The sequence below is a fragment of the Narcine bancroftii genome, chromosome 13 (assembly GCF_036971445.1).
Source record: "Narcine bancroftii isolate sNarBan1 chromosome 13, sNarBan1.hap1, whole genome shotgun sequence".
Classification (NCBI taxonomy): domain Eukaryota; kingdom Metazoa; phylum Chordata; class Chondrichthyes; order Torpediniformes; family Narcinidae; genus Narcine; species Narcine bancroftii.
The window spans coordinates 8565217-9443507 of NC_091481.1; the positions used below are offsets into that span (position 1 = coordinate 8565217).

Consider the following 878291-nt stretch of genomic DNA (forward strand, 5'->3'; position numbering starts at 1 on the left):
CACATCACATTCCTCATAGATAGCCATAAACTAAAAGGCATGAACATTGATTTAGGTAATCACCCACCTCCATCTGGTTCCACTGTTCCTATCTCTTCTTTACCTACCATATAAGGTGACTGGGGGTATAAGACGACCCCAGAATTTCCACGTAAAATGTAGATTTAGAGCTATTCTCACAGTATAAGACTACCCCAAGTCTGGCACTTACTGCTGAGAGCTTACTGCCCCAATAGTCCCTTACCAACCATCCCAGTGAACACTGGGGTGATGCTGTTAAGCATGCTACACAGTCTTGGTTATTTAACACTTAGCCAATTCACTTCAAAAAGCTGTCAATTACTGACCATAATATGCATCAAATGTTCCCAGCTGGTGTAAACACTAGTGACGTTGTTCGGCCTGGGATCTTTTAGAGGAGTAAACATAGCGCAGAGTATAACTTCGTTTACTGTGCTGTTATTTCAAGGTATGTTAGACAGGTTTATAATATATTTTTATTGTTTTAATATAACGTTACTATTAATCCTGCTCCCCAAACGCAAGTTTCAGTAGAAAAATATTTAGTGGTAGGACCTTAGGAGTTCTACAAGTGTTTTATGCTGCTCTCCTTCGCCATGGGGGAACAGTCTAAACCACAGGATATTAAGATTTTATACTTGGGGTATAAGATGACCCTGGTTTTGGGGGTTACATTTTTAAGTTCCAAATTCCGTCTTCGGCGCCGATATACATGATACTCCTGTTCCTACCTTTCTCTTTAACCTTCCCTACCACCTTCTCAGTGGTCGCCCCCCCCAACCTATCTCTCCACCTTTCACCTCCTATCCAATCTAACATCTCTTAGCTCCTCTCCAGCTTCTTTCCTCCTTCACGTACGTAATATCACCCCCTTTTTGTTCTTCTGTCTCCATCAAAGATCCCGTTCCAAAATGTTGATTGATCACTATTCCATGGATACTCCCTGACCTGCTAAATCCCTCCAGCATCTGGAGTTGTCCTTCTCAATTCATGTTCCATCAGCACCATTTAAGATTATGGATCATTAAAAATGCCCATTAATTGGTCTGTTAATGCTTTCCTTCACACTTTGAAGACAGAAAAGGAGTTCATTCACAAGCACAGCTAACATTCAAATACCAAGTGAACTGAGCATTGATTCTAAAATATTATCATCCACTCTCTGATATTTATGTAGGTCAGCAATGATTTCAGTTTGAACATCTTCAATCCATGTTCCACGATGATTTGCCAAAGTTTGTGATGTTGATTGACAAGACATCATCCTGTAATCTTGGCAAAGGCATTTTAACAACTGTTTCAAAATTACTTCTCCATCATGGTAAGGGGAGGGTGGGGGGGTCAAGAGAATAGCAATCCAAGAATTCAGAGAATCATCAGGCCTAAAACACAAGCAAGAATGGATCACCTGACCAATATTTATTAGCTTCTGCTGATGTATCTCAAGAGAGCATTAAATGCAAATTGGAGAGTCGTTTCCTCTCGTGCTCAGAGTAAGAGCAGCGGTGAAATAGAAAGGATGCTGAGCTGATTCACAGCATGAGAGTACTGCTTTGTCCTCCAGTGTAAGTGGCTGTGGATGCTTTCCTTCACTCAGCAGCATTGCTCCTTGCCATGGTAGTGAACATGAGATGGTTCAGGCCACATCCAAGCCTTTAACTTAATGACACTGGGTCCATGGGTGAGTCTCTGGGGAGTGCAGTCCCTCATAACCTGCTGGGGACTCAAGCTGTTTCCAATGAGTTGTACAGACAGTCGGATGCATGCAAGACACCCCTGGCTAATAACTGGTTGCAAAACACACACTGCCACATCAGAATTTGAACATAAGGTAAGGAGGAGCAGACATTATGATGCATAGAAACTTCTTCACATTGAATCATAGAATCGTACAGCATAGAAATGCCCATCTCGTCCATGGCAACCATGATGCCAATCCATGCCAATCAAATTTGCCCACATTAGACCCATGCCTCCATATGCCTTTTCCAGACCAGCATTAGACCAGCATTTGCTTTTTAAACGTTATAATTGTTCATTTTCTCTCATAGGATAGTAAACCTCTGAATTTTTTTGACCCAGAGAGTGGTGGAGGCTTGACTATTCCAAGTACTGTATTTAAGTTCAAGATAGATAAATATTGAGGGCCTGGGGGATTTAGGGAACTGATAAACAGCTCAAAACAAAATGTATTTATTTATTTTTATAAATATAGTAGTTGTCCTGCATATGTTTTATTTTTCTGTATATGTGTTACGTTTGGTTGTATGTCTGAATGTTTTTGCACCGAGGGCCAGAGAACGCTGTTCCATCAGGTTGTACTTGTGCAATTAAATGATAATAAACTTGACATAGAGAGGACTTGAGGCTAGTGTCATGTTAAAAATGAGGATGAGGAGGATTTGAGCCTTACTCCTGCTCCTGTTTTCCTGTCTCCTCGTGTGGTTTTGACACTGGCAGAATAGAAATTCCTTTCTCCTCAACTCTGGCCAAAATTGTGGTTTTTAAGAAGTACACAAGCTTTGCCCGGATGCAGACTGGGGATCGTCATGGCACGCAAATGCTCGGAGTTTGATAACAAGGTTAAAGAGAAGGGCTAACGACAGATCGTACTGGAAATAGCCAATGGGTCATGCATCAACGTGAAACATGAGCTTTTTCTTCCACAGAGGCTGTATTTGATGAATTTTGTCTTTGTTCTCGATTTCCAGGGGAACTCTATTGGTGTAATATGGTGTCTTATCAATGGACACATCTGGCCCAGAGGGAGGAGTCCATAGGCACTTGGGTTACAATATGGGATGTGTAATTCAAGAAGAGAACAAAGTATGGGAGGATCATGAAGTCAATTTAATGAGTAATAAAGTTGCTTTCATATACATCGGTACAGATGCAACAAAATTCTTACTTGCTGCAGCCAAACAGGTATATAAAGTAATAAAGACACAGAACTCTGCTGGTCTTGCAGTGTCCATAGAAGGTAAAGATATATTACCGATGTTAAGGTTCTGAGCCCTTCTTCAAGTTGAAAGCAAAATGCAGACAGACATCTCAATTAAAGGCTGGGGAGAGAAAGGGGAAAGAATGGGAGGGGGAGGAGTCCAGGCCAACAGAAAAAAGGTGTCAATTGGATATGTTAAGAGGAAAAGTGAGCATTGATTTTAGCTCTGTGAAAGGAGACATAGGGAAAAAGGAAGAGCAAGGAGATGGGGTGAAATAAGGGGGGGGGGGAAGGTTTAACAGAAACCAGAGAAGTCCTGTTAATGCCATCCAGCTGGAGGGTGCACGGACAGAAGATGAGGTGTTATTCCTCCAATTTGCAGGTGGTCTCAGTCTGGCAGTGCATGAGACCATGGAGAGACATTGGGTTGGGGCGGGAAATTGAAGTGGGTGGCCACGGGGAGGTCCAGACTATTGTGGCGGACAGAGTCAAGGTGCTCAATGAAGCATTCTCCCAGTCTGCTTCCAGTCACAATGGGAACATCAGATGCAGTAGATGACCCTACTACAATAATATACATTAAGTTACCACTAGATGCTTAGATAGACAAAGAAATGGTAAATAATAATAAATATCAACAGTTATTTTACAATCTATTTTCAAATAAATCTGAAGGTAATTACAAGGTCAATTAGCTGCTTGTAATAGGAATGAGATAAAATGCAGATGTACTGGTCACAGGAAAGGAGAAATGCATGAAGAAGGACTGAATATCTTTGTTTCTTGAAGCTGAATTTGATGTGAGATAATCCACTCAGAGAAGATTTGCTAGGATGTCGCTGGGACTTGAGGAACTGAGTAACAGGGAAAGGTTAAACAGGTTAGGTCTTTATTCCCTGGAGTGTAGAACAATGAGGGGAGGTTTGATAGAGGGAGGCAGAATTATGATGGGTATAGATAGAGAATGCTATGCTATGCGTATCACATAAGGTCAGGATAACTACAAAGAATTTCTACAAAGAACGAAAACAAAACACACATTATTTAAAAGAATCAGAAAACAGCCATCAAAATTCTTTCGACAGATCCTGTGAAGAGATGCATTAGAAAATTTAGTTACAACTGGAGAGCTGGAAGGGAAAAAAGCAAAGGCAAACAGAGAGTGAAATTGACAGATGGATTAACATCATCATTATAAACAGGGGAGGCAACAAACTACAATTCGGAGCGTGGCAAATGGAGAGACATGATCGCCCAGGCTGAATGGCAAGGCACCTGACTGACTGACTGAGATAGAGTAAATGCAGTGGTGGCTGGCTCCAACCTCCTGCCAAGCGTTCCCGGTCAACTCACGATCCAACAGTTCTTTGAGATGAGCTTTACTATTTGCATAGATGTCATATGTCATGATAACTATGGTAACACGACAAACCGTACTTATCCTTAAAGGGGTAGGCACAAAATTACTAAGAAACAAAAACACTAGGTTTTAACCTTTACAATGTTTAAGTGATCATGAGATGGTTGCAATACAAACTCAAAACGTTTGCTTCTCAGTATTTTCTCTTCCATTCCCATGTCAACACTAGGATTGATCTGTCAAGCAGATCATTTATTTTTCCTTTTAAAAAATAAATTTATTTCAGGAACCAGCAAAATCTGTTTGGAGACTGCAAGAACCTTCCACTGATGTTAGATAGGCTGATTGGCCCCAGTCCAGATACAATCTGGGTTCTGAACTCCCCATTCATCGCAATATACCCTAGTGGAGATGGTGGGACATTAGCACCTCTGAAAGAAGTTAGAACAAATTAAGGTGGTTAATAAATTATCACAGTCCAGTCCCTGCAAAAACAGACACAAATGCATTATCCTCTATGCAAATAGTAAAGCACTCTCGGTGAACTCCCCCAGACTCACAAGCACTGAACCACTCCCAAATCCCCTTGCAAACCATGAAACATTCCCAGATCCCATTGCAAACACTGTGCCCCTGCAAATTGTGACCCAATCCCAGATTCTCCCTGCAAACATTACCCATTCCCAGATTCTAATACAAACACTGACATTTAGCCAGGCACCCAGCAAGCACTAACATATTCCAATATTCTCTCGGAAGCATTGGCATTCCAGAGAAAACCATCATCTCCACAAAGGCACACACTATCGGAATTATCGGTGCACTCTTAGCTGAATGTAAAATCCACAGAGAGGAATGTATAACACTGGACAGTGAAGATTTTTCTTCCTGAACACTTTTGGGTGTATTTTATGGATTTTGGGCTGCTGATCACGAAAATTACCATAAACATTTCCTATCACTTACCATTTTTAGATGAACCTATTTTTGTAATTTCCTGTCATATTTTTAACGTGCTTCAAGCATCCAAAACCATGAAGTGTAACATGTCATTGAAAATTCATTTTCTGCATTCGCACGTGGACGTCTTCCCTGCTGATCTTGGTGCAGTCAGTGATGAACACGGGGAAAGATTTCACCAGGACATTGCGACCATGGAAAGTGGTATCGAGGCAACTGGAATCCATCGATGCTGGCCGACTGTTGTTGGAATCTGGCACGAGAAGCATCAGCGGCAAAACATTTTTAGGTCATTTGAACTAACGCGACGTGTCAGAAACATTATGCGATTAAACAGAATAAATTCAATAAAAGTTAATTTAATGATTCTCCAACTTCCTACGTGATAGAGCAAATCTGGAATTATCTTTGTGTTCAGATTGAAGTTGTCAATCATAATCCCCAATTCTTTTTCAGGAAGCAAACCTTTTAGAAAAGAAATCTGTTGTCCAGTGTAATTATTCTACTGGCAAGTTTGTTATCAGACAGCAACTGAAATAATGTGCTGGAAAAGCAACCAGATATCAGTGCTTGCTTTCTGAGAAGCTAGATAAACATGGAGCATGGAAATAGTTGATGGCTAGTTCAGTGGAAAGATGGTTGAAGGCTTAGATAGAGCATTAAAAGCAGTTGGGACCTGATGTGGTGAATGTCCTGATTTGGGGAGAGAAAAATTGGGTCATGGAAGGATGTTGCTTGTTGAGTCACAATGTACCCACCTCCAGGTGGAGATGCTTCAGTAACCCGACAGCTTCAAAATCTTTTCTGTGAAGCACTTAAAAAAAAACAATGGGAAATGCTCTACATCGCCTATCTGCCGCATCTTTCACAGACGGTAGCTGTGGGGCAATTTCCATCATTTTGCTACCTCCTGTGGATGTCAATGCTGATCAGGCTGTGCAGCTCCCAGCTGTGGTTTAAATAAATGCTCTAAGTGTTACCACTAATGCATTATCAGCCCAATGCAAATAAGGCCCATAAAAGAAGCGATTAGAATATGATTGGCTAGTGCAACCACCGATGATCGTGCAATGGCAAAATGAATAGCTGGTGTATTGATGCAGATTTGTTTGTCTGATAATTTGTAAAGATCTCTTTATACCCATGGGCACCAACATTAGCCTAAGTCCACAGACATCATTCACTGACGTTATCACAGTGGGGCTCTCTCACTCTAAAAAAACTCTAAAAAGGGGGCACGGGTAGCAGTCACAGGGTGATGAATCTCTCCATTTCTCTGCCTTGGAGGTTGCGGAGTCTTGATCATTGGGGGGGGGGGAGGGGGGGGGATTTAAAGAGTCACTGTTGAAAGATAAGGGAAGCGAGAACTGGCATAGAAGAGCTGAGGCCTGAGGTGGATCATATGGAATGGCGATACAGGAGCCACGGCCTGTTACCTGCTTCCACTTTCTCATGTTCTTTTGCTCCACTTCTCTGAAGGTGAAGCTTTTCGGCAGCTACTGGTACATCGTTTTCCTTCTAACGTTTGTTTTTCCAAAAATAAACTTAATAAATTATTTACATAAAGAAAACTGTTCTGTCTTTTCACATCCTTAGAATTGTAACCATACATTTCCATCAACGTACATTGTTGCCTTTGTTCTCTATTTACTACTGTGGCACCTTGTCGTTACTCCCCCCTCTGTTGTTTGAGGGATTTCCCCTCGGTCTCAGTCCCTCAATGCCCTATAACGGAAGGATTCTAACTTGTGGTCCTTCCCTGCAGCGCCCGTGCGTTGGCTGCACCAAGCCTCAGTGCATCAGCCACCACGTACTCCTGCAGCCTGCAATATGCCGATCGGCAGCATTCCCTCACCAACAACTCCGGGTGCTGAAAAAACAACGCAGAGATCTGACTTTAAATGTAAAGCATTTTTAAGGGTGGCACAGCGGTATTACAGCACCAGCGAACCGGGGTTCGAATCCACTTCTGTCTGTAAGGGGTTTTTGCATTCTCTCTGTGGGTTTCCTCTAGTTTCCTCCCACCCTCCAAAACGTAAGGGGTTTGTAGGTTAATTGGTTGTGATTGGATGGCACAAGCTTCGTGGCCAGAAGGGGCTTCAACCATGCTGTATGATTAAAAATCTTTTGCTCATCCTTAATTACTCAAGTGATAATTTCAAGTCAACCACTTTGTGTGAACTGTTGGAATTGTTTATTGTCATGTGCACTGAGGTACAATGGAAAACAGCTTTGTGTGCTGTCCAGACAAGCTAACCTTTATATCGCGCAGAAAGTAGGGCAAAATAAAAAAATAAAGGTGTGTGGGATAGAAATGCAATAAAACAAAAGTGTAGAATATAGTGTTAAAGAGAAAATTACAATAACTCGGCAGGAGGAATGATCTTTTGCTAATGACGTCCGTTCAAGAGGTTGATAACAGCAGGAAAGAAGCTGAGCTTGAATCTGGTTGTGTGTGCTTTCAAACTCATCTCCTGCCCAATGAGAGGAGGGAGAAGAGAGGGTGGACGGGATGAGATGAGTGCTTTAAAGGCATCGGGAAATGAAGATGGAGTCGATGGAAGGGAGGTTGGCTCGCCTGTTGACCTGAACAACATTCACAACTGTCTATAGTTTCTTGCGGTCTTGGGCAGAGCAGTTCCCACATCAAGCATACTGTGATGCCTCTGGACAGGATATTTTCCATGATGCATCTCTAATAATGGGAACATGGCAGAGTCTATTGACAAGACCAGACCAGATAAGGGAGACAGATTTCCCTGCCACAGCAGTGACTGTGCCCAGCACATCATGAGGCGGGTAACAATTATCCCCAAAACCCAAAAACAATTCTTTAGGAAATACTTCAACTCACTGACATTGCAAGGATTTTCTTTCTGCTTCTTCATCAGCACAGAGGGGTGTGAAATATGGAAATGTACACAGAATATTAAAACTCAGCCTCAGGGTTTGTCTGTCAAATGTATTTTACTCTATCAATATGCTTCAATGTTCTACTAATTTTGTTGTAAAATGAACCCATAATTCAAGTCTGGTATAATCACCGAAACATCGACGCTCAAATGGATGGCACATTAGAGAAGAAGTTGATGCAATGCACCAGCACCAGCGACCCGGGTTCGAATCTGGTGCTGTCTGGAAGGAGTTTGTGTGGGTTTCCCCCAGGTTCTCCAGTGTCCTCCCACCCTCCAAAAATATACACGTAAGGGGGTCATAGGTTAATTGGGCGTAATTGGGCAGCAGGAGCTTGGGGGCCAGCAGGGATGTTACCATGCTGTACGTCTAATTTAAAAAATTAATTTAAATTGCACAGCACAATGAAAAGCTGTTCAGCTCATCTTGTCTGTGCTGGCATGCGTGACCCGTCCTGATGCCGTGTAATGTCTTTTCCAGTCAGAGCATCTTTTTCACTTTTTTAAGGTGAAGGCAGCCTGGTTCTTCCTCTTTTGGTGACCAAATAGTGATTGCTAAAATAGGTTCATGGATAACTTCAAGACCAACTGCAAAACAGTTACACGAGACCAACACAAGACCAGATGCTCCGTGGGCTGAAAGAGAGAAGAATGACAGAAAGGCTGTTATGTGGGTCCTGGTGCATCCTCAGGTATTACCAAAGTGCTTTCCCTGAGGGATGATTAATGTTGTCATGTAGGGAATATGGAAGAATCCTCACCCAGAAAAGCCCCCAGAAGCCAACCCATCTGCCATTGTGCATTATCAGTAAAGGATAGCATCTAATACCACAGGCATAGTACACCTTTGGTGATGAACCATTTAAGGCCAGTAAATCCCACAATCTAAATAAAGTACAGAAAGTTCAATGTCACATTGATGACATTTTCAGTAGGGCGATGTTAATGACAGACCTAGCTGGAGAGTGAGTGGATCTTTCACCTCTGTGGAAACTGGCCCCACTGTACATTGAGTACTGACGGAATGTTGAAGGGGCTGACTTCCTTAAATCTTTAAAATTTTAGACATGCAACATGTAACAGGCCCTTTCAGCCCATGAGCCTGTGTTGCCCAATCACCCTACAATCCCAGTACACTTTGAATGGTGGGAGGGAACCGGAGCCACTGGGGAAACCCCATGCAGACTCGGGGAGAACATACAAACTCCTTACAGACAATGTGGGATTTGAATCCTGGTACCGATCGATCATTGGTGCTGTAACAGCGTTGCACTAACCTCGATGCTAACCATCCCGCCCATTTCAAATGATCTGTTAAACTGAAGTCCTGAAAGTCCCTGAAAATTAACATAGAACTTTCTTGGCATCTTTAATTTTTAAAAAATGTAGCAGTAGAGCACGGTAAAAGGTCCTTCCAGCCCAATTGTTCTTTTTTATTCTCTCTTCCACAGTCAGTTTGTTTTCATTCGTTATCTGTTTACAGTTTTGTTTACATTTATTTGCTGTGTACAGTTTTTTATTGCACTACCAATAATTCTGCCTCGCCTGCAGGGAAAAAGAATCTCAGGGTTGTATGTGATGTCATATATATACTCAGACAATAAATTTGAAATCTGACTGGCTCAACTGGCCGAAGGGGTACCAGGTATCGGAACTGAGATGCCAGAGGGTGCCAATGGCAGAGTTCTTCCTGATCATGCCAGAGGTTTGGACCTGGAGCTCGGGTTGCCAAAGGTTTAAACTGAAGCTGTGTGGCTGTGAGGCTGTGGGAGCGCTGGAGGTGAATCCACAGACACTCAGTGTCTCTGAAGGAACTCTCTAGTATCTCTTTCTCTTATTGTTAGGGGTGCCAGGCAATGCTCAAGGTGACTTTGTTTGCCCTTTTGGCAGATGAAGTATATCTATTACATTTTTATGTATTATTGCATGAGAATAAAAGGAACCTTCAACCTTGAGCTTGCTGTTACGGCACTTTTCCATTGTTAAAAGAGTGACCACACTTCAAAGCATTGTTGAATATGGAGGCGAGTCCAAGAGTCAACGAGGAAACAATTGAACTTTCTCGTACAGATAGTGTGTGATTGGAGCATCAAAGTGACGTGCCTTGACCTTTGTGCCCCACCATTGTCGCCATTATGCTGTGCACGAGGAGAGAATCTTAGTGAGCAATTGGACAAAATTAAAGCATTGAGTTTGCTCAGGTCTTCAATGCAGAGCTGCTGCAAGGAGCACCCAGGGGAATTAACACAGAAGGAGGGCTGTTCAAAGTCTTATCTGGGATACAATGAGAGGTGTCAACGAAGACATGCGATTCAATAGCAGGACACCCAAGGGGAGGGTGCTCTCTTGCTTTCAACCCATTTGAGGTACATAAAAGCTTTGATGTGCATTAGCAATGATGAGGAAACACAGCCAAATCATTTAACCTCTGTCCTGAGCGATTCTGCACGATTAGCCAAAATTGAGGTTAATTAAGGGATAATCTTCCTTTTGCCAGCAAGGCTCTGCACAGAGTCACTACTTGTCTCTATGCCAGGGGTTCAGACACCCTACCTGCATGTTAAATAGCAGATTGGCGCTGAGGATTATGGGAAGGCATATGATGCATTGTTTCTCCATGACGGCATCCTGCTCACTTCAGTTCAGGTCATCAAAGACCAACACAGAGGAATTAGATAAACACAAGAGCAAGAGCCTTGAATAAACAGTAGCCCTTTTCACACTGGCTAAACGAACTGATTCAAATTAGCATTTTTGCCTTTCACACTGGACCAATATTAACTGGTTCTCTGTGCCCTTTCACAATCACCACCTGACATACCAGAGCAAAGGGGCACCTATTCCCCAGTGGTGACGTCCTGCATACCCCCTGACCCTTTCACACTGGGCGAACCGGTACGCCGATTCAAAATGAATCAGTGCTGATGCTAGGTGATTCATCCCCAGTGTGATCTGACGCTTGCATGCTGGTTCATGAGGGTTCACACTGGCACGTTAACTGGTAGATTGGCAGTTAATTACAGGGTTAAAGTGCCAGTGCTGGAGGGACTCAGAAGGTCAGCCAGCGGCCGTAGAGAGAAGTGATCAGTCAGCGTCGCAGGTCAGGACTCTTAACGTGGTGAAAGTTTGGTCTATCCGAAACTTGTTGGAGAGAAATATCAGTGCAGGAATAACCGGCATATTCCAGGCTGCAGGAATCCGTGCAGAGCCTTGGAGGAGTCAATACGATGGTGTTCTGAGGAAGGACCACAGTCTAGAGCAGCCATTCCCTACGGACCCCTTGGGGGCCATGGATCATTTAAGTTAAAAAAAAAGTCTTGTTTTCTTTTCACCTCAGTTAAGATGAATACATTTTGATGTTTTTCTGCAGTCAGTAGGAGAGAAGTGTGGAATAAACCAAAACTTGCTTCAAAGGGAAGGGGCCCCATAAACTTTGAGCAGAGACCTAGGAGAGGCATAGCTGAAAACAGGTTGAGAATGGCTGGTCGGTTACCGGGCATTGAGAGGCTGAGACTGAGAGGAAGCCCTCAAACAACAGCCATGGTGGCAAAGGTGCTAAATAGAGAGCAAATGTACATTGCCGGATATGCATGGATATGGCATTAAGGATGTGAAAAGACTTTGACCGGTTTTATTATTTTTTTTGTAAATAATTTATTGTGAATAAAGTTTATTATGGAAATAAAAATCTGTCATTGTTTGCACCACAGGCATTAGAATAATCTTTTTATGAAGTCATTCATGAGTGCAAGAGGCCATCAGCCCAGAGTAATGAACTTCCCCTTGCTACACTAATCATGGACTGCTCCGACACCAATAAAACGACCTGCCTGCACTGTTATTACCACTACATTATGTGTCTTGCACTATAGTAACTGGGAATGTTTATTATCCATCTTGTGTATTTATTGTCTCTTTTTCATTTAATTTGATGTATACTATGACAGGTTTTTTTTTTAACAAAGTACCTGTTCGACTGCAGTAAGTAAGAATTTTGGTGCATATCTACATCCTACAATGTATTTGGCAAAATCAAAATGATCTAGAAATTGTATGTGATGCCAGCAATTTCAGCGGTGTGACTCGTTGACTTCACTCCTTCCCATTTTCTTTCACAAGTTCAAATCCAGTTTATTGTCGTCTGATTACACAAGTACAACCTGACGAAACCGTGTTCTCCGGAACTCGCTTCAAAACACGCAGATATAACACACATGCAGACAAACAATGCATATGCAGGGCAAGTATTCATAAAAACAAATAAATTAATAAATATTGTTTTGTGAATATGAGAGTCTCGGTTAAAAAAGCTGGTTAGTGTGAGCAGTTCCTTGGGTCGTTCAGCATTCCCACTGCCCGTGGGAAGAACCTGTTCCTCAGCCTGGTGGTGCTGGCTCTGATCCTCCTGTATCTCTTCCCCGAAAGGAGCAGCAGTAAGATGCTGCGTGCGGGGTGGAAGGGGGTCCTCAATGATTTTCAGCAGTCCTTGTGATCCAAATCCAAATTAATTTTAAAGCTCGCGATTCAAAGTGGATCACAATAAATGTGCTGAGCAAAAATTAAATTCTCAACCGCCCCCCCATCCATCTCCCAGTTCACCCAGATCCGCTGCAGTTTTCCCCCTTCATTCTCAGTGTGTGCCCTGGCTCGCACCTTTTTTTGATTTTTACTTTTCCAGTTGCTCCAAATTAAATCCCCTCCATCTCACGTGAGTTTCACCACAGCAGGTCATATTGCTCCAGTGTTTTCTTCCACATTCTTCGATTACCAGCTGTCTCCTTGTGCATGCAGCTTCAGATCTGCCCTCCTAGTCCCCCCTCGCTCACTTTTCTCTCTCGTTCTGTGCCTTCTCTCCCTTTATTCCTCCCATTCTTCTCACCCCATTTAATTCTTGATCACCTTCTCTCATATCTCTTCTTTCTCTCTACCTCTTTTTCTTTATCCTCTGCTCCCCTAATTCCATCTCCATCTTCCTCTTGTTTGATTCTCTTTCTCACAGTGCAAACTCCATTGTAGTTCCTCTTATTTTTCCTTAAAATGTTTTGTCTTAGTTAATAACATAGAATATAGAACATCGAACACTACAGCACAGTGCATTCCCTTCGGCTCTTGATGTTGTATATATACCTACCAAAAGAGCCCTCCCTACCCTGTAACCCTTAATTTTTCTTTCATCCATACACCTGCCTAAGAGTGTATGCCCCTGATGTTTCAGCCTCCACCACCACCCCTGGCCAGCCATTCCAGGCACCTACAACTCTCTCTGTTAAAAAAAAAACTTACCCCCTGATGTCTCCCCTAAATGTCCCTCCCTTCACTTTGTTCCTGGTGTTTGCTATCCAGTGTTAGTCCTTTGATCTCTTGTGTCAGCAAAGCAAATACTATGTTTGCTTTTATTTCAAGAAGATTTGAAGTGCAGGGATGTGGCATTTGGAATATTCTTCTGTATTCCTTACTTAAAATGGGGATATATGTGTGATAGAAGAAGTGCATTAAGGATTCACCTGTCTGTTTCCTGGGATTATGTGTTTGTGGGGCATGAAATGAGATTGAGTAGATTCGACCCATATTAGGTTTAGAATTTGGAGGTGCAAAGGGACTTGGGAGTCCTTGTGCAGGATAAGCTAAAGGTTGACCTTCAGGTTGAGTCAGTAGTGAAGAAGACAAATGCAACGTTGGCACTCATTTCTAGAAGAAAAGCTTATAAGAGCAGGGATGTGATGTTGAGGCTCTACAAAACATTAATGAGACTTCACTTGGAGTACTGTGTACAGTTTTTGGCACCTTATTTGAGAAAATGTGCTGGTGTTGGAGAAGGTTCAGAGAAGATTTACCGATCTCAGCTGCACCATTTCATCGGATGCAAGGATCGACAACGAGATAGACAACAGACTCGCCAAGGCAAATAGCGCCTTTGGAAGACTACACAAAAGAGTCTGGAAAAACAACCAACTGAAAAACCTCACAAAGATAAGCGTATACAGAGCCGTTGTCATACCCACACTCCTGTTCGGCTCCGAATCATGGGTCCTCTACCGGCATCACCTACGGCTCCTAGAACGCTTCCACCAGCGTTGTCTCCGCTCCATCCTCAACATTCATTGGAGCGACTTCATCCCTAACATCGAAGTACTCGAGATGGCAGAGGCCGACAGCATCGAATCCACGCTGCTGAAGATCCAACTGCGCTGGGTAGGTCACATCTCCAGAATGGAGGACCATCGCCTTCCCAAGATCGTGTTATATGGCGAGCTCTCCACTGGCCACTGTGACAGAGGTGCACCAAAGAAGAGGTACAAGGACTGCCTAAAGAAATCTCTTGGTGCCTGCCACATTGACCACCGCCAGTGGGCTGATATCGCCTCAAACCGTGCATCTTGACACCTCACAGTTCGGCGGGCAGCAACCTCCTTTGAAGAAGACCGCAGAGTCCACCTCACTGACAAAAGACAAAGGAGGAAAAACCCAACACCCAACCCCAACCAACCAATTTTCCCTTGCAACCGCTGCAACCGTGTCTGCCTGTCCCGCATCGGACTTGTCAGCCACAAACGAGCCTGCAGCTGTCGTGGACATTACCCCTCCATAAATCTTCGTCCGCGAAGCCAAGCCAAAGATTTGAGAAAATGTGCTGGTATTGGAGAAGGTTCAGAGAAGATTTACTAGAATGATACCAGAAATGAAAGGATTAGCATGTGAGAAATGATTGTTGTCTCATGTTGGCTTGTTGAAGTACACCAGGATGAGGAGGGACTTCATCATGGCATTTTGAATGTTGAGAAGCCTGGACAAAGTGGATGTGGCAAGGTTGTTTCCCATGGTAGGGGAGACTAAGAGAAGAGGGCACACCTGTCAATTTAAAACAGAGATGCAGAAACATTTCTTTAATCAGAGGGTCATGAGTTTGTCGAACTTGTTGCCACAGGTGGTTGTGGATGCAAGGTTGTTGGGTGTATTTAAGGCAGAAATTGACAGGTATTTAATTATTCAGGGCATCAAGGAGAAAGGCGGGAAGTGGGACTGAGTGGGAGGATGGATCAGCTCATGATAGAATGACAGAGCAGGCTTGACGGGCTGATGGGTCTACTTCTGGTCCTATATCTTGTGATATTCCCTGGGGTTTAGAAGAATGAGATGCCCTTGGGCAACAAAATTGTGGATTTTTAACACTTGATTAATTGATCATCAGTTGTGCTGAGGTTCAGATGATAAACGGTCAGATAACTGGCCTTGCCGTGAGCCGCTGGTGATGTTGGTGAATGGGCTGCGGGCACACTGAGTTTCAAATTTCAGTAGCGAATGGAAATAGATTTTATCGTGTTGCTTTACATAAAGCAAACCTGTCCCATTGCGGCTTCACTCTGACCTCTTATGAAGAGAGCTTGTCCAGCATCCATCCAGCTTGTTTCCATTTCTCACACCACCTGCTGGTGTGGGCTGAGAATAAGGGTGTTAATTTGGACTGCATTAAGGGAGCTGGTGCCATTAGAAACCAGGTTTGGCCGGCTGACGTGAGTCACATTGAGGCCTCACAACTGGCAGGGTGAGGGAGGTTTTTAATTCTCAAATTCTGGGCTGGATTCAAAATATTGATCTCAGAGCCAAAGGGCAACGTGTGAAGCTGTCCTGGTCCATCTGCCAGCAGAGAAAGGAGGAGGAATCATGCATTGCACAACATTTCAATGTGTTTTGCAGCTAATGAATTGTTCATGAAGTTTAAACACAGATCTCATGTTGCTTAGTTTTGTGTCTGCGTTTGTATCTGCCTATTCATGCATTTGTGAGTATAGTGGTCTCTGTTGGTCATGGTCAACCATGAGTACTGGGCCGCTGGTATTCACTGGTTTGTTGATCCTGCATGTATAGGGCATCATTGAAATGTTGTCCACTGTGCTCTCCATTTAGCACTCTGCTCCTCAAACCAACTCAAGATCACTCTCTCGCCTTGCTCGAGGTGTTGTTGAAGAGTACCTCGCCATTTGTTGCTGTCATCTGTTGTATCCTTGCCCGCACTCTCCGTGGTTTTTAAGGCTTTCATGTTGTGCTTGCAGAGCTCCTTGAAGTGAAGCTGGGGGTCTTCCAACGTTCCTCTTCCCTGTTGCTATTTGTCCATAGAGGATGTCCTATTGCAATCTACCAACCTTCATACGATGGTTGTGGCCCAGCCAGAACAGCGTGCGCTCTCTTAAAAGTGTGAACATTGTGAGAATTGTAGAGCAGGAGAGGACCTCAGAATTTGGGACTTTGTCTCTCCAGGAGATGCCAAGAATGCGGCCAAAGCTGTGCAGCTGAAAATTATTGAGTTTCCTCTCCTACTTGGAGTAGATGGTCCAAGTCTTGCTACCATGCAGGAGGGTGCTGATAACTCATGCATTGTACATAGCATTCTTGATCTTTACAGCAAGTTTCCGATTCTCCCAGACCCGTGAGGAGAGTCGAGCAAGCAGGGGTATATCTAGGGTATGGCAGGCATGGTATGTGCCCTGGGCTCCACTTGAAGTGGGGTGGCACTGAGCCAGCGCCAACCCCCCTTTCAGTGCCATCCCCCTCCATCAGCACCACCACCAACCACTCTCCCATCCCCTGTCAGTGCTGCCGCTACCACCCCCCGAGTAACCACTCCTCCTCCCTGGTCATCACTCCCCCATCACCTTTGATCATCCTCCTTCCTTGTCCTCTCGTTCACTCTCAACTTGTACAATGCAAATTGCTCTCGCAAGACCTCATCGCCCTTTGTTTTGATGCATTGACCACCCCTGCCATAGGCCCTATTTTGAGTAGATAGATACACCCTTACAAGCAAGGATCAGTGGTGTTCTGCCAATATGCCTGGTTCTAAAGGTTGTCATAGTTGAAGGCTGATAGTAGGGACGATCTCCCACTGCTGCACAAATGATCTTCATGACTTGCATCTCAAACAGCCTCTGACAACCAAGTCCAATTCCTGGCCTTCCTGTGTGGCATGGCTCATATGCCAGGTGGAGCTATTCTCACCGACAAGGGAAGGGGCAAAGGCAGGCCACTGGCGCCTTGAAACCACTTGCTCCAGTCGGATGGGGCTCGTTAACCACGGATGGTAACTCATCTAGGAGAGGGAAAACTCCGATTTCAAACCTCCACTGCCTTGTGGCTAAACCCACTCATGGGAAAGGCTTTGGGAGTAAACCCCAAGGAAAAATCCGGAGTCACAGTCCCAAAGGCGGCTGACGGCTGTACCCAGCTCCGGCATGGCAACTCCTGTGATGCTGCTGGCACTAAACTGTAATGACTTTTTTCGTTCCTTTGGACCTGTCATTAACATGGAGAGGGGGGGGCCCCACTGCATGGGCAACAGACAGATCTCTATATCAAATCCCCCCCCGGCTTGTGGTCTGGAGAGGCCACTCCAGCTTTGGTTTATAGTGTCAGACAATCATGTGAGTATGTGGACATGTCTGTGTGTGCACGAGCATGCATGTGTGTGTGCTCTTCTGTGTGCAAGTGTGCACTAGTTTGCATGCATGTACATGCACTTGTATGCATGTGTGTCTATGTGTGAGTGTGCATGAGTGTGTGTGGGTGTATGTATGTGTGGGCAGGTGTGAATGCATGTGTGTTTGTGGCGCACAAGTTTAAGCTGGTAGGATTGCAGCCAGTGTAGTGGTTGTATCACCACACTGTGTAAGGCTTGACCTGGTGCAAGGCCTTGGTAGCTATTTTTTTTTGCAAACTTTATTTAAAAGATAACAAAAGCATAACATACAATATAGAAATAGTCAAAGAAATTTTTTTCATTAATTTGGTAGCAATTACAGAAGCTTGGTGCAGAGAGGAACAGGACTGGCAGCTCAATGTTCCAAGGAACATGTACTTCAAGAGGGGCAGAGGTGGGGGTAAAAGAGGAGGGGGTATTGTTTTATTTATTTAGAAGAATGTCATGGCAGTGGTGACATTATAGAGGGTTTGGCTAGTGAGGCTATATGGATAAATCAGAGGAACAAGAAAGACTTGATTACCTTGTTGGGAGTTCACTACAGGCCCCCAACAAATCAACAGGAATTAGAAGAGCAAATATAGCAGGAGATTGCTGCCAACTGCAGATCAAATAAGGTTGTAATAGTAGAGGAATTTAACATTCCAAATATTGACTAGGAAAGTCAAAGTGTGAAATATTTAGACCGGATAAAATTTGTCAAATGTCAGGACAATTTCCTCAGGCAAAATGTAGAGAAGGAGAAGGCAACACTTGGCCCAGTCTTAGGAAATTGGGAGGTGCAAATGGATGGTGTTTGAGGATGAATTGGATAGTTGTGGTCCCACCCCTGTCTGTATTCATGAGTCAAAATTCAGAATTGGAGCAAGGTCCACTTTGAAGGACAAAGTTTGGAACTCACTCAAGTTGATTGGAAAAAGTTATTTGAAGGAACAGACACATTAGGAAAATGGAATGTATTTAAAAGTGTGTGATCAAGTATTCAGGACATACTTGTTTCTGTTAGAGTGAAGGGTCAGACATGCAAGCATAGGTAAGCTTGGATGACAAAAAAAAAAATTCAGGTTCTGGTAAAGTGTATGAAGGGCTGGGGCAAGTGTGAGCAGCTGGGATTGTGCATTCCTGAAGAAGTTTCAAGACATGAGGAACAAACTTTAAAAGGAAATCAGGAGGGCAAAAAGGGACAGGAGGGAGCTCTGGCAGATGAGGGATACGGAACAAACTCAATGGTCCTAGTGGAGTGCTTCTGTTCCTTTATCTTGTGATCTTGTGAAGGCCTGTGAGTGTAACCCCAGTGGAAGTGCCGGGACATCCCCAGCTACATTCCGGCCTCTATGAACACAATGGGAAATTCACCTGCTGGAATTCATCAAAAAGCTCAATACTCCCTCATTCAGTATGTCCCACACTTCTTCCATTTTAGCAGGTAAATGTTAGCACCTTTTACCTATTCATTTACTTTTGTTCACATTTCCCTGCTATTGATGATGTGTGCAAAAATTTATAATAAAACACAGAAACCACAAATGTCAAGTTCTGGAATCACTTTAGGTGGCACGATCAGTGCACTATTACAGTACCAGCAACCAGGGTTTGAATCCGATGCTGTCTGCGTGGTTTCTCCCCGGGAGTTCCAGTTTCTCCCCACCTTCCAAAATGTTTGGGGTTACAGGTTAATTTAGGTGTAATTAGGCAGCGCAGGTTTTCAGCTTCTACCATGCTGTAAACAAAAATGTAAGATCATAATATACGGGGGAGGGGGTTGCACATCTGGTAAAAGATCGTAAACCTGAAATCTTAACCCTGATTTTCTCTTTTCAGATGCTGCCTGACAGGCTGAATATTTCCAGCATTTTCTGTTTTACTTCAAATTTGTAGCACAGAATCTGCAATGGTTATCCTCTGTATTTCAGGTTTTCAAAGGTCTTTGATTCTTTGGTGCCAAAAGGATTAGACCTAATGCATGTTTTGATTGAGCTTTATTCAATAACACTTCTTAATATCCAAATGGTATTTCACGCTGTGATCATTTCCTGCTAAGTTTCGTTGAAAAGATTCACTCTTTTTTAAGCTCAGAAACATTGATCATTTACTTGCAGAGTAGAGATCCGGTTGAGCTTGCAAATAAATGGGAAGATACCAGCCAGTATGTGATAAGACAGGCCAAATGGTGGCCAAGGGCATTATCTGACAACATCTGGACCAAAATTAAGGGGGGTGGGGCGGTGGTCCTGATCAAAGTGATCATTCACTTCTTGGTTCTGTTTTATTCATTTCCCCTTATTGGATGGCTCCCCAAGAATATCCTCTTTAATCACGGTTGTTATGTCTTCCCTCATCGAAATGACAACCCCTTCTTCTTTTCCCGGCCTATCTATCATGCCTGTAGCATCTTTACATTGTGCTGGAAGCCTTGCTCTTCTCTATCATATTCCTTATGTGGCCATAATATCCCAGTCTCCCCAGCCAATCCACGCCCTGAGTTTAGCTACCTTTTCTATTAAGCCTCTTGCTTCGAAATGAATGCTATTTAAACCAATGGTCTTTTCTCTCTCTTTGCCATGCTTCTGTCTATTAAAGTTGCTTTCTTTGCCAACAGTATTTGCCCTTGAATTCTCATCTGCCTCCACCTGTTGTCTGGACCCCGTCCTCTACCAATCTCATTTAAAAGCACCAGCAAATCTCCCTGCGAGGATATCAGCCCCCTCAAGTGCAACCCATCCCTCTTGTATGGGTCACCTCCGCCCCAAACAAGATCCAATGATTAGACTTGCTCTCCCAGAACAAACATTGCAAAGAATTCGATGCGTGGCAATAAATTAACAAGTTAGTTCAAGGGTTAATGCCAGCAAGGTGACACTTGGTAGTTCACAAGTCAGATTTAAACAGGTCAGGCAGGAGATAAAAATCTGTTTCGAGTCATTGAATTATCAAGAGCAGACAGGATTGCTGGAGGAACTCAGCTGGTCAGACCATATCCACGGGTAGAAATGGTCAGTCAACATTTTGAGTCAGAACCCTCATATCAAGCCTTAATTAAGGGTTCCGACTCGAAATGATGACTGACTTTTTCTACCCATGGATCCTGTCTGACCTGCTGAGTTCCTCCAGCAATTCTTTGTCTGCTCTAAGAACCCAGCATCTGCATCTTGTGTCTTTTCTCCGTTGGATTTTCATGTCTGGGAGGTGTTGTTCTTGCTCAAGAGAAAAGAAAGAACAATTTTAGTTTAAACAAAGGACTTTATTTAGTGAGTCCACAGACTCCTACAAATAAACCATGCTCTGTTTCTTTACCACACTGATGCATGTAATTTAGTATGCTTAATCATCCTGTCTGTCAAGCAAAAAGATTTAACAATAGCTCGGGGTTGTCACAAAAGGTAACTCTTCAAATATATCCAGCCAGAGGATTCAGACAACTCACTTTCTTTGCAAATGAGTGTGGCTGTTCTCTTAAATTAAAGTGAGGTGTGGTGCAGGTATTCATGATGAAGATGGGCCAACTTTATGACTGCAGTTGCCAGCTCAGTGAATCCTGCGTCTCCACTTTCCACTGATATCCTCAGAGAACATCCTGGCTTGTATTATTGGCGGAGCGCAGAAGTGCTGGAGAAACCCAGCAGGTTGTACTGCACCCATGGAACGCGAAATGGAAGGGGTGACCTGATAAGTTTTGCCTGCGCATTTGTGGACGGTTCTAGTCCACGACATCCGCAGAATTTGTGTTCACTTTATATTTACTGCCATTTAGCCACGCCGTCGGGACCTTCAATATCCTCATGAGGTTGAGGAGGACAAGGTGGAAGGGGTACAGTTATGCAGTTTGGTAGAAAAATAAATGGGCAGACTATGTTTTAAATGGGGAGTAAATTGAAAATTTCCTGATGCCAAGGGATCTGGGAGTCCTCGGGCAAGAGAGCCTGAAGGTAAAACTTGCATGGGGTGAAAAAGGCAAATGTAATGGAGACATTCATTTTGAGAGGAATAGTATTGTGAGCAGTTCTGGGCTCCTCATTGAAGACAAGATACGCTGAAACTGGAGAGGGTTCAAAGGAAGTTCACTAGGATGATTCTGGGAATGAAAGGGTTATCATCTAAAGAGTGTTTGACAGCTCTTGGCCTGTATTCATTGGAATTTAGGAGAATGTGGGGGGAATCTCATTGAAACATTTTGAATGTTGAAAGGTGTGGACAGGGTAGATGTTGAAAATTGTTTCCCATGGTGGGAGAGTGTAAGAGGACACAACTTCAGGATTAAAAGGTGTCCGCTTAGAACAGAGATGCAGAGGAATTTCTTCAGCCAGAGGGTGGTGAATCTGTGGAATGAGTTGCCACAGGTGATTGTGGAGTCACATCATTTTACAGGAGTACAATTGAGTGTGTCCTATCTGGCTGCATCATTTTGTGGGACAGTAGGTTAATTGGGTGTAAATTGGGGGGAGCTCAGATTTGTCAGCCAAAATGGCTTGTTACTGTGCTGTATGTCTAAATAAAATAAAAATGCTGTGTTGTGGGATAGAAGGGGTCCTCAATGATTTTGCGCACCCTCTTCAGCCATGGTAGGTCATGTCGATGGGATGTAAGGAGACTCCAGTGATCCTCTCTGCATTCTTGTGGTCCTGTGGATTGACCTCCAATCCATTTCTCTGCAGCAACTGGACCCCACTATGATGCAGCCGGCCAGGACCACCTCAATAGAAAGTTGAGATGATGGTGGCCGGTAGTCTTTTATTGTTATTTTGCTTCCAGTGTAAAATGTGGAAAACAGGAGGAAAAATTTCTACCTCAATAGTCTGAGAATCAGCAACTCTTATTTACTCAGAGAACCAACCAGATTTTACTAACTGTGCAGTCCCTGAGATGAAGTTATTTAAAGGACAAATGCAAACTGCATTCTCTGCCCTAATGCAATGCCACATTATTATTCACCAAGGAGAAAGATATGGATGCTGGTGAGATTTGGGAGGAGTATGTTGCTACTCTAGGCTATTTTATTATTAAATTTTAAAATTTAGGCATACAGCACAGTAACAAGCCCTTTCAGCCCATGAGCCCACACGACACAATTGCACCCCCAGTACATTTTTGAATGGTGGGAGGAAACCAGAGCACCCAGGGGAAACCCATGCAGACATGGGGAGAACATACAAAGTCCTCATAGGCTACCCCAGATTTTAACCCTGGTGGCTGGCAGTGTAACTAACTATGCCGCTTAGGAAGGAGAATTTGTTGGATGTCTTGAAACACATTAAGGTGGACACATCTCCAGGGCCAAACGGAATCCATCCCTTGGGAAGCAAAAGAAGAGATTGCTGGGCCAGTGACGGAGACCTTTATCTCCTCCTTAGACTGGAGAAGAGCCAATATTGTTCCTGCATTTAAGAAGGGAAGAAAAAGTACAGGGCAAGAAAGAAAAGACCAGTGAGCCTTATATCAGCGATAAGGAGAAGATTCTGAGTGACAGATTTTCTCACATTTGGGAAAACATGGACATTGTGGATAGTCAGCATGGGAGGTCATGTGCAACAATGTTAATTGAGTTTTTAAGAAAGTGATGAAGATGTTTGATGGTTGAGCAGAGAACATTGTCTCCATGGACTTGAATAAAGCATTTGACAAGGTTGTTTATAATAGGCCAGTCTAGAAGATTAAGTCACATGGAATCCATGGTGAATTGGTAAATTGGATCCAAAGGTACAAAGAACATGAACATCTTTCTTCTCCACTCAGTCCATCCTGCTGTTTGCTCTCAACTTATTCAAAGGCCTGCTCTCACGAGTGGTTGGCATAGGTTATATTTTCCGTTGATCTGACCTTGCTTTCCACCATAAAAGTTCAATCAACCCCTTTTGGCCCCCCTGACATTTATCAACCCCATGGATAGTCCCATTGATATCGACAACTTTGGAGACCCCGTGTTAGAACAAAAAATGTTTATGGAGCTACTTGATATAATAGGAGTCTGTCAATGTGGCATGGCTCATAATATGGTGTTCCTGTTAACAATATAAAAGGCAACTTGCTAGGTTACCTGCATCCAGAAAATTACCAATAAGCCAATGGTAAGAAAAAAGGTTGCCTGGAATTGATGATGTATGAGAAAAATAAATCTTTCACGCAGAGGATGTTTATCTTTCTGCAATTAAAATTCTCCATATCTATGAGAAATTGATTAATTCTGTGTAAAGTTAAGGTTTTTACTTCAGAAAGATGAGGGCAAGTAGAACAAAAGCACTTCCAGATCGTGAGATCCTTATAGAAATCTTTGACTCTTTCTCGTCTGACTATTAAATCTTTGCCAAGTTCTTGTTGATTTTTCTTTGAATCTTATTGCCTTGCCCCCTGACATAGTATATATTTTGCACATAGAGATTCATCTGAAAGTTAATCCTTACATTTTTTTTCTGGTACGTGATTACTGTGTGTTTGGAGGTGATTGATGAATGTTTGGAGGTGATTGATCCTTTGCTGACGTGTAGGCTGGTAACAATCACAGCATGAAGACTAACAGCTTTAATATTTTTCCTCACTATCATTTTTGCTGATATTATTTTCCTGGGTGGGAGATTTAACATGTCAGACTAGCTAAGGATGAGTGAAATTGTTTTGGTATTGCTGGTTTCGATCACAGTACCTTTGTTCAGACAGTTTTAAGTCTAATGTGCAAATTCTATCCAATGACACAGTTGGGATTTTCAGGTTTCTGACCAGCAAGATTTGGGAATTTAGCTATAGAGTTGTTCAGCATGAAAATGAGCCCTTCCACCCAACTTGTCCATGCTGTTTATGATATTCATCTTCACTTATCCCATTTGCCTGCGTTAGGACCATATCCCTCAACTCCTTTCCTATCCAAATACTTATTGGTTGTGCAGAAAACTGTACTCGAGAAAGGACATGTATCCAAAAGAGAGAAACGTAAACAGAGAGAAATGCAAACATACTGACTGAGCAATACTGACAATAACTATTCAATAATGAATCCTGTGCAAAGTAGGAGCCATTAAATGAGTCTCTGATTGAGTTTGTCATTGAGGAGTCTGATGGTGGAGGGGTAGCAGCTGTTCCTGAACCTGGTGGTGCAAGCCTTGTGACACCTGTACCTGATGGCAGCAGCGAGAACAGAACGTGTGCTGGGTGGCGTGGATCCCTGATGATTGTTACTGCTCTCCGAAGACAGCGTTCTCTGTAGATTTTCTCGATGAGAGAGTTTTGCCTGTGATATACTGGGCAGTGACAACACCTTTGGTGAGGTTTTTGGCCCATACCAGGCTGTGATGCAGCCAGTCAGCGCACTTTCTACGACACATCTGGAGAAGTTTATCAAAGTTTTCAATGTCATACGAAACCTCCACAATCTCCTGAGGAAATATAAGCGCTGACATGCTTTGGTCACAATGACAGTCATGTGTGGGGCCCAGGAAAGGTCCTCCGAGATATTGACTTTCATGAAATTAAATTTGCTCACCCTCTCCATCCACCTTTAATTCCCCGAATGATCACTGGATCGTACACAATCAGCTCCTTAGTTTTGGTGACATTGAGTGTGAGATTGTTGTTAGTGCACCATTCAGCTAATTTTTCAATCTCCCTCCTGTATGTTACCCCTTTTATACAACCCACTACCATGGTATCATCCTCAAATTTGTAGATGGTGTTATTGTCATAACGAGCCACACAGTCATAGGTGTAAATCGAGTAGAGCAGGGGGCTAAGAATGTGGCCTTGTGCTTCAGTACTGATGGAGAAGATGTCTTTTCAGTCTTCACTGATTGTGGTCTGGAGGTGAGGAAATCTACGTTATCAAACAATCTGTCATTCTGACAATGAAGAGTCCATTATTCTGACCGTTGGAGAGACCTGTCATGATGAGATCATATTTTTATCTCCCTGACATGGGAAGACAGCCACAGTGATATCAATAGTCTGTCAATGTGGCATCAGGGAGTCTTTCATTGGAACATGATAGTATATCACAGTTGCTCCCTTTTCCTGTAAATATTGGAGGATCTTTCAGCGTAATATTACCATGTCTAACATCAGAAGGACTCTTATTGTGGCATTGCAGAACCTATCACCGAGATATCTTAAACCTCTGGTGTCAGGAAGTGCATATTACATCAGAGAATCAGGCTCTGTGACATTAGAGAGTCCATCACTTTGATACCAGAGTCTGCAGGACATTCTTCCTGAAATCAACTCAAAATTTTCAAAAATACTTCTCCTTCTGAAGGAAAAAGTGGCTTTTCCTCTGAGGTGAATTTACATTCACATTTGGCACTGTTTATTCATGGAAAGCTGTCAGGCTTGGTGGTTTTAGCTGTGATCTCTTGTGGGTATAGCACTGATACTCCTTTCCAAGAGAGCCTGCGGGTTCAGCTGCACCCTATGTCGTTGAGGTTCCGTGATCAGAGAGAGAGTTGATGACATCGGACAACAGATATTTTTCTAAAGGTTTGCTTCCTGAATAAAAATTGTAGATTATGATAGACAGCACGAAGATCATTTCAGGTTTGCTGTATCACATCAGAAGTTGGAGAAAAATTAAATGAACTTTTCTTGAATTTATGATGCTGACACATTGCATAAGTTCAACTGACCTAAAAATATTTTGTGCTCTTTTTCATTTGTACCTGGCATCTGATGCCTCTGGTGTCAATGTCCAACAACAGTTGACCAGCATTGATGACTCCAGTTGCCCTGACACCACTTTTCCATGGTCGCAATGTCCTGGTGAAACCTTTCACCATGTTCGTCACTGACTGCACCAAGATCAGCAGGGAAGTTGCCCAGGTGCGAATGCAGAAAATGAATTTTCAATGAGGATTACCAGACACAAACAGTTCCACATCTGGATTAGTGTCACGATCCACATCTGATTCACGATTGTGGCATCTTCATCTCCCTCATCTAGGCTCTATGTCTGCAGTGGCTTTGGAACTGGCAAACTGTTGTCATGTGTCACTGGCCTTCATGGCTGAAGGCAGATAGGGGTATTCAAATAATTTCTTAATTTTATACATTGGTCAGACAGTCTATCATGTGATCCTTCTGTTCTCGTCATATCATTGGAACTTCAAGTGGCATTGACTTCCGAGTACCTCTGAACCTCGGTCTTAGGTTGACCGCACATGCTGAAGAACAAATGGGTGGAACCCAGAGTTTGTCTTGGTCACCAATTTACAACCAAAGTAGAACTCATAGGCTTTCTTAATAAGCGCAGTTATACTGCGTCTTTGAGCCTTGAGCTTATACTCGCCATAAATGTAACAGAATGTATTGCAACTGTTGCAATATTGATGAGACATTTCTGCTGTATTGAATCTTCCTGAAGTCAATAAATGCTATTGTTAAGTACACTCACTACGTTATTGCCTGAAGAACATGTGTTAAATCTATATTAATGTAATGCACAGCATCTGTATATGTGAGCTGCTTTTATAGCCCATCTGCATCTAACCTGACTAAACATGCCCAGGCCTATGACAGCATTTCCATAGCATCAGCGCTAAGTGCATGCCCAGGCATTCATGGACTGACCAAAACAACTTGCTTTGTGAGTAGGGTACAAGAAGATGTCACAGGAAATCACAAAATAGGTAATATCTTAAAAAAAGGGTACATGATAGGAAAATATTAAGTTGATGTTTTGTGATCAGAAGCCAAAAATCCATAAAATACACCCAAGAATGTTCAAGAAGCAAAATTTTTGTTGTCCAGTGTTACATGTCCAAAACCTTATCAAGGAGGGAACAATTTTTCTTTAACACAGCTTTACAATTTTGCTGCCATTGACAAACAGTGATTCTGCCCTGTACTCATCTCATTAATGCATTTCTGCTCACATGGGCCCTTGATAATGCAATTAATTTGTCCTGACAAGACAATTCTTCTCGCTTCAGCCCCAGTGCCAGTTTATATGATTTACAATGATAGAGGCCTGAACCCTTTGAAATGGCAGTTTCTCATGCAGTTCCTGCTGTCTCAGGCTCACTTTTCAAGGGGACGCTGCCTGCCTGTTCATCCCTTCCTGTGAGGGGGCGTTCTTCGCAGCAGAAAATGTCCACAGTGATGATCTCTTGGAGCCACGATCAGTGTATTATTCTGGAGAAAATTATTTGGAATTTAAAGCAAAGGAAGATGCTGGAAAGGAGGACTGGTGCACCTTCCACTTCTTCATATTCCTGGGGTATGGACTCAAGGTTCTCTGTGTTAACTGAATGCTACTTCTACATTTTGAGTAGTCCTGAGGCAGGGACTTCAACTGTTTTTAGGGTAGCTTTGGGGACATCTCAGAATCTTTCCACCTTTGTAATGTCTTTCTATGATGGAGCAAAGCTCCCTCCACTCCATGTTAGATTATTTGGACCACGAGAACATCTTTATCAGGCTGTTGTTTGATGACCTATGATAAAACCCATGATCAAACTGAAAGATCTTGGGCTCCGTCTGATCCTCAGCAAATGGGTCCTCGACATCCTCATTGGCAGAATCCAATCAGGGCGGATCGGCAACATCACCTCCTCCTCATTGACCATCAGCACAGGGACACCCCAAACCTATGTGCTTAGTCTTCTGCTCTATTATCTACCCATTCATGATTGCATTGCTAAATTCAACTCTTAACATATTTATAGATTTTCGGATGACACCATTGTTGTGGGCCGATGAGTCAGAAAAGAGGATGGAGATCACGAACCAGGTTGGGTGATGCCAGGTCAACAATTTTGCTCTCCGTACCCACAAGAACAAGGAATTTAATGTGGACCTTAGGAAGTGGAGGCTGATGGATCATGCACCTGTCTACGTTGATGGGATGATGGTGGAGAGTTTAGTACATTCAAATTCATAGGAGTCCACAAATCAGATGACCTCTTCTGGAGCAAACACATCAAAGCATCTGTCAAGAAGGCACACCAATGTCTTTATCTGCCAAGTCTGATCAGATTTGACGTAATCGAATATTCTATCAAGTGTCCACAGTTGAACTAAGGAATGTATACAGAATGGTGGCATCACAGCCTAGTTTGGGATTTCATGTGCCTAAGAATGCAGAAAGCTCTGGACATTTACGAACATCGCCAAGTCCATCCCTTCCATTGAAGACATCTATGTGAGGAGCTTCATTAAGAAGGTAACAATATCATAAAAGTCCCCATCCCCCTGATGCCAACCTTTCTTGCTTCTATCAAGTAGAAGGTAGAAAATCCTGAAGTCCAGCACCTCTAGGTCAAAGAACACTTTTTTACCAACACCTATCAGGCTTTTGAAATTCCCTTTACTACACAAGCCATAAACTAATCTGGCAAAACAAAAAGACCATCTGCACAATTGGACTACTTCATTTAATGAACATTTCCTCTTGCGTTAACTGTAACTGTGACTATTTATTATCTATGCAGCCTTTATATTGATTATCTCTTTCCATACTCAGATAATTTAATGGCATTGAAGGAGCAGTTGTTGTTGGAGTGGACTGAGTCAAAGTGGCTTTGGCTCAACAGGGTTCGGTGGGAACAGGTAAGAGGAGAGGGATAGCAGGAGTTGAAGTAAGAAAGGGCCACCCTATTCAAGGAACAAAAACGATTCAGCAGGTAGGCTCAGGTAAGGACAGGTTTTAGATATCATATTTTTCTCCTCTAGTCATAAACAGTGGGAATGGCAGCCAAGACAGAGGAGTGCTCCTCCCAAAGAATGTGGGTCATCAGGAAAGCCAGCAGTATCCCTGATAACTTCATTTGTGAGAAGTGCATCCAGTCGCAGCTCCTGACAAACTGAGTTAAGTTATTGAAGCTGGAGTTGGATGAACTCCAAATCATTCAAGAGGCAGAGGGAGTGATAGACAGGAGTTACAGGGATACTATCACACTTAGGAGGCAGGAGGAGGGTAGATGAGTGACAGTCAGTGCAGGGCACTCCTGTTGCCATTCCCCTCAATAACAAGAATGCCATTTTGGATACTTTTTTGGGAGATGGCCTACCCAGGACAAGCCACGGTGATTGGGTCTCTGGTCCTGTGGCTAAGAAGGGAAGATAGGAGAAGAGGTGAGCTGTAGTGATGGGGGATTCCATAGTTAGGGGAACAGATAAGAGGTTCTGTGGAAGAGATCGAGTATCCTGGATGGTATGTTGCCTCCATGGTGCCAGGATCCAAGTTATCTCAGAATGAGTTCCCGGCATTGTCAGGAGGGAGGGTGAGCAACCGAATGTTGTGCTCCATACAGGGAACATTGACTGGGTAGGAAGGGTGAGGAGGTCCTGCAAGGAGAATTCAGGGAGTTAGGTGCTAGGTTGAAGGACGGGACCTCCAGGGTTGTGATCTTAGGATTGCTACCCATGCCACATGCTAATGATGTTAGAAATAGGAGGATAATGAAGCTTAGCATGTGGCTAAAGACACGGTGCAGAAGGAAAGGCTTCCAGCTTCTGGAATCATTGGGCTCTCTTCCAGAGAGGGTGGAACCTGTTTACTATTTTCAGGTTGCATATGAACTGGAGGGGGACTGATATCCTTGTGGTGCTGCTCCAGTGGGTTTAAATTAGATTTGCAGGGGGATGGGATCCAGAGAACCAGAGCAGATAGAGGAGTGGAGGTGATGTGAAAATTGCATTCACTGTTAGAAGTCACAGGCAAAATCCTCCCCACCATCAAGAACAACTACAGGGAACGCTACCATCAATCAGCAAGGATCCACACCACCCAGCACATGCTCTGTTCTCACTGCTGCCATCAGGAAAGAGGTCTTGGTACCATAGGATTTGTACCACCAGGTTCAGGAACAGCTGCTATCCGTCCACCAACAGACTCCTGAACAACAAATTCAGTCAGTGACTCATTTAAGGACTCTTAATTTTGCATTTAATTTATTTTTTAAATCTCTGTATTGCATGTCAATTTGTTCACATTTCTTCATTGTTTGCTATATACATTGAGGACAGTTTTTTTTTGCACTACCAATAAGTGGTAATTCTGCCTGGCCAACAGGAAAAAGAATCTCAGGATTGTATGTGACGTCATGTATGTACTCTGACAATAAATCTGAAATCTGATCCCCATTCGTGGACTTGAGGTTCTCGACATCAACCCAAAGGTTCCTTCTCCACGAGCAGTCAGAGCCAAGATCTCTCCAGTGATAAAATATCCATTTCATGAAATAAATAATTTGAATCTGAGCAACATAATCTGCTCAACATATTACTTTTCCAGTGGCAAGATACATACCTCTTGTGCCTAGAACAGGCATTCCCAACCTTTTTATTTTGGCTACAACCCCCTCAGAAATCTTTTGGCCTGAGAAGAATTTGTTCAGTTGTTTTTTTTCTGTACTTCTCATATCGATTACATTAAGAAAAAAAAAATCATGATTTTAGCTCCCTTAAATGTGCTGTGGCACCAGGAATGGCATATGGTCCCTTTGGAGAATGGCTGGCTAAGAACATACCTGCAGAATGGTAGGGAGAAGCAAGCCAGAAAAAATTGCGGGAGAATATAAGGAACGGGGGAACAAGAAGCAAATTGCCAGCACGATTAGCCTCGCAAGTATATATACTATGTGTATCAGGATAATGCTGCCTGTACAATGAAAATTCAAATGAGTACAGAAATTCTGCAATGTGGGGAGTTTTTTTTAAACAATGAGATTTATGATCCTGGCCCACCAGTCGTTCTGGGTGGCCCAAAGTTGAATAAAACAACTGTGGCAAAAACAAATGTTTGCATTCTCTTTCCACGAGTGGAGTGGGAGGTTTTGTTGTTGAGTATCTTCAAGGCTGAGATAGATTTTTAGAGATTTGGGAAATCAAGTGATTTGGACAGTGAGTGCAGGAAAATGGCGCTGAAGTTAAAAATCAGCCTTCATTTTACTTAACGGTGGAGCATACAAGAGTGGTTAAATGGCCAACTCCCATTGTTAGTTCTTTTAGATTTATGACCTTAACCCACACAGCTGTTGGCTCACCCCTTAGCACAACAATGAAATCAGTAAATAGGCACTCGCAGGTGAAGGGAATAAATTTGCCTTAACGTATGCTGAGACAAAACTCATAACCTTCAAATATTGAAAATGAAAATATAAAGACAGATGGGAAAATGACTATGGATAATGGAGACTCTGGGGGAGGGGAGCGAGTTTATTTTAATCTATGCTGGCATCAATATTTATATATGGAATCACACTGCAACTCATAATCCATTGCATTATAAATGGAATTGCATTATATGAAAATACAAATATACACAACCACATTTTATATTCATGCAAAATGTATGTAAATCAATTTTGTATGCAACTCGTTGAAGTAAATGGAATTTTGAAGCCAAGGGTGGACCCAACATGTTCTTTCTATGACCTTAATTATCAGGGCACCGCTATTCACTGGGATATTCACTTCAACATTGATGTGATTTGATAGGATTGCAGATAGGTCTGCATCTCTGTCAGAAATGGATTTGAGGTCAATCCACAGCACCTTAAGAGTGGAGGAGAGGATCACTGGAGTCTCCCTATGACCCCCACACCCCTCCCCCATCAACATGATCCACAGGGATAGCTGTCTGAAGAGGCCCTGCAAAATCACTGTGGACCCCTTCCACTCCGTACACAGCATCTTTCAGCTGCTCCCGTCGAGGAAGAAATACAGGAGGATCAGATCCAACACCACCAGGCTGAAGAACAGCTTCTTCCCACGGGCAGTGAGAACGCTGAACGACCAAAGGAACAGCTCACACTCACCCTACGAGACTCTCATATTCATGAAACAATATTTATTTGTTTGTATATATGAATACTTGAATATACGAGTACTGCATATGTATTGTTTTTCTGTGTGTCTTTCATGTCTGGTTGTGTCTGCGTGTTTTGCACCAACGACCAGAGAACGCTGTTTCATCAGGTTGTACTTGCTCAATCAGATGACAATAAACTTGACTTGCCATTTGTTCTGATCTTGTGGCAAAGTACCCCAGCTGAAGAAGACTACTCTGTCAATGGTCTGTGGGTGACAGCAACAATTCTTCATCCCATCCTGAAAAATAATAAACAAATATAAATATGTTATCCTGACAAGCCAATATTTAGATACTCCAAGTTCATTTTTACAATGGTAATATTGTCACACACAAAGTCAAAGCTCAGATTTATTGTCAGAGTTTATACATGACATCACAGAATACTGAGATGCTTTTTCTGTGGACGGGGCAGAATTCCTACTTGTATGGGTTTCTGCAGCCCACAGAAACTCGTCGTTGATTGCCAGCACCATTCATTTTACACACATATACATTGTACATCTGCACCAAAATTCTGACTTGCTGCAGCTGAACAAGTACTTTGTTTAAAAAATATCAACTACAACAGTATATGAAATTGAATTAAAAAAAGACACTCATGGCAAAAGGTAGGAAGATAATAAATATCCACAGTTATCCTCGTGTAAAATAAAAGCTGAGGTTGCGATCGTACGGAGCTTCCAATCACCCGTCACTTTAATTCTTCATCCCATTGCCACTCTACCCTCACTGTGGTTGGTCCCCCCACTGTTCCAATCTCAGCCTGAAGAACAACATCCCATCTTCCATTTGGGAATGCTGATCCCCTTGGGACACAATATTGGCTTCAACAATTTCAGGTAACCAGCACTTCCTGTTTGTCTCAGAAGAGCCAATTCCATTGTAATTTTGGCTGAATAGCGCACCAACAACAACCTTGCACTCAATGTTACCAAAACCATGAAGCTGATTATTGACTTCAGAAGGGGAAAACCAGAGGTGTCTGATGGTCAGGGGAAATCTGAGGTGGAGGGGGTGAGGATATTGAAGTTCTTGGGAGTCACTATCTCGGAGGACCTACCCTGGACCCAACACACTAATGGAATTGTGATGAAAACATACAGTGTCTGTACTTCCTCAGGAGTTTGCAGAGGTTTGGTATGACATCAGAAACGCTGGCAAATTTCTACAGATGTGTGGCGGAAAGTGTGCATCATGGTCTGGTATGGGGACACCAATACCCCTGAGCATAAAGCCCTGCAAATGGCAGTGGAAACAGCCCAGGTCATCACAGGCAAAACCCTCCCAACCCATCGAGAACATCTACAGGGAACGCTGCCGTCGGAGAGCGGCAGTAGAATCACCACCCAGCATATACTCTGTTCTCGCTGCTATCATCAGGAAAGACGTGTAGGCACCACAAGACTCACACCACCAGGTTTAGGAACAGCTGCTACCCCTCCACCATCAGACTCCTCAATCAGGGACTCATTTAAGGTCTCCTACATTGCATTTCATTGATTTTTTTCCCCTCTCTGTATTTCAGTCAGTTTGTTTACAGTTCTTTATTTGTTTACATGTGCACGTTGAGTACATATTTTTTGCACTATGAATAAGTGGTAATTCTACCTAGCCTGAAGGAAAAAGAATCTCAGGTGATGTCAAGTATATACTCTGACAATAAATCTGAAATCTCGATCTGAAGGTCATCCACCTATGGCATTTACTCATTTTCTCTCTCTTCACAGTTTGCTGCCTGACCTGATGGGCATTTCCAGCATATACCAACTGTGCTCTGTATCTTTGAGTGTTGCATCGTTTTTTTTTTAAATTATTCTTGCTGTCCTCATTACCTAGAGGGTTCCTTAAACTTTGTGTCACCTGGACAACCGTGGTCCCACACATTTTGTGAACTCCTGCTCCCGTCTGCAACTCAAACCAGAGATGTTTTCTTGCTTTTCCTTTTCTGATGAAGAGTCAAGATTGGTTAATGCCAACTTGGATGGGTTTCTGGGCCTCTTTAAGCTGTGTTCTTTTGAGCCCTTTGAACTGAATCAGTCGATTCATTATTTGGCTTAAGGTTCTTAGAAGACGTGAAATGAACATGTTATTACAAATTAAAGGGGGCCCACCCAGAGCTAGATTCCAAGCCTGGATCCACCAAGAACTGCTATGCTGATCCAACAATCTTGCTTTTGGCCTGTTCCCTCATCCTCGGGGATTTCGTTTTTAGCTTTTCCATAGAATCAGGTTCCTGATTCTGACAAGATCAGTGGGGTCTCCTTTTCCTCTATTGACATTCACCAGAAGCATTTCTTAAGTCGGGCTAAAGGAATTATTGGGGATCCTTTCCATCCAGCACACAGTATCTTTGATCCATGACCATCAGGAAGGGGATAGAAGGAGGATCAAAAACAGGACTGGCAGGTTTGAAAATAGCTTCTTCCTGCAGGCAGTGAGATTGATGAACAGGATCCTGTCACCAACTAGATATTTATTTTATATCATGTATGTGTGTGTGTACATATGTGATTATCATGTGCTGTGTATTGTGAGCTCTTGTGTGCAGCATACTGTTTTGTCTGCATGTATATATACAGTCAGGTCAGATGGCAATAAACTTCAACTTGAAATTGAAGTGAATGAAGATATTCCTCATTTCCTCTCGAGAACTTTGCAATGATTCCAAATTCCGTGGTCACCTACTAACAGCAATAGTTGTATCTTACTCTGCTCTGTGAAAATATCTCATCGACTTGACAATCTGAATGAGGTCATTCCTTGACCCTTCAGTTGCTTGGCCTCCTTGCTAATACACTGTGTGACGGAGAATTGCTTCCAAAGTGTACAAACGATCAATAGAAAACAAACAGCAATTCTCGCTCTTCTCCAACCAACTTCCCACCCCTGCTCATTTCCAACATGGCTGATTGATTAGGACAACTTTAATAAAAAAAAAGTGGTTTTCTATTTAATTATACAGTGGGGATTTTGTTGGTTTTAACTTATAATCATTGCTGACAGCACGGATCAGTGTTCTACCACCAGCCTACATTTGACATTAGCTAAGTGGCTCCCTGCTGAGCTGGAGACCCTGAAATGGCATATTAAAAACTTACTTGAGAGTCTGGGGGTATGCACTGAATGATTGGAAGATTAGCGACCTGCAAAAGTCCCTCAGGAAATGATTGTCAAAAAATCGCCAGGCTGACGACTGTCCCATTTTAATTTCTCTTTCTTCTTTTGAATCTCACTTCAGGGGAAATGCTGAGCCAAGTCTAGTCCCATGCCAAAGCTTTCAGCATTAACAAAATTCATGAAAGTAAACCCCCTCAGTGCATGAACTGTGTTTTAAAATTAGCTGAGATTTCTGTGGTCTGCCGAAAGCTCTTGGTCTGCTGGGTGTAAAGGGGCAGAAGGGTAGAGTCACTTTAAATGTGATTTGCACAGTAGGACTAAGATAACTTAATACCTTGAGGAAGGGCCAAGGCCCCAAAATGTTGGTAATATCTCTTTACCTCCTTTGGATGCTGCAAGACCTGCTAAGTTCCTCTAGCATTTCTGTGTGTATTTTTAAGTGAAATTGCTGCAGTGCTGAGAGAGTTCCTGTTTCCTCCCCTTAAGGAAGGGCTCAGGCCCAAAACATCGATTATACATCTTTACCTCCTGTGGACACTGTGAGACCTACTCTTACTCCAGCAGTTCTGTATTTTTACTAATCACGGAGACTGCAGACATTCATGTTTCATCATGATAACTTGAGTCGACAACCATTTTATACAGGTTCCCCCACCCCACCCCAAGGCACATCGTCAATGGAATGGAAAGACTTGGAGGCAGAGGGGCTCAGTTCGTTCAGAGATACTAGCTTTCTATAATTCAAGGACAGAAATCAGTGGCCACTATATCAGGTTAAGTCAAGTCAACTTTAATTCATTGTTCATACCATGCTCACACGGTAGGACGAGATAGCATTTCTCCAGGAACACGGAGCATATTTACATAGATGTAAATTAAGAAAGCAGTTAACCCATTAAAATATTAAGGTCCTAAGAATGAATGTCCATGGTACACTATCCACATCTGTACTGGGAGTTCAGGGGCCTGATGGCTTGGGGGAAAAAATCTGTTTCCCACTCTGGACATAAAGGCCCAAGTGCTTTGGTACCTCCTGCCACATGGCAGAAGGGAGAACAGTTTACATGCAGGATGTATGGAGTCTTTCACAATGTTTATTGCTTTTCGCCTGCTTCGAGTGTAGTAGATGTCCTTCATGCTAGGAAGGGGTTCCCCAATGATCTTTTCCACTGTCCTCTGCAGGGTCTTGCAGTCTGAGGTGATACAGCTTCCAAACCAGGCGGTAATGCAGTTGAACAGGATGCTCTCAATACATCCTCTGTAGAATGTAGTGAGGATGGAGGGTGGGAGATTAACTTTCCTCAACCTTTGCAGGAAGTAAAGGTACTGCTGGGCTTTCTTGGCTATGGAGCTGGTGTGAAGAACCCAGGTGAGATTCTCCGCCAGGTGCACTCCGAGGAACTTGATTCTCTTGACGACCTCAGCGGTAGAGTCGTTAATGATCACGGCCCCTCCTGAAGTTGACAATCATCTCTTTGTTAAGCCATTGTATTTGGATTTTATAATTTCCAATGAAGTCAAGTTGGGAGAGTACAATAGATTCTCTCTACTGTAGCTCCTATGAGAGACTAGGTATGTGAGGCTTCATTATAACCTATACTGCTTGGTGAGACAGGCAAAGGTTTGGCTGGGTCCACAGCTATTATTACCTAAGTTGAATGGAACAGAAGGATAATTTAAAATCCAGCGCTACTTTAAGGGTAATTACCTCTGCCTTATCTCAGTCAGAGTTAATAACACTGGACAACAATTTTTTTTCAGAATGTTTGCTTCTTGAAATAAAATTGAGGATTATGATAGACAACATCAAGCTGAACATACAAATAATTTCAGATTTTCTGCATCACATAGGAAGTTGGAGAAACATTAATTTAACTTATATGAAATTTAGCATTAAGCGTATACTCGCCACAAACGTAAGAGAATGCAACGCAGCTGTTGTGATATTGATGAGATATTTTTGCTGTATTGAATCCTCCTAGTGTCAATGAATGCTATTGTTAAGTACACTCACTATGCTATTGCATGAAGAACATATACATCAACGTGCATTCTATCAATATTAATGTAATGCACAATACTTGTATATGTGATCTGCTTTATAGCCTGTTGGCATTTATCCTGACTAAGTCAACATTTGCATAGCTCCTGCACTGAGTGCATTCCCAGGTATGTTTAGACTGACCAAACCAACTTGCTTTGTAGGCAATATTAGATTTACAAGGTTGAAAGGTTGGAAAGATTGGACTTGTATGCTATGGAGTTTAGAAGGATGAGGGGAGACCTGATTGAGGTATATAAGATTATCAAGGGGATAGACAAGGTGAATTTAGATTACATGTTCCCAATGTTGGGAGAGACAAGGACTAGAGGGCATAGTTTAAGAATACAGGGAAGGCCCTTTAGGACAGAGATGAGGAGAATTTTTTTTTATCCATACAAGAGTGGATCTGTGGAATGCTTCGCTGCAGAGGGTGGTAGGGGCAGATTCACTGGATATGTTCAAAAGGGAGTTAGATAAGGCTCTTGTGGGCAGAGGAGTTAAGGGTTATGGGGATAAGGCAGGGAATGATTACTGACGGAGAATGATCTGCCATGATCTGAAAAATGGTGGTGCTGGCTTGACGGGCCATTTGGCCTATTCCAGCACCTATTGACTATTGTCTATAAAATACTAGTAGATATAAAATATTACAGGAAATCACAAAAATACACTATACCCTAAAAATTTTAAGGTGATTTTCGTGATCAGCAGCCTAAAATCCATAACACTACCCAATAGTGTTCAGGAAAAAAAATCTTAATTGTCTTGTGACATCAAACCCTCGTGCAAACATACTCATTCATGCACTTGCAGACAAGTTCATGGGAGCCAGGTATCAGAATTGGGATTCGAGAGATAGCTGAGGGCAAGAAGGGCTCCTGAACGGTCTTGGGCCTAGGGGTTTGGAGTTGCCAATGGATTGAACAGGAATATGTCTATGTGGGTGCAGAGGCTGTGGGAGCACTGGAGGTGAATCCACAGACACCCAGTGAATCTGAATGGATTCTCTTTTGTTTCTCCCTCTCTCGTATTGCACGGGGCCGTACAAATGGTGTCTCTTTCTCTGCCTTATAGCAAACAGAAAGCAATTTTGTGTAATATTACATATTACATATTACATATTACAATGTTCTGTACTATTACATGACAATAAAAATATCTCAAATCTCAATTTAGCATTTAAAGCTAAATTCTGGCTAGGAACCTTCAAAGCTAAAGGGGAGAGAGTAGTACAGTATCTACAGAAACAGTTCAGCACTGAAATGATCATCCATTAAATATTTCTCATCATTTTGCTGTAATAATAAATGTTCTGACCAAGTGCAGAATTATCTAACAGAATTATAATAATTACATTTGTTAGATTCTATAATAACATATCTTGTAATGATCTTAATTAGACTCTTCCAAGACTGGAAATTGATTTGTATAATTCAGTTTATTTTTGCTTCTCATTTCAGACATATGATGGAAGCTCCGAACAAAATTTAATCATTGAGTTAATTTGCTTCTTTGCTTTTATCTTACTTTATAATAAGACTTCTGCTGAATCTTGGGTTGTCTTTTGCAATTCAGCTGGCTCAGAGGTTGATGTGATTCTAGGTTTACCTTGGAACAGCTTTGAACCATGGGTATCAGGGAACCTTGGGGTCCAAATCCATACAATAAGGCAGATAGAAACTTGCTATGTGCAAACCGACTATCAAGTTTCCTACATTTCAACAGCAAATATACTTCAAAAGTTCCTCATTTGTTTTCTTGCTGTTGTGAAAGGTGCAATATTAATGCAAGACTCTTGTTAACCCTATTGGATGAACTTGCCTTGATAAAGATTCATTTAAATAGCTGCCCTCATTAATTTTGACCCATTAACTGACACTTAATAAACTGATGAGGTTTGAAATTTGGTTGCTAATCTGAGCTGCACAATCCCTCAGCTTCAATTAAATGAACTTATTTTCTTCCTTTATAAATTGAGAAAGGCTGTTTGAAGATCTTGTATGACGAGATTGGAGTGGGTGGTATCTTCCAGAAGGAAATTAAGCAGAGAGATGGCAAAGTATAAACGAAAGGGAATAGAAGTGGAATCTCTCAAGCCCAACACAGAAAATAAATGAGATCCTGAACTAATAAATGTTTTTCTGTTCCTGCAAGAGGTTATAAATATTTATTAGGGAAAGAAAAAAGACCAGAAATATTCAAGGCCCTGGGCTGTTTTCCGAAAATGGGCAATGTCCGTGCGTTATAATTAAAGTTGCCCTGAGCAATAAGAGTTGTTCTGGGGAAAAAAAATGTAATCTCACCAAATCCTTTGGCTGGTTTGACAAAGCATCAGTAAATCTGTAAAGGAAATTCTGAAGGGAAACGAAAGTCTATCAGTAGAAATACAAACCTCCAACCAAGGAGACACACTCTAATCAAATTCCTCAAACTCTAATGTGGCTGTGTTAATAACTGCATGTCATTCTGTTTCATTCCTCTCTCTGTCGAGTCCTGTTTAATCCTTCAAGATGCCGTAATTCATTGGTAAGCCTATAATATTTGCAGCAAATTGCATTTCTAATGCTCAGTGTACAAAGTGGGAAATAGGATTGGAGATTTTCTCAGAGCCTGGCTAAAATCCCCCCTTGTTGAGATAAAAAAAATGCACAAAATATTGGTGTGATTCTCCTCATAGATCTTCTCCCATGCCTACTCTCCACTTGCCTGCACAAGGTTTGGATCTGGAGCTCAGGTTGCCAATGGTTTGAACTGCAGAGCCTGTGGGAGTGCAGGAAGTGAATCCACGGACACTGAGTGACTCTGAATGGACTCTCGTTTGATTCTCTTTCTCCTATGTGTTAGGGGTGTCGGGCAATGTTCACGGCAACTCTTTGTTTGCCTTATAGCAGACATAAGCTGAAGTGTATCATGCATATTACATTTTTAATAAAAGAAACCTTGAACTTCAAGAGTAGTTCAGCACCATCTGGAACAAGGCACCCTCCATAAATGGAATCCCATCCAGCATCCAAAGGTTAACCATATAACCGTTTACAGCACGTTGACCACATTGTGGCTGCTGGGTGTTCAGCCTATGCATTGCACTCCAACACCACCTAAGTCTGCAACCTCTTCCACCAGAAGCTCCTGGGAACACTAACACACTGGACTCCACTCTGTGTCTTCTCCTCTGTTTTGCTCATCATTCTCACTTGGAAATCCATTGCTATTTCTTCCTCATTGCTGGGCAGCACAGTTGGTGTAGCAGTTTAGCGCAACGCCTTTACAGTGCCAGCAATCGGGATTGTGCTGTCTGTAAGGAGTTTGTCCCTGTATCTGCATTGGATTTCTCCGGGGGCTCTGGTTTTCACCCACCCTTCAAAAACATACTGGGGTGTCGGTCAATGGGGTGTAATTTAGGCGTCACGGACTCATAGGCCAAAATGGCTTGTTACAGTGCTGTAGAGTTCCACGGCATGGGAACAGGCCCTTTGTTCCAAACTGTCTGTGCTGACCAAGGAAGTTCCATCTCTCTGTGTTCAGCCCATATCTCACTAAACCAGTGGTTCTCAACCTTTTTTTTCCCACTCACATACCACTTTATGTAATCCCTTAGAGAACCTATGGAATCTCTGTGGTTAGTAAGGGATTACTTAAGGTGGCATGTGAGTGGAAAGAAGAGGTTGAGAACCACTGTTCTAAAAATGTCCTCTACAGATCATTCTTTTAATGCACTGAGTTGTTTTGAGCAAGAGCGTGGCAGCAAATTCAACAGCAAATTTCAATTCCTCGTCTTTCCAAGCACAGAAGTAGAGAAGACATGGTATGGGCCATTCTTTAATAGGTGTACCCAGTGACAATCCCTTTTCTCCATGTGGTTCTCACAACAAAATTGGTCTCACTTTGATTTTGACATTTTCTGGATAATTTACTGAGAAACTCCTCTATAAATAAACCGAGTAATTCACCGCTTGGACTCTCACAAGACAGTCATTGGTCTTGACTCAAAAAACACACAGAGAAGCTGGAGGAACAGCCGGTTTTGCAGCATCCATTGGAGGTAAAGATAGCATTACTGACATTTCAGGCCTGAGCCCTTCCTCAAGTATAAGCAATAAAACAGGCAGGCATCTGAATAAAGACTGAGAGAGAAAGGGGGAAGAAGGAAGAGGGAGGAGTCCAGGCCAAAAGGTGTTAACTGGATATGGTGAGAGAAGAGGTGGAATTGATTTTGGCTCTGTGACAGGAGACAGAGGGAAAAGAGAGAGAATTAGAACTAGAGGAAAGGAGACAGGGGGATGAAGGTGGGGGTGGTGGGTTTAATGGAAACTAGTGAAGTCGATGCCATCTGGTTGGAGTGTGTCTAGGCGGAGACTTGTCGGTCTGGAACCCCCCCCCCCCCTTTCTTTCCTAGTCTTTATTCAGATGACAGCCTGCTTTTTGATTCTAGCTTGAAGGTCTCAGGCCTGAAAGGTTGGTAATATACACCTACCTCATAAAGACGCTGTGAGTTCCTTCAGCATTTACTGTATGTTTTTACTACAATCACAGCATCTGCAGTCTTCTGAGTTTCACTTCATAGTTCTTGACTCACAAGATTATTGATTCCACTTGCCACCTGCTTCCTTTCGCCAGCCTTCATTCAGAATACATTTGGAACAAGGGATATATTGATATTTAAAGAGGTCAAAGGAGATGCTGATTACTAGTGTTGGACATTGCCAATTCAGGCTAGTGTCCACACAAGCCAACTTTGATTTCATAACAAATAATTAGTAATTACAGAGGAATGGGAACAAGCTTTGATCCTTCAACAACTAATCTCAGCCTGGATCTAACAAGCTGTCCCATTGAGAAGTTACTTCTGTCATCCCAGCTATTACTGGTTCAATGATTTCAGGAACCAAAGTTCTGTCTGAAGATCCTGGCCTGAGTTTTGGCTTTATTTTTTTTCTTCTAACTTACAATATTTTGCCAAAGTATTTATAATTGCCTGGGTGACAACTGTCTTTTTATCCCTGCGAAAGGAGAGCAGTGACTGAGGTTTGATCGCCAGAATACCCCAGAACAATCATGGAACGTGACAGTCTGTCCAATTAATGATTTCCACGAGAAGCTATATCGGAGCAGCAGGTAGTGCTGCTGTCTCACAGTTCCAGGGACCCAGGGTTCAATCCTCACCTCAGCTGCTGCACGTTTGGAGTTTGAATGTTTCCCCTGAGACCGAATCAGCTTCTCTTTCCCCTTTTACTTTGCAAAGATGCTCAGTTTGGCAAGTGAATGATTTATTGTAAATGAGAAAGTTTATTGTCATATACATTATACCATGTACACATGCACCAAAATTCTTACCTGCTGCAGCTAAACAGGTACTCTATATATGGTAAAAAAAAGAGATAATCCAGGTGGAAAAAAGTGAATTAGCAGTCTTGCAGACAGTCCTTTTGTGATGTCAGAACCGTCCATGATGAGTGTAATAAGGGAGGTTCAAGAGCTGTTGGAAAGAAAATGTTCTTGAACCTAGAGGTTCTAGTCTTCAGGCTTCTGTTCGATCTACCTGAAAGATCCCTAAGGTGGGTTGCATACCAAAGGGAACATCATGGGCATGTAAGAGTGAATGGGCTATGAGGAAATGTAGGGAGGAGGGATGAGATCGAAGGGATTAGTTTGAGAGCCAACATGTTCTTGACATGCTAATAGCTTTCTACATCTACACGCTACCTTAGAAAAGCCAGCTGACACATTAAATGACTTCACACTCTCTTCTCCCTCGTCCTGATGGGAAGAACATTCACAATCACAGACTCATAGATAGCACACTCATATACACACCGCACACTATAGCATGCAGGCAGAGTACACAGATTCATGGTCAGTTCACTCACATGTACCACAAGTACAAGGACAGTTTCTACCTGCTATCAGTCTCCTAAATGAACCTCACATCGGTAGAATGATGCTGTCCTTTCACCAAGCTCTCTGATGTGTCACTCTTTAATTATGCACTCTGTGTTATTTTTTATTTGTTAGATGCATGCAATTGGATAGCACACAGATGAACCTTTTCCCTGTACCTCAACAAGTGAGAATAAATTTTGACATGAAATTACTACGATTTTGGTTAGTTTGTTTCATGTGGTAACTTATTGTGTATGCATGTTGTAGTGGTGTGTGAGTGTGTGTTAGTGCACTGCCCATTAATATGTGTTTGTGATAATGTATCATCTTTGAGTGAGCAATACAGAACTGTGTGAGAGTGTACAATAAAACAATGTGTGGATACCCGATGGCCTACAACGTCTGAGAATGCAATTGCATACTGTCTGTGAGTTTCTGATTGAGAATTCTCTCCATGTATGTGATGGTGTATGGTATGTGAGAACACCGTCTTTGAGTCTGTGATTGTGTACTCTCTGCCTGTGTGATAGTGTGTGGTGTACATGAGAGGGTGCTGTCTACGAGTCTGTGATATTGCACTGAATCTGTCCATGTGGATGGAATGGGTGGAGATGAGCAAAATATTTATCTTTAATCTTTAAAAACACAATTTTACGATGGATCTGAGTAGATCAGTAGTTCAGTTTTATTGCTGTTACACACAGAACTCCAGTAGTTTCAATTTCACAAACAACAGAATTGAAATTCAAATGAAGTCATCAGGCTGGGCGCACAATAGTTCATCCCCTCTTGTCCCTGACATGGTTGTTGAAACCTCTAAGCGCATTGCTACTTTGTTTTTTGAAGTTTTTTGAATGAATACTGCAAATGCACAGAACAGGATTTTCATTGTTGGGTTTCTGATCTGAAATTTCTCCATGTTCATGTGGAGAAGCAATTCACATAATGGATACATCTGTGGAAATACTGCCCCAAAAAATGCAGCAATGGCTACAGAGCTTTATTCAGTAGCTTCAGTGAATCTGCTGGAACAGTTTCAGGCAGAAGTGACTGCAGGTTCCCTCATGGTTCTGCAGGATTCTTCTTCGATCCCCAAACCACAGCCCCAACCATTCTCCAACCACCAGTTCTATTCTGAAGGTGAAGAATACCCCTGTCACTGATTGTTGCCTCTTGTGGCCAAACGTACAGCAATAACTTGCTAATGGAGAGCAGCTACTCCTCGCACATGGGAGGAGCACACTGGCCGTTTCCCCATGCTTCAAACAAAATTCCTGTGTTGACCTTCCTCCAGCAGCAATTATATACATGGATTTTTACACACACTCACACACAAGCACTTACACACAAGCACTCACACACACACATGCACTCACATGCACACACACACACTTACACAAGCACATACACAGACACACACACAAGCACTCACACACACACACACTCAGACAAACACTCACTCACACACACACTCACATACACACACACTCACACACACACAAGCACTCACACACACATGCACTCACCTGCACACACACACTCACACACACACGCACACACAGACACACACAAGCACTCACACACTCACATACACACTCACTCACACACACACTCACACACTCACACACACTCACTTACACAAGCACACACAGACACACACACACACAAGCACTCACACACACACACAAGCACTCACACACACACTCACTCACACACTCTCACACACACTCACATACACACACACAAACACTCACATACACACACAATCACATACACACACACTCACATTCACACACAGACACACACACACACACACACACACATACACACACACACACACACACACACATACACACACACACACACACACACACACAAGCACTCACACACACACACTCTTCAGATGCCTGAATACAAAGGTGTGTGGGGCAAGGAAGGGGGAAGAACCGAGGCTAACAGGTTAAGAGTTCATGTGGATACAGGAGGTAGGAACAGAGAGGTATTGCGGGGGAGAGAGAACTGAGAAAGATGCTCTTTGAAATAAGAAGGGAAAGGAAGGGGCTGGGAGCTGGAAGAAGGGAGACAAGAGGGATGAGGAAATGTGAGAGGCTGGAGAGGGAGGTAACAAAGGGAGACATCAATATTGATGTAGTCTGATAGAAGATTGCCGAGATGGAATTAAAGATGTGGTTCATCCAATTTACAATGGCCTCAATGTGGCAGTACATAAGGCCACGGACAGACTTGTCAATGAGAATTGAAGTGGTTGGCCAATGGGGTGTCCTTACTGTGGCAGAGGACTCAAACATACTGCACACTAAAGCACACACAATGGTGATGTCCAGATATAAAAATAGATTGAAAAACACTCACACAAGCATATACATACATTGAGTGCTGTCATTTTAACACATGCAAAGATCTAGACACATGCATCACAATTCACACATACAGGCGGATCAATTAGTTTACAGTTATAGTCTATCTTTACAAGTACCTGTTCGACTGCAGCAAGTAAGAATTTCAGTGCATGTGTACATAGTGAAATGTATATGACATTCAACTCATTCTTATAATCATTACCCATCACAGCCACAGACCATTTTCGTACATGCTCTTATAGCCATACACAGACATGAGTCGAGACATGCTGCTGAGAAATGGATCAGAGGTCAAACCACAGGACCATAAGAGCGGCAGAGAGGATCACTGGAGTCTCCCTCACACCCTTCGACATGATCAACTGGGATCATTGGCTGAAAAGGCTGTGCAAAATCATGGAGGACCCCTTCCGCCCCACACACAGCATTTTTCTTTTATTTTGACATTGAGCACAGTGACAGGCCATTTTGGCTGACTAATCTGTGCCGCCCAATTTTACACCCAATTAACCTACATCACCCCCCTCCCCGGTATGTTTCAAACGGTGGGAAGAAACAGGAGCCCTTGGGCTCAAAACCCACACAGACACAAGGAGAATGAACAAACTCCTTACAGACAGTGCGGGTCTTGAACCCTGGTCATTATGGCTGGCACTGTAAAGGCATTGCACCAACCGTGCCACCCATCTTTCAGTTGTTCCCGTCGGGGAAGAGATCCAGGAGGATCAGAGCCAGCACGACCAGGCTGAGGAACAACTTCTTCCCACAGGCAGTGAGAATGTTGAATGACCCAAGGAACTGCTCACACTAACCATACGAGACTCTCATATTTAGGAAACAATATTTACTTATTTATTTGCCAATACCAGAGAATATTGTTTTATCAGTTGTACAAGCAAATGACAATAAAATTGACTTGACTTAAACACACATAGAGTATGGAATTATAATCTTTTTGATTATTTATTTATTGATTCCCTTTATACTAATTATCTCTTTCATTACAACATGTTATAGCAATACTATTATATCTTATTTAGCTGTGTGGCTGCAGCAAGTAAGAATGTCAGTACATTCTGTATATACATATACTCTTGTATATGACAATAAACTCTCATGCTCAGATGCAAACCTGTGAATATGTAGAAAAGCAGGAAAGCATTGGCATATAAACAAACCATAAAATCAGGCAGAGGAGTTTACAAGGTCTTATCTCATTTTATAAGATAATGATAACATTGTTATCTCAGCTTTGAGGTCCAATCCCTAATGAATGTGCATCAACCTATGCGAATAATAAGAATCACGAGAGGAAAGTCTGAAGTAAAAACACAATGCCGGAAAAACTCCGCCGTGTACTTTACATAGCAAAGATAAAGATACATAACCAGCCTTTTGCGCTTGAGCCCTTTATCAAGGTATGAACAAAATGTAGATGGGCACCCAAACAAAATAGTGGGGGAGAAGGGGGAGGGGAGGAGCACAATTCCAAAGACAGGAGGTAATTGGTGAATAAAGGAGGGAGGGCACTTTGGCAGGCAGCAGTCAGCAGCTGAGGAGTCAGGAGGTTCGGTGGGCGGGCTGCCGGGGCCCAGGTGACAGTCGGCGGCTCAGGAGTCGGGAGGTCAGGTGGGCAGGCGGCCGGGGCCCAGGAGCAATTTTATTTCGAAGTTTTGCAGTTCTGCCCGAAACATTAGTGATAACAGGCAGATGCACTGCAGGGCTAAATAGGTCTTTTTCAAAGATTTATTTTTGCACTTCTTTTATTCAGTTTGAATAAAGGAACCTGTGTGGAACTTGACCTGCACAACACAGCTGTGGTTATAAGCCATAATGAATAGGTAATCCTATATAATTCCAGTGTTCCCACGATCTTTGCACATCCCAGTCATTTTCCAATCCCCGACTGCACAGTTGTGTTTTCACAGGGAAAGCTGTTAAACATGTATGTCCTATTTGTATTTAAGATATCACGCCACCTTGTGTAAAAGTTCAGCTCTGGGGCATGTCATTCAAAACGGCCTCTCAAATCTGTACATTGTGCAGTGATGGACAGGAGGCAGTAACTTTGCTTCCCTGCTTCGACTTTTATCCTTTTACAGAATCATTCCGGGGTCCACCATCAACCAGTGCAGATAGCCTTGGAGAATTGGTGTATTCTGTGTGTAGGGGGAAGATGGAAGATTTCTTTTTAATTGCTCACGACAGCAACTTGCCCCCCAAAAAAATCCCACAAAGCTGCGCCTTTGAGCTGTTCATTTCCAACGACTTCTCGACCAGCTTACGACTATCTGTTGCCTTTCTCCTAAAAAATAATTGGAGGTGAGAGGACAGACATCCTAATCCGCAACATTTGCAAGCTTACCCTGCTCAGAGGTGCGGAGCATCCAAGGTGGGCCAGTCTTTGTAAGAGGAATGGCAAACACAGCGTTTGGAAAGGGATATGGGATGGTGGAGTGTGCTGATTGGCCACATGTACCAGTAAGATTACCTGGTTGTTATTGGGGATTTGTTTATTAAACTTACATTTTTAAAACTTTAATAAAAAAAATTAGACATACAGCGTGGTTACATGAGCCCGTGCTGCCCATTTACACCCAATTGACCTACAACCCCATACGATTTGAAGGGTGGGATTCTGATGTACTTGTCTAAGGGTATTTTAGATGTCTCTATTGTACCAGCTTTCACCATCACCACCCCGGCAATGCATTCCAGGCACCCACTACTCTCTGTGTAAAATTCTCCCCTAAACTTTCCTCCCTTCACTTTGTACAGATGTTCTTTAGTACATGCATAGAATATAGAAATCTACAGCACAGTACAGGCCCTTCGGCCCACAGTATTGTGCCAACACAATTAACTACTCTAACAAGCACCTAGAATTTCCCAGCTGCATAACCCTGTATTTCTCTCAGCTCCATGTACCTATCTAATAGTCTCTTGGAAGATCTTATTGTCCCTGCCTCCACCATCATTCTATGGACCCACCACTCTCTGTGTGAAGAACTTGCATCTTACAACATCACAAAATCACAAGGAAAAGGAACAGAAGCAGGCCATTTGGCCCATCGAGTCTGCTCCCTGAAACCTCCCTGAGCTAAACTGTTCTCGCGTCTAGTTCCAAGTTCCGGCCTCATCCCATAATTAGATACCTATCAATTTCCCCTTTAAACTCCCTGCCTCCACAGCTGCATGTAGCACAAATTCCACAAATCCACTACCCTCAGGCTAAAAAATTTTCTCCTCATCTCTGTTATAAATTGGAACTTTTAAAATTTTAAGACTGTGCCCTCTTGGCCTGGAATCACCCAGGGGAAGCATCTTATTTACATTCACTCCGTCCAATCCATTTATTATTCAAAATGTTTTCAAGAGATCCCCTTCGCTAAGCGTTCCTCATATGTTAGCCTTCTCATTCCTGGAATCATTCTGGTACCATCTACAGTACTTACACCTAAGCACCTTAAAACATGTATAACTTTAAAACTATGCCCCCCTCATGATAACCATTTCAGTCCTGTAAAAAAGTTGCTGGCCATCCACACGATTAATCCCTCTCTTTATCTTGTACACCTCTATCCGGCCACCTCTCAGTCTCAATCGCTCCAAGGAGAAATGACCAAGTGCATGCAACCCCTGTCTTGAACAGGGGAACCACATATGCAGCCCTCCAATCTTCTGGAACTTCTCTTGTCCTCAGCAATGAAGCAAAGATCATTGCCCGTGGCTCAAAAATCTCCTCGCTCGCTCGCTTCCCACAGTAGCCTTGGGTGAATTTCGTCTGGTCCTGGCGACTTATCAAACAAACTGCAAATATGCAAATTAATAATACAGTAAAACCCTGGTATCCAGCACCTATACGGATTGATAGATGCGAGTTTTCCAGTTGCTTGAGATGTACTCTTGCAAAGCCTAACGAATACACCTGGATTAACAATAAAGAGTTTAAAAGATAAAAGGCAAAAATATTATACTACATTGAACAAACTTGCATGAATATATAAACCTTAAAGCATTTTATTTGATTTTCAGTCATATTCTTTGAAAACATTTAACCATCACTGCATATGCAAGTTTCTCCCCCTCCACGAGGCCGCCCAAAAGATGAACAATAACATTATAGATAATTAACCAGCCTCCACCCCACCCTCCAACTTTACAATTAAAGCCTCTGACCAGAACAACTCTTACAAAGTGGGAATAAGGAGGCACTTTAAGAGATTCACCCCATCGGTGAGTGGCATCAACTGGCTCTTCATCTTGTGTGAAGCTGATTTATTCAATCACCATTTTATTCAAACAGCTGCAATGGGCAAAGCCCAACCAAGGCCCTCTGCTGGCTGAATATTGGCTCTCATCTTTACCAAAGGCTCGTGTGTTCCTTCAGAGAACATTTACTTTTACAAATTTAAACTTACTTATTCATTAACTATTATTTTATTCTTATTTAATTTAATATTTAAATTTAATTTCCACGATCTATTTTGCCGGTTGCTTGAATTCTGAATACTGGGGTTTTAGTGTATTAAGGTTGACAGATGACAAATTGACCAAACCCCAGAGAGTTGCCACAGTGCCATAACAATTCTTCAGGGCCATGTCCAGTTCACAGTCTTAGATAGCACATTGTGTTGAAGAGTAGCTTGGCTATTGTAAGGTAAAACATCATGAGATGGGAATGTGTAGGGAGTTACCCTGTACAGGGCAGTAACAAGAAGGGGAGGTGTCCTTGTACTCCTGTTAGGTAAAACATCATGAGATGGGACCGGAGAAGGAGTCACCCAGTACTAAGGAGTAACAGAATGCATCCTTGTACTTACAAGATAAGAGAGACATTGATGGATTGAGAGGCAGGAAGCTAGCAGGGAAAGGATAGCAACAGTTTTAGTCATTGGACAAGTAATGATATGATGATGTTCTAAGCATGTATCCAAGGGTATAAAAAATCACCATTTTGCTGATAACGGCAGAATGCATTCTCCGACTAACTTTGTTAGTCGCAAGTGTTACAATCCGGTAATAAAGAACAAAGAACCCTGATTTCGACTCAGCCTGGTGTTTGTCTCACTCATTCATGAACAAAGCAGACCTAACACTATGTAACATAACATAACATAACAATTTACAGCACGGAAACAGGCCATTAGGCCCTTCTAGTCCGCACCGAACCAAACACCCCTCTCTTGTCCCACCTCCCTGCACAATGCCCATAACCCTCCATCTTATTCTCATCCATATACCTGTCCAACCTTTTCTTAAATAATACAATTGACTCCGCCGCCACTATTTCTCCCGGAAGCTCATTCCACACGTCTACCACTCTCTGAGTAAAGAAATTCCCCCTCATGTTACCTCTAAACCTCTGCCCCTTAATTCTTAACTCATGTCCTCTTGTTTTAATCTTTCCTCCTCTTAACGGAAATAGTCTATCCACATCCACTCTGTCTATCCCTTTCATAATCTTAAATACTTCTATCAAACGCCCTCTCAACCTTCTACGCTCCAAAGAATAAAGACCTAATCTGTCCAATCTCTCCCTATACTCTAGATGCTTAAACCCAGGTAACATTCTGGTAAATCTTCTCTGCACTCTCTCCACTCTGTTTATATCCTTCCTATAATTAGACGACCAGAACTGCACACAGAACTCCAAATTAGGCCGCACCAACGTCTTATACAATCTCAACATCACCTCCCAACTCCTATATTCCATGCAATGATTGATAAAGGCCAGCATACTAAAAGCCTTCTTCACCACCCTATTCACGTGAGTTTCTACCTTCAGGGAACGATGTACCGTTACTCCTAAATCTTTCTGCTCTTCTGTATTCCTCAATGCTCTCCCATTTACCACGTATGTCCTGTTCTGATTCTTCTTACCAAAATGAAGCACCTCACACTTATCAGCATTAAATTCCATCTGCCATTTTTCAGCCCACTTTTCTAAGCAGCCCAAATCCCTCTGCAATCCTTGAAAACCTTCTTCATTATCCACTATTCCACCTATCTTAATATCGTCTGCATACTTACTAATCCAATTCCCCACCCCATCATCTAGATCATTAATGTATATAACGAACAACAATGGGCCCAATACAGATCCTTGAGGCACACCACTGGTCACCGGCCTCCAACCTGACAGACAATTATCCACTACCACTCTCTGGCCTCTCCCTTTCAGCCAATGTTCAATCCATTTGACTATCTCAAAATTTATACCTAAAGACTGCACCTTCTTAACTAACTAACTAATGTAACTAATGTTACATATTGAGTATGGACCTTTGGACTTGAAACTCTCCTAACCTTCATGCTGTACAGATTTTCGTCATTTCTTTACTTGCTCCCTCATGAAATGGTAAGAATAGTTTGCCTGGTCTGAGAAGCAACAGGTCTGAGTTACAAAGAGAGGATCTTTATTAACATGAGACCCCCATTGGGACTTCCCACACACACACATGCACACACACTGCCAATCAGCAGAATCTGCCCTTAACCATTACCCTTTAAATGATTCCAGGCTGCGTCTATTAAGGAACTTCAATGGGAGTGACTAAGCAATGACCTTAAAGAGACATATGCCTGCTTCATCAGCTAAATTAGCAAGTACTTTCCAGCAACGACTCAAGCAACAGGTCAAACTAAAGCAGCCATTTGGTTCGATCCCATCAGGTGTACCATATTTTGTTTTGGGCACCTCAATTAGGAAGAAAATTGGCCTTATATGAGGTAGGCCACACATTGAAAAGAGTGGAAAAGGATCATGATTTATAGATTGAACAGCAATTTTACCATTTTTTATTTGGTTTTATTACATTTCAGGCGATAACAGGCCCTTCCTGCTCCCAAGCCCATGCTGCCCAGTTACACACAATTAACCTACAACCCCTGTACGATTTGAAAAGTGGGTGGAAACCAGAGGATCTGGAGGAAACGGGGAGAACGTGCAAACTCCTCACAGACAGTGCCAGATTCGAACCCGGGTCGCTGGCTAACTGCTACGCTAACCATGCCACAATGATGTGCTCTTGTATATGACAGTAAACCCTCAGGTTAAAACGACCTTCACCTGGTGGGAAAATGAAGAATGAGAGAAGGTCATCATTAAATTAGGGCTGAGGCTTTTGGAAAGGAGCTCCACAATCACACAAAATAGCATAAACGTGAAAGACTGGGTCCATTTAATTGATCCTTCCCCATCTTGAGTGGTCACAGGATACAGCAAATAATCAAAGCAATGCTCAGGTAGGCACTTGGCCGATGCAGCCGAGTTGCACCGAGGAACCCGTTTCCACACAGACTAACTCAATTATTCTATGACTCTCTTGCAGTATGTAACTAAATGTTGAATGTCTTGTCCTTGTCCTTGCCAATAAATTACCAGGAAAATTTCTAGTTCTACCCAAAAGAGCCTGAAGGCAAATCCTCAATGTAAATGTCTGTCTACTGGAATGACTCTTCATCTTCAGCCCAGAGAGGAATAAGAGGTGATCTCACAGAAGACCAAAATATTGTTTAGAACTGGGACAAGGAGAATTCTATTTTTGGCATTGTCTACCTCAAAGAACTATGGATAATCAGTCACTGCAAATATCCTATGTAGACTTTTGGGGCATGTGCGATATGGGTATTGAAGGAGAACCAGTGATGATTGGCCATGAGTTTTTTTTAATGGCAGGGTAAGCACAAGGGGCCATTTTGAGTCCTTACTCTCCCAGATAAACCTCCTCAGCATCTACAGAAAAATCAGGGTGGTGATCAGGGATAGCGCATTGCTATTACAGTGCCAGTGACAAGGGTACAAATCTGCCGCTGTCTGTGAGGAGCTTGCACATTCTCTCCATTTCTTTGTGGGTTTCCTCCGGGGCTCTGATTTCCTGCCACCCTTCAAAATGTACGGGGTGGGGGTTGTAGGTCAATTGGGTGAAATTAGGGAGTTACTGTGCTTAATGTCTAAATTTAAAACTTAAATCAGAGATGGGCAGGACGTGCTAGAAGAATGTTTGATGGCAGAAAGTGATGGAGGGTTGACCAAGAGCAAACAGGCAAGTGGTAGACAGAAAAAGAGACTCAAAGTCATGGAACATCCCTGAAGAGTTTAAAAAGTGAGACACCCGACATCCCATTTGGCATTCCTGCGTAAAAGAGTAGAAGATGAAGAGACGAGAATGGAGGGGACAAAGATGAAGAGTGAATCTCAAAAATTGAGAACAGCATCCACCACCACCCCCCCCCCTCACCCCCTCTGGGGCCACAATGTCTAATAATATGATGAATGTAAAGAAAAATATGCACTGAGAGTTTTTATTTCTTGAAAATATTTTTATGAGGGATGGATAGTGTAGTGGTTAGCGCAATTCTATTACCGCGCCAGCAGGATTTGGATCCCGCGCTCTCTGTAAGGAGTTTGTACGTTCTCCCCGTATCTGCGTTGGTTTCCTCCGGGAGCTCCACCCTTCAAAACGTGCAGGGGTTGTAGGTTAATTGGATGTAATTGGGTGACACAGACCTGGAAGGGTACTTACTCTGCTGGCTGTCTAAATTTTTTTTTAGTTAAAATTTAATTGAAAAGATAAAGGGTGCTTCTGAAATCAACGAAAAAAAATTTTTTGTTTGTCAATGTGCTTCTTGTGGATTTTAAACGTGTAACAAAGAGACGAGGGCTGGATTTTTAAAAAATCTGAAGGCATAATGGTTAGTGCCATGCTATTACAGTGGCTGTGACCCATTTCAAACTCGGCGCTGTCTGTGAGGAGTTTGTATGTTCATCCCCTCTTTGCATGGGTTTCTTCCAGGAGCTTTGCTTTCTTCCTGTGTTCCAAAAATGAACTGGGTCGCTAGGTTAATTGATCACGTTGTGGGTGCATCTGGGCAGCACGGGCTCGTGGGTTGGAAGGGCCTGCTGGAGCACTGTTTCGCTAAAATTAAACAAAATTGAAAAAACAATACCAGGAAGCAGGAACACAAAGTAAAGAGGGAGACAGTTAGTTCCACAATTCATAAAAAACTGAAATCAGCTTCGGAACGTAAATATTGTTGCCCTATCTCATTTATTCAAAGTGCCCAGCTCCTAGTAAACTCTCTGTCCTTGACCCCATTTCCATCTCTACTCCCAAGGCAATAGAGTCAATCTCAAATCTCCATCAAAGGGCACCTTGTCAATAGCCCATCCAATTCTCTTCCTTTCCCCTCCCCTCACACACAACAAGCATTTCCCATTAAGCAGTGCGATCGAAGAATGATCTCAACAATGGGACTCCCGCCAGCCTTCACTTCAAGGCTAATCCCTGAAGGAAGCCGATCAATAGCACACGTCTGCACTGAAATCAAAGGAAAAAAATAAAGCCTGGAACACATCATAGTCTCTAAATAATACTCAGTGCAGCTCAGCAATACAGTTTATCTATTGGCAGTGGTGATAACTGATGCCCATTGTCCACTTTACTGAGTTACAAGACGAGACCAGTCGTCATCAAAAAAAGAGCACCTCTTTCACAGGATGTCTGTAATGGGATTGTAAATGAGTCACTGCCGGCCCTTAAGTGGAGGAGATCTCTACATGATGTATTCTTAAAATGGACAGGCTAATTCAGTAATTAGCCTGTCGGTCAAACTCATTTTGGATAGATCCTTAGGTCTTGAAGTCAAATAAGGATTATGAGGTAGCTAGCAGGTAAATGGCTAATCAATAGGTCATTTGTCTTCAGAGGAACATGGAGATTTATAATTATTGGGCTCGGCTGCTTTTAGTTGATGGGAATATTCACTTCAAAAGGGAGTTTGTGTATTTGGACCATTTTTACAAATCAAAACAAACTGATTGTGATCAATCAAAGGTGGTTCTCAGCCAGTTTCTTCAGCTGATATTTTCTCCCCGCCGAACAGACTTAGAACAGTTGTTCTCAACCTTTGTTTTCCCACTCTACAAGTTTGCCAATGACACCACAATTGTCGGCAGAATCACAGACAGCAATGAGGAGGCGTACAGGGGGGAGATAGAGCAGCTCTTTGGGTGGTGTCACAAAAACAACCTTGCGCTCAACATTAGCAAAACCAAGGAGATGATTGTGGACTTCAGGAGGAAGTCAGGGGAACACGACTCAGTCCTCATCGAGGACTCAGTAGTGGAGAGGGTCAAATTCCTGGGTGTCAACATCTCCGAGGATCTGTCCTGAGCCTCCGCGTTGATGCAATCATGGAGAAGACCAGCCAGCGGCTCTACTTTGTGAGGTGATTGAGGAGGTTCGGAATATCACCGAAGTCTCTCAAAAACTTCTACAGGTGTACTGTGGAGAGCATTCTGGCTGGTTGCATCACTGTCTGGTATGGAAGTGTCAACTCTCAAGGCAAGGAAAAACTCCAGAGGGTTGTTAACTCGGCCTGCGACATCACAGGCACCATCCAGGACATCTACATGAGACAGTGTCTTAAAAAAAGCAATCTCTATCCTCAAAGACCCCCATCACCCGGGCCATGCCCTCTTCACTCTGCTGCCATTGGGAAAAAAGTACAATTTTAAAGTGATCTAAAATATTAATTTCTCAAATTAAACTACGTTCTAAATTCCCACTGCTATTTAAAGATCGACTCCCATTGTGTGTTTATATTAACAGTCACAACCCCAATCTCATTCTGTAAGTTAAACCCACTTGTTCTGAATCCACAGGCATCTTTTTATGAACCTAAATTAGATTTTCCAGCAGTTTATTGAGTGCTGTTTAATTCACATTCAACAGAGAGCTTTGCACTATGGCTTGTTGAGATAACCTCGCTGTAAACTTATTTGTTTAGACTTTCAATAAACCCGCAGTCACTAAAATAAACAGATGAAAACTGCTAAAGATGGGAAACAAAATAAAATGATACATGGCAGGAGCTCAGAATTCAAGTAAGAACTAAAGTGTAAACTACAAAATGCTCTTAAATATTTTACTTTTTAATTAAAACAAGCTTAATTTGAAAGGTTAAAGTGAAGATTTGTTTAAATCACAATTTGACCTGAAATTATACAGCACACACACACACACCACAGGCACACTCTTATACATATACATACACACACTTGTGCACAAAGACTCACTCTTACAGACACAGACATACACTTGCACACACACTCTTGTGCACACACACTCACACATTGCAAAGCAACCCAATGTGTCTCCATTACGGATTCTCCCTGTCGAAGAATGAGACCATTCTGATCTTTGTTCTCCTTTCTCCCCATTTTGGTTGGTGTAGCAGTCAGCAGCGCCAGCGATCAGGACTGGGGTTTCAATCCAGCGCTGTCTGTAAGGAGTTTGTACGTACTCCCTATGTCTGCTTGGGTTTTTCCCAGGGGATCTGGATTTTTTTCCATCGTTCAAACTGTACTGGGGGTTGTAGGTCATTTGGGTGTAATTGGGCGGCACGGGCTTGTGGGCCGAAATGGCCTTTTAACTTGCTGTATGCCTACATTTAAATTTTAAAAATTTTAATTAAAAAAAATCTTTTTTTGTAGCAGGTGTGGAGGGTCAGCGTTGATCCTCCATTTGTGTTCTGGGATGAGGTCCCAATCAGCAGTTTACTCTCCTTGAGGAGTGAAGGACTCTTATTTTTCTTTAGACAATTCCCTTTATTCGTTACACAGGCCTGCGGGAGGTCCATCACCTTAATAGAGGATCCAGAAGCTTTCCAAAGATACAGATGCATGTTAACCAATCACAAAACAGGCTTCTCCCATGCGACAAGATTACTCTATCAGCATTAAGCTACACGCTACTTAGCTGCAAATTGCATCATTTTGTTGAATTAATCATGTAACCGGGTTCCCCCTTTTCTCAGGCTTTGTCGTTGCAGGTCGCCTGATCTGGGAAATCTCCAGGCTGGTGGAAACGTACTAGCTCAGCTGGGGTTGCCTGGTAACGCAAGTTGTGGGGGCCCTAACTTCTCTGTATAATTACAACCCTCTGCATTCTTTTACAAACCGGTGAAGCACATGTAGGCATTAATTGTCATTGATCTATCTACACATGGCAGACCCTGACTTCCACACAAGGCTCAACTGGCCAAAATTGACAGGAATGGGGACAATTTTAGAGTCACAGAATTGCTAAAGATTTAGGGTACACTCTGTCCATGCTGCCATTCTCATATCACCCTATACTAATCTCTTTAACCAACCCATGATCAAAGTCTTTAGCGCCTTGGGAATTTCTGTGCTCATCTGGATAATTCTTAAATGCTGTGAGAGTCTTTGCCTCCAGCACCTCCTCAGCGTGATTTTTTTTGTGTGCAAAAAATCATTTGGATCTTCTCCAAACCTTTTATCCCTTACCTAAAAGCAGAGGAAATTTGATCGTAATCCATTCCTTCCTTCTGTTTTCTCCCTCTCCACCTCACCCTTTCAGTCCTCTATTTTGTGAGGTGTTTAACAAGAGTAGGATATGTCCCATGAATTGTAGCTCCCTCCAGATTATTGAGGAGCAAAGGGACTTTGGATTAAAGTCTAACTATCTCTAAAGCCAACAGCACAGTAGATTGGGTGAGGAAGGCATACTGGCCCGAAACTTTGGTTACCCTTTGCTTCCTATAGATGCTGCATGGCCTTTGGAGTTTCTCCAGCACTTTGGTGTGTTACACTAAATTCTCAGCATCCGCAGACTTTCCGCTTGAATTCTTCGCAGGTTGCTTGCTTTCATTAACCAAGGCATAGAGAGAAGGTGCAGGAAGGTCTCCATACAATGTTCTAAAACATAGGTTAGGCCACAGTTAGAGTAGCGTGTGCAGTTGAGGACACCACGTTTATCAGAAGTATGTGATTGCACTGGCAGGAGTGCAAGGGGTGATTCCTCAAGATGTTGTCTGAGGTGGAATGCCTCAGTCACGCGGAAAGACTGCAAAAGTTTGTTTTCCCTGGAGCAGAAGAGGTTCATAATAGAGGTGGATTCAATTATGAGAGGCAAAATTAGGATAGATAGTGGGAGAGATGTCCAACGACAGGAGAACAAAGGTATTCGGTGAGGAGTAAGAGATTTGGAATGGATAACGTTTCCACCCCGAAGGGTTGTGCGATTGTGAGGGTACCCACCGGAGGGGGATAGTGGTACTCTCACAGCATTTAATAAGCATCTAGACAAGCACTTGATTTGCCAAGGCCAAGACTATGGATCAAATGCTGGCAATAGATGGGAACTTGCAGATCAACATAGACATGGAAAAATAAGGAAAGAAATGGAGCCAGTGACCAACGGTGACTTTCTGCAGGCTGTTACATAAAACTCAATCAGAGACTCATTTAAGGACCCTTACTTGTGCACTTTATTGATCTTCTTTTTGTTCTCCCTGTATTGCACGTTTGTTTACATCCATTATCTGTTTGCAGTTCTTTATTTGTTTACATGTTTTGCACTGTGTACAGTTTATTGTTTGCACTACCAAATAGTGGTAATTCTGCCGTGGCCTCAGGAAAAAGAATCATTGGGCTGTATGTGATGTCATGTATATTCTCTGACAATAACTGAACTCTGACATGATGTGCTAAAGGGTGTTTCAATGCTGCAACACCCCACATCTCCATTTTTTCCCCAGGTTAGTGTCAGGGGATACTGAGTGCATTGTGTACAGAATGCCCTGCCATTACTCACCAAGGTTAACTCAGCAGCCCATCCTGAACCTGTAGATTTTCTTGCTAAGAAGGACAGGGGCTTGGACATTTTGAACCTTCCCTGTGACCTATCACCCTGACTTGGAAATATATCTTTGGTCTTTCATTGTTGCCGGGTTAAAATTCTGGGACTACCCCCCACCATAATGGGCAGCACAGTTAGTGTAGTGGTTAGCACAAAGTACATACGGTGCCAGCGACCGGGGTTCAAATCGGATCAAGGGATTTGTACGCTCTCCCTTTGTTCGCATGGGTTTTCAACGGGTGGTCTGGTTTCCCCCCCCCACCCCCCCCCCCCCACCATTCCAAAATGTACCAGTGGTAAAAGGGTAAATTGGGTGTAAATGGGTTGCTCAGACTCATGGGCCCAAAGGGCCTGTAACTGTGCTAGAAGTCTAAATTTATTTAAAAAGTTTAAATTGTAATAACAGCACTCCATCTGTTTAAGGTGCCACCTTCTCAGTTACAGATGGATCATAGGTATGGTCTCACTCACAAATTAACAAAAAACTACACTGGGCTCTGGTTACGCTGCAATGTTCAACAATCTCAGTTGGAACCCATACTTTTATTGCCAGTCTCATTCCACACCAGATATCTATCCAGATGCTTTTAGACACAAGCGATCTTGGTCTTAACTCTGATGCCCGTGATCCGCTTCATCTCTAGTAAAGTCCAGTTGCCATGGAAACAGCCAATGTAACTGCAAATTGAAAACAAGTCATAGAAAATAATGAAGGTCAAATCTGCAAAAGTTTCATGCAATTTTCTTTGCTGTTTTCCAATTTAAATGACATGCATTAAAAATAACATGCGGTTGGCTCAATGACAGTGGTCAACCTTTAATTCAAATGGAATTTGTTGTTGCTACTTTTTTCATGCATAATTCGATGAGAGACAAAGAAAAAATCCTTCCAGCTTCAGAATTTGCTCGAGGGCTAGGTACTTAAACCACAATTTTTGTCCTGAAATGTACAATAATATACAACGGAAGTGCAGAGTGGAAGAGAGTTCCTATAAGAGAATTAGTCTCTGTCAGTAACTTTGAAGATCATTCGGAGGTCAATGTAATGCCAGTCGACACTGAGCTTAATAATCGGTGCTGTCTCCAGCTCCAGTGACCAGGGTTTGGTCCTGATTTCTGGTGCTGCCCATGTGGAGTTTGCATGTACATCTTGTGACCACATAGACTTCCTCTGCATTTCCTCTCATATTCCAAAGAACTAAAATTAGAATAAGATCTTGATCTAAGTCGATGGGAAAAGGAATGGTAGATGGTGATTAAGTCCAACTGAGTCAAAGCATGGCACCGTTTACACAGCAAATTGTTATGCCCTGGGGAGTGTGGTGGAACAGGGAGACCTGGGGGTGCAGGTGCATAGTTCCCCAAATGTGGCAACACAGGTGAACAGTATGGTGAAAGAGCCATTAGGCATGCCTGCCTTCATTAGTCAGAGTTAGGACATCATGTTACAACTGTACAAGACTTTGACAAGGCCACATGTGCAATATTGTGCAGCGCTCTGGTTGGCCAGCTATCGAATGGATGTCATTAAACTGAAAAGGCTGCAAAAAATTCTAGAGGATGTTACCAGGACTGGAGGGCTTCAGTTATATGGGGAGATTGGAGAGACAGGATTTTTTTTTTCCCTGCATCATAGGAGGCTGAGAGTTGACATTGTAGAGGTATACAAAATTATGAGGGGTTGTTATGTGTGAAGGGAAAGGTTCAGGGGGTTCAAAGAGCAACAGGTCTGGGCACAGGCTGAACACAGGAAGGATCTTTATTAAAATGCATGTAAGGAGATTGTAACAGGGATAACACACTTGTACTTCCAATTACAAACCACATCAGAGTTCACACTACCGATACTAGTGCACAGAGTTGTAACAGCCAAGGATTACATTACACTACCTGCTCACTGTTCCTTGTCTAATCTGGGCATGGTTCCAATGCTATCCAATAGCCCCAATCACTGTGTGGTGTACACTTACCGATTCCTCCACCATTGTCCATAGTTTGTGACTTGGAGTGGAGTGGAGCAGATTTTGTCTCAGGACTGAAGAGCAAAGAGCTACTGCATGTAGTATAAGTCCGGCTCAGGTAATGACGAGATAATTAAAGGGGCCAATGGTCAGGTGTGCACCAATGAGTGGGCAGAGTCCAACCTTGAGTGACAGGTGATGCGACATCCAACTAAGTTCCCGCCGGAGAGGTCATGTGACCCTCCACAATCCCACCAGGTTCCAGATGGAGGGGTCACATGATCCTCCACAATCCACACAACAGGGACATACTGTAATTGAGGTGAGATATCGTAGTCTTCTCCCCAAGGCAGGGCGGTCTTAAACTAAAGCACGCAGGTTCAAAGATTTGAGGGTTTCAAGGGATTTGAGGAGCAATTTATTTCACAAAGAAAGTGGGGTTGCCAGAGGAAGAGACAGAAGCAGGTACAATGATGGCATTTAAAGGTCATTTGGACGGGGGCATGTTTAGCAAACGGTGAGAGGGATGCGGGAGCAGGCAAGTGAGACCAATTCAGATAGGCAACTTGGTCCACATAAATGTGATGCCAAAGAGCCTGTTTCCATGCTGTGAAGCCTCAGGACTTTTCCATGCTGTGAAGCCTCAAGACTGACTCCATGACTCTGTGGTGTGGGTGTGTGCTCGATAGACTGTACAGTCTCGGGCCGAAGGGCCTGTTTCGGTGCTACATGACTTTACCAATCTATCATGTCACTTCCTCAAATTTTAAGGAGAATTATATATTAACATCCTATTACTCCACTATTTTTTCTATACAATGCAAACCTTTTTGAAATATTTATAACGTTTGAAAGTTACAGCATGTCCATCAAACGCAACACACCCTGGCTGTCAGTTTAATTGGAACAGTTGTTTTTATATTAATGCTTTGGCACCTTGACAAACAGCAGAACTTAAATCCCTCCAATGCAACTGTAGCCAAATGTTTCATAGGTTAAAAGTTGAACAAAAAACAATTTTCTCTTTTATTCCATAATCCCGAGGCTGCTTCACACAGCTTTTAGGTAAGATCACCTTACAAGTTTATTGGTGGTCTACTCACACACGTTTGTTAGCTATTCAAGTCAATGAGTCACCAGTAGAAATTAATATGATTATAAGTTTCACCAGCACTAATCTTTCCTTTGATTTCCATTCCAATCCCTCAGGTAGTGCTCAGCAGACATGATTCAGAGTCTGGGCGGAAGGACAAAGTACATCTTGCTGCAGGCGTTTGTGAGAGAGAGAGTTTGTGAACGTAAGTGAATGAGGAAGAATGAAATTGATGTGGAGAAGGTGTGCTGTGGCAGACAGCAGAAGTGTGAGAAAGGAAATTCTCAAAGCACAGTCAAGGGCGAGAGGGGTTGCAGATTCCTGGGAAGTAGAGGACTGACGCAGGGGACCAGAAAACAGGGAGGCCATTCCCCATTTGAGAAGAAACAGAGGAGATGACCCATGGGACGGTGACCATGGCGTGACAATGTTAAGTAAGCAGTGGTTTCAAGGTGCAAAGCTAAGAAAGGGCATTTAGTCGGATTTGGCAATGGTCTCCACCTGGGAAAGCGGTGTACCATTTATGATGGAACAGATTTAGTGTAGCTTCCACATCCTGGGAAGGATTTTGCCTGTGTGGACATTGTGGATACACTTCCACGATGATGGACACGTTGTTTGTGTAGATGTCATGTGGAAGTGAGAGTGCATTGAGGATGGTCACCGTCTTCCTGTGGCTCAGCCTGTCAAATCAATCCCTGAATTCATGTTCAATGTCAGCGAAGTTAAGGCTAAGAGCATGTGAAGCAGGAAATTGAGAATATATCTCGCCTGCATTGAGTCTGAGCTGACATGAGATTGGATCAACCAATCTAAGGAGGGGAGGTGATGTGTGAAAGGATCGATGCATCTATTGGTAATTGTCCCCATTAAAGCTGTTTGTCTGGAAAGTTCAGAGCAAAGCAAGGTGACATTTACTGTCCATCCAATTCTCCACCCTTCGCTTTCATCAAACGGCTGCCACCCTCCACCACAGACATAGTCATGCCAAGAACAGAATCAAGATAAAGATATCCTCTGCTACTCTGGTGGTTGTCTAAAGGGAGTCTTCAACTTGACTGACAGAAAATGTCACTGCTCATTTTCTAGGGAAACTGCTAATTATACTATCTCCCAAGAGATTGAGAAATTAGGCTTGTATCATTTAATAAGTCACCTCATCAAACTTTGTCTTCAGAAAGATATTTATTTTATTGGAGATCACCTTGAAAAGAAAAGCTAGCTTTTCTTGTTACTGACTACAATATTATTAGAATTGTATCAGAACATTCAAGACAAAGGTGGGAGACAGATTTAAAAATAAATCTTTAAGAGAGAACGTGGTCAGAACTTTGTAAAGACAGTATGACTAATACAATCAATGTCCATTACAGAATGGTACAATATAATTTTTTTTACATCAATTATATTTTACACCTCAGAAATTAAATGGATTAAATTCTAATTTTTCAGATAAATGCTTTAGATGTAATAAGGAAATAGGTTCTTTTTTTACATTCTGCTTGGGAATGTTCAAAATTAAGATGCTTTTGGGGAGAATTTGGTTGATCCTTAGAAAGAGTTACAGAAGTCATTTCCTCAAGATCCAAATATTTTTTAACTTGGGAATTTATTTGATACTGAATTGAAATTGAAATATCAAAAAGAATCTGTTAAAATAGCCTGAGCGGTAGCTAGAAAATGTGTGGCAGTAACTTGGAAGTCAAATGTGTATTTGGGAATGGCTCAATGGCCATAATGAAATAGGAAGTTTTACACCACTTGAAAAGATTTCATATAATTTACAGAATAAGTTTGAAGTTCTTCAAAAGTTTTGGGAACCATATTTTTAAATTGTAGGAATCAGGTTGTAATCATCCATCCTGAATCTTCCGACTCCTAAAATCAAGATATGTTTTGTATTTGTTGATAGCTTTGATAATTTTGATATTACTTAAATAATATCCAGATGTTTTCTTCTTTCTTTTTTTTCCCTTATTTTCTTTGAGGCTAATTTTTATTTGGGGGCGGGGTGGAGGGGGGTTACATCATTAATCACTATGTATTAATTTTTAATATCTGTAATGACAATCTATATATAATCATTAATGCATACGTAGTAATTAAATAAAATTTTTTAAGCAAATGGTATCAGAACAGTGAGAGCATGGATTTCACCCTTCACCTTGAGCTCAGCTGTCTGTGGAGGACCAATGGATAGAGGCAGTAATTATTCATTCACCTTCCACAATGTGGGTATCTGCAGAAGGGCAAGAGTTTATTGTCCACACGAAATTATCCATGAGAAAGTCAAGTTGACTCACTGCAATACTTCTCTTGTGCTGCTTGGGAGGAGGTTCCAACTAGGAATCCAGCGAGCATATAGGAAGAGCAGTAAAACACACACAGAAATGCTGGAGGAACTCAGCTGGCCTCGTAGCTTCCACAGGAGGCAAAGATATATCACTGACATTTCAGGCCTGAGCCCTTCTTCAAGGTATAATCAAAGAACAGGAAGGCAGCACATTTACCAGAAGGATGTATACTTAGATGAGAACCTTCAGGTGATGGACATCCTATGGGCTAGAAGTCCTTGACCTTGAAGATGATTACCTGAAGGAAGCAGCTTTGAATATGTGATTACAGACACAATGATAATCAAAAGATTTATAACGAACATGTGCATTAAGCTGCAAGATAAGGAAAATGAAATAAACTATGAACCTAAGCAGAAGTGGGAAAAGGATCTAAACATAAAGATAAAAAATGAAGTATGGGAAAAGTTATGTTCTGGAACTGTGAAGAATACAATAAACACAAGGTTACGCATGATACAGTGTAATTGGTTACACAGGGTATATGTTACTCCTCAAAAATTTTTAAAAATGGGATTCAACATTATCGGATAGATGTTTTCTCTGTAAGAAGGAAATGGGAACAACATTACATGCAACTTGGGCATGTACGAAAGTGAATACGTTTTGGGAAGAATTATATCAGATACTAAATAAAATTACAAAAAATAACATACCAAAAAAAACAGATATTTATTTTAAGTAACATAAGGAATAAAGAATTAGGCCTCAAATTGGATAAAGTGCAAAAAAGATTTATTATGATAGCCTTAGCTGTAGCAAAAAAATGTATAATGTCAACTTGGAAAATGGAAGAGAGTATGAGTATACAGCAATGGTACATGGAAATGAATAAATGTATTCCATTGGAAAAAATAACATATAATTTAAAAAAATAAAGTCACAATGTTTGAACAAATTTGGGAACCGTACATGGAACATATCAGAGAGAGCTTGCCTACGACCTCCATCCCCTAAAATGAGAATGAAAATGATAAGAAGACAAAACAACTAGATTCAGTGTGTAATAAATAGATGACGCATTTTTCTTGTTTATTTTCATTTGTGTGAAGATATTGTTTTATGGTTTTATTGTATTGTATATGTTGAATATTTATGGGTTTTGGAGGGAGGTGGGTAGAGGAGAGGGAGAGAAAGGGGAATAAAAGGGAGAAAAAATCACTGTATAAATTTAATGAAAAACGTTTGTACATATTTTGGATGATATGGTTCATAGTGTGAAAAATAAAAATTATTTAAAAAAAGATGGATATGATGAGGTTTGAAGATGCTGTCAGGGTAGATTGAGAGTGTAATTGTAGTGTGTTTTGTGGATGGTACATAATGCAGTGAATGTGTGCGATTGGTCAAGAGAATGATCATCTATAGGAGAGAATGAGGCACTAATCTAGTGGCCTGCTTTATCCTGGATGGTATTGAGCACCTTGAGAGGTCTTGGAGCTGCTCTCATTCAGGCAAGTACAGCATATTCCATCACCATCCTGACTTGTGCCTTGTGGATGATGGAAAAGCTTAAGGCAGTGGAGATGAGTCTCTCACCATAGCATGCACAGTTTGGCCTGGTCTTGTGGCTACAATAGCCATGCGGTTAGTACACTTGAATTTATCAATGGTGACCATCAAGATACTGATGGCTTGGTTTTGCCATTGAATAGTTAGGGGTTGGCAGTTCGACTTTTTTCATGTCGGAGATGATCACTGATTGGAACTTCCGTGGCACAAATGTCAGCTTATGTCTGTGTGGAGGAGTCTCACATTCATTACCTGTTTACTGTTCCTTATTTGTTTACAGGTATATGCTTTGTACAATTTTGTTTTTTGCACTGCCAATAAATGGCAATTCTGCCTCTCCCACAGAAAAAAAGAATCTCAGGGTGGTATGTGATGTCATGTTTGTACTCTGACAATAGATCTGAAATCTAAATCAAAACTAAATCTAATCCATTGCATGGGAAAAGCATAGGAGACGACTCTGCAGGTCGCTGACCATGATAGCAGACCAGCGAGGAATTCAGCAGCTGAAGGACCCATGCAGGCTGCAGGTTGTTGATGACTTCCAGTTAGTTGAAGGACTATAACATGACGTGGCCAACTGGCTCACGGGAACCAGGTATCGGATCCGGGATTCGAGATGGTACTGAGGACAAGAAGGCTTTGGATCTGGACCTCGGGTGGCCAATGGATAGAACAGGGGTCTGTGCAGCTGTAGAGGCTGTGGGAGAGTGGAGGCAAATCCACGGACACTCAGTAACCTTGAAGGGACTCTTTTGTTTCTCTTTCTCGTACTGAACGAGGTGCCAGGCAATGCTAATAGAACTCCATCTGCCTTCGTGTAATATTACATTTTATTACATGACAATAAATGAATATTAAATCTTGATACCACCGATGAGTTCCCAAAATTAAAGAGTACAGTCCAAAAGGCAGATAAGGAATACCAAAATTGACTGGCCTTGATATCCAATGGGTTAGAGAGAGGATGAGAGTATAATGTGTTGCTAAACTCTATCTGTGAGGGAGAGAAGCTGTAAGATCATGGTGGTGAATCTCTAGGAATGTCTATGGTTGAGGGTTATGGAGGTTGGATTCATTAAAGGGTATTTAAAGAAGTAGATACATTTTAAAAATATTAGGGAATGGAGAGAACAGAGGAGATGAGGCCTGGGATATATCAGCTATGATCACACCGAGTGGTGTCTTCTCAGATTTTTTAACTTTTTTGCTTTAGAAACTATTTTCATTGAGTAATAGATGCAGACAAAATGCATGTCACTATGGCAGCACCACCAGACTGCGGAACAGGTTCTTCCCACGGGCAGTGAGAATGCTGAACGATCAAAGGAACTGCTCATGTTAACCATCTGAGACTCTCATATTTCCATAACAGTATTTATTTTTTATTTGTATAGATAAATACTTGTCCTGCGTACATATTGTTTGTCTATTTGTGTGCTATGTTTGGTTGGGTGTCTGCATGTTTTACACTGAGGACCGGAGAATGTTGTTACCTTGAGTTGAATTTGTGCAATCACATGATAATAAATTTGACTTGTGGCCTTAGCACAGATAGGCTGTAGCCTTACTCGAGATATACATCCAGATATACACTCCTGGCTGCAGTGTGTCCACAACACTAGATTGGGTGCAGTGAGTCAATTGCACAGCATCTCTCACTAAGCAGACAGAACTTTGCAATATTCTGTCAGACCAAAATTATTTCAACACAGGTTTTGAAGTATACCACAACCACCTGACTCATGGTATATATTGTAAGTCCACCACATTTATTCTGCAAAGTAACATTTTCACTTCAATGCCAAGCTGTCACAGTGAAACTGGGGTGTGATGGCCGGACCAATGTCAAGGTGAACCGTAGTTAAAGCATTTACTCCAGGGAATTACCATCCAATATATTCTGGTAACAGGCTGATTGATGTTCTGTGTAAAGAAAGTGGCCACTTTACAACTGCTTAGAATTGATAACGGCATGGTTGGCGTAGCGGTTAGTACAACGCCTTTACGGTGCCAGCGATCAGGACCAGTGTTCAAATCCCACATTGTCTGCCCATACATTCTCCCCGTGTCTGTATGGGTTTTCTCCAGAGGCTCTGGTTTTCCCGTTCGAAACTTACTGGGGGTGTAGATTAATTGGGTGTAATTGGGTGGCATGGATTCATGGGGTGAAATGGCCTGTTACCGTGTTGTATAACTAATTTTTTTTTAATTAAAAATTACACTGAACAACAGAATGAATGACAATACAAATGTAGAAAAAAAAGCCAGGCACTATTTTTTTTGCACTTCTTGTGTTAATTAGTTTGAATTCATTTATATTTGATCTTCAGATAAATCATACATGTTAATTTTTGGTTAAAGCTGAGCTGGTCAGGCCTATTTCCTTCTTGATTTAGAAAGTGCTGGATGTGGGGCCCATACCAGATACTTGACTGCAAAAATAAATCCTGGCAATTGTTGTCCACCTCAGAAAGCATTGTATAATCCTGATTATCCGATTGTTGGGGGGGGGGGGGTGCGGGGGTCAGCCTTAACTTGTCATCCAACTCCTTTCACTTAAAATAAAGACTCGGCAGGTCAAACAGTGTCTTTCATATAGCAAAGATAAAGATCCATAACCGGCGTTACGGGCTTGAGCCCTTCATCAAAGAATGGAAAAATGTCAGTAGTCATCCAAATACTTAATTACGTGTTTTATTTTTACTTCGCTTCACTTAAACAAGGCTTGAGCACGAGAGATAGAAATGCTTTTATATTATCGGTTTCAGTGCTTGTGGGAAAAATTATGTGCAGGGATATGGTCAGTTCAGATCTGCAGGGAACTGTGGAAACATGGATAGTTTATTGCACCTAATAAAACGCACCCAGGCTTTGATTCTCATAAACCCCTTAACCCTCTGGCTGTATAAAAAAGAAGAATTAGGGTGCTTGAGCTGCATCACGCCTCGTATCCTGTAGAAAGCAGGAGGGGGTGAAGCTGCAATGCTCTGCCAGCCGTGGCCTATCTGAACTCAAGTTTCAAGCCATGAATGTCCCTGTCTTCTTCTTTAGGAAGTCTCAGATCAAAAAGAGATGTTCTAGTCCGGCACCAATATCATGAGAAACAGATTCATGCAAGCAAAGCTGCAGGGACTCACCAGCAGTACCCACAGGGTGAAATGGACAGTCAACGCTTTTGGCAAGACCCTTTGTTGAGACTAAATTAGGAAGGGGAAGCAGGAAGCATAAAACGGAGCAGGTTGGGAAGGGCCAAGAGGTAAATGAAGGTGGAAGAGGTGGGGTGAGGGGACAGATAGGGGAGAAGACCACTTGGGTGGAAGGGGAAGGGGGAGAATGGGAACCAGTGAAGGTCACATCAGGTATAAACAGACTGCCTGGTTATCATAATCTTGTTGTCCGTGGGAGCTTGCTGTGTGGACATTGTCAGCCACACCAGCACTCCATTGGTTTGACGGTGATTTGAAAATAAGCTGAAACACATGTGAAATGTTTTCTACAAATGGAAAATCTTTTTGCCTTATTTGTTGTGAAGTATTTGATGACAGGCTTTGGAGTTATTCCCTTCATTTTCATGATTTGGACACTGCTTATATTTATAGGAAGGATGTGATGGCGCCAGGCAGGGTCCAGAAAAGATTCCTGAGACTGGTTCCTGGAAAGAGCGAATACAAGGATGAAGGAGGAAGGCTGGTCAGGAAAGAGACAATTGACAGAAAATTTGATAGAAGGATGTTAAATGATGAGGGTCTGGACAAAACGGATCGTGGGAACTTCTTTCGTTTGGTGCCTGATCTGAGGTGAAAGGTCATCAAAGGGGAAGAGCATAAAAAGTGACGTGAGGAACAAACGAGTCTGGAATGTGTGGTGGAGGTGAGTTTTGGATATCATTCAGTATGTGGTAAAGAAAAATTGACAAGTTTATGAGACAGGACTGGAGGAATGGAATTTCTCTGCTGGAGGAGGACATTTTTACATCAAAAAAAATGTAGACATTCAACATGGTAACAGGCCCTTTCGGCCCACGAGCCCATGCTGTCCCAATTGACCAACCCCCTCCCCCCCCATACGTTTTTGAACAGTGAGAGGAAATCGGAGCACCTGGAGGATACCCATGCAGACATGGGGAGAACGTGCAAACTCCTTACAGACAGCGCCAGATTCAAACCCCAGACATTGGCACTATTACGGCATCAAGGTGACTGTCATCCTAACTGGGGCACTCTTGATATGGCCTTGTTCTATGCTATCACTATTCTATGATTCTATGGATCTATGAACTATGCACATGCTCCCTCACCCTGCCAAAACCTCTCCAGAACTGGAAATTGCCAAAAGCAGTTCTTGAGAAAGCAATAAATATTAGTATTTCCAGTACTAACTATTGTTCTTAGAACAACTTGTATGCATGCAGACACTCTAATGTCGTAATGAGATGGTTCACAGGAAGATTATTGGACAGGATCTGATGGATGGCAGGGAACTGGGTCAAAGAGGTCAGGTGTCAGGAGAATTTAAAAGAGGAGAAGGAGTGAATTTTCAGCGCTTGAGTGCAGAAGATGCTGGCACTGATGAACCTCAAGAAATCAATGATTGGAGGTGTCTAGAGACCCCCAGAGAATCCCAGGGCTGAAAATGTTCCAGAAAACAGTTCCTGTTGGAAACTAGTGAAGTTGAGAGATAACAGATTAATATGCATGTTCATCAACTTAGTTATTAAACAAGTAGATCCAACCAGCCAGAAGTTTACTGAAATAAGGATTGAGTATGGAAAAATGTTGAAAGTCACCTGTAAAACATTTTCATTCCAATATTATCTTTCACAGGAAAGAGGCTTGTTTGAACAACACAGGAGACAGTATTTTGTTGAGTGAAAGATAAAAATATCCTGTTCAGATGAGGGGCTTATTGTAACCCCAACCCTTGTGTAACACAGGTAATATTGGACAGACAAAAATTATCCCACCACTCAAGGAAATATTTGCTCCACAAAACCTCATGGTATTTCTCCTCTATTGCACAATTTCACATCAGAGAGCCAAATACCTTTGACCTCATTCAGTTTTGTAGTGTTTTGTGTGTGTGTGTGTGTGTGTGTGTGTGTCTGTGTGTGAGTGCATGTTTATGTGTGTGCATGGGTGTGAGTGTATGTGTGTATGACTGTGTGTGAGTGTATGTGTTTATGAGCTTGTGTGTGTGTGTGCATGTGTGTGAGTATGTGTGTGTGATGGTGAGGGAGGGAGTGAGAGTGGAGAAAGTGAGACAAAGAGGGAGAGAAATTAAGTATGAGAGAGAGAGAGGAGGGAAAGAGAAAAAGAGATAGAAAGTGTAATGCGCGTCGAAAGAACCAAAGGCTTATTGATCCAAACCAAGGCTTTTATTAACTAAAAGACTGGAGCATATTGCAAGTAGGTCGACCAGTCCAGAATGACCTGGTCTGGCTAGGAGCAACCCTTTAAGGCCTGCCAGTAGGTGTGGCTACACTCTCAGCCAATCACAGTCATCCTACACTACCATCTGACACATTGGTGATAGAATCTGGACTATCACAGAAAGGAGAAAGAAAAGAGATAGACGGGAGGAAGAAAGAGAGAGAATGGATTCTGATGGAAACATTTCAGTGCAGGTCAGAGACAGGCTCGAAGCAAAGAATGATATCCAGAAGGAACCTTTCATGTGGCCTAAGGGGTCTGACTGTAATGTTATCAAGAAAGCCAGAAACAGTGGGTTCTTTTATAGAGTTAAAAAATGCAACTGTAAAGGCGGAGGTTCTCCGTCCCCACGTCACTGACCCTACCTTCCGTGATGCTCCGTAAATTACTCCCAGATGCCAACTCCGATCCTTCCAGGAGGTAGTTCCAGTGGTGGACCGGAGCACTCTACCTTGCTTCAGAAATGTACTGCTGCTGAAGGCAGCTGGCTAGGGACAGGCTGATGATGCCATCAGTCTGCGACCCAGGACCTAGTTGCGTCAAGTCCAGTGCCGATTACGGAAGAAACACACAACAATATTTACTTTCTGTTATGTACATGGATTAAATGGTTAATGTTTCAGGATGGGTGGGGTGAGAGTCCTACAGAATTTACCTGCATGTTTGCATGGGATTGAAATGGCCACTTCTCCACGTCCAGCACTGAACCGGAGGCCCAGGACCGGGCAGAAGAATGATCAATGGCCATCTTCCCAGAGCTGTTCCAACTACGCGGGGGATTATGGGTAACAAAGAAGGCCATTACTTGCCACGTATTTAAGCCGTCATGTTGACGGGCGGTGCCACGGCATCAGTTTCCCTGGCTACATCGGCTCCGGAGGTCGTAAAAGCGGCGCAAGAGCAGCCTTTTAGGGCTGCCGTATAAAAAGGTAAGTTCAGATTTGTCTTCGCGGATGGAGCCGGCCTTGAACTGGAGGCCCGGCATAAAAACACCCACAGAAACCAGAAGAATTTATGTATCACGCTGGCAGACCATCAGCCTGGGGCTTTTCCAGTTTGGTAAAGGGATTTTGCATGGACTCAAAGGGCCGCAATGGCCCGTTTCTGTCCTGTAATTGTTATATGGTTATATGAGGGGATGAGATTGGGAGTGAGAGTAAATGGGACTTGCAAAGAGAAAGAGAAAAGAGAGAGAGAGAGAGAGAGAAGGAGAGGGGGAAGAAAGTGAGAGAGAGAAAAAAGAGAGAGGGGAGAGGCAGAGGGAAAAGAAACTGGGGTAATCAATTACAGAACTTACATTGACCTGTCCAAGATCTGTTCATTACAGTCATGGGGAGCATGGATAAGAGACGTGTAGGGCACACCCTGTCCTGGAATGAGTTGATAATATTTGTTAACACTGTGCCCAGTATTAAATGAAAGCTGCGTGGGAAAAGGCTGGAATCAGAACACAATGAGGTAATCCAGTTCCTTCCCACTTTTTAAGCCACCCACTGACAACAGTGATACAATACTTTCTCTTTCTTCTATTATTCAGTGTTTGAGGTTTATTTGTTATATTTTATTGCACCTTTTAGTTCCCAGGCAGAAAACTAAATTGTACAACTCAGATGTTACTTGTGAACAAATGCTTCAGAAGGTAACTTGGGGAGGATTGGTCACAACTAAGGCATTTTTACAAATGAATTGGGAATATTAAATTGTAAGTAATGATCTGAATACCCTTGTTGACCAAAAAAAAAGCTTTTATCTGCCAATTTTCTTGTCCGGGAAGGATGAGGTACGATTGAACCCCTGGTATTCGGCACTTACGGGGATGAGTGAATTTCCTGGTTGCTTGAGACTGCACATTGATGAATGGAGAACTAAAGGCGAGGCTCGCCAATTTTAAACATATTTTCTGCAATTTTTTTTGCTGGTTGCTTGAATTCCAGATAACTGTGATATTACTATATATTAAAAAATTCTCCTAAATGATGCCCTATAAAGGTTTGCCAGACTTGTGTAGATCAGCAGGTGGTCTGGTGTTGAGAAGCTCCTTCCTTCTGGTCTGATGTAGTTAATGTAGGGGATTAAATTTGTCCTTGCCTTGCTAGTCTTTACAGGGTGCAGAGGTGACAGTTGTTAGTTGTACTCACCTCCCATGTCTTGGGTTCTACAGTGGTCAATAGAGCTCATTCTCACAAGATAAACAGCAATTAACAAATTGTCCTACAAACCAACAGCAGAATCATTCCTGTTTCACCACAGGAAAAAGCGGAGAGAGAAATAAGACCTGAAATAAGACTTTGACCTGAAGTGTGGACTCCCCATGGATGCTGCCGAATTCCTAGAGCAGTTTGCTCTTCTTTGAAAGAGAATTTCTAACTGTGAGGAGGAGAAATTTGTTTGTGAGATGACTGGTTTCTCTGGGACATAATGTAGCACAGCATTAATTATTTTCATTGAGCTCTCTGTTAAAGCTCAGCAAACAGTAGTGAATGTTAATATAGGCCATTAATGGGCCATGTGATGTAATTTCTGACCACATTTCCGTACCCCCCTGCAATTCTGATCTTCCAAAATTCTGAATTTCCCTAAGCTCTGAAACTGTCCCAACAGATGGAAAATAGCAAATGTAACTTCACTGTTGAAGAAACAAGGGACAAAGAAAATGGGGAACTGGGGGCCAATTACCCTGACATCAGTTGTTGGCAAAAAGCAGGAATTGATCATAAGGGACACATTATGATTAGACAGGGCCTACATTGTTTTAAGAGAGAAATATAATTTTTGATGTAACTATGGGAGTATTTTGAGGATATAACTCACAGAAATGATAAATAGAATTATAAGAAATTACATATCTCTTAAAAATATTAGTTAAATACAAAATAAAGGTTTGTAACATTTAATATGAGCTCATTAGAGTAATAAATGAGCATGGGTGGACAATTGGGTAAAAACAGAGTGGGAGTAAACAGGTTTTTTGGTTAGATTTAGATGTATTTGTTATTGTGTGTACTGAGGCTCGCAGGGTCAGTGGCAACTGGCAAAGAAAAAGGAGAAACTACCTCCTCTGAGGTAGCTACCTCTGCCACCTCCGTGAGCACTGTAGCTGCCATCCTACCTGCTCCCATGGTCCCCTCATGCTGTGTGGTGGAGGTCGAGATCCACACACCTGGAGCACCCACATCCAGAGGCTTGCTCTCCTTCGCCCCACCACGGACCTGATGCCAGGAGGTGGTCAGTGCCTGCAGCCTGGCAGGAAGCTTCCAGCTGCAGAGCCCAAGGTAGAGCCCTGCCTTATCCAACCTCCTTCGCACCTCCGGATTCGGCCGCCTGCGCTCCACACCAACTAGACCGGGCTCACGGAAGCAGTAATGGCAGTACCATTCCTGCGGCTTGGCACTGGCTCATCTGGTCCAAGGCTCTAAATAATCAAGCCTTGGTACAGGTGAGCCCTGCTGTACTTCTGGGATGCCACAGTGAGCAGCACTGAGCCCTCCGCTGTTGAAAAATTTAAATTTTAAATTTGAACATAAATTTTTAATTTTAGACGTACAGCACCATAACTGGCCCTTTCTGCCCACAAGCTCATGCCACCCAATTATACCCAATCGACTTACACCCCCAGTATGTTGTTGGATGGTGGGAAGAAACTGGAGCTTTCAGGAAAAACCCACAGGAAGTACGTGCAAACTCCCAACTGGCAGTGTGGGATTTGAACCAGGTCCCAACTGCTGGCGCTGTAAAAACGTTGTTGCTGACCGCGATGATTAAAGTGAAAAGGAAGTCTGTCTATGTTTAATAATGATTCAAAGCTTGGTGGAATTGAGAGTGTTGCCTGATGAAAAGAAATTGAAACCAACTGGCTCATTCAATGAGAGATGGGCCTATTGTGTAAAAGTGTGATCCCTGTGATATTCAATGAGCGATTACCCCACATCGTGTCAATGAAAATGTTGGGCTGATTGGGAGGGACTGATATGCAGATACTCCCCGTCTTGCGATCTATGTACTTCCATCCGCACATACGAACAAAACTTTTAAAAAATACAAAGAAAAAATATAAAATTCACACAGATTATGTTGTACCTAACAGAGATACAGGGTACGTAAAAGCCAAAATGTGCGTACTTACCTTGTTAGTCGGTGTCGCGTGGTCTGTTCTTGTTTACTGTGTGCATGCACGAGTCTTCGGTTGGTGTATGTGCAGAGGGTGCGCATATGAGAGGTCGGTTGGTACATGCGTGAGAGTTAAGGGTGATAATTCAATATTGCTAGGGTGCATAACCCTTGTGCCTGTGCCAAATGAACTCCAATATGTGAACCCACTACGCCAATCGAAGACTTGCGCACGTGCACAGGAACCCGCCACACTGACTAGACTGGAAAGATTAGCCAAACTTGATCAACAAATTCAGGAAGCTTTAAGTTGTTATTGTCAAATCTACGATGAAAAAATAGATTTGATTAGAAAGTTAGCTTTAAAACTTCGGTACTCCACGCACGCAGGCAGAATTCCATTTTGAGATATGACCGATCGTTCATTCCCAATTACGGTCATAAATCAGGGATTACCTATATTACTGGGATTTCACATTTTAAGAACTAGTTTGCATGGAGTTAAAACATCCAACATGGTTGAAGCAAAAACACGAAGCTGGAGAATCTCAGCGGGTCAAACAGTGCACTTTATCCAGCAGAAATAAAGATAAAAAGAAAACAATGTTTCGGGCTTGAGCACTTCATCAAATCTCCAAGGTGAGGCTCAGTGGGGAGGGCACATGGGAGTGTGTCTGTACAAAGTGCAGGGAAGACATCTTGCCCTGTCATGGCCAGCACCAAGGGGGGCATTTGTGGGCATCATCCCCCCCCCCCCAAATGAGGTATTGTGATCCCCCCCCCACTCGCAGCACTAGCGTTACTAGTCTCCACACGATAGAAGCTGCGCGTTTATCCATTACGTCGGAGGGAAGGGGAAGTGATATGGAGGTGGCACACGGAGGAGGTTCATGGTAGGTAAGCACTACCAACCCTACCCCTCCTCCCTGCTGAGGAGTTTTCAAGCATCGGATTGTGCCTCCCCCTCCCCCCGACTTATTCTGATGCTGACCCTGTGCCGCGTTGTGCACCATCATAAAGATTAAAGTAGCTCCGAGTTGTTCCGAACTAACCTTTCCAACTTGTTAAAGATATCAGGATTTTGGTACAAGCTATTTCTTGCGCTCTCCTTCATCTCCCAGTTGCCTTTCCTCATTAATTTGAAGGGATGATTGGACGTTCACATCATTTCAGGTTCACTACATTGTGCTTAGTCACCTTCATCAAACGACCCATTTGTCAACTGGTTAATTAGAACAGAAGAAGCTTTAAAAGGAAAACCAGCAGATGTTAACCTCACTCATCACTATTTCTGAAACAGCTTGCCCTGCTGAATCTCAGTGGATTGTGTGTCTGGAACATGTTTCCGAGTGAAAGGCCGCAGCACACGCCCCATCCACAAGTCTCAAGGCTGACAGAACAGGAAAGACCAAGTATGTAGCAGCTCTCTTTTCTCAAAATACACTCAGAGGTGGAGATACTTCAGTTTATAATACTTATAGGGTGGCACAGTTAGCATAGCGGTGAGCTCAACGCCATTACAGCGCTGGCAACCCTGGTTCAAATTTGGCGCTGTCTGTAAGGAGTTTGTATATTCACCCTGTGTCTGCGTGGGCTTCCTTCACCTGCCCTGGTTTCCACCCACCCTTCAAAACGTTCAGGGGTTGCAGATTAATTGGGATATTTGGGCAGTACAGGCTCGTGGGCTGGAACCATGCTTTATGTCTAAATTTAAAAAGCACGATGGAATGAAATGGATGTCTTTCCATTTGGGAGAATGCTTAACCACAATACCCCCAGTAAAAAAAAGGTGGTGGCAATACTGGAGCTGCTGCAACAGCAACACGGCCGCTGGTGCAGACTCAGAAGAGTGGAGACAGAGTGCTGCTCCAAAAGCTTTAACCATCTGGTCTATTAAGGACCTAACAGTGTTTTATTTTAAAATCAAAATGGATTCGGTAGCTGCCACAGGGGGTTGCAGACCCCAGGGGAGCAGCAGGCAGCTCCAAGGCATCAGAAAGAGGGAGAACACCCCCCCCCCCTTTGAAAAGAAGCAGCGGAAACAAACCAACAGGATGATGACCACAGCGGCTGAGGGACCCACATAGGCTGCGGGCAAACTTGTGGTTGGTGGACCCATGTGGGCTGTGGGCTGCTGGAGACTAGCTCATGGAACCAGGTTTAGGAATTGAGATTCAAGAGGGAGCTAAGGGCAAGAAGGGCTCTTGGAGGGCCTCTGGCACTGAAGACTTCCTAATCATGTTGGAGTTTTGGATCTGGAACTGGGGCGGCCAATGGATCGAACAGGAATCTGTGCGGCTGCGGAGGCTGCGGGATCACTGGAGATGAAACCACAGACACTCGGTGACTCTCTTTTGCTTCTCTTTCTCTCTTAGTCCTTGTCAGTACTTGGAAGGGTGACCGCCTAGGAACACCAGGTGCTGGAAGTTTCTGTGAGGGGCTCTGGACAAAGCAGCGACTCTCTGTCTGCTTTACAAAAGTTAAAGAATTTCACGTGTGTTTCATTCTAAATGCAGTATTCTGTGACAATGATGGAACCTTTACCTTTTAATTTTATCCACTGCTTTTCAGATGTGGAAATTACCATGTTCCACAAGCTGCAACCACAAAGGAGCAGATATTTCTTCTGCTGAACTAGTTAACTAATATGGCAGCAACTTACTTGTCTTCCGTCTCTGAGGTAATCAAGTCGAGTAAGCAAGATCTCGGCAAATAGAGTTCACCCAATTAAAATATAAATGCCAAATGTGATGGGTAGATGGCGTGAACTGTACAATCGTCTCCAATAGGCCACAAACTCATCTGTTTGAGTCACTGTACTCCACAATCTCCTCCACGCTGCCTCCATGTTCTGGAATTGCAATGCCTTAATTTTGGCTGTAAGTATCTGAACATTTGTACTCAATTAAGCAAGACTGGCAATTAGAAGTGTTTTACTGATGTGTATTTCACAACCTACAGACCGGAACAGTTAACAACTTCTTAAACTACTGTCAAAAAGTAGAATGTTCTGCTCCAGAGAACTTGATGTAGAATCAATCGAGGCCCTTAAAGGAAGACAGATGTTTACTCAGGAACTGAACATGAAGGAAGGGGGGTGGAATTGAGAGTAAACTAATGTACTGTGCTGGAGTTAGATGCAGAATCAAAATTTATTGTCAGGTACAAGTCATGAAATCTGTTGTTTTACGGCACATTCCAAAATAAATAAATTAGTCCATGGCAGAGGGGAAGGAGCCATCCTTGTGCCGCTGAGTGCTGGTCTTCAGGCTCCTGTACCTTATTCCCGATGGTAGCAGAGTGAAGAGGGCGCAGCCTGGATGGTGGGGGTCCTTGAGGATAGAGGCTGCTTTCTTAAGACACCGCCTCTTGTAGACGTTCTCAATGGAGTGATGACTGGTGCCTAGGATGTTGCAGGTCAGTTAACAACCCTCTGGAATTTTTTCCTGTCCTGAGCATTGGCACCTCCATTCCAGGCAGTGATGCAACCAGCCAGAATGCTCTCCACGGTGCACCTGTCAACGCTTTTGCGCATCTTTGGAGACATATCAATTCTCCTCAAAATGTATAACTGCTGGCGAGCCTTTCTCATGATTGCATCAACATGGAGGCTCCAGGCTCCAGGACAGATCCTCAGAGATGTTGACACACAGGAATTTGAAGTTCTTGACCCCCTGATGAGGACTGGTTTGTGTTCTCCTGATTTCCCCTTCTTGAAGTCCACGATCATCTCCTTCATTTTGCTAACGTTGAGTGCAAGGTTGTTGTTGTGACACCATTCAACTAGCTGACCTAACTCTCTCCTGTACATTTCCTTGCTGCTGTTTGCAATTTCGCCAACGTTTCTTGCATTTTACAGGATGAATTTTGGATCCCACCTGGAATTAAATAACATATTCTCAACTATCTGGTTTGTCATTCAAACAAACATATTTTACAACCATGCCCTTTCTTTCCCCAACATGATATTCCACATTTCCTTTAATATCTGAAAATCTATTCATCTCTGTCGAATGTAGTCAGCGTCTGTGCCTCTACAGCCCGAGTATTCACAGCCTTTCAGCCTGTAGCTGACCTGTCCATGAACAGGATATTACTCCAAATAATATGTATTCCAATACATTTCAATAATCTCTTGAGCAGAACTTTCTTGTAGTTTCAAAAAATTCTAACATATTTGTCAAACATAATTTTCCTTATCAAATTCCAATCAACTTTGTTCAGTCTTATTATTGTTTTCCAAACTTCTTTATTTTCACCAAAAACACCTCACACCCATTGTTATCACTCTCTTGGCCCTTTTATACAGAGCTTGAAAGCTGGGTTTTCTCCTCCTTCGAGCTCTGAGTAAAAAAAATTAAAGGCTGATTGTGGGGGGGGGGGGGCTTTAAACTTATCCGGGTCTTCAATCTGCCAAGAGGGGTACTGCCAGTGGTGGATTGTAGCACACTGCAACCAATTTAAAATGATAAACCCGTCTGGATGGAACCTGGAAGGACTGATGATGTTGCGATGGTGTGCGTGTGTGTGATGGGGCGGGGGGGGGGGGGGCGGTGAATGGGTGTTTGTAGATTTCCTTTGTTCATAAGAATGCTCTGATAAAGACAGATGAGATCAGACTATTCACAAGCCTATTAAGAAAAAAATGTCAGGTCACTTGTCTGAGTGCTACTGGTAACATGTAAGCCAGTATGACCTGTCATATGGTCAGGTGGTCGGTGACTAAACTGCCCCCCCTCCCCCAACCAGCGGAGACACCCTGCAGGATGAGAAACAAGACCTGTCAAAGGGCGGATGCTGTTCCTTTCTGAGGAGTGGGGTATCCTCATGTCAAAGCCCACAAACTGACTGAAAGGAACGATAATTTATCCTATAGGATGGACGGCCAGAAGAACAAAATTCTCTGCAAAATTAGTAAGTTTTTGATCCCTCGTTCATCAGTTGATTGATCCATTGTAATCATATTATGGTTATCTACTTTCATTGTTATTTTGTTTGGAAGCAATTAGAAGAACATAAATGTGTCAGCATAAAGAAGGAGACATTGAGATCTCACCATTCGAGCCATTTCCATTGTGTGATCCATCTGTCTGCCCACTGCACACCGAAGAAGTAAACGTCTATGTCTGAACCGAAGATTCCCATTTCAAGTTACCCCCTCTCCTTCCGATCCACCTTAAATCTTCCCCTTTTTTCCCTTTTTTCCCTTTCCCATTCTCCTTCCCCTTCCCTTCAGTAATCCCCACCCCAAAATACATTTTTTCCCATTCCCGTCCTGATTCCATCCTCCTGAGTCTCAAATAAACATCTCAGTTTCTGGAACCACGCCCAGGGAAAACGTGGTATTTATGTGAAATCCCAAGGTGGTTAAGAAGGCAGGTCGAAAGCCTGCTTTTATTGACCAAGATTTGGTAATAAATAACAGGGCATTCTGAGGAATGGTGGCCAAATTGAGGCGTTAATGATTTCTCTTTCCAGGGATACTGAATATTTCCTATTTCCAACGTGTTTATTACAAAGGCATGGTAGGACGGAATAGCGCATTGGTCAGGTCACATCTAGAGTGGATGATAACACTACAGACTATGGAGAGAAGAATTACAAGAACTTTGTCAAAGCTGGATAATTATGGTAATGAGGAGAAAATGCCTTTGTTCTGGTTGTTTCCTTCAGAACAAAGGAGCCAGAGAAGGGATGTAGTTCGTGTATATTAAATAATAAGAGGCTTAGAAAGGGAAACAAAAATCAGTAAGTGATTGAACCATTTGAGCGATGGTCGTAAAAAATTTCACTTAACACAGGGCTGGAATTTTAACTTGTTGACTGTAAGGTGGAGAAAGTAAAAAAAAACTCCATCATCACATCTTAAAAGCACTTTAATGAGTAAAGCCATAACCAGAAATTGAGGAGGAAATTTTTGCTAGACACGGTAATCCTTTTCTGCATCAATTTGTATGATTCCATGTAATGATTTTCTTAAACTAGATAATAACAGATAGGGAATTATCTCTCACCAGTAATTATCAATCAACTTTACTTCAAGGCTTCATTTATTTAACTTCTAATGTTGTTCCCTTCCCTCCGACTCACTATCCTCAGATAAAGCTCTGGGATGGGAAGGAAAGTCAGTCTTTGCAAAATTGTCAGACTCAGCAATCAGAGAGAAATGTGCTGTCCTGGCAAGTTCTGCTCTGTTGGTAATGATGCCATTAGCTAAACCCATTACCTTACATTACATGAGTTTACAAGACCATTACAAAGTGAAGCTTTTGTGTGTCAAAGGATTTTACGGTCCATTGCAAGCCTTGTCCCAGTGGATGCATACATCCTGATGTTCCTCATTCTCAGAGGGGTAGAAGAATGGAACGGAATTGAAATGAAGTTGGGCACTTTATTTGTCTCAGTTAAGGAGTGTTCCACTAACTCACAGCTCAACTATTCTTGACTTCCAGAAAAGAAGATCAAATACTTTGACCTCGGTACCTTTCCCCATCACACCCACGGCTCTCCCGTCCCTCTGGAAATCAATAAGAACGTTGTTTTTTTTTTTGAATCACTGATTTAGATTGGACCAGGTTAATGTGGAGAAGGAGAATTGAGAACACAGCATTGAATAGCCTGAATACGCCTGGAATTGTCCAATCTCGAAAGCTAACCAGGCACAGGATTGGTCGATACTTGGAGGGGAGACGGCCTGGGAACACCAGGTGCTGTAGGGCACTGGACAAAGTGGCGACTCTCTGGCGGCCTTATGGTAGACAGAAGTCAAAGAATTTCATGTATGTTACATTCTAAATGTAGTATTGCGTGACAGTAATGGAACCTTTACCTTTACCTTTATATGTGGAAAACACAGAAATGCTGGATAAATTTAGCAGGACATGGCAGCATCCACAGGAAAAAAGGGCCCAGGTACAAAACATTGGTTATCCTTCACTTCCTATGACTGCTGCAAGACCTGCTGAGTTTCTCCAAAAGGTTTGTGTATTGCATTTGACTCCAGCGTCTGCAGATGCTCTTGTTTAATTAAGAAATATATGTCCCTGTTTTGAATGAAAGAATCAGTCATTTAAGACAGAGATAGGTGAAGTTATTTCTCTCAACAGGTCATAAGGCCACAGAAGACCATTCAGCCCATTGAGTCTGCTCTGCCATTCAAATCATGGCTGATGTTGTGAATCTTTGGAACTCTCCAAGTTTGTGCCATATCTAACCCTGTTGCCACCTGTAACATGTTCCACATTGATATTGGCATCTCGAAGTCACAACGAGCCCTAAAGCCACAAAGGCTGAGGGTGAATGTTTACGTTTGCTTCCTTGTCACAATATATCTATCGGAGAAGGTCTCCAAGTTTTCTCAAAAGTTCATACAGCCGTGTAAGGAGCACTGTGGCAAAAAATAGGAATGCAATAAAAAGAAAGATCAAAAAGCACCAAGCAAAGACAGAGTGATGGTGCTGCTATGGGGTTCATTCAGGAGCTGATGACTGTCCTTAAGTCTGTTGGTGTGTGATTTGACCAGCATTCTCCCTGTGGTGAATGTCTGCCAAAATGCCTGTCTCCCCTCTGGCGAGCCTTGCTTTACTAACATTGGCTGTACATTATGTCTACTGTTAAGGACACTCCACTTGGATATAACTGTATATGCACCTATTGTCTTTCATTATTGTACCATGAGTTTCTGCTAATAAAAGCTATGATTACTGTTTGACCACATTGTCTTTGTCTACTTCATCAACTGGCACTTCACTCCCCAATGGGAGGAGGGAGAAGACAGTGTGTCTGGTGTGTGATGTTCAGTATGCTGGCTGCCTTTGTTAAACAGTGGGAGATGCAGATGGAGTCCACGCAGGCGAGGCAAGTTTGAGTGATATTCTGAGCCACATTCTCTGCTTTGTGTGGCTTCTTTTGATCTGCAGAGCAGTTTCCATGTCACACTGATGCACCCAGCGAGAATGATGATGTGCGACGGCAGGGGGAGTGAAGCTGCAGCACCATGGACATTAGTGGGAGAGTCTGTGCATCACACAATGGTTTCATCAGACACCGGAACTCACAGAGCTGGAACAGAAGTAGGCAGTGCGTAAGGAAGAAGGAACTCTCACAAAGCTGTTGGCAATAGTGTTTCAAGACTTTGATGCAGCAATGAGGAATGAATGGCAACATATTGAATGGGGCAGCACGGGGTTGGCGTAGAGGTTAGTGCCAGCAATCGGGACAAGGGTTCGAATCCCACGCTGTCTGTGTCTGCGTGGTTTCCTCCCACTGTCTGAAACATAGGTTAATTGCGTGTAAATTGGGCAGCATGGACTCGTGGGCCAAAATGGCCTGTTACCGTGCTGTATGTCCAAACCTTAATCTAAATCTAATTTCCAAGTCAGGTGGTGTGCCATTTGGAGGGGAACACACACTTGCATTTATATTCTTTGCATCAAAGTAACTGAACTAATGACAAAGAAATTCTGATTAAGAGTTCCCACAGTAACACAGCTAATTATCGTTGGCTGACTGATTATTGAATAAGGAATCCAGTAAGTTTAGGGGGAGAAGTGTCATTTTCTTTTTAAGTCTGGTAATTAGCTTGAGCATAGACCAGTGCTGAAACTGTACATAAAAATTAGGCCACTTTTCATGTGTTAATTCTTTTCTAACACCATTTACACATAATTTCCTCACAATGACTTATTAAAAAATAGTCTGAAGCCACGAAATTGTCAATATCTAGAGCCATTCTGAAATGAAAATAAGCAGGGGTGTTACAGATTGACAAGAAGTCCAGATGGAGTTCCCCAGCGAACAGAACCATGACACAGATTTTATTAATAAATTTTAGTGATTGGTCTCCAAAACTGCCCCCCCCACCCCCCGCATCTCTCTGCTCTATAATTATATCTTCATACTCAAGTTTTGATGTGGGAATCCTCAATCTTTTGACTCAGAGACCCAGTGTCTTCAAGCACCACTGAAATCTTTCCTTCACTCCCTGAAATCTTGGGAAAAGTAGATGTAATTCAATGTCTTGGTAAATTCTTCAGGTAACTTTCAACTGGATGCGTTTGGTCAGGGTTGCAGTGAGTAGAGGTTTGCTTCAGCGCCCCAGCAACCCAGCTCAGTTCTGACCTCCAGTGCCGCCTATGTTTCTTCCGTTGACGCTGTGGGTGTCCTCCACGTACTCTGATTTCCTCTCTCATCTCAAAGACTTTTAAGCTAGTAGGTTTATTCCTAGCTATGCCTGCCTTTTTGTTGGCTATGTGGCGCAATCACTGCCGACACAGGCAAGGCTCCTCAACTCTTTCTCCACTACATTGACGACTAGTTTGGAGCTGCCTCCTGCATTCATGATGAGCCCGTAAACTTTATCCACTTTGCTGCCAACGTTCAGCCCAACGTCAAATTCACTTGGTCCATCTGTGGCAACACTCTCCTCACTCTCAATCTCTCTGTGTCTCCATCTCGGGAGACAAACTCTCATCAGATATTTTCTACAAACCTACCAACTCCCACACCTACTTTGACTGCACCTCATCTCACCCTGTTGCCTGTAAGGATTCCTCCCCCCCCATTCTGGTCGGTTATTTGGCCACAGAGAATTGCTAGGAGTGCATCGATGAATGGCAGAATTTGGATGGGAATGTGGGGCGAATGAAATGGGGTTGGATAGGATGAGTGCAAAGAAGGGTGCTTAGTGGTTGACGGTGACTCTATGGCTGAAGGCATTGTTTCATGCGGACTCTCTTTCACACACACACACTCCCTCTCCTTCCCCCCCCCCTTCCCTCTCTATTTTATGAAGGGCAGAACTCCTTTTACTAACTTTTTATGAGATGTCCCTCTCTTGAATTTAATGGCACAGCTTCTGATTTTTTTCAGAGGCTTTTTTTTATCTTCCACTGCGTTCTGTTTGTCATGTTATCCTTTTGTAACTGACAATAGATTTCAAGGAGTGAGATTCCAACCTTTCGTCAAAAAACAAGATGCTTTATTCACTCCCACACCAAAAGGAAGTTGTAAGTTATTGTGATTGAGTTGATGCTCATTTTGTCATTATATGTGCTTAGAGCCTCTCTTCAATAGCCTGAGGGAGATTTGTGGAAGGAATTTATTATTCATTTAGTTGAGAACGGTTCGTTGCTTTGCTGCTACATACTATATTTCGGTGGTGATTGTAACAATTCAAGTTGAGGATTTCATTCCATATGCTTCATTCATTTACCAGTCCTCAATGTGGTTGATGGGCCATCGGATTGTGAGGGGGATCTTTCATGTACACTCATTCATAACTGAACACACTCATACAAATACATGAAAGCACACATATTCACATAGGAACACGGTGACATCTCATTCGTCAGGAAGGTGCACCTTCCTAAGGAGGTGGAGGAGGGCAAAGCGACCAGCCTCCATCTTGATATCATTTAATTGAGGACAACTGAGAGTGTCCTATTTGATTTCATCACTGTGTGGGACAGTAGATGCAAAGCATTGGAGCAGAAGTCAAGGCAGGGAATCAGCAAAACAGCTGAGAAGATCTCTGGGGTCTCCTTTTCTCTATTGATGACATTCACCAGGAACCTTGCTTAATAGGGCCTTTTCAATGCAGAACATAGTATCTTTGACCTATTGCCATCAGGAAGGAGACATCAAAATCAGGATTGCCAGGCTGGGAAATAGCTTCTTCCAACAGATTGTGAGGTGGAGGATCAGCAGTATCCTGTAACCAAGTAAATAATTCCAAAATATTTTGTATCTATTTATTCAAAATCGCATCTGCATGTATGCATGCGATTACTATGTGTATTGTATGTCCATGGGCAAGCACAGTGAACTGGAGAACCCTGAGTCAGATTGTATATGTACTGTCAGATGATAATAAACTTTGACATGGTGAGGCATGGGGTCCAGTTACTAATCAACTAAAACGGTGGTTTTCAAACTGCCGCCCTCCCCCCGCCCCCCCCCCCCACCCCCAACTCACATTCCACCTTAAGCAATCCCTACGCCATTGGTGCTCTGTGATTATTAAGGGGTTGCTTAAGGTGGGATGTGGGTCGAAAGAAAAAGTTTGAAAACCACTGCTTTAATCGTCCCTCATTGACTCGTTATGTGCATGGTTTCATAACTCAAAGGAAATGGGCCAATGACAATTTTTAAAGCAAAATATTTCAGTAACAATTGGGTCTAGAGCAGTGATTCTCAACCTTCCCCCTTAAGCAATCCCTTACCAATCACAGAGCACCTGTGGCACAGGGATTCCTTAAGGTGGAATGTGAGTTTAGGAGAGCAGTTTTCAAAAAGAATGTATAATCTAAGATAATGGATGTGTATACCATTGCTCCTTAATGCTAAAGCCACGAGCATCTCCCCTATAAAGCCAGCAAGTTTAATCTCTTGTTCATACCCTAATGTTAATGATGGCCAAGGATGTATTTGCAGACATACAGACAAATTTGCAGCATGGTACATGAAGCATTCACAAGGAATAAAACAGTGACTGATTATCTTACTCTACTTTAGCCAGTTCCTTGCTGAACAAATTGATGCAAATGGAAACATGGGGAGCTGGGACTTCTGTTAATGATAGCCACGAGTTGATGCTTTTTCCCTCTGTAATGTGTCATGAACATTGACCTACTGTCAGCCTGGAAGGAACACATTACCAAAGTAACTTAGCACACTCACCAGAAAATACAGCCCGGTTTCCAGTCAGAAGTAAAAAAGGGAAGTGATGGGAATAGTCAAGGAATACAAGGACAGCAAAGCTGCATACATCAGGATGCTCTTTATCGACTACAGTTCGGCATTCAATACCCTCAAAACAGATAAGCAAGCTCCAAGGCCTGGGCCTCAGTACCCACTGTGTAATTGGATTCAAGATTTTCTCACCTCCAGACCCCAATAAGTGTGGATTGGCAAGAACACGGTGGCATGGTTAGTGCAACGCTGTTACAGCGCCAGCGACCGGGGTTCAAATCCGACACTGTCTGTACGTTCTCCCCGTGTCTGCGTTGGTTTCCTTTGGGTGCTCCGGTTTCCTCCCACCCTTCAAAGCGTACAGGAGGTGTAGATCAATCAGGTGGAATTTGGCAGCACGGGGTCATGAGCCAAAAGGGCCTGTTACTGTGCTATATGTCTAAAGTTTAATATAAAACGATAAACACCTCCAGCACTGCAACATCACAGGGCTGCGAACATACCCTGCTTCATTTGCTTTACACCTATGACTGGGCAGCATGTCTGTGTAGAAGGAAGAAAAGTTTTCATCAGAACTGAGAAAAGGTAGAGATCAAACAGGATTTTACAAATTTGATGATGGTGCCACAGTAGTGAGCTGCATAAAATGGAGCAACAAGCCAGCATACAGGAGGGAAATTCAAAACTTGGCTGAATGGTGTAGAAAGAACAACCTCACACTCAATGTCACCAAAACCAGGAAGCTGTTTGCAGACTTTAGGAAGGGAAAACCAGAGTTGTACGATCCAGTGATCATTAGTGGATCAGAGGTGGAGAGGATAAGCAAATTTAAATTCCTGGGAGACACTTGCTCGGAGGAACTTCCCTGGATTCAACGTGAATGTGATCATGAAGAAAGCACGTCAGCACTTCTAATTCCTCAGGAGTTTGTGGAGGTTCAGTATGACATTGGAAATTTTGGCAAATTTCTACTGATGTGTGGTGGTAAGTGTGCTGCCCGGTTGCATTATGGCCTGGTATGGAGACATCAATACCCCTGAAAGTAAAATGCTGGAAAAAAGTAGTGGACACAGTCCAGTACATCACAGGCTAAACTCTTCCCACCATCGAGAAAGTCGACAGCAATCATCAAGGATCCACAACACCCAGGAACATGCTCTGTTCTCGCTGCTACCATCAGGAAAGAGGTGTAGGTGCCACAAGACTCGCTCCACCAGCTGCTACCCCTCCACCATCAGGCTCCTCAACAACAAACTCAGTCAGAGATTCATTTAAACACTCTACTTTGCACATTATTTGTAACGGAATAGTTCTTTTGTCAGTTTGTTTAAATTTCTTTCTTTGTTTATATTTCTCTCTTTTGCATACATATTTTTGTCGAGTCCAATTGGTACTACTCATTGGTAGAAATTGTCCCTGGCTTGCAGGATTCTCAGGGATATATGTTCTCTGACAATAAATTTGAACTTTGAATGGAATTTTATGGTAATCGGAACAGAATTAATGCTTTGTACCAATGACTTTTCACGCAACTGGACAAAAATAAGGATTAAAGTTAATCTTATGATGCAGAAAGGTGAAGGGAACATCAAGAGGAATGGTCTGTTTTATAGGGAAAAGTTCTGCAATACACAAAGTGCTGGGGAAACTCAGTAGATCACAAAAGCATCTATAAGAAACAAAGGAATAAGTTTAATGTTTTGGGTCCCTCCCCCCTCTTCGCTCCTTCCCCACCTTTTTATTCAGGTGCCTGTCTGCTTTTTGCTCCTACCTCGATAAAGGGCTCAGTCCCGAAACATTGAGGTCATTTATATTTGTCTCCGATAGACGCTGAATGGCCTGCTCTGGTGCGTTTGGTGTATTTACTGCAATGACAATGTCTGCAGATTTTCCTGTTTGATCTCGACCTTTTCTCAGTTCTGATGAAAACTTTGCTTCCTTCTGCATCGACACACTACCAAAGTCTTTTGAATAATTCCAGCATTCTCTGATTTGACTTCCGATGTCCAGGAAATGCAGAATTTTGTGCAGCTTTTGGACAGCACTGGTTCCCAAAACTGATGCCGAGGATTTAATATTCAACTTACCACTATTAAAATAGAAATGAAAATTGGGTGTTTTTTTTTTAAATAGAGAGACGCCAATATTCAAAGATTATTTAACATCAGAGTAGCAACCAGATTATCCACTCCATCCCTTACAGCTATGCCTCAATGTAATGACTGGTGTTTGTGACAGTGATTCCTTCATTGGTCCTCAGGCTCAATCCCTTTGTTGAGGCTTTTCATTTTGACCTAATTACCAGTTATTTACAAAGTAAAGCCCATTGTCCAGAAACTAAATTGCTTTCTACAGCTCACATCAGAGTTACCCAGCTGAAAATGCACTTACCACGCAGAGACCAGCATGTCAACAATTTCTGGATCCTTCTGGGCCCTCACAGTCACTTCTTGCCATATTACAAATTTGAGAAGGGATGTCCCAGGAATGAGATTACACTGGACAACTTTTTTCTAAAAGGTTCCTGAAAAAAACAACTGGGGATTATGATAGACAACCTCACGCTGAACACGAAGATAATTTCAGATTTGCTGTAGGAAGTTGGGAAACATTAAATTGACTTTTATGGAAGTCAGCATGTTGAATCACAAAATGGCGCTGACACATTTCATGAGTTCAACTGACCTAAACAGGTTTTGCTGCTGATTTTCATTTGTACTCAGCATCTGATGCCTCTCATGTCAGTGTCCAACAATAGTCGGCCAGCATTGATATACCCTTGATATTGTTTTTCCATGGTCATAATGTCCTGGTGAAACCTCTCACCATGTTCGTCACTGACTCCACCAAGATCACCAGAGAAGACGTCCAAGTGTGAATGCAGAAAATGAATTTTCAATGCCACGTTGCACTTCTTGGTATTGTCGACTAAAAATACGATAGGAAATCACGAAGATAGGTTATATTTGAACAAACAGTACGTGATAGGAGAATATTAAGGTGATTTTCGGAACCAGCATCTCAAAATCCATAAAATACGCCCTAAAGTATTCAGGAAGCAAAATCATTGCTGACATCAGAGCAAGAAGGCCTTCACAACACGGTGCCAAAGTGAAAGTCCCTACAACTCCCCCAAAACCAGGTCTCCAAAGCCAGGTGTCAACCCGTGGAAGCCCAAAATCCCTGACAACCCCTGCTAATTGGCCGGATTTTTCACCTCTCCCATCCCTGCTACTCCCCACCAGTGGGTCCTATGCCATACCTATCAGAATTACATTGGAGCACTAAGATTTGGTTGGGCGGGCAGAAAAGTCCTCACTATCATATGTGTAGAGAACAAAAGTGGACATTGTAGACGTCCGGATATGATGACACTCTATACGTGGCATTCAACAAGAGTTCCTGTCCATGTGATTGGTCTTTAGAGTAGTTAATGGATGAGGCCTCCTGGAAATATCTAAGGTAGAGATAAAACTACACCTTAACACTTGTACATTTAACAGAGGATGGCAGAGAGAGAATGAATCTGAATCTGAATCAGAATTTATGGTCATGAAAATGTCACAAAATTCGTTGTTTGAAGCAGCGTCACAGTCCAAACATTTCTATAAACCACATTTCAAAATAAATAAAATGGTGCAAGTGAAGGAAAAAAGACAAGTAAAGCAGTGTCTGTGGTTCATTGTTCGTTCAGAAATCTCATGGCAGAGGGGAAAGAGCTGTCCTTGTGCCATTGAGGGCTCGTCTTCAAGCTCCTGTACTCTTTCCCGACGGTAGCAGAGTGAAGAGGGCATGGCCTGGAATGGTCTGGTAACCGCGATGTCACAGGCCCAGTTAACAACCCCTTGGAGTATTTCTCTGTTCTGACCATTGGCATGTCCATATACCAGACAGTGATGCTCTCCACGGTGCACCTGACAAGTGGGTTTAGATTATAGGGAAAAGCAAATGTTGGAACGCAATGGATTCTACATCCTTTATATCTGATTGATAAGGACATTTCCTGTACACATAATATATAGTGACAAGCATACATTTGGTAGTTAATCACAGCCTTTACACAAGACAGATAATAACAGCCACTGTGCACATGGCATATAAAGCTTATGTGAAAGCATGCTCTAATTTTGACCCAAGCCTTTTTAAGCAGTACTGCTGACTTATATTATTATTTTCTTAAAGCAAACTTTAGAGTAGGTTATGCAGTCAGACAGCTTTTATTATGATATATTACATTATGATAAATAGATGTCATATCTTCTCCTGCTTGTCATATTTCTTGTCACCCTGAACTCTTAAACATTGATGGCCAATCCATTGTGATTCTCAACAAAACAGAGAAACATACTTTATTTCCATTATTCTTTTCTCCTAATTATCCCAGTAACATCGCGTGTCCACAGGCAAACTGATGAGAATATTTAATGGATTTAGTTAACAAACTAATGAGCTCCGATAAGCTATTTCTGTCTGCTCATGAACTTAGTGCAAACATCATCAAAGTTCACCAAACCATGGATGCCAGGTCAGCAGAGTTAATTGGCTGCTTCCTCTTGGAATAATGAGGCAGAAAATTTTATGGCAAAGGTAGGAGGTTGCTGGCAGGGAGTTGATTCAAAGATTGATGGACAAACAATGAAAGATTAGCATCACAGGGTGGTCCATGGTTGCTCAGACAGACCATTTCAGGCCTGGTATGGTCGGGAAGGAGAGGTGGTGGGAATTCTAATGGATAAATCAAGTCCAGTCAAGTTTATTGCCATCTGATTGTACAATCTGACGAAACAGCGTTCTCTGGTACTCAGTGGAGAACACGCAGACACACAACCAGACATACACACATACGGACAAACAATACATATGCAGGACAAGATTTTATATACACAAATAAATAAATAAAAGTTGCCTTGTAAATATGAGAGTCTTGATTGGCTAGTTAGAGCAGTTCCTTTGCTCGTTCAGCATTCTCACTGACTGTAGGAAGAACCTGTTCCTCGGCCTGGTGGTGCTTGCACTTTTCTGATGGGAGTAACTGAAAGATGCTGCGTGTGGGATGGAAGGGGCCCCTGATGATTTTGCACACCCTCTTCAGACAACGATCCTGGTAGATCATGTCATGGGGGAGGGGGAGGGAGGGAGACTCCAGTGATCCTCTCTGCCACTCTTATGATCCTGTGGATTGGCCTCCGATCCATTTCTCTGCAGCAACCGTACCACATTGTGATGCAGCCGGCCAGGGCGCTCTCGATAGAACTCCTGCAGAAAGATGACATGATAATAATGCACAGAATTAATGTTGCTCGATGTTGTAGGCATTGGCTGTTCTCACTGAGACGAGTTCTCTCATCTCCAAAGAATGATATGTCTCTAGAGTCCTCCTCTAGAGAAATGAGCATCAAGAATGGAGTCATGCAGTCCAGAAAAAGGCCGTGCAGATCAACTTGACCTCAGTGCCTTCTGAGCTATCCCCATTTGCCTGCATTTTGCCTGGGGTTCGCTTCACTGTTAGAGGCAAAGTCCTTTTGCTGACAGTGGCTTTAGGTTGCAATGCTTTCTCTCTGGCCATTACCGGATCATTGCTGTACGCTGCAATCAGATAAGCCCTATGACCCTCAGGCAAGAATAGATTTACCCACACAAAATCAACATGGACTGATTGTTCAGAAAAGCAATTACATTGCAGAATGGCACACTTTGCCTCCTGGAAAAATTGATTGCCCTCCATAAAAATATAATCACCTTTGCAACACTAATGAAATTGAATTGCCATTTGATTAGGACTGCAATATCCGCATGTACCTTGTGAGTTAAAGGGGGATTCTCTTTGTGAGATAATTTTCAGGGAATTTGATAATCTTGGGCTGCTGTTGGGGAAGGTGGAAAAGTGAAGAGAAGAATTTTGTAACTGAGACGGAGAGCAACAAAGGCCCCTATGTGGTGATTACCTCTTAGAGTCTGAGCCCTCCAGCAGGGAAATAGGGTTCTCATCCAACTGAATCGGTGTCAACCATCTACACGTGGTTTTCTACCTTTTTTTCACCTACCACCTTAAGTAATCCCTTACCAACCACAGAGCACCAATGGCATCAGATGCTCTCAATCTTTTTGAGAAGGAAAAAGGTTAGGAACCACTGATCTACAACAACCTGGTGAATAGCAGGGTCTTGTAAAACAGCAAGTCTCTGGAGGTGGTGACATTGGGAGCATTGTGGACAGCGAGGAAGGCTTTCAAAGCTTGTAGAGGGGTCTGGACCAACTGGAAAAATGGGACAGAAATTGGCAGATGGAATTTAATGCAGACAAGTTTGAAATGTTGCATCTTGGAAGGACAATCCAGGGTAGGACATACATAGTAAATGGTAGGGCACTGAGGAGTGTGGAGGAACAAAGCGATCTGGGATTACAGATACATAATTTTCTGAAAGTGGCATCACAGGTAGACAGGGTTGTAAAGAAAGCTTTTGGCATCTTGGCCTTCATAAATCAAAGTATTTTGGGATGTTATGGTGAGGTTGTATAAGACATTAGTGAGGCCAAATCTGGAGTATTATGAACAGTTTTGGTCACCGAACTATAGGAAGGTTATCAGTAAGATTGGAAGAGTGCAGAGATTTACTAGGATGTTTCCAGGTCTTCAGGAGGTGAGTTACAGGGAAAGATTAAACAGGTTAGGACTTTATTTCTTGGAGTGTAGAACAATAAGGGGTGATTTGATAGAGGTTTACAAGATTATGAGGGGTATAGACAGAGTAAATGCGAGTAGGCTCTTTCCACTTAGATTAGGAGAGATAAATACAAGAGGACATGGCTTTAGGGTGAAAGGACAAAGGTTTAGAGAGAACCTCTTCACTCAGAGTGTGGTGGGAGTTTGGAATGAGCTGCCATCTGATGTGGTAAATGCGGGCTCACTCTTAAGTTCTAAGAATAAATTGGATAGACACATGGAGGGGAGAGGTCTGCAGGGTGATGGAATGGGTGCAGGTCAGTGGGTCGAGCAGAATGATGTTTTGGCACAGAATAGAAGGGCTGAATGGCCTGTTTTCAAGGATGTGATTGAGCTCGAGAGGGTGCAGAAATTATTCACAAGGGGTGCTGCTTAAATGTAGGGCTTGAGTTGCAAGGAGAGAGTGGATAGGCAGGGGTTATTTTTCTAGGAATGAAGGAGGTTGAGGGCGACTATCCCATAAGTTTATTTAACTATGAGGTGTAGGGAGAGGTGAATGGTCACAGCTTTGGTTTTTACCCAGGGTAGGGGAGTCGAAACCTAGAGGTTATAGGATTAAAATGAACCTGAGGAGCAGGTTTTTGACAGAGAGGGTGCTGGAGGTAGAGGCCGTTAAAACAACCGTGTTTACGTGGACAGCTAGATGGATGGGAAAGGCTTGCAGGGATATTGACCAAACAGAACTCACAAGAGTAGGCATTTTAGTCAGTATGTATGACTTGGGCTGAAGGGCCTTTATCTGTGCTATATATCTGTGATTTTATGAATCTATTCCACTCTAAACAAGTGTTCCAGACCAATACTTGCATTCTGCACAATTACAGATGCTGTTCTTCTGATACGACATTAAATTAGGTCCTTTCTGTCCTCTCAGGTGGCTATGGAATATCCTAGAGCATTTATGGAATGGTATGGTCAATTTTAATCTCTCTCTCCCTGTCTATAAGTTAACTGTTGTCATTTGGATCTTGCTGGGTGCAGTATTTCCCACATTACAAGAGTGTTCATGCCTCAAAGATCAGTTCATTACTTACAAAGTGTTTTGAGATATCTGAAGTTTGTGAAAAGTGCTATTCTTTCCATTGATGCATAAAAAAGATTAGTTCCTCATTTAACTTCCATGCGTATCCTTTTAACAATGGAGGACTGGGAGTAAGGTGCATTGGGATTGGAGAACAGAATTCAGCAAAAGTTACTGAGAATAGTAAACAGGCGATCAGGAAGATCCTTGGCAGAAGATCAGGTGATAAATGAACAGCTGACAATTCCTATGCCTTTACAGTTCAGATTATGCCTCCCAAATTTGGGCAAAAATATGTCAAGGTTAAAAAAGACAGGTTATTGGATGGACCGCCAGTGTGGTCATGGAGGATTACACATTACAGTGCACATTTAAATTTAGACATTGTCTTCTTTGGCTTGGCTTCGTGGACGAAGATTTATGGAGGGGTAATGTCCACGTCTGCTGCAGGCTCGTTGGTGACTGACAAGTCCAATGCGGGACAGGCAGGCACGATTGCAGCGGTTGCAAGGGAAAATTGGTTGGTTAGGGTTGGGTGTTGGGTTTTTCCTCCTTTGTCTTTTGTCAGTGAGGTGGGCTCTGCGGTCTTCTTCAAAGGAGGTTGCAGCCCGCCGAACTGTGAGGTGCCAAGATGCACGGTTGGAGGGGATATCAGCCCACTGGCGGTGGTCAATGTGGCAGGCACCAAGAGATTTCTTAAAGCAGTCCTTGTACCTTTTCTTTGGTGCACCTCTGTCTCGGTGGCCAGTGGAGAGCTCGCCATATAACACGATCTTGGGAAGGCGATGGTCCTCCATTCTGGAGACGTGACCCACCCAGCGCAGTTGGGTCTTCAGCAGCATGGATTCGATGCTTGCGGACTCTGCCGCCTCGAGTACTTCGATGTTGGTGATGAAGTCATTCCAATGAATGTTGAGGATTGAGCGGAGACAGCACTGATGGAAGCGTTCTAGGAGCCGTAGGTGATGCCGGTAGAGGACCCATGATTCGGAGCCAAACAGGAGCGTGGGTATGACAATGGCTCTGTACATGCTGATCTTTGTGTGTTTCTTCAGGTGATTGTTTTTCCAGACTCTTTTGTGTAGTCTTCCAAAGGCGCTATTTGCCTTGGCGAGTCTGTTCTCTATCTCGTTGTCGATCCTTGCATCAGATGAAATGGTGCAGCCGAGGTAGGTAAACTGGTTGAACATTTTGAGTTCTGTGTGCCCGATGGAGATGTGGGGGGGCTGGTAGCCATGGTAGTCATAGACATTGTAGAGCGGGTCGAAAGAACCAAAGACTTGTTGATGCAAACCAAGGCTTTTATTAACTAAAAGACTGAGCATATCACATGTAGGTCGACCAGTCCAGAATGACCTGGTCTGGCTAGGAGCAATCCTTTAAGACCTGCCAGTAGGTGTGGCTACACTCTCAGCCAATCACAGTCATCCTACACTATAGTAGGGATAGACACATTGGTGATAGAATCTGTACTATCACAGACATACAACACGGTAACAGGCCCTTCCGACCCACAATCCTATGCCTGCCCAATTACACCCAATTCACCGACAGCCCGTGTGCATTTTAAAGGGTGGGAGGAAACTGAAACATCCAGAGGAAATCCATGTAGACATGAGGAGAACTTACAGACAGTGCTACATTCGAAACCGGGTCGCTGGTGCTGTAATAGTGTTGCACTAACTGTACTGCCCAGTATATCCCAGGAAGTCCATGGAAGACAAGAAAAAAACATAAACCTAAATGTTCAAGAAGGCGTAAAGAAAAGCCTGGGAATCAGAGAGCAGTTAGAAGTAAAACACTTGATCGGCCATTGATGAAGGGCTTGGCCTGAAACATCAGTTCTGCATCTTTATCTTTGCTATATAAAGGACACTGTTTGACCTGCTGAGTTTCTCCAGCTTGCGTTCTTACTAGAGAGTAGTTAGCTGGTTATCTATGCCAGATTAAACATTAGAAAACACGTTGGTGGAAAACATAGAGATTGTTGCAGTGAAACTTGACTAACGTCAGCATCAATTTATCAGATGGAGGTCACATCTCTCAAATTTACCTTTCATTTCTTTTTAAACTTTTAAAATTGAGTTTAACATATAAAATTACAACAAAATCTTAAAGAAAACACATAACAAGTCATATATACATACAAGTATAAAACAAAAGGATGGAACTATATTAGACATTTCCTTAATCCACATGTGAAACAAGTTATTGAATTAATCTATGATAACCATGTTGAAAACCACATTTGCCAAATGAATCCAAATAAAAATTGATAAAAAGAAAAAAAATACATAAAAGCTCAAGCTAATCAACCTTCAAAATTCTTAAGTCTTCCAATTACAAATGGACCCCATGAATTTATCTTTGAAGAGACGTGCTCAAATAAATTTGAGAAACTGGGAACATTTAGAGCTGGTCACTTCATTATGGCAAAGATATCATTGTGCTTCAGGTCTGAGAGCCAGATGCCATTGCTGGGTTAATAACAAAATATGATAGTACGACTGTCTTCGCATGTTTCACCTTGCTTTATTCTGAAGCCTTTCTAGTCCTTGAAAGCGCAGCATTGTTCTCTCGCTCGTCCCAGTAAAGTCCGGCTTCACTGATTAAATTATAGATTATTAATTAGGACTTCTAAGCAGACGTTCTTTCTGGAGAAAATGCACTATCTTTCAAGATGTTCCAAAATGATTTGCAACAATTGCATTATTTATAAATTGTGCCCTTGATGTAAGTGTTGGGAATAGATCAACTGGTTGCTGTAAAGCAAGTTCCCATAGGTAGCAAGGCAATAACAATGAGATAACCTGTTTAAATAGTGCTAATTAATGGACTATGATATTTAATTGACTATGACATTGGAGAAAATGCCATGCACTCCTTCAAAACAGCGCCATGGGATTCTTGAGTTTAACATCCCATCAAACGAATATCACTTCCAGCGACCAGCATTCCCTTGTAAGTGGTTTTGCTGTTCTGGAGTGCAAACCTGGAGTTTTGTGCTTGGATTATTGGAATGGAGCCTACCCCAACCTTTTGTCCTAGAGGTCGTGCTATTCCCTGTCAACACAAAATCCCCAACAATTGTTCAGTAAGAGGCATGGTTAACTGTACTGGCAGTCCGCTTTCTGGACCACTGTTCAAGTGCTTGTGCCTTGAAGCTGGGAAATCTAAATTCAAGTCAGTTAAATAATCCCCTGAATTTTTTACAAAATGTCAGTAGCATTGCCCCAAAAGATATCAAATTTTATGCAAAAACCCAACTAATATGTGCCAAGGAAAGAAATCTATGTCCTTGTTCAAGCTGACTTTCTTAAGACTCCCAACCTACCCATATGATTTACCTTCAACAACCTTTAGGACTGGGCGATCAATGTTGGAATTGTCAGTAACAATTCCCATGAACAAATAGTATCAGCCACAGTCTGATAATCATAGGGAAGGATACTGATGGGCAATATAGCACTGCTGAGGTCAGCCACGCAAGGCAAAGACTGCAAAAGCAGGAAATGTTAATTGGAGCTCCAGCAGAACCATAATTAAAGATTCAAGCTTCCTTTATGGTTGCGTACTAATTCACAAAATCCATCAATTTTTGCCTGCCATTAAGGACACTTAAAGGGGTCTCTCTAGCATTGCCTCCAACAATGAGAGAAAGCAAAAGGAAGTCCCTTCAGAAACACTGAATGCATGTGGATTTGCCTCCAGCACTCCCACAGCCTCTGCAGCCACACAGACTCCTGTCTGATCCATCGGCGAACTCGAGCTTCCGGAACTGAACCTCCTATACAAACATGTCGTGAGTCTGTAGGCGGGTGCAGAAGCAAGGTCGTTGGGTGTATTTAAGGCAGACATTGACAGGTATTTGATGTCAGGGCATTAAGGGTTACGGGAAGAAAGCTGGGGAGTGGGGCTGAGTGGGAAGATTGATCAGCTCGTGATAAAATGGCGGAGCAGGCTTGATGGGACAATTGACCTATTTCTGCTCCTATATCTTGTGATCTTGTGAATCAGGAGCCTGGGCTTGATACCTGGTTCCCCACGAGCTGGTCTCCAGCAGCCCACAGCCTGTGTGGGTCTTCAGCTGATGTGCCCCTCGCTGGTCCACTGCCTTGGTCAATTTCCCTGCAAGGATGTCTTCCAGTCTTCACATTCTCTCCGAATGTTCTCACATATCTCGCGCCCTGCAACGATATCCTGCAACCCCTTGTGGTCAACTGCCAAGAATGGCCATCGCCATCTTGATTCTGATCCTCTGAAGTTTCAAGATGTAAAAAAAAATGAAAATAGATATGCTGATGGGTTTTTGCACTCTGTTCATGCAACAGATTTTCAAATTTAGACCTACAGCACAGTAACAGGCCCTTCTGGCCCACAAGGCCATGCCACCCAAATACACCCAATTAACCTGCAACCCGTGTACTTTTTGAAAGGTGGGAGGAAACCACAATGCCCAGAGGAAGCCCATACAGAAACGGGGGTAACATATAAACCACTTACAGACAGTGCTGGATTCGAGCGCAGGTCACTGGTACTGTTACAGCATGGCGCTAACCGTTTTGCTGACCATGTTACCTCACCATATGTTTCTCACTGGGAAAATAAAATGAATGAGAGGACGCAGGAACATGGTGTGAGATTCCACGGTGTGAGAACGTGATGTCCCTGTGAATTAGTGGTACTCTCACCATGAAGAGCTGGATTTTCTCCAGTAACTCCTCTCCATTGTAATATCAGCAGGAAACCAAAGTCAGAATGTTCAGAAGCAGAACTATAGAACCATAGAACACTACAGCACAGAAAACAGGCCATTCAGCCCTTCTAGTCTGTGCCAAAACATCATTCCGCTAGTCCCACTGACCTACACCCATTCCATTACCCCACAGACCTCTCCCATCCACGTGTCTATCCAATTTATTCTTAAAACTTGAGCCCACATTCATCACTTCAGCTGGCAGCTCGTTCCACACTCCCACCACTCTCTGAGTGAAGAAGTTCCCCCTAAACCTTTCTCCTTTTACCCTAAAACATGTCCTCTCATATTTATCTCTCCTAATCTAAGTGGAAAGAGCCCACTCACATTTATTCCATCTGTATCCCTCATAATTTTATAAACCTCTATCAAATCTCCCCTCATTCTTCTACGCGCCAAGGAATAAAGTCCTAACCTGTTTAATCTGTCCCTGTAACTTAACTGAAGACCCAGCAACATCCTAGTAAATCTTCTCTGCACTCTCTCAATCTTATGGATATCCTTCCTGTAGTTTGGTGGCCAGAACTGCACACTACCTGAAAGGACATAGACGTAAATCCAAAGTGTTTGCGCTTGATGTGGGATAACTCATGATGCCAAAGAGTACAATATATAGAAGCAGTAGTCAGCCCATTGACCCATTGAGTCTGCTCCGCCATTCTGTCATGAGCTGATCCATCTATCCACTCAGGCTCACTCCCTGGTTGGTGAATTAAGCTGCACAGTTCCTTTTTGGTTGCCATGGAAACAATGAGGCAAAAAGCCACCTCTTGGACCCTAGTGTGATTCTAGGATTGTTACTTCGCTGGAGTCTGAAGCTTGATTTCCAAGAATAAATTCACATTCCATAAAAATGGCAAACCAGCCTTTCTAGTAGTTGAATTTGATCACCCTTTTTTGAAATTGCTGGTTAGATTGGCCCATGCTCATTTAGAGCGGGTAGAACACTTCAGCACAAGCTCTGCCCAGTTTATATTATGTATGGGAGCAGGAGACTTGTTTTAGGTGGGCGGCTTCTGATTTTAACCATGGAGATCAGACAGAGAGGACAGTCATTAATTTGCTCTCCCCCAAATTAATGTTTCACTCCAGAAACAAATTGACAAGGAGAACTTCCCTGAAATCATACAACCTCCAGCAAGTTTACACCCACAAGCAGCTGAAGAGAATATGGAGAAGGACATGAATAAATGAGACATCGGAGTGATAAAGTTAAGAGCATCCACAGGAATGGAAATGATGCTCCTTGATGAAGGGCTCAAGCCCAAAACATTTGTGATGTAATTTATCTTTGCTCAAAAGATACACTGTTTGACCTGCTGAGTTTTTCCAGCATTGGGTTTTTACCTGTCTAATAAAGACCTGATGTGAGTATATAAGTTGATGAGAGGCATTGATCGTGTGGATGGCCAGAGGCTTTTTTCCCATGGCTGAAATTGCTAACACAGGGAACCATAGTTTTAAAGGGCTTGGGGGTAAGTAAGGAGGGGATGTAAGAGGCGGGTTCTTCACACACAGAGTGGTGGGTGCATGGAATGGGCTGCCGGCAACAGTGGTGGAGCAGGTCAAATAGGATCTTTTTAGAGACTATTCAATACGTACATGGAACAGAGGAAAATGGAGGGTTATCTAGTTGGGAAATTCTAGGCAGTTGTTAGAATAGGTTATGTCAGCACAACACTGTGGGCTGAAGGGCCTGTACTATGCAGTAGATTTCTATGTTCTTAGTGGTGATATTTCTATCCTAGAAGATGATGTCATGAGAGGTCAAAATAGGAAGGCCACAACCCCAATGAAACTTATGACATTTTGAATGACCAAAGGAACTGTTCTCACTAACCATCCAAGACAGTCATATTCAAGAAGCCGTAATTATTTTTTCATTTGTAAGTGTGAATACTTGTCCTGCTTGTGTATTGTTTGCCTGTATGTGTGTTATGTCTGGTTGTGTGTCTGCATGTTTTTCACCGAGGACCGGAGAACGCTGATTGGTCGGGTTGCACTTGTGCAATCAGATGACAGTAAACTTGACATGACTCACTGACAAACTTTCCCCAACCCTGCAAAGCGAAAGGTGCCTTGTTAAAAACCGCGTGCAGCAACTGAGATTATATCGATCCAAAACCTAATAGAAATGACTGAATGCTGGGAGGTTGGGCTAAGTAGGACCCATCAGCAGTGTGAGACAATGTGAGCACATTTCATTGAAGAACTTATCTTCACATTATAATGCTGGCACTCTTATGGGTTGTGCTTGATGCAATAGTTTTGTATGGTCTGATAAATAAACAAAGCTGTGCCGCATGCAAAACCTGACATTTGGACTTGCAGGTAAAATTGTAGCATTAATGGAAATGGCATCAAATAATACTGGAGATTGTTTTCCATTACAGCCCTGAGCAACCATAACAACAACCAAGGCTATGAAACTGAGTCGGAGCTCATTGTAAAGATATTACAACAGCAAATGATGTGGATTGACATCTACAGAACTGAATCTTAGAAGTGGAGCATATTAAAAAAGGAAAAACAGTGGCGCTGCCAAGAGAGCTGGTCCACAGGATCCAACCAACTGGTCCTGGTGTTGATGGCTCCACAGAGGCTTTAAATGCCCCATTAAAGGAACCAATGGTGGTTTATTTTTAAATCTAGTGTTAACAGGGTCTGGGCCCAAGATGGCAGGGCTGATGTTCAGCAGCGTACTCGAGGGGTTGCAGTCTCCTGGGAAGCAGAGGACTGGCACAGGGCAATGGGGAGGCCACCACCCGTTTGAGAAAGAAGAAGAGGAGATGACCCAACAGGACAGTAACCACAGCAGAAGATCAGTGAGGGGCTTTGCGGTGGAAGAACACACAGGTAGTGTAGGTGACACGAGGTGAGGAACCGATGCAAGCTGCAGGCCGCTGGTGACTGCAGTCAAGAGACTCACACAAGGCTGGAGACTGGCTTGGAACAGGCTTAAGGGGTACCCGGTATCGGAACCAAGATACAAGAGGGGGCTGAGTGCACTGAGGGCTTCCTGATCATGTCAAGAGGTTTGGATCTGGAGCTCGGGCTGCCAATGGTTTGGGTAGAAGGATGTGTGGCAGCGGAGGCTGCAGGAGGCAAATCAGTGGACCAATGGATCTCAACCTTTTTCTTTCCACCCACATACCACTTTAAGTAATCCCTATACCATAGGTGCTCTGTGATTAGTAAGAGATTGCTTAAGGTGGTATGTGGCAGGAAAGAAAAAGGTTGAGAACCACTGTTTTAATTGTAGCTAATTGACTCGTTATGTGAATGGTTTCATAACTCCAAAGGAAATGGGCCAGTGACAATTTTTCTCCAGCAAAATATTTCAGTAACAATTGGGTCGAGAGCAGTGGTTCTCAACCTTCGCTTCCCACCCACATCCCACCTTAAGCAATCCCTTACTAATCACAGAGCACGGATGGCATAAGGATTACTTAAAGTGGTATGTGAGTGGAAAGAAAAAGGTTGAGATCCACTGCCGTGGACACTGGAGGGACTCTCTTTTTATCTTTGCTTTGTCTGATTGTAAGGAGCACCAGGCTATCTTTGTCTGCCTTATGGTACACTAAAGGAAATTTTGTGTAATATTACATTTTCTGTTTTATTACATGACAATAAAAGCATTTTGAATCTTGGACAATGTGCATAACGTTGCACATTTAGCAACCGCAATAATGATAAATTTCTACCTTGTAGCTCAGTTTATAAAACTCCTTGAATTTTGTTTGTGATATGCTCTGCGCCTTAACCACTTCAATAAAGTCCACAAACACATCACGTTAATACCTAATGTAAAATGTACAGCAGAACAAAATAATTATTAACATCAGGATAAAGTAGCCCATATCTGGCACACTTTGCCCTCATCTCAGTCGAACTACTCCAGCTTCGCACTGGAATAATAGATCAACGATCCTTCTCTTTGCCAGTTGTTTGACTGCGAGTTTGAATGGAAACACTGCTGCTGACTTCACTATTAATGATGTCACTGCAGGAGTCTGGAACAATTCCAGTTCAACCAAAGAACCAACTTTAACTAGACTCATCAAATGCATTCTTACCAATGATAATGGAAACTTCCAACAGGCCAGATGCATAGTTTGGATGCTCAGATATCAGATTTATTGTCAGACTACATACACGACATCAATTACAACCCTGAGATTCCTTTTTCCTGCAGGCCCGGCAGAATCACCACTTATTGGTAGTGAAAAAAATAAACTGCACACAGCATAAAACATGTAAACAAATAAAAGAAATGTAAACAGGTAACAAATGAAAACCAACTAACTGTGCAATACAGGGAGAGCAAAGAAAATCAATAAAGTGAATAAGCAAGAGTCCTTAAATGAGTCACTGATTGAGTTTGACGTTGAGGTGTCTGATGGTGGAGGGGTGGCAGCTGTTCCTGAACCTGGTGGGTGCGAGTCTTGTGGCATCGAGACCTCTTTCCTGACGGCAGCAGCGAGAACAGAGCGTGTGCTGGGTGGTGCGGGTCTTTGATCATTGCTGCTGGCCTCCAATGGCAGCATTCCCTGTAGATGTCCTCAGTGGTGGGGAGGGTTTTGCCTTGTGTGTCCACTACCTTTTGGAGGACTTTAAACTCAAGGGTGTTGATATCCCCATACCAGACTGTGATGTAGTCAGTCAGCACAGTTAACGGCATGGATAAGCTTAATTGTTCATACAGAGAATTCTGAATAGTTTATTCCGCAGTCTGTCAATCCAAATATTTCCTGGCAACTGTTTCTGCCACTGGTAAACCATCTAGTTGTCTGAACTGGTCTTTGAGCAAAAACAAAGAAGAGAAAGAAAACTAATTTAGAACATGCTCCTGATTATAGACATTGACTAGGCCTGATGTACCCACCAATCGTATCTTGTTTGTCACTGCCAGAACACAGTACTCAGCTCCCAGAAACAATTGCTGACAAAGCCCATTTTAAAATTGGATTCAACCTATTTGACCTCACATGAAATTACCGCACAGACAACCCCATTTGTTAAAAGTCCGACAAGATTATTTCATTTGATGCGCCCATACCCATGTGACAGCAATATCTTCCCACAGATGAGTGAGAATGGGAAATTCCCATTTACTTAATTTCATACCTTTGATGAAAGGCTTAAGCCTGAAACATTGGTTATGTATGTTTATATTTGCTACATGAAGTACACAATTTGACCTGCTGAGTTTCTCCTGTATTTTGCTTTTATTTCAATCACAGTGACTGCAGACTTTCATGTTTAACTCAATTCCCATTTACTCTTCTTCACGGAAGTTCCTTTAGTTGTTGCACTGCTACCCCACTTTGCCCAGCAACATCATCCCTTTGAGCATTTAATCCCTTCTGCTTCCTACCCTAACACAAGCTTTCCCATTCTTTTTCTCGGTCCTTTTCCACATTTTCTGCATTACATAAATTTTTTAAAAATCATTGCTGAAAACAAGTCCTTTAGTCCATATTGTTCATGCTGACAAAGCTGTCTCCCTAAGGCTGAACCTGGTTCCTATCCCTTTCCTCAATTTTAAATTCCACAGAGGTCAGAATTCAATAGAATTAAATTCAAAGAAACCACAGATGATAGAAATCTAAAATAAAAGAGAAAAAAAATGGTGTAACACCTGCAGAAGAATTTCCATAATATTATGAATCTTTTTCCAGTGTCATGACATTGGGTTAAAATGTTAACAAGTTTCTGGCTTTGCGGGTGTTTCTTAATCCGCTGAGCAATGCTCCCTCGCATTTTTAGTCGTGAGTGTGCGCAAAAATCCTATGTTGTGCAATTTTTTTTTCCGGTGACAAAAGTCTATGAGCACTGAATGCTTGTGCAAATGTAAACTTGAAATTGTCTCAAGATTATTTTGGCACAGCCTATCTCTCATGTCTAATCAAACTGTATTGGCATGTTTTAACCTAATACAAGTATGATTAACTACTTGTTGAACCGACTAACAGAAGCAGTTAGCTAAGAGATTATTTTTAATCAGTACAATTATTAATTACTACATTATTTTAGGTAACTAACATTTTGTGTGCACACTTGTTTCCTTTGGCGCTGGTTGCACAACACGTGTGCGCGTGCACACCTGTGCAGCTTAGAGGGAACAATGCCGCTGAGCATTGGACCATTGCTCGTATTTACCCCTTCCTGTTTCTCCATACTGAGCGCACTCAGATCCTTAAATGCTGCTGCACCACTGTATTTGTTCCCATGTTAAATTGATAGAGTCAAAGAGTCTAGCCTCCGACTAATTATAGGCTCCTTCACAAGGATTATTATTGAGAAGCATGTTGCGCACTGCCTGTGACAAAACCTTTGAAAAAGACGGGGTAAAAAAGATTAAAGTAGGTGACGTTTGTTTGTCACTGGTGATGTGAGAGTTTATTTTTGACATCTTGTGTGAATGGCCAGGTTCACTCCAGGAGGCTGAGAATATTCCAATTGTTCTTTTCTCGCCTTGACTTTGTTTTCTAAAGTGAAGCAAAAGCCTCTTCAGAAATTCTCTTCATCTAGCATTTCCAACCGAGAGGATTTCTGTTTGCTTCCCTGTTTCTGCATTTAGCTTATAATTTTGCATCTCTCACCATCGTAAGTTCTTTTCATGTGGAACATTTTCTATCCTGGCCCAGTTCAGGGTGATTGAAACTCACTTTGTTCCCATTTGCATGCCTGTCATTTCCAGTCCTGGGCAGATTAAGCGATTTATCAAGCGACGCAATCTCCAGAATCTTATTCCTCAGCTTTGCGCCTTGGGTGAGTGAGATTTCCTTTAAAGTTTTGATGAAACTTGCTCATAAAATTTACTGCAAACTGATCCCAGTCCAAAGTGAAATGAGTCATGGCGTTGTGTTTTCACAATAGTGTGAAGCAATGCAATCTGCCATCCGGGCCAAGAACGCAGATGCTGAAATTCTGAAATAAAGGCTGGAGATGGAAGCACCCACCAGCTCAGGAGGTATCACACACAAAGAAAAACTGGTCCAAAAATCTCGTTTTACACGTAGATTTCAATTATTTCAGTAATTTTTTTTAAAGTTTGATCTTTCAATAGCAATGTTAATCTTATCCAAGTGTTGCTTGTTATGTTGCACTTGTGCAATGTTTTAGTAGAACAGCTAAAATTCATAACATAACATAACAATTTACAGCATGGAAACAGGCCATTAGGCCCTTCTAGTCTGCTCCGAACCAAACACCCCTCTCTAGTCCCACCTCCCTGCACAATGCCCATAACCCTCCATCTTCTTCTCATCCATAGACCTGTCCAACCTTTTCTTAAATAATACAATTGACTCCGCCGCCACTATTGCTCCCGGAAGCTCACTCCACACGGCTACCACTCTCTGAGTAAAGAAGTTCCCCCTCATGTTACCTCTAAACCTTTGCCCCTTAATTCTTAACTCATGTCCTCTTGTTTTAATCTTTCCTCCTCTTAACGGAAATAGTCTATCCACATCCACTCTGTCTATCCCTTTCATAATCTTAAATACTTCTATCAAATCCCCTCTCAACCTTCTACGCTCCAAAGAATAAAGACCTAATCTGTCCAATCTCTCCCTATACTCTAGATGCTTAAACCCAGGTAACATTCTGGTAAACCTTCTCTGCACTCTCTCCACTCTGTTTATATCCTTCCTATAATTAGGCGACCAGAACTGCACACAGAACTCCAAATTAGGCCGCACCAACGTCTTATACAATCTCAACATCACCTCCCAACTCCTATGTTCCATGCAATGATTGATAAAGGCCAGCATCTGCTTTCATTTCCAGATTTATTATCCATTCAGCTCTTCAATGTGATTGGTTGCCCTACCCCGAAGGGGAGACACAAGAGGTTGCAGATACTTGCTGGAGATTTTTGCTCCACTTGATGCCATCACTTTTGCTGGGGCACCAGAGATCATTTTTAAAAATATACAAAATTGCTTGAGAAACCTATTAGGTCCCACAACGTCCATAGGAGGCAAGGATCTCTGACCAATATTTTGGGCCTGAGCCTTTCATCAAGATATGAGCAAAATGCAGGCAGGTGTCTGAACAAAAAGGTAGGGGGAGGAGGGAAGAAGGGAGAGGATAGCATAGGCCAATGGCCAACTTGTCATAGGTGGTCATGGATAGAAGGGCAGAAGAGAAAAGCTGAGAATTGATCAGCAACAGGGGAGGAGGCTCTGTGAATGCAGACGGATGAAAGGAGTCAGAGGGATAGGGAGAGAGAGAGAGAGAGAGAGAGAGAGAAGGAGAATGAGAGAGAAGAGAAAGGGCGAGAGGGAGAAAGAAGGTGGAGCTGAGGAAAGAAGCCCTATGTAATGGGAATGAGAGAAATGGAGGACCGGGATGGGGTGGGGGGAGGCTAACAGAAACCTGGGAAGTCAATGTTAATACTGTCTGCTTGGAGGGTGCCCAGATGGAGTATTAAGAGTTAGAGTAAAACACCAAAGTCTGCAGACACTGTGAATGAAGTAAAAACACTGGAGAAACTCAAGTGTACTTGATACAGTAAAGATAAAGATGCATAATCAACATTCTAAATGCAGGCTGGTGTTGTTCCTCCAGATTGCAGGTGGCCTCTGTTGAGCAGTGCATGAGACCATGGGAAGATCAGTTGGCATGGAATGGGGCGGGGAATTTTAAATTGGGAAAATCCACACCTTACAAACCAGTAGATCTTTGTGGGTTGTTTCTGTGGGATTTATGGCACATGTTGTCACTTCCCCACTGATTGCAGAAGCCACACTATAGAATTTAAAATAGCACAGAAGGCAGGCAGCCACACACTTAACGATCTGCAGCTGAGTCCGTTTCTTTGCTTTTTTTTCTGGATTTTTAAAAAAAATTTAAATACAAGCAGTTAACGATCTATTTTAATCTTAAATCCCTCCGATCCCCAATGTGCTTCACAGTCAACAAGCTCCTTAAAAACATTTGGTTAGGCCACACTTGGAGTATTGTGTGAAATTCTGGTCTTCCCATAAGACCATAAGATATAGGAGTAGATGTAGGCCATTCAGCCCATTGAGTCTGCTCCACCATTCCATCAGGAGCTGATCCATCGTCCCACACAGATTCACTCCCCAGCCTTCACCCCATAACTCTGATCATCCTGATAACTACAGCACAACGATGATTATCCAAAATTAGATTCTCCAAAATCCTCATTATCTGAATTTTTAAAAAATTTGGATAATAATTTCTGTCAGGGGCACTTGACAAAGTGGTGACTCTCTATCTTCCTTATGGTAGACGAAGTTAAAACATTTCATGTTTGTAACATGCTAAATGCAGACAATAATGGAGCAGTTATCTTTAAATGTGGATTTCCAAAACAAATCAAAAATCCTCATTTATCCAAATTTTTTCGGAGACGAACTGACAGGCTCTCAGTGGCAATGGGGACATCAGGCTGCTGACGGCAGTAGAGACCTCAAGCTCCCGGCATAAGCAGGGCATCAGTGGGGACGTGTTGGAGACCAGCAGCAGCCAGCATTTTTTTTGGTGAGAATTAAATATTATCTTAATGATTAAAAAGCCTTCCCTTATTGTTTTTTTTTGTTGTTTAAACACTTTTACGTGACTTGCTGTTGCTACTGGGCTGTTTTTTAAAAAATTACCATTTCTCAAAAAAAAAATGTTTATCCGACATAAGCCCGGTCCCGACCCTTTTGGATCATCGGAGTCGAACTGCGTTCATCTCTGCCTGATATACACCGAATTGCCTGGCATCCACAGTCACCGGTGGATGCTTCACCACTCTCTTGGTCAAGAATTTCCTCTGCATCCCTATTTCGAATGGTCAATCCTGAAGTTGTGCCCTCCTGTCTTGGAGAAGTCGTTCCCAGGAAGGATGTGGAGGCTTCAGAAAGCACGCAGAAGAGGTTTACGTGCCTGGATGAGAGGGTATGACCTACATGGAAAGGTGAGACACACCTGGGTTGCTTTCTCTGGAAGGTCAGAGGCTGAGAGTAGACCTGATAGAAGTTTCTAAAGTTACGAGAGCCATTGACAGTTCAGACATTTTTTCCCCCAATGTCAAATGCTAGAGGACATACATTTAAGGTGGGATGGGGGAAGTTTGCTTACAATATTTTTATTGAATTTTATAGTAATAGTACATAAAGGAATGATACTTAAAACTAATGCAACTGTAATAGGGCAGGCAAGAACAATGTCAGGGGAAAATATTTTTCTTATGCAACAGTATTATTCATAAGTAATTTGAAAAAATGACAAGAGGGAAAAAAAAACAATCTAATTTGCTAATCAAAACCCCAAAGCGTTCCTAAGTTGCACGGAAATAGAGAAAAAAACAACTGCCAGTTTTAAAACGCAACGCATAATCTCAAGGCTGACAAAGAACCTGACTAAGATTCCCATTAGAGGCTGTGAAAATAAATGAAAAAAGAACCCCAAAGATTGGGAAAGTTTAAATTCGAGCCAGTTGTGGAACATCTTATTTATTCCAGGGTTAAATATGATATCATATCCTGTAACCATTGGTGATGAGTGGGCGGGACAGCATCTTCCATCCTGTCAAAATTACTCATCTTGCAACGAGAGGCAAAGGCCTACTGCATGTCATTGAAATGGAGACAATTTCACTACCTTCTGTTCAACCATCCCAAACAAGGCCACCAACGGGTCTGGTGCTAGGTTAACATAAATAATTATTGATAAAGTACGAAAAACCTCTTCCAATACTTGGCAAGACCAAAACATATGAACTAATGGTCCATCCTCATTGTTACATCTGTCGCAGAAAGAGCTAATGTTAGAGTAAAACTAGCTAATTTAACTTTAGACATATAAGGTCTATGCACAACTTTGAATTGCAACAGTGAGTGATGGGCACCAAAGAGATGTATTAACCAACTTAAAAATAGAGTTCCAAGAACCATCAGAAATAGAAATCTGGAGGTCCTGCTCCCATTGCCTTTTTAATTTTATCCACTGAAACTTGCCTTCATTTCAGTAGAAGCATATCATATCCTGTCGCTGTTAATCTTTTCTGAGGGTTGAAGATTGTAAATTATTTCTATCAAATTCATAAAAGTTTAAAGGAGCTGTTTGGTCAAGTTTTTTTTTTGCACAGAGAGTGCTGGGAGCTTGGGACAGATTTCCAGGGATAGTAGTTGAAGCAAATGTGATAGTAGCATTTAAAAGGCTTTAAGATCAATAAATGAATATGTGGGGTTAGAGGGATATGTGCAGGAAACATTCTTTTAGTTTAATTTGCCAACATGCTCAGCAGAGTTCATTGTGGGCCCCAGGGAGCAATCTTGTGCTGCACTGTACTATGTTTTATGAAACTTCCAATCTTCATTCAGAAAATCTTCCTTATATTACACTTACATGTTTCATGTAGGGGAGATATAAGGAAGGGAAAACCAGAGGTGTATGATCCAGTGATCACTGGAGGATGGGAGGATGAGTAAATTTAAGATCTTGGGAGTCACTATCTTGGATGGACCCAACACGCTAATGGCATCGTGAAGTAAGCACAGCAGCACCTTTATTTCCTCAGAGGTTTGCAGAGGTTTGGTATGACATGGGAAGCCATGGCAAATTTCTGCAGATGGGTGGTGGAAAATGTACTAACCGGTTGCATCACAGTCTGATAACGGGACATCAATACCCCTGAGCGTAAAGACCTACAAAGGGTAGTGGACACAACCCAGGACATCACAAGCAAAACCCTCCTACCATCGTGAACATCTACAGAGAACGCTGCCGCTGGAGGGCAACAGCAATCATCAAGGATCCACATCACCCAGCACACGCTCTGTTCTCATTGCTACCATCAGGAAAGAGGTATAGATGACACAAGGCTTGCACCACCTAAACAGCTGCTACCCTTCCATCATCAGACTCCTCAATGACAAACTCAATCAGGGACTCATTTAAGCACTGCATTGATTTTTTTACTCTCTGTATTGCACAGTCTATTTGTTTACATTTCTTTATTTGTTTACATGTGTACATTATGTACAGTTTTTTGTTGGCCGACCAATGAGTGGTAATTCAGCCTGGCCTACTGGAAAAAGAATCTCAGGATTGTATGTGATGTCATGAATGTACTCTGTCAATAAATCTGAAATCTGAAATCTATTGATGCTTCCATGAAGCACAGAGAGAAACTTTTAAATGCCAAAGGCATTAAGTCACTGCTTGATTAAAAGCCTCCCGTGGGTTTGTTCTTCATTCACTGCTTCTGACGGGGCCCTCCATTTTTTTTAACAATCCTCATCCTCCATTGCACTGAAGATGATTTAAAACTTGTTCCTTCTGATTATTGACTCTAAGTGAGTTTGTCAAACATGGAGGTTTCTCTTTTTCAAAATATCTTCCAAATTTTCATAGCTATCTCCAAATTGTTCACAGACTGTTGTAAAATGATCTACTTTAAGACCATGAGACATAGAAGCAGACATACAGGCTGTTCAGTCTAGCGTGTCTGCCCTGCCATTCAGTCATGAGCTAATCCATTTTCCTCATAGCCCCACCGCCCAACCTTCTCCCCGTAATCTTTGATGCCCTGGCTAATTAAGAACCTGTCAATCAAGCACAAAAGTCTGCAGATACTGTGATTGTAGTAAAAACACACAGAAATGCTGGAGGAATTCAACCAGCCTCTCCGCGTCCACAGGAGGTAAGGATGTGTTACTGAAGTTTCAGGGCTGACCACTTCTTCAAGATAAAAGCAAAAAACAGGAAGGCATCTGAATAAGGACTGAAGAATGGTCGGGGTCAATCTCTGTCTTAAACACACCCAATAACCTGGCCTCCATAACTACCTGTGGCAACAAATTCCACAGATTTACCACCCTCTGGCTAAAGAAATTTCTCTGCTTCTCTTCCACAGATGAGGCAGAAGGACCTTTACGCAGTGGACTGTTTGTGAGATGGTATAGTTGTTTGTGAGCACTCTATGTACATGGTTTCCCCATTTGTCATATTAAAGTAACAGTTACACACAGCTTTTATTCCCCTTTCTTTCTAGATTATTGCCCTCGTCCCTTTAAGTGAAAACTCTTGGTGATACTGCTCCCTGGTGCCTCTGCATGAAGAATTCTCCTTCATTATACACCACAAGTGGCTTCCTGACCTCTATTCCAATGTTCAGAGCTGTTCCTGCACATGTTCTGAGAATTAGTGTTTTTGTCTTGATACAGATATTCAATGGGAATAAGTAGAGTTTATTTGTACGCAGTATGTTTGACATGGTAAAATGCCCACAATACATCACTCAAGTTTCAACATCAGTCTGTTTGAACGATAAGGGCTATTGACCAAAGCAGTATAGAGATGTGTTATACAAGCATTTAAAAGGATGGGGGGGAGAGAGAGAGGGGGGGGGGGGGGGAGGGAGATGGAGAGGGAGAGAGAGAGAGATAGAGAGAGAGAGAAAATCAACTGGGGTAATTATTTACAGAACTCACATTGACCTGTCCCAAGATCTGGTAATTACAGTCATGGGGAGAAAAGATAGACAATCTGTAGGCGACACCCTGATTTGGAATGAGTTTGTAAGGGGAAATGGAAGGATAGATTTGGGGGAAGATTTCAGAGCATGAGACCCTGTATTAGAAAATTCAATTTAACAAAGGATAGCTGGGGTTGAAAACTATGAAAGGAGCTTACATAATGATGTATTCCTATGAAAGGAGATGTAATCACATTGTTTAATTCAGCCCCAGTCAGCTGTATTAAGCAGGTGGCATAATAGTGACAAGGCGTGCACTTGATCTCTGAAATTCATTCACCTCAAGGCAAAGAAACACAATTTGAGGCAGAGTCGTGAGCGCTGACACTACTCCATAGCTGCTGAGTATCCTTCCTGAAATATTGTTTCAGGAATCAAGGGGGAGATAAATAGTAGGGCTAAAGCCAGGCTATTGAGGCAGGAGATCTGGAAGGACTTTATTGCAACAAGCAGAGTGAAGGTCTCGAGTCCCTTTCCCCCGAACGTCTGTAGTGCTAGGGGAGAATTGTCCCTTTCAGAGCTCGGATTGATAGGCCTTTGTTTGCTAAGATTATCATCTTGAGGCAGCTGACTAGAAATAATGTACAGATCAGCCACAAGCTACTGAATTAACTGCCAGATGCAGCTACAGCAATAAAGACAGTAAACGCTGGAGCTACTCGACGGGTCAGGTGGCATTACACAGAAGGAAAGAGAAGTAAACTTTCAGGTCAGCGAGAGGTCAGTCTCCCTCTAAAGGCATGTGCTGCTGGATATCTCCAGCACTTTCTTTGTTGTTGGGTTATCCTCTGTTTATTGGAACAAATTCAAAGGACTGAATAGCATTAATCTCCTAAAATTATCCTTCAGCTGACAAAGAAAATTAACAATTAAGTTATCTGGCCAGATATAGAAGAAGGTGGTCAACCTAATGGAATCAGAATTTATTGTCATGAACATGTGTCACGAAATTCATTGTTTTGCAGCAGTATTTCTCGGCCTCCGTCGATCGTGATCGACCATGGGCTCTACGCCTCTGGTAATCACTGGCTCATTGAGCAGCGTCAACTATGGCTATGGAGGCCGATCCTGGAACGGCAGGCTCTATAGGGCATCGCTGAATGGTTGTCTACTGTTCTCTTCGTTTAGCTCTCCTCAAACTGGCTCAAGATCACTCTTTCACCTTGCTCTAGGTGTTGATGAAGAGTACCCTGCCCAGTTGTTGTGGTCATCTGCTGTATCCTCCCAGCACTCAAGTCACGCTTGCAGAGGTCCTCGAAGCAAAGCCGGGGTCTACCGACGTCTTTTGTTAGTTCTCCATGGAGGATACCCTTTGGCAGTCAACCATCCTTCATATGACCATCCTGCAGTAGCATTACAGGTGGAAAAATTGTTATAAATCACATTTTTAAAAAGTAAATAAATGAGCACCAAAGAAGAGAAAAGTGAGGTAATGGAAGGGTTCAAGCCCGAGAGTTGGTTATGCTACATAAGGTACAGTTTGACCAGCTGAGTTGCTCCAGAATTGTGTTTTTACTAGTCTGTGGTTCATTGTCCATTCAGAAATCTGTTGGCGGAGGAGCAGAAGCTGTTTTTGTACCATTGGACATTCGTCTTAAGGCTCCTGTACCTCCTTCCTGATGGTAGCTGTGAGAAGAGGGCACGGTCTGGGTGGTGAGGGTCCTTAATGATAGGGGCTGCTGTCTTGAGACACCGCTTCCTCCAAATGTCCTTAATGGAGTTATTTACTGTCAATTAGCATGCCTTCAATCTTAATGCAAGTGATGGAGGCCATCAATGAAGATCTGGCTTAGGGGCTACCAGATGGCAATGATCCCTCCATCCCCTCTCCCTTCCCAAGGAACTGGAAAGATCCTGCCAGATTTATTAGAACCAAAACTAGTGTTCTCTCACAGGCTGACATATTCAATATTGAGTCCATAGTTACACTCTGTCAGTTCCATTGGGTGAATGCCTGACAGCTGATTCCTGAAACAGATGGGTTTTTCCCCAGCTCTTTTGAAGGAAGGAATTATCAGGTGGGCAAAGGAAAAAATTCAAAAGATTCAAAGCCTACATTAAGAATTGCCACATCTCCACTGACTTCTGGGAGCTTTCAGCCCAGAACCATTCAGAATGAAGAGGGTATATTCAGGTATGAAGAACTTTGGTTCCATGCACCAGCAGATGTCGAATGTAAACAGCAGAAGAAGACCTCCTACCTCCTCATTTACTTGCCCAACAATGAAGGAGTCTGCAGTTCCCAGATTGTTTTCATTTCAACTCAAAACCACAAAATAGAGTGGAACCAAGTCAATCTTAATCCCTAGTAAGAAGAAGAAAGCAGTAAATAAGAGGTGTTTTGATGGATGCTCTAACCTCATTACTTACCATAGAGAAGGATCTACACATTGGCCTTACCCAGTGTAGCTTAAATGTGACTCGAGACATCCTCCCCTATTGGGAGACAATCTGGAGAGTTCAAAGTTCAAGATACAGATGTATTGTCAGAGTACATACATGACATCACATATAACCCTGAGATTCTTTATTCTGCTGTCAAGGTAGAACCACCATTAATTGGTAGAGCAAAAAAAAACTATACTTAACGTACACAAGAAATGTAAAACTGACTGCAATACAGAGAGAAAAAAAACCCAATATAGAACAAAAATAACAGTTCTGAAATGAGTCTCTGAGTTTGTTGTTGAGAAGTCTGTCCCACCCAGGCCACCTACAGATTGGAGGAACAACACTTTATTTTCCACCTGGGCACCCTCCAACCACATGGCATTAACTTTGACCTCTGGTTTCTGCTAACTTGCTCGCCTTTTCTTTCCCCTCCGCCTTTCCAGTTCTCCACCCACCCAGCCATCCCTTCTCCACTTGATTGCTGTTGTCCCCTCCCTCCCTTCTCCACCTACTATCTCCTTCCTTTGCCACCCACCTTCATCAAAGGACTCAAGCCCAAAATGTCGGTTTCCGTTGCTACATAAAGGACACTGTTTGACCTGCTGAGCTTCTCCCGCATTTTGTGTTTATCCTGCCTGTTTAGTTCATCACTCCTGATGAGACAAGAATACCTGCTCTTCCTGTGCAGCCGACTTTATTCATCTGCTGCAAGATACTTTCAAAGCTGCATTTTGTTTTGTTCATGGATTGCAAATGCCACTGACCTTGCTAACATCTATTTTCTATCACTGATTGCTTCTGAACTGGGCTGAAAAGGTAGTTAAAGTCAATCAACCTGGAGCCACATCCAAATGAGGATGGCAAGCTTCCTTCCCTAGAGGACTGTAGCCACAGAAGAACATAAGAGAGACAGGAAGAGAATGTTCAGTTGCTTCTTGCTAACTTTGGTTTTCAATAAGATCATGGGTAACCTTTTACTTCACCGCCACTTAATAAAAACCTATAAACAGTGACGGAGCTTTTACAATTCATTGGTGCTGAGAATTCCAAAGATACACTGTGAGGAAGGAAATATCAGGTGTCATATATAATTATTGTAAAAAGTTGTAATTAATCATTGCATAACGTGCATTTATCAATCTAGTTACGCTATCATAACAAATATCTAACCAATCCTCTTCAGGAAAAATAAAACCAATATCCGCTTCCCATTTAATTTTAGATCTATCCCAACCCTTTTTATCCATACCATCCTGTAATATTTTATACATAAATGAAATATACCCCTTCTCTGGTACCTTCATAAGAAAAGTCTCAAATTTAGTCATTTTAGGTAAAATTACATCTCTACCAAACATACTTTTTACCCAAAAATTCATTTTCTATCCAAATAACTAAACTACACTACTGAACAGTTCAGCTGTTGACATTACATCGTTTATTGATGTGCTCACATATTACAGTAGGCATTTTTGTATCTGCTGCTCTTAAATTTAATGTAAATGGATACAATAAAACTCTCATTGAAAAAGCAGTGCTAAATATAAAGCTGGGTGCAAAACAAGAACAGGAGAAAAGATCAAGAAAGGGATAAGGCCGCCTCCAACATTCCTCAGTGAATACAGTTCATGGCCCAAGTGTCCACCCTAATGATTATAATGCCATGTGTACATCTATAAATAGGCTATTAAAGATCTTTGCACATCAAACAAACACAGTTCCCCTTGACTTCTGTGAAAAAGTATTAATTTTCCCACCATGTCTGAAATTTTCAGCACTCGTTTGCTAATTTTCGTCTTTTCGGTTTCGCCATGTTTAATCAACTGAGGTTAAAAAAAAATTCGACTGAGGTAAATGTTTTTTTTAAACTGAGTTAAACATTTTCATCCATGAGTAATATTGCAACGGTCGGTCTAGTAGTTGCTCAAATGCCATCTAGTGTTGAGACTAAGAAGTGTGATGTACATACAGTACAATTTATTGTTCAAGACTGTTCTAATGGGCCATATTCCATTTTATTTTTGAAATCCACCCCAAGCCACTTAAAAATGGACAAAAAGCTGCAGTTTTCCCGGGGGCTGTAGCTTGGCCACCCCTGAGTTAAAGGCAAAATTAAACACCATTATAATGTTCCAAGTACCTGTCTCTATGCAATTGTTCAGTATTTCCAGCTAATGAGTTTGAATCCCTTTTGATTATAGGATTCCTGCAAGATCCTGCTTAAAATCGTCTTCATTTTGTAAGGCTGCCGGTCACCCAAAAATCTACTTTGGATCAATGACAATTTTGTCTCTGAAGTGGCGTGGAATGTTTTTTTTCAGTTGAAGGTGCTGCACCAATACAAATTGTTGTTTGCTACCTGTTACCATTTCCTTTCTCCTCATCTTGTTTTTCACTTTGTGTGCCAAAGCTGTCCATGTCCCTGCCTCTATATGTCGCTGCTGTGACGATTCACTGATGCTTAGCGATAAACAGCAAGGATATGGAATCCGATAGGCTGTATCCAGACAAAGCTGTGGGAGAGGAGTTAAGCAAGAAAGTCTGCAGATGCTGGGATCAACTGCAATACGCAAACGTGCTGGAGAGGCTCAGCAGGTTATGCAGCCGCTATAAGAAGTGAAGGGGAACCAACCTTTCAGGCCTCAGAGGATTTCTAAGCTTTGTTATGGGAAGAGGCCGACAGAGGCTCAATGAAGAAATGCAACATTCCCACTAATTTCTGGGATCTCTTGCCCAGACCATTTAAAGATGAGTGAATGAATGAAATTCAGTGTCAGTAATAAGACAAATAATACATTTGCAGGGAAAGTATTCATCTATACAAATAAATAAATATCATTTTATGAATATGAGAGTCTTGGAGGGTCAGTATGAGCAGTTCCTTGGGTCGTTCAGTGTTCTCACTGCCCGTGGGAAGAAGCTGTTCCTCAGCCTGGTGGTGCTGGCTCTGATCCTCCTGTATCTCTTCCCCAATGGGAGTAGCTGAAAGATGCTGTGGTTCAGCAGGGACATAAGTCACTCCCCCCCCCCCCCCCCACCCAAGTCCAGGCATGCTGCATTAATTTATCGCCCAATCAGGTCTCGCAGCGCCTAAAGATATATTACTGATGTTTCGAGCCTGAGCACTTTACCTCCTGTGGATGCTATGAGACTGACTGATTCCTCCAGTATTTCTACGTTTTACCACAGTCAAAGCGTTGGACGAAGGATGGGAGCCATGGGGCAGGGGTGGGGAGGGGTGCTCAGCCTAGGGCCCAGCTGGTAGTTAATCCACCACTGGCAATAGCGCAGCAAGTCCTTTTGTGATGCCATTGTAGTCCATGATTAGCAGAACAGTGGGAGTTTCAAGACCTTGATAAAAAAAGTATTCTTGAACCTAGATTTGCTGGTCTTCAGGCTTTTGTACCTTCTACCCAAAGGCAGCAGTGAGAAGAGGTTGTGACCAAGGTGATTGTGGTCCTTTGTGATATCGGCTGTACATGAAGGCTTCCCTGAATGAAAGACTAATGGGTGGCTAGCGAAGATCGTTGCAAAGTTTACTCGAGAGTTTCAAAAAGAATGAAGCTAGGTAACGGAGAGGCCGAAATAAGCTCTGTTGGTATTGTTCAGGGAGTGTGACTGGGCTAATAAACCTGATAATGACTTTGATCTTTCAAGAAAAACCTATTAAAAATTTTCTTGCGGAAAACAGGACATCAGAGAACTATTGCCCCGTTGTTACCTTATGCACTTGTATAAAAATAACAATCGCATACAACCTGTAACCAAGGTGCTGCAATAAAAAAAATGGAACAGTGACATCTTCAGTTTGACAGTGAATGTCTTTTCTATTTATTGATGATTTTACGAAGCTTCTTTACAAATTCCCCAGAAATAGCAAATTGCTCTCAAACCCATTTACAGTGTTGTTAAACACAGAGCAGACATTTAAATTCAGAGTTTATTTTCTGCACAACACCATCAATGCTGATTCCAAACACATACAAACAAGTTCGACTTTATCAGTAAAGGGCGACCATACCCTCCTGAATCACCAGTACACTGAGGGACATTAATTACTGTTGTGGGTCTCTCAGGAAACATTAGCTCAGATTATTAAAATAATGAAATTTGGAATTTAAAAAATGATTCAATAGCAACGAGGTTTTCCTCCATCCCATGGTCCTCAGACAGCTGGAGGGTCCATGAATTTGTTCGAAGTTATGCAATGGAGACAAAAGTTACTAATGTAATAACCAAGTAATGAGCAAAACAAAGCTGTCAGTTTGGTGCCAAAAGAAGGAAAAGTTTTCAATAGTTTTCTGACAAAAAAAATTCTAAAACCCGGAAGGTGGTCCGAGAAGGGGCTTGTGCTCATTGGCTCCCACTCCCCCTAAAGGACTGGCAGTTTGTTTTCAGTCATCTGCAGTAGGTAAAGGAATACCTAGCAGATAAAGGAGCATCGAGTTCCTCGGAGTCCACTTAACAAGTGACTAGTCATGGACATTATTTGTCAGGATGGTGCAGCAGTGGCTGTACTTCCTGGCTACTGGCCACCATCATGTCGACCTTCTTCAGGAGCTCTATTGCCAACATGCAATAGAAGTGGAGATAATTAGATCGGAGGTCAATCCTCAGGATGATAAGAGTGGCAAAGTGAATCACTGGGGTCTTCCCCCTCCAACCCCCCACATCGATGTAATCTACCGGGATCATTGTCTGAAGAGGGCGTGCAAAATCATTGCGGTCCCCTTCCACCCTGCACACAGAATCTTCCAGTTACTCCCTTCGGGGAAGAGATACAGCAGTGTCAGAGCCAACACCACCAGGCTGAGGAACAGTTTCTTCCCGTGGGCAATGAGAACGCTGAACAACTGATGAACTGCTCACACTAACTATCTGAGACTACTATTCATTAAACAATATTTATTTATTTTCATATGGGTATATTTGTCCTGCATATGTATTGTTTTTTCTGTATATGTGTTGTGTCTGGATATGTGTCTACGTGTTTTGTACACGGATGGAAAGGGAGTTTTGTAGAGTAGGATTAAAGAATAATGGAAAATGAAAAAGATGCAGATGACAGAAATCTAAAGTTAAAACCAAATCTGATGGAAACACTTAGGAAGATGGGGCAGGATCATGTGGAGGGAGAAACTAAGTTACTGTTACCGGTCCCAAGACCCTTCATCAGAGAAAACAGGAGGAGATTGTAGAGCGGGTGTTGGCAAGATGGAAGAGGAATTTCCTTGATAAGATGAGATCAGGGATGGTGTGATGGTAAGTCACTGGTGATACTCTCTGGTTGACAGAGAGAGAGAGAGAAAGAACACAGAGGAAATGGGAAGACTGTGAAATCCACTCAGGGATGTCCACAAGGCTAGGCAGTAGGCACTATTAGTGGAGAGAGAAAAATGAAGTTTACATCACAGAAGGATAAGCTCTGAGTAATTATTGGCAATCATATGCCTGATCTGTCCCACAAGTGGAAACATCTCATTCTCTTTCCTACTGTCAAACTATGTTATCATCTCACATCTCTATCGGCTTTCTCTTCCATGTTTTTTCCTCTATACTTAATTCTTTATATATCCTGCTTTAAGCTTTAAATGTGGAACATTGATTTGCTGGTAGCCAAGGAACCTGTGTAACTTGGCAACAGTAGGTTGAAGCGTGCATGAAACTCAAACAAAGCATGACTCTCAGCACCGCTCCTCCATCACCTCACTGCAAGTCTGCACAGTATGTGAGACTTTCTTCATCACTGTGTGTGTCCAGCCTGCTGCCAGTGGCTGCATTCGAGGCAGGGGCTGCTGTTTAAAATTAAATGCTCTCTCCACCTTCTGCACCATCGACACCAAGCTTTCAATCGCCTACGCTCTCTCTCTCTAAGGATTTTCAGCAGGGATCCAGACGCAGCCTGGTCTTGCCTGAGTCCATGGTCAAAGACTATGAAAATGACAGGTCTTTCATCTTCACATCATTTTGGCTGCCTTTCAACCAAGAGCAGTGAGGCCAACGTGAGAACCTCCCTGTAGAAGGCTGATATCCTCTTCTGGCATTTAGCTTTCAAGAGGGCAATTAACTGCAAACAAGTACCAAGAAGTCATAAACACAACAGCAAGGATAAATGCACTGCTTGATAGAAACCTCAGAACCTCACACTTCCAAGTTCCTGATGCTACTGATTTGTGTTAAACAGTAAGGAACCAGAGGATCAAATGATATTGGACTATTGACCAGTGACTAATGTCTTCTGGTTGATCTGTAACATGCAAAAAAGACAAGATCAATGAGTCTAAGTAAAGAGACTGACAGGAATCTAGTTTAGCGCTTGTTAATGCGCAAATCATAAATAACTAATGAGCCGTAGAGACTCCCAAAAAACAACACCAGAGAGATTGGACACAGACTGGGAGATCGGTTCGCTGAGCACCTTCTCTCGGTCTGCATCAGTGACAGGGACCTCCCAGTGGACCACCATTTCAATTTTGCGCCTCACTCCTGCGCTGACATGTATGACCATAGCCTCATGTACTATCAAACCAGGACCACCTGTAAATTGTAGAAGCAACACGTAATTTTCCATCTGGGCACTCTCCAACAGGATGACATTACCTGTCAACTTCTCCAGTTGCTGCTAATGCATTTCCTGTTCTCCCTCTCTTTCACATCCCTCTGTCTTCTTTCCTCTTTTTCCACCCCTTTACACTCTATTCAAAGAGCTGTCCCCCTTTCCCTTTTTGCTGCTGTGCCCTCCCTCCCTCATCCACCTATTACTTCTCACCTGTGGGACTGTGCTCCTCCCCTGCCCCTCCCCTCCCCCCCCACCATTTTGTTCAGGAGCCTGCCTACATTTTGCACATACTTTGATGAAGGGCTCAAGCCCAAAACATCAGTGATGTATCTTTATCTTTGCTACATAAAGTGCACTGTTTGACCTGCCATGTTTCTCCAGCACTGTGTTTTTCCTTCAGTCACAGTGTCTGCAGACTTTCATGTTCTACTCAAACTATGTCAGGTTATACCTAACAATATGCTCAAGCATCAGGGTGTCTGCACAGAATTACATGTAGAGGAAAAACATGGGGAAGAGAAAGCTGAGAGTGATGTGAGATGATAACGTAGTTTGACAGGAGGAAAGAGAATGAGATATTTCCACTTGTGGGACAGATCAAGCATATGATCGTCAATAATTACCCAACGAATAATTCAGAAGAAATATCATTACTCAGGTCTTGAAGATTCATCAACTGGAAGGAAGGCAGTGTGAATCAATCTGACATGTCCAGCAAAAGGCCAATCTAGGCATCCTCTTCTTTGTCGAGTGGCACCATGGATCCTTTCCCATCCACATGAACAGCCAGGCAAGGTGTTGGCTTAACATCGGCTTCAATCTCTTTTGGAAGCTGGCAATGCAGCACTCCCTTAGGACTGCAGTCAATGTCAGGTGTCAGATTGAATCATGAGCTTAAATCCATCTGGGGTTTAAAGCCAGTGTGCCTCCAACAGAGACAAGCTAATAACTAAATTAACTGGCTAGTCCAACATTCCCTTTGCAACGCAAACTCCTTTGCAATAGAGAAAGAGGGAAGAAGAATCCCTCGGGAGAACAGCATTTCAAAGAGGAATCCTGCATTGCTTCATTTTTACGAGCAAGCAAATTTTTTGTCAGATTTCAAACGTGTTTTAAAAAAGAATGGAGATCGTGAACTGTGCCTGAGAAATCCCTACAATATATAAAGTGTGTCATCATTTTATTTTTTTGATCTCACAAACAATAACAAATTTGTTATCATGCATTCTGAAATTTGCATAATGCATTCAACATTTCAGTTTATTGCCTTATTAGATGAAACACATGTATCAACAGACACCTCAGCAGGGAATCGTAGAATACAGAACTGGTATGTTGCGTGAGAAAAATCTTTATAACTCATTTATGAACAATTGTTCTGCATTGTCAATGAGACCATTAGGATCATTTCCTTGGGGTGAGCCATTCGCAGAATGGCTACCATATTAATGGCACAACAGCAAACCAGATTGTTCATTCATAAGTTGGAGCCCTATCCAGAAGTTTCTGCTTCATTTTAGTTTCCTGGAAGTAGAACCACATGACCCTCGTTCCAACTACTTAATCCTTGTTCCTCTTCAAGTTGTGCTACCTACCATAACCCAATTGGATAAAGGCTGCAGTCAAACAACTTTTTCTCTCCCATCAGATACCTTTTCACCAAGCCAGCTATTGTTTTAATGCAACAACGTGGTAGTGGAAATTGATTCTGCTTTATCATTTATAAGGAAGATGGATGAGAAATCAAAGAATTTTCAATGTTGTAGGAAAGGAAATGTTCTTCCTTTGAGCCAGTACAAAATCAGTGAACGGAATGGCCACAATGAATGTGGCCAATGAATGTCTGGTTCTGTTTTCTTCTGTGTATCATTGACTTGGAGATTGTCCTTCAGCTCCAGACTTGTAGGTGATCCTGGTAGATATGAGCAGACCAATTCCTCCCTGTTTCATGGCAAAAGGCTGCAAAAACATGAACCACATGTAGAGGGTCAAAAGTAGCCACTCCACTTAGCAAAGAGTTGGAAGTCATGTCCCACAAAGTTTGGTTGGTGGACCCACCATTTCTTTGCCACTCGCAGTTACATTCTGGACCCAAGAACCAAGAGTACAGCAATATCGCAAAAGCCTTTTTTTAAGGAAAGACTATGATGGATACAGAAGTACCTTAAACAAGTGAGCTGATACATTTTTCAGATGGTAAGCAAAAGGAAGGCAGGATCTCCTTGGACTCTGACAGCCTCAAACTGAATTGGTGAGCAGAGGGATCCTCAGGGATGCTTTTGCACAAATCCACCATCAAAAGGCAGGCAAGGAGCAGGGATACATTTCTCAGGCGATGTAATTGAAAAGCAGAGAAAATATGTTGAACCCATAGGGACCAGAATTGTCATAATGTAACTCTGGCCTCTATATTAGAGCCAGGGACTCTGGAGAAGGTGTATTAAAGAGTTTCTGGTATTACACTAGCACTGAGAGGTCCGAGCTATCACAAAAAAATGTGTATGGAATGTAAACATGCAAGTCTTAAGAGGTTCGACAGAGTAGGCAGGTGGTCCCTCTGTCTCTCCTGTGCTGGTATTCTTACTCAGTGATGTCAATACTTGCGGATTGACAGGAAGCTTTGTGTTGCAAAAGGTTGCCATGGTAGCAAGAAGCAAATTGGTTTTAAAATCATCAGACGTGGTCAGGGAAATGTGTAGAGAATTTCTTGCTGATAACATTTAAAGAAGCACTTACCCCTTCCCCACTCGGGACAATGTGATGTTGAATGAAGGACAAATTGAGATGTCCATTGACTCGTACTTTAGACAAGAGCAGGCCATCTTCATATTGTGCTTCAACGTTGATGTGAACTGATAACTCTTGTTCCCCACTGTCTTTTCCTATTCTCTCCTGATATTGGCCTGTCTGATTTTCTGTACCTCACTATCTTTTTGTACGTAAGTGATTGTTGGAAGATCATTCAATCGCAGGGGAGTGGCAATTTTCATTATGTAACCTTTCAGCTTTAATTGCAACTCCCTTACACCTCCCCACACTTCACCTGAACAGATTCTTCCACAATCGGTTAAAGTGAAAAAATATTACAGTCACTGTCATTTGGATTGTAGTCAGGGGTTCAGTGCTAATTTTATGGTGCCAGAGCTCACCACAAACAGCGGAAAGGAGGTGCCAGAGCCGGTCCATAGGGCGCCTGGAGCTGCCCTCTGAGGTGCGGGAGCGGCGCTCCACTGAGCTGGGGCAGCACTGCACCCTGATTGTAAGGCAAAACACAAATGCGCTGGAAAATCTCAGCAGGTAACTCAGCATCATCTTTCTTCTTTGGCTTGGCTTCGCGGACGAAGATTTAAGGAGGGGTAATGTCCACGTCAGCTGCAGGCTCGTTTGTGGCTGACAAGTCCGATGCGGGACAGGCAGACACGGTTGCAGCGGTTGCAAGGGAAAATTGGTTGGTTGGGGTTGGGTGTTGGGTTTTTCCTCCTTTGTCTTTTGTCAGTGAGGTGGGCTCTGCGGTCTTCTTCAAAGGAGGTTGCTGCCCGCCAAACTGTGAGGCGCCAGATGCACGGTTTGAGGCGATATCAGCCCACTGGCGGTGGTCAATGTGGCAGGCACCAAGAGATTTCTTTAGGCAGTCCTTGTACCTCTTTGGTGCACCTCTGTCTCGGTGGCCAGTGGAGACCTCGCCATATAACACGATCTTGGGAAGGCGATGGTCCTCCATTCTGGAGACGTGACCTACCCAGCGCAGTTGGATCTTCAGCAGCGTGGATTACCTTAACAAAGAGCTCAAGTCTAAAACCTTGGTTACCATTTTCCACCTATAAATGCTGTGTAACCTGCTGAGTTTCTCCAGTATGTTTGTGTATGGCACTTCTTCAACTACCAGTTCAATGACCCTTCATCAATAATTCAACTGCCAATTTTCCTAAATCCATTAGTTCTATGAGTAATTAAATGCTGTAAGAAAATTTTATTTGTAAATGGCCCAATAGATTTTTCTGCTGAATTTGTCAGAGGGGTTGGCAATCAGTTTTAAATCCCTGGGCACTGCAATCAGCGAACAGGGTACGGGCTGTTTGTTGGGGTCAGGACGAGGAAATGTGAAACCGGGATATATTTGATATCTGTGGTGTTGGTTTGGTACAAGTCAAACTTTACTACTCTGGTAGAGGTTTCGGCAGCAGCCATTTCTTCTTTCGTAGTCTTCTAAAACCAATTTTAGCAATTTTGGAGAGGATCCTCTTATTACAAGTTAAAAGGAGGCACACAGAGAAAAGGGTGGAAAAGCGATCAGGTAGGGCTGAGAGTTGTCTTTCCTTCTTTGCACATCAACAGAAACTCATTTAACTAGGGATCCGTTGGAGGAATGCTCTCCCCAGAGTTGGATAATTCAGAGTCTCACTCAGAATCATCGCTAATATTTCAAGGCCCTGAATGGGGAAGTCACACATTGTAAGGGATGTAAACCTCCAGGGAAAATGTCATGGGCATGCTTCCCTCACAGATAGATATTGCAAGCTCCTTGATGCCATATGACCATAAGCATGGGGCTTCGTGGATTCAGGCACTGATGTATAGCAGTTGCGAGGAGATGCCCCTAGGCCACTTCTTGGTGGTCCGAACTACTTTAACAATGCACACAACATGTAAGGGACGAATGTTTCGGGTGGAAGGTTGTGTGCCAGCTCAAACGTCTTGATTGTTGCTGAAGCTGTACTCAGTCAGATAAGTCAAAAGTATTCCATCATGCTTTCAACCTGTGCTTTGCAGATGCACTAACAGTGCAGCTCAACACTAAAAATACAGCTTCCACTGTTCTGTGGAGGTACATTATTTATCCAGAGTGTTGATTGGAAAAAGGTTGGTGGTTAGAGTGTCTCTGGTTAAGAATGATTAGCGTGTTGCATGACTTCCCTCGTCTCAGCTCAAGGCTGAACGTTGCCCAGGCCTAGTTATGGAAGGGTGAATGCTTAATGACTCAAAAAGGTGGGAGGACATGGTGCAATAAGAATATTTGGAGTCTGGTGCAGACTTGGGAAATGGAGCATAATATGAGGAGGTATAAAGTTGTGTCGTGCAATGAAAAGTGAAGGGAGGAAGGTTTAGGGGTAAGTTTTTTACACAGAGAGTTGTGGTCACTGGAATGGTGGTGGAGGATGGAAAAAGAGAGGCATTTAAGAGACAAAGGGGCACGTGGATGAAAGAAAAATAGAGGGTTTTGAGGTAGGGAGGGTTTAGGATTTTTTTTAGGTGTATAGAGGCCAGCACAACATTGTGGGCTGAGAGGCCTGTACTGTGCTGTAATGTTCTATGTTCTAGAAGGATCAACAGGCACCTAATCATCTAACTGGGGAGAGATTACCAATGTGGGAAACCCCAGTCTCGGTTGTTGAGCACTAAATACAAAGTGTTTTCATGCAGATCAAGCATATTATTAGGAAGGTAAATACATAGTATATTGGAGATGGGCCAAAGTCCCCATGGTTTCCTTGAGGGAAAACCGTGTCTGACAAACCGACTGCAATTTTTTTGATGAAACCACAAGTAGGCGAGACAAAGAAGATGCAGTGGATTTTGTGCATATGGGCTTTCAAATGGCCTTTGACAAGATGCCACACATGAGACGGCTTCACAAAATGAGAGCCCATGGAATTATAGGAAAGAAACTAGCATGGGGAGAGTTTTGGTTGATCAGCAGGAAGCGGAGAGTTGGCTACTAGCTACCAATGGTGCACTGCAGGGGACGGTCTTGGGGCCACTATGTTTTCCATTCCATGCTAATTATATGGATTGCAGAATACAAGGCTTCGTGGCTCAGTTTTCAGATGCTACAAAGATAGGTGGAGGGGGAGGTAGTGAGGAGGAAAGCAGAAGGCTGCAGGGAGACTAGATAGATTAAGAGAATGGACAAGGAAGCAGCAAATGAAATACAATGTTGGAAAGAGTCCAGTCATGCACTTTGGCAGAAGGAATAAAAGTGCCGACTATTATTTGGACAAGGAGAAAAATTCAAAATTCAGAGGTGCAAAGAGACTTGGGAGTCCTCATGCAGGATGCCCTAAAGGTTAACCTCCAGGTTGAGTCGGTGGTGAAGAAGGCGAATGCAATGTTAGCATTTATATCTAGGGGAATAGGATATAAGAGCAGGGATGTGATATTGAGGCTTTAGACGGCACTGGAGAGGCCTCACCTGGAGTACGGGCTCCTTATTAAAGAAAGGATGTATTGATGTTGGAGGAGGTGCACAAGGATGATTCTGGGAATGAAAGAATGATCATATGAGAAGCATTTGACAGCTCTTGATCTGTACTCTATGGAATTTAGTAGAATGAGGGGGGGGATTGGATTGAAACATTTTGAATGTTGAAAGGCACTGACAGAGTAGATGTAGAAAGATTATTCTAGGACAAGAAGGCACAACTTCAGGATTGAAGGGGAAATCAAATATGTGGAGGAACTCTTGAGCCAGAGGCTGGTAAATCTATGGAATTTGTTGCTACAGTCAGTTGTGGAGGCCAGGTCATTGGGTGCATTTAAGGCAGAGATTGATAGGTCCTTGATTAGCCAGGACATCAAAGGTTATGGGGAGAAGGCCGGGCAGTGGGGGTGAGTGGGAAAATGGATCAGCTCATGATTAAATGTTGGGGCAGACTTAATGGGCTGAATGGCTTATCTCTGCTCCTATGTCTTATTGTCTGTGGCACACAATAACAGGCAGAGACTGAGGGGCTTCATGGGTAACTCCCATTCCTATTTTCTGCTTTCTTGTGCTTCATAAACTGATGAGTCCCTGGTGGAGCAGCCAAACTCTCAGCGTGAAATAGGGAGGTCAATGATGAAGCAGCTGGAGATGGTTTAGCCTGAGCCAATGTGAATTCCTACAGCAATATCCAGGGACTGAGATAATTAACCTTCAACAATCTTCCTGTTGTAATTATCTGGCACCATCCAATGGCTTTGCAAAAGCTTACTATTGTATTACATGCTATGCTGATCTTTCTCACTCATTGGTGATATGCAAATTGCTTCCCAATGTCTGAGGTGCTCGCGAAAAGCAATAACGTTGACGTGATTACATTGATTAGAAACTCATCAGTTCCTGAATGGGTTTTGGACTACTTCTACGTGACCCCACATTTGCTGGCATCGCAGCACTAGGGGTGGCTTCTGGGATCTGTGGTACGAATGGAAGAGCAACACCTGAAAGAGCACAATTTGGAGAAAATGGCGACATTGGATCAGAGAACGTGGTGTCACAAGTTACCTAGCAATCCAAAATAAATATATACAGAAATAATTTATGTGTTTCTCGAGTTGTTCAACAGTCTTACCACCTGTGGGAAGAAGCCTTTTCCCAGCCTGGCAGTCCTGGTTTTTATGTTCCTGTACCTCTTCCTTGAAGGCCGTGCCGCTAAAGAACTGCGTGCTGGATATTAAGGGTCCTCAATGATTCTCAGTGTCACAAAGAACCTCTGAAAGTTGACTATTGTCCAAGGAAAACAGAAGCGTACAAGATGTTAGATACTGTTGACTTGATAATGGTGTTGCCATGGCACTGTAATCTCACCTTTGATGTGATCCATCACCAGTTCAGCACCTACTACCAAATAAATAGATAAATAGAACTTTAAATTGAAGGCCTTATAATAAGTTCCTTTTTCTCCTGCAGATTAATTTGAGAAATCTTGTCAGACAACATGATTTTTGAAGTCATTGAAGAGTGTGTGTGTTTGAGAGAGTGAGAGAGAGAGAGAGAGAGAGAGAGAGAGAGAGTTGTATGCTGCGCCCCTTTGTAATGTGAAACTCATTAGGCTAATGTATTCTGCTTTGTTAAGAACTGACAGTCTTCCTTTTTTATCACCTGTTTCAGTATTGTAATGGACTCTTGCCAAAAGAGCATAGAGAAAATGTGCTAAGTGTTAATTATCAGAACTAATTCTGATTTCAGATCACAGTCATTGAAGTGTGAAAGTGTAGAGTACATCCTTGCCAATCTCAGCTCCCAATGGACCTGAACACAATGAGAGGTCAAGCTTGGTCATGGAGATGCCATCAAGACTGTCAATAGAATCTCATCCAAGAGCCATATTCTAGTGAAGAGAACCTATTATGATTTTTACACAGAAATAAAGGAAACATTCCATTAAGAAATTGCATATTTTCCTTCCAAGTGGTCGTTTACACAGGAAGCACTTTTTCACTGCCTTCCTGTGCTGTGGAGTTTGTTGGAGGGTTAACGTTGGTCGACGTTGATGTGGACGTGCAACATATGTCCGACGCATATCGTCACCATGTGGATGTTGTAATTGACACATCACTATCCTGTGACCAAAAGGTGCAGGTCAATTTCTTCCTCAGCAAAGGAGGTCTTGGAGCTCGGAGATAATCCAGTGCTTCGACATGGCCATCGTGGTCTTCTGCTGCATGTTAGTTGAATATGTCCTCAGTATGACACGGATTTAAAAGTCCCATGTTGCCGGCATGAGCTGAACGTGTTAGAGCGCATCAGTGGGAATGTCTTATTCATTAGCCCAGTTTCTTACGGAATGCTGTGGTCAATTTAGGTTGTAGCCACTCTGTAAAAATGTGTCTTTATGGAAAAATAACAGGATGGAATTTAGCAAATTAATTCCATCACGATATTTTTACATTGCCAGAGGAAATTTGTGCAAATTTTTTGCTTCTCAGAGGCTGTGTGTACAAGTGCTGAATGAATTACATCTGGACACACATTATATATTTAACTTCCAGAACATGAAGTATTTTACACATTCGGAACCAAAGATTTATTTCAGTATCTCATACATTCTCACAAGTACCCTTATAATGAAAAAGGACCTCATAAGTGAACTGATAACCAATCACCTCCATTCCAAACAACTTCTGTTGCACTCCTCTGGGAAAAGTCTTCAGTGGAGTAAACCACCCAGTGCATTGTCAAACAATATCCACTTCAAAAGATGCAAGTCATGTACAACCCAGCAAAACAGTGTTCCCCAGTCCATGGTGCAGAGCAGTGCAAAACATGTATACACATTTGACATACATACAGACAAACAATATGTACTTGTGCCCAAATGTTAAAATAAATATTATTACTGAATAGCTGAGTCATGGAGAGTTGTTTCATTCAGCAATCCCACTCCTTGTGGGAGGAAACTGTTCCTCAGCCTGGTGGTTCTGGCTCTAATATTTCATTATATCTCTACCTGCTAGGTGGTAGAGATAAAGGTAAAGATTCCATTATTGTCACCCAATTTTCAAATGCATAGCATTTTTTTTGGAGTTGTAGATATCAATGATTGATTTGCAAGTCCTACAATTTATAAAAGAATATTAAATACTTGTAGTTTTTGAAAAAGTTATGGGGATATTTCCCTGTGTTTTTTTTAATCTCCTGCCGGATAAACAACTATCAAAAACTTCTATAAATCCTGGACAGCCCTGAGTACATCAAAACTGTGATCGCCAGTCTCTGCTGTCCCTCCCAGAATTCCTCGAACACTGGAGGGAGCTGTGCACAATAAGTGGCAGGCACTAAGGATGGTCTGCAACAGCAAACTCCTTGCACCAGAGGGCTTTTAGAGTAGATGGTGGGGGGGCTTAAGGAATTAATAGGAAATTAGATTGCTGCAATTTGACTTGCAAATTCAAGGCAAATGTGACAATAAATGACCAAGGCTTCGCCTGAGGGTAGTGTTGACAGTGGGATTGGGATCACTTGCCGTTTCATTTGTCTTCAAAGAGTGGAGAATACTTTGAAGCTCTATCCACGGTTGTAAAGATTAAATAACTTGGACTGCAAACTGGTGATGCTGTTATTTACAAGGACTCAGTGGTTTCTCTTTCTACCTGCTCTTCTTCTGTAACTGCATTTTTATTTAGTTGAGGGAACCTAGTCTAGCGGAATTGCCAAGCACTTAATTTGGATGTTGAACATCAACAAGTGAGTCCAAGGTAACTGAATGGAGAAGGCATTGTTCTTGAAAATAAAGCATAAATCAAACTCAGTTCCATACATAGTTACAGTATATCCCAGTGAGAGGTGTTGGATGCAAGACTTGAATATCAAACGATTTTAAATTTAAATGTAATTTTTTTAAAGTTAGATATATAGCATGGTAACGGGTCATTTCTGCTCACGAGTCCATGCTGCCCAGGTATGTTTCGAATGATGGGAGAATGTACAAACTCCTTACAGACACCGCGTGATTCGAGCCCCTGTCCTAATTGGTGGTGCTGTAAAGGCGTTGCACTAACTGCTACGCCAACTGTGCCACTCAATCTTCACTGTAATCCTTCAAACACTCTTTATAGAAAGTATGCTTTAGCTACTTACCTTATCCAAGACTTCACAGACTTACATTATGAAAACCACCCATGATACATAGAAAGGAATGGCTGGTGAAAGAAGAATTGATTATTTTTGATTAAAAAATAGTCTGAAGGTATTTTCTTCCTCTCATCTGAGGAAGACAAGAACTCAGGGTTATAGCCTCAAGATCAAGGGAAGTACATTTAGGATGGAGGTGAGGAGGAACTGCTTTTCCCACAGGGAGGTGAATCTGTGGAATTTGCTCCCCATTGAAGCAGTGGAGGCGACCTTAGTAAATATATTTAAGACAAGGTTGGATAGATCTTTACTAAGTTGGGGAATTAAGGGATATGGGGAAAAGGCAGATAAATGGAGATGAGCCTATCATCAGATCAGCCATGATCTCATTGAATGACAGAGCAGGCTCAATGGACCAAATGGCCTACTTTGCTCCTATTTCTTATGCCCTTATGTTCACTCCAGAGACATGGGCACCATCAACTGAGGTAAACTTTTTTTTTAAACTAAGGTAAACATTTTCATTGAAGAGCAACATTTCAACGGATGGTCTTGCAATTGTTTAAAATGGTAGTAACATCTAGTGTTGAAACTAAGCACTGCAATGTACATACAGTGCAATTTGTTAGAGACTATGTTCTAACAGGCCATAGAAGCATAGAACACTACGTCACAGAAAACAAGCCATTTGGCCCTTCTAGTTTGTACTGAAACATCATTCCACTAGTCCCACTGACCTGCACCCATTCCATAACCCTCCAGACCTCTCCCATCCAATTTATTCTTAAAACTTAAGTGAGCCCACATTTACCACGTCAGATGGCAGCTCGTTCCACACTCCCACCACTCTCTGAGTGAAAAAGTTGCCCATAATGTTCCCCCTAAACCTTTTCCTTTTCACCCTAAAGTCATCTCTTATTTATCTCTCCTAATCTAAGTGGAAAGAGCTTACTTGTATTTACTCTGTCTATACCACTCATAATTTTGTAAACCTCTATCAAATCTCCCCTTATTCTTCTACACTCCAAAGGAATAAAGTCCAAACCTGTTTAACCTCTCCATGTAATTCAGCTCCTGAAGGCCTAGCAACATCCTAGTAAATCTTCTCTGCACTCTTTCAATCTTACTGATATCTTTCCTGTAGTTAAATGACCAGAACGGCTCCAAATTTAGTCTCACCAATATCTTTTACAACCTCACCATAACGTCCTAACTCCTGTACTCAATATTTTGATTTATGAAGGCCAAGATTCCAGAAGCTTTCTTTATAACCCTTTCTACCTATGACACCACTTTCAGGGCATTATATATCTGTATTCCCAGATCCCTTTGTACCTATGCACTCTTCAGTGCCCTACCATTTACTCTTTATGCCTACCTTGGTATGACCTTCCAAAATGCAACACCTTAAGCTTGTCTGCCATTTTCTGGTTCATTTTTTCAGTTGGTCCAGATCCCTCTGCAAGCTTTGAAAGCCTTCCTCGCTGTCCACGACGCCTCCAATCTTAGTGTCATCAGCAAACTGGCTGATCCAATTTACCACATGATCATCCAGATCATTGATATAGACAACAAACAACAATGGTCCCAACACCAATACCTGACACACATCACTAATCACAGGCCTCCAGTCTAAGAAGCAACCATCCACTCCCACTCTCTGTCTTCTCCCATTCACCCAATTCCGAATCCAGTTTACAAACTCTCCGTGGATACCTAGGGCCTGAACCTTCTGAACTAATCTCACATGTGGGACTTTGCAAAAGGCCTTTCTAAAGTCCATGTAGACAACATCCACGGCCTTCCTTCATCCACTATCTTGGTAACCTCCTCGAAAAACTCTACAAGGTTCGTTGAATAGACCCACCATGTACAAAGCCATGCTGACTGTCCTTAATCAGCCCTTGGCTGTCTATATACTTGTAAATCCAATCTCTCCAATAATTGACCCATTACTGATGTCAGGCTCATTAGCTGTAATTTCCTAGTTTACTTTTGGAGCCTTTTTTATACAACAGAACACATGAGCTACCCTCCAATCCTCCAGCACCTCACCCACAGCTAAGGACATTATAAATATTTCTACCAGGGCACTTGGAATTTCTACACTAGTCTCCATCAAGATCTGAGGGAATATCTTGTCAGGCCCAGGAGAAGTCTATCTATTAGCTGTACGGCAGAAACCACCTCCTCCTCTTTAATCTCTATATGTTCCATGCCACTACCGCTTGTTTCCCTTCCTTCCTTATACTCTATGCCAGTTTCCTGAGTAAATACTGATTCAACAACTGTTCAAGATCTTCCCCACTCTGATCTTCTAGAGGACCAATTTTGTCTCTTACTATCCTTCTACTCTTAACATACTTGTAGAATCCCTTCAGGTTTACCTTCACATTATCTGCCAAAGCAACCTCATGTCTTCTTTTTGCCTTCCTAGTTTCCTTCTTAAGTATTTTCTTGCATTTTCTATACTCCTCATTTGCTCCTTGTTGCCTATATCTGAAACACACCTTTCTCTTCTTCTTAACCAGATCGTCAATATCCCTTGAAAACCAAGGTTCCCTATGCCTGTTAACTTTGACTTTGATCCTGACAGGAACATGCAAACTCTACACCCTCAAAATTTTGTTTTCGAATGCCATCCACTTACTGAACACATCCTTGCCAGAAAACAATTTATCCCAATCCACTCTTCCTAGATCTTATCTCATTTCCACAAAATTGGCCTTTCTCCAATTTAGAATCTCAACTCGAGGACCAGACCTATCCTTATCCATAGTTAACTTGAAACTAATGACATTATGGTCACTGGGCCCAAAATGTTCACATGCACGTACATCTGTCATCTGACCTGTCCGGTTCTCTAATAGGAGATCAGGTATTGCATTCTCTCTCATTTATACCTCTACATATTGATTGAGAAAACTTTCCTGAACACATTTGGCAAACTCCAAGCCATCCAGCCCCTTTACAGTATGGGAGTTCCAGTCAATATTTGGAAAGTTAAAATCTCCTACTATCACAACTTTCTGCTCCTCCAATTCTATCAGACTGTTGGGCGATCTATAATACAACCCTACTAGTGTGGTCACATCTTTCCATGTTCAGTTTACACATAGTTGTGATATTTTCCACGACGAGCAATGCCACTCCTCCCCCTTTCGTCCTTCCCCTTCTATTACATCTAAGACAACGGAACCTCAGAACATATTTATTTTTAAAATTCTCCCTGGGCAATTTAAAAATGGGGAATGGGCCGCAGTTGACCCGGGGGCTGTAGTTTGGCCACCCCTGGCCTAAAACATTCCACAGAAATGCCGAACCTGGGACGTTATTTTAATTCACAGACATTTGAGATACCAGAACTATGAGCCTGACTCGGGAAATCAAAGACTATTAAATACAAATACAATATTTTAATTTAATTTTAATCTCGACTTACAGCGTGTTAACAGGCCTTTCCTGCTCACAAGCCCATGCCATCCAATTATACCCAAGTGACCTACAAGCCCAGTACATTTTAAATGGCAGGAGGAAATTGGAGATTTCCAATTTCACACAGAGATATGGGGAGAACATACAATCTCCTGACAAACAGCGCCAGATTTAAACGTCAATTGCTATCACTCTAACAGAGTTGCACGAACTGCCACGCTAAATGTGCCACCTTATATTGTTGCTTTAAATGGTTAGAAGCGGCAAGCGTATCAGGATGTTGCAATTTTAGTGAATTGGTAAGCTGGGCATTGTCAGGTAGATTTATGTGTGAGTTTATTGATGGTGGAACTTGGTTCAAATTGTTAAGCATGCAGTTTTACGTTTGACCTGGCTTGAAAAATTGCAACCTCCTATGAAAATGGCAGTGAAAAATGCCAAGGAGTTTCATCCATCACCAGACACAAACATGACAGTAGCTTGTAGTCAGAAGGCAGCAGTAAAGCCTTCATTCTTGAAACTGAGTTGACACCCCATCAGTGCACTGGGTGTGAATCCTTGCTAGAGATCCATTGGTAACCATTGATCTTTGAAGAAGCATATGATATACATGTCATAAGAAGGGGAAGATGAGAACAGCATACAAAATTCACATGCAAAGCTACTCAATCAGAATAATGTTAACAATGTGAGCTCAACACAGATTTTAAAAAATGTCCAATGGGGGACACAATAACACTGGGACGAGAGCAAATAGAGCAGAACTAGACCTTAAAGCATCTGCACCATGACAGGAGGAGGAAAGATTTAAAAATACCTATTCAAATAAGGACCAGACTACAGAAATGAAATTAATACAGTCATAGATTGTCCTTTCACAAGTGGAGATGCTAAAGACTGAAGCAGGCAAGGCTACCGACCACCATCAAGTTAACCTTCTATAGGAAGCTCTATCGAGAGTGTCCGGTCTGGCTGCATCACAGTGTGGTGCGACTTCTGCAGAGAAATGGTCAATCCACAGGACCATAAGAGTAGCAGAGAGGATCACTGGAGTCTCCCTCTCCCCGATCGACAAGATCTACTGGGATCGTTGTCTAAAGAGGGCGTGCAAAATCATTAAGGATCCCTTCCACCCTGCACACATCTTTCACGTCGGAAAAGAACTACGAGTATCAGAGCCAGGACCACCAAGCTGAGAAATAGCTTCTTCCCACGGGCAGTGAGAATACTGTACGACCAAAGGAACTGCTTGCACTGACCATCTGAGAATGTATTTATTTGCATTTCTGAATACTTGTCCTTCATATGTTTTGTTTGTCTATATGTGAGTTATATCTGGTTAATCTCTGTGTGTTTTGCACTGAGGACCAGAGAATGCTGTTTTGTCCGGTTGTACTCGTACAACCAGATAACAATAAACTTGTCTAATTTGATAAAGAAGGAAATCCCATCAAATTCAGCTAAGCTCCTCCTACACCATCAATGACAGATTGTATATGAGATGACAATTGAGAGGATTCCCTTTTGGAATTTGTACCTGGGCGTATAGCTCCTAACACTAGTTCAAGCAAGATTTTGATTAATTTGGCAAGTTGGATCATAATATATTCTTTTTAGGGAAAAACATCACATAACAAAACACATGTTCAAAATCCGTTATCTTGAACAACTTTTGCTATGTCTTTATTCAAGAAGGAGTATCCAGGGCTTTTCTAGAGTGCATTTTACTACAAGCTCTCATTCAGAAAGGTTGGGAACCATTGTTCAATGTAACTTACATATTGACCATTACAGTAGGGAAACCAAAGTGTTGTGTAATTAAAATTGCAACATTAATGCACATAAACATGGATACAGCAGCCATCGAACACAAGCAGTTAAGAAAGCATGTCAACCTTCATTCAAGAGGCTTTGAGCAATGATCGCTGCCTACACTTATGCAGTTCCAGCATGAGATCATGCCTGGCTTATTGGGTTCAAAGTTCAAGGTTCAAGGTTCCTTTTATTGTCATGTAATTCTGTAATACATTAAAAGTGAGAAGGAGAAGCAAAAGAGAGTTCCTCAGTGTCACTGAGTGTCCATGGATTTGCCTCCAGCGCTCCCACAGCCTCTGAAGCTGCACAGATTCCAGTTCAATTTATCAGCAACTCAAGCTCCAGATCCAAACTGCCAATGCAATCAGGAAGCCTTCAACTAGTTTGCTAGTTTGGACTCCTTAACTCAGAGCGGAGGTCGAAGAAGGGATAATCCTTCCATTGAAGCTTCACCAGACCGATTCCAGTGATTGTGGGACTACCGTGAAAAGAATGGATTGCGTTAACTAAGTTTACCTCACTGGAGGTTAGAAGAATGTATTCAGGGAGCATGCTTCCCCTCAGTGGAGAGTTTAAACCAGGGTCACTGTCTCAGAGAAGAGGGTAGTCCATTAAGAAATGAGATGCAGAGAAATGATTTCAAGTGAAACAATGGAAATTTCTTCCATTGAGAATCAGACATTGAGTTCACTGAAAACAAATCGTTTCTGGTGACAGGGTGGCAAATCACCCATGATCTAGAAAGGACCAAATGGCCACTCTGACCCTATTCCTTATGTTCTTAAATGAGAGGGTGTTACTATTGTTGACGTAATTGGGAATAATGAGAAAATGGTAAAATATTAGTGTCAGAACATTATTCCCCCTGCCTCAGGCTCCACTGTTTTCAGATACAATTAATTCTGCTGAGAGGAATTTGCAGTAAAGCTGTTAACGTAAAAATCACTTAAAAGTTATGACAAATATCAAAACAAATGAATAGAACATTTATCTGGCTTAAAGAATTTCTTGATTTACTATTGGTGAGATGTCATAAAAATATATGAAGTAGAAGTAATAATTTTTACACCTTTTAATCTTTTCTTTATGGTGACTCTCCCATGACAATCTTCCTGCGGAGTCAGTACAGGGTGAGTTTGTGATAATTTATTTGGCCTTTGTGCAATCACTGCAGCTGAAGGAATTGTGTTTAATGACGACTCCAGCACAGAAGCTGTCCTGCTTGGATTACCTGGTCTGCACGGGCTCAGTGCAGACTCCGACGCTCCTCTACAACTCACCCAGTTGGTGCACACCTTGAGTGAAAGGAAAATTCCAGGTCTTCCAGGAAATAATAAGAAGCAGGATGATGTGAGATTGTTCAGCAAACCAGCCAGCTCTTGCCTTGCACTGTCATTTATTCATTCATTATTTAACTTAACCTGCCTTCTTCCCTGTCAGAGTCCTGGACCCTTCACTCCCAATTATCTCAGTATGTTCTAATTGATTTGGAACATAAAACAGCATGGCACAGGAACAAGCCATAAATGGGACAAGAGGTGCTTGACAAGGCAGGTGAGTGGCTGGTTTGAGAGATGGCAGATTTCTTTCAACAGCACCAGGCTGGTCTGTGTGCCCAAGTAACACTAATAACCATTAATGTTTACTGGCATGCAGGCCAGAATGAAATGGGGAAGCATTTACCTGTTTCTATGGAGCTGCTCATCACCAGCCTTCCGTGGTACAAGCAGAACACCCTTCTTCACAGCATGGCAGTTCTTTGTCATTGGGTTTGGTGATCGGCCAGTGGGAGCAAGAGGTTAGACACCTCAGTGCCTGCCCTCCAACTCACCTTGGACTTCCATATTTGGACAAAGATGATCATCAATGGCCACGGGGTGGGGGGGGGGGGGGGTTGCAGTCTCTGGGGAAATGGAAGACTGATGCAGGTCACCAAAAAGCAGGGAGACCACCCCCAGTTTGAGAAGGAGAAGCAGAGGAGAAGACCCATGGGATGGTGACCAGGGTGATGAACTAGCGAGGGGCTCTGAAACTGAAGAATGCACAGATGGCGGGCTGTTGGTGACTGGAGGCGAGGAGCCCATGCAGGCTGCTGGCAACTGTGGTCAAGGGACTCGAACTGCTGACCGGTTGGAATCTGGTTGAAGGGGTCCCAGGCATCGGAACCGAGATGTGAGAGAGTGCAGGAGGCTTCCTGATTATGTCAGTGGTGTGCACCTCGAGCTTGATGATGGTTCAGACTGAAGGCTGTGTGGTTGCAGAGGCTGCGGGAGCGCTGATGGCGAATCCACGAAAGTTCAGTGACCCTGCGGGGACTCTCTTTTCCTTCTCTTTCTCTGGCTGTAAGAGGGGCTGGGCAATTTTTGCTGACGGCAAATCTTGTATAATATATTTTCTGGTTAACACATGACAAAAGGCAGCATGGTTGACGTAGTGGTTAGTGCAATGCCTTTACAGCGCCAGTGATCAGGGCCAGGGTTCAAATCCCGTGCTGTCTGAAAGGAGTTTGTATGTTCTCCTTGTGACTGCATGGGTTTTCATCAGGAGCTCTGGTTTCCTCCCACAGTTCAAAATGTACTGGGGTTATGGGTTAATTGGGTGTAAATTGGGCGGCAAGGACTCATGGGCCAAAATGGCCTGTTACCATGCTGTACGTCTACATTTTAAAAAATTTAAATTTAAATAAAATAATCTTGAATCTCGAATCTTAAGACTTGGAAGTGATCTGAGGGGCAAGCAGCAAACAGCTGGTGACTCCCCATTGAACTGTCAGTGAGTGTCATTCAACCATTCCCCCCACTCCTTTAACTTACTGTAGTAGTGCTCAGTCAGCAGGTCGATCCCTTCTATGTTAGGTTCCCTTCCTCCTGTGATTCTATTGTATCTTCAACCATTTGCAATCTGAGGTGTGATATTTGCTATCAAATGGAAGAAGAAAAATGAGAGGGGATATTATAGAAATGTATAAAATTATGAAAGGCATAGATAAGATCGAGCTAGGTAAGCTGTTTCCACTGGTGGGGGAGACCAGAACTCAGGGACATGGTCTCAAGATTCAGGGTAGTAGATTTAAGACGGAGATGAGGAGGAACTGCTTTTCCTAGAGGGTGGTGAATTTGTGGAATTTGCTGCCCATTGAAGCAGTGGAGGTGACCTCAGTGGATATATTTAAGACTAGGTTGGATAGATTTTTGCAAAGTAGGGGAATTGAGGGATATGGGGAAAAGGCAAGAAGGTGGAGTTGAATCTATCATTAGATCAGCCATGATCTAATTGAATGGTAGAACAGGCTTAACGAGCTAGATGGCCAACTCTTGCCTCTATTTTTTATGCCCTGATAGATGTTTCCAATGGATGAATTCTATCAGGTGTTGCAGGCAGCTCCAGCTGAGTTGGTGGACAGTTTAGGTGTAGCTATTCTCAATGGTGGCCATAGCCTTGTTTTCTTTTGACCTCATGTAATATTAGTATTTTAAAAGTTTTTTATGTAGTGAGTAGGAGAGAAATACGGAAATACCAAAAATTTGCTACTTTATAGGGAAGGTGTGGGGGGGCAATAAACTTTGAGGAGAATCCTCGGGGGACCACAGCCGAAAAAAAAGGTTGAGAATGGCTGTCTTACAGTTTGTGATATACTTAAAGGTCTAATAGACTTAAGTTAGATAAACGATATAAGTTCTATTCTGGAGAGAGGGTCCGTTCTGTCCCATCACTACCCATTTAGGGAAGATATCACTTCTTTCTTTGTTTAAAATCCAACTGATTATATCTCAGGAGCAATAATGGATGGAACCCTTTTACCTAATTCACTAATCAGATAACAATTCAGAAACACATTTATTTGCAATGCAGTGCATGGTTTACTGCTGTGTGTGTGTGTGTGTGTGTGTGTGTGTGTGTGTGTGTGTGTGTGTGTGTGTGTGTGTGTGTGTGTGTGTGTGTGTGTGTGTGTGTGTGTGTGTGTGTGTGTGTGTGTGTTGGCTATGGAAGGGTGAGAGTTTGGGTGTTTGAGAAGTAAACCCCTGTTCCATTAATCAGGATTGAGAGCTGCAAAATTCTGAAGCTATAAGTTGCTGACCCCACCACCAGGAGAGTCTCATCACAATTGTGACACAGAAAGTTTGCTCAAGATTATTTTTTCAAAATGCAGTTTATTATGTAAAATGATCACTGAACAGATGACTTGGCTGACCCCAAAAATAAAAAGGAACACCTTTGATGTTACAATTCATTCCACATTCTGCAATGCAATCAGATGGGAGGAGTTCACTACACAAAGCCTCGCAATTCATTTTCAATTGACACAAAGCCCAAAGGCAGCCAAAGCTTTCATCATTAAAGAGCCTTCTTGACAAGAATGTTAATCCACTTCTGACGGGTGTGACATTTCCAGTCATTACCTGTACAAAATAATTATGCTGATAGCACTTCTTATACATTTGATCGCTAATAACAGTCCTTATACACAGAGTAGCTAACAGCAAATCTGTTAGACAAATGTCATCCCTAAACATAAGGAGCCCCAAGACATGTGACAGATAAGAGTGACATTTCATTATGTTAAAGATGTTACTTGTTGCTTTGATGCACGTGCCTGTTCTCCGGGGTATTTGCTAACACGAGAAGGGGAGATCGGACGGAACAACCCACAAGTCTAGCCCACCCATTCCACCATCACCTCTAGGAATACCAGGCATTGGGGTGTGATAGTATCATAGCTATGGAAATGAAGGTTTATGGTCATATACATAATGTTCAGATGCACTGAAATTCTTACTTGATGCAGCTATGCAGGTATGTAAGGTACACCAACCACAGTGTATAAATTAAATTGCCACAATAAGACAAAAAAGTGCAATAAATATAAAAAGATAATTAAATACAGTAAAAACCCTGGTATCCGGCATCTATGGGATTGGTAGATGCCAGATAAGTGTATTTTACAGTTGCTTGAGACTGACTCTTACAATGCCCAACTAAAACTTATCCGCTGCCCCATGATCTGCTGATTTCTGGATACCAGACAAGTCTAATATGCAGATTTTTTTTGCCAGTTGCTTTAATTCCAGATACCAGAGGTTTTACTGTATTCACACACAGGTTAATGCAAAACCATATCGTTTGTATTGTGCAGACCGATCTTTTGCTAGTCCTGCAGTAGTTTATGGTCAGGGATGGGGTAGTACAGGGAGGTTCAAGAGACATATTGGAAAAAGCTCTTCTTGAACCAAGAAGGATTGGACTTCAGGCTTCTGTATCTTCTGCCTTAAGGTAGCAGTGAGAGAGGTTGTGACCAGGAGGATGGGGGTCATCTATGATGTTGTCTGCCTTCTTGAGGCAGTACCTCATGTAAATGTCTCGAAAGGAGGAGAGATTGGTGCCCAAGTTGAACTTCACAGCATTTGCCACTTCACACAGCCTCCTTCGTTCTGGGCACTTAAGTTTCTAAACCAGACCCTGATGCAACCAGTCAGTATACCTGTAGAAGTTTGATCGAGTAAAACTTCAAAATTCAAAATGTAAAGTTCAGATTTATTGTCAGAGTTCATACATGACATCACATAAAACCCTGATAATTTTTTCCTGTGGTAATGCAAAAAAAACTCTACTCAAGAAAAGATATGTATACAGAAGAGAGAAATGTAAACAAACAGTGCAATACAAAGAAAAAAATATTCAGTCATAAATAACGTGCAAAAACCTTGATTGAGTTTGTTGTTGAGGAGTCTGATGGTGGAGGGGGAGCAGCTGTTCCTGAACCTGGTGGTGTGTATCCTATGGCACCTCTACCTCTTTCCTGTTGGCAGCAACAAGAACAGTGCGTGTACTGGCTGGTGTGGACCCTTGATCATTGCTGCTGTTCTCTGAAGGCAGTGTGCCCTGTAGATTTTCTTGATAGTGGGGAGAGTTTTGCCTGTGATATCCTGGGCTGTGCCCACTACCTTTTGCAGGGCTATCTGCTCAGAGATACTGGTGTCCCCCATACCAGGCCATGATGTAGCCAGTCAGCACACATTCCACTGGATATCTGTAGAAGTTTGCCAAGATTTCTGATGTCCTACCAAACTTCCACAAACTCCTGAGGACGTACTTTCTTCACAATGACATTTGTGTGTTAGGTCCAGGAAAGTTCCTCCAAAATATTGGCTCCCAGGAATTTAAATTTGCTCACCTTCTCCACCTCTCACTCCCAATGGTCATTGGATCGTACATCTCAGGTTTTCCCTTCCTAAAGTCCGCAATCAGCTTCTTAGTTTTGATGACATTGAGTGTGAGGTTGCTATGAGTACACCATTCAGCTAAGTTTTCAGTCTTTCTCCTGCATGCTAACTCTGCACTACTGTGGTATCATCAGGAAATTTGAGGATGATGTTGTTGTTGTACCAAAGTCTATAGTGAGAAGGGCAAGGGGCTAAGTAAACAGCCCTGTGGTGTTCTAGTTCTGATAGAGATTGTGGAGGAGATATTCTTGCCAATCCTCACTGATTGTGGTCTGGAGGTGAGTAAATCCAGGATCCATTACACAGTAGGATATTGAGTCCTAGGTGTAGCGCGTCGAATGACTCAAAGACTCAAACCAAAGTTTTTATTAACAAAAACTTAGTACATTGAGGTTGACCAGTCCAGACTGACCTGGATCTGGTTAGGTGTAGCCCTTTATGACCTGGCCAGTAGGTGTGGCTACGGCTCTCAGCCAATCATTATCACTATATGCAAATATATACAGTGGTGATAGGATCCCACTAGGTCTTGAAGTTTGCTGATCAGTTTTGAGGGGAATATGGAGTTGAATGCTGAACTGTTGCCGATAAAGAGCATCCTAATGTATGCATCTGCTGTCCAGGTGTTCTAGAGTTTTGTGTACAGTGAGCGAGATGACATCTGCTGTAGACCTGTTGCAAATTAGAACAGATCCATGTTGCAGCTCAGACAGGAGCTGATGTGCCTCTCAAAATACATCATCGCTGTGGATATAAATGCCACTGGTCCATAGTCATTTAAGCAAGTAACCTCACTCTTCTTGGAAACTGGTACGATTGAGACCTGTTTGAAATAGGTGGCTACCGCGCCATGTAGGAGTGAGATGTTGAATCCAATCCATCAATTCAATGTCGTGACAAATATCCTGACTTCTTAGAAATTGTAAGTGTTAATGTGCCTTCAGGATTGCCTCAATATGTTCATTCCACAACAGGTCCTCCCAGGAACTTGAAAGTACTAACCCTTTCCAGTGGCACCTCATCAATGAAGACAGGTGGATGATGCATTGGCTCCCCTTTTAAAGCCCACAGTCAGCTGCTTGGTCTTGTTGATGTTGCGAGCAAGATTGCTGTTCTGACACCACCCAATTAGATTCCTGTATCCTGAGTAATCTATTACCCAACAATGATGGTCTCTTCAATGAATTTCTAGATTGTGCTAGAGCTGAATTTGGCGACACAATCCTGGTATAGAGGGACTAAGCTAGCATCCTTGAGGAGTCCCTGTGATGGGTGATTAATGAGGAAGAGTTAAGGTCATTGATCTGCACTGATTGGGGTCTTTGTTTATTAGGTTTGCTTGCATGATGCCTAGTTATAGTCAATGAACAACAGTGTGATGTCAGTGCTCTTGTGGTGCAGCTAATCGATGCAGAGTGGAGGCCCAGCGAGATGGCACGATGATAAGTGAATTGAAGTGCGTCCAGGTCCTTACTGAGGCAGGAGTGAATTTGCTCCATAATCAACCTCTCCAAACACTTTATTATAGTGAGTGTAAGTGCCACTGGCCAGTAGTCATTGAGACAGGTCACCTTAGTTTTCCTGATCCAAAGCACAATGATTGTCCATTTGAAGCAGGTTAGGATCTCAGACCATAGCAGTGAGAGATTGTAAATCCAGCCACTTGTTCTGTGAATGTGCAGGTCATGGTGCATCAGTCAGAGTTCTGGACGGAGACAGAACATCCATTTCTACCCTGGCAGCATCAGATTCCAATTTGAGTAATTGAACAAATCAATAATTTTTAAAAAATCTTGCCTCAGACATGGTGACTACAAAACTACTGGATTGTGAAATCCAGCGAGCTGGCATACAGGTACATCATTTGGGGATCCTAATTCATTTTGGACAGGTAGTACTCTTAATTAAACGTATCCAATTTCGATGGTAGATTGGTGAGAAAGCAAATATTTTGCAAAACAGAATTGGATAAATACTTGAAGGAGGAATGTTTGCAGGTCCACAGGGAAAGATGATGGAGTGGAATCACAGGTCATGATCTCACTTTCTCTTTTCTTGCACTAATTAATTACTTTTTTTTAAGATGTAGTTTTCAGGAATATTTGCACCCGTAATGCTGTGGCAAAAACAACAAATTTTATGACGTTCGTGGCAATAAATTCTGATTCTGATTCAGAGCCAACATGCCTCTTTTTAACATGAAACAGCCTCCACTAACACAATTATCTTGGTTTCATCCTTTTACAAACAAATCATCTTCTTTCTGTCCATCTATCCTCAAACTACTCTGCTACTAAAAACTAACCTCATTTTTTTTCAAGGTTCAAGGATCCAATTTATTGACAGAGTACGTACATGGCAACACATATAACCCTGAGATTCTTTTTTCCCGCAGGCCAGGCAGAATTTCTATTGATCGGTAACTAACCAGTAATTAAGAAAAAAAGCTAAGTATGCAAAGAGAAAAATGTAAACAAAGAATGAAATGTGAACAAACTGACTGTGCAATCCAGAAAAAAATAATCAGTCATAAATAATGTGCAAAGTAAGAGCCTGGTTGAATCTATTGTTGAGTCTAATGGAGGAGTGGTTTCTTTCCCAATTCTGATTGTGGAATGGAAACAGCAAGATGGTTAGTGTCATGGTTAGCACAAGGCTGTAACAGCACCATCAACCCAGGTTCAAATCCAGCACTGTCTGTAAGGACTTTGAACATTTTCCCCGTGGCTACATGGGTTTTGTCCATGTGCTCCATTTTCCTCTCACCCTTCAAAACATGCAGGGGCTGTAGGTAAATTGGGTGCAATTTTACGGCATGGACCCATGGGTATGTCTTAAAAGAAGAAACACTCACTCCATTTTCTCCCTCCACAGATGCTGCCTCACCAGCTGAGTGTTTTCATCAATTTCTGTTTTGATTTCACCATTTGCAGTTCTTCTCATTGTCATTAAGAGTGGTATGTCTGGAAATCATTTCACTGAGCATCTTCACTCTGTCTATTGCAATAGCAAGGACCTCCCAGTGACTAATCCCACACACCATTTCCACACTGACAGGTCTATCTGTGGCCTCGTGCACTGCCAAACAGAGGCTATCCGCAAACATTATATTCCACTGGGCATTCAATCATTAACATCGACTTCTTCAGTTTCCTTAACCTTGAGATTCTTTCTTTCCCTCTTTGTCTCCTCCAGCTCTCCACCCCTTCCCTTCATCTCCTTTCTGAGCGACCCCCCTCCCATATTCACCTATGACCTCTCACCAGTTAAACCTTGCCTCTTCCTCCCTCCTCTGCCCCACCCCCCCCATCCCACTCCTCCCACCTTTTATCCAAGCCCCTGCCAGTTTCTTGCTCGCACCTTGATAAAGGGTTCAGGCCCAAAACGTTAGTCACCCTATACTTCCTGTAGATGATGTGTGACCTGCTGAGTTTCTCCAGCACTGTGTGTGTTGTATTCATCCAGCCTACTGATAAGCAATGTCTCCATCTCATTGATTTTTCACTGTACTCTGTTCTGCTGTAATGGTAATGTGTTTCAGTAAGAGCAGAGCATTCACCAGCCCCGCAGTTTTATTAATTATTCATTAAATAATTAAGTTAGATTGGCTGGAATATTTTAGATACAGATATGAATCTCATTAATATTTAGTGTTTGGTTTTCCAGTGTATCTTCATTCTGATTATTTTATCATTTTGCAGTGTATATAAATCCATGGCAACACAGAGAGAGGGGGTCACAACATGATTGGAGCTCAGAAAATACTGCTTCAACACACTAACACATGGGAGCACAGAGGTCTGCTGTGAATAGGCTGATTGGTCACTGATACGATGCTGAATTCCACTGTTCTGGAAGCCAGAAACCCGATGGGATTGAGTGAAGGCATTCATTCGAGAACCCAGTGGGGGAGTCGAGGGGTGTTGCTTGCTTTCAGCGGAGGCAGAAAAGAAGTACACATTCAAGCCGCTCCTTGATCTTTGAGAAAATAAGGCGGTTAGCGCAGCGGCGTTACACCACCAGGGTCCCAGGTTTGAATCTGGCGCTGTCTGTAGGGAGTTTGTACGTTCTCCCCGTGTCTGCGTGGGTATCCTTTGGGTGCTCCACTTTCCTCCCACCGTTCAAATCATATGGTGGTTGTAGGTTAAATGGGGCATTTGGACGGCATGGGCTCATGACCCGGAAGGGGCTGTTAAAGTGCTATAAATACTTGCAGTGCTGAATGAATACTGCATTATCCAAGGTGATTTCGCTCTCAAACCTAGGTATTCCGAAGTAAATCACCAAAATCTGTAGGCGCTGTGGTTGAAGTAAAAAACACAAAATGCTGGAGGAGCTCAGCAGGTCAAACAGTGAGCATTACACAGCAACGGGAGAAATACATAACCAACGTTTCAGGCTAGAGCCCTTCATCAAGGTATGAGAGAATGCTGGCAGGCATCTGGACGAAAGGGGGAGGGGGCTAAGGCATGAGATGATAGGTGGATGAGGGGAGGGAGGGGACTGCAGAAATGAGGGGGAGGAGGGATGGCTGGGTGGGCAAGGGGGAAGGGGGAAGAACTGGAAAGAAAGGAAAGGGGGAGGGGAAAGACAAGGCAAGCAAGTTAGCCACAGGATGACACCAGAGGCAAGCAGCGAGGTAGTCAATGTGGCTGTGAAAGTGAGTCTGGATGAGTACATGGTCGTAGAGCTTGAGAGCAGCAGGGGTTGCAGATGGGGACCAAAGGCAAACTTCTTCAGGGGGAGGCATCCTCAAAGAGCTTCCACAGCGTTTGTTGCAGTAGTCAGAGATCATGAAAATCATGCCTGACGGCATTTTCTCATACCTTGAAGAAGGGCTCTAGCCCGAAACATCAGTCACATATCTTTGCCGTTGCTACATAACGGACACTGTTTGACCTGCTGAGCTTCTCCCGCATTTTGTGTTTTTCCAATGTATTCCTGTTGGATGAAAACCCCAAACTTCCATGGGCTCTACTCTGAATGCTTGTGGGGTTGTTGAGAAAGTAGTATTTTACGGTAAGACACTGACTGTCACTTCTTGGTTTCTCTCTTGTCTGCCCTTCCCATCTGTATCTACCAATTACCTATGAACCCATGTTCCTTCTGCTTCTCCTCCCATCCCCATCTTTTTGTTCGGGAATCTGCCTGATTTTCGGCACTCCTGGCCTGGCTCGTCAACTACCTTTCACTTCCTATGGATGCTTTGTGACCTGCTGAGTTAACAGGCCCTTCTGGCCCATGAGCCCGTGCTGCCCCAAATACCTCAATTAGATTACAACTCCCGTATGTTTTGAAGGGCAGGAGGAAACTGGATTCCCCGGAGGAAACCCATGCAGATGTGGGGAGAATACACAAACTCCTCACAGACAGCGCTGCATTGGAATCCAGGTTGTTGGCGGCGCTGTAATAACTGTGTTGCCTAGCACTTTTGTGTTCTGTATTATCTTATAAAAGTCTGTCTACCTTTTGCTGACAGACCAATCAATGCCTGGTCTCAGTATTTCTAACCTGCCCCCATCTGCCATAGGTGTTAGCAAAGATTCAGTTCCATACTCACTGGTGTGGCAAGAGTTTGCTGGTTTAAGTTTCAACTGAAACTTATTGCAACACTGAGAGTGCCGTTAGACCAAGGGCCACTGCTATGTAGCCTTAAATTATTCAATGATGCCTTTTTGGAAGCACAAGATTTCTAGCCAAGAACCATCTTTCAACCAACATCCATAGAACAGATTTTGCATTTATCACTTTGCTTGTCTGTGCATAATCTTTCTACAATGTTAGAGCATTAACAGCAATGACTAAACTTCGAAAAGAACTTCACTGGTTGTAAAACATCCTGGGGATTTGAAAGGCACCATTGAAATCTGTCCTTTTTTTTGTCTTTTTGGTCGTAATCCACAATCAAAAGCAAAATATTGGAGTGGAGCATAAGAGTTACCATCAACAAGTTAATACTGACTCGAAAAGTGAACACACAAGGTTGGCAACTTTCCTGAATGTAATAAAAACCATTGCCACATGTAACATCAACATATAATGCCCATATTGCAAAGGCTTTGTGAGCCTGCTTTCTGCACCTTCACGACTTTATGAGCATCTTCTTACAGACAGTCCGACTTGCACAGGAAGGGCAGAGCTGAGCTGTGTGTGGAGATGGGCTCAATGCCTTCTGCAAACCTGCCAGGAACTGGGAAGAGACTGGTGGGATAATGATACCTACCTCATACTCCCTGCCAAGCTCAGCATGAAGGCTGATTCACATGGAAGGTCAACAGCCCCCACACCCACCTCATCCACTGAGCTTTGTGGCAGCATTTCTCAAGGCTTGAGTGGTGTCAGTTCATTAGCACCTCCTTTAAACTCAGCACTAACCATTTTAAAAGGGATAAATGTGCATTGATATGGCACCTTCCTGCTCTAAACCATTTTGCAATCGATTACGTTGGTGTGAAATTGGTGATATGATGCAGGGAAAGGAACAGGAAGGCAGGGCACAGCAAGTCCCCATAAACAAGATGATAACTGGCAAGATGTACCGCTGGCTGATGGGATATAACCAACATTTTGGGTCTTGACGAAGGGCACAAGCCTGAAACGTTAGTTGCTTCCAACAGACCCTACCTGATGTTCTGAGTCTTGACATTGGTTGATGGATGGTGTTCCGGTGGTAAATCACCAGCCACTCTTAGTGCTATAGCGAGGGGCCATCTTCAATCAGGATACACTCAATCGAGCAGAGATCTAGAAACACAGGAGGCAGCAGAGGCTGTGCTGAAGCAGGGCACCAGCCATTCTTCCCCCGTGTATGCTGAGCTCCTCCAACAGTTTACCATTGGCAGAACAGAGAAGAGCTTGGAGTGAAGAGCAGGGTGTGGACTGTAGGGACGGAGGTTGAAGACTGCCAGAAAAGCAGATCGGAAGGGAACCCAGCAGAAACATCATGTGTTCAATGATTGCCATATTTACTGAGAAATTAATGGGAGAAATGGTCAATCAATTACGTTGGGACCAATTATATCAGTTAGCAACTTGAATTTGGCTCAGCTAAATGAGTTGTTTTGCTTTTGAGATTCAACAATTCCAAGCTCTGCAATAATTTAATGTTTATTTTACCACTGCCCTTCAGGATCTAATTTACTAGATAGGAACTCAAAATATTGTAGGTGTTGAGGTCTGTTCTGTTGAGACCATCTCTTGCAAGCCCTGAGGGTCAGGTTGAACATCCACATATCTGTAACTTTTCACTTTCCAAAGAACTCATCATCCACGAAAGGTTTGTCAGATTAACCTTTCACAGCCATCTTAAATCCTTGCAATATCATTGTAGAGTCATATATGGAAACAGGCCCTTTGGCCCATCTCTTCGATGCCAACCAAGTTGCCCAACTGAGCTCATCCCACTTCCCTGTGTTTGGTCTTTTCCTATCCATGTACCTGTCCAAATGCCTTTTAAATGCCACCTCCACACTCCCCCTGGCAGGTTCACTCCAGATATGTATCTTGCTCTGGGTGAAAATGTTACCCCTCAGATTCCTTTAAAATCTCCCCCCAGCCCCCACCCCCACTCAACTTGCAAAAAATTCTAGTTCAGTGGTTCTCAACCTTTTTCTTTCCACTCTCATAGCACTTTAAGTAATCCCTATGCCATAGGTGCTGTGTGATTAGTAAGGGGTTGCTTAAGGTGGGATGTGAGTGAGAAGAAAAAGTTTGAAAACCACTGTTTTAATTGTCCCTAACTGACTCGTTATGTGCACGGTTTCATTAACTCCAAAGGAAATGAACTAATGACAATTTTTCTCAAGCAGAATATTTCTGTAACAAGTGGGTCTAGAGCAGTGATTCTGAACCCTCCCTTCCCACTCACATACATCTTAAGCAATCCCTTACTAATCACAGAGCACCGATGGTATAGGGATTGCTTAGAATGGTATGTGAGAGGAAAGAAAAAGGTTGAGACCCACTGCCCTAGTTTTAGACTTGGGCGGGGGGTGGTGGGGAAGACTAACCCCATGGTTGACAGGACAGCCAAATAGGCAAATTCCTGCATGTACACATTCCCAAAGCCATTGCAGGAAAGAACACTCTGTTTTATCAGGTCCACTTATTACTGAACCCAATATCCATATCTCCCACCACAAGTACATACACTATGGCTGCTTATTGTTCCATCCCACCAGGTTTCCTGTGACAACGTCTTAGATCTATGAAATATAGTAGCAGCAAATCCAGCAGAACTGTATTCTCAAATTTTTCCTAAGTCATTAAATATTCTGATTAGAACATTAGATTCAAGATTCAGTTTGTTGTGATGTACACAAATTATGCAAAAAGCTTTCCTTCGTTTGCCCAACTATTTCAGTGTCATTATTAAAACAAGAAAGAGATGCAAAAAGGATCCCTTTAAACATGGCGGCATGGTCAGTGCAACAACATTGGCAACCCAGATTCAAAACCAGCACTGTCTGTAAAGACTTTGTACCTCCTCCTCACATCTGTGTGAGTTTCCTCTAGGTGCTCTGGTTTCCTTCCACCCTCCAAAAATCTATGGGGTTTGCAGGTTAATTGGTGTATTTTGGCAGCACAGTCTCAGGGTCGGGAAGGACCCGTTGCGGTGGTGTATGTCAAATGTCCATGGATCTTGCCACCTGCTGTGATCTTGCTGCCTTCAGTGACCCCTGTGACCTCTTGGTGTTCAGCAGTGAAGCCAGATATTCAAATTGCACTTCCTCGACCCGGTTCTGAATCCCTGAAATGTTAAGAAGCCACTGTAGCCCAAGTTCTTTCAGGAGGCCTGCACACCATTGCACTTCAAGAATTCCTGGTTTCAGAAGCCAGTGACCATCAACCTGTGGCCTCGTGTGAGGCTTGTTGCAGAGCCAAAGTTGAAGCCTGCCATAGCAGCTGCATCAGATGCTGGTGCTCCACATAGTAACCCAATGTGGCCCTCATCCTGATGACCACCTTCCTTTATGGCTTCATCAGGCTGTGTATGGAATCAATGAATGAGAGCACCAGTTGCCACTATGTTCTATCTGACCAAGTGTTGCAAGGGATAGGCCTGGTGCAATGTCCCAGTTAGCTGGACTTTGCCACACCACCTATCCTTCATGGAAACGTTTTTTCACACCAACAGCTTTAACTACAAGGCCATCGGGCAGTGGTCAGCATGGAACGTCCAGCAGACACTGAGAGACAAGGACTCAGTGGATACTGTGGGGTGGTTCCTTGAGCAGAGCGAAACACAAAACTCCGCAGGCACTGTGATTGTAGTAAAAACACGCAGAAATGCTGGTGGAACTCAGCCAGTCTTGTAGCATCCATAGGAGGTAAAGGCCTGAGCCCTTCTTCAAGGTATAAGCAAAGAACAGGATAAAGACTGAAGAATGGCAGGAGTAACAAAAGGTGTTAATTGGATATGACAAGAGGAAAGGTGAAAAATTATTTTGCCTCTGTGAAAGGAGAGAGAGCGCGAGCGCGTGCTGAGGGAAAGGCGACGGGGGAGAAGCGGAAGGGGGAGTTAACAGAAACTAAAGTTGATATTAATGCCATCAGGTTGGAGGGTGGACGATGGGCAGAACATGTCAGCAAGGGAATGGGATGGAGAATTGAAATGAGTGGCCATTGGGCGATCTATGCTATTGTGGCAGATCTTCCCAGATCTAAGGTGTTCAGATCTCTCAGTCGGCACCCAGTCTCTCCAATGGAGAGGAGACCACAATGGGAGCATCAGTGCAGTAAATGACCCCTTACAGATTCACAAGTGAAAAGTTGCTTCTCTTGGAAGGACTGTTTGGGGCCCAGAATGGTGATGAAAGATAGAGTGCTGGGCCCAAGTGGAGCATCTCCTGCGGTCACAGGGGTAGATGCCAAGGGGATGATTGGAGGGGATTGAAGAAAGGACAAGGGTGTCATGGAGGTAACAGCCCCTGTGGAAGGCAGAGAGGGAAGGAGATATCTGGTGGTTGGATCACGTAGTAGGAGGTGGAAATGGTGGTGGAGTTCCCTGAGAAAGCTGTCTGCATCACTAATAATGGCTTAGGGTGATTGGTAGTGAGAGGACCTCTCCCAATCAGATCCTTCCTGAACAACAGAAATATCACCCATAGCATAGGTTAGGTCCGAGATGACTGCAGCGCAGTAGAGATGGTCATCCACCTCTTTGCAGAATGCGGATTTGAAAAGTGTGGAGAAGGATGCCAGGGTTCCTGTCACAGTTCATCCTCAGCAGCAGTGTGACTGAGGGCTCTCTAATTTATGGGCTGTTCCTGGGGAGGCAAATAGAGTCAAACATCCAGAACTGCCGGGAGACCATCAACTCGGTGAAAGAGACAATTTAGTCTGCCTGAAACCTGTTGGTCTTTCAGCACTTGGAGATGTCTGTGTGGGAATGAGGGATGCACTGAGCGAGGGTGCTGTGAGGAAGGACCACAGTCTAGTGTCCTCCCATTACTGGACATTGAGTGCTTGAGACTGAGGAGAAACCCCTCTAACCACAGAGGGGAGTGATAACAATGTGCCACTGTAGTAGCAATGGGGCTCAATAGAGAATGAATGTAACAATGTTCATTGATGGAAATGTAAGGATATGACTCTAAAACGTGAAAAAAAATTTGAAGGGTTTTCATTTTTGTAAATAATTTATTGTGAATAAAGTTTACTTTAGAAAAGAAAACCCAACGGGACTGGCAGAAGTCTCCTTAGACACGGTATTCCTGCGTTCCCCCCACTCGTCCCCGACTGACCTGGTTTCCCTCGGCCTTATAGTTCTATTTGGCTGTTTTTCGAGGCAGGGGTAGAGAGGGGTTCTCCTGCTCTGGAACCCTACTCCAATCCAACGTTTCCTCCTCGCCCATGCACCTCCAAGTCTGGCTGCCGAACATGGGCACTGGCACCCTGGATACAGACCTGCAAGGACCACCATTCTGTCCAGTCGATTAGAGCTTGTAGAGTAAGGATCTCTCTATTTCAGATTGATGTTGCTTAATACATGAAATATATTAACACATTAATTAATTAATCAAAATATTAGTGTGTTAATATTATTTATAATATAAAATAATAATGAATTAATAATATAATCAATACATTAATATTAATACATTAATACCAAAAAAAATTACGGTTTGGACACCTGCCTACATTTTGCTCAAACCTTAATGAAGGGCTCAAGCCCGAAATGGTGGTGATGTATCTTTATCTTTGCTACATAAAATGCACTATTTGATCTGCTGAGTTTCTCCAGCATTGTACTTTTATTTTAATACATAAATACAACTTGGTTAATGCTTATGCTGGGACGGGTTGTCTGTTGCCTGGTAACAACAGACAAGCTGAAATTCCACTAGCCCTGGCCAAGGACAGCGGAATGTGAGTTGCCTGACAACAGCCTGGCTGATAACTTTCCAACAGTCTCATTTCTCTCTGGAATCATGTGACTTTCAAGAATTAAGGGAGCCGAATCTGTAAAAATACCTGTGTGATTGGTTCATAATGTGATGCATCATGTAGATGGAATGTGCATTGCTTAATGCTGATAGGATAATGCTTGCCTCCAAGGTGACGACTGTTTTGACACTGGTTAATGTCAGACATTATTGGAGAATTTAAACCCACGCATTTGTATGCTTGGAGAACTCCTCTATGCTCTACAGAGGTGACGGACCTCCCACAGGACTGTGAATCAAATAAAGGGAATTGGCTACAGAAAAGTCTGAGTCCTTCATTCCTCAAGAGATTGGGATCTCACCCCAGACCCTGGCTCGAGGATCGACATCGATCCTCCACAACCTGTATCAGGGGCTATCGGGCAGGAGACCCAGGCAGGAGGACCCTGCATAGCACAGAGAGAGGCCACCTTCAACTGCCGGCTTCAATTGATGTCAACAACAAGACTGGGTCAATTCAATTGTGGTAACTTAACCTCAACTAGGTCTGTAATAATCCAAAGAGGGCTTCAACTGATGGCTTATTGGGCAATTAGGAGCTGGCAAAAAGTAATGGCCTTCCCAGCAGGGAGCACAACCTGTGCAGAAGTTGTAAAGTAATGCTTTGAACAGTATATGGAGCACATGTGTTACAACCTAAACCAGCAGCAATAGAAATTCACCAAAACAATGGTATCTCCAAAACAATAATTTTTATTACTAGTAATAATAAACATTTCTTACTTAACTCTAAACTTAACCTCATTTTGTGTGTGTGTGTGTGTGTGTGTGTGTGTGTGTGTGTGTGTGTGTGTGTGTGTGTGTGTGTGTGTGTGTAGCAGGAGTAAACCACAGAGCTCTTTGAATCCACTCCGCCATGATTAATGCCGTAGATGGCTCTGCCTCTGTAAAGCCCTTAGCAAAGCAGTTTGCAGACCAATATAAACTGAGATTTGTTAGCGATCAATGTGAATTGAACAGAACCTAGGGGAGAAATCGCAGCATATGATTAAAAAGAACTAGACAGGTATATGGACGGGAGGGGTGCGGAGGGCTATGGGTTGGGCGCAGGTCAGTGGGGCTAGGCAGAAAAATAGTTTGCCGTAGACTAGAAGGGCAAAGGGCCTGTTTCTGTGCTGCAGTGTTCTATGGTTCTGGTTCTAGGGTAATTGGTCGGTTTTGGTCTCCAGGCTTTCAAAGCCAGGAGAAGTGTAGCAGATGGTGAGTGATACGTGGTCACTTTAGAACAATGTGCAAGTGGGGTAATCTTCTGAGAAGGAAACTGAAAGAGTGGCCCTTTTGCATATGTGGTAATGGACAATCTGCACATCTTGCTAGTAACCACTGTCTCCTCTGCAGTCACTTGGAGGTACCAATGATGTCAGCCTACCCTATACATGTGTATAATAAGTGGAAATTCAGCCTCCTGTGAAAAAGAGAATCTCAGGGTTGTACGTGATGTCATGTATGTACTCTGACTATAAATCTGAATTAAATTGGCTAACCATATACCATGATAAATAAAGGGTGTGTTAACTGATCACTGCCCTCACCAAAACAATCATGAACTCAATGTTCACCAACTTAAGTCATGACATCCCTTCCAGCGATACACAACTGTTCCTGATTCAAAACAAAGAATAGTCGATACCATGTAAAAGCAGACCCCTATTTTTGGCCCCAGCCACCACCCACCAGAGCTCCCGATGCCCTGACTGCTGTCTCTCACCTCAGCCCTGGCTGTCCACCCACTGGACCTCCTGACTTGCCGACCAGGGACTCTCGCCTTGGCCCCAGCCATCCATCCATCCAAACTCCCGACGCTCCAACCATGGATCCTTGGCTCAGCCACCCACCCACAAGAGCTCCTAATGCTCCAAACGCGGATTCTTGCCTTGGCCACCCACCCATCCAAGCTCCCGATGCCTGAATTCAGGCTTACCCCACCGTCCCGGCCATCCAAGCATCTGACACCTTGAACGACGTAGGTTCTTACAGGGTCAAAAGTAGTGTGTATGTAATAGTCAACTCCCTAAACTTTGGAGACCAACTCTAAAAATTGGTCTCCAAAATTGGTCCCCAGGGCGAAATGGTTGGTGTATCAGTTAGTGCAATGCCTTTACAGTGTCAGTGATCAGAAAGAGGGTTTGAACTGTAGAAGCATACAATGCTACATCACAGAAAACAGGCTATTTGGCCACTCTAGTCTGTGCCAACCATCATTTCCCTCATCCCGCTGACCTTCTCCCATTCCATAACCCTCCAGTTCCTTCCATCCAACCATCTATCCAATTTACTCTTAAAACACATGATCAAACCTGCTTACTGATCCAATTCACAAATGTACCGAAGGGTGTAGGTTAATTCGGTGTAAATTGGGCAGCACGGACTCATGGGCTGAGGTAGCCTGTTACCGTGTTGTATGTCTACATTTTTTAAATTAAAAAAATTCGACTACTCCATAAGTAAATATGGTAAATATTCATTTTGCAACATTTTGTCATTTGTTTTGAACGCTTCCACCAGCATTGTCTCCGCTCCATCCTCAACATTCATTGGAGCGACTTCATCCCTAACATCGAAGTACTCAAGATGGCAGAGGCAGACAGCATCGAATCCACGCAGTTGAAGATCCAACTGCGCTGGGTAGGTCACGTCTCTAGAATGGAGGACCATCGCCTCCCCAAGATCGTGCTATATGGAGAGCTCTCCACTGGCCATCATGTCAGAGGTGCACCAAAGAAGAGGTACAAGGACTGCCTAAAGAAATCTCTTGGTGCCTGCCACATTGACCACCGCCAGTGGGCTGATCTCGCTTCAAACTGTGCATCTTGGCGCCTCACAGTTCGGCGGGCAGCAACCTCCTTTGAAGAAGACCGCAGAGCCCACCTCACTGACAAAAGACAAAGGAGGAAAAACCCAACACCCAACCCCAACCAACCAATTTTCCCCTGCAACCGCTGCAACCGTGTCTGCCTGTCCCGCATTGGACTTGTCAGCCACAAACGAGCCTGCAGCTGACGTGGACATTTACCCCTCCATAAATCTTTGTCCGCGAAGCCAAGCCAAAGAAGAAGAAGAAAGAACAGCTAAATAAATAATTTTAATGCGAGTCTTCATCCATTTTGAGAACCTGGGTTAAAGTTGGTCTGAAATAGCAGAGTGAAGGAACTCCAAACAACCGAGTTAAGCTCATTTTCACAGAGAATAATTGCAAAGCGCCTCAGTGCCAGTGTGACAACTGAGTGGAGAACTACAACAGCAAGTGCCATGCTGATACTAATTCCATGCTAATCTAATTATCACTCCTCGACTGTCATCTCAATTCGAAAATATTGGATTTGCTTTCATGAATTAACTCAATTTACAGAAGTATTGTGAGATTTGGTTAAAAATGGACCAACAGGCATAAAGTGATTATCGCACTTTCAGACTAGGGATTCTTTTGTTGGCCTCATTTAATTCTCTTAGCTGAAGGTAAGCACCATGCACATTGAAAATGGCTACTGGGGTGTCTAAATACTTTGCCTGAAAAAATATGATTTATTGCACTGAAGTAAATCAAAAACGTGACTGGTCATGGATGCTCCCGATCATTGGGAGCTAAGTTCTGATTTTCTTTCCTCTACAGTAATTGACTTTCTATTGGCAGATAACCTTTTGGCATTTTAATGTCCCCTTCAGCCAATGGGAGATCACATGCCACTAGCAATGATTTGTGACCAGATGCAGCTAATGCACATTGAAGCTCACTCAGTCACACACTTGATACCCTTCTCATTGTCCATCTTTAACACTGTTTATTGCCCATTAAGTTTGTAAAAAGTGCACAGGGAGGAGGTTCTGTTGAAAGAGGCTGAGAGCGCAGTGGACAAAGAGCTGCTCACAATGCAGTGAAAGGAAATGTAGAGCAAAAGCCAAAAGTATGACAGGGGGTTTCAGCCATGATCTTGGTGAATGGTGCAGCAAGTTCAAAAGGTCATATCCTGTCCTTACATTATTTTGCACTGCACTTACTGCATTCAAATGCTGTCCATCACCCATCCACATAGAAATAGGAGGGACTGACAAAACTGAATATTTAGACCATGTGCTCTGTAGCATTTATACTTCCACCACTTTCCGTATCACCTTATTCCTTTTTCCATCGTTTGTTTAACCACTTTCCTTACATACTTAACTTCAATAGCTCCTTCTTGCCTCAGGTTTGACATTCCCATCACTCTGAATATCCTTCTGAGTTAAAGGTGCACAAAATCGGGACAACTTTAGATGAACTACGTCGAGAGTAGCTGCTCCTTTTACTTTAGAATCCAAGGAATAAGGAGTTCAAATTTCAGGTAAACAATAAAAGAGGGGCGTGAGAAAAGAAGGATTTTGCGCTTAAAGCTATTCGGACTGATTGTCATTGTCAATAGGAGTGGTGGAAACAAAGTCAGCCAGTAACTTCAAATGGGTTTTAGTGGGGTCCTGAGATTTTCAGAACCTAAAAGGAACATGCAGAGAGTTGATGGGCCGTGGCCTTTCTCTGAATCATTGCAATTCAATGATTCTTTACTGGATACATTCATTTTATATTTATGGTCTAGGGATCCAGTCTTTGATCTTCCCGAACAACTCATCATAACTTCAAGGACACAGAGGTCTGCACTTCAGGGAGAGATTGAGCAGGCTCGGACTTCATTCCTTGGAGTGCAGAAGGATGAGGTTTGATCTCATCGAGGTATACAAAATCATGAAAAGAATAGATTGGATGAATATAGAGAGTCTTTTGCCCTGAGTAGGGGAATGGGTAGCCAGAGGATACAGGTTAAAGTGGAGGGAAGAACATTTTCAGAAGACCTGATCAGCATCCGCTGACGATACCACAGTAGAGGGTTGCATAAAAATGGGATGAGGAGTCATCATTCAGGACCAAGACTGAATGGTGCGCCAACAACAACCTTGCAATGTGCATGTTGTGTGGAGTTTTGTTTGCACCACCAATAAGTGGAAATTCAGCCTCCTGTGAAAAAGAGAATCTCAGGGTTGTACGTGATGTCATGTATGTACTCTGACTATAAATCTGAATTAAATTGGCTAACCATATACCATGATAAATAAAGGGTGTGTTAACTGATCACTGCCCTCACCAAAACAATCATGAACTCAATGTTCACCAACTTAAGTCATGACATCCCTTCCAGCGATACACAACTGTTCCTGATTCAAAACAAAGAACTCGACAACATGGTAGCTTCACCAGGATTGTAATCTTCGCCAGTTCATTCCTTCCGGCAGGACAGGACGAGGGCCAAATTTCTCTCCGGCAAATCCTTCCCTTCTGCTCTTTGTCGGGATCCAAATCTTTCTCATGGTTACTGCTTCATTTCCTGCATCTCCCTCTTCTTTCTATCGGCCAGAAGCTACATGTGGTAAAACCCGCACAAACACAGCTGGGAGGTGTCAGGCTGCTGGAGCCACAGAGTCTAGCAAGGTGGTAGGTTTGAATTATCAAATAGGCAGCATGTTGAAACTTTATCTGGTGAACTGCAGCCAAGAAACTCATTTCACAGAAGAATTGTTATTCCCTTTCCCCAAGGCCACATCCATTCTCTTGTTCCCAACTGCCTCTTCTTCTCTGCGGTGAAGAGTCTGGTCTTTATAAGGTGCCTTTCACTTCATGGCATAAAGACAGTCACCGGCGCTCCCCGAAAACAAATGGCAGAGTGAGTCATTGAGTGGCAGTGGCAGGAGATGCTCACTGCTGGAGAGAATGACTGCTTCATCTGCCCACACAAGCAGTCACTATGTATCAGGAAAAGGGCCGGTATTTTGCTCAGCGCTCATCAAGAGTCATCAGCATTGGAGAGGTTGTTAAAATGCGAGTGGTGTTGCAGCTATTGTTGAGAAAGCGATTTCACTCTGTGGGAAGTTCACAAGCCAACAACAAACACATGAAGGTCCAGCTTGCCTGTATTCTGATTCTCGATCTTAGCCAAATTTAATGTTCAAAGTTGCAAAATCCTCAGTGTTCGAGATTGAATCAGAACTTATTACAAAAAAATAAATTGAGAAAAAGCAAACTACTCTAAAGGGAGTGAAACACTAAAGCCTGCAGATGTTGAGATTGTAGTCAAAACACACAGAAATGCTGGAGGATCTCAGCCGGTCTCGCAGCGTCCATAGGAGGTAAAGATAAATGACTGCCGTTTTGGGCCCGAGTCCTCCTTCAAGGAATAAGGAAAGAACAGGAAGGCATCAGAATAAAGGCTAAAGACTGGTAGATGGAGGAATCCAGGCCAAGAAAAGGTGTTAATTGGTTAAGAGGAGAGGTGAGAATTGATTTTGGCTCTGTGAAAGGAGACAAAGGGAGAGAGAGAGAGAGAGCTGGGGGGAAGGAATCAGGAATCAGGGGAGAAGAGGAGGGGTGGGTTAATGGAAACTGGAGAAGTTGATGTTAATGCCAACTTTCTCATGCTCTCCTTTTATACTTAATACCTCCTGAAGCCACAGGTTTTATGAACTGCTATTGGCACATGTCCCACTACCCTCATGGCCTCCTGATTTTGTCCATGGCCCCAATTCTGTCCCTGCATGCCCTTTCGAACTGTAAAGGTTCCATTATTGTCACGTAATACTACATTTAAATTTGTCGCCGCCTTATCAAGTGCCCCTCACAGAAATGAGCCCCCCAGCGAGGACTGAACTTGCGATCCCTGGTTTACAAGGCCAGTGCTCTAACCACTGAGCTATCGGAATCCTTCAGCCAAAATTGTGTAGCCTTTACTTCCTTGTATTCTATTCTATGTTCCATTCTATTGGTTGATGCCATCTTGCCCTCGTTCCTTCCTATATTTTTTATTTTAAATTATTCTAATATGCATTTCATGTATGTGCATCAAAAAGTATTTGTCCTTTCAATGGACCTTCTGGAATACCACTGTCTACCATCGCTCAGTTTTTTTGGGGGAGGGTGGATTCCCCCACCCCACCCCCCCCCACCCACCTTCAAAACTGGTGCTTCTGCAAAATCAGTCTGCCAGCCAAAATGACCCTGCTATTCCATGAGACTCCATCTGGTTAATCACCCTATTATTTTCTGCTTGCATGAAATTCATGTAGATAACATCCACTGCATTTCCTCTTAATTGTTTCTGTTACCTCACTAAAAAATAGTTAGATGAGTCAACCATTATCTTCCCTTTCACAAATCTGTGCAACTCCCCTTAATTCAAATCTTTCAAGTGCCCTCGGAGAGTGTTACATTTGCCACGTCCTAATCCTTTTGTTCCATCCTCTTATCAAGAAAGTTTGGAAGATTCTAGAGAGCAGAATTTAAAGCCAGCTGTGGAATTGGATGAAAAGCACCAACTAGTCTTGGTAGTGATACGTGGATGTCATGTAAGTAGCCAGGTTACAAGGTAGGAAGGGGTTTTTTTTGGGGTAGGTTGGTGCAACATTGAGAGCCGAAGGGCCTGTACTGTGCTATAGTGTTCTATGCATGAACGTAAACACATGTAAAATTCAATGAGGGAGAGGATGAACAGGTGTGAGTGAGAGTGAATGTAAGAGTGTGTGTTAGTGTGCAGGAATAATTGTGAGTGAAAATATCAGAGAATGAGTCAGAGAGATATTAATTTGCACAGAAAAACCATCTCCCATGTAAAAGGAAAGAGATAACCGAACTAAAGAGGATTTTGAAGGAAAGGAACTCTCTGTTCTCAGTGAACACTTTAGCTTCCTATATGTCAGGAAGCAAAGTTGCAGTGAGTCATTTATTATTGAATAATATCCCAAACTTTGCCTGAATTGCACCACGGCTGAGTTTGATGAATACATTGGTGATGCATTATTAATTTTCAATACAAGGCCTAGAGTGTTGTCAATTAGAGAGAGTGTCCGTATTTTGATGGGGTCTAAATTAGAAGCACTCACCATTGCATAGATACTTTACCAATCATTCATCACAGAGCAGGAAAAAAGTGACAGGAAGAAAAAGCCACAGTCCGCACCTTCCATTCCATTTGCTTTTATCCGGTCATTTGACCGTGGCTCCGGATTGAACTGCAGTAACAAGCAGTGCTCTGAAGCGGTGCTGCAGGACTCCAGGGACTGCCGGGTGTCCTTGGGCTGAATTCCTTACTGGGAAAGGTGTAATAAAGTCAGCTTCACATCCTTTTGAAAACCCTTGACATATTCTCATTTCTCAATGAAATAAAACAGAATCATATAATTCCTGGCCAATTTGACATCTTTAGATTAGATAAAAATTTAAGAAAGGCATCCCTTTTTCTCGAAATGATCTAAAGTATTTCTGAATGTGTCAGACAATTTGTGCCTGCTCTTTACATCACCTTTCTACTGCTATGTAACAGGCAATGTATTTGGCTGTTAATTCCTTGTACACAATCTTTTTCTTTCAAAGTTGAGACAAGGGCAGCCGATATCACCAGAAAGATCCTTTAATTTTAAAAAATCAGAGAACTTACAAGAGAGACGTGCTGAATTGTCTTTCTTTGGCTCTTCTCGGGACTAGTTTTAATTTTCAAATTTAATTTGAATATTTTTTCTATTTTAACCCTTGATGCTTTTTAAATTTTTTAAAGTAAGAATAAATTTAATGTTAAATTTAGACATACAGCACCGTAACAGGCCCTTTCGGCCCACAAAATTGCACTACCCAATTACACCCAATTGATCTATAATCTCTGGTATGATTTAAACGATGGGAAGAAATCAGTGCACCTGGAGGAAACCCACACAGACATGGAGAGAACGTACAAACTCCTTACAGACAGCGCTGGATTCAAACCCCGACCTGATCGATGACACTGTAACTAACTGTATTTCAGTTGATATATGGAGAATGGTTCACTCAGCTGCTCAATGTGACCTGACGTTCACACCACTCAAAAACACTCTGCTCGTCAGTCTTCATGTTTCCAGGATAGTTGGACTGAATGGCCTCACTCTGCTCATGACACCACCATGGCTGGAATGTTGATGTTACAGTAACAAACCTGCTGAACTATCAGGAATGACTTTATTAACGTCAACTTCAGTTAAAAAAAAAATGTGCAACTGTTCAGCAATGAGCATAGCCTTGCATTTGGGTTGGTCTATGAAGGCATTTCCTTGATCTTTGTGAATCTGACGTATGCGCCACAGTGTCCCAAATGGCCATAATCACTCACAGCCACAATGTAGGCAGCGGTATCCAAAACCTACTTGGATCCTCCCTGCACTGGATCTTTCACTGGCCACTTAGAACTTGTGGTGGATTCTATTTGGCCTTCTTAGCTTCATCCTGGTTGAATTCACTTTGATGATGATGAAGTCTAAGGCTCCAGAGGGGTTGAGAATGGCTACTCTGAACATCAGGCCAACAAATTGGTATTAGCTCTGAGGGTATGATAAACTGTTCGATTTTAAAGGGTCCCAAACTCCTGGATGAACATAAAACATCCCAAGTTACCATTCAAAGAACAGAAGGAATCTTCCTCGACTCCAGACCCATTTGCTACTCTTTATCAATTTTATTATGTTTACTGTCAGGGGCAGCTTGCTTTGTGCAAATTTCCTGCCACCTTTCCCGATACTATAGTAGTTCCTGTGCTTCAAGTCAAGAGTCAATAATAATACTTCTAGGAGTAAACAGTGACATAAAGCTTTTGACTTGCCGCACTTGGTTCCCAGATTCACTCCTGATCTTGATTGCTGTCTGTGTGGAGTTTGCACATTTTCCATGTAACCATGTGGTGTTTCTCCGGTTCCCCCCCCCCCCCCCCAAGGATGTACAGGTCACTTGGTCAGATGGCGACTGTAGATTGCTGCAAGCATGTTGGTTGAATCTGGAGGAGTTGATGAGAAGGTGGAGAGAATGAAAAATGGGATGGATTTAGGACAATTTAATTTCAGGCGGTTCATGTTCAGCAGGAACTTGCTTTCTGTGCTGCATCTTTCCATGTGAAGTGTTAAAACTTAGATTTATAAATTCAGACTTACAACAGGGTAACGGGCCGTTCAGCCCATGAGCTCATGCCGCTCAATTACACTCAATTGACCTACAACCCCAGTACATTTTTGAATGGTGGAAAGAAACCACAGCACCCAGGGGAAACTCATGCAGACACAAAGAAAACGTATAAACTCCTTACAAACAGTTCTGGATTAGAACCCAGTTGCTGGCGCTGTAACTGGCTGCCTAAATCATTTGGCTGTAAAGTTCTCCAGGACATTCTGAGGACAAGGATGTCCTACAAGTAAAACATTGCCCTCCTTTAACTCAACTTTCAGCTGATCTCAGGTGTAACCGGTTTCCTAGTTCAATGTGAAACTGGCAGAAATGGTCCTCACACCCCAGCTATTTTGTCTTTCTTTAATACTAATGACAAAAGAGTTTAGGACTGCTTTCAAATGTAATCCAAGACCAACGTCAATCTCATTAAACTCTGTCAGCGTAGTAGGGCAAATCCAATAAATATTAGATATAGATTGGTTCAATGCAATTTTTTACATCAATTGCACCTTACTCAACAAAATTAAATCAATTAAAATCAGATCTATCAGATAAATGTTTTAGGTGTAATACTTCTACATGGTCATGTTCAAAATTGAGGCCATTTTGGACAGAATTAGGAAAATTTCTAGAACAAGTTACGGGAATTAAATGTTCTTTTTATTGCGTTATATTTTGGCAATAAGACCAAACTTGAAATTTAACTTTTTTCCAAAAGGAATTTGTGAAAATTGTGTTAGCAGTTGCAAGAAAAATCAGATTCCCATTTAGGAGTGGAAAGAAGGCATGGGGGAAATATCTAGCTGTATACCTCTCGAAAAGGTTACATATAATTTAAGGAATAAAAATGATATTTGTTTGAAAATTTGGTGCCCGCACTTACTTACTAATTTATAAAAAGGGTTTTCCCTGAACCTCATGGAACCTTGCTATCTCCTTGGGGTAAGTAAATGAATGATATCGAGAAGGCAAAGTTGAGTGAAATGGTGGCGATATTTTGGTAACCAGGCTTGTATTTCTTTTTCTTTGTACTCTTTTATTTCTATCTTTTTCTTTTTTCTATTCTTTGGGGATTATTATTTGGGGGGAAGGGGATGGTGGGATTTTACAGGGTATAATATGTAACATGTAGAATTGATTTGGAATGTATGACTATTAATTTTGTATTTGGATATTAATATGTATGGAAATTTAAATAAAATATATTTTAAAACTCTGACAGCTTCAGACCATCAACTTTAGCCAGTGCTGAGGGACTGTGTCACTGCCACGGTGAATCTGTCACTTCAAGTGTCTGCAAGGGATCCAAAGACAGCAGTGCCCAGCCAACATTCAGTCCCCCCCACCCCCTTACATCACTGAAAGAACTGGTGTGTTGGCCATATTGTTCTGAAAGTGAACTGGTCATCGATTGTCTGCTTAAAGGCAGCGAGTGGATTTCACAACCACTTCACTGAAAGAGGATTGGGTACAACACCTTCTGTCACTGCACTTGCTGGTCTCTGCTAAAAGAAAGAGATGAAGTTCATCGAGTTCACAAACACTGGAGATTTGTTGGGTCAAATGACCAGGTCTGAAGCCGTACCAATAGCTATGTTCACACGAACTTATGAATGTATGAATTAGAGAGAGAGTCAGCCCTTCAGCTCTGCTGAATCCACTACTTGATCTGAAGATGCTGATCTGATTGTAACCTCCACTCAACATTCTTTCTCTCTGCAGAAACCTTTCATCTCCTTTCTTATTAAAACCCTATCTATCTCTACCTTAAATCTTCAAAGATTCTGCTTAGATTTAAGTCCCTTTGAGAAAATATCTTTTGCCTCATTTCTAGATTCTCCCACAGGAATTAGCAACCTCTTTATTTCCACTTTGCTAAGACCCCTCAAGACACAAGATTCGGGGTTCCTTTATTGCCACGTAATAGTGTGGAACATATATACATGAAATTTTCTTCTTCCTGCCGTAAGGCAGCTGTTAGGGCCCCTTTAAAATAAATGTGACAGGCCCCGCAATACCTTAATGCAGCACCTTAATACTGTCCTTACATCAACCCAAGCATTCTGGATATCACTCTAGTAACCCCTCTTTAAGCTGCTTCCCGAACAATAATACCCTTTGTTAAGTAAGCAGACTATTATTTTATGATGTAATGAAGATGTGATCGTGCCATTGCCATAAACAGCTCTATTCCCCTCACAATGCTCCTTCCCTTATTCTTTCTAAAGTGCTTTCCTCCCATGGCTATTTCTGATTAATTCTGCTCGGGACTGTCAGTTTTATTTTTGACCTTTGTCCTGGATTTTAACCTATCCCCTTGGCCTTTCATGAAAATAAAATTATAGCAGCCAGTTCTGCAAAGTGCATTCCACATCTGCCTTTTAACTGGGAATCCCGGGGCAGAGGGGAGCCTTTAGCAAAAAGGAGTGGGACTTAATAGGAGCCTTGTTGTGGCAGGCAACACATTTCCTGCAGCTGATCAATCATTGCCAGGAAACAAACAGCACTAAATGTCTGTCCACTGATCCTGATGGGCAATAAAGACTCAATTAGTGTCAAGAACTAAACCCATTAACTTATGCAGGAGATGCGTGTCCATCCCATCTTCGCGGAGATAGTCGCTTCCATCCTGACCAGTGGTAACGTCACTCAGGACTTGAAAAGCAAAGACCCATGAGGCTTCCAGCGCTGAAGATGTGAGGAGTTCAAAGTGTCTGTGATACACCTGGAGTTTTGGCAGAGGCCGTTAATTCTAACTCGATTTCTCCCCTTTTCCTTCTCCAAGTGATTGTCCTCTAGATAGTTCTCAGTTCATATGATCTACCAGTGGAGATAAATCTCCACTATGTGGAATGGAGAAAGGTCAGGACCACTGATATCAGGTCACCCCAGAGCACTTTATAGCTAATAAAACCTTTTCTATTGAATACGGTAAAAATACTTTGTTTTCTGCTCAGTCCAGGACATAGTGATGAGATCATAGCCAGGCAGCCTGCGTAGGAAGGATTACCATTGAACTGGAGGGCCAAAACTTCTCTTCACCCATCTTCTTCTTTGATGAGGATATTGGGAACAAATGGATGAGAAAGACTAATCAATTTTCTTGGCCTCCTCTATGATGATAAATTGCAATTGGAAATGAAAAATAAAGCTTATGAAGCAAGGTTAGCAGAGCGAGGGCTTTTCTCTTCAGAGCATAAAAGGATGAGAGGTGACTTCATACAGGCCTATAAGATTCTCAAAGGCATAAAGTAGAGAGACTGTGTCTTTTCCCCAAGGCAGGAGTAGCAAACACCAGAGGACATCTATACTAAGAAAAGGGAGGCAAGTTTAGGGAAGACATCAGGGGTAGGGTTTTTTTTTTTTACAGCCGGAGTTGTGGGTGCCTGGAACGCCTTACCAAGGGTGATGGTGGGGACTGGGACATTAGGGCCATTTAATAGACTCCTGGACAGGCACATGGATGAAAGAAATATAGAGGGTTATGAAGTAGGGAGGGTTTTGTTTTATTTTTGGTAGTATATCAATATCTGAAGTCCCTGGGCTGTGCTGTAATGTTCCATGCTCTATGTTCTAATAACAAGATAATAATGGAGTTCGAGCACAAGAAATCCAGTTGCTGGAAACCTGAAATAAAACAGAACATGCTCAGGCTGTTCAGCTGATCGGGCTGCATCTGGAACAAGAAACCAAGTTCATGTTTTGTGTCGGTTGCACATGAACAGGACAGACAAAGTTCATTGATCCAAAAAGTTAAATCTGGTTTTCTCTCTCCACAGATGCTGCCTGACCCACAATAATGAGACTGTTTACCAATGCACTGTGCATCAGATGGTAAAGAGGTTGCTTATTACTCTATGAGCAGTGAGGAAACTTAAAAAAATTTAAACATACAGCACGGTAACAGGCCATTTCGGCCCAGAGCCCATGCCTCAATTGCACACAATTAACCTACAATCCTTGGTAAGTTTTTGAAGAGTGGGAGGAAACTGGAACACCCAGAGAAATCCCACGCAGACACAGGGAGAATGTACATACTCCATAAAGATGAAGTCACAAATCGCTGGCGCCGTACAGTGTAGTAGTGATATAACTACTACACTAGCCGCACTCCTACTGGCCTACTGGAGGGGGTAACCACTGTACCTTCAGGTAGGCAACCTGGGAGGCTGGCCCCACCTGCCCGCTGTCGATCAACGGTTCAAATAAAAACTCATGCCAGCCCCTTTGGTAGTCAGTCGAGCACGTGGAGCCAGGAAGTTACAGAGCTTAAGCTGATTAAAGCCTCTTGTACAGTCTATGAACCTAGAGTCTGAATTATTGGCACAGCAGTGCTCACAAGCATTGCGCTAACCACTAGTCTAACTGTGTCACCCCTTATGAATATTCAAAGTAGCAACCCAGAAAAGAATGAATCCAATTCTTGACAGATTCCGATCTCAGCTGATCTTTAACTAAAGGTCCAAAACTTGGAAGTCTGAAGACGCTGTGATTGTAGTCAAAACATAGAGATGATGGAGGAGCTCAGCTGGTCTTGCTGTGTCCATAGGAGGTAAGGGTATATTACTGACATTTCGGGCATGAGCCCTTCCTCAAGGTAAGAGCAAAAGGCAGAAAAGTGTCTGTTTAAAGGCTGGAAGAATGGGAAGGGGCGGAATACAGACCATCACATCAAAGGTGTTAATTAGACATGGTAAGAGGACAAGAGAGAGGAAAGGTGAGAATTGATTTTAGCTCCGTAAAAGGAGACATAACCAAAAGGGGGGGGGGGGAAGAGAGAGGGAGAGAGAGAGAGATGGGGAAAGTTAGTGGGGATGTGAGAGACCAGTGGTTCTCAACTATTTTCTTTCTACTCACATACCACTTTATGCCATCGATGCTCTGTGACTAGTAAGGGATTGCTTAAACCAGTTTACCTATCTCGGCTGCACCATTTCATCAGATGCAAGGATCGACAACGAGATAGACAACAGACTCGCCAAGGCAAATAGCGCCTTTGGAAGACTACACAAAAGAGTCTGGAAAAACAACCAACTGAAAAACCTCACAAAGATAAGCGTATACAGAGCCGTTGTCATACCCACACTCCTGTTCGGCTCCGAATCATGGGTCCTCTACCGGCATCACCTACGGCTCCTAGAACGCTTCCACCAGCGTTGTCTCCGCTCCATCCTCAACATCCATTGGAGCGCTTTCATCCCTAACGTCGAAGTACTCGAGATGGCAGAGGTCGACAGCATGGAGTCCACGCTGCTGAAGATCCAGCTGCGCTGGGTGGATCACGTCTCCAGAATGGAGGACCGTCGCCTTCCCAAGATCGTGTTATATGGCGAGTTCTCCACTGGCCACCGTGACAGAGGTGCACCAAAGAAAAGGTACAAGGACTGCCTAAAGAAATCTCTTGGTGCCTGCCACATTGACCACCGCCAGTGGGCTGATCTCGCCTCAAACCGTGCATCTTGGCGCCTCACAGTTTGGCGGGCAGCAACCTCCTTTGAAGAAGACCGCAGAGCCCACCTCACTGACAAAAGGCAAAGGAGGAAAAACCCAACACCCAACCCCAACCAACCAATTTTCCCCTGCAGCCGCTGCAACCGTGTCTGCCTGTCCCGCATCGGACTTGTCAGCCACAAACGAACCTGCAGCTGACGTGGACATTTACCCCCTCCATAAATCTTCGTCCGCGAAGCCAAGCCAAAGAAGGAAGAAAGAAGAAGGTGGTATGTGGGTGGGAAGAGAAGGTTGAGAATCAATTGGTCCAATTGTTACTGAAATATTTTGCTTGAGAAAAATTGTCATTTCCCCATTTCATTTGGAGTTATGAAACCATGCACACAACGAGTCAATTAGGTACAATTAAAACAGTGGATTTCATACATTTTCTTCCACCCACATACCACCTTAAGCAATCCCTTACTAATCACAGACATAGGGAATACTTAAGGTGGTATGCGAGAAAGAAAAAGGTTGAGAACCACTGCATTAGAGGGTCGCCAGATGGAATATGAGATGTTGTTCCTCCAATTTGTGGGTGGTCTCAGTCTGGCAGTGCATGAAACAATGGACAGACCTGTCAGCAAGGGAATGGGAGTGGGGAATTGAAATGCATAGCCACTGGGAGATCAACACTTTTTTGTCTTGTGTTTTTATCTCACATCTCAAAGCACATCTCCTGTTTTTCACTGGTGACCCAGAGAACGCTGTTCCTGTGCAATCAAATAGCAATAAACTTGATTATTGCGACAGGCACAGAGGAGATGCTCAACAAAGTGATCTCCCAGTCTGCATCCAATCTCCCCAATGTGGAGGAGACCACAACAGAAGCACCAGATGCAGTAGATGACCCCCTACAGATTCACAAGTGAAATGTTGCTTCACTTGCAAGGACTGTTTGGGGCCCCAGATGGCGGTGATGGACAGTGGCGTCCCTCGAGTCGGTGTCACCTGGCACAGTAATACATGGTGTCACCCACCTCCCCACCCCCCATGGACCAAGTGTATGAGTGTACTGAGCATAGGAGAAACAGGTGTGTGTTCCTTGCATGTCCAGGGTGACGCCGGTGATAATGAGTTGGGGGGACAGGGGAGTGACAGTAGCGGTGCTGGGAGCAGTGGCGCTGAGCGGGGGAGGTTGGCGGCAGCAGCAAGCCAGTGTTGGGGGAGGGGGGCTCTGACCACAGCTCATTAGAAGGTTCAAAAAAGTAAAAGAGCATTGAGTTTTAGCCTTATAAGTATATTGATACATATAAGCTGGGCTTACGAAAAAATGTTTTTGTTGCTATAACTAACTACAGGGATATTTTTGTAAAAATAATGCATTTCTGCTGAAACACTGCACAAAAATTTTATAGAGAGTCATGTTGGTGTCATCCCCTCTGATGGTGTCCCCTGATGCGGTCCACACCCCCCTAGTGACGCCTGTGGTGAGAGAGGAGGTGTGGGCGCAAGTGGAGCACCTCCTGGGGTCACAGAGGTGGATGCCAAGGGGGCAATTGGTGGGGAGGGAGGAGTGGATGAAGGAGTCAAGGGAGGGAGAGGACCCTGCGGAATGTGGAGAGGGGAAGATATGTTGTGGGATCATGTTGTAGGCGGCGAAAATGGCAGAGGGTGATATGTTGGATTAAAGATGTCAGTTGGAAATTCAATGCTTTCAGAGAGGTGCCCATGAAGTGGGGCACGTTAACACAGTCACACAAAGGACAGAGATACCCTCTGCCAAGTTTCACAGAGGACTAACAGTTTTGGAATATGTGTAAGCCAGTGTTTTAGCTTCATGCCAGCCCCATTCACAGATCAGCTTCATACAATCCCATCAAGAGGGTTCTCATCTTCTATCAGCTACATGTGCATCAAACCTCTAGCTTTTTGCTCCACCTGCTCTCTGGGTAAAGAAAACCTGCAGCAAACTAGTACAGATGCTGGAGAAATGGTCTCCATAGAAGTTGCCTTACCTGCTGAGCATTTTCACTATTTTCTCGCTTCATCTCTGGGTAAGGCACTTTCTCATCTGCTCTCCAGATTTACCATTGACATTTCTGGGGTGCTTAATGGACGAATTCTGGATTCCCTGGAATAAAATTTTACCCCCTATGCCATCAATAAGCTTTATAATTTTGAAGTTTGCTTGTGCTTCTTGCCAGGAAATTAGCATCATTTCTTTTCCGTAGACCCTTGATTCTCGGTGGGTTAAAATCCAAAAGATGCAAGACACCTGACAAAAAAAATAGAAAAACATGACTGGGTCTTCAAGGTTCGTTTCATTTTATTGTCACGTAATAAGACATTAAAAATGTAATGTATGTGATATTCTTCAACTTTTGCCTGCCCCAAGGCAGAGTTCTCATGAGCTTTGCCCGGCACCTCTAATTATAAGAGAAAGAGAATCCCTTGAGTGTCTGTGGATTTGCCTCCATCGCCCCTCCAGCTGCACAGACTCCAGTTCAGACCATTGGCAGCCCGAGCTCCAGGTCCAATCCTCCAATACGATACTTCAACCTGAAAAGTTAACTTTGTTTTTCTTTCCACGGATGCTGCCTGGCCTGCTGCATTTCAATTTTTATATCATACTAATAAATATTTACTTGTACCTTCTTTGGAACCTGTGCATCTTCTTTAAAATAAGATGGTGCCCAGTGCCAAGGGTCAGGCAAGTGCCTTTGCTTTCTTGTGGATTTTTTTCTTTTTTTTTTTAAAAACACACAGCATCGAGAAATGCTCTCTTTAAAAGAGATCTGGCGCTGTCTGGAAGGAGTTTGTACGTTCTCCCCGTGTCTGCATGTGTTCCCCCTCTGGGTGCTCCAGTTTCCTCCCACCCTTCAAAATGCATGGGGGTTGTAGGTTAATTGGGGTATTTGGGCAGCATGGGCTTATGGGCCGGAAGGACCGTGTTGGCCGTCTAAACTAAATCTCTGAGATTGCAGAGTCCTCAAGCCTTTAAATGAGAAATGCCAATGTCTTAAACTACTTCCTTGTGTTAATGGTTTGATGTGGTTTTAATCATCTCTGAAGCCATGATGCGATTGACTAAACACCAACCAGCAGTGAACTAGTGAATTCAAAATGAGCTCTGCTCCTGACATTCAATGCAATATATAATATAGAATGACAATGTCAACAATTTGCATTTATATAGGATTTTTAAATGCAGAAAAACAGAAAAACATCCCAAGGTGCTAACAGGAGTGGTTTATTCAAAGAGCAGCACCAGGCTGTACAAAACTACAGATAGAGAGATGACCAAATGCTGGATCAAGGGTAGGTTTTAAAGAGTGTCCCAAAGAGCATTTCAGAGGGGGTACTAGTCCTCATGTTCTACAGCAGGGATACAAGCCCTTTGGCCATGCAAACCCACTTAGTCCCATTTGCATGCATTTGGCCCAGCTTCCCCTTAAGTGTTCCAATCCATATACTGGTCTTTTAGACATCTTTTAACGTTACAATCCCCCCCCCTCCCTCTACTCCTCTCTCTGGCAGCTCTGAGTAAGGAAGAGGCCCTCAGCATTCTTTCAAATCTTTTTCCTCTCACTTCAAATCTGTGCCCTTGAACTTTAGTCTTCCAGGCTCAGAGAGTAGGCTTTGGGCAGCTGGGTACCAAGGACACCAATGCTGCAACTATTCAGGATTTTGCAAAAAACCTCATCTTGGTGGATCACAAGATTTTGTAGACTGGAGACCCATTCCTTCATCACCACCCCACCAGGGGTATGGTCAGGTGAGATCGTGGAAGGATAGGAAATCAAGGATGACAACTTTAAAAACAAAGTCTTGCCAAATCTGGAGCCAGTGAAGGTCATAAAGCACTGGATGAACAGGAGGGAGTCAAGGTCTGGTTAGAAGAGCTTTGGATCGACTCAGTCAGGACTGCGGCTATTGGCCTTGGGTGCATTCTAATGCTTCATTCTTCTCCAAAATTTAGATGTGTCCACTATTCAGATATGGGAGCCATCACCAGAAATGTAGGAATGATAAGAGAGGATGCATCCCCTACCTCAACCAAAACTAGGAAATGCAACCAGTCGGACTTCACCTCTGAGGAGAGAAATGGGAGAAGGTCAGGGCAGCTCTCTCCTTCCCTGGATGAATGAATTTCCAACAACATCCTTGTTGCTTGACTGCATGGTACAGCCAATTATTCAGTCGTGGTGTTATCTTCCGAAAAAAAAAAGTTTACATTGGCATCAAAGAACTCTCCTGGTTTATTTTTCCATTTCTGATTCCATTTTTCCCCAACTCCTGCTCCGATGAATTTCCTCTGGTTTGTGGTGACATTTGCTTTTGAGCATGTATATGCGTGCTTGAGTGTACATATATGAGTGTGTGTGTATTTATGTGACTGAGGATGTGTGTGTCTGTGTGTTCATGTACATCTGCTGTAGCTAGAACACTACAAATTCCCTCCATCTGCACCCAGCATCAATTCATGTTGGCAAAGAGAAAATCCACAGCACAGAATGTGCTGGCTTTGAATGGCAACTTTTCTTCAAGGATGGGGACAGGACCGTTCCTGTACGATGGACCACAAGGCCATAATAATCAGTATTATTTACTCTCTTTAATCTGCCACCGTGTCTGTCCTTCCCCCAGTGCCTTCATCCTTCAGTCCCCACATACACTTTTTCAAGGCTACATTTTTCCTGCCAGTCATATCCCACAGAGCTGTTTTGCATTGATAATGGCCTAACTCATTGAATATAGCATTTTCTTTCAGAATGCATAAACATATTTAAGTAATGTAGTTATGCTGTTGGATTTCTACAGTCCCACTTGGCCTTGGAACCAGCAGTCTAAACTAATTTGGTGCCGGATTAGTAAGATATCAAGTTATCAAGCTGGTCTCTCCCAGCTTTCTATCATTTTTCACTTTAATTCCGACTCAGGGGTATTTCCAATATGCTTGAAATATGAGAAGCAAAATCTGTTTTCTTTTGTAAAACACTGAATAATTTTGCAGCGATAATTACTGTGTCATGATTTAACTCTCTTTTTTGGCAAATTGTGCGCACATCGATCAGACTTCTCTGCACATCAGCAACTGTTCTGCCCATCTCGTTGGATCTGGTTCAATGAGCAACACTCCCGCCTTGGAGACAGAAGGCAGTCAGGTAAGGTTTACCACTTCAGAATCTTGAGCTCAGAGCTCCAAGTTGGCACTCCAGAGCATTGCTGGAGGAACCATCTTCCAGATGAGAAGTTACATCCAGCTAAATGGGTGAGAAAGATTCCAGAGATCCGTTCTGAAGAAGAGCAGGGAAGTTCGCATTTGTGCTCAGGGACAAAATTCTTACCTCAACCAATGTCATTTAAAAACTCATTGAGCTGGAAATTCTTTTTTTTTCTGAAACCCTTATATGCATTTCCTTGCATACAAGGGCCTCTATTCTGCCTATTTAATCCGGAAGCTCTGGGCAAGTGGCACACAAAGAGAGACAATGATGTTAAGTGGCAAACTATCCCCTTGATTTCTGCATGATTGGGGTATCAACTTCACTGGATAACAGGAGCTGTGCCCAACAGCTGGAGCGTGTTCACCGATTTGAGAGGCAGAAACAGGACGTGGAGGGGTTCTGTTTTCAAGGTATGCTCATGAGTTGCGGTTACCATCTCGTATCACTCCTCAAATGGTTCCCACCACATAACACTCCTCAAATGTTCACCACGTGATATCGATCCTCAAAGGGTTACTGCGTCATATTGCTGCTCAAATGGTCACCTCACATTGGACCTCAGATGGTTACCACCTCATATCAGTCCTCAGAAACCTGCCACATCAATTCTGGATTAAACAAAAATATCTGCAGATGTTGGGGTTGAATGTAATTTTTAAATTTAGACATTCAGCACGGTAACAGGCCACAAGTCCGTGCTGCCAATTAACCTACACCTCAGGTACGTTTCGAACGGTGGGAGGAAACCGGATTCCCCCAGAGAAAACTGGCATTGACATGGGGAGAACATACAAACACCTTATACACAGTGCAGGATTCTAACCCCAGTTCCGATCATTGGTGCTGAAAAGGCGTGGCACTAAACGCTACACCAACCGTGCCTCAGCAGATCATGCAACATCCAGAGGAAGGATGACTCATGTTTTGGGCCTGGTATATGTCCTGACAAAAATCCAGGCTGGAATCCAGGCTGGAACATTGGTCACCCTATGGAAGCTGCATGACCTGCTAAGTTCCTCCAGCACTTGTGTATTGAAGGTTGGAAGATTAGTGGCGCGGTTAGCGCAACACTGTTACACAGCACCAATGACCAGGGTTCAAATCCCACCCTGTCTGCAAGGAGTTTGTACATTCTCCCCATGTCTGGGTGGGTTTCCTCCCACCCTTCAAAATGTACCAGGGTTTAGGTCAATTGTGTGTAATTGGGGACACAAGCTCTTGGGTCGAAAGGGCCTGTTACCGTGCTTAAATCTAAATCTAAATTTAAGATATTCTTCTCTCTGACACCTTCTGATGCTCCACCTGCCACTGAACTGGTGAAATTGGGAGGCAGGACATGGGGAGCCAGGGGAATTGGAAAGTGAGTGATGGCAGTGTATTTCTTGTGTTACCTCTCCAGGTATATTCTCCAGCAAGAGGGAGAAGTTAGCAAGCATCTCAGACCCGTACTCCCTTCCAGCTCACCTTCTGTTGTCGCCACATCTTCATCTATCACACCACCATTTATCTTGAACCCAGAAAGGGTGTCGCATCAGAGGGACTTTCCTAGCAGGAATCAATAGCTTCAGGAGTGGTGGAGGTGGAGAAAAAAAAACCCCAGAGCAGAACAAAGAAATGTTCGGAGCTATTTTGCATTTATCTCCTGACACCAAAACACTCTTGACAAAAATAACAATGATGTACTGAAACAGTCAGACAAGACCAGTGGACTGATAATCAGGAACAACCCTACATTAAATTTAATCATGCTGAAATAACTGGTTAAAGTTGCTGCCCTCTGTATTTTAAACCTGGGATCTAACAATAAAAAAATAAATTGCTTTATCAAATTCACTGACTGCTTTATGTCTGACAGGCAATATTGAAGATCATAGTTCAGACTCCACATATAATTTGCAAAGCTGAAATGTCTCCCCTCTATATCCTTTAATTAATTACATAAAATTTACGGGCATTTATTTAATTAATATTAATAGAGCAAGGGTGCTGGTTAAATGTGAAGTCTGATTCACTAAGTGAATATATTAAAAGGTAATTGCCCTGTTATTTTTTTTTCTCCCCCAGTGTCTTTTCTGACTTACTACGAGGATTGCGATGCCACTGAGACAGGATTACTGGGATGGATCGCTGAGTCAAGGATTCCTGAAAGGTCACAAGCAAAGAATCACTTACATTTCTTAGCACAACCACTACGTTCCAGAAAATTATTCCCAAAATTCCAGAAAGCAGTCTGTGTCAAAGGATCGGAACAAAAATGAAGGACTCATTTTACCTCCTGGACCCCTAGAAATTATTATGGAACAGATGCAGTCCAAGCACAACTGCAGGCGATCGGCAGCAATGGGGTAATGAATAGAACGTTATTGATGACGCATAAACTGTGCAATGTTGCAGCGCGGGATTTTTTAAATGCACAGCCTGCAGACATTAGACTACCAGCAGCAGGGGTACATTTGTATTGTGTCATACATGTCAATTGTTAGCAGTAAAAGCATCTGGGGATCAAGAGCCATCTTGTACTTCTCTCTGCTGGATATTTCAGACGCAGATGATTCACGTCACTGACCAAGTTGACGCAGTATGTCACACGTACGTTATACGTCACGGTCGACGTCAATGCAGTGATGTCCCATGTCCAGCCAATAGAGATGCCCCACCAGAGGTATTTAGTCTAAACGTGCGGTGAAATCCGCAATTTTGGAGTTTTGGTCACTTCTGTGTGAGCAACCATTCTGGAAGTGTGACAATTGCCAACGGAAAAAAAGTGTTAAAACATAATTGAGAAAAAGTTTCCAAGGAAAATCTTGTTGATGAAGAACGACTGGCAGAGGATCCCGTGCTGAAGGGAGTTGCAGAGGGATGCAGCTGGCAGACGTCAGGTGGAGTTTGCCATTACTCGCTGCGACTAGATGGTTTCCTTCCACATCCAAGATTGTGCAGGTTGGCAGGTTACTTGAAACTGCCCCTAATGTGTCAGTAAGTGATAGACACATTAATAGGGTGGACTGTCAGAATCTTTACCCCAGGGCAAAAGCATAACACGCCAGGGGACATGCATTTAAGGTGAGCAAGAGCGATGTATAAAGCGACATTTTTATACAGGGTGCCTGGAACAGGCAAGAGAGAAAGAGAGAGAAAGAGAGAGAAAGAGAGAGAAAGAGAGAGAAAGAGAGAGAAAGAGAGAGAAAGAGAGAGAAAGAGAGAGAAAGAGAGCTGAAGAAAGGTGACTGGGAGAAGATGGAGGGAATGGAAACTGGAGAAGTTGATGTTGACGCAATCCAGCTGGGTGCCCAGATGGAAGATGAGGTGTTATTCCTCCAAGTTGCGGGTGATCTCAGTCTGGCAATGTATGAAACCATCAGCAAGGGAATGGGACGGGGAATTGAAATGGGTGGTCCAGCTCAACAAGCTCAAAGCAATGACAAACTCATGAATGGCCTCTAAAATGCTCTAGCCAATCATTTCAGTGCATTAATTACATCAAAGCTTCAAGAAGGCAACTCAGCAATACATTTTCACTAAAACCCACACCTGGGAATGAATGGAAAGAAGGGTCCTTTCAGTGCCCTGTATCCTTCGGGTGAAAACATGCTTGAATATTTCCCTTTGGGATGAACTGCCTCTCATCTTTGCTCATTTCTGATTCATCCAAGGAAAAGAGTTTCCCTGATTAGACTCTACTGAATTATTGTACCATTTTAAATATCCTGGTGAGATCATTCCTTCAACAATATCCCATACTTGTGCAGAGGCAAGAGAAGGGCGAAGTGAACAGAGTGCTGTCTGTAAAGCTGCAGGTTCATATTGCCTGAAGTTAGTCTGCAGAAAGTCAGGAAAAGACTTTTGTTTAAAGCTTGTCAATGACATCCTTTATCACAAGGAATTAGTTAGTCAAGTCACACAGTCCATAATCCTTGAATTATGTTCCAAAGCAATTTCATTGAATCAGCTCAAAAAGAGATTTTCCCTTCTGGAGTATTTAATCTTTTGACTTTGTGCAAGTTTTATTTTAAACTGGACCAGTGATAGGATTGCTAATTAGATCAACAGAAGTGAAACATTGTCAAGTTTCAGTGCTGGGGAGTGGGGGGGGGGGGGGGGTGAAGTTGGGGACTCAGCTGTTTAAGCTTGAGGGAGAAGAGTCTGCAGAGATCGTAACGTAAATACGTGGGTCCAATTTGGGATGGGTACAGCTTACACAAAAGAGTTTTCAAGGCAGGAAACAAATTCAGAGAGAACACACACACAAAAAAATTAGAGGAGAAATTTTACTCCCTGGTAAGAAAATGAGAATGGTGTGCATGTGTGTCCATGGGTGTTGTGCCAATGCGTGTGTGTGTGTCCATGGGTGTTGTGCCGGTGTGTGTGATGCTTGCATGTGTGTATGTGCGTGCATGTGCGTGTGCAGGGTCAAGCAGCGACCTTTATAGAGCAAAGATAAAGATAAGTAACCAATTTTTCGGGCCTGAGCTCTTCATTATGAGCAAAATGTGGGCAGACGCCTGAATAAAATGGTGGGGGGGGGGGGGGAAGGGCCAGGAGGAGGAGCACAGGCTCACAGGCAGGAGGTAATAGTGGGACAAGGGAGGGAGGGCACAGCAGCAAACAGGGGGAGAGAGGATGGCTCTGTGAATGGAGAGCTGGAGGAAAGAAGAGAGGATAGGGGAGAATGGGGAGTGGTCAAGCAGAAACTGGAGGTCGAGGTTGGAGAGTGAAGAAATACGAGGTGTTGATCCTCCATTTTACAGTTTGCACGTTCTCTATTTAGTTGGAAGGCAGTAACAGTGTGTTATAAATTTTCAAAACAAAACAACCAGATTTGCCACTTCAGACAAGACCCGCTGTGCTCTGGAGAATTTGGTAATATTCTTAGTTACCGGAGATGCCAGAACAAATCAACCAATTTGTAGAAAGGCAGAATGAGTCTAAAGGACTGTATGGCCAACTAGTTCTCCTCTGTTGTATGTTCTCATGTCCTTTAATGCTGAAAGAGTTATTGGAGGGGTAAACTCCTGAGCAACTCTGCAGCAAACCAGTGATACTTCACGATAGGCACAAGGCAATAACTAGCTATCAGAAAGGATGGCAGATAGCTCTCCGAGCTGCTGTAGTGGCAGGAAATTGATGCAGTTCTTTGAGATCACTTTGTTTTGCACTGGAATTATATCATGAAAATAAGAACATAATAGAAATGTGGTTAACTCTCTGCCTCAGTGAATCATCCAACCAGCTATCAGGTCTGGAGAAAAATATCCACAGCAAAAGAACATTTGGTGGAAAAGTGATTGGATTTTGAATATCTACCTGCTGCCTTTAGGTAATAATTGACATGAAATTGATTGTGATTAGAAAGGGAGAATATTAAAATGCTTAATTGGGGAATATTTCATGCTTTCTTTTCACATTTATTACAACTATTCATAATGTCTAGGAACAGCATGCCCGGGGTTGATTCACTTTAATCAGAATTGTGTTTGCATGGGATATGAATACATGGGATCTTAGTTAATCACATCATATGACTAGACAGTAATCATACACCACTAGATTTGTCAAAATTCAAAAAGGCCAATTGAAAATGAGTTAAAATGCACTTTCCGTTCTGCATTACGTGAGAGAGGACCATCCTCTCTGGAGACCACTCCAATCACTCAGAAAGGTATCGAAGACTAGATGATTAAATAAACTAGCTTCGTAAACATGGTCTGTATTCTTTTGAGAGTAGAAGATTGATCCAATCGAAGTGATCCCAATGTTAAAAGGATACAATTGGATAAAGACTGGGAAACGGTTTCTCTGGAGAGAAGATCAGGAAAGCATGGGGGGGGGAGCATAAACTTGCAATCAGCACTAAGGCCAGGTGGAAGTTTCAAAGCTGTTATCTTTCCTGTAAAGGGGCAGAGGAATCTAGAATTTCCCTCTTCAGAAGCTGTGGATGGGTGGAGCTGATTGTTCTCGGTAGATATCGTTGGATCAGGGTATTGATCCTTGCAAAAGTATGGTGAGCTGCCTTCTCAAACAGTTGCAATTATTCTGGTAATGATCGAGCTTCTTCAGCCCTCCCAGGTTTCAATAATTCATCGCTCACTGAGTGCAGGAATCTCTCCTCGTCTCACAGAGAAGCAAACAGATTGAGGCTTTCACCCTGGTCCCAGATATCCTCGCTGCAGCAGCCCTGTCAGGCCACAGCGAAGTACGTACATCGTTGACCCTCCCATGCTTCAAAAGGACGGTGAGCTATTTGATATGCGAACTGGGATCGTGATGCGATAAGAGTGAACTTTTGAAATTGGCTCACTCTTAATGCAAGGTACAGTGGGTACTATTTTGGCAAGTAACCACCAAACTCTTGACCCGACTCTGCCCAATGCTAAGTCGAATAAGAGATAGGGGCAGGGACTGGAGGGAACTAATTTTCTCGAAGTGCCACATTCAACACTCTGCTGTATTCGCCTGTGGTAATCTTTAATCTATTCAGTTGTAATGTGGTCAACAACACCACATTAAAATAAATAGGTCTAATGCTATTTAATTAGCATGTTGATACAAATGTTCTAATCAAATGTTAAACCCAACATTTTGGATGGAAGTTGAAAAGGATTGTACATTCAATTGCTGTTTAATCTTAATGACAGAAGGGTCAGACATATTTATTTCTCAATTAGTTCAGTAGCAAATTGATAGGCATTTAAAGGCCAATATCGATATCTTTGTGAAATTTCCCATTGTATGCATCATGTTTGATTGGTTTTGCTTTCATCCCTGTCCCTGGACAAGACACAGGAGGTCCTCTAGGCAGTGTCCTTGGGCCAACCATTGTCAGCTAATTCCAGTCGTATGTTCCTCTGGAGTTTGCAAAGGTTTGGTATAACGTTGGAAACCCTGACAAATTTCGACATCTGGGTGGTGGAAAGTGTGCTGAGCGGCTGCATCATGGTTCAATATGGGTACGCCAATACCTCGGAGTGTAAAGCCCTGCAAAAGGTAGTGGACATGGCCCAGGACATTACAGACAGAACCCTTTCCACCATCAAGGACATCAACAGGGAACACTACCCTTGGAAAGCAGCAGCAATCATCAAGGATCCACACCATCCAGCACATGCTCTGTTCTCACTGCTACCATCTGGAAAGAGGTATAGGGGCCACAACACTCACACCACCAGGTTCAGGAACAGCTGCTACCCCTCCACCATTAATGACAATTCGGGACTCATTTAAGGACACTTACTTTTGCACTTTATTGATTTTTTTTTTACAGTTTGTTTCCATTTCTTTATTTGTTTACATGTGTACATTGAGTACAGTTTATTTTGCACTGCCCATGGGTGGTAATTCTACCCGCAGAAAAGAGAATCTGAGGGTTGTATGTGATGCCATGTAATTACTCTGACAATAAATCGAAACTTGAACTTAAAGCCTGAAGTTTGGATCATTCCACCCTATTCAGAATTACCAGGAGGCTGCTCAACTGACAGCAGCTACGCTTCAAAGCCAAGATCACTGGAATCTCGGTGAAGACCTTCTGGGTGAAGATGGCAAGTGCATCTGCATGCACTAGGAAATGTTGTCCATTAGTTCACCAAAGCAGGGGTGGACCTAGTACTCAATTAGATGACACTGATCAATTACCAACCTGATTCCACAGCACCACACAACAGAGGTCCCTGACCAGCCCCTGGAAAACAAGAATCTTTTTCCTCATCTCGAATCTACCTCTCAGCAAAGACAGACGTCAATTATGAAATTCACCTCCCCTTCAAAGCACCAGACCAGCCTTTAGTCAGGTCAGACACAAAAATCATGGTTTTCTGGGCAGGAGAAATCCTTGCCTTTCTATCTATTTTTGAAACATGTATTAACATTGTCCTTCCCCTGGTCAACAAGCTCAATACTACATTTTTTTTAGCTCTAATTATTCCTAGTGAGCTCCATTGATCTTGACAAACACATGCCTGATTCCAAACTCCTGAGATGGAGAATTCATTCCAACCCTCAGTCATGGGAACAGTTTACCAGACCGACCGAGAAAGAGACTCAAGATTGAGCAATATCCCTACTTAATTCTGGGAAACTCTGGTCCAAGCATCTGCTCTAAGTGGAGAAGGAGTATTTGGCACGAAGATCCTCAAGGTCATGCATTGGGAGCACACAGCAGAAGGAGTGAGTCGCCTCCCAAACTACCCTCCCACCTGTGTGTTACAGTCACCCACTTGCGGAAGAGTCTACAATTCTCACACTGGCCATCTGAAAACCACAGTGGAACAAAATCATCCTCAATCCCCTAGACCCAATGTGTTGGCAAGGGTAGGAATCACACAGCCATTGCTGGGTGATCATCAACACCCTGGTTGTTTGCTGGGTTGCCTCTCGTGTCAACTAATGGACCACACAGCTTTCTCTCCACAGAAGCAATGTGATATTAACAGCTTCATCTGTGTGCTGAAGTGGATAAAAATGGCAGAGCAGTTTCAGGCCATTACCCACAGCTACATGCCCATTAAATGCAGCTCACAGCACTCCCGTAAATGATTGATTGCTGCCTGATCCAGAGCACGTCTGAGCCCAATTTCCAGCTAATATTTACAATCAGGGATGAGATGTATAAATTATTCCAGTGCATTGCATGACGTTCTTCTGATTTATACACCTTGTGTCGCAGAAACTTAATTATTTGGCCTAATACACCTCATTAAACATGTTGTTTTTGAACTCTGTTATTTATCTGTGGAGAAACTGCAGAAATTGGTGGTATCTCAAGGGGAGAATGTTATCAGGCAGAATTGAAATCCTTGGAATATTTCAATTTTACAACATTTTCTGTGTAAGTTGTTTCCCTTGCAGTGTGTTCATGGTGTAGCCAACCAATTGGAGTGCATGCAGGGTGGGAGATTGGGACTTTAAGTGGGCAATAATCTTGCTGCCTGTTTGCTTTGTTTGTTACAGTTTCCTGAGGGAGCCCTATTTGTACTTAAGTACAATTGCCATTTCACTCGCAGGAACATGTTTGCAATCCAGTTCAAGTAGATGAGGTGAAAGTATTGTTAAAAGACCCCTCAGTAAGTGGTTTATTTTGTTGACTAAAGTATACTGTATATTTCTTTAACATCAACTCTTCGGATATCAACCAACCCTGGCTCCCCAGAAAGACCCTGCGGTAAAGAATAATTACCTCTGAAAAGACAGATAAAATTACTGCCATATATGCTTGTGTAATAGTCAGGTCTTTTGGACTAATTTTTCGGGTTAAATTGCAGAGTGGGGGTTGACTTTTACACTGGTCACATTTTTGACCATGTTACCTGTGCTGTTCAAAGCATTGGGAGCATGAATGGCCAGGATTGGGTCACAAGTCTGCATTCGTGGGGTCAGGAGCTCAGATTGGTGGGCAGCCAAGGCAAGGATCAGCAGTCAGGGTGTCAGGAGCTTGGATGGGCAGGTGGCTGAGGTGAGGGTTTGGTCGGGATATTGAAATCTTTGGTGAGTAGGCAGCCGGGGAGAAGATCCACAGTCAGGGCGATAGGAGCTTGGATGGGCAGGCGGTCGGGGCCTGGGAGAGTCTGTGGCTGGGGCAACAGGAGCTCAGATGGGCAGGCAGATGGGGTGTCCGGAGCTCAAATGGGTGTGTGGTTGGGGCCAAAAAGGAGGGACAACCATTACATGGGATTGACTATTACACAAGAACCGTATGATTTGGTGTACAAGTTGTCTGATGTACAACAACCTCCATTTTTCATCCTAATTTTAAGGGTTTATGGTATACCTGATGTACAAGTTGATCCCCATTTTTGAGCTGTATGGGGCTCCCAGAAACCACCCATAAAATTTTAAAAACACCCCAATTGCAAGTAACAAAACTGCAAATTAAGTAAGTTTAAAAAAAAACCCTGGTCTACCAGGCATCAACGGCGATGGCCCACAGAGCTGGAGCAGTGACATTGTTCTCCTGGCAGGAGCAGAAACCTTGGTCTAACTGGAAGGAGCGGCGACAGTGACCTCAAGGTTCCAGGTAGGAGCAGCTATGGTGGTGTCCAGTGGTGGGGAGGTGTTGGGGAGCGGGGGCGCCAGCAGTGGGGAGGTATTTCCAGCATCAACTTATACATTGAATTGACATCAATCGGGTTTCTTCAGTAAATTTAAGGTCTTAAAAAGTGTATCCGGTGTACAAGTTGACCGCCCCCTTTTTTTGAGAAATTTTTTAGGGTTTCACGACTTGACGTATGCTGAAATATACGGTAATCGCAAAGGGAAGGGAGAAACTGCCTTTGTCCTGATGAAAACTTAACAGAGGAAACCACGTCCCATTTGTACCTGTCATCTCCTTCTCATCTTACTTCAATAGAGACCAATTTGGAATATTATTTAGACATCTGATCTCCCCATGGAAGAAGGATATATTTATGATTTGTCAAGCATTTCAGTTGGAAATTAGGAATGTCAAATTTGGTTTTGGATTGGAATCATATTTGTTTATTAATAAAGCAGAGATTTAAGAACAATCTTCTCCTGCTAAACACTGTGTTATGGAGGGTCGAATAGTTCAAATGATTTGCAATGCTCCAGACTTGAAAGAATGAGGGCAAAAATGGACCCAACCTCACCCTCATTCTGATGGCCTTCATATGTGGCTGTGCTTCGAACCAAGATACACAACCATCAAGAGCTGCTCGGTGCCAAGGTATGACCTATCCCTGGGGGTTTGTAACAAGGATACACCTGACCCCTTCGCCACATCAGCAGGACGTTACCACTCTACCTATCCTTTGAAGAACATTTCTTCCATATAACCTCCTTGCACCACATTCATGGGGTAGGTGGTCCTGAAGACACTGCTAAATAAAGTCACAATGAATCCTGAGAAGACCGTCAAAATCATCTGCCAGAACTCACCAACAAACACTAAGGCCTTGCTTGGTTGGCAGTAAGAGAAGCCCTTCCTGTACAGTTGGAATCTCACTCCCTTGTGAAGAGGAGAGATGGCCACCTCTTTGTGGACTGTGTACTTACAAAGAGGATCTGGAGAAAGACGCAAGGTGCCTTCTTGTTGCAGTTCATCTCAGGCATCTACAAAACAGAGCAGGTCACACACACACACTAATATTAAGCGCTGCTGGAAGATCGCCATCTGGGTGAAAGACACATTTCAGCCTGTCCAAAGCCTGTTGGTCTTCCTCTACAATGAGAATACAATAAGAGAATGCTGCCAACTGGCATGTTCCATACTGCAGGAGAAACACACTGAAGACCAAAGAAGTCAACACTCAGGAAGTTGTGGGTGGGGGTAAATTGTAGAGAGTTTGAACACAGCTCAGACCATCAAGGAATCTAACATTCCCTCCAATGTCGCCACTTGTACTTGGGAAAACCGCCACCCCACTCCAGCCACTCTCTTCTCATCAGGCAGAAGATCCACAAGTTGGAAAACATGCACCACCAGATTCAAGGACAGTCTCTTCCATACTGTCATCAGACTATTGGGCTGATTAATAAAATGGTGATGGCCTTGCACTGTTTCATCTGAGCTTTCCTCTGTAAGACTCGACACGAGCCATTCTCAGCGTTTGTTTGGCTATGACCCCTTTAGGACTTTGAGCAAAGTTTATGGGCCCCCTTCCCGAGGATGCAGTCATTTAGTTGGCTTCTTCCATACTTCTCTCTCCAACCAACTGCACAAAGAACCTAAAAATTTTTATGTTTCAGTCCATGGCGCCCCTTAAATGTACTGTGGACCTGGGGGGCATACAGCCCCTATTGAAAATAGCTGCTCTACACAAAACCTTTATATACTACTTGCAGGATTTAAGTATGGCTTCGCTTGTTTGGATAATACACAAAACAATGCTTTTCATTGTATCTTGGTGCTCAGGACAAAGAACAATTCAATTCACATGAATTTTAATGCTGCTATGTACACAAAAAAGAGCTAATTTAGAAAACCAACAGGAGTAAAACACAAAAGTCTGCAGATACTGTGATTGAAGTAAAAACACGATGGTGAAGAAACTAGGCAGGGACAAGCAGGTGTCTGAATAAAATGGTGGCAGGGAGGGGCGGGGGGAGGAGACAGTCCCACATGCAGGAAGTAATAGGTGGATAAGGGAGGGAGAGCACACCTGCAAACAGGTGGGTGGAGGGGGGGTTGGCTCTGCCAATCTAATCCCCCCACCCCCCACCGAACATTCCCGAGGCCACAGGGTGTGCCGCACTTGCGCCCACACCTCCTCCCTCGCCACCGTTCAGGGCCCCAAACAGTCTTCCAAGTGAAGCAACATTTTACTTGTGGATCTCCAGGAATCATCTGCATCCGGTGTTCAGGGTGATCCTACGTGGAACACCTTCACTCGGTCCGCGTCAATGACAGGGATCTCCCAGTGGCCAAACATTTCAGTTCTATGCCCCACTCCCACACTGACATATCTGTCCATGGCCTAGTGTACTGTCAAACCAAGACCACCTGTAAATTGGAGGAGCAACACCTAATTTTCCGTCTGGGCCCTCCCCGACCGGATGGCATTAACATTGACCTCCAGTTTCTACTAGCCTATTGCCTGTTCTCCCTCTGTCTTCTTTCCTCCAGTTATCCATACCTTCCCTCTCCAGTCAGAGCCATTCCCCTTCCCTCTGTTTGCTGGTGTGCCCTCCCTCCCTCCCTCCCTTATTTACCTATTACCTCCTGCCTGTGGGACTGTGCCACTTTCTCTCCCCCTACCTTCCCCCCACCCCCACCACCTGTCTACATTTTGCTCATACCTTGATGAAGGGCTCTTTATCTTTGCTACATAAAGTGCACTTTGACCTGCTGAGTTTTTCCAGCATTGTTTATACTGTAGAGAATCATGTTCAAGCTTGTTTTTGTCATTTTAAAACCACAGACAACATTCCTCTAAAAACCATGATGCTACGTATAAATGACGAGATGACACAACACTATTTCTACACAAGACAAAGCTTCAAAAGGACATTTTTAGAAAGTGCAACAATACAGTAATTGACAAAAAAAAACGACACCCACTGGTTCTCAACCTTTTTCTTTCCACTCACGTACCACTTTAAGTAATCCCTATGCCACTGGTGCTCCTTGATTAGTAAGGGATTGTTTAAGGTGGCATGTGAGTGGGGAGGGAAGGTTGAGAATCATGCTCTAGACCCAATTGTTACTGAAATATTTTGCTTGAGAAAAATTGTCATTGGCCCATTTCCTTTGGAGTTATGAAACCGTGCACATAACGAGTCAATGAGGTACAATTAAAACAGTGATTTTCAAATCTTTTCTTTCCACCCACATACCACTTTAAGCAATCCCTCACTAATCACAGAGCACCGATAGCATAGACTGAATAATGCTTCCAATGTAAAGAGTGTAAGGTAAAACATCATGAGATTTCACATCAGAGGCTCCATTTTAAAAGGTACCCCTGCAGCCGCAGGACACTTGGGCTGTCCCAAGGTTGTGAAAGGCACCAATTGACAAAAATATATCTGTTTTGCATTAGCAATAGCTTTATTATCACTGGATTTAGTGATGAAGTGTTGTACTCCACATGAGATAGTGGCTTACCATAGGATGTACCCCTGAAGCAACCTACTACTGTTTCCACTCGAAAGTAATTTTCTCAGCAGGATCTCTGCTCACATTAAGATATCACCGGCAGCTTCTCCAACCCCATCTCCCTTTCCTCAGCTTGAACCCCCTTCCACCTCCCCCACACACTCCCCTTCTCCACTCCCAGACCATTCAACCTTTAATTTGGATTTTTATTCCTGCTTACCTCCTTCCTGACCCTCACAGAGCTACATGGTTCATGTGGTAACCATGCAGAGCAGGTTGATACATGCACAATTTTAGAACTTGACTCAACAGGAATCCACTCCTCTAAGGTTATTTGTGTGGGTAACACCTGCTCCATTTATCATCAGTGGTGTAAGATTGTTTAGGGCAAACGATTGGCCCATTATTGGATGAAATTTCAAGAACTGTGCTTCAGTTGTAGGCAGAGATAGATTGACAAGCAATCAACTTCATCCAGCTGTGTTTTTGCTTTAATGTTAATTTCAGACCTGTCAATTGCTGTGTGTACAAAGACTTTGGGGGAGAGTTATTGCTCACTAGATCATAAGAAAAGGAATCTGGAGGTGCAGACAGGAATTGACAAGGAACCCAATAAGAGAGGAGCGCAGATTAATCTTTGATGCTCTGATTAAACTGATCACAAAGACATCAATGGCGACACAAATGTTAGGTATAATCAAATCAGATCCAATGGATTCACAGAGAAACGAGTCCAGACACAGGTTAAGCTAATATACACAAGGATATTGTAATGGAGAAGACACAAAACAGCATTCAGATTGGATACAGTGACCTACGATATCAGTAACTGCCTGCTCACTCTCTCTCCCCCCCTCTTTCTCTCACTCTCTCTCTATTACACATATGTGGTAATATTCGGTAACTAGCACACTCTTACTAGGCAGGGACTTCAATACACATGCCCAGTTTCCTGTTCCAATGGGCTACAGCTCATTTCTAAGTATTCCCACACAATGCTATGGTCCCACTCTAAGTGTAATGCACGCCTTATCAATGACTCGTCCAGTGATGTCCATGGTTTGCAACCTGGCATGGAGCAGCATTCGTAGTCGGGACCAAAGAGCAAAGGCTGCTGCTCATGGTAGGTTCCCTTTTCTTTTTCAATATTTTCATTGGTCATATTATAGGTACACAATACACGAGGGGAATAGGAGTACATGGTCAAGAAGGGAAAAAAAATCTTTATATGATATAACATATTTGCATTCTACCACAATTAATGAATATGTTCTCATCTCTTCAAGCTGAAATCTTCAAAAAAATTTATATAAAACTCCAACCTAATCTAAGAAAAAAAACAAACAAAAAAGACTGGGCAGCCTATCCTAAGAATTTATTAATAAAAATGAATCGTCTAGTCTTCACCAACGAAAAGAAAAATAAAATTAAATATCGTTGAGAAGGGAAAATAATTCTACTAACTAAATCATGTGGAAATAATTTATAAAAGGTCACCAAGTCTCTTCAAATTTAACAGAAGTATCAAATATACAAATCCTAACCTCCTCAAAACTTGAACATGACATAATTTGAGAGAGCCACTGAGTCAAAGCTGGTGGATTAGAATGTTTCCATGTAAGAAAGATCGCTCTTCTAACCAACAATATAGACCCGATGTGTGGAAGTGGGAACTCAACCCACTTCTGGAACTAAAATTCTAAAAATAGGAGTTAATGGGTTAGGTTGCAAATTAATATCCAGCATAGCTGACAATGTCCTAAAAATTTCTATCCAGTACCTCTCCAACATAGGGCATGACCAAAGCAACATGTGGTTGGCTTTTAACATGTAGTAAGCTGGAGGGTCCAGCCCAGGTAAAGGGTCACTAATGAGTGGACAGAGTCCAAAATTGATTGGCAGGTGATGCGACTTGCGACAAGATTCCTGATGGAGGAGTTCACATAACCCATCAAAATCTGCATCCCCACGAGTTCAGACAGAGGCAACATGGCCCTCCACAATCCACTCCACCACAAGGCGAGAAGGTCTCTGAATCCCTGCATGCTCCACCCCAATATGCTTCCAATCAGCAGGTTAATTTTTAAACTTGTTTTGTGCTCGATATCGGAGCCAGGATTTGAGAGGGTGCTGAGAGCAAGAAGGGGCTCCCTAGGAGGCCTCAGGCACTGAAATCTTCCTGATCTTGTCGGAAGTTTGGATCTGGCACTCGGGACGCCAATGGATCGAGCAGGGGTCTGTGTGGCTGCAGAAGCACTGGAGATGAACCCATGGATGCTCAGTGACTCTGAAGGGTCTCTCTTTTGCTTCTCTTTCTCTCATACCATAAGGGCAACACTAATTGCAACACTTTGTTTCTCTTATGGCAGGCGGATGGAAATTTCGTGTAATATTACATATTTTGTACTAATACATGACAATAAAGGAATCTTGAATCTATTTTCTTGACCACAATGCAAAAGGTAGCATGATCAATGTTACTACCCCCAACTTTAAATGTGTGTGTGATCTACATAATGCAAAGTAATGTGCCTATCAGTTCTGATGAAAGGCCATAAACCTGAAATGTCTCTGAAGAAGCTGTCTGAACGCTCCGACTATTTTTATTTCAGGTTACTAACATTTTCTTTTTGCAATGAAAGCATCCTCCCTAACCCACCCTCAGGAGGACATGGCCTGAATTAATTGTGCGATTTCCATGAGGAATCCCGTGAAGAACATACAAACTAGATTCACGGAGCTGTGCTGAGAGGAATTTTGTGCAGTGATCAATCATGTTCTCGTGGGCAACAGGAAGCAGGAAGAGGACATTCGCTCGAATCCTATCCCACCTTCATTGACCTTTAAAGTTCCATCTTTATTACTGATGGCCTCCGCCACTTTTACATTACGGAAACATGAATAAGCTTCACCCGTTTAAACAGTCAAATCAGAGAATTTGAAATTTCACCCCCTTCAAACCACACCAAGAATACCTTTTATGTGTTGATTTAATTAAAACAGAACAGTTAATCCCCGTCACGGCAGACATACTGTAAAATTTAATATTTATAAATTATAATAATGACGAGTCATTTGTGCTTAATTTTGTTGTACTGTGAAAGGGAGAGGTTGCCAGCTTTAATTTTAGTGTGATAATTAATTTACAGCTAAATATGGTTTTATTGATCTGAATCCAGCAGACAGCACTCTCCAGATTTCATCAACAAAGGGCATAGGCAACCAAAGTTTACTCCTGCTACTGGCATTAAACTTCTACAGAGGAAGCAACTGTACAGCAAATTTTCAGTGATAATGTTTCCAGGGGCTCCTGAGGCTGAAACAGATTTGCACTGAGTGAGGAAATGAGAACTGCTACTTACTGGGAACAGAGCTAATAAGACATGCTTGTTTGAAAGTCTGGATTCAGCACATGGTGTTGGAACTGACAAACTTGCCTGGGACTATTAATCCACGCCCTTCCACGACCACTCCCATTCTCTTGTAGTCCGAAAGGGGGCTCAAGCATGCTGTCCTTCACAAATTATTCCCTTCATCCCACACAACTCTCGAAACCTGGGTTCAATCCTGATCGCTGCAACTGTCCACAAGCTAGCCAATTTTAAACCTGTCTTTTGCTCAATATTTTCTAGTCCACAACATGTGGACTAATGTGACCAATGTTACTACCCCCCGTCTGTAACTGTGTATTCAACTATTGAACACAGAACTTTATAGCACAGTACAGGCCCTTCAGCCCACAATGTTGTCCCAACATCTATAAACCTACTCAAAAAATACTAGACCCTCCCAACCTCACAATCCTCTATTTTTCTTTCATTCATCTGACTAAGAGTCTTTTAAATATCCCTATTATACCAGCTTCCACCACAACACCTGGCAACATATTCCAGGCCCCCACAATTCTGTGTAAAAAAACGTAGCCCTGAAGTCTCCCCTAAACTTTTCTCCCCTCGCCTTGTCCTCTGGCATTCACTACTCTCTCCTTAGCTGTTCACCCTCTCATAATCTTGTAGACCTCTATTAAGTCTCCTCTCATCTTTCTTCACCCCAAAGAAAAAATACTAGCTCTGTTAACCTTATCTCAAACAATTACATCAATAAATTGAAAGAGATTCACCAGGATGTTTCCAGGACTAGAAGGCTTGAGTTATAGGGTGAGGTTAAATAGTCTTTATTCCCTAGAACAGAGGAGGATTCAGGGTGATCTTATAGAGTTAATAAAGGGGTATGGATAAAGTCTTTTCCTCAGGGTAAAACTTCTGAAGAACTCAATGGGTCAGGCAGCACCTATGGAGACATAGGGATGGGCAACATTTCAGGTTGGGACCATGTATTGGGATGCTATAGACGCTGTTGTGAAGAAGATGCCCCTCTTGCCTTAAACCTGTGCCCTACTCTGAGAAAAAAATTCATTAAGAATAGATTAATTACCTTTTCTATACCCTGTCAATTTTATAAACCCCAAGAAGGTCCTTACTTAGTCTCACATGTGCCAGAGGGAAAAAAAAGACCCAGCCTCTCCTTATAATTCAAGACCCCAGACCTGGTAACACTTCCAGGAATCTTCCAGATTAGTGATATCTTTCCTATCACTCAGCGACAAAATCTGCGCACAATGCTCAAAGTGTGATCTCACCAGCATCTTGCACAGTTGCAACCCTGCTCCTGCACTCAATGCCTGGACTGATGAAGGCCCTGGCTACCTGCAATCCCAAGTTTCTTTGTTCTGCCACATACCCCAGGGCCATACAGTGCAAGTCCTATCCAGGTTTAACCTACCAAAGATCAGGCAGTTTGACTTCACGGAAGTAAAAACACTTTTCCTCATTGATATCAGTGCCCCTGTGTACACTGAGATGCAGAAATCTGATCTCAGAATGATGACAAATAAACAGTGGTCTGTATCCCATTCAGGTTACGGTAAGTACACAGAACACCCCATCAATAATCATGCATTAAAAATGAATTATGGATCTTCCTAAGAGAATATGTTATCCTTATATAAATGGGTAATACAACTGTATTAATCACATTAGTTACAAAGGACACTGAAATATGTAGATCAAATATAATGATTAATTACTTAATAAATTCTTAGTCAGTGTAATTATTTTGTCCTGAAATCAGTGCTCTGCTTCAGAAAATTGGGAAGTAGGGTTAAAAACACAATTAAAAAACCCCCTAAGGTTTTCACCCTTCATTACACATCCAAACTTCGCTGTGCATTCCTGGAAGGTCGCTGCGTGCAGAGCTCCTCATTTCCACGCTGACTGCTGGGATAAAGAACCCATTCCTTGTCAGCTCCAGCACAGAATCGATCAACAGCTGCCATGGAAGCAAGAGGAAGGGAGAAGGAGTGTGGCTTCAGTGCTCTGTAATCACAAGAGCCACTGTCCCATGTCATGGACTGACTCTGTGGGCCTACATTCTGCAAATGGTCCTGGGGAGCAGTGATCACAGCATTTTGTAATGAAGTTCAGAATCTAAAAAGATTGTGCTCTTTAGTCATTGGTACTTGTGGCTCAAAGTGCAGCACAAGGAAATGATCGTGTTAGTCTGAGCCAAAGCACTGAGGTTCCAATGCCAGCTATAGTGATATGTGGACCCTTTACTGTGGTGTGTGGGCCATCCGATGTAATCCATCGCCAAGGTAGTGTGGAGTAGGCACAGTCTAGTGATTCATGTGTGGGCCACTTACTGCTGATTATGGACTATCTGTAGCAATACTGTGACAGAGTATTTAGAGGTGGTTTGGGAGGAATTGCTGGAGCAGCTTGCACACACATACATTTTAAAACACAGAATATTTGAAGGACTTTTGCAGAATGCTTTTTGCAGGAGGCAACAAAGTATCGACAGCAGCTTGCCTGAGAGAGCATGTAATTTTTGCAGGCAGAGAGGAGAACAGCTTTGGTCTCAGAGAGGGACGGAGTGAGAGAAAAGGAGTCACAGAAATCAGATCCAGAGGGACAAGCTGGCAAACTTTGGAAGGTTGCCTGGTCAAAGAAGACTGGAGGTATGAGAAGTGACCTGAAAGAAAGAGGATCATCTGGAGAACCCTGAAGGGGGCAAGTTTCGTCAGCAAGACTGATTGAGAAGGAATCAGTTGCGGATGTCCTGGAAAAGGAATCTCTCCCTGAAAACCAGCAAGAACCCTCCTGAGTGGTAACTATTTGCCTGTTAAGCACCAAAGACTGGTGAACTTTGTAAATGTTAACTTCTGTGCACAGTACAAGAATTATCTGCAACCAGTGAGATTGGACTGTGATCCAAAGAACTTTTCTAATCTTAAATATACATTACACACACCTGCGCTTAGTATTAGAGGGGGGATTAAGTGGGTTAGGTAGGTATTAAGTAGGTTAAGTAATAAGCTAATGTTTAATTCTGTTTTCTGTGTTGTAGTGCAGATCTATTGCTGCTGGTTTTGGGTCCTCTGGACTCCGTAACAATTCTTAGAGCCTGTGGTGTAGACTGTGGTCTATCTACTGCAATAAGGTGTATCGGCCATCTCCTGTGATACATAGATTATCAACAAAGGAGTATCATTGTATGTGGAACACCTGAAGTGATACATAGGTCCAGCATTGCGTTGAGCTGCCTGAAATGATACGTAGGTTGAGTCGATAACCTATTGCGATGAAGACACCAGGAGTGTTCTGTTTACATTTGGGGGGTGGGGTACAATTGCATGACCTGCTCTCCTGGATCCCTCACTCCTGACCCACAAAGCTGGCAGTTCATGCCTGTAAGGAAGGAGTGTCAGGCATCTGCATTATAGCTGAGTTAGAATCTTGAGAGAGGAGGGAACAAGTGCAAGAGATTAAGCTTTAAAATTACATGTGAAATCCAGATCAATATTATTGATTCAGACAGTCAAAGAGGCGCTATCAGGTGTGAGCTAAGAAAAATACCTCCAATAGTGAGACTGATTGGATCATTTACAAGTGATGAAATAGTGATTGAGTTATTGTTGCGTAAATATAAGGGGACATTTATCCTGTCAGACAAACAGCTGCAACTTCGGCAATTGATATTGTTTGTAGGACAGTTTCAAAAGAGGGGGAAATATCATTCCAGAGATTTACTTTAATAGATTATTATTGATATCAAGAGGTGTAGCAGAATACAAAATATAGTCTTTTTTTCCTGCTTCTTTGTTCGACTGTGGCTATTACACAGCACCAGTGACCCCGTTCAAATCTATAAGGTATTTTTTTACATTCTTCCCATGTCTGCATGGTTTTCCCCCAGTGCACCGGTTTAGAAATTAAGAACGTAAGAAATAGGAGCAGAAGTAAACCATCCCCATATCCTTTAATTCCCCAACTATGTAAAAATCTATCCAACCTTGTCTTAACTATACTGACTGAGGTCGCTTCCTCCGCTTCAATGGGCTGAAAATTTTAATGATTCACCCACCCTCTAGGAAAAGCAGTTCCTCCTCATCTCCATCCTAAATCTACTACCCTAAATCTTGAGGCTATGTACCCTATTTCTGGTCTCCCCTACCAATGGAAACAACTTACCTACCTCAATCATATCTATGCCTTTCATAATTTTCTATAAGATCCCCTCTCATTCTTCTAAATTCCAACGAGCACATTTCCAGATGACTCAATCTCTCCTCATAGGCTAACATCTTCATCAGTGGAATCAACCTGGTGAACCTCCTCCGCACTGCCTCCAAAGCCAGTACATCCTTTCTCAAGTAAGGAGACCAGAACTGAACTGCATGTTTTCTCCCACCCTTCAAAACACATGGGGTTGTAGGTTAATTTGGTGTGATTCTGCGGCACTGGCTCGTGGGCCAAAAGAGCCCGTTACTGTGCTGTATATAACCATATAACCATTTACGGAGCGGAAACAGGCAATGTTGGCCTTTCGAGACTGCACCGGTTCACTAGAACAGCTCCACTAGCTCAAACCTCCCGCTCTCTGCCAATAACCTTCCAACCCCCTCACCTGCATGTACACATCCAATCAAGGCACAAAAGCCATTTGATATGCTTGCCTTGATAGGCGGCAGTAATGAGTACAAGAGTTGGGGCATCATTTTGGAATTATATTGCTTAGACTACATTTGAAGTATTGCATGACATTCTGGTCATCACAAAGCAGGAAGGATGTGACAACAATAGGCAAAGTGCAGAATAGATTCTCTGGGATGTTGCCTGGAATAGGTGGCTGCAGTTACAATGGGATATGTGTAATTTCAATTTCAAACTTTATAGTCAAGGACTGATATTACCCTTTCACCCCACCAGCCCACCCATCCCCAGCTCACCCAAATTAACACTGGATAACTTTACAAATGAATCGTCAAACAGGTAGGTTCCCCTGTAAAATCTCATCATAAAATATGCTCACTTGTCCCAGAGAATTATGATTAAATGTTCAATTCCTTTTTGACAAATTAAATTGAAATTCCTCTCCAGATTTCTCCTTGGTCGAATATTCCAGCAGTATTGGGCCAGATGGACGCAGTGAGGGCATTTCCCTTGGCTGGGATGGGATAGAACAGAGGTCATAGGATACTGGGCAAGTCAGGGCTCAGATATGGAGATGATGGGATTGTCCATTACAGAAGGCTGTGGAAACCGAACTGCTGAACATACTCATGGAAAAGAGAGAGATTTCTAGATATGAAACACTTCTTGGAACATGGAGACAGAATGGAAATATGGAATTGAGATGAACAATCGTACTGGATGAGACGCAGGTTGGAAGGTATGTGTGTGCCATTTCTGCTCCTATCCATTGCTGTTTCCCACAGCCTTTGGATATTCTGAGCCTCCCCACCGCTGACCTCTTGTTAATTTTTCTTTTTCAATCTTTTTAAATTTGTTTTTAGAATAAATACAGTACAATCAAGAAAAGGGAACAAAACGGAAAATACAGTGTATATATACAGACACATATATATTATGATAAAACTTCAAGCAGTATGAACTCGATCCCCCCTCCACTGCACTGGATCAAGACAGAAAAGACATTAAAAATTATATATATGTATGTGTGTGTATATATAAATAAAAACACATGACCTACTCTATTAAAAAAAACTAATCAAAAAAACCGCAGTTGACCAGCTTATCCTGAGGGTTACATATTATTTCATATTGTGAATCAAAAAACAAAGGTGAGACTCTATCTCACCTGGAAGAGTGAGTACATCTAATCACATTAAAAACATTTACATCAAATGAAAATAAGTCATAAAAGGTCGCCGTGTCTCTTCATATTTCACCAATGAATCAAATACATGATATCTAATTTTTTTTTCTAAACTTAAATAGGATGTGAATTGAGAGAACTATTGAAGGAGGTCTAGAGTCTTTCTATTTGATAAGGATGGCCCCTCTAGCCAACCCGTTGCACAGGAACAGAAAAATTTCCTATGTCTGGTTTAAAAAAGAACAGTTATTGGATTGGGTCGTAGCTCCCAATTGTAAAGCCTCTTGCAAATTTTTGAGTCTCTTCACTCTACTGATGGCAGTCATGCCCCCATCTCTCAGCTCCTCGAAGGCCATCATGTGCCTAGTTTATCGTACATTGCTTATTGGATATGTGCTGTTCTTTCATTGACTCAGTACAGTATGATGCACGGGCATTGGACCAGTAGTTTAAGGGCTCAGACTAACACTTTAGAGACCTGATTTGACCAGCAGTTGGGGAAGTTAAATTTAGAGAATAGACCAGAATTTGGCAAATATTACCAGTATTACTCAAACATGTCACTGGTTCAATAATGCTCCTTGGGAGAGAAAATCTCCATCTTTACCTGGTCTGGCCTCTGGCTGATCTGTCAGCCATCAACCAGGGGTGATTTGGGCTGAAGGTCCTGTTAGATGCTGTAGAACTCGACAACCATGAACCTCTTTGCTTAGTTATTCTAGTCAGTGATGAACTCATCCTGAAGCAATGGCCTGCTGCAAAAATGAGAAGCATAAATTTAAAACATTATTCTACAATGAACCATTTGCAGAGCATTTTGGCTTTTTTTCATTTAAATTCATTTGCTTTTATTTACAACACTGTAGATGCATATTCCAGCCATCGAAACCTGTGCTGCCAAATTACACCCAATTTACCTACCAACTGCTTACGTTCTTTTTGAGGGTGGGAGGAAACTGCAGCACCTGGGGTAAACCCACGCAGACATGGAGAGAACGTACAAACTTCTCACGGGCAGTGCCGACCCTGAACCAGGTCAATGGTGCTGTAAATAGTATTGTGCTAACTGCTGCACTAACTCTGTCATCAGTTTTTCATGTTTCTGCTGCCATCAGGATCACTGCATGTTGAAATTGTCCTGTCGTGTGACAGCACAATGGATACGTGCTCAGCAATCACACAGAGACCGGTGGGTGATGTACAACACTCTGTAAAGATTTATAACTCATTGAATGGAGATTTACTCTTCTAAATCAATTGTATCAAACAGCAAGTGTTTGTTCTAAACCCAAATAATTGCATGACATATCAAGCGTTTCTTGCATTTCCAGGGATGTCATTTTACATTGCCGACTCGGTATCATATATTTGTTACTGGCTATGACACACACATACCATGTATGCTTGTGGAAAAGTCAATACCATGTAAAATTGACACCCCCCCCACCCCACACCTTATATTTAGCCTAAAGATTTGGTGTTTTCCATATATTGCATGTAAAAGTCGATTTCCCACCCCCCCCCCTTGTTTTTGACCACAGTCACCTGCCCATCAGAGGTCCCAATGCCTCAACCAAGGACTCGTGCCTCAACCCCATCCGCTTGCCAATCAGAGCTGCCGACGCCTCGAACGACGCAGGTACTTACCACAGTCAAAAGAAATATCCATGTAATCTAACATTAAAAAATTATCTACAAAACTTGACTTCTACACAAGTATATACTGTAATTGATTATCCACAATTAGTGTTAATTTCAGATCATATAAGTTTGTTGTCACGTGACTGACACTTTAGCTCAGGTGGGTAATTCATCAATGAGATGGGTGAAGGGCTCAGTTCTGTGCTACATATTTCTACAGCACCATGATGAACTCTCTGCATGACAACACTGCAGTGTGGCAATCCAGACTCTTGTTTCAGGGCTTAGCATATCTTCTGTGCAAAGCTTCACTCCGTACAAATGACGTTGCAGAGCACTAACCACAGAATGGAAATACCCTGTCACAAGTTTCAATACTTCATAAACCCAACAGGCAGAAGACATACATGGCGCAGAATATTCCAGATCTGAAACATTAGCTCTTGTGTCTGTCAGTCTTGAAGAAGGGTTCTGCCCAAGACCTTGATCACTGATGCTGCTTGACCCACAGATTGCTCCAGCTGCCAATATCTGCAGCCTCCTGTGTGTTTCCACCTCTCTCCACAGATGATGCCTGGCTTGCTGAGTATTTCCAGCAGTTTCTGCTTTTATACGATACTATTTATTGTCATGTCATAAAACAGAAATGCAATATTGCACAAAATTGCCTTTAGTCTGCCATCAGGCAGAGAAGGATTCACCATTAGTGTTGCCTGCCACCCCTTACAGTCAGAGAAAGAGAAGCTGAAAAGAGTCCCCTCAGAGTCACTGAGGGTCTGTGGATTTACCTCCAGCATTCCCGCAACCTCTGCAGCTGCATAGACCAATTCAGATCAAACCATTGGCAACTCGAGCCCAGATCCAAACCTCTGAAACAATGAGGAAGCCTTCAGCACCAAGGGCCCTTTGGGAACCCTCCTTGCTCTTATCATTCTCTCGAATCCCAGTGCCAATACTGGTCCCACGAGCCATCCTCCAGCAGCCTGCAGCCTGCAGTGAGTCCTTTATTTTGGAAATTTTGGATTTCCAACCGATGCAATATTTTATTTTCATTTACCATTGAATTCACTGTCATGTCTCTTCCAGGAATGCCAGATTTTACTGTTCTCCCCAATGTTTCTGATTTTGACCTCAGCACCTGCCAATTTTCTTGTTTATCTACAAGGATTTCTTTCCTACTCTTTTGCCTTATTCATCCTCAGCAGTTTCTCCTTCCCTTTACATCTTCAGTGAGGGTTTGGTCAAACTTCCTGTCCAGCGCTACATCTCTTCCTTGTGCAAATATCTGAATCTCATTCTTGCATAGACTTTAACTCAATTTCAACCCTTCACAATTCTGATTCACCTTGGTTCATGTGGAAGGACACTTTTCGACTCCCCCTTCATCCAGCTCCAGGGTGTTTTTCTTTTCTTAGCAAACATACTGTAAGTAATGAAGGACACTTTCATTTCCCAGTACTCCATTATTACATACAAATTTGGTGGGAGGTTGGTCACCCCAGATGAGGATCCAGGAGCTCCCCAAATGTACAATTACATGGGTCTGTATATCCCACAGCAATCTGACTTGACCAATCAAAAAAGCCAGTCTTCTCCCATGTAATAAGTATTACTGTATCAGCATTAAGCAACATACTATTCATCTGAAAATTGGATCATTACATGTGTGGCAACCTGCACCAAAGGAAAAGAAAGGCACAATACTGTTTGGGGCAATACAGCTTTATTCCACTCACATAAAGATCTAGTTAGCTGAGAGAGAGAGAGAGAGAGAGAGAGAGAGAGAGAGAGAGAGAGAGAGAGAGAGAGAGAGAGAGAGAGAGAGAGAGAGAGAGAGAGAGAGAGAGAGAGAGAGAGCACGGTTGGGACCTCACCTCAGCTTTATACCATGGGCCCTCTAGTGGTGAGATGTCATTATGCCGGATGCCGTGTCTCTCGGCCACCTGCACCATCACAATATGAACCTATCACGTAACTAAGTTCCCCTTGCAGGTCACCTGATCTGAGGAAACCCCAGGCTGATGGAAACGTACTAGCTCAGCTGGGCTTGCCCAGCAACACACGTCATGGGGTCCCTAATTTCAAGTATTTACAACCTCCACAGCATTCTTCACGGAGCACAGGCATGTAGGCATTAATTAATATTCATCCCTCTATGCCAAGCAGGCCTTTACTTCCACATAACTTGCTCTCATCAGAATTAATCTCACATCTGAAACATTATATCTCTTGCCACAGACACATCCTGCCCTGCTGAGCATTTCCAGCATGTTCTGTTGATCTTACTTCACACAGTAAGTCCGTGAATAGTTTCATTTCGTTAAAATGTTGATGAGAGAAATAAAATACTGCGCTGCACTTGGTTATGGTTTGGATTTGAACTGAACACTGGTAGGTGCCTGATTCTTACAATTTTTACTTTCCAAGCATATAAAAACAGAAAAGAAATTGCACGACAACAAGCCTTAGGTGTGTTTTTCAAAACCCCAGCTAATCAAGCAGTCGCCACACCAGCCACATCACCCATCGTTCCTCCCCAACCTGAGGGAACACCAGGTCCCTCAGGAATTTCTTGCCACACTCCTGCCCTCACCTTCTGGGAAGATGGTGACCAAGCTGCTTTTCTGTCCCTCAGTGGTGATGATCACTGTGGGGTCCCAGTTGCCTCCCTCCCCATACTAGCCATCACCTCTATGGGCGCCGTCCCTCACTTATTCACCAAAACAGATTAAATAATTTTTATTTGTTTTTATTCATCTTCTTAAATGTGTTTAAAGCACATATTTATTTCAATGTTTAATATTAGAAGTGTTTTGGTTCTTTTTTTTTTGAAGCTTGGGGATGTTTTTGTGTCCAAAAATAAACTGTAGGAATTTAACTCTTATTTTTATCATTGAGCCGATGTGAAAATTGTTTTTTGCTTTCTTAAATTATTTTTTAGATTAATTTGTTTAATATAGGTTTAATTATTGTTTTCATAGATCATATCATTAAACTCAAAAGACTGTACAATAGGCTTTAATCAGCTTAAAGTAGAAAGCACCGGATATATGTAGCCTTCAGTTCCACGTGCCTGATTGATTTAGGAAAGGGCCAGCTCGAGTCTTTATGTGGGCCAGTGACTGACAACCAGCCAGATGCAGGTACAATGGTTGCCCCCTGCAGTAGGCCAGGAGGGCAGCTATAGTGGTGGTTATATCACCGCAACTAGACAGAGTTTAAGGGATTGTCTAATGTAGTTCACTTGGTTTCTATCCAGAGTTATTTTTAAGAAATATTGTTAAATAAATAAATAGGGATAGGTTTTTCGATTTACATTTATGATGTATATAAGATATGACCTGTTATTTGTTGGATTAGAGGACTTTGTACGTAGGATTTATATGTTAAACTCAATAAAAAAATATTCTCAAAAGAAAGAAAATTTCTTCTCATTTAAATTAGCACTTTCCAAGAACGTATCAACAACGTTAAGTGAGGACCTGCTGCACCTCAAGGGTTTAAAGGCTAAAATATCAATATCATCTGATATGGTTTGGGAGGGATTCATTTTGTTGGTCTGCCAAGAGTTGTATGTCCAAGGTAATTCTGCCTATGTGTCTTCTAACTTCTTATCAGTTTATGTGCCTTTCTGGCAAACTTGTTTACCAGGAAGTGTCATGTCTTTGTTCTTATTCATTAATCAACCCCCAGGACTTGCTAAATCTATCTACTTGCTATCCTGTTTTTGAAGACCCCTATTCTATTAACTTGCTTAACCCCTTCCTCACATTCCATTCTTACTTCACCCTTATTTAACCCATCATAATTGCCACTAATGTTCTTCTTCTTCTTTGGCTTGGCTTCGTGGACGAAGATTTATGGAGGGGTAATGTCCACGTCAGCTGCAGGCTCGTTTGTGGCTGACAAGTCCGATGCGGGACAGGCAGACACAGTTGCAGCGGTTGCAAGGGAAAATTGGTGGGTTGGGGTTGGGTGTTGGGTTTTTCCTCCTCTGTCTTTTGACAGTGAGGTGGGCTTGCTGCCCGCCGAACTGTGAGGCCCCAAGATGCACGGTTTGAGGCGATATCAGCCCACTGGCGGTGGTCAATGTGGCAGGCACCAAGAGCATACTCTAGGTACAAGGGCCACTAATGTATAGACCTGTTAATGGGTTAATTAGTTATGTGGCTAAACAAGGGCAAGTTATCACAGGCAGCATTGAACAAACTGTAAAGGAGCACAGTCCCTTGGGGGAGTTCAGTGGTCACTGGGCTGACACTGTGGAATGGCTGAGAGTCATCGGTTGCAGTATTTCTGCATTTCCTGAGACATTTATGCCCAGGGCCCAGTTCTCTGCTGCGCCTCCGCGATGATTTACATCCCTTGTGACATTCAACCCAAAAGTCAATTGTGCAGCAATCTTGCCTTGGGCACTTATGGCTCATTAAGCCCGACATCAGTCAATTTATTTATTTATAAAGCAGACCGCTAGTCGGGCTGAAGTGATGTTTCTGGAGAGGAACAAGCCTGCTTACCAGCCTCACTCTTGCTGCACCCGAACACACAGATGTAACTACCTTCAGTTCTAGAGCAGTCTAAGGATTGCTCTTCTCTGCAGAACTTTTCACAGCTCTGCTGATAGGAGCATCTCTGAGGACAATGCCAAATCCTTCAGCCGAAACCCATGCAGCACTCCCTTCCATCTGTGTCTGTGCTGGTCATGCAGAGAGCTTCGTGAGGGACCTGTAGAAATGATAAAGCACTCCTATACCACCTTAAGTCATTGTAAGGGACAATGGAATATGGGGAGTCAAGCAAGTGCTAATTAGGAATGAATTATGATGGGTTAAACAAGGTAAGAATGGAATGTGAGGAAGGGGTTAAGCAAGTATAATACAACAGACTCGCCAAGGCAAATAGCACCTTTGGAAGACTACACAAAAGAGTCTGGAAAAACAACCAACTGAAAAACCTCACAAAGATAAGCGTATACAGAGCCGTTGTCATACCCACACTCCTGTTCGGCTCCGAATCATGGGTCCTCTACCGGCATCACCTACGGCTCCTAGAACGCTTCCACCAGCGTTGTCTCCGCTCCATCCTCAACATCCATTGGAACGCTTTCATCCCTAACGTCGAAGTACTCGAGATGGCAGAGGTCGACAGCATGGAGTCCACGCTGCTGAAGATCCAGCTGCGCTGGGTGGGTCACGTCTCCAGAATGGAGGACCATCGCCTCCCAAGATCGTGTTATATGGTGAGGTCTCCATTGGCCACCGTGACAGAGGTGCACCAAAGAAAAGGTACAAGGACTGCCTAAAGAAATCTCTTGGTGCCTGCCCCATTGACCACCGCCAGTGAGCTGATATCGCCTCAAACCGTGCATCTTGGCGCCTCACAGTTCGGCGGGCAGCAACCTCCTTTGAAGAAGACCGCAGAGCCCACCTCACTGACAAAAGGCAAAGGAGGAAAAACCCAACACCCAACCCCAACCAACCAATTTTCCCCTGCAACCGCTGCAACCGTGTCTGCCTGTCCCGCATCGGACTTGTCAGCCACAAACGAGCCTGCAGCTGACGTGGACATTTACCCCCTCCATAAATCTTCGTCCGCGAAGCCAAGCCAAAGAAAAGAAGAGAATAGGGGGGGGGGGGGGTCTTCAAAAACAGGAGAGCAAAGTAGATAGATTTAGCAAGTCCTGGGGGTTGATTAATGAATAGGAACAAAGACATGACACTTCCTGGTTAACAAGTTTGCAGAAAGGCACATAAATAAACTGAGAAGAAGTTAGAAGACACTAGGCAGAATTACCTAAGGCTAAACCAATCCAGCTGATGTGGACATTTACCCCCTCCATAAAGCCAAAGAAGAAACCAATCCTGGAGGCAGAAGAATGTTAAGGGGGGGAGGTCCCTCTGTACTGAAATGGAATGTATAAAAAGTTGGGTAAGCCCCAGTATCTGTGTGTATTCCCATGGTAAGGGGAAGCACCCAACTTTGCATTGTTGTAAAATTATAATAAATGTACTTTGTTCTCAATTTTTGTCTCGAGTGAAATCTGTGAAGGCACCTCTGCTTCTCACATCATCCTTTACTAACCACAAAGCACCTACAGCAAAGGATGCCATAGGCGCTCTATGAATGGGGAAAAAAATGTTGAGAACCACTGTGAGTGATAAAGGAAAGAGGAAACAAGGACTCCTCTCTGAGCAAGATTGTGACAGGCTTTTCGATCCAAACATCCCAAACTAAGTAATCTTTTAAAACACTTCCTAAAACTTCCTTATATCTTAACCTCCGATGGACAGTGCGAGACCTGATAAGGTCCTCCAGCATTTTTGTGTTTTTACTGCAATCACAACGTCTGCAGACTTTCGTGTTTAACTCCTAAAATATATTTGTTTTGCCAGCTTTAAGGGCAGACTATTATCCCCATTTTTGGCTTATTTGCTTTATTGTCATATGCACAAAAAAAGACAACATTTGCTATCCTTTGTTTGCTCTGTAAGGGCACACACAGAGGCGCCACTAGCACAGCTCCCCTCGTCAAGGGGAGAACATGGAACATAGAACATTACGGCACAGTACAGGCCTTTCAGCCCAAGATGTGCTGATCCATGTGCACCTATTCTAATCCTTCCCCAACTCACAACCAAAACTCTCTATTTCTGTTTCATCCATATGCTTATCTGAGAGTCTTTTAAATGCCCCTGTTGCACCAGCCGCCACCGCGATCCATGGCAATTCCACCACTCTCTGATTTTAAAAAAACTTACCTTGGACATCTCCCTTAAACCTTTCTCCACTTAATTTGAACAGAGATCCTCTGGTATTTACTATTGGTGCCTCAGGATAAAGGTGTTGGCTGTCTACTCTATATATGCCTTTCAGAATCTTATATACCTCTATTAGTCACCTCTCGACCTTTGTCACTCCAAAGAGAAAAGCCTCATCTCAGTCCACTTGCTTCCTTTGACCTGTTCTCCAATCCAGACAGCATCCTGAAAAATCTCCTGTGCACCCTCTCTCTCTATATTATTCCTGTAGTAAGGTGACCAGAACTCAACGCAATACTTCAAGTATGGAGCAACAACATTACTTTGGGGGTTCGTGAATTCATCCCCCAACCAATGAAGGATAATACTCCATACAACTTCTTAATCACCCTATCAACTAGCACATTGAGAAAGGATGATCTAGGATCTTGATGGAAAGGTACAAGAAGGAAAGGATGTGCTACCAAGCCACACCAAACAGGAACAAACAAGCTTCTCCCATCCCCACCATGCTGATCTCCAGCACAGACTCCATGGTGACATTGCACGAGGTAGGAGTGCAGCAGGGAGTTAGCCAAGCCCAGAACCACCCAGTGATGTCTTTGTGCAAGTCCAGTACATGTGAGCTCAAGATTGATTTAGGTCTGCCCAGACTCCAGCAGGTAAAGACTGACAGGTGGTAGGTGCCCAGAAACCAGCCCCATGCTATGATATTGCAAAAATATTCGTGAAGGAGAAAAGAAAATCAACTCCATTAGCTGGAATGGAAGTGTTTTAAATAGATGGGGTTAGAGAGCAGATTTCCTTTGTGCAAACCCCATTAAATCACCTCTAATTGGGTCACCATCTGTCTCATTCAGCTTCTTAATGCCTTTTTTTATAATCACATATTCCCCCAAGTAACTCTGGATTTCAAAAGCTCACATCAAATATCAGATGGTGAGCAAGAACACAACACTTTTTTAGAAAAACAAAACTTTTTCTTATTACAACAGCAGACTTAAAAATAAATGTCCCAAAGTGCAAATATCTGACATATCCATCAATCATTTGATTGCTTTTAAAAGAACAAGACCTTAGATCAAGAATTACAGCCAGATTCTTCAAACATTTAAGCACTTGGCAAAGTGCAATTTATATGTTTGCTACTGAACACAGCCATTCATCTGTTCAAATGCATTATCAGCTTACACCATTTTCTTTGTAAAGTATGATTTGGGATCTCAATTATGAATATGTACTAACACATCTGAGGACCATTTCTGTGATTGTCCATTGGACAAGATTTTCACCCCTGACAAAACTTAGATCTTGCAAAAAGTGAGGAGAAGATAAGCTATTAAAGTCGGGGGCTTACCGGGGCTTCGGCCTACTTGGTTCGGCTGTGAGTCGGAGGAGGAGCTTGGAGAGAGTCGGGCTGTGAGTCAGAGGAGGAGGAGCTTGTGAAAGTGAGGAGAAGGTAAACTATTAAAGTCAGGGGCTTACCGGGGGCTTCGGCCTACTTGGTTCTGCTGGGAGGAGGAGGAGGAGGAGCTTGTTGAAAGTAGGTCAGAGGAGGAGGAGCTTGTTGAAAGTAGGTCAGAAGAGGAGGAGCTTGTTGAAAGTAAGTCAGAGGAGGAGGAGCTTGTTGAAAGTGAGTCAGAGGAGGAGGAGCTTGTTGAAAGTGAGGAGAAGGTAAAATATTAAAGTGAGGGGCTTACCGGGGGCTTTGGCCTACTTGGTTCAGCTCGGAGTCGGAGGAGGAGCTTGGAGAGAGTCGGGCTCTGACTCAGAGGAGGAGGAGCTTGTGAAAGTGAGGAGAAAGTAAACTATTAAAGTCGGGGGCTTCGGCCTACTTGGTTCTGCTGGGAGGAGGAGGAGGAGGAGCTTGTTGAAAGTAGGTCAGAGGAGGAGGAGCTTGTTGAAAGTAGGTCAGAGGAGGAGGAGCTTGTTGAAAGTAGGTCAGAGGAGGAGGAGCTTGTTGAAAGAAAGTCAGAGGAGGAGGAGCTTGTTGAAAGAAAGTCAGAGGAGGAGGAGCTTGTTGAAAGAAAGTCAGAGGAGGAGGAGCTTGTTGAAAGTAAGTCAGAGGAGGAGGAGCTTGTTGAAAGTGAGGAGAAGGTAAACTATTAAAGTCAGGGGCTTACCGGGGGCATCGGCCTACTTGGTTAGGCTGTGAGTCGGAGGAGGAGCTTGGAGAGGGTCGGGCTGTGAGTCAGAGGAGGAGGAGCTTGTTGAAAGTGAGGAGAAGGTAAAATATTAAAGTGAGGGGCTTACCGGGGGCTTCGGCCTACTTGGTTCAGCTCGGAGTCGGAGGAGGAGGAGCTTGTTGAAAGTAAGTCAGAGGGGGAGGAGCTTGTTGAAATTGAGGAGAAGGTAAGCTATTAAAGTCAGGGGCTTACCGGGGCTTGGGCCGACTTGGTTCAGGTCGGAGTCGGAGGAGGAGCTTGGAGAAGGTCGGGCTGTAAGTCAGAGGAGGAGGAGCTTGTTGAAAGTAAGTCAGAGGAGGAGGAGCTTGTGAAAGTGAGTCAGAGGAGGAGGAGCTTGTGAAAGTGAGTCAGAGGAGGAGGAGCTTGTGAAAGTGAGTCAGAGGAGGAGGAGCTTGTTGAAAGTGAGGAGAAGGTAAACTATTAAAGTCGGGGGCTTACCGGGGGCTTCGGCCTACTTGGTTAGGCTGTGAGTCGGAGGAGGAGCTTGGAGAAGGTCGGGCTGTAAGTCAGAGGAGGAGGAGCTTGTTGAAAGTAAGTCAGAGGAGGAGGAGCTTGTTGAAAGTAAGTCAGAGGAGGAGGAGCTTGTTGAAAGTAAGTCAGAGGAGGAGGAGCTTGTTGAAAGTAAGTCAGAGGAGGTGGAGCTTGTTGAAAGTAAGTCAGAGGAGGAGGAGCTTGTTGAAAGTAAGTCAGAGGAGGAGGAGCTTGTTGAAAGTAAGTCAGAGGAGGAGGAGCTTGTTGAAAGTAAGTCAGAGGAGGAGGAGCTTGTTGAAAGTAAGTCAGAGGAGGAGGAGCTTGTTGAAAGTGAGGAGAAGGTAAACTATTAAAGTCAGGGGCTTACCGGGGGCTTCGGCCTACTTGGTTAGGCTGTGAGTCGGAGGAGGAGCTTGGAGAGGGTCGGGCTGTGAGACAGAGGAGGAGGAGCTTGTTGAAAGTGAGGAGAAGGTAAAATATTAAAGTGAGGGGCTTACCGGGGGCTTCGGCCTACTTGGTTCAGCTCGGAGTCGGAGGAGGAGCTTTGAGAGAGTCGGGCTGTGAGTCGGAGGAGGAGGAGCTTGCAGAAAGTGAGGAGAAGGTTAACTATTAAAGTCGGGGGCTTACCGGGGGCTTCGGCCTACTTGGTTAGGCTGTGAGTCGGAGGAGGAGCTTGGAGAGTGTCGGGCTGTGAGTCAGAGGAGGAGGAGCTTGTTGAAAGTAAGTCAGAGGAGGAGGAGCTTGTTGAAAGTAAGTCAGAGGAGGAGGAGCTTGTTGAAAGTAAGTCAGAGGAGGAGGAGCTTGTTGAAAGTAAGTCAGAGGAGGAGGAGCTTGTTGAAAGTAAGTCAGAGGAGGAGGAGCTTGTTGAAAGTAAGTCAGAGGAGGAGGAGCTTGTTGAAAGAAAGTCAGAGGAGGAGGAGCTTGTTGAAAGTAAGTCAGAGGAGGAGGAGCTTGTTGAAAGTATGTCAGAGGAGGAGGAGCTTGTTGAAAGTAAGTCAGAGGAGGAGGAGCTTGTTGAAAGTAAGTCAGAGGAGGAGGAGCTTGTTGAAAGTAAGTCAGAGGAGGAGGAACTTGTTGAAAGTAAGTCAGAGGAGGAGGAGCTTGTTGAAAGTAAGTCAGAGGAGGAGGAGCTTGTTGAAAGTAAGTCAGAGGAGGAGGAGCTTGTTGAAAGTAAGTCAGAGGAGGAGGAGCTTGTTGAAAGTAAGTCAGAGGAGGAGGAGCTTGTTCAAAGTAAGTCAGAGGAGGAGGAGCTTGTTCAAAGTAAGTCAGAGGAGGAGGAGCTTGTTCAAAGTAAGTCAGAGGAGGAGGAGCTTGTTGAAAGTAAGTCAGAGGAGGAGGAGCTTGTTGAAAGTAAGTCAGAGGAGGAGGAGCTTGTTGAAAGTAAGTCAGAGGAGGAGGAGCTTGTTGAAAGTAAGTCAGAGGAGGAGGAGCTTGTTGAAAGTAAGTCAGAGGAGGAGGAGCTTGTTGAAAGTAAGTCAGAGGAGGAGGAGCTTGTTGAAAGTGAGGAGAAGGTAAACTATTAAAGTCAGGGGCTTACCGGGGGCATCGGCCTACTTGGTTAGGCTGTGAGTCGGAGGAGGAGCTTGGAGAGGGTCGGGCTGTGAGTCAGAGGAGGAGGAGCTTGTTGAAAGTGAGGAGAAGGTAAAATATTAAAGTGAGGGGCTTACCGGGGGCTTCGGCCTACTTGGTTCAGCTCGGAGTCGGAGGAGGAGCTTAGAGAGAGTCGGGCTGTGAGTCGGAGGAGGAGGAGGAGCTTGTTGAAAGTAAGTCAGAGGGGGAGGAGCTTGTTGAAAGTGAGGAGAAGGTAAACTATTAAAGTCGGGGGCTTACCAGGGGCTTCGGCCTACTTGGTTAGGCTGTGAGTCGGAGGAGGAGGAGCTTGTTGAAAGTGAGGAGAAGGTAAACTATTAAAGTCAGGGGCTTACCGGGGGCTTGGGCCGACTTGGTTCTGCTGGGAGTCGGAGGAGGAGGAGCTTGTTGAAAGTAAGTCAGAGGAGGAGGAGCTTGTGAAAGTGAGTCAGAGGAGGAGGAGCTTGTTGCAAGTGAGGAGAAGGTAAACTATTAAAGTGAGGGGCTTACCGGGGGCTTCGGCCTACTTGGTTCAGCTCGGAGTCGGAGGAGGAGCTTGGAGAGAGTCGGGCTGTGAGTCAGAGGAGGAGGAGCTTGCAGAAAGTGAGGAGAAGGTTAACTATTAAAGTCGGGGGCTTACCGGGGGCTTCGGCCTACTTGGTTAGGCTGTGAGTCGGAGGAGGAGCTTGGAGAGTGTCGGGCTGTGAGTCAGAGGAGGAGGAGCTTGTTGAAAGTAAGTCAGAGGAGGAGGAGCTTGTTGAAAGTAAGTCAGAGGAGGAGGAGCTTGTTGAAAGTAAGTCAGAGGAGGAGGAGCTTGTTGAAAGTAAGTCAGAGGAGGAGGAGCTTGTTGAAAGTAAGTCAGAGGAGGAGGAGCTTGTTGAAAGTAAGTCAGAGGAGGAGGAGCTTGTTGAAAGTAAGTCAGAGGAGGAGGAGCTTGTTGAAAGTAAGTGAGAGGAGGAGGAGCTTGTTGAAAGTAAGTCAGAGGGGGAGGAGCTTGTTGAAAGTGAGGAGAAGGTAAACTATTAAAGTCGGGGGCTTACCGGGGGCTTCGGCCTACTTGGTTAGGCTGTGAGTCGGAGGAGGAGGAGCTTGTTGAAAGTGAGGAGAAGGTAAACTATTAAAGTCGGGGGCTTACCAGGGGCTTTGGCCTACTTGGTTCAGGTCGGAGTCGGAGGAGGAGGAGCTTGTTGAAAGTGAGGAGAAGGTAAACTATTAAAGTCGGGGGCTTACCGGGGGCTTCGGCCTACTTGGTTAGGCTGTGAGTCGGAGGAGGAGGAGCTTGTTGAAAGTGAGGAGAAGGTAAACTATTAAAGTCAGGGGCTTACCGGGGGCTTGGGTCGACTTGGTTCTGCTGGGAGGAGGAGGAGGAGGAGCTTGTTGAAAGTAAGTCAGAGGAGGAGGAGCTTGTTGAAAGTAAGTCAGAGGAGGAGGAGCTTGTTGAAAGTAAGTCAGAGGAGGAGGAGTTTGTTGAAAGTAAGTCAGAGGAGGAGGAGCTTGTTGAAAGTAAGTCAGAGGAGGAGGAGCTTGTTGAAAGTGAGGAGAAGGTAAACTATTAAAGTCGGGGGCTTACCGGGGGCTTCGGCCTACTTGGTTCAGGTCGGAGTCGGAGGAGGAGCTTGGAGAGTGTCAGGCTGTGAGTCAGAGGAGGAGGAGCTTGTTGAAATTGAGGAGAAGGTAAGCTATTAAAGTCAGGGGCTTACCGGGGCTTGGGCCGACTTGGTTCTGCTGGGAGTCGGAGGAGGAGCTTGGAGAGGGTCGGGCTGTGATTCAGAGGAGGAGGAGCTTGCTGAAAGTGACAGGGTTAATTGGTCAAGGGGCCAATAAAAGGAGTGAAAGGGGAGGGAGTGGCTCATTGACTGAGTGGAGCAGTGAAGGAGTGAGACTTTTTGCTTTTGGCTTATCAGGAGCTGTGAAGGAGTGAGACTTTCTGGCTTTGGCTTATCAGGAGCTGTGAAGGTGTGAGACTTTCTGGCTTTGGCTTATCAGGCTTCGGCAAAAGCAGCCAAGGAGAAAAGGTAAGCTGAGTTATTTGCCTTCGTATTTAGAGTCATGCCATAGGGTTAGTGCTCTGTACTGGGTGTCAGATGTGCGAACAATGGGTGACCTCCACCCTCCCAAATGGCCACAGCTGCACCAGGTGTATCGAGATGCAGTTACTAAGGGAGCGAATTCGGGATATGGAGTTGCATATTGATGACCTGCAGCTTGTAAGGGAGAGTGAGGAGTTAATCGACTCAACTTTCAGGGCGATAAATACTCCAGAACCCGTGTCAGGTCAGTGGGAAACTGTCAGGGGGGGAAAGAAAAAAGCGAGAAAAACGGAGAGCACACCAGTGACTATCCCACTCAACAACAGTTATGTTGTGTTGGATTCTGTTGAGGGAGATGACTGGACAGAAGATAGCCATGGGCACCAGGTCAATGGCAATGAGCCTGGCAGAGTGGTGCAAAAGAAAAGGGAGAAATGCAGTAGTTATTGGGGACTCCATTGTCAGGGGTACAGACAGGAGGTTGTGTGAGCCAGATAAGTAACCCGCATGGTGTGCTGCCTCCCTGGTGCAAGGGTACGAGATATCACAAATCGGATCCAAAATATTCTGAGAGGAGAGGGAGAGCAGCCTGATGTCTTGGTACATGTGGGTACAAACGACATTGACAAGAAAAGAGAGGAGGTAATGAAAAGGGATTACAGTGAGCTGGGACGAAAGCTGAAAGACAGGAACGCTAGGATGGTGATCTCGGGATTACTACCTGTTCCAAATGCAAGTGATGAAAAGAATGTAAGGATAAGGAAAATGAACGTGTGGCTGAGGGGCTGGTGTACAAGGCAAGGATTTGGCTTCTTGGATCATTAGGATCTCTTTTGGGGAAGGCATGATCTTTACAAGAGGGACGGGTTGCACCTAAATCCAAAAGGAGTCAACATTTTGGCAAGTATGTTTGGTACAGCAGTGGAGCAAGTTTTAAACTAATTTGGCAGGGGTATGGGAACCAGAGTGATAGGGAAAAGGGTAGGGAAGATAAAGTAATGGCCAGGAAAAGTAAAATAGGAAAAGTAATGTTGGGAGGAGAAAATAAAAAATCAGATGGTGCAGTGAGTTTTCGGGTCAATGATAGTCTTAAGAAAATTACAAAGAAAAATAGTGGGCAGAAAAATCAAAAGAAAAGGTTACAGAAGTGACTAGATATTAAAAGGACAAAGAACATAAGGGCACTTTATCTGAATGCCCGCAGTATTAGAAAAAAGGTTAGTGAACTTGAGGCGCAAATCGGTACCCATGCCTATGATTGGGTCGCCATCATGGAAACATGGCTACAAGGTGACCCTAAATGGGAATTAAACTTTCAAGGGTATCAGGTGGTGCAAAGAGATAGACAGGATGGTAAGGGAGGTGGTGTTGCACTCTTAATCAAAGATGAGCTCCAGGCAGTAGTGAGGGATGATATAAGATCTAAAGAGCATAATGTTGAGTCCATTTGGGTAGAGATAAAGAATAACAAAGGGAAAAAATTATTGATGGGTGTTATCTATCGTCCACCAAATAACAATTGTTTAGTGGCACAGAAAATAAATTGAGAGATAAGTGAGGCATGTAATAATGATACGGCATTAGTCATGGGGGACTTTAACTTCCACATAGATTTGGAAAATCAAGTTGGTCGTGGGAGTCTGGAAGAGGACTTCATAGAATGCATCCGCGATAGCTTTCTTGAGCAGCATGTTAAGGAACCCACAAGAGAAAATGCTCTCCTGGATCTAGTGTTGTGCAATGAGATAAGTAGAGTAAATGATGTCATCGTCAGAGACCATCTGGGAAATAGCGATCATAGTATGATTGAATTTCTCATTCAGATGGAAGGGGAAAGAGTTAGATCTAAAACTAATATATAATGCGTAAATAGGGGTGACTACCATAGGATGAGGGAGGAATTGGGCAGAGTGGACTGGGAGCACAGGCTAATTGATGAAACAGTTGAGGAACGGTGGAAGATTTTCAAATAAATATTTTGTAATGCTCAACAAAAATATATTCCAGTCAGGAAAAAGGGCAGCAAGGGAGGGAAAAATCAACCGTGGTTAACAAAGGAAATAAAGGAGAGTATAAAATTGAAGGTGCAGGTGTACAAAGCTGTAAAGAGCAGTGGGAAACTGGAAGATTGGGATAACTTTAAGAGACAACAAGGGATTACAAAGCGGGTAATAAGAAATGGGAAAAAGGATTATGAAAGTAAATTGGCACAAAATATAAAAACAGAAAGCAAAAAATTTTATAAATCTATAAAATGGAAGAGGGTGGCCAAAGTTAACATAGGAACCTTGGAGGATGAGAAAGGAAAACTGGTAGCAAAAAATGAGGAAATGGCTGAGGCATTGAACAAATATTTTGTGTCAGTCTTCACGGTGGAAGACACGTTCAGCATGCCCAAGTGCGGAGTTAAGGATGGAAATGTTGGGGAGGGCCTTGATAAAGTAGTTGTTACAAAGGAAGTGGTGATGGAGAAACTAATGGGACTAAAGCCAGACAAATCACCTGGTCCTGATGATATGCATCCAAGGGTTCTGAAGGAAATGGCGGAAGTTAGAGTTGATGCATTGGTGGTCATAGACCAAAATTCCTTGGATTCTGGGCAGGTCCTGGCAGACTGGAAGACAGCAAATGTCACGCCACTTTTTAAGAAGGGATGTAGGCAGAAGTCTGGAAATTATCGGCCAATTAGCTTGACGTCTGTAGTTGGAAAAATGCTTGAAGCCGTTATTAAAGATGAAATAGTGAAACTTTTGGAACGTAAGGGTTCAATCAGGCAGACGCAGCATGGTTTTAGAAAGGGAAGATCTTGTTTGACAAACTTGTTAGGATTCTTTGAGGATTTAATGGGTGCGGTGGTTAGAGGGGAACAGGTTGATGTTGTATATTTGGATTTCCAGAAAGCGTTTGATAAGGTGCCACACAAGAGACTTATCAGTAAGTTACAGCAAAGTGGAGTCTGTGGAAGTATATTGGCCTGGATTGAAAATTGGTTGTCTGACAGGAGGCAGAGAGTCGAGATAAATGGGAGTTTTTCAGGTTGGCAGAGAGTGGTAAGTGGGGTGCCGGTCAGTGTTAGGCCCACAACTGTTCATCATTTACATTGATGACTTGGAGGACGGGACAAAATGTGGTGTAGCCAAGTTTGTGGATGACACCAAATTGAGTGGAAGAGCAAATTGTAATGAGGATGTGGAGAGTCTGCAGAGGGATATAGTTAAGCTGGATGAGTGAGCAAAGGTTTGGCAGATGGAGTACAATGTTAGTAAGTGTGAGGTTATCCACTTTGGCAAGAAAAATAAAAGAGCTGAATATTATTTAAAGGGTGGAAAACTACAGCATGCTGTTGTGCAGAGGGACTTGGGAGTACTTGTGCATGAATCGCAAAAAGTTAGGTTGCAGGTGCAGCAGGTTATTAAGAAGGCAAATGGAATGTTGGCCTTCATCGCTAGAGGAATTGAAATCAGGAGTAGGGAGGTCATGATGCAACTGTATAAGGTATTGGTGAGACTTCACCTGGAGTACTGTGTCCAGTTCTGGTCTCCACATTTGAGGAAGGATATACTGGCTTTGGAGACGGTCCAGAGGAGGTTTATTAGGTTGATCCCTGGGATGAAGGGGTTGACTTATGATGAAAGATTAAATCGTCTAGGATTGTATTCGCTCGAGTTCAGAAGAATGAGAGGAGATCTTATAGAAACATATAGGATTATGAAGGGTATGGATAGGATAGATGTAGGAAGGTTTTTTGAGCTGGCTGGGGAAACTAAAACCAGAGGACACAGTCTCAAAATTCGGGGGAGTAGATTTAGGACAGAGATGAGGAAAAATAGTTTTTCCCAGAGAGTAGTGAATGTTTGGAATTCTCGAACCAGGGAAGTGGTTGAGGCTGCTTCATTCAACATATTTAAAATTCGGTTAGATACATTTTTACATGATAGAGGAATTAGGGGATATGGGGAGAAGGCAGGTAGGTGGAGTTAGGTCATAAATTAGATCAGCCATGATCATATTGAATGGCGGAGCAGGCTCGATGGGCCATTTTTGGCCTACTCCTGTTCCTACTTCCTATGTTCCTATGTTAAAGGTGACGTTCATGAAATTTTACTGCTATGTGCAAACTGTCAAGTGGCTCTTGCATTCTTGCCTTTGCTCTAATGTGCCTGAAACCTCAGACAACATATTTTGGCATGACATCAGAAACCCTGGCAAATTTATACAGATGTGTGGTGAAAAGTGTGCTGACTGGCTAGGTCATGGTCTGGTATGGGGTGACTAATACCCCTGAGCGCAAAGTCCTACAAAGTGTAGTGGACACAGCTCAGGACCTCACAGGCAAAACCCTCCCTACCATTGAAAACATCTACAGTGATCGCTGCTATCGGAGAGCAGCAGCAATCATCAAGGATCCACACCACGCATTGCTCCGTTCTTGTTGCTACCATCCAGGAAAGAGGTTCAGGTGCCATAAGACCCTCACCACCATCTTCAGAAACAGCTGCTCCCCCTCCACCATCAGACTCCTCAACAATAAACTCAATCAGGGACTCATTTCTTACCTTTGCATTTTAATGATGTTTTTTCTCACTGTATTGTACAGTCAGTTTGTTTACATTTCATTTTTTGTTTACATGTAAGTGTACATTGTGCACTGTTTTTTTTATCCCGCTACCAATTAGTGGTTATTCTGCTTCACCTGCAGGACAAAGAATCTCAGGGTTTTATGTGATGTCATGTATGTACTCTGGCAATGAATCTGAAATCTTTGGTAATACCTCCTCGATTCAGTAGCTCACTCTTTTATCTTGAGAATGAAATTTGTGGATTCAAACCCTTGACTTAAACTCTAGTCACTCCATTCATTGCAGTGCCATGGGAGCTCCACCGAGCTGCTTTTGAGAGAGGTGTTCAAGCTAACCTCTGACTGCCTCTCAGGAACCCAAGGCGTTGTTATCACAGAGGAATTGTTGGCCCATATTTATCCATCAACCAAACATCAGAGAAGGAGACTGTCTGTCCATCATCTATGTTCTGTGCAAAGGCCAATGGTTTCTACAACATCACTGTGCCTTTAATCAGAATGATTCATGTTATTCTCTAACTGTATATATACAAACAGATGAAAAACTGAGTCTCGAGTTCACGGTACACACACAATACACAACACATAATAATCACGTTAGAATATAAAATAAAGATATATAAATATTTTGGAATGATTTACTTGGTTACAGGACACTGCTCATCAATCTCACAGCCTGCGGGAAGAATCTACATCCCAGCCAGGCAGTCGTGATTTTGATACTCCTGTAAATCCTTCCTGATGGCGACTGTGTGCTGGATGGAAAGGGTCCTCAGTCACACATTAGTGACTCGAAACTAGGCTGGGATTTCCTGAAAGAAGAATAGAAAAGTTTTGGAAACACTCGGCAGGGTGTTGAGAGGGTCACAAGAAAGATCTTTTTGGGTTGATGACCATTACTTGGTGTGTCTGCTGAGTGTTCAACATCATTGCAGCTATGTCCTCAGTCTTGCATTCCTTCCTTCAATGTTTTTCCTGGGGCCTTGAGTAGATACAAAGGTAATCAATAAGGCAACTTCAGCTTTGTTTCTTTGTTCACAGATCTGTGGCAATGCTTCTGTTTATTATCTCTCCTTAGTTGACCCTGAACATAGCAGTACAGTTAGTGTAGTGGTTAGCGCACGACTGTGACAACACCAGCGACCAGGGTTCAAATCTGGCACTGTCTGTAATGAGTTTGTATGTTCTCTCCATGTCTGCGTGGGTTTCCTCCGGGGGGCTCTGGCTTCCTCCCACCCTTCAAAAAAATGAAGCACAGTTCCAGGTCAATTGGGTGCAATGGGAGGCATAGGTTTTTGGGCTGAGTGGGCCTGTTGCCATGCTGCATGCCTACATTTCAAACAAGACTGAGGAGGTTAAGAACTAACCTCATTGTTTGGTCTGGAGCCACACTTGGTAATGAACTGGTTCCATAGTTACTGTGGCTGAGACTTTGATGATGGAGAAAACACCCAGACAAATCTTTTAATTCGATTAAAGCATCTAGAGCGATATTACAAAAAAAATTACACTGAAAGCAAAAGGGGAAGTAAAATCAATGATTTTTAATATAGAGTATTTTGCAGTCTCCGTGCAGAATTGGTCAATACGCATCAAAACGAGAAGGGAGAGAGGAATACATTAATAAAGGTGGGTGGTGAGTGAAACTGATCTGGACTTTGCCAGGGGGAGAAGTTAGTCTCTGATTGCAAAGGCAGAGAATCCAATCATACTTGCATCCTACTAACTGGGAAGTGAATGCAATTGGTAGTCAGGGAGCCACAGAAATAGAACTTTCAGCCCAACTTGTCCATGCTGACCAAGTCGTCTACTCAAGTGTGTCCATTTTTAGTGCACTAAACCTTTCCCATCTGTCTAAATGCCTTTCAAACATTGCCACTGTACCCATCTCTACTACTTCCTTTTGAAGCTCAATCCACATAAACACCACCCGGAGACGGCATCAAACAAGTTTAATTGGCTAATCGGGAGAGAGGGGGCATAAGGGTATCCGTGTTGGGAGTTTTGGGGGGCACAAACTGACATTCAAAAACTCACTGAGCAGGATTCGGGGATGTCATACCTGCCGTGAACCTCTTCCATGTGCCGCCATCCCTCCGAAGTAACAGCCAAACGCGTGTGCTTATAGCACATGTAGACGAAAACACATGATGCTAGTACTGTGGGTGGGTGAGGGGCGCAATAACTCATTTGGGGGGCACCATTGATGCTGAAACCTGCCACCAGATCCCCCATAATGCAGTGCCTTTTCACTTTAAATCTAACCGGAATGTCTTCTAGGTTTAGACATTCTTACTTTGGAAGAAAGGCTTTGACTATTTACCTATACCCACCATGATTTTGTAAATCTCTACGCGATCTCCCCTCAACTTCCTACAGCCCAGAACATTTGTAACAAAGAAGACAGTAGTACCAGATCCTTATGTTTCTTTAATATAGATGGATGGAATTTTTTGGATTCTTCAAAGGAGCTGCTGTCTGGCATGGGGAGACCCCCTCTTGGCTTTGCAATTGGTCGGGCTGTGCCTGGAAGGCTTTCACTGGCTCCTTAGGATCAAAGAAGTCCGGCCACAGATTCTCCAAGTGGTTTTGTTTCATGGCTGAGGGTTCATGATGGAGGTTTCCCTTTTCTGCACGTAGGTAAGTAGTTTCCATTGGTGGGGGAGACCAGACTAGGGGACGTAGTCTCAATGTTCAGGGGAGTAGATTTAGGGTGGAGATGAGGAGGAACTGCTTTTCCGAGAAGGTGATGAATCTAATTCACCAACACCTCCCCCGGGGCCTGAGTGGGACCTTCAGCCACTGCCGTGGCCACTGCCCGTAGGGTCAGTTTCAATGTTTCTCTCTCTCAACAGTTCTCCCTGTTTCTGGTGCCCTGTTCCAGTCCACTGCTTCCGTAGTGTCTTAAACGCCTCGTGGCACACTGCCCAACTCAGGCACGGCCATCAAAGCCTTTATGGAGCTGTCGGAATTAGAACCAAGAGATAGAACCATGAGGAACAGCTCTGTGTCGCCACCCCATTCTCCTGGGTCCACGCCACAGGCAACAATGTCGTTACAGCCAAAATCTTCTCTGAACTCTTTCAATCTTATTGTTATCGTCTCTAGATTAAGTTCCATTTGCCATTTCCCTTCTCGACCCTGCAGTCTAAAGCTTCCATCCTTGCTATCAACCATGGCCAATGTTAGAATCACTAGTAAATCTCTTCATGATGACTCCAACATTTAGTTCTAACTCATCATTATATAGCTCAAAAGGAAGGGGATCAGGTACTGAGCCTTGTGGAGCTCCATTGGTAACAGCTGTCCTGTCACAAAAACCACCCTCCTCCCTCTTGATTTTATGACTGACGTTTTAGCGTTGATCCTGTGGCTTGTTACCCCGAGAGCAATATCCCAAAGGGAGCTTTTCAATCCATTTATTTGGACAAAGTAGAGGAGTTGAATCTTACTGGCTTCAACAGGATTTTTTCTCATTTCGTAATAATGATTTTTCATTTATCTTGAGCTCTCATCTCTGCGGGGGCCTAAAATCCAATTTGCTTGGAGATTGAGCTACTTGAATTCCAGCCATCCATTTATCTCCCAAATGAAATCATAACTTCCATCAACATGGCTTATGCCACTCATTGGGATGGGAGGGGAAAGGCAGAGGTGTGGGGTGAAGTGGTGGGCATCTTGTTCTTGGAATTCTTCATTAAAGAAGACCATGCAGAGGGTGGATAACAAGCTTGCTTTCACAAAGAAGGGGTGAATGCATGGTACAAACTCCTGAGGAATTCAGCAAAGTGTGAGAGCCTCTTCAACAAAGAACTCACCTTGATGAAAGGCTCATGCCCAAAATGTTGGTTATGTATAGAACCATAGAACATTACAGCACAGAAAACAGGCCCTTCAGCCCTTCCAGTCTATTCTGAACTATTATTCTGCTAAGTCCACTGACCTGCACTTAGTGACGGGGATCTCTCAGTGGCCAGCCATTTCAGTTCTGTGTCTCTCTCCCAAACTCGCGTGTCTGACCACTGCCCCACCAAGACCGCCTGTAAATTGTAGGAACAACACTTGATTTTCCGCTGGGCCATGTCCTACCGCATGGCATTAACATCGATTTCTCTGGTTTCTGCTAAACTGCTCTCCCTTCCCTTTCCTTCTTTCCACCCCCTTTCCTCTCTATTCCCAGATCTATCCCTCCTTCCCCTTCTTGCTACTGTGCTCTCCCTCCCTTCTCCCCTACCTTCTTGTTCATGTGCCTGCCAACATTTTTCCATACCTTGATGAAGGGCTCAGGACCAAAACGTTGGTTGTGTATTTTTCTTTGCCAACCCACCTTTTCCCCCCACCCCCCCATATATAGAACACTGTTTGACCTGCTGAATTTCTCCAGTATTGTGTTAGAAAGCCTCTACATGACAACTGGAGCCATTCTTTAACACTCATCCCCTTTTTAAAGTCCTCCCCACATTCCCATCAACTCCCATCAGGTTAAACACAAGGGAGAATTTACCATGGCCAATTAAATTACCGACCCACAAGCATCCAGAGGAAACCCAGGTGGTCACAGACAAATTTTTTTTTTAAATTTTTTATTTTGCACACCATAAACCACATTGACCATGATACATACATTTTCCTTTTCAAATATATACAGTGTCATTTTCTCCCCCCCTCCTCCCATCCCACCCTCCTCACCTCCCCCCCCCATCCATTTAAAGTACAAAATCTAAGATACATTAAACCAGTCAAACAATGTTGTCATTCAATAAAAATAAACAAGAAATTCCACTGAGTCAATTCTTTTCATTTCCTTCTCCTTTCGTTAATTTAGGTAGTGAATGTCCCCAGTAGGTTTTCTCTATTGTGTTTCATGTAAGGCTCCCATATTTGTTCAAATATTTTGATATTATTTCTTAAACTGTTATTTTTTCTAGTGGAATACATTTATTCATTTCTATATACCATTGTTGTATTTTCAAATTATCTTCCAATTTCCAGGTTGACATAATACATTTTTTTGCTACGGCTAGAGCTATCTTAACAAATCTTTTTTGTGCACCATCCAAATCAATTCCAAATTCTTTGTTTTTTTATGTTACTTAGGAGGAAGATCTCTGGGTTTTTTGGTATATTGTTTTCTGTAATTTTATTTAATATCTGGTTTAGATCTTCCCAAAATTTTTCTACTTTCTCACATGTCCAGATTGCATGAATTGTTGTTCCCATTTCTTTTTTACAACGAAAACATCTGTCAGATACTGTTGGGTCCCATTTATTTAACTTTTGAGGTGTAATGTATAGCCTGTGTATCCAGTTATATTGTATCATACGTAACCTCGTATTTATTGTATTTCTCATCGTTCCAGAACATAACTTCTCCCATATTTCCTTTTTTATCTTTATATTTAAATCTTGTTCCCATTTTTGTTTAGTTTTACCATTTGTTTCCTCATTCTCCTTTTCTTGCAGTTTAATATACATATTTGTTATAAATTTTTTAATTATCATTGTATCTGTAATCACATATTCAAAATTACTTCCCCCTGGTAACCTCAGACTGCTTCCTAATTTGTCATTCAAGTAGGATCTCAATTGGTAATATGCCAGCACTGTATCTTGAGTTATATTATTTATCTTTCATTTGTTCAAAGGATAATAATCTATTTCCTGAAAAACAATTTTCTATTCTTTTGATCCCTTTTTTCTCACATTCTCTAAAGGAAAGGTTATCTATTGTAAAAGGGAGTAACTGATTTTGCGTCAATATTAGTTTTGGTAATGGGTAATTTGTTTTATTCCTTTCTACATGAATCTTTTTCCAAATTTTGAGTAGATGATGTAATACTGGAGAACTCCTACGTTGTACCAATTTTTCATCCCATTTATATAATATGTGTTCAGGTATCTTTTCCCCTATTTTATCTAGTTCTAATCTAGTCCAATCTGGCTTTTCCCTTGTTTGATAAAAATCTGATGGGTATCTTAATTGTGCGGCTCTATAATAATTTTTAAAGTTTGGCAGTTGTAAGCCTCCTTGTTTATACCATTCTGTTAGTGCTATCCTCGGTTTCCCCCTTTTCCATAAAAATTTCCTTATTATTTTCTTTAACTCCTTGAAGAATTTCTCTGTCAAGTGTATTGGCAATGCCTGAAATAGGTATAATATCCTTGGGAAAATGTTCATTTTAATACAGTTTATCCTTCCTATTAGTGTTAATGGTAAATCTTTCCAATGCTCTAAATCGTCCTGTAATTTTTTTCATTATTGGATAATAATTGAGTTTATATAGATGGGCGAGATTTTTAATTATTTGTATACCTAGGTATCTTATTGCTTGCATTTGCCATCTGAATGGTGATTCCTTCTTAAATTTTGAGAAATCTGCATTATTCATTGGCATTGCTTCCCTTTTATTTACGTTAATCTTGTAACCCGACACTTCTCCATATTCCTGCAATTTCTTATATAATTCTTTTATTGATAGTTCTGGTTCTGTTAAATATACTATAACATTATCTGCAAATAAACTGATTTTATATTCCTTGTCTTTTATTTTTATCCCTTTTATATTATTTTCTGTTCTTATCCATTCTGCTAGAGGTTCTATAGCTAATGCGAACAATAAAGGTGATAGTGGGCATCCCTGTCTTGTTGACCTGCTTAAGTTAAATTGCTTTGATATATATCCATTTACTGTCACTTTCGCCAATGGCCCCTTATATCCAATTGCTTTAATCCAATTAATATACTTCTCTGGTAAACTGAATTTTTGCAATACTTTGAATAAATAATTCCATTCTACTCTGTCAAAGGCCTTCTCTGCGTCTAAAGCAACTGCTACTGTTGGCGCTTTACTCCCTTCTACTGCATGAATTAAGTTAATAAATTTACAAATATTGTCTGTTGTGCGTCTTTTTTTAATAAATCCAGTTTGGTCTAGATTTACCATTTTAGGTACATACTCTGCTAATCTGTTTGCTAATAGTTTAGCTATTATCTTATAATCTGTTAAGTAATGATATTGGTCTATATGACGCTGGTACGAGTGGATCTTTCCCTTGCTTTAGTATTACTGTAATTATTGCTGTTTTACATGAATCTGGTAAGCTTTGTGTTTTATCAATCTGGTTGATTACTTCCAGGAGGGGAGGAATTAATAAATCTTTAAATGTTTTATAGAATTCTATTGGGAATCCATCCTCTCCTGGTGTTTTATTATTTGGTAATTTTTTTATTATCTCTTGTATTTCTACGACTTCAAATGGTTCTGTTAATTTATTTTGTTCCTCTATTTGTAATTTTGGTAGTTCAATTTTAGTTAAAAATTCATCTATTTTCCCTTCTTTCCCTTCGTTTTCAGTTTGGTATAATTGTTCATTGAATTCTCTAAAGTTTTCCTTGATCTCCTTTGGATTATATGTGATTTGTTTGTCTTTTTTCCTTGATGCCAATACCATTTTCTTAGCTTGTTCTGTCTTAAGCTGCCATGCTAGAATTTTGTGCATTTTTCCCCTAGTTCATAATATTTCTGTTTTGTCTTCATTATGTTCTTCTCCACCTTATATGTTTGTAGTGTTTCATATTTTATTTTTTTATCTGCCAATTCTCTTCTTTGAGTTGTATCTTCCTTCATTGCTAATTCTTTTTCTATATTTACTATTTCCCTTTCCAACTGCTCTGTTTCCTGATTATAGTCCTTCTTCATCTTGCTTACATAACTTATTTGAATTCTCTGAAATCCTGCCTTTTAAGTAGCATGGAGTTTAATCTCCATCTATACATTCTTAGATGGATGTCCTCTAACCCTATTGTCAATATCAAGGGTGAATGGTCTGATAATATTCTAGCTTTATATTCTGTTTTTCTTACTCTATCTTGCATACGAGCTGATAACAAGAATAGGTCTATTCTTGAGTACGTTTTATGTCTACCCAAATAATATGAATATTCCTTTTCCTTTGGGTGTTGTTTCCTCCATATATCCAAAAGTTGCATTTCTTGCATCGATTTAATTATAAATTTGGTTACTTTGTTCTTTCTGTTAATTTTTTTTCCCAGTTTTGTCCATATTTGAATCCAAATTAAGGTTGAAATCCCCTCCTATTAATATGTTCCCTTGCGTATCTGCTATCTTCAAAATAATATCTTGCATAAACTTTTGATCTTCTTCGTTAGATGAATATACATTGAGTAGATTCCAAAACTCCGAATATATCTGACATTTTATCATTACATATCTCCCTGCTGGATCTATTATTTCCTCTTCTATTTTAATTGGCACATTTTTACTAATTAATATAGCTACTCCTCTTGCTTTTGAATTATTCTTGATTTGGTTATGTATTCCGTTAATATTTAAAGTCATATAGTTCAGCGTAGCCATTTCATACTTTGTTTATCTTCCCTTTCCGTTTCTCCATCATCACCTTTCCTTCTAATCCATTTCTGCTTTCTTGTTTTGAACACTTTATAAGACAACATTTCTAAAACATTAAACATTTTCCTTATTCTCCTATTTAAAACTTCTTTAACCCTGTTCTCCCCTCCCCCTCCTGAGTTGCCCTTTATCCCTTGTCGGGCAACCACATCTCCCCTCTCCATTTGGATTTGCGAATTCACTCGCAAACGTCAACTGATTTTGCAGTGACCGTAACTCCTCCCCACCCAGCCCACCCCCCGGAAAAGATTTCAATTTTCATATGTAACAAAGGTCACTCTTTTGATTCCCTCTTTATTCCCTCTATTCCGTTTCCCTCCCTTATTAATTCTTATCTATTCTCTATATATTTTCCTCTAAATACGGATACATTCATGTATACACACACATACATATATATATATATATACACACACACATATACCCATATACATACATACATATAGTTCGTGGTCATTTTTACTCTCATTACATGTCTTCATCTCTCTGCTTGTTTTGTAGTTGTTCTGCAAATTTTCTTGCTTCCTCCGGATCTGAGAATAGTCTGTTTTGTTGCCCTGGAATAACTATTTTAAGTACCGCTGGGTACTTTAACATAAATTTATATCCTTTTTTCCATAAGATCATTTTTGCTGTATTGATCTCCTTCCTCTTCTTCAGGAGTTCAAAACTTAAGTCTGGATAGAAAAAATTTTTTTGACCTTTATATTCCAGTGGCTTTTTGTCTTCTCTTATTTTCTTCATTGCTTTCTCCAATATATTTTCTCTTGTTGTATATCTTAAGAATTTTACTAAAATGGATCTTGGTTTTTGGTGCGGTTGTGGTTTCGGGGCTAAAGTTCTGTGCCCTCTCTATTTCCATTTCTTCCTGCAATTCTGGTCTTCCTAGGACCCTGGGGATCCAATCTTTTATAAATTCTCTCATATTCTTGCCTTCTTCATCTTCCTTAAGGCCCACTATCTTTATATTATTTCTTCTATTATAGTTTTCTATTATATCTATCTTCTGAGCTAACAGCTCCTGTGCCTCTTTAGCTTTTTTATTAGATTCTTCTAATTTCTTTTTTAAGTCTTTTACTTCCATATCTACAAATGTTTCTCGTTTTTCCATATTTTCCACTCTTTTTGCCAATTCTGATATGGCCACTTCCATTTTATTCATTCTTTCTTCTGCATTCTTAATTCTTCTTTTTATCTCATCAAATTCTTGTAATTGCCATTCTTTCACTGATTCCATATATTCTTTAAAAAAAGATACATCCATTGTCTTGCTTTTCTCTTCTTCTTCCACTTCTTTCTGTTCTTCTTCTTCCTCTGGGTTGACCATCTGTTGTTTCCTTGTTACCCTCTTCTTTCTTGTTGTCGTTATTGTCTTTGTTCTGCACCTGTTGCTGTGCTGCAGGTGTCTCTCTCAGCTGTGGAGATCGACTCCGCAGCTGTTCCCCCCTCCCGTCAGTGTGTTTTTTTTACATGCGCGGTTGCGCACTTTTACTCAGCTCTGTGAGCCATTTTTGTAGTCCCGAGCCCGGGACCTCCACTGACCTGAGGGAGCGGGCTTCTCTCTCCGCAGCGGGCTTCTTCGGTCAGGTAAGGCCTTCACCTTCTTCCGACGTTCTTTCTTCTTCTCTTCTTCCCGTTGTTTTTGACTTTTCTCTCTTCGCTGCCATTTTCTTCTCACCTTTATTTTTACTTTGTTGTAAATTTTAATCTTGTACCTTTGTTTTGTGCGTTTTTTTTTACTTTTCGGGAGAGGGCTGGAATTCCCTGATCGGCCACTACTCCATCACGTGACTCCTCCTCGTCACAGACAAATTAAAGAAAACTCAATGTCAGGATTGAACTCGGGTCTCTGCTGCTAAGAGGCAGCAAGTCTACTATCTGTGTCACCCCCTCCCCTGAAGAGGTTGAATGGAAGGACAATCAACAGGCCCCATGTTCAGACCAATAACCTGAGCACTCTGCAAGAGAGTGAGTGATTATTCAACAAGGAATGAGATTATTTCAACATGAGGACTGCTGAAGATCTGATTCTATGTATGTCCACGCTCCTTAAACCGATCCATAAATAGTATGTTTCTCATGGTTTTGTGCCTTACATTTTTTTACTGTTTGACCTCTTCTTTATGTAGAACATCCAAAAGGCAGGCACAAACAAATGAACAGTTGGATACATAAGCAATCAGGAGAACAATCTTTGAAATGGGTTAACATCACTTGCAAGATTACTAAGTCACCAAGGCATAGAAAGAAACAGTGAGGTAGAATGCCAGCCAGATAGAAATATTCTAGGAAACATGAATACAAGCAGATGATGGTGCATTCAGACTGGTGAAAACTTTTCCCAGTGGATATGTAGAATGTTCCTTGAATGTATCTGGATTAGACATGGCTCTCAACAGCTTGGAACAGTTCTAACGCACAGAACATGATCAGCATTACCGTTTATTTAACAATATATCATTTTGACATTGATTGGTTTTCACAGATTTGGTTAAATTAAATTAGATGTGAGTCTTCATTTTCTCATCAGAAACTGCAGGAGTAAATGACCAACCACCTCAGCATTTAAAAACGATCTGGCTAAAGTGGTTCCCAAGAAATCTCACAAAATGGATCAGTCGCAGCAAAATTCATTTTGTGTAGTTCTTGTACGTGCAAAATGCTTGAGCTGACAGCAACCACATGTTCAAATCATTTATCCTCATTTCTAGTGTAACACAGATGATTTAGCCACTTTACTACTGGTGAAAGTCGCACACTGCCTCTCTGTAAAATAGAGATATCAAGGTTGCTTCCTTGTTATCTAACACCAGTCCATTCATTTTGTACTTTCTAAAAAGGGAAAAATCAAGCTGTTCCTAATCACATAACCCCACAGATTTACTTCATAGGTTTAAGGTGGGAGGAAATCATTTTAAAGGAGGTCAGATCAGATAAGGTTTATTGTCATGTAATAAAAGAGAAATGCAATATTATATGAAATTACCTTTAGTCTGCCATAAGGTTCGCCATTAGCATTGCCCGGCACCACTTACAGTTAGAGAAAGAGAAGCAAAGTGTGTCCCCTCAGAGACATTGACTGTACAAAGTCTTCCCTCATCATTCTGTATTCCTGGTACAATTCTATCAAGTCTTCTCCAACGACAGCAGGTCTTTTCTCAAACAAGGCACCCAAAACTGTACACAGTCTTCATGTGAGGTCTCACCAGTGCTTTATGGACTCTCAATATTGCATCCTTGCTCTTGTATGCTATTCCTCTGGAAAGGAATGGCAACATTGCATTTGCCTTCTTCACCACCACCTCAACCTGAAGGCCAACCTTTAGGGTATTCTGCACGTTAACCCATTTCCAGTCCCTTTGCACCTCAGAATTTAGAATTTTCTCATCTATTTCTACCAAATTTGAGCATCATTAAGTTAACTTGGAGATTCTCTGAAGCCTTTTCTGGTATTATTTCCCCACTGGCAACAGGAAAATGAAATAAATACTGTGAAAGAGGAGCACTCATAATATGGGATCAGATGTCAGACACCGAAGGTGAATATTTCATATCACAGCACATGCAGAGCCAGAAATAATTTGAGAAGCAACCTAACAAGCAAAATGAAAGAGAATTTAAAAAAAAGTTATTTATCTCTCACTTCTTGAACTACAAAGAGGATGTAGAAAAGGAAACACACCTAGTTTATCCCAGGAGCAGTGAATCGTGACAGGCAAGTGGGAAAATCACACATGACTATGAAAGCACTCCTAAAGGAATTAAATGAATGGCAGGTATTGCTGCAATAAATTCAGAGGCGTTGAAAATGCACAAGTGTTTGTAAAGAGCACAGTTGGGTTAGAGTTTCTGCTGTAGATACTTTATCAAAACAAGAATTACCATTAATGTACGATTAGACAAGAAAATCTGCAGTATGCAGAACTCAGCAGGTGACGTAGCAGGTGGCACAGTTAGCGTAATGTGGTTACAGCACCAGCGATCCGGGTTTGAACTCAGCGCTATCTGTAAGGAGTTTGTACATTCTTCCCGTGTCTGCTTGGGTTTCCTCCGGGTGCCCTAATTTCCTCTCACCCTTCAAAACGTTGGTCAATTGGGTGGCACGGACTTGTGGGCTGAAAGGGCCTGTTACCTTACTCTTTGTCTAATTAAAAAATGAATAAATAAAATTCAGGCCTGGATCCTTCGTCTCAGACCTAAAACATTGGTCACCTTTTACTTCCTGTGGTTGCCGGGTGACCTGAGTTTGTTTCTCCAGCACTTTTGTGTATCGAGTAATACACAAATCTCTGCAAGATTTGCATTTACTTAGCCTCCTGAACTTACTCCACCACTTATTGGAAGGTTAAAGCCACTGACAATACAACTCTCCTCAGGACACTCCTGGACAATCAACCAGGTTTACTCTAGCATGGAACTTTTATTCAGAAGCTGGAGTATATTTAACTGAAACATGCAGCAGGCACAAACACAGCTTCTTCCCCCTCTGCCGTCAGATTTAAGAATGGACAGTGAGCCACAGACACAAGCTCACTTTCTCCTATTTTCTTCCACTATTTATTCATTTTTGAAACGTAATTTATAGCAATATTTTCCCTGTGACGGTGCCACAAAACAATGACTTTTGAGACACGTTCATGACAATCGATTATGATTCTGAATCTGGTTCTGAGCAAGCATACATTGTGATGTACAACAACCTCAAACTTGCATGAATATCCTTTGGTTTGGACCACTGCTTGGTCAACATAAATTTAAGAGCTCTCTCTATTCCTGATGGAGGCCTCAGGCCTTTGGTAACTGTTTTCTTCCTGTGTGCACATTGCATAAGTATAAACATGTTTATTGTCCAATCATCTTCCCATCCTTTCATGATTCAACCTGCTTGAAGATCTGGAGTAAATGAAAAATACGCAAGGCCTCACAGAAAAGGGGGAAGGGAAAAGCTGAGAAAGAATCAAGAACCACTGGACCAGAGGGGGGTGAGGAATTCTACACTCTTTAGATCCTGAGATGCTGTGTGAGTTTCTCCTGCATGTTGGTGTATTGCACTCAACTGCAGAAAGCTCAATCACAGTGTGGTTTGCAGGGAGGATTGGAAGTAGGATGACAGCATATAGATAAACTGAAGGAGGGGGTCTTCCACTATAAACTATTAGATTATTCCATCATTGGATTATTATACTCATTATTTATCAATTTAAAATTGAGTCTGAGCTGTAGAAGCCAGAGACTGCTTACCAACTGCATGGTATTGAGAGAAACCACATAATCACATGTTCATTCAATTTAGAAACCCTTCAAGTACTCAACATATAGTGGCGCCAAGGGCCAGGAAGGGGCATGAGAATCAATGGTCTTTTCTGACTCATTGGGCCAAACCTCCACCTTCTGTGCTGTCAATTTCTGTGACCCACTCAAGTATAACATTTACTTTGGAGCTTCAAATGCTCAAATTAAGCATGATTGATTTTGCCGCCTACAGAGTACTTCTGAAGCACCTCTTCAGGCATTGTGCCACTAAAAAAACATTGATGTCTAGCCGGTTAACTGCTGCAGAAGTTTGTCTCGTCCAATAACCTTTCACTTCCAATGGATCCTACGTGACCTGCTGTGGTTCTCCAACACACTTGTCCATTGCAGTGTCTCCACCCTCTGGCCAGATTGTGACCCTCCATCATAACCACGCTCTTCATCCAGCTTTTAATCCTCTCAACAGTATCAAGCGCAGACAGACGTAGAGTATTTTCTTTACATTGCATAAGTATAAACATGTTTATTGTCCAATCATCTTCCCATCCTTTCAAGATTCAACCTGCTTCCAGATCTGGAGTAAATGAAAAATACACAAGGCCTCACAGAAAAAGGGGAAGGGAAAAGCTGAGAAAGAATCAAGAACCACTGGACCAGAGGGGGGAGGGGGGGTGAGGAATTCTACACTTTTTAGATCCTGAGATGGAGTGAGCTCAGGCTGGAGAGGGCTCATTGGATGAATAGAACCAATGGAGAAGGTGGTAGGCAAAATTTTCACGCATAACGCTGTCAAAAGAAAAAATGACACCTAACGCAAAATAATTAAGAGGAGAAGGGGAAACGTGGAGGCACAGTTAGTAGAATTCCTCCCTCACAGCCCAAGTGGCCTGTATTCACTCCAGACCTTTGCACTCCAGACCTGTGACTGCATGGATTTTCCCCAGTGCTCCGCTTTCCTCTCACACCCCAAAAGCAGGTGAGTTAGGGCAGTAATTGGCTGTGGTGGATTATCCCCAGTGTGTAAGATTTGGCAGGAGCTGATTATGACAACGTTGATTGATAATCAGTGTATTCAAGTCCAATGTACCCACGCAGCAGAATTCTTACTTGCTGCAGTCAAATAGGAACTTTGTTATAATAAACAATAGTATCCATTAAATTACCATGTGGAAAGAGATAATCATTACTGAAAATAGATAATATATATTCACAGGTGATGAGAATGTGGGGAGAATAAAATGGGATGTGCAGATGGTTGCTTGGCATCAGCGCAGAATCAATGGGCTGAAGGGCCTTTCTGTGCTCAACGACCTGTGAGCTTGCTCTGTCATTTAGTTAAGTCATGGTCATCTGGTTGTTAACCTCATCTTACATTCCTGCCTGATTGCTATCCCTGCCTTGCTTTCAAGCTATCTTTATAGTGCAGAACACAAAATTGCCTTCTGCCTTCTGCTACGCAGACATAGAGTCACCATTAATGTTGCCTGGAGCCCTTTACAATGAGAAGCAAAAGAGAGATCCTTCAGAGACACCGAGTGTTTATGGATTTACCTCCTGCACTCCCACACCCACTGCTGTCGCACAGACTCCTGTTCAATCCATCGGCCACTGGAGCTTCAGATCTTAAACCTCCAACACGATCAGGAAACCTTCAGAGCCCGAGGCCCTTTGGGAGCCCTTCTTGCCCTCAGCACCCTCGAGTTCTGGCTCCGATATCTGATTTCCATAAGCCAGTCTCTTAGCCCAGCTCTATGCACATTGCAGAGCGCACTGGCAATGCAGCTTCCTTCTCCTTTCCCTGCTCTGTCCCCGAACTGAGGACACAGTTCACAGCTAAAAACACAATATCCACGTTACCTCCTGCCTTTGGGACTATTCTCCTCCCCCTGCCCCCTCCTCCTCCCCCACCAGTTTTATTCAGAAGCCTGCCCACCTTGATGAAGGGCTCAATCCTGAAACCTTGGTTGTCTTTGCTACATAAGGTACATTGTTTGACCTGCTGTTTCCCCAGCATTGTGTTTTTACTTCAACCACAGTGTTTGTAGACTTTTGTGTTTTAACACAGTTAACAGCCAGTTTGTACTTCTCCCACCAAGTCTGCAGTCAGCGATTTTGTGATCAAAACTCACTCTCTCTATGAGAATAAAGCTGTTGCTCCTTTAAGTTTTATCCCAAAATTTTAATTTACACTTTGAACTACTTACTAATGGAAGACATTAACCAGTACGTCCCACAATGCGGCATCAGCTGGATTTTGGTGCTGATCTTGAACCCATCAATTATTTTTATATTTTAAAATCTTAATGAAGCCCAATTACACTCATTTAGCCGACTCACCCAGAGGGTGGGAGGAAGCCAGAGGACCTGCGGAAGACCCACGCAGGTCACATGGAATAGGTACAAACTCCTTACAAACAGCAGCAGATTCCAACCCGGGTTTCTGATGCTGTAATAATGTTACGCTAACCGCTATTCACTGACTGAGGGATTACAACAGCACATTGCACGAAGAGAGCTTGTCACTTTACTGAGCTTTGACTTTGAACTTATTACCACTTGAGTATTGGACAGAATACATTAACTTCCCCTTTGATTGGAGAGGGACATACAATTACAATGCTGGCAAGGGGCGAAGTAGGAGAACATCTAATAAATAAAGCAAAATCTGAGAATGAAAAACATTTAGAGCAGTGGTTTTCAAACTTTTTCTTTCTATTCACATCCCACTTTAAGTAATCCCTGTGCCAGAGAGGTTCTGTGATTAGTAGGGATTGCTTAAGGTGGGATGTGAATGGAAAGAAAAAGTTTGAAAACAACTGGTTTAGATCGATGCTATCTGTGAAACTAGGTCAAGTTTGCTTTGAAGCTTCAACTACTCATATTAAGCATGATGTATTCTATCAGCCTTCAGACTGTGTTGAACCAATGACCTCTGCTCTCCCTGCATTCAGTTACAGATTCCTAAGTGCCTGTGTCATGCAATGCACTGAGCAAATGGTCACTCTTCTCTCTCTGCACACCGTAAATAGGGACTTAACTTGATTTTGACTGACAAAGTCAAGGAGGAAAAGTTGTCTGAGCTGATGGGGGTGTGTGGAGGTGGAAAGAGTAGATCAGAGAACATCTCACCCAGCTGTAGGAAAGCTGGAAACAGTGCAGGAAGGGTACGGGATTGTTCCTGGGAACAGTGGATTTGAATTATAAAGAGGGGCTGGATAGCAACCTAAAGCAACCTGTTGCAGTAGCTGAAATGATGTTTCATATGGTCAAACCAAGACCAGGATTGCTGAATGGTCCTCAACCTTTGTTCCCCATCCCATGCATATGCTGCCTGGCCTAGCAAATAATTCCTGCAATTTTGATTTCTTCCCAGATTTTAATCAGCTGCATATTTTGCTTCTCACTCATTAGATAATCGATTTTATTTTGTCTGATGTTGATTAGTAGAAAGCATAATGTCCATGGCATTCACCACCACTTCATCTTTGGAAAACACACAGGATGTTCAAGAGGTCTCACTTTCAATGCTCAATCCACAACAAAGCACTTTTGGCAATGCAGCATTCCCTCACTTTTACTTCCGTGTCAGTCTGGATCACGTTCTTAATAATAAAAACGAGAAACGCCGCATGTCAGGGATCATTGGTGGAAAGATAAAAAATAAACATCAGTATTTTAGCTCCCAGATTCTTCACCAGAACACCAGAGGAAATGGGAATAACTTGATTTCTTTCTTACCCCATTCAAACAAAAGGTCTTGGATTTGAAACATTAACTTGGTTTCTCTTTCCACATGTACTGGGTGACCTGTTGAGTGTTCCCAGCATTTAAGTTCAGATTTTCAGCATTGAAAGTCATTTTATTTTCATTTAATTCTCAAGATTCTGGTTCCGGATTTTGAGCCCACAATGACAAGAGAATGGCGATTCAACCACGTGATGGCATTTAAAAGCCGCAGGCAGAGAATCACAGTTTAGTTCAATGCTCATGATAACTTTTTTGCATTTTGTTTATCACTGTAGGCTGGCAGGATTTGTCTAAACTTTACTACAAATTCTATTAACACTCAGAGCAACTTGCCGAGTGGCACAGAATATAAATCATCTCGATTACATTGTCTAACTGGCCATTACATTGCTTCAAGCACCAGTGGCCTACTTTGTGGGTAACAGAAAAAAAAATATTATCAGTAATTATACAATCTACCAAATTCATTAATCCACCAATGCTATAATCATTCAGAGTTGACTCTGAGCCAAAAAAAAGGTATCACGGTAAAATTGATTGTGATACTGACTTAGTGCAACATGACAGAGGCAGTGCAGTTGAAACCCTGATGATGGATTGCCCATGAAAAATGCTGAGCTGGAGCTAAGAGATACCTAGTATTGATTTAGGCAAAACATAGAAGTGACCCAAGGTAAAACTCACAAGGGAACATAGCTTCTAGTGCTGAGATATTCGTGGAGGATAATTTCACACAAAACCATCCTGACCTATCCAGAGATTTGGCAATTTTCCACAAATCCATTTGTTACCTCCTCCCTCTACAATGCTGTAAGAGTTCATCTACCTCCAGTATCTGATCTAAGAATGATGCTAAATTCACAAATTATTTGATCTGGCAGAACACGGCAATTAAAACCACAACTTTGTTCACACCATAGCTTCCAATGTGGGGCCAGGAGCGGGTATCCCAACTGAAATTTCTCATGTGGACTCTGGGTAAAAACTGGCATCATCCAGTATGTGATGCTTGGAAAGAAACAAGGTCCCTGGGCATCACAATTGATGAAAGATGCTGGTCAGATTGGTGCAAGGGCAGCGTCACTACAATAATAAATGCTAGATCCAGATTGGTTCAGTACAGCTTCCTGCACCAGCTTTACCTCACACCCCAAAAAATCCACAAAGGAAAACTAGCGGTGCCAGAAACATGCTTCAGATGTGGAGTGGAGCAGCCTGGTCCTGTGTAAAGGTAGCCCCATTCTGGCAAGATTTGATCAACATACTAACCAAAATAACGAAGGTATCCTTCCTGTTAGACTCAACACTATATCTACAAGGGAATCTTATGGACATAGGCCACAAATTAACCAAATTCCAAATTCAATTCATATTTATATCACTGGCCATAGCAAAAAAATGCAGACTCCGACTCCCCTTTTCTCATCAGTAAATGGGCTACCGAGATGCACAGCTGTATTCCCATGGACAAGGTTACCTATAACCTTAGGAACCGGCACAGTACTTTTGTTGGAATATGGCAACCATATCTGGAATATACGGGAGCACGGCTGTAGCCTCTCCCCGACAAAAAGGTTTATAGAGAACCGCTAACAGATAGGTTTAGAAAAGGTGCCGACACAAGGGAATGGCATGCCATATTTTTGACCAACCAGAAGAGCTCATTTAATGACATACTTTGTAATATGGTTTGTGAGCCATTCGCCTATTTTTCAAAAGAAGGTTTTGTGCTTGTAAAATTATGGAGAAAGTATTCTTGCCTCTGCTTATAATGGGTGGCACGGTGAGCATAGAGGTCAACACGATGCCGTTGCAGTGTCAGCGGCCCGGGTTCTAATCCAACGTTGTCTGTAAGGAGTTTTAACATTCTCCCTGTGTCTGTGTGGGTTTCCTTCCACCGTCCAAAAATGTAAGGGTGGTTGTGTTAATTGGGTGGTATGGGTCTCAATAGCTAGAATCGACTACTACCATGTTGTAAATAAAATTTTAAACATTTTGATGTTTCGTAATGATGACAGGAATGGGGAAAACAGGATGTCTGACTTCTCATCAAGTCCCTTGTCACAAATGATCTCACAATGTGCAGAATATTCAGACTTACTGTCATCCATGTGCCAATATGCATGGCATTGAAATGCTGTGAGACACACACACTGATGCTTTGGTATATATGACTTTTCCACTAAGGTTAGGTGAGATAAAAACTAGAGGTCATGGGTTAAGGGTGTAAGGTGAAAAGTTTAAAGGGTACATTAGAGAGTACTTCTCCACGCAGAGAGTGATAGAGGTGTGGAACGAGCTGCCAGCTGAATTGGTATATTTTGTCAATTGAGAAAAGTTTGGACGTGTATGCAGATGGGAGGGGCATCTCACTTGAAAGGAAGATGCAATACTGACTGCACTTCATCAGAAGACTGAAGCAGGCAAGGCTATTGGCCACCATTATGTCATCCTACAATAACTCTATCAAGAGCATCCAAGCTGGCTGCATCACAGCATGGTATAGTTGCTGCAGAGAATTAGAGTGGAGGTCAATCCACCGGACCATAAAAGTGGCAGAGAGGATCACTGAGTCTCCCTCCACCCCATCAATGTGAGCTACTGGAATCGTTGTCTGAAGAAGGCTCAAAAAAAATCATTGAGGACCCCTTCCATCCCACACACAGCATTTTTCAGCTGCTCCCATTGGGAAAGAGATACAGGAGGATCAAGATTCAGTTTAGTGTCATTATGATAAAGCAGTGTCATATTACATGAAATTGTTTTGCCTGCTGTAAGGCAGACGGATCGCCATCAGCTGAAATTACCTGAAGCGCCTCTTACAGTCAGAGAAAGAGAAGCAAAAGAGACTCCCCCTGCCCCCAAGAGTTTGCAAGTGTCCCTATCAGAGCCAGCACCACCAGGTTGAGAAGCATCTTCTTCTCACATGCAGTGAGAATGCTGAACGACCAAAGGAACTGCTCGCACTGACCATACAAGATTCTCAGATTCAAGAAACAATATTTATTATTCATTTGTATAGATAAAATACTGTATATGTATTGTTTGTCTGCATGTGTGTTGTGTCTGGTTGTGTGTCTACGTATTTTGGACTGAGGATCAGAAAAAGCTGTTTCATCGGGTTGTACTTGTACAATCAGATGACTGTAAACTTGACTTGGAGAATGCAGGTCAGTGCAAACAGGCAGATAGTTTGACACAGGCAAGAGGGACCTCTTTCAGTGCTGTAGTGTTCTATGTTTCCATAGAATGAAAAATGAAAAGTTTTTCCAGCTGAAACATCAATGTCACATTGAGAACTGAAAGACACAAAAGTCCCTGAGAAACACAGCACGTCAACCAGTGCTGAAAATCAGGTGGACGCCTAACTAAAAAGGTAGTGGGGGAAGTGGAAGGGGGAGGAATCCAGGCTACAGGTAAGAGGTAGCAGGTGGATGCAGGTTGGAGGATCCTTAGTTTATGGTGTTTTGCCAACTTGTGATGGCATTTGCTTCTGTATTTTTTTTAGCAAATGATCATAGTTATGTCTTGTGCACCAATAATGACAGAAATGTTCCCCGTATATGAAATGATTGAATTTGCAGAGTTTTACAGCTGTTTACTCAAACTAGTCCCTTTTGTCTGTGTTTGCCCACATCCCGCTAAACTTTTCCTGTCTAAACTTCTTTTAAACATTACAATTGATCTCTACCTTCCACCGACAGATGTCTAAACAAGCTCAGTCAGGGACTCATTTAAGGACTCTTACTTTTGGCACTTCATTGAATTTTCTTCTCTCAGTATTGCAGTTTTTTGACATATGTACGTTGAATACAGGTAATTCTGCCTTGCTCTCAGGATTGTATGTGATGTCATGTATGACAATAAATCTGAAATCTGAATCTGATCCCACCTTTGCCGTCTCTGCTGGCAGCTCGTTCTATATAACCCACCACCTTCTGAGTGAAAAAGGCACCTCTCAGGTCATTATTAAATCTTTCCCCTCTTACCTTAAATCTCTGCCCTCTGTTTGGGAGCCTGTCATATATTTGGCAAAAGCCAAATGGGACATGGGAGTGCCAAAGGACTATTTCCTAATGGCTGCAATTCAACGTAGAAACGATCACTGGTGCTGTCTAGTCTTTTCTATTTGTCATCTGCACAGAAAATAAAAATGGATAAATGGTAGTGATGGATTGGCAATTAGGTACCAATCAGGAATGGAAGAGCTCTCTCTTAGTGCACCAAAACACACCATCATAAGAACATCACAAATAGGAGCAGGAGTTGGCCATCCAGCTGTCGTGTCTACTCTGCCATTCAAAGTGATCATGGATGATCTGCTCATCTCCACCTCCCTGTCTTTTCCCCATATCCCTTAATTCTCTAAGTATGTAAAAATCTATTCAATCTTGTCTTAAATATATTTACTGAGGTCACCTCCAATGCTTCAATGGCCAGCAAATTCCATAGATTCACAACCCTCTGGGAAAAGCAATTCCTCCCTCTTCTCCGTCCTAAATCTATTATCCTGAATTTTGAGGCTATGCCTATCAAAGGGAAAAAATCTTACCTACCTCTATCTTATCTACACCGTTCATATCTTTATACATTTGTATAAAATACCCACTCATTCCTCTAAATTTCATCGCATACAGTCCCAGTCTCAGTGGGTTGGAAAAGGTGAAAATTTTTGATTTGTGTCTGGTATCGTGGAGGAAAAGAAGATCAAGCAGTGAAGGAAGTTAAACGGGCTTTCTCTCAAGAATAAACTCCGTCCATTCAGGTGGCCTTTACCCACTTGTCTCCTGACAAGCTAACGCACATAATACTCAGAACAGGGAGGGCTTCCTGTGTTTACGGTGTGGTCATCCACCAAATGCACAGGGCTTGTGAAGACAAAAATGGTAAGAGCAAGAAAAGATCTGTTAGCACAGGTTCAGTGGGAGAAATTGTCCTTTTTGCTGCACTGTTTTACAATTCCACGTAATGCAACCTGAATTGGGGGCCATTGCAATAATATGATCACTAATACATGTAGGAGAAATGCCTTTAACCAGACACTAGTTTGAATGTGAAGCTTGCTTCCCCATCGAAGAAGTGAGGCAAATGGAAAGCTGCAATGTCAGACAAGGAATGGAAGGATATTCTGGTTTGATGAAGAGAAGGGAATAAAATAAGTGGTAATACAAAGACATCGGCATGGACTAGTTACACCAAATACGAGGTGTTTCCAACATAATTTCATTGTATTTAGAACCCAGATCACACAACTAGTTCCGTGGTTGGAGGTTTTCTGATTAACATGAGGCAAAAAGAGATCACGAGACTCTAAAATATAGGAGCAGAAGTAGGCCATTCAGCCCCTCGAGTCCACTCCACAATTCCATCATGAGTTGATCCATTTTCCCACTCAGCCCCACTTGCCTGCCTTCACCCCATAAAATTTGATACCCTGACCATTCAGATGCATATCAACCTCCACCTTAAATAAACCCAACGACCTGGCCTCCATAGCTGCGTGTGGTAGCAAATTCCAGAGGTTCACCATTTCTGGCTAAAGAAATTCCTCTCCTTCTCTGTTTGCATTGGACACCCTTCAGTCTTGAAGTTGTGCCCTCTTATCCTTGACTCCTCTAATGTGGGGGAACAACTTTGCTACATCTTCTCTGTCCAGGCCTTTCAACATTCAAAATGTTTCTATGAGATACCCCTTTCTCTCCTTCCCCAGCCCCAGGCTCAGCCTCATGGGGGGAGCATTCATGGACCATTCCCCCCCCCAAATGAGTTGTGCCCCCACCCACACACACCACTAGCGTTATTAGGGGGAAGCAATCCACATGGGGCGATGCCATCAGAGGGGATGTCATCAAAATGAATCACGTGGTTTTGTCTCCATGCACTATAGCATCCTTTTCTTCTTTGGCTTGGCTTCGCGGACGAAGATTTATGGAGGGGGTAAAAGTCCACGTCAGCTGCAGGCTCGTTTGTGGCTGACAAGTCCGATGCGGGACAGGCAGACACGGTTGCAGCGGCTGCAGGGGAAAATTGGTTGGTTGGGGTTGGGTGTTGGGTTTTTCCTCCTTTGCCTTTTGTCAGTGAGGTGGGCTCTGCGGTCTTCTTCAAAGGAGGTTGCTGCCCGCCAAACTGTGAGGCGCCAAGATGCACGGTTTGAGGCGATATCAGCCCACTGGCGGTGGTCAATGTGGCAGGCACCAAGAGATTTCTTTAGGCAGTCCTTGTACCTTTTCTTTGGTGCACCTCTGTCACGGTGGCCAGTGGAGAGCTCGCCATATAACACGATCTTGGGAAGGCGATGGTCCTCCATTTTGGAGACGTGACCCATCCAGCGCAGCTGGATCTTCAGCAGCGTGGACTCGATGCTGTCGACCTCTGCCATCTCGAGTACTTCGACGTTAGGGATGAAAGCGCTCCAATGGATGTTGAGGATGGAGCGGAGACAACGCCGGTGGAAGCGTTCTAGGAGCATGAAATGCCAGAGGGAAGTGTGACGGCGTAGTGGACGGAGGAGGTCCATGGCATGTATGGCACCTGCTCCCCCCCCATTGAGTGTGTTTTCTAAAGGCAGTTTGTGCCCCCCTCCCCACAGTAATCCTAATACTCCCCTATTAGATCTCTTCTGATGTCGTCTCTGCCCAGTTCCCTCATTCACTTGGGAATTAATGTGATTGCAGTCATGTCTGTCCATGGCCTTAATCACTGCCAAACTAAGGCCACCTGTAAATTGGAGGAGAAACACCTAATATTCTGTCTGGTACTCTCCAACCTGATGGCATTAACATCGACTTCTCCGGTTTCTGCTTGCCTACAACTCGTTCTCCCTTCCTTCCCATTCCCTCTGTCTTCACTTCTACAGCTCTCCACCCCCTTCTCCCTCCATTCACAGAGCTATCCCCTCCTCCCTTGTTTGCTGTTGTGCCCTCCCTCCCTTATCTTTTTTAAATTTTTTTATTTTTCACACTATAAACCACATTGATCAAGATACATACATTTCCCTCTTGAACATATACAGTGTCGATTTCTCTCCCTCCTCCCCTCCCTTCCTCCCTACCTGTATGGCCATGTATGGCTCCCATATTTGTTCAAATATTGTAATATTATTTCTTAAATTATATGTTATTTTTTCTAATGGAATACATTTATTCATTTCTATATACCATTGTTGTATTCTCATTTTTAAAAATTTTTTTATTTTTCACACCATAAACCACATTGACCATGATACATACATTTTCCTTTTAAAATATATACAGTGCCATTTTCTCCCCCCACCTCCCTCCTCCCATCCCACCCTCTCTACCTCCCCCCCCATCCATTTAAAGTACAAAATCTAGGATACATTAAACCAGTCAAACAATGTTGTCATTCAATAAAAATAAACAAGAAATTCCACTGAGTCAATTCTTTTCATTTCCTTCTCCTTTCATTAATTTAGGTATGAATGTCCCCGGTAGGTTTTCTCTATTGTGTTTCATGTAAGGCTCCCATATTTGTTCAAATATTTTGATATTATTTCTTAAACTATATGTTATTTTTTCTAATGGAATACATTTATTCATTTCTATATACCATTGTTGTATTTTCAAATTATCTTCCAATTTCCAGGTTGACATAATACATTTTTTTGCTACGGCTTAACAAATCATTTTTGTGCACCATCCAAATCAATTCCAAATTCTTTGTTTTTTTATGTTACTTAGGAGGAAGATCTCTGGATTTTTTGGTATATTGTTTTCTGTAATTTTATTTAATATTTGGTTTAGATCTTCCCAAAATTTTTCTACTTTCTCACATGTCCAGATTGCATGAATTGTTGTTCCCATTTCTTTTTTACATCGAAAACATCTATCAGATACTGTTGGGTCCCATTTATTTAACTTTTGAGGTGTAATGTATAGCCTGTGTATCCAGTTATATTGTATCATACGTAACCTCGTATTTATTGTATTTCTCATCGTTCCAGAACATTACTTCTCCCATGTTTCCTTTTTTATCTTTATATTTAAATGTTGTTCCCATTTTTGTTTAGTTTTACCATTTGTTTCCTCATTCTCCTTTTCTTGCAGTTTAATATACATATTTGTTATAAATCTTTTGATTATCATTGTATCTGTAATCACATATTCAAAGTTACTTCCCTCTGGCAACCTCAGACTGCTTCCTAATTTGTCCTTCAAGTAGGATCTCAATTGGTAATATGCCAGCACTGTATTTTGAGTTATATTATATTTACCTTTCATTTGTTCAAAGGATAATAATCTATTTCCTGAAAAACAATTTTCTATTCTTTTGATCCCTTTTTTCTCCCATTCTCTAAAGGAAAGATTATCTATTGTAAAAGGGAGTAACTTATTTTGCGTCAATATTAGTTTTGGTAATTGATAATTTGTTTTATTCCTTTCTACATGAATCTTTTTCCAAATATTGAGTAGATGATGTAATACTGGAGAACTCCTACGTTGTACCAATTTTTCATCCCATTTATATAATATGTGTTCAGGTATCTTTTCCCCTATTTTATCTAATTCTAATCTAGTCCAATCTGGCTTTTCCCTTGTTTGATAAAAATCTGATAGGTATCTTAATTGTGCGGCTCTATAATAATTTTTAAAGTTTGGCAGTTGTAAGCCTCCTTGTTTATACCATTCTGTTAATTTATCTAGTGCTATCCTCAGTTTCGGCCCTTTCCATAAAAATTTCCTTATTATTTTCTTTAACTCCTTGAAGAATTTCTCTGTCAAGTGTATTTCCCGAAAAGCAATTTTCTATTCTTTTGATCCCTTTTTTCTCCCATTCTCTAAAGGAAAGATTATCTATTGTAAAAGGGAGTAACTTATTTTGCGTCAATATTAGTTTTGGTAATTGATAATTTGTTTTATTCCTTTCTACATGAATCTTCTTCCAAATATTGAGTAGATGATGTAATACTGGAGAATTCCTACATTGTACCGATATTTCATCCCATTTATATCATATATGTTCAGGTATCTTCTCCCCTATTTTATCTAGTTCTAATCTAGTCCAATCTGGCTTTTCACTTGTTTGATAAAAATCTGATAGGTATCTTAATTGTGCGGCTCTATAATAATTTTTAAAGTTTGGCAGTTGTAAGCCTCCTTGTTTATACCATTCTGTTAATTTATCTAGTGCTATCCTCAGTTTTGGCCCTTTCCATAAAAATTTCCTTATTATTTTCTTTAACTCCTTGAAGAATTTCTCTGTCAAGTATATTGGCAATGCCTGAAATAGGTATTGTATCCTTGGGAAAATGTTCATTTTAATAGTTTATCCTTCCTATTAGTGTTGGTGGTAAGTCTTTCCAATGCTCTAAGTCGTCTTTTAATTTTTTCATTAGTGGATAATAATTGAGTTTATATAGATGGCCGAGGGTTTTATTTATTTGTATACCTAGGTATCGCATTGCTTGCGTTTGCCATCTGAATGGTGATTCTTTCTTAAATTTTGAGAAATCCGCATTATTCATTGGCATTGCTTCACTTTTATTTGCGTTAATCTTGTATTCCAACACTTCTCCATATTCCTTCAATTTCTTATGTAATTCTTTTGTTGATATTTCTGGTTCTGTTAAGTATACTATAACGTCATCTGCAAATAAACTGATTTTATATTCCTTGTCTTTTATTTTTATCCCTTTTATTTTATTTTCTGTCCTTATCAGTTCTGCTAGTGGTTCTATGGCTAACATGAACAGTAAGGGCGATAGTGGGCATCCCTGCCTTGTTGACCTGCTTAAGTTAAATTGTTTTGATATATATCCATTTACTGTCACTTTCACCAATGGCCCCTTATGTAATGCTTTAATCCAATTAATATATTTCTCTGGTAAGCTGAATTTTTGTAGTACTTTGAATAAATAATTCCATTCTACTCTGTCAAAGGCCTTCTCTGCATCTAAAGCAACCGCTACTGTTGGAGCTTTATTTCCTTCTACTGCATGAATTAAGTTAATAAATTTACAAATATTGTCTGTTGTTCGTCTTTTTTTAATAAATCCAGTTTGGTCTAGATTTACTATTTTTGGTACATGGTCGGCTAATCTGTTTGCTAATAGTTTAGCTATTATCTTATAATCTGTGTTAAGTAAAGATATTGGTCTATATGACGCTGGTGCGAGTGGATCTTTCCCTGTCTTTGGTATTACTGTAATTATTGCTGTTTTGCATTAATCTAGTAAGCTTTGTGTTTTATCAATCTGGTTGATTACTTCCAGGAGGGGAGGATTTAATAAATCTTTAAATGTTTTATAGAATTCTATTGGGAATCCATCCTCTCCTGGTGTTTTATTATTCGGTAGTTTTTTTTATTATCTCTTGTATTTCTACTATTTCAAATGGTTCTGTTAATTTATTTTGTTCCTCTGTTTGTAATTTTGGTAGTTCAATTTTAGTTAAAAATTCATCTATTTTTTCTTCTTTCACTTCGTTTTCAGTTTGATATAATTGTTCGTAGAATTGTCTGAAGTTTTCATTAATCTCCGTTGGATTATATGTGATTTGTTTGTCTTTTTTCCTTGATGCCAATACCATTCTCTTAGTTTGTTCTGTCTTAAGCTGCCATGCTAGAATTTTGTGCGTTTTTTTCCCTAGTTCATAAAATTTCTGTTTTGTCTTCATTATGTTCTTCTCCACCTTATATGTTTGTAGTGTTTCATATTTTATTTTTTTATCTGCCAATTCTCTTCTTTTAGTTGTGTCTTCCTTCATTGCTAATTCTTTTTCTATATTTGCTATTTCCCTTTCCAACTGCTCTAAGTTTCCTGATTGTAGTCCTTCTTCATCTTGGTTACATAACTTATTATTTGCCCTCTGATGAACACTTTCATTGCGTCCCATAGTATAAACTTATCTTTCACTGATTCTGTATTTATTTCAAAGTACATTTTAATTTGTCGTTCAATTAATTCTCTAAAATCCTGCCTTTTAAGTAGCATGGAGTTTAATCTCCATCTATGCATTCTTGGAGGGATGTCCTCTAACTCTATTGTCAATATCAGAGGTGAGTGGTCCGATAATATTCTAGCTTTATATTCTGTTTTCCTAACTCTGTCTTGCATGCGAGCTGATAACAGGAATAGGTCTATTCTTGAGTATGTTTTATGTCTACCCGAATAATATGAATATTCCTTTTCATTTGGGTGTTGTTTTCTACATATATCCAAAAGTTGCATTTCTTGCATCGATTTAATTATAAATTTGGTTACTTTGTTCTTTCTGTTAATTTTTTCCCCAGTTTTATCCATATTTGAATTCAAATTAAGGTTGAAATCCCCTCCTATTAGTATGTTCCCTTGCATGTCTGCTATTTTCAAAAATATATCTTGCATAAATTTTTGATCATCTTCGTTAGGTGAATATACATTGAGTAAATTCCAAAACTCCGAATATATCTGACATTTTATCATTACATATCTCCCTGCTGGATCTATTATTTCCTCTTCTATTTTAATTGGCACATTTTTACTAATTAATATAGCTACTCCTCTTCCTTTTGAATTATACGACGCTGCTGTTACGTGTCCTACCCAATCTCTCTTTAATTTCTTGTGCTTCAATTCAGTTAAATGTGTTTCTTGCACAAATGCTATATCAATTTTTTTCTTTTTTCAGTAAATTTAGCAGTTTCTTCCTTTTGATTTGGTTATGTATTCCATTAATATTTAAAGTAATATAGTTCAACATGGCCATTTCATACTTTGTTTATCTTTCCTTTCCGTTTTCTCATCATCACCTTTCCTTCTTATCCATTTCTGCTTTCTTTTTTTGAACACTTTATAAGACAACATTTCTAAAACATAAAACATTTCCCTTATTCTCCTATCTAAAATTTCTTTAACCCCACTATCCCCTCCCCTTCCTGAGTTGCCCTTTATCCCTTGTCGGGCAACCACATCTCCCCTCTCCATTTGGATTTGCGAATTCACTCACAAGCGTCAATTGATTTCGCAGTGACCGTAACTCTTCCCCACCAAGCCCCCCCAGAAAAGATTTTAATTTTCATATACAACAAAGGTCACTCTCTTAATTCCCCCCATACTTCCTTTCTTCCCTTTCTTTCCCTTCTTAGTTCTTACCTATATTCTATTTTTTTTTATATATACATACACACATATATATAGTTTGTGGTCATTTTTGTTCTCGTTACAAAAACCCTAACCTCACTGACAAAAGGCAAAGGAGGAAAAACCCAACACCGAACCCCAACCAACCAATTTTCCCCTGCAGCCGCTGCAACCGTGTCTGCCTGTCCCGCATCGGACTTGTCAACCACAAACGAGCCTGCAGCTGACGTGGACTTTTACCCCCTCCATAAATCTTTGTCCGCGAAGCCAAGCCTAAGAGGAAGAGGACAAATCTTCCTCTCTCTGTCTGTTTTGTAGTTGTTCTGCAAATTTTCGTGCTTCCTCTGGATCCAAGAATAGTCTGTTTTGCTGCCCTGGAATAACTATTTTAAGTACCGCTGGATACTTTAGCATAAATTTATATCCTTTTTTCCATAGGATCGTTTTTGCTGCATTAAACTCCTTCCTCTTCTTCAGGAGTTCAAAACGTATCTCTGGATAGAAAAAAAAATTTTGACCTTTGTATTCCAGTGTCTTTTTGTCTTCTCTTATTTTCCTCATTGCTTTCTCCAATATATTTTCTCTTGTTGTATATCTTATGAATTTTACTAGAATGGATCTTGGTTTTTGTTGTGGTTTAGGGGCTAATGTTCTGTGTGCCCTTTCTATTTCCATTTCTTCCTGTAGTTCTGGTCTTCCTAGGACCCTGGGGATCCATTCTTTTATAAATTCTCTCATATTCTTGCCTTCTTCATCTTCCTTAAGGCCCACTATCTTTATATTGTTTCTTCTACTATAATTTTCCATTATATCTATCTTCTGAGCTAACAGCTCTTGTGTCTCTTTAACTTTTTGATCAGATTCTTCTAATTTCTTTTTTAAGTCCTCTACCATTTCTATGGCTGTTTCTCGTTCTTCCACCTTGTCCACTCTTTTTCCTATATCTGACATGATCATCTCTAATCTATTCATTTTTTCTTCTGTACTTTTTACTCTTCTTTTTATTTCACTGAATTCTTGTGACTGCCATTCTTTAAAAAAAATATATCCATTGTCTTGCCCTTCCCTTCATCTTCCATTTCTCTGTGTTCTTCCTCTTCTTCTTCTGAGTCCATTCCAGGATCTGTGTCCTTTACCTCTGTCTCTTCTGGTTTTCTTGTTGGTTTGTTTGTTTTATTTTGTTGGGTATTTTTGGTCTTCTTATTTTTATTAGAAGTGTCTTGCTGCTGGTCTTCTTCCTCTGGGTTGGTCATCTGTTGTTTCTTCGATTTCTTTTTACTCTCTTCTTTCTTGCTCTCGTTATTTTCTGTGTTTTCCTCTTGCTGTTGTGTTGTGGCTGTCAATCTCAGCTGTGGAGATTGACTCCTCAGCTGGTCCCCCCTCCTGTCAGTGTTATTTTTGTCTTGCGCGGTTGCGCACTTTTGTTTGGCTTCGTGAGTCATTTTTGTAGTCCCGAATTCGGGACTTCAACTGACCTTAGGGAGCGGGCTTCTCTCTCCGCGGCGGGCCTCCTTGGACAGGTAAGGCCTTCACCTTCTTCTTCCGACGTCCTTTCTTCTTCTTCCCGTTGCTTTTGACTTTTCTTTTTTCGCTGCCATTTTCTCCACACCTTTATTTTCACTTTATTTTGGTTTTTGTGTTTGTGCCTTCGTTCTTTCACTGTCTTTATTTTACTTTTCTAGAGAGGGCTGGAGTTCCCCGACCGGCCACTACTCCATCACGTGACTCCCCCCTCCCTCCCTCCCTTATCCATGCCCTGTGGGCATGTCCTCCTCCCTCTTCCCCTCCCCCCACCATTTTTTTCAGGTGCTTGCCGATATTTTGCTCATATCTCAATGAAGGGCTCAAGTACAAATTGTTGATTATATATCTTTACCTTTGCTACATAAAGTGCATTGCTCATCTTTTTTCTGGCATTGTCTTTTTACTTCAACCATGGTGTCTTCAGACTTTACTAATGAGGCAGATTAGTAAGAAGGACCATTTCTCCCATTGAATCAGTAGCTTGATGTAAGAATAATTGTAACTTCACGTAGTTTTTTTTTCCCAAAATGAATCTACATTAATGAGAGGCAAATATATGTCAAGGTTAATGAAATCTGTGGTACAAACAGATTGAAATTTTGGAATGAGAGGTCAAAATTTCAGTACAAGCTACTGAGTTTCAGCTCGGCAGAGTGATTTTCACAGAAGCTTTAACTCTTCCTTTATTCATTCTCAGCATACGTCAATAATATTACCATTAGTGCTGGGTGGCTTTCTTTATCTCTCAGTAAAGAGAGCCTGAAAAAAAGTTCTGTTTGTCTGCGAACAATTATTAAATCCCTGTTATCTGTACAGTTCAAATCTGCCTCTTAAACCTTTCAAGGCATATCCAAGTTTTCAGGAAACTGTATAGATTTTCCTTCATTGTGATAAGCTGATTCAGGTGTAAGATGCTCCAAGTGATCAATTGCCACCAACCGAGTTAATATTTAGATTATTTACAGCATGAGGTCTCAAGGGATTTAATAAGGAATATTCTATCCACTCAATTCAGGCAAGAAAGTGTCAATGTTATTAATTTGAACACTTGACATTTTGCTGAGTGCTATTTTGATGGAGGAGTTCCCCATTTAAAAGAGATCAATGTTTGGGTTAAAATAATCCAGCACTCAAAACATTCAATACTTCCCCTACCAGTACACCGTCTACGAAATGCACCAGTTATTCGCCAAGTTTTTCAGTGGCACTTCCTTTAGTAGAAGCTTTGGAATGCGAGCACCAGTCAATTCACTTCCAACTTTCCCTCAGCAATTACTGCACTCAACAGCAGATCCGTGCTGAGCTCTCAAACCCCCCCTGCATACAAGTCCCCTCACTGCAAGAACTGCAAAGGTTAAAGTTGGAGACTCACCACTACCTTGGGCAATTAGGAATGGTTCAATAAATATTGGGCTTATTAGCACGTCCCAATAGAATACAGTAGTCTTCTGCTGCAGTAGAAGTGTTTGGATAATTCTCCTGTCAATCACTTATGGGGACCATACCTATGTATGCAACTGGGTCTGAGTTTGATTTGTTTTAAAGGCAGACCTCTCCTCACTCCAGAAAAAAAAAACTATAGGCATGGATGTAAAACTATTGTGGATCACCTTGGATACTTTGGACCAGCCATTCTCAACCCTTGTTTTTTTAGCTCTGGTCCCGTTCAAAGTTTACGGGTCCCCTTCCCTGTGAAGCAGACATTTAATTGTTTGTTTTATGTGCTTCTCTCCTGCCAACTACATAAAAAACAAAAAATATTTTATGATTTCAGTCCGTGGCTCCCCCCTGAAGTGTGAACCCCCCCCCACCCCTGTTTGGCCTCGGTTGAGAATGGCTGCTTAAGAGTGTGAACTGAGCCCATATCCAAATTGGGAATTTGACTGTTCTGGTTGAGTTTGATTCCTCAACTTAATGCCTGTGATAAAGCTGACCAAGTATAGATTCTGAGAGGAGAAATAATTGGGCTTGGTATGATACTCCCCCCTCACCGGCATAGAAATTGAGAATTGCTATTCAGATAGAGAAGTGAAAGCCTGAAATTTTCATCGCAGCATAAAATAGCATGTTCAGGAAAGATGGGGTGAAAATGTGTAGGTAGAGACAAAATGTTCAATCAGGTTTCACTTAGGAACAATTTGGAGCTTACCTGCCACTGTGCATGGACGTCAGGCCATTCAGTAAATGGTCATCCTTCCTAACCTGTAATAAAATGATGGAACTTACAGAGGAAGGGCCACAGGGAAATGAGGCTCAATGATATGCTTGAAAGTGGTTCAAAAATGCTGCGGTTGCAGTAATAGATTACTCAGGGATGAATTCAAATGGATGCTTCTGATGGAAGCAAGGTGTTAGAAATAGATTGTCTGATCTCAGAAGCAAAGCAGGCTCAGGACTGTTCAATACTTGGAGGGGAGACCATCTAGGAACACCAGGTTTCTGTGAGGGGCACTGGACAAAGTGGTGACTCTCTACCTTATGGTAGATAAAAGTTAAAGGATTTTGTGTATGTTACATTCTAAAAATGTAGTATTCTGTGACAATAATGTACAGTAGGGCATCAGCTGCTGAACTGGGAGATCAGTCACATTTTGATCCTTGTGTAGTCCCAAAATTAATACGTCTAGGATTTTTTTCCAGGTGCTGATCAGCTGTTTGTGTCTCGGGAATAGAAACTCTTTTAGAGCGCAATATGTTAGATTCCACTTCTGAAAGTCAGCTGCACGATTGCAATAGAATTGGATTTCAGAAGCAGAGTTTAACATGGATAAATTTTTTTGCATCACATCGTTGTTACAATAGAGGAGAAAATACCAAGTTAGGAGGGCTAGAGCAAGATTTTGATGATATGTAGTAATGATGACTGGCCGATATATTGTGACTTATTAACCATGTCAAGTGGTCTTTATTGCCCCTCTGGGAGAAACAGGAGAGACTGCTGTCTGTGAAGCTCTATCCAGGGTCAGTTTTGACCTTTGTGCTCAAGCCCATGCAACTTGTGGGACAATTCTCCAGCACAAAAAAACTAGGTTGCATCATTTTTTCTTCACAAGTTTCAGGACTCCCTGCCTGATCACAATGTGGCAGGACCCACCATAAACACTGCAGTGGTTCAAAATGGTGACTCACTCTCACCTTCTCAAGGGCATTAACTGATGGGCAGTGATTTTAGCTTTACTGGCAACACCTTTATTTTGTAAATCAGGGGTTCTCAATCTTTTTTCCACCCACAGTACATTAAATCCCTGTTATCTGTACAGTTCAAATCTGCCTCTTAAACCTTTCAAGGCATATCCAAGTTTTCAGGAAACTGTATAGATTTTCCTTCATTGTGATAAGCTGATTCAGGTGTAAGATGCTCCAAGTGATCAATTGCCACCAACCGAGTTAATATTTAGATTATTTACAGCATGAGGTCTCAAGGGATTTAATAAGGAATATTCTATCCACTCAATTCAGGCAAGAAAGTGTCAATGTTATTAATTTGAACACTTGAGTGCCCGGGAACGCAGGCTGCAGAGAGTGGCAAAACCTAGCCATGTGCATCACAAGGACTTTGAAGGCATCTATGTGAGACATTTCCTTAGGAAGGCAGCCAACACCATAACGGACCACAATAACCTACTCACAATCTCTTCTCATTGCTTCCTTCAGACAGAAGGTACAGAAGCCTGATGTCCAGCTCCTTTAGGTTCAAGAACAGTTTTTATCCAACAGCTCATCAGGTTCTTGAACCTCCCAGTATTACCCCAGCCCTAATCTACCCTGGGACCACTAAAAGAACTGTTTGCACTGTTGAAATGTCACCTTCTCTCATTGTACTAACTGAAACCATGAATATTTATTTATCCTTTAAAATATTATCACTTTTTTTGTCTTGGCATATTACGGTAATTTAATTTACTATTGCAGTTGATGTTCCTTGTTTGTAGCAAGCAAACATTTTGGTGCATCTGTACATGGTACTCACAGTGGTTTTCAACCTTTTTCTTTCTGCTCACATACCACCTGAAGAATTCTCTCACTCACCACAGGTCACCTATGGCAGCTCTGTGGAGGGGGAGGAACCTGCAGATGCAGCATTGGTTAAATGTTTTCAAAGAATATGATTGAAAATAAATTAAAATGGTTTAAGTTTTTTATATATGCATGCAAGTGAAGTTTGTTCACTGTAGATACAGTCTAGTATTTTTGTCTTTTAAACTGTTTATTTTTAATGCAGGTGTATTAGTTAGGCTTTGTAGCAACCAGAAAATACATTTATTCAGCATCTACCAATCCCCTTAATGGTCGGATACCAGGAGTTTTACTATATCACTAAAAAGATAGGCTTACCCTCAGCAACAATGACACCTTTTTGCTAATCATTAGACAACCTCAAGCAGTGTTTTTGTAATAAACTTTATTCTATATTACAAATAGTAAATTTTTGTTCTGAACTGCAAAATAGGAGTGCATCATATTTACATACACAGGTATACAATTGATATAACAAAGTACTGAAGCGAGCCTTTGTGGGTTCCTTTCATCTCTGTTTGAAGTAGTACTGTATATTTAATTACAGTCGTTATTAAGATTAAAAACCTATGTTGTTTTGTCTTGAAGAATTCTAACAGTAGTTTCTAGGGGTAAGGTGATACAAATTATCTTTAAATAGAGATGTTCACGTAACAACCCATTCAGGCCAGACACACTATTCTCAAGCATAAAAGGAACTGAAGGAAATAAGGAAGGACACATTCACAATCATGGCATTGCAGTTTGGTATCAACCTTTGCTTCCCAGATTCATTATTACATGCACTTTTTATATTAAAAAAGGTAACAAATAATATTGAAAAGAAAACAAATACCCAGGTCGCTGCCGGGGACTGACGTATCACATCCACAACACAAGTCTGGCACAGTTCAAGGCAAAAAGCTTTTGTTTTAAAAAGTCCCTTTTGTATATTTTTTTGAGCTGAATGAATTGGTGGGTGAAGGGAGGCAGTTTTCTTTTAGATTCCACAATATTACAACATGTATAAATGTCCTTGGGGGGCAGGGGGAATAAAATTCCAGTGATTCTCCCTTCACAGTACTGACTGTGAGGTGACCCAAAGGCTTGGGTCTTCTGACAACCCCTTCCCCCCCCCTCCCGCTCCATAACCCCCATTCCAAAGTCCTGGCTCCTCCTAAATATAACACGTGCAAAATCATGTCTTCGCTTTCGCAGTTTAATTCTTTCTTTAGCCATCTTCTATAAATAAAGTTCACAGTTTGTCAATCTGTGTGATTTCCTGTGCAAATATAGAGGAATGCTTGGTTGGAACCAACTAATCATTTGTGGGTTTTTTTTTGTTGGTTGTTGTCTTGTGGAACCTCACAAATTAGGTAGATGTCTGTAAATAAAATGATAATCCACAGTGGCACTTATTTTTGAACAGCACTGTAATCCTTTGGTCTTCGCTGGCTGAGATAATCCATCATTTCCAAACCAAAATGTCTTTATTTCATTTGCCAGTACCTCCAGAGTCACAAACTGCACCAGAACTCTGGTGAGAATCTCACCTGTTCATTTGCTTGAAATCCATTTACATGATCATGTACACCTTTATTTTTTTCCTTGACAAGACAAGGCTTAGGATTTAGAGTACCTTTATTTTTGCATGAGTTTCCGTGAGCGCGCGAGCGCGCGTGTGTGTGTGTATGTATACGCACGCATGTATAAATGATAGCTGCGTGTAACTTTGTGTTAGTATGTGCACTTATATGCACACATCCTCTCCTCACACCATAGCTCTGGAATAAATATTCTCCCCCCCCCCCCACCCAAAGTCCAGTTGGTCCATCCTCCACCTGTAATGCTCTCTTCCCTTCCCACAGACCAGATAAATTGCAATTTTCATGCATGTTTTTTTGTCTCTAATAGTACACAATCTCTGGTCAGTTAGTCGACCGAACAAGAAACCACACTATTGTCTCAATAATCCCATGTTGATCAAAAATATTTTTGTATCAAGGCCTCAGGTTGATGCCATATCTCGACCTGACCCAAAGGAAATTGCTTCTTGGGCCTCACAAAGCGTGAAGATCTTCCATCTTTCCTGTTTCCCATCACTTACCCAACAAGAGGAAAGGATGTGAAGTTCCTCTGGAAATGATGGCCAACGTTTTCTTCGGGAGTGATTACTGCTTTATTTTAACAAATCATGAAGTGATTTGTTAGTTTTAACCTTGAAGTATCCAATAATGTTGTGGGTGAGAGAGAGGGAGCAAGAGATAAGAGTAAGAGACCGAAGGAGAATAAAAGATGAAAACCCAGGTATAATGGAAGAGATAGATGATCAAGGTGACGTTGCATGAACCAATCATAACTTGCACTTGAAAGGCGACCATCTTTAGTCAGGCACAGCTTGGTTTCTATTACCCAGCGTTCCTTGGGAGTGCCACTCAGCTCTCTATTGACATGAGAGCAATTACCTGTTCAAGTTTGTAAGCTAACCTCTGTCTCCTGGACTGATCTTCACATTCAAGAGTACTTACTATCTGTGGATGAGAACATAAAGGAAAGATGATTTTAGTATTGAATTTAACACTTTTGGTACTGATCAAAAATTCTTACAATGTCGGTGACTACAGTAATGTCCCACCCTTCTTATTAGTTAGTTTTTGGACACATTACCATGTTTGAGGAGAAAAGAGATTCATTGTCCAGTCCTCAATGATTATACCTGCATTAGTGCCGGACTGGGGTCAGTTACAAAGGTATCCTTGGTCAAATAGTTGATCATTAAGACATCCAATGAGAGTTAAGTACCATGTGGATGAAATGATCCATCCTATGAGTTCCCACCTGACCTCTCAACATTGGAAGGCTGAGCATTCACCAATTGGCAACAACAGTCTGAGAGGAAAGATCCAATACATTTCTATCTTCCAATCTCTTTTAAAAAAAATAAGATCCAGAAAGAGATATAGGCTTGTGACCAACTCAAAGGAAGAGTGAAGCAGGCAATAGTGCAAAACAAAAAAAGTAACCTGGCCAGATATAATGGAGTGTGTCCAACCCTCTGTTTCCAGCAATGATTCTCTGTTCCAGAAGACCCTAAGCATCGCACTGACACCATGCAGTCCTTGTCCAGGGCTACCAAGGAAACTTCTTTCTCTGAGGGTTTTGGCTCCTTCAGCAAGGCTCCTTCGATACGTGAGCATTCAGTAAAGCTAGATGCTGCCTCACAGTGCTAGAGAGTTCAATCCCAATCTTGGGCGTTGTCTGCGGAGAGTTAGCGCATCCTCCTTGTGGGTTTCCTCTGGGTTCTCTCCTTTTCTCCCACATCCCAAAGGGTTAGAAGTTAATTGCCCATTGTAAGTTGCTTCTGGTGTGTGAGTGAGGGTTAGAATTTATGAGATGTCAACGAGAATGTGGGGAGAATGAAAAAGGAGATTAACGGAAAATTAGTGTAAATGATAGCCAGCAGGAACTCCATGGGCCGAATGGCCTCCATCTGTGTAATAAATACACTGGAGTTAAATCATGAGGGAAAATTTCTTGTTTGTATTCTCCTGCAAGTGGGAGACTTGGGGATGTGGAGTGTGTGAATAAGTGCGCGGGGGAGGGGGTGGCGATTGGAAAAAAAAATTACAAGGATGGCCAGAACTTGAGGAACTGAGTTACAGGAAAAGGTTGAACACATTAGAACTTTATTCCCCAGAGTGTAGAAGAATGAGGGGAGATTCGTTTGAGATAGACAAAATTATGAGGGGTATAGATAGAAAAAATGCAAGCAGGCCATTTCCACTTGGTTTGGATGAGACAAGAAGCAGAGGGCATGAGTTGAGAGTGAAAGGTGAAATGTTAAAGGGTACATTAAGGGGAACTTCATGCAGAGAGTGGCGAGAGGGTGGAACAAGCTGCCAGCTGAAGTGGCGAATGTGGCTCGATTTTGACATTTAAGTAAAATTTGAACACGTACATGGCTGGGAGGGAAATGGAGGGCTATGGTCTGGGTCAATGGCGCAAAGCAGAATAATAGTTCTGCTCAGTCTACATGGTCTAAGGGTCCGTTTCTCCACGGTAATGCTCTATTGTTCTAATAGATTGAGCTGTTTCAAATTCTCTTGGATTTATAGAAGAGAAACAAAGTCAGTATTCATTCTTAATGAAAAAGGAAGAATAAATGACAATCGATGTAAAATTGATTGTCATAAACATATGTACAATGTACATATGTGAAAGAGTCTTACTTGCTGCAGCTTCCCTGGATCATCAAACACACTAACAACAATTTAAATATAATGAACACAGAGGAAGAGAAAAATAGATAATTATAAAAGAAGTAGAAAAAAAAATCATAGTATAATAAGAACAAGAGAATGCAATCGTAATTTAGAGATGGGCACCTTGGAGCAAAATCATAAGGGTCGTCTGTTTTACAAAGGAGTTCTCCCCTTCACTGTGCTCTGAACGCCAAGGAAACAAAAGAAACCTTGAAGACTAGAATAGGTGTATTTTATTCAGGTCAGGATGCCAAGTGATAAGCAGCAAAGATGAGAAAATGGACGCAAGGCACGATCTGCCGTGAATAATTCATCAGATGTGGACTTTGTTGGCAAGCCAATCTTTTTTGCCCGTCCCTATCTTTAACTGGCTTGGCTGTTTCAAAGTTGACCACATTGAATGGACAGGAGTTACACACAACTCAAGCAGAGTTCCTTCCCCAATGATTTTATAGTTATTATTAATGAGATTCCAGATTTATTGAAATACAATAAAATCCCTGGTATCCGGCACCTGCGGGGATTGCTGGATAAGTGAATTTTCCGATTGCTTGAGATTGCATGTTGTGTGATTGGTGAACTAATGGCAAAGTATGCAAATTTTAAATTTGCATGTCTTTTGCCAGTTGCATGAGGCTTGAATTGTGGATAACAGGGATTTTACTGTAGATGAAGCTTTAATTCCCTGACTGCAGAGCTGGGATTCATACTTGAATCTCCAAATCACTGGAGCACTGAATTCTGGTCAAATAACTTAAAGCTATCATACCCCCATCAGTCGGCATATCAGGCATCAACTGATTACTAATAACTTATAATGATATTGTAGGACCTTATTGGCAATATGTCACACGGCATTTTGCAAGAATACTATCAAAGAAAATTTGGTGTCAAGCCAAATGTGATATCTGGGCAGATATCTGGGCAGGAGTAAGTTAAAGAATGAGAGAGGTGGAGAGGCAGAGAAGTTCATTTCTGAATTCAGGACACAGGGAGATGGAATGATCACCACCGATGCAGGAATTAGATGAGGGTGTTTGAGTGTCCAGCACTGGGGAAGCACAGGTGCTCTGGAGGATTGCAGGACATGAATGAAATGGTGACAAGGAATGAGGTCTTACCTCTTCGCTGTATTTGCTGACGTAGGAGTAGATTTCACTGAGGGCACTCATTGCGTTGAATTCAGCCATGTGCATTCGGGACTGCTCAGCCAGATAAGCGTTCATGTCCTGGTCACTGATGGCTGGCATCTTTCCAATGTCTGCATAGTACCTGCACCAAACACAGACAAATGGAGACTCAAACTTTCAGATCTCTTTACCTCAAACTTCCCCCCTCTTTTCTACAATCCATTTTGGATAGGATAATATCTGATTGTTGGGTGGCTGGAGGCTACTACCCCAACATGAGATTTCATATCAGTGTAGCATCCCATCTCATTGCAGGGATTACCTCAATGTAGAGGCTATCCCAATATACGGTTCACCCATTGTAGGCATGACCCATTATAGGGGTCACATCAATGTAAGAATCATCCAAATGCTGGGGTCACCCTAATGTTGAGGTCATCTCATTTGAGGTCACATCAATATTGGTTGTCCCCTCAAGGTAAATCATGTAAATGAAGGGTATCACATCAGTGTAGGGTGTAAACCCAAGGTGGGAATATGCACGAGTCTTGGGTGACACCACTCAAAATAGAATATCAGAGTGATGCAAGTTGACACCCTACACCCATGTGGTAGCCCCTAGCACCTGTGTTATGTCATTCTCTAACATCTTCCATCACATATGCAGAGATAATATATACAATATTTTAGATCACAATTCAATGAACTGTTATTGTGGTCAACCGATTTTAATATTCCAGCTAAATTCTCAAAAGGAACCAGCTTTGGAGTCTCCCTGAACAGAATAATCTGGTGTCTTGAGGCTCCCAGGGATTTGTTTGTCATTGCTAATGGTCAAAGTGACAGCATTATGGGAACCCCCTGAGAAAGAGTCAAGCTCTTCTTGTTGGTTGGTTTTTCAGGTTCAATCAGGTTTAATATAAATTTTAAAGAATTCCTTTCTCATGTATAACTTGTTGGGTTCGTGCTGTAGATTTTTAAAATCCAATCTTCATGCTTGCCATTATTGTTTTCCCTTCAAACAAATGAAATTAATCCAAGAGCTTGGAGTGGAACAGTGGCATCAATCATTGTTAGTCGAAACCTTTCTCCTGGTGTAGAGAATAACAAGGTATTGTACATGAGTGTGGGAAGCCTTGGTTTCTGGGACAACTGGGCAGGACTTGCACACTAAATGGCAGGCCCCTCTGGAGTGTTGTAGCACAGGTGGTGAAGAGGATGTTTGTATGCTTACCTTCAGTAGTCAGGACATGGAATGAAGGAGTTAGAAGATCATATTTCAGTTGTTCAGGATATTTGTAAGCCCACATTTGGAATACTGCATGCAGTTCTGATCACTTTGCTATGGGAAAGGTGTCATTAAAGTGGAAAAGGGGAAAAAGCAGTCCACAAGGATGTTTTTGGGACGAGAGAGAGAGAGAGAGAACGAGTGCACTGTGGGAATACCTTCAGCACACAAATCACAGTGGTTCAAGAAGACAGCCCACCATCTCTGTTGGTTTTGCGGATAACGTTTGCACTCTAGGAATCGGGAAGAAAATCAGCCTGCTCTTTTCCAAAAAAAACTTGCTGCTGAATTTTTACATCCACTCAAGAGATTAGTTTATGTGTCAAGATCATTATAGTGTGGGCAGAGATAACATCAATGACAGAAAATGGGGATAACAAACAGGGGTGGGATGTGGGTTTAAATTGTTTTCAGTGAGGAACAAGGAGAATCCTCGTTTATCCCAGGACTAAACAATGTGCCAATTAGCGCAGATCTGTTGGATTGAGCAGTTCAATGACTCAATGGGATTCAGAATTGCAATTCACACCTGTCCACAACATCACCAGTAGTTCACTAATTAGAGAAAAACATGTTCCATCGTGAGGATTTGCACCTCTTGGGAGACGTGTTCTTTTCTTCTGAAATCTTATGCACCGATTGAAAGCTATGTCTCTACCAAAAACATCATCCACTCCCAACATCCTTTTTTATTTCACAGGACTGTAGGAATCTAAAATGGCTTTCTGTTCCTTGAATTTTCACCCCACATGGATTTGACCCTTCAATGGTGCAAACAGTTGCCTGCATATACATTGTGTGTACTTGTTGAGGAGATCTAAACCCCTGGACGTAATTATAAGAGTGGTGCTAATATTATCCCACAAGGAAATTGATGAAAACAGTCGTCATGCCCACAGGGAGTATTTTGTGCAATTCAAGAGAAGCTGACTGGGAGAAAAGAATAGACTGAGTGGACGGGCAAGTTGTTGAGCTGGCAGCCAAAGTTTAGATCGTCGATCCAGAGATACACAATTCAAATCCCTCCAGGCAACTGGTGGAATTTCAAACCAGGTAAAAGTGAAGATGGTTGCAAGTAACAATGGAAATACAGGAATGTTACCTGCTTGTCTAATCCCCTTGAGGAATTCCTACCTCATCCACTAGCCCAGTTAATTAAGCATGAACTATAAATGCCACCAATGTCCACATCTCATAAATAGATTAACAAATAGTGGATAGAGTTGGAGAGATAGGAGAACTTGAGTAGATCATGACCACACGTGGACCCTGGAAGCCAACTGGCTTGCTGTAACTTCAAAGCCACTTTTATGCACTGCATAATATTTACTGTGAAAGGACGACATGGAATAATTTCAGTTTACACAAAGAAATATCCATAATAATTTACTGCTGGTAGGCGTCTCAAGTGCATGAAATGTGAAACAATAAAGGAAAAATTCCCAAGAGCAAATCTCTCCCTGACAATTTCATTATTTTTTTATTACGACATTCCAATACCAATATTGTCAGCTGGAGAGTAAGAAATGCCAAATCAGACAAAAGCCATCTGCTCATCTCTATCTTCTGACACTTGGGGGTGTCCTGATGGATTGACAACCACTTGTAGGACACATCAGGCATCAAATACCAGGTACTGGCAGTGGCATGCCATGACATATCAATTTGAGTGAATCTCACTCCCTGCTCTGTTGTCATTACCCATCCACCACTCTCACTATACTCTGTTCTCTAGTTGCCCAGTCAGGTTTAATTTAATTTTTTAATTTGGACATACTGTATGGTAACAGGCCCTTTCGACCCACTAGTCCATGCTGCCCAATTAACCTACACCTCTGGTACCTTTTTGAACGATGGGAGGAAACTGGAGCACCCAGTGGAAACCCACGCAGACATGGAGAGAATGTACAAATTCCTGACAGACAACGTGGGATTCAAATCCAGGTCCCTGTCATTGGCGTAGTTACAGTGCTCCCAATCTAACTGGAGCCTCCTAGAATTAACAACTGATCAACTGAGCACTTACTTTTAAAAATACCCACAGACTCTGGTATTTAAAGTTATCCCATATTCTTTGCACATTTAATTGAAGAAATTAAATATGAACAGTGCCAGTTTGATTGATTATCCATCCAGGGTATAATGGACTGGGCATGGTAAGTGGCAGGCTGTAAGATTGAAGTATCAGTAAGAGTGTGTGGTCATGAGGTTTACAGCGGTCATGTTATAAAAGTGCCAGGAACATGTCAAACCACCGCAGACGCTAAGCTCAGTACTGACCTTTCCACCCAGCTCTTGTAGTTGGGGATGTCCTTGGCATAAAGCAGCTTATTGGACGGAGAGTCCTTGCCCAGCCTGTGCTCCGAAGTTGAGCAAGAGTCCATGAACGTCTGAGCCACCACTGAGAGACAGGCGTCCGTGATGCTGCTCTTGTGGATGTCGAAGACAAACTGTGGGTTCTTGATCACGTTAACCCAGAACCTCAGAGGCAAGCTGTAAAAGTGGAGGCATGGTGAGGGACAGCAGATTCTTACATCACTATGGTAACCCTGAGCATAAAACCCTGCAAATGTAGTGGGCACAACCCAAGACATCACAGGGCAAACCTCCTCTCCCCCTCCCCCCACCAATTGAGAACATCTACATTCGAAACATACTGGGGGTGTAGGTTAATTGGGTGTAAATTGGGCAGTATGGGCTCGTGGGCCAAAATGGCCAGTATATCTAATTTTTTTTAATTATTAATTAAAATTTAAAATTTAAATTTGAGAATATAGAAAACCCAAAAGTCCAGACTGACCCAAACCCCAAGCAATCTGGATTTTAGGACTTATACTGCATATGGCAGTCCAGGGGTATTGGGGCTGGTGGTTGATAACTGTAAACAGATTAGGAGGGTGGGTCATCTAACCACAGAAAAGATATCAATAAGATTGAAGAAGTGCAGAGGAGATTTACTAGGATGTTGCTGGGACTTCATTCCCTGGAGCATAGAAGAACCTCAATAGAGGTGTACAAAATTATGAGGGGTATAGATAAAGTAAATGCAAGTAGATTTTCTCCACTGAGAGTAGGGGAAGGGATTAAGGCCGAAAGGGGAAATGTTTAGGGGGTTCATGAGGGGGAAGTTCAGATCGTGGTGGGAGTATGGAATGAGCTGCCAGCTGAAGTGGTGAATGTGGGCTCAATTTTAACATTTGAAACAAATTTGGATGGGAGGAGTATGGAGGCCTGTAGACTGGGTACAGGTTGGTGGGACTAGACAGAATAATAGTTCAGCTTAGACTGGAAGGGCTGAAGGGCCGGTTTTCTGTGCTGTAATGTTCTATGGTTCCATGAAACCAGGTCAGTAAAGAGGAGGGAAGAAAGGTATGGGAAGGGAGAAGAAACCTCAGTAGACAGACGAGTGTATGTGGGAGAGAAAAACTAGAGATTACCTGAAATGACAAAGTACTAGTATATGTAAGCTGCCCAAATAGAACACAAGATGTTCTCTCAATTTGCATTTGTCCTCTTTGTTGCAATGAACAAAGGCATTTTGGAACTGGGAGGAAGATTTCAGTATGCAATCAGAAATGCAGCCAACAAATCTGGGAGGAAAATTATCAAGGCATTATTTAGAAAAAGGTTTTTTCCTGAATATTTTGATGATTGTTTTTAAATTTGTTACATGAGAAAGACTAGGCCATTTAATGAGGTTTTTTTTTAAAATTTTTTATTTTTCACACTTTCAAACCATATTGACCAAGATACATACAGACATTTTTTCTCTTGAATATATACAGTGTAATTTTCTCCCCCCTTTTCCCCCCTCCCTTCCCTCCCTCCCTCACCCCTTCCCCATTTATTTGAAGTTCAATCTATAAGATACATTAAATCTGTTAAACAATGTTGTCACTTAATAAAAATAAACAAGGAATTTTACTGAGTCAGTTCTTTTCATTATCTTCTCCTTCTGTCATTTTAGGTGGTGGAAGTCCATGGTAGGATTTCTCTATTGTATTTCATGTATGGCTCCCATATTTGTTCGAATATTGTGATGTTATTTCTTAAATTATATGTTATTTTTTCTAATGGAATACATTTATTTATTTCTATGTACCATTGTTGTCTTCTAATTTCCAGGTTGACATAATACATTGATGGAATAATGATGGAATCCATTATTAAGGATATAATAGCGGAGCATATGACAGAGAAGCAGAGAAGGGATCGGACGGAGTCAACATGGATTTACAAAAGGTAAATTGTGCTTGACAAATCTATTGGAATTCTTTGAGATGGTGACAGGTAAAATAGATGGGGGAGAGCCAGTGGATGTGGTGTACCTGGACTTCCAAAAGGCCTTCGATAAGGTCCTGCATAAATGACTGGCTTCCAAAATCAAGGCTCATGGGATTGGGGGCAAAGTATTGATGTGGATTGAGAACTGGCTGGCAGGTAGAAGACAGAGAGTTGGGATAAATGGCTTGTTTTCTGAGTGGCAGGCGGTGACCAGTGGGGTACCACAGGGATCTGTACTGGGACCCCAGCTGTTCACAATTTACATTAATGATGTAGATGAGGGGATTGGATGTAATATCTCCAAATTTGCAGATGACACTAAGCTAGGAGGGGTTGTGTGCACGGAAGAGGGGGTCAGAAAGCTCCAGTGTGATTTGGATAAATTGAGGGACTGGGCAGATACATGGCAAATGCACTACAATGTGGATAAATGTGAGGTTATCCACTTTGGTAATACAAACCGGAGGGCAGATTACTATTTGAATGGCAATAGATTAAGAGATGGGGAAGTGCAGAGAGACCTAGGGGTACTTGTACATCAGTCTCTGAAGGCGAGCATGCAGGTACAGCAGGTGGTTAAAAAGGCAAATGGTATGTTAGCCTTCATATCAAGAGGGTTTGAGTATAGGAACAAGGATACCTTACTGCAGCTGTACAGGGCCTTGGTGAGACCACACCTGGAGTATTGTGTGCAGTTTTGGTCACCTTATCTAAGGAAGGATGTTCTTGCAATGGAGGGAGTGCAGAGGCGATTCACCAGGCTAATACCTGGAATGGCAGGAATGACTTACGAGGAAAGATTGCGCAAATTGGGATTGTACTCGCTGGAGTTTAGAAGATTGAGAGGGGATCTCATAGAGACCTATAAAATTCTGGCAGGACTGGACAGAGTGGATGCAGATGGGATGTTTCCAATGATGGGAAAATTCAGAACCCGGGGCCATGGTTTGAGGATAATAGGCAAACCATTTAGGTCTGAGATGAGGAGGAATTTCTTTACCCAGAGGGTGGTGAATCTGTGGAATTCATTGCCACAGAGGGCAGTAGAGGCAGGTTCATTAAATATATTTAAGAGGGAATTAGATATATTTCTTCAGTATAAGGGTATTAAAGGTTACGGAGAGAAGGCGGGGATGGGGTACTGAACTTTAAGATCAGCCATGATCTCGTTGAATGGCGGAGCAGGCTCGAAGGGTCGAATAACCTACTCCTGCTCCTATCTTCTATGTTTTCTATGTTTCTATTTTTTTGCTACAGCTAAGGCTATCATAACAAATCTTTTTTGTGCACCATCCAAATCGAGTCCAAATTCTTTATTTCTTATATTACTGAGGAGGAAGATCTCTGGGTTTTTTGGTATATTGCTTTTTGTGATTTTATTTAATATCTGGTTTAGATCTTCCCAAAATTTTTTCACTTTCTCACATGTCCAAATTGCATGAATTGTTGTTCCCGTTTCCTTTTTACAGCGAAAACATCTGTCTGATACTGTTGGGTCCCATTTATTTAACTTTTGAGGTGTGATGTATAGCCTGTGTATCCAGTTATATTGTATCATGTGTAACCTCGTGTTTATTGTATTTCTCATAGTTCCGGAGCATAGCTTCTCCCATGTTTCATTCTTTATTATGTTTAGATCTTGTTCCCATTTTTGTTTAGGTTTACCGTTTGTTTCCTCGTTCTCCTTTTCTTGCAGTTTGATGTACATGTTTGTTATAAATTTTTAAATTATCATTGTGTCTGTAATCACATATTCAAAATTGCTTCCTTCTGGTAACCTCAGACTGTTTCCCAATTTGTCCTTCAAGTAGGTTTTCAATTGGTGGTATGCAAACATTGTATCGTGAGTTATATTATATTTATCCTTCATTTGTTCAAAGGATAATAATTTATTTCCCGAGAAACAATTTCCCGAGAAACCCCTCCTTCTACTCATCCCTCCCTCTAACTGCCCCTTGCACCACCATAACTTCCCCTGCCCATCACTCCTCACCTACACCCTCTGCCCACCCCTGCTTACCCACCCACTCAGGCCCAGCGCGCTGCCGATCAGCCTTTGCAAAACAGCGGGGGCCGTATGCAGCCTGCCATGTCCGTCGTGCCGACAGGATATCACAGGCGCTCGCCAATCCGCCGCACCGCTCGATAGGTGGGAGAAGTGACTGGTTGTGCGGGGAGCCTTCCAACTGGCTTGCCGGCTGATGACATCGACAGACTTCTCGTGTTACAATTTTGTTTTCCCTGTTCTCAAAGTTTGCACGGTCAACCTGCAACACTCTTGCTCCCTCCGCGTCCCGTGGATCTGATGCCCGGGTGTTGTTAGGATTCCCAGCAGAAGGTTTGTGGAACTTTACCATTCCGGATTCCTTTTTGAGAATATTCTGGCCATCTTTTAAGGGGGTGGTTTTAGGGGGGAGGGGATAGTTAGGGGGTGGGGAAGGATGTACAATGAAGGGGGAGATGGTGGGGGTGACATTACCAAAAAACAGCATCGGCTCTCGCTGCAGGGTGGGCCACTTTTAATACATCTTTGAAATGATCTTGCGGGCCAAATATAATTATATAATTTGGCCCGCGGGCCAGAGTCTGACATGTGTGCTCTAAGTCATCTTGTAATTTTTTCATTAATGGATGGTAATTGAGTTTATATAGATGGCTGAGGTTTTTATTTAGTTGTATACCTAGGTATCGCATTGCTTGTGTTTGCCATCTAAATGGCAATTCTTTCTTAAACTTTGTGAAATCCGCATTATTCATTGGCATTGCTTCACTTTTATTTGCGTTGATCTTGTACCCCGATACTTCTCCATATTCCTTCAGTTTCCTATGTAATTCTTTTATTGATATTTCTGGTTCTGTTAAGTATATTATAACGTCATCTGCAAATAGACTGATTTTATATTCCTTCTCTTTTATTTTTATCCCTCTTATTTTATTTTCTGTTCTTATCAGTTCTGCTAGTAGTTCTATAGCTAACGAGAACAGTGACATCCCTGCCTTGATGATCTGCTTAAGTTACATTGTTTTGATATATATCCATTTACTGTCACTTTCGCCAATGGCCCCTTATATAATGCTTTAATCCAACTAATATATTTCTCTGGTAGGCTGAATTTTTGTAGTACTTTGAATAAATAATTCCATTCTACTCTGTCAAAGGCCTTCTCTGCGTCTAAAGCAACCGCTACTTTTGGAGTTTTATTTCCTTCTACTGCATGAATTAAGTTAATAAATTTACAAATATTGTCCGTTGTTCGTCTTTTTTTAATAAATCCAGTTTGGTCTAGATTTACTATTTTTGGTACATAGTCGGCCAATCTGTTTGCTAATAGTTTAGCTATTATTTTATAATCTGTGTTGAGATATTGGTCTATATGATGCTGGTGCAGGTGGATCTTTCCCTGTCTTTGGTATTACTGTAATTATTGCTGTTTTGCATGAATCTGGTATGTTTTGTGTTTTATCAACCTGGTTGATTACTTCCAGGAGGGGAGGAATTAATAAGTCTTTAAATGTTTTATAGAATTCTATTGGGAATCCATCCTCTCCTGGTGTTTTATTGTTCGGTAGTTTTTTTATTATCTCCTGTAATTCTTCTATTTCAAATGGTTTTATTAATTTATTTTGCTCCTCCATTTGTAATTTCGGTAGTTCAATTTTAGTTAGAAATTCATCTATTTTGTCTTCTTTCCCTTCGTTTTCAGTTTGATATAGTTGTTCGTAGAATTCCCTGAAGTTTTCATTGATCTGCGTTGGATTATATGTACTTTGTTTGTCCTTTTTCCTTAATGCCAATACCATTCTTTTAGTTTGTTCTGTCTTAAGCTGCCACGCTAGAATTTTGTGCGTTTTTTTTCCTAGCTCATAATATTTCTGTTTTGTCTTCATTATGTTCTTCTCCACCTTATGTTTGTAGTGTTTCATATTTTATTTTTTTATCTGCCAATTCTCTTCTTTTAGTTGTGTCTTCCTTCATTGCTAATTCTTTTTCTGTATTTGTTATTTCCCTTTCCAACTGTTCTGTTTCCCGATTGTAGTCCTTCTTCATCTTAGTTACATAACTTATTATTTGCCCTCTGATGAACGCTTTCATTGCGTCCCATAGTATAAACATATCTTTCACTGATTCTGTATTTATTTCAAGGTACATTTTAATTTGTCGTTCAATGAATTCTCTAAAATCCTGTCGTTTAAGTAGCATGGAGTTTAATCTCCATCTATACATTCTTGGAGGGATGTCCTCTAGCTCTATTGCCAATAACAGGGGTGAGTGATCTGATAATAGTCTAGCTTTATATTCCATTTTCCTAACTCTCCCTTGAATGTGGGCTGATAACAGGAATAGGTCTATCCTCGAGTATGTTTTGTGTCTACCCGAATAATATGAATATTATTTTCCTTTGGGTGTTGTTTCCTCCATATATCCAAAAGTTGCATTTCTTGCATTGATTTAATTATAAATTTGATTACTTTGTTCTTTCTGTTAGTTTTTTTTTCCCAGTTTTATCCATGTTTGAGTCCAAATTAAGGATAAAATCCCCTCCTATTAGTATGTTCCCTTGCGTGTCTGCTATCTTCAAAAAAATATCTTGCATAAACTTTTGATCTTCTTCATTAGATGAGTATACATTGAGTAAATTCCAAAATTCTGAATATATCTGACATTTTATCATTACATATCTCCCTGCTGGATCTATTATTTCCTCTTCTATTTTGATTGGTACATTTTTACTGATTAATATAGCTACTCCTCTGGCTTTTGAATTATATGATGCTGCTGTTACATGTCCTATCCAATCTCTCTTTAATTTCTTGTGATCCACTTCAGTTAGATGTGTTTCTTGTACGAATGCTATATCAATTTTTGATTTGGTTATGTATTCCATTAATATTTAAAGTCATATAGTTCAACATAGTCATTTCATACTTTGTTTATCTTTCCTTTACGTTTCCTCATCACCACCTTCCCTTCTTATCCATTTCTGCTTTCTTTTTTTGAACATATTATAAGACAAGATTTCTAAAACGTAAAATATTTCCACTATTCTCATATCTAAAATTCCTTTAACCCCAATAGTCCCTCCCCTTTCTGAGTTGCCCTTTGTCCCTTGTCGGGCAACCACATCTCCCCTCTCCATTTGGATTTGCGAATCCACTCGCGTCAACTGATTTCGCAGTGACTGTTATTCTTCCCCACCCAGCCCCCCCAGAAAAGACTTTAATCTTCATATATAACAAAGGTCACTCTCTTAATTCCCTTCTTAGTTCTTACTTATACTCTATTTTTTTTTATATATATATAGTTTGTTGTCATTTTTGTTCTTCTAACATCTCTTCATCTCTACGTCTGTTTTGTAGTTGTTCTGCAAATTTTCGTGCTTTTTCCGGATGCGAGAATAGTTTGCTTTCTTGCCCCGGGATAACTATTTTAAGTGCCGCTGGGTATTTTAACATAAACTTATAACCTTTTTTCCATAAGGTCATTTTTGCTGCATTGAACTCCTTTCTCCAGGAGTTCAAAACTTATATCTGAATAGAAAAAAATTTTTTGACCCTTGTATTCCAGTGGTTTTTTGTCTTCTCTTATTTTTTTCATTGCCTTCTCCAATATATTTTCTCTTGTAGTATAATCTTAGGAATTTTACTAGAATGGATCTTGGTTTTTGTTGTGCTTGTGGTTTAGGGGCTAATGTTCTGTGTGCCCTTTCTATTTCCATTCCTTCCTGTAATTCTGGTCTTCCTAGGACCCTGGGGATCCATTCTTTTATAAATTCTTTCATATCTTTCCCTTCTTCATCTTCCTTAAGGCCCACTATCTTTATATTGTTTCTTCTATTATAATTTTCCATTATATCTATCTTCTGAGCTAACAGCTCCTGTGTTTCTTTAACTTTTTAATCAGATTCTTCTAATTTCTTTTTTAAGTCATCTACTTCCATTTCTATGGCTGTTTCTCATTCTTCCACCTTGTCTACTCTTTTTCTTATATCTGACATGATCATCTCTAATCTATTCACTTTTTCTTCTGCACTTTTTATTCTTTTTTATTTCACTGAATTCTTGTGACTGCCATTCTTTTACTGTCTCCATATATTCTTTAAAAAAAATATCCATGTACTTGCCCTTCCCTTCATCTTCCATTTCTCTGTGTTCTCCCTCCTCTTCTTCTGAGTCCACTCCAGGATCTGTGTCCTTTACCTCTGTCTCTTCTGGTTTTCTTGTTGGGTTGTTTGTTTTATTTTGTTGGGTATTTTTGTTCTTCTTATTTTTATTAAAAGTGTCTTGGTGTTGGTCTTCTTCCTCTGAGTTGGTCATCTGTTGTTTCTTTGATTTCCTATTTTTATTCTCTTCCTTCTTGTTCCCGTTATTTTCTATGTTTTCCTGTTGAGAGTCTTGCTGTTGTGTTATACTTGTTTGTTTCGGCTGTGGAGATTTACTCCTCAGCTGGTCCCCCCTCCCGTCAGTGTTGTTTTAGTCTTGTGCATCACGCATGCGCGAGGATTCGCGCATGCGCAGTTGCGCACTTTTGTTTGGCTCCATGAGCCATCTTTGTAGTCCTGAGTTCGGGGTTTCCACTGACCTCAAGGAGCGGGCTTCTCTCTCCACCTTCCTCTTCCGACGTCCTTCCTTCTTCTTTTCTTCCCGTTGTTTTTGGTTTTCTTTCTTTGCTGCCATTTTCTCCACACTTTCACTTTCAATTTGTTATGGTTTCTGTGTTAGTGACTTTGTTTTTTCTCTACCTTTTTTTAACTTTTCTGGAGAGGGCTGGAGTTCCCCTACCGGCCACTACTCCATCACGTGACTCCTCTTGGCCATTTAATGAGGTTGAGAAGATTATGAACACTACAGGTGGCATTAGTAGGTACAGGTCGAGCAACTGAGAGCAAAAGGTCATGCAATAATATCTCCAGGAATACATCAAGCTCGACTTGGTTACTCTACTGGATGGTTGGGGTGGGGGTGGGAGCAGTGGTAAACAAATCCTCTCATCCTGTCTGGAATCTCTTTCAGTTAAATAATAATCTTTAGGATGCTGCGGCATACAAAATTATAAAGGGTAATTGAAGAAGAATGCTCATTCAATGGTTATAAAATGCAATTTTATTGAGACATGGACAAACCAACTCCTTGGTGGACACCAACAGGTTGGTCTTGTTGGGTAACCAATGAAATTAATGTGGGAACAGCGCAATGGAGGAAGGAGGCTGTGATTGAATCCTTAGGAAAAAGCTCCAGCCCTAATTCTAATTTAAAGGATGTCACAAAATAAAGTTCTGGATGAGGCAGCTCCTCAAAATTTGGGCTCATCATTCACAATAACAGGCCACACTCTTCCCATTGCAACCTGAACCTCTTCCCAAATTGGCCTTCCTCAAAAACCAGCTCGAACTGAAGAGGCTAATATTTGAGGTGTTCGATGTTTACGTCCAGGAGCCCACATTTACAAAGTGTGGGTATGAATATTTAAATGAAACCCCTTTATCCTAAAATAGGTCTCCGTATATTATAAGAAGTTTTACAATGTGGGGCACTTTTATTGAGAATCTCTTATCCTATATCTTTTATTCTCTTCTTTTGTAGGGGGTTCGAGGGGGAGGGAGGGGGACTAATAGGGGGTCTTTTCTTTTTTTTTTCCTTTTTATATATACCACATTTGTAAAGGATCTGTAATATTATAAAATAATTGAATATTTTGTAGTTTTAAAATTTATAAATAAAATTTAAAATAAAAACATCCAGCTCCTTGCTGTTTGAATAAGTTAACATTTCCAGACCTGAGGGCCAACATTTTAACATGACTGTACAGCTAATCTGGATCTTACTGCACTGTAGCTGTGTAAGAACAGCAGGTACACTGGAACAGATGAAATGGTTGCTGCATGGTCAGATCAAATTAGTTCAGAGATGAATCTCAGCTCCAATCAATTAATAGTGAACTTCAGCCTATGGTGGGAATTTTAATTAAACACACTCTCAATCAACTGCTGCCTGCTTGCTCCTTGTTTTCCTCTGCTCCTTTATTTCACACATCACTCCTAGCCAAGTAACTACATCAGCCTTCTCGTTTCACCTACCATTTCTTGGAGCCATTCTTTCTTGTGGTCTGAAAGTCAGTCATACAGCGCAGTAACAGCTCTCCGGGCGCCTCTCAATATTATTCCCATTTACCATTGACTAGGTAAGTAGCCACTTGTGCCGTGGGAATTGAAGTGCTTGTCCAGATGCCCCTCAAGCAGGGTGCTCCTGATTGCCTCCCAGTGAAAAGATGGGTGGTACGGATGGCGTAGCAGTTAGTGCAATGCTGGTACAGCGCCAGCAACCTGGGTTTGAATCAGGCGCTGTCTGTAAGGTGCTTGTACAAACAGAAGTAGTTGGGACTCAGTGATCAGGCAGGCATCGAGAGAAATAGACTGTCAACTTTTGGACTGGAACCCTTCCTTAAAACTGAGGTGTGAGGAGGAGATGGAAGGCGTGAAAAGGATGGGGGCAGAGCTGGGAGGAAGATGGGAGAGGTATCCCATACCCCGATGTTTTAGACACCTCAGTTATGGGGAAAAAATATGCGGCCACCTGCACGATGCCCCTGATCATTCTGTATAATCTCTGTCAGGTTTGTCCCTCTGCCTTCTCTGCTGCAAGGAAAACAAACAGATCTCAGATCTCACAACTTGAGCAAGATCAGAATTAGGGGCAACAAATCGATAGCAGTCATTGACAAAACCTATGGGGAATTCAAGCCAACACCTTCCATCCTCAGAATGGAAAGTATGTGACACAATGGTACTGGTGCAATCAGGGGAAAACGACAACACAAGGCAGAATGGAATGTGTAGATACGTTGGTGGTGGGATATAGAAGAGTGGGGGAGGGTATGGAAGGCTTGATCGGAGAATAAAAACCAGAATTCAACAGCTGTTGATACTTTGCCATCTATTGAAAGAAAGATCCTCTTGCTATGCTCCTTGGATCATAAACATGTCCTCAATGCTTTCTGTTCAAATTAACGACCAAATTGAAGGTGATGGCGTATTGGGTGGAAAGTGTAATAACTGGCCTACACTTTTCCACATGCTCAATTTGAGCCAACTCACCCCCTTCCAAAATTCAACAATTCTAACATTAATACTTCCTGCTTTCACTGAATATTTAACCTAACGCCTTTGAGTAGCAAATTTTTCCCACAAAGCTCGTGTTCAAAAAAGGAATGCTTACTGCAATGGGATAAATTGGCTCTGAGTTGTGCTCTTTTCTAGAAGACCACAAGCATAGGAGTGGAATCAGGCCATTCGACCCATTGAGTTTGTCCAGCCATTCCATCATGGCTGATTGACTGTTATTTATAACCCCATTCTCTTGCCTTTTCCTTGTTACCCTTCATTCCCTTTTGAATGAAGAACCTACCTACCTCTATCTGAAGTATAATCAATGACTCAGCCTCCAAATCAACATATTCCATAGATTCACCACCCTTTTTCCCATACAACAGGTTGGCAGCACCCCCCTCAACCAAAACTGCCGGATGTGGAGGAGGCCTGGAGAGGGAGGCCAGGGCTGAAGGGTTCCATCTCCCTCATCCATTAACCTCTCACCTTACTGACATGCATCAACACCTGAGCACTGACAACACCCCTCCTTTGTGGCGTTCTTGTTTTTTTAGACATACAGGTTGGTAACAGGCTATTTTGGCCCATGGGTTTGTGATACTCAATTTACACCCAATTAACTTACACCCCTGGAATGTTTTGAATGTTGGGAGGAAACCAGAGCCCTCGGGGAAATCCCACGCAGATACTGGGAGAATGTACAAACACCGTGGGATTCAAACCCCCACCCCAATTGCTGGCGCTGTAAAGGCATTGTGCTAACCACTAACCTTTGGATTAATTTGGTTAATTATCTTTGGATAATTAGCCACAGGATCTTGGATTTTCTACCTCTTGGAAAAGATTGCTCCTTACAACTTACCTCTTCAACCTAGCTTTGGGCAAACCCTACCCAAAATCATCTGCTTGGTCACAGATGCAACCAACATAGAATCTCCCTCATCCTCACCTACCAGCCTCCGCATACAACATATCATCCGTTGGTATTTCCGGCACTTACTACAGGATCCCACTACTAGATACATCTTTCCCTCTCCTCCTCTCTCAGCCTTTCACAGGGACCGCTCCCTCCAAGATTCCCTCACGTATTCATCCCTCCCCACCCATTGCATCTCTGGCCCCTTCCCCTGTGCCCACAAGAGGTGCAACACGTGCCCACACCTCCTCCCTCACCACAGTCTGGAGCCCCAAACAGGCCCATATTCAGCAACAATTCATCTATACATCCAGAAGATTTATTTACTGCATCTAGTGCACCCTTTGTGGCATTCTCTACATCGGAGAGACCGGTAGCAGTCTGGGAGATCACTTTGCTCAGCACCTCCTCTCTATCTGCAACCACAGCGACCATCTCAGTGGCCAACCACTTCAATTTTGGGTCACATTCCTGTGCTTACATGTCTGTCCATGGCCTTATGTACTCTCCCATCCATCCTGACCATCTCCAGAGTGGAGAAACGACACCTTATTTTCCATCTGGGCACCCTCCAGCTAGATGGCATTAATACTGACTTCTTTCCCCTCCCCCATTTTCTGCCTTTCCAGTTCTTTCACCTACACCCTCCCTCTCAGTGCTGGTGTCCCCTCCCTCCCTTCTAACCTATCTCCCGCCCTGCCACCCACCCCTTCCCCCTCCCACTCATTCATTCTGACCCTCACCGGTATTTTCTCATACTTCAATGAAGAGCTCAAGCCTGAAACGTCAGTTCTGTATCTCTGCCTTTGCTACATAAAGGACACTGTTTGATCTGCTGAGTCTCTCCAGTATTGTGTGTTTTTACTTCAACCACAGTGTCCACAGAATTCTGTATTTTACCCCTACCCAAAATCTTAGTAAATGTAAATACTAAATAAAATGCAGATGTAAAAAATCTAAATTTAAAGCATAAAATGTTGAAATGACCCAGATGGTCAAACAGCGTCCATGGAAAGAGAAATGGAGCTAATTCAAGGCCCAAGGCCCACAAAACTCACCTGATTCAAATACACCGAACTGGCTACATGGATGGGATACCAAACTGCTGAAGCCGACTATCACATCCCTCGTTCCCTCTCTGGGAATATCAAGAGCAGAAAGGTTGAAGTGGGTATGAAATCAGAAGGGGAGACAGGGATTTTTTAAAAAGATTACCAACCCTCTTGCTGCCACAGAAGCGATGGATTATTGTTTGTGACTGCTCGTGCCCTTTCTGTTGGGTGATGAATGAAGCAACAGCTACACAATTAAGAACATTATGCCTTTGTAGAAGGCAACCATCTGCTTTATTTTTATTACTTTTAAATGAGTACTTAATCTTCTTGCAGCTTAATCAATGAGGGACGTGAAGTGTTAAAGAAAATGCCTTTCCTTCCTTCTCGCATCAGAGAACTACCCTGAACTCTTTCTTTCCCCCATCACTTCTCAGCCATTTACTCTTCTACCTTCCCATCTGCATCCATCTATGACCTCTGTGAGCCTGTCCTTCCTCTCCTCTTCCCCCCACCTGTTTATTTGGGCACCCACTTGTTTATGCCTCATGATGAGCCCAGGCCCGAAATGGTGGTTAGCCTTTACTTCCTATGGATGCTGTGTGACCTGCTGAGTTTCTCCAGCATGTCTGCGTACTGCCTTTCAGGTTCTCATTGTTTACACAAAACTTCATTTGGTCCAACAATAGCTCTCCTACCACCACATCCCCCCACACTATCACACAATCTCTTCCACTCACTACACATGGAAAGATTCATGCCCACCCTTTCCCATCCAAATAGCTTCCCTTTATGATCAAGTACTTCTCATTAACTATTGAATTCCCAGGTCTTCCAAAACAATATCACATCACTATGTTATCTCCTATTGGAGAAAATGTTCCAGCAAACACCCATTCCCCATTGAATTTATAGTTTCAGGAAAAATTAGGTGACCATGAAAGAGAGAAAGTTGTTGAACATTAAGAAGGGTAGAATCCCATAGGTAGCATAAATATCAGCCTGCATATGTGCGAAGATTTCATACACTTCTATAATCTCTTAAAAGACCAGACTGTTCATGGTGCTGACACACGCCTGTCACTGCCAGGTTCAGCTCCAACAGGATTGTCAAATCTGTGGATGACAATGGTAGTTGACCTCATCAGCAACAGAGAGGTGATTGAATGGGCTTGTACAGAAGTGCTAGAGAAACAGCCTGAGTCTCAACGTGGCCAAGACAATGTAGAGATGATTGTGGACTTCAGGACCACTCCCCACTACATATCAATATCTCTGTTGTACAGAGAGTGGGAAGCACAAAGTTTCTTGGTGTCCATTTAAAGGACGAACTATCCTGGACTCACAACAACTCAGGAAGGCATAGCAGCCCCCAGACTCCCTAAGGAGATTGAGAAGGGCAAGGCTACCAGCCACCATCTTAACAGGAGCACAACAGGGAGCGTCCTGGCTGGTTGCATCATATTGTGGTAGCTGCAAAGCATCAGATCAGAGGTCAATTCAGAGGGTGATTAAAACAACTGAGATGATCACATGGGGTCTCCCTTCATTCTATCAATGATCTCTCTAGGAAGCTGTACTTAAAGAGGGCTCATAGAATCACTGGCATCCAGCCCGCAGTATTTTTAAGACACTACCTTCAAGGAAGAGGTATAGGGCCATAAAACCCAGAACTGGCGGGCTAGGATACAGCTTCTTCCGCAGGCAGTGAGATTGCTGAATAATCTCAGAAAGCCATGTTATTTTCATACATCTTTATTCTGGATCACTATTTCTATAGGACATATATGTATAGTTTACCTATCTCGGCTGCACCATTTCATCGGATGCAAGGATCGACAACGAGACAGACAACAGACTCGCCAAGGCAAATAGCGTCTTTGGAAGACTACACAAAAGAGTCTGGAAAAACAACCAACTGAAAAACCTCACAAAGATTAGCGTATACAGAGCCGTCATCATACCCACGCTCCTGTTTGACTCCGATTCATGAGTCCTCTACCGGCATCACCTACAGCTCCTAGAACACTTCCACCAGCGTTGTCTCCGCTCCATCCTCAACATTCATTGGAGCGACTTCATCACCAACATCGAAGTACTCGAGATGGCAGAGGCCGACAGCATCGAATCCACGCTGCTGAAGATCCAACTGCGCTGGGTAGGTGACGTCTCCAGAATGGAGGACCATCGCCTTCCCAAGATCGCCACCGAGACAGAGATGCACCCAAGAAGAGGTACAAGGACTGCCTAAAGAAATCTCTTGGTGCCTGCCACATTGACCACCGCCAGTGGGCTGATATCACCTCAAACCGTGCATCTTGGCGCCTCACAGTTCAGCGGGCAGCAACCTCCTTTGAAGAAGACCGCAGAGCCCACCTCACTGACAAAAGACAAAGGAGGAAAAACCCAACACCCAACCCCAACCCACCAATTTCCCCTTGCAACCGTGTCTGCCTGTCCCGCATCAGACTTGTCAGCCACAAACGAGCCTTCAGCTGACGTGGACGTTACCCCTCCATAAATCTTCGTCCGCGAAGCCAAGCCAAACCAAAGATATGTATAGGGTGTTCTGTGCTATGGTGCCAGAGATATGTTATTTTTTCCACGTTGTATATGTATACGTACAATCAAATGACAATAAACTTAAACCTTTTGAATAACTTCCTTCCTACTTCTAGTTTGGTGTGTATGTGCCAAATGCATCTTGGTCCTTTTAGGATCAGCTGTTTCTTTTCCCCTTATCTCAGAGTTGGAAGTTTACAAAAATAAGGTGTTTGATGGTCTGTGTGGGCAGTGGGCTGAAGATCCCCTTTCTGTACTACATCTCTCCGAGTCTTTGTGCTGACAATGCCGGGACATTGCTGCCCTCAGCTCACCTTGCGGATGAACCCTACCTCTCTGACAACTCACCAGTTGCTCTTCCAGGTGTGCCGAACGTGAGGGTCATGGATCTGATGCTTGTCCGCCTGCTCATCCAGGAAGTCAAACATGTACTTGATGGCAAGGGGCAGTGCACTCCCTCGATGGGCTGTGCTGAAGATCGTCTCAAAGAGATCATCCACAAACTTCTGCAGAGTACCCTGGGGTGGAGAGAGAAATTTAGAGGCACACACTGAAACAACAGAATAATACAAGCTGGTGAATCTAAAAACAACCAGGACACAAAGAGTGCCTGATTAGTTTGCAAGTTAAGGTATATATTGGAATACAAAATGATTAAAATAGTCATAGATATACAAAAGTATTCAATGGTATACAAAACTATAAAAGTATAGATAGGGTAAATTCAAGCAAGCTTTTGCCAGTGAGGTTGGGTAAGATAAGAACTAGGAACACGAGTTGAGAGAGAAAGTGAAATGTTTAAGGGGATATTTGGGAGGAACTTCTTCACCCAGATGCTGAGAGTGGTACCAAGGTGGTGGATGCATGCTTGATTTTGACATTTAAGAGAACAATGGATAGGTATAGGAATGGGAATACGATGGTCAGGGTGTCCCCCACCCTCACCAACCACTGGGTTTGTTGTCTGGAGAGGGTGGGAAAACAGGACCCCTATCGCCCCGCACCCAGCATCTTCTTGCTACTCCCATCAGGAAAAGAGATGCAGGAGAATCAGAGCTAGAACCACCAGCTTCTTCCCACGGGCAGTGAGACAGCTGAATGACTGATGAACTGCTCATTCAATCCCTCCGAGAATGTCGGCCATTTATTTAATGATATTTATTTATTTTTATATATACACTGCATATAAATCGTTTATAAAGATCTGCGCTATATCAATATATGTGTCTGCATATTTTTACACCCAGGACCAAAGAAACACTATTTCGTCCATTTGAATGTACAATTGAATGATAATAATAAACTTGAGCTTCCCCAATAATTTTCCCTTGAACTTATTCTCCCCGCATTCTCATCAATTTCCTGTGGATTTTATCGTTCATCCACAGAGGCTGGTACATTTTTGAATTGTGGGGTGAAAATGGAGCACCCAAGCCGCTGGAGGGGACACACAAGCTGTTGGTGAAACTTTAAGCAAATAGGGACTTAGCAGGTCAGGTAATGAACAATGGAGAACAATGAACAGACTACATTTCGAGTTGGGACCTATTCTTGACATTGGGACAGGGAGAGCATGCAAACAGCACACAGATAACACCAGAGGTCGGACTGAACCCAGTTTGGTGGAACACTGAGGCAGCAACGCACTCCTGAAAGAGTGGTCTTTCAGATGTTATGTGATATCTAGATAGTATATTGTTTACTCCCTGGGTTAGGTGTAAAAGATCCCATTGGAGGTGTCTTGGCTAGTAACCATGCTTCAATCAACATCATCAAAAAAAATTAAAATCGGGAGGAGTCTCGTGATGGAGTAGTGGCCGGTCAGGGAATTCCAGCCCTCTCCGGAAAAGTTAAAAAAAAACACAAAGGTACAAGAATAAAAATTAAAATAAAGTAAAAGTAAAGGTGAGAAGAAAATAGCAGCGAAGAGAGAAAACTCGAAAGCAACGGGAAAAAGAGAAGAGGAAAGAACGTCAGAAGAAGAAGGTGAAGGCCTTACCTGTCCGAGGAGGCCCGCCGCGGAGAGAGAAGCCCGCTCCCTAAGGTCGGTAGAAGTCCCGAGCTCGGGACTACAAAAATGGCTCGCGGAGCCGAGTAAAAGTGCGCAACCGCGCATGAAAAAAAACACACTGACGGGAGGGGGGAACAGCTGAGGAGTCGATCTCCACAGCTGAGAGTGACAGCTGCAACACAGCAACAGGAAGAGAACACAGAAAACAATGAGAACAAGAAAGAGAGCAAAAAGAAAACAAGGAAACAACAGATGGCCAACCCAGAGGAAGAAGAAGAAGAAGAACATAGAGAAATGGAAGAAGGGAAAGGCAGGACAATGGATATTTTTTTTTAAAGAATATATGGAATCAGTAAAAGAATGGCAATTACAAGAATTTAATGAAATAAAAAGAAGAATTAAGAGTGCAGAAGAAAAAATGAATAAAATAGAGATGGTCATATCAGAGATAGGAAAAAGAGTGGACAATGTGGAAGAACGAGAAATAATCATAGAAATGGAAGTAGAGGACTTAAAAGAGAAATTAGAAGAATCTAATAAAAAAGTTAGAGGCACAAGAGCTGTTAGCTCAGAAGATAGATATAATGGAAAACTATAATAGAAGAAACAATATAAAGATAGTGGGAAGATGAAGAAGGCAAGAATATGAGAGAATTTATAAAAGATTGGATCCCTAGGGTCCTAGGAAGACCAGAAATACAGGAAGAAATGGAAATAGAGAGGGCACATAGAACACTAGCCCCGAAACCACAGCCGCAGCAAAAACCAAGATCCATATTAGTAAAATTCTTAAGATATACAACAAGAGAAAATATATTGGAGAAAGCAATGAAGAAAATAAGAGAAGACAAAAAGACACTGGAATACAAAGGTCAAAAAAATTTTTTCTATCCAGACATAAGTTTTGAACTCCTGAAGAAGAGGAAGGAGTTCAATACAGCAAAAACGATCCTATGGAAAAAAGGATATAAATTTATGTTAAAGTACCCAGCGGTACTTAAAATATTTATTCCAAGGCAACAAAACAGACTATTCTCGGATCCGGAGGAAGCACGAAAATTTGCAGAACTACAAAACAAGCAGAGAGATGAAGACATGTAATGAGTGTAAAAATGACCACGAACTATACGTATGTGTGTATATGGGTATATATATATAGATGTGTATGTATATATATGTGTACATGAGTGTATCTTGGCGCCTCACAGTTTGGCGGGCGGCAACCTCCTTTGAAGAAGACCGCAGAGCCCACCTCACTGACAAAAGGCAAAGGAGGAAAAACCCAACACCCAACCCCATCCAACCAATTTTCCCCTGCAACCGCTGCAATCGTGTCTGCCTGTCCCGCATCGGACTTGTCAGCCACAAACGAGCCTGCAGCTGACGTGGACTTTTTTACCCCCTCCATAAATCTTCGTCCGCGAAGCCAAGCCAAAGACATGAGTGTATCCGTATTTAGAGGAAAATATATAGAGTATAGATAAGAATTAATAAGGGAATGAAAGGGAACAGAGGAAATAAGGAGGGAATTAAAAGAGTGACCTTTGTTATATATGATAATTGAAATCTTTTCCGGGGGGGGGGCTGGGTGGGGAGGAGTTACGGTCACTGCAAAATCAGTTGACGTTTGCGAGTGAATTCGCAAATCCAAATGGAGAGGGGAGATGTGGTTGCCCGGCAAGGGATAAAGGGCAACTCAGGAGGAGGAGGGGAGAATGGGGTTAAAGAAGTTTTAGATAGGAGAATAAGGAAGATGTTTTAGAAATGTTGTCTTATAAAGTGTTCAAAACAAGAAAGCAGAAATGGATAAGAAGGAAAGGTGATGATGAGGAAACGGAAAGGGAAGATAAACAAAGTATGAAATGGCTACGTTAAACTATATGACTTTAAATATTAACGGAATACATAACCAAATCAAAAGGAAGAAACTGCTAAATTTACTGAAAAAAGAAAAAATTGCTATAGCATTCGTGCAAGAAACACATTTAAGTGAAATGGAGCATAAGAAATTAAAGAGAGATTGGGTAGGACATGTAACAGCAGCGTCATATAATTCAAAAGCTAGAGGAGTAGCTATATTAATCAGTAAAAATGTGCCAATTAAAATAGAAGAGGAAATAATAGATCCAGCAGGGAGATATGTAATGATAAAATGTCAGATATATTCGGAGTTTTGGAATCTACTCAATGTATATTCACCTAACGAAGAAGATCAAAAGTTTATGCAAGATATTTTTTTAAAGATAGCAGACACGCAAGGGAACATATTAATAGGAGGGGATTTCAACCTTAATTTGGATTCAAATATGGATAAAACTGGGAAAAAAATTATCAGAAAGAACAAAGTAACCAAATTTATAATTGAATCGATGCAAGAAATGCAACTTTTGGATATATGGAGGAAACAACACCCAAAGGAAAAGGAATATTCATATTATTCGGGTAGGCATAAAACATACTCAAGAATAGACCTATTCCTGTTATCAGCTCGTATGTAAGATAGAGTAAGAAAAACAGAATATAAAGCTAGAATATTATCGGACCATTCACCCTTGACATTGACAATAGAGTTAGAGGACATCCCTCCAAGAATGTATAGATGGAGATTAAACTCCATGCTACTTAAAAGGCAGGATTTTAGAGAATTCATTGAAAGACAAATTAAAATGTACTTTGAAATAAATACGGAATCAGTGAAAGATAAATTTATGCTCTGGGACGCAATGAAAGCGTTCATCAGAGGGCAAATAATAAGTTATGTAACCAAGATGAAGAAGGACTACAATCTGGAAACAGAGCAGTTGGAAAGGGAAATAGTAAATATAGAAAAAGAATTAGCAATGAAGGAAGATACAACTAAAAGAAGAGAATTGGCAGATAAAAAAATAAAATATGAAACATTACAAACATATAAGGTGGAGAAGAACATAATGAAGACAAAACAGAAATTTTATGAACTAGGGGAAAAAATGCACAAAATTCTAGCATGGCAGCTTAAGACAGAACAAACTAAGAGAATGGTATTGGCATCAAGGAAAAAAGACAAACAAATCACATATAATCCAACGGAGATTAATGAAAACTTCAGACAATTCTACGAAAATAATATAAAATGGATAAAAATAAAAGACAAGGAATATAAAATCAGTTTATTTGCAGATGACGTTATAGTATACTTAACAGAAGCAGAACTATCAATAAAAGAATTATATAAGAAATTAAAGGAATATGGAGAAGTGTCGGGTTACAAGATTAACGCAAATAAGAGTGAAGCAATGCCAATGAATAATGCGGATTTCTCAAAATTTAAGAAAGAATCACCATTCAGATGGCAAATGCAAGCAATAAGATACCTAGGTATACAAATAAATAAAACCTCAGCCATCTATATATACTCAATTATTATCCACTAATGAAAAAATTACAGGACGACTTAGAGCATTGGAAAGACTTACCACTAACACTAATAGGAAGGATAAACTGTATTAAAATGAACATTTTCCCAAGGATACAATACCTATTTCAGGAATTGCCAATACACTTGACAGAGAAATTCTTCAAGGAGTTAAAGAAAATAATAAGGAAATTTTTATGGAAAGGGGGAAACCGAGGATAGCACTAGATAAATTAACAGAATGGTATAAACAAGGAGGCTTACAACTACCAAACTTTAAAAATTATTATAGAGCCGCACAATTAAGATACCTATCAGATTTTTATCAAACAAGGGAAAAGCCAAATTGGACTAGATTAGAACTAGATAAAATAGGGGAGAAGATACCTGAACATATATTATATAAATGGGATGAAAAATTGGTACAGCGTAGGAATTCTCCAGTATTACATCATCTGCTCAATATTTGGAAGAAGATTCATGTAGAAAGGAATAAAACAAATTACCAATTACCAAAACTAATATTGACACAAAATCAGTTAATCCCTTTTACAATAGATAACCTTTCCTTTAGAGAATGGGAGAAAAAAGGGATCAAAAGAATAGAAAATTGCTTTTCGGGAAATAAATTACTATCCTTTGAACAAATGAAGGATAAATATAATATAACTCAAGATACAGTGTTGGCATACTACCAACTGAGATCCTACTTGAAGGACAAATTGGGAAGCAGTCTGAGGTTACCAGAGGGAAGTAATTTTGAATATGTGATTACAGATACAATGATAATCAAAAAAACTTATAACAAATATGTATATTAAACTGCAAGAAAAGGAGAATGAGGAAACAAATGGTAAAACTAAACAAAAATGGGAACATAAAGATAAAGAAGGAAACATGGGAGAAGTTATGCTCAGGAACTATGAGAAATACAATAAATATGAGGTTACGTATGATACAATATAACTGGATACACAGGCTATACATTACGCCTCAAAAGTTAAATAAATGGGTCCCAACAGTATCTGACAGATGTTTTCGTTGTAAAAAAGAAATGGGAACAACAATTCATGCAATCTGGACATGTGAGAAAGTAAAAAAATTTTGGGAAGATCTAAACCAGATATTAAATAAAATTACAGAAAACAATATACCAAAAAACCCAGAGATCTTCCTTCTAAGTAACATAAAAAACAAAGAATTTGGACTTGATTTGGATGGTGCACAAAAAAGATTTGTTAAGATAGCTCTAGCCGTAGCAAAAAAATGTATTATGTCAACCTGGAAATTAGAAGATAATTTGAGAATACAACAATGGTATATAGAAATGAATAAATGTATTCCATTAGAAAAAATAACATATAATTTAAGAAATAATATTGAAATATTTGAACAAATATGGGAGCCATACATGAAACATAATAGAGAAAACCTACCGGGGACATCTACCACCTAAAATAACGAAAGGAGAAGGAAATGAAAAGAATTGACTCAGTGGAATTTCTTGTTTATTTTTATTGAATGACAACATTGTTTGACTGGTTTAATGTATCCTAGATTCTGTACTTTAAATGAATGGGGGGGAGGGAGGGAGGGGGGGAGAAAATGACACTATATATTTGAAAAGGAAAATGTATGTATCATGGTCAATGTGGTTTATGGTGTGAAAAAAAAATTTTTTTTAATTAAAATTAACATTAGCAAAACATAAATAACATGGTCACTTCATATTCAATTTTATGGGAGGTGCTCAATGCAAAATGGCAGTTGTGTTTTTGAAATTACATTTCTAAAGAATTGCACTTGATGACAGGAGTGACATCACAGCAGCACCAGCCTCAGATTGGTTGGCATTCCCACTGTTGCTCGCTGTTTCCGCCCTGCAGGTGGTCATCTGGGACGAAGGTCGTTGGCCTCCACGGGATCTGCATGGTTGCTGCATTTTTCAGCCATCTTGTGTACCAGGTCGCCTCCTGGTTAGCGGGCTGCTACATATACAAATAAATTAATGATTCTTGTTTCGTAAATACGAAAGTCTTCAATGGTTAGTGTAAGCAGTTCCTTTGGTCATTCAGCATTTTCACTGCCCGTGTGAAGAAGCTGTTCCTCAGCTTGGTGGTCCTGGCTCTGATACCCTTGTATCTCTCTTTCCCAATGGGAGCAGCTGAAAGATGCTTTGTGCAGGGTGGAAGGGGTCCTCAATGATTTTGCGCACCCTCCTCAGACAACAATCCTGGTATATCATGTCGATGGAGATGGGGGGGTGGGGGAGAAAGATGGGAAACTCCAGTGATCCTCTCTGCCACTCTTATAGTCCTGTGGATTGACCTCTGATCCATTTCTGTGCAGCAACCGTACTACACTGTGATGCAGCTGGCCAGGACTCTCTCGGTAGAGCTTCTGTGGAAGGATGACATAATGATGGCCAGTAGCCTTGCCTGCTTCAATCTTCTGAGGTAGTACCATTACTGTTGTGCCTTCCTGACAAGTGAGAAGATTTTGGTGTCCACAATAGGTCACTATATCAATGTGAATTGTTCTTCCATTTTAAATAAACTTTTCCACTTCATTTTGCCTGTTCTAAAGGTAAGAAAGGGAAAGCCTGATGCTGATGTCATATGATTTTTGGCATCAAGTTGGCCAAATGAATGAAATTATTACTTTTTTGAAGAAAAGGAATGACTGCCATTTTGCATAGGCCTTGCGAGGCAATCCCAGCGACTGATGGTGCACAAGTTTGCTACAGGGTTAATGCTGTATCTCAAATGACTGGGCTATTGATAAAGATGAACAGCCAGACTGATCAATGGCCGCAAATTTTCATTCTGCTCTGACACCGTGGAGGAATCACGTTAGCTGACAATCATAATATTTCTAGCACGCCTGGAGCTGATGGCAGCTCAATCTCCTCTAGAGGAGAGGTGCGCAGGAAAGGGGTGTGGGAGGTGATGTGGTGATCGCATGGGAGTGACCGTGGCCCTCTTCATACCTGACAGCTGCTCAGTCCGGTAACAACATTAATGCATTTCTGACAACCTTCATTTGTTCAATAGGCCCCAAGTATTGCTGTGAGTCAGATTTATTTTTGTAAGAAAAATGTTATGCCAGTTACAAAAATGAGGTGACACTTCCTTACAAATTTCAGGACATTAAACATGTCAAAAGGAATCAATTTTGTGTAAAAAATTGCTACTTGTAACCAATGTTGATGGGCCCATCGGATAAGCTATCTACATAAACAACAAATCATTCTTATTTATTGGAGCCAAATGCCAAACAAGGTAAATTATACACTTGTCAGGTTAAGATCTAGTATAAAGATTTCTTTACTTAAGATAGAAATGTACAGAAGGGTATGTTTTATTGCTGAGTTCTCCCTCAGTATATCTACAATAAACTATATGTATGTGTAGAAATGTGCTCCTTTGCAATTGAGGGGTAGATTTCCCTGGGATCTGCTGTATTGAGTGCCTCCGTCTCCAACTTGCTCACCGATGCCATAAAGTGGCTCAATTGATTCACACAAGGGCTGGCCTGGGAGCCTTCCTCAGAATGGCTGAATCTGGATAGAATCAACATTCGGCAAGGCACACGGAGAGGCTTCCTTGCAGTGAGAAGGATGGCAACATTTGGAAATAAACTGATTGCAGCCGGAGGTGCTGCATTCAACTTTTCAAGAATAAGCACTTTTGATCTGGTAAAAAGCCTCAAATCTGGGTAGTCGATGGGAATGTGGGGAAAATAAAATGGTCCAGGGTGGGATCAGTGTAAAAATGGGGTGCAGAATGAATGGGATGAAAAGCTTGTTTCTTTGATACTACCCATCACTGTTCCATTAACATTACAGGGTGCCACATCTTCCTTTGATGCACTGACTCCCCACTTTGAGGCATAGTGATTCCCTTGTCAAGACTTGCTGAAATGTTCACGGTTCCCAATCGCCAGCCTGATCATCAATCCCCTCTAGACCAGCACCTCCCCTTGTAACACTGATCGGTGACTTCACCAACACTGCAGAAGGACAGTCTGCAATGTTGGAAAGTCATTCTTTTTTGCACTAGAATATTTATTATCAATCTACTTTTTGCTTTTATTGTCTCTTTTTAATTCAATTAAGTAGTAGTTTTTTTTTCACAAAGTACCTGTGCTAGTTTTTTTTTCACAAAGTACCTGTGCAGCTAAAGCAAGAATTTCAGGGCATATGTACATTGTCCAATGCATATGACAATAAACTCATCATCATAAGAAAATGGTATATGAACTGCAGCCTGCTGAAATCTTGAACAAATATACAGCCCCTTTTACACTTTCATCCCACTAAATTGGCCATTCAGTGTCCTGGGGGTTTGGCTTTTCACACGACCACTCCTAATTGGGAAACTGAACACTTTCAAGGAGCCAGCCCCGGGGTTAGGACTGTTCTACCTTCTACTGGTGCAATTACCCATTTTGCACTTGCCTGATTGCAATGCCGGAGTCTGCAGACGCTGGGGATTGTACTAGGGGTCGAAGCTGTCGATCCCCGGCATGAGATGACATCATCTGGTGTCAGCGTTGAGGTCATTTTGCTTTCTCTCTTGGCACTTTAAAGGCTGATTGGCGGTTAATTCCTGGGACCACCTGTGAAGGGGGCTATTAAGAAGCTGGAGGAACTCAACAGGTCAGGCAGCATCCATGGGTAGAAATGGTGGGTGCCCAAAAGTGCTAGAGAAATTCAGCTGGTGAAACAGCACCCTTAGCAAGCAAAAGGTAAAAACTAAAAGAAATAGTTGACCGATATTTAATGTAGATGCCTCTGGACCCTCTAAGTTTCTCATGACCTAAACAACTTACACACTTAATGTAAACAACTTACAACTTAATGTGCTTGTAACATTAAGGGCCCATTTGATTCCCTTGGGAATGACTGTAGTTATCCAGCAGATGTGGAAAATGTCAACTTGGTTAAAAGAATCACCCATGCTGACCAACTGAAGCAACTATTGGCAACATTTAATGGTCTAGCTTGTTCCCCCTCCACCACTCCTCCCCCTCCAAAAAGGATGTTGGATAATGCAATGAGTGGACAGTGTCGAGCTGGTTGCTTGCAGTTGAAGGATTCAGACCAGGCGGCGGACAGAAGGAGACCACCTTGAAACTGGCTGAAGAGGGACCAGATATCAGAACCGGTATGCGAGAGAGAGCCACGGGCACTAAAGGTTTCCTGATTGGGTTGGAGGTTCAGGTCTGGAACTCGGAGTTGCCGATGATTTGAACTGGACTCTGTGGAGGCTGCGGGAGCGAATCCACAGACACTCAGAGACTCTGAGGGAACTCTCTTTTGCTTCCTTTTCTCTGACTGTAAGAGGCGCTTCATGCAATTCCTGCCGATGGCAAATCTGTCTGCCTTACAGCAGGCAAAAGCAAATTCAGTGTAATATTACACAGCCTTTATTACATGACAATAAAGGAATCTTGAAATTCTCTGCGCCAACTTATGTTGGGGGTAGGATGATTGCTTTGGTTCAATCAAGAACCAGGCGTAAATATAGAAGTCTTTTATCGTACCTTTCCTCCCTGCCTAATTGACCACCGCCAGTGGGCTGATATCGCCTCCAACCGTGCATCTTGGCGCCTTACGGTTCGGCGGGCAGCAATCACCTTTGAAGAAGATCGCAGAGCCCACCTCACTGACAAAAGACAAAGGAGGAAAAACCCAAACCCACCAATTTTCCCTTGCAACCGCTGCAACCGTGCCTGCCTGTCCCGCATCGGACTTGTCAGTCACCAACGAGCCTGCAGCAGACGTGGACATACCCCTCCATAAATCTTCGTCCGCGAAGCCAAGCCAAAGAATTAGCCCCAACCAAGTTTCTGCTCAGATTAATTTGCCACAAAATTTGGCACTGCTTAAAAATAACATTCACAAAAAATGTGCTGCATCACAAAATATTCCTTGGAACACTAAAGGGTGACTTGCTGCCATTTGATTTATCTGAATAAAATTTGGTTTAATCATGAATTTAAAATAATAATCACAGTGTGTATCTCCTCAGAATGAGAGTAATCTGATTTTAAGCAGTGGGCAAAATTATTGGATTTTAAATGACTGAAAATGGCTTGATTAAAATAAAATGATTTTCCTGGCCATCCTGGTCAGTTGAATAGAAACGTTTTAAACAGAAATTTGATTCTAAAATTATTTTTGTTTTAATGCCCAAAAGAGGGAATGATTTCTGAAGCCTGGCTGCAGCCGGAAGAGCTTCCCAGAAGTCTGTCTTGGTGATTCATTCTCTCTGTGGGTGTTCCTGGTTTTGGAGGTGGGGGTCTGGTGCAATTTATTTTAAAAATTGTTATACAAAATTAAGAAACAATGTAATTGGTGGTAACTTTTGTGTTGCAGTCATTTGGGAAAAAATGCCAGGAGGGGGAAAAAATTGCAATTTAACCCGAAATTCCACACCACTGTGTGTAAATACGCTGAATCCAAATCCCAGTCATGCATCCCTGAGAGAAGCGAGTGCTGTCAACTGAACTTAACACAAAGGTCAAGGAGAAGCACTCACCCAGGGACAGCACTTTATCCCATACTCTGAGTAATGGAATCCTGAATAATAATAATAATTTCTAAATCTTCTGCCTCTGCACTCGCAGAAATGCTTTGTACTGAGAGACAGATGAGACGCAGTGGGTACAATCATAGAAACTGGAGGATTTACATGGCAGGTCAGCGCGAATGGTTTTACACGGGCAATTAAACTAATACCCCAATCATAGACATAATTGCTGTAATCAGGGAGGGTACATCAACTCTATTAATAGGATCATGCGATTGGATGCCTGTTCAATGACCCCGAAGTGAAGCATGAAAACACCGAGGTGGGTCTATGCTCAGGATGAGTGAGAGATTTTCAATTGGAATGGTAGCATTGCGATTACAGTACTGGATTGGAGTCCATTGGCCTGGACCATTCATTTTGAGTTGGGAGTTGAATGTCATGCCTGATGTAGGGAATTTAAATTCAGTTATGAAATGAATCTTGAATAAAAAGCTAATCAAGATATAGAACATGTATAAATAATGATCATGCAACAACTTTCTGGCTTACACATCTCCATTGCGAGGTGTTGGCCTCTATCTCTCTGTCACAGTCTCTCCATCTATCGGTCTCACTATTACCCATTCTTGGCCTTCTAATATTTTAACAAACTCTAAGCAAGTGAGCTTGTAAATGGGTGTAATTTTATGAATGAAAGTGGCATTTGGGTATGTGAAAATAAAAATAAGTGTGTTTTAGTGCATAAATGAGTGTGGAAGCAATGGGTGTGAGAGAGAGAGAGAGAGAGAGAGAGAGAGAGAGGGAGCAGAGAGAGAGAGAAAGGTTTCGCATGTGACTGTGAAAGTGCGTAAAGGAACAATCTGTAGGGATTCACTGATGGTCAAGCCCAGTGAGAATCAATGCAGAGGGTTGTGTTGGTTGGTCTATGCTGCAAGTATGATACTATCTCCCAGCACAAATCGATGGGACTGATGCCGAGTGAGGGACTTGATTTTAGCAGAAAGAGACATTGTATTGTTTTCTCCACTATTCTTTATTGAGACAGGTTTCCCTCACCCACTCGCACTCTGTACCAAGTGCACTCATCTCCCAAGGCTCCTCGTGCAAGGCCCCAGCCATGACCTGGACTTGGCACCCAGCCAAATGTGGGGGTGTTACCATTTCCCAGAATCTGTTGGTGTCAAGTCTACTGGATTTGCCGCCAACTAAAAGTGCAAGATTGTTGGCTGGTTCATTCAGAGCTTGCTGGTAAAATCAAAGGGAAGAGTTCATTGACCAAGCTGCCTACCATTCTCTCACCTGAAGCTTTTCAAGTGACCAGATGGCATCCCACCGCTCCCACAACTTCCTTTCATGGGTGATACATTTAGGTTAATTTCTCACAAATGATAAGCAGAAGGAAGCTTCATCCCTTTGTCAAGCAAAATAGATTGAACAGCACAAAAATCAAATGGGCATGTCCCCTGGAAACAGAGAGGAGATGATTCCTCCCGAGTTCAAATCGTGATGCATCATTTAACATAAGGCACTTAATGCATCAGGGCCTTCTTCGTGACGGGATGAATAACAATCCAATTCTACAGAATTAAAACAAGCGTGATTAATGTTCAGATTGGGATCGCTTGTCAGATGTCCTCCACCATATTTATCATGGGTTTGTCAAAACCAACATTTAAATGTGGGAAAGGTTTGGAAAATTCTATTTAATCCCCAGATTCTTACCCTAAATGTTTACAGAATGCAGAAAAGAAATGATTATTTTCAGGATTTATTTTATTAAATGATTATTTTCAGGATTTATTTTATTAAATGATTTATTTTCAGGATTTATGTTCTCATCACAGACAAAGGATGTTTGCTTTTACTACAATTAGAAGGCATGGTTCAGCGTAGCAGTTAGAGCCACACTATTACATCGCCAGAGACCCGGGTTCCAATCTGGTGCTGCCTCTAAGGAATTTGTATATTTTCCCCGTATCTGCATAGGTTTCCTCCCGCCACCCAAAATGTACGGGGTTGTAGATTATTTGGGGAGTAATTTGGCGTCATGGGTTTAAATGGCCAGAGTTGGCTTATACAGTGCTGTAAAAAAAAAATTAAAATATTCAAGCCATCTCACCCAGTTCTGGCTCTTTGCTTGAATCAAATCCCACGGCTGTGCTCACTCTTCACAGCCTCCCTGCCTCAAATATTAATGCATTTTTTAATTCACTATGACCTGTCACAGATCTTATTGATAACTCCTTGCTACTGACTCCCCAACCAGAGGAAATCATCTTTCATGATATACAATATCAATATTGTTAACAGTTTAAAACAACGATTTAATTCCCTGTAGCTGTTTGTTTCCCTATGTAATTTCCTCTGTCGTTCTGTCTGTTTTTCATTAATTCTGTCTTTCTCTGTCAGTGTGAAGAGTTTAAGTTATTTGGACCAACGCCCAGAGTTGATTCAAGGAAATAAGTTCAAATTATGGGGAGGGGTACATAAAAACAAAATTCATACATCCTTTTTGACAGATTTTTGGATAGAAGTAGTTTGGTGCAGGAATGTGTTGACTAAATAATCAGTCACGATCTCACTAAACAGCAGAGATGGCTTGATGGGTCACAAGGCCTGTCCCAGCTTCTAACCTTGTTTGTTTCGTGTGCTTTAATGGTCAGCATGGACCCAAGGATCAGTTTCGATGTTGGATGATTCTATGACAATGCTTACTATGGCCAGTAACATGGAAGCACAAATGATTCCGTCTACATCTACCTTGATGGTCCAGCTTATGGTTTAATGGAGTATCTTCAAGCTGGGATTAGAAAGGAACGGCTGACTTTTATGCCGTGCTGGGTACAGGGGGTAGGTCTGAAGGAATGGGGAGAGAAGACAGGGTCTACAATGAAGTAGAGAAAAGACCAAAGAAAGGGAAGCAGACAGCAGAAAGGAAATTGACCAGCTCATCTCCACAGGACTGAGCCAAAGCAGGAAAAGTAGGCAAGAATGTCCAGAAGTTGTGGGAGCGGTGGGATGCCATCTGGTCACTTGAAAAGCTTCAGGTGGAGAATGTTAACACAAGAGAAGCAGAAAAATCCTGGTTCTGGTATAGCTGCAGGGAGTCCAATACGTGGCAGTGAGACTGAAATGAAGGCCACTATGAATGAGGAACAGAGAAGAGCCACCGTTGAGTTTGAGGGAGTGAACAATTGCTTTGTAGACAGACAGCATGGGAACAGGCCCTTCCGGCCCATGAGCCTGCACCACCCAATTCCACCAAATTAATCTACAGCCCTCGTACATTTTGAAGGATGGGAGGAAACCAGAGAACCTGGGGAAAGCTCACGCAGACGTGGGGAGAATGTACAAACTCCTTACAGGCAGCACAGGATTCGAACTCCAGTCCCGGTTGCTAGGACTGTATCAGTATTGTGTTGACCACTACACTAATTGTGGTCTGTGCTTCTGTTTGTGCCCAGTTCACATATTCTCCCTCTGACCATGTGGGCTTCCTCAGCTGTGCAAGTTTCCTTTCATCTGCCAAAGACTTGCAGGTCAACTGACCCAGCTGGGTGAGCAGTGGAATCTGAATGGAGTTTACAGATGTGGGGAAAATAACAGGGTATTAGTGTGGGTTTAGTCTAAATGGGTATTTATTTATTTATTTATTTCCAATGTTATTTTATTTAGATATACAGCGCGATAACAGGCTATTTCAGCCCACGAGTCCATGCTGCCCAATTTTACCTCTAATTAACCTACACCCCCTTGAATGGTGGGAAGAAACTGGAGCCCTTGGAGAAAGCCCACGCAGACACAGGGAGGATGTACAAACTCCCTACAGACAGCATTGGAATTGAAACCCGGTCCATTCCCAATCACTTGACGCTGTAACAGTATTGTGCTAACCATGCCATACACGAAGGTCAGTGAGAACTCAAAGGTATGTTTCCATGTAGTATGATAGAATAAAAGAATGTCCCTCTAGATGAGGAGAAATTTCTTCATCAACCAGAGGGCGTTGAATATGTGGAATTTATTCCCATAGGTGGCTGTGGAGGTCAACTCATTGGGTATATTTAAACCAGAGGTTGAAAGGTTTTGGAAAAGTATGGGCACCAAAAATTATGGGGAGAAGATGGGAGAATGAGCTTGAGAGGAAAGCTATATCAGCCAAGACTTGAATGGCGGAGCAGACTCAATGGTCTAAATTAGTGATTAAAGAAGGCGGGAACATGGAACCACAATTGGTTCAGTCTACAATGGCCCCATTAGAACAGCGAAGAGTTAGAAGGAGATTTTTAAAGAGAAAAAGTAGGGAAGAAAGTTTCACAAAGGGAATATGCCAGACCTAGCTCTCCCAAAAATCTGAGGACATGATGGTTCAGCATTTAGAATTGGGGAAATGCATCTGATTCTTCCATTGTAAGTTATGTTTGGATATCACTCAGAGAGTGGTGGAGTGTGGAATGAGTTGCCATTTGACGTGATAAATGTGGGCCCACTCTTAAGTTTTAAGAATAAATTGGATAGCTACATGATGGGAGAAGTCAGGAGGGTTATGGAATGGGTGCAGGTCAGTGGGACTAATGAAATTATGTTTTGGCAAAGACTAGAAGGGTCAAATGGCTGTTTTCTGTACTGTAGTGTTCTATTGTTCTATGGTTCTATACAGAACACATTCCAGTCACATGAGCTACAGTTTTTAACAAGAGTTTCTCAGTTCAATAGGTGAAAACAGGTTTTCAAAGTTCAATCCAAAGAAATTGGCCCACACCTATCCCAGATTTCCAATGACCTTTGTTACCTTTGTCGCCAGAAGTCGGGTCAGATAGATCTCTGACACCATCTTACTCCCTCGATCACCTTCCTTCTGGTCTCCATGCTCATGGTTCTTGACCAAGTGCCACACCTTGACACCAGTTTCCAGGTCAGGAGTGATCATGGGAGTGCGGGAACGCAGACTGTCCGGGCTGCCTGTATATCGGATCATGGTTTCTAGAAGAGAGAAGGAAAGATGACCTGCATTGTCCTAGAACCTCTCGCATGCTCTGGAAGTCAGTAAAAGTTTCTCCTGTTCCTAAAATAGAAGAGAACAAGAACAATTTTTTCCAACTTCTAGAGGGAATGGGTGAGCTTCCTGCACTTTCAGACTTCCTAAAATTAATCTTGCTCCATGCTAGATGTATTCCATTTAGGGATCTGCACTTCACCTCATTCTACTGACCCAAGGACTGTGATCCATCTGCCATTTTCTCCAACCCAGGTCACCATCCAGAGTCTCATTGCTATTCAGAGACCTAATCCTTGTAGTTAATGTTTGCCACTGTTTAAACCTTTGCTTGTTTTATCGTTTGTTGATTAGGGGAATCACAACTTCACCCATAACTTGAGCATATTTCTACTTGACACTTTATAGGTGCCACCCCCCCCCCCCACCCCCAATCCCCGCCACGTTACTGTGTAAAACTGTCAGTTAATCCTGCTACACTGGAGATAGTGCAGAACCTCACATCTGGATCACTAATTGGAACCCCTACTGGAGCAGGATCAGACACAACCTTTGTGTGTGTATTGTTTAAGAACCTGCAGGGTGCCTTTAGGTCCAGCTATGCAGATTCCTGTATCCACAGAGACCTTACCTCAGCATTCGTCATAGGAGGGCAAAAATCAACACAAATGTGCATTTTCATTGAGCTTTGGATGAAAAAGAAGGGAGGGCAAATTGGTTGATACCAGAGTGGTTTATGTTGCTGAACTCCTGTTAGAATGCTCAGAATATTTATCACTCCTCACCAAAGCAGATGAGGAAATTAAATATAGCTAGAATTTAAAAAAAACTATTCAGTAAAATTGACCACGAGATATGAGAGCAGAAGTAGTCCATTCTCTAATTCAGCACCATTCCCCCGTCTTCCCCCATAACCCTGACTATTTAATTACCCATGAATCTCTGCCTCAAAGACCCAGCCTCCAGCCATCCGCGGTAGTGAATTCCAGAGGTTCACCACTCTCTGGCTAAATAAATTCCTCTGTGAATGACGAGTGTAAAAGTGCATTATCAGCCTGCCGTGCTCACTGGGACTGGCCTGTATGCAAGTCCAAGCACACAGCAAAGTGACTGACTCTGTGACATCCCTTGAAATGGATGCATGCCATTCAGCTGAAGGTCATTTAGTGATGAGGCAACAAATGATGGCTCTCTATTCAAAGCAAAAACAAAACTGGAGAGCATGAGCCAATTGAACCGGAAAATATCTTTTTGTGTAAATCGCCTGTCATTCCAGTTGTTAATCAGCTTTCTGCTTCCCGATCCAAAATAATAACTGAGCCGCAGTCTGTCAGCCAGTAGACAGACCTGAAGGATCAGAGGAGAGTGAGGGTTTATTTTTTTTGTTTTGGAGTTGTGTGAAATGGGAGAAGGGCAGTCAGTGGTGGGGTGAAGAGGATTTGACAGAAGAACTCACCATATTTGCTGGCTGAGGTTCGTGAGACAGTGGAATTATTCACAGCGTTGTATGCCGTTGTTTGTTTGGGAACCAGTGCAACCACTGAGCCATCTGTCACCTATGGGGGGGGGGGGGGGTGGGGGGGTTTGGAGAGAGAGGAAAAAAAGATGGAAAACTCATCAAGCAACGCAAAAACTTTGCATTTAGTTCAGTAATAGATATCTGGAGGAGACTGCCAGTCAGAAACCCAGCTAAGGGACTCAGTTATGCAGGCAGCCACAGAAAATGTAAGGAAGGATTATTGTCAACAATTCTGAAGATTTAGTGAAACATGATCTTTCTTAATTTGAATTTGTGTAACAGCAGGAGCCAGCAGAGACAACAAGGACCTGCACCTAACATCACTGTTCAGGCACCCATTTTCTGCAAAGTCTATAAGTTGCTTTGGAACAGACAGTACAGTTTCAACTCCCTCCTATATTGCCCGTATATTTGGTTTATTAATTCTAGTCTTGGATTCTTGCCTGCATGGATTACAATTTCAGGTTTCATGGCAGCAAGTTCCAAGTGTTAATGAAAACAAGTCCCAGGCACCAGTGCTATCAGCAAGGAAATGATGATCATGTAGATTGATAATTGCAAAACCCAATTTAGATGAAATAAATTGTATTTTTCACAGATGCCACAATAGGAAAATGAAGGTTTTTTAGTCCACTAGAAAAAGAAAGTGGCAATTCTTCATAAAGGTCCAGATCCTAGCAATTTGGGTTCTAGAAGGAAGCCATTTGGTCCATCTTTTCCATACCGACCAATTAAGGAATACATACTCAGATTCATGCCAATTCCCATTTCTGCACTTTGTAATATGATGAGATTTTGAACTCCTCCATCCTTTGAGACAACTTGCTCTGATACTTGTACCAAAGAGGGCATCAGTTTAAGGTGAGAGGAAGAAATTTTGAAGGTGATTTCAGGGGCACTTTTTTTGTAAACAGAATTGAGGTTGATTTCTGAAACTTGCTGCCAGAGGAGGTTTGAGACATTAAACAGGCACATAAACAGCTAAGACTTAGAAAGATAGAACCTAATGTTCTAATGTTGGCAAATAGGATGGTATAGATGGGCAGAATGGTTGTCAATACATGTGGTCTGCCTGTTTCACAGCTGTACAATCTATGACCCAAAGGTGCAAAAAGTTTTGCATTAAAGTGTTTACATGGAGTAGAACGAAACATTATGAAACTGTTCGATTTGACGTTTTTCACCTGGTTACCCATTGTATTACTGTCATTATTAATTTAATTTTCATTCTTTCTGTCTCAAGCAGAACTCAAGGAGGTGGGCAGATAAGTAGGATCAAACAGATCAAATAGTTTAGGGTTGATAAGTTAAATGAGTTCATTCTGTGGTGATAAAAGTCAAAGGGTTTTGCAGCACAGAAACAGGGTCTTCAGCAAAAGTGTCTAAGATAGTTCTAGTTGTCTGCACTTGGTTCATATCCCTCTATTTTTTTTTCTTTCTATGGACTTGTCCAAATGTCTTTTGCACGTAATTACACCACTTCCACCCCCCACACCACCACTTACTTCCTCTGGCTGCTTTATCCATATACCCAGGACACTGAAAGAAATCGTGTTCCTCAGATCCCCTTTCAATCTTCCCCCTCTTACTTTAACCAATGGCATTTGGTTTTATACTGTGGCCATTCACTTCATCTATGCCCTTCATGATTTTACAAACCTCTGTAAGGTCACATCTCTGCCCCTTTTGTCGAGGGAAGATAGTGCTAGCTGATCCACATTTGGATTTTGCTCAAAGTTATGACAGTCTAGAATAGCTTCAGGGTGATGTCAGAATGTCCAACACTTAGACTCAACTGGGAAGTGGGGCATTCACTGACTTACCTCCAAAAGAGTTAAGGCAATACAGGAAGATTCAAAACTCTGGAGGGAGTACTGCAGGAACCACTCACTCAAGTCCAGTCTAGCATCAAGCCGCATCTTAAACTTTGGACAAAGCCTGCCCCACAAGTACTTAAACCATTCTGTTCCCCATTCCTTGACATGACAAATTTGAAATGACCTTTGCATATCTCGGTAAGAACCTCCCTACCCTAGTAGCCAACATTAGTGCCATCTTCCTGACCACACAATCTTCCTCTGTTGTTCCTCTGTAATCTTTCTACAGGCTGTTTAATCATTCAACTTTTGTAACAAGACAACATCTTCCCTCAAAACCAGTTGCTGGTGCAGGGAATTTCAGGATCTGGTGAGCTAAGCATGTTTTGAGCAGGTGCGTTGGGAGAGGGGTTTTGTGGTGTGATATTAATCCATTAATTTCCTTGGGTTCTGGGTAGAGAATTCCCATGGTTTTGACCTGGTGATGATAAAAGGACAGTCTGCATCAGGATGACATATGAGATGGAAAATAATCTAAAGAGGATGATATTCCAATTTGGTGTTCTGCATAATTCTTGGGATCAAATCTTTTTGTACTATTACTTCAGGAACAATTCATATCCTACCTTTTGTGTCCATGTATCTTTAGAAGGAGCATGAGTCAAAGCAACACTTCTGATACGTGGAAAGAAGTGGATTTAACCTAACATCTGAAGTTCAAACCGCGTTTGTGCCAAGGTGAAGGAAGATCTAGCTTTGGAACAGCCTAACTGCACCTGGTTGGATGCAGAAGGCACAACTGCCTCTGGATTAGTCTTGGTTGAAGTCAGATCTATCAGGTAAAGGGAAAGCATGTTTCCCCCAACCCCCTTCCACCCAAGGCAAGAAATAAAACAAACACGTTTCAACTGAGAGTAATGATAAATAGTCTGCAGCCCACTGTGTCCAATTGCTCGTACAACACACTCACTCTGAGCATAAATACGAGACGGCATTCATATCAACCCCATGCCCCTGGAGTCAAGTGGCATATCTTTATTTAAATTGAATGGACCCTGACAGAAAGCCTTGTGCACATGGCCATCAAGCAAGGCTTTGTTATTTATTAGCAGACCCTGAGCTCCCACAATATGGAAAATTACATATGCTCAAAATCATAAATATTGTTGATGGAAAACTGAAAACTATCATTTTCAATATTTTGCCTGCCCTGTACTGCAAGAGCATTAACAACCTCAGAGATTTTGACAGGATTTGTCAAGGATAACTTGCCCTCTCCAATGAAAGAATTAACTCCTGTCTTCATTATCGCATCTCTAATCCAATCAATTTCTAATCTGTTTTTCCTTTCCACCTCCTCACTGACAGTCAACACTGTGACATTTAATTTTAACACCAATGTGGTCCAAAGTCAAATCCCTAATTTAGCAGTTGATGGCTTATCTCCCAAATTATTTGCACATTAATGGAGAAAGGATGTTTCTATCAGAGGAAGGATTCTGCAATTTGCACGGCAGGCAGCCAGCCCTTCCAATTTCATTCTCTTCCTCTCCCAGTAGCATTGACTGACAGCTGACCCAGAAGAACCACCTCACCTGATAATGCGCCAAGGTGTTCAGCCTCTTCCAGTCATTCTCTAACTTCGTGGTGATATCTTCGTCCTGCAGAATCACCCTGGTCATTCTTCCCTGCCGCCATTCTGCCAGATGGAGAGGATCCCGTCAACAGAACGGACATGGGGCGTTGGAGGGAGCAAGGGGGAGGAAAATTAATGACAAAAAAAAATCACAGGAGGGAGAGACATGGATCAAAAGCAAACAGGGACTTTGTATACTTCAGGGGGAAATCACAACTACACAAACAGAAGGAAAAAAAATCTCATTTACCTTGAAAGATGTCTATAAATGGTTTCACTGACCCACAGTGACCTTTACGGGTCATCCATGATCCACAGTTTATTTCTACGACGGTGCAGGTAAGGCAGCCTAAAGTAGCTACTAACATTTTTAAGAGCATTTTATTTTCTTTCGACCTGATTCAATCTTCCCTGGAGTGCTAACAACTCAGGTTGTGTTACAACCCACATTGTCCTAAGATCTCACTCAAATGCTCATCTTTTATGAATCAGCCCAGAGGATGATTGCAAACAAACTACACTGCTGTGTGTTCGAATTCCTGCACACCCTTTTATGCTCTGCCTCCTCACCCAGCCCCACATCCCTCAAGGTTTCCTGAGTCCCTTCAATGTTGGTCTCTTGAACAGATGAGATTGTAATTGCTCCACCATAGGTTCCAGGAAGTCAGCCACCTTGACCTGATGCTCTGGACTTCCCACTCCAAGCTGATCGATCACCTTATGACTCTCTAATCTTCGAAATTCCAACTTAAAATATAACTCTTTTCCAAGTGTTTTCTGACTTCTGCCCTAATATTTCTTAAGAAGTCACAGCATCAAATACAGTTTGATCATGTTCCTTTCAAGCCCTTTTGTTTTATTATGTTTATAGGCATGATTTAAATGTAATTATTGGTGTACAACACCTGTGCACACCACATGTGCGTGCATTCATACCCCCACACGCACACACACTCCTATGCATACCCACGCACATGTGAACATGAACAAACTTATAAATCCAGGACCCCAGCAAGATGTGAGGCGAAGGCAGGGGCAATGAAACCAATTGAGATTGCTAACTGAATGCAGCTCAAAGACTCAAGCTGAGATCTTGCTGGACTTTTCAGCTCCACTCTGCATTTAACAGCTGAGCACATCGGTCAACAGAAGCCAGGTGTTATATGGCAAACCATGTTTGTGAACTCAAGAGCCTGGAATATTTTTTGTGCTTTTATTTCCCAAAGCAGGCTGCAGTGTTTTTAATTAGCTGGACTGTTGCCGCTACACATTTCATCTTTTCCTGCTGAGTCCCAGGCTTCCAAGCATTTTCACAAAATGCAGTCAGCCGCGATGCAGTGGGGACTGACCTCACCCAGATTTACCGGATGTGGGTCTCTCTCCAAAGACATGAGTGCATGCCAGGGGAGTGTCAGACCTTCCCACTTGAAACAATTGGATTTTGAAGGAAGCATTTATAGTTTTTTTTTGTTATTAAAAGCCAACCAAGTTTATTTTTAAATGTGAAAAGGCCAATTCCCGATGCAATCTGCTCTCTTGAAGCAGGAGCCCAGGCTGATAATCCCAACAGGAAAAGCCAGTTGAGGAGCACCAACAAGATCGGTCAACTGTGCCCAATTGAATGACGACACCCATGCTCTCTAGGCATCCTTGGCCCTATCATCTCTGTGGAAGTTAAAGAATGAGTGTGGGATTGTGGTTAGGGATTCTTAATCCAACAGGAGATGCAAGTGTCAATGGCAATGCCAGCATTTATTGTCCATCCTTAGTTGATCTAAGGAGGCAGTTGAGCACGTTGGCAGGTTTGGAATCACACGTGGACCAGACTGGACGAGGATGGCAGATTTCCTTCTCTGTAGGATCTTAATGAACCAGATGGATTTCTAACACAGCACAGCTGTTTCTCGCTTTCTGTTACTGAACAGTTTTCTTTTGCAGTTCCAGATTTATTTAATTACATGAATGTAAATTCCCCAGCTGCCAGGGTGAGATTCAAGGGTTATGGGGGAAGGGAAAGCAGGATGTTTGATATCGATGCCAATCTTTTGTCAACGTTTGTAAAGCAATTGCATTTGAAAAGCACCTTTTGCAACCTGAAGAGGTCCCAAAAGCCTCCTTACAATCTATGAAGTGGTGTAGCCAGTTTGTGCACCTTAATGTCCCAGAAAGAGTAGGGATTGGTCAGGTTACCTGAGTTTAAGCATCGAGCTCTTCCACAAATTGGCAACCTGGGATCTGTCTGGGAGAATCGGTTGGGTTGGGTTGTTGTGGGGTGAGGGGGAGGGGGGGGCGGGGTTAATGTTTCACCTGAAACACAGCACCACTCCTTCTGTACTATACTGCTCCCTGGGTGCATCAGCCTGGATTTGACTGCTTGGGTCTCCAGGGTTGGTCTTGAACTCGCTAAGGTTACGGCCAGAACTGTGTCCCTAAAAGTGAAAATAAGAGCAGGATGCGGCCAGTCAGCCCCTTAAGCCTATCCAACCATTCAATCTGATCATGGCTTCTGCACCTCTTCTGTGCCAGATGCCCAAAAGACACAGGCTCCTTATTTTCCTACTTCTTTCAATGCCCCTGATGATCTGACCTCCACAACTCCCTCCCTGCCAAATCCAGAGACTCTGAAGAAAAAAATAAAGAGCAACTGTGTCAGAATGCATTCAAAAGGTCAGACAGTGGATGGCGTGGGAAGGTTCTCTTTCCTCAGTGACAGTCCTTACCCAAATCCATATCAGCGGCTTTTGGTCGATGAGAGCACGGTAAATTCTTGAAGATGGCATCCAAAATCTTTTCCTTGACCTGGGTGATAGTGTCACAATTTAAAGTCTTTGTGGAAATCTCAGGACTATTCTCATTATCTGGATTAACACAATTCAGAACCTAAAAAGACACAAAGCAAAAGGTATTAGAAGAAAAAGTATGAGTGATAAAATGTAGATTTCTTTATTGGAGCCATGAGAGGCTGCATAATGCTGAAATATGGAGTTCAAAACAAGCTCCTAGAGGAACTCAGCAGCCATGGAGGGGAATAGATGTTCGCCATTTTGTCATGGTGCCCACTGCAGCCATGGTGCATCAATGGTGGAAGAGACAAATAAATTGGGTGAAGACTGAAAAGGTTATAAGAGCATAAGAAATTGAGGCAGGACTAGGCCATCTGATCCTTTGAGCCTGGACCACCATTCCATAGAACAATCATGGCTGATCTGGCAGTTCCATTTACATTTCTGTTCTCCTGCTATGACTCTTCATTCTCTTTACTCCTCAAAAATCTATATGTGACTGAAATACATTTAATGAGGGAGCCTCTATAGTTTCATTGGGCAGATAATTAATTTCACAGGTTCACGACTCTTTATCTATTTACCTCTGTCTTAAATCTACTCCCCTGAACCTTGAGGCTATGTCCCCAAGTTCACAATCTCTCCTCATTCTGCACAGCCTTCAAAGAAGGATCATTTTCAAGACTTGCATTGAGAATTTACTTCACACAGTAGACAATTCATCCACTTCATGGTTGCAGAAACAAGCTATTGGTGGGATGAGTGAGAGACAACAGGTAGACAGTTATAAGACATGTTGTGAGCCAAAGAGGAAAGGTGAGACAGCAACAGATGGGATAGGAATGAAAAAGAGTGGGATAACCAAAGAGAAACACAGAGGTATTATCTGTACAAAGTGAAGGGGAGAGAGTTTAGGGGAGACACCAGGGGTAAAATTTTTTTTATACAGTGTGTGGGTGCATTGCCAGGGTGGTGTGGAAGCTGAAACATTAGGGGGTTTTAAGAGACTCTTAGACAGGCACATGGATGGAATAAAAATAGAGGGTTATGAGGTAGGGAGGGTTTTAATTTATTTGGATAGGTATATATAGGCCAGCACAACTGTGGTGGTACACCACTGGCCTACTGCAGGGGGCAACCTCTGTACCTGCAGGAGTGTAAGGGGACAGGACAACACCTGGACAGCTGCCAATCAGTCGGCCTGAATGGATTAAGCTCCACTTAGTTGGGTGTCAATCACCCTCCGGAATATAAGCCTGTGTCGACCTCCTGAGGCCTCACACAGAGTTGCTGCACCCACAGCCAGCCTGGATCTGTGGAAGTCTTTGTGGATTAAAGCCTGTTGTACAGTCTTTACCTTGTGTGTGTCTGATTCTGTCTAACAGCGCACCACAACAACATCATGAGCCAAATAGACTGTACACTGCTGCAAAGTTCTATGTTCTATTCAAGAATAAAATGGGATAGAACAAAATATGTAAAGGGACAAAATTCAGGGGAAGGAGCAGCAAAAATAGAGTCAGAAAGTGAAACTGGAGCTGCTGGAAGAAAGAGCTTCAAAGGACATTAACACAAAATCTATGAACATCGTTAGTAAGTCACAAAAATCTGTAGAACATTGTTAGGTCTGTCATATAAGTCACGTGAACACATTTCGGAGATCTGCAGACACAGTAAAACACGATCTCTTTTTCCTCAAACCTCGAGGAAGGGCTCAGACCTAAAACGTTGGCTATACTGTACATCTTTACCTCCCATGCACACTGTGAGACCTGCTGAGTTCCTCCAGCATTTTTGTGTTTTTACATTGCTACTGCACTTTGGCACCACCAATGAACCCTTTATTGTGAAAGGGCAATGCAGATCGATAGAGTGCTTCTAAGGGTATGAACAAAAGCTATTTCATCTTCCATTTCATTGTTATGTACAGCAGCAGCAGACTCCACCACAGATTTCAACTCTGCCTCGCCCTCTACGCCACCTCCCACAGAAGCACATTTAATGAATTGGCAGGAACCATGAGACAGGCAGGGTAACAACCAAGTTGCCAGCTCTCATCTCACTTACAAGCTCGTGCTTCCAGTTAACAATCAATGGCCGGACATGTGTCATGCCAGCGTGATGTGACGGTGCATGCCAGAGCAACCAGTCTCATCCGATGCGCTTCATGAACAGCAGGTCACCACTTAGCCACTGCAAGAGCACATGTTCCTTGTCAGACAGGACTGATTTAAATCTTAGGCAACATCTCATCAACAGTAATGCTGCAGGTAAATCAGTGCAACTAGCAAGTCTCGAGGAGTACGTGATATTACTGGCCCAACTTTTGCAGGGCACTGGATTGAACTGATTTGTTTATTTATTGTCACGTGTATCAAGATACAGTGACAAACTTTGCTTTGCATCCTTTCCAGGCCAATCAATGCTGCAGAGCAGTGGTTTTTAAACGTTATATTTCCACTCACATACCACCGTTAAGTAATCCCCCTTACTAATCACAGAATACTTATGGCAGAAGGATTACTTACGGTGGTATGTGAGTGGAAAGAAAAAGGTTGAAAACCACTGTTTTTATCGTACCTAATTGACTCATTATGTACACTGTTTCATAACTCCAAAGGAAATGGGCCGATGACAATTTTTCTCAAGCAAAATATTTCAGTAACAATTGGGTCTAGAGCAGTAATTCTCAACCTTCCCTTCCCACTCACATCCCACCTTAAGTAATCCCTTACTAATCACAGAGCATAGGGATTACTTAAGGTGGTATGTATGTGGAAAGTAAATGTTTGAAAACCACTACTGTAGAGCATTGGATTGGAGGTCGATCCACAGCGGTAGAGTGGATCACTGGGGTCTCCCTACCCCCATCGACGTGATCTACTTGATCGTGGTCTGAGGAAGGCATGCAAAATCATTGAGGACTCCTATCACCCAGCCTGCAAGATTTTTCCGCTACTTCTGTTGGGCAAGAGATACAGGAGGATCAGAGCCAGCACCACCAGGCTGAGGAACAGCTTCTTCCCACAAACAGTGAGACTATTTAATAATAAAATTCATTTATTCTAATAATTGTATTTTCATACAGTGCATATGTGTTATGTTTGCATGTTTTTGTACCTTCAGTTGAAACAGTGCAAGGGTCATGAATACAAATGAGAAAAAATAAATGACCAGGCAAAATAAGATGCAGAGCTAATCTAATGAAAGTTTTAGAACTAAAATTTGAACTTATTGCCTTGTGTTTTTTGATGCCATGGCGTAGCTGAGACCATTCAGGCTGTCTTCTCTGTACTAGTCCTTTGAAACATCTACCTGCTCTTTCCCACTCCCTACAATTTTCAACCCTATTGAAAATTTATCCAGTTCCTTCATACTGAGCATTTCAAGTCACTGTTCACAGAAGAGATTCCCCTCACCTCCAGCTCTTTTAACAGAATTTGCCCTTTCTGGATTACAATATCCTCCCTGCCTGGTCAAAACCATTCAGACTTTTGGATCTCTTCACTAAATCACCTCTTTACACTCCTTGTCCTTTGGAGGACAATATCAGCTTCTGTCCCCACATTCCTAGCACCATCCTCATATATCTCCTTTGCGAACCAGCACCCAGGCGTCAGATCACCCCGGGGATAAACTGCCTAAGGAGGTAGTATCATTGCCGATTCGTTTTGAATCGACGTACTGGTTTGCCCAATGTGAAAGGGACAGGGGGTATGCAGGATGTCACCGCTGGAGGATAGGCACCCCTTTGCTCTGGGATGCCAGGTGGTGAGTGTGAAAGGATGCAAAGAACTGATTAACTGGTCCAATGTGAATGGCAAAAAACATTATTTTGAACTGGTTCGTTGAACTGCCAATTTACTGTTTAGATGATGTGAAAAGGGCTATTTTCTCAGAGCAGAGGCGGCTGAGGGGGAAATAAGTGAAGCATACAAAATAATGAGGAAATGCATAGGATAAACAGTGAGAAACTCTTCTCCTCAGCAAAGGTGTCAAAATGACCACCAGACACAGGTTGAAGGCAAAGAATGGAATTTTTAATATTTTTAAAATTTAAATCTTTAAAAATTGACACACAGCATGGTAACAGGCCTTTCTGGCCACGAGCCTATGTCGCCCAATTAACCTACAACCCGGCACATATTGAAGAGTGGGAGGAAACTCATGCAGGCATGGGGAGAATGTACAAACTCCTTACAGACAGTGCCAGATTCAACACTTGGGTCTCTGGCACTGTAATAGTGTTGGACTAGCGGCTACATTAACCATGCCACCCCACATTTGAGGAACTTTATCTTTTAATGACTAATTTGGAATCTGGAACACACTGCCTGAGAGATGGTTGAGGCAGATACTCTCACAACCTTTAATGAGCACTTAGATGAGCACGAAACACTGACATGGAAGGCCATGGGCTACGTACTGGGAAATGGGATTGATATAGATAGGCTCTTGATGGTTAACGTGACCATGGTGAGCCGGAGGGCCTGTTTCCATGCTGTATGACTCAACTCGCACTAATGACTACAACTTGCCAATCAATCTTCAGGCACCAATCCTCTGCCACAACAGAGCCATTACATTTCAAAGAGATAAAATCTGAACCAGGTCCCTCAACAGGAATGTATTATCCAGTCAGGTGTTAATTAAATTGTCAACAGCAGCAAAGAATGGCACATCAATATCTGAGAGATTACAGATTCCCAACACCCCCACACCTCCAAGCCCAACTCCCCCTCCCAGACAATCTGCATCACAAAACACCGAGGGAACAGAAGAATCAGCTCTCCGCAGGCCACTACAGGCGCCTTGTAGGAAAGTGCAAATGTTCCAGCTCCTTTGTAAAAGATTTGCTGCTTGTAAACTGAGGAACAGATGAACTTTGCAAACATGCTGCCTTTTGCATGTGTGCAAGCTGCTTTCCTCTGACAAATTTATGGAGTTGCTTTTAAAGAAACAAAGGGAACAGGCAGAGCAAACCAAAGCCTGTGGAGCATTAAAGGCTTTACACCCAGTTCTGGAACTAATGAAGCAGCACAATGAGTCCGGGTGGTTGATTTAGTGTGAGGACCTCATATTTTACTTCTTTCTGATTAGTCTTCCATCCTCTTCAATTGTTTTCAAGACACTTTACTCTTGCCTTTTGTTCTGCATACAGCTGGCTTCTTGACCTCACTGTCAGCTTCATCTCAGTCAACACCTGTTCAGAAAGTCATGGTTCATGGGCCAGATTAGAGCACAACCTGAGCAGATGCTCATTGCGTCTCCTGGCTAGGACTACTGCCGTTCGGACAATGCATTCTAAACAAATCCACATCATCATAAAAGGTCTTGAGGTGTGAACATAGGGATTGGATTTCCCCATGCGATCTCAGTCAATGCATCCTCTTAACTAAGGGTATGATACAAAAATGGGTGACCTGGCCATCAACCGCATTAATGTTGGGGTTGGCGGCTGTCCTGTGAACTGTGGATCTCAGTCCTGCGGTCTGTTCTTTGGAAGTCACCCACAGTTTTGGGACCTGTACCATAACTTGTGTGTCAGCTATCACATTCATGCTAGATCACTAGATGCAGTGCATCTAAAATTTCATGCCCTTAGAACCATAGATCACTTTGGCTTGGCTTCGCGGACGAAGATTTATGGAGGGGGTAAATGTCCACGTCAGCTGCAGACTTGATTGTGGCTGACAAGTCCGATGCGGGACAGGCAGACACGGTTGCAGCGGTTCCAGGGGAAAATTGGTTGGTTGGGGTTGGGTGTTGGGTTGTTCCTCCTTAGTCTTTTGTCAGTGAGGTGGGCTCTGCGGTCTTCTTCAAAGGAGGTTGCTGCCCGCCGAACTGTGAGGTGCCAAGATGCACGGTTTGAGGCGATATCAGCCCACTGGCGGTGGTCAATGTGGCAGGCACCAAGAGATTTCTTTAGGCAGTCCTTGTACCTCTTCTTTGGTGTACCTCTGTCACGGTGGCCAGTGGAGAGCTCGCCATATAACACGATCTTGGGAAGGCGATGGTCCTCCATTCTGGAGACGTGACCCACCCAGCGCAGCTGGATCTTCAGCAGCGTAGACTCGATGCTGTCGGCCTCTGCCATCTCGAGTACTTCGATGTTAGGGATGAAGGCGCTCCAATGAATGTTGAGGATGGAGCGGAGACAATGCTGGTGGAAGCGTTCTAGGAGCCGTAGGTGATGCCGGTAGAAGACCCAAGATTTGGAGCCGAACAGGAGTGTGGGTATGACAACGGCTCTGTATATGCTTATCTTTCTGAGGTTTTTCAGTTGGTTGTTTTTCCAGACTCTTTTGTGTAGTCTTCCAAAGGCGCTATTTGCCTTGGCGAGTCTGTTGTCTATCTCGTTGTCGATCCTTGCATCTGATGAAATGGTGCAGCCGAGATAGATAAACTGGTTGACCATTTTGAGTTTTGTGTGCCCAATGGAGATGTGGGGGGGCTGGTAGTCATGGTGGGGAGCTGGCTGATGGAGGACCTCAGTCTTCTTCAGGCTGACTTCCAGGCCAAACATTTTGGCAGTTTTCGCAAAACAGGACGTCAAGCGCTGAAGAGCTGGCTCTGAATGGGCAACTAAAGCGGCATCGTCTGCAAAGAGTAGTTCACGGACAAGTTTCTCTTGTGTCTTGGTGTGAGCTTGCAGGCGCCTCAGATTGAAGAGACTGCCATCCGTGCGGTACCAGATGTAAACAGCGTCTTCATTGTTGAGGTCTTTCATGGCTTGGTTCAGCATCATGCTGAAGAAGATTGAAAAGAGGGTTGGTGCGAGAACACAGCCTTGCTTCACGCCATTGTTAATGGAGAAGGGTTCAGAGAGCTCATTGCTGTATCTGACCCGACCTTGTTGGTTTTCGTGCAGTTGGATAAATCTTCGCTAGGATTCTCCTAAATAGAATAATACCTAGTGTCGCCGAGAATGTTCTCCCAGAATCACAGTGCGACTTTCGCGCAAACAGAGGAACTACTGACATGGTCTTTGCCCTCAGACAGCTCCAAGAAAAGTGCAGAGAACAAAACAAAGGACTCTACATCACCTTTGTTGACCTCACCAAAGCCTTCGACACCGTGAGCAGGAAAGGGCTTTGGCAAATACTAGAGCGCATCGAATGCCCCCCAAAGTTCCTCAACATGGATAGATCACTACAGAACAGAAAACAGGCCATTTGGCCCTTCTAGTCTATGCTGAAAAACGTACCACTGACCTGCACCCATTCCATAACCTTCAGACTTCTCCCCTCCATGCATCCATCCAGTTTATTTTTAAAACTTAAGAGTGAGCCCGCATTTGCCACATAAGATGGCAACTTGTTCCACACTCTCCTAATGTTCCCCCTAAACCTTCCCCTTTCACCCTAAAGCTATGTCCTAAGTGGAAAGAGCCTACTCGCATTTCCTCTGTCTATATCTCTCATAATTTTGTAAACTTCTATCAAATCTCCCCTCATTCTTCTTCGCTCCAAGGAGTAAAGTCCTTACCTGTTTAATCTTTCCCTGTAACTCAACTCCCGAAGACCTGGCAACATTCTAGTAAATCTTCTCTGTACTCTTTCAACCTTACTGATATCCTTCCTGTAGTTTGGCAACCAGAACTGTGCACAATACTCCAAATTTGACCTTGTTTGCAAAGATTTCCTCATCTCTCATGATCTCTGGAATTTAAAAAATATAAATGTATCTGCTCAGTCCTTCTGCATGGTCCCAAACTGAATTTCTGCCACCTATTTATCTTTAAATCCTGTCTGATTGACTAAGTTTTTGGTTACCCTACAATTATTTATGTGGCTTCGTCCCTTAATCCTGTGACACTTTGCTATGTTAAATGCACTCTATAAATTATTCTGCCGTGGTTTTATTTGTGTGTTATAGAATTAAAGGGATAGTTAGAGAAGCATCAAATGGTGTTGGTTAAAGAAGAAAACCTGAAGATGCAGGGATCTTGTGCAGTGCATTCATGTGCTGGAGAAACTCAGCAGATCACACAGCATCCATAGGAAGCAAAAGGCAGTCAATGTTTCAGGACTGAGCCCTTCATCAGGAGTGCTGAGAATGTCCAGCTCCTTATTCAGTCGCCTGCTGGATATTCTCAGCACTCCTCAAGGAGAGCTCAGGCCCAAAGCATCAACTGCCCTTGGCTTCCTGTGCATGCCGCATGACCTTCTGAGTTTCTCCGGGACTTTTGCATACTGCGGCAAAGGTTCTGAAGGTATTATAGAAGTGGGCGTTCGATATAACTACAGATGCAAGAAATCCAAAATAAAAACAGAAAATGCAGAGAACACTCAGAGGTCAGGAAGCATCGGGAAGTGGACGGTTTTGTGGAAGATAAAGTAACATACCAACATACGAGTCCTGCTTTTCCAGGATCTAGAATGTGCACACAAAGCACCAAGGTTCAACTTATTGTCAAGTACACAAGATACACAAAAAACATTCCCTTGTTGGCACTGTAAAGGCAAACAAAGAATCTGCACGTGATCCAGCGCCATTATTAAAACAACGAGAAGTAAGAGAGTCCCTTCAAAGACATCGCGTGGCCGTGGATCTTGCTACCCATTCTGATACAGCCGCCACCCATAACCTCTGCAGTTGCACGACCTCAATTTCTTCTTTATCTATTTAATTATGAACCACCTGATTATCTCATGCATGGCCTGGAGAATGTAAAGTACACCAGACTATTTCACTCAGGCTGGCACCATCATACTGGCAATAGATGGAATTGACTATCAATGAGATGAGGGTTCATCATCCTCTTTTGTGTGTGACAGCTATCAGCTTTGAAATCTATCAGCTATTGTCGGGTGTTATCATTCAACGTGCAGATTCCATGGAGCCTGTCTCTTGAATTGTAAAGACTGCTGCTTTCAATTAAATGCTATGTGGTGGGTACATTCACACAGGCTGCCTGAGATGTTCATTTTATGAAGTGTTGCTGTGAGGAATAGTTTCCAGATTGCTGATTATACAGTTTGACTGAAGTTTGTCTGTCAAGGTCACATCTAGTATGGGCTATGTTTTGTGCCATCATCAAACTCTGTAAGAAAAGCCAAGGGGTCTCCCCATCCTCCCCAGGTTGTTGACCCACAACTTCATTAGCGATAAAAAAAACACACAAGGACAGCTGACACAGAAATCTTAAGCAATCAGTTATGGTTTTTTTTGCATAGCCACGGTGCTTTAGGAAATTATTCTCAATTTCCCAGAATGCAGTCGACGTAAAAAAAAATTGGAGCAGGAATAAGGACTATTCCCGTTCCAACAGTTTACCTCCTCAACTCCTAGTTATTTTCGTGGATTGCCTGCAGTATAAATTGAACTGGATGAATAGGATGTCCAGCCTCCTTAAATACCACACTTCAGGTATTCTGTCTAAACTTGCAGTGTGATACGAAAATTTGGAGTTTTGGTCATTCCTGTGCGAATGGCCACTCCCAGAAGGTAGGGAGACACTCCAGAATGGAAAAATTACGCAGGTACTATGTAAAAAACTTAAATGAGAGATTGGAGGGACACAACAGGTCAGGGAGCATCCTGAAAGAAGGAGTCACCATTTCAGGTCAAGACCGCATCTCGAGACTGATGTGGGAAGGGTGCAGTAGAAGTCCAAAAATTCGGACTGCTCAGAAATTGTATGTCCGAGTTTTTGGATTTTCCAGATTCTCAGGCAGTGCTTTTAAAATTCAAATTTAAGGAGGAATAAAGGAGAAGAACGTAATTTTTTAATAGTTTATTCATTAGCAAATTAGCATGCTTCATTTATAAAAATGGGCAGTTTTAAAGAAAAATAATGTGGCCACTTGTTGCCGCTGAGCATCCGTGGTGCTTGCACATGCACACACGCACAGAAAACCCTGTTCAATTTAGAAAGTTTGAGAGTTTTATAAAAGTCCATATTCTTCGATGGTCCGGATTTTGGCATCCGGATTTTTAGATCTACTGTAGAGAGCAAGAACGGACTACGGGTTGGGGAAGAGCTGGGTACAAAGAAAAGTTGGAGGGACTTAGCTGGTGAAGAAATAAACAGTCAATGCTTAAAGTCTGATCCCAATCTTTCCCAACCCCATAATCTCTGCTCCTTTCCAGCCATCTCCCCCACTTTTTACATTCACTATTTCCCCTTCCGATTTTAGTCTTGAGAAATGGACAGTCTTGACTGTCCATTTCCCTCTATGGCTGATGCCTGTCCTACTGAGTTCTCATTGTTTTGCTATCCATAGGCCTGCTTCAGCATACATAGGCTCTTCTAACCACAGTGCGGTGAAAGCTTGCCACTTTTACATCTCTTCGGCCTCCTCTTCTTCAGATCTTCAGGAATCAATTTATGGAGTTACCAACTTCATCACCTCTCGCCCAGCCACGATGTTAGGCATTCAATGCCACTTGATTTGATGTCCAATCGTGTAGAAAGTGCATTAGCATTATGAGTTTCACTGAGTGCTTTTCGGTGTGGTGTTTCTATGCATTTGAGTATAAATTCCTCCAAAAGGTAGTAGACACAGCCCAGGACATCACAGGCAAAACCATTGAGAACATCTACAGGGAACGCAGCTGTAGGAAAGCAGCAGCATCATCGAAGATCCACACCACCAAGCACATGCACTGTTTTTGCTTCTACCAACAAAAAAGAGGTATCGGTGCCATAAGACACGCACCACCAGGTTCAGGAACAGCTGCTACCCCTCCGCTGTCAGACTCCTCAACAACAAACTCAGTCAGGGACTCATTAAAGGACTCTTACTTTTGCACCTTACTGTTTTTTTAAATTCTCTCTACATTGCACAATTTGTTTACATTTATTCATCTATTTTCATTTCTTTATTTGTTTACATGTGAATGTTATGTACAGTTATTTTTTGAATTACCAATAAAAGGTAAATTCTGCATCGCCTGCAGGTAAGTGAATCTCAGGTTTGTATGTGATTTCAAGTATGCACTCTGACAATAAATCTGAATCTGAACTCAGTGATCCGTATCCTGCTGGCTCGATGAGCTGATACCCTTTGCATTCAGCAATGTGATGTCACATGCTTAAAAGCGAACCAAGCAACTTGCTCGAAGCTCGTGTGCAGAATGACAACCAATGAAGCTTCAAAGGACTATTATCCAATAAATTCTCACTGAAACAACAAAAGGAGGTACAAGGAGAAATGACCAAAACTGTTAACAAGAATTAACACCTTGTTAAAGTAATACTGCCTCGCCTGCAGAAAAAAAGAATCTTCAGGTTGTATGTGATGTCCTTATGTACTCTGACAATAAATCTGAAATCTGAAAGATTTCGAGAGGGGAAAGGTTTAGGGAGAAACCTTGGAGTTTGGAAACTGCAGTCAAGATCACCAACCTTGGAATAAATTTGAGGAAGGACATACTGGCTTTGGAGACGGTCCAGAGGAGGTTTACTAGGTTGATCCCTGGGATGAAGGGGTTGACTGATGATGAAAGATTAAATCGTCTAGGATTGTATTCGCTCGAGTTCAGAAGAATGAGAGGAGATCTTATAGAAACATATAGGATTATGAAGGGTATGGATAGGATAGATGTAGGAAGGTTTTTTGAGCTGGCCGGGGAAACTAAAACGAAAGGACACAGTCTCAAGATTCGGGGGAGTAGATTGGACAGAGATGAGGAAAAAGAGTTTTTCCCAGAGTAGTGAATGTTTGGAATTCTCTAACCAGGGAAGTGGTTGAGGCTGCCTCATTAAACATATTTTAAATTTGGTTAGATAAATTTTTACATGATAATGGAATTAGGGGATATGGGGAGAAGGCAGGTAGGTGGAATTAGGTCATAAATTAGATCAGCCATGATGGTATTGAATGGCGGAGCAGGCTCGATGGGCCATTTTTGGCCTACTCGTGTTCCTACTTCCTATGTTCCTAAATGAATTCTGGGTGATGCAAAATGCCAGATTTACAGGAACATTGAGATCACAGATTCTAGGTTGATAGCTGTCACACACAAAAGAACCCTCGTCTCATTGATAGTCAATTCCATCTATTGCCAGTATGATGGTGCCAGCCTGAGTAAAATAGTCTGGTGTACTTTACATTCTCCAGACCATGCATGAGATAATCAGGTGGTTCATAACTAAATAGATAAAGAAGAAATTGAGGTCGTGCAACTGCAGAGGTTACGGGTGGCGGCTGTATCAGAATGGGAAGCAAGATCCACGGCCACGCAATGTCTTTGAAGGGACTCTCTTACTTCTCGTTTTAATAATGGCGCTGGATCACGTGCAGATTCTTTGTTTGCCTTTACAGTGCCAACAAGGGAATGATTTTTTGTATATCTTGTGTACTTGACAATAAGTCGAACCTTGGAGCTTTGTGTGCACATTCTAGATCCTGGAAGAGCAGGACTCGTATGTTGGTATGTTACTTTATCTTCCACAAAACCGTCCACTTCCCGATGCTTCCTGACCTCTGAGTGTTCTCTGCATTTTCTATTTTTATTTTGGATTTCTTGCATCTGTGGTTATATTGAATGTCCATTTCTATAATACCTTCAGAACCTTTGCTGCAGAATGCAAAAGTCCCGGAGAAACTCAGAAGGACATGCGGCATACACTGGAAGCCAAGGGCAGTTGATGCTTTGGTCCTGAGCTCTCCTTGAGGAATGCTGAGAATATCCAGCAGGCGCCTGAATAAGGAGCTGGATATTATCGGCACTCCTGATAAAGGGCTCAGGCCTGAAACATTGACTGCCTTTTGCTTCCTATGGATGCTGTGTGATCTGTTGAGTTTCTCCAGCACATGAATGCACTGCACAAGATCCCTGCATCTTCAGATTTTCCTCTTTACCCATGAAGGTGCTTTCAATCCCCTTCATAGCCTCCAAACTTCCAGCAAAGGTGTAAGGACATGAAGGGGCTTGAAAACAATGGCAATAATGGCATTCAAAGTCCCATTGGATCATGTGCCACATTGGGACGTTGGGTGAACTGAACTTCACGGGAGATTGGATGAAGTGGACACTGTTAAAGGAGATAGAAGTGGTAAAAGCTGCAGATTGGCGGCAGCACTGCAGATTGTTATGAAGTATAGCTACCTGTGTGACCCTGTATTGTATGGTGCTGGTAGAAGATCCAGAGTCCACACCCAGAATTTTCTCCTGACTTTCCTCCATCAGATGCTCATTTAGAGACTTCCAACATTTGCTACTTTGTAAAAAATATTTATTTCAACCAAAACCAATCTGGGTTGGTTATTTCATGCTCCTTCTTCCACTCTCTCTCCCATGATTCAAAGGTGCCAAAAGGCGAGACTATTTGAGATGAACAAATTGCGGGAGTCAAGTTTTTTCCATTATGAGCCTTGCAGAAACAGATTAAACTGCGTGGGTTACTCATTATCCCTAACGCCTCCGGGCAACAGAGCAGGTAAATTCAACCTTCAGGTAATCACAATCTTCCAACTGTAATTCCAAATAATTCCTACAGTTATCTTTCTTATTTGTGCATGAAAAAGTAATTCAGGATCTTAAAGGCATCATGACCCAAATTGTTCCAAACCTCAATGGCAGAATTGTCTCTGATCTAACTGAATATTTTCATTAGCCCTGACCTCTTTCATTCCTCTTCACCCCATTTCAGTGTCAAGAATCCTTCAGGGCAGCCTGAATGAGCAGAATACTCCTGCAGCAATCATCAAGGATCCACACCGCCGACCACACACTCTGTTCTCACTGCTACCATCAGGAAAGAGGTATTGATGCCACAAAACTCACACCACCAGGTTCAGGAATAGTTGCCACCCTTCCACCATCAGACTCTTCAACAACAAACAATCAGGGGACTCATTTAAGGACTCTTCCTTTTGCCCTTTATTGATTTGTTTTCTTTCTCTGTATTGCAGTCAGTTGTTTACATTTCTTTATTTCTTTACGTTAAGTACAGTTTTTTTGAACGACCAGTAAGTGGTAATTTTGCTTCGTGCAGGAAAAAAAGAATCTCAGAGTTGTATGTGATTTCATGTGTGTACTCTGACAATAAATCTGAGCTTTGAACTTTGATGTCAAAATGAGCAGCAAATTTACACATTTACCTAGTATCTGCCTGTCTTTGTGCTGCAGGAGGAAACTTGAGCATCCGGGGAGAAATCTACATGGTTACAGGAAGAACGAGCAAACTGCACCCAAACAGCCCCTGAGGTCTGGATTGAACCAGGCTCACTGCTACTGCAAGTCCTCAGTTCTGCTAGCTGTGCTGTCCCCTGGATCTCATGGACTCTACAGCAAACCATCTGGATGAAAAATTGCCCGAGAATTAAACAGAGCGACATTTTTCTTCTGATTAGATATTAATTCTACGTTGTACACAGTTTTTTTTGAACTATCAATAAGTAGTAATTCTGTCTCCCAAGGTTGTATATGTGTACACTGACAATAAATCTGAAATATGATGTAAGTGAAAAACTGGCTGTTTGATTGGCAGCTAAGAGTTATGTAATAGAGCAATGAAGATTCTACTGGCCTGCATGATGAATATGTGTTGGGCAACCAATGGTTCAATGGCGGGACAGAGGAGGTGAGTGGTCAAACCTCAGGATGATCTCAGATTATTGTTGCTTTCCCTCTTTACTGTGATGACACACATTCAGTGGTGATGAAGAGGGCAGATATTATGTCAAACTATTCTTTGACACACCAATTACCTGTTAGATTTGAAGTGTAATCAGCCTGAGAGCATTATCACTCAGGGATTACTGTATCCCTTAAACTGTCATGTTTCTTCAGTGTTAATTATTAATACAAGCTACAAATAAATTAACAGATTGTTTACAGGATCCTGAGCTTGCAAGAGTCCCTGCTGAAGAAATGCATAATTTACTACATTGAACGTTTAGCCCGTACAACATAGGATGTGATTCAGGCATCAAATCTGCTGTCTCCCTCTTCTCCCACAGCCACGCTCTGCTCAACACTGAACTCTCTCCATCAAAACAATTACAGAAAACTTTGGTTCTGCTTCACCTATTTCCTATCCCAAAAACAGAAAGTCAACTTATTCATCCAATAATAAAGAGTGGTGTCCTGTAAAGAAAAGATTGCTTCAGCATGAAGAGTCTAATACAGTAATCTTAAAGGAATGCACAGTGAATCAGCTTTTGGCCTGAGTCAGCACAGTGAATGAGTAATTACTAAGTCCCAGACCCTTACCCTTTTCCATTTAGCTCTGAAAATGTCATACTTTTCATCCAATTCTTTTTAGAATGTTATCATCTCTTCATTTTGCTACAACTTCCTTTCCTATCCACTGAAATCTGCTTCCTGATTGGTTGTCCAACAAACTGAATCAGGGACTTGCCCTTTATTGATATTTTCTCTCTCGCTGTATTGCACGATCAGTTTGTTTAACATTTGTTTATTTGTTTACATATGTACATTGAGTAGCAGTTTTTTTGGTACCACCAATAAGTGGTAATTTTGCCTGGCTCGAAGGTTGTTCTGTATTCTGACAATAAAATCTGAAATCAATGAAAATATTTTCTTTCTCTTCACTTTGTCAAAACTCTTCAGCATTTTTTTGAGCACCTCAAGATCAATCAGATCTTGTCACTGTTCCTTACAGCTCTACCAAACTCGGAACTAGACTATCTGACTCCTTCCACTGTAAGCACAGATCATCGACATCAGGGGCAGGACAATGTCTGCCTCAGTTGCACTGCCTCCTACTCTTTATCAACCTTTGCCCATCAATAATAATCAATCAGGGGAGGACAGCAGAGATTGCACAAGGCTTCATCCTCCCCACAAGGACAAGGTGGAAATTTTAAAAAAACACAACACAGCTTCATTTTCTCAGGTGTTTTCAGTGAGGAAAGTTCCTTCAGCAGATCACATGTGCCATTTGGCACAATGACAGCTCTTGATTGGAACTGTTTTATTTCTGTACATCCACAGGCTAGGAATAATTAACATGGATCTGTTTAACCACCCATCTGATCTCAACAGGAGTATCCTGCTCCCCCACTCCCGTGATCTGCATATATTAACACAATGGTCCTCTGAGCCATCCTGTTACCTGCACCTCATCCTCTCCCACCCCTTGTTTCCTGCGCTTGGCTGGATTCTTTGCTTACCAGTGTCTTGTAATCTATCTGCTGTCTGATGAGTTTGTCCTCGCTCAGAGAGTAGCGTGCCTCGCCTGTAATTGAGTCGATCGGCCCCTTCTCCATCTGCTGCTTGATGGCACAGAAAAGCATGTACAATGGCTCGCCTGCACACTCCTGATCAGCACAACGCACACAAGAGAGATGGGCATTAGCACAGTTGTATGTACAGATAAATTCCTCCCACCCTTCAAAACATATGGGGGTGTAACTGGGCAGCACGGGCTTGTGGGCCGAAAGGGCTTGTTACTGTGCTGTATGTCTACATTTTTTAATATAAATTAAAATCCATAAGACAGAGGTTGTAAGGTTAAGAAATAGGCCCCATTTAGAACAAAAACTAGGATTTGTCAATCGGTTCATTGATGTATCTCTGAAGTTAAAATAACGTTTTCATTTTGGCACTGAGCAAAATCTTCAGACTGCCACATCCATAGTGAGGACAGAATATTTAGTATCCTTACCTTAAGGAATTTGTACAAAAGAAATGTAAACCAGTTGGTCAGCATCTTTTCGGCCACAGATTCAGTTCTAAAATGAAAAACAAGAAAGAAACTAAGAAAGATTTAAAATTTCGTGGTGCAATTGTTCATATTTAACAGAGATGCACATTTAAGGTGTTCTTCTTCACTGACTCAGACAGACCCTGAGGGAATTAGGGAGAAATAGATGTATAATAACTTGCATTTAAATTTGAATCCAACAAGCCATTTGGCCCAACTCCTCCATGCCGACCATATTCTCTACCAGAGCTTGTCCCGTTTGCCCATATTTGGCCTATATCCCTCCAAACCTTTCCTATCCATGTACTTTTCTAAATATCTTTTAAATGTTTCCATTTTTGTAGCTTTAAAATAACTTAATCTCCTAAAGAGAATGTAATCAATAAAATTTGGCAAAAAATACTTGGGTATATTTGAACAATGATCAAAACTAAATCAGAGGTAGATTTGAAAGTTTGAACAGCAAAGTATTGCCTGAACACGGTCTCTACTGTCGGGTTGGAAGCCATGCTCCCAAATTGAACACAGATAACTTCCACTAATGACAAACTACTCTGATTTCATCATGTGAAAGGTTTTCCTATGACTGATTGAGAGAAAAATAATGGCCCCTTTCACACTTGAGTCCCACTAAATCAGCCGTTCAGTGACCCAGAATAGTAATGGAGGTTCGGCTTTTCACACTTGACCACTCCTTACTGGGGGAATGAACCCTTTCACATTTGTAAGGAGTCTTCCCTGGGGTTAGGAATGTTCTACCTTCTACCAGTGATGTCATGACGCATCGAGCGATGGTGGACCTGCCCTGAATCCTGATCAATGTATGACCTTATATATGAACAAAATTAATCATTATAACATAATTAACTTTTATGTATAGCACAGTATGAGTCCTTCAGCCCCTGTTGTTGTTGTGCCAACCTAAATAAACCTTTATAAGGGATCATGGGAAAGTGCTAGCAATAAATAGCAATAGCGGACAATTTTTAAACAGCGTGGGAAAGTTGGTAGCGCTATATAGAAATACCATGGGAGAAAGCAATGGTGGACCTGCTCTCCCAAATTTCAGTACAGCAAAGGAAGGGCTGTATGCACAGCTACATGCATAGAGCACTCATGGAGAGGTTTCTCTGCCATATGGCATTCTGGGAAGTTAGGTCCAGCATCGATTTTTTTCCGCAGTCTTTATAAATTGTGCATTATAGCGTTACCAACTTTTCTACACTGTTTAAAAATTGTCGGCTATTGCTATTTATTGATATTTATTTCCTCTCTCTCTCTCCCGCTGCGATTTCTCTATGGCAAAGTTTATACCTTCATTTTAATATTTTCTTCCTTCACATTCCCGGGCTTAATAAAAAAATTTGGGTCATTTCAATCCTACAATTGCCACAATTCACACTTGCCTGATTGTACTAGGGGTCGAGGTCGTCAATCCACAGCATGAGATAATGTCATCTGACACTGGCATTGAGATTTTCCTTTCACACTAGATACTTTAAAGCCAATTAGCCGTTAATTCCTGGAATTATTTGCAAGTGTGAAAGAGGCCATTGACTGGGACAATAATTTTGCTGGGAGGTCTGTATTACACTCATATACTTCAGCCCACTATTGGGTTATATGCTTGGAGCCCAATTGCACCTGACTGCGTATGGATACAGAATGGGTTTGTTTGGGTGTACACTCAGATAAAATAAAAATACAATGCTGGAGAAACCCTGCAGGTCAAACAATGTACTTTATATTGCAAGGATAAAGATACAAAACCATCCAAACCTTTTCCTATCCATGTACTTTTCTAAATATCTTTTAAATGTTTCCATTTAAGGGTTCAAGCCTGAAACACTGGTTTTGTATCTTTATCTTTGCCACATAAAGTACACTGTTTAACCTGCTGAGTTTCTTCAGTGTTGTGTTTTTACTTCAATTACGGAGTCTGCAGTCTTTCGTGTTTCACTGAGATAAAATACACTGGTTTATATTAGAATATCCTGTATCAACACTTTATTCAGTTCTGGAAGGTCTGCTTTGTTGTGAAGACCATGCTTGAGATCATTTATAGATAGAACAATGGTGAGGTTGGATATGGAACAGATTATAAGGACTCCAATTTAGGTCAGGTTCAGAGTGAACAAGGTCAGATTAGATTTGAACAAATCTCTACTTCAGCTACCTCATCCTCAAACTCACAGATTCAATCCTCTCTCTCTCTCTAGACATTGTGTTTCTGCACAAAAGCCATTTGCAGATTTATTGTCACATGTACCAAGATGTTTTTTGAGCAGTCCATCGCATGGATAGTACATCAAATAGGATACTGAGAGAAATCAGTTGGTACAGAACAAAGGTAACATAATTTTACTACTTTGAGATTCATTCAAGAGCCTGATAATGGCAGAAAAGAAAAGAAATTGTCCTTGAATCTGGTTGGTGTGTGACATCACATTCGTGAATCTTCTTCCTGATAGGAGGGGGTGGGGGGGGGGGGGTGAAGAGAGTGTCGCCAAATGTGAGATGAGTCTTTTAATATGTTGGCTGCTTGTCCAAGGCAGAGGGAACTATAAACCGAGTCAATGGAGGGAGGAAGGGAGTGGGTTTCTGTGATGAACTGAGCCATGTTCACAACTCTCTGCATTTTCTTGTGGTCTTGGGTGGTAATAATTCCCGTACCACACCGTAATGTGCCTCGAGAGGATACGTTCAAGCGTGCATCAGTAGAAGTTGTTAAGGGATGCAGGTGACATGGCAAATGACCTCAGGAATCTGAAAAAGTAGATACCCTAGTGCACCTTCTTGGCCACTGTGTTGATGTAGGTGGATCAGGACAGGTCATAAGGGGTGGGAGCCCACTTCAACCACAAACTTTGAATTTCCCATTAATTTCCAGCACCTTGGAGAAAACTGTAAGAAAACCAAGTACAAGTCTCTTGCTGCTGTGCCAGATGATTCTGACTGATAAGGATGGAGAACCAATAAAGTTTAGGGGTTCTTGTACCCTGAGATGTTTCACTCCTCAACCCCATCCCCAAGCAGTATGCACAGAAACTAGGGAATCTGATGAGCTGAAAGCTCAAAAACTGCTCATGAAGTGACATTGAAGGTCTCCTATTTTTTTTCCAAGAGTGTCTGCTTTTAATACTGCTGCTAAATTTAGGAAAATACAGGAAGAGGCCTTTGTACTCATTAAGCTTATTCTTTCATCAAAGCATCTACGGACTTTCGTGTTTCACTTCATTTCATTCAATGGGATCAAGGACAATTTGAAACCTACTGTAAAAATGAGTGCATAATTTACTCCCCTTTTTGGGATTAATTTTAGAAAACCACTTTTTTAGGTTTAAAACCTATTTGACCCTTTCCATGAAGTGAGAAAATGATAAAGAAAAAGCATAAATTCAAGTTTGGAAATCCTATTAATTCCATTGATAAAGTATTGTGCTATGTTTTACAATTTTGTTGGTTTAAATTTAGTAAAATATGAACAAAGTAAAAAATAATGACATCAACATTCAAAAGAAGTGTTAAATTCAAATAATCCTAATCTGAGCAAAAGCTTGCATTGATATATGAGTGATTCTTGTTTTTTTTTTAGGTGTTTCTAAATATACCCAGAAAGTCAACAATCTATGCACCAGTTTTTACGTCATGCCTTTAACCTTTGCTTAATATCAATCTCAAGCTAAAATTAACAAGAGAGGTAGTATCAACTACCATTTATGGAAGTTTTACCTCTTTATCTGAAAATAAGTTTCTTAGAGCATTGCTCCAAGTCAATCAGGTAACAGACTGTTGTTTAACAATGGCAGGTATTTTAAACATTGCATCTCACTATGTTTTATTCTGGTGCCACAGTGAAGCTCTGTTAACCTGCCATGTCTCCTTAAGGTGATGAATTGTCTGTATTAAATGTCCTTGTGTTAATTACAGGTTAATTACTGTGGGCAAAGGAAGGTGTCAGGTGCTTTCAATTTTCAGCTTCAGTTTAATCTGTAAACTTTCTTCAACACACTTTGTTAAACTCCAGTCCAACGTGAATGAATTTTACATGTTCCATATATGTTTAACAATGTAACTCCCACTTTTTCAAATAGGGAAGCAGATAATTACTATGGAGAGAGAGAAAGAGAGGGAGAGAGGAAATACGGAGTGGGGCGGGGGAGAGAGAAAGAAAAAACTGCAGATGCTGTAAATCTTAAATAAAAGCAGAAAATGCTGAAAGCACTCAACAATGCAGGGTCTCAGACCCGAAGCATTAAGACAGATGTTGCCTGGCCTGCTGAGAATTTCCATTTTCTGTTTTGACCCAGGAGAGGTTGAAACTGCAGACGGAGAGAGACGGAAAAGGAGGAGAGGGTTAGAATGAAAGAGCGCAAGCCAGAGAGACAGGCAGATGGGCAGGCTGACAGACGGTGAGCGGTAAAGACAAAGAGTGAGGCGTCGAGATAACAGCGAAACAGCTACAGATGCTGAGAATAAGCCAACAGACTGTATATATTTTCTGCTGGTCTACTGAATTTACTGTGTTAAAGACCAAGCAGTCCAAAACTTGACCCACTGAGCAGAACCTTGTGAAGACCTTAATGGTTAACCATATATTCAGCTCACTGTTGAGTGAGATTCCTTTAGGTTTGTAAACAGTAATACATAATCAACTTGTGCTCTTCACTGAACGATCTCAACAGTGGAATCATCTTTATGACACACGATTGGCACCATGTTCTTGGAACGTTCCTAATTACATGAAGTACTAACAATATAATTTTAATCTTCTTGAAGCCTGACCTGTGCAATTACATCCTGTCACAATCCCCAGCAGTTGGTGCAAGTCATCCTGTTGCAAGTGTGACTTCCAATTAAAATATGGAAAGAATTGAATTTTAATGTAGTCACACAGAAGAGCCAGCCTTACACTATTAATTAAATCTTGCTTATTTGATTGCTGTTAACTGTTCATTATCTCTTACCTTTCGAGGGGAGGGGAAGGAGGAGGGGAGAAAGAGAACGGAAAAGGGTGTAATTTAAATCAATACATAAACTTACATCTCTTAATCAAAAATAATATTTTTAAAATTAGATTCAATCATTTTTTTGGGGGGGCGTCTGCCTACATTTTGCACATACCTTGATGAAGGGCTCAGGCCTGAAACCTTGGTATCGTATCTTTATCTTTGCTACATAAAGTGCACTGAAATTTCATATATATATATAAAATATATAAAGTATTTTGAGTTACCTTGTTTTTTTGCTTATTCTTTGCTTATTCCTTGAAGAAGGTCTCAGGCCCAAAACATCAGCAATACAGTATATCTTTGTCTCCTATGGACACTGAAAGACCAGCTGAGTTCCTCCAGCATTTCAGTATGTTTTTACTACGATCACAACATCTGCAGACTTTCATGTTTGATCTGCTGAGTTTCCCCAGCTTTATGTTTTTACTCCAATAACTCATTTCCTTTCAGAAGTGGTTCTCAACATTTCACCCACAGACTACCTCAAGTACTTACTTACTTTAAAGTAAGTACTTTACTTAGCACAGACCACCCATGATTCTCTAGTCTTAGATACCTCTGACTACCTACCTCATCAATTACTCTCATAACTTTGTCTACCTCTCTCACTTTAAAGAAAATAAACCCGGCCTCTCCTGTCTCTCCACCATTCCCGGCAACATCCTGGAGATTCCAGGCAACATCCTGGAGATTCCAGGCAACATCCTGGAGAAAGTTCTCTACATCCCCCACAGTGAAATCACGCCCTTCCCTGGCTTGCAAGTTAAAACTATACACAGTATTCCAAATGTGGCCTAAATCAATGTTTTACGAAGTATTACCATGCCCTCCCTGTTCTCATGTCTATTCCCTGGTTAGTAAATAGAATGACCTTGTTTGCCTACTTCACTGCCTTATCTACCTGCGCTCCCACCCCTGAGGTCCCTATGATCCTCTGTACAACCTAGGTTTTGTTGTAGTTTAGGCAAGTGAGCTGACAAAAAGACAGAATGTCCCAAGAACTTGGGGAGGAACATGCCAGCCTAAATTCTAGTGTGCGGTAGCACAGGGATCAAGTGCCTGGCATCCTGAGCCCTCACCCCTGGTTTCTTGACACCTCTGCCTGAACCCGGAGCAGGAAGTTCTTTACAACACATGACCATGAAGGTCCCAGGCCAATCAGCTTATGCTTCTAGTATCGCAGTTTCTTTTTATTTTTTCCTCCCTCTTGTTTCAGCCACATTCTCCTGTCTCTTACTCCCAAGTGTGATTATCTTGCTTCCAGTTAAATGTTTATTCATGCAGAAAGAATTCAAATCCACTGTCCGGACTGCTTTGTTTGGTAATGTTTAATTAAGTGTTTGAACAGCCATTTGTAGCTGCATTTACAGAAATTGCATTCTGTTACTGGATTCCTTATGGATTTATCTTGTTGTAGGATGCATTAATATTGGAGTTAAGTAGTTATTGCTTAAATGTATATTGCAGTACTGTTACCAATAAGGCTGTACGTCAGTCTCTTCATCTCCATATTACTGGATCAAAATGTACGTTCTAAATCAACAATAAGTGGAGTTGTTCAAGTGAACCGGTACGGACTTGAAGGGCCGACATGGCCTGTTTCCGTGCTGTAAACGGTTACATGGTTACTCTCACGCTGCTTAAAGAAGATGTCCATGCTATTTCCCTCAACTACCATGTTAGACCACATGGTGACCCTCGAATAATTTGTGCTGCAAGTTCTGCTCTCATCTTCAAGTGGAAACATACTTTTTCCATCAAACCATTTCATAATCTTAGAAACCTCCCCAGACTTTCCCTTTAGAATGCAAAGTGGAGGACTTCTGAAAGACTGTGGGATTGATGGATTAACAATTCCTTCCTCCCTTCCCCACAGATGCTGCTCAACCTGCTGAGTTCTTTCAACAGTTTTCTTTTGCTCCCAATTCCAAGATCTGTAGTCTCCTGTCTCCAGCCTAACCTGCTCGCATTCCCTTATGATATAACACACCAAATCTTTTCAATATTTTCTGAACAATACAACCTTTCAATCTGTAATCAATTGAAAATCCTTCTTCTGTTCTTCCTGGTACTTTCAAATATTGTTTACAGTCTGCAGCACACCAACCACGGTCCGACTAGTTTCGGGGCTGAGCCCTTCATCATGGTATGAGCAGAAAGCAGGCAGGCACCTGAAGAAATAGATGGGGGGGAGAAGGACGCAGGCTGCATAGGCTTGAATGCATTAAATTCACTGAGGGTAGAGTGAAGGTGGCTGGAAAGAATTTCGATGGAATGTGAACTTAAGAGATGAATACATCAGTGAAGATGGACTGAAGCAGAATAAAACTGGGCAACATGGTGAAGCCAAACTCAATGTGTTCAAAGACACCAACAAGATGAACCATCAGGTTTACTCTCAGGGGTGCCAGGGAAATGAAAGGAGCCCATGACTGGGAAAGAAGGCTGAGGATAAAAATACAAAACACAATGCTGGAGAAACCCAGCAGGTCAAACAGTGTACTTTACATAGCAAAGTCAAAGACACATAACCAAAGTTTCAGGCTTGAGCCCTTCATCAAGATAGGAACAAAATGTAGGCAGGTGCCCGAACAGAATGGTGGGGAGAGAGGAACAGGTGGAGAAGCACAGTCTCACAGATGATAAGGGAGGGAGGGCACATCAGCAAGCAAGGGGTGGGGGGATGACTCTGTGAATAGATGGAAGGGGGTGGAGAGCTGGAGGAAAGAAGACAGAGGGTTAGGGAAGAAAGGGAGAACAGGTAGTGGGCTAGCAGAAACCGGAGACGTCGATGTTAATGCCGTCCGATTGGTGAAGCTGGATGAGAAATGACATCCATGCAAGAATCAGAGACACATCTCTCGTGCACTGCATCACATCAGAGCTGAAAACACCCAGATCACTCAAATGATCAGCAAGGTAAGGTTGTTGCTTTTAGTTAATACTGATCCTTTCATCACTGGGAGTGTTCATCCTATCCCCAGCTGCTTGATTCAGTAGGTCTCCTCTTCCCATTGTCAGGGATTAAAGATACGAGCCAGGCTGTATTGGTGTGGGATCACTGCATTTCGGAAGGTGCCATCCTTCCGATAAGCCTATATGCGGAGCACTAGAGACTACACACGAAACTCTTGCGCATGTATTTGAAACAAGGACATTGTTCCCCACTTCCATCCTTCGTACAATGCTGCCAGATGAAAGGACTCATCCCCAGCTTGCTACATCACAGCAGCAAAAGTCAGAATTCAATCCAGATTTCCAACGTTGTGTGGAGTTTGCACGCTTTCCCCCTGGCTGCGAGTTTCCTCTCGGTGCTTGGTTTTCCTTCCACATCCAAAAGATGTGCAGGCTGGTAGCTTAAATGGGCACTGTCAATTGATCCCAGCGAGTGGTATGTGAGTGGTAGAATTGGCAAATAGTTGAGAGGGATGTGGGGAGATTGAAAGGGCATTAGTGTAAATCAGTGGTTTTCAAACTTTTTTTTCCCCAAACACATACTGCCTTAAGTAATCCCTATGCCATAGGTGCTCTGTGATTAGTAAGGGATTGCTTAAGTTGGTATGTGAGAGGGAAGAAAAAGGTTGTAAACCACTGTTTTAATCATCCCTAATTGACTCGTTATGTGCTCAGTTTCATAACTCCAAAGAAAATAGGCCAATGACAATTTTTCTCAAGTAAAATATTTCAATAACAATTGGGTCTAGAGCAGGGGTCCTGAACCTTTTTTTTTTCCCACTCACATACCACCTTCAGTAATCCCTTATTAATCACAGAGAACCTATGGCATAGGGATTACTGAAGGCATTATGTGAGTGGAAACATTTGGAAAACCACTGGTGTAAATTAATGCTTGAAAGCCAGTCCAGATTTGATTGGCCAAATGGCCAATTTCCATGCTGGATGTCAGTGTGTTGAAAGAATGGCGGTCACCCTAACTACATAGCCAGCCACGCACTGGAAGAAAATGTATTTCACTGCAGTGCCACTGTGTGAAGTGTGAAATGGGTAGAAGGGCACCAGGTGGACACAGCTTTGTTCTACCCTTTTGAGGAATCACTTTCTGACACCCAAATTCCTCTGCACTATTCACAATATGCAAGGTGTGTAATGGAATGCTCTCCACTTGCCTGCTTGAGTGCAAGTCTCAAGTAGCTTGACAATATCCAGGCTTATGCAGCCTCTTTAACTGACATATCATCCACCACCAAACATTTTCGTTCCTTCCACCACTGTTGTTTACTTGTGGATCATCTATGTACAGTGATTAGTTTCCTCATTAACTCCAAAAGTATCTCGGAGCTGTGACCTCTACCACAATGCAGAGCAAGAGCAGCAGGAGCATCGGAGCATCACTCTCAGCAGGTTCCACACCATCTTGCACACCATCCTGATTTGGAAATATATTCCTATTCGTTCACTGTTATTGGATCTAAATGCTTGAGCTCCCTGCCCAGCAGTGCAATGAGAGTATCTTCACCAGAGGTGTTTTGGCAGTCAAAAAGGCAGCTCTCCAACTCCTTTTCAAGGGCAATTATGGATGCCGTTCTTGCCAATGACATCCGGGCACATTAATAATTAATGTTTGAGTGCAACAGTTTAACCGATTTGCTCTGAGGTTAAATCTAAGCTGTGTAGGATTGACAGGATTTAGATTTTACCTGTGCTTACAGTCCAAGTGGAAAGATCGAGGACATGCACAGCGGCCAGGAGCAGGCTGACATTTCCCTTTTTTCTAATCAGAGGGAAAGCACCAAGGTTCCATTGCCAACCAGAGCACAGGGACCTTGCCTTAAATGAGGAGCCTTCCCTTACCTATAATGAGGGCTGCGACTGTGACGCTGATTCCATTTAGTCGGGATGTCAGTCTCCTTGGTTTGTGGCAGATGGCTCGATGAGCCACGTTGATGCAGTTTTAGAACCCTCCCCCCACTGATGTGACAAGTGTACTGAGAGTCTCCAGCCGTAGTCTAGCAACTGACATGAGGGTAAAGAGGTGGGAGCACAGGGCTGAGGGGAAATATAAATCCATCTGATAAAAGTTAACATGGGTAAGTGACACCTGTACCCCTAAAATGACCAAGAGGAATCCTGTGCTCTCTCTTTTCCCTTTTCTGTCTTACCACAGTCCTGAGAAAGTTTTTCATCTCATTGGGTAACTATTTGTGCCCTGGTGGATCCAGATCTCAAGATTTCTTTACTGTCAAGTAATAAAAACAGTGGAATATTACATGGAATTTGCTTTAGATTGCTATAAGGCAGACAGATTCAGCATCGGCAGAAATTGGCTGAAGCTCCTTTTGCAGACAGAGAAAGATGAGAAAAAGAGAGTCACTGTGTCCAGGAATTCACCTCCAACACTGCCAGTCCTCACATCCACAGTCCAGTCCAAACCATTTGCAGACTGAGCTCTAGATCCGAACCTCCGACATGATCAGGAACCCTTGGCACTCTCTCACATCCTGGTATCCCTTTTGCTCATCTTCAGCCAGTCTCCAGCAGTCATCTGCCTAGTGGGAATTCCTCGACCGCAGTCGCCAGCAGCCTGCAAGGAGTTCTTTGGCTCGAACGGCCTATGTGTTATTCAGCCACAGAACCCCTCACTGGCCCACCGCCATGGTCACTGTCCCAGAGGTCATCTCCCCTGCAGAAGCAAACAAGGGGTGGCCTCCCCATTTTCTGGTGCCTTGCGTCAGTCCTCTGCTTCCCTGCAGTCTGCAAATCATCGTGGTTGCTACCGATCATAGGCGCCACCGTCTTGGGTGCAGACCCCACAGAGGCAGGGTTTTGAAATAGAACTGCCATCTGCTCTATTAACAGACCATTTAAAGCCTGTATAGAGCCGGCTGCAGTCAGACTGGGTGATGGTACCCTATGGGAGCCCTGTGGCTCAGCTCCCCACTCTCCATGGGTCCACACCAGCGGCAGTGCCACCGTTTTCAGCTCCCAGTTCATCCAGGCAGCCTCCACTCATTGGCATTCTGTGTGGAAACCATCAGGAGCCTGTGACTGGCTACAATAGGGACTGTGATGCTCAGAGCATATTGCTTCACTGCTGCCCAGCTGGGGGAACCTCTATTTCAATGGAACATGTAAATCTGACCTCCAGCAAACCCTCACCTCTTGACGTGCAGTCATCAATTAAAGCACAGCTTATGTCTCCAAAAAAAAAATCACCAAGCATGAAATCCACTCAGCCCATGGCCAGACTGTGATTTACACGCCGTGACTCCTGGTGAATTGCCATTATACAACATTTATATCAGATGTGAATTCCTTTGTCAGTTAGCTGGTGCACAAATCCCAGACACAGGTCCTATAGATTAGTTCCACTCCAATCCCAAGGTCACTCCAATGTATGTGGTTAAGCCACAGTCTGATTACAATGTCTAGTGTGTGCGGACATTCGGAGGCCAAGCTCAAATCACTGTTGGCTCTTTCTCTGAAGCCTATGAGACAATGGGCCATGCCCTCAAAATATGTAAATGAACAGTTGTTGACGACACTGCCCCACTATACAACATTCCCCCTGACAATTAAGATAGGTGAATAATCAAATCCTGGAAAACATACATCATCCCATTTCACAGCTGGCTCTTCTCTGCAAAGCCAGAAGCCGACGATAAAACTCACTGGCCCCTCTAAAATGCCAGCACGGTCTTTGGCCGCCTGAGGGAAGCAAGTGTTTGAAGATCAAAGCAGGGATGTGATGTTGATACTTTATAAGGTCTTGGTTAGCAATTTTGAGCTCCATATCTAAGGAAGGATATGCAGCTATTGGAGATCACCCAGAGGATGTTTACAAGATGGTTGGTGTTAACATAGGAGGCTGCAGGGTCTGTTTCTACATAATTATAGTTATAATTAGCAAGAATCAAGACTTATTTGCAGAAAATCACAGTCCAAAGAGCTGTACAGTTTTGAGGCACAGGTCTGACTTTTTAGGTCAGAGTCTTCTCCTTGCCTCCCCTTTCATTATTACCTCCAAGTGTCTCTTGAAGCCAGTTGTTCCCAATGATTGGGTGGAACACACAAATAGCAGCATGAAGAGAGCATGTCAGCACTTCTACTTCCTCAGGAGTTTGAGAAGATTTGATACCATGTCGTAAACCCAAGCAAATTTCTGTAGAAGTGTGGTGGAAATTGTACTGACTGATTGCATCACAGTCTGATATCAGGACACCAATAGCCTGAGTGTAAAACCCTGCAAACAGCCTGGAACATCACAGGCAAAACCCTCCCCACTATCAAGAATATGCAGGGGTGGCCAACTTTTTCCAATTTTAATTTAGACATACAGGCCCAATCAATCTCCACCCCCGTTATGTACTCGTGGCAACCACTGTTCTACAGGGAACACTGCCATCAGGGAGCATCAGCAATCATCAAGGATCAACATCACCCACCACATGCTCTGATCAGGAAAGAGGTATCGGTGCCACAAGACTCTCACCACCAGGTTCAGGAACAGCTGCTACCCCTCCACCATCAGACTCCTCAATAATAAACTCAACAAGGACTTACTTAAGGACTCTCACTTTTTCACTTCATTGATTTTGTTTTCTCTCTATTGCAGTCAGTTTAACATTTCTTTATTTGTTTACATGTGGATGTTGAGTCAGTATTTTTTTTGGACTACCAACAAGAGGTAATTCTGTCACGCCCACAGGAAAAAGAATCTCAGAGTTGTATGTGATGTCAGACAATAAATCTGAAATACCCTGCCTGAGTTTCTTTCTCCTTCTTCACCTTTGCCTTTCTCTCCAGTGATGGGAGGTTGGTCAGTGATAAGTTAACTCAGTCATCTCCATTGATGTTTGCTCTCAAGAAATCAAAGCTTCAACAAAGAAGATTGTTTGACCCTTTGATCAGTCCTAAAAATACTTTGGCTGATCTTGCTCCTGGACTACCTTGCTGAGAGTATGATACTTCAAGTACAGTGCTCAAACACCTTTCGGTGAACTGTGATGTGGATTCTTGCCTCCAGCTCTTTCAGGTAGCAATGTCCAAACCATAACCAAACACAGGGTGAAGAGAATTCTGACTTGTCTTCAAATCCTTCCACTAACCAACTTAATTTTAACCATCCCCCCCCCCCCCCACCCCATTGCTAACCTCTAATACTCTTGGGTACATTTACAAACATTCCTGAAAATGCAGTGTTTAAAGTTCAAAGTTCAGATTTATAGTCAGAGGACATATGACTTCACATACAACCCTGAGATTCTTTTTCCTGTGGGCCAGGCACAATTTCTATGTACCCATAGTGAAAAAGCTGAACTTAAGAAAAGATATGTATACAAGACAGAAATGTTGAGATGGTGGTGAAGAAGGCAAATGCAATGCTGGCATTCATTTTAAGAGGAATTGAATATAAGAGCGGGTATGAGATATTGAGGCTTTATAAGGCACTGGTGAGACCTCACTTGGAATATTGTGAGCAGTTTTGGGTTCCTCATTTCAGAAAAGATGTGCTGACATTGGAGAGGGTTTAAAGGAGGTTCTCTAGGATGATTCCAGGAATGAGCAGCTGTCTACAGCTCTTGGCATGCATTTATTGGATTTAGAAGAATGAGGGGAAATCTCATTGAAACATTTTGAATGTTTCATGGATAGAGTAGATGTAGAAAGGTAGTTTCCCTTGGTGGGTCTAGGTAGGACAAAAGGACACAATTTCAGATTGAAGTATGTTGACTGAGAACAAAGATGCGTAGAAATTTCTTCATCCAGAGGGAAGTAAATCTATGGAATTTGTTGCCACAGGTGGTTGTGGAGGCCAGGTCATTGGGTGTATTAAAGGACATCAAAGTTATGGGGAGAAGGCCGGCCAGTAGGCTGAGTAGGAAAATGGATCAGCTCTGAACCTGAACCTGGTGGTAAGAGACTTGTGGCATCTATACCTCTTTGCTGGGGGGTGGAAGGGTAGAAGTGTAGCCAGTAATGGCTTACCTTCTCAACAGAAGCTTGGGGTGGTTCTTGCTCTCCAAGTTCTTATCAATGAGGTCAGAAAGCAGCTGCTTTAGGACATCAGTTGCATATTCGAGCTTGGTCTGAAGGACAGTCATGATGAGGGAAGCGACGTTGCCTCTGTCCCTCATGGAGAAGCTGCGCTGGGACTCCAGGGTCCGGATGAAGGTCAGCAGGAAGACTTTGCTATTGATGAGCTGCCCAAATAGCATCAAGCCTTTCTCCACTCTCTCTTGCCGGTATCCTGGAACCTTACACAAAGAGGGGCACAAAAAATCAACAATTAGGTTGAAGCAGCTTTGGAATTCTATTGTCCTGAAATATGTCACGAAATTCGTTCTTTTGACCCTCCCTAGCATTGGCTGGACATTATCTCTACTGATAAGGACACTCCCCTTGGGTAGAACTGTATATGCACCTATTTTCTTTCATTATTGTACCACGAGTTTCTGCTAATAAAATTATTTGACCACATCGTCTTTGTCTACTTCATCAACTGGCCCTTCAATTTTATTAGCAGAGTTCAGGTCTGCGTAACATGCGGGAGAAGAATGCCACATTTTAAGTTGTGTTTTCCTACAGATAGTGACGTTATCCAGATAGGGAAACGTACCCTGTAACTCATACATCCTAACAATCTTATCCATTTCCCTCTGAAACACGGACTCACCATTAGTGACTCCAAAAGGTACCCATTTAAACTGGTATAACCCCACCCTCCCTCCATCAGCCTCAAAGGCTGTATAGGGTAATGCCTTTTGTTTTAATGGGGATTTGGTGGTAAGCCGCTTTGAGGTCGATAATGGAGTACACTTTGTATTGCGCTATCTGATTTATCATTTCATTGATGCGTGGCAGGGTGTAGGCATCCAGGTTAGTGTAACGGTTGATTGTCTGGCTGTAGCCAATATCCAGTCCTTCCCACGCTACAGACCCAGGACCTGTACCAGTTCCCAAGGTTGCAAAGGAGCCATCTGTTTTGAGACGAAGCACCAGAATTCGTAAACAACCTGATAGGCTGACATATTCATAAAATATCTCATTATATTTCGATTGCTTGCTAGATACTGGCGTATTTTGGCTGTTAAGAGTATCTCAAGGCCAAACATGGTATCCATGTATTGCTTGCTTTAGTCTTTCCTAGCAGCTGTCCTTTTGATTTTAACCCTTCTTCTGCCGGGGGGTAAACTTTGGTGAATGCCTGCCAAGCTGCCTGTCTCCCCTCTGGCGAGCCTTGCTGTACTAACATTGGCTGTGCATTATCTCTACTGTTAAGGACACCCCCCTTGGATATAACTGTATATGCACCTATTGTCTTTCATTATTGTACCATGAGTTTCTGCTAATAAAAGCCATGATTATTGTTTGACCACATCGTCTACTTCTACTTCTTCAAATGGCCCTTCACCATCACTGTGCAAATATTGCTATAAATTACATTTCAAAATAAATAGTGCAAAATATAGAAGAAAGTGAGGTAGTGTCTGTGGTTCATTGTCTATTCAGAAATATAACAGAGAAGGGAAGAAACTGTCCTTATGTCCTTGAATGTTCATCTTCAGGCTCTTGTACCTTTTTCCTGATGATAGCAGAGTGAAGAGGGCATGGCCTGGGTGGTGGGGATCTTTGAGGATAGAGGCCAATTTCTTAAGACACCGCCTCTTGTATATGTTCTTGATGGAGTGAAGTCTAATGCCTGTGATGTCGCTGGCCGAGTTATTTCCTGTCCTCCATACCAGATGGTGAAGCAACACGTCAGAATGTTCTCCACGGTACGCCTATAGAACTTTTCAAGACTCTTTGGTGACGTACCAAATCTCCTCAAACTCCTCACAAAGTATAGCCTCTGGCGAGCCTTCTTCATGATTGCATCGACATGGAGCCCCCAGGATAGATCCTCAGAGATGTTGACACCCAGGCATTGGATGTTGGCATGCCTTTCTTGTCTTTTTACCCTCAACTTCCTCCACCTTCCCAGCCAATCAATGTCACTTATCCCCCCCTGCTAAAATTGAGCAGTACATCCATGAAAAGTTTAGGATCAGTCACGTGGTTCTTCCTTTCTTCACCTCCTATGACAAAAGGCCCTCAAGCATTAATTAAAAGATCACAAGCCATCAGCTTCTTAATGCAGTTGCGTGGGTGGAGATGATAGTCATCAAAAGAGAAATAAATCAGTTTAAGTTTTGCAGTGCTAGTTTGCCCTGAACATTCATTAGAATAAAATATTAATCATTTGATTTCCTCATGCCATTCTGGGCCAGATGTGAATTCAAGTCCAAGAAAGGAAGGATGGCTTCCTAACCCCCTCTGCTATCCAATGCATCAGCAATTACTGGAAGAGCATTCCCAGATTTTTCTGAGTGCCAATTCCATGTATTTTCCCAGTTGGGGAAAGTAGTGAGGGCAAAGTTCAAAACACTAGCATCAGTTCCATCATACTTTCTGAAGAGCTTCCTATGAATACCTGGGGGAACAGTGCACATAAGAGCTGATGAATCCAAATTGAGCTCCATTCCCTTTTTAAACTCCTAGCATCACATGTGTTTGAAAGCCTCATTAACAAGCTGATGGTTCATGATTCTTAAGATCAGGTACTGTGGTAAATGCAATGAAGTATCATGTTTATAAAAGTGAAGTACTTTATAAATAATTACCAAACATTTCTTCAACTTCAGTGGAACAATGGTGCACAAAAAGCCCAAAGCAAAATATATCACAGGAAATTTTACTGCCATGATGGCTGGCTCAATAAATTATTGACGCAATTCCGAAACAGGTGCTTTTCTTTTAATTCTCCTGTGAGATGCGGGTGTTGTTGACAAGACCAGCATTTATTGTCGATCCCCAGTTCCCTCTGAGAAAGTGGTGCTGAGCCACCTTCATGAAATCTTGCACTGTGTGTTGTGGATGCATATCCTCTGTGCATTTGGGCAGGGAGTATTAGGATTTTAATCCATCGATAATGAAGCAACAGCTCATGTATTTCCAAGTACATCTGGCAGCAATTGAAGAGATGGCTTGCGATTTGACTGAATGAATGGAAATAGTGATTCAGTACAGATTGAAAGTGCCAAATTGTCACTGAAAGCTGTCCCATTTTTCCTGAACAGAGTCAAAAATGTAACGATGAAAAACTGATCTAAAAGTGGATGGTGCAACATTGGAATGCAAGTAACGTCCTAGTTCAAATGTGGACATTTTCAGTAAAATCCCACAGGAAACAATGAATAACCCCGATTAGCCTCACTCACTGTACAATGTGCAGGCTTTGTTGAGATGCGATGAAGTTGAGATAAGATAATAAATATTCACAGTTGCATTTAGTATGAAAGGAGAAGTGAGAAGTGAGCGGATGGTTAGCGTGGCGGTAAGCACAACAGAATCATAGCGCCAGTGACCCAGCTTCAAATCTGGCGCTGTCTGTAAGGAGTTTGTACATTCTCCCCATGTCTGCATGGGTTTCATCCAGGTGTTCCAGTTTCCTCTCGCCCTTCAAAAACATATAGGGGCTGCAGGTTAATTGCTGTATTTGGGAGGGCACAGGCTCATGGGTCAGAAGGGCCTGTTACCGTGTTGTACGTTGAAATTTAAGTTTCAATCAATTAGATCAATTTTTGCTGGTCCCAGAATTCAAGAGCCAGAAGGCTGTTGGGAAAAAAAAATCTTACCTTACGCAAAAAAAAGAAAAAAAAACATTTAATTTTATTTTGACCCTATCAAGTCCATTTTGAGTCATCCATACCATTCAAAAGCCAATTAAATTACTTTGAAATGTAGTTAATTTGTAGATATTATGCCCATACACACTGCAGATGGAGCATGAACAAGGTCATTTGATTCTGTGATGTTCACTGAAGCATAAATATTGGTCAGGGCACTGAGAAAAACTGCTGCTCTTTTTTAAAATAATGCTACCTTTTGTATTCATCTGAAGTGGTCTGAAAGACATCACCCCAGACATTATAGCCCTTCTTCGCGATGCACTGGGAGTCCCACAGGCAGTGAGAATGTTGAACGAGCAAAGGAACTGCTCACACTGACCATCCGAGACTCTCATATTCATGAAACAATATTTATTTATTTGAATGGATGAATACTTGATTTGCATATGTATTGTTTGCCTGTATGTGTGTTATATCAGGGGGGCGGGGGGGGGGGGGGGGGGGAGATGGCATTTGTTTTGCACCGAGACTGGAGAAAACTGTTCCATCAGCTTGTACTTGTACAATCAGATGATAAATAAACTTGATTTGACTCGATTTGAGTACCACCATATAGTTCTGTTGAAGTGCCGTGACTAGGATTTAGACTCTGACACCTTGGAACAGTAAAAACAAAGGAACAGGCCTTTCTGTGCTGAACATGACGTCCAGATAAAACTAAAATTCTGCCACTTCTACTCCCCCCCCCCCCATTCCACACCCGCCCCCCCAATTGCTGAGATCCACTGAGATCATTGTCTGAAGAGGGCATTCAAAATTATCAAGGATCCCTTCCATTTTTCAGCATTTTTCAGCTCCTCTAGTCGGGAAAGAAATACAGGAGGATCAAAGCCAGCGCCACCAGGCTGAGGAACAGGTTCTTCCCACGGGTTGTGAACGACCAAAGGAATAGATTATGCTAACCATCTGAGACTCTCATATTCACGAAACAATATTCATTTATTTATTGGAGAAACTCATCAGGTCAAACAGTGCCTTTATGTAGCAAAGGTAAAGATACATCACCAACGTTTCAGGCTTCAGCCCTTCATCAAGGGGAATATGAGGAATGTCCCAACAAAAGGGGGAGGGTGGGCAGGAAGTGGCAGAATTTTAGTTTGATCTGGACGTCATGTTCAGCACAGAAAAGGGTTCAAGCCCGAAACATTGGTAATGTATCTTCACCTTTGCTATATAAAGGCATTGTTTGACCTGATGAGTTTCTCCAGCATTTGTGTGTTTTTTTCACCAACCACGGTGTCAACAGAATCCTGTGTTTTACCCCCTTCATTTATTTATTTGTCTATATGAATACTTGCCCTGCATATGTATTTTTTGTCTGTATGTGTGTTATGTCTGGTTGTGTGTCGACGTGTTTTGCATCGAGGATCGGAGAACGCCATTTCATCGGGTTGCACTTGTGCAACCAGATGACAATAAACTGGACAAAGTAGTCCACTCTCTTGCCAAAATGATAGACCTGTTCTTGCCACTATCACCTGCTTACCTCCAACTCCCGGAGAACGGGATGGTCTTCAATTCCTGGGAAGAGAACACGCATGGTGTAAGCCCGGTAATCCAGGAAGGGAATTCCCGTTCCATCCAAATCACTGGTCAGTTCATTGATGTCCGTCTGAAGCTCTGCGAAGGCTGTCACAGAAGAGGGATGAGGAATCAAAAAGGTTCGGTGAGCATTGCTGTATTAAAATTAGTTATGCAGCCATTAGTGAAATAAATTCAAAATTTAAACATACTGAAGCGATACTGTTTTCCTGCTCTCTAAAAATAAATAGAAATTATTTTGATATTTTGCAGTATGCTTGTTACAGTATTAAATTTAGTGGCGGTGGCAGGGGTTGCCTTGGTGGTAGTACTTTCAGATGTCTGCAGATCACTGCACAGGTTGATATGGAATGTGTGACATTTGCTTGCCCTCGTCAATGGTGGCACAGAGTACAAAATCAGCATGCCTTCAGTACTGTGCCAGGGTGTCAGACTAAGGAAGGCAAGTGAATCACTGTGGGGAATGAAATCCTACAACCTATTGACAGAGTTTAAAGATCAATGTCCTAGTAACTAAAACCAAAGATAACATTTGCTTTGTTAATACTCTTCTTAACCTATTCTGCTATCGTCAATGAAATGTGCCCACTCAAACTTGTTCTTCTGTCTCTTTAAAATTATACTGTTTAATGTGCAATCCCTCTCCTTCATTTTAATAAAATGCATCACTTCAACCTGGTAAATTTCTCCAGGTATTTAACTCATTAAATCCTCTTGATCTGTGATAATCTTTCTCTTTCTTGAACAAATTCCCAAGCATTATTTCAAACTTTGAAATTACGTCTGTGTTTTCGTCAGGGTCATTTATAGACATAAATAAAGAGCAGTGGTCCCTCCACTCTCCCTGGGGAGAACTATTCCATTCCTCCTTGGACTTAATAGTTTCTCCTCATTCTGTGTTTAATAATTTATGAAGGAGCTGTGATTATCATTAGTTTACAACCAAATGAGTCACCTCAGTGTGAACCTTCCAAGAAGAGTGGTGAAATTCAAATTGATGGAATTCTTTAGGGCTAAATGGATAAGCTTTGACTAATCGTAAGGCAGCCAAACCTTCTTTACACTCCAGAGCCACGCGTGACTCCAAGTTATCCATCTGCATCTGCAACCTCTTCAGCGTCAAGTCACTCTCCCGAGACTTCCTCTTGTAGGCGATGAGAACCAGAATGATGAAGATGATGAGGAGGCCCCCGGCCGCTCCAATACTGATGATGGCTGGGAAGCTCAGTGGGCTGTCCGGGAAAATGTGCACAGTGCCAGGGGAATGCTCCAGGCCTCCAACACGCACCTGATGAGGAAGGAGACATCTTGTTAATGAGGCTTGGTCGACAATATGCCCATCTGCACTGTACATGCGCGTGTGTGTGTGTGTGTGTGTGTGTGTGTGTGTGTGTGTGTGTGTGTGTGTGTGTGTGTGTGTGTGTGTGTGTGTGTGCGCGCGCGCACGTGGTGGCGGGGTGGTTGACAAAGATAAATAAAGGGACAAACTTAATGATCATTATTTCTCTAACAATTAGACCAGTGGAGATACTGGAAAGTGGAGCAAAAAAACAATCTACTGGAGAATTTCAGCAATGAGCAGCATCAGTGGGGGAAAAACAATGGCCACCAGAACCGACTGGCCAAAACGCCAACCTTTCATGAACACGTTGGCCATTCTTTCTCTCCCACTGATGCTGCCTGACCCCTGATTTCCACCCGCAGATTGATTCTTTTAAAAAAACCGATAACATCTGGAGAAAGAAAAACAGAACATATGCACCATAGACTAAAAGAAAGTGAGGAATAATACTTTCTTTTTCCTCCTGAGACAGGGCCTGCATTAGGTAGGGGTTATCAGGATTTTGATCAGCAGTAGTGAAGGAGCAGCAATGCATTCTAAACAGTATGCAACTTGCAGCAGAATTTATGTCATAGAGATACACCACAGAAAAAGGATCTTCAGCACATTGAGTCCACAATGACCACCAACCCTCCCCCATTAACACTAAACTAACATCAATCCTGTTTTGTTATTCTGATCAATTTTCAACAGATTCTTCCACTCATCTACGCTCTAAGAACAAGGTTTATCAGTGCATTGCCTGGCTTAGAAGGTACAAGTTATGGGGAGGTGTTCTTCCAGTAGGTTGAAGGAAGAGGTTGGAGGGGGGGGGGGGGTGATTTGACAGAAGTTTATAAAATTATGATTAGCATTGATAGGGTGAATTGTCAAAATTTTTTCCCTTGGGTCAAAGCATCACACACTGGATGAAAAATTTTTAAGGTGAGAGGGAGGAAGTTTAAGGGAGATGGGTAAGGCAACATTATTTTTTACGCAGAGAGTGGTGGGTGCCTGGAACAAGCCTCCAGTGGAAGCAGATACCATAGTAGCATTTAAGAAGCTTCTACGTATACACATGAGGGGTGGAGAGATATTTATCAGGCGTAAGCATCAGTTTGAGTTTTATTTAGACATTAAGTTCAGCACAGACTCGTGGGCCTAAAGGCCTGTATCTATGCTGCATTGATCTATGATTTAAGCTGATTAACCCACCATCCCATGGGTCTTTGGGATCTGGGAGGAAACTGGAGCACCTGCAGGAAACACAAATGATCTCAAGGAGAACATGCAAACTCCACACCGACAGCAGCCAAGATCAAGACTGCACCCAGGGTCTCTGGCTCCGTGAAGCAGCAGATCCACAAGCTGAGGGGGATCCCCTCAGATTATCCCCTTATCTAGCAGAGAGCAGGAGTTAATGTTTTGGGAATATATGTAGTCAAGTGTAAAACACAAAATTCTACAGACACCATGATTGAAGTAAAATTACAATGCTGGAGAAACTCAGCAGGTCAAACAGCGCACTTTATACAGCAAAGGTAACATTACACAATCTTTATCTTTGCTATATAAAATGTGCTGCTGACCTGCTGAGTTCCATATGTGTAGTCCATGTTTGTTTGGATCTTGGGAATTTGGTTTTGTATTGCACAACGTACAAGCCTCACTCTGCGAAAACCCAACAAAGCCTTGCTGCCGCATGTAACCTTTCCTGAATGACTCCATTATTTATATAATTAGCCAAATGTATTTATCATATTATATCACAGTAAAAATGTTTCCTTCATTCTCCTGTAATTGATGCCATTTAACATCGGGGGCAGTTTGTGAAGTAAATTGAACAATTTTGTCCCTAGCGGCTAATCTGGTCAGCAGATAGTGCCATCCCTCGCTGTGTGAGAGCCTGGGTCATTCCAGCGCTTGAATATCTTCTATCTGCATCTAAATACCTTTCTGTTCATTCTACACAGCTATGTTCACATTTCCCATATTTTCTCATGGTCAAATGAGGCCATTCAGCCCATCTTGTTTATATCATCTCTAAGAGCATATCCTCCAGTTGCATTTGTTGTAAAATCACACTTTTTTTCTCTCATAGTAATTCATTTTATATGTATTTTTGTTAGTTTAATTAATGTACCGTTGTAGCTGCAGCAAGCAGTACTTTCTGTGAATCTCTACATTCATCTTCTGTATATGACAATAAACTCTCATTGTCATCATTCACCACTTATTTCTCCCTTCAACATCCATCAACTACCCTCCCATATAGCAGCATTATTATCAGTTGGGTGAGAGGGCACCTAAGGTACTTGCATGGCAGCTAAAGAAGGAACAGGTTTCATGGATTATTAATGCTGTAAAAAAGAATTCAACAGTGACCTATAAACCTCAAGAAATTAATGACCAGTTCTATTCATTTTATAAAAAAATATATACTTCTGAGGGGGAAACAGGATAGTGGTTCTATTGATTCTTTTTTATCTAAGTTAACGTTATCAGCATTAGAAGTGGACGATGTTACGGATCTGGAAGCTCTGTTTACAGAAATAGAGATTAAGGCGGCTATGTTGGAAATGCCCAATGGGAAGTCACCAGGTGATGATGGATTTTTGGTGGAATTTTATAAAACTTTTTATGAAGATTTATCTTCAGTGTTTGAGGAGGTATTACAACAAGTGACCGAAAAGCATGATTTACCAGAATCTTGCTCTAGTGCTTTAATTATTGTAATCCCGAAAAAAGATAGAGACCCATTGAAAGTGTCTTCGTATAAACCTGTTTCTTTATTGAATGTTAATTATAAAATAATAGTGTTAGCAAATCGACTTGCTAAGTATCTACCTAAATTGATACCCGTTGATCAAACAGGTTTTATTAAAAATAGAAATACTTTAGATAATATTCTTCGATTGATTAGTTTGGTCAATGCATATCGACAGCAGCCCAACCATCCAATGATGGTTGCGCTTGACGTGGAAAAAGCCTTTCATAGGGTCGAATGGGATTTTTTATTTAAAGTATTGGAGAAGTTTAAATTTGGCCCTTTTTTTATTGGTTAGGTTAAAGCTTTATATACGAACCCGACTACTAGGGTAGTGACAAATGGTCAAGTTTCATCATCGATTAAATTGACGCGTTCAACTCGGCAAGGTTGTCCATTGTCACCAGCTCTGTTTGCTTTGGCCATTGAACCGTTAGCTCAAACAATAATGCAGAATGAACAGATGAGGGATGAGAGTTATGGATGAAGAGTATAAGATTAATTTATTTGCACATGATGTTTTGATATATTTAACAAACCCAGAACAATCATTGCCACATTTACAGGAATGTTTATTACAATATGGAACATTATCTGGATATAAAGTTAACTGGGAAAAGAGTAAAAATTTTGCCAATCGGAAAAGGAGATTATTCAGAGTATAAAAATATTATAAAACTGAAATGGTCTGATAAAATTAAATATTTAGGAATAATTGTAAATACTGAGTACCAACCTTTATACAAGTTAAATTATGTTCCATTATTAAAAAAGATTAAAGCAGACTTAATTAAGTGGAAAGATCTTCCGTTAACTTTAATTGGTCGAGTTAATTGCATTAAGATGAATATTTTTCCTCGTATTCAATATTTATGAATACCATGTCCTCTTTCAAAGAATTTCTTTCAGGATTTAAATAAAGTTACGAGAGAATTTTTTTGGAAAGGTAAACTACCACAGGTAGTATTAAATAAACTTACTTGGAAATATGTGTTAGGTGGGCTTCAATTACCTCATTTTCAAAATTATTATGAAGCAGCTCAGTTGAAATTTATTAGTAGATTGATGGATTTGGACCAGCCCCCGAGTTGGGCTAAAGTTAAGATGGCCTGTATTTCTGAAGTCGAGGTGATTCAATTTATATTTCGATGGAATGTAAATTTGTTGAGGGAATATAATATGCTGATATTAAAACATCTATTAAAACTATGGATTAAAAAAAAATAAGATTTTAGAATCAAAAGGTAAATTGTCAATTTTAACTCCATTATATAATAATCAGCTTATTTCTTTTTCAATGTTTAATAGTCATTTAAATAGTTGGGATTCTAAGGGTATAAAAACAGTACAGGATTGTTGTGTAGAAGGACATTTCTTTCTTTGATATTGCTGAAAATTCTTTATTTGTTTATTATCAACTTCGATCTTTGGTGAATAATATGTATGGTAGAGAGATGATTTTACCTATATTGACGGAATTTGAGTCTTTAATTTCTTCTATACCAAAAAGGGGTTATATTTCTGTTATTTATCAAGTATTACAAGACAATATGGATAAATCGGAATGGGAGAAGTCTAAGCTTAAATGGGGAAATGATTTAGCTTTTGTTTTTCCTGAAGATGACTGGGCAGATATGTGTCGTGATAGTGTTACTAAATTGACGAATGTGCGGAATGGAATGGTTAATTATAATTTTCTACATCAGTTCTATTTAACCCCAGAGAAATTGAAAAAATATGGTTTTGTAATTCGGATTCTTGTTTTAGATGTGGTTTTAGTATGTACTGCAACTTTTTTACATGCTGTTTGGTCTTGTGTGCATGTACAACCATTCTGGGATAAAATTAAGTTAATTTTGGAAAAATTATATAATTTTAAGTTACCATTAGGTCCATCTTTTTTTTTAAATGGGTTATATGATTCCTTTAAGGGGATTTATATATTTAGCATTGTCTGTAGCTCAAAAATGTGTAGCAAGTACATGGAAAGACAATATAGTGATTAATATAATGCGATGGCAGAATGAATTGAAAGCTTGTATTGTTATGGGAAAAATTACATATAAGTTACATGACAATTATTCTTTTTTGTTAGTAAGTGGTTACCATATTTGGAATATATGCATTTAGATATATTTTGATTTATTATATACTTTTAGTTTCTGTTTATATATTTTTAGCTCTCTTTAAGAGAGCTGGCTGATGTGGTGGGGTGGGGATTTGATTTATTTATTTTTCTCTTGATTTTTTAATTTATTTTTAATTTTTTTAAAATATATATATTCATATAAAATTTTCTTTATGGAATGTATTTTGTATTACTATTAATGATTCTTCAAATAAATAAAATTTAAGAAAAAACTACCCTCCCATATGTCTGCAACCCACTACCCCTGAGGACTTTCCTTGTCACCAACCGAGAACTCACTCTTCATCTTTTGGACCATGGGAGTGAGTACGCTGTTCCAACCTTGGGAATCTCACAACCCATGCAAAGCCTCTTTTACCCAGCATTGACTGATCTATTTTCCTTAAAGAGCCAGCAAGAGTACCAGTTAATGTTACCCACTGCAGCCTTGAGGTATGAAGGTGAACTCGAATATTCTGACACTGACATTTTCTTTGGCGGTGGCAACCCAATTACCAACAAGCAAACAGGCTCCCAAATTGGTGGACATGCTGTGGAAAAATGTAGGAAATTGACCTGCATCCAACACAGGTTTTTATCTGGGCTGATGACATCACTGATGATATCACTTCCTGTCCATGTGACAGAAGCAGTGATGTACATCAGCTCAGCATGCAAGTCTGGAGATGTCAGTCTTTCAATTAGACTCGACAGCACGTACATCGACTTCCCCAAGTATACGCCAACTCAAAAATGTGAACAGCGATTCCACAACGTCTATAGAATGCTTTGCTACATTGGTGACCCCAATAGTCCAAATGATATTTGGACTCCAACATGCAAAATCTTTCTTGGCTCTGAAACTGCCATCATTTTAGACTTCCCTTAATATTCTATCTGGGCACTCTTCAACCAGACGGGATTTGACTTCTCCAATTTCCAGTAAAACTCTCCCCTGCTCCTCTCTCTTTCCCAATCCCTCTGTCTCCTTTACCCCCTTCCCATCTCCATTCACAGAGCTACACCCCTCCCCATCACCTCAGCTTTTATCTCTTCGACCCTTCCACCCATACCACTATCCACCAATGACCTGTTAATCTGTGCTCCTCCCTCTGCCCCTTTCTCTCCCCTTTTTATTCAAGTGGTTGCCTTCTTTTTGCTCATTTCTTTACATAGCACTCAGGCCTGAAACGTTGGTTAGCCTTTACTTCCTATAGATGCAGCGTGACCTGCTGACTTTCTCCAGCACATTTGCATATTGCAAATCCAAACAAGCAATACTGATATCATGAGGTTGACAAGGCCATAATGACCACCAAGCTGCAGAAAACTATACTCACCAGTACTCTGTGCCGCCCAGTGAGGTTCGGAGACTCACAGAGGATCTGAGTGTCTGACACCGTCACAGTGCATGGTTTCTCTCCAATAACCACGGTGTAATTCAGCTTCATGTTTCCTGCAGCCACAGAAGGGATGAGGTTCTGACCCTGGGATTTGAGAAAACAAGCAAAGAGAGTTGGACCTGGGTGGGAGATCACTGCATGCCAGTCTGTCCACTTGCCTTGTTGAAATTATTCCCTCAGGTTTCCAGCTCGCTTTGGGGCCCTGCTGCTTCTACCAGTGTAGTTTCCACTGGGAGTTATTCTGGGAGCACTTGGGCACAAGATAGAGCCTGTCTCAAAAGAGGAGCCAGATTCACCCCAAGTACAAAACTATCAACAGGCCTTGGAGTTAGACAAGAAAGCCTGCTGATGCTGTGATTATAGTGATGAGGGGCTCAGGCCCAAAATTGTTGGTTACCCTTTGCTTCCTCAAGATTCTGCTGAGTTTCTCCAGCACATTTGGGTCTTGCTCTACCAAAGGTTTTCCACAAATACAGAAGATATTTCCCAGGATGCTTTTAGGAGAGGTTAGACCAATTTGGGATTTTTTTTTGGAATGTCAAAGGCTGATGGGAGACTTGATAAAAGTTTATAAAGTGATGAGATGGATAGTCAGAATCTTTTTCCCAGGGTAAAAATCTTACATATGAGAGGACATCCATTTAAGTGGGGGCATTGTTAAAAGAGAAGAGGGCACATTTCCCAGCTCACAACTCTGCAGAAACTCTCAATGTTCTGCTGGATCAGTGGGGAGTCCACCTGCCCCAGGCAGAGCAGCTAAAAATCACAGGGGACTGGGCCAGAAAGTGCCACTGCAGTCCATAACTCAGGCTAGATCTGCTCCAATGTGTCAACTTATTCTTTCTTGGTTACCTTCCCACGATCCTCCCTCCCTCCTAAAATGCATAAGCATTGATAACAAACTTTACATCAACTACTCCAGAAAACCCCGTGAAGGGTAGGGAGAGAAGTGTCTGGGGTGCAACGTGGTTAGGAAGCAACGCACTCAAGCCAATGACTTGGGTTTCTTACCTTCAGTATAATGGGAGAGCCAGGCTTCAGTTCCAACACGCCTGTGGTGCTCAGTGGTTCAAACACTGGGTTCGGATAGTAGACGATGTTTGTGTTGTTGTAGATCAATAACGTCTGCACATTGTCCAGGATAAATCCAAACTCATCAGGACGCTCCACATTGTCAATCTGCTGGCTCTGATTGATGGCCAAGGATGGGGCTCGACACAACATAGTTGTAGCATTGTACACCTCACAGTCCTGGCAACAAAAAGCAAGAGCATCTTACTTCCTCTCTCTTAACATCATAATCCGCAGGATTTTAAAAGGAGCTCCTGTGACCCAAGTAGTTTTTTCAACCAGCTGAATCCACGCAGCCAATGAAATGGATTGATACTCTGGTATTTTTAAACGCTCACCCTATGGCCACTTCCAGCATCAATGCTATTTGCTTCATTTGAATGAGCTCCACCCATTGGAAGGAGCGGAAACCACGTGACAAGAGATATACCCCCCCACATTGACCACCGCCAGTGGGCTGATAACGCCTCAAACCGTGCATCTTGGCGCCTCACAGTTTGGCGGGCAGCAACCTCCTTTGAAGAAGACCGCAGAGCCCACCTCACTGACAAAAGGCAAAGGAGGAAAAACCCAACACCCAACCCCAACCAACCAATTTTCCCCTGCAGCCGCTGCAACCGGGTCTGCCTGTCCCGCATCGGACTTGTCAGCCACAAACGAGCCTGCAGCTGACGTGGACTTTTACCCCCTCCATAAATCTTCGTCCGCGAAGCCAAGCCAAAGAAAGAGCTCTGTCTGAAGGTGATGTGACAGTTATGCCTTCCGATGAAGGAAACATGGGATTAACGCCAGATCACGAGATTAGTGCCTACACCTTCAGGTGATGCATGCAATTAATGCTCACCAGTTCAAGTACCGTGAGGTTGGCACCTCCCTCTGTACATTCAGGTGAGGCAATAACAGTGCCTGGGCACATCGACCAAAGTTGCTGTCCATCATTGAGCTACAATAATGATCACAACTTTACTATATAAACTTTAATCATCCTGAACAAACAAAAAAAACGAGTGCATGTGTATGGAGATTTTCTTATCCCTAAAGGAGATCTGGCGCTGTCTGTAAGGAGTTTGTACGTTCTCCCCATGTCTGTGATGGTTTCCTATGGGTGCTCTGGTTTCCTCCCACTCTTCAAAATGTACGGTGGGTTGTAGGTTAACCGGGGTACTTGGGCAGAACAGGAGAAGGGCCTATTATCTATTTTCAAAATTTCAAGTTAAAAAATCCCAAACTGCTTTGAAGCCAATGCAGAGATTTCAAGGTAAAATCAGACACCTAATGGATATGCTAAACAATTACTGAGGAGACAGGTGCCCCAGGCAGCTCAGTGTGCTGTTGAGGGGGTGCAGTGAAGGTTCATTAGACTGAATCCTGGGATGGCAGGAATGATGTCTAAAAGAACAACTGGTTAGACTAGGGTTATATGCATTGGAATCTAGAAGAATAAGAGGGGATCTCATGGAGACCTTCAAAATTTGAGAGGACTAGACAGGTTAGATGCAGAAAGGTGTTCCTGCTGTTGGTGGTCCAGAACAAGGGGTCACACTCTAAGAATAAGAAGAAAGTCATTGAGGACTGAGATGAGAAACTTTATCAAAGTTATGAACTTGTGGAACTCCCAACCACGAAGGTTGTTGAAGCCAAATCATCAGCTTTATTTAAAAGGAGGTTGAATGTGGTACTTGTGGCTAAAGAGATCAAGGGATAGAGAGAGAAAGCAGGAATAGGGTACTCAGGTCATGTGACCAACCATGATTGTATTGAATGGTGAAGTGGGCTTGAAGGCTGAATGGTTTTCTCCTGCAGTGGGGGTCTGGAACTCACTGCTTGAAAAAGTAAAAGAAGCCCTCAGCAACTGTGACAAGTAACTAGATACAACATAACTTCAGGGCTGTGGCCAACAAAGTACAGGTACACAATCCTTTATCCGGAACCCTTGGGGGACAGAGTGTTCCGAATTTTGGGTTTTTCCGGATTTCGGAAAGCCAGATTTAAGTCCACCTGAATTGTGCTGCCATATCCACCCCACCCCCTTCCAGTTGCCCTACCATCTCCCCCCACCCCTCCTCGCTCACCCGACTCATGCTATTGGTCTCTCGGCTGCCCAAATAAATTCAGCAGTTGGCATGAACATTATGGCCTGAATGGCCTCTTCTGCACTGAAAATGCCAAGATTCTTTAAGGTGATGATTTGTTGGCATAATTTCTGATGGATTAAAAGTAAGATAATTAACCTGCCAATAGATTGTATGGTCAGAGGTCAATCAATTCAGACACATTCTTAAGGAGCCTCCACAATAAAACCTGTAAGTACTGGAATCAATGGCAACCTGGAGCAACAAACTTCATTCTGCTTGATTTATTTGTTGGTTGCTGCAAGGATCATTAAGGCAGTGAGATATCATGTCTTGGCCGTAGGGGAGCAGAGAGCCAGGGCAGAATTTCTCTTCCCTCCTGTTCATGGTGCTGTCAGAGACATCATTCAGAAGAGATAACAGGAGCAGTTTAGTGCCATGTTGTAACAGTGCCAGCGACTGGAGTTTAAATCTGGTGTTGACTGTAAGGAGTTTGTACATTCTCCCCATGTCTGCATGCGTTTCCCCTGAGTGCTCTGGTTTCCTCCCACCATTCCAAAACGTACCAGGGATGTCGGTCAATTGCGTGCATTTGGGCAGCATGGACTCATGGGTTTGTTTCAGTCCGTAGGTCTAAATTTTAAAATAAAATGTATTTAAAATTTTGTTTCCTTTGAGCTGCAAGCGGTGCTGTACTGTCTCCAATGGGCTAAACAATGGGACATTAATGGTCCAATTTTCACTGTAAAGAGGTGGTAATTTCACAGTACCAGGAGCTCATGTCTGTGATGAGTGAATTAGGAAAATGGCAGCTTTTCTGGCTGCAAATGGGAGTCTCAATTATAAATAGATTCCAGGATATATTGATAATGATGGAACAAAAGTGAGTTACAACACAGGACAAATGAGCAAGAAATTGGTTTCAGCGCAAATGCAGGCAGGTGGTGCATGTGGTATTTGGCTCCAGTTACGTGACAGCTACTGGACCAATGATGCAATTACACTTGAAATAAGCACTGGCTGTCCCAGCAGAGCACACAGGAAGGCAGGTGAAATGGGTCAACACTGCAGCAAAACAGAGGATGTGACACTTGGAATATACAGGAAGACAATCATCCCCGGGGCAGAGCAACTGTAAATGAACTCAGACCAATCCATAAATGTCTGGGAAAGATTCTGCAAAGATACTGGATGCCAGGCCTGATATCAAACCCCATCCATCAGTGCAAACACAGAACTAATGAAATCTACTTAATAGAAGACGCGAGCTGGGTGGTGGCAGCATGCTTATTCGAAAATTGATAGAGGGGATTTCAGCTGAACAAAATCACCCTGCAGAGTGAAAGCAAAATGCTGCAGATGCTGGAAATCTGAAATAAAGACAGATAATGTTGGAAACACTCAGCAGACAGGCTTTTGAGTTAACATTTCAAGCTAATGATGTCTGACCAGGGTTAAGAGGCGAGGATGAGTACAAGGGAATTCTGTTGGAAAGCAGGGTAACCTGTATTGGGGGTGCTGATAGTTGAAAGGTGAATGAGAACTTTTGTCATGAGATCTTCCCTGTTCTGCCCATTGTCACACACACATCACTGTTCTCTTCCTCGCCTTCCCCTCTCTCTGCATATTGAAACGTAATGCCATTGGGTCACTGACCTAAAGTGTTCACTCTGTTGCCCTCTCTACACACGCCTGACCTGCTGAGAATTTCCAATTGTCAATCTCAAATGGAGACAAAGGCCAGTAAGGACCAGAGTGGCACAATCAGTGCACAATTAGTGCAATGCTACTACAGTGCCAGTGACTGGGGTTCAAATCCAGCGCTGTCTGTAAGGAGTATGTATATTCTCCCCATGTCTGCAAGAGTTTCGTCTGGCTGCTCCAGTTTCCTCCCACTCTCCAAAACGTACAGGGATTGTAGGTTAATTGGGTGTAATTGGACAGCACGGGTTTGTGGGCCGAAAGGGTCTGTTATTGTGCTGTATGTCTAAATTTAAATGGTGATGGTAGTAGACTCAGTGAGTGCCAGTGTAGTGCCAATGACCCAAGATCAAATCTGGTCCTCTCTGACTGCATGCTCTCCCTGTGATCTCCAAAGGTTTTCCCCAGGTGCTCTGGTTTCCTCCCACCAAGGCAAAAGTTGACAGATTTTGAGCATGAATGCATTAGTACATGGCAATGAAGGAATCTTTATTATCAGAATTAGCAAAACTAAGGAACTGATGGTGGACTTCAGGAAGGGGAAACAGGAGAACACAAACCTGTCCTCATCAAGGGGGTCAGCAGTGGAAAGGGTCAAGATCTTCAAATTCCTGAGTATCAACATCTCTTAAGATCTATCATGGAGCCTTCATGTCAATGCAATCATGAAGAAGGCACTCCAGTGACTATATTTAGGAGTTTATGGAGACTTGGTATGTCATTAAAGATTTGCAAACTTCTACAGGTATATCATGGAGAGGATTCTGACAGGTTGCATCAGTATGAAGGCAACAAGGCTAGAGAGTTATGAACTTGGCCAGAGCCATCAAGGGCATTAGGGTTCACTCCATTAAGGATATCTACAAGAGGCGGCATCTCAAGACAGCAGCCTGTTGTAGTCATCAACAATGACCCTCACCTCGCAGGCCATGCCCTCTTTTCACTGTATCCATCAGGAAGAAGGTAGAGGAGCCTGAAGTCGAGCATCCAACAGATTTCTGAATGGACACTACCTCACTTTTTCAGTTCTTTTGCACTAATTTATTTTTTTAAAATAATTTATAGCAATGTTTGCAACTGTATTGCTGTCACAAAACAACAAATTTCATGGCATATGTTCTTAACAATAAATTCTGAGCTTTCCAGCATCTAGTTTTTAGTTTTGTTAACCTGAATTTAAAATGCTCATATTCTATTAATAGGATTTGGTATGTAAATCTTATGTGTCATTCAGATCCACAGTATTGTGACTTCCTCTCAAATTGACTTGCAAAATACTCTGTTCAAGAGCAATGAAGAAGGGGCTTTCAGGCATTGGCCTTGACACCTAAACTCTCCTGTGAATAGATAAAAGGAACACAACCAAATGAGGTGCCAATCCAAGGCCAGGGGACAACTGTTAGGAAGAGTCATGAGTAGGACAGAGATGGAGACAGGGATAATGCTTGTGAGCTCAGGCATGATGCAGTGGGGGTGGGGAGAAGGTAAAAGGAGATTGGAGTGTGGACTGAGGACCACAAGAGCAGCAGAGAGGATCAATGGAGTCTTGTTCCCTCCACCACCCCCCCCCCTCAATTTGATGCGATCTACCAGAATTGTTGTTTGAAGAGGGCGCACAAAATCAATGAGGACCCCTTCCTCCCTGCACGCAGCGTCTTTCAGCTGTTCCCATCGGGGAAGAGGTACAGGAGTATCAGAGCCAGCACCCCAAGGTTGAGGAACAGCTTCTTCCCATGGGCAGTGAGAATGTTGAACGACCAAAGGAACTGCTCACACTAACCATCTGAATACCTCATATTCACAAAACAAAGTGTATTTATTTGTATATATGAATATTTGTCCTGCATGTGTATTGTTTGTCTGCGTTTGTGTTACGTCTGGTTGTGCATCTGCGTGTCTTGCACCGAGGACCAGAGAACGCAGTTTCGACAGTTTGTGCTTGTGCAATAAACTTGAGCAATAAATTTGACTTGAAGGGGATGGCAGGTGCGTTGGAGCCAGTCTCCATTTGTCTGATGTGGCCAAGGGCTAACACTGGCCTGACGCTCATGAGGGAGCAAACCCATTCCCAACATTAACATCATTCAGATGTCTGGGTTGAACATTTAGCAAAGGACGGATCAGTCAAACTCCAATTTGACATGATCGACCAGAACTCGGGCAAACTCCTACTTCTATTTCATCCACATTTTGAGACAATTGAAAAAAGAAAATTATATTGCATGAAAAATCTCCAGAAATACAACCTAATATACTGTAAAGGCCATGCCAGCCAATTTGGAGTGTATTTCTTTTTAAGTTGGAACAATTTTACAAAAATAGTTTCTGTAAATATGGACAGCAATCGATTTTTTTTCTTTTTCTTCATAGTTTGTCCAACACATTCTCAGATAAAATGTTTGATGGTTAATAATAATTGATCTGAACATGGCTCTTATTTCCAGGCCAATGGCAGACCTCATACTTAGTATCCTTACAGAGTTCTCTACTAAAAAGAGTCAACAGGGACAGAAGCTGTACCTTTCAATTCAACCAAATTTAAAATTGCTTCTGTAATCTTACAGGCTATTTACAACCAATTTGGAAATTGTATGGATGGTCATCTTCAGCCGCTCAATATCTTTAATGGATCAATTGCAGACAACAGCCTCCCTCTTTCTGCAAAGTGCACACTTAAGTGTCTCTCAGGAATTGGTGAGCCTGCCAAGCAGTGGGTCCAGCTGTTCTCACAGAATCAACAGCACACATTCGGCCCATTACTTCTAAGCAGGTCTTTTCAGAAAACTATCCCATTTGTGCCACATCCTTCCTTCACCCTGCCAATAAATGTGGAGCTCTGGAAGTCCCTTCAATCCTACTCAAGGCTGTGCATCCTGCAAAGGGGTGTGGTGGGGGGGGGGTGTCGTGAGAATGACTGGAGTGGTCAGCCCAACGCTATTACAGCGCCAGCAACCTGGAATCGAATCTTGCACTGTCTGTAAGGAGTTTGTACATTCTGCCTGTGTCTGCCTAGGTTTCACCTCTGAATCTTGCACCTCTGGAGTTCAATGCGAACACCAAGTCATATTCCCCAGCACAGTCAGCCAACAAATGACATCGAGCTAATGATTCTGCACAGATCAAAAGCATAAGTGTTGGATGCATCACAGTGTGGGATGGGAGCTGCTCTGCTCAAGATCAGATGACGCTATGGAAAGTGGTGAAAACAATGCGGTGCCTAATGCAAACTTTCTTCCCCTCTGCACCTCCCGTGGCCTTGAAAAAGCAGCCAGCATACTGAAAGATCCATCATACCCACAACACACTTGCTTCTCCCTCCTCCCATTGGGGAGAAGGCTCAAGATTGTGAAAGAATACTCAGGCAGGAAGGCAGTTTCTTCCCTGCAGCCATCAGGCTCCTGAATGAACTCCACTATCATGTGCTATCCTTGCTTTGTACTAATTGATCTTTATTTTCATAGTAACTCAACATTTTGTAAATTGTGCTCTTTACATGGCTGTATGAATGCCAGAGATATCCTGTTAGACTCCTTGCAGAAGAAACCCACTTATTGTACTGTGTAGAATGTGACACATAAACTTCAATGTCCACTTGCACAGAGGGTATTCAAAATCATTCATAACCCCTTCTATCTTTCTGCTGCTCCCGTCAGGAAAGAGGTAAAGGAGTAACAGAGCCAGCATCACCAGGCTGAGGAACAGCTTCTTCCCACGGGCAGTGGGAATGCGGAACTGATCACACTAACCCTCCGAGACTTTCATATTTATAAAGCTATATTTATTTATTTGTATATATGAATATTTGTCATGCTTATGTATTGTTAGCCTGTGTGTTATGTCTGCATGTTTTGTAGTGAGATCCGGAGAACGCTTGGGTTTGTTCTTGTACAATCAGATGACAATAAACTTGACTTGACTTATGAACTATATAAATGTTAAAATGATGTTACACCTGCGGCGATTGATGAATAGTCTTTGCCAGATATTTTCAGGAACTCTGACCTATAAGAAATAGTAATATGACACACAACCCTTTGCTTTGGCAAAATCACAGCAAGTTTTCTTACACTAATTCTATTTTCCAGCCTGATCTACGGATCCCAGCCTCTTGCTGACAACTTTAAAGATTTAGATTCCCCACCCTCTGCAGGTTCTCGTAACAGATGATATAACAGACTCTTATCACTCCTGAGGAGAAAGCCCTGTTAGTTGACTAACTCCACTGAGGAGTTGCAATAAAGATTAGCTTAGGTATATATCACAACAGTTCTATCCATCCTAATATTCCCAACACTACATACGTTGATCGTCTCCACTCCATTCATCTTGGCCCGGATTTTAGGATTCTGGATAATGTCCAGGTTAGTTCCCCATACCATCACTGGTGTGCTCCCACTGCAAAAAGGAGGAGAAAGAAAACAGCTTAAAGTCTCTATTCAACACACAGGTGGTTATCTTCAGCATTTTTTCAGGATATGGGTGTCACTCAGAAAGCCAGCTGGCCTTGAGAAGATACTGAGCCACCTTCCCCAAGTTTAAATTAAATTTAAAATTTAGACATACAGCACAGTAACAAGCCCTTTCAGCCCACAAGTTCGTGCCACCCAATTTACACCCAAATAACCAACACCCCAAGATTGTTTCAAATGGTAGGAGAAAACCGGAGCCCCTGGGGAAAACCCACACAGACATGGGGAGAACACACAAACTCCTTACAGACAGCACTGGGTTTGCGCCCTGGCGCTGTAAAGGCGTTGTGGCAGAGAAGCTCCCTCAGTAGTTCTGCGATTCTAAGCCAGTGATGAAGAAGTCATGATTAAATAGGTTGGGTGAATAGAGTTCTTCCCACAGATTTAGTGCCAACACTTGTCAACTAACAGGCTGAAAGCAAAAGCTATCTCACAGCAAACTGCAAATTCACTCAAAAACACTCCAAGGTCAGAATAAACTAAGAAATTCCTCTGGTAAAATCAAGCAAATTTGGATGGTGAAGGAAAGTAACATATAAATTATAAACACAATATCAATTTCAGTCACTTAGAGGTGCACACCAAGCTTGATAGATAGTAAAAATCCTCTGATACCGATTTTGCTGGATGCAGTTTTGCGAGCACGTGCAACCAAATAAATATCAGTTTTTATTGTGTGGCAGGGAAAAAGAATATCAGTTTCTCTATCTTTAATTCATCCCTCACCCGAGATCATGGAGTATGAAGGCATCAGCAGTGAAGCAAAAACAGGAGCAGTGATTTGTGTGCCAAACAAAGAGAAACTGAAGGGACTGCTGGGTCAAGCAGCATCTAAGGGGAGAAGTGGTTAGTTACCATTTTTGGTCACCACCCTTTATCCAAACTTAGGTTGGATTTGTCATCCAGTGCTCCCATTGTAGTCTCCTCTACATCGGAGAGACTGGGCGCAGACGGGGAAATCGATTTGTTCAGCACCTCTTAGGTTGGGTTTGTCATCCAGTGCTCCCATTGTAGTATCCTCTACATCGGAGAGACTGGGCGCAGACGGGGAAATCTATTTGTTCAGCACCTCTGCTCATTCTGTTACAATTACAATTTCCCATCCCATCTCTTCCTGACATGTCTGTCCATGGTCTTATGCTCCTCCAAATTGGAGGAACAACATTTCATCTTTCATCTGGGCATTCTCCATCTGGATGGCATTAACATGGACTTCTCTGGTTTCCGATAAACACCTCCCTCCCTTCTTCCCTGTCGCCTTTCCCCCAGCGTGCTCCCGTGCTCTCTCTCTCTCTCTCTCTCTCTCTCGGTGCTCTGTGATTAGTAAGGGATTGCTTAAGGTGGTATGTGACTGGGAAGGGAAGGTTGAGAACCACTGCTCTAGACCCAATTGTTACTGGAATATTTGGCTTGAAAATAATTGTCATTGGCCCATTTCCTTTGGAGTTATGAAACCATGCACATAACGAGTCAATTGGGTACGATTAAAACAGTGTTTTTCAAACATTTTATTTCCACCCATGTAACACCTTAAGCAATCCCTTACTATTCACAGAGCACCTATGGCATAGGGAGTACGTAAAGTGGTATGTGAGTGGAAAGAAAAGGGTTGAGAACCGCTGTCATATCCAATTAACACCCCTTGTTGGTTTGGACTCCATCCCTTGCCATTCTCTCGTCTCTATCCTGACACTTGCCTCTTTTTTGCTTATAACTTGAAGAAAGGCTCAGGCCTGAAACTTTGGTAATAACTCTTTACCTCCTATGGATGCTGTGAGGCTGGCTGATTTCCTCCAGCATTTCTGTGAGGAATTTTTACAACCATCTGCAGACTTGTGTGTTTCACTAAGTTTGCCAATTGTCACCTCCACTATCTCAAGCACCTTGCTCGAAAATGGGACAGTGAGAGAGCAACTGGGCTGTCCGTGTGTACATTCCACAGCTGGACAATGCTGCATTCTGTTCTGTTGGCGCTCTGAGATAATTATTCAATTAATCTCACTCACCTTCTGCTGCTGTTTCTGTGAAATAAATAACATGAGCCTAGAAATCATACCCTACAATGCCAAGTTCCTGAAAGGCTTTAGTGATGAGTTTCACAGTCACCTTTATGGGTACAAGATGTAATTCCAGATTCCTGCAGGGACATGATTTTTCATGTCCCAGTTTCCGTAGTAAGATTTAAAAACCTGTTTCCAGATCAACTGGCTACCACAAGGCCAGTAACTTCACCACCACTTGACTACACCCACATTGTGTTGTACACGTTTACATATGAAAGTTTTTAAAAAGCTGCTCTTGCCAGAGATCCAAAATAAAAGCAGGAAAAGCAAGTTAGGCAGCACCCAGTTAATATTTCACATCCAAGGCTCTTGCACAGATAAAACCCAGCTGCTGAGTATTTCCAGCATTAGATTTTATGGAAGATACTGAACTCGATGCTCAAATAGATTTTAATATACATAAACACATTTTTGCATAAAAATCTGCTAGAGGGATGATGTATGATGCTGAGATTATGTGTAAAGGGAACACTTTCAGTCAAAAAGTCTTTTGAAATTTGTTTTTTAAAACGAGTATGAACATTGGGGTTCTGGTCTTGGACACAAGTGTTCGCTATCAAATGTTACTTTTATGAACACACAATATATAGAAGAGCGTGGGAAAATTGTAGCAGGAATAAAACACACATGAACATCATGTGTAAATACGCACACAATTTAAGAAGACATACATGCACAAAGTATAAAAGAGCATGGGAAAATCTACTACAAACATTGATCTTTAGAAGTGGATTTTAAACTTTTTCTTTCCACTCACATACCATCTTAAGTAATCACCGCTATCTATCGTTGGGGGCTCATGGCGGGCTGTCGGTGGGGGAGTGGGGTTCAGACTGCTCAAACTGAGGACAAACACACAGACCAGCTTGCTCACAATCTGGCAGACCTTGTGTCAAATCTAGGGCTAGTACTAGGATTAGGGTTCGGAAAAGGGGCCCACAGTGACAGAAAGCAAGCAGCAGACCTCCAGGACGGAGCGGGACAGCGGGCCATGGGAGAGAGCAGGCAGCACTAAAAAATTACAGTACACAATGCACATCATGACCCGAATTGGTCCTGGAATGCCAGAAGTGCTGTTTACACTGCTGGCATTCTGGGAATTTTACTTGGTCCCTTTGCAGAAAAAAGACGGGATTTCAATATCCATGCTTTTTACACAGCAGGTGTTCGGAAATAAGGAGAAAATATCTCGTAACAAAGCGGCTGTGGAAAAAGCGGAAAAGTCTGCTCAAGATTCCAGCACCCACAGTTGTAGAATATCTTGTTATTCCACTACTTTGTGGATTTGGTGGGGTGCTGAATAACCTGGCCAAGTAAAGGGTGGTAGAGATGGTAGATGTCATAATTTGTCACCAGTGACGGAAGGAGTAAATGTTGAGGAGATGCCAGTGAAACAGGCTGTTTTGTTCTGGATGTTGTTGAACTTGCTCAGTGTGGCAAAGCAGCAACACAGGCAAATGAGGTTGGTGGGGTGAGTGGGGGTGGGACATTCCATTATGCTCCAGAGTTGATGAAGGCTATTGATGGGTGTTTAACTGTTTCAAGTAAAGATCCCTCTATTGTGGAGGGGACGGAGGCAGAACAAGTAATGACAATAGAGGGGGCCTTTCTAAGCACCTACTCAGGGTTTTGTTCCTCTTTTCCTCACCCTGGAATTTAAGACCCACACAAGTCTGAATACTCTGCGCTAAATACAATACAAAGCAAATACTGTACCTTGTTCTGAACAGTCTTCTGTCCTAACTTTACCCAGACCTTTAGTAAAAATACAAAATGCTGGAGAAACTCAGCAGGTCATACAGGATCCTTAATGCAGCAAAGGCCGGGATATATAACTGACATGTCAGGCTTGAGCCCTTCATCAAAGTATGGGAAAATGCTGGGGAGCATCAGAATAAAAGAGTGGGAGGGGGAGGGAGTGGCAGGGCAGGAGATGATAGGTGGAGACCCCAACCCCCCTTCCATTCTTCCTCCTTTCTTCCCCAGCCTTTAATTCAAACACCTGTCTATTTTTTTTCATTTCTTGAGGAAGGGATCAGGCCGAAATGTTGGTAATTCATCTTTACCTCCTATGAATGCTGTTAGTTCCTCCAGCATTTCTGTGTTTTCACTACAATCACAGCATCTGAAAACTTTCATGTTTCAGTCTAGAGAGTACACATACCCACCAAGTCCCCAGGACAAAACAAGTGTCAACTGTCATAAGACCAGAATTGTACATACAATTGTCATACAACTTTGTCAAGGATCCAACCAATATGATAGTCCAGGGGAATAACATTGCAGCAAACCTTGTAATATGAGGAGTGGAAAACACAAACTCATCGAGAGCATTGGTCTCGCTTCTGACAGTTGCTAAAGTTATTGAGCAAACTGAAGCAAGTGTGTTTGTCATCTAGTCTCCAGCTCGTTAGTGTTTTTATTTACACAGAATTTCCATGATATCTCTGTGAGGAAGACCTGGCATTAAGACATCTTACACTGAAACGAACAAAGGTGGCATTTTTCCGGGTCAGTGTGTATTTTCATACAGCAAGCCGGCATTCCAAAAGTAAAAGAGGCAGGGCATGTAACTGAATAGCGTCAGTGTCACGTATAACATACCATATTTTACAGCATGTTTGACCCATTTTTTTTCTCAAAAAATAGCTCAAAAATAGTCCCCCCAGTTTTATGTGCCAGATTGAAATTAGGGTGACAATGGTGAGTAACACTGATGGTCCCTGCACTGGTGTCTTGGGTATACTTGTACCTCTCATTTTGTTCGTTTTAGATTGGTCACAGTGTTTGAGCTACCGAAAGAAAATAGACACACACACCGAGACCAGTTCAGTTTATATAAGTCTTTATTACTAAATAGCTAGCTGAATTCACACTACAATATGCAAGCCCTTCCCAATTATACTCATCAATGCCTGGACTGGTCCCAATTGCCAAAGCAAGGCGACGACTGCACACTTGTAGTAGGTTGTCTGGGCGCCGGTAGCAGCTTCTCCACCTCCCTGGACCGGGACGTTGGTTGGAATCTTGAAGTTCTTCTTCTTGATGACAGATGTTGCCACCTCTTGGAGAGTCTCAAACTTCAGCAGTGGGACCATGGCTTATATTACCAAAAGTTGTTCACTTCACATCTTATCTCTTTGAACAAATGATTTAATTATCCTCAAGGTCTCCTGACAGTCTGCGACCAACAAAAGACAACTGCATCTCTGGGCCTCATGGTGGAAGTTGGATAATTGATTCATATGCATCCCTGGGTCCCATATAGTGCAAATTTAGATAACTGTCTTCTGATTCCTGGGCCCCATGGTGGAATTTAGGTGTGTCTACTAATTCATATGCAACAAGCAGGTTCTCAGCCTTGCAGAAGCAAAGGCTGAAAAAGTAAGAAACACAGTTTAAATCTTCCATTACATTTCACCCCTTGGTCGCAGCCTGGCACTTATGAGACCTTACAAGCATTTGAGTAAAGAAGGAGCGAAAAAGAGAAACTAAAACTATGATAATCACAAAAATAAGCAATAATGCGAGCAACCAACGGAGAATATTGTGGCCCAATCCCCCAAATGTACCATTTAACCATGAAAAAGGGTTCAAACTATCCTTGTGGGCCACAATACCCAGACACTGAAGCTCACACACAGAAACATGCTTAACAATATCAGATATATTAGTGGATACATCGGGCCGTGTCCCCCACGGGCAACTCCCTCGGAACATCCTCGACATTACAAATCCAATTGCTGGCATCAAAGCAGTGGTTAAGCCAGATCATCAGGAGCGCAAGACGGAGAGGACCTGGAACAAAGAAGCCTGACATATATCACTCACGATGCCGTAAGCGTTCAGTATTTAAACAAACTAAACCATCCTGTCCTCAGTATCTACCCATCGAGTGTTACCCTGGGCAGATGTCACTATTTCCCCTTTTACAGGAGGGCCACTACACCCATACCTTTTGTCTGGCATTCTCTGGCTCGGGAATGGGGGGTAATGACTGCTTTTCCTCAGGAATAGGCTGTAGTTCAGGTGAGAGATAATAGAATATAGGAAGTAAAGTTAGTATGAATGAAATAAAGAATACTAGACTAGACTAGAGGAAGTTAAGTAAGTGCTGAGTAGGGATGAATTCCGATAAGAGTGTGAGGAAGGGTTACACAAGTATAATAGAATAAGGGTCTTATAGGATACCCCATGGTCTGTCAAGTTTACAGAAACTGCACGTGGGCAGACAAGAATTACCAAATGCCAAACCAATCCAGGAGGCAGAAGAATGTTAAGGGGGGAAGGTACCTCTACACTGAAATCAACTGTATAAAAGTTGGGTGAGCCCCAGTATATGTGTGTATTCCCAGGGTAAGGGGAAGCACCCAACTTTGCACTGTTGTACAATAAATGTTCTTTGTTCTCAATTTTTGTCTCGAGCGAAATCTGTGAAGGTACTTCTGTTTCTAACATTCAGAAGTGTGAAGAAGTCGGTGGAAAGGTGTGCCTCCCTTCAAAGGGCGATGATTCAAATTGTTGACTGCCTGTTGCAGCACATGGCACCACCCCTTCAAGGTCCCCAATGGTGTTAACAAACAAATTTGTTTCTTCAGTAAGCCATTCATTCGTTCAACTACCCCGGCAGCCTGCGGGTAATAAAGAATATGGTGGACCCATAAAATACTGTTGTCAGCTGCCCAATCACAGATTGCCTTCCCGGAGAAATGCGAGCCATCATCAGACTGAATTTCCTCTGGTACATCATAACGAGAAATTAAATGGTTTAGTCCTTGGATAGTGCTAACTTGGTCAGTTGTCTTGGTGGAAAATGCAAAAACCAGGCCCGAAAAGGTGTCAACCATTACTAGGACGTAACGTTTACCCATACAGTCTGGCATAGGGCCTATGTAACAAATTTGCCAGACCGCAGCTGAGCGAGCACCCCGTCTTATTCGGCCATGTGGACCAGGAGGAACGGTGCGGAACTTCACAAGCTGGCATGCTGGGCGTGTCCGCACGACCATGCAGACATTGTTCTAATGGATGGGTAAGGCATGTGTACGGGCGCATATAGCTGATCCCTTCTCCCCAAAATGGCCACTCTGTTCATGTGCCCATCGAGCCAGGGGACAGTATTGGCGCAGCTGATAGTGGCAAGCTGATCTGCTACTGCATTATGTTGTGCCATGTTCGTCATCGCATTGGTATGGGCATCAACGTGATATACGGTTATCTCACGATGATGGGAAGCATCCCACAACAGTTGCCACAACTGTTTGCCCCATACTGGGCGGTCATGTACCAGCCAGTCATTCTTTTGCCAATCAGGCATCCGTACCACTAGTCCATTAGCCACAGCCCAGGAATCAGTAAACAAGCGAAGAGGGTAATCATGGGGGTCTAGTGGTAAAGTGACCACCTTCAACTCAGCATACCGACTGGAGCCATCATCCCCCTCCTCCAATAAGTGAGTTCCTGACCTGGGATGGTAAGCCACTGCCTTCCACTTCTGCTTTCCTTGCACCCACCGGCTGCTACCATCAGTAAACCAGGCGTCCTCTTGTTCTGCTTTCTGTATCATCTCTTCCGTGGCCCCTTGGATCATCACATCATCAATATAATGGTGAATTAAGAGGGAAGGCAATACTGGCACCGTCTCCAAATCACGGGCAATTAGGCTGTGGCAAATAGTGGGAGAGTGTACATAGCCCTGAGGGAGGCAAGTGAAGGTATACTGGCGCCCCTTCCAGGTAAAGGTGAACTGATCCTGTGAGACCTCGTCTATAAGAATACTGAAGATGGCATTAGCGAGATCAATGACAGCATACCATGTTCCTGAGTTCCCAGTAGCAATGTTTTCAATAAGGGTAACAATGTCCGGAACTGCCGAAGCCAGTGGTGGGGCATGTTTGTTCAAAAAACGATAGTCAACTGTCATTCTCCAGGAGCCATCCGGCTTCTGGACCGGCCAAAAAGGGCTATTAAAGGGCGACGTTGCGGGCCTCACTACCCCTTCTTCTTGCAAAGCATTGATGGAGGCAGTAATCTCTTCCTGCCCCCTAGGGAGGCGATATTGTGGAATGCATACTGGTTTTGGTGGGGTGGGGAGGCACCATCACAGGATCCCACTTAGCCCGACCCACTACTAATCTTTTAGTAATAGTCCGAATTCCAAATTCAAATCCCCCTTGGCTAGTATTAAGGGCCATTCCGGCCAACATATTAATACCCAGGATACACTCGTCAGTGGCACCCACCAGGGCATGTAACCATATAGGGGAAGGGCCATCACCCACCGTGGCACGGACTTTTATTTCCTTCGCCAGGGTGATCGCTCCTCCCATCCCCTCTATTAGAAATGTCGGTCCAGTCCAGAGGTCAGGGTTACCCGGAATCACCGAGTGCTCCGCACCGGTGTTGACCAAGGCAAAATATTGGCGGTCATTACCCCCCACCCCAATGGACTGTTAACAGTATGTAGGTCCGTGGGTCCCCGTGTATCTCAATAGAGTAGACACGGGGGCCCTGCCGACGCCCTCACGCTTTAGTAGGGATCAGGGGCTTCCAGCCCCACATGCCATTATTATCCATAAGAGCCTTTTTAACCATTTGTTGTATTTCATCACGGATAACTGGAGTAAGAGAAGCTGGCTCGAAAGGAGCAGCAGTGGGAGCAGAAGGCACAGTTGGGCCAGGTGGATGTTTCCCTGCCTTCCTCTTATAAAGGACATAAAGGACCGCAGTAGGTTTCCCATCAATATCACTTTTAGGTACGCCTAACTTTAACAAGGTTAGAAAAAGGTCCTTTCTTCTCAGTCCGTTATTAGCAGCAGGCCCTCTCTTTTCACCCTGCTTGCAGCGCCAATTGTCTTGGGTAAACGTATACCTCTCATCTTGTTCGTTTTAGATTGGTCACAGTGTTTGAGCTACCGAAAGAAAATAAACACATACACACCGAGAGCAGTTCAGTTTATACAAATATTTATTACTAAATAGCTAGCTGAATTCACACTACAATATGCAAGCCCTTCCCAATTATACTTATCAATGCCTGGACTGGTCTCAACTGCCAAAGCGAGGCGACGACTGCACACTTGTAGTAGGTTGTCTGGGCGCCGGTAGCAGCTTCTCCACCTCCCTGGACCGGTTCGTTGGTTGGAATCTTGAAGTTCTTCTTCTTGATGACAGATGTTGCCACCTCTTGGAGAGTCTCAAACTTCAGCAGTGGGACCATGGCTTATATTACCAAAAGTAGTTTACTTCACATCTTATCTCTTTGAACAAATGATTTAATTATCCTCAAGGTCTCCTGACAGTCTGTGACCAACAAAAGAGAACTGCATCTCTGGGCCTCATGGTGAAAGTTGGATAATGTCTACTGATTCATATGTATCCCTGGGCCCCATATAGTGTAAATTTTTGATAATATGTCTTCTGATTCAACTGCATCCTGAGCCCCATGGTGGAATTTAGGTGTGTTTACTAATCTTCGCTAGGATTCTCCTTAATAGACTAATACCTCGTGTCGCCGAAAATGTCCTCCCAGAATCCCAGTGTGGCTTTCGCGCAAACTGAGGAACTACTGACATGGTCTTTGCTCTCAGACAGCTCCAAGAAAAGTGCAGAGAACAAAACTCTACATCACCTTTGTTGTCCTCACCAAAGCCTTTGACACCGTGAGCAGAAAAGGGCTTTGGCAAATACTAGAGCGCCTCGGTTGCCCCCCCAAGTTCCTCAACATGGTTATCCAACTGCACGAAAACCAACAAGGTCGGGTCAGATACAGCAATGAGCTCTCCGAACCCTTCTCCATTGACAACGGCGTGAAGCAAGGCTGCGTCCTCGCACCAACCCTCTTTACTATCTTCTAACCCTCTTTACTATCTTCTTCAGCATGATGCTGAAACAAGCCATGAAAGACCTCAGCAATGAAGACGCAGTTTACATCTGGTACCGCACGGATGGCAGTCTCTTCAATCTGAGGTGCCTGCAAGCTCACACCAAGACACAAGAGCAACTTCTCCGTGAACTACTCTTTGCAGACAATGCCGCTTTAGTTGCCCATTCAGAGCCAGCTCTCCAGCGCATAACGTCCTGTTTTGTGGAAACTGCCTGAAAAAAACTGAGGTCCTCCATCAGCCAGCTCCCCACCATGACTACCAGCGCCCCCACATCTCCATCGGGCACACAGAACTCAAAACGGTCAACCAGTTTACCTACCTCGGCTGCAGCATTTCATCTGATGCAAGGATCGACAAAGAGATAGACAACAGACTCACCAAGGCAAATAGCGCCTTTCGAAGACGACACAAATGAGTCTGGAAAAACAACCACCTGAAGAAACACACAAAGATCAGCGTGTACAGAGCCATTGTCATACCCACACTCCTGTTCGGCTCCGAATCATGGGTCCTCTTCCGGCATCACCTACGGCTCCTAGAACGCTTCCATCAGCGCTGTCTCCGCTCCATCCTCAACATTCATTGGAGTGACTTCATCACCAACATCGAAGTACTCGAGCTGGCAGAGTCCGCAAGCATTGAATCCACGTTGCTGAAGACCCAACTGCGCTGGGTGGGTCACATCTCCAGAATGGAGGACCATCGCCTTCCCAAGATCATGTTATATGGCGAGCTCTCCATTGGCCACCAAGACAGAGGTGCACCAAAAAAGAAGTACAAGGACTGCTTAAAGAAATCTCTTGGTGCCTGCCACATTGACCACCGCCAGTGGGCTGATGTCGCCTCCAACTGTGCATCTTGGCGCCTCACATTTCGGCGGGCAGCAATCTCCTTTGAAGAAGACCGCAGAGACCACCTCACTGACGAAAGACAAAGGATAAAAACCTAACACCCAACTCCAACCAACCAATTTTCCCTTGCAACCACTGCAACCGTGTCTGCCTGTCCCGCATCGGACTTGTCAGTCACCAATGAGCCTGCAGCAGATGTGGACATACCCCTCCATAAATCTTTGTCCGCGAAGCCAAGCCAAAGAAGAACTAATTCATATGCAACAAGCAGGTTCTCAGCCTTGCAGAAGCAAAGGCTGCAAAAGTAAGAAACACGGTTTAAATCTTCCATTACAACTGGTCATTGTTGCGTTGAGAAAGTGTCAGGTTCATGAGAGTTTGCAATCAAATGTTACTTTTATTATCACATAATGATTAAGAGCGTTGGAAAATTGTAACGGGAATAAAACACATATGCACAATGTATAAAAGAGTGTGGGAAAATCTACTGCAAATATTGATCTATAGTAGTGGGCTTCAAACTTTTTCTTTCCACTCACAAACCACCTTAAGTAATCCTTTACTAAATGGCGCTATCTCGCGTTGGGGGCTGGTAGTGGGCTGTTGGGGGGGGGGGCGAGGGAGCAGGTTGGTGGGCTTCAGACTTTTCCAAATGAGAACAAACCTACAGACCAGTTGCTCACAGCACAAGGTAACTAGAGACACCTGAAGACAGCTGAGGCGGGGGTGGGGGGGGGGCATGGGATCAGTGTGGGGGCTGGTCTTTTATCACACACCACTCCCTAACACTAATCTCCTCTCCCTTAATAGCTGAAGGTCTGTCAGTGACTGTCTTGAATACATTCAGTAACTTGATCCTTCACACCCTCCTTCTGTACCGTTCCACTCAGTACCCTTTGATACATATCCTTTTCATGAATGATCAATCTCTACTTTGAAAGGCCAACAGCCACCCCATGTCTGTCCTGTCAAAATCATGAATTATGTACTTATGAATTAAATCATCTCTCATTCTCCTCCCAGCAACACATCAGTGCTGCACCCACCTAATGAAATGGTGAGTCTCGTAGAGGGCGCATCTCTCTTTCCCTACCAGCTCATTTCATCTACAGCTCAAGCCAGACTTCTGCATAGACATCTGAGATGGGCTAAAACCAAGTGCCTGCTGGTCAGATATTCCTCAGACAACTACTCGCTGTCAGTGAGATCGACTCTGCCTTTTACCTTTGCTGTATAATTATGGGCTGCCAGGAGAGAGTGAGATAGTGGTATCATTATTGAAAAGATTTTTCCTCTTGTCCTACTTGCATGTTTTGTCCAAGTTTTAAATGCTTTACACATAAATACACACAAAAAAAAATCATGGTACACCTTCACATCTTTACCTGATTGGTCCCGGAATGCTGGAGTCACTTTTTACACAGCCAGTGTTCCGGGGCTGTTACTACTTCTACTGCCGGAAAAAAGTTGGACTGGAATGATTTCCCCACCCCACCCCCTAATTCCACCTCGGTGCTTTTTAGACAGCAGGTCTTGCATTAAAAAGGAGAAAATGTCCCGCCCGGAATGAAGTGGCTGTGTAAAAAGCACTATTGATAATGCTGGAAGGCAGATGAAAGCTTTCACTCTGTGTGACAGCCTTGTTCATCAGCTCCAGAGAAAGTGACTAACATGCAGTGACTGTGGAATGGTTGGTGGAAGGAGTCCCAAATAAGCAGCTGTCCTAACAGAGATTTGGAGTGATCACACTGGCATTTCAATGTAATTACCACAGGTCTTCAGCTTGAGAAGGCAACAGACAGGCGGCATACAACTAATATAGGAAATACAAGGAAAGCTGTCAGAGAAAGGAAGAGAGAAGGCAGAGGAGAGGATAGAGAAATAAAAGACAACAATGCTCAAAAACATGGAAAGAGAGAGTGTCAAGAGACAGAAAATAAAAAATCAAAAGTATGTATAAAAAGTGGAGGACAAAGATAATTTACAAAGTTTGCCTGCCTTAAGCCAATAGAGGAGTTATGGTGTGAAAATAGAGAGAAAGAGAGGGGAGGGAGGAGAGGAAGTAGCAAAAATAGAGAAAAGGGAGATAGGGAAAGGAAAAAGAGAGCAGAAAAGAATGGGAGAGGGAAGAGAATGGAGAGGGGCAATGGAAGGATGGGAAGAAGGTGAGAAGAATTGAGAGTGATAGGATGAATGAGGGCAAAACAGATGATGAGAGTGTGGGGAGAGAGTGAGAAAGAGAGCGAGAGAATGAAAGGGGGAGGGGAGAAGGAGAGGGGGAGAGAATTAGGGGAAGAGAAACAAGGTAGAGCAAGGTCGTGTACTTTAGTGAATTGTTCATCCATGCAATTTGTCACGTTCTGTTTGACTCAGATTTTAAGTGTTCAACGTGATTTTCCAATCGGCTGTTACACAGGAGGATGGTCTTTCCTTACCTGATAATACTCCATTCTGGTTCAACCTTAACAATGGTGGGATCCTCCATATATTCAAACTGCAGCTCCTTCTCGATCCTCGCCCTGTCGACACCTACCAGAACGCTGATGTTACCTGGGCCTTGGGGTGCAGAGGTGGTGTTACAAACAATTGCCCAAGCAAACCGCCTGATAAGAAGGGAAAGAGACCAGCAATAAATTAAAATCATACATTTTTAGAACAGCTTTCTTTTAAGATTAAATACCCCGTGCAATTTCACAGTTCAAGTTTATCATCTGATCATACATATACAGCCCTACGAAATATGGTACACATACAAACACAATACACTATACATAATGATCATAGGATGAAATAAAATGAAATCTGACAAAAGGGGAGATGTTATGAATCAAAACCGCAAGCTAAGTCAAAGAGCTGGGTTTTGAGGAGGAGAGAACAGAGGGATTAGGAAAGGAATTGCAGAGCTTACAACCTCAGTAGCAGGAGAGTAAATCACGAAAATCTGTAGACTCCATGGTTGAAATAAAAATACAAAATGCTGGAGAAACTCAGTTGGTCAAACAGAGTCCTTTATGAGGTAAAGGTAAAAATACAGAGCCGATATTTCAGGTTTGAACCATTCATCACGGTATGAAAGGATGTCGGCAAGCGTCCGAACAAAATGATGAGGGTGGAAAAAAAAGGGGAAAAGGCAGGATATTATAGGTGTATGTGGTTGTAGAGTTTGATAGCAGCAGGGGTTAAAGATGGGGAGCAGTCGAGAGAGAATCCCACAGAACACCCTTTGGAACAGGAGACATGGTCATCAGTGTCAAAATTGGAATGCAGAGTTTAACAGTTCACATGGAAACATCCAAACAGAAAATAGGAGCAGGAGAAGACCATTTGAGCCTGTTCCACCATTCAATACGATCACGCAGGTCAGATAAGTTTGGGGCTCTATTCCAGTTTTCTCTCTGTTCTTGATCTCTTTAAGCCAACGGGGCCACCTCCAACTCTCCTTTGAATATATCTCATGAACTTGTCTCAACAATGTTCTGTGGGTGGGAGTTCCACAAGTTCACAACTCTGAGTTAAAGAGTTTCTCTTTATCATAGTCGTAAATGGCATACGTCTCACCCTCAGACTGTGACCCCTTGTTCTGGACTTCCCCAACACGGGGAATATTTTTCCTGTCCAGACTTATCAGAATGCTATAAGTAGGTGAGAGGAGGTAACAGAGGAAGTGATGATACCATGGTGACATATAAAGGAGTCTTGAAAATTCTAAACCTGAGGTGTTTAAATTATACCTGAGGTATTAACAACTTGCATCTGCAGCAGAGAGATGGGTTTCTTTCCCATTAGCTAGCTCTGAGGCAGCACTAGATCAAAAGCAAATGGCACAAACAGAGCCATGCATTCAAAGTGCAGTGAATTACATAATGACAAAGGCAAACCCTCCAAGACCTATGCACACAATACTCCCAAAGGTACGCAACCCTCACTCTCACATACTGAATCTCCAAAGGATTCCCTATGCATACAGTCCAATAAATATATACAGACCAATCACTGAGCCATTGTTCTCCAGTCAGATTACAGTGCCACAAGCAAATGGTGCAAGTAAAAGCTGCTTACATCAATATTGCCAAAATGATTTTTTTTAAATTGAGATGAGTTTCCCTCTAACCCAACACTCCCACAGATTTGATGCCAGGTGTACACGTGGTGGGGTTCTCTGTGTCCTCTTACCTGTGAAACACACAAGGCTGCTCGCCAAACAAAACTGAGACGTTGCTCCCCGCATCGAGATTCCTGCCCCTGATGGTGACCATTGTGCCCCCAGACACTGGACCTCTGCTGGGTGTCAAGTCTGTTAGAGTTGGGAGCTGAAATGAATTAAATTAGAAATTACAATGTGATAATAAACAAATTGGCGGCATGGTTAGCGTAGCGTTTAGCACCACGCTGTTACAGCCCAGTGACTGGGACTGGGAATCAAATCCCACGCTGTCTGTAAGGAGTTTGTATGTTCTCCCCATTTCTCATGGGTTTCCTCTGGGTTTCCCTGGTTTCCTCCCACTGTTCAAAAAAATAGACATGCCGGGGGTTGTAGGTCAATTGGGAGTAATTGGGTGACACGGGCTCATGGGCTGAAAGGGCCAGTTACCATGCTGCAAGTCTAAATTAAAACATTTTTAAAAATGGGGTAGAATGTTATGTGTAATCTGACACGTGGCAAGGCAAATGGTCACAAGATGCAGGGGTCAGATTCTCAGAGCAGATGGAATTGGCTTAGGTTAGAGAAAGCTCAGAAGGTCCTTGCTCACACATGTCCTCATGTTAACTTCATTGCAGTTTAAATGCCAGCACTTTATTTCCTCTTCAGCTTGTTTGGCAGTGATTTTTGCAATTAAATTTTCATGAAAATTTGTTGAAGAATGTTATTGCTTAATTTTGCAATAGGATTAGATGAAATCCATGTTTTCCAGACACAGAAGATTGCAGATGCTGTAATCTGAAGCTCTTCTGGAGGAACTCAGTGGGCCACTGATATCTGCTGAGTTCCCATCAGGACACTGTGCCTTTCATCCTGTTGCATGGCCAACCGTTACTTACAGGAGTGAAACATGAAAGTCTGTCAATGCTGTGAGTGTATAAAAACACAAAAATGCTGGAGGAACTCAGTAGTTCTCGCAGCATCCATAGAGAGTAAAGATATACTACCGATGTTTCGGACCTGAGCCCTTCCTCAAGGTATTAGTGTGTAACCGTTAACTTACACACTGCTCTGTAACAGCATTGACAGGTAAATCCCCATGTTACAGGGAGAGGATGTTATATTCCTAATAAAGAGTCTGTATTTTGGGATTCCATCACATGAAGCCATGTCATCTGCATTTGCATTGAGAAACGCAGATTGAAAAGGTGTTTATTCATGTGTTTGTTTCCCATATAAATTCCACAAGAGTGAGTTTTTAGTCATGATTAATTTTGAATTGTGAGATCAAATTTCCATTACCTGAACTGTTATAACACGGGGGATGCTGGTCTTGGAGTTGCAAGCTGTGTTAGAGACTATTCAATCGCCTTCTTCATGACTAGGTTATGAATTAATGCAAGAGCATAGGGACCATAGCTACCACCTTCACTCTAAAGATACCTCAGTGCTGGATAACAGTGCAATCATGTAGCCAGTCAGTGATGCATACAAGGGCTCATCTGCAGAGACTCAAGCCAGTGGATCCCATATGGTTCACCACACGACATAAAGACAGCCCGCCCCAACCAATTGGGAGGGAGGTCACGAAATGGATTAGCCATTCCAGAATTTACACTGCCTCTCAAGATTATTGTAGGCTGTAGATGTCGCTTGAAGTAGGGAATGGAACAATTTCTATCAACGCAATCACTGAGAAGGCTCACCAGTGGCTCTATATTGTGGATTTCGAGGAGATTCAGTATGCCACTGAAGGCTCTCAAAAACTTCAACAGGTTTACTGTGGAGAGCATTCTGGCTGGGACCATTGATTCGAAAGAGACCCCAGTTGTCACCTAAATTCTGATACCTCACACAAAACCTTCTGCAGGAGATAAAGGTCTGCATTGATGAGTTATTTTTAGTACCAACCAAACTGCCAATAAAATAGTTCTAAAGTGTAGCCATAAATAAAAGAAAAGAGGCAGCCAAAATTCACAAGGTGCAGTCTCACAACACCAAAAAGATTGCTTCGTTGTTGAAAGGGAATTCTGGTCTTGATGCTGGGGAGAACTTCTCTCTTGCATTTCTAAGACCTCTTCCAGAGGAGAGTGTCTTTGACAGTGCAACACTCCCTCTTCACAGTCAGCCCTCAATTTAGTGCAGCAGTCCCTGGAGCAGGATTGGAACTCACAACTATCTGGCAGAGGCACTGAGTGATTCCTGCTAAACTTTGTAGAAACCAAAGAGGAAAATTAGCTCAGCATTTTCCTTTTTCTTTTCTGATGATAGGTCTTGAATCTTTCAAAGTTTGACCGCAAAAGGCAGCCATTCGGCCAACTGAGTCCACGCCATCCAAAACTGGATCATCTTAAACCAGTTCCCAGCTCGCTGCACTTGTCCTCATATAGTGAATAAAGTAAAATGCCATTATATGGAATTCAAGCGACCAGTTTAAAAAAACCCAAAATAAATAGGTAAGAAAAAATGAAAGAATTGCCCCCCCCCCTCACTGCAACAGCCCCCCTCCCCACCACTAGCAGCCACTTCACCAACCTATGCAGCATGCATTCTCAAGCAGCCGGAAGATTAACTTATCTCACATCTACCAATCTCCATAGGTGCTGGACACTGGGGACTTGACTATACTTTTGCTCCACTGTCCTTTCAAGTGGAGAGATCCTGAGCCCACCATTCAATTTTTGGAATATTTTTTCTCAGTTCTCTTCAACCATTTAACTTTACTCTCTTCCCCCGAGATACTGATGTCTCTGCTATGGGAAATCAATCCTTTCTGTTCATCCTGTATCATACTTATGACTTTATACTCCTTTATCTCTTTATCTAAAGAAAGGAACCATTTCATCAGATGCAAGGATCGACAACGAGATAGACAACAGACTCGCCAAGGCAAATAGCGCCTTTGGAAGACTACACAAAAGAGTCTGGAAAAACAACCAACTGAAAAACCTCACAAAGATAAGCGTATACAGAGCCGTTGTCATACCCACACTCCTGTTCGGCTCCGAATCATGGGTCCTCTACCGGCATCACCTACGGCTCCTAGAACGCTTCCACCAGCATTGTCTCCGCTCCATCCTCAACATTCATTGGAGCGCCTTCATCCCTAACATCGAAGTACTCGAGATGGCAGAGGCCGACAGCATCGAGACCACGCTGCTGAAGATCCAGCTGCGCTGGGTGGGTCACGTCTCCAGAATGGAGGACCATCGCCTTCCCAAGATCGTGTTATATGGCGAGCTCTCCACTGGCCACCGTGACAGAGGTGCACCAAAGAAGAGGTACAAGGACTGCCTAAAGAAATCTCTTGGTGCCTGCCACATTGACCACCGCCAGTGGGCTGATATCGCCTCAAACCGTGCATCTTGGCGCCTCACAGTTCGGCGGGCAGCAACCTCCTTTGAAGAAGACCGCAGAGCCCACCTCACTGACAAAAGGCAAAGGAGGAAAAACCCAACACCCAACCCCAACCCACCAATTTTCCCCTGCAACCGCTGCAACCGTGTCTGCCTGTCCCGCATCGGACTTGTCAGCCACAAACGAGCCTGCAGCTGACGTGAACATTTACCCCCTCCATAAATCTTCGTCCGTGAAGCCAAGCCAAAGAAGAAAGAAAGGAACAACAACCTGGTTTGCCATTTCTTCCTAATTATAATTCTACTTGTAATTCTAACAGATCAGTGAGACCAGGGGACGCCCTTTGCCTGGGTGTCAAAAGGGGGTCAATAAGCATGGGGGGGGGGCGGGGTCGATTGAACTTTTGCAGTTGATAGTAGGGGCATCTCAATTGAAAATAGTACCTATGGTTGTGGGGGCCCAACCTCTCACGAGCGGGCCTTTGTGGTGCCTTGTATTTGGCTTCGGCTTTTTAATAAGTTGAGAGCAAACGGGAGGATGGTCGGAGTGGAGAATAAAGAGGTTTGTGTTCTTTGTATGCCCTGGAGGGAAGTGTGTGGCAGTGCCCATGCCGGCCAGCACCACCACTTCCCCCATGGACAGTCCTTCCTCCCCCCACAGACATACAAAGAATGTCACGGGGGGGTGGTGGGTGGGGGGGTGGGATTGCATGCTCGAGGGTCAATAAGGAATCAAAGGTTCCATGAAGCGGTTGATGATCTAATTGGCCCACTTTGGGGCTCACTCACCACAAAGCTGTAGAGCTGTGTTGACTTTGCCATGAATTGCAGCTTGCATTCCTCCACGCAGACTTCCACAAAGCCAGCATACTGACCATGATGGGCCACATCCATCTCGCATTCGATCCTTCAAAGAGATAGAGCCTGGGTTAAGGTTGCAGAACAAGATCCCTCCCTTCGGCCCTGTCATCCTGCCCCACCATGAACCAACATCAGGGACGGATGTGATTGTGGCCTGAACTCCACATTTCCATCTGCCCATGGTAACCTCTCCCCAATTCTACCACTCACATTTCACATTAATTTTCAGAGAACCTACTTTTCCTGTAGGTGAGGCAGAACTACCACTTACTGACAGTAAAAAAAAATTGTACTCAATGTACATATGTAAACAAATAAAGAAATAGAAACAAACTGACTGTGCAAGACAGAGAGAAAAAAAATCAATAAAGTGCAAATCTAAGAATCCTAAAATGAGTCCCTAATTGAGTTTGTTGTTGGGGAGTCTGATGGTGGAGGGGTAGCAGCTGTTCCTGAACCTGGTGGTGTGCCATCTATACCTCTTTCCTGATGGTAGCAAAGAGAAGAATGTGTGCTGGGTGATGTGAATACTTGATGGATGATGGGTGCTGCTCTCCGATAGTGTGGAGGGTTTTGCCTGTGATGTCCTGGCCTGTGTCTACTACCTTTTGCAGGGCTTTCTGCTCGGGAGTATTGGTGTCCCCTTACCAGACTGTGATGCAGCCAGTCAGCACACTTTCCACCACATATTTGTAGAAATTTGCCAGGATTTCCACTGTCATACCAAACCTCTGCAAACTCCTGAGGAAGCAGAGATACTGACATGCTTTCTTCACAATGCCATTAGTGTGTTGCATACTGCAGTCATTTTACCATGGAAAATTAACCTGCCAGCTGCCTGTGTTTGGGACATGGGAAGAAACTGGAGACTCAAGAAGTCACCGAGAGAACATGCAAACTCTACGCCATCAACTCCACCCCAATGTTTACTCACAAAAAGGCTATTGGCTTGTGGTTGCACTAGTAATTTTTGTCACATAATTATTGCTGACATACCCAGTAACATGGATTTACCAACAGTATCTTGCACACTAAAGTACTCCATTGCACCAGGATCTGCTACTGGAATTTTTTTCCAAAATGTTTCTTGTCCTTAACCCTTGTTTTACAGACATGATAGGGAGTTCAGGCTCTCTGCTCCTTCCAGGTGTCCTGAATAGGCAGAGAGGAGATTCCATCCAAAACTGAAGTCGGAGAAGGCAGACTTATGAGGGGATAGAAAGATTAAACGTAGAGAGGCTTTTTCCATTAAGGGTGGGTGAAATTCAAATAAGAGGACATGGGTTGAGGGTGAAATGGGAAAAATTTAGGGGGAACTTGAGGCAGAACGTCTTCACTCAGACAAATGAAGCGGTAGATCTGGGCTCGATTTTAACATTTAAGGGAAATTTGTATGGGTATATGGATGGGAGAGGTATGGAGGGCTGAGGATTGACTGCAGGTCAGTGGGATGAGGCAAGAAAAAGTGGTTCGGCACACACTACAGGGGCCAAAGTGGCCTGTTTCTGCGCTGTAATTGTTCTATGCCTCTAAGAACTGGACAAGAGACAGCACTTCAACATGAACATCACTGCCCAACCATGTGGACAGTTTCAACCTGCCAACCTCCTGGAAAAGAAATATTTAAACATAGCTTACTGTTCCGCTGGGATGTATCCATCCCGCAGTGGAATACAATCAACTCCAGCCACACGCACAAAGTTTTCAATCTCCCAGAATTTCAGGCCCAAATTTTCCCCATAGATTGTAACTTTCGTTCCACCTTCCCTGGGCCCACGCGTTGGTACGATCTACAAAGATATCAAAAATATATTTTATATTAATGAAGCAAACAAAGACAAGATGCTACCATGATGCACTCTGATATTATTCATAGGTGTATGATCAATGGACTGTTAACAGTACTCACACTCTAAGTGTGAACCTATTAAATATGATCATGTGTGCACCTTAAGTAGTGCATTAAACCAAACAAAAAATGTTGGGATTTCTCAGAAGGTCAGGCAGCACCCATGGAGACAGAAACATCTGTCAACTTGGGGCGACGTGGTTAGCATAGCAGGAGCAAAATCCTGATGCAGTACCAGCAATCGGGACTGGAGTTCGAATCCCACGCTGTCTGTAAGGCGATTGTACATTCTCCCTGTGTCTCTATGGGTTTCCTCCGGGTGCTTCGGTTTCCTCTCACCACAGAAACATACTAGAGGTTGTAGATCAATCAGGTGTAACTGGGCGACATGGGCTGAAGGGGCCTATTACAATGCTGTATCTACATTTAAAACAAATCATTGATCTGGCAAATGAATGATATTTCAGTAGAAGCGATACTCCTCCAGATATTGGGCCTTCAGAAACTTGTGATCTCCATCCTCAATAAAATGATAACCCTATTCCACTACCCCCTCCCTCCCAGAGGGGACAGCTGACACAGATTTGCATCATTTTCTGCTTTTTTTTCCATTTTCCAGAATTTTTGGATCTCTTCCTTAAGTGGCTCTCAAATATTGATGACATTTTTTTACTGCCTTAAAGTTCTCTATGAATACACCTTATTGTTGTCTTTTATAAATATAGTAGATTGTACATGTTGGACAGGAGGGAGGGGGGGGGGGTGTTCAAGATGGAATTATCAGGCACCATGAGATTGGGAGTGAAAAAATGAATGGTAAAAAAGAAAAAGCGTATGAGGGAGTTAATGGAGACCACAGATGATATTGAACTGAAAGTGATGTGAGATACTTTTTAACATGAAAATTAAAGTAATAAAGAACTAATGAAAGTGTAGAACCAGGGAATTAAAGTGTGTGTGTGTGTGTGTGTGTGTGTGTGTGTGTGTGTTTAACCCATACAGAAGGAATTAGCTGGGTCCATAGCCTAGTAAAAGGAGGATCTCAACTTTTAAGTTTACAGAACAGCCTCCAGGCAATTAAATGCGACCTGCCCCTCATTGCTTGTTAGGAATTGTAATCACTGTACAGTAAGCTCTCACTGTCATCGTCTCTGCCACTTCACAGGTCAAGATGCAGATAGCTCCCAGCTGTGGCATTCCAAATATTCCTGGTGCCTCACTTCAAGGGAAGCTCTGAATGATTAGAGAATGAGCTGCTGTCAGGGAGATGGGATACTGAAAGCATGAGTTTGGTTTCTATGCAGCTCACCTTAGTATTTAGTTTAACAATGCTGCAAATGAGAAATACAAGTGAGAAGTGAGCAGCCAGGAAGGCAACTTCTTAACATCTTGTCTTAACCAATATGATTCCCTCTCCTCTGGAAGGAACCTGTGACAGACTGATGATATACAAGTGCTAGAAGGAGGAAGAGCTCTCCACCTGGGACAAGCTAGGCGTGAAGGAAAGTCTAGCTCTGGGAGAACAACTCCAACATTAGTTCTCAACTCTCAAGCATAATTTGCATGGGGCAGGTATATAAAAATGATGTAGGCACATAGGTTGGAAAGACTTTCAGATCCAGTTACAACCATCCACTCACAGATCTGGTTTAACCATTCCCAAATGCCCATTCAAAAATGCCCCAGGAAACTTATCCCTCAGATTCCTAAATACATCCATTGACATCCACAGTCTTCATAATTACAACCTCAGCAGCAAGATGGCAGAAGCCTAGCATTTGATCCCTTCAAACTATCTAGTTATATGATGAGATTATGGCTGATATGTGACCAATCTTTACTTTTGTCATGTCCTTTAGTAAACTCACCAATTTGTCATCTTTCCTTCTTAACTTTGCCCAATATTAATTGGACAGCACCCTACCATAGAGTGTTGAAAGTGTAAGTGCCATCGTTTCTGAATAACTGCTAACACATTGATCCATTCTCCCACTGAGCCCCACTACCTGGCTTTCTCCCCATGATTTTTGATGCCCTGGTTAATGAAGAATCTAAATACACCCAATGATCTTGAATACACCCAATGATCTGGCCTCTTCAGATTCAAGGTTGCATCTCCCAGTACCTCATTCGATTTGATTTTTGACTTGTGTGAAAAGATTTTCAAACCTTCTAACTCCACTACTCGACTGAATGATTTTGATTTGGGTCCCTTGACGTCATTTTTTTAAATACATGACTGGAAAATCTGTCTCTTCTGAAAAGCACAAAGAAGAATCTCCTTAATTTTTAATCTGTTCCCTTCATCTTCTCTTCCAACTGGACATTCCAGCAGGCCCTGTTGTCCACTACCTATAAATCTTTTCTCATTTACCACATAGTAAAAATTATTTTGGCTTCCCCCAAACATTTACCACATTATTCTTTGCCACTTGCTCACTCCCACCCTCCTGAACCAAAGATAGACGTAGAAAGACAAGTTACTGTTGCGTTAAGCGTGGATACACAATGGGTTCTGCCAACCACCGACACAGCAACTGGGCCAAGCCTCTCCACTAACCATCAGCTGTGATCAGGTTGGAACCACTCTTGTCTAAATCAGAAATTCCCATTCCTACCTTGTCCAGATACACATTTCATCAGTCACTGAGAAAGCAATGTACTGTTGGATATCCAATATTGATGCTTTGACGTTGAACAGTGGTGCCATGTGGTCTCTCAGTCAAGTCCACACACACCATAGAATCACAGAACACTACAGCACAGAATCAGGCCTTCGACTGACCTGCACCCATATTGCCCTGTACTCATATCTCCCTAATACCCCTCCCGTCCATGTCCAAATACCTCTTAAATGTCAGAGTTGACCAGGAACCAATACTGATGTAGCTCCGGATACATGGAATATCTGGCCATTTTCATGCTGTTTTCTCTACACACATTTTCTGCATCAGTTTACATGGCTGGCTATCTTCTAAAGTGATATTAGCAACTGTCAGGATTTTGTGGAGTTTCATACTGCCTCAGCAGCTGTTTCAATGCAAGTCCTACTTTCTTACTCTTGATGATCCTCCAGTATTCCAAATTGGCTTTCCCTACCATAGCTAGCTTCCTGAGAGAAATCACTCCTTAGTGCTAATGGTAGGTAAAAGAGCTTTCAGTGGGAACTTTTCATGGGAACATGTCCTACTTTAAACCAGCACAGATATGCAAGCTTTTGACATTTTTATTTGGTTTAAAGATGTATATTTTCTACATAATCAGCCACTCTGTCATCCAGTGTAGAGATTCACCATCCCTTTTGTGAGCACAATGGAGTAAGTTATTGCACTAAACTTCCTTTCTAATCTTCTATTCCATCTGCAGCTAAAGTTTGGAAATATTCAACATTATCACATGGGACGTCATGAAATATGAAGGGGAGCTCAAGTCTTCTGTGATACAGCATCCAAACCTGAGAATAATTTGCTCTAAAGGAAAGCAGTCAGATTGGTTTTAAGAAATGAGGGGAATGGAGGTTGAAAGAACAAATTCCAGGAGGGAGCTCCTGATCTTAAAGTCTTAAAATTGTGATCAATCAGAATGCCACGTGTGGAGTAGCCTGGAGATCTGATAAGTGTGGAGGGCATCATGAAATTTGAAACAAAGAGAATTTTAAAAATCATTGAATTACTGAACGAAGATCTATTCAGTATGGGCAAGATGGCTGAATGTGTCAATTCAAGACATGTCTGGGTTTTTGATTAGAGTCGTCGTTGATTTTAAATGTCATCAATTCAAGTTTATTTGTCACAAACAATCTCAGCATAGTCTAATAGGTTATCTCCACCATTCATATAGACATGTAAAGAGCACCATTTACAAAGTATAAAGTTACAAGGAAAAGAAAGATAAATTAGCACCAAGCAAGGGCAGCGTGGTGGCATTATTGTGGGGTTTATTCAGGAGCCTGATGGCTGTGTGGAGGAAATTGTCTTTGAGCCTGTTGGTGAATTCTTTTTGAGCCTTCTCCCTGATAATGAAGAGGAAGGGCGCCCAGGGTATGATGGGTCCTTCAGTGTGTTGGCTGCCTTTCCTAGACAGATGGAGAAGTAGGTGGGAGTCCATGGAAGTGAAGGAGGCTTGCGTAATGTTCGGAACTGCATTCACCATTTTCTGCAGCTTCTGATCGTTTACAGTCATTGGATCTTTTAGAGTCTGGAACATGTAACAGGGATTTAATTTAAGGTTTAAATTTGAAAAAGGTGGTCAGTCTTCTCATTAAATCATTAACATGTGTCCATCTTCTGGGTCTGAACTTTAGGCTTTAAAGTCTTGCCCTGATTGCTTCAGGAAGGAAGGAATAGTAGAAAATATTTGCTCATTCTTTGCCAATGCTTTTCCAACTGACCTTCACACCCGTCCAGCCACATCTTCCATTATGCTCTGCAAGGTTACCTTGGTGATCCGAGGGTTGGTACATTTCCTGTGCATGCCAGACGGTTGCAGCCATTGGTCCCCAGAGACAGGACAGTCCTGCTGGAGGGTGCACCGTCCATCTCCTTTGCACCAGCCACACTCGAAGTTAGGGTCAGCCTTAAGGCACAGTCCACAGCTCTCCCGCAGAACTCCACATTTGTAAAGGTGAACTGGGGGAAATGAAGTGAAAGTCAGAAAGAAGAAGTTAAAGACCTTTGCAATCAGTTGAACACTTCTAAAGGAGAGATACAGCAGGCTAAAAACAGGTCAGATTCAAGTAAAAATGCCCAGAAATGGTGGAGAAACTCAGCCAGTTTCACAGTATCCATAGGAGGTAAAGATATATTGCCAACATTTTGGGGCAGAGCCCTTCTTCAAGGAATAAGCAAAGAAAGGGAAGCCCAGAATAAAGACAGTGCTGGCTGAGGGTGGAGTCCAGACCAACAAGAGGAGTTCATTGGATATGATGAGAGGTGAACATTGGCTAACAGACTGCTACAATATTTACCAAAATTGACATATCCAATTTCTTTGGTGGGATCCAAATGTAAGATAAATTTATTTGCTGACAATGTATTAATATATATGACAAATCCGACCGAATCCCTGGCTAAATTGTAAGATAATCTGGAAGATTATGGTAAGGTTTCTGAGTATAAAATAAATGTTGATAAAAGCCAAATTAACAAGAGGGAATTATTAACAATTGCAACAAGGAAGTAAATTTGATTGTCCACCAGTGGGGTATTAAATATTTATGGATAAAGGTAGGCAATAACCTGCAGAATTTATATAAATTGAATTACTTCCCCTTGCTTGGAAAGATTGAGGAGGATTTACATCGATGGAGGAGCCTGCCCATTACTTTCAATCTTGCTCATTCTTATACGAACAATTTTTTTAAACCACTTAAACCTGTCAGACAATTTATATAGAATTCTAAGATGCCAAGGGTCTCCATGGAAAAATTTACTTGGGATTATTCATTGGGTCAACTACAATTAACCAATTAAAAAAAAAATAAAAAATTCTTTGGCTGCCCAATCGAAATTTATAGCATCTTTTTTTGAGGGAGGGGATATTCCTGATTGGGCTCGAATTGGTTGACACCTGGCAGGTGAAAAGATAGCAGAAGATTTAATTTACAAATGGAATATTAGATTATTATCTGGAAAAACAGATAACCCTATTCGAAAACACATAATTTGGATATGGCAACAGATTAATAAATGTATAGGTTTAAAAGTGGGGTCATCAAAATTAGTTAATACCAATGACATAAGGAAATAAAATTCTGGAACCATAAAGGGATCAAGTGTATTGAAGATTGTTATGAACAAGGACAATTTATGACATTTCAACAGCTAAAAAAAAATATGATTTGTCAAAAAGAACTTTCTTCTGCTATCTTCAATTATGATCTTTTTAAGAGGGAGTTTAAGACCAGTCATGACCCTGCTAATGAGTACTGACAATGGAGGATCTTCTTTAAAAGGGGATTACAAGTAAATTCATATCTAAGATGTATTTCCCATTGCAGAGCAATAGCCTGAAATCAGGCTTGCACAAATCGAGGGAAAGGTGGGAGACGGACTTGGGGAAAAGGATTCAAGAACAATCTTGGTCAAAATTGTGCTCTGATAATGACATCATTTATTAATGTCAGATATAGATTGGTACAATACAATTTTATGCACCAATTATACCTTACATTACAAAAATTACACCGTTTAAAATCTGAAATACTGGACTCATGTTTTAGGTGTGGTATAGAGGTTGGAACAGCTATGCATGAAAGTAAGATCCTTTTGATATGGCTTGGCAGAAATTTTGACAAAATTATAGAAGTGGATTTTCCATTGGAATCAGAACTGTATTTATTGAGCAAACCTATGGTTATTGGCACAAAATGATCAAAATATCAAATACAGTTTGTGAAGATTGAACTAGTGGTAGCCAGATGTATTGCTGTTCCATGGAAGTCTGACTCCACCCTACCTTTTATTCATTGGAATATGGAAATGCAAAAATGAAAAGCATGCCTCCCCTGGAAAAGTCAACTTATAATTTTAGAAAGAAATATGATGTGTTTGTTAAAGTATGGCAACTTTACTTGAATTATACTAGCTTAAGGATATAATTAACTTCCCTGAAAAGGTTTAAATAATGTAGTTAGGTTGAATTCCTGAAGATCAAGATATGGACTAATTAATGAAGGCTCAAACACCCCTTTATTTTTGGACAATCCTTTCTGTGTTTTTTCATGTTAGCAGTCGGGAGGGGAGGGGTGAGATTAGGGCAATTATATAAGACTGTAATTTTAAAATACTATTTATATGATGTATAATGTATGTTCTATATGAGTCTTGGAAAAATTAAAATAAAATATTCAAAAAAAGGAGAGGTAAGAATTGATTTTGACTCTGCGAAAGGAGACAGAGGGAAAAGGGAGAGATACAAAGCTAGGGAAAGGCGATGGGGGGGAGGGAGAAAGAAGAGTGGTGGGGATGGGGGTTTGGGGGTTTAGAGAAAGCCAGAAAATCGATGTTAATGCCATTTGGTTGGAGGGTGTCCAGACGGAAGATAAGGTTTGTTCCTCCAGTCTGTGGGTGGTCTCAGTCTGGCAGTACAAGAGACCATGGACAGACATGACAGCAAGGGAATGGGACAGGGAATTGAAATGGGTGGCGACTGGGAGATACACACTATTGTGGTGGACAGAGTCGAGGTGCTCAACAAAGCGATCTGCCAGTCTGCACCCAGTCTCTCCGATGTAGAGGAGAGCACAACAGGAGCACTGGATGCAGAAGATGACACATGCAGATATTTTTTTGAAGTTTTTATTTAATTTCACATATGCATTAAAAAACTTATACATACATTTCTTATTTGAAAATAATGAAAAAAAAATACATTTAAAAAATTCCCCCTCCCATCCTCCCAACAACCAATAGAAAAGAAAGAAAAAAGGAAAACATCTGGATAATCTATAAAACTTACTAAAATTATCAAATAAAATCTAACACATCTTAATTTTCTTGATTTTAGCAGTCGGAAGGTTCAGGTTGGGTGATTACAACTTAATTCCTACAATTTGTAAATATGATTCCTAAATTTTTTCAAAAATTTCAAATTTGTTAAGTAAATTATATGTATTTAAGTGGTATACAACTACCTATTTCATTATGGCCATCTACCCATTCCCAAATACACATCTGATTTCCAAGTTTTATAACTACCGCTAGGGCTATTACCTCTGCAGATTCTCAAGTGAAATGTTGATCATTTGGAAGGACTGTTTAGGGCCCTGAATGGTGGTGAAGGAGAAGGTGTTGGCACATGTGGAGCATCTCCTGTGGTCACAGGGATAAGTACAAAGGCGACGATTGGTGGGGAGGGAGGAGTGGACAAGGGCGTTACGGAGTGAGCAGTCCCAGCAGAAAGCAGAGAGAATAGGAGAGGGGACTATGTGTCTAGTGGTGGGATCATGTAGTGGGTGTTCATGTCATAGGAGGCAAGTCAGATTCAAGGACAGTTTCCTCCTACTGTTCTTGGAATGGATCACCCGCTTCTCAAAGATAATGTTTCTGCACTGCCCGATGTTTCTGTACTTTCTCGATACCTTACACTATTTGACTACTGTTACACCCCTCCTGACATTGTGGTCTTAATCATTGATCTATTTATTTATTTATTATTATTTGTTCTATGTGCTCTGTGAATTGGATTGCCTAGATAGTACAAAACGTCTTATTTTATTTCGGGACATGTAACATTAAAATCAATTCAATTCAATGTGAGAAGATCTTCAGGAATACATCCAGTCATAGTTTACGATTTTGGGAAACAGCCATGAAATAAAAGAGCTAATTATACAACTGAGCACAAGCTTGCATAATTGTACAGCCATCCTTCCACCGGGGATATGGCCAGAATCTGTCATGATACCTGCACTGTTAAATTGCTCCCAGCACTGTAAAGTGCAGACACTGGCATGGACTCACCTTGGTTGTGTGCTGGGTTGTCGATGCTGAAGTCTCCATTCCAGACAACAGAGAGGTCCACAGGGAGGTCGTTAATCGCTGTCCCCTCATAGGAGTACTGAAACGAGAAAATTACAAGCAAACTAGTGAAGTGTCAAGTGTTTGGGTAAATCCACAGAGAGACAGTGTGGGACATCATTTGCATCGGTCAGTGTGGGGGAGGGTGAACACCAAAACACTCCAAGATATTTTGACCTGAATGTGTTTTAGCTTGCCTATTTCATATTTGAAGATCAAATGTGAGATGCAAATATGTGTTAGACTTCAAATCCCACCAGTCAGAGGGTGATACCATTCCAAAGAGCTCACCCTTCATTTGAAAAGTATTTTCAGTTGTTCGAAACTATCTATTGGCTATGTACTTTCTTGAAATTCAAGAATGATCAAAGGCAAGATGGCAAATTGGATATAGAATTGGTTTGGTGTTTGGAGGCAGTGGAGGATTGTTTCTGAGGCTGGAGGCCTGTGACCAGTGGTATTCTGCATGGATCAGTGCTTGGTCACCTTGTGCTTGACACATGTATTCATAATTTGGATTAAGCATGTATGTGGCGTGATGACACCATCATTAGTGGCATCGTCGACGGTCAAGAAGGTTACAACAGAATCTAAATCCAGTGGGCAGGAGATCAGCACATAAAAACTTAATTTGTTCAAGTGCAAAGTGGTGCATTTTGAGTGGTTAAACCAGGGCAGAGCACATACAATAAATAGCAAGGCCCTGGGGAGCATTGTTAAACAAGGAGACCTTGGGGTATAGTACAGGTTGAACCCCTTTAATCCAGTGACGTTGGAACCTGGCCATTGCTAGACCTCAGGAAATCCTGGAAAACAGAAATGGACCCCTAAGGGAATCCCCTATGTAGAACACGCCTAAAATAGGAAATAATACCATGGGGCACAATGCCTTTACAGCACCAGCGATCAGGACTGGGGTTCAAGTCCCGTGCTGTCTGTAAGGAGTTTGTACTAACAGCAGCAGATCCAAACGTGCCGGACCACGAAAGTTGCCAGACCACAGAGCAGCAGATAAGAGAGGTACAACCATGAAAATGGGACACACAGGGTATTCAGAAAAACATGGGCCATGCTTGCCTTCATCAGCTGAGGCACGGAGCACAAGAGCTGGGAGTATTGTTGTACAAAATGTTGGTTAAGCTCCACATTCACCATATGACAGCAATGTTTATGTGCCATTTGGACAAACACATAAACAATTGGGAAATCGTGTGATGTGGAGCATGTGCAGGCAGATGGGATTATTTGAGATTGGCAACATGGACAACATAGACATAGTGGGCTGAAGGGCCTGTTCATTCACCGTATTGCTCTACACTCAATATTCAACCCGTCTTCAACCTGACCACAATCCTCACCCTCCTGTCATCAACCGGACACCACCTTCACCCTCCTGTCACCTATCTAACACCATCCTCACCCTCTCGTCACCAACCTAACACCACCTTCACCCTCCCATCACCAATCTGACTGTCACCAAGCTGTCAACCACCTGACGGTGTGTGTGTGTGTGTGTGGTGTGTGCGTGTGCGTGTGTGTGCGTGTGTGTGTGGAATGTGAATAGCACTGTTGTGGATATAAATCAGCACTGTGTTTTATACGGTGTACGTACTGTGTATCCGAGGCAGCTGGAACTGCAGTAATTAGCAGGTCATTCAGGTTTTAAAAAATAAAATCTTCTTTGTTACATTTGATATTTGAGCCTTTTCAATATTCTGTGGCGGACACAGATGGGGCTCTGAGACAATAACAACTATCCTTTTGTTTGCAGAATACTTCTTTTCTTGGTAAGTGAGATAAAAAAAATCAAAATGATTGGTGGACCAGACTTTCATTTGGTCTCAAAAACTTGAAATAAATTAACTGAAGAGAAGCAAGGAAGTCAGAAGATACATTTTGGGCCTGAGCCCTTGAAGGGCCCTTTGCACTGCAAGACCTGCTGAGTTTCTCCAACAGTTTTATACATATATTAACCAGAAGAGTTACACCTCATCTCACCATTGCTTCTACTGTTCATATATTACATTGACCAATATCTACTGAACCAATGACACGTTGCTTAAATAGCAATTGTTAATGGGCTCCTCTTTAGGATGATAAAGGTCAACTGCTAACATTGGGTGAAGTCTACAGGTCATCAGAGAGGTCAAACTGCACCTCAAAGCATCACCAACAAAGCGAAGAGTAAAGCATGAAAGACTGCAGACACCGTGGTTGAAGTAAAAACACAATACTGGAGAAACTCAAGGTATCCCTTGATCCCTTCTCAAGGTATGAATAAAATGTAAGCAGGTGCCCAAACAAAATGGTGAACCCATTTTGTTCGGACACCTGCTTACATTTTGTTCATACCTTGAGAAGGGATCCAGCCTGAAATGTTGGTTATGTATCTTTATCTTTGCTTTATAAAGTACACTGTTTGACCTGCTGAGTTTCTCCAGCATAGTGTTTTTACCAAAAAGACCCCAAAATGTTTGAGGAACTCAAAAAACATAAGAACTGCAGACGCTGGAATCTCAAGCAAATAAAGAGAAGCTGGAGGGGTTCAGAATCCATAAAGGAACCCAGTCCAAAACATAGACTGGACATTTATATTCACGGATGCTGTCTGACCAAATGACTCTCTCAGTATCTCTTTGTTCACTGCTGGAGAACTCAGCGGGTCAAGCAGCATCTGTGAATGGGAAAGGAATCAAGGCAGGGTCTTGACTTGATTTGTCAATTATTCCTTCCCCCACTCACCACAGATGCTGTTCGACCCACTGAGTTCCGCCAGTAGATTGGTTTATGCTCCAGATTTCAACATCTGCATCTCAGAAGGTCACAATGGAACACTCCATTGCGCAATTCTCCATTGCGGTTAGCTATCTTAGACTCTGTGCTTAAATCCCTGGGAGGGAGCTCAGGCTCCGGGTAATTGTGCTGCGACTGGGCAATGCTGGTGTTTATAATTGGCACCACTTACTGAAGTGTTCTGACACTGTACACTGGAGCTGTTGAATCGTAAGGCGGGAACTCGTTGCTCCACTCCCTGGATGTTCAGGATGCACTCATAACCCCGCTGGCCCGATTGTGGCTGAGGAAGGTTTCTGGATTTCAAGGTGATGGGCTTCACCACTCCGACTGGCACCAGTATCTTCTCAGCGGCCAGCAGCTGCGGGCAATCCTGAGGAGGAAGGACAAGCAGAATTGAATCATGAAGCCTTAACGTGGAACAGAGGGGCAAAACCAACAGCTGGGAAAAATAGAGTGGGCGACACTGGGATTAGAAGCAGCTCTTGGTGCCACCCTCTCTGGGGAAAGGGGCAGGGCAATGAAGCGAAGTGAGAATATGGTTGTAAATAAGCACAATTTTAAAAGGAGAGTGAATAAAGAACTTGCACAGAGAAGACAAATTGTGCAAGGGATGGATATAAGGGAAGGGGAAAGCACATTTAGCATAAAGGTATTACAGTGCCAATGACCTGGGTTTCAATGCAGCACTGCCAATAAGGAGTTTGTGTATTTTACCCGTGACCTTTGTGGGTTTTATCTAGGTGCTCCAGTTTCCTCCCACCCTTTAAAACATTCAGGGTTGGTAAGTTAATTGGGTGCAATTGTGCAGCACGGGTTTCAATGGTCAGAATCAGCCTCTACCGTGCTGTAAATAAAATAAAACCTAAACTTAAAAAAAGGGAAGAGTTAAGGATAAAGGGAGAAGTCAGGGAGGGATAAGGCAAGGATGAGACAAGAAATAGTTGGAATGGAGGAGAGGGAAAAAAGTGAGCAATCCTCTTCCCTCACACATATGCCCAAACCAAATCGAGAGGATCTGGAGACCCAATGGATTCCAGATGCTGGAACCTGGAGCAACACATACAATCTCCTGGGTGAACTCAGTGGATCAGGCATCATCTATGGAAGGAAAGAGACAGTGGATGTTTCATGTGGAGACCCTGGATCAGAGACACACAAAAGCAAGAAAGACAAGGAAAGCAGTATCAACATGTCAAAGAAGAATGAAAGTTTAAATTTAAATTTTCAAATTTAAATTTGGACATAGAGCCAGGTAACAGGCCCTTTTAGCCCATGAACCTGAGCCACCCAATTAACCCCTGGAATGTTTTGAACGGCAGGAGGAAACTGGAGCCCCTGGGGAAAACCAACACAGACTCAGAGAGAATGCACAAACTCCCTACAGTGTGGGATTCGAAACCTGGTCCAGATCACTGGCTCTGTAGCAGCGTTGCATTAACCACTACACTAACCGTGCCACCCTAAGTTTACTGCTGTGTAACCTCTGACACTCCATGAACTTCACTATTACACATCCACAAATTTCCTGCTGAATTCTTTCCACATTTTGTTACAAGACTCATCAAATGTAAAACAGTACCACTCTCTTCTCCAGTTTTCTGTTCAGGTCATTGCATACTGGGGAGCTTTGGGATCTGGAGATATTCTATAAAAGTACCTTCACAGCCAAACTATTTCAGAAAGTGGCCTGCAAAACTGTTGACATTTGGCACATCTTTAGAAGAACTGCACGCATCTGCCAACCATATTGTCACTGCAAACAGCAGCACACAACGAGAATCAGCTGCAATATTAAAGGATACATCAAAAATTGACCATCTGCAGGCATTTGGTCTGGTAACAACTTCTGACAGAATGAGAATTATGTTATGGTAAAACATGACTTGGAGTTTATTATCTTGACTGAATCCTACATTCTACTTTACGTATGAACTGTCTTAAAACAGAGAGAAAGGAACATAGGTCTTAGGAGCCTCAATGTGAAACTGACAATGTTATACAATGTTAGACTTTATCATCTCAACATGGCTGTCATTTTAAATAATTGAAATTTAATGAGACTTTATTCTTTTCAATGGATTCTCACACATACCCTACAAGAAAGAAAAAGGAAATGGGCAGGTCCACTTTTTAATCTTTCTCTCGCCACATATTTTGTACACAGATCAATGCCCTTTACCACATTGCCACTGCTGAACCTATCTGAAAATCTATCGGAACTGAGTGCATTATTCTCTTCTGTTATTTGCCTTTCATTTGATTCAGTTTCTTTTCTCTCCTGACCGTAGGAGAACAAAGGCAGCGAGGGAAAAGCAATGAAGCACTTTACAAGAGAGCGAGATAAAGCACATTATTCCATCGTCTTTCATTGTCACAACCACTGCATTCACAGGGCCCGGTTCCTGGAGATGACTCACACTAGAGAGCTGTACAGAGAAGGATCTAAGAGCTGGTCAATAGGCAGGGACTTATACCCAAAACATTTTGGGTGAGAACCATTCATTGAGACCGATTCAGAAAGTCCAACCAGCAACTTCATCCTCCCTCCCCACACACACATTGAGGCCCTCTTAAGAACATAAGTAAATAGGAGTGGAAGTAGACTACAGCCCCTTAGTCGTGCACAATTCGATATGATCATGGCTGCTCTGCCTCAGGTGAAAGCAACCTACTCGCTGGAAGCCTGCTTCTGCCAGCCTCTCATCTGTTACCACTGTAAGCGGCTGATTGTAAAAGGTTTATGGCATGATTTGAAGAAATGAGAAGAGTGTGAACACCTGAGAGAATTCTGCTGCTCCTCTCTTCCTCTCCAAAATATACCGCATGATCTACTACATTCACAAAGCTTTATCTTCCCCAGACTGTGCAGAGCTCCACCAATAAACCCCTGAGTGCAAGAAAAGTGCAGGACAAGAAAAAAACCAGAAGGTTGTTAACTCGGCCTGCGACATCACGGGCACCAGACTTCACTCCATCAAGGACATCTACATGAAGCGGAGTCTTTCTTAGAAAGCAGCCTCTATCCTCAAGGACCCCCCCCCCCCTCACCACCCAAGCCGTGCCCTCTTCACTGCTAACTCTGGAAAAAAGGTACAAGAGGCTAAAAACGAGCACCTCGTGACACAAGGAGGCTTCTTCCCCGCTCCCATCAGATTTCAGAATGGTCAATGGGCCAAAGACACTCCCTGACTTTGACATTCGGTGCATTATTTTTATTTATTTTTGTAAGGTGGTTTATTTGAATGTTTGCCCTCTGATCAAAAACTTACAACAATCAGCAGAAATAAATATCTCTACCTCTCCTCCAACCTACTTCTTGCTCCTCAATCTCAGGAAACAGCCTCCTAAAATCCATGTTAAAATGCAAGGACTCCTGCATTCTTTCGTCATTCCTGAGGTGACTGACTGAAATCAATACACAGTCTCACCAACACTGAGTACACCCACATTAGTAATATGATCACATTGCGCTAATAAAAAATTGGACTACAATTCAGCCATTCTCAACAGGGGCCATATATCCCCACCTGGGGGCCACAATACATTTAAGTGTGGGGGGGGGTTCTCTGACTGAAATCATTAATATTTTAATGTAGTCAGTAGGAGAGAAATACAGAAGAAACTCCACTAAATTTGACTGCTTCACAGGGAAGGGGACCAATGAACTCTGAGCAGAGACCTAAGGAAACCCTAGCCAAAAAAAGGTTGAGAATGGATAGACTACATCACACCAGCTGGGTCAATTCAATGTAGCTTCCTCCAAGCCAAAGATCATATCTTCCATCAATCTTTGCAACCCCACATGAGGATCGGAGCCAGCACCACCAGGTTGAGGAACAGCTTCTTCCCACGGGCAATGAGAATGGTGAACGACCAAAGGAACTGCTCATACTCACCCTCCGAGATTCTCATATGTACAAACCAATATTTTTTTAAAATTTATTTGTACAGATAGAATACTTGTCCTCGATATGTATGTGTGCCGTCTGGGTGTGTGCCTGTGCATTTTCCACTGAGGATCGGAGAACATTGTTTAATCAGGTTGTATTTGTGCAATCAGATGACAATAAACTTGACCACTAAATAGAAGATTAATACCATCAACCTTTTAGATTTCCTCTGACATCCAGCTCTGAAGAGCACCATTTCGTCTATATTTATTAAATACGAACATCATTTTCTGCATATGTGGTAATGCTGATGTGGGCATGTTGTCATGTTGTCTTGAGAATTTGGTTGGCAATAGGGCATCAACTAGAACTTCCAGAGTCTTTGATGTGAACGCAGTGCTATGATGGAAGAGGATGGAGTATTCCTGGAAACTGATCCAACAACAATGATGGAATATGTGGGCAACTTAGACATGCTTCTTGCTGTACACCAATAACCATATAACCATATACAGCACAGAACAGGCCAGTTTGGCCCTACTCGTCCATGCCGGAACAAATCCCCGCCCTCCTAGTCCCACTAAATATATACTATTCACTGAATGTCTTCCACTTACAGACAGATGCTTTTTAATGAAGCTCTGTATTTATTTAACTTTGCTGGCAGTAACTTTGCATTCTCAAATGAATGATCAATAATCTCTCACCAATCTCACGGCTTCTCTTCCACTGCCTAATGAATGCCCTTTCAACACACACACATGCCTGCCGCTCCAATACAAGCCAACACACATTCATCTGTATTAAAAGAACATCTGTTGAGATGATAGCGTGGAGACTTGCATATAGATGGAAATGCCAAATGAAAATCTAAAGCTGCAGATGCTGGTGAGATGAAATAAAAGCAAAAAATGCCAGAAACACTGGGCAGGTCAGGTAGCATCTGCGGAAAGCATAGCAGGTTGAAAATCCTTTATCATATTTTGCCAAGATTTTATCTCCAAATATAATGAAATGGAGCATAAAGAGGCACACCCAGAGGTGCTGCAGGAACCCTTCCTCATCCCTGTGATCTCCCGCGTGCTGCATCTCCACTTCCAAGCACTTGGACAGACCTGATGTTATATCTGATTCACTGATGTCCAAGCTGCCTGGAGCCCAAGCCACCAAAACCTCTCCAGCTCTGATTTAAGGTGCATATCAAAACCAAGCTTTTGCTCATCAGTAAAAGCACAATGCTGGAGAAACTCGGCAGGTCAAACGGTGCACTTTATGTAGCAAAGATAAAGATATATAACCAAAGTTTCAGGATTGAGCCCTTCATCAAATGTAGGTTGGCACCAGTTCATACCTTGATGAAGGGCCCAAGCCATAAATGTTGGCTATGTATCTTTATCTTTGCTATATATTCACTTAGACAGGCACATGAATAGGAAACTTGAAGAGGGATATGGGCTTCGTGTAGGTAAATGGGACTAGTTTGATCAGCATGGACAAGTTGGGCCAAAGGGCCTGTTTTGTGCTGTAGAAATCTATAACTTTCATTTGGAGTTTTTAAAAAAAGATAGCTTAGTAGCAGTGATCATGAAACTCAATTTTGCCATAACACACTATCTGATTCCCTGATGTTCTTCAGGGAAGGAAGTCAACTGTAAAACACAAAAGTCTGCAGATACAATGGTTAAAGTAAAAACACAATGCTGGAAAAACTCGTCAGGTCAAACAGTGTCCTTTATGTAGCAAAGCTAAAGGGGGGAATAGCCACTGTTCCCTCTAAGCTGTGAGCGCGCACATTCATTCTGCAAAATAATGTCGTTTTATATATAATACTATAATATGTTACTTCGTAGAATGCAATCATACATCCATTATATTAAAATACACCAATACAGTTTGATTAGCCATGAGAGAAAGGCTGTGCCAAAATGATCTTGAAACAATTTCAAGTTTACATTTGCACAAACATCCAGCGTACACACACTTTTGTCACAGGAAAAAAATTTGCACAACATCAGGTTTTTGCGTAAACTGACTACTAAGAATAAAAGGAATATTGTACATAGCCAACATTTCAGGCAGGTGCACATTCATACCTCGAAGAAGGGCTCAAGCTCAAAGCATTGGTGATGTATCTTTACCTTTACTATATAAAAGTACACTGTCAGACTTGCTCAATTGTTCTAGTAATGTGCTTTTACTTCAATCTGGTGTCTGCAGATTCATGTTTTACTCCTCTCTTCTCTTTTGCTCAGATGGGACCCAACAGTATCAAACAGATGTTTTCGCTGTAAGAAGGAAACGGGAACAACAGTATGTTCAATTTGGGCATGTGAGAAAGTGGAAAAGTTTTGGGAAGATCTAAACCAGGTATTAAATAAAATCACAAAAAGTAACATACCAAAAAATTCAGAGATCTTTCTTCTAAGTAATATAAGAAGTAAAGAACTTGGACTCGATTTGGATGGAGCACAAAAAAGATTTATTATGATAGCCTTAGCTGGAGCAAAAAAATGTATTATGTCCACCTGGAAATTAGAAGATAGCCTGAGAATACAGCAATGGAACATAGAAATGAATAAATGTATTCCATTGGAAAAAATAACATATAATTTAAGAAATAACATCACAGTATTCGAACAAATTTGGGAACTGTACATGGAACACAACGGAGAAGTCCTACCGCAGACCTCCACCGCCTAAAATGACAGAAGGAGAAGAAGGCAAAATGAACTGACCCAGTATGTAAAAGTAGATGACATAAATTTCTTGTTTATTTTCATTGTGTGATGACATTGTTTAATGGGTTTAATGAATCATATAGGTTGAACGTTGAGTGGGTGGGGAGGGGAGTGAAGGAGGGAGGGAAGGGAGGGGGGAAAGGGGAGAAAATGACACTGTGTATATTCAAGAGGGAAATGTTTGTGTGTATTTTGGTCAGTATGGATCATAGTGTGAAAAATAAATAAAAAAATTAAAAATTTTAAAAACAAAACCTTCAAAGAGGAAGAACATTGGAGAGAGATTTTTGGTTGGGTATTTGAGGCCATGCCGGGATTCAGTTAGTTTGTGGCTAATTTGTACCTTAACTTCATCTCTCCACCTTGACACCTCTTTGGTGTCCCTTGATTCATAAACCTCTTCTCTTGTGCATTTTACGAGTTTAATCGACGTCCTGCTCGCAAGCTTTTAGGAGGAGATAGAATCAGTTCAGAACTTAAGTCATAGGACTGGGCTTTGTGGATATTCCAGCCCACTCGACCAAATAAAACTGATCTGATCATGGCCTTGATGCAAACGTCATGTCTGAATCTCATCATCTCTGATTTCCCTCGAAAAAAATCCATCTTACCCTTGAACATTCCACATCTACAACCTTCCTGGGTAAATAACTCCAAAGATTATCCAGCTCAGTGGGCAGCACAGTTAGCGTAGCAGTTAGTACAATCCCCGTACAGTGCCAGTGACCCAGGTTGGAATCCATCACTGTCTGTAAGTTCTCCCCTATCCACATGGGTTTCCTCCCACATTCCAGAGACATGCTGGTTTAGTAGGCTAATTGTTCAAATGGGCATATTTGGACTCTGCAGCCTCATGGGTCAGAAAGGCCTGTTACCGTGCTGTATCTCTAAATTAAAATTAAATTCTCCTCCCCATCACCACCTTACACCAAAATAATGCCCATATGTTCTACACATCAGCAAGTAGATTCAGATTCAGAATTATTGTCAACATGCATACATCACATACAACGCTGAGATCCTTTTTCCTGCAGGGGAGGCAGAATTACTGGTTATTGGTAGTGCCAAGAAAATGTAATCAACGTACACATGTAAACAAGTAGTTAACAAACTGTGCAATTCAGAGAGAAATAAAAATAAAGAGCAAAAGTGAGAGTCCTTAAATAAGTCCCTGATTGAGTTTCTTGTTGAGGAGTCTAATGGTGAAGGGAAAGCAGTTCTTCCTAAACCTTGTGGTGCGAGTCTTGTGACACCTGTATCTCCTTCCTGATGGTAGCAGTAGATGAAACTTCATCAGATCAACTACCATCAGAATTTCACATGCTTCATAAGATTATCCCTCATTCCTAACCTTAACAGAGTTCTTCAGTGAGTTTGCCACTACCCTTCACCTCCTGACCTCACACCTGAGCAATTGAGCTTGAATTTCAAGGTGCACCCTTTCATCAGACTCCCCCAATAAAGGAAGAGGTTTCCCATGTGATTTTTATTTCTAAGTTAATCGTCATAACAAAGCTGGCGTTGTTCAAATACCTGGTTTACATTACATTTTGCATTTTAAGTTCCTTTCATCAATCTCTAAACTCATTACTTTTTGGAAACACAGCACCAACAGCTGGGGTTAAGTTGTCTTTCTGATCTGTTTTCAAACTGGTATCATTTACAATAATTTAAAAAAAAAACATTTGATTTAAGTTAATAAGCTTTGAATATGCTAAACACCTTGCAGCCACAATAAACCATTTGCCTTTTGATTCTCTGCAAACTCTCTTTATAACGTGCTACAATAAGTGCTGGGGGATGAATCAACCCCTTCTGTGCTCTTCAAATTCAAATCGAGTTTATTGTCATCTGATTGTACAAGTACAACCCAATGAAACAGCGTTCTCTAGTCCTCAGTGCAAAAATATGCAGGCACACATATAGACAAATAATACATATGCAGGACAAGTATTATATCGATATAAAAAAAATAAATATTGCTTTGTACAAATGAAAGTCTTGGATGGTTAGTGAGAACAGTTTCGTTGGTCGCTGTGTGCAGGGTGGAAGGGGTTCGCCATGATTTTGTGTCCCCTCTTCAGACAATGATCACATCAATGGTGAGGGTTTGGGGTGGGGGGGGGGGTGGGGAAGATTCCAGTGATCCTCTCTGCCACTTTTATGGTCCTGTAGATTGACCACCAATGCATTTCTCTGCAGCAACCACACCACACTAAGATGCAGTTGACCAGGACGCTCTTGATAGAGCTCCTTTAGAAGGTTGACATAATGGTGCCCGATTCGGTCTTCTCAGGAAGTGCAGTCACTGTTGCGCCTTCCTTACAAATGAGGAGATGTTGAGTGTCCACGATAAGTCACTAGTTCAATAAGCTCCAAGGAACTTGGTGTTCTCCATTCTCTCTACTACAGAGTTGTTAATGTGTAGTGGAGGGTGGTTGTTCCTGGTCCTGCTGAAGTCCCCGATCATCTCCTTCATCTTGCCCACATTGAAACTCAGGTTGTTACTCATTTCATGAGATTTTCCATCTCCTCTGTTTACGATGATGAGTTTACAATCCTTACAGTCCCAACAAAATCATTCATTTCTGTCCCTTCTTCCCATCAGTATCAGAAGAACAGAATGCACAACTCCAGAAAGTCACCTCAGGAAACCTACAACAGATTTATTTTGCTGGGCCCTTTCTCTTAATGCACTGAAGGACCCCAGCATCTTTTTGGAATTTTCACCTGCTCGCTGAAACTGAGATTTAAAAGAAAACAAAATACGACAAAAAAAATTGCTGTAAGTACACAGCAAGTCAGGGTGTATCTGTGGAGGGAGAAAGATGTGAACTTTAACAGTGACTTAAAACATTGGCACTCACATGCACAGTGATGAAGTGTTTTGAGAGGCTGGTGTTGAAGCAGATCAGCTCCTGCCTGAGCGACGACATGGATCCATTCCAATTTGCCTACCACAGCAACAGGTCTACTGCAGATGTCATCACACTGGTTCTACACAAAATCCTGGATTACCTGGACAGCAAACATGCTCTTTATTGACTATAGTTCGGTATTCAACACCATTATCCCCTCAAAACTGATCAGTAAACTCCAAAACCTGGGCCCCAGTGTAACTCCAAATCCTGGATTTCCTCACCTCCAAAACTCAATCAATGTGACTGGCAAAAACATCTCCTTGACCTTCACCATTAGTTCTGGAGCACCACAGGGCTGTGTACTTTACCCCCTGCTCTACTCGCTTTACACCTACATAGCTCGGTATGACAACAACACTATTTACAAATGTGCTGTTGATAACACAGTACTGGGCTGGATAAAAGGAGTGATGTCAGCATACACGAGAGATAGAAAACTTAGATAAATGGTGTCCTAACAACAACCTTGCACTCAATATCACCAGGAGTCACTGTTAGCTTGGTGGTTAGCGTCATGTTGTTATAGGGCCAGCAACCAGGCACTGTCTGTATATTCTCCCCGTGTTTGTGTGAGTTTCCTTCGGGCAATTCAGTTTCCACCCACTAATCAAAATGTTAATTGGGTGTAATTGGGTGGCACAGACTTGTGGTCCGAAAGGGCCTGTTACTGTGCTGTATGTCTAAATTTAAATTTTAAATTTAAAACCAAGGAGCTGACAGTGGACTTTAGGAAGGGAAAACCAGAGGTGTATGATCCATTGATCACTGGGGGATCAGAGTTGGAAAGGGTGAATGAATTTAACTTCCTGGGAGTCACTATCTCAGAGGATCTTTCCTGGACCCAACACACTAATGTCATCAGGAAGAAAGCACATCAACATCTCTACTTCCTCAGGTGTTCGATATGGCATTGGAAACCTTGGCAAACTTCTACAGATGTGCAGTGGAAAGTTTGGGGCCAGGCTGCATCATGGCCTAGAATGGGGCCACCAATACCTCTGTGCAGAAAGCCCTGCAATAAGGTAGTGGACACAGCCCAGTACATCACTGGCAAGTCTGTCCCCGCCTTTGAAAAATCTATATCGAACACTGCCATCAGAGAGGAGCAGCAATCATCAAGGATCCACACCACCCAGGACATGCTCTGTTCTCATTGCTGCCATCAGAAAAGAGGTGTAGGTGTCACAAGACTCATATCACCAGGTTCAGAAAGTTTCTACCCTTCCATCATCAGACTTCAAAAGAGAAACTCAATCAGAGACTCATTCAAGGACTCTTACTTTGCACTTTATTTATTACTGAATAATTATTTTTCTGTATTTGAACAGTCAGTTCTTTCTTTGTTTACATTTCTCTCTTTTGCATACGTATCTTTCTTAAGTACAGTTTGCATTAACGATAAGTAGACATTTTGCCTGGCTTGCAGGATAAAGAATCTCAGGGTTTTATGTATCTGACAGTAAATCTGAACTTTGAAACATTGACTCCATTTCATCTCAGCCATAACATGAAGTCTTCACCAAGTTCTGCCTTTACTCCTGAGATGAAATCTTGCCTTTGTAAGGAATTGAGCAGTCACAGTCCATTTCAGTTGAGCACATCCAAGGCCCCTTTAATTAAGCAGTTAACCTTATCCTCACAGAAACATATTCTCCAGCCTTCCCTCTCCCAGCTGCTTTCATCAGCCTATCAATCTCTCCTCACATTTGCCTGCCTCACTGCCCCTTCCCCTGCTTTACCTTCTTTTACTAGCCTTCTACCCTTTACACCCTGTCATAATTTAGACATACTTTAAGTTATACATATAGCACAGTAACAGGCATTTCTGGCCCCCAAATACACCAATTAACCTATAATTCCCAGATGGTTTTGAAGAGTGGGAGGAACATGGAGGAAACCCACGCAGAAACGGGGAGAATGTATAAACTCCTTACAGACAGCGCTGGATTCGAACCCACGTCATTGCCGCTATAATAACGTTGCATTAACTGGTACACGAACCATGCTGCCCGTTGTGTAGGGGGTTCAACCTGAAATATCGATCGTCCTTTTGCTTCCACAGATGTTGCCTAACCTACCGGGTTCCCCCAGCAACTCATTATTTTTATTCCAATTGAATTACCTGTAGCAAGGAGATGAAGCAAGTACAACAGACATTGTTGCCCTAGGCCAGTGCTGGAGTGGCCTGGGAATGTATGATAATTATTCATCCAAATAGTAAGCACTAAATTCTTGGCACTGCAAATAAACTTTGAGCCTAAGCACCAATCTCAGTCCATTTGTCCATCCGGGTCTCCCATATCATTGAAGCTCGTGCACGAAGAGAAGAGTCAAAAAGAGGGAAGAGAAGTTTGGAATCAATATCAAGAGGGACAAAAAAAAAGCTGTGTTAAGAACTCTTCCCACGCCATCAGATCATCAATCGACAGCAAGGAGGCCAGAGGTAACCTAGTGATCATGATAAAGGTTCGATTATCGTCACATAATACAACATTTATAATGTAATATACATGAAATTCTTTAACCTTTGCTACTTTACCCAGCGCCCCCCCCCACAGAAACTTCCAGCACCTGGTATTTCTCGGCAGTCTCCCCTCCAAGTACTGACCAGTCTTGTCCCTGCTTAGCTTCTGAGATCAGACAATTTTAGCCGTATTCAGACCATTATGTGCTGTATTCAGGCCATGATAGTCCTTTTATTTCTGGGAATCAGAAACAAGAGGAGAAGGGCACTGAGGGTCCAAATAATTATTCACTGGCAACACACCGCAGCAGCGTCAGGAGTTTGGCAGCAATATCTGCTGTGATTAACCATTCTCCGACTTCAGTTACCTTATTCGGATCGTCAGTTTGAAAGGCAAATCAATGCAATGCCTCAACACTGATTGGTGTCACTTTAGTGCCCAACCATTCTTCAATACTTGCTATGTTTTATGGGCAGTGGGTCAGTTTAAATGTTGATGGAGTCTGGAGGGAATTCAATTTATGGTTCTTGAGGGGAGAATCAACTACAGGATAATTGAGCATGGGCTTGTTTTATTGCAACATTGGTTCAGGCTGAATACAAGGGAGTTGTTCAGTAGCATCTGATGATAATTTAGTCTTTACTCAAGAGATATACATGTCCTTCACAATCTTTACACAGGAAATTGGCTCCCAACCTGACAAGCTTCCATGTTCTGATTGTACAGTGATTCTCCACTCTCTTTTGCCCTGAAATTCTGCTTAGTTTTTTTTATCTTCTCAGGCAGAAAAACAACTGCTGTAGATCACAGTCCCATTTAAGAAGCTTGCAGTTGTCGCGGATCAGGGAGAAACATGGTGGCGAGGAGGTGGGGTCTGAAATGCATGGGAAAAAAGTAATGTAGTAGGCCTGTAGGCAGTGCTGCAAAGGTACAGCAAGTCCTTGAATACTTCATTTCAATCAACGTCATTTCATTATAATGTTGATGAGAAAAAATGTAAAATACAGCAACATTTTACCCTGATATAAAATTAACACCGTTTCATTAAAAGTAGCACTTTCTAAGAACATATCAACATTGTTAAGTGAGCACTTTCATTGAAGCTCCTCACTACCCTTCAGTTTTTCCATGTTTATTTGAGACCCGTTAAACTCTGAATTTGTTTCCACAACAAATTCTGTGTCTGAGTGGGGCTTGAACCCATGATCCTAGAGGCTTTTCTTGTTATCCATTTAAACACACAGAGTCACTGGCAACGTTTGCATTCATTATCCATCCTGAATTGTTCCTGAAATGAGGAGGCAGCCAAGAGTTCCCATATCTGAAGAAGGATGTGCCGGCATTGGAGAGGGTGTAGAGGAGGGTTTACGAGAATGATCCCAGAGATGGGAGAATTAATGTATGATGAGCATTTGATGGTTCTGGGCCAGAGCTTAGAAGGATGAGAGGGAATCTTATTGAAAACTGCTGAATATTTTGAGGCCTGGGTACAGTGGACAAAGAGAATATGTTTCCAGTAGTGGGAGAGTCTAGGACCAGAGGGAACAGAGAGCACAATATAGGCCCTTTGAAGCCCTATTACTTTAAAAAAAAAGAACTGAACCCTCCCTACCTCATAACTCTTTAGTTTTCTGCCTGTCTAAGAGTCTCTTAAATGCCCCTAATGTTGCAGCCTCCACCACCATCCCTGGCAAGGCATTCCAGACACCTAACACAAAAAACTAACCCCTGATGTCTCCCCTAAACTTCCCTCCCTTCAATTTGTACATATGTCCCCTGGTATTTGCTATTCCTGCCCTGGAAAACAGGGGCTGCCCGTCCACCCTCTCTATGGCTCTCATAATCTTATAGACCTCTATTAAGCCTCCTCTCATCCTTCTACACTCCAAAAAAAGGTCCCTGTTCTGCTAACCTTGCATAATAAGACATTTTCCAATCCAGGAAGCATCCTGATTATTCTCCTCTGCACCCTTCCACATCCTTCCTGTAATGAGGTGACCAGAACTGAACACAATACTTAAAATGTGGTCTCACCAGAGATTTGTAGAGTTGCAACATGACCTCTCGATTCTTGAACTCAATCGCCCTTTTAAATAAGCCCAGCATCCCATAGCCTTTCTTAACTCTCATATCAAACTGTGTGGCAACCTTCAGGGATATATTGATTTGGACCCAAAGGTCCCTCTGTTCATCCACACTCAAGTTAATGTCCATTAACCCTTTATTCAGCCTTCAGGTTAGTCCTTCCAAAATGCATCACCTCACACTTTTCTGGATTGAACTTCATCTGCCACTTTCTGTCCAATTCTTCATCCTCTCCATATCCTCTTGTAACCTTCAACAACCTTCAGCTCCATCCATAACCCCAATAACCTTTGTATCATCCGCAAACTTACTGAAAGCCTCAAAATAAAGGACATCCCTTTAGAGCAGAGATATGGGGAAATTTCTTCAGCCAGAGGGTGGCAAATCCATGGAATTTATTGTCATAGATGGCTGTGGAATCCACGTCATTCGGTATATTTAAAGTGGGGGTTGATTGGTTCTTGATTAGAGAGGGTGCAAAAGGTTACGGGGAGAAGAATGGGGTTAAGAGGAAAAATACATCTGGCATGATTCAAAAGGTAGAGCAGACAATGGGCTGAATGGCCTAATTCTACTTCTTCGCCCTATGGTCTAATAGTTGGCTGTGTTGGTAGATCTGAAGCAACACACAAAATGCCGGAGGAACTTGATTTCCGCCCCTTTGGGTTCCTCCAGCTTTTTGTAATGTTGCTCCAGTTTTCTAGCATCTGTAGTCTTTCTTGTTTGTCTTGGTGAATCTGGAACTAGATGGGAAAAAGATGGCAGATTTCCTTCTTTGAAGGACATCATGGAATCAGACAGTTTGTTACAACAATCTGGCAGCCATCATTACTAATAAAGGTACAAAACCCCATATCCAGACACCCAAAATCCAAAAAGAACCAAAATCCAAAACATTTTTAGCCCTTGGTCCCGTAAGGTAATATGTAATAGAGTTCAGAAATCTCAATCAGAGAACGGGACGTAGTGGACGTAAATAGTGCATTATTGAGCATAGATTTTTCAATCTATGTCTACTTCAGTTAATTTGTGCATATGTAAATATTTATATTATAATGTGTGAATTTATATTATAATGAGTGCATTGTTAAAATGGTGTTCCAAAATCTGAAAAAATCTGAAATCCGAAACACTTTCTGGTCCTTAGGCATTTCAGATACGGGGTACTGTACCTATACAAGAAGTATTGAAATTAATGATTATTGACAAATTTAAATTTCTCAGCTGCATTGTTGGGAATTTGCACTCACGTTCAGGACTTCTGAATGCTAGTCCGGTAATGTAAACTATCAATCTCTTTATTTAACTGTAACAGGGCAGCATTCATTCAACAAGCCATGGTCAATGACCTACTGAAAGATCTGAATAAGTGATATTCCCAAACATGTACTCATTTGGAAATAGTTCTTGCATGCAGCTAAAGATATCAAAAGGCCATAGAGCAGAAGAAACTGGAGGAGTCCAGCACTGTCCTCTTAATACAAGGTTGATCCCAAAGCAGGCATTAGTGTGCAAAAATATTAAGGCAATGAGACAAATCTGTAGAGAGGTAGACTGACTGTCACGCAGACACTGTGCACGAGGCTTAGCAAGAAGGTTAAAAAAAAAATGGAAATTTCAAGGTTTTTTGCATCTATGCTGTTCACTCTTGAAACTCAAGGTTTTCTAAAGACTAACTGCTTATGGACAAGATAGTAACCAGCACACAGTGAGCATTGGTAATTACTGATACCAGCTCTTTTAAATATTTCAGCTGTATATAGTTCCTTGAAAAATTACTCAGCTGACTTTGTGGGAGTTGAACTCGTGACTCTCTGGTAAACAGGAGGGCACCATCAGCAAAGCCACAATTTCTAGAACTGCTCAGTACTTCCCTGGCCTTTATGTCTAACCAAGCTGTGCATTATTCTGATTTCCCTGGGAGGTAGGCAACGGTGCCTGAGCCAGATTTAGCTGGGTAAAGTGGTACAGATTCTGTTCAAATCCAACAGTCTGGATGTGGTGGAGGAAAGCAGGCTGAGCAACATCAGTAGAGGATAAAGGGACTGTTGAAGTTTAGGGTTGAAACCCTTCAGATCTTGATGAACAGCTTTGACCAAAATGTTGATAAACCTTTCTCCCCTCTGCAGCAGATTGCTCTTCTATTTTTCTCCAGATGACAGCATCCACAATCTCTTGTGTTTCCCAATGTGCAGCTTTAGAAAGGGTTGACAATCGACCACATTGTGTGGGACTGGAATCAGAGAAGAGTCAGGAGAGGTTTTCTCAACTGTTTGTCTTTATCTACCAGCTTTAGCCTTATTATTGGACAGAAACTTTATCGGCTTGTACATATTGCAGTATTCATCCACCTCTTCATATCCCAAAGCCTTCCCATCATTTTTAAAGTTGTCAAGATTGATGGGACCCTCTCTTTGTTGAATGGTTGCAACAAGAAACTAAATATAATGCAGGGCAAAGCAGCCCCCTTGATCAGTATCTCATCCACTGCCCTGAACATTCATTCCTTCCACCTCCAGGGTGCCATGGCCACAGTGGCTTGAAGTCACTTATCCAGGCTTCTTTGATAGTCCATCCATTATGTTGGAACTCAAAGACAAGGGATGGCATACATGTATGTAGTGCCAGTTGATGAAGTAGACAAAGACGATGCAGTCAAACAATATTCATGGCATTTAGTAGCAGAAACTTATGGTACAATAATGAAAGACAATAGGTGCATACACAGTTCTACCCAAGGGGAGTGTCCTTGATGGTAGAGAGAGAGTGCAGAGCCAATGTTAGTACAGCAAGGCTCGCCAGAATCTTAGCAGAGATTCACCACAATGTGGAAACTCCTGGTTCCCCCAAGTCACAAACCATCATTGCTGAGTCTGAATGCTCCAGCAACAAGTTGTGGGAGCACCATCTCCATCACCAGTTCAAAAACAAGGCTCAAAAGGGCAGTGCAGAATGAATTATTACATTGGACAATGAAGATTTTTCTTCCTGAACACATTTGGGTGCATTTTATGGATTTTGGGCTGATGATCATGAAAATCACCTTAAAATGTTCCTATCACATACCATTTTGCAAATATAACTAATTTTGTGATTTCCGATCTTATTTTAACTATTCTAGTATATTGCCCACAAAGTTTTGATTAGCCGAACTGGGCATGCACTCAGTACAGCTGCTAAGCCAATGCCGTCTTAGTCCTGGGAATGCTTAATCAGGATAGACGCAGATGGGCTATGAAAGAAGCTCACATATTCAGGTGCTGTGCGTTACATTGATATAGATTGAATACATGTTGATGTATATGTTCTTCAGGCAATAGCATAGTGAGTGTATTTAACAAAAGCATTCTTTGTCTTCAGGAAGATTCAATACAGCAGAAATGTCTCATCAATGTCGTAACAGCTTCGATACTTTCTGTTACATTTGTGGCGAGGAGACGCTTAATGCTAAATTCAATAAAAGTTATTTAATGTTTCTCCAACTTCCTACGTGATACAGCAAATCTGAAATTACCTTTGTGTCAGCTTGAAGTAATTATAATTCCCAATTTTTTTTTCAGGAAGCAAACCTTTTGAAGAAAATTGTTGTCCAGTGTAATCACCAGATATACCCCAACCAAAAGAAGAATGAAATCTTTCCCACAATGTACTTGGAAACTGTGTGAAATTGAGGGGCAATGGAGGATTTGGCACAACACTAAACAATATTCTAAACACAACCAGATGAGATCTAAATAGTCAGGGTTATCAAATGTTATGGGGAGAAGGCAGGGGAGTAGGTCTGAGTGGGAGAATGGATCAGTTCATGATAGTATGGCGGAGAGGACTCGACAGGTCGAAGAGCTGACTTTTGCTCTTAGCGCTTATGCTCTTAAGTTAGTTTATTATTTCCACTACCATTCATTCAGGCATACATTTGGAATTAACAAAAAATTCCAGAAGTGAGATTAATGTTCATTCGCAGAGGACATTAAGAGTTATGGCGAGACAGCGTGGAGCTAAGTTCGGCTGTGACCTATCTAAATGATGGAACAGATCTGAAGGCTTTAATGACCTCTTTCTGCTCTTGTGGCCCTATCCAAGGACATCTTCCTGAGGAGTTGGATTGAGTCCAGTTCTGAAATTTGTTGCATTGTAATATCAAAGTTGAACATGACAAAAAAGACTGATTTTAACTTTCAGATAACTCTATACAGTTTCCTCCAAACAACACATTTGTGACACATGTTCATGATGATAAACCTGATTCCAATTCTGATCAATGTGAACTGTGGACACCTGAAACTGAATTTCTCATTGAAAAGAAACTCGGTGAACCTGAGTATCGGCAATTAACTTGTTTCAGATTCCAACCCACCTCTTAAATACAGGCAGGCTCCCAAAACAGTAGACAAGTGATCTTAAGTTACTGAATATCTCTGAATTAACAATAAACTCATTACTGCCTCAGCTCAGAAACAAGGCTCTTGTGTGTTAATTACATTTGTCAATCATTATAACTCACTGATGGAAAGTTCCGAAGAGCAATCATTCCAGGAGTAATGTTCCTTACTGACTGAAGGATATTAAATTTAAATTTAGACATACAGCATGGTAACAGGCCATTTTGGTCCATGAGCCCATGCCTCCCAACAACCCCTGGTACATTGCAAATGGGTGGGAGGAAACCAGAGCTCCCAGGAAAATCCCACACAGACATGGGGAGAACATACAAACTTATAAATAGTGTGGGATTTGAACCCCGGTCCTGATCATTGGCACTGTAAAGGTGTTGCATTAACCGCTATGCCAACCGTGCCATCCTATTCTTAGAATGCAAGTCAAGCCAAGTTTATTGTCATGTGATTGCACAAGTACACCCAACCAACTGCATTCTTCAGTCTTCAATGGAACAGACTGAAGCTCAATTTGTATTGATTTGTCATCCTAAAAATAATCTAGATAAATACCACCCATTGCTGATACTCCACCCAAGTGACCATCTCCTACACAAAAAATTCAGTAGTCCTGTGTTCCAACCATAATCCCTCCCTGAGCTAAACTGTGAGTCAGGGAAGAAGGTGAACAGGGCTGATGTCTTGTTGTTACTACACACTCTTGTAATGGAGGATAAATATTGGGAGGAATTTGGTCAGATTAGTGGGTACATACATACACACATTTTAAAACAGATTGTATTTGAAATACTGAAGAATTCATATTTGGTCACATTGCAGGATTTCTGGAGAATGTGATGCACATTTCACAAATAGGTGCTAATTGAAATGATGCCATGAAATGAATAGCCATTCATTGGCTGTTTGCAAATACCTACAGGGTGCTCACAGAAAGGTCACTCCTAGGTTTTGTTTACCTAAGACAACAGCTTGACCAAGAGTGGAGAGCTCCTGTGGTTTGCTGAAGAAGGTGGGGTTTTTTTGCAAGTGAGAGAGTCACATGGGCTTTCCAGCAGTGGGCAGTTGGTGAGAGAGAGAGAGAGAGAGAGAGAGAGAGAGAGAGAGAGAGAGAGAGAAGTTCAACAAGCTCTCTCAGCTAGTGTGGGTAACATTGAAAGCAGCTGAACAGTACAAGCCAGGAAGAGCTGGTTGAAACTGAAGAAAAGATCCAGAGTGGCGGATGGCTAGAAGTGCTATCTGTCTAATGTTTCTCTTGGAATAATTGGAACAGAAAGGAACTCTGTGGTGACCTGAAAGAAGGAGGTTACCATCTGGAGAACCCTGATGGGGCAAGTTTCATCAGCGAAATATTGAGGTGACTAATGGTGGTACCATAGTTGTGGAAATCCTGGAACAACAAATCTCTCTCTGCAAACCCTACAAGAACCTTCCTGAGTGGTAAACTTTTACCTTTCGAGCACCAAAGCCTGGTGACCTGTTAAATTCTGTGCCCAGTATAAAACTTGTCTGCATCCAGAGAACTTGGAAGAAGGAGAAGTGAGATTGAACCAAATAACTTTTCTTAAATTTACACACACATCATACACGAGCACTTAGAATTAGAAGGGGGTTAATTTGGGTTAGTTAAGTATAGAGATAAGTTAAAGTTTGATTCTGTTTTCATGTTTAAAGATAATTAAAAACAACTGTTGTTTAAGTAAATACTTGTCTTGGTAAATGTCTATTGCTGCTGGGTTTTGGGCTTGTAACATTTTATGGCGGCTCGCCCAGTCGATTGACACGAGTTTTGTGGGTTATTAGTCAATTGTTTTTTTCCCAAGCTAATTTAAAGCTTGAGTGTGAAAAACAGCAGCAATGGATTTGATAAGTTTTTGTCAGAACCATCACCTGCAGAGCTGAAGAGCAAGAGAAAAGAGGAACTGATGGTTATTTCCAAGGCATTAAAACTGACTGAAGTTAAACACTGGATGAGGAAAGTACAAGTTCAGAGGATTATAGTGAAATATTATATAGGTGAGGGCAAATTTGTGCAGAAAGACTTAGAACAATTTTCCAGAGGATAGATCAGATGAGTTGCAATTAGAATTAGAGAAATTGAGGATGGAAGAAGAAAGAGAAAAATTGAGGGTAGAAGAGGAAAGAGAGAAACGTAATTTTGAGTTGCAGAGACAACAATATCAGGCAGGGGAAGCTGAAAAACAGAGGAAATATCAGACAGAGGAAGCTGAAAAACAGTGGATATATGTTAGAGTTAGTTGAAAGACAGATTAAAGTAGAGAGGATTAAAAGTGAGAAAGCTGAGGCTGTAACTCCTGGGAAGAGGTTTTTGCCTAGTAGAGAGGTAAATCTAGTGCCTCCTTTTGATGAGGGAGATATAGATACCTATTTTCAGCTTTTTGAAAAGGTTGCTGTAGTTCAAAATGGCCAAAAGAGAAGTGGACTTTAATGCTCTAAAGTGTATTGAAGGGAAAAGCACAAATTTCATACTCTAGCTTGACTGCACAGCAAGTGGCAAATTATGATATTGTTAAGCAAGCAGTATTGAGCAATCTGTATGGTTTGACCATTGGTGCACCTCCAAAGGAATAAATGATTTTGACAGATTGAGAGAATTGATGTTAATTCAGGAAATTAAAAGGTGTGTCCCAAAGGAGATTAAATTATACCTGGATGAGAGAGATGTGCTATGTGGCAACATGTAGCTAGATTAGCAGACCAATTTGCATTGATTCATAAAAGTACATCTCAAAATGGTAGGCATTTTCAAATTAATGTGGAACAGAATAATAAGCCTGTTCAGAGGATTAATATGGAGTAGGATAGTTGGCCTGAAATTAAGTCTGGAGAGAAGGTTGGAAAAGACAGAACTTCTGGATTTGTAGGTCATTTTTGTAAAAAACCTGGTCAAGTTATTGCAAATTGTCTAGTATTGAAAAACAAAAGAGAAAAGAAGGTTTTACCAGAAGCATGTATTCAAACAATTGAATTTAGGCAGAGCAGATGTTCTAAACCTGGTAAGGGTGTCATGGATGTTTTCAAACCTTTTGTTTCAGTAGAGGAGGAAGAATCACAGGTTCCAGTTAAAATTCTCAGGGTTCAACACAATCATTGTTAGTACAAGGAGTTTTATCTCTTGATCAAACAACTGACACAGGGGAGACCACTTTGATTAAAGGTGATGGAGGCGAGGATGAGTCAATATCTCTTCACAGAATAGTGCTAAATTCAGAGTTAGTTAAAGGACCTGTTGTAGTAGGAGTAATTTCAAAGTTACCCATGCAGGGGGTCTCAATTTTATTAGGGAATGATTTGGCAGAGGATAAAGTTGGTTCAGTTTTGAGATTATCAAGTAGGCCTAGGAAAGATGAGGTGGAAGGGAATTGTGAGATATATCCTGCGTGTGCAGTAACAAGGTCCATGTCTAAGAAATTATTGAGAGATGAAGAAGATCCAGTTGACAAGAGATTAGCCAGGTGCTTCTGAAATGGTTTTGAAAGAGAAGTGTAATTGTGAGAGTAAAGATTTCTCTTTGTCAAGGAAAGAGTTAATTCGGTAACAGAGAGCAGGTACAAGTCTTGTTGACTTAGCAAACAAAGCAGTAACTGAAAAAGAGATTGGAGAAATGGCTTGTGGTTATTATTTAAAAGGTGATTTGTTAATGTGGAAATGGAGACCTCTTGATATTCCTGCTAATGAAGAGTGGGGGGGAGGGGGGGGGGTGATTCATCAGGTGGTTGTTCCTAAAAATTACTGGAATGAAATTTTAAATTTAGCCCACAGTACACCTTTAGGTGGTCATCTTGGTGTAAAGAAAACCATGAATAAGATTTTGAAACAATTTTTCTGGCCTGGTTTGAGGAAGGATGTTGTAAATTGGTGCAGGACATCATTTTTGTCAGGTTGTGGGGAACCCTAACCAGGGTCCTCCAGTGGCTCCATTACAACCTATTCCTGTTGTGGGGGAACCTTTCATTAGGGTTATTGTGGATTGTGTAGGTCCCTCGCCAAAAACTAAGTCTGGAAATCAGTACTTGTTAACAATTTTGTACAGCATCAAGATTTTCAGAAGCTATACCATTAAGAAATATTAAAGCCAAAACAGTGGTGAAGGCTCTGAAAAGATTTTTCAGTTTTTGGATTACCTAAAGAAATTCAGAGTGACCAAGGATCTAATTTTATGCCTGGGCTATTTCAACAGTTAATTTATGAGATGGGAATAAAACAGATCACTTCATTGGCATATCATCCTAAAACTCAGGGAGCTTTGGAAAGATTTAATTCTACTCTTCAAAATATGATGAGGATTTATTGTTTGGAGAATGGGAAAGATTGGGATGAAGGTATTCATTTATTGTTATTTGCAGCAAGGGAAGCTGTGCAGGAGTCATTAGGTTTCAGCCCTTTTGAAATTGTGTTTAGATATCAGGTTAGAGGGCGCTTGATGTGGATAAAAGAACAATAGGTTAATGAGGATGTGCATTTGGACTTGCTGGATTATGTTTGTAAATTTAAGTGTAGGCTACAAAAAGAGGGGACTTTGGCTCAAGAGAATTTAGAAATGGCTCAGGGTAAAATGAAGTGCTTACTTGACAGAAAAGCTCGAGTGAGGAATTTTAGGACAGGAAGTAAAGTTTTGATTTTGTTTCCAACACATGACAATCCTTTGAAAGCTAGATTTTCTGGTCTGTACACAGTTAAATTAAAATTGTTAACATCATTCCAGATAGAAGGAATAAAACTCATGTTGAAACCTTATTATGAGGATAATGGTAGTGGAGAACAATCTGTATCAGAGGTGTTGGCTGTTGACAGAGTGGAGGAAGTGGTGGATCCTAAGATTATGGAATCAAAATCTTTTGAGGGTAACCTTAAAGAGTATTTGGAATTATTCCATATTTATTTCTTGATTGTTCAAATGACATTAATTGGCCCTTTCATAACAATCTTCAACATTTATAATCTCCTTACAAAACCAAATATCTAAAAATTGATTATCTCTTGAAAAAGATATGAGAATTTTGAATCAAAGGCATTTTTGGTAATTTACATCCTCTTACACCAATTTCCTCATTGATTTTTATTCCAAATATCAATCAAATGCTTCAACAATGGTGTTTCTTTATCACCAACCATCAATGTTGTATCCCATTGATATATAAATTCAGATGTATATGTTTGGGTACGGCAAGATGGCATGCAGAAATTCAAAGTTGTATTCTTTTAGAAAAAAATTACATATAGTTTGAAAAATAAATATCCTTTATTTTGCAAATTTGGTGCCCGCATACCCAAATGCTAGGTTTAAATTTGAAGAAGTATCCTTCTTATGCCTCTGGACCTGTGAGAATCTCCTCCAAATTATATTATGAATTTTTAAAATACGTGTATTAGGCAACATCCCTATGTGCAATACTGAAAATTCTTTTTTTCTATTTTATATAACTATATTGTACTTTTTTTAATATTGGTTATTTTGGGGGGGAGGGGGTTTGGGGGGGGGTAAATACTATTATGCATGTAATTTGTTTTCTTTTTTTGAACATGTATTAAATCTTTACTACATATATGGAAAATGTTTAAATAAAATATTTTTTATAAAGCACCAACTTTCTGAATCTACCCTCAGAAACTGTGGGCCACTTGATGAACTCTAACTAAACCTGTCAACATCAATTATACCTTTTCAAAGCCGGTTGTTAACAAGCACTGGTGCCCTGACTAATTTTCTTCCCATCACAATGCCTCTGAACCCTTGAAGCCAACCTCGTGTCTTGAATGCCACCACTATTCTCATCATGCAGATTCTCTTTCTCAAAGGACAAAGGGAGCAGAGGCATGAAATCATCATCTCAAAGATCTTCCCCAAGCCCCACAACATTCTGCCTGGACATTCACCAGGTTGACTCCTGAAATCAATGATTTTCTTTGTCGATCACAATGGAGTTGGCAGCAATGAACCTTCTGATGCAGAAAGATAAAAATTGTTGACTTCATCTTTTCTGAATAAAATACTGGCTTTGGTTCAATATGAAGATAATGACTCCTTGTTCCTCCATGAGAGGAAATTGTTTCCTTACAACAATGCCATCATATCCTTTCAATATTTTTAGTATCTTGACCAATTTCCTAATACTAAAGAATACAAGCCCAGTTTTTTGAAACATACAGAACAGCACAGGAACAGGTCCTTCTGCCCGCAATGTTTACATCAAACACGATGCCACACTTAACTAAATCTCTTCTGCCTGCAAGTGAGTCATACGCCTCCATTCCCTGCACGTGAGCCATACGCCTCCATTCCCTGCACGTGAGCCATACGCCTCCATTCCCTGCACGTGAGCCATACGCCTCCATTCCCTGCACGTGAGCCATACGCCTCCATTCCCTGCACGTGAGCCATACGCCTCCATTCCCTGCACGTGAGCCATACGCCTCCATTCCCTGCACGTGAGCCATACGCCTCCATTCCCTGCATGTAGGTGCCAGAAGACTCACACAACCAGATCCTGGATCAGCTACTACCCCTCCACCATCAGTCTCCTCAACAACAAATTCAATTAGGGACTCATTTAAGGATCCTTTTGCACTTTATGGCTTTTTTTCTCTCTGTATTGCAGAGTTGGTTGACATTTTTTACTTGTTTAAATGTGTATGTTGAGTACAGTTTTTTTTGCACTGTCTGTAAGTGGTAATTCTGCCTTGTCATCTAGGAACTCTGACAATAAATCTGAAATCTCTTTGTTCACTCAAGATTCCAGCATCTGTAGATCTGGTCATCCTCCCATACTTTCTCCACAGCCTCATCTTTTAAGCCTCATCTCCATTTTCATCCACTACCTCTACCTGTTTATTAATAGTTTAGGTAAATGTGCAGATAGTAGATAAATAATAAAAACGAGAGGAACATAGTGGGTCAAGCACCATCTGTGGTCAAAAAGATAGTCAACATTTCGGGTTGAGACCCTGCATCAGGATAATGTACACCTTTATATCAGTGATAGTTTCGTGAGTTTAAGGGAGATGAGCAGGGCAAATCTTATTTTGACGGAGGGTAGTGTCTGCCTGGATCAGACCCAGGACTAGTGGTGGAAGCAGATACTATAGTACAATTGAAGAGGTTTCAAGATCGACACATGAAAAAGCAGGGAATAGGATGAGTATCATATACAAACAGCAGAGTTTTACTTTGATCTGGACAATATGTTCATTCCAGACACATGGGCTGAATCATCTCTACTTGTACTGTATTGTTCAATATAAGTGATAAAGTGAAAAAGGGTCCCCAGAAAATGTTTACCTCTGTTTAAACATTTTTCAGCAAAAGAGCAGTCAGTTAAGCTGATGACGCAGTTCAGTTAATGGGATATGGTTGAATGAGGTGGTGATTGAGGAGGCTTATTCTCTCCTTCCCCACCCTCCCGCCATTTCACAAATGATGGTGGGAATTCTGAACTTCCTTCCACCACAGATTCACCAAACCAGTCGAGAATTTTGGTTGATTTTGTTAGACAGACACACTTAAGGTTATGGTAGTAAGGCCATTAAGATAAATTTAAGATGCAGATCAGATGTATTTAAGTTCTTTGGTATCACTATCTTGGAGGATCTTTCTTGGATCCAACGCACTAATGGTATTATGAATAAAATACGTCAGCTCCTCTACTTGCTCAGGAGTTTGCAGAGGATTGGTATGGCATTAGAAACCCTGGAAAATTTCTACAGATTTGTGGTGGAAAGGGTGTTGACTGGTTGCATCACAGTCTGTTATGGGGACACCAATATCTCTGAGCTGAAAGCCCTGCAAATGGTAGTGAACATAGCCCAGGACATCACAGACAAAACCCTCCTTAATTAAAATATTAAATCAACCCTCTCCACCATCAACAACTACATCAACAGGAATGCTGTACTTTTGCACTTTATTGATTTTTTTCTCTCTGTATGGCTCAGTTTGCTTACATTTGTTTATTTGTATACATATCTTCTTGAGGACAGTTTTTTGCACTACCAATAAGTTGGTAATTCTGCCTGGCCCACAGGGCCAGAGAATCTCAGGGTTGTATGAGATGTCATGTATGTACTCTGACAATAAATCTGAATTTTGAGATGTGACTTTGGGGCTGAATAGTCTCCTCCAATATTTCAGGAAAAAGGCAACTTGGTAAGTTGTTTCTTCAGTATTTATTAGAAAACAAAAGAACAGAAGGAGCTCTGCAGTCTGAATTAACTCACACTTCCGTCAAGTCCCAAATCTGAGAACGAGAGTCATTGGGTTGCCATTTTGGCAGTCTCAATCAGTAACTGAGGATCAGACAGCAAAGCTCTCTGAATGTTGAGACTCAGTCACTGAAATACTGTTTATTTATTGTTACTTTTGCCAGTTGATATTTCTGGCAGCCAATAACCTTGGTTAAATGTAGTCTTGTTGGCGTTCCTCCCAATGTGACAAACCCTGCAGCTTTCTCTTCTGTTATCAATAATCATGAGCTGAGAATCTATCAACATTATGAATAGACCAATCCCCAAAGCCTGGACTTCAATACAGCCCAGTTTATGGATGAAGCTCTCTACATTCTTTATATATTATTCAGATTTGAGCCATGTTGCTCATTAACCCAGTTCTGGTACTTACTGTATTGTAGGGGTGGCACGATTAACGTAGCAGTTAGCACAACGCTGTTTCAGCACCAGAAGGCTGGGTTTGAATCCAGCGCTGTCTGTAAGGAGATTGTACGTTCTCCTCGTATCTGCGTGGGTTTCCTCCGTGTGCTCTGCTTTCCTCCCACAGAGTATGGAGGTTGTAGGGTAATTGGGTGAAATGGGCTTGTGGGCTGGAAGGGCCCGTTACCATCCTGTAAATAACTATCTTAAGGGAGAATGGACTGTATTTTGAACTTTTTGATTTAATGTCCACTCCAGAAACTGGAGCACATAATCCTGTGCCTTGGAGGAAAAAACTAACAAAGATATTGAACAGCGGATCTAGTTCTTCTCATGTTCCTTGGTACTTAATTTTATGTCAGCTCTATTTTCTTACCATGGTTCCATGTCCCTGATCTAATAAAAAAATTTATTGATCTCACTCTTGAAAATTTAGATTGACTAAGTTTCCAATGGTTTCTTAGGAGAACGGTGGGGATAGGGAGTGAAGAGTAAAATATCATCATCTCACTCTTGTATTCTTGCCTCCTTCATAGTTTTGGTTACTAATAACTCCATTGGTTTGAGCCACTCTGTGGAGTTTAAAGAGGATGGAACATTTGGAAATCGCCTTACCTCTGAGATGTTGACACGGCCCTCCTGGAAAGAACACGTCTGTGGGTCATGTGTGCACATGTGTCGATATTTACACCAGTGGCACCGATAAGGACTTGTCACACATGACAGGCACCTGCTTATGCAGAGCACACAATAAGATTATGTATCACAAGGCATGCAAAATTTCAATGCATTTCAATTCACACTGTTTGTCATGAATTAAAAACTGCCTCCAACATAAAAACTTTTGAGTTGCCCTGAAATAAATCAAAAACATGTCAGCTATTCACACTGCTGAGTTCTGATCTACAAGCATAAATATACAATTGCCACTCAATCATTTAATAAATGGATTTGAACACTTATCAATCCTTTCTCCTTTAGAGAATGAATTCTGATAAAAGTAGAATAATTATTCCTTCTGCGGAGTAAACCAAATGTCAGGGATCATTGACGTCAAGTTATTAGTAACAGATTATAAGAAAAGGTGAGCAGAATATTTTACCCTCAAGGAATGGTGGCAATCTGGAATACTCCAGCTCAAAGTTGATTCCATAAATAATATTAAACAGGAGCTGGATGGGCCCTTGAGGAAGAGGAAATTATGGATTATAGGAGGTCAGTACAATTATTCCTCCAAAGTTCCAGAGTACTTTCAATGAATCAGGTGGGCTCTTTTTTCTGTGTACTTAATACTCGACTCGCAAAATCAATGCTGTACTCCAAATTCTGTCATGACAAGAAATTATTAGATAATTGAGGAAATTATTCTGCCATGTTCTCAAAGCCTCTTTGAAAAGTTATTACACCCCCACTAATTCATGTTCCAGGTGAATGACTGCTCAAAAGGAAGTAGGATTTTTCAGGATGTCAATGAGATGATTAAATCTTTTCACCAAGAGTGCACAGAAGCCTAATGGAAATAGCAAAAGAAGGTCACCACCAGCATCCAGACCTACTTGATCTGGCAAGCACCTCCTGCCTCGACAGGAACCACAATATAGTAAAACTATAATAGACTCATCAACCATAAACCACAATAGCCTCATAAATTTGGGGGTATGGGGACACCCTGATCATAAAGCCCTGTCAAAAGTAGTGGACACAACCCAGGGCATCTCATGCAAAACCCTCCCCACCATCGAAAACATCTACAGGGAACACTGCCACCAGAAAGAGCCAGCAATCATCAAGGATCCACACCACCCAGCACATACTCTGTTCTCAAAAAGGAATCTCAGGGTTGTATGTGATGTCATGTTTGTTCTCTGATAGTAAATCTAAAATCTCAACCATCAGAACTTGTAGTGCAAGCAAATCAACTTCAATCCTAAAAGGCCCATACTGGTAATATCTGACCCAGAGACATTTAACAAAATATTAAGACAGATAAACAAAAGATTGGTATAAGAAATATTTAAACTGTATCTTAAAGGAGGTGTGAGAGTTTGTGATAGTATGGGATCCCATCACCTCTCTATATATTTGCATACAGTGCTAATGATTGGCTGAGAGCCATAGCCACACCCACTGGCCAGGTCATAAGGTTCTGCACCTAACCAGATCCAGGTCAGTCTGGACTGGTCGACTTTGATGTACTATGCTCCAGTCTTTTGGTAATAAAAGCCTTGGTTTGAATCTACAAGTCTTTGTCATTCTAGAGTTCTAGAGCTTTGATACTCACCAGTAGAAGACAAAGCCACTTATGATAGAACAATAAAAATTGGAAACACACAAAGCCCAAAACTGGGAAAACAGAAATCTGTAAAGATTGTCAGCTTAGAGGCAGGAAGTGAATGTCAGTTTTGCCACATTGGCATCCCTAGGCCTGCCATTTCATACAAGCATCCCATACATGGGCTAAATTGGACATGAAAGGAAGGTTTTACTAATATGTTTGCTGCTGGTCCAATTCTGATCAATCCAACGTAATTATCACATCAAAAATTAAGGTTAGAAATTCCACAGGGATTCTTGCAACCGTCTGCTAACAACATCAGCTTGGCAGGGAGGGATATTGGGATGAGGCAAAACGATCAGCAAATGATCTAAGGAATTTCAGCCTCACTATGTTTAGTAGAATTGACGCCACTAATTGCAGTTTATTTATGCAATCTGTTTGTCAGCCTCTTACAGACCAACACAATCATGTAGCTGAATTAATAAAACAATTAATAATTTACAGCACCATTCTTATTGATCGACTAAAAATAGCCACATTCATTTCTGTGCAGTGACTATTTTACTAGAATATTTTGTGTTCTTTGTCTTCCATGTCTAACTTATTAAAGGAATTCAAAGCTGAATTCATGTGGCCAAAAGAAGCCCATAAAACAAAGTTGAGGATTAGTTAAATTTCTGCTATGGATTCCTGGTTTCACTTGTGGTCTCTCTTGCGACCAGAAACCCTTGGACAAAGTAGCTCATGACTTTATATCTGAATGATATCATCCCTCATTCTTCTAAATCTCAAGGAACACAGGCCCTAACAACTTGGCCTCTGTTGGTACTCTCTCATCCCAATCAGAAGTACAGCGAGACTAACTTACGAGTGATGGACGCTGCAATTGTAGAAGACAAAACGGGTGCTGGCAAATGTCATGCCTGTCTCCTTGGACTTTAACCGGAGTTGGACCACTTGGTGATCTCCTGCCAGAGAAACACAAATTTCAACAATCAGTCCAACCAACATTGAATAAGTGGGTCCTCTTCTATGAACTGCTCCCTGCATTGAAACAACTCACCTTTTCCTGAAACACATTGTTTGAATTTTATAGTTTTTATTTTATAATCAGTTCAGACATATTTTATTGCCAGTTGAGGCATATTTTTAATATTTTGGTTATTTTTGTTTAATTCAAACAGCTCAGTTGATTTCAGCCTCAATCAATGGCAATCTTTCTTTGGCTTGTCTTCGCGGACGAAGATTAATGGAGGGGTAAGTCCACGTCAGCTGCAGGCTCGTTTGTGGCTGACAAGTCAATAAAAATAACGTAACAAACACACATTTAAAGTCTCATTAACTTTAAAAATTCAACCAGTGTCCAATAATCAGTACATCTCACAAAGATCAGTCCCTGTTCAAAATCAGAAAAGTGCAGGTGCTGTCAACCAGAAACATAACTGCAGTCGGGCAGCATCTGTGGAAAAAGAAACAGACGAATGTTTTAAGTAGCAAGAGTAAAGAATGTTGGGGAGAGGTCAAGGCGAGTGGTGAGGAGAATTAAGGATGGAGAGAAAAAGGGATGGATGGAAGGACATAGAATGTATCGGTGCCAGATCAGTGAGAGCAGTGAAGGCTTATTAATCATAGCTGAGATGTTAACAGAAGGAGGCAAATGATAACAAGAGGGATTTTTTTTAAAAAAAGCCATGTTGGAACTGTCAGATACAAAACACAGCAGCTGCTAGAAATTCTAGGTCAGGTCAGCAATGATGGAGAGAGAAAAAAACTGAATTAATCTCAGCATTTTTAAGCAAAATACTGAAATAAATGAATGATATTTGTTAAAGTAAAGGAGATTTATAGGAGACTATTTCCCCACTGGTTAGAAAAAGAATTAACCCTAATCACCAATGATATTTAGAAATTGCAAAATTGTTTTAGAAAAATAGATTTGTGATTGGAGATTATTTGTAAGAATTGTATATCTAAGGTTATTAATGTTCAATATAGGTTAGTTTGTTATAAATTTTTGCATCAATTGTACTGAACTCCTCAGAAATGAAAGAACTATAATTTAAGTTCTTTAGATTTATGTTTTAGATGATTTAAAGAAGTAGGTTCCTTTTTACATTCGACTTGGCTATGTGATAAGGTTAAACATTTTTGGAAACAGATTAAGGAAGTTTTAAAGATTCAATTACCAATGGACTCAACATTGTTTTTATTAGGTAATATTAAAAGGTTGAGTTTGATTTTGAGGTTGACTAAGTATCAAATTGTGTTTTTAACGTTGGCAATGGCTATAGCAAGGAAATGTATAGCTATTACTTGGAAAAATGAGATTGATTTGGGTTTGCGGAGGTGCCACATGGAATTGAGGTCATGGATTCCTTTGGAAAAAATCATCTATAATTTACATGATAATTATCTTTTTTTCACTAAAGTATGGAGCTCTTATTTGGACTATACGGGTTTAAAATTTTGAATTCCCTGAAGCTCTCCGTGGTGGTATTGCTTTAATCCATGGTGGTTTACTGTGTTTTTGATGTTAAATCTCCATTTTCTTTTTTTGGGGGTGGGATGTGGGTGGGTATGGGGTTGGGAAGAGAGGGTTATACATTGTACATTTAAAATTTTAAAGAAAGTATTCAAAAAAAAAAGAAAAATAAAAAGCTCTCCTTTCCTCACCTCATGACCTTGACCAAAGTTGTATCGTTGAGCAGCGAATGTTTTAAGCGATCATGTTCTTACAATGGATTACCAACTACTTCTATTTCCAGTAAAGTTCAATACCATGTCAAAGTCAACCCCCTATTTTTAACCAAAATATCTGGAATTTTTCCTATATCATGTAAAAGTCGACCCTTGTTTCCCTCAGACTGGCGCCAGCAAGCTGGAAATCCCGACGCCTCAGTGGCAAACTTACGCCTCAGCTCCTGCCACCCACCCATCGGAACTCCTGATCCGGCTAACGAAGATTCTAACCTCAGTCCCGGCCACCTGCTCATCAGAGCTCTCGACACCTCAGACGACGCAGTCAAAAGCAGTATCCATGTAACAGTCGACCTCAAATTTAACGTTAAAAATTAATCTACATAATCTGACTTTTACAAAGTATATATGGTAAATTCCCAAGATACTTCAGGTTGGAAAGAAATAAAGAGACTCAACCTGAAATTGAGTAAAGGGGGAAAAAAGGGGCCTCTCTCTGTAGATCAGCTCTGGAGGAGGAAAGATATTGGGAATCAGATTCTGCGCTTTTGGGAGACAGCTCAGTGGGTGCTGATGCTTTTGTAGCTTTGGGGCAAAACATTTTCCAAATTCCTGTTTCGATGGCTTATGCTCTCACCCAGCATATAGACACCCCCGGTAACCATACAAGAAGCAGTTTGTACACAGAACAGAGGACAGCAGCAGTGAGGTGGCTGCTCGCCAGGATAAACAGGCTGCTTTCAGCTCCTGGGATGGCTCAGCGACTGGATGGTGGTGGGGACTCTGAAATCGTGTACCATTGACAACAGACTGGTGCTTCTTGGAGCTCAGCCACAGCTCCTCTGCTCTCTGATTGCCTCATCTATCAAAGTGTCTGTTGGGGGCAATCACTGAAAGATTGCCAACTCTGTGGTGCCAAATGTTATCCAGGAGCTTCCACTGATAGTTTCTTTCTCTCATCATTGCTATAAATAAGCATTCCTCTTTGCTGGGATCCAAAGAGGTTCAGTCCTCTCCAATTCGTACCTTTGATGTTTCTTTAGTTTTTAATTGCTGTCGACCTCTGCCATCTCGAGTACCTCGACGTTAGGGGTGTGAGCGCTCCAATGGATGTTGAGGATGGAGCGGAGACAACGCTGGTGGAAGCGTTCTAGGAGCCGTAGGTGGTGCCGGTAGAGGACCCATGATTCGGAGCCGAACAGGAGTGTGGGTATGACAACGGCTCTGTATACGCTTATCTTTGTGAGGTTTTTCAGTTGGTTGTTTTTCCAGACTCTTTTGTGTAGTCTTCCAAAGGCGCTATTTGCCTTGGCGAGTCTGTTGTCTATCTCATTGTCGATCCTTGCATCTGATGAAATGGTGCAGCCGAGATAGGTAAACTGGTTGACCGTTTTGAGTTTTGTGTGCCCGATGGAGATGTGGGGGGGCTGGTAGTCATGGTGGGGAGCTGGCTGATGGAGGACCTCAGTTTTCTTCAGGCTGACTTCCAGGCCAAACATTTTGGCAGTTTCCGCAAAGCAGGACGTCAAGCGCTGAAGAGCTGGCTCTGAATGGGCAACGCTGCTGAAGATCCAGCTGCGCTGGATGGGTCACGTCTCCAGAATGGAGGACCATCGCCTTCCCAAGATCGTATTATATGGCGAGCTCTCCACTGGCCACCGTGACAGAGGTGCACCAAAGAAAAGGTACAAGGACTGCCTAAAGAAATCTCTTGGTGCCTGCCACATTGACCACCGCCAGTGGGCTGATAACGCCTCAAACCGTGCATCTTGGCGCCTCACAGTTTGGCGGGCAGCAGCCTCCTTTGAAGAAGACCGCAGAGCCCACCTCACTGACAAAAGGCAAAGGAGGAAAAACCCAACACCCAACCCCAACCAACCAATTTTCCCTTGCAACCGCTGCAATCGTGTCTGCCTGTCCCGCATCGGACTGGTCAGCCACAAACGAGCCTGCAGCTGACGTGGACTTTTTTACCCCCTCCATAAATCTTCGTCCGCGAAGCCAAGCCAAAGAAGAAAGAAAGAAAGAAAGAGTTTTTAATTCCTGCTTTTACACAGTCCCTTTGAAAACATGATCTACCTTGTCCACCTCTGTGACTAATGCACACTAATCTCACAGTTCTGAGATCACGGAACTTGACTATAGCGCAACTAGGATGCTCTGTCATTGGCTGTGCTCCTACATTATGGAGGCCACATGAATAGTATTGCTTGCTACTTTGCCCTGATTTCTGTAATGAACAATACGAATGCTTATAACATTGTAAAGTTCCTTACAGTAGCATCAGTTTTCGAAAGTGACAGCCATAAATTGACAATGGAACAGCAAGGCTTGAAACACGTTCAGACAAACCTTCAGGTGCATCTGAAAGAGCAGAGAGATTCAAGGATAGAATTCGATAGTGTTAAACAAAAAAGTCTGCAGATGCTGGGGTCGCGTACAATTCACAAACATGATGGAGTTATCTAAACTTTTAAAGAATTTTAACGGGCATTTCTAGACAAAACAATAAGATAGAGTCAGGAGAGGACTGGAAGGCACGTCTGATCCTTACGCCATCTTGCCACGCCCCCCAAGATGGAGGAACTAAAAGGTACAAACACAATAATGGAGAAACTCAGCAGGTCAAACATTGTCCTTTATATAGCAAAGGTAAAAATACATCACCAATGTTTTGGGCTTCAGCCTTTAAAACATCAGTGATGTATTTTTACCTTTGCCATATAAAGGACACTATTTCACCTGCTGAGTTTCTCCAGCAAATTTGTGTATTTCTTAGTATTCAATATGTTGAGATCTTCGGTACATGATAGTACAATGTGCTGTGATAAAAAATCAAAGAGATATTTTCAATATTTCCTTATTTCTTTGGTTAGCGTAAGATGTAAAAGGGATGACAATTTATTATGAGAGGCTGGAGAGACTCGGTGGGTAAGGCAGCATCCATGGAGAGGAATGGCCCATCTTGTTTTGGGTCTGAACCCTTCTTTGTAACAGTATCAACTCAAAATATTGACTGTCCATTTCTCTTCATGGATGCTGAGTCCCTCCAACCTTTCATCGTTTGCTCAGGGTCCCTGCATCCTGTGTTTCATTTGACCATTTGAGCCCATTAGATTTGTTGGATCAAACACGTTCATGACTCCACCCATCAAACAAAATGTTGTCATGGCGAAAGGAACCTCTTCCTTTCGCTGAGTTTACGATAAGCAACAAGCACCTCATTTTATTCTTACCACATTCCCATCTACTGCCCCAAGATTCTACCATGCAATGTTAGATCTACTAGTTAATAATTATTTGTACCACCATATGCTGTCATGTCCTTTCACATTCAACAGCCACGACCAGAAGTTCATCAGTCAATACTGATCATTTCCAGTTACAAGGTAATTCATCAGGGCTTAAATAGTGAACCCCTAAGGAAAGGCCTAAGCAATGATATCTGTCAAACCATCAAAATAATTGGTTAAAAAATGGCGGCACTACTAGATCTGCTATAACGACAGCACTGCCAAAAGTGTGGACCCAGGGGAGTGGGCATCAGAGACACAGTGCTACTCTGCAGGGTCTTGTCACCCAGTTCTAATGCCTATAGCTCCATATAGGTTTTAAATGGACTGTAAAGGGCCAACAGTGTTATTTATTAAAATCCATGACAGATTCCAGGGGAGCAATGGACCAATGCAGGGCACAAGAAACAAGGAGAACATTCCTTATTGAGAAGGAGAAGCATAGAACAGTGACTATTGGAGCAGCACAGGTAGATGTTCAGTGGGGGAAAGCAGCAGGTGGTTGGTGACTTGCAGTCAAAGGACTCCCACAGGCTGTGGACTGCTGGTGGATTACAGTTGTAGGATCCACACAGGCTGCGGGATGCTGGAGACTGGCTTATGGGAACCAGGTATCTGAAGCAGGATTCGAGAGGGTAATGAGGGCAAGAGGCTCTCCTGATGGCCTGGGGCGCTGAAAGATTCCTGATCGTATCAGAGGTTTGGATCTGGAGCTCAGGTTGCCTATGGCTTGAACAGGAGTCTGCGCAACTGCAGAGACTGCGGGAACGATGGGGGAAACTCCACGGACACATAGTGTCTCTGAAGGGATTCTCTTTCACCTATTGTTAGCGGTGCCGGGCAAGGCTCGTGGCGACTCTTTATTTGCCTGATGGCAGAAAAAAGGTGAAGGACCTCATGTATATAATATTTTAAATGTATTATTATATGACAATAAAAAGAACCTTTGAACTTTTTTTGAACCTTGGGAAGCAGATTCGATCGTAACTTACATAGGGAAAAATTATGGACAATCAGGAAAGAGCAAGGGATTGGGACTAAAAGGAGAGTTCTTTTAAGGAGTCAACATGAGTACAATGGCTCTTTCTGTCCACCGTGTACCTTCCGGGATTTCAGTGTGGTAAGCTGGCAGTTCACAGATTTACTTCTGCCGATGACATATTTGAACTGACTTTTATTGGCTATAGAACACTTTATACTGGATCTATGCAAGTTATTTCATAAATGTGAGGAATTACATCTCAGCATATTCAGAGGGGATGAAGAGAATATAAATCAGGGAGGAGATGGGACAGGGCAGAATGCCAGAAAACCAGGAGAAATGTTGGAAGGGAAAGAATGCTACAAGGCAGGAGGATATCAGAGGAAATGAAAACCAAGCCAAGCCCTTAAGATTTTTTATATTACTGCACAGTTAAAGAAAACATCTACAAGTAAAAGAGAATGATACAGTGGAGGCTTTTGAATTTTCTGAGAGGACTATCTATGTGGAGGGTTTAGAGAGCTTGGACATTGATGGGAAAAAGGGTGGGTTAGACACAGAAAGACTAAGTCATGGCAAGGAGGAGTGGCTACTGAATGTAGGGCAATGAGAGGCAGCAAAGAAGGGCACAGTGGGCCCGGGGATGGACGATAGATGGTGATGGGAAAGGGAATTCAGCACTTATCAATTAGGTCAAATCAAGCCAGGTCAAAATCTGTTCCATTTAGTGCCGCTTCAAGCCAAGTTTATTGTCAACTGATTGTACAAATGCAACCTGATGAAACAGTGTTCTCAGGTCCTCAGTGCAAAACACGCAGACACACTACTAGACATAACACACACAGACAAACAATATTATGCAGGAAAAGTATTCATATATACAAATGAAGAAGCAATTCCTCAGCCTGGTGGCGCTGGTCCTGATCCTCCTGTATTTCTTCCCCGATGGGGCAGCTGAAAGATGATGAGTGCGGGGTGGAAGGGGTCCTCAATGATTTTGCACTCCCACTTTAGACAACGATCCCGGTGGATTATGTCGATGAGGGGAGAGGGAGACTCCAGTGATCCTCTCTGCCACTCTTATAGTCATCAATTTGGGTGGGGGAGGGGGGGGTTGTGAAAAGTGATTTAGTAAAAATGCAGGTGTCAGAGCTTCACCATAGGCTACTCCTATGGTTTTGCAGCAGGACCCCTCAAAAAGATTATCAGCTCCTCATTCACCAAACAGCAATTGTGAGAAAAATACCTTTCTTTAAAAAAAAGTGAAATACCTTGGGACATCCTGAGGTCAGGAGAGATATTAAGAAATACAAGTCAACCTTTATTTCTTTAGCAGATACAATAATTGACAACAAACTGACTATCAAAAAAAAGCAGTCGCAAAAAGGAATTATTCATCTGGTAATGGAAAAGCGATTGCAAGCAATTATCCAGCAATCTGAAAATGGGCCTCCGTTTTGAATGTCGTTCCCACCTACTTCGAAAGGGAAGACAGTTATACAGCCCGACACTAGTACAATAGCTGATGATCATTACCAAACCCAATGTCTGATCTAAATGTCTTTGCAAAAGATGGTGACTGACAGCCCCATTAACATGACACTTAATATTAGTGATGAAAGCCCTTAAGTGCACTTAGCTGTTAAGGACATGGCAATTACTCTTATTTTATCAAAAATTTGATTCCAGATTATTAACTCAGGATTAAGTTTTTTTCCCTCTCTCCCCTCCTCTCTACTCCACCCTGATTTTATTTAAAATATTTGTCACTACCGTTTTTAAAACCACAGAACAACGGTTAGCGGCAACGATCAGGACCAGGGTTCGAATCCCACACGGTCAGTAAGGAGTTTGTACAATCTCCCCGTGCCTCCAACCCTTCAAAACCTACTGGGGGTGGTAGGCTAATTGGGTGTAATTGGGCGGCACAGGCTTGTTGCCGTGCTAAATAAAAAAATGAAAAGAGAAAAAGTTTTAAGAGCCAATTGGTTGGGCCTCACTAACTGGGATTTTCCTCCGAATCAAACTGGATCTCAGAGGGAAGAATAATAAAGAACATTAAATGTTCACTAAATACCCTCAACATCCCACAGCCAATTTAGCATACATAACCACTTGATCAGGTATAGCAATCAAACACCACCACAATCATCCATTCTACTGACTCTGGTATTCAAATCTGTCCCATCTCTCTCCACAGGCATCGCTGTCCTGGACCCTGGATATAATGGACCATGAACTGCTCGACTATTTCCATTTACACCTTGCTAAAGCTCAGAGTACAAATATACCATTAGGTATGCAGACTTGTCCTTGCATCATTGGTGACCATATCAGTCAATGACTTGTCACATTACATTTTACAACTTCAATGAACATCTATCAGATCCACTTCAAAATCACTCCTCTCTCTCTTTAGTCCTGAAGTCTATTTTTTAAATATAGTTTTTACATGGGGGCTGTCACGATAATTACTTGTCTATAATTTCCACACTTACCCTCTGTAGTGGCTGTTCAAACAAGAAAGACATTTATACTAAAATACCTGAGTCATGGTTATTTCGAAGGCTGGATGTTGGTCAACATCGATCAAGACGTACAGCGTCCTGCATTGCGGGAAATTTTTGAAAATTTCCCATTATGCAGCAGCTGAGCAAAAACCAATAATAGAGAGGTTTCGTCTTTTATGGAGGATATATATATATATATATATATATAGGCCGCACAACACCGTGAGCCAAAGGGCCTGTACTGTGCTGTAATGTTCTATGTTTGCATTCCCATATCCATTCATTCTCCAGCAGGTTAGGGAGCCTCAATGCTTCCTCAAATCCCTCCCTTAATCCTTCATTCTCCACCCTTGGAAGAAATCTTTCTGACTTCTGGATGTCTCTCTTAATTCTCCACCATTCAACCCCTTGATCTGCACAGTAATTCTCCCTTCTGCATGGTGCCTCAGGATAGTATTGAGTTTGATGTAAAATAAATGAATTATTATAAAAATACCTAGCAACATTGACTATAACCAATACTAACTGCTATTACCTCTAAATCATTGCATTTGCATAATCCTTCTTGGAATGAGTTCATTAACTCCAAAAGAAACCTGGATCCCAGATCTTCAGACTATAATTGAATTATTTGGGCAATTACACTAGTATATACTGTAGTCAAACAGAGAGGCATTCATATTCTAAACCCAGGATTATACACATCACTGTAAAATAAATTCAAGATGCTCTTCAGCATTTAGATCCTACTAAATTCTTAAAAATATACTTATTTTTCAAATACAAACTTTAAAAAAATTCAGTTTACACCTTAATGCCCTAAATGTGTGAAGCCCATATCTCACATGGTTGTGCAATGATTACAGCATTACGAGTTTTATTCATCCAGTGTTCATTGCAGCAAGAAACAACCTGCATGCTCTTCTGAGGAAGGAAAAATAAATTGGCAGGCTACACGTACAATGGAAAAGTAATTTCTTGTTCCAGAAACTCCAAGTGTATCTGTGTAATCAGGCAGCAAACCAAGCATTTTTTTTAAACTTGAAAATTTATCAATGTATAAAACAAATTGCTCTACCAGCAGGTTAATTTTACTCAGGGGAAACATCACTGAAGCACCATCATTTGCAAATGATTGATTGTAAATAAATATATTTATAATTATCTAATACTGGCACATTATACTTAAGAAGTGCAGGTGAATTTTTAACTGGCACAGAGATGAAAACACTGGAGTTGATGATCTATTCATGAATTTTACTGCATTCAGACAGGACGTTCCAGGACTACATTTCTGAAAATAATGAGCACTCAAAGGGAGGCCAATTAGTGCACTGTCTACAGGGAGAATGGACACAACAGGAGCACAGGAATCATTAGGTAGCTATGGGATATTCACAGGGTTAACCACACCCAATAAAACATTCAGAAAACCAAGTGCTGGAGGAAAGAAATTCAGGGTTCCTGCTCCAACTTAACATCAAGGAGTGACATTCTGTGATTCATAAATTTTCCCATTGGAAATTCCAAAGCTGTGTTGGATTTTTGTTGAGCAAGAGTATTACAGGATTACTGGATTGGACTTGACCGTGGTAAACAGAATTGAGGAATTGATCAACCGAGGCAAGGACTTGATGACCTACTTTTGATTCCATGTGAGAAGGTTGGCACTGCATTACCTAGTGAAATATATTCAACTAAACATGAATTCCATCCTTAAAATGGGTCTGGTTTTAACAACCATTAAAATGTACATCATTAGTTTATTTCCTTCATTATTATGATTGGATTCGAGATATCATTAAACAACTTTTAAAATGGTGGAGGAAGTCTAATAAAATGTGCAACTTGATTGATTGATACTTAGTGACACTCCCAATGCTGTGACAGCAAATAATTGGTAATATAATTCAATGCATTTTGTTGAAAAGGACAAGAAAAATGCAATCTTGCTAATATAGCACAGTGGCTCACTGCACCCTGGTGAAGGGAGATCGTACTTCACTGACGTCACAAAGAAGTTACACACAAAATGGCTCCCTGCAGCACAAATGTAAAGTCCGAATGTGCAGTTATAATCAGGCTTTTTGAATTCATCAGTTTGATTGATTGTGGCTAGATTTCAAATGTTGAAAGTTAACAAGACACCAGCGGGATTAGAAATTAAGCAAATTTGGTATCCTCGAGGAGTAATTAAGGAAAAGCTTTCAGAATGATAATAGATGAACCTATCCTTGAAAAGTGGTCAGGTAAATACCATTTAACAAGGGCTGGTGGCTGGCTGTGTCCTCCTTATGATACAATAGAGTGGAGGGATGTCTCTGATTAGATTTTAGACCAATGACAAGGGAGTCAAATGGAACAACTTCTGCTCAAAGTCATTTGATGATTTTTGAGACCTGATCAGGCCTTGTGTTTGGGATCCTTGGGGAAGTGCACAGGAGGCAGTAATTAGGGCAACTTACATCAGTGGTGGTGTTTCCAAATCCAATGGTCAAATTTGCAAAGAACTCTAAATAGGGAGCGATTTGTTCATTTAATGTGGCTACTTCATTGCACAGTAGTAGAAAGAAATTACTCACTTTTAAGGTGATCATAAACATGGAAACAGGAAGACAGTGTAAAGGAATATGGATGGGTTCAAACAATTGAAAGATCAGAAGAACTAAAAGGTTAATCAACAGATGGAACAAACACCTACGGAGGTAAAGCATCCTGCGAGGCAGAGTTTGTTGCACCCCTCCCTCCAATTCAGAGAATTGTGAATTCAAATCTTACTCAAACACCTGAGCATAAAAATCTGGGCGATGCTCCAGCCCTGGAGGGAGTTGACTGTGCTACTGGGTAAGATGTGAAATGGAGAGCACAGGTGGCATGGTTGGCATAGCAGTTAACAAAATGCTGTTACAGCGCCAACAATAGGGACCGAGGTTCAAATCCTGTGCTGCCTGTAAGGAGTTTGTATGTTCTCCCCGTGTCTGCATGGGTTTCTTCAACATACTGGCGGGTTGAAGTTTAATTGGGCAGTACGGGCATGTGAGCTGAAATAGCTTGTTACTGTGCAGCACATCTAAAATTTAGGACTTGTATGTTCACCCAGGGGGATGGAAAATATCCCGTCAGTTATCTGGATCCAGTATCTAGATTCTAGAGCAACATCTACCCTACACTGAAAATTAATGATTAACAAGATATTATGATACAGGGACTAATGGGAGCTTGTATCTATATTGGCTGTTTCAATTCCTACATCTGTATTACAATAATTTCATTAGTTGAAATGTGAGTTGGTGAATCTTGAATGGGGCTATAGAAATATGAGTCATTTATATAATTTAAGAGTCCATTAAACGCTGCAGGGGGAACCCAAGAAGTTTCAGGAGGGAGGGACAAAGACTTAACCACCAACCTTTCATTGATGGAATTTTCTGATGAGCTGCTCTGGAACAGAAATATGGGAGTCATGTGTATGAATGATGAAGGACTTTTTGGAAATGAGCAGATTATTTTCTAAATGGAGAGAAAATTGAAAATACCCAGATGCAAAGTGACTTGGGAGTCCTCGTGCAGGATCGCCTGAAAGTAATCTTGTATGTTGAGACGGTGGTGAAGAAGGCAAATGCAATGCTGCCATTTATTTAAAGAGGTATAGAATAAAGAGCAGGGATATGGTGTTGAGGTTTTATAAGGCACTGGTGAGACCTCACGGAGTTTTGTGAACAGTTTTGTTCTCCTCTTTTAAGAAAGGATGTGGTGATGTTGGAGAGGATGATACAGGAATGAAAGGATTATCATTTGAGGAGTATTTGGGCGGTATAGCTGGCTTAGCAGCCAGCGATCAGGACCATGATTCAAATCCCACGTTGTCTGTAAGGATTTGGAACGTTCTCCCCGTGTCTGCGTGGATTTTCCCCAAGGGCTCTGGTTTCCTCCCACCATTGAAAACATACCAGGGGTTGTAGGCTAATTGAGTGGCATGGGTTCATGTGGCAAAATGGCCTATAATCATGCTCTATGTCTAAATTTAAATCTAAAAAAAATCCTTTCACACCTCTTGGCCTGTATTCAGTGGAATTTAGGGGAATGAGGGAGGATCTCTTTGAAACATTTAAATTGTTGAAAGCTTGGAAAGAGTAGGTGTAGAAAGGTGGTTTCACGTGGTGGGAGATTCTAGGTCAAGAGGGCAAAACTTCAGGATTGAAGGACATCCACCTAGAACAGAGATATGGAGGATATTTTCCAGCCAGAGGGTGCGGAGGCCAGGTCATTTAGTGCATTTATGGCAAAGATTGATAGGTTCTTGATTTGCCAGGGCATCGAAGGTTATGGGGAGAAGGTCAGGCAGTGGGGCTGAGTGGGGAAAATGGATCAGCTCATGATTGAATGGCAGAGCAGACTCAATGGGCTGAACAGCCTAGTTCTACTTCGATGTCTTTATCCCATTCACACTGATGTTTAGAACTCCCATGTCTGACTCACTTTCTATTGAGATCCATAAAAGGAATTACTTTTAATGAATATTTCACAATCTAATTTTTTCAATATAATCAACTTCTCATAATAAGCTGTATTTATTGCTGTCTCGGCCAGATGCTGGCAAAAAACATTTAAATAATGCAATGCTTGTCGAGGATAAAGCAATAGTCATTCATCCTTTGGATAGCATGAATAATTAATTGCTCAGGATTCAGCTAAGATTTCTGTAATCAAGTCGCTGCTTGGAACTATCAAAATTTGCTATTGGATATTAATTAATGAAATGATCTGTAAATATTGCAGATGTAATTGGCAATTGAGTAATCATTAATCGTCATCTCCTTTGTGACTCCATGCATAGGAAAGCTGTAGGCCGGCATTTGTGACTTGTCATCTGATTTATTTGAAGAGAGAGCAATTAAAAGCAGACGGAAAAAGAAAATGGCCTGCTCCTGGTGCTAGAGTAATTGGATAAAAGGACTGTTTTCATGAATTTGGAGCTTTAGACAAATAAATGGGATCAGGAAGTACTGGAAATACACTACAGGTCAGGCACTGCCTAAATCGAGAGAAATAGTTCATGTTTCAGGTCAAGCACAAAGAAAATGCTGGGGGAACTCAGCAGGTCAGACAGCATCCATGGAAAGCAATAGATAGCTAATGTTTTGGATAATAGCAAGAAAAGGACAGGTTCCTGAATAAAAAGTTGGGGGAGGGGGTGGAGAGGGAGGAATGCAGACTGGCGGGTGATAGGTGAATATAATTTGGGGTGGTCGGGGATGGGGGGGCGGGGGGGGGGAAGGAGCTAAGGTGTGTGGTAAGCCACTGTTATGCTATGATTGGCTGTTGCTGGCTGGATACAGGGAGGAACATCCCCAGTTGAGAAGGATAAGCAAAGGAGACGTACCTACAGACAGAGGACTAGTGAGGGTTTCAGTGGCTAAGGACTCACACAGGCTGTGGGCAACTTGCGGTCAGGGGACCTGCATAGGCTGTGGGCTGCTGGAGACTGGCTCATGGGAACCAGGTATTGGAGTCAAGATACAAGAGGGTGCTGAGGGCAAGAAGACCTCCTGAAGGGAGTCAGGGACTGAAAGCTTCCTGATCGTGTTGGAGGTATGGACTTGGAGCCTGGCTTGTTGGAGGATTGAACAGGAGTCCGTGGGACTACAGAGGCTGGAGGAGAATCCATGGGCACTTGGTGACTCGGAAGGGACTCTGTTTTTCTTCTCTTTTTCTCTTACTGTAAGGGCCAACAGGCAACATTAATGGTGACTCTTTGCTTACCATCCGGTAGGCAGAAGGTGATCTCATGTGATATTACATGTTCTGTCCTAATGCATGAAAATAAAGGAATCTTGGATTTTGAATTGTCCAATTACACCTGACAACAATATTTTTAAAAGATTTGCTTCCTGAAAAAAAATTTTGGGATTATGATAGATGACTTCAAGATGAACACAAAGCTAATTTCAGATTGTTGTATCATGTAGAAAGCTGGAGAAGCATTAAATTAACTTTTATTGAATTTAGCATGTTTAATCGTATAACAATGCTGACACACTGACCTAAAAATGTTTTGCCACTGATTTTCATTAATAGTCGGCCAGCACTGATAAATTTCAGTTGCCCTGATATTGTTTTTCCATGGTTGCAATGTCCTGGTGAAACCTTTCACCATGTTCGTCACTGAATGACCAGGGAAGAAGTCACGTGCAAATGCAGAAAATGAATTTTCAACGACGTTGCACTTCATGATTTTGTATATTTGAAGTAGACTTAAAATATGACAAGAAATCCCCAAAATAGGTTGTATCTAAAAAAAATCAGTAGATGCTAGGAAAATTTTAAGGTAATTTTCTTGATCAGTGGCCTAAAATCCATAAAATACACCCAAAAGTATTCAGGAAGCAAAGATTTCATTGTCCAGTGTCATTTCCACAGGAGGAATATTTGGTCCCTAATGTTTTGTTACCTGCGGTTCTGTTCTGAATTTTGCTGTACCCACAGGAACTGTTTGTTCTGTAAGATCTGTTTAAACTCTGATTCAGCTGCACCAATTGCCCACGATATGAAAAGAAAATGCACATACCTAAACTATTGATAATGATTCCTAATTGATGACTTAAGTCACTGGCTGACTTTGTCCTACCTCGGTATTGTGTTTTTCCGCCTGACTCATTGATTATGTAATTACATTCTTTTACCTCATTGACTAGGTAATTATCGTCCCTTACTGCATTGATTGTGTCATTTACTGGTTTTATACAGGAGAGATGAACCATGCAATTGGATTTCCACAGTGAATTGCATTGAATGTACTGGATGGAAAAAGAGTTAACCTCGTTACTGGAGCTGAAGTCGAACATGTTTGTTAAAGGTTCTATTTATTCTAACACTAACCCTCTCCAAGGTAAGAAGCAACCATCTCCAGCACTGTGGGAACCATGCATCACTTTTACTTTGGGCGAATACTCAAGGCAGGTTACCAAAAGCGGCAATATAGAAGGCAATTGGAGCAGCCGCACTATCTTGGGCATGCCCTCCACTCCTCTTGCTAGGTAACAGGCCCTTCACCCCTGGTTCAAAGTGGAAATGTTGCAGACATTCTATTGGCCCTCTATTATTCCCAAACAATGAGAAACACAATCACAGGACAACTTCCCATGAAAATGACTTCTTACCATGTGGCACCTTAGGAATCCTGGAGTGCAACAGAGGCCTGGTGGTGGTTAGTGATCTTCGATTGGAACCCTTCTCACTGGGAGATAGATGAAGCATTAGGGAGAAGACTTAAGTTGGGACACAGAGGGCAACTAACCCAACACAATGCAAGACCCAGTCTACCCAAAGCACAGTTCATCTAATCCACAGCTCACCTGGCCAATGGTTTGATGCAGAGCACATCCAAATCACCACTAACCTTATCTGTGGGCCACGATATAGATGAGCCAGTATAAGGCTTATCCAATCAACCAGACTAAACACTGATCACTTGACACAAGAATCACTTGATGCATACACAACTCATGACAATGTCCATTTGATACTTAGCCCAATACAAGACTCAACCATGAACATCTCACCCAAACAGACATTGATCAATTGGCAACCAATTCTGCTTTTTTTATTTTTAACCATCTACTTTTTTAAAAAAAATGCATGAAATAGTTACTCCTCCCCTTCTCTCCATCTCACCTCCTCATTTCAACCCTTATGTCTCCCCTGGGCCCCGTGGTTTAAAGTGCCCTCCAAATGAATAAAACCTCTTAACTGTCCTGCTCCATCGCAATACATCTCACGCAGTTCTTAATGAGCAAAGATGCCTTCTGACAGCAGAGAGATAATCTACACAAAAGACAATTAATCTATCTAAGTTTTGCAGAATATTTTCCTGTTAGCACTGCTCATTGTTAACCATCTGCTCCTGGTTGTTTTGACAGCCTTACGAAATATCTCACTTTAATGGTCTACAGATAGACACCTCGAGCAAGACTTCCTGATAGGCTTGGTTTTATGCTTGGGGGAAGATTTGTATTTCAGGATTTGGAGAAGTCTTGCCTGAAGTTTACCCTGACTGTGCAGCGAGATACAGTTCTAACCACATCATCAAGTGGGGCCGTGGTGGGGCTCATAAGCAAGAACGATGAGTCAGCTTACAGAGAGGAGGTGCAAACACTAACAGACTGATGCAGAGACAACAAAACAAAGGAGATGGTGGGGACTTCAGGAGTGCCCGGGGTATCACTCTCTGCTGACTATCGACGGTTCCACTGTCGAGGTAGCCAAGAGCACAAATTCCTTGGCATGCACCTGGCGGAGGATCTCTCCTGGTCCCCCAACACCAAATCCATTGCCAAGAAAGCCCAACAACACCCCTACATCCTTTGGAGGTTGAGAAAAGTCCAGCTTCGGCCCTCACTACATTCTACAGGGGATGCATTGAGAACATCCTATGTAACGGCATCAGGAACTGCACCATCCCAGAACTCAAATCCCTGCAGCGGATAGTAAAGACTGCTGAGAGGATTATTGAGGTCTCTCTCCCTGCCATGATAGACATTTATAACGGCCACTGTTAACGGAAATCTATAAACATTGTGAAGGACTCCACACACCCCTCACACAATCTATTCTCCCTCCTGCAATCCAGGAAGAGATACCAAAACATTTGGGCCCTCACGATCAGATTGCAAAACAGTTTTTACCCCTAAGCCATGAGGCTTCTGGACTCAGGGGACACAGAGCTAACATATGTAACATGACATTTATAACTGATATGTTATTTATAAAAAAGTTTCTGTTATAATTTAGCCAAGTAAATAATCAGCTCCATGATCCGGAGAAACGCTATCTAATTTTCACTGTACACTGCAATGGTTATGGTATGAATGACAAATAAATGCGAATTGACTTGACATGAATCTTTGATGAGATGTCACTTTTGCCTTTCCTTAACACAGTGAGCCCAAAGAATTTGTCTCACTCACTGTCCTGGGTTGATGATCCACTGTCAGCATTTGAGAACATTATTCAGATTGCCCTTTCCTTTCAATATTTTCTCAGGGTAACAAGCTACGTGGTTATGTCCACAGGGGTTGGCTTTGCAGAAGGTTAAACTCCACCTTCCCAGTCGGAGCACAGGTGGTCCTCCTGGCCTCCTGACCAAAATTTACATCTTCACCAAACACAGATGTCAAATTAAGTTTATTGTCATTTGACTGCACAAGTACAAACCGATGAAACAGCGTTCTCTCAGTCCTCAGTGCAAAACACACAGACACATAACCAGACATAGCACATATACAGACAAATAATACATAGGGGAAGCATTCATAAATAAAAAAAAATGAGTGTTTTAGATTGTTCATGTGAGCTGTTCCTTTGGTTGTTCAGCATTCTCACTGTCTGGGGTAGAAGCTGTTTCTCAGCCTGGTGGTGCTGGCTCTAATACTCCTGTATCTCTTTCCCGACAGGCATACTTGAAAGATGCTGTGTGTGGGGATGATTTTGCACACCCTCCAGACAATGATCCCGGTAGATCATGTCAATGGGGTGGGGGAAGCAGAGTGGAGAGAGACCCCAGTGATCCGTTCTGCCATTCAATGTCTTGTGGATTGACCTCTGATCCATTTCTCTGCAGCAACTATACCACACTGTGATGCAGCCGGCCAGGGCGCTCTCAATAGTGCTCCTGTAGAAGGCTGGCATGATGGTAGCTCTGCCCGTTTTAGTCTTCTCAGGAAGTGCAGTCATTGTTGCGCCTTCCTGACAAGTGAGGAGATGTTATTGTGTGTCCAGGATAGGTCAGTAGTTAAGTGGACTCCAAGGAACTTGGTGCTCTCTACTCTCTCCACAACAGAATTATTTATGTAACTTCCCACTTTCACAATTCAGCTGGTTATTGAGAAAGAGGTCCATAGAGCAATGACCTTGTGAAAAGAAATGTTTCAAGAAACCACTTCCAAATGAGATGCACAGCATCCACTGCACCTGACCGAGGTGACAGAGGTTGGGTTTTTGTATGTTTGCATCCCCCAAATCTCAAACACGGTCGCAGCAGTACATCTAACCTCAGCTCTAACTGGTAAATTTTACTGAATTGAATCAGCCACTTGCATAATATGTCTACAAGAGGAAGTCAGACATCTTCCTTGTGGGGACTGACTTACCTTCCAACACCCAGAAGCCCTTTTGACCATTTACAAGGCAAATGTGTGGAGTTTGATGGAAAATCCTTCACTTGCTTACATTTGTGCAGCTCTAGACACTTGACACCATCATACACAAGAGCAAAAAATAAAATAAATATAAAAGGATACATCATTAAATATTTTCACAGGAGACACACAGGTGACTTCAAATCCTGAAATCTGAAGCTAAATACTATCTCCTGGAGGAACTCAGTGCGTCAAGCAGAATTAATGGGAGAAAAAGGAAAGTAAATGTTTTGAGCCAAAATCCTTTGTTGAGTTTCTGTGAGGCTGATAATGGCTCTCATGATCCTAGGTTACCAGCCAGACTTGACCCATTTCAATTTGTCTACCATCCAAACATATCTATGGCAGATGCCATCTCCTTGGCTCTCTACTTGGATGCCAAGAACAACAATGTTAAACTACTGTTCATAGAGTACAACTCTGCCTTCCATTACATCTCCTTCACAAACTTCGGGATCTAGGCCTCAACTGGAACTTTGACTTCCTGCTCAACACACCTCAATCAGTGAAGATGGGTAACAACATCCTCTCCATGATCACATTCAACCCTGGTGCTCCTCAAGTTTGAGTTCCCAGTTCCCTCTTATATTCCCCCTACAACCATGACTGTATACCTAAATACATTCCAAATACATCTTCAAACAACCCAGTAGTAGGCCGGGTATCAAATAATTATGAGAAAGAATGCTTAAAGAGATTGAAAATCTTGTTGCATGGTGCCAAAATAGCCTCTCTCTCAATGTCATTAAGATGAAAGAGATGATATTTGACTTCAGGAGAGGGGGCAGAGCCCACATCCCTGTTGACATTAACAGTGATAAAGTCCTACAATTATCTACCCTGGGTCAATAAATCACACAAACACCTATACTTTATTCAAAGGAAAAGCAATTTCAACATGTTCCGCTGTCACTCAGCAACTTCTACAGGGGCATCAGCGTCAAAAGCAGACTTGCGGGCTGCCTCACAGCATGGTGCAGAAGCTGCTCTGCTCACGATTGGAAGAAGCTGCAGAAGGTCGTGAATGCAGCTGAGATCATAATGCAAACTTTCTCCCGTGCCGTGGACTTCAACTACATCTCCTGCTGTCTAGGAAAGGCAGCCAAAATAGTGAAAGACCCACCACACCTCGTACACACTCTCTTCTTCCTTCTCTGATCGGGAAGAAAGCTTAAGAGTGTGAAAGTGAACATTAATAGGCTTAAAGACAGTTTATTTCCCGCAGCCATCTGTCTCCTGAATGACCCTCTTGGGTGCTAATTGATCTTGTCGTCTGTAATGGGTGCTCCTCATATGGTTGCATGAATGTTTGAGATAGCGTCTACGTGCTGTCTCACTGTATGAAGTATTTTGTGATCATAAATCTTAAACTTGCCCAATGATCTCCACTCCACCTAGCCATAATGTTTGTAATTTAAAATTAGTCTTTGCGATGTTTAATGTCTGCTTGAGAGACGGCGAAGGCTCAGTTTAATAGATCAACTGGAAACCAAAGTCTTCAACCATGAAGAATTCCTTCAAAACCCCAACTTAAACATCAGGTTAATTTATGCCACTGAGTCAGAGTGAAAACATTAAATCTGAGCCAATGCAAGAATGAAAAGTCCTACGGCTTGTAAATTCCTGGTTTAAATTGAACATATTCTTTCAATCAACATTGATTTTCCAATGAAAACTAAGACAGCTTTTATAAATCTAATTTAATCATAAATTTGTTGATAATGCAATTTTATTGACACCAAGACATTTCCCCATTTAGTACGTCTATCCACCACTGCACATATTTCCCACTTAATTACTTTAATATTTATTTGTGTGCCTCTGTATTTTAATGTAATCGTGGCTGGCATTCAGGACACATCAGCTAGTCTGAGAATCTAGCCAATGAGATCATTTAAAATGTAATTAAAATATTGACAGGGAGGAAAGCCTGAAAATTAATATTATTTTTCCCATGAAAGATACTGACTCAGTAAATGACATTGAGAAATTGCATCAGTTTGAATTAATCTGCTTTCAGCAGTTGTAAAGAAAGCAAGGGTTAGTATAGAGATGCTTCTCTATTCTAATGGCACAGCATCCTCCAAGCATTGGAGTCCCTGCAAGTGATCACGAAATTTTACTTGCAAATCAGATTTCTGATCTCTTACTAAAATGCTGTAGATGCTGTATATCTGAAACAGAAGCACAACAAGGGCGGGGCGGGGTGGGGGGGACACATTCATCGGGTCAGACAGCATCTATGGAAAGAGAAAGAGTTCATTCTTTCCAAAGATACTGGCTGATGTGCTGAGCGTTTTCAACATTTGTTTTAGTGTCTTAACTTTTCGATGTCACTTCCAATCTCATAGTGAATTACTCATGATGAGTTTCTGATAACTGCAATTATTTTAAGGCCTCAAAATTATCATTTTTTAAAAATACAAGTTTGCACCATTTTCAAAAAAATACGTTGAATTTTTTTTTTTGAAAATTGGAAGGTCCTGTGTACAATTGCCCTGGAGGTTTGTGCAATGTTATCTGGAAGAGAGCCTTCAACTAGCGGACATGGTCCTTCGATGGATAAAAGCCTTTGTGCAATTGTTTGTTTTTCCACAGGCCCTTCCAGCCCAGGAGCCCATGTTGCTAAATACCCTAATTAACCTATAACCCTCATAAGTTTTGAATTATTACTTTTTAACAACTGATAAGATATTTTACAGGTATGAGCATGAGTAATGTAAAGATTTGAACATAATTTTGTTCATGTTCCCCATGGACAGCCAACCACGGCCAAATACAACTAGAAAATAATGAGTTATACTGCAGTAGATATTTCCCTGAACTCACCAACAACCAAACTGTAGAAATTGCGCGGATGGGCACAAAATCATCTCAAGTTCAGTGGATAAACCTCTCCCATTACCCAGCATAAAAGTTCTGGCATCGCTCTTCAGAACTGCCAGAACACAGTCCGACAGAGTTACACACAACAAAAATAGTCCTACTGTAAAGTCTGCAACTTATTGATCAGGTGTCAGCTAAACTGTCAAACCTCAATTTCAGGCAGCAATCGATTTTCCTGCTAGGTTAAACACAAGGTACTCGTCCAAACATCCAGCCTTTTGGACAAGCAATGTACATTCAGATAGCAATTTCCTTTCCACTTACCTTAATGGGAGCAATCCATTTGAGTACAATTTGCTTGTAAGAAGTTTCAGTTTACTGCTATATTTTCAACAAACCTTCCAAATCACAATGGTCTGTCAGTGAACGTTAAGAGGCTTTGAGCTGGGAAAGCATAATACTTAACAGCAAAAATTGCAATAGCATCTGGGACTTGGCTCCATAACATACCCTATGACAATCAGGTGCAAGGCCAAGCATCAAATGCCAGTCATAAGAAGCCTGTAGCATTTCTTTATAGAAAGGGTTCTTTCCCTACATTATGAATGTTGTGAAATAAGAGCAGGAATAGGTGACCAAGTCCCTCAACTTTACGTTAATGTTTCCTTTGAGCATGGCTGATCTACCCCACAACTCAACCCATTCTCCAAGCCGCATTTGCCCTCAATCTCCCAATCTTACAAAAAACACTATATACCTCCACTGGAGCTTGCCAAGAAACAACCAGGAGCACGGAGAGGCAGTCAAGTAAAGAACTTGTACTGGATGCTCCTTTTCTTTAGTAACAGGTTAAATACATTTCTCAGGGACATCATTAGCAATATTCTGGGTGAAGGTGTGGAGATATGTATCCGAAAACTCAAGGCCATGTTTGGTTGGGATAGAGGAAAAGCTGATATGCACACAGATAATGTATGCACTTCCATTATATATTCCTCTGTCCAATTTAGAATGGTCATTTCCCATTTTGTTGCAGTTCTTCCATGGGGCTGGCTGTACTTTATAACTGTTACTACATCAGCCTATACACAAAGATGTTAAAGAGTACAGCAACACAAAATAAATTAAGAGAAGGGGAAAATCGCGACTCTGGGTCAGGAATGGGGCAACATGATTAATGAGGCATCCTGGAATGATTGGTGGGGAAGGCCTCCATCTGCACTGGAAGATTTGACAATTCTGGTCTTTGACACAGCAAATTCACACGCGAGGTAATGCACAACCGTCTGCTGACACCATGGTTGAAGTAAAAACACAATGCTAAAGAAACTCAGCAGGTCAAACAGCGTCTTTTATATAGCAAAGATAAAATACATAACTGACTTTTCGGGCTTGAGTCTTTCATCAAGGCGTGGAAAAACGTTGGCAGGCGACTGAATAAAAGGGTAAGGGGGAGACACCTCCTCACATCCTTTTTATTCAGATGCCTGCTGACATTTTTCATACCTTGATGAAGGGCTCAAGCAACCAACGTTGGTTATCTTTGCTTAAATAATAAAGGACCTGCTGAGTTTTTACAGCATTGTGGTTTTAAATCACATCTGTTGCCCTCTTGACTATGCCAAGGGAAGCTCTGCACCCCTGTGACTCTGCCTTTTACCTTCATCCATTAGGATTCGTGGCACCTCCCTCTCCGCCGGAGAAATGCACTTGATAATATTCCCCATCACCAGGCCATCCATCTCTGTAAGGTCTTCAAACGCACAGTTGACTCCCGCGGAAAGCTCGGGCACATTGTGAGCCTCCAGCACCAGCTGAGAAAGGGAACAAATAGCATTATAGGTCGTGGAAGCTCAGAGTAGACACCAATGTGCAAAAGGGTGTGATCCGACCGATTCAACAGCGTTTTGTTTCATTCAGCACTCCCTCCCCTCACCTTTCCTTTCCCATCGGCTTTTCTCTTTCAGTGTATGGCTGATGAATAGCTGTAATTTAAGACTGTGAGAAGGATAAATTATTGGAGAGCTGTGAATAAGACTGTATGAAATAGGGTCAGGAGTTGGCCCTTTGAGACTTCTCTATCAATTATCAAGATCAGGACTGATCATCGACCTCAGCATCACTTTCTGCACTACTTCCACATCACTTGATTCCCTTAATCTCTCAAAATCTATTGATCTCTACTTTGAGTACGCCTCAACAACCTGTCGGGGTAGATAATGCGATCTTGATATGGAATCCAGACTTGAAAAGTTGTCTGACCATTTCTGCCCATGAATGCTAACTGACCCGTTGAGTTCTTCCAGCAATTCCTTGACTGCTCAAGGTTTCAGTAGCTGGGCCTTTTGTATTTCTTCAGGTAATGCACTGGTCTCAGAGTCCAGCAGTTTTTTTTCACCTCATTCCTGAATGGCCAATCCCTTATTATGAGAATGTGACCCTTGAAAACTCAGACCTCCTTCCCTGCATCCATCCCTGTTAGCCCTGCAAGAATTTTGTAAGTTACGATGAGGCAAGTGAAATTTTGTCCCCCAAGCATGAACACACATCATTCCTTCACCAGTGCTGTGTCAAAACCATAGAACTCCCTAACAGCATTGTGTGTATGTAGTTAAAAATACACCAAAATGCTGAAGGATCTCAGCCAGTCTCACAGCTTCCAGAGAAGGTAAAGATATATAACTAACATTTCAGGCCTGAGCCCTTCTTCAAGGAATAAGCAGAGAACAGGAAGGTGAAAGAATGGCCAGGGGAGAAATCCAAACCAAAAAAAAGCATTACTTGGATATGATAAAAGGAGAGGTGAGAACTGATTTTGGCTTTGTAAAAGGAGACAGAGGGAAAAAAGAGTGAAAGAGAGAGAGCTGGGGGAAGGATAACAGGGGGAAGAAGAAGGGGGAAGGGAAGGTTTAACATAAACTGGAGAATTCAATGTTAATGTCATCTGATTGCAGGGTGCTCAGATGGAAGATGAGGACTCCTCCAATTTGCAGGTGGTCTCAGTCTGGCAGTACACGAGATCATGGACAGACATGTCAGCAAGGGAATGGGATGGGGAGTTAAAATGAATGGCCACTGGGAGATCCACGCTATTGTGGCGGACAGAGCCAAGACACTCAACAAATTGATCTCGCAGTCTGTATCCAGCCTCTCCAATGCAGAGGAGACCACAACGGGAGCACCAGATGCAGTAGATAACTTCTGTAGGTTCATAAATGAATTGTGCTTCACTTGGAAGGACTGTTTGGGGACGATATTAGTGGTGAAGGAGGATATAAGGGTGTAAGTGGAGCATGTCCCATGTTCACAGGTGCATTGTGTGTGCACCCACACCTCAGAGACTGCACCAAATTTAAAGAGGCAGTTCACCACCCACCATCTCAAAGGCAATTAGGGATCAGCCAATTCAGCCTGCAAAGTGCATACACTTTTCTTGAATAAAAGTTCATGCAATCATTCAACTCATGGGTTTCCCCAACCAATCAATATTAGGAGCATCAAACAATCCGCTGGAGGAACTCTGTTGGTTGAGGAGTATCAGTGGAAAAAACAGTATGGTCATAGTTTCATGCCAGAAAGTTGACCATTCTCTTTCCCTCACTGATGCTGCTCAACCCTGCTGAGTTCCACCAGCAGATTGTTTGTTGCTCCAGATTCGTGTCTCCAGTCATCTGTGTGTCTCCAATATTAGAAGCATGATTGGCTTTGTTGGGGCGGGGGCAGGGGAAACACTGCCCTCCACCCACATGTTCATCAACAAAGATCACTGGTAAGAATTCACTGACTCCAGCTAACTCAGAGCCCCAAGTCAACTGGGTCAGCCCTGGCCCCACACCATTCAACCGACACCGAAATGGAGCATTGACCATGCTAATCCTCACTTTCACTCTGCGGAGAGGAAATTAATGTGTGCAAAAACAAAATGAAGATTTGTATTTACACCCTTGTTGATGCACAGGTATTGCAGTAGTCACTAAGCCATGTAATGGCATCTCATGTTAACACAGCAATCAAAAGCCTCAAGTCAGAGGCTTTTGTCAAAGTAGAGGTCAACCACATTGCAGCCTTGCAAATAGCTCAGAAATAATCTTATACTATATGTGACTTGCCAATAACCCAGAGAATGTGACAAGGTTTACTTCGATTAAGGGAAAAATCAATGTCATGTGACTGGCCCATCAGCAATTGATCCTCCTCAACAAGCTCCTGAACCTTAACCCTAAACACATCATGGCATCTCAGCCACATGGAAGATAATGAAGTTCTACTGAGGTTAGTCCCTGCAGCATTAATTGTGTTGAGCCTCCACACAGCAATGGGCACTGGTAGCAAATTGGAAAATTACTGGCTTAGTAATCACAGTGCAGTTAAACTCCATTTATTCGTCTTTGTTGTTCTGGACTAGGAGATTTTCCAAACTATGGATGTTATTCTATATTCAATAACAGCACTCCTTTTATTTTTAGATGTTACAAGTGGAATGATAAATATTCCAGTGAATCCTCCACATTCACAGGAAGGGAGGGAATTGGTTAGCGTAGGAGATAGTGCAACGTTGTTGCAGCGCCAGTGACTGGGACTGGCTTAGTCCAATATCTCTTCATTTACTCGTAGTTTTATGGTCGCTTCGCATGAAAGTCTCAGTGCATCTTGGAAGAGAAAATCCTTTCATTTGTTGTTCTTCCAGGAGCTTGCTACGGCTTGGTCTCTCTGTCACAGAAGCCGTCTGTAAGGAGTTTGTACATTTTTCCAATGTTTGTGTGGGTTTTTTCCAAGTGCTCCAGTTTCCTCCCACCATTCAAAATGTACCAGGGATTGTAGATCATTTGGGTGCAATTGGTCAGCAGAGGATCATGGGCTGGATGTCTACATTAAAAAAAAATAAACAGAACCAGATGAGTTTCAAGAGAGCTTAGGAACCAGATCCAGAGACTGGGAAGGGAGTTATGAAGCCTGGTCCCAGAGACTGGGAAGGGAGCATAAAGGGAGTATAGGAACAAGGGTCTTGGTGATTGGAAAGGAAGCGAGGGAACCAGGTCCTTGGTGAGAAGGAATAAAGTACTGGAACCAGGCCCAAGAGTGGGAAGGGATCCCAAACTTTCCAGATTTCCAAATAATCAGATAGCAGATAATCAGGCTGCCTGAACATCAGAAAAGATTATGATGGGATATTTTCATCAACCTGACAGTCAGTGCCTTGTTTTAAAGTCTCCAAATGAATTTGGCACCTATGACAATGCAGTGCTCCATCGGAACTTCACTAGAAATGCCAAGCTGGATTATGGTGTGTTAGGTGTGGGACTTGTGCAAACCATTCTCTGCCCTGGATTATAATAGCCACTTGCCATGCAAGGATACCTGTACGGTCCCTGAACTGTGAGAAAGATGAATTAAACCTCCACATTGCTCAGTGAACAGCAAGAGTCTCAGCATCTCCTGTTGATACAGGGACAAAAGCAAAAAGCTCCTTCTGTTCTGTCTGGCAGCAGGGTCCTGAGTAACCATGGCAATGCCTTTGCTTCAAGCTACTGGTTTAAAGTGACAGCCTCATGTAGACTGACTGGTCTGATGCAGAGAAAAGATTTTTGGCATAGATATGGAAATTCTGATTGTAGTGGACACTTCAACCCTTTCTTTGGCATGGAAGGCCACTCTTAACATCTTGGGTTAGCTTTTGGCCCTGCTGAATCAGGCCAGCAATGGAAGTGCAAACACGACTCTGCACAGGACAGCCAGAGCAAAACAACGCAATTGCTCTGATCAACATCACCCCTTAGACTCAATCCCACACCCTGTCCTTGTCTATCTATTTCTCAGATAAATGAGGGTAGTTTTGACCTGTCTTAATAATAACCTTAATTTATATTGCGCCTCTGACAAATTTAAAACAACATTGGAGCAATGTCACGTAAAATTTGTTGGCAAGCTCCAAAAGAAGGTGAACTTGGTCAAAGAGATTTTAAGGAACATCATTAGGGAGGTGCAATGTACAGTTTGAGCAATTGAGTGGTTTGTCCTGGATACATTATTGATTTTGTGTTGTTTAGTTGGGAATTAATCTTCAATTATGTATGATCTGTTTACTGATACTGTCGATTTGCCTATGTTTATGACCAAAGAAACCTCCTCTGAACCAAAGGATGAAATTCGGTTCTTATTGCATATGGGGATTCCAACATTTAGGTCCTTGGTAGTCAAAGGTAAGGCTACAAATATCCTTTGGAAGACCTAAACTCCACAAACTAATTACACATAAAGAGTTAAACAAGACAGAAAGAGATATTGATCTTATCAATCTGAACTGATCTGAATCAACATCCCAGACATAAATTTCTATGATCCGAATCCCCTCTTCCTTTGCTGGAGTTTAGTATGATATTGCATCATACTGGCTGGTGATTTTGGTTGTTTACACCACGATGAATATTACTGCTCATCCCCCAGACAAAGTGACAATGGAAACCTCGACCAAAGTCTAGAAATCTCAAAGAAGGGGCCTGGCCAGAAATGCTGATTGACTGCAGGTACACCCCGTTTTACGAATACTCAAATTATGAAAATTTGCTTTTACAGAGAAAGCCATGTTTACTTTTATGAAAGGGTTTTCACTTTTATGAAAAATGCAAGCCATTATAGAGGCTGTGTGAGCATCCCAGTGGCCGGAGAGGTGGTCAGCACACAGCCGGCGGGATGGTCACAGGGCAGCCGGCGGGGCAGTCAGCACACAGCCAGTGGGGCGGTCAGCACACAGCCAGCAGGGCGGTCAGCACACAGCTGGCAGGGCGGTCAAAACTCGCTGTCTTCCTGATTCTGGTAAGTAAAACTAACTTTTCATACATTATTTCTACTTTGTACAGGCTGTGTATTTATCAGATCATTCCTGCTTTTACTATATGTTAGTGTTATTTTAGGTTTTGTGTGTTATTTGGTATGATTTGGTGGGTTATTTTTTAGGTCTCAAAAATTTTCCCATAGAAATCAATGGTAATTGCTTCTCCGCTTTCAGGCATTTTGGCTTAAGAAAGGTTCCGTAGGAAAGGTCTAGTTTTGCAAAGAGAATACACCTGTATTAGTTCATCTTGGATGAAAAAGTCATTTCATTATTTGTTCTTCCAGGAGCTTTCCACAGCTTTCTCCAGTGCCTTCTTACTGTCACAGAAATGCATTCTTCTCATATTTTCTTCCAATGGAGTTTCTCAAATGAGAATCCCTGCTGACTTACAAATGATTCTGCTCATGGCATTTCTCAACTAGGTCCAAAGAATAAGCAGTCAATTTTCTCAAGAATTGCGCTCAGGTACAAGGCTTTCTTATTTGGTTTGTCCCTTCCTGATATACAGCACATGCGCGTGTGCGCAGATACACACTCATGCATACACACACGCACAGGCATACATACACATACACGCACGTAGACACAAAAATGTGTGCAGACACATCCACACAGACACATACACACGCCTTTTATTTGTCCTGTTTTAAAAAAAAAACTGGGAAATGCGACTTGAATTCAAGGCCTGAAAATAATAGCCTGTCACTTATAATTTCCACCATAGATTGGAGAGGCCTTCTTCTCTTCGGCCCCAAATTATAATTCAAAGCAAGTGATGTTGGCAGGTTGTGCTGAGAAATAATTTGCTGTTGGAATACAAAGCCTGTCACTTTTTATCAGCAAATGGAAGCTGGCAAGGTGTAATTTCATAACCTATGTTTTAAAATAATACACTGTCCCTTTTCCCATTTCCTGCTAAAATTACCCGTGGCTGGATATCAGCTTCAGCAACTGACATAGATGTAGAGTGGAAGCTCTCAATTTCCACTCCTCTTTCCACCTGCCAAAACCTACATAGCTGCAGAGAGTGAAGAAACAGAGCCAGCCAGACACCTGGAACAAACCTCTTCTCATTGAGTGAGAAGGGCAGCAATGGAAATGATGGGAAGCCAGGATCTCTTTCAAATGGAAGAAATGAGGCTCAAAATGCTGTGTATTAAATATTACCATTCAGCAGTTGAAACAGTTATGGGAAGAACACGGGGAGAATTGGTTTGGTTTTGGAATGATCGATTTGATAGCACTGGACCACGAAGATTTTTATTCCTGAACACTTTTGAGTGTATCTTATGGATCGTGGCCTACTGATCATGAAAATCAACTTAAAACATTCCTATCATGTATTGTTTTTTAGATATATTCTAATTTTGTGATTTCCTGTCATATTTTAAGTCTACTTCAAGCACACAAAACCATGAACTGAAAATGTCATTGAAAATTCATTTTCTGGATTCACACTTGAACTTCTTTCCTGCTGACAAACATAATGAAAGGTTTCACCAGGACATTGCAACCATGGAAAAGCGGTATCAGGGCAACTGGAATCCATCAATGCTGGAAGACTAATGTTGGACACTGATACAAGAGGCATCAGATGCTGAGTACAAACGAAAATCAATGGCAAAACATTTTGAGGTCAGTTGAACTAACACAATGTGTCAGCATCATTAAGCAATAAAGCAATGCTAAATAAAGTTAAATTTAATGTTTCTCCAACTTCCTATGTGATACAGCAAATCTGAAATGATCTTTGTGTTCAGCTTGAAGTTGTTTATCAAAATCTCCAATTTTTTTTCCAGAAAGTAAACCTTTTGAAAAAAGAAATATTTGTCCAGTGTAATGACCATTGTGCAATGGAAATTCTCACTTGCTGTAACTGAACAAGGGCTTGTAAAGAAAAACTATAATAGTCAATTACCATAATTGAATGAAATTAAAAGGGGCAATAAATATATAAAATAGAGAATAAACATTCAAAACATTCAAACAGCGCAAAAAAAAGTGACTTGCAACAGGGAAGATAGTCCTTTTGTGTTATTTGAGCTCTTTCTGATTAATATAACAAGGGGAGGTTCAAGAGATGTTGGAAAGTAATTGTTCTTAAACTTAGGGGTACTAGTTCAGGCTTCTGTACCTCCTACTCAAAGGTAAATGGGCTTCCGGTCAAAGAGGTAGATGTGGGCTGGATTTTAATATTTAAGGAAAAGTTGAATAGGTGCATACATAGATGAGAGATGGATATAGGTATATGGATGGAAGGTTATGAACTGGGTGCGGGTCAATGGGATTAGGTGGGAGAAGGTGTTCAGCATGGACTAGAAGGGCTGATCTGGCCTGTTTCTGTGCTGTAATTGCTGTTGTTGTATGGTGGCAAGGAGAAGAAGCTGTGATAAGAGTGATGGGGGGTCCTTTATTAAGTTAGCTGCCTTCTGGAGGCAGTGCCTCACGTAGATATCTGCAGTGGATGTGAGGTTAGATCCTGGCTATATTTCATTATGGATCATTGATGTGGACAATTCTGGCCTCATCTTTCCAGCCGAGAGTGAAAGAATTGCTCACACTTGACTGGATGGTGCCGTGGGTTAATGAGCAGACCTGGCATTTCAGGTGGTTATGCAAGATCACAGAGGCCTGTCCCCTGGGAGGATAAGATGATAGATCAGGTGGGGGTGAAAGATATCAGAGGTGATGACCGGCGAGGGAATGGGAGAGGAGGAAAAGAGGAGATGGAATGGAGAGGCGAGAGGATTAGCTGTTGAGCTGGCTGAAGAGGGAGGAAGGAATAACAGGAGAAGATTGAAGAGAGGTGATGGTAAAGAAGGGGAAGTGACAGAGGAGGGGAGAGTGGCAAAGAGGAGGGGGGAGTGGCAAAGAGGAGGGGGGAGTGGCAAAGAGGAGGTGGAGTGGCAAAGAGGAGGGGGGAGTGGCAAAGAGGAGGGGGGAGTGGCAAAGAGGAGGGGGAGTGGCAAAGAGGAGGGGGAGTGGCAAAGAGGAGGGGGAGTGGCAAAGAGGAGGGGGAGTGGCAAAGAGGAGGGGGAGTGGCAAAGAGGAGGGGAGTGGCAAAGAGGAGGGGGAGTGGCAAAGAGGAGGGGGAGTGGCAAAGAGGAGGGGGAGTGGCAAAGAGGAGGGGGAGTGGCAAAGAGGAGGGGGAGTGGCAAAGAGGAGGGGGAGTGGCAAAGAGGAGGGGGAGTGGCAAAGAGGAGGGGGAGTGGCAAAGAGGAGGGGGAGTGGCAAAGAGGAGGGGGAGTGACAAAGAGGAGGGAGAGTGACAAAGAGGAGGGAGAGTGACAAAGAGGAGGGAGAGTGACAAAGAGGAGGGGGTGTAACAAAGAGGAGGGGGTGTAACAAAGAGGAGGGGGTGTAACAAAGAGGATGGGGTGTAACAAAGAGGAGGGGGTGTAACAAAGAGGAGGGGGTGTAACAAAGAGGAGGGGGTGTAACAAAGAGGAGGGGGTGTAACAAAGAGGAGGGGGTGTAACAAAGAGGAGGGGGTGTAACAAAGGGGAGGGGGAGTGAAAAAGGGGAGGGGGAGTAATTATGTATTGGAGAGGTGAGGCAGAAGGAAGGGTAGATATTGAGGCATGATCTCGGTGGAATAAGAAGAGCTGCAGATGGAAGGAATGACTGAAACAGAGACGGAATGGTGGAACAGGAAACAAAGAAGAAGTGACATGGAGGGACAGGTGATGGAGGAAGGGTGAAGGAAACAGCTGAGGAGAAATGAAGCAATGAGAGAAGGCAGATAAGGCGAGGTGATAGATGGAGATGGGAAGTGATGGAAGAGAGAGGTGACTGAAAGAACAAAAGTTTGATGGAGGAAAGAAAAATGAGTGGGCGGGAGCAAAGTGACAAAGAGAGAGGGGTGGTGACAGAGGAGGAAGGGAAGGCAATAGACCAGGTGACAGGAAAGAAGGTGATGGTGGAGGAACAATGAATGGTTAATAGAAAAGTGGGATTAGTAGTGGAGGGAATGGAGGGAGAGGAGAGGGCAAGAGGAAAGAGAGAGTGAGATGATAGGAGAGAGAAGAGATGAGGGGGGGGAAAGAGGTGAAGAGATTGGAGTTCATGAAGAAGAAAGAAAATACAGTAGAATTCCCAATGCTCCCACGTCATTGGAAAAGGGCTCAGAGTAGTCTGGGACCAGATTTAATTTAACTTAGACATACAGCACATTAACAGGCCATTTCAGCTCACAAGTCCGTGTCGCCCAATTTACACCCAATTAACCTACACCCCAGGTGCATTTCAAACGGTGGAAGGAAACTGGAGTACCCGGGGAAAACCCACACAGACGTGGGAAAAACATACAAACTTCTTACAGACAGTATAGGATTGAAACCCTGGTTCTGATCGCTGGTACTGTAACCTATAACTGCACCAAAGGGGAGATGACCTTTGCATTCTGGTCAACAGTCATCCTTCAACCAACTCCCAACTCTGATGAGATACACGCGGGACTGTAGATGCTGAGATCCGAGCAAAAAAAACGTAAAATCTGCTAGAAGCACACAGTAGGTCGAGCAGCATTAGTGACTGGAAAAGGAAGTGACCATGCCTCAGGTTGGAATGTTTCTGCTCATCATTTTTTCTCTCACTGATGCTGCTTGGCCCACTGAATTCCTCCTGAAGATTGTTTTTTTGCACCCATCGCTGCTTCTTTGATGCTGGCTTTGGGAGCCTGTTATCCACACGATGACTGCTATGTTTCCCACATTACACCAGTGAAATCACTTCATTGTGTGCTGGCATTTTGAAAAGTGTATCAACACAGATATTCTATTTGCTTTTTCCTAAACCAGTCAGAACCCTGGTCAGCCTGCATTATAATCATTTTTGCACCTCCTTCCTATTGGGTGGAGCCTACTTTTTTTCCTTGAAGCAATTGCAAATTTCATCCCACTTCTAAAAATTTGGGTCAGGAAACAAAGAACGTTCAGATAACTGCTTGAACGACATAGGTGGGTGTGGGAATGGAGATACTTACCACGACGTTGTACTGAGAGACAGAGATGTTACTGGGGCTCACACTGAGTTGCACACATTGGTTGATGTCTGAGGTGAATCTCCGCAGTTCGGTGGAGCGTTTGCATTTATCCTTCCTTGTGCACCTGAGAAACAAAAAGAGGCTCGCGTGAGATAAAGGGAGGCGTAACTGTGGACACCATCAGAGCCCATGCCAAGCCCAACCCTAAGCATCTACAAATGGCTTCAGATCCTGGGTTGTAGTCAGAGAAACAATTATGTTGGATTCACGACTTGTCCAAAAAGGTAAACAGAACTGCTGAGGCCAAATAAATTAATATTAATTGCTTATTGTCACACTTTCAAAGATACAGATCTTACACTTTGTTTTGCACACTATCCAGGCAAGTCAACCTATAACTTAGAATAGGTAGTGCAAATAATAAAACAAACGTGTAAGTCAGGGAAAAGTGTTGCAAAGTGCAGGGTACTGAAAAACAGAAAAACGCTTCTTATGTACAGCAATAACAAAGTCTTTAATGTGGTAGACCATCACATCCCAAAGTTCTCGTCCAAGACCTTTATCAACCAAAACATGCTGTCAACATAAGCATGAGGAAACTGACGCAGAATTTGGTCAGGTAAGTTTGAAGCAGTGGGGCGGAAGGAGAGGAAAGAGGAAGGCAAGAAGACGGGTCAGAAGTCAGAGTTCCTTGCGAAGGATACAAGCCTAGAAGGAGTAACAGAAATGGGGAGGGGGTGAGACCCTGGTGGGATTGGAAGCCGAGGATGAAAACTGTAAAATTGTAAACTTGTTGGACTGGATACAATGTTGGGTCAGTAAGGGGAGATCATTACACATAATAAATTAACCTCAGTGACAATCACATGCAGTCTCTGACAATTGGGACAATTGAGGTAGAGAGGATGTTAAAAAAACCAAGAATAGTGGGCTAATTTATAAATATCCTGACATAAAATCTGAGCCTAAAAAATAGAAGGAGAGTCGATACAAATGGCCCTCAAGCTTATTCTGTCAATGAGTACGATCTGATCTTGGCCTCAGCACAACTTTTCTGCCTGATTCACACAAGCTGCATTTCCCAACAGATCCAAAGAAAATCTGACAGGGGCGTGGTGGGGGCCGGGGGGGGGGGGTGTGGTGGGGGAGAAGAATTAAAAATATTTACAATCCTTTCTTTTCATCCATGCCCCCTACTTGTGGAATCCCTCATGAAGGAAGGCATTCTTTCCTCATTCATCATGTCAAGCCCCCTGGAAATCTCTGCTTTGCTGAATACCCAAGAGGATTAAGAATGTCATTGTTACTGCCCAGAGTCCACCACACACCAGCAATTAGTTGTATGAAAACTTGATGACTTTATTCTTATTTTCCAATCATTCCTTCCTTCATCTCACCCACATCTACCTCTGATATCTCTGTCACACTTACAACCTTCCAAGGGATCTATATAGATCAGAGCCTAATCTTTTGGCATGGCCTTTAACACAGAACATGACAGCATAATACAGGGAATTTGGCCCTTCATATTGAGCTGACCTATATATTCCTATCAAAAAAATACTAAGCCCTTCCTACTTCATAACCCTCTCTTTTTTTCATCATCCATGTGTCAGACTCAGAGTCTCTGAAATGCCCCTAATGCTTCAGCATCCACCACCACTGCTGGCAGGGCATTCTAGGCACCCACAACTCACTGCATTAAAAAAAACCTACCCCTGATGTCGCCCCTAAACTTTCCTCCCTTCACTTTGTACAGTTGCTCTTGATTTTAATCAATCCACTAGCCTTCATTTGCTTTGCCCCTAAGCTCTGGAATTCTCCATTCTAACCCTGTGGTCAGTATAATGTCACAGCTGGTTAAGCTTCTGCCTCCCGATTCTAGTGATCCAGGTTCAATCCCGACCTGGGTGCTGTCTGATTGGAGCTTGTGCATTCTCCCTGTGATCAACGTGAGCTTCTTCCAGTTGCTTTGGTTTCCTCCCACATCCCATAAACATGTGGGTTTGTAGGTTTATTAGCCACTGTAAATTTCCCCTAATGCAGTAAAACTCCTGGTATCCTGCACCTTTGGGGATTGGTCAGTGCCAGATAAGTGAGTTTTCCAATTGCTTGAGACTCACTCTTACAATGCCTAACTAACACATCTGCATTAAGAATAAACAGTTTAAAAGACTGTACTTACACTGAAAAAAATTCACTTGCCTGAATATATAAACCTTTATATGGCATTTTACTTTATTTTCAGTCACATTCTTTGAAAACATTTAACTAGTGCTGCATTTATAGGCTCCTTCCCCTCCACTGAGCCGCCCGAAAGATGAACAATAACATTTTAATTAACCCCCTCTCCCCAAGTTTTACAGATAAAGCCTTTCTAATATACTTAATAGTATACTAATAAAGATAAAGACTCTTACAATGCAGGGATAAAGAGTCACTTGAAGAGAGTCACCAAACGGCGAACAGCATTAACCAGCTCTTGATCCTGGGCGACGCCATTGCTGTTTCACTCGTTATTCAAACAGTTGATACAAGCTAAGCACGACCAAGACACTCCACTGGCTGAATGTCTGTTCCCACCTTCACCAAAAGGTTCATGTGTTACTTCGGTTCGGAGAGCATTTACTTTTACAATTTATTTAAATTTTTATTTATTCTATATATCTATGTATTTATTTTCCTCAATTTTTTTGTCGGCTGCTTAAGGTTGCCAGTTGCTTGAATTTCAAGATAATGGGGTTTTACTCCACGCAGATTATGGGTTAAAATCTGAGGGGCACTTATAGGAATGTTGGAAGAATAAAATTAACGAGGTTTGGGTAGGATAAGTGGCATGAAATGTACAGCATGGTAGTATCACATTATTGAATCGTCCAGCACACAAATAGCCCATTTAACCCAACTCATGCACTTGGTGATTGATGCTTATCTAAATGTCCTGTCTTCCAGTATCTGGCCCATATCCCTCCACTTTTATCCTCTTGAAGTACGAGTCCAAAATGCCTTTTAAACATTGTATCTGCCTCTACCACCTCATCTGGCAGCTTGTTGCATCTAGCCACCAATCTCTGTGGAAATACCTGCCCCTGGGGATCTCCTTTATATTTCACCCCTCTCACTTTAAATCTATGGCCTCTAATTTTAGATTCCCCTATCCAATAAAGACACTATCAATCCTATCTATGCCCCTCATGATCTTACACTGCAGCGTGCACAAACCAAACTTATCCAATTTCTCTGTGTAGCGAAAGTCCCCAAATCCTGGTGAATCTCTTCTGCATTCTTTATAATTCAACCATATCCTTCCTGCAGCGGAGTGACCAGACTGTACTCTTTACCTAACCATGCTTTGTACAGCTGCAATACGACATTTCAACTCCGACATTCAATGCCTTGATCTATCAAGGCAAGCACACCAAACACCTTCTTCGTTATCCTATCCATTTGTGTCACCATTTTTAGGTAACTATCAATTTGAACATCAAGGTCTCTCCGTACATTAATACTCCTAAGATCTCTGTCAGTAATTGACATGCTAAAATACATGATCTTCACACTTGTGTGGGTAAAAACTCCAGACTTAGTAGAATGAGAACCCATTTTGTCAATGACTTTGCAACAACACTTTTCCTTTTAAGGCATTCATTAAATCTTATGTACACATGGACCCAGGAGAGGAGGAGGATCAGTGAAACTGGCCAAGTGACAACATGAACCAATGAACAAGAGCCCCAGTGCCTGAATTAAAATCTGCCAAGAAGAGGAATGTATCATTAAAGCTTCACTCAACTGCAGTACAACTTGGTAATAGGATAAGTGTGTGAAATAATACGTTTGGGCTCAGTTGGAAGCCTTCCACAGCTCTCAACCTCCACAGTGTTTGTTAGAGAGGAGGAAGAGCTTGAGGGTTGCAGTATAGTTCCTCCTTCCAGCTGATTCTGCTACGCCTGTTCCCAATGGATCAGTCAATAACTGGCCCAGACAGTTCCAGCATACAAGGATATCTAAAAGACATTTTATTTTCGTTCAAGATGAACGCTGCATTGTGCTGAAGTGAACAAACAGAGCGAGGTTACTGGGGGCAGGGGTAACACTGAGCCTGAGGTTATGAGGAGTTGGTAAGAATAGTAGAGAGGAGAGAAATACTGAGCTGAATGGGATGGGTGAAGCTATGACACCAGGACACTGTGGGAAATAGGGCAACACTGGGATGGGAGGCAGGGGGCAGAGAAACTACTGGGACTGAGGACACCAGATTGGGGTGGGGGCAGGAGGGGGTTAAACTGACTGCGGGAGAAAGGACTACTTTCTCAGAGAGCACCTCAATTGCTCCTTGTGTTTGTGAATTCCACACCCTCTCCACCATTTCTGGAGAGGTATTCCTCATGAATTCCTTGCTCAATTGAATAGTTGCCACATTGTATTTAATTCCACAAAAGTGGAAATAATTCAACATCAAAACCTTTCAGAAACCTTATCCCTTCCCTCTGTCTGAGAAAGGAGCTTGTGATACTGTCTGATCATTCTTTAAAACCACTGTCATGCAATGCAAGGTGCATTATTTTTGCATGCTAAGTTAAATTTGCCATGGTTATTAGAAAGAGATTAGCATACGAATTGAATCACAGCTTTATTACAAGCATTATTCTTAATGTACTCAGTAATGGATTCCGCGTCCGACTGCGTCGTAAACCATTAAAGGACCTTCTTTAGTGGTAACTATTCACAATGAGTGGTTTGATGTGCTTTGGGATGTTGCAGACTTCAATAAAAACCTTGAAGTTTATCAGGCATGGGCCAGCAATAACAAACTACCAGAAGTCCAGCAAATCGACAGCCAATTTCTTCTGCTGCCTTTCAATTACTTCTTTCTACTGGCCTGGCCTTAGGAACCCCAGTTCAACTGTCCACTGATGCTGAGATAGCCACAGAGCCAACAGATTTTCTGCTTCAGGAGGTGTCCTAGTTTGGTGATTTGTATTCTCATGTCTGACAAGGAAGAGTGTCCCAGAAGTTAAACACAAAATCTAGACTGACATTTCCCATGAACAGACCTTGCAGAGTTAGCTGGAAGGAAGAACTGTGCTGCAATCCTGTAGTCAGAGAGGTTCAAAAGATGCTTTTCCCGAGAGGGTTAGGAGTGTTCTGGAGAGAACATCACTTAATCTCTCCCTCATCCACCTACTACCTCTTGCCTGTGGGCCAGTGCTCCTCCCCCTGCCCTTCCTCCTCCTCCCTCATTTTATCTTCTGACTCCAACCGGATGGCGTTAACATCAACTTCGCTAGTTTTCCTCAAACCCAACCCCCTGCTTAGCCCGTCATCTCTTCCATCCTTGTCTCCTTTTGTTGGTCTGGATTCCTCCCCCATTGCTTGAATTCTGAGATGTTCCGCTTCTGCATTTTTCGATTTTTCTTTGAAGGGGCTCAGGCCCGAAACGTCTCCAATATATTATTGTCTCCTATCGTGTTTCACCCTTATCACCTTAATGAAAGGGTCAAGTCTGAAATGTTGGTTAAGTATCTTTATCTTTGATAATATAAAGGACACTGTTTGACCAGCATTGTGTTTTTACTTCCAACACTGCATCTGCAGACTTTCGTGTTTTACCCTCCCCCCGCCCCCCCCCCCCCCCCCCATCAACCTATTTTGTCTTGCCTGTGAGCTGGAGCTAAGTCCCTCTGCCCTTCCATTCCCCTCACCATTTTGTTCGGTTGCCTGCCCACATTTTGCTCATACCTTGATAAAGGGCTCAAGCCCAAAACATTGGTTATGTATCTTTATCTTTGCTATATAAAGTATGTTGTCTGACCTGGTGAGTTTCTCCAGCATTGTGTTTTTACTTCAATCATGGCATTTGCAGACTTTGGCATTTTACTCCTATCACTGAGAGAAGATAGGGGGCTTGGACGTAATAGCCTGATGGAGTGGCATAAGCATTGTCCTTTGACATAGGAGGAGGCCATTTGGCCGAGACAATCTATTCCAAATCCGAGAGTATTCCCAACAATCCTATAAATGCAAGCTGCTCCGTGATGAAAGTGACCTTGGCATTATGAAGGCAAAATACCCTTTATTAACTGAGGGCTGTGGTCCAAAATATCAACCCTTCTGATTATCACATATGTGCAAAGAGAGTGGTTATACAGCAGTTGAATAAAGCACTGTCAATTATCATCTCCTTGGAGAAGAAAAATTGGAGATTATTCCTTTTGTTTCAGACACATCTATAGTCCCAGAGGAACCCTCCCCAAAGGCCTGGACATGGGGAAAATGATTGGGAAGCTGGGAATTCCTCTGAAAATAGTGAAAAGTAAATTTGTGCTCCCATTAACCTATCTCCGCAATACAATCAGAGAAACAAAAATCCCTTTTAAGTGAAACTACTTTCCCATTATCACTGCATGAGGGAATCTAATCTTGATTGAGCACAGGGCCATGTAATGTGTATGAGCCTTTTATTTTCTGGACTGCCTATCAGATCCACCTCATTGGCTCCTATTGCTTCTGATTGCAATCCAAGGAGATGGATCCAGGCTGAAGAAACACTGCTCTCATGTCGGAAAAGGGCACTTTGCCAGCTTAACCCTTGCACAAACATGGGGAACACCTGCATTCCTATAGCATCTCCTATCACCTCAGGCTGGCCCAGAGCCAAAGCTAAAAGACGGTTTGTTTCTACTGTTAAAATTCCATGTCTGCACTGGGTCATGCTACCTTGTCATCACAAATATGACTGGCTCTGCTTTTGCAGTTTGAAGTGTCAGGTTAATAAGTGAATATTAATGATGCTCATTACAATAAATTTCCATAATTTTTATGCTGGCACAGCAGAATTAGATTTGAATGCTATGGAAAAAAAATGCCTCAGTCAGTACTGGAATTAAGAGGCTATATATGAGTGACCCTCCTTAGAAAATGCCAACTACTGACAATGGTTCAATAGGTACTGATGGACCACTCGTATCTCCATCGAGTATCCATTTGTTACGAGAAGTTGATAGTTTGCTGCAGAAGGGATTTACCAGGATGTTGCCTGGATTGGAAAATAAGTCTTACGAAACAAGGATGAGAGATGACGTAATAGAGGTCGATAAGATTCTCAGAGGAATAGACAGGGTGGACAGCCAGTGCTTTCTTCCCAGGGTGGGAAAAGCAAGCACTAGAGGGAGTATGTAGAAAGTGAAAGGAGGGGAGTTTAGAGGAGACATCAGGGGTAAGTTTTTTTTTATACAGAGAGTTGTGGGCACCTGGAATGGCTTGGCAGGGCAATGGTGGAGGCTGAAACATTAGGAGCATTTAAGGGACTCTTAAACAGGAACATGGACGAAAGAAAGAGGGATTGGAGGTAGGGAGGATTTAGTACTCTTTTTGGTAGGAATATATAGGTCAGCACAACATCGAAGGCTGAATGGCCTGTGCTGTAATGTTCTATGTATTTGAGCTAGGCTTTTCACGTCCTCAGCATATTACAGCCAAAAGGTACTTATGAATTACCATGGTTCAACAGCGAGGCATATGACGATCGAGAGAGAGAGAGAGGTAAGGCGCTTGTGAGATGAATCACCAGGGAAAAGCCAATGAGGGGAGTCAGGGATGGGATCAACCATGACCTATGAACTTTGACTTTGCATAATACAAAGTACTCTTTTTCCTGTATGCGAGTTCGCTGGCCAACAATTATTAGAACCAGTTCACCTTTAAAATAGAAAGGATGCACATCTTCCTTGTAATCTTATGTCTGCTCACACCCAGGTTACTTTATCACCAAAAACCTGATGCCATCAACCTCTGCTGGGTGGAGTGTCGCATTAATAACTGAATATTAATAATACTCATTATAATACATTTCCATAACTTTACATTGGGACATCAGTAATAGAATTGAGTTCTGTGTAAGAAACCGCCTTTGTCAACATCAGAATACTAAGGCAGATATTTCTCTCCTCTGCTTATGAGGCCTAAGAAGACGAAAAAAAGAGGTAAGAAGGCTGAAGTCATTGGATTGAAAATAGAGGGGACTGAAACAACAGGGAAATGATAGAAGGAGAGTGAAAGAGAAAATTGACATATTTCCAAAACATTTTCTGATGACTGATATCACAGGTGGGAATTTATTGTCAAAATCAGTTCACAGTTTACGAAGAGAGGAGGTGACATTCACTGGGTGCAACTAGTACAGCCGCATCTCTGTCTAATAAAACCAGACTTGGAGGAATTTGATATTATTTTTCTGGCCTTTTCTTATGTTATTGTGTGGAAAGAGATGGAACTGTAATACGTGACGCACACAAACAAATTAGGAAGTCACTAAAGGCCACACGCCTGCATATCCATTTTATAATATTATGGCTAATGATTGTAACCCTTCATCCCCTTGAATCTATCTGCCTCTGACTTAAAATTCTTGCAAACTCTGCTCTCTTCACCTTTGGAAGGGCTTTTTGAAGACTCACAACCTTCTGTGAGAAAAGGTTATGCCTCAACTGTCTTAAATAGGCAACTCCTGACCTTTAAGCAATGGACCCCTAGTTAAACATTAGTTAACATCCACTCCTCATCCACTCAAGACAGTCAAAGAGCAGGTTTTTAATTTGTTCAATCTTTTAAACTCCTAGTTTTCCCACCTTTTTCTCATTACGCATTCCAGGTATTAGTGTACTCTCTCTGAGCTGCTTCCAAAGCATTAGCATCTGGTATGGGGACCCCTCAGCAGAAAGCCCTTCCAAAAGGTAGAGGACACAGCCCAGGACATCACAGACAACACCCTCCCAACCATCAAGAACATCGACAGGGAGAGCAGCAGCAATCATCAAAGACCCACACCACCCAACACATGCTCTGTCCTTGCTGCTACCATCAGGAAAGTGGTCTAGGTGCCATAAGACTCGCACGACCAGGTTCAGGAACAGCGGCTTCCCCTCCACCATCAGACTCCTCAACAACAAATTCAGTCAGGGATTCATTTAAGGACTCTTGCACTTTATGTTGTAATTCTCTGTTAGTCAGTTTCTTGACATTTCTTATCTATTTACATTTCTTCATTTGTTTACATGTATAGGCTATGTAGTTGTTTATTGCATTACCAATAAGTAGTAATTCTGCCTTGCCTGCAGGAAAAAAGAATCTCAGGGTTGTAAATGATGTCTGACAATAAATCTTTCGTACTGAGTCCATTATTGTACACTGGGAGCCAACTCAAGTAACACATCCAGGAGGGATGGATGAAAGCAACTTGCTGTGAGTTAAGCCACAGTTTGGAAGATCTCTCAAGTTGAGTAAAACACAAGTCTGCAGATGCAGTGATTGTTGTCAAAGCACAGAAATGCTGAAGATACTCATCCAGTCTCGCAGCGTCCATAGGAGATATATTACCAACATTTCAGGCCTAAGCCCTTCCTCAAGAGTGAGGGAAAATAGACAAGCATTTTTTTTAAAGTTATTTAAATTTTTAAAATTTAGACATTCAGCCCAGTAACAGGTCATTTTGGCACATGAGTCCATCCCGCCCAATTTACACCCAATTAACCTATACCCACAGTACGTTTTGAATGGTGGAAAGAAACCGGATGGCCCTGGGGAAAACCTACATGGGCACAGGGAGAACATGCAAACTCCTCACAGACAGCACGGGATTTGAACTCCGGTCCTGACCACAACCACTACACCAACCATGCTGTCCCGAATTAAAGGTTGGGGAAAGAAAGGGGGAAGAATGGGAGGGGTAGGAGAACAGACCAACAGACCAAGGGTTTGAAGAGGAAAGATGAGAATTGATTTTGGCTCTGTGAAAGGAGACCGAGGGATAAGGGAAGAGAGAGAGAGAGCACACGTGCTAGAGGAGAGGTGATGGGGGAAGAAGATGGGACAGGAGTGTTATCGATGGAAACCGGAGAAGTCAATGTTAATGCCACCTGGCTAATGCCACCTGGATAATGAGGTGTTGTTCCTCTAATTTGCGGGTGGTCTCAGTCTGGCAGTGCACAAGTCCATGGATAGACGTGCCAGCAAGTGAACAGGTGGGAAATTGAAATGGGTGGCCAGTGGGAGATCCACGCCATGGCGGCCAACAGAGCTGTGGTGCTCAAAGTAGCGATTCCTAGTCTACATCCAGCCTCTCCGATGCAGCGGAGACCACAGCAAGAACACCAGAAACAGTAGATGACCTCTGTAAATTCACAAATGAAGTGTTGCGTCACATGGAAGGCCTGTTTTGGGCCCCAAATGGTGGTGAGGGAGGAGGTGTGGGTGAAGCCTCTTACATTTATAGGCAGTGGAAGGAGTGGTACAAATACCGATCTCCAGCTATCCCCAGCCAGTGCACCAACCTTTGCAGATCGAAATCATCCATCAGAGTCAGCCTGTCAGACAAGCTTTCATAAGGTTTCATTGTGCACTTCAATCACAAGCAATGTACCCTCAACCCACTGGGTAACTGCTCTCATCAGGCTGCCTCCTGTGGCTGTCTTCGCAGCCTGTGGCAAGTTAATGGGATTTGAGAAAAGGCTGAATGTTCCACTGTAGAAATAACAGCCACAGTAAGTGTGGAATTTATTTAGTGATGGAAGCCACTGAAGCAATCAACATTGCTGACGATAGCTAGAATGAGAGAGAGAGGGGAATGGATTGATCCTGTTTTTAGATAGAACCTTTTACAAAATCAATTTTCTTAACATGTATTACAGCCAATGAACTTTTTAAGAGTCTGGCGACTATTGTATGAAACACAGCAAACTCCCATAAACAGCAATGTTATTAGGAACAGATAATCTATTTTAGTGATGTTAAATAAAAAAATATTGGTCCCTTGTCTGATGTAGAATAGACTCATTGCATCTTTTATGATGTTGCAATTCCACATCCAGCCGACACACAGCACCTGAGAGAATACAGCCCTCCCGCAGCACTGTCACGGAGTATCAAGTCTCATTTTGTGACTGAAGATCTGAAAGTGTGAAGTGAACACGCCAGGCATCCAGCATATCAAGATTAGGTACATGGAGCAGTGAAGCAAAAGTACATCAAGTATTGATGAAATTAGGCAAATCGAGGCGTTCCCCACTAGAACTCAGCAGGAAGTTCGCATTTGCCGTGTTATAGACAGCATGCAGTTGAAGAGTCATGATTTGTGGGAAAAGAAGTGGATCAGTGTGGAATCAATATTGACATAAACAGTTTCCTGTCATAGCACAATCTAACCTGCCTTTCACAGAGCAGAAGCACATTGATCTTGCATGAGATTTGAAGACCCCGAACTGACCGACATATTAACCATATGTTTAACCAGTTTACAGCACGGAAACAGGCCATATCAGCCCTTCGAGTCCATGCCGGTTCACATGAACCACTCCACTAGTTTCCTCCTCCCACACTCCGCCCATATCCCTCCAACCCCCTCATATCCACGTACACATCCAAACTTCTCTGAAATGGCATAACGGACCCTGCCGCAACTATCTCTTCTGGAAGATCATTCCATCCTGCCACCACTCTCTGAGTGAAGAAGCATCCTCTAACATTTCTCCTAAAGTTTTTCCCCCTTGCCCTTTACTCATGCCCTCTTGTTCCAACCTCCCCTGCCCTCAGGGGAAAGAGTCTACTCACGTCTAGTCTATCTATTCCCTTCATAATTTTAAATACCTCTATTATAATCCCCTTCAACCATCTACATTCCAATGAATAAAGTCGCAGTCTTCTTAATCTTTCTCTGTGCTCTAGATGTTGTAAGTCAGGCAACATTTTTGTAAATCTTCTCTGCACCCTCTCCATCTTATCTATATCCTTCCTATAATTGGAGACCAGAACTGAACACAATTCTCCAAACCTGGCCTCACCAATGCCTTAAACAGTTGCAGCATCACTTTTCAGCGATACGCATCTGCCCCCATCACTTATTCTGTCGCCATGGCCATTAATTTCTATAATCTGCAGATACTGGGAATGTGGTTCCCAAATCAGTTCTCTTCCAATCTTTGAATGAGCCTACAAAATCGACTCGCCAAGCACTGATGGTCCCATGGGTAATGCCTACAGCTGATGAGCCCCACAATAGGTCTCTACTGAAAACAGACCAGCACCCTCCCTCACTCACTGTTTCATGTTCATTGGCTCATTCTCTCCAGTGTTCCCTCCCTTTCTCACTCCCCATTTCTCCCTCACTCAATCCCTTATATTTATTGACTCTTTCCAGTGTTCCCTCTCTCTCTCCAAAGCTCCCTCACTCACTCCCTTGTGCTCCCTCATATTTGTTGACTCTCTCTTTCCTGTGTTCCCTCTCTCACTCCCCAATGCTTCCTCACTCACTTCCTGGTGCTCATTGGTGTTTTCTTTCTCACTCTCTCTCTCTCCCCACCTTCCCCCCATGCTCCCTCAGTCACTTCTTCCTGCCGCTCCATTACTTCATGGCACTCGTTCTCTCTCTGGTACTCTTTCTCTTCTTCGTGTGCTCCTTCTTTCACTCTCCAATGCTCCCCAACTCACTCCCCAGTGCTCACACACTCCATTAACAGGAGGAGGATATTTGTTGCCCCATCCATGAGGCTCATCTAGCACATTCCCCTTTTCCTTAATCCCATATACACCTACAAATCATTCTCTTTCATGCCCATCAACCTGACTCCCTTTTGATTTATTTTGCCACTAACTTCTACACTCCAAAGTGAAAAGTCCCAGCTCTGCTAATCTTGCGTCATTAGAGTTGTTTCCCCATCCAGGCAACATCCTAGTAAATTTCCTCTACACCCTCTCCATAGCTATAATGAGGTGAACAGAAATGATCACAATACTCTGTGTGGTCTGACCAAAGATTTATAGAGTTCTCTACTCCTGACACTACCACCACATCTTTGGGACACGGGACATTTCTCCCTAGAGTGTAGGAGGCTGATGGGTAACCTTTAAGAGCTATATAAAAGTGGGAGCCATACATATTCTCGTTCTCAGCAGTGAAATATGAAACTAGAGGTCATAAGGTGAGAGAGGAAAGATGGGTGCACGGTTAGTGCAATTCTATTATAGGGCCAGTGACCCAGGATCAAATCCTATGCTGTCTACAAGGAGTTTGTACATTCTCCCCCCTCTCTACGTGTGTTTCTTCCAGGTATTCTGGCTTCCTCCCACCATTCAAAACAGACTGGGGTTGTAGGTCAAGTGGGTGCAATTGAGCGGCACTGCCCCCATAGGCCGAAAGGGCCTGTTACTGTGCTGTATGGCTAAATTTATTTTTTTTTAGAAAAGATCTAAGGGACAACTTTTTCCACAGAGGATGGTGGGGGTATGCAATGAGCTACCAAAGGAAGTGGGAGGGGCAGGTACAATCATAGCATTGAAGAGTTATTCAGACAGGTACACGGGTGGGAAGGATTTAGAGCGAAATGGGCCAATTGCAGACAAATGGAATTTACTGATGTGGACAACTTGGTCAGCATGGACAAGTTAGGCCAAAAGGCATGTTTCTGTGTTGTAAAACTCAAAGACTCTATGATCTCGTGGACACGTGTGTGGTGAAAGTAAATGTACAAACAAAATCAAAGTCACTGGAGTTACAAGACACAAACTCTTGCAAAATGGCATTGCCCTCTCCCAGGTCCTCTCTTACTCACTCTCTAATGCTCATTCACTATTTCTCCCCCTTTTTCATTCATTCCCTTGATCATCCTCAGTGCTCAATCATCACTTTTACCTTTCTCCCTAATGTTCATTCCTCCTTCCTTACCAGTGGTCCCACCATCTTCCAACCTCTTCAGGGCCTTCTCCAAACTCCTACAGCAATTTCTACCTCACTGTACTCTCTGTCCCTCACTCTCCTTCTGCAATGCTCCCTTCCCCCTCTCTCTCATGTGGTCCTCATCTATCTCCACACACTTGTCTTTTCTTCTTGTCGTCCCTGTCACCCCATCTCAACAAGACACCCAGCACCCTGCCTATTGATAGCCCCCTCACTGACCCTTGCTCTCTACCCTCCCCACTCCACAGTGCTCCTCATTTCTCTGTCCCATTTTGCCTCACGACCTCTTCATAATTCTGATGATTTCCTCAGTACTTGTTTCCATGTCTCTCTGCACTTTCACAGTGTGTTTGCCATGTTTTATAGAACCATAGTACATTAAAGCTCAGAAACAGGCTATTCAGGCCTTCTAGTCTGTGCCATACTATCATTCTGCCTAGCAATGGTTCTCATCCTTATTCTTTCCATTCACACACCACCTTAAGTAATCTCTTACTAACCACAGAGCACCAATGGTATCCAAGGTGGTATGTGAGTGGAAAAATAAATGTTAAGAACCACTGGCCTAATCCCACTGACCTTCACCCAGTCCAGAGCCCTCCATAGCCCTCCCATCCATGAGGCTGTCCAAATTTCTCTTCAATATGAAAATTGAGCCCGCATCCCCACTTCAGCTGCTAGTTCGTTCCACACTCTTGAGTGAAGAAATTCCCCTTATGTTTCCCCCTTTCATTCTTAACCCATGTCCTCTGGTTTGTATCTCATCCAAGCTCACTGGAAAGTGCCATCTTCCATTTATTCTATTTATACCTCATAATTTTGTAATCCTCTGTCAAATTTCCCCTCTTCTAAGCTCTAGGGAATAAAGTCCCAATCTGTTAACCCTTTCCCCGTAACTTAATTCCTAAAGTGCTTCTATTGAAGTTGCTCTATTTCAATAAGGCTGTGATGTTCAGGTCTTTGGTGTGTCTGAGCCCGGAGTCCAATTATGCCCTTGTTACATTCATATGTACAGGGATATGAATATGCTAACAAGTGGGCAAGGCCAAAATGGTCAGTCTACATATCCACAAGGATCATGTCCCATAATGCTTTTCTCCCCTTGTTTCTCGGACCTTGGCCAATCTCTCCCTCAGTAATTATGACCACCCACCATCAATTGAAGTTGCCAAGGTGAGAAAGGGTCACTAAGAACAGCAGAAATTTAGGACAAAATCTCCCCCTTTCAAAGCTGTAGTTCCTGAGCAATTCAGGTGCCTACCTAAATTTTGCTCGTACTTTGATGAAGGGCTGAGTCCCGAAAGTATGCTTTTTGACCTGGCGAGTTTCTCCAGCATTGTCATAAGAATCCAGAAGCAGGCCCATTGGCCCCTTGAGTCTGCTCCGCCATTCAACCCCACTCCCTGGCTTTCTCCCTGTAACCCTTGAAGCCCTGACTAATCAAATACCTGTCAATCTCTGCCTTAAATACACCCAATAGCCTCCCTTCCACAGCTACCTATGGCAAGAAGTGACACAGACTCATGACCCTCTGACTAAAGAAATATCTTTGCATCCCTGTTTTAAATTGACGGCCTTTTATCCTGAAGTTATGCCATCTTGTTCTAGAATCCCTTACCAAGGGAAACATCCTTGCCACATCTACTCTGTCCAAACCTTTCAGCATTCTAAATGCCTCTATGAGGTTTCCCCCCTCATCAACAATCATTCCTCTTATATTAACACTGGTATCATTCTAGTAAATCTTCCTTCTCTGAACCCTCTCCAACGCCAACACATTTTTTCTCAAATAAGATACCCAAAACTGTACACATTTCTCCAAGTGAGGTCTCATCAGTGCTTTATAGAGTCTCAACATTACATCCCTGCTCTTGTATGCTATCCCTCTAGAAATGAATGCCAACATTGCTTTCGCCTTCACCACCGACTCAACCTGGAGGTCAGCCTTTAGGGTATCCTGCACCAGGACTCCTGAGTCCCTTTGCACCTCAGAAATTTGAATTTTCGCTTTGTGTTTTTACTCCAATCATAGTGCCTGCAGACTATCGTGTTTTACTCCACAGTTCCTAAGGGACAGACTGCCATTGAGCACGTGTCCTACTGGGGTATTCCAAAGGTAGCAACACTGTCACCCACCCCAGTCCATAAATTTATTGCTTCCTGGTTACCAGCTACATGGATGTCAAATGTAAAAAAAAAATTACTCAAATATATTCCTTAAAAGATGAAGAGATCCAAATCTCGATGATAAACTAATGTTTTATAAATCAGATTTTATTAGATTCAATTGAGCAAATCCTTTCTTTATTTACTGACTTATTTATAAATCCACAGTATTAAAACTCTAAATCTCACTGTTCAATCATCCCTTGGCATAATCTCAATTCGCCACATCAAATCTCTCCCTTCTCTCTGTTCCCTTTGCTGTGGAGTCTGCTAAGCCTCTCCTCTATAGGAAGAATAGTCCTTGTCCATAAAGCATGCAGGTTAGGGAGTTTCCACAGTGCATATTTTGTTACTGGCTTCTTTTCTTGGCTGACATCCTCTTATTTGCATGGGAGGCTTTCATGATCAGAGTTAAAGAAGGACGTGACAACATGGGAAAGTTTCTGTTGCTGCTCCTATCCTCCACTGCAACTTGTGTGGAAATGTAGCAAAATCCTACTGTAAAAAAACATTTTAAACTGCATATTCTGAACTTCTGCAATAAGAATAGAGAATGCTTGAAATACCTGGCAAATCAGTGCGTGCCTGAGGAAAGAGAAACAGAGGCTACATTTCAGACCTAAAGTAATCAATCTCTTTCTCTTTCCACAGATGCTACCTGGCCTGCTGAGTGTTTTCAGCTATTTCTGTTTTTATTTAAGTATCTTCATTATAACCATATAACCATATACAGCACAGAACAGGCCAGTTCGGCCCTACTAGTCCATGCCAGAACAAATCCCCACCCTCCTAGTCCCACTGACCAGCACCTGGTCCATACCCCTCCAATCCTCTCCCCTCCATATAATTATCCAGTCTTTCCTTAAATGTAAATAACGTTCCTGCTTCAACCACCTCCACCGGAAGCTTATTCCACATCCCAACCACCCTTTGCGTGAAGAAATTTCCCCTCATGTTCCTCTTATAATTTTTCCCTTTCAATCTCAAACTATGGCCTCTGGTTTGAATATCCCCCACTCTTAACTGAAAAAGCCTATGCATTTGAATCTCTCTGTCCCATTTAAAATCTTGAACACCTCCATCAAATCCCCCCTCAATCTTCTACACTCCAGAGAAAAAAGCCGCAGGCTGCTCAACCTTTCTCTGTAATTCAAACCCTAACTTCCTGTCAACATTCTCGTGAACCTTTTCTGCACTCTCTCTATTTTGTTTATATCTTTCCTATAATTTGGTGACCAAAATTGCACACAGTATTCCAAATTTGGCCTCACCAATGCTTTGTACAATTTCAACATAACATCCCAACTCTTGAATTCAATACTCCGATTTATGAAGGCCAACATTCCAAATGCCTTCTTCACCATTCTATCTAACTAAGTATCAACTTTGAAGGTACTATTTACCATAACTCCTAAATCCCTTTGTTGCTCTGCACTCCTCAATTGTCTACCATTCAATGTATATGACCGATTTAGATTTGCCTTTCCAAAATGCAACACTTCACACTTATCCATATTAAATTCCATCAGCCATTTCTCAGCCCACTCCTCTAGCTTTCCTATATCTCTTTTTAAGCTACGGTAATCTTCCTCACTGTCCACAATATCACCAATCTATGTATCATCTGCAAACTTACTTATCCAATTCACTTATCCGATTCTTCCAGATCGTTAATATATATAACAAACAATAGTGGACCAAGGACCGATCCCTGAGGAACTCCACTAGTCACCGACCTCCAATTGGACAAACAATTTTCTACCACTACTCTCTGACACCTCCCATCCAACCATTTCTGAATTCATTTCACTACTTCCTTATTTATACCTAATGCCTCTACCTTTTTAGCTAACCTCCTGTGGGGAACTTTGTCAAAAGCTTTCTCTTTGGCTTGGCTTCGCGGACGAAGATTTATGGAGGGGGTAAAAAGTCCACGTCAGCTGCAGGCTCGTTTGTGGCTGACAAGTCCGATGCGGGACAGGCAGACACGATTGCAGCGGTTGCAGGGGAAAATTGGTTGGTTGGGGTTGGGTGTTGGGTTTTTCCTCCTTTGCCTTTTGTCAGTGAGGTGGGCTCTGCGGTCTTCTTCAAAGGAGGTTGCTGCCCGCCAAACTGTGAGGCGCCAAGATGCACGGTTTGAGGCGTTATCAGCCCACTGGCGGTGGTCAATGTGGCAGGCACCAAGAGGTTTCTTTAGGCAGTCCTTGTACCTTTTCTTTGGTGCACCTCTGTCACGGTGGCCAGTGGACAGCTCGCCATATAACACGATCTTGGGAAGGCGATGGTCCTCCATTCTGGAGACGTGACCCATCCAGCGCAGCTGGATCTTCAGCAGCGTGGACTCGATGCTGTCGACCTCTGCCATCTCGAGTACTTCGACGTTAGGGATGTAAGCGCTCCAATGGATGTTGAGGATGGAGCGGAGACAACGCTGGTGGAAGCGTTCTAGGAGCCGTAGGTGGTGCTTTACTAAAGTTTTACTAAAGTCTAAACAGACAACATCCACAGCCTTCCCTTCATCAATCTTTTTCGTAACCCCCTCGAAAAACTCTATAAGGTTTGTTAAGCATGATCTACCCCTGACAAAATCATGCTGACTACTACCTATCAATCCCTGTTCATCCAAATATTTGTAAATGCCATCCCTCAGAACACTTTCCATCAACTTACCCAACATAGACGTCAGACTCACAGGTGTATAATTTCCAGGCTTACACTTTCTTAAACAGCAGAACAACATGAGCCACCCTCCAATCCTCTGGCACTAACCCCATGACCAGTGTCATCCTAAATATCTCTGTTAATGGCCCCACTATCTGTACACTAGTCTCCCTGAGTGTCCTTGGGAATACATTGTCCGGACCCAGAGATTTATCCACCTTTATCTTTTGTAACACTGCCATCACTACCTCCTCGGTTATCCTTAAATGTTTCATGACCTCCCCACTTTTTTCCTTTACTTCACTGGTACAATATTTTTTTCCCTAGTGAATACCAAGGAAAAGAAATCATTTAAAATTTCCCCCATATCCTCTGACTTCTCACTCAGCCTACCCTCTCTATCTACAAGTGGTCCAATTTTAACCCTCACTAATCTTTTACTTTTAATGTACCTATAGAAACCCTTTGGATTTATTCTTACTCTGCCTGCCAAAGCCTCTTCATGCCTCTTTTTGTCCTTTCTAATTTCTTTCTTAAGATTTTTTCTATACTCCTTGCAGTCCTCTTTCAATTTCTCAGCACCCTGCTGTTTATACCTCTTGTACACTTCCCTCTTTCTCCTAACCAAATTTCTAATATTCCTCGAAAACCAAGGCTTCCTATGACTTCCAGCCTTTCCTTTGATCATCACTGGGACATATCTACTCTGTACTCTCAAATTTTCTTCTTTGAATGCTCTCCATTTTTCATTTACATCCTTTCCTGAAAAAATCATGTCCCACTCAATACTCCCCAAATCCATTCTTATTCCTTCGAAATTTGCTTTTCTCCAATCCAAAACCTCAACTTTAGGCCCTTCTTTGCTCTTCCCTAAAACTAATAGAGTTGTGATCACTAGACCCAATTTGTTCTCCAACATTAACCTCAGACACCTGACTTATCTCGTTCCCTAACAGGAGATCCAGTATTACACCATCCCGAGTCGTTTCCTCTACATATTGATTAAGAAAACTATCTTGTACACATTTGACAAACTCTAGCCCATCCAGCCCTCTTACTGTATGGGTATCCCAATCAATGTGAGGGAAGTTAAAATCTCCCATGATCACAACCTTATGTTTATTAAACACATATGCTATCTCCTTACAAATTTGTTCCGCCAATTTTCTTGGCCCATTTGGTGGTCTATAATACACTCCTATTAGTGCCCTCATGCCTCCTCCACCCCTCAATTCCACCCAAACAGCCTCACTGGACGATCCCTCCGAACCATCCTGCCACCTCACGGCAGTAATGTCCTCCTTAACAAGCAGAGCAACTCCTCCCCCTTTTTTACCCCCTGTTCTATCACATCTAAAACATTTGTATTCCGGAATATTAAGTTGCCAGTCCTGTCCCTCCTGTAACCAGGACTCACTAATTGCCACAACATCATGATTCCAAGTGCCAATCCATGCTCTAAGCTCATATACCTTGTTCACTATGCTTCTTGCATTAAAGTACATGCATTTCAGAGAATGACCCTCACATATATTCCCTTTTCCACCTTTTACCTTAACCTCCATCCTTCCTTTGTTATCTTTATCATTCTTAACCAAGTGGCCATGCACCCTAGACACTGCTCACAAACTCTGCTCCCCCCCCCCCGCCAAACTAGTTTAAACCCTCCCCCACAGCTCTAGCAAATCTGCTTGCCAGAATATTGGTCCCCCTCCAGTTCAAGTGGAGTCCGTCCCTTTTGTACAGGTCCGACCTTCCCCAGAAGAGATCCCAATGATCCAAAAATCTTATCCCCTGCCCCCTGCACCAACTCTTTAGCCACACATTCATCCTCCACATCCTCCTATTTATACCCTCTCTAGCATGTGGCACCGGCAGCAATTCAGAGATTACTACTTTAGAGGTCCTGTTTTTTTAACTTTCTGCCTAATTCTATGTATTCCTGTTTCAGGACCTCATCCCCACTTCTAACTAAGTCATTGGTCCCCACATGGACCATGACTTCTGACTGCTCACCTTCCCCTTGCAAAATTCTGTGAACTCGATTAGAGACATCCCGAACCCTAGCACCAGGGAGGCAACAGACCAACCTGGATCCCCGATCTCGTCCAACAAACCTCCTATCTTAACCTGCTCTAGAGCCTGATTATAATAGTGGAGTGAGAGCTGTGGATAACAAATTCCTGCTGACCTTGAACGAACTATCGGTATAAGAAAGGGGGAAAAATAAGTCGTGAGGACCCTAGATTAATAAACAATCTGGTGTCCAGGTTTTTTTGCACCATCAGTAAGTGGTAATTCTGCCAGGCCTGCAGGAAAAAGAATGTTAGGTTGGTATGTGATGTCATGTATGTACTCTGACAATAAATCGGAAACCTGTGTACATAATTTCAATACTTATCACAGGCTTTTTGAGCATGTCAGCATCTAAAATGTCTTGAGCATTTTAGATCTTAATAAAATAATTAACATGCTTGCCAAAAGTGAATAGAGAGAGGGAAAGTGAGAGAGAAAATGCGTGATAGACTACAAGATAGAGAGATGCCACAAGTAGAGTAAAAAAGATGAAGGAAAATCAAGAGACAATGAAGCAGAGAGTTTGTAAATGAGTAAGACAAAACAGACTCCAAAAAAGCTTAAGAATTAGAAAAGAGAAGCTGGGAGAGAATAAGAAACATATTGATGTAATATGGACTTTAAATTTGAAGATTATATAGACCTGGAGAAAAATGGAAAAAAAAAGACAGCAATGAGGAAGTGTACAGGAGAGAGACATATCAACTAGTTGAGTGGTGTCACAACAAGCATCTTCAGCATTATCAATACCAAGCAGATGAATGCGTACTTCAGGAGGAAATCAGGAGAGCACGAGCCAGTCCTCATCGAGGGCTCAGCTGTGAAGAGGGTCAAGAACTTCAAAATCCTGGGTGTCAGCATCTCGGAGGATCTTTTCTGGAGCTTCCACGTCAACGCAATCACAAAGAACCAAAGACCCTCAAAAAGTTATGCAGGTGTACCCTGGAGAGCAATATGGCTGCTTGTGTTGTCACTACCTGATAAGGAGGTGTCTATGGTCAGAACAAGAAAAAACTCTTGAGGGTTGTTAACTCAGCCTAAAACATCACGAGCACCAGTCTTCACTCCAGAGATGGTGACTTAAGAAAGCAGTCACCACCACCCAGGACATGCCCTCTTCACTCAACTACCAAAAGGTACAGGAGCCTGAAGACGAGCACTCAGCAGTACAAGGACAGCTTCTTCTCCTCTGCCATCAGATTCCTGAATGAATGATGAACCACAGTGTCTTTTTCTATTTCTTGCACTATTTTTACATATTTTGTAATATGGTTCGTAGAAATGTTTGGACTGGAATGCTACTGCAAAACAACGAATTTTGGGACATGTTGATGACAATTTCTGATTCTTCTACCGAAATCCAGATGTGAGAAATGAACGTCAGGAGAAAGTCGTGTAAGATAGAGAATATCAAGAGTGAAAAAAGAAATGGTGAGAGTGATCAAATCGGAGACAAACTAAGGAACAGCATAGAAGAAGAGATGCGGAAATTGAGATAGAAGAAAGCGCCTGTACCTCAACAAAGTCTCTGCTGCAAAATCTGATTAAACATTCAAGGATACAATCAACTAAACTTTAAAATTAAAGCTCATTTTTCACGAATATCAGAATAAACATGATTTATTCATTTGGATTCCTAACAAAGACTATCGACAGATAAAAATCAGGAATGATAATCAACAGAGTTTGAGGAAAATGAATATTGCCAACAGATGAGCCAATCTCAATATTAATAAAATTTACTGTATTATTAATGTTAGAATTGATTTTTGATCTTATATGAACACACACAGTATATATTTAAATTTTTTAAGCAGATACTGTTTGGTATCTTCACGTTTGTGCCATGGAGAACTGGAAAGGACTTACAGAATAACACTATGATTCCTGGATGTTCCTTCTCTAGTCTTGGGTATGCTAGCCTGGAGGGTGGGTTACCACTGTTCAGTCAGGGGTGACATTGGTTTAATGAATGCAGGCTTACCACCAATTTAGGATACAGTCTTTAAATTGTGATTGGGAGGGGGCATTTGAACTTTACAATTTTTGGCTAAGGTGCAAGTTCCCCCGAAGGTTTGTCCCCAGTCTGAAGTTATTAGGAAAATCAGGAATTCTCATTTTTAAAAAAGTTGTTCTTCATCTCAAACGCATTTGTGCGCTCAATTTAAATAGATTTTGTTTTGTTACTGAGAGGTGCAGTGAGTGCGGTAGCACAAGATCAGCAACATGACAAATGAATATCCCAACTGCTTTTGGGAGTGAGGAAGGTTACCAAGGACACCAGGAACATTCTCTGTTTATCGAGTAGTGCCCTTTGTCATCCCTCTACCGGAACAGACTAGCGTGCTTTCAGTTAGAAAGCATCTGGGGAAGGGGATAAATGATAATTGGAGAGTTAGTAATGCAGATGATGAGATGGAGGTTTAGAAGTTAAAAAGATCTGATAATAACAAGTGACTTTTGTGAACAATGATTAAATGCAGCAAGGTTTAAGCTCGAAGATTGGAAGTGATAATGATTTGTAAACAGAGGAACAAAATGATTTGCAAATTCATGCCTGGCCAAATCTGATTGAAACAGATCTTATGTTGAGATTTATTAAAGACCGTGCCACAGTATCTGTGGAGAAGCTGTTGCTTTGCATTCAGTAATCCCTTCACTTGTAGTAACCATGTCAAAAGGATTGATTTAAGCGAGAGTAGCAAGGCAACGTGAAACATTCTCTCCTGAGCTCTCACCTCAAGCTGAAACCATGGTAACGTGGATATAGGCTAAGATCTGCTTCTTCACATGGACATCAATAGAAGGAGTGTCAGCTATCTACTTGACTGTGGTGTGAGGAGATGAGGTGATCCAAAGGGTTGAAATGAGGAACTGCATCAGAGGGCAGTCTTGTCAGCTATTCGCTTCACTGGAGCCAAATGGCAGCATCCTTCTGAACCAGCCATTCATCAGTGAGAGCCATCACCCCCACCCTCAGTCAGGTAGTCCTGGTTTCAAGGTCATCGCTGTATTATCGAGAGCTAGATTTTGGTGTAGCCCTGAGAAAATATTCTATCTTTGAGATGTTGACTTTCAGAGGAGACATGAAAGTCACATCTGAATGCGGCACTGTCTGAGTGGGTTGCCCCTGGCTGCTCCGGTTTCCTCAAAACATTCAGGGGTTGTAAGTCAATTAGGTGTAATTGGGCAACACGTGTTTGTGGGGCAGAAAGGCCCGTTACCATGCTGTATGTCTAACTTAATAAATTTGAAAACTCTCATGTGCCAAAGGGAAAGTAGGAGAGATTTCTCTGCAGGTCTGGTCCATCCTTAGCCCTCAGAAACACTGGGAGGCAAATTGTCAGGACATTTAACTCAATACAACTTGTTTGAATAGCTGGGAGGAGATTAGCTTCCACTATTCCTACACTCTATCAATGACCACACAGTAAATGTATTTCATTGTCTGTTAAGTGGTTTCAAATGATTTGATGATGTAGAAGGTGCTTTACAATAAAATATTAATTCTTTCATTATTCATTGCAGTAGATGAAATCCTAAACAATTCAGGCATAAAATTAGCTGGAGAACTTTGCATCAATTTTGATTGGACGATGTCATATCTAAAATACAATATAAGGAAGACTCATTTTACATGAAGACTGTCTTGTTTATGTTAACCAAGATGCAGAATATTACTGCTGGGAAAGAAGCCACCATTCAATCCAAGGAAGTCTGTGATACAGTAACAAGCATTCCACCCCAGATTTAGCCAAGAACAATCCTTACCAATACATTTGAACCTCTGACTTTCACATCCTTTCCCCTCATTCTGTTCCTAATGATGACACAGCACATCACCCTGTGTGGCGATCAGCAACGCCTGCCATAAATCCCACCATATTTTGCATGCCAAAAACAATTCCATCCATTGTGTGAGTTGTTCCATATGCCCCCCACTCCCCCCCCCCCATCCTGAGCACACTAAAACATAACAGGTCAGAGATGATCCTCTGCCCCACCCTCCATGCAACATTAGAAATCTTTCTCCTTCCCTATTCTGACAATAGGTCACTGACCTGATATATTAACTTTGCTTCTCTTCCCACAGACACTGCCTGACCTGCTGGGAGTTTCCAGCATTTTCTGCTTTTGGTTTGAATTTGCAGCATCTGCAGCTTTTTAGTTTGATTTTCACACGAAAGTCTATCAGTACATTGAGAATCCCAGCCAGTTAAAACAGGAATAGCCCTTCTGATTCTTCCATCTCACCAACCTCACTCCACCCCAGACCTTTCACAGTACATCTTGGGGATCAACAAATTCCAAGAGGTTAAGTGATTCAAGGTACAGCAACAAATCTCTACTCAGCACAAAAAAGCAAGGAGATGGATCCACTGTCAAATATACATCCAGATAACCATATAACCGTTTACAGCACGGAAACAGGCCATGTTGGCCCTTCAAGTCCGTACCGGTTCACTTGAACAACTCCACTAGCTCCTCCGCAAACTCCTGAGGAAGTAGAGGCTTTCTGCATGGTGCCATTGGTGTATTGGTTCCAGGAAAGATCTTCCGAGAGTAGTTTTTAATTTTTGTAGGAAACAAACGAAAAACACTCAAACAGAAAAATATTTTCCTTGATGCACATTTGCAAAATATTAAAAAGCTATCATCTTAATCAATAGATTTGTAGTCATATCGAGGTTCCTGCTGTGATTTCCTTTTTACACACTTGCCATCATCCAAGTCAGATTAGCAAGGAATTTGAAACTGTTGGGGTTTTAAATCCAATGTATTCAACATTCTGCAGTAAACCCCCCCCAGTATCCAGCACCTCTGGAGATTATATTTTCTAGTTGTTGTGTGGATTGGTGAACTATCCACTAGCGGGTGCAAATTTTAAACTTTCATTTTTCTCTATTTATTTTCTGCAGATTTTTTTTGCCGGTCGTTCAAGGCTGCCAGTTGCTTGACTTCTGGATAATGGTGATTTTATTGTATATTTAAGTCTACCAATGTAAGGAATAAGCTTTTTTTCTTCAAAGGACTCATTGAGCTTAGGAGTGCCTGTGTGGAGTTTGCATATTCTCCCTCTGACTCCTTGGGCTTCCTTTGGGTGCTCCAGTTTCCTCCCATATCCCAAGGACATGTTGAGCCGTTAGGATAATTGGCCAGTATAAGTTGGCAATAATGTATTGGGCACTGGCAAATTCTGGGGGAGTTCATGGGACTGCTTGCAGTTCTAGTGTCCTTCCTTGAGAAGGATGTACTGGCTTTGGAAGCGGTCCAGAGGAGGTTCACCAGGTTGATTCCAGAGATGAAGGGGATGGCCTAGGAGAGATTGAGGTGTCTTGGATTCTACTTTCTGGAAGTTAGAAGAATGAGAAAGAAAATTATGAAATGCATAGATAACAGAGGTAGGCAAGTTGTTTCTATTGGTGGAGAAGACTAGAACTAGGGGACATAGCCTCAAGATTCAGGGCAGTAGATTTAAAACTGAGGTGAGGAGGAACTGCTTTTCCCAGAGGGTGGTGAATCCATGAGATTCGCTGCTCACTGAAGCAGTGTAAGCTACATCAGTAAATATATTTAAAACAAAGCTGGATCGATTTTTACATTGTAAGAGAATCAAGGGATATGGGGAAAATGCAGGTGGGTGGTGATAAGCCTATCGTCAGATCAGCCATGATCTCATTGAATGATGGAGCAGGCTCGAAGGGCCCAGATGGGCCGACTCCTGCTCCTATTTCTTATGTTCTTTATGATGATTGTGGGCTGAATAAAATGGGATGACTGGAGGCTGAGACCAAATGAGTGGTTGATAATCAGCACAGATTTGGTGGTCTCAAGGACCCGTTTCCACACTGTACAACTCCACGGAGAAGCCCACCATTTGGCCATTCAGCCCAAGCAGTACATAGACTCACTCTGTGAAGCAACCTCCCATTTCCAGTTCAACTTCAAGTGACAGTTTTAATAAAGCAGCTTGCGCTGTGGCCATATGGACCAACTCCTTCTGTTCAGTGAGAACATTTTGGATTGACCCAGATGAAAGCCAACCTTAAAGGTGCAGATAGATCAGAGTGATTGAATTTGAAGTTCTTTTCTAAATAACTCTAACCTGGTGACCAAGAATCATCAAATAAATGATCTGTGGACGTCATCATTTTTTAATTCTACCTTGGGAACTGAAGAAAGCTGGAGATATAGTTAACTATTGCTCACAGCATACCCTTCAGACCACTGGGAGATGTTACAGGCTGCCAGCTTTCAAAAGCTGCTACCGACAGTCAGGTTTGCTGTTATTGTTGTAATCATTGAGAAGTCTAGGCAAAAGGCCAGAGACCATTGCGCAGGACACCAGCATGAGATGAGCTAAAATGGCCTGAAGCCCAAAATGTTTCAAAGGATTGCTCAGGCCAGCAATTTCCTCGGATTGCATCTCCAGTTAGAGGCTGCTTCTGTGCCAATTTAAAAAAAAGTACTTAAAAAAAATACTGGGATGCTTTATATATGGACCCAACCTCACTTTAAATCAAAATAGAACCACGACAGAATGAGACTATTCCACCTTTTTGTATAAAAATTCTCATGTCCAGTCACTCCACTGAAACAAAAGTGGCCCAATGGATTAAAAAAATGAATCAATTACTTTGCCCTGGTGTTGCCCATTGTACAAGCAGCAGATTTATGACCACATGCCAACTTGTGGGCTTTCCTCATTCAATGCTATTAAACCTTGAGTGACTTCATGGTAGACCATGTATTTTGCCGCTTTAAAGGGGATACTGACTGAAGCTGCTCCAAAAGGTAATATACATTGCACATATCACTATCTATGCCTTTAAAAGTGAAGAAATGTTTTATACAAATTTGGAACATTTATTTTAAAAATATTGTCAGTATTAATCAATTACAGCAACCAAGTTGCCTGCAATCATATTCTGCAACCAGGAGGTGGGATAAGTGAGCAGTTAACCTGTCTGATGAATATTGGTGAGGAGAGCAGTGAAACTCCCAAACTTTTCCTCAAGCCAATGTTATGGGGTCTCTCTATGCCAAGATGAATGGGCCAGTGGGACTTAGCTCATCAGTGAGATGGCTTATCTAGTTGCAGTCCCCATTTAATGTCAGTCTGGGATGAGTTTAAGCACACAGCTTTCTGGCTCAGAGCAGAACCAAAATGGCACCAATATCCACCTCCCAAAATTATTCTTCCTTCCTTAAAGATAGTTACCTCCCTGCAGCCATCAGGCTCCTGAATGAACCCTTGCTTTGTATAAATGTTATTTTTTTTCCCGATATACCTCGCCACTTTGTAATTGTGCACTTGCTCTTTTACCTTATATTGCTGCAGGTAATGTTAGAATTAACCTATTAAACTGCTCTCAGAAGAACAAAGTGAAGGGAGGAAAGTTTAGGGGAGACAGCAGCGATAAGTTATTTTACACAGTGTATTGTGGGTGCCTGGAATGCATTGCCAGGGGTGGTGGTGGAGGGTGGAACAATATGGGTATTTCAGAGTCTCTGAGACAGGCACATGGATGAAAGGAAAATAGAGGGTTATAAGGTAGGGAGTGTTTAGTTTTTTTGGTAGGTGTATATGGGTCAGCATAACATCATGGGCCGAAGGGCCTGTAATGTTCTATGTTCTAACAGTTCTAGGTACAAAGTGACAAATACATTTATACTTATTTTAAATTTAAGATTTTTCACGGAGTTACTTGGAGGTGGTTGGGAGTTATAAAAGTCCAGCATCCTGTCTGTCTCACCATTGAGTCAGCCTACCTCTCTGCAGCACCAAACAGTGCATACAATTGGTATCAGACTTGTAAATCCTGTCACCTGTCTCCAGGGATCACACCATGCTAGGTTTCTTTTATTTTTTTCACAGTACAGTGGATATCAATGGCACTTAATGCCCGTTGATAAATGTTGTTACAGTTGGTTGCATTGCCAGGCCTTAAAATCTGAAGATCCAGACAGATGGGTTTCCCAGAACTTGTACTTGCTTTACTTTATGAAAATGATGATACTGACAACTTTAATACCCTGAATAAAAGAGCCAGGAACCTTTGCAAGATCCAGACTCTCCTATTGGCACACTACAGCACAGTACAGGCCCTTTGGTCCTCAATGTGCTGCTGAGCCATATACTCCTTTTAAAAAAGTATTAAACCCACCCTACCCCATACCCTCTATTTTTTTTTCATCTATGTGCCTGTCTAAGAATCTCTTAACTGCCCCTAATGTTTCAGCCTCCACCTCCTGGCAAGGCATTTCAGGTACCCACAACACTCTGCATTAAAAAAAAAGTAACCCTGATGTCTCCCCTAACTTCCCTCTCTTAACTTTGTACATATGTCCTCTGATGTTTGCTATTCAAGAATAGGTGCTGGCTGTCCAGCCTATCTATGCCTCTCATAATCTTGTAGACCTCTATCAAGTCTCTTCTCATCCTTCTATGCTCCAAAGAGAAAAGTCCTAGTTCTACTAACCTTGCCTCATAAGACTTGTTTTCCAATCCAGGTAACATCCTGATAAATCTCCTCCGCACCCTCTCTATAGTTTCCACATCCATCCTGCAATGAGGTGACTAGAACTGAACACAATACTCTAAGTGCAGTCTTACCAGAGATTTGTAGAGTTGTAACATGACCTGAACTCAATCCCCCTATTAATGAATCCCAGCATCCCAGAGGCCTTCTTAACTATCCTATCAACCTGCATGGTGAGCTTGAGGGATGTATGGATTTGAACCCTGATTCCTCTGTTCATCCACACTCTTCAGTAATTGATAATCAACCCTGAACTCAGCCTTGGTTTGTCCTTCCAAAATGCATCACTTCACACTTATCTATCTGCCACCTTTTTGCCCAACTCTGCATCCTGTCTATATCCTCTGGTAACCTTCGACAACCTTCAGCTCCATCCACAACTCCTCCAACCTTCGTGTCATCCACAAACTTACTGACCCTTCATCCAGGTCATTTATAAAAGTCACAAAGAGCAGGGGTCACAGAACAGATTGTTGTACAGCACATTTTCCTCCCTGAAGAACCACTTTTTGGATTTTTAGAACAATCTGGTCAGTTCCTACCTTCTGTCAAATGTTTTTTTTTTAAACTTCCAGACTTGCTTCATTAGTTGAACTTAAATTCTCCAGATGCTACAGTGGGATTCACACTTTTAATCAATGGTCCAGTTGCTCGCTACTGGTTCAGTAACTACGTCACTATATGCTCTTAAGAAGAAACAATGAAAGGTTTGGTACATTTTACTTTGCTAAGGCTAAGTGTAAGTTGTTATTGGCATCCTTCTCCCTCTCTCTTTCTCCCTCTTTCTTTCATGCAAAGGTCCTTCATTGTCAAAAACTGGACCTTCAACCAAATGTATCAATATCCAAACACAGCGACCTTCTGAAACCTTCCTTCTACCTTGTCATAATGTGATCCTTCCTCATCTTGGGGGATTAATTTTGACCACTTCACTGTGAAATTTGGTTCAGTGCCTTGGAAAATCCTCAGTTGAATTGATGTCTTTAGAGAGTCCGGAGCCATCATACTGCAATTTCTCAAGCAATGTGGTTTAACAATCTACTCGCACCAAGGATACAGCTGATACCGTCTTAGCTTTGGACTCCAGTCATTCAAACTAGGCCCAAATAAAACTCAAAGACCATTCTTCCACAGAAAAAAAGGGCACTTATACCCCATCTTCCACTGTCTCAGAAAGGAAAAGCACTTTCCAGAATTAAAAGCACTGAAGGAAGGTGGGGCTACATGGCCTCTCAGTCCTATTCTGTATTCATTAATAGACTAACAAGACCATGACCAATGTAATCAAATGTCACTGGCAGCATGGTTTGGGGATGGGGTGGGGAGGAAGACAATTGAGGTAAATAGTTAACCTACAGTGAACTGGGATTCGCTGGTAGGGTGTGGTGCTGATGGCTGCCCCCCCCCCCCCCATCTGCTCACGTAATTCCCTGGTTTTCCGCCTAAACCCAGAACCCTTCTGAAGACGACTGTGAGACCCTACCAATTGTTCTAAGCTAATAAAAGCGTTTGTTCTCCCTCCAGTCATGAGAGCTTTTATTCATGCTACATACCCTTCATATTGGAGATTTGTAGGAAGTACTGTACTGTTTGTCAGTACCGGGATCGCTGCCTTTTGCATACAAATGATGTAGATATGGGTGGTAGAGCTAAAATGTTCTAAGTAAACTTGGAAATATGACAATGGGTAGGATAGCAATGGAATGAAAGAAGACATTAATAAACTGGTTGAAGTGGCTGAAAAAATGGCAAAATTTAACACAGAAAAGTGCATTATGATACCTCTTTGACATGAAGATTGAAGAAAAACAATACAGACTAAATGCCACATTCTCTGGGTGTGCAAGAACAGAAGAAGCTGTGTACACACACATACACACATTTATGGAGTGGTTGGTACGGTTCAAGGGATCCTGGGATTCATTAATGCAGACCCAGAGTTCAAAAGCAAGACATGTTAAGACCAACATGGCTGCCCACGGCTTCATGCACTGCCAAATCAAGGCAGGGCTGTCCACGGCCCCATGGCTGTCAAAAGAAGGCCACCCATAAATTGGAGGAGCAACACCTAATATTCCATCATGGCACTCTCCAAATGAATGGCATTAACATCGACTTCTCTGGTTTCTGCTAACCTACCCTTCATTCTTCCTCTCATCCCCATCCCTCTGTATTCTTTCTTCAAGCTCTCTACCCCCTTGTCTCTCCATTCACAGAGCAATCCCCCCCTCCCTTTGTTTGCTGGTGTGCCCTCCCTCCCTTATCCATAAACTACCTCTTGCCTGTGGGCCTGTGCTCCTTCCCCACCATTTTGCTCATACCTTGATGAAGGGCTCAAGCCCGAAATGTTGGTCATGTATCTTCATCTCTGCTAAGAAGGTAAAGTACACTGTTTGACCTGCTGAGTTCTCCAACTTTGTGTATTTACATATTAAGACAAACCTGTACAAAACACTGGTAGGCCACATATGGAATATCTTAGACATGACAATTCCAAGAGAAGTGAGAGTCTAAAAGGGAACCAGTGCCTTAAAGAGGAACCTGGATTGGCAGTGGGGAGAGAAATAGGAAGAAGAATGCAACTAATGGTATAGTTCTACAAGGAGCCAGGACTGCTTGCTTGGCCAAATGGTCCTCCTTTTTCAATGCAGATTATGGCAAATCCTTTATCACAAAATAATGTCTTTGATGAATTCCCATATATTCATTAATCCATTTGTGCAAAGTCCGCCCCCAAAAAACGATCTCAGCTCAGATCCACTCATTACCAAGCACCCATAGTCTTCTATCATAAAAATTGCAAACATTTGTATGCTTCTGAATAAACAAATCCCCAAACTCAGATCTAAATGGTCCACATCTTGGGACAGCCAACACAATCCTTGCCTGTTATATAATTAATTTAAGCTTGCAATAAGTATGCTAATCAGTCCTGTGAGTTAAATGTATGATCTTTGTATCCTGTGCACTGAGAATCACCACTGTGTAAAAGAGGACAATTCATTTCTGTGAGCCAAATGTCTATCCTTATCTGCTATATGCTGTGAGCACATACTGAGGCAACAGTGGGCAATTCAATCGTGCCAAGTACCATTGAATTTTAATGTGTTGGTGGTCCCTATCTTACCCCACGTGAACTCTGCAAACTGTGTTGTACAGTTAGAAGCGTTGATATTGCAGAGCAAGGAAAGCCATTGCTGAGTTGCCTGGCAACTCAGTTACACATAAATATGGAAGCATTGTGTCTCACCCATATAATTAATGCTTGTACAAATGGCACCACACATCCTGTATAAACAGTCCAACTCCCCTTTACAAAACATTCCCATTCTCTACAGATAGTGCACATGTCCTGTATAAACAGCAAAGCTCTCTTCCAGAAACATTGGCAACATCAACGGCCTTCTGTGTAAATACAGGTGCCTGGAAATTCATCGTGGCCAGCAGCATTAAATGCACTTCATATAAGTAAGTTGGAGGCAGCTGAAGTTTGGAGGCAGTGAACTGATGAGATTCCACAAAGCATTTAGCACCGCTGACCTAGGAAGGACTTCAAAGCAAGGACACCATGTTGGTTCCCTGTGCATCTTAACAGAACCATAAGAATGGCAGAGAGAATCACTGGAGACTCCCATCAACATTATCTTCCAGGATCATTGTCTGAAGAGGGCGCGCAAAATCATTAAGAACCCCTTCCACCCTGCACACAGCATCTTTCAACTGTCCGTGTTGGGGAAGAGATACAAGAGTAGCAGAACCGGCAGCTCCAGGCTAAGTAACAGCTTCTTCCCATGGAGAGTGAGAATGCTGAACAACCAAAAAAATGGCTCACACTAACCATCTGAAACTCTCATATATAGGAAACAACACCAATCTATTTATTTATTTATTTTATTGTGTGCGCATTTATCTATTTATTTATTTATTTATCTATATGAAATACTTGTCCTGCATACATGTTGTTTGCGTTGTGTCTGGTTGTGTTTTGCACCGAGGACAGGAGAACTCTGTTTCATTGGGTTGTACTTGTGCAATCAGATAACAATAATCTTGGCTTTAAGACCCTGGGAAGCTTCTTTCTAATGCTATGTGCTTGTTTTCTCCCATTCACATGGGTTCTTGCATTCAGGAGATGCTTCTTTTCATTGCAACATCGCCGTTTGGGCCTTCTTACCTCAACTACACAAAAACTATAAGACCAAACTCAAGCAGACCTCGGGTGTTGACGCATTCAGCCCAGCGATGACGTTGAGCCAGCCATGATGTCAACCCAGCGATGATGTCAGCCCAACTGCCTGTACAAATGCACTAGCAGCCATTACCATCACTGGCCCAATTGAGGAGCAACCATTGGATGGAGCCAATCTCCACGCTGACGTGGGTAGGTGGGCTGAGAGGCTGTCGAGGTTGGGTGTCAGAGAACTGACATGGTTGTCCCAGTTAAGAATTAGTCTCTTCAAAGCTATGAAACAAAGGGCAATGGAGGAACTATAACACTGAGGCTGCTAGGGAACACAAGTTGGGGTTAGCAATGAGGCCTCTTATAGTTTATCATCTTTCAGACTAGAAATAGAACTTTCAGCCCACTAAGTCTGTAGTGTGCATCAACCGCTCATTTACACTAGACCTAGATTACTTCCATTTTTAATCCCCCCATATTCTCATCAACCATTCTTAGAATCTATCAGTCACCCACACGCAAAGTGACCAATTAAATCACCATCTTTGAGATGTCAGAGGGAAACCCATGAGGTTGGAGGGAGTTAAGCAGGGAAGTCTGCAGATGCTGTGATTGTAGTCATTGGGAGAACGTGCAAATATTCCTGCAGAGACCACCCAGATCAGGACTGAGCCTGTGTCTCTGCTACCCTAAGGCAGGACTCCACTAGCTGATAGAGGTACAACAGGAATTGTGGTTTTGCAAGAAACGTAGAAAAGACAAGGAAAAATAGTTGGGAAAACTAGAATAAAGATCAAGTCTTCAATACTCACATGAGGTAGAGCTGAACTACAATATAGAGCTTTCAATTATTTGAATGGTATTAAGTTATCGAACAGGATTATTTTGTGATTTCTTCTGTTACTTGGGTATTTTCCAAAACGTCTGAGCTGCACAGATTAGATTTTTCTTTTGTTAAATACAACCCGTTTTGAGTTACAATGGAAGTAAGCAGTGAGATTCAGTTTCTGCTAATGGGAAGCATTAAGCTTGGCATGGAGCTGCTGTCGAGAGCTTGTTCAGCCAGTCCTGGGGTGAGCTGGAAAGTTGGGAAACCGTCCAACACTAAAATATCCTTCTAGTTATTGAGCAAGAAATTGAATATCCTGAGTGGGAGGAGGGGAGGTTTTGAAATCTTAACCCTATGCTGAGGTGATACAGCAGAGAGACAATGCGTGCTGGAGAATCTAAACGAAAGGAACAGGGAATAATCTATCAGGACAATTTGGCTGAGGTTGGAGTTCCGTGTTGTGTTCCATTCACAAGGCTCATGAAAGAAGAACCAAAGCTATTGGTAAGAAGAGGTCAGAAAAAGGGGGCATTGAAAGAGAGAGAATAAAGAGTAGAATAAAGATTAAGAGAGAAAGCAGAGAAGTTTGTGAGGAGGAAAGAGAAGGTGAATTTAAGAATAGAAGGGGTCAGGGTCAGATAGCTGGTGAACAGCCTAAGATACAGGGAAACAACACAGGAAGGAAAAAGAAAGTTGCAAATAACACTGGACAACAATTTTTTTAATAGGTTTTCTTCCTGAAAAAAAAAATAGAATTATGATAGACAACTTCAAACTGAACACAAAGATAATTTCAAATTTGTTGTATAATGTAGGAAGTTGGAGAAACATCAACTTTTATTGAAATCAACATGTTTAATCGCATAATGACGCTGACACATTGCATTAGTTCAACTGACCTAAAAATGTTTTATCACTGATTTTCAGGATCTGATGCCTCTCACGTCAGTGTCCAACAAAAGACGGCCAGCATTGATGGATTCTGGTCAACCTGGTACCGCTTTTCCATGGTCGCAATATCCTGATGCAGCCTTTCACCATGTTCGTCAGTGACTGCACCAGGATCAGCAGGGAAGATGTCCCAGTGCGAATGCAGAAAATTAATTTTCAACGACACGCTGCACTTCATGGTTTTGTAAGCTTGAGGTACGTTAAAATACGACAGGAAATCACAGCAGCCCAAAATCCATAAAATACACCCAACAGTGTCCAGGAAGCAAAATCCTTGCTGTCCAGTGATACCGATTTGTTGCAATGGTTGGGAACAAAGATAGGAGTAAAACTATTCTTTTTATTTATCACCATAATAGAAATGGACAAGTGTCCAGTGTAATCATTCCAATGCAGTCCCTCATTAGACTTTTTTTTTAAATCTGAGTTGGGCACTGGGCTTTTGCTCTGGGTCTGTAGGTGGTGACCAATGGAAGCAAATGGAGGAACCGCATTTTTCCGGTGGTTAGATCACAAGGTACTGCACAGCTTCTGCCCTCACATTGCACACCTAATGCATGGGCCTTTAAGTTCTCACAGTCATCTTGAAGGCTTGAACCCTATTTTCAGTGGTTTTCTCATGAAGATCATATTTCCTGATGTAGAGAGCTGGACAAAACCCGATCCACTGCTAGAGATGCCAAGTAAGTAAAAGCACCCCATCTAGCGAGGGCAAATCCCTGATTTTCTCTTGCTGGACACAGGGTGCTTTTACTTAACTTGCCTCGTGTTTCTAGGTTGGGAGGTATTAGCAGAAACAAAACTAATCCACACTAACACTGTTCCAGGGGTTAAAGCGGTTCATAAAGAAAATCTAAAAAGAAATGAACAGCTTTCGGTTCCATGGAGACTGTAGAATCTCAAGCATAAAACAAATTGCTAGAAGAACTCAGCTGGTCAGGCAGCATTCATGGAGGGAAATGTCCAGTCAATATGGAGCAGGATTTCGACCAACTGTCCATTTCCCTCCATGGATACTGCCTGACCCATCGAGTTCCTTCAGCAGTTTGTATTTTTGTTCCAACTTTCTGTTCCAATTGGCTTTCTTCTGTGGAGTCATTGGCAGGTGTAATGGAGGTTTGGAGAGCAAGCAAAATCCTGTGTGTGCCTACTCCTCTTGTGATGTTCACATCCTACCCCAGGACAGGACAGGTAGCAAAGGCAAAACTGTCCCCAGTTCTTGTCAGCAGCGAGATACACCACAATGGAAAGTCTCCTGAGATGAAAATTCTTCTTTGTATAATTCTTTGCTTAGCTGGTTTTCAAACCTTGTGATCACAAGGCAAAAATTTTCCTTGAGAAAGCCCATTAAATTCTGACAGTTCAGAGACAGCTCAAGTCTCACGTTGATGGGAATGTGAAGCTCCGTCTGTTGCTTCAATCGTGCGTGCCTACACACAAGGAACAGGAACCACAGCCTCCTGGGAAATCTCTCCACTCCCCCTTCCCCGGAATGTGTCATTTAAAACATTCTTTTGAATTCAGCTTTCAAACTCTGGTTTTCATTAGGGCTGAACCAGAAAAACTCAACTGGAAATCTTGAGATCGGGGTCGAGGTAGAAGCTGGGGGTTCTTACTGTTCCAGGGTTCAGAACCAGGCCTCAAAAGCAAGGCTTCACAACCCATAATCCAAGGCAGCAACTCACTCTCACCTCTCCACAAAGATCAAGGATAGGCAATAAATACTGGCCTTGTCAATGATGCCTGCATTTCAAAGATCAAATTTATTGATTTATATGTCAGAGTACATACATAGCACTATATACAACCCTGATATTCTTTTTCCTACAGGCCAGGCAGAACTTTACACAAAAAATGTAAACAAGAGGTGGAAACAAAATGACTATGCATAGAGAAAAAAAAATCAATAATTAATAATGTGCAAGGTAAGAGCCCATAAAATGAGTATTTAATTGAGTTTGTTGTTAAGGAGTCTGATGGTGGAGGGGAGACAACTGTTCCTGAACCTGTTGGTGTGAGTCTTGTGACACCTATACCTTTTTCCTGAGGGCAACAGTGAGAACTGAGCATGTCCTGGTTGGTGTGGATCCTTGATGTTTGCTGCTGCCGCCAATGGCAGCATTCCATGTAGGTTTTCTCAATGGTGGGAAAGGTTTTGCCTGAGCTGTGCCCATTATATTTTGCAGGGTTTCTGCTGAGAGGTATTCGTGTCCCGATACCAGACCATGATGCAGCCAGTCAGCCCACTTTCCCCACTGAATAAAAATAACTCTATAAACTGCTAATATTGAAACAATGGCCCTCTATCACTGGCTATTTCCATAGTGATTAGATTGACCACATTGTTATACATGGTCACCTTTATTTTATAAACTGCTGTGGCCCACTTGTCCAGCCATTAAGCAAGAAAAGGCAGAGCTGCTCTAATCCAGGGTCATGTGCTGCCATTCCCCTCTCAATGACAACAGCTTTGGGTCCTTGCCGATGCTCTGTGGATTCTTTAGGTTTGGCGAAGAGATCCTTATCTGGGTACCATAGGCTAATCCAGGCGAGTGTCTCAATTATGTTAGAAAGAAAGAGGAGCAAGAGTAAGCCATCCGGCCCGTGGCCTGCTCCTGCTCCTATCTCTTTCTAACCCAAATGAGACACTGCCCTGGATTGGCCTGAGGTACCTGGATAAAAGGAGCTCATCACCAAACCCAAAGAGTCTGCCAAGCTGTTGCTACCCCTCCACCTCCCTCGAAACCCAAACTCAGTACAAGAACATTCCCAAGAAGCAGCAACTGCGAAGAAATAATCCACAGAGGAAAAATAGTAGGGGATTCTCTTGAAAAATGCCCAGGGGGTAACCGTGGCACGTGGAACCGAGAGGCAGGCCTGTTGTGCTTCTTCCCTTTCCTCAATTACCTCCACTCCTGGACAAAAAGGGACTGAATATTCCTGAGGCAGCCCCCATTTTTCCTCTTTGCTCACGCACTATGCGCTGCCCATAGTGGGAACCCAAAGCACTGGCAATTTATGCAGATTTGAATAAAAAAAACATTAAGGAGTCATGAGCATTGAGAAGGCAAAGCTGTCATTTGAAGATCATTCTTGAGAGCAATGCACCATGTGATTCAATAAACACTTTACTACGATACAGATGGGTGTCATTAGTCAGTGTGTAGTACGGGCTTGAAGCACACATTTTCACATATAATTCCTTTCAATAATCACTCACTGAAATGTGACCATGAACAACTGATTAAATCTATCAGCAGTAAAAAAAACAAATTTTGTCATGAAATTTGCCTTTCAAATTCACCTTCTCAGCAGGGACACACACATTCTTTTCTTTGTGGAACATTGCCCCTTTCCACTGGCTGAAACTGGCTTCAAACCCAAATTAACACAATGGTTCTCAACCTTTTTTGGTCTGGGGCCCACCCAGCTTCCAGCCTCACATGCCATGGCCCTCTAGTGGCAATGATAGAGCAATATTTTCAAATCAAAGGTAACTCTGTAAGAAACACATTTTTATCTTATTTAAAGCATTTTATTCAACATATTTTAAAGACCATATGACCACCAGAGGGCCATGGTTCTAGGACATAGAACCTAGATTATAATTTCAGCCACATCCAGAGTTCTAATCATGTAAAGACAGTCATTCCAATAAATACAGTTGGGAATTGAGAAGAAATTTCTTTACCAAGAGAGAGGGGGTTATGTGAATACTCACTGCCATTGGTTGGTTGAGCTGAATAGAAAAGACATAGTGAATAGGAGGCTGCACAAGTATGTGATGGACAAAGGAATAGAAGGCTACACTGACAGATTTAGAAAGACCCAGCATGGACTGCTTGGATGAAATGGACCATTTCTGTGCTTTATATCCTATGTAATCCTCCACATCAGTCCAGCCTCAATGTAATTACTGAGCTTTCAATCACTCATAGTAATATCTCCTTGTGTGGCTATGAAGTACCTGGGGAGATTTTGCTCCATGAATGTTACTAGCTAAACACTAACTGTTGTCGTAAAATATGAGATGGTTAATTCATAATGACTCGGAGGAATAAAGCAAGACAAGGTAGTCGCACCAGAATAATAATCGCAGTTCAGCTGAAGGGTATCTTAGGATCTTCCCTCAGTTACTGGGGATGGAGAATAAATGGAATCACATCCATATCCCAAGAATGAATGAAGGAAATAACACAATGATCTGATCAGAGGCTTGGATTTGACTGCTGTCAAGAGCAGGCTAAAGAAATCATTCCAGGAATCGGGAATTTTTCCCTTTGAAAAGAAGAAATTTTCAAGTGAAAAATGAAAAAAAGGTACAATAGTAATGGCTAAATAAACTACTCAGGAGAAAAGGGCAGCTCACTGGGCTGATTAAAGTAAAAGCACAATGGTGGAGAAACTCAGCAGTTCAAACAGTTGTTACGAGTCCAGAGGACTCCAAAACCCAGCAGCAATAGAAATTCACCAAGTCAAGGTTACTTAAACAAAGGTTGGTTTTAATTTTCTTTAAACATAATAACAGGATCAAGCTTAAACTTATTACTATTAACTTAACCCCCCTTCTAATTCTAAGTGCACATGTATATAATGTGTATATGTTCAGGAAAGTTCTCTGTTTCACTGTCCAATCATTCACTTTCGGTATCAGATAATTCTCATACTGTGCACAGAATTCAACATTTATAATTTCCACCAGGCTCTGGTGCTTAAAGTTAAATGGTTACCACTCAGGAAGATTCTTGTTGGTTTCAGAGAGATATTTGTTGCTCGTTGGACACACATTCTTTTCTTTGTGGAACATTTCCCCTTTCCACGTTTGTATTGAAACTGGCTTTAGACCCAAATTAACACAATGGTTCTCAACCTTTTTTGGTCTGAGGCCCACCCAGCTTCCAGCCTCACATGCCATGGCCCACTAGTGGCAATGATTGAGCAATATTTTCAAATCAAAGGCAACTCTGTAAGAAACACATTTTTATCTAATTTAAAGCATTTTATTCAACATATTTTAAAGACCAATCAGTCACTTCAGTGTCTTTCCAAAGAAACTTGCCCCATCATGGGTTTTCCAAATGATGACCTCTTCTTCCAGGTCACCACAGAGTTCACCTTGTTTCCCTTATTTCAGGAGAAACACTCTAGCCAGTCATTTCCTCTTATAAGGACCACAAAGGTTTTGAACAGGCTGAACTCAGAACTCACAACCCATCTTCAAAATGGAGTTTTCAACAAGCCTGCCAGTTTGCCATTTTGCAGCCTCAACTACTACTGTAGAACTGACTTCTCTCTCTCTCTCTCTCTCTCTCTCTCTCTCTCTCCCAAAAAATAAACCATCTGTCTGTTTTTCCTCTCTCTCTCTGTTTGTAAAAACCATACAACTTCTTACAGGGGTCCAACCCAATCTTTGAAAGATCTTATCAGTATCTCTGAGCCTGGACTTTATTGCCCATACACAATAGATCAGCATCTTCATTACTTCTGCAAAGTTAACTAGAGCCTCACACTGCGTTTCAGCAAAGCTCTTGCATTTTAAATGAGATGTCTTCCCCACCATGACTACCAGCCCCCCCACATCTCCATCGGGCACACAAAACTCAAAACGGTCAACCAGTTTACCTATCTCGGCTGCACCATTTCATCAGATGCAAGGATCGACAACGAGATAGATAACAGACTCGCCAAGGCAAATAGCGCCTTTGGAAGACTACACAAAAGAGTCTGGAAAAACAACCAACTGAAAAACCTCACAAAGATAAGCGTATACAGAGCCGTTGTCATACCCACACTCCTGTTCGGCTCCGAATCATGGGTCCTCTACCGGCATCACCTACGGCTCCTAGAACGCTTCCACCAGCGTTGTCTCCGCTCCATCCTCAACATTCATTGGAGCGACTTCATCCCTAACATCGAAGTACTCGAGATGGCAGAGGCCAACAGCATCGAGTCCACGCTGCTGAAGATCCAGCTGCGCTGGGTGGGTCACGTCTCCAGAATGGAGGACCATCGCCTTCCCAAGATCGTGTTATATGGCGAGCTCTCCACTGGCCACCGTGACAGAGGTGCACCAAAGAAGAGGTACAAGGACTGCCTAAAGAAATCTTTTGGTGCCTGCCACATTGACCACTGCCAGTGGGCTGATATCGCCTCAAACTGTACATCTTGGCGCCTCACAGTTCGGCGGGCAGCAACCTCCTTTGAAGAAGACCGCAGAGCCCACCTCACTGACAAAAGACAAAGGAGGAAAAACCCAACACCCAACCCCAACCAACCAATTTTCCGCTGCAACCGTGTCTGCCTGTCCCGCATCGGACTTGTCAGCCACAAACGAGCCTGCAGCTGACATGGACATTTACCCCCTCCATAAAAGTGGGTCCTTCAGGTGAGCTTCAAATCAGTTCCCCTCTTAACTGGGCATTGTATGACCTCCTGCATCATCATCTTGGTGCCCAGCCTGATAGTCCTGCCTCAACAACACCACAAAGCACTTTTGACCATCATTTCACTGCTAACTAACTGCCAAGCTTTCTGCATTGCAATGGGCCAAAACTTCCAAGCAGAAAAGTGTGAGACTCTTTTAGGACTTGGTGAATGTGTAATGTGTGAGTGTGCCTTCCTTTCACCTGATGAAAGGGGCCCAGAGATGAGTAAGAGATCCATGGTTGAGGAAGAGGCAATCCGAGAAAGTTTCAAGGAGAGAGTTAAAGGTATTACATGCCTGCTGGGGCCGACGTGAGTCACCACTGTCTGGGCAGGGAAACGAGCTAGTCCTAGTGGGGTTTTAATAAAACAATGCTGCTTACTGTAGTTTCAATAAAATGCCAAAAATCAATAAGGTATTAATGTAACACTCAGATATTGAATAGCTGCACATGCATTATGTGTCACAATTGTCTGAATTGTTTTATTATGACTGATCAGAGAAGCTTTGTAAGCTTTTATGTTACATTTTACTCAATAATGAGTGAGTACAAAATTATTCAAAGGCCATTCACTCTCCTCGAAAAATGCCAAAGCTTAAAACTGCAGTCCCCCTTTATACCAAGCATGCAAGGCTGTCCGAAAGCAGCCTTACTCCTGGTCTGACACCAGGCAGCTAATCAGTCCTGCAAGACTATTGACAGCTAGCAGTTTGCACCTTCCATTTCATCCATACTCCATTCCACCCCCACCATCTTCATGAAATCACAAAGAAAACTTTGTGGAGAAAGCACATCACCTCAGGACTTTACGAAGGTTTGGAATGACATCAGACACCCTGGCAAATTTCTACAGGTCTGTGGTGGAAAGTGTTCTGACTGGCTCCATCACGGTCTGGTATGGGGGACACTAATAGCCATGAGCATACAGCCCTGCAAAAGTTAGTGGCAATAGCCAAGGTCATCACAGGCAAAACCCTCCCCACTATCGAGAACATCTTCAGGGAACGCTGCCGTCAGAGAGAAACCATCATCAAGGACCCACACCACCCAGCACATACTCTGCTCTTGCTGTTACTGACAGGGAAGAGATGTAGGTGCAACAAAAACTCGCATCACCAGATTCAGGAACAGCTGCTACCCCTCCACCATCAGACCCCTGAAACACAATCTCAATCAGGGACTCATTTAAGGACTTACTTTTGTACTTTATTTTTTTTCTCTCTCTCTTTCTGTATTGAACAGTCAGTTTGTTTACATTTCTTTATTTGTCTACATAAAAATGTACACTGAGTACATGTTTTTTTGCATTACCAATAAGCAGTAATTCTGCCACGTCCACAGGGTTGTATGTGATGTCATGAATGTACTCTGACAATTAATCTGAATAAGAAATAAATCTGAAATCTGAAGTTCCTAATTCACAAGAAGCAATACTACTGGGATAGAAGCATCCATTCTTCAACTGGGCCATTCATTGTATTAGGACCTGGAGCAGCATTGGCTGTTGGTGATGGTGAATGCAAGGGGATTAGAGGGGTGAAAAGAAAAAGGGCGAGAGACAAAGGAAGTGGAGGAGGTGAGGAGGTCAGTGGATGAAGGAAAGGAAGAAGGAGAACTAGATGGATGGGAGGAGAAATAAGGAGAAAGGACAGGAGAATGAAGAGAGGAGAGGAGATGAGAAGAGGAAAGAAGAGTGGGAGGATAGGCTCAAGATTTGATCACTGAGAGTTGGCATGCTTTTGATCCTTACGACTTGGGTGCAAGCAAGTCATCCTTAACCCCGAGGAACTACAAACTGCCAAGCTAGATAACAGATTGAATAAGGTACTAAAACTGGCTCTGGGTTGGGGTATTCTAAGGCCCATATGAATGAAGGTTTCTCCTTTTATTAATCCTCCTTGAAGGTTGGAGGGGTAAAGGATGGTGCATAATTTCCATCTTTCATGAACTGCCTCTTCTCTCAAACTCCTTGACAGTCAGGTTGCTTCACACCCAGCTCGATTTCAGCAATCCTGGAAATTTTATAGGGGAAAAAAACAATCTGATGGAGGGATTCAGTGGGCTGTGCAGCATCAGTAGAAGGAGGAAAAGAACAGTCAATATTTCGGGTTGTAACTCTTCAAGATTTGAAACATTTACCATTTTCTTTCCTCCACTGAGGCTGAGTTCCTCCAGCAGATTGTGTGGATTTTTTTTTTCACTCCGTTATCTGCAGTCGCTTGTGTCTCCACTCTCCTGGAGATTTAGCGGCAAGTGGGAGGCTGAGAGGGGATTCCTTTCCCCTTACACACCTGCAACACAATCCAGCCTTCATTTAGGCAAAATGGGGTCTGCAATTTATGGATGTATCTGGGATACAGATGACTAAGAGGAAGTCCAAACAAAGTAATGGGAGGAGCTTTTAAATATGCAATGCCAAAATAATTCATTTTAGTTTGCTTAAAGACAATATACCAAGCTGACCTGAGTGATTAGAGAATAATACACTCTTAAGTTGTTCAAGCTGAATGAACAATGAACAGATTCACAGCAATTAACGATACAGTACTGACTCTAGAACTGGGCACTTAAGTAAGAATTACCCTTATCACACATTTATCAGAATAGATTTCATTGGGGTGGAAATGAGAAAATACACACTTTACAAAAGGTGCCATCTAAACTGGCTGTTTATTTGTTTGACCACAATAAAAATGCTCCTGTGAGCCTGGCATTACCGATTTTTAAAATTAACTTTTCAGGAAAGGTTGGCATTTCTAGTCCATCCCTAACTTCCCCTGAATTGCTAGTCACAAGCTGAGGCTTGGGTAGTGTGAATCAAGTGCCTCTAGCCTCTTAAATCTCCATTAGAAGACAATACTTCTTTACCCAGTTAACCTTCAGAAATACATTAGCCTTATTTCCTGAGCCTAGATCAAGTGGGGAATTTGCCTACAGGGGGAGAGCCACATGAGGCATATACAAAGTACACCTCAAGATTTCTCCATTGCCTTGGTTTGTAAACACCATATTAATAGAACAATAGTATTACAGCACGAGCAACCCGGATTCGAACCCAGCGCTGTTTGCACATTCTCCTGTGTCTATGTGGGATTCCTCTGATAACACCGGTTTCCTCCCACTCTTCAAAATGTATGGGGTTTGTAGGTTAATTAGTGTAACTGGGCAGCACAGGCTCAAGGGCCAGAAAGGCCTATTACTATGTTGTATCTTTAAAATTTAAAAAGAAATAAAATTTAATGGTTAGTCTATGTCCAGCATCTGGTCAACAGAGAGAGAAATCAATCTTACTCAGATATCACTCCATTAATTGTGTAAATGTCCAATGGGCCATCAAAAGCAATGATCTTGATTATATGTGATGTAGCTACCTTCACATCTATCCTTAGAATATTTCTGTAAGGGTGTATAAGAACAAAATCAGCGAGCCCTGATGTTCGAGATTTTCATGTTTTCTGTTCCCCATGGATTGATATAAGGTTACCAGGATGACAGAATTTGAGGGACAACTTATTTTACATTTCATCATTTAAGTAATAAAATCCTCATCACAGGACTATTATCAGACAATAATTTAACCCAGAGTCAAATAGTGAGATGTCCTAGACATGAATTTTAAGGAGTATCCATGAGCAGGTCCAAAGTTGGAGTTTCAGGTATCATGGTCTTGAAAAATGAAGGCATAACAATGAACAACAGGACAATTAAAACTGGGGACATAACGATGGATTATAGATTTTAATAAACCGATCAGCGCTCCACTGAAAAAGAAGTGGCTGCCTAACTGAGCCATTGAAGTTCGGTCGTCTGAGATGGAGGCACTGTAGAGATGAACTCTGGCACCAAGGAGTGGAGGCAGATTGAAGGGCACTATCTCGGAACAGATAAAGTCAGTGAAAGTATCACTAGGAAACATGACAGGCCTGAGAGTGCAAGCTGTTCTCGGAACAGTGATTCGCTAGTGTTCTGATTATTGGAGAAACTATTTCCATTCGAAGGGGTGAAAACACAATGGTGGAGAAATTCAGCAGGTCAAACAGGAGGCAATAGGTGGATAAGGGAGGGAGGACACACCAGCAAGTGGGAGGAGGGGGGGGGGGGATGGCTCTGTGAATAGAGAGGAAAGGGGGTGGAGAGCTGGAGGAAAGAAGGCAAAGGGAAAGGGAGGGAGTAAAGGCAAAGGGAAAGGGAGGGAGTAGACGAGCAGAAACTGGAGGTCAATGATAATGCCATCAGTTTAATTATTAGTTATGAAAGTGGCATTAACATAAAATTCTCCAGTTTCTGCTCGTCTACTCCCTTCCCTTTCCCTTTACCTTCTTTCCTCCAGCTCTCCACCTCCTTTCCTCTCTATTCAGAGAGCCATACCCCTCCTCCCACTTGCTGATGTGCCCTCCCTCCCTTATCCACCTATTACCTCCTGCCATTGGGACCGTGCTCCTCCACCTACCTCTCCCCATTAACATCTTGTTCAGGCGCCTGCTGACAATTTTCCATACCTTATGAAGGGTTCTATCCTGAACCATTGCTTATGTATCTTTATCTTTGCTATATAAAGGACACCGTCTGACCTGCTGAGTTTCTCCAGCATTGTGTTTTTACTTCAACCACGGTGTCCACAGGCGTTCGTGTTTCACTTCCATTCCATTGGGAGTCTATGATGAGCGAGCATTGTCAAAACAAAACTCAACTTGGACCTTGCAGCAATAAAGTTCAGATAAACTTCTACACATTAAACATTATAAAAATCTTCAACTCTCTTCAACTACGTCAATTGACACTTTAAATGTGAATTAGTTGATTTTTATTAATCTTGTATATTAATTGGGAAAGATTATGGCATTCACTAATTATCGAAGGCAGAATGGGCTTGGGAGTTAAATAACACTGGACTACGAATATTTTGATTCCTGAACATATTTTGGTGTATTTTATGGATTTTGGGCTGCTGGTCACAAAAATCATCTTAAAATTTTCCTATCACTTACCGTTCTTCAGGCAATAGTATAGTGAGTGTACTTAATAATAGCATTTATTGTCTTCAGGAAGATTCAATGCAACAGAAATGTCGTGTCAACGTCGCAACAGCTGCAATAAATTCTGTTATATTTGTGGGAAGCATATGCTTAAAACTAATTTCAATAAAAGTTAATTTAATGTTTTTCCAACTTCCTACATGAAACAACAAATCTGAAATTATCTTTGTGTTCAGCTTGAAGCTGTTTATTATAATCCCTTTATTGCAGGAAGCAAACCTTTAAAAAAAATTTGTGGTCCAGTGTAATCTGTTCTTACGTCATTTATGTAGAGTTCAACTCACGTTTGCTGGGCTGGGTAAGCAGCTGGCATACTTCAATTGGATTGGGCAGTCCTAGAGAGGAAGGATGGGTGGTCATCCATATTCTCCCCTCCTGAATGCTAATTGCTGTTTCCACTGAGGAAAATGTTCCTGAGCAAATGTCAGGTCCTGTCCTGCCCTCCATAGGGAGACAGGTCTCAGTCTCTTTTAATTGGAGTACATGAGCCACCCCATCGAGATGCCAATGGAAATGCAATGGGGAACAAATCAATGGAAAGGAACATGGAATTGATGGGCTGAATAGCTCTTTCCATGACATAATAAATCTATGAGCCTATAAGAAAAGATCACTACCCAAGGTGATGTGCCTTTGCTCTGTTAACATCCTTCTGGAGATGCAGGTTGTTGTCGAAATAGTTAATTGTCACAGTTTGCAGTGAGACTGAGCCTGCCATATCAGTGGTGAACCCAGGTCTTCTCACAACACTAGCCAAGGAAGGGAAACTTTTAGACAAATCAATTAGACCGAGACTTGCCTGTATCATATTCTGTCCTGAGACTTGACAGCTATTCCCAGACTTGGGCAGGCAGCCATGTAGCAATCAGGGCAAGTGTCTTCCTCTCACACCAACAATCTTTCCATAGAATAAAATCCCTTTAATTACTTTCTTCAACAATTAAAAGTTTAAGTCACATCGTGAAACAATTTACCTTAAACATTCTGAAATATTATCAAACAAAAATTAACAGTCACATATTGAAACATTCTGGGAAAGGGCCAAATCTTGATTATCGATGTAGTTTTAAGTAGGAAATACACATATTCTTGTATGCAATTAAAAGAGGCCATTTGGCCCATCATACCCATGACGGCTCTCAGAGCAAACCATTCAGTTCCATTCCCTCCCACCCATTTATTTCAAAGTAGCCTATTTTTTCATATTGTCCCCTAAATCTGTCACCCAGCTGCAGGAGGGAGCCAATTAACTTATTAGTACATCTTTGGGATGTCAGGTGAAACTGGAGTACCCTGGGGAAATACATAAAGTTTGGGGAGAAAGTGTAAACTGCACATGTATAGTACCTGAAATTAGGATCAAACCTGAGTCACTAGTGCTGTGAGGTAGTTGCAGTAGCTGAAGGAGGAGATGTGAGGTGATGAGGATGAGGGAGGACATAGAGATGCTCAAGAGGCTAACATCAGAGCAATGCAGATATATCAGAGCCTTTAGGGTAATGAAGATTACAAAGGGAGGAAGGGGCAAGACCATGGGAGTTCTGAAAACAAGGAGGAAAATTTTAAATCAAAATGATGCCTAAACTGGAACCAATACAAAATTAAAATCAACAAGAACTTTGGTTCAAAGTAAAAAGACAGAAATGCTGGAGATAAGGATATACAGTAAAAACCCTTGTACATGGCACCTATGGGATTGGTAAATGCCAAGTTAGTATATATTCCGGTTGCTTGAGACTTGCTCTTAAAATGCCTAACTAATACACCTGCATTAAGAATAAACAGTTTAAAAGGCAAAATACAAAAATACTAAACTGTACTTACACTAAACAAACTTTACTTGCATGAATATATAAACCTTAAAACATTTTACTTTATTTTCAGTCGAATTTTAAGAACAATGACATTATAGATAATTAACCCCCCCCCACTTCAAGTTTATAGATAAAGTTTTTAGCTGAGGTGACTCTTAATGAGCAGGGATAAGGAGACACTTTAAGAGCTCTTCATCCTGGGCAATGGCATTTTATTCAAACAGCTGATATGAGCAAAGTATGACCAAGGCCCTCCTCTGGCTAAATAGGTTTATGTGTTAATTCTTAGAACATTTCTTTATTTGTATACATGTGTACAATGAGTACAGTTTTTCTCTGCACTGCAAATAAGTGGTAATTCTGCCTTGCTCAGGGTTGTTTGTGATGTCATGTATGTACTCTGACAATAAATCAGAAATTTGAATTTACAATTTTAAACTTACACATTGTTTGCCTATCATTTTCTTAATTATTTATTTTTGATATTTATTGTCCTTGATTTTTTTTTGCCAGTTGCTTGAGGCTGCCTATTGCTTGAATTCAAGATTTGATTCCCGGTCATTGTAATAAAAGGTGTCATATTACATGAAATTGCTTTATCTTGATCTAAGGAAGACTGATTCGCCATCGGCAAAAGGGAGTGTGTCCACCCCCCCCGCCCCCGTCCCCGTCCCCCAACAGATTCACTGAGTATCCATTGATTCACCTCCAGCAATTCCACAGCCACAAAGAGTCTAGTCCAAACCGTTGGCAACCTGAGCTCCAGATCCAAACTTCCGACATGGTCAGGAACCCTTCAGCCCCTTCTCACATCATGGTTCCAAAATCTGGTACCCCTTCAGCCAATTCAAACCAGTCTCCAGCAGTCCACAGCCTCTGTGGGTTCGTCGCCTCAAGTCGTCAGCAGCCTAAAGCTTGCGTGGGTCTTTCAATGGCAGATCCCCCTTACTGGTCTGCCACTGCGGTCACCATCCCGTGGGTCATCTCCTCTGCTTCTCCTTCTCGGACAGGGGATGGTCTCCCCATTTTCTGGTTCCCTGCACCAGTCCTTCGCTTTCCTGGAGTCTGCAAACCTTTGTGTCTGCTGCCAATCATAGGCATCGCCATCCTGGCTGCAGACCCTGCAGTCTCGAGATTTTAAATAAAACTATCATTGTCTCCTTTAACAGGCCATTCAAAGCCTGTGCAGAGCTGACGACAGTTGACTGGGCGGTTGTACCCTGCAGAGCACTATATTTCTACTCCTCACTCCCCGCAGGTCCACACCAGCAACAACGCTGCCATTACAGCGGCTCTGGCATTGCTGCCATTGACTCAATTCTGGATACCAGGGCTTTTGCCGTATTACTGATGTTTTGGGCCTAAGCCCTTCTTCAAGGATTGGTTCAAGTTGAGGAAAGGTAGCCAGCAAGGATTGTATTGGAATAGTTAAGATCCAAAGGCAGTGATGAGGCTTAAGTTCAAGGGAATGGGATGGAGTTGGAAGTTGTCACAGATGTGGAAATGGGTGGCCTCACTAATACCATGGACACAATCCACAATTCTGCTCAGGTTCAATCTGACATTGAGGTTGCTCACCATCTGATGCAGTTTCAGACAGTGACTGGAGAGAGGGATGGGAATCACATAAGAATGGAAAGCAAACCATTTGAACCACTCTAATCATTAGTTGTTAGAATTATCTGCTCAAATAGCATTGGATATCAGACATATAGTTTAAGAGATGGTGATAAGCTGACAAGAGGTGCTGGTGTGATTGAGCATTGACATGAGTCATTTACATAAAAACACGAAAATTTGAAAGATTAAAGGAGTAGACGTCAGTGTGAATGGTTACCAGGGTTTTGTAAAATCATCCAAAATGGATTGATTGTATACAGAAATTCATGAGTCAGGGATGGTTGTTGATCTCAATAATGGATTGAAGTACTGGGAATGCCCTGAGTGAATCAGCTCTTCACATGGGTTCAACCAACAAATTCAAAGGCTCTCTTTAGGGTGAGCCTGGCTACAACTGATCTGTTGGCTTCCAGTTGACCTCACTCTGGCTGTAAGTGGGAACATCAGGCTCATGGCAAGCAGTCACCGCAGACCTATACTGGAACTCTGACTACACCAGGACAGGATTCCAGAGAAACCTAGGCCTTACAGACCACACCATTTGTTTTTTTTTTAAATCTTTTAATTAACTTATTCATGGAATGTGGACATTTATTGCCCTGTTCTGAATTAATGACCTGAACCTAGAGATTTCTTGATCTCCTTCAAGGCAACTAAGAAACATTTCATTAGGTCTGGAGTGGTATATGTCCAAGCAGGCAAGGGTGTTAAGTTTACAACCTTTACAGATATAACAAACTAGATTTCAATAATATACCACTAGATTCATGATCATTATTGCTAGTCTTTATTCAATTGATAATCCATTGATCCCTGGATTACTAATTCAAGTAGCTGGATTATATTGGACAATGAAAACTTTGCTTCCTAAACACTTTTGCACGTATTTTATGGTTTAGGTCGCTGATCATGAAAATCACCTTAAAATTTTCCTATCATGTTCCATTTTGTAGATATAACCTATTTTATGATTTCTTGACAAATTTTAAATCTACTTTAAGCATACAAAACTGCGAAGTGCCACATGTCATTGAAAATTCAATTTCTGCATTCACACTTGGACCCCTTCCCTGCTGATCTTGGTGGAGTCAGCGACGAACACGGTAAAATATTTCACAAGGAATTGGACCATGGAAAAGCGGGATCAGGGCAACTAGAATCCATCAATCCTGAATGACTATTGTTAAACACTGACACGAGAGGCATCAGATCCTGAGTACAAATGAAAAGCAGCAAAAAACATTTTTAAGTCAGTTGACCTAATGCAATGTGTCAGCGTCATTATGCGATTAAACATGCTAAATTCAATAAAAGTTAGTTTACTGTTTCTCCAACTTCCTATGTGATACAGCAAATCTGAAATGATCTTTGTGTTCAGCTTGAGATTGTCTATCATAATCCCCATTTTTTTAGGAAGCAAATCTTTTTAATAAAATTGCTGTTCAGTGTAATTAGTCAGTGAACAAAATTCCAAGCCAATGCCCTATTAAATATATTAACTGGATTAAAGACAGGAATGAATGCAGTTCGATTGGGTTGTAATCTGTGCTAGAAGATGATTGTATTGAATGACTAGGACATCACATATAAGCTTGAGGAACTTCATATTGATTATTAATCACTCGTGATCTTCATCTTTAAATTAAGATGTGTGAAAGATCAACTCACTTTTGTTCAAGGACACTTATCCTTCCATTAAAGTGTGCCATCTTACCTGCATTCACTAGGAATTCTAGGCAAATATTTCCAGCACAGTGCTGAGGAGCCCTCCAGAACGGTCGGGACATGGGGATCTTCCTTTGTGCAGAGGGTAGCAATGAGCTGGAACTCAATGCCTGCAAGAGTGCCCGAAAAGGGTGGCACAGTTGGCATAGGAGTTAGGGCAACCTTTACAGCACCAATGATTGGGTTCAGGATTTGAATCCCATGATGTCTGTAATGAGTTGCATGTCTGCATGGGTTTTCCCTGGTTGCTCCGGTTTCTTCCCACTGTTCGAAACGTACCGGGGGTGTAAGTTAATTGGATGTAAATTGATTGGCACAGGCTCACGGGCTGAAATGTCCTGTTACCGTGCAGTATGTCTAAATTTAAAAAAATTTAAATAGCCGCAGGGAGAGGGCGCGGGGACGCGACTGATTAAATGGCACCATCGGGAATGGCCAGAGACTCTATGGATGGAATCGTCTCCCCCGTGCCTTTATAATTTGGATTATTTCCAAATTCATGAAATTACATGATCCAAAAAAATTATGAAGTTGCAAACTGATGCACAAAATTCTGATTAAATTAAAAACTATGGATGTGAGCTGAAAGGGTTGGGATGTATCGATGCTCATCTGATGACCTTAAAAAGTTACTGATATCAGAGAAAAGCATGAAATGGAGCTTCCACATTCCAAAACGTTTATTTTCATTCAAGTTTTTATTCTTGCTCTGAGTTTGGAAGATGGTGACCTCCAGAGTGACCTCCATGCAAACAGCCAGCTGAAATCTAGTCACTGCACATCACTAATAGTCAGTTCTCTGCTTCCCTTCCAGGATTGTCTGACCCTGGAGGCCAACTAGCTCAGATCTACATTTCCAATTTACACCAACTAAATGATTTATCAGGTTAGAGGAGCTCTCCTCACAGCACAGACAACAGACTAGGCTAAGGGATGGGATGGCAATAGGAGCTCCTCAGCTCGCCTGAGCTCCCCGACAAGTAACCCAATCAATGCTCTCTGCAGCTCAACTACTGGAATCAAATTTCCAGCAGAAAGAAGCGAGGACAGGGACCTCATGAAATCCATCTGCACACCTTGGCAGTGTGCCCAGGACCTGGAACCTAACACCACACTTCGTCTAAAGCCTTGAATCAAGCCCGGCTCCTTTTTGATAAATTGCCAACATTTTTATTAAATACTAATGTAGCACAACTCTTGTTCCATTCTGCTCATCACAATGTATACCCACCCCATCCAATTTTACCTAAGCTGATTCCCAAACAGTCTTTCCAAGCGAAGCAGCACTTCACTTGTGCATTTGCAGGAGTCATTCACTGCAACCAGTGCTCCCATTGTGGTCTCTTTATCGGAGAGACTGGGCTCAGACTGGAAGATTGCTTTGCCGTCACCTGAGCTCTGTCCGCAGCAATAGTGTGGATCTTCCAGTGGTCTCCCATTTCAATTACCCATCCCATTCCCTTGCTAACATGTCTGTCCATGGTCTCATGCACTGCCAGACTGAGGCCATTCGTAAATTGGAGGAATAAAACCTCATATTCCATTTGGGCACCTTCCAACCAGATGGCATTACAATCAACCTCTGGGTTCCATTAAACCACACCCCCTTCTTTTTATCCCTCTTGCCTTTCCCCCATTCTCTCTCTTTTTTCCCTTTTCCCTGTCTCCTTTCACAGAACCAAAACCAATTCTCACTTCTCCTCTTATCATATTTAATTAACTCCTTTTGTTGATTTAGACTCCCCCCCCACCCACCCCCAGCCTCCAGCCACTCATCAGTCTTTATTCTGACACCTTCCCGTTCAATGGACGCTGTGATACTGGTTGAGTTCCTCTATCATTTCTGTTTATTTTATGTTTATTTTGTCTAGATGAATATTTGTCCTGAATATGTATTTTTTGCCTGTATTTCACGACTTGTTCATGGCAGTAAATTCTGATTCTGATTCTAATATGTGTTATGTCTGTTTGTTTGTCTGCATGTTTTGCATCGAGGACCAGAGAACGCTATTTCATCGGGTTGTACATGTACAATCTGGCTCTGAATGTTTGGCCTGGAAGTCAGCCTGAAGAAAACTGAGCTCCTCCATCAGCCAGCTCCCCACCATGACTACCAGCCCTCCCACATCTCCATCAGGCATACAAAACTCAAAACGGTCAACCAGTTTACCTATCTCGGCTGCACCAGTTCATCGGATGCAAGGATCGACAACGAGATAGACAACAGACTCGCCAAGGCAAATAGCGCCTTTGGAAGACTACACAAAAGAGTCTGGAAAAACAACCAACTGAAAAACCTCACAAAGATTAGCGTATACAGAGCCGTTGTCATACCCACACTCCTGTTCAGCTCCGAATCATGGGTCCTCTACCGGCATCGTCTACGGCTCCTAGAACGCTTCCACCAGCGTTGTCTCCACTCCATCCTCAACATTCATTGGAGCGACTTCATCCCTAACATCGAAGTACTCGAGATGGCAGAGGCCGCCGACAGCATCGAATCCACGCTGCTGAAGATCCAACTGGGTAGGTCACGTCTCCAGAATGGAGGACCATCGCCTTCCCAAGATCGTGTTATATGGCGAGCTCTCCACTGGCCACCATGACAGAGGTGCACCAAAGAAGAGGTACAAGGACTGCCTAAAGAAATCTCTTGGTGCCTGCCACATTGACCACCGCCAGTGGGCTGATATCACCTCAAACCGTGCATCTTGGCGCCTCACAGTTCGGTAGGCAGCAACCTCCTTTGAAGAAGACCGCAGAGCCCACCTCACTGACAAAAGACAAAGGAGGAAAAACCCAACACCCAACCAACCAATTTTCCCCTGCAACCGCTGCAACCGTGTCTGCCTGTCCCGCATCGGACTTGTCAGCCACAAACGAGCCTGCAGCTGACGTGGACATTTACCCCTCCATAAATATTCGTCCGCCAAGCCAAGCCAAAGAAAAACATGTACAATCAGGTGACAATAAACTTGACTAAGTTGAATGTTCTAATCATAGTATTCCTCCTACATCATCATTCTGGTCCTCCTCATTGGCCAGTAATTCAACCAAACCAATAGCATAAAATAGCATGTTTGTAACAGCAGGTCAGAGATCGAGCCTACAGTGGCAAGTGACTCACCCCAACACTCTAAGCCTTCCCAACATCAACAAGGTGCAAGTCAGGAACATAATGGAATCCATCTCCAGCTTAACAATACCTAGGACAAAGCAACCTGCTTGATTGGCACTTCATCCACCACAAGAACCATTCACTTCCTCTAGCATCATTACACCATCTCCAAAATTCATAACATTGTGGTCATTTAATTCACACTATTGTTATTGGTATAACTTACGTACCTGTGTAGCTGCAGCGGAAAGATATAAAAGATCACTCATAGGTTGAATGAGCAACACTTAATTTTCTGCCTCACCTTTGCTCTGTTTGAGAGAATCCCAAGAGAATACTAGGAAACATGTACTTGTATGGCAAAGTAAAACATGAAAGGCTGCTGACACTGTGGTGAAGTAAAAACAGGTGTGAATTTCAGGTGTGAATCTGAGGTGTGAATCTGAAACGTTGGTTATGTATCTTTATCTTTGCTATATAAAGCACACCATTTGACCAGATGAGTTTCTCCAGCATTGTGTTTTTAATTACATGATGAAGTCTGTTCAAATGTTCCAGAAAACAGGAAATTATCTATGTTTGTACGTAATCTGTGAGCCACACGGCAGACTCCCTTGTGGTGAGATTAGCTGCAGGTGTCGGTGCTTCTTACTGTAATGGAGCTCTCACTCTTTTGTTACAGAGTTCTGTGTTGTGTATTGGCCTGTGTTGTGTGGTTTTAGGTTAAAAAGTGACAGTTTGCCTTAGAGAGCCAAGGTGAAGGTGGACTGCTGAGAGAGTGGGAGACAGACTGAGCATGTGCAGAAAATGATCTAAAAATTTCTGAACTTGGATGATAAACCACCACTGGGAGTGCTGTGGAGTGGAAGAAGGCCCAGAGTCATAGACTGGAGGACAGTTTAGAATGTTAGGATTTCAAAAAGGATGAACATTCCAAAAGCAGCCAGAAGGATCCAGACCAAGCCAATGGTTCCTCTCTCTCTCTCTCTCTCTCTCTCTCTCTCTCTCTCTCCAGTTTACCAAACAAACTGAAATTTGTTTATGATCTTTGCTTCGGTTAAGATCGAAGTTTTGTGATTCTTCTGTGTTTTGTGTCTAAGTTTTTCTGTGGGCTGGTTGGAAATATAACTTACAACTTTAATTACGTATGTTATATTTAGGCTGGGGAATTTATTAGTTTTACATTCTTATAGAAATTTGCATAATAACCAGTGGGCATTGTTATAAAAGGGGGGGATTTTGAATTAAAGTTTGAAGGTGAAGTTTTGTTAACCCCTGTGTGATATGCCTTCTTTGTGGTTGCTGGTTTGATCTTGAGGGTTCATCCGGGATCAAACCAATTTGGAAGCTTTAGGGGCAATTGACTTGCGCTTAGTTTTCAGTCGCCTGAGTTTGACTCAACCTCCAGCTTGAAATTAAAAATAAATGGTGAGTGTGTAAATCACCAGCGGAAAAACCAGCAACTATGAATATTGACCAGTTCATCGCTAATGGTTAATTTAAAAATGGCTAAAAAGTCAGAACTGATGGTTATAGTTGGCAAGTTAAAACTTCTTACAATAAGAACTGGGATGAAAAAGAAGGAAATTGCCCGAAAGATTGTTAAGCACTATGTAGGAAAGGGGGTATTTGAAGAAGCTGCATTAGAACAGTTTCCAAAGGAGAAAACTTCAGAGGAAGTAAAGTTGGCTTTGAGAAAACTAGAGTTAGAGGAAAAAAGAGAGGCAGAAAGGAAAGCCAAACGGGAAGCAGTAAGGCAGGCAGAAATGGAGGAGAGAAAGAGAAAGAATGGAAGCATGAGCAAGAACTAGCTAAATTAAAGCTGACCCTAATGCAAGGAGAGGGAGAAGCCCAAAACCCACGTGCTGGTCAGGAGGAGAGGTTTCTGGTCAGTAGAGAAGTGAGGTTAGTTCCCCCATTTGAGGAAGCTAAATAGACCAGTATTTTCAGCATTTTGAGAGAGTAGCTGTAAATTTAAAATGGTCACCAGACCAGTGGTCACTCCTGCTCCAAAGTATTCTTAAAGGGAAAGCCCAACAGGTGTATTTGTGTCTCACTGTACAACAAGCAGCTGATTATGAATTTGTAAAGCAGGCTATACTCCGATCTTATGAACTAGTCCCAGAGGCTTATAGACAAAAGTTCAGGAGTTTTAAAAAAAGCAGCAACCCAATCTTAAGTGGACTTTGCTTGTAGGAAAGTTGTGTGTTTTGATCGGTGGTGTGCCAAAATGAAAGTAGAATATAACTTTGATTTATTGAGGGAAATCATTCTGATTGAGGAGATTAAAAATCGTGTTCCTGACGATATTCAAGTGTACTTGGCAGAGAAAAATATAAAAACTTGGCAAAAATTGGCTAAATTCGCAGAGGAATATGCTTTAACCCACAAGCCTAAGTGGACACTAGAGGAAAACCTTTCAAAGGAATACTGCTGATAATCCAAGTAGTGTAGAAAGAAAATCTAGAAGTGAGGTTAAAGGGAGAGAAATGGGTGAAGGAAAAATTTTCGAGTGTTATTTGCCACTATTGTAAGAAGCCAGGGCACATAATAGCAAATTGTCCTGTACTGAAAAGGAAGAAAGAGAAAGGGGTGGTACCAACTGCCTGTTCAGAGTGAGAAAGTTAGGGATATTTTTAAACCATTCATGACTAAAGGTTTCATTTCAGTTAAAGAAGGATCCAATCAAGTGCCAGTTAAAATCCTGAGGGATACTGGAGCAGTCCAATCACTTGTATTAAGCAACATTTTGAATTTTGGTGAGGAGACCGATACTGGAGATGTGAATTTAATTAAAGGCATTGGTGATGAAGCAGAGCCTATACCTTCGCATAGAATAGTGACGAAATCGGACTTAGTTAATGGCCCGGTTATGATAGGGATAAGATCAAGTCTGCCGGTGGATTGAGTTTCTCTTTTGTTAGGGAATGATTTAGCAGAGTGTAAAGTCATACCTGCGATGAAACTCACAAGTAAGCCATTGGTTTATGAGTCCGAAAAGGATTTGGAAATCTACCCTGCATGTGCCATTACTAGATCCATGTCTAGAGAAAAGGTAGAGGTAGAGAAAGTCTGTGATGATCCTGTAGTGAAGGCAAGCATTGAGGACAAACCTAAGGATCCAGCTTTGCTGTGTCTGGAGAAGAATTAATAGCCAGACAAAAGCAGGATCCTGATCTTGCTGGGATAAGAGATAAGATTCTGTCTAACCAGGAAATTGAAACTGTGCCAGTAGGTTACTTTGTTCAAGATGGAATATTGATGAGAAAGTGGAGACCACAAGTGATATCTGCCAGTGAAAACTGGGTGGTAGTATGGCAAGTTGTAATTCCCAAAACTTACAGGAATGAAATATTAAAGTTGGCTCATAGTACACCTTTAGGAGGTCATCTTGGAGTGAAGAAGATGGTAGAAAAGATTTATTGGCTGAAATTAAGAAAGGATGTTGTGAACTTTTGTAGAACCTGTCACACTTGTCAATTGGTGGGCAAGCCTAATCAAGGACCACTAGTGACACCTTTACGACCCATCCCTGTTTTTGGGGAGCCCTTCTTAAAAGTGATAGTGGATTGTGTTGGCCCATTGCCAAAAACCAAAGCGGGAAATGAATATTCCCCAGAGAAACATTAAAGCAAAGACGATTGTGAAGGCTATGCTAAAATTTTTCACGCTGTTTGGCCTACCAAGGGAATTCAATCAGACCAAGAGAGTAATTTTATGTCTGGAATATTTCAACAGGTGGTGTATGAATTGAGAGCCCATCAAAATGTGTCGTCTAAACTAGACAGTTTAGAATGTTGGGCATTTTCAAAGGGATGAACATTCCGAAGGCAGCCAGAAGGATCCGGACCAAGCCGTTGTTCCTCTTTCTGCAAGCAACATCGAATTTTGTGCTCTCTCTCTCTCTCTCTCTCTAAGATCTTTTGGCTCAGTTTACCAAACAAACTGAATTTTGTTTATGATCTTTGCTTTGGTTGAGATCAAAGTTTTGTGAGTCTTGTGTTTGTTTTGTGTTTAAGTTTCTCTGTGGGCTGGTTGGAAATATAACTTTCGACTTTATTTACATATGTTATATTTAGGCTGCAGAATTTAATAGTTTTACTCTGTTATAGAAATTTGCATAGTAACCAGTGGGCATTGTTATAAAAGTGGGGGGGGGGGGGGAATTTTGATTTAAAGTTTGAAGGTGAATTTTTTTGTTCATAAAGTAATTGTTCATCTTTACCCGTGTGATATGCCTTCTTTGTGGTTGCTGGTTTGATCTTGTAACACCTTGCAAACCAACAATAAAGGACTTGCAGCTGTAGTTGTGGTCACTTGTCAAGTGTTTGCCAGTCCACTTTTACATCTGTACCTTGCACTTAAGAATATGACAATAAACGCTCATATTATATCAAATGTACAGTTGTTATTCACTTGAGCTACTCCAACAATGCCTCCCAATCCATGTCCTCTCAATGCAAAGAATAATTAAGGCAGCCAGGTGCATGGAGACACCATTGTTTGCAGGTGGCCAGCCATATCACACACTATCCTGAAGTGAATCTTTCTTTATCACTGCTGGGTCCAAATCATGGGGCTTTCTAGCCTACAGGATTGGGAGAGCATCTGTAGCAAAAGGACATCCGTGTTTCAAGAAGGCAATTCAGCACCACCTTCACTGTGATGGACAAGTGAAAAATGTCTTGGCAACTTAAGGCACAATTGTCAATGGAGGAGTGATTCATGTAAAAACACAATGCTGGAGAAACTCAGCTAGGCAACCAAGTTAAGCAAAGATAAAGAAACATAACCAACATTTCAGGCTTGAGCCTGAAAAATGTAGGTCGGTGCCTGAACAAAGTGGTGGGGGAAGGGAGCAGAGGCATGGTCCCAAAGGCAGGAGGTAATGGGTGGATAGATACATGAATGAAAGAAAAATGGAGGGTTGTGGGGTAGGGAGGGCTTAGTAATTTTTTTTTAGGAAGGGATACATGGGTTGGCACAACATCGAGGGCCGAAGAGCCTGCACTGTGCTGGATTGTTCTATGTTCTGAAGGGAAGGAGGGCACACCAGCAGGGAGGGGGAAGGCTCTGTAAATGGAGAGAAAGGAGGTGATGAGCTGGAGAAAAGGGGAGGGAGGGAGGGAGGGAGGGAGAAAAGAGAGTAGGCTGGCATTTTGAGTAAGCTGTGGAGAGCCATGGATAATTAGAAGAAAAACCAACCTGAAGGAAGTTATGGTGAGGTGGGAGGTGGGGAAATCTAATACATTCATATATGTTACAATAGTATTTTTAATCAGACTAGTCAAGAAAGTGAATTCATGCTATTCATGGGCATTAGTCTTCACTCCATTAAGGACGACTACAAGAGGCAGTTTCTCAAGAAAGCAGCCTCTATCAAGGACCCTCACCACCTAGGTCACGCCCCTCTTCTCACTGCAACCATCAGGAAGGAGGTACAGGAGCCTGATGACAAGCACCCAACGGTACAAAAAAAGCCATCAGATTTCTGAATGGACAATGAACCACAGACATTATCTCCTTTTGAACTAATTGATTTATATTTTAACTCACGTATTTGTGGAATGTAATTTAAAGCAATTTTTTGCACCTGTACTGCACGCAGAACAATGAAACATGTTCATGACAATAAATTCTGACTGAAATTCTGACAGATTAAATACAGGTAACAGATTTTACTGCATTGAGAAAAGGGGTGGAACTCTCAACAGCAAGAGAGAACACCACTGGATGTGCCTGAAATTCTATAGGTCTGGATTTGAGTTTTCATTTATCAAAGGAGACAAAGGAGAATTAATAAAAAATATTCAGGCCACCAAACTTATAAGTCTGGTCATTGGCCTCAGCAACCGTGATGATCAAAGGATACTGGAATTCTGAAATAAAATCAGAAAATGCTGGGCAGCATTGGAGGTGAGAGAAATGAATTATTCCATCCGGTCATGGACGTCTCATCTGAGCTGTTCTACTGTAGGACTTATGACCTGATATATTAACTTAGTTTCATTCTCTACGTATACTGCCTGATCCTTTCAACGGTTTCAACATTTTCCATTTTTAATTACAAAATTGGCCGTTCCCTCCTCTTCCCCCCACCCCCCCCCCACCCCACCCCTTCATCTTAACTCCATAGGCGAACGAAACAAAACCCAACAATATCAGTCTGGGCAAAATCCTAGCAATGTATGAAACTCCATTTTCAGTTAGCCTCTGTCCCACCCCAATCAAATAATTACCCAGCCCTTAATTAGAAGCCAAAAACACGTGTCTCGTTAAATGATGCCAAATAGTGAGGTACTGGTCAAGCTGCTTGACCAAATAAGATTTATGTCATTGATTATTCATCACTAACCAATGCCCTGCATCTGGCCACTTCTCAAAGACGCGCAACTTAAAATAAGAACGACTGCAAGAAGAGCTGCTGCCTCACGTATCCAGGAACCTAGGCTTAATCCTGACCATTAATGCTGTCTGTGTGGAGTTTGCATGGGAACTCATTGGTTTCCTCAGAGACCTCTGGTTTCCTTCCACATCCCAAATCATTTTGCAGCTTGGTAGGGTTAACTTTTAATTGCCGCCACAGTGGAGACAGTGGCACAATCCTGGAGGGGGTTGGGGAGGGGGGGGGGAAGTTGAGGACAACACAAGGAGATTAAAATGGGACTATTCTACAATGTCAGTGGGTGCCTGATGGCTAGTCCTGTCTTGTTTGGGCCAGTGGTCCTACTTCCTGCAAGTCTGCTCGACTCTGATACTTTTGTCAAAAGGTTTATTTTGATGACTCTGTTGGCCATTGGAGTTTGGTTGAGGGGACCTGAACCAAGTTTCTTGCACCATTACAGGGGGGAACCCACAAGGTGGCTGGTTTCCTCATTCTGCCACCTCTCCACTTGGGGGTCGGGAGAGACCATTTGTCCCATCCTCCCCATTTCAACCTATCTCCTAGGCAAAATGTGTGTTGTAAATCGCAGAGGAACTGCGGACATGGGTTTCCTTTGGGGTCATTCTCCTGTTGCTTGGCTCAGGCCATGTTTGAAGTTACCAGTTTTGGTGGCGTTAGAACTGATGGCTCACTGATAGATCTGCGCTCCTCCACTGGCATTGGTAATCAGTCTCGCACAATCAAGACTGAGGAATCACTATTCTGACTAGTGAATTCTGATTGATCCAATTTCATTCTTGAAGTCCAGCAAAGCTAAGGGAGACCTGGAGAAGGCCTCTTCCCAACCTTTGAGAGAATGGTTAGGATCACAAGCTTGTTCTTGTGGTCTAGTGTTGGGGGCGGGGTGTGTGGGGTGGGGTGGGGGGGGGGGGGGAGGTGGGAGAGGACATTCTTTTCCTCAATGGAGAGAGGCGCCAGCTCTGCACAGGATTTAAATGGTCTGTTAAAGGAACCAAAAATGGTTTTATTTAAAATCCTGCATTCACAGGATCTGGCCCAAGATGGCAGAGCCAATGAATGGCAGCAGACAAGAAGGGTTGCAGGCTCCTGGGAAACAGAGAACTGGCACAGGGAACCAGAAAACGCAAAGATCACCTCTCATTTGAGAAGGAGAAGCAGAGGAGATGCCCCATGGGACTGTAACCATGGCAGCAGACCAATGAAGGGCTCTGAGACGGAAGAACACACAGGAGGCGGACTGTTGGTGACTTGAAGCGAGGGGCTCATGTAGGATGTAGGGTTCTGGTGACTCACACCAGGCTGCAGAATGCTGGAAACTGACTCTAGACTGGCTGAAGGGGTACCAGATATTGGAACCAGGATGTGAGAGGGTGCTGAAGATGCTGGAGGCTTTCTGATCATGTCAGTGGTGTGCATCAGGAGCTCAGTTGCTGATGTTTCAGACTGAAGGCTGTGTGGCTGTGGGAAATGCTGGAGGCGAACCCATGGATATTCAGTGACCCTGGAGGGATTCCTTTTTGCATTCTTTCTCAGGTTAGGCCATTTTTGCTCATAGTGTATTTTTGCCTTACGGTAGATAAAAGGAAATTGTGTGTAATATCACATTGTCTGTTTTATTACATGACAATAAAATAATCTTGAATCTTTAAGATGCAAAGAGGGAGGGCAACAGGATGGTTGCATCTGGACAATTATCTGAACTATTATGGCATCTGTCGGGTGTCCAGGTGACAGTTGATCAAAAAGGTCAATTTTGCTAGTGAATCTCGGAGATTGTTATCACCAAGATTACTGCCTGGGTACATTCGTGCTGCAGAAATCTAACCAATGAAGCTCAGTGCAAACAGCATCCTTCCAAGTCAAACTATCAAGCGCAGCCACTTGAAATGAAATTGAATATAAGAACTAAAAATAATTCCAATTTGTCAAATCATTAAAATATGTTACAAAACAAGAAAAAAAACACCTGGAAACAATTAAAACAAATACATTTAAATTGACTAAGTATTAAACAAATGATCTTATGCCTCTGTTCAGCTGTTTCTTCCAATGAGCTCAATGGATGAATGGTCATTGAGTTGAACAGCAGAGAAATGGACCATTCGACCCATCATATCCATGCCCACCTTTCGCCTATCTACACTAATCTCGTTGGCTTGCATTATGTTTGTGTCCTTCCACCTCCTGCCTTTTTAAATCTATCAAAATCCCTCTCTAACACAGTAAGTATATATGCTTCCTCCACCGTCTCTGGCAGCGCATTCCAATGTAAACCAATCTCTGAGTAAAGGTAGCCTGACCCAGAAACAATGATCAGACTTCCGAAAACCATGTGCTCTCGCTGCAGATACAAGAGGAGGACAGTGGCAAAACACAGCTGTCCTAAAATTAGCAACCAGAAATTTCAGCGTCTTCAGCCGAACTTGTCCATGCTAACCAAGTTGACATTCTAGGCCAGTCTTGTCTATCTGCATTTGGACCATATCCTTCCAACTTTATGAAGTTCCGTTCAGATGCAGCAAGTAAAAATGGCAGTGCACGTGGTTGAGCAGACCACTCCACTCTAAATAAAGGTACAATCTCTTGTTCTGTCCGTCTTGTCTATGATTGAAAAACTAGAGGGCACGGGCTAAGACGAAAGGTGAAATGTTCATAGGGAACATCAGGGGGAACTTCTTCATGCTGAGAGCATTGGGAGTGTGGAACAAGCTGCCAGCTGAAGTGGTGAATGTGGGCTCGATTCTGATATTTCAGAACAATTTAGATAGGAACATGGATGAGAAAGGTAATCGACCTATATGGTTCAGGTGGAGATAGTTTGGTGCAGACTATATGGCGAAAGGGCCTGCTTCTGTGCTGTAGTATTCTATGAAAAATCACTGCTAAGTGTAAGGAACGCTAAGATCTATAGGTCTAGCAGGCAGGCAAGAGAACTAGATCACACTGTGCAAATATAATGTAATGAAGGCAGCAAGCCCTACCACAAAGTTGTAGCCTACCACAGAATCTCAGTGAGGTGGTCATCACAAACATTGTGCAAGGAAGCAGAAGCAGCGTTTGTGTCCCAAAATCTAATTTATTTTAAATTATATCTTCAAGTATATATGTCATGATCACGTGTGTGAATGTTTGTGCTTCGTCAGCTTGTACATGTACAGTCAGATGATAATAAACTTAAACTTCCATGCATTTGTCCATTGTACAATGTGCATGACAATATTCTCATTATTATTGAACCCTATCTATCCACACTGTATAACTCTCCAAATATGTGGAAAGAAAAGGTTTGAAAACCACTGTTTTAATCATATCTAATTGCCTCATTATGTGCACAGTTTCATAACTTCAAAGGAAATGGGTCAATGACTATTTTTCTCAAGCAAAATATTTCAGAAATAATTGGGTCTAGAGCAGTAGTTCTCAACCTTCCCTTCCCACTCACATATCACCGTAAGCAATCCCTTAGTAATCACAGAGCACTTATGACACAGGGATTGCTTTAGGTGAAATTTGAGATTAAGGGGGCAGTTTGAAAACCATGGCCTTAAACCAATGCCCTCTAGTTCTAGACTCCTTTACTCTGGGGAAAAAAATATGCAAGCAATCACTTTATCCATGCCCCTCATAAACTATTATAATGGCATAACTCAGCCTCCTACGGTCCAGGGCAGCTATTCTCAACCTTTTTTTGGCTATGACTGCTCAAGATTTATGGGCCCCCTTCCCTGTGAAGCAGTCAAGTTTGGTTGGTTTCTTCCTTACTTCTCTTCAAGTAACGACACAACAAAACCCATAAATATATATTTGATGATTTCAGTCCATGGTCCCCACCCCCGTGCTAAAATATGCTGCAGCCTCTGTTGAGTATGGCTGCTCTAGGGAATACAGTTCAGAATGTTAGTTTGACCTCACTGATGTCCACATCCAGTAGAGAGGAAGATCGTGGGTCACTCACCGAACCCTGGTGACAAAACATTCTCCCATTCCCCAACCAAAAACAGCACAGTACCACAAAAGTAGTAGCAATGAAAGGAGATATGACCATACTCACATGTTATGGAGCACACACCAACCACAATGGGGATCTCCTGACCCTAGACAATCAGTGCACGTCTTGTACTGTCCACACACCTCCACAGGCACCCTGGTCAGCTGGAACCAAAGAAAACAGGCACAATTTAGTTGAACATCACCTATCTTCTTTATATACAATGAGGCTTCAGAGACATTCTACACGACACTAAACTGAACTGTGATAAAGGCGACAGGGCCAAATTCAGTACCACAGTGCAAGACAAAGTAACAGAGCCAGTAATACAGGGTTGGGCCAATTACAAAAGGACACCCCAATGTCACACACCCTGAGAAACAAAGCCCAAGTCAGTGAACCAGAGGTAGTGCTACAGAGCCTAAGAAACAAGACCCAAGCCACTGAGCAGTTCCTTGGATCCTCAAAAACAAACCCCAAGCCAATCAGCCAGAGGCAGTGCTGCAGAACCTGAGAAGCAAGGCCCAAGCCAGTGGGCCAGGGCAGTGCTATAGGGTCTGAGAAGCAAGGCCCAAGCAGTTGGCCAGAAGCATAGATCCAGTGAGACGTAACATTTTAGTCATGTATGGGATTTAATACTTAGAACATGATTACTGAGTGAAAATGTGATATTTCTCTGATACGATAAATGATGTGATATTTAGTTTGTGATGTTGAGATACATTTTCTGATGTGATAAATAAATTGCAGAAAAATAGGTGGGAATTAATTTATGGTACATGTTACACAACTGTGAAATGTTGAATAAATAGCATTTAACAAAAATCTGGTCGACATAAAAACAATACGCTCCACATCAGCAGCTGCATAAAAGGAAGGTTAATGTTTTGTATTTAACGCTGCCTCAGTAAATCATGGTGCTACAATGAAAGCTCTTTGCCACATACCAGATACTCTCTTTACCTGTTTCAATGGTGTAGTTCCACCACATTTCCAATATGAATAATTTCTTCTTAATCCTGCCAAAATTATGAGCTCCTGATCTCTTAAACTATCCCTTTGCTTACAGAGGTAAAGCACAAAAGTCTGCCGACACCGTGATTGAAATAAAAACACAATGCTGAGAATTCTGATGGGTTCTCTCTCACTGCTCCCCATCTGTAATCCCTGTTGTTCTCAAGCTTTATGGCCATGTACTCACTCAATCATGAAAGATAATGAACTCTTATAAAAAGTATAGTTCTTAAAACTATAGTCGGAGGAGGAGAGCACAGTGCAATTTCACCGTGTTGAGCCAATTCTAGGCTCCAATCACAGTCTTTTAAGCCACCACAATGATGTTTTAGCTGCTTCCTTGTGCAGAGAAGCTCGCTCACTGCCACCCTCCCCCGTGCCTCATTCAATTTGTTCGTGGAGCTGTGCTCGTCAAACAAAGCCTGATCATTGAGGCTCAAAGCACTGTGGGAGAGAGCTAGCGACGGGATGGGGGGAGAGAGAGAGAGAGAGAGAGAGAGAGAGAGAGAGAGAGAGAGAGGGAGAGAGAGAGAGAGAGAGAGATCTGGCGGGTAGGAAGGAGAGAGAAAGCGTCCCTACTTTCAGTGAGCAGTGTCGACTCCAGAAAGCACGGGTGAGTAGTTTAAGTTCTTTCTTCTTGTCATTGTCTTGCAAAATGATGGCACCAAAATGTCACCTTATTGGACCCAGGGTGGTTTTGAGGCAATTTTTTTAGGAAAAAAACGGGGAGTCCTATATGCCGTCAAATATGGTATCATTCACGCAACATGCAGTCTCAATCAACCAGGAAATTCTCGGCCTGCAACATCACAGGCACCAATATTCACTCCCATCGAGAACATCTACAAAAGGTGGTGTCTTAAGAAAGCAACCTCTATCCCCCAAGGAGCCCCACCACCCAGGCTATGCCCTCTTCTCTCTGCTATCATCGGGAAAAAGGTACAGGAACCTGAAGACGAGCACTCAGTGGCACAAGGACAGCTTCTTCCCCTCCGCCATCAGATTCCTGAATGAACAATGAAATACAGACACTACCTTACTTTGACATTTTCTTGCACTATTTTTATTTATTGCATAGCGTAGCTTATAGAAATGTTTGCACTGTGATTCTTCCGCAAAGCAATGGATTTTGTGACATGTTCATGACAATAAATTCTGATTCTGATACCAGGAGCTTTATTTTATTCACTATTTTCTTGCAAAAATAGTTTCTCTTCGTCTTTGACCAAAATCTACTCACCCAAACCTTGAGGCTATCTTCTCTTCTTTTAGTCCCACCTACCAGTGGGAACAACTTTCCTGCTTCCATATTATCGATTCCTTTCACAGTTTTGTATGTTTCTATAGGATTCCAAACCTTATTTTTCTGAATTCCAGCAAATATTGTCCCAGGCAACTCAATTGCTCCTCAACATTCCACTTGCCTTCTTGATTACCCGTTGCCAACTGATTGCCAACCAGAGAATCACCCAGATATCTCAACTCTTGGTCATCTAATGATTCACCAATCCTCCATCCATTCCCTCCAGCTCCATGCATCCTTATCTTATGGATATCTTTTATACAGTACTTTTATCAGCCTCCAAATGCACAACATCCAACTGTTTCCTTCTATCCAGTACACATTATATCCTCAAAGAACTCCAGCAAATGTGTCAAACATTACTTGCCCTTCATGAACCAATGCTGCATCTATCTGATGGAACAAATTCTATCCAAATTTCTCGCTAGTTCTTCCTTAATGATAGCTTCAAGCATTACAACTACAGACATTAATCTCACAGGGCTGTAGTTACCTGTCCTTTGCCAACATCCTTTTTTAAACAGTGGCATGAATTAACATGGAATTTTGAAATATAAAACCACGGGTAATCATGACAAATTACTAGATTGCTATTAAAGTCCATCTGGTTCACTGAAGTCCTGTAGTGAAGGAAATCACCTATCCTTAGCTTGAATGGCCTAGATGTGACTCCAGACCCAATAACAATGTGCTGTCTGAAATGGTCCCAGTAATCATTCTGTTCCAGGATAGGGACTAAAGGCTGACCTAGCCAAAGATACCATGATCCTGAGCTTGAAATAGTTGCAAAAGGTGCAAGAGAAATTGCAAGTCTGTCTTTCTCCCCTCTAGATTGTACCTCTGTTCGTTAAGGCAATCACACCCAAACACATGCATGCACACACACAATCTTACACTGAAATGCAATTGTACGTACACAAGTACATGCACGCATGCACACACATTTGACAAGAAGATTCGCCTCAAAAGGCGTTGAATCTACATAAAATGGTGGAATATAGTGAATGCTCTTGCCCATTCTTGTTCATATACCTCTAGTTTCCTATTCTAGTCACATCCTTCAAAACACTTCAACGTGAAAACTGAGATGAGCTGTGATTTCAGCTCAGCCCAATAGCCATCACCAGCAAAGGAAGAAACCATTAAAGTGTCATCTCAGTAGTGATAGAATGCTATTGACACTCCTGACCACTAGAGGGAGTTGAAGACTAGTTTGTTTCAGCTAAGGATGATTTAAGATGGATGCTTCTACACAGTCATGATAAAGCTAATAAAGTATAGTTGTTTTAAAATAACTTAAAATTTCTTTATGACAATAAAAGAAACACCACTGTCTCCACTATAAAATAGGAAAATATAGCAGCCAATCCACGCATAGCTGGTCCCCACACACACAGCAATGTGAACTCGACATCAAGAATAAATGTTGGCCAAACAATGAGATAACCACCCAGATCTTACTCAAATAGTGCCCGAAAATTTTGTCCTTCCTCAGTGTAAGTTCAGCTCTAAAGCAGAGCATCTACCAGTACTCTCATTGTAGTCACACCAAACATCAGGCTATAACCCACAACCATCTAACTCAGCCACCCACAGCTGCAGCTGTCAGCCAAATGAATGAGAACAAAAGGGATGAACAATAAAAGCATAATAGAAAATTATTTTAATAATACAAGCAGCATAATTAAAACCAATGTTCATTTTCATTAACAATATAATATTTGCACAGGGTGATCTGAACCATCTCATCCAGCTGGTAGGGTTGGATCAGAAGCAGGGATATCACCTCTGTGAAACAGAAAGAAGTAAAATCTTCCCTCAATAAATGTGACAAGAGAGCTGGCAATCTAACACTGAGCAGTTATTACCCTAAAGTGTTGTCAAGCAGCTTTGCCACATCTGTGTGACATATTTCAATAATTGCAGCTATCAAAAATCCATTACAATCCAACAGAACTCTTTCTCAGCTTCAGACACCAGCGTTGATAGCACTTCTCCCGAGGAGGTTCGCGATTGGATATACATTCGCTTTGGAAGCTTGGCGTTGTTAAAGAGGACTATAATATTGCTCACAAGCCCTGAGGTGAAACCTCGCACCATTACACTATCACTGCCTGACCCCAGGACTCCAAAATTCTGTCTCCTTCTCTAATCAACAGGTCATAATACTCTGACATTTCTTTCCACCATTCTTCTTTCTTATTCCTACTGCCTGTAACAAAGAACATAAATAAACCTATTATGAAGAATTAGAAGTCAGCCCTCCAGCCCTTCACCCCAGTTTCACTGATCAATGAGGTCATGCCTGATGAAAATCGTAAAACTACCGATAGGGAAAATATGAAATAAAAACAGAGGACGCTGGAGTATCTTTGGTTGAAAATAATAGAGTTAGCATTTAAAGCTGAAGAATCCTCGACGAAACATCAACTTTGAGGTCACAGCACTTTTCTGCCCCCTCACCATAATCCTCTCATTCCCTCCGTGTCAACCTTGAATACTCTCAGCAACTAACCATTTGCAGTCCTCTGAGGCCAGAGGTTGCACAATCTCCTGATGGAATATTAACTCTCCTCATGTCTACCCTAAATGGCTGACCCCTGTCTAGAACTGAGATCTAACTACTCCTACAGGGAGCACCACTGATTACAAGCCTGTTGTACTCAGCCTTCTTTTGAGAACAAGGCCAAAGGGTAAATTACACTGGACAACAATTTTTTTCCCCCAAAAGATTTACTTCCTGGAAAAAAATTGGGGATTATGATGGACAACTTCACATTGAACAGAAAGATAATTTCAGATTTTCTGTATCATGTAGGAAATTGAAGAAGTATTAAGTTAACCTTCATTGAATTTATCCTGTTTCATTGTATAATGAAGCTGACACATCGCGTTAGTTCAAATGGCCTAAAAATGTTTTGCCGCCAATTTTCAATTGGATTCAGCAACTGATGCCTTTCGTGTCAGTTTCCAACAACAGGCGGCCAACATTGATGGCCAGGTTTCGGGCATGAGCCTTGAGTGAGGCATGTCAAAAATCCAAATTGCTCGGAGGGAACTGAGCTAGTGAAGAGCAGGGCAGGAGAGGGAGCCTGTGCTCTGTCACTGTATACACCAAGCCCCCTCCTTCCTTCTATAAAAATCAAAATCTTGGAAGATCTTATTTATGGGTGCAGAGATCTGCTCTGCCTCATTAAAGAATGATGTAATTCAACAATACACAGACTTATTTCCCTTACGATGGCGACATTTCACCTCCAGGGTTCACGGTGCATAGGGCTCGTGCAGAAATCAGGCTTGCTTTATCCCATTTTTAAGATTATGTTTTTTCATGAGATGATGGAGCAATAGCTGACTCAGCAGGCAATGGTCTAACCCATAATGCCCATGAGTTGTGGGAGGAAACTTGTTCTAATATCCTTGGCCTCCTACACAGTTCCAATGTAGCCTAATGTAATCTCAAGCAGCAGCACATCATCTTTCGATTAGGCACATTATGGACCCAAATGCAACATTAACTTCAACAGTTTCTGATGATGATTGCACTCTTTCCATTTAGGTTCATCTTTTCTTTCTTCACATCCCATTACCACCTCCGTGTGCCTTAACATCATTACCTTGGTCACTTAATCACTCCCGTCTTCCACCCCATTCTAGATCTTTGTCCTATTTTCTCCTCAGCCTTCCTTTGAAACTTAACCCATATTATTTTTCACTTTTCCCAACTCTCTTGAAAGGTCAGAGCCTGGAACACTAATTGGAGTCATGGAGTTTTATAGCATGGAATCAGGTGCTTTGGCCCAACTTGTCTATGCTGATCAAGTTCAAGATTAATTTATTTTCATGTAATAGCACAGAACGTGTCATAATATACCAAACTGCCTGGTGCCTGCCATAAAGCAAAGAGTCACCATTAGTATTACCTGGCACCGCTCGCAGAAAGAGAGAAAGAGAAGCAAAAGAGAGTCATTTCAGAGACATGGAGTGTTTGTGGATTCACCTCCAGTGCTCCTGCAGCCCCACAGACATCTGTTCGATCCATTGGCAACCCGAGCTCCAGGTCCAAACCTCCGACACAATCAGGAAACCTTCAGCGCCTGAGGCCCTTCAGGAGCCCTTCTTGCCCTCAGTACCCTCTCGATTCCCAGTTCTGATACCTGGTTCCTATGAGCCAGTCTCCAGCAGCCCGCAGCCAGTGCAGATCCCCCGATCACAAGCTGCTCAGAGCCTGTGTGGGTCCTCTAGCTGCTGAGCCCCTCACTGGTCCGCTACCAGGGGTCACCATCCACTGAGCTGCTCCTATTTGTCTGCATTCAGCTCATATCCCTTGAAACTCTTCCTATCTTGTACCTGTGAACATCCCTTTTAAAGGTAATTGTCTCCAAACCTTTTAAATTTTGTTACGATTCCCACTTCTACCAAAACTTGTTCCATGTAACTATCACCCTGTGTATTTAAAAAGTGCCCCTAAGGTCCATTTACAGTCTTTCCCTTTCTTACCTTAAATCAATTCTGCAATATATTTTGTGAATTCTTTCACCACAGAATTATTGCTAATCTGGTTTCCAAATTCTGTTCCTCTCCCATCAATGCCACATGAATTGGTGAGGATTTGTAACATCTGTAGTGTTTTGCTTTCACCTCCTTTCGACTGACACTCGCACCATCTGTACAGGAGCACCATGGAGGGATCAGGTCAAGGATTTCTGATGCACAGAAATGCACCATTTCGACCAGGAAAACATTTGGTCACTGGTTTCAATATCCCTGAAACTGGGGAAGCGGCAGAGTGAGGATCCTGGATGTGGAGATCAACAGCAATGACATGAATGATTGGCCTTCTCTATTTGCCCCTGAACTGAGGAGTGGTGGGGGGGGTAACCACATTGCTTGGTCTGAACCTAGGCAGGTAATGATGGCAGATTTCTTTTCCTGAAGGATATCAATGAAGCAGATGGGTTTTTACAAGAATCTGGTAGTTTCAGGCATCCCAAGACTAAAAGTAAATAGTTTTGATACATTACAGATTTTCTAATGACCTGCAGTTGAATTCTCTTGTTGTCATGCTGTGAGCCAATTCTCTGGCTGCTAACCTGGATATGATACCTTCCATTTAACAGGGAGGGGAAGCACTGGCTCTGGGCTTGAAAGTGACGTTGCTCTTTATGCTGTTGATTTACCTTTCACCACCTACTGATTGCTGGTTGATTTGTTTCATCGTGGTCATGTAACCATTCATATCATCAAGAGGCTGCCACACAGCAGGCAACTTTAAATTAGTTTGAATCAATAAATGTGGCTTCATTATCGTTGCTCTGCTGTACCTGAGCCGTTGGCAGCGCTGTGCCCTGGAAGCCGTGCGCGCGCACGCTTGGTTTGCCACCAGTGCACAAAGCAAATCGACGTGTACACTGAAGGTTAGCTACCTAAAATCATGTAACAATTATACTTATAATAATTATACTTATTGAAAATAATCTCTTAGCTAACTGTTTCTGTTAACTAGTTAGTCAGTTTATCAAATCCATTACTGAGTAGAATGCAATCATACTAATATTATACTAATAGAGTTGCAATAGCCATGAGAGAAAGGCTGTGCCTAAACTATCTTGAGACAATTTCATGTTTACATTTGCACAAGCATTCAGTGTGCTCATACTTTGGTCACAGGAATAAAATTTACACAGGATCTTTGCGCACACTGACCACTAAAAATTACAGGGAACATTGGTTAGCGATGCAAACACAAGCACATTCATATCCACAATTGGATAAAACCAAGCGCTGACAATATCCAGCCCGAAGAGAGAGACAAGCTGTGTTTCAGGACGAAGACCCTGAATTATAGCCCCCTTTACATTTACTATTTTAATTTCAAACTTTGGTATCTGCAGTTTGATTGCTTTTCAATAATATAGTTTTGAATCTGATGACACTGTGGCATCGAAACAGGCGATTCACTACAATGCATCTTGCCAGTTTTCTCACCTGTACATAAACTTCTGTCCATCCTCCCCAATCAGGACACTCTACTTTTCCTTCCTTTCTTGTATACACCCAACTCCTCTAACATGCTTCTCCACCACTCTGCAAATGCTCCTGTTTACAAAAAGTTCTCATTAGACACGTAGAGATTTACTCAAGGAGCCGTGACTTCTAAAAGAAGGGTCAGGGTGGGCCTTTTAGGTTCTCAAATGTGTGATCAAAACCCTCAAGACATAAAAGTACAGAAAACAAGGGGAAAATAAGAGCAGGAGGAAGAGGGAAAGGGGAAAGAAGAGAGTGTGGAACAAGGAAGCAAAGAGAAACAGATAGAACCAGGAGAAAAAGACCATGAGATCATGAGATTTGGAAAAGGGGAAGAGGGGAGAGAGGGAGGAGGGTGGAGTGAGGGGGAGGGTGGAGTGAGGGAGAGGGTGGATCGGAGAGGGGGGAGAGAGGGAGAGGGGAGAGAGAGAGGGAGAGGGGAGAGAGAGGGAGAGGGGAGAGAGAGGGAGAGGGGAGAGAGAGGGAGAGGGGAGAGAGAGGGAGAGGGGAGAGAGAGGGAGAGGGGAGAGAGAGGGAGAGGGGAGAGAGAGGGAGAGGGGAGAGAGAGGGAGAGGGGAGAGAGAGGGAGAGGGGAGAGAGAGGGAGAGGGGAGAGAGAGGGAGAGGGGAGAGAGAGGGAGAGGGGAGAGAGAGGGAGAGGGGAGAGAGAGGGAGAGGGGAGAGAGAGGGAGAGGGGAGAGAGAGGGAGAGGGGAGAGAGAGGGAGAGGGGAGAGAGAGGGAGAAGAGAGAGGGAGAGGAGAGATGGAGAGGAGAGAGGAAAAGGGAAGGGGAGGAGAGGGGGAGAGAGAGAGGGGGAGAGAGAGGGGACAGAGAGAGAGAGAAGGGTAAAGTTGCATCCCACTCCGCCAATTACAAGTTCTGTCAACACTGAGTAGCATCAGAGCGCCAGCTGGTGTGACCCTTCATTTCTACTGGGTTACTGACAGCAGAAGCCACCTGAATGGTGCTGATGCCTGACCTTTATATGGAGCTGTCAAGAAGAGAGAAAAAAAATCACAGCCTTTCATGACAGTTAAAGTGTGTGAGGATGTGCCCGACAGAATGGAATTGTCACTTTTTCTGCAGTTGATGTCAATATTAAAGTCTAATTTTTTGACATAATGATCATCTCTTTCCCTTTATTCTTTATGTTCTGCGTTGATTTCTCCAACCTCTCCAGCATGCATTCAAAAACATTTAACCCTTTAAGGACAAATAAGCATCTTTGCAGCTTCTTTTATCTCCCATCACTCTTCCTGATGAGGAAGCGTACAGGAAGGAAATAGATTAGCTAGTTGAGTGGTGTCACAATAACAACATTAGCAAAACCAAGGAAATGACTGTGGCCTTCAGGAGAAAATCAGGAAAATGTGAACCAATCCTCATCAAGGGGTGAGCAGTGGAGAGAGTCAAGAACTTCAAATTCCTGGGTGTCAACATCTTGGATAACTTGTCCTGTCCTGGAGCCTCCATGTCGATGCAATCACGAAGAAGGCTCTCCAGCCTTTGTGAGGAGTTTAAGGAGATTTGGCATTTCACCAAAGACTCTCAAAAGCTTCCAAAGGTGTACCATGGAGAGCATTCTGTAGGATTGAATCACTGTCTGGTATAAAGGTGCCAACACTCAGGACAAGAAAATACTCCAGAGGGTTGTTAACTCGGCTTGTGACATCACGGGCACCAGTCTTCCTCAATGTCCATTGAGGACATCTACAAGAACCCCCACCACCCAGGCCATGCCTTCTTCACTCTGCTACCATAGGGAAAGGTACAGGAGCCTGAAGACGAGCACTCAGCGGCACAAGGACGGCTTCTTTCCCTCTCCCATCAGATTCCTGAATGAACAATGAATGACAGACGCTGCCTTACTTTGACTTTCTCTTGCACAATTTTTATTTATTTATTTGGTAAGGTGATTTATAGAAATATTTGTACTTTAATGTTGGCACAAAACAACAAATTTTGTGATACGTTCATGTCAATACATTCTGATTCTGAGGGTGCTGGTTCCTTCTGGTTTTGTCCACCACATGGACACTCAAGGCAGCTTGGGATTCAGCTACAACCCAATCTTCTCCTCCTTCACATTTGAGGGGCAATACAGGCATGGGTTGTATCCAGAATCCAATCTTCCCTCCCTCACAGCTGAGGGGTAATGCAGACATGGACACATCCTTTTAGTTTGATGAAGTTGGACAATGGGTTGCAGTGAGTTGTACAGATGCTGTTGATTCATGAAGGACTTGATTGCTGTGGACAGTAGAGCTTCAGTTACAGCCTAGTGGTGTCAAAGGACGAGGATTGAGGGTGGTGCAGCAGAGCCAGTGGGGCGTCCGGGTGTGATCAGGAGCTGCAGAGTCGTGCTGGAGTTGAGGGACCAGCTCCTGATGATTTCCACCTTAGCTACTGAAGTTCAGTTTGCGCCTTTGAACTGCAAAATTATTACAGTAAATCCCTCCTCACAGATGTGCTTCACAAACAACTTGCTGCTAATTGCTCAGTCCTGAACTAAGATGAGATCTCATCTGAAAGGAACAAATGTATCAAAGGTAAGATGCAGTTCAGCTATAAATTACCGATTGGCGACATGACCGCAGGGTCTTCAGCTACAATGTCATTTCACTGTTGTATTTTTTTCCCCATTACAATCCCTCTGCTCTATGTTCAATATTACCCACTCTGCATCAGTATCCATGAGGGGAACTCCCTCTACGGGATGTGATAGTACATTTTAAATCAAGGAAATAATTTGTTAAGCATGAAATGCCCTTTACTATCTATCAGCAGACCAGTCTGTGGGAACAGTTGAGGCTTTCTGCACGTGGTATATTCATGAACTGCCTCCCTATTCCCTATTCGCTGCAGATACATCCTTTTCATTCAGGTCACAGCTCAATAACGAAATTATATTATTTTGAAAGTATTTCAGCTTTGTGGCAATGTTTGTACATGACACAGCAAGGAAGATTAGCGATCAGGCTACAGGGGGTGAAATGGTTCTTTGAAAGAACATGGACCAAAATTGTGAACACATTAGATAGATAATTAATTCATGTGGAATGTGTCAAAAATGATCATGTATCGCAAAAAACAAACCAGCCTGCTGCTTCAAGTCAGTGTTTCTATACATTGGGTGGGGGGGGAGTTGGGTGAATAGAGAGAGAGAGAGGGAGAGAGAGAGAGACAGGGATAGAGAGAGACTGAGAGAGTGAGATGGAGAGAGAGACAGACAGACAGACAGAGAGCAGGGCTTGTGGGTGCAAATACAAACACATATGAATACCATCATAAACATGCAAAAGCACACAAAGGCATGCAGATAAGTCTCAATGTAGATAAATGTGCGGAGATGCACGAGAGATGGATGTGTGTAGACCTGTACAGCTGTTGGCTGTGTACGCATGGAGACTTGACACAAATATACAGATGTATGCACAGGCGTACAGAGATGTACACTAACAGGTGTACACAAGTGTAACAATACCATTGTACAGCTGTGCAGACAAACAGAGCTGTACATTGAAAAAATACACATGTACGCAGCCAGATGTATAGGCATGAACAGATATAATGATGAACATATGTAGAGGCTCATACACACACTTTCATAGTTATTGAGACAAACATGTACTTGCATGCACCTACAGGCTTATGCACAGTTATACAGATGTGCACACACAGTGTACAAAAGTATATATGCATAAACAATGTACAGACACAACTGTATCTTCTTTTCTTTGGCTAGGCTTCGCGGACGAAGATTTATGGAGGGGTAATGTCCACGTCAGCTGCAAGCTTGTTTGTGGCTGACAAGTCCGATGTGGGACAGGCAGACACGATTGCGGCAGTTGCAAGGGAAAATTGGTTGGTTGGGGTTGGGTTTTGGGTTTTTCCTCCTTTGTCTTTTGACAGTGAGGTGGGCTCTGCGGTCTTCTTCAAAGGAGGTTGTTGCCCACCGAACTGTGAGGCGCCAAGATGCATGGTTTGAGGCAATATCAGCCCACTGGCGATGGTCAATGTGGCAGGCACCAAGAGCTTTCTTTAGGCAGTCCTTGTACCTCTTCTTTGGTGCACCTCTGTCTCGGTGGCCAGTGGAGAGCTCGCCATATAACACGATCTTGGGAAGGCGAAGGTCCTCCATTCTGGAGACGTGACCTACCCAGCGCAGTTTGATCTTCAGCAGCGTGGATAATGCGCAGGTAAACACACACTCAGCAATGAGAAACTGGTCAGCCAGCATCTATGAATAGAAATGGTCAACATTTCTCGAGACTAGGAGGGGAAGCGGAGATATCAAACACAAAGCAGGAGTGAGAAAGGTCTGGGAAGGGACAAGAATACTGGACAAATTAATGTGGGAGAAATGGGAAACAGGTAGCGGAAGAAACCAGTGGGGGGATTTAAGAGAAAATTTAGTTTCTGCAATATTCTACTCAACTTTAAGTGGAAGTATATTTTATCATTTTATATCAATAACCCTGATCTTGGGGCCCAGCTCACTGATGTCACCTCTTGCTCTCATTTTCCCCACTCCCTGATTCACATGACCATGACACATCTACCATCCCAGCAGACCAGCAGGTAGAAGAATAGGGCAGCAAGGGCCCAACAGATCACAGGTGCACTTCCAGGAAAGATCACCAGGGAGTGGCCAAGAGCGGAAAGCCACACAAGGGAAAGAGAGAAAATTATGGTAATGGAAGGGCAGAGGAAGATTAGAACTACACTTGACAAACCAAACCCTGACTCTTCCTCCCCCAATACTCCCTTTCCCAGCACTAGCACTGCCTTCACAGACTTCAATAGGAATCAGGGTTGAACGAGGGCATAAAACGAGTGTTGTTGCTGCTCTCATCCGCCTCACAGTAGGCAAAAGGTTAAAGCTGCCCCGTGCTACTCCCAATTCCTCCTTAACCAAAGGAGAGTAGGTTACATTAGGGGATCTACCAATCTGATTAATTATTATTAAGAATAATAATTTCCATTAGAAATGGCATTTAGGCAGGAGCCAACTTGGATGCGGTACCTATTTATGTGGTTGGGTGATCCACCAGCATTTTGTGGTTTCTTCCGCTACCTGTCTCCCATTTCTCCCACATTAATTTGTCCAGTATCTTTGCCCCTCCCCAGACCTTTCTCACTCCTGCTTTGTGTTTGATATCTACGCTTCCCCTCCTAGTCTTGAGAAATGTTGACTATTTCTATTCATAGAAGCAAAACCAGTATTCGATTCTTCCTGTAACGAAGCCTCCAGAACTGTCATTAAATTGCCTGTAATTATGAAGTGTGTCCTATTTTCTCCATCAGATCTCAGATGAGGGGGTTGAGGGTGATAGGATCTGAAATTTGGTGTGGTGGTGTGGTTAATGTGGTGTTCTGAACTATTGAAAGTTTCTTGGCCGATGGGTTTGGAGGAGAGCAATGGGAGTGGTCCATGGGCCTGTGATGATGTTAAAACACAGTGCTGGAGAAACTCAGCAGGTCAAACTGTACTTTATAGTGCAAAGATAAAGATATATAACCAACGTTTGGGCTTGAACCCAGAAACATTGGCTGTTTATCTTTATCTTTGTTCTATAAAGTATACTGTTTGTCCTGCAGAGCTTCTCCAGCATTGTGTTTTTACTTCAACCACGATACCTGCAAACTTTCATGTTTTACTCCTGTGATGATGTTGACTCTTTCTAGTGGCTTTGGTGATCCCAAATCCACCATTTATCCTTATGTTGTACATGATTGCAAGCCAAAAATGGTGGCACAGATTATGGTAATGGTAGGGCATTGCCTTACATTGAGTACAAGAGAAGGGATATCATATCACAACTGCACAAGATGTTGGCAAGACTTTGTGAAAGGCATAAAATTTAAAAGAGAAATAAGGGTATTACACAGAGGGTGCTGGGTATATGGGATGAGCTGCCAGGGAAAAAGGTAGAGGTGGGTACAATTGTAATGTTTAAAAGACATTTAGGCAGGTACTTGGATGGGAAAGGTCAAGAGGGATATGGACTGACTGAGACTAGCTTGGTTAGGCAATTTGGTCAGCATTGTCAAGATGGCCTGAAGGGCCATTTTCTGTGCTGTAAAACTCCATGCAGCCAGGGCATCATAGGTTATGGGGATGAGGGGACATCTCATTAAAACACTTTGAATGTTGAAAGGAATGGACAGAGGAGATGTAGAAAGGTTGTTTCCCTTGGTGGGAGAGTCTCAGACAAGCTTGATTAGCCAGGGCATTAAATGTTATGGGGAGAAGGCCGGGCAGTGGACCTGAGCGGGAAAATGGATCTGCTCATGAGTGGATGGAGGGCAGACTCAATGGGCTGAATAGACTTATGGTCTTATGTATGATCCATGGAGTTAAATGTGTGTGTATGATTGGATGAGTGACTGCAGAAGGTCTCCTTTAGATATTGAAAGGACCAGCTGAGTTTCTCCAGCATTTTGGTGTGTTGACTGCAGAAGGGCATCCGTATTCATTACAATAAAAGCTGGTAGCAGATTCATTGGGTATGGAAGGGTGAAGCTCTGTTAAAATTATTCAAATGAAAAATAGGCAGGAGTTCATCGTAGCATTAGTCAGTTCCATACACGTTTAACTAACTCAAAGCAGATTTGCGTCAGGTAATCAGGTTGAGGTTGATATACAGCTGAAGTCTAAAGGAAAATAAAATCTAATTGTCTTAAAATTCATTACCAAATTGGATGATGTGATCCTAGCATACATTAGAAGGAATTAAATTGTTAGAATATTATGAGACCAATGAAAGTACTTATTGATGAAAGAAGTTTATGATCATGTATTTTTCAGATTTTCATTTAATCTACTTATAAACCAGGCCCACGCACTCTCTTTAAAACAACAGTGTGGAGTTCTGTTTATACCTGTGTGCATTTATGTTCTTCTCTTGGAAGTGTTGTGAGATGAGAAAATTTAGAGGACCCGACTACAGATCTCCAAAAACAGAGGAACTTAATAAGGAACATACAATGAACTGCTGGAGCAACTCAGCGGATCGGACAGCATCCATGGTTAGCAAGACCAAGATGAAAAAGATGATATATATAAAGGGGGAAAGTAGCTGTGGAGGGTGGGGAGGAGTGATAGGACAGAAGAGAGAGAGAGAGAGAGAGCGTGCGAGCGCATGCACTGTATGAACTATATGAGGTTGGGGGGGGGGGGGGGTGGAGAAGAGAGAAAAGCAAAAAAAAAGTACTGAGAATGCCCTGTACCAGAGATCAAGTCAAGTTTACTGTCATCTGATTGCACAAGTACAAACTGAAGATACAGCATTCTCTGTTCCTCAGTGTAAAACACGCAGACACACAACCAGACATAACACACAGAGACAAACAATACATATGCAGGACAAGTATTCATATGTACAAATAAATAAATAAATATCATTTCATGAACATGAAAGTCTTGGATGGTTAGTGCGAGCAGTTCTCTTGTCTCTCAGCATTCTTACTGCTCATGGAAAGAAGCTGTTCCTCACCCTGGTGGTGGTGGCTGTAATACTCCTGTCTCTCTTTCCCGACAGGAGCAGGTGAACGATGCTGTGTGCAAGGTGGAAGATGTCCTCAATCTTTTTGCGTGCCCTCTTCAGACAACAATCCCAGTAATTCATGTCGATGGGGAGAGAGAGACTCCAGTGATCCTCTCTGCCACTCCTATTGACCTTTGCATTAATCCCTGATCTATTTGTCTGCAGCAACTGTGCCACACTGTGATGCAGCCGGCCTGGATGCTCTCGATAGAGCTCCTGTAGAAGGTTGGCATGATGGTGGCCGGTAGCCTTGCCAGCTTCAGTCTTCTCAGGAAGTACAGTCACTGTTGTGCCTTCCTGACACTTGTTTCCAAGATGCTTGTTTCTTTCTGACATTACCAGTTCCCAGTGATTCAGCAAATACTAGGACATCAGAGCAGCTTAATGTTTTTTTTTACACATAGTCAGAACTGCTTTCAGCACAAGGTTAGAGAGAACTTCTTTCAATGACTTCATTACTGACAAAGTGTTCAAGCAGACCGATCTAGTACCTGTCAGCTCAGAGATAACCTCTGGCACAAAGAACGGCATTGAAGCCCATACATCGTGGTCACTGACACTTCAGTGCAGAGGGACTGCAGCTCAGTCAAAGATGCCATTTATTGGATGAAGATGTTAGTTTGTTCTCTCAGGTGAACATCAATGATCCCAAGAACTAGTTTAATTTTATCCCTCAAAGGGAGCAAACATTGTTTTAATTACATTGGTGAGGACTTTACTATTTCTAAAGTAGCTAACTATTTTCTCGGTGTGCGCCAGCGACCCACATACCAGAAGGTGCTCCACTGGCTATGACGGGACATCCAGAGGTTTTTTTGTTTATTTAGAAATACAGCACACTAACAGGCCCTTCCGGCCCATGAGCCCGTGCCTCCCAAAAACTCAATTAACCTAAAACCCCTGAATGTTTTGAAGGATGGGAAGATACCACAGCACCCAGAGGAAACCCATGCATTCATAGGAAAAACGTGCAAACTCCTTGCAGACAGTGGCAGATTCAAACCCAGATTACTGGCGGTATAATAGCAAGACACTAACCACTACACTAACTGGTCTAGCTTGAAAAGGTGCTAAATTAAAAAGTCTTTGTATTCATTCCAACTTTCCAACTCAAGGCTCAAAAGCAAACCATCAAACAAATTGCACAATAAAGATTCAAATGGAGTCTCCATCTAGAGCAGAAAATTAGGAACAGAGGTTAATGAGGTGGAGGACATATCTAATTGATAGAGCAGACTGCAGGAAGCTTTCCTATAGTCAGAAGAAGACAAATCAAGAGGACCCAGATGTATAATGAATAAGAGATTCATAAAGGATTAAGAGGGAGACCATTCTGATGCTGAGAGTGGGGAGTATGTGGAAGGAAAGTTGTCTGTAGACAACATGGATAAAGTAAAAACACAAAATGCTGGAGAAACTCCGCTGGTCAAACAGTGTCCTTTATGTAGTAAAGGAAAAAAAAACATTACCAACACTGTGGAAGGTACTGACTGCGAGAGGGGGAGTGTGTGTGGAAGGCACTGTGTGGGTGGGGAGGGTGTGGAAGGCACTGAGTGGGGAGGGTGTGGAAGGCACTGAGTGGGGAGGGTGTGGAAGGCACTGAGTGGGGAGGGTGTGGAAGGCACTGAGTGGGGAGGGTGTGGAAGGCACTGAGTGGGGAGGGTGTGGAAGGCACTGAGTGGGGAGGGTGTGGAAGGCACTGAGTGGGGAGGGTGTGGAAGGCACTGAGTGGGGAGTGTGTGGAAGGCACTGAGTGGGGAGTGTGTGGAAGGCACTGAGTGGGGAATGTGTGGAAGGCACTGAGTGGGGAATGTGTGGAAGGCACTGTCTGAGAGTGTTTTAAACAGGCTCACAGACAGCACTGAAGTCTCTTGGTGAGCACGCATTGCTTATGTATGGAAGGATATGGGAGGCGGGATTAGTGTGGATGGATGCCCACGGGATATGATGGGCTGAATGGCCACGCTTCCCCCCACACTAAACATCTGCGCGACTATGAAAACCCAGACCACGTGTCCTCGTTGAAATGAGCCTACCCCACAAGTTGCGGCCACATTTTTAATTGTTTTCACATAGCCTTTTGCATTTAATCCGTTGATCAGTAATCCAGAATTCAGGCACAGTCTGTAAAGCAAAGTCACAGAAAGGATGGACTGCTCCACTCACCAATGAAAGATCTACAGGCTTTCCCATGTCATGCGATGTGCTGCCCACGTGATAATAAATACAGATGTTGTTTGTTTTGGCCTGGAGATATTTCAAAGCACTTCTCACTTTGAGCTTTACGAAATACTTGGAACAAAGGCAGCAAAGCCTTGAAGCGACAGAGACACCAGATTGTCACTTACTTCAGGGACTTCACACATACTTTGTTTCTTAGCAGCCTAGCAGGACAGATAAAAATACATACAAGCCTGTCTCAGTGTTCGGAATGCTCCGAGACAACACGGATATGGATCAAGTCATCACATTTTGTTCAATCTCAGGCCCTTGGAGCTGAACTGACAATCCCTCAGTGTAAGGACACTCCTTGTGTTCACTCCTCATGACCTCACCCCCTCCTTTTCCCAAATCCCCTAATTCCAGACCTCTAGACTTCTTTAATTTACCCCTTGCTGAAGTCTACTACTCCTCTATTGACAGCAAGGCCTTCACTTATCAACTCCTTGAGAACAACAAGTAATCTACTGGAGAAACTCAGAAGGTTGAACAGCTTCAACTAGAGAAACAGAATGGGCAACATTCTGGGTCATTACACCTCATCAAGACCTCCTTTAGAACATCCATTGCAACCTATCTCTCTGACTAAACATTTCGAATTATCTCCATGCATATTTTAAAGTTATAAAAGCTAAATGAGTTTAAATTCAATCTCACTAATCCCAGCTCAATTAGTTACAGGTGGCAAGGTTAGTGTAGTCGTTAGCACCCACTCCCACACATAGTCGTTAGCATAATGCTGTGCAGTGCCAGCGGCCAGGGTTCAAATCCAGCGCTGTCTTTAAGGAGCTTATACATTTTCTCCATGCCTGTGTGGGTTTCCTAAAGGCGCTCCAGTTTCCTCCCACCATTCAAAATGTACAGGGGTTGGAGATTAATTGGACTGGTGAACTGAAAGGACCTGTTACCATACTCTATGTCTGCATACAAGATACCAGTGACCCATATTCGGCCCCAACCTCCGGAGCAATCTGTGTGATGTTTTCAGGTTCTCCCCTGTGACTGTGTAGGTTTGTGTTGTGTGCTCTGGTTTCCTTCAACATCACATAGATATGCAGGTTAGTAAATTATTTGGCCGCTATAAATTGGCCCAACTGTGTAGATGAGTGGTTGAAACTGAGGTGAATTAATGGAAATGTGAGGAGAATAAAATGAGATTAGTGTAGGAGTAATGTAAATGGGCACTCGAGCGCTAGCATGGGCTCATTGGGCTGAGGGGTTGTCTCAATATCAGAGTGGCTAGATTGAATTAGTCACAGCTACCCCCAAGTCATTTATTTGCAGACATCAAAGTTAAAATCCAGATCTAATGGGTGATAATCTGGACTCACAAACTTGAATTCAGTTTCTAATGGAACCATGAACCCATGTGATTTGAACAGACTTCATTCCATTGGCATCTGAGAGACAAGCGAAGAGACCTGGAATATGAGGGGATGCAGAAAGATGAGACGTTTGGTGGCATGAACAAAATGTCATCAGGAGAATTAAAACAAAGAATCCACATTTTGGGAAAATACAGTCTCCAGTTTTGAAGATATTAATGAACAAATTCCTACATTATCTCATTTACCATTATTAACTTTGGAGTTTGTGGATTTTTAAAAAAATTAGAATACAGCAAGTTAACAAGCTCTTCCACCCTATAAAACCGTGCTGCCCAATTATACCCAATTAACCTACAACCCCCATATATTTTGAAGGGTGGGATGAAACCAGAGCACCTGGAGGAAACACGCGCAGATACAAGTTCCTTGCAGAGCCTTGGTCATTGGTGCCATAACAGTATTGCGCTAACTGCTACGCTATGTAAATTATATTTACTGCATATGCCAGCATACAAGACAACTCTGTATAAGTCACCTGCCCCAAATTTCCACCTAAAATGTAGGTTTTGAGCTACACTCACTGTATAAGACTACCCCAAGTCTGGCACTTACCACTGACTACTGGAGTGATACTGCTAGGCACATTTAATATATTAATTCACAATATTTTAAAAGCAAATTACCCAGCAAAGGTTTAAATTTTATTTGAACATTTTTGAAAATAGACCATCGTCAGTTCCTTTTAAAGCCGTACAAGCCGTTTAAAGCCTGTACAGAGTCTAAGGCAGTGGGACTGGGTAGATGGACCCCATGAGGGAGCACTGAGACTTCGCTGTTAAAGTTCATATTTCAAACTTGGCACGGGAGAGCAATAAGACTTTGTTTTTAGAGTACGGATTTTATATGTAGAGTGGGGAGCATGGAAGCTTTGCTGTTACGGTTCACATTTTATACTTGCCATACAAGACAACTCCTGGTTTTAGGATTAAATTTTTAACATTCGAGGACAGTTTTATACGTCGGCAAAACGGTATTCACAGACTGCAGCTATTTTCACGGTCACTAATAGCAACTTCTTTTGAGCCAGATTTCTTGAACTGAAGTTAAATTTTCCATCTGTGAGATTCCAACTGCTGCCTGTGGATGGAGCATCCACCCTGCTGGACAAATAGTCCAAAATTATAACTGCTGCACCACTCCACCCCACTCCCTTTTGTTTCTTCAGCTAATTTCAGTTAAAAAAATCTTAAACGGAATGAATTGTGGAAGATACGGAAGGAAAAATTTTCTGGCTGATTACATTTCTTTGCACATAAAGCTGTGAAACGAAGTGACATCTGCGTACAATCCATCACTTCCATAAGGATGCCTATCAGTGGTAAGAGGCAACCAGGAGGGTGAGCAAGTTGTGCAGATTCAAAATGACTGACGGTTTCTATATTGGCTGTGGCCTCAACATATTTAAATTCAGCATTTAAATGGAACAATTTTCTTCTGCCTTAAAATCAAACTCTCCTCGCCTTTGGTGGTAAAAACACACAGAAATGCTGGAAGAACTCAGCCGGTCTAGCAGCATCCAATAAGAGGTAAAGATATAGTACTGGCGCTTCCAGCCTGAGTTCTTCAAGATATAAGCAAAGAACAAGAAAGTGTCAGGCCTCAAGGGGGGGACATCCACGGGCATTGCCCACCCAAGCGAGTTGCTGTGCCCCCATATGATCGCGGCCATTGCTCGCTGTCAGACCCACCCCCACCTACGTCACTACTATGCCCTCTCAAACATTTGTTCTGGTGCCGACCCTGGGATAAAGACTGAAGACTGGCAGAGGGAGGATTCTAGACCAACAAAATGTTAATTGGATACGATAAGAGTTGAAAATCGATTTTGGCTCTGTGAAAGGAGACAGAGGGAAAAGGGAAGAGGGGGGAGAGAGAGAGCTGAGGGAAAGGTGACGGGAAAAAGAAGTGGGGCATTAGGGTTTAACAAAAATCAGAGAAATTGATATAAATGTCATCTGGCTGGAGAGTACTCTGTCCACCGCAATCACATGGATCTCCCAGTGGCCACCCATTTCAATTCCCCATCCCAATCCCTTGCTGACATGTCTGTCCATGGTCTCATGCATTACCAGACTGAGGCCGCGCACAAATTGAAAGAACACCTTATCTTCCATCATATTAACATCAACTGCCCCAGTTTCCATTAAGCCCCCCCCTACTGTTCTTCTCCCTGTCACCTTTCTTCCAGCTCTGTCTGTCTGCCTCTCTCCTATTCCCTCTGACTCCTTTCACAGAGCCAAAATCAATTCTCATTTCTTTTTTCATATCACTTTTTGCTGGTCTGGACTCCTCCCCTGGCCAGACTTGAGTCTTATCCTGATGCCTTCCTGTCCTTTGCTTATTCCTTGAAGGGCTCAGGCCTGGAATGTCTGAAATACATCATTACCTCTTACGAATGGTGTGAGACCAGCTGGAGTTCCTACAGCAATTTTTGAGTTTTTACTCCAGTCACAGCATCTTCAGATTGACCTGCAATGTCAACCCACTCAAATGCCATGAAAAACCTTGTTGATTTTTGTGTCTTGCCTGAGAGAAACACAGAAGCATTTTTAAGGAGATACCTACTAAGTGGTGGGCTTCTAACTACAGTCCTTTTACTGACTTGAGACCCTCCCACTTTTCAAAGGTAAAGGTTCACATACATGAAATTTAACTTTGTCAAGATAGAGGGTCGACACTTTGTCCAGCGCCCCTCACAGAGATGAGGCTGCAGCAAGGAAAGAACTCACAACCCCTGGTTTACAAGACCAGTGCTCTAACCAGTGAGCCTCAGACATGTGTAACAGGAACAAATGAAGTGCAGATTACCAAACATCAGAGGATACTTAATTTTACTGTAACAGACCAAGAGAAATCATTCATTCCATGGGAAAAGCTGCAAGCTTCAGATAAGTCTGCTGTTTACCTGCACACAAACCAGTGTCATTCTGCAGTTGTTGAATCAGGGAGGTTGAGGAAAGTTGCAAGGCCTTTCACAGCTGCTGAAAATTACCTGTTTTCTTATCAAGTTTTTGTAGCTGTGTTTGCTATCCAGTCCCCTTATTATAAAGTTATCTGATCAGGAAACGGGAATTTAGATTAGAATCTTAATCACCACCTTTTAACAAATAAACCACTCTTCTTACTTTTGAGGGAAGTGAGCACCAAGGCTGAAACAACATGTACTCATCACTCTCTTACCACTTTGGTAGTCTCATCAGATTCAGATTTATTGTCAAAATCATATACAACCTTGAGATTCTTTTTCCTGTCTTCTTTGGCTTGGCTTCGCGGACGAAGATTTATGGAGGGGTAATGTCCACGTCAGCTGCAGGCTCGTTTGTGGCTGACCAGTCCGATGCGGGACAGGCAGACACGGTTGCAGCGGTTGCAAGGGAAAATTGGTGGGTTGGGGTTGGGTTTGGCTTTTTCCTGTAGGCATGGCAGAAATACCCCTTATGGGTAGTGTGAAAGAACACTGTACCCAATGCATACATGTAAACCAATAGAGAGGACAAAACAAACAAACAATAAAGTGCAAAATTAAGCCTCCCTGATTGAGTTTGTTGTTGAGGAGTCTGATGGTGGAGGGGGAGCAGCTGTTCCTGAACCTGGTGGTGCAAGTCTTATGACACACCGATACCTCTTTCCTGATGGCAGCGGCGAAAACAGAGCTTGTGCTGGGCACTGTGGATCCTTGATGATTGCTGCTGCTCTCCGACGGCAGCGTTCCCTGTAGATGTTCTCGATGGTGGGATGGGGTTTGACTGTAATGTACTGGGCTGTGTCCACTACCTTTTGGAGGGCTTTACACTTGATAGTATTGATGTCTCCATACCAGACCGTGATGCAGCCGATCAGCGCACTCTCTACCACACATCTGTGGAAATTTGCCAGGGTTTTCGATGTCATTCTAAACCTCCAAAAACCCCTCATTAGTGCGTTGGGTCTAGGAAAGATCCTCCAAGATAGTGACTCCCAAGAACTTAAAGCCTCTGTGACTGCTATATGTGACCTGGAAGTTCTTCACTCTTGCCTTGACACATAGGAAAACAAATGCACTGTCTCAAGTTTTGATTTGGAAACAAGAATCACATACAGCATTCCTGATGAATGGGTTCAACCTGCAACGGTGACCATCTATTGCTGATTGGCCCACAGAATCCCTCCAGCACGTTAGGCATTGCTCCTGTTGACCAGCATCTCCAGATTCTCCTGTTTAACACCTACAGCAGACAATCAAAGGACGTCATTGGTAGAAATTCTAGGATTCACCAAGAAGCAAGTATTCAGCAGGAGTTCAAGCTGGAATCCAAACAAACCTTTCTTTTCTCAAACGTTTCCATTCCTGGAGTAGATTTATGTCTTGGATAAAGGAGGATTGAAGCCAGAAAAGTGTTTCTGAGGCATAGGGTTTCACGTAACCAAAATTCCAGACACAAGGCTTGTCAGGATAACAATTAGCTTCCAGAAGCACCATCATTCAAACTCAATGTGATTTTTCACATCTATGAATCTGTTTCAAGGGTAATGGTGATAATGACATTAACCTTATTATCCTCCACAGTGTATAATGTTAACCATGCACCCAAATTCTTACCGTGTGCAGCCAAACAGGTACTTTTAAAATAGTATAAGTAATTGAACAAAAAAACCCAATAAATACAAAAGGTGGCTAGATAATAAATATTTGCAAGTATCCACGTGCCAGGAAAACCCATTTAAATTGCAGTAAACAAGGAGATTGATGGACAAATTCCAGTGAATTTAAAATATGTCAATTATTAAGATGTGGATCAAAGAGAAGCCTGTGGGGTTCAGAGGATCAGGGATCACGCCCAGAGACCAACAGACAGTCCATGTTTCTTGATAAAACATCTCAACCTGAAATGCTGACTGCCCATTCCTGACTTGGATTCTACCTGACTTGCTGAGCCACTCCAGTTTTGTCTTGTTTGCCCAGGATTACAGTATCTGCAGTTTCCAGGTCTTTGTCCAGACATGTATTCTGTTTCCTGCTTCACATTCAGCTCCCTGAATTCTCATGCAACTATTGTGTTCTCAACTGGGGCAAACTCTTTCCTAGTGACTGAGCTACATGGACAGTGAGGGCAGCTGGAAGATTCAGGCAGAATATCGCTGAAAGGAACATCCTCCTTCGCACAGCACTTTTATAGCGCCTGCGATCAGGACTGGGTTTGAATCCCTCGCTGTCTGTAAGGAGTTTCTGCATTCTCCCCATGTATGCGTAGGTTTCCCCTGAGGGCTCCAGTTTCCGCTCACCATTCAAAACGTATGGGGGGGGGGGGGGTTGGTTAATTGTGTATAAATTGGGCGGCGCAAACTTGTGGGCCAAAATAGCCTATTAATGTACTGCATGTGTCTAAATTTAAATTAGCCAGGATTTGCTCCTTGGTATGATCCTGAATCAGCTTTTGCTCACCAAAGATAGTAAACTTTATGCTTGTCAATGGAAACTGCAGCATATATAGAACAAAATTCAGCCACGGAGGCAAGAATTAAACCATGACAAGAACCATAGGCTAGTGATAAGGAGAAAGAGTCAAATCGTAAATGGTGGCATCTGATGTATAGACAAGGGAAGTTCTTTGGCCTCTCGTCTCACCAGAAGTGAATCATATTGTGGCTCAAGTTAATCCATCATTGGATCTTTCAGCCTCCAGTGGAACTAATTACCCAAGGTTCTGCTAATTTTTCCAAGTAACTATTGTTTCCCACTCACACTACACAGTTAATTAAGATGAAGCACACCAATTAAGCTGTCTGTATTGGTTTGTATCATAAACATTCTATCATTATTATAATAATCACGCCACAAAGGTGGGCTATACCTTTACCATCAAATTCTCCACTTTTATTTAACCCCTCCCTCGAGTCTCTCACTCTCCCCCTATCCCCATCTCCTTTCCTCCAGCCCCCCACCCCCTTCCTTCTCCATTATTGAGAATGACCCCCTACCCTATCAATTCCCACCTTTACCTTCCCACTCATGTCCTCCAATGACATCTTACCAGCAAGCTTGTTCTCCTCCCCTTCCTTCCTCTTCTCTCCTCACCTTTTCATTCAGGTACCTGTCTGCATTTTGCTCATACCTTGACAAAGTGCAGAGGCCTGAAGCATTTACTCCTTTTCGATACTGCGTGACCTGCTGAGTTACCACAGCACTTTTGAGTATGGCATCCTCCACTTTGGGTCAAGTATGATGTCACATATGTGTTCAAGTTCAGTTAAATCTGATCCTTGTCATCTCAGAATCAGCCAAGTTCAAGGAAAAGAAACAGACTATTTGGACCAAAAGGTTTTGACCACTAAATCCAAGGCTATCAATATATTAATCTCAGGTTATTACTTAATTTCCTTCTCTGCACCTACACTAATAACCCAAAGTGGCAGCAAGTTCCACAATGTCATCAGTACTCTTTATTGGGTTTAGTAATGGCCTGGAATTTTAAATGTCACCTCGACACTGATCCCATCCAAACCCCTTCATAAATTTTCAACCTTTTTTTAAAGTCACGCCTCCGACATCTCTTTTCTAGAGGAAAAGTGCCTGATTCTGTTCAGTCCTTTTTTTCCCCCTTACTTCAGAGGGGACAGTCCAAAGTTGTAAGGGGCAGAGGGAAATAGAGGTGGTAGGAAAACTAGATTGTGTCACTCCTTTTCCCCAAAAGCAAAGCAAACCTCACACAGTAAGCCTTTGAGAGCCTAGAGGAGATTTATCAGGATGTTGCCCATCTTGGCAAACATTATATGAAGCAACATTAATAGAGTTAGGGTTTTTCTCTTTGGGGAGACAAAGGATGGAAGATGACTTAATTGAAGTATATAAGATGAGAGGCTTAGATAGGGTAGACAGCCAGTAACCTTTTCCCAAGGTGACAATAACAAATACCAGAAGACATCTGCATAAGTTGATTATAGGAATGTCCAGGGGAGATGTTAAAGGTATGTTATTTTACACAACGAGGGTGTCTGGAATGCATTACTGGAAGTGGTGGTAGAAGCTGGTACAATCAGGACATTCAAAAACTCTTAGATAATCACACGGATGTCAGAAAAATAAAGGGTTATGGATGTAAGGTCGAGAAGAATTAGATTACTGTGGAGTAGGTTTATATAGGCCGGCATAACATCATGGGCCAAAGGGCCTCTACTTTGCTATAATGTTTTATGTTCTAAATCTAAGCCATGATTCAATCCTCTTTTCTGCAAAAAAGAAAAACATGTTAACTCTCCATTTATTCCTGCTATAAATTGTTCAGTAACATTATGTATTCTGAAGCAATTAATCCAAAAAGATTTTTTCAAATTATTGCCAGGACAAAGATTCACAAAGTTGAAGTTTTATACATGCTGTCAATTCACAGCAGCGTTAGTCAAACCGCAAATGCTCTTTGTTAACAGATGACAAATGGGATACAAGATTCAGCTGGGACCCTGGCCTTCTCAGAGAGAAGCAGAGACCATTAATGGCCCAGCAGACATTGGGCCAAGACTAATTGGCATGTGTACCATTTCACAGAAATGCATTGCCTGTTTATCTAGAATCAACTGCAAACTCTGCAGCTGGAACCAAGAACTGATGGGTATGGCAGGAACTAGGAGCCAAAATTCTCCTCCAACCCCACCACGTGGAAGGCTGGTGTTGGAAATCGATGTTAAAAGTGACAGAGAATTTCAGTGATCTTGTTGTGTATCTGTCAACAGTCTTTTCACTTGTTACACCTATTGGTTCCACACTGGCTCCAAGAAGAACAACCCCATTAGTCCCAATCCCCCAACCTTATTTAATAGTCCCTCAAAAGATGCTATTGTACCTGCCTCTACCACCATTGACAGCAATGCATTCCATGCACCCACCACTCTATGTGAAGAACTTACTTCTTACATTCCCATGGATACATACCCAAGCACATTAAATATATGTCCCCTTGTGTTAGCCAATTCAGCCCTGGGAAAAAGCCTCTGGCTATCCACACAATCAATGTCTCTCATCATTTTGTACATCTCTATCGGGTGGCCTTTTCTCCAAGGAGGAAAGACCAAGATCACTCAACCTATCCTCATAAGGCCATGCTCTCCAATCCAGACAATACCCTTGTAAATCTCCTCTGCCCCGTCAACCTGTCCAGCAACTTTCAGTGTCCTATGGACAGGACCCCAAGATTGTGCAAACTTCGCAGACAACAACCAACTTTGTGATGAATCCAAATTCTTGGATCTTTGAGGGAACAGCATTATTGTTACCACTACCAACCTAATTTTCAGAGGTGACTTGTAGAGATGTCATTTCAACACAGAACAAACTTGGGCCAACATGTCAATGAATTAAGGCAGTCAACAAACGTTGTTTAGATCACTGCAAATTCATTGGGCTCAGACACCAGTTGTAGAGACCATTGGCTTGATCCCACATCCCTTCAGACACCTCACCTCCAAGCCATTAGAAAAATGAAACAGATGCATCGGCCAAGGCAAAGGTTGCATGCATTTTGCTCTATTGTTGGTGTATCACCTTCCTCACTTTTCAAACACTGAAAGCCACTCACTCTAAAATTCCTGACACAAGCCAGTGACAAAGGGTTTCAGTCAATTGAGCACAAAGTTGCTCCGAATTTTTAATCGCTATGCCATGCACTTCACTGAGGCAGAGTGGCACTGAATGAAAGGTTCTTGCTCACTTTGCAATGGGTGAGAGTGCTAAGGGTCCTTACTTGCTGTTGGACACCTTCAAGCTGTCTTGATCAGGAGCTCCAAAGAAACATGCTTTCTTGACCTTTCCAACTAACATACAAAGCACTCCTGGGAACTGTCTCACCAAGGTGGCCAATTAACACCACCACTCCTTCCCTCTACTTACAAGGTTTTCTTGGGGTTTATTATTTATTCTCTGATTTCAGCAAGAATAAAAGGAACACATTTTGACTTAACTTTAAAGATGCAAGAATAGTAAATAATGAGTGGACTGAACTGAAAAGGCAGTTTGCAAACTTCCAACAAACTGAACAGGTGTTATTTTTAATCACTACACCTTTGCTATGTCACTTTCGAGAACAGTTAAGAGTTAGCCACCTTGATGGTCCCAGAGTTTAGAGCGGATCAGATTAGGATGGTGGATTTCCTTCTCTAAACGACATTATCAACCAGTTGAGCCCCAAGGACTCGCACCAGTAATAGCTGCCACACCACCCCCCTCCCCACCATCAGACTCCTCAATCACAAACTCAATCAGAGACTCATTTAAGGGCTCTTACTTTGCACATTGTTTATTATTGAATATTTATTCTCTGTATATCACAGTTTGTTTGGACGTCTTTCTTCTTTACATTTCTGTCTTTTATACACATCTTTTCTTGAGTACAGTTTTTTTTTTGCACTACTGATATGTAGAAATTCTGCCTGGTTTGCAGGAAAAAGGACCTCCTGTGATATGTACTCGGACTATAAATTTGAACTTTGAAGAAAAATGCATCAATTTCAAGCAACGATTATAGATACTAGCTGGTTCATGCCACTTCATTTATTTACTGGAATTCTACACCTGCTGTGTGCATTCAAATTCATATATTTTGGGGTCAACAGCCCAGTCCTCCATACATTGGTCTTTATCTTAATGACAATGTTACAATCTTAAGGCTCTTGAATGAGACAGGCAGGCCAGAATTAGACCTCTCTCCAACAGAGGAGCATGAGTTGAAACCTCGCAAACTTTTGTTTGTGGGCCTGAGAATAGGATGCAGAATTGAAATGGTTGGCCACTGGGAGATCCCCAGTGCTACTCCAGCAGACAGAGTGAAGGTGCTCAGTGATGTAAACTCCCAGTCTATGTCCAGTGTCTCTGCTGTAGAGGAGACCACATCAGGAGCACAGGATGCAATAGATGATTCACAAACAGATTCACAAGTAAACTGTTGCTTCACTTGGAAGGCCTGTTTGGAGCCCTAAATGATGGTGAGGAAAGAGGTGTGGGTACAAGCGTAACATTTCTTCTGGTCACAGGGGTAGATGCCAAGGGGGAAATTGGTGGGAAGAGAGGAGTGGATGAGGGAGTGTCCGTGGAAGGCAGGGAGGGAAAGATGTGCCTGGTGGTGGATGAATTAAATATCTGAATTTTAGAAAGAGAAGTGAACAAAATCTTATCCTCCATTACCCGCACATCTGCCCTGGCCCTCTCTGGCCCCATAAGCAATAAGGACAGCTCTTCACCTACCACCCCACGAGTCTCCATGTCCAACATACCATCCTCTGTCATTTCTGTCATCTACTATGTGATCCCACTACCAAACACATCTTCTCCTCTGACCACTCCCTCTCTCTCATGCACAGCCAGACTAGACCACCCACAAATTGGAGGAACAACACCTCATATTCCATCTGGGCACCCTCCAAGAGGATGGCATTAACATCAATTTTCCCAGTTTCCATTAACACCCCACCTCCCACTGTCTTTCCCCTTCCTCCATCCCTATTTCTCTTTTCCTCTTGTTTTCTTTCTTTCCCTTTCCTTGTCTTCTTTCCTCCAACTCTGTATTCACAGTGCCATCCTTCCCCTGATCAATTCTCACCTTTCCTCTGCTTTCAGAGAGCAGCAGCATTTAGGAAGGATCTCCACCACCCAACACATGCCCTGTTCTAGCTGCTACCATCAGGGAAGAGGTATAGGAGACACAATACTCGCACCATCGGACTCCTCAACAACAAACTCAATCAGGCACTTATTCAAGGACTCTTACTTGTGCACTTTGATTTTTTTCCTCTCTGTATTGCAGTCAGTTTGTTTACATTTCTTTATTTGATTACATTTATTTTGCACTACCGGTAAGTGGTGATTCTGCCTCGCCAGCAAGATAAAGAATATCAAGGTTGTATGCAATGTCATATATGTTCTCTGACAATAAATTAGAATCTAATTCCTGTCCAATCCATGTCCAATGATCGCCTTTTGTTTGTTGGCCTGTGCTCCTCCACCTGTCCTTTCCTCCGTCCTTCCCCCAGGCTTTTTATTCAGACAGGTACCTGCTTAATTGTTGCTGATACCTTGAAGAAGGCTCATCTCTACCTCATATGGACGCTGTCAGGCCTGCATTTCTATGTTTTTTACTAGTCATACCATCTACAGACTTTCGTCTTTCAATGAACAAAAGCAGGTAGGTTACGTTAAACTTTCAAGTCTCAGTTATCGGCAAAGAAGAAGCCTGTGTGGTCCATCAAGTCTAGACCTGCTCTTTCAATTAAAATCATCTCTTCAAGTATTTAGCAAGCTTTCCCTCTGAGTGCATATCCAATTGCCTCCTGATCTTCACCCTCCACACTCAGCTTGCTGAATGCATGTTATCATCATTCAGCTTCATTTCCCAGTTATCATGTCTCAATGCCCTCTAGTTACTGAGCTACCTGACTGTGCAATTTGAGCACCTCTACTGAATCTTCCCTTAAGCAAAATGCTGAAACCTGGATTAAAACCAGAAGTGCCCAATGTGTCATCTCCTTAATCTGCTCCACAAAACTGAAGACCCTCCTCCTTGCTGTTATCTTTGTTAATCTTCCTTTCATCCTTCCATAGCTCTCAATATTCATCTTGGTACATATCACTTTGAACTGATAGTCCAGTTGAACCTCATCTAATGATTAACAAGGATTTCATGAAATCTCTATTTAAAAAAAACATAAATGCTTGTTTTTAAAAAAATCAGATACACACTATGACAAATTCAAACAAAACTGTGTATTAGCTGCTGCTAAATCTGAAAGACTCTCAGGGAAATCAGGTAAACACAAACTAGTCCTCATCAAGGGGTCAGCAGTGGAAAGGGTCAAGAACCTCAAATTCCTGGGTGTCAACAGCTCTGAAGATCTATCCTGGGGCCATCACGTCGATGCAATCATGAAGAAGGCTCGCCAGTTGCTGTGCTTTGTGAGGAGTTGGAGGAGATTTAATATGTCGCCTAAGACTTTGACAGGTGTACTGTGGAGAACATTCTGGCTAACTACACCACTCTCTGGTCTGGAGGTGCCAATGTAGAGGACCCAAAAAGAATACAGAGCTGTGAACTCAGCCAGCGCCATCATGGCCATCATTCTTCATTTCCTCTACAAGAGGCTGTGTCATAAGAAAGCATCTTCTGTCCTCTATGACCCTCACCATCCAGGCCATGCCCTCTTCTCACTGTTACCATCAGGAAGGAGCCTGAAGACAAACACCCAATGGTACAAAAGCAGCTTCTTCCCCTCTGCCATCAGATTTCTGAATGGACAATGAACTACGACTTCTGTACTCTTCTTTTGAACTCATTTATTTATTTTTTTAAAAAGGTAATTTATAGCAAAAATGAAATCTGCACAAAACAACAAATTTCATGACATGTTCATGACAATAAATTCTGATTCTTAAGACTCTTTAGCTCTGTGACATCCCAACTCAATCCACACCCTCACCACTGGTTATACAAAACCTCTCTTCACAAGCTGGCATGAAAAGAACAAAAAACAAAAGGCTAGAAACTTGTCTTTGATCTCTCGGACTAATTGGGTACGACAATGCCAGATGTCAGATGTACTCCCAATCTTTACAACCTTTCAGTCTTTTCAGTGGAGGTGGGACAATCCTGGAGGGTTGGAACCTATTCACAGATGGATTAGTGTTCAGAGCCCGAACAGGTGGCAAAGCCAATGAAGTTGGCAAAATGACAGGAGCCACAGTGGAATGAAGCAGGCCATTCATTTGACCACGCATTTCATTCCTCATTCTTCTGTTTATTTTCTTTTTTTATATTTGGAATTTAGCAACAATACCTTACATCAGCCATTCTCGACCTTTTTTTCAGCCACGGCTTCCCCTTAGGACTTTCCTCAAAGTTTATGGGCCCCTTTCCCTGTGAAGCAGTCAAGTTTTGGATTCTTTCCGACTTCTCTCCGACTGACTACATTAAAAAAATATTTAAAATATTTATGTTACGTGAGGAGACAAGCAAAAAAGGATTTACTTCAATATGTTGTGGTTCCTGGCAGGGACAGGGACGGTGGGGTGGGCGGGGGGAGAAGAGCACATAGGATCCCCATGGAGACTGGCTGGCTCACATTATGCAACACCTTCAAATGCTGTGAGCTTCCCCCACTGTCATTAGCCTGAATTTGTCACAAAGGCACTTCAAAGCAAGAATTGGGAATAGAACAGCAGCTGGACTTGTGGCCTCTTGAGCATGCTTTGCCCTTCACGCAAGCTCACACCTGAACTTCCACAACACGTCCATGTTCATTCCGTGTCCTAATATCACATAAACTAATATAATTTCAACTCATAAATCTCTATGCCCTTTTCATTAGTGAATTCAAAAGCATTATCACATCACCTTCATCCCAAATGGATGCCCTAGGCAGCATGTTGCCCAGCATAGGCAAACGCACATCAATATCTGACTTGTCAAACTCTTGTCAAATTCCCAAGAATATATGGCCATTTTAATCAACCTTACCTCAGTTCTCTCATCATAGATATCAACCGAGTGAACTTCATTACCTATGCTGCCATTAAGGTATATTTTTCCTTTAGAACATAGAACATTACAGCACAGAAACAGACCCTTCAGCCCTTCTGGTCTGTTCCAAACTAATATTCAGCCTAATCCCACTGATCTGCACCCAGTCTATAGCCCTCCATAACTTTCACATCCATGGACAGGTCCAAATATTTCTTAAATGTTAAAAATGAGCCCACATTGCTCAATTCCCCACTCCCACTACCCTCTGTGTGAAGGATTTTCTCCTAATTTTCACCCTAAATATTTCTCCTTTCACCCCTAACCTAAGTCCTTTAGTTTGTATCTCACCTAACCTCAATGGACACTGATAGTATTCAGAGTCCTCCAATTGTACATCAAACCTATTATAGCAGCAGAGATTCAGGTTTGAATCTGGTGCTGTCTATAAGGAACTTGTATTTTCTGCTCCAGTTTCCTACCACCATTCAAAACGTCCAGGGCTGAAGGTTAATTTGGCTGTAACTGGGCAGCACGAGTTTAAATGGCCAGAATCTGCTTCTGCCATGCTGGAAATAAATAAAAATAAGTAAGTACAAGGATTTCTTGATTCTCTTCTCCAAAACCACTTAAAAAAGAGGCCATCAAACAGATAGGTGGCTTCAGCATCTTAAGTGCAATCCTGACCTTAGGTGTTCTCTGTGTAGAGTTCGTGCATTCTCTCTGTGACCACATCAGGTTTCCTCAGATAACCCAAAGACATGCAGTTAATTGGCCATTGTAAATAGCCCCGAGAGTAAGTGGTAGAATCCCGGAGAGAGTTGATGGAAATATGAGAAAATAGGAAATGGAATTAGTGTTAACGATAGCATAGACTTGGTTGTCCAGAGGACCTTGTTCCATACTGTGGTTCTCCATGACGATATTTACCTTCAGAAATGCTTGCTGTACCTACAATTATCTTTCATGTCACAAAATAACAGGAGCAATGAAGGATAATTTGGTAAAAGAGAGAGTGCTTTGAGAATCAAATTGAAGGAAAGGGTAAGTGGAGAGGGAAAAGGATCCTCATAGATGAAGGCATAACCCATCCCTGAAGCCTGCAGGAATATGAAGAGGGCTGAAGGATCCAAATAGTTTACAGTGAAAAGTAAAGCTTGAAGTCTTGGAAAGGGGAGGACATAGAAGAGGCCAGGTTGCAGAGAATATATGTGTTCATTCTTGTAACACTCAAAGCTAATGGGGACCAAGCCAGAGGTGATATGACGATTACCACAAAAGATACCAGCTCCACTGAGACTCAAACAATCATCGTCTGGTCGAGGAAAAAAAGCAACATTCACATGAAATATGACCAACATTGTTCCCTTCGACCATAAAGCAAATAATAGATTCCACAAGGGAAGCTCTGCACAATTTATGCTTCTGTTTCAGGCCTGGGCAGATGCTTTAACTGAATTTTACACCAATTCCACAAGATACATGGCAGAGAGTTCAGTCGACTTAGGCCCCAAGGCTATCAAGCAAATACAATTACATCCATTGCGTGAACTCATCCCCTCTCTTAACTGAATTTGCCTCTACTCTGCTGTTATGTTGGAAGACACACAAACACATCAAAACTAATTCAAATGCATGTTTCATCAAGCCTTCTGGCCTTTCCAAAATACAAACGTGTTTTTTTTTACAGAAGTGGCAAGTCCAATTTTCTACTCAGCATTATTGATGCAACCTAGACTGAAATTGTAATGCAGGAGAAGCAGCAACATGCCAATAACTCCTTCAGGGTACAAGGAAAGGTCGAGAAGTGGTGACACCAACCTCATTCTCAAACTTCCAGCATTACAACATTCAGCCGGATGGGCTTTGACCAAGTCTTTTCTTTTTAAGATATTTTTATTAATTTAATAGAGAGAAATATTACAAGCATATATTGTTCAGATATTAATTGATGAATTAATTATTTAGCTTGTATATAACACAATGCAGATATGAGTCATATAAATTATACATTTATATAATTCTCAAAAAAAGTGAAGAATCCTTGAGAATTTCATCTCATTCTAATATTGAGATATACATTGTAATTATCTAAATAGAGGTGGGCTCTGCGGTCTCACCTCACTGACAAAAGACAAAGGAGGAAAAACCCAACACCCAACCCCAACCCACCAATTTTCCCCTGCAACCGTGTCTGCCTGTCCCGCATCGGACTTGTCAGCTACAAACGAGCCTGCAGCTGACGTGGACATTACCCCTCCATAAATCTTCGTCCGCGAAGCCAAGCCAAAGAGAGATCTAAATAGACCAATCTCAATAAGAATAAAAGAAACAATTTAAAAAATCCCCTCCCACTAAACACGGGCACCAGCAAATAAATTGTAAAGATTTGAGTATTAGCTCTCAGACATCGGATAGAAAACCTCCAGAGCACCCCTGCCTAAGTAATCAAATTATGATAATAGCCCCTTATCTTGTCAAATTCAACCTTGATCTCTTTAACGTTAGATCTAATTTTCTCCAAACTCAAGCAAGACATCCTGTGACCATTGCGTATGGGTTGGTGCTTTGCTGTCTTTCCATCTGATCTCATCTGACCATCAATTAAGTAAAAGTTATTCTTTTTTGAGTTGAATTCAAGGAAATCCTCTCTTCTAGAGACTAACCAGACAAAGCAATAAAAGGACACGGTCCTAATTTAATCCTAAGAATCTGTGATAGGGGTTTAAATAAGTGTTCCCAATATTCTTGTCGTTCTCGTCACTCCCAAAACATAGGAATGAGAGAGGCCTCAAAAATTTTACATTTGTCACATAGTGGATTAACATCAGGATAAAAGTGAGATAATCTAACATCAGACATATGAATTCTATGTACAACTTTAAATAGTGTTAAACACTGTCTTGCACAGAATGAAATATTATTAATCAGATCAAGCGTGTCATCCCAATTTTCAACTGAAATTGATGTATTCAAATCTCGTTCCCATTCATTCTTGATTCCAATCCCGGAACACATTCTTAGGCCTATCAAATTGCTATAAATAATTGCTGGTGTGCTGGAGAAGTCTATGGAAGACGGGAATTGATGGAGAGTCTGGAAGGGGGTGGGAGTCAAAGCTCGGTGGGGGAACAGAGAATGGATGCGCAGTTGTGGGCAGACTGGAGAGAGTGAAGTTGACAAGAGGCATTAGTTGGGAGTGGGAAAACCTGGGAAATGGTATTGGAAGTGGTTCAAACACAAAGGGGATGAGATAGTAAATGGGAAGGAGGGAACTGATGATATAAAAGTGGACAGAGAGTGGCACATAAGAGTGAGATCGAAAGTCTGAGCAATTTTGGATGAGATTGGAGGTTTTATAGAGGGAGGGATGTGACTGATTGGAAATGTTTCTTCAAGTTTAATGTTATTATCATCTGATTGTACATATACAATCAGTCAGAACAGCGTTTCTCCAGACCACAGTGCACACACAGTCCACAACTCTTAATATTTGCATATAGATGATCATTTAAAATAAATATATATATATTACTCAAAATTATTTACTCAGTTACAGGGCATTGATCACCAATCTCACAGCCTGTGGAAAGAAGCTATTTCCCAGCCTGGCAGCCCTGATTTTGATGCCCTTGTACCTCCCTCCTGATAGTCTAACTGTTCTATTTCAATGTGTGCTGTCATTCCATTCAAATTATTAAATTAAAAAAGGTTAAGAACATTGCAAGTTAATGCATGGACTTTGGAGAAGCCAGAACTAATGACAATAACTATAAACTCAACCAATTCTTAACTCTGCATCTGTACCTCAGCCATAAGTTGTGTCCAGCACCCTTGACAAAGGAACATAATCTGACAAAGGAGAGGCACCAAGGATCTGATTGAAAACTTGATCGAGGCACTGGCTCTAAGAAATGTCGGAATCAAAGAGAGGCAGACAAGAGCAAAATCATAAACGTTTCCACTTAAAGTGGTACCTTTAAACTGCCTCAGAAATTATACCACTCAATTCAAGAGGAATTAGGGATTTTAATATATACTGGTATGTAACCCAGAGGATTATCCAATATTTCAGACAAGAAGTTGGACAGAACAAAGGATTTTCCATGTGCTTGCCCCTGAAAGGCCATCTAACTCTGGCAGGAGCTGGGTTGAAAGTTATTTCCACATGTCAGTCAAGATCAGACCCATCCACAGAGAAAAACAAGGCAAAGAAAAGTCACATGGGCATACCTGAGTCAGCCCCCTAGACAATTGCAGGACAAAAACCTCACACTTGGGCTAGATAACTCACTTTTTGTGAGTGGCCCCTCACCAGCCTCTGCATCCTCCACCATTTCTGTCACCTACTACATGATCCAACCACCAGACATATCTTCCCCTCTCCGCAGGAACAACTCCCCCAATTACTCCCTTATCCACTCCTCCCTTCCCACTAATCGCCCCCTTGGCACCTACCCTTGTGACTGCAGGAGGTGCTACATTTGTGCCCACAGCTTCTCCCTCACCACCATCCAAGGATCCAAACAGCCCTTCTAAGTGAATTATGAATCTGCAGGGATCATCTACTGCATCCAGTGCTCCCATTGTGGTCTCCTCTACGTCAGAGAGAGTGGACACCGACTGGGAGATTGCTTTGCTCAGCACCTTCACAATAGCAGGGATCTCCCAGTAGCAACCCATTTCAATTCCTCACCCCATTCTCATGCTAACATATCTGTCCATGGTCTCATGCACTGCCAGAAAAAACTGCACACAAATTGGAGGAACAACACCTCATATTCCATCTGGGTACCCTCCAACCTAATGGCATTAAAATAGACATTCATTTTCTGTTAGCACCCCTCCCCCATCTCTCCCTCTCCCCTTTCCCTGTCTTCTTTTCTCCAGCTCTGCATTCACAGAGCCACACCCCTCCCTGATCAATTTTCACTTATCCTCTTCTGTTCCCCCTATCCATGTCCAATTATTACCTTTTCCCTGTTGGCCTGTGCCCCTCCTCCCCCAGCATTTTTATTCTGGAGCCTGCCTGCTTTTTGCTCATACCTGGATGAACAGATCAGGCCGGAAATGTCAGTTATATATATTTACCTTCTATGGATGCTGCGAGACCGGCTGAGTTCCTCCAGCATTTCTGTGTTTCTACTGCAATCACACTGCCTGAAGACTTTCATGTATCACTCTTTTCCCCATGCCATCCTTATTACCCGCATTTGGCCTTCATTGCTTTGAGGTTGGAGGTTCCATTCCAGGAACAGGGTGTTGCAGAGCTCAAACTGGAAAACTTTTAGTTTTGATCCCCTATCTTAAAAAAAATATAGAAATGAAGGAGGCAGTTCAAAGGAGATTCACCAAACTGGATTAGGCAGTCCTACCAAAAAAGACTAAATAGTTGGGCTTGTGTTCCTTGGAGTTCAGAACAAAAAGGGGTGACATTATTATAAGATCCTAAGGGAATTTGACAGGGTAGATGTTGAGATAGTTTTCTTTATAGGAGTGCCTCAAACAAGCGGGCACATATGGAAGATAAGTGGCCAGTCATTTAAAACTGAGGGTCACAGAGGGCAATGAATTTCTGGAATTCTCTGCCCGCTGTGTCGTGTAAATCAGACAACTTGAAGTATTTTAACTACAGGTGAATAAATATTTGACTGATTGAGGAATTGAGGGTCTGGATATAAAGCACAGAAGAGAAGATAAGGCTGGCACTGATCAACCATGATCATGTTACACTGTAGGGCAGGCTTGAAGGTCCTGATTTCTCCAACAATGTGCATTGATCTCCTTCTGCTCCTCCTTTCTTGTGTTCCTTTCTGCCAATTTCCTGCCCACTCACTTTGCCTATCCATTTCCCTTTGCACAAGTTTTGTGACCTGCTCAACATTTACTCATCCACTGATCATTGAATCATGATCCCACCTGGCTTCTTCCACTCAATCTCTTCATCTAAGTCATCGATATAAATGATAAATAGCTGACAGCTCAGCACTGCCCCCTGAGCCACCCTTGGTTTCCAACCTGAAGACCCATTTATCCCTACTGTCAGTTAGACCCTCCCCTACCCTATGAACACTTAGCTGGTGCAGTGGGAAGCCCCTCTCGAGTGTTCAGTACAGACGGCACAGCACGTCCAACTAGATTATGTTGGGAGTGGTAGAGAAGGTTGAATCTGCAGCTCTGACCTAGGGGAGAGAGAGTGCTTACTGAAAGGGAGTTAGGATGTTGGGGGTGGGGCAGGATTACAGAAGTAGTTTGCATAAAAATATGTGGATAGAGGAAGAATTAGTTAGGGTGCTTTGGATTTGTGCAAGTTGAATACTGAGCCCATTCACCTACCGATGACTTTGAGATTAGATTGATTTAGCCAACTTTATCATTCTCTCTAAAGATGTGACTTGTTCAATGTACACACACACACCCCCAAATGCATACGTGCACAAGTATGCATGCACACTAGATGCGCATGACCACACAAACATGCTCAATACACACACACCTAATGATATTACAAACAAATGCATACAGCTCATTTATTGAATCCTCTTGTAATTATATTTTGCACTTCAGTTATTCAATGAACTGACTAATCAACTGCAAAAATCAATAGGCCAAATGGCATCATAAGCTTTCAAGAACTGAACATTTCTGCCGCCCCATTGTCATTTATAACAGTCCAGCCCTCACAGGACCACAGCCAGGCCTTAACAAATGGACTCATTATTTTGTGACCTCTTCATTTCCCCCAGATACGTCCAGATCAGAAGTATTTGGATAGAGTTGTATTGTGCTCATATTATAGGGCAGCCTAATGTTTACATCAAGCCAACAGAATTACTGGCAAATCCAGATGGATTGGATGTTTATTAATATGGGCATGAGTGATTCCAGAAGCTCAGGGATCAGCCTCTGCCCTCAATCACCATCCTTGCCCCACTGACTAAAATCAATGTATCGGACCTGACCTTTCCCCAAAATGCTTTGTCCAGATTCTACATTTGAACAACCAAGATATGAGATTTCTCCAGTAAATTGAATTAAAAGGTTAGCCTGCCTGTTTGGACTTTTGCCTGTCAGGAAGACCTCACTTTCCACTTCATGAAAAAAAAAAGCAGATTTAAGACTAAAACTAAGACTTTCTAAAGCACATAATCCCAGTAGATAAGGGCAGCTACAGTACATAGGAAGCAGGGCAGAGAAATTTTATTAATTTAGCTGCAATGCACTCCCTCAATGACCTGCTGTCTAACCTTGATGTTCTTAACATTTGCTTGAGCAAGATCCAATATTATAGTGTGTGTAATGTTACGTGTTCTAAGCACAGTCTGTTTGGTGTTATTATAAATCTAAACCCCTGCCCATCAGATAGTTTAACCATCCAGTGATCAAAGAGAGTGCACACAAAAGATTTCATATGAAAGATAATACGAGTGAAGAATCAAACTGTGCAGAGCTGGGGAAGACCCTTTGGACCATTTTAACCATGCTTGCTCTTTGAAGGAGTTATCTAACAAGTTACATTCCTCTCATCTTTCAGTCTGACCCAACAGGTTTCATGGGGTTACTGCTACTTATACCCTTCCAGGTAAAGAGGAATTCCATTCAGATCATGAGGGGTCCGTCTGATCAGGAAGAACATTCAGCTCGGCCCCATTTCATCATTTAATTGGTTCATAAATTATTCTGAAAATTCTATCCTTGAGACCCTAGCATGGAAGAGGTGGGGACCAGGGCAAGTAGCGGTCTGCCGGCAACTCAAGGTGAGGAACCCGCGGAAGTTGTGGGCTGCTGGAGACTGGTGTCAGGAGACTTGCACCAGGCTGCGGACTACTGGAGACTGGCTCAAACTGACCAGAGGAGTACCAGTATTGGAACCGGGATGTGGGGGGGGGGGGGGGGGGTGCCGAGGGTGCCGAAGAGTCCCTGACCGTGTCGGAGGTTCGGATCTGGAACTCGGCTAATGGTTTGGACTGGACTCTGGGTGGCTGCAAATCTACTCAGTGACTCTGGGGGAACTCTCTTTTGCTTCTCTCTCTCCGTGACTGCAAGAACTGTAAGAGGCGTTAAGGCAATTCCTGCCAGTGGTGAATCTGTCTGCCTTGCAGCAGGCAAAAAGAGATTTCATGTAATATGCCACTCTTTTATTACCATGATAATAAATTGAATCTTGAAATAGCAGAAGGGATAGGAACTAGTTAGGAACAGACATGGAGACAAAAGAAATGAAGACATGGAAGAGGACAGAAAAGAGAGGAGAAAGGGAAGACAAGAAAGGGGAAGGAGAGGGGGGGAAGAGAGACAGAGGGTGCAAAAGAAAGAGGGAAACAGAGGGAGAAAGTGAGATAGAGAGGGAGATAGGGAGAGAGAGATTCTTATCATCAGCTTTTAAATGAATCTTACATAGATTGCAGGAGGGTTATAATGCCTAGATATTCACATTAGCTGCTTTGGACAACACATGAGCACTTTTCCCTTTTCTTCCTCAATGCTGTGCAAGCTCTAGTACAATAGTGCCACACCAGAAACTGACATGTCTCACAAAATACCCACACCTCTTTAACTTGATTCTGAAGATCAAGTTGGGTTTCGCTTATCCTGCTGCCAAGTGAGACTTGTGAACAGAACTTACTGTGCTGTCAGAAGATTACTTCCTGGCAAACAGGAAAAAATGCCACCTATAAAACAACACCACACAGAGCAATGCTACTTAACAAGAACATAAAATTGGATGGCTCCACACTGGCTCAGTGAAGAGACCAGATGGTGTCGGAACAGTAAGGACCTAAGACCAGCCTATGCTGAGAGAGTTGGCCTCATGCAGAATGATCGTGGGGCCATTGGGTCAGAGAATGTTAAAAACCTCAAATGATCATCGCCACTCCTTTCCAATCTCATAATGTGTTTTCTCTCTCCCCCACCCCACCCCCCCCCCACCGCCCCCAACAGTTCTCCCTGCTCCAAGTTTGGCAGCCATCTTCTGGTCCAGTTTGACTTTGACCTTAGATTCCCTTTTTTTATGCACAATCTGTAATCTGTCTTGTGAGCATCTCGACCAATATCAAGGACTAATATTCTTTTTCAAAATTCCCATTTCTTACAAGGTTGCTGCTGCGTTTTGCAGCTAAAACTGCAGGAGAGAGCTCATTAATGTCAGTGCTATGGTGGGATTCTTTGGAAGCTCCAGGGCCCACATGCCAACAACAATCCAGGTGACACTCCCAAGCTGATGGACTGTTTCATTGATAGAAGTATCAACCATCAGATGAGGCTACATCTGCTGGGGGTTTTTTTCGTGGACATAATGACTCCATTTCAAAGAGGTGAAGGAAAGTTATCCTGGTGTTCTGTGACATTATTTCCTCCTCATCCAATACTTCTCAAACATAACATCCAGCCGTTATGTATTGCTGTTTGTCAAACATGCTTTTCATAATGGCTGCCACATTTCCTGCATTAGCAGTGTCCACACCCTTTTAATCATAATAAAGCATTTTGGAACACATTGAAAGAAACACAGCAGGCCCTATTTAATTGCAAATCCTTCTATTATTTTTTTAATTATTGTTGACATAAACCAATAGTTGTTGCCCCAACAAAAGCAATTACCCATTTTGAATCACATTATTGCTTCCAGTCTATTAGTGGACCCTTGGTGTGCAATGATCATTTGTGTATCCCTCAAAAACACGCCTTGATCGCCAAAGAATATTTTGCAAGACCCTCAATATATTTTATCTAATCTATTTGTTTATTTCACTCTAAAATTTTGCTAATATCCTATTTATTTATCGATATACGTGTCCTTTAACATGAACTGTGTTCGCTTTAGTTACTGTGTCACTCTGCCAGATTGCAAGAATATTTTAATGCTCATTACACAAACCGTTTCTGTACCTTTCATATCTCTGGTAAACTGCTTTCAAAATATTCTCTCTCTGGTAATTAATTTGTCACCATGGTTACAGGAGACCTCCAAGTGAAAGGTTGTGAACGTGAGTCCGCTTATAGTGGCCACCAATAATTGAGCATCTGCTGCATTTCAGTAGCGACTACAGCTACAAAGCTGTCACATTTCCTGCAGCCTTTTAACAGCATTTGGACATCCCTCTCAACCTCCTCCGAGACGCAAAATAATTTGTGACCTTCAACATTCCGCTCTGAATCATGCACCTATCAAGGCAAAGAAAAATGGGTTTAAAGCCAAACTAGGAATCTTGCATTTCTGATAAGAGAACATGCACCTGGGAATAATCCTTATACTCTCACTTCAGAACTTTCAGCTTGTACATTGTGAGGAGCTGCAGACATCATGGCTGGGGTCTCAGTTGTGTGACATCTACATCAATGACTGAGGTGAAGTGATTGAGTATAATGTACCCCAGATAGCTGGAAAATCAAGACCCTGCAGGGAAGCAGTGTGGAGGATACTGGGGGGGGGGGGGGGGGGAAATCACATAGGAAGTTAGAGAAACATTAAATTAACTTTTATTGAATTTAGTATGTTTAATCACATAATGATACTGACACATGACATTCGTTTGCAATCAGCATCTGATTCCCCTCGTGTCAGTGTCCAACAATAGTCGGCCATCATTGATGATTCCAGTTGCCATGATACCGCTTTTCCTTGGTTGCAATGTCCTGATGAAACCTTTCACCATGTTCGTCACTGACTGCACCAAGGTCAAGTGCGAATGCAGAAAATGCATTTTCAATGACAGGTTGCACGTCATGGTTTTGGATGCTTGAAGCATGTTAAAAATATGGCAGGAAATCAAAAATATAGGTTATATCTAAAAAACTGTACGTGATAGGAAACTGTTCGAGTGATTTCCGAAATCAGCAGCCTGAAATCCATAAAATACACGGAAAAGTGTTCAGGAAGCAAAATCTTAATTGTCCAGTGATATCAGTTCGTTGCAATGGTTGGTAACAAAGCTAGGAGTACAACTATGAAAACAAAAACAATTATTTTTGTTTCATCTTATTGGAAATGAATGAGTGTATACATGTCTTTGACTGGGAAGGGCAGTGGTGTTCAAATTTCTATTATGTAACCAATAGGAATGTGCCCAGAGCTCTTCCAGAAAGCATGGAGAAAACTAATATACCCCAATCGCCTTAGCCACACCCATGACTATTTTCTGGACTCTAACATTTAGTGTCTTTCAAATTGAAATGTTTCCAAATACTTCATAAAGTTATATGATTGTTATGGCACAAAAGGAAGCCATTCACCTCATCAATTCTCTGCAGGTGGAGCACCTAATTGTCCTGGATGGAAGGGACGGCTGTAACGTAGGTAAATGTAGTGGACATTTTGGAGCATTACAAGCATCAGAAGGTTGAGAGACGGCTGCAGGAATGGAGGAGGGAGGGGGCAGGATTCCTTTCCCCTCGGGTCATGAAGCCAGTACACTTTTTATACCAGTTACGTGGCCAGTTTGATTTAAACTGGAAAGGTAGGGGCTGTATGCAAGATGGAGTTGGCATGCCAGCAATCAGCTTGAATATTTTCCTGTGTGAACATTTGATTTCAAATGGCAATAAAACAATGGTTCTCCCTTTAATAATCAATGGCAGAATGCTTATTGGGAAACATGACAACGTTGCAAGATGAAAGCAACACACAAACACTGTCTGGTGTGTTCTTTAACATAACAAGCTCCCAGATGGATGACATTCAATGCAGTTTGTGAAGACACAATAAAACCAAAACCAGGAAATGTCATGGCATTTTATTCAAGGCTGTGATTGATTACATACAAGAAAAGTCAAACTTCACAGAGTAAGCATATCTCTGGGTCATCTGATCAAAACCTCGCTGCCATCAGTCAAGCTAAAATGTGGAGCTCCTGAACAAACAATTCTCAGCATCTTCATTCACATGCTCTCTTTCCCTTAAATACCCAGTTTTAAAGAAGAAGAGAGGTTGAGTCATCTTGGACTGTACTCACGAGAATTTAGAAGAATGAGAGGCAATCTTACAGAAACACTAAATTATGAAATTAAGATAGAGGTAGGTAAGTTGTTTCTATTGGTGGAGGAGACAAGAACTAGGAGACAAAGCCTCAAGATTAAGGATGGAAATGAGGAACTGCTTTTCCCAGAGAGGTGGGGAATCTGTGGAATTCACTAGCCTTTGAAGCAGTGGAGGCGACCTCAGTAAATATATCTAAGGTAAGGTGGAGAAATTTTTACATAGTTGGGGAATTAAGGGATATGGGAAAAAGCAGGTAGGTGGAAATGAGCCAATCATCAGATCAGCCATGATCTCATTGAATGATGGAGCAGGCTCAATGGGCTGAATGGTCAACGCCTGCACATATTTCTCTTGTTATTATGTTCGAAGGTGGGAAATGTTCTGTACCAATGTGCCTTCAGGCAAAAGAGTGCCTCCACAGATGAAGAGTACTTTCAATACCTTCTGCTTCTATTCCTGTATCCCTATGTTCTGTCCATGTTACCCGAGATGACATGCAATGCTAGTCATGGAATCACACAGCACATAACAGGCTCTTCAGCCTAATTCATCCATGGTGACCAAGTTGCCATTCTGGACTAATCCAATTTACCTGCTTTTAGTCCACATCTAAGCCTTTTCTATCCATAAATCTGTCCAAATGTCTTTGACTGTTGTAATTTTGCCAACTTCAACTGGCAGCTCATTCCGGAGACAGACCGCGCTCTGAGTGAAAAACTTGCCCCTCACATCCTTCTTAAACCAATGGCCTCAAGTTCTAGAATCAGCTACCCTGGGCGGAAAACAATTACTGTGAGCATTACTTTATCCATGCTCCTGATAATTTCATAAACTCTCGAAGATCATCCCTCATCTTCCTACGTTCTTGGGAATAATGAACTTCCTCCTATAAATCAACCCGTCCAGTCCCAGCAACATCTGGGTGAATCTCCTCTGCAAACCTTCCAATTTATTGATGTCTTTCATGCAGGTGGATGATCAGAACTGCACACAATACTCCAAGAGTGGCTTCACCTTGTCCACCTTGTGCAGCTGAATCCTGAGGTCCCACTTTTTGAACTCTATACCAAGTGTGTCAACCTCCTTGTTCTCCACCTTGTCTACCCAAGTCAACAATTTCATGGAAAAATTCACCTGTACTCATCAGTCTCTGTTCTACACAACATGCTCTAAGGCCCTACCATTCACCATGGATGTCCTGACCCGGTTTGACTCAGTAGAGTCACAGTTAAGTTTAATTTTAAAATGTAGACATGCAGCACGGTAACAGCCCTCTCAGCCCATGAGCAAATCCTGCCCAATTACATACAATTAACCTTCAACCACAGCAAGTTTTGAACAGTGGGAGGAAGCCGGAGCACACGGAAAAAACCCATGTAGACACAGGGAGGATAAACAAACTCCTTACAGACAGTGCTAGATTCAAACCCTGATCGCTGGTGCTGGAACAGCATTGCACTAACCATGCTGCCATTAAATTTAATTCCCCACTCATTGGCCTACCTTCCCACATCCTGCTGCAAGCTGAAATATCCGTCTTAATAGTCCCTTCTATCACAAATTTTGGTGAAGATCCTGAGCTTGCTCAAAACCACTCAATATCTACAATTCCATCCAAATCATTATTATAGATGAGGACCCAGTACTGCAACCCGCAACTGGTCACAGGCCTCCAATTAGATAAACATCTGACAGTACTGTTCTTTCTCTCCTTCCACTGAGCCAGTTTTGAATCGAATGAGCTAGTTTTCCTTGGATCCCAAGTGATCTAACCTTCCAGACCTACCTGTCACATGGGACCTCGTCAAAGGCTTTGCAATATACATACAAAGCCCATTTCCCTTCCCTCATCAACCCTCTTCGTCACCCCTTTAAAAACTCTGAGTTTCGTGAGACACACACAAAACCAATTCCCTCCAATCAGTCCACGATAAGTCTGTTTTCATTTCCCGCTCACTTGAAGTTCCAACGAACTCTAACTCAAGGAACAATTTTAAAATCAAATTACTGTAAAAGTCCTGAATTTTGCCATGTAAAATTACAAAAATAGTGATTGTTCAGAGTTATTGAACCCTCTCAGTTTCCCTGAGTCAAATTCTAATGCATCTTCCCACCTCCCAACCACTGGGCAGTATTTTCTACTGGATGGCAGTGTCCTTGTGTTTTTCTCTTTCACCATTACAGGAAGTCTGGTCAAAAGTAGCGTTGATCCTATGTAGCCTCAGTATAATTTATTCTCAGTGACACCAGACATAATGATGTCCTCATCTTCTCAGGCAATTCCTTGGGGTTCAAGCTGATCTGCTTCCAGTTCATTCCCACAGATTTGGAGTTGGCTGATGAATCCAGTGTGGGAACCAAAGCTGGGACTGGTCTGTACAGCAGTGGATGAAGGGGGGATGGGGGTTGGAAGATGATGCATTCTTTTGCATTTATACTGGGCTTCTGGGAGCTTCCAATGAAGAGGCATGAGGTTATCAATGTCATCCAGAATTCCCCCTCTCCATTTTGAGTAATCATTGATCAAGGATTCCTAGGAGTCGGTGGGAATGACACACCTTTCCCCCAAAGGTGCTTTGAAAACATCTTTGATTCTTTTCCATAATTCCTCAAAGGGGAGAAGGGTCATTCAAAATGTTCAGTTGTCAGACATTCACAAAAGCCCTGCATAATCTGAATAAGGAGCACATCTCTTGCTCAACCTCAATCTTCACCTTTCTTATTAAGCATCTCCTGCAGGACAACCTTAAGTTTCATCAACTACCTCAGAAGTGGATGTAAGGCATCCTTGACCTTGAGAAACTGCCTCAGAGAATAGCTCAGCTGAGAACTTCCAAGCTTCGTTCGTGAACCTGTCCTTACCCCACACACACTGAGGGTTAGACATCGCCATCTATTTTATGTTCCAAGATATGTAACTGCCTCAGGATGAATTACACAATACCACTTCAGCATTTCAGTGTGTTATCAGAGCTAAGAGCTGTACCAAAGATGATTTGGTTAAAGTACCATTAAAAGTGACCTATAAACCTGGGCCTATTTGGAAAGGATTAATGCCTGCCCTTGTCACCAGCTGTAAAGAGCATCAGCTGATAATTCCTATAAGCACCACATGAGTGCTGGATGCCAGTGTGACGTGTCTGAGAAAAAGCCATGCGACACTTGACAATTCAGCAATGTTCAGACAGTGACTACCTGCTGGTAGATAGACTCTGTCATTCTTTTTCCAAATCCAGAGTTACAAATCTGCACGGGATTCCGACCAGCATGTTCAGCCCTCTCTGGATGCAGAGATCAAGCAACTGGGAGCCAAATCAGGGATGCAAAGTGCCAAGTCTGACCATTGTCTTCCTTCCCCTTGTGAATAATTACACCAAATTGCTTCAGCAAGATGCAAGCAATGGCTGATTGATTAATTGTCACACTGAAGATCCTGAGCTTGCTCAAAACCACTCAGTGTCTTTTCAAGCTGGAAATGCATATGGTGGAGCACTTGAAATCACACACTAGCCAATTCAATGACAACTTATTGCCCTCAACTTTCAGACAACTGGATAAACCTCACACCCATAAAATAACATTATCCTTACTCTGTTCAAACTGATCTCTCACTGTGACTCTCCTCTCCATTCTATGCCTTATTCTGCTGTACTTGTGTTTGAAGAGACTTACTAAATAGCATGCAACACAAACCCACACTGTCCTTGTCAAAACACAGAGATGCTGGAGGAATCCAAATCTCACAGTGTCCAGAGGAGGTAAAGATATATGACCAATGTTTCGGGCCTGAGACCTTGCTCAAGGTACATTGAAGAAGGTCTTAGGCCTGAAACATTGGATCCATACAGGTGTACCCCGCTTTACATAACTAGAGTGTTCCTACAGAACCTTTCTTAAGCCAAAATGGCATAAGGAGAAGAATTGATTACCATTGATTTCCATGGGAAAAAAAAACCCACCAAATCATGCCAAATAACACATGAAACTTAAAATAACACTAACATTTATTAAAAGCAGGAATGATCTGATAAATACACAGCCTATAAAGTAGAAATAATGTATGTACAGTGTAATTAGACTGAGTCTTCAGAGGTCGGGGTGGTCGGAAGTATAGAAGATTGGGATGTCAAAGAGAGAGGAAGAGGGTCATCTACTGACATCTCATTGTAGTTCCCGGGGAAGAAGCTGCTTGGGTGTGCACACAGCCTCTCTAATGGCTCACTGCTTTTGCCACATTTTTCCGTAAAAGTGAAGATGGCTTTCTTCGTAAAAGCAAATTTCAGTAAAGCGAGTATTCATAAAGCGGGGTATACTTGTATCTTTATCTCCCTATGGACACTCTGAGACTTGCTGAATTCCTCCACTATATTTGTTATTACTACAATCACAGCGTCTGCAGACTTTCTTGTTTCACTCCACCCTGTCCTTGGCATTCAATAAGCATAAACTTATAAGCACTGCGTTCTTGAAACAGAAGTGTGTGGGGTACAACTATAATATAGAATAACAAAACACATCGCCTGGTCTTACCTGCTTCTCTGACATGATGTAGAGATATTGATGGTCCACAGACAAGGCCATGTCACGCAGAATGGCACCATTTTGCACAACCTGAATGGCCTCATACTGCAAGGCACCATCGTAAGCCCCATCAACTCGAATCTGTGAAGAACAGAAAGAGAGAGCAAGATCATTTACTGAGCAGCTTCTCAATTTTTAGGTGTCCACCAGCAGTTTTTTTTTTAAAATACATTCATATGGTCACATTGTGATTTTTTTAAAAAAATCTCTATATCTTCCTTTTCACTCCAGGAAAAAAAAACAGAAATTGGTGCCGGTGTTTTTCAGCTTCCTGTGACACTCACCGTATATCCATTGGCTCAGGTATTTGAGTGCCTTCTTGCAATCAAAGCCACTGCACACCAACATATGGTCAATGTGTCATCGTGAATCCAGACCAAGACTGCGAACTCGACGCACCTTGATTCAGAGCATTTCATTTCAAACACAGAGATGTCATAAAACCATCACTGGCTTTCAATCACTCTTTGACATACACTTTATTCTGTGCCTTATGAATGTGAAAATATGAAAATTTACCTGTCCGTCCATGAAAACTAAACAGGCATAGCTCATGATATTGGATGTGGCAATTCACCTTGAATCACTCAACCCTGCTGCATCCCTAAGATGAACATCAAATAGAAGTGAAATGTAAGCTTCCAAAATAAAGAAGCATTCAAGACAATAATGTGCTCCTTATTCAGATTATGCAGGGCTTTTGTGAATGTCTGACAACTGAACATTTTGAATGACCCTTCTCCCCTTTGAGGAATTATGGAAAAGAATCAAAGATGTTTTCAAAGCACCTTTGGGGGAAAGGTGTGTCATTCCCACTGACTCCTAGGAATCCTTGATCAATGATTACTCAAAATGGAGAGGGGGAATTCTGGATGACATTGATAACCTCGTGCCTCTTCATTGGAAGCTCCCAGAAGCCCAGTATAAATGCAAAAGAATGTATCATCGAAGGGGTGAACTGTTGTGGACCTTACAGCTCTTAAAAGTCACTCAATCTTCATACCAATACATACCATAATGAACAAACTCAACCTAATATTTTCCATAATAGAGGAAATTCCCAATATTTTCATGATGCGCGCATTCTCAGATAATTTTTCAATAATGTCGATTCATGTTAATGACATAAAATCTATATTCACAACCAGCCCATTCCGTTAGTCCAACAGTAATCCATCAACTGGACAGTTGCACTCTCAGCCTATTCCCTATCATTGAGATCAATCCAATATCACGGTCCATTTATCATCTCTGTGGACAGTCAAGCTATTCAATCCAGCATTTTTAATAGTCTTTCCAGTGCTCTGACACATCTCAAACTAATCTGGTCTTATCTCCTGGACTGAGCCTAATATTTATCACAAGTCCTTCCTTCTCTGGAGGCCCAATAATATCACATCCAGATTATTACGTGGTCTAGACCCTTTACAACAACAAGGCATCTGATACATTCGAAGTAGGTCCAAAATCATAGACATGTAGAGACATTGTAGACAATTACCATTATCAACTGTCAGTTAAAAAAGAATATCTATAACTTTGGACAATCCAGGATATCATCAACATTTCATCAATGCATCCAATTCATATTTAAGGTTAATCTAATATCTGTTAATTTAAGCCTTGCTCTCTTTGCCTAGTGCCAGAAAGGTTTGACTGAAGATAGACCATCTGACTTATTACTTGGTATTTGTGGTTGCTGTGCATAGATGCTACATTTTTTACATAATGAACAGAGAATACATTTTAAAAAGTATCTAATTCCTGCTAAGGGATTTATGGGTACGCCAAGGTTATGAAAAGCATTGTGAAAAGCATTGCATCAAGGTCAACTGTCACATCTGCCCTTCCAGGATTGTGAATCACAAGGATTCCCCTTGTGATTCACTGCACTCCACTTCCTTCTCCATCCATATTTCCCTTCAGCAGCACTTTCCCACGCATCTGGAGGAAATGTAACACCTGACCATTTCCTTTCTCCCAAACACCCAGAAACCCAAATACTACCTTTACCTTGTCTTCTACCTTCGATTCTGACAAAGTAGTCCCCTCTTCATGTAGGAAACCAAATTCACACTGGGAGGCCACTTTAAAGAACTCCTCTATTCTTTCTACATAAAAGATCCTGAATTCCACTTGCCTTCCACTTAACTTCTCCATTCCAATCAGTTGTTAATTTTTTTTAATCTTCAATGTTCCAATGAGGTTTGCAAACCTGCACCTGTACTCCTTCCTAGACATCTTACAGCCTTCCAGACTCCACATTGAATTCAACAATTACACAATTTCATTTTGCATCTTAAATTTCATGCGTTCAATATTTTTTCCTCTTGTTCAGCCATATCATTTGTTAGTCTTTAGCCTTTACCACAATAGTACATAGAAATCTACCACAGAGAATAGGCCTTTCAGCCCAAACTGATCAAACAGCCTATTCCAACTGCCTAAAAGTTCCCTACTGCATAACCCTCTATATTTCTCAGTTCTTCAAGATGGAACTTTCATGTCCTCACCCTGTCCTTTCTGGTCACCAGCCTCCCACAGATCTTGCCATTTATTCCTTCTACCTCTTCCAATTTCTTCTGCAACCTAAAATATTTTTTTCACAGTTTTTTCTAAGTTCAGAAGAAAAGTCACCAACCTGATCCTCTCTCCACAGATCCTAAGCTGCTGAACCCTTCTAGCATTTTCTATTTTTTTTCCAGATTTGTGTCACCAGAAGGTGGAGAATCTCACCTGGTCCCTTTACACCAGCTCCATAGCCAAGGAAGCCCAATAGCACCTCTCCTTCCTGCGAAGGCTGAGGAAAGTTCATCTCCCACCCTCCATCCTCACTACATTCCACAGATGATGTACTGAGAGAATCTTGTGCAATGGCATCATCGCCTGGTTTGAAAGCTATACCTCCTCAAGATTGCAAGACCCTGCAGAGGATATTGAAGTTAGTAAAAAAGATCATTGGGAGCTCTCTTCCTACCATGAAGGACATCTACAACACTTAATGCAGGCGAAAGACAATAAACATTGTGAAGGACTCCACATACCCTTCATGTAAACTCTTCTCCTTTCTGCCATCTGGTAGAAAGTACTGTAGCACTCAGGCCCTTATGTCCAGATTGGGCAACAGTTTTTTTCCCCCCCAAGCCATCAGACTCCTGAATTCCCAGAACATATGTGGATAGGGTACTGTGGACTTATACTGTATATATCTTAATATTTTCATCGTTTAAACTTCTATTTTGACATATTTATGTAAATTCGCTCCCTGGTCCTGGAGAAATGCTGTCTCATCTTTACTGTACGAGCATGCAGGTGATCTCACCTCACCTGGGCTTGCTCCCATCACTCCATACAAAATGGAAGCCACTCATTTTGAACAATGTTAACCAGGATGGCTAACCTTATAATTTTTAATTTAGATCTACAGCACAGTAACAGGCTATTTCAGCCCATGAGTACATACCAGGGGTTTAGGTTAATTGGCTGACACAGGCTCATGGGCCAAAATGGCCTGTTTGTCCAAATTAAAAAGTTGGCCGCGACGGAGGTGAACCATTAGAATTACATTTATAGAGTTTTTGTTCCTGTAAATGACAGCACTTAGGTACCAACAGGGGTACATTTGTGCACTTAAAAATAAAATGAAACATCTCACAATCCGACATGTTTAACTGAACACTTGGTAATTAGCAACGCAGGAAATTGTAGAGTTCAGTGCTACTCTTCCTCAGGTCTGTGACGGTTCCCCGACTGAGAGGTGAGAATTAAAATGAATCAGTTACCAATAGTACTTGGCACATTTTTGATTTACTGGCATACTCCCTACTGTGATCACAATCTTCCAAATGTCACTTGCTACAGACTGCCAGGCCAGGAGTTACAGTTGATTGACTGAGAAAACAGTGGTTTGTAAACACACTTACGCGTGAAATCCAATTCCTCCCTGAGAAATAATTCTATCTCCTTCTCTATCACCCTGGCCTGGATGACATTTGACCCCCAACCAAAGGCATGAACTGACTGAATTTCAGTTTGTAGTATTACTTGATTGTGGGATCTTGCTGTGCTCAATGGCCAACAACTTTGGTTGATGGTGTGCATGCTACTGGTTGCCTGGATAGCCTGATCTCAGAGAGGCACAGGACCGGTTAGTACTTGGAGGAGAGATGACTTAGGAACACCAGGTGCTGAAGGTTTCTGTGAGGAGCGCTGGACAAAGTGATGACTCTCTGTCTGCCTTACGGTAGACAAAAGTAAAGAATTTCATGTATGTTACATTCTAAAGTAGTATTATTTGACAATAATGAAACCTTTACTTTTACCCATGGACATTTTGTGAATAATTCACAAGTTATGAAGGGCTTGTGGGCATCCCAAGGAGGTGAAACAAAGACAAGATCTTTAATTCCCTTGGAAAAATTTGTTTATTTATCCTAATAATTTTATTCACATTGAAATGATTCAACTCCACATTTTAAAACCACACAATTGAAAATCTCCTCAGACAACCCTCAAAAAAATCAAAATAACCAATGCTAATTAATCCATTTATTTTCAATCCCAGTTGAAGAAACAAATCTCTTTTCACTTTCATGATGGAATGTGATCTTCCAAACATACTTCCAATTTAAGCCCATCATAAAGAATCTCAGTGGACTACAGTTTCCGATTCATTCTTACTGGATGGAATCCCAATGGACTAATCTCATTCTTTATACAGCAGAATACAAACTTCCCATTCAAACTCGCTTTCTAAAATCCCAATGGGCCAAATAGAAGTGCTGTCTTAATGAATTACATCCATTTCGGTGAGTTCAGAGAAATTCTAACTTTAGAGTTGTGCATTATGGAACAGATTCTTCAGCCCAACTGACAAAGTTGGTATTCATTTTGCCTTTGCCAATATCCTCCCATGCCCTTCCTATCCATACAACTGTCAAAATGCCTTTTGTACATCAGGGCAGCACAGTTAGTACAACGTGATCACAAGCCAGCTACCAGAGTTTGAATCCTGCGCCATAGTAAGGAGTTTGCATGTTCTCCCCGTGTCAGCGTGAAGTTCCTCTGGGTGCTCCAGTTTCCTCCCATGTTCAAAAACATACCACAGGTGTAGATCATTTGGGTGCATTTGAACAGCATGGGGTCATGAATTGAAAGAGCCTGTTAAATTTAAAACTGCACCCATTTCTGCCAATTTCTATGGCAGATTCTTCCAGAGACAGATCACCCTCTGTATGAAAAGGCCTTATACCTCTTAAAACTCACCCCTCTCACCCTTAAACTCTGGCCTCCAGCTCTTGAATTGTCTATCCTGGGAGAACTTTGTTTATGATCTTTGCTTCGGTTGACATTGAAGTTTTGTGAGTCTTGTGTCTAAGTTTTTCTGTGGTCTGGTTGGAAATATAACTTATGACTTTAATTACATGTGTTATATTTAGGCTAGGGAATTTATTAATTTATTAGTTTTACACTGTTATATGTCTTCTATGTTTCTATAGAAATTTGCATAGTAACCAGTGGGCATTGTTATAAAAGGGGGGGGGGGGGGGGAAATTTTGAATTAAAGTTTGAAGGTGAAATTTTTGTTAATAAAGTAATTGTTCATCTTTATCCCTGTGTGATATGCCTTCTTTGTGGTTGCTGGTTTGATCTTGTAACACTACTAAAAGCAGACTCAACCTACTCCATTTCCAGTCCCATTGTGCAGTGAGCTTGACTATCAACAACAGTGTTTTATCAACTTCGCTTCCCTCTCAGCACTAGACAAAATGAAAGATTGATTCAGGTTCCCCCACTTCCCACTGCAATAGATCTGAAAGGTCTTTTCCACAAATTTCCTTTCTGAAAATGTTACATCAAGCCTTCCTGATCAGCCCTCACCACCCATGTGACTAATTAAGCTACTAACCCTGAACATCTTTGGAACGTGGGAGGAAACCGGACCACCTGGATATGAGGATCTCATTTTCCAAATAGGCATGGGATAATACAGAATATAATATTTTAATGAAACCACACTTTTGTTATTTCTTTCTCCACAAGCTAAGACTGTACCTTCCTGTTCCAGTTAGTTTTCACTCGCGCCCCCCCCCCCCACCCTTGCTGTCCTTACCTATTGATCGCTAAACCAATTTTTACCTTGGCATGCACTTTATCAAAGATGTTCTCTCAGTCCTCTGATACCTCCTCCAATCTGAAATTTAAAACATGCTTGTTCTGAAACATTGAAAGATTTTGAATGTTGAAAGGCATGGACAGGGTAGATGCAAAAAGGTTGCTCCCCACGGCAGGAGAGTCTAGGACAAGAGGGCACAACTTCAGGATTGAAGGGCATCTGATTAGAACAAAGGTGTGAAGGAATTTCTTCAGCCAGAGGGTGGTAAATCTGTGGAATTTGTTGGCACAGGTGGTTGTGAAGGTTGTGGGTGCATTTAGAGCAGAGATTGGTAGGTTCCTGATTAGCCAGGACATCGAAGGTTATGGGGAGAAGGCTGGCTGGGCAGTGGGACTGAGTGGGAAAATGGATCAGCTCATTATTAAATGGCAGGACAGACAATGGGCTGAATAGCCGATTTCTGCTGCTATGTCTTATGGTCTTCCTCATGTTCTGGTGAAGAGTCTCTGACTTGAAACATGGCCTTCTCTCTCCACCGACGCTGCTTGATCCTCTGTTTGTTCCAGAGTTCACGGGTTTTGTTTCATATTTTTGGTATCTGCATCTTTTTGCTTCCAATACCATCTTTATAGTGCACTTCAGACACCAAATCTATGTCTGATGAGAAAAGCTAAGTGATCTGGAAAGTTAAGAGATCAGAATATCTAGTTGGTCATTGAGCTCTGCAAGCCTGCACCATCAATCAGATCAAGGCAGATCAATGCCACACACTCAACTTGATTCCATGAGCCATCAGTCTCAGATTTGAAACAACTCCCACAATTCCATCTCACCAACTTTATTACCAGAAAGAATTTCAGATTATCCTGCTTGTAAGTTTTGCTGCTTTGTTTTTCTCCAGCAAAATAAATAGCTTCTTTCCACTTATTAAACATGTCAATTATCCCATCTCTTAACCTTATCCACTTGAGAGAACATAAGCCAAGTTCCATTGGTGTATGATGTAAAGTGACCCCAGCCCATGAACATTATCCCTCTTAATTAGCAGAGACATTGCACAACTTTGCATCACATGTATTCAGCTATCAATCTGCAGTCAGCTTCAATTGAATATGGAACTTCAACCATTTTGTCCACAATCTGTGGATGCTACTGAAGAGAACAGTCTTACGCTAATGAAATTGCAAATCAAAATGATGAAATCTCACCCTTTAGAGAGAGTTTATAATGGAGAAAGGACCCTCATTTGAACTCATCACTGATATTCCAAAAGATTCACAGGTTGATAGGTGGAGTGGCCATGAGTACGTGGTAGAACCTGGGAGGGAGTTGTGAGGAAATCAAATGTAAACGGGTACTTAATGCTCGGAGTGGACCAGAGGGCCTGTTGTCACTGCAACTCTATAAAACCCAATCCCACAGCCATTCAATCCTCCACAAGTCACCAATCAGCTACTAACTTGCCTCTGTGGAGCTCTAACAACACACTAGAAACACCAGGAGAAAGCAACCTACTTCATAGACATTCCTTCAACACCCAACAATTGGATCTCTTGGCGCATTGCAAATAGTAACCAAAGTCTGGAACCAGCTCACCAAGGCTTACTGTGCACCACACAGATTCACAGCCTCTACCATGTAGAATGACAAGGGCTGCAGGATATGGGAGCACTTCCATCTGCAGGTATCCCCTTCAACTCGCACATTATCCTGACTTGCAAATGCATCACCATTTCTTCAACGATGTTGGCTCGAAAACCTGTAACTCCCTACAAGTATAACCCGACCAAGCAGCGTTCTCTGGTTCAAAACGGTGCGAAGAATGGTGCATTAATACCGCCTTAGAGAAAAAGTTCTCTTGCCTGTTACCCTGTGCTTCTCCTCCTCCCCTTCTACCTTTCTTCCTCCCTCCATTTTATTCAGGTATTTGTCCTTGCTTTTAGCTCATATCTCGACGAAGGGCTTAGGCCTGAAAGATTGGTTTTATATATATTTGGTTCCTATGGATGCTGCATGACCTGCTGAGATTCTCCAGCACTTTTGTGTATTGGACTACAATCACAGCATCTCCCATAGCACTACATGTGGGAGCACATTCTCTGCTTTGAAAGTGAGCATGCTTTTAATGACTGGGCCATTCAGAGGCCTGTACAGTGGAGCTTAGAGGGATGAGGGGGGATCTCATTGAAACTAACTGAATACTGAAAGGGCTGGATCAGCATGGATGTGGAGAAGTTATTTCCAGTGGTGGGAGAGTCTAGGACCAGAGGACACTGCCTCAGAATAAGAGGATCTTCCTTGAATACAGAGACGAGAAGAAATTTCTACAGCCAGAGGGGGAGAAACAAAGGGGAAGAAATCATTGGGAAGATTTAAAGCAGAAGTTGACAAGTTGACTAGTAAGGGTTATGGGGAGAAGGCAGGAGAATGTGGTTAAGAGGAAAATCCATCAGCCATGATTCGAATGGAAGAGCAGACTCGATGGGCTGAATGGTCTAAACCTGCTCCTATGTCTTATGGCCATGAAAGGTGCCAATGCAGTGCGAGGCTGTTTGTCGTTCTGACACTGCAGAGAGCTTTGCTCCTATGAATCACCAAGTTGACTAATCTCTCTGCTGTTCTGTCCACCCACGCATTTTCTTTCTGTGTTGTAATCCTGACCAACTGCTTCAGGTCTTACTTGCGCAATTCCTTCCCCATTCCCTTTCTCTCCCAAGTCAGAGAATTTTGAAAACTAAACTACACACCAGCCAAAAAAAATCCAGGATTTGGCCTTGACATTGAACTTCATGCGTCTGAGTTCGCTGGTGTGCTTTGGCAGAAGAGCTTCCCCTGTGACTTCCTTTGTAAATCCTTCCAGAAGCACTGCATGCCTGGTTCAGTAGTGTGTGCTAAATGTTTGTGTCTTGCTTTGCCAATGTCATTGGGCAAGTGAACAGCAGGAAGCATGTTTTGAATCAAAAGGAGAGCTGCGCAGACAGAGGGCACACGTACAAGGGCAAGAGACTGGGCAGAGGTTCAGGAAACCATTGGCCAAAAGAGTTCCTACCCACAAGAAATCCCCACAGACCTATTATGTACAGCAGGAGACAAACGGTGTTTATGAATCAGTATTCAAAGCAACACGAGAGTTAATTAGCAAACCAAGCACATCTGAAAAAGTGTAAATGAGACCCTCTCTGCTCTTTCATAATGAGAACCCCAAGATCCAATCAAATAACAAATCAGAGGTCTCACAGTGGATATCAATTTTAACTCCAGCTTTTCTTTTCTTCATTTTCGACATTTCCAGGGCTGTTGAAATTAGTAAGGATTAGATACTCCATAAAGATTCAACCAATTGTGTCAATTGCACTGAATCAGGAGGATCTGGCCACTACCCTCCAACTTCCCCCTGTTATACCACAAACCTCAAGGCACTGACCCTCCAGAATATCAGTCTGCTTAATGGTGACAAATGAAGTTCCTGTGAGGCACAACATGGTCAGATGTAAAACACAGGATTCTGTTGACACCATGGTTAAGTTAAAAAGCACACAAATGCTGGAGAAACTCAGCATGTCAAACAGTGCCTTTATGTAGCAAAGGTTTCGGGCTTGAACCCTTCATCAAGGTGTGGGGGAACATGAGAGATGTCTGAACAAAAGGGGAGGGGAAGGGGGTGGTGAGGCTGGGAGATGATAGGTGGGGAGGGAGGACACTGCAGGAGGGGGGAAGTCTAGGCTTGGTGGAGAAAGAAAGGAAGTAGGAACTGGAAGAACTAGTTAAGGGTGGGGGGGGGGGGGGTGGTGGAGAATATAAGCTAATTGGTGGAATGCAGTGAATTCATTGTTCATTGTTCAGGCCCTGCAGTTGAAGGTTGCCCAGACGAAAAATGAGGTGTTCTTCCTCCAATCTGGTCAGGGTGGAGTAGTGTGAAGGGCCATGGACAGACATGTGAACTTGAGAGCATGACTTAGAATTGAAATGGTTGGCTATTGGAGGTCACTTTTGTTGCGGACAGAGAGGAGGTGCCGGGTGAAGCGATCTCGTAATCTGTCACTGGTCTCTCTGATGTAGAAAAGGCCACAGAGATATAGATACAGTAAATGAGTGTTTGGAGGAACAGGTGAATTGTTGCTTCACCTGAAAGGTCTGTTTGGGACCTTGGATCAGTGTAGGTGCAGGTATTACACCTCCTACTTCCACAGTGGAAGGTGCTGGGGGGGTGGGGGGTGCTGGTGTGATGGGTGTGCAGGGAAGAATGCACAAAGGAGTCATGAAGGGAGCAGTCCCTACAGAAGGCTGAGAGGGGAAGAGAAGGAAAAAATGTGTCTGGTGGCAAGATCATCAGCTTCCTGCCTGAAGAAAGACCTATTTATATAGCACCTACACAATACCCTGAAAGGTAACTAATAATGTATGTTGTAACTGAAGACAGAAGAGACTGCAAAACCTTTACTGCTATTAGCATTGTCAATTTGACACAGCAAGATCTCAGAGACAAATGATCAATTAATCTGCTTTAATGCTGTCAGATAAATTTTGGCCAGGAGAACCAGAGCAACTAATCCCCCATCTCCATCTCCAAACAATGGCCTAGGATGATTTTCAGACATCTGTGATAGAGGCTCAGCTTCATATCTTGTCTGACACCACTCCAACAGTGCAGCACTCCGAGGATTGTGCAGAACAGCGGATCTGACTCCGTCCAACTTGTTTGACTCGGAGACTAGATCACCCACTGATCAAGTGATGAGGGGCACTGTCCTCCTCAGCTGATACTGTGACATTGGTCATTACCAGTTACACCTTCAATCCATACATTTCCCCAGCATAGTTAAGGAGTCCACACTGCCTCCCAGAACAATTCCATTCTCCAACTTATTCCCAGATAAACATTTTCCTCTCACATAATGCAGTGAACTGGAATTCATTGTCTATGTATTGTTCAGATGGCTGGTTCCTCCCTTACCTACCCCAATATAAACTGCCTTACCTCAGATTCACCTGAGGACTATTGTGTCTGCTGACCATTGATTGTAAGATATTAAAAGCTTGTACCCCTCACTTGTCTCTGAGGGCATTCAGCTGCGCTACACATACTTATCTATTTCCCAGGTTCGTTCATTATCATCTGACTGTACATATACAACCAGACAAAACAGTGTTTCTCCGGACCACAGTACGGACAAACACACACAAGAATAATCCCCTGTCACCCACCTACACTGGTGGTAATTTAAGGTACAGAAATGCTGGAGGGATCAGCCAGTCTCGCTGCATAGATAGGAGGTAAAATATAGTATCGATATGCAAAAAGTAGGTAGGCATCTGAATTAAAGGGGAGAGAAAGGGGAAAGAATGGGAGAGGGGGAGGAGTGCAGGCCCAGTCTTTAATTCAGAAGCCAGACTGCTTTTTGCTGATAGCTTGAAGAAGAGCTCAGGCCTGAATGGCAGCAATATATCTTTACCTCCTACAGAGGCTATGAGACTAGCTGAGTTCCTCCAGCATCTCTGTTTTGACTACAATCACAGCGTCTGCAGGCTTTCGTGTTTCACTTGGTAATTTAGTATTTCCAATTAATCCAAAAAACCCTGGGGCCAAAGATGTTTGTTCAATAACAACCAGAATCATTTGCAATGTGAAGTTCCTGCTTCCTGACGCTTACATTTCCAGACATTCTAAACCCAGAGACTTCAACCTTTCCTCGCTAGTTCCTAGAGACCTCAACCATCCCTCACTAGCTCCCAAGTGCACAGGAAGATTACTCACTAGATTTAATACTGGGATTTTAATTTAATGCTTTGTCATTGGATTTCTCTTGCCAATATTTTTGATCCCCTTGTTTTGCACTCTACACTAATATAGGGTCCCAGAAAAGGGAACTGCACATCCTTCCACTGATGCTGCCTGACCTGTTGAGTATTTCTTGCATTTTATGTCCGATTTTCAACATCTGAACTTTTTAATGTTTTTCTCTCGCCTTAATAGGTTTGCTTATGCACTCATCTGTTAACATTTACCTTTGTCTTCTCCTCCATCTACCTCCCCTATTTATAGCCCATCTTTACCATTTTTTTTCTTGCCTTTTTATTGACCTTGACCTAATGTGGAGTAAGTGATCCTGCAATCCTGTGAGAGCATAAACGACAAGAGAGAGAGAGGAGTGAGCGAGAGGGAGTGAGAATGGGTGCTTTTGAACATTAATGAGAGAGAAGGAAAACTAGTCATGTGGGTACAAGTGGAAGAAATTGTTTGGGCACATTTAGCGCTGCACGATTACAACGCCATTGACCAGGATTCAAAACCACCGCTGTGTGTAATGTTATGGACCCTGGACAGCTTTATTTTCAGACCATGGATAGGACCGAATATGCAGTGGGAGAGAGAGGAGTGCGCACTGTTGGAAGCGCTAAAGCAGCATGCTGAGAGACCTAACAGCTGTCAGGAGCACGAGAGCCCCGCACTGAAGCCAGTGGGCTCGTGGAGAGCATGCCTGCCGGTGTCAACCTCTCTCTGCCAATAAGGAGTGCTGAAGACATGTGCTGGGGCAGTGTGTGTGTGTGTGTGTGTGTGTGTGTGTGTGTGTGTGTGTGTGTGTGTGTGTGTGTGTGTGTGTGTGTGTGTGTGTGTGTGTGTGTGTGTGTGTGTGTGAGAACCTGTGCTTCTGCATTTCCCTTTCAAGAGGAGAATTTCATTTCACTTGACAACTCAAAACAGGGTTTCGGGGAGAAGACGTGCTGTATATGACAGAAGGTCACTTGGCAACCCTATTTTTTTTTAAAATGCCTTTGGAGGTGCAGACCTAGTGATAGTGACTAGGAGGTCACTGTGAAAATCCCCTTTGTGAAGAAATTAGAGGTGGTCGTTACCACATTAGAAAATTCAGGAAAGTCTCCTGCCAAGGTCGTAAGTCTACAGTGATAGCAGTCCTCTCTCTGCACGTCCAACTGAAAGACCTCTGCGCAACTAAACTAAGAAATTCACTCCTGGGGACCAGATTCTGTGGACTGTTCTTTGACAGACTGACTTGACGTGGCTGACTTGAGGTTTTGTTTTGGGGCATTTTGGGCTTGGACTGTAATGGTCTGGGTTTCCTCCCCCCCCCCCCCCCCCCCATACACCCTATAAGCATTTGTTGTTAGTATATAGTTGCCATATATTCAGGAGTTAAGTTTATTGAGTTAATTCTATTATTGACAATTGTTAATAAATTTTAAGTTAAACTTAACCCATCTGTTTATGTGTTTCTCAATTGGTACTGGCGAGGAATACTAGTAAGGACCTGGTACTCTCTCCCAGTGACCAGTGTGGGTTTCCTCCAAGTGCTCCAGATTCCTCCCAAAATGCAAAGGAGACACAGGTTTCATGGGTTGTGCCGTGCCGTAGCCTTAAAATTCAAATTGAAAAACATGTGAAAGAGAATGATGGCAAAAACCCAATAAATGAGGGAAAATGAGTGAGGAGTGTGCAGGCACACTGGAGCCAGTGGACGAGTGGCCCACTCCCTTCGAATCATTCATCTTGCATCTCTGTATCTCAGCTGGAGAGCTATTGCAGGCTAAATTGAGAGAGGGTCTCAATTCCTTGCACTCCTCACTCTGTTCTTTTCTAAATAAATCATGAACAGTTTTGTTTTCTTTGCACGTCCCATAAGTACATTTGTCTAGTGAACAAAAGTGGGAGGGAGATATCCATTCTACACTATTACAGCATCATAATCCCCCAGCTGAGCAGAGTTTCATTAAAGTAGACAAGCAGAACATCAGCCCCGAGATTATAACCAATAATTCTCAGTAGCAGAAAGCAATATTCTTTCTTTTTGATTAACAGAGTTCTACATTGAAACATCACTGCATTGGCCCACAAAAGGTTGGCTACCCGGGAGATCGTGCCCAGCTGTTGATGCATCAGTATTTGGGCTCTTTATCTGTATTCATTTCAGTCTAACACAACACCAACCCTCCCTGCAATAAACAGATGCTCTTGCTAAGTGTCTTGGCCAGTGCCAGCTCTGCAATCTCCTGTGAAGCAACTCATTAGTATTTCTCTCTGCAACTCCAAGTGAGATAACCTCAAAAAAAAATGCATTCACAAAGAGTTACACAGGAAGTCATCCAACCTCTTGTCTGGTGAAATTGGGACAAATTTCAACCTCAATCCAACCCTCCTGTCCAGTTCATGGTTCAGTGAAATTGGGCCTAATCTGAACCCCTGATCCAACCCCTTTTGGAGGCTCCGATAGCTCAGTGTTTGTGCGTTTGTTCCTCGCTGGGGCCTCATTTCTGCGGGGGGTGCTTGACAAAGTGGCAACTCTCACGGAAGACAAAGTTGAAGAATTTCATATAGGTTACATTCTAAATGTAGTATTACATCACAATAATGTTATCTTTACCGTTCAGTGAGAGCGAGGCTAATCTGAAACTTCAATCCAACCCCCTGACTGGTTCATTGTTCAGGGAAATCAGGGCTCATCTGATCCCTCGATCCAACCAACCCCCCTCCCCCCACCCCCCAATTAAATCTGGTTAACTGATCAGTGAAATCCGAGCTAATCTGAAAGCCCGGATCAAACCCCGTCCAGTTCATCACTCATTGAAATCGTGGCTAATCTGTTCAATCGATCCAATGATCTTCCTGGGTTCCACATTCAACATGAAACAGAAAGCAGTGAAACTGTATCAATCCACAAGCTGGAGAATTTGGAAAAATTAGTCCAGCAGATTTTGCAGACTGCGGAATTTTATTCCAACACATTTTTAATACACCTTTTTATTTTAAATATTACAGAGCTGATAGAATAAATCTTGTAGAGAACCCAATAGGATTTGGGAGAACATGGTAAACAGAACCAGGGTTAGGGAGCATGGAAACTTGGCCCCTGGTGTGTTGGAGGGAGTGCAGGGGTGAGAGACCTGTGTTCGAGGGAGTGGAGGAGTGAGGGTGTCCGTGTTGGAGGGTGTGACATGTGAGAGACTCCATGTTGGAGGAAGTGGAGGAGAGGGATCTGTGTTAGAGGGAGTGCACGGTGACAGATCTGTGTTGGAGGGAGTGACATGTGAGAGACTCCATGTTGGAGGAAGTGGAGGAGAGGGATCTGTGTTAGAGGGAGTGCACGGTGACGGATCTGTGTGGGAGGGAGTGGAGGAGTGAGGGATTTGTGTTGGAGGAAGTGGAGGAGTGAGGGGGGGTCCATGTGTTCGAGGGAGTGCAGGGTTAGGTGCTCTGTGTTGGAAGGAATGCAGGGGTGAGGGGCTCTGTTGGAGGGAGTGCAGGGGTGAGGGCCTCTGTGTGTTGGAGGATGTGGAGGGGGAGGTGCTCTGTATTGAAGGGAGTGGAGAGGGGAGAGGGTCGTGTGTTGGAGGGAACCAGGGCCACCTGCTGGAAGGAATGGACTCCATGTTGGAGGGAGTGGAGCGGTGAGGGGTTCCGTCCATCCGGTCCGTGTGCTGGGGACAGCAGCTCAGAGGAGGTGGTGGAGCCAGGTGCCAAGCAGTTGTGTTTTGCATCAATCACCAGCTTTCTGTTTCTGCACTTCTTCCTCCAGTCTGGCCCTTCCAAGGCCAAGAACAAATGTACTGAACTGCTTTAAATTCAAATTATAAGCCCCAGGAATGGTGCAAGAACTAAAAGCTGCAAGTACTCAATGTTTTTCAACCTTCCCTTCCCACTCACATCCCACCTTAAGCAGTTCCTTACTAATCACAGAGCACCTATGGCACAGGGATTACTTAAGGTGGCCTGTGAGTGGGAAGAAAATGTTTGAAAACCACTGATTTAGCAAGTCAGGTGTGAAACCCTTAATTTGCTCAAAATTATGTTAAATCTAGTAATTGGCAAAATCATTGGTGCCTGTCACCTCTGGGGATTGGTAGATGCCACACACTGAATTTTATGGTTGCTTGAGATAGTATGTTGCGTGATTGACGAACTAAGGGGGAGGCGCACTAATTTTTTTCATATTTTTTACCTATTTATTTTACATAATTTTTCATCTGATTGCTTGAATTCCGGATATCTGAGGTTTTACTGTAGCTCTTGGTTAAATTTGGTCTCCTGTTGCATCTCCATTTCTCCATAAGGCACCACTAACTTTGCTTTTGCAGCTCAGGCGCATTAGTTGGGCAGAGAAACGGAAGCGGCGTTTCAGGTCGGGACCCTTCATCAGAAGTTCTGAGAATGCCTTCAATCTGAAACATTACCCCCGTTTATTTTTTTAATTTAATTTTTTATTAAATTTGGACATGCAGCACAGTACCAGGCCATTTTAGCCCATGAGTCAATACTGCCCAATTTACACCCAATTAATCTACAACCCACGGTATGTTTCGGACAGTGGGAGGAAACGACAGGCCCAGGGAAAACACACACAAACACAGGAAGACGTACAAATTCTTTATAGACAGAACAAGATTCAAACCCCGGTCCCAATAACTGGTGCTGTAAAGGTATTGCGCTGACTACTACGCCAATCGTACCATCCCCTCAGACATGACCTGACCCATGGAGTGTTTCCGGGATGAGATATGACAAGCTGTCAGATACAAGAACACAAGAATTAGGAGCAGGAGTCAGCCATTCAGCCTGATGAGCCTGCTCTACCATTCAGTGAGGTCATGGCTGATCTCCACCTCGAGACTCAAGATTCAACTTATTATCTTAGAAATAAAACAGGGTCATATTACATGAAATTTCTTTCAGCCTGCTGCAAGGCAGACAGATACACCACTGGCTGGAATTGCCTAAGCATCTCTTTCAGTCAGACTTACAGTCTGAGAGAGAAGCAAAAGAGAGTCACCCCAGAGTCACCAAGTGTCCATAGATTCGCCTCCAGCACTTATGCAGCCCCAGCACTTATGCAGCCCCAGCCACACAGAGTCCAGTCCAAACCACTGGCAATCTGAACTCACGACACGGTCAGGAAACCTTCAGCGCCTCCCCACACCCTAGTTCCAACACCTGGCACCCCTCCAGCCAGTTCGAGTCAGTCTCCACCAGTCCACTGCCGGCACAAGCCTCCCAACAGCAGTCTCCAGCAGCCTGCAGTTTCCTCGCTTCGAGTCGCCCGTAGCCCTCCACATGCACTGGTCCCTCAGCCTCAGAGCACCCTCATTGGTCTGCCACCGACCCATGGGTCGTATCCTTCTCAGGCATGGGATGATCTTCCTGTCCTCAGGTGCCCTGCTCCAGTCCGCCAGTTTCCCGGAGTCTGCAGCCCCTCGTGGCTGTTGCCGATCAGAGGCACTGCCTACCTTTTCCCAATATCTATAATCATTTTAAATATACTTTCTGCATCCACTGCTTCAATTAGCAGTGAATTCCACAGATTCACCATCCTCTGGGAAGAGCAGTCCTTCCTCATCTCTATTAGAACTAGAAGTTCTGCTGAAAGTCCTTGGATCTGAAGCAATAACAGTTTTCCTCTCCACAGCTGCCTCCTGACCCAGAGGATATTCACCTCCTTCTGTCATTCAGTTATATTCTGGTGTTAGTCCCAGGTATTTGCCTGACCCTTATCAACAGCAACCAGTCCATCTCCTTGAACGTTCCAAGAGCCCACAGCTTTCGTTTTATTTTCTGCTATTATTTAAGATTTCTACCATCTGCATTTTCTAATTTTCAATTGAAATGTTGAATCTGCAGGAGCTCAGAATGGCAGTGCAATGATCTTTAGCATTTGTTGTGCCAGGAAAGCAGCACAGGGGTTGACAGTCTCTTCAGTGCCCCGCACTGCTCATTTCCCAGAGATTATATCTGACCAAGGGACAAAACCCTTGCTCCACTGGACAGGGATCTCGAACTTCCCATCACATATTATGTACTGTAATAATCATTCCCTCAGCTGGTGCTCCGTGGACATCAATATTGGAACTGAGATGTGAGAGGGTGTCGAGGGTACTGGAGGCTTCCAGATCATGACAGAGGTGTGCATGTTGCCAGCAGATTGCTGATGGTTTGGCCTGAAGGCTGTGTGGCTGTGGAAATGCTGGAGGCGAATCCAAGGACACTCAGTGACCCTGGTGGGGGCTCTCTTTTGCTTCTCTTTCTCTGGCTATAAGGGCGCTGAGCAATTTCTGCTGATGGCGAATCGTTGTCTGCCTTCAGGTAGACTAAATGAAATTTTGTGTAAAATTACATGACAATAAAATAATCTTGAATCAGTCACCAGAATGGTTAAATGAATTTAACGTGTCCTTTTTTGCATGAAGCTTAGTGGCAAATTCATCAAGGATTTGATTGAGACATTTCCTCTGATGCAAGGAATGGTGGGAATACTGGAATTTCCTTCTCAAAAAAAACCTTTTGAGGAGATGGATTGGTTGCTGTTGGAAAGGCAGGTAAATAGGATTGAAGCCACAATAAAACTGAACAGCTGAAGGAGTTTAATAACTGAAGGCTCAGGAAGCGGCTGTGGCTTTTTCTTTTTACTCGTACCTCGAGGAAGGGTTCAGGACCAAAATGTCTTCACCTCCTATGATCGTGGCGAGACCAGCTGAGTTTTTCCAGCATCTCTGTGTTTTTACTACTATCTGCAAACTTTTGTGTTTCATTTTATGTCCTCCCTTGGTCCCTTCTCATACTCTTTCCCCCTTTAAGCCATTCTTTCAAACCTACCTCCTTCTCCTAATATCTCCTTTGGTGACTGTCAAATACAATTTGCTCAGACTTCTGAAGCTCCTTTGGGCTTCCTACTACATTAAAGGTGCCATATAAATATACTTTATGTTAAAATTGTAGGAGCTTGTGTGTCTGAGCTAGCTGTTGCAGCCTGCCAATTCACTGTATCTCACCCTTTTATCCTCTGAAGGGAACAAAGGGACTTAATGCATGTGTCACACTTCACACATCCTTGCCTTTTAGCTCAGTATTTTTTTAATGCAGCTTAGCAGAACATAGTGAAAGCCCTGTCTGTGTGTTGAGTCGTGAGGAGAGAGTAAATCCTGCCTATTGGAACTATGAGGGGGTCATTTGTACAATCAGAGGAGATCTCAGCAATAGGAAAACCTGTTGGCAACCATGAGGTGTGAACATCTTGCATCGATCTCATTGTTGAACGTATTTTTTTGTTCTTGAGGTTGTTGGCTAGGCCGTTTTTATTGCATATTTCTGAGAGACAGCATTGGCCAGTCTACGTCAAGTGGGCTGATTTCTTGGAGTATCTTATTCAAGGTGGGTTCCATTCCAATCATCATGGCCATCATTGCTGACACCGAGCATTAAGATATTTGAACTTTAATCCCCCAGCAAGTTTCTCATTGGTGGTGGTTGGGTAGGACAAAACTAATTGATAACAAATTGCCACTGTAATTATCTTTTGGAATGAAGGACTTTGTTGGCTTTGCAGGACTTTGATATCATGAAAAGTACATAAAGTCTTCATACATGTTGATGTACCAATACAAATTGTATTATACTGTGGCACAAAATTTAAAACTGGCACTCCATTTAAGTCCCGGAACAATACGAAGCCATCTTAGAACAAGAAATTTTTTTTAAACACTGCAGATGCTGGATATCCAAAATAAAATGAGAGAGCAAAAGAGAAATTGTGAGCTTTAGATCCTGACCACACATCAGAACCAATATTCTTTTGGTTCTATTTCAGACCTTAGAAACCAATTCCTCCTGCTAAATAGCCTCACATTTGTGTGACCACAAAATGTAATTCAATGAGTTTACAGTATCATAAAAAATATTGTTTAAACATCTCCACTAAAGCTGAACAAAACTTGCCATGAAAAGAAAAAAAGTGTTTGATATGGCACAAACATTTATCATGAAAAGATTTCACGATTGCAAAGTCATCTCTTGGTTTACGATGTTATCTGAACCTATGAAATAGATTACAGGCTTTTTATCACCCCCTGGTATCTATAATGCTCAACGCAGCTGTCTGAGTGAAATGTCGGGAAGCATAAATTTAAAAAAAAAAATCACTGCACATAGAATGATCTACCTACATCAGCAAGTTTCCATCTTTCAGACCTTTACACGTTAGGTGTGCCCCAAAGTATAGGTTGCAAAATCAGCTTACTTCAGCAATCGGTGACCTTATTAAATGATTGAAATATAATTCAGCAGACGATCCAAGCCAAAAAAAAGCATAAAATTATAACAAGTAGACAATATCACTGTGCAAAAATGAGCTTGACATTTTCAGGTATGAATTTTCCTAACTGCTTTACTATTTCTGCAAGCCACAAATGGTTTTGAGAGGCAGGTTCTGGGGCCTGTTGCATAAATAAATCAAGCCTTCTGTGTTCAAGTCACAATTAAGCTTGTTTCTGTAATTAAAAGTTTTCATTGGGCAGAGATACACTTAATAACATGGTGAGAGCACCATCATTAGGGAAGAGTCTGGATTTGACATTGCCTCAACAGTGGGCTTACACCAACCGTTGATTTTTGATGTTGCTTGCTCAAGACCATCTGCTACCCCATGGCAAGAAATTAAACCACTTCTCTAACTGAGTCTGGACAGCTTACCTTCCATCTTCAATGATTCTCCTTATGACCGAGCATGAAGAGAGATTAGGCGGAAGCAGATTACCATTCGAAAGCTTCTTGCATTTACATAGCAGCGTTAAGAGGAGCTAATGCCCAAGGTATTTTCATGAGCATTATTCAACAGAGTTTTGATAAATCATCCGCTGAACTAAACTTTTCCCTTTTTTATAAAAATAAATACAAGAATTCAAAATATGGATAGTGTAGCAGTTGGTGCAACACTATTATAACACCAGTGACCTGGGTTCGAATCTGCTGCTGTCTGTAAGGGGCTTGTACATTCTCCCCATCACCACCCGGGTTTCCTTCCATGTTTCAAAGATGTACTGGGTCAGGAGGTTCATTGGTTTCATGGGTGCATTTGGGAAATGTGGGCTCATGGGTGATAATGGCCTGTTACCATGCTGCATCTCTAAATTAAATTAAAAATTAATCTCGAGACATTAAGGAGTAACTCAAGTATTACCTGAAAAAGGTGGATTATTTGGTTATTAGAAGATAGAAAATTAGAGCAGAGAACAGGCTGTTCAGCCCCCAATGTTGTTCCTACCTATATAACCTAATCAACAATCGAAACCTTCCCCACCTCAGAGCCATAATTTTTCCTGCATCGATGTCTTTTAAATCTCCCTACTATATCAGCCTCTGCCACCACACCTGGCAATGCATTTCAGGCACCCATTACTCTGTGTAAAAGGCTTACTGATGACATCTCCCTTAAACTTTCCTCCCCTCACATTGTACAGATATTCTCTAATATCTGCTATTGTGTCGGGAAAAAGGTCCGTCCTGTCTAAGTCTCTCATAATCTTGTAGACTTCTATTAAGTCATCTCTCATCCTTCTTTGCTCAAAAGAGAAAACACCTAGCTCGGTTAACCTTGTCTCATAAGGCACGTTCTCCAATTCAGGCAACATCCTGGTAAATCTCCTCTGCACCCTCTGTGCTGAACCTGAGCTCTTCCTCAAGGTTCAGCAGACTTCAGGAAATTTTGTGTAATATTATATTTTCTGTTTATTACTTGACCATAAAAGACTCTTAAATGGACAAGTTAAATTTAAGGGCCTATTTCTGTGCTGTTAATAGTACAAATTAACTCTTATCTAATCCTGTCCCTACCTCCACATATCAACATGACAACACGATTCATAGACTCAAGATACAGCACAGAAACCAGCCCTTCAGCCCATCAAGTATGTGCCGACCAACAATCGCCCACTTACATTAATCCCACATCAACAATATTGCAGGTTCCATCTCATCACCAACACATTGAGGCAATTTAGAGCATCCAATTTAAACTCCCAACATGCAGAGCTTTGGGATGTGGGAAGCAACTAGAGCATCCTGGCTTAGTCACAGGGAGAAGGTGCAAACTCCACACAGACAGTTCCCAAGATCAGGACAGAACTGTGGTCTCTGACACAGGAAGGCAGTGGCTCTACTCACTGCACCACTACATGGCCCAAATTACTGGCCTTAAATCTGTTTACAGGGTATAAGACACACCAGGATTTCCAGACCATTCAAGGGAGATATGCTTCACTGTGAGGCAAAACTGCCAACGATTCTCTATCATAGGTGGGCACTTCACAACTAGAATTAATTCAGCAGAATTAAATAAATATCAAATGAGCAGGGATGCAGCTGTAATAATAATCAAGCAGTATTTCTCAAACGCCTTTAAATATCGGAATGTCATCGGTTCAGATGTGAAGTGCACAGTGAGTGTGTATAACGGGCAGGCTTAATCTAATCAGAAGTAGCTCACTGTCGTAACTCATTCAGTCTTGGAAAACTGCCACCTCCTCCCCATGCAAGACAATATTCCCACTAAATGAAATGCTCATACTAACCTTCTGAGACTCTACTATTTATTACACAAGAGTAAAACACGAAGGTCTGCAGATGCCATAATTGAAGTAAAAAAAACAAAGCTGCAGAAACTCAGCAGGTCAAGCAGTGTCCTTTATATAGCAAAGGTAAAGTTATGAGCAAAATGTAGGCAAGAACCAAACAAAATGGTGAAGGGGTGTTTTTAAAAAAAAACAGATGTATGGAACCTTAGTTTTCAAGAGATATTGAGACCCTGGTTAAGAAGAAGAAGAACGGGACCATTGCCTGAAGAGTGCGCACAAAATCAGTGAATCGGTGCGGACTCGAAAGGCCAACATGGCCTGTTTCCGCTCCATAAATGGTTATATGGGGTTGGGGAAGGGGCAGCGGGGAGGAGCACTGACCAAAAAGCAGGAGGTAATAGATGGATAAGGGAGAGAGGACATGCAGCAAACAGGGGGAAGAGGGATGGCTCTGTGGATGGAGAGGGAAGGGCGTGGAGAGCTGGAGGAGAAAATAAGAGGAAGGGTGGGAGAGTGGAGAATAGGTTAGCAGAAACCGGAGAAGTTGATGTTAATGCAGCATCAAGGAGGTGAAGAGGATAAGATGGTGCAGATGCACTTTGCACCCATCCATCTTCAAAATGATTGATAAATCTTGCAATATATTTTTTCATCAAGATATTACCACTTCTCCCAATCAGTGCACTAAACGCTCAAGTGAATGGAAGTCCAAGCAACGCATTTATTTTTTTCTATGGGTACCAGTTAGGGAACAATCTCTCAATTTCTCTCTGGAGCCAAACTCTGCATCTAGCCCATCATAATGGTTTGAGAAGTTAACCATCCTTGCTTGCTGTAGAGGTTCCTCTAAATGAAGTAAAACGGAGACTTGTATTGTTCCCAGAAGGCTCAAGCCTGGTAACTAAGCCTGTGCACACAATTTGTTTCAAAATGGCACTAAAAACTGACAGCCTAATTTAAAAGGTGAATGATTTGGGAATTGGAAACAGTAAAAGGTGCTTAATGAGGCTGGGCTAAGCTGCATTATTGGAGGTAGATTTAAGATAGCTTTACCAGGTTACTTACCTCTACTGTGCATGAATTGGAAGTGATCAGTGATAAATCAGAAAATATGTGGGATGCAGAATCATCATCCCAAAGCAGTGCTGTCTCTCCCCACCAACACCAGAAGTACATCAACATCTAAAATACCTCGACAGACTCCAGTGTTACAAAGTAAGCAATATTTACAATGTGCACGGTTAATTCCAAAGGTTTTTCCCACAGGGATATTACAAAAAAAACCAGCAATCCACTCAGTATCTTTTTTTTTTAAAGATATGCAGCACAGTAAGAGGCCCTTCTGGCCCTCGAGCCAGTGCCGCCCAAACAACCTACAACCCCCATACATTTTGAAGGATGGGAGGAAACCCACGCAGACACAGGGAGAACGTACAAACTCCTTACATACAGTGCTGGATTTGAATCTGGGTCGCTGGCACTATAAAAGCATTGCATTAACCCATATGCTAACTGTGCACTACCCTGTGGGGATTATTAAGTTGGGGATTATTAAGTTGGGGATTATTAAGTTGGGGATTATTAAGTTGGGGATTATTAAGTTGGGGATTATTAAGTTGGGGATTATTAAGTTGGGGATTATTAAGTTGGGGATTATTAAGTTGGGGATTATTAAGTTGGGGATTATTAAGTTGGGGATTATTAAGTTGGGGATTATTAAGTTGGGGATTATTAAGTTGGGGATTATTAAGTTGGGGATTATTAAGTTGGGGATTATTAAGTTGGGGATTATTAAGTTGGGGATTATTAAGTTGGGGATTATTAAGTTGGGGATTATTAAGTTGGGGATTATTAAGTTGGGGATTATTAAGTTGGGGATTATTAAGTTGGGGATTATTAAGTTGGGGATTATTAAGTTGGGGATTATTAATTGCCCCAAAAATGACATCACATACAGTCTCCGTGACAGAAGAAAGGGACAAAATTAAGGAACACTGACAGCTGCCAAGGGTGGAAAGGAGGGGCCAATCTGGAATGAAAGTGAATGGGAACCAAGTTGTTTGGACATCCCACTTGCAGCTGGTATGATGACCCATCATGCCCATTACATCAAAAGCATAAAACCAAACATGAAAGGCCACTACAGCAGATAGACTTGACTTTCCACAATGCATCAAAACATCCCAAAGTGCGATCAAACAAATGTGATAAGGGTGACAGAAGGATTCAATAGGACAGATGAGCAAAACCTTGAACAAAGGGGTATTTTTATGGAAAGAAATTCTTGTATTTAAGCATTATCTCTGATGGCAATAAGATTTCTCTTTCTGCACTGAAGTCAACTTCAAGTAAATTCATTGTGCACACAGTAAACCCCACAACACTGAGGTCTTTTTGTGAAGCTGACAAAGGGATATAATATTTGGGCAAGAGATCATGAACACTTGCTCTGTTGATATTAAAACAGTGCCATGCAATATTTTGCATCCACCTGAGAACACAGATCAGCCCTTGGTTCAGTCTTCAGCTGAAAAGCCAATAAAAAAATTTCAAGGCTGCTCAATACTGAACTGTACCATCAGCCCAGAGCACTGAGCTTTGGAGTGGGAATTCAACCCATAACTCAGGCTTTGGGAGTTACCTCCACTGAATCATAGATCCAGAAGCAAAATGGATGAGAGTTAGAGATGCAAAAGGGGAATACCAGATCACAAAGCCTGTGAGATCAGTGACATCTAGGTCTCTCAAACATTTGAACAAACTGCTCCATACAAATAGCTATTCCTTAGAATTCTCTTGGGATTCGTTAATCAGGGTCATGTCCCTTTACTCAATGGTTAATTGCCTTTTACTACTTTGCCAAATAATTAGGTTCTTATCAGCTCCAGCTGATAACAAGAAAGAATATAATGCAGCCAGCTTCTCTTTCCAGTCAACATTTTAAAACTTACATTCTCAAATGAGAGCCATCCAAATATTCTTGCGTATCTGAATTAAAAGCCCCATGCTGTCTTTCATGGGGCAGACATCCTTCAGAACAGCCTCCCTTCCATGGGTTGCAAGGTTTGAAACTCAAAAACTTAGCACCACCTTACCACAACTTTTGAATGACTTCTCCTCCCTTTAAAAGATTTTAGTTTCTTGCATTCTGAATCTGAGGTCAATTAAGTTGGAAATTGATGAATATCACCTCTGGAAAATGAAGCCAGCTGCATTTGTCAGCTGCCAGCAATTCCAGCTCAGATCCATGGGCATATTGTCCAATTTAAGGGGTTTTGAAAAGGAATAGGTAGAGATTCAGTGTAAAACACAGAAGTCTGCAGATGCTGTGATTACAGTGAATTCACCGAAATGCTGGAGGAACTCAGCCGGTCTTGCTTTGTCCTAGGAGGTAAAGATATATTATAGTCGCTTCACGTCTGAGTCCTTCCTCAAGGTAGAGATCATTCCACATGAAATACAAGTTATGACTGAATTCACTACCACATGGAGAAGTTCAGAAAGGAGCGATTGAGATGAAGCAGGGGGGGGGGGGGTGTGAGGAGAAAGGAATGGAAGGTGCAGGCAAGATGAAGAGAGCAGGAGGAGACTTGAATGGGAAATGTAAATTGGTGATGCCTGGAATGGTTCAATTCACAGCAACACATTCTGTGTGAATCCAACAGCAACCTTTATTATCAGGTGACTTTAGGCCATTAGCAAGCAAAGACCAGACAACTACCAACAGATTGCATAGCCAACAGTCCACCTTGTTTAAAGATGCTCTTTGAAAAATGTAATGCTTCCTCATGCAAATATTCTTTTAAAGATAGACAACACAAACAGCTCTGAAGTATCATTAACCTAACAAATTCTAACTCTTGTAAATTTGATATGATTCAAAATGAGGTCCACAAGCCGGTGCATTAACACTATAAAGTATCTGCCACAGAGAAAGTGAAGGTTTGTCATCATCTTGAGAAGGAATAAAAATAAATCTATTCGTATTGCTCTTTCTTTACTGGGATGTCAAGTGCTTGACGTCACTGAAGTACATTGAGGATAGGTCCAAAAACAAGATCTGCTATCAAGCCTTCAATCGCAAGCAGACCCAACAATGTTCTTTTGCCTGCTCTCAAACAACGACTGGCATTGAAAACTTGAGGTCAATGATATCAGGCCAAGCCCTCTGCCCGTCACTCACAAACTAACTTTCTAAACTGTACTTAATTCAGATAAATACAAGGGGGAGGGGGTGGGTGCTGTACTGACCTGATGTCGCCTTAACTGAACATAAAGCAAATCGTGATCTGATGGTCAAAAGAGAAAAATATACTGATTATCTTGGGAACTGCAAACAACTCAACTAAAACATTAGTCCCCATGACACCCAATCTGCTCAACTGCAAACAGCTGCTTCTTTTGGAAACTACTGACCAGGAAAACATTAATATTGCAGAGTGGATAATTCAGTGTCATGTTACGATACTTGCAAAATTATCAATGCAGATTTAGTTTTTAGATAAAAAACATAAAGCAGGTGACGTGGATAAGCACACTGGCAGACAGGAGTCAGTCAGCTCAGCACAGTCCAACTATAAGATAAAGGTTGGAGTGAGTCATAAGGTAGACAGAATTAGTGCAGCATGTTTGGACATTATAATAACAAGTTGGATACCAGCATGGGAACATTATGAATTTATACACCAATGAAGTTTCTATACAAAATCTTGTCACTTCTTGATCCCATCCCTTAATATGTCCCAATCGATTAACTACTTGATACAGGTTCACCAAAGCCTCAGTTAATTTTACCCAAAAAAACCCTACATCAGATCCCAGACTGTAGCCCACTCCCAGGGTCTGTAATTCTCTATATAAACCTCAGATTCCACCCTGTGACCTATTCCCAGGGATCTTCTATATATAAACCCCTGGCTCAGATCCCATCTGTGGCTCTTCCTCCCCATCGATGTGATCTACCACGATTGTTGTTTGAAGAGAGCTTGCAAAATCATTGAGGACCCCTACCACATGGCATCTCTCAGCTACTCCTGTCAGGAAAGAGATAGAGTATCAGAGACGGAACCACCAGGCTGCACAACAGCTCTTCCCACGGGCAGTGAAACTGCTGAAAGAATGAATTCCTCACACAAACCCTCTGAGACTCTACTATTTATTAGACAACATTTATTTATTTTTATATATGTCTATACCTACTACATATGTATCGCCTGTCATAATATGTGTTGGCATGTTTTTGCATGGAGGATCAAAGCGCGCTGTTGAGTTGGGTTGTATCTGTACCATCAGATGATAATAAACTTAAACTTGAATAAAGTATACCAAAGGTTTATTTTACAATACCTGCAGGAGGGGGTGCATGTGATGCATGTACATCTCCACATGCTCCTGTGTACATAAACAAGATGTACAGAACGTGTGTCTCAAAGTGTACCTCTGCAGTGTGCCCATGTTCATGTGTGTTGAGTGCACATTTAAGTACACCAGAGATTGCAACCCCCAGGTGCATCTGTCCATCTACTGCATATGTGATGGTCTGTTGCCAAGTGTCTGCTTGGTCCTACATGTCTTTGCTTATCTGTCTGGCTCAGCCTCATTCTAACAGGGTGTGTACACCTGAAGGAAAACAGTACTAAAATTAATCATTCCCCAGATAAAATCCCCTCAAGGCAAATGCCAATCAAAGCCTTTTCACTCATTCCGAACCACAAATCACATCTTCTTCTTTACATCCTATGCTAATATAAAGTCTACACAAAGTAAGTTTTCCCTTACGGCCTTTTCCTTTTGATCAAGGGTTCATTCCAGTGATAAACAGATGTGTAATTTCTGTCGTCACTCAGATGCAAAGACCAGCTCAGGCAGGAAATTCACTTTCAGAGCATCTGGAACAATTGGGCAACCTCAGGCATGCCTTGCATGGGCCGGCAGTTTCACTGAGCCTCCTTCAGCTCAGGTTTGACACCCATCTCACATCCACAGATATCTTTTATGAATCAACACGAGTCATAGGGAAATAATGTCTTTTACCCTCAATCTCAGACAAGTCGACGGTTGTGATGGTACTATAGTGCAAAGTGTTGCCCTGCTCACTAATTTCATCTCTATTCTTCATAATAAAATTAATACAGCAACACCTACATCTCTCAAATGTTTTAATCTGGATTCGTTCTTTTTCCTGTACTCATTAGAATTTAGGGAATGGGGAGGGGGGAGAGATTTTTATTGAAACATTTATGAATGTTGAAAGGCATGGACAGAATAGATGTAGAAAGGTTGGTGGGAGAATCTTGGACAAGAGACACAACTTCACGATTGAAGGGCACCTGCTTAGAATAGAAAGGCCAGCTCGGTTAGCATGACAACTTTCCAGTACCAGCGATTGGGATTCGAACCCCGTGCTGTCTGTAAGGAGTTTATACCCCATGTATGCATGGGTTTTCCTTGGTGGATCCAGTTTCCTCCCACCATTCAAAACGTATCAGGGGCGTAGGATAATCTAGTGTAAATTTGGCAGTAAATCTATGGAATTTGGATGTATTTAAGACAGATTATGATAGTTTCTTGATTAGCCAGGGCAGTGGGGCTTAATGGGAAAATGGTTAAATGGTGGGGCAGAATCAATGGGCTGAATAGGCTATTTCTGCTCCTACGTCTTATGGTCTTTTTCAACTTATCTTAGATAATTTAATACCTTCAATATTTTTCTTAATTTTAAAACTAAAGTGGAATTTGCAAGGCAAATAATTTCTCCTCTTTCCTGAGAAACCAGAGGATGGACACTCCTTTTTGCCCATCTCTCTGTGCTCTGACCTCCAATGGTTCGAACACAACAAAAGCCTTCCATTCACATCTTTCCAAATCCACAAGCATCCTCATCTCTAGTCTCTCCATCTCAACAGCAAAAGAGAGATTTGTTTACTTCCAAATTAACCCCTTGCATGCCCTTCACTTTCATTTACCCTTCAATGCATCCCCATACGTTTTGGAATTTCCATTCTAAACCTCTCTTCTCTATGACCCTTAAAACCTACCTCTGAATAAGATTGCCTTGTGTGACCTAGGATAAATTTTTATCTGATTATCCTCCAGAGAAACATCTTGGGAAGTCTTTCCAAATTTAAAGGGGTTGTGTAAATGCACATTGTTGCTTATTGTAACACATACAGAGAGCAAGATGAATGATAGCATTAGAGGGGAGAAAAACATCAAGAACTGCCCAGCAGGATGAGTAGTGTATGACTGTGAGGGGGAAGAAATCAATTAGCTCCGTTCAATCTGAGTATAGTGACAGGTTAAAATGTGTTTATTCTTCTGAATAGAAGTCTGCAAGATTCTTTATTTCTGGGCAGTCTAAAGATGACAATAGATTTATTATTAACTCACCACTTGCCTTGCCTTCTGCATTGTTTTTGTGTGCAAAGCCTGTGATACTAGGGAGAGAAAATTGCCAGCAGTTTCCAAAGGTCCCAAATGTCTATGCCCCCTTCATAATCCATAGCCATGGTTGTTACATATGTTACTTGACACTTCTCATAATCAGCACTTATTAATGGCTTCATAGCCATCTTCAGACACAGGCAAGAGAAATACATTATTTGACTACAAGTTCACTGTCTTTATAGCTCTGAGATTAATTTGTGGAGAGAAGTCACAGTTTCCCATCCATTAATCTCATCCATAACGACAGTTCTGAAGATTTAGTGCTCTCTGAATCCATTTACGTTTATAAACACCATCAGGTCAACCTTTGCACTAGATTGGAAAGTTGCTCTAGTTTGTAATAGGGCACGAATTCTTGTTAAAAGTCCAGGGGGTAGAATTTCAGACAGCGTTGTAGATTTTCTGGTCGCAAAATCAAGGTCAATGGAACCAAATTTCAGAAACAGTATACAATGCACTATCAGTAGTAAAGCAGTTTAACCAAGGACACATATCTGCACCTCCACAGATTGAAACAGAATAAAGTGAAAATTCACACACTGTTCAGAAATACTATCATCTAAATTGGCTTTGTTTCTCCTTCAAAAGCCCACTGGCCTGGTGAAATGCATCACGATAAGAACTCTAGGGGAAAAAATAACCTGCCAGAGTGACTCAGGTGGTCAGGCAGCATCTGTGGAAGAAAAGGATGGTGGGCTGTTCTGTTCGAGACCCATCAACAGTAGTGATGTGAGTTTTCTCCCCGAAACACTCTCTCGCAATTTTGTTTTCACTCCAGTTCCAGTAACTGCAGCCTCACGTCTCCAGAATGTTCTCTCATGCTGGCGCTCAAAATAAAAGTTTGAAAACAGGCACCACCATATTCAAGGGCAGTTTCTTCCCTGCTGTTACCAGACTATTCAACAGGCTTCTCATTGGGAAAATGATGCTGCCTTTGCATTATTTCAATTGAACTTTTTTCCCCAGACACTATACACTACACTTTAGTTTTGTTTTGCATTAATAATAGGCTAGCTTGCCTGCATAGAATGCAAAACAAAGCTTTTCACTGCATCTCCATACATTGGACACTAAACAATTCAATTCAATTCTAACGCCTCCGATAGCTAAAAGGATTCTCTGCTTCACAGGTCTATGAGACTAAATTGAAATGAGTTGTAATTAATTTTTTTTTCACAATTCTCCTTGGTTTGTCCCCTTCCCAAATCTGCACCACCTCCCAGCAATATGTCTTTCCATTCTTCTATTTCTGACCTCCTTCGGCTCCCCAAATGGCACAGGCCTCCTCTTGTTGACAGTTGCCTGGACCTTAAACTCTGAACTCCCTTCCCTGAAGCTCTTCACCTCTCATCCTCTTCCATTAAGTTCCTTCTTCAATCCTAATCCCAACGTCCCAATACTTCTGCCAGGCATCTCGGACATTTTTATCAGTTTGCAGGCTGTTATTAAATTCAATTGTTTGTGTCAAACTCTTCAAAGCAAACCATAAATCTGTATCAATTTGACTGCATATTGCCAATTGTTCAGAAAATACAAAACAATGACAAAAATGTATCAATGTAGTCGCTTGGGAAAAAACCTGCTGGAATAACTCAGGGGGGCGTCAGGCAGCATCTGTGGAAGAAAAGGATGGTGGGCTGTTCTGTTCGAGACCCATCAACAGTCGTGATGTGAGTTTTCTCCCCGAAACACTCTCTCGCAATTTTGTTTTCACTCCAGTTCCAGTAACTGCAGCCTCACGTCTCCAGAATGTTCTCTCATGCTGGCGCTCTAAATAGAAGTTTGAAAACAGGCACCACCACATTCAAGGGCAGTTTCTTCCCCTGCTGAAAAGAAAGGAATTGCCAGCATTTCAGGGAGAGACTCCACATCAGGACTGGTATTGGGTCGCGAACAGAACTACCAACCCTTCCTTTCCCTCCACAGATGTTGCCTGACACTCGGAGTTACTCCAGCAGGATTTTTTTTTGCCAAGAGGCTACCTTGGTACATTTTTTCATCCAGTGACTCTCAAGAGTCAAACAAAGCCAATTGAGAAAATAGAGTTTCTGAATATACTTGCTGGCAATTTATGATCAAAGGACCTACACAGGATGCTGGAGACCAGCTCATGTGAATACAGCACCAGAAACTCGGGTTCAAATCTGGCGCTGTCTGTAAGGGGTTTGTATGTTCTCCCATTGTCTGTGTACGTTTCCTCCAGGTGCTTCAGTTTTCTCCCACCATTCAAAGTGAACAGGGGTTGTAGGTGAGCATGGGCTCATGGACCGGAAAGGCCTGTGATCATGCTATATAACGAAATTTTTTTTTAAATTAAAATTTAAGTTAAACAGGATTCAAGAGGGTGCTGAGGACAAGAAGGGTCTCAGGCACTGAAGGCTTCCTAATAGTTTGAACAGGAGCCTGAGAGGCTGCAAGAGCACTGGAAGCAAATCCATGGACACTCAATGGCTCTTTTTGCTTCTTTCTCTTATTGTTAGGGGGTTCCAGGCAATGCTCATGTTGACTCTTTGCCTGATGGCAGACAAAAGTTGAAGTATACAAATATATTACATTTTTAATATTAATATGCAATAAAAAAGGAACCTTTAACCTTGAGAATATACAAAAATACCTCTGAGTGGAATAAATATAATTGTTATCAGTTCATCACACTCTATCCCTTATAATAGTGGTGAGTATAAACTCATAGCATGTCTGGTGTGCATGCATCTCATTTAACAGTGGAACGAAGCTCAAGTGACAGTCAGCCCAGGGTTAGCTGTTGATGTCTGGGCATAGATAAAGGAGTCTTTTCTCTCTGAAATTGAGATCTATAAAAGGGCAAAAAAGATAATTTCTTCTCCTTGTTCTTAGAAGAAGGGAGGCAGCAATTGGATGGGAAATAATGACAAATTGATTTGCATGGTTTTCAAAATTAAGTCAAAAGTTCCCCAAAGATCAAGAGTCACAGGGTCAGTGATGAATGGACTTCCTGCACTCGTTCTCTCTGTTGCTTCTCCTGATTTACCAGCATGGATCTGTTTGCCCAATCAGAAGACTATTGTGAATTAATCATTTAGGAGCGGTAAGAGAGGGAAGTATTTTATATGCCACCTGGAGCCTTGATTGCCACTTCTGCCCAACCTCTCACAACCACACCAAATCTGGGCGAAAGCAGGTCAGGAAGAAACCATTGGGGAGTTGACAACAGTGAAAAAAAATCAGGCAGGAAAATGGATTTCGGGACAACAATTGGATCAGCCACGAATGATGAAGATGTTTAATTGCTGTGTGACTGACCTCAGCTCCAAATATCCCATCACCTTGGCCAGGCGACAAGCTGCAATGCCTTTCCAATCCAGAGATAAAACAAAGAACCAAAAAGTCCAAATCATGATACAAGAAAGGTTATTTAGGACAATGAAAAGGAGATAAAACACATTTAAGTTATGGAAGATCAAGGTCAGCATCCTTGAGAAGTTAATGTGCAAACACCAGGTTTCAAGTTCACCACCGATGAATACTTTCTCTCACATCCAAGATGTTTGGGTGAATGTACAGTGAAACAGAGCAACCTTGAGATTGCATCTTTACCAGGAACCATTACCTACAACTGGAGAGGCAGAGAAAGGACAGCATGACAGAGGGTGTGTGTGTGTGTGTGTGTGTGTGTGTGTGTGTGTGTGTGTGTGTGTGTGTGTGTGTGTGTGTGTGTGTGTGTGTGTGGAGTCAACCTATGAACGTGTAGTCTTTTGCTTTCCTATTCACATATCTCAGAAAAAGAGGGTTTAATAAAATTTCACTGATTTTAAAACAGTTATGAAGTTCATTAACAACTAATTTATCTATCAAAACAATAAAATCTCAAACTATCTACTGAAATTAAAAACGTAGCACAAACTATAGAGGATGACAGAAAACCAATAACTAATTGAATTTTACCTACTTTAAATTGGTAATGTCTTCATTAATAACCTCAAAACATATTGAGAATTCAATGTAAATGTGTTAAACTGTTTTTTATTTTAATTGTATATGATCAATCTAACCCAGTTCACAGATACTTCACACAAAGTTGAATCTACAGTGTAACAATGAAAGATTCACCTATAATTAAAGGGTTAAATTGTTATTTCCTTCCTCCCTCTCCATGCACTGACATATAATGTAATGCAACAGATAGCAACACCAGGGGTAGGTTTAATTAGCTCGGCTTCTGAAGATGTTCCCTGGATAATATCAGTGTGAAGGGCAGATGTGTATCACATGACCCAGAGGATATGGAACAAAGAGGCGGCTTGCTGCTTTCAAAGGTTAGTGTGATTCAAATACCACAGATCTTGCCACCGAGACCCTCTCAAAGCCACTCTGCCGAGGTGACCTCTCTGGAGGTGCACATCAGATAAATTTCAGAGGGTATCTTTTCATGGCAATTCTAATCTTCCTTTATCATTCAGGAACATCACTCAAGGAAAACAGGGTGGCTGGAAGTAATATTGCCTTAGCCCACCTCACCAGATACACTACATTATCACTGAAGGTAAAATAGGTCCTGAAAGAGACCAAGGCACAGAGTTTTAGTGGAATGATTAGTCAAGGATATGCAAGAGGTTTCAAAATATGGTATCTCAATCCCATCCATAGGCTGGAATCAGAGACATAACTCAGTTGATTTGCACATGGATGTGGAAGGCATTGGAAACGTGCAAGACACACTGCACTAAAAATAGGACCATAGACAACCAGATCAAGTGTTATCAGAGGGATTTCAACAAAGTATCAGGGTCCAACATATTCAAGATTCAATTTATTGGCTCTTGTATAGGGGGAGAGGGGGTTAGAAGGGGCATAGTTTTTAGTAAGTTTTTTTGTATGTATTTTAAAATCTATAAATAAAGTTTTTAAAAAAGATTTATCACCATTGTAATAAAGCAGTGTTATATTACATGAAATTGCTCTTGCTACTGTAAGGCAGACAGATTCGCCATTGGCAGAAATTAAAATGCCTCTTTCAGTCAGAGAAAGTGAAGCAGAGTCCCCCCCAGAGTTACCAGGTGTCCATAGATTCACCTCCAGTGCTTCTGCCAGCCACACAGAGTCCAGTCCAAACCATTGGCAACCCGAGCTCCAAATCCAAACCTCCAAAACAGCCAGGAACCCCTCAGCGCCTTCAGCACCCCCTCATATCCCGATTCTAATACCTGGTACCCCCTTCAACCAGTTTCAAGCCAGTCTCCAGCCCAGCATGAGTCTCCCAACAGCAGGCCCCAGTCTCCTTGGGTTGCTTAGCTCGAGTCGCCAGCAGCCCACCACATGCGTGGGTCTTTCAGCCCCAGAGGTCCCTCACTGGTCCACTGCCGTGATCACCATCCCATGGGTCATCTCCTCTGCTTCTCCTTCTCAGTCGGGGGATGGTCTCCCCATTTTCTGGTGCCCTGTGCCAGTCCTCTGCTCCCCTAGCATCTGCAACCCCTCGTGGGTGCTGCTGATCATAGGCGCTGCCATCTTAGGTGCAGACCCCACGGTCACAGGGTTTTAAACAAAACTACTGTCAGCTCCTTTAACGGGCTATTCAATGTCTATGCGGAGCTGACGGCAGTTGACTGGGTAATTGGACCCTGCCGGAACATTGTATCTTTGCTCCTTGCTCCCTATGGGTCGACACCAGCAGCAGCTCTGGCACCGCCGCTATTTTCAAATTATGTTCACAGTTTTCTGAAAACTGAACATCATCAAGATGAATCTTTTTCCCACTAACCCTGTGAAGGTGTCATTCGACAGAGGCAGCACGGCTAGCGTAGCAATTAGCACAACACTGTTAAAGCGCCAGTGACTGGGACCACAATTCGAATCCTTTGGTGTCGGTAAGGAGCTTGTATGTTCTCCCCATGTCTACACGGGTTTCTTCTGGGTGCTCCAGTTTCCTCCCACTGTTCAAAACATACTAGGGCTGTAGGTCAATTGGGTGCAATTGAGCGGCACGGACTCGTGGGTCAAAATGTATATATACATTTAAAATTTATATTTTAGAAAACTGGTAATATATAGAGAATTTATTTATCTGAACAGTGTAACAAGACACTTAAAATTGGTCCAAAAACCTTGATAAAGATTGGATTTACATTTCCTATGAACTCTATAATCCACAGTTCAGCATTTGCCTGAAAATATATCTATTTTTAAACAATTTCAACAGGCATTTTAAGCCCTGCAAGTTTTCTAAGGCGGTATTTTAATTTTTTTAAAACAAAAATATCAAATCCACTTTAAAAGCACAATACTGCATTAATACAGGACATCCATCGATCCAAATGTGACATTTATTTATTTTTTCCAATTTCTTCCCCTGGGCCCAAAAAGAATGCTTACCAACATGCTGTGGGGTAGTTTCAAAGAGCATGGTTATCCAGTTAAAAGATCATTAGCCAAATGAGCTCTGATTGAGGGGAGAAACAAAGGTCTCTTATCCATCATTCCACTTGTCCAATGAGAATGTGTTGCAATGTCATGAGGTAATCTTGCCTCTCAGTGCACAGTTAATAGATAAGCCTTTCTGTTGGAACCCAGTTGATAAAATCCATGTACTCCACCATAAAACACTTATTTCCTCATAATACTAGCAGAAATAATAATCTAGTTTGTCCAGAAAGAATTTAACAAAAATAATTCACTCAATGTAACTGCCAATATTCATGCTTCCAGAAGAAATAGGAGCAGGATTATTGCTGCATTGGCCGACAGGCTGGATTTACTATTCATTAAGAGCAAGTAGGCAGTCTTTGGTCTCATTTCCTTTTCCCAACCTATTACTTATAAATTTGCATCCCAAGAACCCATCTCCACCTTGAATATATTCAATGACTTGACTCCAAAACTCTCCGTGACATTCAAAACAAGATAGCGAGATTGGGGAACCTTGGATGACAAAGGACATTGAAGATGTGATCAGAAAAAAAAGAAGTTGGGATGTATAAGTCACAGGGATCAAGGGCATTTCTTGAGGAGTATAGAGGATGTAGGAGAGAACTTAAGAAATAAAGTAGTGTTATGATCCAAGAAGACCCCAAAACCCAGCAGCAATAGAAAGTCACCAAGACAAATGGTTACTTAAACAAAAGTTGCTTTTAATATTTCTTTAAACATGAAAACAGGATGAAACTTTAACTTATTACTATTAACTTTACCTAACTTCAACCACCTTCTAATTCTAAGTGCATGTGTATTTAATGTGTGTGCAAGTTCAGAAAAGTTATTTGATTCACAGTCCAATCTCTCTTCTCACTCCTCCAAGTTCACCAGTATCAAGGAATTCTTACACTGTGCACAGAATTTAACATTTATGAATTTCACCAGGCTTTGGTGCTTTAAAGTTAAATAGTGACTGCTCAGGAAGGTTGTTGCTGTTTTTCAGAGAGAGATTTGTTGCTTGCTGGACACCCACAGCTGATCTCTTCCGATCAGCCACTTCAGTGACTTGCCGAAGAAACTTGCCCCATCAGGGTTTTCCAGATGATAACCTCTTTCTTTCAGGTCACCTCAGACTTCCTTTTGGTTTCCCTTATTTCAAGTGAAACATTATGCAACCAGCCATCTCCTCTTGTATGGACCACAAGGGCTTTGACCAGGTTGAACTAAGAACTCACAACCCATCTTCAAAATGGGGTTTTCCACAAGTTTGCCAGCTTGTCCTGTTCCAGTCCCAGCTGCTGCTGCCGAACTGTAAAACTGGAGAACTGAATTCTCCATATGACCCTCTTAGAACAGACTGCGGGTCCGGACCTAATCTTTCAACTTCATTCATCTGTTGCTTTCCAGAAAGATAATCCATTACTACACACCATGTCCAATTAAGTGAAGTCCTCATAAGCATTCTTCAAAGTCTCTGCAAAGGCACCCGGAGCCTGGGCTGTCTGGCTTGAGCAGAGCTCTAGCATTTTAAATGAGATCTGTTTTGAAGTGTTTGTATGTGACCTACACTAAAAACCCTGCCACAATTTATCTCCTATAAAACATATCTATATACAATCTATCGCAATAGGATGCCTTGGCAAGTAAGATGAAAGAGAATTTAATGTATATTAGAAGCACAAGGGTAACCAGGAAAAGAGCGAGTCCCCTTGGAGACCAAAACAGGCAATGTGGAGGTGGTCCTAAATGGATGCTACTCATCTGTATTTTCCACAGAGAAGAACTCAGAAGATAGCAAATTTTGGAATAGGCAAGAAGGAGGCATTGGAGAGTAGATTAGCACACTTCATGCACTGAACATGGGGGCACAGACAATATGTTGACCCAGCCCTGTGAAAACTCTAAATATGTCGGTAGGTATCCTTCTGTCTCAGCAGACAATGGCAGCGCCATGGATAGTGAGTTCGTTTTAGAGCAGCATCTGGATTGGATCATAAGGCCCACTCTGGCACGATAGTTCTTGCCACATTTGCTGCAGATTAAGTCGGAACAATGGGTTGTGGTTGACTGGCTCTGTTGTTTCTGCTTCCACCATATCCTCTTGTCTTCCAGCTGGCATGTCTGTTTTTCCTCATGCCTTTCCGACAACACTTCTCCAGTGGCCACAGATATCAACAAGGGGCTCCCAGTTGAGCACATCGATATGAGCGAGTTTCAGATAACATGAGGCATGCTTATATTCATAGATCAGGGCATAGAATATAAAAATTGGGATGTTAGGTTACAATTTTACAACACACTAGTTAGACGGCACTTGGTGTGTGATGTGCAGTTCTGGTCATCGCATTGTAGGAAGGATGTGGTGCAGAAGAGATTCACCAGAGTGTGGGCCATTTGGAGGACTTTACTTATGGTGAGTAATTGAATAGACCATAAGGTATAGGAGCAGAAGTATGCCATTCAGCCCATCAAATCCACTCTGCTAAGCTGGGTTTGTTTTCCCTGGAGCAAAGGAGCTGATAGAGGCATGCAAAATTATAAGGCATAGAAAGGTCTGATCATCTGCATCATTTCATCATGGTTAACAATGAGGCACAGGTTTATAATGAGAGGAAGGAGAAATAAAGAGGATTTGAGAGGGGAGGTTTCTCACATAGAGAGTGGCTGATATCTGAAACCCGCTGCCAGGGAAGCTTGATACAGTCATTTCATTGAAGAGACACTGAGACAGGCATAAATAGTCAAAGCGGAGATGGATACAAACCTAGTGTGGGCAGATGAGATGAGGTGAATGAGATTAGCAAGTGGGCTGAAGGGCCTGCTTAAATTTAAACATACAGCACGGTAACAGGCACTTTTGGCCTAGGAGCCCGTGTCGCCCAAAAACCACAAACAACCTACAAATCCCGTACATTTTGAAAGGTAGGAAAAGATCTATGCAGGCACAGGGAGAATGTACGAACTCCTAAACAGCACCAGATTAGAATGTGGGTCGCTGTCACCGTAATAGCATTGTGCTAACTGTGTCGTTAACCATGCTTGTTCTGTGCTGTAAAACTCTATGGGTCAGAAATTTCACCTCATCTCCATCTTATTCTGAAGTTATGTTTCCCAAGTCTAGCTTTCCACACCATGAGGAACATCATCACAGCATCTGCAAAGTTTATAGTCATCTGATTGTGCAAGTACAACCTGACAAAACGGCATGCTCCGGTCAGTGCAAAACACGGAGACACCCAACAATATATACACAGGACAAATATTCAAATATACAAATAAATAATATATTATTTTGTAAATATGGGAGTCTCGGAGGGTTATGGTGAGCAGTTCCTTTGGTTGTTCAAAATTCTCATTGCCTGTGCAAAGAAGCTGTTCCTCAGCCTGGTGGTCATGGATCTGATAACTCCTGTATTATTTTCCCAATGAGCAGCTGAAAAATGCTGTGTGTGGGGTGGAAGAGGTCCTCAGTGATCTTGTGCGCCCTCTTCAGACAACAATCTCAGTAGATCACATTTGATTGGGGGATGGGGGTGGAGGTAGGGAGACTTGCCACTCTTATGGTCCTGTGGATTGATCTCCGATCTATTTCTCTGCAGCAACCATATGACAGAGATGCATCCGGCCAGGGCACTCTTGATAGAGCTCCTATAGAAGGTTGACATCATAGTTGCCGGGAGCCTAGCCCACCTCATTTTTCTTAGGATCTGCGCTGAAAACCATCTCAATTTTCACCTTCAGTTTGATCAATGTTCAATTTTTTTTTCTGTTGACGGGATTTCAGCGTCACTGGCAAACGGCAGATACAGACATTCATCATGGGTCTCTGTCAAGTTCAGGCCAGTCTAGGCAAGGACAGCAGACTCTTCCCGAAAGAACAATAGCAAATCAAATAATTTTTTTTTAAAAACAGAAATCGGGCCATTTCATGGTTACCAGATTTCTTTACTCACATTCCCCAGCCTCCACAAAGGGATTTGAACTCATCTCTCTGGATCAATGCTCTATAATTTTTGCTGCAAGTCAAGCAATTTAATCACTGGTCTATTACATCATTCTTCTAAATGTCAATGAATATTGGTCCAACCAGCTCGATCACTCCCCTTCATCCAGAGAATCAATCCAGAGAATATTCCCTGAACTGCCTCCAGATCAAGTGCATCCCTCCTTAAACAAAGCCTGAATTCCACACATGGCCTTAGCTGTAACAGAACCCTTATATTTTACTGGACACCAGCATTCTTCCATCTTATATCAACTAGCCATTGTACAATTATGCATAAAAAGAAATTATTTACATGGATTATGTAACCAGAAATTTAAATTGGTGAAATTTCTTTTGCATATTATTCATAGTTTCATTGGAGGTGAAATTCTGTCAATTTTCTTTGTTCATCTGATGGGTTTAAGCAATAAGTCAGGGAGAGCTTGATAAATGTTGAGCTTTTTGGTAGTTCAGACAGATTTAGTTACCAGAGCGCAGACCAAATCCCAGGGCTCCAGCACAGAGCTACAATCAATCGAGCTGGTTTATGTTCCTCCCTTCACCAGGAAACATCATACTGGCGGGAGACAATGTCAAAGCCAATGGCTTATACTACAGGCAGAATATTGGGAATGATTCAAAATATGGACAAAATAGTGGGAAATATAATTTCCCCCGGTACAAACAGGCTGATGAGTGAAGAGCGGAGAATGAATTAAATGAAGAAATATCCCTGGTGTTGAGCAGACAAGAGAAAAATCAAAAGACGCAACTTGACAAGTTAAACAGTGCAGGCAAATTGAGATGGGTCTTGCCAATTAGGGAACATTGAAAGCTCTAAATTATTCTAGCCTTCTCTACAGGTGTAATGTCATCCCCTTCATCTTATTGATTTCTGCAACAACAACAAAGGCTTTTCAGTGTAACTCACTCCCCCCCCCCCGCCCCTTCCACTCCACTCCACCTCTCATTCTCGGAGAAACATTACACCCGGGCGCTTTGCAGAAGGCACAGCGGACAGTAACGGGGTTAAAAGTTCAGCAATGTTCTAGGGTTGCAGAGTTGGTACATCACAGCCTTCACATCAACAGCTTAAAAAAAAGGCGCTTGCATAATCTTGCACAATTATCAAACTGGAGCACTGAACAGTGAGGTTATCCAATGGTCTTGTCATACAGACAGACACAAATATATGCAGGGCATAAATGAGAGAGCATTACACTGATGGAGATGCCACCTTACAGATGCTAATGTGAGCCAGGTTCTGCCATCTCTGGACATTATGGATTTCAAACAATGTTCAACACACAGAGACAAATTATTCTCTGCGATCTCACCAGTGGGCAGCAAGGTTGGCATGGAGGTTAGTGCAACGCCTTTACAGCGCCTGCGATTGGATCCAGACCAGGGTTCCAATCCCGCGCTGTCTGCAAGAAGTTTGTACATTCTTCTCGTGTCTACGTAGGTTTCTTTGGGAGCTCCACTTTCCTCCCACCATTGAAAACATACTGGGAGTGTAGGTTAATGGGTGGCATGGACTTGTGGGCAGAAATGGCCTGTTATTGTGCTGTATGTATAATTTTTTTTTAAATTACTTGAAGGTAAAAAAAATCATTCCATTTTTGGGGACTTGATGTACACAAAGTATCTATTGTGTTTCCTTGATTATAATAGCGCGCTCATTTCAGAAAACTAATCTTTGGCTCTAAACCTTTTGGGGCATCCTGAACTATGTAGATGCAAATAGGCTCTTTTAATCTAGATATCTTTATACTCAATGAAGAGTTATTGCCCATGGAGAGGAGATGTTTAAGCGAATTCCAACCACTACAGGCTCTCTTGCCTTGGTATGATTTACTGAGAGCCTCTCTGCTACTGCAAATAAATGTTAATTAGGAAACAAAAGCATCAAAACTAACAGTCATGATGGATGTGCAATACAGTTGAAATGGTTCACTCAGCTAATGGGCCTCAAGCCTGGGCTTCCGATTTATTTTGGCCCCAGTTTAGCATAAGTTACCCATACAAGACCACATGGATGTAGTAATGGATGCTGTATATTTCTCTCAGCCATAAAATCCCAAAGGTTGCTTTTGAAATGATTGTCAAGATGTTAGCACTCGGTATCATTACTCGATGAAGCTGACAGCAACCTCGAGCAACTCAATGGTCACAGATCAATGCTGAAATGTACCCTGCTCCTCCACAGAATACACTGTGGCAGCTTTAAAGCCCTCAGCACACATTTCTCACTACCGGAATCTCCCTGAATGCCATCTAAATGAATGTTTCCATTGGTATATAGAGAAACTGTTATGGAACAACTTTCTGACACTGAGAAACTATTGTTCTGTGGCAATTCTAACTCCTCAATTTTCGAAGGGTTTGAAAATAATTTTAACATTTTGTATTGCACCGAACATCACCTGATCTTCATTATGTTTCCTGTAAAACATTGAAAAATATGCCTTTGCTTGCTGTTTGTTGCATGAGAATTATTTAGTTTGATATATTGCTCACTAGGTATCACTGTTGATAAGTACCATAGAGGGGTTATCAGGCAGCAACGAGCAATGGAAAAGAGGAAATAGGAAGTTACAGATGAGCCTCAGAGAGTGTGGCGGCCCAGGTCAAGCCGGCACTCAGGCAGTGAGTGCAACCAAAGGCCAGCAGCCCATGCAGTGGCACTGGCCCCAACAAGCAAACCGGCAGGTGAACAGCAAGGACAGCTTAAAGGCCACCAACCCCCAAAATGGGGCTGGCCTTGCTGCACAGCCAACAGAGAGGGATAGCGCGCGCGGGGGGGAGAAAGGTCATTATTATGTGGGAAACCCACTTTTGTTATGCACGTGGTGACATCAGCCAAGGGGAGGGGCCCCACGGCAAGAACAGTGCGAGTCCTGAGCCCTAATAAAACTCAGAGCTTAACCTGACTACACTAGGTATGTAATCTTTTGAGCATCTTTCTTCGAGGTCATGACAAGCATTAACCCTTTCCACAGACCTCTTTGAAGCTGCCAGGGAAAGGGTCAAAAGTTAAGCAACACCAAGGAATGGATTTATGACATTTCACAATATTTGTGGCATTGCTATTTACCAGTCAATCAAATGAAAACAGCTGGAAAGAATGCTCGTCTCTTTCACAAGCCTTCAGAAATGGATGTGAACAAGTTTAAAAGTTAAATGCAGATGAGTGGAAAACACTGAATCAAAGGGTTATGAAACATAAAGCAAGAGATCCCAGGGTTCACTAGCATCATTCTTGGACAGGAGGGGGAGAAGTGCCACATCCTGATCTGCAACAGGGCACTAAAATCCAATGGCAGTTATATAGATCTGTGACAACCAAAGTGATATCAGTGCAAGTGATGTCAGGGTGTACATTTAGAAGAATAAAGTTTAAGTTGCTCCAAAGGGTTTCAGATTTCTGAGGCTGAAAGTGCAGCCAATTATTCTTTGCTCTTCTTTGATGTGCTGTACACAACTTCAAGCATCCCTTGCACTGGCCTTTGCTCTCCAAGTCCTGACCTGGAATAATCTTCAGCAGGCAAGGGTTCACAACCACACTGTGTAAAACAAATGATCAAATGAATCCCTGACTTCTTCCATTATTAATCCATTGTTATTGATTTGGAGGGGTAAGTTTTTTATTTTCCTGCCATAAGTTTGGAGGGCATCTGACACAAGTCCTCATCAAGGAGGGAAAGGTTTGTATGTGGTTCCTTACCTGTTTTTAGCAGCAGGTGTCCAGACCAGAGCAAACCAGGTCTGGGTATCAATTCCCACTGGCCAAGTGGTCAATCCAAGCATCGCCAAACCATGCTCTGAACATAATTTAGAACATTACAGCACAGTAGAGGCCTTTTGGCCCACAATGTTGTGTTGACGTGTAAATCTGCCCAACCAACTAAACCTTCCCTACCTCACACCCCGTAACTCTCTATTTTTTCTGCATCCATGTGCCAGTCTAAGAGTCTTTCAAATGCCCCTATTGTGGCAGCCTCTATCACCACCTCTGGCAATGCTTCCAGGCACCCAATACTCTCTGCATAAAAAAAAACTTACTCCTAACATCTCCCCTAAACTTCCCTCCCTTCACTTTGTATACATGTGCTCTGGTGTTTGCTATTCCCGCCCTGGGAAAAAGGTGCTAGCTGTCTACCCTATCTATGTCTCTCAGAATCTTGTAGAGCTCAATTAAGTACCCTCTCATCCTTCTTCATGTCAAAGAGAAACACCTTAGCTCTGCCTCATAAGGCACGATCTCCAAACCAGACAACATCCTAGTAAATCTCCTCTGCTTCCACTCCGTACCCTCCACATCCTTCCCATAATAAGGTGACTAGAGAACTCAACACAATATTCTAACTTCTTTGCTCAAGTAAATGAATGACCTGTTCTCTTCCAACACAGACCCGCTGGGATATTCACTTCCATCTATAATTGTAATGGAGCAGATTCAGTAATGAAAGTAAATGGAAAAACAAAAGAAAATAAACAAATCTTACACAACTCAGTAGCATACTTGCGTTCTCTCTCCCTCTCTTTTTATCATGGTTCATCACATATAGACTGGCAGGTTCCTACTTCAGAACCTCGACAATGAGACAGCAACTTACAGGAAATTGTTAGAACTAGATTGAAGATATTGTATAAGGCTATCAACTTCTTTGAACGTACATGTGATAGGATCTTACAGAGAAGGAGGCTATTCAGTCATTGCAGCTGGAGAATTGAAATCTTTAATTAATTTGAATTAACTTACAAAATTAAATTCAGGAAATTAAATAAAATCTGGAATTTAAAAAGGTCGCATCAGTGATGGTGAAGCAACTGAAATTGTTGTAAATCCCATCTGAATCACTAACTTTCCTGCAGCAAGGAAATCTCCTGTGATTACCCAGTCTAATTTATGTGCAAAGTCAATCCCACCAAGGGGATTAACTCTTAGCTGTACTTTGAAATGGCCTGGTAAACCATACAGTCCAGACATACTTTGAAATAGGAAATAAATGCTGACCATCTCACATTCCATGAACAAATAAAACAAATACAGAGGAAGCCTGATAATCCCTAATTTTTATTCATCTCATTTCAGATAATGGACCATTGAACATTAAAGCAATGCACAGCCCCTTCAGCCCATCTATTGAAATCTATTTCATAGCAATCTAATTTTTCCCTACCTCACACCTATTTTTCTAACATCCATGTGGCTATCAAAAAGACTTTTGTATGTCCCTATTGTCAGCCTTTACCATCAACCCCGGAAATGCATTCCATCACCCATCACCCTCAGAGTAAAAAAGAAATTAAAAAAAAAAGTCTGGTATCTCCCCCAAACTTTCCTCCACTCATTTTAAACCTCTGATATTTGCTATTCGCACCCCAGAAATACACCTATTTAATTTTCAACTGAGTCATGGTGATTTGTCGTATGGCCTGCTGATGTCTTGTGAAGTGTTCAATCTGTCCAATTTTGTCCAGTAAAGACTGACCAACCCCCTTCAATACTGTGGTGCAATGGGTCAGAAGTCTAACTCGGATGTTTCCATTATCCTTTGTGCAGTGCAGTACTTCAGCTACTAGGGTTGGCACTTCCAGAGACCTGGGTGTGACCCCAACTTCCAGTGTTCTCTGTGCGCATTTCCTCCAGATACACTGGCTTCCTTTGGCACACGTTGGTGCTCACGAGCATGTGCGGAGGTGATAGGGTCTGGGGGAAGTGATTTCAGATTTATTGTCAGAGTACATGCATCACATCACCTACAACCCTGAGATTCTTTTTTTTTTCTGCAGGCGAGAGAATTCCCACTTATTGGCAGTGCAAAACAAAACAGACTTAACGTACACATGCAAACAAATAAAGAAATGCAAAAAAACTAACTGTGCAATAAAAAGAGAGAAAAAAAAAATAAAGGGCATAAGTGAGAGTCCTTAAGCAAGTCCCTGATTGAGTTTGTCATTGAGGAGTCTCATGGTGGAGCAGTTACAGCTGTTCCTGAACCTGGTGGTGTGAGTCTTGTGGCGCCTTTTCCTCTTTCCTGATGGCAATGAATAGAAATGTGGGGAGAACAACATGGAATTAGCGTAGAATTGATTTAAAATTTAAATGTAGCCATACAGCACAGAACAGGGCCCACAAGCCCATGACACCCAAATACACCTAAATGAAAGGTAGGAGGAAACTGGAGCAGTTTCCAGAAGAACCCGGAGCAGTTTCCAGAGGAACCCAAGCAGACACAGGGAGAACATACAATCTCCTTTCAGACAATGCTGTACCGAACCTGGGTCGCCGGTACTGTAACAATGTTGAGCTAACTGTAACACTAACCACATCACCCATAACTCTGGATTGTCACTGTGGACTCAGTAGGATGGTGGTCCTGTTCCCATGCTCTATGGTTTCCACATGTCTAAGCTGTGTCATACAAATGCATGTTGCTAGTTGGAGTCTACCTCAACATCATGAGTGACTAAGTTAATTGGTCACAGGGATGTATTTGGGCACTGTGGCCTCATGGGCCAGAAGGACCTGTTACCGTGCTGCATCTCGAAATTAAACACAAGGCAAATAAAAGGTACATGTACACATATTTTCTTTTTTTTTTAAATATTCTTTCGTTCATCAGTCCTTTTACCAAAGCGACACAGCTCATATACAGACCCATTGATTCAACTGCGCCGACATTTATGCTCCACTCAAATTTCCACCCACCATCATCTATGTGTCCTTCCTCACCATGCTGATATAGCTTCTTCTGAAGTGCGTCATTGATACTTGTCTTCAGTATGGGACTCTCCCTCCCCTTGCAAGATATCATGGCAAGCCATGGGAATGAGGCAAGCTGACCTACAGGATCTGCCCAACTCGTAAAGAAATGCAAAGGATCAAACTTCCCAGCCTCCATTCCACAAAGTCAAAAACAGTTCATTTCCTGGGGCTTATGTTTTCACTAGCTAAGCTGTCAAGTTGTCACCATCAGGCTTTTGGCTTTTGGATAGATGCCTGCTCATTATCTCCCCAACCCATCTCTATCAAGGCACACCATATTTTGCCTCACGTATAAACTTGCATATTCTCCAGAGACCTCCACAGGAGCAGGAAACATACTTCCGTCCCTTTGGTAATCCTCAAGTGGAATTAAAATGCTGACTGCCAGCTTTGAGATACATTGGAGAGATTTAGGCTCACATTAGATCATTTTCAATTTTTAATTTTGTTGAGATTCGTTTTCCAAAGATTCACGGAAACATTTTGAATTTATCTCAGTTTCTTTTGCCACCTTCATCCTGAAGACGATGATTGCTGGGTTAAAGTTCATGGGTAACTACAATATTCTACTGCTGAGACTGACACAGTGCAGATAACAGTACAGGAGCACTGTAATGTGATACGGTCAAATTATTACTCTATCCAACAATGAGAAGGTTACAACACTGCTCATCAGATTGAAAGAGAAAATCCAAGCCTCACTTGTCCTCATATCTGTGCTGGGCATGCACGTCCACAGCCAAGGCCAGGAAAGAAGGTCAAGTTTACCGCCAAACACACCCAGGTACAGTGATAATGTTTGTTTTGCAGGAAGTCCAACTGGACATCTCATGCATAGGACAGGAGAGCAGAGTTCCAAAGAGAAGTTGGGAGAATGGTGATGGTATATAAAGATTGAGAGGAACCCTGGCCAAAGTCCAGAGGAGAGTGAGGAGATATTTGCCCAGGGCGTGGAGAAGGGCGAAGGAGGATCTCTGCAACTTAAGGAAGAGCAAACAAGGCCTTATCCAGGGAAGAGGGCTGAATTGAGCATGCTATTGTTACACGAATAGTTCTTGGTCAATTTTCAAAGAGATACCAAAAATAAAGAGGTTTCTCTTTGCCCATTTAATGATCAACTGTGAAGAAAAACCTAAACACCCAAACTGTCTCACCGTCTGCAGCCAGGTGTTTTTGTAAGGTGTTACATTGCAGAAAAAAATTATGCTCTTAAAAATTGAGGAAACAAAACCACTGAAAGCCTCAGCAATGAGACAGAGTAGACAGTAAGACCATCTAAAAAAAAGGGGGTAAAAGTGGGCCTCATAACCATTCATCAATCTGAAAGATCAGCCGCTTCCCTCTCCACAGATGCTGTCTGATCCCGTGATAAATTCCAGAATTTTGATAAGCAGGCAAGGTTAGCCACGGATCACATTCACACCAATCATTAATTTCCCATCATTCCCATTCTTCTCTCCCCCTTCATGACACTCTGTCTTAGTACATGTACTAGTACATGTCTTAGTACATGTTCTCTTCCTTTCTCCCTTCTTCAACTTCCACATTCTGCTACTACTCATCCAGAATGATTTTATCTCACTAACAACCAAATCCCTTATTGCCTCCATCCCCCTCAACACTGTCCCTTGTCAGCATTCATTCCTATTGTTAAAAATTCCACCCTTTTCTCTCAGGCAATCATAAATCTCTACAACTCTCATCATAAAAGAGCGGTGGGATTTGTCTCTGAACAATTTTAAGATGGAGGCAGATGATTTTCTAATAAGGGTTTGTGGAAATAAAAAAAACAGATGCTGGAAATCTGAAGTACAAACAGAAAACTGTTGGAAATATTCAGCAGATCGGACAGTATCTGTGGAAGAGAATAACATTTCAGGGGAAGACCTTTGGAAATGGGAGAGAGAAAAACAAGGGGAGGTGGAGAAGAGAGAGCAATATTATGAGGTTAGAATGAGGCCAACTGACCTGTGCCTCCACTCAAATTTCCTCCCACCACCCTCTATGTGTCCCTCCTCCCCATGTTGATATAACGTCTTCTGAAATGCATCATTGATACTTGTCTTTAGTGTGGGACTCTCCCTCCCCCTTGCCAGATATCAAGCCAAGCCAATAGGAACTGGGCAAGGCGACCTACAGTATCTGTACAAATTCTGGAGAAATGCAAGGGATCAGACTTCCTGGCCTCTCTTACAATGCCTCCGCTCCACAGTTAAAGTCAAAACAATTTATTTCCTGCGACTTTTGCTTTCACAAGTTTTAAATCACAGTAAGGCCAGGGTTGGCATGGGATTAAGTAGTGACGATGGGTTAATGGAGAGCAATGACCTAGTCAGATCAGTGTTAAAACATGGTGATATGCTGGCCTTGCCCAGCAGATCAGGATGTATAACTGAAGAGAGAAAAAGGGAAACAATCTCACCAGTGGTTGACTTACAGGGGAAGTGGCCACATCTGTTGCAGATAATGTGAGCACCTGCAAGTTGTAGAATTCAGTATTGAATCCAGAAGACTAGGTTCAAAACCTCAACTTGCATTGGCCCCCCATTGTGACAGAACAGGACATAGATAGGCATGTAAGAATCAGACTGGCATGGAGAATTAAAGTGGCTGGCAAGAGCGTCACCCCAAGCACAAGGCGACTAGTTTGGTTTCCCTGGAGTTGAGGACACCACATTGTGAACACTGAATGCAGTCCATCAGATTACAGGTGGAAGGTCAGTTTGAGTAGGAAGGGGTGAAAGAAAAGGTATTGCATCTCCCGCAATGAAAGGTGCACACAGGTTACAACCAGTTCAGCTGCGACCTTGGTAAAACATGAAGCAGGCTGAAGGGGCTACAACCTCACGCTTTTCTAAATTCATATACTCAGCCCCTCACAAACTATGCTATCAGCCCTGTCAATAATTGGCCCAGCAAGGATGCAAGTAGCTCGAGGGTAGGTTGTTGTTTCGAATCAAAACGAGTTGCCAAGAGAGAAAAAGTCCACAGATGGATTTTACTGTCTGACAAACACTTACCAAAACTAATTATAGAAAATAGAAGGCAGTCGAACTATGAGCACAGACCTGACAGCAGGGCTTGATATATATACATACGTGTGTGTGTGTGTGTGTGTGTGTGTGTGTGTGTGTGTGTACACACTGGATCTGATTCCACACTGTGTCCCTCTCACTTCCTCTGTCTTCAAGTCTATTCACAATTCCTGGCACGATATCGGAGTACTGAATAAAACAAAGCACATCACTGTATTGCATCACACAGCCGAGCAGGGCAGAGGCCAACAAGGACATCTGAGAATGGTATTTACAGCATATTATCCAGCAGGATAATGACTTCAAGCAGCTTGGATATTTTGTACACCAGAATTAAACTGATTTCGTTTAGATTTCCTTAATAAAAGGAGTCTATCACACAAAGTTGCCAACCACTGTAGTGTCATTGTTCTCACTGTATGGCCCACTCTCCAAACTGCGGAGTCACCAACAAGTGCCACAGCGCTCAGCAGGTACGCAAATCCTGTGAGGTTGTCCATTCTCATTCCGCGTCCCTAAGCTGCATGCCAACTGCTAAAGGAGCCTTTGCAAGTTGCAAGGTTCCCTCCCAATGAAACACACAGCAAAGAGCATTTTCACATTCACCAGTGAGGTGGGAATCTGAAAAAGCAGGACAACAATCTCAAGCAGAGCCTGGGATCATTGTATGGAATACTAATCAAGTGAGTTGATCAAGAGTGGACAGCCACCCCCACTTAGTAACAGTCCCCATTGTACCAATGTCATTGGAGCTTTCGATCTACTCTCCACGCAACAAGGAGTACCTGGAAAAACAGGTCATCAGTTGGTAGCCAACACTCCTTCCCTCCTCGTGTCCATCTGCCCAAGAGGCTGGCGACTCCAAGGATAGTTAAATGTTTACAGCCCATAACACAATTAGACCAATCAAAAAACACCGGCCATTTTAGAACTGCAATGACTGTCTTGAGGAGTCAAAGAATTGCTGGAGGAAGTCAACAGGTCAGACAGCATCCACATGTAGAAATGGTCAGTCAACATTTTGAGACTGGATCCATTATCAAGACTAAAGTGAAAAGAGAGTGATATTATGTAAGCAAAACAGGGGAAAGAAGCTGTGGAAGAGATGAAGAAGTAATAAGGTGTGATTAACCCAGCGAGTAAAACCACTGCCTTGTCGTCTCAGTGGCTTGGGTTCGATCCTATCCGTGTACTGTTTGCATGGTATCCCTGTGACCAGTGGGCTTTTCTGAGTGCTCTGGTTACCACACACATGGGTTGATTGGCTCATAGGTAATTGCCTACTGTAGTGATATGTTTTCTCTTTGTACATTATTCCCTACCTGTGTGCTGTTTTATGTATGAGGCTGGCCCGCCCACTAGTGACCCATCTCCTATGTCTCCTTCCCTTATGACCTGGCCATAAAGGTCGACCTCTCTCCCCCCTTCCGGCATTCCTGTACCCAGATCCGGGCCAGCCAAAGTAGATCATTCCCCTGCTCTCGACTTCGTGGTTATTGATAGAGCCTATCACCTACTTTGTCAGTGAGTGGTCAAAGCAGAGAGAATTAAACAGGATTTGTTCAGGATTGTTGTAAATGTATGGTTGATAGCAAGTGTGGGCTAGATGGGACAAATGGCCTGCTTTGGAGATGTATAACTCTAATTCTCTAAATAATTGAGTCTTGCTTATTCGTTTAATGATACAGTAAAATTCTTGTTATCCAGAATTTAAGCAACCAGCTGTCTCATGCAACCAGCAAAACAAATCACAGAAAATAAATTGGTAAAAAAATAGAGGCTTAAAATTGGTCCGCCTCGCCATTAGTTCACCAATCATGCAACACGCAATCTCAAGCAACTGGAAAACTCACTCATCTGGCATCTACTGCTTTCCCATAGGTGCCAGATAGCAGAGATTTTACTGTATTATCATCTACTACTCTTAACCAAGGAAGCAGTTACTGATCAAACCATGTTGATGGATATGAAGTCACACACATGTAGAATGGCTGAAGATGACAGATTTCCCTCCCCAAAGGACATTATAAGCCAAGTGAATGTGAACAATAATCTAGTCATTTCAAGGTCACTCTATTTAGGTTGAGCATTTTAAGATTTCAATTCTGCAGTGGTATTCAATTACCTGAATAAAAATCTCTCAGCCTTCTCTACATTACAGATTTGAACCTCTGCAGTATGGTTGTCATTTCTCAGTTGCTCCACCAGCCCACCAAATACAGACCAGACCCAAACCTGGAGCCTTGCTTTCCCATGTACAGTGCTAATTTAAGACAACAACCTTACCCACAAAGTCGTGTCATTCTGTAACCAGTTCTGATTAATGCTGACAAGGCATAGCAATGAATAGGATTCCATTCTGCATTTCAACATCCGAACCATGATGACTCGATTTACCACATCCACTTCTCCTTCGCTCATGCCCCACTTGAAGGATAACCCAATCGCTCCTCATGGTTATTTCATGGTTAAAATGTGACCACCACATTATTCTCACAAGCACATAGTAGGTGAAGGGTGTATGAGCTCCAATAAAGTGCAGTAGAATCCCAACATGATTTATTTTTCTCTTTTGAAACCTTGGGAGTTTTAGCTGCCCTCATTACCATTCTTCATTCTTATTTTGTTGATGAATGTCCTTATTCCATCAGACTATGAGACCATAAGTCTTAGGAACAAAAGAAGGCCATGCGGCCCATCGAGTCCACTCCACCATTCTGTCATGAGCTGATCCATTCCCTACTAAGCCCCACTCTCCTGCCTTCTCCCCATAACCTTTGATACCCTGACTATTCAGATACCTATCAATCTCTGCCTTAAATACACCCAATGTCCTGGCCTCCAAAGCTGCCAATAGTAGCAAATTCCACGGGAAACAACTTCGTCTCACTGCACTGTCCAGGCTTTTCAACAGTCAAAATTCTCCGTGAGGCCCACTCATTCTTTCCACTCCAAGGAGGTGCAGTTCAAGAGCCGTCAAACATTGCTCATGTGCTAATCCCTTTATTCCAGGAAATATTCTTGTGAATCTTCTCTGAACCCTCTCCAATGCCAGCACAAGGAGCCCAAAGCTGTAAACCTTAATTCCGAGTGAGGCCTCAACATCACATTTCTATTCATCTGCAGCTACACTTTCCTCTCTAGTTGTTTCAGCCAGCAGTCCCTATACCTTTGCTGACCTTCATTTAAATAAATTTCATAAATCTAAAAAGCCCCTGGTTTCCCTTTCTGCCAATATTTACAGGGACACTGTGCTGCATTATTCGCCTCAGCTCCGTTCTTATCCAACCTGACTAGTGTCCTGTTCTTGTTATATGTATATGCTCTTTAAGAGTTTTTTTTTTGCACTACCAAGAGGAAATTTGCCTCACCTGCAGACAAAGTCTCTCAGGATGGTATGTGATCTCATGTATATACCCTGACAATAAATCTGAAATCGGAAATTTGAAATCTATTTAATTCATGCGTATTTAATCTGGAGAAGCCAAAACATAACCTAAACTAAGAATATGTGAATCTTACATCACAGGAGAAGATAACCCAGCCCTTAGTTCCTGTGCTAGCTCATTGAGAAACCCTCCAGCTCATCTCACACCTCTCTAGTTATCAACACACAGGATTGTTCTGCATGTAGTATAATCAGACTCTTCCACCCACAGCACCTACTTTGTATTCAATTTGCTAACTCGCTCTGGATCAGCCTATCAGGTGGAAAAGCCTTACTGAAGTTCATGGAGGCAAGCCACATGTCTTTGGGATGTGGAAAAAGACCGTAGCACCCGGAAGAAAACCACACAGACACAAGGATAACATGAAAACTCAAAACAGACAGCACTTGAGGTAAGAAGAGAACCTCCATTTCTGGGACTGAGGGAGCAACTTCCAGCTGCATCAATATGCCTCCCTAATTGTGTTTTTATTCAAATTTTTTCCTCCGTCTCTCCAGTTTGTATTCATTTTTTCAAAAATTTCCCGCAAAGCTCCTTGAGATACTTTCCCACAGTAAAGACAATAAATAAATGACAGCACAGTTAAACCCCATGTATCTGGAATTCAAGCAACCGGGTACCTCAAGTAACTGGCAAAAAAAAAATCGTGGAAAATAAACAGATTAAAAAATACAGAAATTTGAAATTAGTGTGCATCGCTGTTAGTTTCCCAATCACACAACATGCAATCTCAAGCAACCGGAAAATTCACCTATCCAGCATTTACCAATCCCCATGGCTGTCAGATACGAGGGGTTTTACTGTATTTGCTGTTTTCCTTAGATCTCATCAGTTAAGAAGCTGCAGGTCTCTCAATGCACACACTATTGCCAACTTTAGTTTGCCCCTCCAACAACCAAGTGAACAGAACAAGAGATACACTGACAACAAGAAACAATGCAGGATAACCTGTTCCAGGTTAAATCTGGAACTAAATATTGAACGTGTTCACCTCGACATAGATTGCAATGAAACATTGATGATGTGTGATGCAGGGTTTTATCCAAAACCACACCTCTACCTTCACAGATGCTGCCTGAAGTTTTTTTTAAAGAACAGTCTGCAGAATCTATGGTCTCTGGTGAATCCATTTTGATATTTATGGATTGGTTAATTCTCTAAAAGGTTAACAGCCCTCTCTGTGGATCAGCGCAATCAGTGTCTGATAGGTTCTGAGTGACAAGAGGGCCTGGTTCCTGGCACAGGGAAAATGTAAGGCAGTGTGATGAAGAGATTGGTGGCCTAGAGATCATAAATGCAATTGTGCCCAGAGGAAAATCAGAGCTCTCTGATAAACATCATTTGTCTGAATAATAGATAAATCTCTCTTCACAGATTGCATATGTCTGCACAGGCAGGGTAAATGTCAAATGGAATGTAAAGGACATGGGAATCTTTTATTCCTTTGAAAAATTTAATATTCTATGTATATTTTATCAATTGAGCAACAGTGTTTGCATTCAGTGTCCCCGAGCTCCCAACCCAATCAACAGGTCACATTTCAAGACTATTGTAAAGTCACCTTTTTTGCACTAGGATTACTCTTTTTTTGTACTTACCATCTCTTTTTAATTTAAGTATACTATTCTAGCTGTTTTGGCAGACTTTTTTTTTAAACAAGTACCTGTTGTCAGAGCAAGAATTTTAGTGCATACATACATTGTTATTGTTCATACAATAAACTCACCAACATCATTTATTATCATTTCTACAAAGGCAAATAGATTTTCCAAGAATTTTTCCCATTCTAACGCTCCTTCAGTTGAACCACTTTCTTCTTGTTAGTTACATATTTTTTTCTACTTGAAAGAGCCAAGCATCCATTTTCTCATTTCCCAGCTCCTCTCTCTGCTGCCCTTTCACCACCACAGTAAGCTCAACCCTTCACCTACATTTCGTGAATTGATGCACACCTGAACTTGCTCAAAGAACTGACAGCGATAGACCTCTCAACCCTGCAAAAGGAAAAGCATCCAAGAGAAGGCAAAATCTGCCTGGTTCTGCAATTGGAACAAGATCTTTGCTCCAATCTAATATGTCTCTGCAGATGGTGTTGACAGGATAGATCCCAGGCAATTTTCCCCAAACACTCCACCTCTGTGTAAGTGCCCAGAGATTCACTGGTCCCACGAGGATCAAAGCTTCCACCAAGGCATCAAGGTTCCTTTTATTATCACGTGTCAAAATGTAATGCAGATGATAGGCCAACATTAGTCTGTTGGTTTGCGGAGGAGCTAGTGGAGTCGTTCAAGTGAACCGGTACGGACTTGAAGGGCCGACATGGCCTGTTTCCGTGCTGTAAATGGTTATATGGTTATATGGTAACTCCTTGTGGCAAAGAAGGGCCTATGGGCAAAATACTTATTTGAATGGTGTAATCAGCAAAATGCAAGTAAAAAAATAACACCATCATTCTCTCCCTCTCTGCTTCCCGTTTCCTGCAAATATTTATTGGCTTACTCCTGGAAAAATAGACATAGAACTGAAAATTAATTAATTGGGGTTCATCATGCCATTCCAAAATGGGAAAGTTTACAATTCTATTTTCTATCCTGCATTTATTTATTGTGCACGTCTTTGGAAAGCACAGAATAACACTATGATATGGGCAAGGTTCGCAATTCAATGCCAAGCTTCCGACATTTTGGATGTGCTATACAACACTCACAGTTGCTTCTGCGCGTCTGAACAAAATCATGGAATTCCCAACCACAAGACACATATTGACCAACTGGCAATCAAAGTACCTCAATGCTACCTTCTCAAAGGCAATTTGGGAAGGGTAATAAAAAGAAATAAACTGTCAAATTGTGCATTTACCTATGTTTCCAGATTCCCTATGAAGAACTCAGACCTGAGCATTGGTTACATTTTACTTCCTATGGATGCTGTGTGATCTGTTGAGTTTCCCCGGCTTGTTCGTGTGTTGCACTTGCATCTGCAGATTTCCTCGTTTAACTCAATGAGGCATGTTATGTTCCCTTGAGGATGGTATTTCCAGTGAACCGATTATAATTTGAGCATTTGATAGGTGATATAAAAATATTTCCTCTGATAAAAGTTGACAAGAAATTAAAGAGAATGAAAGTCAGAAGCATTCATGGAAATCCAGAATGTTTCCCACAAAATTCTGTAGTAACAACAATATCGAGGAAAAATGTTAAAACTGGGGTGATAAGGTTTATTTAACCAAGCAGTGAAGAGCAGTAACAATTGAATGGTGGAAATAAAAACACAAAGCTGGAGAAACTCAGCAGGTCAAACAGCAGGGGGAGAGGATGGTGGTTGGGCATTATCTGTAGCCCCAATAATGACACAGACAAAAGGCTAAGGGGAACGATAGGCCTTATTGTACTAGAGACTGCTGGCCCGGGTCCAAGGCTAGGACATGAGCGGGAAGGAGAGGGGACTCGGCCTACAAGGGCAGGACCAGGGAGGAGTCAAGGACAGGAAGACACCCGGAGGATGGGCCAGCTAGTGCACACAATCAAGGCTGTCTGAACACCAAGGGGCCCAAATCGGAAAAGGAAAGTGAATTCACAAAATCAAAGAAAGAAAAATCATGAAAGATGGCAGATAAAGCAAAGCACCTCTTAATTCATTGGATTGGCAAGTAACTCTTTAAAGTCATTGCAGTTCATTCTCTTGGCAAGAGTATTGAGATCAATGGAGGCTGTCTGAAAATTGATGCACATTCAGTACACCATGGCCTGACACCACTTACCTTAGAATGATGTCTGTCTGTTCCCTGACCTACTAGCACCATCTCACAGCCCACCTCGGAAACAAGGGCATGAGTGGATGCCACCAGGATAAGTTGGGGTGTAAATCAATGCTGGTGTCCTCCACACTTCTACCACTCCCATGGTCTGCTCAACAGCTGAACAGCATGCCTCTGTCCGAGTCTCCAGTCACCACAGAAAACTCATCAAAGCCAAACTCCATTCAGTAAAAATCACAAGACCTTCAAAATGAACTACCTTCAAGTACTGCTCCTCCTTCCCTTAGAAAGGAGAGGGCAATACACACTGGAAGCTTGTCTAACAAGTAACCTTCACTTTCCCGGTCATAGAAACTCTTGACAAACTAAGTTGAGAGATCCCTCTTGGATAGGAACCCAGCACCTCCCACGCTTCATTGAAGATTTATGAAAGTGATCATAAAATTCACAAAAGTCACTCTTCCATTGTAAAAGCCAAATTCTAATTTTAAGAAGGAGTAACATTATCATAACCAATTAGTAACGTAATCTCACAATGGCAAAGGCACAAATCATAGTTACATTTCAAATGCAGAAAGTCCTAGACAAAGTAGATGTGGCAAGGATGTTTTCCATGATAGGAAAGTCTAGGACAAGATGGCAAATTTCAGGAGTGAAGGGCATCAATTTAAAACAGAGATACGGAGAAAATTCTTTAGTCAGAGAGTTGTGAGTCTGTGGAACTTGTTGCCACAGGTGCCCATGGAAGCAAGGTCATTAGGTGCATTTAAGGCAGAGATTGACAGGTACAGTATTTGATTAGCATAAAGTGTTACGGGGAGGGCTGAGTAGGAAGATAGATCAACTCATGATAGAATGGTGGAGCAGATTCCAGGGTCCAATGGGCCTACTTCTACTCCTATATCTTATGAAAACTTACTTCAAATTTTCCCTTCCTCTTTCATGTGACAAATTTCTCTTTCACTTTGAGTAAAACTTCCTCATCCATTTTAAAATAGTGTCATGGCATAAATATTGGGGAATGAACAACACACAGTGAATTTAAAATATCCTGACCCAATAGCAAGGCAAAAGAGCAATTTAAAATAAGAAAAATAAAATTGTAGACTGAGACTGATGGGCCATTTTGCTCCCAATCTTTGCAATTCTTAGGATGGCCACTAGGAGGTGGACAACAGCAGCATCACATCCATGAACCCTTGTGTGAGCTCAGTCTGGCAATCAACCACATTGTCAAAGTTTTGCGAGCTGCATCACATCTTTTGACTTTGTGTGGAAAGAATAAGATTGATCACAGAAAGATATTCAGATAAACAAAACATATGTGTCTGTTCTTTGGCAAAAGCCAAAGGAGAGAAAATATATAATTTGCGGCAAGCAACTTCCAATGGAGATTACCTCTTTCTGGCAGCTCCCCTTCCAGATCTGCAATGACCCTCTCCTCTGTAAACTTTGTGGCCTCCTGCCTCTTTCCCGTCATCTTGGCATTGACAGCTATGCTACCAAGGTTGAACCTCATGACAATGAGTTAGAGAAGCATTTCATATCTGTGATTCTGATGGACAACTAGAAAATCAGAGCATGCACACTGGAGAGGGTGTATGTTTTATTGGCTCTAATGTTAAACCAATAAGCTTTATGGAGGACAGTTGGCTGGCCTCTTGCAGATCCCCATTATCATTACTCATCACTGACCCCTCTCTTCCTGCAAGCCTCGGATTAAAACCTTTAGCTCACCTACACAGTTTGGTCTTTGTGGAGCTCCATTTCAGGTGTTTGGTTTAATCTTTCTTTGGCTTGGCTTCGCGGACTGTAAGGTAAAACATCATGAGATGGGAATGTGTAGGGAGTTACCCTGTACAGGGCAGTAACAAGAAGGGGAGGTGTCCTTGTACTCCTGTTAGGTAAAACATCATGAGATGGGAATGTACAGGGCTGTAACAAGATGTGAATGCATCCTTGTACTTACAAGATAAGAGAGACATTGATGGATTGAGAGGCAGGAAGCTAGCAGGGAAAGGATAGCAACAGTTTTAGTCATTGGACAAGTAATGATATGATGATGTTTTAAGCACATATCCAAGGGTATAAAAAATCACCATTTTGCTGATAACGGCAGAATGCATTCTCCGACTAACATGGTTGGTCGCAAGTGTTACAATCCGGTAATAAAGAACAAAGAACCCTGATTTCGACTCAGCCTGGTGTTTGTCTCACTCATTCATGAACAAAGCAGACCTAACAGGACGAAGATTTATGGAGGGGGTAAAAAGTCCACGTCAGCTGCAGGCTCGTTTGTGGCTGACAAGTCTGATGCGGGACAGGCAGACACGATTGCAGCGGTTGCAGGGGAAAATTGGTGGGTTGGGGTTGGGTGTTGGGTTTTTCCTCCTTTGCCTTTTGTCAGTGAGGTAGGCTCTGCGGTCTTCTTCAAAGGAGGTTGCTGCCCGCCAAACTGTGAGGCGCCAAGATGCACGGTTTGAGGCGATATCAGCCCACTGGCGGTGGTCAATGTGGCAGGCACCAAGAGATTTCTTTAGGCAGTCCTTGTACCTTTTCTTTGGTGCACCTCTGTCACGGTGGCCAGTGGAGAGCTCGCCATATAACACGATCTTGGGAAGGCGATGGTCCTCCATTCTGGAGACGTGACCCATCCAGCGCAGCTGGATCTTCAGCAGCGTGGACTCGATGCTGTCAGCCTCTGCCATCTCGAGTACTTCGACGTTAGGGATGAAAGCGCTCCAATGGATGTTGAGGATGGAGCGGAGACAACGCTGGTGGAAGCGTTCTAGGAGCCGTAGGTGGTGCCGGTAGAGGACCCATGATTCGGAGCCGAACAGGAGTGTGGGTATGACAACGGCTCTGTATACGCTTATCTTTGTGAGGTTTTTCAGTTGGTTGTTTTTCCAGACTCTTTTGTGTAGTCTTCCAAAGGCGCTATTTGCCTTGGCGAGTCTGTTGTCTATCTCATTGTCGATCCTTGCATCTGATGAAATGGTGCAGCCGAGATAGGTAAACTGGTTGACCGTTTTGAGTTTTGTGTGCCCGATGGAGATGTGGGGGGGCTGGTAATCATGGTGGGGAGCTGGCTGATGGAGGACCTCAGTTTTCTTCATACTGCTCTGGGAAACACCAGTTGACATCATTAAATGCAAGTCAGCACTGCAAATATTCTTTTGAAGAACAATAAGCCATTTCTCAGTCTGCAGTAATGAGGACTTTGGCAGATAACCAGAGTTGCAAAAGCTGACAACCGGCATTGATTATCAACATGAAGCATGCTTTTATGGATTAACAGACAAATTACTGTCTCTGAATTGAAGCCATGGGGGAATGTATAAACTCAAGAGTTTGCGAGATCCGAACTGGGAAATGAAAGTACTTCAAAACTCTCAAATACATAATGGAAATGCAGTGGTTCACATGCTTTTGAGACTTAGCCAGACATAATTTTATCTGCGGACAGATAACCAACTGAGGCACATGATGCCCCTTTGCATTCCAACATTTGAATTCAAACACTAGTTTGCATCAAGGCGAGAGTGAACATGACTGATAGGAAGACAAGGATCAAGTGCTCAACATCTTAATAAGATATTTCCTACACACAGGACACTTCTTTAGAAAAGAAAAAGAATCAGAGATTAGTGCCCTGCTGTAAAAAGTCCATCAGGATCAAGATGATTAGAGAGATTTTTTTAACCTTAGCAGAAGATGAAGGGAGGGAATGGATGTACTCACACAATGCCAGCTAATCCCAATTCTAGAACCAGAATTCCTCATTCTTTTAATTGCTAATAAAATCTAAAGAACCTCTGATCCCAGATTTATTCCTGGCTCACAGCTGTGCTCGCCAATTTGAGGAGCTTTCTGTAAGTCTGTATAAATACAAGTTTCATGCCTCTTCCGATTGTCAAGGACAGAAAAAGTTTGACCCCTCTACTCTTGATGAGAAGGATGGATGTACCAGAAGATGCACAGCTACATGGCGAGGCATTACCCATCCTTCAGCCACACTTTGTGCACAGGTGCTAAAAGCTGAAAGTCAATGATTGAAACTTGTTCTACCTCCAGCACATCAGCATTAAATGGTACAAAATAGGAAAATTATAAGGTGAGTTTCATGAACAGCAGCCCAAAATCCATGATATACACACAAAATTAGCATTAAATCAGATAACATTGTCCTGGACATGTCACAAAATTCATTGTTTTGTGGCAGCATCACAGTTCAATCATTTACATAAACCACATTACAAAATAAAATAGTGAAAGAAAATGAAAAAGACAAAGTAAGGCAGTGTCTATGGTTCATTGTGCATTCAGAGATCTCATAGCAGAGGGGGAAGAAGCCATCCTTGTGCAGCTAAGTGTTCATCTTCAGGTTCCTGTACCTTTTCCCCCCCGATGGTAGTAGAGTGAAGAGAGCACGGCCTGGGAGGTGGGGGGGTCCTTGAGGATAGAGGCTGATTTCTTCAGATACCACCTCTCGTAGATGTCCTCGATAGAGTGAAAACTGGAGCCTGTGATGTTGCAGGCCGAGTTAACAACCCTCTGGATTTTTTTCCTGTCCTGTGCATTGGCACCTCCAAAACAGACAGTGATGCAACTAGATAGAAATGCTCTCCACAGGATGCCCGTAGAAGTTTATGAGTGACATACCAAATTAATTCAAAAATAAGAGAAAGTGAGGTTCATTGCCCAATCCTAAATCTGATGGTAGAGGGAAAGAAGCTGTCCTTGTGCCATTGGGTGTTCATCCTCAGGCTCCTGTACCTCCTTCCCAATGGTAGCAGTGTGAAGAGGGCATGGCCTTGGTGGTGGGGGTCCTTGAGGATGGTGGCTGCTTTCTTATAACACCGTCTCTTGTAGATGTCCTTGATAGAGTGAAGACTAGTGCCTGTGATGTCACAGGCTAAATTAACAACCCTCTGAAGTTTCTTTTTCTTGCCCTGAACTCTGGCACCTCCATACCAATGATGCAACTAATCAGAATGCTCTCCACGGTAAATCTGAACCTCGAGCGGGACATTTTTGCCATAATTTGATCTCCTGACTTTATGGTAGAGTTGAGCCCAATTTAAAAGTTGATATTGATATCAACGGTTGCAATGAGAGCAAACATTCCAAACAAAAAGGACAGCTCATTAATCACCGAGTAGCTTATTTGTACAACAAATAAACAAGTGCAGAGATTCTGTGGGTGGAAATATGGTTGAATGCATTAAGAAGCATGAATCGGCAGTTGGCAAACGCTGATGGCATTAGAAACCAGGCCAAAACACATCAGGAGATGCCATTAAACAGAGTGCCTGAGTTATTCAATTTTAATTTCAGTACTTTTTTTGGTTGCTAATGCACATCCTTTTGTGAGGCTGAATGAGTGCAGGCAACAAGTAGCATTTAGACAGTGAAAGTGATAGACAGTGGCTGCCACTGAAAGAAGGCTCCTGGCCCTTTGTTTGTTTATTTCTTTTCACCGAGGCCTCTTGAGCTATTCAGCTTCAACACTCGTGTCTGTAGTGAATTGTCCCAGAGATGCAGAGATCCGTGCACGTGACAAAGCCGGAGAGTGGAACAACAAAAGAAGAATATTCCAGATGCTGGAAATCATTAAACAGGGAAGAAAATGCTAGAAATAGTCATCACATCAGGCAGCGTCTGTGGAGGGAGAAATCAAATTGATGCTTCAGTTCCAAGACCTATCATCAGAAATAAAGATCTTTGACCTGAAACAATAGGCTTCTTCAGGTGCATTCTGAATGCGCCTGCAGAAGCAGATTCAGACCTGTGAAATGGTGGTTCAGGTGGCATCACTGAAAGTGCAGCGCTGGCCATCTGAAAGGGACAGCTTCACAGGAGGCGCCTCGAAGCACACTCCAGCTCCTGTCCCTTCAGGCTGTCGAGGTTGGGTCGGGTGGGTGTCAGAGCTGGAGCGGCTGGCACGGGACATCCCCACACTGATCCCATTGCCCTGTGCTCTCCCCACAGCCGTGTCAGTCCCCACACTGTGCGGCAGCCGCATGGGCTGTCAGAGCTGGGGCAGCTGGCGCAGGATGTCTCCACACTGATCCCACTGCCCCGTGCTCTCCCCACAGCCCTTCATCAGTCTCCACACTGTGGGGCGGCCAGCGTGGGCTGTCAGAGCTGGGGCAGCCGGTGCAGGATGTCTCCACACTGATCCCACTGCCCCGTGCTCTCCCCACAGTCCTGCATCAGTCTTCACACTGTGGGGCGGCCAGCGTGGATTGTCAGCAATTACTAATCACAACAATAGAGGTTCTTCAAAATATTAAACAAAAATTCAGAGAGGCCTTTTAAAAAAAAATGATCATGGTTATATGTAAAAATTCTAAAGCACATATTTTGGAATGCATGACAATCAATTTGAGAGGGGAGTCTTTCCATGAATATACAAAGTGTCAAATAGTACACTTTTAAATCTGTAGCCTGGCACTGTGTAAATGACTAAATTGGGCAGATCTTAATGGAAAAATCCCTCTGTGAAAAGCCCACAGGATTGGCCCAAACACTCTAAAAATAAAAATCAATATTAAAGGTGCTAAATAAAATTTTAAATATGAAAATGCTGGTAACACTCAGCAGATCAGGCAGTCTCTTTTGACAGGAAAAAGACATTTCAAGTCAAAAACTCAATGACTGGTAAAGAGAGGAAATAAATGAAGAGTGACTAAAAAGGCATATGGGCCACAGACTAGACAACCAGGGAGCAACTTTCTAAAACATTGCTTTCATCAAAGCTGAAATATCGTGAGCCATTTATGTTGCCACACGAGAGGAAGTACGTGATTGTACTGGTGAAGGTTCAGGCAAGAGACACCAGGATATTGCCTGGGATGAATTATTTCAGACTGGGTTGGTTTTCCCTCCAGCAGAGGGGACTGAGGGTGTCAAGGTGTGGGTGCCTGATACAGTAATACAAAATTATAGGAGGCAGAGATGGGACAGATGATTAGAAACATTTCCCCCAGCAGACATGTCTGAAAGCATGGGGCATTGGGTGGGTCGGTTAACTCAACGCTGTTACAGTGCCAGCAACCATGGTTCAAATACCAGGTGTTTTTACATTCTCCCCATGTCTGCATGGGTTTCCTCTGGGTGCTCTGGTTTCTTCTCACTCTTCAAAATATACGGGGTTTGTAGGTTTTTTAGGGGGATTTGCAAGGGAAAAAAGGGCCTGTCACCATGTTTATTTTTTTTTAAATTATCTAAGACCATGGGACATAGGTTAAAGGTGAGATGGATAGCTTGCAATCTGGAACACATCTTAGAAGATGAAGGAGGCAAGGGCTCACTCTACAATTTAAGAAGCACTTGAATTGCCAAGGCTAAGTAGACTGGTTGGGATAAATGCTATGGACAAAGGCCTGTTTCTGTGTTGCACAATCCTATTCAGACAGAAAGTTTATGCATTTGTCTGATTCCAGGTATGATTGTTTGGGACATGGAATTAGGGCAGGCATCCATCTGCTTCTGGCTTTGAACTGGTCCAGAACTTCTCAGGTACCAAGCGGACTACTTAATTTCAAAAGGTTACAAATCCATTTTGTTTACACTCATTGGAAGGTTTTGTCACCAAAGGAATGAGGATTGAACAGTGACTCCACCCTCTGTCCTCTCCAACTCCAAGTTGCCTGTCCCCCAGTTCAATGATTATAACTGGCATCATGACTGCATGTGCCACCCTTGGTCACTGGGAGTCCTGCTGGCGGCTAAGGGATCAGTACCCATAGATAAGGGATCAGTACCCATAGATTATAGAACATGTCAGCACAGTACAGGCCCTTTGGCTCTCGATGTTGTGTGGTCCCATATATTCCTTAAAAAAAGTACTCAACCCACCATACCCTGTAACTTTCTATTTTTCTTTCATCTATGTGCCTGTCTAAGATGTATTTAATGCCCCTAATGTTTCAGCCTCCACCACCATTCCTGGCAAGGCATTCCAGGCACCCACAACTCTGTGTAAAAAAAAACACCCTGATGTCTCCCCTAAATTTCCATCCCTTCACTTTGTACTCATGTCCTCTGGTAGCTATTCCTGTCCTGGGAAACAGGAGCTGGCTGTCGACCCTATCTATGTCTCTCATAATCTTGCAGTCTCTATTAAGTCTCATCTCATCCTTCTACACTCCAAAGAGAAAAGTCCCAGCTCTGCTAACCTTGCCGCAAAAGACTGGTTTTCCAATCCAGGCAACATCCTGATAAATCTCCTCTGCCCTCATGCTTGGCCCTTCTACTCCTCACACCGAACTTACCACCTTGCCAATAGCATTCTGCCGTGGTTGTAGCTGTAAAGAGGAGTTAACACTGTTTCCAAAACAGGAAAGGTTCCGCAGTGTTCATTCCATTTTGCGACACGTTACCAACACTCAACAACCCTGATGAGCTCCAGGTCTATTCTTGGACGGATCCAGCAATACCTTACACAAAATATTCAGGTAGTGATCCATTCTCAGATTTATTGCCAGAGTACATACCTGACATCATATACAACCCTGAGATTCTTTGTCCTGCAGGTGAAGCAGAATTACCACTAATTGGTAGTGGGATAAAAAACAGTGCACAATGTATACTTACATGTAAACAAATAATAAAATGTAAACAAACTGACTGTACAATACAGTGAGAAAAAACATAATTAAAGGATAAGAGTCTTTAAATGAGTCCCTCATTCAGTTTGTTGTTGAGGAGTCTGATGGTGGAGGGTGAGCAGCTGTTCCTGAACCTGGGGATGTGAGTCTTGTGGCACCTATACCTTTTTCTTAATGGTGGCAGCGAAAACAGAGACTGTGCTGGGTGATGTTGATCCTTGCGGACTAGAAGGGCCAAATTGGCCTGTTTCCGTGCTGTAATTGTTATATGGTTATATGATTGCTATGGATCACCGACACCAGGTTGCCTGTCAATGTTCTCAATGATGGGGAGGATTGTCCTGGGCTGTGTTCACTACCCTTTGCAGGGCTTTACCCTTAGGGGTAATGGCGTCACCAAACCAGAAGGTGGCCTTAGTTTTAATAGGTGAGCCTTCAGATTTTTTGTGTGCAGACAGGTTGTTTAATGACCCACATGCTGATGGATTCAAACTTCTCAATCAAGGACAATTGATATCCCCAATAGATGTCAGGCACTTGATCCTCCTCAATCGCTTGAACCACAACACAGGGTCTTTGGTAGTACCAACTTTCTGCCTGTTATTCCCATTAATATTCCATCACACTTTCATTTTTTTTAAATTATGTTACACAGTAGATTTTCCTCTTAACCCAGTAAGTTTCAAGGGAGTGTGGGGAGCAGAACCTGACACACGTAAAGGGAGGTTGTTAATAGGTTCCCAATTTGTTTTAAGGCAGAATCTACTCCGGGATTCTGGTGATCTTAAATACAGTGCAGAAGCCTTGGGCCCAGCACGTTCACTCGAGGGTCAGGGCCCTTGTGATTCAGATGCTAATCCTTCAAGATTTCCAGAAGAGTTAGACAGCAGGTTATCAGTCCCACTGCACCCATGATCTTCCAGGTTTCCTTCTCTAGACCTTTTAACACTGCCACATAAAATGGGGATTCCCGCGAACCTCCCATGAACTGGCAATGTGAAAATGTCAGCCAGGGAAAATTACCCAGCTCCAGGCCCCTTCCTCTTAGGTAGGGCCACGGACCCAGGTAAATTCCCCGGGCCTCTCTCTGCAGTCTGAATCAGCAAATGGCCAAGCAGGGAAAGCATCATGACATCAGTGCTTATGTGCTGAATCACCGCTTGCGTGGGCAAGTTTGCTCTATGAATATATATATTCTTGTTTCTCTAGCATTTGCAAGACGCCATTCAAAATGATGCTCTCAGTACATGCCTACCTCATTATTGTAGAACAGAGTTGCAGAGCCGCTGTCGTTGTCAGTCTCTCTGCCATTACTGTGAAATCCCACTTCTGTTAGGACTTCCTGTGAGTGTGTAATGTGTCACTCATTACATCATCGCTGGGGAAGGCAAATTATAGGGAATTTGGACCACAGTGTGAAAGGGCCAGGAGGGCCTGCCTTCCCGGGAATTTCACCCGGGTCAAAGTAGGGTCACCGTTCGCCCATGGTGTGTAAAGACTAACTAAAATATGATTCATATTCACAACCTATGCATCAGAAACGATGCCACATGAGGAAGGACAAAAGCATATCAGAGAAGGGCAACTCATCTTGATGGAAATTAGAGCAGACATTATGCAACCCTTGAATTTAGAAGAAAGGAAATGGCCTTATTATGTTCAAAAAAATTAAATTACCCACCCTACTGTTAATTCTCCCAGCCTTTGCTAGTTTGTCTAAACCTGCTGAAATAAAGACAGGGTAGGAAGACTCCTGTTTAAATCTGCTGTTTGTCTCTAGTACCACACTGGGACAATTAATTAGCAACAAACCTCCATTCCATGGTGCCTTTAATAAATGTGGAGTAGTTGTGCAGTGAGAGGAAATAATAGTGCAGATTTTTAAATTTAACTGCATAGTACAGGCCATAGCAACATGCATGCAGGGGAACCTTGGGAGCATGACCTTATCATTCTTCACCACTGTGTATAATTAAACATATTATTGAAAAATAATAACAATTTCACAAATGGGTTTGGGCAACATTATGGAATGACTATTGAAGTCATGTGGCACTTAAGGTTAATGAATATGTGGAATAATTTTAATTCCCTCAGCACCAAAGAGGCCAGCAATTTGTTAACTCTTGGCTTCCTGTAGCTGTTTGCAATTTTACAACACCTAGAAAAGTTACAAATGTAGAGGATCTCTGCAACCTATCGACCAACCAAATGAAAAAAAAAGTACATTTATTTTGCAAGAAAACCAGACAAGATGATAGCAGACCTGCCTGACAACCTCAGTGCAGCATTAGACAAGTGCTGCTTTCTTGGAAATGCAATACTGTCAGAGAGCCAGTGGATGTGGTGTATTTGGACTTCCAGAAGACTAGTGGGCAAGATCAGGGAGCATGGTATTGGAGGTAAGGTGCTGACATGGATAGGAAATTGGTTAAGAAATAGGAAACAAAGGGTTGGAGTAAGCGGGTCTTTTTCAGGATGGCAGGATGTGGCGAGTGGAGTGCCGCAGGGATCGGTATTGGGTCCTCAGTTGTTTGTAATTTATGTAAATGATTTGGATGAGGGGATTATTAATAACTTGAGCAAATTTGCAGATGACACGAAACTGGGTGGCGGTGTGGGGTGTGAGGAGGATGTCAGGAAAATGCAGAGGGACTTGGACAGGTTGGGGGAGTTGGCTGCTGAATGGAAGATGACGTTCAATGTAAGCAAATGTGAGGTTATCCATTTTGGCGACAATAATAGGAAAGCTGAGTATTATTTAAATGGAGACAAGCTAGGGAGTGGGGAGGAGCAAATGGATCTGGGAGTACTTGTTCACCGGTCACTGAAGACTAGCATGCAGGTTCAGAAAGCTGTGAAGAAGGCTAATGGCATGTTGGCTTTCATAAAGAGGGGATTGGAGTATAGGAACAGAGATGCCCTTCTGCAGTTGTACAGGGCCCTGGTGAGACCCCACCTGCAGTATTGCATCCAGTTCTGGTCTCCAATTTTGAGGAAGGACATACTAGCTATAGAGGGTGTGCAGTGCAGATTTACAAGGTTAGTTCCAGGGATGGCAGGGTTGACATATGCTGAAAGGCTAGAAAAACTGGACGTATCCGATGGAGTTTAGAAGGATGAGGGGGGGACATGATTGAGGTATACAAAATTATCAGGGGGACAGACAGGGATGAAGTCGGATTACTTGTTCCCAATGATGGGGGAGATGAGGACTAGAGGGCATAGTTTAAGAATACAGGGTAGACCCTTTAGGACGGAGATGAGAAAACATTTTTTTTACCCAGAGAAGTGTGAATCTGTGGAATGCTCTGCCACAGAGGGTGGTAGAGGCAGATTTGCTGATTATGTTCAAAAGAGAGTTACATAAGACTCTAGTGGGCAAAGGAGTTAAGGGTTATGGGGATAAGGCTGGAAAGGGGTCCTGATGGTAGTGATCAGCCATGATCTGTAAAATGGCGGTGCTGGCTCGACAGGCCGAAGGGCCTACTCCAGCTCCTATTGTCTATTGAGTACAGTATATTGGTTGTTTGTAGATGAGAAATGCCACACACACTGGGGAACCTGATTTCAGTTTATTACAGAAATCTCAAACAAAATGCTAATATCAGTAATGCTGTCATGAAACTGGTGCTCTATCCCCAAAACACCATCTGGTTTATTAACGTCCTTTAAGGAATTAATCCATTGACGTTATCCATTCTGATCTCTATTTATGCTATTACTTCACATTCTTCCAATTATTCTAACATGGTAGACTCGAAACTGCCCAGTGAAGGAGTCCAACAGCAGTCATTCACAATTCAAGAGTTTAGGGGAAACATTAGGGGCAAGTGTTGTTACACAGAGAGTTGTGGGTGCCTGCAATGGCACCAGGGGTGGTGGTGGAGGGTGGAATACAAGGGGAATTTAACAGACTCTCGGACAGGAACATGGATGAAAGAAAAAAAAAGGATTATGAGGTAGGAAGTGTTTTCTTTTGGTAGAAATATATAGGTCAGCACAACATTAAGGGCCAAAGGGTCTGTATTATGATGTTGTATTCCATGCTTTATGTTCTAATTAGCAATGAACAATTAATATGGGCCTAGCAGCGACACCTAATGTATGATTACGGAACAGTAAAGTGCCATCTTTTCGATAAACCAGAACTTTGGTAGATGTAGAATATCTCTTGGAGAGCAGCAAAGGAATCCTGGAATTCTCAATAAAAATCTGGTAATGTATGATTTTTAGAGCTTGCTATACAAAATTGGTTTCCACATAACCTGTATAATAACAATGACCTCTCCAAAGGATGTTAATGTAGATACTATTCACAAATCTTCCAACTTAATTAGCTGAATGGTCTTTATTGGATTTCAGCCATGAAACTTGTTCCTTTTCATGTGGAGATAGGAAGAGGCTGGAGTCTGCAGATTAGATGAAAAAAAAACAGAAACGCTGGAGGATCTCAGCTGACCATGCAGCATCCATAGGAGGTAAAGATACATTACCGACAATTTGGGCCTGTGTCCTTCAAGATCTAAGCAAAAGCAGGCAGGCATCTGAATAAAGCGTGGAGAGAGAAAGGGGAAAGAACGGGAGAAGGAGGAGTCCAGACCAACAAAAGGTGTTTAATTGGTTATCATAAGGGGAAAGGCAAGCATTGATTTTGGATCAGTGAAAAGGAGACAGAGGGGAGAGAGAGCATGAGATGAAGGAGACAGGGAAACATTGTTGTTAAAATGAAAACCAAAGAAATCGATGTTAATGTCGTTGGAAGGTGCCCAGATGAAAGATAAGGTGTTGCTTAGAGGATGAGGTGTGGTTCCTTCAATTTGCAGATAACCCCAGTCTGGCAGCACACAAGACCATGGACAGACACGCTAGCAAGGGGTTGGGATGCAGAAATGAAATGGGTGGCCACTGGGAGATTCGTGTTATCGCGGCGGAAAGAGCCGAGGTGCTCAACAAAGTGATCTCCTAGTCTGTGCCCAGTCTTTCTGATGTTGGGGAGATCCCAGTGAGAGCATCGGATGTAGCAGATTAAAATGAAGACCATAAAGCTCATTAATTCGGAAGGATTCCTCCATCAATGGTCATCTGTTTATCTTCTCTTTTAAACAGGTCACTGTTGTTGCACAAGAAATATAGAGGTTAACTTATGACCAGCATCATGTGTTATTAGTTACATGGTCATCTTCATAGGTTAGGAGGGAGGAAGAGTGCATAACTGAGCTGACAACACAGTCTATTTACTCAGAAAGCTATCTAATGAATAAACAGAACATACAATCAAAAATACACAAATCAATGAAAGTATTGCAATTTCTCCAGAAAATTACAGTGAATGGATAGTAACACGGAAATTGTGTGCAGAAAATCAATCTCATTCACTTCCAGCAGTCCAGATACTGGGCTTGATTGACAGAGGAATTAACAGCCATATACATCATGGCCGAGAACAACGTAGCCATTATCTGCTGCCTAGATAATTCAACATGACCTCTCTAGGTTCCACTAACTCTAGTCTCCAGCAAGTGGCCAGTTTCCAAAGGTCATCACTGTTAACCATGCCTTTGGTTGCCTTTGCCCTGAATTTCCCCCTTTGCCTCACCTCTCCATCTCAAAAAGCCAACTTATTGACTGCTATTTGCCCTAATGCCTCTGTTCTTGGATGGCCCTCAATTAATCATGCTTGATTGTCTCTGCTGTCAAGCATCCAGCGCTGCATTCTCCATGTTAAGGCAAATTCATTTCTTGAGCCCAACATAACTCCTGTGCACGGTAGAAATGAAAAGCGCTGTAAACCCACAGCAGAGTTCAGTTGCTGTCTGAGCAATACAGTTTCCTGCTGCATTCTCCAAATACGGAATAATCTTTACATTCCAGCAGCAGTTCATGATTTAATTCAAGTCTCACAGCCTGTACAATGAGCAAGGTAATGAATATTGTAAGTGTTTGACAAACAGACTAGTGGGTATTACAAGGTGAAACTGATCCTTCTGTATCATACACACACTTCTCTTGAGAGTAGCTCTGGCAAGTCTCCTTACGGTACACAATTAAACCTGTTGCACATTCCATAAAAGAGTACCTGGTGATAAATTCACATTTTGCAGGAGCTCAGCAGAGTTGTCAGGTACAGTGTTGTGTATTCAATAAAATTAAACATTTTATATTCCACTAAAGAGGCTCTATGTCACAATTACACAGCCGAATTAGCCACCTGTTCGACCAGTGTGAACATTTATAACGAGTTGCAAGATGGCCAACAACAAGCAAGGCTCTTTTGAAATGTGCTATCTTCTCCATCATAGAATTCCCTGCGCTCTTCAAGAATTTCCTCCTATAATACATTCCATGCATTGCTCACTTGATGTATTTTGCCTTTGACTGGTTAAGCAGTTGACTTTGAAAAGAACTTCTAGCACTGGAATGGACCATACACCCCACACCACTCTGACCTAGTACCTAGGTCCAAACAAGTTTCCTCAAGTCAATGAAATCTATGAAACTGAAGCCAGTTCTTCAACCTTTCACCCTGAAGCATTTCAATCAATTGGACAAAAGTTCAATCTGCTTTCACCACCAGGGAGGCAGTTCCAAATCATCCCAGCTCACAGCAGGAGAGGGTTTGCTTTCTTGTCACCTCTGCTGTCAATCACCATCAATTATCCTGCTCACTGATTATTCCATTTCCACATTTTGTGTCCTGTGTGAATTTTTTATGCCCAAGTCCAACTCACTTACACCATACTCTTGTTCCCATTCCTCAACAAACATCTTCCTCCAAATGAAATAAACATCAGTGCAACATCTGTTTCAATTTCAAAACTAATTTTGTATCTGTGGATTTCAATTTTATGATAATGAGTTATCCCTTGCCTTCAGCAGGTCCACACTGACAACATCAATCAAATTGTCCTGATTTAATTTCTGACGTCTAAGCTGAGTCAAATCAGTTGGTGTTTACAGATACATGCTGGCTACTCACTATTGACACATACTTGGCTAAAGGATGAGTTATTTGGCTCTGGTTATTGCCTCTTGCAGGTTTCCAATAACCAAGACAAAAATGATCAACCTCTGATTCATGGACGTATCACTTTTTGAAGAGAAGGGTATAACATTAGGGTTAGGGTACAATGGTACAACCCTAAGGACAGGGAAATGTGCAATCTCTACTTTTGCATCCCTCAACAATACATGGTAACATGTATGCCTTGGGTACTGCCTAGTTAATCACTTTTATACCCAATTCGCATCTCCACTACTACTTCTTTCACTATGGTTTTGGCAGCATCTCCTTCCCTGTTAAAGAGATGAAAAGCACTCTTTGGAAATCTTCTCAAAGCCCTCTCTGCACACACAGATCCCCACTTTGATCATTCGGTAGCCCCACCCTCCTTCTGCTGCCTGATTTACATACCCCAAGAACATTTTTAAAATTCCTTCTTATGCTATCTGACAATCTATTCTTACATTCTCTCCCCTTCTTTGCATCTTTGAACAGACTGATCATTCTATATCTGAACCATCTCCTCATCTCTTCGTTAAAGATAGCCTAACTGCAGTGCTGTCAGGCAATCATAGGATTCCCCTACATCTGAGCCAGATCCACTGATTCTCTTCCAACTGAACATCAGTAATAAAAATACAAACGATGCAGTGACAATTTTTAAATTTAATTTAGACATACAGCACAATAACAGACCCTTTTGGTCCACGTGCTCATGCCAACCAATTACACCCACAACCTTGGTATGTTTTGAAAGGGGAAAGGCTTTGAAACAAAATGAATGCGATTGGTTCAGAAAGATTCCCTTCCCCTTTCAATTGGCTGTGGGAAGACACCTCACCTGGAGAATGCACCAATGGAAAGAGTTCAAAGCAGAAGGGCCAATTGTGTATCCATCCATCATGCACCTAAGGCTAGGGTTTAGTTGGTATGAGTAAACAACAGTGCAAATGTACATCAACAGTTTATAATGATTTTTGCAGAGATTCTGCACCTACACTAAAATAAGTAAAGAAATTAGAACCTTAAAAATCAGCCCTTATTATAAAATATAAATAAAAACAATGTTGCCCAATGGTTGGAAGCTGATTTTTTTTTCAACCTGTAATATATTCCCAAAGAGGAAAAACCCTCCTCATTATTGAGTACATCTACAGCAGAGGTCTTGAAAGTGATCGATATCGACCCCTGGGGGGGGGGGGGGGGGTCAATGGAACAATCCAAGGGATTGGAAAATGCCCAAGGATCGAAATGAGGTCGATAAACATTGGGGGGGGGGGTCAATTGAACTTTTGGTTCGAAAGAACAAGGCCCCCGCTCCTGCCGGCAGCCCAATGTCCCTGCTCCAGCCTGCTCCAAGGCAACTTCTTTGATGCGGACGGCATCGCACCAGAGGTTGAGAATGGCTGTCGGTGATGCTGAAGACTTGGCCCCAGCTCCATTTGTCATCTTCCCGGCCAGAAGTGAAGGGTTTTTTTTAAACTGTTATTGTAATCACTTGCTTGCTGAATCTACAGATTTGTTACGTGGCGACTGAGGTGCTGCAACAAAGTTTGGGTTGTTGCTGGGAGACCCGGACACCATGTATATGGTACACAGTTTCCCTCACTAGTGGGCATATATTATTTATTTCATACATGCCTGGGAGGTCTATGAGGGATCAAGGATTCCACGAAAGGGTCGATGGTCTAAAAAGTTTGGGGGCCCCAGACCTATAAGGAACCGGCAGCAATCATCAAAGACCCACACACCAACCAGCACATGCCCTGTACTCACTGTTGCTATCAGGGACGAGGTATAGGTACCACAGCTGCTACCCCTCCACCATCAGACTCCTCATTGACAAACTCAATGAGAGACGCATTTAAAGACTCTTGCTTGTGCACTTGATTTCGTTTTTATTCTCTCTGTTTTGCAGTTTGTTAACATTCGTTATCTGTTTACAGTTCTTTATTTGCTTACATGTATTGGCTGAGGACAGTTTTTTTTTGCACTGCCAGTTAGTAGTAATTCTGCAGCACCAACAGGAAAAAGAATCTCAGGTTTGTATGTGATATCATGTATGTAGTCTGACAATAAATTTGATTTCAATCCACAGGTTTCCCCAGAATGCTATTATTCTTCCGATTGTTGACAACAAAAGCAGGACTTCAACAATTCTCATTAAATTTTCTGTTCTATGATCCAGGCAAGGCAATATTTACTGTTTTGGTGAGGATGTGACATCCCTGCACTTTCAGCCCAACCCATCCTTAAGTGCAGAATGAGAAAGAAAGGAAAACGAATGAATGCAGGATACCATGGTGATCTCCTTAATGTATTTTAATTATTTTAACTGTTTCAAAGGCACTTTCTGTCAAAGGGCAAAAAAGATAGACTGAGACAGACCCCCATGACATGCCCTTTCTGTTTTGAAAGGAAATGTGGTTGCCAAGATACTTAATAACCTCATTTTCTTTGCAAACAAGAAAAAAAAGAGGCAGAACTCTGCTCCAAAAACCTTGTCAAGGTAATGGAGGATTTTTCCTCTATGTAAATATGTGTGTGCATATACAATAGGAGAGAGCATTTATTCTGTAGCCTCTAGAATTCAGCCCCCTCAAAAAAGATAAATTCTATGCAGGACCTCAAATATTGGGTTGTCATTAAATGAAGTACTCTTGCTCAGAGCAGTTCTAGTGCTATTGAAATTCCCCTCCTCCATTTAATTCTTTTAATGTTTTATTATGACATTGGAGCTGGCCATTCATCCCACTGAGACCATACTGGCTCTCAAGACTGTTCCTTTCTGCCCTCTTTGTGGAGTTTGAATGTTCTCCTATTGTTCACCTATGACTGCATGGGTTTCTTCTCAGGGATCTGATGTTGGCACTGCTGGAGCTGCCGCAGAGAGCAGGGAGCAGAGGCACAGCACTCCTCTGCAGGGTCCAAATGCCCAGTCAGATTACTTTTGGCTCTGTACAGGCTTTAAATGGCCTGTTAAAGGAATCAACAGTGGTTTATTTTAAAATCCCATGACCATGAGGTCTGGCCGAAGAGGGCGGCATCTTAGGTTCGGCAATGACCATGAGTGGTTACACACTCCAGGGAAGTGGAGGATTGGCGCAGGGCACCAGAAAACAGGGAGACCACCCCTCACTTGAGAAGGGGAAGAAGAGGAAATGACCAGCAGGATGGTGACCATGGCGGCGGACCAGAGAGGAGCTTTGAGGTTGAATAACACACAGGCAGTGGGCTATTGGTGATTCGAGGCAAGGAACCTAGGATGTAGGCTGCTGGTGACTGCAATCAAAGGACACACACTGGCCTGTAGACTGCTGGAGACTGGTTTGAAACTGGCTGAAGGGGTACCAGGAATTGGAACCGGGATGCAAGAGGATGCTGGAGGCTTCCTGCTCCTGTCAAGGTTGTGGATCTGGATTTTGGATTGCTGGTGGTTCAGACTGAAGGCCTTGCGGAGCCTGCTGAAGCACTGGTGGCAAATCCATGGATGTTCAGTGACCATAGGGGGGAACTTTCTTTTGCTTCTTTTCTCTGGCTGTAATAGGGGCTGGGCATTTTTGTTGATAGCGAATCTTTGTCTGCCTTAAGGTAAGCGAAAGGAAATTTTGTGCAGTATCACATTTTCTGTTTTATTACATGACAATAAATTAATTTTGAATCATGCCACATTGCAAAGATTTGCAGGTTGGTAAGTTAACTAGCCACTGTAAATTACCTCTGGTGTGCTAGTGAAGGATTAAATCTCAAGAGAGTTCATGTAAATGAATAGAGACCATGGAAGTTGTGCACGATTAGTGTAAGTAGGTGCTTTATGCTGAAGGGCTGGTTCCCTAATGACATGACTGTGATTCTATGGCTTGATTACCTTTGCTTTCCTTGGTGGATAAACATTGGGACAATATTCAAATCAGGGTAAATCCCCAAATCCAACGTGTGTAACCTGGACTTCTCGTATCTCATTTAGAAAGGGCACCTGTGCATTTTCAAATGACTTTCCATCTCAGAAGAGTTTGATATGATACTTTGCCTACCGGTCATCAAGAGTAGGTACATCATGCCTACCCAGTGCAGGACAGAAAAAGGTACAAAGGTGGAGGATTTGTGATAAGGTGTTGTACTGCCCATCAGTGAGACAACTGAGTAACTTTCAGAGAGCACACATACCAAGTTAGAGGTGGAGATTCGACAGCTACCACCAACACCTACCATCAGTGGTTCCTTGCCTCTCCATAGAGAGCACTGTTTTGCAGACTCTTCAATGCTGTGATTTACTTGATGAGAGCTTCAGGTCATTCTTTCCAATATAACACACACTCATATGTGGGTAATAAGGATGTATATCCAACAAAGTAAAACATATATTAACAAATAGCTATAACCAACCTATGAAAGAGACAAAAAAAAGTATGTAAAGCAAAAACTATTCTAATGGTTTAACCCTTCCTTTGTGAGGTGATGATTAAACATAAATATTCCATTAATGCATGAAAGAAATGACAAACAAACCATAAAATGGGATCCAATAATCTTATAAATTCTGAAAATAATCAAGGAAAAGGTCCAAAAATTGAAAAAGTTAAATTTCATTACATTAGTGGAGCATCTAATGTTTTCCAGAGTCAAGCATGCCATCACATCAGATAACCATTGAGTATTTGGAGGAGGGACAGTGTCCTTCATCTCATAAGTATAGCTCTTCTGGCAAGAAGGGGAGCAAAGACAACTACATGGGATTGTAGCTCAAGGTAATTCTTGCTTTTTAAAATTTCTGAAAACTGTATTCTTTATTGCACCAGGTCTGAGTGTGTTAGAAATACATTCTACCCCATAATAATTGCAATAATTACGCCCAACTTGAATGGGCAGCGGAGATGAGAGTCTGCAGTCGGGACGCTGGGAGCTTTGATGGCCAAGGCCAAGGCCAAAAATAGGGGGTCATGGTATCGACTATTACATGCATATATACAGTATCTAATCCCATTTATCAATACCTGATCCATAGTCTCTAGGCCTTGTCTGGATATTTTAAAATTGTTATAAGAGGACCTTCCCCTACATTACATGCAAGTTGGAATCCAGAATTTCACAACACGAAAGCTTGCTCACTGCTGCTGGGTGCCTGGAACCTCTTGGACAGGAGCCAGGCAACAACTGGTGCAGAGAAAAGAGGAACCCCTGAGTTTGCTAGATGAATGTGAGTCACTGCCGCATGATGAGGAAGTTGTGTCACTACAAACTGAAAATCTCCAGCCAAAGGATTATTAGGATCAATCTTTCTAGTGAACTGTTCACAGAGGAGGCCATTCACATGGAAGAAACTTTTATTTAATCACAGCAAGAAGAAGAAAAGCAACCTCAAATCTAAATATATAAAAATAATAAAAGGATTTCTTGTGGTGGTTTCTACACAAAAATTAATGTGGCTTACTGATGTCCTGCAAGAAAGAGTATCTGGCATCCATAAAGACAATTCCATTCTTATTGATAGGGTTGGCTCTTGACTACATTCTGAAATATCCAACAATCAACTCGGCTGAGAAAACAATTAAGGATATGAATTTCACATCCAATATATACAAAAAGTCTCATCCAAAGTGAGATCTAATCCAATCAATATGAACCCCACATTTTCATGGGAAGGCTGACAGTTTACACACTGAAAACCATCCTAGTATTTCATTACTGCACCAGTCAACCATTCTAGACCATCCAGTCACCAGGAGAATGCAATATCCTTTAAAAATGTCAAGGAGAAACCCCAAAGACAAGAAGATGAGACAACTCCACATCCTTTAATTAAATGTCAGGACAGAGCAAATGATCGAAACAAAGTCTTACTTAAAGCTTCTTTTATCTGTGCAGGTTGCTTTTAATCTCAGCATCACAGATGTTCCATTTGAAGAATATTTTTTATTAACCTCTCTGAACAAAACTGCAAAGTTTGCTCAAAGCACAGGTATTGAAAATTTACGACCCACCTTATTCATGCCTAACACAAAAGGAGATCATCTTGATGACGTCAAATCCCAGAAAAGTAATGCCATCATATAACCCTTTAACAATTACAGCACAGAAACAGGCCAGTTCAGCTCTTGTAGTCCATGCCGATCATCTTCTCCCTCTTAGTCCCATTGACCCGCACCTGGCCCAGAACCCTCCACATCTCTCTCATCCAAATACCAGTCCCATTCCCTCTTGCCTTACTCTCCTGTTTGCCGCTCCCCTTCCCGCACAGCTTGCTTTCTCTCTCTCTCTCTCTCACCTGTCCATCAACACCAGAATCAGAATTTATCATCATGAACATGTCATGAAATTCAATGTTTTGTGGTAACATTAAAGAACAAATATTTCTATAAATCACCTTACCAAATAAATAAAAATAGTGCAAGAAAATGTCAAAGTAAGGCAGCATCTGTCGTTCATTGTTCATTCAGAGATCCTGATGACAAAGGGGAAGAAGCTGCCCTTATGCCACTGAATGCTCGTTTTCAGGCTCTTGTACCTTTTTCCCTGATGGTAGCAGCGTGAAGAGGGCATGGCCTGGGTGGTGGAGGTCCTTGAGGATGGAGGCTGCTTTCTTAAAACACCGTCTCTTGTAGATGTCCATGATAGAATGGACTGGTGCCCTTCATGTCACAGGCCAAGTGGGCGGCACAGTGGGCGTATTTAAAAATAAATTAGTTCAAAAAATGAGAAAGTGAGATAGGGTCTGTGATTCATTGTCCATTCAGAAATCTGACGGTGGAGGGGAAGAAGCTGTCCTTGTGCCACTGTGTGTTAGTCCTCAGGCTCTTGTACCTCTTTCCTGATAGTTGCCGTGTGAAGAGGGCATGGCCTGGCTGGTGAGGGTCCTTGAGGGCTGCTTTATTAAGATACTGCTTCTTGTAGATGTCCTTGATTGAGTGGAGACTGATCCCTGTGATGGCGCAGACTGAGTACACAACTCTCCGTAGTTTTTGTTTGTGCATTGTTGCCTCCAGACCAGAGAGTGATGCAACCAGTCAGAATGCTCTCGTGTAGAAATTTTCAAGAGGGTTCAGTAACATACCAAATTTCCTCAAACTCCTCATGAATCATTGCTGCCGGCGTGCCTTTTTTTATGATTGCTTCGGCATGGAGGCCCCAGGACAGGTGTTGACACCTAGGAACTTGAAACTCTTATCCTTTTCCACTGCTGACCCCTCGTTGAGGACTGGTTCGTGTTCCCCTGATTTCCCCTTCCTGGTCCATAATCAGCTCCTTGGCTTTTGTAATATTGAGTGCAATGTTGTTGCTGTGACATCACTCAACTTGCTGATCTATCTCCCTCTTGCACTCTTCTTCTGATAACTGTGATGCTGTTGGCAAATTTGTGGGTGGCATTTGACGTCATTTATATTAGTTAATTAACTGACCTGCATATCTTTGGGTTGTGGGAATACCCAGCAGAAACTCCCTGTTTCAGGGAGAATATACAAAATCAGGACAGGCATCACCCAAGGTCAGGATCGAGCAAGGATCACTGAAGCAGTGAGCTGACCGCGCCCAGCGGTGATGACAAGCAGCATCCCTCCTGCACTGTTACAAATGTCTCATATGTAATTTGGATTAAAAATGCTAAGGTGCCTCATTTTTCTTGGCATGACTGCATCTTACAAACAGGGACAAATTTACTCCTGTACATTAGCCGATTTGCTTTTGACCCCTTGAATCACATTCAATCGTCAGTCTTCTCATTGAGACAAACTAACATTTCATTAGGCAACTCAGGTGCATGTAAAATACAGTGGAAGAAGAACCAGAACTAGGGTTCATAGTTTAAGGATAAGGGGAATGTCTTTTAGGACTGAGATGAGTAAAAAATTCATCTCTCAAAGGGTGCCAGTTCTTTGCCACAGGAAATAGTCGAGGCTGGTTCCTTGTCAATATTCAAGAGTAGGTTATTAAGATACTGGTTCTTGTAGATTTGGCCCTTGTGGGGAGAAGGCAGGAACCGGGTACTAATCAGCCATGATCATATTGAATGGTGGTGTAGGCTTGAAGGGCCAAATGGCCTACACCTGCACCTATTTTTCTATGTTTCTATCATTTAAAAGAGTTCTCTGTGCAACATTTATCCCTCAATTAATACCATAATATTGTTGTTAATGCAAGTCTGCTTGAAAAGAAACTGCCTGTTTCCGCTCCGTAAATGGTTATATGGTTTATATGGTTATATGGTTTATATGGTTATATGGTTTATATGCTTTATATGGTTTATATGGTTATATATGGTTTATATGGTTATATATGGTTATATGGTTATATATGTTTATATGGTTATATGGTTTATATAGTTATATGGTTATATGGTTTATATGGTTATATGGTTAAATGGTGATATGGTGATATGGTTACATGGTTATATGGTTACATGGTTTATATGGTTATATGGTAATATGGTTTATATGGTGATATGGTGATATGATTATATGGTTAAATGGTTACATGGTTACATGGTTAATGCTTTCTACATTATTATGGCAATTCCTGTTTTTTCCCCTCTGCAGATGCCTGATTATTTTAAATATTTTGTTTCTTTTAAGAATGACCAGGTCATAAATGAATCATGGAGCTGTTCTATTTCAAAATAAATATACTGGATAATGCATTATAAATCAGACTGATTTATCTAAATTTATCAAAAGTAAAACACCAAGTCTGCAGACATTATTGAAGTAAAATCACAGTGCTGGAGAAACTCAGCTGGTCAAACGTTGGTCATGTATTTGCTATGTAAAGGACACTGTTTAACCAGCTGAGTTTCTCCAGCACTGTATTTTTAGTTAAATTTATCATCAGGTAGCAATGTAAAATAATGAAAATTGCACACATCCTCTCTTCAGTTGAAACTCAAAAGACCAAACTCAGACCATGTAATTTTATTGGTTGGTCGATCTAACTCAATTGCCTTTAAAATTTCCCTCTAGTCATGGCTGGAGATTCTTCACTGCAGATGGACACAGGAAAGTCAATTGAATGCCAAGCAAAGGAAACAATATAATTGGAATAAAACATGAAAGTCTGCAGACACTGTGATTGAAATAAAAAGGACAAAACTGGAGAAACTCAGCGGGTCAAACAGTGTCCCGAGGGTAGCAAAGATAAAGATACAAAACCAATGTTTTGGGCTTGAGCCCTTTATCAAGGTATTAATCAAACTGTCCCGCATCGGACTTGTCAGCCACAAACGAGCCTGCAGCTGATGTGGACTTTTACCCCCTCCATAAATCTTCGTCCGCGAAGCCAAGCCAAAGAAAGAAGAATCAAACAATATCATAGCTTCATTCATAAATGTTCTGACCATCCATTGTCTCAATGTCTTTAACGTGCTTCCATGAATACATTTTGTTTTCAAACCACAACATTTAGCCTATCTTCTACATAAAGAACCCATGAACATAGTTTTTTTTATTCACTGGGCACTCATTATAGTATCATTGAAACCATCTCATTAAGTGTTGAAAGAAATTGTAATATTCAATCACGAAACTTATTTGAGCATGTCCAATAGAGAGTTTGGAGTACCATGCATCAAATTTGCACGTACATAGTCCCCTACCAGAGGTTATAGAAAATCAACTGATTGCAGCAAATCTTGTGGAAGAGTCCAATTGGACAGTGGCTCTTGAGAATCCTTCCCTGCCATACCTTCTGCCACCCATGTTCCCTCCCATGAGAGCCACGTAAAGACTCAGCACTTGTTCATTCTTCACACACCAAACAGATCAGGAGATATTACAGCTTGTTTATTCAAGTGGAAGTGAATTTTTAAATCGAGTGACAAGTCTTAAACACTGCAAAAAAAAAGCTTCCCGTCCTAAACACGTAGAAGCTTCATTTGTTTGGAACACTTAAAAACACTGAAATGAATAAATTAAAGTACTTCCTTATTTCAGTTAATCCCTTTTTTTGTTTGGAATTGTAACATGACTGATGGGAATTCTGATTGGTTGAAGAACACTGTTGTTTCTTAACTTGTTCGTACCACAGATTCTTTGTGGAGAGTGCAACTTCATGAATACGTAATAACCAAACAGCATCAATTGTTCATCAGAAGCCTGTGAAATGTTTGTGGACAGCTTACGGAGCAATGAAAACCGAGCAACACTAACAGCTGGGATATTTTCGATTAGTGCTCAGCCTAATGGAAAAACAGAGACAAAAGCTGAGAAAGGATTGAACCAGAAACAGAGGTTCATGGAATCAGTCTGTTAAAGGCCCCAAATTATCTGACTTAAACCATTGTTGGCACAAGTAAGGCTGTCAGCATTTGATCACCACATTTCGCAAACTGTACATCTAAAGGAGACAGTAGACAATCATCTTGCCTCAGAAAAGGTTAAAAATGGGCAACAGTGAGAATTATTTGGCACTGGAATCAAAATCCCTGGGAGACTTTTCAGAGAGAGCCCGATAGGTTTTTTCCACAAGGTCTACATTCCAATCAGGAGAAGTGCAGAAAAAAAACCACGTGCACACACAGGCAAACTCTCACAGTGAGATCAATAGACTTACGTATGAATTTACAGACAGACCAATTCACTCAAAGACAGGCAAACAATTCATCCCACTGAGACTAAATAATGGTTCAACAACATGGTGTTCCTTCCTAATCATGGTATCTGAATATTTTTCCTCTCAGGATACAAAAGGACACAACACCTTTTCACCCCCTTCCCTTCCCTCTCCATTCTGAGAGCTACCCCTCCTTTTAAGCTTTTTTTTTCTTCTGCCCTCCCACCCATGTCCACCTTTGACATGTTACCTGTTGGCCTATACTCATCTTCTTGCCCCTTCCTCCCTCCCCCACCTTTTCATTCAGCTGCCTGCTCTTTGCTCAGACCTTAACTAAGGACTCAGGCCAGAAATGTTGGTCACTTTTTACTTTCTATGGCTGCTGCATGGCCTGCTGAGTTCCTCCGGCTCCTTTGTGAATTGCACTACAATCCCAGCATCTGCCGACTTTCCTGTATAACAGGATACATTAACCATACTGTTCCGCCATTTCTTTATCTTTTAACTGTCTGAGGGGTCTGGCCAACAACACAGTACATCGTAATGAGGTGAGGGGCAGGGGCAAGTTTCACCAGCATGGAATAGAGTGCTGCAGGCTTGGAGATGCAAGTCTTGGCTTGGAGAGGCTGAACTACCATTGGCTCCCCTCCAGTAACAGATCCCATGACCATTGTTTTGAAGATCAGGGATCGATGCTCAGTTCCCTGGGAAGTACCTTCCCTCCAGCTGTATTACATGACACATTACCTGCTCTCTGTCACATTCCTTTTTTTTGGGAGGGGGAAATACAGCTTCATGCAAAATGGCTGTCATGTTTTGGACATTACAATGATAGCCACACTGGCAACTGAGGTCTGTTCCTTTAAGCCCAATTCTCTGTGTTCACGCTTCAGGGCTTTTACTCCAAAATTGCTTTCACCATGATTACACTCTGCCTGATTACATCCATGTAGCTCACATATTGCCATTGTTATCAATCTATACTCTAAAGAGATGGATGAGAAGGTTTTATTGCGGAGAATTTTCCAAGCCTCACTAAAGATGATGTGAAATAACTGTTCAAAATTGAAAAAGATGGCAATGTGTTGTTTAATCCTGAACCCTCTCAATGTTTTGTAATCCTTGGAGTGTGGGAGAGAGAGCAAAGAGCAGGGGAGGGCGAAAGAGTGAGGGAAACAGAGCAAAAGCACAAGAAGGGGGAAGAGCAGAATGAGTAAGACCAAAAAGAATGAGAATGCACATGAGAGAGGAAAAGTGAGCCAATGAGGGAGGAGGAATGGACAAGCAAAAGAGAAAATGAAAGCAAGATGGTCAGGAGAGAGAGAGAGAGAAGCACAGACAAAATAGAAGAGATGGCGTAAACTGGATAAAGAGCAGTTAAAAGAAAAATAGAGTGTGAGTGAATGAGGTAGAAAATTTAGGGAAGAGATAAGGAGGAACAGCTTTTCCCAAAGGGTGGTGAATCTGTGGAATTCGCTGTCCATTGAAACAATGGAGGCTACATCAGTAAATATATTTAAGACAAAGTTGGATCGATTTTCACATAGTAGGGGAAATTGAAGGATATGGAGAAAAGGTGGAGATGAACCTATCGCATCAACCATGATCTCACTGGACGGCAGAGCCAGCTCGATGGGCTGGATAGCCGACTCCTGCTCCTATATTTTATGTTCTTATTAGGGAATGAGAGAGAGTGAACAAGTGAGCAAAAAAGAGAGCAAGAGAGAAAGTGTGAGAGAGAGCAGATAAGAGGGAGGGAAAGGGAAAGTGAGAAGAAGGAAACAAGCAAAAGCAAGAGGAGGGGAGTGGATGGAGGAAGCCAGCAATTAAGATAACAGGGATGGGCAAACAGGAGGGAGGAGAGAAGTGAGCAAGAGGGAAGGAGCAGGTGAGCGAATAATGGGGCAGGTGAGAAGGAGCAAACAGGTGTACAAACTAAAGAGAGGGAGCAAGAGGCTGAAAGAGAGACTATCTCAGAGTCAGACAGAGGGAAAAAAAAGGAATAAAAAATATTTGCACTTCCTTATCTCTGGATGTCCCAAATAATTTACAATGAGGTTCTGTCACGAGTGTTGGAAATGCCACAATTCAATTTGTGGTCCATATTTCAGTCCATTTGATAAAGGACTATTATTGAGCTTTTTTATATATAAATGCAGTCTGTGAAGAGATAAACATTGCTCAGAACAGCAGAGCTTCATCATAGCTGCTCTGAGCTTTGTTGCATGTGACAGAGAGGGCAGATCGGTTCTCAGCATCACTTAAAATTAAATTAACAGTAACAGGCCATTTCGGCCCACGAGTCTGTGCTGCCCAATTTACACACAATTAACCTACCCCCCCCCCCCCAGTATGTTTCAAAAGGTGGGAGGAAATCAGAGCACCCAGGGAAAACGCACACAGACACAGGAAGAACATTCAAACTCCTTACAGATTGTGCGGGATTTAAACCCCGTTGCGATCATTGGAGCTGTAAGGGCATTGCGCTAATCATGCACAAGCAGAGACCTCAGCACAAAAAGGCCCAATCAGGAAACCATTGCATGACCTCAGCCCATTCCATTTAGCTCAGCAGATTACCACTGAGTCATGAGTAACACTTTCCTGTTAGCAAGTAGATTAAGTAGGTCACTTAAAGAGAAAAGCAGTATGATCGTGAGATAATGCTGGGACCACAGATGTCACTAAATGGTTCAATGCTGGTTCATTCCTACCCTTAGCTCAGTCATAGCTGTCTCATGGATTGGAAAGTTGCTGGCCCAGTTGCCACTCCAGGGATTTGATGGTTGGAAGATCTGAATTTTCTCCTGGTGTACTTTCCAATCCTCATTCTTCAAGAAGCAGATTGCCTGGTCATATGTCTCAATGCTGGTGAACACTAACCATCACATTCTTCACTGTGTCTCACTTCAGCAATAGTGCATCGGCAGTCAATAATTTGAAACGTGACTCTTCCTGGAACATCCCAAGCTTATAAAAATAATTCTTAGCTCATAACAAGCTTCCAATCATTGATCATTACAAGTTGATGGTCATTACAGGCGTAGGTTAGATTTAGATTTCAGATTTATTGTCAGAGTACATACTTGACATCCCATACAACCCTGAGATTCTTTTTTACTGTGAGAGATGCAGAATTACTACTTATTGATAATGCAAAAAAAATGTACACAGTGTATACATGTAAATGAATTATCTGTAATCAGATAACAAATGTAAACAAACTGACTGAGCAACACAGAGAGAATTTTTTTTAAAAATCAATAAAGTGCACGTGTCCTTAAATGAGATCCTGATTGAGTTTGTTGTTGAGGAGTCTGATGGTGGAGGGGCAGTAGCTGTTCCTGAACCTGGTAGTGAGAGTCCTAAACCGCTTTCCTCATGGCACCAGTGAGAACAAAGCATGCTGGGTGGTGTGGATCATTGTTACTGCTGCTGCTTTCTGATGGCAGCAATCCCTGTAGATGTTCTCGATTGTGGGGAGGGTTTTGCATGTGGTCCTGTGCTGTGATCTCTACCATTTGTAGGGCTTTATGCTCAGGGGTATTGGTGTCCCCATACCAGAACTTGATGCAGCCAATCAGCGCACTTTCCACCACACATCTGAAATTTGCCAGGGTTTTTGGTGTTATACCAAACCTAAGCAAACTCCTGAGGAAGTAGAAGCACTGACATGCTTTCTTCACAATGTCATTAGTGTGTTGAGTCCAGGAAAGATCCTCAGAGATAGCGACTCCCAAGAACTTAAATTTGTTCACCCTCTCCACCTCTGATTCCCCCCAATGATCACTGGATTGTATCACCTGGCTTCAAAAGGGTGCCCCACAATTCAACGTGATCATCTTCTGTAGCTTCAACTCATCTTCTGCACAATTACCCATTACCTTTTCTAACCTGATCTCTCAGGTAAAGAATTCCAGAGATTTGCCAAATTCAATGAGAAGGAATTTCTATGCAGTTCTGTTTTAAATGACCCACCCCTCATATCAGATCCTGCCACATGTGAAGACATCTCACATCTACTCTGTCAAGGTGTCTTATGATCTTGTATGTTTGAATAAGATTTCCCTTATTCTTCTGAACTCCAAAGAATACAGACTCAATCCTTTTAGTCTCCCTTGAAAGGACAATTCTCTCTCCCAGAAACCAACTTGGTGAATTTCTTTCAGACTGCATCCAATTTTATGAAAATCACATTATTTAGTGTGAGTGATTTATCATCAAAAGATGAGGCTATGCTCATTTGTGGATCCAGAATAAAAGTGTCTTTAGCTCAGGGATCTCCAAAATGGTCAATATCAACCCCTGGGGGGGTCAATGAGACTATCCAAGGGGTTGATAAATGCCTGGGAGTTGAAAGGGGGTGGATTGAACTTTTGGGGTTGAAAGCAGGGGCATAACTATGGAAAATCTTGTCTACGGTAGAGCTGGCCAACCTTTTGTGAGAGCTGGCATTAGTGGTCAACCTCTTGCAAGAGCGGGCCATGGTGGCTGCCATATTGTATTTGGCTTCAGCTGTCTAATAAGTTGGGAGCAAACAGGAGGGTGAGGAATGGTGGATGGCCAGTGCTGTCAACCCCAGACAGTGCTGCCACCCTACCCACCCCCTGGCTTACAAAGAACACTTTGATGCCTGGGGGTCGATGAGGGACCAAGTCTTCCATGAAGGGGTTGATGGTCTAAAAGGTTTGGGGGCCCCTGCTTTAGCTGAACTTCTCCACTTGGTAAAATACCCGATTACATTTACTATTCAGAAGGGTGACACAGTTAGTGTAGCGATAAGCATGACTCTATTACAGAGCCAGTGATCTGGGTTTGAATCCAACACTGTCTACTTGGGTTTGCTCCAGGTGCTCCAGTTTCCTCCCACATTCCAAGGATGCAAGGGGTTAGTAGGTTAATTGGTCACATGAATGAATTTGGATAGCGCAGGCTTCATGGGTAAGAAGGACCTGTAACCGTGCTGCATGTCTAAATTAAATTAAATTAAATTTAAACTAAACTCTCACAAATTAATGGCTATTAAAGGACAGTTAATTACCAAGGAACTATTTTCTCATGAGAGTCATTTTGGGCTGGATGTGAAACACCAGTCAATTCTACGAGGTTAAGCTTAATAAAAGCAAATTATTTGATTTCTTGTCTAAGGATTAATTATGGCTTGTGACTGGTGTGGAGCTGCTTTGGTAAAATCAAGGGGAAATCTTTAACAAAATGATCGAGGGAGGGAAAATCTTTAACAAAATTGCAAGATTGCAATCATCGATTTCAACAAGCCTCACAAACAGCGTTAATTAAAGAAAATAATCAGATGGAAGCAAAATCAATTCAATAAAATAAGGTCGTTGCTCTGTTCTTGTGAGGAGGTTGTCTGTTTATCAGAAGGTTATCAGCCAGGGATTTCAAGGGGAGAATAAAAGATAGGACAAATCCATAGATCACTTGAACTAATTTTAAATGCAAGCACTAATTCTCTAATAAGCATTCCATTCCTGCAGGAGGACTGGATCATCTGTCATTTCCTTGGCACATTTAGCCTGTAACTCAAGTTAACTCTGGCCCACCTTACTTCAAGAAACTACTGCATGCATTACAACAGTAACTAGACATTAAAAATATTTTAATCAGTAATAAAGGCCAGAGAATGTGAAAGCTATAGGAGAAACTTTTTAAAAAATTATTTCAATTATTCCCAGCTGCCATCCATTTAGTTGTATCTGCAGTTGAACTAATGGCTTAAAGGAGTTCATCTGCTACTTCCTTCTCTCTTGTAGTCTCACGGGAATTTGGTTCTCTGGTTATGCAACTAATTCACAACTGCAATTGTCAGAATGCCCTACTCAAGTTCAGGGTATTTGAAATAGGAGCTGAAGTTCACCTGGTCAATGATCACTCCCAGCCTGTTTAATAGACACGAGTCAGAAAGAATAGGCTTACAAATAACAACAAGAGTTACAATCAAGGGAAGTAAAAGTGGACTGCAGTGATTCATCAATGGTAATGTCGCATCATAATCTTCCACTCCATCATCTTTATATAATTAACAAGGGGCCATCAATCTTATAGATCAATTTCTTCAATGTAGAAAACTACAGGCATTTATTGAATTGAATATTGGAGAAATTTCCCATTAGAAGATGTGACAAGAAAGCCTAATTGTGGATCGTATTCGAAGAAGATGCTATTCTAGGCTCCAGTAACTTGCAGTTCTGCTCTGCTTCTGATGGGGTAAGGCAGGATGAGCAAAGCACCAGACAAAAACTGTCAGACCTGAAGAAAATGGCATTAAGGCAGGAGACTAAAAGCTTAATCAAAGGGCTCAAAAAAGCATGGAGGAGGATCAAAGGTAGCTGAGACTTCCTTGAGGGTAGGTACATGGAGCTGAGTCCACGGCCAGATCAGCCATGATCTTCTTAGATGGAAAAGTGGACTCAATGTTATGTTTGACAGAGACCAATGGGAGGATAAAAAGATGCAAACTGTTATCTTCAGAAATATAAGGAAACGTAGAGCAATTGGTGTCGTCCCTTTGATAAACTCAGAATCAGAATATATTGTCGTGAACATCTCATAAAATTCATTGTTTTGTGGCAGCATTACAATGCAAATTTTGCTATAACTTAGTCTGACAATAGCAAAGGTGTCCCTTCAGAAGAGTTGGGTGTCACTGCAACATCATAATATCTCTAATACTAAAAATAGATGGCCATCACCCCAAGTATCTCTGGTCAAATTCTTCAACCTACTTGAAAATCTAGAAGTATACATGTTGGAATCATGAAAATAAACCAAAAATGTAGGGGATATTCAGCATCTGAAGAGAGAGAAGCAATCAAGGACTCGACATCAGAAGACAGACAATGAAGGACCAACCATAGAACTAGGGGAACACAACAACACAGAAATGGGTCCATGCTAAACTATTATTCGCCTAGTCCCATTGATCTGCACCCTAACCATAGTCCCCATCCATGTACCTATCCAAATTTTCCTTCTATGTCAAAATGGAGCCCATATTCACTACTTCAGTGAGCAGCTCGTTCCACTCACACCACTCTTTTGTTGATGCTCCCCTTAAACCTGTCACCCTTAACCTATGCCCTCTATTCTTCTCAGATAACCTCCATGGAAAAGGCCTGCTTACATTTACTCTATCTATACCCTCAAAATTTTACATTCCTGTGACAAATCTCCCCTCATTCTTCTATGCCGAGGAATAACGTTAACTCTGCTTCTCTTTGCGCTGTTACTGAATGTTTCCATCACTTTGCTCATCAGTTCACCAGATAGTTTTGTTCTTCTGACTAGCATCAACTCCCATCAGAGTAAAATAAAAACCATTTGGCCATTTCAGGAGTGCCTCGTGTCTGATCTTAGAGGCAACACACACCCTGCCCAAATCTCGACATTCAAGCAGACTGATTTCATGTATTTTTCTTTTGCATGATTACTGTGGGATCATGGTCTGGGAAATGCTTCTCAGCACCTTCAGCCAATTGGTAACTAATTGAGGACCTTCATGAGATTTTAGGCTTTAAAAATTACACCCAGTAGTGGTATAATGCATGTTCTTGCAGCCTGCAGAGGCAAAGAGGGAATGGAATATCTCAAACCCCTGACTCTATCCATCAAATTGCTTTTTTTTTTGCACTTTACAGGGGAAAGAGTTCATGTGCTTTTCATTCCCTTGTCTTCAAAATTCTTGAAGAAACTTTAGGGAATGAAAGGCCGAGCTAAACATAACTAATCAATTATTCATCTTCTCAACGATGTAATCTTTCTGAATAGTAATTCAATGAAATGAATCACAGGGTCATAATATTATTTTTCTTCTCACACATATTCCTTTTTATAAGGAATATTGGTTAAACTGACAAACAAGCTATCTCTTCTATCTGCCTCGATAATAAAAGGTTTCATTCTTCTCAGAAATGGCACTCTCCCCAACAAGAATGGGTTTCTTCTGAAGGGCTTGACCCTTAATAGATGCAAGGGAACCACAAATCTCTGAGATACTGTTACCACGCTGAAAAATTAGTTTTGGATTTTCCTCTCTGCACTCGCTGCCTGACCGTTTAAATCATTCCAATATTTTCAGCAGTTTCCAGCTACTGTCTTATTTTGTTGAGGAAGCAACCTATTGACTGAATTCCATTAGTGTCCGACTGGTCCCTGCTGTGCAAATAACAATTTGATTTTTATTATACAAATCATTGAGTTGGTGTTGATACACATTGATCAGTCATCACCGACTCAATGATTTGTGCCATAAGTAGAAAGGTTGTGTCTTTGAGTCTGGCTCCAAACATGCAAGCACAGCTTTGAGATTGCACTGGGCATAAGTCCTATCTTTCACCTGAGGACGTTCCTCTCATAAAGTCTCCAGTGGGTGAAAGATCCTGTGGCAACATGTCAAAGCATCAAGTGATCCCTGATACTCCAGACAATATTTATTCCCAAAACTGATGAACTGGTCAATGAACTCATTGCTGTTTGAGAGGTAGGACTGTATGCAAATTGTCTGCTGTTATTCCTGCATTAATTTAGCCTTGTGGAATGAATAGCTTTTACCCAATAGCCATAGTGAAAGATAAACTGCTCTCTCTCTCAGCACTGATACATGCGCAGCAATTTCTGAGCAATCTGATGGCTTCAGTGTTGCTGCTGAGGCTGTTAATAAATGCACTATTCATTCATTTGTCAACAACAAGGAACACCTCACTCCATAATATATTGATTCCAGCCACCATTTTATGGAGCCCTAGTCATAAAACACTAACACGACAGCACAGAAACAGGCTTTTCAGCCCATCTTTTCTTTCTTTGGCTTGGCTTCGCGGATGAAGATTAATGGAGGGGTAATGTCCACGTCAGCTGCAGGCTCGTTTGTGGCTGACAAGTCCGATGCGGGACAAGCAGACACGGTTGCAGCGGTTGCAGGGGAAAATTGGTGGGTTGGGGTTGGGTGTTGGGTTTTTCCTCCTTTGTCTTTTGTCAGTGAGGTGGGCTCTGCGGTCTTCTTCAAAGGAGGTTGCTGCCCGCCGAACTGTGAGGCGCCAAGATGCACGGTTTGAGGCGAGATCAGCCCACTGGCGGTGGTCAATGTGACAGGCACCAAGAGATTTCTTTAGGCAGTCCTGTACCTTTTCTTTGCTGCACCTCTGTCTCGGTGGCCAGTGGAGAGCTCGCCATATAACACGATCTTGGGAAGGCGATGGTCCTCCATTCTGGAGACGTCACCTACCCAGCGCAGTTGGATCTTCAGCAGCGTGGATCCAATGCTGTCGGCCTCTGCCATCTCGAGTACTTCGATGTTGGTGATGAAGTCGCTCCAATGAATGTTGAGGATGGAGCAGAGACAACGCTGGTGGAAGCGTTCTAGGAGCCGTAGGTGATGCCGGTAGAGGACCCATGATTCGGAGCCGAACAGGAGTGTATGTATGACAACGGCTCTGTATACGCTAATCTTTGTGAGGTTTTTCAGTTGGTTGTTTTTCCAGACTCTTGTGTAGTCTTCCAAAGGCACTATTTGCCTTGGCGAGTCTGTTGTCTATCTCGTTGTTGATCCTTGCATCCAATGAAATGGTGCAGCCGAGATAGGTAAACTGGTTGACCATTTTGAGTTCTGTGTGCCCGATGGAGATGTGGGGGGGATGGTAGTCATGGTGGGGAGCTGGCTGATGGAGGACCTCAGTTTTCTTCAGGCTGACTTCCAGGCCAAACATTTTGGCAGTTTCCGCAAAACAGGACGTCAAGCACTGAAGAGCTGGCTCTGAATGGGCAACTAAAGCGGCATCGTCTGCAAAGAGTAGTTCACGGACAAATTGCTCTTGTGTCTTGGTGTGAGCTTGCAGGCGCTTCAGATTGAAGAGACTGCCATCCGTGCGGTACTGGATGTAAACAGCGTCTTCATTGTTGTGGTCTTTCATGGCTTGTTTCAGTATCATGCTGAAGAAGATTGAAAAGAGGGTTGGTGCGAGAACGCAGCCTTGCTTCACGCCATTGTTAATGGAGAAGCGTTCAGAGAGCTCATTGCTGTATCTGACCTGAACTTGTTGGTTTTCGTGCAGTTGGATAACCATGCTGAGGAACTTGGGGGGGCATTCGAGGCGCTCTAGTATTCAGCCCATCTAGGCTGTGCTTAACTACAATTCTACTAAGTCCCATTCACCGGTACTTGGATCATAGCCCTCCATACCCTTCCCATCCACTTACCTTTCCAAATTTCTTAAATGTCAAAATTGAGCCTGTATTTACTTCAACTGGAAGCTCATTCCATACTCCACTTTCTGTGTGAAGTCCCCCCCAAATGTTTCCTTTAAACATCTCACTTAACCCATGTCCTCATTTCTTGTATCACATAACCTCAGTGGAAAAAGCCTGCTTGCATTTATCTATACCCCTCATAATTGTGTATACCTCCATCAAATCTCCCCTTTTTCTCCAATGCTCCAGGGAATAAACTCCTCACCTGTTTAGCCTTTCCCTTTAACATCCTTGTAAATGTTCTCTCCACTCCTTCAATCTTATTGATATCTTTTCTGTAGTTAGATAACTAAAACTCTACACAAAGCTCAAAATTTGGCCTCATCAATGTCTCATACAACTTTACTATAACATTCCAACTTAATATTTTGATTTATGAAGGCCAATGTGCCAAAAACTATCTTAACAACCTTATTTTCCTGTGGCGCCACTATCAGAGAATAATGTATCTGCATTCCCAGGTCACTCTCTTCTACTGCTCTCCTCAGTGCCCTACCATTTACCATGCCTTTCATATCTCAATTAGTCCTCCCAAAATGCAAAACCTCATTGATCCAATAGGTTACCAACTCCCTTTTCAGCACATTTAGGGCTAGAATTCCAGAAGAAGGGGCTTCATATTCCCACCATGTCTTTCAACAGAAGGTTCACCTCATTATTCTGACCCCCGTGGCAGCTACCACCATTACAAATCCCAAAACAAGAACAGAATTCCCTCAGTGATGAGACCTGAGAAAACAATGCAAGAAACCCAAAACAACAAGGAAATTGGATCATACAAGTAGAATATTGGGATCAGCCATGGCTGGATATATTCAATTGGGTATTTTTGAAGTGGCATTTTAATTGGGTTGTTTATTTACAGGCCATCACACATAACCTTAACATGCCTGAATGTTTTCGGGTGGAACTAGAGGAAGGGAAGAAGGAGCCAGCAGATGGACAGCCAATCATTACAGGAAGCAGAAAAAAGAAACACCGAGGAAGCATTCACCGATCCCAAGACACGCATGAAAATAAAGACACTGCCAAGTAAAGGGCACCCGAGAAAGGTGGATACGAGCACAGCTTTGAAATGTGCTGATCCTGGACGTGAGCGGAGTCTCAGTTTGAGGTACACCCATTTCTGGACCTGAGAATTGTGGGTCAAAGCCTCTTGAGAGAGATGAGCAGGATGATTGATGCAGAAGAGTACTAAATCCTTTCCTTTCATCGGAGCAACTTTATAGAACCTGAAGATGACAGAGCTGGTTATTCTATTGGTTGTTCCTAGGGGCCATGCAAAATAAGTTTGATTAAAATATTCCATTGGGAAGTTGAACAGGGAAGTTCCCTACATCTTCACCATAATTAATCCCTCAACTAATGCCTATATAATGGATTATTTGGTGACTTGCACTCTGCTAAGTATATATGCCACCCAGGCAAATGCTGTTTTTGCCACACATGCAAAACTTTATATGCTATAGTCAAAACACAAAATGGCTGGAGGAACTCAGCATGTCACACAGCATTCATCAGAGATAAAGATATATAACCAACTTTCAGGCCTGGGTCCTTCGTCAAGCAAAAAGCAGGCAGGTGCCCGAAATTAAAATAAAGGCAGGGGGAGGAGCGCCAGTCAACAGGTAAAAGGACATAATTGGTCATGGATAGGAGGACACAAGAGGAAAGGTGAGACATAATCAGGGGAGGTGGGGTGGTGTGAGGGGTTGGCTCTGTGAGTGCAGATCTGAAAAGGAGAGAGAAGGCAAGGGAAAGAGAGAGTGAGACAGAGTGAGAGAAATGAGATAGAAGGATAGGGAAAGGGTGAGATAGCAGTTGGGGCTAAGGGAAACCGGAGAATTCCATGTTAATACCATCTGGATGGATGGGGTCCGGATGGAATAAGAGGGGCTCAGGCCCAAACAGTTGCATCTTTATCGCCTATGGATCCTGTATGGCCCGCTGCGATCCTCCAGCATTTTTGTGTCTTTACAACAATCACAGCATCTGCCGATGTTCATGTTTCACTAAAACATTTGGGAGCCAAAGTTTCCCACATTTGACTTCATTAAGTACATCATTGATTGTAAGACATTTTGCAATGCTTTAAGATGTACAAGGTGAGTCATTCTTTCCATAGAGCAAAAGAAAAGATTGGAAAGGAGTAAAGTAATTTACAATATACAGTAAAACCTCTGGTATCCAACGCCTCCGGGATTAGTAGATGCTGGATAAGTGAATTTTCTGATAGCTTGAGACTGCATTTTGCACGAATGGTGAACAAACAGCAAGGCACACCAATTTTAAACTTCCGTATTTTTAACCTATTTATTTTCTGCCATGTTTTTGCCGATTGCTTGAATTCCGGATAGCAGGGGTTTTACTGCAACACCTTTAAATGTAGAATAAAAAGGGGAAATGCACATTTAATAGCCTTCAGCAAGTAATTATTCTTCAAAGTAAATACAGCAAATGAATAGATTTTAGTGGGTCAGTGCTTTGTCAGTGATTGCCATGTTCATCAGTGACTCAAAATAACAAACAATCACAGTAAAAGAGACCAGAGAAAGCTATTGATATTAATCACACTTCCCGACATTTAAGACTTAGCCTTGCCGATTACAGCTGATTTAGCGTTCAACTGTTTTTTTTTTTTGAAAAGTGCAAGGACGGCATCAAGTTCCAGACATACACACTATGGGTCACCCAACAGAAAAGAGGTGGAAATCTCGTGAAATGGTGCGAGAGTACCCCGAGTTTCAACATGGTCAATACGAAGGAGATAATCATGAACTTCAGGAGGACCAGGAATGACCATTCTCCACTGCACATCAACAACTTTGTAGTAAAGAGTGTGGAGAGCACTAAGCTACTTGGAGTTCACTTAAATAGTGACCAATCATGGACACTCAACAACTCACTTGTCAGGAAGGCACAACAGTGACTGTACTTCCTGAGAAGACTGAAGAGGCAAGGCAACCGGACACCATTATGTCAGCTTATTGTAGGAGATCTATTGAGTGTGTCCTGGCCAGCTGCATCCCAGTGTGGTACATTTGCTGCAGAAAAATGGATTGAAGATCAATCCACAGGACCTTAAGAGTGGCAGGGAGGATCACTTGAGGCTAGTGGGCCAAAAGGGTCTGTTACCATGCTGTACACCTAAATTTAAAGTTTAAAAAACATTCCTGGACACACAGGGACAGCACTGGGGTCATTGGCTTTCTGATCAACATGCTGTCAGCTCTCTTAGCCACTCAAAAGTCTTCCTGACATTATGGAAGTAACAGGGCCCATGAAAAAGTGAAAGAAATCTTGCTGGTGTTTGGGTGAATGTGGGTTCCTTCAACAGTATACAAAAATGTGATGGCCATAGTATTGTCATGAGATTAATCAAGAGATTAAAATAAGGATAGATAATATTTTAATGTTGCTTTCATTTAAGTCTAACAAATAATTACAAAAAGTAAAATATTTTCCCACAAGATCAACGAACTCTTTTTTTTAAAAATGGGACTACCATTTATGTGACAATTATCCTTGGCTCAAAGCCTAAAATTAGAAGCTCAGCCACTGGACTTGATGGTGAGACCAGAAGAAGATCAGAGAGTCAGCTGTGTTGTCTAATGGGGACCTGGACTTCTGCACATGGCCCTAATCACATGTAAGAAGGAAGTTTCCTGAGGTGCAGTTCACTGACAACCTAGCAGATCTATACCACCAGCATGGGAAGCATTTCTCTGTTGAAACAAAGAGTCCATCTCACTTTTCTTCCATCCAGTATCTGTCCCATTTTCTTCCATCATAGTTGCTTTGCCTGCTCCTTCCTTGCTGAACCCCTGTGGGTTTAAACGAGCTTCCTTCAGCCAGATCACGTTAACTCCCTAAACCATCCATGTATTGCACAGTTTGTTTACAGTTCTTTATTTGTTTAAATGTGTAGGTTGAGTATAGTTCATTGAGTACAGTTTTTTTTTCATTACCAAGAAGTGGTCATTCTGCCTCACCCACAGGAAAAAAGAATCTCAGAGTTGTATGTGATGTCACGTATGTACTCTGACGATAAATTTGAAATGTCCATCCTTGGCCTCCACCATTGTCAGGAAAAAGCACAGCATAAACCTGAGGAACAACACACCATACACCTCCGAAACAATCTTAAACCTAACAGCATGAACATTGACCTCTAATTTTCAGTAACCCATAACTTTGTCTGATTCCACTGCTTCCATCTTTACATATTCCTGTGCTTTTACTTGCTCTGATTTTTCTTTCTTCACCTCTCCCTTCTTAACGGTTTCTCCCTCTACCCTTCTCTTCACCTCTTGTACTTTCTGTCCTATACTTTGTGTCTCTCACCCAGCTTCATTTCCCCTTTATACAGGTATATGTAATTTCATGTTTTATATAGTGCCCTTGTGATCCACAGTTTTCAATTTATAATCAAAAAATACACATGTAATTAAAGCTCGCGTTCCAGATTTTATACAATGTATTCATTTACCTTTTGGTTTGACCATGGAGAAATTAGAGCACTTTTTATACATCGTCCTCTCATTTTAGGGCACCATAATGTTTGGGACATTTGGCTTCACAGGTGTTTGTGAGTACTCAGATATAAGAGAGCAAAGCTTGTTTCTAAGCTTTTGATCTCCCTTGGAGTCTGCAGTTGCCATTTTTCAACATGAGGACCAGAGTTGTACCAATGAAGGTCAAAGAAGCCATTATGAGGCTGCTAAACAAGAATAAAAAGTCAGAGACATTGTCCAAACCTTAGGATTACCAAAATCAACAGTTTGGAACATCCTTAAGAAGAAAGAGCAGACTGGTGAGTTCAGTAACCACAAAGGGACTGATATTCTAGGGAAGACCCCCACTAATGATGACAGAAGAATTCTCACCATAATGAAGAAAAATCCCCCACATGTCCAACGGATCAGAAACACTTTTCAGGAGGTAGGTGTGGATATGTCAGACTACTCTCCACAGAATAATTACTGAACAGAAATACAGAGGATACACTGCAAGATGCAAACTAAGGCAAAGGTGGTATGCTTTGGATCTTAGGCAGTTCTTTTAGGCCTCCATACTTTGATCTTGCCATCTCTCTGATACAGATTAATCTTGGTCTCATCAGTCCACAAGACCTTTTTCCAAAATTATGCTGGTTCTTTTAAGTACTTCTTGGCAAATTGTAATCTGGCCATCCTATTTCTGTGGTTAACTAGTGGATTCATCTTGTAGAGTAGCCTCTGTATTTCTGTTCATAAGGTCTTCTGCAGACAGTATTCATTGACATGTCCACACCTGCATTTCTGAAAAATTGGATTTTTTTTTTTCTTCATGTCTCTGTCATCAACTGTGGAAGTCTTCCTTGACCTACCAGTCCTTTTGTGATTACTGAGCTTACCAGTACATTCTTTCTTCTCATTGATGTGCCAAACTGTTGATTTTGGTCATCCTAAGGTTTGGGCAATGTCTCTTTTTTTTAAGCCTCATAATGGTTTGACTTTCATTGGCACAAGTCTGATCCTCATGTTAAAAATGGCAACTACAGACTCCAAAAGTGGTCAAAAGCAAGCCTCGCTCCCTTACACTTCCACCAATGAAGCAATTAAACATCCTGAGTACTCACAAGTACCCATGAAGACAAATGTCCCAAAACATTATGAGAGGACGATGTATAAAAAGTGCTCTAATTTCTACATGGTCATACCAAAATGTAAATGAATAACCTTGAATTAAATCTGGAATGTGTTCTTTAATTACGTGTGCATTGTTTGATTACAAATTGAAAACTGTGGATCACAGGGGTAAATAAAGGATAAAAGTGTCTTGGCCTCAAACATTATGGAGGGCACTGTATTGTTCAAGTGTTCAGGCCCGAAATGTTGACTGACCATTTCTACTCATGGATGCTGTCATGGACCTGCTGAGATTATTCAGCAATACTTTAAAATGCTCAGTTCATTGCCCATGTCTTGTTTGATCTGACTGGTCTTCTGGACCACAGTTATGCCTCACCTCTTCCGCTGAACCTCAACATGTTCTTTTCCTGTCCCGTCTCCTCACCCAAGCCAGATTCCATAAGGGCACGTCCACTGAGCAAGATAGGAAAGTGCCTCAGCACATTTTAAATCCTGGGATGCCGAACAGCATTGCGGCAAAGATGTTTATCTGTGTTTAATGGACAGAAAGGGAAATTGGTTTTAGCTGATTAAGCATTTTGCACTGTGGGATGGGAAGGACAAGATGGGGTTGCTAAATGGAAGCATTCTTCTGCTGTGCTGTCTAGTAAATCAGAAGTTGAATTCTCTTCCCTGCCTCATTAATATACAAGATCCTGTCTATGAGGTTTCTCCATGAACAGACAGGTCCCCCAGGTCTTGGCAGCAGTGAGCTAGTAGCATTATAAATGCAGGGGCTAATGGCAGCAAGCCAAGAAAGGGCCAAGTTCACATCTACACAGTTCAAAAATAAATTCCCTCTCAACAGTCAGAATCTCCAACTTTTCATCTCAGCTTTTCAAGCATGCCTGGTGATACTGCTCAAATGGGCCAGCTTCTAATGTGCCTAGTAACCAGAATCAAAATTCACAGCTACAAGTTGTTCCCCCCCCCCACCATCCTCCTCCCCCACCCCCCCTCCATTGGCTGTTGAAGTTGCCAGGGGAAAGATGGGAGTATGGCTGGGGTTAGGTACATTGCATTGGGTGCAAGTTCACTGACTCATTCATCAAGTAACTCCCTTAACTCTGGGTCAATAGATCTGTGGGGTCAAGCAATTATTGCATGATAGCAGGCAAAGAGGCTCTTTGGTCCTTGCATCTATACTGGCCTTTCGAATGAGCTTTTCTAATGGACCCTATGGAAATTCAGTCACTAAGAATATATTCAAAACAGATGGATAAATTGAAACAAAAGTCTGCAGACACTGTGACTGTAGTTAAAACACAGAGATGCTGGAGGAACTCAGCCAGTCTCGCTGCATCCATAGGAGTTAAAGATCTGTTACCTATGTTTCAGGGCTGAGCCCTTTCCCAAGGTATGGAGGAGTTTGTACATTTCCCCATGTCTGCATGGGTTTCCTCCCACACTTAAAAATGAACTGGGGTTATAGGTCAGTTGGGTATAATTGGGCCTGTGGGCTGGTGTGCAGTAAATTCGCCAACAAAAAATTCACCAACTAAAAAAAAAATCACTGACCATCTAATTCATCGACTATAACTTGACCACCAGAAAAGAAAAACACTGACCAACTAATTCACTGAATTAATTTTGGTGAATTTACCATACATCCGGAGTGTGGTCAGGATTCATCACCCTCATCAGCCACATTTCACCTGTTGGTGGTAGGAGGGAGGCGAGGTGCGGTAAACATCCTTTCCTCAGCACAAACCACCGCCAACAATCCGCATCTGGCCCACTCACTCTGGAATTGAGAGATCCGTGCACATTCCCAACATGATTTAGGGTGGAAGGAGTAGGGAGCAGATATTCATAGTTCAAACAACACCAGCCAGAGCAGGAGAGCGGAGTGCCTGCAGTCCCTGGGGATGCATGCCAGCTCTGCTCTGTGTCCACTGCACTCTCTCAACACCACCTCTCCAGTGGGTGAAGCTGCCAGGATGCTTCCCTACCCCTGGACTGAACACAGGATAGGGGAACAAAGGAAGCTCCCTGGAATGGGGCAGTTGTCCAACATCTGGATTCTGGTCTTCAAAGACATCTTCACACCATTAAAACTGGGATTGTTAGAGACCAGGACTGCAGCCAAAATCAATCCATTTTGGCATCTAGCCGTGCATCCCCACAAGGAGGGGAGTGGGAGAGATGAATTCTCCTGTGCACATGGGGGGGGGGGGGGGGGGGGCGAAGAAGAGCTAGTATAAGGTCGTTGCAGGAGCAAAGACCTAAGGGGAAGACTCGTTAGATAAATGTCTGCAGGAATAATCAATTAACACCAAACTAAAAGCTTTATTAAAGGACACTTCAAAATTAATTTAAAAATTAAAATGATATACATGTATTAAGAGCTACACCCCTTAAAAATTTAATTTATTCAATTGTCAGTGAATTTTCTTGGGGGTGAATTTTATGGGTCATTTTTCCATCGGTGAATTTGATAGTTGGTCAATTTTCCGGCGGTGAATTGATTTCAGTGAATTTACCTGTAACCCTGTGGACCATAAGAGCCAATTACCATGTTGTATATTTAAATGGTGCCATTGTAGCTGAACTTTGTTACAATAGACTTAACAATAAAGTTCACTCACAATGTGCTCAGCATATGGACCCCTCCTGCCAACTAGCTTCTTCGTGTTTGTTCATTAGGTGCTCAATAACCTACTGAGTTTCACCAGCACTTTTATGCATTACATATTTAACTTCAATGTGACTAATTGTAAGGGACACCATTCCATACTGAACCATGGTGAATCTTCATGGCTTCCCATGGCGGTAGGCAAGTGAGAAAATGCAACAATTCTGCTCCTGTTGATACCTCGTGGCTCTTTTCTGGGCCAATTGATCAGTCCTACTCATCACAATAGTGAACAGACAATGGCCTTAATAACAGTGAGAAGTAACCACCATTCCTTCCTAAGCAGGTCACTTCACGATGGTTCTCTCATCGTCAAGACGAGGTCAGGTAACTGTAACATTGGCTTTCCAGGATTAAACAGTTGTTTAATGGAGTTCCATTCCTTGTTACATAACTGTCACTCTCAATGATTAAGACACCACTCTTTGATAGGTTGTGGATCCTTGCTGATTGCAGTTTCCTGTAGATGGTGGTGAATGTGGGATCGAACTCCTTCATCAGCAACTGTGTGATAAGCCACTTGAGAGGACGTTCATCTCCAATCAAAATATTGGACTAGAAGTAAATGCTGTCAGATATTTTGGATTTCAGGTTCCTTCCTGGTGTTGTGAGGGGTGGAGAGAGAGAGAGAGAAGGGGGAAGAGAGAGAGAGAGAGAGAGAGAGAGAGAGAGAGAGAGAAGGGGGGAGAAAGAGAGAAGGGGAAGAGAGAGAAAAGGAGGAAGAGAGAGAGAGAAGGGGAAGAGAGAGAGAGAAGGGGAAGAGAGAGAAGGGGAAGAGAGAGAGAGAAGGGGAAGGGGAAGAGAGAGAGTGAAGGGGAAGAGAGAGAAAGAAGAGGGAAGAGAGAGAAGGGGAAGAGAGGTGGGAAGAGAGAGAGAAGGGTAAGCGAGAGAAAAAGAGAGAAGGGGGAAGCGAGAGAGAGAGAGAGAGAGAAGGGGGAAGCGAGAGAGAGAAGGGGAAGTGAGAGAGAGAAGGGGAAGCGAGAGAGAAAAGGGGGAAGCGAGAGAGAAAAGGGGGAAGCGAGAGAGAAAAGGGGGAAGCGAGAGAGAGAGAGAGAGAGAGAGAGAGAGAGAGAGAGAGAGAGAGAGAGAGAGAGAGAGGATCCGGATACATAGTCGGATTGGGGAGATGAACAATGTGAAAAGAGAAACAGGTGAATGGACTGAGGACATGATTATTTGATGGTGCTGCTCTAAAGATGGCCAAATTTATTCAACACTGTTTCACACCATTCACAACCTCCTGAGAGGAGTCATGCATCAGACGAGTATTTCCATAGTCTGCAGATGAGAAAGAGAAAAACATCTGTATTCGTTACCAGTGATCTTCCACATAGTGGTACTCGTGCCAGGGTTCATAGTTCAATCCCCCCCACTACTCTCCATCTTTCTCTCTCGCTTCCCCTTCTCTCCATATTAACAATAGATCCGAGCAGTCAAAACACGACCCCATCCTTAAATAAGGGAGGGGAAGAGTCAGATGTGGAGCATGAACAGCAGCTGGGGTTAAATGGGCCAAATAGCCTACTCCCTTAGTACATATTGCATATTCTCCAGTTAAACTACAGGCCCCCAATAGGCAATGAAACGATGGGCCATAAAGAGGAGCAGCTGGGTTATATTTTAAACTCAGTCTCAGGTATATATCTGTCTGAATCATAATGGACAAATTAAAAAAAGCAATATATTTTTTGTATAGAGTAAAAATGGGAGTGAATACATCAGACCCACCAATTTGTGGTTACAGAAGGTTAAATTTATCACTGAAGATGGCACCACTCTAACCATATTGTTTAATACTTGCCGACTGCAACAATAAATGGTGACAATACAAAACTGCCTAAAGATTTAGTGTCAGCCAGTTATCAATTGTAATTTTAACAATACCCTAGCCAAGTGCTACGATGAATGCAGTTCTGTGTGTTGTGTTCACACAATGATTTTACAAAGCAAGCTCAATGCTGAGACATAACATCAATCACCCAGGTAACTCTCAGCCATGGGCACCGTTTAACCACAACTCCCTTCTGAAGAGACAGGATCTCCTTGGAAGGGTGGGTAACAAAGGCTAGACAACAGTGACAGCTGGAATATTGGGACTCTGTTCAGTCACAGCATTCACCAGGCAGGGTCTGACTGCCAGCGTGCATCTTCCCCTGATGCCACCTGCCACAAGGCCCAAGATCTCCCAGTGGCTGGCTGGCACTCTAGAATGCAGTGAACTGAAGTCGGATACAGGTATACCCTATTTTATGAATAGTTGCTTTATTAAAATTCACTTTTATGAAGAAACCTGTGTTTGCTTTTAAAAAAGGATTTAAATGGGTTTTCACTTTTATGGAACTGCCTTCAATAATAGTTAATGGGTCTTTGCTTTATGCCATTTCGGCTTATGAAAGGTTTCAACAAAATGCTTCAGTTTCGTAAAGCAGGGTGTACCTGTATAGGCATTAAGGCTCATAATAAACCCAGAAAAGGAGACCGATGCCTGTCTTTGACAAATCCTAAATCACTTTCATCTACTCACACTTACTTTTGAAAAGTGCCAATTTGGGTGAAAATGTCATGGTGCTTCCTTTGAGCTTTGAATTGCTTTCTCTGGGGATTGCACCATTAAGTGCATCAGCTGTCCATGCACCCCTCATACTGTAGTTTCATGCACTGCTCCAAATTGGCAATGAACTTCCAATGATGCCAAACATCAGCCTCACACACCTTGGCAAGAGAGTGGGCTCCTCACTCACAGGCAGCAGTGGTAGACAGGCTCAGTGGAACATTAACAGAAGCAGGATTCGACAGAAGGGCAGAATTATGTGGAGCAGAAGGCATGCAAAATGGTTCAGCAACCTCAGCCAGGCCTCAGCTCAATGCAAGGGCCTCAAGTTGTGCACTCCGAGTTCAATGGCCACTGGGAAATTGGTGCGTAAAATGTAAAAAGGCCACAGAGGGAGGTGTCAGGTGTACAAGCGCACTGTACATCTGGCCTCCGACAGGTAACTAATCTTGAGCAGGTATCACCCGAGGCTGCTTGCCAACTGAGGACGATGATCTTGTACTGTGTGCAGCATCTAATCTGGATCAAGAACTCGCCCGCAGTCTGGGAACACCAAAGGCAAAATAATCTGGATACCAGATCTTTCTCTTACAGTGACAATATTTTTTCATCATTGTTCATGTAGTAAATTTGCAGACACTTTGTTGAAGATTTTACAGAAACAGCAGGTCAATGAACAGATTTTATTTTGCAGGAAAGAATACAGATAAGAAAAGCAGTACCCACTGGGAAAAAAAAACAAAGGGAAGACCAGTCATTGGGCTCAAACACAACAAAATAATGGAGGTAGTTGAGAGAAGATCACCATGTCCTGTTCTCACTGAAACAATGGTCCACCTGTAGTCAGAGTTGGGGCAGTGACAGGTGCATCCTCTATGCAGTGAGGCAACTTCTCACAATAACCCCTTGGTATAAAAACAGTTCGAGCCCCACCATATTGTCTGTGCCCATTACAATGCTTGCACAGAAAGAACCCCAATGTTTGGAGGGTGAAAGGAAGGAATGGAGGGAAGATACATTAAAAAAAAGGAGAGAGAAAGAAAACATATCTGGCAAAGGAAGGAAGGGCGAGTCACAATTACTGCTATATATGTGCCTGCAATCAAAGAGCAAGAATCTGCTGTAAATCTAGACCTGGATCAAAGTTGTTAGAAATAATCGACAACTTGCGTAGTATCTGTGGGGAGAGAAACAGTTAATGTTTCAGGTTGATGACCTTTGATCAGAACATCTAACTCAGCCATTCTTAACCTTTTATTGGCCATGGCCCCTTTAGGCTCATGCTCAAAGTTTATGGTCCCCCTTCTCTCTGAAACAGTCAGGTTTAGTTAGTTTCTTCTGAACGTCTTTCCTACTGACTACATAAAAAAGTGGCCCACATTGAGAATGGCAGATCTAACCCGATGAGAAGTCATCAACCAGTAAAGTTGACTGTTTCTTTCCAACAGGTGCCATCCAACTGGTCAAATTTCTATAACTCATTCTGCTTTCACTTTTGTCTAATTCAATTTGTGTATTTACATGAGTTGAATCTGGAACTATCCAAATGATGCATCTACAATATTTCTAGTCAGTGTCTATGCACCTCATTACAGCTTTCGTCTGTGTGGCACATGACCCGTACATTTATCCCACAAATACCTCCCTCTCACAGATCAGAGAGCTACATTTTAAAACAAATAATTGCCTCATAGGGAGGCAGTAGGTTGTGGGGAATGTTTGTTGAACTTCCTTTCCAAGCTCTATTTGTTGGGAGTGTTTTCCCTTTATGTAGAAGCACCTTAAAAGAGATCAAAGATTATGTCAAATGTCAAGGGATTTGTTCATTCTCGTCAGCATCCTGACACAGCTTTGCCCTCGAGTTTACAGGTTAATCTGCTAGCTATTTCCTCAAGGCAAGTCCCAAGCATTAGGGAGGCAGCAACTGAAGAGAAGGAGAACTGGGATTAAGTGCTCTTCATGAAGCAGGGAAATCACATTCTTTTCAAAACAGATTGCTCAGGGATTATTTCTAAGATTTGTCATCTGATCCTTCATGCAAGTCATGAATGTGGGTTATAAATTCCACACCCCATTCCCATATTGACATGTCTATACACAGCCTCATGCACTGCCAAGCCGAGGCCATGGATAGAATTGAATAAATAACTCTTAATATTCCACTTGGACTCTCTCCAACCCGATGACAATAACATCAATTTCTCCACTTTCTGCCCCTGACTCTCTCTCTCTCTCTCTCTCCTCATCTCGGTCTCCTTTCTTCCAGCTCTCCACCCACTTTCCTCTCTTATCAAAGAGCTCTCCCTTTTTTAGCCCTCTGCCCCCTTCCCTCATCACCTCAGCTTTTTTCTCTTCTATTCTCCCACCTGTATCCACCTATTACCTCTTACCTATCAGTTGGTGCTTCTCCCTCTGCCTCTTTCTTTCTCCCCACCCACCTTTTTTATTCAAGGATCTGCCTGGTTTTTTTTAATGTATTCCTGATGAAGGGCAGGCCCAAAACATTGGTTGCCTATTACTACCCATGGATGCTGCGTGATCTCCTGAACTTCTCCAGCACGAATGTGTCACCATATTGTGTGACCCGAGGAGAGTCTCTACTCTGAACTACAACTATTTTATTAATCCAACTGAACAATCAACATCTCTCACATATATTTATGAAGAACTCCATGATTACAATGAAAATCCTCAGAATGTAACCTTCCAGCAGTGATAATGAAAGAGATATTTTAAAGATGAATTTAAACCCGGGGTTGGATCTTCAAATTCCTTCCTCCTGAGCCTCAGCTGAAGCACCAGCACCTAGAAGCAATATCACTTGCCCAGGAGGGAGCTAAATCACTATTGCCCTATTGACAACACGCTGGGTCTGATATCTGGGGATTAGGCTACATTATTAAAGTAAAATCTTTCTCAGAAAGGGGAGCAGGAGTCCACAGTGATGAGAAGGCAAGATGCAAACTCCATGTGGCACAGCAATTAAGGCTGCACACTTTCGATCAATTTTCCAGGGGGCCAGAACAATTAAAACTCAGATGTCCATCCACAATTAGGGCCACTGCCTCTCAATATTTGGCATTTCCCCACAATACTTCCACACAGTTCCTCCTCCTAACCTTCGAAAGCCATTGCAACACCAAGAAAGCTGGATTACAAACACCAGGTACTGAGAAGCTCCACAGACAAATGCAAATAAATGAGAGAGTCAATGTTGAGTATGGCAGGGCAGAGTAATCCCCCCCCCTTCTCCCCATCTTCATTCCCAACCAGGCACCTCATCCATCACATTGATAATTTTGGGGGGGGGGGGGGGTAAGGAGGGGGTGGATGAAGGAGTGCAGCTGACAGGGGGATCAGGGGGGAATGGAGGAGAGAATCGGTTGGGGAGAAGGGCAAGCTCTCAACATGCCCCTGCTCACAATTCCTAGGCCCAGTGATGAGCACAGGAGGAAACCTCAATAATTATAGAACATTACAATGCAGGACAGGCCCTTCAGCCCATGATGCTGTGCCAACCCCTATATACCTAACAAAGAAAAATTAAACCCTCCTTACCACAAAATCATTTATTTTTCTTTTATCCATGTGCCTAAGAGTCTCTTAATTGCCCCTATTGTTCCAGCCTCCACCACCACCAATGGCAAGGCATTTCAGGCACCCACCACTCTGTAAAAAAATACCTGATGTCTCCCCTAAACTTTCCTCCCTTCATTTTGTACAAATCTCCTTTGGTGTTTATCTCTTCCACCCTGCAAAAAAGTTGTAGGCGTTGGTTCTCTATGGTTAGTAAGGGATTACTTAAGGTGGTATGTAAGTAGAAAAAAAAGGTTGAGAACCACTGAACTAGAGACATAAAGCACTGAGTCAGCTCTTCAGCTCACTCCGCACTAATTACTAACACCCAATGACACTAATCCTGCATTAATCCTTTTTTTTGTGCAGTAACGTAGCTGACCCCACCCCCTCCCCTCAGCAGCACTGCTCATCCCACCCTGGTGTGGCACCATTCTCCTTTCTTGTCCTGCCCTGATCCGCAGCAGGCAAGGCAAGTGATGACATGGGGCTCACCACATTCGCATACCAGACAACAGGACCTCTTTCAATTATTAACACGCACATCAAATCCATAGATTCTCTCCTCTAACATGAGCAATCGCAGGACAACAACAGAAAATAAGATTTAAATGCAAATTCCTGGCCAGTCTACATCCGCTGATAAGTGAAGGCAATTTCACGGTAAATTGGTCACAAGTGCTAACACCCCCACTGCCCTCCCAGCCCCCAAGGCCACAACTACTGTGCTCAGGCATAAAACTGCTTTAACTATTAAAGCAGGCTGCAGATTACAGCCCTGATTTAAGCAGCTCACAGCGGCCATTATTAAGCAATGCTGATAAACCTCATGTCCTACATTGCTTCCTCAAATGCTGGGATGAAATTTCACCTGCCCCGAAACAATACTCCCTGCCCAGTCAACCACACTTATCATCCATGTTCCTCTAAAACTATTCACAGGGCCACATTCCAACATGGAAACTGCTTTTACTTCTTCATTTGCCACTGTGGTTACATTGAAAGGATCGACATCCCAGGGGATGCAATCTGCAATAGGATTCCCTTCCTTCCTGTGATCATAACTTTTGTCAACACTGACTGCACACAGCTTCTTGCGATATTCTCTCCCTCCATTGGGCTGGGATCATCGCATTACCCGTTCCCTCAGAGTCAGCTTCAAGTATCCTGCCAGAGTCGTAAGCCATCCCAATGTCACGTGTGCAGACTTGGATCTGGTAGGGCATTGCTAAAGAAGTGCTGTATTGGACAGAGTACTGACTTTCAGAAACAACCCAAGATATTGACTGCCTTCTCAGGTGTGCACAAAACATCCCATCTCTCAGCATCATCCGGAAAAGCAGCAGACATTTTGATCGGCACCTGGCCAACATTGTTCCCTAAAACAGAACTCTATGCTTGGCATCACCTTGGCCACACAGGTCTGAGGCAGCAGCTCAAGGCCAGAAATGTCTATATTGCTGGGAACAAACATTTAAAATGGACACCAATCCACCACCATCCCTCATTCAGCTCATCGGCCTCTTTTCCAAATTCTGCCAACAAATGGCATAAGCATCATTTCCAGGAATGAAGTTCATCGCTCCATAAAAAGAAACTCACTCCACTAAGATACAAAGGGCAGTTATAGACAAGGAGTCACAGAGCATAGAACAGGCTCTTCAGCCATATGGACCATATTGCCATTTAGGCTTGTCCCATTTGCCTGCATTTTGACTTATACCCTTCCAACACATACATCTGCCCAAACGTCTTTTGAACGTTGTAACTGTACCCACGAGGCGGCTAAGGAGTAGAACAATGACATTATATTTGTCCCACATTAACATTGATACAGAATTCCTGACCGAGAGGGAAGATCCAAAATCCACAAAAGTGAAGGAAATAAAATCAGTACTTGAAGAGGAAATTAAAAGCAAAATTATGGGTCTTTGAGGAAAGAGCACCAGGGGAATGAGATTGACAAAACTGGTCGATCAATAGCCTGCATAGACTTGATAAGCTAAATAGCTCCCTTCCGTGATCTAACACTTCTTTCATTCTACAAGAAGAGACTGAAAAACATTGAGGGGGGAAAAAAATTCATAGGAGAAGGATTACATTTATTTTATTCTAACGATAGCCTTTTCTTCCCCCCAGAATATCCTCACTAAAGCCACATGTTCCTTGTATTCGATTCATAATTTATTGACCATGAAAACAAATGTTACATTTAAATTAGAACCTCCCGTCTCAGTATCCTTCAGCTGTGGTGTAGGGGGCAGTATTCTCCCCTTTTGATCAGAAGATCTGGGTTCAAGATTGAACTCAGACTCTGGAGCACAGAATTGCAGAGGACTCCCCTGCATCCTGTAGAAAGCCTACACTATCAAAGTTGTGATTCTTCCCAAGAGATATTAGACCAAGTGATGAAAAGTGATCTTTCTGAAGAGCAGTAACAGAGTCATACTCCATACAAGACCATAAGACATAGGAGCAGAAATAGGCTATTCAGCCTACTGAATCAAGAGCTGATCCATTTTCCCACTCATCTCCACTCCCTGGCCTTCTCCCCACAACCTTTGATGCCCTGGGTAATCAAGAACCTGTCAATTTCTGCCTTAAATGCACCCAAAGACCCGGCCTCCACATCCACCAGTGGCATCAAATTCCATAGATTTACCACCTCCTGGCTAAAGAAATCCCTTTGCATCTCTGTTCCAAGTGGAACTCTTCAACCCGGAAGTTGTGCCCTCTTGTCCTAGACTCTCCCACCATGGGAAACAATCATGATGGGAAAGTCTATGCCTTTCAACATTTAAAATGTTACAATGAGATCTCCCCTCATTCTCCTAAATTCCAACAAGTACAGGCCAAAAGTTGTCAAATGGTCCTCATGATGACAACACTTTCATTCCAAAAATCATCCAAGTCAAGATTAGATATCTTAGTCAATATCTAACCCAGATTTGACATGGTATGTCCAGATTACCTGGTCATAACATCATTGCTCTTTGTCAGAGTTTGCTGTGCACTTTTACCTGATGGTCTATTGAGTTTCCTACTTTACATACGTGTCCAAACTTCAAAATTTGTCTTCAAAACACCATTGGACTGCCCTGAAGTAAATAAATGCACCAAAAAAGTAAGTCTTTTTCTAAAAAAGAAAATCTATGTTGTACTTCATAATCAATAAAGCTTCATAACTCAATGGCACAAGCCAGAAAAAAATATTTTCAAATATCTGCACCAAAATGAAAGATCAAAAGTCTTCATTGCCCAAGATTCCTTAAGAGCTGCATGAAAGCAGGTGGCTTCAATATGCCATCACATCAGGTCCTAAATGCAAGACTTTTCAAATATGCAACATCACTTCACAAATGTTCAAAGGAATGGCTTTTTGCTTTCCTCAGAGAGCAAATTCACGGTCATAACCCCCAGACTGCAAGTAAAAGCAACCTGTTTGATGCTGGCTGTGCAATAGATGTCACATCTCGAGTTCACAGCATGGCTTTTTGCAGTTTGGGAAAAATATAATGAAACAAATTGAAAAGCAAGAGTGAGCTTCATTCCCAAATGCCCAACCAGAAAATATTCTCATGTTTTAAACTCCTAGGTAGGGGGCACTATAAAGAAGTTTGCAAATGCTAGAAAAACTGACTGCTTGGTTGACGGGGAAAATAAATGCTTTGGGCTGCAGGAGGATGCAAACGGACTGGTCAGTGGGGCAGAAAATTGGCAAATGAAAGTAAATGAGAAGAAACTTGGCACATTAAAGTTCCATAAAATGGGACCCAGAAGTTACATTCCTCACTTGTTTCAATTCAAATAATTTCAAACCTCTTCAATCTTCAACCTAGTTTCTAAGTCAACCAAATCTCTGGTGCCGTGCACCAAACCCCATTGTATAGAATTGCTATGAATCCCTTTCTCATTTAATTTGGTTGCTTGGAATTCTAATGGGCTAAGTACCTCCGAGCATATAGAATTGAAAATAAGTTTCAGGCAGTCCCACCCTAAGGAACCACAATACGCTGGAGCAGAATCTATTGGCTCCAATCAAGGAGAAAACCAGCACGACATTTTTATCCTTCAGTTCGACTGTGTGAAATCAGCAGGTTCAACTCTTTCTTCATTTCATCTCCTACGCAGTCTATCCCTAATCCAATTGTGAGGTTTGTGATTACACAGCACATTGGCTGCAATCCATTGCACTCCATTCACACAGCAGTACCTTTTCAAAGTCTAATCCAGGTTTTTGCAAAATATTATTCAATCTTTTCTGGTGCTTGGCTCAGAACAAAGTATTGAACAGATAATTAAATGGGCTGCACTATAAGGATTTGCCAATTGATCACTTTTATCTGGAGTACATAAAAATCTTGAAAATGTCCTGTCAAACTCAATTATGGGGTTATCAGCATTCAACAGAAGCACAGGATGCAAAATGAATTAGCCATGGTAAAAAACAAGACTCATTTTACACCACATCATTCCTGATACTTCTGACCACTGTTGAGGTAACAAAAGATCCCCAATAGCCATTTATTAGTTGAAAAATGGGGAAAATCCGATGTTAATCAGCAATGGTTAAGGGGGCACGTCAACTTGGATTGTAATGGAAATGAATCCAGCTTTCTTATCCCACTTCCTTCTACAGGATGACTTGGGAAATCTGATGGAGTTTTCTCTCTTTATTAATGTCTTAAGGCAGTATAGTTAACGCAGTGGTTAGCACAACACTATTACAGTTTGAATCCGGTGCTGAATGCAAGGAGTTTGTACATTCTCCCCATATTTTTGTGGGTTTTCACCAGGTGCTCTGGTTTCAACCCACATTCCAAGGAAGGAGTTAATAGGTTAATTTGTCACATGGATGAATTAGGGCAGTATGGGTTCATGGACTGGAAGGGTCTGTGCTGGAGCTCTAAATTGAAAAGTGATATGATTTTTATGTTTCTTTCAACAGCAGGTTCTCTCCAGCCTCTCAGATAAAAGGGTGAATACCATTAAACCCCAATTCTGGAGACAAATTCATAACAGGGGCTCTACAGTCCTCCTGGGGGGGGGGGGGGGGGGCTACAGCATTTTAAGTAAAAGTCTTGTTTTCTTTTCACCTCACATAACAAATATTTTTGATGTAGGTAGCAGGAGAGAAGTATAAGAAACCAAAACTTGACTGCTTCACAGCGAAGGGGGCCATAGCCAAAAAATGGTCGAGAATGGCTGGCTTAAAGAATAAATAGAGAGGTATAGCACCAACCAGAGGAGGCCAACATATAGTAATTGGCAAGTCAACCGCAGAGTAATGGAGGAGATATTTTTAATTAAACTGGAGGAGATGATGTGGAATGTGTGCCTGAAGGTATGGTAGGAACAGATTCAACAGCTGTAATGTGAGCTATGGGAAGACAATGCAAACCTCTCTGATGTGGATATGTCCGCATATCTTCCAGCAAATGAAGCATTTCCAAAGTGTACCACTGGTAAACAGTAGGATCCCATTACAGAAATGCTATTTTAATTACACGAGTTTTTAATCCTTTATTTATAGAATTGCTGAAGCATATTTCTGGCTCCTGGAAAACGTACCAATAATTCACCACATTTTACCAGGAGCCCCTGTCAATTATTTTCTCTCAAGTGTCAGACCAATCCCCTTGAAAACATTTTTCATTTGGACACACAGCACACCTACATCAGCCCTTTTTAGCTCATAAGCCCATGACACCCAATTACATCCAAATGACCTGCAACCCCCGGTACATTTCAAACAGTGGGAAGAAACCAGAGACCCCAGGGAAAACCCATACAATCACGGGGAAAATATACAAACTCCTTACAGGCAGCATGGGATTCAAACCCCAGTCCCGATTGCTGCCGCTGTAACATGGGTTAACCACTACACTAACTGTGCCGCCCTATTCATTTGTTTCCAAGATAGGGTAACTCTGTCCACATTAGTGACAGAGATTGCCCAGTGGTCAATCTTTACTATTCTACGTTCCACTCCCACACTCCATGGCCTCATACTTGCCATTCTCCCTCCCTTCCCCTTGTCTAATTTCAATTAATTCTCTATCCCTTCCCTCTCTATTCACTGAGCTATCCTTCCTCCCCCTGCTTGCTGCTGAGCCCTTCCTCCCTTATCCACGTATTAAAACCTGCTTTTGGGTCCATGCTCCTTCTTCCTACCCCCCCCCCACCATTTTGTTTGGGCACCTGCCAACAATTTTCCATGCCTTGATGAAGGGCTCAAGCCCGAAATTTTGGTTATGTCATACAAAGGACACTGTTTGGCCTGCTGAGTTTCTCCAGCATGTTTTTATGTTGAATAACACTGGTTCAGTGACTGCATTTTTTTTTCATGGCACACAATGCAGCCATTGTGCATTAGAGGTGGAGCAAATTACACTGAAGGCGTGTTATCTAGAGTATTATTCAGCAGGTCAGACAGAAAACTTGGCTGAATAAAGGAATTTGCATATCTCTGCTCCTGGAGAGTCATCTGACCAGTGAGGCAAGCCGAAAATTATTTACCCATGTCAGTCAAGGTTAGATCCATCCACAGGTGAGGCTGCCACACAATTGGTTCTCCTTGGTCATGTGGGAACACCTGGACTAGATCCTCCAGATCCCATTGGTCCTCACAGGTTACATGGGCACACCAAAGCCAACCCCTCCAATCGGCTGCAGCATGAAGCCCACCACATGGAGCAGATCACCCTCTTTGTCCCCTCAAGACATCTCTGAGCTCCATTCCAGGTTGTGGGCTATAGCCAGAAGACCAATTGGGAGGGGTCCAATCCAGGTTTTGACCCATGGGCGATGCTGGAAGCCAGTTGTGTGGTATATGCCAGTAAACGGTGGGGATTATTGTGGCATGTATAAGAGAGAGACCACTGTATTTCACCCATTATAGTTGCAATTAGTTTTTTTCTGTCCATTAGTGCTGGTATTGATGTGTAGCCAAGTATCACTATTGGGAGTCACAAGCATCTTTGTCTGACTAGTGCCCTTACAAATGATTTGCAGGCTACTGTTGTGTATGTGTGAGTGTGATCCTTATTTCGAATTCCTTCGTGTACAAGAAAAGATCACTGTTTTCTATTAACACTTGTCCAGTGCTTGTCACTCTTTGAACCTGTTGAGCCTATTCTCCCCCTAACCATCTGATGGGTACTAATCAGGCAAGCTGTTTTGTCTTTGATGACATTAAAGGCTATTTAGAATTCTTAGGACTGAACTCATCACAAATGATTGGAGAGCACTCCATCATACTCCCAACTTGGGTCTAGTGGATGGTGTAAAGGCTTTGGGGCATCAAATGGTGAGTCAATTCACCTTCTTTGGCCCTGCAGCATGTAATTCATCTTGGTAGTTCAAGTTGACAGTGTGGCCATGTTGGCACCTTTCAGATTAAGCTGATAAACTTGGAATTTTTCCAGTGGATATTCAACATCCATGTGTACCATTTCATTGAAGAACTGCTATCCTGCTCCCTGAGATATCCCTGATAATACTGAGTAATTCCAAAGATATGCTGCAAGATTGACTAGCCACTGCAAATGCCCTCCATGAATGTCAATAGCCAAAAGGAGAGTTGTTGGGGATGTGAGAGAGAATAGAAGTTGCAAGAGATGATATCACAGTAGTGGGTTGTTTAAAAAGAGAGATTGAAAACTTGGCTGAATGGTGTACTAATAACAACCTCATATTCAAATGTCACCAAAACCAAGGGAGCTGATTATTGTCTTTCAGAAAGGAAAACCAGTGGTGTGCAAGTCAGTGATTATTGGGGGAATCAGAGGTGGACAGAGTGAGCAAATTTAAATTCTTGGGGGGATCATTATCTCAGAGGACCTTTCCTAGACCCAACAAATGAATATTATCATGAAGAAAGCATGCCTGTGCCTCTACTTTCTCAGGAGTTTGCAGAAGTTTGGTATAACATCGAAAAGCTTGGCAAACTTCTGAAGATGTGTAGGAGAAAGTGTCCGGCTTGGCTGCATCATGGTCTGGTATGAGGACACCAAAGCCCTTCAAAAAGTCAGTGGCCACTGCCCAATATGTCACAGGCAAAACACTCCCCACCATAGAGAAAATCTACATGGAATGTTGCCATTGGAGAGCAGCAGCAATCATCATGGATCCACATCACCCAGGACATATTCTGCTCTCGCTGAATCTATTAGGAAAGAGGTAAAGGTGCCACCAGACTCGTACTGCCAGGTTCAGGAACAGCTGCTACCCTTCCAACATCAGACCACTAAACCACAGAGACCCATTACTCTGACTTAGATTATTTGTGATGATTTTTTTTTCTTTATTGCACAGTTTGTTTACATTTCTCTCTTTTGCATATGTATCTTAAATGCAGTTTCTTTCACTTCCGGTAGAAATTCTGCCTGGCCTCCAGGAAAAAAATAAGCTCAGGGTCGTATGTGATGTCATGTCTGTAGTCTGACAATAAATGCAATCTGAACTTTGAGGCATATCGAGAAAAAAAGGGGAAACAGGATCAATATTTTTCTTCGATAGGTGCCAGAATGGACCTGATGGTATGAATGGCCTCCTTCTGTGTCGATGCATGGACAAGATGTTAATTCTTTAATCAACAGCCAAAAACAGCCCAACTTGATATTCCTGGGGCCTTGCTGTGCATAATTTGGCAAGGTGACAACAGTGGAATGCATTTTAGAAGTACTTGATTGGCTGCAAAGGATTTGGGGTTGTTTCTTTCATAAAAGATGAGGTTTAAATAAGTCTTTCCCTCTTTTAGTTTGGAAGCCTCCATGAATGGAGATGCAGCAAACATACAAGTCGTATGCCATGTGCTAGGATTTAGCAACCTTTTATAATTGTTCCTGTATTTTAAAATGGGCTGTTTTTAGTTTCTGTCTTCACATCACAGGTCTTGTTAATGGGATCCCTTGTCCCCAATGTCTGTACAAGTATAATCCAGTAACATTGAATTAGATTACCATTGGCAGGGAGAAGTATTGATGTATTTGTTTGGAGAAACAAAATTAACTGCCAGGATGACTTTAGCAGAACAGCCCATCAATCCCCATTCTATTATTAGACAAAAGTTGAATGTTTATTGATTATGTTTCTCTGCTTTTATGTCGGGTTTACAACAGTTTCAGACAGTTTATTAAAAAAATATTTTTAAAAACGGCATATTCTGAAGGGAATCACACTATCCTGACTCTTTCAATCATTCCCGTTGCTCTGTTTCTTGCTCCATTCCCCCACAGTGTTTCATTCATAAGTCAGATCTCATTTCATTCCAATCGGTTTCAAGAGCATCAGAACATGAAAACAGGGGCCCGTAAACAGGAAGGAGACTGAATTTCCACACCTTGTCTGTACTGCCACAAGCCGACTCTCCCCCACCTAACCATTTCTGTTTCTTCTGGCCCTTTGGTCAAACCAGCTAAACATCTGCTAGAGGAACTCAACAGGTCAAGCAGCATCAGTGGGAGAAAAAAGAATGGCCAACAGTTCAGGCCGAAACACTTCATCAAGGTGGGGGATGAAGAGAAAGGAATCCTTCTCTGAATTCAAATTCAGATTTATTAAACATACAACCCTGAGATTCTTTAAAAGTCAAGGATGGAAGAAACCACAGGTGGATTGTTTGTCAGATACAAGATCATCGAAAGATACAATACTGATTAACTGGTGCAAGTGCAAACAACTTTGACTATAGGTTTTGACAATTAGTTAAAAAAAATTACTGGAGCTAATTGAATTTTGGAGATAAAAGTAATTACAAAACAGTACGCTGGGCCCAGCAGTCAGGAGAGAAACTTTACTCACTTACAAATCAAAGAGCTACACACTGGTCACAGTTGAACAGACTAAATCTCTGCCGATGTCAACATATACATTTTTTGTTTAAGATCATTTAAATTCTTCCAAGTGAAGCAATTTGCAATAACTTTAATAACTTGAGACCAGTCAGGGCATAGATTGTGCATGCTTTTGGGATGGAAGAAATGTGATCAGATTTTCATGTCATCTCATGCTGATTTGATAGGGAAAAACTATTGCAGTCTGTGACTCAACGGGTGATTTTGTTTCTGCACTGTAGATCGGCTATGAATTTTAGGGATTTTAATATCTTGAAATTCTTCATCTCAAGTTGCCTGTTCCATGTGCTGCAATCCTGAATCTGGATTGATTGAAAGCTAAAACTGCATCTTTTAGCCTAGCCTGAAAAATCAGCTCTGTAGCATCAACAACTGCATCTGGGACTGGGAGGGCAGCCAAATCAAGCTGTGGACTGCTGGGTCATTGGCCAGCTACACTTTCTGGATTAGTCACCCAACTCATTGCGACTTGCTCCAGTCTATTATCTTTTGTGTGTGTCACAGAATAGGGGAGAAGAAAATTAAAAAGGATGCTGAAGCAAAGCTATCAAAGAAAGAATTATTCTATTCACTGAGACCTCGTTCAGGAAATTCTGATCAAAACTAAATGATTGCTTTAAATCTAATGAATGATAAACTACTGAAAATCTCCCTGGAATGACAAATGAGGTCATGCGCCTGTTTGACGTTGAATTCTGTGGAATCCTTACTTTCCAAATATAAAAAAAATCATGGATCAGAGTATTAATGGGTTGTGAAATTGTTCTAGACTGGCTAATAAAAAAATACCACCACATTAATCATTATGAGGGCCAAACTTATCAGACACTGGCTCAATTCTACTTGGTGGTTTGAGAAATTTCTGCACACAATTATTTAGGGAAAAGTTCACGTAGAGTTTCTGCTTCTTAAAAGCACTCCAAGTGTCTGCCAATTGCACAGTTTAAAATTGAATCAAGCCTTGAAAAACACCTGTGACCTTGAAAAAGAACAAACTGTTCACGAAAGCTGTTTGTATTGCAAAGATAAGCATGCTTTAGAAAAATGTTCACAATTGGAGAAAAAGTCATATGATGAGAAATTAACCTTTTTACAGAAGAATGGAATATGTTTTGGTTGCTCGTGGAAAGGACACATCAGTAAAACTTGTAATAAGTGACTCAGTTGTGATTTAAGTAATTTAAAGCATCCCAAGTTACTGCATACTCAATGAAATAAAGTTGAGAAGTAAGTCAAACTATCTGAATAGAAAACTAAAGACACAGTCAAAGAGAATGCCTCAGCTTCGATTCAGACAAACAGTCTTACTGGGGCCAGTGACAGAGCTCTCTCTCTTTCTCTCAATAGTTCCTGTGCAGGTTAAACTAAAAAAAAGGAAGCTTAATATTGAAGACCTATGCATTTCTTGATCCAGGAAGTAGCACATCATTTTGTACTGTTGAATTGCTGAATAAACTTAATCTTCATGGTAGAAGATCATAAATCTTGTTCAAGACAATGAATGATGAAAGGAACATTGAAACTAATATAGTTTCAGGTTTACAGATTTCTGGATTGAATAACAATGAATTTTGCAATCTTTCAAGTGTATATACTCAGAAAACTATGCCTGTGAATAAGGAGAATATTCCCTATCAGGATGATATCAAACAGTGGGATCATCTAAAAGACGTTTGCTTACCCAAGATTAATGCTAATATCAAGATGTTAACTGGATTAGATGTACCAAAACATCTCAAACCTCTGGAAGTAATAAGGAGTCAAAATGACGGACATTATGCCGTGAGAAGGTTTCTTGGATGGACAATTAACGGGCTATTAGGAGGCAAAATGAATAATGATCAGGAGTCATCGAATGTAAATGTCAACAGAATTTCGGTTGTCAAACTTAATGATCTATGGGAACAACAGTTTAAAATTAATTTCCCTAAATGTCTCAGAGATATTCAAGAACCTTCAAAGGAGGATAAACAGTTTCTGGATTTAGTTTCAAATTCTGTGAAACATGTTGATGGTCATTACAGCATTACCTTCGAAGAACAGGGAAATCTGCATGCCAGACAATAAAATAATTGCAGGACAGTATATGCTGAATTTGAAGAGAAAATTCAAAAGAAATTCTTCCTTTCATTTGGAATATACCAATGTTATGTTGGGCTTGATCACCAAGAAAAGGTATCAGAAGATATCTTGGAACATAAAGATGGTAGAAAATGGTATTTACCTCATCATAGAGTTATACATCCACAAAAGGAGAAACTACATGCAGTATTTGATTATGGAGCATCATTTCAAGGAGTTTCATTGAATTCTCAACTTTTACAAGTTCCAGACTTAACCAGTACTTTAATAGGTGTTTTGATAAGATTTTGTAAGGAGCCCTATTATTATTGCTGCAGATATTTAAGCAATGTTTCATCAAGTGAAAATACCATCAGAAGATCGTGATTTTCTACGATTGTTATGGTGTCCTAATGGCGATTACAGTAAAAATATGATTGAATACAGAATGACAGTTCATTTATTTGGAGCAACTTCATCATGAAGTTGTGTAAATTTTGCTCTCAGGAAATGTGCTGAAGATAATGAAGAGCAATTTATTTCTCAAGCTATAAGCCTCATCAGGAATAATATGTTGATGATCGTCTTACTTCAGTGGTTCAGAAAAAGAAGCAATAGATCTTTATTATAAATTAAAAGAGATCTGTAATAAAGGAGGTTTCTTCCTTACGAAATGGATTACCAACAGTCCAGATGTGTTGGCTGTTATTCCTGAGGCAGAAAGAGCAAAAGAATTTGAGAAGTGCAATGGTGTGTTCAATCTGATGTTTTCAATTTCAAAATGGTTTTGAAAGAACAACCTTTGACAATAAGAGGTATTCTTTCAATTGTAAGCTCAATATACAATCCTTTGGGAATATTGGAACCAATAGTATTAAAAGCCAAGAAAATTCTGCAAGAATTGTGCAGAAGAAAATTTGGATGGGATGAAACTATACCAGATTCCGTCGCACAAGACTGGATGAATTGAATTGAGAGTCTTGAAATGTTAGAAAGCTTTGAAGTCAAGAGACCTACCACATTTGCTCAGTTACACCATTTCGCTGATGCAAGCGAAGGTGGTTGTGGTCCTGTCAGTTATTTGCTACTGCGAAATAACATTGTGGATTTGTAATGGGAAAAGCCAGAGTGGTTCCGTTAAAACCAGTCTCCCCACCTCAAATGGAACTGACTGCTGCTATTATGGCAAGCAAAATGGACATTGTATTAAGAAGAGAATTACAGATGGAGTGAGCAGATACTATGTTTTGGACGGATAGCACATCAGTGCTTAAATACATTAATAACAAAACCATGAGGTTTCGTACCTTTGTGACTAACAGAATTAATGAGATCGAGAAGGATTCACATGCTAATCAATGGAGACAAGTTAAAACAGTGGATAATCCAGCTGATATGGCTTCACAAGGATCAAAAGTTCAATCATTTCTGAAAAGAGTCAACACTTGGGTGTATGGTCCTCAATTTCTTTCACAATCTCAAGAAGAATGGCCTCAAAATCCAGGAGAACTAAAAGAATTTTCAATGGAGGATCCAGAAATCCAAAATTCTAATGTGAATGTGACTCAAATATCTGAAGAGAATGATCCGATTATCCAGTTAATTTGTCATTATTCTTATGGTTACAATTGAAAAGAGCAATTAAAAACTATGTTTTTACATTGTATCAAAAAAGAGAATCTGAAGACTCGAAAGAGCTGTTACTTAACAGTTGATGAATTGGCGAATACGGAATTGGAGATAATTCATTTTTGTCAGAAAAAGGTGCTTGATAATGAGATATCAAAATTGAAGAAGAATCTGAATGTTGCAAAAGCAAGTCGTGTTTACAAGCTAAATCCTGTTATTGTAAATGATGTATTGAGAGTAGGAGGAAGATAGGAAAAAACAATAATGCGAGAAGAAGTGAAACATTGAATTATGTTAGCTAAGGAATTCCATATTTCTAAATTGATTGTTCGACATATACATGAGAAAACAGGCTATGATGGTTCTAATCACATGTTATTGGAATTATATCACAAATATTGGATACTTGATGTTTCAACATTGATCAAAAGAATTATATCAAAACATGTTCATTGTCGGCATGCAAATGCAAAACCTGGATAACAACAAAAACAATGGATTTGCCACAAATTTCACCTGATGAACCTCTACTTGCATGTGTGGAAGTTGATTATTTTGGTCCTTTGCAAGTAAAGCAAGGAAGAAGTGTTCAAAAACGACACTGAGCTATTTTTACTTGTTTGACTATGAGAGCAATTCCTATTGAAGTAGCGTCATCTCTTGATACAGACTCTTTTATCAATATTCTTCGACATTTTATCACCAGACGTGGTCAAGTAAAACAATTATGTTCTGTAAATGATCCAACTTTACAGGAGTTCAATTAGAGTTAAGAAAAGCAATTCAAAATTGGAATCAACATCAAATTCGTGATGTATTACTTCAAAAGGAAATTAATTGGATATTTAACCCACCCACAGGATCACATCATGGAGGTGTGTAGGAAAGAATGATTAGATCCATCAAGAAAATTTTAATTCCATTTTGAATAGTCAAATACCGAACGATGACAATCTTCAGAGAGTATTATGTGAAATCGAAGCTACATTAAATAGTCATCCAATAACAAAAATTTATGCCGATCCAAATGACATAAGGTACTTACACCGAATCATCTCTTCTTTTTAAATCTAAACCTTTAATGCCTCCAGGTCAATTTCAGAAAATAGTAATTTATGCAAGATGCAGATGGAGAAAAGTGAAGTTTACTGTGGATTTACTTTGAAAAAGATGGATTAAAGAATATCTTTCATTATTACAAGAAAGACAAAAATAGCCTAAAGCTAAATGCAATTTTGTATGCAGAGACATTGTAATTATCGTGGACAACTATGCACCAAGAAATTCGAGGCTGCTGGGGAAAATTGTGGAAACAGTTCCGAACAAAAAAGGTTTGGTTCGGCAACTGCGGGATTAAAACCAAGGCTGGTTATTTAAATCGTCCTATTAATCTGTCTTTACAAGAAGAGAAAGTGTTGATTTCTAATCTTATACTTACTATATTTACTATTGCATCTGGAATAGTAATTATTATATATTAATCATTAATGTCTATTATAATAATTAGGGGCTGGAGTGTAAAGGTTAAAACCTAGTGTTTTTGATTGGTAGTTAATTTTGTGCCTATCCCTTTAAAAAAGTATTGTTTATAGTGTTACTATAGTGACTCTGCTGTCATATGTCGTAATATCCGAGCAGATTGAGAGCTTGCATCTCATTCTTCGAAGAATTATGAACAGGACACAAACTAAAGATACTTTCTTTGAATTTGTCTTATTTCATCTGTTTAAAGTTGAATATCGTTTATATCATAAAACACCTACCTCTATCTTAACTATGCCTTTCATAATTTTATATGTCTCTAGAAGATCCCTCTCATTCTTCTAAATTCCAGCATGTATAATCCCAGACGATTAAACATCTCCTCACAGGCTAACTCTCTCATCTCTGGAATCAACCCAGTGAACTTACTCTACAGAGCCTCCAAAGGCAGTCCATCTTTCCTCAAGTAAGGGGACCAGACCTGCATACAGTACGAGAGATGCAGCCTCACCAGTTCTTTGTATAATTGTAGCATAAGCTCCCTGCTCCTAAATTCAATCCCTCCAGCAATGAAGGCCAACATTCCATTTGCCTTCTTGATAGCCTGCTGCCCCTACAAACAACATTTTGACATTCATGCACAAGTACTCCCAAGTCCTTCTGCAAAGCAACATGCTGCAATCACTTTCCATTTAAATAATAATCTGATCTTTCATTTTTCCTTCAGAAGTGGATAACCTCAAATTTGCCAACATTGTAGTCCATCTGCCAAAACCCCTACCCAATCACTTAACCTATCCATATCTCTCTGCAGACTCTCTGTATTCTCTGCACAATGTTCTTTTCCACTCAGTTTAGTGTCATCAGCAAACTTAGGTAAACAATCTGGAAGAGGGGACAGAGTGTAATGTAGTATATTGGAACAGTTGTAGGGCCAGCGCTGACCCCTACAGCAATGAACTCACCACCGAGGGCCAACACGGTGAAAAGTTTCACCAAGACATTGTGACCATGGAAAACCAGTATTGGGGCAACTGGAATCCATCAATGCTGGCCAACTATTGTTGGACACTGACAGAAGAGGTATCGGATGCTGAATACCAACAAATTTCAGTGCCAAAACACTTTTATATCAGTTGAACTAACGCAGTGTGTCAGCATCATTATTCGATTAAATAAAAGTTAATTTAATGTTTCTCCAACTTCCTACATGATACAAGAAATCTGAAATTATCTTTGTGTTCAGCTTGAATTTGTCTATCGTAATCCCCAAATTTGTTTTCAGGAAGCAAATGTTTTGACAAAAAATTGTGGTCCTGTGTTATGAATCACTGGGAGATCATATTTTTCCAAAGAGGTGTTGTGAATATTGATCAATGTTTTCTTCTGTCTGCCTGGTAATAATTTTAATTAATTAATCAGAGAGTGGAGGTGTATACTGCTGGCAACAGTGCTGGAGGTAGATAGAATAGGATCTCTCAAGAAATTATTAGATACAATACTATAGCCAGTCCTCTGGTCAGCATCAAAGAGATAGCTTTTAACTGGACGTTTCCCACCACATTGTTTTCAGCCTCGCTGAGTGCAAGTTGGCTGCTGTAGAATATTGCGACACAAGGCTTCAAGAATCTGCTGTTGGCAGCATTGTGAGGTCACGTTTGCATATGCTTGAGAACTTTGACAAGGACACTAAGCTGTCGTTGAACAGGAAAGTGCTGGAGAAAATTATCCTTAAAGCAATGTCTGAAAGTCCAGAATCAAAAGGAAAGTGGTAAAGAACCTCAAATTCTGGCAATTTGTGATGGCACAGTGCAAATTCACTGTCCCAAGGTAGATAAAAACTAGAATAGTCTTCACAGCTACAAAGACCAGAATATGGCAAGCAGTAGCCACTGGTCTACAGGATCTTTCAAGAAACTATTAGAGAAGGTTAAGAAATGCCTTTACATGTAGATTAGTTAGTGTGAAATCTTCCACTGCAGATAGATAGCAGCAGAGCCTATAAATTATTCCAAAAGGGAATTAAATATTTGCTTTGAAAATAGGAACATTAAAGGATCTGGGAGCAAGTAGTAGAGGGAGTTGAGAACAGGAGCTTGAGAAGAGAAAACACCAGCATATACTTAACAGATCAAATAGAGTAACACTTGGAGATACTTTGAGGAACAGTGGTGTTGAGGAATCCCATGGTATCCTCACCCAATGAAAACTTGCAATTACACTGGACAATTAAGATTTTGCTTCCTGAACATTTTTGGGCATATTTTATGGATTTGGGCTGCAGATCACAAAAATCATGTTAAATTTTTCCTATCGTGTATTGGTTTTTAGCTACAACCAGTTTTTGAGATTACCTGTCATATTTTAAGTCTACTTCAAGCTGACAAACCATGAAGTGCAGCATATCATTGAAAATTCATTTTCTGCATTCGCACTTGGGCTTCTTCCCTACTGAACTTGGTGTAGTCAATTACAAACATGGCAAAAGGTTTCACCAGGACATTATATCAGTTGTTTCAGGGCAACTAGAATCCATCAATGGTGGCCGACTGTTGTTGAACACTGGCATGAGAGGCATCAGATGGTGAGTACAAACAAAAATCAAAGGCAAAATATTTTTTGGTCAGTTGAACTAATGCAAATTATCAGCACCATTATCCAATTAAATATGCTAAATTTAGTAAAAGTTAATTAAATGTTTCTCCAATGTCTTACAGCAAATCTGAAGTTATATTTGCTTTCAACTTGAAGTTGTCTATCATAATCCTTTTTTTTCCAAGAAGCAAACTTTAAAAAAAAATAGTTGTCCAGTGTAATCAGGGACCTTGGAAACATGGACAATTTTACCCACTAGCCAATGCTGGGTCACAATTTCCAACAGCAACCTAAGGCCTCCCCTTTTGGGCAGGGTTTGGGCAATTCAACAGCAGATCAAATCTTCCTTGAATAGCTTGTCTGAAGGAAACTTAAAACAATGTGCCTTACAATCAACCCATATGCCAAGGCAGACTGCGAGAATAGAGATTGGCAGCCCAGTTTCCAAGACTGGAGACAACTGATGCTCAGGACTCCTGGTGGGTATTCCCATCAAAGTTTTCTTCAACATTTTAGCAAGGTCCAAACATTCAATTGCACTTTTAACACACAACTTTGTTAATCTCCAATTCTTTCCCCCACTCCCAAACCCCAAAAGCACCCAAACATAAGTTGTGTAGTCACCAAGATGATCTGCTATGTCCCCATTAACAGAACAAAGCCCCTCTTATTGATACTGGCACAGCTTCAGGATTGAAAGTCATCCATTTAGACAGAAATGCATAGGATTTTTTTTCTGTCAGAGGGTGGCAAATCTGTGCAATTTGTTGTCACAGGTGGTTGTGAAGGCCAGGTCATTGGGTGTATTTAGGTTCTTGATTAGCCAGGGCAGTGGGATTGAATGGGGAAAATGGATCAGCTCATGATTAAATGGTGAGGCGGACTCGAAGAGCTGAATGGCCTATTTCTTCTTCTATGCTTTATGATCTTCTATGTTCTATTGGACAAGGATCTCCAGGGAAAATGGATAGCAATCAGGTAAATGATGTTTCAATTTTGAGCATCCATAATCAAAATGAAAGACAGACCGGGACTGAAATCTTCCTTGGGTTAACCCCAGTTCCAAACCAGTACAGCCTCTGCAGCACATATAGATTTTAACATTATGATGGAGCTCCAGGAAGAGTTGGAGTCCCTGTGTCACTCAGGATCTCAAGAATGACCCCAATGCTTCAGTTCTCTTTTGATGTGTATCAGATGAAGCTCTATTTATTCTACCAACTCAACATGCACTTAGAGGCAAAAAAAAAAGCCATTAAAAAATAATTTCAATCATTCTACAATTATTCAAGTACAATAAAAACCCTGTTTTCTGGAACTCAAGCAAACAGCAAAATAAAAACTACAGAAATAGGTACAAATGCAGAAGTTTAAAATTGGTACACTTTGCCATTAGTTCACCAATCATACACAACCTCAAGCAACTGGCAAATTCACTTATCCAGCATCTACCAATCCTCATAGGTACCATGGGTTTTACTGTATTACCAAATGTTCAATTGACTTTAATTCGACACAAGGTTTGTGTTGGAGGAATTCAATGTTTCAGCAGAAATAACAACCAAAACTTGTGCAGGAACCTATTCTCATCCAAATGTCCCTGCTGCGTGGCACTGCCAAATCTTATGGTAACTGGAGATTCAGGAATATCTTGCCTTTCAAAGCATGTTCTGCCCTATTGAGTAGGAATTTGGCTTTATCCAGCAGCCTTTTCTCTCTGGGATCACTTACAACCAAATCAAGTCTTTCATCTTCCCCACATGTGCACATAGATAATAGGTCTCGTGATTTTGTCATCATCTTTCTTCCCACCCCCCCCTCCATTAATCTGCTTTGTCACTCCAGCTTCATGATCAAATCACATTTGTGCTCTGTGAAAGCATCTTCATCTTAATCCCTTTCTCTACACACCATGTCCACTCCTTTACTTTATGGGATTCGTTCAGAACTGATTGAAGGACACTTACTTTTGCACATTATTGATTTGTTTCTCTCGCTTTATTGAACAATTTGTTTATATTTCTTTATTTGTTTACATGTGTACATTAAGTACAGTTTTTTGCACTACCAATAAGTGGGAATTCTGTCTCACCTGTAGGTAAAAGAATCTCAAGGTTACATGTGATGTCAGTATGTACACTGACAATAAACCCGAAATCTGATTCTCTATCTCAATTTTGAAAATGCTGAAGGCGACCTAGTTTTACAAGAATAGCCATATTAAACTGATAAGAACAGATAATACATTTGATCTTAGCCAAAAGGCCGAGAATTATTATAAGGCAGCACAACTGAAATTTATTAATGGGATGTGTGATGCAAATAAATCTCCAGCCTGGGTTAAAATAACTGAATAAAATAGGAGGAAACAGTATGCAGAACTTTATTTACAAATGGAATTCAAAATCGTTAATAGGAAGTAGAGATATGCCTGTTTTGAAACATTTGATTGAATATGGAATAAAATAATTATGAAATAGGTATAAAAAGTTTGATTTCTCAAAAAAAGGCCTTTATATCAAAATATCCTTTAACTATGGACAATCAATTTTTGTGGATTTGGAGTCGAACGGGGATTAAGAAAATAGAAGACTGTTTTAAAGCTGGTAAATTTATTGCTTTTCAACAAATGAATGAAAAATTTAACATTCCAATTGATACCTTTTTCTGTTCTTGTCAGGTTAAGGCTTTCTTGGTTGTTAAGTTAGGTCCTAATTTGATACCACCTAGACAGAATTAATTAGAATTATTGATATGTAAGGGTGGATTGAATAAGTTCATTTTGGTTTTGTATAAATTACTTCAAAAAGAAACTCCCAAGTTAGAAATTCATAAATCAAGATTAAGATGGGAGGTTGATTTAAATAAATGAATAGATGAAAATTATTGGCTGCAATGATTTAAAGAAAATATGACAAAAATTATTAATGTTAGGTATAGATTGGTTCAATATAATTTTTTGCATCAATTATACTTAACTCCTCAAAAAAATTTTAAAAATTGAACTCAACATTATCAGATCTTGGTTTTAGATGTGATCAGGAAGTTGGGGGCTTCATTTTGCATTCGACTTGGAAATTGTCCTCGAGTAAAAACTTTTTGGTTAGAGGCAAAAAATATTTTTGATAAAATATTAGGGGTTAAACTCCCACAGGACCCAATGTTATTTTTGTTGGATAATATTATAGTGGTTAGACATAAATTAAGGTTAACTATGTATCAAATTTAATTTTTGTGACTAATTTTAGCTATTTATATGAATTGCATAGTCATTACTTGGAAATCAGATACAGAATTAAGGATGCAGAGATGACATGCTGAATTGCATACGTATTCCACTTGAGAAAATAACATGATTTATGTAATAAGTATCAATTCTTTTCAAAAATATGGAGCCCAGACTTATTAAACATTGATTTGAAAATTTGAAGGACTCTCTGAAAGCCCATCCTGTTGGTAACCCTGAGTTCCATTATTATTAGTATTGAGACTTTATATTTATTTTTGACATTCTCCCAACTCTTTCCTTTTTTTTCTTTCTTTGATATATTTTGTGGGGGAGGGACACACACACACACACACACAAAATGTCTAATTATTTTTCTCTTGTAGCTTTATTGAATGAGGATGAGGTTTTAAAATTCTTAAATAAAATATTCAAAATAAAAAGAATACCCATGCTATTGTAGTGAAACAAATATGCAGAAATGCCATTTTCAGAGGTATCTACTATCCCATTGGTTTCATGTTCATAAGAACAAATTCAGGTTGATATGACTATCCAAGCCTTTTACGATCAGAGAAAAATACAGCGCAAAATAGGCCCTTCAGCCCACAGAACCCATACTGACCACCAACCACTCATTTACAATAATACCCTTTAATTTATATTTTATTCTCCCCAAATCTTATCAACTGTCCCAGTTTCCTCCACTCATTTCCACACTAAGAACAATATCATGGCTAATTAACCTACCAACGTTCACATCTGTGAGATATGGGAGGAAACTAGAGCACTTGGATAAAACCCAAGGGGAAAACAGCCCAACTCTGTATAAACAGAATCGAGAGGAGGATGGAACTTGGGTCTCTATTGCTGTGAACCAGCTGTGCCCCCTCTCCTACTTGTTAACCACTGACACACTCTTCACCTTTCCCTGTTCCCCAACCCTGTCCTTTCAAAAAAAACTCTTTGAACTTTGAGTTGAGAAATAAAATAGGCCACTTATGTCCCTTGAACCACATCTACTCTCATGGTTGATCATTCTAAGTCACAGATGTCCAACTTATCTTTAAATTCTCTGCAACTTTCCACAACCACTCTGTGATTGAACAACATTTCAAATATGGAAGCATCTCCCAAATTATTATGGGAAGCAGGAAGACTGAAGATGATGGAAAACTGGAGCAACATGCAAAATGGTGGAGGAATTTGGCAGGTCATCAATAGAAAGCAATAGATTGTCAAAGCTTAATGCTGAAATGTTGACTATCTATTGCCTTCTGCAAATGCTGCCTGACCTGCTGAGTTCCTCCAGCATTTTGCATTGGTCCCAAATTGCTTTCATTTACTGGTGACCATTTTATTAGATTTTGACGCACCACCCTACCCCTACCCCCCCCCCCAACTAAGATGAAGGCATCCTCTCCATATGTAGCTTATTACGTTAAAGCGTGTCAGTCATCCTTCAACCTCTCTCCCCAAGTCAGGAGTCACAACCTTCCCTGATGAGTATAACCTCTGTGTTACGGTATAATTCTTGCAGAGACAGGCAGACAGATCAACAGATCACACTATGACCCAGACACTGCAGGGGTCACTGCCTAACCAGCGGAGCACTCGACAACCTGTAGAAATTTGACCCCATGCCTTGCAGTTGGACATGTTACAGTATTTACTCTTTAATTACACTTGTGACCCCTGGGATGAAACAGAACTTTTCAATTAAACAAAGTGTCACATATTTCACAATAACTGACTGTGTGCAGTCAGACAAGAGCCTGTGAAGGCAAAACAAGGAACATGAGGGGGGTGGGCCACGCAAGAGGGCGCATGCTTAGCCCAATGCTCTGCTCGTTATATACTCACGACTGTGTGGCCAGGCACAATTCCAATGCCATCTACAAGTTTGCCGAAGACACCACAATTGTCTGCAGAATTGAAAATAGCAATGAGGAAGTGTACAGGAGGGAGAGAGATCAGCTCATTGAATGGTGTAATGACAACAACCTTGCTCTCAACATCAGCAAAACCAAGGAGATGATTGTGGACTTCAGGAGAAAACCAGGAGAGCATGCCCCAGTCTTCATCGAGGAGAGGGTCAAGAACTTCAAATTCATGGGTGTCAACATCTCCGAGGATCTGTCCTGGAGCCTCCGCATTGATGCAATCACAAAGAAGGCTTGCCAGCAGCTATACTTTGTGAGGTATCTGAGGAGTTTTGGTATTTCAATGAAGACTCTCATAAACTTCTACAGGTGTACCATGGAGAGCATTCCGGCTGGTTGCATCACTGCTCGATATGGAGGCACCAACTCTCAGGACGTGTATATTCCAAAGGGTTGTTAACTCTGCCTGTGACACACAGGCACCAGACTTCATTCCATTGAGGACATCTACATGAGGCAGTGTCTTATAAAAGCAGCCTCTAACCTCAGGGACTCCCACTACCTCGGTCGGTCATACCCTCTTCACTCTGCTACCACTAGGGAAAAAAGGAACAAGCACTCAATGGCACAAGGACAGCTTCACTTCCATTAGGTTCCTGAATAATCAATGAACCAAAAGCACGTTATTATTGTTAGTTTTTTAAATTTTTTTATAGTAATGATGGAAGATGGTTTCAATATGTTTGCCCTGTGACGCTGCCGTAAAACACCAAATTTCATGACTTGTTCGTGACAATAAATCCTGATTCTTTAAGATATATAGAGATAGGAGTGAGGGGGCGAGTGAAAGAGAGGGGGAGAGAGAGAGAGAGAGAGGAGGGGAGAGAGTGGGGAGATCGAGGAGAGAGAAAAGGACAGGTTAGAGAAAGGGGAGAGAGGATAGAGGAAGGGGAGAGAGAGGATAGAGAAAGGTGGAAAAGTTATAAACAGTAGAGTGAAGGAAAAGAATGATACACAGGAAATGAAGGAAAAGGGAGACAATCAAAAATGAGGCCTGATGATTTAACAAGTCTGAGTGATTAATGGAAGCTTTCTATATGTAATAAATATATATCCTGCAACATGTTTTAATTGGATCATTGCTAAAAATATTCCAGATACCAGCAGCCAAGCCAAGTGTTAGAATGTGTCATTCTCCTTGCAGCTGCAGTGTATGTGGATGCCCCAATCCATCCTCCCTCAAACATTCCACAAGTTAAATGTTAAAGGAGCAATGAATCATTTAAGAAACGCCAAGTAAATTGGCCGATGGTCCATATGGTTTGTATAAACAAAATTGCAGTCGAGTCCAGCTATTAATAATCCTTTGGTTTAACAATGAGATCACGCTGGATCAGTCAGTAACATTCACGTTCGCTGCTGGTAAACATCCCATTGTGGAAATTTGATCACGTACTCTGAGCTGATCCTTCAATGCAATTTCAACAGAGCGTTGGTAGTGTCGCAACAAAAATGTTACATTGCAATTATAATGGGACAATACCTGAAATATCATGAGCAATTCTGAACTCCCTACCCAAAATAGGAGAGAAAGTACATCATAATTCTGCCAGATTGATCATCAGGACAGGTTTTATTTTAAAATCCTGCGACCATAGGGTCTGGGTCCAAGACTGCGGTGCCCATGATCAGCAGAGGCCGTGAGAGGTTACAGACTTCTGGGAAGTGGAGGACTGGCACAGGCCACTAGAAAACAGGGAGACCACCCCTATTTGAGGAGTAAGAGATGGTGACATAGCAGTGGACCAGTGAGGGGCTGAGGAACACACAGGCTATCTCGAGGTGAGGCCTGCTGGAGACTTGCTCAGGTATCAGAACTGGGATGCAAGAGGGTGCCAAGAACACTGGGGGTTCCTGATCATGTCAAAGGTTTGGATCTGAAGCTCAGATTGTTGATGGTTTTGGACTGAAGGCTGTGTGGCTCCGGAGTATGGGAGAGTACTGGAGGCGAGCCCATGGCCACTCGGCAACTCTGAAGGGACTCCCTTTTGCTTCTGTAAGGGGCGCCAGGCAATTTTTGCTGATGACAAATCTTTGTCAGTGGTAGACTAAAGGAAATTGCCTGTATTATTACTTTTTATGCTTTATTTCTTGACAATAAAAGAATCTTTAAAGACCACAAGACCCCTCAGGGCTGTGTGCTCAGCCCACCCACTGTTCATGCTGTAGACTCACAACTCCACGGCCAGATTTCATTCAAACAGAATCATTAAGTTTGCAGATGATACAACGGTAGGAGGTGTCCTCGTCGACAGCAATGACAAGTCGGCTTACAAAGCAGAGGTTGAAAGGCTCGTAAAATAGTGCGAGAACAAGCCAAATCTCAGCGTGGACAAAGGAGATGACTGTGGACCTCAATTACACATCAATGGTTCCATCGTGGAGAGGGGAGAGCACAAAGTTCTTTGGTGTGCATCTAAAGGGCAACAGGACAACCTACCCTTGACCAACAACGCCTCATTATTCAGAAAGGTGCAGCAACATCTGTACGTCCCAAGGAGGTCGAGGAGGACAAGGCTACCGACCCCAATCTTGACAGACGAACAGCAGATCAATTGAATATGTCTGTCCAGCTGCATCATTGTGTGGGACGGAAACTGCAAAACATTCGACTGGAAGTCACTACAGTGGATCGTCAAAACAACCAGGATCACTGGGTCTCCCTTTTCTCTTTCGCTGACATTTATCAGGAGAATTGCTTAAATAGGACAACGAATTATAAAAGACTCTTCCCATCCAGCACACAGCATCTTTATCCCACTACCATCAAGGTGGTGGTACAGGAGCATCAAAATCAGGACTGCCAGGATGGGAAATAACTTCTTCCTGCATGCTGTGAGATTGATGAACAGTACCCTGTCACTGAGTAAATCACCCCAAAATATTCATTCTATATTTTATCTTTATATATGGTTACAATTATTGGATACTGTGCATTGTGTGTGGATGGGAAACCCTCTTTCTTCAGATTGTACATGTACAGTCAAATGATAATAAACTTGAACTTGTTTTGCCAGAAGTGATTAACCTGACTGGGTACCTCATGAGTTTAGGAGAATGACACAGACAAACTTCTTATAGAGCTTGACAGGTTTGATGCAGAGGAATTATTTTGCTGGGTGGAGGGTATGCAAACAGGGATCAGCCTTAAAATATAGGACCAGCCATTAAGGACAGAGTTGAGAAGACCTTTCCACCAACACCACCCCCCCTCCAAAACCCAAAGAACTTCTGAAGTTCCCTGTCCAAGAGGGTTTTCTAAAATTTTAATTTAGTCATAGAGTACAGTAACAGGCCATTTCAGCCCACAAGTCCATGCTGCCCAATTTACACCCAATTGGCCTACACCCCGGTACATTTCCAATGAAGAAACCAGAATCCCCAGGAAAAAAACACTGCAGGCACAGGGAGAACGTATAAACTCCTTACAGACAGCATGGGATTCGGACCCTGTAAAGGCATTGCACTAACCACTATGTCAACCTTGCTGCCTTCAATAATATATTAGTTTTAGACATACGGCACATTAATGGTTCCTTCAGGACCATGAACCCATGCCCCCCAAATAACCAATAGACCCTGAACTTTTATGGAAGGTGGAAGGAAACTAGAGTACCCAGAGGAAACTCACACAGATACAGAACATACAAACTTCTCACAAACAATGCAGGATTCAAACGCAGGTCGCTGATGCTGTAACAGCAGCTAACCACTGTGCCAACTGTGAGTAGGCTCAGGTTAAGAGTCCAGTCAAGAGAGAGATGGATAGATTTTTTGATATTAGGAAACTTAGTTTATGCAAGTGGTATTGAGGTAAAGAGGTTGCACTCCTACTGAGAGTGAAAAGGCAGAGTCCCCCACTCCTGTTTCTGATTCTAAGGCCAAGGCTAAGGCTCCATTTCCCCCAAGATCAATGCAAGAAAAACAATTTTACTTGGAGTAGTCACAGACAACTTTCACTCCTCACTTAAAACCAATCAAGTTTTTACTTATTTCACCTCCTGTTTGAGGGCACTTGTTGGACACCAACTGGTGGGCCACATTTTCCTACATAATTGTACACTAGAAGTACCTGCTTGCTGTCCTGAGTTAGTGAGAAGTACAAAGTCATGGCAAACTGCAAGACATGCAAAACTACTCGACAACTGAATACAGCAGAATGATAGAGTTAAGAGGAAATCATGAAAGTCTGCGGACACCGCGATTGAAGTAAAAGCACAATGCTGGAGAAACTCGGCAGGTCAAATAGTGCACTTTATAGAGAACAAAATAAAGATACATAATGAATATTTTACCTCGAGTCCTTCATCAAGGTACCTTGATGAAGGGCTCAAGCCCAAAACATTTATCTTTGCTGAAAAGTACACTGTGTGACCTGCTGAGTTTCTCCAGCATTGTGTTTTTTCTGTGATAAAGAGTCAGGACAGTCTGAATGGACAATGAACCATAGACGCTACCTCACATTCTATTCCTTTCGGACTAACATTTTTTAAAAAAATATAATTGATAGCAATATTTGCACCTGCAATGCTACCACAAAACAACACATTTTCTGGCATGTAGATGACAATAAATTCCGATTCAGTCAGGCCCCAGTGTATTTAGGATTTTTCACTCCCCCCACCACCCCCCCACTGCTTTAAAAGTAATAGAAATTAAGTATTGTCCCTATTGTAATGTAGAAGACACTGTATTCAGTTTATACACAGTAGGATCCCAAAACCAGGTATGCGATCATTATCAGGTCAGGAGCAACTCTTTCACACAGAGGATAGTCCAAATATGGCACAAGCTGCGAGAGTAAGCAATAGAAGAGAGTACAACTATGATAAAGATGGGACCAGCACAGAATGCTAATATGGTTGGCATGGGCAAGTTGGGGTGAAGGACCTGTTTTGTTCTATGACTGTATATTTGATTGGCATGGTTAACATGCAGTTAGCGCAACATATTACAGTCCCAGAGACCTGCTTTTGTATCTGGCTCTGTCTGTACAGAGTTTGTACGTTTGCTCCGTGTCTGATCATTTCCTCTAAGTGCTCCAGTTTGCTCCCACCAACTTCAAAATGTACAGAGCTTTTAGGTCAATTGGTGTATTTCGGGGCCACAGGCTCTTTGGCGGAAGGGTCTGTTACCATGCTGCATGTTTAAATTGACGAATATTGGCCATAATATCAGAGATAAATTATGTGCTCTTCTTTGAATTACTACTTCCACATAAAAGAACAGGCCCTTAGTTTGATGCCTGAACTAAAAGACAAAAGATCTAACATGGAGCTTTCCCACAGTTTGTGCTGGGTGGGTGGCCAGTCTAGATTTTTGGGCCTAAATCTTCGGAGGCAAGCATGCAACCCACTGATCTACTACTGAGGATAAGACAAAGAAGCTGAGAGAGCAGAGCTTCAATCGACTGAGTTTCATACCTATGGGAAATATAAAGAAAGAGAACATTGTATTTAAGTAGATTAAGATACAGGAGGCTCAGAAAAGGAAAACAGATGCAAAAGTCCACTGAATTTTATTTTTATTCAGAGGAAGCTTCACTGCACATTATTTGCAAGCTTTCTTAATTATAATTCAATATGTGCTTTGCTATTTCAGCAGATCAATGTGATGCAGTGTGTTGTGCCTGAATATGCGCTGATTAAACTATCTGGGTGAACATAATTAGCTTCACTCATTGAATATCAAAAAGCCCAGCTACCACCAGCATGGCTGAGTATTACAAAATCAATGGAGAGGCACCTGTATGGGCCGAGGTTTGGTAATTAAAATTTATTTCAAGAATTGGAACTCATAGAGCTGTACCTTGTTTGCAAAATAGAAACATTTCTTCTACCTCTGAGTTTGCTGAACCCACCAACAATATTCCGGCTCTCTTTATTTTCTGCATGAGAAGTTGAGCACTGACAAGTTACAGCTTTGTTTCATTGTTAACCATAACCATATAACTGTTTGCAGCACGGGTTCAGGCCATGAATGTTGCTGGCAAGACTAGCTTTTATTTCTGCTTCCTTGGGTTGGGGTGGTGATGGACAGACTCATTACTTCCCTCAGCAGGTGGGTTGCAGGTGCCTCCACCCAAAGATCTCTTCGGTAGGCAACCCAGAAAGTTGATTTGCCACCGGCGAAGTTAGACCCATGTCAGGAAGGCAGAGTGCCACAGGGATGGACTTGGATGTGCTCAGCTCTCAATCGTCCTGCTACACTTCTTATTGCACTGGACAACAATTTTTTTCAAAAGTTTTGCTTCCTGAAAAAGTATTGTGGATCATGACAAACAATTCAAGATGAACATAAAGATAATTTCAAATTTTCTCTATCATTTAGGAAGTTGGAGAAATATTAAGTGAACTTTTATTGAATTTAGCATGTTTAATCGCATAATGATGCTGGCACATTATGTTAGTTCAACTGACCTAAAAAATGTTTTGCCATTGATTATTTTGTACTCAGCATCTGATGCCTCTTGTGTCAGTGCCCAACAATAGTTGTCCTTTAATGGATTCCAGTTGCTCTGATACCTCTTTTCCATGGTCGCAATGTCCTGGTGAAACCTTTCCCCACACTCGTCACTGACTGCACCAAGATCATCAGGGAAGAAGTCCAAGTGAGAATGCAGAAAATTAATTTTCAACAACATTTTGCACTTCGTGGTTTTATATGCATAAAGTTGACTTAAAATATGACACAAAAATAGGTTATATCTTTAAAAAAAAGGAATATTTTCACAATTAGCAATCAAAATCCATAAAATACACCCAGAAGTGCTCAGGAAGAAAAATCTTCATCATTCAGTGTTCTAGGTGTTGGTAGAGATGAAGCCTCAACTGACTATCTGTTCTGGAACATACCAGAGGATCGCTGCACTCGAGATGGGCCGGCATCATGAGCGGCAAATACAATCAATGTATAATTAACAAAGATTTCATCCACTTGCTTTATTTTTTAAATTCACTCTAACTTTATTGGCCATGTTTATAATGTCTCTATATTAAATTCAACAACCTCAACCTGTGCTTTAAATGCCCAGACCCATTTTTAGCCCTGTCCTTCATCACTAGAGACAGACATGCTTGGGAAGAGGGCCTGAAGGAACTTTGCTCATTGTTGTAGTGATGTTTGTAGATGGCAATGCGCTTTTATTTGAAGGGAATGGACAACTGCTCTGCTGATTGCATTTTCAATTGATCAAGCTACTGTCCTGAATGGTTTCAAGCAATCCAAGCATCGTTAAACATAAACTCAACTGGATAAACGGAAAATACTTCCGTCAAGTCTTGTCAAAAGGTAGAGGCCCTGGAATGTGTGGGGAATGACACATTCACAGCAGGGTTATCCATTTACTGCTCTCGTCTTCACTGCCAATGCCCAGCTAGGGATCCAGTTCAAGTACTTCATGTAAACTCTGTTTAAACAAACTGTTCAATAAGAGAGAGAAAAGCAAAGGCTGATCCAACACCTCCTCCAAGGACTTCCCAGCATCAGAAAGCTAGAAGGTTAAATAAGATGCAACTTTAATAACCATCAGTTTATTCATCAAGCAGCTGGCTTCAAATAAGATGTAATGATGGGAGGAGGGAAACCTAGTTAGATTCCTCATGCCACTGCTAAGGTGGTTCCAACTTCTGTGTTTATATTCAATAGCTATGAACCCAATTGCAATTGAGTTTGAGCTTGCCTTCCTTCAGACCTGGATTTCCAATAATTTAGTTTATCTACAATGAGAACTCACCATGGGCAAAATGGTGACTCAATTCCAAGATCACAAACATGACAGCACCTCAAAAACTACGTCAGTGGGTGGAAAACATTGTCTCGTGGAGGTAATGAAAATGACACATAAATATAATCGGTCAGAATGAAGGGAGGTAAATTATTTTTAAAAATTGGAACTCTAATAACAACTTGTTTGCAAAATTTCTTTGCTTCTGAACCTACAAACAATATCCCTGCTCCTCTTATTTTCCAGCTGAGAAATTGAGCACTGACAAGTCACAACTTTGTTTCATTGTTCAGGCCATGGTTGATGCTGGGAAGACCAATAAATGATGAGCTTTGTCCAGTTGTTATGCTATTGCAAACTGACCTCTTGCATCAGATTAGGAACATGAAATCCTTGCTGGGATAGAATACAAATCCTGATCCCAGACTCCTGGCTAGCTGCATCACAGTGTGGAATGGTTGCTGCAGAGAAATAGATTGGAGGTCAATCCACAGGACCATAAGAGTGGCAGAGAAGATCACTGGAATCTCCCTCTCTCCCATCAACATGATCTACCAGGATCGTTGACTGAAGAGGCCACACAAAATCATTGAAGACCATTTCCACTCCGCACTCAGCATTTTTCAGATGCTCCTGTCGGGAAAGAGATACAGGGGTATCAGAGCCAAGACCATTAGGCTGAGGAGCAGTTTCTTCCCATGGTCAATGAGAATGCTGAACAACCAAAGGAAATTTCACTAACCATCTGAGCCTCTCATATTCACAAAAAAAAACTATTTATTTATATGAAAACTTGTTCTGCATGTGTATTGCTTGTCTGTATGTGTATTATGTCTGATTGTGTGTCTGCATGTTTTGCACAGAGGACCGGAGAACACAGTTTCATCAGTTGTACTTGTGCAATCAGATGACAATAGGCTTGATCTACTCATTGTACACTTTTCATTAACTAATGGTTGAGGTCCTGGCTGGGTAGTACTTGGTGGCAGCTTCCCTCAATCCATTAGATTCGGACGAGAGTAGCTGTAGAGAGTGTAGGTTAGGATAAAGAGTCCAACTTATCAGGCTGAACTTTAATTTGCAGTTAGTTTCTACTCACCTTCATATGTAACATGCTGGGAGTAATGCTCCTGTGTTCAAGTTTTTTTTAAATTGAGCTATTGGATTGGATCAGGAAGAATCTTGATCTGAAATTGGTTCAGAGGATGAGCTGGGAGCATCAGTAGAGTTGGGTACAAGGACAGCAGAGGAATGGTCCAGCTAAAGTCCAGTGAATAGGTCATGTGCAATGATAGATTAGTAATATAACATCACTTAATTGATTGGAAAATCAAACCAAACCAAATGATACAAAACTCATTCTCTCTACTCAATACATTTTATTTCACTTGGTGTGAATATCTGTTCTTTTAACTACTCCTCCAATTCACTTTTTTTCTCCTGGAGTTCGTCTGGGGAATTCCTGATCTATCTCTGTCATTGCTCCCACTGGTCACCCTGTAGTTTTTGAAGCCTGCTGTTAACAGCTCCTGGGGCCAGACATCATGGTCCTTGGGCCTTCCTGAAGGTGTCAATTTAATCTTGCATTCATGGGTTGATGATCCAGTGAAATTTGATGCTTCAGCTTCCACGCACTGGAGCCAATACAAAATGGAGCTATTAAGGTACTTTGTTAGTTTTGGCCACCTTTCACCATGCCAGAGTGTAGGTATACCTCACAATCCTTAAGGACCCCACCACCCAGGCCATGCTCTCTTCACACTGCTTCCATCAGGAGCTGAAGACAAACACCCAATGGCAGAAAAACAGCTTCTCCCCCTCTGCCATCAGATTTTCAGACAATGAACCATAGACAATACCTCATTTTCATTTATTTTTCACTTTTGTTTTGCAATGTAATTGATAGCAATTTTGCACGTATAATGCTGCTTTAAAAAAATGAATTTTGTGATATGCTCATGACAACTTCAGATTCATTTGAAAATACTTCAAGTCGATTCATTTGTTAAAACAATGGGGCTTTTGACCAGCTATTCTCAACAGGAGCCTACAGACCCCACCCCGCACCCCCCCGGGGCCATGGGACATTAAAGTAAAATTTCAGATCACATAACAGATATTTTTAATGTAGTTGGTAGGAGAGAAATAGGGAAGAAACTAAAACTCGACCTTCACAGGAAGGGAGGGGGGGGCGGGTCCTCGAGTTCAAGCAGAGTCATAAGGAGGCCATAGCTGAAAAAAGCTCAGCAAGCCAATGAGGATGGCTGTTGATTGATGGTTACATTCACTGTGGTCCAATAAGTTGATATTACTGACCCAAGATGGAGCTCCATAATACACCGAAAGCAATGGCTTGTGATTGTTTATACTTTGCATTATGGCTCTTAGAATGATTCAAAAAGATTTTCGATTTACTTATTGACAGAGTACATACACGACTTCACATACAAACCTAAGATTCCTTTTTCCTGCAGGCGCGGCAGAATTACCACTAATGGGTAGTGCAAAAAAAATTGTACACTGCGTAAACTTGAAAAAAACTATAAACAGATAACGATTGTAAACAAACTGACTGTGCACCATATATTTTATTTATTGATGACCCTTTCAATTTCAAAGGAATGCTTAGAATTTCAGGGGAGAGCTGAAAACAAATTAAAAATGAATCTTAAATGATCTTGAACTCAAGTATTTATTTGACCATGACTAGCAGCAATGCATGGAAAGCAATCCATCAGGAGAAACTACTGCTTTCTTGGGCCACAAGACACTATTAGAGCTACTTCCTCAAATTGTTAGAGATACAAGTTCAATCCTGGGCACTATCTCTATGGAGCTTGCACATTACCCTTGTGACTACTGGGTTTCCTTTGTGTATTCTCAACTTCTCTTCCCACATCTAGAAGCACATGGGTTAGTAGCTCAATTGAAAATTCTCCTGGTATTTAGGAAAGTCATAGGTAGGATGTGGGGGTTTGGAGGTGGGTATTTGTGTGAATATGGGGATATGACCAATATGAGATTAATGGTGGTTGATGATCCGCATGGACAGGGACAAGTCCAGTTTCTGTGCTCTCCCTAGGACTCTATGACAAGACACCATCAAGTGCTGGAGGTCAGTCCTGAGCCTGTAATTGCCAGACAAAGTCAGACTACGGTTAATCTTCACAATCCTAGTGCATGCGCGATGCTGCATGGGTTTTCCCTCAGACGTTCCGGTTTCCTCCCACAATTTTAAATGTTCTGGTGATTCTAGGTCCAATTGGATGGCAGGAGCTTGTGGACTTACCACGCTGTAAGTCTAAATTTAAAATTTTTTAGACCACTTTTAAGAAACAACTCTCCAGACAGACTCAAAGCAATTTTTGTGATACCGAGAACAACCATCTAACATTTTCCAAAAAGAGGAATCTCTCTTAAAGCTTTTACAAGCCAATACTCAAGGCACAGATGCATTCCAACACAGAGGTCATTGGGGACCAGGAAAGCTGCCAACATCTCAAGAAAATCCAAACCCCTTCCAAATTCAGAACATTTCTAAGCAAAGGCCTCAATTAATTCCACTGGGCTTAAGCAATTGTGCCATGTTGGGGTTTTTTTTGCCACAGGTGAATAAAGTGATGAATTTGCCTGCCAGACTTGCAGCTTTAATTTACCCGAACCTATCCAAAGTGGCATATTTTCAAGGATGACACAAAAGTACGATTAGCAACGAGCAGCAATTACTATAAATCAGAGTGCATAAATTAAGCCTGAAATTCCTGCATTATGCCCGACATACTAAGGCTTTTAGCAGGCATAACTGTTAAAAATGATCACTGTGTCATTACTGCTGTCTGTCTAGAGAGTATAGCACAGTTATTTGAAAGAGGCCAGCAATTGCAGATTGAATCAATTGGAGAGACTGCATTTGCAGTGAAAGAGACAGTTCAGATCCAAACTGCAGCAGATGACATTAAGGGAGGTGACTTCTTTCTGCACTGACGGAAGAAAGAACTAATGTGGTTTAATGGGTATACACATGCATTACTACAAGGCTGAAATTAGGGCAATTGACCAAGTTTATCAACTTAATTAAGTCAGCACCCACTTAAATAATTAACCTTCTGATTCTTCAACTGCTTAAGCTGTATGCTGCTAAAGCAATAATTTAAAAAAAAACAGATTTATCACTAATCTATTAACTTGAAAGATGTATTCTCCTGCTTTTCTGAAATGTATGTGGTCTCTCTTTCCTCTCCAGTCAGGTAATGCTGTCAAATCATTCATTCAATCCTTTTCCCCCACTTTCTCTCCCCACCTCCACATCTGACAATGTCAGGGGTGGCTTGGTGAACAGCTCTTTTGTCTGGGGCATTGAATGGAATTGAATTGTTTATTGTCACACTTACCAAGATAATTCGATGTCAGTGCTGTGCATTTGCTTAGAAAAAGGAGGTGTAAGGAGCTCCTTCTGTCCAATAGCCTACAGGTTACCCTTGGGCAAGGTGTAGAACCTGTTTAGCCTCCCAATCAGAGTCACGTGAAGCCATGGGTTACAGATGGTGGATGGTTTTTTTTTTAATAAGCAGATTCTACAAATTGGAATTTATGGTTGTGAAACTAAAAACACCGGGAGATAAATCTGCCAATCAATGGCTAGGGTTACCTGTCCAAGACGGACACTACAACAGAAGGCAGCAAAGGGAAATCACTTCAGTATTTTTGCATTATATAAATTATGAACTCAGCATCAACTACGGTCTCAGTTCAAAGATGGAGCTTTCACCGAAGGAGAACAGAGAGTCAACAACTGCAATCCAGAGGGCCAGAGATCATGACGGATGGAGAGACATGATCGCTCACACTGAACGGCAAGGTACCTGAATGATGGTGACAAAGATACAGTGAAAAAGTACCTAGACAAGTCAAATGATATGCAAATATACAGGTTGTGTAAAATTAAACAAATCTGCCATGCAGGACCTTGTCAAAGGCCTTGCTAAAGTCAATATATACAGTGTACACCATCCAGTCTTCTTCAATCAACTCTTCAAAAGACCCTGTCAGATTCACAAGATCTCCCATTGCCAAAGCTATACTGTCAACCTCTAATCAGTCCCCACCTGTCCAAATACTGATAGATACTATTTCTCTGAACCCCCTCCAGCATCGTTTCCCTTCACCGACATCAGAATCACTGTCTTGCTCTTGATGCACTTTTAAAATCATATTACAACATTAGCCACTCTCTTGTCTTCCGGAATTTCATTCAAGGACCAGTATAATGTAAATATCTTTGCTTTCTAAGGTGCCCTTTCAGGTTTATCCACCTTAATGCACTCCTGGGCTGCCAACACCTTCTCCCTCATACTTGGTAAAATGGCCCAGGACATTGCAATTCTTCTGCTCCAATTCCTTACCACCATGAATTATCCACAGTAACAACCAAGAGGAAACATTTGTTTAAAGTTTCACCCATCTTTTATGGCTTCACACAAAGGTCATCCACATCCATCTTCTCACTTTCATCTCCAGGAGATCTACTCAAGGCAGTTTCTCACAAGAACAATTCCCAGTCCATGAAACTCTCCACATTGAAGGACAATAATCTAAATGCTGACGTAAACTAAGATTTCTAAGACAGAGTTGCAGAAGCCTACCTACATCACCCTCTTGAGAATTCTCTCCCTTAATATGGTCCAGTATAACTACCTCTTTGGGCAACTATCTGGAAAGGAGAAGATCGAGAGGCAATAGATTAGTGTTTTACAGGCAGGTATAAAGAATCTGTACCTACAGAGCAAGCATAAATTCTAAACTGAGAGGGGGAAACAACATTCCAGTGAAATCAACTTCCTCAGCACAAGTAGAACCATTTAGTATTGATTTATTTAACAACAATGTTCAGGTTGAGTCCCAAAGTTACTTCAACATAACATGGTTTAGTGGAGAAAGTAGCTTTGGATTGGTGGCTTACAAAAATTTTCTCTCAATAGGGATTGGCTCACCTCATGTAAGGGTCAAGTTGATGGTTGAACTGAAATTGGTTCCAATGATTGGACATCAGCCCCATATTCACTCTAATTACTAGAATAGAAAGTCAATTAGTTAGTTAGGCTTTCTCTGCCTTGCTGTTTCAGTCTTCATGAATTAATTATTGCTACCTGCAATGAGGAGGTGTGTCAGTTGGGTTTAGATGGGACAACTTTGGGGATTAGATTCAACATATAACCCACTTTATATTTTTGGATGAGAGCAGAGTGTACTGAATGCAGAAGATGTCATTCTCTCAAAGAGAATTAGATTGAGGCCAGAGCATTTACTGGAGAACGATTAGGCAAGATGGGATTTTTTTCAATTTTTAAAAATTTATTTAGCATGGTAAAAGGCCCTTTCAGCTCGTGAGCCCGTGCAGCCCAATTACACCCAATTGGCCTACAACCCCTGGTATATTTATGAAGGTGGGAAGAAACCGAAGCACCCAAAGGAAACCCATGTAGACATGGGGAAAAGGTACAAACTCCTAAAAGGCAATGAGGGATCACTGGTGCTGTCATAGCATTGCGCTCACCACGATGCTAAATATTATCCACGAGAATGCTAACTACCAGATCAAACTGAACCCATAAAGTGACCAACTGGGTTAGAACCAACAGAGTTTAATCAGTTAAATCTCCCACATACACAAATCCTTGGTATTTCAGTTGTTTTGTGAAGAGGCAACTCCAAATTATTTGTGTGAAGCAAGGAAGTCAGCAGACGCTATGATTGCAGTTGATACACAAGAACCGGAGAAACTCAGCATAGACAGATTTCAGATTTATTGTCAGAAAACATACATGACATCACATACAACAGTGAAATACTTTTTCCTGCTGGGTGGGGGGGGGTGGGGTGGGGTGGGGGGGAAGACGCAACTACCACTTAAAGGTACAATAGTGCAAAAAAAATCTGCACACAAGTAAACAAAATGACCGTGCAATACAAATAGGAAAGAAAACAATGAAACACAAAAGTAAGAATCTTTAAATGAGTCCCTGATGGAGTTTGTGGTTGAGGAGCCTGATGGTGGAGGGATAGCAGTTGTTTCTGAACCTGGTGGTACAAGTCATGAGGCCCCATACTTTGGACCCTAAAGGACCTACAGGACCACAGAACCATAAGATACAGGAGAAGAAATAGGCTATTCAGCCCATTGAGTCTGCCCCTGCTGAGTTTCTCCAGCACTTTTGCATATTAATCTCCAAGTCATTGTTCAGATACCGCAATGGTTCTAATCTCTGTCAGTTCTGATTAAAGGCCAAGGACCCAAAATTTTATCTTCAACCAGGAGGCCAATTTCTCAATGTCCCCACAACAGCCAATCATGGACCCCACTTGCAGTTAAACAATTAAAAATTAGACAAAATAGGATTAGCACTTATCAAGGAAATTCAAACTATTCTAAAAGATTTCTGGCTTTCAACATCCTAAGCATGGCTGAACACAAGATTTAGCACAGTGGGAGCAGAAAGTAAACAAATTTCAGTCAGTTACACAAGGAGGGAGAGATGCCCATTCATTTCACTGACCCATTTGGCATTTGGATTAGCAACAAAACTCTATCCAGGTGTCAATCAGTGCTTAAATTCAAACTCTAAAAGTAGGGTTTTGTGCCAGATGGCAAGTGGATAAAATGGGAATGATTACTGTTAAAGGTAATTGGTCCATATTTTATAATCAGCATTTATTCTTTTATTTACACTGGTGGTAATCGGTTATTGTTTTCCATTTTTCAGGAGATGGTCAACAACAGAAGGAACACAGAGCACCTCTTCTGTCCATCCAGACACTGTCTGTTCCTCATGACCTGGCCCCTTGCCAAACGGCCACTGAAGGCCAACCATTTATCTCTCAAACTCTGGAATTCCTCCTCAGCATGCCTGCCGCACTCTCAGATTTCAGATTTATTGTCAGAGAACATAAATGACTTCTCCAGTGATTGTCACCTTGTCATGGTGGAGAAGCTTGTGTGGTCCTGTGATCCTGAGAGCAATGCTGTCTGGAGTGATGCTCCTGGTAAGGTTAAGGGTGAGATCCCTGACAGAGCAATCCAACCAAGTCCTCAACACTGGAATAGGCGGACAAAGTTACTCTGCACTCAATGGCTGTGAAGGCAAATGAAGGCTGCAACAAATCCATCAACTTCAATCGTCGTTTTTATGCCATTGGAATTAGTTGGTCTATTTGTGAAGTATCGTGTGCTTCTTGAAGTGCAACTTCAAGTTCACGTTTAATAAATACACGCACTAGCATCTTCATTCTGAGGACCAATGGAATGAAGGCCATCATCCTCAACTACGAGGGATAGCCACAACATGCATGCAACCCTGAGGATTTTTTTTTCTATTAGCAAGGCAGAATTATCACTTATTGGTAGTGCAAATAAATTATACTCAACCTATACATGTAAACAAATAAAGAAATATTTTTTTTAAAATCAAGTAAGAGTCCTTAAAGGAGTTTTTTGTTGAGGAGACTGATGATGGAGGGGTTACAACCATTTCTGAACCTGGTGGTGCAAGTCTTGTGGCTCCCTCTTCCCTGATGGTAGCAGTGAGAACAAAGTGTGTGTTGGGTGATGTGGATCCGTGATGATTGCTGCTGCTCTCTGACAGCAGGTTTCCCTGTAGATGTTCTCAATAGTGGGGAGAATTTTACCTGTAATATCCTGGGCTATGTCCACTATCTTTTGCAGGGCTTTACGCTCAGGGGCATTGGTGTCCCCATACCAGACTGTGATGCACACTTTACACCACACATCTATAGAAATATGCTAGTTTTTGATGTCATACCAAATCTTCGTAAGCTTCAGCATCAATATTACACTTTCAGCAAAATTTCTTTGGTCATCTGTTCTAACATTTCGGTCTGAGTTGATGTTTGTAGTGCTCTGGACCATTAAACCACAACAAAAAGTCCCGTATGAAGTTATTGCTGTGATGGAGAAAGAGGTGGCATGTATCATGACACAGACTAAATGAGTTTTGCTCATATCATTCCTGAACAATTTAGTTCTAATCTTCGGTAAACACATTCAATGCAGAGAAAAGTTTTTCACCACTCAACCAGTCAACAACGAACCATTTTGATAAAGGCTTAAAGTAGTTAAGATAAGCAATCTGAATTTAACATTTATTTCTGCACACTCTGTTCTGCCCAACATTCTAAATAATTGTGTGTACAGTGCAGGAAAAGGTTCTAGCCTGTTTTATCACAAGCTTTAGTCATGTCGGGGAAGGCAGTGCCAAAGTAATTAGCAGGGACCATTTCTAATTAACACTTTACATAAACCCACTCTGTTTGGTATCCGCCTCACTGATCTAAATCTAATTTGATACTGTATGGAGAGTGAATTTTTTAAAATAATTCAAATCAACTGTAAAACGTTGTTTATTGCCAGGCCTAAATTCCTTTGGGTGAAGTCCTTTCTTTTTGTTACAAAGAATCTCAAAGCCATTGGGAATTATAACCTCTAATGGAAAAAGAAACAACTGTGAGAGCTTCTCAAAACAAAAATATATATTTATAACAGTTCTAAGGAGGAGTGTGAAAAGGCTTTAGACCAACACACCAGCCCCTTTCTGGTGTGAAGTTTGTCCCACTGCAGGAGCTCTTGAATCCAAGTCAAATAGTTCTTTGTCCAAGGACAACTCCAGGCTTTCAATGAATAATCTTTAAATACAAAATCCAGTGCAAGAAACCAGACATAATGGGGATTACTGAGACATGGTTGCAGAGATTCCAGGACTGGGAATTAAATATTACCAAGTTGAATGCATTCAGGTGGAAAGAGCAAAAATGTAGACTTGATAGATGAAGTGCCAGTTGATGATGTAGACAAAGACAATGTGGTCAAACAATAATCATGGCTTTTATTATCAGAAACTCATGGTACAATAATGTAAGACAATAGATGCATATACAGTATATCTAAGGGGAGTGTCCTTAACAGCACAGCCAATGTTCGTACAGCAAGGATCGTCAGAGGGAAGACAGGCAACTTGGCAGACATTCACCACAATAGAAATGTCCAGAAATATGAAGAGCAGACAAAATAGTGATGCCACAATTACTAAGATAGAATTAAAATCTGCGCATTTAGTTCAATGATGTAAAAGAAGTGATTGCTTTAAGCTATAAATCACCTTGTAGAGGAGGGGAGATGGTGGAAGAAACCCAGAAAGAAAAAAGGTAGAAAGAGAAAAGAGCCAACAAGTGAAGGATAGGTTAACAATCATAATGAACTTCCAGAAATAATATGCAAGGTCCAAAAGTCCATATGCCAGAAATCCAAACCTCCCGAGCATCCGGACTTCTCAAACTCTGCTTTTGTGTGCATGCATTGCATAAGTGCCACAGATGGACTGCCCAAGAATCCGAACAATCCGAACCAATCCAATTCCTGAACAGTCCAGATTTTAGGACTTTAATGCCCTCTGCTCAGGAACCAGAGTTAGTCACAAAAAATAAACATGCAAGTACATCTTTAAAAAAGTCGAACTGAGCACAGGAGGTAAACAAAAAATGCTGCAGAGGCTGGGGCTCAGTGCAATATGCAAATATGCTGGAGAAACTCAGCACATCACACAGCATCTACAGGAAGTAAAAAGGCAATCATCATCTCGGGATTGAGCCCTTCGCCAGGAATGTGGAAAAATAGCAAGATGCCTCAATGAAAAGGTGAGGGGGGGGGAGAAGGAGAGAGAGGAGCACAGGCTATCATTTACCAAGTACCTTCCCTTTGCATGTCTTACAGAGACAAACTAGAACATGAATTTAAGTGTTTAATTTGTCTGAAACCTTCAGGAACTTCAAGACAACAATTTTAAAGTTGCAAATGGAATTATTTACCATACCACCACTGCCTGATATTTTTTGCCATTTCAATTAAGACTTAGTAGGAATGGCACGATAAAATTCTGACTCTAACACACAGGTATTTTTTGCAATTTTGCATTTGCACTTTCTGCATTTTTTTTTTGCAATCTCACGAGTCACAATATTCTTGAGACCCAATCAGATGTTTCCTGTCCACAATATATTAATATTAAGAACATAGTCAACATAAGAACATTTGCTGTTCATCGGGCATTTGGAGTCTTTCTCAATTGTATGAGGCTCAGTCCGTTCCTGAGATCTTACATCTGGCTGTCAATTACAGTTCAATGGATAGAACATAGAACACTACAGCATAGTACAGGCCCTTCAGCTCTCGACATTATGCCAATCAATATGTCCCTAAAAAAAGGTATTAAACCCACCCTACCCCACAACCCTCTATTTTTCCTTCATCCATGTGCCTGTCAAGAGTTTCTTAAATGCCAATTAGCATTCATCTGATTGTGAGCAAAGTCTGCACCCCAGGAATTTGAGTTCAAAATCCAGGTTGATACTCTAGTGCAGTCATTCTCATCCTGTTTATGAGTGTGGCCCCCTTATCACTCTGCCAAAGTCAAGTTTAGTTGTTTTTTTTTCTGTACTTCTCTCCCAACTACTATATTTTTAAAAAAATATATATAAAGAATTTCAGTCTGTGGTATCCCTTAAATGCACTATGGTCCCTGGGATGGGGGAGAGAACACATCCCTCATTGAGAATGGCTGCTCTAGTGAGTACTAGAGGAAAATTGCATTGCAGCAGATGCTGTCTTTAACGAGAAGATCTGCCCTTCCATTTATACTATTTCATTGCATTGTTTCTAATTGCGAGGGTGATCATTTTGGTGTGCTGACCAGATTTACCCCTCAACAGACAACACTAAGAACTGATTGCCTTGATGCATGTGCAATTGTGTTGAGCAGAATTTGACAAATGCATTTCTTGTGTTACTATCCTGACCTCATTAGGCAGAATGCATGTTAGGGGTAGGGTAGAGGAGGAACAGTGTCCCAAAATCTTTAAAGATAAAAGTTTGTTTCCTTTCCCAGATAACTCATACCACATATCAGACACTGAACAATTTCTGAAAGACATAGCAGAATGAAAGTCTTTCCATTGCCATCTTGCATCTCATCATTTCAGTCAGGTCTCAAAAGTTAATTTGAACTTAACCCTCAACTTTAATTTAGCAAATAATCATGAGAGCAGCATTATGCTTATCAACATACAGACTATTAAAATAATGGGTTGTGTTAAGTGTCTGGGTCAGCATAAGGTTAAGACTTCAACACCCAATCAGAATCATTTTCTCCTGCTCAACTGCAAACTTTTAAAAATAAATTTTATTTTTCACACTATGAACCATATTAATCAAAATATACACAAACATTTCCCTCTTGAATATACAGTGGCATTTTCTCCTCTTTTTCCCCCTCCTTTCCCTCCCCCCTCCAAACCCATTAAACGTTCAACATATACAATACAATAAACCCATTAAGCAATGTCATCGCACAATGAAAATAAACAAGAAAATTGTGTCATCTACTTTTACACACTGGGTCAGTTCATTTCGTCTTCTTCTCATTCTGTCATTTTAGGGGGTGGAGGTCCGCCCTGTTGTGTTCCATGTACGGTTCCCAAATTTATTTGAATACTGTGATGTTATTTCTTAAATTATATGTTTTTTTTCCAATGGAATACATTTATTCATTTCTATGTACCATTGCTGTATTCTCAGGCTCTCTTCTGATTTCCAGGTTTACATTATACATTTTTTTTGCTACAGCTAAGGCTATCATAATAAATCTTTTTTGTGCTTCATCCAAAATGAGGCCTAGTTCTTTACTTCTTATATTACTTAGAAGAAAGATCTCTGGATTTTTTGGTATGTTGCTTTTTGTGATTTTATTTAATACCCGATTTAGATCTTCACTTTCTCACATGCCCATATTGCATGTACTGTTGTTCCCATTTCCTTCTTACAACGAAAACAGCTATCTGATACTGTTGGGTCCCATTTATTTATCTTTTGGGGCGTGGTATATAGCCTGTGTAACCAATTATATTGTATCATCCGTAACCTCGTGTTTATTGTATTTCTCATAGTTCCGGAGCATAGCTTTTCCCATTTTTCATCTTTATGTTTAGATCTTGTTCCTACAGCTTATTTCATCATTCTCTTTCTCTTGCAGCTTGATGTATATGTTTGTTATAAATCTTTTAATTATCATTGTGTCTGTAATCACATATTCAAAGCTGCTTCCTTCTGGTAACCTCAGCCTGCTTCCCAATTTGTCCTTCAAGTAGGTTTTCAGTTGGTGGTATGCAAACATTGTACCGTGAGTTATACCATATTTGTACTTCATTTGTTCAAAAGATAATAAATTATTTCCAAAAAACAATTTTCTATTCTTTTGATCCCTTTTCTCTCCCATTCTCTAAAGGAAAGGTTATCTATTGTGAAAGGGATTAGTTGATTTTGCATCAATAATAATTTTGTTAGTTGGTAATTTGTTCTTTTCCTTTCTACGTGAATCTTCTTCCAAATGTTGAGCAGATGGTGCAGTGCTAGTGAACTTCTATGTTGCATCAGCTTTTCATCCCACTTATAAAGTATGTGTTCTGGTACCTTCTCCCCTATTTTATCTAGCTCTAACCTGGTCCAATCTGGTTTTTCCCTTGTTTGATAAAAATCTGATAGATATCTTAATTGTGCTGCTCTATAATAATTCTTAAAGTTTGGTAGCTGAAAGCCCCCTTGTTTGTACCACTCTGTTAATTTATCTAGTGCTATCCTCGGTTTCTCCCCTTTCCATAAGAATTTCCTTATTATTCTCTTTAGTTCATTGAAGAATTTATCTGTTAAGGGAATTGGTAACGATTAAAATAGGTATTGTATCCTTGGGAAGATATTCATTTTAATGCAATTTACCCTTCCTATCAGTGTTAGTGGTTAATCTTTCCAATGTTCTAAGTCATCTTGTAATTTCTTCATTAATGGCTGATAATTTAATTTGTATAGATGACCTAGATTATTATCTAATCAAATACCTAGGTATTGGATCGCTTGTGTTTGCCATTTAAATGGTGATTCTTTCTTAAACTTTGTGAAATCTCCATTATTCATTGGCATCGCTTCACTTTTATTTGCGTTGATCTTGTACCCCGATACTTCTCCATATTCCTTCAATTTCTTATGTAATTCTTTTATTGATAATTCTGGTTCTGTTAAGTATACTATGACGTCATCTGCAAATAGACTGATTTTATACTCCTCTTTTATTTTTATCCTTTTTATTTTATTTTCGGTTCTTATCAGTTCTGCCAATGGTTCTATTGCTAAAGCGAACAGTGAGGGAGATAGTGGGCATCCCTGCCTAGTTGACCTGCTTAATTTAAATTGGTTCGATAGATATCCATTTACTGTCACCTCCGCCAATGGTCCCTTATATAATGCTTTAATCCAATTAATATATTTCTCTGGTAGGTGCTCAACTGCAAACTTAATGCATCTTCTCTCTCTTTCTCTGGAAGGGACAGGAGAATGCAGATCCAAGGCTATCACACTTAATATTACATGACCGTCATGATAAAACTGATAGGTTCAGGAGCTGTACAAACAACAGCTCAGCTCCCAAGAGCCCAGTGATTCTTCCATGTAACCTTTTTTATTCACTTCGACAATGCGCCTTCCTGATCAATGATTACCAGGTTCACTTACTCAATGCAATTTACAGCACTCACTGGCCCAAGTCATTAACTATCAATCACCCCCTCATTCTAAAGCTCAGAACCATTCTCTTTCCCTTTTTAATCTCAAGCCACCATAACCTGCATTTACGTAATGCCAGTTTAGTACAGTAGACCATCCTGAAGAAAAACTATGACAATGCCCATATGGCAAACCATTCCAGCAGCATACCAAAGGAAAGCAAGGATCCAAAGCTCAGTTTTTGGTATGGGATGGGGAAAGAGGTGGGGTTTTAAAGAAGGACATTCGAATGAAGACACGACATCAACAATATGGGGAAGGGGATTTAAATGCAAGATGTTTACATTTTGGAAGTGTCAACTTTAATTTTCCACGTGATTAATGACCTCAGCATTCAGACCCTCTCCTCTGGTTTTCAGATTTCAAGTGTTCTTGGGGGCTTTTTTTTTAAATTTTCCTGTACTATTTAATTAATCTTTGAAAGAAAATAGCTTTTTTACCTTTGGTAATAGCAAACCAAAGAACTCTCTCCTGAAGCACACTGCAGAGAACACTCGCATCCAACCCCCTCTCTCCCCCTCTCTTGGCGTGACTATAGGAATTCTGAACCCACAGTCAAATCCCCAGGCCACGTTACAGTAGTGCAAAAGCAATCAATAACTGCAACTCACAAGTGGAAGGAATCAGAGAGCTGCCAAAACACTGACAGTCAATATTTATCCTGGCCCCATGTAACCAAAATAATCTGGTGAATTACCCTCATATGATTCAAGTTGCCAGAGACAGTGCTTTGTGCTGCAACAGTGGTGTCCTAATAAAGGCTTAGTCAAGCATTCAAACATTTGCGACTTTAAAGACCCACTTTTTGCACAAAAAAAATTGATCCTCACAAATTCAGTATTAAGTGATCAAAACCAAAACCAAAAGTGTTAACAGTTTTAAACGGCAGAGGACAAAACTGTCCAAAAGAAAATTGAAGTTCGAGGCTCTTTTCTTTTGAAGCAGGTTTCCTGGAAACTAGACAAAGAGCGGCATTTTCACTTGGAAGATTCCAAAATATAATGCTGATTGATAAACGTGGGGCAGCAAGTTTATTGCAATGCTATTACCGTGACCTGGGTTCGAATCCAGCACTGTCTGTAAGTTGTATGTTCTCCCTAGAGCTTCATGGGATTCCTCCCACCCTTCAAATCATACTGGGAGTGTCAGTCAATTGGGTAGCATGGGTAAATGAGCCTGCTCACACGCTAGATCTCCAAATTCAAACGTAATGGGGATTCAGGAGGAGCTTCATTATCCTGAGAGTGGGAAGTCACAACCAGACAAGGCTGCTATGTAAATGGTACAAATGTATGAAATATCTTGGTACAAATCCTGGCACCCAAGAGACTCCAGGGGAGCAGCAGTCCAGCGGGGCAACAGAAATGGGGAGAACACCACTCCCCTTTCTTCACCCCCCCCCCCCCCACTCCCATTGATTTAGACACACACACAGCACGGTAACTGGCATCTTCAGCCTGTGCCGCCTAATTTGACCTATAACACTGGGACATTTTGAATGGTGGGAGAAAACGAGAGGACACCCTCACCGACTCAGGGACAACATACAAATTCCTGACAGACAGTGCCAGATCCAACACCCGATCACTGGTGATATAACAGCATTGTGGTAACCACTCCTCTAACCATGCCAGCCATTAATATTTAATGGGTATTTTGAAGTGTTTAGGTTTCAGAAGAAATGGGTCTCTCCATCTCCGTCTATCAAAGTATCGCCCCAAATTATGGCTCACTGACACGAAAAATTTGGTTGAAACCATTTTCTAAAAGCCTGGGCTCAATTTTGTCACTGGCAAAATCTGCTTCCAACCTGTAACAACTGCACCAATCCAGCAGTCAACACCAGGGCGGAGAATATCTACACTGGGATGAGGAACCCAGGCAGTCGGTGGGACAGACTGTTCAGAGGTCAAGAGTTCAATCCCCACCATGGCAGGTTGTAAAACTAAGCCTAGAAAATCTGGTAATGTGCGACTGGGAGCGAGGAAAGTGATTTAAAAATAAGGCTGCCAGATTGTAGTAAAATAGAGTTATTTCCTGAGAGAAAGGAAACCGCCGCTAATAAACAGCCTGGCTTAGATAATATTCCAGTCCCCACATTAGGTTGCTGACTCGACCCTTAATGAATTCCAATGCACCATCTGTCACCCGCACTTATGCAACTTTAAAAATCTGCTGTTTGAAGTTCTTTTCATCAGGGAAAAAAAAACTTGCAATTAAGTAGTATATATTTCTGCAGATTTTCATACAAAATATTATTTTCCATAGACATCAGTTTATGCAAATACAAGATATATATCCAAGATATTTTTTTAAAAGGAATTATGCTTAAAAAAAATACTGAATAAAATCACCTGGACCTTTTGGTGTCTCATCCACAAGACAAAGTCCACACCGGTTCAGTGTAAAATTATGATGGCGGCAAATAGTAACAACCCTTCAGTGTGGAATCACTGCGGTTGAATCCGAGGTCAGCAGGATGAACCACTCACAGCCAAAGATTCCCAGTTCCTGTTTGTCAAGAGAGCACGGGATAAAAGCGCGAAAACATCAACAGGGCCAGGCAAGCAAGAATTTTCAGCGATCCTTCAGATTACTCCAAAAATATACCGCCGTTACTCATGTAAACGTGACATTTTATACACCACCTTACAACGTTAAACTTATGGGGTCAGCCATTACATTTGTACTACTTTGACCGTGGTGAGGGCGTCCGAGGCGTCGGGAACTCCAACGGGCAGGCGGCCGAGGCGCGAGCCCAAGGTTCGGGGCGTCAGGAGCTCCCAACGGCCAGGCGGCCGAGGCGCGAGCCCAAGGTTCGGGGCGTCAGGAGCTCCCAACGTTCGAGGCGTCAGGGGCTCCCAATGGGCAGGCGGCCGAGGCGCGAGCCCAACGTCCGAGGCGTCGGGAACTCCAACGGGCAGGCGGCCGAGGCGCGAGCCCAAGGTTCGGGGCGTCAGGAGCTCCCAACGGCCAGGCGGCCGAGGCGCGAGCCCAAGGTTCGGGGCGTCAGGAGCTCCCAACGTTCGAGGCGTCAGGGGCTCCCAATGGGCAGGCGGCCGAGGCGCGAGCCCAACGTCCGAGGCGTCGGGAACTCCAACGGGCAGGCGGCCGAGGCGCGAGCCCAAGGTTCGGGGCGTCAGGAGCTCCCAACGGCCAGGCGGCCGAGGCGCGAGCCCAAGGTTCGGGGCGTCAGGAGCTCCCAACGTTCGAGGCGTCAGGGGCTCCCAATGGGCAGGCGGCCGAGGCGCGAGCCCAACGTTCGAGGCGTCAGGAGCTCCCAACGTTCGAGGCGTCAGGGGCTCCCAATGGGCAGGCGGCCGAGGCGCGAGCCCATCGTTTGAGGCGTCAGGAGCTCCCAACGGGCAGGCGGCCAAAGGGGCGAGCCCAACGTTCGAGGGGGTCAGGAGCTCCCAACGGGCAGGGGGCCGAGGCGCGAGCCCAACGTTCGAGGCGTCAGGGGCTCCCAATGGGCAGGCGGCCGAGGCGCGAGCCCATCGTTTGAGGCGTCAGGAGCTCCCAACGGGCAGGCGGCCAAAGGGGCGAGCCCAACGTTCGAGGGGGTCAGGAGCTCCCAACGGGCAGGGGGCCGAGGCGCGAGCCCAACGTTCGAGGCGTCAGGAGCTCGAGGCGCGAGTTCACGACCGAGGAATCGGGAGCTCCGAGAAGTGGGCAGCAGGAACAGAGGTGAGAGACTAGGGTCGACTTTTACATGAAACAAATTAAAAATACCTGATTTTTGTGCCAAAAATAGGGGGTGAATGTTAACATGGTATCAACTTTTACACAAGTATATGTGGTAGTGCTCTATTCAGTTATGTGGAGGACTGCAACATGATTCAGGAATTAGTTATTGAGTAGTCCAGGGCATTTATTGGTGTAATGACAATCAAAGCATGCTTTCAATGCCACGACCATTGATGAAGAAACATCTTTGATAATGATTTTAACAGCACAATCGAACAAATGAATCAAGAGCTGGTGAATTGATGAAATTGAACCAAATGTGACAAGAAGACAGCAAGGAAAGGGATGTTCTGCTTTAATGTGTGATTGATTAGAGCTGTGGGGTCAGAAAATTGCTGCATAGTCAGTTTTGCATGAACTGGATATCACAGGCTGTACACAATGAAATTGATTGTTGCAGGAGAGATTACAACCATTTACATATAAAGTTGCAGCTTCCAGTAGCGTACAACTTTCCATATTCAATCACTTCTTTCACCATCATCCAGGAAGATTGAAGAACTAGACTTGACACACAAGGAAGATTTGTCAAAGTTCAACCTATTGGATGTTCCTCTTAACCATATCAATCTCACAATAGGAGTTTGGCTTTCATAGTGGATACTCCACAATCCCTCCAATGCTGCACGCACTTTCCCTGCAGTGGTCCAGAGAACCACTATTTTTTCTGGATGTACAGTCAGATGATAATGATCTTGATTAGTAAAGCAATGTGGATCAGTTGGCATCACTGGGTCGAAGCTTGAAACATCAGTAATGTATTTTTATCTCCTATGGACAATGTGAGACCAGGCTGAGTCCCTCCAGCATTTGTGTGTTTTTAACCGCAATCTTGGCATCTGCAGAATTTCTAGTTTCACTCTTATCTGGGCTTGAAAATGTGTCTAAATATAAAATGCGCTGACAGCTCTGAATATATTCATCTATTTTGCTCATCTATTTCGCAAAAGCAAGCTCGATGACAAATGAAATTAATGCACAGGAGAAACTTTGGTAAAGATAAGGATGTGTTGTTCCTTTGGAGATTTCTTGTCGAAGAAAATTTTTTAATTATATAGCACCTTTCACAACCCCACAACATTGGACTTTACATCCAAAAATAATTTATATAAATAAAATCCTTGGAGTTATGTTCAGACTGTAGATATGCAACCTGCACACCCAGACATGGGATAAAATTGGAAAGCTGAGAAAAACCCACATGACCACAAAGAGAGCATGGGTAGTGTCCTCACTAGAGGTCAGGTTCAAACCCAACTCTCTGGGGTTGAGAAGAAGCAACACTAACTGGACCCTAAATCTCTTCCCTCTTAATCACTAGTTTTAAATTAAACTGCCTGTCTGCTTTTTGCTCATACTTTGAAGGGCTCAGGCCCCAAAACATCAGTAATTACCTCCTATAGATGCTGCATGATTGGCCAAGTTCTTCCAGCATATCTGTATGATTTTACTACAATCTCAGTGTCTGCAGACTTTCCAAACACTAACTGGATCCTCCTGTTCTTCTCCCTACCACCCCTTCCCCTGTCAGAAGCACAGAAGGAAGGCCACTACCTTCAAGTGAAGTCTACAGATGGTATTCAGCCTGATCATACATGCACACAAACTCTGAGGGATTTTGTACTTCACCAACAGGTGATAAACATCAGTTCCCCAGGACCTTTGGAATGTGTCCCTGAACCTTCTTACCTGCCCTTACAAAGCCTCATCAGTTTCTAAGGCAGCTTATTCTTCCTGTAGCTCTGACAAGAGTACAGGTTAATGGTAGCATATTAAGTTACAAGACATGGAATCATTATTTTCAACCAAACAGATCACAGAACCTAAATGGACAGAGAAAGAAGAAAATAGCAGGAGGCATTCAGTGTACAATAAACAATCACATCTCAAAATTCACCCTTGTCCAAAGTAAATTGAGTGCTCACAATTCCACAATGCAGCATGTAATTCACCATGGATTCAAGAGCAGAGCAAGGATTTGTTTATTTTTTTTTAAAAAGAATGCTTTGATTTTCCTTACACAGACATGAAGGGTAACAAACCCAGTAATCCTGTCTATTCTCCAGTAAGATCTGTGGTTAAGCCCCTCCCGTTCAAGCAGTTCGTTAAAGATGGATCTGGAAGCTGAGGTAGAGTCCCCAGGTATTTGTCCAATGCTCGGAAGATCTGCACAACATGGTAAACAAGTTGGAACAGGAGCAAGAATACACTGGACTCAGACCCTACTGCCACTCAGTCTGCACTATAATACACTGTCACTACCAGAGGTGACCCAACTGAGTGTTGCCTCGAACATCATCATATGAAGCACAAAGGGATCAATGTACATCAGCAGTGATTCCATGCTTCTTCTCCCTCTCTGGACCTGTGGCTGCCACTGGCCAATCCTCTCTTGCCTTAAAAGGAGCATAGACTGTGCATGTGAAAGAAATAGAAGTAATATGTATGTACATGAGAAAGAGAGAATCTATCCCTACATTGGGGCTGCACCATTTGTGCAGAACTAGCGTAATGTTGTTACAGCACCAGCGACCCAGGTTCGAGTCCAGCACTGTCTGAAAGGAGCTTGTGCGCTCTACCCCTGCTTGTATGGGTTTTCTCCAGGTTCTCCGATTTCCTTCCACATTCCAAAAGTGTGCTGGGTTTGTATTTGTTTGTCACAAGAGTGTATTTGGGCACATGGGCCAGTTGTTACTGTATCTCCAAATTTAAAGAAATAATTTAAACAGGAGGTGCGATACAGAGGGTTTGCGTGAGAGTGTGAAAACTGGTGCTCACTTGGCAGGAACACAGATTGCGAGGATCCAGGTGGAAAAGCTTGAGCTGAACTCTGGATCAAACTTGAGCCCTAACTAGACAGAATTAATGGACTGGTGTACAAAAGAGTGACATTCACTGATTATCACAAAGCCCTCAGAAGCCATGGAACTTCTAAAAGAGGAGAGGATCACAGGGATGGGAACCATATCACAAGTGTCAACACCAGTGTTGTAAAGCCTCTGTAAATGTTCCATGTCAAGAGAAACCCAATAGCAATTTCTCTTAAGTGGGTCAAGCAGGAAAATAAAAATCATTGCTGAAGGCTCAATGATGCACAGAGAAGAGCAGGAAAAGGATGTTATTGCACCACCTTTTAATAAAGTGACAGGGGAAGGGGAATATGCTTCTGTGTATTCACTCTGCAATGGTTCAAAGCTAACAAATCCCAGAAGCTCAAACTGATCCAATCCATGTTCCTCAACTCCACTCAAAGTTCTCAGATCACGGATGCAGTCGTCAATGGGAAATGTAAACACAGGCAATATTTGAAGATCCTGCCGAATCTCATATTAATGACTGACCAGGGAATCTTGAGTGCAAACAGTCAGATCTGTTTATATTAATTCACATCACAGCAGTTAAGACTTTGCGGGGTCAAAGGTCACAGGATTATATGTAGCAATGCTTGCACTGGGCTTTCAATCAGTTAATAACACACACACACACACACACACACACACACACACACACACAAAACAGGCTCTTATTTATCTAAAGCTCAGAGATGAGAAAAGTTGAGGTTGAAGGGAAATTAGATAATTCCAAGACCTTATTCACACCAAGAATTAGGGAAACAGAATGAATGATAAATCTGTGATTTACTCTATAATCTAATACCTTGTGGTGATATTCCACCAACTCCATCATCAGCTGCAGAGAAAAATACTGGACTCAAATGAAAGGAAATTCAGAACTGACAAAGGTTTCTGCTTCCATAGCATTAATCTGTGATTGAATCTGTGATTAAAACAAGTGAAGAGCCTTAAAGGCAGAAGGGAAATCGACAAAGGAGAGTAAATGAGAAAAATAGGGTGGCACAGTGGCATCGTTAGGAGGGCTGCTGTCTCAGGCCCTGAGACGGAAGGCAGATGCATTCCTTTCAAGAGGAATAGAAAACAAGAGTAGGGGTGTGATATTGAGGCTTTACAAGGCACTGATGAGACTTCACCGAGTATTATGAACAGTTTTGGGCTCCTCACTTAAGAAAGGTTGTGCTAACATAAGGGAGGATTCAGAGGAGGTTCACAAGGGTGACTCCAGGGATGAAAGGGTTATCATACAAGGAACATTTGACAGCTCTTCACATGTACTCACTGGAATTTAAGAGAATAAGGGTGGATCTCATTGAAACATTTTGAATGTTGAACAGCATGGACAGAGTAGATGTTGAAACATTGTTTCCCATGGTGGGAGAGTCTTAGACAAGAGGGCACAATTTCAGGATTGAAGGGCGTCTGCAGAGAGCAGAGCAATTTCTTCAGCCAGAGTGTCAAATCTGTGGAATTTATTGCCACAAGTGGGTGTGGGTGTACTTAAGCAGAGATTGATAGGTTCTTGATTAGCCAGGGTTATGCAGTCAAGCTGAGTGGCAAAATGGATCATCTCATAACTAAATGGCAGGACAGACTCAAATGGCTGAATGGCCCATTTCTGCTCCCTTGACCTAAGTTTAATCCTGATCTCCATTGAGCTCTATGAGGAGTTGCCTTGTTATCCCTGCAATTGCATGGATTTTCCTCTCACATCCCAAAGATGTGGCTTTTATTGGCCACTGCAAGTTGACCTGATGGCCTAAGTTAGTCAACAGTGGAATCTGGAGGGGCTAATGGGAATGTGGGGAGAGTTTACAAAAATTTACATTTATTCTAACTGCAGGGACTCAATGGGGCAAAGGGCCTGTTTTCATCTCATTGTGACTCATTGAGAATGCAAGAAATATCAGTAGGCCATTCAGCTCTCAATCCTGTTGCATCATTCCACAAGGTAGTGACTGAAGTGTACATCCCCATCATTATATCCCTGAATATGAATCTCAACCAAATGAGCAGCCACACCTGCTCCATCCGCTGAAGAAATGTCTCATTACCTGCATCTGAAATAATTGTCCTAGTGATTGACTCTAGCCTGAGGAAGCCTTCATAACAATTAAAGGAGGGAGCCATGGACAGAAATTAACTTTAATTTTCAATTTAAGATAATTGTACACACAGAAACAGACCCTTCCGACCCACAAGCCCATGCCGCCCAATTACACCCATGTGACCAATTAACCTACTAACCCCAAACGTCTTTGGGGACATGTAAGGAAACTAGAAGATATCCACGTGGTCACGTGAAGAACATACAAACTCCATACATACAGCTCCGGATTCGAACCTGGGTGGCTGGGTCTGTTATCGTGTTGTCTAAGAATATGGTAACCATGTCTGAAACAGAACATCACCCAACCTCCTGCTCCATTCATCACCCTGATCCTCACCCATGCTTTCCAATAGTTTCTCAAAAGATCTGGATTTGAATAATTGAAATAGTAAATAGCATTATTATCCATTTTCTTAATTGCTATCAAAGAAATTAAGATTGCTTACTGACATAAACCATATAGCAATATCTCAGAGCCCCTGAGATTCCCCTGATATTTCAGGGTGATATATTTCATAGTAAAACCCATGGTATCCAGCACCTATAGGATTAGTAGATGGTGGATGAGAGTATTTTCCAGTTGCTTGAAATTAGCTTGAATTCCAGGTAACAGGGGTTTTACTGTAAATTCATAAAAATACAACACAGTAACAGGCCCATGAGCCCACACTACCCAATTACAGCCATGTGACCAATTAACCTTCCAATCTGTATATCTTTTGAAGGTGATACAATCTTTCGGCAAACCTTAAGACCCTAGAAGTGTGTCAAGGAGTGCTGAGGTGAGCTAGCAAGTTTACTCTTCTATTCTCCCTCTCCAACACTCCTGCCACCCACACCACTTGGGCTGGAGAGTCATCGAGTCATACAGCATAGAAACAGGCCCTTCCATCCATGTCCATGCTAAACAATAGGAACCTAATCCCATTTACCGCCATGATACACTAGCAATTCATCAATCTGACATTTCCAAATCCCAAGCCTCAAGGCTTACCCTGCCCTTCATACTATTTTGTACCAGCCTTCTATCCCCAGTCAGCACACGAGCTTACCAAACGAGGAACAGAGCTGCACAAGGCCAAATGGGTTTAAAAGTTCAGTCAGCGTTTCTACAGGGTAGCAAATGTTCAACTAAGACTGATGCAGTGCAGTTGGCCAAGGAAAGCAGGCAGGATTTCTATAACGAACCATAGTCATGACAACCACATAAATCTCTCATCCCTATCACACCACTCACACCCACTGGCCCAGTGTTCCAATTATATATCAGTTTTGAACCATACTTTGGGGGAAACAGGGTGGAAAGGGAGGAACTTGCAGATCATCACCTTCCCACTCATTCTCCCTGTCCATTTTTCAATTTTATCTAAAGAGAAAGATGTAATTTTATTTTTACCACAGCATCTACGATTACAGCCTTCCCTTCATCAACCTGGAGATAAATTGAAAAGATTCATATTTCAAACCTCCTGCCAGACACACAGCCAACATGGTTGATTAAAGCATGTGAAGATGGAAACTCCATCTAACCTATTTTGAGGTGTCCAAGGTAACCACTTGAGACCACTACAAAATTCACAGAAAAATCAAATTTTTGAACCGATGCCATTATTTTTACCCTCATCAGCAAATCACTAGAAAAATAAAAACTGACCAAAGACTTTAAAATTTCTCCCTTGGCACAGTCGTAAGCATGGATCACCCCAGTCTGGGGGCTGGAAATTCCAGCTGTAGTCCAGGAATCGGACTCAAGTACCTCAGGTTGATTTCTCACTGATCCCCATCCTGCTGCTCTCCACCACATACTCACCCAGACTCTCTTCCACAGCCACGTGACCTTCCTAAATACTTGCCCCTGCCACCATCTTGTGCTGGATGGCTTTCAGCTCTATTTCCAGATTACCATCACCCCTCCTCCACAAGGCACAAGGATCTCGGCCTCTCTGCCTCCTTTCCTCCAGCTCTGCACTCACAGAGCTATTCCCCACCCCCGATCAAATTCCACCTTTCATCTCCTGCTTCACCTATTCACATCCATCTATGGCCTCTTGCCTGTAGGCCTGTGCTCCTCCCCATTATATTCAGGTGTCTGCCAGTTTTCTGCTCAGCTTGATGAAGGACTTGGGCCCGAAACATTAATTATATATCTTTGCTTCCTATGAATGATGTGGGACTGTGGGATAGAGTTCCTCTATCACTTTTGAATATTTATTGGATACAATCCCTACCTAGCACAAGTATAAAGTTTAGAGGTCTTCAATTCCAAACAAACCTGAGAACCTCTTGTTGCCCAAAACCAAATTTGTTTCTTAAGGGGCAAAACGGTTGGCATAGCTGTAGCACAACACCTTTACAGCACCAGTGATTGAAACTGGACATGGGTTCGAATCCCACATTGTCTGTAAGGAGTTTGCACTTTTTCCCTGTGTCTGTGTGGGTTTTCTCCGCATGCTTTTGTTTCCTCCCACCTGTCAAAACCTACCAGGGGTGTAGCTTAATGAGATGTAAATTGTGCAGCACAGACTCGTAAGGCCAAATTGGCCTGTAACAGTGCTGTATGTCTAATTTTTTTTTAAATTAGCCATCTTATGATGATGGGATCTTGCTGTGTCAGGATGATCATTGCATTTTCTGACATAACACAAACAGTAACACACTGATGCATGAATAGGAGAGAGCCAATCGCTGAATCAAATAAAAGACAAATATCGTAAGCTGTATCACTTTAAATGACTTAATTGCCCTCCAGGGGCACCGGCTCCCACAACAAGCCCACATTTTTAAAAAAATCCTAAATTAATAAACCAAATGCCAAAAGGGCTCTTGTAATTTGTCACTGATCATAAGGCACTGTGCAGCTTCACCTCACATCGACACAGACTCAAACACAGCCTCAGAATCAGAGAATAATACAGACACAGACTCAAGAGTCGGACAAAGACACATTTGTCAGGCTGTGTATTAGATGATGCCAAACTAAGGCTACCCTCAAATTGGAAGACCACTACCTAATACTCCATCAGGGCATTCTCCAACCAGATGGCATTGACACAGACCTCCAGTTTCCGTTAGGCCCCCTTCCAATCTTTCTCTCATCCACATCCCTCTGTCTCCTTTCCTCCAGTTCCCCACTCCATTCAGCGCGCTACTCCCTCCCCCCTTCTGTAGATTTTTCTTTCTTCTGCCCTCCCACCCATGGCTTTTGCCTGTTAGCCTGCCCCGCCTTCCCTCTCCCCTGCCCCGCCTTCCCTCTCCCCTGCCCCGCCTTCCCTCTCCCCTGCCCCGCCTTCCCTCTCCCCTGCCCCGCCTTCCCTCTCCCCTGCCCCGCCTTCCCTCTCCCCTGCCCCGCCTTCCCTCTCCCCTGCCCCGCCTTCCCTCTCCCCTGCCCCGCCTTCCCTCTCCCCTGCCCCGCCTTCCCTCTCCCCTGCCCCGCCTTCCCTCTCCCCTGCCCCGCCTTCCCTCTCCCCTGCCCCGCCTTCCCTCTCCCCTGCCCCGCCTTCCCTCTCCCCTGCCCCGCCTTCCCTCTCCCCTGCCCCGCCTTCCCTCTCCCCTGCCCCGCCTTCCCTCTCCCCTGCCCCGCCTTCCCTCTCCCCTGCCCCGCCTTCCCTCTCCCCTGCCCCGCCTTCCCTCTCCCCTGCCCCGCCTTCCCTCTCCCCTGCCCCGCCTTCCCTCTCCCCTGCCCCGCCTTCCCTCTCCCCTGCCCCGCCTTCCCTCTCCCCTGCCCCGCCTTCCCTCTCCCCTGCCCCGCCTTCCCTCTCCCCTGCCCCGCCTTCCCTCTCCCCTGCCCCGCCTTCCCTCTCCCCTGCCCCGCCTTCCCTCTCCCCTGCCCCGCCTTCCCTCTCCCCTGCCCCGCCTTCCCTCTCCCCTGCCCCGCCTTCCCTCTCCCCTGCCCCGCCTTCCCTCTCCCCTGCCCCGCCTTCCCTCTCCCCTGCCCCGCCTTCCCTCTCCCCTGCCCCGCCTTCCCTCTCCCCTGCCCCGCCTTCCCTCTCCCCGCCCCGCCTTTTTTTCAAACACCTGCCTGCTTCTTGCTCATATCTTGCTCATATCTTGATGAGGGGCTCAGGCCAAAAATGTTGGTTACCCTTTACATCCTTTCATTGCTGCATGACCTGCCAAGTTTCTCCAGCACTTTTGTGTATTACACTACAATCCCAGAATCTGCAGACTTTCCTGTTTAACTGTGTCATCAAAGAGAAGTTCTCTCTCTCAAGACTGTATTGAAATGATAACAAAGATATGAGAAGAGTAATACATTGTTCAGAACAAAATCTGAGAAAATACAAGAGTGGGAGAAAAACAATTTAAAGTGTAACTATAAAGCAACAATAAACAACTGACTAAAAACCATCAATTAAGAGTACAAGGATGATAGTGACTAGGCCTCCCGACAGGTCTCGGGTATTGACAGCTTCCTGAAGCTTCACGGAAACAGAACCAGGGATAAAGGGGACAGAACTTCTGAACAACAGGGCATGTGGCTTCAAAGGTTTTGGAGACCTCAGAGGAGATGGTCATACCCATGAACATGATCACTCTAAAGGGGCTTAGAACCATAGAACATTACAGCATAGAAAACAGGCCCTTTGACTCTTTTAGTCTGTTCCAAATTATGATACTGCCTACTCCTACTGGCTTGCACCTAGTCCTTGGCCCTCCACATCCCACAACATTCATGTATCTGCCCAAAAATTTCTTAAAATGTTAAAATTGAACCTGCATTCACCACCTCATCTGGCAGCTCATTGCAAACTCTCTCTACTCTGTGTGAAGAACTTCCCCCTAATGTTCCATTTGAACTTTTCCCATGTCCTCTGGTTTGTATCTCACCTACCCTCCATGTAAAAAGACTACTTTCATTTACTCTCATCTATCCCCCTCGTAAGTTTAAATACCTCTATCAAATCTTCCCTCATTCTTCTTCAGGTCTCAGTAATGGCACTGGATTACTTGGTGATTTTATTTTATATTTTGGGTGTAGAACAATAAATTGAATCGTATCTTTACATAGCACAAATGAAAATCAGCCAGCCTCATCAACTCTTCATTCCTCAAATCCTCCTCTATGCATTAACTGCCCCCACTTACCCCTCGGTTCTAGGGCACAAGAGCTGAAGAGTTAAATGAACTACCTCAGCCGTTAAGTAGTTCACATTCTCCACGAGTTGGTCTGTTCTGAGCCCCAGCCTGTTGTCCCCAGCACTATCTCCAATCCTTTCTTTCATACAGGCCCCAGAATCTGCTTTTCCCTTCTTATCTCCCAACTCAATGTGATACTGGGGAGACCACACTTGCGCTTGTTTATATCACAGCATGCAGACAAAACAGTTGCCATCGTATCAGAGTCTCATCAAGAGTGTCCTCATGCTGTTGAATGCAGTGATTGATCATGTCGGTAAATGAGCTTAGCCTGAGGCAGCCAGAGAACATCATGCATCCTTGCCATCCCAAGGAGGACAGGGGAGCACAATGGAGTCTCGTTCCTGTCAATTTGCTCATCAGAGTGATTGCTCAATTAACGTGGGCTCTTCATGAGGCAACGTACTGCCAGCTCTCCATCTGAGCCACTCTCGGCAAGATGGAATGGTGTCTATTGTGCTGCCTGGCCACCAGATGAGGCAAGGCAGGGGCTAAGTATATGACCCAACCACTCGCAATCACCTGCCATTGTAACCAGACCCTAGTCCAATAGTATTGAGCTCAGATAATCTTCAGAGAGTCCGGGTCAAATCCAAATAAACACCTGGCTTGCTGAGAGAGTGTGATGCTTAATTCCAAGTCAGAAGCTTCACATTCCAGATCCAGATCCAGGAATGGAGCAGGGAATCCAGGCCAATACACCCAACATTACTGAAATGGAGTGCTGCACCAGTAGAGCTGTCTTGGGAGGCTATCAAAGGTTGAATGGGCAGCAGGGACCTCTCTCCTATTTACTGACTGATTTTTAAAAATCCCTCAAGTAAAAAACATTCAAGAGTACAAAGAGGTGGAATAGACCATCAAGCTCCTCACCTGATCCCTCATTCACCAAAATCACCACTACTTGTTGTTGACCCTAACTCCATTTCCATCTGAGATTCATAATGTCAGTTTCAAGAATCAGCATCAACCCTGAATGACCTTTGGATTTAACATTCCAGTCAATATTAATTTTTACAAAGATTCCTTCTTTTAGGATAGAGTCCCTCAGTGAGCTTACATCTGTGCTCTCAGATAACCATTAAAGATGTTATGGCTGTATTTCAAATCTATTCCCCAGCATCTTGATTAATATTTATCATTAATTTATATCATCCCATCATTATCTCTTTGTGGGAACTTCCTGAGTCCCAATTGGTTGTTGGACTTCCAAAAGTTAGTGTAGTGGTTGGCGCAAAACTATTACAGTGGGAGTGGCCCAGGGTTGAATCCAGCACCGTATGCAAGGAGTTTGTATGTTCTTCTTGTATCTGTGTGGGTTTCCTCAAGGTCAGGGGTGGCCAACATTTTAACTTTTTATTTAAACATACTGCATGGTCACAGGCCATTTCGGCTCATGAGTCTGCCCAATTAACCTACACGCCTGCTATGTACACATGGGCCAGAATGGCCTGTTACTGAGCTATATGTCTAAATTAAAAATTAAAAGGTTGGCCGCCCCTGCTGTAGGTACGCCAGTTTCCTTCCACCCTTCATAATGTATGGGGGTTGTAGTTTATTTGATGTATTTGGTGGGGGGGGGGGGGGAGAAGGGAAAGAGAAAAACATGGTCATGGGTGGGAAGGGCCTGTTACTGTGCTGCAAATCTAACTAATAATGACACCTCAAATAATTAGCTCCAATCAATGATAAACATTGACAGTTGCTGGCCCTTTAAATCCCAGTCAGCATCCAATCACAACACTGTTCAATGTGATCAGAGAGAGTGAAATCTGCTCCCTCATAAATTATGGCAAAATAAAACAATGTGCTGCTCACATCCTTTATAACAAGTGTGTAATAAGTAGTTTTCATTTGTGCACATGTGAGGATCCTAAAGTGAGCTGGTACTGTTCCCTATTGCTAAGTTGGGCCAGGGCATTTTTTCCCCTCTGAGGAAGCTGGCTAATCAATTACAGTTCACTGGGCTGTCACAGATCACCATTAACAGCTTGCAAATTACACATTTCATATTACACTCATATTAAGTAACTACTCAGCAAGTCTTTGCTGTCAGCCTCCAAAATAACTTGCAATGCATGTATGCAGAATATCAACACGGTGAATCACTTGATCCTGTGCAAATATAATACAAAACTACATAATGGTCTCTTAGCCCAGCAGCTAGGGGAGACAAAGACAGTTCAGTCTTATATCATTGCAGACCCATAGACATGCACAAAGAGACAGACACAGAGAGAGTCGTTTGATATCTCTAGCACATTGCAGGTAGGTGGTGGGAGAGGGTAAGTTGCCCACTCTGGTCTAACGTTACATCACAGGACACTACATGAGACAATCTAACCCTTTAGTTTTTGACACCTTCTACTGGTTAAATGAAATGCATAGTCAATATTCAACATGAAAAGGGCTTTCACATTCCTTCATGGTCTAGGTTCACAGAAAAGTGTCTGGTAGGATTAATGGGATGACAAGTTCTGTTCCCCCACCTGTATTCAACTAACTATTGATGCATCAATCATTGATTATCAGAGATTCCAAGATAATATAGGAGAACTACAAAACTGGGCAGAGGAATCAGATGAGGCTGAAGGAAAGTGTGTAGAAAGAGAGCAAGAGGAAGTCCAGCTACTGGTCAGATTGTCCAATGAACATTGGAAATACTGCCATTCCTCCTTTGAAAAAGACAGCCCTTGAATTTGTTACAATAAATAGTTGATTGAAATGATGAGAACATTTCAGTCCTGTGAATAAAATATGTTCTGATTTTTAGATCTCTTTTGAAACTCCAAGTACTAATTGAAGAGAGAGGATTGGGAAAAACAATCCTTCCTTTTTTCTGTTGGTACTTCTAAAGTTGATGATTGCACCATGCTGTTTGTGAGCAGAATGTGTGCTGCAGGAGGCCTCACTTTACAAAGATTCATGCTTTGGTGGAAAGATTGTGGAATAGGGGCTCACAATATTATAACAACCAGTTCTCAAAGAGGAAGGACAGTGACAGGAGACTCAAATCTGAACCAACTGGATGTCAAAGCCAAGATCCCAAACCAGTGCTTTAATTAAAGTATTGAATGAGCATTCTCTTCCAAAATTGCAAAGCAGATTTTAATTGGGATACAGCAGAAATAACAATTCTTGAAGAAAATACAGGATTCTCACTGTGCTTTTGTAAACATTATCTCCAACTCCAGATGACAGAGGTGGCACTTCAGTAAATTCCACTAGGTGCCCAGAATTCAAAGCTAAACTGCATACAACTCTAATTGACCCATCACAGGAATAATGTGGAGGTTCTGGAAAGGGTTATCAAAGGAATTTACAAGCATGTTGCCTAATTTAGAGAGTATTCAAAGTTCAAGAATGTTGTCAAAGTAATATACATGACATCACATGCAAACCTGAGATTCTCTGTTGGTTGGACAGTATATCTACTGAAAATGAAATTGTACTCAAAAAGAATGTAAACTTACTGTGCAAATGCATTTGTAGGTGTAAAAAAACAATGACCAAATTAAGAGTTCTTAAATGAGTCTCTGAATAAGTCTATTGTTCAGGAGTCTGATAGTTGAGTAGCAGCAGCTATCCCTGGATCTGGTGGGACAAGTTGTGTGGCACCTGTACATCATTAGTGATGGCAGCAGCAAGAACAAATACAAGTTATGGGGGAAGAGTTTGGCAAACAGTTGTTTTCTCTGGAGCAATGGAAGTTGAGGGGACACCCTCTAGAAGTTTATAAAATATTGAGAGGCGTTGATAGGGTGAATAGTCAGAATCTTTTCCCCAGGGCAAAAGCACACAGGAGAGGACGTGTGTTTGAGGTGAGGAGGAGGACAACATGTGTGGGACAAAGTCCTTTACACAGAGAGTGGATGTGCCTGGAACAGGTTGCCAGGAGTATTGGTGGAAGCAGGCACATAATATGAACAGGATAGGGCAATTTCTACACAGTTCCAACAACAGAGTTGCAGTTTGATTTGGACATTATGTTTGTCATGTTCCTGTGCTCTTGTTTTATGTCCTATAGATTCTATGTAAAACCATCAAAGGCAGAATAGGCCAGTGCTTCACTGTGACCAGGCTGCATCTAACCACCTCCCACCTTCTCACCCCTGCTTCCTATGCTAGCCTGCTCCCCAGCCTTGACACAACTCCAGAACATGTCCAATACCTGCTATCTGGATAGTTTAATCATGGGATAAATGGATGGAAGGAGGACTATTGGTCAGCTAAGATGTTACAAAAATAACTGAGGTGGCCCACTCCACAGGCCAACACAAGAAATGGCTATCGAATGCGGCGATCAAGCAAGTAGCATGCTTGCTCCTATAGGCTGCAGTAATAGCAACCAAATCAACCAATTGCCATCAGCAGATCGCAGGGGGTCCAATTTGGGCCTGCGGATCAGAAGCAGCCAATCGGCAGTCATCTCTGCTCAAGCCACCACCTGGTGGTGACACGGCCGGCTGTCTATAAAAGGCAGAGCTGCATCTCAATATACTCAGTGTCAACTACACTCCCTTCGTGCGATAGTCTCCTTTCTTGTTATAACCTTGAGCTATAACCCCACCATACCTCGAGCGATAACTGTAGTGACATGCTACAGTGGGATATTTTACATTCCTTGTGCTTTAAGATTAGTTTCTTCCTGAGATTACTTTGCTAAAGGCTACAACATCTTCAGCAATCTCAGATAAAAACTAGACTGTAGACTAAAAAACAAACTGATGGAAGAACCTAGTGGTGCTAAGGGATTCAGATCCAAAATGTCAACCATTCATTTTTATGCTACTCAACCCACTTGAGTTCCTGCAGCAGAATACTTTTTTATTCCATATTCCAGCCTTTCACATGTGCCCCATGAACACAGATTGTTTACCTGAGAATTTAAAATAAAACAACTGGATGAAGAAGTCTCCAGGTTTACTGTTGTTTTAGCCAATGCCAAGGAATGTAGAGGAAGTGTTAATATTCAGATATCATGTACCGTCATGTTCAGGAAGATATCCAGAGTTGGTAGTTCCAGAGCGAGGTAGGACTAGGTACGGTCAAGGGGTAGGAAATAGGAAAAGGAGACAGATGAAATGTCATTGATATAAAGGCAAGGTAAAAGTGGACAGCTTCTCATCTTCTCACACCTGCCTAAAAGGAGGAAGATGCCCTCATGCACTTTCTGGACCAGAATCGCCCAGATACGATCAACTCAGGGGGATTTCAGAGAGGAAGATCCTTGGTGTTTAAAGTTATGAGAAAGGGCAGCACAGTTGATGCAATGCTGTTACAGCGCCAGTGATTGGGACCAGAGTTTGAATCCCATGCTGTCTCTAAGGAATTTTTATGTTCTGTGTGTGTGTGTGTGTGTGTGTGTGTGGGGGGGGGGGGGGGGGGTTCCCAGGGGCTCTGGCTTCCTCCCGCTGTTCAAAGTGTTCTGGGGGTGTAGGTTAATTGGGTGTAAATTGGCTGGCATGGACTCATAGGCCAAAATAGCCTGTTACCATGCTGTATATCTAAATTAAAGTCAAGATGATGTGAGCTAGGGAAGGCAATTCACCCAGGATTTTTATCTTCCCATTCCCTCTCAGGTCTCAAGCCTTAGGAGAGCAATGGCCACTCCAGGCAAGAATCAAGCAGTGCCTTCAGACAATGCTGATTGCCACTTTAAGTAGTAGCTCATTTGGTTAGCGTGCAAGTTGATTTGAAGTGACAGGCTATTAAAATCCCAGCTGTGTGCATTAGCTCAGTGGGTTACATTACATGATTATCGAGAGTGACACCCACAGGGTCAGGGAAATGATACCAATAGGTGTCAGAGACCTTCACATCCTGAAATCATGCCCTGCTGAGTGCTCAATGATTTACCTTTTAATAGGAGAATATAAATGAGAGCGGGTAATACATTTTTTAAAAGGAAGATATAACACTAACAGGCCATTCCTGCCAATCACTCCAGAGTTTGTGGTCCACTTCAGCTCCCATCCACAGTTCCCTGTCAGCATTATTTGCTATTTCTTTCCTCGTGTTACAGGGGCCGTGCCCAGTATGTCAGAGGGAGCACAAAATCCACATCTGATCAGCCAGATGCCAAACCACGAGCATTTCAGAATAGATTGACAGAGAATTCTAGGGATTTACTGTATTTGCAGACTGCAGTTTTGCTCTTCCCCATCAGAAAATATATGTGGTAAAGCTGTTGGGGATAATAGAGTCTATTGATAGACCGATCAGGTATGTGCATGGGCATATGGTCAAAGCAGGACAATAATGGTAAATGATAGATCATCCACTGAAAAGAAAAATGGTAGTTTGGACTGTTATTTATAATGGTTAAAGATTGCAGCATGACCTGGGAGTATTTATACACGAATTACAAAAAGTTAGTTTGCAGTTGCAGGAAGTACTCAAGGCGGCAAATGAGATAAAACATAAAACACAGAAGTCTGGAAACACTGGTTGAAGTAAAAACAAAGCTGGAGAAACTCAGCAGGTCAAACAATGAACTCTATATAGCAAAGATAAAGATACATAACCAACATTTTGGACTTGAGCTTTCTTTCCTCTAACTCTCCACCACCTTCCCTCTCCATTCAGAGTATTCCCTTCTACCTCTGCTTGCTGGTGTGCTTTCCCTCATCTACCTATTACCTCATGCCTTTGGGACTGTGCTCCTCCCCCCTGTTCCCTCCCCTGTCACTACTTTGTTCAGGCACCTACTGACACTATCTGCCTCTGTAAATAGAGGGTGCCTGTGTGCATTTAAGTCAGATTTTTTGAAAGATAAAGAAATTCCAGATTATGGGGAACAGGCAGGTAAGTGGAGCTGAGTCAATGTCTAGATCACCTGTTTTATTGAATGACATACAGACTTGACAGGCCATATGATCAACCCCTGCATCTATTTGTTATGTGCAACCTAAATACTTGAATTAAACTCTTTAAATTGTTTTTAAGGCTACTAAATCACATCTAATCTACAAACCCATTCCTTGAAGAAACACCCACACAGAGCAGTAGATATGAACAAACAGAATGTTAGACTTCTCCACACATGGTCCAATCCAGCCCAGGTTATGGGTCCCCTTAGTAGTTGGCTTAGTTTCAACTAGTTCATCATGCATTCCATTCCCACATGACCAGCATTCACGATAATACTGTGCCTTTCATGAAGAGTTACAGCAATGCTCGAGGGTCTGAACCCTACACACCAAATGACCCTCATTTGCTGTTTATTGGCAGAGTGGCAGACTACCAGTCTGCCAATAAACAGCAGAGCTCACAGCTCCTGAACAGTCCTTAAAACCATATCCCAAAATTCAATTGCAGTCAAACCTGAAACCACCTGACCAGCTAATTGCATCACTGCAAAGCCTCACGTCCGTACAGAGGCAAGGTGCAACTTCATTAGCATCAGGAAGAAGTGTCAAGATGGTAAGAGTCTTCTAGATAGACACACAAGTGTGCTGGCAACAGTGGGGTACGAATCATATGCAAGCTGCAGAGTTTTAATTGAATTTGGCCATCATGTTGGGACAGGCATTGCAGGCCAAAGGGCCTGTCCCTGAGCAGTACTGCTTTACAATGACATGGAACCTCCATCACAAAGGGTTACACTAAAGATAGATAGGAAAGGGAGCGATCAACTTCACAGCACAGCCAAGACATGAATGCCCTGACATCACATCATTTGATTGGCTCTCTCCACATCATCCTATCTTGTCAGCCCCCTCTACACCTTCTGGCTATTAGCTTGATAGCGTGTGCTGTAAAATATTAGGTTATTAACCCCTCTGAAGCCCCTGTAACACGATTCCAGCCTAAATAAATTAAAATTTCACAGTAAACCATGACACCAAGGATAATGAAATGAATAAAACATCCCATAAGCTGGGTCAACTCCAGGCCAGATGGGTACTCTGCAGTGACTGAGCTCTTAAAGAACAACACAGGGAAAGACCAAGATCTCCAAGCCTGTCCCACCAAGATACAAAGCAAACCTGTGAACTTGATCAACCTTGCTACCTACTCAGCTATCTTACCCCCAAAAATATTCTGGACAGAACAAGCCAGTGGAAGGAAAAAAACTCAAATAATGGTCCTTACTTCAGTGTCATCGAGCATATAGTCTCTGCCAACCACTGCAGCCCAAAAAACATACATTTCAAAGCAGAAACCACCACAACTTCTCAGAGCAATTGAAGGGGATCTGCTTAGAACAGAGATGCAGAGGAGTTTCTCAGGCAGAGGGTGGTAAATCTATGGAATTTGTTGACACAGGTGGTCATGAATGGCAGGCCATGGTGTGCATTTAAGGGAGAGATTGATATCAGGGCAATCAGGATAATCAGGGCATCAAAGATTATGGGGAAAAACTGGGAAGTGGGCCTGAGTGGTTAAATGGCAGGGCAAACTCGATGGGCTAAATAGCCTATTTCTGCTCCCAAGTCTTATGGTCTAAAATATTAACAGAAAACCCACTCTCAGTGAATAGTTTACACATGTTAGTAACTGGGTGTGCCAAAATGAAAACAATCAATGTTGGAAATGTTCAGCGGATTGGTAGCAATGGGGAAGCCACTCAGCACATTCAAACCCTGGCAGCTTCCAGTAGAGCCATCCCACAAGTTCCATTCCCTCTCACCACATTCTCTCACATGCCTAGCAACTTCCTTTGACCCTCATGGCACTTGAGCAGAACCAACAGCAGCTCATTAACATACCAGTACATCTTTGGGATGTGGGGGAATCCCCCCACAATTGGGGGAGGGGGACACCCATGTAATCCCAGGAAGAGTAATCAAATTACACACAGGCAGCACCAAGATCAGCATCAAACCTGGGTCCATGGAGCTGCAGGACAACCCATTGTAGCACCTTGCTGGAGGGAAAAAAAAGAGTTCATGCTTCTGGTTGATGACCCTTCATCAGAACAATGATTAACCCATTTTCCTCTCTCCAAAATGACCACTACACATTAACAACTCAGTAGTGGAGAGCACCAAGTTCCTCGGACCACTTAACTAATGACCTTTTGTAGATATACCTGGCCAGCTGCACCACAGTGTGGTACAGTTGACACAGAGAAATAGGTCAATCCACAAGACCATAAGAGTAGCAGAGAGGATCAGTGGAGTCTCCCTTCCTCCCCCTTCAATGCTATCAACTGGGATAATTGTCTGAAGAGGACATACAAAAGTCAATCAGGACCCCTTCCACGATGCACACTATCTTTCAGCTGTTCCCATCGGAGAAGAGGTACAGGAGCATCAGAGCCAGTACCACCAGAATAAGGAACAGCTTCTTCCCACGGGCAGTGAGAATGCTGAACGACCCAAGGAACGGCTCACACTCACCCCCTGAGACTCATATTCATCAATGTTTACTTATCTGTGAATTTTTGTCCTTCACATGTATCATTTGTGTTGTGTTATGTCTGATTGTGTGTCTGCGTTTTGCACCGAGGACCAGAGAACACGGTTTCGTCTAGTTATAATTGTGCAATCAGAGGAAAATAAATGTGACAAAGCACAGGTTTCACCATCATATCCAACTGACCACATGACAGGACAGCCAACCATTTTGATCCAGATGCATTTGTGCAGAGCATCATTTTCTGGCCTGAAATAACAGTGTAGTCTTCGCCTCACCCTCTCTTAAACAAATGTTTATTTGGAAAATAGTTCTTGAAGTCTATTTGAGGAGATTTCTTCAAACCTATATATTGCTCATGGATTGTTGTACATGAAGACATTTGTTTTCATCTCGACATGCTCCCAGACTAAAGTAATCTTCATCTAATAGAGGGTTTTCTCTCGACACTCAAAGATTTGTTGTTCACCATCATATTGTTCATTCCATTTGGTTACACCACCAATCCATTCACCTATCTGGGTAGATATCACAGTCCAGTACTCACACTTCCCCTGTTCGCCTTCTCATCTTTTTGCCTTTATTTATATTTACCAACTTGAACCCCCTTTCCCAAGCTAATGTCTCCCCCACCTGCCCTCTATTTTGGGCTCACGTGGCTGTACAATAGAACCTATTCTATGTAATTTCCTTGGGATTACAGTCTGTAAAGTCTCTTGAATCTCGAGTGGAATCTGTACTCTGATACAAAAGCCAATCTCTTTGGTCACTAGGAGTAAACAAATGTCAAACACGTTACAAGAACCATCTATATGGCAGACTGCAGGGGAAATCTCCATGTTGTTACTGAAAACCAGATGTTTCTCCTTCCTTGAAAAATGGTCACAATTATGATAAGTGGGCGCATCACTGAGGCAATCCCAGAACAAAGTGGCATCAAGCATGGCCTTGTCATCACTCCAAACCTCTTCATAATCTTCCTCTCTACAACAAGCCACCTCGAGAAGTGAAACTTATCTACAAATGGAATGGAATTCATTGAACATTTTGTCTTCTCACACCAAGACCAAAGCTGTTCAAACCACCATCACTGAACTGCAGGACGCAGGACATTTGTATGCATGCATCACAAGTGGCTTAGATCCAAGTCACCCTCAACTTGTTCAGTAAGATATTCAAACAAATTGGTTTAACTTTAAAGATAAAGAACTTTAAAGATAAACAAATTGCCCGAGAGTTGGGACTAAATTAAAGAGAAATTTTAAAATCAATTTTAAATTTTACTTACAGCACAGTAGAAGCCAAGCTGGAGGTTTAAACCCAAGTCACCCAATTACACCCTTTTCATGTTTTGTTTTATTACAAAATAATAATTACACACAAATTACACACAACTGCTGTAACCTCTTATAAATTGTTGACCTTTGAAGTATTTGTTGTTTATTCCCATCTTTTCATATTCTTTCTTCCTAAACTGAAGACGCTTGCCGAAATGAGATGCAGCATGCCATATCTCTTCAGTAAGTGTAGACCACAGGGGACTGTAGAGGCCAGTGTTTATTGGAGAAAGTAGATGCATTTCTCAAGGCAAAAGGCATCCAAGGGGTTCAGGAGGGAGCAGGAATATGGTACAGAGATGAAAGATCAGCTCAAAGGGCCAAAGGACTTACTCCTGTTTCTACATTGGTAAGACACTTGCCACACCTCCATCTCATCAGCTCAGCTTTTGGGCAGGTCCTAAAGATATGCCAGGCAGTGATGACTCCTGCTCTCCTGCATAATTCTTAGACATGATGGCCTACAAAGGGATGGAGAGGTACAGACAATGCTATCCCAGGCAAAATCCTCAACAACCAGAGGATAATCAAACCACCATCTGCATTCTGTCCAAGGACAAATTTCCCAGACAGCAACAGGAGGTTATCCCCAGAGTTCAGTTAAAATGAATTGTTCCTTCAATATTGATGAGGCTGGGAATAATCTGGATTTCGTGGAGATCGAGGTGTGTAAAATGACTGTCGCTTCCTAAATATTTCAAAAACAGTTGCTTTGTAAAATTAAATTCATTGGCAGTAAAGTTTTTTGCCACAAAAGGAACGTAAACTTACTCCCTTCCTTTCCTAACAATCGGTGCACACAGATTTTAGGTCCATAACAGAAGTAACTTTTTGGAAGGGGGGGGGGGGAGAGAAAAAAAAAATCAGGCAGAGAGTGGGCAGGGGAAGGAGATCAGGAGCTTCTGGCACTGAAAGTGTTCTGTCAAATAATTTGACTGTGAGAAACCAGAAGAAAGTAAGAGATGGTTACTATAGATACTGAGCTACAGTGAGATGTCCTTTGAGTACTGAATGCCCTTCACACTTTTCAAAAGATAAGAGCTTTCATTGCATCAGATAAAAGGCGGAAATCTTAGTCGTGCAACATCTTATAAAACAGGACGCAAATTAGAGGTGAAATGATTCCAAGATGCACGTGCTCTGGAAGTTAACATTTTTTGAAGTTACCTTTATTTTTAGTTCCCCAAATTCAAACCAGATCACATGGTAATAGAACAGTCTTCTTTTGGAGTTCAATAACTTCTGCAAACATGGCAAATGGCAATGGAACTAGAAATAATGTTTCAGGCATTTCTCTATCAGACTGGTTCCTGATGCAGCAGATAACTTTGCAGTGGTTAGCAGCTGGCTATTTTGGCACTGGCCAATCCAGCATGAAGAACATTTCGTCTGCTTCACTTCTCCAAGATGATGCTCAATGTTGATTGTGGCAAGCCTGCTTTCCTCCATATGATGTGCATGTTTAAATGCCACAGAGCATCCTGAAGGTCCTCTCTCCCATCCAATAGAATGAAGAGTTAGTTCCCAATCACACATGGGTTATAAAACCTGGCATGCAACCCAACACTAGCAGTTGTTCAATGTAAGCATGTGTGCACCATATTGAGGGTTAAGCTTGCTTGTTTTGCAATCCAAGGCTCACGAGAATCTATGTTATCCTACTGATTGGTATGGTGAAGAAACATCTTTTAACCATCATGGGCCACAGAAATAACTTTATATAAATGTTGTGGGACCTGAGGAATTGAGTTACAGGGAAAATTTGAGCAGGTTAGGAACGTAGAAGTACAAGGGGAGATTTGATAGAGGTATACAAAATTATGAGGGGGTATAGATTGAGTAAAAGTAGACTTTTTCCACTGAGGGTAGGTGAGATACAAACCAGAGGTCATGGGTTAAGGGTGAAAAGGGAAAGGTTTAGGAGGAACATTAGGGGAATTTCCTTGCATAGACCCTTTCACACTGCCAACCCTCCTTGGAATGGGGTAAACTTACTGGGCACAGTACACCATAATTTACCTGGTTAATCAAGGCAACCCAGCATTTTAAGGAGGGAGGGTCCCACCTCCGGCAGTGACAATGCAAGAGCAGGTTAGGCTTCGTTTTTATGTAGTTGGTCGGAGAGAAGTATGGAAGAAACCAACTAAACTTGACTGCTTCACAGGGAAGGGAGCCCATAAGTGTTGATCAGACTTCAGAGAGCCATGACAAAAAAAAAGTTGAGAATGGCTCATCTAGATTATCATTCACTACCATAACAAGCAACAATAGCCACAACAACACACGAGGGCACTTGTCGCCTTAGTATTAATGAAATACAGCATTGACTCTGGTCCCATGTTCCATCCTGGAAGAGAGTTTGCATCAGCCTATTAAGTCAGCAAGGTGGCTCCCCAGAAGGATGAAGCAGACAGAGCAATATCAAAGAAACTAACATGGTCCCGATGGATCAAAGGTCCAGTTTCTGCAGTCATTGTTGAGATCCTGCTGACATTTTTTTTTGAAAACTCTGATTCTCAATATTTGGAGACCAAATCTAGAGCTTTCAAGCTAATGTTATGACAATAAAGTAAACTGGCCATTAATCTATAGCACGATGACATCGACTGGCAAAACAGTTGGCAGTTACCAACAGAACATTTCAGGTACAACAGGAATTGTAGTATTTCTTTCAAAAGAAAAATTACCTTGAAATTGAGCATTTATGGGAAAGCATGTTGGAAGATGCACGTGTGTGGATTTCTGGCAGAAGGACAGCTGCATTTGGGGTATGGGATGTCCAACCGCAAGACTATCAAATCAGCAAATAAAATTCATGCTGACTGAAGTTCCATATCTCAAACATGATCTAAGAAAATCACCTAGGCACTACCTTCAACTCCAAAATGAATCATGCATCAAAAAGACCAACACTAAACTATCACCATTCTAAGCAAGAACATAAGAGCAATAATAAAAATGAATCTGGATTTTCCTTGACCGTCTCTTGCAAAGTTGCTGAACATTAATGCTGTTTCAGCACCAGTGACCCAAGTTTGAATCTGGCACAGTCTCTAAGGAGTTTGTACGTTCTCCCTGTGTCTACGCGAATTTCCTCTGGGTGTTCAGATTTCCTCCCAACCTTCAAGAACATACAGGGTTTGTACATTACTTGGGAGACATGGGCTTGTCAGCCAGAAGGATCTGATACTGTGCAATATAGCACAATTAATTTAAAAAAATTAAAATTAATGATATTTACAAAACTAATGAGAAGACTCCAACATTTGAAGCATTGAACCAGGGATACCAGGCACATCATTTCTGCAACAGTGAACTGGTCTAAACAAAGACAGCTGGCAAGGCAACACAGCTTTGAAAGGATAATTAACTCCTGCCCATCTCTCAGTATCTGTGATCCTCATTCATAAATAAATTAAGAGGCAAACATACAGAATCCCCGCCAGAAAGCATTACAAGACAAAATTATCAATGAAATACAGCTTTCAAAGACAACTTCATGGACAATGCAATAAACAACTTTAATTTCTTGCCCAAGACTAGTAGAAAACATTTAATTAAAAGGAGAGGACCAGCAGTGAATTGCCTTGTGAATAGTTTAAGTGGCTTAGAGCCGTCGTCTCTTCAGATATGTAAAAACATGAGACAGCCATAGCAGAACTCTGCAAGGGCTGTTTCACTATTGAACATAACCATCTTTCAAAGGGGATGTTCAGGGTGATGCCAGAGGTACGGTTTTTATTCAGAGTAGTGGGTGACTGGAATGCTTTGCCGGGGATGATGGCAGAGGCTGGTACAATAGGGACATTCTAAAGACTCTTAGATAGGCGCGTGGATGCAAGAAAAATAGAGAGCTTGTGGGTGTGAGGTAGGGAAAAAAAAAGATAGTTATGGAGTAGGTTTACATAGATCAGCACAACATAGTGGGCTGAAGGGCCTGTACTGTGCTGCAATGTTCTATATTCCATTATTTAAAAAGGCACATTATTGCCGAAGTGCTCAAATAGTCAACCGCTTTTTCTGAAATTCACATTAATTTTCACAGCTAGCTGCGTTCTTCAAGAGCGCACGAGCCGAATGATCTACCGCCAAGAGTAGTCTCAGATGTTTGCGCATCTTGACAATTTAGCACACAGATTTTAAATACGATTAGTGTAGCAGGGCAGCATAATTAGCATAGCAGTTAACGTAATGCTGCTACAGTGCCAGTGACCCGGGTTCGAGTCCAGTGTTGTCTGTAAGGAGTTTGCAAGTTCTCCCCATGTCTGAATGGGTTTTCAATGGTTTCCTCCCACCATTCAAAAACATATCTGGGATTGCCACCTTGATGAAGGGCTCAAGCCCGAAACATTGGTGATGCTACATAAAAGGCACTGTTTGACCTGCTGAGTCTCTCCAGCATTTGTGTGTTTTTCACTTAACCATGGTGTCAACAGAATCATGTGTTTTACCTACCAGGGTTTGTAGGTCAATTGGATGTAATTGGGCAGTATAGGTTTGTGGGGCAAAAGGGCACGTTAACATGCTGTGCATCCAATTTTTTTTTCTCCTTAAAATTAAAATTACATTTCCCTTCATTGAGGCAAGGACTGCAACAGTTCAAGCACTCCATCAGCAAGAAAGCATTTTGGAGCATCAAGATCGTGAATGTTGACTACAGCTCTTCCCCTTAAGGAACTCAAAGAGACAGTGCAGCAGGCAACCAAAAGTCATTACATTTCAGTCACGCAAAGCTGTCCCAAGAGCAGTGGCTGGACTTTGGTGGAACTAAACCAGAGAAACATTCGAATCAGAGTCCTCTGAAAAAACTAGATTGTAACTATATTCTAGCTTTTTAAAATCACTATTGAAGTCAAAGCAAACTTGGTTTAAAGATGCAAAGTGACCGTCCAGCCCAAGTACAACGGCTCCCTCGCTGGTCCAGTTATATCAATGCAACACTGGAGTTATGGGAAGCAAAATCTGAGATTTGATCCTTCATTACAAAAGTGGACACACCCCGATCTACAGACATTGATGATGCAAAAGTATTAATAGCAGTGAGCAGCTTGACAATTCTTCCCGTGATGACCCGGAAGATGCTGCACAAACAGTTGCAAAATGTTCAGAAATGGATGCATTGGCTAAAGAAGCACAAGTTAATGCGAATTTACAGCTCCTGATCTAGCCATGATGATCCAACCTTGAAACTGGAGGATTTCAAGGGGACACTTAGAAAATGGCCATTTATTTTTCTTACGCTTCTGTTTTTTTTGAAATGTGGTTAGCAAAAAGAGGGTTAAGGCAAGAAAAAAATAATGAAAGGATAAGAGTAAGAAGAAAATAGTAAAAAAAGATAGGAAAAAAATAACAGGCTTGAAGTTTTACATGAAGTTAAACAAGGAAGGCTGCAGATGCTGGGGTCAAGTGTAATACACAGCATCCATAGGAAGTAAGGGGTAACCAACGTTTTGGCCTTGAGCTCCAAGCAGGATTACCCTTTACTACTAAGGATATTGCACGATATGACTTTCTCCAGCACATTGTTACAAACATGTAAAAGTCCAATACACCAAACAAATAGTCTGGTTAACCATGCTAATTTTTTTTTTATATATACACGAGGCACAGGAAATCTTCAGCCTCAACATGCAAACTGATGAAATGGTTGGAGGAGAGCAAAGTTGGGGGAGTGCTGGGGGGGGTGGGGGGAGAAGCAAATGCAACTGCCCCTTCAATTGGATCTAGAACTCTGATCTCCAGGCAGTTCTGACTCTCCTTTGATGCATCCAAATTCTTCCAATTGAGAAGCAGTGGTGCTCACCTTGAGACACACAACAGATGTTTGAACCCACACTGCCTGCTCACTAAAATTCTGGCAAACGTTTTCCCAAACTTCACTTGTCAAATTTTTAAAAGTACAGGTAGCAGAGATAAGGCATGAAAATGTAAATAAATGCCACTCCTGTTGCCCGATTATCACACAAAAGCCAGCGTCTTAGTTGACTGCAAATTAATTTTTCTAGGAGCATTTAACATTGGTAAAACTGGGCACTATCCAATTATGCACAGCAACAGCCTCCCACTGCAGTAGGAGTAGCAGTGTGGGTTCAAACATCTGTTATGTGTCTCAAGGTGAGCACCACTGCTTCTCAATTGGAAGAATTTGGATGCATTAGTCAAGCTCAGCAAGAAAGCAAAAACATGCCTGACTGTTGGAGGCTGAAATGAACCCAGACATTAGATAATTGGCATCAATGCCGAACCAGCAGTGTTCTGTTGTTCAGAGGGTGCATTTCTACTCCACAAGGGATTTGGCAATATGGACTTCCTAAGGCAGGGATCCATGTGGGGGCAAGAGACATGTCAAATTTGGATACAGAAGCACTAGTGGTCAAAGATGGACTGGAATATTGAAGAATGAGTGGAGATCTTATAACATTAGGAAAGGAATAGATGAGACAAAAGCATGAAAGTGATTCAACTGGTGGGTGAGACCAGAACTAGGGGACATCACTTGAAGTTTCAAGGTAGTAGATTTAAAGATGAGGAGGAAATGCTTCTCCCAGAGAGTTGTGGATCTTATAATTTCCTAGAGGCTGCCTCATTAAATATGATTAGGTAGATGTTTGTATAGTCAGGGAATTAAGGGTGATAGAGAAAAAGCAGGTTGGTGGAGATGAGCCCACTGCCAGATCAGCCATGGTCTTATTCAATGGCAGAACAGGCTCAGTGAGGTGGATGGCTGACTCCTGGTCCTATTTCCCCATTACCCGAAATCCTGTAGATGCTGTTGTCCGAAGGAGATAAAAATAACTCAAACTATGAGATGATTGTATGGAATTAGCAAGTATTTTATTTGTTTTATCCTTGTCGCCACTTTGATGAGTGTTTTCCCCTTTGAAAATAATCTCACTCGAAACTATAATCATCTTTATTCATGCCAAGATGGTGCCAAACTGAACCTTCTCATACAATGTAACTCACCTATATAATATTATGTGCGCATGCACGTTCCCATAACCATATAACCATTTACGGAGCGGAAACAGGCCATATTGGCCTTTCGAGTCCACACCGGTCACTTCCCGTTCTTCTTCTTCACCAGGGTCTCAATATCTCTTGAAAACCAAGGTTCCATACACCTTCCGTACATCTTACCTGTAATTCAGATCCTTTATAACCAAGGTTCCATACACCTTCTGTACATCTTACCTGTAATTCAGATCCTTTATAACCAAGGTTCCATACACCTTCCGTACATCTTACCTGTAATTCAGATCCTTTATATAAAAAAGTTAGAGTTTAATTAAGTTAGAGTTTAATCACACAAATGATTTGGAGAAGGGGGCCAAGTACATTATCATGACTAAAAGTAAAAAGAATCTCAGGAAGGCTGGAGAGGGTCCAATGACATCATGTTATTATGTGTCAAAGAAAAGGCAAACCCCAAGACAAAACAGCAGATATTACAAAATTATCTGATGATGATGTTTCAAACAATATAGCATTTTTATTTTGGAAGGTCTGGCAGCCTTATTTAAACTACATAGGGGCACAATTGTAATGTGGACCACAATGCCTCGCCGCCCTACCCTACCTCCTAATCCACCCCTCAATTGGTGGGAGAGTGGAGGGAGTCCACTCTCTAGGAAAAGGACTAGGAAAAGCCACAGGGAAAAAAAAGGCAGCCTATGCAATGACCATCCCCCAAATAAAAGTTTCATACCTTTGCTGTGAGTGTTTTGGTTATTATGTGCAAGTGCAATTAGTTTTGTGTTAAGTATTTACAGTTGGGGGGTGGGGGGGGAGGGAAGAGAAGGGGATAAAAATAACTCAAACTATAAGATGATTGTATGGAATTAACAAGTATGAAATGTAAATAATGTTGATAATATTAATGATATTGGATAATTGCAGTTGGAGTGGAAAAACTAGAAATAAAATATTCAAAAAAGTGTGTTGAGGTTTCAGATTTTCAAACAAATTTCCAGCCATTGTAAATCATCAGGACAGTGGGGGGTATCTCTGTAAAAGCTTGTAAATAGGCTCAATGGCCTTGGTGGGCACGTAGTTGGTAAAAAAAAAAACACAAGTTGCTTACTTATCCACTCTGATGAACCCTAACCAACATTCTCAGTTCAAAGTGAAGACATGGATGTCTATTCTGGGAACAATCCACAACCAATCAAATTCTAAGCCAGATTGGGATAGGGTTTGGAGAGATCCAAAACATTGGTAATATATCTTTACCTCGCATGGATGCTGTGAGACCGGCTGAGTTCCTCTAGCATTACAGTACCCTGCTGCCGGACTTTCAAAGTGCAAAATAAACAGTCATACCCAAAGTCCACCACCCCCAGTGATGTTTGCCAACAAAAACGTCAGACTATTGGCACAGACCCCTGGTAATGATCATAACCCCAAGCAGCAGATAATGACCACCTCAAGACTTTACATTGCTCCTACTCAACCAAGGGAGTCTTCACAAATCAAATTCAAATACCTGCAATTGCTCCTCGACATCGACTGTACATTTCATCAATGCCTGATCTTGGCACAGGTGAGAAGGAGGAAAAAAAGGTATCTGCAACAAACATGCCTGGCTTCTTCTAAAAGAAGGTTAGCTTGTCGATTTGCAAATAGTAACCAAACAGAGGAAACCTTGGCTAACGCTCCCATGGGGTCTTTCTAATGAAAGTAATGTAATATTGGAGCACAATTTCAAGCCTCCGATTTGATTTCTTCTTATGCCCAAAGCAGCAGTGGAACAAATCGATTTATACTTGCTTTGATTATGTTTAAAATTGATTATTTCTGTTCCACTTGAGAACTGGTAGGAGAGCATTCATTTAGATTAATGGCCATCAGCACCCTTGGTCACTTTACGCAATAGTTTATTTATTAAGATCGTGGACATGCAATAAAGTAAAACAGGATCAGATAATGAGTTTTTATTTCTGATGCAAGTCTTTCTTTTTATTTATATAATACAAAGAGAATCTCGTCCTCTATTGCTTATCCTAAAGAGAAAATAGTTCCGCCAATCCACGTCGCAGATAAGCAAAGATTTAAGCATGGTGCAGTGGATAGCACACAACCTCACAGCTTCAGTGTGAGAAGGCAGCAAGATTTTCACTCTCAGCATTGGCCACTTGCAATCCAGTCAGACAGCACAGTGCAGAGGGAGGCCTGAATTCTGAGGTGCCAGTTCTCAGGTAAGCTCAACTATCAGCTTATCGGACCTCTTAATTCCTTCCCATTTACCACCCTCACCACACCCAAATTGCCCTACAGATGCTGCTCAACCCGCTGATTCCCTCCAGTAGTTTGATTTTTTGCTCCCAATTCCAATCTCTTCTGTCTGCCCAGATCTAGATAGAGAAGTAGGACAAAGATGGCTGGTCATCAATTCCACCAGTAACAGTGAAATAACTCCACCGGGACTTCAGGTTTTGAAAGTAATACATTCAATCCAACGATAGCCATCTTTGAGTCCAGACTCTAGTGGGCAACCAGTATTGATTTCAGAGGATGCCTGGCTCTTCAGTCCGACAGCTGCATTTTCGATGTGAATCAGACAAAGTCTGGGGTGGCCGAGTCCAATTCTGATTGACCAACAGATGCATACAGGACATGCAGTAGCAAAGTGAAACATGACTATAGATGGCATCAACAATAAATAACAGGAATTTCAGGAAGAAACCAACTCAGTGCAGTGGTTTTTAAAAGCCAATAGAAACCTTGGAAGCTGTTTAAATGCAGGATACTATTCCTGACAGAGCATCAACTGCAAATTATAGTGCACACGTTATACTCCTCTCTGATGCAAATACCAGAGGACATCTGTTTAAGGTGAGAGAGAGTTGTCAGTTTTTATTTTATATAAATAAAACACCAACTGGTGGGTGTTTGTAATGCATTGCCTGGGGTGGTGGTGGTGGAAGCTGGTTCATTAAGGACATTTAAAAGACTCTTAGATAGGCACACAGATGGAAGAAAAAATAGTTATGGGACAGAGGTTGGGAAAAATTAGATTGTCGTAGAGTAGACAGAGGTCAGCACAACATTGTGGGCTGAAGGACCTGTATTAATGTGTTAAAAATTAATTTAGACATACAGCACAGTAACAGGCTCTTTCGGCCCATGAGCCATCCCAGCCAATTACATTCAATTAGCCTACAACCCTGGTACATTTTTTTGAATAATGGGAGGAAACCGGAGCACCTGGAGAAAACCCAGGCAGACACAGGGAGAACGTACAAACTCCTTACAGACCACGCCAAATTCAAACCAGGGTTGCTAGCACTGTAACAGCGCCAGTGACCAACTGCTGCGCCAAAGCATGCCGTCCCATTACTGTGCTGTTATATTCTATATTTGACAATGTCTGCCTTAGTCAAATAGTTTCCACAATCAAACTATTAATGAGCTTCAGACAGTGTGCAGTGCTAGATACTCATGATCCATCCCATTCCCTGTTCCATTGGGATAGTGTTCACACCTCTTCCATTTTCTACAGGACACCCTTGAACCTACTTGTTCACCTCTTTTAAGCTGTTCCATTCTTCAGAGCTCAGCTGTATATCATTCAGTGATGAGGATTTCACAGATCTGGTTTATCAGCATTCATGCAGCAATCAGGACGATCTCAATGAAACATTAAGTCGCATGAGCTCTTGCCCAAAAGATTGTTGACAATGCATTGTAAATCTGTGCATAATCCCTTAGACACAGTAGTTAGTAGCTTTAGTGTTCTTTCCCTAAATGGCAGCAGTTACTTCCGGGGTGGGAGGTGATCATCAGATGTAATGTACTCTGCATCAGTTTACTGTGCAGAGCACAAATTCCTCAGGCGACACAGCAGTCTATGAACTCACTGTGATCTCTCTCCTTCTCAGTGCCTGTACTGACGGTTCAAATGTGCAGAATAATTTCAAACGCTACAGATTTAACCAATTTGTTAGGGGCATGGTCATCAACGAGCTGAAGGATCTTGGAAACCAGAATGTAGTACCATTTATGAAAACTGTATAGTTTGGCCCTAACCTTGAGAGTACGGTGTCCAATTCTGACTTCCAAGCCATTAAGGATCCATGGGGATTCTACATTGCAGAATGAGAGTGGTTAAAATACAACTCAAAACAAATTGTAGATTCAAAGTCACAGAGCTGGAAATGCATGCACCCATTTACCCCGACCCATTTCATTCTCCCCTATATTGCCATCAATTCCCCCCAGATTCTAGCACTCTTCTGTTCACTAGGGGCAATTTACATGAGACAATTAATCTTTTTTGGGGAAAGCAGAGGAAACCCAGAAAGAAAACGTGCAAACTCTCTACAGAGAGCACCAGAGTGAACTCTGCTCACAAGAGCTATACTACAAAGCATCGCACGAATCAGAGAAAACAAACCCAGGTAATTGTGGAATATCTACTTTTGTGATTGTAGTCAAAACCCAAATGCTGGAGGAACTCAGCCTGACTCTCAGCGTTCATAAGAGGTAAAGATACATTACTGCTGTTTTGGGCCTGAGCCCTTCCTTAAGGTACAAGTGAAAATAGACAAGCGGCTGAATTAAAGGCTTGGAAAGAAAAAGGGAAGAATGGGAAGCGGAGGAGTGCAGACCAACAGATAAAGGTATTCATTGGCTATAATTTGAATTTGACAGGCAAGAGCTGTCAAAGCATTCCTTGTAATGATAACCCTTTCATCACCAGAATCAATCTTGTGAACCTCCTCTGAACCCTCTCCAACATCAGTACATTCTTAAATGAGGAACCCAAGACTTCAAGTGAGATCTTACCAGTGCCTCATGGAGTGTCAGAATCACATCCCTGTTCTTGTATTCTATTTCTCTTGAAATGAATACAGGCATTGCATGTGCCTTCTTCACCTATGGACACTGCGAGGCCAGCTGAATTCCTCCAGCATTTCTGAATCATGGAATATGACCTGCTTTCCTTGCCATTTCCCGATGTACAGCCAAAATTATCAGGCATCAAATCTTGGTGACTTGGAGGATACATTGGTGGGGTGGTTACAAGTTTGGTTTGGCTACCAGACCCATAACGTACTGGGGCAGCACATGCTGCAGTTAGTAGATCCACCAACTTAGTGTCAGAGATCAGATACAATCCTGACTTCAAGTGCTATCTGAGTGGAGTTTGCACATTCTCCATGACAGGGTCAGTTTCTTTAGGGTCCAGTTACTTCCCACAGCTCAAAGACATGCAGGTTGGTCAGTTAAATCAGCCACTAAGTTACCCCTAGTGTGCAGGCGTGTGGTAGAATATGGAGGAATTAATGAGATTGTGTGGTGAGCAAAACAGGCAGAGACAGGAATGGATAGAGATATATAAATATTTTTTAAATATGTGTAAATATAGAAGAGATCAAGACATTTTTTCTGCAATAAAAAGCAAAGAATCCAATGCACAATTGCCACCAACATTTGTATAAAAATAACAAGATCACACACTCTATCAAATCATCAAACTTATGTGAAAGACAAAGGGACAACTCACTGCATCTGTCTCAAGACAGACAAGATCATTTTAGATACAGAGTTCACGAGGTTAAAATCCAGACGTTATGATCTTTTATTACCTCATTCTGTTAGCTCTTACAGTATGGGCTCTCACAAAGGCAAAGCAGCACAAGTCTAGACTGAAATTCAATAGCCGCCCTCCAAATTTAATTTACTTTTTACCATCTCAACTCCAGTGTGCTCTTGCTTAGAGTCGATAAACAATGCAAGACCACTTTAGGACTATTCTGTCATTTTTATTTCACCCACCCCAGCAACAAAAAAAATATGCGATTGATTTGGCGTGTTTTGGATACAGGATGTGAAACAGTGCTTCATGCAACCATCTGTGATGGCATTGAAATCAAAGATGTTTTTCCATCCTGCCCGAAGTGGTCCCCTGCTGTGGTAACTAAAGGAACTTCCTTTTCTCCATGATATTTTTCAATGTGTCAGGTGGCATCAAACTCTCATAGTCAACATTTGTTACTCTTCCCTACTTAATTAAGTGATTATCTTACCCATCACCCCATACACCCAGAGACACATACAGAATGGACTAAGGTATGACAGCAGATTTTCTTCTGTAAAAGACACATGGTAACCAGTTGAGACAACATTTCAGATTTATCTCTAACTCATTTTTGATTTCTCAGCTGCCATTGGAGGATTTGATCTCTTGTTAAGAGCAAAGAACATTTCAGTGCACAGCAGGTACATCGGCCCACAATTTTGTGCCAGCTGATATAAACCTCCACAATAATCCAACTTTTCCCCATCACACACCCATTACCCTCTATTTTTCTTAGATCCACTTGCACATCCAAGTCTTTTAAATGTTTCTATTGTATCAGACTCCACCACTATCCCTGACAATGCACCCAACATTCCCTGTATTTAAAAAAAAGTGTACCCAGACATCTCCCCTAAACTTTCCTCCACTCACCTTAAACAGATGTCCTCTGGTATTTGCTATTGTCACCCTGTGAAATGGGTACTGCCTAGCCAATCAATCTTCTATACCAGAAATTTTTAGATAGGCACAAGGATAGGGAAAGATTTAGAGGGATATGACCAAATGTAGGCAGATGGGATAAGCCCAGGTAGATAACTGGTCAACGTGCACCATTTGGGCTGAATGGTGTCTAAGGATATTACTCCAGACACTGTACTACCAAAAGTGGTTGTGTTTCACCCCACATCACACAATGCCGTTGGCTAACAATGTATTGCTTAGATTAAAAAATTGACCAAATATTTATTTTCCAGTTTTATAATATTAGAGAACAATTTTTTTTTCTATTTATGGATTGGGAGCATTACTGCCAAGGACAGCATTTATTTTCTTTATTTTGCTCTTGAGCTGCTGCACTCCTTCAGAAGGTACTTCCACCACACTATTAGAGTGTTTCAGGACTTGAACCCAGTGACAATGAAAGAACAGCAACATACTTTCAAGACATTTTCAATTAGAGTTCAGAATTTGCAGGTTTCAATGAGATTGCCCTTCATTTTCCCAAATTCCAACAAGTACAGGCCAAGAATTCTCAAAGCACTCCTCAAATAATAGCCCTTTCATTCCCAGAATCATCCTTGTGAATATCCTCTGAACCCTCTCCATAACAGCCACACATTTATTTCTTTAATGAGGAGCCCAAAACTGCTCACAATATTCCAAATGAGGTCTCACCACTGCTTTATAAAGCCTCAACATCACATCCATCTTATATTAGTCACTTCACTCTGTCCTGGCCCACCTGGACAGTGATGCTTCATACGCCAGGCTGCTGTTCATCAACTTCAGCTCAGCACTTAAAACGACCATTCCCCAGAGGCCAGTGGAGAAGTTGTCCTCGCTGGGACTCTAACGCCCCTCTCTGTAATTGCATGCTGGACTTCCTAACGGAAAGGCCACAGTCTGGGTTGAAAGCAGAACGTCGAGCACAGTCACACCGAGCACTGGCACATCTCAGAGCTGTGCACTCAGCCCACTCCTGTTCACACTACTCACAACTACATCACCAAATTCAGCTCCAATAGTGTCATCAAGTTTGCAGATGACACAACAGTAGCTTGCCTCATCAGCAACAACGACGAGTTGTTGGGTTAGGGAAGAGGTGGAAAATCTCATAAAATGGTGCGAGAGTAATAACCCAAGTCTCAATGTGGACAAGACAAAGGAGATGACTGTGGACTTCAGGAGGACCAGGAATGACCCACCCTCCACTACATTAACAACTCTGTAGTAGAGAGTGGAGAGCACCAAGTTCCCTTGGAATTCATTTAACTAGTGACTTATTGTGGACACTCAGCATCTCACTTGTCAGGAAGGCTCAACAGTGACTGCCCTCTGACAAGACTGAAGCAGGCATGGTTACCAGCCATCATTATGTCAACCTTCTATTGGAGCTCTATCAAGAGTGCCCTGGCCGACAGCATCACAGTGTGTTGCGGATGCTGCAAAGAAATGGATTAGAAGTCAATTCACAGGACCATAAGAGTAGCAGAGATGATCAGTGGAGTCTCACTTCCCCCATCGACGTGATCTACTGGGATTGTTCTCTGAAGAGGGAATTGAGGACCCCTTCCACCGTGGATACAGTATCTTTCAGCTGCTCCCGTCGGGCAAGAGATACAGGAGTATCAGAGCCAGCAAGGGATATGTTAGAATAGTATGGGTAAAATAAGTCTTACAATGGAACCGTTTTGAAAAGAACTTCACAAGGAGGTGCAAATGGAACAAAGTCCAGGCTTACAAGTAGAGAGAGAATAAATAAACAAGTGATTTTTCTTTTGAAGAGAGAGAAGTCAGTTCTACAGCAGCAGTTGAGGCTGTAAAATGGCAAGCTGGCACTATTTTTGAAGATAGGTTCTGAGTTCAGACTGTTCAAAACCCTTGTAGTCCTTACAAGAAGAAATGGCTGGCTGGAGTGTTTCTCTTGAAATAAGGGAAAGAGGAACCCTGTGGTAACCTGGAAGAAGAGGTTATAATTTAGAAAACCTATGATGGGCAAGTTTCTTCAGTAAGACACTGAAGTGACTGATTGGAAGAAATTAGTTTGTGTGTCCAACAAGCAACAAATTTCTCTCTGGAACCATCAAGAACCTTCCTGAGCAGTAACCATTTAACTTTAAGCACCAGAGCTGGGTGGAAGTTATAAATGTTGAGTTCTGTGCACAGTATGAGAACTGCCTGTTATGAACTTGGAGAAGTGAAAAGTGAATGATTGGACAGTGAAATAGAGAACTTTCCTGAACATGTACACATTACATACATGTACGCTTAGAATTAGAAGGGGGTTAAGTTAATAACAATAAGTTGAACATAATAATTGGATCAATCTTTAAAATAAAATTAAAAGCAATTTTTTTTTAAGTAACCATTGTCTTGGTGAATTTCTATTGCTGCTGGGTTTTGGAGTTCTCTGGGCTTGTAACACACCAGGCTGAGGAAAGCTCCTTCCCATGGGCAGTGAGAATGCTGAACGATCAAAGGAACTGCTCACATTAAACATACAAGACTCTGCATATGTATTATTTATCTGTATGTTAGTTATGCCTGGGTGTGTGTCTGCATGTTTTGCGCTGAGGACTGGAAAATGCTGTTTTGTCAGGTTGTACTTGTACAATTTGATGACAATAAACTTGTTTTGATATGCTATTCCTCTTGAAATGAATGCCAGCATTGGATTTTCCTCCTTCACCAGCAACTCAACATGCACATTTACATCCAGGCTATCCTGCATGAGGACTCCCAGGTCCCTTTGCATTTGGGCATTTTCAATTTTCTCCCCATTGAGAAAATAATCTAAATAAAAATTTGAATCTTTCGCTGTCCATTGAAATTTGGGACTCTTTTTTAAAAACTGATCAACACTACATCTCTGTGTGCTCTCCTCTGTCTGCTGTAATTCAAAGTTGTACATAGGGCCCACATGTCTAAAGTCAAATTATCTCATTTTTTACTCAGATAGAAATCTTCATTGTGATAAATGCAAAATAGGTGATGCTTCTTTAATTCATATGTGCTGGACATGCTCCCATTTGGAAAAATATTGGAGAGAATTTTTTCAAACATTATTGATGATTCACAATTTAAAACTAGAACCAAATCTCTTAGTTTCTTTGTTTGGAATTCTTGGAGAAGATGATGTTTTACTAACTCCAATTAAATGTCACATTCTATCCTTTACTTCGTTGCTGGCCAGATGTGCTATTTTGATTAAGCGAAAAGATAATACCCCACTTATTCATGCACAATGGCTAAGCTAAGGGACGTAATGTCCTGTTTAAATTTGGAAAAAATTAGATATGCAATTAATGATTCAAATATTAGATTCCAAATGTTACGGGGCCCATTCATGGACAACGTTGATAAAGAATCTTGAAACTATGTTGTCCCACTTCAAAGTGTTTCATCAATATTAATTTTCAACATTATCTAAGGGTTTTGAAAAATTTAAATGTATTATGTCCATTCTTTATTATTATAGCTGTACTTTGGGAATTCATATACATAATTCTCGTGATGATTTTCTTTCTTTTTTCTGTAGTACAATCCATAATTTTACTGTACAATCTTATTACTGAAAATCAATATTTTAAAAAAATAATCTGCCTGTTTATTTTTTCTACTGAAGTGCATGACCATACACTTTCCAACATTGTATTTAATTTGCCACTTCTCTGCCTATTCTCCTAATCTGGCTAAATCTTTCTGTTTCCTCAACACTACCTTGGTATCATCTGCAAACTTTGCCACAAAGCCATTCATTCCATAATCGAAATCATTAATATACAACATAAAAAGAAGTAGCCCCTGTGGAACACCACAAATAACTAGCTGCCAACCAGAATATGATCCCTGTATACCAACTATCTGTTTCCTGCCAATAATGCTCTACTCAGTAGAATGGGCATAATCAGACATTAGTTGGAATTTTCACATTGAAATATCCACATGAAAGAAAGTGGCAATAAAAGGTTAGTACCAGCAATTTTCATTTATCCAAAAGACATCCAAAGCACCAGGAACCACAGGTTGATGGTGAGGATCCCATCAAATTTAAATTTAGCACCAGTGGGAAAAGATTCTCGCACCATGAATGGGTAATAGATGCAAGAAGCAACCTTTGGAGTGATTGAGTGGAACTATCTCGGTGTTCAGTTGAGGATATTGAATGGATGAGCGTCAACATCTTGCATTTACAATTCACCTTCCATACACAGATAAGCTTCACAGGAACACAAAGCCCAAATCTGGCATGGTTTGTATATTAGTCCAGATGGAAAAAGGTGAAGGTGTTTTGAGAGAGCTTTGTGGCTTCAATAGCCACAGCCATGGTGTGACACAGAGTGAAGGAAACCACGCTTGTGACAGACAGATCATATCAGAGGCGAGGCATGATCCCACTATCCGAGACTTGGAGACATCTCAGCAAAAAAAAAAAATGGTGCAAACTGCCTGTCTCAAATTTCAATTAATGCAGTCTGGGAATCTCATACCCTTTGAATGCATTGGATCTCACTGCCACCTCTGAACTCTCTTTAAGGCTGGCATCCTGTTTGACCCAGTAAAGCAGGAGGCTTGCTTCCCCTGGGAAGGGAGCTCCTCACCTCACTCTGCTTCCTCGTCCTCCTGCAGTCTCCACAACATCCCAACCAAATACACATTCTCAGCAAGTTACACTGCTGGGTGGTCTTTCTTTATGGGGATGACCACTTCACAGTCAGCAATGTGGCAAGCCAAGGTGGCGGGAACAATTTTAACATATCTGTAATTGGGAAACTGACTGTACAAGATGCATCATTTCATTGCTGATTTCATACTCCACTCAAAATGTTACAATGAGGAAATGGAGGGAAAAGAAGTAGACAATTCTACCTGATCCAGATTTTTTTTTAAATTCCCTCGAGTGCTGAAATAGCCTTCACCTTCTTCCCACCACCTTTTTCATACAGCTTGATTCTTAAAAAGGTAAACAGCAAATGTAATGCCTCTTTACGGATTGGTTCCATCCATTAAATAAGGCAGCACTCCCATGTATATAATGTAGCAAAAACACAATGCTAGAATAGCTCAAATAGTGTTCTTTATATAGCAAAGATAAAAAGATATAACTGACGTTTTGGGCTTGAGCCCTTCATCAAGGTATATAATGTAGTACTCCTCACCAACCCTCTCTGTCATCTCATTCAGTTCTAAAGTGAGAGGAACACAGTCCATACTCCTCTTTCCCATTCAAGCTGATGGGATCTTTCCCCAGAACATGGACAGATTTAAGCAACTTAACATGCAAATAAAAACAGTTTCTGAAGTACTTTGGCCCCTGGACACACTCGGGAGTCCATAGGGCTGCAATCAATCCAGTCACAGAATTTCTGACAGCACAATAATCACAAGATGGTGACCTTCTTCCAAGCCAACCACATCATCCAGGGAGTTGAGAGGAAATATCAAAATGAATGAAAGCCCTTTGCCAGGAGATTCAAAGCTCCCAACTGATGATAAAATGCCATCACATCTGAAGGAAGCATTCTTTTCTTGAAAAAGATAGTCGCACAAAGTGAATCAGAAGTCTTGGCTCATCCATTCCCTGGGCATCTGAGGCCACAGCCAAAAATCAGCGAGTTTCTGGTGTCACTTTGAATCAAACTACACAAAAAGAACCCAGTGTTTTCACACTGAGGGAGTTGATACCAAAATGGTCAGAAATAAAACTGGAAAGTGCTGGAAAACATTCTGCTCATCAGACCGCATCTAGGAAGAGAGAGAGAGCTAACTTTCTAGAGATTATGGAAAACTTACAAGTTGCAGAGGAAGAAGATGGGTGGGAGGACCAATGAGTATATGTGTGGCCTTGGGCCCAAGAGAATGAAAAGTGTACAGAAAAACCACTGTGCAGTGAATGGAGATTCACTGGTGGTGTGTTATACTGATGGCTGGCTCCACCCCCATTTACCCATATATAACCCTGGTTTTCCGCCGAAAATCTGAGCCCTTCTGAAGACCACCTTAAGACCTTACCCTCAATTATAAGCTAATAAAAGTGCATGTTCTCCTTCCAGTCTGGTATCTGGAATCCAAGCAACCGGCAATCTCAAGTAACCAGCAAAAAAGAGGAAAATAAATAAATACAGTAAAATTCAAATTATCTGAAATCAGATTCTCCAAAATCCTCAGTTATCAGATTTTTAAAAAATTTTGGATAAATAAGGATATCCGAAACAAATCAGAAATCCTCATTTATCCAATTTTTTTCCCCCCAGAGCTGAATTGGCTGTGGGCCTCGGGCTCCCAGTGTCAGCAGCAGGGGTCCTCAGGTTCCCAGCACAAGCGGGGCCTCAGTGAGGAAGTGTGAGTGATTGGCAGTGGCTGGCACTTTTTTTTGGTGAGAATTAAATATTATTTTAATGCTTAAAAAGCCTTCCTTTGTTGTTTGTTGATGTTTAAACACTGTTACAAGTGATTTGCTGTTGCTACTGGGCTGTTTATTTTTAAAAAACGACCAGTTCTCTGAATAAAAATTTATCAGAAATAGGCCTAGTCCTGACTATTTTGGATAATTAGAGTTGTATTGTAAACAAGCACAAATAAAAAATTAAATAGAAGTTTAAAATTGTAAAAGGAAATGTTATCTGAGGTAACACATAAACCTTTGGTGAAGATGGGAGCAAATAGTTAGCTAGCGGAGGGCCCTGGTTGTGCTTTGCTCGTAGCAGCTGTTTGAATGAAGTTGTACGAAACAGAAATGGCATCGCCCAGGATGTAGAGTTATTGATGCCACTCATCTTTGCGGTGACTCTCTTAAAGAGTCTCCTTATCCCTGCTTAAAAAGAGTCATCCCAGTCCCAAAGGCTTTATCTGTAAACTTGGGGGAGGAGGGTCAATTATCTACAATGTCAGTGTTCATCTTTTGGGCAGTTCTGTGGAGGGGGAAGGAACCTGCAGATGCAGTGATGGTTAAATGTTTTCAAAGAATGTGACTGAATATAAAGTAAAATGCTTTAGGTTTATATATTCTTGAAAGTGAAGTTTGTTCAGTGCAAGTACAGAATGGTATTTTTGTCTTTTAAACTGCCTATTCTTAATAGAGGTGCATTTAGGCATTGAAAGAGCAAGACTCAAGCAAACAGGAAATACATTTATCCGGCATCCACCAATCCCCATAGGTGCTGAATACCAAGGGTTCTGCTGTACATGGTTTGATGCCAGCCAAGAGTGGGTGGTGAAATCTTGTTAATTGCAGCTGATCTGTCTGGAAGAGATATCCAGACAAATACGACTCCTCCAGGAGAGAGGCAGAGAGAAAAATGTGAGAACAAATTGTTGGAAAATTGGGATTTCAAAAAATCTTGTAAGGCATCCTTTATGAAAAGAGAAAAACATTACAGCCTTTGATCAGAATTGGATAGCTCGGATAAAAATTGGAAAAGCAAGTTAGCTGGAATAATTGAATTCAGTGCCAGGTCCTAACATCGGTAACATTTTTCATTCCTCACTTGTGGGGATGGGGTGGTGGTCAAAGTTGAAGTTCAGGGTGGACAGTGAAAAATTAAAATGAAAACTTGGGTTCACTCCTATAGTCCGAATGGAGGTGATTACATTTGCTTTCTCTGGTGCAGAGAAGATGACCAAGTGCAATGCAATAATTTGGAGTAAATTGAATTATTGCTTTACCTGGAAGGAATGCTTGGGTGCCTGGCTGGTGGAAAGGGAAAGGTCAGCTGTTGCATCCCTCACAGTTGCATAGAAAGTTGAGCTGTTGTGGACTCTTGAGTCAGAGGGATTAAAAAAATACTTCCCTTCATAAATGTTACAAATTGAACTAATTTATCTCAAGTGCTTTCCAAGATCGTCAATCTCAAATCAGCGCAGGAGATTTTCCAAAAGTAATCACCGGTGTTTATAAAGAAGTCTTGAGCATCACATAGCGTCACTAAGGAGTCACGGCCTGTGGGAAAAGTCAGCTCAGAGGATCCACGGTGTGTGGCTCCAGCTGCGAGAGTATGTATCGCCCCGAGTGAGAAAGGAATGGGCTTGCCTGAGTGACTGATACTCCTTACCCAAACGTATTTGTGAAGCCTGTCAACAGGGTCAAAAAAAAAAGAAAATCTCTCAGCAGTAGCCATCATGTTTGAGCAAGAGTGGACTGAGAAAGTCTGGGGATGTGTTTGTAATTACAGGAACAGTTCCAGCAATCTTTACTGGGATCTACTCGATCCATACAGATCCCATGGGAAACCATTCTCTTATGAATTACAGTCACCAGAGACAATGCTAAAAGAATTAAATAAACACGGTATCAAATTGAAAGCCACATTCTGCACTACCCTGGTGGACATTTGGCAGTGGTGGAAAACCTTGTTAATTGGAAGGCCGCACTTTTAATTTACAATTACGGGCCGTACCCCCCCTCCCCCGTTAAGTGAGTTCTCGAACAGCAGTTTGTACCTCACCATGGATACCCTAATACCCCAATTAGATCTCTTCTGATGCAGACTTCATGTCACAGGCTTACCGCCACACAAGATCATAGGCCAAGTCGCCTGGTCTGTGTCAAACCAATGGATCTGAACCAAAAAAAAACTGCACGATAATTAAAATGAAGTTTGATGCCCTCTCCCCGTTTGGAAAAGGGACAAGTTAAAACAGAATGTCAGCCCAGTTCCTTCTTTCTGATCACTCTGGCCATGTTCATCCTGTCCAAGGCTAGGACAACATCTCCCCGGTCAAATGCCTCATGATCCTTGCGGTTTAGAATTTCCTGCAGAAGACCAGCCCTCTTCAACCAAGAACACTAATAGAAGCAGGAAATGCACTATTCTCCCACCAGTCCATTAACTATGTATGCTTTTACATACAAATAGATAGTTTTAAAATTGTGTAAATGCACAGGCCACACTGACATCAAGTAGCTCCTTCGCTTTCTAATGGGCCTCTTTCATGCCTTGTTTTCTGAGTGCTCATTTCCACAGGGCTCCCCGTCGTCAAGTTAACTGCCCTCCTCCATTGTCTGAAACACTTCTGCCTCCTCGACCTCTATTGCAAGAGCAAGCATTAAACCTCATTGATGCGCATTCATTCAGACATAGAGGGAACAATAACAAAAATGTGAGTTCATCGACCTAGCATTTAAACTATATGTTTGGGCAAAAATGTTGAGATAATGAGTTTGGTTTTTAATTAATTGCTTACTTGGAAAAGTGCAATGGGGACAAATTCCTTCAGTTCAAATTTCTCAATTCCCTGTTCAAGTTTTAAAATGTTGGTTCTAATGAGGATAAAATTGCCAATTCAAATGCATTAAAGATTCAATAAATGATTATTTCCCTGCTCTTCAATTCCTCCCCTTTTAATTTTGCTCCATTCTTCTCTGCGTCCCCCACCCTAATTCCATCCCCTTGCCTTGCACCTCAGCCACTGAAACAGTCTGCGTATGAATGGCAAAGGTAGACTCTCAGCATCACATCTGCAGCTCTCGCATCCAATGGGGGCAAGGAGACTCCCTGCTTATGGTGATTCTTCCCCAGCGACACCAGAGAAATGATCAAAGGGAGTTAGTCTTAAAATTTCCTTGCACAGAATCAGCACGAATTGCCACTTGCTGAAGTCAATGGAAGGGGTGAAAGGGATTTAAAATAGCGCTGCATTTCCTTTCTTAAAATTTCTTACTGGTTCACACAGACCTTACAGACTGAAGGGAAATAAATAAGACTCATGTTCAAGTTGAAGTGAGACTATTTCCCCCATCCCCTTACTCTCCCCACTGCTCCAAATAGAGCAGAGAATCAGCACATTTTCATGGCACAGGCTTCCACTGTTCTCATCCTGCACAAAACCCAAGAAATGAGGCCCCAGGGAGACCCTGGGGAAGAGGTAGCCAGTGAGAGATCAAGCAATTCAGATGTAGGATTATAATGAATTCCTTGGTGGACCCCATGAGCAGTGCTCCAGCTTGGTTCCACACTACCAACCCAGGAACAGGCCCCTCAGCTCACGAGTCTGTGCCAAACACTATTCCCAGGTTGAACTAAAACTCTACTGCTTGCACAGTTAATGCAATACTGTTACAACACCAGAGATCTGGGTTAAAATCTGGCACTGACTGAGGAGTTTGCACATTACCCCTCTGCCTGCATGAGTTTCCTCTGGACACTCCAGTCTCCTCTCATCTTTCAAAACACAAAATGTACCAGGGTTGTAGGCCACTTGGGTGGCATAGGTTCATGGGTAGAAATGGCCTGTTACTGTGCTCGTCTAAATTTAAAATATCCTTTTATTTCCTCCATCTCCCTAGAAGCCTCTTGATGCTTCTATTGAATCTGCTTTCATCATTTCTCCTGTCGTCCACTCCAGACACCTATGCTTCCATCTCCTTTATATACTCTGTACCACCCTTCAAAGCATGCCCTCTGGCACGTGGCACTTTTATCCAGTGGAAAATATTTTTTGACTGTCTACCCTATCAATGCCTCTCAATTTTATAAACTTCTATCAGGTCACCCCTCAAGCTCTGACACTCCAGAGAAATCAACCCAATTTGGATCATCCTCAGCTTATTGAGCGACACGAGCTCATGGGCCTAAAGGACCTATTACCATGCTGGATGTCTAAATTTTACAATTCATAGCTCAAACCCTCAAATCTAGATAACATCTTAGTAAATCTCTTCTGTACCCTTTCCAAAGCCTTCGCATCCATCTAATGGGGAAGCAGGTAATAGCCATAATATTGACCACAATGTTCTTTGGCTTGGCTTCGCGGACGAAGATTTATGGAGGGGGTAAAAAGTCCACGTCAGCTGCAGGCTCGTTTGTGGCTGACAAGTCCGATGCGGGACAGGCAGACACGATTGCAGCGGTTGCAAGGGAAAATTGGTTGGTTGGGGTTGGGTGTTGGGTTTTTCCTCCTTTGCCTTTTGTCAGTGAGGTGGGCTCTGCGGTCTTCTTCAAAGGAGGTTGCTGCCCGCCAAACTGTGAGGCGCCAAGATGCACGGTTTGAGGCGTTATCAGCCCACTGGCGGTGGTCAATGTGGCAGGCACCAAGAGATTTCTTTAGGCAGTCCTTGTACCTTTTCTTTGGTGCACCTCTGTCACGGTGGCCAGTGGAGAGCTCGCCATATAACACGATCTTGGGAAGGCGATGGTCCTCCATTCTGGAGACGTGACCCATCCAGCGCAGCTGGATCTTCAGCAGCGTGGACTCGATGCTGTCGACCTCTGCCATCTCAAGTACTTCGACGTTAGGGGTGTAAGCGCTCCAATGGATGTTGAGGATGGAGCGGAGACAACGCTGGTGGAAGCGTTCTAGGAGCCGTAGGTGGTGCCGGTAGAGGACCCATGATTCGGAGCCGAACAGGAGTATTGACCACAATACAGTCCAATCTATTCTCCTTGTTGTCAAACGACCCATCAAAGTGACATGACGAGAATGACATCTCAAAAAAAAAAACATCCGGGGTTTATGCCCCACCACTGACACAACTGCTCCACCAATTCTAATCTTCTCACTACTCCATATCACTGACAAAGTATTTAGACCTTCAGGGAAACTCAGTCCCCAAAATTACAAAAAAGGATTTGTTCCAGTCACATTTTTATAAATTACTTCATCTCCAAAAATCATGCGTTTCAACAAAGTCTGCCATTCAGCACCCATTCCCTCACATCCCGAGGGAACCCTTGGAATTTAGTCAGTCACAGAACTGTGAGTGTGTGTGTGTGTGTCACAAGGGGGCTGATAAACTTAAGTTCAAAACAGGGCACAGGCCATGACACAGTGATCTGCAAAGGATCAAAATTGCAGAACAAAGCAATAGCATGCATCAGGAAAGAGTAAGACACTAAAATCACTAAATAAGAGCCACACAGATTCACAGAGTTAAAGATAAGCAGTCATCAAGGTGGTCATATAGAACACTAGATTTAAAGAGCATATATATGGATTATAACCAACTTGAACCAATACAAGTTGTCCAAGCTACATAATAAAGGATGGATATTAATACACATATACATTACACACAGAGCAAGTGAAAAAGATATTGAGAGAATATATTGATTGGCAAAGGACGCTGTATTCAAGCAGACTTTAAAAATCACAAGTTTATTAACCACATTATTTTCTTAAGACTTTAATCATGTAGAAAATTTGTGTTTTCATTGAACTTTCACAACTTTTGAATGTTTTCAAACAAGTTGATCTACAGCCAAAGAATGCAGTCATCAATTCACACCCAACAAGTCCTCCAACAGCAGCAAGTTAAATTTGTAGGGGCTTTTCTTGAACTCATGTAAACATTGGCTGAGACACTGGGAGATTAAGAGAGAGAGCAGATGGGAGCCCCACTTCAGATTTTTCCCAAGTTTCTAATGGTGGAGAGCCTTCTCAGATCTGCAAGCTCAAGCCTCCAGCATGCTATCTGAATTCCCAACCTTCCAGTTCAGGACAGAGCAAATTCTCACCCAGTCTCAATTTAGCTCAAGCTGCAACCCATGTGACCAGGCCATTTTCTCCACATAATGCCAATTTGAAGTTTTAGAACATGGCAAGAGATGTCAAGCATTGCCTTCATGAAGTGTTCTCCCATTTCCTGCTCAATCTGGCCAAACAATTTCACACTAATTTCCATTGCTCAGTTTGGCCAACTGAGACTGCAATAACTCCAACTTATTCATGGCTGATCACAAGAGACAGTCTGAATGATTTTACTGTTTGACCCAGAGACACCATTTCTGTCGAGTTCCTATCCCACTGAACAACGCACATAGCAGGAAGTCAGAATTGCCTCCAGGAGGGGTCAAGGGATGAAGTGAAACATTTGACCTTTTTGAGAGCTGCCCATCATTACTCATCCATTTGAGGTCTGCTCTGGCTTTCCCCAGATGATGCAAGCAGAAGAGGACAGAGAGCATCTATCCAGTGAAAAGTATTAACTTTGAGCTGTGCACTCGTGCCGAGCTAAAATACTCCAGTCAACAAAAAACTGAATGCAGTAAAAGTCCAAAAATACGTACTGGACAGGGACTGGGTCGGTCTGGATTTTGCAGATGCTCGAGATGTACTTTTAAAATTCAAATTTAAGGAGGTATAAAGAGATGAACACGTCATTTTTGATAGTTTATTTATAAGCAAATACAGCATGCTTCATTTATCAAAATGAGCAGTTTTAAAGAAAAATAAAGTGGTTGCTTATTGCCATTGTGGGTCTGTGGTGCTTACACATGAACGCACACCAAGGTATGCTAAATTTTCAAAGTTTGAGAGTTTTTGAAAAGTTTGGATTCTCAAGTGGTCCAGATTTCTACTACAAATGCCAATGAATGGTCTAATTTATTGGGACTGTTTATTGCAACAATCTGCCTTTCAGTGTGGATGAATAAAGAAACCGCATCGTAGAAGGATGATGGCATCTTACAATTAAATAATATGCACAAGGGTTTATCAGATGGTATCCAATAATAATCTTGATCAATGTAACATGCAACATCACATCCAGTCTTGTTAGGAATAGGTAGGCTCAGTAAAAATTAAGAAGCATACATTGTGTAATTGTTACAGAATTCCCAGAGGAACGAATTGAATTTTCATTCTCAAGATTTGACACAATCCCAATGCCATCTACAAATTTGCCAATGACACCATGCTTGTCAACAGAATCATGAACAGCAATGAGGAAGCTTACAGGTTGGAGCTAGATCAGCTCGTTGAGTGATGTCACACCAATAACCTTGCACTCAACCTTAGCAAAACCAAGGAGATGATTGTGGACTTCAGGAGAACATGATCCAGTCCTCATCAAAGGCTCAGTAATGGAGAGACTCAAGAAGTTCTAATTACAGGGTGTCAACATCTCCGAGGATCTGTCCTGGAGCCTTCATGCCATCATGAAGAAGGCTCGCCAGTGGCTATATTCTGAAATGTCTGAGAAGATTATATACGTCACCAAAAGACTCTTGAAAACTTCTACAGGTGTACAGTGGATAGCATTCTGGCTGGTTGCATCACTGTCTGGTATGGAGGTACCAATGGTCAGGACAAGAAAAAACTCGAGGATTGTTAACTCAGCCTGCAACATCACGGGCACCAGACTTCACCCCATTGAGGGCATCTAAAAGAGCCGGTGTCTTAAGAAAACACTCCATCCTCAAGGACCTCCCACCTCCCAGGCCATGCCCTCTTCATTCTGCTATCATCAGGACAAAGGTACAGGAGCCTGAAGCCGAGCACTCAGCAGCACATGCTGCCATCATATTCCGGAATGATCAATGAGCCAAAGGCACTGCCTTACTTTGACTTTTCATGCACTTATTATCATTTACTTTTGTAAACTCTGTTTCTATGAAGGTTTGCACTGCACAAAACAACGAATTTTGTGACTTGTTCATGACAAATTCCGATTCTGAGATTTTGCATTGCAAATACTGAGGACTCCCAAGTTATTCAGCAATATTTCCAAGTGTAGCAAAATCCTCCTTGCATTTTTTGAAAAGCAGGGCTCCTCTGCCAGGATTAAAACTTCCAGTTCTCCCATCAATCCTGAACTTTCTTACTTACTGCTAAAAGCGACATTTAGTGACTGCAAGTGTATTAGAATTACAATAAACTCATCAAGCTTACAAATCCACCGCTGTCTTTGGTTCAACAACTTTGTATTCTAATATATTTTTATTTACTGACTGGAACATTTTAGCACAGAAAAATTCATTCATGTATAGGCTCTTGGAAGAATATGCCTAATTAATTGTACTTCCCTCTGAAATCTAAAAAAAAATCCTTTATTCAATTGAATCCATTTCCATCACATTTTCATATTTCATAAGAATGCAACAATTAGACTACAGACCTGTAAACAAGAGCTGGATTTTTACCCATTAGCTGACAATTGAAATTCAACTAATTAGATAAAGAACACTGCCACCATCACGTCAACCTACTACAGGACCTCTATAGAGAGCTCAGTGTGTTACGGTTGCTGCAGAGAAATGGATCGGAGGTCAATCCACAGGACCACAAGAGATCACTAGTGGTTCCCCTCCCCCTCCCCCCAACTACCCACAACAACATGATCTACAGAGATCATTATCTGACGAGGGTGTGCAAAAAAAAAATCACTGATGACCCCTATCACCCCACACACAGCAACTTTCAGCTGCTCCTGTCAGCTGAAAAAAGGTACAGGAGGATCAGAGCCAACACCACCAGGCTGAGGAACTACTTCTTCCCACAGGCAGTGAGAATGGTGAACATCCAAGGGAACTGTTCACACTGACCATTTGAGACTCTTATATTCATGAAACAATATATATGAATACTTGTCCTGATTATGCATTGTTTGGCTGTGTGTTATGGCTAGTTGTGTGTTTGGATGTTTTGCGAGGAATGGAAAACACTGCTTTGTCAGGTTGTACTTGTGCAATCAGATGATAATAAACTTGTCTTGAACTACAAACTGTAATAGCAACCACAACACAACTAGATCTTTTAAAACCTTTACTTGTTCACCAATATCTTCCATAGAAGGAAATATATCATCCTTATCTGAATAACACACAACTCCAAACCCATCAATTACATTCTCAAATGCATTCCCCCCCCCCCCCCACCACCCCATAGAGCAACAATATAGACAATAAATATTGGCCTTGCCAGTGACATTCACATCCAATGAATGAATGAAGAAATGACAAGAAAAATCCCTATTTATGGGGCATTCTCATCTCTTCCCACTCCTTTTGCCATTTTTTTTAAATTACATTTTTGAAAATTAGACAGAGTACTGTAACAGGCCAATTTGGCCCTACAAATCCGTGACACACAATTTACACCACATTAACCTACATTTTTGGAGGGTGGGAGAAAACAGAAACTGGAGCCCCAGAGAAAACCCACAAGGGCACAATATACAAACTCTTTATAGACAGTGCAGGATTTGAACCCAGGTCCAGACCCAATCACTGGCACTGTAAAGGTCTTGCACTAAATGCTATGCCAACCGTGCTGCCCTATTATTCCAAGTCTGTGCCTTGTAGCTACTAACAAGATTCACAGTCAAGTATTTGAATCCATAGAGCACTTGCACACTTGGGTACACCACTCCAGTCTTCAGTTGTCTTATTATTGTGACCAAAGTCAGAAAATCAAGAGGAATCATGATAAATAGATCAAGGCTCTTTCGGCAAGCTTGTAAAATACTAACATAGGAGCATACCAGAGACTGCTACTTAAATCCAAAGTGTTTGGGGAGAGAGGGAGGGGTGGGGATGATTTGGTGCAGAAAGTAGGAGATGGAGAATCTCTGTCCAGGTTATTAGAACATGAACAGGGTCTTTTCAGATAGAAACTAAATGTTGTTTGAAAGTCAGAAAATAGATGTAGAACAAGGGAGAGAACATTGCAGAATGAGGATTCAAGTAGAAATCAAAGTTGAGCACCCCTTGGACCATAATAGGTGCAATAAACCAAATGGATTCCCCTCAATCAGAATTTTCTGTGAACTCCAAGTACCAACTCATTCGTGGTGTACTCCTCACTTTCTATTCTCAGACAGGTTCCAACAAATCCACTGGGTGACCAAGAAAAGGAAACACTTCAAGAATTTATTGATTTGCTCACAGGATGAAGGTCTTACTGTTAGCATAGGAACAGGCCAATCAGCCATCTAGGTCAATAGCGGTGATCTCACTTCATTCCATCAGCTCAGCTTTTACACTAGGTCTTATCTACTTAACTAGTTTCCCCTCGAGTAGGCCTACTCTTGGTTCAACTATTTCTTCTGGTAGATTTTTACATTCTAACTAAACCCAGAAGAAATATTGCTAATAAATCTCTGCTATTCTTTTCCTTGCATCCTTGTTAATATCCCACAAGTGGAAACAGTCACTTTCTAATCTTTCACCAACACCTTGCAACTTCTCTATTCTCATTCCCAGTCCTTTAAGTCTTCTCACCACCCCTCACCCCACCCCAAACATTTCTGTTCAGCTCTGGTACCTCTTGGGAATGGTTCAGTGACCATCCTCGCGCTTGTGAGCAATGACATCAAGTTACTGGCCTGGCATCAGCACCCTCTTGTTCCACTGTAGATTATTGGTAAAAGCTGACGAGAGTTTATCAGGTCTCCAACTTCCTTCATCAAGAATCAAAAGGGACAATAACCTAACCTTAAATTAAGTCATGCTATAAATAAAGAGGCCTATTGCAGAGAGACAACTACTGGCTGCACGGTCTGTGCACCTGCATTTCATTCCGCAATGTTAATGCACGTCCAATCTTGCCTTACAATAAATGTGGCCTTAAGGGAATGCAACATTTTTCTAGATCTGAAATTAGGCCAGCAAGGCTAGATTCATCACAAAGTTTCACCATGCTGCAAAATCTTAAAAAAGATTAGGTGTTCCCTTGAACACTACACAAACTGCTACATATAAATCATGCACAAGTCCCCTGTCAGAATGTTACTCTCCCATCCTCCTCTTAAAATTAACGGTCTGGCTGTTTAATTATATTTGATAAATTTTGATGAGCCATACTCAATTATTCTGTCCAATTATCAATAATCCTGTTCAGCTCAGGATTTTTACCACCCTGAAGGCTAGGAGATCAATTCTTCTTAAATAGAAGGACCCCACTTCGCCTACCATAGTTCAATGGTTTTCTCAAACCACGCACGGCCTGTTTGAACTTAGAGGAAATTAGAAGTGCAACAGTAGAATCCAGTGTTAAATTTGAAGAAACTTGGCATCCACTCAAAAATTATATCATACGAAAATATTGTAACATTTTCTTTGATTTATTGTCTCTTCCCGGTCCTCTTTTGGTTGATGACCAGGCTTCTTATATTTGATGAACGTTGATCTAAGGCTTTCCAGTTTTTTTTTTTGTTTCTTTTCTCGACTTCATTAGATTGGAACAAAGGGTTTATAAAAATGTGTTTGCTTATTTTTTTCCTTCTGATTATGTGGAGATAAGATACTATTATTATGTACTGATTATTGTATATTGTAACTTTTATAATTATCCATCCTTCTCTCTCCATCCATTGTTTATGGTATATTAAAATCAATAAAAAGTGAAAAAGCAAGTAGGATTTTAAGTTTACAAATTGCTATCACATCATACACTGGTGGCTCTCAACTCAATTCAAAAGCTCTTCAGGTATATCCAACAAAAATGCTCCATCCAGTCGCAAATGTTATGCCAAGCAACGTGACACCAGTACTCAAATTGGAATATACAATTTGGTATTGAGACCACTCTGACACTTCTGTTCCCAAAGATCTAAATGACTCCAGCAATATTTCTACCTCTTGAGGGATATTCCTTCTGCAAGTCATCAACTTAGTCCTATTTACTTGACACAAAGCAAAAGGAAATTTCAACTTGATTTAAAAAGACAATGACATTGGAATCATATTGTACACTTCTTCCCTAACAAGCTGTTGGGAAATAAATTACAATTTATACACGCAGTTCGTTAAAACTGCCTCCGTTGAAATACAATTAGCGAATGTAATAATCGGTTCATGATGATGTAGTCACACACATGGTGTGCTGTGCAAATCTGAACATCTTTGGTAGAGTGCTTATTTCATTGTTCAAGCCCGGGGTTCCAGTCTACATTTTTTATCTGCACAAGGCCTTTCCAAAGAGGATTGCCTGAAAGCAAGATGGAGCACAACTGACTGATATGATGCCAAGAATTGACCCAAACAAAATCCACCCCATCATCCTATGTCACCGAGACCACCCCCATCATATCAAAGTCATGAATAAGCTGCCCGTACATGTTGCTCCCAAGGTGTACATGTAACAAACACAAGTACAACACGATGAATTGTTAGGCACACATCCACATGGACTAAATCTTGTTTGGGTCCTCCCTCAATCAAAGACAAAACTCTCTTTACTTACCAATTTCTCTCCTCACTGAAAAAGATCAGAAGGAAGCATTTACTCCAATGCCAAAGCATGCACCCCAGCCATTCGAACATAAATATTTTGTGCGTTTTCAGTTGAATTTTTCTTTTTAACCCCAGGAATTGTGGGTTTTAATCAAACCAACAGAACAACACCCCGTTCACTCCTGCCTTTTATGGACCTGTCCGTCTCTTGTGCATTCACTTGTTCGACTGCTTGGGGTTGACCAATCCATTGCAAAGATGATGAAATGTATTGTAATTTTGTTTTCTTATTAACTAGCTTTTGCTCCTTTCACTGTATATTGGTGAGAAAAATGTCTTGTTCCCAACCTGCCCAAATTTAATTGGCTTTTTATTGATTTTCTGAGCCAAAAGAAATGAGCTCTCTCAAGTTCTTTTAAGAACTTCAATAGATACTATCTACCGAGGCATATTTCAATCCTTTGCCTCTTTCAGGGAAAATTCAGAAGTATTTTCTGGATAATAGTAGACGTGTCAGCTTCCAGACCCTTGCATGGCTCCAAGCCACACATCATCTTCAGAAATTCCTCAGCATAATTGTGAAAAATATTTGATACGTGGCCTTGGGATAGTTATTTTTGAAAATCAACCCACATGATGTGGACATTGAAAATATTTATAACAGGCAATTTGCAGCAATACTCATCTCTCCTAGAATGTACTTCAATTCACAATTCTTGAACCCCGATTCGTAAATGAAATTTCGAAGCAATTGAGATAGATTTGTGGCACGCACTTCAAACTATACTTTGCCACTAATGGAGCATTTCTCTCGTTGACCTGTTACCGTCAAAGTGGAGTTGGGAATCCCAAAAGGGAAGATGTCTGAGCTGCCAGACGCTAGTCTTTAATGAAATCATCCATGACTGATGCTGGTCATTCAGCCCATCGTGACCATGACAGATCTAAAGAGTTACACAATTCGTCTCATTCATCGTAGACCTTCTCTGGAGAACTGCAATTTGTACTTTCTATTCCTTGCAATTTGTACTTTCTATTCCAAGTGCATTATATTGTGTTTATGTACACTACAAGTTCATTCTTATGGAATAAGAGCCACATTTATAAAGACCACCAATTTAATTAATATGCTACAGTGTAAAAGTGAAATTTAACCCCATCAACATTGCAAAGTTAAACATCAACATTAATGTTCTGTCAGATTTATAACATTACTCATCTAACTTAACTCGCTTTAATTAATATGCATATCAAATACTAGAAACCAACAAGCATTAACTGCAACACAGGAAAAACCACAATGAGATCTCAAAACAATTAAATTCTGGCACACGGGGGCCATGAAAATTAATTTGAAACGAATATTTATCACTTTAAGAGCATGATCAAATAATTCTCAAAAAGAACAAAACTGCAGAATTCATATTCTATTGTAATTATTGTATTGGGTGGCATGGTTAGTGTAGCGGTTAGAGCAACATTTTTATAGCGCCAGCGATCAGGACCAGGGTTCGAATTCAACGCTGTCTGTAAGAAGTTTGTACATTCTCCCCATATCTGCGTGGGTTTTCTTTGGGGGGTCCGGTTTCCTCCCTCTGTTCAAAATGCACCGGGGTTGTAGGTTAATTGGGTGTAAATTGGGCGGCCGGACTCCTGGGCTGAAATGCCTGTTACCGTGTTGTGTCCAAATCCAATTATTATTCATGTATACATTTAAGGATGATATTTCTTCATCGTAGTCATCGACTATTTCATTCCTCTCAAAGATTAATTCAATCCTCCACAATAAAACTACTGTTAATTACAGTTAATAAGAGTCTACATAATAACCCAATGCTGGGAGGAAGACCTCTTCACCAATATCAAATCCAAATATGTGCACGTTTTCAAGACAAAAGGTTGGGTATGGTGAGGCAGTATGAAGAATGCTCACCATTCACTCAATCTTCAGTTTCACACACTGCTCAAGTAGTGTGGGATCATATCAATTAACTTCAGCAGGTTCAATTAATCTATTTTAATTACAACTGCTCAAAAGTTAAATTCCTTAATTTTGAAAACAGATGCTGTGTCTCAAAACCACATGGCCATCAAATTCACGTGTCTTCCTGTTATTGAAGTTCTCCAAATTTCATCCATTTCAACTCAGTGAAACAGCTCATGGTTTAGGTAGGCATCATTTTGAGCCAGGGTTAATCCCACCATCCCATGGGTTTCAGACACCTCTCACTCTGAGCTTCAATGATTACCATGATCCCACATCAAAAATTCTCATCAGATGGAAAGACCATTAGAAAATATACATGACAGAAAGTCACCAACTAGCTTTATGTCCATGCCAATCATTGAACCTCATCAGTCCTTGCAAAACTTGGTCTGTTAACCTGTAGGACATGGTTCTTTGAGTACACAAAGTGCTTTTTCAATGTAATGAGAGTTTCTCCCTCTACTCCTCTTTCTGACAGAGTTTTAGACCATGACAGTCCTCCGAGGAGGAAGTTAACAAAATTCTCATGTCCTGTTTAATGCTTTTACTTATTAGTTTAAAGCATTTGATATTTGACCTTTCTTCTGTACTAGCTATAAGTGAAATTGGTAATTATGAACTGGTACCATTTTGGAGAAGTTTTAATGGTCCTGAATTTGGGAATAGTCTGACAATAGAGAAACGACTGCCAACACTATTTTACATGGAAAATCAGTGAGGCAATAAACAGGCTAGTACATCCATATGTAACAGTATGGTTTTCAAAGACATAAAAAGGTGTTATCTGCCCCTACCTCACAATGGACCTGTTACTTGTGCATCTTCATGGAACATGTTACCAGCTAAGGTACAGACATGAACTAGAGACCACATATGCCTTGGATGCTGATGTGAGATTCAAACTCACATTATTATTGCACGCAAGAATCATGACATATTCCATTAGGAGTTCGCAGGTCAATGGAATAAGAGTTGATGCTCAAAGTGCCAGTGGAAATTATGTAATCAAAAGCCATTTGTTTTCTTCAGCAAGCCTCAACACATCTCAAGCATTTGCTCACGACTCAAAAAAAAAGTCACTGATGTACTTGATCCTTACCCCTCAATTGCCACTAGTCCAACATCCAACACAATAATCCTTAATATTGTTCATCTCCATTTCAATACCAAGCAATGTCCATTCTGCAGTCATGCACCAATGTTTGCAGCAAATTCTAAGCAACTCCAGTACACTGGTCGCAGAAGAAAACATTCATACTAGGAAATGTGAATTGCAGTATCAAGTACAACAAAACACATGACTCTAGCTGTCAACACAAAAATAAAACTGGGAGCTGCAAAAGCCACCTCGTGCATCAACAACCAAGGGAACGTAGGAGAGAGAAAAAACAGCTTTTCTTACCTTTTTCAGCTTTCCGCTTTTTGTGCCCACAAACGCCAGTGAGTGGTTGTTGTAAACATACGAGATCACTGAGGTCATCCGATCCCTGTCCTCTGAGAACAGGGGAATTCCCTGCATGAGAGTGGAACCGCCCAATGGAGCATTAATGTCCAAGCCACAAAAGTTGTCGTCAATTGGAACAGGCTGCGCAAGGAAGAGAAAACGGTATCAATAGTTAAAACTTACTCCAAAACAATCGTAATTAAACATGCATTAATCTTTGTTCAGGTACATAGCCTGCACAGACAGATGTCACAATGATATATCTGTGATGTGCTATCAATAACTCCAAAGACTAGAAGTTACCTGACTGATAGGTTTTTATTACCATAAACAGAAGACATGTCTCATGTTGCTAACCCGAAATCAGAGCTTGTTCTGGGGAGGGGTTATGGTGTTGCTGCCTTTATTTGGGGGCTCAAGGGGGAAGGAGCCACAGGTACAATCAGCAAGGGGCAGGCCAGCAATACACAGTAGTTCCACCACAGTATGTTTCATGGGTACTTTTTAAAAATTCTTTCAATTTATAATTAAGAAGCAAACATGAGATGTGGTAGATGATTTTTGCCAGCAATGTTTTATTAAATTTAACACTTTTTTTTTTAAATTACTTTAAATGTTAAATTTAGACATACAGCACAGTAACAGAATAGCAACAGACACCTTCCAGTCCAGAAGCCCATAGCATCCAATACCCCAATTAACCTACAACCCCTGTACATTTTGAAGGGTGGGAGGAAATCAGACCACACAGAAGAAACCTACACAGATACGGGGAGAATATACAAAATTCATACAGACAGGGCCAGATTGTAACGCAGGTCGCCGGTGTTGTGCTATTCACTACATTAACCGTGCAACAAAATACTCTATATAGAATAAGTCAAGTAATGAACAGAAAACCCCAATTAAAATAGCATAATCTTCAACAATTATCCTTTTACAGGTTAACAAAAGATAGGGGGTTTAAATCAAGGAAAAAAAATGGACATACATCAAGTAAAGGAAATTGTTATCTAACAAGTCACCCAAATTCTACAGAGGATATTCAAGAAAACTTAAAGAAATTAAGAAGACAAAAAAAAAATGGAGACATGTATTAACCTTGGGATTTTTCTTAATCATACTCGCCAAGAGTTTGGATGGCTGGGTTTATTCCCATTGGAATGTCAGATAGAGGGGTGACCTTGCATAGAGATTGACAAAATCAGTGGCAAAGGTAATGCTGGTTTTTATTCTGTGAGAAATAGAATACAAGAGCAAGGATATGATGTTAAGGCTTTCTAAGTCATTGGTGAGATCTTCCTAGAGATATTGTGATCTGCTTGGGCTCCTCATTTAAGAAGTGCTGATGTTGGAAAGGGTTCAAAGCAGGTTCAATAGGATGATTCCAGGAATGAAAGAGTTCTATGAGGAGTGTATGACAGCTCTTGGCCTGTATTCATTGGTATTTAGGAGAATGGGATGGGGAGAAGATCTCATTGAAATATTTTGAATTTGAAAGTGTGGACAGAGTAAACGTACAAAGGTTGTTTCCCATGATGGGAGACTTCAGCTCACAAGTCCTTGCTGCCCAGTTAACATACATCCCCAGTACATATTCATGGGCCCAAATTAAAAGGTTGGCCACCCCCAAGAGAGAACAACTTCAGGAATGAAAAGTTTGTGTTTGGAACAGAGATTCAGAGGGTGGTAAATCAGTGGAATTTATTGCCACAGGTGGTTATGGAGGCCAGATGATTAGGTGTACTTAAGGCTGAGATTGAGGAGAAGGCCAGGAAGTGGGGCTGAGTGGGGAAAATTTATCAGCTCATGATTAAATGGCAGGGATGGGCTGAATAGCCTATTTCTGCTCCTACATTTTTAGGACTTGTAGAAGTGAAGGCAGATACTCTCACAACGTTTGCAAAGTATCCAGACAAACACAAGTTACCTTGCATGGAGGTGGTAACTCTGGAATTTGTTGCCAGTTGAGGAGGCCAGGTCATTGGGACATTTATGACAGAGATTGATATTTTAGATTAACCAGGGCTTCAAACATTATGCAGTGAAGACCAGGCATTGGGAGCGGAGTAGGAAAATGGATCAGATTGTGATTAAATGGCCAGGCAGACTTAATGGGTTGAATGGCTTATTTCTGCTAAAACCTAATGTGTGGTTTTCTATTGGTTGAGAGATGAATATTTACAAGTACTCCTCTGCAAAAAGACACGAAGACAGGCAGGCAGCTTGGGCTAGTGTGGAATACTTGAGCGAAAAGGCCTGTTTCTGTTCTGTATACCACTGTAAAGTAAATCCAGAAGATTTATGACCAGCCTAAGAGTTCAAATGGGAACACAGGTGTTGTTTTTGATGAGCTGTTATACCAACAGCGCTCCCTTACTGCTACACAAGGGTCGGATATCTTTAAGATAATATGTCTTAATTGCCTGAGTAGCAAAAGTTTCAAAATAAAATACTGTAAATAGATTATTGACTTGTTCTGTAATTTAAAACCTTGTGTCCAGTACAATAGCCTTCGGTTTTAACTTGCACTACTGATCAATACAATATTACTCTCAGTTTCAGAGTGCAGGAGGTGTGAGACATCACAATGGAAAAGACATGCCTTTTGTATTTAAAGAATTTATCTCGTGCATTTGTTGCCTAATAACAATTACAGCATGAAAACAGGCCATTTTGGCTCTTCTAGTCCGCACTAAACTAAGTACTCTCCTCTAGTCCCACCTACCTTTGAAACCCTGGTTAATCTGCCCATAACCCTCCATTCCTCTCCTATCCATATACCAACCAATTTTTTCCTTAAATGACAAAATTTACCCTACCGCCACTCCTTCTCCCGGAAGCTCATTCCACACAGCCACCACTCTGAGTAAAGAAGTTCCCCCTCGTGTTATTTCTAAACCTTTTCCCCTCAACTCGTGACCTCTTGTTTCAATCTCTCCCATTCTCAATGGAAAAAGCCTATCCACATCAAATTTATCTATCCCTCTCATAAATACCTCTATCAAATCCCCTCTCAACCTTCTACACGCCAAAGAATAATGAGCTAATTTTCTCAATCTTTCTTTGTAATCTGGATGCTAAAACCCAGGTAACATTTTTGTAAATCTTCTCTGCACCCTCTACCTTGTTGATAGCCTTCCTGTATTTTGGTGACCAGGACTGAATACAGTATTCCAAATTTGGCCTTACTAATGCCTTGAACAGTTTCAACATCATTTCCCAAATCTTGTATTCTATGCATTGATTTATAAAGGCCAGCAAACTAAAAGCCTTCTTCACCTCCCTCTCCACCTGAGATTCTACCTTCAGGGGACGATGCACCGTTATTCCTAGATCTTTCTGCTCCACTGCATCCCTCAATGCCCTCCCGTTTACTATGCATGCCCTGTTTTGATTATTCCTACTAAAATGAAATACTTCACACTTCTCAGCATTAAACTCCATCTGCCATCTTTTTAGCCCACTCTTCTAAGCACTCCAAATCCTTCTGCAATCTTTGAAAACCTTTTCATCATCCAGAATTCCACCTACTTTAGTATCATTCACATATTTACTAATCCAAATTACCACCCCATAAAGAGTATGTCATACAGCAATTAGCCCAATACAGATCCCTGAGGCACACTGCTTGTCACCAGCCTCCAGCCTAACAGTTATCCACTACGACTCTCCGGCATGTCCCTTCCAGCCACTGTTGAATCCCATTTGACTATCTCAAAATGAATACCTAATAACTGTACCTTCCTAACTAATTGTCCATGCAGAATCTTAAAGGCCTTACTGGTCCATATAGACAACATCCACTGCTCTACCCTCATCAACATTCCTAGTCACCTCTTCAAAAAATTCAACAAGATTGGTCAAACATGACCTCTCATGCACAAATCCATGTTGCTTGTTCCTGATCAGACAGACCGGTCTTTCCTGATCCTTTCCATTAATTTACCTACCACAGATGCCAAAATTACAGTCCGATAATTGCTAGGCTTGATCCTCAAACTCTTTTTAAACAAAGGAACCACATGTGCGATACGCCAGTCCTCCAGCACTAATCCCATCTCTAATGACATTTGAAAAATCACCGTCAGAGTCTCTGCTATTTCCTCACTAACTCCTCTCAAGAAGTATCCTCCCACATTTAAAGTTGTCATCATTGTTAGGAATTAATTATCCTCAAATTGTTCCCAGTTTGACTGAACGTAGAAGGTTCAAAATGCCATTCCAGGGATTTAAAAATGAAATAATCTAGCTGATACTCAGTACCATATTGATGTGTCAGAGGTGCCATTTTTTGATAAAGGATGAAATCAAGGCCTTTCCTACACACAGATGAGTGTAATGACACACTCCGCACTATTACAGAGAAGAAGTGACACCCCTCAACAGTAATGCCGTAAGGAGTTTGTCCATCTCTCCACGTATGCGTTGGTTTCCCCTGGGTGTCCAGATTGCCAATCACCCTTCAAAAAGATGTGCAGGTTAACTGGGGTATTTGAACAGCACAGGTTTCATGGGTCAGAAGGGCCTGTTACTGTCCTGTACATCCAAATTTAAATTTAGATGCAAAAACAAATCCTCAAGCAAATTATCTGGTCGTCATCTCTCTCATTTCACTGGGATATTTCTGTGCACAAATTGGCTGCTATTTTTCCTACAATTATGTGGAGGCTGCACTCTCAAACTTGCATCACTGGCTCAGAAGTACTTAATTATTCTCTAAAGTGCTGCAAAACCTGATGTAATTCGTATATATAAATGAATAAAAGGAACATCCAGAACCAAACTTCTCCAAGTTGCCAATTACCCATGTGAATGGGTCCCGAATCTTTAAACTGACCTGATGGGAAGAAAGCATCTGCTTTCACCATCATCCCAAGAAGTATCACCCTGCAACCACAAAGTGATTGATCTAGCAAACCCACTGAAAATAGTCACAATCTTACAACTAACATCAAGTTGCAGCAAAACTAGAAGCTTCAGTTCAGAGAACAGTTCTTCTCTAAATTAGTTTGAAGGAAAGGGAATTCATTTTACACTAATAGAACTACAGGCACCTCATCACCCATTTGGAATGCACTGGTCAACACCTGGTGGTTTTTTTAAAAAACTTCCATCCATAATTGCACTGACTTTATAGAGATTGCAATGAATGTGCATGGGGTCAGCACTAAATACTGGTGAAGGGCACAGCAAGGCGAGCAGCTCTTGTTTCCCAAGCAAATCGCCAAAAGAACTTGCATTTTCAAGTGACCTGAAATGTAAAGAATGTCCTGGGGAAGGAAGAGTTTGTAAATAAAAAGGAGGCAGGAGTGAAGGAAAAGAAATCAAAGAGTTGTCAGAATTATTTTCACTTCCTGACCACCCTTTGATATCCTTATGAATCAAAGATAAAAAGGGAACAGACCAGATCTTCCAAAATGCATACCAGGTCACCAGTGAACCCAGGCCTAATATTTACAGACTAATAGCGCAAATCCTGCATCAATTTTATATCCACGAGAAGAGTAATAACTTGGATTTTCTTTAATAACTTTAAAGAGTCGACAATGGTTTTATGAAAGGCAAATAGTGTTCGACAAATTCCCTGGAGTTCTTTGTGCATTTATGAAGGAACCAAGAGATGGAATGTTTTTGAATTTCCAGAACATATTCAATAAGGTGCGACATGAAAGATTGCTATGCAAGATCACATGCAATTGGGGGAACTATATTGGCATGGATAGAGGAATTAAAACAGAGTTGGTAAAGTTGTCAACCTTGGATTGGCAATCAATAACTAGTGGATTTTCCATGCGAATCAGTACTGCAATCCCAACTGTTTGTTATCTATACTGTTGGCTTGAATAAAGGGATTCAGTCTTCTATAGTCAAATTTGCTAACGAAACAAAGATGGCAAGTTAAGATGAGGATACAAAGACCCCACAAAGGTATGCATGTATATAAATACATACATTTAAGTATGTGAGGTTATCTGCTTTGAAACGAAGGATGAAAAAGCAGACAAACAAACCAAAACTACAAAATGTTGCAGGATAAAGGAACATGGGGATGCCAATACATGAAGCACCAAAAGATAAAATGCAGGGACACCAAGTAATTGGGAAGGCAAATAGAAGGTTGGACCTTGTTGCCAGGGAGGTTGCTCTGCAAATTAACAAATCACCATTGAAATCACCCCTGCAAATATTCTGCACATATTTGGACTCCATCATTAAGGCAGGATGTACTTGCACTGAAGGCAATGCAGGGTAAGTTCATTAGCTTGATTCTTGGGAAGAAGCGATTGGTGTACAAAGATAGTACAGGATGGGCCTCTTCTCATTGGAGTTAAGGAAAATGACAAACAATATTAATGAACCATGAGACTTTTCCTAATGGGGTTTGGTTGCCAAATTATGTGTTCTATTCAGATGAAGAGATATTAATCTCAGAGAATGAAGAATCTTTAGAATGTTAACCCAGAGAGGCTGGGAGGCAATAGCTGAATATGTTCAAGGCAGAGATTGACAGACATAAACAATAGGGGTTCCAAGGGAATGGAAAAAGTAATGCTGAAGCTAATATTGAATTAGTTTTGATCTTATTCGAGGTTGGAGAAGGTTTCAGGGGATAATTAACCTGCTCTCGTGCTCTTAAACCATTCCACAGATTACTTATTGGAGAACCATAAAATGATATGAACAGAAAGGAAAGCAAGTCGAGAAAAATTATTTTACAGCAATACAAACAGTCTGTTGACATGAACTCACTGTCACTTTTTTCCCCCCCTTTCAGATGTTGTGGATGGCAAGGTTCTCCTTTTTGACTTTGGGAGTGAAACACAATCATCTACAGACACTGCAACTCCAGTAAAAATACATAAATATGGGAGGAGCTCAGCCACTCTTGCAGCGTCCATATTACTGGCATTTTACACCCAAACTCTTCTTCAAGGAAGAAGCAAAGACCACAAAAGTGCAAGAATAAACAGACTAAAGACTGCCCAGAAGAGGAGTCCAGACCAACAAATGGTGTTAATCAGATAAGAGGTGAGAATTGATTTTCGCTCTGTGAAAGGAGACAGAGGGAAAGGGAGTCAGAGCTGGGGGGAAAGGGGTGGTTTTAATGGCATCTGGTTGGAAGGCACCCAGACAGATGATCAGGTGTTTTTCCTCTAATGTGCAGGTAGTCTAGCAGAGCACGAGACCATGGACAGGCTTGTCAGCAAGGGAATGGAGACAGGGAATTGAAATGGGTGGCTACTGGGAGAATTTATAACTGCCATAGGAATTTGCAGCTTGGAATACAGAGGGTCTACATCAGATTTCAAGAGAGCTACAACAATGGCATGATGGAAGTTGCCTGGTGAAGCAACAGTTGATGGGCAAAGTTGGCCTGGTTGTGGTGCAATGGAAGTGGAGATAGGACAATCAAACCAGACTGGCAGGCAAAACCGACACAGGTACTCATATCTGGTTGCACACATTATGCATATACATTGAAAGATTGTAGTTACAAGATTAAACAGCAAAATGCCAATGAACTGAAAATTGTCATCAAATAAAACAAAAACTGAGACAGCTGAGCTAGCTCGGCAGAAGCCAGAACTGAAACAATATGCTTCCTGATATGTGACATGACACAGCACATGGTTCATTTACATCCTTAAACCATCAGAACATTCTGCTTTAATATCCACACAGTATTGTGTATAATTCATCAGCCCTAAAGTCACAAATAAATCACCAGCCTTACAAGGATTATAAAAAACACTTCAAAACTGTACATGTCTCACTCAAATTAATTTTATCTTATTTGAAATAAGATTTCTATTTTTTTTCCCCACTGATACTACAAAAATTAATCAGGAAATGCCAAGTGCCTATTAAAAGATAATGAAGAATTTTGTCACTGCAAACATTAAATCATGTACCAATGCAAATGAATACTAGTCATGAAATCACTGCACATTCTTCATACTCACCCATAAAGTCTAAAGTTATGGGTTTAAATCTCCATTGAAATGTCTGCACAAGTTGATACATACAAGAGGCGAAAGGGTTAAAGGATTTGCCCTGAGAAACTGAAATGAGGCTCATGTGAACCTTAAACTAGTTGGGACAAATAGAATTGGATACAAAAATTATAGCAAATCATGTAAAAGGCTGGGGACTATTACAATTTAAATGAAGGGTTTAATTGATATGCCACCTCGGAATTGAAAGTACTATTAAGGTAGTACTATTAAGGTATTTTCCTGGGCAACACTCCTTCAAACATCAAATGCAAGTTAATTGGTCACTCATATATTGTTTTTGTTGGCCTTTGCTCTGTGCAACATAGCTTCTTCTAAACACTTGGACCAACAGCAAGCACACTTCAAAAATCAATTCTACAAATCTTCTTCTACAAGATTAAATAAAAAGATTTCTTTCTTGGTTGCAAATTATAATGGATTTTCAGAATCTTAGATTTGTTACAAAATTTGAAGCTGGGGTCGTAATTTCATGAACTTTTACACCCAATGCAAAGAACCATTGTTCATATGCATCCCAAAGAGCAGGATACTTATCTCATGTCATTTAACCAAACCCAAGTCCTGTTTGCAAACACACTTGCTTAGGTCATTGTGATCAGAGAGCCCCAGAGAGGAAAGATTCAAGTACCACAATCTTTAAAACAAAATGAACTGACTCTGCATGAGTGCTAAAATGCACATTGAATGCTTGATGAGGAGAGGGGGAAATCCAAGAGTTGGCTCTTAGGTGCAATACTCAATTCAGCCCACAACGACCTTCATTGTGAAACTTTTTTTGAAGACCGACATTGGCAATGAAGAATCATTATTAGGGCATCCCATGAAGTGTGAAGTGAACTCTTAACACTCTCTACCTGTGAAATACCAAACTGCACTCACAGCATCAATCACCATGGTTCTACCATGACACCCAATAGCAAAACACAGTTGAAAGTACATGTCCTAGTTCTTTCAGGTGAGTGGAAATGTCAATTTTTAATTAAACTCATTGTCCATCTTGGAATACTGAACCTGGAGAAACGTTATCATAAATGTTAACTGCCATTAGATCATGCAAGGGTGGTGGAGTTTTAGACCTACTTCATCAAATGCATCCCAGTTTCCAGTCACTTCCAAATCCACTGAACAACACCAAATGCCTCCACTATGTAACATTCATGCTGACCTCACTCAATAGTCGGGACCAAAGATGGACAAACACCACTGACTTCCTCTCCACATGCAGTTTCTCCAAATTCTTGTATGCGCACTCAATATCAAAATAGAATTGGTGTGTCTCATGGCAAACTAAACATTCTTAAAAATCTGCCCTTACACAGCACCTGCCACAATGTGGGGACATCTCGGAGCGCTTGAAAGTGCAGGACTTATTGATATGCAGTCACTTTGGGATTCAGAATAGCCAGTTTGTGTTCAGCAAGTGATCACAATTAGCGATGTAATAAATGGTGAAAGCAGTAGACAAGATACATCAATATTACTGAGGAAACATAGGTCAAGGTCCCATTCCAAAAACGGCACCCCCTCAACCAATGGAAATCTGTCCATACCAATCCAACCTGCCAGCATTTGGTCCATATTTTTCTGTGCCTTAGGTGATTTAAATGCTGATCCAGATAGGGGCTGTGACTCTGCTTCTACTACTCCCTCAGGTGATTCAGATGCCTACCGCTCTGGATGCACAAGGACCTCCTTGGATACCCACTAAGCAGCTTCAGCCTACATCAGTGGTTCTCTCTCTCTTTCCCCCCCCCCTCACATACCACCGCAAGTGATCCCTGACTTACTTGAGAACCACTGTTATCTATCTTCTAGTTGTATTAAGGAGAGGAGGGGCATTTCCTTCCAGAACCCTCAGGATGTAATACAAGGACAATCACGTCCCCTCTCAACCTCCTCCAGCCCTGTGGAACCCCACCCAGGCCCGCCTCTCAGTGGACGCTTGCCGGCGCAAATCGGGGGGGGGAGGGGGGGGGGAAGGACACGGTCGCACGGGGCGAGCCTTACCGCGGGGACGCACTGGATATCCTTGACTTTGAGCCAGGCGAGGTCCAGCAAGCCTTCCCCCCGATAGCAGGACTGCAGACGCTTCTTGATGCGCTGGTTGATCGAGTTGAGCACGAACAGACAGAGCACGGACTCGTCAGGCGGCTGGCGGCGCTGCTTCTGGCCCTTGGAGAAGACGGCGAAGAGCACATCGTCGTGGTCGGGGCGGATGCCCAGCGAGCGAGCCAGGACCGGACCGGCTCTGGACAGGTGGGCAGCCTGCAACAGCCGGTACTCCACCCCGTCCTTCACGCAACCGATGGGCATCTCCACGTACGAATTGAAGGTGGTGTCGGCCTGGCACAAGCGCACCAGCTTGGAGGTGTAAACACGCTGGCGGGTGGAGCCGGGTCCGGCGTGGACCAGCTCGGGCTGCAGGGTCAGGAAGTAGACGAAGGCAGAGCTGCTGAAACCGTAGATATAATAGATGTCAAAATCGGGGATGATGGTGAAAGTGTCGGAGGGGATCTTGATGAGCGAGGCCACAAATTCGTCGTGGAAGACGTAGGAGAACATCTCGTCTGCCTCGGGGTTGGTGGCCAGCAAGCGGCTGGAGATGGTGGGGAAGTACTCGGGTTTGCCATCCACCGCCGTGGCGACGAACAGCTTGGAGCCTTGCCCCTGGTCCGCCACGATCACCCCGAAGACCGAGCCGCTGTCATTGACCCCGCTCAGGTAGTGTTCCTTCTTGTGAAACGGCTCGCCCAGCTTGAAGAGGTCATCGAGCCTCAGCACCTTGCAAATGCCCTGGTACAGGCTCCCGCAGGCGATCAGCCGCCGCTCGCCCTGGTCGATCAGCAACATCTTGTTCACGTTGTCGGTGAGGCGCAGGGGCTCGCTGCATGGCTGCACGATGCGGGGCGGGTAGCAATCCGGGTTGTCCTCGTCCGGGCCCGTCTGGTGTGCCACCAGCAACTGCAGGTCGCCGGAGAGTTTGTAGATCCTGTTCACCGCCCCCAGGTACACGCTCCCCGTGCGCTCGTCCACCGCCAAATGGTTGAACCCCCAGTCCGCCTTCTCTCCTCGGAAGGTCTTGTACTCTTGGGGAAGCGCCTCTCGCCGGCCGGACACCACCACCAACAGCAAGTGGAAGTAGATGAAGCTCCCTGCCATCTTCCGACTTTTTCTGCTGGCGTGTTGATTCTGAATCGGCTCCTCTCGCCTGAAGTTTTATTCCCAGCCGGAGCACGCAGCTACATCCTGCCCACCACTGGACGGCCGGCCCTTAGCATCGTGACCCTGGAAAGGGGTTGGGGGGAAGGGGGAAACAAAAAAAAATGGTAAGAGACAGGGTAGTCTTCGGTACCCTCGCCACTCGAATGTTCCCAGATTCAACGTCTCCATGGCATTTTTCCCTTCCCACTCTCCCTCTCTGGGGTCAGGGTCCCTCTTCCCTGCTTCTGTCTGTTCCCACAATCTTCAACGATCTCCACTCCACAGGTGAAGAGGAATTCCCACCGAGGATTGACCAGAGGGTAAAAAAAATCGGCATTTCACTTATTAAATGCGTAATCGTTGACGAGAAACTCCTTAAAAACTCCGTTCACACATTTCCCAGACTATATTTAAACATTCCCCATTACTCCGACGCCCGAATAAATTCTATCTTTAAATAATGCAGCGCTCAATTTAAGTACCTCATCTGAACAACGCGACTTCTGAAACCCAACGTGGATCGACCCAATGCAAGACAGCGTTCGGATACCGCTGTCCAACACCTGCAGCCAGCGAGCCGCCTGGTCCTCAGCGCGTCGCAACGCCCCGACCGCGGTGAGATCGCTTTAAGACCCAACTTGTCGCCTCCGCCTACTTCGAGCTCCTATTTGCTCGCTCTCGTCGTGAGGGGCGGTCGCCGATCCCCAGTTCCGCGCTCACTGGTTACTCGCTAAGCTAATCAGACAATCCGCCCGCCTCCAACACAATCCTTCAAAATGATCGGATACGTTTCCCGTTTAATCGGATTTACTGAACGGTTCAAAGACCCAGCCGATAAAGAATGAACGTGAATCTTGCCGCGAGAAAGGCGATGTATCGCAAAACTGCAACAACTAGAACTCCAATTAACGTGGCTCATCTATAAACAACTTTGGTGAATTCAGTTGTTTATGGTTTGAGAACATTCAGTCCCAAATACCAACGTCCTTAAGAAAAAATGAGGAACTAGTCCCGCCCTATGAATTCGAGTAAAACACGAGTCTGCAGACACTGTCGTTTAAGTAAAAATAAGGCTGGAGAAACTCAGCAGGACAAAGTGCATGTTGCAAAAAATAAAGATACATAAGTATCTTGATGAAGGGCTCAAGCCCATTGGTTACCATTGTTGCACCTTTGCATTAAATGTTGGTCTCAACTGAATTCCACGGTTAAAGGAGGTCACACTCCGTCTTTAGCGGCCAATAGTAGCCGCCGGCCCCCATTTCACCCTTGTCCTGAAACAGACCCTCGTTCTCCGCAAGCCAACACAAAACGCAGCAAAGGAACACGCACCGGTTCACGGAGCAACCGAAAGAAAATAATAGTAGGGGTTTGGCGACGACGTCTGTCGTGTCTGTGCTGGTGGTTTCAGTGTCCTCGGGACCCAGGTGCCACGGCATCGAAACAACTCACAGGGCGCACTTTCAGAGAACTGGCCCGAGAATCCTCCGCCGAATTCGGCCAAAATTTCCCGATGCCCCCTCTCTCGTCAGCTGAATCGGACACAACCAGGCCCATCTGTTTACAAATTAAGTTTGAGTGAACTCAAACTGAATTCAAAACAATAACCAACTTGAAAAGGCGTCGATACTAACTTTGAAAGCATTGGTCATGCTTGTTTAGACCGGTTTACCTTATCCATCAAAGTGACCAGGACTTTTTAAATTACCCCAATTGAAATGCTGGACGCGCAAAGAGACCTCTCCAATTTGGACTGGTTCCTGAAGGCCACTTGACCTTCCCCCAACAACAAGGATCTGCGGACAGATGGTTGGGATTCAGTGGCTCGTTTGTTGAAAGGAATTGCCACGGGGTGCTGGTGTATTTTTAGTGCAGCGCGTCATCTTCACAAGGAAACATGGAGAACCATGTGGGGCTCGTCCAGAGAGAGAGAGAGAGGCAGGATTTTGGGATGAACGGTGTTATCGCCCGCCAACTCATAGCGCTTCTGTAACAAGTCTGAAGGGCCGACAACCATGTCAAATGGCCATGTAAGTGAATAAATCACTTTCACCATCTCCCAACTAGAAATAAGCGACCAGTAATAATTTAATGTAACATCCCAGTGATGCAACTTTCGCAGACCACAAGCACTGCAGATGTTGGAACCTGGCGTAAACAAAGAAGTTGCGGGCCGCGACCATGGAGAGGAATGATCAGCCATCTCCATTAAAGGTCCCGACCCGCATTATTAACTATTTCGCTGGAATGAGTGGGGTTGTCACGTTGCCTCGCCCGTCCCGCCTCTTAACACGAGGGCTTACCCAATTTACATTAACATTATATCAGGTTTTTTTTTAAACCAGCATTATTGCAGACGCGCGATCTACAGCCAATCGGATCAAATCCATCAGCTGTTAAATCAGAACTTTGTTTTCAACTGTGAAAAGTGATAATCATTTTCTTCTAGTCATTACCCTAAAGTAGCACAGAATGGGGAGATCGCCCTTAATCTGGAGGATCCACCGAGAGACAAGGCGGCCGAGCTAACTGCTACTTTCCCACAATCTGTCCTCGCTTCCCCCCAGCCCAGGGTTAGGGCGAAGCCAAGACCGCTCATTGAGCCTGTGTCTTCAACCCACTACATTGACGAGTTCCGAAACTACACCCGTTACCCTGCGGCACTCGTTAAAGAAAGAAATAGCTCACTACTAATTTTTTTATTTTATTTTTTTTTTACACAAAAATTGCACCTCGCATCCTCTTGCCAACCAGCTCTTAAAGGCTTGTAAGTGGATGCGCCACGACACGTTACAAAAGTCGCATGAAGTTGAGCTTTCCGGTTCCATGCCATTTCGCTCAACTTTCCACTCGGATCTCTCACCACCTGGTGTCGGGGTGGAGGGGGACAAACCGCTCGAACGCACATGTTGGCGTAAAATCACGTCGCCTCTTCCCAAGCCCCAATTCTGTCTCAGCCTCCAACCTCAGCGACAAGAACTTGCTGCAATCATTCACCCGACAAATGACCATCGACAGCTCTTATCCGGTCGAGAGTTTGGAAGCCGCACACCACCTCCCCCTCGAACAGCGTCTTCTAGAAATGTTGCCCCCGCTCTCCATCGCCAAAACAAAACGCTTTTGTCAAATTCAGCTTTGAATCCGCCGCCAAATGAGAAACCGATGATGTGCGTTTTATTGGGCGCTCTTGGTGTCCGGAGAATCTCGAACAGCAACTTGGAATTGGACTCTCCTCTAATTGTTACTGAAACAGGTCACCGCGGCGTTTGAATGTATTATACTATGCGTCAAGTTTAAAATAGTTCGGACCCACAAGGCTCTCTGAAATGGCAATAAAATGACCTCAATTAAAACGCGCAAATTTCTTTCGTGTCACACACAAAGAGACAAACTGCAACCGTTTCCCTTTCTCGGTGAATAAGAAGGCACTAGGACCCGGGAGGAGATCAAGGGCACTCAGACCCAATAATAAAGTCGAGGATATTTGAAACTCGCCAAATCTGTTTCAGGACGGGCTCAGACCCGATCCAGTTTAGTTGACACGCTTGGGAGAGGTTCGGAGATTGTCACCTCTACCCTAAGGCAGGGCCAGGTGCCTGTTACACGTTCAGCGTTTCGAGAGGAAGGGAGCGTGACTGGGACCCGTTTATGCTGCCGCAGCGTAGGAGCTCGGTGGGAAACACCTCCGGGTCCTAGCGCCGAAGTTTAGCTACCATGACTGAATGAATGATTTAACCTGTCGAAACTCCCAATGCTATTACATCGCATTCAACTCTCTTCGCAATCAAATCCGAAGGGAACACCATAATTCTCAATCATTTCCTGAATCATTAGGTTGTAAACAGTATAGCTTTCTTAACAAATCGCTATCCAAGTTGTTAGTACATCAAATTGACGCTGTTTGCGGATTTAATCAAGGAAACTCCTCATTTCGGTTTATTTAAACATATTCTATTATTTACTATTTTCACACCCTGATCATTCGTTATTGCTCCGGGGCCCCTTTCCAGCGGATCCGGGACATGGTCAACACTGTCTTCCTGCCACGACACTTCGAATTTACAGCGTCCCCCACGCTCCTCAACTCCCAAATGAATGGGGATCCCCTTTCATAATGGTCTCCTCAGACAGGAACACAAGCGAGCTCCACAAGACCCTGGTGTGAATGTGATTCATTTAACATTGTGAACACGATCACAGCGTTGGAAATGGGCTCTTCTCCCCCTGACCGCAACCCTTTAAAGAGACGCTGGATTGCCAACATCCCCAACCCGAATAAAGCAAACAAACTCTTCGTTATTTGTTTAAAGTGACAGAATTCTTAATATGAACTGAAAATAAAAGAGTACGCCAAATAATTTTCTCACAGTGTTGCTCCGGACGCAGCCTCCTCACTCACTGCAGTGTCCATCTATAGCAATTGTTTCAATGCGACGACAGAATTAGATCCTATTTAGTTGATGGGCCGATTAAAACATCAAGAATTGCTCAATTGCTCTGCGCCTTTCCAATAGTATTTAAAGTGACATCTCTCCTTCTGTTATCAAGAAAGGTTAATTAACACAGCCAGTTTAAAGATTCTAAACTAATGATCAAACTAAGATATCACTGAAAAATATATTTCCTTCGTTACCATTAATCTGTTTAATTGGGTGAATGTAAAAAATTAGCCTTTCATTTCATTAATCGTACTCGTTACCCTCGCAAACGTTTTTTAGTTCTGTCACGAAAGCTCTGGGAGAAGATTCCGTCCACCCTCGACGCTGCTCGGAGACGGGCCGGTCTCGAGACAATCTCTACATTTCTCTCACAATCTGCGGTGAGCGATGAAGCCTCTCGCCAACAGAGCGGAGAAAGCGAGCTGACTCCGGAGACAGCGCTGAAGGAGTACAGCACTTGTTAATACCCGCTCTATGCGAATGGCTTCAGATATTGGTCTCCAGAGAGGTTGGCGTCTCTCTCTCTCAGTCTGATCCCAGAGGCATGCTCTAAATTAAATACGCACACTGTTATACAGTGCAGATAAACAAACGCCCGCATTCAATTCCAAAATGAACTATTTTCCATGTGATTGAGGTTAAGGATCTCTTTCCCAATGCTCTCCCGCACTCTTTCACCTTGTAGAGCTAAATAAACCTCAGAAAACTCTTACCTTGCTTATTTTCTCAGTCTAAGGTAGCGCAGTGTTTCAATCGCCTTGCAAACATATTGCACCAAACAAACAATCTGCGAAAATAACAGCAAATCACTGGACAAAACGCCACGCAGGACTGAGGTGCGCCTCTCTACTGAATTAAACTGGGACTGGAAACCACGCTGTGATCTGTGATGAGAAGTGTGGGCACGGACAGCGTGTTATCAGCTCAGGGGAGACCAGTGCCAGTCCAATGAGTGCCAGTCCAGTCGATGAGCAAGACAAGCTCCAGGCCAGCCTGTCAGCGTTTTGGACCTGTAGGCATTGGAAGAGGGACTGAATCCCCACACTCTCGTTCACACGTTACATCTCTGCTCTACATTTATTGTTTTTAGTCTGCAGACTCGTCGGCGGTGCTTGTATGTCTCTGCCGACACTCCTCAAAGGTTTCCTTTAAAAATAATTCGGCGGGCTTTAGGACACGGCGTAAGAATTGTTTCTACTCTTTTCCCGTTCCGCGAGTGGAGCATGTACCTGCATTTAACGCAGACTATCAGACGGCAAGGGAATATAGCCAGATGGATACAGGTATACTGATGGAGAGACTCATAATCTATGCACGGAAATAGAATCGTGCACAGCGTTTTAACAAGCACTAATAGGCATACACACGCGCGCCCCCGCGAACAGAGACTGGCATGGACGACTGACAGTGTCAAAGACACGGGCACGTACCGCATTCACAGGGAGAGAGAGAGAGAGGGGGGGGGGGAGTTAGGCAGTCATCAGAAGGGCAGAACACATCGTCCACCCTTCAGAAAATAAATGAACGACAGAGACGGCAAACAATCTTGGAAATATTGACAGTCATAAACGGGAATAAATCTGCCTGAGTGGGTGGCTGAGAGTGCGTCTGGGGGGGGGGGGGAAGCAATTGAGGGGAAAAATACCGAATCCACATTGCCACCTGCAGTAAGGCTCTTGCAACCGAAGGCTGTGCCAGAACAGAATGCACAGGCCGACCATCACAGTAATTGCAAGGGGTTTTTTTTATGTTATTATTTATTTTGGTTGCAAAAAAAAACCAGACCTACCAGTTATTCAGTATAGACATTCGATAAATCTGAATTGCTAAAATCTTGGTAGCGTTAAATTATATTGCCAGCTTTATATATATTATCTATTGATAAATAAATATATATATATATATATATGTGTGTGTGTGTGTGTGTGTGTGTGTGTGTGTGTGTGTGCATATTGCAGCCGTGGGTACTTCGTATTTCATTACTGTACTTGCAAATGAAATTGAAACTGACACTATTGGTGCAGCTAAAACTTCCCATTTACTAGGTCTGCAACGGTTCACTACTTACCTCCGTGGCTGCCTGGCTTGCATGAGCAGAGCGCCGCATTGACACACACTGCAAAGACGGAGAGATACGGGGCACCAAATCCTGGGCAACACCTCAGAGATGTGCCCCCTCAAATAAAAAAAAGAGATAGATCTCTCCGGATCTTCGTCTACTGAAGGCAGACCCAATGAAGAATATGTCAATGCCGGCTTCCCGTGGCGCTCACTCTCTCTCCTCTCTGCGAATCAGTCGGTCAAGCCATGGAACACTTGTGCAGCTCAGAGCATTTTGAAGGGGGGGGGGCGGTGTAGCTGGAATCGAGGTTTCACGGGTAGATCTCCTGCTCGCTCGGGGGGTTCCCTCATTCAAAGCCTGGCTTCCTCGCTCCGTCCTGACGGCAGCCTCCGAGCTCAGTCAAGCCAAGAGCAGCGGCTGTGGCAAGCCCGGCGAAGGGAAGGAACGGGAGATCTCCGGGCTCTTGTCGCAAGATCAGATTCGCGCGTCGAAGATGGGGCGGGGGGGAGCGAAATGCAGACACCAACTTTGCGTAAAGTCAAGTGTGTAATTGTGTGGATGTAGCTGTGCAGCCAATTTGCATTTCCACAGGGCGCAGTGGCGGCTGAGCTTTGCCGTCCGCGGGTGGCGTGCAGCTACTATTAGTTACTGCGAGAATTGTGCTATTTGCAGCCCTGGATCACAGAGGAAGAAATGCAAATGTGCTTATCAGGAATAGAATCTGCAATTATTAACGGCCCAGATTTCATTCTGAATGAACGCGGAGAGCACTGCAATGCTCCACGTACGCTGCAGGCTTCAAAATTAATGCAAACCGATACTTCGCTCAGCTGGCACAAACTTTCTCGACCTCTTCTGCTCACAGAAAGAAAAAAACCCCAACATCATCACTTCCTTTGAGACATAACATTAAACAGGTTTTCTGGGGAAAGTCCTTTATAACCAATGAGTGCCAGATGCGACGATAAAGCAGTTTTATGAAACCCCTGTTCAAATAATTCCGCTTACCCCTCCCCGTGAAGAAGAAAAGTCCACCACCTTTTAGCATTCTTGTCTATTTCTGTCTGGTTTGCATAGGTCGCTGCTTTCGTTATTTTTTTACAGCATTGCCAATGCTTCTTAGTGACTGATAACGCTTCAAAAATACCAGTTAAAACATTGTAGGAGATACCTCTTTTCTTTCTCAAGGGGATCAAATGTGACTCCAGGTAACAGGGAGCCCAGTCTCAGCCGGAGTTCTGCTTTCCTCGTCATCCGCGTGTCTGCAACCAGCGGGTGGTAACGAGGTATTGCGAGAACAATGTACATTGATGAGAACGAATAGAGATGACGGACAATTATGAGTTAAAAGGTTTTCTTGTTGGTCAATCTTTTTTTCGAGACAAGCTATGTCTAATGATAATGTGTAGAAAGGATAAGGTACCACAGTGGTGCCAACGGAGTATTGAGATAATAATGTACAATGAGATACGACTTGACATGAATGCAAAAAGTCTTAAACGGTTTATTGTTTGTAAAAAAAAATATTGTGAATAAATTATATTTTGGGGGGAAAAAAATCCAGCAGACAATAAAAGGATGATATTCTAACAAAGTAAATACTTCAATGTAGCTGAGTTCCGCAAAATAACCCCAAAACCGGACACTTCGCAGAGGCACTGGACATTCTGACAACTTTGTTGCCTTTTTTACATTTTATGGCTTCGTCCGTGGATAAAATGCAGAGTGGTTGCCCGCGCATGTGGAATTTCCTGAACAGAAAATGCACGCTTAAACAAGAGCAACTATTATTACATTTGACGCTGCAGGAGGCGAGTGAGAGCGGGACGTTCCGTGGGCAGGAGGAAACTCGCCGGCGAATCCCTGCATTGCAACGACCTCTACAGGAGAGACAAATCTTGCAAAGTCAGCACTTCCACTCCAGGGCAAAGCCTCTCAGGCACGTCCTTCTAGAAAGAGGCATTTCGGGGGATGGGCGGCCTGGATTTGTTTGGTGGCCGTAAGACAGAGGGGTTATGCCCCCATTATCCGCACCTGACATAGTCTTCCAGATCCAGACGACGGAGACCGTTTCCACTTCAAAAACGAGCACTGTAGCAATTCAGATTCCCAGTATCCGCAGAATTTTGCTTCCACGCCACCGGCTCATTTCTCCCAAAATGAACGTATCTTTTGATTCATAGAACTGATATTGTATCACCGCTCATCCGTTCAGTCTAAAGCTGCAATTGATACCTCGACCTACAATCAAATTATATGACACATTGGCTTTTCCAATTCTTAATAGCACGCTCCCCCAAATTATGATAGTATTCCATCATTGAGATTTGAGCCGCCCCCCTCCCTAACAGAGGTCCATAAATGTTCGTATATTAGAGAAAGTTCTCAGAAGGACCGATGCAGGAAGATGCAGTGTGATAATTGGGCTGCCCTTACATGAGGGCGTGTTTGATTTTGGGAATATATCCCAAATATTTTTAATTCATGTCTTCAAGATTAATTCTTCAAATTCCGTATATTTGACAAGTAATTTAAAACTGCACGGGACATATTCTAACTCATGTATTATGAACCAAAGAGCAGCTAATTGATCCACCGTGTTCACACTGATTCCTATCAGTCCCATTCACTCTCTTATTTACTTATGTACTTAAGTATGGGTTGACTTGCCTGGATAGATGGCAAAACAAAACTTTTCACTTGTATCACAATAAAATGATTCAATTCACTTTTGTCCCGTGACCCTGCAACTTACTTTCCACCACATGGCCAACTTTTTTGACATGTATTTAGAGCGGGAGTAATTTCTAGTGTCTGGTGAGAAGGTGAGGGAGAGCTTCCAAAATGGTAACCTGGTGCTTCAGACATCTGAGCATTTCTCGTGATTCCTGTTTATTCTTGGATTTACAGCTTTTAGGATTATCTCCTCTGTAACATGGAATTAAACTCATTTATGATTCCCATATACTAATGTATGGACCTATTATAGACAATGTTGAATTCAGCTTGTTCAGTGATACTCTCGCTGTATTGTACAATCCTTCCATTTTAAATTAAACTGGCTAACAATATTTTTCAAAAGGTTTTCTTCCTGAAAACAAACTGGGGATAATGATAAACAACTTCAAAATGAACACAAAGATCATTTCAGATTTGCTGTATCACGTAGGAGAAGCATTAAATTAACCTTTACTGAATTTAATCGCGTAACGCTGAAACATTGCATTAGTTCAACTGACCTAAACAGGTTTTGCTGCTGAATTTTGTTTGTACTCAACATCTGATGCCTCTAGTGTCAGTGTCCAACAATAGTTGGCCAGCATTGATGGATTCCAGTTGTCCTGATACCACATGGTCCCAATGCCCTGATGAAACCTTTCACCATGCTCATCATTAACTGCACCCAGATCAGTGGGGATGCAGATTCAGAAAATGATTCTTCAATGACATAAATTATTTAAATTGTTATCTATCAGTGTCCCGAAATACTTGATTCCATTTATCAGCCATTTAAATTGGGTATCACTGAGTAAGAGGTAGAATTTCACTTTTATCCTAATTTACTTTATAACTGGATATTATCCATATTCTTTTCACCTTAAATATAATTTCAATAGTGAGCCTTCTGGTTCTGTCATGTAACTTAACACATCATCTGCAAATATTATATTCCTCTTGCTTAATTTTAAAACCTTTAATATCAGGGTCAGATCGAATCAGTTCTGCAAGTGGTCCTATTGTTAAAATAAATAAATCTGGAGATAATGGACACCCTTGCCCACTCGATCTAGTTAAATGAAAAGATGCAGATATTTGCACATTTGTTACAACTTTAGCTTTTGGTCCATTATATAAAGCTTTAATCCAATTTGCAAATATTTGTCCCAACCCTGTCAAGCACTTGAAACAAAAAGTCCCATTCTAATCTATCAAATGTTTTTTCCACATCTAAAGCCACTGCCACACTTACGTCCCCTCTCTTTTGTGCCAAATACTAAATAATTTGGTTACATTATCCACTGATTTTTTTTTATTATTTAAATTGAATTATTCCCTTTTAAGGGCCTATCTCATTGGCCTGGAGACTAGGCGGCGACTCGAGTCTCCACCAATGAGATAGACCCTTTACTTAAGAAAATTGATGAAGACTTGAAAATATGGATGGAATTGCCAATAACAAATGGGAAGAGTTAATTGAAGGAAAATGAATATATTTCCTAGCGTACAATACCTTTTCAAACATTGCATATAACCTTACCACAGAACTTTTTTCAGGAATTAAATAAATATGTAAGAAAATATCTTTGGAAGGCCAATATGTTGAAGGGTTCTTTAGAAAAATTAACATAGAAATTTGAATTAGGTCTACAAATTTCAATTTTTAAAAATTACTATAAGGCAACACAAATGAGATGGAAATGATTGGAGAGAAGACACCAGAATATTTTATATATAATGGGAACTGAGATTAATATCTGGTGACAGAGAAACTCTACCATTGAAACATTTGATTAATATATGGAATAAAGTAAATAGTGAAATGGGAATGAGGAACCCTCTGTTCTCTAAAATCCCTTAGAATCAGAATGGACTTATCCCACTTACGATGAATAATCAACTTTTAAATATTTGGTTTTCTAAGGGAATTGGAAATATGAAGGAGGAAATTTCATGTCATTTGAACAAAAAAGGATACAATATAATACAATATTTTGGAATTGATATGATCGTACAATTATTATATTTTGTATTTTGACGTGAATGCGTGATTGGAAATTTTTAATAAAATATTCAAAATCAAGGTAATTACAAAAATAGGTTCTATCTAAAACACAGTATGTGATAGGAAAATTTTAAGGTGATTTTCGTGATCAGCAGCCCAGCCTCCATAAAATACACCCAAAAGTGTGCGGGAAACAAAATCTTCCTTGTCAAGTTTTTTTTATGATTTGCAAGATTATGCTTTCAAGATTATTCTCAAATCAATGTTCCAATCTGCATCAGAAATTTTGTTTACACCTTGTATTGTGCAAAATTTCTCCATGTATGGAATTATTCTCACCTTCATTTCAACATCAATGAAGTGCAGTATCGGTACCAAAATTAGCTGCAGTTACTACAGTAAAATCCAGAGGACATAGTGCAACTTGGTGAAATAGAAGCATAAAAATGGAACTGGAGTGATGTCTTCAGCTCTTTAATGGCTCTGCTATTCAAAATGCCCAGTCCTCTGCAAGCCTCAACAAATGCTATGCTCTCCATGACGATGAACTCTTTTCCCACCCTCCCTGCCTCATGTATGTTTCTCTGGCAAGGAGTACTGATGATACTTTTGTTCAGCCATTCTCAACCTATATTTTTAGCCATGGCCCCCTTAGGACTCTGCTCAAAGTTTATGGACCCCTTTCCCTGTGAAGCAGTCAAGTTTAGTTAGTTTCTTCTGTACTCTCCTCTTTGGCTTGGCTTCGCGGACGAAGATTTATGGAGGGGGTAAAAAGTCCACGTCAGCTGCAGGCTCGTTTGTGGCTGACCAGTCCGATGCGGGACAGGCAGACACGATTGCAGCGGTTGCAAGGGAAAATTGGTTGGTTGGGGTTGGGTGTTGGGTTTTTCCTCCTTTGCCTTTTGTCAGTGAGGTGGGCTCTGCGGTCTTCTTCAAAGGAGGCTGCTGCCCGCCAAACTGTGAGGCGCCAAGATGCACGGTTTGAGGCGTTATCAGCCCACTGGCGGTGGTCAATGTGGCAGGCACCAAGAGATTTCTTTAGGCAGTCCTTGTACCTTTTCTTTGGTGCACCTCTGTCACGGTGGCCAGTGGAGAGCTCGCCATATAATACGATCTTGGGAAGGCGATGGTCCTCCATTCTGGAGACGTGACCCATCCAGCGCAGCTGGATCTTCAGCAGCGTGGACTCGATGCTGTCGACCTCTGCCATCTCGAGTACCTCGACGTTAGGGGTGTGAGCGCTCCAATGGATGTTGAGGATGGAGCGGAGACAACGCTGGTGGAAGCGTTCTAGGAGCCGTAGGTGGTGCCGGTAGAGGACCCATGATTCGGAGCCGAACAGGAGTGTGGGTATGACAACGGCTCTGTATACGCTTATCTTTGTGAGGTTTTTCAGTTGGTTGTTTTTCCAGACTCTTTTGTGTAGTCTTCCAAAGGCGCTATTTGCCTTGGCGAGTCTGTTGTCTATCTCATTGTCGATCCTTGCATCTGATGAAATGGTGCAGCCGAGATAGGTAAACTGGTTGACCGTTTTGAGTTTTGTGTGCCCGATGGAGATGTGGGGGGGCTGGTAGTCATGGTGGGGAGCTGGCTGATGGAGGACCTCAGTTTTCTTCAGGCTGACTTCCAGGCCAAACATTTTGGCAGTTTCCGCAAAGCAGGACGTCAAGCGCTGAAGAGCTGGCTCTGAATGGGCAACTAAAGCGGCATCATCTGCAAAGAGTAGTTCACGGACAAGTTTCTCTTGTGTCTTGGTGTGAGCTTGCAGGCGCCTCAGATTGAAGAGACTGCCATCCGTGCGGTACCGGATGTAAACAGCGTCTTCATTGTTGGGGTCTTTCATGGCTTGGTTCAGCATCATGCTGAAGAAGATTGAAAAGAGGGTTGGTGCGAGAACACAGCCTTGCTTCACGCCATTGTTAATGGAGAAGGGTTCAGAGTACTCTCCTACTGCCTACATAAAACACAGAATTTTTTTTATGCTTTCACTCCATGGGCCCCCTCTTTAAATGTGCTGTGTCCCCAAGGGTCTGTGTGGCTCCCGTTGAGAAAGGTCGCATTAGTTCGTTTCCAAAACACCTCCTCCTCAGACACCCTCCTCGAGCCAGTTTTCCACTCTTGATGTATGAGGATATAAAGTCCATGTCCTTCTCAGCAACTTTTCACAAATTCATAAGTCTCTATCCTCAGGAACCCAAACTCAAAAGCCTTTGAACTAATTTTAGATCATCAAAGACATTGATAAATAGTTCAGGTTTTTAAAACAATAAGCAAAGTAACAAAATTAATTTTTAAAACATCGTTAAGCGCTAAGAATTAAAAACCACATTATGACTATAAAATGTTAAGATTAAGTAAACTAAAAATTTAAAAACAGATCACTCTCTGTACTTGGCTTGTCAATCAAGGTTATTGAAGTAATTGTTACAGGTAATAGGGTGATACCATCAACTTAAAACCACTCGCCTTCTGCCGCTGGAGAAGTTGGAAGTTCTCTCACACTTACCCTTACAACCCAGAATAAAATTTAAGAGCATTTCTGCATTTTTACTCCAATCAGCATCTACAGACTTTTGTGTTTCACAATATTTAGGAATAGGTTAGAGGGAGGAACAAAGGAAAAATGGAAATGGTGATTTGGAGCAAGGATGAGCAGAAGGAGCTAGTATTATCGTTTGTCGACATTATCATCAACTTGATACACAGGTTAGGCTGAATGGTCTGATTCTATGTTGTCAAGTTGATGCCATGTAGTATTGGTCATCATACGATTTCACAAGATACAAGAGTGGAAGTAGGCCCATTGGCCCATCAAGTCTGCTCCGCCACTCTATTATGAGCTGATCCATCCTCCAACTCTGCCCCACTCCCTGGCTTTCTCCCTGTAACCCTTCATGCCCTGTCTAATGAAATACCTGTCAATCTCTGTCTCAAATGCACCCAATTCCACAGCCGCCTGTGGCATCAAGTTCCATAGACTCATGACCCTCTGACTGAAGAGATTTTTCTACATCTCTGTCTTAAATTGACACCCCTTTATCCTGAAGTTGTGCCCTCTTGTCTTAGACTCCCTCACCATGGGAAAAAACCTTGCCACATCTAATCTGTCCAGGCCTTTCAGTGTTCAAAATTTCTCTATGAGGTCCCCCTCGTCTGAGCAATAATGTATAGGAATAGAACTCAGGTGCTTAACACTTGGCTCATTTGTCATTCTGTTATGTTGTGCTGGTTCTATAATATTGCCATGCTCATTTTTGTACAGAAAGATCAATAATAATTAGTGATTATGTATTCATTATAAATAATAATGATATGAATGCCGAGTACAAAGTGAATGAACTGGTTTTATGTAAAGCTGTTGTTATAACCATCCACATTCAGTGAATTATACTCAAATATATGTCTAACTTTATGCAAAATAATTTTACATCAGAGGAAAAATTGCTATCAAGATTCAATTTATTGTCATGCACACAAATACCAAAAAAACCTTTCCTTTGCTCTGCAAAATCAAAGAATCACCTTCTAATTCAGCAACAAACAAGAATGAGAAGCCAAAGCAGGTCCCTCCAGAGACAGCGAGTATCCCGGATCTTACCAACTCCTCCAAGGTTGCCGCCACTGCCATCCCTTGAACCTTTGAAGCTGTGTGGCCCATTGTTCAGCAGTGAACTTGCGCCCAAGTCAAAGAGTTTGGACAGTAACTGCGGCATGTTTCAGAGGGGAATATTATACTTGCGCCAGAAAATTATACTCCACCATCCAAAATAAATCGCTGCTGACTAACACTTTATCTGGCACGTCTCAGGGAATACTCTTTCCATACTTTTTAAAGCAACACACGCTATTCTAAATAATACGAATGGAATCTTTAACAGAGTAGGATGACAATAAAGGATTGATCTCAGAGGCAGTGTTGATCTGTTCTGATGTGTAATGGAATCTAACAAAGGATAGTACCACATGTGAGCCTCAACCATGATAGTCAAATAATAGCAAACAGATTAATTCTGTATCATAAATTTAAGAATAGAAGAATACATGATTGTTCCAAATGCAATTAAGCGCTATCAAGGCAAAGTACAGGATTTTAAAATGCCCCAGCTTCTCTGTCTCTTTTTGCTTCTCAGAGATAATCACTTTTGGATGGAGAGCATAAAAGCAATTATTTGACATGGGTGACACTAAGTGCCTCTCCACTCCTTTTTTTATGATAACTTAACACCAAGTAAAGCTGAATTATAACTCAAGGTCTTAGTGGGAAGTTTTGTCTATATAAGTGAAAGATGATTCTTTTTCACAAACTTATCTTGAGAATGTCCTCTCAACGGGACAAGTTTCTTTCAGCAAGTGGACAGCAGTTGTCCTTCTTACAGCTTGTCACTGTTTAAACAATGGTTCTTCGGGAGAGTCTGACAGAGAAGAATCCTTCAATGTCTAGATCCACAAATTCCCAGTGAGAGAGACTGTACTTTGATAAAGGTTTACACGTAACAAGTTCCATTAACATGATAGTGGGCAACATGCATGCCTTGGGATAGAGAAAAGACATATCCTCTTGCACTGAACATAAAGCGTACATCCTGAGGTCTTTGAATAGGGAAGGAGGCCACATCACTCACTGTGCTTCCTGTTTGAAGGAGCTGTTCATTTAGTTCCCATTCTCCAGGTTTTAAAACATATAGCACAGTAACAGGCCCCTCCAGCCTATGAGCACGTGCCGCTCAATTACACCCCGGTACAAACCTGGAACATTTTGAATGGTGGGAAGAAACAGTTGTAACCTGAGGAAATCCATGCAGAAGCAGGGAAAATGTACAAACTCCAGACAGACTGCGTCAGATTCGAACCCAAGTCCCAGTCTCTGTTCATTGGTGATGTAACAGCATTGTGCTAGTCGCTACAGTAACCATGTTGCCACTGTGCCTCTGAAGTGTTTCCTTTTTAAATATAGATCCATTTTCCTTTTGAAAATGAATCGGGTTCTCCCTCTCTTTTTGTGTAAGGTCATTGTATCTAAATGATTTTTTTTTAATATCACTTCCCTGACACATTTACTAATTTCCTTAAATGTTGTGATTATTCAAGGTGCAATTAAGTCAGGTTCATGAACAAGCAGGAGATGTAGGGACTTTGACCATTTGCAGTCAGATGGAATTAGATTTACTTGGCATCATGTTCTGCACATACATGATGAGCCTGTTCCTGTACAGTGCAAAGGTATATTTTAATCTGTCTTTATATGTTTCCTCAGTTTAATATTTATTTGCATATCAGCTGTCCCCTCAACTATATTCTCATGGTACAAATATTCAATAGACTGAATGTAGAATGTACCCTGAAGTTAAATGATCTTTTATTTGTACTTATCAATGCAATGACATACTGACAGTTCAAAACAAAATAAATCTTTGCTATTGTTTGAGAAATCTGCAGAAATAGATATGACTATAAGCATTGCCATCTTTAAAAAATGGATTTGGCTATTAGCAACGTGGTTGGATCAGTCTAACTCTGACCCGCAACACTGAGGTAACCAAAATGATTTTACTGAACATTCATTGAGTGGATTTTCAAAATCCTTTTCCTTTTACAGCAGATGGAGAAAGAAACCAGATGCCTTTTCTGATGGTGAGTTCAGAGTGAATTTAGTAAATGACTGCCGGAGGGATGAAAATATAAAAATTAAAACTACCTTGCTCCAGGGAAGCCAATAATATCGAAAATCTATTTTCCTCCTGGTCTTGTGAAATGCTGTGCGATCTACGATTGCAATGAAAGCTGAAGCTTAACTCTCTTTTTTTTCCCATCACAAGAATCAATGGTCCCCAGATTGATCTGGAACACCATGAGGAAGAACGGGCCCAAGATTGATCCAATATTACAAATGTGCAGGGACATTCAACCTAGATGGCCACACTGAAAATTCAAACATTACTTCCACACAGATTGAATGTATTAAATACTGTTATTGCAGGACTGAGTTTTACTTGGCCTTTTGGATGGAAAGCACAAGATTTAAAGGCTTCACGCATTCTGTGCTCAGTTTTTTTTCCCACCTTGGATTGCAGGCAAAGCATATATTGACAATATTGAATTGCATTTGAGAAGATTGTGCAACTGAGAATTGCTGCAGTCAGATCTTATAGAACATTTTATTGACGTGAGGAGCATACAAAAGCCTAAAGAGAGTCAAGTATGAAACCCTTGGGACAAGTGTATATTTATATTGTCCTCATTGAAAATATATTATATACTTAATTTGTTTTTGAACACAATGTTCAATGTCACTGCATTCTCCAAAGAGACATTGCAACAGTTAGCTCCAACTGAACAAATAACAAATAATCACAAATTAAAACATATATTTGGTTTATATGCAGGTTCACTGGTGTAAGTCAGCATGTTTCAGGTAAAACCTATGCTAATATGAAGTGAATGCTTTGTATTTAAAACATATTGATATTGTGAGTCTCAGCAGCTTAATATACATTAATATTTTTCTGTCTGCTGCCATTTTCATTGCGAATTAATGTGCATTACAGAAAACTCTCTGGATAATCTTGGAAGAGAATTCCATCGGAATGATATTGGTAACCCTGGAAATTTTCTACAGATGTGTGGTGGATATATGCTGACCACTGCATCATGCATCACGACACAGGTATTTGTACACCTGTACCCTGAGCATAAAGCCCTGCAAAAGGGTATGAACATCATAGGCAAAACCCTCCCCACTATCAAGAACATCTACATGGAACGTTGCTGTCAGAGAGCAGCAGCCATCATCAAGGGAAACTAGAGCAAAGATTTATTTTGTTTTGAACTGTCAGAAGGTCAGTGCATTGATAAGTACAAATAAAAGATCATTTAACTTCAGGGCACATTCCATATTTGTACCCTGAGGATATAGTTAAGGGGACAGCTAATATGGAAATAAATATTAAACTGAAGAAACATATAATGCCAGATTAAAATCCACACCACCCAGGACACGCTCTGTTCTCGTTGCCTTCATCAGGAAAAAGGTAGAGGTGCTACAAGAGTCGCACCACCAGATTCAGGAACGGGTGCTTCCCCTCCACCATCAGACTCCTCAACAACAAAGTCAATCAGGGACCCTTACTTTTGTACTTTATTGATTTTTTTCTCCTCTCTGCATGGCACAGTAAGTTTGTTTACATTTCATTATTTGTTTGTATGTGTACATTGAGGACAGTTTTATTTGCATTACCAATAAGTGATAATTCTGCCTGGCCCACAGGAAAAATAATCTCAGGCTTGTATGTGATGTCATGTATGTACTCTAACAGTAAATCTGAAAATCTGAATGGGAAATACGGACATTTCCCCAGTTAATATGTTCAGGACTTCCACAGAAGCTCATGCAAAAACTGCTGCCAGATTAACCGGAAGTCTTCCCTTTTGTCTCTCCAGTCTTCCAGCTGAGATATCTGATCTGAAATGTGTATTGCCTTTCACTTCCTCTGGATGCACCGTGATCTGCTGTGTATTTCCATTGCTTTTGTGTCTTGCAGTCGGAACATCTGCCCATGAAAAGTGAAACAGGTTAGACAGGGGTTCCTCACTGGGGCTTCATTTCTATGAAGGGCGCTGGAAAACGTGGCAACTCTCTGTCTTCCTTATGGTAGACAATAATAGAACCTTTACCTTTTTACCTTTGCTTGACACAAAAACCCCCCACAAAAACTACAGGTGATGGAATCTGGAGCAAACAATAAGAAGGTTGAGGAACTCAGTGGGGGTCAGGTAGCATCTATGATGCGATAATGGTCAATCAACATTCTGGGTTGGGATCTTTTATCAGAATGAAATAGTTCCATTTTTTTTTCTTGATCAACTCCTATGATCTTGATCAATATCACAGCAGGATTCCCAAGACTGGAATACACAGTACTTTTTTTTAAAGAGTTGTACCAACAAGATGAGATTTGACATCCTTTGGCCAACCTTCCATTCTTCACCACTGAATACATTAAATTAGTTTAACTTAAGTTTAAATATACTCTATATCTATTATGCATTTTATTAGGACATAATGGAACTCCTGTATTTTTCTTTGCAGGAAGGTGGGAGGACCTTTCAGAAACCTGAAACATACACAAAAAATATTTGATGCTTGCAGAAGCTGTGGCTGATGCTTTTAAGTCATCAAGTTTATTGTCATCTGATTGTACAAGTACAACCTGATCAAATAGAATTTTCCAATCCCCAGTGCAAAACACACAGTCAAACAACCAGACACAACGCACATACAGACCAACAATACGTAAGCAGGACAAGTATTCATATGTAGTGGCAGCTACACTGCTACTGAAATAACACATAACCAGACGGGTTGAGCTCAGTGAGCTGAACTGATTTATTGCAGGCTGCCTGGCTGGCCTTATACTCCCAGCCCAGACCTGGCTGAGAACTGTGCTGGGGGCGCTGACGTCACCAGGGCATCACGTGGGTCCCCGAGCGCGGGCTTCTGAGCCCAGTGCCGAGGTCGAAGGGGGAAACCCCCGACGGCGCCATTTTGGCTGGCTGCCCCGCCATGTGTGTTACAAGCGGGGCCGGCTCGCCTACCTAATGGTGTGCCACTACACATATAAAAATAAATAAATATTGTTTCATGAATAAGAAAGTCTCAAATGCACGTGGTGAGAAGATGATCCTCAGCCTGGTGGTGCTGGCTCTGATATTCATTTATCTTTTTTTTGATGGGGGAAACTGAAAAATGAGTTGCGGGGTGGAAGGGGTCCACAGTGATTTTACACGCCTTCTTCAGACAATGATCCCGGTAGATCACATCAATGGGGAGTGGGAGACAGGGAGGGAGACACCAGTGATCCTCTCTGCCATTCTTATGATCCTGTGGATTGACCTTTGATCTATTTCTCTGTAGCAACTGTACCAGACTGTGATGCAGCCGGCCTTGATGCTCTCAATAGAGCTCCTGCAGATGGTTACATTTTAAATTTAAATAAATTTATTTTTTTAAATTTAGACATACAGCTGTTACGAGCCCAAAGGATCCCAAAACCCAGCAGCAATAGACATTCACAAAGACTAGTGGCTTTCAAAACAAAAGTTATTTTTAATCAACTTCAAACATAAAAATAGAATCAATCTTTAACTTAACTCTATTCTTATACTATACCCAAATTACCCCCTTCTAATTCTAAGTGCACGTGTTTGTAATGTATGTATAAATTCAAGAAAAGTTCTTTGGTTCACAGTTCAATCTCACTTCTCCTTCTTCCAAGTTCTCTGGTTCCAGGCAATCACCGTACTGTGTACAGAATTTAACATGTAGAAAATTCACCAGGCTTGGTGCTTGAAATGTTTACCGCTCAGGAAGGCTCTTGTAGGGTTTGCAGAGGGATATTTGTTGCTCCAGGATTTCCACTACTGAGGTACCACCTCTAGTCACCTCAGGGTCTTTCTGATGAAACTTGCCCCATAAGGGTCTTCTAGATGGTAACCTCTTTCTTCAAGCTACCACAGAGTTCCATTCCTTCCTCTGTTTCAAGAGAAACATCAGACAGATAGCACTTCCAGCCATCTACTGCTCTGGAACTTACTTTCATCAGTTTCAAACAGTTTTCCCTGGATTGCACTTTTCAGTTACTTGTCAGTGTCCCACACACTGACTGACTGACTGAGCTGTTAACTCAACTCTCTCTTCCAACTGAAACTCCAAAGAGAGCATGTGACTCATGTCTTGCAAAACCTCCACCTTCTCCAGCAAACAACAGGAGTTCTTTCTTCTGCTCCATCTGTTGTTATATTAGGTAAACAATCCAGAATTCACCTTTCTGTGAGCACTTTGCAGAAAGGGTACTGATAGACAGCATGGCTCCAGCAAGACAGTGGTCAAGCATTTTATGATGTCAGTTCAATTAACATTTTTCAAAGATCCTGCAATGTGTATTCTTCAGTTTTTCAAATAAGATCTGTTTTAAAATGTGTGTATGTATGTGACCTTCTCTAAATCTTATAAATTCTCCCCAAATATTAATATTGTTACACAGCCTAGTAACAGGCCATTTCAGCCCATGAGCCCATGTCACCCATTTGCACCCAATTAACCTGTAAACCCAGATACATTTTGAATGTTGAGAGGAAACCAGAGCCCTCGGGGAAAACCCACACAGATACGCAGAGAATATACAAACACATTACAGCCAGTGCAGGATTCAAACTGTGGTCCTGAATGGTGACGCTGTAACTGCGTTGAGAAACCCCTATGCCAACTGTGCAGCTTGATATAATGGTGGCTGGTAGCCTTGCTCACTTCAGTCTTCTCAGAATGTGTAGCCGCCGTTGCACCTTTTTGACAAGCGAGATGTTGTGTGTCCATGATTGGTTACTAGTTAAGTGAATTCCGAGGAAATTGGTGCTCTCCACTCTCTCCACACTGTATAGTGGTGGATATTCTTTCCTGGTCCACCTGAAGTCTACGATCATCTCCTTTGCCTTGTCCCCACCTACCCTTCCCCCCCCAACCCCAGGAGAAAGGGAAAGGTAGAAATTGCATGAAGAAAAAAATGTTAGGAGAAAAAGAAAAGGAAAGAAGAAATGAGAGGCTGGGTGTGGTGTTGGTGCATCCAGTGTGTGTCCTTGGAGACTGTGGGGCCACTCCCTTGTGTAGCCACTTTTCTTAATCCATTTGTCAATGTGCCATATGCCAACGAAGGTACTGTGTTGGTTCCTAAGGTTATATGTGATTTTTTTTCCCATGGCAATACAGCTGTTCCCATTTGCTGATGAGAAGAGGGGAGTCTGACTTCCAGGTCATTGCTCTGCATTTTTTTGCTATGGCCAGAGATATAAATATGAATTGAATTTGGAATTTGGTTAATTTGCAGAATATGTCCATAGGGTTCCCTAGTAGATATAACTTTGGGTCCGGCGGAAAGGTTACCTTCATTATTTTGGATAGTATGTTGGCTAAGTCCTGCCAGAATGGGGCTACCTTTATGCAGGACCAGGTTGCATGAAGAGATGTTCCTTGCTCCACTCCATTTTGTCCATTTGTACTGACTTTTGCCTGCAGTTTATCGTACAGTGTTTTTATCCAGTTAACAAACGTTTATCCCATTCCAAATTTTTCCAGGACTTTAAAGAGATAAGGCCGTTCTAGCCGATTAAAGGCCTTTTCTGCATCCAGTGAGACTATTATGCTTGGACCTTGCTTTGTCTGTGCTAAATGTATAATGTTGAGTAGTGTATTTAAGTTATTGGTGGAGTGTCTTTTCCTAATGAAGCCTACTTGGTCTGGATCTATCAATTTAGGGAGTTATTGACCCAACCTGTTGGCCAGTGCCTTGGCTCTTATTTTGTAGTTTGTATTTAGTAGTGATATGGGTCTGTACGAGGATGGCTTCATTGGGTCCCTGTTTCCTTTAGGTATCACCACAGTGTTGGCTGTTGAAAAAGACTCCGGGAGACTCCGCATCTCCATGTCATCTGCAAAGTTGATGACACTGTTGGAGCAGGGTCTTGGAGATGCAGCTGTAATTCCTGATTTATTTCGGATATAGATTACTTCTAAAGCTTCAGCATCATAATGCGTCCAACTCTGCACTCCACACTTCTGGAATAATGTTGTCTTTGATTTAGCTGAAGAAACATATTAGAATTATATCAGATCTTAGATTCATGGGAAACTGGAAATGCCAATGTGTTTTCCTTAGAGCAGGGAAGGTTGAAGGTTTAATAATGGTTCCAAAATTATGGCTGGATTTAATAAAGTGAATAAATTGTTTTGACAACAGGAGAGTCATTCAACAGAGAAGATAAATTTAAAGTAATTGGCACAAACCATGGGGAGGTGAGGGGATTTTTTTTTTGCCGAGAGATGCAGATTTTCAAAGTGTTGCCTGCAAAAGTGGTGTATTCTGATGTAATAAACCTGTGAGAGAGCAAATTTTAAAACAGGATTAGGAAGGTAAATAATACAGAAGAATGGGAGAGCCATCGCAAGTGTGGGGATAATTGGACAGTCCTTTGATAGAGGTAAACAAGAAATCTGCAGATGCTGGAGAAATGGAGCAGTACACAAAAGTGCTGAAGGAACTCAGCAGCATCCATGAAAAGCAATAGGCAGTCGTGTTTCGAGCCCGAGCCCTTCTGCAGTCCCTTGATAGAGCTCCTTCTGTGTTCTACATTCCATGTTTTGTGTAAGAAGCTTTCATCTCCTGAAAGCTCACACAGCATTTGCAAGGAGTAATGACAAATCATTAACCTGCACCAGTTTCTAAATGAATGCTCCTCGGCCTAACAAGTATTTCTTGTAATTCCTGATTTATTTCAGATTTACAGCATCTACAATATTTTAGCGGCATCACTGGAGTTGGTGTCACCCAGTGTGGTAACTCATGGTGTCTCTCCCCACCACCACCCACCCCTCCCCCAACCCCATGGTCCTCCTCCTGTACCAGACCATACAGTATCCTTAGTAATGTTTTTTTTGTACCAATGTTACTCATAAATCGTAATTTCCGTATACCACTGAGCGTAATGGCCATAGTAGTGAGATAAACAACTAGCAAAATTAAAATTACACCTTTAAATGACAATATCATATGCACAGCAGCAATGAAAACAATAGCACATGCTTATGGTGCATGCAGACGAAACCACATGATTTGAAACATCATTGTAATTGGGTAATAATAAATGACATCTCTGACCAGAACGCAAAAAGTTAATTAGCATCGAGTTTTAGCCTTGTAGGTATATTGATACATGTAAGCTGGATTTACAAAAAATGTTTCTGTTGGGAAATTTTTATTTAAAAAGTACATTTCTGCTGAAACACGGCACAAAAATGTTAAAGATAGCCATTTTGGTATCACCCCATCTGATGGTGTTACCTGAACCCCACTAGTGAATGTGTTGCATTTAGTTTTCAGGACTAGAAATCAAAAGGCAATTCAGCTTATTAGTCTCTCCACAAAGTTCATCTCATTTTGCCATTATCAAACAAGGGAAAACATGAACTAAAATACTCCCCGCCACTGAGGAAATCTGCAGGGAACGCTGCCGTCGGAGAGCAGCAGCAATCATCAAGGATCCACACCACCCAGGACATGCTCTGTTCTCGCTGCTGCCATCAGGAAAGAGGTAGAGGTGCCACAAAACTCACACCATCAGGTTCAGGAACAATTGCTACCCCTCCACCATCAGACTCCTCAACAACAAACTCAATCAGGGACTCTATTATGGACTCTTACTTTGCACTTTATTTATTACTGAGTATATTTTTTTCTTCTCTATCGCAGTTTGTTTACATTTCTTTCTTTTGTATACATACCTTTTCTTGAATACTGTTTGTTGCACTACAGATAAGTAATAATTGGAAAGAAGAAAAAAATACAAATTAGTTGTAAGCTGCATAGAAGGTAGGGGAATAGGAATAGAATAAAAGGGAGTAACTAGGGTTGTCATGCGGATAAGTCATGAGAGGTCCCTCCAAACAAGTGAGCGACTGAGAGTAGTTGTAGGGTGTAAACACTGGCAATGGTGATTTTGCTTCCTGGACACTTCTGGGTATATTTTATGGATGTTGAACTGATGATCAAGAAAATCACCTTAAAAATATCCTATCACTGTTTTTTTTTTGGATATCACATATTTTGTGATTTCCAATCATGTTTAAAGTCTACTAGTGTATTGCCCATAATGCAAGCTGTTTTGGTCAGTCCAATCATGCCTGGGCATGCACTCAGTGCAGGTTCTATGCAAATGTTGTTTTAGCCCTGGCCAAGCTTACGATAGATGCAGAGAGGCAATAGAAGCAGCTCACATATACAGATGCTGTGCTTTACATTGATATTGATTGAACACATGTTCTTCAGGCAATAGCATAGTGGGTGTAATAGCTTTTATGGTCTTCAGAAAGATTCAGTACAGTAGAAATGTCTCATAAATGGTGCATCAGCTGCAACATATTGTTACATTTGTGGCAAGTATACACTTAATGCATCATTATACGATTAAACATGCTAAACGTTCATTTAATGTTTCTCCAACTTTCTATGTGATGCAGCAAACCTGAACTTAACTTTGCGTTCAGCTTGAAGTTGTCTACAATAATCCACAATTTTATTTCAGGAAGCAAACTTTTTGAAAATAAATTGTTGCCAAGTGTAATACAAAGAAAGAAATGTAATGTGTTGCAGGTGGCAGGGCTGCAGGATATGCCAGTTGGGTAATCTCTTGTAATGGAGAAATGGAGAGAGAAATATTATAGTGTTGATGTGGAGACTTCACATTGGAAAATTCAGTGTTGAGTCCAGAAGGCTGCGCCATGTCGAGACAGAAGATGCCGTTCTTCAAACTTGCTTCCAGCATCATTGGGAGAAAAAGCCAGAGTGGGATGGGGCAGAAAGTTAAAGTGGCAGGCATCAGTGAACTAAAAGCAGTCACCCAATCAGAGTATGGTTTATCCAGTGCAAAGGTGAACACAGTGTGAACACTGAATGTAATTTACACTTGGGTTGTGACACTCAAAGTCTTCGTTCTTCAGAGTACTTCAGTCAAACATCTCACACTAGCTGGATTTAATGAAGAACCAGTTCTTAATGTCATCCATTCTCTTCCCAATTTATTACCACAAAGAAACAACATCTTAGCTCGCATCCTTACACAGTAAAATCCCCATGATCTGGAATTCAAGCAATCAGCAGCTTCAAGCAACTGGCAAAAAGAAATCATGAAAAATAAATAGGAAAAAGAAACAAAAGCTTAAAATTAGCTCCCCTGGCGGTCAGTTTGTCAATCTATTCAACATGCAATCTCAAGCAATCCCCATAGGTGCTGGATACCAGGGTTTTTTTTTACTGTATTTAGTTTATTGCTTGCAACAGTCATATCTCAGAGCATCAAGGTCCATTTTTGTATCACTGAACCACTAAAAGGGGAAAAATTAAAAAAAACCTGCTCCAGCAATTCCACAGAATGTATTGCCAGGACTTCCAGTTTACGCCTATCATCCAGACTCATGCGACAGGATAGTTTCCTGAGCAACTATCATTCTACTAAACTGATTTGGCAGTGATGCTTGAAGATCACGTGTGGCTTTTATGTATGTTTCAAGAAGAAATACACTTTTTAATCATTGAATTTTGCTGTGCAATGTTTGTACATAAAGCTTATCTAAAGTTGGCCATACAGGCAATAATTTTTGATTATTTTCAATGATCTGGTTTTGCAGTTTCTTCATTTGGAGCTTCTAGATCCATCCCAATGAGCCACAGCTCCATGCATTATCTGCTTATCAAGTTTGACAGTCGTATAAGATCAAGCTTGGAAAATAGTTTGTGTTGCTAGTCATAAAATCACAGAAGGTCATCCCACAGAAAAAAGGCTATTGGATTCCTCATGGCAGTACTAGTTATTACTTGCTTTAAGCCTTCTGGGAATATTGGCACCAGCACACTTCAGTGTCTGATCTGAGTGGTTTTTACTCATGGGTAAACAAACCAATGGTGTCCAATAACAAAGGGAAAGGCAAAAGAACTTGTGGGAACAAATTGTCTTTCAGGATGATTCAAATAATTTTATAGCCAATTTATACCTCTGATTTAAAATGTTCATTACTGAGGTCACATTACTCCAAGGCTTCTTTGTTCCCCACCTCTGCAACTTTCTTCAGCTACATACCCTCTGAGAACTCTGCATTCCACTAAGTTCACCCTTTGACTTATTTGATCCACCATTGATGGATCTACCCAACAACCCCAGTTGAACTCTGAAATTCGCTCAATATTCCTCACCACCAAAACATACTCCAACCAATGTTTTCACGACAACCCCTTCACTAAAATCATTACCTTAAGGAGGTTGTTGCTGTTGTTCCTTATTTAATACAGGGCAAAACAATGAGAAATCTGTTCACAGCTTTATTGATTTGGAAATCTGTTACATGAGGGATAAAAATTGAACAGGACATCATTTGCAGCCTGATGCTGACAACATAAACAATCCTACTTATCAAACTTCTATATTCATGACTCACATCGTCCAGTTCCAAGACCTGCGGCTTTTTTTAAACAACACGATAGAAGCCAATTCCCGCCATGTCGTCAATTACACCCAATTAACTTAAGGAGATTGTATATTCTCCCCATGTCTGCATGGGTTTTCCCTGAGAGCTCCGGTTTCCTCCCACCATTCAAAATGTACTGGGGGTGTAGGCTAATTGGGTGTAAATTGGGCAGCGTGGACTCGTAGGCTGAAATGGCCTGTTACCGTGCTGTATGTCTAAATTAAGAAATACGTGCACGTAATAATATTTATTCATGCATGTCATTTTTAAACTGCTTATTTGTATTTGTTTCAATAATCAAAAAGTACACATATACATCTAATATATATTTGTGCATGTATTTCTGTTTGTTTGTCTGTTCTTCAGGCAAATCAATATGGAGCCCTCTAGAAATATCCAAGGAGGTTCAGTAGGGGTAACATTTGATGCTGAATGTCATGACCACATTGAATTTAACCTTTAAGGTCATATGAAGTTCAAAAATGTTTTTTTGACCAGCTTGCACTAACTTGCATTACTGTTTATTGTACATGTACAGTACAACTGATTATCTGAAATCAGATTCTCCAAAATCCTAATTTTCCCCAAATTTTTTCGGAGATGAACTGACCTCACAGGTTAAAAATAAAATACACTCGACGTGAAATTAGAACGACAATTGTCCTCATTTCAGGTAACTCCCTCCCCTCTCTCTTTCCATTTCTTCCTTACCTTTCTCTATTGATTTTTCTCTCCAACTCTCCCTCTCAAACTGCGTGCCACTGTCTCTCAGCCATAAGCGGTCTGAAGAATCACTTATCCTGTCATTAAGGAGAGTGGACTCCCAGGCTCAGTGGTGTTCCCTCCCTCCCTCCTCACCCCTTCCCTCCTCTCCCCTTCCCTCCTCTCCCCTTCCCTCCTCTCCCCTTCCCTCCTCTCCCCTTCCCTCCTCTCCCCTTCCCTCCTCTCCCCTTCCCTCCCTTCTCTGCACATCACTAAACCCTCCTCTTGGCCTCCTACCGCACACGCACACCAGATTTCTTGGTGTGCGTGTGCGGTAGGCTTAGGTGAGGATTCAGAGTCAGGATCCGGTGACCGGGGAGGCAGGAGCCTGCTGACTCGCTAGTGAATGTTTCACCAGCCCCAGGAAGTCTCCCCTGGTATTGGCAGCTGTAGTTGGTCGGTCTTGGCAATTGGCAGGTGGGCTGTGTTGGGGATTGGTGGCGGCTAGCTTTTTTTTGGTGAGAATTAAACATTATTTTAATGCTTAAAAAAACCTTCCCTTGTTGTTTGTTGTTGTTTAAACATTGATACAAGTTATTTGCTGTTGCCACTGGGCTGTTTTTAAAAAATGACCGGTTCTCCGAAAAAAATGTTTATCTGACAAAGGTCCGGTTCCAACCATTCCAGATAATTGGAGTTGCACTGTATTTATTAGCACTGACATGCATTAATGTTTACAATAATTGTGGTAACATTTGATGTTGAATGTCATGACCACATTGAATTTAATCTTTAAGATCACAAGAAGTTCAAAAGTTTTTTAAAAATTTAACTTTCACCAGGGCTACCTCAATTAGTTATATTCAGAATAAAAACAAATGGCCAAACCCAGTTCAATATGGACTTAAAAGAAACAAAACAACATTGCCAGAAGCTCTTCACAAGCCCCTAGTGTTAGACAAAGGAGACAGCAAGAGACAGCAGAGGAACATCAGTCTCATCTCATTGTTGATGCTTCCAGACATGCAAGGAGCAGGCAGCAGGAAACAAACCAGCAGCGATACGCCCGTCTCAGTGCTCAGGCCTCCAGGCAAACAAGGGGCAGGCAGCAGGAAACTGAGGAACAACGCCAAGCCCACCTCAGTGCTGATGGCACCAGGTAGTTCAGGAACAAACACGAGTCTGCTGAGGAAGAACAAGCAAGACTCCATCAATGCAAACAAAAGCCAATAGCCGAAGGGCAGCACAATTTTCTGTAACAAAGAATATAAATGTTGTGTTTGAAAAAAAGATATATTTATGCAGAATTAACATAGTTTTTTTTGTTTCAATTATGGAGTCAACAACTGAGCATTTTATTTCCCAGGCAACACTGGGTATCCTGCTAGTATTAAATATTTTCAATTGCAAGCCACACCCCCTAAAACTAACATTGAGAGCACCGGCTCGTACGTTTTCTGTCTCAGCCAACATATTTTCACGAGCCGCACTCTGCATGTCAAAGGGCCGCATGTGGCTTGTGAGCTGTAGTTTGGGCACCCCTGCTCCTGCTCACCTTTGTGACTTCAGATAAAGCCACCACAATTAGTTCACACAATGAGAACAGTTGGCATTTATTGTCCATCTCTAATTGACAATGGACTGAGGAAGCATTAGAGAGTCAAATACATTACTGGATCGAGAGCAGCCATCATCAACAGGGGAAATCATAAATGTTTTTAATTTTTTTAAATGCATTCGGTAGAAGTACGGAAGAGATCAACTAAACTTGGCTACTTCAAGGGGAAGGGCCCGATAAATTGTGTGCCAAGTCCTAAGTTTGGGGGGTGGGGTTAGAGCCAAACAAAGGTTGAAAATGGCTGCTTTGCAGTCACAAATCCACCATCTGGTGAAGGTGGTGGATTCCCTCCTTGTAAGATATTAATGAGCCAGTTACTGTTACTGTAAATATCCTTTTTTATTAAAAAGTCTACACTTATTCAATTACTTTAAATTCACCACGTGGCATAGTGTTTATCCAAGTGTAGTTAAGACAAAAGGTAGAGGACATAGGTTTGAGGTGAGAGGAGAAACATTTAAAGATACGAAGGGCAAATTTTCACACAAAATTTTTCTGCCAGGCACGGCTAGTGCAACATTGTAACTACGCCAGCAATCAGGACTTGAGTTCTAATCCCTGACTATCTGTAAGGAGTTTGTAGGTTCCACCCACCCCGTCTGCGTGAGTTTTCTCCAGGTGCTCAGATTTCTTCCCAATGTTCAAAATGTACTGGGGGTTGTAGGTCAAATGGGAGTATTTGGTTGGCACAGGCTTGTGGGCTGGAAGGGCCTGATACGGTGCTGGATGTCTAAATTTATCAAACAAAACTAAAAAATAAAAGTGTGTCATTCAGAATTACAATGGATGCATATATAGGGAGTTTAAATTGATTGAACCCCTTTTGACTAGATAAGCAAAACTTCTTGATGGTTTGATAAAGAGATCTTGATGAAGCATCATGGATATCATGTGCGTATCCACAGCCTGATAAGAAAGACAAAGATCAATTGATAGAAAATGACTTGAAGTAATTGAATCTCAGAAGTGCACAATTTGAAATGCTGAAAGCTGACAACTATATGATAGGGACTGTTTATATTAATTGGGAAGTTTAAAGTCGTGCAGCTATATCTGTGGCAACCTATTTTGTTTCGGTTTTTTACAGGTTATCAAGCAGAAGAAAGGGCACTGATGTAATATGATGAAGACATTCAAAATATTGGTGATTTCATCTCATACTTTTAGAAGATAAAACTGGATGAAGAATGGCATAAAGCTTTTGGTTTTCTGCAGTATTTTCAAGGTAGAGAATAAGGTTGTGAGGGGAAGCAGGCAAAAGAGCTGAAAATCCAAACATGATGTGTGTACAGTGGTCAATTATCTGTTACCCAGGCAAAAATTCCACCTGGCCTACAGGAAAAAGAATCTCAGGGTTGTATGTGATGTATGTACTCTGACAATAAATCTGAACTTTGAACCCACCAGAGGATCTTAATCAGGCAAGTATATCCATGATCAAGTCTCAAGTGATGGTCCTCTCTCATTATCAAACAATGCCAGGTTGGAATCTGTTCTGTGGGCAGTCTGAGAATAAATATGTAGAGTCTGAAGGTCAGAGGTGTAATGCTGCCTGAGCTCACCGGACTGCCACTCCAGGCACCTCAGGGGGCAGCTCCAGGCACCTCCTTGTCGCTGTTTTTGGTAAGCTCTGGCGCCTAAAAATGACCTATGCACCCCTGCTGAAGGTGAAGGAATGATTCCATCGTGAATGCAAACCCATCCCTCCTATCCCTTCTCCCCACTCCCTGTATGTATCTTTATGGGCACAAGGACAGTATAGAATTACTCAAGGTTCCTTTTATTGTAATAATACATCAAAAATGTAACATACATGATATTCTTTGGGTAAAACGCTAAAGTCTGCAGACACCGAGAATGAAGTAAAAACACAAAGCTGTAGAAACTCAGGAGGTCAAACAGTGTCCTTTATGTAGCAAAGATCAAGATACAGAACCAATGTTTTTGGCTTGAGTCCTTCATCAAGAGATTAAAATATTTTAACTTTTGCAAACAAAGAGTTGTCATGAGCCCAGTGCCCCTAACAATAGGAGAAAGAGAAGCAAAAGTGAGTCCTTTCAGAGTCACTGATTGTCCATAGATTTCCCTCCAGTGCTCCCACAGCCTCTGCAGCCGCTCAGACCTGTTTGATTCATTGGCAACGTGATCTCCACATTCAAACTGCCAGGATGATCAGGAAGCTTTCAGTGCCTGAGGCCCTTTAGGACCCCTTCTTAACCTCAGCACCTTCTTTAATCCCAGCTCTAATACCTGGTTCACGTGAACCAGTCGTCGGGCAGGTTCTCCCAATCTCAAATTGCCAACAGCCTGCAGCCCGTGCAGACTCCTTCGCTGCTGAGCCCCTCGCTAGTCCACTGCCCTGGTCACCACTCTGTAGGCTAATGTCCCAGGGTTCCTCTTCTCAACGGGGGTTGTTCTTCCTGTTTCTGATTCTCTGTGCCGGACTACTGCTCCCTCAGCGTCTGCAACCCCTGCCGAGCACAGACACCACCATCTTTGGTGCAGACCTCGTGGTTGAAGGATTTTACTTACAAACACAATCAACTCCTTTAACAGACCCTTTAAAGCTTGTACTGAGCTGTCAGCATTAGGACCCAACAAAGGTCATTTGGTACAATCATTCCATGTTAGTGCTCCTCCAGAACCAGTGTACAGGGCAAAGACTGAGGCAGTATTCTGGCGGGGGCTGATGTGGGAAATGAGATTAGTCCATGTGCCAGTGCCAGTCAATGACCATGCCCATCAAGAAAACAATGGAAACACCATCATCAACAATCAAGTAGTTACCACTTATCACATATTCAGCTGGTCCAGCCTCATAAATATTCTGGCTACAAGAACAAGTCACAAGCTGGGATTCCAATAGATGACTCACCTTTATGACTTCACACCAAATGCAATTCAAATGTGTCACAACCAAACTCCAGAAACTTGACATCATCTGGAACAAAGCAGTCCAAGTGGTTAGTTCTTCACCCAGCAACCTAAACAACCCAGCCCTCTTCTACTGACATATAGTGACAATGTGTACCATCTATAAAGTGCGCACAGTTACTCACGGGAATGATTCTGACAGATCAACTCAATCTTCCTACCCATGCAACCACAAAAGGACCAGGTGGATGGAAACATCAATGCCTATATGTTCCTTTCCAAGTCACTCACCCATTTTGACTTGTAAATATACAGTAAAACCCTTGTATCTAGCACCGATGGGGATTGGTAGATGCTGGATGAGTGTATTTTCCAGTTGCTTGAGACTTACTTTTACAATTCCTAGCTAATACACCTGCATTAAGAATAAACAGTTTAAAAGACAAAAGACAGAAATACTATACTGTATTTACACTGAACAAACTTCACTTGCATGAATATATAAACCTTAAAGCATTTTACTTTATTTTCAGTCACATTCTTTGAAAACATTTAGCCGTTCCCCTTCCAAGGAGTTGCCCAAAAGATGAACAATAACATTATCAATAATTAATCACTCCTCCCCCAAGTTTACAGATAAAGCCTCTGACTGGGCAACTCTTACTAAGTGGGGTTAAGGAGACACTTTAAAAGAGTCACCCCAATGGTGAGCGTCATCAACCAGCTCCTCATCCTGGGCGACACCATTTATTCAAGCACAACTTTATTCAAACAGCTGCTATGAGCAAAGCCCGACCAAGGCCCTCCGCTGGCTGAATATTGGCTCCCAACTTCACCAATGATTTATGTGTTACTTCAGAGAACATTCACTTTTACAATTTAAACCTGCATTTTTTTTTAGCCTATTTATTTCAAATTTTTAAGTTTATTTTCCTTGATTTTTTTTGCCGGTTGCTTGAAGCTGCCGCTTGCTTGAATTCCAGATACCAAGGGTTTTACTGGATTGCTATTCCTTTTCCACAGTCTTCTCAGAGGCAAGTAAACGTTGCCTATCAAGTAAATTTCAAAAAGTTCTAAACAAATGTTTCTTTTGCCCATTTATTTGAGTCACATTGCCTGACTGTTGAGGATTCTGCTATGATTGTTGAAGTGCAGCTTGCAGATTATGGAATGAAGTTCAGTCTGCCAGGCCTCTAACTAGATTGTGTTGATCAGCACTGTGGTCCCACATCCCTGCTTTAGTTCCAAAAGCCTCGACAAAAAAAAAACAATCAATCTAATTTCAATTGACCCAATAGCCACAGCTTCTTGTCAGAGTACATTTCCGGTTTTCACCAAGATTTGCGTTAAGAATGCGACTTGATTTCACTTCTGAATGCCTTGGCTCTAATTTTACGCTTTAGTTGCCTTCAACGAGAGAAAATTATTTCTTCTTCTCCTCCGACCAAATTAATTTATCACTTTAAATGCCATGATTACAACAATCTATACCTCCTCAGGGTTAATGCATGACATGAATCCAGCCTGGAAAGGAACACTAGATGACACCAATACAACGCTTCACCAAGGTTTCCCTCAGAGTAGTTTGTAGGGTTTTTAATTGTCCTTTCCTAATACCAATCAACTGATTAAGAGTGATTCATCAAATCACTGACCTTTTGTTAATTGTCATTGAAAATAAAGCTCATTGTATCCGAGTTTTTCATCAAGCCAGAATTTAAAATGTTTAATATTCCTTGGTGGTAAAATTTCTTCTGTAATTTTCTACTCATTAATCAGATGGACCCTGGTGCAATATTTGCCCCAGGATGGGATTGGTTAGATTTATGGCCCTCGTCTGAAATTGACAAATAGAATATTAGTAATGGTCTCTTAGAATAAAGAAAAGTGAAACACAACAAAATAAATCAATTTCTTTAAAATGAAATTTACCCTGCAAATGAAATTTACCCTGCTCCAAGTGCAACTGAGCACAATCCTATTTTAATTACATTATCAGGATAATCCCAGATTGAGGCCTTTGCCTGGTTATGTTTGAGGTCCTTGGTAAATTGACTGCGAATGCATAAAGAGAGAGGTAATATACTCCATGGATGGATGAGCCCACACTTCAGGCATTGATTAGATGATACCTCTGTCTCTGTGCCCAAAGCTAACATATCTAGTTCACACATTACAACGCTCCAGTATTACTTTTTCCTAACTTCGTCTCAGCTTTGGGAATGTATTAAAATCCCCCGAAGACTCATTGTCCCAGATTGTGTTCACATAATTGTCTCATTCTTTGTCCATGAGCATGTAAACTCCTCCAGAAGTTAGTCACGTCCCATGAATTTCAACAGTTGAAGCCCCAGGTGCCGAGTACAATCTGCATTCCTCAATGTTGTGTGGCACATTCAATTTTAATAGACTTGGACAAGTTTCAGTTGCAGATTCTTTCTTGCTCATATCCACTGGTGTCATATCATCTACGAGTTTAGACTCGATTTACTTTCGATGAATTGAATGTCAGGCTTCTCTCCAGTTGTCAACTGTAATAAAATAAAGAAAAGGAAATAAAGGTGATTTATATGATCAGGAATGGGGGCATGGGGAAATGCAAAGACAGCCTGGAACTGGCATTACTTGAACCTTTCAACTCTGGTAATTCTATTAGATGTAGCTTGGGGTCAAGTATAGGGAGAGGCATTCAGTTCTCTCTCCTCACATCAAAAACTTTCACGGAGCACTGGAAAGTCGATCAGAACATAACCACACTCATGAAAACTCCCAAATGCAACTGTCCCATCACTTCCTCACCAACCTCTGACAAAAAAAAACTTCCAATGAGTGACGTCAGGGTCACTGCACCCACAATGTGTCCCGTTTCCCAACCACCCATCAAAGGTGGTTGGGGGGGTGTTCAACACCTCGATGCTGGTGCTATTGTCCTAGGAAAGAACACTGCCATTGACTCCAAAATTAAAATTCTTCAGACGCTAGGAAGCAGGCCAGATGTGGCAGCAGGTAAAGCAGTAACAGTGGAAAGGAGTGCAGTGTTAACATTTCTGGCTGAAGACCCTTCATCAGGACTGATATAGCTTCATCTAACTGAGTAGTGCATTTAGAAAAGTTTGCAGCGCCGACTTGAGAAGAACTATGTTTGAGATACCTTCTCTGTTTCTGAACACATGCAGGAAGATGGGGGATCACCATTAATCTTGGTAACCTATGAGCTTGATGCTAGGTTTGAGATTTAGGTTTTGGTACCATCTTGGTACCAAGGGTGGTTATAATAATCACAAACTTTTTCCTTTAGTCATAGAGTTACAGAATAATAGTGTTACTGCATGGAAACAAGCTCTTTGGCCCATTTTGCTAACTAAGTGGCCAATGCAAGCTGGTCCCATTTATTTGTAGTCAGCCCTCTAAACCAGTGGTTCCCGACCAGAGGGCCATATTGTTCGTAAAATATGTTAGATAAAATTAGCATTCTTTCCCTGACAGCCGGACTGCGTTGGTCAATTGATGGTGGCGATGGATATTCTTGTTGATGATTACCTTTGCAGACAATGGTTCCCAACTTATGGAGGCTGAGCTCTCTTGGCCAGTGACTCATCGTACCTTTTGATTGTCAGTAGAAGGTGTTGTGCAGGAGGGAAAAGTTGGTGAAGGATATCACTATCCCAAATGTTTAGTGTAGGACCCATTACATGCATTAGTGAAGGAATCAACAATATGGATATAGGGTCCGTGATTTTCTATCTCACAGGCCACAATCAGTGAGGATTGGTGGCAGCACCTTCTCCACAACCATCACCGTTGTGCACTCAGATCCTTACTACATTCCCTTTTAACTCACAACCGCGTGGCCAAATATTGCTCTGACTCCAACAATAACTTCATTGATGGCACCACCATTGCCACTCATGAGAGATCACCTTCTCTTCAGTGAAGAAATGAGGAAATAAGTACAGTTATTGCAGAATGGGGAAAGTGCAGGATGCAGAATAACTTTGTGGCTTTGCTCCACAATCTGTCTTCATTTGCATCAGAGTGTAATAGATTCAAAAGCAAAAACAATTGAAAATTAATTCTTTAATTAGAGAGTATGATTAAATAAAGCAAGGTAAGTAATCTGAAAAAGGCTCACAACACTGTTACCAGGACTTGGAGGCTTGAATTACAAGGAGGGGCTGGATATAGACTGGGACTTTTCACCTTGGCACACAGGAGGATAAGGGAGGATCTTCGAGAGATTTATAAAATCATAGGGCAGAAATGAGCTAAATGGTCTCAGTCTTTTTCCAAGGATAAGAGGGCCTAAAACTAGAAGGCAGAGACTGAAGGTGTGAGGGGAAAGATTTAAAATGAACCCAAAGAGCACCTTTTTCACCCAGAAGATGGCGAGTATGTGGAGGAAGATGTGACCAACGTCACATTTAAAAGAATTTTGACAGGTACACGGGCATGAAAGGTTTAGAGCAGTGGTTCTCAACCATTTTCGGTCTAAGACCCACCTGGCTTCTGGCCTAATTTGTGACAGTGATTGAGCAATATTTTCAAAATCAAAAGGCAGCTCTGTAAGAAACGCATCTTTATCTAATTTTATCTAACATATTTTACGAACAATATGGCCCTCTGGTCGGGAACCATTGGTTTAGAGGGCTGACTACAAATAAATGGGACCAGCTTGCATTGGCCACTTAGTTAGCAAAATGGGCCAAAGAGCTTGTTTCCATGCAGTAACACTATTATTCCGTAATTCTATGACTAAAAGAAAAAGTTTGTGATTATTATTTAATTTGAAGAACATTTTGAAAAGTCGATTTTCACTTTCACTTGGCTGATCTTTGGTTGAGATTTCAATAGCTATGACGATCCTCTCAAAAGCAGCATCTCATTGGTGCAGAAGACTTCAAGGAGGTTTGATTGGCAACCTCTGAGTTATGCAGAGGGTGGCAGGTGGCTGACTAGTATAATTAGCAGATGATAGGTGACAGAGCCAACCTGCTAAAGCAACCGTGCCAAGCCAAGATGCAAGAGAACAATATTACCATGCAGACTATTGATGGCAATGTGTGGAGATCAGAAGTGTTCGTAGAGCTTAGAACTGCTTCCTCTCTCCAACTGCCTCAATCTGCTCTAATGATATTGAAGGGACTTGTATTTCCCAGGCGTGAGAAAGGATACTTTGGTGAGGTGGTTCTCTGCAGCAAACAAAATCATGTGCGTTAGGTTTTATTGTTTGCTCAACTGCATTAACATTCACAGATAATGGATGGTGCACTGCCGTCTGCATGGGTCTGACTCCTCCTAGTCATCTGCTCTGTCTTCACCCTGCTGCTGTTATTTGGAGGTGACAATGAGGAAGCGTTCTTGTCATGTATAAGCATGTTCTGGGACATAAGTGACAGGGAATATCTGATCAGAGTTCAGAGTATTCAGTACAGCACCCTCTTTAAAGGCGATGGTCCTTAGATGAGGCTCATCTGCCCCCAACCTGTTACACTGGACAACAAATTCTTTCAAAAGCTCTTGCTTTTTGAAAAGAAAATTGGGGTTTGTGTCCAATTATAGTCAGCCAGCATTAATGGGTTCCAGTTGCCCTGATATCACTTTTCCATGGTCGCAAAGTCCTGGTGGAACATTTCACCATATTTGCCATCGACTGCACTAAGATCAGCAGGGAAGACGTCTAAATGTGAAAGCAAAAAATGAAATTTTCATTGACAATTGATGGCATTTCATGGTTTGTCTGCTTGAAGCACGTTAAAAATGTGACAGGAAATCACAAAAATAGGGTATATCTAAAAAATGGTACGTGATTTGAAAATTTTAAGGTGCTTTTCATGATCAGCAGCTCAAAATCCATAAAATACACCCAAAAGTGTTCAGGAGTTTGTACATTCTCCCCATGTCTGCGTGGGTTTTGTCTGGGGATTCCAGTTACCTCCCACCATTCAGAACATACCAGGAGTGTAGGTGAATGGGGTTTAAATTGGGCAACACCAACACATGAAATGGCCTGCTACCATGCTGTATGTCTAAGAAAAAAGCAAAATCTTCATTGTGCAGTGTTTTTATTAGATCTGGAACCTCTCCCACTTCTCCCCTCTCTAAAAATCATACCAATTCCTTCTGTACCACATTGTTCAGGGAAAGTTGTGACTTGATGCGGAATTTTCTTTGATTTTTAATATTGACTTATCAATGAGGACACTTAGAACAGATCCAACACTAAGGTCTAGAAGAAATATGATTCCTGTGTTTACCCTCTGGAATCCCACAGGAATTTTGTACGCTTCAATTAAATTACTTCTCATTTTTATAAACGCAACAGAGTAGAGGCTCAGTGTGCATAACAATATCTCAGAACCATCTCACTTCACAGGAACCAATCTGGTAAGTCTATGTTTACTCCCGTAAAAGTAGCAGAGAGAATCACTGGGGTCTCCCTCCCCCCACTGATGTGATCTACCAGGTTTGAAAAGGGTGTGCAAAATCATTGAGGACCCCTTCCTCCCCACACACAGCATCTTTCAACTGCTCCTATCAGGAAAAAGAGACCAGCACCCACCAGGCTGAGGAACAGTTTCTTCCCATGGCAGTAAGAATGCTGAATGACCAAAGGATCTGCTAACACTAACCATCTGAGACTTTCATATTCATATTTATTTATTTGTATAGATGAAATACTTGTCCTGCATATGTATCATTTGTGTGTATGTGTGTTATGTCTGCTTGTGTGTCTGTATGTTTTGCACCAGAGGATGCTGTTGTGTTGGCTTGTACTTGTACAATCAGATGACAATAAAGTTGGCTTGACTGTCTCAAGTATAGGACTCTTGCAAATTTCTACAGGAAATGGAGAGTATTCTGACTGTTGCATCACTGTCTGGTATGGAGGTGCCAATGCACAGGACAGAAAAAGAGTACAGAGAGATGTGAACTCGGCCAGTGTCATCGTTTGCATCAGTCTTTACTCCATCGAGTACATCTACAAGAGCAAGTTAAGAAAACAGCATCTATTCTCAAGGACCCCCACCACCCAGGAAATCTACTCTTGCTCCCATTGGGAAGGAGCTACAGCAGTCTGAAGTCAAACACCCAGCAGTACACATACAGTTTCTTCCCCTCTGCCGTAAGATTTCTGAATGAACAGTGAACAACGCACACGGACTCACTTTCTCTTATTTTTGTGCTAGTTTATTTTTAAAATGTGATTTATAGCAATATTTGTATCTTGTAATGTTGCAGCAAAACAATGAATTTAATGTCATGTTCATGACGTTAAATTCTGATTCTGGGATTCTGCAGATTCCTGTAGGACGTCCATTCTCATACACACAGATTCACTTGCAATAAAGGCCAACATACTAAATGCTTTCCTAATTAAACTTTCACGTGAACTTCAAGTGATTCAAAATAGGAACACCCACTTGGCAGTGTCCTATTCTAGTTTGTGGTGCACAATTTATTAGAACAAATAACAGGGATCAAATTTTCGCAGGATCCAATCCTATTTCTCTTAGGTAATATTAAAGGTATTACACCTAAATTAAAATTAAATATGTATCAAATAAAGTTTGTAAAAATTGCCTCTCCTTCAGAGAGCCAAGGATGTTCTGTCATTGAGTCTATTCAATGCTGAGGGCAAATGATTTGACAACACAGATTTTCTTAGAATATTGTGGGATTGAGCAGGAAACCTGAGTCATCAGACCACCATGATCTGGTTGAATGATAGGGCAGGCTAGAGAGGATGTTTTAGTTTGGTTGGTTTAGTTTTTAATTCCCATCAAATAATCTTTAAGACAGGTTTTCCCCTTGTCCCTACCCTAAATGTCCTATTTATGAAACAATTTAAACAGGGAGGACAATTAATTAATTACATTACAGATGCTGCACGTGATTCACTTATCAACAGTCGTACAATAAATCAGTCTAAAATTAATGAAGCCATTTAGCTGCTGAGGTATTTAATTAAGTACAGAGACATATTAGGTCTGCTCATTTTACACCAAGTCGAGAGCCCTGACATTTGAATTTGTTACCTCAATTTGACATACAGCTTTTCAGGCACTTGAGTTCTAAGTTATTGCAATTCAGGATTTAACGCAGAGTGATCTGTAACAGTTCTGTCTGTTATGCGAGTCCCTTTGGGAATTATGGTATTAAAAAAATCATGACCACATTAGTTCTCATTACATATTGAGTGTATCAGATTTTCTCTCTGTTTCTGTTTTCTTCCCTTTTTGAAAGAAACTTTAAACCAAGGCCATGTGCATTCTTCCACTTGCACATGTGTCATCCCATATTACTATTTAAGAGAAGAGCAAAGTAGTTGTCAACATTCTATGTTATGTAAATATTTCAAATATCACTGAGAAAGATGAGCTGCTCATTATCATATTGGTATTTGTGGGAGATTACTGCGTGAAGATTGGTTCCTGCGTTTTTTGAATTACAATACTAACTACCAGTACACTTAAAGTATTCCAATTGTTACAGAATTGTGCTATTATTAATCTTTAAGTTATAATATATTATAACTTGTAGGTTGGAAAGAGGGAAACGCACAAGGACACTTACACACAGATAACACTGACTGGAGATGGTTTGAAGCTTGAAAGTCATAAAACCAATATTATTGTTTCATTGGAAGCCTGTTTGCTCAAAAAGACAGCTAGCCTGCTAATTCAGAGCAGTAAGAGGTTTGGTTATTGTTCTCCATTGAAAGTTTGAAATGAAAGATGTTTGCTAAGAAGACACCTGTGTACACAAACGGCCATTTGCTTGATGACCAGTGTAGGCAAACAGGAGGTTGTCTACCATAAGATGTGCTTTTGAAAAAAGAACCAGTTGTGATCAAAATAGTCATGTGATTGAACACACATCAAAAAAAAATCTATAATATAAGAAACCAGTTCCATCTGAAGTCAGAAATGCAGTAACATTCTGTGAGAAAGGACTTCTATTGTGTTCTCCTTGTCCAGAGAGGAACACAGAATCAAAGTGGCTTAGAAAAGATGGCAACTTTGACTGTCTTTCTTATTTAAGAGAGATCAGTGCAACTGTGGACATTGTAATGGTCATTTCATCTGAACCCTTTCCTGGGTTTGTGAAATCATCGTGAAAATCTCAAGTTCTGTCACCTCCACGCAAGAGAGGGGAATTGTGGAAAAATCATTCATTTGAAGAAACATTTTTCTGAAAGCAACTTACTTTTGAACAACAGTTTAAGTACTCCTAGTTTCAACACAAAAGATTGAACTTTGAAATTGACATTTCAGAATTGTGCCTGAATTGTAATGGTTTGGGATCTGCCCCACACACACACACACACACACACACACACACACACACACACACACACACACACACACACACACACACACACACACACACACACATTTGCGCATAGTGGGGTTAAGTTTAGAGTTAAGTGAGAAATGTTATAATATTAATAGTTATTAATAAATATTATTGTTTTGAATATACCATTGTCTTGGTGAATTTCTATTGCAGGTCACAACACAATGGATATTAAGTGCTCTGGAATATTCTGAAAGGGACATGCACAATGTTATCAAAGTGAAAGTACTTCTTATTCTACCTCTCTCCAATTAATAGTGGTCTCTGAGAATGCTCAGGTAAGCATTTGCTGTGTTTAAGAGCAGACCGTCTCTGATGCTGTGCACCCCACCCAATATTCTACCTGCCCATTATCCCCCCACCACCTGTCACCTACTAGTCTCAATCCAATTCACCCCTTTTGCTGCTATATAGTGGCATTGGTTGCTCTTTTGTCTCAGTTCTCTTGGAGAGTCTTAAGCTGAAACGTCAGCTGGCATTTTTTGCCTCCACCAATGCTGCATGACGCGTTGAGATCTTCCAGCATTGTAATTCTTTGTTCCAAAATAGGTGGCTGTAGGACAGGATGGGGAACAGGGGAGGAATGGTGATTATCATATCACAACCAATGAAGAACAAAAGCTGAGGATCAGCAACATTTCAGAATCCTGTGTGTTAACAAGGAAGGGGAAAGTGAAATACAGCATTGTGCTAGGAAAGAACATTGTTTATTTGTCATATTAAATCCAATATGGTGAGAAGGGTTCATCTGCAAGCAGTCTGGAAGGTAAGGTCTAACATTCATACAGCCAGATAAAGTAGAACAGTACCATTTACAGTGTAGAGTTCCAAAGAAAGAAACCAAACAAGGGCAGCATGCAGAACTGGCACAGTTAGCGCAGCAGTTAGCACAGTGCAATTACAATGCCAGAAACACAGGTTCGAATCCAGCACCGTCTGAAAAGGATTGGTTTGTTTTCCCCATGCCCATGTGGGTTTTGGGTGCTCTACATTCCTCCCACTTCTCCACAATCAAATGGGATTTGGTGTATTTGGGAGGGGGGGTTGGGGGGCACGCGCTCATGGGCCAGAAGGGCGTGTGACCATGCTAATATGTCTACATTTAAATTTAAATGAGGTAATGGTGTTCAGAAGGAGAGGAGTATTTTTGTACCTGAATCACTGAAAGTTATTCTGCAAGTCCTGCAGAATATATACATTCTTATCAAAGAAGAAACAAAAACAATATTGGCCTTTATTACAAGTGAATTGAATAGAAGATTGGATTTTTCCTGTTAAATAGATTCCCAGTGAGATCACATCTGGAATATTATATACAGGAACAATATACTCTGTGATGGATGGAGTGCAGAGAAAGTTCACCAGATTGGTTCCTGGGACAATGGAATTAATCAAATGAGGAGAGAGAAAGCAAAAGGCATTCTGCTCTCTGCAGTTTAGACGAGTGAAAGGTGATCTTATTGAAACCTACGAAGTCATCAAGGGAATTGATAATTCCTCTGGCTGGGATGCCTAGAATCATATTTACCAGTCTCAATATGAGGAATCGGTCATTCAGGATCAGGATCAACTGGCTGGTGGTGAATTTTTGGAATTGTCTATCCAAGGGGGTTGTGGAGATTCAATTGCTGTGCATATTCAAAGCAGAGATGATAGATTTTTGGATAATTAAGGGGATAACAGGATTAGAGGAGGATTTACATGAGAAAGTGTCACTGAGATCAAAGACTAACTTTGATTCCACTAAATGGCAGAGAATGGACTACTCCTGTTTTCATATTTGAGATTAATCAACCCATTTCTTCCCAACGTGAATGTATGACGAGTAACATCATAGCTCCACTTTAGGGAGTAAAGTCAGCACTAATAACTAGTTCGGGTTGAAATGAACAAGAAAATCCCTTGTCAATCAGTAGTATGTTAAACAAGGGCCTATTGATCTATGGACATAAGAGCAAATCCCAACAGAGCAGTTAGGTCATTGAAATGCAAATAATTAGACATCAATCTTGCTTATAAATGTTGTCTCAAAGGTGACCATGAAATTGTTGGACTTTTATTAAGGTTCATCTGGTTCAGTGTGGCCTTGATGCCTCTCCGACCTGACTGGTCTACAAATGGCACCAGACCCCTAAGGGCTACTCAGTTTATGAGATAATTGGGGACAACTAATGTCCCATCTCACCTGCTGACACCAATATTTTGTCTGCGAATAAAACAAAGTCACGTTTGATGAAAATCTTGCTGCAAGTAGTTGAGAGTGACTTTTGGAAAATGCTGGAAGCACTCAGCAAATTGGCGGGCATTTGTGGAAAAAGAAACAGTTCATGTTTCAGTTTATGTTTGGAATCTTTGAAATGTTATGTTTTTCTCTTTGCACAGATGCTGCCCAACCTCCTGGATGGATACCTGGATTGCAGCAGCTCACTGGTGCGAGGGAGGTCAGGGAAGTTCCCATAATTCTTCCCATGGGCAGTGAGAATGCGAAACAACCAAGGGAACTGCTCATACTAACCATCTGAGACTTTTGTATTCATATATCCAAATAAATAAATATTATTTCATGAATACAAAAGTCTCAGATGGTTAGTATGAGCAGCTCCCTTGGTTGTTTCGCATTCTCACTGCCCATGAGAAGAATTATGGGAACTTCCTTGACCTCCCTGGCACCAATGTTTCATCTGGGTTGTACCTGTGTAATCAGATGATAATAAACTTGACTTGGTGTAATTAGCATTGTCTTCAAGACAGAAACATCCTGTAAAATGTTCTGCTAAAGAGAGACACCTATTCTGAGATCACAAGTTGAGATATATCCATTTTCTTAAAAAAGAAACAACTAGAATTAGAAACATTTTAAACCCCAGCAGCTGTTTTCTTTCATATAAACTCAGATGAAAGATTTATTGTTCTGAAATATTAACTTTGGGTTCTTTTTTACATTGTTTCATTTCAAATTCCCATTACTTGCTGTGTTTTGATATTCATAACTTCTTTGTAGTCACTGCAGTTTTGGGGAGGGGGTGGGGTGAGGTGGAGAAGTTACCCCTGCTTTTATTGGGAGAAGTAAACATTGTCCCAGTTTCTCTTGCTTATTTAACTGATCTCTTTTCTAGAGAGCATTGTTTGCTGTGAAGCCGCACCCTCCCTTTAACTCATGCATACAATGCTTTAAGTAAACTGATTTCTCAAAGACTTCTTCTGTAATGTGAGTTGTCTAAATAATACCATGACTAACAGCCCCCCCACATCTCCATCAGGCACACAAAACTCAAAACGGTCAACCAATTTACCTATCTCGGCTGCACCATTTCATCAGATGCAAGGATCGACAATGAGATAGACAACAGACTCGCCAAGGCAAATAGCGCCTTTGGAAGAGAGTCTGGAAAAACACCCAACTGAAAAACCTCACAAAGATAAGCATATACAGAGCCGTTGTCATACCCACACTCCTGTTCGGCTCCGAATCATGGATCCTCTACCGGCATCACCTACGGCTCCTAGAACGCTTCCACCAGCGTTGTCTCCGCTCCATCCTCAACATCCATTGGAGCGCTTTCATCCCTAACGTCGAAGTACTCGAGATGGCAGAGGTCGACAGCATCGAGTCCACGCTGCTGAAGATCCAGCTGCGCTGGGTGGGTCACGTCTCCAGAATGGAGGACCATCGCCTTCCCAAGATCGTGTTATATGGCGAACTCTCCACTGGCCACCGTGACAGAGGTGCACCAAAGAAAAGGTACAAGGACTGCCTAAAGAAATCTCTTGGTGCCTGCCACATTGACCACCGCCAGTGGGCTGATATCGCCTCAAACCGTGCATCTTGGCGCCTCACAATTTGGCGGGCAGCAACCTCCTTTGAAGAAGACCACAGAGCCCACCTCACTGACAAAAGGCAAAGGAGGAAAAACCCAACACCCAACCCCAACCAACCAATTTTCCCCTGCAGCCGCTGCAACCGTGTCTGCCTGTCCCGCATCGGACTGGTCAGCCACAAACGAGCCTGCAGCTGACGTGGACTTTTACCCCCTCCATAAATCTTCGTCCGCGAAGCCAAGCCAATAAAAAACTGAATGAAAGAGCCATATGATAATACTGGGACCTGGTCATCTGTTTATATCCCTGCAACACTATTAACAAAATACACACTTCACCTCCCCACCACTAACTTATTAGACTGGCTTGCATCCAAAGCAAGGATTCTGTGTGTCTGAATTCATCATCCTCCATGTTAATTATGTTATTGGTGCAATTTTTTTTCTGCAGATCTGAATTGCATTGTCACGTTGAGTTAGTGATATGCTACTTTAGAGCAAATAGTGCTGTTCTGAATGTAATGCAGAATGTATTACAGGGAATTGGCATATCATGGGAAGTGTGGACTACAGGCAAGATACATAGTTTATCATGGGAAATACCTTGTAGAATTATCATGACACGGGGTGTGCAGATTCAGGGAATAGTTAAATGAAAGTATGGTGGAGTAAGGTGCCTGGGGATTTTTTTTTAATATACAACAATCAATCACAAATAAATCCTAATGTAGGAATCTTTAAGGGAGATGCTACAACAGGAGAGTTAAATGGGGAAAAGTCTGCAGATGCTGTGGATTGTAGTGAAAGACACAAAAGTGCTGGAGAAACTCAGCAGGACTGGAACGTTGGTCACCTACCCTTATTTCTACGGATCCTGGGTGACCTGTTGAGTTTCTCCAGCACTACAACAGGAGAAAGGGCATTCATGAGAGTACCAACCCAATTGCCTTAACCTGCCTTCACATGACAAACATGCTATGTCAGGAATCAATAAACCCGAGGTGGAGGCAGTGAACAGAGGAGCTGCCATCTGTTGGACAGAGACCTGAATCACAACAGCTAGTGAGGTCAAGGGAAAATTCCCATAATTAACATTAACTCTACAAGTAACAATGAAAACATAATTCGAAAAGTTGTACTGAAGAGAAATGACCTTTTTGTGATTAAATTTGCAGGTGCAGCGCACACAATTTCAAAAAAAAATCATACACAGAAGCAATGAGAATAAAAGAGAACATGCCAGAAAGAGCCAGTAGCACGACCTTTGACAGAAACCCCGATGAAAATAATATTGCTCTGAAATATTAACTTATCTTTCTCTTTCCACAGATGCTGCCTGATCTGCTGTGTTTCCACAGTTCTCATTTTCATTCCAAATTTTCAGTATTTAATGAGATAATTGGATTTTGTATTGTAAAAAAAATCTTTCATATTGTCAACATAAGATCATTGTTCTGATTTTCTTAATGGAAGAAAAGCGGTCATTGTGGACACATAACATCCTTCAGCCATTATTTCTGCTGTACAATGTGCCGCTTAATATTCAACTCAACTTGACATAATCATGAGCTGCTGTGAGGGTGATCACATCTTTGATGAGATTAACACTAAATATTTGGCAGTAAGGATATATTCAGAGATTTATTGGTTGACTGGAGATGCTTCAGAGGTTCTTTCAGATGAGATGCAACCAATACAGGAGGCTCAAGGGTAACTCAAGTTTGCTTGGTGCAGCTTCGTACTTGACAGGCCGTGCAGGTGTTTGAGCATTGGGGAATGACAGACATTAAGTACACAGTGGTGCTGAGATTCAAAGTTTCACCGTAGAAGGAGATATTTGATTGTCACAACATACAAGTCCTTTCTTGACCTTGCCCAGAAATGTATCATTATGAATATTAAGTGACACCAAGATGTACTGAAAGAAAGTGGAGAACAATCAGGTAAAAAGCTGAAAAGTCTGGAAGTGTTCAGTAGGCCAAGGCAGCCACAGTGGTGGAAGAGGCAGCGTTAACATTTCAGGTCACCAAACTTACATCAGGAAGCCATTTTTGCTTCCATGGATTTGGAGAGGATCCTGCTAGCAATCTTTATGTGAGTTACATTCACTTTCTGCCAAGATTCACTACAGAGTGAAAACACGACGCTGAAGAAACTCAGCAGATCAATTCGTGTCCTTTATGTAGCAAAGATAAAGATACAGAACCAACGTTTCAGGCTTGAGCCCTTCATCAAGGTATGGACAAAATGTAGGCAGGCACCCAAACCAAGAGGACAGGCACCTGCACACATTCTGTCCACACCTTGATGAAGGGCGCAAGCCCGAACCGTTGGTTCTGTATCTTTATCTTTTCTACATAAAGGACTCTTGCTTGACCTGCTGAGTTTCTCCCACTTGGTGCTTTTACTTCAACCACGGTGCCTGCAGACTTTCGTCTTTTACTTTGCTGCGGAATGACGCTGAGGTCTCGCAATTGGCTGTGTGATTTCTGCTTCAAACCCATTTTATTTAAATAATTCAGACAGGCCATCTGTAGCGTTTTATCCCACCCAGGTCCAAAGTCAGGGAGGTTCAATGTACTGCATGCCATGCTTTATGAAGCAAATGTTGCAAACTTAGATCCTGGATTTTTTTTAAAAATTGTGATTTTCTTTTTGAAATCATACAGTAGTGCAATGTTGACTTTATTTTGTAATAATATTGAATTCTGGAACAGTGAACGCACCATCACAGACAATCCATTAAAATGAAATGGTTGAGCTATTATTATGAGCTCCTATTTCAGTAAAATGGGATTATCCCTGTAAGGGATAGTATAGATAGGAGGGACTGAATGGTCACAGTTAACATTTAAAATTTCACACAAGCACCAAGCACAACACAAGTCACAGCCCAACGATAATTCGATACATTGGAAGAACTGAGGGAAGGTTTGACACAGTCTGTCCCAGAATTCAATACATTTGCAAAGGAATTGTAATTTTGCAAAGGGAGAACCATTCTGAGGGGCTGAAGAGGAAACAGCTTGTTGAAGCAGCTGTTGCGGCCAGCTATCTTGTGGAATTCAGAGCAAAGCATGCTCTGAATGACTGGGCCAAGAGAGTCTTTTCGTGAAGTAAAGTGCTTCATTTTGATTATGATTAACAGTGGACATCATTTGGAGAGACCACTTCATTTTGAGTGTGACTCGCAGTGAAGTTACTTGGAGAGACCAGTCGGTCGGTGTCAGGGTCTGGGAAGCTTCGTGGAGCCTGGCTCAGTTCGAGTCTTGCCTACAAAAGGGCCAGGAGCTCGTGTGAATGGACATTTATTCAAAGGTAACGCAAGAAGAATTTGTGTGTCTGTAGCAGCCATGTCTTCCCATCAGTTCAACATTAATTCTGGGCATCCAATTTCAAAGGGCGCTTCAACAGTGAATTTGGAAGGACTGGACTTTGAGGTCACTTTCTAGATTTTGGTCTGGACTGTAAATGTCTGGGTATATCTCTCTTACACACACACACACACACACACACACACACACACACACACACACACACACACACACACAGAGCTGGGGATAGATTTAGTGTTAAGGATTCCATTGTTGGCACTTTCTTGTCTTTTCATTTCTTGCTGTGCTTTTTTTTTGTCACGTTTGATGTAATGAGCGCTGACATTTTCCTTGTTACGTTTTAGACCAGCTATTCTCAATGGGGGCACAGCACATTTAAGAGGGGTCATGGTCTGAAATCATAAAATATTTTTTAATGGTTTTTTTGATGTCGTCGATCAGAGAGAAGTATGGAAGAAACCAAAATTCAACTGCTTGACAGGGAAGGGGGCCCATAATCTTTGAGTAGAGTCCTAAGGAGGCCATAGCCAAAATGAAGGTTGAGAATGGCTACTCTAGACAACTATCTGAAAAGCTTTGCACTTTCTCTCTCTGTATTCTGTCTGACCTGTTGAGTCCCTTCATCTCCTCTTTGTCTGTTGAATATGACCAGATAACCTACACAACTCTCATTCCCAATGCAGGGTAGGAGATAATCCATTGAGTGGACAAAGTAAGAATATTGTTGAAGCAATATACCTAAATTGCTATATTGAAAGACCACATGTGGGTGCCTCAGGGTCATCTGAAGTGGGGAATGTTAAAAGTTAGGAGAAGGAGGGTAGTGAAAGGAGAAAACTAAAACTAAATCAGAAAATACTTGAAACACTCAGCTGGTCAGACAGTATCTGTGGAAAGAGAAACAGACCTAATGTTTTAGTCAGCAGAAAGATCACGTTTCTTGCTCACAAGGCAGAATCAGTCTCATTTCTCCGTCTGATCAACCAGCCTGTCAACCTTCGAACTTCGGACACAAAGTGATCACCCTCAGTAACTTTTACTGCTGCCACTGCTGTGTCTATCTTGTGATAGAAGCCCATTCCTCCAAACAGATCGATGGGGAATAGTGATAATTATTCCCGGTCCCTCCCCACTCCCAAAATGGCAGAGAGAGTTGAAAATTAGCAAGTAATTCAGATTTTGAGTTTCATGTTCTACATCATTTGGCAAATGTATAACTGCAAGATGAATCTTTTTGATTAAAATGTACATCTTTCTCTTCCTTTTTATTGTTATCTGATCGCGTGGAGCAGCACGGTTGAAGTAGCAGTTAGCGCAAACCCTTTACAATGCCAGCGATCGGGACCAGACCATGGTTTGAATCCCGTGCTATCTGTAAGGAGTTTGTACGTCCTCCCCATGTCTGCGTGGATATTCTCCGGGGGCTCTGGTTTCCTCACCATTCAAAATGTACTGGGGGGGTGTAGGTTAATGGGGTGTAAATTGGGCATCTTGGATTCATGGGCCGAAATGGCCTGTGCTGTATGTCTAAATTAAAAATTAAATTAAAATTAAATAAGAGTAAAAGTGACCTATTTTTATCTTTGAACTCTGATTCTAATCAGGGCTTCACATTGAACTACTTTATCAATCTTGGCTTTCCACTTTGTAAAGGTTAATAAGGAATTGTTTGTAAGCCAATCCATTTTGTCCATTTAGCATCATTCTGAAGAGCAATTACAGCCAACATCAAAGAGACGGAGAAAAGAATTGAGCCTCTCTTCAGTTCTATTCACATTGGTCTGTAAGTCACCTTCAGCACCCAGATGGAAAGAAACTTGCAGGATATCAATTATTTTATCAATGAGCTGCTATTGATGTTTAAGTCCGAGGTATGCTTCAAGTTCAAAGCTCAGCTGCTCTGTGATGTGGTCCATGGAGTGTACCCTTGATCAATCTCCACAATAATCTTTCTCATTCTTGTAAATGTTGTTTGCTTTTCCTGGCACTGTGAACTCTGAATTCTGAAAATTGGCAGGCACTTTGGTAAAATGCAGTTGTACGTGACATTATAATTCAAGATTCCTTTATTGTCATGTAATAGAACATGTAACATTTCACAATTGCCTTCTGCCTACTGTAAGGCAGACAAAGAGTCCATTAGTGTCACCCAGTGCCCCTTACAGTAAGAGAGAAAGAGAAGCAAAAGAGACCCTTCAGAGACACTGAGTGTCCATGGATTCAATTTCAGCGCTCCCGCAGTGTCTGCAGCTGTACAGACTCCTGTTTGATCCATCGACAACCTGGGCTCCAGATCCAAACCTCCAACACACTCAGGAAACTTTCAGCACCCAAGGCCCTTCGGGAGCTCTTGACCTCAGCATGAGATAATGATGTTAATGCTCAGAATTAATCTATTTTTAATAATACTTGCAGTTGTGTGATGCCCTACGAGTTTCACAATCACCGACGTGATTTACATATCGATGTGCATTTGGAACAGCGGCAAGGTTCAGAAGTTTCCTTGAAGCTGCAGTGACTTTGGGCTATTGCTTTACTGGTAACGATACCAATTTCCACTGTGCTTCTGGCTATGTTCCATTGGCATTCAGTCTTTTGCCAGAAAATGTGGATGTGCATTGCCCAGAACAAGTTCTCACTAGTAGCAACAAATGGATATCCTGAATTCTCCAGTTTCAACAGCATCCACGAGAAGGGCGCTTTGGCATGAATTCCCTTGGGCTTCAAATAGTTCAAAAGGACTCATGCAAGTGAAGCAAATATTTAGAGAGCAAATGATATCTTGATCTATATTACAAGATGATTTACCCTGCCAAACTGTGGTACCCTGCCTAAATGACCATCGACCAGTGGCACTCACATCAACAGAGACGGCTTTGAAAGGGTGGTGATGAAGCAGATCAGCTCCTACCTGAGCAGCAGCATGATCTATTCCTATCGTCTATTGTAGCAGCAGGTCTAAGGCAGATGCCACCTCACTGGCTCAACACAAAGCCTTGGATCACCTGAACGGCAAAGATGCATACATCAGAATACTCTTTATAGATACAGTTCAACATTTAACACCACGATCCCCTCAAAACTGACCAGCAAACTCCAAGACCTGGGATTCGACACCCCACTGTGCAACTGGTCATGGATTTCCTCTCCTTCAGACCACAATCAGTGAGGATTAGTAAGAACATCTCGTCCACAATCTCCATCAGTTCCGGAGCACCACAGGGCTGTGTTCTTTGTCCCCTGATCTACTCACTTTACACCTATGACTGTGTGGCTCAGTAAGACATCAACACCATCTACAAATTCGCTGATGATACCACAGTAGTGCGTTGTATAAAAAGAGATGTCAGCGTACAGGAGGGAGATTGAAAACTTGACTGATTGAAAACAACAACCTTGCACTCAATGTCACCAAAACCAAGGAGCTGATTGTTGATTTCAGGAAGGGAAAACCAGAGGTGTACGATCCAGTGATCATTGGGGATCAAAGGCGGAGAGGGTGAGCAATTTTAAGTTCTTGGGAGTCATCATCTTAGACGATCTTTCCTGGAGCCAACACACTAATGGCATCATGAAGAAAGCATGTAAGCGCCTCTACTTCCTCAGGAGTTTGTGGAGGTTTGGTATGCTATCGATAACCCTGGCAAATTTCTACAGATGTGTGGTGGAAAGTGTGCTGACCGGCTGCATCATAGTCTGAAGTGGGGACACCAATACCCCCAGCAAAAGTAATGGACACATCCCAGGATATCACAGGCATTATTAAGAACATCTATGGTCAGGGGTGCAGTGCTAATTTTTTAGGTGCCAAAAACGGCAATAAGGTGGTGCTGGAGCAGACCCATGAGGTGCTGGAGCTGCACCCTAAGGTGCCGGAATGGCACTCTGGTGAGCTCTGGCAGCACTGCACCCATCTCTACACGGAATGCTGCCATCAGAGAGCAGCAGCAATCATAAGGATCCACACCACACAGCACATGCTCTGTTCTCGCAGCTGCCATCAGGAAAGAGGAAAAGGTGCCACAAGACTCACACCACCAGGTTCAGGAACAGCTGCTCCCCCTCCACCATCAGTCTCCTCAACGACAAACTCAATCAGAGACTCATTTAAGGACTCTCACTTTGGTTTTTTTCACAGTCATTTGTTTACATTTGTTTATTTGTTTACATATGTACATTGTGTACAATTTTTTTTTGCGTTACCAAGTAGTAATTCTGCCTGGCCCACAGGAAAAAAGAATCTCAAGGTTGTATGTGATGTGACTCTGATAAGAAATCTGAAATCTCATACAAGAAGAGACAAAATTTGGCCAGTAATCTTTAGAAGTTAGAAGAATGAATGGAGATCTCAAAGGTGCTGAGAATACTCATACAGAGCTTGACAGGCTGGGAGCGGGCAGCCTGTTTGTCCTAGCTGGGGTATCTAGCACCATGGGTCTCTGTCTCCAAATGAGAGGCATGCTATTTAGACCATGGTGAGGAGAAATTTCTTTGTGCAAAAATAGTTCTCTACTCTGGTTGTTTTGGAAGATCAGTAATTGAATTTATTCAAAACAGTGATTGGTGGATTTCTAGATATTAAGGCATTGCAAGGGTATGGGATTGTGTAGAAAAATCCTGTTGGTGTCAAACGGCTACGATATTGATGAACAGTGAATCAGATTTGCAGGAACTAATCCTGTCCCTGATTCTCATGTAGATGGAATAGCTAGAGTGCTTGCCTCAAATTGAAACACAATAAGAGGAATTTTGATAAAGGTTCAAAAGGTTTTGATGGGTTTAGCTCAAGTAAATAGAAGGAAGGAGATTCAATAGGAAATTTTCAAGGACTGGGGTCACCAATTCATGGCAATAGGGCATGAAACAAGTCGGGTGTGAGTTAAAAATTTGTGAGGCACCAAGTATGGTTTCAAACTCATTATCTTATAGATGGTGGGACATAGGTAATGTTGAGGATGAGAAAACTGTCAATCAGGTCTTCCAGAAAGGATTAGATAGGCACTTGGAGAGAAATAATCCGCCAGGTTACAGGGAAAAAACAGTGGGGCTGCTGCCGCAGGAAGGGGGCCAAAAACCTTCTGGGTCAAAATAATTCGATCAACAACCAGAAGAAATAAATAAGTTGGTTTCTGGTCTCATTTCAAGAATTGTAACTTTCCCTCAATTATCACAACATGATATTTTCAGGTCCACTGACAATTAAATCAGGCAGATCAAAATTGGCTGAAGGCCGTGAGGTGGTGTTGAAGCTCCGTAACATAAACTTCCAGCAACTTGAGTTTTACTGGAACAAACACATTGAAGCATTAAAGCGTCCAAATGGCAGTACAGTGGTAGGCAATTTAAAAGTCCTGCCGACGTTACCCGAGTCATGTTGTAGGTGGTTTCAGAACAAGGTGAAGACTCAGTGTTGCTAAGAACCTTCATTTTGTAAGTGAGCTCCACCACTTGTGGACTGGTTATGCAAGGTGCTCCCAGACTCGATAACTATCTTTCCAAACATGGAAAATGCAAAAATAAAATAACTCCACCTGGTCGATTTGCACAAGGTCAGAAAATATTAAAGTGCTGGGGAGTTGGTGAATACAGCATCATTCTCTTGCAATATAGTAGAGCTATAATTCTTACACAATATACTGGAAACATCAAATCTCTCTGTTACTGTGGGTGCATCACTCATTTACTGTGCACTCGAGGCATCATTTCACTAGAAGATGACAGCAATTGCTTCTATACAATATGAAGAATCATCACCCCATACAATTTTAGAAAGATGATATCAATACAACATATGAAAATGGTAGTGCTATCATTTGTGTACATTATGATAATGGATTCACTGGAGAATAATAGAGGTGTCCCATCATTCTTACATGATACAGAAGTACCATTAATCCTGCAAGTTCAAGGGTAAAAGCCGCAATTGATGAATAGAGCCCCACTGCTTTTTTCACCATGCCACCACCGCCAGCATTTTTCAAAAGTTTCTTCATTGAATATAACCTCATCAACAAAGTATTCCTTCCATCAAAAAGTCCACAAACTCAATGTTAGAAATAAAAGGAATGACATAATGTCTCGGACACCACCTAAGGGCACTGAAGGCCTGATAGGTTGGGATTAATGCAATATATAGTATCAGATTGCAACATAACCTTGCGATGGTTCATTGTCAAAAGGCTGAACCCATGGAAGTCGAGAAAATTATTGTTTTTTTTTGTAGATTTAGAGATACGGCTAGTAAGAGGCCCTTCCAGCCCCATGGGCCCACACTGCCCAAATACAACCATGTGCCCAATTAACCTCCGACCCCGCAGGTCTTTGAAACATTGGAAGAAACTCTGGCACATGGAGGAAGCCCACGTGGTCGCGGGGAAAATGTATAAGCTCCTTACAGTCTGTACCTAATTCGAACCCAGGCTGCTGGTGCCTTAATAGCATGGTGTTAAGCGTGGCGCCCCATTAATCTCATAGTTTTAAATACATAAGTAGAATTTAAGTTCAAATCCAAGTCCAAGGGTAGCTCAGTTATCTTAGCCGTTAGTTGCAGCACCAATGTTCGGGACTGGGATTTGCATCCTGCACTCTCTGTCAGGAGTTTGTACGTTCTCTCCGTGTCTGTGTGGGTTTCCCTAGCAGACTCCACTTTCCTCCTACGATTCAAAACGTTCTGGACTTGTAGGTCAATTGGGTGTAAATTGGGCGGCACGGGCTCATGGGCCAAAAAGGGCCTGTAACTGTACTATATGTCTAAATTAACTGTTTTAAAAATATATTTATTTTGAGTGCTTTCCAGCAAGTCAACTCATACTGAGTGCAGAGGCAGGGAGAGAGATCACTCAGGATGAAACATAGGCCATATTATTTTATGAGTGAATTCTGATGGCAGTGGAACCTTAACTTTGCAGTCAGTTTACGGCTATACCCCGATCTCCAGGACCAACAGTGGAGACAAGAGACGTCACAAATGATGAAAACCTGAGGAGACAACAGAGACCGCTGGATGACACGGCAGTTTGTGCTACTGACCCTCCACTCCACAGACCTGCGATCAACATCCATGCACTGTTTGCATCTTCACCCAGGAACCCATGGGTTTCCATCAGGCACACCAATTTTAAACCACATCGCCAAGATGTGCCATGAGGTTAATTGGACTCATTATTTTTTTTAATTTCATGTTGGTGTGTTTTGAAAGACTCAAAGGGCAATTGATGGGCAAGAGAAAAAAAATGTAGTTATGCTGAAGCAAAGTAAAGTGGAATTGGAAGTGATAGGGTTGCCCTCTTGGGTGCTAACACAAACCTGAAAGGCTGAATGGCCTTCCTTTATGTTGTAACAGCTGTCAATAACATACTTGTCAGCCAATATCAGTAAGAAAGAGGCAGCTTTAAGCTCCTTGCCCCAGTATGTTCTTTGTTCAATTGGTAGCACTGTCAAATCAACTCAAGTTTATTATCATCTGATTGCACGGTTACAACCTGACAAAACTGCGTTCTTCGGTCCTCGATGGATCACACGGATACAGACAAACAATACATATGCAGGACTTGTATTCATATATACAAATAAATAAACAAACATTCTTCGGTACATTTGAGAGTCTTGGATGGTCAGTGTGAGCAGTTCCTTTGGTTGTTCAGCATTCTCACTGCTCGGAGCAAGAAGGTATTTCTCAGCCTGGTGGTGCTGGCTCTGATCCTCCTGTATCTCTTTCTCAACAGAAACAAATGATGGATGCTGTGTGCAAGGTGGAAGGGATCCTCACTAATTCTGCATGCCTTCTTCAGACAATGACCCTGGTAAGCTATGTCAATGGCGGGGTGGGGTGGGGGGGGGGGGGGAAGATCCAGTGATCCTCTCTGCCACTCTTATGGTTGAAGCTCACTGAACATTTGTGAGTTGATAACGTGCGGGAGACACTTCAGGAAAAATGTGTGAGCTCAGCTAATCAGTTCCCCTCCACCTGAGAGCCACGATGCGGCAGTCTCCAGGGAGGAGAGCTTTCACCTGGAAGTTCATCTGGATACAGAGATATTCATCTTTAAAACAAGATTGGGTGGATTTTTTGCATTGTAAGGGGAAAAGGCAGGGAACTGGAGGTGACCCTATCATCAGATCAGCCATGATCCTATTGAATGGTGGAGCAAGCTCAACAGGCCGGATGGCCGACTCCTGCACCTATTTCTTCTGTTCTTATGAAAGAACTTGCTGGAACATCCCCTTAGAGGCATGAAAGAAGGCTGAGGAAAGAGTTTCCTATCAAGCTTTAGTACCTTGGGTGTACAGAGCAAGAGCTAATGATAAAGAAAGACAACAGGAGATGAAAGCCAAAATAATAGGTTTTTAAAAAGGCAAAATATTGGTTGTCATACGAGAGTCATTGAAACACATGGGCAACATCTACACACAATTTGTGAGGTTAGAGTGACCGAACACAAATGAAAAGGTGCCACGTGTCAACAGTTGTACTAATGCCACTTCTACCAACCTAAACAGGAGTTCTGGCAAACAACATTCAACACCAATCCACACACAGCGATGAGAGAAATACTGACCAAAACCTTGGACAAGAAACATTTAAAGTTCAAGAAGAGTAATTATATTCTTTTCAGTCCATATAGGTAATGACAGATGGTGATTTTATTCATATACATATTCCCCTTATGAAAATGGAGGATAATTTTCTTAAATTCACCTCATAAAGCCATTGACAGAACTCATCTATGGCACAATGTGTTTTTCAAAGGGAGTTCTCATTGTACTTCTCTTGGCACTGACATAAGATTTTCTTTGAAAATGCAACTGTCCAAACACCTTCCATGTAGCTTTTGTCTCACCATCTGGCAATTGATGCTGGATCTACCACTTATCCAAATCAGCTCTGAAGCCAGGGATGCTTGCAGCCATCTGCTCTTTGTATTCTCACCCCTTCCCATTTTAAATGTGTTTTGTTCCCTTGGTTTTCTTTATCTTGAATACTGCTCCCTTCAGTATGATACACCATCTCCCCCTCTTGAATCATCTCCTTGGAGGCATGGCAAAATGTTAAGGAAAGAGTTTCCTCTCAAGTTTGAGTTCCTTGGGTGCACAAACCAAATCTATTTGACAAGACTAATGAGAAAGAAAATCAGCAGGGACCCACACAATAGCCAGACTGGAGCGGAAAGTCAAAACAATAGATTTTAAAAAAGGTGGAATATTTGTTGTCAGTAAGACATGGGCAATATTAAGGCGGTTTTGTAACAACAATTAAAAGGATCAAGGAAGTTGCAATGGATGCTACATGAGTGATAGAGTGTTGAATACCAGATGGGGCTCTTAAAGGATGACGGGGGAGTGGAGGACATTAAAGAGGATCAGGAAATGATTGAGGCATGAAACAAGTTCATCACAACTGTCTGCACAGATGAAGGTTGTCATCAATTTCCTCATTACCCGCTCTTACAGTTGGTGGGATTCATCTATGAAAATGGATTGGGCAGCTGGAATTGGCAAACTTTACCAGTTTCTGGGATGCGATGAAGTTCCAGATCCCATCAACAAACTCCCACGGGCATCATGAGAGCAGAGGGTGTTGCAGAATATAAGGAGTGCAGGAAGGCAGAGCAGAAAACTGAAGAAATCTCAGCCAGTTTACATCAGTTTCCAATGCTGATGGTATTTGAGGGCATTGTATGTATATGCTATAGACACAAAGGGCATTTGTTTACTATTTTTAAGGATAAATAAGCAAAGATTGTTAAAGATTGCCAGAAGTGATTAAAATAGATTATTAACATGACATTGTCCAAAATTTCCTTCTTGAAATTAAGATTATTTATTTCTATATTTTCTTTCAGTACCAACAAATCCTTCTTTTGAGATATACAGTACAGTAACAGGCCCTATCGGCCAATTAACCCATGCCGCCCATTTACACCCAATTTACCTATAACTCTCCGCTCCTTTAGGTTTTGAACAGTGGGAGGAAACTGGAGCACCAGGAGGAAACCCACACAGTCACGGGGAGAACGTACAAACTCCTTATAGACAGCGCGAGATTCAAACCCGGGTCACTAGCGCTGTAACAGCATTGTGCTAACAAATACGCTGACCATTCTGCCTTGTTATGCTTAAATTGACTACAAGTAGTGGATTGAGGCATTGGAGCAAATAATACATTGGAGGAAGTACCTAACCAAATCTTCACAGAGTGTGAATATTCCTGACTTTCTTCAGTAACAAAGAATCAATCTACAGCTGAAAACACATGCGCGCTGAGCCACTGCACAGTGGGGCAATGGGGCAGCAAATCTGGGCAGTGTATTGGGGCACTACGCCAGAGACTCAGGTTCTATCCCCTGACCTTGAGTGCTGTCTGCTTACCCTGTGACTGGTAAAACAAAGTCTGCAGACACCGTGATTGATGTAAAAACACGAGGCTGGAGAAACTCAGCAGGTCAAACAGTGTCCTTTATGTAGCAAAGATCAAGATACATAACTAACGTTTCGGGCTTGAGCCCTTCATCAAGGGATGAGCTAAATGACTGCATGGGTTTTGTCTAAGACCTCCAGTTTCCTTCTACCTAAGCCTGGGGGTTGGAAGGTTAACTGACCCAAGTGTGCCAGTGAGTGGTAGAATCTGGAAGAAATCAAAGAGAAGGTGGGGAGAATACAATCCGGGATGTTTGTCAGGTAAGTGTCAATGGTCAGTGTAGATTCAATGAGCCAAAGTACCTGTTTCTGTATCTCTCTATGGATCGATGTAAAGAGACTATTGGGGTAATCACTGTGCAGATTTATACTAAGGGCAGCTGCCCCTCAACTCTGTAATCTTGCAAGGACTTTGTCCACAATCACCGTCCGACTCCCATTCAAAATTATTAATGGGATCAGCCTCCTAGACCAGTCCTGACATCAAAGTGAAGAAACAAAGGAGCACTTTCCTCTCGATCCTTTTCCAACGATTGTTAAACATTTGACATTAGGTTATTGACTCAGTCTCCAGAGATATAATCAAAACAATAAATCAATGAAAAATATTCAAGAGAGTAGCAAAAATGATGCAAGGCACTTTATAATATAGAAATTATTGATCACGTGTTATGATGCAGAGCAAGCCTGATAATGTGAGAGAAAGAAAAAGTCCACCCCCCTGCCCGATGTCTCCCTTGTTTACCCTCGGAAACGTGCCTCAGTTTGTATGGCACTCATTGACACTGACACTCAAGGCTTGAGTTCAGCAAATACAATGACACACTGCATCCATCACCAAGCACTTTCTGTCACCTTTGGTGAATGTACAACTTGATCTAATGTCTCAACCCACTGTTTGCGGTCATATTAAGCAAATATTATTTGCATGCTTAATGATAATGTCTCAGTGAACCTTTGTGTAGCATTGACTGGCGCAGCTGTAAATGCAAAGTCTGAATGCATCATGAACATTAATGGTTAGAATGTGGAGTAACTTCAACCAACAACACTTTTTTGTAAACGACGTTTCTCTTCTATTAACACTGGCCCTTGCTGCAGAGAAAGTTCTCCAAATGTCATGCCCCTGGGCAGTGACCACAGATTGATTTTCTTTTTGACCTTCCTCCGCAGGGTCATCAAGGCCACAGATTGGGGATGATATATGGATTCTGGTCTACATGGCTCAATAGCATGTTGCATTCAAGTAACTGAGGCATCTTTGCTTTTAGGGTTCGAGGTCAGAAATGACTGTGAGCAATAAAACTGCTGTATATGAATACCTGACAGACTCATTAGTCTGGCTTTAGAGGACAAACTAATTTTTTTAAAGAAAGCAGAGAGGAATCTAATACAGTTGCATCAAACATAGATTTTTTTTTACATTTTATTCTATTACAAATTATCTATTGTGTGTGGATATATCTACAAGTATAAAAACATATGTGTGTGTCCCCTGTAGGAGTATCTGGTAGATTTAATGGATGGATATGTCAGTGTATGTACAACAATTAAATTAATTAGTAAGTGAATGTAAATAGTTTCTTCTTGAATTAATTACTTATTCAACAGGGTGTCAGTGTTGTGATCTTACCCTGTTGTGCAACTACATCTTCAGTTCGTGACCCCAGCATGGATTCACACACAGTTCATAGGTGCCAGCATATCATTTTAAATGTTGAGGGGATTACACTGCGAGGTGGGCTTGAGGACTTTTCACTATCTGAATACGGTATTTAAGTTTAGACATACAGCACAGTAACAAACCCTTTCGGCCCACGAGCCCACGCCGCCAAATTCCACCCAATTGATCTACAACCCCCAGTATATTTTGAAGAAATTAGAGCTCCAGGAAAAACCCACGCAGACACAGGGAGAACGTACAAAATCCTTACAGACAGCATGTGATTCAAACCCCGGTCCCGGTCGCTGGCGCTTTAACAGAGTTCCACTAACTCCTACACTAACCACGTCGCTCTTTATTCAACTAGATCTGTTGTACCTTTCATTCTCCATTGCTGATGTGCACAATGGTTTTCAAGTATCTTAGACCTTATTTTCTTAACTTTTTTTTTAACCTAGAGGCAACTTAAGAATATTTTTACTAACTCCGGACCACCTACAACAAACCTATGGATCACCAGGGGAGGGAAGCTGTAACACTTTCCCAGGAAGGATTTGTGTTTTGGTAGGTAATTTGAGAATTTTTCAGATTTTTTATTTGTTGTCAAATTTGCAGCCCTGTTTTACATATTACTTGCTGATCAGTGATCGGGGGAAAGGGAGAGCAAGTTAGCAGAAACTGGAAAAGTCAACGTTAATGCCATCTAGCTGGACAGTGCCCAGATGGAAAATCCGATGTTGTTCCTCCAATTTACGAGTGACCTTGGTGGATAGTCAGTTCTGTGTCCCACTCCTATATTCGCATGTCTGTCCATGACCTTATGTACTACCCCACCAAAACCACCCGTCAATTGGAGGAACAACACCTGATTTTTCATCTGGGCCCTTTCCAACCGGGTGGTGGCATCCGGTTTCTGTTAACCTTCTCTCCCTTCTCCCTTCCTCCTGTCTTCTTTCCCTCAGCTGTCCATCCCCTTCCCTCTCTATTCACATAGCCATCCCTCCTCCCCCTGCTTGCTGCTGTGCCCTCCCTCCTATCCCCGCCTATTACCTCCTGCCTTTGTTACCCTACTTCCCCCCACATCTCCCCTCGCAATTTTTTATTTGGACACCTGCCGACATTTTTCAATACCAAAACATCAGTTAGATTATATATATGTGTGTGTGTGTGTGTGTGTGTGTGTGTGTGTGTGTGTGTGTGTGTGTGTGTGTGTGTGTGTGTGTGTGTGTGTGTGTGTGTGTGTGTGTGTGTGTGTGTGTGTGTGTGTGTGTGTGTGTGTGTGTGTGTAAAGGGCATTGTTTGACCTCCTGAGTTTCTCCAGAATTGTGTTTTTATTTCAACCACAGTGTCTGCAGACTTTTGTGCTTTACTTCTGAAAGTTATATTGACAATGAACTGTGAGAGCAAAAGATCCCATGATGCAACTCCAGGGAAAACATTTTTACTGTTGTCGGCCACTGCAATTAAAACTGCAACTATGATAAAGTTTAGCCAGTGTTGCTGATATATAACTCATCAGAAATTCTCATTGGCCATCCAGTGTCACCGTAGACTGAGTGGAGGTTTTATGAACAACTAATTGATGAACTCATTCAGGGCATAAGATGCTTACCTGGATAGAAACTTTGAATTGAAGCTCAGATCACCATCCACATATAGATGCCACCTGAAATTCTGGACATACTTCATGTGTCCAAAAATGGAAGAAGAACCTTGTTTTGAAAGGAGTTCTCTGTGCTAGAAAAAACCCCAAAATACATTATCTGGCTTTGAATGCTTGTAATATGTAGCATTTTAAATGCTAGTGGACCAAATTATACTTCACCCAGGCCAAGCCTTGCCTTTGCCACGCGTGGAATGATGGGTCATAACCACCACCCTTGGCCACCTTTCAACACACTACAGCCAGTTTTCTATCTGTGCTGCCACAGCATCATTTGTCCAATGGCCTTTAAAGTCAATGCACTTTCTCAAATACTCTTTGGAAGTCCATCAGCTTCAATTCAATCATCAATCCATTCAGCAATGTCATCAAAAGATCTATCAGATTAATTAGTCACAGTTGTGTGGATCACATTTTAATTTTATACCAGATCTCTCTTCCCTTCCATTCCCATGAACACCAGTCCTTGAGAAGAAAGGCCAGCATTCCACTATTCTGTTTAGATGTACAGCACGGTAACAGGCCCTTCCAGCCAACGAGCCCATGCAGCCTAATTACACCTAATTAACCTACAACCCCCATACGTTTTGAAGGGTGGGAGGAAACTGGAGCACCTGGAGGAAACCCATGCGGAGAAGGGGAAAACATATAAACTCCTTACAGACACCGTGGGATTTGAACCCGGGTCACTGGCGCTTTAACTGTGTCGTGCTAACCGTGCCAATTTTGACTATTTCCTGCATTTTCAATAATGTTTTAGTGATCAATGTACACAAATCCTAAACACATTGGGGAGGGAAGAAGAGAGAATGAATAAACAAAGTTGATGTAGTTATGAATGAATTAGCAAGTGAGTCAATGAATTGCTAAGGAGTTCTCCGACACTTGATAAATATCCCCACAGTGAGTCTAACCTGATAAGTACAACTGACAACGTCACGACTGACACCAGTTCAGCTCTTCGTGAAGGAAGATGGGTCATTTATTCCATTTGCGTAAGGATCGAAACCATTGCGTTCCTTCTTGTTATTCAATTGCTTCTTGTTTGCATAATTTATTCAGGCCCAGGAGCTGGGAGCTAATCTTTTCCTCCAGTTCTCATAAAATCCTTTTCTAATGCTATGGGAACACTATATTTTAATCATTTGTCTCAGTGGCAGTCCTGCTTTCTCTTGCTGTCGTACTCTGGCAGAAGACGTGCAACAAAATTACTGTGCCAGCAGCTACAGATAATTCACTGCACCTTGGCCCATCATTTCAGCTCACACAGTAATATTAATACTACAGTAATAAACTCCTGAGATGGCAGGGAAAGAGTTATTAGATATACATATTGTGCGCCTTCCAAACGTCATTAACTAGACTTCCAATCTAAGACCTGTCAAATCGCAGGGCCTGTGATTTTCTTTGTCTTACAAATGTCTGCGTTCTTCATTGTGAAACTTAAACAACGGCTCTGCTGTTGGCACTGTCACCTCAGTCCAGGGACTGTACATTCAGGTTGTACACATGAGAAATTAACACAAAAGTCCAGACTGACATTTGGTGCAGTTTTAGCAGAATGCCACCCCCTCAGATTTCAATTTATTCTCAGAGTACATACATGACATCGCATACAACCCTGAGATTCTTTTCCCTGCAGGCGAGGCAGAATTATCCCCTACTGGTAGTGCAAAAAAACCGGACTCAACATGTAAACAAGTAAAGAAATATAAACAAACTGACTGTGCAATACACAGAGAAAAAAAATCAATAAAGTTCAAAAGTAAGAGTCCTTAAATGAGTCTCTGAATGAGTCTTGTTCAGGAGTCTGATGGTGGAGAGGTAACAACTATTCCTGAACCTGGTGGTCTGAGTCTTGTGGTACCTAGACCTCTCTCCTGATGGCAGCAGCAAGAACAGAGCACGTGCTGTGGATTCCTAATGATTGCTGCTGCTCTCTGACGGCAGTGTTCCCTGCAGATGTTCTCGATGATGTAGAGGGTTTTGCCTGTGATGTCCTGGGCTGTTAGGCAGCGATCACCGATATTCTGCAGGAAGATCCATGGAGGTCAAAGTCACATTTACTCTCAGCTCGCTGGCCTCAAGATCCTTCCAAGAGGCGATACCAACTTTCTGCCACATCAACCAATTTGCTATCACTGCTGCCTCAGAGAGGTCATCCAGGTTGCTACTTTGGAAGAAACAAAATGTAGACGAAGTGATCACTTTGCAGAACATCTCTATTCAGTTCACAAGAGTAATCCTGAGTTTCTGGTCACCTGTTATTTTATCGAACTAAACCCAATCCCAACCTGCTGATTTTCTCTTATCTCATTGCAACAAGAATAAGATAACATAAGAACTGCAGATAAATCTACCCGAGTGAAAAGTCCTGTAAAAGATAGAGGACAAAGGCCAGCACATCACAGGCAAAATTCTCCCCACCATCAAGAACATCTACATGGAACAATGCTGTCAGAGAGCAGCAGCAATCATTAAGAAGCCAAAGCAAATGCTCTGTTCTCACTGCTACCATCAGGAAAGAGTTAGAGATACCACAAGACTCGCACCATCAGGTTCAGGAATAGTTGCTACCCCTCCACCATCAAACTCCTGAACAAGACTTATTCAGAGACTCATTTAAGGATTTGTAGTTTGCTCTTTATTTATTATTGAGTATTTATATTTCTAAATTTATATTTAGACATACAATACAGTAAGAGGCCATTTTGACCCAAGAACCTGGGCTGCCCAATTACACCCAATCAACCTACAACCCCCGGTACATTTCAAACGGTGGGAGCAAACTGGAACCCCCAGGGAGAATCCACGCAGACATGGGGAAAACGTACAAACTCCTTACAGACAGCACAGAATTTCAACCCCAGTCTCAATTGCTGGCACTGTAAGGGTGTTGCGCAAATTGCTACGCCAACCGTGCCGCCCCTTACGCAAACCGCTCTGCCTCAGCGCCTCTTGCTTTCCGCATTTGTACAGTCAGTATGTTTGCATTTCTTCCTTCTTGAGTACAGCTTTTAGTTACCTTTAATTAGAAATTCTGCCTGGAAAAAAAGCAGAAATGTATGTGATGCCATTTATGTACTCTGACAGTAAATTTGAACTTTGTGGAATCTTGAGAGAGGAATATGAAAGTTGTTCCTCAAGTTTCTGTATAACAATATCCGGGTAATGGATGAGGCTAAGGATAGTCTTTTCTGTGTGGGAATGATAAGGGAAATTAAAGTGCTGAGAGCAGGTGTTCACAGTCTAAAGCAGGGGTGGCCAACCTTTTAATTTTAATCACAGCACAGTAGCAGACCATTTCTGCGCAGGAGTATGTACTGGGGATGTGGGCCAATTGGGTAGCATGGACCTATGGGCTGAAATGGCCTGTTACCATGCTGTATGTCTAAATTAAATTTTGAAAATTAAAAGATTGGCCATGCCTGGTCTAAAGGGTCCAAATACAAAATGCTGACTGATCATTTTCTTCCGTGGATGCCTACCTGATGTGATGAGTCCCCTTTGGGTCTCTTTGTTCACTTACCATTCCAACAACGGAAGGTAAGAAATAGAGTTTCCAATTCCAATTTGGCACCTTGCTTCTCTCAGGATTTATCCCTGAATGCATCAACTTCAGATGATCAACCCATCCTGTTTGTTTCAGAACAGATCAATTGTCAGGAAGATGCCCATCTCCCCAGCAATCACATAATGGACCAAATGATCGGTTTTTGCCTTCCACAACAGTGAATAAATTGTGACCTCACTTACTTTACTTCACTTACTGGTGGGGTTGGCTGGGTTAGCATAGGGTCAGCGTGATTAGCGTAGCAGCTAGTGCAACGTCATTACAGCGCCAGCAACCTGGGTCAAATCCGGCCCTGTCTGTTATGAGTTTGTACGTTCTCCCAGGGTCTTCATGGATTTTTCCCGTGGGCTCCAATTTCCTCCCAAGCTTCAAAACGTACTGGGGGTTGGAGGGCAATTGGGTGTAATTTGGCAGCACGGGCTCGTGGCTTGGAATGACCTGTTCCCATGCTGTATGTCTAAAGTTAAAAAAAAATTAAATTGTGAAAGGAGCTTTTTACTTACTTTAGTTCTCATCAAAACAAAATTATTCCACCTCCAAAATAGATGATGGAAGAAAGGGATCAGGAGCAAATGGGCGTGGAAGTTGTTCTCATTACCATTGACAATGAGGACTCACAATGTCGTCATTGACTTGAATATTGCTCCTCAGGTAGGAAGACGTGTGGACAACTTCCACCCCTAACTAGCACAAACCGTGGTCACTGTGAAGGAGGATGGAGAGGAAAATACATTTACTATTCAACACATTTTTTAAAACGAAAGCAATGGCACCCTCTCCACCCGTAGACCTCAGTTCCCACCCCTTGCCATGTGTGTGACTTGGTGCTGAGAAAAGGCAGAGTTAAGTTTAGAGCAGGTATATCTTATCCACAGTTGCAAAAGGGTCACTACGAACTGAACAAAAAAGCTATGCAGAAATTCGACCAAAAAATAAAGTGACAAAGAATAAAAGGTAAATGGCAGCTGGATTCATTATCGTGCACCAGACTTTAAAATTATGCAGATGGTGTGAGGGCAGTTTTGTTTTGATTTTTTTCCCTGAGACCGAAGCCCAGCTACTTAATTAAAAACAAAACAAAATCATACTGTGCGATTTGTTTAATTATGTGCATGGCTAGCACCTCCTAGTTGAGTTGAGCTGACAGTTATTGAAGTCCTTAAGATCTTGGTAACTATTCAACAATTAGTGTACAACTTTCAAAGGGACTGTTAAGAAAGAAATGGGATTTATATCACATCTTCCATGATTGTGAAGTCACAATTAGCAACAAAAGCAAAACGTAAGGACTTTTATAGAAGGGAGAGTAGGCTATTTGGTCCCCTCTGCCCAACCTAACATTCCATCTTTTATCTCCGTGGCACTAACAGCAGATCGTTGTTGAAATACCCAAAGACTGATCCATCTTGCTCTGAAATATATTCAATCACTGTACCCTACAGGCCTCTTGGGCAGAGGATTCACTACTCTCCGTGTAAAGAAATTTCCACTCGTCTTAGTCCCGACAGTTCGAGACTGTCCCCTTGGCTCTTATCAGCCTAGCCAAGGGAAACATCATCCTTACATCCACACTGTTAAGGGACATACACTCATTCTACTCAGCTCGAAGGGGTACATGATTTGAGTTTCTTGTCATCTGCATGTAAAGTGGACCGATTCATGGAAATTGGCTTGCTTCAGCCACACAGATATGCAAGATCGACCAAATTAACTTAGCACAATATTTCTTCTTTCTTCGGCTTGGCTTCGCGGACGAAGATTTATGGAGGGGGAATGTCCGCGTCAAGCACAATATTAGAACACAGTAAAAACCCATTTTCCTTCACCTCCCCACATGACAACAATGTCGGCATCAATCCAGTGCGTTCCCTTGTCACATCCACCCTTCCGTAGGCAGGGAGACTGGACTTGTACACCATATTCCAAAGTCACATAAACGGAGCGAGACATCTCTGCTCTTGTACACAAATCTTCCTTGCCTTCCGAATGGTATAACATATGAGAAATACTGTAAATCTAGAATTAAAAACAGAATATGGTAGAACTACCCAGTAGGTTATTTTGCATCTGTGGAGGGAGAGGGGGCAAGTTCATGTGCATGAAACCGAAGGTAAAGCAGTGAATATGTCCAGAAGCTCGCACGGCTACTCATCTTCTTCTCCTCCCTCTTTTCCAATTCGTTCTGACAGAGAGGAGAGAAACAACGTTAACATTTTCAATCAAAACCAGGAAGGGCTAGAAAGGAATACATAAAAGTGCTCAGCAGGTCATGCAGCATCTACTGGAAGCAAAGGGTAACCATCGTTTTGGGCTCAAGGCTGTCGAATGGTACAGGCCTCTAACTTTAGTTACCCTTTGCTTCCTATAAATGCCTGATGACCTGCTGAGTTTCTCCAGACAATTTTGTGTATTGCACTACAAATGAGGAATCTGCAGGTTTTCCTGTTTAACCCTGGGCAAGAAAGGAAAGAAGTTTTAGGATACAACGAGGGGCGAAGTGGAAAGAAAAAAATAGGAAGGTGTGTGAGAGGGCAGAGAGCAGGAGAGATGACAAGGCATGAGAGGGTGGCAATAAAGTCAAGGAATGTTCAAGAGGAGATAAAGCAGAAAAAACCCAGAATCGCCATCTAAATTATTCAGGAGGGTCAGCCTTGTCAAAAGGTGAGTGCTTGTCCTTGGCATTCAGTGCCTCACTTGTCAGGCCTCTCCATTTGAAGATTTCTGCTCACTTAATGAAGTGTTAGCTTAGCTCAGTGGTGGCACACGAGCTTGGAGTGAAAAGCCTGTGGCGTCTTCTGGGATGCGAGAACCTAAGCTCTGCTGACACTTCAGCACAGCTGTGAGAGAGTGCTGTCACCTTGTGCATGAGACATTCAGATGAGGCATTTGTTGCTCTCGGCTCTCTTCAAAGAGCCGGGGAATTGTCCTGGTGTGCAGACCAACAGTTATTGCTGAACCAGCTCCACCAAAAATAGATGAACTTGTCAGTTATTTCAATGTTAATTATGGAAGTTTGATGGCTGCAAATTGGCTGTCACATTTCCCCGACAAAAAACAGTGACTGCATTTCAATAGTAATTAATTGCCTGTGAAGAGCTTTGGGATGGTCCTGACATGTTCAAACTGCTCCTTTTAATTGCAAGTTTTTAAAACAAATTCTTACTTCCATTTTCAAACAGATGGTCTCTGATTTTTTTTTCGTTGCAAGAGAACTCTTGGATAACTAATTCTTATCCCAAATCTAGAGAATATGTGCTCAGCGGTGACTGATATTGAAAACACACATAAAATGGTAAAAAAAAATACTTGTAAGGCCAGGAAGCATCTGAGGAGGAAGAAACAATTATGATTTGAGGTCACCAATGGTAGGGTTAAATTGTGCAAGGTAATTGTTTGGCCCAACTCCTCCATACCAGCTAAGTTCGTATTCCTACATTTATTCCATATCCTTCTAAGCCCTTCCTATCCATGTATCTGTCCAAATTTCTTCTGAATGTCAAAATTGTGCCTGCTTCGAGTTTCTTCTGGCACTAACCTCTGAGCGAGATTCTCATCCTTATATTCAAATCATTCCATGACCGTTACTCCTCTAACATTTTGTTCCTCTGGGGTGTTGGCAAGCTTGGACCAGATAATCATCTGTGGAACTCTGTCAAGGTCATTTGTGTCCATCACCAGACTGTCACAGTATTCTGAGCACTATTCTGACGTGAGATTATGGGAGAACATGGGAGATTCATCTTTGGAAAAGTGCAACATCTTGACCAGTTGTGTCAAGGCCAAAGGTGCAACCAATCACTTCTAAGTGGGCTCTGACTGTGTCCTGATAAAGTCACTTCTATCCTTGACTCTCAGCGAGGTTGGAACCTGGATGTTTTCTCATAAATGGTTTTGGCAGTGCTAAAGAATCCACACATGTCACAGTTATTGGTGTGTTGACAGATGTCTTGACCTCTGTCCACCCATCACCTCTTTGTTGAGTCACTGTCTGAACCTTATCTGCAGGGACCTGTTCCCTTGGGATTGCTGCCAATCAAAGAAACATCATGATGAATTCCTTAACCTTCTGAACATTTCCAGTAGAAGGCCAAGTATTACTTCACAACTGGTCATATTTGAAGGCCAAATGGTCAAATTTGAAGGCAGAATACAATGTTAATGGGAGAGTCTGAACAGAGTGGATGAAATGAGAGATCTTGGACATTCAATGGGGGTGCACAGGTTGATAGTATCATTAAGAAGGCAAATGGCATGTTGGCCTTCATTAACTCTGGGACTGAATCAAGAGCAGTGAGGTAATATTGCAGCTACATAGAATTTAGTTAGACCCCACTTGGAATTTTATGTTCAGTTCTGGTCACCTTACCACAGGAAGGATGTGGATGGTATAGAGAGGGTGCAGAGGAGATTTACAGGGATGTTGTATGGATTGGCGAGCATGCCTTATGAAGACAGGTTGAGCAAACCTGGTCTTTTCTCCTTGGCATGATGGAGTATTAGGGGTGACCTGATAGAGGAGTACAGGTTGATGAGAGACATCAATCATGTGGATGGCCAGAAGCTTTTTTGCAGGGCTGAAATGGCTCAAATTATGGGGGATAGTTTTAAGGTACTTGGGAGTAAGTACAGATGGGATGCAAGAGGCAAGTTCTTCACACAGCAAATGGTGGGTTCATGGAATGTGTTGCTGGCAACAGAAGTGGAGGCAGACACAACAGAAACTATTAAGATAGGGACATGGAATGGAGAAATTTGGAGGGTTATGCAGCTAGGAAATTCTAGGCAGTTTTTAGAGGAAGTTATTAGGTCAGCACAACAGTGTGGGCTGAAGGGCCTGTACTGTGCTGTATATTTCTATGTTCCGTGTTAATTGTGGTGCACTTAAGGATAGTCCAGATACAGTGGACATTTTGAATCATCTCCAATTAGTTGAGAGCTGTCGGTTTGTCTAGGAGTGCTGTGAAGGAAGAACGTTTCAGGGCCTTGAAACTTTGAATATCAATCCCTTTGAGACAGCTACTTTCACATCTGCCCTGACATCCTGTTTAAATTTTGTTTGATAATCTTTCCAAGAAGTACTTTTGGATTTTGGAGCAGATTTGCCACAACATATCTGTTGAAGGATTTTTTTTTGCTGGTGGGAGTGAAGGAGAAATATGTCATGTTTGGCCTCATTGTTGGGGGAGATTTTTCTTTTGCTTTTTAAACCATGCCAATAGACCTTGCCACGATAATTTCTCGTCAGACGGAACATTAATTGTTTGCTTTGCTCAAATTAATGCCAGGTCTATTGGGAGATTATTCAAGCCTAGTTATTTTATCAGATGAATTGCAACATGAAATGTTCCAAGAACTTTGCAATAAGGTAGGAGATTAATTGAGTTGCCCATATTGGCCTAAAAAACCTTCCCTCATAATTTCTTCTTAAGCTTTGACCTTTTTTATGTACAAAACCAATTTTCTTCCTGCTCTTTATGTTTTTAATATGCTTATCTTTCTGAGCTCCATAGTCAAAACAGTCAATGTCCCTTTGATCAGTGCATTCCACAAGCTCACTGCTGAACACAATATTCTGTGTAGGTCTGATCCAAATTTCACTTCCTCCGAATCCTTACACTGTAACTTAGACAGGAACAGTTTAAGCATCTTAAATATTGAAAGTTTACAACACATTTGACATCACAGCCATAATTACACTGGGCCCTGGAGCAAGCACATCTGGAATATTATGTACTGGTCTGCTCTGCCTTCCTGGGCAAGGATATACCTGTGATAGCAGAAGTGCAGTAAAAGTTCACCAGAGTGTTTCAGGGATGTGGGGGGGGGGGGGGGGGGTGTTGGGGGTGGGAAGTTGGGAGTTGTTGTTCTGTGAGGAGAGGTAAATGCTTTGGATTCTGTGTCCCGGTTATTCTGGGACTGGTTTTATACCCAATCACCAGCTGGTTTGTACTGGTGCTCGTACTATTGTTTACCCACAAACTAAGTCAGGAGAATGTGTTATGAAAGGTTAAAAATGGCTGGAGTTAAATAGGCTGGACTTTCGGTATGTCTTTAAGGATGAGAAGCAGTCTCTTTCAAATATATTAAATTTAATTAGATTTGGTATGATGAATGCAGGAGTGTTTCTCCTGTCAGGGATGTCCAGAACTGGAATAGACATTCTCAAAATTCTGCAGTGACCAAACTGAGGAGCAATTTCTTCACCCACAGGATAAAGGATCCAATCATCTTATTGTAAGCAGAACTGAAAGTCTGAGTGTCCTCTTCTATTTTCTTATGGCTCTCTGGCAGCCTCACTGCCACGTTATTCTGTCTTTTCACTGGATCTTCAGCCCTGTGCCATCTGCAGGAATTTGTTCTGCTCTAGACCTATCGCGTCTTCATTCTGCCTGATCAAACCAGCTTGGTGGCAGATGCTGCTGCTCCAGAACTCATTGGCCAAGTTGATCTGGACAGGAATAGTTGGGAAACAATCCTCGCTCCCTTCGGGGATACACCACCAGTTTCCAAAATCCACATCCCTCTGTGGGATCCACAAGGCCATCAACTGGTCCCAACACTTTCCACATTTTATTCCAGGTCATTTATCTATTTGTCCAAAAGCACCTAGCTTACGGTGAATGACATTTCTCTCTGTTCCTGCTACGTGAGCTTTCCCAACTGGTCCAGTATTGATTGTTCATTCTAAATAATCAAATTGAATTGAGTGACTCATGCTGCTATTTCAGAGCCCAGTTAAGATTGCTTTACTCTGCGGACACATCAAGGCAGATTTAATTCCCTGAAGAACATTAATAAACCAGATGGATCTAATGACAATCCATCACGTGTGTTTTTCTTAATATATATTCCTTTCTTATTTAATTGCATGAATTTAACTTCCCCCAGCTGCAGTGGTGGGATTCGAACACTTGTCTCCAGAGCAACACTTCAGATTTCTGGTTACAAGCACAATAACTTATAACGTGAGGCCACTATGTTGCCATAGTCATGATGTCCTTTTTTTTTAAATTTTTTATTTTTCACACCATAAATCACATTAACCATGGTACACACTTTTTCCTTTTCATACATATACAGTGCCATTTTCTCCACCCCCCCCCCCCTCCTCCCATCCCACCCTCCCTACCTCCCCCCTCCCGTCCATTTAAGGTATAAAATCTAGGATACATTAAACCAGTCAGACAATGTTGTCATTCAATAAAAATACACCAGAAATTCTACTGAGTCCATTCTTTTCATTTCCTTTTCCTTCCGTTAACTTAGGTAATGATTGTCCCCGGTGGGTTTTCGCTATTGTATTTAATGTAAGGCTCCCATATTTGTTCGAATATTTTGATATTATTTCTTAAACTGTTATTTTTTTCTAATGGAATACATTTATTCATTTCTATATACCATTGTTGTATTTTCAAATTATCTTCCAATTTCCAGGTTGACATAATACATTTTTTTGCTACGGCTAGAGCTATCTTAACAAATCTTTTTTGTGCATCCTCCAAATCAATTCCAAATTCTTTGTTTTTTTATGTTACTTAGGAGGAAGATCTCTGGATTCTTTGGTATATTGTTTTCTGTTATTTTATTTAATATCTGATTTAGATCTTTCCAAAATTTTTCTACTTTCTCACATGTCCAGATTGCATGAATTGTTGTTCCCGTTTCTTTTTTACATCGAAAACATCTATCAGATACTGTTGGGTCCCATTTATTTAACTTTTGAGGTGTAATGTATAGCCTGTGTATCCAGTTATATTGTATCATACGTAACCTCGTATTTATTGTATTTCTCATCGTTCCGGAGCATAACTTCTCCCATGTTTCCTTTTTTATCTTTATATTTAAATCTTGTTCCCATTTTTGTTTAGTTTTACCATTTGTTTCCTCATTCTCCTTTTCTTGCAGTTTAATATACATATATGTTATAAATCTTTTGATTATCGTTGTATCTTCATGATGTCCTTGATAGAAATCTGTATCAGTGATGGTGTTTTCTGTTGCTTGACTGAATCCACCTGGTTGGGTAAACTTACCAAATCCTTATCCCCAGATCCACCAAAATGGCTCCAATAGTGTCATGAATCTGTTAGGAAGATAAAGATACAAAAAGATCCAAGAATATTTTTACTTGGGAATATATATGAAAATGATATAAAACTGAAATTGGATAAATGTCAAGAAAAAATTTAAAATATAGCAATAGCGACTGCAAAGAAAGGTATAGTGGTAATGTGGAAAACTGAGAGTGTGGTACAATTAGACAGATGGCAGGTTCAAATGCAAATTGTATACCTTTAGAAAAAATTACATGTAGATTAAGAAATCAAATTGAAAACTTTCATAAAATTTTGTTTTTATGAATAAAATACCATTCACATCCTCCACTTTGCCCACCCCTCCCAGTTAGAAATTATAACAAAGAGTCAATGAATATTATATATGTTAATAATATTATGTATGTAGAAGTAAGGTGTTCTTTTTTTTCTGTTTTTCTTTCTTTTGTGGGGGAGGGGAGTTGGGGGAGAAAAATAAATGTTTTTTGTATCATTTTGTATGGTTTAAGTTACTGAATTATTGAGTTTATATTTTATATTGATGCAAATGATAAATAAAATTTTCAATAGTGTGATGATTCCAATTAGCTTTTTCCATTTGGATCTTTCCCCCCACCTCATACCCAATTATTTCTGTCCTTGTCACCCTGCTCTTCCATCCTGAGAGTTTCACTGGAATCTAGTTTGAATTTAATTTATTGTCACATGCGCCGACAATAGAGTAAGAAAGTTAGCTTTAGGAACAGTCCAGCTAGACACCCTATACATAGTCCAACAAGTAGGTTACAGTAGTGAAATGAAGAGGTCAGTGAGTAGAGAGCAAAGGCAACATTATTTTGCCAGTGAGAAGTTCATTCAGGAGCCTGATAACAGCAGGAATGAAACTCTCCTTAAATCTGGTGATGAGTCATCTCACACTCATGAATCTTCTTCCTGATGGTGGGGGGTGGTTGTGTGAAGAGAGTGAGGTTGGGGTGGGGTGATTCTTTTAATAACTTGTCTATTTTTCCAGGCAGCGGGATGTGTAGATAGAGTCGATGGAGGGGACGGGTGGGAGGTGGGGGTGTGCAGGGGGAGTGGGTGTGCAATTTGCCTAATTGTCAGAACTGCGCTCACATCTCTCTGCAGTTGCTTGCAGTCAAAAGAACCAGAAGAGCAAAATGCTGAGGCTGAGCTGGACTCCCACTTACTGAGGTCAAAGGACCTGCACAGGCCACGGGCTACTGGAACTGCCTCATGGGAACCAGGTATCGGAGCTGGGATTCAAGATGGTGCTGATGGCAAATAGGGCTACCAAAGGGCCTTGAGCTCTGAAGGCTTCCTGATTGTCTTAGAGGTTTAGATCTGGAGCTCGGGTGGCCAATGGTTTGAAGTCTGTGCAGCCGCAGAGGCAGTGGGAGCATTGTAGGTGAATCCACAGACACTCGGTGTCTCTGAAAGGACTCTCTTTTGCTTCTCTTTCACCTATTGTTAGGGGCACTGGGCAATGATCATGGAGACTGTTTGCCTTACAGCAGACCTAAGTTGAAGTACATCATGTAGAGAATTACACATTTTCATGTATTTCCTGACTATAAAATGAACCTTGAACCTTGCGAATTCACATTCACGTTTTCCCTTTCCACCAAGCCAACAGTGCTCTCTCCCAACTCCCACCTTCCTCTAACTTTCAACCTCTCATCCTCATGTTGAGCTCATGTTCCTCACAAAATCAAACTTCTGTTGAAAATGCTGGCTAGCTTCGATAAGCTGATCGTGCAGCATCTATGAAAGGAGAAACAGACTTAACATTTCTAAGGAGAACGTAGAACACTACAGCACAGTACAGGCCCACCAGCCCTCGATGTTGTGCCGACCTCTAATATATATTCCTACCCAAAAGAAACTAAACCCTCCCCACCCCTGTAACCCTCTATTTTTCTTTCATCCATCTTCCTGTCTAAGAGTTTCTTAAATGCCCCATTCCTAAACTCTGCAAAAAAAAAGCCTGATGTCTCTCCAGAACTTTCCTCCCTTCACTTTGTAGAGATGTCCTCTGGTGTTTGCTACTCCCGCCATGGGAAAAAGGCGCTGGCTGTCTACTTTATCTATGCCTCTCAGGATCTTGTAAATTTGGTCAAAGATTCTTTGTCTGAACTCTACAGCAATTCATCTGATGAAGGGTCTTGGACCTTAATTCAGCATCTACATATGCTGCTTGGCCTATTGAATGTGTTCAGCACAGTCTCTACCATTGTTTTAGATATCCAATGCCTGCACATTTGATTTACAATTTAGTTTTTATTCTATTAATCTTGTTTTCACTAAACAACTAATGTTTCTTAAGGTTTAACTTGAATTTATTATGTCTGAGAAAGTTCAGAATCAACTGTGGGAGACTCTAGAAAGAATTCAAACATTCCAAATATTTTTTTAAAGATTAAAACATAACACTTTTACAAATGAAGATGCCATACAACCTTACTCTGGAGAAGAGAACACAAGAAGTGATCCAGCCTTCCATTGGGAGATGTGAGGGGCTTCATTCTTCAATGGATGCCAACTTTAAATATTGCATGCACATTCTTGAAAAGATCAGGCTGTTTTTTAAAATCTATCTTGGAGTCATTTCCTGTGCAGAATAATATTTATGTATCTTGTTTGTTTAACCTCAGTTCAAATAAGCATCTGTTATTCTCTGCAAAGCTGTCCCTCATCCTTGAAAGCGCAAGTGGTTTAGAGCAAGCGTTGTCCTTGAGGGATAAAGCAAGTCAGAAGAAAACTTGCCATTCTTTCTGCCTCATTGCAGCTTCAGTGTAATCAAGGCATGTGTGCTGATTTTGGTGAATCCTATTTGATGTTTCAATGCAATTAATCCATTTCACAGTTGGGTGTTACTCCTTGAAGTGTTATGCCCTGCTTTTGGACTGGCTGTTTAAAAGTTGGATGTTTATAGATTTTATCTGATATTCAGGTTCAAGTCCATTCATTTGGCGATTTCAGGACACCATTCGGAGCAGATCATAAATCAACAGTGCCTTCCAAAGTCTTGAAGACAAGGCATCAAAGATTCTGCATGAAGAAATCCACAATTCTGCTCTCCCACCTCCCTTCCTCATCACAATCCCAGCAGGGGAAGTACCAGAGGAATTCTCTTCGTCAAGTACTGTTCCTCTTCCTTCCAAGCCTGCCTTTGTCACCCAGTTCCCAAAGGCTGTAGACACCGTGACTGAAGTAAGAACACAATGTTAGAGAAACTCAGCAGGTCACAGTGTACTTTATAAAGATAAAGATAATGATACCTTGGTGGAGGGTCATGCCCAAAACATTGGTATTTGTCTTTATCTTAAGGGCACATTATTTTTCCTGCTGACTTTCTCCAGCATTGTGTTTTACCTCGAGTTCTTTTATCCTAGTTCCCACTGTTCCCTCTCTAATCTGCCTTCGAAAATTTTAAAGCTGTTTCCTCAAACCTGTGCCCATGTACCAGTCAGATTTCTGCCTCTGCTACAATGCGGTCTGATTGTGTTCTATCCGTCCAGAGTCCCTGCAGCTCTTCACTAGCTTGACCACACCCATGTCCCATTCAGCAGAACTGCCTGAACTCAGTGTTACCGTCAACAAGAAGCTGTAGAAGAGAACGTCCTTGAATGTCTTCTCTTCCCACCAACAGGCCACTAATTTCAGGGTCCTGAAATAAGGACTCCTTGTCCTCCTCCTAGGGATTAAGTAGATCAAGTGGCATCGTTAGATTTTTTTAAATTTAGAGATTCAGCACCATAATAGGACCTTCTGGTCAATTCCTTCTGCTTATTCCTTGAAGAAGGGCTCAGGTCCGAAATTTCAGCTATATATCTTTGCTTTTTATGGACGGTAAAAAGACCGGGTGAGTTCCTCCAGCAACTTAGTGTGTTTTTACGACAATCACAGAGTCTGCAGACTTTAGTGTTTCCTTCTGGCCAATGAGATGGTGCCGGCCAAATGCGCGCATGTGACCAATTAACCTACTAACCCCATACGTATTTGGATTGTGGGCAGAAACTGGAGCACCCAGAGGAAACCCACGTGGACATGGGGAGAATGTACCTTATGGACAATGGCAGATTTGAACCTGAGCTGTTGGTGCTGGCACCAGCACTGCACTAACCACTACACTAAGTAGATCGTCAATATTTTAAGTTTTCCCCATGATTCCAGCATCAGTGAATTTCCTGTGTGTTTTGGTGATACTTTTGCAGAGATGGTATTAGTTGTTGCAAGTAAGCTAATGACACCAGTTACTTCTTGCGATACCTCCACCAATTCTGTTTTGTCAACTACTTGTTACTGGTTGATCTGCCATTTCTTTCAATTAAATACCAGGATGGCCAACATGATTGGTTTCATTCCCCACTGTAAACTCTTACTCCCTGATTGAACTTTGTTTCAAGTTTCAAGGGCAGTATGATTAGCATTAGGAAGGCATGGTTTGTGTAGCGGTTAGTGCAATAATATTGCAGCATCAACGACCCGGCCTCAAATCCGATGCTGTACATTCTCACTGTGTCTGCGTGGTGCTCTAGTTTCCTCTCACACTTCAACACGAGGGTTGTAGGTTAATTGGGGTATTTGAGGAGCATGGACGCGTGCACCGGATGGTTAAGTGTAAATTTTAAGTTTAAATTCAAGTTTATTATCACATGCACCAAGATGCATTGATGGAGACTGTTGGGTGAGGTCCAGTTAGATATATCATACATAGTACAAGTAAGGCACAGTAGAAAAGTGCAGAGTTACCGAGACCAATCAATTGGAATGGAACAAAGGAAACATGATTTGACATGTTCATTCTGGAGTCTGATAATGGTAGGAAAGAAACTGGCCTGGAATCTGATCTCATACTTGTGAATATTCTCCCTGATGGGGCGGGGGAATGAAGAGAGTGTGGCTGGGATGGGATGAGTCTTTCATATGTTGACTGCTTTTCCAAAGCACTCACCTAGACCAACTTGCAATGTTCACTGCCGTGACATACTCAAAAGACCCTTAACCGAGCTTCTCACCTCATAGTCTTTCATTCACTTTCACCCCTGCACTTTTCCTGTCTCTGGCTGATCGACTTTATCTACTCTTCAGTTGTCTCCTGACCCCACTATTCCAAAGCCCATTTCCCAGATGACCCAAACACATCCAAACTACATTGCCAACATCCTAATGTCTGCTCACTCATCACCCCTACCCAGCTTCATTCTCACCAACCTACTGCCTAGTCTGCCAACACCTCCATGTTAACATCTTCACTCGTCGTCTAATCCTTCAAATAGCCTCAACTTCTCCTCCAGTCCTTTAGCTCCTTCAAGAAATTTGTGGTTCTTCAATTATATTTAACCTCATTTATTTAGTTTTCAAAACGCTGAGTAAAGACTTGCAAACTTCCTCACTTGATTTTTCCATCTTTGTTAAAGATCTTCCCTGAATTGTATCCCTGTGGCCAAGCTCTTGATCAAACAGCCTAACATTTTTTCACCTTGGGAACAATATTTGGTTCATTATACTTTTTTGATGCCTTCTGATATCAAAGATGTTATGTCAGGTGTTGCTTTTTTTTAAACAAACATCATGACAGACAAATCTTGAAAAAGAGACCTCGTAACGTGTATGCAGTAATTAATGCAGAGCAGAGTAGTTAATATATTTAGATGTTGTGGAACTTGCACAATGGCTTTTTTCCAGGGGATTGTTGAAGCTGTTAATTACAATTCTTAATTTAGGTGATTAAAACACTGCAGATTAAAGCTGTGTGGATCATGTTCAGTAATTATGAAGGCACTTAAACTTCTAAAGTATTAGCTCTCAAAATGCTAGGCTTGTCAGCATAGGAATGATAAATTGTCAGGTGGTACTTTCATGTTTGAAACTTGGATTTCAATTTATTCTGGGCTAACCATTGGAATTTGAAAGTCATTTCATTTGGTTGTCTGTGAGTGTCTTGAAGGAGATGAAATAACCAGGGCAAAATAACATCTCATGTGGGTGTCAGCCCTCATTCACATCTGTTAAGGGGATCGTAAAAGTGGCATTGATGGGAGCCACTAGTCAACCATCTGGGAGAGACAGAGCGTGTGTGTGTGACTTTCCACTTTTATTTTCGTCAGGATGGTTTGTGATGTCGAAGATGGTGGTGTACCCATGCATGACGGGGGGTGGGGGGGGGGTGGTGCTGGCAGTGGCCCAGGTATGTACCTTGCAACCACTGTTCATTGGTGGGTGATGAAATAAACATTTAAGATGAGGTAGTAATCCTGCGAGTTTTCCTGGACTGGATAATTGAGAGTTGTGGAAGCTGTGTTTATCCGAACGAGTGGTAACTATTCCATGGCTTCCATCATTGACCATAAGGACTGATTCTGTGTGAGTGTCTACACCAAGTTCTAACATGATCAGTCAATTGGACCATTCCAGACACCAATCCCCAGATATTCATGAGGAGCTCGAGGGATGGGAGTGACATTGCCATGTCTGAATTCAATGTCTTGGGCAATGCTGCATGGTGCATCCAGTTTTACTATTTCTCTCTTTCAATGATGTGATGTCTTGCTGGGCCATTTCCTGCATATACTTGAAAGCAACCATTTAAAATGCAGAAAAACACCAAATGCTGGAAAGCATTCAGGCAGTCAAACAGCATTTGTCGACAGAGAAACATGATGAACGCTTCAGGTTGATGCCGTTTACCATTATCCTGACATGTTAATTCAGCTAACACTTCACTTCCAGGTCTCTGCTCAATCGCCCCATGTTTACCATGGATATCCAATGCCTATACACCTTCATCCCCAATACTGAAGGCTTTCATTTCTTTCTGGATAATAGACTTAACCAGTTCCCCTCAACCACCACCCTCCTCTGGCAGGCAGAACTTATCCTAACCCTCAATAAAAGAAAGAGAGGGTGAGGCCATGCCGAGGATCTGGACAGATACAGGTTGGAAGAGCTCTCCGAGAAGATTGATTAAAAGACCGATTTAAAGTTGTCAAAATAAAAATTTATTGTGTTAAAAACATAAACTTGATGGGTAAGAAGAAAAAGACCCAGAAAAATAAAACTGAAGAAGCCGAAAAGTCTCTGAGATCATCAACTGAAAGTCCACAAGGGAGTGGTGAAGAAGGTGCAGCCACAATGTCAACACAGACCCAAGGAAGTGGGGGTCAAAAAAGGATTAAAAAAAAATGATGGAATCCATAGTGATTCTGAGTGAAAGATTCTCAAAGGTGAAAATGTTCTAAAGGAGGAGGCAGAAGAAGAAAAATAACAGTTTTGGTGATGGCTATTGATGACCTGAACAATAGGGTGGGCCAGGTTGAAAACAACCTGATAATGACTCAAGAACATTGAAAAACCATGGAGGAAGACACAAAGAAGTGAAAAGCAGATAAACAATTGTTCCTGGATAAAATGGACCACATGGAAAATTTCAGCAGGAGAAATAATGTCCGAATCGTCGGTCTGGAAGAAGGGACCGAGAGGAACGTCCCTGTGAATTTTTTTGAAGATTGGATCCCACAAGCATTGGGAGTAGTAAAATTCAAGGAAAAATTACTTACAGAAAGAGCCTCCTGGACCTTCGGCCCCAGGAGTGTGGATGACCAAAGATCACGACTGGTCCTGGTAAGATTTTTGTTACCAGAATCAGGAGGTAACATTGAGAGCAGCAGTGGAGTATGCCAGGAAAAGGATGGCCCAGTCGAGAAGGAAGAAGGAAAGGTACTATTCTTTCAGGGTCTAAGTGCTACTTTGGTAAAACAAAGAAAAGAATTTGACAATGTAAAAAGACGATTAAGAACACAGAATATAAAATGCACAATGCTGTGCATTGTGACACTCAGGATTGATATAGCAGAGGGAACCCGAAGATTTTGTAAAAGTACAAAAGAAGTAAAATAAATTCTTCAAAATTTGTAAAGGAGATCAAAAATATATATCAGAAAGAAGATCAAGAATAAAGATAAAGTGAACTGTAAATGATAAAAAAGGATGAAAAGTGAAATAGTTATATTTTTGAAATGTATTTTATTGGTTGTTTAAAGTAATATTGAAAGGTATATGGAGAGCCCAACAGAGAGTAAATGCTTGGCAGGATAGTAGCAGGGTGGATGCTCCAGGGTTAATGACACTGGAGAGGGAGAATATTTTTTCAAAATGACGCCAAAACTAAGGGAAGGGGTTCTTCTTCGGACAGTACCACGGGCTTTTGCCGAGGGTTTCTTGATTACGTCACTGTCAGAGCAGGGGCAATGTCTATGTTTGTTTGCAAGGGAAAAATTAATATTGTATAAATAAGCAAAAGGGTCTAAAGATAGAGCTGAATATGTACAAATATAAATATGAATAGAACACTAAAATTGATCAGTTGCAACATTAAAAGGATAAATGGACCCATAACGAGGAAGAGAGTTTTGGCACAATGAAAAAAATTAAGGTCGATATAGTTTTTCTATAGGAAACATACCTTACAAAATCAGAACATGTTAAAAAGGGATTGGTGGGACAATCATATCCTATTAAAAGTCATATTCTTGTCCTTTAATTTCAAAGCCAGGGGGGATAGCAATTTTAATAAATAAAAATATACCAGTGTTGATTAAAAGCACATCCATCGACCCGGCAGGAAGATTTGTAATGGCACATTGTCGAATATATGCAGAATCCTGGATGCTCATGAACATATAACCTCCAAATTTCAATGATGAATCCTTTATACAAAATGCCTTCTTAAAAACAGTGGAGAGTAAACAAAATGTACTGATTGGAGGAGATTTTAATTTTTGCTTGGATCCAGTCGTTAGGAAAGTGACAAAGGCAAAGGGTACAAATGTTACTCTTGATAGATATATGGAGACAGTTACACCCCAGGACAAGAGATTATTCATTCTACTCAAAGGTTCATGACTCCTATACAAGGATAGACCTGTTTTTAATGTCTGCACAATTGAAAAACAGAGTGATTGAAACGGAATATTTAACCAGACTGCTTTCTGATCATGCACCTCTGACTTTAAAGATAATGATGCCTGAGAGGCAAGAGAGTGTCCACAGATGGCATCTTAATTCTACACTGTTGAGAAGGACAGATCTCTGTAATTTTATCATGGAATAAATAGAATTGTTTTGTGAAACAAATAGACCCACCACCAATGATAGTTTCCTAATATTGGATACATTAAAAGCTTACCTGAGGGACAGATAATTTCATATGCAAAGAAAAAAGAATATATGACAAGTCAATGGACTAGAGAAAGAAATATCAGAATTAGTAAAAGAATACCAGAGAATGGGCTTTAAAGAAAAACATAAAATTCTGGTAAATAAAAAATTGAAATACAATATGTTACAAACATATAGAATAGAAAAAACTATTTTAAAGTCAAAGCTAAAGTATTATGAATTGCGAGATAGAGCGCATAAAGTTTTGTCATGGCAACTAAAGGCAGAAGAGACATCAAAGATGATAAATGCAATTCAAACAGAGCCTGACAAATTAACATATAACCAAAAGGAATTCACTCATCTGTAATAACATGAGATAATTAATACTCCATCTGATTGGTTCCTGAAGAGTTTTAAAATAGGTTTTAAATCACTGTAACCCTATCCAGAAGCCCACTCAAAATCTTCAGCCAAAAAATTATTTAATAATTTTAGTTTGAGTCTCTTTTCATAAATCAAAAAAGATCAAACGCACTGTTCTGATTACAGCGGAGGCCAAGAAACATTTGGTGACACATATCGGTCTGACATTTGATTACGGCCACACAAGATTATCAGAGATTTTATTTAAAAAAAAGTCAGAAAATCTTAAAGATTATTGGCAATGCTCAGCAGCCCAATGTTCAGTGGAAACATCATGACTGAAATTTTAATTCCTCTGAGCTCTCAACTGACACTAACCCTAATCCTTCTGCACATTCTCAAACATTTTACTGATGTTAATCAGGTTAGAGAGAGAAAAAAAAGATTCCTTATTTAAAAATATATCAAAGCACTTAATGTCACTCTGGCCCACAGGCTGCAAACATACATTGCAATCGGTGTCATGGTGTAAGATATTAGCTGAAGGGGCAGTATGATTTTAAATTTACTGGTTTATCAATATTGAATCTCATTATCCTTCACAATAAAATGATTGAATACAATACTGCACCTGGTGATTATCTATATAACAGCGATTTTTGTTTTGTTGCATGTTATAACCCAGTGCATGATGTATTCTACATCACACAGCCATACATTTTGAGTGGAACAACTGTTTTCATACAAGATCTTCAAGGCCAATTAACATTTTCAGTGGGGTCCAACATCTGCTGCTGTGGTTGTGGACTTGGTACAATTCAAATGATGTCTGCTGTTTAAATATGGTTAGCAATAGGTCAAGGAAAGTAACACAATTTGTAATAAATGCATAGGCTTAGATTATAGAGATTGAATGAGTGCTGGAAATTAAACCACAGCTAGAAACTGGCGACTACTCTTCCACCTAAAGTCTCTGATAGTACAGTGTTGCAAGCAGCACGGGTAGATGGCCAGGAGTAACTCATTTCAAATCGTTTATCAAAACTTAATTTCAGATTGCATGCATTTTGCCGTTGGCATTTAGGATGGTTCTTTCTGCTCACACAGGAACTAAAAAGTGAGATGAGAGGAAAAGGATAAACCTGGAATTCTGATGTACCAGATACAAGATATTTAGACCGTACAGTTAACGTACTTTGAGGTCATTATTCTTTCTTATTCTTGCTGTTGAATAGCACGTATGATTCTAGCGGTAGTAATATAAATTTGAGGAGGCTGAGATCCAAACTGAAGAGGGTCACTTTGGATTGGAACTGCACGGCAACTGATATGTTTAGGCTGTCACATTCAAAATGTTAGCAAACATCTGGAGAGATAAGGTCACAGAGTCACAGATAAGTACAGCATAAAAACAGGACCTTCGGCCCACCACATCCAGACCAGGAGCTCTATCAACATAGTAATACAGTTATATCTATGATGCTATAATTTTAGACTAAAACCCAGTGCATGATGGGCTCTGACCATACTAAAACCCAGTGCATGATGGGCTCTGACCATACTAAAACCCAGTGCATGATGGGCTCTGACCATACTAAAACAGAGTGCATGATGGGCTCTGACCATACTAAAACCCAGTGCATGATGGGCTCTGCATCACACAGCCACACATTTTGACTGGGACGGCTGTTTTCATACAAAATTGTGAAGGTGCAGTCTTCGTAACAAGGCAGGTGAATCCGTGACACAAATAGAGGCATAGGGGTAGGATCTAATTATCATTGCAGAAATAAGGTGCAAGGTAACCAGACTGAGTGGAAGGATCAAGGGCAGTCAGTGTTCAGCAATAACAGGCAAAATGGAGTTGGGATAGCACAGTTAATAAGAGTATGAGATGCACACAGTGATGAGAAACCATCTTGGCTAACATCAAGTCCACGTCAACCCTTTTGCCCATTTACAATAATCCCTTTTGCCCACATTGGTGCCAGTGGAGAGGGTGAGCTAATTTATGTTCTTGGGAGTCACTATCTTAGAGGTTCTTTCCAACACCATAATGACATCGTGAAGAAAGCATGTCAGCGCCTTGATTTCCTCAGGAGTTTACAGAGGTTTGGTATGACATCAGAAATTTCTATAGATGTGTGCTCTCCAGCTGCATCATGGTCTGTTATGGGGACACCAATACCTCTGAGCGTAAAGCCCTGCAAAACGTAGTGGAAACAGCCCGGGACACCACATGGAAAATCCTCCCCACCATTGAGAACATCTATGGGGATCGCTGCCATTGGAGAGCAGCAGCAATCATCATGGATCCACAACACACAGCATATGCTCTGTTCTCGCTGCTGCCATCAGGAAAGAGGTAGAGGTGTCACAAGACTCGCACCACCAGGTTCAGGAACAGCTGCTACCCCTCCACCATCAGATTCCTCAATGGCAAACTCAATCAGGAACTCATTTAAGGACTTTTACACTTCATTTATGTTTTTTCTCTCTCTACATTGCATTCAGTTTGTTTGCATTTCTTTAGTTGTTTACATGTGTACATTGAGTAGTTTTTTTTTGCATTACCAATAAGTGGTAATTCTGCCTCGCCCACAGGAATAAGCAAAAGAATCTCAGTATTGTATGTGATGTCATGTACGTGCCCTAACAATAGATCTGAAATCCTCTGGCCATAGCAATATATTCAATATATCAAACACGTAAACTAACATGAGTAATATAATCATCATGGATTAATAATAATAGAATATTATACAGAGTTTGAAAATTTTTTCATTCAAAACTACGGTCGTATGTCCACAAATAATAAGGGATGTGTTGACTGTATTAATTTTTATTCAAATTATATTGGTAGACAGGAAGTGGCAAGCAGTTAAAGAAATGAGACTTGATTTACAAAAGGGAAACAACTATTT

At 42.1% G+C, this 878291-nt stretch overlaps 2 protein-coding genes, 8 long non-coding RNA genes and 1 pseudogene across 20 annotated transcripts; 5 read left to right on the plus strand and 6 right to left on the minus strand.

The window, feature by feature from the left end:
- Positions 1–46835: 46835 nt before the first annotated feature.
- LOC138747968 (uncharacterized) lies at positions 46836–72386 on the minus strand. The gene is made up of 3 exons (XR_011347760.1): positions 72264–72386; positions 60088–60224; positions 46836–48035 (listed from the first exon to the last, which is right to left on the minus strand). It is a non-coding gene; the product is annotated as an uncharacterized lncRNA (long non-coding RNA).
- Positions 72387–163847: 91461 nt separating this feature from the next.
- Positions 163848–209129, minus strand: LOC138748311 (uncharacterized). The gene is made up of 4 exons (XR_011347928.1): positions 209028–209129; positions 199879–200026; positions 173330–173589; positions 163848–164002 (listed from the first exon to the last, which is right to left on the minus strand). It is a non-coding gene; the product is annotated as an uncharacterized lncRNA (long non-coding RNA).
- LOC138748312 (uncharacterized) lies at positions 198290–199109 on the plus strand. The gene is made up of 3 exons (XR_011347929.1): positions 198290–198424; positions 198682–198824; positions 198949–199109. It is a non-coding gene; the product is annotated as an uncharacterized lncRNA (long non-coding RNA).
- Positions 209130–213804: 4675 nt separating the features above from the next.
- LOC138748237 (uncharacterized) lies at positions 213805–299347 on the plus strand. Of its 2 annotated transcripts, none has more exons than XR_011347893.1 (4): positions 213805–213911; positions 264342–264458; positions 293754–294006; positions 299060–299347. It is a non-coding gene; the product is annotated as an uncharacterized lncRNA (long non-coding RNA). The 2 variants fall into 2 exon arrangements; XR_011347892.1 differs by having other exon boundaries at positions 293754–293988.
- plxna4 (plexin A4) lies at positions 253946–798217 on the minus strand. Of its 10 annotated transcripts, none has more exons than XM_069908052.1 (32): positions 797986–798217; positions 790285–791562; positions 780215–780397; positions 566460–566591; positions 517036–517136; positions 451706–451829; positions 441550–441703; positions 418254–418353; positions 415723–415837; positions 388120–388320; positions 385098–385194; positions 381073–381263; positions 376425–376576; positions 374715–374832; positions 370602–370738; positions 368864–369031; positions 355461–355554; positions 347327–347566; positions 346253–346399; positions 339750–339984; positions 338641–338783; positions 333412–333680; positions 319415–319481; positions 318921–319067; positions 302767–302926; positions 300006–300109; positions 296531–296630; positions 294871–295061; positions 278483–278652; positions 262497–262709; positions 258920–259070; positions 253946–256067 (listed from the first exon to the last, which is right to left on the minus strand). In XM_069908052.1, the coding sequence occupies exons 2-32, from the start codon at positions 791434–791436 to the stop codon at positions 255972–255974; spliced, it is 5652 nt and encodes a 1883-aa protein (XP_069764153.1). In that variant the 5' UTR covers positions 791437–791562; positions 797986–798217; the 3' UTR covers positions 253946–255971. The 10 variants fall into 10 exon arrangements, 9 of the variants coding, with proteins under 9 accessions (XP_069764153.1, XP_069764152.1, XP_069764154.1 ...); XM_069908051.1 differs by lacking the exon at positions 797986–798217 and adding an exon at positions 791961–792105; XM_069908053.1 differs by lacking the exons at positions 253946–256067; positions 258920–259070; positions 262497–262709; positions 797986–798217 and adding exons at positions 272899–273133; positions 791961–792107.
- LOC138748235 (uncharacterized) lies at positions 450264–459931 on the plus strand. The gene is made up of 3 exons (XR_011347890.1): positions 450264–450404; positions 455347–455512; positions 459668–459931. It is a non-coding gene; the product is annotated as an uncharacterized lncRNA (long non-coding RNA).
- Positions 631264–650070, plus strand: LOC138748236 (uncharacterized). The gene is made up of 5 exons (XR_011347891.1): positions 631264–631339; positions 636497–636648; positions 636796–636911; positions 644054–644181; positions 649448–650070. It is a non-coding gene; the product is annotated as an uncharacterized lncRNA (long non-coding RNA).
- LOC138749095 (U2 spliceosomal RNA) lies at positions 694373–694573 on the minus strand (annotated as a pseudogene).
- Positions 709749–758918, minus strand: LOC138748238 (uncharacterized). Its single transcript, XR_011347894.1, has 3 exons — positions 758678–758918; positions 711182–711260; positions 709749–710053 (listed from the first exon to the last, which is right to left on the minus strand). It is a non-coding gene; the product is annotated as an uncharacterized lncRNA (long non-coding RNA).
- LOC138748279 (collagen alpha-2(I) chain-like) lies at positions 721076–754226 on the plus strand. The gene is made up of 4 exons (XM_069908158.1): positions 721076–721140; positions 722541–723552; positions 753388–753607; positions 753762–754226. Exons 1-3 carry the CDS (start codon positions 721076–721078, stop codon positions 753583–753585), a joined length of 1275 nt encoding a protein of 424 aa, XP_069764259.1. The 3' UTR covers positions 753586–753607; positions 753762–754226.
- A 21941-nt stretch (positions 798218–820158) lies between the features above and the next one.
- Positions 820159–823945, minus strand: LOC138748239 (uncharacterized). Its single transcript, XR_011347895.1, has 2 exons — positions 823873–823945; positions 820159–820652 (listed from the first exon to the last, which is right to left on the minus strand). It is a non-coding gene; the product is annotated as an uncharacterized lncRNA (long non-coding RNA).
- Positions 823946–878291: the final 54346 nt, after the last annotated feature.

Coding starts and splice junctions, on each gene's coding strand:
- LOC138748279 (XM_069908158.1), top strand. CDS start 721,076: ATGGGGATTCAGGAGGAGCTTCATTATCCTGAGAGTGGGAAGTCACAA. Junction 721,141..722,540: donor CAACCAGACAAGGCTGCTAT/GTAAATGGTACA, acceptor TTATGGGGTCAG/CCATTACATTTGTACTACTT. Junction 723,553..753,387: donor AGTGGGCAGCAGGAACAGAG/GTGAGAGACTAG, acceptor TATAATACAAAG/AGAATCTCGTCCTCTATTGC.
- plxna4 (XM_069908052.1), bottom strand. CDS start 791,436: ATGGCAGGGAGCTTCATCTACTTCCACTTGCTGTTGGTGGTGGTGTCC. Junction 333,681..338,640: donor CCGTTCTCCGGGAGTTGGAG/GTAAGCAGGTGA, acceptor TCTTTGTGTAAG/GTTCCAGGATACCGGCAAGA. Junction 262,710..278,482: donor CACACCTGGAAGAGCAACTG/GTGAGTTGTCAG, acceptor CCACTTTTACAG/CTTGCCTCTGAGGTTCTGGG.